This window comes from Lissotriton helveticus, chromosome 4_1 (assembly GCF_964261635.1).
Source record: "Lissotriton helveticus chromosome 4_1, aLisHel1.1, whole genome shotgun sequence".
Taxonomy (NCBI): domain Eukaryota; kingdom Metazoa; phylum Chordata; class Amphibia; order Caudata; family Salamandridae; genus Lissotriton; species Lissotriton helveticus.
This window is the reverse complement of record NC_136063.1, coordinates 1,877,209,618-1,878,363,050: the sequence shown is the minus strand read 5'-3', so window position 1 is coordinate 1,878,363,050 and position 1,153,433 is coordinate 1,877,209,618. Positions and strand designations below refer to the sequence as shown.

The 1,153,433-nt window shown below is 45.1% G+C and overlaps 1 protein-coding gene across 4 annotated transcripts; it reads left to right on the top strand.

The window, feature by feature from the left end:
• Positions 1-242,521: 242,521 nt before the first annotated feature.
• IL13RA2 (interleukin 13 receptor subunit alpha 2) lies at positions 242,522-1,016,526 on the top strand. 4 transcript variants are annotated; one of them, XM_078688529.1, is made up of 12 exons: positions 242,522-242,613; positions 243,365-243,520; positions 391,714-391,772; positions 392,090-392,235; positions 451,112-451,263; positions 619,759-619,912; positions 658,879-658,999; positions 666,278-666,462; positions 836,471-836,631; positions 946,324-946,471; positions 971,047-971,146; positions 1,016,247-1,016,526. In XM_078688529.1, exons 4-12 carry the CDS (start codon positions 392,157-392,159, stop codon positions 1,016,287-1,016,289), a joined length of 1,143 nt encoding a protein of 380 aa, XP_078544655.1. In that variant the 5' UTR covers positions 242,522-242,613; positions 243,365-243,520; positions 391,714-391,772; positions 392,090-392,156; the 3' UTR covers positions 1,016,290-1,016,526. The 4 variants fall into 4 exon arrangements, with proteins under 4 accessions (XP_078544655.1, XP_078544654.1, XP_078544657.1 ...); XM_078688528.1 differs by lacking the exon at positions 391,714-391,772; XM_078688530.1 differs by lacking the exon at positions 243,365-243,520 and having other exon boundaries at positions 242,568-242,613.
• The last annotated feature ends 136,907 nt before the right edge of the window (positions 1,016,527-1,153,433 follow it).

Sequence of the window (1,153,433 nt, the reverse complement as noted above, 5' to 3'; positions counted from 1 at the left end):
AGAAATGTGAGGAAAATAGGTGCCTTTAGCCAGGGTTTCAGTTGTGCATGGCCCTTTGGGTAGAAAAATGTTGTGGGATTCACATGAGTCACACCAACCTGCAACGGTTAACTAGTTTTCATAAAGCCCTCATGGTCAAGTGGTTAAAGAGGAGGCCTTCCGAGTGTGCTCAAGTGCACAGTTCTAGCACTCACGTAGTCTCGCCGAGCTTCCTCATTTCCACTTTGCTTAGTCTGCTACTCAGTGTTGCTTCTATTTATTTATTATAACCAGACCAGTGGAGTCATCCTGTTGCTTACTGAATAACCCTCCACTGGCCGGAATCAGCTTCTGCGACGCCATGGCCAACGTAGCCAACTGGATGAGAGACAACTGCCTTAAACACAACACCGATTATACAGAATTACTGATCTTTGGGAGAATACAACTGTATGCAGAACTTGGACAAACACTCACACCTACAAACCATGCACGCAACCCAGGCATCATCCTTGACAGTGAACTGACCATGAAATGACAAGTCAATGCAGTCACCTCCTTTTACTTCTGCACCCTTTGCCAGCTCTGGAGAATCTTTAGATGGATCTCAGTCAATACCGGAAAGACCGTCACTCAGGCCCTCATCACCAGATTGACTACGGCAATGCTCTCTACGCTGGCATCTCCACCAAGTTTCTCACCAGACTCCAGACCACACAGAATGCTGCAGCCAGTCTCATCCTGGACCTCCCCAAATGGACCCACATCACCCACCCCCTCAGAAACCTCCACTGGCTCCCTATCCAGAAGAGATGCCAGTTCAAGATCCTCACGCATGCCTACAAAGCTCTGCACGATCAAGGACTGGCCTACATCAACCAGGACTGAACTTCCATCCACCTGCAAGACAGCTACGCTCCTCCTTACTAGCCCATGTGCACCCCTGGATCCGTCATAGTCGGGGCCACTCCTTCTGCTACATCGCGGCTGGCTGACTTCAGGAAAAAACTTAAGACCTAGCTCTTTGACAGCGACATCACACCCACAGTGCCTAGATACCCCTAGGAGTGACAGTGCTATACAAATGCTGATTGATTGATATCAGCACAAGCTATGTGTGGGGAAAATAAAGGTGATGCGTATTGTGGTGGTGTTGGTGCTCAGGGATTTTTTTTCAGCAGCCAGCTCTTTTCACAGTCCCTTCAGTGAGGAAATGTACACTCTAGGAAGGTCATTCTTTTTGCCCTTATCACCCCCATTGTTTTGATTGATGCTGGTGGTTACTGACTCTGAAATTGTCCCAGGCTTTATGTGGGGAATATGGTAATTGGTATAATTGTAATTGGGCAAGACAATGTACCTGTAATGTACCTGCAAGTCTCTAGTATACAGTTGGACATATAGGTTTAGAGAGCCCAGTGGACTTAATGGACTTACGTGTGCACTGATGTGGTGTCCAGTGTCTTTTGTTTTGCAGGCTGGTTTTAAAATAAAACTATGTCAATATTCAATGTTGGAATTAAAAGTACTTCCAAAGCACAAAACTACCTTTTTATAACTTATGAGTCATCCCTAAGGTCTGCCCTAGGTGACCCATGGTTAGGGTGCATTGTCATAAAAGTAGGGACAATTTAAAATATGTTTTATATGCCCTAGTAAGGAAAACCAGGAAAAGTACCTTTGCCCTATTGTAGTCTGCTAGCCCCATAAGCTAACATAGAAATTATTTATCGAACTTAATAAAGTTTAACTTTTGATTGGAGCTAGCTAGCAATATTATTCAAAGAATAAATTAATGATCACATTAAATCCAACAACTTGCCAAAGTTGTATTTAATGTAACTACTACAGCAAAGTAGTTTTAGAACTTGCTATCCTGGAGTTACCTAAAGAAGCCCTGTAGCAGCCTCTTCTGATTGGTCACTCTTTTATAGACTCAGCCGAGCTGCTCCCTTAGTAGTTGTAAAAAGGTCTGGGGCTGAAACAATGCAGCCATTTGGTGGGAGAAGATTTGCTTTCTGGAGAGCCAGGGAGAGGAAGGGGGCTGTGGAGATAAGCTGGACTTCAAAGGCAGGATAACAGAGCACACAGGACTCAGGCCAGCCCCCATTTTCTTGATCCCCAGCCAGGTGGGAGCCCCCCTAATTAGATTAGCAGAGGGGCCAGAATGGGAGTGTAGTCAGATGCCAGCCACAAATTTGGGTTGGGTTACACAGACACACACGCCAAGTAGCAATTTTCTCCATTCTGATTTTTGGCAAAACAGTGAATTCTGGGTAAAACATGTGGCGCACTTTGCAAGAAGTGGTCATAGCAGAGGGAGGTATCTTTATCCCTATTGGTCGTGTTGCCGCCCCCGCTTTCCATCCCAGAATGCCGGTTAAACATGGGAGAGCTTCAGGAACTTTTCCGCACACTGCCTGGAACAAAAGGAGATGAATGGCTGCATCACAGAAGGATAGCACTCAGAAGGACTGCACCTGCTGCACTCATAGACTCCTCAAAAGAAAGGACGGTGCCTGACTCAAAGGAAAAGGAGTAGACTCTCATTTTTTTTTTTTTTTTTTTGCAGAGTTTTATATAGCGCGAACTAGACCCGAACCGATTCAGGTATCAGAGCGCTTTACATTTTTTCCAGTTACGTTACATTTTTTTTTTTACGTTTCCAGTTACTTTCATTTGAGGCACGGGGAGATTAAGTGATTTGCCCAGAATCACAGGAGGTTTTGGCGTCGTTACCGAGACTCGAACCCAGGTCCCCAGGTCCGAGGTCGAGCGCTCTAGCCGTTAGGCCAACTCCTCTCCCCTCTCTAATGAGCAACAGGTACAACAAATCTGGAAAGAGTCACCTGCAAGGTCAAAGTGAGTATCACAACAGCTGACCAGTGGCAACTGGATTTTTCCTGGACCGTGCAGGTACATTGTGGGAAACTGAGTCCTAGCCACTAAGGGGCAATCAAGAGTCTCTGAATCCTTGGCTGGGGGTATTGGACCCTTATTGTCCCCAAAGGAACCCAGAAACAACCAGATCTCAAAGTTTGGAAATGTTCTGCTAAGTTTTGCAGAAATGCCCCAGGAGGAGACCGGCTTGACATTGAGAGTCATGCCATTGTCGTCATATCGCGAATCGGACATACTGTGCTGATCTGTACCGCTGAAAGCTCTGGAGCTCCTTGCTGTCAATTTCGAGGACAAAGACCTCCAGAGGCTTACAGAGTCATCGTGCTGCAGCAGGCTGCCATTGTCTAATTGAACTTCAAATCCCAGAAGCCTGTGGATTCGCCGACGAGCCCATTGACAAGAGAAAAGTCCTACGGTAAACCTTTGACCGGGACCTGTCCTTCATGCTATCTGACCCAAGCTCCATCGCAGTTGACCTAATACTTTGAATTTGTTTCAGTCTAGCGTGACCAGAAAGCGCTATGAGCTTTTCGGCGCTACAATGCACAATGTTTCATTTAATATTTAAAAATTCATATCTCTGGCTCTCTACATTGGATTTATGTCGTTGCGTTTTGGTGTTGTTTTAATGATAAAAATCGTCTCTATTTCTATAAGTTGGTGTTGGATTTTTATTGTGTTCTGCCTTTTACTTATTTACTGTTTTGGTGATATTAAATGATTTACACATACCTGTCTACTAAGTTAAACCTGGCTGCTTGCCTGTTTAGCTACCAAGGGTTGAGCAAGAATTACATTTTTGAGACTTGACTGGGCTGGTTAGTGATTGCAGGGTTATTACTAGCTGAAGGTGAATACCTCCACCTACTAATAATCCACTTTCCTATATTGGGACTACCACCAGACAAAAGTTGATGGGCAACTAGCCTACTCCCTGGTATTCCTCGTCATCTAAGTTGAAAAACCAGGAAAGTCCATCTGCATTGGCATTGGCAGTCTCAGGTCTGTGTTCCACTGTGAAGTCCATACCCTGTAGAGAAATGGACCACCTCAGCAATTTTGGGTTCTCCATCCTCATATGCATGAGCCATCTGAGAGACCTCTTGTCAGTTTGAACGTGAAAGTGAGTACCAAACAGGTATGAAATCAGCTTCTTTAGGAACCAGACCACAGCAAAGGCTTCCCTCTCAATGGCACTCAATCTTTGCTCTTTACAGAGTAGTCACCTGCTAATGAAGGGAATTGGTTGAACTTTGCCCTCTTCATTTACTTGCGGCAGTACTGACCCAATCCCTTGCTCAGAAGCATCTGTCTGTACCAGAAATTCCTTATTGTAGTCAGGGGCCAGTAGGACTGGTGTTCAACACATAGCATGCTTCACAGTGGCAAAAGCCTTTTGACACTCTGGGATCCAAATGACCTTTTCGGACTGCTTCTTTGAGGTACATTCTGTCAGGGGAGCCACAATGGTCCCTAAGTTCCTCACAATCATCCTGTAGTATCCTTTCAGGCCGGGAAAGGCCAAGAAAGGCCCTGATGTGTGTCTGGGTCGTAGGAGCTTCCCAATCCAGGATGGTATGGATCTTGGGCTGAAGAGGTGGTACAGTGCATCCACCTACAAGATAGCCCAAGTACCTCAATGAACCTTGCCCTATCTGGCATTTGCTGGCCTTGATAGACGGGTTCACCTGCTGCAGGGTCTGAAGCACTTCCATCAGGTGGAAGAGGTGCTCCTCCCAGGTGGAACTGAATAGATCTACATCATCCAGATAAGCTGCACTGAAAGTTTCCAACCCAGACAGTACTCTGTTCAATGATCTTTGGAAGGCGGCAGGAGAATTCTTTAAATGTAAATGTTTTTGTACTTGTATAGCGCACAGCTACCCGCAGTGGGTTTCCCGGCGCTTGTACGAATACCACAAGGGAACCCTTCCTGGCTTTCCCTGTGAAGTGTCCACTTCTGGGCACCCCCATGGTGCAGACCAGGCATCCCTCGCGTTGTGGGGGCCATTGTGGAGACTAAGCAAGCTATTGCCCAGAGTTGCAGCGCGGGACCCATGATCAGAATAGGCACTGAGGCGAGAATATCCGGTCAGGGGAATTAATGAGCTCGAGACCCGCCGAGGCGGGAATCGAACCCTGGTCCCTGGCCAGAGCTCTGCATCGAGGTCTGCCTGCTCTAACCATTGAGCCACACTTCTCCACCTCTTTATGCCAAAGGGCATCACCTTGAGCTGAAAGTGATCCTCTTGGTTGGAAAATGCTGACCTCTTTTGTACTCCTGGACTTAGGGCAATCTACCAGTAACCTGAGGTAAAATGAAATGTACTATTTGACCTGCTCAGACAGCTTGTACAATTTGTTTTGACATGCAGGCTGTCACCAGTGTCAATATCATGGACACACCAAGTGTTGAGTCCAGGGGTCCGTGAGAACAGGCCAGAAAATTGTTCCCACACGTCTACAGTGCTACTGCTGCTGGTATGTCAGTTTGGGGGGGAGTACTACTCCCTCCACTGACCCATCTTGTGCATTGGTGGAGAGGAGGTCTGGCAGAGGCCCCCTCTGCGCCTACCCTCCTTCATCTGTGACTATCAGCATGGTTATGTCTGCCCTGTCTTGTTGGGGTTTCAATCTGTTGCCTGTGGGTGCCAGGGCCCCTAAGTAGATAACCTCACCCTTTATCTCCAGAATGGGTTCGGGCCCAACCCACTTGGATTGGAGAGCCTCAGGAGCCACAGGCTTCAACACCCACACCAACTAACCTGGATGGTACTCAGAAATAGTGGCCTTCTGGTCATACCAGAGCCTAATAAGCTTTAGGTTGGCCTCCAGTTTCCTGCTTATTCTTTTCTTGTACTCTGCCATGGGGGACCGCAGGCCTAGTACATCATCTAGCACATCTTGTTTGGGCTTTTTGGGATGCTGCTCCCAAGCTTCTCTAATCGAACTGAATGGCCCTCTTACAGGATTGCCGAACAGTAACTCAAAGGGACTAAAACCAACCCCTATCTGTGGCACCACTTTGTAAGCAAATAGCAGACATGAGAGAAGAACATGTCATCTTCCCCTGAGCTTGTCAGATAAGCCCATGATCATGCTTTTCAGGGTCTTATTAAATCTTTCCACCAGACCATTTTGTCTGGGGATGATATGGGGTGGTGAACTTGTAGTTAACACCACATTAATCGTCTTAAGGTAGTTGAACATAAAATTAGTTCCCCTATCTGAGACTACCTCCTTTGGAAAGCCCACTTTGGTGAAGATGCCAAGTAGAGCTCAGGCTACTGTGGAAGCAGTGACCATCCTAAGGGGTATTGATTCTGGGTATTCAGTATTAGAATCCCCGACCACCAAGAGCTTGCTGGGTCTGAGCAACCAACAATGTTAATCCCTACCCTCTCAAATGACATCCCAACAATAGACTGGGCTTTTAGGGAGCCTTTGGCTTGCCACCTGTCTTGCCACTGGCTTGACAGGTGACACAGGAGCTGCAAAACTTCTTTACCTTTTCAACAATTATGGGCCAATAGAAAGGTTGAACAGCCTGTTCTAGGTCTTGATTTATCCCAAATGTCCATCTAAGGGGTTGTTATGAGCCAATGTGAGGAGGAACTCTTCATTCCTCTGGGGGACCCCCACTCTCCTGGTTGCCCTTGGTTTGGGTTCCTGGCCCCAGTATAGAGGACTCCATCCTCCCAATAGACTCTGTGGAAACAACTGACATTACCCTTCTCTTGCCTGGAGGCAGTATGCCTCAGGCCCTCAAGAGTGGGGCAAACCCTGTGTCACTGGCACAGCTACTCTATAGAGGCTCCACTGGCTCCCTGCAACTCTGCCAAGTGGGACAGGTCTAAGATGGGGAGGAATCTTCCCTTCTGGTACCATATCCTCCCACTCAGGGTTGAATTTCTTCTAGACCTCATGAGCTACTTGGGCTAGTCCATAAGACTCTGTGCTCTCCCTCTTGGAGACTAGGTCCATTGTTGCGAGGATCAAGTGTCCATTGCTCCCCTGATATGCAGCCTGTGCCCTCATCACAGCGCAAACCCATTCAGAGCTGTCCAGCATCTAAGCATGGACCTGCCTTTCCACCCCTGACCACTCAGAAGCTTCAAGATTATTTTCCATTACACACTCTACTGGGAGGGCAGGGGACACAACTACTTTCTTAGGGCCAGTCACACCTCTCCAATCCAAGCTCACAATTGTGATAGGATGGCACGTGGCTTTGTTGTCTGCAAGGATAACCTGGTGAACTATACCACAATGCCACACATGAACTTTTTTTAGCATTCCCATTGCCGGGCCTATTTTTTGAGGCACCGCCGTGGAACTGCCCAAAAAAGCCCACTAGACACGAGGAAACATAATCTGGCGGGCGGTGGGTACACAGGTTTGGTGGTGCGGGAATGGGCCCCCAGCATGGCTGTTTGCTTCTGCACAGCCAGATTCGTAATTAGGCCTCTAATCTTTTTCTTGGAGCTTATCTCTCATCGATGGGCTTGTTGGCGGGTCCTTGGGCTCTTCAGATTCAAAATTCGATTCAGCAACAGCAGCCTGCTGCAGCGTGATGCCTCTAAGAGCCTCTGGAAGTCTTTGTCCTTGATGTTGAGGAGCTCCAGAGCTTTCAGTGGGACAAACCAATACGGTTACCGTAGTTTAAGGGTGTCTGTGTTACAGGGAATGATTGTTTATGTGCAGGATGGAACACCTTCCTGCACATAAACAATCTTTAAAGATGATTTGCTCTTTCACATAGAAAAAGCAAAGACGAGGAGAAATAAAAGTATTTCTCCTCGTTGTGCCAATCTAATGCCTGCTTTTTCATGGCATTAGTTTTTGTTGCTGGCTCAGATTTACAGATCCTTGTAAATCTGGGGCAGCATTAAAAAGCAATGAGTGTTGTGGTGGAATCCTCACAGCAACACCCATTGCATGCCCCTTTCATGCAGATACCTGCGGAAAGGGTGCCACGTTTACAGAGTGGCGTTAATCCATGCTATGTGTGATATTTTCATAATTTCAGTGTAATTATGAGTGACATTTCCACAAATATGAGTGACACTTTATAGCAAGCAAATCACGCATTGAAGACCAGGGAAACATATAAATATCAGAAATTACACCCATTTAAGCACAGCTGCTAATGTGTCAAATTGCTTATGTGTGCCATTTTTATAGATTCAGTGGATTTATGAGAGACATTCAGTGAATAAATGTGTGACACTTTAGAGACTCTTTCTTGCAACCAAAATGATGCAATGAAGTCCATGGAAACAGACAAAAATCTTTTAAAGCTAATATTACATTTTTAAATAATCAGCACCCTCCACCCCTCCCTCAGCTCCAGGTGCGACTGAACCACAAGTAACAAAGGGATCTCTGTCACAAAAGCAGAAACCCACTGAGATATCCACATACAATACAGGTCTTTAATGGTGACAGACCTTCTTTATGTCAGGCATATTAACCCTCTGCACTACTTGTGGTGAGAGTGAAAATTGCCAGTAGAGAAAACTGTGACCTCTCACCAGTGGGAACATTAATCACAGGACTTATCTGTGACTTACACTTAGCATGTCTCTTAGTGCTGCAAAATTAAAGCCTGCTGTCAAGCAGGAATATTAAATCCTTTGAACTAATAAATCAGCAAAACTACTATTTTAATTAGACAAAACTACTGCATGAAATGGCCCTGCATTTACAGCACAGACAAACAACTTTAGTGTGCATATTTGCAGCATGGCGCTATGCTGTGCTGGTGCCCCCTCCTCTTTCTCGTAATAAACATTTTAACTGTCAGCAGCAGTAAATTATTATACTAAAATGTGACTTACTAAGACCCTTGGCTGGGTGGGGGCTGGGTTTTGGGCCCTTGGGGGTCCCTGGGGGGGAGGGGCAGGGGGGGCTGAGCAGTTTGCCAGGGCCAGTCTTGGTTCCCAGTCCGGCCCTGGTGGCACCGCGGACATCGTTAGTCTCTCTTCTTGAGAGTTAGCAAGCGAGCCGTGCTGCACTGCCTTAGCCAGTTTGAGACTTATCGTGTAGTGGTGAGTCTGGGCACAAGTTAGGCTCTGCATGGGCAGGGCCCAGCAACAGCACATGGCGAGGTCAGGAGGAGGTTTGCAGGTGATAGGTTCTCGAACACCGGCCTCCACCTTTAACTCTCAGCCATGCAGCATGATGACGTGCCGCAGAACAGCAAGGAGTTCCTGGGTACCTTACAGCCCGGCTGGCGGGCGGGAAATTAACAGTGCCACAGCCTGGGCTCACCGGACACGTCTCCTCCCCAACCAACAGTGTTTCCACGTGGGACCTGGCGGTACTCGGGGAACATCTACAGAAAGCAGGTTTGGCGTTAGTTTGAAGAGCTTTCTGGTATAACAGAGAAAGCCTTCTTTAAAAACAATAAATATCTTCGGCTCGAATTTGCACTAATATGAACTGCTCAAGATATAGTTGGCCAACGATGCACAGTTCTACTTACAGCTGCATATTGTACGAACCTCGTAGGCAGGTCAGGGGAATGGTGTGTGACACACAGGTCTCCCGCCCCCCCTCCCCTCCCAGCACTGTTCGGTGGTTCGGGCAGTACCACAGCGCAGGACACCTGGTGACTCTTGCGGGATAGATTCATGGCCGCAGGGCAGCCAGCCGAGGCCGCACCACCACTCTACGGCGGCAGCTTGTCCGGTCATGGGTCACCAATGCAGACCGGGCAGCACGCTCCCAAAAACAACTTGAACTGTGCCGCGGGCAGCAGGGCCGGCCCCGGTGCCTATAGGTGTGTGTGTCATGGAGTCAGTGTCGGCCCTGGCTCTTTCAGAGAGTTACGAGCATGCTACACTCACCTCGATTGGTAAAGAAAAGATAACAGGCTCACCAGAGTCTGAAGTTTTCTGCAGTATGTCGGTGGTCTGTAGAGGTCACTCACGCCTCACATTTGCAGTTGGCTGCCATGGTCTTGCGCACCTAGGCCGGGTGATGTCAGACATGGCTGTAGTCATCAGTGAGTGATTCAGCCGTGCCCCGGGAATTTTCCAGCATATTAAGATACATTGTAGCAGCAGTGCACTTGTGGCAGCGCGTGCCGGGCCGCAAAGTCTGCTGGGAGCAGCTAAGCTATGGCAGGTGTGAGTGGCGCGCGCTAGCAGCCTGGCGCACCACTTATTCAGCGCTGGGTACAGGCAGCAGAGAGTCAGTACTGTGGCATTAAAATGCGTGACAGTGCATTTCAGTGCGGTGATGCGGAGCAAAACACTGAAATGCGTTAGAGTCACGCCTGATGCGTGATACTTGGCAGGCCTGCCTTAATGCACCAACGTGGACAACAGGTGTAAGAAATTGGACTATTTCTGTTGAGAGTATGAGCCCCACTCAAATACAGTCCTTGTCAGCGTGAACCACAAAAGCCAGATTTAAGAAAAATAGAGTTAGTGGAAATACAATGAGGGTACATTTTGTCTGAAATGTTTATGGTGCCTAGTATGATATTAAATTGTTTTTCCTAAAGGTAGAAGTTGTAAATGTGTAAAGAGATTATAAATAGGCATAACATTGTCAATTATGGATAGAACGTTGTTAGGCACCACAGAGCGTAGTCTGTCCGAACTCGATAAATAAATATATAAATCGTACCCCATCTGGAAATTGATAATACATACTTGAAAATCTAGGAAGTCAAGCGTAAAAAGCATATGCTTTTCATTCATTAAAGGCGTCTTGCTATAGGACTAACATAAATCTGACAGCAATATGGCGGGCATGATAGTCATACAACCAACACGCATGCATGGAGCACATAGTGGGAAGAGTCTTATAGACAACATTTTTCTAGAAAACCCAGGTGAGAGGAGGGGTATACTATATTATATTTACCAGAATACATCTGCATTAGGACTGTGGATTATAATTAGGGGAAGACACGTCAATAAAAATGATACACAATGAAAAGATGTTAGACCATTTTTACACATTTGTAGGAGTAACCCGATTCAGCCGAATAGCAGAAGGGACTTTGAATAATTATATGATTGAGTCAATAGGGTTAATACGGCGACAGTACTGACTTATCATTTTTAGCAGAACATGAGGGAGGATACAATTCAAGATCCCCATTGACTATACACTAGACTGATTTTTGAACAACAAAGGAAGTGTGACCCCCCTGAACAGGAGCAACAAGGGTATAATAGAGGTGACCTCATCTATTTATAACATCTTATCACGAAACTGTCATTACAGGGTAAGTGTGAAAGGTGTCATTAAAATCATAATAGAATGCTGAACAGAAATATAGTTATGAAAACAAATATATATATATCTTTGAATTTTCCCTATAGAGTGACAAACCGAATATAAGCAGGTATAAAGAAATTAATAGTTATATTTGTCCAGAGATCCGGGACCATGACTAAATAACAGGTACCTGGATATAAAAAGAGGAAAATCATTACTACATCTCAAAAGTAAGTTATGGGTTATCCGACATTCGAGCAAGATGGCGTCTGACTAGGCTGCTTGCTTTCTCAGGGCTCCCGCTTTACCCCTCACTTGAGGTTGGAAAACGGCTTTCTGCAGTGGAGACTCAGCGTGGAAAGGCGGACCAGTGATTCTGGAGGGTCTGTGGCTTTTGGTGTTGCTGCGAGGTACTGCGGCCTGTTTCTGCTGAATGCCTTCGAGGCGGAGGTCTGGTGGGAGGTGCTGCACGGTGCTGGCAGAGCTGGCTGCAGTGCTCCGAGTGATCCTTGAGGAGAGACCGAGGCAGGCCTTCCTGACTGCTGCTGATTTGGATTTAGTAATGGCTAGAAGAGATGCCAAAACCTCCTAGACGAGACCTCTGAGTACGGACTCCACCGTGACTGGACAACCCCGGCCTGGGACTACAAGGCCCAGCATGCACCACGAGAGCTCTAAAGAGGCCAGAATGGAGCTAATGAACAAAAAAAAGGGGAAGAATCTACCAGTGCTATTGGTAAGCGAACAACGAGAGGGAATAATTTAACAGCAGGAATGTAGGGTCAACTGACAATATCTGACCTTTTTTCACCTAAAACTTTCTAAACCCCCAAAAACTCAGGATGCGGGTGCTGGTGTCACCTGGCCAGTTATAAAATCTACAGTTAACCATCGATCTGAGGTGGCACCAGAGATTGGGGTAGAGACTGTATTAGACCGGCCCAGCACAGGTGAGAAGGTGAATGTGAATGTTGTGATCACCCTCAAATCGGATTTAGAGGAACAACTTCCACCCAAGCAGAATCTTCCCAGGTATGGAGGCATCGAGACTGTCGATCTAGGGGGTACCCTAATCTTCCCCTCCCTCCAAGAAAAAAAAGCGGACGCTATCTCTGCAGGTTGTAACCCTTTGGGGATCTTTGACAGCTGGCCTCACTTGACCATACTCGGGGCTGTGAGAAATTTTTTCTTTGCATGATGACTCTGACTCCTCAATACCCGAATTATATTTCTGTACTTCAACTTCCACGTTGTCTACATCATTATGTAATAGCTCACTGGATGAATCTATGGCCTTGGTAAATCAGAAGAAGAGGTCAGTAGGCTAAAAAAAACATGAAAAACTCTGCAAGCCCGAACAAGAAACAGCTGGATAACAACAAGAAAGCAAGCGAAAGCCGGAAAGACAACCCAAAGAAAGAAATCTCTAAGCTTAGATGGGACTAGTCCGCCATTCAGCTCCTTGGTAATCAAGAACAAAATATGGTGGAAGCCCTTTCAACAGCATTGTAGCCCCCAGCCTCCTTGATTCTGGCAACAATCAAGCAGATGCAGACAGAGATCAGAAAGGATAGCCGACAGGCATGTCAGGCCTCTAAGAAAATACAGGGGGCAGTTAGGAAAAGAAGCAAGACCTGCAACGAGATCTCGGATAGGACTGATACCCTAAAACTAGAGGTAGCATAATTGAAACCCTCAAGGAGTACTCAAGACCCTAAACTCACTGCAATGATGTGGAAGCTGGAGGAGCATGAGAACAGATGGAGAAGAAACAATTTGAGACTATTGGGCATTCCAGAAGGGGTAGAGGGATGAAATCCCAGGGAGTATTTTGTCAAACTCCTAAAAGGAGCGTTCTTCAAACTTTTGAGCTGGGAATAGGAAAAGGAAGTACAGAGGGTGGGTCAATTTCTGGAAGCAACAGGCCGACAGAAATACATACCCCAGGGCTGCACTGGTTTATTTCGGAAACTTTCTCCCAAGACAAAGCATTTTTGACCTAGTACGCCCTAACTCTAAAAGGGAATTTGATGGAGTTTCTTTCTTCGCTGGTTCAGATTTCACCCACATTACAGTAGAGCGAAGATGGTGGTTAAGGCAGTTGTTTACTCCCTTTCAGAAGCTGGGTGCAGAAGAATATATGCAAAATCCAGCAAAGTTAAAAGTGATCTTTAAAGGGCACACCCATAGTTTTTTTCTGAGGTCCAGCCTAAGAATATTTAGCTGAACTGCAGGGTGGGGTCTGATTTTCTCTCTCTTTTTTTTTTAGGAAAGTAATCCTAAAGTACCAGATTAGGATGGTAAATTTGATGGAAGCGTTCCTTTTGAGGACACTGGGGAAGAACTATAGGGTGGCACGTAGGTGGTTGTGGATGAGGGAAAAAAACAGGGAAGGGAGAAAGAGGAAAGAGGGAGCGAGGGTAGGAGAAGAAAGGGGGTGAGGAGTAAAACAAAAAGGGAAAATAAAGGGGGAAACAAAAAAATATCTAAACTGTTTGAATTTGTTAGAATAGGGTATTTGACGAGTGAGGGGGTGGTGGGGCCCGGGGAGCGAGATTTGTATTGACAGACAACATCAATTCAGGCTAGGCCTAGTTGCTCAGTGGAGTGGTGTGGGGAGTCAGGAGGGGAAGGAAGATTAGATCTAGGCGAAAAGGGAGAGAACCCGAGAGATCAGACAATGGGCTGCAGGTGGGTATCATATTGTAATAACAATACTGAAGGTGGAGTGTCAAGGACTCAGGGTAAAATTGGGTAAAGCGATGTAATGATTGACAATCAGAAGATTAGAATATCAACCATCAATATGTGTGGCCTAAACAATCCTAAGAAAAGAGCCAGAACCTCCCTGGCATTGAAACTCCTGAGGGCAGACATTTCTGCCTCCAGGAAACACACATTGAAGCTTCACATAGGGGCGTCCTAAATTCTTTGGGATAGAGATTGGTAGCTGGCACCTCACAAGGTGTTCACACTGGGGGGGGTGACAGTATTGGCACAATGCCACCCGCTCAAATGTGCTCAATCTATGGCAGCATATTAGATGATTCCTCTACCATTAATCAGGTATCTGCAGAGTTAAAGCACCACTCTTTACCAATAGTTTTATGTGGGGATTTTATTATCAACCTTCCAGGAAGGTTTGATATAGGAGGTCAAACATCATATATCGGGAGGAAACTGTAGTTGTTTCAAACTGTTAAAGGAATGTATAAAGACCATGGTTTGGTAGGTGTGTGGCATAAAATGAATTTAACGGGGGATGGAAACACTTATTTTTTGGCTCCACATTGCTAGCATGTTTGCCTTGATTAATTTTTTCTGTCCAATAAGTTTGCTATGTCCTGCCAAATAGATTGTTTCCCACGGTTCCTCTTGGACCATAATCCTCTTGTTTCAGAACTGAAAGGAATAGAGGAAAAGCCATTAAGTGCATGGAGCTTTGAACATGGACTCCTAACTAATGAGGATTACAGCAAATACATCAGCAGGTGGATCCCAATTTTTTTCTAGGAGAATAGCTCCAGCGCCTCCCTTTGTATGGTGTGAGACATTTAAGGCTTGTCTTAGGGGGGAGACTCTAAAGTTTTCGCTGAACAAAGAGAAACAGGATGGACAGCTGATGAAAGATAAACAAGATAGTCTAGCAAATGCAGAGGAAAATTTAGTAAAAGAAATACAATGAGCAGGAAATATAAGTGAAGCACAAATGAAGGTAACATTTGTAAGGGCGGAGTTAGAAGGGATATTTGCGGAGAGAGCAGCAGAAAAATACGTCACCTGGAAAGAGAGAACCTACGAGTACAGCGAGCAGGCCAGACACCAGTTGGCAGTAAGGGCAAGGCAGAGGTGTACCAACAGTGAGATCAGGGAAATTTGGGATACTGTTCCAAGCATTTTATCAAACCTTGTACATGGAAACCAACCATGATCGTCATGGGCTAATTAAAGAATTCCTGGATGCAATTCCAGTTAGTAGAATAGCCATAGACGAACGAGATACCTTAGAGAAAGAGCTATCTTGGAAAGAAATCTTACTCACTATCACTAGCCTCCCACTAGGTAAAGCCGCTGGTATTGACGAAATCGCCTCAGAATTTATGAAACCTTAACTCCTCTGCTGAAAGCTCAGATGCTTGCACTTTTTAACCATATTTTTAATGGAAACACACCACCGGAATTCTGGTCGGTGGCCAAAATAGCTGTATTTGTTAAGAAGGATTAGCTGCCAGCTTGGTTCATATCAGCCAATAACATTGATAAATGGAGACTCCAAAATATACTCCAAGGTACTAGCAGGACGCTTAGCCTAGGTTATTAAAAACCTCGTTATACAACAACAGCATGGTTTAATAGCAGGAAGGGACACCACTGATCACATTCGGCGAGTGATTTCACTCTTTGACACTGCAGAAGTGTCAGGAGACCCTATGGCTTTAATTTTGTTAGATGCAGAAAAAGCGTTCAATAGGGTCTTCTAGCAGTTTTTATGGCAAGCAATGTACTGAAGGGGCTTTGGTCCAATATTTGTTCAAGGAATAAGGCCTTATATAATAACCCTACTGGTAAAGTCTGTATTTCTGGTATCATGTCAGGACCTGTGAAGATCACACGGGGAATTCGACAGGGGTGCCCCTGCTCTTCACTCCTGTTTGCTCTTTATATTGCCCACTGCTAAGGAAACTTGGGGAAAACACTGCTATCCCTCCAATAATTATACATGAAACCATAATTCTGGCATACGCAGATGACGTTGCAGTGTTGACATCCTACCCAGAAGCTGCTATCAAGGCCATAGAGACTGAAGCATCCGCATTTCGGGATATCTCAGGCTTTTCACTAAATAAAGAGAAGAAACAAATTATCATCAAAGATCGCTCTGGTTGATAAGAGGGTAACTAAAAAAGCACTATACCTAGGTGTTCTTATCTCGTCGAGGGTGGAGACTATAGTCAATCTAAATCTAGAACCCCTGGCTGAGAAAACAAAGAAAGGGCTGGCAAGATTAGATAATCTGCATTGTACAATGATAGGCCGATGCAATCTTATAAAAAATATTCTACTTTCCTACAATCTTGTATTTTTTTTAGCAATTCCTTTAGCGTTTCCTATCGAATGCTTTAAAATCTTTGATGCCATATTTACTAGATTTGTATGGGCCTATGCTAAGCCAAGAAGAGCGCTGAGGTATTTCTCACTTCCAAAAGAGAAAGGAGGGTGGGCTCTTCCCAATCTCAAGATATATTATTGGGCTTCAATGTTATAATATACTTGGATTTTATTAACTGAGTACCCGTTGACGACCTCTCCAAATGGTACTCCTTCTATATATGAACTATTGATAGGTAAAGAGGCCTGGGGTGTCTACTGAGGCAACTGGAACGCAGTTATCACAAAAAAGTACGGTTTAAGTGTATCTTAGGTACGAACAAGGCCTGGGTCTCTATATGGAAATTCTTCGGCTTGGGGAAATTGAACTTTCATACCTGTATTATGAATAATCAAAACTTGCCTGAACTTTTTAACTATGGCTATATGCAAGCTTGTTACTCGGCAGGTACAGATAAATGTAGTACTTTTTAGGTCGAGGGACCGTCGCACTGCGAAGCAGTGGGCGGAGTCCCGAAGAATTAATGTTTTGGAGTATGGGGCCTTGAACCCGTCTCTCTCGTCCATTCTCCTCCATTGGCTGGCTTCCTAAACGGAGGCCAGCCATTGGAGGAGAAGGGAGTCACTCCAATAAAGCCCCGTCTCTTTCGGATTCGGGGGCGTGGTTTTTGCGTTCTTTAGCCCTGTGACGTAATCTGTCACTCAGAGCGCAAAAAACACGCCCCCGATTCCGAAAATTTTGGAGGATTGCGGCCGCCATTGTTGGGCAGAACAGCCTCGCTGCCACTGGAGGTAAGGTTTCTTCTGACCCTGATTGTGCCGTTTTTTCTTGTTCTACGTCCAGTGGTGACTCATTCTCTCCCTCGCGCTGTGTTATCTTTCTCCCTCACTCTCTCCTTTTCCTCCCTGTCCGTTTCTCCTGGTCCTGTTTCTATAGTTTCTCTCTGGCCGGCCCCGTGTCTGCCTCTCTCCTCTTTTGCTTTCGCTCTCCACCGCAGCCGGTGCAGGCGGCGCCTCTCCAGGGACAGGAAAGAGAAGTCTCTGCTGCGGGGACTTTCGTAATGTTTGGGGAATTTGCGGGGCTCGTTTCCAGCCAACGGAGTAATGGTGCACAGTTTGAATAGCCTGCTCCTCCTCTCACCCTCCGGTCCCTCCTTCCACCCGCGCCCGGTGCCTCACTCCAGCTGTGAGAGGGATCATGGCACTGTCCGGCAGGGGGGTCTGTCCGGCTGAGCGAGGGTCGCCCCCGTACTAACCGGGGTCCGAGGACACGCCCCTCGCCGCATCATGCCGCTCCTGGACGTCATCTGGTCCTGCTTTTCCCGGGCCAAGGTAAGGGGCCCCCAGCCCTCCCCGACCCCTGCAGCCCTCCCCGACCCCCGCTTCAGGGCGCAGAGAAGCCACGGAAAACTGACAGCGTGTTCAGGAAGACAGCTGTGCAAGCAGGGAGTGGTGGTCTGTGCAGGCATGGAGTGGTGGTCTGTGCAGGCAGGGACTGGGGGCTGTGCAGACAGGGACTGGGGGCTGTGCAGGGAGGGGCTGGGGTTATGCATGTAGGGGCTGGGGGTTGTGCCGGCAGGGGCTGGGGTGCGTGCAGATGGCCGGTGCGTGTGCTGAAGCAGCCTGGGGAGGGCGTCTGCGCAAGTTAAATGGAAGTTGTACCTACCATGCATGCAGCACTTTGTAAAAGTATTTATATAGCGCTTGCCGCTTACTACCCCTAGCGAGACGTTGAAGCGCGAGTAAGAAGCTCTATATATACTATAGCTTGAATCAAAGTGCAACTAAAAAAAACACAGTAACTGTAAAAGAGGAATTTAACCCCCAAACATTCGCCTTCGAGAAAGACCAGTAAGTACACAAGTTACCTTCGCAGAGCTCTGAACCAACAGGGGGAGAGGGGGACGCAGGCTCCATGGCGGACTCATGCGGCTCCAAGAATGACTCTGCAGCTGCAAGGGCTCTCGGCCTCCTGACATCCGGCGGAAGTTGCGGTGGACAGACAGCGCAAGAGAAAAGAAATCAAGGAATGAGACTGCAGAGAGCGAGGGAGAGAGGGGCTGCCGGCGTTTAGTGGTTTTAATTTAAAAAAAATAATATCGTCGATATAGGGGTTTAGTCTTGGTGCTGGAGCTGCTGACCTCTCACTGATTCATTGGTTCAAAATCACAAGAGTTCATGAGGGAACGCCAGCTGGCTGTGGGCTGCGGAGACATAGTTAAAGGTCCCAAATTGCATGACCCGGTGAAAGAGAAACAAAAGAAGCTCTCCCTCGAAAGAGAGGCCCTTCTTCAAACCCTCGAACAGCTATTGGATTCCCAAGGGAGGAGCAGCTCGAGACCAGATTTTCCTTTGCGTAGCCATAGGTCAGTGTCTCTGGGGTCTACATATTCCAATGCTGGGCTTTCGTTCAACTACCCGGGGCACTCTGGGAGTTGTAGTTTTGTTTCGATTTAACGAGACCAAAGAATCGGAAAGATGGGTTTTGCACCAGTAAAGCCGAGGGCTGTAGCATGTGAACCCAGATGGCTTGGGCAACTGGTAACTAGGCCCATCGGGGATTAATCTTACCATGTGCTGACACAGACGTGTACTAGTCTACAAACAAGGAAAGAAAATGAGCATTTCACATCATAAGCTGTCATGTCATTTCAGGGCAAATGTCAGGAAGATTTTTGTTCATTACACAAAACAAGCATTCGAATGACGTGCTGCATCGCCGCCGAGCGGTCTCAGGTCATGCGTAACTACAGTTAATTCCGCTGCGCTAACACAACAGCACATTGCATTCTTAGAATTTAAGTTTTCCTTCAAAGACTGTAAGTAGGTCTAGTTGGTGAGTTGTTTATCTCAATTGTGCCCTCAGGGAAGCACTTGCGCACGGGTTATATAACACTATCTTCAGTCAAACTCTACTTTCCTCAACATCACTTTAGAATTTGCACCGCAGACCAAGCTCAGCTCGCTGATATAACAAGCCCACAGGACTGAACGATTGATAGGTTTGCTGTGAATCTCGAGGGCCATAGGAAATAGTAATACCTGGTATTTAGAGCGCTTAGAAAGGGTAAGCGTGCTGTATTTAGCGCTATAAAAACACATGTTATATCTCACTATTCATGCTCTTCATCTGTGCCTTAGAAATGAGTTGTTTTACTCTATCAGTGACAGCATCCCTTCCTCTAAACATTGGAGCTCCTGCGGCCTGGAGCCTCTGAGAACAGCTGGCGGTGACCCGGCCCTGACCCCTTCGGTATTATGTGCAAGGCTTTCAGGGCTGGAGAGCAGTCAGTCACACTGTGCTGCCGCTTGTCAGGTCTCACACCAGCACTCAGTCCTGAACCAAAGCGCTGAGAATCGAGCCAACGCTTATGAAGGGGACACTCTAAACTACGAGTCCCAGAATGCTGAGCTCTGCTGGCTAAAAAACTCCAGAAAAGGCTGAAGGTTGGACACGTGACCGTAGTCAAATTAACATCGACGCGGCCACGCACTAGGATCATCTCTGGGTAAGGAAATAGTTTGTCATTTACTGTTTTTGAGGTATTTACATTTTTTTGTATCAATTACTTAGTTGCCCATGCCTGATATTCCTTATATTGTATCTGCCCTCCAGTGGCTTCAAAGAATAACATTTAAATAAGTTGTCAGTTCACATTTTCTGTGCAGTTAGCCATGAATGCAATGTAGGGGTTGGTTCTTGGGCACTCCACACTTGTGGTGGAATCGCAGCATCGCAATGGACCTGGCGATTTAAAATCAGGGTAAATGTGCTTTGCTATTTAGGCTTGCATTAACAGCAATCAGAAGAGAATTTTAAGCCTCTTAATCCAATGTATATATTTTCAACATTAATGAGGACTGCGGATTGATGTATATTTTTTATGACTATGATCACTGTTTGTGACACTGCAAAGTCTTCTTAGACGTTCAGCCTCCTCCTTTGATTCCACGATTCACTTTTGTGGTGTTTCTAAGGACTGAATGGTTGAGATTTGGTCTATTCTGTCTGGTTGAATTTTGTGTCCTTTTTAGGTCGAGGACTGCGTCGCACTCTGTGTGTGTGTGTGGGGGGGCTCTGTGTGTGTGGGGGGGCTCGGTGTGTGTGTGTGGGGGGGGGCTCTGTGTGTGTGTGTGGGGGGGCTCTGTATGTGTGTGTGTGTTTGTCGCTCTGTATGTGTGTGTGAGGGGCTCGGTGTGTGTGTGGGGGGCTCTCTATGTGTGTGTGTGGGGGCTCTGTGTGTGTGTGGGGGGGCTCTGTGTGTGTGGGGGGCTCTGTGTGTGTGGGGGCTCTGTGTGTGTGCTTGTGGGGCTGTGTGTGCTTGTGGGGCTCTGTGTGTGTGGGGCTCTGTGTGTGTGTGGGGGGCTCTGTGTGGGTAGCATTTTTTGTAGGTGGCTCTATGTGTGAGTGGCTCTGTCTGTGTGAGGGTGGCTCTGTGTAGGTGGCTCTGTGTGTGTGAGGTGGCTCTGTGTAGGTGGCTGTGTGTGTGTTGGTGGCTCTATGTGAATGACTGTGTGGGTGGCTCTGTGTGTGTGTGGCTCTGTGTGGGTGTAAATGCAATAGGTCATGCATATGTGAGCGATTAAGCTATTGGCATTGTAAATGACAATGCCATTTATTTAACGATTAAGCTATTGGCAATGTAAATGACAATGCTATTTATTTAGGATTTTGAAAGGAAAAAAAAGTCATGAGCAATGCCAATAGCTCTACCTTTAATAAGGCCGAGACTATTGCATTGTAAATGCTTGTTTTTACTCCTGCAGGCCTTGTCTCGTTTGACAAGTTAAAAGCAAGATTCGGTATTAACAACAAAGAGTTTTTTTAGTACCTACAAATCAGTGATTACCTCCTGCGTTAAGTGGGCGGTTCCACCGGCTTTGAAAACAATATGCTGGTTGACAATTTGATAACACAGAATTCAATCCGCAACGGGGTGAATATATCAGACACTGAACAATGAAATGAAAGACGATCTAGATAAACAGTGTGCAACGTGGCAGCACAAGCCGACTGTCTCTGAAAACAGATTTGCAAAGGCCCTTAGCCTATCCCGAACCGTTTTAATGTTGGCAAACTTACAAGTCTAGTTTTTAAAAAACCTGTTCTATGCTGTATTATACACCGGCAAGAATCGCAAAGTGGGAATCAGGCAGGGAGCCAACTGTCTGCGTTGTTCCACTTACTGTGCTGATATTGTTCATATGTTTGCATCTTGTCCATCTTGAGAATCAGTCATAAATGATATACACAATGTTCTCATTATCAAATTGAATATAAATGTAACACTGTCACCTATATTAATTCTGTTAGGGGTATATGACGAGAAATAGACCCTATGTACAGATTCTTTCCTTGCTGTATCTATGACAATTTTTAGACTGTTAATTGCCTCAGGCTGGCTGGAACCGTAGCCCCCTCAGTTCAAACATTGGCTTCCCCACCTATCAGCCATATATAGAATGGAGAAAGTGATTTACTGTAGGAAAGACTCCAAGGCAAAAAAGAAAGGGCAGCTAATATGGGCACCTCTACTTAGACTCGAAAACTGATGCTGTATTTGAAGCCAGGAAGAACTGCCAACATTTAATTATTTTTTAGCCCTGCCTCTTTGTGTTTATCTTGGCACACCGCACTTTAACTAATGGCTGGAGATTTATATCTGTTTTTATATACCTGAAGTATTAACCGATGAAATGTTACCAAGCCGCCTATCGTCTGTGGACTGCGCACACTGCACTTTAAATATTGGCTGGCGGCTTATATCTGTTTTTTATATTCCTGAATTTTTTATTGATGAAATGTCATTAGGTAGCCTACCACCTGTGGATTGATACCAATATTGTGCTAGTAACCGATTTGATTGGTGGCACCGATGTTATTTAATCCCCGAGTAGGGGAGGTTTGCGGGTGTTCTTTCGATTGAAATTGCTAAATAAAGATTTATTAAAAAATCAAAATCAAAAGTAAGTTAGAATTTAAAGTAAACTTCCCAACTGCCCACATTTATAGGGCCCCTATAATCAGGATGTATCATAAATTTGATTTTTTTAAAGATAAATTAGTTCCATCAATAAACAACGTAAGGGGTAAAACATACCAAGGAATCAAGCTATGCCATGAGACCAAAAACCTTGATCTTAAGGTATGTGAGTACAAGTTGTAATATATTCAAATTATAGGACCTATGAGGAAGTATACTAAAGTTTAGGAAACCCTCAGCACCTTTGTGGTTAAGAGAATGAGTGACGTATGGCCAAATTAGAGAGCGATAAATGAATTGATACCGTCACTTGAAAAATATTGGTAATAAAATAGTATGTAAGTGATGAATGAGGAAACAGTCTGATATTACGAGACAACTTCACGTAAGGAGATATTTGATGTGAGGAATGATTGGGAGTAACACATTACACTGAGCCTGTTTATATAAATTTGCATTTTATTAAGTCTTACACCAGGAGTTTGAAATTGATTTCATTATCTTTTGGATAAAATATATATTCTATAGTATTATGTCCTGAAGAAGGTGGGGTGAACCAACTCAAATACCACCGAAATGTTGCTTCGACAGCTTATGATGAATTTTAGTTTTTTGTGAAATAGTTTCTTCTAAAATAATCATTATTACTCTGTTACTTTGGGAGAAACAGAAATGTTAATAAAAAACTTTTAAACATTTACAGAGATACTACTGAAATGACAAATGCATATGGTGTAAACAGTGATTTTATGATATCACAAAAATATAATATGGACTTATATAAGAGTATTCAGGATAACATTACATGTAAAATATTTTTCATTGACATATGATTTTATGATATGTAAATACTTGATTATGTTTAATAAAATAAGAAATTTTTACATAAAACAGTGCTCAGTGATAGAATAGTGACCTGTATGTTTGTGGGGTAATGCATCCTCTGAATCAGCACACGGTTTAAGTGTGATACACCACAGTGTGGTTCTCTTGAAATCTGTAATTGACCCTGTCCTTTTTGGTTATAAGGGTATCTCTATATCTGTGGAATACACTCTAACACAAGCCAAGGCCCGACACCTCTTGGAGGTTAGAACTCACTCTAACTGGCAGGTCCAGTTGGTACTGGTCAGCTCAGAAGTTGCAGGGAAAGGCCTCTGGAAGCTTGTTTTTTGCCTATGGCTTTAACAGGAGCTCCGCCAACTGACCCTCTGTGTCACTTCTAGGGTCCTGAATACAAGGCAATGAGGTATGGCATTCCTTCACACTTCATACAGCAATGATTTCCTTCTTCTAAGTCTCCACAGGAGTGTTCTGTTGAGAGGTTCTGAAAATGACACTTTTATACCCAATGCCAGCTATGAGTGGGCGTCTCACTTTTTTTTTAACACTAAACTGGTTCTGATCAGTCCCTTCCTTTTTTCTGGGTCTGTCTCCAATCAGTCTGGGGTAGAAAAGGCCACGTTTGCCCAGGTAGGAGCTGCCTTTGCCAGTACGGAATTTGAACAAACACAATTGTATATAACAGAGAGGACTGATACAATCTTTACAGTAATAGGCTGCTATAAATGAAGCAAAATACAAAGTTATTATGTATGAAAGCAAATCAAATTTGAATACAAAACCAGACAAACATTTGATCAATTCCACCAGTCCATATTGGATAAGTAAAGGTCGACGTTTCAGCACTAAAGTAAACTTGACTAGGGCTATCATCAGGACAAAGTGTTGCAAACAAGGGAAGAGATAGAATTGAAAAATAACCTAAACAAGAAAAGGGAAATGATGAATTAAAAACTATTTAATATAGAAAAAGGAATATTGTGGGTAAAAAAGAAGGCCGATGGGGAAAAAAGAGAGAGCATAAAAAAATACCTTGTCTTAGTGTATAGGCTTACCTAAATAATTTTTTAAAATATAATAAACAGAACACATCAAGCAAGGCCCACAAAATAGTCCAAGATGCAGTGTAAATTGTAAGAGTAGTAGGCCAAAGACAATAGAGTACACTCAGTGCAAAACAACCAGAAAGATCAAAGACACAAATTACAAGGTAGAAATCAAGTCTGCAATGAATTTCACAGAAGCATGGGAGCCAAATAAGCAATCCTACTAAGAAGAACCTAAATAATTATTAACTTATTATAATTGTATATGGTGGTTCGCCATTATAAAATTTTACTTTTAAATGTAATAAGCTCTCCAATAGGCTAACCCGGTGTTAGCCTATTGGAGAGCTAGGCTTACTATAGTGAAAACTGACTTTAGGATTTTTTCACTGCCAGGACTTTAAGGCTTACTCTAGGGGAAGACTTAGGACTTCTAAAAAGTTTATTTTCCGGGTGGAACTGGGAGTTTTAAAAACGCACCACAGGCTGCAGAGTCAGGCCTGAGACTTGTTTTGCAGTGCTACTTGAGTGTGTGATGATATGAGTGCTACAACACACTTGAAGCATTTCATTATCAGGCCCTTGGTACATTTAGAACCATTTGCAAGGGACTTCTAAGTAAATTAAATGTGAAAAGTAGGTGTATTCCAATTTTACCATGGTGGGAAGGGAGTGCACAAGGGCATTGCCACTGGCTAGCAGGAGAAATGTTCACAGAGTCCTAAAGACAAAGAGCTTATTTCCAGAATAGGTCCTCCCTTCTATTTCAGATAAGTTAGTGTCATCTCCATACATCAACACAAGATGCTCTATTTGTTCAATTACGATAGCTGAACCCTGCAATTAATCATTATAACATTGGGGTCAATGGCTCCAAGTGTACTGTCATGTACAGCCCTATTTCGCTCTCCTTCCCAGTTCGCACCTGTCAGAGAGTGTGAGAGTAGTTTTTACACTTGCCTGTGAAAGGTTGTACAGTACGTATACCCATAGGAGGTTATTGGCCAAAATGTATCTACATCGCTTCATGTAGTATGATAACACCATCAGATCAACATCAAAGGTCACCAATGTATAGTCTTCTTCACTCTCTGAAACATCTGGGGGAAGCCTGATTGTAAATACCATCCCTTTTGGTATCGTTTATTGTGGGTGTGGTATTACCAAACTTGTTTCCTGCAGAACTTGTAATGAGAACCACAGTTCTTATTTCTTCCTCAACAACTCACCGACAGCTCTATATCCTCTTACTAATGTACATATCAACCATTGATAAGACATTAATTTAAATGTACTGTTGTGCTCACATGTTAAGTGACAATCTTAAACTATAGAAAGCATTATTTTCTATTCTTTCTCAGCCACATTGCGTGACACAATATAATGGCACAACGTGGGGGCATTGTATTCAATACTTTCAAGATGATCACTGAGTTGCATTTCTACTTTCTGTCCTGCAATGTGGCAGTCTTCTTGATACACTGTTTTCTATGATTTACGATGGCTGATCACCACTATTAGCTGTTGTTAGACCTGACAGCTTTTGGTGGGCTCTTCCGTCAAACCTTTTGTCTTCTCCCCTCCTTTTGGCCCAAGTACTGTATGCACTTTGCCACTGCTAACTAGTGCTAATGTGCTTGTGCTCAATCCTTTAAACATGGTGAAATAGTCTTTCACCCAATTGGCACATTTAATTTACTTTAAAGTCTCTAGTAAAGTGGTGTTAACAAAAGCGACAGGACAACACGACCAAGGTTCAGCACAACCAAAACACTAGTCCAGACAAAAATAATGATGGTGCAGCACACTTCCCGTGCCCGTTGTCCCTGGGCACAAATAAGACACAGGTTTGGAAAAGAAATGGAAGGTGCACTCGAAGGAATTATGCAGGTACTTATAATCTTGAGTTTTCTTTTCTTTATTTAGGTAATTCTACCAAAAAGGACATACACAGCCAATGCGTTTCGTTACTTGTTGTAACTTCGTCAGGGCTAAATCTGTATTGTTGGTATTCAGGTCATGAAAAAAAATGAAGTTAAATGGATAGGCGTGTTTCGAAGCAGGCACAATTCCACATATACGTGAAGCTTCTTAATATTTTCTTGTTGTGTTTGAGTCAGAAGAGCCCGATTCCTAGGCGACTATGACACGAAAGAGGAATAGACGATTATGTAATGAAATAGGGACCAGATGTATCAAACAGTTTTACCCATTCTGTGTGTATGGGAAAATGTGTTCGTACATCTGGCCATAGATGGTTATTTAACATGATGTGCTCACTTTATGATTATACAGTTTTTGGACCATATGCCCCCAAGGTGGGCAGAAGGAGGACCTACAGGGATTTCATTATATAAGCTGCAAAATGTTTTGGCGAGTGGCCCCTTGGGCAAGAGTCGCTTCCCTTTTGGAGGTGAATGTTTTGGTCATTTCTGCACCCCTTGGGGGCAGATTGGACATATATTTTTAGGCCCGTCTGCCCACCAGGGGGACAGAGGTCACTAGACCGTCAGGGGAAGTGTGTGTACGAAATGTAGTTCGGTTGATGGTCTGTCTGTCATCATTTGTAACCGTAATTCTTTTTCCTCCTTTTTATTATAGTGAAAAACTTTTGTTTTACTTTGGTGTGACTTGTGCTTGCGGTTTCGGCACTGGCAGAGCTGCAGTTTGTGTAGTTGCAAGTGCTTGGTAAGGAAACTTTTTTTGTACTGTTTAGTCCATATGAGTATCAATAACCTACATGAATGTGTTTTTTGGAAATGCTGTATTAGCTTCTGTTTGAGTGTATGAAATTGTTCTTGTATTTGTGCACAATGTGTATTGTATTGCGTTGTGTGTAATTTTATTTTGATTTCTTTTCTAGTGGGATATCGTTGGTGCTTGCTGTGTCTCTGCAGAGTAGGTGCTGGTGAGTCTAGCGGTCTCAGGCAAATGAGGGGTATTGTTTTACAGTATATAGGTCTTTGTGTTCTTTATATTGATTGCCTTTACCTTGCAACTGCTATATGCCTGTAGTTTTTATTTTTGTTTTTACATCTGCTAATTGTTTATTACTTTTCTTTTTTTACAACATATTGGGTATTGTTTACTTGTTTGTCATGTTACTTTTCTAACTCAGGATTATGGCTAGCTGCAGGATGACCACTCAGCAGGTTGTTGGTATGCTTTTTGAGTCTTCTTCTGATTATGATTATGATGCTGACTTTGCATCTGAGGCAGAGGAGGAAGGCCTGTATTCTAGCAGTGAATTTTCAGTCCGTAGGGAATCATCTGATGATGAAGCCACTCTCAGTGCGGATGAAATGCTGCTTTTAGAGGAAGACACTGGTGGGCCAATAGTGCAGCAAGAGACATCTGGATTGCAGCCTGGGGCTGCAAGTCTTTCCATTGGAAGTGCTGGACTCTGGGTTGATCCAAATATGATGTAGCTGGTGTTACCTGCCTTTAGTGGTGTTGAAAGATGTAGAGTGAATTGTCAAACGTTTTTCCCTATGCATTTTTTTCTGTTGTTTATAGATGACGTATTTTTGGATAGAATTGTTGAGCAGACTGATTTGTATACTGAACAGTATTTGAAGGACAACAGTGCCAGACTTAAGCTTCACCCTAGAGCGTCCTAGTGGACTCCCACAAATTTGGATGAGTTGAAGAAGTTCTTGGGTTTCATTTTTTATATGAGCCTGATAAGGAAACCGTCACTGTCTTCTTACTTGTCTATCCCTTGATGGCAATGGCTATATTTCCTGCAACCATTAGTCGTAATTGGTATTTGCTTCTTCTTCGGATGTTCCGTTTTGTTGATAATGATTTAGGGATGCCACAAGATCAACCTGATAGTGACCATCTTTTTAAGGTTCTGGCTGTCCTTGATCACTTGGTAGAGATGTGTCCAGGGAAAGAAATAGTTGAGGATGAGTCGTTGGTCCTGTTCAAGGGCTGATTTTTTAAGGCAGTACAGTCCTAGCAAGAGGGCACGTTATGGGATAAAGATGCATATGTTGTCTGCGAGTAGTATTAGATATGTCTATAATTTCAGGGTCAACACTGGTAGGGATTCCAGTTTTAACCCCCCCAATTGTTCGTCCACTTTTGGAGTTGCAAAGAAAATTGTGTGGGAAATTGGTAGAGGACTTTTCAACGAAGTTTGCCATTTATATACGTAGATAACTTTTACACTGGTGTGCCGTTGTTAATGGAATTGTTCAAAGTGGACATTGTTGCTTGTTGCACAATTCGCTCTAAGCGTAAATGTTGCCCAAAAGAGCTTGATTGTACAAAACTGGAGAAGGGACAGAGCAGTGCCTTGCGTAGCGATGAACTTCTAGCTCTGAAATTTTCTGACAGGCGAGGTGTCTATATCCTGACTACCATCCATGATGAAAGTACTTCACCTGTGACTGTTTGGGGTCAGGTTGCTTAAGTGTTCAAACCTGTGTGGATTTTAGATTACAATAAGCACATGGATGGTGTAGATCGAGGAGATCAGAACTTGTAACCTGACACTGCTGTTTTTAAGGCATACGTTTGGGATAAGAAGTTGGCTATCAATTTATTTCATTTAGCAGCCTTCAATGCTTTAGTTGTAGTTAAGGATTATTCTCCAGAGTCAAAAATTACATGTGTTTGTTTCAGCAGTCTCTGATAGGCAGCCCTATTGCGTTGGAACAGGCAAGTGTTCCTCGAGAAGAAGTGGTGAAGATTGTGGCTAGATTGAAAGATCGCCACTTTCCTGATCATATTCCTACCACGGTCAAAAAAAACTTTCCAGCTAAGAAATGTGGAGTCTGTGCCCGAAGAGGTAAACCAGAAGGAGAGTCATATTTACTTCCCTTATTGTCCTTCGAATCCTGGGTTGTGTGTCCCCATATGTTTTAAATTATACCACACAAAATGGAATTTTTGGTTGCAATTGTGAGCATAAAGTAAACTGACTGGTATGTATTTTTATATCTTTTGTTCAGATTTCATGGTTGGCATTACTTTGATGTATTTAGTTAGAGCTGTTGTGTTTGTAGTTATAGTTTTGTAGCTATTGCCAATTGGTTTGCATTTTTTTGTGTAAAATATTTGATGGTGGTGTGCGAGGACTGGTGCTTGGCTATCGGTGTGTGTGGACTGGTGTTTGGCTGGCAGTTTGTGTGGACTGGGATTTAGCTTGAGGTGTGCGTGGACTGGTGCTTGGATGGCTGTGTGTGTGGACTGGTACTTAGCTGGCAGTGAGCGTGGGGTGGCCCTTGGCTCACAGTGTGTGTGAACTGGTGCTTGGCTGGTGGTGTGCGTGGACTGGTGCTTGGCTGGTGGTGTGCGTGGACTGGTGCTTGGCTGCCGGTGTCTGGACTGGAGCTTGGCTGGCAGGGTGCGTGGACTGGTGTTTGGCTGGACGTGTGTGAGTAGTGACTTGCTGCTGGTCACTACACACCCTGCCAGCCATACGCTAGGGCACACACTCCATCAACCGCCAGCTGCTGTAATTACTGTGTCAGTCATGTGGATGTATGAAAGTGATGGACCCTTGAATGGCGCTGTCTGGTGATGCAAGTATGGTAATGTACTAGGCCCACGGCTGGCAGTGCGAATGGTATTGTATGCTTCACATATGAATGGTGTGTGAATGGCTCTAAAGTGGTTGGTGCCTTGATGCGTCTTTACAGCTCACAAGCTGTGAGTCATTCATTCAGGTTTTTGACCTTTCAAATATTAACAGTGCATTTAATTTTGTGAAATCTCTTGTTTTAACAATCTGAACCTTTACTGACACTTGTGCCAAATCCAACAAAAATGTGTGTGTACTTGAGGAATAGATGAGTATGAAGTAATATTTGCCTTTTCTGTCTTTCTCTGTCAGGGTGCACATTGTCTCTACATTGTCTGTTGATGTGAGTGTTGTCATGCGCTGGGCCCGCTACTTGCGGAGTGAATGGTCTTGTGTGTGTCATTTATGAAAGGTGTGGGAATGGCCTGTAGAGCGGTTGGTGTGTTGACGCTGCTTTACAGCTCACAAGCTGAGTCATTAGTTCAGTTTTTGGAACTTTCAGTTATTAACAGTATATTTCACTTTTGTAAAATCTCTTATTTTTTTAAATATACATTTTTTACTTTTGACTCACTCTCGTGCCAAATACAACCAGTATGTGTCTGTACTTGAGGAATAGAAGGATGGGAAGTATTATTTGTTTTTTTTGTCTTTCTCTACCAAGGTGTACATTGTCATTTGGTACAATCAACCAATTTGAGTTATTTTCGTATACTAAAAACCCAGGGAAGTACAGGGTGGTATGCTTTTCATGGATCCCAGCAAGTTTTCTTACCCACAATGTCTTGCAGACCTCAAAATGTGACTGAAGTCACACATTTTCCTTGCATTACTGTGCCGTATTCTTCCAGATTCAGAAAGAAACCACAAAATTCCTCCCACCCGTCTTCCCCAGGTCTCCCAATAAAAATGCTAACTCCCTTGTGTGGGCAGGCCAAATGCCTGCTACAGGAACGGGCCCAAAACATATTATGGAGACATCAAAATGATCTATCACAAAATGACCTGGTTCTGCAAGGAGGACCTCTGCGCTTTTAGTCTCGGGCTTGGCGACCATCTAGGGAAAACTACTAAACCCAGACAGTTGTGAAAACTTGACACCCGGGGGAGTCCAAGGATGTGTGGCTTGCGTGGATCCCCTAACGTTTTCTTACCCAGAATTTCCTGATAACCTAAAATGTAGCTAAAACATCACGGGGTAGATTTACAATAAATGGCGCATCCCTGCATATCAGCAGGGATGCGCCACTTATTGTGCTCCATGCCTCCACCAACATTGATGCGCCGCAATTACAATGCGGCGCACCATGGGGCAAAAACGGCACAGATGCGTGACGCATCTGTGCCGTTAAGGCGGCGCATTGCTGGAGTTGCGTCGCAAGCGCCACGCAGCTCCAGCAATGCTCGGGGGTGCCCTATCTTGTTAATGCTGCGTCAATCCTTACGCCTGCTTCAAGCAGGCGCAGGGTTTTGACGCAGCATGGGCCCCAACGTGACTGAGTGAAATCTTGTAGATTTCACTCAGCCACTTTTAGGAGGCATTCCTGCACCAGAACGCCCCCCCGCGCAGGAACGCCTCCTTCTGGCGCAGGGCTTTACAACGTGACGCATCTCCCAGATGCGTAACGTTGTAAATACTCCGCACCATGGCGCATCTTTTGCGCCACCGCTGCGTCACAAAAGTGACGCAATGGCGGCGTAAAAGAGGCGCAAGGGGCTTGTAAATCTGTCCCCACATTTTTCTCACATTTCAGTGTGGGATCACCATGACGGCACTAATTTCCTAACCCCCAAGTGTTCCCTATGGTCTCCCGAGTAAAATGATACCTCACTTTTGTGGGTGGGACGAGGGCCAGCGACTGTGAAAGGCCAAAAACATAGAGATTGAGGAGATAGCACAGCGAACTCTTAGTGTTATATATTTTTTATCATATACGCTTTTAGGCTGACTCTACATTGGCCATCCACACAAGTGAGGTATCATTGTTTGGGGGAGACCAAGCAGAACGCTTGGTGGTAGGAACTTTTTGCTGGCCCAGTGATCCCAGGCAGAAATGTGAGGAAAATATAATTTTTTTTGCTACATCTGAAGTTTGAAGGGGATTCTGGGTAGAAAAACATGGGGGATCATTACAAACATTGAAGAAAAATGGTCCTCACACTTAACTCACCTCCTGACTTTTCTTCAACTGACACTCTGACCATATGCCTGCCTACAGAGGGATCTCACACTCTTGCTGGAGATCCACACCCAACCTTAACCACTCCTCCTGACTCAACAGGTTAGTCTGACCGCAATAAAATTACAACTAGCTCTCCCTCTCAGACTCCTACAGACTGCTCCTACCAATCATACTTCACCTACTGCAAAATTTGAGACTGTTGTCAGTCACCCCGTCTGGGCATCCCACCCCAGCACTAGGTTAATTAATAAAACAAACCTCACATAGGTGCCCATCTCACATCCATCCATAACTACCTCTAATACAACCCTGAAATGTGCATTACTAAATTGCCGCTCAGCCATGAAACACGCCGCTAACATAGCCTATATTATACTTTACCACAACCTAGACATCCTCATGCTCACTGAAACCTGCTTTAATGATTCCTGTGCTCCTATTCAAGACACTCTAACGCCCCCCCCCAGCCATGATATCATTAGACTAGACCATTCAGTATGCTCAGGGGGTGGCCTAGTCTGTATATTCATATTTTCACTCTCTATGAAACAATCTCACATTATAGCTCTGCCCTCTTGTTTTATCACCTGCCCAGAGAAAACCACACATTCATTGAGCAGACCATGGAGATTATCTCCTCTAACAGTGATGAACAGAACAACCAGATTTTCCTTGGTGATTTCAACTTTCACTGGAACAATCCCAATGACCCACTTGTGAACAGTTTCAAATCCTTCCTCCAGGACCTCTACCTTATCCAAGCTTGCAAAAGCCCAGCCCATAATAAAAGAGCTACCCTTGATCTGATCATTGCAAAAGAGAACACCCTACAAATTGATTCTATTCTCCCTTGGTATTGGACTGACCACGACTGCATCACCTTCACCCTAAAAAAGTCAATCACCTATAAGGGCCAACCATTGAAAGCCAAACACTGGATCCGAGACACCACTACATTAATTCACACACTATATCGACTATTAGTAATGACATCCTGTTCTCACCCCCTCTCTTCCCCATGAACAATACCCAAGAGGACCTCACTGACCACTACATCAACTCCATGTCCAAAATCATGGACACCCTTACCTCCAAACAACTAAAATGAATCCAGTCCGAAAAATCCAACCCTTGGTTCAACTGTTACCTTGTTTTTATGTTTTTATGGCGCTGCGAATCGACTCCCGAAGGAGTATCTCCGCGCCTTTGGCAGCAACTAAAGAGCAGCAACTCGTCATGATCTAATTCAAGGCCCTGGACCAGCTAAAGATTAAACAGGAAAGTTTTGAGTTTCTTCCTAAAAGGGAGATGTTCCCTGCATACTCTGATTTCCTTAGGGAGTTGGTTCCACAACTTAGGGCCGGCTACAGAAAGGGCCCTACCCCCCTTTCTAGCTTTCATGGCCCTAGGAACACATAACAATTCCTGATCTCCTGATCTCAAGGATCTAGATGGGACATAAGGGATGAATTTTTCAGTGAGGTAGCCAGGGCCCTTACCTATAAGGCATTTATGGATGACACAACAGATCTTAAACATCACCCTCTGCCTTACCGGAAGCCAGTGCAATTTGGCCAATAATGGTTTTGAGGGAGTGCGAGGCGGGGCATTTAAAACTAGTCGTGCAGCAGTGTTTTGTACAACTTGTAATCTAGCCAAAATACCCTCATTGGCACCCAGCAACAGACCATTGCAGTAGTCCAGCCTACTTAACACTAGTGACTGGACCAGCGTTCTCCTGGTGAAATCCGGTAGCAGAGGGAATACTTTCCTGAGAAGACCAATTACATGAAAACATGAACCCACCACTTGATTGGTTTGTTGTGTTAGGGTGAGCTCATGATCCAGTTTCACTCCCAGATCTTTAACTACCATTTTGGGCTCAGGGACGGGGCCAAGATCTTGAGGCCACCAGTCAGGAGTCCATAGACGTTGGCCTCTCCGAAGAGCATCACCTCGGTCTTGGAGACGTTGCACTGCAAGAAATTGGCTGTCATCCAGCGTGCCACCTCCTTCATCCCCCGGGCAAAGGAGTCACGCAGCTCAGGAGTCATGATTTTAAAAGGAAAGAGGAGTTGTGTATCATCTGCGTATGATACTGGAATGAACCCGTGGGACCTTAACGAAGAACTATGTCACCTCAGGCTTGCAGAAAGAGCATGAAGATATATCCCCTTCCTGGCTCACCTCAAACTCCTACGCCAAAGATGCAGCACCTACAAGAGGCACATTAGGAACTCCAAAGCAGTTTTATTAAAAAATCAACTAGACTCTGCAACTAATCAACCTAAAAAACTATTCAAAATTATTGAAAACCAATCGACCCGCAGAAGCGATCTCTCTTCCACTGACATCAAAACACTACCTAACTGTGAAACCTTTGCCTCCTTTTCTAGTGAGACAACCACACTTATCAATAAAAATATCCAGAACGCTATTAGACTTCTTCCACATGAACCCCCTCCACCCTTCCCCAGTTGATCATGAAACATGCCCAAAAAATCACCCCTCCTCACCCAAAAATAACGCCATCTGGTCTAGCTTCAAAACCCTTGATGAAAATGGCATCCTAAATCTACTGACTTCCTTAAAATACTCTAACCACTTCAATAATCCCCACCCCTCCTCAATGAGTCCATTCTCCTCTCACTCCCACTATGGACTATGATAGCCAATGCCTCACTCACCCAAGGCTTCTTACGTGACTGCCTCAAAAGTAGTCAGGTTACTCCTATTCTGAAAAAACCCATCTCCTACCAATCTGACCCCAATAATTACCGCTCTATCTCCGACTTCCCTACTTTGGCCAAACTCATAGAAAAATGTGTGTACCTAGAGCTTCACAATCACATCAAGCAATTGCAACTTCTCGACCACTATCAATCTGGCTTCCTTTCGGGTCCTATCACAGAGACTGCCATGATCCACATTGTCGACAATGCCCTAAGCTCACTCGACCAGAATGAATTCTGCCTCCTTATCTCACTGGACCTGTCAACATCTTTTGACACCATCACTCATGCTATCTTTCTCAACCCTATAGAACACAGTATGGGCGTCTTTGGCACCGTGCTGAAATGGTTCCCCTCTCTTCTATGCAACATATCTAGGCTGTGGGGTTTTAGGTTTAAACCTATAATAACTGATAAAACCCCACTGAAAGAGAAATAGCCCTCACCAGTGAAAACATATACACACTGAAAAAACACCTGCACAATCAAAAACTAAATTCCAATTCAAAGAAAGGAAAAAGAGAGTGAAAGAATCATTTTTTTCTTCCTGAAGGGGCCAATACAATGTCCCTTTGTTATACAAGCTAGCAGTAAGAAAGACTGGGCTAACATTATTATGCTTGAGTTTTGATGTTTAGGGATGCCACTAAAATATTGGTTCTTCTTCCTATTTTCAGTTTTTGTGGTCTTTGGTCTAAAGATGCAGGGTTTAGAAGCATGTTTTAGGTCTCGTTTAATTATTGTATAAACTGTTGAGCATCAGGAAATATCAAAATCATATTTGATATGTTGGCTGCTTTTGATTCTTTCACTGATAGGTAAAATGGCTAGTTTCATAAGAATCTTTCCTAATATGTGTCATCACATTTACCTACAGAGAATAGGCAAAAACCCTAAATACGTCAGCCCACAGTTTCTAGTGGGTCAGTATTGATAGTAGGTGAATTGCCAACACCTCAGGCTTTAAACATTCAATGCAAGGCAAGGGATAGTGCCAAGTATATGTGTAAAGAGCACTATCACCAAGCATCTTGGATAGTGGTGAAAACATGACACCAGACTTTTGGAAAACATGGAACGCAGTGCCACTTGGAATGTTCTGCAAAAAAGGTTCTTTCCAAGTTCAACAAAGATTAGAGTGATATTGTTTGTATTTGCAGTGATTCAGCTACGTATATGAAAAAGCTGTGTGATGACCTGTCAAAATTGATACCCAAGCTGAACTGATTCCCTGTAGGAGAGCCTTGCAACTTGTTAGATGGTATGCTGAAAGCATCTTTACATTCTTCAGAGTTAATGATGGATGCTGTTGACTTTTTAGTCCATTCTCTGGTACACTGTTTTCTTATGCACAGGAACTAAAACGCAAATATTTATAATTTCTTGTTTTGTGTGACATCAAAAAAAGAGTCATCCCAACTGTGTCCTTTAGCTGATTGTTCTCAGTCCAAGGGGCTCTGAATGCTATATTATCCATGTGGCAACTGTTTACAGAATTTTTGCTGAGTGATGATGCCAAAGGCAAGAAATGTGAGGAAATGTGAGGATCTTTGGTCGCATATTGATAGTAATGTGAAAAAAGTACACTGCATTATGAGATTTTTACAGGAAAACATAACTGCTGTAGTGGACATTATAAAACAAACTACAGTCTGAAAAAACCCTTGTCTGCCAAGTGTTCAGCATAATTGGTGTAGATGTGAAATATCTCCTTAAGAGTAGGCTGGGCGACACCTTTAGTGACTTTGGCACTGCAACATGTTCTATGTTAGAGTGCTTGCCACTTGGTAAGCAAAGCAATGTTGAAGAGCAATTCAGGAATGCTTATTTTACAATGTATGAAAAATGGCTGGCAATGATGTATAGAAATGTCCCGTCACCACCAATTGCATTTGAAGTTAATAAAATCTCACTGTGGTGCCCTGTACAAGTTATAGATCCCTTCAATAAAGGGGAATTTCCTCCGTAGTTTCAAAAGTGCTGCTTCATTTTTGACCCCTTCAAAACTCTGAGGGCATAAATGCCCAGCTCAATGCAAATGTTGCACAACCTGCCATGAGAACTGCATTGTTCAAGTGCACCAGTATTGGCATGGAAAGCTATGTCAGTGGCCAGAGTTAACAAATTGTGTACTGGCTGTTTTGACGTTGCCCGTCTCAAGTGCCAATGTTGAGAGGGCCTTTTCATAGGAGTTTACATGTGAAGGAAAGAGGGAGCACACATGATCAAAGACTCACTGAAGAAGTATTGTATGGTGTACTACAATAAGTTTAATTTGCAAAAATCTATTTGGACCTCATATACACTAGACGTACACTGTCTATATACCATCAGTTCAGAAAGCATGCAATAATAAAAGCAAAACGTTCCATAAACACCGGAAAAACACCTTTTCGGTTGTTTTTAGTGGCGTGCAAAAGTGTAACCACTGATAACAACTGTTTTTTAGGTTTTGAAATCATTGAAAAAACCCCACCAGAATTTACCAAAAATAGAAACTGAAAACAGGAAAGCCTAAACATATCTTAGTGCATCCTAACATATCACTCTTTCTCTGATCAGTCTCCACTGTCACTGGACATACCCCAAGGCTCTATTTTCTCCCCAACATTGTTTAACCTTTATATGGACCCCTAACTGAAACCCTCAAACCTTCCCACATCTCCTACCACATGTATGCTGACAACACCCAACTCTACATGAAAATCACCCCCCTGAAGATATCCATACCTTCTACAACACCTTGACAAAGAAGCAACATTGGCTGACTTGTAACCACCTCAAACTCAAGGTCCTTAAAACTGAATTCTTACTGATCACACTGCCTTCCACCACCGTCACCATCAAAGACTGGCTCCCTTTTCTCGTTGCCTTGAATTGCACCCCACACATCAAATCCCTAATCTTAGACACAGACATCTCCATGCAAAAACACATTAGTGACATCACCAGAGAAGCTAACCATCAAATGCATATTCTTAGGAAACTAAAACCTTTCCTCCCAGTGGCAGACCTCACAATTGCAGCACATGCACTTGTGCTATCTAAATTAGACTATGGTAGCACTACCTTTGTGGGCCTTCAGAAAACCTCACTTGTACCACTAAAGGCCACATTGAATGCAGCATCCAGGCTTATTACTGGATCCAAAAAAAGGGCTCATATCACCCCTGAAGCAGGGTCCAGGTTTACCATATAGTTCCCCAGACCCATTCTGTCTACATATGAAGCATGAGACCCTGATAAGGCCCCACCAGCCAGCATACAGAGTGGTGTTAAGTTGACCATACTGTCTCAGTTGTTCTTTTAATGTAGTAGGCCCAAAAAACCTCTCTGCTGAAATACAAGTTATTTCTTCTGTGACACACAAGAAGCTCCGGCTCTGTCTTTTCGTAAACAAGTCACCCAGGTCCCCACTCCCTCAAGGTGCTCTTCTTCTCTTACACCCACGTAGATACCACAAAAACCGGGAACTTCCAGAGCTAAGAAGAACATCAAGCGACACCTGAGGGTGGGGGCCACCGGTCAATCTTTCATATTATTGTATTTTGCATTATGATTTATGGTCACACATCAAGTGACCTTTTGGTAAACTTTTGTAGTTTGGGTGTCACTTCTGAGTTCCTAAATATTTCTGGGAAGTGTCCAACGTGTGTCATGTTCTGCTGTCAAAGCCCCTGTTAATTTTGTGATTCTGTGGTCAATGGTTCTTCATTAAAAGAGTATAAAGATCTGCTCCTCAGTCCATTCACTGAACTACCTCGCACAAATGCACCCTTGGGTCATGACACATGTGTGGTTCCCCTCAGCCATCTATCTAGGATCATTGGCTGAGGCTATATTGCTTATTGTACTTTGAAATTGTCTCTTTCTCTCTTCTCTGCATGTCCATTGATCTAAAATATATTTGCATTGCATGAGTTTGTTCTTCATTCCAGAAATGTGTCTTTAAATGCCCAGTCTTTGCTAAGACTCCCAGGCTCAATATTGAATTTTAAAGTGTTTCGTTACACCTCTTGTTGCAGTGGTTTCATTGTAATAAAGTACAAACAAACCTGATTCAATTTCTGTCACTCGCACGTGTGTATTCTCATACTATGTAGAGGCACCCCCTCAAATTAAGCCGCCCTGGTCTAGTGCCCCAAGAACATAACATTTCACCCTCCAACATCAGGCGACACAGGAAAAAGTGCGACACCTTTCTATCCGGCAAGGGTTTCTTGTGACAACGGCCGCAGCTTGCTGCCCCTTCGGTGCTTCTCCCTCTTGGTGCAGAGACATCACGCTTGGGTAAGTCAATGATCAGAGTGTAACACTCTCTTGTTCTTTTGGCTCTTCCAGTTGGGTTGTTTGTATGTATTTTCGGGTGGGCATTTGAAGTTGCACTTCGGTACTGAGTCACAGTTTCTTGCGTAGTTGGTGTTTTGCCACGTTACTTAAATCCTTTCCTTTTAAATACGTGTACACAGGCACTGAATCAGTAATTACTGTAATGCTATTTTGAAAGTTTAAATAGTGGGTTTTCTGTAGAGATATATTTTTTGCTTACAGAGATATCGTTTTCACATTTTGCCTGTGTAATAGGGGCAGGATGCCTGTGCAGGAAGGCAAGGGGAGATTGCGCCTTGCATATCCCAGCTATTGAAGGTCCGGAGCGGGTCCAGGTCCCTGACAAACTTGTCAGTTTACTCTTGTGGTTGGTACGTGAGGGTTTATGATGACAGTTATCAGACTTCTCCAGCTTTTGGGAGGGACTGACTGTACATAAACTTTGTATCTGGTCATTCAGTCGACATCAGTAGTGCTTAAGTAAGTTTTGTGAAAACGAGTGACGTAGAACAAAAACCACTTCCATCTGCATAGCTAACAGAAAAGGAATGTGGTGGTTTCCTGTTCTCTTCGGGTACAAGTAACATGAAGACTCTTGCCTTTTTATTGTAACGTTTTTAAGCATTAAACACCATCCTTCTGTCTTCATTTAGGCAAACAGAGGAAGTGCACAGTTTTTGCCTGCCCATCTAGTGTGGTGCATTTTACATATAGGGTCACATATGGTTCATAAGGTTTTTGATTATATTGCGTTCATGTTTTCTATTTTTTTCTTTTCCTATGGTTTGCTTTTATTGTGGTTTTCTTGTAAAAACATCTGTGCTGTGGCGCCTTTTCTGCCTAGTGCACTGATTCTGAAGCGTGTTTCATGTGCTTAGCGAGACAAAACAACCCGGATTATTAATGTATTTGTTATTTGCTTATTGATACTCTGTGAATCTCCCATGATTATTATTGTTACATAAAAACACCCTGTCTTCTCCCCCCCCCCCCAGTCCGCCCAAGTCCTGTTAAACATTAATAACTAATAGCACACTGCCACATTTAATATTTTGTTTAAGCCTCTGAATAGTAGCCCCCACACGACACGTGCATTGCCTCATATTGTACAACACAATTTCTGCACGGGTTGAATAATAATAGTGATCCACAAATTACTGAACTAGTAATGCACTTATTAAAGAATAGAGCAGTCTCGGTGTTGAATGTAAACACCGATACACTTTCTCACCTAATAGTATATCAAGGAGACCTTATCTCAGTTCACTTTATGCCAGCATCCGAGATTAGGATATCTGCGCTGACTCTGATTGAATTATCTGCAGCAGGCACAGCTCATACAAATCTCAAACCGCACCCTCCACTCCCAGATACCACACGTCCAGACCTTGTCTGGCCACATTACTCGCAGCGACTGACAATAGTCCCCAATTACATTACTAAGTTGCATTCCAGGACACCTCTTTAAATACATTACACACTGCAGTGAGAAGTGATCAGCAGGAACATCTGGGTACGTGCCAAACACACCCAATTTAGCTGAGACAGGTACAATCTGAGACCATGCAACTAAGGGTAGGGTGAACTGATGGTGGTAAAGTCTGGCGAGTCTAGTTCCCTTACGGAGCCTACTTGGCAAGTTGTTGTGCACTACGGAAACGGCTGAGCTAGGCTTAGTGCGGTTTGTGGTCCAAAACACCTGATTTCGTGCAAAAGAAAACTGCCCTTAGTTCACCACTACTGTCCTCCTGAATTGGTGGGAGCACACCGCTTCACTTCTCTTCCACCCCTAACTATTTTCTCTACTGATGAGGGAAGTTATCCCGAAACCCGAGCAATGTCTCGGGCGATATCCAAAAACCCGGGACATGTATCGGGTCTAGAGATCATCAGTCCAACAAGTACCTACTTGCACCCACTGGGGTGAACCACTCGAGAACTCCATGTACCAGATTCCCTAGGGGCGATCCGGAGGAGGGGCTAGCGGTGTGCGGTCCATTGCGATTGTATCTACAATTACAGGTACCGACTGCCCCAGCACAGCCACAGATGCAACAGTCACAAGCCCCTACATATCAAATGGGGCCCCAAGCACAAGCATTTGTGCCTCAGGAAGGCATGGTGATCTCTTCCTCCAATTCATTCACACGGGGGAACATCCAGCAATACCAGACTGAAGGGTTTAACATTTAGGACAGTCCACAGACACCTCTTGTGTGCACAGTTTTTTTGTGTCTCTGGGGCGATAGCTACTTTTCTGGTCACTATTGCGTCCTAGACTTGGCCTAAACTTCAAATGATAGACCAACCATTGGTGCCCTGGTGACCATCTCCTTCCATACCCTCACCCAATGAGCAATGACATAATATATTCAGGTCAAATAGACACGAGATTCACACTGAAGATTACATCAGCACAAAATACTGCAGCCCCAAGATACTAAGTACAGAATAATTTACTCCTACCTGTGTCCAATTCAACAACAGCCCATGCAGTAAAAAAGATGCCAACTCTCCAGGCACAAGCAGTAGCCCGAATGTAAGCACCGATAAAGGAGGTGCTACCACAAGGCACACACAGTTGGAGTTAGCTATTGCAACAGAGATATCATGAACAAGGAAGTTAGTGACACTGGACTAAGAGCAACGTACATTTCGGAGCCGATGGTGATCATTAGACAGCAGAAAGGAATTAGCGAAATAGGTCTGTTCTTCTCTCTCGATTTCATGTGCACAAAACTAGGGAGAGAAGAGGGGAGACGAATTGATGGAATGGAATGCACACTAACTACACCCGATTTTCATCTTGGATTACACATAACATTTACTGGCCCCAAACATTCAATGACACGATCCCCAATCAAAAGCAATACGCTTCAAAATATTGGTCCAATACATTATTGTAGGCCCTTAGGAGCAAGAGACTAGAAAATACGGCGTATTACACAACATGCATGACACATAATGAACGTGGGTTGGGTTTGTAGGAACATGTGTTTGACTTCATGGTCGCATGCGACTAGGTCTTCTGAGCATTTCATCCTTCTAAGGTGGATAGATTCGGCGTCTGTTAAGCCCTTCATCATTCTTAGGGGAATAAAAGGAGTACCATTGAGTTGAGGGAACAATAAATATCAGCTATTTTGCGCCACAATACCATTCTGAGTGAACGTGCGCTTTACAAAAAAGACATGTTAAGTTAAATTGGCTCTATTTAGTGTAATGTACAATTAAACACAAAACATGTTTTTAGATGTTACGAGGTGACGATGGGTTAATAGATTTTTTCTAGGGCTGCCTTTAGAAGCACTGCTCCTGGCTGACCACAGATTCTGGGTGTTGAGCCAAGCAAGAAAGCTTCCGGTGATTAAACGGAACAGGAAATTTGACAATGAATACGTAAAATAATATATTTTCGTGTATAAAGTTTCATGTCCGGTATATTGAACATAGAGTTCAGTTAGAAAAACAGTAACATGAGAAATGAATTGCCTAGGATCACACAATTTGGTAAAGGGGCAAAGCCGAGATTAAATACAGGGTTTCAGGGTTTCACATTATGCAGTTTGGTGACTGGGTATGCATATATCTATAACTATATTGACTGAAAAACCATAGGTTTCACACGTTATAGTTAGCTGGACATTTCACTCATACAAAACCATTGAAATTCCCGCAATGCACTGCTGATAACGTCACATATTACATCACTCATGACAAGGTCAATGACCTCACTGATGACATCTCAAATGACATCACTGATGACATCATCCAGTGAATGTGTGTCTTTCTGAAAAATTAATATTTTTTATATATGTATATCTAAAGGTCCATGGAAGAATAAATGGGTAAATAAGTGTCTAAATGGATGGTTGTTTTTGTAAAATTGCTTGTATAACTGACTTATTAAGTGTATCTTAGTGAATACATGTATTAGCGAAAATGTTTAAATATGTAAATATCTGTATCAGTGTCTCACTTTGTGTATAAGTGGCTGCATGGGTTGGTGAGTAGCTACATGAGTGTCTATATGGGTTATTAGTTGTTTTTTTGAGTATCAGAATGAGTGTCTGTATGGTTTGGTGGGGGGTATTACTTAGCGCACAGATGCATGAATGACTGACTGCCTCACTGTTTAAATGTGTTTTGAAGACAGCATGTGTGCAGGACTGTATGGGTGGATGAGTGTGTGTATTGATGTGTTAGTGAGTGAACGACTGTCTCAATAGTATCTTTATGAGTAACTACATATGTTTTAAACTAGTATATGTGAGTATTGATGTATATGAGTGAGTATATGTGAGAGTGAGAGATTGGAAGAGTTCCTGTATAAATAAGTATGTGTTTCTATAAGTGATTGTTTAAGAGAGTAAGTATGTGTACGTTTCTGTAGAAGTAAGTGTAGTGGTGTGTGTATAGCTGTATATGCAAGTAAATGGATGTTTGATAGTTTATTTGCATGTGTAAGTATGTGTGTGAGTAACTCTATGGATGAGTTTTGGTGTGTAACAGGATGTATAGATGTATGAGTACATATGATGAGTGAGTACATGTATGAGTGACTATATAGAACTGTTGGTGAATGAGTGGATGTGTATGTAGATGTTGTAATTACCTAATAGGTTGTTGTAACTGGTATTGGTATCTCAATTGTTTTGAAAATTGTAGTTTCTATTTTTGAATGTGTGTATCATAGGTGAGGGTGAGAGGAGGTCTGCCACTCTTTCACAAGGATGATGTCATCAGTGATGTCATTTGAGATGTCATCAGTGATGTCCTGAGTGATGTCACTGACCATGTCATGAGTGATGTAATATGTGACATCATCAGCAGTGCATTTGGGGGGGCGCAAGTTCTAGTTAGCTAAACTAACTATAACGGGGGAATTTCAATGGTTTTGTATGAGTGAAATGTCCAGCTAACTATAACATGTGTGAAACCTATGTTTTTTTCAGTGAATTTCTAAGGTTTTTTAAATGCTAATTCCTAACTATAACGTGTCTGAAACCTATGGTTTTTTCAGTGAATTTCTAAGGTTTTATAAATGCTAATTCCTAACTATAACGTGGCTGAAACCTATGGTTTTTTCAGTGAATTTCAAAGGATTTGTAAATGATAATTTTTAAATGTATTAATTGTTATATTTTTTATACTGATTTACTACATTGTTTTAAAGTATTTATTTTTAGATATTTTATTATTTTAAATTACATTACATATTTTTAATATGAATTGGAAAAAAAAGTTATTAAAAATATTGAAATTCAGATATTTTTTGATTTTTTTTAATATATACATATTTTATATAGCAGGCAATGATATCCTATGGAAGGAAATTCAAGTTACTAGTAAGTACGGTTAAAATTACTTTTCAGGGTCAGTACTGGGCTGAAAGATGCAGCACTGAGGTCTCTCCTGATAACAGGTGAGTAAATCGGAATTCGTAGTTCAGCAGATTTTAGAGGAATTTTTTTAAGTTCCAAAACTCCACACTTAGAAGAATTTCCAAGTGAAACCAGTCAAAGTTAGCCTCTGGAAGGAAATTCAAGTTACTGTAAGTATGGTTTGAATTATTTTTCAGGATCAGTAGTGGGCTGAAAGATGCAGCATTGAGGTCTCTCCTGATAACAGGTGAGTAAATCAGAATTCGTATTTCGGCTGATTTTAGAGGAATATTTTGCTCAATAGTGAAGGAAGGGGGCGGGGACTGATGTGACATGTGTGCAAACACGCCCTGCGGCACATTTTAAGTTGGGGAATTAATTCCTCTTCAATCCTTAGGTCCCCTGTGGGCCACCTAGCCCACTAGGTACATCCAGTATGCGCCAGGGAGCTGCGTTGCAGAGAGGTGTTCAGAGGCCACACCCCCTTTTTACAACACTCTGCAACGCAGCTCCGTGGCACTTACTAGAGGTAACTAAAACACAAAGGGGACACTGCAACTAGGACATAGGATGCAAAAAGTCATCCTGAAACGTAGGGGTGCAAAAAGTCACCCAAACAAACAATTTAAAGGGAAAGAAGAAAAGGGGGGAAGGATACAAAGAAGCCTAGGTATGAACACCCATCGTAACAAAGGCAAATATTGTCCTTAGTTGCCCTCACACACCCTTAGGATATCATGTTTCATCATACACCAATAGGATGTCATGCTTCATCATCGGGCTGTAGCTCCACGTGGGGCCGGCGCTGCAATCCCCCATGGGCCCCAAGAAGGGACACTTTACTGGAGATCTTTTAAGACAGCCGGAAGGTGCATGCAGGTGTGCGGGGAAAAGGAGGTATGGGGTAAGATGAGGGAAAAACCAGTGCCTAGTGAAAAATCAAAATATGGGGAGGGTTTATACGCAACAATATGTCGTAATGATATACCTCAAGCAGTAGTAACTATGAAAGACGTTCTTGTTCTAATAGGTATATTCACCTGATGAATCAAGGAATCAGGGGTCAACATGTTTCATGCCCGTAATCGACAAAAGGGTCGGTGGCATTTCGTCAGGACCAAAAACTTATAAGTGCACGTGAATTAAAAAACCTCTCAACTTAACTTAACAGGGCGGCCAGGGGGGTTATGTATCCAGACTCAGGCTACATCTTCTTAATGTGTCCCGCTCCTGTATAGTACCTAGGACAAAGAGACAGATAAAGATATACTTGTGTATGCATCAGTAACAACTTGATGTCATAACGTGTGCCATCAATGGTGCACATCCTTCACAAAAAAGAGACAACAGTGAGCTGTACACAAGAGGCACACCGCAAAAATATAAATATACGAGTGCATGGGTAATAAGGCAGAATCGCCCCAAGATAGGCTCAACCATCACATGTGTGATAATGAACTCAATGCCTCGTGGTTGTTTTAAGAGAAGGCTCTAGATCTAGAGGGACTACCTTACAGGCGCAAAAAACAAGGAAAGATTAGATAGTTCAATAAATTAAACAAACACGTCTCACTAATTGAGGGGAGTGTTGGCTGGACCAAGAAGGGAAACCAGACTTTGTTCACGAGTGGTAATCACAAAATTAGCAACAAAAATAGCACCAAAAAGCAGGCTTACCTTGCTCATTGACGTGTGTCAGGCATGGCGTGAGCATCCTGCACTGACTCGTTGGCAAGTTTGTAAACACTAGTCAATAGAAAACATGAAAAAACAAGAGAATAGCTGAAGCGAACAACCATGAGCCAGCCTCCGACTCGTGCAAAAGCATCCCAGAGTCTCGCGGCCGGGATCCCACAAGAGGGACCCGCTCTGTACTTACGTCGCTCTGAAGGGGCTGCCAGCTGTGAACCTAGTCGTATCGGATGCCTGCCAAGAAGACCCGGCATCCGGAGCTAGTTAAAAATGGAAGAAAGAAAGGGCATGACCCTCAAGGACCAACCCTTTCCGGGGGACGGAAAGGTGCTCGCAAGGTTCAGCGCATGCGCAAGAGCACAGGAGCCGAAACGCATGTCCTCAGGTGGGACGGCTGATTTACAGCACATGCGCAATGGATACTTAATTAGAGGCCACTGACCCAAATATTGTACGTATACCGGTGTTGGCCTACAAAGTGCATCCATACGTGCTCCTGAAGCACAAGGAAAGTTGAAAAAATTATTTCATAAATGCAGTAGTGAACCTTGCCGCCCAAACTATAACCAACTGTTGGTCTATAAACATGTTATCATAGTGTAAATGGCTATGCCGAAGCTACTCTCATGTATACGGGAAATGTACAGTCTTCAATAAAAAATAGGAAAAATTCCTGAACCGATCTCGGAGCGCCTGCTCAAGGTGTTGACGCCTGGTCTAGGTAGTATAAACCAGGCAAGGGTGTAACTAATGTGTGGCCACGAGGTGGGCCAACATTACCTAAAAATGCGGATGTGCCCAATGTGCCAACTCACAAAGAAGAGGTGAAAAAAGAGAGAACTAGAGGTACCTGTTGGGCTAGTTGGCCCCTAGGGGACCTCTGGATTGAAGAGGAATTAATTCACCAACTTAAAAAGCGCCACAGGGCATGTTTGCACACATATCACCTCAAGCCCCGCCCCCTACCTTCACCACTAGGCAAACGCGCCCCTTGGCACATACTGGAGGTTCCTTGTGGGCTACTTGGCCCCCAGGGACACCAGTATTCAAGGGGAATTACTTCCCCCTCTGCAAATGCGCCAGGGGTATCGTTTGCAGAGTGTTGCAGGGAGGGGGCGTGGCCTCCTCCCTAATCCTGTTAAAAAAATATGTTTTTAGGAAGGGGGCTGTGTAGCCCCCCATCTTTTTCTTTTTTGTGGGCCGTGGGGACCCCAGCCCCCAGGGCCTCACCCCCAAAAAGTATTTTTATTTTTTTTAACAGGAAGGGGGCCGGGAGGCCCCCCTCCCATGGCTAATCAAGGCCCCGGGGACCTCATCCCCCGGGGCATGCCACATTTTATTTTTAATTTTTAAGGAGGGGGGCTATGCAGCCCCCCTCCTTGAAAACTAGGCCACTTAAGGCCCCGGGCCCCCCATTCCCAGGAGCCGGCCTACATTTTTTTTTATTAATATTTTTGGAGGGGGGCCGCGTGGCCCCCCTCCTGGGCTACTTCTGGCCCCGGGGACCCCATGCCCCGGGGCCTGACCCTCCTCGTTGGGCCCCGGGGAGGTGGCTGTCCCCGGGGCGTGTGGGGGGGCTTGAGCCCCCACACAAGTTTAAAAAAAAAATTGTTTTAAAAAGAAGCACTGGGGATGGCGGTCCCCGGGACTGCAGGGGGGCTGTGAGCCCCCGCATACATTTCGTGGAAGCCCTGGGCGTGATGTTCCCCGGGGCTGGGGGCCCCCTCTGTGCCCCCCATTATTACAAATAAAAGAAGCCCCGGGGTGGTGGTCCCCGGGGCTAGGGGGCCTCAGAGCCATCCCGCCCATAATTTAGTAAAGCCCCGGGGGTGGCGGTCCACCGGGCTGGGGGCCCCTCTGGGCCCCCCCCTTTACAAAGAGTCCATTACCCCCGGGATTTGGCCCCCCCGGGGGCTAAAAAAAAATGCATCCCGCGATTAAAAAAATAAAAAAAATAAAAAAATATATACATTTTATTGGCCTTGGGGGTCCTTGCGGGACCCCCTAAACAGGCCTAGGGGGTCAGGGGGTTTCTACCCTGCCCCTTTTTCATGTTTTTTGCGTTTCTTTTTCTGTTTTCTTGTGCTTCGGTTCTTCCGTGGCACAAGATGGCTGCCAAAACTTCCTGGTTTGGAGTGTTGACAGCCAATTAGCATAAAGCTCGTGCTCGGGAAGGTACGCGTACTGTACAAGTACCGTACTTCGTCTATAGATATATCTATGATTTTACTTTTGATTTTCTCAGGAATTACTGAACGGATTTACACCATTTAACAAAAAGTGTAATCTGCGAACCAAACTCTACCTTTTTTAAATATCTGGTGTAAATCCGTTCAGCAGTTCGGGCTGTAGCCGTGTCTAAATGTCCCTATAGAAAATTGCATGGGGAAAACACGTTTTGGGACCCCCTTTTTTCTTGGCCCCCGCTTGATGATTCACCTGCAAACTCTCAGGGAAGGAGCGGAGCGGAGCTCCCCATCTTCTTTGAGAATTTCGAGAAGATTCGTCAACCGGCGCCAAAGTTATTGCAAATAGTATGTTGCGGTTTCCTTTAGAAACTAGGTCCTATATATATATTACCTACTGGCGGTCGCCATATATATATATATTACCTACTGGCGGTCGCCAGTAGGTAGTTATAATTAGGACCCAGGCCCTTGATGGCCCTGGGGACCGCCATCCCCCAGGGCCGGCTCCTGCAGTGTCCCGGGGTGCCTAACCCCGGGACACTGCTGTTTGCTATGGTAGGGCGGGAGCCTCGCAGCTCCCATGCTACCATAGCAAACTGCTTTGGTTTTTCAAAGAGTGCGCAGGAAACCTGCTCTCTCTTTCAAAAATCAAAGCGGATTGCTTTTCTGCATGGGGAGCAGCATGTTAGCTGCTCCCCAAGCAGAAGTTGAAGTTTAAAGTATTTATAAAGCGCTCTGTGGCCAAACGACTTCCTGGCACTAGGAGATTGAGACAGTACCAACAGAGCAAGAGACCTGGGAGCAATTAAGATGGGAAAGCGGAGGAGAACAGGTGTGTTTTAAGGGCCTTACGGAAATGCAGGTAAATAGGGATAGACCTGATGGAGACTGTTCCAGAAGCGGGGGGCAAGGATGGAAAATCTAGTGCCACCTACTCTGGACTTACGAAAATGGGGAACAGTTAAGAGTGCTTGACTAGAGGAACGGAGATTACGGGAGGGGAGATAGTGAGTGATCATGGAGTTAATAAAGACAGGGGCCGTGCGAGCACGAGCCATTAATACCATGCAACCCATCTTGAAGAGAGTCCTCTGCAAGATGGGAAGCCAATGGAGGGATCTCAGTAAGGGAGTAATATGACAAAATTTGGGCAGCCTATAGATAAGGCGGGCCGCCTGGTTCTGGACGGACTGGAGACGCCGCAACTCGTAGGCAGGGATGCCCACGTAAAGGCAGTTCCCATAGTCCACCTGTGAGAGAACCATGGCCAAAACGATAATTTTCAGCGCATCGAAAGAAAAAAAGCACGAGATCTTTCTGATGATCCTGAGGGATAAAAAACAAGATGAAACGGTAGAGCTGACCTGGGGGCGAGGGGAGAGGTCCTGACTGATTTTAATTCCCAGGGTTCTAACAGAGGCAGAAGGAACCGGGGGTGGGCCAAAGGTGGAAGGCCAGAAGGCAGAGGTCCAAGCGCTCGAAGAGCCACCAGTCAGGACCAACTCTGTCTTGTCCGGATTAAGCTTTAAATGATTGTAATTCATCCAGTCAATGTGTTATGGAGTTTGAGGGTCGGGTCGGAGTCATGAGAGAGGTAAAAAACCAACTGAAGGTCGTCAGCGTAATTGTATACGGAGACCTCTATGTTTAACAGAGAAACAATAAGTGGGTAAATATAAAGGTTAAAAAGAAGAGGGGAAAGGGAAGAACCTTGGGGAACCCCACAGGGCACAGGGCAGAAACCGGTCCCCGGAAGCTTGTTTCCTTTCCAGTAAAGAATTGGCTTGGTAGTTTGGTCTGCCCTGTTCCCATGATGCACTGGGCCAGGGTCAGACTAATTTGCATGTAGCCAGGTTCTGAACTGGGATGGTGAAGTGAGCTAAAAAACAGTGATGGATCAAGCCCTGATCTTTTGACTGGGTAGGAGTGTTCTGCTTAATTCAGATACTCTGTCCATCACCACCCCCTTTTGAATCGCTTTGGCCACCACAAGTGTGGAAGGGTATGCTCAGATGTGAGTCCCTTGCTCACTGCACCATCAGGATTCAAGCAAGCCGGGCGGAAGACGGCTGTAATGCCAGAAACCGGTCCCCGGAAGCTTGTTTCCTTTCCAGTAAAGAATTGGCTTGGTAGTTTGGTCTGCCCTGTTCCCATGATGCACTGGGTCAGGGTCAGACTAATTTGCATGTAGCCAGGTTCTGAACTGGGATGGTGCAGTGAGCTAAAAAACGGTGATGGATCAAGCCCTGATCTTTTGACTGGGTAGGAGTGTTCTGCTTAATTCAGATACTCTGTCCATCACCACCCCCTTTTGAATCGCTTTGGCCACCACAAGTGTGGAAGGGTATGCTCAGATGTGAGTCCCTTGCTCACTGCACCATCAGGATTCAAGCAAGCCGGGCCGAAGACGGCTGTAATGCCAGAAACCGGTCCCCGGAAGCTTGTTTCCTTTCCAGTAAAGAATTGGCTGGGTAGTTTGGTCTGCCCTGTTCCCATGATGCACTGGTCCAGGGTCAGACTAATTTGCATGTAGCCATGTTCTGAACTCGGATGGTGCAGTGAGCTAAAAAACGGTGATGGATCAAGCCCTGATCTTTTGACTGGGTAGGAGTGTTCTGCTTAATTCAGATACTCTGTCCATCACCACCCCCTTTTGAATCGCTTTGGCCACCACAAGTGTGGAAGGGTATGCTCAGATGTGAGTCCCTTGCTCACTGCACCATCAGGATTCAAGCAAGCCGGGCCGAAGACGGCTGTAATGCCAGAAACCGGTCCCCGGAAGCTTGTTTCCTTTCCAGTAAAGAATTGGCTTGGTAGTTTGGTCTGCCCTGTTCCCATGATGCACTGGGCCAGGGTCAGACTAATTTGCATGTAGCCAGGTTCTGAACTGGGATGGTGCAGTGAGCTAAAAAACAGTGATGGATCAAGCCCTGATCTTTTGACCGGGTAGGAGTGTTCTGCCTAATTCAGATACTCTGTCCATCACCACCCCCTTTTGAATCGCTTTGGCCACCACAAGTGTGGAAGGGTATGCTCAGATGTGAGTCCCTTGCTCACTGCACCATCAGGATTCAAGCAAGCCGGGCCGAAGACGGCTGTAATGCCAGAAACCGGTCACCAGAAGCTTGTTTCCTTTCCAGTAAAGAATTGGCTTGGTAGTTTGGTCTGCCCTGTTCCCATGATGCACTGGGCCAGGGTCAGACTAATTTGCATGTAGCCAGGTTCTGAACTGGGATGGTGCAGTGAGCTAAAAAACGGTGATGGATCAAGCCCTGATCTTTTGACTGGGTAGGAGTGTTCTGCTTAATTCAGATACTCTGTCCATCACCACCCCCTTTTGAATCGCTTTGGCCACCACAAGTGTGGAAGGGTATGCTCAGATGTGCGTCCCTTGCTCACTGCACCATCAGGATTCAAGCAAGCCGGGCCGAAGACGGCTGTAATGCCAGAAACCGGTCCCCGGAAGCTTGTTTCCTTTCCAGTAAAGAATTGGCTTGGTAGTTTGGTCTGCCCTGTTCCCATGATGCACTGGGCCAGGGTCAGACTAATTTGCATGTAGCCAGGTTCTGAACTGGGATGGTGCAGTGAGCTAAAAAACGGTGATGGATCAAGCCCTGATCTTTTGACTGGGTAGGAGTGTTCTGCTTAATTCAGATACTCTGTCCATCACCACCCCCTTTTGAATCGCTTTGGCCACCACAAGTGTGGAAGGGTATGCTCAGATGTGAGTCCCTTGCTCACTGCACCATCGGGATTCAAGCAAGCCGGGCCGAAGACGGCTGTAATGCCAGAAACCGGTCCCCGGAAGCTTGTTTCCTTTCCAGTAAAGAATTGGCTTGGTAGTTTGGTCTGCCCTGTTCCCATGATGCACTGGGCCAGGGTCAGACTAATTTGCATGTAGCCAGGTTCTGAACTGGGATGGTGCAGTGAGCTAAAAAACGGTGATGGATCAAGCGCTGATCTTTTGACTGGGTAGGAGTGTTCTGCTTAATTCAGATACTCTGTCCATCACCACCCCCTTTTGAATCGCTTTGGCCACCACAAGTGTGGAAGGGTATGCTCAGATGTGAGTCCCTTGCTCACTGCACCACCAGGATTCAAGCAAGCCGGGCCGAAGACGGCTGTAATGCCAGAAACCGGTCCCCGGAAGCTTGTTTCCTTTCCAGTAAAGAATTGGCTTGGTAGTTTGGTCTGCCCTGTTCCCATGATGCACTGGGCCAGGGTCAGACTAATTTGCATGTAGCCAGGTTCTGAACTGGGATGGTGCAGTGAGCTACAAAACGGTGATGGATCAAGCCCTGATCTTTTGACTGGGTAGGAGTGTTCTGCTTAATTCAGATACTCTGTCCATCACCACCCCCTTTTGAATCGCTTTGGCCACCACAAGTGTGGAAGGGTATGCTCAGATGTGAGTCCCTTGCTCACTGCACCATCAGGATTCAAGCTAAGCATGGGCGGATTTTGCGGATTCGCAATCCGCGAATTTGCGGATTTGCGTATTTGCGGATTGCGAAAATCCGCAAAATCCACGAATTCTCGCGGATTTGCGTATTTTTTGGGGGGGGGTGTGTTCGCACGGGTTTCTGCAAGTTCGCGAGGGTTTTGTACAATTTCGCAAATTGCGAACTTACTTGTCGGGTCGCCAGTTTTGCGAACATGTTGTTTCTACGTGCCCAGCCTGTTTGCAAGGCTTTCTTCATCACTGCCACCCTCTGTCACCACTGGCACTCTCTTTGGTCACCCATGCCACCCTCTGGCTCACCCATGTCACCCTCTGTGTCATCACAGCACCCTCTGGTTCACCAGTGTACATTATTGGGGCAAAGCAAAGCACTGCCATCCTCTGTCAACACTGGCACTCTGGTTCACCCATGCCACCCTCTGGCTGGCACACCCATGCCACCCTCAGTGTCATCACAGCACCCTCTGATTGACTAGTGAGTGTACATTATTGTGGCAAAGCCAAGCACACCTGCACTAAGTTTTGCAAACAACAACACCTGCCCTGCCCCAACTGACATTAATGAAGGCTGGCACCTGCTTGTCTGCTCCCTTTCCTTTTTGTTGCAATAACAGGATGCAATGGCATACTTGTAACTATTCTGTGACTGTCAGAGCAGGGTCACACAATAGTTGCAAGTAGGCAACCGGATTCTGGAGGGTCCCTTCAGGAAGCACTACAGATAAAATGGTTACAAATGATGAGCTCGAACTTTTGCACCTGCTCGTTGGTTTTGCTTTTGCAAAACTCGTTTTTCGGTAATTTCGCCCTATTCGCGAGGCACGGCGTCGTGCGAACTCGACCGTGGAAGCCGCGAACTCGTGTGAGTTACCCCAAGGTTGAGTATGGGCGCCGTCATTTTGTTTGCGTGACGTATTTCCGTTTCCGCCCGCTATGTGTAATCTCGCGCAATGAGCGCATTGCGAATGCAAGTTCGCACGAGTTCGCGAGAGAAATCGCGTGCGAACTTACTTACGCGCACGTGATCGGGCCGCCATCTTGTTTTTCATTCATTCCTATGTGTCTGGGCATGGTGTTTCTATCCTCTGTATATCTCTGCCATCCTTTGCTTGTTTTAATATTTTTTTGATCTATTTAACTTATTTTCTATCCCTCTATTTATCTAGGTCTATATTTTTGTGTTTTAGGCTACTTTTGTTTACTTTTCAACTACTTTTTAAAACTTTTATTTCCTTCTTCCCTACTCTTATTCTTTTTCATTTTGTCTCCTTACTACTAACACCTGCCCAGAACATGGTGAAGACAGCTGTCAAGCTGCCCAAGACGGGCACCGCAGCCCGTGCCCGGCTCCCGTGTGGCCGCTTGAGGGCGGAAATGGTGGTGCCCCGGGAGATCTTCAGCCCTGAGGAGGTGGGCGCACTCGTTTTTTATGTGCAGCGCCGTCTCCCCAGGACCATCGCGGCAGGCGGCAGGATCGCTGCTGGTTACACCAACAGCCAGGAGCGACGGAAGCGGTGGGGGCAGGTGTGCCGGGCCCTTTTTAAGATCACGGGGGTCCAGCGCACCTACAATCAAGTAACCCACCGCTGGACCGATATCCTGGACCGAGAGCGCGACCTGCTAGACGTGCTGGGAGTGGAGGTCCCCGGGCTTGGTGAGTAGTAGTAGCAATTTTTTCATCACTCACTACTCTGTTTTTTCTCCTGCTCTGTGTGACTGTGTTATATTGCAAATGTTTGCTTTAACTTTTTTACAAAGAGCAATAATGCTGCTGATTACATTGATAACAGAGGTAAATTAATATTTCAAAATCTTCTGTGCATTTCAGGTGCACTGTTCTCCTTCTCTGTGGCGGTGCCACTGCTTATTTGTTTTCTATTTTGTGTTAATTTAATTGGGCTGAGTAATGTATGAGTGTATTTTACAGAACTGCGTTAGACACAAAGGGGCAGATTTACAAGCCCCTTGTGCCACGTTTACGCTGCCTTACCTGACGCACAGCGACGTAAACGTGGCGCATCCCTGCGAGTCATGTACAACGTGATGCATCTAAGGAGATGCGCCACGTTAAGGCCTGGGCCTGCGCCACAATGGGTGCGTTCCCACGCAAGGGGGGGGGATGGGGGGTGGGGGGTGGCGGTCAGGCAGCTGTGCGCCTTGCAAAAGTGCCTGCGTGAAATCTACAAGATTTAACGCAGGCACTTCCGCGACGCTGCTACGTCAATTCTTTATGCCTGCTTGCTTGAAGCAGGCGTAAGGACTGATGCGGTATGTTGAGTATTGGGCAGCCCTGAGCATTGCTATAGTAGCATCGCGCCTGCGACGCGACTCTAGGGATGCGCCTCTCTTTTGTCACGAGATGCATCACGCATCTGCCTAACCTTGCGCCAGGGTTTGCCGCATTGTAATTGCGGCGCATCTGCCGTGACGCAAGGTTAGTTTTGCGTTACGCATTTGTTCTGGTGCACAGCTGGAGGGGTCCAGCTCAGAACTCGTAAGTATGCCCCTAAGTGTCAGATTAGCAATTACCTGTGCATCCCTGCAAAGTGTGCGGCACGCCAGCACCACCCATGGTGCGCCGTATTTACAATGCGGCACACCATGGTCCCAAAACGTCACCGAAGCGTTACGCATCGGTGCCGTAAAGGCGGCTCATTGATGGAGTTGCGTTGCAACGATGGCGCAGCTCCAGCAATGCTGCGTCAAGCCGTAAGTCTGCTTCATGCAGGCGCAGGGTTTCAGTGACGCATCATTGTCCTAAATGACTGATTGAAATTTTATATATTCCCCATAGCCACTTTTAGCATGCGTTCCTGCGCAGGAACGCCCTCCCTTGCGCTGGAACGCTCCCTAATGGCGCAGGGCTTTAGAATGGGATGCATCTCCCATATGCGTAACGTTGTTAATATACGCCACACCATGGCGCCTCTCTTGTTGTGGCGCTGCGTCACAAAATTGACGCAAGAATGGAGCAAAAGAGCTGCAAGGGGCTTGTAAATCTGCCCCTAGAGTAGAGGCTCAGGTGCAGTCCTTCCTTTGTAGCCCTCATTTTGGATGAAATAGTTGGTTCTTGTTCTTTCTAAATGTTTGATTTGGTTGACAAGGACATCGGCAAGCAGCAATCATCAATGTTTTCTGTTCATTCTTTCATGTTGTACGTCAGGTCCGCCCAGGGGCAAGCGGACCAAAAAATCGGATGCAGTGGCTCCAAAGGAGGAGGATGCAGGCCAGGGCGGCGAGTGCTCCTTTGCTGGCCCCAGTAAGTTTTCATTTAAATATAGAGGACCTATTGTTGTTCAAGCGTTCCTAATTTAATTGTTTCGAAATAGTGTTTAGATAGGAGCAAAATCAATAATCCTACTGTTGCAGGGACAATTCTCCACAAACCGAACTATGGACACCAAAGACCAGAGTAATAATATTTCAGAGTGGCGTGTTTGGCACACTGTATAAACCTGGTAGTGTCAGCGGCACGGACTCCTTGCAAAAATTGCAAAACTTTTCTCTCAGTCACTCTAGTCTGGAGGACCAAAAACCACAGAGTCTATTCAAGTTTAAAAGCTTTATTAAAAGTTTAAGTAAACACATATATTAAAATAAAGTTAGTTGGAAATGGAAAAGTGCTTGGTGCTGAGTTGATGAGTAATGGAACACATTTCTTGTGGTCGAGCCGAGCTTTCACCTGGTTTGAAGTTGATGTTGCTCTTGTCCTTAGAAGTCCAGTTTCTGTCTGTTCAGAGAAAAATGGTGTGTGTTAAAATTAAGCAAGCATTCAACAATTGTGACAAAAAAGTGAAGCAAGACAACAGCCTTCCCTGGAAGGAGGGACATTTTTACTTTAGACTAGAGTAGACAGTCAATTAATTTTTCTGTTATTTTCACATTTTTTCATTCATAGACCAAATACTAGTGAGTGGTGTAATCTAACATTCTTAAATCTACTTTGTAGGTGGAACATCTGGTGGCGGGGCCAGCTCGGATGTGGTGGTGATCATTGACTCTGAGTCCGAGGATCAATCTGGGGAGGAGGCGGCGCTAGAGGAGTCGGACCAAGAAGTACAGACTGTGAGGAAGGAGACAGTGGCGGTGGCGAGTACAGGTAAGCTGGATCATGGTACTATCTGACTCTTAGATAGGATATGATGTGTATCCAGTGGTGGCCCAGTGACAAATTACAATATGGTAATTACAGCAGGCTGGGACCGACAGACAGATAGAGGCAGAGACAGAGAGAGAGGAAGACAGAAGGAGAGAGAGAGAGGGAGGGAGCCAGAGGGAGGGTGAGGGAGGGAGACAGAGAGACAGAGACAGCGAGGTAGAGGGAGACACAGGGAGACATAAAGAGGGAGACAGAGAGAGAGAGAGAGAGAGAGGGAAACAGACATATCGCCTGGGCTTCTGCCAGATCTCTTTCATATGAAAGAGCATCAAACCAAGGATACAAGTGAGTTGTGGGAAGGGAAATGGTGATTCAAGCGCCCCCCCTTGCCCCTCCCTGCGGACGCCCATGATACTGGCCTGAATAGTTTTGTACTGCGCTGGCTAGTTGCTAGTTGTACTGTGACACAACTTCCTGCTGAATTATTTTGTGTTAATCATATTCTTAAAGAGCATTGGTTACATATTATGTCTTTCTTTCTTCATATAGTTGGCAATACTAAAACCTCAAAACCGACGAGGAGTATGCTGGCTGTACTGGCCCGGCAACGGAGGCTGGAAGCAACTGTTGCCGAATATCGGCGGCTGGTGGAACTGGAGGGGGACGACACGCACTCCAGTGCATCAAATCTAACATCTACATCCTCCTCCGTGACCCCATGTTCTGCCGGTAAGCGCAGTGCTCCAGCGAACCGGAGCCGTGCTGGAAGACGCCACCGCCGAGCAGCAAAGGCTGCACCTCACAGTACTGTTAAGGCTCGCTTGCGCCGTGCACTCCGCAGAGTGTCCGACCTAGAGGCGGAGGTCCAGAAATGGAACGAGTATCAGAATGTGGTGGAGGGCCTCCGCTTAGATCACGCCACCCTCCAGGAGAAGTATGATGCCCTGGCCCTAAGGCATGATGCCCTGGAGGCCAAACTCAACACCTTGCATCCCTAGAGTGTCCCTTGCCCCTTTTTTAGAGACTTTTGGGGGGTGGGAATTGGGAGTTGGGTTTTTTGGGGACTTTTGAAGGACTATTTATTTGTTGGGGTTAGGGAGGGTCTTGCGGGAGATTATTTTGTTAGGGATATAAATATACCTTTTCAAACTTTATCTGAGCATACCTGTTTTTTTACTACTTTTGAGCTTGGTGGGTGGTGGTTTTGCAGTAAGTTCATTTAACTGAACACTGTCATCGTGTTGGTTCACGTGCAATAGGCCAAATGTTTTCCAAAGTAAATGCCTGTCACAGAGTTTGTTAATTCAAGAGCCCTAGGACTTTACTACTAGTACCACTGTCACTCTCTCGCCTCTCCGAACACTCCATTATACTACCTCCCATCCAAACGCTTATCTTACCTGTAATTTGTGTTTTAGGGCTGGCTCCACCTGGAATTCACAGAGTCCTAAAGCGTTCTGCAGCAGGGCTACAACTGGAGTTTCCCGGCGTGGATTTTCTGCAAAACAAAAGCAATCAACATTAGAAATGTGGCAGCGGTGCTCACACACCACAAAAACCTAGAAGCCCCACAGACAGCACCCCTAAGACAGGCAAGCGAGCAATAATAACGCCTAAACGTTCGCGTGCAATAGGCCAAATGTTTTCCAAAGTAAATGCCTGTCACAGAGTTTGTTAATTCAAGAGCCCTAGGACTTTACTACTAGTACCACTGTCACTCTCTCGCCTCTCCGAACACTCCATTATACTACCTCCCATCCAAACGCTTATCTTACCTGTAATTTGTGTTTGAGGGCTGGCTCCACCTGGAATTCACAGAGTCCTAAAGCGTTCTGCAGCAGGGCCACAACTGGAGTTTCCCGGCGTGGATTTTCTGCAAAACAAAAGCAATCAACATTAGAAATGTGGCAGCGGTGCTCACACACCACAAAAACCTAGAAGCCCCACAGACAGCACCCCTAAGACAGGCAAGCGAGCAATAATAACGCCTAAACGTTCACGTGCAATAGGCCAAATGTTTTCCAAAGTAAATGCCTGTCACAGAGTTTGTTAATTCAAGAGCCCTAGGACTTTACTACTAGTACCACTGTCACTCTCTCGCCTCTCCGAACACTCCATTATACTACCTCCCATCCAAACGCTTATCTTACCTGTAATTTGTGTTTTAGGGCTGGCTCCACCTGGAATTCACAGAGTCCTAAAGCGTTCTGCAGCAGGGCTACAACTGGAGTTTCCCGGCGTGGATTTTCTGCAAAACAAAAGCAATCAACATTAGAAATGTGGCAGCGGTGCTCACACACCACAAAAACCTAGAAGCCCCACAGACAGCACCCCTAAGACAGGCAAGCGAGCAATAATAACGCCTAAACGTTCGCGTGCAATAGGCCAAATGTTTTCCAAAGTAAATGCCTGTCACAGAGTTTGTTAATTCAAGAGCCCTAGGACTTTACTACTAGTACCACTGTCACTCTCTCGCCTCTCCGAACACTCCATTATACTACCTCCCATCCAAACGCTTATCTTACCTGTAATTTGTGTTTGAGGGCTGGCTCCACCTGGAATTCACAGAGTCCTAAAGCGTTCTGCAGCAGGGCCACAACTGGAGTTTCCCGGCGTGGATTTTCTGCAAAACAAAAGCAATCAACATTAGAAATGTGGCAGCGGTGCTCACACACCACAAAAACCTAGAAGCCCCACAGACAGCACCCCTAAGACAGGCAAGCGAGCAATAATAACGCCTAAACGTTCACGTGCAATAGGCCAAATGTTTTCCAAAGTAAATGCCTGTCACAGAGTTTGTTAATTCAAGAGCCCTAGGACTTTACTACTAGTACCACTGTCACTCTCTCGCCTCTCCGAACACTCCATTATACTACCTCCCATCCAAACACTTATCTTACCTGTAATTTGTGTTTGAGGGCTGGCTCCAAATGGAATTCACAGAGTCCTAAAGCGTTCTGCAGCAGGGCCACAACTGGCCAATTTCCTCCCTTAATAGACCTTGCCAGCAATGGCCCAGCCAAGACCCGTAAACCCAAGCGCAAACAAGTTTGACACCCCCAAACAGCCAAAAATGCAAATCGGGGAAAAAAGTCACACTTAGCAAAATGTATTTAAATGAGGACTCACTACTTCCAGTCCCTCTTTAGGGGACTCAACGTAAGTTTCTTCATTGTGCAGAATCCAGGCATCAGCATTACGGGAAATGGATAGGATGAGTGGAGGAGGAGGATAGACGACCAGGACTGAGTTCTTGTCAACTAACTGTTGTGAACATGAGGAATGCTGCGGCATCAAAATCAAGACAGTTCTGCTGATGGGCTTGTTGTTGCTTGTGATGGGGTGATTACAGTTTTGTTGTGAATGTGATGAAGCACTTGCTAAACAAAGAAAGACAGACACACAGGAATAAAAGTGAATAAGGAGGACTCAATTTACAGTTAATGAGTCATTGACTCATTTTCAGAACTCGCTGTCAGGGAAGCAGAACTCGTCCTCATGCTCTGCTAATTCATCACTCGGTTGTACTTCTGGTAACTGAGGAGAACTTTCCTCAGGTAGGTCGGTGTCCTCTTCTTCCTGCGTGCATTCTCGTACTTTGTAATCTGGTGGTATGAAGTGCTGGTTCATCTTTATCACGGTGAGCCGCTCCACATTTGCGGGCAAGAGGCGGGACCTTTTGCAAGTCACAATGCCACCAGCAGAACTAAAAACACGTTCTGAAGACACGCTTGCGAGTGGGCAAGACAAGTAATTGATAGCCAGGTTGGTGAGCTCTCGCCATATTTTTCTTTTCCCATGCCAATACGCCAATGGGTCCTCAGTAATATTGACCGCTGTGGAGTCATCCAGATAGGCCTGCACCATTGAAAGAATGTCCTCCCGCATTCCTGTACTTTGCACTTCTGTGTCCTTTCTGGGACAAGGAAACCCTAGCTCACTTAGCCAATCCGCTTCAGACATATCGCCTGGGCCTGGTGCAGATGATACGGTTGCTGGTGTGGTTAACGGCTTAGTGGAAAAGTCACTCACTTCTGCCAGAGGCACAGATGCAGAAGTGCTTTTTTGGGACGCCTGATGGCCTGCTGATTCACTAGTAGTACTGTCTTCTCGTACAGTTTCCTTCCGCTCTCTTTCAAAACGAATGGCTGACTGAGCTAGCCAACCTTTGTACTCTGTAACATCTGATGTTTCAAAAGGAATTATTGCTTTGCCAAACAATGGCTTTTTGTAACGTGGATCCAGAATAGTAGCACAAATGTAGTGCTGTTGTTTCTTGATATTTACAAGCCGTTTATTGCTAACTAGGCGTTGTAATAATCTCTGCGCCAACTCATATGCTTCATTCTTTCCAGCATCTTTTAATTGTGAAGACACCACCTTGACTTGGTGCTCGAGCTTCAGCAACAATGGGATAGCTTTGCTCAAAGAACAGTCCTCCCTGCTGACGTCACGCGTGAAGACCTCAAAAGGACGAAGCACGTCTGCAGGCTTTTAACTAGCTGCCATTGCTCCACCGCTAGCATCATTTCTGTCGTATCACCACCCAGGTTGTAGAAATACTCATTGAGTACTGGAAACAGCTCATGCAGACGCTCAAGCATGTAGAAGGTTGAGTTCCAACGTGTTGCCACCTCCTGGATAAGTGCTTTCACTGGCATACTATGTTCATTTTGCTTGAGCCTCAGCTCCTTCCGGGCCTTAAACGAATGGTTAAAATGTGTGCATATTCTTCTGCAGATGGTCAGTATTTTGTCGACTGCAAGTTCTTTTTTCAAGAACTTTTGCACGACAAGGTTCATACAGTGCGCCAAACACGGCACTCTGAAATAGAAACCGTCCTCCATGGCCCTAACTACATTGCTGCCATTATCAGTAGAAACATAACCAACCTTGCATTTTCTTGGGGGCAGCCATTGCGAGACCTTTTTGTTAAAGTCATCCAAAATGTTGGCTGCAGTATGACTTTTCTCCATGCCAAACATGGCTAATGTTGCATGTTTACGAGCACCCATAAAAATCTCGACCAAGTCACCACCTGCATTTATCTGTTTTGTAACCCCTGAAAAAGAGACCCAGTGTGCAGTGATGCACATGTAATCAAGGGCTTGGCAACTGGTCCACATGTCGGTTGTCAGGTGTATAGTGTGAACAGCACTCTTCTGCAAAGCAGCCCCAACCAACTCAAGCACCTCTTTATAAAGTGCTGGAACAGCAACCCTGGCAAAATAGAACCGGCTAGGAACCTTCCATTTAGGGGCCAGTGTTGCCACGAGTTCAAGGAAACCCACACCTTCGACAAATGAAAAAGGGAGAAGGTCCACCGCTAGCATTTTTGCCAGCTTAGTGTTATACAGGCGTACAATTGGGTGGTTGCGTTGAAATTGCACATCTGAGGAGAACATGGCTGAAATGGTGTGCTGGACAAATTTACGGGACGATGCTGATGCCTTGTTCGACCCACTTCTGATCAGTGTTGACATTTTCCGCATTGGTGTGTCTCCCAGACTCTCAGTGTGCCTCCTATGTGTTCCGGAGGGTGTGGTGCTGCCAGGGGTACTGGGTGCAACCGGACACATGTCTGAAGCTTCTTCTACCTCCCCGTCATCTTCAGATGAAACACCTAGTATGGGTATATTTTGGCCACTTGCCCTTTGGGATTGCTTTCCCTTGATGTTTGCTAGGTGCGCAAACCATTCAACAGCGTGCCTTCTTTCAAGATGACCTATCTGGCCTCCGGTTCCATAGTTGGTACCAGTCTTACCACGGCTAATGCTAGTCTTACAAATGCAACAAACGGCTATGTTATCATACTTTGCATGGACACTAAAAAAGTTCCAAACTGGGGACTTGAAACCTCTGGTTTTGGCGCACGAGATGATACTGCCAATGCCAGATGAAGCAGTGGTGGATGAGCCTTGCAGACATCTACTGGGTTGTGCAATTATTTCAGCAACCCTACTTGAGGGAGTCGAGCTGGATGGAGTCCCCCTCTGGGGAGAAAATATGGGAGCTGTAGGTTTTGTTGAACTTGTTGTACTACTTGACTGCATTGGTGGTGCTACCAGTGGCACGTTGCCAGGGTCACGCTCAGCCTGACGTCGGGATAGGGTATAAATGTCTGTCTGCTGCATGGCCGGTGTGGCTGGAATGACGTGTGTGATGACTAGGTCATTGCTGTCATCCTGTTCATCAACATCAGAATGAACCACTTCATCAAGTCCGACGTTCGGATCCATAAGTATGAGCTTTCCGGGGCCCTTCCTTTTATTTGATACCTTTCGCAGCTCATGGTGTGCCTCCCTCTCAGACGTCGGAGATGGGTGCCAATCTAGATCCAGATCATCATCTGATGGAGCGGGGCTTGAAGAGGAACTTCTACACACACTCCTTGATCTTTTCTTTGGTGGGGAGCTGGGAGAAAATGAATCATCAGGAGGAGTGCCTTCGTCTTCCTGACATGATACCCCGGCTCCAAAGTCAATTTCCTCCTGTGCCCCTACTTCTGGAAGAACAACCATTGTGGGCACTTGCACCGCTCCATGCGCCGCTACATGGGCCTCTTCACTGATCGCTACTTGCAACTCTCCATGGACCTCTCCTTCTCGGCCTTCTCCTTCTCGGCCTTCTCCTTCTCGGCCAGCTCCTTCTCGGCCAGCTCCTTCTCGGACAGCTCCTTCTCGGACAGCTCCTTCTGGGACAGCTCCTTCTCGAACAGCTCCTTCTCGGACAGCTCCTTGCGCATGTACTTGTGCTTGTACTAGTAACCCATACAGTTGTTGTTGCGGCTTTGGTTGTTGAATAGTACTTGTGAGATGAGTTACAACCTGTGTTGATGGTGTGCTGCTACTTTCTTGCAATGAGCCAACATCACTGGTCGTTGGTGATGTAACCACTAAACAGGCTACCTGTCCAGCACTCATGGTGGGCCTTTGTTTTCCCCACAAAAATTTAGTGGTGGTGCCACCAGTCTCCTTGGTAAGTGGTGCCACTTGCTTCTTCTTCTCCTTAGTAGAGACATCTTTCTTGCTAGAGGACCTACGGGCACCTCTTTTTGGAGCCATCTTCTTCAGATGTCGGAACAACAGGCCGCAGCAGGACTTCTTCCTGGCACTGATGCTCAACGATGATGCGGATTTATTGACTTTATGCACCTACAAGCAAACAAAGACAGAGGAACATCAGTAAATATATGTTGCATATGTAGCACTTCAATAAATAGTTTGCAAGTAGGCATTTATGAATACACTCGTGCACACCACACAATATGGAAATTTCAAAATTAAGAATTGCTAAATTTTTGGGAAACAGGAATTTAACATTGATCCAAGAGAGCACACACAGAGAGGGTTATCGTTTCATGTACCACTGACTCCCCCTGGGCACAATGGGTGAAAGCAAGGCAAAATGGGTGCAGGCCTATGGCACAAAGCTCACTGCCTGCCTTCAAAATGGCCGCTTGACCCCCATCCACATGGCCAGGACCATGCCTCAAAATGGCCACCACCAACATAGCCAGCCCCCAACCCCTACTCCAAAAAGTCAAAAAACACAACACAAATCAAATCACCACAATCCAATGCCATCCATGAAGTTTCAGAAGGCTTATGCTGCCTGCTGGTGGTTTTCTGGTGCAAAATTTCAATTTTTACAATTTCGCGAGTGCGAGATTGTTGCTTCACGGCGCGAACGTGCCGAAAAACCAGCAAAATTCGCGAACAGACCGATTCTGGGCCCCCTGACCATAATGGATGAAATCAGAGCACACTGGGTGCAGGCCTATGGCACAAAGCACACAAACTGGCTTAAAAATGGCCCATAGACCCCCACCCACACGGGACCAGGCAATAAAATGGCCCCCACCCACATAACAAGCCCCCAACACCACCCCAAAAAGTCGTAAAACACACAAAAATCACCACAATCCAATGCCATCCATGCCCTGGCCAGAATCATGTTAAAAATAAATTTCAACAAAACAGTTGTATCATGCATGCACCCATAACTAAGCCTGGTGGTTTTCAATGCATGTGCAGAATTGTAATTTTTACAATTTCGCGAGTGCGAGATTGTTGCTGCGCGGGACGCGAGCAGTGCGAACACAAGCAAAAAAATCCTCAGCTCGCGAACTTGCAGATTTTCCCCCCCAAAAAGTCGAAAAACAAGCAACATACACAAAAATCACCACAAACAAACAACATCAACTTACTTCCTTGTGAAATAAAATTTCGAATCCAAAAGTAATCCAAAAGGCCTCAAATCCAAATATCCAGCAGCATCCACAAAAAGTAATCCTTCCCAGTCAAGATCGAAATCAAAGTGGCCAGGAAATGGACTAAGCAATGGGAGGAGCTTGCTGGACAGGAACAGGAAGTTGGAGACTGGGGCACTTCCTTCACCCCACCCCTATGGGAGGAGCTTGCTGGACAGGAACAGGAAGTTGGAGACTGGGCCACTTCCTTCACCCCTCCCCAATTGTAATTTTTGTACTTTCGCGAGTGCGAGATTGTTGCTGCCCGCGCCGCGGACCGCGAGCAGTGCGAACACAAGCAAAAAATCCGCTTCGCACGGATTTGCGTATTTTCCCCACATCCGCGAGAGTTCACGGATTGCGGATTTTCCGAAAATCCGAAAAATCCGCAAGCGGAACGGATTTTGCGCCCATGCTTAATTCAAGCAAGCCGGGCCGAAGACGGCTGTAATGCCAGAAACCGGTCCCCGGAAGCTTGTTTCCTTTCCAGTAAAGAATTGGCTTGGTAGTTTGGTCTGCCCTGTTCCCATGATGCACTGGGCCAGGGTCAGACTAATTTGCATGTAGCCAGGTTCTGAACTGGGATGGTGCAGTGAGCTAAAAAACGGTGATGGATCAAGCCCTGATCTTTTGACTGGGTAGGAGTGTTCTGCTTAATTCAGATACTCTGTCCATCACCACCCCCTTTTGAATCGCTTTGGCCACCACAAGTGTGGAAGGGTATGCTCAGATGTGAGACCCTTGCTCACTGCACCATCAGGATTCAAGCAAGCCGGGCCGAAGACGGCTGTAATGCCAGAAACCGGTCCCCGGAAGCTTGTTTCCTTTCCAGTAAAGAATTGGCTTGGTAGTTTGGCCTGCCCTGTTCCCATGATGCACTGGGCCAGGGTCAGACTAATTTGCATGTAGCCAGGTTCTGAACTGGGATGGTGCAGTGAGCTAAAAAACGGTGATGGATCAAGCCCTGATCTTTTGACTGGGTAGGAGTGTTCTGCTTAATTCAGATACTCTGTCCATCACCACCCCCTTTTGAATCGCTTTGGCCACCACAAGTGTGGAAGGGTATGCTCAGATGTGAGTCCCTTGCTCACTGCACCATCAGGATTCAAGCAAGCCGGGCCGAAGACGGCTGTAATGCCAGAAACCGGTCCCCGGAAGCTTGTTTCCTTTCCAGTAAAGAATTGGCTTGGTAGTTTGGTCTGCCCTGTTCCCATGATGCACTGGGCCAGGGTCAGACTAATTTGCATGTAGCCAGGTTCTGAACTGGGATGGTGCAGTGAGCTAAAAAACGGTGATGGATCAAGCCCTGATCTTTTGACTGGGTAGGAGTGTTCTGCTTAATTCAGATACTCTGTCCATCACCACCCCCTTTTGAATCGCTTTGGCCACCACAAGTGTGGAAGGGTATGCTCAGATGTGAGTCCCTTGCTCACTGAACCATCAGGATTCAAGCAAGCCGGGCCGAAGACGACTGTAATGCCAGAAACCGGTCCCCGGAAGCTTGTTTCCTTTCCAGTAAAGAATTGGCTTGGTAGTTTGGTCTGCCCTGTTCCCATGATGCACTGGGCCAGGGTCAGACTAATTTGCATGTAGCCAGGTTCTGAACTGGGATGGTGCAGTGAGCTAAAAAACGGTGATAGATCAAGCCCTGATCTTTTGACTGGGTAGAAGTGTTCTGCTTAATTCAGATACTCTGTCCATCACCACCCCCTTTTGAATCGCTTTGGCCACCACAAGTGTGGAAGGGTATGCTCAGATGTGAGTCCCTTGCTCACTGCACCATCAGGATTCAAGCAAGCCGGGCCGAAGACGGCTGTAATGCCAGAAACCGGTCCCCGGAAGCTTGTTTCCTTTCCAGTAAAGAATTGGCTTGGTAGTTTGGTCTGCCCTGTTCCCATGATGCACTGGGCCAGGGTCAGACTAATTTGCATGTAGCCAGGTTCTGAACTGGGATGGTGCAGTCAGCTAAAAAACAGTGATGGATCAAGCCCTGATCTTTTGACTGGGTAGGAGTGTTCTGCTTAATTCAGATACTCTGTCCATCACCACCCCCTTTTGAATCGCTTTGGCCACCACAAGTGTGGAAGGGTATGCTCAGATGTGAGTCCCTTGCTCACTGAACCATCAGGATTCAAGCAAGCCGGGCCGAAGACGGCTGTAATGCCAGAAACCGGTCCCTGGAAGCTTGTTTCCTTTCCAGTAAAGAATTGGCTTGGTAGTTTGGTCTGCCCTGTTCCCATGATGCACTGGGCCAGGGTCAGACTAATTTGCATGTAGCCAGGTTCTGAACTGGGATGGTGCAGTGAGCTAAAAAACCGTGATGGATCAAGCCCTGATCTTTTGACTGGGTAGGAGTGTTCTGCTTAATTCAGATACTCTGTCCATCACCACCCCCTTTTGAATCGCTTTGGCCACCACAAGTGTGGAAGGGTATGCTCAGATGTGAGTCCCTTGCTCACTGCACCATCAGGATTCAAGCAAGCCGGGCCGAAGACGGCTGTAATGCCAGAAACCGGTCCCCGGAAGCTTGTTTCCTTTCCAGTAAAGAATTGGCTTGGTAGTTTGGTCTGCCCTGTTCCCATGATGCACTGGGCCAGGGTCAGACTAATTTGCATGTAGCCAGGTTCTGAACTGGGATGGTGCAGTGAGCTAAAAAACGGTGATGGATCAAGCCCTGATCTTTTGACTGGGTAGGAGTGTTCTGCTTAATTCAGATACTCTGTCCATCACCACCCCCTTTTGAATCGCTTTGGCCACCACAAGTGTGGAAGGGTATGCTCAGATGTGAGTCCCTTGCTCACTGCACCATCAGGATTCAAGCAAGCCGGGCCGAAGACAGCTGTAATGCCAGAAACCGGTCCCCGGAAGCTTGTTTCCTTTCCAGTAAAGAATTGGCTTGGTAGTTTGGTCTGCCCTGTTCCCATGATGCACTGGGCCAGGGTCAGACTAATTTGCATGTAGCCAGGTTCTGAACTGGGATGGTGCAGTGAGCTAAAAAACGGTGATGGATCAAGCCCTGATCTTTTGACTGGGTAGGAGTGTTCTGCTTAATTCAGATACTCTGTCCATCACCACCCCCTTTTGAATCGCTTTGGCCACCACAAGTGTGGAAGGGTATGCTCAGATGTGAGTCCCTTGCTCACTGCACCATCAGGATTCAAGCAAGCCGGACCGAAGACGGCTGTAATGCCAGAAACCGGTCCCCGGAAGCTTGTTTCCTTTCCAGTAAAGAATTGGCTTGGTAGTTTGGTCTGCCCTGTTCCCATGATGCACTGGGCCAGGGTCAGACTAATTTGCATGTAGCCAGGTTCTGAACTGGGATGGTGCAGTGAGCTAAAAAACGGTGATGGATCAAGCCCTGATCTTTTGACTGGGTAGGAGTGTTCTGCTTAATTCAGATACTCTGTCCATCATCACCCCCTTTTGAATCGACAGGGCAAGGGGGGCAGAAAAACTGGAGAGACGAACTGCCTGTGTCTGACCTTGAAGAAAAGAGGCGATCCTAGAGAAGGCAGAGCCCTGAATGCCCGCTGCCATGACACGGTCGAGAAGGATGGAATGGTCGACCTAGTCAAAAGCAGCGGACAGATCGAGGAGTACCAAGGCTTGTGGAGAGTTCCTTACTCTTCAGTTCGTCCAAAACAGAGAGGAACACAGACTCAGTCGAATGGACTGGGCGAAAACCAGCTTGGTGGGAAGCCAGGAGGTGGTTGTTCTCGATGTAGGTCGAGAGACAGGAGGTGATGTGGCTCTCCATGATCTTGGCTAAATAAGGGAGTAAAGAAATAGGTCTGAAATTGGTAGCGAGGGTGGGATCAGAACCAGGTTTCTTCAGAATGGGGATCACTGTGGCAGACTTAAAGGAAGCTGTGACTATGCCCTCAGAAATAGAGGAATTGAGTAGGGAGAGAGGGGGATCAGGGCAGACGGAAAACAGCTCCCTTAAAATCCGGCCCGGTCCGTAATCGGTGGGTGAGCCTAACTTAATTTTCTTAAGCAAAGTGAGGAATGACTCCTTAGAAACGGGAGGAAAGTGGTTAAGAGAGGAAACTAAAGGAGGGAGGGGAGTGGGGGGGAGGAGAAGAAGGCAGAAGAATATTCCGTTTGATGGTTGCAATCTTCTCAAGGAAGAAATCATTCAGGGAGAGACAAAGGGCATGGGATGGGACTGGGTAAGGGTCGGCTCTATCAGATGCGGCTAAGGAGTGAACAATAGAAAAAATCTCCTTAGATTTATTTGCCGCTGACAGAATCTTGCCAGAGAAGTAGTCTGATTTGGCTGATAGAATAGCTCGCTTATAGTTGTTAAGGAGAGATTTGTAACGATCTCTCAGGGAGGGGCAGTAATTGCGCCTCCACTGGCGTTCTGTAAACCACTTGTTGGCATCGTGGGGGCGGCAGGTCTTGATCCTCCTATAAGGAGCCACAGGGTCGCATGAGGTGGACAACCAGCCATCAATGGCATCGACTTGAAGGTCAAGGGAGAGATCAGATAAGTCGGGAGGGAAGGCCGCCAGAGACGAACAAAGAGCATTAAGATCCACCCGATTCCAGTTCTGTGCTGAGATGTTTTTGGGTAGGGGCAACTTGTCGGTGGCTCCCAGGTCAATGATGAAAGAGATGAGCGAGTGGTCCGACCAGGCGCACGGGAGAATAGTAGTGGAAGAAATCACTCGACTGGCCGACCATAACTGGTCGAGAGTATGGCCATGTGAATGGGTGGGAGAGTGGATGTGAGGAGTGAAGTTAAGACCACGCATGGTATCAGTGAAGTCTTTGGAGGCCCTGTCTTCACTGGGGTCGTCGGGTAAATAATTGAGGTCGCCCAATAATAAGACCGAGGAGTTGTTGATCACGAGAGTGGCCAACAGCTCCTGTAGGGCAGGCATAAAGTGGGACATGGTCTGGGGAGGACGGTATATAAGGACTACGGTGAGGGGAACCGCAAGGTTTGTTGACCGAGCCACTAAAAAATCTACGTTGGGTATGGGTGGGAGAGTAATTGAAATTGAAGATGGGATTGAATGATCATGGCCACACCCCCCCCCCGAATTCTCCCATCGGGGCGGTCAGCCCGGAGGGCATAATAGGAGGCATAATAAGAGGCAGGGAGTGCAGCTAAGACGTCAGGCGAGGAGTCTGCGGAAAACCATGTTTCCGTAAGGAACAATAAACCAGGGGCCTCTGTATCCAGCAGATTATAAAGTTCCAGAAAAGCAATGCTGGCTCCCACAGGATGCGGGGAGCCGGCAGGGACCGTGGGGGGCTTGGGACCCCCACGGCCCCCAACGAGGAGGGCCAGGCCCCGGGGGATGGGGTCCCCGGAAGGGGGGCCACGTGGACCCTCTCCCCAAATAATAAAAATTTTTTTTTTAAAAAGATGTAGGCCGGCCCCGGAGAATGGGGTCCCCGAGGCCTTAAGTGGCCTGAGGAGGGGGGCTATGCAGCCCCCCTCCTTAAAAATTCATAATAAAATGTGGCATGCCCAGGGGGATGGGGTCCCCGGGGCCTTGATTAGCCACGGGAGGGGGGCCACGCGGCCCCCTTCCTGTTAAAAATAAATAAATATACTTTTTGGGGGTGAGGCCCTAGGGGATGGGGTCCCCAGGGCCCAAAAAAAAGAAAAAGGAGGGGGCCTACGCAGCTCCCCTTCTTTAAAAAAAAAAAAATCAAAACGGTATCGGGGAGGAGGCCATGCCTCCTCCCTTCACCACTCTGCAAATGCGCCCCCTTCGGGGCATTTGCAGAGGGGGAAGTAATTCCCCTTGAATACTGGGGCTCCCTGGGGGCCATGCAGCCCACCAGGAACCTCCAGTATGCACCAGGGGGCTGCGTTGCAGAGAGGTGTAAAAAGGGGGTGGCCTCATAACACCTCTCTGCAATGCAGCCCCCGGCGCATACTGGAGGTTCCTGGTGGGCTAGTTGGCCCCCAGGGACTCCCAGTATGCAAGGGGACTTAAACCCCCAACTTAGAACGTGCTAAGGGGCGCGTTTGCACAGTGGTGAAGGTAGGGGGCACGGCTTGAGGTGATATGTGTGCAAACACGCCCTGTGGGGCGTTTTAAGTTGCGGAATTAATTCCTCTTCAATCCAGAGGTCCCCTAGGGGCCAACTAGCCCAACAGGTCTAGTAAGTGCCACGGAGCTGCGTTGCAGAGTGTTGTAAAAAGGGGGTGTGGTCTCTGAACCCCTTTGCAACGCAGCTCCGTGGCGCATTCTGGAGGTACCTGGTGGGCTAGTTGGCCCACAGGGGACCTCAGGATTGAAGAGGAATTAAATCCCCAACTTAAAACGCTCCACAGGCCGTATTTGCACACATGTCACCTCAGGCCCCGCCTCCTTCCTTCACTATTGAGCAAAATATTCCTCTAAAATCAGCCGAACTACGAATTCCGATTTACTCACCTGTTATCAGGAGAGACCTCAGTACTGCATCTTTCAGCCCACTACTGATCCTGAAAAGTAATTCTAACCATATGTACAGTAACTTCAATTTCCTTCCATAGGCTAACATTGACTGGTTTCACTTGGAAATTCTTCGAAGTATGGAGTTTTGGAACTTTAAAAAATTCCTCTAAAATCAACCAAACTAGGAATTCCGATTTACTCACCTGTTATCAGGAGAGACCTCAGTGCTGCATCTTTCAGCCCAGTACTGATCCTGAAAAGTAATTTTAACCGTACTTACCAGTAGCTTGATTTTCCTTCCATAGGATATCATTGCCTGCTATATAAAATATATATATATTAAAAAAAATAGAATAAGAAAAAGAAAATATTACAATTTCAATATTTTTAAAAACATTTTTTTTCAATTTATATTAAAAATATGTAATGTCATTTAAAAAATAAAATATCTAAAAATAAATACTTTAAAACAATGTTGTAAATCAGTATAAAAAATATAACAATTAATACATTTAAAAATGACCATTTACAAAACCTTTGAAATTCACTGAAAAAACCATAGGTTTCAGCCACGTTATAGTTAGGAATTAGCATTTAAAAAACCTTAGGTTTTTTAAATGCTAATTCCTATCTATAACGTGGCTGAAACCTATGGTTTTTTCAGTGAATTTCCAAGGTTTTTTAAATGCTAATTCCTAACTATAACATGGCTAAAACCTATGCTTTTTTCAGTGAATATATATGTGTATATATATATATATATATATATATATATATATATATATATATAGCAGAGTGCTTCCCAAAGAAAAGGCGGAGACCACATCGGGGAAAACAGGAGTCTCTTTATTCACAAAATGCCACAGAGGGCGAATGCATTTCGGCGTCATTGCCTTCATCAGCGCCGTGTGGAATAACGGGATGGAAAAGTACATGCCTTTAAATGTCCTGCTCAGATGGATAGGCTGTCTCTGTTCCTCCCCCAAAGGGCTCCACCTGACGTAGATTGCCTCATCGGTGCAACAACTACAGGACCCAGAATGCACCAAATTGTATCGGGATCCCCTGGCGGTGATATCTCCAGGAATTGCCAGCAAACAGGACGGCGTGCTGCGCTTTCCCTTGTCCCATGGATTGTGAAATTGAGAGTTTCCCTGTGTCCCCAACCACATACACCGCTTAGCCCAAAATTCTTCTCCGCGGGGGCATGTGGCAAAGCATCTATATATATATATATATTTGAAACGAAAAGTCCTGACCGCCAAAGGTAGCGGTTTCAACAGGCGCAGACCTCCACTCCAAAACTCGATGTTTAGTCAAATATCAAACATCAAAAAGTAGCCACATCACAAATTCCAGTGCCAGCAATCCATATTTATTCCAGCAAAGTGCAGGAGCGAGTGCCCTCCCTGACGCGTTTCACTCCGCAGGCGGAGCTTGATCACATGACGCGTCAGGAGTAGGCAGTGCAATAAATTGAAATTAAAAGCCCAAGCGCCTAAAGTAACAGGACACAAGGGTTGCAACGAAGCAGATAAGCCACCATTTTGTAATTCAAACTACAGTGCAAACAGATTATGTTTTTTGTATATAAACATAAAGACATAATTAGAGCATAGTGCTCAAATGGCATATGGGGATAGAATCAAATGATATACCTGAAGGGCAGTCTAAGAAAGTAAATCAACTACAGTAAATTGATTGAGTCGTGATCACAACATCCATTGGAATGAATAATAAAACCATAATGAAAAAACACTTCGTAAATATTCTCAAACAATAATGAAAATACAACGTGTGCTCAATACGTCCAATGCCAGTGCATCAAAACAGTCTTTTCCATGGTTAGACAAACACATCATACTTCCTAGCCAAAAAGATTTTTTATCCCCTATCATTAATGTCTTGTATGTCCATGTGTCAAAAAAAGTGCCTAAGTGCTAAAGTGCAAGTGCATTTAAAACAATTTCATATTTAAATGAAATATTATTTAAGGCTACAGAGGACTCAATTTGAAAACCTGCAAATAAAAACAAAAAAGGCACACTTCATAAATCAAATAGATCATGTATATATGAATTAATCAGAAACAGCAATTCCCAAGGAATATACCTCAAAACGAGAGACAACTTGATTCAGATAGGTCAAGGCAAAAACACACACAGTCTACAAAAAATGATGTAATTCATCAAAAGCATTTAACCCATTAGGGGACTGGGTATCAAGCAAAATTATGAAATATGCTTCCCTTTGGCGTAACAATTTTTCACCGTCGCCTCCTCTGCCCGGATTGGCTACAGAACACAAAAGAGTGTATGTAAGGTCTTTTAATTTCCTATCATGCACAGCTTTGAAGTGGCGAGCCACTGGATAATTCATGTCGGAATTAACTATGGCCCGGATGTGCTGTAATATACGCTGGTTTGCTGGTAATTTGGTGCTGCCAATATAGGATAATGAACATGTGCAGGTCAGCTGGTAAACTACAAAATCACTGCGACATGTCAGATGTTCTCTTATTGGAATAGGGCTGTCATTGAAAGCTGATGTATAATGTGTGCCATTAACCGCAAAGGTGCAGGCACGACAGGAAGTGCACCTAAAAAAACCAGGTTTATTAAGCCAATTAATTTTAGATGAAAGTTCAGGTTGGGTTCTATCTAATGAATCTTTCATAGAAGGAGCCCTTCTAAAAGTAATGGCTGGTGATTTAGGTAGAAAAGGGGCCAGAATCACATCCGTTAATACGATTGGCCACTCCGATCTGATGATATTGCTGATCTTAGACGTTTGAGAGCAGTAGGTGGTTATAAAGCGAATTGAGCCCTGATTCGTGGATTCCAGGAACTCTTTATTTTTCGGAATTAAGAGTTCATCACGGGGGCGAGCAAGTACCTTAGTAAGAGCCTGATCTAAAATAGCTGTGCTATAGCCACGTCTGAGGAATCTTGCCCTGGATTCCATTAAGCATTGGTTTAAGATATCAGGACTACTGCAGATGCGTTTGATCCGGATGAATTCACCCAAGGGAATACTATTGATTGTGTGTGGGGGATGAGCACTCCGGGCATGCAAGATAGAATTGCCCGCAGTGCTCTTCCTGTGGAGTTTAGTTTGTATGGTATCATGATCGATGTAGACCTGGACATCCAAAAATTCTGCGGAGTCAGATGTAATATTGGAAGTAAATCTCAGGTTTCTGTCATTGATGTTAATGTCATTAACGAATAAAGCAGCTTGTTCTTTGGTGCCCCGCCAGACGATAAAAATGTCGTCAATAAAACGCCAATAGTGTATTAAGTGGGGAAGCCAATGTGCATGGGTGACACCAAGAACATGCCTCTCCCACCAGCCAACATGAAGACATGAATAGCTGGGGGAGAAGCATGAACCCATGGCCACCCCGCGTTCCTGATGGTAAAAATCCTTCCCAAATTTGAAGTAATTGTTAAAGAGGCATAAACTTATCATATCCAAAAGCATAAGGTTATGATCTCTCAAAGCTGCCTCTTGTCCATCCAAAAAATATTTAACTGCTTCAAGACCCTGGAGATGGTTGATGCTGGTGTAAAGTGCCTCAATATCCATCACCAGGAAACAAAAATCAGGACACCAAGTGATTTGACTAACCTTAACCAAAAAATCAGAAGGAAGAGAAAACATATGTGACTGAAGAAAAAAATCCACATACTTAGAAATGTTTTCATTCATACTACCCTGAGCAGAAATAATAGGATGACCAGGGACAGGAGAGGTGCATTTGTGGATCTTGGGTAAAAGGTAGAAAAGTGGGGTGATGGGATGTAGTACATTCAAGAACTTAAATTCATCCTTGGTTAGTAAGCCAGTTCTATACCAGAGATTGATGTCTTTTCTGTTTTTTTCATGGCTTTTAAGCATCACAAATTTAGTAGATTTGGTATAACACAGTGGATCACATAATTGTTGGGCTGCCTCGGCTATATAATCGGTTTTAGCCCATAACACTGTATTTTCCCCTTTATCTGCACTTTTCACTACAACCTGGTTATTACCCTGGATCTTATTAACAAGTTTGGTGTATTGCACATTGTTAAAATCACATTGTTTTTTCTTTTTCAGCACCGATTTATTAAGTTCCTTCAGTTCTGTAATGATCCTGTCACTGAAAACATCCAATGCATCTTTAGGCATCAAGGGCAGAAATGTGGACTTGCCCCGAAAGGTGGTAGGTGGAGAATAATTCACCTTGATAGCTTGACTCACTGTAAGATCTGTTTGCGAGTTGTTTACATTAGCTAAAGACAATAAAGTTTGTAAACCTTGTAGATGTTTTACCTGAAGAGATTCCTCATTAGGTGTGTCCACCTCAACATCAGCACGCAGATTTGGAATTTCTGGATGTAACAAAAAATATTTTTGCAATTTAATTTTTCTAATAAATTTGTAAACATCAATTCGTGCTTGAACATAAGAAAAATCATTAGGTGGACAGTATGAAAGTCCCAAAGAGAGGAGTTGTTCTTCCGCCCTGGACAATGTCAAATCAGTCAGGTTGATTACAATATTGTCTTGTTCACTGGTTAGTTGTTCCAATTCTTGCGAGTTTTGCCTCGCCTTCCACCTCTTTTTGGCAATCCGTTTCCTGCAGCGGCGTTTTTGGCTGCCGCTTGGTCTGCTTGTAGAGGAGTGTTCCGTGAGCGCAGAGAGTACCTCCGGTCCTCGCTGACAAAATTTAGTTCGTCAACCACAGAGAATTTAGTCAGATCAGTTGAAATTGCATCAGTACATTGCACACTATTCTCAGAGCCACTGAATGATGCTACTGATAAATTATCTTCATTTGTCAAGGTTGGGCACACAGCTGCCCCTTGATCAGTAGTCTTGGTTGTATTCTGTTGGATGGACATGGCTTTGCGTTTGTATGAGTCGTATTTCCGTGAAAAGGTGAAAATACGACCTGTCGCATAATCCTCTTTGTCCCTTGCAAATTTATTGATTTTCCTTTCTTGAATAGTTTGCTCCAACTTAGCGAGTCTTTGATCAATTTCTTTGCGGGTGTTCGTTATTAAATCAGTGTCACCAGTCGCTTCCAAGAGGGCATTGACCTTTGCAATTTCTCCTAATAATGTTTCTCCGTCAGAGTGGGCAAATTCAGTCAAAATTAATAGCATGTTTCTAGATGACTGTAAACTATTCTCTGCCCATCTCTGAAGCATTTTGGGATCCGGGTTCTCATATGTAGGAACAATCATTACTCTCAAGCCACGTGGAACACGATTGGCTTCAAGATATTTGTCCAATGATTTCTTTTCCCACCACTTGGAAGGTTCACTGCGGAGCAGTTTCTCCAGAGTTTTCAACAATTCCTTGGTACTGTTACTGACATTTAAAGTGCGACTTTCTTGAGTTGTTGTAGAAGTAACAGCAGGCAGGTTTTCATACAAAGCCTCCGCCGCCATTTCCCTACTCCTGAGCGCGTCGGTGGAAAACATATTTGCAACTATAATGCACGGCCAAATATGCCGCTAGATTGCTGTTATGGCTAAAGAATATTCAAGAATGTTCCTTTGGAGTTTTAGCCCAAACCCGCTTAGCTCAATTAGAAAACACTAGTGCGCGCAGACAGTGCCTTACCGGATTCTGCTCCGAGACGCCGTATGAAGTCACCCGACTCCTTCAGCTTCGAAACACTCCACCGGATCGGGACACTAAACAACGCCGGCCAGTGCAGTAGTTCAATACATGAGTAGCGGGGGGCACAGTGTAAAGTACTTGTGAAGTTCAACTGAAATACGCTGAGGCGTTCGAGTTTGCAAACACACCGTGCCTCAAAAGATGGGCGGGTCCACGAAACCGGAAACAAACCAATCCCGGTAATGAAATGAAATGAAAAGTCCTGACCGCCAAAGGTAGCGGTTTCAACAGGCGCAGACCTCCACTCCAAAACTCGATGTTTAGTCAAATATCAAACATCAAAAAGTAGCCACATCACAAATTCCAGTGCCAGCAATCCATATTTATTCCAGCAAAGTGCAAGAGCGAGTGCCCTCCCTGACGCGTTTCGCTCCGCAGGCGGAGCTTGATCACATGACGCGTCAGGAGTAGGCAGTGCAATAAAATGAAATTAAAAGCCCAAGCGCCTAAAGAAACAGGACACAAGGGTTGCAACGAAGCAGATAAGCCACCATTTCGTAATTCAAACTACAGTGCAAACAGATTATGTTTTTTGTATATAAACATAAAGACACAATTAGAGCATAGTGCTCAAATGGCATATGGGGATAGAATCAAATGATATACCTGAAGGGCAGTCTAAGAAAGTAAATCAACTACAGTAAATTGATTGAGTCGTGATCACAACATCCATTGGAATGAATAATAAAACCATAATGAAAAAACACTTCATAAATATTCTCAAACAATAATGAAAATACAACGTGTGCTCAATACGTCCAATGCCAGTGCATCAAAACAGTCTTTTCCATGGTTAGACAGACACATCATACTTCCTAGCCAAAAATATTTTTTATCCCCTATCATTAATGTCTTGTATGTCCATGTGTCAAAAAAAGTGCCTAAGTGCTAAAATATATATATGGGCGCTCGATAATCTCTTTCCAAATTCATCGAAAAGATAAACAGCACTCACGGTAAACTTTTAGCACAGCAGGTTTATTTGCCACGACAGACGCATTTCGGGAAAGCTTCCTTCTTCTGTGTCAAACCATTACGCGTTACGCAGTACCATTTTAAACCAGGTATAGGTCACTGAAACAAACGAGAGACATTGCTCACCTTAACAACTCGTGGGCGCCATCTTGTAAGTACGATGTTATCTTTAAACTGGGCATCCTAAGTACACTAATATTTTAACTGTGCAATTAAGATCCGCCCATGTATATGACACATGCGATGACGATATCTTTGTACCTCTATATAGCTTTGCAAGGCGGTACCCTCCCACCACCAAGCGGCAGCTGGGATGTTCAAAAATAAAAATCCTGACATCAAGCTACCTCCCCAGAAACCTGTTATTGAAGTGAAGAGTACTTTAAGCAACCAATATATAAAACTTAAGAGACTATGTGAAAGGGAAGTGCGTAAATGGTGAGAGGGTACCTCCTTGCAAAGCTATATAGAGGTACAAAGAGTCTCCCGGGGTTTACGCATCTTCACTGTCCCGGCATACGAAAATCCGGATCCACTGCTGCTGGAAGCCTGGGCGTCACACATAACCATATCGTGTAAGGGTATGTTGGAAATTTTGATACAATTTGCGTGGAGTGATCGGGACAAAACCCTTAAAGAGATCGAAGCACTGGAAGAAGAGTTACTCAAAAATGCTGATAAAGAACAACAGGAACAACTTAGGTCAGCCATGAAAAAACGGTTGGAAAAGTACGAAATTAAGATTAAAATCTGGAAGCAAGAAAAATTCGATCGCGATGAACGCGACTATGCCATGGACAGAGTCCTGACTTTTGCAAAGAAATATGAACAGACTCGTAAGGAAATAGCGAATAAGAGTCAGACACAAAAAACAGTGGTACCACCTAGGGTGGAAACTTCGGAGTCGGACTTGACAGAAGGAGAACAATCGGGTGAGGAATTGGCAGGCCCCTCAAGAACATCTCAAAAGACCCCTTTTCAACAAGAGTTCAATATAATCAGACAGAACTGGTTAAGGGGAGGAAAGAACAAACCCCCGGAGGAGGCAGGAAAACTAGAAGGGGCGGTCGGAAGGGGAAGAGCCAAACCAAATCAAAACATGAGAGTGATCAGAAGCAAGAGAGGGTCAGATGGTAAATGATCATGACAATCTGACCATTATGAATCTCTCACACAGAGTGTTAACATCTAATGAAGAATCTGTGTTAAGACTGGGACTTACATTTTGCCCGAATGATGGCATAGAATACACACAGACTAGAATTGACTTGTTTAAATTCATCCGAAAGATGAAGTTACACAAATATTATAAGACTAAACCTACTCCGACAGTAACGAAATTGTTACGAACGAAACAAAAAGCGACTGATCCATTAAATGTGAATGACTTGATGGCATTGGAACTGCTTGAAAACCTATGACAGGAGGGGACTATGGAGAATGTCATAGAAACCACTACCCTAACCCAGAGACTATTGAGGGTGAAAATCGACCAAGAGACACCAAGCAGTGGATTCAAACCGTCCTCAAAATTTCTTCCACAGTTGCCCATCGATGCAATCAATACTTTCTCAGACTTAATCATCAAGGAGTTGATGGCTTACAGGGGAAGGAGAACATCAAGGCATGGCATGGATAGTCTAACAAAAGCACAAAGAGGGGCATTGAAGAGTTTAATAGATGATCAGTCAATTATTTGTAAACCCTCAGTCAATGGGGGAAACGTGGTTCTTCTCTTGCGAGAACATATGTCGAGGAGGCAATGCGACAACTCGGAGATAACAAATGCTACGAAACCTCTATGAGGAATGTGTATCAATCAAGCATTGAAAATCTACACTGTTTGTTGAAGAAATGGCACGACAAACACATGCTTGATGTAAACGAATATCTATTCTTAAAGACAACTAATCCGATTCTACCCACCTTTTATTACTTACCGAAGGTACATAAGAACATGGATAAACCACCGGGGCGACCTATAGTCTCTTCAGTGGGAGGTCTGACTGAAAACCTATCCACATTTTTAGATCATTTTTTGTTTGAGTCAGTCCTTGTTTTGAAGTCTTACATCAGAGACAGTACTGACTTTATTGAACACATTGAGACATTGAACTGGCAACCGACATATTGTCTAATCACACATAACCAGCCTCTACACGTGTATAGATCACATACAGGGTCTCCAGGCGGTAGAATATTTTCTGAAGAAACGGCCACTGAGATTAGCCTTGCACAATCGGATGTTATTAGAACTCATCGAATTCTGTCTATGTAATAACATTTTTCTCTTTCAGGATGACATGTTTAGACAGATCTCAGGCACGGCGATGGGCTCCTGCTTCGCCCCCAGTTACGCGAATTTATTCGTGGACTGGTGGGAGGAGCAGGTAGCCTGGGCCGCAGTGAATGAAAGATGGTCAGAGAAGGTTGTATCATGGTACAGATACATCAATGACCTGTTTCTAGTCTGGAACGGAAGTGTAGAAGAGGCTGAAGGTTATATAAGAATCCTGAATAACAACAATTGCAATCTAAAATTCACTGGCCAGATCAGCTTGGTGGCAGCAAACTATCTGGACCTACGTGTAGAGGTATATAATGGTAAAATCAAGACATCTCTCTATAGGAAGCCAACTGCTGGAAACAGTACGCTACATGCGTCTAGTAGCCATCCCCGCAGTCTAATCAACAGCATCCCCTTTGGGGAATTCCTTAGATTAAAACGCAATTCTCGATGGTAGATGATTTCAAGGAGGCAGTGAAGGACAGTACAGATAGATTCCTAGCAAGGGGATATACGCAAGATCTTCTCAGGAATGCACTCCAAAGGGTTGAACAACTACCGAGGGAGTCTTTGTTTGAGAAGAAACCTAAATCGAATACAGAAGAGGGTAGATTTAGATTAATAACTACTTTCTCCCGTGACTCGAATTGGCTCAGAATGATTATGAAAAAACATTGGCATGTTCTGAGGACAGATAATATCATTGGGTCTGATGTACCACCTGCCCCCTTAATAATATTCAGAAAAGCAAGGTCTCTTTGAGACCAACTGGTTCATAGTCATCTGGATCCAGTGGTAAAAAAAACTGGCACATTTCAGGAAGCAATGGGATTTTTCCCGTGTGGGAAGTGTAAAGCCTGTGCCCACAGTAGAAGAATGTTAACTTATCAGGTAAAGGGGTGCAAGGGAGGGAGAAGGATTAATAAGTTCATGTCCTGTCATACCGCCTATGCTGTATATTGCTTAAGATGCCCCTGCAACCTTAACTACGTGGGCAGTAGCATCAACCCTGTCTACATAGTAGACCTACAAACTAAGGCCCCAGGGGGACTTAACAGTGGGGAGGAGCATGCAGTACATTTGGGTATATGAATTGGCGACAACTGAAAATGGATATTTTAATCAGATGAATAGAAATTATGAGCTGTATATTACCTATGGTTTTTTCTTAAAACGTTGTCTTCACAAATGAATATTGAGGTGTATGGGGGATAAGTGGGTTTTAATGGAACAAGCATGCAAACTTGGCTTAATGGACTGGATTTTAACCATGTCAGTGTTGAAAACATATGCTGCATGATATTGATATGGATTTCGTGTTTAAATAAGGTATGGGTATGATACTTGGATGAATCAATTATGTTTAGATGTTTATGGGGGGAACAGGGTAACCAAGTTCGGTTGCTATTGCCGATCCACGGCAAGATCACATAATGCAGAACGATATCGTCATTGCATGAGTCATATACATGGGCGGATCTTAATTGCACAGTTGAATTATTAGTGTACTTAGGATGCCCAGTTTAAAGATAACATCGTACTTACAAGATGGCGCCCACGATTTGTTAAGGTGCGCAATGTCCCTCGTTTGTTTCAGTGGCCTATACCTGGTTTAAAATGGTGCCGCGTAACGCGTAATGGTTTGACACAGAAGAAGGGAGCTTTCCCCAAACGCGTCTGTCTTGGCAAATAAACCCCCTGTGCTAAAAGTTTCCCGTGAGTGCTGTTTATCTTTTTGATGAATTTGGAAAGAGATTATCGAGCGCCCATTGATTTCGCGGCACGCCACCGCGTCACAGCACCCGCCTGTGTAGTGCCTCACGATTTGGCGTACTTGGAGCTGTTTTTTATATATATATATATATATATATATATATATATATATATATATATATATATATATATATATAAAGAAAACAGTCCAGAATCACCATAGCCTGTATATATATATCAAACTCAAATCGCCCTGTAGCATTTGAGAGCGCACACGACAGCGCTCTGACCATCCGGCCTTCTCTTGCAGCTTGTCTTCCTGCTTCCTTTTGTTTAGTATGCCAACGCATTTCGAGGTCTCACCACCTCCTTCTCGGGGCTGCCAACAAATAACATCCGTGGTTTGCATAAGATATCACTTTATTTATATACCTCATTGTTCCCATGGGCGTGTCATTTTGCACAGGTTCTCTCAATGCCTCTTGGGATACGAAGTCCGCAATGCAAACATAGTTTATTTCCTGATAGTCAGTTCAGATGTGCATTTGTTACTTTGGGCAAATATTAAATACCTTTAGTAGGTTCAGGAGCGCTCGGGCAGGCTAATTAGCATGTAGAGCGCTGTGCCGGTAATCCTGAAAGTTCAGATTTACAGCCTCAAATCATCGGCGATTTCTTTTCTCATCCAGTTGACGATGGTGCCGCTCCCCACGGCCAGGCTGCCGTGTACTATAATTCAAACTCAAATCGCCCTGTACCTTACGATGCGTTGTGCTTTCACAACAGGCAATGTTGCAGCGATGGAAAATGTTCCGGTACAAAGAAATAAAGACGTGAAGATCTTCCAGATGCGGCACACTTCTTCAAGGATGCGAGAAGTCTCGATTCAATGCGTCAGCTGCAGTGGGGAAACCCTTGTTCAGCGATGCGATGGCAACAGCTTCAGCTGCGACACTCTTCTCCGACGTTTGTGAGAAGCTTCCGCACGATGCGACAACTACAGCGGCGACATCCAAGATGCGACGGCAGCAGCTCCAACTGCAGCACTCTTCCCCGGGGGATGCAAGGCGCTTTTCTATATGCGGTGCAATGCGACAGCTACAGCGCCGACATTCAAGATGAGATGGCGACACACTTTTTCCTCGTTGCGAGACACTTCTCTCGATGTGGTGCAATACGACAGCTACAGCAGCGACACCCTCCCTTGGAGTTGCGACGGCAGCAGCAGCAACGGCGACACACTTGCTCTTTGATGTGAGACGCTTCTCTCGATGCAGTGCAATATGATAGCTACAGCGACGACACCCTCCTTCGGAGCTGCAACGGCAGCAGCAGCGACGGCCGGCGATACGCTTCTTCCTCGTTGAGTCACGCTTCCAGCTCCTTGCGACATGCAGTCCCTCACAAGGCCCAAAACAGCAGCAGGCACTTCCAAAGAACTATGGGGAGCTGGGGTTTGAAGTCTGTTGTCACTGAGACTTCAGCAGGAGGCAAGCTCTTTTCCAAGCCCTTGGAGATCCTTCACAAGTTGAAAGTAAATCACACAAAGTTCCTTCTCCTCCCTTTGGCAGTAAGGTAACCACTGCAGGCCAATACCCCAAGCAGCACTTCAGCTTAGTAATTGTCTCTCCTCAGTTTCTTCAGGTTCCTCTCCTCAGCAGAGGTATCTTCTTGTAGTCTTAAAGTGATCTAATTTCATGGGATCAGGGTCCCAATATTTATACCCCAAAATCCTTTGTTCTCTGAGGGGAGAGGGGCCTTTGCCCAGTCCAAACCAGTTCTGAAGCACTCTGTTTACAGGACTCCTTCTTTCCTTTCACAGCGCAGGGCAGAAACATCAGACGCCCCCCAGGACGTGGAGCCAGCATTGTGGAGGGAAAGCACAGCCCTGGACCACTCTGCTGACAGCATTCCTTCTCTTCTTTCACTGTGCAGGGCAGATACATCACCCGCACCCCAGGAGGTGAAGCCAGCATTGTGGAATGCAGGCACAGCCCTATTCAAGGTTCAGGTGCAACTCCTCCCACCCAGCCATATGCAGATCTCTCTATTCACCACTGGGCTGACTCATTCTGTCTCTTGGAATCCCCCAGCCCTGTCACTCAAACTCCAGAGAAGTAATACACAACCTAGCAGAGGCATACTTTGGATAGTTAGACAAGAAAATACCTACTTTCTAAAAGTGGTATTTTCAAACACAGAATGTTAAAACCAACTTCACTAAAATATGTATTTTATCATTCTGAGTTCAGGCATACTAAACTCGAATTTCTACCATGTTCCCTGAGTCAGTTAGCATTATAAGAATGTAATAATCTAACTCCCCATTCTGGCCTATGGAGAACAGCTAGCCTTGCAATAGTGAAAAACGAAAACGGCTGTAATTCACTATTAGGACATGCCACACACATCAGGGCGTGTCCTACCTTATACTTACAATGCACCCTGCCCTTGGGCCTACCAAAGGGGTGTCTGATATGAAGCAAATGATAGATTTAGGGACTGGCAAGTGGGTGCACTTGCCCAGTCAGCATGACAGTAACAGACTACATGCAGGCTCTGCAATGGCAGACCTTAGACACATTTTACAAAGCTGCATTTGGTTTACACGCCCTGGGCACACTCAGTGCACTATACTAGGGTCTGAAAAGTAAACCAAATCAGTCAATCATGGACTCCCTAATCAATACATTCATTTTCAATAGGGAGCACTCGTACTGTGGCACTGGACAGCAGTGGCAAAGTGCCCAAAGCATCTAACACCACCAAAAACACATGAGACAATGGCAAAAATGGAAGGGAGACCCATGCCAATGGTGCTAGGTCTAACAGTGGGGGCCACTTGCCACCTGTCAATCTTTCATGTTATTGTATTTTGCATTATGATTTATGGTCAAACCTCAAGTGACCTTTTGGTAAAATGTTGTGGTCTGGGTGTCACTTCTGTGTTCCTAAATATTTCCGAAAAGTGACCAAAGTGCGTCATGTTCTGCGCTCAAAGTCCCTGTTAATATTGTGAATCCGTGGTCAATGGTTCTTCATTAAAAGAGTATAAAGATCTGCTCCTCATTCCATTCAGCAAACTACCTCGCACAAATGACCCCTTGGGTCATGACGCATGTGTGGTTCCCCTGAGCCCTCTATCTAGGATCATTGGCTGAGGCTATAAAGCTTATTGTACTTTGAAATTGTCTCGTTCTCTCTTCTCTGCATTTCCATTGATCTAAAATATATTTGCATTCCATCAGTTTGTTCTTTATTCCAGAAATGTGTCTTAGATGCTCAGTCTTTGCTAAGACTCTCAAGCTCATCATTGAATTTTAAAGTGTTTCTTTACACCTCTTGTTGAAGTGGTTTCATTGTAATAAAGTGCAAACGAACCCGATTCTATTTCTGTTACTCACACGTGTGTTTTCTAATATTATGTAGAGGCACCCCCTCAAATTACGCCCCCCTGGTCCAGTTCCCCGAGACCATAGAATTTCACCCTCCAACACCCCTGACCTTCAATCATTGAAATTGATGCCCTACGAGGCCAGGATCCATCTTAAAATTGCCTGTATGATCCACAAAGCGTTGTTCCACAATACCCCCTCTTATTTGACCCAGAAACGGACCCGATTGGATGGAAACAGATCTTGCAGAAGCACTAGCTCCTTACCTCTTAACCAAAAAAATTCAAGAAAAAGAAAACCTACAACCGATCCTTCTCCAGAATTGCCCCAAAAACCTTGAACTCTCTCCCTACCGAGATTAGATACAAGCCATTCCCATCCATCTTCAAGAAAGGAGTTTACTATCCAACAAATACCTCTCACGCTGAGAACACTCCTTCTGCTCCCCTTGATTGACTCTCTCTGCCGATTTGTTTGTTGCCTCTTGTCACACCGGAATATGCTTAGGCCTGGACTTATGCTACAATATGTGCTCCTATCTTCCGTTTACAATTGGTGCAGTATATATATACCTGCATATATTGTAATTGTATTTATTTTTATTTAGTGTTTTCTTATTTCTTCTCGTCCTATCCCATGTTTTTGGACACTATCTAAAAAGCGCTCTGTTAATCAATCAATCAGTGAGTTTTAAGTGCACTACTCACCTGTGAGGGTCTCAAGGCACTGGGGGAGATATGCAGCTTGGTCAGTTGAAGAGCCAGGTTTTGAGGGTCTTCCTGAAGATGTGCAGGGTGGGAGCGCGTCTGATGTCGATCGGGAGCTTGTTCCAGGTCCTGGCCGTGATGTAGGAGAAGGTTTTTCCACCTGTTTGTGCTCTGCGGATGTGCAGGGGTTCGGCAAGGGCGAAGTCGGCTGATCGGATTTCCTCTTGGGTATGTGGAAGGAGATTCTATGATTGAAATATTGTGGTCCGGTGTTGTGGATGCATTTGTAGGCGTGGGTAAGTATCCTGAATGTTACTCTCTTCTCAACGGGGAGCAAGTGAAGAATCCCCAGGTGTTGGGTGATGTGTTTGTGTCGAGCGATGCCGCGGACGAATCTGGCTGCGGTGTTCTGTATGGTCTGGAGTTTGCGGAGCAGAGACTTGTTAATCCCGACTTAGAGGGCATTTCCGTAGTTCAGTCTGCTGGTTATCAGTGAGTGGGTGACTTTCTTCCTTGATTCAGGGGGGTCCATTTGAAGGTCTTTCAGCGGATGCAAAGGGTGTTGAAGCAACTGGAGGCGACGGCGTTGACCTGTCAGGTCCTGAAGAGGGATGAGTCGAGTACGATGCCAAGGTTTTGAGCGTGGCCCGTGGGTGTGGGTGAGCAGCACAGGGCAGTGGTCTACTAGGTGTTGTCCCATGCAGAGGGGAAGGGTTTGAGGACGAGGACTTCTGTCTTCTCTGAGTTGAGCTTCAGTCAACTGCTGCTCATCCAGGATGCAATGTCCTTCATTCCTTCCTGGAAGTTGCGTCTGGTGGTAATGGGGTCCTTGGTGAGGAAGAGGATGAGATGAGTGTCTTTGGCATAGGATACTATGTTGAGGCAGTGCTGTCTGACGATGGCAGTGAGGGGGGCCATGTTGATGTTGAAGAGCGTGGGGCTCAGTGTCGATCCTTGGGGTACTCTGCAATTGACTTCCATGGGTTCAGAGAGGAAGGGTGGCACTCTGATTTTCTGGGTTCTGACGGTGAGGAAGGAGCAGATCCAGTCGAGAGCGGTTCCCTTTATGCCGGCTTCGTGGAGTCTGGCAGTGAGTGTGTGATGGGGGATGGTGTTTAAAGCTGCAGAGAGGTCGAGTAGGATCAGGGCCACAGTGGGTCCTTGGTCAAGGAGGGTGCGGATGTCATCTGTGGTGGCGAGTAGAGCGGTTTCAGTGCTGTTGCTGTGGGATCCAGATTGGGAGGGATAAAGGATGGAGTTTTCTCCGATGAATTTTGTTAGTTGGGTGTCGAAGGTCTTCTCTGTGACTTTGGCGGCGAAGTGGAGGAGGGAAATGGTTCGGTAGTTATTGAGGTCCGAGGGCTCTGCTGATGGCTTCTTGAGCAGGGGTCTGACTTCTGCGCATTTCCAGTCATCAGGAAAGATGCTGGTTTCGAAGGTAGCTTTGATGGCCCGTCGTAGTTCCGGAGCGATGGTGGTGGTGGGTCTGTGGAAGATGTGCGGGGGCAAGGATCCGTGGGGGCTCCTGAGTGGATGCCTTTCATTGTCAATGTGGTGTCTTCGGTGGCGACTGTGGTCCAGGAGGAGATGGTGGGCTAGCTGGCATTGCTGGAGTTGAAAGTGGTTTCGGCATCATGTCTTTGCAGTTGTCGTAGAGGCCCTTGATTTTCAGATGGAAGTAGGAGCCGAGCGTGTTGCAGAGGTCCTGGGATGGGGTAATGTCCATGGTTTCGCTGGGTGGCTTGGTGAATTTCTGGATGACGCTGAGAGTTTCTTGGAGGCCCTGGAGTTGGTGAGGATCTTGTTCAGGATGAAGGTCCTTTAGGTTGATCTGATGCATTGGTGGTATTCTGTCACGGCATTCTTGTAGGTGGTGTGATCTTCCGACGTTTTTCTGTTTCTCCAGTTCTTCTTGAGACATCTGCAGGTGAGTCTGGATTCTTGGAGGTCGGCGGTGAACCAGGAGGCCTTCCTGGGGAACTGTCGGTCGGGGTTACGTAGGGGTGCAAGCTCGTCTGTGCAATTGGAGATCCATCTGTGTAGTTCTTTGGCTGAGAGGTTGGCATTGGCGAGGTGGTGGGGGCATCGCGGTTGAGGGTGGAGTTGAACTTTTCTTGGTGACTTTGTTCCAGTTTCTTCCTGAATGGCAGGGTGCAGGTTTGGGTGGCGTGGGTTTGTTGATGAGGAAGTGTACGTAGAGGTGGTCTGTCCATGGGGGTTGTGTGGTGTCGCTGAAGTGGATGTTGTTCCCCCCTGCAAAGATGGGGTAAAGGGTGTGTCTTGCCTTGTAGAAGGGGGTGGTGATGAGCTGTTTCAGTCTCATGTTGCCGAGATTGTCCAGGAGGGTGGTGGAGTTGGGGTCGCTGGGGTTGTTGAAGTGGAAGTTCAGGTCTCCAATGAGTATGTAGTTCAAGGAGGTGATGGCGTGGGGTGCGATGAGGTCAGCGAAAATAGTGGTGAACAAAGCGCGAGGTCCTGGTGGTCTGTAGGTGAAGGTGATGGTCCCACGAAGTGTGGTTCTGGGGCTGGACTGGATTTGGAAGTGACGGAGTTCGCGGGGTGGAGAAGGAGTAATTTGTGGTGGAGGTGGAGTGTCAGAGGGAGCTCTTGTGTGCAATGGCTAGTTGTCCTCCTGGGCAGTTGGAGCAGTCCTTCATCTGGATCTTGTATCTGTCAGTGATGGCGATGGCAATGTTGGAGACTGAGGAGGCATTGGTCCAGGTTTCTGTGAAGAAGGCAACGTCTGGCGAGAGGGTGTCGAGGAGGTCCCAGATCTCTATGGCATGTCTGTGCAAGGAGCGTACGCTGAGGAGGATGCACTTCAGGGTTTCGGTGGTGTTGGCTTCCAACGTGGAAGAGGTGCCCATGGAGGTGCGGCGGGTGGTTAGGGTTCTGCGGCAGTGACAGCAGGAGAACTGGCCGTGGGTGGTGTTTGGCATCGACAGTTGGCAGTTGTTGTTCCTTCCGGGCTTGAGTGCGAGGAGGGCCACTGGGCCGTAGTGACGAGTGGTCGGAGGACCAGGGTCCCTGGCGCTGGTCGTGGGTGGGTCGCGGACGGACGCAGACGGGTTTGCTTTTAGGGTGCCTTTGGCGTGCCAGCGACGCACCCACTGCGCATGGCCGCCATTAAATGGGGGAAGAGGGAAGGAAGTGCAGCTGGGAGGTGTAAGCAGAAAAACCGGCAGAGGGTTGGGCCACAGGGGCAGCATTGGTGAAAAAAAACGGGCGGGGAGGGCGGGATAAAATGCAAGAACTAATACAATTAGGAAAAATAATGAGCAAGAACGAAATAGAATTAGGCAAATACTGACCAAGAACGAAATACAATTAGGCAAAATAACGAGCAAGAGCGACAGTGGGACACGAGGGCAGCAGCCTCTAAACACTACCTGGAGCAGAGGTGGAAGGCTGTCAGCGGAGCTGCACAGGCGGAGAGCTGGGTCACTGAACTGAAGGTCAGAGGTTCTGCTCAGACGTCCATGCAGTGGCCGTCATTAAATAGGAGAAGGGAGCAGGAAGTGCATCTGGAAGGCGTGAGCAGAAAAACGGTGGGCGGAGGGGCCACGGGGCAGGTGCGGTGAAAGAAACGGACGGGGAGGGTGGGATAAAATGCAAGAACGAATACAATTAGGCAAATAGCGAGCAAGAACGAAATACAATTAGGCAAATAACGAGTCAGAACAAAATAAAATTAGGCAAATATCGAGCAAGAACAACACAGGGACACGAGGACAGCAGTCTCGAACCACTACCTGGCGCAGAGGTGGAAGGGGTAGCAGCAACAAAGGTTCAATCAGCAGAGCTGCTTGGGTGGAGAGCTAGGTCACTGACCTGGAGGTCAGAGGTCTTCACCTGAATGGGTCTTGTTCGTGCTATATAAAACTCCCAAAAAATAAAATACATGAAGCAGAGGAAGGACAAGCACATGCCCTTCCATAAAATGCTATCCAAGGAAAAGAAAGGGTAAACAAGCTATGCTTCAGGAACTGCATGGATGTAGAATATGGAGGAACATCAGCTTATAAGAAAACCATCTGATTAGAAAGTAATTCATTCATGAGCAAGTGGCTGATCTAGTATTTAATTTGAGCTGGTGGGGGTTCCGGAGCTCAGCACTGGCACTAAGTTCTCAACACCAGTATGAATGACAGTACATAACATCGTGGAGCTGTTGGTCTAGTTTTGGGATGAGCACATCAGCAGTGTTTAATAACTCCATATACATTCAAAATGATTAATACCTGCCACCATGCCAATGATATAGGTTTAAGGGGCCTAGAATAGTTTGAATTGTCGCACTTGTGAGAGTGTGATGGTTAGTAGTTGTGCTGGTTCTCCCATTGGCAACTCTGGCTGAGGCAATGGGTGGTGCCAGTTGCAGTGGCCTCTCATGAAGTGCCCTGGGACTTACTTTTTCACAACTTGAGCTCTGGGCTGACCCAACACCCACTCTATATAGTATTGTGTACAATGCTGTAAGCGTCAGGTAGCTGAGATATCTGTAGCAAGACCACAGATGCTGCATCAAAGACACCTAACTTGAAAAGATTAACATTATTTTTTTGCAGTTTCTATAGCGCGAAATCGACCCGAAGGTATCGGAGCGCTTTATATGAGCACCAGTTACTTTCAACCGAGTGCCCACCTCATGCCAAGGAATGGGCAAGCATGCACCTACAGACAGAAACAAACATCAAAGTTCTTTGGCGCCCATCCTTATACATAATGTTCACTACACATAACAGGATTGTGCTGGCCACTATCTGACATATATCATTACCAGTGGTGTATTTTATCCTTACCAGCCAGTACCCAATATAATTCACCTCTATTTTTCATAACATAACAGAATACACTGTTCACGGGCCATTTTAACTGCAGTCAATAATTAGATACCATAGCGTATGATAATGTAGTTATTCACTTGTAGTATGTAATCCGGTATTCTTAGCCGCATCCTGTGTATTTGCATTCTCGCTGTCTCGGATCAGCCTATCTGTGTCTCCAGCATGATCGGAACCATTATGGTGGAATTTAGAAGGCGGTATGGGACCTTGCCCCCCAACGGCGCCACTGACAGTTTTCATTTTTCCGTGGAACTCGTCTGTATTTGTTTTGTGTTATTCATTGTCGTGATTGTTTTTTTAGCTGTTGGTGGTCACTTCCACCGTATTTCTCCGTTTTTTCATCATAATGAATGATCATGTAATGTTCTATGGTCGCATTATGACTGTTGACCTTGGAGTTTGCCCTTTGTGCTTTCCGCAGTGTTTCGAAAGTGCAACATGTCCAAGGCAAATCTGACATTAGTAAATGTCGATTTCCGTACGTTTGTCTCAATTTAAAAAGAATTACGATAACGTTGTTACTTCAATAACTCAATTGACGACTTCTTGTCTTTAACTTTGCTTTGCGGCTGTTTTTACTTTTAGGGCGAGGTGACTCTTTTAATGAATGTTGAACACATCTTACTAACTAACCTGAATTTTGCTGCACACTGGTCTGTTCGCTCTTTACAGTGAATGCACTTTACTTCTTATAGGACATATGCTCTTTATTTCAAAACGCAGGATTGTGCTCGTAAGGACAAAATTAACCCTGCAGTGAGCAGCCACGTGCACCTGTTTCTTTTGCTTTCTAGTTCCCCAGCTTGTAAAACCTGCTATACTTTGAGCGTGCTGCTGCCTGCATTTCTCTTGATCATAACACGACTGCGGATTGATCCCAATTGTCAGTTTTCTGACTTCCCATGTTTAGTGTTTCAGAAGGGTCAACCTGCACCTCAGAGGAGCCCCGCATAGTCGTTATGCAGAAAACAACAAAAGCAGGGAACTTTTGCATCTGCCAATATTCGGGCAGCGTCCCCAAGTGACTGGCGCCATGAACATTGCCGCTTGTGATGGTTTAATTTAAGGGAAGGGTTTTCGCATGGGCATAAATAACTATGGAAGTATGGAGCTTCCTCAAAGTCTATGGGACATTAACAGTGACTAAATCAACCATGAGAGTCCCTCTGTTTGGATTAATAGTACATTGTGTTTGTAAATCATACTAATAATACCAATTCAACAGTATTACATTTACTGACCTCAGAAGGATACAAGAGTGAGTTGGCTTTGCTCGGATGTGAGCCCATGACCAGAAGATCACAGACAGGTCGGCTCTCTGACCACCTACTGGTTAGTAGAACACCTAGAAACATTAATATTGCAATATTCAGATATACAGTCAGTGTTTTTGATCTGTGCCTGTGGTTGCAGTTGGTGGGCAGCATGACTCACATTTGGGGATTGGGACTTATTTTTCATAATCAGACGTTGTCCCAGAGCAGGAGAGAAGAAGGCGCAAAAAGGACGAAGGGAAAGAAAGGACTTTAGTTGACAGATGAAACAGGGGGATGAAAAAGAAATTCATGAGTGAGATAAAGAAGTGGAAGGTGTAGGGTAGTGGAAAAGGGAGGCATGAGTTAGACTAAGGCCTGGAGTGATGCTATTTTTCAAATTAAGCACCCTATTTAGGATATGTGGATGGCCCTATGAACACTGCTTCTGACTTATATGCGAACAAATTTGATGAGCAAACAGTTAGTATAAAAAATCATTCTTTTTTCAGTTCATCAATGAATTCATGTACTGGTAAATTCTTCTCTTAGGGTCATTTAGAGTCCCACGCTAAATCAACCGGTGTTACCTTGCCTTCCATGGATTATTGGGTTAATGCATGAAACTCACATGAGAAAATGCGCTCAGCAAAAGTACTGTAATGTAAATGAAACAGACGAGGTCATTAAAGGGACATGCAACTTTGATCATCCAGAACATGGTTAATCAATCTAGATGTCTGCAAAACTCACGTGTTGGTATTCAACAACTAGTAAACTTGCTCACGCAGTTTATGTGCCTAATGCAAAGAATTTCATTACAAGACAGGAGGCTACATTATGCATAAATCCTTTTAATGCAGCTCTCACACAGCCGCTTACGTCACAAAGGTAAGAACAAGAATTAGGTGACATCATAGTATCCATAAAGGCCAGGTGCCAAGGGAGATCAGCCTCTTTTAAATGCGGCTCTCAAACAGATAAGTTGCCTTTACTCTACTCCTTATCTTTGCTAATGCCAATCTTTGATATTGATAGTTCTTTCTTACTGCTTATTGCTTTGCCTATACATATGATGTATGATACTGCTTATATATATGGTTTATACTGCTGGTGCTCGTGTTTATCCCCATAGGGGCTTGTCTGTCCCCAACTACCGGCGCTTGTGTTACCTTCATTGTAACCCCTCCCCAAGACTTCCAATTTACGGTTGTCTTTCCCGCACCGTGTGTCTTCCCTGTACCTCCCTGAGGCCACTCGATTTCACCCGCTTTATGCGCGCCGACCGCTCACGGCTCTCATTTATTCCTAACATCGGCCGAATGGTAATGCCTTAAATTCTTGCCTTCATGGGCTTCACCTGCTTTCCCTCGCATCCCGCCGCCCGTTTTCCCTCGCGCTCCGATCCCGATACCATACCAGTATCTTGCGGCGCCTCGCGTCTCCCGCATTAGAGGAATGACCCTCGGCAGCGGCGGCGCAACGCCCCCTGTCTCCTAAGGGTCATTCCTCTTCTCCCAGCGTCTCCACTGCCTCGAGCACGTCAGTTGCTGCGAGAGGCTTTCCTAATGCACCGACGAACAGCTGTTTTCGATCAACTCCTAAGCATAACCTTGCCCAAATACGTCCATAGGGCAAACGGAGGCATAACTGGCCTCACCTTTACCGGCTAATATTCTCTGGCAAGCGCAGGCATAATTTTACTAAAAACGTGGCATATATACACATAAAAAAAAAAAAAAAAAAGAGGGGAGATAAGAGGCAGGTTGAGCCTTCTATTTCTATATTATCACTAAATAACATGTCAGACATGGGGAGCGAGGATGCTACAGCTTCCTCTCCCTCTCACAATAGTGACGCTTTCAAAAACTTTCTGAAAAAAGAAATGAGAGCATGCATGCTCGATACCTTTAGCGAGGTAATGTCTCGTAAGAGGACCCTCAGTGATCTTGGGCAACACCCTAATAACCCTACAAAGCTCAAAGCACCTAGGAAAACCAAGCACACTATGGATAGTCGTGCGGGGAACTTTGGAGGTCCTAGCACCTCTCTGGACTCGGGAAGCCTTAGCGCTCCAAGAGGCATTGGTGCCCCTCGCGGCACAACTAGGCTGGGTACCCTTGGCGGTACAACTCTGGAAGGTGTCCTAAGCGGCACGACTGGTGATGGTGCTAGTGCTCTTTCCGATACCTACTCTGACCTGGAGGAGACTTTAGAGGAACCCTACGACGAGTTCGTTTTCGATCCTAATGATTACCTTTCCAACGATTCGGACCCCAACTCGTTCCCGGATTTAGACCCTCCTTCCTCCTCCAAGGATACCATCCTTGACCCCCTAGGGGGAGAGATGTTTTCTCCTGTCAATATCTCATGCCCCAATTCCTCAAAGTGGTCCCCCCAGGAACATGTCGGCAAGTTTATAACCAAATGGCTGAGAAACTCCTTAGAAGCTGATACAAGGAACATTATGCGTGCCGAGTGCCCGAGACCATGGATTGGGGATAAGGTCTGCCAGACCCCCAACCTTGACCCAGACCTTATTAAATTTCTTTTTAAACTGGGAAAGGACCCAAGAAAAGGGCTCGAAAGAGCATTTAAATCCTGCCAGGACCGTCTTCTTGACATCCTAGGCCCTCTCACCAAAATCCTTGATCTTGCTGAGGAGTCCTATGTCTCAGATACTCCCCTCGACACTGCGCTCATTAGGGGTTGGAGCCAGGGAGCCATCGTTCTCCTAGGGGACGCCAATTCAAGCCTGAACATGGAAAGGAGGAAAACTGTCTTAAACAGAATTAACCCCAAACTCGGAGACCTGGCCGACAAAGAACCTTCTTGCGAACCTCAAGGCCTACTTTTCGGGCAAGATATGATTAAGTCAATTGGCAGATATGTCGCGACCTTTACGGCGCTTGATAGGGCTCAAAGTAACCTGAAAAAAGTCTTCCCATCTAATGTTTTTGGTCAGGCCGGAAGAAGGGGCCGTTCTTCTGGCCGTGCCAACTTCCGGCCCTAACTCCGGCAGAGGAAGAGTTAGTGCAGGAAGGGGATACTACCCCTCGAACAAGCAGTTCTTCCCCCAACGAGGAGGTCGTGGTTCCCGAGGCAGAGGCTTCCCCTCCCGCGGAGCACCTAATACCAACACCCCAAGTAAGTGCCCTCCTTTCTCCTTCCCCTCCAAAGGTCGGGGGAAGGCTCAAATTGTTTTACTATGTTTGGGAAGGCTATACTCAGGACCCGTGGGTCCTTCAAACTGTCCGCGGGTTCATGATAGATTTCGTGGACATTCCTTACCAATCCACAACTCCAAGACCCTTGGACCTCCCCCCGGAACATCTAGCTATCGCCAAGGAGGAGGTCTCCTCTATGCTGAGAAAGGGAGCTATTACCGAGGTTCCTTGGTCACAAAATAATTTTGTAAGTACCCTCTTCTTGGTAGAGAAAAAGGACAAAGGCTGGAGGCCAGTGATACATTTACGGGAAGTAAACAAATACCTGGTTTATCGCCACTTCAAGATGGAGGGCATCCATCTTCTCAGGGACCTTCTCCTCCAAGGAGATTGGCTAGTCAAGCTAGACCTAAAGGATGCCTACTTTACTATCCCTATGGCCAAGGAACACCAATCCTTCCTCCAATTTATTTGGGCCGGACACCTCTACCAATTTCAAGCTCTCCCCTTCGGTCTCTCTTCCGCCCCATGGTGTTTCACCAAGGTCATGAGAGCCATAGTTTCGATTCTCAGAGCAAGAGGGGTTCGCCTAATTATTTACTTAGACGACATCCTCATCATGTCTCAAACCCAGGAACAAATTCTGGAAGACCTCAGGGTCTCCATGGAATTGATAGAGGATCTTGGCTTCATTATAAACAGAGAGAAGTCCATCCTGACTCCCTCAAAATCCCTGGAGTTTTTAGTCTTCACCGTGAACACCTCAAGCTGTCTTCTTTCACTGCCGAAGAAGAAGATCGCGAAAATCCGAAAAGAAATCAGGTTTGTCCTGAAACATCAATCTCTCTCTCTACGAGAGCTAGCCAGACTCTTGGGTCTTCTTTCTTCTTCGATCCAAGCTATCTTTCCGGGCCCTCTAAACTACCGTGCTCTCCAGAGGGTGAAAGCCCAAGCCCTTCGGTCTGGTCTCTGGTATGGGGACAAGATCTCTCTGGATCAACCAGCGAGACTGGAACTCGCTTGGTGGCTGGACAATTTGGATGCATGGAACGGAAGGGCTATCTTCGGTTCCACCCCAGACTTTGTCTTGGAATCAGACGCCAGTCTCCATGGCTGGGGCGCTCGCCTCCTTGACCAGGACACCGGCGGAGTTTGGACCCCTTCGGAGTCCTCCCACCACATACATTTTTTAGAGCTGACCACTGGGCTTTATGCCTTGATGAGTTTCAGACACTCACTTCAAGGCAGATCTGTCCCTCTGAAAATGGACAACGTTTCTGCGGTCTCTTACATCAACCGTCTCGGTGGCACGAGGTCCGCAGACCTATCGGATCTGGCCAAGAAATTATGGATGTTCTGTCTAGAACACAAAATTTCTCTGAGAGCAGAATACCTTCCGGGGAAATCCAATATCTCAGCGGATTGGAACTCGAGGTTCCTTCAAGATTTCAGCGACTGGAAACTTGATGCGACGATCTTCAATTCCCTGAACATTCTCTGGGGTCCCTTCGACGTGGACCTTTTCGCAAGCAGGTTGACCTTCCAACTTCCCCAGTACTTCAGCTGGATGCCAGACCCGGGTGCTCTAGCTGTGAACGCTTTCCTCCAGCCTTGGGCTCCCCTTCGCCCCTACGCCTTTCCCCCCTTTGCGATGATTCAGAGGGTTCTTCAGAAGGTGAGACAGGAACAATGCTCCCTTGTTCTGATAACCCCTTTCTGGCCGTCTCAAGCCTGGTTCCCCACAGCTCTGGAACTTTCTTGCGACGTTCCCTTCTTGATTCCCGCGATTCAGTGCCTCCCCCTAAACGCAGACGGAGAGGATCATCACCTGGTTGTTTCAGGGAGTTTGAACCTTCTTGCCTGGAAAGTGTCTGGCAATCTCACCAACTGTCTGGACTTTCGTCGTCTGCTCTCACTCTCCTCGGAGAGTCATGGGCACCCGGAACACATTACAGATACAATAACATCTGGAAGAAATGGTCTAGTTGGTGCTTGGAGAGGAACTTGGATCCCATGGAGGCTCCTATAGTCTTTATTGTTAATTTCCTTGTCGAAATCTATGATAATGGTCTCTCCTATAGATCAATTAATTGTTTTAGATCTGCAATTTCAGCCGGCCATGCTCTTGTTGATGGTAAAACGGTAGGTAAAAACGTTATTATCTGTAGAGTTCTCAAAAGCATTCGTCTTAAGAGACCCCCTCGTCCTAGATATCAATCAGTTTGGGATGTTAAACTTTTGCTTGATCTTTTTTGTTCATGGCCTAACAATTCTCTCCTTAACAGGAAATGTCTCTCTTTTAAGCTTGCCTCTCCCTTATGTCTAGTTTCTTGTCGCAGAGTTTCTGATGTCAAAGCTCTCGACATCTCTAATAGATGTTACGACATGTTTGGTGTTAAATTCGAAATATTCAGAAGAACTAAAACCATGTCTGATTCTATCTTTTACCCTCGTTTTGATTCTCACCCAAAACTATGTGTTGTTGATTGCATGAAGGAATACGATTCCAGAATGTCTAACCTTCGTCCTCCTGGTGCAAATCAACTTTTAGTTTCTTACGTTAGTCCCTTTAAACCCATCTCATCCTGCTCTATCGCTAGGTGGGTTAAAATTGCTATGAACTTTGCTGGTATCGACCTGTCTAAATTCCAGGCTCACTCTCTCAGGAGCGCTATGGCTAGCAAGTCATTCTGGTCTGGTGGTAAGTTGGATGCTATCCTTAAATCCGCGGATTGGTCTAACGCCTATACTTTTGCACATCATTATTGTAAACCAATTGAGCATGTTTCTGATGCAGTTATTCAAGGCTACCAACATGCATAATGTAGCCTCCTGTCTTGTAATGAAATTGCGATTCTCCTATTAACATGACCAGAGAATCTGGATTTCATTAAAGACACGGAGGCTAACATTATCCCTCCCATCCCTCCCTGAGGGTAATTGTGAATTGTTATTTATTCTGGTTTACAATTATTTATTATGTTTTACAACATTTTCATGCTGTGATGTTGTTGTTCATGCTTCTCATGAAGACATTTTCCTTCCTCCTCCTGATCTACCTCGTCTTTCCATTTCAGACAATTCTAACTGATGGATCTACTTGGAATTCAAGATGGTCTCCAGTTCTTCATTCAAGTTCAAGCTTTGTTCCTCCGTTTCAACTTCACTTGTCACTCGAGGCATTTAAAAGAGGCTGATCTCCCTTGGCACCTGGCCTTTATGGATACTATGATGTCACCTCATTCTTGTTCTTACCTTTGTGACGTAAGCGGCTGTGTGAGAGCTGCATTAAAAGGATTTATGCATAATGTTAGCCTCCGTGTCTTTAATGAAATCCAGATTCTCTGGTCATGTTAATAGGAGAATCGCAATTGTCTTCAACCTGCAGATTATAACTTTCCTGCCTTTGATAACTGGTTAAACCACTTATACCATCATCAAAGCTTTATTTCGATATACAAGATATCATAAAAGCACATAGGAGTATAAAAAACACAATTCATGAGCACTACATTTTTTTAAAATATGTTGCAATATAAAACCATTCATATTTCAATAAATACATTTTAAAAACATATTAAACATTAGCAGCTTTGTGAATAATTAAAAAAAAATCAGCTAAAACTATAGTCATCTGATGGCCTTCAATCTAATCAGCCAAGCCCAGCTCAGAAATTTGGCCACCCCACACACTAAGGTTGTACTAGTATCAGCCTTAAGTATTCTGAGTGCAGAGGAGTGGTCCCTAGTTCCAAGCAATAAACACACAGGTTTAAGCCATTTCTGCCTGGGTTTTACATAGGCTGGGCATACGAAGAAGACATGAGGGGTATTTTCAGTGACCCCTTCACAGAATGGACAGTCAGGAGAGGTTTGGTACGGGGGCTTCCACTTGCAGGTGAAGTCACGGAGGGGGAGAACTCCCAACCTAAACTGAATAAAAAGTGATCTATCACTTGGTTTCTTGATAAAATCCAAGTAGGGCTCCAAGCGCGGCTTTAGTTTGTGCTGTTTAAACGCCTCAGTCAGCCTACCTTGGTTTGGGTCCCTTGATTCTTGATCATCAACCCAAGTCCAGTAGGCTCGCTTAGTTTCAGACTTGGATAGAGGGACCTCAGACTCCCAGTCAGTCGGCAAGCCGGATTCGAGGAGGAGCTTCTTTATATTACGATTCCAGCTGATTTTGTGAGCACCATGGAGATTCATGACTTCTCTCAAACCATCTAAATACCTTGAGAGCTCCATAGGCCGCCATAACCGAGCCCAATATAAAAGAGGGCGTAATCTGGCTAGATCCTTAATGGAACGGCGACCCAGATCGCTCAATAATGGCTTGATAGGAGTGCCCCTCGGAAGCGATACCAACTCCCTGAAGAACTTATTCTCTGAGGTGACCAGGGCGTCGACACAATCAAAGCCCCACAGCTCTGCGCCATAAAGGGCGCAGCCTACAGCTTTTGCAGCGTAAATATCCAAAACAGGAGCAATGGGCTTGGAAATGGATGTGCGGTGTTCTCTCCCTAATACTCCGACTACCCTTTTATGATTTAGTGTCATCTTATCAATGTGACGCTGCCACTTTAAGTTATGCGAAAGTCTAATTCCCAGGTATTCAAATTATTTTATACATTCCATTGACACCCCATCAAGGGATAGGGTGGATCTGGAAGACTTACTTGGGTTAAGATAAAGGAGTTTAGTTTTCATGGTATTTATGGTAAGGCCCCTAAGATTGCAAAACAGACAGAAACGGTCCAACAACTTTTGCAGACCTACGGGAGTTTTTGATACCAACAAGGTATCATCCGCAAAAAGGAGGGCGGGCACTTTATCACCCGCCAAGACCGGGGTATCGGCATTTATTTCGAGCAAAAAAGAAACTACACCATTCACAAATAACGTGAAGAGTGTCGGGGCTAACACGCAACCCTGGCGTACCCCTCGATTCACAGGAATTCTGTCGGTTTTTTGCTCTTGTGATCCCCATCTAATGCGGGCGTAAGCACCATCATGCATACGTGCCAGAAGATTCAAAATTGGTAAAGGAATCCCCATCTCCCCTAAAATCAGCCAAAGGCGGTCTCGGGGAACCAAGTCAAAGGCGGTCTTTAAGTCAATAAATGCCAAATAAAGACCGCCTTTTCCAATGGTGACCACCTTCCAGTAAAGGAGTAGCAGCCTAAATACTTGGTCAACCGTACCTGTGCAAGCCCTAAAGCCTGCCTGAAAGGGTGAAATGATATTATTCTCCTCAGCCCAGAAAAGAATCCTCTCCAGGAGAACCCTGCCAACCAATTTCTGCCCAGCGTCTATAAGACTAATTGGGCGATAGTTGGCAGGGTCCTCCCTGGGGCCCTTCTTATAGATAGGGATCACCTCGGCCGCCTTCCATGAGTTTGGCACAGATGAACCTTCTAACAGTGCATTTATCAAATTTGTAAAGTAAACGGCCCAACCATCGGGATTAGCTTTGAAAAGATCGCCCGGCACACCGTCCTGCCCTGGGGCTTTGGCAGGTACAATTTTAGCTATTGCAGTTAAGACCTCTTTTTTGTCAACTCTAATGATAGTTGCCTGTCGAGAGCCAACATCCAGGGCACCGCTCAAATGACCTGGGGCTCCGGGCAGTGCATTACCACCATAGAGTTTACTAAAGTGCTCAAACCATTCACAATCTGTGATATGGTTGAGGATTTGATTCGGGTCACAGCCATTCGATCTTCTGACTAAAGCCCAGAATAGATCTCCATTCTTAGATTTGCTTGCATCTCTAAGGCTTTCCCAATGGGATTCATCCCACTCCCTTTTAGCTGCTATTATAGCTTGTCTGTAATGCAGTCTGGCCAGCCGAACAGATACTGGGTTGCGTGATTTAATGGCGAGAATTAGATTCTTTTTCATCCTTGTACGGTTGCTGTCAAACCATTTCTGTACTGGTTTGACAGTTATCAAGCTCTTTTTACCTGGCACCATGAACAGTTTGCCAATCTGATCCATAGTAACAGTGTAAATGGCTTCTACCTCTGCGGGCCCAACTGCGCTATCACATGCTGCAGAAAGCCTCAATGACTGCTCACTAAGGATTCCATCCAACATACTCAATCTAGTCTCATCCATGCTGAACTTAGGCCACTTAAGAAATCTATTGCAATTGGAAGGTATAACTTGCTTAGTTATTAACCCCCCACTATTTAATGATAAATGTTCCCTTCTCTGCCACGGGTCCACCAGTGTGAGGAACAGAGGGTTATGGTCACTCTCCACCGATGGTATAATGACCATATCCACCACTAACTTCCAAGCTCTCCTGTCTATCAATATATAGTCAATTCTACTCTCGCACGATACTCTGTTGTATGTATTTGCCTCCTGAGCATCGGAGATGGTACGACCGTTCAAAGCTCTTAGACCTGTTTCAATCATTAGAGCATTCAGTTGAATGACTACAGCAGGCCATCTCCTCACAGGCGTGAGGGAGAGGGGCGGAACGCCCCATTGGGCATCATCCTCGTGCACTCCAAGAATATCGTCTACTGCCAACGGTTCAAACGAGCAGTTAAGGTCCCCAACGACCAGGACTAAAGAGTCAGGAGAACACAATTTAAGCAGATCAATTAAGATGTTATGTTATATGTTATATGGGGGGTTTTCTATAGCGCTCGGCTACTCCAAAGAGTGTCCCGGCGCTTCAGATCCTCCACTGAACAGAGGGGTGGGAGAGCAGAGTAACTTTATTGAGTGAACAGCAGGGTTTTTAAGCACTTCCGGAAAGCGAGCAGATTGCCCGTGGTTCTGAGGGACACGGGAAGGGCATTCCATAACTGAGGAGCGAGGAGTTTAAAAGAACGACCGTCACACCTGGCCCGCCTTGTGGCAGGAACCACGGCCAAGGCCAGGGTGGCCGATCTGAGTGGTCTGAAATGCAAGTAAAAGTTCACCCGCCTCCGAAGATATGAGGCTCCCAGGCCGTGCAGTGCCTTGAAAGCCAGCGTCATTGTTTTAAAGATGATCCGTTTTTTTATCGGGAGCCAGTGAAGAGTGGTGAGAAGAGCGCTGGCAGTGGCCCTCCTGGTCAGACCAAAAATGGCACGTGCTGCCGAGTTTTGAACAACTTGTAGGCGAGATAGGAGGAAATCGGTGAGGCCCAGATAAAGTACATTCGCATAATCTGATGTCGATAGTAGAGGATTTGGCCCCCCCTTGGGTACCTCTAACACATACATTAAAGAGTTCCCAAGTGGGGACACCATTCATACCCCCCAATAGAGAGTCTCATAATATCCATAGAGCTGGAAGTGTGGTGAGTAATCTTAAGATTCAGGTCTACCCTTACCCATACCATAAGCCTTCCAGAAGGGCGGCCACGCCCGACCGTGGTAGCAGGTACATAAAAACAAGAAAATCCCTGCTTATACAATGGTTCAAGTCTCCTTGTCTCCTGAAACATACAAATGTCGTACCCATCAATAAAACTATTCCAATCCGGTAACGAGAGCTTGTTCCGTAGACCTGCCACATTCCACGAAACAAGTTTGAAATTGTTAATATTGACCTTATTGGAAATTGGGACACTTGAAGTTTCACTTAAGACATGGCTGGTGATAGAGCGCGCGAGGTCACCCAGCCAATAATTTCGCCGTTTCCGGCTTCAGGGCCCATATACTTTCAATTTACCATATACATTGATCGGGCGACTTCACGGGCTCTACCAATTTGTGTGTGTTTTCCCTACTGTTATTACTCAGCGTACCCGACTTACCATCCACCGACACGGGTACCTATGACCTCAACGGATCAGGGAGCTAGCTGTAAAAGGAAAGGCAGCAAAATACCAACCAAAAATGACATTCAATACTGTTTAAATGACCACGGACAACTGGAAGTTTTAAAAGCTTTATCTAAAGTTCGTTTTCGTTGAGCATTAAGTTTACAAGAATGAGGCAATCAATAATCAAGATAATGAAAAGTACATAACTATAGAGAAATAAAGTCAGGGTAATCATGAAAATACTAATATGAGATGCAACAGGAAACGCTATACATTTTAGGGCAAAAGTTCTTTGGAAAATTTAAGTAAGGCCGTTCTAGACCATATCAGAAAATGACAAACTGCAATGCAAAATATGATTTCTAAAACGTAGGATAACATAGGATCAAGTTAAGAAAATATGCAATTGACTTTACGTTTCAATAGTTGCGGCAAAAGCATGGAAAAATCAACATGTGCAAAGGTGTGTCTTTATTAAAGCAAAGGACAGAAAAATAGAAAGGTGCAAGTTTAAAGGATTTCAGAGCAATATTTACCTAGACTGGTGTGAAAACCAAACCCTGGCCACGGGTCAGTTTAAAGACAGGAAACCCTCAAGGAAGGATACCCCTCAAAGGACAGCAGGTGCAGAATGGACAACCCGGACAGGACAGGATACCCTCAGATTAGGAATCAGGACAGGACCCTCAGGACAGGACAGCAAACCCTCAGGACAGGACCGCTCAGGACAGGACCACACCCGCAGTTTGGAAGCAACGCCTGCGCTCCACCCTCTCTGCAGCTATCGATCAAGACCCCGATTGGATCAGCGAACTCCCAGCAAAGTGCTTTGCCAGCACTTTAAGGTTCAGTAGAACCTTAGTCTATGGTCAATTTCGGACAGAGTGCTCCGCAGCGCTCTGTATCTTCAGTCACCTATTGAGTGCGATGGGTCAGTGACAGGTCAGCTAAACCAGACAAGTCGGACAATTTCCCTAGGTGAACCCAGGGTAGATATACAGTTTGGGTACGGTGTACCACCCCCCAATGTTGAAAAGTGTCAGAATCCCTCAATTTGGATTGGTCCTAAGGTAGGCTTTGGGTAACACACCAATCATAACACACTATTTGGATGCCTAATTTACATCTCTGGGTACCACCTAGCAAGATTGGGGTTCCCATGAGAAACTGCAGGAAAATACAATAGTAATTTTACATTGTTGCGGAATAGGGACACATGACTCCGTTCTGCTGGGTTTGCAGGTCAGTTCTCAGGAGCATCTTGCCCATCCCTGCCAGCTGGCCAAGTTCCCTCAGCCAAGGTTGTCAGTTCCCCAGACAGTGGAGCATGCGCAGAAAGGCCCTCCAAGATGGCATTTGGTTCAGTCAGACCCCCATTTCCCGCGGTACATGAAAAGTAAGCGAGAACAAATTAATACGTAAAAATAACATTATGAAAACACATCACAGGGTTTGTACTTTCAACTTATCACTTGTAAATATACTTATGCAGTCTAAATGTTAGCTACATATAACAGGCACAAGAGCAGTGGCATGAGCAGTACCACGTTACAGGCAAAGCTATGTATTACGCATGCGCATAAATTTCCCTCCAACTCTGCAGACACGTCAGGACACGTGAGTGTGGCTGACGCATGCGCAGTAACTAAATACAAGCGGCAACCATGTTAAATGACTCAAGTAAATTATTTTAGTAAAACACATATGCAAGCGTCAGGAAACCTTGTTTAAACATAAAGGAAACGTTAGTAAAACGTACACATTATTATCTTGTTACACATAGACGAGGTTCATGAATACGGCAAGTCGCAAAATATGCGAAGCTTTGCTTCATCAATCCCCTCTTTGATGATATTTACTATCATCACAAAATAAATGGAACCAGATGCCAACTTCTCACACCTTATACATTTCTATTTCTTCCAACAATTTGCTCAACTTTTCTTTCTCATCTTTAGTAGGGTGAGAATTCTTCACCCTTTTATATATCTGATTATTCATTTCCTCTAATTCAAGCTCATCCACACTTCGTTTCACTCCTCTGGCCTTCACTTGATGCTTTCCGGTGTGTTTGCGGCATTTGCAACAGGCAAATATTAAAAATAGGATAAGACCTATAATTCCAATTGGCATCAGTATCTTAAACAATAAGCTTTTACCTATGCTAGCAAACCAATGACCTACATTTGAGAGACCATCTACCAGTCTCTTCCAGGCACTGTCAACCTCGAGTGGTTTGAGTTCCCTTTCCAAATTAGTAATGTTTTTCACATATCTTTTGAGCTGCACGCTTTTGTCCGGAATATAAGTGCAACAATGTTGCGCCTTCAACATCCGGCAGACTCCGCCCTCTTTTGCTAATAAGGTATCAAGAGCAAGTCTGTTCTGCAAAACCATTGATCTGATCGCAACCATTTCGGTATTGACCAGCAGAAATCCATGAGCTGTGTCAGTAGACAACGCATCCACTATAGTGGACAATTTACAAATTCTGTGAGTGTTCAGAACCACTCCCACTCCAGGTATCAGTGCACTGAAAATACTACCCATTATTTCACCTATACTTTCTCTTTTACTACGCACTAAGCCATTAGTATTTTCACTGCTTCCAGCAACTCCATTCACATGGTATATTTTCGGGAAGACAATGCCAAAATAGCAACTTCCATACCAGTGATCCGGCAATTTGAAATAAGCCTTGTCCCCACAAATATAATAAATTCCAGGAAACACAGGCTCTGACCCATTTTTGAAACCCCGACCTCCAATTACCTTGTAATTATGTTCGCATTCACTGGAACCAATGAAAATGTTATTATAATAGCTAGTCTTCTCGCGGTGAAGACATAGCTTGCCTTTCTTTTCAAAATCCAGCAACAGAGCAGGACCCGCCCCACCAGTTGAGGTGCCTTCCATGTTCTCTGCCCACCTTGGTCTTTTCTGACTTTCGTCATTTGCTTTCTTTTGTATTTTAATTCTCCTTTTCTCTGCCATGTTCAGGAACATCTTTTCCTGCTCACGCAAAGAACAAGTCAAGTTATCTCTGTGTGCGTCACCTATGTCAATATCACCAATAGTCAGAAAGTAGTCTCCCATATATCGTATTACGTCGCTTTTTGTATGTACAGGATTCAAGTTCCCACGTATAGGAAGCTCAGAAAAGATCACGTCATTATTAGAGTAATAGTACTGTAACGGTCCTCTTTTGTAAAATAAACTAGCTAAAATGCTACAGGAGATTCCGTATGTCAGCGGCAAGTGATGGTATGTCACGCCTTCAGCTACAGAGGTAGGTAGCTTCATGCAGACATAGCAATCTTCAATTTCCATAGTCTCTACATAGTGTATTAATAAGTTTGCGAAAACATTTAAGCGTGTCCTGTTTTTAATTCCATGATAATGTAGTTCTCCCTCATCTGATGCTTCTAAGTCTTGTTTCGTTTGTCTCAGTGCTCTCTCATGTCTGGCTACACTCTGTGTTGTCAGCTCCTCACTGTCAGTATTTACAATTTCAGTAGGGACAATATTAGTATTTTTGCTTACAGCAAAGGGAATGAACACTGTTAGTCCTATCCAGAGTAATATCAGTATAACTATACTACATACACATACCTTGCAGCATGTTTTGCAACGACTGCAACTAGGTCTACCATTCACGTTTGAATCAGACATTTTGGCTCAGAAGAAGTTTCTCGACCCCTCTTTGTGTCTTTACACGAGTAGCTTGCTTTGTGCAAATTCACGGTGGCTCGTCTTCTTCTTCGGCAGAGTACTCAGGGACGGGTTCTCCGTCGCTCTCGTCAGTTAGATCAAGATCTTCAAATTCTTCCAACACAAGTGTCCATTCAGGTGACTTGTACTTTTTGTTTTGTCTCTTTATTCGATCACTCCTTCTTTTGGAAGTGTCTTCTGGTTGTCCTGCTATGCGAGCACTTCTCCTTTCTTCTGCACGTTTTTCCTCTACTGTTTTTATTCTCAGTCTCAATTTCTTTATGTATCCAGGCTCAATGTGCTTTCTTTTCTTGAGTCTTTTAGTTGGTACTTGGACTTCGTTTTCTTCTCTTGCCCTTTTGTTTTCATTAGTTTGTGGCAATTCTGTTTCAGTTTCTTCCTCTTCTATCTGACTATTTCCAGGGCTAGCATCTATTTCTTCTGCCTGGTTACTAATCTGGCCTTGTTCAGGAGAATTTTGTTTTTGCTTTTCAAATGTCTCTGTTTCTGTTTCCTGAACACGTTCTTCTAATCCTATCTGATCCTGTTCAAGCACTTCGATCTCTGGACTTTCTTCTGCTCGAACTATTACGCTATGTCTAGTCTGTCCCTTCCCGATATCAGGAGTCAGTGGAGGAGTATCAATCACTTGCTCTGTATCCTTCACTTGTTCTGTATCAATCACTTGTTCTGTATCAATCACTTGTTCTGTCCCTGTCTGACCTTCTCCTTCCTCAGTTTTGATGTGAATCTCAAGATTCTGAGGTTCTTCGCCTGTGCCTTGCTTTTCCTCTCTAGTCCACTCTCTACCTTCCCAAAGTCGCTCACTTGTTCGAATGGGGTCTTCAGTGAGATCAATCAATGGAATCCACTCCTCTGGCCATATGCTCGGCAGCTCGTCTTCAGCTACTTCTGGCTCAGCTTCTTGGACCCCTTCAGCAGGCTGGGCTCCTGGTAGTTCGTTATCAACTATTCTTGGGCCAACATCTGCTGATTCTGCAGCTCGACTGGTACTGGGCTGTACGTCGTCAGCTACTTCTGGTCTGGCTCCTGCAGAGTCCTCTGCTGGACGCCCTTCTTCTTCAGGCTCCTCGTCTGGTAATACCTTCTGGGTGTGGCTGGCGTGTACCCAGCGTGGAACCCCTGCACACTTTACTGCTGTGGTAGTCACCAGGATCACCTGACGTTTCTCTCCCCACCTTGGCTCCAGGCAGCTCTTCCGAGTATGTTTCTTTATCTTCACCCAGTCCCCCGGGACCAGTTTGTGGAGGGGAGTCGTTGGATTGAGGATGGCGTCTTCTCCGATCTGGCGAGAGATAGAACGCACTTGGTCACCCAATCTCTTGCAGTATTCAAGCACCAAATCATCAGTAATACTCAACAGTTTGCTTCCTGGCACCCATGCTTGTCTCATCACTCTTCCCATAATGATTTCATGGGGACTTAGGCCTGTCTTGCGGTCAGGAACACTTCTGAGTCCCATCAGGACCAGGGGCAGGGCCTTCACCCAGGTCAATTTAGATGCATCACACAGTTTTGCTAGTCTGTTTTTGATAGTTCCATTTATTTGTTCCACTACTCCAGAAGCCTCTGGACGGTAGGCACAGTGAAGCTTTTGTGAAATTCCAAAGGCCTTACAGAGTTCGTCGATCACTTCATTATGAAAATGTGAGCCTTGGTCTGATTCAATAGTGACTGGAACCCCGAACCTAGGTATCAGTTCTTTCAATAAACACTTAGCTACTGTTTTTGCGTCATTTTGGGGAGTAGGGAAAGCTTCCACCCACTTTGAAAATAAACAGACCATGACAAGGACATATCGCTTCCCTTCACAACGGGGCATGGTGATGAAATCAACCTGTATTCTCACAAAGGGACCCCCGGACCTCCCAATTTTCCCCAGTTCCACCACAGTCTTCTTCCCTGGGTTCATCTTTTGACATGACAGGCACCTCTGGCAGAGGGACTCTGCTACTTTCCTGAACTTTTTACTGTACCAAGTCTGTTGGAACACTAGAATCATGGCGTCCCTACCAATGTGTGATCCTTCATGTATCAATCTCGCCATTGTGCTAAGTAAGTGTCTAGGTAACACAGGCATACCAGTTGGGCCCAAGATGACACCATCCACACGTCTTGGTCTACACCCATCTTCCTTCCACTTCTCTCTCTCTTGCCAAGGTGCCGCCTGCTGCCACTCTTTCACTTCATCCCATGTAGGCACTTCTTCAAACACCTGAAGTTGGCAGCTGGTTCCTGGCCCCCCTCGTTTTGGATTTACGATATACCGATCTCTGGCGCACCATTGGGCCACTCGATCAGCAAAATCATTTCCCAGTGATACAGTGTCCATGTCCTTCTTATGGGCGACACACTTTACCACTGCCAGTTCCTTTGGTAACTGGATTGCCTCTAAAAGGTCTTGAACAACTTTTCCATTTCGAATTGGGGTACCTGATGAAGTCAGGAACTCCCTCTGTAGCCACAACTGGCCAAAGTCATGCACAACCCCATAACAGTACTGACTGTCAGTATACACTGTTATGCGTAGGTTCTTCCCAATTTGGCAAGCTTTTATCATAGCAATCAATTCAGCTACTTGTGCAGACTTTATGTGATATAGATAACCTGCTTCTTCAATTTTGGTTAAGGAGACTACCGCATAGGCAGCACTCAGGCCTCCTTGTTCATGTCTCAGACATGAACCATCCACAAATAATTCCTTGTCATGCATAGGCAATGGTGTTTCTTTAATGTCTGGACGTGGCTTGGTATTGAATTCTGTTAAATCAATGCAATCATGCTCATCATCCACCCCACCTTCCATATCCATTGGGTCAGGGAGTAAAGTGGCAGGGTTCAAAATACTGCACCTAACAATGTTTACATTTGCAGCACCCACAAGAATCCTCTCGTATTTAGTCAGCCGACTAGGGGTGAGATACTGAGTTTTTGTTCTGGTCAGTAAAATTACCACTCCATGTGGAACATACACAGTTACCGGATGTCCCATGACAATGGACTCACTCTGCTCTAAACTTGCGCAGGTAGCAGCTACTGCTTTCAGACAACCTGGTAATCCAGCAGCTACTGGATCCAGGGTGGCAGAGAAATATGCCACAGGCCTTCTCGTTGTGCCATGATCTTCTGTCAGGACTGACAATGCACAATTATCACGAGTGTCACAGAATAGGGCAAATTCTTTGGAATAGTCTGGCATTCCCAATGCAGGGGCTGTACACAGACAATCTCGCAGTTTGGTGAAGGCTGTTAAGCTTTCATCATCCCATTCTACAACATCTGGAGTTCCTCTCTTCGTCATTTTTATCAAGGGCCTAGCTAGGACTGCAAATCCCAGAATCCACTGCCTGCAGTATCCTATCACACCCAGGAACATTCTGATCTCTTTCTGAGTACGGGGTAACTGCATCTTTTGTATTATTCTCACTCTTTCTGACGTCACTTTCCTGACCCCTTTCTCTATCTGGTGCCCCAGATATTTCACAGATTTTGCACAGAACTGTAATTTGTCAGGGGCCACTTTATGTCCCTTTTCACTCAGGTGATTCAGTAGGGCAATGGTGTCAATCACACAATCCCTATGACTTTTAGACGCCACCAAGAGGTCGTCTATGTATTGCACCAGGACAGAGTTCCCTGGTAAGACCAAAGTTTCCAAACATTTTTTCAAGATCTGATTAAAGATAGAGGGGCTCTCTGTGTACCCTTGAGGGACCCTGTTCCAGACATACACGTGACCATTGAAGGCAAATGAGAAAAGAAATTTGCTATCTGGATGCAAGGGAATGGAAAAGAATGCATGACACAGGTCTATCACAGTGAACCACTCAGCATCCCAGGGAATCTGATACAGAATCACTGCTGGGTTCGGGACAATAGGGCAGCAGGGGACTACTATCTTGTTGACTTTTCGTAGGTCCTGCACTACTCTGTACTTGCCACTAGGCTTCTTGATGCCCATAATCGGGGAGTTGCATGGGCTACTCATTACTTCCTGTATGATGTTTCCTTCCAGTAATTTCTGTATTTCCAGGGTAACACCAGCTCTCACTTCTGCATTCATTCTGTAGGGTTTAGTATTGGGGTATACCGCATTGTCCTTGATTGCTATCTGTATGGGGTCTACATTTTTCATTAACCCTACATCTTTCCCAGTAAAGTCCCATACCTCTGGCTTCACTGCTTCTTGAAGTTCTTTGGGCAAATCCTGCATGGTCATTCGTTTAATTTCTGAGTCAGGTCTGATTAACATTAATTTATAAATGCCGTCTTCATCTGGGGTCTGAATTTCAACACCCTTTGGTGTGCAAAAGATGGTACAGTTCATTTTGCACAGCAAATCACGTCCCAGCAAATTCACCGGACTGGTGTCGCAAACGACAAATCTATGCATTTCCTTAAAGTTTCCAATTGAGATCTCCATGGGCTTGGTAACAGGAGTACTAATCAATTGATTAGATACACCCACTACTTGGATGGCTTCTCCCGAGAGGGGTAGGTTTGGAACGTCCACTGTTCTCACAGTAGAACGGGTAGCGCCAGTGTCCAACAGAAAAGTGACATCATTTCCGTCAACCTTTCCTTCAATGTATGGTCCGGACTGGTCTACCGGCAAGGAGGCGCCAAGTACGCACTCCTCGTCCTCCCCTCTCAGGCCCCGTCAGTATTGGTCATCACAAAGGAAGGTATCATTCAACAGATACTGCGAAGTTGCTGCATTTCTGTTCTCATTGCTTTCCCAGACTTCTATCTCATCACCCTCTGCGCCTTTTCCCCTATGTACTTGCTTAGGAGCTCGGGGCACCTGAACCGTTTTTACCTGTAGTTGAGTCTTTCTTGGTCTTTCTCTCTGCGTCTGTGGAGTTAAATCAGGTGTTTTGGGGTTATCGTCAGGCAAATAAGGACACTCGTTACGCCAGTGTCCAATTTCTCCGCACTGGTGACAGGGAAATTTCTTCATAGCCTCCTCCCTGCTCATTTTGGGCCGGGGCTTACCTCCTCCCCCACCCCCAGGACTTTGGTTCTGAGTGTTTTTGACCATGTTACTCAACTGTTTTTCCTGCTGTTCTGCGAGCTTCACCTGAGCCCACATGACCTTCTCCTTGAGTGCCTTTTTCTTTTCTGCCATCTCGTCCTCGCAGTACTTTGCGTACCGCAGGACTTCGTCTATCTTTTTGGAGTGCCAACAAATTTTGTTATCCTTTATCCACTGACAAATTTCAGGCCTTAAACCGTTTACAAACCTGTAAATGAAGTGCGTCATATCCTTCATCTCGATGTTATCTATACCACTGTACGTTTTAAACACCTGCAACAGCCTTTCATAAAAGGAGTGCACTGTCTCGTCTCTCTCCTGCGTGGTTCTATCTATCCTGGTCCAATCAGTTTCCTTTGCTGGCACCTTATTTTTCAAATGCAGCATTACTTGTTCGTATTTTTTCATCACTTCAATCGACGGCTCCCCTGTGCTAGAGTCCCTCGGGTACTCCTCACTAGGCCAGCCTATGGCAATTTTACACTCGGTCCATAGATCTACCGGGACCACAATGTCGAAAAATCCATCCAGGTCTTTCCACAGGCATTTTTGCACTTTTACGAACCTTTCCACTTGCCGGTACCAGTCAACTGGCTTCTCGCGTAATTTCGGAAAATCGTTAGTAAAAGACACAATATCCTGTCTGGACCATGGAACGTGCACATACCTCCCACCTGGCACTTCACGCATGGGGCATAATGTTTCGGGCTTGTCTACTTCTCTCAAAGGGAACTCAGGGGTGGCTTGTCTGGATCGAGCCTCATCTTTCTTTCGTGCCCACCTGCTTCTCCATTTTTCCACATCTCCCCATTTCTGCAAAACTGCAATCAACTCTTTAATCTGCAACTTTTTCCCTGACACATTCAAGTTCTCTATATCTTTGTCTGAGAATTCAGCTCTGTATGGTTTTTGCAAGGGCTTGGATCTTGAAATATCTACCCCCATACTAGCGGCAGTGTCTGTCAACTTTTCGTGGAGCACCCTAGTACTTCTGGTAAGGCTTTTACACATAAACAGCAACTCTTCTTCAGAATAGGTGTTTAATCTGTCTAATCCCACATTTCCTGCCATCAATTCCTCTATTTCTACCCTCAGCTTGTAGAGGTCTAAAGGTTTCGTTTGCGGAGTCTGTTTTTCTAATTCACGACTCCAAATTTCAATTTCCTCCGGAATTACCACAGAAACACTCCTAGTACCTGACGTTGATTCTAATTTAATTTCTTTCGCATTAAAAGGATTATGCCTCTTCTGCACTCCCTTCCCGGTCTGTTTGTTTGGCAGGTCCAAAAACGCAACTTCGGACTCGCACTCACTGGACTGATCATCTATCAGTAGGGGCTCCTGCCTCGGCGGGGCCATGATTGGGTTCATAACTGGAGGGTTTGGACTTCCTTGATTATTCCCATACAACGGAACCACTGGTCCGATTGTTACCGGAATAGTCAAAGCCTCAGGACTGGTATTTAACTGGGAGATTTTCTGAATTATTTCTGTCCTCTGTCTAGCTAGGGCCTCTTGCTCCCTTTCATCTAGTACTCTTCCTAATGTCCGGTCAGGTATCATCTGTGGGGTCAGGTGAGGGGTAAGACTCGGGGCAGTAGGATGCGTTTCACTTGGTCCCCCACCATAATTTGGTTTTGGGAACAAAGTTCCTGTGCCAAATGACCTGCGCTCCTCCCCATATGGAGGCTGCAAAAAGGGCATTCCTGAACTTAATGGCTTTTCTTCGTTTTCATAAAGAGGTCCGGGGAAGAAGGCTCTTTCACGGGAATATTTTTCCTCCGGGCTCACGGGCATACTAGGATATATATTTCGTACCTCCGCGGGTCCGGGATTTTCAAAATAGGGCAGTACTTGACCACCTCCCCCCCTACTTAGGGATCTGTTCTCCTCCTTAATAGATGGACGCTGGGGATTCTCTCCTACACTGGAAGGTCGGGCTCCCTCATTATAAGGGGGCGGGCTTCTCGTGAAAATGTCATCTAATAATTCATCGTCTGACTCCCCAAGCGCTCCCCAGTGCTTACTCTTTTCTGTCCTTTTCTCTCCCGCAGAAGGGTTACCTGCTGGCATCATGGGAAAAAGACCCTCAACAATCATGCTCTGCCTCCACTGTTTCATCCTTTTATCCCTGGTCTCTTGTTTCAGCCTTGGGTACCACTTGGTCAGACCTTTGTCCATTCGGGGTTTCTCTCTTTCAAAAGCCTCAATCTCCCATTCCTCTAATGCCTCATACTGCGTTAGTCTCCGTCTGGGATGCAATTCATTCATGCGGGTTCTTAAATTAAATAAAATCCTGCCATTGAAAGTACCGTCTAACGGAAAAGCCAATATTCCATCATCCTTTGTGTACTTCACCCAATTTTCCAACCACACACAGGTATTGTACCCTCGGTCAAACATCATGAACGAGGCGGGAGTATTCGGTGGCGGGACAATAACGCCCTCTCTGGACTTAATTGGTTTGTCCGTTTTGAAATAATTCTTTACCCTATTTACAAGGGACATCTTTCTCTTAGCTCCGTGCATAATATCATATCTATTGGCTTTCCACTGATCCCTTTCAAACCCTTGGTTTCTTGGATCGGGTCTAGTCTCTGGACAATACGAGTGCCACATACGATTTCTACACTTAACTCTGTTTACAATGTCACCTCCAATCAGAACGCCTTTTGCAATTTCGTGCGACCTATGGGTGCACGCGTTCAAAAATCTCGACCCATGGGTGCGCGGCCCCTTCGTGAGACTGTCCTCACGCTCCGGCGCTTCACCCCTCCTTTACAATTCCAGCCCCGCTACCCGCCCGCTGCTTCTACCAATCCCAGCGCGGCACGGAGTGACGTCAGAGACGCTTCGCGGCTGACTCCCTCCCTTCACAAGGTAACGGAAACTTTCTTTCTTTCTAAAGTGCTTAGTGCTTGGTTATTTAACAACGAATACACATTCGCCACAGTGCTCAAGTGTCTAGACAGGAAAGATTTCTGTTACTGCAAGTAAACTACTTCCATTTACTTTTCACGCGCTGCGGGTAGATCTCTTCCGCCTACCCTTCACTCTAGCATCGGTGAACCTGTTATTCCCCTAAACTCATCCACTCTTCCGGGATATATCCGAGTCTAAGGTTTCCCAGCGGACCCCTCTGCTTTCACCCAAGCTCCGAGGAACCTGCTACTCTTCCGATGTGACCCTTACTAGGTTACGCCACTATGGGAATTTTGCCAATGAACCTCGTTACTGACATTTATTCACACACGTATTCAGAAAAAACCCTAGTTAGTGCTTCCCGGTTATCCTAACCTGCACCTAACTTTCCTTAAGCCTGTGACCTCAAGGCAATGGATTCTATTCACCACTTGCCTTTTCAATTCCCCGGGGAGTTCGGACAACACTGACTGACACGGTTTACAAACGCATGGATTAATACATATAACAATATAAGAACAAGAATAACAATGATAAAACAATTCATGTATTTCAGCAGCGTATTCACAAGAGAGTGATCGGGTCCCTCGGAACAGCCGCTCTTATAGCAGCATTAATATACTAGCAGCTACCGACTTAGCTAGCCTAACTAATCCTGCCTAACCTTCAACTAGTCCCTAACCATCCTCTGCTAGCCAGAAAAACTGATAGAGCGCGCGAGGTCACCCAGCCAATAATTTCGCCGTTTCCGGCTTCAGGGCCCATATACTTTCAATTTACCATATACATTGATCGGGCGACTTCACGGGCTCTACCAATTTGTGTGTGTTTTCCCTACTGTTATTACTCAGCGTACCCGACTTACCATCCACCGACACGGGTACCTATGACCTCAACGGATCAGGGAGCTAGCTGTAAAAGGAAAGGCAGCAAAATACCAACCCAAAATGACATTCAATACTGTTTAAATGACCACGGACAACTGGAAGTTTTAAAAGCTTTATCTAAAGTTCGTTTTCGTTGAGCATTAAGTTTACAAGAATGAGGCAATCAATAATCAAGATAACGAAAAGTACATAACTATAGAGAAATAAAGTCAGGGTAATCCTGAAAATACTAATATGAGATGCAACAGGAAACGCTATACATTTTAGGGCAAAAGTTCTTTGGAAAATTTAAGTAAGGCCGTTCTAGACCATATCAGAAAATGACAAACTGCAATGCAAAATATGATTTCTAAAAGGTAGGATAACATAGGATCAAGTTAAGAAAATATGCAATTGACTTTACGTTTCAATAGTTGCGGCAAAAGCATGGAAAAATCAACATGTGCAAAGGTGTGTCTTTATTAAAGCAAAGGACAGAAAAATAGAAAGGTGCAAGTTTAAAGGATTTCAGAGCAATATTTACCTAGACTGGTGTGAAAACCAAACCCTGGCCACGGGTCAGTTTAAGGACAGGAAACCCTCAAGGAAGGATACCCCTCAAAGGACAGCAGGTGCAGAATGGACAACCCGGACAGGACAGGATACCCTCAGATTAGGAATCAGGACAGGACCCTCAGGACAGGACAGCAAACCCTCAGGACAGGACCGCTCAGGACAGGACCACACCCGCAGTTTGGAAGCAACGCCTGCGCTCCACCCTCTCTGCAGCTATCGATCAAGACCCCGATTGGATCAGCGAACTCCCAGCAAAGTGCTTTGCCAGCACTTTAAGGTTCAGTAGAACCTTAGTCTATGGTCAATTTCGGACAGAGTGCTCCGCAGCGCTCTGTATCTTCAGTCACCTATTGAGTGCGATGGGTCAGTGACAGGTCAGCTAAACCAGACAAGTCGGACAATTTCCCTATGTGAACCCAGGGTAGATATACAGTTTGGGGACGGTGTACCACCCCCCAATGTTGCAAAGTGTCAGAATCCCTCAATTTGGATTGGTCCTAAGGTAGGCTTTGGGTAACACACCAATCATAACACACTATTTGGATGCCTAATTTACATCTCTGGGTACCACCTAGCAAGATTGGGGTTCCCATGAGAAACTGCAGGAAAATACAATATTAATTTTACATTGTTGCGGAATAGGGACACATGACTCCGTTCTGCTGGGTTTGCAGGTCAGTTCTCAGGAGCATCTTGCCCATCCCTGCCAGCTGGCCAAGTTCCCTCAGCCAAGGTTGTCAGTTCCCCAGACAGTGGAGCATGCGCAGAAAGGCCCTCCAAGATGGCATTTGGTTCAGTCAGACCCCCATTTCCCGCGGTACATGAAAAGTAAGCGAGAACAAATTAATACGTAAAAATAACATTATGAAAACACATCACAGGGTTTGTACTTTCAACTTATCACTTGTAAATATACTTATGCAGTCTAAATGTTAGCTACATATAACAGGCACAAGAGCAGTGGCATGAGCAGTACCACGTTACAGGCAAAGCTATGTATTACGCATGCGCATAAATTTCCCTCCAACTCTGCAGACACGTCAGGACACGTGAGTGTGGCTGACGCATGCGCAGTAACTAAAGACAAGCGGCAACCATGTTAAATGACTCGAGTAAATTATTTTAGTAAAACACATATGCAAGCGCCAGGAAACCTCGTTTAAACATAAAGGAAACGTTAGTAAAACGTACACATTATTATCTTGTTACACATAGACGAGGTTCATGAATACGGCAAGTCGCAAAATATGCGAAGCTTTGCTTCACCACTGGTAACAGGGTTAGTAATAGTACTCGGAATATCCAGGGCTAAAATAGAGGGCTCGGGCCCCACAGACTGTTGTAATACAGATGAGTCTGGAGAGCAACCACCCGGGGGGGGAAGGGGAGATATTCAGATCTCTTACTCCAACATCGGGTCAATCAACAGCCTCCAGACAGTCAAAGCGGTTATGGTTGAAAAAAGTGTCCATCTGGGCGGAGGGCATATGCCATCCTCCCTGAGGTGGTCCCCTCCCGCTCCGCTGTACCAGTGTCCAACCATCTAATTGAGGGGTAGAATAACCTGGGGGATAAAAGTAAGTCAGTGGGAGAGAATGAATAGTCATGCCTACACTAGGGTATCTCTAATTGCAAATATAATCAACAATTCTAGGGTTGTTAAAATTGATCAAAATACAATCACCCCTTATATTTTTAGCCAAATGACCAACCCATGGTACCCTCCGAATCATAAGTATTTTGCCAACAAGATGCGGGGGCAGGGGTCTGTTCGTATTTAGCCAGTGTACAACCTTATTCCAGAGTTTTGTAGGGCTTTCCACCTCATCTTTGCCTAGCTTTGGTAACCCTGCCAGGACTACCATGAGTGGACAGACCTCCGGGGGTACATTTAAGATATTTTTCCCCTTATTGGTATGAATGATGGGGGCCTCCCCACCTGACATGTCTTGTGGTGGATTCTGCTTTTGCTGACATGGAGTATTTGTATTGGCAGGTGTTCTGTCTCTAATAAGAGGGGTAGCCGCAGGTGCAGGTAAAACTGAACGGGCTGTGTTTGGCGCTACTAGTTCTTTGTGGGTGGCTGGAGCAACAACCTTTTCCTTACGGTTTTTAGCCGATGATTTAGTAACCGTAGGTGGAATATCTTTTAGGGTAGGTTCTACAATACCCTTGACGTCACGCTCAATCCTTTTTAGGTGGACCTCAATCTTGCTCAGCCTTTCCTCTAATGGGGCTAAAAGGAGCCTGAGAGTCTCATAGATGGCATTTGACTCAGCCTCCAGCACCCCCTCCCGTTCTTCTTGGCTAGGCAAACCGCCTGAAACCTGGGTCACCCTGCACGGCAAGGAAGAATCAGTCAAGCCATGGGCAGAGTTTGCAACAGGTTGCTCCACAATAGGTGGATTTACTTTCATGACTTTTCGACCTTTTCGTTTCCTCCCACCAGTGTTATTTACTAGTTGTTGCGTATTTTTGGGGATTGCCCCATGGTCTTTCCCACACTGCTGCCTAGTATTGTACACCCTCGCTATGCTGGGCACAGTAGGAAACCTTTGGGGGATAACAACAGTGATTCTGAGGCTGTGGACTGACTACTAAGGGAAGTCTGTGACAAATTGCAATCGGGAAGCTGTGGGATAGGGAGTTCTAAAATGGGGGAAGCACTTAAGCCACTATTGGCATTTAAGTTATCAGGAGTCCGTGCTTTCGCAATTTGTCCCATAGAAGACCTTCTTGCGATAGCCAGTTCATGTGAGACACGTCGCTCCATTATAGTGATATCCTCATCGACAACACTGTTCATCCTTGTTATGAACTGGTCCATAGCTCCCGTGAAATTAGCAGCATCCGTTTTCCCCTTGGCCTCCTTGGGTGGCATAGCAAACTTCCCAGTTACCTACAACAATGTACATGGGCAGAGTACTCACAGGGGTGTGTTGAGCAGTAGATGGAAGGGGGATGGCCCGTCCCAGGCCTCTCCGGTCTTGAACGGGCTTAAACGGGCCCGCCCTTCGGCCCGGGCTTCGGCCCGGGCTTCGCCCCGGTCTTCGTCCCGCGCGCGTGGGAATAGGAGGAAATAAATAAATAGGAAGGCGTGGGGCAGGAAGAGGCTCCAGGTGCGGCGAGTGCCTGGCCGCTCTGAATGCTGGGCCTCGCAGTCCTGGCCCCGTCCTCACTGTCCAACTGTCCAACAGGACCCAAATGCCTTCCTGAATTCTCAGCCTCGGGAATTCACAGTGCAGAAAAACTCCTTCGTGCGGCAATAGAAATCCTCGGGATACAGGGCAAAAGTCTCCTTCAATCTCCTCGGCTACGAGCGGCTCCCGCGAAGCTGGGGCCGCGAGCCGTTTTCTGGAGCTGCTGAGGGGCGGGGCAGGAAGAGGCTCCAGGTGCGGCGAGTGCCTGGCCGCTCTGAATGCAGGGCCTCGCAGTCCTGGCCCCGTCCCCACTGTCCAACTGTCCAACAGGACCCAAATGCCTTCCTGAATTCTCAGCCTCGGGAATTCACAGTGCAGAAAAACTCCTTTGTGTGGCAATAGAAATCCTCGGGATACAGGGCAAAAGTCTACTTCAAACTCCTTGGCACCACTTATACGTTTAAGGTGAGTAAAGCTTTAAAAACATATTTATTCAAAACAATGGCCTTTATCTTCAAAGAAATAAGTAAACTGAACCCAGAGAATTACTTCCGGCATAGGTATAGATGTGGTGATTTCAGGAATTCACAAAACTTTTCCAGGCTAAGCCTGGAAACTTTTGCCAGTTGTACCTTTCCATGTAAAGGTTTTGAGTTCATTTCTGCATACGAAAATATACACATATATTGGGATTTGCAAACAAAATAAGAATTGTCCAAGCCAGTAGGTGTGGCTATAAGGTGCCATACATGCTACCAGCGTTTGTGCATGCCTGTGATTGCATGCGTTAGCACAGTAAAGCCACCTGTTGCATATGTAAATGTGTGAGAGTGAAGCTTGAACCTGTATCTGCCATGCATTTCTTACATGCCAAGCCACCTGAATCGAGCCGGATGTTCTTGAAAGTGATCCTTACTTTACAACTGAAGATTTCAAAATTCGATTGCCTCTGCTTTGCCTCAGACTGCAACCAACTTTTTTTTTTAATTGATGTTTATTGAAAGAATTGCATACACCAGGGAGAGAAAAGAGAGGATTACACATCTGGTCACCATGTACAGGATGCAGAGAACATGTCAACAAAAAAGAATGGTCATCGGTTCCAACCAGGGCCGGCTTTAGTAGGTGCGACTGGTGCGGCCCACTGGGTGCTGACCTGGAGGGTAGACACAGACCTCTGGGGAGGAGGGGGGAGCGGCGAAAAGCACCTGCTGCAGAGTTCCCTGTGCGTCCAGCTTTCATACAACAATACAAATGTCAAGATAACTCTTGTGATTATTGTTCCTGCTAGAGAGAGAGGTCAGAGTTTGTCCAGCGGCAGTTTTGACGCAATAAAGTAGCACAGAGTAGTAATATGTCCGCTGCAAAGAACAGATCTGCATTTTCTGGGGAAAGCTAAGTTGATTAGTAAAGCCAGCCTTTACCTGCGCTTTAAAGTATATGTTATAGGGAGGCTGTGGACAGAAAAGGAGCACTTTTGCTGGGTGGTAGTGAGGGAATCTGAGGATAAAGTCATGTTTTGGGGCAAACAAGATTGTGGCCCCAAGCACCACCTAGTAGCAACAGTGCTGTGGTCAGATCAGGCCCATATAAAAGATGCCTTGAAACTATATTTTGGGAGGCGAAGTAAGGATTTATAAAAATTCGATGAAGGGAGAAGCACTCCAGTGCTTCCATGAGGCAGGCGTGTGTCCCTGGCAGCTGGCGGGGGATGGCATGCAGGGGTGGTGAGGGGAGAGAGATGGGAGGGAAGCCATCATGGTGGGGAGCACAGGGGGGAATATGCAAATCTGGCGTGAGAATATGTGCAGGTTTGGAAACAGTATTGGAAACAAGCATTAGAAATCTAATAGGTCTCACATTCGCTTGAGTTAGAGCTAATGGTGTTGTAAATGACAATGTCTTTTACCCATATGTTATGGAGTGTATGTATGTGGTGTGTGGTGGAATTATGTGGGTTGGATTGGCATTGTTGTGGAATTTGTGACATGGAATTATGTGATGTGGAATTAATTTGTGTACTGGAATTATGTGGCATGGTGTGCAGTGGGAATATGTGGATAGTAATTATGTGTTATTGAGTATACTGGAATTATGTGTAGTGGGATTGTGTGTCATGGAGTGTAATTATGTGGAATGGTATTTCGTGTTGTGGAGTGGCATGTAGTGGAGCTTAATTGTGTGGTGTGCTGTTTAATTTTTTGGCATGATGTGGAATTCTGTGGTGTGGATTGGATGTATGTGGTGTGTTGTGTATTTGTGTTGTTGAGCTGATTATGTGGTTTGGTGTCGAATTATGTGGTGTCGATTGGAAATGTGTTGGAGTTGAATTGTGAAAAACCAAAGGTGGTGATGGACGGAGCGTTGACAATACAAACACTCACCCCCAGTCAACTGATCTGGGTTTAATCCATCACCGTTCTTTAGCTCACTCCGCCACCCCAGTTCAGACATGGCCATATGCAAATCAGTCTGACCCTGTGCCTCATGGGAACAGTCCAGCCCGAACTGCCAAGCCATGTCTTCCCTGTGGGGTGAAACTTTTGCATAGCTTTGCCTTTTTGGTGAAGAACATAATGGTTAGGAGCTAAGCTCCAGAACTGTGTGTTTGGGGGTTAAAAAAACAGAAAAACTGATGTCAGGGCACATAGCTGGAGCTTTTCAGGGGTCCTTGTCATTTTGTTCATGGATAGGATGGAGTAGCGACCGAGGTGAAAGGTGCCCCCTACCAAAGGAATGAAGGTATTGCAAGAGTTACCACGGATGGAAAGAGGCATTTGGTCCCACCTACTAGAGGAGAGAGGCTATTGCACGAAGGCTGACACAGAAAGGCTGGTGCCTGCGGAGATGCACAAGCGAAATCACTAAAAGCCAGAATTAAAGACTGCAGCAAAATGGTATCACATTTAAATCAAACAGAATCTACATGGCAGTCCTCTTCATACCAAATTACACTCTAAGGTCTCCTGGGGTGTGGGGTGCTGCGATAGAACATGCGTCAAAAGGAGTAGAAGCAAGGAACCTCTTCTACCACTGTTCAAAAATAACGGCATTACATAGACTAGTTCTGTGGCAGCAAACTGGTGATCAGGGACAGCAGGAAAATGCACTAGTAGATACAAATGCAACCACTGAACAAGAATTTTTCATGATGCCCGGTCATTGAGTTATTAAGGTGAAGAAACTGTGCATCACATCCAAGAACTGAAATTAAAGTCAGGAGGGTGGGACAATAGAAACGTAATAACAAGCACATTCAACTAGGCTGGTGCAACAAGTAACACTGAAGTAGGGAATCATAGCACCTACTACTATTTAAAATAGGGAATGATAGCACCTATTACTATTTAAAATACATAAAGAATTAAAACTGAAGTGTACCATGTCATAATAATTATTTTACTAAAGTTTTATGTTCCTATTGGAAGGTAGGGTTCAACCTTTTGTACAGATTGCCTAATATATAGGTGACAATTTATTTATGTTTACTTATATTTTGCATAATGCTTTTGTGTAGCCCTTTTAAGTACACTACCACTTAGCCTTAAATAAATCATTATGCCGGAAAGTAAATTGGCTTGCGGAGGATCACACAATTTGTGAAAGCTGGGAAGCCAAGAAATGTTTGTTTTTATTTGATATGTGTAAAAAGACAATACACGTTTAACAATTCCTGTTCACGCTTTAAAGTAATGGGTGCTACTAACGCAACCACATAACAGTATCATTTTCCTCACTGGTTAATTCTGCTCTCTTGTGTAATCTGTCATGTCAAGAGACAAGTGCCATCGTTCTCCAAATGCCCTTTGTGTGTAGGTAGGATGCTGTTAACAACGGTACTGCTATGAAGTACTCCATAGTTGTGAAACATGGTGCCTCAATGATCACATGTCAAAGCGAGGGCCGCACTCAAGTGTAACCTATGTCAAGTCAATAGGTGCCACTTTGTGCAACATAAAATAGCCTGTAACATGGCTTAATTTATAAGAAAGGTCTCTGTAGCCCATCAGAGCATTACCCAATAGTAAAAATTCACACAGATCAAACGTTTGTTGTACAATTGAGAATTCTATGTTTCAGAAACCTTTAGTAAAGGAAGGCACTGCGTTCCCTCACCCACCACATATCCAGTGCTAACCGAGTTTCACTTTACCCTGTAGAAAGAAGCAGGACATCAGCCGAAGCAGCCACGAATGGTGCATTGTAAGAGCTTTTAGACAATGTGTGGCAGTATGTAGCTAGGGTAATTTCATGGCAGAGGGGTGAACTGCCCTGATGTGTTTTTTTACATCATGAAAACGTGTAACAAAACATTACTGTGTTCCATTTGAAGAAAGTGGCCCAGTGAGTACGTTTTTAAACAAGTTCACAAATAAACGTGCTTTCCTCCATTTATTGGCAGTGCAAAAGTTAATTTCCCGTGTTATCATCATACCACATTCAAAGCAACGCAAGAAAAGGTTCTGCTTGAGGCCTCAAACAACCTGCAACACCGCCTTAGCTGAGGACACAGCTCACAGTTAAAATCTGAAGGCTCTGAGAGGCGATGGCCTGCTTTGTACACCTATTGGGCTTTCCCCTTGCCAGCTCGTACCACCGCCTCCTTGGCACCGTAATTACTTTTTAGGTCTAGCCTAGAGGCAAGTTAGGCAACACTCATGCTGTAATCTCTCTGTGGGTTTAGGCCACGCTCACCACTTTCCATTTGTTGCTTTGTGTGCCTTTCTAAATTGCTTTTTTATTGGTAAAATGCTGCTCTTTGTCTCGCCATTGGGTGTGTTTTTACTTTTGTGACGACTACCCTTGTTACATGTGCCCTTACTCTTGGATTTATTTATTGTTTATTAAGCGCACTCCTGTTTTTGCATTGAATGTTCCAGCGTCATTTCTTGCTTGCTTGCTGCCGCTCTCGTTCCCTTTACGCATATCTATGACCTGCTCCTATCTTCAAGTGCAAGCACTACCTGTTGTTCATGTTACCTTTACTCCTGCTCCCTCCCTTTGTTCGTGTTCACCACCTCCTTCTCATCTACATTATCTGGGAACCTGATTTTATTTTGGTTTATTAAATGATTTCATTTTATTGGATAAACAATAGGAGATGCATCAACATCTACGCTGATCTCCTATCTCCGTGATGTAAGGACTGCACCTGCCAGAGGTCTCATGCACTTCTCCTCTCAGCACACTGTTGCAGCCTTATTTCCTCCGGCAGACTCGCTCGGCTCCTGTTTACTCACTGCTTGGGCCTTTCCTCGCCCCACCTTTCCCCTATCAAACACATGCGAAGCCCACTGCACCCTGTGCTCATTTCATCTACTGGCTCAGCCCACCTTCCACCAGAATCCCTGTCTCTCCTTCCCCACATCCTAGCCCCCATAGCACCCTGTTTCAAGGAGACAGCAGGCAGGCCTGGCCTGCCCACATGGTATGGCCAACCTGCCACCCAGCCCTGGAAGTGCTCTGCAGACTACTCCCGGGTCAAAGCGCAGCTTTAACTAAACTCCTCTAAAATTCTCTTTTTTTGTGCAATCTTCTCCCATAGGCTTGGCATGGGGGCGGCAGCAGTGGGGCAGCCCTGGCTTCCGGCACATGGAGGAGGGCGATGCTTGCCTCATGTGTTGCACAGTGCTTTTAGGTTTTGGGGGGCCCTGCGCCCCTAGGATCTCTCTAGGATGCGGTGGATGCCACGGTTCAGCAGTCCTGCCTCCCTCATGCTGCTGGTAAGGCACCCCCCAGGGCACACATGCGCCCTTCCAAGAAGAGTGGGGTGTATGAGGGCATGGGTACAGCAGCTGTTACAGGCAAGCTTGTTTCACTGGATGTTGCAATCGTGAACTGGAGCATGTGATCTTTTAGTGTTTTTTTGGTATGCACATTGGGCTCTGCCAATTACTCCAAGTGTCAATTCGTGGGATTCAATGACAGGACACTTTCCCTCTTTTTGCATGTCAGTTTCCCTGGTTGTCTATCTCTTCTTGTTCATCATTTCCATTTTTCTGTCTGCATGGAAGATTTTTTCCTTTTGTCTACATGCCAAATTCTTTCTCTTCTCTCTGTTGTTTACATGCAGTTGTACATCTTTGCCTGTCAGTTTCACGCTTCTTGCTTGTCCCTTTTCTTTCTACATGTCACCTCTTTATTTAAAATTTGTATTTGATGCCACAAATCACCTTTTGATCACTGTTTGTCTACATGACATATTCTGTTTAATCGAATGGGACCAATCACAGTAACCTTAAAAAGTCGTTTAGCTCTCACAAGTCTAACTCTGCTCTATACTTAACTGGTGCTCTTTTGCACCCCAGTCTGTCTTTATGTTGCCCTTATCTGTGAAGGCCTCTTTACCCAGGATCTTGACTCTGCTGCCCTTATCTCTGGGGGCCTCTGTTCCCTCGAGTGTGTCTGTGTTCTGCCTTTTTCTCTAGGAGTCTGCCTTTTTCTAAAGTGACCTCTGTTCCCTAGGCTGTGTCAGGGTTCTGTCCTCTTCCCTAGGGGCCTCTGATCCCAGGTTGTGTCTGGGTTCTGCCCTTTTCTCTGGGGGGTCTCTGTTCTCTATGGTGCATCTGGGTTCTATCCTCTTCTGGGGGCCTCTGTTCCCTAGGGTGCATCTGGGTTCCGCCTTTTCCCCAGGGGCCTCTGTTACCTAAGGTTTATCTGGGGTCTGCCCTCTTCTCTAGAGGCCTCTGTTCCCTAAGGTGTGTCTGGGTTCTGCCCTCTTCTCTTAGGGCTCCTGTTCCCTAAAGTGCATTTGGGTTCTGCCCTCTTCTCCCTCTTCTCTAGGGGTGTCTGTTCCCTAAGGTGCATCTGGGTTCTGCCCTCTTCTCTTGGGGCCTCTGTTCCCAGTGTTTTGTCTCTAGGCTGTTGCCTTCTGATAGTTTAGACCTGCCTCGTTGCGGACCTCTCCCATATGTGTTGTTATATTGTGTCTTTTCTCATGTGGTGCGGATGCTGAGACCAGACCCTGCAGCCATGCTTGGTTTGGGCAGGGGTGATCTGTTGCCGTACTGTGACTAGATATGACACTTGGCAGATTTGAAGAACTGGGCAGTTTGAAAACATTCAGACTTGACACCATGTGCAGATCAACACATCCATTCCGTCTGAATGTTACCATTAACTGGGGCCTCTCTGCACCCAGGACACTCAAAGTGCATTTGAATCTTTCTATATTCTCCTTGTCAATGTACTCCTGAGTTTCTCTCTTGCTGCCTTTATCAGTAAGGGTGTTACTGCCCACAGGTCTGTTTTGACTTTGTTAGGGCCATGTTAACCCCTTCGACGCTGATGACGAGCTGGGCTCGTCATGAGGTAGCCTCCTGCTACGCTGATGACGAGCCCAGCTCGTCATGGAACATGTGTTTTTGCATTTTCCAGCACACAACGGGAAAATGCACCGCATCGATGCGGTTAACAAGGGGCAGCGATAATTATCGCTGGACCCCCATAGTGATAGAAATATTATCGCCGGCTTTCGCTGAAAATTATCGCCATGATAACGCTACTTTCAACCCAATTCAACTCAACTAACTTTATTCGGTTATTGTACATATAAAAATAACCATAAAAGTACAGTTGCAATATCACAATCAAGATCCATATTTAAAAAAAAAAATAACTGAAAAGTCACACATACTTAAAAGCTTGTATAATAAAATTCATATTAGAATTGATTTCCGGAATCTAAAAACGTTCTTTAAAAAGGCAGTAACAGAAGCAACTGTTAATATATTATCCAGTTTCTGAATTGCCAGGAATGCAGGACGACATCGCCTTAGTTCCATACTTTTTAATACTGGGACAATCCATTTTTTCCTGGGTATCATGTAAAATGTACAAAAAAACAAAACGTGGATGGATGATTGAGCCGACAAAGCATCAAATTTGCAGAGTGATCGTGACCAATCATTCACCTCTGGAAAACTCAAGGATCTATGCACGATGTTAAGTCTGAGGCATGTTAGTAGAAACCTCTCAAAGTCCTTCATAGGTAAGAAGATTTAAGGCTGAATGTTATCGGTAACCAAGGTGAGGTGGTGTGCTACCACAGTGGGTTTGGTCATTTCATTAGTTATTCTTTGGTCACTTAGGTGTGTCATACAGAGGTTTTTAATGGCCTATCTAGGAACCTGACACATTAGTAAAGTATCATTAAAATATTCCTGGTGGCCTATTTGTGAAAAAAACATTTTGACATAGTGTAGCCATCTTATTTTATTGGTCTTGTCGATACTCATTACATCCTTTAAAATGAAGCGATTAAAAGCAGACTCTACGGTGATATTTACAATGCATAGCGCTATGGCGATAATATTTCAGCGATAGCGGTGTTTACCATGGAACATCGCTGGTTTTCCAGCGATGTTCCATGGAAAACAGCGATAACATTGCTAATACGACCCAGTGGTCATATCAGCATAATCCACCTACCATTATTAGTATGCCTTAGTCTGGAATTTGACATACGTCAAATTCCAGCGTTAAGGCCAAGGTAGCACAATTTTTTTTATCGCTGCACCTCCTTGTTAATATCTCGAAGCTGCCTTCGCGATATTTTCATGTGTTGTTTTCACAGCCATGCCTTCTATGCATCTCAATAGCGATGCGAGGCAGAGAAAAAATGGGCTCTACATCAAGGAAACACACTCTAGCGTGTCCTTGATGATATCGCGATATAATTATCGAAAACGGATGCTAAAGCGGCGATAATTATGTCGCCAGCCCTTGCTAATATTTACCTAAGTTCTTTGTGTTCCTGGGTCTATCTGTATGTGTTTACTCTACGTCTCTCTGCTCTACTGTGTACCACTCTAATTTATGCCATTGCACTCTACCCTAGTCTGCACTACTGCACTCAACACTACTCCAGACTAGGCCACTCCCCTCTACTCTGAGCCACTCCAATCTAAACTACCCCACTCTGTACCACTCTACGCCACTCAATGCCACACTACTTTGCACTCTATGACACTGCACTCTGCCAGTGCACTCTACTTTGTACCACTCCACTCAATGCCACTCCACTATACACCACTCTAATCTTCTCTGCATCACTGCACTCTATGCCACTCTACTCTATGCCCCTGCCCCTAACCCTGCACCACTTCACTCTACCCTGCACCCCTCCACACCACTTCGCTGCACTCTGTGTCACTCTGCTACTGTGCTACTGCACTCTACTCCACACCACTCTACCTTGCACCACTCTACTCTGTCATTGCAATCTGTCACTTCACTCTATGCCAATGTATACTCTGCACCACTGCACTCTATGCTACTATACTCTAGTCTTCAACACTCTACACTATGCCACTGCATTTTACGCCACTCTACACCCTTTGCACTCTATGCCACTCTATTATTCTTTACACCACTGCACCCCACGACACTGCTCTGCTACACTGAACCACTGCCACTGAATTCCATGCCACTCTACTCTGCACCACTGCACTCTATGCCACTGCACTCTACTCTACATTACTCTAGTTTATGCCACTACATTCTATGCCACTCGACTCTGCATCACTCTACACCACTGAACTCTGAAACACTCCACTCTACTCTAATGCACTCTACACCACTCTACTGTGCACCACTCCAATCTATGCCAGTGCATTCTACGTCACTGCAACATTCTACTCTACTACACTCCATTATGACACTCCACTTGACGCCGCCTCTTACCAGTCTATGCTGCTCCATGCCACAAACTTTTAGCCATGCTGAACAGCTGCCACGCTGGTGTACAACATGGCAAAAACACATTAGATCTGATATGTGAAGAAAATTCCTAGACAATCAGTAACACATGACATCAAAGTCATATTTGTGTCCAAATAGTCAATGTATGGCTAATAATATATATAAAAAAATGATAACTAAAATAGGTCAAAAACAAATGTTAAAAAGATATTGAGATTGTTTTATTCATCAAAACATTCATTTCATTAAAAAAGCATAATACACAATTAATTTAACATACATAAATAAAAAACACAATAATTTGTTAATTTAAAAATACAATGCTATTGACGGTAAATAGTACTGTGGCAAAATCGTATTTCTGCTTTTCACTTTTCGACGCGCGTTTCATCAGGAAAAAAGAGAAGAAAAGACACTTTTCATACAATTAGAGAACAGTGCTTAAAACCTTATATTTAAATAATATTGCAATATATAAACAAGCCATTACATTTTATCGACTAGACATAATTCTACATAGTATGAGGGGAATGCCTTCTATTGTTTAACGAAATAGTCTCTCAACTGTGTTTATAATGGATATACACTTTTAATAGGATGATGGTCCTTGAGCATTTAAAAAAAAAAAATTACTGATAAACTGGTCACATGCAGAATAATCAGAGGATGAAGGATGTAGATGATAAGACCCAACCGACCCAAGGAATCAGTGTATAGACTTAAAATTCAAGTGAGTGGCAAGAACGGTTATATCTCAGAAACTACCTGACGTTTTGGTCAGAATCGTCCAGAAAGGAGAGATATAATTTCACTGGTAAACAGGTTTCTAATGCTATAGAAAGAAATATTTATATATGTCAAGTTAAAGTAATAACGGGAGTGAATATTCACTATGTTTTAATATCTCATATGTATACCTAATTTATGGCGTGCCACGCCTCTGAAACTGGATGCAGAGGGCGTAGTAGTCCAAAAGTGCTATGCACTCAAGTGGTATCAGGAAAATACAAGCGGTACTCCAATCTGAGGATAACAAGCATAGGCAGTATATAGAGGGTTACTATTTTAGTGTGGAAAAGTTGCCGACTAGTACTAGTGTCTGGTATATAGTGCTGGGTTACCTTTATAACAAATAAACGGAGGATCCTAGCGACAATGAAAACCCGATAATGTGTCTTGCAACGATGGTAGACTTTTTGGTGTACGTAAGGGATATATGCACCTAGACCAAATTGTCCTATAGAAAAAATATATATAATGAATGTAAACTAAACAAGTATAATAGATGCAGATTCAAACATGTGCCTCTCTAGTGTATGTTTTAATCCAGGAAGCCTACCCTCAAGGGGCGAATAACTTAGTGAATGAAGTGAGACGCCTGTAAGGTTACCCACAATATCACCACTCCAGGGGGCATATTACCGAGGAGTGCGTTGGAAAACGCACAACGCACATTCCCGTATCGCCGGCTATCGCCGGATTTTATCGCCTTGTTAGCGCGCAATTATCAATGCGCATCAGGCAGGCGAATAGAAACTCGGCGATAGTCGGAGATATGGCACATTAGCGCATGAAAACAAACGTTGTTTTCACGCGCTAATGTGGGCCTTGATAATATGGGGGGGTGGATTCAGCTTTATGATCCACACCCCCATGTTATCAATGCCTAACGCCTGGTCAGAGCAGGCGTTGGGAGACCTGCGATAAAGGAGTTTATCGCAGGTCTTTTCCTCCCATCGCCTTCCTTGGTAATAGGGTGTTCCCACCTCCAACCACATTTTTCATGTGGTTGGAGGTGGGAACGCCCACTTTGCATGTCATTAGCGATGTTTATCGCCGACATGCAAAGTGGGCTTGGGGCGGGCTTTAAAATGCCCTTGTTAATAGGGCTCTAGCAGTATCGCCGCTTTCTCGGCACAATTCGCCGAGAAAGCGGCGATACTTGCCCTTGGTAATACGCCCTTAGATTCTAAGATATTCGCAATCGACGAAGGCAATGGAGGGTAGATGATATAGAGCCCGAACTGCTATGTTATATGCTATAAATAAGCCGTTGTTTTGAACTATTAATGAACACGGCTAAATTAAGAATACATGAGTGGCAAAACTGGATAGCACTGAGCTGAAAGGTATATTTGACTATGTTCAAGGTGGATAGCAAACGGAGGTCAGGAGCGTATCAAACCCACACTTAAACAGTCACAGTGGATATCTCTAGATACATTAATGTACTTGCATCTTATAAAGCATGGTGCAGAACAGCAAATAAAAAACATGTTTATGTTGCGCGTAAATAATAATTAATGGCATCTGCGTGGGATCAAAAAACGGTGAGAAAGCTAAAAAAGGGAACAACGAGCAAAACGGCGGAGTGCAGGCTCCCTGTACAGTTGCATTGGATAGACCTATTGGCTTTTCCAATGCTTGTTAGCTTTGTTTCTTGAGATAATGAATACCCAGAATGAGACCTGTGTTGCTGTAAGGCCTGGCAGCAATGACCTGTACAATCTCACTCAGCAACTCTTTTATGATGACGCTGTACTGCAGTGTGTATCAAAACTCGCCGCTCTCTGCATTGGTATTTTTCAATCACTTCTGCCCAGAACTATTTTTTTTGTCCTTCCGTGTAGTAATGGGTATTTTTTCTGAATTAAACGTAGTTGCCAAGTGATAACCTTGGATCAAGAAATAGCTGCCTCCTTGTTATGTTTTTCTGGCTTGCAACTGGCTCTTAGAATCGAAGACAAATCTTGGCTTTGCTTTAGCTTTGACCTCCCTGTTAATTCATGTAGATGGGTGAATAGTTTTGATGGATGCTGTGTTAAACACTTTCTTAAGTTTTCATTGTGAAGCAAATTTAAACATAGAAGCCAACGTTTGTCCAGATTACTTTCTGTTTAGAATAATTAGCAGTGACTTTGCAGGAGACTCCGTGGGAGAGCGGAGGAATTTTTTTTGTACGTAAATGACCCTTCAGGAGTGTTCTTTACCAGCAGACTTAGGACAAGTTAAAAACGTCCAGGTTGAAATTGCTGCCAGAGGGCTTGCACAGCATCAATATCATGCTTTGACCCCCAGATTGCCCCTTTATTATTGTCCACAGAACACGAGGTGGACAAAAGCAGCAGAGGCTATATTTTGTGTAGAGAAGAGGGTAGATGACAAATTGCCAGTGCTAGCAGGCTGTTAGGTAGTCAGAGAAGAAAGGGAGCTGAGGCACTTATAACTGCTTGGCCGAGCTGAGGGAGACGGTATGTAGGAAAAGGTGACACTGAGGGTGGGAGGGGAAGAAGCAACAAGCTAGTTTGTGGTTGCAAAGAGCCCCAAACTTAAGGATTTCTTCCTTTCTTCAAGGAGGATCTCAAATAACTCCACACAGGGACCAGGAACTCACTCCAGCAGAGGCCAGTGGGGTTCAGGCAGTTCCAGTTGCAGGCCAACTGGGCAGAGGCAGGGGGCCTCTGGAGCATATGACCCTTTAGCTCAAAATTGGAGGTCAGTCAGTTGCTCCTTTGACTCACTTCAGCCTGGAATGAAGCGTGCAAGTCCATTCTTACTTCTCAGCAAGGAGGGCAGGTCTCAAGGAGCAGATCAGCAGGGCAACCTTCTTCTTTAGTATCCACAAGCCCAGGCGTGTACTGAAGATCTGGACCTGAGCATCCAGAATTTATACCTTGTGCCCACTTTGAAGTGGGAGAAGCTTCTAGAGTTTCCCTCATCAGAGGTTTCTGGAATTTCATGCCTTCTTGCGTTGGTCCCAGCCTGCCTGGTAGCGCAATAGGCTAATGTGAAGTCCTTTGTGTGTGAGCTGGGCCAGAGCCTTTGAAGTGCAAGTCTGGTAGGTGAAAGCTCTACGCCCTATCCTGCTAGAGATGGCCCACCCTGCCAACACCTAGACCCACTAGTGTCATTTTGTCTCTGAGGAATACAAAAAGGCCAACTGCCAACTACACCTAGTCATGTGACCCAAGAAACAGACTGCAGACACCAAAGGGTTAGGAAAAGAAATGGCCAACTTTCTAAAAGTTACATTTTCAGAATTGTGACTTCAAATCCAACTTTACCGTTAAACAGAGTTTTAAATTACAATTCCTCAGCCACCAAATATGACCTTCCGATCTGCTCCCAATCAAATGCTATCACTTATTAATTGTAATAAGGTAATCAAATGTTGTCTTGTGGGAGAAGTAGGCCTCACAGTAGTGAAAAACGAATTTAGGATGTTTTTACTACCAGGACATGTAACACTTAAAAGTACATGTCCAACTTTTTAAATACACTGCATCATGCCCTATGCGCTACTTGGGGCATACCCTAGGGGTGACTTATATGTATTCAAAAGGAAGGTTTACGCCTGCCAAAAGGTTTATTATGCCAGGCCCAAACGGCAGTTTAAAATTGCACACACCAGCTGCAATGGCAGGCATGAGACAGGTTTTAAAGGACTACTTAAGTGGGTGGCACAATAAGTGCTCTAGGTTCACAAGTATCATTTAGGGCCCGATTCTGATTCGGGTCGGAAGGGCTCTGAACCATGTTCGGAGCCCTTCCGACTGAAAGGGTACCATTTGGATGGATTCCTTTCCGACCAAGCCATTCCGAGGGGCTCGGTTGGAAAGGAATCCGACTCGGATTTCTGGATGGCCTATGACGGGCCCATCCGGAAATCCTCCAGTACTCCCCCGTTCACCTCTTTATGACCGAGGGAGTACAATGGCAGTTTTTCACTGCCTTTTTGTGCCGGTCTGACCGGCACGAAAAGGCAGTCTGAAATTGTCTTTGGGGGCCCCCAGTAGGGCCCCCATGGGTGCAAGGCTGCCGAATGGCAGCCTGGGGGCACCTATGGTGCCCCTCTGTGGATCCTTGCACAGGGTGCAGGGATGAACTGCACCCCTGCTTTTCTCAGTGCAGGCATGCATTCCGGTCGGAATTATGAAACATACGAACGCGACCAAACAGGGTTCGGTCGCATCGTACTAGCAGGGCCGTAAACGACCACAGCAGGTCAGTCGGTTACGGCTCCTGACCGATGTCGGACGGACCTGAGTCCGTCCGACATTGGAATTGGCCCCTGAATGTATAGGCCCTGGGTACCTATAGTACCACTTTACTGGAGACTTATTAGTAAATACAATGTCCCAATTAGGTGTAAGCCAATGTTACCATATTTAAAGGAGAAAGCACCAGAACTTTAGCACTGTGTACCAGTAATAAAGTGCGAAGAGTCCTAGAACCAACAAAAACAAATTCAGCTAAACAGGAGTAGAGAAGGCAAAAGGTTTGGAGGTGACCCTGCAGAGAGGGCCAAATCTAAAAAACACTATCTGCAGCCATTGCTGGATCCCCAAAGGCATATCCTGCATGGCAGTGGCAACAGTGACAACCCTGCCAAGTGCCTCTATATATATATAGGTCACAGCTCAAATTATTCCTGCCTGGTCCGGCCCCATGTACCTTGGTCCGCAGAGAGGACCTTGAGCCAGGATAGTATCTCACTGTCCAATTCCGTATGTTTAAGCCGTGCAAATAAGTATGACAGTAAAGGCTAGCAAAGACTTTCTCCATATCGATGGAGAGCACTACGACTCAAGATTGTTGGATTGTCAGCCCGTCTAGCACATGAAACAGGCATCTGATTTTCAAGGACATGTTTTGGTCCGGCACAAAAATGCTCTGATTGGGCTGTAACAAGGATGACAAGTGTGGTTGAATATGCTTCACTAGTGCTTTCCTTAGCAATTCAAGATATGAATAGGCAATTGGCAGTATGGGCGCCTGTTCAAGGGGTCATCCAAGGGCTCATCCACATTCTTGGGGGAGCAGAACAATGAGGGGCTCCCGTGATGACTGAGGCAGTGTACCTGCCTACCTGACCGCGTTGTATAGTGATGCCAGCTGTTTGATGAGGTCTGCTTGAAAGCATATGGAAACTGCTAGCAGAAGTCCATCAAGTTGTTTGATTGCAAAGGCTATTTGGATCACTGACAGAAAATCGACAACACTAATATCAACCTACAGAAATAGCGGGACATAAATATTGTTGTCAAAAATATCGACCTCCCATCTTCATCATGGTAAGTACAAAAATATCGAAAAAAAATATTGTTGTTAAAAATATCGAAGTACAAAATATCGTTTTTTTACATGTAAAAACAGATTTTAGATTTATTTGTAAATTGTAGCAATTATAAGTAATAAATGTAATTTAAAAATGAATTAAACATACATTTATAAAATTTCATATATATTTACTTAAAAATAATTAATAAATAATAATTTAAATGAATTATAAAATGTCAGAAATATATTAAAAAACCTTTATGCACACTTCAGGTACAAGTACCAAGAGTGAAGATTATTACGCTTGCCAATAAGTAAAAATTAATAATAGTTTGTGAAATTGGACAAAGCACTAGTGATTCATTTAAATATTCAAGGTGGAAATTACCTATGTAAAATCTGTTCCCACATTATGCCACACTTTTGTTTAAACAGTTTTTATGCTCAGGTATTTTTGGGGTTATTAGGCAAACCCCTATATTGTGATACCTAAAATTATGTTGAGCCAGCAAGCACTAAGTTCAGCATGTTCCTGTGACTTCTGAACGCAAAGGCAGCGTGCCTCCATGTCTTACACCAAGCGGAACTCCAGTTGCTGTAAATCTCCCTCTGCCTGAGCTAGATGGGTACTCAAAGCTGGGCGGACACTGGAGGAGGTCTAATACAGATTCCCAGAATATAAGCTTTGAAACCGGAGTCTATAACCTTTTAGGTGATAATACCTACTTATGTTCAATGAAATTCTTCCTGCGATATTAACCGCTTCGTTGCTAGGCCTTTTCCCCTCCTGTGCTTAGCCATTTTTTGGCGATTTGGGTCGGTGTGCGCTTAGGCCCCTGTAACCTTTTGATCACATAAGGTATCCACGCCAAATTTGCGTCCTTTTCTTCCAACATCATGGGGATACTAAAGATACCCAGGGTTTGTGGATTCCCTTGGAGGGGTCCCAGAAATTAAGCAAAATACAGTAAAATGTTTTTCTTCCTTCAGAAAAATGGGTAAAACGGGTTGCAAATGAAAGCCTCTGGGTTTTTCCCTGCAAATGTTATGAAAAAAGCTTTTCTGGGTCTGAAATAAGCATTTTCGCAGATTTTAGGAAATGACAGTCTTTTGTCAGAGAACTAACATTTTTTACACAGTTTTGGCATTTTTCTGGGACATAGCCTATTTTTGCTATTTTTAGTGCTTTCAACCTCCTTCCAGTTAATGGTAGAAATGAGTTCAAAAGCAATAATGGATCCTGGAAAGCTATACGTTTTAGAAAAGTAGATAAAATTCTGAATTCAGAAAGGGGTCATTTGTCTAAATCCATGAAGGTTTCTTTATAGAAATTAACAGTTAAATATTGGAAAAATTGAAAATTAGTTGAAAAAAACAGTATTTTGTCTCAACGTTTTCACCTGTAACTTCTTGTAATTTTGTCAGCTCTTTAAAAGCAATATACCGTTACATCTGTTAGACCTTCCTGGTTGTGGGGATATACAGGACTTGTAGTTTCGGCAAGAACCCGACGAATCCAGAGCCAAAAACTGAGCAGCAACTTGCAATGTTTTTTTTATTATGTACCGGGTATAGAGCAATTATTCGGGGAAAATGTATACATGGAAAAATCGGTATGAAAGACACCTATGTATTTATGAATTGGGTACAAATTATAGAGTTTAGAAACAGTATATATTTCCACATTTTCAAAATTGGGAATACTCATACTAGCATGAGAATTATTGGTCATTTTTCTAAATGATTTTTTTTTTACACAATGTCTTTCATTTTGAAGGGAGAAATGCATACAAAACTCAATATGTAATAACAGTTGATTTACAAATCTGAATTACCCTAAGTCTCCCAATAAAAACGGTACCTCACTTGTGTGGGTCGGCCTTGTGCCTGCGACAGGAAACTGGGCAAAATGCAACGTGGTCATACCTCAATTTAGCAGTTAAAAATGGACCCTTTTTAGGCAAAGTGCCTACCTGTAGATTTTGCACCCTAGCTCTGCCGGCACCTAGGGAAACCTAGCAAACCTATACATTTTTGAAAAGTAGACACCCTGGGGAATCCATGATGGGGTGACTTGACTGCTTCCCACCAGGTTCTGTTACCCAGAATTCCTTACAAACCTAAAAAAGTGTACAAAAAACACATTTCCCCCAAATTTCTGTGGTGGAAAGTTCTGGAATCTGCGTGGATCCACAAATTTCCTTCCATCCTCCGAGAAAAATGGTACCCCACTTGTGTGGGTCGGCCTATTGCCTACGACAGGAAAGGGCGCAAAACGCAACGTGGTCACACCTAAATTTCGCAGGGACAAATGACCATGTTTTGGCAAAGTGACTAGCTGTAGTTTTTTTAACCCTAGCTCTGCCGGCACCTAGGGAAACCTAGAAAACCTATACATTTTAGAAAAGTAGACACCCAGGGCAATTCAGGATGGGGTGACTCGACTGCCTCCCACCAGGTTCTATTACTCAGAATCCCTTGCAAAGCTAAAGAATACAAAAAAAACGCATTTTCCTCACATTTCTGTGGTGGAAAGTTCAGCAATCTGCGTGGATCAACAAATTTCCACTCACCCCGCGTTCCCCAAAGTCTTCTGAGAAAAATGGTACCTCACTTGCGTTGGTCTGCCTAGTGCCTGCCTCAGGAAATGACACAAAACGCAACGTGGTTGCACCTCAATTTCGCAGTGAAAAATTGGCCTTTTTTGGCAAAGTACCTACCTGTGGTTTTTTAACCCTAGCTCTGCCGGCACCTAGGGTAACCTAGCAAACCTATACATTTTTGAAATCTAGACACCCAGGGGAATTCAGGATAGGGTGACTCGACTGCTTCCCACCAGGTTCTGTTACCCAGAATCCCTTGCAAAGCTAAACAATTGACAAAATAAAAGCATTTTCCACACATTTCTGTGGTGGAAAGTTCTGAAATCTGTGTGGATTAACAAATGTCCTCCCACCCCATATTCCCCTAAGTCTTCTGAGAAAAATGGTACCTCACTTGCGTGGGTCTGCCTAGTGCCTGCATCAGGAAAGGGCGCAAAACGCAACGTGGTCGCACCTCAGTTTCACAGTGAAAAATTGACCTTTTTTGTCTACCTGTAGTTTTTTAACATTAGCTCTGCCGGTACCCAGGGAAACCTAGCAAACCTATACATTTTTGAAAACTAGACACCCAGGGGAATTCAGGATGGGATGACTCCACAGCCTCCCACCAGGTTCTGTTATCCAGAATCCCTTGCAAACCTAAAAAATTGGGATAAAATGAATTTTCCTCATATTTCTGTGGTGGAAAGTTCTGGAATCTGCGTGGATCAACAAATTTCCACCCACCCCGCATTCCCCAAAGTCTTATGAGAAAAATGGTACCTCACTTGCCTGGGTCTGCCCAGTGCCTGCGACAGGAAACGGTGCAAAACGCAACGTGGTCGCACCTCAATTTCGCAGTGAAAAATGGGCCTTTTTTGGCAAAGTGCCTACCTGTTGCTTTTGAACCCTAGCTCTGTCGGCACCTAGGGAAACCTAGCAAACCTATACATTTCTGAAAACTAGACACCCAGGGTAATTCAGGATGGGGTGACTCGACTTCCTCCCACCATGTTCTGTTACCCAGAATCCCTTGCAAACCTAAAAAATTGAAAAACAACGCATTTTCCTCACATTTCTGTCATGGAAAGTTCTGGAATCTGCGTGGATCAACAAATTTCCACCCACTCCGTGTTCCCCAAAGTCTTATGAGAAAAATGGTATCTCACTTGCCTGGGTCTGCCTAGTGCCTGCGACAGGAAACGGCGCAAAACGCAAGTGGTCGCACCTCAATTTCGCAGTGAAAACTGACCCTTTTTTGGCAAAGTGCCAACCTGTAGTTTTTGTACCCTAGCTCTGCCAGCACCTAGGGAAACCTAGGAAACCTATACATTTTTAAAAACTAGACACCCAGGGGAATTCAGGATGGGATGATTCGACTGCCTCCCACCAGGTTCTGTTACCCAGAATCCCTTGCAAACCTAAAAAATCGGGGAAAAAATGCATTTTCCTCACATTTCTGTGGTGGAAAGTTCTGGAATCTGCGTGGATCCTCAAATTTTTTCCCACCCAGCGTTCCCGCATGTCTCCCAATAAAAATGGTACCTCAGTTGTGTGGGTAGGCATAGTGGCTGCAACAGGAAAAGGCCCAAATTGGACTGTGGAGACTTAAATATTACCTATAGCAAAACTACCTTATTTTGGGGTGGGCATCTGAGTTTTTTGCCCCGTGCTCAGCGGCCATCTATGGAAACTACCAAACCCAAACAGTTCTGAAAACTAGACACACGGGGGAGTCCAGGGAGGTATGGCATGCGTGGTTCCCCCAACGTTTTCCTACCCAGAATTCCCAGCAAACCTTAAAATTAGGTTAAAAAAACGTTTTTCGTACATTTTTGTGTGGGATCTCCATGCCAGCACAATTGTCCTACCAGCCAGCGTTCCCCTTGTTCTCCCAAGTAAAATGATACCTCACATGTACATTCTAAAACAAGCAGGTACGCACAGCCCAGGGTTAGAAGGTCAGTCGGGGCAGTACATACGAACCTCCTCCGCAAACCTCTTCACCAACAGACTCTACATCTCCGACTGGGAAAGTCTTTTGAGGATTTAGGAGGAATTTGATCAGGAAAGTGGCGATCTTTCAATCTGGCAACATCCTCCACCACTCCAACTCTAGGAACACTTGCCTGTTCCACTAAAACAAGGCTGCCTATTACAGACTCCTGAAACTTTACAAAAGTCATCTTTGACTGAGGACAAGATTGCTGGAACACAACAAAAGCATTAAAGGTTGCCAAGTTGAAAAGATGGATAGCCAACTTCTTGTACCAAATGTAAGCCTTACGAAGAGAAGCATACGGTTCCAACCTCTGATCTACTCTGTCAACACCACCCATGTGCCTATTATAGTCTAAAATGCACACAGGTTTGCGCGCTTCTGCAACCTGACCCCAAACAGTCACCGGTTCAGTGCTTTCATCATGTATGGAAGTCAACATGTAGACATCTCTCCTGTCTGAAAACTTCACAGCTAGAAGCTCCTCACAACGCAATGCACTGCACTGTCCCCGAGCAAGATTTTGACAAACAAGTTCTTTTGGGAAACCTTTACGGTTAGAGCGGATTGTGCCACAAGCAACAGTGTCCACTTTGTCCAATTCCCTGAACAACCGCACACCAGTGTAGAAGTTGTCTACATATAAATGATGGCCTTTGTTAAAAAATCCTCTACCAAGTTCCCACACAATTTTCTCAGTCACTCCAAAAGTGGATGGACAACCAGGGGAGTTAATCCAGGATTCCTTACCAGTGTACACCCTGAAATTAGAGACATATCCAGTCCGACGGTCACACAGCATATAAAGCTTAATTCCATAGCGTGCCCTCTTACTAGGAATGTATTTGCCTAAATACCAAGCGGCCCTTGAACAACACCAAAGACTCATCCGCTGCAATTTCTTTCCCAGGAGCAAAGATCTCAGGAAATCGATCAACAAAGTGATCAATGACAGGCCGAATCTTGAAAAGACGGTCACAATCAGGGTGATCTTGTGGCAAAGCTAAACCATTATCAACAAAATGCATCATCCGAAGCAGAAGCAAATACCTATCACTACTCATGACTGCCGGAAATATAGCTGTTGCCATCAAGGGACTAGTAGACCAATATGAAGCCATTGATGGTTTCCTAAGCAAGCCTATCAAAAAAGTTGAACCCAAAAACTTTTTCGTCTCCTCCAAATTTGTGGGAGTCCACCGGGTAGCTCTAGCGTGGGGCTTAAGGCGGGCACTGTTCTTCCTCAAAAACTGTTCTGCATACAAATTAGTCTGCTCAACAATCCCTCCCAAAAACACATCATCCATAAACAACTGAAAAAAATGAATCGGCAAAAAGTTTTCAGTGTTCACCCTTTACCCTGGAACACCAGTAAAGTCTGGCAATGCCGGCTGCACCATGCCTGGGGCAACCCAGAGGTCAGAACTTTCAACTGGAAGACTTGCAACCCCCTGCTGCTGCCCAGCTGCCTCTTGCCTCACTGTACCAACAGGAAGTCTTGCAGCCCCAGGCTGCCGCCTAGCTGCCTCTTGTCTCACTATACCAACGTGAAGTCTAGCAGCCCCAGGCTGCACCCCAGATGCCTCTTGCCGCACTATCGGCACATCAATGTCCTCCTCTAACACAGGTACTTCATCCACACCAAAAGTAGCTTCATCAGCACTCAGAGTATCTTCATCATCAGACGATGCCATGTGGAGAGAAAACTCACTACCAGAACCTTCACCTCCCACCTCTGCCTCAGAATCAGAGTCAGTCTCAGCACCATGGTCAGAGGAAGAATCAAAAAGCATTCCAACAACTTGCTGAGCAGTAATCCTGCGGATACCCATTATCCTCACTAAGAAAGGAGACTGCACAAACAACTCAACAACCAACACTGTGCAAAGTAGGTAAAAAAATGTAAGCCCTTATCACAAAGATCTACAAACTGAAAAACTATACAATTCACTTACAAAATACAGCCACACTCACCAGCACCTACTCTGCAAAGACACAGCAAATAGTCAACAATATCACCCTAGAAAGAAGAAAAAAAAAACTTACATCTACAAAAAGCAAAATACACATCAAGCACAAATGCAAAACATGTTTCACAATCACAAAAAACAGAAACCAAACATACTCGTATTACCACACACTTTTCAAAAATAAACATTTACATTAAAATTGTACAAAAAAGGTCTCTTACCAAACACATGCAACTACACAAACAGCAGAACCACCAGTAACGAAACCGCACACTGCAACAGTCTAAAGAGAAAAGACAACATTACACTTTACAAAACAAAAACAATACACAATACAACAGGCTATGTCACAGGGTATGTCACAAATGGGGTGTCTGTCCCAAAGGGGGGCAGAATATAAATCTTTTTAAATTTGGGCCCCCTGGAAGCAACCCTTGCCCAAGGGGTCGCTTCCATTTAAATAAAAAAAGATTTCCCAGGTGTCTAGTAGGGTTTTTTGCTCCCTCCGGAGGGCAGAAAGGCCAAATTAAGGGGCAGAATATATTCAATAAAAACTATGGGCCCAAGGAAGAGACCCTTGGCCAAGGGGTCACTTCCATTTTGAAAAGCAAGAAAATCCCTGGTGTCTAGTGGGCTTTTCTACCCCCCCTGGGTCCAGAATCGGAAGAAAAAAAAGCCGATCTGCCCCCAGGGGGGGCAGAAAAGTCTAAAATATTTACAGTGCCCCCTGGAAGCGACCCTTATCCAAGGGGTCACTTCCTTTACCCAAAAAAACCCCTGGTGTCTAGTGGGCTTTTCTACCTCCCCCCTGGCTCCAGAATCGGCCAAAAAAAACAGCCTAAAAGATTTACATTGCCCCCTGGAAGCGACCCTTGCCCAAGGGGTCGCTTTTTTTGCAAAAGAAAAACAATCCCTAGTGTCTAGTCGGCTTTTCTACCCCCCCACCCCCCGGTCCAGATTCGGTAAAAAAAGGGCCAATCTGCCCCCAGGGGGGCAGAAAAGTCCAAAATAATTATTTTGCCCCCAGGAAGCAACCCTTGCCCAAGGGGTCGCTTCCTTTTCAAGAAATAAACAATCCCTGGTGTCTAGTGGGCTTTTCCACCCCCCCTCCACTGGGTCCAGATTCGACCAAAAAAACGGGCGATCTGCCCCCAGGGGGGGGGGGGCAGAAAAGTCTAAAAAAATAATGTTGCCCCCCGGAAGCGACAGAAAAGTCTAAATTAATATATGCCCAAGAGGAAGCGACCCTTGCCCAAGAAGTCGCTTCCTTTTTTATAAAAAAAGACATCCCTGGTGTCTAGTGGGGGCATTCCTGGTGCAGGATTGCGACGCTGTGCGCGATCCTGCACCAGGAATGCCCTGCATTGGGACATCAGGGGAGAGGAAACAGTGTTTCCTCCCCCCCCGATGCCTCAAGGCACCGAGAAACGTTCCCCGCCCGCCCCACCGGAGAGCACAAACCTGACTTGTTCGCTGGATGCGCGGGAAAGAAATGGCTTCCAGCGCGTCCAGCGCTTCCTGACGATGTCGCGTGCTGAGCGCGCCAACGTCACCAGGAAGCATGGGGGAGCCCGGGCGTGGCAGCGGAAAGTCTTCCGCTGCCACCCCTTCTAAAAAGATCACGATCGATGCCCCAGGTGGGGGAGCGCCAGCCCTCCCCCTGAGGGCTGTGCCGATGACGGAGCGGTTCCGTCATCAGCACAGCCCAACTGATGCTGATGACGGAACCGCTCCGTCATCAGCATCGGAGGGGTTAACATTATTAGTTTTGTAACAGCGAGCATATCAGAAAATAACAACAATGGTCACCATTCACAAGATTACCAGCAGTGATCACCTCCATTCATCAGACAGCAGGTGTGCGTGATCATTGTGTGTGCTGTGTCTTGATTGGCTAAGTGTTCCTAACTTCAAATGGCATCATGGTGTTTTGGGAATGTGTGCACCCCTCCGGGCATGTATGCTTGATTGGCGCCTATCTCCCTGGACCATTGTGGTGGCGCTGCGCCTATCAGTGGGATCGATATGGGATTTCATATTTGTGCGCTTGTCTTCTGGCTACTTGCCACCCCACCTGTGATCTGTCAATCAGTGACCTCGGGCCTGGGTCTCAGGGTTTCCCTAACTACGTATTACTGAGTCAGTGTTGACTTTGCCCTCAGGAAGCGACCCTTGCCCAAGGGGTCGCTTCCTGTTCAAGAAATAAACAATCCCTGGTGTCTAGTGGGCTTTTCCACCCCCCCCTCCCCTGGGTCCAGATTCGACCAAAAAAACGGGCGATCTGCCCCCGGGGGGGGCAGAAAAGTCTAAAATAATAATGTTGCCCCCCTGAGGCGACCCTTGCCCAAGGGTTTGCTTCCTTTTCATAAAATAAACAATCCCTGGTGTCTAGTGGGCTTTTCTGCCCCCCCTCCAGGGTCCAGATTCGGCGAAAAAACGCCCGATCTGCCCCCGGGGGGTGGGGGGGGGCAGAAATGTCTAAATTAATATATGCCCAAGAGGAAGCGACCCTTGCCCAATGGCTCGCTTCCTTTTTATAAAAAAATACTTCCCTGGTGTCTAGTGGGGGCATTCCTGGTGCAGGATTGCGACGCTGTGCGCGATCCTGCACCAGGAATGCCCTGCATTGGGACATCAGGGGAGAGGAAACAGTGTTTCCTCCCCCCCGATGCCTCAAGGCACCGAGAAACGCCCCCCCGCCCCACCGGAGAGCACAAACCTGACTTGTTCGCTGGACGCGCGGGAAAGAAATGGCTTCCAGCGCGTCCAGCGCTTCCTGACGATGTCGCGTGCTGAGCGCGCCAACGTCACCAGGAAGTATGGGGGAGCCCGGGCGTGGCAGCAGAAAGTCTTCCGCTGCCACCCCTTCTAAAAAGATCACGATCGATGCCCCAGGTGGGGGAGCGCCAGCGCTCCCCCCGAGGGCTGTGCCGATGATGGGGCGGTTCCGTCATCAGCACAGCCCAACTTATGCTGATGACGGAACCGCTCCGTCATCAGCATCGGAGGGGTTAACATTATTAGTTTTGTAACAGCGAGCATATCAGAAAATAACAACAATGGTCACCATTCACAAGATTACCAGCAGTGATCACCTTCGTTCATCAGACAGCAGGTGTGCGTGATCATTGTGTGTGCTGTGTCTTGAGTGGCTAAGTGTTCCTAACTTCAAATGGCATCATGGTGTTTTGGGAATGTGTGCACCCCTCCGGGCATGTATGCTTGATTGGTGCCTATCTCCCTGGACCATTGTGGTGGCACTGCGCCTATCAGTGGGATCGATATGGGATATCATATTTGTGCGCTTGTCTTCTGGCTACTTGCCACCCCACCTGTGATCTGTCAATCAGTGACCTCGGGCCTGGGTCTCAGGGTTTCCCTAACTACGTATTACTGAGTCAGTGTTGACTTGGCGTTCACAAAGGGCGAATTTGTCAATAAAGATGCCATTTCATTTTTATACATGAATGTATCATATTGACATCAACTTTTTCAATATTAACATTCCTCATTCTAGTTGAATTTTCAACTACGCTATCTAACCCATACTTCACGATAGTTACTTTATTGGGGGACTGTTGTTCTTTGGTTTTGACAATTATTACTATCCTAGTTACTTGCATTTTACCTAAATTGAGGTCTGCGTTTTTACAGCAGGAAATCCCCAATTGCACAGAGCTGCACACAAACAAGAACACAATGAAAGCAGGTAGCAAAAATGTGCACAATCTGGAAAGCCACTGGGGGAGTGAGGAGAACAACTTCAAGAACCACTCCTGCTCGGAGCACCTCCCTCTTAATGCATGTCTTTTTGTAAACTGTGCAGTGCTTGGACGGTGAGTCAATGACCCATTGTCCAGGTCATTCTTTGGGATAAACATTCAGCAGGACATACCAATCTTGACACACACCCCTTGCTTCATCGCGGTCAATAAATCTAACACCTACTGATGCTGCATCACCATGAGGCAAATTTCTCTTATCTTCCTTGATCAAATTAAGGCCAAGTTCATTGCTGTTCATTATTTTAGCGGTACAAAAGGGGGTGGTGATGGACGGAGCATCTGAATCAATCAAACACTCACACCCAATCAAAAGATCTGGGTTTAATCAATCACCGTTCTTTAGCCCACCTTGCCACCCCAGTTCAGACAAGGCTATATGCAAATCAGTCTGACCCTATGCCTCATGGGAACAGTCCAGCCCGAACTGCCAAGCCATGTCTTCCCTGGACCGGAAACAAGCTTCCGGGGACCGGTTTCTGGCATTCCAGACGTCTTCAGCCCCGCTTGCTTGAATCCAGTGGCAAAGTGAGCAAGGGACTCCCGTCTGAGCATACACTGCCACACTTATGGCGGCCAAAAGCGGTACAAAAGGGGGTGGTGATGGACGGAGCATCTGAATCAATCAAACACTCACACCCAGTCACAAGATCTTGGTTTAATCCATCACCGTTCTTTAGCCCACTCTGCCACCCCAGTTCAGACATGGCCATATGCAAATCAGTCTGACCCTGTGCCTCATGGGAACAGTCCAGCCCGAACTGCCAAGCCATGATTTCCCTGGACCGGAAACAAGCTTCCGAGGACCGGTTTCTGGCATTACAGCCGTCTTCAGCCCGGCTTGCTTGAATCCAGTAGCAAAGTGAGCAAGGGACTCACATCTGAGCATACCCTGCCACACTTATGGCGGCCAAAAGCGGTACAAAAGGGGGTGGTGATGGACGGAGCATCTGAATCAATCAAACACTCACACCCAGTCAAAAGATCTGGGTTTAATCCATCACCGTTCTTTTGTACTGCTTTTGGCCGCCATAAGTGTGGCAGGGTATGCTCAGACGTGAGTCCCTTGCTCACTTTGCCACTGGATTCAAGCAAGCCGGGTACCTTACCTAAGCCTAATACGTGGGAAGGAGTAAGTAAATAGCAGTTTAAGTTAAGTTGGTTTTGCCAAGAATCTGAGTCAAGAATTCTCTTGAAGGGTTTAGTCAGCTCCGTCCCTGGGTAATAGAAAGCAGGAGGTCTGGTATCTCTCTCTCAGGACTCGATATCCCAACAACCCGCGAGGGCGGCTTGAAACACCGGAGCTGGATTTTCTCGGCAGGAGAAAAAGACAGCGTCTTTCTCAGTGCGTAAAAGGGGAGGGGCGGCGTCCGTGGGCTCTTGCATCAGCTGGGCTCTCGGGCAAGTAGATAGCCGCTCTGCTCCAAACCACCCTCTGTTTGCTTAAGGCAACGTTGGTATATTTATACCTGAAAGGTGCCGGGTTTGACGTAAGGTTGGACATAAGATGTCAATAAAGATGTCACTAAGAACTGGCCGTTCTTTCAGTGTTCGCAGGAGTTCTAGGACAAATCAAAACAGAAGCATGGGGATTTCCCAGGTTGCTGGAGGTTTGTTTTGTTTAAAGAACTCTAGCCTGGGGAAGTAGCCTTGCTTAATTTGGACTGCATGGGCTACGACTAAATATGGATATGATTCTTATGCCTTTATAAGGATATTATTTATTATAACCACATAAGGGCATAAATCAGGAATATCGAATTAGGGTCCTAGATAGAAATACCACACCCACTCCACGATCTAATGTCCCTCATTACTAAAACTAAGCAATAGTAAACATATAATGGTGCATGTGTTTTCCAACCCACCCCAAAATACATAATTCGCATTTTGAAATGGTATATGGTAAATACACGAAAATGAGTATTGGTACTGTACGCTTTTCAAGCAGTGGTATCATTCAGTTAAAAATGCATATATATATCAGCTGAATGAATGGCGAAAATTACACATGAAATGGCTCTTAATACAGAAGAGAAGGTCAAGACCATTCCATCACATAATAATACAAATGTTGTACATGTGCTAGAGGCTGAGGTAAAATATTGTCTCTAGAGTCCCTAAAATAGAAGCTCTGTTCTCTAAGAATAGTTCTACTTTAAGCAGAGTACTCTGTGCCAGAAAAAGGTAAATATTTTGGGAGTGGAAAAAAAATAAATTCGCTTTCAAGGGAAAAAATAATTCCAAATGATTTCAGTAGCTTTTGTTTATCAAAGCTGAAGGCCGAATTCGAAGTTCAGGGAACGCTGTGTGCTTGTTAAAAGTTATTCTTTCTGTTCAGGGGAGAACATCATTTCAGACAGACTCGCAAAAAATTGGTCTACAGCATCAGGTGAAAGTTCGACCAAGTTTGAAAATGCCGCAACAGTGCAGTCGTGAGAATGATTGCTATCATCAATGTAAGGATCAGAAATGCTCAATGAAGGTTGTACCTGTGTGATGCTGCTCTCATCTCGTACTCCACTGCCACATACTCGTAGTGGTGAAGTCTCAACGAATGCCGTCATCAGAATAGGTAGCCGCTGGGGACAACACGATGCATGAGTCGTTACCGGACCTAGCAAGGTATCTGTATCCATTGTTACTGCTGATGGTAGTGTAAGGCAGACGTCCAACACGCATTCTTCTCTGCATAGCATACATCGAAGTACAGGTAAGATGCAATTTTGCCAGATAGGTCCAAATGAAAGAAACCAGGTCATATTCAGATCTCTTAGCCGGGCTAATCCGAGGACATTAGTTATGCAGTCCCGATAGCGTATAGCTAGGATCGTTTCTACCATCGTTGCTGGAGTCTTGTCTGCTGTTTGGTTTGCCATATCGGAGCAGAAGAATCAAAAATAAAATTCCTGCTACGAGTCCCAAAAGTAGAGGTAGGCCGCCAAAGACAGAATGGACAAAATTGGGGAAGATGCCCAGAACTGTTTCAAATGGTGTTAACAGTCTCGAAAAAATTGTCTTAAATACATGTGCGATGCCACTGGTATCTGACATGTTTAGGATTTGGCTCAACATTTCTCCGAAATGCACTGGGCAATTTGTTGATAAAAGGGGATGTATCTCTGCCGTTGTCCTTGCGACTTGCAGATCATACGTTTCTTTAGACGAGGTCAAAGGCACAGTTGTCTGTAAAAGAATAGACTTCATTCTGCTTAAAGTATCAATTCGAATAGAAGAGATATTCAAACGAGGCCATATTGCCGCCTCCATATCTGGAGTGCTGTTTGGATACAATACTTGCATACAGCAAGTGACCATGGAACTAACGGTGACGAGATAGGCTTTTCCTGGCACCATGCCACAACAGCTGTGGTCATTTATTAGAATATACCTCCCGTTAGAAAGTTGTCTAAAGAATGGCTCTATCTGTGTTGCAGGAGTGCCGTGCAGGTGACATGAAAGGTTATTCGAAGACCCTTCGCAGGCTCCATGCAAGTTAATACCTTGACACAGAAGTGTACCGCTCAGTGATCTTTTACAACTTTTACCACTAAGAAACACATTCTTTTTCTTTTCACTGTAACATGTGTGTGTATAAGGTAAATTCCATGTTGACTTGATGTACCCTTTACCCAACCTTTCATACTGGCCCGCTGGTATATATTCTTGGCAGTATTTAAATTGGAAAGTTGTTATCGGAATTGTGATTATTCCGTGTATTATCCATTCAATGACAGGTCTCTTTGACATTGTCAATGGTAATCTCTCAAGTTTTTCAATGCTCAGAATCGTATAGTCTGCTCCTTTTTATGTCAAACTGATTTGTTTATCAGTAAGGTTAAAGATAGAGAATAATGACGTTGTTAAAATCTGGATTGTGGCGTAAACATTATCGGCGCCATCTTGTCCCTTTCAGATCCATACGTGCGCGTAAGCAGCAACCATTTTGATTGCCATGCTCTCTCTCTGCCCACTCCCGATAGCCAGCGTCTCTCTCTCTCCCTCACTCCCCAGCCTCGCAAGCATCCCCGACAACCCCCGGTCTCTCCTGCTTGGGTCATAAACGCACCTCCAGCGCGACCCTGCCTCCGAGCCACATCCCGTGCTGAACCCCCTCACTCTTTCATCTCATTCATAGAACAGACCCTTTTTGATAACCTCTTCCTCCCTGCCCGATTGTCCGGCCTGACCCCAGGCCATCACTTAGCTCAGCAGATGCAGTTTATTGCCCCCTACAGTAGGGCCTCGCCCCACATCAAAGGAGCGGGGATTAATCAATGCCTTCACCCCCCCTAGATCCGACCGATCGCCCACATCCCTGTTCCCAGCGGAATGTCCAGCTGCGCGATAGCCATCATGCTGTGATTTGGGTGGGGACCTCTACTGTAGATATGTGTGAGAACGGGCCTGAACCGGGGATTCCAAAGATGCCTTTGTGAACTTCAAAGCAATACCACGGATGTCATCAATGTAATAAAGCCATAAACCTGTGTATAAGAGGCCAGGCCTCAGAGATGCGGTTAGAGCACCTCGAGAAGATACCCTGTTGTTTGATTTGACGTGTTCTGCTCCGTCGGAATAAAACTTCTGTTTCCTGCCTTCCAGTCTCCAGCACCTGCCTCTTTATTTGGTAACCGAGAGTTGGGTGAGAGGCGGCTAACGCTGGGCAAACTTTGAGAAGGGGTAATCGACCTGATCTGCCTGACCCTTTTTCCTCAATTGGCGTCCCAAACGTGGGGCCCATCAGCGACACGTGGATCCAGTGGGAGAGGTCCTGACGACGGAGTGAACGACTGCAACGATCGGGAAGTGCACCTGCCCGATAGACCCTCGTCTGGCAGCCGATCATCCGAACTTCACTAGTTCCGAACAGACCTCTCTCTCGAGTGATCTACGGTCCTGACTGGGAACCATCAGGAGTGCCACGACAGAAGATAGAGGACGATCGGGCCCTGGAATCGGAAGACAGGAAACTGTCCATACGGTCCGGGTAAGGTCGTGTAACACGACAAACTGTGAAATATTTGATTGATCGATTGGAAAATACTAGTATTACTCTCCGAATTGTTGGTTCTCTTGGAGATTCTCTGTCTGTAAACGGAGAGAAATAGAAAGTATTCTCTCTTCCTTTGCAGGTAGTGAAGGGTAGGTAACGCAGGCTTTTGCCCCCGTTGTAATCCGTCGTGCCTATTTTTCTCCCCCACTGATTGATTGTTTGCCCGAACATTGTTTGTTTGAGGATTGTTTTCTCGAGAATTCTCTGTCTACAAACGGGGAAGGATAAAAGTATTCTGTCCTCCTTTGCAGATAGTGAAGAATAGGTAACGCAGGCCTTTGCCCCCGTTGTAACCCGTCGTGCCTATTTCTTTCTCGCCACTGATTGTTTGATTGAACGGACATTAATTGTTCGACATTTAGTTCTTTGGAGGTATTTTCTGCTGACAAATAACGTGGAATAGAGATATTCCATCTAGTCTAAGCAGTGAAAGGATAGGTAGTGCAGACTTTTGTCCCCATTGTAACCCGTCATGCCTATCTTCTCCCCATTGTCCAGTAGTTGGTTCAGCCCGGACCGCTTATTAAAGGTGGATCATCCAGCTCCTCTGGAAGGCACCCCTAATAAGGATATGTTTTTAAAGTATGGACTAGTCGCCGTAGCTTATAGTAAGTTATGGCATAAATATACTAAAAAGGATCAGGAAAGTCAGTGGCCACTGATAGGATCCTTCGATGATGCAAAAATAAGCGTGCTGGAAACAGCCCTTTGTAACAATAAAACAACGCCCACTATGCTTGATAGTTTCGGCATGTGGCGCAAGGAGACGGAACAACGAAAGAAAAGAAACGAAGTCAGACTAGAGAAAGAATTGCGAAAAGCGGCTCATTTAGCTGCGAGCAAGTTGAAAGAAGAGATAAAGGAAAGAGAGGGAGCTAGACTGAAGCAAGAATCCGAGACATCGAGCCAATGTCCCGTTAGAACACCCTCTACGCTTTACCCTGAGCTACCTTCGAAGCAGCGAACGGACGATGATCTACTGCTAGGTCCCCCGATCATCTACATGCCCCCTCCATACGCCCCTTCCCAACCTCTAGTGCAACGCACGCAACCCCCTAGTACAGATGAGAGCAGTGCCAGAGCCTCGGTCCTCACGGCCTCCGCGCCGGCCGAGCCCCTTGTACTCAGCGCAGCGCAAGCAGCAACATTAGATGAGCCCGAAACTAAGAAGAAAGACTCTGCTAGGCTCCATCGATTGAATAAGGATGAACGAGCAGGGATTGATAAGATCGCAAAGACGCTAGTAGAACGGAAGGAAAGCGAAGATTACGTGACAGATATATGCAATACATATGCTGATAACCACAAACGACACTTTGTTGCACGTTTCTGTTACCACACCCTTAACGCCTATGAAGACCGGTATCGTAACAAAGGTCCTGAAAGCCTAACGACTCTGTATAGATGATGTGACGGACCTCTTCTCGCGCACGCTTGAAGTCTTCCGCCACCTCACTGAGCAGAGATTAGAGGCCGACACCACGACACCACGACCCCAGCAGCAACTGAGCCTCAGACCGAGAGAACTGACACCATGATGCCAATAAGAGAAGCGGCACCTTATTGGGTCCCCTCGCGAGGACAGGGAACACACGACGATATTAACCACCAAGATGCGAAAGGGAGGGTAGTGTACAACTGGGTCTACCAACCCTGGGATCGGCAAGACATTCTGACTTTCCGAAAGTCCTTGCCCGATCTACGAAAGAACCCCACTGCCTTTTACACAGAATTAGATACCGCCTTGGGTTCGACGATTATGACCCTAGCGGACATCGACTTGTTTTTCGGGCTATGTCTGCCAGCTGATGTGTGGAAGCAAATCCGGAAAGTCGACCACCTTGAGCTGTTCGGACATACCTGGTCACAACTAGATGGCATAGACAAACAGCGAGAGCCCGGACAGAAACCCTTGAAATCGATTCTAGACCTACCAGACAAAATAGTACTAAAACTGAAAACCATAGTACCAGAAAAGAAGGTGGACTGGTCGGTAGTAACGGCCTGCTGCCAGAAACCACAGGAAGACGCCTCAGAATATTTCTCCCGGTTCGAAACGGTGTTCTCCGATTACAGCGGCCAGGACATGACCTCTGCGACTGGACATCACTTGTTCGTCCATAACTTTGTAAAAGGCCCGACACCAGAAGTCTCGCAAAAACTGCAGACCAGTGAAAGTAGTTGGGCTGCCTCCAAACCCGCGGCTATCCTTCAGATGGCTCAATACTACGAACGGCAAAAGAACGAGAACGATAGGGCGACTGAGAAAAAGAAAAAGGATTTGAAAGAACGAGTGATGATTGCTGAATTGCAAGGAGTGACGACAGGAAGGGAACAGTATAGAGGAAACTACCAGTCGAACGCTCATAGAAATCCACCCCCCAGAGACCGCACACCCGCACCCGGCGCTCCACTAACAGACCTCGATGAGAACCAGTGTGCGTTTTGCAAAGGATATGGGCATTGGAAGTCCCAGTGCCCGGTCCTGCTAGAAATGTACAAAAATAGGGACGCAAAAGATGTAGCGGGTGGGCTGAAAAATAAAGGACAGGGACAAGGGCACACAAACGACGCCAGAAATGACAGATCAGGCAGACCGAACACTTTTGACCACCCCCGACAGAACCAATGCCAGCAGACTGACTGTGACGATGCCCGCGACTTCGCATAGGACTGCCTAGGGCAAGGGAGGGATCCAGTCGAGCTCTATGCTGACCAGCAAGGTCCTTATGTCACCGCTAAGGTCCTAGGTACGAAGTCTCCATTTCTGGTAGACACTGGCGCGACACGTAGTGCGTTATCTAAACGACTGATTCCAAGGGCACCCTTGTCTGGCTCACGCATAACATCAATAGGCTTTGATGGAACGCCCTCCACTAACCCCTTATCCGCACCGGTCTCCTTCGACCTGGACAGTAACCCCCCTGACACGACGTTTCTGCTTTCCTCCAACACCCCCGATGCCATTATGGGACTTGACTTACTGAAGCATTTCCGAGCTACCATCAGGTGTTCACAGGACGGAGTTCGAGTCATTCTGTACGACAACCCGACTTTGCTCAGACCTCATCCCGCACGACACTTGTTCTCCATCTCTGACGCTGACGCATCCTTACTTGACTCTCTGCCTCTGTCTCTGTGGGCTAAAACTGACGCTGATGTAGGACGAATGATGATCGACCCCGTGCACATAACTGTTCGCCAAGATGCGATACTCCCAAAACGTCCACAGTATCGGATATCACCCGAAGGTGAGAAGGCATTGGTAATGATAATCCAGTCCCTGGTAGAGGCAGGAGTGGTAGAGGAAGTAGTCAGCAATATTTGCAACAGCCCTATCCTACCCATTGTGAAGAAGCAGGGCGAGGGAGATGAGAAAGCGTACCGCTTCATCATCGACCTTCGAGAGGTCAACAAGGTAGTTGTACCCCAGTACCCCGTAGTCTCAGATATCGCCACCATTCTGACCCTGATTCCTTCCACCACCACCACCACCTTCACGGTAATAGACCTCAAGCCTCAAGAACGCTTTCTTCTCCATCCCCATCCACCCAGACAGCCGCTACCTTTTCGGCTCCACGTTAAAATCCCGCTAATATAGATTCTGTAGAGCTCCACAAGGTTACACAGAAAGTCCCAGCATCTATAGCCAGGCCCTCAAGAGACAGCTGGACGCTGTTCAGCTACCGGAGGGAGTGGTGTTGATACAGTACGTCGATGACATCCTTTTGGCGGCCGACACCACTCCACTTGCAGTCACAGCCACCATCCAACTCTTGCACTTCCTTGCGGAAAATGGCCACAAGGTCTCCAAGAAGAAGTTGCAATTCTGCCAACCCCAGGTCACCTACCTAGGCCACCTCTTGTCCAAAGACGGGAGAAAGCTTACACCCGATCAAATTCAGGCCATTCTAGAAACCCCTGTCCCAAAGACCCAGAAACAAGTCCGCTCCCTGGTAGGCCTCACCTCCTTCTGCCGGCAGTGGTTGCCAAATTTCAGCCTCATTGTAAAGCCACTACTTTCCCTACTAGCCAAAGATGTCCCCTTCCCACTCCCTTGGACCTCCGAATGCCAATCTTCCTTCAAAGAACTTAGAGACGCCCTTTGTTCTGCACCAGTCCTAGGAACCCCTGATTACACCAAGCCCTTCTCTCTCTACACTCACGAAAGGGAGGGGTGCGTTTTGTCTGTCCTGACTCAAACTATTGGCCCCAAGCAACGACCATGTGCCTATTTCTCTGCCACCCTTGACCCCGTAGCGAGAGCCTTGCCTGCCTGCCTTCGAGCCGTAGCTGCCGCCGCTGTCTCTATCCGACAAAGTGAGGGGATCGTACTGTCGAATTCCCTCACGGTATTAGTGCCCCATGCTGTTGACACCCTCCTGAACCAGACTAAGACGCAACACCTGACTAGCGCCCGACTGACTGGATACGAACTGACTCTGCTTGCACCCCACATCACGCTGAAAAGATGCACCACACTGAACCCAGCCACCTTGCTGCCTCTGCCCGAAAACGACCCAAATGTCCCCCCATACATGACTGTGTGACCCTCACAGATGAACAGACTAGGAGTAGAGTTGACCTCCGAGACACCGCTTTCACAGACCCTGACGGAGAGCTATGGGTAGACGGCTCTTGCATCAAACTCTCCGACGGCACCACCTCAGCTGCCTATGCAGTAACGACAGCCCGAACAGTAATTGAGACAGCCCGCATCACACAACGATCCGCACAAGCGGCAGAACTGATTGCCCTCACACGAGCATGCATTATAGCGACAGGGACCACGGCAAACATTTACACGGACAGTCAGTACGCCTTCGGAGTGGTTCACCATTTTGGACTCTTGTGGAGAGAAAGGGGATTCCTGACGTCCCACGGCACGCCCATCCTCCACGGAGATCTAGTCTCCGCCCTGATTGAAGCAGTTCTCCTCCCCAAACAATTAGCCGTAATCAAATGCCAAGCACACAGAAAGGTGACGGACATCATAGGACAGGGAAACGCACTAGCCGACATCACTGCCCGAACCACAGCTGAGAATAGGACGACGACACGCATGTATGTGACCAGGTCACAAGCAGAAAAATGGACTGACGCTAGGGAAACGATTAGAGACATCCAGATGGCCAGCTCACCACACGAATTGACCGAATGGGCACGGGTGGGATTGAAAGACGATGAAGGCTGCTGGCGGACAAAAGACACAAACAAATGGTTGCTGCCTGACTCGTACCTGATCCCCATACTGACTATGGCACACTCCCCCGCACACATAGGATCTGCCCCCATGATCGAACTCATCTCCAGGGTCTGGCACAACGACAGAATTCCCGACTCAGCCAGGCGCCTGGTCCAGCAATGCCTTATCTGCCTGCAACACAACCCTGGGAAAGGAACTGTGGTACCCCGGGGAGGGTTTGGGGTCCCCGACCATCCCTTTGAGGTCCTCCAGATGGACTACATCCAACTAGAAAGATGCCAAAGCCTGAAGTATGTATTAGTCATTGTGTGTGCCTTCAGCAAATGGGTAGAAGCCTATCCTACCCGTGATGACCACTGCCAAGGTACTACTGAAGGAGTTTTTCCCTCGCTACGGCCTTTGTCGAATTCTATGGAGCGACAACGGCCCCCACTTCATAGCTGAAGTTATCCAACTAATCTTGAAAGGGTTGGGTGTAAAACAAAGGTTTCATGCAGTCTTTCACCCCCAATCTGCTGGCTTAGTTGAGCGACACAACGCCACACTGAAACTAAAACTGTCGAAGATAGTGGCCACCACAGGACTTAAATGGCCCGATGCCCTCCCACTGGCATTACTATCGATGCGCTCCACTCCCACTAAGCACCATTTGACCCCCTACGAGGTTGTATTTGGGCGACCGATGAACCTCTGGACTGCCCCTAAACCGACCTCCATTCACGACGTCCCGGATGTCCTACTGTCTGATTACTTGTGCAAATTGACTAAAACGTTGTCTGTCATTCATCAGCAGGTGCAGCAGGCCATCCCCGATGCTTCCAGGGGTCCGGGTCACGATATCCAACCGGGGGATTATGTGCTGATCCGAAATTTCCAACGGGCAAAGAGTCTGGAACGCCGGTGGACGGGCCCCTGGCAAGTACTGATCACCACCCGGACGGCTCTTCGAGTGGAGGGGAAACGACACTGGCTGCACGCACACCACTGTAAGAAGGTCTCCTCGACCCTGGCCACGACAGAAATCGTCAGCACCCAAGAAGAGCTCCTGAACAAAGACCGGCCATCACTGAACTGTTATCCTGATACCGAGGCACTCGAACTTGCAAAATTCTCAGATCCCACTGTGCCATCCAGGGAAGGGTATTTCCTGCGTCGAAAGGAGGGAGCTTCGGCTAAGTAGACCACAGACTAAGTTGAATCTCTGAACGGTAGCCTAAACACAACCCAGGGTTACCCGGAGAGAAGCTAAACGAAGTCTGCGGTTCTGCCCACTACCGAGCACCTCGAAGATGATGGAAGCGCCAGATAAGAAGATGATGGAAGCGCCAGATAAGAAATTGACGGGAACAACCGGAAATACCCACTATAGGAACCCAAAGACTGACAGTATGCACAAATCAAAGACAATTGCCCTTTTCATTTTCCTCCTCTTTTGCCTCCTCCTCATGACTTCCTTCTGGATCGTGGAAGAGAGTGCACCCGCTCATCAGATATTGCTGACCACTGCACAGCCAACCACTATGAAAGAGCATCACCTGATCTCCCTTTCGCCTCAGCTCCGAGAAAGGCGTAAGGAATTCTGGAACAATTCCTTCGTGCAACTGTTGCACCAGCACAACCTTGCCGCCAACGCCACAAACTGCTGGATCTGCGGGTTACTTCCGCATGCCACCGGACACTCCATCCCTTTCATCCCCTCCCCTTTCTCAGTTCATGGCTCCTGCCTTGCCTGGTTGATCCTCTTGCAAGAGAGCTACAAGGACAACGCCACTTCTGGTCAAACAGTGTCACACTTCTACCATGGGTTCTGGCTGAACAAAACCGGGAGGACATCTGCTCCCTTTTGTCCTTTGACCTCTGGTTCCTCCTTCCATATGGACATCCCTGCCAAGGAACGAGTTGAAATGCAGGTGTTCCATAATCCAGCCAGACCCACCTTCTCCTACCTACGGAAACGAACTGCTGCCACTCTGACTGTGGCTCTGTCTGTTATCAATGTCACGGGCCTCGTGTGCCTCGAAGGCCTGGGAACACAGCTGGTGGGTCGCAGTTCCTGCCACATCACCAGAACATTGGACTCAATTGATCCCCCCTCCTTTGTTGCTTCTCCGAATATGTACTTTGTTTGTGGCACCAAAGCTTACACTTGGCTTCCAAAAGTTGGGGGGGTACTTGCTACATCGCCTTTGTTCTCCCTCCAACGTACGTGGCCCCAGCAAACCATCACCGGCAGAAGCGCGCAAGAGACATTGAACAAGCCGACTCCACCGGAGCACAGTTCCTGGATGCAGTGAAGGGACTTGTTCCTCTGTGGGGCCCAATGGCAAACAGCCGCGCCATCCGACACCTGACCCAGGCAGTAGAAACGACCATGAACATCACGGCTGGCATCCTCACTAACAATACGGCCGAGCTTCAGGCAGTCCGCCTGGTGGCTCTTCAGAACCGCCTTGTTCTAGATGTGGTTCTAGACGACCGTGGAGGAGCATGCCGCATCATCGGATCCAGCTGTTGCACCTACGTGCCAGATAACTCGCCCTCAGTTTACAAAGCAATCGAGCACCTCCACAGACTTTCCTCAGAGGTTCACCAGGAGCAAGAAGGATGGTCGCTTGGGAGCTGGTTTTGGGGTACTTTGAAGGACTGGGGATGGAGGTTGTTTACATTTATATTGATACCGGTCGTGGTACTGTGTGGGTGTTGCCTAGGTATTCAATGCTTGCCACCTTTGTGCTCACTCATCGCTAACTGCATGTGCCCTAAGACTCCGAATTTCGACACTGAACGTATGAACGCTTTATATGATATCGAAATACGTAATCTAATGGGGATAGACATAAATTGACAAGCTGGCTAGATATGTTGAAAAGGGAGGACTGTTAAAATCTGGATTGTGGCGTAAACATTATCGGCGCCATCTTGTCCCTTTCAGATCCATACGTGCGCGTAAGCAGCAACCATTTTGATTGCCATGCTCTCTCTCTGCCCACTCCCGATAGCCAGCGTCTCTCTCTCTCCCTCACTCCCCAGCCTCGCAAGCATCCCCGACAACCCCCGGTCTCTCCTGCTTGGGTCATAAACGCACCTCCAGCGCGACCCTGCCTCCGAGCCACATCCCGTGCTGAACCCCCTCACTCTTTCATCTCATTCATAGAACAGACCCTTTTTGATAACCTCTTCCTCCCTGCCCGATTGTCCGGCCTGACCCCAGGTCATCACTTAGCTCAGCAGATGCAGTTTATTGCCCCCTACAGTAGGGCCTCACCCCACATCAAAGGAGCGGGGATTAATCAATGCCTTCACCCCCCCTAGATCTGACCGATCGCCCACATCCCTGTTCCCAGCGGAATGTCCAGCTGCGCGATAGCCATCATGCTGTGATTTGGGTGGGGACCTCTACTGTAGATATGTGTGAGAACGGGCCTGAACCGGGGATTCCAAAGATGCCTTTGTGAACTTCAAAGCAATACCACGGATGTCATAAATGTAATAAAGCCATAAACCTGTGTATAAGAGGCCAGGCCTCAGAGATGCGGCTAGAGCACCTCGAGAAGATACCCTGTTGTCTGATTTGACGTGTTCTGCTCCGTCGGAATAAAACTTCTGTTTCCTGCCTTCCAGTCTCCAGCGCCTGCCTCTTTATTTGGTAACCGAGAGTTGGGTGAGAGGCGGCTAATGCCGGGCAAACCTTGAGAAGGGGTAATCGACCTGATCTGCCTGACCCTTTTTCCTCAATGTTACGTTGATTAAACGCCATGGCACGTAGCCTCAACGCAGATTTTGCAACGTCCAGCCAAGCTGTACAATAGAATCTAATTGGGACTGACCATGTTGTAACATTAGTAAGTCTTGCTCTATTATATCAATAGCAGATGATACAATACTGTCCAGTGAATATATTCTGGAGGACAGAGTCGTTAACCCATTTTCCACAACAGAAAGTGATTTTTCCAAATTAATACGATCAATTTCTCGTATTTTTTCTGCTGTTTCAATTTGCATTACTTTCCAAGCTTCGTTGTACGCAGCGTATATACCGCCCGCTATGAAACGTTTTTGATGCTGTTTGCGTGGTCCCAATATGAAATCACGCAAGTCAGCACCGTCTTTAAGTAAAGTCAAGTGTTGCTTAAATTCAGCCAGTGTGGATTTCTGTAGCCATTCGAGGCATAGTTTCCCTACACTGTATGTTGTAACTATCCCTGGATGTTGTCTCTGGGAGTATCTTGGGTCTGGCCTGTTCAGTTTTAACCCCTGTATTTTGTTCAGGAATCTATCTTGACAGTTATTTGTGTGTGTGGGCCAGATTAACCATTTTTTCCAATCAGGATGTGTTCTGTTTGTGTTGGTATAAAATATGGGATACGTCTATCTCCATATCAGTAGTGCTATTACTATCAGGTATGGGCTTTGGAATAGACGGTTTGTTTAAGTCCTTAATTTTGGCTAGGCCAACACAGGTAGTCTGTTGAATGGTGTCATTCAAGAATATTAATTGTTCTGGGATCATGCAGGCTCTAAACAATGCTTCTAAACCTTGGACCTGCCATTCTTTTGTACCCCAGATGGTTTTTGTTTCAATGTTGTTTTTCCAGAATTCAAAACCAAATGTAATCATTTTTTCATAAAATGTTTCAGAATAGATCAATTTAGTATTTGTCAACATTGTTTTCATTCCTGTCTTATTTAACATTTTAAAATAAAACGTTTCTGCATCACTTGTGTTAAACCCTGAGAAGTATGGGAATTTCTTATAAAATGTTTTTGAGCTGCTTTTAGGCAGTGTTGCACAATGTTCCCATTGATTATAATTAAAAACATTTCTAGGTTCAGCAGATTTATGCAAATAGTGATGACCAAAGTGATTATAACAGTACATTTCTTCATAATTCGATGAACCCTGTAAATAATCATGTTCTGTAAATTTTGCTGACATTACTAAATCTGACATCATATTATTTATATTTTCAAAGTCCCAATCATCAGAAAAAGTACTTGGTTTTACAAAGTCACTTAATGAAACTTTGAACTGATGTGGATATTTCAAGAGTTCAATCGGGCCAAAAATATCGAATTCAGTTCTGTCCCATGCTACCCCACCGGGTATTGGATTGGCTGTGACATTCACTGATGATAGTTCTCTTTTCTCGATGTGAGATGACTTGTGAGGCTTTAGGACCAAGTTGATGTTCTGACTTGCTGGGTCCATTGTACTGTATTTTCCTTCAATGAATTTTCTCACCAAAGAATCATGATGAGCCAAAGCAGGAGGAAAAGTACACCTAACACAATCCAAAATTCAATCCATGGAATCAGATAGGTTTCTTTGAGTTGATGAAAGAGTTCTGTTACTTTTTCTTTGAAAGTTTTTGTTACTGGCGCTTCTTCAGGCTCGCTTAGATCTTCAGAAAAGTCATCAAAATTGATGAAGTAGCCAGATGCAGTCCTGTCAATTGTTGGAATTGCTTCCGAATTTTCATTTGCTTTTGGATTTTTCTTTGTTTCACTAGCGTAGTCTGAGGCTACATCGTTGTAGACTGGTGTTTCTTGACGAACTGTTGCAATTTGGGTTTCAAGAGGCATAAGTTCCATGGCTTTGTTGCATAGTCCTTTTTTATTCACTGCAGGTTTATCGAATGTGATTAGTCTCTCAGTTTGAACCTCTTGTATTGTAGTAAATGTTGGTACTCTGCTATTTCTTGGGAGTCCACTGGGCCTACTACTTATTATTGGCCACATGATTGTGGTTTTACCAGGTCGATGGATACAACTCGGTCCTCCTTTTTACCAGCAAGGGGCAGTAGTACTACTGATCTTGTTCCGCTGACAGCTAAGACAGGTAATGCTTTTCTGTAAGAAGGAACAAATTCCTTCTTTACCACGATCTTCTCTCTGACCAGATCCCCAATGTTTGGAATCCAGACAGGTCTTGCTGGGACAGGTGGTTTTTCTTCAGTGGCTGTTGGCTGTTGCTTTAACTTTATGTTGCTCAGGTTTTGTCTTGTTTCATTTAATTCCTGTAAAACAGCCAAACGGTCTTTGATATCAAAGCATTTTTCTTCTACCACTGAAGTGTGACTATCAAGGTCCTGAATACACATTCTAGTACCGAACAATAGTTCGTACGGACTGAGATCTCTTAGAGAATTTCTTGGCAGATTATTAAGACTACGTTGGGCACTTGTTACATGTTTGACCCACCCAGCACCCGAACCTAATACCCTCGCCGTTATAGATTGCTTTATGTCCGGGTTTTTTCTTTCCACTACCGTATTTCCCTCAGGATGGAAGGGACAAGAGTACCGCAATGTAATGCCCATGCTGGTCACGGCCTCCTTATAAGCCCGAGAGCTAAAAGCAGGACCCTGGTCAGAATGTAGCATGCCAATTGCGTATATGCCGATAAAGACTTGCAAATGTTTTATAACAGTTCTGGCGTCAGCCGAGCGCTGGTGTCTATATTTTAAGTGAATCTAGTCTTAAACATAAATGGGACACATTTCTCCTGCTGGATTTTTGCGTATAGATAGCCTTATGCTTTCTAAAAGAAGGGTCCTGGCATTACTCCGGTCGGCTCGCGACTGCGATCTCTATTGCAGTTTGGACAGCCCATTGCAAATTTGTAATGTTGCAGGCTCATCCCCGGCCACCGGTATTCTGATTGTAATTCTTTCAAAGATTCCTTGATCTCTCGGTGCCTTAGACCCAATCCCATGTGTGCGTCTGCTATTAAAAAGACTCTCCTGTTCGTGTTTGGAATTACTCTATCCCCCACTCCAGGGATTCGAGCAAAAGGAACGGAGTTTGCATCAATTATGTATGTATAATTGAGTGGATAGTTCACAGGTAATGCTGCACAGTCGCCTTGCAAAGATGTTTTTACCGCCAGCATTGTTTCCCCGTCTATGTATTTTTCTGAACGCTTTTTTGTGGCTACAGAAGCCGGTTGAGCTGCTTCCTCAGTGGCTGTGTCAGCCAATGAATTCCCTGCAAGGTGAACGCCATCACGTTGATGACTCAGTGTATGTATCACATGAGTCTTTTGTAGTTCTTTCTGCAAAAGAACTACCTGTTCCCAAAGCTTTTTATGCTTTATTGTGGCACCTGTGTCATCTTTGTAATCGTTTTGAACCCAGCTCTGCAACTCATTATTGTAAGACCTGACGCAGTAATGCGAATCGCACACTATTAGTGTGGGGAATTCGCGATCGGCAATATCAAGCGCCATCTTAAATGCTAGTAGTTCAGTTCGTTGAGCCGAACAATCTTTTACAGATTGAGTTATAGAGACAAGTGGTCTCAATTTTCCTTTGTGCCACCGGCATTTAACAACCGCGCACGCAGCACTGTAAGCTTGCTTACCCCCAACTGCGGGTTGTACTGATCCATCTGTATATATTATACAGGCGTAATGTTCCAGAGGCAGAATTTCGATTGGCAGATGATATTCTTCTTCATATTTTAGATTTTTAAATTTTTTAATTTTTGGGTCAAAATAGTATTTCACGTCTTCTGCAGCAAGAGAATTTTCCCATTGTATCCATTTTGGATCTAATGCCACAGTAGTCAAATTGCGTGGGCTTGTTAATGCCTCAAGGGCTGATTCTGCAGTTAAAACAGTTATTCTTCTGCCTTGGGCTTGGGCTCTTTCTTTTGCTACAGCAGTTTGAACCGCTATTAGAATTTTTTCAGTACAACTGAATTTCATTTCAGCTTGTGTGTACAAGTGTGATTTGTAAGCTATTGGTACCGTTTCTCCCTCATTAGAGGTTAGGTACGTGAATCCGCATCTTCCTGGGATGACTCGGATTACAAGGTTGCGTATGTTTTCGCGTGTTTTCAATTTTGTTTTAGCTAACATGTCTGTTTGCAATGATCTTAAAATTTCTGTGTGTTTCTGAGTCCAATTGATTGGTTTGAAATCAGGTTTTATTAATTCATAGAGAGGTTTAACCCTCTCTGCATAATTTAGAATGTATGTTCTTCCGAAATTCAGGAAACCTAGTATTGATTGTAAGTTCTTCAGCGTTTTAGGTGCTTGGAGTACAGCACACTTCTCTAAGAAGTTGTCTGCTAGGCTTTTGCCTTCACTTGATAATTCATATCCTAAAAACAGGACAGTTAGATGGGCAATTCGTGACTTTTTAAAGTTGAATTTGTAACCCTCAGCTGCAAACCCAAGTATTATGGTGTTCACTCTTTTCAAGTGAGTCTCCAGGTCATCATCTGTGAGATAGATGTCATCGACATAAGATAATGCCTCATCATCATATATTTGTAATAACTCTGTTACCCTTGCTGAGAATAATCCTGGGCTATTCTTGAATCCCTGTGGGAGTCGACAGAAGTGTTTTTCGACCCCATTATTGAAAACGAGGTCAAATACCTGCTCTCAGGTGCAATGTTTTGACAAAAGAATCCATTAGAGATGTCTAATGTCGTTTTGTATTTTTTGCGCACAATGTTATTCATTAGTGCTGCACTGTGTGAGTTTTGTACTGCAAATGTTTTGCAACATGAGTTAAGGTGTCTGTAGTCCAAAACTAGACAATATGAATCGTCTGGTTTGGAGACAGGAAACAAAGGATTGTTAATTTGTGAGGTGCATGTTTCAATCACCCCCTGATATTCAAGTTGATTTAAGATCTCCCTGACTTGTTTTTTAGCTTCTTGCTTAACAGGATACTGCCTTTGTGCAGTGGGTTGACTTTTTAACTGGATTTTGTGAGGAGGAGAGTCCCCATCCCATCCTACATGATTTTTATATAATGCAGGAGCTTGGGCCACTGCCCATTTTCTTGCATATAAGCATTTTTTATGAATTGAAATATTATCTGAGAAGGCAGGCATAATCATTTCTTCGCCATGAGGGCACTCCCTGACAAACTGTGGTGGCCAGTCTTTTTTAGCTAAAAGGATGTCATAGCCTTTCGAAAGGTTATCCCAAAAGAGACCCTTTACTTTCCTGGTCTTGTCCCCCTCTATACTGAGGAAAATGAAATTTTGCCTGACCAAGATGCCCCCTACGTATACCCTATGTTACATGTGTGTGCATGTCATCCATGCATATTTCCTTGTAGTGGCCTGAATCACTAGGCCCCTGCAATCATGTCCTGCATTAGAAATGCCAGTCATCAAAGTCTCCCAAACGTTAAGGTAGCATAAGGCCCATGTATTTTACATCGTGCACTATTAAATAAATATCGTACTGAGCCCTTTTTGTGGTTCAGATTGAACCACCAGTCCCTGAATTAATGTTTTCATGACTCCTGACACACTGAAAGCCGCAAGAAGCCCAGTAAGGCCTGCCAAGACAGTATTATGAATAACAGTTATCTGTTTGCTTTACAGAATCACATTTCAGTCTGGTGAAGAAGGTACACAGAACCCATCTGCATAGATAGGGCCCAGCCATTCTGTCTCTGTTTAAGTGGATTACAGTGCTTGCATCCATAGAAAGCTCATGCAACGAACGAATAAATATGCCCTTTCTGTCATTTAGTGACGAGCAACCTTTGCTTCAGATAATACATCCCCTGACTCAAGATATCAGTTAGTACTAGATGTGCTGGTCGCCCTGACACAAGAGATCTCTCTTCTAGACTGAAAGTCAGCTCTCCTCCCAGTTACACGTCAATTGCACGTCATGCTCATGTTGCACACAAGTAGGACAAAGTTCGAGCTGGTCATGCAAACTCCTCCTCTAAGTACCCACCCACCTATGACACCTACCTATCACCTACCTATGACTCATCAAAGTGTACACCCACATGTTCTTATCTCATGTTCTCTCTGCTCTGCCTCGAGCGTTCCTTCCTACGTCCTATGTACAAGATAAAATGTATATAACCCATGTTCAGTAAATAATTGTTAGATTACTCTTCCTGAACCTCAGTGGTGATAGAACATATTCTCCCTTTGACTCGAGTTATTGGAATAAAGCCCATTTAACTTGGACAACACGGATCCTGTCTCTCATTTGATGCATGATACTTTGTTAATGCCTAGAAATTCTGCCAGGGTAATATTTTATTTACCACATAATTTGGCGCCCGAATAGGGACATATCCCTTTCCTCACTCGCCGGAGTTGTAGATCTAGTCTTTGCCCCCTTCTACAGCCGTGACGGACTTCAAAGTGCGCACGCCATCGGGATTTCCCGCTACTCCCTCAGGCCCAGGAGGAGGACGGACTGCGACCAGGCATCCATGCGAGACGGTGAGGAACGCGGATCGTCTCAACCAGAGCCCAGCCCGTGAGAGAGCAAGGTCCGAGGTCTCCAGAGGTCCACCTGTTCCAAGGCGCAAGCGTAGTCAAGTCAAGTTTCCGAGGCCTTCAAGTTTCAAGTTCTGCTTTCCCGGTGAGTACCACTATGGGGAATGTATCAAGTTTCAAGACGGGCTCATTTTAAATGAGAACGGTCAAGACGGGTCCACGGTTAAACGTGGGCCCGGTAAAGACGTGTCTCATTTCTGAGACCGGTATGGTTGTACTGTATTTTCAGTGCACAAAACTGTTTTTCAAGTACATGTTTAACTCTCTGTAATGGTATCTGTTTTAGTGTTTCAATGTTATGTTGTTTTAGTGTGAATGATTGTTGATTGTTTCAGTCTATTTTTGTGTATTGTGTTTTCATTGTATTGATTTCAAACATGCCACTGTTTTCAAAATTACGTCAGATAGGGATCAGGAAAGGTATACTAGAAGAGTCAGTTAAAATCCCGCCAAGAGATACACCTGGTCATGATATGTATAAAAGAAGTCAAGACCCTCTCAGAAAGACGCTATTGAGTTATGGCGCAAAGAGTCACATAGGAGATCAGAGAAAGAATTCAACAAAGTAGAGAGAAATAAACTAGCAGAGGAAAAAGCCAAAGAAAAAGAATCACGTCCTCTCAGAAGAACTAGCTAGAGTTAGAGTTAGAGCTATAAGTTTACTGTGGAGTTCCTTGTAAATAGCGCCTTGTAAATATGCCTTGTGAATAGCATGTCATTTTTGTGACATGTTGAGTTTCTTGTAAATATGGCTTGTGAATAGCGCCATGTGGTTATGTTTTGTGCAGAGCTTGTTATCATTACGTTAGTCAGGAGAGAGCTGGATCTCTTTCAAGTACTTGGAGAAAATGTTTTGAAGATGTGCGTACGTGTTATGTGATAACGTGGAGAAATGAGTTCATGACTTTCCCATGTACTGCAGTCATTGAGGAAAGATTGTGCTTCAGCTGCCAAAGAGTTAATATCTTGTACTGAGTAGGCAGTATTTGTTTTAACATGCTGTTTAACAAGGTGTTGAGGGATTTTGGCGTTTTTTGGTGTTTGCGGGGGGCGTGTTTTTGAGCGGAAATTCGTACCCGTTCTAGTGGAGGGATTTGGTTGCTTTTTAGTGAGGATTTAGGGAATAGCTTGGACTACTGTGATGCAAAATTTGAAAAGGATCTGAGCTGTGGAAGTGGTGGAAAAAGCATGTTTTGTGTGGAGGTGCGATTTGCCATGTTATCCAATGGGCGTATTTCTGAAAATTGAGATAAAGGTTTCCTTGATTTTTCATTCTGGGTCTGCCTATGTGCTTTGTCAGTTTGCAGATTGAATGGTAAACTCTTGCATGGAGAGTAAAGAAGTGTATTTGTAAAGGGTTTGCCTTGGAACCCTTGATTTTATTGTGTTTAACTCAGAGGTCGGTAGTTGTAAATAAACCAGTCTTATTGAGATAAGGGTTTTTACACGGAGAGTGCTTTAATGTTTTTCACGGTTGAGAAGAAATTATAGAATAGACCCATTAGAGAATGTGCTATTAATTAGTGTACTGCAACCGTGTGTTTTTTTAAATAGGGATGTTTCTGCAAAATATTAATTATTATTTTTCCCAATGCAAGCTGCCCTTTAGAATAGCGTTGTGACAGTTAATAGACTCAATTAGAAAACATGGGTTTTTATATTTATTTTGTTTGAAAAATTATGAATCTGGCCCTTTGAATAGGTAGAATAGAAGAGCTTGCACACTTAATTAGGAAAGTGGCTATTTGTAAATTAATGAACGTGGCCCTTTTTGATAGCTATAATACATTACCATCTTAATGCATTGCTATGTGTCCCCTACATTAGTTAAATTTGCATTTAGTTTCAAGGCTCACCTATGTACGTTGACAGGCTGCTGATAGAAAGGTATAATCTTGCACGGTAAAAGCAGTATTCATTAAACAAGACTTGGAAAATAGGATTTATTATGTCTGATTCAGAGGTCAGTTAGGCTGCAATGCTTACACAGATGGTTTCAGATAAACATTTAGTGGAGAAGCTTCAATTGATGTATGCAGAGAACAGTCCCAACCCAACAGTCCATGATAATTCGTTTTTTTTTCTCAAATGCAAAATGCATAGCCTTGTGTGCAAAAGCACATTGTCCCATATTTGTGTGTTAATTTGCATGCTAAACAAATGCCCGTGTTTCAAATGCCTTGCCTTCTAGCTGAATTAGTTAGACAAAAGTGTTTATTAGAAAGTGGGGCTTTTAAGTAGCAGTACATTGTAACAACATTATTTTAAAATGCTAGCATGTCACTTAGTTACAACAAAATACATGTCTTTATTAATTTACTTTTTATCACGTTTTAAATTTACTTCAGTTAGTTAGAGAATAATGGTTCTGGCCTGGGTACAGATATGTTTTGAATTACAGAGAATGTGTTTTTCGACCTTGAAGGTCCTGGCTTCCAGTAGGGAGGGTTTTTCCCTTTTGCCGTGCCTGTCTTGTTGTTATTGGCCATACTCCAATTCTTTTCCGCGGACGAGACCGAGCTCTGTCTTCAGTAACTTGGCAGCTGTTCTCAGCTCTCAGAGCCTCCGTGATGAGCCGCAGAGAAATGTTTATGTAAAGGGAGGGCTACTGCTCCAACTTACACTAGCTTCCTTCGAATGTGGCGGGAGGAGGCTTGCAGCTCACTCTTTAAGAAACTTGGCAGACGTTTGACTCTTTCAATGAGCTCAGCGTTGGCAGAGACCCAATTTTAGAGAAGCAGAGACGAGTGAGAGGCTTGTCTCCTATTTGTTATGTTTGACACTGAGCCAGCTCCTGGCTCTGAGGGGAGGGGTAGGTGAGCAAGGAGTGAGTTCGTAGCGAAGTTACCTCCCCAGCCCCTCTGACTTGTGTACAAAAAGTTGTTCTTCCTTACAGTCAACACTAAAAGCTTCATTGACTTCAGATAAAGTGACGCTTGCAAATGAATAGTTTTTCCTTCAGTAGTGTAAACAGAATAATTGGCAGGAGTCTTGCTCTTGCAATGGGTTCAGCATCTGGCAGTCATTCAATTTTAGGTCACAGTGAAGCCCGGCTTGGAGTTGATTCAAAACTCCGAGCGCGGACATCTTTCAAAAGGGAGGGGCTATTTCTCACAGAGGTGAGGAGTAGCGAGGCTCCAAGTTTTCTGTCTATGTTAGAATAATTTGGATTTTATTCAAATACATTTAGAGAACATGTTGTAGGTAGTATGGTCATACTATTCCCAAGATTTAGAGTAGGATTTTTTTGTAAACTGCAGAGCTTTTGGAAATAAAAATTGTGCTTTTGAATTGAAAATTCATTTTTTTTTTTTTTTTTTTTTTTATATAAATCATTTTTGCTAGATTGATGACAGTGAGCCCTAGTATTTACAGTCAAGCATTAAAGAGACAGCTGGACAGTTTTTATATGCCTGCCAACACAGGACTGATACAGTACGTAGACGACATCCAGACACAGAATGCGAGAATGCATCACTGACAGTTGCAATTCTGTGAAAAGCAAGTGGTGTCACACTTGCTTTCCAAGGGGGGTAGTCAGCTGTAGACAGCTAACACAAGAACATATTCAGTTACTTACTAACCTTTCACAGCCCATGACACAAAAGGAAGTTCGTGCATTTATTGGCCTCACTTCTTACTGTAGGCAATGGATTCCCCAGTTTTCATATCTAGCCAAACCACTCATACAGTTAACTACACAGGAGGCAGCCACTCTGACTGTACTCCCTTGGACACAAGAACACACCTTGGCATTTGAGGAATTAAAAAGAGCATTATGTCAAGCGCCAGTTTTAGCGACTCCATGTTACAGTAAACATTTTATGCTTTTTTATTTTTATTTATTTTTACATTTGACTGTAGCGAGACTGACAGGTTATGAACTGACATTATTTCAGCCACACATAGAGATCAGACGTTGTAACATTCTGAATCCTGCAAGAAAAAATAGACACACTGTCAGCACAAGCAGCAGAGCTTATCGCTCTGACACAAGCCTGCACAAGAGCTAAGCACTTGAAAGTGAACATTTATACAGACTCACAATATGCCTATGGCGTAGTTCATGATTTTGGGGTCCTGTGGAAAGAGAGAGGTTTTTTGACCTCCCATGGGACCATGATTCAGCACGGCCAGCTTATTCAGGCCCTGTTAGAGGCCATACATTTACCTACAGCCATTTCTATCCTGAAGTGCAAAGCTCACACCAAAGTTACAGACATCATTTCCCAGGATAATGACCTGGCAGACCGAACAGCAAAACTTACAGCCCAGACAGCACAGACACCAACAGACACGACAAGGACAGAGGTACCATTACTGACAACATGTATGACAGTCAGGGATCCCACACAAGATGTACTCGACATACAGACACATGCCACAACAGATGAGATAAAGAATTGGACTGAACAAGGAGGGGTCCAGACTAACCAAGGTTGGATGACTAAGGGAAAAAGTACATGGTCTCTTTCAGATTCTATGGTACAAGTAATCATAAGCACGACACATAGTCCCGCACACTTGGGAGAGAAGGCAATGATAGACAGCTTACAGAATATCTGGTTTAACAAGCACCTGCGTGCCGCAGCGAAACAGAAAGGGCGAACATGTATGATCTGTTGCCAGTTCAATCCAGGTGAAGGCATTCCGGTGGAACAAGGCGGATTTCATCCTCCTGACAACCCTTTTGAGGTTCTCCAGACGGATTATATCCAAATAGACAGATGTAGAGGTTACAAATATGTCTTAGTAGTTATGTGTGCACTATCTAGATGGACAGAAGCTTATCCAGTTCCAGATTACACTGCTGTGACAACAGCCAGGCAATTGGTGCGCGAGTTCTTCCCCAGATATTGCCCCGTGTCATCTATTCAGATAACGGGCAGCCATTCTCTTCTGAATTAATGAAACAAGTGTCTCTTCTGTTAGGATATAAGTGGAAGTTCCATTGTGTAAGACACCCAGAAGCAGCAGGCCTTGTAGAAAGACATAATCAGACAATTAAGACAAATGTTGCTGAGATCTGTGCAGAAAAAGGCATGGATTGGATGGTGGCCTTGCCGGTTGCCCTCTTTTACATGCGTATGGTAGCTCATTCCAGAACAGGCCTATCTCCTTATGAAGTAGTTTTCGGTAGACCGCCAAATATGTGGGGTACACTTATGCCAAAGAAAATACCTGATGTTGACAGTAACATGCTGACAGATTACCTGGCTTCCTTGATTTCTGCACTACTCTCTTGTTGTTCACAGGTTGCTGCCGCCTTCCCTGACAACACCCAGGTCAAGGAACACGCCATTGTCCCCGAGAATTTTGTATGCATCCGGAATTTTGATCGTTCAAGTCCCCTTGAGCCACGTTGGAAGACGCCGAAGTTGGCGGAAGGACGTAAAGGCCGAACTCACCTTCATCACTACAAAAGATACTTTGGAACTTTGGAACTTTTATAAAGAACACTGACCTTTGCTAGAAAAGACCCCTCAGCAGGAGTATAAATCTAAATTAATATCTAGTAAGTCAGACGTAGTTTAATTGTTTAAGCCCACCCGGTGGTGAATCGGTTAGACTTGATTTCTGACATGTATAAGATCACATATGAGAATAGCAAGAAGAGAGATAAGAAGGAAAAATACTGCAAGATATTATGCAGTAGATGTATTGTTACCTTGATCATTCTTTTTATTCTGTGCATTGTTATAATTGGTGTCAGTTTATTGCTACATGTTTTCTTTCCCATTTCCTCACATATACATTCTTCCAGTAATAGCACCGCAGAGCATACATTTAGTGAACTGCCACCCCATGAATTGTCATATCGACTTGCACTACGTAACAATACATTTATTCGAATGTTACACCATTCTCACCAGACCAGCAATGCGACTGATTGCTGGGTATGTGGCCAACTGCCTCCTTATCAAGAAACGAAGGAAGTTCTGCCCTTTTACCCTTTACCGTTCTCACACAATGGTTCGTGTGGAGCTTGGTTTGCTCTAATGACCTCAATAGATAGAAGGTACATAGCTTATCCAGGTGGCTGGATATATGGAAACCTGAGTAGAGTAATGAATGAAGCATGCTTTCCAGACAAAGACGGATTCCCCCAAAGAAAGGGAACCGATTTAGAGAATGAAGAGTACGAACAGGGAAATGCATCTGTTAATTTTATAATGTTAAATGTTCAGCTCAAGCAAAATACAGGTCCACCGTTTATATCAGTCCTGCCAGCAAAAGGTGACCTATGTGTTAGTAAGAAAGGCTCAGTAGTCCGTTTCCGATACACGGCGCCGGGAAACTAAGAGAGGGAGAACCTCACATACTAGGTAAAGCACTCCGTGGATCTTAAGGCGTACCCGCCCGACCACGAAGAATTCTCTCCTCCCGGTTTTCACCTTACTCGTGAAATATCGAGATCTATCACAGTACAAATCTGCCATTGTTTGGGATTCCGAAATTAGGACTCCATTCAACGCCCCGACTGGGGCCATTTACCCTTAAGCATATGATCACGAGCAAAACTTTTGCTTTTCTGACACAAACCAGAGTCTACACACTGACCGGCCCTCCCCCTCTATTTTCGTTCTCGTCAAACATCGGGAGTTTTACTATTCTGAACAAGTATATCTAATCGTGAAAGCCACTCATTCCAGCCCTGAAGATTCGCAGTTTGTTCCCTGCGATGAAACACGTGTTGGCTTATGAAATGGAACAATAAACAGAAGTGAATACTCCAAGAACAGACTATTTATCTACCGACGTTTCTACCAAATGTTTAGATTGCTGTACTAAGCTATACTATTGTATTTGAATAACTCAGTTTATACTATCAAAATATTATATATTGTGTTTAGTGCAGGGGCACAGTTGTTCATAAGAAAGGCTCAGTACTTATGGGACACAGCGAGTGTAACACTGTAGTAGAGTTTAATGATAAAGGACTTTCTTCTTTCAAAACATCACGCCATACCTATTTCATTTGCGGTCAGACAGCCTATGTACATCTGCCCTTAGACTGGGGTGGGACTTGTTATATAGCATTCTTATTGCCACCTGTTTTTCTGGCCCCATCCAATTATCATAGAGATTCACAACTAGAACATGTTAGACAAAAGAGAGAGACAGATTCTGCAGGGATTGATCAGACTGAAACAGCTTGGGAGCAATATACAGACTTCAACAAAGGTTTCTTTTTCTTCGTTGGCCCCGTCCAAAATAGTAAGCTGATACGCAAATTAACAAGAACCCTGGAAGCAGTAGTGAATGTGGCTGCATCTGCCCTGGCGAACTTAACCCAGGAGCAATCTGCTATGAGACTTGTCGTTTTACAAAACCGCCTCGTTCTAGACGTCATCTTGGCGGATAGGGGCGGAGCTTGTAGAGTCATCCGATCTAGTTGTTGCATTTTCATCCCAGATAATGCACCATCTGTGTACGAAGCAATAACAAGGCTCCACAAAATTGCTCATGCCATACATCAAGATCCAGGCACATGGACTTGGTCCAGTTGGTTCTGGGGTGTAATATCGGCATGGGGATGGAAAGTGCTGACCTTCCTAGGAATGGTCCTACTTATGATATTTGGTTGCTGTCTCTGTTTGCAGTGCGACCCGGCGATTTGCGGCCTGTGTGCTACTGCCTGTGTTCCCCATCCACGTAAACAAAGGTGTTAAAGATGAACAAATGATTCTGTATGATCAACTATACGGTCTCATGAATATAGATGTATCCTGAAGGGTTAAGTAGGGGACAAGGAGGGAATGAGGAAAATGAAATTTTGCCTGACCAAGATGCCCCCTACGTATACGTATACCCTATGTTACATGTGTGTGCATGTCATCCATGCATATTTCCTTGTAGTGGCCTGAATCACTAGGCCCCTGCAATCATGTCCTGCATTAGAAATGCCAGTCATCAAAGTCTCCCAAACGTTAAGGTAGCATAAGGCCCATGTATTTTACATTGTGCACTATTAAATAAATATCGTACTGAGCCCTTTTTGTGATTCAGATTGAACCACCAGTCCCTGAATTAATGTTTTCATGACTCCTGACACACTGAAAGCCGCAAGAAGCCCAGTAAGGCCTGCCAAGACAGTATTATGAATAACAGTTATCTGTTTGCTTTACAGAATCACATTTCAGTCTGGTGAAGAAGGTACACAGAACCCATCTGCATAGATAGGGCCCAGCCATTCTGTCTCTGTTTAAGTGGATTACAGTGCTTGCATCCATAGAAAGCTCATGCAACAAACGAATAAATATGCCCTTTCTGTCATTTAGTGACGAGCAACCTTTGCTTCAGATAATACATCCCCTGACTCAAGATATCAGTTAGTACTAGATGTGCTGGTCGCCCTGACACAAGAGATCTCTCTTCTAGACTGAAAGTCAGCTCTCCTCCCAGTTACACGTCAATTGCACGTCATGCTCATGTTGCACACAAGTAGGACAAAGTTCGAGCTGGTCATGCAAACTCCTCCTCTAAGTACCCACCCACCTATGACACCTACCTATCACCTACCTATGACTCATCAAAGTGTACACCCACATGTTCTTATCTCATGTTCTCTCTGCTCTGCCTCGAGCGTTCCTTCCTACGTCCTATGTACAAGATAAAATGTATATAACCCATGTTCAGTAAATAATTGTTAGATTACTCTTCCTGAACCTCAGTGGTGATGGAACATATTCTCCCTTGACTCGAGTTATTGGAATAAAGCCCATTTAACTTGGACACCACGGATCCTGTCTCTCATTTGATGCATGATACTTTGTTAATGCCTAGAAATTCTGCGAGGGTAATATTTTATTTACCACAATACGCAGTGTTATTTCGTATATTTTATGAGGTTTGCTAACTCCGGTATCTGCAATTTCCACTTGAATGTATTCATTCGTGTCCACTGTCTCCAGAAGATTCATCAGGATCTTGCGAGCTATGGTCACTTCTGCTGCGCTGTCTAGAATTGTCTGAGCCCACTCTCCGTTTTTCAGTTGTGTCCTCAGTATCCTCGGCATGTTTAATTATTTTAATACTGGCTACCTTCTTTCTTGGAAATTGTAATTTTTTACTTTGATGAGCAGGTTCTTTGTATTTGGACTTGACGTGCTTTTCCTTGTGTTCTGACCGTCCTTTTCTTTACGATTTCTGTGAGGAAGTCTGAAAAGATCGAGAGGGACGTGTATCAATATCTTAATATCTATCAGTTTTTTCAGATTATCCCTATTTCTAAGGTGGTATCTTTTCTCAGAGGGCTCCCTCTTGGGAGACTTGTTTCCTCGGTCTGGAGATCTTTCTCTCCGTTGAGGAGACCTTCCTCTGGACTGGAATCGTTTTTCTTTGGGAGTGGATTGTTTATTACCATCCCAACTCTTTTTTGGAGTATTTAGATTATTTTTAATAAAAGTTTTTTCAGGATTTTCAGTTAGTTGGGGTTTTACTGGTTTCCCACCCAAACTATCTCTTCCTACTTCCTCATAGGATTTTTCTATGATTCTGGCAAGTTCAAATGGTTGTTCTGCTATATCTGTTTCTTTCAATTTCTGGCGGATCGCCACAGATGCTGCTTCTCCTTTTATGTTGGCTAATAATATAGCCGAGACCTGCTTGAAGTCTTTCAGTAATTTCATACCCAGAGTTAAAACAGGTTCTGGACCGTATTCATTTTGAATCTGTCTTAGCACATCTGGTATTACCGCCATAGACGGAACACCATGTGTTTTTGTGTAAATGGAAGCAAAGACTGTGCCCCAAGTGTCACAGTCCTCCACATGTGGTGCGATCCCCATTGGAAGACAGATAGTCAGAATTCTGTATTTCTCAGTAGGTGTAGTATCAGGAAATACTGCCTCTATTTGAGTGATTTTTTGTGCTAACCAGAATGGAATTTGTTCCCGTTTTGCAGGTGTTTTACCAAGACATGATTGTATGTTCTGTGGTGTAATTTTGTTTGTGTTCCCCTGATGAGGGGTCAGCTGTGGAATGTTAATTGCTGGTTGGACTGTTGAAGTCCGCATTACATATTGGACCAATTGTCTATGTATTTTAATTAATAATTTTAGCTGAGCTAAAAGTTCCCGGTCTGACATTTTATCAATGTCTGGATGTGGTGTGTAGCTGGCTAGAACCGGCCACGTGGCTCCTGGTCTACCTAGTGGACCGAGCCTGGTGATGTGATTTTGATGTTTTAGGGCGCCTTTAAACCAGAGCAGGTGCTCTTGGTAATTTAGTGGTATTTCAACCTCCTCGAAAGGAGTGTATTCCTCCGGAGGTTCCTCTATTTTGTAATAGTGGAATTCTTTTGTTACAGCGTTTGCTGCTGGAAAGTGTATCCATGAATAGAATACCTCTGTCTGCCGATATTCATGGGCCTCTACCACGAATATGACTGTACCACCTCGTGATGTCAGTCCATTTTCTATAAGTTTAATAGTTATAGTTCTTCTTATGTTGACCGGAATGAATATAGCATTCGGGTCATTTTCTTGGAGACTCGTGTCATCCGCTAGGAGTTGAGCTGCTATTCTAGCTCGCTCCGCTTCATCTTCACTTTCCACCATTTTACTGACAGAAAGTTTTGTTGCAGATCAAGTTTCAAGGAAACAAAGATTAGGTGCACAATATTTTGGAACACTGTATCCTTCAACCTTGACTAAACAAAAAACTATACATAGGAATCTCTTCCTACTAAGTTGCGGCGGATTTTAACCTTTTACCCACTCCAGACGTCTTTTGGAATATTTACGGGAAAAAGGGTTCTGTGTGAAAAAGCACGACTGAGTTACTCTAGTGTCTTGCGTTAGATTATCGCCTTACCAAACGTTGGGCGCCATGTAGTATAGTTCCTATATTCCCAATAGACTCTGCGCATTGGAATAATATAAACAGCAGTGTAGAGGTAGGACTGAGGTCGACTAGGTCTCTACTGACTATATTAGACTTAATTAGTTTTGCCAGCTAGCTCAGAGGTCACTAGAAACTTTCTCGAATAAACAAGGAGGAGTTTAACTTCCCTGGATAGACAAGAAGGGATTAGCTTCTGACAACCTTAAACATGACAACTTTGCTCCCTCAGAATAAGAGTGTATCTCTAGAGTCGTGTGAAAACAATAGACAGCTATTTTACTCAGTCAATCGTGCATACTTAGTTTCACCAGAGTGCAGAGAAATAGAGAGACGGGCGTTTTCAATAAAAGGTGTTATTTATTGAACAGTCTTCTTTCTCCTGCAAGAGAAATGAATTGCCACAATTGCAATACTTAATGTAAAGTAAAGTGCGTACAGTAAAAGGAGTATTATGAAATAATACTGTAAAAGCATTGATATGGTTTCTTAGCCATATGATTCTTTAAAATGGATAAAATGTATACATACATATATACATTGACTAACGTACTCAACTGGTGCTTCTAAATACGCCTACCCCGGTGTACCTGACCTAAGCCTAATACATGGGAAGGAGTAAGTAAGTAGCAGTTTAAGTTAAGTTGGTTTTGCCAAGAATCTGAGTCAAGAATTCTCTTTAAGGGTTTAGTCAGCTCCGTACCTGGGTAATAGAAAGCAGGAGGTCTGGTATCTCTCTCTCAGGACTCGATATCCCAGCAACCCGCGAGGGCGGCTTGAAACACAGGAGCTGGATTTTCTCGGCTGGAGAAAAAGACAGCGTCTTTCTCAGTGCGTCAAAGGGGAGGGGCGGCGTCCGTGGGCGCTTGCATCAGCTGGGCTCTCGGGCAAGTAGATAGCCGCTCTGCTCCAAACCACCGTGTGTTTGCTTAAGGCAACATTGGTATATTTATACCTGAAAGGTGCCGGGTTTGACGTAAGGTTGGACATAAGACGTCAATAAAGATGTCACTAAGAACTGGCCGTTCTTTCAGTGTTCGCAGGAGTTCTAGGACAAATCAAAACAGAAGCATGGGGATTTCCCAGGTTGCTGGAGGTTTGTTTTGTTTAAAGAACTTGTTGTACTCTCTAGGAGCCTGGGGAAGTAGCCTTGTTTAATTTGGACTGCATGGGCTACGACTAAATATGGATATGATTCTTATGCCTTTATAAGGATATTGTTTATTATAACCACATAAGGGCATAAATCAGGAATATCGAATTAGGGTCTTAGATAGAAATACAACATTAGATTTGGGGGTCCCTAGTTGGCACTGGTAGGTACTTGTGACAAATAGGGACCCTTGCCTCTAGTCAGGGTAAGGGGGTACACTCCTAAAATAACCCCTGCTCAGCCCCTTGGTAGCTTGGCACGAGCAGACAGGCATATCCCAGAGACAGTGTGTAAAGCATTTGTGCACACATACAGTAATCAAGCGACAACACTACAGATGGACACCACACGGGTTTTATATCAAAAATAAGTATTCTTTATATAGATGTAACACAAGACCACAAACGACAAAAATCCACAATACTCTACTTAAACTGGTAGAATTAGCTTAGTTCTCTTAAAATCTTAAAATGCGACACTTGGAGTCAATGTACCTTAAGATGCGACACGCAGGGCAACGAATGTGTTGCAGGAAAGGTGATGCGGTAGTCCCTTACATGCAAGGACGGTGATGCGTTGAACATCTGGTCCAAAGAAATAAAGACAGCGCTTTCTCCTTGAAGTGACACATTTCCCGGTGATGCGGCGGTGTCTGTAGTGACGTCGATCCTCTTCTCCGGTGAGGCAAGATGCTTTACACGATGCGAACCGAGACAGGCCCTGCTACACACTTCCTAGTGATGCGGCGACATCTGGTGCAACGTCAATCCTCTCTCCTGGCGATGCAAATTGCTTCCACAATGATGCAAGCTGCGACAGGCCCTGCGAAACTGTTCCCAGTGATGGGGCGGCATCTGCAGCAATGTCGATTCTCTTCTCCAGCGATTAGCCACGACAAGTCCTGCGACACGCTTCTCAGAGATGCGACGGCATCTGATGCGACGCTGATCCTTTTCTCTTGCGACACACTTACCAGTGCGACGCTGATCCTTTTCTCCTGCGACACACTTCCCGGTGATGCAGCGTCGTCTGCTGTGACGTCGGTCCTCTTCTCCGGCGATGCGAAGCGTATCGTGTTGTGAAGCAGCAGCAGTTTGGTGACACGCTTCTTGTTCTTGAGTCGTGCTTCCAGCTCCTTGCAAAACGCAAGTCCTCAAAAAGTCCAGCACAACTGCTGGCACTTCAGGAAGACTCTTGGGGAGCTGGGGGTGAAGTCTGTTGTCCCTGAGACTTCAGCAGGAGGCAAGCTCTGTTCCAAGCCCTTGGAGATCCTTACAAGTTGAAATAAAGTACACAATGTTCCTTTCTCCTTCCTTTGGCAGTCAGGCAACCACTGCAGGCCAATCCCCCAAGCAGCACTTCAGCTTAGGGATAGTCTCTCCTCAGTCTCTCTGGTTCCACTCTTCAGCAAAGGTTTCTTCTTGTTGTCCAAAATGATCTAATTTCTTGGGATCAGGGAGCCAATATTTATACCCCAAAAACCTTTGTCCTCTGAGGGCAGAGGGGCCTTTGCCTAGTCCAAACCATTTCTGGAGCACTCTGTATACATGACTCCTTCTTTCCTTTCACAGTGCAGGGCAGAAACATCAGATTCCCCACAGGAGGTGGAGCCAGCATTGTGGAGGAAAGGCACATCCTTGGAGCACTCTGTTGACATGACTACTCATCTCCTTTCACAGTGCAGGGCAGAGACATCAGACGCACCACAGGAGGTGGAGCCAGCATTGTGGAGGGAAGGACAGCCCTGGAGCACTTTGTTGACATGAATCCGTCTCTCCTTTCACAGTGCAGGACAGAGACATCAGACGCACCACAGGGGGTGGAGCCAGCATTGTGGAAGGCAGGCACAGCCCTATTCAGTTCCCAGGTGCAACTCCTCTCACCCATCTACATGCAGATCTCTCTATTCACCACTGGGCTGACTCATCCTGTCTTCTGGAATCCCCCAGCCCTGTCACTCAAACTCCAGACAAGCAATACACAACCTAGCAGAGGCAGGCTTGGATAGTTAGACAAGAAAATACCTACTTTCTAAAAGTGGGAGTTTCAAACACAGAATGTTAAAACCAACTTAATTAAAAGATGTATTTTATCATTCTGATTTCAGGCATACTAAACTCGAATTTCTACCATGTTCCCTGAGTCAGTTAGGATTATAACATTTGATAATCTAACTGCCCATTCTGGCCTATGGAGAACAAGTAGCCTTGCAATAGTGAAAAACTAAAATGGCTGTAATTCACTATTAGGACATGCACACACACACGGGCCTGTCCCACCTTATACTAACATTGCACCCTGCCCTTGGGCCTACCTTAGGGGTGTCTAACAGGAAGAAAAGGGAAGGCTTAGGGACTGGCAAGTGGGTGCACTTGCCCAGTCAGCATGGCAGTACCAGACTGCACACAGGCTCTGCAATGGCAGACCTGAGACACACTTTTACAGGCTGCTTCTGTGGGTGGCACAACCAGTGCTGCAAGCCCACCAGCAGCATTTGGTTTACCAGCCCTGGGCACACACAGTGCACTGTACTAGGGTCTGACAGTAAATCAAATAGGCCAATCATGGAGTCCATGCATCAATATACAATAGGTAGAGCATATGCGCTTTAGCACTGATCAGCAGTGGTAAAGTGCCCAGAGTCATAAAATCCAACAGTAGCCAACATGACCGCCTCAAGGGCAGTCTTGTTCAATTTGTGTTGGACCAATTTAGCAGTGCCTCTCTGGGCTTGCTCCTGTTTTTCTCTATCCTGCTTTTGTTTCTTTTTGTGGTAAAGCAATATATGGACTTTTATCTCCCACCAGGGCTTGGTGTCTAACCCAACCACACTGTCCAATCAGCTTTGTATCTCTATAGGCAGCTCCTTTTTGAAAATATTGTAAACTAATGCGACTTGTGTGCCTGTGCCAATCCACGTCTTTCCTGTCTCTTGTCCCTATCGTTCCCTCATCCTATCAGGAAAATTGGTTATTGTCCCCCTGGCTTCATAGTCTCCGTCATTAACTCTCCTGGGGTGATCTGGGAACATCTCCCTCACGACCATCCATATTTGGTGCTGTATGATTTAAATGTGGCCCATCAAGCTCGGTGTTTGTCACGCAAGCTCAGGCGAACACCATTTTAGTCTGCACCCCGATAAAACTACTTAGCAGCCTTTTATATCACCTATCGCTAGGTTTATCCCCGCTGTGTTCTGCTCAAAGCATGAGATACATTTCCTCGCTCCATCCAGCAATGGCCCTTCCTTGTCCATTTGAGCCCACAGCATACAGATGTTCCCTTGATGTGCCCGTTTGTAGTAGCAGGTACATCTTTGCTTTGGGTAACTATACTAGGTTTCCCTCAACATATTGTTCCCATCTTTTAATGCATTCCTTCCCTGTGCCGGATGCAGTTTTCCGCTGTGGCCATGTCCACCAGTTCAAAAGCTCCCTCCTTCAGCTAGGATCTATCGTAAAGGTCTTTACCCTTGTTGAAGCGAGCTAGCAGGTGGAAGAATGGCTGTACAAAGGTCTTGCCTTCCTCGCTGGCTACTGTCTCCCTTCGGGTCAGTCTATCTATATCATGCGTTCGGGTGGAGCAGCATACGTCTTCGTTGCTGCTCCCCTTATGAGCGCACAAATGTGCCATCCAGTTTCTACTATGTCTTGGTTGGGTCAGCATCAGGCTACCTTGGTCCCTGATTTCCTGGTCAGCCCCTGTTCTTTTTTGAAGATTTGGTGAGGCTCTGATCCCAGCCAAAACTAATTCATCTTATTCTACTTCAGACTCGTCCCCGATCGTGTGTCCTGTGCCTACTCCCATTCTTCTCATGTAGGGAACGCACTGCTCTGTGTTCTCGATGTGCTTCCTGGATGCAAGCTTTATCTCCTTAGCTTGTGCTTTTCTTCTACATCCCGTCTAGGTTACCTCCTTCGCTCTGAACTATGCGCTGTTCTTTTCGGTCGGGCTTTGCTCTCACATTCACTCTCTTGTTTTCTCAGGCACCTGGGCAAGTCCTGTAGCTCCACCCTCACCATCTGATCTCGGCTGACTGTGACCCTCGTCCTCACTCCTGCTAGCTGTATCACTGTCTAGAACTGCTACAAACCTCCCTGTCAATTTGGTGTGCTCGCCTAAATCAGTGAGGGTGCATATTCTCCGCGCCGCTGGGGTTCTTCTGTGTGTCAGGCACAACGGACAGGGGTTGAACTTCAAGGAGCTCTTGCACCGGACTGGGGTTGCTTTGTGACTGCTTGTGCCTGCTGGCCTGTTAGTCTCTCATGTCTGGCCATAAGTGTTGATTGTTCGGTGGAGGGCCCGCCAACTTCTTCAACTGTTGGATTAGAGTATCCTAAGGCAGGGAGAGCAGGCGAGAGCACCTTCATACCTGCAAACAGTGGGGGAGGTGCTGAAGCCTTGTTGGCTAGCTGTAGTGCAGGACTGTTGATCTGGACCTCCTCGAAGATGACCAATAGTTCTAATAATGCTTCTCTCTTATCTTTCTTTTGACCTGTATATTTGGTTTATATATATGTTCTCATGTGTTCAAGTATGTTAGTGTTGAACGTTACCTCCTTTGGCCAGGGAAATGTATGTGCCTTTGTGTGTGTGTGCCATTCTTGGCAAACCTTATTATGCTTTTTAGCCTGTGTGGAGAAAATGGTCTTCATGTGTTTTAATGGTGTCTTCATGATGAGTGTTGTAGTTTTAGAGGATAAGATAACTTAGTTTTCCCTTCTGCACCATCTGAAACTACAGCCTGTGGATTACCTTGCTGTAAAAGGACTAAAGAGTGGACTCCATGCAAGCTACAGGTTAACAGAGCTCACCTGGAACATCACCACCAAGAATCCTCAACCTTGAGAACTGTTAGTGGATTTGTAAGGGTTTTATCTGAGTAGATTGTGGGAACTGAAGTCCTCAACTTTCAGAGACCATCGTGGAGTTTCCAGACCCTTGGAGTGAGTCTGAGACACTTTGGAACCCTGTGGAGAACTTCAAGAAGAAGTTCAAGAAGTTTGAAAAACTTTGGAGCAACTTTGGAAAAAAGCTCCGTAAGGGGACCGACTCAACCTGGCCAGCCAAGCCGCCTGCCTTAAACCACGAGTCGGCCTGCCGTCCAGGTTTGTCGCACTGAAAATTTCCGTAGGTCCTAATCCAGAGTTTGACTGGGAGTAGTTGAAATCCAAGGCCGGTCGAACCCTCACCAAATCCATCCTGATAAAGAGCATCAAGTGACCCCGCGAGAAAAAGCACTGTAAAAGTTTCTAAGTCCGAACGAAGAAGAGGTGACCGAGAGCAACCACGAAAGCAAATCCACCTGCCTTCAAACGTGTGTCGGCCTGGATCTTTGGTTTGACCCGCTGGAACGCTCCGGAGGTTGGAATTCCATAAGCTTGACCAGGAGCTTGTTGCAAGGCAATCTGGCAAACTCTCACTGCATCCGGACTGGCTGGGAGCTTCAAGAGACCCCGGGAAGCAAAGCTCCAGAAAAGTTTCTAAGTCCAAAGATAAAAACCATGACCGAGACCTACCGCGAGGGGTAGCCGAGCAGGGCTCCATCGCGGTCGGCCTGAAACTATGAATTTGGCCTGGTCTATCGCGACCAAATGCCCCAATAAGGCGCTATAGGTTTCTATATGCTAGAAATTGCTAAATCTTTGAAAATTCATGTCTCTGGTTCCCTACATTGGATTTTTGTTGTTTTGGTGTCATTGTAAAGATAAACATGTTTCCTATTTTTATAAATTTGTGTTGGATTTTTATTGTGCATTGTGTCTTAATTACTTACTGAAATGGTGTTTTTAAATGCTTTACATACCTGTCTTTGAAGTTAAGCCTGCCTGCTCGCAGCCAAGCTACCAAGGGTTCAGTATAGGAATATTTTTCTAAGACCTATTCTGAGCCCTATACTGTGTTAGTGGCCTTATTGCCAGAGACAGATATACATTCGCCCCTTGTAATAATCCACTTTCCACCACTCAGGGCCTAAGGTAATAACAATAGTGTGCAGAAAGAAGGAATAACTCGAGAACCACAGGCCTCTCTTAGCCAAACACAAGTTACACCTAATCTCTCAGGTCCAAATTTTTTCCCCTAAATGTCTGAATCGCACCCTGTATCACACCCAGGAGGTATGGGTACCATATGTGTCACACCCAGAAATCCAAGCATACTGAATGTGTCATGCACAGTGGAAAAAGCGTACCATCTATGTTATGCCCAGCAGCCCAAGCGACATTGGAAAACCCTTTTAGACTAAAAAATAAGATTGAGGATTCAACTCTGACAATAAATACAATAATTATTCACCTTTCCTAGCATCGACTAAAGGTGACTTCCATAAGAACATCTCTAAGGCTACATTACGACTACTCAGCTTGGACATCTAAAATAGGTACTATGCCAGATTTTCTGTCTGTGACAGGGCTCTCAGGTTATCTTTGTATGCTTCTCCCTAGTTTGCCGTATGCCACATGCTTTACTAAGGTTCTGAAGTAGTCTGTAACCCTCGGTGATGGCTGCTTCAGGATGGACCTCCACCCAGTGGATTCAGCAGAACTTCCAATCATTTGGAGTGTTCGTTCACCTTCCTTGTTGTGCAAACCTGAATCCATTGGGACGGGGTCCCCTTCCTTTGGCTGCAGTCGGGTTTGAGGTACCTATCAGTTCCAATGGTGGCTCACCAAAATGTTGCTTGAACATGAAATACCTTGAAAAGAAAAAGATAAGAAGCTGCAAAACAGGAACAGTTTGTTTAATTAAACATTACGACCAGGAGCACAGTCACATGGTCTGAGGAATGTCTCAATTCAGTCAGTCAGTCAGTCAAAATTACTTTATTCGATTATTTTAAAATCATAAAAGTATGCTATACAAATACATTAGTATATCAAAAACGGTAGTTAGTTTAAAAAACAATATAAAAGTTAAAAAGATTAAAAATCAGTATATACACAGTAGTAATGATCTCAACAGTACTTTTAGTACACTAATCGTTTATGACAACTAACACTGTTCACCATCTACAAATGTCTCAATTTACAATAGGTCGAACATAGACTTTTATACAGTTCATTGAGTGTAATAAAAGGTTCGGGCGATCCTTTTTTTTGGTAAGGAATGTGTACCTCTGTCTTTGGAGCCATAAATTAAAGTATTGGATGAGGAATCCAGGTGGGCCTCAACCTCGCATGGACACAATGAGGATAGTGGGTAACATGAGAAGGGATGTATGACATTACAACGCATGCTTTTACATCGCATGCCTTTACAACGCGGTTTTTACATCGCAAACCTTTACAACGCATAGCGCTTTGGGGTGCTGGATAGTGAAAAGTTTAATTTACTATTCCAACTCCAGTCCCCGTGGACACTAGGGAAGGTGTTGGATAGTAAATTAAACTTATTCCCTATCCTAGAGCGCCCCCCAGCGCAATGCGTTGTAATGGTTTGCGTGGTAAAAGTTGCGTTATAAAGGATGTTTACCCATGAGAAGATGTCCGGCATAGCAAGTGCGTGATCACTGCATGTACTGTGAATGCTGTGTCTTGATTAGCTAAGTGTTCCTAACTTCATATGGCATCTGACTTTATGGTGTTTTGCGAACATGTGCACCCCTTCGGCCATGTGTGCTTTATTGGGGCCAATCTCCCTGGACCATAATGGTGTCTCTGCACGTATTGGTGGGATTACCTGTTTGTGTGATTGTCTGCTGGCTATGTGCCACCCTACCTATAATCTGTCAATCAGGGACCTCAGGCCTGGGTCTCAGGTTCTGCCTAACTAAGTGTGAGGTTTGTCCCGTTTGAGGGGGGTACAATCCGAGAATGTGAACGGGACAACCATCCAACCTTATAGACATGAACAGATATTGCCCATTTTGGTCAATCCTTTGACCCTCCGGCTGAAAGAGGACGCTTGGCCTGACCCAGATAGTAACCCCCTGGAGTATGCAAAGAATGTGGTGTAGAAGAGCAGTCCCCTCCAATGAGAGTGCAGGTGCTCTTCTGCTTCAGTCAGATGTGTTTCCTACAGTATTGCAATAGAAATGTTGCTCATGGACAAATGAGTATCTGCAGTGGCATTTGGCTGGGTGGCCAATCCCCTTGACATTCCGCATAATGAGGCTATAGGTTTTAAAGTTAGCCATGGCTTGTTCTATCATGGTCGATGCACCTCCCACAGCCACCCATGTCATCCATCCGATCTGGTTTCGAGTCCCACGGGGGGTTGAGTTTCGGCCAGTGCCTGACATATTGTAGAGACGATTTGTGTATTTGCTAGCAAAGTATCCTTCAAGTGCAGAACCAAGAAATAATTCAACATACCCATCAACAACTCCCCACCCAAGGCTGGGTTAAAACAATTCCCTGTCACCAATTTGAAGAAAAAAAACACACTGAAAGAACAAATCCGAGTTGACGGTAAATTAATGGAGAAGTAATAGGTACAATAGCAAGGGAGTATAAGAGAAATAGAGGAGAGGAGAGGAGAGAAGAGAAGAAAAGAAACAACTGATGTCTCTGGGGGTGGATGGGGTGGAGCGTGGGGACACTACCCCATACATCTTGCAGTTCCAGTGAGGCCATTTGCTCATTAGTGCTTCATAGCACCTAAAATGTCAGTGAAGCTCTAATCATCCTTCTGGGAGGTGAGCCGAGGGGGGAAGACGCGCACCCAACCCACATCTGCTGGTATGGTGGCCCCCACCGCCCCCCAGCTCCACTGAACAGGTGTAGCGTGTTCTACCCTGGGTTGCCATTCATTAAAAGGTCAGATCAAATCCTCAGCTGATTAGGGTGTGCTCTTCGGAGGGGGGTTGCTGTTGTGGAATGTTATTTGCGTCCCTCAGCAACCTTCATTGTGCGGCGATCCATGAGCTCCCGCTCCCTGTGATGGGACGTCACTAGGGGGGTGCGGCCCACACCGGGTGACACCAGGACATGGGGTGACACCAATCTGGTTATGCTGTGTTGGCTGCTTGCCAAACTTTGCAGCCTCGCGCCTCTGCTATTAAATTGGCCCTGCAGTCCTTTCAGAAGACTTCCTCACTCGCGCTCCGTGGACTTTTATGACCAGAACCTTTGATTACTTAAGGGTGTATAATCTCGCCCAATGTCTGCTAAATTTGATTGGTAATGGTTTATAATAGTAGCGGTTTAAGCTTAGTCATGATAAGCTGCCTGCCAGTGCCCGGACATTCACACACAGTGTCAGGCGCGCAACACCCATTGGGCTGAGCGGGCTTCAGCCCCCCCCGTCGTAATCTCCAGCCCGGGCTGCCAAGGTTCAGATGACAGCACAACATACTTTCCTGATTTACAATGATGTAAAATAAGGAAAGTATGAAAACCGTTTTCCCACTTTCATTTGCATTAAGGCTCCACATTTATTCTCGGATGGTTTAGAATCCGAGATTGTGATTTTAATGACCCCTTCAGAGAGGCCCAGAACCAGCCGGAGGCAGCTATCCTCTGACGGTTTCTGCAACCCTCCCTGCCCCCTACCGTTTGTTCTCTTTCAGAGGGGTGCCACCGAGGTGATTTCCTTGCCTGAAGCAGGAGATTTCACTTAAGCACGTTTGATGTGCTGTGCATCATGGAGTGTGAAGATGTGCACAGCAGGGAGATATGACGCCAGCAGGAATTCCTTTACAAAGGAAAAGCGTCACCTGCACTGGCCATCCCTTTACCCCTGCTGTGCACATCTTCACACTCTCTCAAGTGAGGCCCCGCCTGCCCTGGGCATTTTGGACACAGCTTTTCGAGGAACACCTCAACTGATTTTTTTTCCTTAGGAGCTGTCCTTACTTGTATCCAGCCTGTACTTGGAGCGTTGCTCAAACCGCAGATCTACATGAGGAGGGGAGACGCATTGCAATGGTAAATGTTAGAGGGCTCTGTGAAGAGCACTACACTCGCGTCCTGTGGGTACTGTACGGGCATTCTTTATGCGACCCGCCGCTGTGTGCACAGTACATCCCAGGATTACACGCATTATCAGTTTCCTGACTGGACACAGTGAATAGGGGTGCACGATAGTGCTGCTCATTGCGTCCTATGGCCCCTTCATTGGTTGGAAGGGATTGTTGGGGTGGAGAGGAGCTGTGAATGTGCGTAAGCACGGATATAGCTCCTAGTGGGTTTTGGCACTGGTTTCAGTGCTTGTGCTGGCTATGAAAGCGGCACATTGAGGTAGGGAGAATGGAAGCACCTACAGTTGGTGCCTGGGGTGGGGCTGTCACCAGATGCTGTCAACAGTGGCCCAACTTCTAATAGGAAGGTGCTAGCAGCCGAGGGGAAAGCAACTCTTCAATTTAATGCTTGACTGGTCCGTTCTATGATCAATCCGATTTTATTATTTTTAACAAATCTTGCCACTGAAGGGTGTTACTTGGTTGGAAATAAAATGTTAGGCCCTGGATCCCCACAATGTTTTTATCGATGGATGTAGGTGCTTTGATTTGGTTTCTGCACTCCTGGGTGGGCTGTAGGGTAACATGGTGAAGTGAGAGCAGAGATCCTGCGTTGAGAATTATGGCTGTGAAGTTTTGCAACACCTGGTGTGTCCTCACCTTACACCACAAGTGTGATGGAGGTGGTGGTCAGGGGCGCGTGCTAGGCCTCAGTTCAGCTGTGTGGGCTTGGGGCAGTGATGCCACACATACCTGCCCCCGTGTCTGCTGAGTGGGCCGGACAGTGGTACTATGGATGGGTGTTACTTGCAAGTGATGCTGTTGCGAAGCAGAGGAGCTATGGATGGATGGTACTTGCAAGTGATGCTGTTGCGAAGCAGAGGTACTATGGATGGGTGGTACTTGCAAGTGATGTTGTTGCGAAGCAGAGGTGCTATGGATGGGTGGGACTTGCAAGTGATGCTGTTGCGAAGCAGAGGCGCTATGGATGGGTGGTACTTGCAAGTGATGCTGTTGCGAAGCAGAGGTACTATGGATGGGTGGTACTTGCAAGTGATGCTGTTGAGAAGCAGAGGTACTATGGATGGGTGGTACTTGCAAGTGATGCTGTTGAGAAGCAGAGGTGCTATGGATGGGTGGTACTTGCAAGTGATGCTGTTGCGAAGCAGAGGTACTATGGATGGGTGGTACTTACAAGTGATGTTGTTGCGAAGCAGAGGTGCTATGGATGGGTGGTACTTGCAAGTGATGCTGTTGCGAAGCAGAGGTACTATGGATGGGTGGTACTTCCAAGTAATGCTGTTGCGAAGCAGATCGTAGCCGCATTCTCAGCAAGTGGCCTTGAGGCGGTGGTGGCCCTGGCATGTCCTTGCAAGAGATGTGATGCTGATGTGAAGCAGAACACGCCCCCTTATCTGCAGAGTGGCCCCGGCAAGTGGTGCCACAGGTGGGGTGTCCCTGTCCGGGATGATGTTTGAAGCATATGGGGCCCACTTCTACTACATCCAGTCAAGGAGTAGGATCGGCCTTTTTAAAGAAGTCTGCAGTACTGTAAAAACAGATGATGGCCGAATATGTCTACCATGTCCTAGGTTTGGATTGGGAGTATGTGTATTGTAGACAGGTTTGTAAGTTTATTTGTGTATTTTTAGTTTATTTTCTTGTTTTTCTTCGATTCACCCTCTATCTCAATAAAGACCGATAATACCTGCCAATCTTAAATATTCACTGTGCAGTAATTCAATTGTTACATCATCATAATACACATTTTAAGAACATGAAAATAAATAAAACAAATTTTGTTGTGCGCACTGCATCGCATTTGGCGATGCAGTGCGTGCAATGAAATTCATTTTATTTATTTTTATGTTTACTTACCTGTATTTGGCCGTATTCCATAGTTTTCTACCCCTCACCCTGCCCCACCCCACATCACCGCCCGGCAGCACTCCCACCACCGACCGCTACTGGTTCTTTGTAAGAATTTCCTCCATCTGAAGCCAGGCCCAATGTGTTAAGCTGATATATAACACCAGGCTTGTTCCCAGGCCATGAGTCTAGACTGTGATAATTACTTTTTATTAGTTTCATTTCATATTTTGTTTACTAGATAAATTGGCTTGTGTGTGGTCTCATTTTGTTATTTTCTTCATTCTTTGGTATTATTTGGCCATTTGTTAAACATGTACGCTAGGAGCCTCTTGGTGCTATAGATATGAAACTTATAACAGATTCAGCTTGGTGGAAGGAACTATAGTGTGAAAATACAGGTTTTTAGCTTTTTCCTTTATTTCAGGCGGGATAGTGGTCTGTAATGGTACAGAATAATCTAACACCTTACACAAACACACAAGTACAACAACATTTGAAAGTCTTCGTTTATTAAATGCAACTTTATTCTACATAGATTTCCTTCCTTATGCATTTAGATACCTTTCATGTACTTAAGTATCTTTATGTTTATTACTTTGCACTACCCTAGATGTCACCATATATCTCTTGCAATATATTCCCTACCTCCACCCGACTCATCTCAAACCTCACTCTACTACTCTCTCCAATGCACTGACCTATTTTTAACCCCATACCTCTATCAGTATATTCTCTACCTACACTCTTTCATTCATCCTAAACCCCATACTCTTCTATCCTCTACCCCTCCTTCCATCATCTCATACCTCTTTTAGTATTCAGATCGCCCAAATAAGCCTTTCTAAACCTTTCACTCTGACTCTTCCACCTCCATCCCAAACCCCTTCCTACTGCTGTTACCCCCCCAAAAAAAACCATTCCAGACCCTTCCTTCTTTCTTCTATTGCTCCACTATTCATTTTCAATACAAATAACAGACTAAGATCTCCACCACTCAGATTAATTTCATATTTCCCTATATCAGTCCCCACTAATTCTGTTTGGGTTCCAGAGTAGTGTGCTACCCACCAAAAATCGCTTCAACACCTCATATGGGGTAGTAAGTGCGAAGAACAGCAAATGTAACATGATATTATCAAAATGTAAATGCTTAATTATTTCTCATGCACCTTCTGAATTCCAGCATGATTATTATGCCTGTACATTAAAGCACCATGCTTTAATGTCTGTACTGCCAATAAATTAATGTTTATTGATACTGTAGTTTGTAACAACACTGCAAATGTACACATTGCAAAATCTCAAATTCCTTCTTTGTCTTTGGGGGGTGGACAGAATCCCCTTTTTTGTGTGAATTATATCTGTGAACAGTCTAGGTTTTTCAGAGAGTAGCATGTTGTTCTGGGCTCTTTAGACCCAGTTTCATGGGCATTCCATTAGAAAAAAGGGTGTAATTTTAACCGTCTACATAATATCGTTGTGAGACAATATAATGTATTTGAGTGACACTTTATTGCAAGATGAACAAATCCCTTGTCTGTTATATAAATGGTTCACATTACCCTCTGTTCTCCAATTTACTTCTCATAAAACTGATTGTTGTCCAGTTTTGAATGCAGAATTTGCCACTTCTTTTTCTTAGCTTGGCCTGAGCATTATCGGATCCTGATTGTCTGCCATTTTAGCCCCGCCCCATTAACAATGTTAACCACGCCCCTTTTTATGCCATGTCAGCCCCCCCCGAACTTAAGACCTAGTTGCGCCCCTGCTGACAGTGTAGTGTCTTCTTTGCGCAATTCACAGTACTTTTCAGGGGCCCTGCGCCAAGCGGCATAGTTGAAGTCGCACTCTAGTCAGTGGTGACAGAGTAGCGATAGTGTAACTTAAAGTTGTTGAAATGTCACTCAATTACCTTGAAATTATGAATATGTCATACATAAGCAATCTAAAATCTTGGCCATGCATGGAGCTGAAAAAGCGTGTTCTGTTCAAATAAAAAAAACATACGGCAACACGCCTTTGCTCAGCTGTGACAGAACTGAGTGAAAGACTCAGCGAGGCATCAGTAAACAACCACGGACTGAAGAGACACGCTAAACTCAAGTAGCTAGATAATGCCTTTGGACTGCAGAGAATATGAAGGCAGAACTCAAACATGCTGTAAAGGAAAAAGGTGCATAGTTCTTTCTTGTATATTCCTCGGTATGTCAGAATATAGGGCAGGTTTTGTGACACGAATCTTATGCAATGCTGAGAATATATTTGTATTCAGTTTTATTTTGTTTGCACATGTTCCCTACTAATCATTGTAATAAATATTATTAATTTGCTGTATATTAGCATGGAGTGAAATAAACATACATAAAATGTAACCTGTGTTTTTACTGACTTCTTGGACCCTGTAGGGGAAATGTGCAGTTTCCTGAGCATCAGATAGGACTGCTGTTGTCTCTTCACAGACAAACACTGTGTCACCCACACAGGAGGAGGCAACGAGGCATCATTGGGCATCAATGGGTTACCTCTGCCCCACAAACCAGCAGAGAATCCCTTAGGGTCTTGGGACTCGAGGATATTACCATTACCGGGTCATCCAACAAATTCTTTGGTACCAAGAAAAAAATGCCAGTTAACTTAGATAATGTAATTTCCCAGTAACACATACCCTCTCTAGCATTGGGGGGGGGGGGGGGGGGGGGGCCTAAACAAAAACTCGTAAACAAAGATGGCCTGGAAGCGCGACTTTATTTATTTGGGACTGTGGAGGGGAACTCGGGTGCAAGGAGGTGAAAGCAGGAGAGCGGAGGAGGACAACACGAAGGAGGACGCGGCAGCAGGATGACCGGGAAGGTGTGCCAGACGAGGTGGCCTTGGCTCTGTCACAGAGGAGGTCCACGGGGTAAGTCATGAGGGGGTGACACCATGAGTTACTCGCACTCGGTGACACCAACCCTAGTGACGCCCCTGGTCTCCGTCCATGGCAGTAGCTGTTGTATCGAGGATTCCGTCAGGGTCGCCATCTCTCGGTTTCCTCTTGTTCTCGTGGTGAAGGCCCTTCTCCTCTGACGCTGCATCTCTCTTTACCTCGACTGAGGCTCTAGAGGAGTTAACTAAGCCCTTTCAGGATTTGCGCAATTCCATCTGGGCAAGGCTCTGAAGGCGCCAGGGCTGGCACGCTTACAAGTGCTCCCAAGGCAAGGTTGTCGACGTCTGAGTTTAACAAAAAGCTTTTTTCTTGCAAGACTTTGGAATATGCATTTTTGAGGAAATGCAAAAAGCATCTACAAGGCCGTGTTAGCATCATGCAGACATTCCGGCCTGACAAATTCATTAAAAAGCCTTCAATTCATGTGTTGCAGAGAGACAAAAAGACTTGCTCTGTGTTTAGGATCAATATGTGCCATAACTGACTGGATGTGTCAGTAATTAATATGTAAAAGAATATGTGCCGGGGCCTTAAGTTTTACTCCTAAGCCCTCATCCAGCGCACTGAAATGCCAGAGTGCCGAATAGGGGGAGTGGATTTTAGTGGCACAATATGTTTGTAGTATTGTTGTGACAAACTAGAGAGACGCCATCTTGGTTGGTGCTCTTGTACCATAGCTGGTCACGCCTTAAAATGAACTCCCCTCGCGTCCAGCCGGGGCCGGGGCAAGAACCCCCTGGTCGTGCTCCATCCAGTTGTCTAACTTACTCTTCGAAACAGCTTCATCTGTTAAATGTGAGTTCCTATATGAGATGCCACCATTCCATCCAGAGTATCTTTGCTTTGTGATGCAAGTAATTGCGACTTTGGGTTGGAATATACATGTACCTTCCCAACAGAGTGTACAAAAATTCACTCCTGATGAGAATGAGTCGTGGCAGATGCACTTGATTAACATACCTCCGGGCAGATTGACAAGCCGCCTGTGCCACAAGTATGTCACTTTTCGTGATGTACTGGTGGCGCAAGGGGCTCCTCCATATTTACCAGGACAGGAAAATCCACCCTGCGTGACTTTTCCTCTCCTTGTAAATACAGCCCCTTCACACTCAGCACTATGCGTTGAAGGGGCGTTCCATGGGTGTTGCTGTGGGTGTTCCCATGCAACACCCATGGAACAAGACACATCTCCAGATTTACGAGAAATCGTAAATCTGGAGATGCGTCTGAATGCTACGCCACCATAGAGGTGGCGTAGCGAGGCGCAATGAGGAGAAATGTTTTAATTTCTCCTCGCTTTCTCCTCTTCCGATGTGTGCTGCATTCTACAGCCCAAGAAAGAGGAAAATGCCTGTAGTGATTGTTTTTGTGCAGAAAGGTGCCCCTACCTGCAAAAAAAACAATCTCCCCACGATACAGGCATCCTTGCACCATGGTGCAAGGGTGCCTGCGCCAGCGCATGGCTGCAGCTTGTGTGCCAGCGCAGGGAAGAGCACAGGAATGAGACATTATTGTAAATATGTCATATTCCTGTGCTTCGGAAGTGCTGCAGTGTGGCGCAGCCAAAGGGCTTGCGGTGCCACGCTGCGGCACTTTGTTATAGATCTGCCCCCTCATTTCTAAGACACAAATTAGACTTGCATGCTCTCCGTGAGGAGTCAGCCAGAGGTCCTGGTTCTTACTGAAACTTGGCTTTGTGAATGGTCTGCCAGACTGCCGGCGCTTCCAAAGGGATATACTATAGCTACATGCGATCGGTCAAGCAAAATGGGTGGTGGTATTGCTATCATTTATAAGGAACCTCTGAGCGGTGTATTTTCTCCTCTCACTATTCCAGGCTGTGAGAGTCTTTCCTTTTTAATGTACTTTTCCCTACTTTCACCTTCTTGAGGTATTGGCTTATCATCCACCTTGACCTGTCACTCAATTTTACAAGTTTTACGTGACATTATGACTGATCTGGCTCTACATAAGGACAATTTCACATTTTTAGAAGACTTAAACATGCATTTTGACGACCTCAGTTGTGAGACCGCAAGAAACGTACTTGAAGACTTATCAGCTATCCAACCTGTGTAGTAGGCAGAGGAACCAACACATAAAAAAGGACGCCGCTTGACCCAGTTTTTACTAACCTATCTAATATGCGAGCAAGAATTTCCTCTTCCGGTTTTATGGTCGGACCACTATATGGTTCTTTTCTTTCCTTGCTAACCGTGGGAGGAGTAATTCCCTTTCCAACCTCAGAGATTAGGCTGCTGTTGGTCAAAGTTGCTCGAAGCTGGACAATGCCAATTGGGAAAACACCTTTTTAAATCTTACACCTGAATTAAAAGGTGAAATATTAAAGGTAATTTCAAATTGTAATGATTGGATCAAGTCTTTGTTAGACAAGCTTATACTTATCAGGATTCATAAAAAGGGCCGTTCAGGAGGACAACCCCTCTGGTTCAATACTCACTTTATGGAGCTTAAAAAAGAAAGTAAAAGGACGGAAAGAAAGTGGAGAAGAACATGATGCAAATAAAAAAATAAATTATAAGAATACAATTAAATTAGACCATTATGCTATTGGGGAAGCACTCTCCACATATTATGATACACAGAATAATAACACATCCAATTCAGCTATAAAGCTAATGAAATAATCAAATTATTTGCAAATCCCTCCAAAATGTGCACTTTGCCCCCTCCATCCGATTCTTTTTTAAATAAGTTGGCCACGTTCTTCCTTGATAAAGTTAATAATATCTATGCTACTTTTGCAGATAAAGCAGAACATTATAAGATCTCTGATCAGTCTCACTTTGGCAGTTCATCAAATTATACTTTATAGGCCTTGCCTCCTGTCAGGAAGGAAGATGTGGAAGGATTGATGAAGATAGTTAAAACGGGTTCCCCTTTGGACACGGCCCCACTTTTTGCACTTACGCAAGTGTAAAATGTAATCTACCCTGTCCTGAAAGATTGACAAAATGTGCTGCCTTCATGGAAACACACTGAAGTGAGACCATTATTCAAGAAACCATCATTGGACCCTGCATTAGCAGAAAGTTATAGACCTATATCGCAGATGTTGATTATAAGAAAAGTGCTTGAAAAAATGTCAACAGTTATCCTTATTCTTGGAAAAGCACAATATATTTCATTTCACTCAAACAGGCATTCATCAGGATGCGTTATGGAGACAACGCTTTTAACTGTTATGGAGGTATACAGAAATATTGTAGATCAAGTTGGGCCATCTGCAGTGATATTAGATCTTAGTGCAGCTTTCGATACCATATCACTTCCTTTTTTATTACACAGGCTGGAATGGTTAGCCTAGTCTTAAAATTGCTTGCCTCCTTTTTAGATGAAAGGAGCTTCCAGGTCTACGAGGAAGCTTTCTATTCAGAATCCTACCCCCTGAAGTGTGGAGTACTCCAGGGCTCCTCACTAAGGTCTACTCTATTCAGTTTGTATGTCCGTCCTATAAACTGAGATTGTGCAATCAGATGGTTTCTTGATAGTGTCACATGCGGATGACACACAGATAGTTATCTCTTACCCCTAATATGGCTAAAGACTCTAGTCAGTTAAATTCTCGCTTGACTGATGTAGCGGAATGGATATCAGCCAGTTTTCTGAAGTTGAATGGAAACAAAACTGAGATTATAGTTGTTGACATTGATTTTAATTATTGGTCCACACTGCACTGGCCAGAACTACTAGGTGGTTATCCTATCCCCAAAGCAGCTGTGAAAAGCTTGGGGTATGGACTGACAAAAAGCTCATCTTGGTGGTACAGTTGAGGAAGCTGGCTACCAGCTGCTTTGGTTTGCTGAGGACACTTAGAAAAATGTTAGAATTGTCACCTCTGTCTATGCTGAGACATACATGCATTAGTCCTGTTGCGTTTAGTCCATGGCAACTCTCTTTACGTTGAAAGGCCCCAGGATGTTGTAAAAAGACTTCAATTGGTGCAAAATGCTGAGGTTTATGGTCTTCTTAAAATACCTTTACATAACTGTGCTTCAGCAGCACTGGCCTCCTTACCCTGACTCGCTCTTCATAAGAGACTACATTTAAAGGCCCAATGCATAGCTTTTCGAGTTCTGCACAGTAAGGGCCCACTAATATTACAATATCTGGTCTGTCCCTACATACCCAATAGAACATTATGTTGTTCTGGTCTTTGCATTCTGACAATTCCTAAGGTCAATTAATCAAGAAATGGTGGGCGATCTTTTACCTACCTGGGGCCGCATTACGCATGTGCCGCATTTTCCTACATTGTGCTGGGCGCACCTTTTAAAAGGTGTGCCAGTGCAATGAAGGAAAATGTGCCATTTTATGATGAATGTTATGAACTTGCGGTGCCCTGTGGGAAGTGCATTCCTGTGAAAAACAAAGCAGCTGTTTTATAGCCGTTCTTTTATTTCAGAGTGCAGGCGGCACCCGCCTGCTATTTTAAAGGGGATTAGAGATTCCCTTGACTGCACCCGCCTGCATGGGATGTCTGGGGATCAATGGGACCCCCTTGCTCCCCTCCAGAGGGCTGCCAATAGGGGGCTCACTGACTGTCAGTGTGCGTCCTGAGAACTTCATTGCCGCTGTGCCCACGTCTTGGCAGTTCGGGCTGGACTGTTCCCATGAGGCACAGGGTCAGACTGATTTGCATATGACCATGTCTGTACTAGGGTGGCAGAGTGGGCTAAAGAATGGTGATGGATTAAACCCAGATCTGTTGACTGGGTGTGAGTGTTTGATTGGTTCAGATGCTCCGTCCATCACCACCCCTTTTGTACCACTTTGTTCGACATAAGTTGGCAGGGTATGCTCAGACGTGAGTCCCTTGCTCACTTTGCCACTGGATTCAAGCAAGCCGGGCTGAAGACGGCTAAAATGCCAGAAATCGGTCCTCGGAAGCTTGTTTCCGGTCCAGGGAAGGCATGGCTTGGCAGTTCGGGCTGGACTGTTCCCATGAGGCACAGGGTAAGACTGATTTGCATATGGCCATGTCTGAACTGGGGTGGCAGAGTGGGCTAAAGAACGGTGATGGATTAAACCCAGATCTGTTGACTGGGTGTGAGTGTTTGATTGGTTCAGATGCTCCGTCCATCACCAACCCCTTTTGTACGACTTTGTTCGCCATAAGTTGGCAGGGTATGCTCAGACGTGAGTCCCTTGCTCACTTTGCCACTGGATTCAAGCAAGCCGGGCTGAAGACGGCTGAATTGCCAGAAACCGGTCCTCGGAAGCTTGTTTCCGGTCCAGGAAAGGCATGGCTTGGCAGTTCAGGCTGGACTGTTCCCATGAGGCACAGGGTCAGTCTGATTTGCATATGGCCATGTCTGAACTGGGATGGCAGAGTGGGCTAAAGAACGGTGATGGATTAAACCCAGATCTGTTGACTGGGTGTGAGTGTTTGATTGGTTCAGATGCTCTGTCCATCACCAACCCCTTTTGTACCACTTTGTTCGCCATAAGTTGGCAGGGTATGATCAGACGTGAGTCCCTTGCTCACTTTGCCACTGGATTCAAGCAAGCCGGGCTGAAGACGGCTGAAATGACAGAAACCGGTCCTCGGAAGCTTGTTTCCGGTCCAGGGAAGGCATGGCTTGGCAGTTCGGGCTGGACTGTTCCCATGAGGCACAGGGTCAGACTGATTTGCATATGGCCATGTCTGAACTGGGGTGGCAGAGTGGGATAAAGAACGGTGATGGATTAAACCCAGATCTGTTGACTGGGTGTGAGTGTTTAATTGGTTCAGATGCTCCGTCCATCACAAACCCCTTTTGTACCACTTTGTTCACCATAAGTTGGCAGGGTATGCTCAGACGTGAGTCCCTTGCTCACTTTGCCACCGGATTCAAGCAATGCGGGCTGAAGACGGCTGAAATGCCAGAAACCGGTCCTCGGAAGCTTGTTTCCGGTCCAGGGAAGGCATGGCTTGGCAGTTCGGGCTGGACTGTTCCCATGAGGCACAGGGTCAGACTGATTTGCATATGGCCATGTCTGAACTGGGGTGGCAGAGTGGGCTAAAGAACAGTGATGGATTAAACCCAGATCTGTTGACTGGGTGTGAGTGTTTGATTGGTTCAGATGCTCAGTCCATCACAACCCCTTTTGTACCACGTCTATAATACGTCACTGGGGCAGAGTCAAAGGGATTTCCACATTTGCATGGGGAACACTCCCATGCAAATGAGGAAACACCCCTGAAGATAATTCTGGCACTTTACGTGCGCCAGCGCTATAAATATTACAGAAGGGACCGTACAAGCGTTTGCCACCCCTTCTGTGATACCAAAGTGCCCTGGGGCACGCAAGGGGGCGCAAATGCCTATTGCAGGGGCGTAACACAGGCCACTGCAGCCCCTGCGGTGCCGGGGCCCCCACGCTCCTGGGGCCCCCTTACTCATTGGAGCCAGCAAGCCTCTTCCATGCTTCATGAATTAAATGGTGCGCGCTTGCTCACGCCCGGCCTCCCCTTACATTAAATGGTGAGCAGCCTCGCACGGCCCGGTGGCCTCTTTTATAACTACAGGGTTGGTGTGCATGCTCGGACCCCTCTGAGGCTCTTCTGAGCTCCGTTGTTTCCGGTGGAGACCAAACCGACAGGGGAGCTCAGCTAGTTAGCTTCAAGGTGTATTTGGAAGCTCCCCTCTCATGTAGGGGGAGACCAAACCTATGGGGAAGATCAGCTAGTTAGAACAACCCGGCCTCTTAATCAAATGGTGCGCATACCCAGGCTCTCCTCTTCATTATTTAAATGGTGCGCTGCGCGGAGATGTCTCCGCGTCTACACAGGCTTCAAGGTGGGGCATCCTCAGGCATGCGCAGTGCAATTAAAAGTGCACGTGTCGAGTGACCAGTGAGGTACCGGTGAGGCATTGCAGGACCCCAGGCCAGGCCTCAGGTGAGTCTGTCTGAGGCAGGAGTGGTCCGACTCCGTCTCCGATGCAAGCCTCAGAGGTGGTGGGGTGGGTTCTGGGATGAGATCATAATCCAGGCATCATGGGACCCTGAGGCTGCTTGCCGACCGGGAGTAAAAGCAAAAATGAAATATAGGCATGGTACTGGTTCTGTGGTACTCGGGAGACGATGTCAAGTTGTTACAACGTGAAGGGCAAGTGTGTACATAGTGTGTGTGTGTGTGTTTCGATTTATATAGCGCACTAATCACCCAGGGGTCTCAAGGCGCTTGCTTAGGGAACCCGTCCTGGTATTCCCCTGTGAGATACCCCGGCAGGGTATTCACAAGGTGAAAGCCAGGCATCCCGCCGCGAGGGGCCGTAGTGGAGATTAAGCAAGCTATTGCCCAGAGTCGCAGAGTGTGACCCCGTGAGTCGAGTAGGCACCGGAGCGAGAATTGTCGAGTCCGTGGAATTTTTGAGCCCAAGACCCGCCGAGGTGGGGAATCGAACCCTGGTCCACGGCTGATCTCAGCTTCCGGGTCTGCCGCCTCTAACCACTGAGCCACGCAGTTTGCATTCCTGTATGGCAGTCCATGCGTTCCTGTATATTACGACTGAACAGTGCAATGTGTATCCTTCTGGGCGTGTGTGTAGTTTAAACGGTTGAGAATGAGATGTGTGTAGTTCGTATTATGTCCGGGTGATTTGGGGCTAAGCATAAATCTTGTGACTCTTAAGCACAGGGCTGTGTTTCAGAAACCCATCTAAGCAAATGAAGGGGATAAGCTTCCTAATATTTTACCATGCCCCCCCGCCACAGCAGACAGCTGCTGTGAGATGCTTTTCAGTGGAAAGTGCCAGATTATATGAAATATTTTGAACAGCTTTTGGGAGCAGAACACAGCATTCACATCTCCTTGCATAGAAGAGTCACTCTGGACAACATCTTCAGAGCTGCTTATAAGGGCCGTCACCACCCATCTCACCCCCTATCCCACCCACACACCCAAGCTGTGCGGTGTGCCTGTCTTTTTCAATATGTTTAGTAGCGCTTAGACCACAGGTCCTTCTAGGAGTTTAGAGAGGGCTTGGTGGGGGAAGGGAGTGCACAATGAATCTCTATAGAAAAATTGTTCGTAGTTTTGTAAGCGTTTTCACCATATGCTGCTCAGTGCACTGCAATTTGACCCTCAGACACACTACCAGTGCACTGTAGTTTGACCCTCCTGACTCAGCCCAGAACGAAAGATGTGGTGGTGTCCCCGAGTGATGTGGTGGTGTCCCTGAGTGATGTGGTGGTGCCCCTGAGTGATGTGGTGGTGTCCCCGAGTGATGTGGTGGTGTCCCCGAGTGATGTGGTGGTGTCCCTGAGTGATGTGGTGGTGTCCCCGAGTGATGCGGTGGTGTCCCTGAGTGATGTGGTGATGTTCCTGAGTGATGTGGTGGTGTCCCTGAGTGATGTGGTGGTGTCCCTGAGTGATGCGGTGGTGTCCCTGAGTGATGTGGTGATGTTCCTGAGTGATGTGGTGGTGTCCCTGAGTGATGTGGTGGTGTCCCTGAGTGGTGCCCCTGAGTGATGTGGTGGTGTCCCTGAGTGATGTGGTGGTGTCCCCGAGTGATGTGGTGGTGTCCCCGAGTGATGTGGTGGTGTCCCCGAGTGATGTGGTGGTGTCCCCGAGTAATGTGGTGGTGTCCCCAAGTGATGTGGTGGTGTCCCTGAGTGATGTGGTGGTGGCCCTGAGTGATGTGGTGGTGTCCCCGAGGGATGTGGTGGTGTCCCCGAGTGATGTGGTGGTGCCCCTGATTGATGTGGTGGTGTCCCCGAGTGATGTGTCCCCGAGTGGTGTGGTGGTGTCCCCGAATGATGTGGTGGTGTCCCTGAGTGATGTGGTGGTGCCCCCGAGTGATGTGGTGGTGTCCCCAAGTGATGTGTGGGTGTCCCCGAGTGATGTGCTGGTGCCCTTAAGTGATGTGGTGGTGTCCCCAAGTGATGTGGTGGTGTCCCTGAGTGATGTGGTGGTGTTCCTGAGTGATGTGGTGGTGTCCCTGAGTAATGTGGTGGTGCCCCTGAGTGATGTGGTGGTGTTCCTGAGTGATGTGGTGGTGTTCCTGAGTGATGTGGTGGTGTCCCCGAGTGATGTGGTGGTGTCCCTGAGTGATGTGGTGATGTCCCTGAGTGATGTGGTGTGCATGCCTGCATTGAGAAAAGCAGGGGTGCAGTTCATCCCTGCACCCTGGTGCCGGCACCCCAAGGTGCCTGCCACGGGGTGCAGGGATCCAGAGAGAGGCACCATAGGTGCCCCCCAGGCTGTCATTCGGCAGCCTTGCTCCCATGGGGGCCCTGCTGGGGGCCCTCAAAGACAGTTTCCGACTGCCTTTTCGTGACGGACAAACCGCCACGAAAAGGCTGTGAAAAACTGCCATCGTACTCCCTCGGTCGTAAAGAGGCGGCCGGGGGAGTACTGAAGGATTTCCGGATGGCAGACGGGCTCTCCGAGCCCATCGTAGGCCATCCGGAAATACGAGTCGGATTCCATTCCGACCAAGCCCATCGAAATGGCTCGGTGGGAATGGAATCTGGCCGACACTGACCGATTCGGTCGGAAGGGCTCTGAACATGGTTCGTAGCCCTTCTGACCCGAATCGGAATCGACCCCTATGTGTACCATCAGAAATGCTTATCCCTGATGTGTTTTCAATATATTCACACTAAACCTTTCTCTCAGATACCCAACTGGGTTCCAGTTGCGTAATAAAAGCCCCCGCAGCCCCAGCGGTGCAGTGGGGCCTGAGCTCTGGGAGGCCCCCTCCGGCACTTGCAGGTCCCTGGCCTGAGAGCGCCGGACTGTGTTCGGAGTGTGGGGGGCCCCCAGCATGTACTTTGCAGGGGGGGGCCCTCTAGTTTCGTTACGCCACTGGCCCGTTGCACCCCCGGGGCACTCTGTGTAATAGGACCCCTGGTTCCGAAATATGTAATTCCTTGCCTATTAAGTTACGGGTGACCAAAGACGAACCAAGCTTTAGGAAACTTTTGAAAACATTGTTCTTCATTTAACTATGTTATGATATGGCAACTGGTATGATCTGTTATTGCTGGAAAGCTCACTGGGTAACCATTCACTCTAGAAACGTCAAGAATAGAATAGAAGAGAAGAGAATAGGATATCATGACTGTCTAATAAACATGGTATTTGACTTAATATTTATTTATTGTAAATATGTTTTAGTGATGGATTGGCTTTTTAATACTTTTCTTAAATTAAAAAAAACAAAAATGTAATCGAGATAAGCATATGCTTTCCCAAAGCGCTGTAAATGTATCACCTTGTATGATCTTTCTATTTTTCGAGTGTGATGTTATTGCACATAGTACTACTTTGTGGTACGCTGGGCAACTTTCTGAATAAAATCCTGATTGGATAGAAAAGTAAATACCACAACAACATCCTTCGCCTGTTTTGTGTTACAAAAGTAACACACACCCAGTGCAAAGTATTATTAAGTCTGGACCCTTGACTGCCGTGTTAAGATAAAAAGAGCTCTTCTCAGACAACCTGAACTCCTGCTGAACGGAAGATTAGATTTCAGGTGTAGTCATTCAAATTCTCTGAACCATGCTTATCTGCTCATTGGAACACCCCTGCTTGTATTCCCACACATTTTCTGGCAGTTATGGTAGAAGGATCTCTAAACATTGCTATTCAGTTTGTGATCATTCAGAAGTTGTACCAACCTGCATCACATTTGGTTCTGTAGTATGGATACAATGACACAAATAAAACGACATAGTAAAGATAATGTTGAAAACCATATGTCTATGTTTACAGAAACATCAGAGTATTGATGGAGCAAGGATTCGCACCTAAAGCGACTTGCGTGGATCAAGAGCCTCAAATAACATTAATGAAATGTAATCAACCTGTTTGTGTTACTAATATTGCACATTTTACATTACACGGGTTGTCCCAGTAACGCTTGCCTATGTGTTTACTTATCCTAAAAACGCTTGCCTTTAAAATGGCCGCTGCTTAGCGGGAATTTCTTCTGCGCATGCGTTGGTCACACTCACGTGACGTACTCGCAGTTCTGGTGGGAAATCTTTGCGCTTGCGCACTAGCTTTAAAATGGCCGCTTTGTGTTCTCACATGCCGAAGCTTGCACTGCAGCTTTTTGCACTGCTGTTCGTTTTGCACTAATCTTAATGCTATAGTTAGTATAAAGTAAGGGGAGTCATATAGGGATTCCTGGTATACAGTGTATTCATTTATTTCTGTGTTCTAAATTGTTTTCCTTTACTTTTCATGTATCGTAATCCTTGGGCATGAGGGATGGGAATACTCCATATTGAACAGCCTTTCTGCGCATGACAGTCTTCCGCCAGAGGATGAACTCTGTGACATTGAACGTGCGCCAACCCAGAGGTCCCCGCCAAGATGTGCCTGGGAAGATGCACCTTCGCCTAGTAGAAGAAGCTGAACTGTACTGCATTTGAAACAATTGTATATAAACTTTGTATTCTTCATTGTATTTTGTAAAATATGTCATGGGAACCCTAAATTCAATGGGAGGTCCCAAAAGATGTAATTTGGGACTTGAAAACGTCAAATCCTGGTTGGTGTGTTGACCTGTCCTATTTGAGGACCAATCAAAATTGGGGATTCTTACACTTGCAACATATGGGGGGTGGTACACTGACCCGAAAACAGTATAACTAGCCTAGGTTTAGCTAGAGAAATTGTCTGACTTGTCCGAATAGCTGACCTGTCACTGACCCAACGCACTCAATAGGTGACTGATACAGAGAGCTGCGGAGCACTCTGTCCGTAATTTCCATAGACCCAAGCGGGATATTGGGAAAACTTAAGTGCTGGCGGAGCACTTTGCTGGGGAATTCGTTAACCCAATCGGGGTTTTGACTGATAGCTGCAAAGAGGGTGGAGCGCAGGCGTTGCTTCCGAACTGTGGGTGCTGGTCTTACCTTGGTGATCCTGGTCTGATCCTAATCTGGTTTTCCTGTCCTGTCCTGGGGTGTCCATTCTGCACCTGCTGGCCTACTGGCAACTGTCCTTCCTTGGGGTTTCTCCTGTCCTTAACTGACCCGTGGCCAGGGTTGGTCTCCACACCGTACTAGGTAAATATAAATCTGAGGGAACCCAATTTTGCATTCTCTATTTCTCTGCTTTTAATAAAATCGTACCTGCACATTATTTTTTCCCTACTCTCTTTTTGCACTGACAAATGGTAAAATCATACATTGTAGTTGTTATACTAGCATGTTCCAATTTTTCCCCATCCTATAAGTACTGTTCTACATACTGTTCATAAAATATAGATGTTCCTTTTCTTGTCCCATCCGTTTAGTCGATTCAAACAATCACACCGTCTTATTAGTATGGTCCATTCTTACCTTATCTATAGCTACATGGTATCTCGAAATTTCTGTAGTACAAGTTAAAGTCCTATTTTCCTACCCTCTTCAAAGGGTAATACTTCACTGTGACATTCTAGTATGTTCCTTATCTTCCCAGTCCTTTAGTCACTCCTTATTAAGCCTGAATTCTGAAATTTTTTACTAGCATGTTCCCTGTTCTTACCTTCCCTTTAGACTCATAAATGGCTGGTCTTATCTACTTTCTATATGGATATGTGCTCTTTATAATCTTAGTTATTGCCAGTTTACTTGCTGTGAACCTTATGCTTTCTGAACTTGATGAAAACTAGATAAAGGTTTTAAAACTTCCTGAGTCTGTGGTTATTACATGAGTGAAAATTATAGTATATGATCCTTGCATTTTGTGTCTGCCTTTCTTTTACAGCTAGCTCCCTGATCCATTGTCATCATAGGTACCCGTAACAGTGGATTGGGAAGTCGGGTACATTGGAAATAAATAGGAAGGAACAGGGTTATTGATAGTAGAGTGTAAGGTTACCCGATTAAATGAATATGGTAAATTGAAATATATGGGCCCAATGCGTATATGGTAAAATTATAGTCGGGTGACCTGTGCGCTCTATCAGTAATTTTCTGGTAGCAGAGGAAATGGTTAGGGACTAGTTAAAGTTAGGTAGGACTAGTTAGGATAGGTAGGTAGGTTATTTGCTGCTAACTGTGAAATTTTTATTTGCTGCTAAACCGATCAATCGACGGTACAATTGTTGCTTATTGCTTTGATAATTATGAAATGTTTTAAATTGGTATTCTTGTTGACATATTGATATGTGTTCTAACAAAACTTGTTAGTGATTGTTATATGCTTGTCTGGAATCCCCGGGGGCAGAATAGCGGGTGGTGAGGAGAATCCACGTCGCAGTGAGGTCACTTACTAGAGGAAAATTGGTGCAGGTTAGGCAGAACTGGAAGCACTAATTAGATTTTTTTTCTGAATAAATGTTGGAATAAATGGTAGCAAAGAGTTCGCTGGCAAAACTTCTATTAACCTAGTAAGGGTCACACGGAAGGAGAAGCAGGTTCGTCTCAGCTTGATTGATAGCAAAGGAATTCACTAGTGAAACTTTTGGCTTAGTATATATCCCAAGGTGGATGAGAAGAAGGAGTAGCAGGTTCACTAATGCTTGTGTGAAGAGTAGGCAGAAGGGAACTACTCGTAGTATTTGAAAACTTAATAGAAGAAGTTTACTTGCAGTGAAACAAATCTTTTTCTTTCTAGACACTCAAGTACAGTGGCGAATGTGTATTCGTTGTAATTTAAATAAAGCACTTGCACTTTAAAAGGTAGAAATCGAAGCGTTTCTTACCTTGTGAAGGAGGGAGTCAGTTGCAGAGCTGCGCTGACGTCACTCAGTGCCGCGCTGGTATTGGTTGAGACAGCGGGCGTATAGCTGAGATGGAATTGTAAAGGAGGGGTGAGCACAAGAGCGTGAGAACTCGTTCACGAGAAACGCCGCGCACACATTGGTTGAATTATTTTGAAATCGCGCATTTGATTAGTTGCAGAAAAATAAGAGACGCAATTGTATTGGAAGTGATTTTGTAAACAAAGTCGCTTGTGGAAAATTATATGTGGCATCCGTCTAATCCAGAGACTAGACCTGATCCAAAATATATAGGTTTCGGAAAAGATAAGTGGAAAGGTTGTAAAAGCGTTTTGTACGGAGATAAGAGGAAAATGACTTTAGTAAGCAAAGTGAAAAATTATTTAAAGAGAGACAAGCCTATCAAAACTAGAGAAGGAGTTGTCATTCCACAACCTAATACTCCCGCATCATTTATGATGTTTGACAGAGGCTACCATGCTTGCGTGTGGTTGGAAAATTGGGTTGAATATACAAAGAATGACAGAATTTTGGCATTTCCTTTAGACGGCACATTTAATAGTGGGATTCTGTTCAATTTGAGAACCCGAATGAATGATTTACATCCCAGACCCAGACTAACGCAATATGAGGCCTTAGAAGAATGGGAGATAGAGGCTTTTGAGCGAGACAGGCCCAGAATGGACAAGGGGTTGACAAAGTGGTATCCTAAGGCAAATAAAGAAACCAGAGAAAGCAAAATGAAGAAATGGAGACAGAACATGATAGTAGTAGGATTGTACCCTGTGATAGCCCTAGAAGCACCCCTGGGAGAGAAAAAGACAGAGAAAACAAAACATTTGATGACCTGTGGGGATTCAGATGATGATTATTTGGAGGAATTATTAATGAAAAATCCACCTCCTTATAATGAGGGACCCAGATCCTCAAGTGTAGGAGATACCTCCCTAAGACCAGCTTACCAGGAGGGATCAAGATCCCTAGATGCGAGAGATACCTGTCTACGACCTCCATATCGTGAGGAGATAAGACCTTTGAGTACAGGAAACCCTTTCCTAAAACCTAACTATGGTGAAGGACCGAGTATGACGCATCCAACTGCCCTGAATTATGCTCCCACTCTAACTCCGCAAATATTGCATGAAACTAATATGGAAAGAGTCCTACAGGATAGAGAACGAGAAGCTATAGTTAAACAGAGAACATATTTAATTCAGAAAATCTCCCAACTGAATACGAGTCCTGAAGCCTTAACAATTCCAGTAACTATTGGACCAGTTGTTCCTTTGTACGGGGATAAACAGGGAAGTCCAAAGACTCCAATTGTTACCCCATCTGTAGTACAGCCGAGAAAAAAGCCCTTAATTGTAGATGATCAGGCAAGTGAATGTGAATCGGTGATTTACTTGATGGATTTACCAGTAAGGGAACCAGAAAGAGGTTCACAGAGAAAGAACACTTCTTTCACTTCAAGAGAAGTGCAAATTGAGTCAACTTCTGGTACTAGAAGTGCCACAGTAGTGACTCCTGAAGAAATTGAAAGATGGAGCCAAGAATTAGAAAAACAAAAACCTCAGTCGAAACCATTAGATATTTACAAATTAAGAATAGAATTGGAAGAACTGATGGCTGGAAATGTGGGGTTAGACAGACTGAATACCTTTACTGAGGAAGAATTGCTGTTTATTTGCAAAAGTATCACCCGTAATACCAGAGTGTTCCATGAGAAATTAATGGACACCGCGGCTAGTATGGGAATAGATATTGGTAAATCTAAAGTATTGCAAAAACCCTACAGAGCAGAGTTCTCCGACAGAGACTTAGAAAACATGAATGTGTCAGGGAAAAAGGTACAGATCAGAGAATTATTGAATCTGTTGCAAAAATGGGGAGAATTAGAAAAATGGAAAGCCAGGTGGGCAAAGAAAAAAGAGGAAATTAGATCAAAGCAAATGACTTCTGAGTACGTGTTAAAAGAAGCAGACAAGGCAGAATTTTTTTATCCTATGAGAGAAGTGCCAGGTGGAAAGTATGTCCATGTTCCATGGTCCCGACAGGATATTGTGTCCTTTACCAATGACTTCCCAAAATTACGAGAAAAACCTGTAGATTGGAACCGACAGGTCGAAAGATTTGTGAAGGTCCAGAAGTGTCTGTGGAAAGATTAAGATGGGTTCTTTGACATTGTAGTTCCCGTAGATTTGTGGACAGAATGTAAAATTGCTATTGATTGGCCTAGTGAATAATACCCGAGAGACCCAAACACAGGGGCTCCTTCTGCAGAAGTAATGAAAAAGTACAATCAGGTAATATTACATCTAAAAGGAAAAGTGCCTGCAAAGGAAACTGATTGGACCGTATAGACAGACCTACCCAGAATAGAGATGAAACTGTGCACTCCTATTATGAACGACTGTTACAGGTGTTCAAGACGTACAGTGGTCTGGACAACATCGAGATGAAAGACATGACCCATTTAATTTATAGATTTGTGCTAGGATTAAGACCTGAAATTTCCCAGTGGATCAAAGACAATAAAATCTGCTGGCAGTCTAAACCAATTGATGAATTCCTGAAATATGCTAAATATGCGAGGATGAATTGGCAGATAAACGAAAGGAGTTAAAGGAAAAAGTCATGTGGGCTCAGGTAAAATTAGCAGAACACCAAGAACAGCAGCTAAATAAATTGACCAGTAATCAGAATCAAGGCCCTGGGGGTGGGGGAAAACCCAGAGTAAAAATGAGCAGAGAAGAGGCCAAAAAGAAGTTCCCCTGTCACGGGTGCGGACAGATAGGTCACTGGAGAGACGAGTGTCCAGCTGTACAGAATAGTAACGTACAAATAAATGATTTAAATCCACAGACGCAGAATGAGAAACCACGAAAGACCCAGCAACAGGTAAAGCAGAATCAGTTGCCTCGTGCACCTAGACAAAATTATAGGAGCAAAGCACAACAGGGTGAAGACACCGAAGTGTGGGAAGGAAGGGAGAATAGAAATGCAGCAACTTCACAATTTCTGTTAAATGACACGTTTCTCTGTGATGACACCTACTGACAGTGCCTGAGGGGGGAGCCCGAGGAGTGCGTGCTTGGCGCCTCCTTTCCGGTGGACCAGTCAGGGCCATACATTGAAGGAAAGGTTGAAGGAAATAACGTCACCTCTCTGTTGGACACTGGTGCTACCCGTTCTACTGTAAGAACAGCAGACGTTCCAAACCTACCCCTCTCGGGAGAAGCAATCCAGGTAGTTGGCGTTTCAAATCAGCTAATTAGTACCCCAGTTACAAAACCTATGGAGATTAAAATTGGGAATTTTAAAGAAATGCATAGGTTTGTTGTATGTGATTCCAGTCCTGTAAACTTGCTAGGATGAGATTTGTTGTGTAAAACGAACTGTACTATCTTTTGCACACCAAATGGCTTCGAATCCAGACCCCAGACGAAGACGGAATTTACAAATTAATGTTAGCAAGACCTGACTCAGAAATTAAAAGACTGACAATCCAAGACTTACCTGAAGAGCTCCAAGAAACAATGAAGCCAGATGTATGGGATTTCACAGGAAAAGGTGTAGGATTAATGGAAAATGTTGACCCAATTAAAATAGCCATAAAAGAAAATGCAGTATACCCAAATATTAAACAGTACAAAATGAGTGCAGAAGTGAAAGCAGGAGTTGCCATTGAAATAAAAAGATTGTTAGAAGCAAAAATCATACAAGAAGTGATGAGCAGCCCATGTAATTCACCCATAATTGGAATCAGGAAACATAGTGGTAAGTACAAGGTAGTATAGGACCTGCGCAAGGTTAACAAAATTGTGGTTCCTTGTTGTCCTGTCGTGCCAAACCCTGCAGTGATTCTATACCAAATTCCATGGAATGCTGGATTCATTGACTTATGTCATGCATTCTTTTCAATTCCTTTGCATCCAGACAGCAAATTTCTTTTCTCATTTGAGTTCGACAGTCACGTGTATGTCTGGAATCGTGTCCCTCAGGGGTATACAGAAAGCCCCTCAATCTTTAATCAGATTCTGAAAAATTACCTTGAGACCCTAATATTGCCCGGAAAATCAGTTTTGGTGCAATACATAGACGACCTATTGGTAGCGTCTGAAAGTCGAAAAGACTGTGTAACTGACATCATTGCCTTGCTGAACCATTTAGGTGAAGGAGGACATAAAGTATCACCAGAGAAATTACAATTCTGTACCACATCAGTAAAATATCTCGGGCACCAGATAGAGAGAGGTATCAGAAAAGTTACCACTGAAAGAATCAGGATAATTCGAAACATGGAATTGCCAAATACCCAGAAGGAAATCAGAATGTTCCTTGGAGTTGTAGGGTACTGCAGGCAGTGGATTGTGGGATTTGCAGTCCTAGCAAAACCATTGATAAAAATGACAAAGAAAGGAGCAAGTGATCCAGTAGAATGGGATGACGAAAGCATGACAGCTTTTACAAAATTACGCAAATGTCTGTGTACTGCTCCTGCCTTAGGAATGCCTGACTATTCAAAAGATTTTGCACTGTTCTGTGACACACGAGACAATTGTGCACTTTCAGTCCTGACCCAAATTCATGGTTTAACTCGACGTCCAGTGGCATACTTTTCTTCCACATTGGACCCAGTAGCAGCTGGATTACCTGGCTGTTTGAAAGCTGTAGCTGCAATATGCATGAGTCTTGAACAGAGTGAGTCCATTGTTATTGGACATCCGATAACTGTGTATGTTCCACATTCTGTTGTAATTTTACTGACAAGAACAAAGACCCAGTATCTCACACCTAGTCGGCTGACTAAGTATGAGAGAATCCTTGTAGGTGCAGGAAACATGACACTTGAACGATGTAACATTCTGAATCCAGCTACCTTACTACCGAGTTCATTTGCAGCGGAAGTGAGGGAAGAATTTGCACATGATTGCATCGACTTGACTGAATTCAGTACCAAACCACGCCCAGACATCAAAGAGAACCCTCTGTTCAGTGAAGATTATGAGCTGTTTGTAGACGGCTCATGCATGAGACATGAGGATGGTGGCCTAAGCGCTGCCTACTCCGTGTGCACTCTAGAGCGTCCAGTGGAAGCATCCTATTTGTATGGAGTGAAGTCTGCACAAGTAGCCGAATTAATTGCATTGACAAAAGCTTGTAAATTTGGGAGAAATTTGAAAATAACCATATACACTGATAGCCAGTATGGTTATGGGGTTGTGCATGACTTCGGCCAGTTGTGGCTACAAAGGGAGTTCCTGACTTCTTCAGGCACCCCTATTAGAAATGGAAAATACGTGCAGGACTTACTGGAATCAATCCAGTTACCAAAAGAATTGGCTGTGGTCAAGTGTGCTGCTCACAAATTTGGCGATGACAAAGTGACAGCAGGTAATCGATATGCTGACCAGTTAGCCCAACACTGTGCAAAGTACCGAATTTCAATTAATATAAAGGTTGGGGGAAACGGAAACAGCTGCCAACTTTTGATGCTAGAGGGAGTGAATACATGGGAGGAAGTGAGAGACTTACAGGAAGCAGCAGAGCCACAAGAAAAACAAAGATGGAGAAACTTCGGTTGTCATAGGAGAGGTGCAGATGGTGTCATTGTTTACCTTGATGATATGCCTGTGTTGCCAGACTGTATGCTTGCTCCTATGGCTAGGCTGATACATGGAAAAACACATGTAGGCAGAGATGCGATGATTCGCATGTTCCGTCAAACATGGTTCAATTCGAAATTCAGAAGTGTAGCAGAGGCACTCTGCCAGAGGTGTTTGACCTGTCAGCAATTTAACCCTGGAAAGAAAACTATTGTTTTGCCAGGGAAAATTGGAAAGGCAGAAGGCCCTTTCATTAGACTACAACTTGACTTCATTCAGTTACCCCCTTGTCGAGGAATGAAATACCTACTTGTCATTGTCTGCCTGTTTTCAAAATGGGTGGAAGCTTTCCCTGCACGTAGAAATGACAGCATCACAGTAGCAAAATTATTACTTAGGGAACTTATACCTCGTTACGGTTTCCCAGTCTTAATTGAATCTGACAGAAGAAGTAATTTCCAGAATGAAATAATAAGTCAAATCTGTGAAGCATTCAAAATCACGCAAAAACTGCAGTGTGCATATCGTCCAGAGGCTTCTGGAGTGGTAGAACAGATAAATGGCACAATCAAATCAAGATTGGGAAAGATGTGTGAATACACTCAACTGGAATGGCCAGATGCTCTGCCTCTTGTGTTGATGGGACTCAGAAGTATTCCAGATCGGAACACGGGCTTGAGTCCCCATGTAATCCTGATGGGAAGAGCAATGCGGCAAGCATGGGTGCCAGGATACAAAATAATAAACATATCTGATGATTTGGTACTGGAATACTGTAAAGAGCTGGCTGACCAAGTGCGTTCTATCTCTCGCCAGGTTGGGGGAGAAGACGTCGCCAGGCCAACGACTCCAGCACATGGCCTGAATCCAGGTGACTGGGTCGTAATAAGGAAGCACACTCGGAAAAGTTGCCTTGAACCCAGGTGGGGAAAGCCACAACAGGTGATCCTGGTAACCACCACAGCTGTAAAGTGTGCAGGAGTACCTCGCTGGATCCATGCCAGCCATACAAAGAAAGTGATTGAACCTGACGAAACTGAGGCTGAAGGTTGCGCAGCTGAAGGATCCCAAGACATCGGTCCTGAAGTAGCTGAAGAAGTTCAACCGAGCTCCAGTCAAGAAGAGTGGGTCCCATTAATCGATCTGATAATCGATCCTATACGAACTAGAAGTCAAGCCCAGCTAGATAGACAGTGGGATGGTGAGGAAGAGACAGGTGAAGTAGAAGCTACTCAGATCATCGAAATCCACGTTAAATCTGATTCTGAGGAGAACCAGATAGGGAGAGAGCAGGTAATTGACACTCCACCAAGAACACCTGCACCAGAAGAGGGACAGGTAGAAATTAGGGCGGAAGTTCAAGCGAAGAAAATCAAGAGCTCGAAGAGCTTGAACAGGAACAGGTAGGATTAGACAATTGTGTTCAGGAAGAAGAGATCAAAACAGATCAAAGTCAAAATCAGCATACACCTGAACAAGGCCAGTTTAGGGACCAGGCAGAAGAAACAGATGAAACACCTGGACCTAGTCAGTTAGGGAGCAATACTGAAGACGAACTTGATCCCAATGTGCCACAACTGAACGAAAACAAAAGGGTGTTTGAAGAAGGCCAAGACACAGTGCCAGGTAAAAGTCTAAAGAAAGGTGACTCAGTACCTAGATTTGTGAAAAGGCTGAGATTGCGTCTGAAGACGATAACCGAGGAGCCTGAACAGATAAATGAGGTCTCAAGTCAAACTGACCCAGTGGTGACAAAGCCAAATAGAAGAAGTGCTTGCATCAAAAAGCTGAATAACAAGTATTCGAGCCCTGAATGGACTTACTTTGTACTGGAAGAATTTGAGAACTTGGAAATAAGTGACGAAAGTAATGAAAGTGATGAAGAATTGATTACTGCACAGACCAAAGAAGAAGCAGAACCAACCTGAAAAGTTACTTGAGTAAGCAAGCTGTGCAGAGTTACAAAGAGGGGTTGAAGCTTCTTTTGAGCCAAAATGTCTGATTCTTCTGAGAATGGGAGACCGAGACGAAGTTGTTGTAAAACATGCTGCCAAGTATGTTTATGTAGTGTAGCATTAGTACTAATCCTTTGGATAGGACTAACAATAACTATTCCTTCTATGATGAGTAAAAACCCAAGTCTGTACCCAAATAATAATTTACCTGATGACACTGTAGAAACACACACTAGAATTACACCACGAAGAGTTGATGCATTGGACAAACCGCTTAGCCTGAAACAAACAAGCATAGATTTAGAAGTACCAGATGAGGAAGGATTACACTTTAACAAATTAAAGAACAAGACTCATTTAAATGTTTTCGCAAACCTGTTAGTACATTATGTAGAAACTATGGAAATAGACGACTGTTACGTCTGCATGAAGCTACCCACTTCCGTAGCTGAAGGTGTGACTTACCACCACTTGCCCTTAACTTATGGAATTTCCTGTAGTATACTAACCAGTTTATTTTATAAAAGAGGACCTTTACATTATTATTACTCAAACTTTGACGTGACATTTTCTGAACTTCCTGTTCGGAGAAACATGAACCCTGTACATACGACTAGAGACGTAGCTAAATACATGAGTGATTATTTTCTAACTGTAGGAAAAATAAATATAGATGATGCACACAAAAATAACTTGACCTGTTCTTTACATGAAAAAGAAAAAGAATTTCTGGATATGGTAGAAAAGAGAAGAGAAAGTTTCCAAAAGAAAGCAAAAGATAAGAACCAAAAAGTCCCTAAATGGGCAGAGAGTATAGGGAGCACCCCAAATGGTGGAGCTAATGCTGCGATGCTTCTGGATTTCAAAAAGAAGGGGAAACTTTGTCTTAAAAGAGAAATTACTAGTTATTATAACAATATTTTCATTGGTTCCAGTGAATGCGAACATAATTACAAGGTAATTGGAGGTTGGGGTTTCAAAGATGGGACAGAGCCTGTGTTTCCTGGAATTTATTTTATATGTGGGAACAAGGCTTATTTCAAATTGCCCAACCATTGGTACGGGAGTTGCTATCTTGGTATTGTCTTCCCAAAGATATACCATGTGGGGAAAATTACTGGAAGCACTGAACAGACTAACAAATTAGTACGTACTAAAAGAGAAAGTGCTGCTGAAATTGTAAGAGATATTTTTAGTGCAATGATACCTACAGTGGGAGTGGTTCTGAACACACACAGAATTTGCAAATTATCAACAGTAGTGGATCGGTTGTCTACTGACACTGCTGGAAGTTTCCTGATGGTCAATACCGAAATGGTTGCGGTCAGATCAATAGTTTTACAGAATAGACTTGCTCTTCATACCCTATTGGCAAAAGAGGGTGGAGTCTGCAGAATGTTGAAAGCGCAACATTGTTGCACTTACATACCTGATAAAAGTGTGGAAATCAAAGGGTATGTGAGGAACATTACTAATTTTGCAAAGGAGCTCAAACCACTGGAGGTTGATAGTGCCTGGAAGAGACTTACTGATGGTCTCTCCGCCATAGGTCATTGGTGTGCAAACTTAGGTAAAAGTTTTTTGATTAAAGTACTGATGCCAATTGCAGGAATAGGTTTAGTAATATTCATCATATTCATCTGTTGTAAATGCCGAAAGCACCAAAAGAAATACATTGTGAACAAGAGAGGAGTGAAGAGAAATGTGGATGAACTTGAATTAGAGGAACTGAATAATCAGATTTATAAAAGGGTGAAAAATTCTCACCCTAATACAGAGACTAAAGAAAAACTGAATCGAATGTTTGAAGAAATTGAATTGGGTAAATTGTGAGAAGTTGGCATCTGGTTCCATAAATTTGTGATGATATAAAATATCATCAAAGAGGGGATTGATGGAGCAAGGATTCGCACGTAAAGCGACTTGCGTGGATCAAGAGCCTCAAATAACATTAATGAAATGTAATCAACCTGTTTGTGTTACTAATATTGCACTTTTTACATTACACGGGGTGTCCCAGTAACGCTTGCCTATGTGTTTACTTATCCTAAAAACGCTTGCCTTTAAAATGGCCGCTGCTTAGCGGGAATTTCTTCTGCGCATGCGTTGGTCACACTCACGTGACGTGACGTACTCGCAGTTCTGGTGGGAAATCTTTGCACTTGCGCACTAGCTTTAAAATGGCCGCTTTGTGTTCTCACATGCCGAAGCTTGCACTGCAGCTTTTTGCACTGCTGTTCGTTTTGCACTAATCTTAATGCTATAGTTAGTATAAAGTAAGGGGAGTCATATAGGGATTCCTGGTATACAGTGTATTCATTTATTTCTGTGTTCTAAATTGTTTTCCTTTACTTTTCATGTATCGTAATCCTTGGGCATGAGGGATGGGAATACTCCATATTGAACAGCCTTTCTGCGCATGACAGTCTCCCACCAGAGGATGAACTCTGTGACATTGAACGTGCGTCAACCCAGAGGTCCCCGCCAAGATGTGCCTGGGAAGATGCACCTTTGCCCAGTTGAAGAAGCTGAACTGTACTGCATTTGAAACAATTGTATATAAACTTTGTATTCTTCATTGTATTTTGTAAAATATTTCATGGGAACCTCAAATTCAATGGGAGGTCCCAAAAGATGTAAATTGGGACTTGAAAACGTCAAATCCTGGTTGGTGTGTTGACCTGTCCTATTTGAGGACCAATCGAAATTGGGGATTCTTACACTTGCAACATTTGGGGGGTGGTACACTGACCCGAAAACAGTATAACTAGCCTAGGTTTAGCTAGAGAAATTGTCCGACTTCTCCGAATAGCTGACCTGTCACTGACCCAACGCACTCCATAGGTGACTGATACAGAGAGCTGCGGAGCACTCTGTCTGTAATTTCCATAGACCCAAGCGGGGTTTTGGGAAACCTTAAGTGCTGGCGGAGCACTTTGCTGGGGAATTCGTTAACCCAATCGGGTTTTGACTGATAGCTGCAGAGAGGGTGGAGCGCAGGCGTTGCTTCCGAACTGCGGGTGCTGGTCTTACCTTGGTGATCCTGTCCTGATCCTAATCTGGTTTTCCTGTCCTGTCCTGGGGTGTCCATTCTGCACCTGCTGGTCTACTGGCGACTGTCCTTCCTTGGGGTTTCTCCTGTCCTTAACTGACCCGTGGCCAGGGTTGGTCTCCACACCGTACTAGGTAAATATAAATCTGAGGGAACCCAATTTTGCATTCTCTATTTCTCTGCTTTTAATGAAATCGTACTTGCACATTATTTTTTCCCTACTCTCCTTTTGCACTGATAAATGGTAAAATCATACATTGTAGTTGTTATACGGGCATGTTCCAATTTTTCCCCATCCTATAAGTACTGTTCTACATACTGTTCATAAAATATAGATGTTCCTTTTCTTGTCCTATCCGTTTAGTCGATTCAAACAATCACCCCGTCTTATTAGTATGGTCCATTCTTACCTTAGCTATAGCTACATGGTATCACAAAATTTCTGTAGTACAAGTTAAAGTCCTATTTTCCTACCCTCTTCAAGGGGTAATACTTCACCGTGACATTCTAGTATGTTCCTTATCTTCCCAGTCCTTTAGTCACTCCTTATTAAGCCTGAATTCTGAAAATGTTTACTAGCATGTTCCCTGTTCTTCCCTTCCCTTTAGACTCATAAATGGTTGGTCTTATCTACTTTCTATATGGATATGTGCTCTTTTTAATCTTAGTTATTGACAGTTTACTTGCTGTGAACATTATGCTTTCTGAACTTGATGAAAACTAGATAAAGGTTTTAAAACTTCCTGAGTCTGTGGTTATTACATGAGTGAAAATTATAGTATATGATCCTTGCATTTTGTGTCTGCCTTTCTTTTACAGCTAGCTCCCTGATCCATTGTGATCATAGGTACCCGTAACAGTGGATTGGTAAGTCGGGTACATTGGAAATAAATACGAAGGAACAGGGTTACTGATAGTAGAGTGTAAGGTTAGCCGATTAAATGAATATGGTAAATTGAAATATATGGGCCCAATGTATATATGGTAAAATTATAGTCGGGTGACCTGCGCGCTCTATCAGTATCCTGCTAGAAATATTCCAAGTCCGCTACCTCTTAGACTAACATATCCCCAGTGATTCACGTTAATTTATTGTCCCATCAACTCTCAATGGAACTGCATAAACGTATGTGTATTGTTTTTATATTTCTGCTTTTAGTTTTTCTGCTCTTTGTGTTTTTCAGTTAACGTTTTTGACTCTTTTTATTTAATCTCGGTTTTAACAATTATGTTTATTACCTCTTAACTGCATTGCTAAATGCCAAGTTGAAGTTTTTTAAGCTCGCATCTCTAAACAGTAAGCTATGTGAGCTACCAAGCTACTGAAATTTGATCTAAAAGGCATCTTTTGGAGACTGCTGGTTTACCACTGGGATTTCTCCAAATCTGACTGCTTGTGAGAGCTTTACGGTAGCACAAATTAAACTTGTCGAATCTCGCCAATTAGGCAGTTAAGGTGATTACTTACAGGAGGGGTATACCTCAGAGAGCTTTTGCCTGTTGGCTCGGTGAATTAAATGCTAATTGACGTCATATGTTGTTACCTGCAGATCACAGAATTGAATCTCAACAAGGCCAATTCAGTCTCTCATCCTTCCAATGTCAGAAATCTGAGTACAATGAAATTTGGTAAAATCTACAGCCCCGACGGTTGCAAAAGCTATGGCTTTATGTGGCATATGAAATGGTTGCTGTCTTTACTAGTGCTGTTATTATGTAATGTTTCTAAACAGGGTTTTAATGTGCCCCTAAAGTTGCTTCAAACAGCAGATGTTTTTGAAACCAGATGTACCAACACTTGACTAACCCACATTGAAGTCTGTGTGAATCTTTTGCCGCCTCAGTATGTATGTATGTGTGTATGTATGTTATATGTATATATATATATACATATATATATATATACACCGCGAATCTAGCCAATAGGCAGCGGAGTGCAGTACAGGCTCAAACGAGTGATTGGAGATGTTGCTAGTTCTAGTCGCAGAAGGGTACTTAAGCTATGTTCTGATATAGCTCAGTGAGCAAGGGAGTTTGCTCCAAATCTTTGCCTGGAACACTTAACTTTATTGAAGCTAGGTTATCTAACTTACTTTGTTGAACATAAGTTCTTCGATAATGGCAGCTGGAATTTCCTCAGCAGTTAGGCTGGTAGAAGTTTTGATAAGGATGTTTTACAAGTATCTCAGGTCTGTCAACCAGATGGCCCTCTGTGAGATTGTCAGCACCCCAAATTGGACCAATTTACAGGCCCTGGGCATATATAGTTCACTGTATTCGGGACTTATAAGAAATTAAATATGCCAATTGTGGATAAGCCAATGTTACCCTGTTTTGAGTACTGAAGATATTCACTTAAGCACTGGTTAGCAGCGGTACAGTGCCCAGAATCCTAAAGTCAACAAAAATAAAGTTAGCCTATTTATGTGGTGATATCGTTTCTAGTTTCCAGGCTGTATTCTTGATCATGAATAGCTGGATATGAGTGATGAGGAAGTTCAGTTAAAGCAAGTTACCCAAAGTTTAGCCTCCCTTTTACTTCTAGCAACTTCTTTATACAGGGCCTCTGTAAGGTTAAAGGGTTTTAACTCCTTTCATGATTACGGCCACAGCAAAATTAGAGCAAATATATCAAGTAAACGTGTAGCTTTGAGCTATTTTATTCCTTTATGTATGTTCAGCTTCCTATCACTTTTACATGTAATTAATATCTACTTGAGCCGGACAGTATCTAAAAATATCCACAGCATGGCGTTTTGCGCTATACAAATATAGATTTGCTACTTTCAGTCTCAGTGTATTGTTCCTTAATGGGGTATTTGTGCACTTTTGCCATTTAACTATCGCCATACATAAAATACCGTTGTAAACGGTATTGTGTTTTTAAACGTAGAAGTAGTGTGCACATTTGTCACTCTCGTGTTTTTAATATGTTGCATTTTAATAGCGCATACTTGTAGTACTGCACGTTATAAGTGACTTTGAAATGTTCAATATGGAACTTACTAATACTGACTTAGAGTATGTCTTTCTTGAAGCTATTTGCAAGTGCGGAGGCTTATTTTAAGAGTGCTAAACCACTATTGAAAAACATAAAAGTTGCCTGATGTTCTTAAATGGATTTAGTCAGACAGTAAATCTACATCTTTCAGTGAGGGGTGGACATTCCATGAAGGGAAAGTCTGGATGTTTATGCACACCCACCAGCTTGCAAGTTAGCGAGCGTGTTTGTACACAAATGTGGTTTTTTTGGGCTGGCTTGACAGAAGAGCTGTCTGCCAGACCTTTTGAAACGTTCCTTCTAAAAATATGCATACAGACCTTTACATAATTATTACTGTCTCATTACATGTGTTGGAGCTGGCCTTTTCTGCAGGGTCACCCCCAAACCTTTTGCTTTCCTTCTCCCCTTTTTGCTGAATTTGTTTTTGTTGACTTTAGGATTCTCTGCACTTTTACCACTGCTAACCAGTGCTAAAGTGCATATTTCAGTACTCAAAACTGAGTAACATTGGCTTATGAACAATTGGCATCTTTAATTTGTTAACAAAAAACAACGGATGAAGGAGGGTCCTAGGGAATATTTATAGACCAACCAGTTACATCCCCCACTACCGTAATGAACTACACATTGAGTAACTGGTGGTCTTGATAATGAAGGAGAGTCTGCTCACTGAACTTTTCTAAAGTAAACACATATAAGAGTGAGTGCTACTTCTGAACCAAGGTACTTCCTATGATGAAAAAGTACCCATCAGTCATCTCTCGGTTCCGCCCTTGTCATCATTTGGGACTCCTTTCACCAAGGAGACAGCACTTACTTGGATGATAGCTGAAAAGTGCGTAGATGGATATCCCAATGTGGTATTTAATATGGGTCATGTAACTTGATAGAGGTGGCTGAAAAGCAGTGCGTGCAGTGACAACGTGAGTTAAGTGAAAAGTGTGTATTAAAATTGGATAATAGAGAGCTAAACAGTTTTATTAGGTGTCTCTCCTATTTCCAAGTCTTAAAACCAGTGCGAAATCACAGCAGTTTGAAACAAATATCTGCTGTGTTGATGTAATAGGTCAACATGTTTCTGCAGGTAATGGACCACAGATGATGTCCTCTGCTTTCTTCAGGACCGTATTTACGCTACTGCATAGTGAGAAAGTGATAAAAACAATCTTAAAGATATCACCTAGACGTCTTCCGGGTTGCATGTTCGTCTTCCTGAGCCTGGCCTGGTGGGACGTGCAGCGCTTGATGTGTTCCTGCTGGTCTCCTGGAGGCCTGGCAATTGGGGTGGGAGCCTTATTCCTGGGGTTGGCCCCCACTCCGGGTGAGTTCCGCTTGCCGGATTTCGTTTCTTTTCCAGCCTCTCAGTGCTCTTGCTTTCTGCTGTGCTTTAGGCTACAGCTGGTATCTGCCTTTATTGCTGCTGTGTAATCCTGGTTCCGTCACTTCTCTTCTGCATTTGTGACTCTACGCAGGCTGGCTGGCTGTGTGTGCTGCGCTGCCTTGTTTCGTTCAGGGTTGCGCATGCAGTTGCTCTGGACTCTGACTCCCACCCCCGCCAGCGCCTGCGGAGCACAGATGGTGCGGGAGGGGGTCACGTTGCATTCCGTGTAGCTGGTGGCCTGTAGAGGTCGCGGTCTCGGTATCGACTGCCTTTCCTTGTCCGTGCTCCTTTGGGGGTTGCTCCGGGTGATGGGTACTGCATTGTGGGGGTTCCTGGTGCTGCATACTGCAGTGGGAGTTCTCACTCAGGATCGCTGGCTTCGTGTAGTGTCCCTGTTCCTAGCAGCGCATGATTCAGCCATTGCAGTTCTGTCATTTGGGGCTCTGTTGGGAGGGTTCACCTCTCTGTTGAATTCAGTTGGTGGATTGGAACTCTGTGGTTATAGGCATTCATTCTATGTGTTTGGTGAACTGCCCTGGGCTGGCATGTGTTCCTGTCCCTGCTGTGGTGGCGAGTTCCTTTTTCGCTGGCTCCCTCTGTGCTTGCTCCTGGAGTTGCCTGGGTTGTTGGGGTCCTTCTGCGTGCTTGCTTACGCTCTGCCCCCTGCTGCTTGCTCTGGAGTCAGGGTCACCGCTCGCAACTGGCGGCCGCCAGTTGCTTCTGCTTCTGGTCTTCCTCCCCGCTTCGGGGCTCCACTGTTGCTCCCCCCTGGGTTGTTGGTGGGTAGGTGTTTGTGCTCCTCTAGCGCCTGCTTGGTGTGTCCTGTGGGCTTATGTTTGCCCTCTCCTGGGTTCCTGGTGGCTGCCGGGGTCTGCCCCGCTTTTCTTGGTTGTCCCTGCTCGGCCCGGCTCCTCGGGGTGTCCCTGGTGCAGGTGCTGTGGTCTGGGGTTGGGCGTACTGGGTCCTTGTGTCTGCCCTCCCTTTTTCTCATGCGGCCTTGCCTCTGCTGCGGGTTGTGGTGTGTGCTCCACTTGGGTGTGCTGTGTGTTTGCCTGGTTCCTTGGCTTCCGCGTGGTCGGGGCGGGATCCTTGATCTGGGGCTCCCGGTTCCTGTTTGGCGGTGCGGTGTTCGCTTCCTCCTCTGGTTTCCGTGGGCTGCGCCTGGTACGTCTCGAGGCTTCTGGGATTTGTGCCTGGGGCTCTGTGTGGTGTTCTCTACTTTTGGGTCCGGTTTGCTCTCTTGGCCTGCCGCTGTTCCGTTCTGTGGGCTTGCCTCTCCGTGTTTTGGGTGTTGGCTTGCGTGCTGCTTCCTTTAGAGGCTGTTCTGCCCCCTGTTTTGCTCCGGCCTGAGGCTGCCCGTGTATGTCCCAGGGCCTTCAGTGTGTTTGAGTTGCTTCTTGGGGTTCTGGCTGACTGGGGGCAGTCTCCGGCTGCTTTCCTCTGTCTGGCTCTAGAGCCCCCCTTGCGCTTCTGGGGTTTCCTTGGTCCTTATGTTCCCCTGCTTCTGCTGTGCCCCTGCTCTGTTTCCGGTGCTTGCCTTTGGACTTGCTTCTGTGGGTCCTGGCCGCCACTCCTGGTCTGCTCTGTCTGGTTGGGTGTCTGGCAGGCCTGCAGGCGCTGTGCCTTGTGTTTTTCTGGCCTGAGGCTTTACCCTCCCTGCCAGCTCCTGCCCATGTCTGGACTCTGGGGTTTGGCTGGTGTGGTTGGGCTCCTGCTCTTCCTTTCCTTGCCCTCCCTGGATGTGTGCCCTGTGGCGATTCGCCTGTTGGGCCCCTGGGATTGTGCCACTGCTGTTTGGGCCTGGCTGTGTTTCGCTGCTGGCGCTCTTCTGTCCTGCGGTTCTACCGGGTGGGGGTCTGTCTGGGCTCCGGGGGCTGTTGTTCTCTGGGGGTCTGCTGGGGCTTTCTGACTCCTGTGGTGGCCTTCTGTGGTCCTGTGTTCTTGCCTGTGCTCTCTCGGGGGGTCGTGGTGTGGCGATCAGTTGGTTTTGGGCCATTTTCTGCTGTGTCCTTCTGGGCCTGCTCTTGTCGGCGGTTATCTTCCTGGGCTTCGTTCGCCTCTGGTTGGGTTTCGTGTTTCTGCCCGGTCCTGGGTTTCTGTTGGGTTCTGGTGGGCTTCAGGTTGTCCCGGGGGTCCTTCTTCATTGGTTTCCCTGTTTCCCCTGGGATGCAGCTGCCTTGTTCGGGCCTTTGTGGGGTCCTGGTGTTCAGTGCTTCTGGGTTGCTGTGTCCGGGGTTGCCTCCTGTTGCTCCTGGTCTGCGGCTGCCTGGTGGTTCAGCGTGGCCTCTGGCTGTGCCTCCTTGGGTTTGCTAACTGTGCTGCAGCTTCTCTGTTGGCTCTGGGGTGTGTTTTGCTGGGCGTTCCCGGTTCTTTCCTGGTTCCAGTGTCCTGGCTCGCTCCTGTCTTCCCTTGCTTCCCCAGGCTCTGCTCCCGGTGTGTGCCTGTGTGGGGTGCCACTCTTCCCCCCTTTCTAAGTGGGGTGCAGTTCTGGGGTTCTTGTTTTGCCTCTCTGGGGTCCAGCCTCCTGGTTGTCGGTGGTCTGGGGTCTCTTGCTCCTGGCCCTCTGGCTTCTCTGCTTCCTCGGGTTTCCGCTTTGGCGGTTTCCTCTGTTTGTTTTTCCTTTGGCCCCCTGTGTGATCCGGCTGTGGTGTGCTGAGAGTCTCGGCTGGCCTCCCGGTCTTTAGCTTTGGCTGCGTGGGCCCCTTTCGGGCTGGTTGGGCCTGGTGGTCCTCCTGAGTGTTTTGGTTGCTTGGCTTCGATCCTGGCTTCCTGGTTCCTTTTGCTTTTTGCCCTGGTTCTGGCCGTTTTCTTGTCCCCTTCCGGTCGGGGTGTGGTGCGCCTTGGGGCCTTTCCGCTGCTCTTGCCCTTCTGGCGTGTGGGGCCTGGGTGTTGGGTGTACTTTAGCTTCTGCCCCATCTTTGGTTCTTCTCTTGTTCTCCGCCTTGTTTACTCCTGTTCCTGTCTGCCCTCTGGGGTTCGGCGGGTTAGTGACTGGTTGGTTCCTGGTTTGGAGTCTGTCAGGGGTTCCCAGTTGCCCTGGGCTTTTGGCCTGCGGTGTTCTTCCTTCCCTTTGGGGTTGTGGCTTTTGGGGTTGTGGCCGATGGCTTTGTCCCGGCCACTGCGATGCTGGTTCAGTTCCGGGTTGTTGGTTCCCGGTCTTTGCTGCCCTCGGTTGTTTGGTCGGCTGCCTGCTGAGTCATTCTGGGGGCGTCTCTGGCCTGCGGTCTTTGGGTTGGTCTCCTCTGCCCTTGTGCTGTGGTTTTTTATGTCCGGTCCAGCTTTGTTTTTGCGGCCTCCCTCCCTGTAGGGGCTCTTGGCCTCCTGGGGTTTCTGGTCTTTGAATCCTTCCATGTCCTTTTCTGTTTGGTTGGGGTCTGGTTCCTGGTCGGCTCTTTGGCTCTCGCTGTGGCTCCTCCCTCTGGTCTGTGTGTGGTCTGTGGCGGCCCTGGTAGTGCTGTCCTTTCTTTTCTGGGGCCTTGGCCTCCTCTGCGAGGTTTGGTTGGTTTCGTCCTCTGGTGTTTCTGGGGGTCGGTTCCTTTGGTTAGGTGTAGTGGGCTGTTGTCTGGTGTGTTCTTCCCTCTGGCCTTGTTGGTCTGGGTGCTTGTGTCTGGGCCCTGTTGCCTGGCCTTGGCTTCTTTCTTTGGCCTTCTCCGGGGTTTCCTCCTTGTCTGTGCGGCTGCCGGGTCCTGGGTGTCTTCCTGGTGGTTCTAGGCTGGTCGTTCGTGTCCGGTGAGTTTCCTTGCCCTTGTCTTTTTGTTTTTTTGGCCTGGTTGCTCTGTCTCCATTTTTTTCTGGTTGGCAGCCTCCTTGTGTGGTTCTGGCCTTCTGTTTTTGTTTTCTAGGTTGTTTCTTATTCTTGTCTGAGGTGCTGGCAGGTTGCTCCCTGCGGTTCCTGCTTTCTGTGCTCCCTTTAGTTGCTGTGTTTGGTGTGGTTTCCTGGGTGTGCTGGTGGGTTCGGAAGGCCAGTTTTCTGCTTTGGTATTCTCCACTCTGTCAATGAATGGGACGAGGACATAAGGGACCTGGGGGTAATGCTCTATTACTTGCCAGTAATCTTCATTACTCTGGGTCCCGTTGTCCTCGTCCCATTCTTACGCCCCTTCCTCCCAGACGGCCGGCCTTCCTGTGTGGGCTTGGTTGCACAGGCGGGATGCTGGGTAAGTACTGCTTATGTACTTCCAGTGGGAGGGGCAGTATTAGGGTCCCAGCATTTCTCTTTTTTTTCTGTCGGGAGATGGTTATCTCCACTTTGTCAATGAATGGGACAAGGACAACGGGACCCGGAGTATTGAAGATTACACGTAAGTAATAGAGCAATACAGTACACTATATGCGCCACAGGCCTGTAAATTAAATGCTACTAGTATCGCCGCAGCACTGAGAGTGCCACTCACTTCAGCAGCCCTTTAAACCTAAGTGCAATAAGTCTGCCCATAACAGCCATTTGTTGACTCCACTAAGATTTAGCGCATGCTGTTGTTTTGCAGAGAGCACATCTGACAAAAAAACAAACTTTGTTGTCTTCATTGACGAGGGCCTGGCAGCTTCCTAAACAATAAAGTTTGCATAAACCAAGGCAAATCTAAACAAGGATTGCTAAAAGGCTGGTGGGAAACGCAAGACCCATTGCCTTGCTAATGCTTGTTCTAATTCTGAAGTATGTTGAAAACAAAGATTGTAATAGTATCAAAACAAATCAAGATACTTTACTTGGTGATGCGCAAATGACAAATATTCATTAAAATCAAATTTCCACCCAGTATCATTTGTGCGCTGTAAAGTCTTATATGTAAAACTGTAAGTCTGTGCAAATTTAGTGGTATTTTAAATGGAAAATGTGGTGTCCTTAACTAACAGTTACCGGGGCCGGGTCGCTCCCCTGCCGCCTCAGCACCACCTGTGAGCACTCTCCCCCGCTGCTGCCGTCATGACTGGGGTTCGAGCCTGTGCCCAGATCAGCCGTGGTTTGTCTCTCGTTTTTTTTCTTTATTATTGTTTTTTGACTGTTGCAATTTCTGTTTTGTTTCCTTTCCCTAACTCCGCTCCTTAGCTGCACCCTCGGCCCACCCCCCCACTTTTGCCTTCTGTGCCCAGCTGTTCCCGCCGTTCCCAAAAGGCCACGCCCCCTCACCATCCCGGTCCCACCTCCCAGCTGCTCCTCCCTCCCTCCTCGCCTCTTAAGGCGGCCGTGGACGGACGGACAGGGTGACCTTCGGCCCTGCTCCAGGGCCAGGTCGCTCCCCTGCCCCCTCAGCACCACCTGTGAGCGCTCTCCCCCGCTGCTGCTGTCCTGACTGGGGTTCGAGCCCATGCCCAGATCAGCCGTGGTTTGTCTCTCGTTTTTGTTAATTATTGTTTTTTGACTGTCGCAATTTCTGTTTTGTTTCCTTTCCCTTACTCCACTCCTTAGCTGCACCCTCCCAGCCCCCACCCCCCGCTTTTGCCTTCTGTGCCCAGCTGTTCCGGCCGTTCCCATACGGCCATGCCCCCCTCGCCGCCCCTCTTCCGCCTCCCAGCTGCTCCTCCCTCCCTCCTCACCTCTTATGGCGACCACTGCCAGGATGTGACGATTGCGCGCCAAAGGCACGCCAAAGGCAAGCCATTCTGTGCCCGTCGGTGCCTGGACAGCACCCAGTGCCAGAACCCCTGGACCCCAGAGCCGCCAAAACACCAGACTGAAATACGACACCAGCACCCTCCACGCACTCAACCCAGGACGCATTCACTCCTGCTACCGGGCCACCCTGAAGCACACCCAAGGATCCTTCACCTGCCGGAATTGCAGCTTCAATAGCATCCGGCCCACCAAACCATCATCCAGAGAACACAATCACCTCCGATGCATTCTCCTCAACACCCGCTCCGCTCGCAAGCACGCCATCAAACTCTGGGACCTCCTTGACTCAACCGCACCCGACGCCGCCTTCCTGACGGAGAGCTGGCTGAACACCACCTCGGCACCAGACATCGCCATAGCCATCCCAGAAGGCTACAAGATCTCCCGCAGAGACCGCACTAACGTAGTGGGGGGGAATCGCCATCATCCACAAGAACACCCTCAGAGTCTCGACCAACACTGACGACACCCTCACCACCGCTGAGCACATGCACTTTCAGATCCACACTGACCCCAACACCACCCTCAGAGGAACACTCATCTACAGACCACCCGGACCCCGACCACAGTTCAGCGACACCATCGCCGACATCGTCAGCACCCACGCCCTCGCCTCCACGGACTACATCCTCCTGGGGGACCTGAATTTCCACCTCGAGAACAACAACGACGCCAACTCCACCACCCTGATCGACAATCTCGCCAACCTCAGACTCAAACAGCTTGTGACGACTCCCACCCACGCCGTTGGACACACACTGGACCCCATCTTCTCCTCAAGTACCAACGTCTTCTTCAACCACACCACCGAACCCCACTGGACCGACCACAGATGCGTCCACTTCACCTTTAGGAAACCCACCACACACCACCGCACCTAACAGATGCCACGCTGCTGCTGGGGTAAAGGTCACCGAGGTCCAACTGACCACCACCCTCGCCTTGGGACCACCCGCCGACCCCACTGACACCAACACCGCCGCCATCAACCTCAAACAGTGGATCAATGGCCGCGCCGACACCCTCGCCCCACTCAGGACACCCACCGCCAATGAAACCAACAAGAAAGCCACATGGTTCACCGAAGATCTCCGGACCTCCAAGTGCGCCTGCCAGAAGCTGGAGAAGAGCTGGGTCCGCCACCGAACACCAGACAGCTACACAGCCCACAAGAGCGCCACCCGCAGACACCACCAACTCATCAGGACCACCAAGAGGACTGCCTTCAAGGACCGCCTAGACAGCAACGCACACAACAGCAAAGAGCTCTTCAACATCGTGACAAAACTCTCCAACCCCAGCTCCAACACCACCGAAATTCCCCCATCGCAAGACCTGTGCGACTCACTGGCACCTTCTTTCACCGCAAGATCACCGACATCCACAACAGCTTCAACACTGCCACCACCGCCTCCGCCCCCGAAGCCAACACCCCTGCAACCACCACCCGCACCAGCCGCCTGACCGCCTGGTCCAACGTCAGCGACGAAGACACCACCAAGACCATGAACTCCATCCACTCCGGATCCCCATCTGACCCATGCCCACACCACGTTTTCAACAAAGCCAGCACAGCCATCGCACCACATCTCTGGAAAACAATCAACATCTCCTTCGAGACAGCAACCTTCCCGGAGAGCTGGAAGCACGCAGAGATCAACGCCCTACTGAAGAAACCCAAGGCGGACCCCAAGGACCTCAAGAACTTCCCGTCCATCTCCCTGCTCCCTTTCCCGGCGAAAGTCACGGAGAAGATCATCAACGGCCAGCTGACCCGCTACCTTGAAGATAACAACATACTGGACCCTTCTCATTCCGGCTTCCGCAGCAACCACAGCACTGAGACCGCCCTCATTGCCGCCACCAACAACATCAGGATCCTCATGAACAAAGGAGAAACAGCCGCCCTCATCCTCCTGGACTTATCAGCCGCCTTCGACGCAGTCTGCCACCGCACCCTACCGATTCAAAAGGGGGTGGTGATGGACAGAGTATCTGAATTAAGCAAAACACTCCTACCCAGTGAAAAGATCAGGGCTTGATCCATGTTAGACGGACCGGGAGGGTCGGCCGAGGATACGGGGAGAGGTCTCCGGGGAGAGCCGTCTCCAGTGAATCGTACAGACAAGTAACTTCCCCCCCACAGACGGACACCACACAATGATAAAGTTCAACGATACTTTATAGACAATTCTTCACGTACGGTAGAATGGTACAAGGAGGTCTGGACTCAGGGGTCCCCTCTATTCTGGTCTCTGTTTGGGAAAAGGGTAGCGGGACAGTCTTGTTACCAAAAGATGGAAAATAGCTCTCAATCCTCGAGCTCGGTGGTGTAGATGAACGGGCCGCGGCGGAGCCAGCAGGTCCCGAGATGGATGAAGGAAGACGACGGTCCGCGGCAGAGCCAGCAGGTCCCGATGAAGGTGGTGGTTACAACGGTCCGCGGCCACGCCAGCAGGTCCCGACGATGATGAAGGGTAGGGTGGTTCCCAAAGCCGCGGCAGCGCCAGCAGGCAAGACGAGGGTGCACAAGGCAGAGCTACGGCAGCGCCAGTAGTCCGTCAAGGATGAGTTCTTCTTTGCGTCTCTCGACTCCAAGATACAACTACCCTCCTGCTCTGGAGCTGCCCCAGTTATAGGGCTGGTGTGCTTTGATGTCCGGACCCTCGCACTTGGAGGTCGGGAGGTCCGGGATGAGGGGGTTCAGACACCCAGCAGGGGGGTGGAGCCAGCGCCCGGGGAGGCGATGGGCGAGCGGCACTTGGCGGGGGAGAGCCATCGACACCTCCTGCTCCCATTGACTGACCAAGTAGCCCGCTCACCTCCTGGGTGGATGTTGGTGCCGGAATGTCTGAGGCCTGGCCAGGCCCAGGGTTGAGGTCGATCGGGGGCCAGGCGGCCTCGTGGTGGAGTGTCCAAGATGGCGCCCAGGATGGGCGCGCAGGCCGGTAGTGGGTCGGCCTACGCGGTCAACAGGTTCGAGTGTAGGGGTCCCTGCGGGGACGGTGGACGTGCAATGATGGTGTGTGGTACTTGCGTGGCTGGTTCGGGCCTGGTTGGGCCGGGGGAGAGCGGCCCTTCATGTGGCCTGTCCAACATGCGTCCCCCCCAGCTGAAGGCGGGGAGAGTTACCCATTCTCTTGGGGACTCTTCTCGTCGAGGCGGAAGAACCGGGACAGGCCATCTGCGTTGGCGTGATCGGGCCCAGGCCGATGTTCAACTGTGAAGTCCATCCCTTGTAGGGAGATGGACCAGCGTAGCAACTTCGGGTTTTCCCCCCGCATCTGCATCAGCCACTGCAGGGGTCGGTGGTCGGTCTGTACCCGAAAGGGTGTGCCAAAAAGGTAGGGCCGGAGCTTCTTGAGGGCCCATACCACCGCGAAGGCCTCCCTCTCTATGGTGCTCCAGCGTTGTTCCCGTGGTAGGAGTCGCCGGCTGATGAAGGCCACCGGCTGGTCATGGCCTTCGGTGTTCACTTGGGACAGGACTGCCCCAATGCCATGGTCGGAGGCATCCGTCTGGACGATGAACTCCCGGCTGTAGTCGGGGGCCTGGAGCACAGGGGTGGAGCACATGGCGGCTTTCAATTGTTCAAATGCAGCTTGACACTCTGGGGTCCAGTTGACTTTCTGGGGCTGATTTTTTGACGTGAGCTCTGTGAGGGGCCTCACGATAGTACCATAGTCTTTCACGAACCTTCGGTAATAGCCCGTGAGGCCCAGGAAGGCTCGTACCTCGGTCTGGGTAGTGGGGGGCTGCCAGGACTGGATGGCGGCAATTTTTAGCTGCAGAGGGGCCACCAGGCCGCTTCCCACCTGGTGCCCGAGGTAGGTTACAGACCCTTGCCCAATTTGACATTTGCTGGCCTTGATCGTGAGGCCAGCTTGCTGAAGGGCGTGCAGTACTGCTCGGAGGTGGTGGAGGTGCTCGGACCACTGGTTGCTGTATACAGCGATGTCGTCTAAGTAGGCGGCGCTGAATCCTTCGAGCCCCGCCAGGACCTGATTGACGAGCCGTTGGAACGTTGCTGGGGCATTCTTCATGCCGAAGGGCATGACTGTGAAATGGTAATGGCCATCGGGCGTGGAAAAGGCAGAACGTTCTTGTGCCCGGGGTGTGAGGCCGATTTGCCAGTAGCCCGCCGTCAGGTCGAAGATACTGAGGTAGCGGGCAGCTCCCATGCGGTCGATTAGTTCATCTGCCCGGGGGATGGGATGTGCGTCTGTCCTGGTGACCGCATTCAAGCCCCGGTAGTCGACGCAGAACCGGAGTTCTGGTGTGGTGCCGGGGGCAGCTGCTTTGGGGACCAGTACTACAGGGCTGGCCCAGGGGCTGTCTGAGGGCTCGATGACCCCGAGCGTGAGCATTTTGGCTACTTCCTCCTGGATGCAGGCCCGTACCCGATCTGGCACGCGGTAGGCCCGGTGGCGGATAGGGGGGCTGTCCCCCGTGTCCACATCGTGCGTACACCAGGAAGTGACACCTGGGGTGAGGGAGAACAGGCTGGCGAATTGTGACAGGAGAACTTGGCACTCCTGGTGTTGCTCTCGGGTGAGGGCCTCTGAGAGTCGGACCCCATCTACGGAACCGTCTTTCTCCCGCGTTCGTAGGAGGTCCGGGAGGGGCTCGGAGTCCTCTTCAGCCCCATTGTCTGTGGCCATCAGGAGGCTGAGTTCTGTCCGTACAAAGTGCGGTTTCAGTCTGTTAGCGTGGAGGACCCGGAGGGGGTTCCAGGAAGATTCCAAGTCGATGAGATAGGTAGCCGGACCCTTGCGCTCGACCACTTTGAAGGGCCCTGTCCACTTGTCTTGTAGGGCGCAGGGTTCAGTGGGGGACATCACCCATACCTGTTGCCCAGGTTCAAATTCGACGGAGGAGGCATTTCGGTCATACCACCTTTTCATGTCCTCCTGACTGGCCTCTAGGTTGGCTTTTGCTAGTTCTCGGAATCGCCGGGTCTGGTTGCGGAGTGTTAGGAGGTAGCGGAAAACATCTGGTGGGTTCTTTAGAGGGGGCATCTCCCAGCCTTCCTTAACTAGGCTGAGCGGCCCGCGCACGGGGTGTCCATATAGCAGTTCAAATGGGCTGAAGCCCAGGGACTTCTGGGGAACCTCTCGATATGCGAAGAGAAGGCACGGCAACAGTACATCCCACTGGCGACGGAGGGGCTCTTCCAACCCCCCGATCATCCCTTTGAGCGTGCGGTTGAACCGCTCAACGAGTCCGTTTCCTTGAGGGTGATAGGGGGTCGTGAACCGGTAGGTAACCCCGCACTGTTGCCAGAGAGATTTCATATATTTCGAAATAAAGTTCGTGCCTCTGTCACTGACGACCTCCCGGGGGAAGCCCACCCGGGAGAAGATCCCCATCAGAGCCCGGCCGACTACCGGGGCTGTCACAGTCCGCAGGGGGACAGCCTCCGGGTAGCGGGTGGCGTGGTCCACTAGCACCAGGATGAATCGATGGCCTTGTTTTGTGCGCGGGTCCAGGGGCCCCACGATATCGATTCCGACCCTCTCGAACGGGGTGGTGACCACGGGAAAAGGTTGCAGGGGGGCTTTCAGTTTGCGGCCGCTCTTCCCACTGGCTTGGCACGTGGGGCAAGATCGGCAATGCTGGTGTACATTGTCCCTCATTTTGGGCCAGAAGAAGTGGGTCACCAGGCGGCTATAGGTTTTGTCTTGACCCAAGTGTCCTGCCAGGGGGACATCGTGGGCCAGGTTTAGCAGAAAGTCTCTAAAACGGAGGGGTACCACTAGGACTCGGCTGGCCCCCAGCTCCGCGATTCTTTGCTCACTGTACAGCAGATCATTGTCCCAGTAGACCCAGTGAGTTCCGGAGGTATCCCCTGCGCTTTGGGCTAGCGCTTGCTGGCGGAGTCCCTCGAGGGAGGGACAGGTCTTTTGTTCTTGGCGAAATTGCTCTTGCGTGGGCCCCCCCTCTTGAGGCCACTGGTCGAGGTTAGCGAGGTCTGGAGGTTGAGCTGGTTCGGGGGGGACGTCACGGTCGGTGGTTTCGGCGGGGGCGACCGGAGGCGGTGGCGCCGGCCATTCGAGTTCCTCTGGGCGGGTGTTGGCACGGGCGGTCATGGACCGGGTGGTGACGCACGCCCAGTCCGGGACGCCCAGCATCCCCAGGTGCTCTTTTCGTTCGACTGCTGCCCATGGAGAGCTTTCCAGGTCATTACCCAGGAGGCAGTCTACGGGGGCATCATCTCGGACCGTCACCTTCAACATGCCGGAGACCCCTCCCCATTCGAAGGGGACGCAGGCCATCCGGCACAGACTTTCTGAGTTATCGGCTGAACGTACAGGGCAGAGAATGTTTGGTAAGTATTGTTCGAGGGTCACCAGGTGACAGCGGACGGCTGTTACACTGGCCCCAGTGTCACGAAGGGCTTCAGCCCGGCGTCCATTGATGCCCACCCATTGGCTGTACTTCTGGGTATTAGCGGGTAGGGGGACCCGCGGGACCATGTCTCTCCCCCCTAGGCAGGCGAGAGCCATGGCGGCCGGCTCCCATTCTTGGTGTTCCTGTTCATATTCTTCTTGTTCCTCTGAGATCCGTTCCTCCCCCAGAGCAGCAGCGGCTACTTGGCGGGGTCTTGGGCTCTGGTACTGGGGGCAGTTTGGGTCGTTTGCATAGTGTCCGACTCGTTGACAACGATGGCAGGTAACATTGGCTCGATGTCCCGGTCGCGCTGGGGTGCTGCCCCGGCTGGCCGGGGGGGTGGGGCTGGTAGTGGGGGTGACCGGAGCGTTGCTTCTTCCGCGTCCTTGGCCTCCACCTCCTCGGGGACGGTGCTGACCATTGTTGTTCCGGTTCTGTTCGGAGGACCCATTTCGACTCACTCTGGTGATCTCCCACCGGTCTGCTTCGGCTGCGAGCTGCCGGGGATCCGTTAACTTGCTGTCGAGGAGGTGCTGGCGAAGTTCAATGAAGCAATTGTTCGACAGATGCTCCCATACCATAAGATTGAACAGTTGTTCGTAGGTTGTGACCTTGCTTCCTTTGATCCAGCCCTCGAAGGCTCGGCTAAAGTAATTGACATAGTCCACCCAAGTTGTACCTGGGATGCGGGTGCAGTCTCGGAACCTCTGACGGTACATCTCGGGTGTGAGGCCATAGCGGGTGAGGAGTGCAGCTTTCATATGGTCATAGGAGGTCATCTGCTGGTCCGGGAGTTGCAGCAGGGCGTCGCGGCCCTCATTGAGGAATCTCCCCCACAGACCGGCCCCCCAATCGCTTCTATCGATCCGGTGTGCAGTCATAGCGATTTCATAGGCCTTAAACCATTGCTGGATGTCGTCCTCTCGGAAGTATTCTCGAACGACATCCTTGGGGATGTGTACCTTCTTCTCTGTTGCCCCTGGAGTGTGGGGTTGCTCGGGCACCCCTGTTTCTTTATTCTGTTTGCGTAGGTCGATTTCAGCTAATTTCCGCTCATGTTCATATGCCAGTTTCTTTTCCTCGAGCTCCCTTTGTCTCTGTTTCTCCTCTCTTTCTTCTCGGAGACGCAGGTGCTCTAAGTTGATTTTCTGTTCGGCCAACTTTAGTTCAACGTCCATTTTGAGCCGGGCCATTTCCAGCTCGTGTAGTCGGGTTCTTTCTCGTTCCTGGATCTCGTCTGGCGAGAGACCCGTTCTTCGTTCTTCAGGGGCCATGGGGGTTTGTGCTGCGATGTCTTGATCGGGGGTTCCGGCAGCCCCGGTTTCTGCCCAAGATTCCAGGGCCTGCTTAAAGTCATCTTTGGTATTTAGTCCGGTGGTAGCGATACCTAATTCGATACAGAACTGTTTAAGTTCACGATGGCTGTACTCGCCCAATTTCTCCATCTGGAATTTCTCCGTTGATCCGCTGTCTTTAGTTGACATCGTGATTCGCCGTGGGGTGAGCTACTCTCTGTACGGTTTATGCGGTGATTCGGATCCCGTCGCTGGCCACCAATGTTAGACGGACCGGGAGGGTCGGCCGAGGATACGGGGAGAGGTCTCCGGGGAGAGCCGTCTCCAGTGAATCGTACAGACAAGTAACTTCCCCCCCACAGACGGACACCACACAATGATAAAGTTCAACGATACTTTATAGACAATTCTTCACGTACGGTAGAATGGTACAAGGAGGTCTGGACTCAGGGGTCCCCTCTATTCTGGTCTCTGTTTGGGAAAAGGGTAGCGGGACAGTCTTGTTACCAAAAGATGGAAAATAGCTCTCAATCCTCGAGCTCGGTGGTGTAGATGAACGGGCCGCGGCGGAGCCAGCAGGTCCCGAGATGGATGAAGGAAGACGACGGTCCGCGGCAGAGCCAGCAGGTCCCGATGAAGGTGGTGGTTACAACGGTCCGCGGCCACGCCAGCAGGTCCCGACGATGATGAAGGGTAGGGTGGTTCCCAAAGCCGCGGCAGCGCCAGCAGGCAAGACGAGGGTGCACAAGGCAGAGCTACGGCAGCGCCAGTAGTCCGTCAAGGATGAGTTCTTCTTTGCGTCTCTCGACTCCAAGATACAACTACCCTCCTGCTCTGGAGCTGCCCCAGTTATAGGGCTGGTGTGCTTTGATGTCCGGACCCTCGCACTTGGAGGTCGGGAGGTCCGGGATGAGGGGGTTCAGACACCCAGCAGGGGGGTGGAGCCAGCGCCCGGGGAGGCGATGGGCGAGCGGCACTTGGCGGGGGAGAGCCATCGACACCTCCTGCTCCCATTGACTGACCAAGTAGCCCGCTCACCTCCTGGGTGGATGTTGGTGCCGGAATGTCTGAGGCCTGGCCAGGCCCAGGGTTGAGGTCGATCGGGGGCCAGGCGGCCTCGTGGTGGAGTGTCCAAGATGGCGCCCAGGATGGGCGCGCAGGCCGGTAGTGGGTCGGCCTACGCAGTCAACAGGTTCGAGTGTAGGGGTCCCTGCGGGGACAGTGGACGTGCAATGATGGTGTGTGGTACTTGCGTGGCTGGTTCGGGCCTGGTTGGGCCGGGGGAGAGCGGCCCTTCATGTGGCCTGTCCAACAATCCATCACCGTTTTTTAGCTCACTGCACCATCCCAGTTCAGAACCTGGCTACATGCAAATTAGTCTGACCCTGGCCCAGTGCATCATGGGAACAGGGCAGACCAAACTACCAAGCCAATTCTTTACTGGAAAGGAAACAAGCTTCCGGGGGTTTCTGGCATTACAGCCGTCTTCGGCCCGGCTTGCTTGAATCCTGATGGTGCAGTGAGCAAGGGACTCACATCTGAGCATACCCTTCCGCACTTGTGGTGGCCAAAACAATTCAAAAGGGGGTGGTGATGGACAGAGTATCTGAATTAAGCAGAACACTCCTACCCAGTCAAAAGATCAGGACTTGATCCATCACCGTTTTTTAGCTCACTGCACCATCCCAGTTCAGAACCTGGCTACATGCAAATTAGTCTGACCCTGGCCCAGTGCATCATGGGAACAGGGCAGACCAAACTACCAAGCCAATTCTTTACTGGAAAGAAAACAAGCTACCGCACCCTACCAGCACGCCTCCATGACGCCGGAATCCACTCATATCCCCTCCAGTCCCACCAACCATGACCTCACAGCCACATACTCCTCAATCAGGGACACACCTACCACCCCTGATCGCCCATCTCCCACCCACAACCCCTCTAGCTCAGTTCAGCACCATGCAGTTGTAACACACGCCTCAAACACAGACACAGATCGCTCCCCCTCTTACACCACTCACACCCCCACCCCTTTTAACAACACCCAGACCTCCACACATACCATCAACACTCCTCTCACACCTACAGCGGGCATCATCACTCCGCTCACCCCTAACAGCACAGCTCTCACACACAACACACCTAACATAGTCCTGCACCAGAACAACACGCACTGCGACAAATCCCCTCCTTCATCCCCCCCCATTCTCAGTCCCCATTACCCTCTAACTAACGATGCAGAACACACCTCCTCTCTTAATTCAACTCCCCCTCCCCACAACAGGACCATCCCCTATCCCATTTCCCCTCCTACTCTCAGCCCCCATTACCCTTCCTGCTCCCCCACCACGACTATCAGTCTCCCAGCCTACACCCTGACCCCCCGCCGACCACCAATGCCCTCACTCATACCACCAACATCCTCCCTACCTCATCCACACCCCTCCCGCCCAAAACATCTCTCCTCCCTAACACCTGCCCGTACACCAACACAACGCATACCACCTCGAACACCAGCCCACGCTCCCACCTGCACACAAATTCCCTGGTCAGCCATTCACCTCTGACTGCCGCCCCCACCTCCACCACCTACCCCACGATGGACATCATCATGGCCACCCTTACCCAGATCAAAGAAGACATACACAACATCAAGGAACTACTCGCCGCCCACCCCATACACCCTGCACCCACCTCCCCTCTCAACTTGTCCCCTACCCCTCCAGCTGACTCCCTCACTCAACACGCCCCAAACCGGGCGTCAATTACTGCCCATAGGCGCAGCAATTGCCCTCGTCCCCCTCGTCATCCCGACAACCCATCACACAACTACACCTCCCCGCCCAACGGGGCCCCTCATCCCCCTCGTCGTCCCTACAACCCCTCACACAACTACACCTCCCCGCCCAACGGGTCCCCCACCCTTCCGACTAACTCTCCCACTCAACTCTCCCCAACCTGACTTCACTCCCAGCTAGCAATCGCAACAACCGCCCTCGTCGCACCCACAACTCTACTTCTGACCGCGACACACTCACCCTTCTCCGCTCCTATGACCCAGCCCCCCAAAATAACACAACGACCCCACACCTCAACATTCCCACGATACACTCAAATCCCCTTAGACCCCCCACACTAAACAGCAGATTCTCCATCCCGAATAACCTTAGAAAAGTCCCTCTCTCTCTAGAACCGTCTACCACTCTCAACACTCCTCGTCTCAAATGCACTCTCCTCAACTGTAGATTGGCCTCGAAACACTCTGCCGCTATTGCTGATCTCCTCTTATCAACGGACCTTGACCTAATCATCTTGACCGAAACCTGGCTAACTGAATCTTCGACACCTATAATGGACATTCTGGTTCCTCCCAACTACCACATTATCAGGCTAGACAGAGTAGGCAAATTAGGTGGTGGAATCGCATGCATCTACAGGAATAATCTCTCTGTTCAGAAAGTCAATTCTACCTCCCTACCATCCCCAACAACCTGGGAATACATCTGCCTTGACATTATCAGTGAGGGCAAACCGATATGCTCTCTTCACAGCATCTACCACCCACCCAGGGACAACTTCACCTTTTCCCAACAAATCATGGATATGATCTCAACCAATTCCGGACGGCAGCTCACCCAAATATACCTTGGTGACTTCAACCTCCACTGGAATGATTGCAAGGACGCGGTGGTAAATAGTCTTAAAAACGTCCTCGATGCCCTCAACCTAACCCAAATATGCAACAGCCCGACCCACGAGAAATGTTCTATCCTCGACCTGATCATCTCCAAAGAGGAATCTATCCAACTCGACTCCATCCAACCCTGTGACTAGTCAGATCATCATACTGTCACATTCTTTATCAATGAAAAAGTTAAAGTTAACCCGGCTCAAGTACCCAAACCCAAAGTCTGGAAAAGAGACATGAAAAAACTCAACCCAGACTCTCTACCCCCTAACAGGTGCAATCTCTTACTGCCACCGACAGGCGATACGGACGTTCAAACACTGACTGACCATTATCTCAACGCTATGACCTCTATAATTAATGAGGCTGCTCCTATGCAGCTAAAAAGAGCCTCAACTAAAATCTCTAATCCATGGTACGACGGGAGACTCAATGATGATAGACGAGACATGCGAATGGCAGAGCGTACCTGGAGATCAGCTCCCTCGGCAATGCACCTAAAAAATCTGAAGAAAAAGAGAAACGCCTACTTCAGGAAAATAAAACGCTCAAAATCAGACTTCTTCAGCCTCCAGCTCGACCAAGCAAAAAAACGTCCGAGAAAACTGTTTGAGCTAATCAGATCACAATCCAAGGATCAACCCCAACCACTCATCACTGCGCGTGAGGCACCATCCTGTGAAGACTTCGCTGCTTTCTTTACCCAAAAAACTGACAACATAAAGAGCGATCTCCTCATTGACGCAAGCCTCTACTCCAACGCCCAGCGCCTAGCAGCCACTGAACCAAAAAACAATGCCACATGGTCAACCTTTGGCACAAACTCAGAAGAAGAAATTGGCAAACTGCTCAGCACCCTGAAACCATCCAACCACCTCACGGACCCCCTGCCTGCTGCAGCAGTAAAAGACTTTACCCCCTTTCTTATCCCTCTCTGGACTAAAATTATCAACAGCTCTCTCCAACAAGGAAGCATACCTGACTCCCTAAAAGTTGGTCAGGTCACACCTCTCCTAAAGAAACCTACAGCCGACCCCTCTGATCTCAACAATTACCGTCCCATTACCAATATTGCCACTCTCGCCAATCTGCTGGAAAAATGCGCACAACTACAATTGTCTAAACACATTGAACAATTTGATCTCCTCAACCCGCACCAGTCAGGCTTCCGAGCGGGGCACAGTACAGAAACGGCTATGACTCACATAATTGACGACGCACTTCAAATGCTAGACCAAAACGACACCTGCCTCCCCATCCTCCTTGATCTCTCCTCAGCATTTGATACCGTTAAACATGAGAATCTACTTGAGCTCCTAAACACAAGAATGGGCTTATCTGGAACTGTTCTCAAGTGGTTCACCTCCTTTCTTCACAACAGGTCGCAGAAATTCAAGAGCAACAACCTGATGTCTTCGCCAATACCCGTAACGCTAGGTGTCCCCCAAGGATCCTCTCTATCCCCAACTCTGTTCAACCTAGTCATGGAACCGCTCACCACCTTGCTACAAGCATCCAATGTACACTTTCACATGTACGCAGATGATACCCAACTTTATCTCAAATTACAGTCCCCCAAGGACATCTTACTCCTGAACTCAACGATCAGATGCACCCAATCCTGGCTGGCAGATAATCATCTCAAACTCAATTCCCTGAAAACAGAGTTCCTTCTGATCTCACCTCCAGCGAAGGTCTCCACCACTCAAATTTGGCTTAAAGACCTAACCGCACTCAATGTCCAACCCACCATCGTGGACTCAGCAAAATCCCTAGGCATAACACTCGACACCAATTTGAACATGCAGCAACATATCAGCAAGGCAACAAAGGGAGCAAACTTCCAGATCAGCACTCTGAGGAAACTTAAACCCTACCTCCCAGCCAAAGACTTCCAAACGGCAGTACAAGCACTAGTCATTCCTCGAATTGAATACGGCAGCATCGCCCTCTGTGGACTCCCCCTAACTACAACCGCACCCCTAAGAGCTTCTCTAAACGCTGCAGCGAGACTCATCACTGGGTCAAAAAAACACTCCCATATTACCCCTGACTTGAAATCCCTGAACTGGCTGCCATTTGAAGCTAGAATACATCTGAAAATCGCCTGCATGACACACAAGGCGGTACATCTAAACTCACTCGGATACCTCGCTCAGAAACTGACAATCTCTGGAGGAGCTAGAAACACCAGAGGCACAAACAATCTTCTGTTGAAACCTCGAAGATTCCGGAAGGAAAAAACATATAAGCGCTCCTTCTCGGGAATGGCGCCTAGGATCTGGAACTCTCTCCCGCCCGAAACCAGGCTTATCTCTTCCACCACACTCTTTAAAAATGAAGTAAAAGCTATCCTCATGGCTAAATACACCTGAAATATTATCTTGACCACTGTTAGTACTCTGCACCGATCTATACTACATGTTTGAACCTTTTGATTATTTGTATGAACTGTCTTATTACTCACATGTTTGGCTTTGTAGCCACCTATTTGTACCATTCTGTACTCATGTCATGTTGGGCTTAGTTGCCACCTATTTGTATTAATTGACCTATTGATTTATCTGTTAACCATGCTCCCTCATGTACTTCTCTTTGTAAAGCGCTCTGATATCTGCAAGGATCTTGTCCGCGCTATATAAAACTTTCAAAATAAATAAATAAAGAGAAGGCCCTGGCCTGGACCACATCTCGCTCTCTGGCAGATCCCCGAGCGTCCGCCTCCCACCCTTCCGCTCCAAGACCACCGAGATCATCTGCCGCGTTCCACAGGGATCATCCCTCAGCCCGACACTGTTCAATATCTTCATGGCACCACTCGCCCACGTCGCCCGACAGCACAGCCTCAACATCATCTCCGACGACACACAGCTGATCATGTCCCTCACCGAAGACCCCCGCACCGCCAAAACCAACCTCCACAGAGGAATGAAGGCCATCGCCGAATGGATGAAGGAGAGCAGACTGAAGCTGAATTCATACAAGACAGAGGTCCTCATCCTCGGCTCCACCCTCTCAGCCTGGGACGAGTCCTGGTGGCCAACATCGCTAGGAACACCCCCAGAACCCACCGACCACGCAAGCAATCTGGGGGTCATCCTCGACTCTGCCCTCTCCATGACCAAGCAGGTCAACGCCATCTCCGCTTCCTGCTTCAACACCCTCCGAATGCTCCGCAGGATTTTCAATTGAATCCCCTCCGACACGAGGAAAACCGTCACCCAGGCCCTCGTCACCAGCAGACTGGACTACGGGAACGCCCTCTACGCAGGAACAACAACCAAGCTCCTGAGACGGCTCCAACGCATCCCGAACGCCTCGGCACGACTGGTCATTGACGTCCCCCGATGCAACCACATCACACCCCACCTGAGAAACCTGCATTGGCTCCCCGTCAACAAGAGGCTCACCTTCAAACTCCTCATCCATGCACTCAAAGCCCTACACAACGCCGGACCAGCATACCTTAACGGTCGACTCAGCTTCTACACCCCCACCCGCAGCCTCCGCTCAGTCAACCTCGCCCTCGCTACAGTACCACGCATCCGGAAAACTACCGCCGGAGGCAGATCCTTCTCCTACCTCGCCGCCAAGACCTGGAACACTCTCCCTACCGGCCTACGTCAGACCCAGGACCTGCTGTCATTCAGACGACTTCTCAAGACCTGGCTCTTTGAGTAGCAGCAGCCCCCCCCACCCCCGTCCCCCTAGCGCCTTGAGACCCTCACGGGAATGTAGTGCGCTCTACAAATGATTGATTGATTGAGTGTGCTACCACACCATGAGATAGTAATATATTTGTGACAGTGTGCTCCTAAATGCAACATCAGAGACACACTACACCCTTACCACTCTCCTGCTGAATGGACGTTGCTCATTTGTGACAGTAGTTCCTTGAGTGATGCTTGGATTTTTCAGAATCCCTGTGAGTTCAGGGATGTAACCTCGATGGCAGACCCCTACCCTCATGAATTGTTTCATCATTACATCTGTGAACCACATGCGCATCCCTGTACGTGACCGGGAACGAGGCCTATTCCTGAACTAAGTGTCATGAAAAACAGTTCCCAAGAAACCGGGATCCGCGGTGTTCCTCGAAGCCACGCCTTAAGCGTCTCCGTAACAAAATATATTCAGAAGTAGCTACACTGCTCACTCATTCGTTCCGGAGAAGAATCGGAGCCGTGGCTGGGTTTGGTAAGTGAAATATCCGTAGAAAGAATTTTAAAGAAGCATCAAAGGTTCTTTAGATAAAAGGTGGCTTAACCGGGAGGTTTTATACGGAACTCTTTAAAAACACATGCTTGCTGTTTTCAACGTTCAGAAGGGGCTGCTGCAGAACGGCTGCCCGCATGTTTTCTGGAATGAATTATATTTTGTTGGTCGTGCGTTTGCTTGCAAGGAATGCATTTCCTGGTTTGATTTGTACAACTGTTGAGTTTGGCCGCCCTTCCTCCGGAAGAGTTTCCCATTGCAATAAATCGATGAATAACAACAGATACGGATTTTGGCGATTAGGCATAAAAATGTGTAGAGAATCATGGGTGTGGTATAATTGGAGGGCAGATGTTGAAAAGATGTGCTACAGAGATAAACTGAATGCAACATTGGAAACTAGAGAAGGCTGCGACGAGGGACAGCATCTTTTTCATTTCAAAACATTGTTATTGGTTTAAGGGTATAACAGTACAAGAGAAGCAATCAGATGTGGAGAATTAGTTTCATGCGAGTTCGACCTATCAGCGGTCTTGGCTAAATTGTATTTGCGATGTCCACATCTTTATGCCTATATGAAAACCTGCACTTGCAATTTTTGTTTCATTTTCTCCGTGAGAAATATACTTTTATTTAACCCACAAAGAAAGGCTTTTTCCACACCATCATACATTTTGGGGTTGTTGTTTCCCCACTTGCTTCCTGGTTTTAGATTACCTCCTTTCCTTTACAGAGGTAAATCTCTGAGAGTTCCAGTGTGGGAACTGGACAAAGCAAAAGTTTGAAAATAACCATAAACGGGTGTTGTTCAACGACTTTTGATGCAATCCCACCCCGGCCCACGGGAGACGATTTAATCCCACGCAAAATTACACCGAACTGGCGTAATGTGAGTAAATGTAAACCAATTTACAAATGTATATTCATCCCTTGACAATTTTCACTCATGCGTCATGCCATTTACTGACAACGATTAACTGAGTTTTGCAAATGTTTGTGTGAAACCTGACTCATTATATGTGTATTGTGTTTCATCAAGTTGGCATTGATTTAATTAATCATCTTATCTGATCTGTGCATGAATAGTTTTAGCAGAGCAGTGCAGAATTACCCCCCAATGCTGATGAAAAAAAAAGTTCAGATATTTTTCACCCTCAGATGCCAAAGGATTTTTTATTGCCAGGCTCGTTCTTATCTTGCAGACTAAGTAGGCTCTATCAGGAGACAGTACCTCCTGTATACAGTCAGCATTTATTGGAGAAAAGCTAATAATTCCTGAGATCATTGGCCCTTTGGAAAGGCCTTGACGATGTAGCTTTCTCACGCTCAGTACCTCTTACTCATACCGACTCTGGGTTGCTCTAGATTTGCCCGAGCACCAAAATGTCATCCCATTCCTTTAAATCACCTGGCATGTAAAAGAACGGAACAGAAAATAGCAGAACAGAACGTAACGTTGTAGACATTAGCACTCATGGTAGAGAGAAGAGAATAAAAACAAAAACGTCTATAGAAATTAACAAGCAAAGGTAGAAGCATTATATGAAGATAGTAGACACGGAGGGCAAGTTGCTGCAGCAGTCAGTATCATTGCTCTTAACTTTGTTCAGTTTGTACATCCCAGAAACAATTGTTAACACGACAGTCAGATTGCTCCTTTGATCGGCAGTACTTAATTTGTAAAACAAATAAGTGCCGGGGCCCTCATCAGGAGGCCACTGCTGCTTGTACCACCCATTCCTTTACATAGTTACTAATAGGGTTTTTTAGCCGCAGTTCATCCATCTGTCTGTGGTTTGCCATTCACCTTTTTCACCAACCAACTCAAGCCTACATCAAGAGGCACTGCACCAGCCCACATCTGCCGTTGGCTGACTTTACTATGAGCTACAACATTCTCCCCTTTCATAGTTAGCACATCCACACACAAAGTAGTTCCTTTCAGTGCCAGGGAATACTATGGTAATGTGTACTTTTTGAAAGCAAAAAACATTTTTGTATCTAGTCAATGTTTTTTATTGGATCGACAAACACCTGGCAGCTTTCAGAACCAATTTTTTTTAAATCAAAAACAGTGACAAAACAAGAATTGACAAAAGGCTGGTGGACAATGCTAGATCTATTAGCTTTGCCAATGATTGTTGGTAATAAGCATGAACAACATTAGGGAATGAGGAGCAAATTATTTGTTGCCTGATATTGCTCTGTGTGGAAGATGGGATTGGGTCATGGCAAAACGCTGGGTACTTTTTTTCTACTGAGTGAGGAGATAGCTTAGTGTGGCAAAGGAGGAGGTAGATTTCTTTCAGTTGGTGTTGGAGGAGTATATTGAAAGGTAAGGTGGCATGACACCTACACATATGATGCAAAAGTGTCATCATTTCATATTCTGTAGAATGGAGAGTCTATACGGGAGGTCAGACATTATAAATTAGAGTGTGGTAGAGGGTGGTAAAGGTATAGTAAGATACCAACATTTTTTCCTTAAGTAGGCGGTGGAGCTGTATATCTTTAGACTTATCTGGACGTTTGAAAAGGTACCAATGAGGTAATTTAGACTTTGGCAGGATGCTGCAGCGTCAGTGGACTCTCAGTGCCTTCGAGTTCTACAGGAGTCCATATGCTCTTAAGTTGACGAAGTAGGTTTTGGCCCCATTAAGGATGCCTTTTTATTTCAATGAAACAAACTCCTAAAGCAGGACGATAAAAGGAAAAAGCAATTACGCTGAGGTACAAGGATTCTTCTACATTTGTGAGGGGTGCGTTGCATTGCAAACCTGGTCAGGGAAATGAGTGACTGTCATCCTACCCTACATAGGGTGGGGTGCCTATCACTATGACCAGTTGGCCCAGTGTTAGATGGGTTGTCAGGTCAAGGCTTTCCAAAGATGGAGCCAGGTGAGATTCTGTTGTAGGAAACATTGCAGTTTCTGCACCTATAATTGCAGCAGAGGAACCATGAGTTCGTTGGGGTGAGAATGCAGTCTCCCTTTCTGCCGAATTCTAAATCAACCATCACATATTCTAGCTTGTATTTAGGCTTCTGGGCCATTGCAATTGCTGATAGGGAAGGAAAATAAAGTGGCAAAGACTATAAACATAAATATATCAATTGCTTCAAAATCAGAACTCCTTGTTTTCCATGATGGAGGTCTTAACATGCCAGAGACAACTTTTATCTAAGCAATATCTAGAACCACCACAGATGTAACATACATCCATGCACCCTCCATGCCAGCTCCTACAAATGTAGACTTAGGACAGAAATATTGGGGGTTAATTTATAGATCTTGCTATGGACAGCTTTATATGTCTGGAACACCTTATGCTTTGAATTCTTTAAAAAGTGCAATAAGTGGGAGTTCAGAGACAGTGGACTTTTAATCAACTCCCTTCATCCATTATCTTTCATACCTTTTTCATGATTTGCTTGAATGGTCTGTCCATCAAGGTCATAGAATTTTGAGGATGATTATTGTTAGATCTGGGGGTCTCTAGTTGGCAGAGGTAGGTACCAATGTCCCAAGAGGGACCCTTGCTTCTAGTCAGGATAAGGGGGATACACTCTTTAGATAACACCTGCTCATCCCCTTGGTAGCTTGGCACGAGCAGACAGGCTTACCAAAGGCAATGTGCAAAGTATTTGTACCAACACTCACAGTAACACAGTGAAAACACCACAAAGATTGACTCCACACTAGTTTAGAAAAATACATAATTTTTATCAAAACTACAAAAGACCAAAACGCCAAAAATCCAACATACACAGTTCAAGAATATGATTTAAAAAAAGTCCTAGGGTTTGAGTCAAAATAATCCACAGTTGCGTCATTTTTAGCCCAAAGTACCTGTAAATGCAACAAAAGTTCCTAGCGGCAACTGCAGCATCAAAAAACAAGCAATGTGTCACTCTTGAGACCCTGGGGAGGCGATGCGACAACCCCGCTGCATGCAGCGGGCATGTTGCGACGAATTCGGTCTGTATGGAGAGCGATGCGCTACCTTGTATGGATTCCGGGGTGCAGGTTCTCGGGTAGGAAGCGTCTCGCACAGGCATGATGCAACGATCTTCGGGGCAGGGACGATCTTCGGTGCAGCTGCGATGTGCAGCATTGATCCTCTTCTGCCGCGGCCCTTCGATGCGCTGGACTCTGCAAGGATCTTCGCAGCGACGGGATGCGGTCCGCAAGCAAGTCGCGCAATGGTTCTCACAGCGACGACAGGCTCTGCGATGATATTCGCAGCGACAGGAATCTTCCTGCACCGGGGCAATGCGCTCCACAAGCAAACGATGCATCAGTTCTTGCAGCGGCAACATACGCTGCGATGATCTTCGCGGCAACTGGAATCTTCTTGCACTGTTCACGATGCCCTTGGCAAGCGAGCGGTGCGCGCAAATTGCAGATTTTCTTCTTTTCTTCTTGTCCAGTTCCCCAAACAGCAGGAAACAACTTCCAGAGGCGCCACACATGGATCAAGCACTCTAGGCAGGTCAGAATTCACACAGCAGACTTCAGGGGGGAAGCTGGGAGTGAAGACCTTTTGTTCCTGGGACTTCTTAACAGGAGTCCAGCTCTCCTCAGGCCCTTGGAGATATCTTGGGACACGGCAACAGCAAAGTCCTTCCCCTCTCCTTGGCAGAATAGCAACTGCAGGTCAGCCTACAAACACACAGCAGGGCAGTCCTTCCTATTCAGTCTTCCAGCTTTTCTCCTTGGCAGAGGTTCCTTCTTGATTCCAGGATGATCTAAACTCTTGGGGTCTGGGTCCCCTCTTTATACCAATATTCTCTTTGTTCTTTGAAGGCAGAGAGGCCTTTGCCTAGTCCAAACCAGTTCTGGTCAGTCCTGGAGCACTCTGTTTACATGACTCCTTCTGTCCTTTGAGAGAGAGGGGTAAGGTTGTCAGCCGCCCAGCAGGAGGTGGAGCCAGCATTGTGGAAGGCAGGCACAGCCCTATTCAGGCCCAAGTGCTATCCCTCCCACCACTCAGGATGCAGATGAAGCTATTCAGCCTAGTGCTGACTCACCCAGCCTCCTGGAGCCACCCCATCCCCTGTCACTCACAAACTAGACAGTCAATATACAAACAGGCAAAGGCACACAGAAAGGTTAGACAAGAAAACAGCTACTTTCTAAAAGTGCTGTTTTCAAACACAGGATTTAAAAACCATCCTTCCTAAAAGATGGGTAATTAAATACTGAGTTCAGGGATGCCAGACTTCAATTTCCTATCTTGCTCCAATGGGAAGATATGCAGGTAAACATTATACACAGCATCCCCCATTATAGCTGATGGGCAAGATAGCCTTTCAATAGTGAAAAACTAAATTGGCAGCATTTCACTATCAGAGCATGTCACCCACACTAGTACATGCTCTACCTTTCACATACACTGCACCCTACCCAGGGGGGTACCTTGGGCCTTTCAAATGGGTGTCCAATGTGCACAGAAAGGGAAGGGTTAGGCCTGGCCAGTGGGCACGTGGCCTGGGTCAGCATGGCAGTTAGCAACTGCACACAGGCACTGTGGTGGCAGGCCTGAGACACCATTTTTGGGCTACTCATGTGGGTGGCACAATCAGTGCTGCAGGCCCACTAGTAGCATTTGAATCACCAGTCCTGGCACACTCAGTGCACTTTACTAGGGACCTACTGGTAAAACTAATATGCCAATCATGGACAACCAATCATAATAACAATTTATACAGAGAGCATATGCACTTTATCACTGAACAGCAGTGGTAAAGTGCCCAGAGTCCTATTGTCAACAACCACATGTCAGGAAAAACAAGGGAGGTAGAAGCAAGACGTTTGGGGATAACCCTGCAAAATGGGCCATTTCCAACAATTATATTGTCCTATTTGTATTACTATTAGGCTTTGGTGTTTCTATATGAAAGAGTACTTTTTTGAGACTCCAGATATCAACATCTAGTTTGAGGTCTTTGATATATTTACTTTGCTGACATGACATTTTAATTGCTGATGTATGGCTTTTTGTTTAAGAAATGAGTGGAGTTTGGATGCCTTACTCTACGGTAAAGACGAAGTGCTGTACACTAATCGCCCTTTCTTATTCATTTATTTCTATTTGCCGTCATGATGACATTTAGGATTAACAGCTTTTGAGATCCACAGAGTAAATACATTGGAGCGCATTGGCTTTTTTTATAGATGCATTGAAAATACTGTCCTTTGTCATAAGTATCTACTGTGCAATAATTTGCTCTGTGTGCCTTTTAAGATGCCATTTACAATCCAAGCATCGTCTTCTATGTTTTCTTTGATGTATTTACTTTGCTGACATAATGACATTTTATTTCATATTTACGGTTTGCAATTTGGATGCCTTAACTCCTTCAAAAAGGCGTATTACTTTCACTAATTGCCTTTCCTAATTTGTATATTTTACTTTGCTGTCATGAACATACTCAAGCATGCATAGAAAATACTGGCCTTCGTGGAAAGTATTTGCTATGCAATATTTTACCATGTATACCTTTTAAGATGTCACTTACAGTGCAAACTTCATCTTCTTACTCCAATTTCATGACATTCTTCTGAGTGGTCATAGCATAACTTTGCTAATGCTAATGCAGTCTGTTCAGCAAGGGAACCCTTCTTGAAGCTTCCATATTGGTGTAACACATGACAGCTAGCAAACAAAAAGTCACCCAAACTTTATCAAACTCTTTCCCCTAATGAAAAGACTATGCATGTCTAACATGTCTTCTACAATGTCTACCACTTCTAAACCATCTGGAAATCTATCACAACCAAGTTCAGTGGGAACCTTTAGACAGCTACTTATGCCAACAAGTAGAATTATAAATTATGGTACAGCAACCCCCCCATGATAATTTTTGACCAACTTTATGCAAGAAATTCTGATCACATTCCTATCCTGCTCAAAGGCTTTCTTGCAAAGCCAATTTATTAACAATTCCCAAATTAATTTAATAATCCATTGCTTTTCATTATGGCCAACAGTTGTTCCTAGTAAAAGATCCACATGACTTTGTGAATTCAGTTGCTATGGGCTGCTTCCAGGATAGTAAGTTGCTTGCATATGTCACTTCTCGTGTTGTCTCTTAATAACCATTTCTCTTGTTTCTCTTCAATGACCAAGGACTCATTTCCAATGTGCTACATCTTAGTGTGTGTCATATGCTTCCAACAACTTTTACTTTTGCTGCCTTCCGTATGCATTTGTTTTGGGTTGTTTCACTAACTTTCTTGTCTATTTATTGCATTTAATGCTGTAGACTTTATGCTGCGAACAGTCATATTATAAATCATTGCCTGGTGACAAAGGTGTACACTTTTGATCTTTCTGAAACCACTGCCTTGTTTAGCTTCCTCCATATGCTCCTGGCACAGTGTTAAGAGCAGCACAAGAGTATTTAGTTTAGGTTTGATTATGGGAAATTTCAGAATGGACACTTCTATAGTTCAGCAGGCTTTTTTGTGCATTAGACACGTTTAAATTTGCATTCAGTGAGTTCTTTAGCAACTGCATATGATTCTACCCTGTTGAAAGATTTAAATGAATTATTTCCTCTGAAAAGGACTACAATTGGACTGTTGGGGAAGATAAGGCAGGATTTGTTAAGAACTGGTTGCAGAATAATTTTTCTGTCCAGTGTGGTAATTAGTGAATTAACCTGTGTACTAATAGTTTGGTTTGCAAATTGCACATTTTTATTGGGTCGCAATTCGGCCTACCTCATGAATATCAATAAGGTAGGTCCAAATTGCGATCCACTAGGAATCGCAGCCATTACATGGATGGATGGTGGCCTGCTGGGATCAGCAGACCACTTTCTCTGTAATTTCTGTTTAATAAATAATTTTTTTTAATGTATCCCGTTTTCCTTTAGGGAAAATGGGATGTATTAAAAAAAATGAATATTGTACATGAAAAATGTTTAATAATGGGGTGATCCATGGGACCACTGGCCACTCTTAAGACATTTTCTGTCAGCACTCACAGAGGGTGACTGGGTCCCTTGGGGGCCCTTCACCATTTGCAAATGGCTTACCATCTCTTCGAGGAGGTGGTAAAAGATTAATGATTTACAACCATAAATCGGCCGCAAAACAATACACATCAATCCGATTTTGTATTTAGAAAGGACAGCCTAAACATGCTCCTTCCAAATACTAAATTGGTATTTGATCGCAAACCTAAATTGCGATTCTGTAACATGTTACCGAATGACAAATTAGTGTTGTACACAAGAAAAGGCCATTTTGTAGTCACAAATGGCCCGGATCTGTGACTTGGACTCATTGCAGTCACAAAACAGCTTTCTACATTTGGCCCATAGTTACTTATCAACAGTCCAATAATAGCCTTTCAGAGTTCTTTGTTTCATGGTCTTATTGTATCCTGATATGGCTTCCTAAATAATTCTATATTCTTCAGCATTCCTGTGGCACCACAACCAATGACACACTCTATCCAAGTACTCCTATTCAGAATAAGCATGGCTATCTGGTCAACTTGATCTTCTTGTGTATTACGTATGGCACATCTGGAATCTCCTTGGGAACTGAATCTTCAATGGAATACACATGGGTGTAAAGTTTAAGTGTTGTCAGCATAAAATCCAGTTTAGGTGACACTTGGGACTATGCTTTCATTCCTGTGGTGATATTACTTTATAAAGTAGGTAGTGGCCAAACCTGCCTCTGGGTGTGCTGACTAGGTGATGAGAATGAGCTATAATTATTTTAATGGGTGCCATCAATGTTGAGCATGTCGGAGTCAGTTAGAATAAGGACTGGAGAGGGATAATTGGAGGGTCTGGGCTAGCACTAGACTAGCACAGGGAAGACTCTGACTTGGAATTGAGAACTGTAATTAAGGAACCTACTCTTTAGCACTTTCTTTGATACTCTGAGAAGGGCATGAGGCATCATGTTTTTTTCTGTTGCAGAATGGCTTGGTGAATGACTTTGCTCTAAAGATATTGACCTACCTCAAGATATCCTGAACAAAGCTTCTCACACGATGACTAATGTTTTTTACTGATGTTGCTTCATAAGAATTAGGGAGATAGAAATATCTTTTAACCCTCCAAAAAGAGAACAAGGTGTTCTTTCAGGGTTATGTTGCCACAGATAGCAAATCTTTAATGATTCATTGCCTGCATTGTGCCATTCCAGTGGAGATTATTGGCATACTGGTGGTCCTTTATGCCTCTCCCCATAAGACTTGGGAAATTACTGTGTTTCACAACCTTGATTTCATCACCGTGCCAGAGATATGTGGCATGGGTGATATGTTGTATTATTTTACCATTGGGCGTCATTATCCTTTTCATCCTAATAGATACTTTGTGAATTACCTAAATAAAAACAGTAAAGTATTACAATAGGATAATGTTTACAAAGCCTAATTACCTTAACATGTTTGGTCTAAAAATACAATTCCTCAAGGAACTGAATAGTTGTTGTCATCGGAAATTCAGACTCTTTCAAGTAGGTGCTCTGAATTAGAGCTTTAACACGAAAGAAAATTAGGGGAATCCCACTTTCTTTAATTTACTAAAAGCATTAGTGGATCCACCTAATTCAAGGTCATTGTAAAACATCCAAGGATTGTCTACAAAGGTAGTGCTTTATAATCCATATATTTTCAGCAGTAGCAGTTCAATGCAAAAGCATATGATTGCCTATAGTGACTGTCCAGAGACATTACATGAAATAAAATTCAAAGTGCCCCCGGGGTAGCTTTCCTCTGCTGCTTCACTCAGGCTCTTAACCACTCTTCCTTCTGACTGCAATTTACTCCCTTTAACCTGCTTTCATCCCCATAAATATATTTCTCCTTGCAGGCTCCCTTAACTGTATTTTTCTCTTGTTCCATTTTTTTTTCCTCTTAAGTGCTCTTCCTTTAGCAGGCTTCGTTAACCATTTGTCTCTCCTTCTAACTCGCTTTTTTCTCCCTCATCCTTGCTTTGTTTTTTCCATAAAAATCACTCTGTCCCCCTGTTTTTCTCAAGCTCCCTCTCCCTCCCACTTCCCGCCTTCCTCTGACCATGCCAAGTGCTCTGCCCCCCTCCCAGGATACCTACTTAATGAAGGCTGCAGCGCTACCCCCATTGAGAAGGTCCCCGGACCATCTCTCCCGTGTAGGCTCCTAATCACTCTTCCTCCAAACTACATTTTTCTCCCTTTAACCCGCTTTCTTCCCTGTAACTATATTTCTCCATTCAGGCTCTCTTAATTGTATTTTCTCTTTTTTTTTTTTTCCAAGTCTTTTTTTATTTTCAAACGCCAAGTCATAATGTTACAAAGCGTTAAGCCTACAACCCATACCGGGCCGGCCGCGTTGATGAAGAGCACAGTGGCGTCTGCAAGAGACCACTCAGGCACTCCTAGCTTAACACAGCGTTTCACCTACAACCCCTTGGGGCCGGCCGCGTTCTTTGTTCTAGTATTCAGGCTCTTAGTCTGATTCAAGTAATAGCCCGACCCCTAGGGCCGAATACGAACTGGAAACCATTGAAACAGTAACACACAGACCGTTCAGGTCCCAACTCACATCAGCAGAGGAGCAAAGATAGTAGATCAAGAGAGACAGAAGGAATAAGTAAAGCGTGAGAAAGGGGAAAGAAAGAGGGGGGGGGGCGAAGTGGGGCAGGGGTCACCTAGGGCAGCATTCCTGGAAGCCGGGGCTGAGCACTGTAGGGCGCCTATGATAGCAGCCTATCGGTATCAGGGGGTGCCACAGAGTCCTCGTAGAGTCGCTGCGCTTGAAGCTTAGCAGGCATATGGCGTGCATGTTCCTCATTTCATAAGTATCGAACCAGTACAAGGCTATCAGCTGTCTGGCCGCTCTCAGCATTTGAAGCGCCAGAATCCAATCGCTCCGGGTCATGCCCTCAGGCCCGCAGGTTTTATACCCAGCAAAAGTGTGCTCGTGGCCTCAGGCAGAGGAAACCCTAGGACCCTCCTGATGTGGCTTAGGACCTCCTTCCAGTAGAGGGTCAGCAACGGACACGCCCACCAGATATGGATAAAGTCCCCGATCGCAGACCTGCACCGCCAGCACGTCGGAGAGGAGGTAGGGAACATTTTGCATAGGCGCTGCGGCGTATAGTACCACTGGGTCATGATCTTATAGGCATTCTCCTGCTGCAGGATGCTACGGTATACTTTGGGGATATCTTGCCACAGGCGACACCACTGCGCCGGAGTGATGTCTGTGCTTGACATTGTCTGCCAGCGTTGTTGGTAAGGTTGAACGGGAGGCGTCTTTGGGTGTTGCAGAATTCGATATATCTGTGAGACCAGACCCTTCGAGTCAGTGAAGGAACGGGCAAACCGCACGAATGGGGTGAAGGTGCCTGGTATGTTTTGCCTTCAGCCACCCACTGCCGCAGTTGGGCATATTGCATCCCCGCTTCGAAGTTGACTCGAAACTCCTCTCTGCACTGGGCAAAGGACTTAATGGAGCCCCCCTCAAACAGGTCCATAAGCACCCTACAGTTCCCTTGTGATCACTTGCTGAGGGCACTTGTGCGGTAAGCCGGCGGGAAGGACGGGTTCCCCTCAATCGGCGTGTGCGGCGACGGGAAGGTCGTGAGGCCCCTGCGGACCGCTATCCTGTCCCATATTTCCAGGACCATTTTAGGTGGAATAGCCATATAGGCGCTCCGAGAGCGCGCCGCCCTATGGTGCCAGGGGAGATCCCAGATGGTACGTCTAGTCACTGCCCGGTCCATGGGTAGCCACCCCTTCTCGCTCTCCGTAACCCCCCACTCCACAATAAAACGGAGGTGCGCTGCCCAGTAATAATCCACCAGGTTTGGGCACGCCAAGCCCCCCTATCTCGAGGCGGCATCAGTAGGGACTGGGAGAATCGAGGCCTCTTGCCCCCCAAAATAAATTTGGTGAGTTCACACTGGAAGCCACGTATATAGTGCAGCGGGATGGGCGTGGGAAGACACTGAAAAAGGTATAGAATTTTGAGGAGAATGGACATCTTAATAGCGTTAAGTCTGCCCAGCCACGACGGTACCAGCGGCTTCCATCGCCCAGATCTTCAAGTACCGAGCGCCTACATTCTCTCCAGTTGGCTTGCGTCCACCCGTCCAGTGAAGGGGTTAAGTGAAGGCCGAGATATCGTATATGTTGGGTCGCCCATCGGTATGGGACAAGCTTCTCCAGAGAGGGTATTTCGTCCGTAGGAATGGTGAGATTGAGGGCCCATGATTTACTATGATTCATCTTCAAGCCCGAAGCCCATTCAAAGTGGCACAGCACTGAGTGCAGCTCCGGAAGGGAGTCCCGAGCGTTCGTGAGCGTAAGGAGAAGGTCGTCCGCAAACAGCGCCACTTTATTCTCGCATCCCCCTATGTATGCGGATACCATGTATTTTGGGGTTCTGTATAATCCAGTCTGCTAAGGGTTCTATCGCAAGGGCGAATAGGAGGGGAGAGAGCGGGCAGCCCTGCCTGGTGCCCAGTTAGATGGGGAACGGCGCGGTGAGTTGGCCGTTGACTCGGATCCTGGCCTGCGGGGCAAGATACGGCGCAATGATCCTGGTTATCATCTTCTGACCTATTCCTAGCTTACTCAAGACCGCTCGTAGGAAGGACCAGTCCACCCGGTCAAAAGCCTTTTCCGCATCGAGCGACAGAAGGCAGGCCGGTATCTTTCAATGATGTGCTTTGCCCACCAGGTGGGCCACTCTACGCACGTTGTCCGCACCCTGTCGGTTGCGGATGAAGCCATCCTAGTCAGGATTTACTAAGCCCGGCATGTGGGAGTCCAGACGCCTCACCAGCAGTTTGGTGTATACTTTAAAGTCAGTGTTAAGCAGGGCGATCGGGCGGTATGACGCACATAAAGCAGGGTCTTTTCCGGGCTTGAGGATCAGAGCTATCTCCGCCATACCCATGTCAGGGGATGGTCCCACCTCATCCGTGAAGGAGTTATATAACCTAAGAAGGTGGGGACAAAGCTGCACCTGGAACATGCGATAGAAAGACAGGGGAAGACGTTCAGTCCTCAGTGTTTTCCCCAATGGGAGCTCCCGCATAGAATCCGTTATCTCATCTGGGGAGATGGGTTCCTCTAGAGATTTTGCGTAGTGCGGGTGTAGAGGCGTCCCAGTATACTTTCCCAGCACCTCCTCAATTACCTCCAGAAGGGGTACCTCCTCCCGGTATAGCTCTGAGTAGTAGGCTCGAAACGCCTCACATTTGCCCCTCTCTGTCGTAGCCCTTGTCCCATTCGACAATTGGACGTTGGCAATATGTGCCTTGGCCGCGCGTGCCCTCAACCGTCCCGCCAGTAGCCTCCCAACCTTATCACCTCCTTCAAAATATCTCTGCTTCAATGCCAAGAGAGATTTCTCCGCTCTGTTAGTGCGTAGGAGCCTAAGTTGTCCTCAGAGATTGGCCAGTTGCCTCCTTGATTTAAGGGTGGAATGGGCCTGGTCCCGTTCCAGACTAAATTGAAGTCCCCCCCACAATTAACGAGGGGTCTCCACTCGGCACCTGCTCCCAAATGAGGTATCGGAGGTATCGGTCTTGCAACTGGTTAGGGGTATAGATGTTACACAGAGTGTAGCGACGCCGTCCAACTTCCACACTCGCCCGAAGGAAGCGTCCATCCCCACTCCGAAAGGGCCTGGTCCCCTCCTGCCTGATGCCAGCTCTGCAAAGTATTGCCACACCCGCTGTTTTGGAGTCTGCGGATGCCCAGAACTGGAGAGGGTACTTAGGGTGTGTCATGCGCTTAGTGTCTGCCTGCAGTAGGTGCGTCTCTTGCAGATATATGATGTCAGGACTGTGTTGGAGGAGATAGTGCCACACTTGTCTTCGCTTGTTAGGGGAGTTAAGGCCCTTTACGTTGAGTGTTAAGACCTTTAGTTAGCTAGGCAAGCCTGTCAGTGTGTTAGGGTCAAAACGGGGGACACCCACAACCCCCTATGTGCCATTAGTGTCCTACAGCTGCAAGGAACACCCACCAGGGCCCTCCCCGCTAGATGCCGTTGAGCCAGTACCTTCCATCCGGAGCCCCTAGGGAGAGGGAGGAATAAAGAGCAATAGACCAGTAGGAAGGTAGAAAAGAGAGAATAGAGCGAGAAGAGTAGAAAAGAGGAAAAAAGCAGCCAGCCAGGCCACACATCTCTAACCAACAACGTCGGCCAACAGGGCAGTGAATCACTGTCCCTAGAACAGGGCATCCTACACCCGAGGGTTTGGACGCTCTCTGGGGTGTCACTCCCATAGGGACAGTCGGGCGGGTCGGCAAGATCTCAAAGGTCTAAGTGTCGGTGGCTCCCGCCACCCCCCACCCTCCAATCCGGAACCAGGGAGGACTCAGTAGTACTGTGTGAAGTAACTCCCGCCAGGGGTGAAGTGCAAGCGCGCAGAGGGCGCACAGTTCGCAGACTAATCAAATGCCCCCCTCCAAGTCATGGCGTCGAGGGGCGCGAGATTGGCTCCTCCCGTTCCCCCTCCAAGGATCTGATGTGCGCAATGATGTCCTGCCTGGCCTGGGAGGTCGACCGCCCGTCAAGGGGAGGCGTGCGGCTGCAGCGCTTTACTGTGGTCCATGACGGCTTGGCTGGTACCCTCTCTTGCCTTCGTGGGCGGGACGAACTCGCTGGCGGCAACGTCGGTAGGTGGAGGAGCTGTGCCGCCTCAGCGTAGGAACGCAGCACTCTCCGTTTAGACTCCCACTGGAAGATTAGGGCGAACGGATGGCCCCATTGGTAGGGTATATCTAGAGTTCGTAACTTTTCTGTTACAGGCTTGAAAGCTCGCCGCCTCTTCAAAGTGTTAGGGGCCAGGTCCTGGAATATTTGTATCCTGTGTCCCTTGTAGCAAAGGTCTGGTTTGTCATGTGTCGCTTTCCATATGGCCTCCTTCTCTGTGAAAAAGTAGACCCGTGTCAGGATGTCTGGGAGAAGGCCTGGTCTCCCCGCGGGCCCGGAAACACAGTGAGCTCGGTCCAAAGCCGGCGGGGAGGCACTCTTGTCACCCCACACCTCGTGTAGAAGCTGCGCCACATATGCCATAATGTCCTTCCCTTCTTCTCCAAAGGGAACTCACCGGATACGTAAGTTGTTCCGTCGGCTTCTGTTCTCCAGCTCCTCCTGCTTCACTTTGAGCTCTATATTTTGCTCCTCTAGGACTGCCAGGCACTGCCACAGCTGCTGTTGATCTTCAGTGCGGGCATCCATCGTCCTTTCCAGGCCGTCCACTCGATCCCCCAAGTCTGTCACCTCCCTCCGAAGCTCCTTGACGCATGTATGAACCTCAGACCTTAGAGAGCCGATCTCCATCTTGAGCTCCGCCATGAAGGAGGACATGAATGCCTGAGTGACCGGCGGGGAGTCCCCGACAGCCTGGAACGAGCCCTCGGTGGTAGATGATGCGCTCACTTTCCCCCACATTGCCATAACAGTATTGTCTCTGGGGGCTGCAGCCGGACCGGCCTTGCCCCCCCGAGATCGCGTTGTCACCAGTTTCGCAAGGACCCGTGGGTGGTCACAGCCCACCACCACCTCACATCCAGCGTATGAACCTTATGAGCCCCACCTCACGCACCGCAGCACAATGACCAGTCAATTTATGGGGATCCAAGGTCCCAGGCCCAAAGCACAGCACTAGGTGGAGATCCTCGCCCGCCCGCAGCACATAAACCCCAAAAGGCGCAGCCCAGTGTATCCCACCACATACAAGGCCTAAGCCACTCTCATTTAAACATAGGGCACAGGTTAAACAGTCGCATCAACGCAGGGCTCCACAACACACTGCCCCCTCTCAAACACCCCCGGCTGTCAGCGCTTCACCACTCCTCCAACGCCGTCCAGGCAGTAGTCCAAAAATGTGTTCACCCCTATATCAGCTTGGGCGAAGTACGTACCAGCGAGGGGGCCAAAAAAAACCCTAGCCGTGCGGAAGTGGCCAATGATGTCGCTGCCCAATGTCCCCTCCCATCAGCATCGGCCCCTCATGGGCCCTCCTCAGGCTTCCTTCATGGCTGCTAGGCATTAAGGGGCAGGGAGCCTCAGCACTCCAGGGCGGGGGGCAGGTGGACAACAAAGGCAGTGCCCAGTCTCAAACCACATTCAGGGGGCGATGATCACTGTTCACTCCGGGGGGGGCAGGCCTCAATATGGGTGGAACGGGCCTTTCTCGCCTCCGCGCTCCCCCTGCGGCCAGGTCATCCCCTGCGCAGCTATGCCCAAAGGTGATGGCCTCAGACCCCCAGAGCAAAGGTGAAAAAGTAGGGTGTTGGCGGCGCTCACATAAGGCCCATAGGCCGCACCTCACGCAGCCCTAGGTTGCTTCTCGCCTCCCCCGCAGTCCGGCCGGCTCTCCTCAACAGAGGGCCACCTCAAGCCCCCCAGGCTACAGCACACAGAGGAGCGGGGGTCCTAAGCCCAAGAAATACCTCAAGGGGCCATGGACACTCGGGAATCAGCACTCCCCAACCGCCCAGCACCAGGAGCCAAAATGGCGGGGAAGCGCACAGCAAGTCACAGCGCTCACCTCAGGGGCCCGTATCAGTCACAGCTGCCGGAGATAAGATCCGCCTCACAGTAAGGGCCCCGCCGATCACCACACAAGGCCGGATCAGGCCTACCGCTTCTCTGCAAGGTAGTATCAGGCCCCCAAGTCACAGGGTATGAGCAAGACCCCTCGCTGCACTGCTCCTGCTCCGTCGTGCACTCACCCCAGTATGGGGGCGAAACCAGGCTGCGCGCACCTTCCTAGCTGCCCTCTGTCGAGTAGGCCTCAATGTCGCCGCCAGGAGCTCGTCTCCCACTGCGCCTCCACTTGCGCCGCAGCTCCCGCCATCGCAGCTGGAGTCTCTCACCTCACCTCTCCTCGTCCGCAACTCCTCCCGGGCCGACCCACCGCAGGGAAATCAGTGAAGTTTTCAGTGCGGGGGACGCTAGATGGCTGTAGGGATCTCCTTCCCCCTCGTAGGCCTCAGCAGCTCCGCCAGTGCCCGAGCGCCAGTGGGTCCGCTCTTCACACCCTCCTCCATGCTGCAGCCCCCACCGCCGCCACCAGAGCCCCTCACCTTGCCTCTGCTCGCCGGTGACTGCTCACGGGCCTGCACACTGCGGGGCAGCGGGGCGGGCCTCAGCGTGAGGGTCGCAAAATGGCAGCTCCAACCACGGGCACTTCGCTCGCCTCCGGCTGTCCTCTCACTCCGGCACTTCAGGGGTAAGTTGACCAGCACCGCACACAGCCCAGGTAAGGACGGTCAGCATCCACCCCCAGCAGTGCGCTCGCTCTGGCACTCTCGGGCCCACCGCAGGGAGAGCCGTGTGGGACCCAGTGCAGGAGACGCAAGATGGCGACAGGGGTCTCCCTCTTCCTCATAGGCCTCGCCGGCGTCGCAAGTGCCTCAACGCCAGTGATTTCACTCTCCGCACCAGCCTCTGCGTCGCAGCCCCTACCGCAGCCACCGGAGCCCCCACCTTGCATGGGGTCGCCGGCAGCTTCTCGCGGGCAGCACACTGCGGGGCAGCAGAGCGGGTCCCGGCGCAAGGGTCACAAGATGGCGGCTCCAGTCGCGGGCTCTCCGCTCGCCTCCGGCCGTCCGCTCTCCCAGGCACCGCAGGGGTGATTTTAGCAGCACCGCACACAGCCCAGGTAAGGGCAATCAGCATTCACCCCCAGCAGGGCAAAAGGGGGCTCCTCAGCTCCGCTTTAATAGCTCAAACAGGCGGCAGGTGATGGGAGCTCCTCCGCCGCACGTCCTACCACATCGCTGGTCAAGCCACGCCCCCCGTATTTTCTTTTTTTAACCCACCTTCTTCTGTGTAACTTTATTCCTCCTTTCAGGCCCCCTTAACTTTTTCTGTATTTCTCCTTTCCTGTTGCCTTAACTGTATATTTCTCTGTTTCTGGTTTCCATTTTTTGTTCTTCCTCTTAACTGCTCTTTCTTTCACAGGGACTCAACCATTTTTCTCTCCTTCTAACATGCTTTTCTCCCCTCTCCTCCTTGCTTGTTTTTTTCAGGATAATCATTTCCCCCCCTGTTTTTCTCGTGCTCCCTCTCCCTCCCACTTCCTGCCTCCCGCTGACCCTACCTTGTGTTGCAGGGATTCTGTTTTTGAAACAGAACTATGACTCGGATCACAGAGCGTCAGTATGTAGGGACTGGGTCACCATGCCACATCAGCATTTATGGACCCGAATCCTGACTAGCTCATAGTGTCTTAATTGACCTTATAACCTCCCCACTGTGGAGTAAGTATACTGGCTCCCAGAAAACAAAACTCTAGTCCCCTCAGGGAACTGCGGTAACAGGTCATCACCTTTTTTTCTCTCACTCACACACGTCCAACAAACAACTGAAAGACACAAGGTGAGTTTACAATTTTTATTGAAACTATTGTGCTTTATAATGAAGCAACTGTGCTGCAATTGGTAAACATATGCAATTTAGTAACATGATTAGCATTATCAGTAGACTGTATACCATGAAAACCCCTATCATGTTGAATGTTATATTTAAGTAAGCCTAACCTCACTGCATGAGCACAAAAGATATATCACAGATCTCTGGGATTAGAGCTGGGCCCCATACTTGTCATTTGCCGTTAGCTGGTCTGCATCTCAGATTCGCAAGGCTTGCAAGCTCGTTCCAAGGTACTTCTTCTGTGAGAAACACACTGACATTCTAGAAAACAGCAGCTGGGTCTCTTTGTCTATGTCTATGTGTTAGGTGTGTTATTGATTGACCACAGAGAAAAATTGGGCACAGTGTTATTCAACCTTGTACAAAACATTCAGACTGAATGCCAGCAGAAGAGCTCAATAACCAAAACATGTGCAACATGTAACTTCGTAACCTGTGCAAAGCAAAAGTGGCCTAGAACGGGCAGCTAGGTTAACATAGGGGAGAACTACAGTGGGCCCTAGGGAACTCACGGCTCCAGTGCCCCACTCTCCTCCCAGGATACCCACTTAAAGGAGGCTGCAGCGTGGCCATGCAGCAGACACGTGCAGCGGGAGTACAGCCGGTGCGTCAAAGCCAAGCCTGTCTGCACCTAAACCGCTTCCAGACCGCCTGATCCCTGGCCCCATACTCATACTCATCCACAGATACACCAGCGCCGAACATCTAGCCCTGAAATGTGTTTCAACGCATCAAGAACTGCAACCTCACCTCTCCGATATGAACATTAGGACATTTCTCTTGCCATCACTGCCCCTTCCACTTCAACACAGAGCTCCTTGTTCTGGAGCCTCTGCCCACCATCACCACAACAGTTCACTCCAATACCTGCTGATCAAGACCTGAGCACTTCACAAGCACACTATCAAGATCTGGGATACCATCACCTCCCTCACGTCGGTCATCGTCTTCCTCACTGAAACATGGCTAAACTCTGCATCAGCTCCAGTCCAGACACACCAAATGGATTCAAAAGAATTCACTGGGACCGCATCAATAAACACTGTGATGGAAGAGCCATCATCCACAAAGAATCCCTCAACTGCACAGCTATCGGCGACAGCACCACCCCCATCCTGGAACACCTTAACTTTCATATCAACACCGACAGCAAGACTATATTCAGAGGCACCCTTAGTTACAGAACCCCAGGACCCCGTCCCGCCTTCTGTGAGGCTATCTCCAACTTCATCACCCCGCTAGCTATCAACTCAAAAGACTTCCTCTTCCTATGGGACCTCAACTTTCACCTGGAAGACTTCAACGACACCCACACAACCAACCTACTTGAGAACAGGGACATCCCCGGCCTCTCTCAACTGGTCATGAAGCCCACGCACATTGGTGGAGACACTCTGGACTCCATATTCTCAGTCAGTGAAAGAATTAGATACAGCCATGCCACGGAAATCACCTGGTCCGACCATTCCATTGTCCACATCACAACCAGCCCCACCACACCCACCACCCAGCCCAGCACCCCTTATATTAGCTGGTGAAAAGTAACCAAAAACATCTGGACCAACACCATCAGCGCCTCGCCCCCCAACACCAACCTCTGGGGGCAGTCGGAAACTTCGATGCATGGATCAATAACTGCACCGACAAAGTCACACCCCTCAAACCCATTAAACTCATCAGATCCTCCAAGCACATCAGCTGGTTCACCCCAAAGCTCAAATCCTGGTAGCGCACCTGCAAGCAACTTGAAAGGATCTGGCACATCAGCAAAACAAACTCTAATTGATCCAATCTTAAACTAGCCTTCAACAAGTACCACCAGCAACTCAAAAGCGCCAAGAAAAGTGCCCTAGCCACTTGCCTAAACGCCAGCTTAAACCAAAGAAAATAACTTTTTGGCATCATCAAGGTATTCTCAAACCCCACAGCAGCTGAGAACACAGTCACCTCCTCTCAGGACTCTGTGATACTCTTGCAGACTTCTTCTACAGCAAAATTGTCTCCATCTATGAAAACTTTGACCCCAATTTCTAATAACCTAACTAAATATACTCCTCAACGACTCCAACTAAATATCACTAACCACTTGGGAACCAATCTCCGCACAGACTACTTCCACCATCATGGGCTCCATCCACTCTGAACACCAAGGGATCCCTGCCCCCACCACATGTTCAACGTGGGGAACAGCATCATCATCAAGGTACTCACCACCATCGTCAACAGACCCATCACCTCAGCCTCCTTCCCAGAGGGGTGCAAACACGCAGAAGTCAAACCACTCCTCAAAAACCCATTGCAGATCTCAAAGAACTCAAAAACGACTTCCCCCCTGGCCCACTGCTATTTTTAGTTAAAGTGCTGGAAATAGCAACAAACAGCCAACTCACCACCCACCAAGAAATGAACAACCTATTGGATCCATCCCAATCTGGTTTTGCTCAAATCACAGCACCGAAACCACCCTGATCGCAGCCACAGATTAAATCAAAACTCTCCTACACAGGGGAGAAACCACAGCTGCCCTGATTCACCTCAATCCCCCGCAGCATTTGACACAGTGTTCCACTACACCCTCTTGCACAGACTCCACCGAATGGGGATCCAAGGGAAGGCACTCTAATGGATCACATCCTTTCTTTTCGCACGAACACTAAGTGTCCGCCTCCCACCTTACACCTCGGACCCAAAAAACATCATCTGTGAGGTCCCACACAGATGCTCACTTAGCTGTTATATTATGTTATAACTTTTTATAGAGTGTGAAGCTGCCCCAGCAAAGAGGCGTTCCGGTGCTGACAGCAGTGAGCAACAAACAGGGGTGTGGCAGAAAGGTCTATAACAGAGGAAAGAGGTGTGTTTTAACTGCCTTCTGGAAAGCTAGGTAGTTGTTCAGACTGCGGATCTGTACCGGAAGTGAGTTCCAGAGTTTTGCCGCCATAGTACGAAACGAGCGGCCCCCTGTGTGAACCCTCCTTACCCGGGGGACCACTACCAGGTTTTGCCCCAAAGAACGGAGTTGGTCTGTAGGTACATATGGCAGCAGTAAGTCGGCCAAGATTCCTGGAGTGGCATGTTTCAGAATCTTGAAGGTCAAGCAGAGATCCTTAAACTCAATCCGCCTGGCCACCGACAACCAATGAAGTTGGCAAATTAGATCAGACCAGGACAAGCTCTACGGAGACCAAGAAGGGTTCTGACAGCCACATTTTGTACCCTCTGGAGTCTCTGAATTTCTGCCTTGTTTGACCCTAGATATAGTGAGTTGGCATAATCCAGTCTTGACAAAATTGAGGCCTGGATGATGACTTGCTGAGTTGGCGCGTCAAAAAAACCCAGTAGAGGTCTGAGCCCTCACATTAGCCCAAAGCATGTCCCAGCCACCTTCATTGTTTGGACTAGAAAACTAAGGGTGGAGTCCACCCACACCCCCAGATTTTTTACCACCTGCTTTGGAGGGGTCATTACTAAGGGTTTCGGGCCACCAGTGCTCGTTCCAGAGCCCGGGGTCATTCCCTACCAACAACACCTTTGGCTTGTTATCATTAGGCTGGAGACAGTTGGCAGTCATCCACTCGGCGACGGCCTCGAGATCGCTCCTAAACCTGGGAGCGCCCTGCATGGGGTCATCCGAGAGTGCCACTACCAACTGTCTGTCATTGGCGCAGTAGACCATAGTCAGACCTCTACTCTTTGCTACCAGCGCCAGGGGGTTGGACGTATAGGTTAAACAGCAATGGGCTCAGGGAGGAGCCCTGTGGCACCCCTTGTTTGATATTGTGGACACCGGTAATGAAAGGGGGGGCAGTCACCTGAAATGTCCTCCCTGCAAGAAACTAGGAGAGCCACTCTAGAGCGGTGCCTGCTATACCTACTTCCCTCAGACGTTGCAGCAAGATGGAATGGAAACCGTATCAAATGCCGCACATAGGCCCCGCAGTATTAGTACCGAAGTGCGCCTGGCATCTAGTGCAGTCCGAAGATGTCCGGTCACAGCCAGGAGCGCTGACTCCGTGCTGTGGCCAGGACGGAAACCATTCCGGGAGGGGTCCAAGATATTGTTGGTATTCAGAAAATCTGTTAATAAGGAGTTAATATAGGCCTCAGTGATCTTAGACGCCCATGGCCAGAGGGAAATAGGGCGGAAATTCTCTGGCTTAGATTAATCCAGGGTGGGGTTTTTGAGCAGAGGTACCACCTTGGCCTGTGTCTATGCCCTGGGAACAACCGCCGTGGCAAGAGACCTATTGATCACCTGGACCAGAGGGGCCAAGAGCACAGGTAGAAATTTCCTGAATTGATCGGGCTTGAGAGGGTCAGCAGGAGAGCCAGATTTAATTTTGCTGCACAGTAAAAACAGCTGATCTTGAGAGATTGGGGGAAAGGCTTCCAAGGTGCAGGTAGTGCAGGGACTAGGTCCCGCATGTAAGCCTGCTTCTACCGGCGGAAAAGACTTGCAAATATTTTCCACCTTCCTGATGAAGAAGATGGCAAGGTCCTCACACTGCTGGTTCGACGTGATAAGAGGTGCTGTAGAGGGATTTTGGGATTGAAGGTCTGTGAGTATTAAGAAGATACTCTTCTTCGGGTTGCAACTTTCTCTAAATTTCTGAGCATAGAAAGCTGCCCGTTCAGATTGAATGGCCCTAATAGCAGCCCAATAGTTCCCCTTTGCAACCTAGTCAAAGTCCCGTCTCCAGATTCGCTCCAGCCTTTTACATGCCTTGTGCATGGTCGCCAGTTTGTCATTGTACCAAGCGCTGGATTTAAATTTATGGTTCTTTAGACCACTTGGTAGGAATTAAGGCATCCAGGGGCTGCAGAATCCAGTCATAAATCACTGTACTGGCAACCTCCGGGTCAGCTGACAGACTGGGAATATTAGTGGAGAGAAGGACACAAAATTGGTCCCAGTTTAATTTGTGCGACAGGCGCTTAAAGGAGGATTTCTGACCCATTTTCCAAAGGGGGGTGACACCCTGGAGTGACATAGAGACCAGGTAGTGGTTGGACCAACACATCAGAATAGGGGTGTGGACTGTGAGGGAAGGTAGGTTAGAAAAGACGGGGTCTAACAGATGGCCAGCAGAGTGGGTGGGTCCTTCAACCAGCTGTATTAACTGGCAGGCCCGAGGTCTGCAACAAAGTTAGCCGTATACGTGTCCAAATAATAATCTAGATGTAGATTTAGATCCCTGATGATACTAAAGTTGGCAGGCCTCACAGCCAGGGAGCTAACTACCTCAATGAGGGCAATCCTAAAGTTTTTGGACGGCCCAGGTGGCAGATATACTAGCAGCCATGACATAGTGTAGTTGGGGCTGAAGGAAACCTTGAAACGAGCACACTCAACCACAGTCTCTTTCTCCAGTGTGCAAGGATAGCAGTATTTAAAGTTGACTGCGATGCCTCCACCTCTTGTCTCCCTGTTGAGGGTCAGAATGCTGTAGCCCTCAGGGAGTGCCAAACCAGGCTCAGCGACCATGACATCAGAGAGCCACGTTCTCAGTTAAAAAGAGGACGTCAGGGGAGTAATCCTGCAGCAGATCATAAATGTCTACCAAATGTTTGACAAGAGAGCAGCAGTTGAGGCTGAAGATTTTAATCATGTTCCTGAGTGGGGGAGGAAAAATGCCTAGTGGCGTCATGGCCCAGGAGTCAAAACCACAGTGTGTGCAGCAAAAAGGGCCCTTAGGCAACAGCACGAAGGCTGCTCGCACCTGCTTCTAATTTTTCGACTGCTAGCAGGTCACTACAGGTGTATGTCTGCAAACCCCCTGTGAAATTGGTAGCATCTCTGGTGACGATCTGGCGCAGACGGGCTTGCCTTTGGCGCGCCTTCAGTGCACCACTGGCGCGCCCGCAGCGTGCCCGCAGCGCGCATTCGCTACACTTCAGTGCCATCACCTCCTTTTGATTCGGCCAACTGGTCTGTTTCCGTGCGAGTAGGGTGAGTAATTGGCACAATGAGTCTCCCTCCACTCAATTAGCCCGCTAATGGCTGCGGTGGACCAGGGAGAAGTTGCCAAAAAAAGCTCACCGGACGTAAGATAAAAGGCAATTAAAAGTGCAAATAGGCGGGAAAGTGCAAAAACACTAGTGCCACATGTATTAAAATTATTATAGCTCAGTTAAACACACAGCATTAAAAAAGACAGCAAGCTGCCCTAGACCTTGCAAGTGCTAGTGCTTAAAAATCAACTGCGCTTCCACACCATCACCTCCTTTTGAATCAGCCAACTGGTCCGATTCCGGGCTACTAGACCACCTCCTCCCAGGAGCACGGCCCGCCGGAAGTGAGTAATTGGCACTATGAGTCTCCCTCCACTCAATCAGCCCACTAATGGCTGGAGTGTACAGAGGAGAAGTTGCCAAAGAAAGCTCACCGGATGCAGGATAAAAGATAATTAAAAGGCCCTCAGTGCTAATAAGCAGGAAAGTGCAAAAACGCTAGATCCACATGTATTAAAATTAATATAGCTCAGTTAAACACACACAATTAAAAAAGACAGCAGGCTGACTCAGACCTCACAAGTGCTACTGCAAAAGCCCAACCTTTTTCAAAACATAAATCGCCCTCGTGGCCCTCCCGTTCAGATCCTACAACATGAACATCATCACCTACGTGGACGACACTCAGCTCATTCTTTCCCTATCGACAGACCCCCTAACACCAACTCTAACTTCCACAGGTGCATGGCCAGCGCCGACAACTGTATGCAGAACAGTTGCCTCAAATTAAACATTGACTCGGCCCTTCACCCACACCCACAGAGCACACAAGAAACCTTGGAATCACACTCAACAGCAAACTCATGATAAGGAAGCAGATAAATGCTGTTTTGTCCTGCTTTCTCACCTTGCGCATGCTCAGGAGAATCTTCAATTTGCTTACCATCAACAACAGATAATCCACCACTCAGGCCCTCATTACCAGCTGCTTGGACTATTGCAACTCCCTCTACGTGGGAATCACCTCACAACTGCTAAACAGTCTCCAGACCATCCCACATGCTGCAGCCAGGCTCTTCTTTGAACACCCGAGGCCGACCCACATTACTCTCCACCTCAAATCTCTGCACTGGCTACCTGTCAGCAAATGGTGCCAGTTCAGACTGCTCACCCACGCCTACAAAGCCCTACACAACAAGGGACCAGCATACCTCTTCCACGGGTGAACTTCCACCCACCCACTCGAAAACTATGCGCTGCATCCCTCTGCTTGGCACGCATGTCCTGCATTTACAGTAGCAGGAGTGGCAGCTCCCCCTTCTTGCACCAGTCATCCAAGTGCTGGAACAGCTTTCCCCTCCACCTCCAAACACCCTCCAACCTACAGGAATTCAGGAAGGGCCTAAAAAACAGGCTCTTCGACTAAACCATCTGAGCAGCACCAAGGCACCTGGATACCCTCACGGGTGATAAGCAGCACTTTACAAATCCTGTTTGATTGATTGATTGAGTGTTGGATTTATTAAGTAGATATTAACTGCGTGCCCTCTCCTTGCCCTCTTGTTTAAGATCTTTCTAAATACAGCTGCATGTGTATCAGAGCTAACACAGTGTACAGAATGTGGCAAACATTCACCACTCCTCAACTATAGATTGTTGAAAGTGCATTCATATATTTATCAGTCGGCATTCATCTGCCACTGTTTCATTGTGACTGCCATTCATGTAGTATGGAATTTCACCTTTGCATACATACAGCCATTAGATTGGGGCAGTAGTTAGACAAGTCCACTAAGGAAGGGGTGCTGTCTTTTTTGGTGGCATAATAGGTGGAAACTACAGGGATGAATTCTATGGAGAAAAGAACTAGGGGCCATATTATCAAGAACATGCGATAAATATCGTAAATTGTGCTCAGCGCGTTTTTCATTATTGCCCTCTATTGCTGAATTAGATCGCTGTGTTAGCGGCATATTAGCACCGCTCTGCTAACAGGCGAAGCACAATCCAGCGATAGACTGCGACAATGATCATTAGCATGTGAAATTCAGTGATGATTCAACAGCGCTAATGAATAGCTTGGTAATAGGGGATTAACCATACAATCCACCTCCCATAGGCAGTAATGCTAAGTCAGGTTTGATTCAGGCGTTAGAATCATGCGATAATGGGGGCTTAGCGCGCCTTTTGCCATCGCTTCGCTGTTCAGTGGCAGCATTGTTACTATTGTGATGTTGGTTTTGCGATCATTTCACGTGTTGTCCTAGGAGGGAACGCCTACGTTGCATCTCGTTAGAGATATCGATCGCTGTCATGAGATGCATTGCAGATTTGGCCGCTAACATGCGCTAATGCATGTTAGCGACGCCTTGCTAATATTGAGATAATAAAATCGCCGCTTTTTCAGCGGTATGTGCTGAAAACGCGGCGATATATCTCTTGATTATATGCCCCTAAATGTCTTGGCTGAGAGTGGCTGTTGAATTGCTTACAAACTTTATTACATTACAAGGTCACTAAAGCTAGATACACATTCTTTTAGGTGTGGCACGGCTGTTATTGGATGGCAAGTATGTTGGTATGATGAACAGGACTAAATCCTTTGCACATATTCAGGTGTTCTTTATCAACAAAAGAAAATACTTTTTAAAATTAGTTGTTGGCCTGCAGCTGCCAGAGCTCAACATACTCTAAAGTGTCAGTGTATAGGCTTAATTAATGTCCAACAACAGCAGCCCAACTGCTTGTGTTAGCTTCTAATCCCTTTAGCTCCCAGCAGACCTCACTACTGCTATGCACCCTCTCAGTGCTACTAAAGAATGCTTTGGAAGTGTTAGACCTTACATTCTTGGAATGATGTTCCCCCAAATACTTCACTTTCACTCCTCCTGTTTTGCTGGATTAGATTTTGTTGACTTGAGGGCAAAAGTACACTATACCACTGCTAACAAGTGATAATGTGATCGTGCTTTTTCTTTCAAACATGGTAAAATTGACTTACAGCTAATTGGCACATTTCTTTTACATTTGAGTCCCTAGTAAATAGTACTACTTGTATCCAGGGCCTGTAAAATAAATGCTACTCGTGGCCCTGCAGCACTCATTATGCAGCCTACTGAAGTAGCTTTTTAAAACATGTCTCGGGCCTGCCATTGCAGCCTGTAATGGGGTTTTAAAAAGCCATTTTGATCGTTAAAATAAACCATTTGCCAGGCCTCTTTTTTTTAATACATATAAGTAACCACTAGAGCACTAATGGCTCATGGGGCAGGACCCTTGTATTTAAAAAGTAGGATTTCTAGGTTTAGGTTTTTCATGTCCTAGCAGTGAATAACTCCTAAAGTCGTTTTTCACTGCTGTAAGGCCTATCTCTCCCTTTGACTAACACTAGTTTACCATATTATATTTAATAAGTGATAACTTTGGAATGGTAGCATATAGAAATATGCATTGTACACTTGGATGAATTAAAAATGCTCCTAATGGTAAAGTCAGATTTTAAGCCACAATTCTGAAAAGGCCACTTTTAGAAAGTTGGCATTTTATTGTCCCAATCATCTGTGCCTTCTGCCAGCATCCTGGGTCACACGACTGGTAATGGCTCTGCTGTTGGGGTTTGTGATTTCCTTCTAGACAGTGACACAAAAGGGGACTAGGTGTAGGCAGGAAGTATCATCCTACCAGGATGGCTGGTTGTGGAGCTGTGCCCCACTTACACTTCAAAGGGCTTGCTTCCACCACACAAATGAACCTTAAACAGGTATTTTGTCACCCAAGAATTGTTGGCTCCTTGACATGGGAAAGGAAGACCTTTCCAGAACCATATGTGGTTCAGCCACTTCAAAGACTGGCCCCCCATTTAAATATTGGCTCTCCATACCCACCCTTTGGTACACTCCTGGACCTCTGGATATTACAGAAGAAGGACTGCCTTGAGGACTGCTCTGCTGCTTGAGGCGTGCCTTGCTCCCCAGAGTAATGCCGTGCTGCTATCAAAGGACTGCTCTTCTGCTTGAGGATTGCCTTGACCCACAGATGGTTGCCATCCTGCATGAGGACTGCCCTGCTCTGTGAGAAGGAAGGCTGGACATGCCTCCTTTATCCCAGGCTAACCTGAGTGACTCCAAGGGGCTCCAAGGGTCAGTAGGCTGACATCTTATCTGAGCTAAAGGGAAACAACAAGCTTAAGAGACCTACTTGAAACTTCCTAAATGATCTGATACACTGGACCCGCAACTGGACCTGCATAAGCCCTGCTGGCCTATGCTGGAGTGAGTTCCTGATCCCCAAGAGATTCTTCTCTAGGTCCTTGACCTTTGGCTGGCATTAGTTGAGCTCCTCCTGTAAAGAAAGTTAAAATGCTGTAGTTTTGGGCTCATCACTGGGACTGTGCTGACCATGACGACCACCAACGTGAAGTTCATGTTCCAACAACCGCCAGCAATGTGAGATTTTCACTTTGCACTACAGCAACAACAGCCCACAGTGACCACCAACGTGAAGGTCCACCATCGACGAATAACTCTTCATGCTACAGCGATGACCATCCATGACACTATTCCTGCTACCCGCAGCCTCCTCATCTGCAAACTGAACTCTTCACGCCTGTCTTTGAGAAGCTAACTTTTTCAGTCGAACTAACCTGGTCCCTGTATCTGGCCCGCACTCCATTGCAGTTGGCCTGCACTTACAACTTTGCCCCGGTCTAGCACAACCATGTGACTAGAAGTGGGGCTTTTTTTTTAGGTGCCCTATCTACCAACAAATTTGAAATTCCCTTTCTACCGTTCTACTGATTGGATTTTTGGTGTTCTGGTATCATTTTATTTCTTAAAGTGTAATCTATTTCTCCAAATTGGTTTGAGACTTTTCTTGTGTTTTGTCTTCACTTTATTACTGTTTGTTTGCTAAATAAATATTTTACACATTGGCTCTAAATTAAGCTTGACTGCTTTGGGCCAATCTAACTGAGGGATAAGCAAAGGTTAATGATGTGACATTTGTGGTTCACCCTGACAAGGATTGTGGTTGTTGCCTGAGTGAGTTTGAAACCCTCATCAACCAAATGTCTTACAGAGGAAGATACCGTCAGGGTGCTATGTGAATTAATCCAGGTGACCAACTAGTGGTAACCAAGCTGAGTACTATCATATTTAAGAGAAGTGCAGCATATTGTAGAAAAACACTGTGTATGGGATTGATTGCCAGTATGGGAGTAAGAGCTACAGCAAAGGCGACATACATACCAAATTTAATGATATGGGAAGCTAGGCTGTGTGGGTGAAATTTTGTATCAGCTTTCACATCTCTCAATAAGTCTGTCTGCAGGTGTGAATGTCTTGGTGACCTTATCTGAATTAATTTGCACCTGCACGCATGTGTGTGTGTAGGAGAGGAAGGTTGTGTGAGTGTGCCAGATATCTGTTTCTTCGCCTGTTAGATTTGTTCTTAGATGCCACTGTGACCTGATCCTTATATCGCAGCGGTGGCATGCACTCTAGCTACTGCCTCATTCCTCACATTCTTGGACCCTCCCCGATTTGATGGGTCAACCCTGGCATAAATGGCTATAATTGTTCACACAATGGTGGTAATTCTGGCATAATTTAAGAATCGCACGAATTATATTGCTCATGCCTCTCATTATGCTAATCCTGCCATACTGGTGGTAATTCCAGCAATACCATGGACACGTTTAGCATGTTGGGATCCACTTGTGGCATAGTGCTGACTCTGACTTAATGTTGGTAATGTCTAGCCTGTTGTGGGGTGCAACCGCATGATGGTGCTCAACCCTAGTATAATGCTGACTGTGACACATTAGTGGTACATCTTGACTTACTCTGGGTATGCATTGTATTGTATGGCATTGTAATTGCATTTATATAGCGCTTACTACCCCTGACGAGGCGTCGAAGCGCTTTTTCGGCGAGTAGCACGCTACTCAGGGACCCATAGAGGATTCATGTTGAATTAGTATAGTGAAACATGCAAGTACATTTTAAGTGGTGGATAGGTTAGTCAGTTATTTGGATTTGAAATGATAGCAGAAGGATAGAGGTAGACAAAGGTTTGTATTTATTTAGCGCTTGTTGACGCACTCTATTCAGGAAGCCTATAAAGGATTAGTGGTGAATTAATATGGTAAAGTATGAAGTAATTTCATTGGTGGATATTAGTCTGTTACTTGGAGTGAGAAGGATAGCGGAGAGATAAAAGGGGAAGAAAGATTTGCATTGATATAGCACTTGTTACCCCTGATTGGTGTTGAAGCGCTGAACCCATAAAGGATTAGTGTTGAAAATTAGTATAGTATAAATATGAAGTAATTTGAGTAGTAGATATGTTATTCAGTTATTTGGTTAGTATATTAGTATAGCTGAATATGGAATTTGAGAAGTAAACATGTTAGTCTGTTAATTTTGATTGAAAAGAATAGTGGAGGGATAAAAGTGATGGATTTTTTTTAGGTCTTAGCAGTAGGAGGAGGCTTTTGGATGAGTAAAAATGAGTTTTGGAGGAGAGGAGTCAGAGGGAAGAGTTTAGAAAGGTTTGTTTTAGGGGATTGGTGTAGTAAAAAGAGGTTTCAGATGATGCAAGGAGGGGTAGAGTAGGAGGTCATCCAAGATGGCAAGGAGGGCAGATTCAGTGCCTCTTCCCAGGCGGAATCCTGTTTGGAAGTCTGAAAGTATGTCCTTCTCTACAATGAATTGTGACATCTGGGCGAACGCTGCTATTTCTACCAGTTTGCCCAGAAAATGTCCATTTGTAATGGGTCAGATGTTGTCAGGCTCAGCGGTTTCAAGTTTGTTTTCTTCAGTAAAGGGCGTATGTGTGACTTTTTGAGTTCTTCTGGAAATATTCCAGTAGTTAAGCAATCGTTGATGATTCTTCTTACTGGAGTGGCAGCAGAGGTTGTTAAAAGAATTGTCTTGAAAGTCTGTGGTGGACAGTGGTCGGAAGGGCTGCCGGCAGGCCTGCTTGCTCTGACCAGGTCCATAAATTCATTGTGTGAGATGTGTTGGAAGGAACGGAGAGGCTTGATTAGAGCATTCTTGGATTGTTGTTTTGTACTAGGGTTACTGCTGGTGCTTTGTTTCTGTTTTCAGTACGTGTCCAATGTGTCTGCTTTGTCCGTGTAATGATTTGCCAGTTTGTCTGTGAAATCTTGAGTAACAGGATGAGTTCCTTGGGCACAAATATGTTTAAATTCTCTATCAGAAGATTGGTTGGAAGACATTAGGAGGGACTGACCACCAAACTGAAGTGATTTTCAAACTCCTCGCCCCTTGGCAGCAAGTCACCTGAGACCACACCAGCTTTCTGCAACAAAATCGCTCAATGCTTCAAGGACAATGTTAACCTCATCTACTCCAGATTTGAAGCAATCCACTTTGAGGCAGTTAGTACTACTTGCCTCCAAGCCTCTTCCTCCTCCTCAAGTCACTATGAGTTCTCTTCTATCACCACTGACCAACTAGCCTCGCTGTTATGTTCTGCTAAGCCGGGATCTTCTTTTGATCCTTGCCCCCCTCAGTCCTCAAACTGGCTCCCAACCTGAAGGTTTTTGCACCAATATTAGGCTGAGGAACAGAACCCCATTGCATATTAGTCTGTTGTTAGCATGCCATGTCAAGGCTATGTAAGTATTTCTAACATATTCCATTCATCTATCCACCCATGCATGCACTCACTTGTCCATCACTCACTACACTCACCCATTCATCCAACCAACCAGGCAATTACTCACACATCGATCGTCCCATCCATTCATTCATTCATTCAGTAACTCAACCAACCATGTATCAGTTTTCTCAGTCAGTCATCCAGTCATTCACTCAGTTATTCATCTATGCATTCATCCATTGACTTATTCTTGATTTCGTTAACTCACCCATTCTCACAGCCTTATGAAAAAAAACACCAATCAACAAATTAAATAGTTCATTTATACAAAAAAATGCCTGTTGCTTTTGTTTGTGCCTGCTTTTATGAGTGTGATAAAGTATTCCCAGTGGTACATTCTAAGAATGTTGCAAGTCAGGCAGCTTCACACAATTTCCCAGATAATGTCTTATGGTAGTGCTGACACCCGCTCTTTGCATTTTAGAGTACTTAGGAGGCTGCGCTTAGGGTATGGCTAAAGGTCAGGTATAGCCAGTGTTAGGTGCATGTGTGGGTTGGACTTAGGAACAGCCAAGGGTGATGCATGGAAAGGGGGGTGTTGTAGGTGAGGACCTTTCCCTAACTCTGGCAGTCTACAGCTAAAGGCCATGTGCCATGAGATTAGCGGCTGAGCCTGATTGAAGCCTGGGTCTGCGACCAAGCACTGCTGCATATGGCTAAATGTTATGAGTAACAGATATTGTGTGCACAGTAAGTTGGGCATAGAGTCTGGTTGATGAAAGGCCCCTATAGCCATTCACCAGTGTACATGTCATAAAATTGAGCACATCTAGAGCAGGGTGCTTGGAAGGTTAGGCATAGGACTTGGTAGAAGGCCAGTGACAGAAGCTTGGAAACAGGACCTGACTGAAGGCCATGCACAGCTGGAGGTGGATGGGTGGAAGATTGGTGGTAGAGCCTCACTGCCAACTTCTGAAGTGCATGAGCAAAGGGCATGAGCTGTGGGCTTTGGATGGGCAGGAGGCTGTGTACAAGACTTGTTCAGGTCAGCAGCCTCTGCAGGATATGGCTGAAGACATTTGCAGGAGCGCTTGCATGCAACAAATGCATATGAAGTAGGTAATCAAAATAGCCCAAGACTCACTGGTAATTGTTTTTATTAGTGGTAAGTTATGGTTACTCTGCCATAAAAGGCATGTACGCATGTTTAACAAATACCTAAGGAATTCCCCTAGCAAAACATAATTAAAGGGGTGTTATGGATACTAAGCAACATTGAAAACACCTTGAAATCAGCGGGTTTTCCCTGCCAGACAGATTATAATTCGCAATCCAAATGCATTACTCCTGACCTAACAATATTTATATCAATAAATAATAGGATCTACCAACACAATACCATTAAATAACAACATATATCGAAATAAAGAAATGATACTGCATTGATAGTGATGTTATTGAGTAAGTCAACTTAAGATGATATGTAAATTTACTAGTGATGTTACTGATGCCATTTGGATGCATATGTCACATCATACGTGAATTCATGAGCATTGCATATCGCGGGAAATATATGAGTTTTGTAGCCAATTGACTGCAAAGCCTGCACTTCAATCAATGCTACAGCGTCTGACCTGATTTGCACCTAAGTTGGAGCAGGGTTTCGGCTGTCTAACAGACATGGGAATGTTGTTCTAAATCCCAGGTGCATAGACGGAGAAAGCCTGTGACATTGTTCTTTTTTTGCACTTCTTTGTCTCCAGTCTGACTGTGTCCTGGCTTCTGGTGTGCAAGGAGTCATTTGAGGTGATGAGCTTCTCTGGGAGTTAAGCAAGTGTGCTGATATTCATAGCTTTGTAGAAAATACAGCTGGTTTGATAATGGTACGGGTTGGCAAAGTGAGCCAGTGGAGGTTCATCAGAGTAGGGGTGATGTGGTATATTTGTTCAGGACCTGGATGAAATGTGCTCTAACATGAAGGATGCTCTTAAGGGGTCAAATGTGACATCTGGGAGGCCAGGGAGCAAGGTGTGAACCACCATCCAAATGCAAGAGTATGAGGGCTCGAACTGAAGTTCTGGAGTCACATTCTGGAATAAATGGTTTCACTTTCTTTGGAAGAGAGAGCTGGAGCAGGGTGCCTTTGTTTTTAGGCAATGTTTTCCTTAAGGGTGAGGTTGGTGTTCAGAATGAATCATATTGACTTGTCATTCAGGAAAAGGTGGGGTTCAAAGCTGTCAAGCTTCAGGTCATTGAGTCAGTTTCGTGCCATTTCTTGTTTGTTGTTCTTGGCAAATAACAGCAATTGCATCATAAGTACGTTGAACTTAAAGTAGGTGCTGGACATCCAGGTCTGTATGATGTGCAGGCATTGTTTCAGGCATTGAATGTATGAAGCAAGGGAGTCTTTCAAGTAGAGTTGTGTATCATTAGCATATTGGTGATTCTTGATGCTGGTATCTGAGAGTGCAGCACCATGCAGCTCCTTATAGAGGTTGAAGATAACATGAGACAGTATGGAACCCGGGGGGAATATGCTGATACTCGTGATCTTTTGGGACCTATTTGAACAAATTGATGTCCGTTGGAAAGGTAGGAGGAGAACCGGTGAAGGACATTGCAGATGAATCCTATTCAAGACTCCAGAATGTCTATACGTGAGAAATGGTTGACTGTGTCGAAAGCCGTTTGAGAGGTCCAGCAATATTAGGAGGCAGTCTCAATGATTTGAAACCAGACTAGTTGTTTTGAAGGAGATGGTTAACATTGATGAGATCTTGGAGCTGAGCAATTATAGGTGAGTGATGGGCCCATGATTGACAAGGTCCTTAGGGTGTAGAGTGGGTTTCTATAGGAGTGGAAGAATCTGGCCTGTCTTGAGAGCTTCCCAGAAGAAGAGTCAGGGAAGCATTTACAATGGTGACTAGGGCTCAGAAAGCAATACCAGGGAGAGCTTTGAAAGTCTGCTGGCCTCATGAATTGAGCCCCAGGGCCATAAAAGACTCCCTTATAGCTTCTGATACCCAAGAGGTGCCCCTCAAGTCCTGGATCCTTGGTGTGGCTCAGAGTGCTCTTAAAACGGCCTTTTGGGCTCTTTGCAACTGTAAACAGGCTTGTTAGCACCGGACCCGCCCCGCTCGCACTGAAAATCAGCACAAGCTGTAGCCAGCGTGTCTTTTTGTACAGTAAGCATTGATTGTTCTGTCATTGATGCCCGGTCTGCTCCTTATGCCCCGCCGGCCAGCGATGCTCTCCTTGCTCCCAGCAATCCTCTTTAATGCAAACAGTACTCTTGGCAGCAAAACTTGAGATGGTAAACCTTCAGCGGACCAATTTATTCTGTAAAAATTCATAAATCTGGTTCTACTGATGAGTTTTTGTCATTTTGTCTTGTTTTATTTATTAAATTATGCTAAGTTTTCTTTCCCGGAGTGGTGTTTTTTGTGTGCTGTTTTCGCAGTTTTACTGTTTGAAGTTTTGCACAAATACTTTACAAATTGCTGTTAAGTTAAGCCCAACTGCTCTGTCCCAAGCTACCAGGGTGTTGAGCACAGGTTAAGTTGGGGTATGCTTGTGCTTTACCCTGACTTGGATTGTGGGTGCTGCTTCACCAGGGCTCATACCCCAGTACACAATTAACCCAATTTCCAATGTTGGTGAACAGCAGTGCGAACAGGACTTGTGTTTGAGCAGTGCCAGACAGTGATTTGGTATACACTATCATCCCATATCTAAGACCAATTTGAGTATACATTCTCCACGATTGGACTTTTTGCTTTTTCTAAATTCTATCTCTGACTGTTGTGCCTGAACCCACCTCTATAAGCATGGAGTTTGAGCTGGCTACCCTAGAGTTCTGCACTGTGGCCCATCTCAAGGAGTTTTATGAAGAGAGGGGGTTTCCCGGAAAGAGCACCACCAGGAAGGTGGAGCTGCAAAAGGTTCTGAGGGCTGGGCCGAAGTCTACCAATCGCTGGTGACAACAACAGAAACAGATGGTGCACAGACTAAATATCGAATCACAGATATCGACTTTCCTGAATATCGTTGCAAAAACATCGTGGCTCAAGTATATCAACAGAGAAAATATCATGGTGCAGAATATCGACTTTGGGTAAGTAATATCGATGTAAAAAATATTGAAGTGTATAATATCGATTGCAATAATATAGATGTAAAAAATATTGAAGTGTTTAATATCGTTTGCAAAAATATAGATGTTAAAAATATCAATTTTGTATTAATGTTATGTATGTTAGTATATATTTTATATGTGTGTGATGCATGTATTTTTTGTATAAGATTTGTTTGTATTTTTATTAGATGTGTAAAAATGTTTGTAGTTATTAAATTGTTTTGGTTCGAATTTTGCGTTTCTAGTTCCGTAGTGGGTTGTGGGTTTATAGGGGAATTGGGTGGGAAGTAATTTAATTATATAAAATGTATTGAATGTTTTGAGTAGGTATTACATTTTTTTAAATTGAATTTTGTGTTCTTGGTATTGTAGCAGGTTGTGGGTTTGTGGGGTATAGGGTGGGAAGTAATTTAATTATATAACATTTATAGAATAATTTTCGTTTATTAAAATTGTTGAACTGAGATGTTATAGTGTTAAATGTGTACATTAATTTTGTAGCAATTATGTACTAATTATTTAATTAATTTGAATTAATTAATTGGCAATTAATTATGTTAATTGTGTAATTAATTTTATGTCTGTGTTGTTCTGTTTATAGGTGGAAATGGTGACAATGGTGTGAAGTAATTTAGTTTTTAATTGATGCTTTAATAATTAGTTATTAATTCATTTTAATTATTTAATTGGCAAATAATTATATTAATTGTTTAATTATTTTTATGTGTGTGTTGTACTGTTTATAGGTGAAAATGTTGGAAATGGTGGGAAGTATTTAGTTTTTAATTGATGATATAATAATTAGTTGTTAATAAATTGTAATTGTTAGATCTGGGGGTCTCTAGTTGGCAATGGTATTCTTTTTTTTTATAAAGTTTTTATTGAGCAGTGCCATAAGGAAACATCCATTATTTACACATTATAAGAGAAACAAGAAAAAGAAAAAACACATTTTACACTGGAAGCAGATCCCATCCTGATTAAACACATACGATAAACAAAAAATGAACAAAAGCTAGCAGTCAGAAAAATGATCCCAGACCCTTGAAAATGTCTTTGTTGCCCCCACCCGCTTAGCATAAGCCTCTTCAAAACATTTTGTATGTTTCATTTTACTCATCCATTTCTCAAACAAAGGTATTGTCACTGATCTGCAGTTTTGTAAGATCAAAGAGCGGGCAACTAACATCGCGATAGCAAGAAAGCGCCCCTGAGATTCAGAAAGGATCTCCTCCTTATTACCAATACCAAACATAACTGCTTCTTGAGAAGGTTTATAAGTTTTCCCAATCCCGTCACTAAAATGTACAAATATTTGTTCCCAAAAAATGTGTAACTTTGGGCAAGAGAAAAAATATGTTGCCATCCCCCTGCTGCTAAAGTACCACAACGAAAACAGCTATCAAGCACCTCTGTATACATTTTATTTAGTGCTTCTGGAGTGTAATTGGCAAAGAATGCCATTCTTTTATAATTAGCAGCTCTCAAAACCTTATTACCTAAAGTTGAGATCCTGTGCCATTTCTGATAAGAAAAAACACATTGTGTATGCGCTGCAACTTTCTACAACATCTTTAGGACCAAGTGAGATTCATCCTGATGGTTCATGAAACGGTACCAGTTACCCACTCCAGGTAATCTCACAACATATAGTGCAGAAGCAATTTTGCAGGAGCGATGTTAAAATTATAATTATACTTAAACATTTTTTTTTATAATTTGAAAGAATTCAAAAAAAGAAACTTTATTTGAACCCAAGCATCTAGCCTGAGCTTTCTCCCTACCGTTAATACCTAGTTGACTCAGAACCCCTAAACCAGTCTTTCCATTTTTTCAAATGAGCAGAGTGAATATATAATCCTAGTCACAAAACTCGATTAATTTTAATGAAAAAAACTGAGAAATCGTTTTGTTTAAAGACCATATGCAAACGATTTAAAAGCTCTACTAGTGTCTTGTATCAAGTTTTTGGGGGAAATTTCGAAGTCTTTAAGAAAGTTGGGAGTTGAGTTCCGGCCTTTTGGATCATCTTGCTTATAAAAAAATTATCTGACTGATAAGGTTTAGACAACAAACATGCTATATAATCAAATAGTGCTGCTTCATAATATAAACAAATATTCGGGAGTGCAAGCCCACCCAGTTTAGTATCTAATTGCAGAATTGGGAGCCTCACTCTAGCAATCTTTCTATTCCAAACAGAAACTCTAATCATAGCATCAATTTGTTTAAAAAAACTAACTTTAACTTTAATCGGAATATTTGTAAACAAAAAGATCAAAAGCGGTAAAATAGACATCTTAATTAGTGCCACTCGTCCTATCAACGTCAGAGGAAGATTGGACCACTTATTCAATAGATTTTGGATCTTGATGCTAGTGATTTCATAATTATTCCTAAATAGATCCCTATAATAAGCTGTAACGTATATCCCGAAATATCTGATAGGATCAGTTTTCATTGCCTGGTATTTTAATTCTTCTGGAAGACATGCCAACCCAGAATTTAACATTAAAATTTCAGTTTTGGAAGGACTTATTTTATAACCCACTATTTGTTCAAATTTCCGGAATTCCACCAATGTAGACTGTATATTTAATTTTTCAGGATCTAAATATAAAATGGTGTCATCCGCAAAAAGTTTTAGTTTTGCCATCCCTTCAATAGGGGCTCTAATATTGCTATTTGTACGTATTCTAATCGCAAGGGGTTCGATAAAAAAAGTAAACAAAAGAGGTGATAAGGGGCAGCCTTGCCTAGTTCCATGATTTATCTTTATTAGACCTGCTTGATCCCCATTAATCATAATCTGAGCCTGTGCCCCCTGATAAATATTTGTAATCATAGTTATTACAAATGGTGGAAAACCGAACCTAAAAAGTGCATAAAATAATGAATCCCAATTAACTAAATCAAAGGCTTTTTCTGCGTCTACCATCATAATACAGGCAGGGGTCTTATTCACATTAAAAAAATCAAGAGCTTGAGTCAAAAAGCGGGTTTTAGTTTACATCATTCGGCCCGCAATAAACCCAGTTTGATCCCCATGAATCACTTCCTTAGCTGCGGGAGTCAGACGCAGTGCCCAAATCTTCATAAAGATTTTATAATCAGTGTTCAATAAACTAATTGGACAATAGGAGTTCAAATTATTAGAGGGTTTGCCTTTTTCCACGAAGCTGACTACTATCGCTGTTTTAAATTCCGAAGGTACTACTCCGCCCATTTTAATATAATCAAATAGCTTTACCAAAAAAGGGGTCAACTCTTTCATGAAACATTTATATAGTTTACTTGGGTACCCGTCCTCACCGCAAGCTTTCGCTCCCGCCGAAGATTTTATCACTGCCTCTATCTCTACTGCAGTTATTCTCGTTTGCAGCATTGTCACCAAATTGTGCGATAATTTGGGGACTTGAAGTGAGTCAAAATAACCCTCAATCAACTCCTTGTCAACCGAATAATTAGTGGTATAAATTTGTTGAAAATGATTGAGAAATATTCTAGAAATATCAGCTCTGTCAGTAGCTATTGTATTAGAATGATGGTCTAATATTTCAACAATACTAGCTGATTCTTGTCGAACCCGAGTTGACCAAGCGAGCATCTTACCCACCATTTGGTTTTCTTCATAAACTTTCTGAGAGTAAGTCTGGGAGCTATTGATTTCTTCTAAAATAAAGAAATCTCTTAGAGCCTTCCTAGCCTGTTCCAACCTGGTCCGATTTAAAGAGGCCACCGGATTAGCAGCATTAATTAATGACTGCTGAAGTTGTGCTATCTTATGAAGATGTTCCCTTGTTTTCTTGGCAGTGATGGCAATCATCCTCCCACGGGCTGCCGTCTTAAACCCCCCCAAACAGAGAACATATCGGCTGTCCCTTCATTAATGGAAAAATACTCTTTTATCCAGTCTCTAAATTCATTGATCCATACTGGATCTTGCAAAAGGAGGCGATCCATCTGCCACTTAGTCCTACACCTCTTAGCAAGACCCAGTTCTATACATACTTGCACATAAGATTGATCAGAAAAAGCATTAGCGCCAATGTCTGCATCTCTGTAGCTCAGGGAGCGTGAAAGTAATAGAAAATCTATGGGAGATGCAGTTTGATGTTGGCATGAAAAGCAAGTATATTTACGATCAGTTCGATTTAAAAAGTCGCCATGCATCAACTAGCTGGAGATCCTCTATCAAAGCATCAAAGAGCTTCTTTGTTTTAGGTTTCAATTTCCCTCTGTTGGAGGTATCCATCTTCAAATCCTGAATATAATTAAAATCACCCCCAGAACAATTTGACCTGTGACCCCTATCAACAGTTTATAAAGTGAATGTAATGCTGATTCATCATCAAATATTGGCCCATAATAATTAACAATATTTAAAATCTGGCTATTTAATGACACTTGTACCGATATCCACCTCCCTTGAGGATCTCTTTGTTCCTGAAGATATACCCAATCAAATTCACGAGAAAAATAAATTGCCACCCCTCGCATTGCGACCAGAGCCAAAGCAAAAAAAAACCTTGAAAACATTCCTGGGATATAGCATTTTGAAGTATTAGATTGTAGTGTAGCTCCTATTTTCCCAATAGGCTCTGCGCATTGGAATAGTGCCTACAGCAGTAAAGGCCTAGGCCAGACGTTAACTAGGTCTACTACTGTCGATACTAGACTTAATTTTTGGGTTTGCCAGCTAAGCTCAGAGTTCGCTAGAAACTTTCTCGAATGTTCAAGGAAGGATTAACTCCCCTGATTAGACAAGAAGGGATTTAGTTTCTGACAACCATAGAACATGACAACTTTGCTCTCCCCTAATCAAGAGTCAATCTCGAGAGTCGTGTGAGCACAAGGCAATTATTTTACTCAGTCAGTACGTGCATTCTTAGTCTCATCAGAATGTAGAGAAAAGGAAGAGACGGGCGTGTTCAATAAAAGATGTTATTTATTGATCAGTCTCTTTTCTCGTACAAGAGAAATGGATCGATATTATTGCAATACTTATAGTTAAGTAAAGTGCATACATTAGAAGCAATAGTATAAAATAATACTGTAAAAACATTGATATGGTTTCTGAGCCATATGATGTTTAAAATGATTAAAATATATTTACATACACATATACATTTGACTAAACGTACTCAACTGGTGTTTCTAAATACGCCTACCCCGTGTACCTGACCTAAGTCTAATGCGTGGGCGGGAATAGAAAGTTACAGTTTAGTTTAAGTTTGTTTTTGCCAAGTGAATAACTAAAGAATTCTCTAGGAGGGGTTATTCAGTTCTGTACCTGGAATTTAGGATGAATGAGGAATGGTATCTCTTTCTCTGCTCTCGATATTCCAGGCTGCCTGCGAGGGCTGCCCAGAAGCGCCGGTGCTGGGTCTCTCGGCTTGAGATAGCAGCGCGTCTCTCAGCGCGTCAGGAAGGCGGGGCTGCTGCCTGCGGGGTCTGCTTCTGCTCTCGGCTTCGGCAAGTATGGCTGCTCCGTCTTGTCACCACGCGTGTGTTTGCATAGGGCAAGGTCGGCAATATTTATACCTTAAAGGTGCCGAGATTGACGTAAGGATGGACATAGGTACGTCAATAAAGATGTCATACGACTTGCTCGTTAGCACATTCTTTACTAAAGTTCTCTGTGAAATCAAAACAATGGCCGCACGGATTATCCAGGTTGTCATAGGTTTGATTTGTTATGAGAACGTCGTATGCCTTATCAGGGGCTGGAGGAATGTCGCTTGTCTAATTAGATCTCAAGCGTTATGACCTAATCAGATAACACGTTCCTGTGCCGTAGTGTGACTGCGTCAGATAACGGTATCTGCATCATGGGGGATTTCTTGCCTCATGGGCTGACTGTTAGTTAACTAGCTAGTAAGTTTAACCAGAATAGGGTCAGGAATAGGGGGATCGAATCAGAACCTATAGAAATACACGACACCCACTCCACGCTAACTATGGTCATATCTACTAATCTATGCATAGTATAACATAGTACAACATACTATAGAGTATAGTGTATACCTTATCACCCCAAAATACATAAATGCATTTCGAAATTTTCAAATATACTGAAAAATTGCAGTCATATATATTGTATGCACTTAAGCTATGAATTAGATGCAAAAGTGAACACGCATTGTTATGCATTAATGATTGTTGGTATATGAGAAATACACATGAAATGGCTCTTAATATGGCTATACAGAAAAAAAGTCGAAACCATTTCATCACATAAAATCTATTGCGAACATACCAGCGGGCAGCTAAAGTCTATAAAGTCTATAAAGTATCTAAAATAGAAATCTTAGTTCTCTAGGAATAGTCTCTTACTTTAAGCAGAAAATCAGTGTCCCGGGAAAAAATATATAGAAAAATATTTTAGGGGCTTGCTGAAAAAAGTTGCTGTCCGTGAACTGGATTGTAATTGTTCATGTGACTTTATTTTTAAAGTTGAAGGCCGAATTCAGGGAACGCCGTGTGCGAGTTTACTCAAAAGTCTCTATTTCTGTTCCGGAGAGAACATCATATCATTCAGGCTTTCGAAAAAACTGTCAACAGCTTCATGGGAAAGTTCCTCTAAGTCGGAAATAGGGGTAACCATGCATTCATGCGCATGATTGTCTCCATTGACATTCTGATTTGCATTGCTGACAGAAGGTCGTACCTGTTCGATGCTGCTTTCATCTTGAACTTCACTACTCTTCAATCGCAGTGGTGAAGATTCCAGGAATGCCGTCATCAGAATTGGCAGCCTTTGAGGGCAGCACAGTGCGTGAACCTTGGTAGGAACCAACAGTGTATCTGCATCCACCGGCGCATCCGATTGTAGCGTCAGACAGGTGTCTAACACGCATTCTTCTCCGCATAGCAGACACCTTAGTACAGGTAAAACACACCTTTGCCACATTGGTCGAAATGATAGAAACCAAGTCATGTCTAGGTCTCTAAGCCGGGATAGTCCCAGGATTTTTGATATCCGGTCCCGGTATCCAATGGCTAGGATCGTATCTTCCATTGTCGCGAGAGTTTGATCTGTGACATGGGTTGCCATAACGAAAAATAAGGACTAGGAATAGGATTCCTGCAATTAGTCCTAGGATCAGGGGAAGTCCGCCAAAAATCGAATGGACGAAGTCTGGAAAAATACCCAGTATGGCTTTGAATGGTGTTAATGCCATCGAAAATACTGTCTTAAATACCTTTGAGACCCCTGTGGTATCAGAAATATTTAAGATTTCGCTCAGGATTTCCGCGAAATGTACGGGGGAATTAGTTGATAATAATGTATGTATCTCTGCAGTCGTCCTTGCGACTTGTAGATCATACGTTTCTTTAGATGACGTGAGCCTTGTAGGCGTCTGAAGAAGCATTGTTTTCATTCTGCTTAAAGTGTCTATTCGAATAGAAGTAATTTTCAAACTGGGCCATGCCCTTGCCTCCCTGTCTGGAAAGGAGCTGGGAAACAAAGAACGTCCACAGCACTTGACCTTCGCCGTCGTAGTGACGAGATAAGGAGTCCCGGGCATAAGACTACAGCATCTGCGGTCTACAATAAGAATGTAACTCCCATTATAGAGTCTTTGAAAGAATGGTTCTATTTCAGTTGCAGGTGCGCCTTGCTGGTGACATGAAAGGTTGTATGAATTCCCTTCACAGGCTCCGTGCAAACTAATACCGTTACACAGAAGCGTGCCGCTTAGTGACATAGCACAATTGTTGCCACTAAGAAACACTTTCTGTCCTTTGTTACTGACACATGCATGTGAATAGGGCAGGTTCCATGTTGTTTTAAGGTACCCCTTTCCCAATTTCTCGTACATGCCAGCCTGTATATATTTTTGGCAGTATTGAAACCTGAAGGTTGAGATTGGAATATTTATGATTCCGTGGATTATCCATTCACTGACAGGTCGTTCTGACATTGTCAACGGTAATCTTTCTAGTTTTTCAATGCTCAAGATTGTATAATCAGCACCCTTCTGAGCCATACCGATTTGTCTATCAGTAAGGTTAAAGATTTGGAATAGTGACGTTGTGTTGATTAAACGCCAAGGCACATAGCCTGAACGCAGATTTTGTAACGTCCAGCCAAGCTGTACAATAGAACGCAATTGTGACTGACCATGTTGTAATAACAGTAAGTCTTGCGATAATATATCGATTGCTGAAGACACAATGCTGTCCAATGAAAAAATTCTGGAGGACAGAGTCATTAACCCATTGTCCACTACAGAAAGTGATTTTTCCAAATTAATACGGTCAATTTCCCGTATTCTCTCTGCTGTCTCAATTTGAGTAACCTTCCAGGCCTCATTGTATGCTGCATATACAGAGGCTGCTATGAAACGCTTTTGACGCTGTTTGCGTGGTCCCATTATGAAATCACGCAAGTCAGCACCATCAGTAAGTAAAGTTAGGTGTTGCTTAATTTCAGGCAGTGTGGAAGTTTGTAGCCATTGAAGGCATAATTTGCCCACACTGTAGGTTGTTATTATCCCTGGGTGATGTCTTTGGGGATATCTAGGGTCTGGCCTGGTCATTTTGAAACCCTGTGTTTTATTCAGGAATCTATCTTGACAGTTATTTGTATCTGTGGGCCAGATCAACCATTGTTTCCAATCAGGATGTGTTCTGTTTTGGTTAAGTATATGGTTTATGTCTATTTCTTCATCTGTTTCAGAGTTATTGCTAAACATTGTTGGCTTTGGAATAGACAGGTTATTTAAATCTTTGATTTTGGCTAAGCCAAGACAGGTGGTTTGTTGAACGGTGTCATTTAAAAATATCATTTGTTCTGGGATCATGCAGGCTCTAAACAAAGCTTCTAAACCCTGTACTTGCCATTCTTTTGTGCCCCAAACACTTTTCAAATCAACATGTTTGTCCCAATAATCAAATCCAAAAGTATTCATTTTTTCAAAGAAAGAATCTGAATATATCAATTTTGTGTTGGTTATCATGGTTTTCATCCCTGTCTTGTTTGACAATTTGTAATAAAATGTTTCAGCATTAGTTATGTTAAAACCTGAAAAATATGAATATTTGCCATACACGGTTCTAGAGCTCCCTTTTGGAGGTGTAGCACAATGTTCCCATTGATTAAAATTTAAAACATTTCTAGGTTGTGCAGATTTATGCAAGAAATGGTTACCATAATGGTTATAGCAGTACATGCTGTCATAATTTGTAGAACCCTGCAAATAATCATGTTTTGTAAATTTAGCAGACATTACTAAGTCAGACATCATATTGTTTATACTTTCAAAGTCCCAATCATCAGCAAATGAGTTTGGTTTTGCAAAGTCACTCAAGGAGATCTTGATTTGGTGTGGATATTTCAGGATCTCGACCGGACCATAAATTTCATAGTCAGTGTTGTCCCAGGCTACCCCACCAGATATTGGAATTGCTGTGAAGTTGGCTGAAGAAAGTTCTGAAGAAAGTTCTCTTTTCTCGACGTGTGAAGATGTGTGTGGTTTGAGGACCAAGTTGATGTTCTGACTTGCTGTGTCCATTTTAGCATATTTTCCCTCAATGAAGCGTCCCAAGGTAAATACCATGATGAGCCAAAGTATGAGGATAAATGCACCAAAACCCACCCAAAATTCAATCCATGGAGAAACTAGATATGTTTCTTTCAGTTGTTTCAAAAGTTCCTTCGCTTTGTCTTTAAAGGATTTTGATGATGGCTGTGTCTTTTGTTCGCTGAAGCCTTCAGACGAATCATCAAAGTTGATGAAGTAACCGGATGCAGTTCTGTCAATTGTTCCAATTGGTTCAGGATTTTTGTTTCTTGCATTTTCACTTGGTACTTCTGTATAGATTGGTGTGTCTCTGCTAAATGTCTTTATTTGGGTTTTCAGAGGTCTAAGTTCTATTGCATTGTTGCATAGTCCTTGTTGTTCTTCCGTAGGCGTTTCGAATGTGATGAGCCTCTTTGATAGGACCTCTGTACTGGTAGCAAACCTTGGTGTTCTGCTACTTATTGGGAGTCCACTTGGCCTACTGTTTGTTATCGGCCACATGTTGTGGTTTTACCAGGTCGATGGATACAACTCGGTTCTCCTTTTTTCCAGCAAGTGGCGGTAGTACAACTGATCTTGTCCCGTTGACAGACAATACAGGAACTGCTTTTCTGTAAGAAGGCCCAAATTCCTTCTTTACCGCGATCTTCTCCCTGACTAGATCCCCGACTTTTGGAATCCAGACAGGTCTTGCTGGGACAGGTGGTGATTCTTCAGTGGTCGTTGGCTGTTCTTTCAACTGTATGTTGCTCAGGTCTTTTCTTGTTTTGTTTAAGTCCTGCAAAATAGCCAAACGGTCTTTGACATCAAAGCTTTTTTCTGTTACCACTGAAGTCTGACTATCAAGGTCAGAGATCAACATCCTAGTTCCGAATAATAATTCGTACGGACTGAATCCCTTCAGAGAATTTCTTGGCAAGTTATTAAGACTACGTTGGACACTTATTAGATGTTTGACCCACCCAGCTCCCGAACCTAATATCCTTTCTATTATAGATTGCTTTCTGTCTTGGTTTTTTCTTTACACCATCCCATACCCTCAGGAAGGAAGTGAGAAGATTCCCGCTGGGCTGTGCTCATTTGGCCATTCTTTCCCCCCCCCAGGCTGGATTGCCTGAGAAAAAGAAAAAAATGGTCGAACGTAGCATGCTCTTAGCGTATATGCCATTTAGACTCGCAAATCTTGTATAACAGTCTGGACGTCAGCCGAGTGCTGTGGATCTACATTATAAGTGGGAACTAGCCTGTATATGTTAATCGCAAGCCATTCTTTTTAGTGGTGATGTTATCTGCCTTGATACGACGAGGTATTAAACTGCTTCTCTCCCCACTGCGATCTCTGTTGCAGTTTGGGCAGTTTTTTACAAACATGGTGTAGTGCAGGCTCATACCTGGCCACCAGTACCGTGATTGTAATTCTTCCAGAGAATCCTTTAATTTAAGGTGTCTGAGACCCTCGCCCATGTGTGCGTCTGCGATTAACAAGTTTCTCCTGTCCATGTTTGGAATCACTCTATCCCCCACTCCAGGGATTCGAGCAAAAGGAATGGAGTTTGCATCTATGATGTATGTGTAATTGAGTGGATAGTTGATCGGTAACGCCGAGCAGTCGCCTTTTGATGACGTTTTTACTGCCAGCAATGTTTCGCCGTCAATGTATTTTAATGTACGCTTTTTTCGATCTACGGGAGCCGGTTTACTGGCTGCCGCTGCGGCTGTTTCAGCCAATGAATTCCCTACAACGTGAACGCCATCACGCTGGTGACTCAGTGAGTGTGTCACGTGAGTCTTTGGTAGTTCTTTTTTCAAAAGAGCTACCTGTTCCCAGAGCAGTCTCTGCTTTATTGGTGCATCCGTGTCATCTTTGTAATCGTTCTGAATCCAGGTCTGCAAATCCTTGTTATATGCTTTGACGCAGAAATATGAATCTGACACTATAAGCGTCGGGAATTCGCGATCCGCATTATCTAGCGCCATTTTCAAAGCTAATATTTCAGTTTGTAGTTCTGAATTAGTTTCTACTGAGTGTGATTTTGTTAATAGAGGTCTTAGTTTACCTCCGTGCCACACTTCTTTTGTAATCTCACATGTGGGATTGTATGCATGTTCTCCCCAAACGGAGGGTTGAGCATGTCCGTCTGTATAGATTACACAGGCGTAATGTCGTAGAGGCAGAATGTCGATTGGCAGAGGATACGTTTTTTCATATTTTAGATTTTTTAATTCTTCTAGTTCTGGATCAAAGAAGTAATATACTTTGTCCGTTGTGATTGAATTTACCCATTGTAACCATTCTGGATCCAATGTTGTTGTTGGTAAATTACACGGTGTTGTTAATGCCTCAAAAGCTGATTCTGCTGTTCTGACTGTGATATGTCTACCGTCAGCTATGTCTTTTTCTCTAGCTATTGCGGTTTGAACTGCTTGAACAATTTTTCCTTTGTTGTTGAATCTCTGTTCAGCTTTTGTGTACAAATGTGATTTGAATGCAATTGGTACCTTATCTCCCTCATTAGAGGTTAGGTATGTGAATCCGTATCTCCCTGGGATGACTCGGATCACAAGGTTGCGTGTATTATCACGGGTTTCTAATTTTGTTTTAATTAGCATGTCTGTTTGTAAGGATCTCAAAATTTCTGTGTGTGCTTGAGTCCAACTGGATCTTTTAAAGTCTGGTTTAATTAGATCATAAAGGGGTTTGACCCTTTCTGCGTAATTTGCAATATATGTTCTTCCGAAATTTAGGAAGCCTAGAATTGACTGTAGGTTTTTTAGTGTTTTAGGAGCTTGGATTACGGCACATTTCTCTAGGAAATTGTCTGCCAGGCTTTTGCCTTCACTTGATAACTCATATCCTAAGAATAGGACCGTCAGATGGGCAATTCTGGACTTTTTGAAGTTGAATTTGTAACCCTCTGCAGCGAAACCAAGTATTATGGTGTTCACTCTTTTCAAGTGAGTTTCCAAGTCATCATCTGTTAAGTAAATGTCATCGACATAAGATAATGCTTCATCATCATATAGTTGTAGTAATTCTGTTACTCTCGCTGAGAATACCCCCGGGCTGTTCTTGTACCCCTGGGCTAACCGACAGAATTGTTTTTGAGTGCCATTTACTGAGAATGCAGTTAAATATCTGCTCTCTGGTGCTATGTTTTGACAAAAGAATCCGTTGGAGATGTCCAAGGTTGTTTTGTATTTTTTGCGCACTATGTTATTCATTAGTGCAGCACTGTGTGAGTTTTGCACTGCAAAAGTTTTGCAACATGTGTTAAGGTGTCGGTAATCCAAAACTAGACGGTACGAATTGTCTGGTTTGGAGACCGGAAATAAAGGATTGTTCATTTGTGAGGTGCAAGTTTCAATCACCCCTTGGTATTCTAGCTGATCTAGTATTTCATTTACTTGTTTTTTAGCTTCTTGCTTAATTGGGTACTGCCTTTGTGCAGTAGGTTGTGATTTTAACTGGACTTTGTGAGGAGGAGAATCCTCATCCCATCCTACATGATTTTTATATAAAGCAGGTGCTAAGGCCACTGCCCACTTTCTAGCAAGTGTATATTTTTTATGAATCGGTATTTGATTCGAGAAGGCAGGCATAATTACTTCTTCGCCATGAGGGCACTCCCTGACAAACTCTGGTGGCCAGTCTTTTTCAGCTAGAAGGATGTCATAGCCCTTGGATAGGTTATCCCAAAATAGTCCCCTTATTTTCCTAGTCTTATCTCCCTCTATACGTAATGTTATCTCGTATATTTTGTGGGGCTTGCTAACTCTGGTATCTGCAGTTTCCACTTGAAGGTATTCATTCGTGTCCACTGTCTCCAGATGATTCATAAGGACTTTGCGAGCTATGCTCACCTCTGCTGCGCTGTCTAGCATTGTCTGAGCCCATTCTCCGTTTTTCAGTTGTGTCCTCAGTATTCTCGGCATTGTTAACTACCTTGATACTGGCTACCTTCTTTTTTGGAAATTGTGATTTCTTTTTCAGTTGAGCAGGTTCCTTGTCTTTGGACTTGGCGTGCTCTTCTGATCGTCCTCTTCTTTCCGATTTCTGCGAGGAATTCTGAAAAGATTGAGAGGGACGTGTATCAATGTCTTGATATCTATCAGGTTTTTTAATATTATCCCTATTTCTAAGGTTATATCTATTCCCAGAGGGTTCACTCTGAGGTGACCTTTGTCTCGGGTTCGGAGATTTCTCTCTTCGCCTAGGAGACCTTCCTCTGGACTGGAATTTCTTTTCTTTAGGATTGGATTGTTTATTTCCATCCCAGTTCTTTTTTGGTGAATTATTATTAAAAAATATTTTTTCTGGACTTGTAGTCAGTTGCGGTTTTACTGGTATTCCACCTAGACTATCTCTGCCTAGTTCTTCATAGGATTTTTCTATGATTCTGGCAATTTCAGCTGGTTGGTCTGCTATATCTGTCTCTTTTAACCTCTGGCGGATCGCCACGTTTGCTGCTTCACCCTTTATGTTGGCTAGTAATATAGCCGAGACCTGCTTGAAGTCTTTCAGTAATTTCATACCAAGAGTTAAAGCAGGTTCTGGACCGTATTCATCTTGAATTTGTTTTAGCACATCTGGTATCACCGAAATGGATGGAACACCGTGCGTTTTTGTATAGATGGAAGCAAAGACTGTACCCCAAGTGTCACAGTCCTCAATGTGTGGTGCGATTCCCATTGGGAGACATATAGTCAGAATCCTGTGTTTTTCTAATGGGGTGGTGTCAGGAAACACCGCCTCTATTTGGGTAATTTTCTGTGCCAACCAGAATGGTATTTGTTCCCGTTTAGCTGGAACTTTACCTAGGCAGGATTGGATGTTCTGTGGTGTGATTTTATTTGTGTTCCCCTGGTGAGGGGTCAGCTGTGGAATTTTAATCGCTGGCTGAATTGTTGAAGTCCGCATTACATACTGAACTAATTGTCTATGAATTTTTAGTAGTTGTTTTAGCTGTATTAATAGCTCTGCTGCAGGCATTCTTTCGATGTCTGGATGTGGTGTGTATCCGGCTAGGACCGGCCACGTTGCTCCTGGTCTTCCTAAAGGACCGAGCCTTGTAATGTGATTGTTATGTATTAGGGCGCCATCAAATAAGAGCAAATGCTCTTGGAATTTGAGTGGTACTTCCACCTCCTCGAAAGGAGTGTACGTTTCAGGAGGTTCCTCTACTTTGTAATAGTGGAAGTACTTTGTTACAGCATTTGCTGCTGGAAAATGTATCCATGTATAGTATACCTCTGTCTGCCGATATTCGTGTGCCTCAATTACGAATATGACTGTGCCACCTCTAGGTGTCAGTCCATTTTCTATAAGTTTTAAGGTTATAGATCTCCTTTTAATGACCGGAATAAGTATTATATCCGCGTCTGCTGCTTGCATGGTAGCATCAGCATCTGCTATTTCAGTAGCTAATCTAATTGCCTCTCTTTCTCCATCGCTGTCTCCCATTTTACTGACAGGATGGTATTATTTTTGTTTGCAGATCAGGTTTCTTTATGGAAACAGAGATTAGGTGCACAATATTTTGGAACTGTTTTATCCTTCAACGTTGACTAGACCAAGAACCATACATAGGAGTTCCCTCCTGCGAGGTTTTGGAGGATATAATAACCTTTCACCCACTCCAGACGTCTTTGGAGTATTTGGGAAAAGGGGTCTGAGTGAGAAAGCACGACTGAGTTACTCTAAATGTCTTACGTTAGTTTTATCGCCCTTTCCAAACGCGTTGGGCGCCATGTAGTGTAGCTCCTATTTTCCCAATAGGCTCTGCGCATTGGAATAGTGCCTACAGCAGTAAAGGCCTAGGCCAGACGTTAACTAGGTCTACTACTGTCGATACTAGACTTAATTTTTGGGTTTGCCAGCTAAGCTCAGAGTTAGCTAGAAACTTTCTCGAATGTTCAAGGAAGGATTAACTCCCCTGATTAGACAAGAAGGGATTTAGTTTCTGACAACCATAGAACATGACAACTTTGCTCTCCCCTAATCAAGAGTCAATCTCGAGAGTCGTGTGAGCACAAGGCAATTATTTTACTCAGTCAGTACGTGCATTCTTAGTCTCATCAGAATGTAGAGAAAAGGAAGAGACGGGCGTGTTCAATAAAAGATGTTATTTATTGATCAGTCTCTTTTCTCGTACAAGAGAAATGGATCGATATTATTGCAATACTTATAGTTAAGTAAAGTGCATACATTAGAAGCAATAGTATAAAATAATACTGTAAAAACATTGATATGGTTTCTGAGCCATATGATGTTTAAAATGATTAAAATATATTTACATACACATATACATTTGACTAAACGTACTCAACTGGTGTTTCTAAATACGCCTACCCCGTGTACCTGACCTAAGTCTAATGCGTGGGCGGGAATAGAAAGTTACAGTTTAGTTTAAGTTTGTTTTTGCCAAGTGAATAACTAAAGAATTCTCTAGGAGGGGTTATTCAGTTCTGTACCTGGAATTTAGGATGAATGAGGAATGGTATCTCTTTCTCTGCTCTCGATATTCCAGGCTGCCTGCGAGGGCTGCCCAGAAGCGCCGGTGCTGGGTCTCTCGGCTTGAGATAGCAGCGCGTCTCTCAGCGCGTCAGGAAGGCGGGGCTGCTGCCTGCGGGGTCTGCTTCTGCTCTCGGCTTCGGCAAGTATGGCTGCTCCGTCTTGTCACCACGCGTGTGTTTGCATAGGGCAAGGTCGGCAATATTTATACCTTAAAGGTGCCGAGATTGACGTAAGGATGGACATAGGTACGTCAATAAAGATGTCATACGACTTGCTCGTTAGCACATTCTTTACTAAAGTTCTCTGTGAAATCAAAACAATGGCCGCACGGATTATCCAGGTTGTCATAGGTTTGATTTGTTATGAGAACGTCGTATGCCTTATCAGGGGCTGGAGGAATGTCGCTTGTCTAATTAGATCTCAAGCGTTATGACCTAATCAGATAACACGTTCCTGTGCCGTAGTGTGACTGCGTCAGATAACGGTATCTGCATCATGGGGGATTTCTTGCCTCATGGGCTGACTGTTAGTTAACTAGCTAGTAAGTTTAACCAGAATAGGGTCAGGAATAGGGGGATCGAATCAGAACCTATAGAAATACACGACAAGATTTCAGATGAGTTTCCTGTAGAAAATGAATTTGGGGTTTTAAAGTAACGAACCATCTAATCAATCCCTCGTATTTACGTCTATTCAAAATACCATTTACATTCACAGAAAGAATTTTGCAATTACTGAATGAACTCATTTGTGAAATACAAAGAAAAAAATCAAGAAGCTCCACATACTGCAATTCTATTTTCAATAGATTCCTCCACCATTTCACAAATTCCCTAAAGCACCTGCTCAATTTTCCAGACAACCCAAACCACCCTAACCCTCCCTCAATAGAAAACCCTCTACCCCCAAGGAAATGTGGGTATTCCAGCTTTCCATATTCTCCACCCCCCCTTAGCACATACGGGTGCCCAGATATTCCACCTCAAAATGATCTCCCTCCCCCTCAACAAAACAAAACCCCAGAGAGCAAGCAAAAAAAAATAAGAAGAAATGAAAAGATTAACTAGTCCATTAATTTCCAGAGTAAATTGTCTTGAGCAACTCCTGTGCATCTTCTAGACGGGTGAATAAATGAAACTTTCCATGGACAAGAACTTTGAGTTTGGATTGTTGTGAAATTGAAGCTTGTGCCCCTTGAACCTTAAACAAATATAGTAGCTTAACAAACTCTTTCTGTCGTTTAGGGGCCGTTACTGACATATCAGAAAAAAATCTACACCTTCCGCCATTTTCAATTTCAAATTGCCTCACCTTTATTGATGAAGACAGGGCTTTTTCCTTACCCCGATAATCTGCAAGATTGGCAAGAATCGTGCGGGGAAATGTATCGTTTAGAGGAAGATGACCGGGGACCCGATGAGCCCTGGTTAAAGCCAAGTCTCCCACAAAGTCCGGTAGCACAGCCTTTTTTATGGATGTTTCCACCCACTAAAGAGTGTCACCCCCTTCAAGCCGTTCGGGAACACCAACTATCCTCAGGTTCGAACGACAGGAAAAATTCTCAAGTTCCTCAATCTTAGTCTCCATGATTGATTTTTTCCGTGTCACTGATTCAACTTGTTGAAGAACACCGATCATTTGGTCCTCCAAGGTGGAAATCCTTGACTCAGCCTCAAGAAGATGACCCGGCAGGCTCAAAACTGCCTCCTCTATCTTTTCAAAATGTTGCTGAATCTCTTGTAGCTGCATTTTCTTCATGTCTCTGATCTCCTCCAGGATCATATTTAGCATTATATTAATATCCATCTGGCATGAGATTTCCTTCTCTTCCTGGATTATAAAGACCGGTGCTTTGAATTCTGTTTGGAGGCCACTTTCCTCTAAGTTGGTCTCAACAATAAATGAATTCACACTGTTTTCCAGAGGAATTTGAGACCCTGGACCAGTTGAGAGCATTAATTGTTCTGTCGAAGGCTGCTGATCTAACTTGTCTAGCTGATCATGAGCCCGGGCCAGGGCCTGAACCGATATAGTGCCATTTGGTTGAATTTGAACAGTATTTGAAGCAGTTTGACAAGGAGAAGGGGGAGATAGAGGGAAAGAGGTTGGAACAGCCACTGCCATCGTTGCTCCATTATAAAGTGTCGGGATCAGGACATCCAGAGCTGAGTCCTGCACTTGAATCAATGGCAGAGAAACCGATCCTTGAGGCGAGGGGCTAGCCTCCATTGAGGGTCCTGGCATTGTACCCCCCACAGTCTCCTGCACAGTGTCTTGAAGAGAAGCATCATTTCTCAAATTACTAGTAGGAATAGTGAGAGGTGCCGTCTTTTTCGTTAGAAGAGGAAATTCTTTGGCATTTTTCACCTCCTGACCCAGCCAGGCATCAGAAATCCCTGACTGAAGATTCTGGTCTCTAAAAGAGGCTTCTGCAGATACCATCATTCTTGTTGTTTTTAAAGGTGAATTCTCAATCCCAGAGCGTTGTGAGCTAAAAGAAGACTCTGCATGCTGTAGTTTATTGCTCCCTTTAGACTGATTCAGTTTTTCTTTCGTAGTGCGCACTTTATTTTTTGCAGCGATTATGGCATCCGCTTTCGCCGCTGCGACCACCAACTTGTGCTGTTTCCATATCTAGCTCTTCCAATCACTTCTAATGCAGTCTTTTAGCGCACTTAAAAGTTGTTTCAAAGTTACTTTTAATGAGCAGCACCTTCTTCTCCCTTTCCTCTTTTTTTCCTTTCCCTTCTCCAAGATTCTGCTATATGACCCAAGAAATGTTACCCTTTACAAGTCCTTGTCCTTTACAAGGTATTCACAAATTAAAGAGCAATATATCAAAATGTTTAGCTCTCACCCCACTCCCCTTCCTAAGTAAAATCATCACCAATTGCCGGCAGCCAGTGTGTACTCACATATTAATGTCTCGAGTCTTGTATTTTCTTGAAATAATCCTTCATAGCGTCCCGCAAAGGAGCCCGGTCCAGTCAATTTCAATCCTGTAGAGGCAAAGGCTCCAGGCCCCCAGGCCAGCAAAGCAGAGTCCGCACACACCACGCCACCAAGCAGGTCACCGGGAGGAAAAAAGGGAGCCAAACGAAATGGAAGCAGAAAAGGCAGCAAAGTAACCGTGCTGTAAATCAAAAATCAGGAATGAAAGAGAAGCTTCCAGCAGTGCCCTGGCTCAGCGTTTCCACACACCTGGGGCTCAGACGCCATCTGAATGAGGGGGAGGAGCATCACCGCAACTACGCGCTAGCGGGAAGCGCCATAGCTGCCATCCAACCGTAGTCCTGCTTGGCCAGGATAGTTGGCAATGGTATACACCTTTTTCCAAATAGGGACCCTTACTTCTAAGTCAGGATAAGGGGATTACACTCCTTAATAACCCTTGCTTACCCCCTTGGTAGCTTGGCACGAGCAGACAGGCTTATCTCAGAGGCAGTGTGTTAAGCATTTGTGAATATACACAGTAATACAGTGAAAACACTACAGATGGATTCAACACAGGTTTTATAAAAATAAGTATTCTTCATATAGACTTAAACACAAGACCACAAACGACAAAAATCCACAAAACTACACTTAAGATTGCTTTAAAGATGATAAAAGTTACTTAGTTGAAGTTGATGATAAATGCGACAAAGTTCTCAACAAAGTACCTGGATGCGTAATGCAAAGTGAACAAAAGGCTCATCAAAGGGGAGATGCGTCGGTTCCGTGATCCAGGCGAAATGATGCATCGTGCATCAATGCTTGCGCAGAGTAGGGGATGCGTCGTGATACTTACCGGTGCGGAGGTGATGCATAGATTCTCGGCCTGCGGGCCAGTTGCGGTGCGCAAGATGGCGCCTTGATGCAATGCGACGATCCGGTTGCGATGCGAGAAGATGTCGCCCTTGATGCAATGACGCTGCGATGATGATGCGTAGGCGCCATGGCAGCCTTGCGACGACTCTGTACTTTGGAGCTGCAACAGGCCCTGCGACACGCTTCTCCGGTGATGCGATGACGACTCTCTCGATGGTGTCACGCTTCTCCCGTGATGCGAAAGCAGGCAGCTTCGATGAACTCACGCTTCCAGGGAGATGCGGCAAAGTCTCGCTTCTCTGGCGATGCAACGATTTCAGCTGCAGCGGGGACGCGCTTCTTCTCGATGCATCACACTTACAGCTCCCAGCGACACGCAAATGTCTGTAGATAGAATTCCCAGCAAGGAATTTCACAGGGGGAGCTGGAGATGAAGTCTTATGTCCCTGATACTTCAGCTGCATTTTCTTCATGTCTCTGATCTCCTCCAGGATCATATTTAGCATTATATTAATATCCATCTGGCATGAGATTTCCTTCTCTTCCTGGATTATAAAGACCGGTGCTTTGAATTCTGTTTGGAGGCCACTTTCCTCTAAGTTGGTCTCAACAATAAATGAATTCACACTGTTTTCCAGAGGAATTTGAGACCCTGGACCAGTTGAGAGCATTAATTGTTCTGTCGAAGGCTGCTGATCTAACTTGTCTAGCTGATCATGAGCCCGGGCCAGGGCCTGAACCGATATAGTGCCATTTGGTTGAATTTGAACAGTATTTGAAGCAGTTTGACAAGGAGAAGGGGGAGATAGAGGGAAAGAGGTTGGAACAGCCACTGCCATCGTTGCTCCATTATAAAGTGTCGGGATCAGGACATCCAGAGCTGAGTCCTGCACTTGAATCAATGGCAGAGAAACCGATCCTTGAGGCGAGGGGCTAGCCTCCATTGAGGGTCCTGGCATTGTACCCCCCACAGTCTCCTGCACAGTGTCTTGAAGAGAAGCATCATTTCTCAAATTACTAGTAGGAATAGTGAGAGGTGCCGTCTTTTTCGTTAGAAGAGGAAATTCTTTGGCATTTTTCACCTCCTGACCCAGCCAGGCATCAGAAATCCCTGACTGAAGATTCTGGTCTCTAAAAGAGGCTTCTGCAGATACCATCATTCTTGTTGTTTTTAAAGGTGAATTCTCAATCCCAGAGCGTTGTGAGCTAAAAGAAGACTCTGCATGCTGTAGTTTATTGCTCCCTTTAGACTGATTCAGTTTTTCTTTCGTAGTGCGCACTTTATTTTTTGCAGCGATTATGGCATCCGCTTTCGCCGCTGCGACCACCAACTTGTGCTGTTTCCATATCTAGCTCTTCCAATCACTTCTAATGCAGTCTTTTAGCGCACTTAAAAGTTGTTTCAAAGTTACTTTTAATGAGCAGCACCTTCTTCTCCCTTTCCTCTTTTTTTCCTTTCCCTTCTCCAAGATTCTGCTATATGACCCAAGAAATGTTACCCTTTACAAGTCCTTGTCCTTTACAAGGTATTCACAAATTAAAGAGCAATATATCAAAATGTTTAGCTCTCACCCCACTCCCCTTCCTAAGTAAAATCATCACCAATTGCCGGCAGCCAGTGTGTACTCACATATTAATGTCTCGAGTCTTGTATTTTCTTGAAATAATCCTTCATAGCGTCCCGCAAAGGAGCCCGGTCCAGTCAATTTCAATCCTGTAGAGGCAAAGGCTCCAGGCCCCCAGGCCAGCAAAGCAGAGTCCGCACACACCACGCCACCAAGCAGGTCACCGGGAGGAAAAAAGGGAGCCAAACGAAATGGAAGCAGAAAAGGCAGCAAAGTAACCGTGCTGTAAATCAAAAATCAGGAATGAAAGAGAAGCTTCCAGCAGTGCCCTGGCTCAGCGTTTCCACACACCTGGGGCTCAGACGCCATCTGAATGAGGGGGAGGAGCATCACCGCAACTACGCGCTAGCGGGAAGCGCCATAGCTGCCATCCAACCGTAGTCCTGCTTGGCCAGGATAGTTGGCAATGGTATACACCTTTTTCCAAATAGGGACCCTTACTTCTAAGTCAGGATAAGGGGATTACACTCCTTAATAACCCTTGCTTACCCCCTTGGTAGCTTGGCACGAGCAGACAGGCTTATCTCAGAGGCAGTGTGTTAAGCATTTGTGAATATACACAGTAATACAGTGAAAACACTACAGATGGATTCAACACAGGTTTTATAAAAATAAGTATTCTTCATATAGACTTAAACACAAGACCACAAACGACAAAAATCCACAAAACTACACTTAAGATTGCTTTAAAGATGATAAAAGTTACTTAGTTGAAGTTGATGATAAATGCGACAAAGTTCTCAACAAAGTACCTGGATGCGTAATGCAAAGTGAACAAAAGGCTCATCAAAGGGGAGATGCGTCGGTTCCGTGATCCAGGCGAAATGATGCATCGTGCATCAATGCTTGCGCAGAGTAGGGGATGCGTCGTGATACTTACCGGTGCGGAGGTGATGCATAGATTCTCGGCCTGCGGGCCAGTTGCGGTGCGCAAGATGGCGCCTTGATGCAATGCGACGATCCGGTTGCGATGCGAGAAGATGTCGCCCTTGATGCGATGACGCTGCGATGATGATGCGTAGGCGCCATGGCAGCCTTGCGACGACTCTGTACTTTGGAGCTGCAACAGGCCCTGCGACACGCTTCTCCGGTGATGCGATGACGACTCTCTCGATGGTGTCACGCTTCTCCCGTGATGCGAAAGCAGGCAGCTTCGATGAACTCACGCTTCCAGGGAGATGCGGCAAAGTCTCGCTTCTCTGGCGATGCAACGATTTCAGCTGCAGCGGGGACGCGCTTCTTCTCGATGCATCACACTTACAGCTCCCAGCGACACGCAAATGTCTGTAGATAGAATTCCCAGCAAGGAATTTCACAGGGGGAGCTGGAGATGAAGTCTTATGTCCCTGATACTTCAGCAGGAGGCAAGCACAGTTCAATCCCTTGGAGAATATTCTGTAAATGATGAAAGTCCTTAAAAAGATCCTTCTCCTTTCCTTGACAAAGAAGCAACCACTGCAGGCCAACCCAGCAAACAGCACACTGGCAGAGGGGCAGTCAAACTCCTGCAGCTTCCTTGGTGCTTCTACTTGGCAAAAGGTTTCTTGTTCCAGAAGTGATCTAATTTCTTGCGAACAGGGTCCCAATATTTATAACCCAAAATCCTTTGTTCTCTGAAGGCAGAGATGCCTCTGCCTAGTCCAAACCAGTTCCTGAGCACTTTTTTTTACATGACTCTCTCCTTCCTTTCACTGTGCAGGGCAGAGACATCAGCCGCCCCACAGGAGGTGTAGCCAGCACAGGGGAGGGAAGGCACAGCTCTGGAGCACTTTGTTGACAAGATTCCTTCGCCCCTTTCACGGTGCAGGGCAGAGACATCAGACAAGCCACAGGAGGTGGAGCCAGCATTGTAGAGGGAAGGTCCAGCCCTATTCAGGTCCCAGGTGCAACTCCTCCCTCCCATCTAGATGCAGATCTCTCTATTCACCATTGGGCTGCCCCAGCCTGTCTCTTGGAATCCCCCAGCCCTGTCACTCACAACCCCAGACAAGGAATATACAACCTAGCAGAGGCAGGCCTGGACAGTTAGGCAAGAAAATCCCTACTTTCTAAAAGTGGTATTTTCAAATGCAGAATATTAAAACCAACTTTTCTAAAAGATGTATTTCATCATACTAAATTCGAATTTCTGCCATGTTCCCTGAGTCAGTTAGGATTATAAAAGTGTAATAATCTAACTGCCCATTCTAGCCTATGGAGAACAGGTAGCCTTGCAATAGGGAAAAACAAACATGGCTGTAATTCACTATTATGACATGCTACACACATCAGAGCATGTCCTACCTTATACTTACAATGCACCCTGCCCTTGGGCCTACCATAGGGGTGTCTAATATGAAGCAAAGCGAAGGTTTTAGGGACTGGCATGTGGGTGCACTTGCCAAGTCGACATGGCAGTACTAGACTGCACAGAGGCCTTGCAATGGCAGGCCTGAGACACACTTTACAAGCTGCTTCTGTGGGTGGCACAACCAGTGCTGCAAGCCCACCAGTAGCATCTGATACAAGCCCTGGGCACACATGGTGCACTGTACTAGGGTCTGACAAGTAAATCAAATAACCCAATCATGAAATAACCAATTAGTACATCAGTTTACCATAGGGAGCACTTGCACTGTGGCACTGAATAGCAGTTGCCCAGTGCCTAAAGCATATAACCGGCAAAAACATATCAAAACAAAGGAAGCAATCCATCAAAAATGGAAGGGAGACTCACGCCAATGATGCCAGGTCTAACACGTGTCCCCTCCAGCTGAAATGTGGGGAGAACTACCTTTACCCTTGGGAGTTCTCTTCACTAAGGTGGAAAAATCTGGACAGACCATCAGCGCTGGCGTGTTCTGTACCAGGGCAGTGTTCCACCGTAAAGTCCATACCCTGTAGGGAAATAGACCACCTCAACAACTTTGGGTTCTCACCCCTCATCTGCATTAGCCATCTGAGGGGCCTGTGGTCGGTCTGAACCAGGAAGTGAGTCCTAAAAAAGTATGGTGTCAACTTCTTCAGTGCCCAGACCACAGCAAAAGCCTCACGGTCAATTGCACTCCACCTCTCTTCCTCTGGAAGTAACCTCCTACTGATGAAGGCTACAGGTTGACCTAGGCCCTCTTCATTGATCTGTGATATAACAGCCCCCACACCATGCTCTGAAGTGTCTGTCTGAACAATGAATTCCTTTGAGAAGTTGGGCACCTGAAGCACAGGTGCTGTGCACATAGCAGTCTTCAGGGCGTCAAAAGTCTTCTGACAGGTGTCAGTCCAGTTTACTCTCTTGGGCTGCTTCCTGGAAGTCAGCTCAGTCAAGGATGCAGCAATGTTGCCATACCCCTTGACAAACCTCCTGTAGTACCCCATGAGTTCTAAAAAGGCTCTCACCTGTGTCTGAGTTTTTGGGGGTTCCCTTGCCAGGATGGTATCAATCTTGGGTTGCAGGGGTGCCACCTTGCCGCTCCCTACCTGGTGACCCAAGTACACCATGGAACCCTGCCCGATCTGGCACTGGCTCACCTTGATCATGAGGCCTGCCTTGCGCAGCGCCATCAACACTTCCCAGAGACGGTGCAAATTTGTTTCCTAACTGGCGCTGAACACTGCAATGTCATCCAGATAGGCGGCCCTGAAATCCTCCAGTCCAGCCAACACCTGGTTGACCAACCTCTGAAAGGTGGCAGAAGTATTCTTCATCCCAAAGGGCATAACCCGGAATTGGTAGTGCCCATCTGGTGTGGAGAATGCTGACCTCTCCTTAGCCTCATCAGTCAAGGCGGTCTGCCAGTACACAGACGTCAAATCAGATGTTACACACTTTACAAGCTGCTTCTGTGGGTGGCACAACCAGTGCTGCAAGCCCACCAGCAGCATCTGATTTACAAACCCTGGGCACGCACGGTGCACTGTACTAGGGTCTGACAAGTAAATCAAATAACCCAATCATGGAATCACCAATTAGTATATGAGTTTACCATAGGGAGCACTTGCACTGTGGCACTGAATAGCAGTGGCACAGTGCCCAAAGCATATAAGCAGCAAAAACATCAAAACAGAGGAGGCAATCCATCAAAAATGGAAGGAAGACTCAAGCCAATGATGCCAGGTTTAACAGTAATTCATTAATTGCCAATTAGTTATGTTAATTGTGTTTTAGGTGTGTGTTGTTAATATTATAGTGTTAAACAATGCTTATTAAATCATTGTTTATTAATTATTTTTATTAATAATACATTGTGAAATGATTCATAATTATGTTAATTACAGAAATAAATTGTAATGAAAATGTTGATTTTTTTTATTGGTGTGGTGTCTTAAGATAGGAAATTAAATAAATATATTATAGTTTTAAAAATAAATGTTCGTTAATATTTACTTAATTTAAATACATATTGTTTATAAAGGTATTTATTTTAGATAATAGCTCTACCTTTTTGATATATGTAAATAATGTATTTAATGTTAATGTTTAATATATTTAATCTGCTATTTTTAAAAGATTGTTTATTTATTTTTTATATTATTTAATTTTTTTTAATATTTAAATGTTATTATACTTTTTTACCCCTCTGCTATCCAGCACTTTCCCTACTGTTGCACTCACTGCAGTGGAAATAGTAATTTTTACCCCTCCGCTATCCAGCACTTTCTCTACTGTTTCACTCACTGGAGGGGGACTAGTAATGTTTACCCCGCCGCTATCCAGCACTTTCCCTACTGTTGCACTAACTGGAGTGGGAATAGTAATTTTTACCCCTCAGCCATCCAGCACTTTCCCTACTATTGTACACAATGAAGTGGGAATAGAAATGTTTACTCATCTGCTATCCAGCTCTTTCCCTACTGTTGCTCTCACTGGAGTGGGAATAGTAATATTTACACCTACGCTATCCAGCACTTTCTCTACTGTTGCACTTACTGGAGTGGGAATAGTAATTTTTAACCCTCTGCCATCCAGCACATTCCCTAGTGTTGCACTCACTGGTGTGGGAATACTAATTTTCACTCATTTGCTATCCAGCTCTTTCCCTACGGTTGCACTCACTGGAGTGGGAATAGTAATTTTTACCCCTTTGCTATCCAGCACTTTCCCTACTGTTGCAATCACTGGAGTGGGAATAGTAATGTTTAACCCTCCTCCTTCCAGCTCTTTTCTTAATGCTACAATCCCTGGAGTGGGGATAGTAATTTTTACCCCTTTTCTATTCAGAACTTTCCCTACTGTTGCACTCACTGGAGTGGGAATAGTAATTTTTACTTATCCGCTATCCTGTACTTTCCCTACTCTTGCAGTCACTGGAGTGGGAATAGTAATTTGTATTCATCCGCTATCCTGCACTTTCCCTACTGTTGCACTCACTGGAGTGGGAATAGTAATTTTTACCCCTTTGCTATCCAGCACTTTCCCTACTGTTGCACTCACTGGATTGGTAATAGTCATATTTACCCCTTTGCTATCCAGCACTTTCCCAACTGTTGCATTCACTGTAGTGGTATAGTCATTTTTAACCCTCCATCATCGAGCAGTTTCCCTAGTGTTGCTCTCACTGGACTGGGAATAGTATTGTTTACTTATCCGCTATCCTGTACTTTCCCTACTGTTGCACTCACTGGAGTGGGAATAGTAATTTCTATTCATCCGCTATCCAGCTCTTTAGCTACTGTTGTACTCACTTGAGTGGGAATAGTAATTTTCACTCATCCGCTATCTTGCACTTTCCCTACTGTTGCACTTACTGGAGTGGGAATAGTAATTTTCACCTCTCTACAATCCTGCACTTTCCCTACTGTTGTATTTATTGCATTGCAAAATGTATGTTTACATATTTTTTTAGTTAAATGTTTGAATTCATTGTAAAAGGGTGATGTTTCCTAATTTTAAATTATTGATATATGTATATATTTAATTTTTATATATTTAAAATTGTATAAATTAAATAAAGATACTAGTTAATACTTTATATTTAGGTGTATATATGTGTATTTGTATAAATTTTTATGTTTGTGAAATTATATTTTTTTATTAAGTTTATTTTTTATATTTAGTTACAATGTATATTAAATGTAATTAATGTTGTTAAAAATATTAATAATATTTAAAATATTTATTTTATGATATATATATTTTTAAGTCGATATTTTGTACATCTATCTTTTTTACTTCGATATTTTTTATTCAATATTCTTGTACTTACCCGTTTGAATATAGGGAGCCGATATGTTTGTATTTATATTTTTACTTCGATATTTAGAACATCGATGTTTGTAACATTGATATTCTATCACTGAACTAAACAGATGATTAGGAGGGAGTGGATGTAGAGGAGTGGATGTAGAGGAAGGATTTGAGCCGGACCTGCGGGAGGAACTTGGAGTGCAGCCTGTTGATGGGGGTGGGGGGTAACCTGCTCCCAGGCTTGAAATGTCCCTCCTGTGCAGGGAGCAGTGTGACTTTCAGGGGCCTCTTCCCAGAGGAGTTGGAGGACAGGAGGGGAGAAAGGGAGATCAGGTTACAGTTGGCAAAATTAAAGATGGAAAAGGAGGGAAAAAAACTGGCCACAGAGGGAAAGAAGGCTGAGCCTGAGAGCACCCTGGCAAGGGAAAGCCTGGGGCTGAGAGGGCCTTGGCAAAGGAAAGGGCTGAGAGGGCCTTGGCAAAGTAGAAGGCAGTAGCTGAGAGATCCTTGGCTGAGAAAAAGCTACAGTTGGTGCATGAGAAGAACATGAGGGAGCTAGAGCTAAAGGCAAAGCCACCTACAGGACCCAACAGTGATGGTGGCAGCATAGCAACTCTGTCTGCTGGTGAGACGAGGGTCCACATACCCCAGGAGCTGGTGCCTAACTATGTGGTGAGAGATGATATAGACAAGTGGTTTGCTGCTTATGAAGTTGCACTGGTGGTACATTAGGTCCTAGAGGAATACTGAGGGGGGGGGGAGCATTGCCTGTGGAAACCGATGGCCTAGGTGGGGGATACACTCCTGAAACTAGAGGCATAGGATCAGATAATGAAGGAAATCCTTGTTGCTAAGTTGGACTGACACATGAGAAGTACCACCAGAGGTTTACGGACAGCCACAAGCTACCAAATCAGTACTGGGTGGATTTCTTATATTATGCCAGCAAGGCATTGCAGGACTGGGCGAGAGGCAGCAAAGTGGATTATTTTACTGGTCTGTAAAACCTAATGTTGAGGGAGCACATGTTAAATATTTCTTCTCCAGAACTGCTCCAGCATCTAGTGGATAGCAGGCTTCCTGGTCTCAGGAAGTTTGCTGAGCAGGCAGACATCTGGGTCAGCAACAGAGTGTCTAAGGAGGTGTCTGGGGGCTCCCAAAAGGGTGGTATGGGTACCCACCAGAAGAAAGAAGAGGAAGATCAAAATAAAACCAAGGCGTTCTCTCAAGGCCCCCAAAACAGTTCAAAGGGGAAAGGGTCCCATTCCCAATCTGGCTGCCACAAGAAAGGCCTCACAGATCACAGAACCGGAAAGTTTGTTCCTAAATCTGAGTGTTATGAGTATGGATTCATGAAGGGAGATGCCATGTGCTCAAAAAGGGGACGACCCTCCAGCGGTGGGCAGTCCAGGGGATAGCCAGCATAGCGATTGGGGAGGAGATGGCCCCAATTAGTGTGAAGGAAACTAGTGAGATTACCAGTGTCCCTGGGTGATACAGAGATGGTGCCTACAGGCCACGTTTTCCAATACTTCAAAGTATAAGCAGTGGGTCACCGTCAATGGGCAGGTGGTGGAGGCTCTGAGGGACACAGTAGCCAGTATGAATACTGTCAAGTATCATCTGGTGTCCTCAGAGCAGGTGATACCCAATACATTTCACCAGGTTGTGGTAGCAGACAACCAGGAAAGCCACAACCCCATGGCTCTTGTTCCCTGTGAGTGGGGGTGGGTGGGTCTTCGGTCTTCTGAAAGTTGCTGTGAGCCCTGCTAGGCCCATGGACTGTCTGTTAAGAAGGACTTGGAGCTCACTGCCTGTGGGGAGGTGGAGCTCAGGTCACAATTGAAAATGTTGGGGTTGCCCTAGTACATCCGTGCGACCACCAGATCCATGGCTCCCCAAGAAGGACTAGAACCTAGAAGAATGGCCCAGACAGCTGCCAGAAAAGGTAAGGGCTAGGGGTGTGGGAAGCCAACCCCTGAATGGCTGTCAGAACAGGTAGATGGGGCACTGAAGGAGGCTGCTATAGAGTCTACTGCAGAGGACATTGCCTCCCTTGCTATCCTGCCTGAACTTGTTAGATGGCAAGTGGAAGGAAGGCCCACCAGATAGGAGTTCTGCAAGGTGCATAATGAGTGCCCAACCCTTGAAACTTGAATCGGAGAGTGAAAACCCAGGCAGCTGGTGACACCTCTGGAGATCACTTCATAAATTGGGAGAATGACCTCCTGTATAGTGAACTTAAGGCTCCTGAGCATGGGGCAACTCATGTGTTGATCATTCCCCGATCTTACAGGGCTCTCCTACTGGGGCTAGCCCATGAGATACCCCTGCCAGGACATCTAGGTCAGAACAAGAACTTTTACAGGCTTGTCACCCACTTTGATTGGCCCCAGGTGAGGACAGCCGCTGCTACCTTTTGCATGACTTGTCGCATCTGCCAGGCTTGTGGAAAGATTGGGGAAATGCTAATACCTTACCTGACTCCCATACCTGTTGTTGGCACACCCTTTGAGAGGGTGGGAATTGATATTATGGGGCCCTTTTCCCCAAGATAGCCTTAGGTAGGTTTGTCCTAGTCTTGGTGGACCATGCCACTAGGTATCCGGAGGCCATCCCTCTGAGGTCCATTACTACACCTGTAGTGGCTAGGGCCCTAATGAGGAATTTTATCAGTATGGATTTCTTCAAAGACATGGTGTCAGACATGGGCACCAACTTCATATCTGTGTACATGACGTTTATATGGAAGGAGTGTGAAGTTAACTATAATTGATCTGCAACACATTTTGAACCCAGGACCCCTGAGTGACTAAAAGGGCTAGTCTGCTGGCCTGATCCGAGCCTCAGGGACATAAGAGGCTCCCCGACATCTCCTGGACCGATCTTCATCATGGTCCTGACCCCAAGGGTTGCCCTTCAGGTACTGAACCCATGGTGTTGATCAGTGTGCTCTTAAATCAGGCTTTTGGTCTCTGTGCGACCGCGAAAGGGCCCATTCAAACCGGAACCTGGGAGCTGGCACCAAAAATTAGCACAAGCCGCCACCAGCCCATCAAGTCACACAGTAAGCATCAGTCACTATGGAGGATCACAAACGTGAGGCTCCAGCCAGCTCCTCAGCGACGCCCAGACAGCATCCTGTGCCATACCGGTCAGCAGCGTTCTCCGTGCGATCCTCTCCAACGTGAACAGGAGTCTTGACACAAAACTTGAGAAGGTAAACCTTCAGCTGGACTAATCTAAGACTGTAACCGAACCCGCGCTCTATCATATTCGGCCTGAGCTTTTGACTTTGACCCGGCCTAGCGCGACCAGATAGCCACGGTTGTCGCTTTATGCTTTTAGGCGCTATATAGCAGTTTATTATTAGAAATACATAACTCTGGGTCTATTCATTGGACTTTTGCCATTTTGGTCATGGTTGGTTTATTAAGTTAAGCTCTATTTTTCTAACCTGGCGTGGGGTCTTGGGTGTGGTGTTTCCACTGTTTTACTGTTTGAAGTTTTGCACAAATACTTTGCATATTTTCTGTAAATTAAACCTGACTACTCTGTGCCAAGCTACCAGGGGGATGAGCACAGGATCAATTGGTGTTTGATTGTGCTTTACCCTGAATAGGATTGTGGTTGGTGCTTGGCTAGGGATCATACCTCAGTCAACCAGTAACCCAATTTCTAACATCAGTTATGTGTCTTGTAATTTAGTTCACAAACATTGGATGGTCTGTAATCCAGGATATAGGATGCCAGACAGATTATTCATGTAAATAACTGTCAGAGGTGGAATAAATGGGGAAATAGAGCCTAATAATGGAGCATGTGGGGTATCCCAGAAGGGCAGCTACTGGTCACAAAAAATAAAAACAAATCTCCAGTTTTTCTCAAAGGGTTTGTGGACTCAATCGACACATGTTCTTAGATTTAGGTCTGCAAATTATTAACACCTTAAAAACATTAAACAAAAATTCACATCACAACCCATGCACACAGAGCTCATGGGCATGTAGACTGGTGCCTACTGCTCATGCAAAAATGGAGGTTGTTGCAGGGCCTGGGTACATATTAGACCCTGAACATGTAGCCTACTGCGGATATCTGAAGGCCATGCAGAGATGGTTAATTGGTACAGGACTGGGGGCAGGCTCTGCAGCCTGTATCTGCTACACATGCACACAGTCCTGTAGTGTGTTTATCTAGGGACCTGTATCGATACTCCAATTTCTGACCCATGTCCGGTTATAAATCACTAATATCCATACAACGGCACAGAAACCAGTTTCATAAATTAGTCATAGCGCATGCTGTCACATTAAGCAAGCACTATTCCTCCAGCCCCCTAGAAAGCACACCGAGTTCTCTAAACAAACCAAGCCACCAGCAAACCTGGGAAATCCCCGCTGCTATTGTTTTGATTTCGTTCGAGAACTCCTGTAAAGAATGTAAGAACGACCAGTTCTTAATTGACGTCTTATGTCCATCCTTACGTCAAACCCGGCACCTCTCAGGTATAAATATACCGACACTGCCCTAAGTAAAGACACGGTGGTGATGAGCTTGGAGCAGCGACTACTTGCCGGAGAGCCCAGCTGATGCGAGAGCCCACGGACGCTGCCCCTCCCCTTTTGACGCGCTGAGGAAAAAGGCTGCCTTTCCTCTTGCCGAGGAATCCAGCCTCCAGCGTTTCCAGCTTGCCCTCGCGGGTAACTGGGATACCGAGTCCTGAGAAAGAGATACCAGCCCTCCTGCCTTCTAAATCCCAGGTACTGAACTGACTAACCCCTTACAGAGAATTCTTGAGTCAGACTCTTGGCAAAACAAACTTAACTTAAACTGCTACTTACTTACTCCCTCCCATGTATTAGGCTTAGGTCAGGTACACCGGGGTAGGCGTAGTTAGAAGCACCAGTTGAGTACGATTAGTCAATGTATATATGTATGTATATCTTTTATTCATTTTAAAGTAACATATGGCTAAGAAACCATATCAATGCTTTTACAGTATTATTTTATAATCCTGCTTTTACTGTATGCATTTTACTTAACCATCAGTATTACAATTGTAGCGATTCATTTCTCTTGTATGAGAAAAGGGACTGATCAATAAATAACACCTTTTATTGAAAACGCCCGTCTCTTCTTTTCTCTACAATCTGGTGAAACTAAGTATGCACGTATTGACTGAGTAAAATAGCTGTCTTTTGTTTTCACACGACTCTAGATATATACTCTTGATCAGGGAGAGCAAAGTTGTCATGTTCTATGGTTGTCAGAAACTAAATCCCTTCTTGTCTATCCAGGGAGGTTAAAATCCTCCTCGCCTATTCGAGAAAGTTTCTAGTGAACTCTGAGCTAGCTGGCACACAAAACTTAAGTCTAATATCGTCAGTAAAAGACCTAGTTAACCTCAGTCCTACGTCTACACTACTGAAGATATTATTCCAATGCGCAGAGCCTATTGGGAATATAGGAACTACACTACATGGCGCCCAACGTTTGGTAAGGCGATAAATCTAACGCAAGGCATTAGAGTAACTCAGTCGTGCTTTTTCACACAGACCCTTTCTCCCATAAATACTCCAAAGACATCTGGAGTGGGTCAAAGGTTAAAAATCCGCCAAACTTAGTAGGAGGAGACTCCTATGTATGTTTTTTGGTTTATTCAACGTTGAAGGATACAGTGTTCCAAAATATTGTGCACCTAATCTTTGTTTCCTTGGAAACCTGATCTGCAACAAAAAACCTTTCTGTCAGTAAAAATGTCAGAAACCGAAGAAGAGAGGGAGACAGCTAGAATAGCAGCTCAACTCCTAGCGGATGACACAAGTCTTCTACAGCAAGACCCGGATGCAATACTCATCCCGGTTAGCATAAGAAAAACTATAACACTTAAACTTATAGAAAATGGACTAACACCAAGAGGTGGTACAGTCATATTCGTAATTGAGGCACACGAATGTCGGCAGACAGAGGTATTCTATTCATGGATAAACTTTCCAGCAGCAAACGCTGTCACAAAAGAGTTCCACTATTATAAAATAGAGGAACATCCGGATGACTACACTCCTTTCGAGGAGGTGGAAATCCCATTAAAATACCAAGAGCACCTGCTCTGGTTTAAAGGTGCCCTAAAACATAATAATCACATCACCAGGCTCGGTCCACTAGGTAGACCAGGAGCAACGTGGCCGGTTCTAGCCAGCTACACACCACATCCAGACATTGAAAAAATGTCAATACCAGAACTTTTAGCACAGCTAAAACAACTGATTAAAATACATAGACTATTAGTCCAATATGTAATGCGGACTTCAACAGTCCAACCAGCTATTAACATTCCACAGCTGACCCCTCATCAGGGGAACACAAATAAAATCACACCACAGAACATACAGTCATGTCTAGGTAAAGTACCCGCAAAACGGGAACAAATTCCATTCTGGTTAGCACAAAAAATAACTCAAATAGAGGCAGTGTTTCTGGATACTACCCCTACTGAGAAACACAGAATTCTGACTATCTGCCTTCCAATGGGTATCGCACCACATGTGGAGGACTGTGACACTTGGGGCACAGTCTTTGCTTCCATTTACACAAAAACACATGGTGTTCCGTCCATGGCGGTAATACCAGACGTACTAAGACAGATTCAAAATGAATACGGTCCAGAACCTGCTTTAACTCTGGGTATGAAATTACTGAAAGACTTCAAGCAGGTCTCAGCTTTATTATTATCTAACATAAAAGGGGAAGCAGCATCTGTAGCGATCCGCCAGAAGTTGAAAGAAACAGATATAGCAGAACAACCATTTGAACTTGCCAGAATCATAGAAAAATCCTATGAAGAACTAGGAAGAGATAGTTTGGGTGGGAAACCAGTGAAACCCCAACTAACTGAAAATCCTGAAAAGGTATTTATTAAAAATAATCTAACAGCTCCAAAACAGAACTGGGATGGAAATAAACAATCCACTCCCAAAGAAAAAAGATTCCAGTCCAGAGGAAAGTATCCTCGGCGGAGAGAGAGATCTCCGGACAAAGGACACAAGTCTCCCCAGAGGGAACCCTCTGAGAAAAAATACAACCTTAGAAATAGGGATAATTTGAAGAAACCTGACAGATGTCAAGATGTTGATACACATCCATCTCGATCTTTTCAGACTTCCTCGCAGAAATCGGAAAGAAGAGGACGGTCAGAACAAAGGGAAGAGCACTTCAAGTCCAAAGACAAGGAACCTGCTCATCAAAGTAAAAAGTTACAATTTCCAAAGAAGAAGGTAGCCAGTATTAAAGTAATCAAACATGCCGAGGATCCTGAGGACACAGCTGAAAAACGGAGAGTAGGCTCAGACAATGCTAGACAGTGCAGCAGAAGTGAGCATAGCTCGCAAGATCCTGATGAATCATCTGGAGACAGTGGACACGAATGAATACATTCAGGTGGAAACTGCAGACACCAGAGTTAGCAAACCTCATAAAATATACGAAATAACATTACGTATAGAGGGAGATAAGACTAGGAAAATAAGGGGTCTATTTTGTGATAACCTCTCCAAAGGCTATGACATCCTTTTAGCTGAAAAAGACTGGCCACCAGAGTTTGTCAGGGAGTGCCCTCATGGCGAAGAAATGATTATGCCTGCCTTCTCAAATCACATTCCAATACATAAAAAATATACACTTGCAGGAAAGTGGGCTGTAGCCCAAGCTCCTGCATTATATAAAAACCATGTAGGATGGGATGAGGACTCACCTCCTCACAAAATCCAGTTAAAATCACAACCAACTGCACAGAGGCAGTACCCAATTAAGCAAGAAGCTAAAAAACAGGTCAGGGAGATCTTAGATCAACTTGAATACCAGGGGATGATTGAAATATGCACCTCACAAATGAACAATCCTTTGTTTCCTGTCTCCAAGCCAGATGATTCATATCGTCTAGTTTTGGGCTACAGACACCTTAACTCATGTTGTAAAACATTTGCAGTACAAAACTCACACAGTGCAGCACTAATGAACAGCATAGTGCGCAAAAAATACAAAACAACATTAGACATCTCTAATGGTTTCTTTTGTAAAAACATAGCACCAGAAAGCAGATATTTGACCGCTTTCTCAATAAATGGCTCGCAGAAAAATTTCTGTTGTTTGCCACAGGGGTTCAAGAAAAGCCCAGGATTATTCTCAGCGAGAGTAACAGAGTTACTACAAATGTATGATGATGAGGCATTATCTTATGTCGATGACATCTATCTAACAGATGATGACTTGGATACTCACTTGAAAAGAGTGAACACCATAATACTTGGGTTCCCAGCAGAGGGTTACAAATTCAACTTCAAGAAGTCAAGAATTGCCCATCTGACTGTCCTGTTTTTAGGATATGAATTATCAAGTGAAGGCAAAAGCCTGGCAGACAATTTCTTAGAGAAATGCGCCGTAATCCATGCACCAAGAACGCTGAAAAACTTACAATCAATTCTAGGTTTCCTGAATTTCGGTAGAACGTACATTGTAAATTATGCAGAGAGATTTAAACCTCTCTATGACCTAATAAGGCCAGATTTTAAAACAATCAATTGGACTCAAAAACACACAGAAATTTTGAGATCATTGCAAACAGACATCTTAACTAAAACAAAATTGCAAACACGCGATAACACACGCAACCTTGTAATCCGAGTCATCCCAGGAAGATGCGGATTCACATACCTGACCTCTAATGAGGGAGAAACGGTACCAATAGCATACAAATCTCATTTGTACACAGAAGCTGAAAAAACATTCAGCATTAAGGAAAACATTGTTCATGCGGTTCAAACAGCTGTAGCAAGAGAAAGAGACCAAGCTGACGGCAGACGGATTACAGTCAGGACAGCAGAATCAGCCTTTGAGGCATTAACAAGCCCATGTAATTTACCTACTATGGCATTAAATCCAAAATGGATACAATGGGGAAATTCTCTTGCTACAGACAGAGTGAAATACTATTTTGACCCGGAAATGAAAAAATTAAAAAATCTAGAATATGAAAGAGAATACCCTCTGCCAATCGACATTCTGCCCATACGACAGTACGCCTGTGTAATATATACAGACGACATGCACAACCCTCGGTTTGGGGAAAACAAGCCTATAACGCCACAAGCGAAATTGTTAAATACGTGTGGCGCGGAGATAAATTGAGACCTCTGGTAACTAAAACACATTCAGTGGAAAATAATTCAGAACAACAAACTGAAATAATAGCGTTAAAAATGGCGCTAGATAATGCCGATCGCGAATTCCCGACACTAATAGTGTGCAAATCATATTACTGCGTCAAATCATACAATAAAGATTTGCAGAACTGGGTTCAAAACGGTTACAAAGATGACACAGGTGCCACAATAAAGCAAAAATCGCTTTGGGAACAAGTAGTTCTTTTGCAGAAAGAACTACCAAAGACTTGGGGGGGCGGAGCTAGCCGCGCTTGGAAATGGCCGCGCCGTAGGCGAGCTCTCCCGATCAAGCCACAATCCTTTAATTTATCCTGGGTTTCAACGTACCACGTCTGTCTACAACCACATGCCTGTGAAGCAGGCAGACTAAGCTATCGTTTGATACCATCCTTGTGGAAAACGGCTGTCATCACCGCACCGACATCGATTTGCCCGGGAGCGACCCGTCGCCCTGCCTAGCCTTGCGTAACCACGTTCGGGCTATGCGAGCCCGTGGCTGTACTGGTGTGCTATAGGCCGCGCCGACTGAGATGGTGCTGCAACAGCTGGTCTCTGGAGTGCGCCACCACTTGGACCTTACAGAATTTGCTGTGACTGGCTGAGTTCTCCCCCGCACACCTCCACCTCATCCCCAGCACCGGACCCTCGCCGGCAGGGCGATCCGATTCCGGCCTACGGCCCGCTTGAATCTCCTTGGCCGACAGCCACCCCTTGCTGTTGGAACACGCAGACTGTATAAGCAACCGCCACCATGGGCAAGCCGGAGAAGACACAGTCAACAATTCAATTTGAGAACCAGCGGAAACGGCCCTTATCGTCCACGGACCGCCAAACACCACCCCGTGACTCCGCGCCCTCTTCCGCGGCCCAGACGACATTGGACGTACAAGCAATGTTCACCGCCATTCAGTCTACCCTGACCAACATTGATGGGAAAATTGATTCACTCACTTATCGAGTGGACCGAATGTCGGAGCGCCTGGATAAGCAGACGGAACGCATGGACATGGCAGAACGTCGAATATCAGACGCCGAAGATGCCACGCAACAGCTTGAGCTAAAAAATAAGAAGGTGGACGCACTGTTACAAACCCTTGCGGCCAAGACGGAAGATTTAGAAGCACGCTCGCGCCGCTGTAACCTGCGCATTCTGGGCATTGCAGAAACTACTCATATTAAAAACATGGAAGCTTATGTTGAGACTTTGCTGACCACCATTCTAGGTAAGGACACTTTCTCAACGGTTTTCATCGTGGAGCGGGCACATCGAACATTGGCGCCAAAACCGGCGGTTGGAGCTAAACCGCGCCCAATCATCGCCAAGCTTTTAAACTATAGGGATAGAGACGCCGCGCTCCGGAAATCCCGTGAACTTGGATCTCTCACACATGAAGGCATGCAGATATCCATATACCCAGACTTTACTTCCCAGGTGCAGGAGGCCAGGAAACAATATGTGGACATCAAACGGAAACTGAGGGACAATGGTATTCCGTATGCAATGCTCTACCCAGCACGCCTCAAGGTTACTCTGGATGACACCAGCGTTATATGCAACACGCCACGTGAAGTCGTTAAATACTTGCAGGCCAATCATCCACATGTCCTGAGACGCAAATCACCACGCGGACAGAACCAGGATCAAGATCCTCCTTCCGATGCAGAATAACGGCTATGTGACCTGCACGATACGCTGAAAAGTTTGTGACTGTATGCCTGAACTATGTTCGCTGAAGTCTATATGACCGGTATTTTGAGCTACTGCTCCTTAATGAAACTGGCTGGAACTAATGACATTACTGCACGATGTGGACACTGAAACCAAAAAATTCACCGACTCGCGCTCCCGCGAGTGGCTTGATCACCTGGCATTTTTATGCTGGGCGTTAAGCGGGCGGCTACCATCCCCCTCCTGTGTAAACCACACTTTTTGCTTAGTTTAAGAAGCTTTGTTTGAAAGCACCTTCTTCGGGATGCTTGCTAGATGTTGTTGTTCTAGGCTGACTAACTTGGGTTTCGGCTTTGTCATGATTGGGATGGCGAAGTGGGTGGTGGGTGGTGGGGGGGGGATTGACGATAGATACTGTTGTCGTGATTTGCTTCTACTATGATGATGTTCCTGGTTGCTGGACTACACACGTCAGATCCACTGACACAATGCACTTACATGTAATGTTAGATGGTACGAATGATTATGGGTAGATGCTTTAAGTTGCTGACATGGAATGTCAGAGGCCTCAATAGTCCTAAAAAAATCAGGCAGATCTTTGCATATTTAGACCGCCACGCTATAGATCTGGCACTTCTGCAAGAAACACACCTTCTCCCTGGTAAGGCCAAGACACTGGGGTATCGCTGGGCTGAACACTCTGTCTCTGCCACCTACTCCTCATATGCTCGAGGAGTGTCGATATTGGTCCGTCGTGGGGTACAGTTCTGTTTAGAACACACAGACATAGATCTAAATGGCAGATACGTCATACTAACTGGCACATTATATGGTGCTAAAGTGGGTATTGTTGCTCTATACGGACCGAACGTTGATGACCCTGAATTCTATTTCTCATTATTTACTAAATTACGAGACTATCCCCCAATGGAATGGATCTGGGGCGGGGATTTCAATATAGCACTTGACTCTGCTCTGGACAGATCGCAAGACACATTTGAACACCATAAGCGCGCAGCGAACGCTCTCCTCCATGGCATTACAGAATTTGGCATGCGTGATGTCTGGAGGGACCGTCACCCTACCGAGCGAGAAAGCACACACTCCTCTGCGGCACACACCAGTTGGTCGAGATTGGATTACTGGTTGCTATCGGAGCGAGCCTCTACATGGGCCACTGAGGTCACGCATCTCCCCAAAACATTGTCGGACCACAACCCAGTGATGCTCTCTTTGGCTGTTCCACTTTACACCCCTCCCCCGTTTACATGGCGATTCAATGCCATAGCACTTATCGACCCCCTCTACAGAGACACACTCCACAAAGCGATAGAAGACTTTTTTGCGATCAACAGCAACTCCGTAGACAGTGCTGGCACACTATGGGAGGCTTTCAAAGCAACACTTCGAGGGGTATGCATTTCAACCACTGTGGGTATCCTGAAAGATATAAGAACACAATTGCAAAACTGTGAGGCCGATATTCGTCGGCTGGAATCAGAGTTCGAATCCACACAAGATACCGCGGTGTTAGCAGATATACGCAAGGTCATCACCAAATATAACACGCTGGCGGATGACGAAATCAAATGCACGTCCCGTAGGTCCAGAGCGCGTAGATTGGGGGAGGGGGGTCGTCCTGGCCGGGTGCTGGCGCAGAAACTATGCGTACAACATAAAAGACAACTAATCACACAAATTACAGACGACAAGGTACACTCGCACTTTGACACCCCTAATATCTTAAGCACATTTGTATCCACGTACCGGGACTTCTATACCACAAAACACACTGCCACTGAATCGGACATCTTCGACTACATAGAAGATTCGACGCTGGTGTGGTTATCAGACTCCCACCGAGATTTTTTAGCCTCGCCTATAACGGAGGAGGAAACTCTTACTGCCATCAAATCCTTGCCGAATGGGAAGGCCCCGGGCCCTGACGGGTTTACGGCGGAATTTTATAAGGCATACGCAGATGACCTTATCCCACATCTTCTTGAAATGTACGATGAGGCCCACACCGAAGGCATCCTACCGCAATCACTACGAGAGGCGGTTATAGTGACACTCCTTAAACCCGACAAAGACGCCACTAGAGCAGACTCTTACCGACCCCTATCATTAATAAACACAGACGTGAAAATCCTTGCGAAAATTATTGCCACAAGACTACAACCGCTGATGCCAACCATTGTATTGCCAGATCAATCTGGCTTCATCCCTGATAGGTCCACCACATACAACCTACGGACAATCTTTGCCCTGATGTACCAATTGAGACCAGATCTCCGAGCTGTGGCGGTGCTGTTAGATGCAGCCAAAGCATTTGACTCAGTGGAGTGGCCATACATGTTCGCGATACTGGGTCGAATCGGCCTGCCCATACGTCTGCTAACCTGGATTAAACTATTGTACACAAACCCAACGGCCCGTGTGAGGGTAAACGGTTTTGTCTCAGATGCCATACCTATACAGCGTTACAAAAGGGGATGATGGACGGAGCGTTTGAACAAATCAAACATTCACCCCCAGTCAACTGATCTGGGTTTAATCCATCACCATTCTTTAGTTCACTCAGCCACCCCAGTTCAGACATGGCTATATGCAAATCAGTCTGACCCTGTGCCTTGTGGGAACAGTCCAGCCCGAACTGCCAAGCCATGTCTTCCCTGGACCGGAAACAACCTATACAGCGTGGCACTAGGCAGGGATGCCCTCTATCCCCCTTACTCTTCTCGATTGTGCTGGAACCTCTGGCCTGTAAAATTCGTCAGAAATACGCTCACACTGCCCTCGGATTCCGCCTCCGGCCTATCAGCATTTCGCTATACGCGGATGACATGGTCCTCTACCTTCGTGACCCTGACACTAACTTATCCCCTGTTCTACGGGAATATGTGAAATTTGGCAGACACTCTGGCCTCACCATCAATTGGTCCAAATCTGCAGTGATTCCCCTAACTACCAGTACTCAACCTCCGCAATTGGACTTCCCCCTCGTATGGCAAGATGACCCCATTAAATACCTAGGGGTGTCGATACACCGTGATATGGAACTGGTAATTCGTTATAATTATGGCACAGTGGTAGACCGCATCGAAACACAGATACAGAGATGGATCACGCTCCCACTATCTCTTGCTGACAGAATCTCTCTACTGAAAATGATAGTGCTCCCCAAGTTGCTATATCTCTTTGTTAATATTCCACTCCCCCCTCCCCCCTCGGTTTTTGCCAGATTACGCACAGCGTTCATACAGCTTATTTGGGCAGGGAAGCAAGCCAGGATTAGTCTTCGTACACTCACCCTACCATATAGCGCAGGCGGCTTCACTGTACCTGATGCCTACCTCTACTATTTATGTGCCCAAGCACAATTTGCCTACTACTGGCATCATCCGGTACGCTACATGCCACACTTAGCGGTCGAAGAAGGGGATGCACATCCAATACCACTCGCGTGTATTCTATCGCACACTAGACCACATCTAGCTGAAAAGGAGATAAACACGATTCGCACCACTACTAATGCATGGACACGGCTGAGCACGCTGGCTCGTAAATCCCCTATTTATGCTCCGAGTCTCCCTTTGGCATGGCATTCCGGCCTCTCCGTTACGGGGGAACGGAATAACATGACCATACTTGAACAAGCAGGCTTTTCGACGCTAGGGGACCTTTATCCCAATGGCTCCTTCATTACACACGACGATCTGGCCTATATCAGTAACCAAACCTTACTTTTCCGTTTTCTCTATCATAGACTGCGGGCTGCGGTTAGAGAATTATATCCCACCTTTCCCAGGAGCCCCCCACTCTCCACTCTCTACAAATGCTAATTGCCTCGCCAACGCATGCTCACATGTTGTCCAAATTGTACAGACAAGCGCAGGCTGACATTGGCGCCGATACTATCCCCATGAGAGATAAATGGTCCAGAATGCTGGATACTCCCCTTACAGAAGAAGACTGGACAGTTGCCTGCACATTGACCTCACTTCTCACCCCTAACGGGAATCTGAGAATCATACACTATAAATATATACACCAGGTATACCACACCCCTCTTAAACTGTATAAACTTAAGCTACGTGATGATGCTAAATGTAAAAAATGTGCGGTGGATGGCGCAGACTTTGCACACCTGGCATGGAACTGTGTGAAAATACAGCAATACTGGACGAGTGTCACTGCTCATCTCACGAAACTACTGTCATGTGATATTCCCTGTACTCCTAGAGTGTGTCTGCTGGGCTTAGACACCCCGCTCAGGGCGAATGGCAAGAAACTCATGGCATTGTTGCTGCTGCTGGCAAAACGCAGAATCTCTATACATTGGGGTAGTAAACGCCCCCCACTAATCAAAGACTGGCTGATAGATGCTGCCTACTGCAGGGACAACTTTATGATATATGCGGAGGAACTGCCTGTGGCCTCCAAACCCTCTGACATCTGGGGCCCACTCTCTGAATATCTGCATACTGTCCCGGATCCTAGCGAAGAGGCTCCCGCAACTGACGCTCATCCCTAGTTATTTACCTGTATAAATCTTGATGATACAATGTGATTGTAAGATGTAATGTGCTTATTGTCTATTTGGGTCCATACTATCAGCAAATTTGTATTTTTTGATGTATCTCTTTGCACATTTGTGGCGTAAGCTTCTGTTTGAAGCATGACATGTATCTGTCGTCGGCGTTTTTTTTGTTGATAAAACTGATAAATAAAAAAAAAAAAAAAAAAAAACTACCAAAGACTCACGTGATACATTCATTGAGTCATGAACGTGATGGCGTTCACGTTCCAGGGAATTTATTGGCTGAGACAGCCAAAGCGGAAGCAACTAAATCGGCTCCCGTAGCTACAAAAAAGCGTTCGAAAAAATACATTGACGGGGAGACAATGCTGGCGGTGAAAACGTCATCAAAAGGTGACTGCTCAGCACTACCCATCACCTATCCACTCAATTATACATACATAATTGATGCAAACTCCGTTCCTTTTGCTCAAATCCCTGGAGTGGGGGATAGAGTAATTCCAAACACGAACTGGAGAATATTGTTAATAGCAGACGCACATATGGGTGAGGGTCTTAGACACCTTAAGCTAAAGGATTCTCTGGAAAAATTGCAATCCACATACTGGTGGCCAGGAATGAGCCTGCAACATCACATATTTGCAAAAAACTGTCCAAACTGCAACAGAGATCGCAGTGGCGACCGAGACGGTGTTTTACCATGGCGTTTCGCTCAAGATGGGATTAAACAATAAATATATAAAACCCAGTATGATTAATGCGTCAAATTAACATATAGAGACTATAATCACTTAAAATGTAGACCCCAGCTCTCGGCTGACGTCTGAACTGTTATAAAAAGATTTGCGAGTCTATAATGGCATATACGCAATTGGCATGCTACATTCTGACCATTGCCCTGCTTTTAGCTCTCGAGCTTATGGGGGGGGCATGGCCAGCATGGGCATTGCATTGCGGGACTCTTATCACTTCCTTCCTGAGGGAAACGGGATGGTGTAAAGAAAAAAACCAAGGAATAGAGCAATCTATAACAGCAAAGGTATTAGGTTCGGGAGCTGGGTGGGTCAAACATTTAATAAGTGTCCAACGTAGTCTTAATAATCTGCCAAGAAATTCTCTGAGAGGTCTCAGTCCGTACGAACTATTGTTTGGGACTAGAATGTTAATCCAGGACCTCGATAGTCAAACTTCAGTGGTTAAAGAGAAATGCTTTGATATCAAAGATCGTTTGGCTATTTTACAGGACTTAAATGAAACAAGAAAAGACCTGAGCAACATAAAGTTTAAACAACAGCCAACAACCACTGAAGAGAAACCACCTGTCCCAGCAAGGCCTGTCTGGATTCCAAAAATCGGGGATCTGGTCAGAGAGAAAATAACGGTGAAGAAGGAATTTGGGCCTTCTTACAGAAAGGCAGTACCTGTCTTAGCTATCAACGGAACAAGATCAGTTGTACTACCGCCCCTTTCTGGTAAAAAGGAGAACCGAGTTGTATCCATCGACCTGGTTAAACCACAATCATGTGGCCGATAATAAGTAGTAGGCCAAGTGGACTCCCAAGAAATAGCAGAACACCAAAATTTGCTACAAACACAGAGGTTCAAACTGAGAGACTAATCACATTTGATAAACCTACAGTGAATCAACAAGGACTATGCAACAAAGCCATGGAACTTAAACCTCTTGAAACCCAAATCCAAATCTTCCATCAAGAAACACCAGTCTACAATGATGTAACCACTGACTATGCTAATGCAACAAAGCAAATTCCAAAAACAAAAAGGAATCCAGAAGCAATTAAAACAATTGACAGAACTGCATCAGGCTATTTCATCAACTTCGATGACTTTTCTGAGGATCCGAGCGAACCTGAGGAACTGCCGACACTATCAAAGACTTTTAAAGACAAAGCAAAAGAACTCTTTCATCAACTACAAGAAACCTATCTGATTTCTTCATGGATTGAATTTTGGGTGGCACAAGGTGTATTTGTCCTCATACTTTGGCTCATCATGGTACTATACTTGGGACATTTCATTGAGGGAAAATATGTTACAATGGACACAGCAAGTCAGAATATCAACTTGGTCCTAAAACCACACAAGTCTTCACACATCGAGAAAAGAGAACTTTCTTCAGTAAACTTCACAGCCAATCCTATACCCGGTGGGGTAGCATGGGACAAAACTGATTACGAAATCTATGGCCCTGTCGAGCTCCTGAAGTATCCTCATCAATTCAAGATTTCATTAAGTGACTTTGTAAAACCCAGCACATTCGCTGATGATTGGGACTTTGAAAGTATTAATGGTATGATGTCAGACCTAGTTATGTCAGCTAAATTTACAGAACATGATTATTTACAGGGTTCATCTAATTATGACCAGATGTACTGTTACAACCACTATGGTAACCATTATCTGCATAAATCTGCTCAACTTAGAAATGTTTGTAATTATAACCAATGGGAACATTGTGCAACTCCACCAAAAGGCAGTTCGAAAACATTTTATGAAAAATGTCCATATTTCTCAGGGTTTAACACAAGTAATGCAAAAACGTTTTATTTCAAACTGTTAAATAAGACAGGAATGAAAACCATGCTTACAAATACAAAATTAATCTATTCAGAGACATTTTTTGACAAAATGAATACATTCGGTTTTGATCTCTGGAACAATAACATTGAAACGAAAACAATCTGGGGTACAAGAGATTGGCAGGTCAAAGGTATAGAATCATTGTTTAGAGCCTGCATGATCCCAGAACAAAATATATTCTTGAATGACACAATTCAACAGACAACCTGTTTTGGCCTAGCCAAAATTAAAGACTTAAACAAACCGTCTATTCCAAAGCCAACACCTGACAGTAATAGCACTACAGATGTTGAGATAGACGTAACCCATATTTTTAACCAAAACAGAACACATCCTGATTGGAAAAAATGGTTGATCTGGCCCACAGACACAAATAACTGTCAAGATAGATTCCTGAACAAAATACAGGGGTTCACATTAACCAGGCCAGACCCTAGATACTCCCAGCGACAACATTCAGGGATTGTAACTGCATACAGTGTAGGAAAACTCTGCCTCGAATGGCTACGAACATCCACACTGGCAGGAAATTAAGCAACACTTGACTTTACTTAAAGAAGGTGCTGACTTGCGTGATTTCATTATGGGACCACGCAAACAGCGTCAAAAACGTTTCATAGCGGCCTCTATATATGCAGCTTACAACGAAGCTTGGAAAGTAACTCAAATTGAAACAGCAGAGAAAATACGGGAAATTGACCGTATTAATTTGGAAAAATCACTTTCTGTTGTGGACAATGGGTTAATGACTCTGTCTTCCAGAATATATTCACTGGACAGTATTGTATCATCTGCAATCGATATAATAGAGCAAGACTTACTGATGTTACAACACGGTCAGTCCCAATTGTGTTCTATTGTGCAGCTTGGCTGGACGTTACAAAATCTGCGTTCAGGCTACGTGCCTTGGCGTTTAATCAACACAACGTCATTATTCGGTATCTTTAACCTTACTGATACACAAATCAGCTTGGCACAAAAGGGTGCAGAGTATACAATTCTGAGCATTGAAAAACTTGAGAGATTACCATTGACAATGTCAGAACGACCTGTCAATAAATGGATAATACATGGAATCATAACTATTCCGATAACGACTTTCCAATTTCGATACTGCCAGAAATATATACAGGCAGGCCAGTATGAAAGGTTGGGTAAAGGATACATTAAGTCAACATGGAACTTACCTTATACACACACATGTTATAGTAATACAGGACAGAGTGTATTTCTTAGTGATAATAATTGTGAAAAATCACTAAGTGGTATACTTCTATGTCAGGGTATAAGTTTACATGGGGCCTGTGAAGGGACTTCAAATAACCTTTCATGTCACCAGCTCGGCACACCTGCAACAAAAACAGAACCATTCTTTAGAAGACTTTCTAACGGGAGTTACATTCTAATTGTAGATCACAGATGTTGTGGCTTACTGCCAGGAAAACCTTATCTAGTAAGCGTGAGCTCCATGGTCACTTGCTGTGAGCGAGTATTGTTTCCGAATGACACACCAGACAGGGAGGGAAAAATTTGGCCCAGTTTGAAAATCTCTTCTATTCGAATTGATACTTTAAGCAGAATGAAGACTGTGCTCCTACAGACGCCAGTTCACTTGACGTCATCAAAAGAAACGTATGATCTCCAAGTTGCAAGGACAACGGGAGAGATACATGCATTGTTATCAACAAATTGCCCCCTGCACTTCGCAGAAATACTAAGCGAAATCTTAAATATTTCTGATACAAATGGTATCGCGAGTGTATTTAAGACCGTTTTTTCGGGACTGTTAATTCCATTCAAAGCAGTCCTGGGAATATTTCCCGATTTCGTCCATTCTGTCTTTGGCGGACTTCCACTCCTGTTGGGACTCGTAGCAGGCATCTTATTTTTGCTACTCCTGCTTCGTTATGGCAAGCCATGTCACAGATAAGACTCCAGCAACAATGGAAGAAACGATCCTAGCTACACGCTATCGGGACCGCATCAATCAATCAATCAATCAGGTCATTTGTAAAGCGCACTACTCACCCGTAGGGTCTCAAGGCGCTGGGAGGGGGGGGTGCCGCTACTGCTCGAACAGCCAAGTCTTGAGCTTCTTCCTGAAGGAGAGGTGGTCTTGGGTCAGGCGCAGATTGGTGGGAAGTGAGTTCCAGGTCTTGGCGGCCAGGTAGGAGAAGGACCTTCCTCCTGTTGTCTCTCTTCGGATGCGGGGGACGGCGGCGAGGGCGTGGTTGGTTGATCTGAGGAGGCGCTTGGGAGTGTAGAAGTTGATCCGGTTGTTGAGGTAGCTCGGGCCTTGGTCGTGTAGGGCTTTGTGCGCGTGGGTGAGGAGACGGAAGGTGATTCTCTTGTTGACCGGGAGCCAGTGCAGATCTCTCAGGTGTCCGGAGATGTGGCTGCGTCGGGGGATGTCGAGGATGAGTCTCGCCGAGGCGTTCTGGATCCGCTGGAGTCTCTTCTGGAGTTTGGCCGTGGTTCCGGCGTAGAGGGCGTTGCCGTAGTCCAGTCGGCTGGTGACGAGGGCTTGGGTGACCGTCTTCCTCGTCTCGGTGGGGATCCACCGGAAGATCTTACGTAGCATGCGCAGGATGTTGAAGCATGACGAGGAGACGGCGTTGACTTGTCTGGTCATGGAGAGGGAGGAGTCCAGGATGAAGCCCAGGTTGCGTGCGTGGTCCGTCGGTTTGGGCGCGGTGCCCAGGGCGGGGGGCCACCAGGAGTCGTCCCAGGCGGAGGGCGTGGAGCCCAGGATGAGGACCTCCGTCTTGTCTGAGTTCAGTTTCAGGCGGCTGGTCGTCATCCATTCGGCTACGTCTCTCATCCCTTCGTGCAGGTTGGCTCTGGCGGTGGCGGGGTCGTTGGTCAGGGAGAGGATCAGCTGGGTGTCGTCGGCGTAGGAGATTATGTTGAGGTTGTGTTGGCGTGCGATGGCCGCGAGGGGGCTCATGTAGATGTTGAAGAGGGTGGGGCTCAGTGAGGATCCTTGTGGGACGCCGCAGATGACTTTGGTGGCCTCTGACTTGTACGGTGGTAGGCGGACTCTTTGTGTTCTTCCGTCGAGGAAGGAGGTGATCCATTCCAGTGCCTTCTCCTGGATTCCGATGTTGCTGAGGCGCTGTACTAGGGTGCGGTGGCAGACAGTGTCGAAAGCCGCGGAGAGGTCCAGGAGGATGAGGGCCGCTGTTTCTCCGTTGTCCATCAGAGTTCGAAGGTCGTCGGTGGCGGCGATGAGGGCGGTCTCGGTGCTGTGGTTCGCTCGGAAGCCGGACTGTGAGGGGTCGAGGGATCCATTCGTCTCGAGGAAGGCGGCCAGCTGTTTGTTGACGGTCTTCTCGATGACTTTGGCCGGGAACGGGAGGAGCGAGATGGGACGGTAGTTCTTGAGGTCGGTGGGGTCTGCTGTGGGTTTCTTGAGGAGAGCGCTGAGTTCGGCATGCTTCCAGCTCTCAGGGAAGGTGGCGGAGTCGAAGGAGGTGTTGATGATGTCCCGTAGGTGGGGTGCGATGACAGCGTCGGCTTTGTTGAAGACGTGGTGAGGGCAGGGGTCAGTCGGAGATCCGGAATGGATGGAGTTCATGGTGCGGATGGTGTCTTCGGTGCTGATCGGGGTCCAGGTGCGGAGGGTGGTGGTGGGTGGCGTCGTTGCGGTTGTGGCTTGCGTTGGTTGGTTGTTGAAGCTGTTGTGTATGTCCGTGATCTTGTTGTGGAAGAAGGACGCGAGGGAGTTGCAGAGTTCTTGCGACGGGGTGATGTCATTGTTTCCGGCGTTGGGGTTGGATAGCTCTTTCACGATGTTGAAGAGTTCCTTGCAGTTGTGTGCGTTGTTGTCCAGCCGGTCCTTGTATGCATTTTTCTTGGTGGCGCGGATCAGTTGGTGGTGCTTCCGGGTGGCGAGCTTGAGGGTGGTCATGTTGTCCGTCGTTGGTTCCCTTCTCCAGGCTTTCTCGAGGGCTCGGCAGTTCTTCTTGGAGCTCTTGAGTTCGTCGGTGAACCATGGTGTTTTCCTGCTGCAGGATCTGCTGGGTGGGGTTCTCAGAGGGGCGAGTTCGTCCGCGCAGTCGTTGATCCATTTCGTGAGGTTGTCGGCGGCCTGGCTGGGGTTCGCTGAGTTGGCGGGAGGGTGCTGGCTCAGGGAAGCGGTGAGCTGGTCGGCTGTGATCTTGTTCCAGCATCTTCGAGCAACCTGTTGCTGGTGGTGGTGGATCGTCGTTCTTTTGAAGGTGAAGTGGACGCAGCTGTGGTCCGTCCAGTGGAGTTCTGTGGCGTGGCTGAAGGTGACGTCTTTGCTGGATGAGAAGACGGCGTCGAGTGTGTGTCCGGCGAGGTGGGTGGGGGTGGTCACCAGTTGCTTGAGTCCGAGGTTGTCGAGGTTGTCGAGCAGGCTGATGGTGTTGCGGTCGTTGTTGTTCTCCAGGTGGAAGTTGAGGTCCCCCAGGAGGATGTAGTCGGCGGAGGGGAGAGCGTGCGGGCTGACGAAGTCGGCGATGTCCTCGCTGAATCGTGTGCGTGGTCCCGGGGGTCGGTAGATCAGGGTGCCTCTGAGGGTGGTGGTCGGGTTGGTGTGGATCTGGAAGTGCAGGTGTTCAGCGGTGGTGAGGGTGTCATCGGTGTTGGTAGTGATGCGGATGGTGTCTCTGTGGATGATGGCGATGCCTCCTCCGGTCTGGTTGTCGCGGTCCCTCCGGGTGATCTTGTAGCCCTCTGGGATGGCGATGGCGATGTCTGGGGCTGAGGAGGCGTTCATCCAGGTCTCGGTGATGAAGGCAACGTCGGGGACGGTGGTGTCGAGCAGGTTCCAGAGTTCTACGGCGTGTCTGTGGACGGAGCGGGTGTTGAGCAGGATACACTTGAGGTGGGTGCTGCTGGAGTTCGGCTTGGCGGGTGCAGGGAAGGTCCGGATGCAGGTGAACTTGCAGGCGTGGCAGCTGAAGGGTCCGTGGGTGTGCTTCGGGGCGGCTCGGTGACATCCTGGGATGCGGCCGGTGTTGAGTGCGTTGAGGTCGGCGGCGCTGTAGGTTCGTCGGGTCGGCTTCCGTCGGTGGGGGCCAGGGGTCCTGGCGCTGGTCGCGATCCGGTCGCGGACGGGCGCAGACGGGCTTACCTTTGGCGCGCCTTCGGCGCACAATCGGCGCGCCCGCTGCGCGTGACCGCTGCGCGTTCGCACGGTCGCCATTTAAGGCGAAGTGCGCGGGTGCATAACTAAAGTCCTTGGATTAGCCCGGCTAAGAGATCTGAATATGACCTGGTTTCTTTCGTTCAGACCCATATGGCAGAATTGTGTCTTACCTGTATTGAGATGCATGCTATGCGGCGAGGAATGCGTGTTGGACACATGTCTTACACTACAATCAGAAGTACCATTGGATGCAGATACTTTGTTGGGTCCAGTAAAGGCTCATGCATTGTGCTGTCCCCAGCGGCTACCTATCCTGATGACGGCATTCGTGGAGACTTCACCACTACGATTGAAGGGTAGTGAAGTACAGGATGAAAGCAGCATCAACCAGGTACGGCCTTCAGTAAGCAATGCTGATCAAAACATCACTGAAAGCGAACATGCGCACGACTGCATGGTAGCGACATTTTCCTACTTGGTCGAACTTTCACCTGAGGCAGTAAACTGTTTTTTTGAAAATCTGTCTGAAATGATGTTTTCACCAGAACAGAGAGAGTGACTATAAGCAAACGTGCACACAGCGTTCCCTGAACTCAGAATTTGGCCTTCGGTTTTAAAAACAAAGCTACTGACAATTTTTTCCTTCTTCCCCTGAAAACGAAAACTTTTTTCCCAAATCCAAAATATTTACTTTTTGGCACGTATCTTCTGCTTAAAGTAGAACTATTCTTAGAGAACAGAGCTTCTATTTTTAGGAACTCTAGAGACAATATTTTACCTCAGCGTCTAGCGTATTTACAAGTAATTGTATTTATATGTGATGAAGTGGTCTCGCACCTTTTCTTCTGTATTAAGAGCCATTTCATGTGTTATTTTCGCAAATCATTCATGCTGATATAAAATGTGCATCTTTTTTTGAATGATTACACTTCTTGAATGCATACAGTATCTATACTCATTTTTGTGTATTTCGAATATGCCTATTTTCAAATGCAAAAAATGTATTTTGGGGTGGTTCGGTATACACATGCACTATTAGTTATGTTTACTATTGATTAGGTTAGTAAATATGGACATGAATTCGTGGAGTGGGTGTAGTGTGTTTATCTAGGGACCTGTATCGATACTCCAATTTCTGACCCTTGTCCGGTTATAAATCACTAATATCCATACAACGGCACAGAAACTAGTATCATAAATTAGTCATAGCGCATGCTGTCACATTAAGCAAGCCCTATTCCTCCAGCCCCCTAGAAAGCACACTGAGTTCTCTAAACAAACCAAGCCACCAGCAAACCTGGGAAATCCCCGCTGCTATTGTTTTGATTTCGTTCGAGAACTCCTGTAAAGAATGTAAGAACGACCAGTTCTTAATTGACGTCTTATGTCCATCCTTACGTCAAACCGGGCACCTCTCAGGTATAAATATACCGACACTGCCCTAAGTAAAGACACGGTGGTGATGAGCTTGGAGCAGCGACTACTTGCCGGAGAGCCCAGCTGATGCGAGAGCCCACGGACGCTGTCCCTCCCCTTTTGACGCGCTGAGGAAAAACGCTGCCTTTCCTCTTGCCGAGGAATCCAGCCTCCAGCGTTTCCAGCTTGCCCTCGCGGGTAACTGGGATACCAAGTCCTGAGAAAGAGATACCAGCCCTCCTGCCTTCTAAATCCCAGGTACTGAACTGACTAACCCCTTACAGAGAATTCTTGAGTCAGACTCTTGGCAAAACAAACTTAACTTAAACTGCTACTTACTTACTCCCTCCCATGTATTAGGCTTAGGTCAGGTACACCGGGGTAGGCGTAGTTAGAAGCACCAGTTGAGTATGATTAGTCAATGTATATATGTATGTATATCTTTTATTCATTTTAAAGTAACATATGGCTAAGAAACCATATCAATGCTTTTACAGTATTATTTTATAATCCTGCTTTTACTGTATGCATTTTACTTAACCATCAGTATTACAATTGTAGCGATTCATTTCTCTTGTATGAGAAAAGAGACTGATCAATAAATAACACCTTTTATTGAAAACGCCCGTCTCTTCTTTTCTCTACAATCTGGTGAAACTAAGTATGCACGTATTGACTGAGTAAAATAGCTGTCTTTTGTTTTCACACGACTCTAGAGATATACTCTTGATCAGGGAGAGCAAAGTTGTCATGTTCTATGGTTGTCAGAAACTAAATCCCTTCTTGTCTATCCAGGGAGGTTAAAATCCTCCTCGCCTATTCGAGAAAGTTTCTAGTGAACTCTGAGCTAGCTGGCACACAAAACTTAAGTCTAATATCGTCAGTAAAAGACCTAGTTAACCTCAGTCCTACGTCTACACTACTGAAGATATTATTCCAATGCGCAGAGCCTATTGGGAATATAGGAACTACACTACAGTCCATGTACATTGAGTTAGGAGCCACAAGATCTGGCAGAGGACCAGTCTGCAGGCCATGCTTTGTAAATATTGCCCACTGCTCATGGACAAAGAATAAGTGCAGTAAATGTTTTCAATATTAACCTGGGATACAGTATATAAATAACAAAAAAGGACTGAATACAATGTTTGCTAGAGATAAGCTATGATTAATGTTGCTAATAAGACATGAATATTTGTTTAGAAAGCAGAGAAACACACTTAGAGACTCAATTAAAGTCAAATTAAGAAAAGCACTAAAATCCACCATTTATGGTAAACCTTAACCATAAATGCACAACTACTGGTTTCGAACATGATGTATGAAATAGCATTAGAAATTGTATCACTGATACTGAAAAAGTGATTTTATTATTTCAAGTAATATTTATTTGCATGTGTTTAAATTGGTAAAACCAGGCCTCAAGCTGACATAACTGGGCCTCAGACTGCTTGTACAGACATGTACTTTTGCAGTTACTGCAAGAAATGCTATTTTATTCTTCATGTTTAAAAGGCCTTCTTGAGTTCTTTCCCATTAACTGAAAATAGTCGAATTTGTGTATGGTTTAAAGAATGGAATAGAACTTCTCATGACAATAAAAAGTTACTGTTTCCTGTGCATGGTACAATTGAAATAAAGAAGTTAAAAAGATTAAGAATTTGCAGTGTGCCGCGTTTGAGATGAAACAGCAGCCTAGACCTGCACAGTTCAAAGCCTTAAATGAGTAGGACTATGTGTTAAATGAGAGAGCACATAAGAAAATGCTAAAAGAGAACAAGCTTTGGCATAGCCAATAGGTCTCACCTTTGGGACCTTATAAGTGTTTAGCCACGCAGCACATTTTCCTGAGTTTTGTGCAGCCAGGAATTGAAGAGCTGTACAACTGCTACTGATTTAGAAATGTATGCTTGCATTAGTAGACATTTATGGACACATTGTAAGGCACTTTAAACCACAAGTTGGGAGGCTGAAGCAAAACTCAGAGGGAACGCAGAATGTTGCCCTCTGATGGTTTCTGCGAGTTAGATATTCTGACCAATGATGCAGCTTTTTGGTGCATGGTGTTCACAGGTAGCAATTGTTTTAAAGCTGATAATGTGCTTTTGTTCTAAGAGAGAGCTTGCTGCCGCAGGCGGAAGATTTACAGAGCTCTACATGATGTGAACTGACGAAGGTGTATGTTTTGGAACAAAAAGGACGTGTCCTAACCTGGTTACTATAGAGTACTTACTGCGTGAGTATTTGAATGAATGAATTTCAATTTGCACACATGAGTTCTGCACCAGCTATGTTTCTGGAGAGCATACATCACTAGTAGCTGCCTCGCACGGGGTAAGCGAGGCCGTGCAGGGTGGGGGTGGAGTGGTTTCGCTTGGCAGCCGAGTTCGCTCTGGTTTCAGTTCTTCGTGAAGGGGCTGACTAAGCATGGGCGTAAAATTCGTTCCGCTCGCGGATTTTGCGGATTTTCGGCAAATTCGCAATCCGCGAACTCTCGCGAACTTGCCGAAAATTCGTAAAATCCGTGCGAAGCGGATTTTTTGCTTGGTCGCACTTGCCAACTAGAATACTATACAATTTCGCGGGAGTAAACACGTGCGAACACGTAGATGCGGCGGGCAGCGACAATCTCGCAATTGCGAGATTGCAAAATTTGCAATTTCGCACAAGAAATCCACCAGCAGGCAGCATAAACCTTGAAAATTATGATTTTTATCAGAATAACTCCTCAGGTTGACATTTGCCTGCACTTTTTCTTTGCAAGGAGTCCATTTTGGGGGGGGGGAGGAAGGAAGTGCCCCACAGTCTCCAACTTCCTGTTCCTGTCCAGCAGACTCCTCCCAGTGCTTTCTTCATGTGCTGGTCACTTTGATTTGGATCTTGACCTGGAAGGGTTACTTTTTGTGGATGCTGCTGGATATTTGGATTTTTGCAAAACTGAAAGCACTCAGCAGGTGCAAAAGTTCAATCTTATCATTAGACCCTCACAGCAGGCTCAGAGAATAGCTACAAGTATACAACAAAGGTCCTGTTAAAAAAATTACACTGCAACAGAAAGCAATTACAGACAAAACTGAAAGCACTCAGCGGGTGCAAAAGTTCAATCTTATCATTAGTAACCATTCCCTGTAGTGCTTCCTGAGGGGCCCCTTCAGAGTTCAATTGCCTACTTGCAACTATTCTATGACCCTGCTCTGACCCTCACAGAAGGCTCAGAGAATAGCTACAAGTAGGCCATAAAGGTCCTGTGAAAAAAAATTGCACTGCAACAGAAAGCAAATTACAGATAAGGAAGCAGGTGCCAGCCAGACTGGAAGTTTAAATTCAGTGACCCCATAATCTACAGTGATAAACCAACCAGAGGGTGGCAGTGATGTACCAGAGGGTGGCATGGGTGTACCAGAGGGTGGCAGTGGTGAAACAGAGGGTGCTGTGAACCTGTGATGATGAACCAGACGTAGAAACAACATAGTCGCGGCCGTTGCGAGCCGACAAGTAAGTTCGCAATTGCGAACTGGTACACAACCCTCGCGAACTGGCAGAAACCCTTGCGAACACACAAAAAAAAAAATTCGCAAGAGTTCGCGGATTTTGCGGATTGCGAATCCGTAAATACGCAAGTTTGCGGATTGCCAATTCGCAAAATCCGCCCATGCTTAGGGCTGACTGGCCCTACCCTTACCCCCGCCTCTGGGGCTGCTTACAATATATAAATTACAAGTAGAAAAATAAAGCGAGACAAAGAAAGGAAATGTTTTCCGAAAAAACAGATGGCAAATGCTTACTGAGTGGGCTTGTGGGAACTGTTTGCAGCAGCTTGGGCAGAGTCGAGGGGGGGTGTTGAATGAGAAGGCAACAGACATGGGGCAAGACGTCTCTTTATCACACTGTGTGTGGTTAAAGATAACTCGAACTAAGGAGGGCTTAACTTTACATGATTACCACCAGCTGCATTATACAAGCACACGCTCATTCCCCCACCTAAAGTTCACAAACGCCGAGAAGGCAAGCAAAGTAGTTTAGAGCAAGGGATAGAGGGTTTAGTAGATTGGGAGTGTGAGGCAGAGGGTGATTAAGAATGAAAGAATCAGGTGATAGTAACCATCCCCTTTTAATAGTGAGTAAAATATCAGGAATAAGAGACTCCTTCATAGCCTAATGCCAGGATATTTTCCGACGGATTTTTAGGTACATATTTTAAATATCATGCGTAAATAATTAAATCATCCACTACAAAAGTACCTAAAACCAGCTGGACTGAAAGAAATGGAAGAAACGGATTAGGAGTTTCCAAAACTATATTAATGTCAATGACAGGCTGCAACGGTGACAAGTTTAAATGCTGTGCCACTAATAGCCTTTAAAAAATTCTGCCTCCAGAAACTGCTTGAAGAAGAAGCACTTCGGGGGCAGGAGTTGGTGGGGGAGGCGTCGAGGAGGTGGCAGCGGGCAATAGCAGTCACTGGGGTAGGCAGGGGAAGAAGTAATCATCTCCTCTGACTGCTCGGAGGGCTGTGCTGGGCTTTTTCTTGCTCTCCTCGCACTTCCTAAACTTTTAGATCTGGTGTCCCGTCTTGCGGTTTCTGCAGCTGCTGCAGACGCAGCAGTTGATGAGCCGCTTGCAAGGAACACACACCCGCAGCGCTTGCTCTTCTTCTTGGCCAGCCCGCGAAACAAACAAGTGGGAGGGGGTGGGGGGAGTGCACAGAATAGAAGAGAAGCCCTGGGATGGAATGCTTCCGAAGGCGCGCGCGAAATAAACAAGTGTGCTTAATAACTGGAAACAAGCAGCAGCTGTTTTCAAGCACACTCGTGCTTGTGGCGGCATCCGCCTTGTGGGAGCGAGCAGCGGCCAATTAGCATGCGCGCTGCTGCTAGCTCCCGCAAGGTGGATGCCGCCACAAGCACAAGTGTGTGCTTGAAAATGAGCAGAGCAACGGCTAAAGGCCCTCCTAGGCAGCGCATGACCACTGGGTAGGCGAGACCTAAAAATGGTATGGCTGTTAACCATTGGATGGATGTGAGATTGCATTTACGGAAGAAGGTATGAAGGCAGAAAGATTTAGAAACGAAATATAGGTGCTTTCCATCTGATTTCTAAAACATCAGCCAAACAGAAAACAAAAGCTGAAAAAAATGAGTACAGTGAATTCTAGTTCTACTCAATGCAAATCTACTCGCGAAGGAGAGGAGTGGATTTCACCTGCCATTGATAAGAGGATTGAGCAGGGCATTGTAAAAGAAGTATCAGGGAGCCCGTATGACTCCCCGATCATTTGAATAAGAAAGCCTAGTGGAAAATGGAGGACAGTTAAGGACCGGAGCAAATATATTACTTTCTTGTTCTCCAGTGATACAGAATCCTGCTTTAATATAGTTACACAGTCCCACAGAAGCCCAGTGGTTTGCAGGGATATCTTTGTGTCAATCATTTTTCTCAAATTCCTCCCATTAATACTGCCACTGTGAACAGCAAATATTACCTCCTAATTGATATCTATGAGCTAAAAAGGCACTATCTACGAACAAAAAAGAGCTTTGATGCAAAGCAAAGCATCTCTAGGCATGGCAATAACATTGACCACGCTCTACAGTGAAAGTGACATCTTTATAAAATCAAAAAATATTATTTCTCTATTGAATTGACTATTTATGCAAAGTCTGCTATTCATCCTGATTCTGGACTAGTAGAAAAGGGATGCGATATTAGATCCTAGTTTGGTCAGTGGGAATGTCACCAGGATCCACTTGGGGGCTGGGTGCAGAGCATGATACCATAACCTGCACTGAACTCATGATGCACATTGGGTGCATATCCTTACTGGGATTGGGCTCATGGCCTAGCTCAAGGTTGGGATTATGTGCATACTGCGGTTAGAACAGGCCCTGCCTTTAGAACCCTGCATGAACAGTCAAATGCCTGTACTTGGTCTTGATATGGGGTGTAATCTTCAGGTAGACCAATCAATCAACCACCACTGCACACACTTGTATCCCATGCAAATAAATCTAACCACTACAGTGCTGAGGTGGACTCATCCTCAACATTTCAGATAATCCACCAAGCAGGAGTACAGGGAATCCTTGCACCTAGCCCTCGGAAATTCTCTGAAGCACACACAAGAGGGCTACCCTTTCAAGACCCTACTACTGGCTTTTGGAAAATATTCACCTGCAACCCAAGATTTTTTGTGAATGGCAATCAGGACACATGGTGCACTGTCATTACAAGTGTAATTGAATGCAAATTGAGCCATTAGGCTGCAGCTTCTTTCAGTGTGTGTTTGCTCTGAGCCCCACTGAGTACCAATTTCCCCATTTCTTTGGTATTTATTTATTTAGTGTTTTGTATAGCACGAAAATTACCCTACACAGGGTATCAGAGCGCTGTACATGATGATTACACACCAATCTTTACAAATTACAAGACATTACTGATTTGCGACAATTACACTTCTGGAGGGTATAGAAACGTATATAGTGTTCAACTGAGAGGCTACCACAATGTCTCTAGAACTATGGAACACAATAAGACAAAATCTAATATACAAATCCAAAATAGTACAGTGAGACATTGAATGAATTAAATACTGATTGATCAGCTGAAGGTATTAGGGAAGAAATGTCCTCATATAAAACAATTTTGCTTCCTTTTTAAATGTTGAGATGAAAGGAATTCTTCTCATCTAGGGGAGGAGGGCGTTCCAGATTCTCGGTGCTGCCCCTGACAATGCCCGGTCATAAGTTCTTTTCTTACAAAAACGAGCCGGTTTCAGTAGTAGATCCGCTTTGCTCCTGGAAGATTGTGTCCCTCCCGAAAGCGTGAGTTTCTGGGCGAGGTAGATTGGAGTTTCTTTGTGTATTGCTTTATGAGTGATGCATGCCAGCTTGAAATGAACTCGTGCTTTGAAGGGTAGCCAGTTGAGAGCTTTCAAGTGAGGGGAGATATGGTCAAATTTTTGGGATCCAGCTATAAGTCTTGTGGCTGCATTAAGGCATGCTTTCAATGGGGCTGTTGAGATCTTAGGGAGCCCTGCTAAGGTTGTGCAACCATATTCAATCCTTGAAATGACCAGTGCCTGAACTGCTGTTTTGAGGTCTGCTTTATTTACAAAAGGTTTGAGTTTTCGTAGGTAGCTTAAGTGGAACCTAGCGTTTTTTGCCATTGTGTTGATATGTGCTGACATGTTCAGGTTTTTGTCCAGAATGATACCCAGTGATTTATCTGACTCAACGATCTTCGGAGTGCACTCTAGAGCAGTGATGAGGTTGGCCCATTCTGCTATCATTATTTTGCTTTTCTGTGGTGTAATCAGTAGGAATTCAGTTTTCTGAGGATTTAGCTTTAGGTGGTTCTTGGTTAGCCATAGAAGTGTTCTCGTTAGAGCTAGGTTCATTGTCTTTTTATGATCAGTCGACGCAACCCTGATGTACAGCTGAGTGTCATCAGCATACATGTGAAAGGCAATGTTAGCTTTTTGTAGTATTTCCTTAAGAGGTTCTACGTATAGATTGAAAAGTGCCGGAGAAGGCGTTGACCCTTGCGGAACTCCTATAGTATTGTTTGTTGAGCTTGAGAGGGTTTGGTTGACAATTACTTTTTGTGATCTATTCTCCAGAAAGGAGCTAAACCAAGTTAGCACTGTACCCTCAAATCCCATTCTGCTTTTCAGTTCATCAAGTATTTTAGCATGATTCACCGTGTTGAAAGCTGACGACAGGTCCAACAATATTAATAGGCATGTTTCTTTCTGGTCGAGAGCCAGTAAAGCGTCATCTACTATGTGCAGCATTGCAGTTTCTGTACTGTGGTTTGGATGGAAACTGGATTGACAATCGTTTAAAAGCTTGAAACCAGAGATGTGGAGATTCGGTTGTTGTTGGACACATTTTTCCAGAATTTTTGCCAACATGGGAATATTGGTTACCGGTCCAAGTGACTGTCTGCTTGGAGATCACCATAGAAGAGAGTTTCCTGTACGTAATCAATTCACTAGATCACCAGGTCTGTTTTTATTAGTGGGAGATTGGGAAACTTTGGACTTTGACTATAGCTCACTCTCCCATTTGGTTGGGGTTCAAACAGCCTTTTTGGGAATTCATCCCAGCCTCCTACTAGCAGTGGCATTAAGCCTACTGAAACCAACAAAATGAATTTGTTGGGGGCAGATTGTCCTGGGATTGGTCTGCACCTCTCCATCCGCATGGGCCCAGACAGTTTTTCTCCCCCAGGTAGGAGGATTATGTGTTTATCGCAAAGCGTACACCCCAGGAAGGCAAAGAGCTTACTAGACACCTGGATCTATCGATAAAAAAAGGAATGATGTGGTGGAGTAAGTAAGTTTATTTTATTTAGACAATTGTCCATAAAACATTCTAAAACACAAAGGCAATTAAGATCATATAAAACGTCCCATCCCAACTACCAAACAACCCAACCCACTACATTTAATCATTAAAACTCTGTTTAACAGACCGTAAAAACCGAGGAATTCCAACAGCCACCTCTAAGTAACGCATTTTTGTCAACAGCTCCACAGCTTTCCTACTACGGACAACACCATATTTAAAAAACAGAGGTCTTAAACACAATTCAATTTACAAGTTAAAAGACACAGTCCATCAGTATATGCAGTAGGGAACATTTAACTTTCAGGGGGCAGGGGCAGTGGCAGAGACCACTGTTATCCTGGACTCTGGTCTAGTATAGGCGGGATGAAAAAATTGGATTGCAACCCACTCTGACCCTCAATACTATTTTGCAGCCCTGTGTCTGGTAGCTTCGATAAATAAGGAAAAAAACAGTGTCCAGGCCCAGTGAAGGGATTGAGAAACTGATGGATGGTTTTTTGCACAGATAAGATAGGCCATTCAATTCGGACACCAAAGCAACAGATTCTTCCAAATCATCCTTGCCTGGGAACGGTGGAACAAGATCTAATTGTACCACTATCTAAATGGAGGTTCCTAAGAGTAATTAATCTATTTCTTACAGCCTTTGCTAAATTCTTTTGCTGCATTGAATCTCTTCCCAGCACAATTTGTCGACTTTGAACACCTCATTGTTCTCCACGAATGTATTGAAATATCTTAGAGCCCGAGTAAAAGCCCTCAGGCTCCAAGATACCAGATTGCACTCTCTCCTTATGGCCTGAACCATAGTGCCCTGGGGGACTTATCCTTCTAAGCACTACTCTTTCTAATCTGTCCCATTCATATGTCGGGTGAAGCAAAAAAAAAAACTCTCCTCTGTATAGACCCAGTGGAGGTATCTTCCCCCCATAGGCCTTTAGTAATGGAAGATGAGAGAGTCCACCCAAATCTGCTATTAAAACTTGATAAACAGATGGCCTGCAATAAGACCTTCTGCTTGATGGCATCCCAATGCATACCCCAGTTCAAGTTCCTTTTGAAGGTTAAACCCAAACCCAAATATAAATATTGGTCGACTTGCTCCCCCTCCTGTAAATCTGAATACCAATTACATGTATTTACTTTTTTTCCTAAAACCTAAATCTTGGGGGTATATTCACAAGAACGTGTGCTAAACATCACCAAAAATAGCTAAAGCACCTTTACACATCGCAACTGATCACAGGAAAATAACCCTGCGTTAAAGTGGAATTCACAACAAGGCGGTAGCATGCAATAGTCTGCTGAAACAGCAGCCAATTTCTGCCATACATCCACCGGGATGGAGATAACAACACAAGGTACAACACAGAAAAACACGCGTTAGGCCCAAACGCGATAAGAAAACAGTGACAACCAGCGCGAGGCCAGCAATACCCACACGTAATGCGTGAAGAAGCACAAGAACAGCGTACGGAACATGCCACTGAAAAGACAAGATACGGGGAACCGGACAATGTCCAACATGACCCGACGTCACATCAACAGGGTGCGCACCGACCAAGGAGTGGCTGGACGGGGGAGACGGGCCCAAAGGCACACAAGCACACCTAAGCATTGCACATTGCACATCCACAATGACTAAGGAACATGTCACTGATCACACGGGAACACCTCAGCACACACACAAATACCAAGTAGTCCCACGTACACCATGTGCACAACGGGGCACCCACACAACACAACAACAAGCACACAACCAGCACATGCACATGTGCGAAACACAGCAAAAAGGCAAATATGTCAGCCACACTGACAATGCAAGAGACACCACATGACGAGTAGCATGGCTGCAGTCCAATTACCATGACAATGTACACAGCACGACACTGAGGTGGCTGAGTGCAGACCACAACCAGAATGTAGCAGGTCACACTTGGACACAATCACCGGCACAAACAACCCTTGACGTCAATGACACGTCTGTGGACAAACCATACCTGTGTCACAACCCGAAAAAGAGCACAAGTTACCTAAGTCTGCAATATCTCCGCACCGTGGAAGCACTGAACTGACAGGTACACCGCATGAAGGGGACCAGTGGCAGACAAATCAGAGCCGCAGGAGCGAATCACTAACCGCGCAGAATACACACATCAGTATGAGTGCACCTCGACAGTGACAACATCCCGATACAAACAGCAACACCTCCACAACAGAACATAGGCAACAACTGGTGCCAAGTCCATGTGGTGCAAACGTACACCACATGGCAAATCACATGTGGCCCAGTAGGTAACCGTGACATCACAATGTACTAGTACAACCTGTAAACCGCAAATATGTTTTATTCACACATGCTGTATCAATGGACATTTTGTATTGGCCCAGGATTGCCAGGGACAGCCACAATGTAACGTGCTCATGAGAGGTAATTGTCAATGATGGTGTTCCTACGGACCATTCCTGCTGCAGCTGCAGTGGGATGTGGGCCACCTGTCCCATCGTCCCCATCATCGTCCTGGACGTCTGGAACTGGGATCAATGGGGCATTGGTGTGTACACAGATGTTGTGCAAGACACAACATGCAATGATCCCCTTGCACACAATCTCTGGGCTGTACAGGAGCTTTCCACCAATGTCGTCAAGGGCACCTGAAACGTAACTTCAACATGCCAAATGTGTGTTCAACGATGCCCCTGGTGTGCATGTGGGCCGCATTGTACTGCCTCTGGGCGGGTGTGTTCGGATCTCAGAGGTGGTGTCTTCATCCAAGGGCAGAGTGCATATCCTTGATCACCTGTGACAGTGCAGGGAAAAAAGAGCCAATACCCGGTTTGGCAGGATGTGATGGCGCGCTCACGTATCCAGTGATGCCTGTGCTGACTGTGTGTGGGGTGAGTATAAGCCAGCCCTCAGGGAGTAGATGGTGCTAGCACCAGCTCCAACAGTCATCAGGCACTCAGACATGCAATGGCTGGACAACAAGGGGGGATGACTTGAGTCGCACAGGGTTAGTGGCCCCGGATGCACAGAGGCTGACACAGGCCCTCCGCCATGGGACGCTGACCTGCGGGAGACTGGGGTAGGGTCAGGAGTACAGAGCAGGCTCTCGTAAAAGTTGAAGGAGTGTGCCGTGGAGTGACTCAGTGGACAGTGGAAGTTTGACCCCTAGGGCATGATGCAGAGGGCATATGCAAGTTGTGTCCTGCAACATGTAGGATTTGAATGCCACATACTCATTCCAAACACCACGTCCGTACCTGCCCTCTGCTGATGACAACACCCAGGCCACAGGCTCAAACACCAATGATGTTCCGCCGGAGGCTGATGGTCACTCACGGTGCACAGAGTTAGTAGCACCAAGTGTCACCAGCTTGCGTTGTACACGGTTAGTGGCACCTCGTGATGACAGCTAGCCTTGAACAGGGTTACTGGCACCAGGTGTCGCTGGCTTGCATCACACAGGGTTAGTGGCACCACGTGACGGTGGCTTGTGTTGAACAGGGTTACTGGCACTAGGTGTCGCTGGCTTGCGTCGCACCGGGTTAGTGGCACCACGTGACGATGGCTTGCGTTAAACAGGGTTACGGGCACCAGGTGTCGCCGGCTTGCATTGCACAGGGTTAGTAGCAACATGTGATGACGGCTTGTTTTGCACAGGGTTAGTGGCACCACGTGTCAACAGCCTGCCACATGGAATCATGCCTCACTGATTGAAGGGAGTCTGGCGCTGTGGCCCCTGCCACAGACTGGGGGTCACTTCTATTCAGGACTCAGGACACAGTTCCACATGTGAGGCCCACTGTGACGAAGGGCACGTCGGTGGATTATGTCAATGAGAAAAGAGTAATGTGGGCCAGCGTCTTGGGGGCCAGAAATGGTCTGTGGAGGCTGCAGAGCTTGCAGGACTGGGGTGTGGAGCTTGCCCCAGCTCGTGGTGCGCCCTCTTTGACACAAAACGGTGTTGGCAGGTGAGCGTTGCGGCCTTGGGGCGCTCGTGTTGGCAAGCCTGGTCATCGTATCAACTTCCTGGGGTGCGGCAGCCACACAGGGTCACAGGCCCCGCTGCTCACTGCGTCCGCCTCGTGGCGGATGGCGAGGCTCTGCCCTGTCATTGACGTTGACCTTTCCAGGAGAGGATCACGCTCTGCGCCACGGGGAGTTTGTCCACACCCCTGCACAGCCCTGGCGTACTCAGGGCCCTCCCACTATGCTCACGCACACAAGGGGGTGGGAGCGAGCGACATTTCCACTATCTGAGCCCCGGCATGGTGTAACATGGTTGTGTCCACTGTTCGCTAATCTCCAGTGACCAGCAGTTGTGGTCTGCATGGCCATAGCTGTGGTTTGCCTCCCCATATCTGCCCTGCACATCCATACCTCATTTACCTCTGTGTACATTGCCATTCACGGGTCACTTGCATCCTACGCAAATGGCTGCATTCCGCATCTACACATGTTCGGCTGTTGTGTGGCTGTGGTGCCATGCTATGGCTGTATTGTGTGCAGGGGTAGGCCAGGTTCACCATGGAGTGGTGTTGTCGTGTTTGGTGGGTGGGCATGTTGTTTGGCATGTTGTATGTGGTTTAGTCACGTGTGCATTTCCACAATTGTGGTGTGTGATGGTGGCTTTGAGGTGTGTGGTGTGCTTATTTTGCACTTACAAACAAGCAGTTCAGTTCCATATGTGCCATCCTGGAAGTGCTGTTGATGATGGACTGTCGGAAGATGTAGGAATTGTGCACACTGCCTGGATAGTTTGCAAAGACATTGGTGTAGAGTCCCCTGTGGTCCACTATTGCCTGCACATTGACGGAATGCGTGAGCTTCTGTTATGCTAGTGGTGTGCAGTATCCGCAGGGGGTACAAGTGGGTCATGTGTGCAGTCTATTGCCCCCAACACAGCCGGGAATCCAGCTATGGTGTAGAAGCTTTGCTTGGTCTCCTGCTGTTCCTGCGCAGTGTGGGGTAAATGAAGGTACTGGGGTATGAAGCTGAGGATGGCATCCAGGACAGGTGTGATGAACTTTGATAGAGCTGGCTGTGAGACCCCTCCGACTCTGGTAATTGTTGGTTGGAAGGTACCAGAGGCCAACAGGTGCAGCACAGCCAGTGGAGGGATGTTGATTGTCCGCTGTGTTGGGACCATCAACCTGTGGGCGATGTTGGTTATGATGTGGATGATGTTTGTCCTTTTGAGCCTGTAGTGGGCAATGACTTCCTCGGGCGTTAGGTCTGTGAGCCTGGTGCACTCTCTGAAGGTCCACTGTCCTAATCTGCGCTGTCTCTGTGGTGGTCTGGGGGGGAGGGGCAGGTCTGGGTCCTGGGGGTGGTGGTGGTCCTGTGGGTGGTGGCGGTGGGTGTTGTGGCCCAGTTGGAGCTCCGAGCTGCATGATGAGAAGCTTCATGGCGTCATTTGTTCTTCGGGTATGGCTGTGTGTGGGGATCCGTTGCCTACTGCAGGTAGTCGTCCGGCTTTACACCTGCAGGAGGGAGGTGTTAAATACGGTAAATGGACATAATATCGAAATGACAAAGTATAGAATTTGAAATATCGAATGTACCAAAACATCAATGTAATGTATATTGAATGTCAAAATATTGTTTAAAAAAAATCCAATGTTAAAACATCGAGTCCGAAATATCGTTAAATTGTAAAGGTAAGAAATATCAAAATTGATAATATCGAGTGTCAAAAATATCAAATTGTTTAAATATCGAAATGTTATTAATGTAATAATAAGAAATTTAAAAAATAAAGTAAATAATATTTGTTAAAATTAAAAAAAATATATATAATATAAATTTAGGAGCAGGATGTTGGGTTATTAGGGGATAAGGGAGAGGAGTGTTTTAAAAATATAGAGAAGGAAATATAAATATATAGATACATATAAAATAAAAAAGAAAGTTTTATTTCAGGAGCAGGATGTTGGGTTATTAGGGGATAAGGGTGGGGAGTGTTTTAAAAAAATTGAGATTGATAAAATTGAAATATAATTTTTTTTGTTGAGAGTAAATAATTATTTTGAATGTTTTTGAAATTTAGAGGTTAAAATATTTGATTTCTTTTTTTATTTGAAATTAAAATAATATTTTTTGGAGAGTAAATAATTGAAGATTTTTTTGTAAAGTGTGGGGTTAAAATTTTGAAACAATTTTACAAATATAATCCATTTTTTTATTAATTCTGAATATAACTTTTATTTCTATATGTAATTGGTTTTATTTAAAAAAATATGTTATTTTTACTGATGGGTTTGTTGTATTTATAAATAATTAATAATTTAAATAAATTAGTAATGTTACAAATTTTAAATATGTTGTTAAAATGTAAAAGAAAAAAAATTGTAATAAACTTTTAGGACTGGAATGTTGAGTTATTAGGGGATAAGGGTGGGGAGTGTTTTAAAAAAAAATAGAGATTTATAAAATAGAAATTAAATAAAGTTTTTGTTAACAGTTAATAAATTATGAATGTTTTTTAAATTTAGAGGTGGAAAAATACATTTTTTAAATTAATAAAATTGAAAATAACTGTACATTTTGTTGAGAGTAAACACATTTTGAATAAATATTTGTAAATTCTTAGTTTAAAATTTCGAGATTTATTTAAAATTAATATTTAAATTTGTATTATTATTAATAAAATAATAAGTATAATATGTAATTGAATTGGTTTTCAAAATATGTCATTTGTGGTGATGGGTTTTGTTGTATTTATAAAAAATTTATAAATTAAATAAATTAGGAATGTTACAATAATTATATATCTTATTAATATTTATAGTCTAATTATGAGAGTCGATTCTTTTGTAAAATCTATAGTTTGGGGAATTAAAAAAATATAATACTATCCAGCACCTTCCCTGATTTAATACTAAGGGGCCGATTCTGATCTCGGTTGGAAGGGCACCGAATTGGGTTCGGGATCAGCGGATACGATTCGGAGGCTGAATTTCTGTCTGAGTCGTACACGATCCGGACGTTGAAGTACAATGTGAACAAGCGCGAAATTTGCATCCGAATCGTTTCCGGGTTCGAACGGCTCCGTACGACTCGGTCACAAGCAAACTGTGGTGTGCAATAATGATGTTTCACGACTGGGCTAGTACGATGCTCGATTCGGATAGCCGGATCGAGTCGGAGCGTCTGGCTCGCAATAGCTCCCACAGTTGGAATTTGGGGGTCCGTGTCAGACCCCCTGTTACCCGCAGCCTTACGACTCGGACACAGGGGGAGACCCATGGGTCTCCCCAACACAGGCATGTACGGTGCGGATGGCACCGACTCGTACCCACTGTAGGGGCGCACTTGTTCGTGACGTACCCATTCAGTCAATGGGAGCCCATGTACGCGCCGTACGACCGGCTCCCATTGACTTATGTGGGAGACCGACCAAACCGAGTCCAACAGCATACAGCTGCAACATACTCGCTCCGTCAGACTGCAGGAGTCCGGATTGGTCGGAAAACACCCCGGATCCGGCTCGGTGGAGTGCTTTCTAACCCAGATTGTAATCGGCTCCTTAATATAGTTTCAAAGATTTGTTTTTAAATGGAATTCTGTGATCAGGAAGCAATCCGGTAGAGTTTCCTCTTCGTTTTTTCTTGTAGTGTTGAAGTGGAAATAAATATTACTTTTTTGTGGCTTTTATACTGTTTAATTCATTAGTTTATTTATGTGATTGGTCCTTTTTGTTAGTGGTAGCTTTCTATTTGTTGTTGTGCAAGTTTAGAATTTTTTTCAGTTTGTTTCCTTATATGGAAGATGCTAATTACGAAGTTGTAACTTTTTATTTTTACTGTATTCTGTTTTTGAAATGTGTTTTATGATTAAAATGTTATATATTTAGTGTATTATATGTGTAAAGTATTTATTTATTTAGGAGTTAAGTAATATTTCCAAACATCATTTTTTTGGGTGTTAATGTGTTTGTAAAATATATTTTTATACTTATTAAATGTGTTGTATATGTTTATATTGTTAAACTGTGTGTTTTTTATGAAGACATATTTAATTAACTGTTTTTCACTTATTTGATTTTGAATAAAATGACAATAATATTGGCTGTCTATATTTTGAGATTCGATATTATGGGAATTTGTTAGTTATTTGAATGTATATCGATTTTTTTGTTTCGATATTTTTATGTTTGATAAAGTGAGAAACGATATTTATTTAAGTCGATATAGTGTTTTCGATATGTTGGTGTTTTGTGTATTAAGTATTGGTGCTCGATATAGAGGTTTTCGATAAAATTGCAACTATATTTTGTCAAGTCGATATTTTGTCCCCCGATATTAAGGGGGCCATTAGGAGGAAGGGCGGTCCGCCCGGCATCCTATCGAATAACGGGACTGCCCGCCATAAGGGCGGGGGTCCCGTGGGGGGTATTAGGATGTGCCTGCTACAGTGGCGGGCGCATCCTGCATTTTTAACATTGTGCGCCCGCCACAATGCTAAAAATGCATGTCGTGCATGTGCATGCACAACGTGGCAGGCACCGCGCGGTGCCTGCCATGTTGTGAATGCACATGTAGGGGGGTACCATAGGTACCCCCATGTGCCTCCCCCACCCCCATCATCCTGGAGGTCCGCAACGGGCCCCCAAACTGAAAGACCGCATGTATTTCCGTGGTGGCAACACCGCCACGGAAAGGCACCCTCCCGCCTGCATCCTAATATGGATGGCGGTGTCTAGCAGACACCGCCACCATATAAACCCTTTTCCGCCCCGGTCGCAAGGTGACCAGGGCGGAAAAGCGGCGGACGGTGTTTCCGTGGCAATCCGCTCGACATCCTAATGGTCCCCTAAGTCACTGATCCGTTAAATACCTGCTGCTACCATGGTTTATAGTGTAGTTGTGGTCCGCATCGCAGATCTTGCATTTCGTTGTGAAAGTGGTGTTGTGGTTTTTTCGTATGTTTTTGCACTGGAACGCCTACTCTGCATCTCTTTAGGGTTAGTTGGTCGTATCCACCGTGGAGATAAATTTTGGGGCAGTTATCGCGTGAATACAGGCAATGTCTGCAGTTAGCACCAGCTTGTGAATGGGGTGTTAATTCTTTCTCCACATTTGTTGCGTTAGGGTTGAGTCCTTGTGAATATGGACCTTGGTCTTTTACAAATTATTGTGAAGTTGGGTCTGCCTAGTATAAGTTTGCAGAGCATTTAATTTCCTTAAGGGAATAAACCTATTACCCTATGCCCATGCTGGCTGCTTAGGCTGCATGAGTGGTCTATAATTTATTATACCACTCTTAGGTCAATAGGTGGTTGGCTACTTTGCCATGTACATTTAGGCCTTATGGGCGGATTGTAAAGTATCGCTCCCATTGGGTGGCGGCTAATTCACTGTGCATGCTTAGGATAGCGGGAGGAATAGGACCCGATTGGGGGGCTTATGTGCTCAGGCTCTTTTTTAAGGGCCACAAGACTTGTAGTCCTGACTTAGCTAAGTCCTCTTCATCCTTTCTCACGAGCTGCGCAATACAGGATGAAATAAAGGAGATTCTGGAAACTTCTCTACCTTGTTTTTCGCCAAGTTGAAACCTAACCGAGGTTAAGTTCTGCAAAAAGATCCCTGAAAGGGATGGAATTTGATGGAGTACATGGAGAATTTTTGAGCGATTCAAATGTTGGAGTTTTTTTGCTTTATTCCCTATACAGGTAATATCCAACAGAAGCTCTGACGTCACCAGCTACAAACTGAAGGGGGATTAAGGATAAGATGGGAGTACTTTATAAGATTTATTCAAAGTCTGGACCTTAACTACCTTACTGCAAGCTACTTTTGAGACTTTAATATTTACGGTGAAATGTGTCACCCATGGTAAGGGAATAGGGTCCGAACTACTTTTGGAATCAGATTTTACATTTGATTTTACTTTTTTGTATGAGGATACATCAACAAATCTACCACCCAGAGGCCTCAAAAATTGACCGTGGGGGCAAACACCATTACTGGCCTTCCCTTTCGCACTCAGGCCTTCTTTTTGTCTACACATTGGGCATGAAGCCCGGATAACCCATTCCGAGTACTTGCCCCTGTGCAAGGCAGAACCTTGAGGAAAATGAAAAGGATTTAAATGATGGTGCTTTTTCCGCACAATCATAGGGCATTTAGAAATATAAACAGGTCCTTCTGAATTTAATTGACCTTCAATTTCCCCTGGCATAGCACTAAGAGCCCCCCCCCCCGGTTCATTGACCATTAATGAAGCTGATGCTTTACTGACCATGGTTTCACCAACATTATTTTTAAAATGCTGTAGTTCATGCCAAACGTCTTTCAAACATTTTGACTGGTCCACTTGATTATACTTATGGACACCAGCATTTCCAGGATCCCATGTAGAGTGGTCTTCATCAGCAGCATTACATACAGCAAAGATGACGACTTAGTAGAATGAATCTTGTATGACCTTCCCGGAGGTCCAAAAGTAGAGTTGATTCACCGACCAGGGCAGCCTTATATGGTGAAGAAATAGTTTGATTGGGTTGATCTTCACCGCAATTCAGCTGGGAAAGTTCAGAATTGTCAGAACAGGAACTAATTCTAGGTAATGATACAAGCGAACATCTCTGGCGAATGACTTATGATTGTCATTTAAAAAAAGTTTGTTTTAAAACTCTAAAGGGAACCTATATGGCTTGGAGTCATATTCGTAAACTTCTGGTGATTGGACGGTTCTCGCACTATATGAGCATCTCTGGTAATAAAAATCTTCCCGAAGTATTTACGGATACATGTATGAAACAGTGGGTCAGACCTGGTATCACAAACTTCGGTACATTCTATAACTCAACAGGTTTTAGCTCATTTGAAACACTTAAAGATAAATTTGCCCTAGGAAACCATGACTTCTTCAAATACTTGCAAATTAGAGACTTCATAACTAAAAAAGGGGGTGGCTGCCCGAACTTTCAAAAAATCCAGATGATTGAAACAATAGTTCAAAATAATAGAGTTGAAATCGGGGAAATTTATAAAAATCTGATAAACTCTTTTCCTGACGATCTGGACAAATATATCCATAAGTGGCAGAAACAACTGGAAACATCAGAAACTACAGTCCAGATTGCATTTGAATTCTCCCAATCACTATTAATATCATCTAATCTGCAAGCACAATTTCATAAAACATTCTTTCAACTATATTATACCCCTAAAAGAATAGCCAAATGGAGCACGGGGAAGGGAACCCGTTGTCCGAGATGTGCGCAACCCGAGGCAGACATAATTCATATATTGGCCACATGTACGGCACTTTGTACTATCAGACATGAGATCTCCATGTTTCTCTCAAGAATCCTCGAAACAAACCTGGAGATAACAACTACGGAAATAATCCTAGGGGTAGACGGCAATATTCGGCAGAACCAAGCGAAGGGACTTGTGTTTGTGGCTATGGCAGTACTCCGAATATGTCTCACTTCGGCCTGGCTTGACCCTCTCCCACCCACGTTTCAACAGTGGTGAGCACGACTATTAGCAACATATAGCCTGGAGATCTCAATCTACAGCAGAAAGGGCAGGTACAAGAAAAAGAAAGGGTTAGCAATATGGGACCCCCTTAAGCACTGGATAGAATATTCTGAGGAGCTATGTCTCGAAAGCTTGATATATTATGTCTTTTGTTTAAACAGGAACATGTACAGTAATCTATCCACTGTCACCATTGTATATATATGTCATTTAAAATGCCTGTATGAGGGTGGGGTGGGGGGTGGGGGGAGGTGGATTGCTCAAACACTGTAAAAATCCCAATAAAGAACGGTTAAAAAAAAAAGAACAGGAAGGTGATAAAGAAATGTCTAAATGGGGGGAAGAGGACAGTCTTGGACCCCTGCTAACAGTCACACTCATAGCCTGGGAAGAAGACACCGAAAGGTTTGCTATTTGCTCTTCATCCATTGTTGCACACAGAACATCTGCTGCTAAGTCCCCAACAGTTGGCAGCTCGTGAGGAGTCTTGAGCCCCTCCTCCGACAGAGGTTGGATTCCATTATTAAAATGTTCAAGTAAAAGTATCAGGTGGTGAGCTTGGACCTTCCTCAGTTTATAAGACACTTTGATCAGGATTCCCAGATACCTTCTTCCCTTCTGTTTTCCTCCTTTTACAGACTCTCCCCTGTGATTTACTTTTTGGAATGCTGGGAGTACTCTCTTACAACAAAGCACCGGAGGAGATGAACAAGAATAGGTATTCATTGCTTAACCAATATTATGAAAATAAAAAGAGAATTATACTTACCGCCTTCCTGAACTCGCCCTGGCTGCCACCCACTTTCTACAAGGATTCTTTGTGCTTCTTCGGAGACTGTTCACACATCCTTCCTATTCACATGTATAAAGGGGTAGTCATCATCGTCCATAATCCATTAGAAAGTACAAAATATAGATTATCATGTCTAAAAATAAAACTGAAGAATTTCACCTCGGCCTGGGACACCTTGGGCTCAACGTGCCTCAATGGGCTATAGTTAACAAGAAGATTGACAGTTAGCCAGCCAAAACCAAGGTGTAACATCACACCCCCATCGCACTGCTAAACCCCCAAGGTGATAAGACATAGCGGGGAGAGGAGCCTCTGATGGCTGTCCGACGACATATACCCCAACCACAAATCACCTGGCCTGAGACACTGAGCCCTGCGTTTGAGTTTGGGGTACACAGTATAAGGACATGATTGGAACAAAAGAAAATCTCCTTAGTAATCAAAGTTTTGAGAGAAGGAAAAAAAATCACACAGACGTCTAGGGTGTTCACTCAAGGTACGGTCTCCACCGGCTTAAGATGCTGTCATTCTGCACCTTGCGGCCATTTTGCACCAGTGTCGTCCACCCAGGGTGCCAGACACCCCCAAGCCGGTTGACTTCTTCAATGCTGCCTTAGCACCACGTGAGCATGGGTGCAAGCATCAATGTCCTACTCAAGTACTAGAGCTCTTCCACTTGGCGCACTACCAGGAAGGGTTATACCTCCGCTGGGGCGCTGTCTCAAAGCTGGCCGGCTATGCCACCAGACGCCACTGATGGAGTGACCTGGCCCGGAAGTGGAAGCAGCGGGACAGCAGAGGAGCTGTCCGACGGTCGGGCGGCAGCGGGCAAGAAGGAGGTATGTCAGCAATGTGGGGGAGGGGGAAGTTGGGGAGTCCCAGAGAATCAAGTCCTATCTCCCAAACCTCAGGAATGAGTGGGTCTTTTTTCCCTCTTAGGTAACTTATAATTAATGTGTTTGGGGACCCCCTGCTCATGTTGTTCTTCCCCCCTAGTGTAGAAGCGCAAGAAGGTTATCCCCAATCTATCTGCCTTAATTAGGTGAATGCTTTGGGGAGGCTAACCCCTCCATGCATTGAGTTGCACCGTCATAACATACAGGGCCTCATTTACAATATTTTGCTGTAGGGCAGCACCGCAAGCCTTCCTACTGCACTGCCTTACGGCAAAAGAAAATAGCAGGAATGTGCTTAATCTATCAGATATGCCACATTCCGGTCCTCTTACCCTGTGCTGGTGCTCAACTGGCTGCCACATGCCAACGCAGGCACCCTTGCACCACAGTGCAAGGGTGTCTGCGTTATAGAGATGATAGTTTTTGTGCGGAAGGCACACCTTCCTGCACAAAATCAATCAATGGAGGCAATTTCCTCTTTCTATGTGTTCTGCTGAATGCAGCACACATAGAAAGAGGACAATGAGGAGACATAATGTTGTTTCTCCTCATTGTACCTCCACATACAACTCCCCTGTGTAGGCTTGTGACTCATTCCCAGTTTTACAATTTGTTGTAAATCTGGGAATGTGTCAAATGTCATAGGTGTTACATGGGAACACCCACTATGACACCCATGGCACGCCTCTCCATCGTTGTGTGAGGCAATGCAGCGACTTGTGCTGTGTTGCCTTACTCCATATCTACAAGGCCTGAAAAGCATTGCAGGGTGGCTTTATGTGGTCTTGTAGACAAGGCTGAGCCCAGTGCGCCACGGAAGAGTCACAAAAAGTAACGTTCTGGCAGAGCACAAGGCTTGTAAATGAGCCCCACAGTATTTTTGTCTCTGATTGGAGGGGTTTAAATCCAATTGGATTAATGAATTGGGGCTCTGGCCCCTCCTAGCACCGGGTCACACCCCTCACCCTAATTGGCACTAACAGTCTTTCTGCCCCCCCTGGGAGGGAGGGGGTACTAGTTGGAAGAGTAATAGGAAGCAGCAGTAATTGGATTGGATTGCGTGATGGGGGCCAGTAAATTTATTTGTGAGCTGTGATTGGTAATATGGTGGAAGTAAATACAAATGTATGTTTGTGTCATTGGGGTTGCACAACCTTGCATGTTTTTCTGGTTGATTTCACATGTCTGCCATCTGTAAGCACTCCCATGGTATTCTGCTCTGGCATAGCCCTCCTTTATTATGTGCCTAGGCATTGTGAATATGGTAGCACACCGTGGCTTCTGATGGACATTTCGGTATAAGATGGGCATCCTTTACATTTGCTGACTCTCCATTGTATATGGCGGGCATCTGTGCCATATGATTTATGAAACAGATGCAAGTGAGTCAGATTGTAACCATGCGGGACAGAAGTATGTGATCTCCTGATTTGTCAAGATGGCAATACAATTCAAAACTGGTATGTGTAGGGTTTATATTTTGAAAATGGCTTTTTTGGGGGGGTGGGGACAGGTACTTATTTATTTATTTATTTATTTATTTATTTATTTATTTATTAATACAACTTGTAGAGCGCGTGCGTATGCCCGTAGGCGTCTTGGCGCTAAGATTGCTTAGACGGGTCTCTGGGTGATTAAGCGTAGAGGCAGGGATTTCTTACTGGTTAAACAGCCATGTCTTCACCAGTTTCCTAAACTGGAACAGGGAGTGTGCCATTCGTATGGTTAACGGGAGTGAATTGCTTAGACGGGTCTCTGGGTGATTAAGCGTAGAGGCAGGGATTTCTTACTGGTTAAACAGCCATGTCTTCACCAGTTTCCTAAACTGGAACAGGGAGTGTGCCATTAGTATGGTTAACGGGAGCGAATTCCAGAGTCTGGCAGCAGATACTGTGAAACGCCTGTCTCCCCAGGTAACCGTTCTGGTGCGGGGTACTGCCAACTGCTGTAGTTGCATCGATCTCAACTGTCTTGCAGGGTAGTAGATGGAGAGCTGCTCTTGCAGGAATCTTGGGCCCGTGTTATGAATAGCTTTGAATGTTAAACAGAGGGTTTTGAATTTAATACGATTTTTTATTGTCAGCCAGTGGTAGCTCCTAATGATGTGGCTGACAGATTTAAATTTTGGGGTCCTTGAAAGTACTCTGGCAGCTGCATTTTGGATCATTTGAAGTTTGGAGATCACCCTGGACTGTGCATTGGCAAATAAACCATTACAGTAGTCCAGGGATGAGAGCACTAGTGTGCTAACCACTGTTTTTCTCGCACTATCAGATAAAAATGGGATTATTTTCCTAATGAGTTTGAGTTTGTGATAGGCATTTATATTCTTATATAGCGCCTGAATAAACCCCCAAAGGGGTATCTCCGCGCGTTGCCAGTCAGAATATAGCTCCAGATGATCTTATTCAAGGGATAGTACATCATACAGGGAAGAAATTAGTTACTGGTAAATAAGTATGTTTTTAAGGTCTTCCGGAAAGTCAGGTGGCTAGTGAGTGATCTCAGCTCAAGAGGTAGAGAGTTCCAGAGCACTGGTCCCACATGAGCCAGCGCTCGGCCTCCTTGTCTGGACTTCTTTATTCTAGGTATTGAGAGAGCGCAAACTGATCTAAATGTATGAGTGCATCACACTTACCAGTAGTAAGCACAAATCATGAGGAGAAATGCCATGAGTGCTAATAGTATCTGCAATTATATTTTAAATGTATAAGCTAATATAGAGATTTAAGTAGAAGTGGAAATAATACAGAAATGTGTGACACTATATGATTTTATTAGATGTGATAATTCCTGAATCCATGTCGTGTAACTGTTAAAATGTAAGATGATAGGTGGTTAAACGCAGAATGTGGTAGGCCTCAGGGCCAGAGCTGAAGGGAAAGGGAAGGTGGTTCTTTTCACGACACAGATTGTATTAATATTCTGGTCATTGCATTAATGGGCCAGGATTTATAAAGATGTTTATTGAATAATAGAATAAGAGTATTAACATGCTTTAATTAAATGAAGAAGTTGAATGCTATAATCATTATGAATTATTGTAGGCCTGAAATGTTTTAACGTTGATTTACACGTACATGTCTGGGCTGAGAAATGTTGCAAGCCTTTCTTTTTGGAAGTCTATGAGAGTTGGGTTCTTGGCTGCAGATATCTGTCTGCAAAGGAAAAGGGGGGATCCAATTATAAATGAATGAATAGAGGTCTGTTCAGTAGACGGCCCAGACATGGAGGAGGGTTCTGGAATGTTTAAGGGGTATCAGCGGGCCGGAGAAGAGTCTGAGAAGCAAGGTCAACTCTAACGTACGAGGCCCAATACAAAGCATCATGGAAAAAACCAGAAGCTACACCACGTGAGGGGCGTCTCGAAAGGGGCGTCTCAAATGTTGTTGACTGTTTTGTATTAGGGACAGCACCCCTGGGTGGAGTTAGAGCAGATACCTGAGGACCCTTTAGAGAGCGGATGGGTAGGCAGAGAGGGGTCATGACTGGAGAACTATAGGTTTTCACCAAGAGACTTAGAGTGAGTGACTTCCCTTGGGGGTCATTCACTGCTGACACCTTTGTTAGGTTGGGGACTTGGTTAAGTAGGGATACCATCTAGAGCAGGGTAGGGACAGCCTAACCTGTGCGTTTTCCTCCAACTTAAATGAAGGAGCGATATGCGTCTATGCTAATAGCTTTATTATTCTTAGAACTTGTGTTAGTGATTTCCGTTGCTCGTCTGAGGGCTTTCCGAGAGCACATGTATGTAATTGGACCTGTGTATCTCGTGAATCTCATTCTGAGATGTCTGTATTTGCAGCTTATCATTTCCTTACAATAAACTTTTGAAACCTAGAAGTTGTCTGTGATCTTTGGGAGTAGAGTCCTTTATTGGGTGAACTAACTTGGAAATGGATGTACTTTGTACCTTAAAGACAGGCAACAAAGGTTCAGTCGACCAGATCGAGGTTTAGATCAATAGTGCTAAGGTATCGATCAAAATCTCGCCCTTCCAGTTGGTAGCAGAGGATGGTTGCCTTCTTGAGGACGGTAACCTAGGCCAGGTTAGCTTACCCCAAGGCCCATAGAAATCGATGATTGGAAGAACAGCCCGCCGAAGAAGATCCGGATGACGTGAGACAGAAACAGCAGCAGTATCGGTCGAGAGTGAGTATAAAGGGTTATGCGTGTTAGATTGCGGTGTTTTGTATTGTATCTATGTTGTAATGTCTGGCGGAGTTGAATGTCTGTAGAGTGACTGTGGAACAGGTTGTGAGCGCGCGCAACCGGTGGAAATCTTAAGTTCAAGGAGAGCTTAAGTGGTTCGGGTGTATCGGACACCCAGAGTAATTGTCAACTAGTGTGAAGGGGGTCATGAGGTACCATTGATCACCCGAAAGACCGAGATAGGGGGAACGTAAGAGTGAGTGCGTGAGTAACGGACGCTGGTCGGAAGTTACTGTGTGTGTAAGCAACCTATCAGAGAGACGATAGACATTTCGTCAGTTGTGTTGACAATTACAGATAGACTGTGGACGTACAGTCGAGAGAAGTGACCGCTTGGTCGGAAGTAGTCATTTTTCGGTGTATGAATGGGACGCATGCATAACCGGGAGACGAGTTGAGAAAGGAGGGGTGCTGCTGCGAAGCGGAGAAAAGTGACGTCAGACAGGGTCGCGACGTGATTGGCCGACCGGAGAAAGACCGCGCTGCGATAGGCCAAGTTAGCAAAGCCGCGACAGGATTGGTGGATTGTCATCAGGAAGTAAACAGAGTAGCGAGGCTGGATATTGTGCGCATAATTATGAAGTGTTTTAAATGGTTGAAAGCGGTGTTTAAAAAAGAGAAGCGGGGATCGTATGAAGGGGAAGAAGCCCCGCCGGAGGGTACGCCAGCTCGTTACATGGCAGTGAATGTTGGGTTGCATACGATCCTCTGGATATCAGAGTGGAGTAAGATTACGGAAGGAAATGAGGAACTGACGTTCCCGAAGTACGGGACGTTCAGATTAGAGGTGTTACATCGATTAAAATCAGTCATGACCTCAATAAGACCCTTGCCTAGACCGACCCAGTTTGAAGCCCTTGAAGCATGGATTAGGGCAGCGCATGAAAAGAATATGAACAGACGACAAGAAAGGGTGAAACGCTCGGTAAGGGCAGTGCAGGATGCCAGGTGGGATGCAGATGCTAAAAGATGGAGAGTGCATAACCTGGAAGTAAATAAACTGTACCCAGTGTTAGAGGTGCCCGTAAATAAAAGCCCCCTAGAAGAAGATGATGAGAGCGAAACAGAGGACAGCCTGATAAACAGATTATTGACAGACAGGCCACCCCCGTATAATAGAGCAGGGGGAGAGGTCGAGCATACCGAAGGAGAAAAGGGGGGCAATGCAGGAGAGCATAGACCGCTTCCCAGTTCAGAGTGGGATCCTGAGCCAAAGAAAGAGTTGTCCCAGCCTAGTCAGGTGCAGCAGGTGGTCGGTAGGTTTGTGGTGCAAAGAGCGCCGGAAACGGAGAGCGCCACATCCTACCCATTACCAGATGCACTACAAGTACCTGTTACCATAGGTCCTATAATATCGATATATGACCAAGAGAGAGCAAGAGGGGAAGAACGGGTACGGAAGGACAGAGAAAGAGCAGAGAAGGCAAGAAGGAACGATACGATCAATTCCCCAAGTCAGATGCCGATACCAAGAGAATGGAGCACTCCGATGCACACAGCAGGGGACCCGGGAGGAGATCCTGGGGGCCCTAGATGGCCAGCGGATCTGAGGGGATCTGGACGAAAATCCTTTCAAGAGCTAAATGAGTACATGAAGCAGTGGGATGAGGCAGTGAAGGCTCAAAAGTGCATCATAGCTGCGGAAGCTGAAAGGGAAAGTCAGGACAGCCGAGCTCGGACTCACTGCGGGGCTGGGGAGAGCAGCCCGGAGTGGGACTGTAGAGAGAGAGAGAGTAGGGGAGTCACCCATTGGGCCCGGAGTGGAGATAGAACAGATCTGGAAAACGGGGGCCCCGGGAGTGGAGGGGTGGCGCGCCCAATACTCAGTGAAGGGGAGAAGAGAGCACAAGAGTACAGAAACAGCTTTAAGTGTCCACACTGTGTGCCTGACACCAGAGAACAGAATGGGAGTTGTGAGAGGTCGCACCATAGACCCTGTGATGACGGAAATGAGCGCAGCCCAGGGAATATGGGGAACCAGGAAGGATCGTATCGGATACTGAGCGATACGAGGCAAAGGGAGAGTAGCGACCAGAGGGAAAATAACAGAGAGGTGTACGGTGAGAGGAGAGAAGAAGAAGAGAGTGGGCAGAGCAAGAGTAGGGGTAACAGGCCCGTGTTCCATCACCTTCCAAGACAGGATGGCCGAGCATGGGACCTGGAGAGATGGGAGCAAGGGAGGGCACCCATTAACTCTCCCGAGCCCAAACGCAGAGCTCGAAGTTGGGATGGTAGGGAGACCAGTGAGCCCCCTTCGAAAGACATATTGCGAGCTGAGATAAAAGCCAAGAGACTTGATGTCACCAGCTTAAGGTCAGACCTGGATGACATGGTAGATGGTACCCTGCCTTTAGAAAGAATGGAAATGTATGAGCAGGATGAAATACTGTATATGGCAAAGGACATCACTCGAAAGGCGAGAGCAGTCCATGAGAAGTTAGTCGAACTAGCGGGCAAATATATGGTGGATCTGTCAAGAACCAAAGCATTACAGGGTAACCACAGGCTGCATTACACAGATCGAGACCTAGATGAGAGGAGAACGATTGGGCTGAAAACGCACATAAGGGAACTGATTGCTGGAATAAGGACATGGAGAGCACTAGATAAGTGGGAAGAGAGGTGGTCCAAGAAAGGGACCGGCAGGAGAAGCACGCTTGGTATGACACCAGGACTGCAGGGAATAGAAGCATACCCTTTGCGGGAAGTCGCAAATGGGAACTATGTGCATGTCCCTTGGAGTAGGGGAGATTTAGCTGCTTTTACCACCTCCTTCCCCAAATTGCGGGAAAACCCTGTGGAGTGGTACAAGCAAGTCGAGAGGTTTGTAAAAATCTCAAAGGTCCTATGGATAGATCTGAACACGCTGTTTGACATTGTAGTACCAGGAGATCTGTGGACAGCATGCAAGGTTAGCGCTGAGTGGCCCACAACGGAGCCAGAGAGAGATGCTAAGACTAATGGGCCGTCTGAGATTGTGATGGCCAAATTCGAGAGAGTAATGACTTGGCTGAAAGAGAAAGTGCCAATGCAAGACATAGATTGGGTCAGAATAGACCGAACCAGACAGGAACCCAAAGAGACAGTCCACGAATATTACGAGAGATTGCTGAAGGCGTTTAAACAGTATAGCGGCTTGGATGTAATGGATCCAAAGGACATAGGGCAATTTGTGTCCAAGTTCGTCCTGGGACTGAGACCGGATATTAGTTTAATGATTCAGCAACACTCGATTTGTTGGCAAAGTAAACCCCTAGATGAAATACTGAGATATGCCAGGTACTGCTGTGATGAGATAGACTCCAAGGCTAAGAAACTAAAAGAAAAGTTGATGGTGGTACAGATGCAGGCAGCAGGAAAGGGGGGACCGCAGCAACAGCAGCAAGGGACAGGTACAGGAGGAAAGAAGCAGTACAGTCAGAACAAGGGCAATGAGGAGAGTTCTACCTTTAGACCTAGAATAGACATAGCTACCTTGAAGAAAACGACTAGGTGCCACCAGTGTAACGAGGTGGGGCATTGGAAACGCGAGTGTCCCTACAATGTAGAGATAGGAGAACAAGAGATAGAGGAGGAAGAGGTCCAGAGCGCACCTACAAGAGGGGTGACGCCATACCAAGGAAAGGTGCTCAAAGGGGGGGGGGCTCCTCCCCGAGCCCAGTTCCCGCAACCTCCTCGAGTAGGGATTGTGGGTAAGACTTATAGACAAATGCCCCTGTTTGTGGAAGGTGAGGAGTGCTATTATGTGGACCCATTAACCGGACAGAGAGTGGAAAGAGAAGACTGCACCCTTGGGGCAGCCTTAGAGGTGGACCAGAGGGGACCCTATGTCGAAGCAGAAGTAGCAGGGTGCCCTACGACATTTCTGGTGGACACAGGAGCCACTAGGTCCACGATCAGATCAGCTGCAGTTCCAGACCTGCCCATGTCTGGAGAGACCATACAAGTGGTAGGGGTCGCAAATAGGAGAATAACCAGCCAATTGACAGAACCGGTGCAGGTGAAAATAGGGAAGTACAGCGATGAGCACCAATTTGTGGTTTGCGATTCAAGCCCTGTGTGTCTGCTAGGGAGAGACCTGTTGTGTAAATTGAATTGTACTATATATTGTACACCTCAGGGAGTGGAGGTATTGACCAATGATGATGACGCAGATTTCAAAGTTGCCAACTCAAGAATATGTGTGGAGCTGTATCCTACTTTGACTGTAGATGAGCTCCCCTGGGACTTGAGAGAGACAGTGGCACCAGAAGTATGGGATTTCACTGGGGAAGAGATAGGTTTGGTCAAAGGGGTGGACCCAGTGAAAATTGTAGTGAAACCGCATGCTGAGTTCCCAAGAACACCCCAATATAAATTGACTCCAGAAACGATTGCAGGCATAAAACCCGTGATCGAGTCCATGATTAAACAGGGAATACTGAAAGAAATCGTGGGCAGTCCATGCAACTCCCCGATTATGGGTCTGCAGAAACCAAATGGGAAATTTCGGATAGTACAGGACCTTCGAAAGATTAATAACATAGTCGTTTCGTGTTGTCCAGTGGTACCGAATCCATCAGTGATACTGTTTCAGATTCCATTCCAAGCAGAGTGGTTCACAGTGATCGATCTTTGTCAGGCTTTCTTTTCGATCCCTCTGGACGAAGAAAGCCATTTTCTTTTCGCATTTAAGCTGGAAAATCGCGTCCTAACATGGTGTCGTATCCCTCAGGGGTATACAGAGAGTCCATCGATCTTTAACCAGCTTTTGAAGAAAAATCTTGAAAGTCTAGTGCTGCCCCAGAAGTCAGTTTTGGTCCAGTACATAGACGACCTCCTCGTGGCGTCAGAAACAGAAGAAGCGTGCAGGGAGGACTCCATTGCTTTGTTAAATCACCTAGCTGCCAATGGGCACAAGGTGTCCCCGGGAAAATTGCAGTACTGCCTGACAGAAGTGCAGTACTTAGGACACAGAATAGAGAAAGGCAAACGAAAGGTGTCACCAGACAGGATAGAGGCGATCATGAAAATGAATGCGCCTAAGACACAGAGAGAGGTCAGGATGTTTCTAGGGATGGTGGGTTATTGCCGACAGTGGATCGCAAACTTTTCACTGAAAGCAAAACCCTTGCAAAAACTGACGCACAAGGAGGTGAGTGATCCGGTACCATGGGACAAAGACTGTTTGATGGCATTCTTACAGCTGCGAGAGGACCTGTGTCGTGCTCCGGCATTGGGAATGCCTGATTACAATAAACAATTTTTTCTTTACTGTTGTGAGAGAGAAGGTTGTGCGTTGTCTGTGTTGGTCCAAATCCATGGGAATGCCCGTAGACCAGTTGCTTATTTTTCGGCTACTTTAGACCCAGTAGCCGCAGCGTTGCCCGGATGTCTCAAATCCGTTGCTGCAACGGGTGTCAGCATTGAAAGATGTGAAAATATCGTCATGGGGCACCCGTTAGAGGTGTGCGTGCCCCATTCTGTCGAACTGTTGATGACCAGGACCAAAACACAGCATCTGACCAACAGCAGGCTCACGCGATATGAGCAAGTTATTCTTGCTGCAGAGAATGTGACCCTCAAGAGATGCTCTGTTTTGAACCCTGCCACCTTGATGCCACTTCCAAATGATATCGATGATGATGATGAATGTACAGACCATGACTGTCTCGATGTGACTGAACTATGCACCAAACCCAGACCCGACATCGTAGATGAGCCACTGACTGACCCAGACGAAATTTTCTTTGTCGATGGCTCATGTGTAAGAGACGAAGTTGGGCAGTTGAGAGCGGCTTACGCTGTTTGTACAATTGCTGGAGTGGTGGAAGCTGGGTGCCTGGAAGGAGTACACTCCGCTCAGGTAGCCGAGATTATTGCCCTGACACGTGCTTGCTTGGCAAGCAATGGAATTCGAGTCACCATATACACCGATAGCCAATATGGTTATGGGGTAGTTCATGATTACGGGCAGTTATGGTCTCAAAGAGGGTTCATGACCTCTTCAGGCTCTCCCATTCGCAATGGAGAGTTTGTGCGCCTGTTGTTAGAGGCGTTGCAATGCCCAGCAGGTATCGCAGTTGTAAAGTGCACCGCACATACCAGAAATGAGGACTTTGTTTCGAAAGGCAATAGATATGCAGATGAAGTTGCGAGGTATTGCGCGGAGCAAGGGTACTCTTTCACAGAGGTGGAAGTGGGCGGAATAAATGTAAGAACTGAATTAGCCATGATATTGGAAACTGTTGATACTTGGGATGAACTGTCAAACATGCAAGAAAATGCTCCTGATATTGAAAAAGAAACATGGGAAAAGGCAGGATGTGTAATGGGTGAGTCCCATTTTTGGGTCTCAGCAGACGGCAGAGCAGTGTTGCCCAATGAGATGGTGAGTCCAATGGCTAGACTCATACATGGTCCCGTACACTTAGGGAGAGATGCTATGCTGAGAGTGTTTAGACAGACTTGGTACAATCCTAAGTTTAGAATAGCAGCAGAAGCAGTGTGCCAGCGTTGTGTGACCTGTCAGCAGCTGAACGTAGGAAAAAGAACACCAGTTACACTGAGTCACATAGGAAGGTCTGGAGGTCCATTCAACAGAATGCAGATAGATTTCATTGAAATGCCAAGATGCAACCGCCTTCGCTATGTCCTGGTGGTTGTTTGTGTGTTCTCCAGATGGGTTGAGGCATACCCTACACGTAGGTGCGACACCCTCACAGTGGCCAAGATACTGCTTAGAGAACTTATTCCTCGCTTCGGGGTGCCGGCCTTTTTGGAATCAGATAGGGGAACGCATTTTAACAGCGAGCTTGTGAAGATGATTTGTGTAGCACTAAACATAGATCAAAAGTTGCATTGCAGTTATCGACCAGAAGCCTCAGGGATTGTGGAACAGATCAATGGCACAATCAAGGCCAGGATAGCGAAAGTGTGCTCCTCAACGACCCTGAGTTGGCCTGACGCCTTGCCATTGGTCCTCATGAGCCTTCGTAGTACCCCAGACAGAAGAACAGGGTTGTCACCACATGAGGTGTTAATGGGGAGAGCAATGAGGCTGCCATCTATCCCAACTGCTGCACTGTTAAATATCACAGATGATATGATCCTGGACTATTGTAAGGGGCTGTCTGACGCCATTCGTTCTGTGTCCCTTCAGGTGCAGGCTGCCGAGGTTCCAGCGTGCCAGGGCCCGTGCCATGACCTGTATCCTGGGGACTGGGTCCTGGTGAAGAAACACGTGAGAAGAAGCTGTCTGGATATTCGTTGGCGTGGGCCCTTCCAGATCATCCTGATCACGAACACAGCTGTGAAGGTGGGAGGCCTGCCCAATTGGATCCACGCGTCACATACGCGAAGGGTTCCAGCACCTCTGGAAGAAACAGCTCCTCTCTCGGATAGACGTCCAGCAGAGGACCGAGAAGCCATAGAGGGGGCTAGCCAAGCTGTAGAGGTGCCAGCGGAAGCAGGGGAAGAGTCTGACCAAGCTGAGGACGTTCAGTACAACAGCGAAACAGACGACGCTACAGAAGGAGGAAGTAGCTGGGAGTACGAGTCAGACACTGACCGGTCTGAGAGAGAGAGAGAACAGACAAGAAGGAGAAGGAGTAGAAGGGCACGTGGAGAAGCAAATTGGCCGCAAAGAAGGAGCTCTAGCCTGAGGTCAACTCCAGAAGTAACCCTTCCTCCGATATCAGAAGACTCAGATCCGGAAGAAGGTGCTCAGGGCGCTGAAGCACCAGACCGAAGAAGGTCAAGAAGAGTGCGTGTGCCTAACAGAAGATACTCCACACCTGAGTGGACATATCTGGCGTCAAATGTCTGTGAAACCGGAGACAGGGAGGATCCGAGCGGTGGTGGTGTCCAGTTCTGAGCCCATTATCACCGTGGAAATACGACTGTTGGTACCCGGTGTCGAACAAGAAGGGTCACTAACATTCATGCTCCCCAGACCTCCCCGCCTCAGCAAGTTAAAACACATGTTTCTTTCAGAATTGCAATTCCCCGACTTTGGTACAACGATAACAGCACATGAAGAGCACAATCTTCGCTTGGAAATATTGAACTATGCTATTGAAGCTGCAACAACAAATCTGATAGTAGACTGTTAAAGGACTTTGTAAATAAAGCAAGCAGAAAAAGAAGATTACCTAGCGCCCAGGAAGCAGAGAATTTTAGGGAACTTCCCTTGAGTTGATGGAGAAGGGCTAGGGTTGTCTTTTTGAACTGTTAAAGGACTTTTGCGAAGAAGGTTGTCAGCCTCCAGTTGTGTGGATTCTAAAGACAAAAGGATTAAAAGAGACTGTAAAGGAACGAGAGGAAAAGAACTTTTTGCTAAGATAAGAGAGAGCCATATTGTCTGACGAAATGGAGGCCGGCACCCAGAACCGCAGAGCTAAATGTATAATAGGTACACTAATAGTAGGAGTGATAATATTAATAGCTTTAGTGGTAACCATTTCTTATGTAAAGGGACATGAGGAAGAGGTAAAGGTAACTGATGTGAATTCTGTAGAAACGCTTACACCCACTGTTGCTGGTGAAAAAGGGGAAAACACTCAAGAGAAAGCGTTATTAGCTGCAGAAGCCCGCAGGCTACACGTAGATGAGTCCCAAGGAGACTTTAGGTCAAATGCTTATGCTAAACTCTTATATGAATACGTGGATGCCATGGAGGTTAAGGATTGTTATGTCTGCATGCAGTTGCCGGCATCTGTAGACGAAGGAATTCGATATCATCACCTCCCGCTGACATATGGCATTACATGTAGCTTATTGCTTAGTATATTTTATGAGAGAGATAGTTTTGAATACTATTTCTCTAATTATGATTCAGTGTTGCCAGAAGTCCCAAATTATAAGCAGATGAACAAATGGGATTACTGGAAGAGTGAAGACAGATTGGCCAAGTTCTTCATTCCTTGGATTACCTTAGATACTTCACATGCCCGTAGAAATAACCTGACATGCAAGGTGTCAGAAGTCGAGAAGAAGTTCATAGGGCAGGTGGATGATCGTTACAGGAGACAAAAGATTTTGAAAAAATCAGGACAATGGAAAACAGATTGGACCGAGGAAGAGAAGGCACACAAGAGAAAGGGTAGTAGTGGTCCAATAGCTTTAGATAAAACGCAGAGAGGAAAGCTATGTCTTCACAGAGCCAAAACGTATTATGAAAATGTATACGTTGGAGAAGTAGACTGTGAACATGCTTTCAATATAGAGTACTATACTAAGGATTTCCTGAAGGGAATGCAAGTGATTCCAAATGTGTATTTTGTATGTGGAAGAAATGCTTACGTGAGACTACCTGACAACTGGTATGGATCATGTTACTTAGCAATTGTCTTCCCCAAAATATATCATGCACAAGACTTAGTGATCATTGAGGGCAAGACATCATCGAGGGGAAGGAGAGATGTAGGAGATGCAGAAATGGTTGGAGATGTCTTTGGAGCTATGTTCCCTCTTTTAGGTCTAATCCTTAATGATGTTAAAATTAGACGGCTGGCAACAGTCGTCGACAGGTTGTCTGCCAGCACTGCTCAGTCCTTAATGCTGGTAGAAGGAGAGATGCAATCGATAAGGGCTATGGTTCTTCAGAACCGTCTTGCATTAGATGTCCTACTAGCAAAAGAGGGCGGAGTCTGTAAGGCTTTGAAGGTCCAGGAATGTTGCACTTACATTCCAGACAATTCAAAACCCCTTGAGAAGGTTATTAGGAACATAACTGATATTCACAAGGAGATCGAAGACTTGAGTAGAGAAAATGTCTGGGAAAAGGTGGGCCACGGAATGAGTGCAGTTGGTGGGTGGTTTTCCACCTTAGGCAAAAGCTTTGTGTGGTATATTCTAAAACCTGTCATCATAATATTGATCTGTGGGATCATATTGTGGGGATTGGTGAGGGTATTCAAATGGTACAGAGCAAGAAGGACAGAAAGGGCCCAAAGAGAGCAGCTGCAGAGATTGGCTGCCATACAAGATAATCAGTACAGGAGTCTGAGGGCTCTGGAAGCGCAGAGACAAGTTATGATACCAATAACTGCAGTTTAAATGTTAGTGATGACCCCGAGAGGTCATCAAAGGGGGGAACTGAGAGAGCGCAAACTGATCTAAATGTATGAGTGCATCACACTTACCAGTAGTAAGCACAAATCATGAGGAGAAATGCCATGAGTGCTAATAGTATCTGCAATTATATTTTAAATGTATAAGCTAATATAGAGATTTAAGTAGAAGTGGAAATAATACAGAAATGTGTGACACTATATGATTTTATTAGATGTGATAATTCCTGAATCCATGTCGTGTAACTGTTAAAATGTAAGATGATAGGTGGTTAAACGCAGAATGTGGTAGGCCTCAGGGCCAGAGCTGAAGGGAAAGGGAAGGTGGTTCTTTTCACGACACAGATTGTATTAATATTCTGGTCATTGCATTAATGGGCCAGGATTTATAAAGATGTTTATTGAATAATAGAATAAGAGTATTAACATGCTTTAATTAAATGAAGAAGTTGAATGCTATAATCATTATGAATTATTGTAGGCCTGAAATGTTTTAACGTTGATTTACACGTACATGTCTGGGCTGAGAAATGTTGCAAGCCTTTCTTTTTGGAAGTCTATGAGAGTTGGGTTCTTGGCTGCAGATATCTGTCTGCAAAGGAAAAGGGGGGATCCAATTATAAATGAATGAATAGAGGTCTGTTCAGTAGACGGCCCAGACATGGAGGAGGGTTCTGGAATGTTTAAGGGGTATCAGCGGGCCGGAGAAGAGTCTGAGAAGCAAGGTCAACTCTAACGTACGAGGCCCAATACAAAGCATCATGGAAAAAACCAGAAGCTACACCACGTGAGGGGCGTCTCGAAAGGGGCGTCTCAAATGTTGTTGACTGTTTTGTATTAGGGACAGCACCCCTGGGTGGAGTTAGAGCAGATACCTGAGGACCCTTTAGAGAGCGGATGGGTAGGCAGAGAGGGGTCATGACTGGAGAACTATAGGTTTTCACCAAGAGACTTAGAGTGAGTGACTTCCCTTGGGGGTCATTCACTGCTGACACCTTTGTTAGGTTGGGGACTTGGTTAAGTAGGGATACCATCTAGAGCAGGGTAGGGACAGCCTAACCTGTGCGTTTTCCTCCAACTTAAATGAAGGAGCGATATGCGTCTATGCTAATAGCTTTATTATTCTTAGAACTTGTGTTAGTGATTTCCGTTGCTCGTCTGAGGGCTTTCCGAGAGCACATGTATGTAATTGGACCTGTGTATCTCGTGAATCTCATTCTGAGATGTCTGTATTTGCAGCTTATCATTTCCTTACAATAAACTTTTGAAACCTAGAAGTTGTCTGTGATCTTTGGGAGTAGAGTCCTTTATTGGGTGAACTAACTTGGAAATGGATGTACTTTGTACCTTAAAGACAGGCAACAAAGGTTCAGTCGACCAGATCGAGGTTTAGATCAATAGTGCTAAGGTATCGATCAAAATCTCGCCCTTCCAGTATCTGCAGTAGCTGTTGACTGCTAGAACGCAGAGAGCGCCCAGGTACGTGTGGCTGAAAAATTTCTGCCAAATATCTTGGGCCTTCGCCTATCACACTTTTGTGGATGGTGCATAGGGTCTTAAACTGCACTCGTTTCCTCACCGGTAACCAGTGGAGTCTAGTCAGCAGGGGGCGGGAAGGAGTCCTAGAGGGAACGTTCAGGACTGTCCTTGCCGCCGTATTTTGGACTACTTGTAACTTATTAAGTTGTCCTTCGTTGGCTCCTAAAAGAAGACCGTTACAGTAATCCACTCTGCTGATCACTAGCGCCTGCACAAGTGTTTTCCTGTGGCAATCTGGTAAATAGGGAAACTTATGGGAGAAAGCTGTTCCAGTTCAAATCAAAGATTAATATTTTAGAACCAAATGTGTGAACTTTATATCAGTGTGATGTGTTGGAACTAAACTGTTATTTTCCTTCAAATTTTATGATGATTACTTTGGAGGTAGGTATTGCTAATATTTCCTTGGAATCAAACGGCACTTGCTGCTATGTCTGCTGCGAAGATTGCAGTTGATATTTTGGACTTACATTGGAAAGGTTAATAGAGCAATGTTAGGTCAGACAACAACCTTTCAGCTCCTATGTGGGGTGGGATGTTGATAGGTATGGAGCACATTATCCACTGTCCTGCCATGTCTAAGAACTAAAAGAACATTACAATTGTTGCCACTGGAAAGCAAGGGATGTTCCTGTCTGACTTCCCCACAATGTTAGCATTTCTGATTTCCTGTGGGAGCAGATCAAGGGTGTAGCCTCCAGATTTTGGGACTTCTTAAGTCCCTGCATACCATTTTTTGACATTTTATGTCAAAGAAAATGGATAAAATGGAAAGGAATGGGGAACCCTGCTTTCTTTTACAAGACATGCCTATATATGTCAATGATCTACTAAGATAGGTGGATTTACACCCTCATCTGCCCCTCTAGGATATCCTGAAATGCATGCACCAGGGAGTCCAAGGGGTCATTTTTGTCAAGCAAAATCAAAATGAAGTGGTGAGGAGGAAGTTCTGGCACAAGCCTCTGTCTGGTGTTTACCTACCAGCTGCATTTAAGCAGACCTGGGGGAGATGTTCAGGAAGGTGTCCTGAGAAGTGTGTAGGGAGCTGCTGGGCTCTCGCACAAGTGAAATAGAAGGTAAAACTAAATCGAAAATGAAAAAATGATTCTTTTTCTTTTTTTTTTTAAAAAAAAAAGAAAACATTAGCCCATCAGTACAGGTGGTGAGGGCCTTATTAGGTTTTGGGTGCACAGCGCTTGCGCTGTGCTTGTGAAATCTCTTGTAGTAGTAGTAGAGAGACTTTATTCGGTTTTAGTTCAAACCATAAAAGTACATGTACAATATAGACAATTTAAAACACTTAAAACATGCAATGATTATAGAACATGAGTGATAAAGTGCAAAAGTGCAAAGTACAACAAGTTTCATACATAGCAAATTCATTTGAACAGATAATCAAGTCAGTAAATGTGCCATCATTGGTCCAAACAATTTCACAGCTTAACAGACAATTTTTAAAATTCAGTAACTTGAAGAATACTGTCACTGTGCAAAAGTTGCAAATACAGTAATGCTGGTCTAATCTGATTAAAATTAAGTTTCTTTAAAAGATCTACCAGGTAGCGTTTACGAGGATATTCATGAAATTTACATAAAAATATAAAATGCTGCAGATCCTGTGGAGACTCACCGTCGCAGCCACAGGGAGCAGTAGGTTTAATAAAAGCATCATTTTTTGGTCTAAACAGCAGATGATGAAAAAGATTTAGTCTAAACCTTGTTAGCAGTACCATCTCATGGAAAGACAACGAGCCCGACAAATAAGGCTCCATTGTATCACATGTTTTTATCATAGCAAATTTTCTTACACTGGGTTTCAGGAGCTCCTCTCCTTCTCTTTTGAGCTTTCTGTCCATAAGGAAGGCACGCTTGACTACCTCCATTTTCACCCTTTGCAATCCCGCTAGGATCCTCAAAAAGGTCCAAACGGCCGAGCCTTAAAAAATTGGATTTCAAGTATTTTAACCAGGGTGTGCCCATTGCCTTATCCTGAGACAGGTAATCTCTCACAATCAGGTGAGTCAGTGGTATGTCCTGATTCAACCACAATTTTAGCCAGCAAGTCAGCGGGCGTAGTGAGAAAATATCACATAAATATTGCAACCCTAGCTCTTCATGTACTACAAAATTTGATGTGCCTACTGGGACACACAGAAGACGTTTCATGAAAGAGTTTTCAGTGGTCTGTAGTTGCTCACCGGCCACATAGCCCCATATTTCACTGCCATAAACGGCAGTTGCCACTGATTTTGCATTGTACAGTTTCAACATGGCATTATTAGGTTTTTTCCCCAATTTTGATGCAAAGTTAAAAATAGTAGCATTCATCCTTGCCAGTCCCCTTTTCTTTTTGTCAAGGTATGGGCCCCAACTAAGTTTGGAATCAAAAAGGACCCCAAGATATGAGAATGATCTTGAAATGGGGATAGCTACATCATCAATTTGAAGTTGTTGGCTAACTTGCATGACGAAAGATTTAGAATTGTTGACCAGGAGATCTCGATCTGTCATGAATATCTTAAAAGCATTTAATAAGGCTTGAAGACCTCTCTCTGTTCTAGATATTAAAACCTCATCATCTGCGTCTAAAAGAACTGGAATACCTCGCCTACCAACTCTGGGACAGTCAACCTTTACATTCTGCAATACGCTGTCTAGCTCATTAATATAAAAATTAAAAAGAAAGGGGGGGAGAATGCATCCTTGACGCACACCCTTCTTAATGTTAAAATTGCCAGTTACACACAAATCTTGAGAATATCTAACATTAGCACTAGTATTGCTGTGTAAATCAACAAGGAAGTTGACAATCCTACTGTCCACACCCTTGTCCCTCATGGACTGCCACAGCTGAAAGCTGAAGACAGATCCATGAAGGCAACGTGGACAGTACCCTTTTGAACAACAGTATACTTGCTTAATATTAAAAAGCGGTTAAGGCACTGTGTAATAGTAGAGCGCCCACTGCAGAAGCCATACTGAGAAATGGACATAATACTGTTTTCCAACGCCCAATCAGAGAGTCTCTGCAGTAGGATTCTACCCACTATTTTAACCATGGAATCAATTAAAGAAATAGGTCTGTAACAGAGAGGGCTGCCCTTGTCCCCCTTCTTAAAGACTGGGACAATCGTGGAAACCCCCCATGACTGCGGGCAGCCAATTTTAGCAGCCGCGTTAAAGTCCGATTCCAATATGGGAGCCCAAAAGCCGGGCTCAGACTTGTATAAATCTGGCGGAATCCCATCAGGGCCCTGTGCTTTCCCGGCAGTAAGCCCCATTATACCCTCCATGACCTCACCTCTTTCAAACCTAATAGAATCACCACTATTGCAAGGAGCAATATTAGAATTATCATTCGTCGTGCAACAGTACAGTTGCATGAAGTGTGCTTCCCATTCCTCCTTTGTTATGCAGCATTCCAGACCATCCCCTGGATCCTGGACCAAAAAAAGGTCTTTTTACTATCGCCCAGAATCTAGTGATACACTTCAAAATAGAGGGGTCAAGAATCTCACTCCATGCCTCTTCTCTTAGAAATTCCTTGCGTCTATTAATAACGGATTTATATTCTTTCCTACACTGATGAATATTCTCCTTTATTCTGGGATTTGCTGCCAGGGCTAACCTTAGATTACGAGACGCCCTAGAGCAGTCGTGATTAAACCACCTTGGTCCCCCGATCTCTGTATGCTTTGCTGGAACTGACATCAACTGAGACACCTTATCTGAAATATTTTGAAAAGCACTTAGAACCTGGCATGGTTCCGACCTTCTCATAAACATTTTGCAATTTTTCTTCGGTACAATTGTCCTTAATGTCTTTATACAATAAATCAGGTGTGATCATAGACCATTTAATGCGCCGTCTACCGTCAGTAGTGCTCAGCCTGCCAGTAATACCATTCCGATCTTCCTTACCTACCCATGGGCCCTTCAAATGTACAGTCAGTGGATTATGATCACTAAATTCACTATGTTCAATAGTGAAGGAGTCCACAAAAGTCTGCATTGCCACAGAAAGTAAGACATAGTCAATGAAGGTGCCCCCCCCCCCATGACCCTTAAAAGTTGAAGTCTCAAAGCGCTTCGAGGGATCCCTCAGTGCCAATGTCAATGATAAATCCAGGTTATTCAGTAAATCATTAAAAACTTCCCCCTCCGCTATATGTTCCAGATGCAAGCCCTCAAGACGGTCACAGTGCAAATCTGAGAGACTTTTAGGCAGGGGGTCCCCACATGGATGAACGTTAAAATCACCCATAATCATAAGATTATGGAGGCATACCTTCATTGAAGTGCTAATAAATGCATTTAATGCTAATATCGAGCTTGAAGCTGAATAAAGGTTAACCGCATTATAAAAATTTACCAGACCAACCAGTTATCTCCATTTAGTACCAAACCAATAATTCCATCATTGCCTGTTAAAGCTCTACGTATTTTACAAGAGAGTGCTACGGAAATAAACATGACCAGGCCCCCTCTCGGTCTGCCTCTGCCAGATGCTATCGCAGGAACATAGAAAGCCTTGTACCCTCCAAAAAGAAGTCACAATCAACTAACCAGGTCTCCTGCAGACAGATGATCAAAAACTGCTTTATGTATCTAATCCAGTTGCAATCTGTCATCTTTGTGCCCAATCCCGCAATATTCCAAGAGATTACATTATTTATAGTCAATTTCACATTTGTAATCTCCGTGAGACCCACTTCACCAGATTTAGCATTTCCTTGGTCCGGTGACTCCTCACGTCAATTGCATGCCTCAAGGACAGAGAGTAGATCAAATCTATTCTGTGTTTCCACCATAAACTCATTCCTATTTTGATTAACAACATTATACAGGTATGGTGCTGACGTGACAGGAGGCTGCGATTGAAACAGTGGCCTATAGTTCCTCTGTTTAGGTAGGACTTTTATCAAGTGGGTATAAAAATATCCAAGTGGACGGACACATATACTATTCGCATCAGACAATAAAGATGAAGCTCTTAGTAAAACTGTTGCCACATGTTGAGGATGTCTGAAATTAACAACAATACAATCCCCAGTGTTTGCCTTTCTAGATGGGCCAATCCAATTAACCCTTCTGACTGAAAGTATTTGCTCCAAATATGCAATTGGGAATCCACAGTTAGTGTTCAACCAAGCTACTGTTTTATTTGTTAATGAATCATGGGATTCCCCGTGTGACTGGACAAGATGGTCTTCTATGGTTGGAACATTAGTCAAAACAGCCACATAGGGTGCGCAGTCAGGTGGGAGATTAATATAGCGACTTCTTCTTATTTGTCTAGAGTCTGATCTGCCATCATGAACTACTGGTGTCTGTACAGTCAGGTCAATTTTTGGTGGGGGTTCTGATGGGGCGTTATCTACTGCAAGGACTTGCCGACAAGTCTGCTGTGCCGACTCCCTTAAGGGTCCCTGCCCTGTTTCCATAACCTTGAGTCTGTCAAGCGAGGCCAATAGCACGTGTGCGTTAAGGTATACACCTGTTACAACGCATCTTTTACTCCGCACTACCATTACAACGCGACTTTTACTCCGCATACCATTACAACGCATTGCGCTGGGGGGCGCTCTAGGATAGGGAATAAGTATAATTTACTATCCAACACCTTCCCTAGGGTCCACGGGGACTGGAGTTAGAATAGTAAATTATACTTACCACTATCCAGCGCCCCAAGGCGCTATGCGTTGTAACGGTATGCGGAGTAAAAGTCGCGTTGTAATGGTATGCGGAGTAATAGTATGCGTTATAACGTCATACATCCGTGCGTTAACAGTCCACCTAGTCTATCTACCTCTAGAGCCAAGGTATCCAGCTTACTTGACAGTGGTCTGATCAGCTCTTCCATTTTTCTCACAATTTTTCCTTCTAAGGTGCTAATCAGGAGGGTAAGTTGGTCAATTAGTAATTTAGTACCACCCTCGTTATGTCCCTCAGAAGGACAAGACCCTATAATCGGGCCATTATTAACTGATGCAGCTATTTCTGCTTTTTTTTAATTATGCTTGCCCCCCCGTTTAGGCTGTGATTTTCTACAATTTCTCACCGGTCTTGGTGTTGGCTGTACCTGTTCTGTTTCTGCCTCCTCAATAGAGGTATCAGGCAGATCTTCATGTGTTTCTGCATGTACCTGTGCTACAGTTATTAGAACATCCCTAATGCTGATATCAGAGTTATCAGGCAAAGGTATATCCACTATTGGGAGAGGCGCCTCATCCTGTAACAATGCAGCACTTCCCTGTCCTAAAGAGGCCCTTCTATCATTTTTTAATTTGATTGACCTTTTTAACTAAATAATTATCCATGGTGCCCAACCGAGTAGTAGGTTTATCTGCTTTACATCTAGACATCATATCGCCTTATAATAACTCTCAATGTAAGGACCAATGCAATGGAATGGAACAATCGGCAGAGAATCAGGGCACTTAGCACAAACACCCAAATATTAAAATAAAAATAAAGTCTCACGTCAATAATTGTAGTCCTTATCAACAGAGTCAAAGTCTGTGGCCCAGTCCAGTCTCCTCAGGCCTCTGAGGGCCACAGAGGGCCCGCCCTTTGCCCGGGCTTAGCCCGGCGTCCCGCTCGCGTCCTGCGTAGCGGAGGGCTGCGCTGCTTATGTGCAGCTCCTGCCGCTGTTGTCCGCGTCACTTTTGCCACGCCGCTAAGGCTTCCGGGATCTGGAGTCCCAGGCGGCGGCGGCGACGATGAAAGCTGTGGCCGATTGACTCCTGGAGGTGGCGGCAAAAGGGTAAGACCCCCCAACAATGTCCACGGCTTCCCCTGCTCCGCTGAGGGCTGCGCTGCTTATGTGCAGCTCCTGATACTGTTGTCCGCGTCTCTTTTGCCGCACCGCTAAGGCTGCCGGGATCTGGAGTCCTGGGGCGACTGCGGCGACGATGAAAGCTGTGGCCGATTGACTCCTGGCGGTGGCGGCAAAAGGGTAAGACCCCCAACAATGTCCGCGGCTTAACCCACTTCGCCGAGGGCTGCGCTGCTTATGTGCAGCTTCTGACGCTGTTGTCCGCGTCACTTTCGCAGCGCCGCTAAGGCTGCCGGGATCTGGAGTCCCGGGGAGGCGGCGGCGACGATGAAAGCTGTGGCCGATTGACTCCTGGCGGTGGCGGCAAAGGGGTAAGACCCCAACAATGTCCGCGGCTTCCCCCGCTCCGCCGAGGGCTGCGCTGCTTATGTGCAGCTCCTGACGCTGTTGTCCGCGTCACTTTCGCCGCGCCGCTAAGGCTGCCGGGATCTGGAGTTCTGGGGCGACTGCGGTGACGATGAAAGCTGTGGCCGATTGACTCCTGGCGGTGGCGGCAAAAGGGTAAGACCCCCAACAATGTCCACGGCTTCCCCCTCTTGTATTTAATATTTGTTAAAAAGGGCCACTTATTAGTTCTCATTTCCATATTACTGTGTTCATTTGCTTTTGTGTGGATATTTTTTTCGTTCATTTCCCCTGGCTGCATCCATTTAGGATACTTTTACTACAGCTTTTCGTACTGTTTAAGCCCCATTCACTATCAAGAAAAGATTTCTTCCAGCTGTTCCCACTGTTTGATCGCCATTCACTGTCAAGCTAAGATCTCTTCCCATGGAAAAGGCAGACGCCTTCAAACAGTATGCTGGAATGCTTGCCTTTTATTACTTAGTTGTGTAAGGCAGATGATAGCCTTATAACGTTTGTCGCATTTCCTATTCATGCCTCAGTACCTTTCTTTGCACTTTATAGGCATTATCAAATTGATTTGTTTTTTTACTTAACCCATTTGGTCATTATAATCAAATTCTAAATGCTGTAATAAACAGACAGTTACAACTGCAGTTACTTTGCAGACAACAGTGTCATGATTTGAATGGTGCTGTAGCATTGGGCCCAGAAGTTGCCAGTACTGCTCTAAAAACGTATTATTGCTATATTTGACAATAAAGAGGCAATCACAATTGCAGTTACCTTGGAGTTAAAAGTAATTTGATTTGAATGGTGCAGCAGGTGCTGAAGCACTAGGGCAAATGTTGACATAACTCCACAAAAAAACAAATAGTGCTATATTTTACTACTAATCAGGCAGTCACCAGTGCAGTTATATTGCAGGTAACAGGGTCATTATTTGAATGTTGCAGCAGGTGCAGTGGCACCGGGACCAAAAGTTGTCAGAACTCCTTTAAGCACCTAATATTGCTATATTTTTCAACTAAACAAGCAGTCAAAAGTGCAGTTATTTAGAAAGCACTAGTGTCATGATTTTAATAGTGCAGCAGGTGTAGTGGCACCAGGTCCAAAAGCTCCAGGCACCCCACTAAACACCTAATATTGCTGTATTTTATTCCTAAACAGGCAACCACAAGCGCGATTACCTTGATTAGAATGGTGCAGTAACGCCAGTTCCAAAAGTTGTCAGAACTCCTCTAAACACATAGGGGCCCATTAGGATGGCGGGTGGATTGCCCACGCCAGGCCGGTGGTAGTCACCGCCAGCCCAGCGGGGCAATCCGCCCACCATCCCTGTACAAAAGACCCCCCGCCATATTATTATGGCTGGGGGGTCCGCGGCGGATGGAAAGACCGTCCACCGTATTTCCTCCCCCGTCGACTTCCGACCGGGCGGAAAAGGCTGCAATATGGTGGCAGTGTCTGTTTGACACCGCCAGCCATATTGCAATGTGCTTTTGGGAATGCCCTTCCGTGGCGGCAATGCATGCGGTGTCTGCTTGGGGGGCCAGTTGCGGGCCCCCGGGGACTCGGTGGGGTGGGGGTGCACATGGGGGCAGCAGTTCCATGCACAACATGGCAGGCACCGCGCAGTGCCTGCCATGTTGTGCATGGAGGTGCACAACATGCCTTCCTGGCATTTTGGCGGGCGGTGCTGTGTGCACCGCCCACCACAATGTCAGGAATGCTTGACGCGCCCGCCACTGTGGCGGGCGCATCCTAATAGCAGGCACGGGACCCCCGCCCTTATGACGGGCGGTCCCTCTGTACAACGGGATGGCGGGGGGACACGGGAACAGCACAATATATTGCCTTGTTGTACATAAAAAAGTCTTAACATGTTAACAGACTTTCTGTAACTTCTATTGTGCAACTAGGCTACAAGCTACAACTTACAACAAAAACAGCTTTTTATTAATCGCATAGGCGAAACCTAATGCATTTACCAGATGCTTGTTTTTTTTAAAAGAAGGAAATGCACATTGTGTACCTGCAAAATACCATCCCTCAGAGCTGTGAGTGGAGCCAATGGCAGAAGTGGGCTGATCTATTTATTACGCTCTGCTGTATACGATAGTTAGTAGAAGCAAAATGTTAATGACAGTTCATTAGACCAGTGGAGGAAGACTGCTGACCAAAAGCCCCTATGTGTAAAATTATTTAAAAAAAGATTAGTGTGGTGTTGATGGAGCAAGGCTTCGCATATTCCGAAACTTGCTTGTATTCAGCCCTCTCTAAATAACTTATAATATACTAGTTGTACCCGGCCACGCGTTGCTGTGGCTCAGTCTGGTTAAATGGCAGAGAAAAAAAAGAGAAAGCGCAAGTTTCTAATATGTTTATTTCACAATGCTTGTGGGTATACAATATGTTTTTGTGACTATTGTCTCTATGCGTCCCTTGTAGTTGTTGTGCAGCAAGCAAATCGATAGGGTCTGTTCGGCCTTTCGATTAAAAACACGCGAGTATTGTACACGCGCGCATTCTAATCCAACGTTGTGTTTCTATAAACACGCGCTAATGTTGCAAAGTGAACCAACTCCTCCCCCTCCCTCCACCCACTTCCTGGTCTGTCATCCTCACACCAACTATCCATCCTAATATAAGTAGACTATTGTCTCTCTGCGTCTCTTGTAGTTGTTGCGCAGCCACCAAATCGATAGGGTCTGTTTGGCCATTCGATTTAAAACACGCGCGTATTGGACATGCGCGTATTCGAATCCACCGTTGTGTATATATAAACACGTGCTTATTCGAATCCAACGTTGTGCCAAAATTTCAAAGTAATCTGTGAACAACTTTTGGAGATTTACGGTTTTGAACAAACGAACATTGACATTTTTATGTGTCTGTTTGGGCTTTCGATTAAAAACACGCACGTACTCGACACGCGCGTATTGGAATCCAACGTTGTGTATATAAAAACACGCGCGTATTCGAATCCAACGTTATGTCAAAATTTCACAGCAATCTGTGAACAACTTTCAGAGATTTAAGAATTTAAGATTTTGAACAAACAAACATTGACATTTTTATGTGTCTGTTTGGTCTTTCGATTAAAAACATGCACGTATTCGGTGTATTTGAATCCAACGTTGTGTTTATAAAAACACGCTCGTATTCGAATCCAACGTTGTGTCAAAATTTCAAAGCAATTGGTGAAGTACTGTCAGAGATTTGCGATTTTGAACAAACAAACCTTTACATTTTTATTTATATTGAAGATTAACCAACATGTTTTGTTTAGTAATATTTACATTTCACGACATTTCTAGCATCTAGGGGAAGCTTGCCTATGTGCTTTTACTAACAGTAACTCTAATGCATTAGAATGGCTGCCGAAAATACGGGAAACCTTCTGCGCATGTGTCTGTTGCATCTACGTGGAATGAAGTACCTCTCTGCTTGGTGGAAAAACTTTGCTTCTGCGCACTAGTGCCAGAAATGCCTGTTTTAAATTTCACATGCTAATGCTTATGCTGCAGCTTGTACTAAACTAGTTTGTTCTGCTTAATCATTAATGCACAAATTAAAAAAAAGTAATGGGAATAAAGTAGAGATAAGTGGTATACAGTGCATTCATTTATTTCTGTATTCTAAAATGTTTCTTTTTGATTTTGCTACTAGCTCGTACTTTGGGCCTGATCACTGACAGATCTTCCATCTTGGACGATTCTGCACATGCGTACTCTGAATTTGCTGAAGCACTGGCATTGAAACCTTGCCAGCCCACTTACCCACGATGTGCCTGGGAACCGGATCATGTGACCTCTAGAAGGAAGCTACCAAATACAATGTATTCAAAATGTGTCCCAATATTGTTGGGCGCGTAATAAAATCATGGGAAAATAAATTGTGGGTGGGGATTCAATCAATATGATTCGAATTGAAATTAAATCATCTTAGTATGGTGTGATGACCTCTCCTCGTCTTTCCAACCAATCACTGAAGGGGAACACATAGATTGGCAACATTTAGGGGTGGTATATTGCCCTCGAAATGGTATAACTAAGGTAGGCTCAGATAGAGAAATTGTCCGACTTGTCCAAATAGCTGACCTGTCACTGACGCAACGCACTCAATAGGTGATCTTGAGCAGAGATGCTGGCGGAGCACTCTGTCAGAAGAATCGATTACCCAATCGGGGTATTAAATTGGCTTTCCTAGAGAGAGGGGTGTGACACTGGCGTTGCACTTAGCTGAGGTCACCTGTCCTGATCTGCACCTGTCTTTCCCCGTGTGCACCTGATTAGTCAGGAGCCTGGTCCTGGTCCGTAATTTGCACCATTCTAGGTAAATATAATCTATGTGGTATTTCCTTGTGCTATTTCCCTTTCTCACCCTTCCCAGGTACCAATGTCTATAGGAGTTACTGAGATTTCTTACAAACTTTATAACCTGCTGGTTATATTCTTGCTTGTAAAATGTATGGTCACAAGATTGTGGCCCTTTTTCATTTGACTCAGAAAATCTATCATGGATAAAGGTTTTAAAACTTTTCCCTAGTCTGTGTTTATTATAAGAAAAGTAAATGTGTTTAAATATTTACTGTTTATGCTAACTCCCTGATCCACAGGACTTATAGTAAGGTGACAAGGATTGGTAAGTCATGGGTTACAGGTATAAGTCCTAAATCGGACCTCTGGGCAAACTGATAGGGTGACTAAATTAGTAAATTAGTTAGGCAGGACTGCTAGTTCAAAGTGTGAATGGTATATGGGCCCAAGGTGAGTATGGTAAAACTGGGCTAGCAGATCCCTGCATGCTATATCAGTGTGCCAATTAAAGCTGTCAATAAGGGCAGACCAAACAATAGCTCAGCATACGGTGGCTTAGACTGGAAGAGGACCCTTAGCACTTAAGCGGTTAAAAAACTTAGACACTTAACAGATAACTAGTATCAACAAGCATTTGCAATGCAATCAGTCTCACCTTTGGGACCTTATATGTATTTAGCTATGCAGCACACTATCCTGGATGCTGAAACATCTACTGTTCTTTAACATGGAGGTAAAGTAAGCACCAAACTGTGTGACATGCCAGATATGGGAACACATGGAGAGAAATATTGCCTTTCAGCGAGTAATGGTATAGTCCAAAGCTCTGTTTATAATAAAAAATCAGGGGGGCGTGGCTAGCCGTCTAAGATGGTGGTTGTAGCTTGATAGAGCTCCGGATCCTCCGGGGGGAATCATTCCTTCTACGCCGTGTTCTCGGCGGCTACCGACCTGGAGTCATGAGTATTGAGGTGTCGGAGCCCCCGACCTGGAGACACGTACCTTGAGCAGCGTTGGAGACTGCCCGGCATTGCTGATGGGGTCTGGGGCCTATACGCCGTCGCTGGAGACCGGGGCCTGGAGTGGGGGTGGGGCCCGTTTGCGGCGTGACTGTCTGGGTGTGCTGCAGTGCGGAGCATCCCCTTGATCCGGGGGCGTCAGCTCCATCCCCCTGGTCGCGACCCACGGATGTTCCTGCCCGCCCTACAGCTGCCTTTGTGGAACGGGAGACCAGCTGATGATTCCTGACGTGCTGCGGCCCCGCTGATCTGCGACGCCGCTGCCTGCAGAGGCGCGACAAGAAGATGGCGGCGGCTCACAAGGAGGGTGCATCAGAGACTGACGCAGCGAGTGAGGAGTTGCGTAGTCCCCCATTGCCTGGCACTGCCCGCCTCTTACTACATCGGGCCGTGGTTGCGATGTATGCAGGGTCCCAGGCCCGGTTGTGAACGGGACCGGGAGGAGGCGGATTGGCTGTGAAGTGCTGTGGATGCCGTATCGGGCCTGGCCACGGCTGAACCCACTGCCATTGACTGGGTGGCCCCCCGCCTGTGCCTCATGCCTCCCCGAGGGGAGTAACTGCTACAGATCTCCCAGTGAGCTAGACGGGAGTGCCCCTTACAAGTTTGGGACTGGATCAAAGGGACCTATGACCCCTTTCTTCCCTCTGAGCTCCTTGTTGTTAGATATGCTGGATCAAAGGGAGACAGAAGCAAAATACTGGAGGTTCCCCGTGGCTGGAATAGCGGTGAGTGGTGTGGCCTGGTAACTTCTGCTCTGGTACCTGCACATCGCCCCAGGGCCTGGCGAACCAGAAGGGCACCTAGAAACACTCTCCCACGGTGGAATGGTACTCAGGGATCGGGGAGAATATCTGCTTCTCAGACCTCACAGGGCTGCCCACGGAGCAAACGAACTGGCATATGATCAAACTGGGACCCCTTCCCCCGCTTTCCTCTGCAGCACAGAGCTCCTGCTATTAGACACAGACACTTGCTGCAACAGCAGATGGACCCCCCCAGTACTGGGCCCACGCACTACATGTGAGGTTTGCTTCGGGGACATGTGGGGGAATGCTGCGGTGCTACATGCTGTGCATACTGTGTAGGAGGTGAGCGGCCGGCGAATACTAGACGGAGGTCCTGTTTGGTGCCCATGAACATACGGGACCCACTCGGACCGGAGCTGACCTTTGGAGCACAGCGGGGTCCCTCCTTCTCCCTACGTTGCAGGCTGTACAGTACCCACAAGGGGACACAGACAGTACGACACCACTACTCTCAGGCTACCTGCTGGAAAGGGCTAATGCTGGGCCTATTGAGACAGCCACGCTATGGGAAGAGTCTGAGCAAAAACACTGGAAGGACAACAGGGAGCTTACCCATCTTCTGGCGTGTCGGGGCACGGTAGCCAGCCCCCCTTGCCTGGAGCAACTTCTACTGATCATGCTGGCGGTACGCCGGACAAATTAGACATGATCCTCAAGGAGATCCATGAATCTAGGATGGTGCTTGAACTGCAGATAGGTACCCTCACCACAGGCCTTACGCTACTCAGGGCTGACCAGAGCAAGCTGGCGGACACGGTCAAGGCCCACGACCAATCCATTGCAGATCTTACCCCAAGGGTTACAGACCACTTGTCTACATTGCAGCAACTACAACAACGGATGACGACACTTATGGACCGGGTGGAAGACACGGAGGGCAGAAATAGGCGCAATAATATATGCGTTATTGGCCTGCCGGAACGTAGCAAAGGGAATAAGGCAGCTGATACTATGGAGAAGAGGTTTAGGGACCAACATACGAGATAGCTGACCACACTTAGCGGTGACTTGGGGGAGGGAGTTTGGTGGGTGTAAAAGCGGATACTATATTATGCGGTTGACCAGACATTTCCTAGAAATGGCCACTGTGTACTCTGCTTGAACGTGATGATACGCTGCCCTGCCTCCGGGATGTGGGCTAAATGGCTGTGTGCATACTTATTGACGCAGAAGTACTTTATGATGTTATGACTGTGAAGGTTGACCAATTTCGATGTTTTCTCTATAAATCTGCAATAAAAAATTCTTAAAAAAAAAAAAAAAAGAGGTTTAGGGACCAAGTAGCTCCTGAGGGGCTCTCCCCATACTTTTGCATTGAGCGCTCCCACAGAATCCCGACCGAACAACCTAAACCTGGTGCACCACCTCGTCCTCTGATAGTGAGAATTCTCAACTATAGAGACCGTGACATCCTCTTACAGAAAGCGAGAGAAAAGGCGCTAATCCAGTTTCAAAACCAAGTATATCCTTATACCCAGACTATACTATCTTAGTGCAGAGACAAAGATCATCCTACCAGGCCATAAAGAAAAAGCTCCAGAAAGTGCAACTCAAATACGCGCTTTTATACCCTGCCAGGCTGAAAGTTATCCACGACAGAAAAAAACATTTCTTTGAAAGTCCAGCGGATGCTGAGGAATGGATGGAGGTGATGGGTATAGGCTCTAGCCAGACTAGCTGCACAGACTTCTTCTCACAAGACTCTACCAGACTCCCAAAACAAAACTCTCACCGCTCCCAGAACCCCAGCCGGAACATGGGTGGCACAGGCCCATCGCGAGAGCAGCAGCGACGGGATCAGGAGGGAGCGATTGCAATAACTGGTGCTTTCCAAGACGATGCAAATAAAATTTCCACGGATTCAGACAACAGTACTGTACATTCTGACTCTGAACATAGTATAACCCTCTTCCCCTCCATCACGCCTGGAACAGCCGATGACATGATTGATAACTGACCACAGGCATTGGGCACATAGAGCCCGCGAAGAACACAGTGACCTCTATGTTCGCCGATACAGTGGACTCCACGCCCCTGGGACTGTTATATCCTTTTACCAGTGTTGCTTTCTCAGACTAGTATCACCTTGCTATGACTTGTGTAGTACTGTAGAAGGCGCTGTAAGTTCTATGGATATAGGCTAAGCCTCCCCATGTATAGAAATAAAATATTCCTACGGTCCTATTTTGTTCTGAAGGGGGCTCCGAGAAAACCCTGCAAATGTTCATCGGTGGCGGATAGACACGACCCCCTAGGGGCCCTGAGCACACTTCCCCCCAGGATGGGGATCCGTAGAGCCGTCGGGTTTCAGACCCTGCGGTAATCATGGCCATGACTGAGGATAGCCACCTCCCTGTTAGCGTATGCACCGTTATCTGTTATGTGCTATTTGTACACTATTGTTGGGCACAGCAGGGTTCAAATGCGGCGCCGAGTTTAGTTAAGGTTTTGGGGATGGGGAACTCCTGGTCGGAATTGGTCTACATATTCCGCACATGCGGGGCTTCCTACTACCTACACAGACTAGCCCGGGAAAGCTAACACCACAGGGGTGCACACCTTCATCACATGGAATGTACGTGGGCTGGGGGCAATCCAGAAGAGACACCGTATTCATGCATACCTCCTCAGACTTAAGACACAGGTAGCATTCCTCCAGGAATCTCATCTAACTGATTCCGAAGCGCAATAAATGCGCAAAAAATGGAGGGGTCACATTTACTCTATCAATTACTCCGCCTTTGCTAGGAGGGCGACCATTTGGATACGCCATGGGGTCCCATTCCTTGAGCTAGACAGAAGGGTCGATGACCAAGGCAGGTACGTCTCGGTGAAAGGCACACTGGATGGCTCCTTACACTGGATGGCGCCTTGGAATGGGGTATGAGCATGGCCTTAGATAGATCACACCCACCACTAAATGGCACACATGCCAGATAACTGGCTGATTTCTTCACTACGTGGACGAAGGGCTGGACACTCTCTGACGCATGGCGACACCTTCACCCGGCCCATAAGGAATATTCCTTCTATTTCTCCATACACAGTCTACACACCAGAATTGACAGGTTCCTTTGTACCCGATCCATCATAGCTAGGATTCACCAAACCACTTATCTAGCAAAAACATTCTCCGACCACAACCCCCTAGAGCTCACAATTGGCTGGGGTCCAGTGCCCACCCCTGTTCCTACCTGGAAACTGAACCCACAGCTACTGGAGGATGGCCCGTTCCGCACAACCCTCTCCAACAGTATCACTAATTATCTGACCGAAAATTGGAACACAGCCTCCTCCAATCTGATTGACTGGGATGCCCTGAAAGTGGTAGTAAGGGGGGCATCGATTGGTCAAGTGGTTGGGGCCAGACAGGAAATGCACCAAGGACTGCAAAATATAGAACAGCGCCTAAACACACTGGAGTGGGAAGCGATAGCCGACCCAGACAAACGGAGAGCATTACAGGATGCCCACATTGACCATGCAGAAACATTGGAAACATTGCGGACTATAGACCATAGTGCATTTCTCCAATGAAAACACACTGACGTTGCTAGATCGGTTGCACTGCTGGCCCGCATAGTTGGGGATAGGCCAGACCCGCCAGTCATAACCAGATTCTGTACCCGTGCAGGTCATATAGTTCATACACAAAATGAAATCAACACAGCTTTTTATGAACATCTGGCAATGCTAAAAGAGGTATTAAACAAACAGGACGATTCCAAAACAATGGTATATAAAGGGACGTTGCCTTGCCACAACTGTGGCAATTGCAACGCAATCATTAAAGGGAAAGAATTTCGACACCCATGTCAATGAACATCAATCAAATTGAAAGGTAATGCCACCTGTGACAGTCGTAATGTAATATTTATGATTAAGTGCCCGTGTGGCCTGGCATATGTAGGCAAAACCGAAAGAAAAATAAAAACAAGATTGATTGAACATAAAAGTAATATACGAACAAAAAGTGCCAAATCACCATTGGCTGCACATTTCAATACCTTCAACCACATGGCCAGTCAACTAAGATTTCTCATTTTGGAGCAACCCTCGATTTTACCAGGTAGAGACAATTGCCAGCACCTACTAAGACGGGAGATATTTTGGATGACCTTTCTCAGAAAAAATTCAACCGAAAGGATTAAATGATCTTTGTGATCTGAACTGCTTTTTATAATGACTTTTCTGAACTTTATAGTGACCATGATGACCTTATTTAGGATTCAGTAGACTCTTCAGAATAACTGTAATATATGATGATGTTTATATGTACTGTTTATTTGCACCCTGCTTAGCACTAAATTGACATATACTCAGTATGTTTAATAGTGATGTAAATACTAGGTATTTATTTTCCAATGTTGAAGCTCACACTTTCCCTTCCGTGAAGGTATTACTAGTATTACCCCAGAGTTAATTCATTTACGCCTCTCATAAAATGCCATCACGATTTTTCAATCCGATTTTTCAAACCAACTTTATTATTCACCTTGACACGCTTCATAGTGTGTCACGTTTGTAAACATTGTAGTCTTTTTTTGTAAACCGGCACTTCGGTCGCGAAGTCTGCCATCGATATTAATTGCATGGGACGAATTTAGACGTACCGCTGATCCTATCAGCGTGCACTTCCGGGTCACGCCTACCCCGACGTTACCAGTCAGCTAGCGTTCGGTAAGACGCCAACTTTAGTTAACCTCGATATGAATCTTCATATAAACACGGCATTCCGACCGATTTGACTTTCGTTTTACTTTTTAGAACTTGGACCGATTTTCATTACAACCGCGAGGTCACGACTTCATAAGACTTAACAAGGTATTTCAATGGCTGTGTAATAACTGCCAGATTTCGGCATCTATTTTTTACGATCTTGGTTCTTCATCTACATTTCATTATTTACTCTAGATATGAACCTTGAGTGAAATTGGAACAATACTCTATGCCCATAAAACTGTTTAACGCGACATTGGAGGTATGACTTTGGTACAGCACTATGTTATATTATGTTCACACGGAAATTGTTTATTTATTTATGATTTTCTGCAACGTCTCTCCATATATTCAACCAGACCCTTAATCACCTTGTTTATAAACCAGGTTTTGTGTATGAATAATTTTATAGGCACATGTTTCTCACTCTAGATTGCGGCATACACCAATGAGATGCAAAAGTATATTAGCTACTTAAAGGGAAATAGGTTTCTGAGCTTCAAGTGACCAGCACATGCGATAATCGCAAAATGACAAGTAATGTTATTTGAATTTAACAATGCCTTTTGAATTATTAGCGATGTATATCTTGTCTTGAACAGAGATTGAGCCCCTGAAGAAGGGCCTAGTGCCCGAAATGCATTGGGCAACTGATATGAAAATGGAATTGTGAACAATGTTTTGATGTGAATGTAACATCGACATTTATTGAGAAGAAATACCAAAAACAATGACAAACTTTTTTGAATAAAACTTTATTCGTTTCAACCAGATAAACTATTGAAAAATTCATTGCACAGTGTGCGTTTGGAGACGTCACCCTCGATTAGGATAACGCAACACATTTCAATGCTAAATGAGCACCCAGCTCCAGTGGAAGGCCATTCCATAACAGAGTTTTTGCAGGACCTTCCTTTTCCAGTGGTCCCTGATGCAGTGAAAAAGGACATTGATGGCCCATCACTCAAAATGAAATCTGTGTGATCATTAAGGGATTGAATCACAACAAAACCCCTGGGATCGATGGACTCCCTGTTGAGTTTTACCATACTTACGCGGAGACCTTGGTACCCACCCTAGCATCTGTCTATAAGGTAGCCTTTGAGGCGGGTCATCTGCCGGAGTCCACTATGCAAGCTTTGGTTACTTCGATACCCAAGCCAGGCCGAGATACCTGAGAGCTATCTAATTACAGGCCCCTCTCCTTACTGTCCACTGAATACAAAATTTTAAGTAAGGCCCTCGTTAATCTTATACAACCACACCTTAATATGCTAATCCATGAGGATCAATGCAGGTTTCTACCGAATCGCAGTACTTCCCTGAATACTAGACAATTACATTCTGTAATGCAGGCCACCCCTCGAGAATACCAGGATGCAGGGTGCATAGCGCTGGACCTTAAGCAGGCCTTTGACTCCCTCTCTTGGGATTTTATGTTCATGACACTGCAACAATTTGAGTTCCCAGACACGTTTCTTAAATGGGTCAGTTTATTATATACGTCTCCGATGGCTAGGGCACACCACACACTGGCCGTTACATTTCAGGCCAATACAATATCCATAGGGGCACAAGGCAGGGATGCCTGCTATCCCCCTTGTTATTTGTACTCGCACTGGAGCCATTAGCGTTAGCCCTCAGAAGATCAGCGGCTCAGCTCAGCATTCCCATCGCTGAGACACATCACCTAATATCCATCTATGCAGATGACATACTGTTGTATTTACGGGACCAGACAGCGGACAATGCCCCTCTCCTCGACATCTTTGCCACTTTTGAACAGTTATCGGGACTGGCCATAAACCCGGAGAAATCGATTACTTATTTTTTCCGGGATTCACAACGTCCACCTCACATACAATTGGGCAATTATACAATACCAGTCACCTCCACCACTTTCAAATATCTAGGCATCCAAGTCTATTGGACACAGATGGACCAGATTGAGGGTAATATAGTCCGGACCATAATGGCCCTCCGCGCTAGTGTGGCCTTCTGGTCCTCATTGCCACTTTCGGTAATGGGCAGAGTTGCCGTCTCAAAAATGGTGATGCTGTCCCGCCTATTATATTATTTTGTAAATATACCTGTGGTTCTCCCACAGTCTATTTTCAACACGCTAAATGCTATGTTGACTACACTCATTTGGGGGGCTGGTCGACGACGTCTAAGTCTCCGAAAACTCCAACTGGAGATATGCAGTGGCGGCTTGGGAGTCCCTGATTTTCGAGGGCAAGAATACGGGACTGGACAGATGCTGGGGTGGAGGACGTGGGCGCATTCTTTGGCGACAGTGCCATACTAGATCATGACTCCTTTGTACAGGCCACGGGAGCACCGGCATGCTTATCCTTACTGCATGCCACTGTGACACACTATATAACGACTACCTGGGCCCCAGAGAGGGAGGAACCCCCGCAACACAACCTGGTACATCTTCTGTATTATATGAGAACTGGGGGTCACCTGGTGCGGTGGTTGTATACAGGGGTTAAGGCACATGCTGCTATTGCACTCACCTCTCTCAGAGCACAATGGTCCGAAGACTCTTCAGTGGAAATTACTGACAAGGCATGGACGTATATGCTAGAACACCCCAAAAAGGTATCACGCAACGCAAAATTAAAATGTATCCAGTCAATGGTCCTGCATAGATCGTACCTCACGCCCAAGCAGATCCATCGCATGTTTCCGAATTACTCCCACTTCTGTCCCCGCTGCAGAGAAGGACCCAGAACCCTAAAAATACCCCTGTACCCCAAAAGCCAAACCTACCCCTGAGCCCTAAAAATAACCCTATACCCCAAAACCCATACCTATCCCAAAACCCTAAAACGACCCCTGTACCCCATAACCCAAAACTATATCTGAACCCTTAAAATACCCAAACACCCCAAAACATATACCTCAGTACCCCAAAAAATATACCCCTATACCCATACTTACCTTATCCAAACATAAAAAAAAAAACATGCTTTTCCATTCATGCATTTACAACGAATTTCGTTGTAAATGTATGCGTGGTAAAAGCATATAAAATGTAATGCCGTGTATTATAATGGCATTGCGGAGTCATGGTACTTTCGTAATGAAAGTATGCGGAGTGATGGTATGCGGAAAGAAAGTTGTGGAATAATGGGTGTTTACCCTCCCCCGGTAAGTACATTGGTGGCACGGCGGCCCACATCTCCAGCAACATACTCATATTTTTTCACCACCGATTTGAAAAATGCACAGGTCTCTCTCATTGATGGCCAGCACCGACATACACTTTTAGACACACCTCCAGCCACAAGTCCTAGAATTGCGAACTTTAGAGCTGCGGAGCTACGTTCGAATCTCGTCATCAGCTCAACATCCTGTGATTCCAGGCAAATCGCTTTGTCTCCCCGTGCCTACCACAAATGAATGTGTTCTTCTGTAATGCACATTGTGCTCATTGCCATGTTGTCGAGTTCGCCCTACATAATATTGCAAGGAAAAATAAAATAGGGAAACTCGAGTTCACACACTACTGAACGCGCACTCTTAAGTGCATCAGCAGTGCACTGTGAATCGGAGTGTTTCACAGGCCTGTCACAGATAAGAAATGCTATCAAAACGAAATCCTACAAAACAATATACTACTGGCCGGCAGCAATTCATACCCGGACAACGTCGGGACGGGCTGCTAGTCTGGCACTAAAGCTAATAGAGTCCGGGTCCCAGGACAAGTTTACTATACGGAATATATTACACAAAACTTGTATATGCCAACTGTATAGTAATATATGGAAAGAAAAGAGAAAAGAGTATCTCTGCTGTATACTATGTATGCTATATGATGTGACGTAGTCATCAATAAAGTGTGTTTAAAAAAAAATAATAATAAATCAGGGCCTTTGGTAGTCATATCACTGAAAATACAAGATTTGAAAACAATATTATTGTCTATGGGTGCCCGTGGAAGACAATTTCTATGGACTGGAATCTAGATAATGCTAAAGTGATTCAGGTATTTTACTAACCCCTGCTGGTCGTTTTCTATCAAGAAAATTAAATAGAGGCAGTAGGCAGACATTTTTTAAAAAGGAAGTCCCTCAGCAGAAAGCAATTCTGGTATTTTACTGACCTCTACTGGGCAATTTCCATCAAGACATTTAAATAGAGGCAGTTGAACAAAAAATAAAAGTCCCTAAGCGGAAGCAGATAAGTCCTAGGGCTGATCTCCAGAGCCCACAAAGTACAAAAATATTAGCATTTGTAAAGGACAGCTATCTCCGGAGAGGTGTCTCGGCGCTGGGGGCCATCAAGAACATTAGGCAAGCTATTGCTCAGAGTCAAATGGTGCTGCGCTAACCTGCCGCCAGCACCAGGGATCAAACCGCAAACTCGGTGGTCCGGAGTCAGGCACCCTGGCCGCTGAGGCACACCCCTTCCGCTTATAAGTACAGGCACATATAAGTATATACTAAAGTATAAATATATATTAAAGTATATACAAGAGGTCTCCGAATGCTTGACCTAAAAATTATTGAATATACGAAAGTATATACAAGAGGTCTTGAATGCTCCACCTAGAAATGATTGTTTGATGTTTGCATTCCAGGCAACACATAATGCTAAATCTTCAAAAGTGTCTCTGGTGTATTTAGCTGCTTACAGTCAAAATGTTATACTAACAAGTCTGGACTGGCTGCTTCTAAATTCTCTGCCTATTTATTGTGAGAGTTGCATTAGAGCTCTTGGGAGTACAAAAATAAAAATATAGGGCAAACTGCCCCTAACCATCAACGCCTATTTAGAACCCATCTGTCCAGATCATATATGTGATATTACGCTGCGTGAACCTGCGTCTGCAGCAGCAGTCTTTACTATGAATGCAGGAAGCTTCTCTTAGAGGGACACAGAAATATAACTGCGACCCACGACAGACCTTTGAGAAACTAGCTAACTAGTTTAATTGTTCGTCCAAAATGATCACAATATTCAACAAACCTCTGACAACTTTGCATTCTGTGTCGCTTTTTGGGTAAGGTAGACCTTGTATGCAGCCTATCAATGAACGGGGTTTACAAAAGCAGCTTTGTTTCTCTTAGTAAGGAGGAAAATAAATTATTAATCCGGAGCACGTTTTTCCGTGGAATGGAGTTCCCTCTCCTGTTATAAAGGATCAGCCGAGCCGCTAGAGGCCTTTTCTCATGCGGGTCCAGCTTTTTGCATCCAAAGAAACGATACGGGCGAATGGGGCCCGTGCATGCGCCAAGAACAACATCACTGACGAGTGACGAGGTAAATTTATTGTGACATCTCACGTGATCCAGATTGTAAAAATTTCATGTGGAAATTGCTCTTTTTTTCGTACCACAGAGAATCGAAGATAGCGTGGAGTCAGAAGGGAATCCCAGGGCCAACGAAAGTGAGGATTCGTGAGTACAGCTGTCCTTTTTTATAAATGTGGGACTAGGCATTGTGGCTATATGAACTAATGCATCTCCTGCAGGCATCCGTGAACTCTCAGCCTCCCTTTGATTCTTCCGACGGCTGTTCTGTAACAATAACCACCTGTTGTCTGCCAATAGCGCCTAAAGGCTTTGTTTAGGGGAAAGTAAGCTCTAGAATACCCCTGTAATGTTAGTAGTGTGTCAAAATTCTTCTAAATTCCACGATGGTGTAAGGCGACTTTTAAACTCACATGTCATTTGAAGAGAATGTAACAAACGTATTTCTGCTGTTTATTTCCTAGGTTGTCAAATATATTTAGAGAAAAAAACCTTGCCTGCTTGGCTGAAGTTCACAATTGTTGCATTAACATGAAGTGGGGCGGGATTTATACATGCTCCCTGTTTACCATATTGCCCTTTGTGTGCTCTTCATCCATACTCACCTCTGGTAAGAATAAATATTGTATTTTCGCATTAATGAAGAGAAATATTATCGTATTATTATGTGCACGTCTGTATTCTCGTTTTTATCACTACCTTATGAGGGTTAAATACAGACCTATGGTGTTTCCATGGGCAAATTAAGAATGAGCCTAATTTTTGCTACCACGATAATTTCATGAACTGCTCACCCACTCACATCTTTCCTACCAGTTTTGTCTAGGCCGAAGAAGTTTCCTCTGCTAACTAACTATTGTGCTGCTTACCAGTTAGGTTCTTGAATACACACGAACACTAGTTAAGCATGCTGCTCTTCTGTTTACTTCATGTTAAGTAATGATCTACGTGGGAATGGATAACAGCACTGAATAGAACAAATTTTGTTGCACGCACTGCATCACCAAATGTGATGCAGTGCGCGCAAGCAAATTCGTTTTATTTATTTAAATGTTTACTTACCTGTAAAACTCCGTAATCCATACATTACTACCCCCCACCCTGTCCCTCCCCCTGCCCACGTCACCACCCTGCAGTGACTCCTACTGCCGACCGCTACTGACTAATGGGTTGCAAACTGCAACCTACCTCAATAATATTTATGAAGTATTTCAATTTGTGACCCACTTGGAATCGCAAGTTTGAAACAAAAAAGTTTCATAAATTAACAATGGTGATTTCCAAATAGCGATTGCTATTCATATTCTTTGAAAATCCGGCCGTATGGACCAGATGTACATAGTTTTCCGTTTGCAATTTCCTAATAACAATTTTTTTCGATTCATTATTAGGAAATCACAAACAGCTATGTACAGCAGTGTGTTTTACACTGTTTGCGATTCCCAATGGGTCGCAAGGAACCTTCCTCAATTAAATTCATGAGGCAGGTTGCAATTTGCGACCCACTGGGAATGGTTAGCACTCAGAGCGATTGTGGCCTACTGGGGTCAGGAGACTGCCATGTCTGTCACTGCTTTTTTTTTGTTGAAAATATTTTTATTCGTTTTTCTTGAATATTACAGCGTAACTTTTGTAAGCATATACAGTAAATTTTGCACAATATCTTCCCACCAGAAACAGTTTAAGTATAATAAAGTCACAATTATACATTATTCCAACAATTGAGGACAGGCTTTCCACAGCTCGTCGTGTGTTCATGGGCCTATTCCGAATCTGAACTATCATCCTCATTATCTGATGGTGGTTCGCAGATATTGACTCTGTAGGCATTCCATGTCCCCTAAATTTTCTTCAATTTTTTGGGGCAACCTCTGCAGCTAAACACCGCCCTTTCCGTTATCATGGCCGCATCCATATCCCCCCTCCATGCCCTAAGGTAGGTTTCTCTGCTCCACCCCATCTTTGTGCTATATTTCTTTTATCCACCATCATACCCAGTGTCACCCAACTCTGTCCTGAACGTGTAAGATCATTGGGTTCCCATATATTTAGAAGACAATGCCTGGGTTCCGGCATCAGTGAGATTCCCTCTGATTGAGACATAGTCCTCAATACCTGTGTCCAATATTGAGCTATTCTGGGGCAGTCCCATATGGTGTGATAAAAGGTCCCCTCCTCACCACATCCCCTCAGGCAGTAGGGATGATCTACCCTTCCTACCTTATGTAGAGTGCTTCTAGTGTAATAGGAGCGGTGTAGTATGCGTAATTGTATCAAATGGAGACGTGAGGGAATGCCCACTTCTTTCGGGGATGCCAGTGCCTCCTGCCACTCCGATTCATCAAGCTCCCCACAGTCATGAGATCATTTTTCCCGTAGGGTTCCTGTTGGATCAGGTAAGTTATTCAACAATTTACGGTAAATTAGGGAGGTCGCCCTCTTTGGCATGTAGTCAGTTAATAATCTGTCCTCTAGAGGAGACGCCTCCGGGACTTCCGTGTCAGGTGGTAGTGCTGTCATTAATGCGTATCGCATCTGTACATATCTAAACTGTTCAGTGGGGGCTAAATCGTATTGCTATCTTAGTGTATCAAAGGAAAGTACTTCTCCTTTCTCCCACATATCCCCAATCGTCAATATTCCTATAGCAACCCAACAATCAAAACCCTTGGTGTGCCTAAGTTTCCCTAGCCGCTTTGTGTCCCACAGTGGAGTAAGCTGCGTTAATACCCCCTGCCACCCCAACTTTGCCTGCGCTGTATGCCATAGTGTAAGTGTGTGTCGCAGTGGCCCAAACTTTGTTAGAGATCATTTTTTATCGTAAAGAGGAGCTAGTATACCAGACACTCCTAACTGCTCTCTGTCCGTCTTTAGCGCCGGTTCCGATTGTGGAAGATGTATTCATTGATTAATTACTTTTAATTGCTGTCACTGCTTTTTAAATAAAGCAATTTTTTATTTTGAAATGCAGTCCATTTTCCTTAAAGGAAAACGGGATGCATTTAAAAAAGAAAAATGAAAAGTTTCCTTTTAATTTTTTAAGAGTAGGCAGTGGTCCCTTGGTGACCCTATCCCGTTTGCGAATGGGTTAACACCTCCTTCAGAGAGTTGGTATAAAATGAATGTTTTGCAACCGCATACCAGTTGCAAAACATTCATGCACGTACCTGTGACTTGCTATTAGGAAGGGACGCCCTTTGGCATGCCCCTTCCTAATAGAGACTCGCAAACCCAATTTGTTATTTGGTAATAGCTTACAGAATCGCAAATAGTGCGAGCTGAAAAAAAGCTTTGTACATCTGGCCTTATATGTCTTGCTCCTTTCTTAGATGTGAATTACTTCTGAAAGTCCAGGCCTAATTTTCAAAACATTTTCTGTTAGTAGTTATATCCTACTCCAGACTTAAATTTAGCTGACACACAATGTTGGCATATCTAAAACATGCCTACTCATTTTGTGATTCACAAAGTTAGTAAGCATGTAGTAAACCATGGAATACATAAGCAAGCCAAACTTATACCTGGTGTAAGACACCATTAATCACAGAAAATGCTTTATGATTTTGGCGTAGACACTCAGATGTCATTTACAACAAAGATAGTCTCTTTATACCTTTTTTATGTTTTTCATAAAATAACTTATAGGCAACACAGAGGTCATCAATAAGCATTAACTAAGGAATATGTCCATCGATCCAGTGTTACCTCTTAGAAATTAAAACCAGGAGTTCCAAAACATCCGCCACTGCCCCAAAACCCCAGAAAATAAGTGTTGCTACTTTTTTGGTTAACTGGTTAAACATACCTTGCAAGTAATGGAGACTATTTACTGTCGCATCTATCACAAAGTATAATCAAGCTGTGCCCCCAGAACTGTCTCCTCTTCATTCTTTCCCTGTTACCTATTAAGAGAAAATGCATAGAGTCTTAGGCCTAGGTCGGAGCCATGTGGTGCTAGTAGTCCAGTTGATCAGTAGTGCAATACATGGCCTTAGACTGATCTGTGTTAGCTTTGTTTAGTGCCCAAGTAGGCGTCTCCATGGCAAAAGTATTCAGCAAAATGTGGTGCCATTGAATTTCAAAAGGTGGGTTTTTGTATTTTCAATTCAAGGCTTTTGTTTAAATCACCCAACATACCACAGCCTCTCCAACATAATAGGGCACTCCCAGGATGGGATTAGTGACATTCAGTTGGGTACAGGTACCAGTCAAACATTACTTTTTAGCGTGCTTCCCTTCCTTGGATACTCGTGTTATTCTGGACTTTGGACAGTTGTACAACACATTTTACCAATCGCAAATGGCCCATTGGGCTGTTTGCAACTGGTAAAATGCATTTTTCTATGTACAAATTCTATTTTGTGTGGCGGAATCCTATTATCAACTTGCAAAATAGTGTTTGCAAGTCGCTTTTTGGAAGTGGTGTGCCAAGGGTGTCCCTCCTTAATTGCGAGTTGCGAGAGGATGTACAAATATTTTGCGACTGGAATGTGGTTGCAAATTAATCACAATTTACCACCTACTTCAATTAGGTGGTAAGTCAGTCGCAAACCGGTAGGGGTCCCCTGAGGACTCCTCCCCCTTACCAAATGGTAGCGAAAACATTTTTTAAGGTCAGGCAGTGGTAACGTTTCATTTTTGCTTTTGAAACACATCCTGTTTTCCTTCAAGGAAAGGGGGCTGCATTTCCCACCCAAAAACGTTTGCTTTATTTAAAAGCATACACAGACATGGGGGGTCGACTGTCCTCAGCAGGCCACCATCCCTGTGTTATTGCCCATTCTTAATGGGTCACAAATTGTGATCTGCCTCATGAATATTGATGAGGCAGGTCAATTACGACCCTATACGGAATTGCTAAAGTGTCTGAGACACATTAGTGCATTTCATTTTGCGAGCCTCTAATAGCGAGTCACATAACATCGAAATTAGAAACTCGGAAAATGAAATGGTCGTACATCTGGCCCTTTATCTCGCTACAGAATATTTCATTACTACTGCGAGGCCTACCTCCCCAACATATGCGTCCAGCAAACCATGACCAAAGCACAAATATAACGGTAATGGCTCACAATTACCGCACACTGTACAGTTCCCACAGTAACAAAAATGCTCACTTATAGGGCCAAGCGTTAAAAAGCCCTAATACTTAGAATATTTACGAACAGATAGAAGGAGCTCTAAAAACGAATCAATAGAGTATACATTGCCTACTAGACCTGAGATAAAGAAAAAATGTGTGCATTTTGTATTTATCTCAGGCCTAGTAGGCAATGTATACTCTGTTGATTCATTTATGGTGCTCCTTTTGTCTGTTTGTAAATAGTCCAGCAAACCATATATGCCCATTGAGGAGAGAGGCAATCTTAACTAAGATATCATACCTATGATACATATGAGATATGGTGTCTTTCATACCTGCAGCAGCTGCACAAACATTTCTCAGGGAGTGCAATCTCGAGTCGCTGCGGTCCTCAACCACACCTATAATACCAAGTTTCTTAATTGTCTGTACTGATACATTTTCCGTACGTTGCGTGAGAGTTCAGCCTTGCAGAATTCAAATAATTTGAAGCATGTCTAAACATGTCAACAAAGGTGTCCCCATCTTGTTTGCATTTGAAGCAACAGCTTGAGTGAATGCTGGATTTATGTCAATCAGAGTATGGTGTTAGGAAGGAGGGGAGAGCATCTTGCTTTACAGCCATGTCTCAGATTTTGAGGGCTGACCATATTGGGGTGCTAAGGCATACCTTGAAAACCAGGTTGCCTCTTTGATTTCCAGGGGGGGTAACAGAGCAGACAACTTGTTAAAGGTCGTTTGATATGAGGCTAGATTTTGTCAGCTGACCTAAGGGACCAGTCTACCAAGTCACTCAATTGGGAAGCTTTGTAATGTAATACACTGCCCAGTTCAATGGGTCTCTAAAGTGTTCTGTATACACATTGAGAACACCATAACTCTTGAAAAAATACAGTGATGAACTTAAACCAGGAGCATCTGGAATAGATGTTGGAAGAGGTGTAATGCATTCATTTTTATACATTGAACCAACCCAAGCAGGAGAGGTAGAGTGGTGCCCGTTTCCTCAAATCAATCTGAAGGGCTGCCAGGAGCCTCAGGTAACTAATAATGTAAAAATCTGCTAGTTTGTGAGTTATTTTAATGCTTAAGTATTGAATTGACTTGCTGACCCAGCTCAACAAGGTGTGCCCTTCAAGCTTGTCTATCGTGGTCTGGTCTAAAGTCAGATTAAGGGTTTCAGATTTAGTGAGGTTGACTTTAATGCTGGACACTTTCTCAAATAACTGCTGTTAGGTTATCAAAGGGCAACGTGAATGCGATGGTGAGTCGAGAGGATGTCATCCACAAAAAGCATCATCTTTTGTGTATCTGTACCAAACGGGATCCCTTCAATTCCCACCTCTTTTCCTATAAAAATCACTATTGGCTCTGTGCAAAGGGCAAACAGGAGTGGTGAAAGAAGGCATCACTGTCTTGTGCCCCTGTGAAGGGAGAACTAGTGTAATAAATGTCCTTTCTGTCTTATCTTGGAAGAAGGGGTTAGAGTAGCTTGCAATGACCATCAATAGCAAAGTTTGTCCTAGCCCTATTCCATGCAACACTTTGGAGAGAAATAACTACCCCACTCAGTAGAACGCCTTCTCTGTGCCAATGGATATCAAAAAGTCTGGGATCTATTTCCTTTGAAACATCTATACCAGGTGGAAACCCTTCTCATGTTGTCATTTGTCTGTCTTCCGACAATACAACCTTATTGGTCAGTAGTAGGGTGGACCAGTTCAGGGATTATTGATTATTGTCTTTTTGCTGATATTTTAGTGAGTTATAGGTCCATCCCGGTTTGAGCATAAGGGAATGCCGGCTTCTTCCATATAGCCTCTCTCCACTAGATAATTTAATAAGGGAGTCAGTCTACAGGCCAGGCTATGTGCAAAGATCTTATTGAAGTAACCCATGGCCATCAGGAACAGTAACCTTACTAGCCTGTAGAGAAGTTGGGTGGAGCATTCTTATCAAGATAATTCTCTTGGAAGCCATTGAGGGAGATATAGAGTATGGAATAAAAGTCACAGAACACTTCTAATTTAGCTATTTCTTTTGCTAGCGAATGACCATCAGAGAAAAGTATCTCTGGCACATACCCCTTTTCAGTCTGTCTGAGTATACATATTGTGCTGTTTACCTGTTGATAGGTTTTCTTCCTGAGCCAGAGAAGTATCACCTCAGCTTTATTGGTAGTAAGAGTATTCAGTGTGGCTCATATGGCCATGATCTTATTAAGAAGTGTCATGGAGGACTTCTTCTTGTGCTCACCCTGTCTTGTCTACAGATCCCCCTAAAGCTTAATTTCCCTGACCTTTAGCATTCTTAAGGGATGCTACAGCACCTGTACACTACCCCCGAGAGCCACCTTAAAGGTACTGCAGAGAGCATCATTTCCCACCTCTCCTGTGTCATTGAGAGAAGAGTAGTTCATTAGGTGTGTCAGCAAGTCAGACGTTAGGGCTGGGCCCTAGTCATCACCAGGTGAATTCGCCATTTTTTGTAATCTGACTCAGTCAGTGCACTAGTCAATAAAAATGTCACCGATGTATGGTCTGAGAGCGTGCTTAATTTAAATAAGACATCTCTAGTTGTTCCAACCAAACTATGACTCAATATAATTGATCCTAGAGTAAGATCTATCAGCATTCGAGAACAGTGTATTGTCTCTTACCCCTTGTGAAGCTCTCTCCAAATGTCTTTGAGGCCAAGGTCCCTTATATCAGACTTCTAACAATTTGAGAACATGCAAGTATAAGGGCCTTTCACCCCTGACCTGTGCAATTTATCATCTTCCACAGAGTTAAAGTCTCCTGTAGCAATTACATCTTACCCTGCAAATACCCCCAGTGTTTGCAAAACGTTTCATAGGAATCTTACCATATTGGATGCATAAATCATCTTGAAAATGGTTTTACTTCCTCACTTCCATCCCCTTACCATCACATACGTTCCCTCTATGTCATTCATATAATGTGCAACCCCATTATTTTCAGACTGGGCTGTTGAGTAAAAGACCATTAGCTATAACCTGTGTTGAACCTGGGTATGGTCCCCACTATTAAGAGGTGGGTCTCTTGAAATGTTATATTATCATAGTTCCTCATAAAGCTCCAGGGTTGCATTTTTTTGGCAGAGGCACTAAGGGCCAGATGTACGACCAGCAAAATTGAACCTCGCAATTTCCGACTCATTGCGATTCGCAATTTGCGAGGTGCAATTTGCCAAGTACAACAGTGTGTTTAACACTGCTTGCGATTCCCAATGGGGTCACAAATTGCGAGGCTCATTAATATTAATGAGCCTCTCGCAATTTCACAAGCCCATTGGGAATGGCAGGCCCCCCCGGTATGGTGGCCTGCTGGGATCAACAGACCACCATGTCTGGGACTGCTTTTAAATGAAGCAGTTTTTTAAAAATGCAGCCGGTTTTCCTTGAAGGAAAACGGGATGCATCTAAAAAAAAAACAATAAAAAAAAAATAAGACAAGTTTTCATTTCATTTCCCAGGGACCACTAACTGCCCTTAAAAAATATTTTTAGAGACACTCACAAAGTGGAAGGGGTCCACTGGGGACCCCTTCCAAATTGCGACTGCATTACCACCCTCTTCAAGAGGGTGGTAATTTGCGAGTGTTTTGCATATCTTTGCAATCACTATTAGGAAGGGACTGCCCCTTCCTACTAGCGAGCCGCAAAACCTATTTAGCGAATCGCAAATAAATTGAGACTCTGTAAATAGGCTTTGTACATGGCCCATGAGGTTTTTGCATGTGCAAACAGGTCGCAAACCCGTTTGCGCATGCAAAAATGGGTGGTACATCTGGCCCTAAGACCCTTGACGTTCAAGGAAATGATAGAAATGATTTCACTAGTTGAGAGTAATAAAGCATGTGACACCACTGCAGGTTATTGAGTAAATGTATACTATGTCATGTGGAAGCTGGAAGCTGTAGCTCAATGGGGTATGAACTAGGGTTGGGCGGAACTTGCAGAGTATCACTCCGTGGAATTCCACAGAGTTACAGAAAAACTCTGCGAGATTCTGAGGAATTCCATTAATGGGCGGAAAATATGCTGTTTGTGATGCACTTGCTGAAATTTAGTGCATTAACTACACCATGCATTGCGCAAGAGTGCGCAACCTTTTGAATTGATTAGAAAATCTACTTGAGGTGCAGCAAATCTATTCGACTGGCAGCCCTCTGATCGTGAATGCAGATGACCCCTGTCTTAGAAAATCACGCTAATGGACGCCAATTCTCCCTTGCCGGCTCACGTATTCTGGAGCCTTGCAGGAGAAGAATTGCACCACATGGCGAATGGCGGAATTACCCTGAACTCTGTGTTTAAGAGTAACTCCGCGAGTTCCGGCCACCCCTAGTTCAAACCCCATTGAGCTACAGCTTTCAGACCCCACATGACATATAATATATTTTCACCACCACATCTTGTAATTTATTTTGCTGCCCTCCTATCAGTGACCCCAACTGGTGGAACCTTTGCTACAGGACCTCAGGAGAACATCTCCCAACAGTGTGGAGAATAAGCCCAACGAAAAGGCATACAGCTCTGATCCATCTATCCCTTTCTGTGAACCCCTGATACTGAGATTATCTCAGCTGATACGATTTTCCATGTCCTGGCACTTTAAGATGACAGAATGTGCCTGACCTTGCAGGACTGTTAGTACTGCTTAATAAGTTGTGCTTGTCTCTTCCAGGGGGTCCACCCATCCCCTTACCTCAAGAGTTCTCCTATGAAGCATGCCAATTTCAAAACCAACTCTAATTTCAGGAACTGGAGACTTTCTGCCATATTGGTCTTCAGTTCCTTCTACACGTCCATTCTGAAGGTTGCTAAACTAAAGGACATGTAAACCCTCGTTGGTGGAATATTGTGCGATGCTGATGAGCCAGCACTCCTTCCTTTGAGTTCCGAGTTTGCGAGTACTGCCTATTTTGGTGACTACTAGAGTAAAGTAGTGTGACACTCCTTTCTGTGGATTAGCACTTTTCTTTGTTGGCATCCATAACTCTATCCTGAGTGGCTCGGGCTATCCTGTGCACCTCCAGCCAGGGGCAGTGATGTTGAAAGCCTCTCCAGGGATGTGGGTGTTATTCATGGGGATCATCTCTTACCCCCCTGCTTGCCTCATGGCATGCAAGCCTTTTGAATCTTCAGTCCACTGGCAAGAGGAACTTGCTTGTTCTGGATTCTCCCCAAACATGACAGTTATCTGAATCAGGATCCAGTGACCTTTCATCTTGAATGGCCCTGGTCCAAAACAGCACCACTTCGTCCTTACTCCTCCAGTACTGTATGCCTCTGTGGTCCTCTTGTGGCTGGTGTATGCAAGTATTCCTCGTGGGAGAGGGTAGCACCTCCAGTACTGTCCTATCTGGCTCAGCACCTGTCTTCCATGGGTTCAGGCAATGACCTGGAATCAGCCCCTTAATTTTTCCTGTCAGAGCAACACATATCAGATGCTGTGGGCTCTTTACAATTCCCAGACGACCTCTGCAGGAGTCATAAGGTGGATGTTTTCAGGGCCAGAATTGCAACCGCCAATTTGATGACCTTCCTACTTCATAATTGCTTGGATGAAACTCGGGTGGTTTGGGTTGCTAGTGCTCCTCTTGCCCTTCTGGAGCATCTTAATTGTCCTACAGTAGAAGGTCAGCTCTTTCCTCGAGCGGCCGTAAGCTGTTGATGTGCTAGCCTGAGCAACCTTGTATGCATAGCTGACTTGATTCCAAACCCCTACTATGGAAGCAAGGCCTCCATCACCCCATTTTGACCACATGCATTAGGCACAAAGCTGGGGAGTTAACACAAGTTCCCCTTGTGTGCTACTTCTAATTTGGTGCAATCTTGGACTCTATAAGACATTCTCATCAATATTCTGAGGATACACAGAGTTACCTTAAAGATTCCTGTGCCAATGATATCCTGAAAACATTTCAGTACTGGATAACTGCTCACCATCTGATACTCAATCTATTAAAAATAGTCTTCCTATTATGTCTTCACATTCATCATTATCAGTCCAAACCTGGTGTTTGTGATGTCCTAGACAGTACACCTGCTGCAATTGAAAAGGTTAGGGCCCTAGGTTTCAGTAAAATGTACTTGGATTACTCTGAGCGGGATATCCTTCATATATGTGATGGCCAAGAGTGCATGTATTTGGCTGAGACTTTTTGGGGTATTCTTTTGTTTAATCCTGTATAGGATCTCAAGACTCCAATTCCATCCTTGGCAGTACTAAGGACTGACTACTATAATTCAGTATTGACAGGAATTCCTAGGGGGGAATGGCTTGCAACACACGATGGAGGTCGCATAAGCGAAAAGCTCTGAGCCAGGGGCACCAAAATCCATTAGGGTTTCTGAAGCCCCTTTGTGGTAGGACTGCCAGAGAGATCACGGGGCATGGCAGAATGTGAAAGAATGGTGTCGCAGATATCCTGAGGAGCTGTGGTGCATATTAGCCCGAGTTTGGTCCATAGAGAGTTCAAGCAGCATAGCGGGCCTGCGGCGTGGGTGTGGCCTTTGGAGCGGCGGGCTGTCCTAGAGCCTGTCCGGCGAGATGGAGCCGGCAGTGGCATGCGCACATACACAAGGCCCCGGACCCAGGCCTGAAGGTGCAAGTCTGACTGCGACGACCGGAGGGACCCGACATTATCCAGGCACGAGCGCCGAAACCGGAAGCGGAATGTGTCAACCTCTGATGTTGATGTGAGGCCGGGGTGAGATTCCTCCAGAGCTGTAGTGACGGGCCAGCGGCATCGGCATGAAGCTATCACTCTCTTTCCCTGATGGCCTCCCTTCACCGGGCCTAGAGTGGCGTCACTGGAGATGGACTCCAGCGGCCGAGCTTGCACGCTGCATGGAAGACATTCATGCCCACGGATGATCCCCCACCGGGGGGTGAGTGCCCCCCTGGATCAGATGCAGAGAGTGCAGAGGGGTGTTCCCACCGCAGTGTCCCCAAGAAGATATAGCCAGTTGGGGATCTCGTGCGAGTGCTGCCAAGCGGATGAAGGCCGGCATGATCTGCCGGGAGTAACGCCTTGGGAAGCTGGAATGGCTGTGAAGTCCTGGTTAGCCGTTGGAGGTGGGTCCTTTAGGTGCCTTGGGGCCCGCTTTTTGCTTCTCTCTGCCTGGGGTCCCAGCCCCCTACTGGGCGTAGTAGTGCAATGCCAGGGACATGCCCACACAACATCATCGATTGGAAGGGGGCACCCTGAACCGGCTGTCCTGACTAGAATGAGGCAGGGGATATAGGGGTACCCCTGAGTTGTGACCTGAAAACTGAGGTGGATGCAGGGCTTGCCTGGGACACTTAGTTGAAGAGTGTAATACTTGGACAGAAAAGTGTGAGATCCTCAGCAGTATTGGGGCTGTTGCGAAGTTACTGTTGAAGGACAGTGCGGGTTTGTGGAGTGGTTCTAGAGCTGCGATTCTTTCCCGCTAAGTCCCTGTAAGGGGCCCAAGTGCTGAGTTTGGACCATGGCTTAGTAAAGACATTCTGCTGTGTGGAGCCACCAACGTCGTCACATACAAATGGAACCTGTCCAATGGTGATCTGGTGTACTATTACTGGGTCAGCACCCCATGTACCAGTGGGGTCTGAGGGTTGCACACTGGTGAAGACAAACAGAAACATCGACCAGATTTGTGTGTTACCCTTACGTTTAAGTACATACTATATCAACAACCTGATCATTAGTAAACATGGGCAAAGGGAAGACCAGAAACATATCAACAACCTGGTCATTAGTAAACATGGGCAGAGGGAAGACCAGAACAACCTCCAGGTCCGGAAGAACTGGGTCACACTAGCCGCAATCGGAGGCCTTGTCCGGACGCTCTTGGCAGATGGAAATGGGGGCCCCATCTAATCCCCCAGTGGATAAGCTGGACATGATCCTGAAAGAAATGCGATTTCCGAACCGCAATTGAAAGTCGATTGGGCACAATCTCCGTAGAAATTAATCTTCTTAAAGATGATCACAGTAAACCGTCAGATAAAGTCAGAGCAACAGAGCAAGTGTTGGAAACTGTGGGGCCCTAAGTGAAAGAACACAATGAACAACTGCACCAAATCCATCAACAAACTGAATCCTTACAGGCCCAGGCGGATGATGCAGAGGGACGGGCTCACTGCAATAACCTCAGGATTGTGGACCTTCCGGAGGGGCTAGAGGGCCACAACCCAACAATCTATATAGAGGAATGGCTGAAATCTACTGTGGCCCCACAGGTTTATCCACACATTTCACTGTAGAACGAGCCCACCGAGTCCACACACGTCGACCAATACCTGGTGCAAACCCCCGTCCAAGGATCCTGAATTATAGGGATCGGGATCATGTGTTACAGGCGACAAGAGATAATGGCCGGCTGCAGGTAGATAATGCAAGAATCTCCATATTCCCAGACTATACACTGGCAGTTCAGCGTAAACGATTTTCATTTATGGAAGTTAAAGCATGGGTCCAGGCAGCAGGTCTTACGTTTGCATTACTTTTCCCGGCCAAACTGAAAATCAATTACAATCAATGTTTTTTATTTTTTGATACGCCAGATAGTGCATGGGTCTGGCTGGACAGAAACTTTCCCGATGTATTACCGGCCTCATGCCTGGATACAACACAGCCGAGATCGCAACGTGGACCCTGGAGACGCAGGAAGGGTCTCACCACACAGAGTACGGGATTCAGTCCTCCATCCTGCCAACAGGTGCTGGAAGGCAGGCAAGAAGCCCTCCAGTCCGCTGAGGCTCGCCGCATTACACGTCCACCCATCAGTACCAGTCCTTCTGATGAGGCGAACACAGACTCTGATTCTGTAGGTAGTGTTGCATTATTCCCATCAGGCGCCTCGCAACTTAGTCATGATCCATTGGGCTGAATCGACTGTGCTTTCGGATAACCTGTGCCGCCGCAAACCTTGAGCTATTTAATCTGACCCACAAATAGACTATACTGGGCCCCGGTGACTCTTTAGTCATATTGTATTTTACTATACTTAGGAAATAATAGTTGTAACACACAAACACACAATATGGTAGTCCCATGGCCTGGCCCGTCCTGGGCACTTTCACACATTGTATAACTGTTTCCTTGGTGAATTAAGTATGCAGCTTACCCCAAAGCGAAAGCAACAGTTTAAAGTGTAATATGTTGACTTTGGGTCGAGCGAAATTTCATCATTGGACCCAGTATTGGGATAACGTTATTTCCTATATTTTGTTGCTGTGCTTTCTGGAGATGAGCTGGGGGGTTGGGACCTGGGGGGAGCGGGGGATGGGGCTTTGGGGGTGTTGCACATACTTGCAGATAATGTTGATTGCCCAATCTTACACAGTTATATCCTGGAATGTTCTGGGATGGGGTTGACCCACAAAAGGCACAGAATAGCAGTACAATTGCACCTCCTCAAAGCCCAAATAATATACCTCCAAGAGACAACAGAGGCTGGCAAATTGCAGAAACGTTGGAGAGGCCAACGTTTTGCAACAGCCTATTCCGCCTTTTCTAGAGGGGTTGCAATATGGCTCTTCCTTTGTACTCCAGATTTATTCCCGACCATTAAACAGAGCACCTACTTGGGCAAAAACATTTCTAATCACAACCCCATAGAATTGACATTAAACTGGGGCCAAGCCCCGCGCCTATCCCAACGTGGTGGCTACAACCTTCGCACTTAGAAAATCAAGTTTTCTGCGGCACATTACCCACAACCATAACCGCATATTTCGAAGAAAATTAAGGCACAGCCACAACCAGGTTTTTAGAGTGGGAGGCTTTTAAAGTGGTGATACAAGCAGCTTCTATGGGTTCCTAGGTAGGAGTTAGAAAGGAGGCAGACAGAGATCTAACAACTTTAGAGGATTCCTTGCAGACACTGGAGGTAGCAGCGCAGACAGACAAGGAGGGAGCAGAAAGGCTGCAGGAAGCCAGAATAAAATATGCTGAAGTTCTGGAGCGATTAAGAATAATTGACCTACAAGCTTATACTCTGCGTACACATGCTGAAAGCAGATAGGGCTAGCACATTATTAGCACGACTGATCAAACCCCAAGTGACTCCCACTCCCATTCTGGCAATATATGACTCCCAGCACACTTTGGTTACTACTCAAGCTGAAATAAATAAGACTTTTCAGGAACATTATACAAATTTGTATGCGGATTCCCCCCTAGATGTGACATGAAAAACCGAATGTTTTCTCGAGGAGATGGAACTTCCCTCTATTACAGATTCTAATGCTAAAGAATTGGCAGTCCCGCTTACCATGGCTGAGATTCGCACGGCAATAAAGGCGTTAGCCCATAATAAGACTCAGATGGGCTTCCTGTCAAATTTTATTCTACTTTCTACTTTGGAAATGCAACTTCCAAACACCGCGGGCAGTGTGGGGGCCCCTGATTTTAAGGCATATTGCATTGTTGAGTAATTACAGTGGCTGGCATATTGGTTAGCTGGACATCATTTTTTTGAACTAGACTATTCTCCTGAGCAATTAAGCGCCGAACACTACAGGCATTGCTATGTCCAGGAGCTGATGGGATGCGTAATACCCCTTTCTCTTGAACATTGCACCACACTATTGGAAGCAGGCATTAAAGTATGCAAAAATTCCTACCCCATATGCCCTAAACATTCCTCTTTGTGGCCTGCCCACAGGATGTAGTATATTGTCAAACACTCGGTTGCGGAGTTGGGCACAGGCAGGGATGGAGACATCGGGGGGCTTCTTTTTAGATTGTAATATAAGGCCCCATGATGAGTTTGTGTGTACCAATGCAGTACCAGACACATTATTTATCACACATGCAGCTATCACACAATTTGTTTGTTTATTTTGGCTGTTAGAACATAAGGAGCCCCCCACATTTCAATTATTGTGGGCCATCCACATAATGGGTCACGGGCGCCACCTTGTCCGTTGGCTTTTCGTAGATTAAGAGAGCACTTGAATACGCCATTACAATCCCTGCAGCAGAAACGGGAAATAGAACTTACAAGGGAATTGAAAGATAGAGAGTGGCTCATTGCTCAACCGCATCCTAGAAGGGTTTCCCACAACTTCAGACTAAAAACAATACAGCTATTCATATTACACTGGGCCTATCTTACACTACTGGCAATGCAGAACATGTACCCCACTGCTCCTGCTGAATGCCCAAGATGTTCACATCAGCTTACTGACTTCCATCACATGTTGTGGGCCGGCACCATATTGGGAAAGTTTTGGTTCGAGGTCACGCGGGCTCTGTCTCAACTGACAGGGCGCTCTCATTGGTCTACTATGGACGCCTGTCTTTTAGGCCTTTTTCCTGTCCACAAAACCGCAGCTTTAATGCGCCGCTTTGCGGGTCTAACCCTGATGCTTGCTAAAAGACTAATTACACAGCATTGGAAGGCCCGCGCGGCACCGCGTGTAGGCAAATGGAGGAAAGAGGTCATTAGATGGGCTGTGGTAGAGAGAGAAGCGCTCTGACAGGAGGAGTATAGGGGATTGTGGAAGAACCCGATCCTCCTAGATTGGATTCAGTTGTTAGAACAATTGAAAAGCAGAGGTGGGTGAGGAGATATTGGATCCCCAGAACACGTTACACGATCATACGACTTGCCTGGACGGAAGCGATACGAATATTACGGCAAAAGTTTTATGAAAGTTTGTTTTTTGGGTGGGAAGTACCGAAGGAGGGTTTAAGGTCATTACGTTTTTTTGGGGAGGGTAGAAACGTTTATTAAAATTACAGCTAAGTATAATGCACCATAAGAATTGGTTTGTAAGAGCATATCTGTATTAGCTGAAAACAAATGTGATACTATAAAACAGGAATATATTATAATTGTAGACAAATATAGGTATCGCTGTATACTGGTTATGAAAAATGTCAAAATGTAAACCTGACTGTATGTACTACGTGCATACCTTTGACTTCAATAAAAATATGTGGGGGAAAAAAAAGACGGAATTTCCTGAAGTACCCCTTGCCCCGTGAATACAGTACTACATGCCTTGACTGAATTTGTTACTGGTTTAGAAAAAATATTCATATCACTCGAGTGCTTTTAACATTACAAGCCGCCCAAGTAAAACAAGAGCACTCATCGAGACTGCATCTGTAACTCATGAGTTCTAGATACATACATACTTCAGTATTTAGCCTTGAAGCTGAAAATATTGGGTGTTATCAGAGCTCTTCAAAGTAGGGAAATCCTTCTCCTTGAACCACTGGCATTAATAAACAAATTCACAATGGCACAATTCTGTACTGGCTGTGTGACAAGAGTTAGAAAATCACCTCAAAATCTACGCACCACCTCCTCGCTGGTATGATGGGACGAATTAATGACAGACACTACTACAACCTAAATTAATCTGTCAGATGCAGGCTTCCTCTTCTGTTATTTGTTAATCTACCTCCCTATTTTTCCTTGGCCCATAATTCCTTGTCAAGGAGTACCTTAGGTACAGCTAAAAACATACAGCATTCCATTAGAATTTCATGGAATATTACATTAATGTATTGTTTCAGAATTTTCTAATGGAGTGCCGTTTCTGTGAAGGTAGGAATTTCCTTCGGACAGCTCTTCACTTCATACTTACTTAAATTAGCGTAAGGAGTAGAGATAGAGATCCCCCTTAGCTCTGACAAATACCCCAGACTGATATTGGCATGGTAGTGAGAAGAAACATGTTGGCTTAGTACGGATGGGTGGGTCATTATACCTACTCACCATTCCCCAGTTTATTTTTATCTGTACTTAAGGTAACCATGATTAAAGGTATTGTCAGGAGTTTACTCTAGAGTATTTTTAGTCTATCTGTATGCCTTCTTGTCTAGTTTTCTTGTATCAAGAACTCCCTCCCAACAAGGTTGAATCCGCCCTGTTAGCACCATCTTACCAGGGTGTGATGAAGTTACCAAGGACACAGAATGCAACAAATAGTGGGTGACTCTCCTCCCCAATTGTATTGGTACTCTGAGATTAAGTATACACTCTTTGTGATTGATCAGAAGGCTATATTTGATTCATTATTTGTTATGGTCCTAATCTGGCTTCATATTGTTTGCCATTGCACTCCTTTCTGTTTGTTGTGGTTATCTTGGAGAATGTGCTGTGGTGTACCTCCTTCTCTTCCCTCGTGTTGTGCGTTCCTCATATCAACTACACAATCCCAGTAAATCTTAAGTACCTTCGATAACCGCCTAAGCAGTCTAATTGAGTGCCTCAATCTTAGTTTCTGATAATTTCAGTTCTGATTTTCTTCTCAGTCAGGTACATTCTTGTTACTCATATTGCACTCTCCTTTAGTTATTTCTTCCACTGTAGGTTAAAGTACCATTCTTCTTGTTTAATAGTTCCCATATTTGTTCATTTTTTGGTAAAGATACAGGTGGAACAAATGGTAACATTGGTATATCAAATAACATCCGAATAGCAGCAATAGTGTTGCGGGGATTCAGCTCAAGCACAGAACTATGCGCAGGAAACCAGGACCTCAGTGCATTGCGGTGTACCAAAAACTCACCTCAGTACCCAGAAGCCCTATCCGACTAGCATCAGTGTCTCCTTCGTTCTTCGTCCTACCCCGAAGCTACCAATGATTAGACAACCCAAAACAAGCGACCTAGAATACTCTCAGGAATGGTGGGAATCAAGAATACTCTTTTGTTTATATTCTCATACAAGTCCACAACATGAGTAATCAGAGACACGGTAAAGTGTATAATGTTTATTTTAACTGTGTGCTCTAAGATGCAGTATTTTGGCTATGATAAGCAGGCTTATGATTAGAAATAAAACAATCAGTATTGTTACAATTCCATAAAACACAAAGGGAGAAATAAAATTATAATGATAGTGGAAAAAGGTCATAAAGCGCCTTGTGTACCACCCTCCCCTGGCTAGGAGCTAGGTTTTATAATAATAATAATAGAAGGTCTCTAGGTTTAAATGGGGAACCCCATACCTCCAAGATCAGCTGAGGTGAATCACATCACAGGATCACCAAGCTCTCTGTAGATGGAAAGGTTTTTCTCCAAGTGCCTGAAAACATGCATGCAGTGTAATATTAAAGGCACTCGAGTTTCAGCTATTCGCAGCTGTGTGCATGTTGTGTCTAGAGCGTGGGCCAATCAACCTGAATCAACAGCATACATTGTTATTTGACCTTGAAGACTTCAGCCCAAAGTGTAATGACTGAGGTTGCCGTGTAAGTCTAGGGACGTGGTTAGCAGACCGTTCTCATGTGAAGAAAATAAAGCAGTTTAACTTACAACAACAGATACATGTAGTGTCGTGTGCAAAAGCGGCAAAGTGGCAAAATGGCATTTAAACTTCTAAAACGCTTATGCTAACATAGCAATGTGTGCAGGTAGAACCCGGTCTGCACTACACTACACCCTCCCCTGATTGGACCACGAACGCAGAGGTCAAGTTCAAGTGAGATAGAACCAAGTTCATATTTTGCCAGACTGGATAATTGGAAGTGATAAGTTCGAAGTTGTGAGGAAAAAATAAAAACCAAGAAGGGGCGGTATACAGCCCATTATGGGTAGAAAAAAAAATAGTACAATGTAAACAAAATCTGAGTTCAGTAAGGGTTCTTAGCTGGAACACTGCCTTCAGTCCATCAGTGTGTAGGCACAGTATGTTGCAACAGCCTCCACAAGGAAGTCATTGTTTTCATCAGCAAAGAGTTCAGCCATCCAATTCAATAAAGGGAACAAAGATACATGTTCTTCGAGAACAGGAGCCTCTAGCACCATGAGAGGACAACCAGCGTGTTCTTTGAGGTAACTTTGTGACAGGAAGTCATGTGCCGCCTCACATATGTCCCAATTACATAGAACTCCATGTGCAGCCTCCCAGGCCATAATCCCAATACCAGAACATTCAACTCGTGAGCCACTAATGGACTCATCAGTTGATCATAATCCGGGGCAGGAGACGCCATATTTGAGTGGCACAAATCCAAAAACCATCCAAATGAACAATCCAGGAAATGAAACACAGGTTGAACGCAAGTAAAGTATGAGAACCGGAAGGATAATCCATATGCCACACTCAAAGTTGCCAGAGGTAGCCTTCCATAGAATTCAAGTATCTGGTTGCGAACCTGGAACAGGCTGGCAGGGTGTCTTGTGACATTACAGATTCTGGAGGAAGTACTTTACGAGAGCGAGTGGGAATTCCACACCCCCCGCCATGTAGTACTGGAATGCTGCCAATTAGCACTGTGTGAGAACTTCTTCCGTTTCGAATCAACCCTATACAAACAACAACACGGGACCAGTATGGGCAGTACATTTGCGCCGAGCATAGCCGGACTGTACGTCCATCAACTGGAGAAAAACAAAATACTGAATGAGAGAAATCCCCACAGACACCGAATCCTGCATTGGAAACGCTATATCGACGATATTCTGTTGATATGGGAAGGCACGGAGGAAGACGCACGGACTTTTCTAACTTGGCTCAACACACAGGACCCATTCCTGAAGTTCACTTGCTCAATGAGCAAGACTGATCTAGTTTTCTTGGATCTAAACATTCATGCTGAGTCAGGCAGACTGATGACAACAACCCACTTCAAAGAGACAGCACGTAATTGCCTCTTAACCTTTGATAGTTTCCATCCTCGTCATCTCAAACAAAACCTCCCGTTTGGGCAATTCCTCCGTTTACGCAGGAATTGCAGTAAAAAATCTGACTACCTAACCCAAGCGGAGGACTTGAGCAACAAGCTGAGAAACAGAAAATACCCTAATAAATTGATCAAAGAGGCTAAGAAGCGGGCGGCCAACAACAATAGGGAAGCCCTATTAGAACCCAAGGAAAGAACACAACCTGAGAACAAAAAACCCATCTGTATCACTACATTCAATCAAGTTTCTGACAGTGTGTCCAAAATAATCAAAAAACATTGGCCAATACTCAATAGCGGCGGCCTGAACATACCAACCCCAATGTTCAGCCATAGGCGGGGTAAAAACTTGAAAGATTACTTGGTCCATACCCGTCCTACATCGATAACCCAGACAGTAAGATCCCAATCATTACCTAATGGTCATTTCCCATGTAACAATTGTAGTGTCTGTCATTTGACTTCCCCAACCAAAACTATAACCTTCAACAACACTACGAAATGGGAGCTTAGGGGATTTTCCAATTGCAATACCAGTGGAGTGGTGTATTTGATAACTTGCACATGCAATTTACACTATGTGGGTATGACCACGAGAAAGGTCAGTACCCGCATAGTAGAACACAGAAGTAACATCAGGTGCAAAAGAGCCACAACAAGAATGACCACCCACTTCATTGAACAGAACCATACACCTAACGACTTGACCTGGGTGGTCATAGAGGCAGTCAAAAACAAAGACAACCTGGAACGAATCCTCCATGAGAAAGAGCAAAGATGGGTGTTCCGTCTGCATACAGACACCCTTGGGCTTAATGATGAAATCCCGTGGGGGGCTTTTCGCCCTTAGGCCAGCTGCTAATATGAAATGAACTGTAAAACTGAAACCAATCCAACACTCCGATATAGTGTCCCACGAACCACAAATAAGACCTTCTACATTTACTAACTACTGCCATTAGGCAATATAGCCTGTCAGCCCAATGTCCCCAATCCGTTTTCTAAATTTATGTTAATCTTATTTTGCAAAAACAACAGTTTTCCGAGTCCTAATACCTGGGTTCTAAATTATCTTATAAATATACCCCCATATCCAGCATCATTGTAAATTGCTTTACACCTTCTAAATCGGTATAATACCAAAGTAATACTGAAAACTCTTGATCACTCGCGCTAAGCGCGATGACATCCTCCCAAGATGGCCGCTACAAGCAAGCGCTCTAGTGTACAGACACTTCAGTGCAACCCGGAAGCTCGCGCCTTCAAAACACACCGGGAGCCCGTTTTTCTTTAGTATGCGGTCGGGTGAGGAAGCATCAGGTATTACCGAGCGGGTCTGCCGATAGGAAGTAAGTACACAACGAGGCTAGGTTGCAGGGATACCAGCAATTCTAAAAGGCAACATAGTAAGGGAGCCCGTCTAACTCTAACCTTGAAACTCCTTTTTCAGCAATGTTTCCACGAGGCGTTCCTGCCCTTGCCTAAGACCATGGGGTGTTAGAAAACACTCTTTTATGTAAATATAACCATCAGCCATGCTATTATTTTGTGTGTATGTGTTGTGTGTCTTGTCAGTAGTCACATTAAGTCTGTTTGTCTTGTGTGTAAAATCACTAAACCACTTGATTCACAGTGCTTTATTTTTCTACACCGGTTTGAAAACCAGCACGCACCAGTATGGTGCCCAGGGCACACTCACGCCCTAGAGGAAGTGAGATGCATGTGAGTTGTTCCCCCTTTTTCGGGAGGGGGTGTCTACCATTAAACAACTGTTCTTCTCTTTTACAGCATTACGAGTACAATACCAACCGTATGTACAACTACACGCATGTTTTTTTATCAACAGCGTTTATTATTAATATAAATAATTAGTATTTATTATTATACTTTTTCAATTGAAAATAGGAGTGGCAATACAGGGCTGGACCCTGTATGGTCCTGAGGAAAAGCTTGGGGGAGCTTGAAACATGTCGACCTTAACACTGATCTAGCTCAGTAAAAGTTAGAACACAGTGTTACCCCTTTTTAATTTTTATACCACACTAGGAGCAAAATAAATTGTTGAGGCCCACTAGCACGGTATTTTTAATTTCACACCCACTCCACCATCACCACACTAGCACCACACATAGTCATCTCACAAAACCAGTGCTCCAGCGTAGTCGCCTTGTCGCAGCACGCCCCTTTTCGTAGAGAACTGGGATGGCCCCAATGATGAAGCATGTCACCGTGGGGCAACCCCGGTGAGTGAGGGGACTCTAGAAAGAAATTTTTCTTTCTTACATTTTTGGTACACACTGACTTAGTAAGCAGTAACCACACAACACCCACCAGGTCTCCGGACCCTTCACATAGGGTTCCTGTATTGCAAAGGGTGTCTTGTGACACAGATAGTGCAGCCATTTCAGAGCAAGCAAATCAACAGCAGTACACTGGCAGCCAAGGCGAGAATTAAAGGTAACCTGCCGAAGACACTGGAACAAATAGAATGAAAAAATGCCGGTATCACACCAAATAATTGTTTGGAACAAGGTCACAAGGCCAGAGCCCACAACTTTAAAAAAGTGTGCCAAGTCAGTTGTCATAGAGGCATTGACTATGGTGTGGATCAAGGCACCGAAATGAAGTGGGAGATCAGTATTTAAAAGAGCATGCACCTCTGTACGGGTGTTAGCCACATGAAGGACAAATGTTTCACGAGAAGAAGTAAGGGCAGCTTCCTTTTGGGACAATAGAGCCCTCATTCTGCTCATCTTGTTGAACTTTGCTTTCAAGGTTGGAATGGAAGGCCAGATAGATACATCGAGTCTCCCATGCGGGGGCGGGAAAAGCACTATTTTGCAGCAAACTATACATTGGGAGACAGTTACAATGTACAGAATCCCTGCTAGCATCCCGCAGCACACTTCATTATTTAAAAGTCAATAACTACCGTTAGCTTGTAATGTAAAAGTCGGTACTGGAGTACCTTTTAAAATGCGAGCTAAATTGGGGGCTTCCATGTTACACGCTCCGTGCAAATGTATATTTGTGCACACCAGTGAGTGATCATGCGTGGAAACGCACTTCTCGCCTTTTAAATAAACTTCTTGACCATCGCGCATGCACCTGTATGTGAATGCAAGAGACCAAACTTCATGGAGAAAAGCACTACCCAGTGGTTCATATCTGCCTAGGGCACAATGTTTCATACATGAATTAATTTAAACAAGCGAAAAGGCAGTGTTATTAACCCATGAATAAGCCACACAGCAGAATTAGATTCAGCGACAGAAAATGGTAAGGGTTCCAATTTTTCTATATGCAAAAGTGAGTATGATGCATCCTTCATGGACATGAACTGTTGTTTCTCAGCTAAATTAAATGGTAAAAACAAAGATGAGGTATTCATGTAGTCCCAAGGAACTTCACCTGACTTCAATGTTTGCAAAGTCCAAGCAAATTGCATTATCGAACGCAATTGATTTTGACCATGGAACAAAACAGAAACATCATCTTGCACAATATCCACAACAGATGAAACAATATTATCTAAAGTGTAAATTCTGGAAGAAAGAGTAGTAATGCTATTATCAACGACTACAAGCACTTTTTCTAAATTAGTTTGATCAATAGCCCTTAATATAGAAGCAGCTTCAATTTTAGACAATTTCCAAATTTCATTGTAAACAGCATCATTCCTTCTTTTGGACCTGCCTCCTACAGGGCCTTTAACAAAGTAATTCAAATCAACATCGTCAGTCAATTTTAATAAGTGCTGCTTAATAGACGCTAAGGTGGAATGTTTAAGCCAATTTTGACATAATTTGTCCACGGAATAGGTACTAACAGAATGGGAATTATCAAAACGGGGATCCACCCTAACCTGCGTATAGCCTAGGGCCAGACCTAGAAAACGATGTTGGCAGGAATCAGTTTTTTGCCATACCAACCAACCATGGGGATCCAAGCTGGAAATATTAAAGGAGGTATTAGTAAGTAGGGACTGCAATTCGGCAATTGATATATCTGTGTGATTTTTTTTTTTTGTCCTCATTTACCACCGTGGATTCAAGTGTAGCCGCAATCGGCAGTACGCTTCTGTCACAGGTTATAAGCCTTATTTACAACAAGGGGTGGTGATGGACAGAGTCTCTGAATTAAACAGAGTACTCTCACCCAGTCAAGAGATCAGGGCTAGATCCAACACCGTTTTTTAGCTCATTGCACCATCCCAGTTTCAGAACCTGGCTGTATGCAAATTAGTCTGTCCCTGGCCCAGTGCATCATGGGAACAGGGCAGACCAGACTACAAAAGCCAATTCTTACACTGGAAAGGAAACAAGCTTCCGGGGACTGGTTTCTGGCATTACAGCCGTCTTCGGCCCGGCTTGCTTGAATCCCGATGGTGCAATGAGCAAGGGACTCACATCTGTGTATACCCTTCCACGCTTAGGGTGGACAAAATTATTTACAACAAGGGGTGGTGATGGACAGAGTCTCTGAATTAAACAGAGTACTCTCACCCAGTCAAGAGATCAGGGCTAGATCCAACACCGTTTTTTAGCTCATTGCACCATCCCAGTTTCAGAACCTGGCTGTATGCAAATTAGTCTGTCCCTGGCCCAGTGCATCATGGGAACAGGGCAGACCAGACTACAAAAGCCAATTCTTACACTGGAAAGGAAACAAGCTTCCGGGGACCGGTTTCTGGCATTACAGCCGTCTTCGGCCCGGCTTGCTTGAATCCTGATGGTGCAATGAGCAAGGGACTCACATCTGAGTATACCCTTCCACGCTTAGGGTGGACAAAATTATTTACAACAAGGGGTGGTGATGGACAGAGTCTCTGGATTAAACAGAGTACTCTCACCCAGTCAAGAGATCAGGGCTAGATCCAACACCGTTTTTTAGCTCATTGCACCTTCCCAGTTTCAGAACCTGGCTGTATGCAAATTAGTCTGTCCCTGGCCCAGTGCATCATGGGAACAGGGCAGACCAGACTACAAAAGCCTGGCAGGGCATGGTTATACGAAACAACCAGAAGCCATATGCCCTCAGAAGGGCCGTACCATTAGAGAACCACACATAGAATCTCATAAGCGAGTAAACACCACATGCTCAGCCAAGACCAAATGGAAATACAACCGTTGAGACCCAAACCTCCAGATGGAACATGCTTTGTGGGTTCGATAGAACCACTGGTGTGTAATCATAGGACCGGGGAAAAAAAAAAAATGGCCCCAAGACAGCTGATGCCAAAATGCTCTTTTAACCTGACTGTCAGATCTTGCAAGGTCCAATCTAGAAACTTGCAAGACAGAAAGCTGCCAATCCATAAATGAAGGGGGAGCAGGGTCCTTCCATCTTCTACAGATCTCCCTACGGGCAAGTAGGATGGAATAAAACAATAAGCTCTTTGCTTGCCCCTGAACATCAGCAGAAACCCCAAAGATGACAAGTGGGAGATCCAGGTTTATTTGCTTCCCTAATGATGCAGAGAGTATGTGACTTATAGCATCCCAAAAAGAAGCAAGGCAGGGACATTCGAAAAACATGTGGGCGTCCGATGCCGCAGGCAAACCACACTTGGCACAGACTACAGGATTCCCTTGTGAGATTTTTGTAAGTCTGAGAGGGGAATAATATGCCCTATGAAGCGTGAACAAGTGGTTTCTACGCAACCAAACAGGTTTAACAATGTCCCATAAAACGTTGCACAATGTATTCCATAGAACATCCAGATCTCGACCCACTATGGGAGATCACCAAAGCTGGTCTGATAGTAAAAAATCACCATCCACTTCCTCCGAGATAGACTTATACCAGAGGGAAACTTCCTTTCTAACCGGTGGAGTAAGTGCCAGTTGGGATATCAGGGGGCTGTGACCTCCAATAGGAAACCTATTTGCCAAACACGGCCGTGCAAGAAATGACTGAGTCCAACCCACCATCTGCATATACTTGAACCTCAAAAAAAATTTGGCCCAATCCTTCCTCTCAGGCACTCCCATGACAGGAGATTACCATCCATAAATAAGTCCCCCCAAACCGCCAACCCTGCTTCTTTAAGTGGAACAACCAAACTATCACATAGCCATAAGGGACTATCTGGAAGACCCCAAAGGGGAGCCAAATTACCATAGTAACTGATTTTTATAGTAACCATTAATTTGGCCCAAATCTTTGCAAAGCCCTGCAGAATCTTCATTCTGATCTTCTTAAAAAAATGTTGGTTGCCAAATTTAAACAGAAAACCTGACTGGCTAAAACCTTCCCCATTAAGTAAGGCTGAAAATAAAGAACCTACTCCACAATCCACAGGCATCTTTTGAAGCATTCGCGCATGGGAGAGCTGGAACGCCCAAGCATATATCTGTAAATCAGGAGCAGCCAGCCCTCCCTTCTCCCTACGCCTCCTAAGTTTCTTCCATGCAATCCTTGGAAGGTGCTTATTCCAAACAAAGGAAGTGATGTCCGCCTGCAATTTAGCTATTAAGGTGGGATCAAAATAAAGAGGAATGGTATTAAATAAAAAAGAAATTTTGGGTAAAATGGTCATTTTGACCAAGTTTATTCTGCCTAACAGGGATAACGGTAGCTGGGCCCAGGATCACATTAACTGGTGACATACCTTTGCTACTGCTGAGAAATTGGAACCTACTAACTGGTTTATATCCTTCGTTATATTTACCCCCAGATAGCGCATAGATATTCCTGGCTGTATGCTAATTTCCCAGTGATCATCATTCCAAATCAATACCTCAGTTTTTGAAGCATTCACTTCATACCCAGATACTTCCCCAAATTGCTGTGCTGCCTCCAATACTGCCGGGATTGCGGTTTGTGCCTCTGACAAAAAGATGAGTACATCGTCCGCATAGAGGGCAACCTTCCTCTCCCAACCCCTATAAGAGAAGGACTTAATGCTTATATCATCCCTCAAGCATTGAGCGAAGGGCTCGATGTACAGATCGAATAGGAGAGGGGAGAGTGGACAGCCCTGTCTCGTCCCCCTGGAAATATTAAAGTGATCTGATAATAGTCCATTAACCAGCACCCGAGCAGTAGGGTTCTGATACACAAGATTAATAGCTCGCCGAAATCCACCCCCAACGCTGAACTTAGCCAAGGCCTCCGACAGGTAAATCCAATTTACCCTGTCGAAGGCCTTGGTGGCATCCAGCGTTATGGAAACAAGGGGGATAGACTCAGCTATAGCTATATCCATAGCGCCAATTAAATCATATGTTAGTTCAAAAAGCTGGCGCCTCTTTACAAACCCTTTCTGATCTTGATGTAACACATTAGGAGCAACTGCAGCCAGCCTCCTTGCCAAAACAGTAGTAAAGATCTTATAATCTACGTTTAAGATCGAAATTGGTCTATAAGACCCACAGGAGGAGGCTGGCTTGCCAGGTTTCAGAATCAGGGAAATAGAAGCGTTGTTCCAAGATACAGGCGGAAGCTGGCCATCCTGCAAAATTTGGTTAAATAATATGGTAAGAGCTGGTACTATTTCATGTTCTAGTAACTTAAAAATTTCTGCTGGAAGCCCGTCAGGCCCGGCCCCTTTCCCTTTCTTGCTATTTCGGATGGCTGATCTAACTTCCTCCTCAGAGATCTCACTGTCCAGGAGAATACTCTGCTCAACAGAAAGAGCCGGGGGGAAATTCTACTCAACCATTCTTTAGCTATTTCTGGAGAGATATTTTTTTCTTCATAGTATATTTCCTGAAAAAACTCTCTAAAGGCTGATCTTATACCTTCATCCGAAGAGATTATATTATTACTCGCTGTTATTGACATGATATTATTGCGGGCCTGATCTCTTTTCGCCTTCCACGCCAGCAGCTTCCCAGCTCCTTCCCCATACTGAAAATGAGCTAACTTGCTGGCCTCCCATCTTTGCTGAACTCTTTTGCCCAAGACAGAACCTAGCTGCAATTTAAGGGAAAGCAACTTGTCCTGGAGTGGTTTCAAGCCTGCAACACTAGAAGTTACGTTAATATCAATATCTGATTGTGCCCTAGCAATGTCTGCCTCAATAGACACAACTTCCTCCTTATATTGCTTTAGACAGAAGGATACTTTGCCTGTTATAAGCCCCCTCAAAAAGGCTTTAAACGAGTCCCATACCACACCCAATGCTGCCGAGCCAATATTTATATTCATAAAACTTTGAGCTTCAACCCTAAAAAAGGAAACATCATCAGGGTGTGAAAGGAGCGATCGATCAAATGACCAACTCCTGGGAGGAGTAGTAGGGGACCCCTCAAGCTGCATGGATATTGCAGAGTGATCGGACAGATGAAGAGGGAGAAACCTTATATCTTTAACAGAATCAATCAGTCTTTGACTAATCAGTACAAAATCTATTCTGGACTGATGATGGTGTTTATAATTCCTAAAAGAAATACCTTGTTGCTGTCCTGACCTAACTCTCCATATGTCCACGTAACCGTATTGCTTCATTGAATGAAGTAATGAAATCCTAGATTTAGAAAGGACAAGAGGACGACTGCTTGGTGATTTATCTAAATTGGGGTCCAAACTATATTAAAATCCCCGGCCCAAATGATTGGCTCAGGAAAAACCAGGAGATGTGCTACTATGGACTCTAAAGAAAAGGGGTCATCAATATTAGGCCCATAGTACCCAACAATGGGTCTCCTGAAGAATAATGACCTGAGCATCTGAGTCTCGCAAATATTGCAAGATTTTTTTTGCTCTAGGTTTGGTGCGCAGGCCATTTACGTTCCAGGAGATAACCTTAAAATACCCCATATATTATATTGCAAACACTAGCTAGAGGCTCCTGCACAAAGAATATCACCGATTTATACACTACCTGGAAAAATACTGTCCCAAACCAGGTTACTAGATTAGGAAATCCAACATTATACAGATGGAAAATGAGGAATTTTTTATTTTTCACCCTCCCCTCCTCCTTCCCCCGTGACCCCCCTCCAACCCCCTCCCATCCCTTGGAAAACCCTTGCTAAATCTAACCGGAGCAAGCCCAGTAGATAGCACCCCTCACCGTGCTCCCGCAAAAAACTACTCTGCCCATAATCCTGAGTATATAGCTTAGTGACAGATATACTTAAGGGAGTATATCAAGAATCCAACCTAATCTCCCACAAATGTAAAGGCCAAGAAAGAAAAGGGTGAGATTATACTAGGGGCAGCATTACATTTTATTTTATATCTAAACATCTCTTCCCTTTTCTTTTTCCCTTTCTTTCTCCATTTCTTTCCTTTCTTCCCCCCATTTTATTTTATTTTATTTAGTTATTTATTTTTTTCCTTCTCCCTCTCCTCCTTTTCTCTCCTTTCCTCCTCTTTCCTTTCTCTTTCTTCCCCTTTTCGTTTCTTCCTTTTTCTCTCATAGTTCCCCTTTAGTTTATTTCAGTTTCTTATCTCGAGGCACCCTTTATGCCAATCTGTAACAACATCTCGTCAGCTGCCTGAATTGATCTCAGATTAAACATCTTGTTATTATGCATAACTTTAAGGACGGCTGGGAACCTCAATTGTGCTGTAGCACCTAAACCCCTAAAGGCATCTAGACGCCTCCCGAACTCCCATTGCTTTTCCAACGTGACCCTTGAGAGATCTGATCTTATCTGGAAGGTATAGCCTTTCCCCACCAAAGATTTTTGTTTCAAAGCCAGGTTAAGGATATGTTCTTTAAGTGAGTAGGTGTGAAAATTCACTAATATTTTACGTGGTTTCGACGTTTCGGGGTTACACCTAAAGGGGTCCCTATGGATGCGCTGAATGTCAAGAGCTAGAGCTTCCACTGATTGGTCTAGGCACAGAGACTCCTTCAGGAGATGAATAACAAATTGCTTAATGTCCGATCCCTCTGAACCCTCTGGGACATTAAGAACTCGGATATTACTCCGCCTTGCATTATTTTCTAAAGTTTCCATCCTGTCAGCCAAATCATTATCCACCCTATGGAGTTTAGTGATGTCCTCTTTAGCCTGATCCAGCTGCAAAGATAGCACAGCTACTGTCTCTTCCAGCTTTCCTGTTCTTGAAGTGAGACCATCGATTTTACTGTCCAGGGATTCACAATAGTTCCTGATTTCCAGTTGGTTTGCTGATGAGTCATCAAACCCCTTTCTTATGTCGAGTGACAGGGAGGAAAACATTGCTTCCAATGAGACCCCTGAGACACCAACCTGAGGAGGCGTAACAGCCGAGCTCGAGGGTAAAGTAGGTGACCCCGATAGAGACCGTTGTAGATCATCTTGGAGATTAGCCCCCTCTGACCCCCCCGCTTCTGCTAATATAGGTACATCTGGCAGTGAAACTACTTTCTCTACACTTAAGGGCACACCAGCAGCCAGAGAATTCTCAACGCTAATAATGCTCTGCCCAGAAGAGAGAGAGGTAGCGGGAGAGTCTGAGCAGGAGGAAGGGTCAATTAAAGAATTAACTAAAGGCAGAGCAGAGACTGGAACTGTAACCAACATTGCCCTATCCTATACAACGTCCAACACCTGCGGGATGGCTTTAAAATAGGAACGAAGAGAAGGGGTTATTTTTGACCCTACTCCCAGCACCGTTTTAGGATTCCTTGCGGGTTTTGATGAGCTCAACTTTCTCGCCTTTACCTCGTTAGATAAATAGGACGAGGGCTTTCCCTTATCCACCTCCAAATGTTCAGGATCTCTGACTCGCTCCTTAATTGCAGGAGCCGCCTTCAACAAAACTTCCTTCTTCTTCCTCCCTCGTTTTCCCCTTGCTTTAGATTGATGCGGGGTAGGTTGAGATACCTCACTCTGCTGGGGGTGCAAAGACGGAGAAATAGACTTGGGCTGTAAATCATCAATCTCCTCCTCCTCCTTGCCACTCTCTACACAGACCGCTCCATCACCCCCCTCCAGAATTACGAATGAAAAAGGTTTATTTACCTGACCTTGCCGTGCAATATCTCCCTGTGAGCTCTGCCTCCAGGGGCTTGCACAAGGCTACGTGCCTTCCACACCCTTCTCAGCTCCAGGGCGGCCGATGACCAAAATCGCAACCCCTGTGATGCTCGGAGCAGGGCAGGAAACAAACAAACAATGCTGGGCTGGTGGCAGGCAGAGCCTATTACTCCGCTGATTAATTCAGGCATACGGAGATGAAAAAGAAAAAAAAAGACTTCGCCTTATTTAAAGTGGAAGTCTCCGTGTCACTTTTCAAAACTGAGAATAGCATCGGCTCTCTACCCCCCCCCCCCCCGGCACCAAATCTCCCAGACCGCACTACCTCCCAGCAATGAGCGGCGAGAGGGAAGGAGAAAAAAAAAAAGAGTCTGTCCACGCTCCACCTGCACACGGAGACAGCCGGGCAAGCTCCTGCGGGCAACAGCTGAGCTCACCGTCTCCCACTCCTCAACCGAAGACAACTTCCAACATCCCCTCACAACGGCTGGAAAGCAGAGAAGTCACACCGGTTCAGCACAGTCATGGAGCACCGCGGCAGATCAGCCGACCGCCGCCATGTTTTCCCTCAAAACGTCCTCGTGGATACACAATTTGTTGTTTTTCCATCTGTGTGATTGTCCCAAGGAGGATAAGCACCAAGATCAGGAATGGTAGGGGCATTCATCATTTTAGAAGTAGTCAATTCAAAGCAAGGGGTTTGAAAAATACTAGTAGAATTTGAAAACAACATGTGGCTGGGATAAGGCACTCGTGATGTAAACCTTCTGACCCTTGTACCTGCCAGGTTTTAGAACCCCAAACAGATTTAAGATCAATGGTATCTTTCCACAGCTCATAGCCACCTATAGCTAATTGAGCCATAAAGAATTTTGAGTACACTAATTTAGTGTGTGTGAGTCTAACTTTGGAAGAGGACTTAATAGCTGTTTATAAATAATAGGCTTCTGGATTGGCTTGACTAAAATCAGTGAAAAATTTAAAGTTTTTCAAAAGAGTTTTTGAACTGCCTTCAATGGGGGCTGGACAATGCTCCCATTGTGTATAATTGACCACATTTCTAAACATATTTGCTTTATGCAGGAAATTATTGCCAAAGTGTTGATAACCAAATAACTCTGCATAATTTGCAGAGTCCAATTACAAATCTTCAGCATCAAATGCAGCATAATATTTCAAATCAGAAAAAAGAGCCTCAACGTCTTGGACATCCCAATCATCAGAGCGTATGTTTTGTTTCACAACTTCCCCCATAGAAACACAAAGTGCATTGGGAACATTTATCACCTCTGTGGACCCATGGATTTGAAATTTTATAGCATTGCATACAATCCCATCTAAAACAGGCCAGGCAGTGATATTAACAAAAGTCTGCTCCCTCTTCATTCAGTGTGATGAGGAGTGGGGTGCCAAAGTTTCATCAATTAACCTAATTGTAGATCGTTCGGTAAGGTAATGTCCATTAATTAATCGAAAAAAGAAACCACAAATCCAATTGACATTAATAAAAAAATCAAGATGAGCACCAACCAGATGTAAGTCCAAGGGGGTATCAAAAAATGTCTTTTGAACCAAACAGAACAAATTTAAATCTGAATTGGGGCTCTCAAAGTTGTAGAGCTAGTGTCAAATGAAAAACTTGACTGGTCGACTTCACTTGTTTGCATGACACATCGGTGGGGTAGGTATACTCAGTGTCTTCATTGGGATCAACAGTTAGTGGATTCAATAATGGATTAGTAACTTTATGCATCTCAATGGCAATGTCAGGCCTGTTCGTATTTGCTGGGGCCAAAACAGAATTTATCATTATTGCTGGACAAGAGACCGCTGTAGTCATACGAAGAAGAATCAGCCACTCGCTGTAGTTTGACATTGTCAATGGAGATGTACTTGTTATCTTTGCGACCAGGAAGTGGAGGTAAAATGACTGTTCTTGTCCCCTGTACCCCAAGTACTGGAACTGGAGCAGAATAAGAGGGGTCGAATTCCTTCTTGTTCTCCATCATGTCACGGAGCAGGTCTCCGATTTGAGGTAGCCAGCCAACTACCGGAATCTGTAGTGCAGCTTCAGATGTGGAGGGCAAATGTTCCTTTGCAAGACTGTCACGAGTCTCATGTAGGTTCCGTAACACAGCAGAATGAATATCTATGTCAATTGGAACAGCTGACGCCACCATGTCTAGACCATCAAGGTCCGGGACAAACATTTTTATGCCAAAGAGCATTTCATATGGGATCCGCCCACCCGGAGACCTTCTAGGGAGATTATTAAGTGCACGTTGTACGCTATACAAATGGGTGAACCAGTTCCTGCCAGTGCCTAAAACCCTAGCTGTCAAGGATTCCTTTAAGTCACTGTTCATTCGCCCTACAACAGAATTGCCCTCAGGCCGGTATGCAGACGCAAATTTGACTTGGACCCCAATGACCTCATGGCTTCCTTGTATGCCTTAGAGGTGAATGCTCGACCTTGGTCAGAATTGAAGCTACCACATGCAAAAATTCCCACAAAGACAGGCAAATCCCTGATGACAGTTTGAGCATCAACGCTGCATTTTGACCAGACCCGTAGAAAGTGTGTGCATGAATCCACTGCAACTAAGATGAACTTATACGCAGTATCAGAGGAGAATGGACCGCAGTGATCCAAATAAACACACCCAAGTGGCTTATTTTATTAGATATGTACAACTGTGTTTGTAGTAGACGCGCAGCAGTTGAAGGTTTAGTCTGCTGGCAAATGTCACAAGAAAGGACATAATCACGCGTTTATTTGTACAAACCGCGCTACCAGTAACGTTGCTGCAAGATAATGACTGTCGCTGAAATGCCTCCATGAGCCAAGGCCATGCCTTCGTGAGCAGCTGTTATCAAGGCTTGTCTACCGTCCGCGTTGGGAATCAATCTATCACCAACGTCGTTAATTCTCACATAGGAAACTTTATCAGGACTTAAATGATAAGAGCACTTCCAAGGGAAACCTCTAGGGTAATTTTCACCCTTCTCTGTAGCAGCATTAGCCGCCAAGATGTCATCATCAATCTTACTTTTGGATCTTGTAACTGCTGCGACTAAGTATGTCGCCACTGCTGTCTTCGATGCTTCGTCAGCTAGACTGTTACCAACAGCGTGTACTCCTACGCCCTGATGACCAAGAGTATCAATTACTTTCACAAGAGGCAGATGTTCTTTTAGTTCTGTGACTCGAACCCAAAGCATTTTATGCTTGATTGTGCTACCTTTGGAATCATGATAGTCAAAAGAAGAAATCGTCGTTGAAAGACTGAACACAGTAGTAAGAGTCACTTACAATTAAAGTAGTCGCACGGGGGTCAGCAAACTCTGGTGCAAGCTCCACAGCACGTAGCTCTGCCAACTGGGTGATACAGTCCCCTGATAACTGCGTATGCACGACATCAGACTTGAGTTCACATTCACTATGGTACCAACCACTATTGCACAGGCCGCTGAATAAGAATTCTTAGAACTCGTCGCCGGCTGCACCGAACCATCTGTGTAAATGATACATTGGTAATCCTTAAGCGGGAGCAAGGACAAAGGAGCAGGATGAACAAATTCATCCTGTAAAAACTCCTGAGTTTGCAATGAGGTATCAAAGATAAACGTGACATCCGGAGACGTCAGTGAAGTGGCTGGTTGTATCCAAAGTGGATGTAAAGCTTTTGAATTAGGTACACTTGCTCTCGTCACTGCCTCAAGGGCAGGATACGGTGTTACAACTCACATGCGTTTCCCCTGCGACAGCTCTCTTTCCTTTTGAACACCAACTGCACTGCTGTCAAAACTTTTTTGACAGTTGAATAGCGCATTTCAGCCAAAGTGTACAAGTGTGACTTGTAAGCAATAGGGACTGCGTCTCCTTCATTAAACATCAAGTATGTGAAACCCACTGCGCCTGGTACGATTCTTATCACCAGGTTTATGTGGTTGTCACGTGTCAGTAAGTATTTAGATTCAAGAAGATTGGACTGCAAGGATTGCAGTATATCTGAATGTTCTGTAAGCCAGCAAGACTTAGCGAAAGTAGGTTGTATCAAGGCATATAGCGGCTTGATACGCTGGGCATATTCGGGAATGTAAGTATGCCCAACATTAAAAACATCCAGCAAAGATGGTCGGAGCACATAAACGTGCACATTTCTCCAGGAAGTGAGGTGCTAAACCTCGACCTTCGTTGTTGAGCTCATAACCCAGAAACAACACTGTGTACTCTGCAATATGAGATTTTGCAAAGTTAAATTTGTAACCGAAGTCCGCAAACATGACAATGATGCTGTCAACGCGAAACAGATGTGACCATAATTAGTCGTCTGTGAGATAAATATCAGCAAGATACGAGTACGCATCCGGGTCAATGCCGTCTAACAAAGAGACGACACGGGCGGCAAAGACATCTGGGCTGTGGCATAGACTGCCATGGAATCTCATAGCTGAGGGAAAGTTTATCCAATCCCACCTGAGTACGGTACAACGTCTGTGCAAGCACCAGAGCCCACTCTTCCGCAAAGTTCTGCGCCTGCTCCTTAGGCACTGTGTGTGCGAAACTTGGGAGGATAACCTCCTCCACTTCCGGAGCAGCTAAAATGAAAGACGAGGGCCAGTCTGCCTCTGCTAACAAAATGTCATATGTAGAAGTCAAATTTTCCCAACAAATCCCTTTTATTACACGTTGTTTGTTGACTTCAAATAAAAGAACTATGTCATATAGTCAGGGGGTGCCACTCTAGTGTCAGCGGCTTCCACGGTAATAAACGTGTCAGTTGCTGTCGCCTTCAGATATGGACGCAGTGCTTGCCGCACTATTGTAACCTCCGCTGTGCTGTCCAGTAGCGTCAGTGCCCATGTCAGGTTCCGAAGCTGTGTTCTCACTATCTGTGGCATACCTTGCGGTTAGTGCAGCAAATTTATTTTTCTGAAACTGAGGGCGTTGATGTGGAAAGTCGTCCTGCTTGCCTACCGTCAGTCGAGAGGGGCTTCTCACGTCCTTGTGGGGCACCCCAACTTCTGCCACATTCTCCTCCACCAGTTGGTGAGCCTGATGTTTCCTGTGAAGAACAAGGAGAACGTTGTTTAGGAACCTGAAATCTATCAGGAGACCTAATTTAAGCACGGTCTCGCAAATCATATGTGCGCTCAGTAGACACCGTAACTGGTGATGCAGGACACCACCCTTGTTTCTGTTGCTGCTTCCCCTGTTTTTTACTTTTCCAATTTTGCTTTGAAAAATTTGGACGGTCGTCTTTAGTAGACAGCCGTCCGAGTTTGCGGTTGTGCTGCTGTTTTAGCAAAAGGCTTAACACACAAACTATTGCAGCCAATGGTCCTATAAGCCTCCGCAAAGATTTTCGGCAATCTTAGCGGCTTCTCGGCGTCCAGAACAAGGCGCAAAGCATTAGACACTTGAAAGTTAACTGCATCCCCCTTGACATTGGCAAGCATTAGATCAGAAACTACTTCAAACACTATGACATGCCTCATTTCTAACTCGACAGCTGCCTTCGGTCCCTGTTAATTCTGAACACGCTTGATCATGGAGGGCAGTACTGTCATAGAAGGTGTGCCAAAGTACTTTGCATATACCGCTGCAAATATTTTACCCCAATTTTCACAATCGGTTACCTCCGACACTAAGTCTTTCTGCAAACGAATAGTGAGGATCCTGTGTTTTTCCACTGGAGTTTTATTCAGAAATAATGCCTCCAGTTGGTCGAATTTCTCAGCAAGCCAATAAGGCATATTGTTCTTATCTTGGGGGCGCTTGCCCATAACGGAATTAACCACGGGGCTAATCTTCATCCTGGCCGGTCCAGCTGGTTGGTGGCAACCCCAGGTGCCCCCACCTGGAGGTTGAGAGAAACGGATTGTACTAAAGCCCTATAAACCCCAACCAAGGAGGTATAAAGTTGACGCAGATCGTCAACAGGGACATTTAGATAATGAGGATAAGGTGTGAATCCAGCCAAGGCTGGCCAAGTGGCCCCGGGGATTGACATGGGAGCTAACCGAACCGGAGTCACAGTGTGGGGAAGGGCGCCATTAAACCTAATTCAATGCTGCCAAGCTGAAATCGGAATCACTAGTGTCCTATATGGAACATAATTCACTGGTACTGCGGTGTGAGTGTATATATAGAATGTATTCTCATCCGCATTAACTGCAGGAAACATAACCCAAGAGTAGAAAAGCTCAAAGGGGAATGCTGCATCGGCACTCACCACAAATATTACTGCCATACCATTGTCAGGGACTCCAAACTGTGTTAGATGACGCCCGGATCGCTGCACGACTCTACTGAGCTATGTCAATATCACCCATAAGGACACAGAGAAGAAAAACTATTTATATAATTGTAGCACAAAAAGGGTAGTAATTCAATAAATGTGAACCTTTTTAAATCTCAAGCTTGAATGAACCTGTAATCTATCCGTATAGGTAGGTTAATCCGTCACTTCTGTCTACCGGAAACAGGAGTGAGGGTGTTGTGGACTAAGAAAAGCACTAACTACTAAAGCGTCTCAAATATAAGACCAAACGTTAGGTGCACCATATTGCGGGGATTCTGCTCATGCACAGAGCTATACACAGGAAACCAGGACCTCAGTGAATTGCTGTGTAAGAAAAACTCACCTCAGTACCCAGAACCCCTATCCGACTAGCACTAGTGTCTCATTCGTTCTCCGTCCTACCGCGAAGCTACGAATGATTAGACAACCCAGAACAAGCGTCCTAGAATACTCTCAGGAATGGCGGGAATCAAGAACACTCTTTCGTTTATATTCTCATACAAGTCCACAACTTCAGTACTCAGAGACATGGTAAAGTTTAAAATGTTTATTTTAACTGCGTGCTCTAAGATGCAGTATTTTGGCTAACATAAGCAGGGATATGATTTGAAATAAAACAATCAGCATTGTTACAATTCCATAAAACACAAAGGGAGAAATCATATTATAATGATAGAGGAAACAGGTCATATAGCGCCTTGTGTACCACCCTCCCCTGGCTAGGAGCTAGGTTATATAATAATAATAGAAGGTCTCTAGGTTTAAACGGGCAACCCCATACCTCCAAGATCAGCTGGGGTGAATCACATCACATAATCAGCAGGCTCTCCATAGATGGAAAGGTTTTTTCTCCAAGTGCCTGAAAACATGCATGCAGTGTAATATTAAAGGCACTCGAGTTTCAGCTATTCGCAGCTGTGTGCAGTTTAACTTACAACAACATATACATGTAGTATTGTGTGCAAAACCAGCAAAGTGGCAAAATGGTGTATTAACTTCTAATGCGCTTATGCTAACATAGCAATGTGTGCAGGGCCTGGTCTTCACTACAATAGCAATTGCACCACAATAAGACACCTCACCTATCTTCATTATTTTCCATACTGCTACTGCTCAGCCATTCTCCACGCCTCTCCATTGCACGTTCCATACCTCACACATGAACACCTTCAAACAATCACACTGTTTGCTGCCGCACGTACACATTATACCACAGTTTCCTCAAACCACACATGAACTGAGTTCCTATTATTTTGATTGATCCACTCTAATTCTTATGTGCCCTATTCAAATTGTAATGTCCTAGCTCCTCTTTTTAGGTTGAGGACTCCGTCGCACTGCGTAAGCAGTGGGCGGAGCTCCGAGATTTTATGTTTCTTAGTGTAGGGGGCTTGAACTCGCCCCTCTATATGTGTCGAGATATGTAGTACCCCATACTTGACCAGCTCAGTTTAGGAAAGATGTAGATTTACTTTTATCCTAATAGTGTGTTTTTTAATTTGATACGCAACCTCTTTGTGAGCTGAGGTTTCTCACCTAAAAGGTAAAGAGTGACATTTTAGAGCTACGTATGTAACTTAGTGGGATGGGTTCCTCTGAAAATCTCTGTGAATTTTGTCGGGGCCTATTAAAGACTGTAACATGACTCATTAAATTGAGTAAAATAGCACCTGATGTATAAGCTCAACATTGTTCATTTTTGGGTGTTTGCTGTAGTATCAATGGTATATTTTGTGCCTCCAGTAACAGGCATCCCTGTCTGGCATTCCCCATTCCAAAATTCCAAATGCATCTTTTAGTTGAAGCGCAGTGCATAATTTAGGTTTACTCATGCGTTTGTTGCTGAGGAGCATGCACTGCATATTCTCCAGAGATTGCTAACAGGCAAGCGTGGTTCCAGTGTGCTTTCTGCTTACTCAGCATTAACGACGATGGGGTTATGGCTTGCGGTCTCGTTTTTATGGCAGTGGGGTTCTTGCTTCCAGCAGTGGGTTACTCAGATTTAAAAGCATTGGCATTGTATGGCCCACAGTTTTACTTAAAGTGGGATTATGATCTGGGCCGCCACTTCAGCGTTAAGGAGCCACACCGTGTACTCTAGCAGTGCGCTTTACCCCTGCTTCTGGGAGCTAACATAAAGGGAGACAAGAAAAGGAAGGTTCTTCTGTCTCCAGCTGGGTTCACCCCGTGCAGTAGAACAGAAATTGGGAGTGCATTGCAGCGTGGTTTTCTCACCACAGAACACAACTGGAACTGTGCAGTACTCTGCTCTCTCTGGCCTAGAACAATTGATAGTTTCATCGGAGCTGTTCAGTGAACTCCACTTTGTTTCCTGAGGGCGTGGGTTCTTCGAGCACCAGAGGAAGTAGAGGAGAGTTTGCCGATTTTGTGGGAGGGGAAAGGCTTTTGGGCCTTTCCGAGTGGGTTCACCATTCCGAATTGGTGAACACTGACAGATTTACCAATAGTCATCAACATTTTTTTCGTAGTAACCCACCCTGGAAAAGCTCTCACATTGATTTCAGTCAAGGGCAGCAGTAAATGAGTTTCCAGGTTAGGAAGTACACATTGATTTTGCCTGCTTATTTATATGCCTTATGCAGTCCTACCTTACAAATAAATTACTTATTTCAGTGTTCAGGGATAATATGACTTGCGCAGGTACCCACTGACACTCTCACAATCCTTCTAGATTTCTCAAAACACATGAATCATTGCCCAAAGGTAGGATAGCAATACAGGAGAAAATATCCGATTTTTAATAAAACACACATATGCCAGAGTGTTGCCCGTGGCCAATCATCACCAAGACAGTTTGTTTTTGGGCAGTGCCCTCCCCCACCCATCCTCCTGGGAGAATGATCTTGCATTCCTCCTATATTCGTGGCCTTACTTTGACAAAGCGCTGTCAGAGCGCCTCGACGGGCCAAGTGACTCCCGGATCAGACCGCCATCCATTCAGCAACACTTTGCAAATTAAAAGAAAAAACAATTAAAGATCGGGCGAGTCGTAAAATGAATCTGCTGTTGCCGAATGGTGCGTCTTTGCACCACATAAATCAGAGTTACGCTGCTTATTTATATAATCCTGCGGGGTGAAGGGAGGGCCGTGCCGACAGGTCAACGGCGGTGCAGTGTCTTGAGCAGCTGTCCATGTTTCCCTTCAGTTCTTTTCACCTTTTTGACGACCCTGCTCTTTCAATGTTTTTTTCTGTCTGCGTTTTTAGTTATTTCGTTATTTTTTGTCCCTCTGTTTATTTTTAGGTCGAGGACTCCGTCGCACTGCGTAAGCAGTGGGCAGAGCTCTGAGATTTTATGTTTCTTAGTGTAGGGGGCTTGAACCCGCCTCTCTTCCCCATTGGCTGGCCTCGTAAATGCTGGCCAGCCATTGGAGGAGAGGGGCTTGAACATAACCTTTTCGATCCTTAAGGGAGCTGTTTCTGAAGTTACAGAGAAATATTTTTTATGTATTTAGTCTCGTATATAGAGACATACGTCTCAACTGGGCGGACTTTGCTGTTAGGCATTGATCAATCCTTACATGGGGCTTTCTGTGTGTGTGGTTGGCTTTCTGTGTGTGGAGTGGGCTTTCTGTGTGTGGGGTGGGCTCTCTGTGTGTGGGGTGGACTCTCTGTGTGTGGGGGGCTTTCTGTGTGTGGGGGGGCCTCTGTGTGTGTAGGGGTGGGCTCTGTGTGTGTAGGGGTGGGCTCTGTGTGTGTGTGAGGGGGCCTCTGTGTGTGTTGGGGGGCCTCTGTGTGTGGGGGGGGCCTCTGTGTGTGTGGTGTGGGCTCTCTGTGTGTGGGGTGGGCTCTCTGTGGGTGGGATGGACTCTGCATGTGTGGGGGGGCTCTGTGTGTATGTGTGGGTCTCTGTATGTCTGTGGGGGGCTCTGTGTGTGTGTGGGGGCTCTGTGTGTGTGGGGGGCTCTGTGTGTGTGCGGGGCTCCGTGTGTGTGTGGGGGCTCTGTTTGTGTGGGGGGACTCTGTGTGTGTGTGGGGCGAGCTCTGTGTGTGTGGGGTGGGCTCTGTGTGTATGTGGGGCAGGCTCTGTGTGTATGGGGGGTGGGCTCTGTGTGTGTGGAGTGGGCCCTGTGTGTGTGGCGGGCTCTGTGTGTGTGTGGGGTGGGCTCTGTGTGTGTGTGGGGTGGGCTCTGTGTGTGTGTGGGGCGGGCTCTGTGTGTTTGAGGCGGGCTCTGTGTGGGGGGCTCTGTGTGTGTGGCAGTGTGTGTGTGGCTGTGTGTGTGTGTGTGTGGCTCTCTGTGTGTGTGTGTGTGTGGCTCTGTGTGGATAGCTTTTTTTGTAGGTGGCTCTATGTGTGGGTGGCTCTGTCTGTGTGAGGGTGGCTCTGTGTAGGTGGCTCTATGTGAATGGCTGTGTGAGTGGTTCTGTGTAGGTGGCTCTGTATGTGTGTGTGGGTGGCTTTGTGTGTGTGGCTCTGTGTGGGTGTAAATGCAATAGGTCATGCATTTGCAAGCGATTAAGCTATCGGCATTGTAAATGACAATGCCATTTATTTATGATTTAAAAAAGAAAGAAATGTCCTGAGCAATGCCAATAGCTCTACCTTTAATAATGCCGAGACCATTGCATTGTAAATGCTTGTTTAGCAATCCCTCCACGTTATTTATATTATGTTTTCTGAGTTTTTCTTTAATTTTCTACTTGTTTTATGGAACACAGGCCAGATGTATGACCCGTTTTTGCATGCACAAACAGGTTTGTGAACCCGTATGTGCATGCAAAAACATCATGGGCCATGTACAAAGCCTATTTAGCGAGTCATAATTTATTTGCGACTCCCTAAATAGGGTTTGCGACTCGCGTTTCCTTCCAAATAGTGAGTCTCAAAACCATGTACTAATGTTTTGCGACCGCAATTGCGGTCGCAAAACACTCACAATTACCACCTACATCAAGTAGGTGATAATGCATTCGCAAATGGGAAGGAGTCCCCAGGGGAAAATATTTTTTTTGTTTCAAATGTGTTTATTGAATATATAACAGACAACGAAAAACGAACAGGTTGAAGATATACATCCCTGTTAAAAAACATAAGATTAAGACCACAATCCATTTTAAATAGCACAGTGCTTCATTAAAAACTCATACAGAGCCAGTACCTTTCAACACCCCCCCAAATCATCAACTGAAAAACAAACTAAATGAGAGAAGGAGCAATGTGTTACAACCCTTTCGCAGGCTATCCTGGTACTCTTCTCACCTCAGGGAAAACCAAAGTGAAATACCCAGTAATCTAGAGTAATATGGGGCTCTGTCGTTGTCAAAGAGATTGAATGGCAAGTATCCGGCTAAGTTTTCTTGACCCTATTCACGTTCACTGTCCTCTAATTGTTTTACTATTCAGGTCTGGAGAGAAGCAGGGGCATGTCTTCAACTTTAAATAGATAAGGGGGGAAACAAACACCCATCACTTCTGTGATGGTAGAGAGGTATTCCCAAAGGTATTTTTTGTTCGTTGGAGTTCTACATTGGAAAATCATTAATCTCTCAGGTAGCGCCAGATGCGAATGAGGGTGCATGTACAATTTCTTAGTACCAGATATAGCCTCTGCACTACGCTTGGTGCAAAGGCACTTGTGAGGATCTCTGCTTGCAGTTAACACCAGCTATAAGATGGACTTAAACCCAAGCACGCCATGAGCTATGTATCAGTTATGCCTAATTCTTGCATGAAAAATGTAAATCTGTTAAAGACAACAACCTGATCAATCAATCAATCAATCAATCAATCAGGGGTTTATAAAATGAGCTACTCACCCGTGAGGGTCTCAAGGCACTGGGGGGTGGGAATTAGGGGGGTGGGTGCAGCTCCGGATCAGTCAAAGAGCCATGTCTTGAGGCTCTTCCTGAAGGTGTGCAGAGTGGGGGAGCGTCTGATGTTGAGTGGGAGCTTGTTCCAGGTCTTTGCTGCAACGTAGGAGAAGACTCTTCTGCCTGCTTTGGTTCTGCGAATGCTTGGGGTCTCTGCCAGGGCGAAGTCAGCGGAGCGTAGGTTCCTTTTGGGTACGTGGAAGGAGAATCTTTTGTTGAGGTATTTGGGTCTGATGTTGTGGAGGGATTTGTAGGCGTGGGTAAGTGGCTTGATGGGGAGCCAGTGGATGTCTCATAGGTGCTGGGTCATGTGCTCGTGTTGTGGGGTTCCAAGGACGAGTCTGGCTGTGGTTTTCTGGATGGTTTGGAGCTTGTGTAGCAGGGTTTTGTTGATTCCAGCATAGAGGGCATTACCGTAGTCCAGACTGCTGGTTATGAGTGCGTGGGTGATGGTCTTTCTGCATTCGGGGGATCCACTTAAAGGTCTTGCGGAGGGTGCAGAGGGAATTGAAGCAGGTGGAGGCAACGGATTTGATCTGGCATGTCCTGGTGAGGGAGGAGGCTATGATGATGCTGAGGTTTCGGGCATGGTCTGATGGAGTGGGTGGGTGTCCGAGGGTGGAAGGCCTACAGGTGTTGTCCCAGGTAGTGGAGGAGGGTCCAAGGATGAGGACCTCTGTCTTCTCCCAATTGATCCTGGGCTAATGTTATTTGTGTCCAGGTTTGACGCTGGACTAGAAGAGAGCACCCTAATTTATAGACAGTGGTTGTTAGAAATGGGGATTCCCGGTAGGCTAGGGCATGTGCCAAAGCCAGGCAGGAACCCCCGTTCTAGTCAGAGCGAGAGAGCTACACCCTGAGGATAACCCCTGCTCACCCCCTTGGTAGCTTGGCACAAGCAGACAGGCCTATCCCAAAGGCAATGTGTAAAGTGTTTGCGCAACACGCACACACAGCGGCGACGCACTAGGCACACTACAAAAGATACTTCACATAAGGTTATATAAAAATAGCCTTTGTATTATAAAAACACATTAGAATCACAATCACAGATATATATACATACACTGTGCCAACTGGCACCAGGATACAGTTTACAGGGGAATATGTACAAGGCAGCGCCAATCAGGTCTCTGCCAGAACCATCACAAGCATAAACAGTAAATGCAAAACCACAAGTCACATTGGGCATAACCTCAGCAATGCGAACATTATGGAAGAGCATTAGGCCTAAACACATTAGCAAGACAGGGCATCATCTCCATAATCATAAATCACCTTAACGTTAGGCCTAAACCACTTTAGATCAGGCTTGCATCATGAGCATAAAAGCACCATCATTAGGCATGAAAATACATTATGCAAAACATCAGCATAGCAGTGGAAACTAGGAAAAAGCTGTGCACATTACAAATGCTACCAACATTGCAGATGAGCCTTTGGCGCCACAGCGCCTGGGGAACCCCAGTCTGGGACTCTCTAAGAAGGAATGCCCACATTGCAGCTGCCCGCTCCTGCGGCACAGCTGTGTCCAAAAACAAGGACTGGCAAGTGGGAGCCCCCCTTCTGGGACTCAAAAGTTAGAAAGGCCCAACGTTAAGGATGCCCGCTCCTGCGGTGCAGCCATGATTAATGGGATCCCCTACTCTGGGACTCTGAAGGAAAAACTTGCCCACACATTGCAGCTGCCCACTGTCTGGCAGGGCAACTGGGAGACAACCAAACACGGGCATCATAAGCCGTAGATATGAGTCCCACTCCGGGGCTACAAAATCCAAAAGTACCTAATCGTTGCAGCTGCCCGCTTCTGCGGTGCAGCTGTGCAGCAGGTGAAGGTCTGGCACCACTACCCACGTAGGAGCCCCGCTCTGGAGCTCCGAAGTCGCAAAATGCCCATGACGTTGCAGCGGCCCGCAACTGCGCCGCCGCTGTGAAGATCAGCAAACCCTGGCACCCCCCGTGCCCAATGCGAGGACACTCTGGTGCACTCCCAATGCCTGGGATGTAGCCCCCACTCACCGGCAGTCCGGGGCCTCACGCTGCAACCGGCACGCCTTTCTCTGCAGCTTCCCGACCTTCTGCCCGACTTCACCCGGGCCCCCTCCTGGGACCCGGGACTTCGATGGGCAGCTTGCGCGGCTCGGAATGGCTTCCCCCAAATCAGGGGGAGGCGGAAATTGAGCCTGCGAGGCTCTACATGTCAGGCCCCGCCCATCGTGAGACACGGGTGCCTGTCCTCTGTTTCCTCTTCTTCTGTGCTCCTCTCTCCACCTCCGAAGGGCGAGGTGGGCTCCAGTTCCTTTGTTTTAAATCTCACCAACGCTGGGTGGGCTCCCGCTAGTTTTTAAATGCAAATAGCGTTCACATGGGGGGTGGGCACCTGCAATCAAATTAGTATAAATCTGGGGTGGGCACCCACGACAGGCTGAAAGAATGTGGGGTAGGCTCCCGCTGTATTCAAAATGTAAAGGGGGGGTGGGCATCCGCTTCTTGGTGCTTTTGGCAGCTCGGGCTGCGGCGGTGATTCGCAGGGTGGACACCCACTTTTGAATAAAAACAATTGCGAGGTGGGCACCTGCGAGAGGCTGCGGAATGCAGGGTGGGCACCTGCGAGCAAACACGCAGGAAACGTGGGGTGGGCACCCACTTTACATTAAAAAGTGTCCACACATGGTGCAGGAGTGACCCCCACGCTGGGATTCCTTCAGGACGCTCGGGCAGCTCTGCACTGCAGGGGACAGATGCTCCTCACTTTCAGGGACCAAAAGGTAGCACCCACAAGGTGCGGGAAAGCGGGCAGAGCGCCAGGATGTGGATTCAAAGCTGTGCAAGATCAGCAGACCGGGGGACAGCACACCAGGCAGAGCAGCAATTCCTAGGAACAGTCAGACACAGCAAAGAAGCATTCCTTCCAGCGCAGCAGCCTTTACTCCTGCAAAGTCTCTTCCTGGGTCCAGCAGAGGGTAGAGGAGCAGAGTTGGGCACAGGGGCCAGCGCGCAGGGTCCCGCAGCGGTTCCTCCTGGCAGAGTGTCCCCTCTACGTCAGCACACGCACAATAACTCACATGGGTTCACAGCCCCTGTATTTATACACCTCTATGCCCTGCATCTAGAAGGGGGCAGAAGCTTCTGGAAGGGTCTAGGGGAAGGGGTTTCTGGAAGGGTCTTGGAAGTTCCAGTCCCAACTGACACTGGGAGGGGTGTTAGTAGGGGGCAGAGCTAGCATTGCACAGGGCGGGCACAGACCTATTCAGGGACAGGGGATTTCTCCACCCTCTACTCCAATTGCAGATCTCCTACTCAGCCTGACCCTGCCTCCCTGGAGTCACCCACTCTTCACCAGCCCGGTCACTTCTAGAAACAGACATGCAGGTAGGCAAACAGCATACAGAAAGGCCAACTTCTAAAAGTGGCATTCATAAAATAGTAAAAATAAATCTGCGCACACCATTGCACAGCATTTATCATTTCCATTCTACACATACCAAACATGCCATACTTATTTTGTTTTATTTAGTTGTTATCACATAAGGTGGGAGTTCCCAATGTTAGCCCATGGAAGACAGAGAGCACACGTACTCTGCACTGCTAACCAGTGCTAAAGTGCCCAGAGTCCTAAAACCAACACCATCATGTTAGAAAAAAAGGCTAGGAGGAAGGCAAAATGTTTAGGGATGACCCTACAAAAAGGGCCAAGTCCAACAGTGGTTGCCTCAGTACATGCACACAACTGTTTTTTTAGCGTAAATCAATAACTGGCTTGGGGTTCTGAACAGCCTTTGAGTTTGGTGGTGCTTATTGACACTACAGAGGGTTATTGAGAAAATGATCAAAACAACTGAGTGTGGTAGCTTAGAGTGATACCCATAAAGGCAGATGGCTGTAATAGAAGTGAAGAAGAGCTTAGAGGTACTCACTGCTAAGCCAAATATAGGAAATACTGGGGGTACTTCAAGACACGTTTGGACCTATTTGTAATATCTGGATTAGGACGGTGGGGGAGCTCAGCTTAAGCATGTTGAGATTTCACTTCTTTTCTGCCAGTGACTTCATCACTCCAGGATTCTGACCCTTGAAGAGCAGCTGACAGATATTCCTTTACTTGCCCAAATGTTTACATCTAAATACACATAAAAAGCCTCTCTTGGGCACGATAATTATTGTTTCATAATCATACCTATGATATGCAGATTTATCTATGTGTCAGTGGGGCGCAGGAAGGTTTGGATGGAGTGTCCTATAGTGTCCATCTGGTTGATTGATTGATCCCCTCTGTGTTAAATATAAACCCTTTTATGACAGATGTACTCCCTTTGTTCTCAATACTCAGTTGAAAAAGCTCCCTCCTGACTTCGTTTGGCTACCTGTAGGCTTATACTAAAATGGTGAAAAAGTTTAACATTATCAGAACTCCAAATGTGGAAATGTATTTGTTCTCAATAGCAGTAGCATAAAAGGATCATTTTAGACTGTACAAGACTTAAAATGGCATTTCCTCTTCTCCTGTTTTGATTAACTTTAAAATCAGTTAGGCCAACACCATTCACTTAGTCACCCTACATACGAGTATCAGTGGCTACTGGAATTCAGAATGCCACACTGTTTTTTTGGCTTTACAAACACAAGCATTGCCAAAGCCAATTGAAGTGGCTTTAATGTGGTACCATGTGCAAACAGTCTTTATGCATGCCTGTATTTGAAAACGTTAGCTCATTGAAATCAGATATATTGGCTTTGTCAAAGCTTATTTATTGGAAAAAACTCGACGAAAATAACATTGGATATAAGAAAGCAAACAGAAGGGAAATCCATGGAGTGAAAAAGAAAGGGAAATAAAAATATATTGAAAGGCAACCAGAAAGACATACAGCTAGATTCTTGAAGCCAAATTGCGATAGCAATTGCTGCGAATTCGCAATTGCCATCGCAATTTGACGAAAAGGAATTCATGACACAGAAAAGATCAAAAAAGCGAATTCGCAAAAAAAAAATAGCGACGTTGCTATTAAATTCGCAGAATCCCGGAGGATGGGCATTAGCGATTTTGAAATTGCGAGAAACCATGGAATCTGCGAATTAAATTGCGAAGTCGCAAAACATTCGCAATCGACATTCATGAAAAATCGCTAAATGCAAAATACCTGGAAATCGCTATTTGCGACGCGCAAAATAAGAAGAACACAAATCAGGTGGTAACCAGTAAGGAAATTTTTTTTTTCTTCAAAAAACGGTTAACAAACTACCAACAGGTGCAGGGCTGACCAAACACATTTAAGGACATGCAGCTGGAGCCTGAGGATTCTCACAATGCCTGGACTATACATGTTGGTGAGGCGGCGAAGGCTACAGCGAGCAGCACAGAACAGTCAGAGGATCCAGGAGCGGATATTCCGCCAGCGGGTCACCCTCCTGGGCCAAACCAGGGAGCAAATTTATGCAAAGTACCGCCTGAGTGGGGCTTTGATCATCAAGCTCATCCAGGACCTGGACCCCCTGATGCAGCACCCAACAAGGAGGACCAATGCCGTGCCCACACATGTGCAGGTATTGTGCAGCCTGCACCTACTGGCCTCCAGAAGCTTCCAGGGGATAGTTGCTGTTGCAGGGGGGATATCCCAGCCCTCCATGTCCCGCTGCCTAAGGAGTTTCCTGGATGCAATGCTGACCCGGCTACACCACTACATATCATTCCCCACCACCCAACAGGACTTGAATGACACCAAGCTGCAATTCTATAACATTGCACATTTCCCGCATGTAATTGGATGCATTGACTGTACCCACATCCACATCTGCCCACCAGCACAAACGGAATACTTGTACCGCAACCGCAAGTCCTACCACTCCCTCAATATCCAGATGGTGTGCAACGCCAAAAATTACATCACGGACATAGTGGCACAATATCCGGACAGCACACATGACTCCTTCATCTTCCGGCACAGCGGCATTCACACACGACTGTCCAGGGGAGACTTTGGCGAAGGACACCTACTGGGTAAGTACACATGCCCCCATATAGTACACTGTGATCATGTATCAGCGCAGAACAGGCACTCACCCTGTGCTTATCACCCTCAGGTGACAGCGCCTACAGTCTACGGGAGTACCTCCTCACCCCATACCTCAACCCTGCCACACCACAGCAACGGCGTTACAATGCAGCACACATAAGAACAAGAAATTGCATTGAGAGGACATTTGGCCTATTGAAGAGCCGTTTCCGGATACTGCACAAGACTGGTGGGGCCATCAAATACACACCTGAGGTCTGCTGCCGCCTCGTGGCCGTGTGTGCAATACTCCACAACATTGCTACCAAGCGCAGGATACCTGTTGAGATGTCTGGCAGTGAGTCAGAAGGGGCCAACCGCCCGCCTCCACATGTGCGTCATGCAACCACATCACTATTAACTGTTTCTAGTGCACCCATTCCCCTCACAAAACACTGCACTCATGCATGACTAATGTAATAATGACATGAGTGTGATTCAAGTCAGACCATTATTCTTTATTGTTCATGCACAATAAATTGGCCTTTACTTATACTGGTGTCTCATGAAGAGAGTATTACTCCATACCTCCCCATGCTGGGGTAGTGGGCTTGCAGGGGTATACTGGATGGCCTCCCTGAGAGAGTCTGAGGTTTCAGTGTCGGTTACGACGAGACGCCCCAAGTCGTCTATCTGTGTCCCGAGGGACGGTGTTGGCCCTAGTTGGTGCTGTTGCCCTGCTGCTGCGGCGTCATACAGGCATCGGTGGCAAGGATGCGCTGCTGTTAGTTGACGCTACCTCGCTCACGTCGTCAGGCCCCTCTGCTTCTCCATGGGCAGTGGACTGGCTGCCGAGCACTGCTGCTGTAAGAAGATCCAGTGACCTGGCCACATCCTGGCAACACTGCACCATCTGGCCCTGCATGGCAAGTGACCTGCGTGCCAGCTTTGATGTTGCATTCCCAACTACATGGTTTGACTGGGTGTAGGCCGATAGGCGGGCCAGTAGTTGGCGGTGGCGGCGGCGGGTCATGTCCTGCTGGGCTACCAGCAGCTGGCTGTTCTCTCTGACAGCAGCGGTCATCTGGGCAATATTGTCACTTGTCGTCTGCAGCTGGGTGTGAATTGCTGCCAGGTGACACGCCTGTGTACGGTTCACCGCCAGCATGCAGCGTTCAATGGGCAGCCCAGGATCAGGTAGTAGGAGCGCCCTGCCCGTGCCTGCTGAGCCCTGACGCTGCTGGCGCCTCAGTGCGCTGGTGTGTGATCTGGCTCCAGCTGTGCGCCTCGTCTGCCTCCTAGGTGCAGTTGGTGGGGCCTGTTCCACTGCTGTGGCTGTTTGTTGGGGTGTGGGCTGCACACCTGTGGCTGCAGGGGTGGCCCTGTCCGCACGGGGTGGTGGTGGTGGTATAACTGCTGGTGGCTGTGATGGGCCGGGTATACATGCATGCAGGCTTGCTTTCCCTGACTGGCTTTAGGATTTACTTTGAATTTACAGCTCTGGCTGTGTTCAGCTAACTGGGGGTATATGATTTCACTACGTCTACCACAATGCATTGGGGCTTTTCAGGTGTGCATGGGCTGCATTGTTGGGGATGTCATATTGCTAGCTCAGGAGTCATGGGCATTGTTGGGGGACAGGGTCGCAGTCGCATGGCACTTACTTTCAGATTGTTGGCTGGGTCGAGACGAGTCCAGCTGCATGACCCCCACACAGGCTGCTGGTGCAATAGTGTCCTCTATCAGGTCCTCCAATGGGGTGTTCGGTGTGGCTACAGGTTCCCCTCCACCGGTGGCCAGTCGCTCCCCAAGCCTCTCGGCAATACGCTCCTTAGACCGACCTCTCAGGTCGTACCAGCACTTTTTAAGCTCATCACTTGACCGCTGGGTCACCCCAACCGAATTGACTTTAGCGCAGATGCGCTGCCAGATCCTGCGCTTATCTGCCTCTGGCACCCTCCGGGAGTCTTTGCCAAAGAGCCGGGCATAGTCCTTGGTGACCTCCTCAATCAGATGCTCCAGTTCAGCTTCTGAAAACTTTCGTTTTCGCTTCCTCTCCTGCACACTGCTCCCTACTGCATCCTGGGACATCCAGGTGAATTTTTTCCTGCTGGGGTGCAGCACAGTCTAAGGTTTGCAGCTCTTCAGTATCCTGCTCCCAATCTCTGGCTCTGTGTTCTGTTTGTGGGTGGGGTAAGCCTACTTCCTGGTTGTGATGTCATCAGTGGGCTCGAAATGCGACTTCCCGTTTTTGCGATCTTGCAAAATGCGATATCGCTAATTGCGAGGTCGCAATTTCTACATGAAAAATGCCGATTCTGCGATTAATTAGCGATTGTGGCAAGATCGCAATCGGCAATTGCGATCGATTGCGATTCGCATATTTGGTTCGTATTTCTACATGAATGCCATTCTGCGATTATCAAATTGCGATTCGCAATTTTTCGCAATTTGCTAATCACAGATTGGCACCTTCATGAATCTGGCTGGTAGATGTGAAATTGGTGAGAGAGACACGAAAAACTGTTCAAGCTAAAGCAATTACCAAAAAACACTTGATGAATTGAAAAACATATTTGATTTCTGTATATAATGTTTGTATAAATAAATAATGTTATGTGTGATGACGCGCTGCATATTTGTTATGTTAAATAGACCCTCGTGTCTCATGATTCGGTGTACTTTTGAGATGTAAAATAGTTATGGATGAGGATTACTAATGCCTTTTCGTCTCCCATGGCTTCCATCATGGCCCACAATTTATCCTGAGTAACAGTGTCGAAGGCACTAGATAAGTCCATGAAAGCCAGGTGGATGGAGCCCTTCCTGACCTTCATGTGTTTACTAACAATTAGAGACAAATTAAGACATTGCTCAGTGGTGCCCATCCACCTCCTAAAACCATATTGTGTGTTAAGTATAATTCCTGTAGTGAAGGCCCAGACTTCTAGGCGGGTGAGAAGGACCCTACCTAGTACTTTAGCTGTGGCATCAATCAATGGAATAGGCCTATAGCATGTCAGATTGTTCCTATTGCCCTTTTGTAAAAACAAGGATCACTATTGCCTCCATCCATGATGCGGGCAAAGTGCCAATAATGGCTGCTTTAAAAACATTTGTAATTAAAGTTGCCTATAGACTTTAATTTCTTTTAAAAAGGTCAAGGGGACCCTGTTTGGGCCAGGGGCTTTCAAGCAAATACCCTGCACTAAGGCCTCCTCCACCTCAGCGACTGTGATAGCCAAACTAAGTTGGGTGGCTATAATTATATCATTGGGTATCTCCCTTTGGTTCACGTCTATTACCTTGAGTAGGGTCTTAAAAATACCAGAGAAGTGAACTTTCCATGAGTCACCCATGATCAACGAGTCCATTTGCCTCACATCTTCAGAGGAAAATGGCCGATTAATGGTTTCCCAATTTTCTTTTATCTTTTGAGCTCCTGCTTTTTCAAGATCCTCCCATGCCACCCTCCTCATTTCTGCCTTTCTTTCTCCAATCACATTTTTATATTTGTGCCATATGAGTTTAATTAGATCTGTATCATGAGGAATGAGACGAAGGGCGCTTTTTAGTTCCTTATGGCCCTGGAACATTCCATATTAAACCATCCTGCCTCCAAGGGTTGCTTTTTGGGGGCATTTCTGGTCAGCTTTTTTGGCTATGTCTGAGCAAAGTAACTCAAAATCTTGGATAATTGCAACCGGGGAGGAGTCTAGTTGCAAACATCCATCGTTTAGATTAATATTACTTTTAATGATGTCTTCCTCAAATTTAGAAGGGTTTACTTGTCCCCATTTCAAACTAATTCCTTTATTGGGATGATATTGAATCGGATATTCACCACTTTTCCCTGTCTTTGGCTTTAAATTGAGAGAAGCAATAAGAGGATAGTGATCACTTGCACAATTTGGGTTAACCATAAATTCCTGAATGAGTGTAGTAAAGTTTCTAGTTATTAACAAAAAATCGATGGAACTGGCCCTCCCATCACCAACATAGGTCAGCATTGCAAAGAAGAGTTACAAGCGTAATTGTTTAAAAACCATAAGTCATTTGCTACAAGAATGGAATTTAAAGCTTCACCCTGGGGCGAGTGATTAAAATAGGACAGAGGCTGGCCCTCAAGAGTCATGATTCAGTGTACTTTTGAGATGTAAAATAGTTCCAGTGCTAGCACCCAAAAGGGGGAGGAATGATACACCAAGCAGTCAATAGTATGGGTTTAGACAGTTCTACTCTTCCATGTGGAGCCAAAGCTTACTCTGTGTATTTCTAAAGAATTGGTAAAAATAAGCCTTTAGACAGCTCAAATGCACTAGATTCCGGTGGCAATCTCCAGTACATCGTGGAAACTCTTCCTCTCCCACTGGCACATCTTTACTCTCTTAATTTCCATTGCTCAGTGCCGATCAGGTGCTGAGCATATGTAAATCCATAAAATCTGGATCCCTAGATCCCTGTTCTTCTGAGATAATTAAATTAGCCACAGAGACAGCTGGTTAACATTTTCAATGAAATGTTTAGCCTGGCATATTATCCAAAAGCCTGGAAAAAATCCTCCATTCTGTTTTTACTGAAGAAATCCAATCTCAGCCTATTGGATCCCAGCCATTTCCGGCCAATATCACGTCTCCCCTTTCTGGCCAAAATTGCTGAAAAGGCTATAAACAAAGAACTGGCTTTGTTTATCAATTCTAATCATCTCCTTGACTCATCCCAATTTGGGTTCAGGAGTGAACAGGCACCGAATCAGCCCTGATTATTGCTTCTAAAGATTTAAGAGCTACTCTGGACAAAGAATATGAACAAAATACAGGGGTCACCCATATAACCCATAGGCTTTTGGGTATATAACAAGAAAAAACAACAACGTAAAGCCTACGGAACACTATTTTGTTTTTTTGTTTGAAAGACTGGATACCATCAATTGTCCAGTCTTGGGACAGTCCTTCTCCACACAATTAAATTGAGATAATTTCACTTTAGAGTGTCTCCAAAAAATAGCCAAACGCATAAAGCAAAAATCCAATATATAGTTCAACTTTTTCTTTTAATTAAACCACACTCGACCTTGATTATTGGTCTCTTGCTTTAAACAAAAACTGTACACGATTTATATATATATATACAAAAAACACATATACTTTTGAACTTACATACATATATACACTTTTTTTCAAGAACCAAACTCACGGTTCTAATGCCCCACTTATTTGAACAAGAATGTCAATATATAATTTTTTCCATGACATTCCTTCTCTTAAGATCACCAAAACAAACACAAAAGCAATGAAAAAAGGAGTGTATGAGGTTTTACCACTTTAGACCTCTCTTGAAATGGCACTCTCTTGAATAATTATTTCATTAACAGTGTTCAAACAAATTTCTTGTTTTGGAGTCTTCCAATTATGTGTGTCGACGCGTTTCAGCCTCTGTTTATTCCACGCCTCATCAGGACTACGAGGGCAAATATACTAGAACAAGTGTAAATTTACTGTAGCCAGAGCTCCACCTTCTTACGTAAACATTTTCAATTATCCGGGCTATAAACTTGAAGTCCTTCACTGAAGGCTAACATCCCCACGGAAAATGAGCCTCACGGCGTGTTCTTTTAAGCATTCTAATAATCCACGAGGGTAACGCATCCCAATCCGGTTAGTATGCAAACAGAGCTCTGTATCTACATTCAGGGCGCCGATCGCGTTTACTGCGTGTGGCTGCTAGCAATTTCTTGAATCTTCAACCTGTTTATCTTTGAATAAAAAGCCCTACTTCATAAATCTCAAGACTTGGACCTTACTTCTTCTTGGAAAGAGCTAATATTGTACATTTGTGAATAACTGTTGCATACTCTTGCAAGCAATATAATGTATGTATAATTTCCCTTGTGCGGGTCTTGTTGTTATCATCCGATGTGGATGATACTCAGATTGTGGTCTCAGTGTCCGGTAAATCGGAGGACACTACGGTCAGATTTCGCAGCTGCATGAAACAAATAATCAAATGGATGCCAACTAACTACCTTTAACTGAACTCCGGAAAAACGGAGATTCTTTTATTGAGTAATAACACCTCTTTTTGGTCCCCAAATTAGTGGCCAAAAAAAATTGGGTACCCTGCCTATCCCTGTCACTAAAATGAGAAAATTAGGGATTCCTTTTGATGACAAATTGTCATTAGAAAAGCAAATATATGCAGTGAATTCATCTTTCTTTTTCACCTTGACAATTCAGAGAAAAAGGGTTATTTTATCCCGCAGGATTTGCAGAAGACGGTTGTTAACGTTCTTGTGCTTTCCACCAGGATTATTATAATGCCCTCTATACCAGCATGCAGCCATAACGTTTAAACTGCAAGTTTGTCAGAATGCCTCAGCTCGCCTGCTGCTTGGGATTCCTAAGCATCAGTCAGCATCACAGGCCCATTTCCAGTTAGGCTGGCTACCAGTTAGGAAGCTCATAGACTTCAAGGCTTTGTATATTGCCTTTAAGGCTCTCCATGATTCAGGCCCCGACTATCTGGAGCAAAATTTCTCATGGTTCATCCCATCCAGTTCTCTGCGCTCTTCGTCAGACAATAATGTGGGCATTCCCAAATTGAGAACGTCACATTAAGGCGGTAGAAGCTTTGTAGTTTGTGCCGCTAAATTGTGGAATTTTCTACCTCACCTAAAGAAAAGCTCAAGCCTTCTTTCCTGTAGGAAAACGCTAAAATCAAGGCTTTATAATTAACTAGAAGCCCGTCCCGACGTTGTCTGGGTATGAAATAGAATGTGTGTAATGTGTTTATTTGGCAAGGGCAATTTATTTTTAAATCTTGCTGTAGACAACATTTTTTTTTTCATTAGAATTGGGACGGAGAAGGGCCAGCTGCAGCCTGGTTGATGTTAGCAGGCGCGTGTAATTGGTGTAGTGATCCGCCGCCTGAGCCCGGCTACAGCCCTGGTTGATGTTAGCAGGCGCGTGTAATGTCGTTGAATGAGAGAGTTATCAGCCGCGGGTAAATCCGTTTAATGAGAGAGTTCAGTGACAGCGAGTAGGAGAGGCTGCAGTAATTGTCCCCGCAGACATGCTCATTTGCGTGTTCCCCCGCTTGAGGCCCAGATGCAGGCCTGTTTGATGTTCGCAGGCGTGTGTTCCCCCATTGAGGCCCAGCTGCAGCCCTGGTTGGTGTTATCAGGCGCGTGTAATTAGTGTACTGATCCGCCGCCTGAGCCCGGCTAGAGCCCTAGTTGATGGTCTAATTTCGTTGAAGGAGAGAGTTCAGTAACAGCGCGCAGGAGAGGCAGCAGTAATGTTACTTACCAGGCCTCCAGCTGAACGCGTTTGTCATGCCCCCAGCACACAGCCACAGCAGATGATCTTCTGATTAATGTACGACCCACATGGCATGAAGGGCGGAACGTAGCACTCGCCCCCAGCGTTTCTCACGCCCCCAGCATGCCCCTTGATGCGGCGCAATTGCGTTCACATGGCATGAAGGCTGGACACACGCCCCCAGTGTTTCTCATGCCACCAGAGAGTCACGCCCCCAGCGTGCCCCTTGATGCTGTGCAGCAACGTAATTGGCGCTTGTATGTACGACTCACATGGCATGAAGGGCGGACATACGCCCCCAGCATTTGTCACGCCCCCAGCATTTGTCACGCCCCCAGCACATGCCCACAGCCCACGATGTGATGGCAGTACCACACGCCCCCAGTGTTTCTCATGCCCCCAGAGTGTCACGCCCCCAGTGTGCCCCATGACGCTGCGCAGCAACGTAATTGGTGCTTGTATGTACGACTCACATGGCATGAAGGGCGGACAAACGCCCCCAGCATTTGTCACGCCCCCAGCATTAGTCACGCCCCCAGCCCACACCCGCAGCACAACGCAGATACGACCACAAGGGACTACTTTGCTGGCACGGTTCTTTTACCTTTTAAATGTATATGGTGTCCTACGGTACAATTGTATGTCTTGCACTGTATGATTGTGATGAACACCACTGTTTCTTGAAAAGTTAATAAAAACAATTTTTAAAAAAAATGTATATGGTGGCCGTCTGCATAGCCTATTTCCTTCTGCTGCAACTGCCCTTTCCAACGCTGTATTGGGTGTTGTGATTGGTGCTGTGGTTACTGAGATTACCCACCTCAAAGGATTGGGCTCTCTCTTTATAATAATAGTATGGATATGGATGGGTTCGTGTCTTGACATGCTTGATTTCTGTGTTTCTGTGAAATCCTGGTTTTTAATTTTTTCCCTTCTGTGGCTAGTAGCGCCAAGACGTCTCTGGGCAAACCCGTGCTTTATACATTTTCATTTAATTTCATTTCAAATGGGTAGGATATGTTATTAGCCTCATTTGCAAATGTCACAGGGACTTGGCCCTATTTGTCTGAAGAGACCGCGTATACTGGCATAGAAGTCAGCCAGTGAGGCGCAACTGTTCGCCACTCGGACCAGGTGAAAAAGTTGTGGCATTCCTAAAATTTCTTTTCCAATAAGGATGTGCACCCTTTTGACACTATTATAGTGCAAGGCGCTGCAAGCCCGTCTGTTTTATTGATCCGCATTATAGTTCACATCTGTTTTCAGCTAGCATTTTTATGATTTGATGATGATTTTTTATTGGATGTGACTTGTTTCTGTGAACAAGTTATACAAATAAAAACAGAATGACACAGAGTGACCACACATCATGGTTACCCTAGCATACTAAGGCAGGTGTGGAAACCTGATCTAAATAACCTTGTAAACTGATGTTATCGATATCACTAGCACTGCAGCATGCCAGTTGTGCAGTATAATATAAAACATTTGGAACCTTTTATTAAACGTGAGGAAGTTTTTATATCACATAATAGGATCTTATGGAAGAGGGAGTTAAAGTCAGCATTCTATCAATCCTCTTCTACACAGAGGGGTTCTTTCTTCTGTTCAGAAAAGTTTATTAGATTTTAAGTTAACAGATAGATAATACAAAAAATAGTACAATGTAAGTACCAAATAGAAATATATGAGGATTATCAATATCAATAAAGTTTAACAGGTACAATATAATATAATGTTACAACAAATTAAAAAGGGAGGGAGAAGAAACAATTATACATATGCTATTAATAATCATAAGATAGAACTACTAATAAATAGAAACTGTGCAAGAATATCAATAAAAAAAACTTAACTTATCAAAATACTAGAGGGGTTCTTAATGATTTGTAAAGCTTGAAGGCAACCATATAGGTAGCGTAAAAAGTATTATGTATATTTTATTAAAATATTTTATGCGTAGCCCATTAGTGACAATGGATGGCCAATATTTAGATCTGAGCAGTAAACTGAGAGGTAAATCAATGTAGCACAATTATAGAATGCACCATGGTTGATCCCACAATTCATTTTCCAGAACAGAAAATGGGGGATAATGCATGGTAACTTCGTGTACACCCACTGGCACATAGCACTTTTACCATAACCCGTTCAGAGAGCAAACACTATTTTATACAGAAAAATGGATACCAAATACAATGTATTCCTGTGGTCACCTCCAGCCGATGCCCAGTATATGAAAGTGTTGACACTAATGGTGTGACTTGTTCCAATGTATGCTTCTAAGACACTGTACCTTAGAGGTAAAAACTGGGGTGAACTGACTGTGGCCTTTTCATTTAATTTTGATGCCTTTCCTATGGTAGTTGCCCCACCCAGTGATTTCCAGTTTGTGGATCCTGGTTACTTGGGATGGATGGTCATGCAGTGGCAGTCACCGAAGGATGTTCACAATTTGAGCAATTGTGAAGTGAAATATAAACTGCAATACCATAAGGATGACGAGCAAAGGTGGAAGGTAGGACTCTTGCTTTATAAGGCATAACATAATTGTGCGGTAATGTTTATTCTGTACTCAAATATTGCACATGACCTTAAGTGACTTTATCGCATGTAGCTGGGAGCCAGGCCTAGGCCCTGCAGTGGTCAGATATCATTGCCTGTCATGCTAGATCAGTCTCTGCTGAACTGTAAGCCAACCAACAAGAAGAAAGGAGTCTGCTTGGTAAAAGTAGTCAAGGCACACGTTGAAACATTGTGTACAAAGTATATGGTTTCAGGACAGTCGCTGAAGTCTAACGTGGTTGTCTTCACACTACAGCTAAGCCATGCATCTTTCAGACTGCAGGGAAATAAACAACCAGTGCACCCATCTAATATACTGTGGGCAGTTGAGAAATAATACAGTATATATATAGGTGTATGCTTTTTGAGGGATGGTGATAGGTTTACGTAATATATTGAGAATGGCTAACCATGTTAAAGAAGTACTACTGCCAGTTCTCAACTTTACTACACCGTTTACCCACTCTTACACAATGTATGGCCAACCACTAGAAACAAGATCAATGCCAGAGGCCTTCTAGGTGCATATCGATCAGAAATGTTGTTACTAAAGTGTGTAGAGCCACAATGATTCCATTTAGCAGCGCATCTTGGATATATAAATGGATATGTTATTCTTAGTAACTCAATGTTTATCTTATTATGTTTTATTTAACAGTTTTCTTGAGAAATAGTTGGCACTATAGACTAAACATGGAATGATGTTATTTAGCCTGAGTTGACAGTGTTTAATGGTTTGGAGGAGTGCTTTGTGGTGTTTGGCCTTCACACGAGAGAGATGACTCTGTCACTGCACTTCCTACAAAATATGAGTATTCATTTCACTCGCCTACAACACACATGCATTATCTCATATTTGTTCTGTATATGCAGTCTGGGGCATATTCTGGAATCGGAATCTTCAATAAAGGTTCTTTCCCCATTATTGAAGTGCTTATTCGTAGCTTGGTGACAGTCCAAAATAAGAATGCGGACCCACTGTAGGAACTGCAAGCACTGTGCAGAAGAGAGGGTATCAGTTACTTCTGGGGACTGGCCTATTGGAGGTCTTCCTCTTATCACCCTAATTGGTTACTTTTTATCCTGTGTCCCCCCCCCCACCTTCCAATTAGTATTTTAGATGTAGGAAATGTAAGTGTCTTGTCCCCCCCACTCCCCTTTTAAGAAGGGTCTCGCTTTCCCTCGTATTGTGCTTGGACCTCTCCAGTGAAATTTGCGGCACTGACTGCACTCTATCACTGCTCCCACATGAGAAGACGGCAGCTGACATCCTACATCCTCTGGTAACCAGCACAGAACACCGTTTGTGTCATATGTGAGAACATGCAGTTCAATAGAGTTTTTGTCAAGTCCAGAAACATCAAGGGCGAGATTACGACTTTTGGTGGTGCAGATGGTACACCACGGCCATGCCCACACACCGCCAAGAGTCGTTATCTCCCGCCCGCCAAATTAAAAGATTTTGTAGTTTGGCGGGCAGCATGGTGAACCACCACCGCTGCGCAACTAAGAGTCTGAAGGTCCTTGGACTGCAAGATTCATAATGTGGCCCTCTGTGATCATCTTGTGTGTGGCTTATGTCCTCTTTCCACTAATGCTGACCTCCTGCAGCCCACTTCTCCACGGTAATCCATAACTGGGAGAAGGCATTAACCTCTCTACTCTTGTCTCTGGTGGGAAATGACTTTGCTAATTTAATCTCAGCCAATTTCACATATTGTAACAACATAGCATGCCTCAGGGAGGTTTGAAATAGTGGGCTTTGCCCATAAGCGATAAGCCCTTGTTGATTTTTCTCTGTAGTCTCATTCAAGGGTTGCATTTTTTCTCCATGTGTTTTCAAGATTTCTAATTACGCTCTTACTGGCATTCAGCTCAATTGTGTACGAAATATTGGAGGTTTTTTCTTTGACTGTGTGTAAGGGATGCCAGTTTGTTGCCAGTGTTAAGAATCTTTGAACATTTTCAGGGGCATGAGGGATATCAACATCTGACACAACAGATCTGCCATTAGCACTTAATTGTTAATATATTCCACCCCTTTGTTTTTCCCGCATCCAGGGTATGTTCTGACTTTTCGTTGAGGGTCATGGTGGGTTTATCAACAAAAGAAGAGAGGGGGGACCCTGGAGCTATTAAAGTCCAGTGTCCATGCTCCTATATCAATATCAAAACAAAAAGCGGACACTGTTCCTCAGCGTCTGGTGCAAATAGTCACCTGAAACGCACGGGTGCAAATAGTCACCTGTATATTAAAAGAAAGGGTTGCAAGAAGGAGGGAGGAAAAAGGAAAGCAATACCTTAGGCACACAGGACCCACCCAAGGAGTGGAAAAACATATTTCGTCCTCTGTTGCCCTCACACACCCATGGGGGTGTCATGCTTCATCATCGGGCGTTTGCTCCTCGTAGGGCCGGCGCTGCAATTCCCTACGGGCCCCCGAAGGGTCTCTTTATCGGAGATCTTTTTAGGACAGCCGGATGGTGCAAGTGGGTGTGTGGGGTGGGGGTCCAATGAGGGTAAACAAGTGCGTGCAAAGTGAAAATTAGGTTGAAAAGGGGTAAATATGCAGCAGATGTTTAATATATATAACCTTAGCAGATTTAACTGCCCAATAAAATCTTGTTCCTGTAGGTATACTAACCCCAGGAATCAAGAAGGTCATGGGTCGACATGTTTCGCGCCTCCGTCGCCTTAAGGGTCGTTTGCGCTTCATCAGGACCAGTATTATAAAATTATGTGCACGTGAATTAAATTAAAATACCCTCTAAATTCAACAGGGCGGGCGGTAAGGTTGTAAACCCGTAGTCTGGCTACAGCTTCATTGTATGTACTGCTCCTGTTCAATACCTAGGAAGAGAGAACATAGTAAAACAAAGATATATGCACATCAGTAACAACTTGATGTCATAAAATGTGCCACCAATGTGTGCACATCGTTTTCACATAAAAAACAACAAAACTGGCTCATGAGACACTCAGAGCACCGAAGGTTACTCAATAGGGAACCCCCCCTAAAGAGATATCACTATCAAGATCTCTAGGGAACCCCTCAGTGACGAAAACTACATCTACTCGTCAATCGCATGCGTGGTACAAGCAGTTGCCCCAAATGTATTATGAACATGACTCAAACTCTCAGTAACTGGCGTCAATAAATGCAAAAGGCGGCACCATAAACAATGGGTGCCGTCAAACTTATTAATCCTCCAAAGTGCTCACCTCGCTTTTTGAGCGATGTCTTCTCTGGCAACAACATTCGGCGCCCGCACATTACCGGGCTTCGAATCACTAGACAACAGAATAGAAATAGAGACATATGCAGCCATGAGTCAGACTGTGACCCCAACTCAGAAGTTACTGAGTAGAGATGTACAGATACCTTCTGCGGAATTTAAATCTAGCCTTACGTTTGTCCCCGGGTGCTGCCTCCTGTGCACCTACCCAGTCCGAATGTCAGCCAATAGTGAACCAAACTAGGCAAGGGCGTTTGTGCTCATTAAATACTTAGGGAATACACCTGGAAGTAAACCCTTTCTGGGAAGTCCTACGGGAATAAGAAGGTGAGCGCATGCGCGACAGCGCGTATTTGATGCGCATGTGCATGTATCCGGGTAACTAATCCCTAATGCATGCGCAATCGATCAATGAAAGCCATGATGCCTATATTGCCAAGTAACAAGCTTGTTAAAATGTTACTAGACATGGCCGCATACTAAATTAATCGGCAATTCATCTTTAAACGCATACGCGCTACACATATAGATTCTTTTGTGCACGTGTGAAAGTAATTCATAACCTACTGACCCTGGACAAAGTCATGGTGGGTTGTCACTGCTTTTCAGAAATAATCTGTGCTATCAGATAGTAGGGACTAGGATGTGAGGGATATGATTGACTGGTACAGGTTATGTAACAACATGAATATTACCTTGAATTGTGAAAGTATCGGCATAAACAAGAAGCAATCCTATGAGATTGACAGTTTTCTAAAATAGGCATAAGTAAGCAGCGGACGTGACACCAGGATACATGTTGGATCCAGTAAAGGTACAAAGTCATCATGTTGATGACACAGAATGTGCTGACATTCAGTTCAAGCATTTAGAACCTCTGAATATGAACTCCTGAAAGTAATCTCATTGTCTTGGGCTATTTGTATAAGTGTAAGATAGGTTGTATTTCGTAAATCAAGCCGAATTTCCATCAAGTTGGCCTGTGGCAATTATATCGCCACCAAAACCTTGTGGCAAACATGGGTGGAGGGTTATTGCTATGGAAGTATTAAAAGTGTCTGTACTACTGTCAGCAACACAAAGACTCTGCTGCCTGTCTTTAATACACAGATCCTGGTAAATGTGCCAGCTGTCCTTATCATAGAGCCTTATGCTTATCCTTAATAAAGACACAGCCACCTCTTCTTAATGCCTATACCTGGTTGATAGAAAGTGCCACTTGTCCTTGATCTGACTATTTTTCCTGCCCCAAACAAATAACTTGTGTTACACATGTGCCACGTACAGACATGGCCAGCTGTAACACTTGTACTTGATGCATACAGTATCACCACTCCATGAAAATTCTGCTGCTTGTCCATTCAACAGTGCTTGAGTAGTTTTTTCCCAATATCTATTAATTCACAACTTACATTTATAAATTGTACTCTTTTTACCACCTTTATTTTCAATGTTTTATTTTAAAGCACAGATACAGAAATGTTTACGTAACGTATGGAGATGGCTGTCCAGGTGATTAGAGGCTGTGTGAATGCTAGTCTACATAAGTCCAGGGTTTAATCAGAAACAATCTGATGATCGCAGCCTCCTGTGGTATCAGGTTTAACCAATAAGTTCTGTGGATGGAAACCCAAGCTGCCCACATACCAACTCTTCATGGCGAGTGGTCGTTCTCTGCTCTATGGGGTGAGGATACATTGCAAATTTGGGACTACCTCAGGACTTCGGACACGACTTCTGGGTCTGGCCCCAGGACCTGAGATCTCTTCATGTGTGTTATAAGCCATACCCTATTAGATTTGTAGATCCTGTTGTGGACTATAAAAAGAGATTTTACATCACAAAGATAGCCCAGTCCTTGCCTTCCCACATGGTGAGTGGGGGAGCCACTGGCCACATCCACATTTGAATGATTGAGTGTCTTACCACAAGCAACAATTGGGAGATTTGTTTGCCTAGAAGTGTAGTTAAGGGGAAAACACTAATCTTTTCTGGATCAGCAACTGAAAGTTACCAGAGGCTGGAGGGACAGGGTTGCCCCTGTTATGGACTTTATGAGGGATAAGTCCTCTCTCTAGAATGCCTTGATATGTATGCAACCCCTCCATACATGCCGAAGTGAGCCCCTTTCTCCATAACCTCTCCAGCACAGGCCTGACTCCTGATGATCACTTTTGCACGTTAGTTTGTTTGATTTCAGAGATTGTGCTAGTTGCTCCACATGTCCTAAGAACTATGCTGTGCCTTCTGTTCATAAACAGTCTATGCTTGTTAGAAATGGCCCTTTCTGCAGGGTCACCTCCAAACGTTTTCCCTTTTTCCCTTTAGTTTTCGTTTATGTTGGCCTTAGGACTCTGTGCACTTTCCCGCTGCTAAACAGTGCTACAGTGCCTGTGCTCTCACCCTAAAATATAGTAATATTGGCTCATGCCCAATTAGCATATTTCATTTACTTAAACATCCATAGTACAGTGCACACATCTTCCCAGGGCCTGTAATGTCAATGCTACTAGTGGGCCTGCAGCACTGATTTTCGCCCTTCGAACATGTCTCAAGCCTGCCACCATGCAGAGCCAGTATGTGCAGGTTAAAGTGCCATTTCGACCTGGCAAAATACACCTTTTGCCATGATCAAACCTTCCTTTTACATATACGTTGCTCCTAAGATAGGCCCTGGACATCCTATAGGGCAGGGTGCAATGCATTTAAAAAGCAGGACATGTACCTTTAAGTTTTACCTGTTCTGGTAGTAAAACACACTCGAATGGCAAACAGTCTTTCACAGAAATGGGATACACAACAGAGAGCCTTGCACAAGGATGGGATGAGCAGCCAAGAGACTCACACAAGGATAGGATGGGAAATACCCCTTTAAGGCTGCGCCTACCATTTAATGCTGAAATAATGAACAATAGATGGTTTTCTCAGGAGGTAAGATGCAGTTTCAAATAGGAATAGAGAATTTTTTTTAAGAAGTCGAAAAGGTGATGTCAGGAGTCTCCAAGGGTAATTCAGACAGAGTGTCTGGAGAACACTTTGTTTTTCACTACTGCAAGGTCTATATCACCTATAGAATAGCATTGGGATTACCTTATTATATCTTATATGTTTACTTTTCAAATGGGGAGATATAACTGGTTCCAGTTTGGTATCTCTGGAATCCTAATTTAAAATCCAAATTTATGGTGAAGTTGGATTTCAAATTACAATTCTAAAAATTACACTTTTAGAAAGTTGATATTATCTTGCATTGGTCATTTGGTGCCTGGAGTCTCTATCTCTGGTCACATGACTGGGTGCAGTTGACAGTTGGGCTTTGTGTATTCATCCTAGACAGCCACGCACATTGGAAGCTTAGGTGTGACTGAGTGGGCCATCACTGGCATGATGGGAAACAACCCTTATCCAGGCAACTGACGATCAAGGCCGAGCGGCATTCCTGATACTTTTGGACTTGTCCGCCGCCTTTGACACGGTCGATCACGCCACCCTCATCGACCTTGCCTCCTCCATAGGCATCAACCTAACTGCCAGGGCCCTTTTAGCCTCAATTCTGGCCAACTGCACCCAATCGGTGAAACTAGGCGACTTCTACTCCCCAGTATTCGCTCTCCCATGTGGTGTGCCCCAAGGATCCTCGCTAAGTCCGACCTTATTTAACATCTATGTGTCGGACTTGGCCAGGGTCATCAAAACACATGGGATGAGGCTAACTTCATATGCCGACGACACCCAACTGGTGCTAGCAGGGTGCACAGTCTAAATATCAAGTTTGAAATATCGACCTACAAAAATATCGTGTTGGAAATATCGAAGGTACATAATATCGAGGTCAAGAATATCTTTGGACAGAATATCGACCCTAAGGTAAGTAATATCGATTTTTTATATTGATGTAAGTAATATCGAAGTTACTAATATCGATATTTGTATTATTGTTATGTATTTTATTATGTATGTGTAATATTTTTTTTGTTAAGTGTTAGACCTGACATCATTGGCGTGAGTCTCCCTTCCATTTTTGACGGATTGCCTCCTCTGTTTTGACCTATTTTTGCTGGTTGTATGTTTTGGGCCCTGTGCCACTGCTAATCATTGCCACAGTGCAAGTGCGCCCTATGTTAAATTGATATACTGATTGGATTCCATGATTGGCTTATTTGATCTACTGTAAGCCCCTAGTACAGTGCACCATGTGTGCCCAGGGCTTGTAGAGCAAATGCTGCTGGTAAGCTTGCAGCACTGGTTGTGCCACCCACAGAAGCAGCTTGTAAAGTGTGTCTCAGGCCTGCCATTACAAGGCCTGTGTGTAGTCTGTGACTACCATGTCCACTTGGCCAAGTGCACCCACTTGCCAGTCCCTAAACCTTCCCTTTGCTTCATATTAGACACCCCTATGGTAGGCCCAAGGGCAGGGTGCATTGTAAGTATAAGGTAGAACATGCTCTGACGTGTGTAGCATGTTCTAGTAGTGAATTACAGCCATTTTCGTTTTTCACTATTGAAGGCTACCTGTTCTCATAGACTAGAAGGGCAGTGAAGATTGTTACATCCCTACAATCCTAACTGACTCAGGGAACATGGTAGAAATTCGAGTTTAGTATGCCTGAACACCGAATAATAAAATACATCTTTTAGTAAAGTTTATTTTAATATCTGTGTTTGCAAATACCACTTTTAGAAAGTAGGTATTTGCTTGCCTAACCATTTGAGCCCGCCTCTGCTGACTTGTGTATTTCTTGTCTGGGTTTGTGTGTGACAGGGCTGGGGAAATTCCAGGAGACAGCCTGGGACAGCCCAGTGGTGAATATGGAGATTTACCTCCAGATGGGAGGGGGAGAGTGCACCTGGGACCTGAACAGGGCTGGGCCTTCCCTCCACAATGCTGGCTCCACCCCCTGTGGCTTGTCTGATGTCTCTGCCCTGCACAGTGAAAGAAGAAGGGGAATCCTGTCAACAGAGTGCTCCAGAGCTGCATCTTCCCTCTCCTGTGCTGGCTCCACCTCCTGTGGGGCGTCTGATGTTTCTGCCCTGCACAGTGAAAGGAAGAGAAGAGTCATGTAAACACAGTGCTCAGGAACTGGTTTGAACTGCCTCTGCCTTCAGAGAACAAAGGATTTTGGGGTATAAATATTGGGACCCAGTCCCACACACTTTAGATCACTTCTGGAACAAGAAACCTTTCTGCCAAGGAGAAGAACCAAGGAAGCTGCAGGAGTTTGGACTGCCCCTCTGCCAGTGTGCTGTTTGCTGGGTTGGCCTGCAGTGGTTACTTTATTGCCAAGGGAAAGGAGAATGAACTTTGTAAGGACTTTCTTCTACAGAATATTCTCCAATATAATATATATTCTCTTGAACTGTGCTTGCCTCCTGCTGAAGTCTCAGGGCCAAAAGACTTCACCTCCAGCTCCCTCCTGAATTTCCTTGCTGGGAATTCTGACTCCAGTCACTTGCATGCCGCTGGGAGCTGGAAGCACGACGCATCGAGAAGAAGCGTGTCGCCGCTGCAGCTGAAATCATCGCAACGCCGGAGAAGCGAGAGTTCGTCGCATCTCCCTGGAAGCGTGTGTTCATCGAAGCTGTCTGCTGTCGCATCGCCGGAGAAGTGCGACGCATCGAGAGAGCTGTCATCGCATCACCGGAGAAGCGCATCGCAGGGCCTGTCGCGGCTCCAAAGTACAGAGTCGTCGCAAGGCTGCCAGGGCGTCATCGCATCGTCATCACACCGCCGCATCAAGGGCGCCATCTTCTCGCATTGCAACTGGATCATCGCATCGCATCATCGCATCGCATCAAGGCGCCATCTTGCTCACCGCAACAGGTCGAGAATCTACGCATCACCTCCGCACCGGTAAGGCTCACGACAAGTCCCCTACTCTGCGCAAGCATTGAGGAAGGACGCAAACGTTCCCCCAGGTCACAGAACCGACGCATCTCCCCTTCTGCGAGCCTTTTGTTTACTTTGCGTGCCGCATGCAAGAACTTTGTTGAGAACTTTGTCGCTTTTACCAACAACTTGAACTAAGAGACTTTTATCATCCTTTAAGTAATCTTTAGTATAGTATTGTGGATTTTTGTCGTTTGTGGTCTTGTGTTTTAGGTCTATATAAAGAATACCTATTTTTATAAAACCTGTGCTGTGTCCATCTGTAGTGCTATCACTGTTTTACTGTGTATATTCACAAATGATTAACACAGTGCCTCTGAGATAAGCCTGTCTGCTCGTGCCAAGCTACCAAGGGGGTGAGCAGGGGTTATTAAGGAGAGTAATCCCCTTGTCCTGACTTAGAAGTAAGGGTCCCTATTTGGACAAAGGTGATAACCATTGCCAACTAGAGACCCCCATATCTAACATTGAGGGGCTCATTAGGATGGCGGACGGAAGAGCCACCGCGGCCCTGGAGTAGGCGGAAAAAGCCCTTTCCGTGTCCGCCAGCCGCGGATACTCCGTCCGCCATATCAGGATAGGAAAACGTGTCAAGTTTCCGTCCGCGACGGAAAAGGACGCACCGCCGCCGAACTACACACGACCACGTGGCGGACGGAACACTCCCGGAGGCCCCGCCGTACGTACTGACGTCTAAGACCGTCCCCCAAATCAAGATGGCGGAAACTCCACATAAAACCGCAGCGGAAAAACAACCTGACTGAACACGGCGGAATCCACACAGCGAACATAGGTGACATAGCAGAGATACCCACCGCAAGCTGACCACCACCATGGACCCAGCGCTACACGCTTTCCCGATGCTCTTCGCGATCCACCACGTCCTAGTCATGGCCCACTATGGACGACGACGCAGGTAAGGCACAAACCATTGGCTGTCTGGAGGGGAATACCAGCAAGGGACGTGACGTAGGGAGGGGGAGTGTCATGTTACCGAAACCACTGATGAGAAGCATATACGAATACACATTTGTAGTACGCAAGCAGGAATGACAACGACAGACCACGAGACTTGATAGACTACCTTTATTGTACAAAATAGGGGAATAATCACAGTGTATGCGTGAGCATGGGCAAAGTGGGCACCAGAGCAGCGACATCATAGGCAGGTAACGAGAGGGCAGAATGCAGTATCAGAGCACCAACAGGGCATTGTAGAGTACAGAGCAGGTACATCATAGGCAGGTAACGAGAGGGCAGAATGCAGTATCAGAGCACCAACAGGGCATTGTAGAGTACAGAGCAGGTACATCATAGGCAGGTAACGAGAGGGCAGAATGCAGTATCAGAGCACCAACAGGGCATTGTAGAGTACAGAGCAGGTACATCATAGGCAGGTAACGAGAGGGCAGTATGCAGTATCAGAGCATCAACAGGGCAATGTGCAGTACAGAGCAGGTACATCATAGGCAGGTAACGAGAGGGCAGTATGCAGTATCAGAGCATCAACAGGGCATTGTAGAGTACAGAGCAGGTACATCATAGGCAGGTAACGAGAGGGCAGAATGCAGTATCAGAGCACCAACAGGGCATTGTAGAGTACAGAGCAGGTACATCATAGGCAGGTAACGAGAGGGCAGTATGCAGTATCAGAGCATCAACAGGGCATTGTAGAGTACAGAGCAGGTACATCAGAGGCAGCACGTGAGGGGGGCCAAGTGCATCAACAGTCCATTGCACAGAACAGCTCCATCAGAGGCAGCACGTGAGAGGGGCCAAGTGCATCAACAGTCCATTGCACAGAACAGCTCCATCAGAGGCAGCACGTGAGAGGGGCCAAGTGCATCAACAGTCCATTGCACAGAACAGTCACATCACTGGCAGCACATGAGAGGGCAGAATGCAGTATCAGAACAGCAACAGGGCAGTGTGGCCAACAGAGCAGGTACATCAGAGGCAACATATGAGAGGGGCAAAGTGCATCAACAGTCCATTGCACAGAACAGCTCCATCAGAGGCAGCACATGAGAGGGGCCAAGTGCATCAACAGTCCATTGCACAGAACAGTCACATCACTGGCAGCACATGAGAGGGCAGAATGCAGTATCAGAACAGCAACAGGGCAGTGTGGCCAACAGAGCAGGTACATCAGAGGCAACATATGAGAGGGGCAAAGTGCATCAACAGTCCATTGCACAGAACAGCTCCATCAGAGGCAGCACGTGAGAGGGGCCAAGTGCATCAACAGTCCATTGCACAGAACAGCTCCATCAGAGGCAGCACGTGAGAGGGGCCAAGTGCATCAACAGTCCATTGCACAGAACAGTCACATCACTGGCAGCACATGAGAGGGCAGAATGCAGTATCAGAACAGCAACAGGGCAGTGTGGCCAACAGAGCAGGTACATCAGAGGCAACATATGAGAGGGGCAAAGTGCATCAACAGTCCATTGCACAGAACAGCTCCATCAGAGGCAGCACGTGAGAGGGGCCAAGTGCATCAACAGTCCATTGCACAGAACAGTCACATCACTGGCAGCACATGAGAGGGCAGAATGCAGTATCAGAACAGCAACAGGGCAGTGTGGCCAACAGAGCAGGTACATCAGAGGCAACATATGAGAGGGGCAAAGTGCATCAACAGTCCATTGCACAGAACAGCTCCATCAGAGGCAGCACGTGAGAGGGGCCAAGTGCATCAACAGTCCATTGCACAGAACAGCTCCATCAGAGGCAGCACGTGAGAGTGCAGAATGCAGTATCAGAGCATCAACAGGGCAATGCGCAGTACAGAGCAGGTACATCATAGGCAGGTAACGAGAGGGCAGTATGCAGTATCAGAGCATCAACAGGGCATTGTAGAGTACAGAGCAGGTACATCATAGGCAGGTAACGAGAGGGCAGTATGCAGTATCAGAGCATCAACAGGGCATTGTAGAGTACAGAGCAGGTACATCATAGGCAGGTAACGAGAGGGCAGTATGCAGTATCAGAGCATCAACAGGGCAATGCGCAGTACAGAGCAGGTACATCATAGGCAGGTAACGAGAGGGCAGTATGCAGTATCAGAGCATCAACAGGGCATTGTAGAGTACAGAGCAGGTACATCATAGGCTGCACAAGTACGTGTCCCTACCAACCCGTCACAGGAACCACAAGAGTGCCACGCAGTTCTCAATGGACACACCATGTGAAATAACATTTGAGTGAAGTGTTCAGCACCTCACATCACAGAATCAGGGGGACTGCGTGAACTACCTGCCTCGGACACACTGGCAGCACCAGCAACAGGAGTGTGAGACACAGCCACAGCCCGAGTGACACACACATGGGCCACGGACCCAGACACACTGGCAGCACCAGCAACAGGAGTGTGAGACACAGCCACAGCCCGAGTGACACACACATGGGCCACGGACCCAGACACACTGGCAGCACCAGCAACAGGAGTGTGAGACACAGCCACAGCCCGAGTGACACACGCATGGGCCACGGACCCAGACACACTGGCAGCACCAGCAACAGGAGTGTGAGACACAGCCACAGCCCGAGTGACACACACATGGGCCACGGACCCAGACACACTGGCAGCACCAGCAACAGGAGTGTGAGACACAGCCACAGATGTAGTCACTGACACGTGAGCCACTGACCCAGACAGACTGCCAGCACCAGAAACAGGAGTGTGCAACACAGCCACAGATCTTCTAACTGACACGTGAGCCATAGACCCAGATACACTGCCAGGACTTGCAACAGGAGAGGGCACAACTGACACTGTGCCACCATCTGATACATGAGAATCAACTGCACCAGCGCCACTGGGACAACTGAAATGATGAGCCACAGGGCTGTATGGGCCAGGAGGCAGGGTGGGCCTGGGAGCTGGGGATAGCTGACCTAGAGCCAAATCGGGGTTGGCAGGTGTCAATGGTGTGTGTCTGCGTTTCTTAGGGATGTGTGAGTGCACCCTGGACAGGACAGGACTGGCAAGTGGTGGGGACTCCAAAGAATCACCACCCACCATAGGTGGAGCATCTGCAGCCGGGGATCTGGTTTCTGGGGACGTGCTGGAGCCTGCTTGTCGTTTGCTCTGTGCCTGCCGCCTGGACTCGGAATCATGTGTAATGGGGGATGCAACAACAGGGGACACCCTCCTCTGCTTCTGACTGGCCTGGATGGGAGTGGAGGTATGGGGGGACTCCGCCGCGGAGACATCTGTTTGGCGTTCAGTAGAAAACATCAGCCTCAGTGCAGCCAGGGGTGAAGTATGCCTGTCCTTGATTGCGCCATTGTCCATGCTAGATGCCTTGTCCGTAGGATGTGCCTTATCCTTAGGTGGAGTGTTGTCTCTGGATGTAGCCTGTGCCCTGGTCGCTGCCCTGTTCCTGCCAGCAGACTTGTCGTCTGTGGTGCACCTGTCTCCAGTAGACACCTGCTCTCTGTGTGTGTCCCTGCCCTTGGGAGATGGACCTTGCTCTGCTGTGGGCCTGCCCTTGGGAGTCTCCCTGCTCCTAGGAGGTGCCTTTGTCTTGTCACTGTCCTTGGGAGTGTCCCTTTCCTCTGCTGTGGGCCTGCCCTTGGGAGTCTCCCTGCTCCTAGGAGGTGCCTTTGTCTTGTCACTGTCCTTGGGAGTGTCCCTTTCCTCTGCTGTGGGCCTGCCCTTGGGAGTCTCCCTGCTCTTAGTAGGTGCCTTTGTTTTGTCACTGTCCTTGGGAGTGTCCCTATCCTCTGCTGTGGGCCTGCCCTTGGGAGTCTCCCTGCTCCTAGGAGGTGCCTTTGTCTTGTCACTGTCCTTGGGAGTGTCCCTTTCCTCTGCTGTGGGCCTGCCCTTGGGAGTCTCCCTGCTCTTAGTAGGTGCCTTTGTCTTGTCACTGTCCTTGGGAGTGTCCCTATCCTCTGCTGTGGGCCTGCCCTTGGGAGTCTCCCTGCTCCTAGGAGGTGCCTTTGTCTTGCCACTGTCCTTGGGAGTGTCCCTTTCCTCTGCTGTGGGCCTGCCCTTGGGAGTCTCCCTGCTCCTAGGAGGTGCCTTTGTCTTGTCACTGTCCTTGGGAGTGTCCCTTTCCTCTGCTGTGGGCCTGCCCTTGGGAGTCTCCCTGCTCCTAGGAGGTGCCTTTGTCTTGTCACTGTCCTTGGGAGTGTCCCTTTCCTCTGCTGTGGGCCTGCCCTTGGGAGTCTCCCTGCTCCTAGGAGGTGCCTTTGTCTTGTCACTGTCCTTGGGAGTGTCCCTTTCCTCTGCTGTGGGCCTGCCCTTGGGAGTCTCCCTGCTCTTAGTAGGTGCCTTTGTCTTCTGACTGGCCTTGTCCAAGGTACAGTCCATGGACATGTGAGTATCCCTTGCCTTGGGAGTACCTTTTGTGTTGAATGCCTGTGTAGCTCCTGAAGGCATGTCCCCCAACAACACTTGTGGATCCTGTGTGTGTACTCCAGTGTATCTGACGTCGTCTACGTGAACAGATTTAGCTGATCTAGGGGATGGGGTCTGTGCCCTGCGTGCCCTGACGTGCTGTCTGACGCTGCTTCTAGTGCAATAACCTGTATTTGAGTCCTGCTCAGAATAATCACTACCCCCTGAGACATCCAGTGGTGTAGATGGGGAAACAGAAGTAGCACCCTGTTCATGCGACTGTACTATTGCAGACGACACACTGCTTGCCAATGACTGCACTGTCCTGTGTAGACCTGCAAGATCGCCATGCATCCCTTCCATGAAAGCCACCACCTGGCCCAACTTCCTATCATGGTCCTGGAAAGCATTTGTCATATTGGTCTGCCCCACACACAGCTGTCGCAGCAGATCAACGGCCTCAGCACACAGTGCATTTTGGCTCACCGTGGCAGGGGCAGCGGTGCCTGCACCGAACGCCACTCTGCTCCCCCTACTCCTCCGGCCACGAACAGTACATGGTGCAGTTTGTGGAAGTGTGGGCCCTGTGTGCTGTCTTCCGACAGAAGGTGAAGAGTGCCCACTCCCAGTCTGTGACAACAGTGCAGGCTCACCAAGAGTGTCCGACGAGGAGGACGATGGTGTCTCCACATGCGAGTCCTCAGGGACGGTCCTGTCCCCCTCTCCGGCGCTGGCCTCCTCTGTGTCTGTCTGCGTGTGTGCGAAGTCTGAGCCGGACTCATTTCCTCGACTACTCTCCGCCGTCTGTGGCTGAGTGTCCTCTGTCATACCTGAAATGCACATAAAAGATGTGTGAGTCATGGGCAGACTGACGTACAGAAGGAACAGGATTGCCAAATTACATAGCTGACAAACATTTTGTAGCCCTCATCCTGCACATGGCCCACCTCTACCAGTCATCCTCACATTTCCTGCCATGGGGCCATGGACCACTAGGGGATGTGCCTCAACACTCAACTACTAAGCAAGTGGCGTGTCAACATGGCGGACCTGGATGTCAAATGAGAACCACCCAATGGGACCAAAATGGCATCACAGACATACATACGCAACACGGAACTCAATAGTGTGTCTGTGCACCAATACATGCATAGCACTCACAGGTTTCCTACACAGACAGTTTGCTCACCGCTAGTTTGCTGTTGATCGGCACTCAGACGTTCGGCCAGTTCAGGATGCGTCACTGCAATGATACGGTGCATGAGAGGGGTCATGGAGCGTCGGGCCAGACGGGGCGTCCTTGGAATCAGGCCCAGTGTTACTTCCGCTACATTCTTGCTTAGCCTGGAAATGTCGTCCCAGCGTTTGTGGCAGTGTGTATGTCGTCTGTTGCACACCCCCAATGCCCGTACTTCCCGTGCTATGCTCCTCCACAGGTCCTTGCGAAGGTGCAGCTTGACCTACCATGATGGGAGACAAAAGGGTTTAAGTCAGTGGACAGGTGGCCTGTCACACACATAGGGGCAAGACGTAACTGTCAGCAGCCATGCACAATCAGGAACATATGTCTAGCCCACACTACACAGCTAAGATAGGAATAGGCCACATCATTTGGCCCCCTCACGCACACCAACATGTCCCACACTGCACTTACCACCCGTCCTGGTGCACCGTAGAGGTGTCCATAGTTGCGGAGTACACCGTCCACGAGGACATCAAGCTCCACGGCGGTGAAGGGTCGAGACCGGATCTCTTTGCCTCCCGACATGGCAAGATCACGGAGTATGGCACTAGTGCAGCAGTCGGTGGTCAGCTCAGCAGCAGCAGCAGCAGGTCGAGGTGATGGTCACAGGCAGCAGTCGGTGGTCAGCTCAGCAGCAGCAGCAGGTCGAGGTGATGGTCACAGGCAGCAGTCGGTGGTCAGCTCAGCAGCAGCAGCAGGTCGAGGAGAACAGGCAGCACTGGTCCCCAGGGTAGGAAGTGTCATTTTGGCCAACACACATATATAGGGCCCTCAGCACGTGTCAGTGGCATACGTCGCCAGCAATTGGTCAGCCCTGGAAGCGTGATCGTGAGATGGGCCAATTACTGGCCCTGTTGTTGCGGTGCCCAGCTTCCGCTACTTGCGATTGGCCATATGCGGCCAGCGTCCCTCTTCCCATTGGCTGCATGAGCGGGGACCGTCACGGGCACACATCGGCAACCGCACGTGCAAGCCTCAGGCACGGATGCTTCAGTTGCAACAATGTTCCATCACTGGCGCCACCATGGCGGTGCACGTACTCAGCGGGGGAGGTGCAGGCCTATACACCCTGTAGATGTACGCAATGGACATGCCAGGTCATGACCCCCCTTACAGTCACCTTGCATCATCCACCGTACACCGGCCGTAGCGGCCGGGCCTAGGACGGCCGTGGCCGGCCATGTACACAACCGCCGTGCCCGGCCATGAACACAACCGCCGGGCCCGGCCATGAACACAACCGCCGTGCCCGGCCATGAACACAACCGCCGTGCCCGGCCATTACCACAACCGCCGTGCCCGGCCATGAACACAACCGCCGTGCCCGGCCATGCGGTTGTGTTCATGGCCGGGCACGGCGGTTGTGTTCATGGCCGGGCACGGCGGTTGTGTTCATGGCCGGGCACGGCGGTTGTGTTCATGGCCGGGCACGGCGGTTGTGTTCATGGCCGGGCACGGCGGTTGTGTTCATGGCCGGGCACGGCGGTTGTGTTCATGGCCGGGCACGGCGGTTGTGTTCATGGCCGGGCCCGGCGGTTGTGTTCATGGCCGGGCACGGCGGTTGTGTTCATGGCCGGGCACGGCGGTTGTGTTCATGGCCAGGCCCGGCGGTTGTGTTCATGGCCGGGCACGGCGGTTGTGTTCATGGCCGGGCACGGCGGTTGTGTACATGGCCGGCCACGGCCGTCCTAGGCCCGGCCGCTACGGCCGGTGTACGGTGGATGATGCAAGGTGACTGTAAGGGGGGTCATGACCTGGCATGTCCATTGCGTACATCTACAGGGTGTATAGGCCTGCACCTCCCCCGCTGAGTACGTGCACCGCCATGGTGGCGCCAGTGATGGAACATTGTTGCAACTGAAGTATCCGTGCCTGAGGCTTGCACGTGCGGTTGCCGATGTGTGCCCGTGACGGTCCCCGCACATGCAGCCAATGGGAAGAGGGACGCTGGCCGCGTATGGCCTTTGGGAAGTAGCGGAAGTTGAGCACCGCCATGGCGGCGCCAATTATGTTATCTTGTCAGACGCTGCACCGTGATGTGTTGTGTGCAGTTGCGTCATGAGGGATGTGAGCGTGATAGGGAAAGGTCATATGTCATACAATGTAGCATGTGTGTGCATGCAATGCCCATCGATCGGCACACAATGGGCAACAGATGTGCATTTGTACGTGTTGACGTCGGGTGTGACCCTACATACGTTCTTACATCTTCACAACTACACAGTACATCACGGCTGTGTGCCCAAATTATGCATCTGTTGTCTGTGTCTTGTTCTGGCAAGGTGACTACAGTGGTGGTGGTACACATGCATTCCGTGTATGAGTTTTGTACGTTGTGTCACCATGCATGTAATTACCGTATGTACATCATTCTTGGTGTTGGCATGTGTGCTTGATGACATGGCGTGTGTATAATTATCGTTTGTGTGCATGCAGTTGCATGTGTGTCTGTGATGTGGCTACTAAACATTAGGGTGCAGACTGAAGTATTGTCAGTAAGGTTCACATGTGATGGAGTTGTACACATATGCGTCGTTTGCAAGTTGACCTAAGTTACATCTCTCTCTCACACAGGAGGGCTCCAAATGTGCATCGGCCATACACTGTGCTGGAGGATATGGTTGACGAGGAGGTGATTCGGAAATTCCGGCTGGATCGACGTCGGTTGCTGGAGCTTGTGGCTCAATTGTCTCCTCATCTGCAGCCACGTAGGACGTATCCTGGGTCGATTACACCCACTGCAAAGGTCATGGCGGTACTCCATTTCTTTGCTACTGGCACATTTCAGTACACAGTTGGACATGCCGGGGGGATGTCACAGGCCATGTTCAGCACGGTTCTTCGGGATGTCTTAACAGCTATGATGCTGTACAAGGATGACTACATACATTTCCCACGTCCGGAAGAGTTGCCAGCTGTCAAAGCTGATTTCTATGCCCTGGGCCACATACCTCACGTTGTGGGCTCAATTGATGGCACACACATCGCAATCATTCCACCACGGGCACGGGAACAAGTGTTCAGGAATCGCAAACACTTCCACTCGCTGAACGTGCAGGTGGTGTGCCTGGCAAACAACATCATCTCACATGTGTGTGCAACATTTCCTGGATCTGCACATGACGCCCACATCATGCGGAGCAGCAATGTCCCCCGACTCATGGCTAATCTGCGACCCGGTCAAGCGTGGCTTGTTGGTGAGTGTGCAGTGGGGACTCTTGTGATCTCTGTGTTGCATGGGGTACCCACCATATCTTGTTGTGATGTTTGTCTCTGTCATCCCCCTACTTAGGCGACTCGGCTTACCCAAACCGGCCCTGGCTCCTCAGTCCCCTACGTAATCCGAGAACAGCGGGTGAAATGCGGTACAATGATGCACATAGAAGGACACGGAGAGTCATCGAACGTACCTTTGGACTGCTAAAGTCTCGGTTTCGGTGCCTCGATAAGACAGGAGGGGCCCTGCCTTACTCACCAGGAAAAGTATGCAGGATCGTGATTGCCTGCTGCATGCTCCACAACCTGGCAGTACGCAATGACATTGAACTGCTGTTGGACCCTGAAGACGAAGGAGTTCCTCGGCCTCCCATCCCACCCATGTCCACTGATGAGGATAGTGGTGAGGAGGAAGGTGTGGACCAGAGGCGCCAGCTCATAGATCGCTACTTCCCTTGAATGTGAGTTACTACCTCTAGTGGCGGTTGACAATGCCTCATGTATGTTTGCTGGTGTTGTGTGGATGTGGGGTTAATCAGCTGGGTGTTCTTGTTTGTGATGGTTGCTAATGTGTGTCTTCATTTCTTTGGACATACAAGTCTCCATGATGTGTGTGCTCTCATCCCATGCTTTTGTGATGGTTGTCGTTTGTGTAATGTTGCTGTGCATTGTGTTGTGATGTGTGTGAATCTGTTTCCTGACGTGTGTTTGCTGTCTCTGATTTTCTCTAGGTCACTCCCGCAGCGCCATGATCATGTACGACTGTCATCCCTGAACCTGTTTACGTCTGTTTCTGAAGGCAATCATGTGAATAAACATGGAGGCAAAACATCATTGTGTGAGTAAGTGCTATTTATTTACAGGTTGTGCTTCTGTGCTGGTGAATATTTACAAGTAAGTGAGGTGGAGGGAGTTGGAGTTGAAGGTAATGGCAGATGAAATGTCCGTGCTGACACCACATTGGGGGGTGTCAGGGTAGTCCAGCAGACCAGTGGGAATGATTGTCTGTGGGACAGGATACTTAGCTGGGTGAATGTCTGGCACAGGCGGTGACATTGTCATGGTCGTCCCCTCTTGGAGCGTGTGGATGGCGCTCCAACACTGCTCTCAGCCACTTCCTGCCTCGGCCGGCCCCTCCGTCTCTGAGGTGGTACAGAGTCAGCTGGGAGGGCAGGTTGTTGAAGGGCCACATCCGTCGCCAGGGGCACAGGTGGTGGCGGCGGCGGTGGAGGCGGAGGTGACGGTGGCGGTGGAGGCGGAGGTGGCGGTGGAGGCGGAGGTGACGGTGGCGGTGGCGCTACGACACTTGGTGGAGGGGGGGGGGTTGTTCCGGGCAACCCATTCCCTCCACATCGTTGCCTGCTGGCCCATGATCTGCAACATCTGGCCAAGGATGCCACAGATTTCGCGCTGGATGTTGTTGTTGTCCACCGAGTCCTGGTGTGCACGATCTGCGTTTGCCTGGGACCGGTCGTATGACGCCTGGCACCTGGCAAGGGCTTGTAGGGACTGTGCCACTGGCTGGGGTAGCTGTCCTTCCTCTGCACGGCGGTGTGTGGCTCGCCTGATTGGCTGATGTCCCGTTGCCTGTGTCTGTGGCCCACTCACCCTGCTTGTGTGTGGGGCCGATGGACCAGCGTTGTGCGCTGGGTCATGCTGGGTGGCACCGGCAGGAGTCGTGGTGCTGGTGGTGCTGGTGGTACTGGTGGTGCTGGTGGTACTGGTGGTACTGGTGGTACTGGTGGTGGTGGGGACTGTGCAGATCACAGAGACAGGTGTCGCTGGAGTGACACTTGCGACGTTGGTCGGTCCCGGGAGTCCCTGTGAGCCGGATGGCCCTGGCTGCGTGCTTGGTCCCGCTCCATCCTCCGCACCGGAGCTGCCTGTGTCCTCGTCACCAGAGAGTCCTGTAGGTGTGGGAGGCGAGGCTGGCGGCCGGGTACTGGTTTCCCCAGTCAGTTGACGATCACCTGAGGGACAAGATAGAGCTGGTCAGTGATGTGGACATTACATGGTTATGTAGATTTTTAGACATTTCTGTTTCCTGTCGCACACACCCCACCCTCCACCGACACCACCACCACCAGCACCCTCCCCGTGTGCATGGGGGCCTGTTGGGAGTAGTAGTTTGGGCCTCTCACACACCCCGCCCTCCACCACCACCACCACCCTCCCCGTGAGCATGGGGGCCTGTTGGGAGTAGTAGTTTGGGCCTCTCACACACCCCACCCTCCACCACCACCACCACCCTCCCCGTGAGCATGGGGGCCTGTTGGGAGTTGTAGTTTGGGCCTCTCACACACCCCGCCCTCCACCACCACCACCACCAGCACCCTCCCCGTGTGCATGGGGGCCTGTTGGGAGTTGTAGTTTGGGCCTCTCACACACCCCACCCTCCACCACCACCACCACCAGCACCCTCCCCGTGTGCATGGGGGCCTGTTGGGAGTTGTAGTTTGGGCCTCTCACACACCCCACCCTCCACCACCACCACCACCCTCCCCGTGAGCATGGGGGCCTGTTGGGAGTTGTAGTTTGGGCCTCTCACACACCCCGCCCTCCACCACCACCACCACCCTCCCCGTGAGCATGGGGGCCTGTTGGGAGTTGTAGTTTGGGCCTCTCACACACCCCGCCCTCCACCACCACCACCACCAGCACCCTCCCCGTGTGCATGGGGGCCTGTTGGGAGTTGTAGTTTGGGCCTCTCACACACCCCACCCTCCACCACCACCACCACCAGCACCCTCCCCGTGTGCATGGGGGCCTGTTGGGAGTAGTAGTTTGGGCCTCTCACACACCCCGCCCTCCACCACCACCACCACCCTCCCCGTGAGCATGGGGGCCTGTTGGGAGTTGTAGTTTGGGCCTCTCACACACCCCGCCCTCCACCACCACCACCACCAGCACCCTCCCCGTGTGCATGGGGGCCTGTTGGGAGTTGTAGTTTGGGCCTCTCACACACCCCACCCTTCACCACCACCACCACCAGCACCCTCCCCGTGTGCATGGGGGCCTGTTGGGAGTTGTAGTTTGGGCCTCTCACACACCCCACCCTCCACCACCACCACCACCAGCACCCTCCCCGTGAGCATGGGGGCCTGTTGGGAGCCATGGACATGTTAGTGAGTTGGTGTCCAACGTGCATGGGTTGGGGCATAGGAGATGTTTCTTCTCAGTTGTGTGAGCCTGACCATGTCGTGCTGATCGTGGTGCTTGGTTTGTACTCACCAGTCTCTTCTCCTTCGTCAAGTCCGTCTAGGCTCTCTGGGTGTAGTATCACCAGCACCTTCTCCTCCCAATCGGTGTAGGGTATGGGCTCCGGGGGTGTGCCACCGCCAGTATGATTGGCTCGGGCAAAGTTTTTCGCTCGGATGCCCTTGACCCTGGTCTTCAGGTCATGCCACCGCCTCTGGATGTCATGCTTCGTCCTCGGCACAGTCCCCGAGGCATTCACCCGAGTGACGATCCTGTCCCACATGTGGTTCTTTTGCGCCACGGACGTCTGCTGCACTTGGGCCCCGAAGATGTGGGGCTCAACACGGAGTATTTCATCTACCATTACCCTCAACTCTGTCTCCGTGAATTTGGTTTTTTTTTTGGGTGCCATGGTGTGTGGTGCTCAGTGTGTGAGTTGAGTGAGTTGGGGGGTGCAGGTGTGTGGTGTGTGATGTGTAGGATTTGTGTGGTGGGTGTTTGTGTGGTGGGTGTGGTAGGGTGGTGGTTGTGTGTCTTCTATGTGAGTTTGCAGTATCTAGATTTTGGCATCTTGCTAGCAGCAATGCTGTGATGCAAAGGATTGTGGTAGCGTGTGTGTGTCATTTTATAGTCGTGTCTCAATGGTTGTTGGCAGTCAGGTGGTAGGTGGGCGTGTTGACTAGTGTGCATTATTGGATAATTGGGACGTGTCATGGCGGCTTGTGCTTGATGTTGGGGGGGGGGCGTTGTCAATGTTGGTATGTTTGCTTTGGACTAGCGGTAGGCTTCCTGACATTTGTTTGCCGCTAGGGATGTTGTGCGTGTTGGCCTTCCGCAGTGATGCTGTGGTTATCGTTGCATTCTTTCCGCCGCGGACGTGGATGGCTGTGAGTTCCGTGGTCCGGGCGGATTAATCCTAATTGCGGCCACGGAGTATTCACAGGTATGGCGGTACATGTGTTATTTTCCGCGGTCATTTCCGTCCGCGGCAGTGGTTGTTCATTGGACTCCGTCCGCCGCGGACGGAGTTGGATGTGTTCGGTCCACCGCGGACGGTGTTGGTGATGATCCGTCCGCCGCGGTCGGAGTTTCGTGACATGATTATCCTAATCCCAAACGCGGAATCTCCGCGGCGCGGCCGGGAGTAAAATTTCCCCCACCATGGCGGACAGTGGCCATTTCCGTCCGCCATCCTAATCGACCCCTTAAGTATTTTACTTGTTTTAAATTATATGTGTATTATTTTTATATATTAATAATGTTATTTTTAAGTTAATTTTATGTTTTAGTACCGGAGCGGGTTGTGGGTTTATAGGGGAATAGGGTGGGAAGTAATTTAAATATACTAAATTAATTATTAATTTTTAGGAATTATAAATTAATTTTAATTAATGTTTGTGTTTATTTCTGTAGCGGGTTGTGGGATTATAGGGGAATTGGGTGGGAAGTAATTTAATCATAATTAATTAATGATTTATTTTTATTTATTGGAATGACTAATTATTTTATTTTCTATTAATATATTAATTGGCAATTAATTATTTCTGGCAAACAGTTTTTCACAGAAATGGGATACACAACAGAGAGCCTTGCACAAGGATGAGATGAGCAGCCGAGAGACTCACAAAAGAATAGGATGGGGAATACCCTTTAAGGCTGCCCCTACCCTTTAAGGCTGAGATAATGAACAATAGATAGCTTTCCCAGGAGGTAGGAAGCAGTTTCAAATAGGAATCGAGATTTTTTTAAAGAAGCCAAAAAGGTGATGTCAGGAGTGTCCAAGGGTAATTCAGACAGGGTGACTGGAGAACATCTACAATGAAATCAGAGAAGGACGGCACAAAAAGGAAAGGTAGTTCAGAAAGAACAGCCAGGAAAGAGATACAAGCAACTCAAAGTATAAAGAGTTTTAAAGAACTATGTTCTGTCATTCATTCTCTTTCAGTTATCTCACAACCAAGATCCTGGGTTCTACTTCCCCAAATTCAAGCTGGTCACCTACCTATACATTTGTATAATGAGACGATAAGTCTCAGGCACGTCCTTGTACATCAAAACTCTATAGCACCATCCTAACACTTCACCCCATCCCTTACATCTATACAGAAAGTGGAGCCCTGGCGTTCTGATCCCTGCAGGAGCCAAAGCACATGGAATTCCCAAAAATTTAGTAATACTAGTCTGGGTATAACCCAGAGAAAAAGGGTACCGATATTGGAGCCCACCAGTGCCTCAAAGAAGTTGGAGGGCAATTTATACCATTATACATTGAAAACAACTTTGCACCAGGATTAAGCACGGAAAGAAGGTGATAGATCTTGGGGTTATCTCTACCTCCCTTCTTGTAGCTCTCAGTGTTTCTACAGTCTCCCTGCCACATCCACCTGTGACTGCGGATTGATTGGTTTGTCCCAGATTTGAGAATACATAAAATTGTTTACAGATGCCTTGCTTGTAGGTAGACTGTTGTAAATAGAAGATCCATAGACCCGGTGTACAAACAAGGTTACTTTATTCAAGCTTTGTTCCAGGTAGAAGAGTAGGAGAAGATGAGTAGATAAAGCGTAGCCCCACCAGGGGCAGTCTCTCTGCTGCTCAGCCTGCATTCACCAACTGACGCTCCATACACACACAGGCATCGAAACATTCTATAAGGTCTTCACACATTCCAGTTGAGCAGTAGGGAAGAGACAAGAACTAGTTTATGACATAGATCTAACCAAGTTGCCATATATTTGACTCTCATTGCAACATTGCCCGGCAGCCCATGCCTCATCCCAAATGCAACATCAGGCTCACGTAGCCCGATGACAGCATGAGAAAATCATGTCCTAGAATCAGTCTTCATTGCTCCACCAGGCTGCAGGCTCCTAGATGAAGTGTGGCAAATGAGTTAAAGACACTCACAAACCTACCTGTAGCAGCCACAGCCCAACATCAGTGTTGAAATGGAAGAGAAGTAAACAAATAAAGGTGGCACCAACTTCCCTTAATATTCACCTTGCAGGTGTCCTGTGTTGTGCACTCTGGTCTCTGAAATCCATTCCCAAATCACTTTTAGCATCCAGGGAACTGCTACCTGACTGCTGCTGAAGAAATGCACTCCTGCGAACATAGAGAGAAAAGACACATTGAGCTTGAATAACTGAATCTCATACCATATGTTTTTGTACAGCAAGAATTGGCAAAGCCATTTGTATTACTTTAATGTGCTGCTAACGTAGACAAACCGCATGTATTCATGCTGTTTTTGGACTTTTTAGCACAAGAAAGTCAGACTACTGGGTGTGCTTGTTTAATGTAGAATCCTGGCACGTGTGAGTCTACACTGTAGATAAGTAAGAGCTTGTTGGTACGAACTGAAACAAATGCACAGGGTATCCTCCTTTGCGCCTCATCATACCAAAGCCTCTTTCCAACTGTCAAGATTAGGAATCTCCCCCCTGAAGACATCAGAAACCAGGCAAGGAGGCAGACTGGACATTCACATATCACCCCAGTAAATAACTACTAACACGCAACATATCCATGTTGTTTTTTGCACTGGTTACCACATTAAAGTTAGACTACTGGCTTTGCCTGTGCTTGTTTAATGTATACTCCTGGCACTTCACTTTGATGTTAAATGAACACCCTCTATAAAACATTTTGTTTTCTTTAAACATTGCCCGTGGCACATTAACAGTCTGGGTTCAATTATCTTCTAGAAATTACTTTCCAGTGGCTTAGAATGCCATGCCATTTGCTTTCTGGAATGTGCTGTAATGTCTTCAACATGGTTTTAACAAAACATATACTGAAACATTATTGAAAAGTTAAGAAATTCCTTTTGAAACAAAATCGCCTGCGAGAAAGCACTTTTTCACGCTGATATTCATCAAATGACACTCCTTATACCGAAACAAATAGAGCTGAAACCAAAGTGTATTGTGACAATGTGTTTAAACGTGGATGAAAGTCATTTTACATTAGAAGTCTGAAAGGTCTATAAATGTGCGGGTGGGTCTGTGCTAATTCTCACCTCGCCCCTTTTTACATTAGCCTAATGTCTTTGTCAGTGTCAGATATTCAGAAACTATTTTTGACATGAACAGAATCCAGGTTTGCAAAGCCCCAAGTGTTTGGCATGAGAGAGCTTCATTCTGCCACATTGCAGATCCACGCAACACCACTGCCAGCTGCAGCTAAGCTTAGGCAATCCCGGTGCATTTTTGCACGCCAATAAACGAGCACTGGACTACATTATGCGCAGTCTGTACAAAGCACATCAGTATCTGCAATATCTTCTTCAATAGCTCTGTACAGCATGCGCTGTATGCCCTTTGTTGTTTCGTTTGCGTTTACCAGTGCTTTCAGAAGCCAAGAATACACTTCTTAATGACAAAAATACAAAATACAATAATATTCCCATTTCACCAAATGTATCTATTTCTTCTCATGCTGCTTCTTTTTTAACGGTAACACTGATTTAGAAAGTGGGCTCGTAGTGAGTTTGTTTGTTGGTATATTGTTTGTGGACGAAACAATCTGAAAGTACCTGCTCAGCTCAGTTTCTCATGATATGCCTGTACATCAGTGCAACTTTTACAAGAAAGACTTTTTTGCTTAGACAATGAAAGAAGGAGGGAGAGTTACCCTGAGGGGGGAGCAATGAATCTATGGAATCTATTTCAACTAGGTCAGGATCACATTGACAAGTACTGACAGAGTCGTCCTCTAATTTAACTACAGTTGTTGCGTCAAAGCGTTTTGGTGTTTTGCTCAGTATGCACCACCTTTATTAAGACTAGTACTGATATTTGTCGTTTTCACAAAAAACATTTGTTTTCAAATGTATCTAAATAAAAACATACAAAAATAAAATTATATTAAAATATATACAAGTTCTTCATAATCAAATTTCAGGTCCTTGAGGTATATTTTCTACAGCATTATCTAATTCATAACTTCTTTATTATAATCAACAATTCATTGAACTTTCTATAATTCAAAACGTACAGTCCCCCAATTCATTTTATGCCCAACACTTCTACTCTCCTTGTGCAGTGCAAATTTCCTCACATCGTGAAACCCACCCTCAGTTTTATGTTCCCACATAGTGAGCATATTGGTGGTTGTTTTCATAACTATTGTGACATTTTTTTCAGTTGGCACTAAGGTCAGTTCCACACTCCAAAAAACATCCATCCAGCCAATCATTCATCTGTCTTTAAAGCGACGACATACCTCGATTAGGATAGTCCCAAGTAGGGGCCACTATTCCACAATATTCGTGCTTCCTTAAGGAGTGGCGGCCTTCTGTAAAACAATTAGGCTTCGATTAATAACCCGCTCCTAGGTCCCTGTTATTGTATCCATCTAGTGGCATATTACCTGTGATCTCTCTACATAGGACGGACCCACTGAAAGAAGTCCTCATACAAAATCTTCTGTGGTTTTGGTTAAAAACTTCATGGGTAAATACCACCCCGTCCTCTGCTGTACATCAAGATCCCACCTGTCTGGAATCTACAGAGGCTTAAACACAAACCATATATCTATAACCACATTCAAAACCCAACAGTGGTTTGAGACCAAAACCTCTTGTTGAACCCACCACGTGAATACCTGTATTTTGTATCGAAGGTTCGCAGTATGTACTTCACGTTTTATGATTAATCGTAACTCATGGGTGGTAATAGCAAAAAATAATATCCGGACTTCTACGCCAGATCAAAAAAACGTAAGAATAAGTCACCACGATAAGGTCCCCATGTACGATGAACCCTGTGTAAGACAAAACATAACCAGTGGTATCAGCCTCATGCTGTTCTCTTTCTAGGCTGAAAGGTTATAACGCTATTTTTTTAAATATTTTTATTCAGATTTTACAGCGATCAAATTTTACCCCACGGCCCCCCATCCCCCATCCCCTCTCCCGGGCAGACAGATAAGTGCAACAGAGAAAACAATGTGTAATATGCAGGGAAAGTAACACCAAACAAAATATACACAAAATAGATACAAATACCCACCAGGAGTAGATACTAATATACAGTAAATTATTTAGTAAATCAGAATCACAACAAAAACCTTCTTTTTAAGTGTGGGGGTCACTCAATAGCTCCCGCAGTTTGACACCAAGTTAGTAGGGGGTTCCAGATTTTAAGGCCTTTTTTCTGTTGTTTCCTACCCTTGCCTTTATAAATAGCAATTTTGATATTTGCCACAGCAAGGAATCTAGCTAGCCATTGTTGAAATGAAGGGGCATTGCAATCCCGCCATGCAGAAGCAATGCAAAGCCTAAAAACGGCCATTGCGATAAAAATAAGTTCCTGACCTACATCGGGATTTTCTGGATTGGTGGCCCCCAATAAGATGTTTCCATTAGTTAATACAACTATTTCATTTGAAATTGTGGATAGAAATTTCTCTATTTCTAGTTTAACAATTTTTAGTCCCTTGCAGGATGAAAAATATGTATAAAGTCAGCACTATACAGATTACATCTCGGGCAGCATGTACTCGCAACGGATCCCCATTTTGCAATTCTATCTGGGGTGTAGTATAAAAAGAAACATTTTTAAAAAATTGTGCTTGGAGTTTGGTAGATATTAAAATTGTTTGTGACATTTGAAAGGCGTATCTAAACTCGTTATCTGATATATCTGCTTTCTCCAGCCATTTCAGAGATATTTTTTCCATATCGTCTGGGAACAAAGCAATAATGTGTAAATATATGCCCCAAATCTTGTTCCTTGTGCCCGAAAAAAAGGGAGCCCAGTTGTCTAGTCCCGGTTTCTTGCCATTTACGCATATAGTTATCATTAAAAATTGTGGGCAAGTCGGGGTTATTTTTTATAGAAGTGTAGAACGAGAGTCTTACCTATCCCTAATATTTTCCTTATTGATATCCACACTTTAAACCCGCTAAGTAGTGTTTTAATTTTTATTTTTTTGTAGTAGCTGCCGTGTAGATGCCTCCACCAATGCCCGCTGCTTTCCCTACCTAACAATAGTTGAAACGTAGATGGAATGATGGCCTCTCCTGCTCCTTTTTCCCAGTTATCCTCCAGTAATTCCCTACTATAAAGGAGAACAGTTGCCCAATAATATGCTTGAATATTCGGAAGGCCTAGCCCGCCACGATCTCTCTGCAGGGTGAGGAGCTTCTGGGCGCGCCGTGGTTGAGAGTATGCCCAGATAAAGCTGGAAAACATACGATCGATTGTTCTAAGCTAGGTTGCCGAGAATTCTAGACAGATTGCTCTAAACAGGTACAGGATTTTGGGGAAGAAGACCATTTTAATCACATTTACTCTGCCTATAATAGAGAGGTGTAAATTATCTAGACGCTTAAGGTCTTTCTGAATTACACTGGTTATTGGTTTTAAGTTGAAACTTGACATTAACGAGGTTTTCGAGATCAGATGTAATGGAGATGCCTAGATAGGACGCTTGTTCCGCCACCCGATCATCCTTCATCACACAGTTTTTGCTTAGAACAATCTGGGTTTTCCCCCGATCAAGTGCATATCCCGACAATTCTCAAAATTGCTTTACCTTTTCCTCTATTGCTGGCATAGCCGAGATTGGATCAGTTGTTACAATAGCGATATCATCCACATAGGCTAATGTCTTAGTGGGAAAGGATTTTAAAATTACAGGACTGATTGCCCTATCCTCTTCTAGATGCCTGATGAAGGAATCTATATAGATCGTGAAGAGTAGTGGAGAACAAGGGCAGCCTTGTCGTGTCCCGCGCACAATGGTACTTTTTTCCGTCAGACTGGCATTTACCATTACTACGGCCTTCGGATTTACATACAGTTTTTGGACTGCATGAATGTACCCATCTTGGATCCCGATTCTAGTCATTGCAGCCCATAGAAAGTGCCAGGAGACCCTATCAAATGCATTTTCAGCGTCCAGCAAAACGAAAGGTTATAACTGTAATTGTGTCTTTCCATTATATCCTGAATCAGTCTCACCCCAAAGGAGTTCGAAACAACAGAATACGGGCGCATATAAACTAAGCTCTCCCCCATCTTCTCTAATTCTATCGGGTCAATGGCACCCCCCAGGGCATCCTACGTTGACTTTTAAAATTACAATTAGGCGCTCGGCATAACACCCCAAATCAAATCGCTGTTGGTTGGTCTGGCCTCGTTCAAAAATCTGCGTCTCATCAGTTATTAGGAAGGCGCAACACTCGTCTTTCGTCTCGCCTATTTATATATCCTGTGAGAATGCTAATAAGTTCCACATGGTGCCCAAATGCTTCGTGAATCTGCATACGTGAAGCGCAAAGTTGCATCTAGCGTCATATTACGTATAACGTCAACGCGGCCGCGACTTTTTCATCGTCATCACTGGTTACCGTCAATGCTGTAGTATACCCGCACGGTAAATTTTCTAATGAAGGTACCCCATTGTTACAACACTACTCATGTTAACCGCTCATACATGTGCGGACATAAAATAATAAACTACACTGGTACATATTGCGAGCAAGCCATAGTATTATGGGGACAATCGAACATGTCATGAGAGTCCATTTTGTTTGTGATTTCATCACTTACATCCATCGTGGGTTCAATAATTAAATAAACAAATGACTCACTATCCCTAAGTGGCAATGATAAAAAGGTGCCCTATTCCTAACTCAAGGATTCTAGTTATTCATACTAAAAGTCTACATCAGATCTATATTGATCATGGCATAGTATAGGGACTCCCTAGAATCGTGCAGTGCTTAAATGTTCAATTTCAACATCTATCCCAAAATCACTGTACATCCAGGAAGCCGGCCGGACGACACCTATCAGACTAGTGATAAGTGGAGACAGAGAGTTGAACAATATTACCTGATTTTCTCAAAGGGATCCCTTTATTGTTCAGTAGATGAACTTACACTGATCCTACAATTCGTTCCCATTCTTTTTTTTAATTCAGCCCATTCCTTATCGTGTTCAAAATGGATATATACCATTGCTCATGGTACTTTTGTTTCGTGGTAATGTCCCCCCATGTTTACTGCCCGAAATTTTCTCTAGGACGAACCACTTGATGCTCAAATGTATGGCCTATTAATACAAAATGCTCGACCAAAGGGGCATTCACTTTTTTATTGTTAATGACAGATTTGTGCTCCGACAATCGGGTCCTCAACTCCTGTCCTGTCTCGCCTAGATAGCCCATTTTACAAGGTCATATTAACAAATAAATCAGATTCTTACTCCTACAGTTATTTAATTCTTTGGCAGTAATGGTCCGGTTATTGTGTAATACTTTTGCCTTCAATGCAATATTTACAAATATCGCAGATACCGCATTTGTGATTGCCAACAGCTTTTTGTCCTACCATATTTAATTGTCTCAGAACCCCTGGTTCTCTATAAGTCTGCACAAGATTCATTCTTAAGTTATTATTCTTTTTGAATGCAAATATAGGGCGATCCAGCACATTCTGTTCATTATCATTAGGAATCGCCCAACTAGAATTGATGATGTTTTTTATTTTGTTACTTATGCTAGGGAATTGACTTACAAAGACAATTTTATCCATTACTCCTTTTTCTTGTCTGCTATTCTGAGAATTATCAAGCATGCTCTCCCGGTTGTAGAATCTTGCCCTTTTAAAAGAGTGGTTAATTCACCTCTTGGGGTATCCCCTATTTTTTAGTTTGACTTTCAGATTTTCCGAATGTTTATAAATATCCTTAAGTGAGGAACAGTTCCTTCGCAAGCGAAGGAACTGTCCAAAAGGTATGTTGTCCTTCTTTGCCCTTGGATGATACTTACTATAATGTAGTAAGGTGTTCTTGTCTGTTGGCTTCGAATAAAGCTCAACTTCCGATTTTCCTGCTACATGTTTTATACTTGATTCAAGGAAATTCACTGCACTATTACTATAGTGAGCAGCACATTTTAGATTCTCATCACCCAAGTTTAGCCATAGAAGGAAACCCTTGAATGACTCTTCAGGCCCATTCCACATGAACCAAATATCATCAATGAATCTGTGCCAGTTTGACACATTCTTGTAAAAGGGGGCTGATTCACTGAAGATATGTCTGGTCTCAAATTGACCAACATATGAGCAGGCCAGACTTGGGGCACAGGTAGCCTCCATGCTGGCCCCCTTATGTTGGAGGTACAGGTCATCTTTAAATAAGAACAGATTCTCTTTCAAAACCAATTTGTTACATTCAACTATAAAACCTGCATTTGCGCCTCTGGATACACCAACATCCTCCAGGATCTGTGTGACTACAGCGATGGTATCATCCTGGGGGATGTTGGTGTATAAGGCCTCGATATCCAGTGTTACAAGAAGTTGTGATTGTACATCAAATCGTAAGCCAATCCACTATGCTGATCATGCGGGTAGAGTCTTTTATGTATGACCGTTGCTTTTGCACTGCTGGTCTCAAAAAACTATCTATATACTTACTGAGGGGTTCCAAAGGTGACCCTATACAACTCACAATGGTCCGAAGGGGCGGGTCTAATTCACTCTTGTGAATCTTTGGAAGACCGTATATTGCGGGTATTTTGGCATCACTCTGGTTAAAAACCTATATTCACTGTCTGTTAACGAATCATTATCTTTTGCAAGATTCACAAGGCTCAACACATTCTCTTTTAGTTTGGTCCAGTGTCTCATCAGAACCTTGGAGTAGTGTTCTTTTACATCCAGCAATTTTAAAACCCTACATTCATAATCTTGGGTGTCAAAAACGACAACCCCTCCACCTTTGTCCGCTAGTTTGATTGTGATTTGTAAATCTTTTTTAAGGGCATCATTGCTTCTCTCTGTTGTTGATTCATATTATTATGGACAGGGGGAGGGTTATCCCAGATATTCCTAATCTTGGATTCCACAACTCTTTTAAAGGTTTCAACATTTTTACCCACCATATTCAAATTGAGGGTGAACACAGATTTCGGTTTTAAACCAGAAATACTTTAATCTGGATTCTATTCCTTGTTCTCGAAAAATCGATTACGTCGTATTTTCCGAAAAAAGGACTTCCAGTATTTTTCCAAATTGAATTTATTAATGAAAGGAGTGGGTGCAAAGGTAAATCCTTTCTCTAAGACCTCCGTTTCTGTTTTGCTAATTATCCTATTTAAGTGCCAGCCTCTTTTAGGGTGTATAACATGTATGGTTTTTAATGTAAGAAAAGTCTTTGTTTCAGGCATTTCATGATATGATTAGATGCATAATATGTATTGATGACATTTTAATGTTTTTACTTTTTGATCTACAATAAATTCATATTTTCGTAAAAAATGTTTTTGGGGTCCCTTTAAGATTGTGATGCACTTGCCTTGATAACTATTGTTTTTTCCCGGTTGTGGCATGAAGCGAGTGTGTATAAGTGAGCGTGACATTTGTGTTTAGGAATTCCAAGGGAATTACATTTTTTGACATGACTAGAAACCACCAGGACCATGACCAGCTCTCTGTGATGCTATCCCCAACCTTATCGCCCCCCCTAGCCGTTGACTCCAATAACTACATCCTACTCAGTTACCTTAGTTTTGACGTTGACGACCCCAACAACGCCAACTCCATCACCCTCCTGGAGGACCTGAACAACATTTGCTTCACCTAATTGGTCACTGAACCCACCCACAAAGCTGGACACACACTCAACTCCATCTTCACCTCCAGCGATAGAGTCAAATTCACCCATGTCACAGAACTCACCCGACAACGCCATTGTTCGCTTCACCATCTCTGCGTAAGGTAACAGAGACTCGGTGGACACAGGCCCTCACCACCACACAACCTGACACATCAGCAGACCTTAACCAGGCCATCCACAAGTTCCCTGCCTGGATCACCAAATGCACCAACAGAGTTGCTCTGCTGAAAATAGCAAAAGCCAAGCAAACCTCAATACAAGCCTTCTGGCACACCCCAGAGCTCAGAACCATAGTCAAGGAATTCTCGAACCTGACAGCCACAGTGAACACCATCCACCCCTCTCAAGAACTCTGTGACACCCTGTCGGACTAATTCCACAGAAAAATGGCCACCATTTACAACACAATCGACCCCCAACAAACCTCGCACAGCCTTGACAACCTCATCCACCCAGCGAACACAAACCGAATAAAAACCACTTGGTCTCCATTTACCACTCAGACCACCACAGCCATCATGCTGTCCATCCACTCTGGGGCGCCCACCGACCTCTGCCCCCCCATCTTTTCAACCTTGTAACCAACCCAATCAGCACGCAGCTCACAAGAATCCTCAACACCTCTATCTCCACTGCAACCTTCCTGAAAGGATGGAAACACGCAGAGGTCAGACCCCCTCATAATGAAATCCTCTGCGGAACCCAGTGACCTAAAAAGCTACTGACCGATCTCCCTGCGTCCCTACCCGGCTAAAGCACTCAAGAAAGCCATCAACCAACAGCTCACCGAATACCTGGAACCCAACACCTACTTGACACCTCACAATCAGGATTCTGGGCCAACCACAGTACTGTGACTGTGCTGATAGCTGCCACAGATGACATCAGAACTCTCCTCAACCAGGAAGAAATGGTGTCCCTGGTCCTCATCGACAGACTCTACAACATCGGCATGCATCAAAACACCCTCAAGTGGATCGCTTTCTTCTTTACAGGATGCACACAGAGCATCCAACTGCCTCCCTTCACTCCCAAGGACATCACGTGCGGCATGCCACAAGGATTATTGCTCAGTCCCACCCTGTTTAACATCTACATCACTCCCCTCGCAGATGTCGTCAGATCCCATGGACTCAACATAATCTCCTACACAGATGACACTCAACTAATACTCTCACTCACAGAGGACCCATCCAACACCCAAATCAAATTCTGCAACACCATTTCCAGTGTAGCCAAATGGATGAGAGACAACTGCCTCAAATTCAATGCCGGCAAAACAGAAGTACTGATCTTTGGGAAGAACACCTCCGTATAGGACCACAGCTGGTAGCCAGAAGAACTCAGACCTACATCCACACCGACTGACCATGCTCACTACCTCGGGATTATCCTCGACAGCCAACTGACCATAAAACAACAACTTAATGCTGTCTCCTCCATCTGCTTCCACACCCTTCGCATGCTCCACAGAATCTTCCGATGGGTACCAATCAACACCAGAAAGACCATCACTCAGGCCTTTGTCATGAGCCGCCTCGACTACGGCAACACCCTCTTCACTGGAATCTCCTCAGAAGGCTTCCGACCATAGAGAAAATAGCAACTAGACTCATCCTGGACCTCGCCCCTCCACAGGTCAGAAACCTAAATTTCCTACTCAGCTAGAAGAGATGCCAGTTCAGAATCTTCACACACACCTACAAACCTCTTCACAACCAAAGACCATCCTACATCAACATCAAAAGTCGTCTATTCTTCCATTAGTTAAATGCCATTTCGTTTAACAGCACTGAAACCTGTCCATACTTACAAAAATAAATAATTGGAACGGGCATGGTCGTAGAAACATATACATCTGACAACCCATATTCACTGAACTTCCATCTGCCCGCTTGATACCTGCACTCTGCCACACTCTCCTTAGCACATACCTCCGGCTTCCAATGCACCAGCAGAGGGGGGCCACTCCTTTCCTACATTGCCACCATGACCTGGAATTACCTGCCCCTCTACCTTTGAACAGCACCTTCCCTGGCTGACATCAGAAAGAAGCTCAAGATCTGTCTTTTCGATGGAGATATGGCACCCTCAGCACCCAGATACCATCAGGCATGACAGTATGGCACTTTACAAATGCCTATTGAATGATTGATTGATTTATTGAGATTGGCTGGGTATCCTTGCCCTTTGGACTGTGCTGGTATTTGCAGTCACCAAGAGGGGTGCTACATTACTTGCATGAAACTAAAGTGGGAAAGGGTGGCGGTTGCATTGGAGAGTGCCACATTAAAAGGTGGATATCACATTTAGGTTCCTTCTTTTCATGCTTTGTTGAAGCCATATGATGGAAGAAAACAGGCTTGGCCAAGGTTTATGAAATGCCCTGTCCACGACGGTGTTCTGTATAGGATTGCCGCCTGAGATCAACAATTCAAGATGAAATTCAGTCTCATTCTGTGATGTCAATTTCTGTTTGAATCATATACAAATGATACATTAACAAATGATTGATGAATTGCAAAGCACCAACTCATTTTTATGTCATGTTCATCACCCAAATGCTTCAATTTTTGTCCATAATTTGGGTTCACTTTAATCAGAATTGCCTTTGAATTTTTTCTGCAAAGACCTTGTTTGACTCTCTTACCTTCCGTGATTCCATGCAGAGTTTGCTGCCTTGCTTATTTTCTTCCGCATAAATCTCATCCTTTAGTAAACAAATACATGATTGCCAAGGAGTTCTTTTCCCTTTATCGGCTTTTCCCCATTGACACCTTTCATATGTCCTGTTATGAGCAGAGTGTCACACTGGCTATTGGGAGGAGTCAACCTTTCTCTGGGCAATGAAGAAGGAAACTTGACAAACCTTTACAGTGCCCAGTTCCTGACAGGTATAAAACCTGGTATTGTTGATAATACTATATAATATACTGATGTGAGTTGCTAGAAATGGGGATCTCTAGTTGGCAGAGATAGGTACACTCCTAAATTAACCCGTGCTCAACCCCTTGGTAGTTTGGCACGAGCAGACAGGCTTATCTCAGAGGCAGTGTGTAAAGCATTTGTGAACACATTCAGTAATACAGTGAAAACACTACAAATGGACACCACACTAGTTTAGGAAAATACGTAATCTTTATCTAAACCAAAACAAGACCAAACAATAAAAATCCACAATACAGTGATACAAATATGACTTTCAGATGGTAGAAATAGTTCAGTTCAAGCAAATTGCAGATGCAACACTTTTCTTGCAAAGTACCTGGGATTTGTCACGCAAAAAAAAAAAAAACAGGCCACAGGGAAGGTGATGCATTGGTTCCTTACACTCAGGGAAGGTGATGGATTGGTTCCTTGCTTCGGGGGAGGTGATGCGTTGATTCTTTACTGCAGCGCAGAGGAGGTGATGCGTCGGTTCTTTAATGCAGCGCAGGGGAGGTGATGCGTCGGTTCCTTACCCAAGAGGAGGTGATGCGTCAGTTTCTTACTGCTTTGGAAGGTGATGCGTTGGTTTCTTACTGCATCCCCCTATGTTGCAACAGACGTGCCTCCTCGATGCGATGATCCGGTGACTATGCGTGAACTTGTGCAGCCGCACTGCAGGCCTTGCATCAAACTCGGTGCGAAGATCTCGGACTTCAGGGATCGGTGCACTTGATGCAGCATGCAGCGATTTCTCAAGCCCCGGCAGGCGCTGCAAAGGTTTCTTCAGCAATGCGTCGGAAAGTTGAGTTGATTTTCCAGCTCCCATTGGAAAACAGTCTCTAGAGGTCCAGAACAGCAGCAGGCACCTCTTTGCAGATTATAATTCCCAGCCAGGAAATTCAGGGGAGCTGGTGGTGAAGTCTTTGTATCACTGAGACTTCAGAACAGGAGGCAAGCTCAGTTTCAAGCCCTGGGAGATCTTCTTTCAAGCAGGTGACAAAGCAAACAATAAAGCCATTTTCTCCTTTCCTTGGCAACAAGTAGCCACTGCAGACCAACCCCAAGAGAGCAAACAGCACAGGGGCAGTATTCCTCCTCCGCTTCTCCGGCTCTTCTCCTTGGCAAAGGTTCCTCTTGATTCCCAGAAGTGATCTAAAAGTCTGGGCCCCTCTTTTTATACAAAAAATCCTTTGTTCTCTGAAGGCAGAGAGTGTCTGCACCCAGCCAAATCCAGTTCTGTCCTCACTGGTGCAGCTTCCTGGCAGGAGGTGGAGACAGCACTGTTAAAGGCAGACCAGGCCCATTCAGGTGAAAGGAAATCTCCTCTCCCTATTCTAAATGCAGCCCAGGTCTATTCAGCCCAGCCCTGACTCATCAGACTTCTGGAGCCACTGCCCTTCTCCAGCCCCTGTCATCCAAAAGCCAGACATGCAATACACAACCCTAGCAGGGACACACTGGATGGTTAGGCAACCCCATACCTACTTTCTAAAAGTGGTATTTTCATTTTTTTCAAAAATAATCTTTATTATGCATTTTATAACAAACACCCCAGCACAACCTACCCCCTCGGTCAGGGTAAAAATTTCATTAAACCATACAAATTCATTTTGATACATTGGATGTTAAGAGAGCAGAGTAAAATCAGCAGTTACCAAACATGATTTTCAACACCCATTATTTAAAGTGCAGCGTGGGGAATAAATATGATGATGGGTCGAAGATCAATAATAATAGACTGAGGTATAAGCCAACGATTAAACAACTTTAAATGTAAACATGGACAATTCTTCAAGGTGCAAATATGCAAAGATAAATATACTTGCAAGGCTAACAATAATAAGTATCAACAGAGCTTCAAACTTTGCACGTGCCCTTATCCTCGCCTTACATCACCAGGATGCGATTCAGAAGCCCTATGCCTTGAGGTATATGAAAATTGCCCTAAATTTGTTATGAAAAGTGTGAGATGTGAAACAAAAGGGAAGAAAAAGAAAGAGCCAGGGCAATCCCTCCTGTCATTCCATACCCCTCAAATTTCTAGTCTAGATACGGGCACCCAAATGAGCAATCCCATTTTCTTTGTTTTAACACCCTTTCTGGCATATATTGCTCTCTCTAGAGCAAAATAGCTAATAGGCGGGCGAGCCAGTATTGGAACTGCAGGGGTTGTGGATCTAGCCTGCTGTTGCTAATACCAATCAAAAAATTGTCATAGCAAACGCAATAAAATAATCTATCTCTGGGTTCAATTTTTCATCTATAACTCCAAGCAAGATTACCTTAGAGCTCAGTGCAACATTAATATCTAGTTTAGTGCAAGAAAAGTTTTGGATTTCATTCTTTAAAAGGTTCAAGGAAGAACATGTTGCAAACATATGCACGATATCAGCACTAAACATGGACCAACGCGGACACTTAGTACCCTGTCCTGAGCTCCATTTGGCAATTCTTGCAGGTCGTATAATAAAGCATTACACAAGTTTTAAAAAACTGTGCTTGCAAGTTCACCAACATTAACACTGTTTGAGATAAGTTGAAGGCTTTCACCAATTCATTTTCAGTCACCCCCAGCTTATCCTGCCATTTCATGCACTGTTTGTCGAGATCATCTTTCATTTCACAATTCAACATCTGATAAATTGAACCAATATGGATTATTTCCTCGGTAACTAGCCAACCCACCAGGGCATTCTTATCAAAACCACTAGGGCCCCCGCTTTTCGTCAAAGGTAATCTCTTACTTGTAGATACTTAAACAATTATTCATTTTTATTACTTTTAATACTGAATTTTTTCTTTAACTCATCAAACGAGACGAGGCCTGCTAAGGAGAACAAAACAACAATTTGTCTATGCCTGCCCCGATCCATACATGCATATACGCATCGTTAAAGATTCCAGATAGGTTTGGATTATTAAAAATTGCGGTATAAAAATTCAGTTTCCAAAGCCCAAGATCTATCGTATTGCAACCCAGGCCTTTGCCTTACCCAAAAGACACTTAAACTTAACTTTTTTATAATACTTATATTCAACTTGCCTTAGCAAACACCCCCAAGCCTCTTCCCAGAGCAATAATTCATATATAGAAGGCAAAGTGTTGGGCACTGTCGCCTGTGGTGATTCCCTCAGTAAGATCCAGCTATATTGCAATAATGAAGCCCAATAATATAATCTGAGCTTTGGGAGGGCCCAGCCCCCCTTTCTCTTGGCTCCCCCCTCAGTGCTCTCCTTGGCTTAGAATAGGTCCATACAAATCTAGTAAAAACTGCATCAAAGATTTTAGTATTAAATCTGTTTTTATTGACAGAATAAGAAGCAGAGAAACAGAATTGAGTCGTCTACAACCCAGCGGGCTGGCTAGTTTTAATCCAGCTGTACAAGCAAGACAACGATAAGAATAGGGCTTCTCAATGTTAAACACAGCAAGCCGCCTACAACCCATCAGGGCCGGCCACGTCTTAAGAGAAAATAGAAACTGATTGGTGGTGATGTGGGCTGGCGCCCATGTCATTTAAAAAACAAGAGGCTACAGGAGCCGTATGACGACCCCTAGGCGGTAGGCACTGAGTAGTGTTCCGAATTTAAACACTGAACGGAACAAGAGATAATGTGAAACAATAACGAAATCAAAACATAACCCTCTCCCTCCTCCACCCCTTCTCCTCAGTGAACAAAACAAAGGAAGGATATATGTCAGCCCATGTGCCCTGGATGGTACAACAGGTCCACCACATCAGGGAGTGGAAGGGGACCAGTGATACCCATTCTTATTGGATGATAGTGGTGTCATCAGGGACCAATTTTAGGATGCGGAGGTATTGTGGGCAGGTCAATTCTCGGAATTCAGTGGAGAGAATAGCTAAGAAAGGGGCCCAGGTTTTGGCATAGTCTTTACTCGTCCCCGCTGCTGCCATAGAAAGCTTCTCCATCGCTAAGAGATTCCATAGCTGGTGTAACCAGTATAACCCTCAGTGCAGCGTTCGATGCAAGCGCCATTTGCCGCCCCCTAAGCGAGCACAGGGAAAAAGTTATTGCATTAGGGAGGCCTAAAAGAGTGTACGCAGGGAGTCGGGGTATGGAGGTGTTGAAGGCCAGATCAATTTCGGCCAGTATCTTTTCACAGTAGTGGGTTAGTTTTGGGCAATGCCAGAGTAGGTGGAGAAGAGTCCCGGGACAACCACATCCCGGCCAACAGAGACCGTCACATTGGGATTGCCATTTGGTGAGCCTATCAGGGGTATAATGCCAATATGAGGCAATCTTAAAAGCTGTTTCCGTATGGCTCGAGGAGTACGTAGTGTAGAACTGACTGAATGTCTGAAGGTCATCCACAATAGTCGGTAGAGAGGATGGAGGGTGTGCCACCGAAAAAATAAGGTAGTCCGCGTATAAACTACTGAGTGCTGGTCTAAGCCAAACAGGATGCCTCGCGTAAGGGGGTTGTCTCGGAGTCGTTGGGCCAAAGGCTCTTCAAAGAAGCCCACTCTAGATGCCAGTGAACCAGACAACTACCGCCCCATTTCACTGCTGCCTTATTTCGAGAAAGCTCTCAAGGCCCTGGTAAATAAAAAACTTACAAGTCATCTAGAGAGCCACAAGCTTCTTGATTCTTCTCAATTAGGGATTCGAGCGGCACATAGTACTGAAACGGCAGTTGTTGAAGTGGTAGACAATATCAGGTGGACCTTGGACAAAAAAGAATCAGCTATACTGGTTCTTTCAGAAATGTCGGCTGCTTTTGATACCATCTCCCATGACATTCTGTTACAGTGGCTCTGGGAGACGGGGGTCCGAGGGAAAGCCCTTGAATGGTTTAACAATTATCTAAAGGACCGCTCTACCACTGTGCATCTAGGTCCACTGGCGGCATGCAGCAGACCAGCATGTATGGGAGTGCCCCAGGGATCTATCTTGAGCCCTCTGCTCTTTAATCTGTATGTCAACCCATTGGCCAAGATAATCAGGTCATACGGGTTTGAGGCGGTCTCGTATGCAGACGATACCCAGCTGCTGATCACATTTGGCCCTGACCCTACCGACACAATGAACCGGTTTAAAAACGGTACCACCCACATCGACAGCTGGAAGGGCCAAAATAAATTACAGTTAAACAACAGGAAAACCGAGATCATTTTGTTCGGCAGGGCCGAGGATCACTGATCAAGCAGCTGGTGGCCCCAGACACTCGGCCCCTGTCCATCTCCAAAATAAACCGTCTGCAATCTGGGAATTATCATTGACAATAAGCTTTTCATGAAAGCCCATGTGAACCGAGTATTGGGCACCTGCTATGCCATCCTATGGAAATTACGAAATATTTTCAAGTGGCTACAAATTGAAATCCAAAAGCCACTTGTGCAGGGCCTCATTGAAAGTCACATGGGCTACGGAAATGCCCTATTGGCCTCTATAAACAAAGATCTTCCCTCCAAACTACAGATCCTGCAGAATACTGCAGCCAGACTAATCTTGGATCTGCCTCCTAGATCGCCGTCCGGTTCCAACTTGAAACATCTTCATTGGCTTCCAATCAGGAAGAGAGGGCAGTATAAAATCCTGTGCTTAACACATAAAAGCTTTTACGGCACCGGCCCTGGCTATCTTGGAAAAAAACTGATAAAATACCAGCCCTTCAGAACCCTGAGATCCAGCTCCACACTGGTAATGGTGGCCGCTCTTTTTCCTATCTGGCACCCCACCTCTGGAATCAGCTCCCACCCTACCTCACGTCCATCCCAGACAACCGATGATTCTGTAGAGAATTAAAAACATGGCTGTTCTCTAAATGAAATAGATAGAACTCAGGTAGTGCAATGGTCTGCAAGCGCCTTGAGACCTAACAGTGATTTGTGCGCTATACAAGACTCTCTGACTTTGACTTTGACTTCCTCACCCTACTTCAAAGTGATCACAGCGGAAGCCATTGACCTGAACAGCAGCTTGAGGGGCACTGTAAATGCTTGCAATCCAACGCCGGAACCGTGGGCCAGTCCGAAGCACTCGAGAGTCACGAAGACGTACGGCCAATCCACACGATCAAACGCCTTCTCAGTGTCAATCGCTAGAAGAAGGGCTTCTTCTTTGGACCGTTGCACCTTATCAATTAGGTGACAAATGCATTTGGTATTGTCCCCACATTGCCTTCCTGGTATGAAACCGGACTGGTCTGGGTCAACGAGACCCAGCCTATGGGGGTTTAGCCTATGTGTTAGTATACTGGAGAACAATTTTGCGTCTATATTCAATAAAGAGATCAGCCGGTAGGAACTGCAAAGCTCCGGGTCCTTACCTGTTTTGATGATAACCAAAATAGAGGCTTGCAGCATGCAGGGAGTGGGGGACCCGGTGTCCTCAACAGAGTTAAACAAGCGGGTTAGCAATGGGGCAAGTTCAGCGCAATACATTCTGTAAAAAAGGGCACTGAAGCCGTCAGGCCCTGGGGCCTTCTGTAACTTCAGTCGGGCGATCACATATATCACTTCTTCTACGTGGATAGGCGCCTCCATGGAGCCAGCCTCACCTGTGGGCAAGGGTCTCACCGCAGCTTCTTTGAGGTAGTCAGAGGGATCAGGCTGCAGAGAGGGATCTGCCACGTAGAGTGATCGAGAAAAGAACTGAAAGGTCGACACTATGTGGTCGTCACCGGAGAGGCATTGACCAGTCTCATCGCGTAGCGTTTTAACCATGTGTGCCTCTTGCTGGCTGCGCAAGCAATGCTCCAACATGCGGCCTCCTTTATTGGAGCCAACAAAGTACTTGTGTTTCAGGCGAACGACCGCATGTTTGGCTCGGTCCAAATCAAGACTGCGGAGGTGAAGGCGCTCTTGCTCCAGTTGCCGCCATATTCATGGAGCACCCGGGCATTTATGTATGGTCTCTAATTCTTTAACGGTAGCCTCTAGTTCTGTGCATTTCATCTGTCTGGTCTTATTCTCATACGTGGCCTGAGCGATGAGAGCTTCTCGCGTTACCAATTTAAGCGCCTCCCATACCAAGGAGAGTGCTGTGTCTTTGCCGTCATTAGATGCTATATAGTCAGTGACGCATTGCCTGATGTTCCAACTACTTCTGGGGACCTATGCAGTTAGTCTCGCAGGTGCCATCATGGGGCTGAAGCAGATTGCTCAGAGGGGAAGTGCTGGGACAGGGTAAAGTGCGCGTGGTCAGAGAGGGCCCTCGCTTCAATAGTAGGCTCCGTAACCAAGATCCAGGCAGCTGGGGTGACTAGGAAGTGGTCAAGACGGGCATATGTCTTGTGTGCGGCCGAATAATATGAAAAATTCTTCTTGTCTGGATGTAAGTAGAGCCAGGCATCCCTAATTCCTGCATCGCGCAGCCAATCCCCTCCTTTTGCTGATAGAGCACCTGCGCCCCCGGTGCGGGAACCAGAACGATCCAGTCCCCCGTTCATCACAAGACTGAGGTCGCCATCCACCAGCACCACGGGGTCAGGAGAATGCAACATCTCAGTGCAGGCCTCTAGCAAGAATTTTTCTGGGTGATCATTAGGGGAGTAGATGGAAGCAATAGTGCAGGAGGAAGAACCTAATTGGAGTCACAGTGCTAGAAGGCACCCTTTAATCTCCAAGACGGGCCCCTCTACTGAGCCCCTAAAATACTTAGGGCCAGATGTAGGAACCCAAATACCGGTCTGTAATAGCCGATTTCGGCCGTTACCGACTGGTATTTAGGAATTGGCATGTAGGGGGCCAATTTTACCGATTCGGTAAATTTACAGAATCGGTAAAATACTGAATCAGTATTTTTACCGATTTGTAGGTAGGCATTTACCGGTCGGTAACGGCCGAATTCAGCCGTTACCGACCGGTAAATGGAATTTGAGATGTAGGGGCGGATTTTTACAGAATCGGTAAATTTACCGATCGGTAAATTTACCAATTCTGTAAAATACCAAATCGGTATTTTTTACCGATTCGGTAAATTTGATATGTAGGTGGGACTCTTCAGAGTCCCACAAGCATTACAGAATCGGTATTTTACCATCAAAATCAATTTGATGGTAAAATACCGATTCCGGTGTGCATGCACATGTGTGCATGCACACCTGTGCCATATGACAGACAGACCTGCCCTTAGGGCAGGTCTGCCTGCCACATGGCACCCAAACCTGTTTTGGGGGTGCTAGAGGGTGTCAAAGTGACACCCCCTGCACCCTTGAGAAATTCGGTATTTACCGATTCGGTAAATACCGAATCGGTAATGCCCATTCATTCCTATGGGCTTCAAAGCTCATAGGAATGAATGAGCATTACCGGTCGGTATTTACCGAATCGGTAAATACCGACTTTTACAGATTCGGTAAATCCACATCTGGATTTACCTACATCTCGGTACTTCTATTTTGGCGATTCATAAATACCGAATCGGTAAAATTCGGTATTTATGAGTCGGTAAAATAGAATTACCTACATCTGGCCCTAGGTAACTTCCAGATGTAGGTGGGACTCTTCTGAGTCCCATAGGCCTTTCAGATTCGGTATTTTACCACCCAATCCAATTGGGTGGTAAAATACCGAATCCTGGTGTGCATGCACATGTGTGCATGCACACCTATGCCATGTGACAGACAGACATACCCTTAGGGCATGTCTGTGTGCCACATGGCACACATGCCTGTATTCGGGGTGCTAGAGGGTGTCAAAGTGACACCCCCTGCACCCTTGCTGGATTCGGTATTTACCGAATATCGGTATCGGTAAATACCGATTCGGTATTGCCCATTGATTCCTATGGGCTTCAATACCGATTATTACAGAATCAGTAATTTAATTACTGATTTTACCTAAATCTCCCTCCTTCTATTTTACCGATTCATGAATACAGAATCGGTAAAATTCGGTATTTATGAATCGGTAAAATAGAATTACCTACATCTGGCCCCTGGCCACTAGAATGGCCCCCCTCCTTGTTTGCTGTGTGTAGTGGACCAGCACTGGTGAGGAAGGTGACTGTGGCGCAAGTGGTGGGTATCAGTTTGTAATAGGTAGGTTTCTTGGATGAGGCATATTTATCCCCCCAAATTTTCCAATAGGGATAAAACTGCCCTCTGCTTAACTGAGTTGTTGAGACTAATTATTTTAAGATCCAGATGGGACGAGAGGAGTTAGGTGAGCTCTATGGGAGTATGTGCTGCCCGGAGGTGGAAAGAGGGCAGAGTGGACGTGGTGGATGGAAATGGGCAGGTGAGTGTGGTTGCTGTGTATATAGCTGATGAAAGAACTCACTGAGGAGAGGACCCACCCTATCCCAAAAAAGAAAAAATAACCCCAAGTACAAAACAACATGAATTGCATTGGCGTTACTAGACCAATCCTGGACCGGCCTGCCTCAGTATCATAAAGGGAAAATCTGCAACAGTGCAGGGATGACACATGTCCTTCAGATTAACACAGTTCGGGGGGTGTGGTGACGATTCCAGTTCATGAGGACATAAGGGTGACGGCCCTCCGGCCCGCCCGAGTCGAGAATTCCAATGCTTGAGGTAGGTAAGAGTATCAGGCGGGGGATGAATTTGCAGGGCTGCCGGCCAGTGAGGCTAAAACATTTTCCCTCTCTTTCACTCGTGCTGCTGCGTCTAGCCCATGGGGCGGTGAGGAGGGCTTGCTCACGGTTTGCCAGCGGTCTGGTCTGTTGTTGCTGGAGGTTGATGCCTTTTGTGGACATGGCTGGCCAGAGGAGGAAGACCCAAAAGTTCGGAGGCTTCTGGTAAAGATCCCAGTTGGCGTAGTTTCCCTTCAAATTTAAAGATGATGCGGAAGGGATGGAACCACGCATAGGGGATCCATTTTCCCTCAAATGTTGAGTGATGGGCCAGAATTCTGGCCATTTGAGCAATGTGATCGCAGAGAGGTCCTGGTAAAACATGGGGGTAAGGCCGCAGAATTGTAGAGGTTGCAAGTCTCTGGTTTTACGCAGGATAAGTTCTTATAGTTGGAAATTGTGCGCACAAGCTAGGATGTCCGGTGGAGGCGCAGTGTTCCGGTGGGGCAAACCAACCCGGTGCACTATGTCGATTTGGATCTCAGTTGTGTGTTCCGGGCCTAGGATATATTGAAAAAGGGCTTGGACAAATTCCCCAATTTCACCTTCCTCCGCTCCTTGTCTCACTCTGCGGATACGCACGTTGTGACAGCGAGAGCGGTTCTCTAAGTCCTCCGCCTGCTCCTGTAGTTCATCATGCTGTTCTTTGAGAAGAAGAATGTCCTGTTGCATGATTTCTAGTTCTTCGTCGCACCCATTTTTGGTGCTCCTCCAATGTCGCAACACGGAGATCCACTGCCAGTTGGTCTTTGAGTTCCTGGCCGTCCTCCTTGAGTGCTGAGAACACCGAGGTCATGAAGGCCTTTGTGGCCGGTGCATCTGCTCCCTCCGTTGCTCCCGCTGTCATCTCCGATCCCTGACTTGCGGTCTTGGCCTGTAGCATATCTTTTAATGAGCGATTTTTATTAGGCCGCCCTGTTGCCATGGGGGCATAAATCTTGGTAAACCCTGTGTACTGGGCCTCCACCACCGAGTAACGCCTGAGGCCGCGTAAATACGCTTCCACACTGAAGAACTGCCGGGATCAGGTGAGTCACTGCGGGGATGCTATGCTGCAGTCACCGGGGCTTTGCAAGGCAGTGTCGCAGTCTCGGCCTCCTCTCCTGGGCCTCTCCTGGGCCGGGCCTAAGCCAATAGAAATTTTCACCCCGGTGGGGGGAGCAGTGCGCTGGCAAGTACCTTGAGCCCCCGGCGGGCGAAGGACATCTCAAATAGGCCGCAAGCAGGCCTCAGCATCTGGGGAGCGCTTGATCTTTGGTCCCCGGCCACTGCACGACGGACTGCAACTCCGTCAATGGCCCGCACTCGGCAACCACGCGGTCCCGTCCGCACTTGGCGAGGTCGCATAGGCCCTCCAGGAACTCAGTGGGCAGTCGCTGGGTGCCGGCTAGACAGTGCGTGTGTCCCCCGCCTCCAAGGACGATGGATAGAATGCGATTGAAAGGCTATAGTACTCTGTGGGCCGGAGCGACCGCAAAGCACGTCCTATGCGGTCGCCATTGATGCAGCGCAATTACCAGCTTGGGTTACTCTACAACACCATACTCACCTGGGCCCATAAAACACACATACATAAGCTGATAATCACCGCTGGTGATCAGGACTTATATTTACCTTGTGATGAATTTTACCTTTACACCATTTCTTACCAAACCTTTTCACCTTAGTTCTGAATTTCCTCTTGTCAATTGGATCAGGTTGTTAGCAGAATAGGTAGAATTGACATTTACTTTCATTACTTTGAATGACCACAGACTCAAGAGAGTTTTAAGAGCTTTTTCTATGCAATAATTTTGTGAGTCAAATACCAATACATGTCAAACACCAACTTTTAAGGAGAAAATGATCAAAGTAAAACATTAAGACTTAGTAAAACCTCATGACGTTGGTACCTGGGAAGGGTGGAAAAGGAAAACGGTACAAGGACATACCACACAGGTTTATATTTACCTAGAATGGTGTGAGGACCAAGCCCTGGCCAAGGAGCTGGAAAAGGGACTCCAGAGTAGTTAGGAGCCAACATTTCAGGACAGGTTCAGGACAGGACAGGTGAACTCTTCTAAGTGCAACGCCAAGCATTGCACCCATCTCTGGTACTGCTCTCAATTCTTTCCCTTCTAGATGGACAGGTTCATCTTATTCAGAGATCTCTCTAGCTCTTCTCTCTCTCTGTTCTCTCCTTTCTCGATTCTTCTGTCAGAGTGCTCGAGCAGCGTCTCTGACCTCCGTGGCATCCGTCGTCTTCTGCTTCAGTGATGGGTCAGTGACAGGTCGGTGACAAGTTTGATGGTCTGTCGGTCTGTGACATCTTACTGACTGAGCCTACCCTAGTTATACTATTCTAAGTGTATGTACCACCCCCCAATGTTTCAATATTCGTGAATCCCTGACTTCTGGTTGGACAATGTGATGGGGAGAGGTCCTCCCACCACATCAATCAATCAATCAATCACTGCATTTATAAAGCGTGCTACATACCCGTGAGGGTCTCAAGGCCCTGGGGGGAGGAGGGGGCGCTACTGATCGAAGAGCCAGGTCTTGAGGAGTTTTCTGAAGGCCAGCATGTCCTGAGTCTGTCATAGGCTGGTGGGGAGAGCGTTCCAGGTCTTGGCGGCGAGGTAGGAGAAGGATCTGCCGCTGCCGGTGGTTTTCCGGATATGAGGAACTGAGGAACTGTGGCGAGGGTGGCTGAGCGGAGGTTTTGGGTGGGGGTGTGGAAGCTGAGACGGTTGTAGAGGTATGTGGGTCCGGTGTTGTGTAGGGCTTTGTGTGCGTGGATGAGGAGTTTGAAGGTGATCCTCTTGTTGACGGGGAGCCAGTGCAGGTCTCTCAGGTGGGGTGTGATGTGGCTGCGTTGGGGGACATCGAGGATCAGATGTGCCGAGGCGTTCTGGATTCGTTGAAGTCATCTCAGGAGCTTGGTTGTTGTTCCTGAGTAGAGGGTGTTCCCGTAGTCGATTCTCCTGGTGATGAGGGCCTGGGTGATGGTTTTTCTCGTGTCGGGAGGGATCCATTTGAAGATCCTGCGGAGCATGCGGAGGGTGTTGAAGCAGGACACGGAGACGGTGTTGACTTGCCCAGTCATGGAGAGGGTGGAGTCGAGGATGACCCCCAGGTTGCGCGTGTGGTCTGTGGGTTCCAGAGCTGGACCTAGCGATGTGGGCCACCAAGAGTCGTCCCAGGCTGATGGGGTGGTTCAGAGAATGAGGACCTCGGTCTTGTCTGAGTTCAGCTCGGCCTTCATTCCTCTGTGGAGGTTGGCTTTGGCAGTGTGGGGGTCTTCGGTGAGGGATATGATCAGCTGGGTGTCGTCAGCGTAGTAGATGATGTTGGGGTTATGTTGTAGTGCGACGTGGCCGAGCGGTGCCATGTAGATATTGAACAGCGTTGGGCTGAGGGAGGATCCCTGTGGGACGCCACAGATGATCTCGGTGGATTTCGAGCGGAAGGGTGGGAGGTGGACGCTCTGGGTTCTGCCGGAGAGGAAGGATGTGGTCCAGGCCAGGGACTTCTCTTAAATTCCGGCGTCATGGAGGCGTGCTGATAGGGTGCGATGGCAGACTGTGTCAAAGGCTGCTGATAGGTCCAGGAGGATGAGGGCGGCTGTTTCTCCTTCGTCCATCAGGATCCTGATGTCGTCAGTGGCGGCGATGAGGGCGGTCTCGGTGCTGTGGTTGCTGCAAAAACCAGATTGGGAGGGGTCCAGGATGTTGTTGTCTTCGAGGTAGCGGGTTATCTGTTTGTTGACAATCTTCTCTGTCACTTTTGCCGGAAGGGGAGCATGGAGATGGGCCAAAAGTTCTTGAAGTCCTTGGGGTCCGCTTTGGGCTTCTTCAGAAGGGCGTTGATTTTGGCTTGCTTCCAGCTTTCCGGGAAAGTTGCTGTCTCGAAGGAACTGTTGATTGTTTTTCGGAGGTGGGGCGCGATGATTGTGCTGGCTTTGTTGAAGACGTGGTGAGGGCAGGGGTCAGATGGGAATCCAGAGTGGATGGAGTTCATGATTTTGATGGTGTCTTCATCGCTGACGTTGGACCAGGCGGTCAGGCGGCTGGTGCGGCTGGTAGTTGCAGAGGTGGTGGGCTCGGTGGTGGGTGCGGGGGTGTCGGAGTTGAAGCTGTTGTGGATGTCGGTGATCTTGTGGTGAAAGAAGGCGGCCAGGGAGTCGCACAGGTCTTGTGATGGTGGGATGTCGTTGGTGTTGGAGCTGGGGTTGGAGAGTTCTTTCACGATGCTGAAGAGCTCTTTGGTGTTGTGTGCGTTGTTGTCTAAGCGGTTCTTGAAGGCGGTCCTCTTGGCGGTCCTGATGAGTTGGTGGTGTCTGTGGGTGGTGCTCTTGTGGGCTGTGTGGCTGTCTGGTGTTCGGTCGTGGATCCATTTCTTCTTCAGCTTCTGACAGGTGCGCTTGGAGATCCGGAGGTCTTTGGTGGACCAGGCGGCTTTCTTGTTGGTGTGGTTGGTTGTGGAGGTCTTGAGAGGGGCGAGGGTGTCGGCGCAGTTGTTGGTCCACTGTTTGAGGTTGGTTGCGGCGGTGTCTGGGTCAGTGGGTCAGCGGGTGGTCTCAGGGCGAGGGTGGTAATTAGTTGGTCCTTGGTGATCTTGCCCCAGCAGCGGTGTGGCAGCTGTTGGGTGCGGTGGTGTGTGGTGGGTTTCCTGAAGGTGAAGTGGACGCATCTGTGGTCGGTCCAGTGGGGTTCGGTGGTGTGGTTGAAGGAGACGTGGGGGCTGGTGGAGAAGATGGGGTCCAGCGTGTGTCCGGCGGCATGGGTGGGTGCCGTCACGGGATGTTTGAGTCCGAGGTTGGCGAGGTTGTCGATCAGGGCGGTGGAGTTGGCGTCGTTGTTGTTCTCGAGGTGGAAGTTCAGGTCCCCGAGGAGGATGTAGTCCGTGGAGGCGAGGGCGTGGGTGCTGATGAGGTCGGCGATGGTGTCGCTGAAGTGGTGTCGAGGTCCGGGAGGTCTGTAGACGAGTGTTCCTCTGAGGGTGTTGGGGTCGGTGTGGATCTGGAAGTGCATGTGCTCGGCGGAGGTGAGGGTGTCGTCGGTGTTGGTCGAGATTCTGATGGTGTCTTTGTGGATGATGGCGATTCCCCCTCCTACCCCATTGGTGCGGTCTCTGCGGGAGATCTTGTAGCCCTGTGGGATGCTTATGGCGATGTCCGGTGCTGAGGTGGCAGTCAGCCAGGTCTTGTAGTGTAGTTCCTATATTCCCAATAGGCTCTGCGCATGGGAATAATATACCCTGCAGCTTAGACGTAGGACTTATGTCGACTAGGTCTCTGCCGAATATATTGGACTTAATTGTGAGTGCCAGCTAGCTCAGAGGTCACTAGAAACTTTCTTGAGTAAACAAGAAGGGATTCGTTTCTGACAACCATATAACATGACAACTTTGTTTCCCCAGAATGAAACGTATCTCTAGAGTCGCGGAAACCATAGATAGCTATTTCACTCAGTCAGATGTGCATGCTTTGTTTCACCAGAGTTGCTCAGAAATAGAGAGACGGGCATTTTCAATAAAAGTATTTATTGAACAGTCTTATTTCTTAAGCATAAGAAATGCACTGCTACAATTGAAATGCTAGTTAAGAAGTACAATGCATATAATACGAATAGTATTATAAAATAGTACTGTAAAAGCATGATATGGTTTCTAAGCCATAAACATAGACTACATAAAATGCATAAAATACATAAAATAATAAAAGAGTGGCTAAAAGTACTCAACTGGTGCTTCTAACATTCGCCTACCCCGGTGTACCTAACCTAAGCCTAGTACAAGGGAAGAAGTAAGTGAGGAGTAGTTTAAGTTTTAGTATTTCTCTGCCAAGAATCTGTTCAAGAATTCTCTATGGATCTAATCATCTCCGTATGTTGGTTTTAGGATGATAGAGGGCTGGTATCTCCCTCTCGGGACTCGATCTCCCAGCAACCCGCAAGGGTAGCCTGGAAACACCGGAGCTGGATTTCTCGCCGGGAGAAATGACAGAGTCTCTCAGTGCATCAGTTGGAGGGTCGGCTTCCTTCAGCACTTGCAGCAGCAGGGCATCGGGCAAGTTGTTAGTCGATCTGCTCCTGAACCACTGTGTGTTTGACTGAGCAAATGTAGCCATATTTGTATCCCTGAAGGTGCCGAGTCTGACGTAAGATTGGACATAATATCGTCACTAGTGCCTCAGTTCCTTGAAAACTCCCGGATTTCTTGAATAAATTAGTATTCAAGCAGGGGGAAGTTCCTGACTGCTGAAGGCTGGTTTTACCACGAAATCAATGTGGATTCTCGGAGTTTAGGGCTGCACAAGCTATAACTAAATAAGGCAATGATTCTTTATGCCTCTATAAGGACTGGGTTAATTATACCTATATATGGGCATGAATCGGGAAAAATTACACTAGGGTCCTAGATTCCCACATAACACCCACTCCACGAATATTAAGTTAAATAATACATAAGCACTGAACATATTTCAAAGCAAAGTGTTTACAATCTCACCCCAAAATACAAAAATGCATTTTTGAATAGGTTTGTTCGCATAAAATGAGCATACTGTATGCAGAAAGTCATAGGCATCACATGAAATCAAATATAAACTATGAGCATATATCTTCACATTTATATAAAACGAAAGTACAGTCATTAATCGATACCTTAGATCAGTCCCATAGCATAAGTATTTAACTGTGTTTGTTTTCTTTTATCTCTATCGAGGTTGAGGCCAAATATTGTCATTTTAAGGAAGTTCAAAAACATGAAATCTTGTTCTTTAAGAATAGTTCTACTTCAGGCAGATTAATCCATGCCAAAAAGTTCAATTTAAGAAACAGTTCAAATTAGTGGATTTGTTTTGAAAAAAATGTAGGCCGAATTGCAGAGTTCAGGGAACGCTGTGTGAAATAATCAAAAGTTATTCTCAGGACTGTCAGAAGTGTCGGGAGAAAATCATCGAGGCTCGAAAAGAAGTCGTCTACCGTGGTAGGTGAAAGTTGAACCACTTCAGTTAGAAGATCAAAAGTGCAGAAGTGGGAGCATTGCCGTCAGCGTTTGATGCATTAGCAGTGTCCGTTGTAGATGTTACCTGTATGCCTGTAGTTCCTCGTATCTCACCCTCAGCCAAACTTGCCGGTGAGATCTCAATGAATGCCGTCATCAGAATTGGCAGCCGTTGGGGACAACACGATGCATGAGCCGTTACAGGACCTAGCAAAGCATCAACATCCGCAGGCAGGACTGATGGGAGTGTAAGACATATGTCCAACATGCATTCTTCTCCGCAAAGCAGGCATCGAAGAACATGTAAGATGCAATCTTGCCAGATTGGTCTGAACGATAGAAACCAGGTGGTGTTCAGATCTCTTAAGCGAGCCATGCCAAGAATCTGGGAAATTCTCTCACGATATCTAATGGCAAGGAGGCATTGTTCCATGGTTGTCTGATTGTTGTCGGCTGCTGGACTTGCCATAACGGAGCAGAAGTAATACAAATAGAATTCCTGCTACCAGTCCCAAGATGAGAGAAAGCCCACCGAACACAGAGTGCATGAAATTTGGAAAAATGCAGAGGACTGCTTCAAATTGTGCGAACAGTCCCGAAAAAATCGTCTTAAATACATGTGCGATGCCGCTGGTATCAGACATGTTTAAGATTTGGTTTAACATTTCTGCGAAATGCACTGGGCAGTTTGTTGATAATAATGCATGTATCTCTGCAGAAGACCTTGCTACTTGCAGATCATATGTTTCTCTAGACAAGATCAGTGGCACTTTTTTCTGTAAAAGAATGGTTTTCATTCTGCTTAAAGTATCAATTCGAATAGAAGAGATATTCAGTGAAGCCCATATAGCCGTCTCCCTTTCTGTCTCTGTTTTTAGATACAATACTTCCATTCAACAAGTGACCGTGGACAACACAGTTACGAGATAACTTTTTCTTGGCAACATGCCACAATAGCTGTGATCATTCAACATAACGTAACTGCCATTGGATAGCTTCCTGAAAACCGGTATTATCGTAGGAGAGGGTGAAGCGTGCAGGTGGCATGAAAGGTTATTTGCAGAACCGTCGCAGTAAATTAACTTCATTGTACAGAAGTGTACCACTTAGTGATTTTTTGCAATTATTGCCACTAAGGAAAACTTCATGTCCCCCATTCCAACACTTGTGTGTATATGGTAAAACCCAGGTCGACTTAATGTATTATTTACCCAACCTTTCATACAGGCCCGCTGGTATATGCTCTAGACAATACTGAAACCGGAATGTCGTGACTGGAATTGAAATGGAGCCATGAATTATCCACTCAATCACAGGCTTCTCGGAAACTGTCAATTTTAATCTATCTAATTTTTCAATGCTCAGCACCGTATAGTCTGCTCCTCTTTGTGCCAGAGAGATTTGTTTATCTGTAAGGTTAAATACAGCAAACAATGACGTTGTATTGATTAGATGCCACGGCACATAGCCAGAACACAGATTTTGCAATGTCCTGCCTAACAGCATGATAGAATGCAATTGCGACTGACCATGTTGTAACTTTAGTAAGTCTTGTTCTATGATGTCTATAGCAGATGACACGATGCTGTCCATAGAATATATTCTTGCGGACAGATTCCTTAACCCATTGTCCACTACAGAGAGTGCTTTCTCCAAATGAATACGATCAATTTATCGTATTTTTTCTGCAGTTTCTATTTGCGTCACTTTCCAAGCCTTGTTGTATGCCGCATATATACCGGCATATATGAAACGTTTTTGCCTTGGCTTGCGAGGTCCCAGTAAGAAATCTCGCAAATCATTGCTTTCTTTAAGTAAAGATAAGTGTTGTTTTATTTCTAGAATTGTAGATTTCTGAAGCCATTCAAGGCAAAGCTTCCCTACACTGTAAGTAGTTACCATCCCTGGATGTTGTCTCTGCGAATATCTTGGATCTGGTCTATTCCAGAATCCTTGTGACTTGTTCAGGAATCTTTCATGACAGTTATTAGTGTCTGTTTGCCAGATTAACCATTTTTTCCAGTGAGGATCAGTTCTGTTCTGTTTCAATATATAGGTTACGTCTACCTCCACATCCGAAGCTTTATTACTGTCCGGTGCAGGTTTTGGTATGGACGGTTTATTTAAATCTTTTATCTTAGCTAAGCCAAGCCAAGACAAGAAGTCTGTTGAACAGTGTCATTTAAAAACAAAATTTGTTCTGGTATAATGCAGGCTCTGAATAGTGCTTCTAAACCTTGTACCTGCCAATCTTTCGTGCCCCAGACAGTTTTTGTCTCGATGTTGTCTTTCCAGTAGTCAAACCCTAGAGTAGACAATTGAGCATAAAAGTTTGCAGAATAAATTTGTTTAGTATTGGTCAACATTGTTTTCATTCCTGTGTTATTTAAATTCTTAAAATAAAACATTTCTGGATTTGTAACATTAAACCCTGTAAAGTATGGACATTTCTCAAAGAATTTTCTTGAACTGCCTTTTGGCGGTGTTGGACAATGTTCCCATTGATTGTAATAAAACACATTTCTAGGGCTAGCAGATTTATGCAAATAATGATGACCATAATGATTAAAACAATACATTTGTTCATAATCTGATGACCCTTCTAAGTAGTCATGTTCTGTAAATTTAGCTGACATTTCTAAATCTTTCATCATGTTGTTAATAGTATCAAAGTCCCAATCATCAGAAAATTTACTGGGTGTGACAAAGTCACTCAAAGAAACCTTAAATTGGTGTGGAAACTTCAGAAGCTCAACCAGACAATAGATGTCATAATCAGTTCTGTCCCATGCTATACCACCAGGTATAGGAACGGCTGTGATGTTCACTGCTGACAGTCCTCTTTTTTCACGATGAGATGATTTGTAAGGTTTCAGGACCAAGTTGATTTTCTTACTTGCTGTGTCCATAGTAATGTATTTTCCATCAATCATCCTTCCCAAGCTCAATACTAGCACGAGCCAGAGCAGGAGGAAAAGTACACCCAATCCAATCCAAAATTCCACCAATGGTGAAACCAGATATGTCTTTTCTAGTAGATGAAGGAGTTCTGTTACTTTTTTCTTGAAGTTTGTCTTTGCTGGTTCACTGGGATCCTCAGAAAAGTTATCGAAGAAGCAGTTCTGTCAATTGTTGGGATCGCATCAGGATTACTTGAAATCACTGGAGCTGTTTCTTGTTTCGCCATGTTTGTATAGTCATATGTCACATCATTGTAGACAGGCGTGTCTTGACGAACTGTTATTTGGGTTTCCAGAGGTACAAGTTCCATGGCTTTGTTGCATAGTCCTTCTTTTCTTACTGCAGGTTTATCAAAGGTGATAAGTCTTTCAGGTTGAACCTCTTGGATAGTAGCTAGGTTTGGTCTTCTGCTACTTCTTGGGAGTCCACTGGGCCTACTACTTATTATTGGCCACATGATTGTGGTTTGACCAGGTCGATAGATACAACTCTGTTCTCCCTTTTACCAGCAAGGGGCGGTAGTACTACTGACTTTCTGTAAGAAGGCCCAAATTCTTTCTTCACCGCAATTTTCTCCCTGACCAGATCCCCAATCTTTGGAATTCAGACAGACCTTGCTGGGACAGGTGTTTTTTCTTCAGTGGTTGTTTGCTTTGGTATGGTATTACTCAGACTTCTTCTTTTTTCGTTTAAGTCCTGTAAAATAGTCAAACGAGCTTTAACATCAAAAGGGTTTTGTTCCACCACTGAAGTCTGACTATCGAGGTCTTCGATCATCATTCTAGTACCAAACATTAATTAATACGGAGTGACTCCACCCAGAGAATTTCTTGGCAGATTGTTAAGACTACGTTGGGCACTTGTTGGATGTTTGACCCACCCATCACCCGAACCTAATACCTTAGCTGTTATGGATTGCTTTATGTCACGGTTTTTTCTTTCCACTACCGCATTTTCCCTCAGGGTGGAAGGGACTAGAGTACCGCAATGCAATGCCCAAGCTGGCCATGGCCTCCTTGTAAGCTCGAGAGCTAAATGCAGGACCCTGGTTAGAATGTAGTGTGTCAATTGCGTATGTGCCAATAAAGACTCGTAAATCCTTTATAACAGTTCTGGTGTCAGCCGAGCACTGTGGCCACATCCAAATAAATCTTGTGCATGAATCCACTGCGACCATGATATATTTATAGTTGCCATCCCTTGTTAAGGGACCACAGTGATCCAGGTAAACGCACGCTAGCGGTTTATCTGAAATAAGAAGGGGTGTCTGCGCAGGACGTTTCACTGTTGACACTTTTATTTTCTGGCAGATTTCACATTCTAGAACATAGTTTCTAGTTTGTTTCCTCATGCGTGGCCACCAATATCTCTGTTTTAATAATGATACTGTGGCGGAAATTCCTGCATGTGCAGATGCCAGTCCTTCATGTGCTGCTAAGATCAGTCCTAACCTATGTTCCATGTTTGGAATTGCCCTATCCCCCACTCCAGGGATTTGAGCAAAAGGAACATTATTCGCATCAGTTTTATATGAGTAATTTATTGGAAAGCCTTTCGGGAGTGTCTTATCACTGTCTTTGACTGAAGCAGTGACAGCTTGCATTATTTCGCTGTCTATTTTTGTTTTTGACCGAGTAATCGCAGCTACGGAAGCCGTTTGTACAGCTGCCTTCGTGGCTTCATCAGCCAATGAATTCCCTGCAACGGGAACGCCATCACGCTGATGACTCAGTGTATGAATCACGTCAGTCTTTTTTAGTTCTTTCTGCAAAAGAACTACTTGTTCCCAAAGCATTTTATGCTTAATTGTGCCCCCTTTTGCATCTTTGAAACCGTTTTGAACCCAGTTCTGCAGATACTCGTTGTAAGATTGTACGCAGTAATACGAATCGCACACTATTAGTGTGGGGAATTCGCGACCGGTATTTTCAAGCGCCATCTTGAAAGCCTGTAGTTCAGCTCGCTGAGCTGTACAGTCCCCGAGTGATTGAGTTTTAGTGACCATAGGTCTGAATTTACCTTCGCGCCAACAACCTTTAACGATTGCGCACGCAGCACTATAAGCTTGTTTACCCCCAATTGCGGGCTGTGCTGATCCGTCTGTATAAATTATACATCCGTAATGTTCCAGAGGCAGAATTTCGGTCGGCATTGGACATTCGTACTCGTATTGCAGGAATTCTTGTGTTTTTAAATAAGTGTCAAACACATATTCAACGTCTGTTGCAGCAAGAGAATTAACCCATTGTATCCATCTTGGATGTGAAGCCTTAGCATTGGGAATGCTTGCCTTTGTTCCTGCCTCCAAGGCAGGTACAGGTGTAACGATCAATATGCGTTTACCCTGCGCCAGAGTTCTTTCTCTTGCTACTGCAGTTTGAACCGCTGTCAGAATTTTTTCTGTTGAAGTAAACTTCATTTCTGCTTGTGTGTACAAGTGTGATTTGAATGCAATTGGTACCTTTTCTCCTTCATTAAAGGTCAGGTATGTGAATCCACATTTCCCTGGGATGACATGGATCACGAGATTGCGCGCATTGTTGCGTGTATCTAATTGTGTTTTTGCTAACATGTCTGTTTGTACTGAATGCAAAATTTCTGTATGTTTCTGAGTCCAATTTGTTTGTTTAAAATCAGGTTTAATTAACTCGTAGAGAGGTTTAACCCTTTCTGCGTAGTTCAGAACATTTGTTCTTCCAAAATTCAGGAAACCTAGTATTGACTGTAAGTTTTTCAGCGTTCTCGGAGGTTGGAGCAGCGCACATTTCTCAAGAAAGTTTGCTGCCAGGCTTTTGCCTTCACTTGATAACTCGTATCCTAGAAATAGGACGTTGAGGTGGGCAATTCGTGATTTCTTAAAATTGAATTTATACCCTTCAGAAGCAAACCCAAGTATTATGGTGTTCACTCTTTCTAAGTGCACATTCAAATCATCATCTGTAAGATAGATGTCATCGACATAAGATAATGCCTCATCATCGTACATTTGGAGTATTTCTGCTACTCTGGCTGAAAATAACCCTGGACTATTCTTAAATCCCTGGGGGAGACGGCAAAATTGCCGCTGTGACCCCAAGATTGAGAAAGCGGTCAAATGCCTGCTTTCTTGTGCAATGTTTTGACAGAAAAACCCATTTGAAATGTCTAATGTGGTTTTATATGTTTTGCGCACAATGTTATTCATCAGTGCTGCACTATGTGAGTTTTGTACTGCAAAGGTTTTGCAACAAGAGTTTAGGTGTCTGTAATCCAAAACTAGACGATATGAATTGTCTGGCTTGGAGACAGGAAACAAAGGATTGTTCATAGATGAGGTGCATGTTTCAATCACCCCTTGATATTCAAGTTGATCTAAGATCTCCCTGACTTGTTTTTTAGCTTCTTGCTTGACTGGATACTTTCTCTGAGCAGTAGGTTGATGTTTTAACTGGATTTTGTGATGAGAAGAGTCCTCATCCCATCCTACATGATGGTTTTTATATAGTGCTGGGGCTTGGGCCACTGCCCATTTCCTGGAATTTGTATACTTTTTATGAACTGGAATGTGATTTGAGAAGGCTGGCATAATTATCTCTTCGCCGTGTGGGCACTCCCTAACGACTGTAGGTGGCCAGTCTTTTTCAGCTAGAAGTATGTCATAACCCTTGGAAAGCTTGTCCCAGAAGAGAGCTTTTATTTTTCTAGTTATGTCCCACTCCATTCGGAGTGTCACTTCATACAACGTGTGGGGTACACTAACTCTGGTGTCGGCAGTTTCAACCTGAATGTTTTCATTCAAGTCCACTGCTGCGCTGTCTAGCATTGTCTGAGCCCATTCCCCGTTCTTGAGTTGTGTCCTCAGAATCCTTGGCTTGTCTGTTCTTTATGCTTGCGACCTTCTTTTTGGAAAATTGAGCTTTTTTACTTTGGTGAATGGGTTCTTTGTCTTTGGACTTGACGCATTCTACTTTATATTCTGCCCGTCCTCTTCTTTCTGATTTCTGCAAGGAAGTCTGAAAGGTACGAGAGGAACGTGTATCATTATCTTGATATCTATCAGGTTTTCTTAAAGTATCCCTATTTCTATGGTTGTACCTCTTTTCAGAGGGCTCCCTTTGGGGAGAACTACCTCCTCGTAGAGGAGATCTTCCTCTGGGCTGGGAATGCTTCTCTCTAGGAAGCATTTGTTTAGTGCTCTCCCACTTCTTTTTAGGAGTAGTGAGATAATTTTTTATAAAAGTTTTTTCAGGATTCTCTGTTAGTTGTGGTTTTAGTGGTTTCCCACCTAAACTATCTCTACCTAGTTCTTCATAGGATTTTTCAATAATTCTGGCAAGCTCATAAGGTTGTTCAGTAATGTCTGTTTCTTTTAATTTCTGGCGGATTGCCACTGATGCTGCTTCACCTTTAATGTTGGCTAATAGTATAGCCGAGTCCTGTTTAAAATCTTTCAGTAATTTCATACCTAGATTTAAAGCTGGTTCTGGACTGTATACATTTTGAATCTGTCTTAGAACGTCTGGTATTACCGCCATGGACGGAATACCATGTGTTTTAGTGTAGATTGAAGCAAAGACTGTACCCCAAGTGTCACAGTCCTCTATGTGTGGTGCAATCCCCATAGGTAAACAGATTGTCAGAATCCTGTGTTTCTTATGAGGTGTACTATCAGGAAATACTGCCTCTATTTGAGTAATTTTTTGTGCTAACTAGATCGGAATTGTTTCTCGTTTTGCTGGTAGTTTACCAATGACTGACTGTATAGTCTGTGGTGTGATTTTATTTGTGTTCCCCTGGTGAGGGGTGTACTGTGGAATTCTTACAGATGGTTATAGTGTTAATGTCCGCATGACATATTGAACCAATTGTCTATGTATTTTAATAAATTGTTTTAGCTGAGCTAATAATTCTACATCTGACATCCTTACAATGTGTACAATGATGTGGTGTATGGCTGGCTAGTACCGGCCATGTTGCTCCTGGTCTACCTAGTGGACCAAGCCTGGTAATGTGATTTTGATGTTTTAGGGCACCTTTGAACAAGAGCTGATGCTCTTGGTAAGTTAATGGAATTTTAATGTCCTCGAAAGGAACGTATTCCGCTGGAGGTTCCTCTGCTTTGTAGTAGTGGAACTCTCGTGTTCCCGCATTTGCTACTGGAAACTGAATCCATGAATAGAATACCTCTGTCTGCCGATATTCATGTGCCTCTATGACAAAGATTACTTTGCCACCTCTTGCTGATACTCCATTATTTATCAGTTTGTAAGTTATACTTTTCCTTACATTTACCGTGAGCAGTATAGCATCTGTGTCATTTTCTAGGATTTCAGCGTCATCTAAGATCGCTTGAGCTGCTGCTGCAGCTCTATCCAATTCGGTATCACTATCTGGCATTTTAGTCCAGTGAGAGTTTGCAGAACAAGTTTCAAGGAAACAAAGATTAGGTGCACAATATTTTGGAACACTGTATCCTTCAACGTTGTAAAAACCGAAAACTAATACATAGGATTTTTTGTCCTACTCAGTTTTGGTGGATATTATCCTTTCACCCACTCCAGACGTCTTTTGGAGTTTTTACGGGAGAAAAGGGGTCCGTGTGAAAAGCACAACTGAGTTACTCTAGTATCTAGCGTTAAAATATCGCCTTACCAAACGTTGGGCGCCATGTAGTGTAGTTCCTATATTCCCAATAGGCTCTGCGAATTGGAATAATATACCCTGCAGCCTAGACGTAGGACTTATGTTGACTAGGTCTCTGCCGAATATATTAGACTTAATTGTGAGTGCCAGCTAGCTCAGAGGTCACTAGAAACTTTCTCGAGAGGTCACTAGAAACTTTCTCGAGTAAACAAGAAGGGATTAGTTTCTGACAACCATATAACATGACAACTTTGTTTCCCCAGAATGAAACGTATCTCTATTGCGGAAACAGTAGATAGCTATTTCAGTCAGTCAGATGTCAGTCAGATGTGCATGCTTCGTTTCACCAGAGTTGCTCAGAAATAGAGACAAAGGCGTTTTCAATAAAAGTATTTATTGAACAGTCTTATTTCTTAAGCATAAGAAATGCACTGCTACAATTGAAATGCTAGTTAAGAAGTACAATGCATATAATACGAATAGTATTATAAAACAGTATTGTAAAAGCATGATATGGTTTCTAAGCCATAAACATAGAATACATAAAATACATACAATAATAAAAGAGTGGCTAAAAGTACTCAACTGGTGCTTCTAACATACACCTACCCCGGTGTACCTAACCTAAGCCTAGTACAAGGGAAGAAGTGAGTGAGGAGTAGTTTAAATTTTTGTATTTCTCTGCCAAGAATCTGTTCAAGAATTCTCTAGGGATCTAATCAGCTCCGTACCTTGGTTTTAGGATGATAGAGGGCTGGTATCTCTCTCTCGGGACTCGATCTCCCAGCAACCCGCAAGGGTAGCCTGGAAACTCCGGAGCTGGATTTCTTGGCGGGAGAAATGACAGAGTCTCTCAGTGTGTCAGTTGGAGGGTCGGCTTCCTTCAGCACATGCATCAGCAGGGCGTCGGGCAAGTAGTCAGTCGATCTGCTCCTGAACCACCGTGTGTTTGACTGGGCAAATGTAGGTATATTTATACCCCTGAAGGTGCCGAGTCTGACGTAAGATTGGACATAATATCGTCACTACTGCCTCAGTTCCTTGAAAACTCCTGGATTTCTTGGATAAATTAGTATTCCAGCAGGGGGAAGTTCCTGACTGCTGAAGGCTGATTTTACCACGAAATCAATGTGGATTCTCGGAGTTTAGTGGAAGTAGCCATGCCATATCAGGGCTGCACAGGCTATAACTAAATAAGGCAATGATTCTTTATGCCTAAATAAGGACTGGGTGAATTATATCTATATATGGGCATGAATCGGGAAAAATTACACTAGGGTCCTAGATTCCACCATAACAGTCTCCGTCAGGAAGGCGACGTCAGGGGCGGTAGAGTCAAGGAGGTCCCAGATTTCGATGGCGTGTTAGCGAGCGCAGCGAGTGTTGAGGAGGATGCAGCGGAGGTGGTTGGGTTCTCTGGTTGGTGGTTTGGTGGGCTGGATGCTGATGAATCTGCAGTTCCAGCAGGCGAAGGGCCCTTGTGTGCGCTTCGGGGTGGCCTTGTAGCAGGGGTGGTCTCGTTCGGTGTTGAGTGCATGGAGGGTGCTGGAATCGTAGTGCAGTCTGGCATTGTGGGGGGCGCGGGGTCCAGGGGTTCTGGTGCTGGGCGCGGTCCTGGCGCGGACGGGCACAGACCGGCTTGCCTTTGGCACGCCTTCGGCGTGCCAGCGCGCGCCCGCTGCGCGGCCTCCATAAGAGGCAAAGTGGAAGGGAGGGGCAGCTGGGAGGCGGGAGCGGGGCAGGGCCGCGGGGGAGCAGCGGCGGGAAGCAGGGAGCGGGGGGCACAGAGGGAAGAGGTGCACAAGGAGCGCCTAAGAATCCACAATAACAATAGTAATAATAAAATACAGGAAAGCAAACAACAATTGCACAGTAAGGAAAAAGGAATGCAGAACCCGGGGCACACCAGCGGCGAACCCTCAGCAGCACTCGGGTCCCAGAGGAGTCGAGCGGCGTGGGGAGTGACCTGGGGTCAGGTCACGCTCACCTGCGCCGCACGACCTCCATAAGAGGCCAAGTGGGAGGGAGGGGCAGCTGGGAGGCGGGAGCAGGGCGTCCAATGGGCGGGCAGGGGAACAGAAAGAAAAAAGGGGGCGGGCCGTGGGGGAGCAGCTGCGGGAAGCGGGGCGCGGGGGTGGCACAGAGGGCAGGGGCGCACAAGGAGCACCTAAGAATCCACAATAACAATAGTAATAATAAAATACAGGAAAGCAAACAACAATTGCTCAGTAAGGAAAAAGGAATGCAGAACCCGGGGCACACCAGTGTCGAACCCTCGGCAGTACTCGGGTCCCAGAGGAGTCGTGCGGCGTGGGGAGTGACCATACCAATGTAATGTCATTTCTAATGCTCATTGTTCTATGTTCCCTCCCTTTAATTACTTTCCCAAGCTTTATTTTCCCACCCGCATTTCACATTAGGATTTATACATTGTATGCACATTTTTAACTTCTCCTTCCACTCTCCGGGTCAAGAGGTGGTGTTCCCAGGCGCTTCTCTGGTTAAAGTATCCTTTGGCTGGGTTTCAATGTCACAGCATGGAGTTTGACAGAGTCCAGTGTGCTTGCACATAACCAGGCATGTTGGACTTGGCCCTTTTGGCAGGTTCACCCCAATAATGTTTGCATTTGTCTAGCCTGTTTCAGTAACCTGGTGTTGGTGATTTTAGGCCTCTGCGCACTTTTTCACTGTGGTCCAGTGTAAAGGGCGTGCACTCTCTGTGTATGTGTGGTGAGAGTGGCCTGCCCTCCCATAGGAATGCATGGGGAATATGTGTGACCATGATAGTTCCTGATGTTTGGGGAGTGCAGGGTCGAGTTTATTATGTGCAAACTCGTGTGATTAAATGCTGCACGATGATGTGCGTGGATTCTAGTGTGGAAGTGCCACTTCTAGACGTTGGCATGTCTGTGCAGTGAATGTGAATTGACTGTCTGGCTTGTGATTGGCTGGAGCTGGCTGGTGTGCCTGACTCCAGGAGTCAGAATGGGTATGCCCCCGTGGTGAATGAAGAGATCTGCATGTTGATGGCAGGGAGGAGTACACCTGGGACCTGAATAGGGCTGGGCCTTCCCTCCACAATGCTGGCTCCACCCCCTGTGGTGTGTCTGTTGGCCCTGACCCACCCTGTGAATAGGCAGAGGAACTGAGCAAAACAAAGTGTTCAAGAACCAGTTGCATCTGGTTTGCCCTTTGCCTGCCCTTTGGAAACAAAGGGATTTTGTGTATAAAAGAGGGGCTGTGACCCCATAAAAGGTTCTTGTTTCCAACTCGAATCTGCCAGGGGCGGGCTGCTGCTGGGGCCCAGGGGAAGGCTTGCCTCCCTCGGGCCCTGCCCAGCCCCTGGATGCCTGGAGGACTTCTCTTTGGACCCTTCTTCCTGGCCCAGCTATGCCCTGGGATCCTTTTGTGCCATTTTGAGCTTCAGGGCTGGATATCTGTCCCTTTAACGCCCGGGCGCTTTTTTTCTCTTTGCCCACTGATTTTGATACTTTAATGCAGGTGCCCACCCTGCCTTATGGCCACTGGCCCTTTATCTGGGGATGCCCCGTGTGCAGGTGCCCACCCTGCATTTTCGATCCACTTATTTAATTATATCGAAGCGCAGGTGCCCACCCTGCGTCTCCGTGTGGATTTGTGAATTGTTCACGGGTGCCTACCCCACTTATTTACTTCATTCTAGAGCGTGTGCCCACCCCGCTTATTTGTGTGCCTTAGCAGGTGTCCACGCCGCGATTTTGTGTTATGGGTGGAGCGGGTGCCCATCCCGCTTTACATCTTTAATGTAGAGGGAGCCTACTCCTCATGGTGCCCCAGAGAATTCACCGCCGCTGCCCGTTGGTGAAAAATGGAAGGCAGGCAGCATTGTGCCTGGCGGTGGGCGAAACTTCCGGTTCATCGGAGGAAGTCCCGCGCTCGCCGCTGCCGCCAGAGAAGCCGCCTGGGGGAAGACGCTGGCGCCTGCCTGAGTGGGCTACCATGGCTGAGGGAGAGCCTCGCGGGCGCCAGCAAGTCGAGAAGGTGGCGGCGGGGGTGGAGAAAAGCCCCGGGTCCCAGGAGGGGGCCCGGGTGAAGAGTATGGCAGCGATGGGCTCCCAGGAGTCCAGGGAAGCCCCGCAAGAGGAGTGCAGCCGCCGCGAGGAGCCCCCGCCAGAAGAAGGCAGCCTGGTGAGTTAAGAAGGGTTGGGGGGCTCCATGGGGGCTATTGTTGGTGCCTGAGCAGGGCATCAGTGCCGGCATTTATCTTCTGAGCGGCCCCACCTGACAGCCGGCCGCTCCCATGGGGGGATAGTTGTTTAAAGAGCCCCAGTGGGGGCCAGAGATACCGTGGTGCCGGGCCCGTAATTGTTGCCAGGGCTAGAGGAGCCTGGGGATGCCCTAGTTGTGGGCACATTCATTTTTAAGAGCCACGGGGCTTCACCGAGGGGGGCAAGTTTATTTAAAAGCCCCGTGGGGTGCCAGTGAGGGCACCATGGTTCTTTCCTGAGTGGCCCGCTCGCTAGATGGCCGCTCCAACAGTTGGGGCACCTTCGATGGTTTAAGGAGCAAGTGGGCTCCTGGGGCACAGTTGATTTTAGAGCCTAGGTGGCTCCAACATTTAGCTAATCAATTTAGAGCCAGATGGCTCCAACGCCCCTAAGCTGTTTTTAGAGCCTAGATGGCTCCAACGATTGGCGCAGTTTGCTCAAAGGGCCAGTGAGGGCCCATGCCGCAGTTTGATTCACTGCTGCCCAGCTAATAGTGGGCAGCTGCACCGTTTAGGCATTTCTTTCTAGGGGACATGTTCTTGGTGAACCCAGGAGTGAGACACACTCCCTTTGCCCTTACTTTGGCCTCCACAGCTGCACAGTACTTAGTGCCAGCTGCAGTGTTTAGGCCCTGTTCTTGTCCTCAGCTGCCCAGCAAGTAGTGGCAGCTGCAACGTTTAGGTTTGCGTCTGTGGCGCACCCCTGACTGGCGCTGCGTTGGCAGCGCGCCCTGACATTCTGGACACAGGGCATTTTAGCTCCTTCTTGATGGCCACTCTAATTACTAGTTAGTAAAGCACCTTGACAAGCTTCCCCTAGATGTTGTAAAATGTAGTGTAATGCAGTTATTAGTATCCACAAAACATGTTAGTTACATTATTACATGTTATTCGAGAGGATCGCATCCGAGCAAGTTTCTTACATACGAAACCTTGCTCCATCACCATCTTGGACACGCCTCCATCAAAGATTTTAAACCATTCAAGAGGTAATTCTAATGGGAGTGCTCTAAAAAAATACAAGATTTTCCAGAAGTAAATCCTCTTTATCAGATTGCAGCGACCTACCATAGTAAGATGCAAATTATTTAATTTAGCCAAGCCTTTCAGTTTTATCGACCAACGGATCTAGATTAATATCGACGATAGATTTAACTTTCTGAGGATATATAGACACCCAAATATAGTTATTCTCCACCACTCTATGATCTGCTAGTATGATCTTTTCATTAATAACAACCTGTGTCTTTCCTTTGTTTAGCACGAAACCAGACATGCCCCCAAATATAGCAGCTTCTGCCTCTATTGCCTTGATAGATGCCTCCAGGTTAGGTGTTAAGACTGCCACGTCATCGGCATAAGCCAAGATCTTAGTCTCATGGCTATGCATGATTATTGGTGGGATAACAGTACTTTGAGCTATTTTCCTTAAAAAAGGATCAATATACAAGGCAAACAGGAGGGGGGAGCAAGGGCACCCTGTTGGGTTCCCCGAGTAATCAACACTGCTACTGTTAGGCAACCTGAAATGCAGACCCTAGCCGTAGAATTGTGATATAAGGCCCTAATCCCATGCACAAAATCTGGACTAAAGTCTCTTGAATACATTGCCTGCCAGAGGAACTGCCAGGAGACCATATCAAATGCTTTTTTGGCATCTAATAAAATCAAAGTCACTTCCGCTGCTTCAAACAGTAACATCACTCGTCAAATATGGTTGGTTGGTAGTTGGTAGTGTGTTGTTGCTGAATCACCAATCCTTTAATGACCTGAGCTAGTCAGGCAGCCAGCACCTTAGAGTAAGTCTTTCAATCGCCATTTATCATCGTAATCGCCTGTAAGAGCCAAGCTCAGCAGGAAATTTGTCCTTCTTCAAAAAGATGGCTATTTTCGCCACCGACCATGAATCGGCAGGTGTAGGGGCGGATGGGTGGAGGGAGCTAGCAGAATCTCGTCCCACCTTAACGCTTCTTCTAGGGTTTCACGTTTCTCTACGGATGATTTGCTTACAGGCACTGCTTCTAGAAACCCTTTAATTCGTTCAGAGCATACCTGATTTACCTCTGAGTCCAAGTTTTGATAAAACGCTTGAAATGCATCTCTGATTTATATATATATATATATATAGGGAAGCTTATAAAGCGCATGGTTACGCTAAAGCGTGTCCCCGCGCTACATCTGAAAAACTCAGAGCAGTAGTAAGGAGTGAGCCCAGATTATCTTGAAAATAGATATGTTTTTAAGTTCTTCCGGAAACTGGATTCAGAAGGGTCTAGGCGAAGATTAAGAGGCAGGGCGTTCCAACTTTTCGCTACCAGATGGCGAAAAGAGCGTCCGCCCATGCGGGATCTTTTTACCCTTGGGACCTTAAGTAAGCCTCCGTGTGAGGAGCGCAGAGCGCGTGATGGTACATACTTGGTGACTAGGTTCTGAAGTGGTATTGTTGCTTTCCTAGCAAGAATACGGTGACAGGTACAGAGGGCTTTAAATTGCACTCTGCTTCTCACTGGCAACCAATGGAGGGTCTGAAGGGCAGCTTTAGAATCCGATCTTTTTGGGGTTTTCAAGATGAGGCGGGCTGCCGCATTCTGTAATACCTGGAGGCGGTTAATTGCCTTACAGGTGGCTCCCAGGTACAATAGGTTGCCGTAGTCAAGGCGCGATGTCACGAGGGCGTGTACCAGCGTTCTCCGGACGGACATAGGAAGGAGAACAAGGACCTTCCGTAGGGTTTTTAAAACGCTGAAACAGACTCCTGCCACTCGGTCTATTTGTGGTCCAAAAGACAGGTTCGCGTCAAGCCATACACCAAGGTTTTTGACTTCTTGACAGGGCACAGGAGCCTCACCTAGGCATGGGGGCCACCACACCGATGACCAAACAGATGGACTCCCCCCCACCACGAGCACCTCGGTCTTGCTGCCGTTTAATTTAAAGCGGTAACTGCAAACACAACAATGATGGACAGAATGTGGATCAATGTCACACATTCACCCCAGTCCAAAGATCTGGGCCCAAATCCATCGTTTTTCCACTCCACACCACCCTGGGTTAGACAATGGCGATATGCAAATCAGCGCTGACCCTGTGCCCCATGGGAACAGTCCAGTCCGAACTACAAAAGCCATGTCCTTCCCAGAACGGAAACAAGCATCCGAGGACCGGCCCGGTTTCGAGGTAACACCTCTCATCAGCCCGGCTAGCTTGATTCCAGTGGTCGAAACTCCACACCACTGGAATCAAGCTAGCCGGGCTGATGAGAGGTGTTACCTCGAAACCGGGCCGGTCCTCGGATGCTTGTTTCCGTTCTGGGAAGGACATGGCTTTTGTAGTTCGGACTGGACTGTTCCCATGGGGCACAGGGTCAGCGCTGATTTGCATATCGCCATTGTCTAACCCAGGGTGGTGTGGAGTGGAAAAACGATGGATTTGGGCCCAGATCTTTGGACTGGGGTGAATGTGTGACATTGATCCACATTCTGTCCATCATTGTTGTGTTTGCAGGTACCGCTCTAAGTGTACTGGGGATGCTCAGACGTGAGTCCCAGGCACTCCACACCACTGGAATCAAGCTAGCCGGGCTGATGAGAGGTGTTACCTCCAAACCGGGCCGGTCCTCGGATGCTTGTTTCCGTTCTGGGAAGGACATGGCTTTTGTAGTTCGGACTGGACTGTTCCCATGGGGCACAGGGTCAGCGCTGATTTGCATATCGCCATTGTCTAACCCAGGGTGGTGTGGAGTGGAAAAACGATGGATTTGGGCCCAGATCTTTGGACTGGGGTGAATGTGTGACATTGATCCACATTCTGTCCATCATTGTTGTGTTTGCAGGTACTGCTCTAAGTGTACTGGGGATGCTCAGACGTGAGTCCCAGGTACTCCACACCACTGGAATCAAGCTAGCCGGGCTGATGAGAGGTGTTACCTCGAAACCGGGCCGGTCCTCGGATGCTTGTTTCCGTTCTGGGAAGGACATGGCTTTTGTAGTTCGGACTGGACTGTTCCCATGGGGCACAGGGTCAGCGCTAATTTGCATATCGCCATTGTCTAACCCAGGGTGGTGTGGAGTGGAAAAACGATGGATTTGGGCCCAGATCTTTGGACTGGGGTGAATGTGTGACATTGATCCACATTTTGTCCATCATTGTTGTGTTTGCAGGTGCCGTTTAATTTAAGGCAGTTGGTGGACATCCAGGTAGCAAGATCTTGCATGCAAACCCTGAAACTGTCCATAGTAAGTTCGGGTGCACGTATGAGGGAGATAACCAGCTGCGTGTCATCGGCATATGACACAATGTTCAATCCATGACTCACGGCAATCGAAGCCACTGGAGAGACATAAAGATTAAACAGGGTTGGGCTCAGGGACAATACCTGGGGAACGCCCTGTCCCAATCCAATGTCTCTGGAGTAGTAATCGCCCTGGCGGACTTGAAAACTTCTCCCAGTCAGGAAGGATTGGATCCATTGGAGTGCCGCTTCAGATATTCCTCCGTTATTCAGACACTGTAGCAAGTTGGCATGAGCTACAGTGTCAAATGCTGCACTCAGGTCCAATAGGATGAGGGCCATGGTGTGGCCCTCATCTGCCCCCTGACGTAAGGACTCCACTGCTGTTAAGAGCGCAGACTCCGTAGAATGGCGGGGACGGAAACCGAATTGAGTGTCGTGCAATAAGGCAGCCTTTTCCACGAAGTCCATCAGTTGCAAGTTGACCGTTTTTTCGGCTACTTTGGCCAGGTAGGGTAGAAGTGAAATTGGGCGGAGGTTCTCTAGTTTCTCAAAACTAATAGTAGATTTCTTCCTTAGTGGTAGAACCACCGCCTTTTTCCAATCTTTAGGTACGGACTTGGTGCTAAAAGACACATCTAATAGATGTCTGATGTAAGGTTCCAATACCCCCAGACTATCTGCCAAACGTTTAGGTGTGGTAGGGTCCCGCGGAGAACCTGACCTCACAGATCTACAGATTTTTAAGAGATCTTCAGGTGGCGGGGTAACAAAGTTGGTCAGTCTGTATCTGTCACCCCATTCCCTTGGGCTTTCGACAAATTCTGTCCCAGTTATGGATTGCGTTGGAAATGCCGAATAGATTTTGGCTATCTTTTCTGAAAAAAAGTCTGCGATTTTGTCGCACGATTCGGACGAGCAGTCATCTGGGACAGTGGCTGATTTTCCGTTCGAAAGAGTTTTGTAGAGCGAAAACAGCTCTTTCACTGAATTACCAGATTCTCTGATTCTGGACGTATAATATGCTGTTTTGGACTTTCTAAATAGGCCATGGTAAAGTCGCCTCTCAGTCAAGTAGGCGATTCTGATTTCTTTGGAGAAAGTCCTTCGCCATTCTCTTTCGGTTCTCTTCAGTGCAGTTTTCGAGGCTCTTAATTCATCGTTGAACCAAGGGGCGGTTTTTTGAACACGGCCCCCAAATTTGGCTTTTAGAAGAGGAGCTGTGCAATCCAATGCCTCATTAATGCGTTTGCAGAGATTAGTGTTGGCCGTGTCAGCGTCATCCCCCCCGGGGCTCCCCCCTTTAGTCAGCGCCTCGCAGAACTTGGGCTGGGAGAAAGTAGCCCATTTCCGCCTGAGATGATACCGTGCTGTTAGCTGCGGGGGTCTACTCCCAGGAATTTGTATAGTGAAAGGGACTAAATAGTGATCCGACCAGGGGATGGGTATAGGGGCCATAGCTTCTGCTTCCCCCCAGTTGACAAATATGGGATCCAGCAGGTGACCCAGCTGGTGAGTTGGACCGCTAACAATTAGATTCAGTTGGAGGGCTCCTAATGCCTGGCTGAAATTCTTACTAACACTGTCTAAGGGGTTATTAAGATGTAAATTAAGGTCTCCAAGTACCAAAAATTTGTCTTTGCATAGTGCAGTCTCCATAATGCCTTCAACCAGACTCTCCTCAAACTTGGCTATAGGGCTGGGGGTCTGTAGATTAGCATGCCCTTTAGCATGTAGCTATTATTCACTTTAATAGTGAAACTCCCTGCCTCGCTGTCCAGGATGGAAGAGTTGTCTAGTTGGCATCGCAAGCTTTCCCGGACCACAATAGCAATACCCCCTCCTCTGCCTATGGGTCTGTCCTGTCTATGTATTGTATACCCTGCTGGAAGTGCCTCAAGGGCATCAGATGTGGAATCATTATCTAACCATGTCTCTGTTAGAAACACGAGATCCCACTGTTTCTCCATAAGTAGATCATATAGGTCTAACTTGTGTTTCCTTAATGATCGTACATTAAGCAGTCCGCAATGCATGGTGTAGTCCGTACTGGTCGTATTCTTATCAAGATCATAGGAGAAATGACAGTGTTCACAGCCTGTGTGGTCTTCCACTCGTAAATTATGCTTGCAGGACTCATTAATATTGCATGGTAGGGTAAGTAATTCCTGTTTGCTCCACCGTATGTGGTCATTTTGATGGGCATAGAGTGTGGCCCTGGACCGCGTACGATCGCGGACGGGCGCAGACGGGCGCAGACGGGCTTGACTTAAGCGCGACTTCGGCGCGATGGCGGTGCGCCCGCTGCGCGTCCGGGGAGGGCACATTGATATGGAGGCGGAGGGCGTGGCCTCTAAAGTGGGCGTGGCTTGAGGGTCAGGCGCGCGATGGCGGCAGCGCGGTTCCCCACCTGCAACAGTGCTAGAATCCGCTGTGCTAGTGCTTCTCCCGCTGCAACCAAGTCAGAAGGTGCTCAAAGTAGGTGCAAGATGCTTTAAAATACACAAAGTATGAATAACACAATTTTAAAATCTCGAGCAAAATCTCCCGGCTTTCCGCCTCAGGAGTGCTTCAGGTTGTTAGGCGCGCTAGTGAGTCAGCGCGACTATATAGGTCCGGGAAGTGGGCGTGGCCTCTAAAGTGGGCGTGACTTGAGGGTCAGGCGCTCGATGGCGGCAGCGCGGTTCCCCACCTGCAACAGCGCTAGAATCCGCTGTGCTAGTGCTTCTCCCGCTGCAACCAAGTCAGAAGGTGCTCAAAGTAGGTGCAAGATGCTTTAAAGTACACAAAGTATGAATAACACAATTTTAAAATCTCGAGCAAAATCTCCCGGCTACCCGCCTCAGGAGTGTTTCAGGTTGTTAGGCGCGCTAGTGAGTCAGCGTGACTATATAGGTCCGGGAAGTGGGCGTGGCCTCTAAAGTGGGCGTGGCTTGAGGGTCAGGCGTGCGATGGCGGCAGCGCAGTTCCCCACCTGCAACAGCGCTAGAATCCGCTGTGCTAGTGCTTCTCCCGCTGCAACCAAGTCAGAAGGTGCTCAAAGTAGGTGCAAGATGCTTTAAAATACACAAAGTATGAATAACACAATTTTAAAATCTCGAGCAAAATCTCCCGGCTATCCGCCTCAGGAGTGCTTCAGGTTAATTGGCATCGGTGACCACCCCGAGTTGGATCACGTATTTCTCTGATCTCACTATCGGTACACCTTTGCCTTGCTCTTACTGCTAGATGGTGCCCCACCTGATCACTGCACTCATAAAATATATTTCCTTCTAGGCAATATACTTAGCAGCTGCCTTGTCTGCAAAGATAGCTTCCAGGTCAGTCTTTGCGAGTACCACCTTAATTTGTGCTTCACTTATATCCCACGCTTGTTGTATAGTCTTCGCTAAGTCGTCCTCGACCACTACTAAATTATCTTGTTTAACTTGAATCATTTGCCTATCTTGCTTACCCTTATTCAATGCAAATGTTACGGTCTCCCCTCTTAGGCAGGCCTTAAAAGTATCCCACACCATTCAAACCGAGGCACTGCCATTATTCTCCTTGTAAAAGTTGGAATCCACCTACTGATGTACTCACATTACTCCTTGTCTGTTTAAATCGCATGTTATGTTATGTTATGTTAATAATTTATTTATTAAGCGCTCGTACACCCGTAGGCTTCATGGCGCTATCGAAAGGGAACATAACACGCAAAATACTCAGAGGTAAGCCTGATGAAAAAGCCATGTTTTAAGGGAGTGTCTGAAAGTAAGAAGGTCTGGACTCATTCTCAAAGGAAGTGGTAGAGAGTTCCAAAAGGTGGCTGCAAGATGGTCAAAACAGCAGCCGCCAAGACGTTTTTTCTTAAAGGTCGGAACAACCAATAAAGCTTTGTGGGTGGATCGAAGATTCAAAGAAGGATTGTATCTAGAAACAAGGTTTTTTATGAATTTTGGGCCTATGTTTTGTAGGGTCTTAAAAATAATACATCCTGTTTTAAAAGCAATCTGCTGCTTCACTGGCAGCCAATGCAGTTGTTTCAGACCTGGTCTAATAGACTGCCATTTTGGTTGTTGCAAAATAAGCCTGGCAGCTTAATTCTGTACAAGTTGGAGTCTTTTTAAGAGGCCCGCTGGAAGTCCAAGGTAGAGGCTGTTTGAAAAACCCAGTCGGGACAGAACAAGGGCAATGATAACCTGAATAAGTGCAGGTAGTGTCAGGAACTGGGCTATTTTTTCTAAGTTGAAACAAACTAGCAGAGACCACTGTACCAACTTGTCCTTTCAAGGAGAGATCAGCACTAAGTGTGACTCCCAAACTTTTAACCAAGACAGATTTCTTTGGTGGAACTCCCATAATAGGTGGCCAAAAGGATGGATTCCAACTTAATTCACTTTTCCCAGGCCTGGGTTCAGCTTTAAGTGGTTGAGGTTCATCCACCTCTGTATGTATGTCATGGTGTTCTGGAATTCCACCACGGAGTCTGTGTTATTTAGAGGAAACACAAGTTGGAGATCATCCGCATAGTTGTAGATGGTAACTTTGGCGTTCCTTAAGAAGTGTAATAATGGGCGAAGATAAAGGTTGAAAAGTAGAGGTGATAGTGATGAACCTTGAGGTACCCCGCATGTAATGGGAGGTCTAGAAGCTGTGAAAGTGCCAAGTCTCACCGATTGCGAACGTCCTGTGATGAAGGAAGTGATCCAGCTTAAGGCAGGGCCCCTAAGGCCGGCTTGTTCGACACGGCTGATAAGAATGGAACAATCACCGTGTCGAACGCCGCCGACAGGTCAAGAAGCACAAGGGCCTGATGGATGCCTCTATCAGCATTGTGTCTTAGAGTGTTTTGGACAGCTAGTATCACGGCTTCCGTCGAATGACAGGGGCGGAAGCCAGCCTGGTTAGGTTCCAGGTATTCAGATTCTTCAATAAATTTGGACATACACGAGGAGACATGGGATTCCAACATTTTTGAAGCATAGGGTAAAAGAGATATTGGTCTATAATTTATTGGATCATGTGGATCTGCTCCTAATTTTTTAATCAGTGGAATGAGCAAAGCTTTCTTAAAGCTGCTCTGTACTTTGCCTTGCAGAAGGGATTCATTAAGCATCGGGAGAACGCCATGTGGAATAGCCAGCCCCACCTCTCTGAAAATATATGGAGGGCAGATGTCATCAGGTGATCCCGACTTGACTCGTGTCAAGAGATCGTGAAGAACTTTAGCCTCGATGGGGTGAAAAGTTTCCAGAATAGAAGGATTATAATAAACGTCATCCAGAGGGACAAGGGGCAAGGAGTTTGAGATACTCTGCTTTAAAGTGATGATTTTGTTTAAAAAAAGATGTTCAGAGAGTCGCAGAGCTCCTGTGTGGGAGTAATCGAGGGGGTGGTTCTGTCACTATTGCAAAGATCGTTCACAATGTTGAACAAATCTTTGGTCTTGTTCTGTGAGTCCAGTATTTTTCCTGAGAAATAGTCAGTTTTCAATTTTAAAATAGATTTTTGGTAGGTTTTCCGCGCCAGACAATAATTAGCTCTATCTTGTGGTAAATACCTAGGGGCAGATTTATGTTAACTGGCGCATCCCCAGGGATGCGCCAGTTAACATGCGCCACAGTGCGCCACAGCTCCGCCACCCATGGTGCGCCGCATTTATGATGCGGCGCACCATGGGGCAAAAACGGCACAGATGCGTGACGCATCTGTGCCGTAAAGGTGACGCATTGCTGGAGTTGCGTCGCAAGCGCGACGCAGCTCCAGCAAGGCTCGGGGGTGCCCCATCTCCACAATGCTGCGTCAAGACCTACGCCTGCTTCAAGCAGGCGCAGGCTTTTGACGCAGCATTGGCCTGAAAGTGACTGAGTGAAATCTTATAGATTTCACTCAGCCACTTTTGCGAGGCGCACCTGCCCCGGAACGCCCACCCTGCGCCGGAACGCCCACAAGCGGCGCAGGGCTTTACAACGTGACGCATCTGCCTAGATGCGTCACGTTGTAAATCGTTCGTAGGGATGCGCCACGTTTACGCCGCCTTGCGTGACGCAACAGCGGCGTAAACGTGGCGCAAGTGCCTCATAAATCTGCCCCCTAGTCCTCCACTTCCTTTCTTTTTGACGCATTTCAAGTTTTAAGATCTTTAGTTGTGGGGTGAACCATTAGTGTGCGTCATTAGGGCGTGAGCAGGGGAAATTTACATAGGGTGCATGAATGTCAGCAGCCCGTTGGATCCAATCTGAGAAGGTTTCTTCTATGACATCGATGTCTTTAGTCATAGGGGGAAGGGTGGTGGCCAAGTTGTCCAAAAAAGCCGATGTATTAATGCCCTTCCATTTCCTAATTTTTCCACCCGCCTGGAGAGACTGTCTAGTGCTTCTATCGATGGTAACTGTAAAATGTATGACGAAGTGGTCCGACTAAATACAGGGGGTTATAGAAGAGATGGATAAAGACAGATTATGAGACCATATTTGATCTAGGCTGTGGCCTTGCTCGTGTGTGGAAGAGTGGATCTGTTGAGTTAAATTCAGATCCAGTAGTAAGTCCTTAAGTTCTGCGGCCTGGGGGTCTGCTTTAAGATCATTAAACCAAAATTTGAGATCTCCGATTAAAACAATTTTGGAATAATTTGTTACAAGAGCGGCCATTTGCTCGACCAAAGATGCGGAAAAAGTAGGCATCGATAGGGGAGGACGATAAATCAAAACTAATAGTAGTGCTCCACTATCGGTGTCGATTTTAAAGACAATATTCTCCGTGCTAGCCAGGGCAAGTGGAGGGAGTGAAATAAATTTGTGAGTATTGTGAATGATGGCAACTACTCCTCCGCCTTTTTTGCCAGCTGGTCGATTGGCATTTAGAATATAGTAATCAGATGGGACAGAGGCCAAAATGTCTGGCAATGAGTTCTGGTTAAGCCAAGTCTCCGTAAGAAGTACGATGTCAGGTTTTTCCGATGTCAACAAAAGGAATATGTCCATTTGATGCTTAACCATAGATCGCGTATTAAGATAAATACAGTGAAGTTTAATCTGTGGTTTTATTAAGGACTGAGGGGCAACACGTGGGCGTGAATTAAAAGTAGGGCTGCTAGGTGTAAACTTGATTTTAGAGATCCCATACAGAGAAGTACGTTTTTGTATATAAAGGGGTAAAGGCGGGAGAAAATGGTCAGGGGGTCTCAGAGTAAGTAGATCATTAGAGGAGTAAGTATGTTTATGGCCATAGTTTATGGCCCCTGGCCCCGACCGGCCGCGGATGGGCACAGACGGGCTTACCTTAGGCGCACCTTCGGCGCGCCATCGTCGCGCCCGCTGCTCTCCCAGAAGCACATTGCGTTATGAGCCCTGCCTCCCAGAAGAGCTAGACCGCTAACTCCGGTCCAGCCCGATCAAAGATGGCGCCTCGCCCTCCACGCAAACGGCACTGTCAGCCGCGGTGGAACGGGGCGAGGTACAGATCAAAGTAAAGCTTAGCAGCTATAGAATTACACAATTACACAGTGCACAAATATGGTAAGTGGTTAAAAAAATATTCTGTTAAAATGAGCAACACAGCACCGACATCGAAATCATGCCAGCGCTATCTGAGGCATTCTGTAAGTAAAAGTGCGCGATATGGCGCTTGTATTGCGAGCGGTTCCCTCAGAGAACCTCCGGTGCTGCCACCAACCTTAAGTCCTCGTGGAGCCCTGGGCTTTCGATCGTTCTGAGCCCTGCCTCCCAGAAGAGCTAGACCGCTAACTCCGGTCCAGCCTGATCAAAGCTCCATGAATTAACCTGCCCCCCCACCTATTCCCTGTAGCTCTAAAACAAGAGAATTGTGGTCCTAGAGGAACCGGGGGTATCGTTTGATCTAGCAGGTCGTGATCAACTTGTTGGAAACAAAAAAGTGATCCAGACGTGCATGCGTGCCATGTGGAGCTGAAAAGAATGTATACCCGTCTACACTCTGATTCTTTTTAAGCCAGACATTGGCCAAGCCATGATGCTTGCACACCCCTTTAAGAGTTTGAAACACCTTAGGCGTCCTCCCCGTGTATTGTGACTGCCCCTCTATATCAACGTTCCCTGAAAGGTTGAGATTGAAATCCCCACACAACACAACAGGTAGGGGACATCCCGTTAACTCCTTAGAAACCTGCATTAAGGTGGAGCAATCCTCAAGCACGCTGCCATAAACTGAACATAGCGTAAAATTACCCCCAAAGGGAGAGTGACAGACTGCGATTATCCATCTCCCCCTAGGATCATGCACTGTTTGTGAAAATTTCAGCAAGCTTCCTTGGACTAAAACCGCCTCGCCAGTAGTACGCACACCCTGAGAGGTACAAGATACCAGTCTATAGCCCAAGGAGTTAAGAAGATCTCTCTGTGATGCTTCAATATGTGTCTATTGGAGGCAAACAATGCCTGCCCTCAGAAGTTTGAAACCCAGAGAAGTTTGGACTCTTTTCTTGGGGTCATTTAAGCCGCATATATTGATAAATGCAATGCGGATCATTGGCTGATCAACCATAAGCAAATGTTTCTCCCCCCACACCCTAAACGCAACCCTTAAAAACTACAAAACCCTCAGGCTCACCTCCATAATGTTATGTTATGTTATGTTATTTCAACTTCTAGAGCGCACAGCTGCCCCAGGAAAGGGGCGTCCCGGCGCTTTGACTGGCAGAAAGAACAGAACAACCATAGCAAGAGAAAAGGCAGCACAAAGAATAGCAGCGGTAACAGCCCGTTAGGGTCTAGGAGGGAATAGATGTGTTTTAATCGCCCTACTAAACACAAGCAGATGATCGATAGCGCGAATGTGGGCTGGTAACGAGTTCCAGAGTTTTGCTGCTAAAAAGCGGAAGGAACGTCCTCCCGCTCTGCAGCGTTTAAAGCGTGGAACTAACGCCAAATTTTGGCCCATTGACCTCAAGGAGCGGGAAGGAACATAGGGGGTTAGGAGGTGCTCAAGGATCTGAGGGGAGGACAGTTTAAGAATCTTAAAGGATAGACATAGAGTCTTAAAGTCAATCCTTTGAGCCATGGGCAGCCAATGGAGTTTCCGGATGGATTCCTTCGCTGAACAGAACCTAGGTAGGCCCACAAGGGCTCTAGCCGCAGCATTCTGTACGCGCTGCATCCCGATAACTTCCGCTTCATTGGCTCCCAACAGGAGCGAGCTAGCATAATCAAGCCGCGAAAGTATGGTGGCCTGGATAATCAGCTGTCTAGTGGGAGCATCAAAAAATGTCAGGATTGGCCTGATCTCACCTAAGATACCAAAGCATGTGGCAGCAACTTTTTGGTGTGTCCACAGAAACTGAGGGCAGGGTCTAACCAGACACCCAGATTTTTTACCTCAGTTACCGGGATGGGAGTTATACCCAGCTCCGGAAGCCACCACTGGTCGCCCCAGAGGTTGCTATACTTACCAACCATAAGAACCTCAGTTTTCTTAGCATTGAGCTGTAGGCAGTTAGCTGACATTCAGCCAGCCACTGCTGTCAGACCATCCCTGAACCTGGGGCCTCGAAGTCGGAGTCCCCACTAAGTGTAACCGCCAGCTGCGTGTTGTCAGCGTACGAGACCATAGTCAAGCCCCACTGCTTGGCGACCGCAGCCAGCGGCTGTACATACAGATTAAACAACGTGGGGCTGAGTGCCGACCCTTGAGGCACTCCCTGCTCGATGGAATAGGTTTTGGACTCAAATGGAGGTGTAGTGACCCTAAATGATCGATCTGCGAGGAATGACCGAAACCATTCAAGGGCTAGGTCAGAAACACCTGCTTCTCCCAAGCACTGCAGCAGTATCGCGTGCGAAATCGTGTCAAACACGGCACTGAGATCGAGTAACACCAGTGCTGCCATTTGACCGGAGTCGAGCACGGAACGCAGGTGTTCCGTCATAGCAAAGAGAGCAGTCTCAGTGCTATGACCTGCCCGAAATCCATTCTGGGAAGAATCCAGAATATTGGCAATCTGAAGGTGTTTAGTCAGAACGCCATTGGCATGGGCTTCAGCAACCTTCGCAGCCCATGGGAGAAGAGAGATCGGTCGATAGTTCTCCATTTTATGAGGGTCCAAAGTGGGTTTCTTCAAGATAGGGGTGACATAGGCTTGTTTCCACTTAGTAGGAACTGTCCCTGAAGAAAAGGACAGGTTAATCAGTTGGCGCACGGGGGATAAACATAGTGCAGCTGACTCTCTAAACTGTACGGGTCTAAGCGGGTCGCGGGAGACCCGGATTTTACTTTGGCCGCCAACCTATCGAGCTCTTCCTCCGAAATTTCAGGGAATAAGGATAGGATCATATTGGTACTAAGATTGGGCCTCTGGTCCTCACTCGGGGAGTTGGTACTAGGGAAGGAGCGATAGATAGTATGTACTTTTTCCAAGAAAAAGGTGGCGAGATCTTCACAATGGGACACTAAGTCAGCACCCTGGCTCTATAGTTCTTTTCACACCTGCTATACTCATACTGGTTCATGTGTCCTACTTTTCTCAACCTACCCGCTGATCATCACCCCTAGCCCCCCTTCCCACCCTGCCCCCTACACTCACCACTCCACTGAGCAACTAGGCCTTGCCTGTATGACGCCGTCTAGCCTCCCAAATCCCACTCCTCGGGTCCCCTCCACCTACCCCCTGATAAACCATCTTATATATATTTTCCTTTACATGTCCCCTTTTTCCTTTTTTTTTAAATTCCCCCTTTATTCTTTCTACTCCCCCCCACTAGCTCATACACTGCCCTGCTGATACATATGAAATTCCGGAGCCTGAATCTCTGAGAAAAAAGTTTGGGTGCGCCCCTTCCATACCACCTTCAGTTTTGCTGGATATTGTAGGTACACTTCTGCACCTATTTTCTGAAGGGGGCAAATATCTGCCTTAATCGCCACCTGCACTTTACTGTATCATGAGCGAAGTCTGGCCATACAAAGAAGGTGACATCTTCAAAATCTCTCTTAGCATTAGGGCGGGCCAAATCAAAAATACTTTGTGTCAAAAGAAAATTCACTAAATAAACCAACATAGCCCTAGGATATGCATTAATATCCGGCAGTTGTTTTTTGGGTGTTAGGGGGAATCGGTGTACCCTCTGAATTTCTCTTGACCAATCCCATCCCGTAAGTTCTGGGAAAGCACCCTTTAAGAGTTTGACAACATAGTCTCTGGGGTCCCCTCCTTCTCTCCCTTCTGGTATCCCCAGTAGCCTTACATTTTTCCTTCTCTGCCTATTTTCATAGTCCTCCATCTTCTCCATCATCTCCGTGAGCATGGGGTCCTGGAAAGAGCTTGTTTCCTGTCACCTCCACGACCTACTGTTTGAGAGTGTTGGTCTGAGCCTCTATGCTGGTCATCCATTCAGAAATTTCAGTACATGTCTTGCTTATTTTCCTGACCGCACCTTGTAATTCTTTAGAGGCCTACTGGGCCCGTCGATTATCTGTCCGTACTTCTGCTTGCATTTACTTGATCGCAGCCAAAATTAAGGAAGGTTGAGGTTCCTATGTTATTGGAGATCCAGTGGCGGCCGGCTTGTCCATTAGTTGAACAACGGAATAATCCCACCTAAGCCTGGGGGATCCTTTCTTCGACAGCTCCTTCCGGTCCTTTACAGCCTTGTTGCTGCTTAACTGCTGCTTCTTGTCTCGGCTATGGGCCTTTTTTTTGCCTCTTGACCCTCCTGATCTCTTTTTCGATCCATCCGTCGAGCTACTACTGAAAGAGATGGACTGCGATGATGTTGACAAGCCTAACTCAGGCATTGAGGAGTTTGAGTCCTCTGCTAGGGAAAAGAATTTCTCACAGCCCCCGTCTGGTCGGGTGGAGCCAGGGGACCAGGGTCCCCCAAGCAGCCAAGATCAAAAGAAATAGGTTTAGCTACTGTTACTTGTAAGGAGGAGGGAATCTGAAGCCCCCCAAGCCCAGCATGGCCATTTTCTGGACAATCCTCCCCAAAGAGGTTCTGCTTCTCCTGCCAGCTCGCTGCTGCCTCCTCCTTGGTGTGCCTGCGTGATTCTCCCTTTCACATAAATTGGAGCTTCTTATCTCATCTCCCTCCGTGATGACTGTTTCCTGAACTTGGGTAACGACAGGTACAGATGTCAATGCTGAAGCTAGGGGAGTAGTTGCAATTGCAGAGTTCTGGATTTTTTTACCTGCTCTATCTGACGTGGTATCACCAGGCTCATCCACTTTTTTTTTACTCTTTGAATCCAACCCAGTTTCCTTAAGGCCCCCCAGTGCATGCTGGTCTTAGTAATAGCAGAGGCAGCCTTATTATTTAATTTTGCTTTGGTCACTTTCGAATTCCTGTCAGCCATTGTTGCATGAATCTTGGACCGTCCTGCAGCAGCAGCTGTACTTGCCTGCTCAGCACGTCTCCCAAGGCTGCAAGCTGTCCCTTCGCGGAGGCGGCCTCACTGAGTCTCCAGCTGTATCTCTTGCGGCCTCTCTCCCCCACTGATGAGCTGTTCCGGTTCCAGTAAGCTCCAAAGTATAGGAGACCCTCTAGCATTCCTCGCTGCTCCCGGGGGTGCGGATCTCCTGCTGTGGCCGCCGGTCTCGCCCTCCAGCCGGCCACACTAGCCAAAAAACACCATAATTACGAGGACGGGAGGGAGCCCTGGAGAAGTGGACCGCTCAGCCAGACGCCATGTTTTCTCTCCCTAAAAGTGGCATTTGCAAACACAGAATGTAAAAATCACCCTCACTAAAAGATGCCGTTTAACATTCTGATTTCAGGCACACAAACCTGTATTTTCCTACCTTGTTTCCAGTGCCAGTTATGTTTATAAGATATTATAAACAAACTCCCCATTCTGTCCTATGGGAACAGGTAGTCATACAATAGTGAAAAACGAAATTGACAGTAATTCACTATCAGGACATGTCACACACACCAGGGCATGTCCTACCTTTCACATACACTGCACCCTGCCACCAGTGGTACCTTTTGCCTACCTTTGGGGTGTCTGACATGTAATAAAAGGGAAGGTTAGGGCCTGCCAAGTCAACATGGCAGTACCAGACTGCGCACAGGTTCTGCAATAGCAGACCAGAGTTACATTTACAGGGTACTTGTGTGGGTGGCACAATCAGTGCTGCAAGTCCACTTGCAGCATTTGATTTACAGGCCCCCGGGCACACATGGTGCACATTACTAGAGACTGACTAGTAAATAAAATATCCAATCATGGAAACACCAATCCATAACAGTAATTTAACAAGCATTTGCAATTCAATAGGTCTCGCATTTACATGAGTTTAAGCTATTAGCATTGTAAATGACAATGCCTTTTATTGATGTTGTTAAATTATGTGTTCCAGTAATTCAAAGCCAATACGATCTTTCGTTGCACCAATGAAAAACCTTTTTTTCCTGAAATGTGTACTAACGCTAAAAATAGTTTCTATACTGATCTGCTAGGAATCACTGTACTATTCTGTTAAAATGTTATGCAATGTTTAATTTATTTTTACATTTAAATTGTGTACCGCCAATGTAAGGCTGCCACATTTAGGTTTGTAGCTTGTTTTTTTATTTTGACTTTTTTTATGTGGCATATATTTCCAAAAAGAAATTAAGAATCAAACTGGGTTGCCAAGAAGGTTTGACCAATTGGCTTTGCCAATTTGTTATAAATTAATAGAAATGCTTTGTGCAACTTTAACTAGGCTGCAACATTGCTCATGTAGGTTTAATTTAATGAGAAAGTGGACAAAGACCATATATCTTTTCTGCCACTTCAACACTGTAGCCTTCTACAATTCGCAAAGGAGGCATGCTCAGCCTTTAGAGGGGGTGTAATGATGCGATAGAGAGTAGATACTTTGGCCTTGGACGTTAAACAAATGTCAAAGTTCGTTTATGCATTTTTCAGACATTGGTTGACGGAAAAGATCAATGAATTTGTTTGTATTAGAATTCCTGTTATGGCATTAAACAGAGCGGCATATTTAGTAAAGTAAATATACGCATTTGACGATACGTGCGTGTCTCTTCGGAAAAAAACCAGTTTGAGGGTACCACGGAAGGCAAAGGCTTCGTACTTTATGAGTTAAAAAAAGTTTTCGAAAACGAGTACTTCAGAGATGAGATCTAAATATATGAAAATGTCTAATTATTTAAGGTCCCCGAATGATTCACAAGAGAAACGGCTCAGTGGAAAGGTTGCAATGTGGCCATACCTCACATTTTCCATTCACACTGCGCATTCCTAAGTGGAGCGCCCACAAAGAAAAAACGGGAACCCAAAAACTCACCTGTGGAGCTTGTTACGTTCGCTATATGCTCACACGGTGAACATGTGGACAGTTTAACATGTTTTTAAGGGCCGATTTTGGTTTCAAGCCCAGAGCTGGCAAAGCGTGACAAGAATGTCAGCAATTGAATGCAACTTTATATATTCAGCATTAAAACACAAGACTCTCCAGAAGACTACAAATGGGAGAGGCAAAATAGTGTATGAATGGCACAGGCCTGGCGTTAGTTCCTTCCTTTCCTTAAGTCCCCCTTAATCACCCCTAATACGCCCCGGAGGTGAGGGCCATGGTTGAAAATCTATAGCAGGATCATGGACTAAGTGAGAGAGACTTGGGAAATGTAGTCAGTCGAAAAGCACCCCATGTCCTCTCATGTGGATGCTGAGCCCCTACAGAGGGAGCAAAAGCGTGCCTTGGTGACCGCGCCTAAATTGCAGGCGAGCCGATTATCCTCAGCACTAGGGTGACCAACTGGCATGGGTGCAAATTCAGGACAGTGAGTGTAAAAATTCAGGACAAAGGGTCAAAATTCAGGACAAAAATTCAGGACAGAAGGGCAGAATTCAGGACAAAAATTTGGGACGAAAGGTACATTTTTCCGACACATCAGAGGAGGTCGCACAATATTACATAAGTAAACAGAGAACCAACACAAGTACAAGTCAAAATATTGTTATATTAGATTGAGAGAAGCTTGCACTGCATCTGTTCTGTGCTGGAGTGAAACTTAAATACAATCACCTGGGTAACATTAGCCAAAATGAAACCTCAACCCCCCCCCAGAGCTTGGCCCCTGGTGAGGTGATAGGAGCCCATAAACAAAAACACTTTGCCATGCCCTGGGCTCCACAGGAACAGTTGCCGCTGGTTACATTTGAAAGTGGTGGGCGTAAAAATTTGTGATGAGTGCCTGGTGGCAAGCGCAGCGAGCGAGCCTGAACGTCATTAGGAGGGGTGGTGGTGGGGGGGGGGTTCTTCCCTGAGAAAAGTTTGCAAAAAGAGTGGGCAAATGGTGCCTTTCCAAGAATATTTGAGAAAACAAGAAGGTTAATAAAGCAATTGCGAAAGTGTAGGTATTACATCAATAAGGGGATTTAACGTAGGGAACCGCTTATTTAGTATAACCACATAGCTGTTAGCTTGTCTGGCATGGCTGCCCATCTCTCTCTGCCCTAGCTCCTCTCGAGCCCAAGCCTCTGTCTTCCCTCCTGCCAGGCCCTACTGTTTTTGTGCTCTCCCTTATCTCAACCTAGTTCCTAGACAGTCAACCCCTTGTGCTGCCTGTATTCCCTCGGTTCCAGTACATTGTTTGTGTGCTAGAAGTCTCCTGTGCTATCGTTTGGCACCTTTATATTGCTCGTATGCTCCCTTTCCACCTGATGCTCTTTCTAGGCCATCAGCCTCCTGTGCCCACACACAGGCATGCATCCACCTATCCCGGCCATGGGCCCACCATTCGCCGTCTCTCCAGGTCATATCCACCACCAACATCCATACATTCACCTGTCCGCCCACACCAAGTCTGCATGTATCAGTCCAACAATACAACTGTTTCAATCTCCCCACAACACTGTAGACACCCATAGCTTTGAACTGTCTACTCACCCTTCTTTACACAGCCATCAATCCACACATTCATCCAGCTGTCATATAAATATTGTGTTACATCCTGTATTATAGTTTTGTATTGCTCTTTTAATTTATGTTGCCCTTTTAATTGGAATGTGTACATTTAATCTGTGGCACATGCATTGCTGTTGTAGTGACATCACTTGGAATGTGCTTGGGGCATTCTTGATCTGGACGTGAGCTGAAACAGATGTACTGTGCTCCTTGGAATAAACTGGATTTTCTACATTTTAATATTTTCTGTATTTATTGCTGGAATCTAACATTGGCGACGAGGGAAATCTGTACCTGCTACACTCTGGAACACAGGAGCAGTACTACTGACTTGGATTATCAAAGGAAATGTTTTTTTCTTTTCTCTTATACGTTCTTTTTTATATAACTCTGCTCATACTGTTTATGAAGGAATTCTACATCTACATTCATCTGGACGCCTTGTACTGGTTCCTGAACTTTGGATCTTATCTTTGGCCAATAGTACAATTTTACTTAATACTGGTATTTGACATCGAGTGAATTAAGGAAGAATACTTTGGCTCTCCGGAATTGGATATAAGCTAATTTCAACTGTTGCTACGGTATTTTGGTTAACTGGCAAGAAAGTAAAAGGTATTTTGCTTCAAACCTGTTTTGCTCCACGATCGTGATATTGCAACTGACTCCGTTGGTGCATCTCGAGCACGCTAGAACCTGGATTCTCCTGAAGGCATTTCCCGAGAAGAAGAGTTGGGGCAAGAAGCATCTCATCATCATCGCGTCAACGCCGTTGATCATCACGTGACGTTTACATGATGACAAAGTGACATTGGCGGCCATTTTGGTTAAGTTCTTCTTAACGAAGTACAATTTTTCACACACCAACGCCGATGCGCATGGCTGCGCATTGAATTTGAGTATAGTTTTTTTTTTTCCTCAGTAGAAGCATTCCACCAATGCGCACGGCTGCACATTGGATTTGAATCAGATTACCTTGTTTCTTCATTGAAAACATTCCGCCGATGCGCACGGCTACCAGAGGATTTTACAGTTCCTATGGAGACATTAGGTATTAATTTCACAAAGACTCTTCTGCATTTCACGCCGATGCGCACGGCTGCTCATTTGTTTTTATTTTTCATTCTACATCTTTAAAGAAAGGCGGATTTGGGTTTGTTAAATATATGTCATTATCAGGGATTATCAGTAGGCACATGGTACATTATTATTTACTGTTAGTAAGTATTTTATAAGTTCATCATTTATTCCTCGGCACGTTTTGTTTTATTCATCATTATGAATGACCAATAGGCACATGGTAAATTATTGTTTACTGTTAGTTAGTATTTTATAAGTTCATCATTTCTTCCTGGGCACATTTTGTTTTCACATATTATTTTACATTTGAATACCTAGTTAATTGTATTCTTACCATGCAGTTTGAACCACCTAGTAAATTTCTTCAATCTTAAGGGTACCCTCCTATTCCTTGATCCAGATGGAAGGAGGAATTTATAAATTATTTAAAAGCAATGGATGGTGAGAGGATGGGGAATGAGAGGAAGAAGTGTATTTTCTTACACTGTTTTGGGTCAGAAGGCCAAGCAGTTTTCAGAACTTTACCAGCTGCCAGTGGCAATTTAAACACGTTTGAAGAAGCTTTGATGTGTATGGAAACTCGATTTAAACCAACCACTAGTATAGCACTCAATAGGTATAAATTTTATATTAGGGCACAAAGGGAGTCAGAGTCATTTGATGATTTTTTAACAGCACTTAGGAGTTTAGTGAATTCTTGTAATTTTGGCAACCTGTGATTAGGGATCAGATAATTGTTAATATTAAAAGCAAAAAAACTCAAGAACAGCTATGGATATTAGGGAATCCTAATTTGCATGACACTATTGCGACAGCTAAAGCCTTCTAGCAGTCAGACAAGTGGAGGAAGACTATTAATGGCGCTAGTTCAAAAGGAGATAATCGCAAATGTGTGGCTGAAGTTTGTGCAGTTAAAAAATATGTTCCTACAAAATCTACACATCAGTTTAACAAACATGTGGTTTGTTTTAGGTGTGGTAGTACCAACCATGTGGCATCCTTTACATTGTGTCCTGCTACATGGAAGGAATGCATCAAATGTGGACGCGTTGGGCATTTTGCTAAAGCGTGTAAGGATGACTGGAGAAGGACCTTTGATCTACATAAGAATGTATCTAGTAGTAGAAATAATGATGTTTCATGTGTAAGAGAACGAAGTTCCGTCAGAAGGGGAACGTTGTGATGAGAGAGGTTTGGTTGTATCCATAATTGATGTGTGTGCAATAGAAGAGAATTTGTGTTCTCCTAAATGTATAGTTACATTTTTATGTAAGACACTTGAGCTTATGGCAGATTCAGGGTCTCCCTGGACCATTATAACTGAGATGTATTTTAATGAGAAATATGGAAAAGTCATGTCATTGAATGATTTGAATCCTCCAGACATCATAGCACAACGTTTTGATGGTTCTACTATAGACTTAACTGGTTTTGTAGCTTCAGATGTTGTGTTGAAAGGGAGAACAGCCTTTATAAAATTATATGTTGCCAAGAAAGGTGCTAATGTACTGGGATGGCGTGATCAGTGGAAATTAGGAATAATTCTCAACTCCCGTAACAGTGAACCAGTCATGGTGATTGAAGAAAAGACACCTATGGGGAATGAATTAGTTGTCATTGAAAAGGATTTTCCGGAAGTATTTTCAGACTCTCTAGGAAAGCTCAAAGGTTTTCGTCATGAAATCAAATTAAAAGGAAATGCCCTACCTGTAAAACAGAAACTTAGGAATGTTCCTTTAAATGTGAGAGAAGAACTAGGGAAACTTTTGAAAGATATGCTGCAAGAAGGTGTGATTGAAGAGGTAGAATCATCGGAGCGGGTTTCTCCGATAGTTTTGGCACGTAAATCGGATAATTCCTTGAGATTATGTGTTGACCTTCGCGCTTTGAATGCCAATATATTGATTGATTGTCATCCATAACCCAATATAAATGAGGTGGTTAGCATGTTGGGGGGTTGCTACTATATTCTCCACTCTGGACCTTAGGTCGGCTTATCATCAAGTTGAGTTAGCTGCAGAATCTTGTTACATGACGGCTTTCATCACACCATTTGGTTTGTTCCAATTCAGGAGGATGCCTTTTGGTTTGGCGTCCGTGGCCTTGGTTTTTCAAAGGTCAATGTGTCATCTGTTTAGAGATATAGAGTCGTATATGAAGTGTTTTTAAAACGATATACTAATATTTTCTCCTGACAGAATGACACATTCAAAACATCTTAAGAGGGTATGTGAGATTCTCAAAGATTATGGCCTTACTCGCAAGAGGAATAAATGTACATTGTTTCAAGAATCGGTTGAGTACCTGGAAAGGTGTTCTCCAAAGAGATCATTGGTAGATGCAATACTTAAGGCACCGTCTCCAGATTCAAAAGAAAAACTCCTTTCCTTTTCAGGGTTATGTGAATATTATAGCAAGTTGATAAAAAATGTTGCTGAAAAAATTGAACCTTTGAGAGAGTTGGCAAGAAAAAATGTTGAATTTGTATGGGGTACTAGACAGCAGATTGATTTGAGGAAATTAAAAAAGAAATGGTTGCTGCTCCATCTCTCAAACCATTTTCTATTGGGAAAATGTGTGTGCTCACGGTTGATGTCAGTATTTATGGACTGGGCTGTGTACTATCCCAAGTTGCTGGCAAAGATGAATGGAATGTAGCATTTGCATCATGAACATTGAATGCTACAGAGAGACGTTACGCTGTAATTGAGGAGTTGCTGGCGTGTGTGTGGGGTGTGGAACATTTCAGAAATTAAATCTGGGTGCAAGGTTTGTAATTAAAACTGACCATAAACCCTTAATCAGTATTTTGTCTCCGGGTGGAAGATCAAATGCTTCGGCCAGAATAGCAAGGCCAATGTCAAGATTACAAGAGTACTCTTTTAGCATATAGTTTGTCCCAGGGAAGTCTAATGTCATGGCTGATTGTTTATCACATTTGCCCTTTGATGCTGGAGAGGTTCATACTACTGAAGAAATTATATCCAGCATCACAGAAATTTTACCTGAAAAATTCAGTTCTATCTCTGAAGATTTGTGGAAAAAATGTATGAATGAATGATGATGAGTTGTTACAACGTGTTATCAAATGTTCATTAACAGGTTGGCCACAGAATAATGAAATCCCTGATGAGTTATTTCCATTTTGGAAAATTTCAGATGAAATTGTAGTGGAGGGTGATTTTGTGTACAGAGATGGGAAGTGTATTCCTCCCAATCGTTGCGCGAAACCATTTTTTCTTTGAGTCATGAAACCCATTTAGGAATATCCTCCATGAAAAGGCTTATCAGATCCACATTTTGGTGGCCCGGTATGGATAGGTATGTAGACAGAATAGTGAGAGAATGTCCTGAATGTGTAAATAGTGAAAAAGCTCTCAGATGTAATCCTGCTCCTCTTATTCCTGTTAAATAGCCTTGTTTTCCCTGGCAGAAGGTTGGATTGGACATTGCTGGTCCATTCAATTTTTTGCCACAAGATTGCAGGTTTGCTATAGTGATGGTGGATTACCACACAAAGTGGCCGGAAGTTAGTTCCACGTGTTGATACTAAAAGTGTCATTTTGTTTTTAAAACACATTTTTGCTACAGAAGGAACTCCAGAAGGTATAATTTCAGACAATGGAGTACAGCTGAAATCTTGTGAGATGAAGGAATTTTTAAAGTGTCATAATATCAATCACATCACTACTCCTCTCTATGAACCACAAGGAAATGGGCAGGTGGAGAGATTTAATAGAGTCCTTAAACAAGATATTATGTGGGCCCGGGGATTTGGAGCAGACTGGAAAGATAAATTAAGGGAGAAATTGTGGTTTGTATCGTATACCACCTCATTCAACCACAGGGGTCTCACCTTTCCGTTTGTTAAAGGGAAGAGATCCTATTTCTAAGTGATGCCCGTGGTGGTTTAGGAAAATTTTTAAAGTTCAATCTCCTGTTATGAACAAAGAAAGCTTGGCCCGAAATATAGACGAAAAACAACAAAAGAGTAAGAATTTACATGATCTCCGCATGAAAGTCAAATCACCTGATTTTAAGGTTGGAGAGTTTGTTAGGATACGGAAACCTGGTATTCTACTTAAAGGTGACACCAAATTTGGTAAACCAATAAGAATTGTCAAAGTCAATCGCAATAGTGTTGTGAGACAAGACGGACAAGTTTGGAATGTTAGACGTCTTTCAAAGTGTACAAATTTTTCATTTCAAAATTCTTTAGAAGGGAAATGTGTTACATCCTGTATTATAGTTTTCTATTGCTCTTTTCATTTATGTTGCCCTTTTAATTGGAATGTGTACATTCAATCTGTGGCGCATGCACTGCTGTTGTAGTGACATCACTTGGAATGTGCTTGGGGCATTCTTGATCTGGACCTGAGCTGAAACAGATATATTGTGCTCCTTGGAATAAACTGGATTTTCTAAATTTTAATATTTCTGTATTTATTGCTGGAATCTAACATATGACTGTATGGGCCCTTATATGTGTTGTTTGACTGAATGCATATCTAAATACATTTCTCTGTGTGTTTCTGAGTGTATATGTGCATCTTGGTATTGTCTAGCGCATATGGGAGCTCAGATGTGTTTTTTCTGTTCATGCAGTATACAACCATGTTACTGAAGAACATTCAACACATAAACCTAAACAAGCCTATTGGCTTTGCCAGTGTTTATTGGTAGTGCGCCATAAGCAGTAACCCCCACACTCTGGTGATGTGTGGTGTTTGTTACAAAGCAACCAAACAACAATGCTGTTAAAAATAAAAAGAATTAAAGGAATACATTAATTTGAATAAAATGGGGAAGTAATGGCAATTGACAAAAATAACAGGGATAATGCTAACATATACCTACCTACACAACAAGCAAACATGTTGCAGGTTACCAGTATGTTTCCCAGTAGATTCATGAGAAGAGTTGGATTTTGCTCCCTGCTGTTGGAACGAGAATTATTCCAAGTAGCACACACACTGGTTTAAGATGTCTCCTGTTCTGGCAGAGTGCCAACCTTACATCTGAGGAAATCTCCCTGAAGTCATTGTAAGCAAAATCCAACGTGGCCCAAGTCATCATTATCAAGACAGAGCTCTTCACAAGGTTGCCCTCTCCCAAGTACAAAGGAATTCCAGTGCCTTCTAGAACAGGACATACCACAGACAAAAAGCATGTGCAATGCAATAGGTTTCACATTTAGGCGAATTTGAACTATTCACATTGTAAATAACAATGCCTTTTCTTTTTGTTTTTGTTTTAAAACATAAATGTAAGGCATTGGTATTTACAATGCCAATAGCTTAAACTCGGGTAAATGCCAGACCTATTGCATTGCAAATGCTTGTTAGTCATATACCTCTGCTCTTCCAGTCGTCCACTGAGTAGTAGTTCCACTACACCCTAACAATGCTGAGCAAGTAGGAGGCACAGCATAAACTGGAGTATGTAAAGCTTCACTGGCCCCTGATTAACTGAAGCCATTAATGAAACCCCTTAGCCTTGAAGATGAAAGTGGTATTGTAGTGGCAGCTGGTAACACTCACTGAGCAATGCTGCTGCACACACAATCGATTCGTGAGAAGAGCAGTGAGTGAAAGAGGAGGCCCAGCAAATGCTGTCACTGGCCCATTATCACTCTGTATGTGATAATTAGGCCAACATACAGAATGATAATGGGCCTGATAGCAATCTGTGCCAGGTCGGGGAGGGGCTGCCACAGGCCACTGATCACAGCAGGAGTGCGAGCTGGCCCCTGCTGTGACATTTACAGGACTCTCAGACTGCTTGCAGGGGTCAGCTGAAATTACGGACAAAAGGCGTCCGTAAAGGAATCCTTCACGGACAATGGACAAGAGGCCCAAATTACGGGCAGTCCATGAAATTTACGGACGGTTGGTCACCCTACTCAGCACATGACATGTACACAGTGAAAGTGCCCAGGAACTCTCCACCACCAGCTGCAGTCTTACCTCTTGAGAATTGGTCGAACTCGTACGCACACCTTCACTGCCCCCTCCTAAGCCTTAGGGGAGGATTTGCGGGTCCCCTCAATGACAAATGCAGTTCCGACTCCCCACTGCCAGCACAGTCTGGGATCAGCTGCTCTCGTGCATAATTTCAATCACCCTCGTTACCGCACTGCCACGTCAGTGTAGCATCAACGCCGGCCGCACCCCCACTACTGAAGACTGAAGCGTGCCCACTCGCTTACAAGAGGTCGAGAACTTACTACTGCTTCTTGCTCCTCGTTGCTGCATCTAAATTACTTTGGATTCGTTTGCGACTGCATTTTTGGTTTACAGTCAGTGGCGTAAAGTATATTGCGCCTTTGTGTGTTGATGTCCAGCAATTTGCACATCACGATTTAGAAACACATTTGCACAGGAGGGAGTGGGAGCGGAGAAAACTAAACAGGAAACTGAAACCAGACCAGCCCTTGTGCACTGGCTCGACCCAAAAATAGTACACGTACCGTGTAACAGCAAAGTAAAGTGGCCAGTAGCCATGGGAGGATACCAATGACGTCATGGCGGTACTAAGGCAGGACTAACAACCCTACTATGGAATCACAAGCCAGCATTTACGAAGGACAAAGACAGAAACCAATAAAAATATGGGCGGAGAGTCGGGGTAGCTTGTCTCCCATACTCTACTACCGCAGTCTCGCAGAGCGAGCAGTGCAGTCGCACTGACGCTAATGCTGGACCTAAAAATGGAGCGCTTGCACTTTGTCACTGAACAGCTGTGACAAAGTGCCCAAACGGAGACCGACATACAGCAAAATTACAGGGGGCAAAGGCAAAACATGGAAGGGGGACCCACACCAATGGTGGCAGGTCTAACAGGAGTCAAGACAGGTTGACAGCATGTTTGCCATCGCTGCTTTGTGTGAAGCTTCATGTGGTACATGGATCTCATGCTGGTTATGCTACCATTAGAATTTAAGGAGAACTGTTGCCAGAACGGCTGCTATTCCTTGTATAAAAAAGACATCCTTTTTTAACATTAAATCTCTTAGCTGCACTGAAAAACAGTTTTTGAAATGTATTCCTCGAATAAGGGCCACATTTACAAGGAATTAAAGGAGCGCAGTGCTGCAAGCCATTTGGATTTGTCCTGCTGTGTTACTACCGAAGCACAGGGATGTGTCATATCTACAAAATGACGGATCCCTTTGCTCCCCCCTGCACTGACGCAAAATTTGCTGTCATGGGCCGACTCAGGCACCCTTGCACTATAGTGCAAGGGTGCCTGCGTTGAGGGGAATCATTGTGCAGGAAGGTGTCTCTTCCTGCACATAAACAATCTGAAATGGCGTTTTTAAACCTCTGTGTTTACTCCATAACGCAGCACACATAGAAGTTGAAAAACTGCATTTTTTTTCAATGATTGTTTTTGTGCAGGAAGGGACACCTTCCTGCACAAAAACAATTAAAAGAGGTGATTTCCTCTTCCTATGTGTGCTGCACAATGCAGTATGGATAGAAAGAGTAAAAAATCGAGGAAACTTAAAAACATTTCTCCTCGTTGCGCCTTGCTGCATTCAGGCACATTCCCAGGTTTACGATTTCTCGTACATCTGGGAATGTGTCAGGTTTCATGTGTGTCGCGTGGGAACACCCACAGCAACACCCATGGAACGCCCCTTTCACGCAAAGTGCTGCGTGTAAAGGGGACGTATTTACAAGAGCATGCCGGGTGGCATTTCATGTCCTTGTAAATATGGGGCAGCAAAATGCGCCACCGGTGTGTCACAAAAAGTGACATACCGCCGTTGCAAGGGGCTTGTAAATAAGCCCCTTAGAACTTGGGGCAGCTTGTACTAAAAATACCTCTTTAGTGTAGTGTTAAATACCCTGCATTACAGTGGCTTAGGAAGGGTGTCATTAGCTTAATGTAAGAAAGGAAAATAGGCTTCCCATGCCTAGCTTGAGCAGTAAAAAATACAGCTGTCACTGGGGCATGTGGGCCCAGCAGATCTCTGGGCCCTAGTGTGACTGCACCTGCTGCACTATAGATTGCCACGCCCCTGGTGTCATGGCGCAATCATTAATACAATTGATGTAAGCCTCAAAACTGAGAGGGCCCACCCGCAACGGCCGGATCACAAGTGTGTGGTTGTTAGAATAATTAAAAAGAATATGTGCACTAAACTAGGAAGTTAATGGATTTTCCATATGTGATAACTCATGTATATGCTTTTGCGCTATCTGACCATGAAGAAAACAGTTCAATATACATATACACACAAGAAAAGAGTTCAATATGTATGTTGGACACTTATAAATGTTCTACATGTTTAGTAATCGTCGTGTACTTTAAAATTTCCAATTGCTTGTGAGTTAAGTCACTTAAATGGATGTCGAGTAATGTGATGCATTTTCTAAATTGTGTATGAGTAATTTCATTTTTATGTATTTAGAGTGTTGTGTATTTCAGTAGTAATATAATATTTGAGTAGAAAGTAATTCTTAGAGAATGAAGTGTCCTTTCCAGTCAAAGGGGGAATCCCCTACACCTTCAACACACTAAAAATACGATATAACCTACCAGACATAGAACTCTACAACTTCCTCAAAATCAGAACAGCCCTAACTAAATCAAAGATAGCAAGACATAAACCCTCAATCATCCCGTATATGGAGAATCTGAACAAAGTAGGCCACCAGGTGTCCCACATATACAAACTACTCAGCCCCAGCTCCTCTAAGCTTAACGATAAGACAACCAGCTACTGGGAATCACAACTAGACACCGCACTTAGCGAGCAGGAGAGACACACCCTCTGGTTGTCCCCATCGAAAAACATGATCTCCCCGGTGTTAGCCCAGACAAAATTCTGGCTTCTGCACAAGACCTACTGGACCCCAGCTCGTCTAGCGACCCTAGGGCTGAGTGAAAACGACTGATGCTGGAATTGTGACAGAGAATAGGGAGACATGGCACACCTCATCTTCCACTGCATAAAGGTAAAAAAATGTTGGAAAAAAATACTTGCCTTCATAAATAAAGCCTTAGGCTGCTCACTTAAAGAAGAGTTCGTCTCTCTCACCACCGCATTTATAACATCTGATATTGACACGCAACAGGACAGAAACCTCCTAGATCTCCTGCTGACGGCTGCAGTCAAAATAGTACTCACCAAGTGGAAAGACACCTCCAAAGCCACCTTCAGGTTGGTGGCTCAACTGGGTGATGTATCTGAGAGAGCCAACATCACAGCCTTACGAAACACACCATGGAGAAAACCCAACAGGGACATGTGGGCATCCTTGGACAAATTCCTAGTACCTTACGAACCCCCATGAAAGTCCTAGCCAGAAACAATCAAAGAGCTCACCTCCACACCAACCACTAGAGCAGGACCCCCCCACCCCCTAAACTCTTCTCTCTTTTCCTCCCTCTATCTGCTTCTTTCATAGTAAACTGCTAGACAGGGGGCCGATGAGGCATATATTTTGTTTCACTCGGTATGAGGGGTTCTCCTTTGATGTGCATGGCCAAATGGTAATAGGGGTGTCATGCATATGATTTGTACATAAGGCATTCCCCACATTACAAATTTCTATGCGTAGATAGCACTCCAAGGGTATCATGTAAATTGTGTCATTTCTTGGAAATTACGCCTTAGGCGTAGAAAAATGTTGTGATATTCCACCTGCCCATTGTTTACTCCAGATTTCTTTTGGCGCTTGGATTTCATGCAAAGCCAGAGTGGCTGTTCGTGGAATCCCAGGGGTGATTGCACGGTTCTCACCCTACTATGCCCCTTTTTTTATGAAGTATCAGGAGTTTGGGTCTACACAACGCAAGAACATTTGGCACTGCACGTACGTCAGTTTTCAGAGGAAATAAGGGGCGTATTTAAAAGTAACTTACTTACGCCGCCGGTGCGTCACTTTTTATCACATAAATTGTGACGCCCCAATGGCACAAGGGGCTTGTAAATAAGCCCTGACGTTTGCACACAAAAAGTGATGGCTGCTGCGGTTTGCACTTTTGCATCAAGAAGCGCCGTTCAGCGTAGTGTGTGTCTCCTTGCGAACCAATCTTCAACTTAACCAGCCTCCTCGTAGAAAAATATCACAGGCGAAAGAAATGACCATATAAAAAATATCTATTTACACAACACAGCACCAGAAGAAAGTAAAGGGCAACTCATGGAGGAGAACAAAGGAGCTGTTGTTAAAGCTGCCTAATGGTGCGATGTAACTTTCTGCGTGTCTGATTACAGTGGGAGTAGCTTCAAAAGTGGAGCCAAACTAAGTCTGTCAAGTTAATAAAAAACAAAATTCCTACAGATAAGCAAAGCTTATCTTTGATAGTGCAACTGAAAAGAACCAGATTCAGCACTACTTTAGAGGCTGTTAAATTCAAATTTAACGAGAACAAAATGAGTTGTTACTTTCCTGAATTCTTTCGCTTCATGAACATAAAGACTAAATGGGGAACATTTAGACCCCAGTTAAGGTCCTGATTTGCTGAATCCCCATCATTTGCAAGAATCATGGCACATAGGAATTTTTATTCACATAGAAGCAGTTTTGTGAATTGATGCAATCAAAGTAGATTTTCCTTAAAATGTTGGAATTCATTGTGACACCACAGCTCTATTTTTATAGCTTGTTTTAATGTTAACATAGGAAGTACACATTTTTCAGAAGTGCTTGCAAGGTTACAAAATTCGTCCGTTCTATAAAAAAATCCCTTTGGGTTTCCAATTTGAAACCTGTTCTGGACCATAAAATTGTGTTAAAATTGCTTTCCTCAGACGAGTTGAAACGAGTTTTTTCTCTTCCTTGAAATATACGTTCTCCAGATTCCATTTTTTGTGTGTAATTTTAGGCAATTGACTCAACCGACGTGAAAAAGTAGACGTTCTGTGCCCTGTGAACTATGTCCCTGCCTTCAGAGATGCACATTCTATTTGCGACCATCTCAGACCTCTCGAGCCTGGTCCCTGCAAATATGACTGTGGCGGTCTTTGGTAACTGAAATATGCATTAGACAGTCCAAACTTCATGATTAAAGATACACACGCCTGGCATGTAGCATACGCGCCTCGTTTGAAGCATAGAAAAGTAACGACAGGGGTTAACGCAAAAAGTCAGTCAGAGTGATGAAGATTAAAGCAAAAGCAGGGCAAGAAAAATGTCGAGTTCCACCAACACTGCAATCCGTTACTTTGACTTGCTTTGCCACACAGGTATCCTCTATTATGTTCTTTGTAAAAGTTTTATTTCTGAATGATGGACTTGGCACACTCTGTTGGGTCACCCCCAAACCTTCACTCTTGTTTTCTGAACCCGATTTGTTGGCTTTTAGGACTCTGCACACTCTACTACTGCTGACATATGCTAAAATGCTAGTGATCCATCCTCTAAATATGGGGACATTGGTTTAAACCCTATTGACCTACTTACTTTACTTGTAAGTCCCTAGTAAAAGGAAACTTCATGTTCGAAGGGTCTGTAAATTAAGTGCTACTAGTGGGCATGCTCAGACGTGAGTCCCTTGCTCACTTGGCCACTGGATTCAAGATAGCCTGGCTGATGAGGATTATGAATCCGAAACCGGTCCCAGGATGCTTGTTTCCGGTCCAGGGAAGACATGGCTTGGCAGTTCGGGCTGGACTGTTCCCATGAGGCACAGGGTCAGACTGATTTGCATATAGCCATGTCTGAACTGAGGTGGCCGAGTGAGCTAAAGAATGGTGATGGATTAAACCCAGATCAGTTGACTGGGGGTGAGTGTTTGATTTGCTCAAACGCTCCGTCCATCATCCCCTTTTGTATCACTAGTGGGCCTGCAGCACTTATGAACCCCTGCTTTATCAGCTATAGCGGGGGTGGAGTTCTTGATGGGTCTCTTCTGTCTGCAACTCGGCAGACAAAGGCTCATAAGTAACATAAAAGGGCCGGTGAGTAAGTACGTCTGTGAGTAAAATTTTGGATGGGTGGATGGCTGTGTGAGTGAAAGGGTGGATGGATATGGATGGGTGAGTGAAAGGGTGGATGGGTTGATGCATGAGTGAAAGGGGGATGTAAGGATGGAGGAGTGAAAGAATGGTTGGACGAGTGAAAGAGGGTGGATGGATAGATGGATAAAAGGAGGTAGGATGGAAGGGTAAGTAAAAGAATGGATGGATGAATAAAAGGAAAGGTGAATGGATGGATGAAAGGGTAGATGGATGGATGAGTGAAAGGGCAAATGGATGATGAGAGAATGTATGGATGCATGAATGAGTAAATGTATGGGTGGCTGAGTGAAAGGATGGATGGACGGGTGGAGGAACATGGTGAATGGATGGACCAAGTGAAAGGGTGGATAGATGGATGAGCGAAAGGATGGATGGATGAGTAAAAGTATGGATGCTGGGGCATTATGAATTCTCCCAACACTAGCAGCTGCTGCAGGGGTGCAGTACTTGATGGGCCTCTTCAGTCTGCAAATTTGCAGACAAAGGTGAGTGCTTATATGGGTGGATGGATGTGAGTAAAAAGGTGGATGGACGGGTGAATTTAGGGATGGATGGGTAGATGAATGAATGAAAGAATATACATGACTGGATGAGTGAAATAATGGATGGCTTAGTGAAAGGGAGCATATATGGATGGATGGATGGATGGGATGAGTGAAAGGAAGAATGGACGGATGGCTGGAGTGAAAGGGTTTATAGCTGGATGAGTGAAAGAGGGCGGCTGGATAAAAAGATGGATGGGTGATTGGAGTGAAAGAATGACTGAAAGGGAGGGTGGATGGATGGACAGATGGGGTAAAAGTGTGGATGGATGAGTGGAAGGGTGGATGGATTAGTGAAAATGGATGACTAAGTGAATGGGTGAATAGATGGATGGATGAGTAAAAAGGAGGATGGAGGGTGTGAAAGGATGGATGGAATGAAAGGATAGATGGAAGCCCGAAAGGATGGATGGATGAGTAAAGGGTGGATGGAGAGGTGGATAGTTGACATTGTGGATGGACAGATAGATGGATGGATGGTGTGAAAGGGTAGATGGATAGATGAGAGAAAGCATGGATAACTAAAAGGATAGATGGGTGAATGGATGGATGAGTGAAAGAGTGAATGGAGAGATGGATAGGTGAAATCGTGGATGGAAGGATGGATGGATAGGTTCAGTGGATAGGTTTGGACATGGATTAATAGTTTTTGCTATGGATGGGCAGACAAACAGAATGCTGAAAGACTAAATGATGGATGAAACAATGAATGGATGACAGAATATAAAAGTGAAATGGTAAACATCAGCAGGTGGATGGACGGAGTTAAAGACGAAAAGATGAATTAATAGATACTTGGATGAAAGAGACAATAGAGCTTTTCTGGGGAGTGTGGCGATGAGTTGCTTCCCTTGCTTGGTGCAATAAGAGCTTTGGTTCGAAATGGGGGGGGGGAGTATTTTAATTTTCTGGTTATTCCCTTGATTGAGCCACCGACTTATGTAGCCCTTTATAACATGCCTCAGGCCTTCCATTGCAGCCTATGTGTGCAGTTTTAAACTGCCATTTTGACCTGCAAAATAAACCTTTTGCTGGCCTAAACCTCCTGTTCGATTTGGCCCTTTTTGCAGGGTCATCCCAGAACTTTTTGCCTTCGTCCTGCATTTTTTCTGCCCAGTTGTTGGTTGTTTTATGACTCTGGGCAATTTACCACTGCAGATCAGTGCTAAATTGCATGTGCTCTCTCTTGTAAACTTGGGCTGAGAAGAAGGAGTGCAGCACTGCCCTGAGAAAGCCTTAAGTAAGCCTGCTAACCTGCACCTTGCTGGTGTGCCCCTAGACTTAGTAAAGTATAGTGCATGGTGAGCGCTTTGATTACTAGCAGAAAGCGCTTGTGGAGCACTGACTTTTCTCACCTGGTGCTGGAAGAAAGTGAGTGAAGAGCGCTCATGTGGGCCGGCAGCGCGTGCAGCACTGCCCTGCCTGCAGAGCTTTGGGTGAAGTCCCCCCTCAAGTGCTGATCGTGTGGGAAGACTAGCCTGTCAGGAGGACTGCACCGCTCACCGCCTATGGCTCGAGTCCATGCTGAATTCATCATTTCCACCGGCCTCGGGCACTAGGCATTGCCTAGCAACCATAAACCGTGGGAATAGAGAGAGACACAGCCCCGCCCAGCAGGACACCACATTGAGCCTCAGAGCAGTGAGGATGCGCTCCAGGCAGGAAGAAGCTGCACCGCTTCCCTCACAGTGCCGCAAAGGCACCCATTTGAGAAGAAGTTCACTGTTCCCGGCGGGAACCGAGGCAAGGCCGCCCACCTGCGTAGTGCTTACAGCCGACCGCACAGCCCCAGAGGGCTCCAGAGGGGCTGCAGCCCCATAGAGCTGGGACTGCCTAGTGTGTCACTGTTGTGTGAGTGTGTTGTGCAAACTCTTTACATATTGCTTCTGGGATAAGTCTGACTGATCTGCCAAGCTACCATGAGGGTGAGCAGGGGTGAGTCAGTGTATAACTCCCTTCCCTTGACTAGAGTGGTGGGTTCTGCCTGGCTTACCCTAGCCAACCAGAAACCCCATTTCTAATACCTCCCTGTGTAATACATCTAAGTCACCCCTAGGGTAGGCTCTAAACAGCCCAGAGGGCAGAGTGCAGTGTATTTCAAAAGTTGGACATATAATTTTATGTTTTACATGTCCCGGTAGTGAAATACTCTCAAATTCGTTTTTCACTACTGTGACCCCTACCTGTTTCATAGGATAACATTGGGTTACCTTATGACATTTAATAAATGATTTAAAAATTAGAGCCCTTTGGGAATTCCTCCATCCAGCTCTACTCTCATACCCCAAGTATTAGTACACACACACCCAAAAGGAGCTAAATATACTGGCCAATTGATCAAAATGTAAAGATTGTTTTATTTACATGCACATTCTAAATTCATCAAAACATACTTAAAAACATAGCACAAGTTAAAAATACAAATAAAAGTGCATGACAATATGACAGATCAATACTCCTATACAGTTGATAACTTTGTTGGAGTAAATCACGAACAATAATATCCCCAAAAGGGGCAAATTCTCTTTAAAAGTGACCAAGAAGCGACACGTTTCGGTGGTCTCACAGGTCCAACCACCTTCTTTAGGCTTTAAAAATGACAATAATCATATCACGCACTTTGAATGTTTTGATAAGGGCTTGTGATGTATATGCGGGGACAAAGACTCCCGATTTCCAAACTTGTTCCACAGTATCCTCTGAGGGTATCAATTGGTTTGAGAGAAGAGTACCGCCGTCAGATTATAGTTTTCCCGGTCACATACCAGGTCCAACGTCACGTAGGTAGGTTTTCCCCTTAAAATGCGATGTCCCAGCATAAAATTAAAAGTGGAACACTCAGTGATTGTATCTTTTTTCATTATAGGACTCGCAATCCGTCAGGATTAAAAAATCTCCGCATACGTGAATATGTCTTTTTAGTATTAAACTATGTGACCAGGAAAACTATAATCTGACGGCGGTACTCTTCTCTCAAACTGTCAATGGGAAATTGATCAAAGGATCTAATTTTTAAGACTTTGTGTCAAGCAGCGTCCTGTCCCTTTGGCAGAGTCGGACCCCTCTCATTTGGTTTTGGGTATTTAATAAATGATGACTTGTTTAGGAGCAGGCTGAGGAATTGTAATTTAAACACTCTGTAATGGTAAAGTCGGATTTCAAGTCACAATTCTGAAAAAGTAATTTTAGGAAAGTTGGTATATTCTTGTCCTAACCATTTGGTTCCTGCAACCTGTTCCTAGTTCACATGACTCGGTGAAATTGGCCCTTGGCCTTTGTTTATTCCTGCCAGACAGCCACACAATAGAGGGCCTGGATGTTGGCAGAATGGGGCATCCTGATTTAATAGAAGGGGCAACACTGTCACCTACTAAACTTGCACTTCAAAGGGCTGCCTCAGCCAGCAAACAAAAACTTCACACTAGTCTTGTGTGACCCCGACCCCAGTGGGACCTATGCTAGGAGAGAGGATTTTCCAAACACCTTTGTAGGGGTAAAATTCTAAAAGCTTCTCCCATTTGAAACCTAGCACTAGGTATAAAAATGAGACCCTCAGACCCACTCTTCAGTATACTCCTAGACCTGTAGACACTATAAAAGAAGGACTGCCCTGATGCCCAAAGCCTGTCCTGCTGTCTAAGATTCAAGACAGCACCTGCTCCATTCATCTAAGGTTACGTGAGTGACTCCAAGGGTCAACTGACTGACCTTCTGTTCTTAGCTAGAGGGACACAGCAAGCTCCAGAGGCTTCTCTGCAACCGCCCAGCTGACCTGCTGCAACTGGCCTGGTCTTGACCTGCTATTCTAACTACACAGGCCCTGCAATTGGCCCTGATGAAGCACTGCTGGCCTCTATTGGATTGAATTCCTAAACCCCAAGAGGTTTTTCCCCAGGTCCTGGCTCCTTGGCTGGCATCAGTTAAGCTCCTAATCCGAATTCCTGAAGTTTTGAACTCTGCATGATGGACTTTGAGAAGATAATTTTTTCAGCGTGGCCAGATACCTAGAGTTAGCACTTTCTGCTACTTGGTGCTACTTTTACTTAAACATTTAAAATTGCATATCTCCAGTTCTATTGATTAGGGTTCTGTCAGTTTGGTGTCAATTTATTTATTACATTTTACTCTACTTTTCTAAATTGGTGTAGCATTTTTCATGTGTTGTGTTTTCACTGTATTGTTGTTTGTGCGCTGCATAAATATTTTAAACATTGCCTCTAAGTTAAACCACAAAACCACAAATTAATCTGTGCTTAACCCGCTGGCAGCTTGGCACAAAAACAGTCCCCAGGCTTAACTTATAAGCACTCTGTAAAGTATTTATGCAACATTGAAACAGTAATAAAGTAAAAACACAACACAAGAAAACTCCCCCACCAAATTTAAAAAATAGAGTAAAATATAATAAATATAAAATGACACCAAAACAAATTGAATCCAGCCAGTAAAACAATGGTTATGAATCTTTAAAGTTTTAGTGAAATACTAGCACTTAAAAGTTCATAGTGCCAACCGCGGGCATCTAGTCATGTTAGACCTGGGATAAGTCGAAAGTTATGACTGACCGCAATAGAGAATGTCCTGGATACACAAGGTGGATTGAGCCCAGTCTCTGCTTACTTTTAGAAATGTTTAAGAAAATTTCCTGTGAAGGTAAAGCTCAGTGGGGCAAGGCAGAAGATGGTATCTGAGGAGAAGGCGTCATTGTGGGAGAGCTATTGGACGAAGTCACAATGCAGATGTCTACATTCAGACTTAGTCAGTGTTTTGAAGCTGAAAAACTCCAGCGGGATGAAGCTGCAGACTGTAGCCAATGAGGGCTCCACGAGGCCAGATACCCCTTCCGAGAGCAGCAGCTGAACAAGATTTATTGTTGAGGAGAAGAATGTAGCAGGAGCACCTCGGGAAGATCAACAAGCAGATAGACCATGGTCTCCTGTTTGATGGCAGGTCACTATTGGGTGGAAACCTTCCAAATCCCACGTTTTGGCTGGAGAAGCACATTTAGAACCACTTCAAAAGGGTCCAGGATTGGTTGGGCACCACTATGGGAGTCAGGATTTACTCTAGGCAGTGGCCAGCTGCAGGGTTGAAGGTCTCTGGAGCTTGTTATGTCCTTGTAGCTCATACATGACGTCATCCAGCTAGCCCTTTTCCAGTAGCCCTGGGGTGAAAGAACAAGTCAGGCCTAAAGCAGTAGGGCAGTCCACTGGGGGTAAAAGGCTGGCTTCAAGCAGCAGGGCAGTACTCTGGTAGCATGTGGGCAGTCCTCCGAGGTGCAAAGTTGGCCGCCAGCAGCAGGGTAGTCGTTTGGAGTACAAGGCAGTCCTTCTGGGGGTGCTACACAGGTCCAGGAGTATTCTGAAGAGCTGGTCTTAAAAGTTCAATATTTATACCTGGTACTATCCTTTGAAGTGTGGGAAACGTCTAGGCCATCCCCCCAAACTGGTTCTGGAAATGTCCTTCCTTTCCCTGAACAGGCTCCAAGAGGCCTAGGATGGCAGTAGGCTGGTGTCAAGTTTCTTGTGAGTGTGCTGGAGGCAGCCCTTTAAGATGTAAGTGGAGCAGGGAACAGCTTCTCCCCACCCATCTTGGGAGGATGGCCCATCATGCCAACGTATAGGACTGTTTTGTCTCCTTTCTAAAAGTGGCCTTTTCAGAATTGTAACTTAATATCCAACTTTACCATTAAAGAGGATTTTAAATTACAATTCTTTTGAGACTCCACTTGAGATTTCTGCCTGTTCCCAATCAAAAGTTACCACTTATTAAATGTAATAAGGTAATCCAATGTTATCCTATGAAAGCGTTAGACCTTATAGTAGTGAAAAACAGATTAGGAGTTTTTCACTACCAGGACATTTAAAACTAAAAAAACACATGTTCTACCTTTTAAATACAATGCACCCTGTCCTTTGAGACATTTAGGGCCTACTATAGGGTTGACTATATATATTAAAAATGTAGGATAAGGCCTGCCAAAAGGTTGATTTTGTGAGGTTGGATTGTTTAAAACTGTACTCATGCTGCATAGCAGGCCTGAGACATGTTTTGAAGTGCAACCTAAGTGTGTTGCATAATACGTGCTGTTGGCCTACTAGTAGAATGCAAGTAACAGGCCCTGGGTACATTTAGTACCACTTTACTAAGGGTTTATAAGTAAATTAAATGTGCCAATTGGCAATTAGCCAACATTGGTCATATTCTGGTGCTCGTTGCCTCAACATGGTGGCTTTAGTCTCTGAATTCACACTCCTGCAGTTTAGATCTTTCGATTCGGAGAAACAGCAACAAAGATATCTGCATCACTTCTTTACTTTAACTGTCTCCTATATTGATCTCCCTTATCCCTGCTACCTTTTAAAACATTGTCAGTAATTATCTGCTCAGCTTAGAGTCAAATGACTGCATTTATGTTCCAATGCTGATGCATCACAAATATAGATTTGGATCAGCGAGTCTACTGAGAGATATTCCAATGTCCCAGAAGGACTCAAGAAAGTAGCCAGATGAATAGACTCATTAGCTGTTTAGATCACTAGCTTGTTTGTGTTCTAAATTCACACACTGCATTTTTATATGAGCAATCTTTCACTTGGATGTCATTCTTGATTAAGGTTCAAATTTGAATATCCAAATTATTCCCACTGGCCAGTCTGTTTTTTTTTTAGCCTAACATGTGTCATGTGCACCTCAGTTCATTAACCCTGATACCTACAAAGTATTGAAGGAACCCTGAAAAATGTGCAGTTATATTATATGAATACCCCTTATGTAGGGTTGCCCTCAGTTCAAACAGTTTAGCAATATTTCCAATGTACATTCTCATGCCTGGCCCTTCGACTTGGTATATTTCATTCCACCTTCCATTGCCTTTGTGGCTCCACTAGTTATTCGTTGAAAGATGTATTGTCTTTTAAAAGACATTCTCTAATAATCAAGTGTGTTGTTGTAGGTACCCCTCTCACTTGACAGAATAAAGTCAACTAATATTTTCTAGGATACCATGTTGGATCTGGCCAACATGCAGGCTGATAATTTCTGGATCAATGTTCAAATGGAGTAGAGCTCATGGATCAGTCATCCCTTATCATGGGACAGCCTCCAAAAACCAGTTCAGGTATTCTTCAACAGATTTGAACAGATGTACTAACAGACCTTCTCACAATTCTGCAGTATCTATGCATGGTGCAGCTGTGCTAGAAGGACAAACCACTGTCCTGCAATCCACATACTAACTGGATGCAGGAAAGGTACTGCACAATGAGGCCCACACTGCCCACGTCACTGAAATGAATGAAACATGCAGTATTCTGAAAAAGCATATACTTGCATCTGAAGGCCTATCAGAGGGAGATCCAATAACACTGTATGATCTCCTTAGTACAGTGAAGAAATGGCCTCTGCACCAAGTTTTGATGGAAAAGAAAAACCTGTCTTAAAACTGTGGGTGAGTCTGTGATATAAAGGTAAAAAAGAAGGGGCAATAAACACCCTTGCTTTAAGCCATTTGTGGTATGTATCTTGCTAGATAACGCTCCATTTCTTCCTATTTCTATTCTGGTCCATGACCCATCATGAAGTTGGAATATTAATTTTAATAATCCAGATAGAATATTCCATTTAGGCATTTTGTTCCGGAGTAGAGCCCAATTAATGGTGTAAACTGCCATGTACAGTTCTATATATGAAACATAAAGAGTCTGTTTAGTTTTGAAGACATAGTCTTCAGACAACAGTTTCGGTATTAGACATCCATCCACTGTTGAGTGCCCACTACAGAAGCCCAATTGCACCTTTAGGAGCCCTGCCTCTCCCAGTCCACTTATCCAATACTTGTAAAAGATGTTTATGATAAATGTCATTCGAAACGCCCAACATGGTAATCATATGATTACTCTTGGTTGTCTCACATGACCGTTTTTTCTACAGTGGAATCCCTACATTTCCGTACCAGAATTCTGGTATGTCTTCACCACTTATTATAGCTGAAAACAAAGGGCTCAAAACTCGGTCCCACAAGCTGGGATTGAGTTTTAATATAGCAAACACAAGGAGATGATGGACGGAGTGCTGAAACTTTTCAGACACCCCCAGTCACAGATCTGGGTTGAATCCATCATCGTTCTTTAGCTCACTTCTCCACCCCAGTTTGGATCCAGCCATATGCAAATCAGTTTTGATCCTGTGCCTCATGGGAACAGTCCAGCCCAAACTGCCAGACCAGGTGCTCCTTGGACTGGAAACAAGCATCCTGGGACAGGTTTCGGGGTAACACCCCTCATCAGAAAGGCTAGCTTGAATCCAGTGTCAAAGGGAGCAAGGGAATCATGTCTGGGCATACGCTGAGAAATTAGGGCAAACAAAGCAAACACAAGGAGATGATGGGCGAGTGCTGAAACTTTTCCGACGCTCACCCCCAGTAACTTATCTGGGTTGAATCCATCATCATTCTCGCCACCCCAGGTTGGATCCAGCTATATGCAAATCAGTGTTTACCGAAGAATGATGATAGATTCAACCCAGATTTGTCACATGGGTGTGAGTGTCTGAAAAGTGTCAGCGCTCCAAACATCATCTCCTTGTGTTTGCTTGGTTTGCCCTAAGTTGACAGGGTATTGCCTGGTGTGGGTCCCTTGCTGACTTTGAGACTAGATTCAAGCTATCCTGGCTGATGAGGGGTGTTGCCCTGAAACTGGTCCCGGGATGCTTGTTTCCGGTCCAGGAAAGACCTGGCTTGGCAGTTCCGTCTGGAGTGTACCCATGAGGCACAGAGTCAAGACTTATTTATTTATAGCTGGGTCTGAACTAGGGTGGCAAAGTGAGCTAAAGAACGATGATGAATTTAACCCAGATCTGTGACTGGGGGTGAGTGTCTGAAAAGTTTCAGCACTCTGCCCATCATCTCCTTGTGTTTGCATTGAGTTTTGATATATCAGCAGATCTGTTCTTTGGCCCGTAAACTTTTCTAACTTTTTTATAATTTCCTCAATTCTGCTTACTGCGGGAGTTAGCGAAAGCTGCTCCACTGCCATAATATTGGTCTTTAGGTTTTTGAAACTCTATCCCATCCTTCTCACCCCTTTTTAGCTTGCATAACTCTTTTGTGCACTTAACCCATTCTTCTTAAGCCACTGGGGCTGCTACTGGTTTACTCATCAACCTGTACAATATTGCCTACAGCATCCCAAAACCCCCTTGTTTTTTTGTGAGAAGGGCCATTATAAACTTCATCCAAGAAGCTGTATCTTTTCCTTCTAAATAATTGTCCTTATTTCTTATCAAAATTCCTTCCAATGTTGTATAATTATGGCCTCCTTATTAGCACCACTCACTTTATAATCCTTCCATAATTACTTTTTGGGCTGAATCTATGTCTACTCCCTGGGAGATCTTTGCTTGCCTGTATGACCTTTTCCACATTTTAGATCTGCAGATGCAGCCTCTCGTACAAAATATATAACATTTTCATAACTTGAGGCGTTTGATTGTGATAGTCACTCAAATGTTTGTTAATCGTATTAACAGTATGAGATTTCAATTTTGTAGTCCATACTATACTATTCTCATTCTTCCATCATATTAAAGACTGTTTTGTCAATGCTCCCTTAAGCATAAATAACTATGCAATGAGAGCAGAAGAGGCTTATAGTCACTCCCCAATTTAAAAAAAACACTTTACCAAACTGAACTATTTAGTGGAAACTATACCATAATCAATACGTTCAGCTGACTTCCCATTACCAAATGTATTTTATCCAGGCTGATCCACTTTGCACCTTCCATTTATTATTGACATTTTCAAGCTATCCAATTCTGTAACCAATGCCCTACCTTTCCTATCCCCAAGGTTTTTAGCAAGAATATTACCTGGAATCCCCAAGGCATTACCCTTCTCACCTGCAAATTATCCACTCCGAATTAGCTGCTGTAGGAAGCTGGCTCTGTATATACTATACTAAAGTAAGGTATGGTGTGCATAGAGTCCGGGGAGTTCTCAGAGGTATAGCAGAGGCTCTCTTTGTGGTAGTGTGGGTGAGCAGTTAGGCTTATCCAGAGAGTGTGTGAATACTTTATTGTATTCATTCAATCAAGATGGATGGCACACACTGGGAGACAAAATCCAGACCAATTCGGTAAGTATAAAAAAGGTATACTTGTATTTTATTCCTAGGACCAAGCAGGACTTGGTACAGGTAGGTAAAATATACTTTCAGTTGTGAACCTTTACAAAGAAATGCAATTGAGGATGGATTTGCAATTGTTATAGTTTGGTATGACTTTAAAAAGCAGTTTCAATTACATAGTAATTACTTTTAGAATACCTTTCAGTTACTTTTGGATTACTTTGAATACTGGGGTGGTATGCCTAGATACCACACCAAAGGGTCTCACAATACAAGATAAGTAAGAATTTTATTGGCTTGAATTATAGTTACTGTTTTCTCAAGCACAAAACAACAGTTTAACACTAGAACATTTTAGGCACAAAAACTCATAACATGGGTTCCTATGGGAAAAAATGGTTATCAGTTTTAGAGGTAAGTAAACATATTACAAGTGGGAGTTTTAGGGGTTAGCACCAAGGTTCCCCAAAGTCTAGGTAGGCACTTGAGTTGCACCACCAGCGGCACTGGGGTGGCCGGGTGCAGGGGCCCAATGTTACTCAAGGGGGCTAAAGGGGCCTTCGGTTAGGGACTGCTTTTGAGCAGGCCATTCGGATGTGAGAGCAAAACTCCTGGGGTTAAGGTCAGCAATGCAGGAGCCAACGATCTTCCCAGGAGCTGCACCACCAGCGGCACTGGGGCGGCTGGTTGCAGGGTGCCCTGTGCTTTTCAATGGAGACCTTTGGTTCGGTAAAGTTCAGCAAGCTTGGGTAGGTAGACTTCCTGAAGGCAACCACCCACTTGAGAGGTAAGTTGGAATCTTGGGGGATGGCTGGACACCATCGGTTGGGCATCCCAAGGCTGTGGGGCGTCGGGTAAAGGGGGTTCTTCTAGCATCAGGTTTTCATACCAAATCCGGTCACTGTCAGGGGGACCCTTCAGACTGAGGCTGCAGCCGTCCTCTTGGAGCTTGAGGGGGGTCGGGGATCACCAGATCCCAGGTGATGATCACTGGGGGGACCTCCTTGTGATGTTGGGCCACTCAAACTCAGGTTGTGGGCGTCGGGTGCAAAGTGGTGCAGAATAGCAGGGTCACCTGAATCTGGATTCTGGTCTTGGAGTCTTTGTTCAGCAAATCCGGTGCTGAGGGGAGAAATAGTCTGAAAGGTGAGTGCAGGGCAGGTACTCTGGAGAGCTGCAGGCTGCTGTACACGCTGCTAGGCAGGTCGAAGTCGGCACAGGCCTGTAGGGCTGGGGCCAAAGCATTAAATGTCTTCTTCTTCCTGGGTCAGCATGGCTCTTTGGTCCTTCTTCTTCTTTCCTCAAATCTGAGGAGGCAAGTTTAAGGGTTGCCAATAAATGCTAGATTTAGGAACGTTTAAAGGGTTGTGCAGGTCGGGACCAATGGGTCCCTTTCTTGGGGTAGGTACACCACCTATTATTCCACCCTCCAGTTGGATGGTGCATGAGCCTCTCCCTAATTGCCTAAGTCTCCTCATCTTCAAGATGGAGGATTTCTGATATGTGTGCTTCACCTTGCCTCCCCTACCTGAGGGGTGGGGTTGGCAAAGGTGTGCACATCTATCTTCCTAGCTTGGTTTTCCCGCCGAGTTTCCCACTGAAAGTGGGGGGGCTGAACCGGTGGGAGCCAGTTGCTGGGGGCAGCCAAGGGCAGGGACTGCTTCCAAAGGCTGCAGGCCTTTGAAGCTTCCCTTTCATGGACCCAGCTCATCCAAGGGGAGGAGGCATGACCCTTCTGCCCAGGATGGGCTTTGTTTCAGGACCCTGAGAGCGGAGGCTCTCCACCGGGGGTCCAGAAACCTGTCTATTGGTGGCAAATGGCAGGCAGCCATTCAGGAACCACACCAGGGCTGGTTGGTTTTCATGGGGCATCTCTAAGATGCCCTTAGTGCATTTTACATCAAATACCACACTGGCATCAGCGTGGATTTAATGTGCTAAGAAGTTTGAAACTAAACTTCCCAGTTTTTAGAAGAGCCATATGGAGCTGTGGAGTTCGTAATGACCAACTCCCAGACCATATACTCTTTATGGCTTTACCACACTTACAATGTCTAAGAATGGTCTTAGACACTGTAGGGGTACAAGGTTCATGCCACAGTAACCTCACCTGAGGACCAGTGCACCCTGCTAGAGGGGTGACTTACCTAGGCCTCAGGCAGTGGTTTGCAGGCATGGATTGTGTGCCATGTAAAATTCACTTTTCTCTGCACCAAAACACACAGCCTGCAATTGCAGTGTGTGGGTGTTAAGGTACCTTAGGGTGGCAAAACAGATGCTGCAGCCCTTAGAGACCTTCCCTGGCCACAGTACCCTTGGTACCCATGGTACCCTTTAAGGGGACTTACCTGTGGACAGAGATGTGCCAATTGTGGGTACAAAGGTACTGTCTTGAAAAAGAACAGGCCCTGGGAACCTGATTGGCAGGGACCCAGGGCACATCAAGTCAGGTTGCTTCAGATGTCAGACAAAACGTGGGGGTAAACATGGAAAAAGGGGCACTTTCCTATGGCTCCATATCTTAGCATTAAAATCTCCTACCAGTAGAATTGGAACTTTTGGGAATTTCAAAGTGATTTTTTCCATTAACACTACCAAGACTTTTAACTGTTTGTCCTAGCTTTTTTAGTGGAAATGTACGTATGACCCACAAGCTGCCCCACCACCCCTAACTAATACACCTTCCACCCTAAACACACGCAAGCAATATAAGCAATATACCACACCTCACAACTTCGCTTCTCAATGTCTACTGCACAACAAGTTTACACCACAAAAACAGCACAGCTCACCAACTCATTCTCAAACACTGTCTCAATCACCTACACATGCAGACCCATCACAATGCCTTATTAGCCTGCTCTACGAGGAACACTATCCAGAACAGCTTCTCTTTTGCTATCCTCATACAGCTAATACCAGCACTGAGGACACACCTACTACAAGCCAATAATATACTTCTCACGCTTCAGCAAAATAAAGTCTCACTATTGCCAAAGCACATTCTCTAAACTGTCTACTAATAAATGCTCGATCGCTCTATAAAAATAAATATCACATCTACGACCGTCTCACTGACACAAAACCAGACATACAATTCATAACTGATTCATGGTTGGGAGATGATATGGCTCCAGTCCTGGATGAAATCATTCATTTAGGCTATCAAACAACCACCCAAAATTGTATAGGCAAAAAAGGAGGTGACATAGCTGTTGTGTTCAGCAAACATTACATATCACTAAAGTTAACAACGTCTTCATAAACAATTGTGAGGTTCTTTTCACCAGATGCAATCTTACACCGTCTTCGTCCTGTTACTTCCTACACCTTTACAGACCTCCACCAAGCAATGCGACATTCCCAGACTCTCTTTCAAACCTGATAACACTGTACTCCAACCTACGCATTCTGGGTGACCTCAACATTTGGTTTGACAAACCCAATATGCCCCATCTGAAAACAATCCTTGCTGGTCTAGACACACTGAACCTTCATCAGATCGTCCACAAACCCACACACAACGCTGAACACATCTTTGCTATTACTGAACTAGTTACCTTTCAAATTATAACTCTGGTCACATGGCCAGATCAACATTTGCTTGCTTTTCAACATAAAACAATACTAAGTAACGCAACTATAACCACCATACGTGCACCCACGTATCGACCATGAAACAAACTCAATTTGGAATACTTAGAAGCACAACTAACATTCAGTACAGCTCTAGAAACAACAAATTATGTTCAAAAACAATATGAGTGGCTACAGGAAGCTTTTGATATCCTGATACCACTAAAAACCACACAACAGAACAAAGGAAAACAAGCACCGTGGAGAAATACAGAGATAAAAGACAATTAACAACAAATTAGAAAGTTGCAACGTGCCTGGCTCAAATCAAACATCAATGAAGACAAACTTCGCCTGCAGAAAATTAAAAGATTATACAAGTCAGCTATCAAAAAAGCGAAGAAAATATACTATTCAGACAGAATTCAAAATGCTAGGTGTGCAAATAAAGAATTCTATACTCAATGAATTTCGTAAACCCATTACTCAAGATTTCACAGAAAAACTGGCAAATCATTACATGGCCTATGCAGACAATTTGGACTCATACTTAAAACAAAGACAAAGCACACAACAAAACAACAATCTAAAATACTCAAACCCAGCCTCTTTGTCCCTTCCAACACATTTCACAAGATGCATTTATCGACCTGGTCAGAGCCTGAAGGCCTGCCGGCAGCCCTTCCGACCCGTGTTCACTGCAACCCTTCAAGACAATTCTTCTAATAACCTTTGCTGCCACTCCAGTAAGAAGAGTCAACAACAACTCCTTAACCACCTGACTATTTCCAGAAGAACTCAAAAAGTCATACATATGCCCATTACTCAAGAAAACAAATTTGGACCAGCTGAACCCTGACAACTACAGACAGATTATAAATGGACTGATAGAAAGAGCATTCTTCACCCAGATGTCACAATTCATTGAAGAAAATGCCATACTTTCAGACTTCCAAATGGGATTCTGTCCAGGAAGAGGCACAGAATCTGCCATCCTTGCCTTCTGGGATGACCTGAAAAACACAGTTGACCGCAACAATAAATGTAGCCACCGTAACTAAGTAGTCTATTTTCCCTGCCTGAGTTTAAATAGTTGGCTTGATTTCTTGCTGCCATTCTTTATCTGTATTTAGAGCAAGAAAACGAGAAAACATTGTTTTAGTGATTTGGTAAATGAATACTTTTTCAAAAAATTCACCTGCAATTGAAAATGTTTTTAGATTAAGGACGGGCCCGATTCTGATCTCATTAGGAAAGCCCTTCAAATGATTCGGTTCCAGAGAGCTTTCTGAACGAATTGTGCTCCGTGAGCCCGAACGACTGATTTCGATGTGTCCGTATGGTGGTGGACTCGGTTAGGTCAGACTCCCATTGAACTCAATGGGAGCCTGTGTACCGAACATGTACACAGGCTCCCATTGCAAAAAGGGGTGGGTGGGGAAAAGCGTGCACCCTGTGACGGTCACCACATGGTGCCCGCCCAAACCGTACATGCATGGAAAGGGGGGACCCATGGGTACCCCCCTGTGACCGATTGGAAGGGCCCTGGGAGAAGGGGGGCCTGCTACAGCCTCCTGAAGTCTGAACCGAGTCGGTACGGCTGTCAGAATCAGGCATCGTACTCGCTAGCTTGGAAAGCCAGCCCATTGAGCTGAACGAATCAGCTGTGAACATGTCCGACTGACTAATTCGGATACAGAACTGATTTGCTTGGCACGAACTGCTTCCTCGCATTGTACTTGTTCATTCGGAAAGGGGGACGATTCAGTCGGAAGCTTACGCTCCGAATCATATTAGCTTCTTCCGAATCCCGTTTGGAGCCCTTCCAAATGACATCAGAATCGACCACAAATTATTTTACAGCCTATTTTTCAATCCTATAACAAGGGTAGAAATTCTTAGGCTCTACAATGTTGGATTTGAATTGTTTGTTTTGTTGATACCTGCGGGAAAAAAAGTTCTTTTTTAAGAGAGTTGACTTTATGATATATGTTGCCTTAAATAGAGTTCTCTGTTGTGTGATTTAGTGATTAGGTAGTGGTGTGTGTTTTCGGATTTTTGGACAATTTGTTCCTTCAGATTGGTGTTGTGCTGTGGTTTGTTCGGTTCTGAAAGAAAGAGAAAAAAAATGTTTTCATGTTTTGATTTAAAAATGTACTTTTGAAATAAGTTTGCCAAAAAAATGACATTATTGATTTGAAAAATATTTATTTTTATTGTCTAGCAAGTTCTTATATTTTAGTCAATGTTATATTTGCATACAAATGTATTTTCACTCGAACTTGTGAAAAGAAAGTTAATATTTGTGTTAATAGTTTTTTTGTTCAATTTTACCATGTATGGTTTGGCTCGTTGTGTGATCATCTGATGGTGTTGATTTGGTTGCTATTGAGGATGTGTTCCTCCACAATAGTGGTGTGATAGGAGTTGAACTATAGAATAAATGTAAAGAAGAAATAACTGTATATTATTCATTGCTTTTGATTTCCTTTGGATTGATGGTTTGTTTACACCTGGAAAACGGAAAAAACTTTTTTGTCTGTGGTTAGTTCTAACATACACCATTATTTCAGATATATGTTTTTATTATATCTAGTGATATTTGGTTAGGAGTGGTTTTCCATGCCACTTTTTAGGTCGAGCCTGTCCCATTCCGCAGGAATGGATAGGATCGAATTCATGTCGGCAAAATCCTCTTCAAACTAAGGGGTTTCAGCCCGGCGTTTTCTTGCAGTTCACGTGAACATACACGAGCATTCACGGCCAGGGCTTCTCCTCCCCTAGCAGCACTCCTCCCACACCAGCAACTCCCCCCTCCCACACCAGCACCTCCCCTCTCTCTCCCCGCAAACACAGCCTTGCCGTAGCAGCACTCCTCCCACACCAGCACCTCCCCCCTCCCACACCAGCACCTCCCCTCTCCCACACCAGCACCTCCCCTCTCTCTCACCGCAAACACAGCCTTGCCGTAGCAGCACTCCTCCCACACCAGCACCTCCCCCCTCCCACACCAGCACCTCCCCTCTCTCTCCCCGCAAACACAGCCTTGCCGTAGCAGCACTCCTCCCACACCAGCACCTCCCCCCGCCCACACCAGCACCTCCCCTCTCTCTCCCCGCAAACACAGCCTTCCTTTCATTTCTCCTCCCCCTCCCCAGCCAGCTTCCCCCAGGCCGTGTTCCCTCAGATATGCTATTGCATATCGTTTGCTACCTCTTGTATTTTGTTGCTCTTGATACTTGCACAACTGTCACTATTGTCTCATGTAACGTAACGTTTGCTTTTGTAACATGCTCACTTGTAATTTTGGCTTCATGTATCTAAAAACGCCTCCCTCGCGCTCCTTTCTCCCTCTCTCCCGCTGCCTAGTCCTCCCACCCCCTCCCTCTCCAGCGCGCGCTCCACTCGCATCTGCCTGCTGCTCCCCCGCCCACCCCCCCCACTCCCCCAACCAGCAATTCACACACAGCAACGCCACTCACACACGCAACGCAACTCATCCACGCAACCCCACTCATCGACGCAACCCCACTCATCGACGCAACGCCACTCACACACGCAACGCCACTCACACATGCAACGCCACTCACACACGCAATGCCACTCACACACGCAACGCCACTCACACACCCAACGCCACTCACACACGCAACGCCACTCACACATGCAACGCCACTCACACACGCAATGCCACTCACACACGCAACGCCACTCACACACGCAGCACCACTCACACACGCAACGCCACTCACACACGCAACACCACTCACACACGCAACGCCACTCACACACGCAACGCCACTCACACACGCAACGCCACTCACACACGCAACGCCACTCACACACGCAACGCCACTCACTCACACACAACGCCACTCACACACGCAACGCCACTCACACACGCAACGCCACTCACACATGCAACGCCACTCACACACGCAACGCCACTCACACACGCAACTCATCCACGCAACCCCACTCATCGACGCAACCCCACTCATCGACGCAACGCCACTCACACATGCAACGCCACTCACACACGCAACACCACTCACACACGCAACGCCACTCACACACGCAACGCCACTCACACACGCAATGCCACTCACACACGCAACGCCACTCACACACGCAACGCAACTCACCCATGCAACCCCACTCACCCACGCAACCCCACTCACCCACGCAACCCCACTCACCCACGCAACCCCACTCACCCACGCAACGCCACTCACACAAGCAACGCCACTCACACATGCAACGCCACTCACACACGCAACGCCACTCACACACGCAACGCCACTCACACACGCAACACCACTCACACACGCAATGCCACTCACACACGCAACGCCACTCACACACGCAACGCCACTCACACATGCAACACCACTCACACACGCAACGCCACTCACACACGCAACGCCACTCACACATGCAACGCCACTCACACACGCAACTCATCCATGCAACCCCACTCATCCACGCAACCCCACTCACCCACGCAACCCCACTCACCCACGCAACGCCACTCACCCACGCAACGCCACTCACACACGCAACGCCACTCACACACGCAACGCCACTCACACACGCAACGCCACTCACACACGCAACGCCACTCACCCACGCAACGCCACTCACCCACGCAACCCCACTCACCCACGCAACCCCACTCACACACGCAACGCCACTCACACACGCAACGCCACTCACACACACAACGCCACTCATCATATTGTGCTGCAAAACTAAATACTTATAAGGTCCCACAAGCGAGACCTATTGGCAATGCCAATGCTTGTTTTATATTGTCAGTTTTTAATACTGTATGGACTTAATAGGTTATTGTATCAAATATTTACCTGTCAAACTATTTCAATAGTCAGGAACTCTAGGGATTGGTTGTAGTATGTTGTGTTGTGTATTCTGAAGCTTTGTTTTCCTTGCAAAAAAATGTTAGGTCTGAAAAAGTACAGAAAATGTGAGTAGGAATAGTAATTTTGCCCCCACCACCATCCAGCACCTTCCGTGAGGCAAACACCTGTCGGAGTAGGAATAGTAAATCTGCCCCCACCGCCATTCAGCACGTTCCCTGATGCAAACACCTGTTGGAGTAGGAATAGTAAATTTGCCCCCACCACCAACCAGCCCCTTCCCTGAGGCAAATACCTGTCGGAGTAGGAATAATAAACTGGCCCCCATCATAATCCAGCACTTTCGCTGAGGCAAACACCTGTCAGAGTAAGAATAGTAAATTTGCCTCGACCACCATCCAGCACCTTCCCTGAGGCAAACACTTGTCGGAGTAGGAATAGTAAATTTGCCCTGACCACAATCCAGCACCTTCCCTGAGGTTAACAGCTGTCAGAGTAGGAATAGTAATTTTCCCCCATCACCATCCAGAACCTTCCTTGAGGCAAACACCTGTTGGAGTAGGAATAGTAAATTTGCCCCCACCACCTTTCAGCACCTTCCCTGATGCAAACACCTGTTGGAGTAGGAATAGTAAATTTGCCCCCACCACCAACCAGCACCTTCCCTGAAGCAAACACCTGTTGGAGTAGGAATAATAAACTGGCCCCCACCATCCTCCCGCACCTTCGCTGAGGCAAACACCTGTCAGAGTAGGAATAGTACATTTGCCCCGACCACCATCCAGCACCTTCCCTGGTGCAAACACTTGTCAGACTAGGAATAGTAAATTTGCCCTGACCACAATCCAGCACCTTCCCTGAGGTAAACAGCTGTCAGAGTAGGAATTGTATATTTGCTCCCACCACCATCTAACACCTTCCATGAGGCAAACACTTGTTGAAGTAAAAATAGTAAATTATCCCCCACTACCATACTGCCCCTTCCTTGAGGCAAACACCTGTCAGAGTAGGAATAGTAAATTTGCCCCGACCACTATCCACTACCATACAGCAAGGTCTCGTAGGCAAACACTTTTCCGTTTTGGATAAATAAACTTGTCCTCCTTCACTTACATGCATGTGCTCTGAGGTAAAATCGGAGTTCATTCTTTTCTAATTAACAGTTCATGGTATACTACCATTTTTTTACAATATCATCTCAGTAATTTAGTTTTGTATTAGTATTATATAGAATAGGTTTTTTTAAACCATGAAATATTCTGTAAATATGCATTCAGGATTTAGTTTTTAATTAATTTCTTATAATGTAGTATTACTTTTTGTTCCCAAAACTTTTGTGAGCCTGATAACCTTTTTCTTTTTACAGTTCATTATATTTGCGTTGTAATGCTATGCGTTGTAATGGCATATGTTGTTATGGAGTGCGTTGTAATGCTAGTCTATGGCACTGCAATGTTACGTATTCATTGTAAAATCATGCATTGTAGTGGTTTTTGCGTTGTAATGACTGCGTTGTAGAAGCATACAACCGTATCTTGAGAACTAAGCTGAACTGTTTCAACCTTCCCCTGACTATCTTATGAATTAGCCAGATCACCGTAGCTCATCATTTGAATTGAGAACTTCCTCTGCAACAACCCTAGAATGAAAATGAAGCATTACATATGGCCATGGTAATGCAACATCCATAGCGTTAGTGACTATTTTGTACAGCTTTGCTACTGTATTATAAAGAGGTAATATCCTGTATCCCCAGAAGCCTTAGAAAGATTAAAAAGATCTCTAGTTTCCTTACACAAGACGCACTAACCTCAGTGAAAATGGCCTCGGTTTTTTTCTTGGCTTGACTATGCCAATGCATTCTATGTTAGCTTACCTAAGTCCCAACTGTATAGACTTCAGACGGTGCAGAACCAGCCAGCTTGGTTGACTCTTAAACAGCCTAGAAGATGTCAAATTACCCCCTTGTTATAGGATCTCCATTGGCACCCAATCAAAAACACATGTCCTGTTTAAAATGTGCTATATTGTCTTTAAGGCAGTCCATGGTGATTGATCAACAATACGATCCGACCTTAAACTCCTGCATGTGCCCTACATTCCTCCTCATTAACCGCATGCGCGCTAGCGGTTTTCCCGCTGCGTTTAAAAAAAAGCCGCGTTACATGACGAGCTGAGCTCGTCATGAGCGTACGAGCGTCGTCGCTCATGACGAGCTGAGCTCGTCATGAGCGCGGAAGTGGTTAAAGCTTTTGGCCATTCCAAAATACAGTAAGAAACATATGGGGGTCTGAGGGTTCTCTTGTCAAGCCCCTGTGAGCTGGAATTCTCTTCCTATCTTTTTACTATTCCACACAGACTTTTTCACCTTCAAGAATGATCTAAAGATGCGGCTTTTGAAGTAAGCATACAATCTACATTGAGGTTTGCTTTCAGTACTACTGCTTCGTATATTTCTGATTTCCGGTGCCAAGAAACCTCTGGTGTATTTACACATTCCCTGTAATGCAACGTAACATAACATCTATTTAAGAAACATTTAGAGTCATGATCTGCAAAATATCTACCAGTTGAATAACATATTCAATGGTATTGTAAAGGTTTCTCTAGCATTCCCCTTCTCCCAGAGTGAGACTTACATTGCTGAGGAGCCATTGATCCCTCCAAAGCATTTGAGCTTGCATTACCGTGGTTATCAATTACATTTTCAGGATTGTTATAAGAAAGCCTTTGACCAGATCAACTTAACTGTCAACCATTTTGATTCATTATATGGCCTGTGAACCTAAACTATCTTAGACTGCACTTGAAACTACTTGAACCTGCTGTTGTCGCAGCATCAATATGCTCCTTGAAAGCTATTTCACTTGTCTCCGTGATCAGACTAATTCCCGATCTCACATGCTGCTCTGCAACCCCCTGCTCCTCTAATTCCTTTACTGAGGTGGTCTCAAGCTGTAGCACTCTTTTGTCTTTTTTGTGATTTTGTGTTTCTGTGTTCTTTTGGATTTTAAATTTTCAGACGACCTTACTTGTTTTGCTTTTTTTCTGGAATAACAGGGACACTTTTACTGTTCTTTTTATCTAATTCACACACTCTGCCCCAGCCTCTTCATCCTCTACATCTTTTATAGGCCTGGTAGAATATTTCTCAGATGGATCTGCTTGTATACTAATTTCAGAGAACACATGTATGGACTGCACTTCTTCCCTTATTATCACACTGGAATACAATGCAACTGTGGGGTATGTCTGGGTCGACTTAAGGCAGGCAATTTGAACCACCATCCTCTGACCAAACAAGTATCTTTATCAGAGGGACTGAGTTTTCCTTAAATGATTATTCATTCTTAATTCTGATAAGAATTGCAGGATCAATAGATTCATATCCATATTATGCTCTGAATCTTTCACTACTTTAGGCAATAGGTGGAGAACACCGAAATACTGTTCATTGATGCCATCCAGCTTGAATTGTTTGGGACATTCCCCCACAGGGACTGACTTTTTTGTGCTTGTGGAGCACTACCTAGGAATGGTTTGGGTTTCACAACTGTTTTTTATTTAATAACAGGTTACTCTCTCACGTGTGGAGGAAAGAACAGTTAGATATGGAAGAGAACATCTCCTTGCTTTAGCTGGCTCCTAAACAACTATTTGTGCCTTTTCTTTGAGTATTGCAAAGGGGCTTGAATACCGATTTATGTCCCATGACCTCAAATTACATTAAAGCATGAAGCATAAAGGCATATCAGTCTCGTTGATCAGATCATCCCCCTTTTCTAAGTTATCTAAAATTGACTTATATTTTATGTGATTTAGTTCAACAGCCCGATTATGTACTTTTATAGGATTCATATTCCCTTGCTTCACTTTGCGGGCTCTATCATAACAAACAAGGGGGCATATTAGCAAGCTGAAGTATCGCCGCTTTTTCGGCGAATTGTGACGAGAAAGCGGAGATACTTCCAGCGCTCTATTAACAAGGGCATGCTAACGCCTGCCTCAAGCCCACTTTGCATGTCAGCGAGAAACATCGCTAATGACATGCAAAGTGGGCGTTCCCATGTCCAACCACATGTAAAATGTGGTTGGAGGTGGTAACACCTTATTACCAAGGCAGGCGTTGGGAGAAGAAGACCTGCGATAAACTCGTTTATCGCAGGTCTCCCAATGCCTGCTCTGACCAGGTGTTAAGGCATTGATAACATGGGGGTGTGGATCATAACGCTGAATCCACCCCCCCATATCATCAAGGCACACATTAGCGCGTGAAAACAACGTTTGTTTTCATGCGCTAATGTTCCATATCGCCGACTATCGCCAGATTTATTTTCGCCTACGTGTTGCGCATTGATAATTACGCGCTAACACGGCGAATAAATCCGGCGATAGCCGGCGATATGGAAATGTGCGATGTGCGTTATATAACGCACATCTAGATATTATGCCCCAAGATTCTTATGTTTTATACCTCTGAGTATGAGACTTTTAATAGGGCTGGATCCGATTGGGGATAATGACACAATTCCTTCTTGAGCAGAGCCCTGGCCCAAAGACATAAATTGGGTATATACAACTGGACCTGATTCAATAACCACATTAATAGGCACTTCCGCATGCAGTTTAATTTCACCCCTTTTCCTTGGACTAGCGGCTAGTAATAAGGTTTCGGACTTCTCCCCAAAGTTACTGGTCAAAGCATGTGAGATCATTGGATCTGTGGACATTAGATCCTTCATTGCCCTTGAGTCTGACCCATCGACAACCTCCTCCAGGCTCTTGTTCGCTGGTAATGACCCCTATTTCAATATATATTTAATGTAGGTCTTTATTGAATAGTTAGATTATTTTCCAGCACATCGTCTTTTCTTTAACTCACTTCTTCTCATAACTCTTGATCTCAAAACATGCAGTCGACTCAGAATATTCAATAGGCTGAACATTTTCTCTGACACTTGGGAACATTTTCCAATGGTTGCTTCACAGCTGCCAAGGGATCTACTTCAACTATGCCAGACTGATTAACAATATGCTTTACCATGATCCTAATCCTGTTTAGAACCATTAAGCAGAGTTCCCCAGAGCAAGAGAATAGTATGAGAGAATATGGAATACAGAACAAAAAAACAAGCCAAATACAGACTACGAGAGAACTGCTAGATTACAGTAAAAATGTGTATTTCAGATTCAAAATTGGAAGGGCGAGATTTTGATCGATACCTTATCACTATTGATCTAAACCCCGATCTGGTCGACTGAACCTTTGTTGCCTGTCATTGAAGGAAGAAAGTGCCTCTCTTACCAAGTTAGTTCACCCAATAAAGGACTCCGCTCCAAAAGATCACAAACAACTTCTAGCTTTCAAAAGTTTATTGTAAGGTTAGGATAAGCTGCAAATACAGGCATCTCAGAATGAGATTCACGAGATACACAGGTCCAACTACATACATGTGCTCTCTGAAAGCCCTCAGACGAGCAACGGAAATTACCAGCACAAGTTCTAAGAATAATAAAGCTATCAGCATTGACGCATATTGAGATCTCTCCTTCATTTAAGTTGGAGGAAAACACACAGGTTAGGCTGTCCCTACCCTGCTCTAGATGGTATCCCTACTTAACCAAGTCTCAACCTAACAAAAGGTGTCAGCAGTGAATGACCCCCAAGGGAAGTCACTCACTCTTAGTCTCTTGGTGAAAACCTATAGTTCTCCAGTCATGACCCCTCTCTGCCTACCCATCCGCTCTCTAAAGGGTCCTCAGGCATCTGCTCTAACTCCACCCAGGGGTGCTGTCCCTAATACAAAACAGTCAACAACATTTGAGACGCCCCTCGTGAGACGCCCCTCACGTGGTGTAGCTTCTGGCTTTTTCCATGCTGCTTTGTATTGGGCCTCATACGTTGGAGTTGACCTTGCTTCTCAGACTCTTCTCCGGCCCGCTGATACCCCTTAAAACATTCCGGAACCCTCCTCCATGTCTGGGCCGTCTACTGAACAGACCTCTATTCATTTTATTAATAATCGGATCCTCCCTTTTCTCTTGCAGACAGACATCTGCAGCCAAGATCCCAACTCTCATAGACTTCCAAAAAGGTTCGCAACATTTCTCGGCCCAGACATGTACGTGTAAATCAATGTTAAAACATTTCAGGCCTACAACATTTCTCATAATGATTATAGCATTCAACTTCTTCATTAATTAAAGCATGTTAATACTCTTATTCTATTATTCAGTAAACACATCTATAAATCATGGCCCATTAATGCAATGACCAAAACATTAGTTCAATCTATGTCGTGAAAAGAAACACCTTCCCTTCTAGCTCTGGCCCTGAGGCCTACCACATTCTGCGTTTAACCACATGCCATCTTACATTTTAACAGCTACACGACATAGATTCAGGAATAATCACATCTAATAAAATCATATAGTGTCACACATTTCTGTATTAGTTCCATTTCTACTTAAATCTCTACATTAGCTATACATTCAGAATATAATTGCAGATACTACTAGCACTCATGGCATTTCTCCTCATGATTTGTGCTTACTACGGGTAAGTGTGATGCACTCATACATTTAGGTCAGTTTGCGCTCTCTCAGTTCCCCCCTTTGATGACCTCTCGGGGTCATCACTAACATTTAAACTGCAGTTATTGCTAGCATAACTTGTCTCTGCGTTTCCAGAGCTCTCAGACTCCTGTACTGATTATCTTGTATGGCAGCCAATCTCTGCAGCTGCTCTCTTTGGGCCCTTTCTGACCTTCTTGCTCTGTACCATTTGAATACCCTCACCAATCCCCACAGTATGATCCCACAGATCAATATTATGATGATAGGTTTTAGTATATACCACACAAAGCTTTTGCCTAAGGTGGAGATCCACCCTCCAACTTCACTCATTCCGTGGCCCACCTTTTCCCAGACATTTTCTCTACTCAAGTCTTCGATCTCCTTGTGAATATCAGTTATGTTCCTAATAACTTTCTCAAGGGGCTTCGAATTGTCTGGAATGTAAGTACAACATTCCTGGACCTTCAAAGCCTTACAGACTCCGCCCTCTTTTGCTAGTAGGACGTCTAACGCAAGACGGTTCTGAAGAACCATAGCCCTTATCGATTGCATCTCTCCTTCTACCAGCATTAAGGACTGAGCAGTGCTGGCAGACAACCTGTCGACGACTGTTGCCAGTCGTCTAATTTTAACATCATTAAGGATTAGTCCCAAAAGAGGGAACATAGTTCCAAAGACATCTCCAACCATTTCTGCATCTCCTATATCTCTCCTTCCCCTCGATGATGTCTTGCCCTCGATGATCTCTAAGTCTTGTGCATGATATATTTTGGGGAAGACAATTGCTAGGTAACATGATCCATACCAGTTGTCAGGTAGTCTCACGTAGGCATTTCTTCCACATACAAAATACACATTTGGAATCACTTGCATTCCCTTCAGGAAATCTTTAGTATAGTACTCTATATTGAAAGCATGTTCACAGCTGACTTCTCCCACGTATACATTTTCGTAATACGTTTTGGCTCGGTGAAGACATAGCTTTCCTCTCTGCGTCTTATCTAAAGCTATTGGACCACTACTACCCTTTCTCTTGTGTGCCTTCTCTTCCTCGGTCCAATCTGTTTTCCATTGTCCTGATTTTTTCAAAATCTTTTGTCTCCTGTAACGATCATCCACCTGCCCTATGAACTTCTTCTCGACTTCTGACACTTTGCATGTCAGGTTATTTCTACGGGCATGTGAAGTATCTAAGGTAATCCAAGGAATGAAGAACTTGGCCAATCTGTCTTCACTCTTCCAGTAGTCCCATTTGTTCATCTGCTTATAATTTGGGACTTCTGGCAACACTGAATCATAGTTGGAGAAATAGTATTCAAAACTATCTCTCCCATAAAATATACTAAGCAATAAGCTACATGTAATGCCATATGTCAGCGGGAGGTGATGATATCTAATGCCTTCATCTACAGACGCCGGCAACTGCATGCAGACGTAACAGTCCTTAACCTCCATGGCATCCACGTATTCATATAAGAGTTTAGCATAAGCATTTGACCTAAAGTCTCCTTGGGACTCATCTACGTGTAACCTGCGGGCTTCTGCAGCTAATAACGCTTTCTCTTGAGTGTTTTCCCTTTTCTCACCAGCAACAGTGGGTGTAAGCGTTTCTACAGATTTCCCATCAGTTACCTTCGCCTCTTCCTCATGTCCCTTTACATAAGAAATTGTTACCACTAAAGCTATTAATATTATCACTCCTACTATTAGTGTACCTATTATACATTTAGCTCTGCGGTTCTGGGTGCCGGCTTCCATTTCGTCAGACAATATAGCTCTCTCTTATCTTGGCACAAAGTTCCTTTCTTCTCGTTCCTTTACAGTCTCTTTTTACTCCTTTTGTCTTTAGAATCCACACAACTGGAAGCTGACAACCTTCTTCGCAAAAGTCCTTTAACAGTTCAATAAAGACAACCCTAGCCCTTCTCCATCAACTCAAGGGAAGTTCCCTAATATTCTCTGCTTCCTGGGCGCTAGGTAATCTTCTTTTTTCTGCTCGCTTTATTTACAAAGTCCTTTAAGCATCTACTATCAAGTTTGTGCCTGCAGCTTCGATAGCAAAGTTCAGTATTTCCAAACGAAGATTGTGCTCTTCATGGGCTGTTATCGTTGTACCAAAATCGGGGAATTGCAATTCTGAAAGAAACATGTGTTTTAACTTGCTGAGGCGGGGAGGTCTGGGGAGCATGAATGTTAGTGACCCTTCTTGTTCGACTCCGGGTACCAACAGTCGTATTTCCACGGTGACGATGGGCTCAGAACTGGACACCACCACCGCTCGAATCCTCCCTGTCTCCTGTTTCAAAGACATTTGTCGCCAGATATGTCCACTCAGGGGTGGAGTATCTTCTGCTAGGCACACGCACTCTTCTTGACCTTCTTCGGTCCGGTGCTTCAGCGCCCTGAGCACCTTCTTCCGGGTCTGAGTCTTCTGATATCGGAGGAAGGGTTATCTCTGGAGTTGACCTCAGGCTAGAGCTCCTTCTTTGCGGCCAATTAGCTTCTCCACGTGCCCTTCTACTCCTTCTCCTTCTTGTCTGTTCTCGCTCTCTGTCAGACCTGTCCGTGTCTGACTCGTACTCCCAGCTACTTTCTCCTTCTGTAGCGTCGTCTGTTTCACTGTTGTACTGACCGTCCTCAGCTTGGTCAGACTCGTTCCCTGCTTCCGCTGGCACCTCTACAGCTTGGCTAGCCCCCTCTATGGCTTCTCGGTCCTCTGCTGGACGTCTATCCGAGAGAGGAGCTGTTTCTTCCCGAGGTGCTGGAACCCTTCGCGTATGTGACGCGTGGATCCAATTGGGCAGGCCTCCCACCTTCACAGCCGTATTCGCGATCAGAATGATCTGGAAGGGCCCACGCCAACGAACATCCAAGCAGCTTCTTCTCACATGTTTTTTCACCAGGACCCAGTCCCCAGGGTACAGGTCATGGCACGGGCCCTGGCACGATGGAACCTCGGCAGCCTGCACCTGAAGGGACACAGAATGAATGGCGTCAGACAGCCCCTTACAATAGTCCAGGATCATATCATCTGTGATATTTAACAGTGCAGTAGTTGGGACAGATGGCAGCCTCATTGCTCTCCCCATTAACACCTCATGTGGTGACAACCCCGTTCTTCTGTCTGGGGTACTACGAAGGCTCATGAGGACCAATGGCAGGGCGTCAGGCCAACTCAGGGTCGTTGAGGAACACACTTTTGCAATTCTGGCTTTGATCGTGCCATTGATCTGCTCCACAATTCCTGAGGCTTCTGGTCGGTAACTGCAATGCAATTTCTGATCTATGTTCAGAGCCGCACAAATCATCTTCACAAGCTCGCTGTTGAAATGCGTTCCCCTATCTGATTCCAAAGAGGCCGGCACCCCGAAGCGCGGAATGAGTTCCCTAAGCAGTAACTTGGCCACTGTGAGGGTGTCGCACCTACGTGTAGGGTATGCCTCAACCCATCTGGAGAATACACAAACAACCACCAGGACATAGCGGAGGCGGTTGCACCTCGGCATTTCAATGAAATCTATCTGCATTCGATTGAATGGACCTCCAGACCTTCCTATGTGACTCAGTGCAACTGGTGTTCTTTTCCCTACGTTCAGCTGCTGACAGGTCACACAACGCTGGCACACTGCTTCTGCTGCTATTCTAAACTTAGGATTGTACCAAGTCTGTCTAAACACTCTCAGCATAGCGTCTCTCCCTAGGTGTACGGGACCATGTATGTGTCTGGCCATTGGGCTCACCATCTCATTGGGCAACACTGCTCTGCCGTCTGCTGAGACCCAAAAATGGGACTCACCCACTACACATCCTGCCTTTTCCCATGTTTCTTTTTCAAAATCAGGAGCATTTTCTTGCATGTTTGCCAATTCGTCCCAAGTATCAACAGTTTCCAATATCATGGCTAATTCAGTCCTTACATTTATTCCACCCACTTCCACCTCTGTGAAAGAGTACCCTTGTTCCGCACAATACCGCGCGACTTCGTCGGCATATCTATTGCCTTTCGAGACGAAGTCCTCATTTCTGGTATGTGCGGTGCACTTTACAACTGCGATACCTGCTGGACATTGCAACGCCTCTAACAACAGGCGCACAAACTCTCCATTGCGAATGGGAGAGCCTGAAGAGGTCATGAACCCTCTTTGAGACCATAACTGCCCGTAATCATGAACCACCCCATAACCATATTGGCTGTCGGTGTATATGGTGACTCGAATTTGATTGCTTGCCAAGCAAGCACGTGTCAAGGCAATAATCTCGGCTACCTGAGCGGAGTGTACTCCTTCCAGGCACCCAGCTTCTACAACTCCAGTAATTGTACAAACAGCGTAAGCTGCTCTCAACTGCCCAACTTCGTCTCTTACACATGAGCCATCGACAAAGAAAATTTCATCTGGGTCGGTCAGTGGCTCATCTACGATGTCGGGTCTGGGTTTGGTGCATAGTTCAGTCACATCGAGGCAGTCATGGTCTGTACATTCATCATCATCCTCGATATCATTTGGGAGTGGCATCAAGGTGGCAGGGTTCAAAACAGAGCATCTCCTGAGGGTCACATTCTCTGCAGCAAGAATAACTTGCTCATAGCGCGTGAGCCTGCTGTTGGTCAGATGCTGTGTTTTGGTCCTGGTCATCAACAGTTCAACAGAATGGGGCACGCACACCTCTAACGGGTGCCCCATGACGATATTTTCACATCTCTCAATGCTGACACCCGTTGCAGCAACGGATTTGAGACATCCGGGCAACGCTGCGGCTACTGGGTCTAAAGTAGCCGAGAAATAAGCAACTGGTCTACGGGCATTCCCATGGATTTGGACTAACACAGACAACGCGCAACCTTCTCTCTCACAACAGTAAAGCAAAAATGGTTTATTGTAATCAGGCATTCCCAATGCCGGAGCACGACACAGGTCCTCTCGCAGCTGTAGGAATGCCATCAAACAGTCTTTGTCCCATGGTACCGGATCGCTCACCTCCTTATGCGTCAGTTTTTGCAAGGGCTTTGCTTTCAGTGAAAAGTTCGCGATCCACTGTCGGCAATAACCCACCATCCCTAGGAACATCCTGACCTCTCTCTGTGTCTTAGGCGCATTCATTTTCATGATCGCCTCTATCCTGTCTGGTGACACCTTTCGTTTGCCTTTCTCTATTCTGTGTCCCAAGTACTGCACTTCTGTCAGGCAGTACTGCAACTTTCCCGGGGACACCTTGTGCCCATTGGCAGCTAGGTGATTTAACAAAGCAATGGAGTCCTCCCTGCAAGCTTCTTCTGTTTCTGACGCCACGAGGAGGTCGTCTATGTACTGGACCAGAACTGACTTCTGGGGCAGCACTAGACTTTCAAGATTTTTCTTCAAAAGCTGGTTAAAGATCGATGGGCTCTCTGTATACCCCTGAGGAATACGACACCATGTTAGGACGCGACCTTCCAGCTTAAATGCGAAAAGAAAATGGCTTTCTTCGTCCAAAGGGATCGAAAAGAAAGCCTGACAAAGATCAATCACAGTGAACCACTCAGCTTGGAATGGAATCTGAAACAGTATCACTGATGGATTCGGTACCACTGGACAACACGAAACGACTATGTTATTAATCTTTCGAAGGTCCTGTACTATCCGGAATTTCCCATTTGGTTTCTGCAGACCCATAATCGGGGAGTTGCATGGACTACCCACGATTTCTTTCAGTATTCCCTGTTTAATCATGGACTCGATCACGGGTTTTATGCCTGCAATCGTTTCTGGAGTCAATTTATATTGGGGTGTTCTTGGGAACTCAGCATGCGGTTTCACTACAATTTTCACTGGGTCCACCCCTTTGACCAATCCAATCTCTTCCCCAGTGAAGTCCCATACTTCTGGTGCCACTGTCTCTCTCAAGTCCCAGGGGAGCTCATCTACTGTCAAAGTAGGGTACAGCTCCACGCATATTCTTGAGTTTGCAACTTTGAAGTCTGCGTCATCATCATTGGTCAATACCTCCACTCCCTGAGGTGTACAGTATATTGTACAATTCAATTTACACAACAGGTCTCTGCCTAGCAGACACACAGGACTTGAATCGCAAACCACAAACTGGTGCTCATCGCTGTACTTCCCTATTTTCACCTGTACCGGTTCTGTCAATTGGCTGGTTATTCTCCTGTTTGCGACCCCCACCACTTGTATGGTCTCTCCAGACATGGGCAGGTCTGGAACTGCAGCTGATCTGATCGTGGATCTAGTGGCTCCTGTGTCCACCAGAAATGTCGTGGGGCACCCTGCTACTTCTGCTTCGACATAGGGTCCCCTCTGGTCCACCTCCAAGGCTGCCCCGAGGGTGCAGTCTTCTCTTTCCACTCTCTGTCCGGTTAATGGGTCCACATAATAGCACTCTTCTCCTTCTACAAACAGGGGCATCTGTCTATAGGTCTTACCCATATTCCCTACTCGGGGAGGTTGCGGGAACTGGGCTCGGGGAGGAGCCCCCCCCCCTTTGAGCACCTTTCCCTGGTATGGCGTCACCCCTCTCGTAGGCGCGCTCTGGGCCTCTTCCTCCTCTTCCTCTTGTTCTCCTATCTCTACATTGTAGGGACACTCGCGTTTCCAATGCCCCACCTCGTTACACTGGTGGCACCTAGTCGTTTTCTTCAGGGCAGCTATGTCTATTCTGGGTCTAAAGGTGGAACTCTCCTCATTGCCCTTGTTCTGACTGTACTGCTTCTTTCCTCCTGTACCTGTTCCTTGCTGCTGTTGCTGCTGTCCCCCCTTCCCTGCTGCCTGCATCTGTACCACCATCAATTTTTCTTTTAGTTTCTTAGCCTTGGAGTCTATCTCATCACAGCAGTACCTGGCATATCTCAGTATTTCGTCTAGGGGTCTATTTTGCCAACAAATCAAGTGTTGCTGAATCATTAAACTAATATCCGGTCTCAGTCCCAGGACGAACTTGGACACAAATTGCCCTATGTCTTTTGGATCCATTACATCCAAGCCGCTATACTGTTTAAACGCCTTCAGCAATCTCTCATAATATTCGTGGACTGTCTCTTTGGGTTCCTGTCTGGTTCGGTCTATTTTGACCCAATCTATGTCTTGCATTGGCACTTTCTCTTTCAGCCAAGTCATCACTCTCTCGAATTTTGCCATCACAATCTCGGACGGCCCATTAGTCTTAGCATCTCTCTCCGGCTCTGTTGTGGGCCACTCAGCGCTAACCTTGCATGCTGTCCACAGATCTCCTGGTACTACAATGTCAAACAGCGTGTTCAGATCTATCCATAGGACCTTTGAGATTTTTACAAATCTCTCAACTTGCTTGTACCACTCCACTGGGCTTTCCCGCAATTTGGGGAAGGAGGTGGTAAAAGCAGCTAAATCTCCCCTACTCCAAGGGACATGCACATAATTCCCATTTGCGACTTCACGCAAAGGGTATGCTTCTATTCCCTGCAGCCTTCCTGGTGTCGTACCAAGCGTGCTTCTCCTGACGGTCCCTTTCTTGGACCACCTCTCTTCCCACTTATCTAGTGCCCTCCATGTCCTTATTCCAGTGATCAGTTCCCTTATGTGCGTTTTCAGCCCGATCGTTCTCCTCTCATCTAGGTCTCGATCTGTGTAATGTAGCCTGTGGTTACCCTGTAATGCTTTGGTTCTTGACAGGTCCACCATATATTTGCCTGCTAATTCGACTAACTTCTCATGGATTGCTCTCGCTTTTCGAGTGATGTCCTTTGCCATATACAGTATTTCATCCTGCTCATACATTTCCATTCTCTCTAAAGGCAGGGTACCATCTACCATGTCATCCAGGTCTGACCTTAAGCTGGCGACATCGAGTCTCTTGGCTTTTATCTCAGCTCGCAATATGTCTTTCGAAGGGGGCTCACTGGTCTCCCTACCATCCCAACTCCGAGCTCTACGTTTGGGCTCGGGAGAGTTAATGAGTGCTCTCCCTTGCTCCCATCTCTCCAGGTCCCATGCTCGGCCATCCGATCTTGGAAGGTGATGGAACACGGGCCTATTACCCCCACTCTTGCTCTGCCCACTCTCTCCTGCTTCTCTCCTTTCACCGTACGCCTCTCTGTTATTTTCCCTCTGGTCGCTACTCTCCCTTTGCCTAGTATCGCTCAGTATCCGATACGATCCTTCCTGGTTCCCCATATTCCCTGGGCTGCGCTCATTTCCGTCATCACAGGGACTATGGTGCGACCTCTCACAACTCCCATTCAGTTCTCTGGTGCCGGGCACACAGTGGGTACACTTAAAGCTGTTTCTGTACTCTTGCGTTCTCCTCTCCCCTTCACTGAGTATTGGGCGCGCCACCCCTCCACTCCCGGGGCCCCCGTTTTCCAGGTCCGTTCTATCTCCACTCCGGGCCCAATGGGTGACTCCCCTACTATCTCTCTCTCTCCAGTCCCACTCCGGGCTGCTCTCCCCAGCCCCGCAGTGAGTCCGAGCTCTGCTGTCCTGACTTTCCCTTTCAGCTTCTGCAGCTATGATGCTCTTGTGAGCCTCCACTGCCTCATCCCACTTCTTCATGTACTCATTTAGCTCTTGAAAGGATTTTCGTCCAGATCCCCTCAGATCCACTGGCCATCTAGGGCCCCCGGGATCCCCTCCTGGGTCCCCTGCTGTGTGCATCGGGGTGCTCCACTCTCTGGGTATCGGCATCTGACTTGGGGAATTGATCGTATCGTTCCTCCTTGCCGTCTCTGCTCTTTCTCCGTCCTTCCGTACCCGTTCTTCCCCTCTTGCTCTCTCTGGGTCATATATCGATACTATAGGACCTATGGTAACAGGTACCTGCAGTGCAGCTGGTAATCCGTAGGATGTGGCGCACTCCGTTTCCGGCGCTCTTTGTACCACAAACCTCCCGACTACCTGTTGCACCTGACTAGGCTGGGACAGCTCTTTCTTTGCCTCAGGATCCCACTCTGAACTGGGAAGCGGTCCATGCTCCCCTGCATTGCCCCCCTTTTCTCTTTCACTATGCTCGACTTCTCCCCCTGCTCTATTATACGGGGGTGGCCTGTCTGTCAATAATCTGTTTATCAGGCTGTCCTCTGTTTCGCTCTCATCATCTTCTTCTAGGGGGCTTTTATTTCCGGGCACCTCTAACACTGGGTACAGTTTATTTACTTCCATGTTATGCACTCTCCATCTTTTAGCATCCGCATCCCACCTGGCATCCTGCACTGCCCTTACCGATCGTTTCACCCTTTCTTGTCGTCTGTTCATATTTTTTTCATGCGCTGCCCTAATCCATGCATCAAGGGCCTCAAACTGGGTCGGTCTAGGCAAGGGTCTCATTGAGGTCATGACTGATTTTAATCGATGTAACACCTCTAATCTGAACGTCCCGTACTTCGGGAACGTCAGTTCCTCATTTCCTTCCGTAATCTTACTCCACTCTGATATCCAAAGGATCGTATGCAGCCCAACATTCACTGCCATGTAACGAGCCGGCGTACCCTCCGGCGGGGCTTCTTCCCCTTCATCCGATCCCCGCTTCTCTTTTTTAAACGCCGCTCTCAGCCATTTAAAACACTTCATAATTATGCGCACAATATCCAGCCTCGCTACTCTGTTTACTTCCTGATGACAATCCACCAATCCTAACGCGGCTTTGCTAACTTGGCCTATCGCAGCGCGGTCTTTCTCCGGTCGGCCAATCCCAGCTCGACACTTTCTGACGTCTTTGCTAGCTGGCCTATCACAGCGCGGTCTTTCTCCGGTCAGCCAATCACTGCGCGACACTTCCTGACGTCACTTTTCTCCGCTTCGCAGCAGCACCCCTCCTTTCTCAACTCGTCTCCCGGTCATGCATGCGTCCCATTCATACACCGAAAAATGACTACTTCCGACCAAGCGGTCACTTCCCTCGACTGTACGTCCACAGTCTATATGTAATTGTCAACACAACTGACGAAATGTCTATCGTCTCTCTGATAGGTTGCTTACACACACAGTAACCTCCGACCAGCGTCCGTTACTCACGCACTCACTCTTACGTTCCCCCTATCTCGGTCTTTCGGGTGATCAATGGTACCTCATGACCCCCTTCACACTATTTGACAATTACTCTGGGTGTCCGATACACCCGAACCACTTAAGCTCTCCTTGCACTTAAGATTTCCACCGGTTGCGCGCGCTCACAACCTGTTCCACAGTCACTCTACAGACATTCAACTCCGCCAGACATTACAACATAGATACAATACAAAAACACCGCAATCTAACACGCATGACCCTTTATACTCACTCTCGACCGATACTGCTGCTTTTTCTGTCTCACGTCATCCGGATCTTCTTCGGCGGGCGGTTCTTCCGATCATCGATCTCTAGGGGCCTTGGGGTAAGCTAACCTGGCCTAGGTCACCGTCCTCAAGAAGGCAACCATCCTCTATAGCTACCAACTGGAAGGGCGAGATTTTGATCGATACCTTATCACTATTGATCTAAACCCCGATCTGGTCGACTGAACCTTTGTTGCCTGTCATTGAAGGAAGAAAGTGCCTCTCTTACCAAGTTAGTTCACCCAATAAAGGACTCCGCTCCAAAAGATCACAAACAACTTCTAGCTTTCAAAAGTTTATTGTAAGGTTAGGATAAGCTGCAAATACAGGCATCTCAGAATGAGATTCACGAGATACACAGGTCCAACTACATACATGTGCTCTCTGAAAGCCCTCAGACGAGCAACGGAAATTACCAGCACAAGTTCTAAGAATAATAAAGCTATCAGCATTGACGCATATTGAGATCTCTCCTTCATTTAAGTTGGAGGAAAACACACAGGTTAGGCTGTCCCTACCCTGCTCTAGATGGTATCCCTACTTAACCAAGTCTCAACCTAACAAAAGGTGTCAGCAGTGAATGACCCCCAAGGGAAGTCACTCACTCTTAGTCTCTTGGTGAAAACCTATAGTTCTCCAGTCATGACCCCTCTCTGCCTACCCATCCGCTCTCTAAAGGGTCCTCAGGCATCTGCTCTAACTCCACCCAGGGGTGCTGTCCCTAATACAAAACAGTCAACAACATTTGAGACGCCCCTCGTGAGACGCCCCTCACGTGGTGTAGCTTCTGGCTTTTTCCATGCTGCTTTGTATTGGGCCTCATACGTTGGAGTTGACCTTGCTTCTCAGACTCTTCTCCGGCCCGCTGATACCCCTTAAAACATTCCGGAACCCTCCTCCATGTCTGGGCCGTCTACTGAACAGACCTCTATTCATTTTATTAATAATCGGATCCTCCCTTTTCTCTTGCAGACAGACATCTGCAGCCAAGATCCCAACTCTCATAGACTTCCAAAAAGGTTCGCAACATTTCTCGGCCCAGACATGTACGTGTAAATCAATGTTAAAACATTTCAGGCCTACAACATTTCTCATAATGATTATAGCATTCAACTTCTTCATTAATTAAAGCATGTTAATACTCTTATTCTATTATTCAGTAAACACATCTATAAATCATGGCCCATTAATGCAATGACCAAAACATTAGTTCAATCTATGTCGTGAAAAGAAACACCTTCCCTTCTAGCTCTGGCCCTGAGGCCTACCACATTCTGCGTTTAACCACATGCCATCTTACATTTTAACAGCTACACGACATAGATTCAGGAATAATCACATCTAATAAAATCATATACTGTCACACATTTCTGTATTAGTTCCATTTCTACTTAAATCTCTACATTAGCTATACATTCAGAATATAATTGCAGATACTACTAGCACTCATGGCATTTCTCCTCATGATTTGTGCTTACTACGGGTAAGTGTGATGCACTCATACATTTAGGTCAGTTTGCGCTCTCTCAAAATCAAATGCTGGATCTAATGCTAGATTCAAATGTGTCGTAGCACAGTACCGCAATAGTTTGATTTAAGCAGATAACCATCATGCAGGTTCCAGGGTAGCTCCAGTTTCCAACAAAGGTGTAGCTTGTTATATGATAAATAGCTGATCTTAAAACATGAGAAAAATCACCTAGAAATACCTAGGTATGCCTGCAATACTGTCACAACCACGTTTATTTTCAAAAGGGAAAGTCACGAGACGAGGAACGCTCAATCGCCCTCCGCTGCACACCTTCTCTTGCTCACCGCTGTCCCATTTGGGCTCCCAAAGCCACAAGCCGCAGCTAGCGGGTCCGCCTTCACGCTGCCTCAACACCCACCACTACCAGTCAGCCCCTTCACAACCATTACCACTCGCTATGAATTCCCCGTGCCCCACATTGTGTAAGCCCTTAGTCCTTACCCAGCAGCCGTCTCTGCTCCTGATGATGCTGCCCTCCCAGCCGTGGCACTTTAGCTGCCTGCCCTGAGCCCGAATCCCTGGCAGAATCCTCGAATACAGCTACATGGGCGGGCCTGGTGGCTTAGTGGACTAATGTGTCCACTATAGCAGCCTGTATTTGACCTTATGTTCACAAGTTAAAATCCCGGGGGGTCCACTCAGCCTTTCATCCTTTTGAATTCTAAGAAATCAATACCATTAAGGTGTCTAACACTAAACATCTGCTATTCAGAGCCAAGATACCAGTCGTGGTGAATGTGCGCTTTACAAATACACATGTTATGTTATGTTATGAGAAGGACTGCAAGGCAAGCAGGCAGTTCAGACCTGGCAAGCAGGAGAGCAACAGCCGCAGGGCACCAGCAAACCTGGCCACTTCTGCGGTCAGTCAATGACCAGCAATGTGTTTTGTCACATCGAAATGGGGAGGAGCCTGGTCAGGCTTCAGAGCAGTCAGAGTTTTTTCTTTAAAAAAAATAAAAAATATTTTAAAGCACACACAATGAAATACACAACATTTCAAATATTTACTAGATGATTCATGCAAATTCAACCTGGCACGCTACCCAAATGGACTTCATAGAAAAAGGGTGCAAATCAGATACCCAAAGAAAGGCCACAGTGGGCAACTAGCCCACTAATTTGTGTGTGTACCCATTATCTGCAAGCTACCTAGTAAAACAGGGCAAACCAGCAAGCCTTACCTCTGAAATTAGTAAAATCCATGCCTAGGACAAAACATAGGTCATTCACTTTTAAAAAGCTCAGCCCTCCTGGCTTGTCAAAGGTATTCACAGTCACATTATGTGGCCCCGTTACCAATACACATTGCGGTACTAACCAGACATGTATTGGCTTTAACACAACAGATATGTCTTTTGCCTTTCAACATAAATATGCTGAGTCTATTGGCTTTCAAAGATGAAAAATAAGAGCTACAGCTTTTGACATGAACCAACTTCCTTCCTGCCTTCATTTTTTCTTATTTCTTTCTGGTTATGCCCCACTGAACCGATTCCTGCAAAGCTTTTGTGTTGGGCTCGTGGTGGCCTTTTTCGGCTATCAGGGTCTGTTTCCAGGGGCCTCTTGACCCTTTGAGTTTTTGTTGAGGATGTCTTTCTGCCTTACACAGACCTTCCCGCTGCAGGATTCTTCTCCATAGCAGCAGCTTAGCTTCAGAAGATTGGCCTTGCCCTCCTGACCATGCTTTAGTAACCAACCCTGCTGGTCTCCCGACCTGGGGACTTTCTGGCAGCAGCTCTCAAGATCCTCCACAGCAGGTCAGAGTCCTGCCTGGCACACTCCAGCAATCGAGGTCTTCCACAACTTGAAGGGTGACTGTGAGTCCAGCAAGAATCGATAGTGCTCACTAGTAGGGCACCGACAACAGGACTAGTCACAGAAGTCTGTAGGATGCTTTCCTTCAAGTCTATGCCTTCTGGTGTCACCAGCCCCAGAGAAGTAGTCTCCAAATTCCTGATAGACTGGTCCATCCTCTACAGGCATCCTTCCTTCTGAGAATGTGCTGGGACTTAACAAGAGTGGTACAATTGTTGAGGCACCTATCCAACTTGCTGCCACATTATCCCTCAACCCTTCTGTATCGCTAGCATCAGCCAGCTAACTGCCTGTTCCACCTCTTAATTACACTCTGGTGAGAATTAAAGAAGCAGCTCTGTCTAAAACTTGTGGTATACATCTCCTCTCAGAGTCAAACTTCACCCCCCCCCCCCGCCCCCACCCCACAAGCCCTGGTCTCTTCCATCCGAAACGTCAAAGAAACATCCTGTAATAAAAGTTGTTAATCAAAACCTTATTCTGGTGGATTTACCACAGGAAATCACTACCTCCCAAAAAGCCGATGGCAGACTGAAATGAAGTGCTTCTTGACAAAATAAAGATGATCCAACGAAGCAGGTTTGTAGATAAATCGATGATTTATTTAAGTAGAATGAAGACACCACTGGAGTGCGTCCTTCCTCCTTGAAGTCCAAACGGAATCTGTTTGTTGGGACCGTTCATGCTTCAAGGAGGAAGTTGGACGCAGGAGAATACTTATTTAATAAATGCTTGTTTAAACAATGACTACACAGCATGCGCGCATAACAGCAATTACGCACATTCCAAGAAAAGAGTGTACAGTTGCGCATGGAAGCTCGTGAACACAAAGTGGATCCCAACAATAAGACTGTACAAAACAGGAAGTGTACAAGATATTACCCAGACTCTTGACTCTCTCACAGAAACCAATTGGACATTTCCAGATGATATACATGTACATGCTGCCAACAGAAAATGACACTGCATCTACTACTGTTCATGCTTACCGGGCAATTAGAATCATTTGCATTGTCTGAACATGGAAATGCAAGGAACTGCTATTGGCCAGAATTACGGTCCACTGCAGAGTTAACACTGACATTTCACTGAATGTCTTTAAATATCATTTTGTTTTCATCATTGCCATTTTTGCATGCCATAGTTGTAAGCTGTCTGTGCACACTGCACTTGGCTTGTGCCACAGTGTGTTCTAAGTATAATAATACGGGGTGGATCCTGTTATGAGCCATGAGGGAGGGACTTGGTTACATTGTTCATGAAAAATAGCTCCTCACTGGAAATTCTTAGTTTTTTTATTATTCTCCTTCACAACACGTGGACCTTTTAAAATGTCTTATATCCAAGTGTTTATCAGTGTGATTCATTTTTGCTTTTGACTCCACAAATCCATATATATGACTAATGAACATTTGATAGTAATATGACTATGCAAACACTGACTGAATACTAATCAATAACATTAAAACTAACAAAATATATTATTATGGTTAAACGTGTACAGTCAGTGAAAATGTAAATAATATTTACTGATGTTGTGCTTAAAATGTGCTTGCTGATGTCCTGAACAAAGCATATACTGTTCTATGTAAAGGTGATCTCCTATTTAGTGCACAAACAAAACAACTGTGATCCCTGGTAAGAGCATATAGCTAATATCTGTATTGCATAAAGAAAAAGGTTTGTCACATTTATATTTACCCTTATAAGTGTTTGAATCTCTCAGTCAGTTGCCAGGAAATAGGTCAGTGTACTTTTCGAACTATGGTGTCGATTATGATTGAGGTGAATCCGCATCCTCCGGGCCGGTGGAAGCCACCACCGGCCCGGAGGATGCAGATTCACCGCCGCGGTCAGAGAAAACACCCACCGCCAGATCAGGATGGCGGTGGGAACAGCGGCGGACGGCAGGTCCGTCTGCCGCTGATCCGCAAGGTGTTGACCGCTATTTGGTGGCGGTGTCTGTAAGACACTGTCAGCCAAATTAGGATGTGTGTGTAAACATGCTTTTCCGCGGCGGCTTTTCCGCCGTGGAAAAGCATGTGGACCTTTTATTCTGGGGGCCCCTTAGGGGCACCCAGAGTGAAGGGGGCGTGGGGGTGCACATGGGGGTACCTATGGTACCCCCCCTGCATTTGCATGCACAAAGTGGCAGGCACCGCGCGGTGCCTGCCGCTTTGTGCATGTAAATGCAAAGCATGCATTTTTAACCTTGCATGCGGGTGCTGCTTGAAGCAGTACCCGCCGCAATGTTAAAGATACGTGATGGGACCGCCAGGGTGGCGGTCACATCCTAATTGTTATGGAGGGAACGCCGCTGCCCCTGCGGCCGGTCCCTCCACCTCGGGGGTGGCGGACGGAGGCAGGTCCGTCCGCCATCTTAATCGACCATATAGTATTAGCGTCACACTTGTGGTTATGAGATATCCATTTTTCATTAAGTTGGAGTTTTTAATTGAAATAATGTCCCACCCTGTCCCCCGAGAACCCCAACAAACCAATATGACACTATAATTCACAAGTAAAATAAAAAAACGAAATCACTTAAAATTACAAGCTACGTTTTTAAAAATTGATACAAGTTTTGCCAACAATTTTAACACCTAAAATAAATAGATAAACGTTGTAGAGCTAAGAAGATTTGGGACCCATACCGGGCATATTTGGCTCGCAATACCACTGAGGAAGAAGCCGGAGAACATGACAGGACGGGGATAGGTTATATTGGCGGAGGTACGGATAGGCTATATGCGGTCATCATGTCAGTGCCTCCACCTATTGCGTTAAGGGTGGGCTGGGTTGCTGTGGAAGAAGTTGAGATATGCCCTCTGATCGTTAGATTGCAATGTATATATACTAATGTATAATGATAATGCCTCCCCAGTCATCATCAATGTAGGATGCGAATACTCATTTAGCTGTCGACTGTAGGAATGTTTTTTTTTCCTCCGTTCTGTGTGGCTGCAGCCATATGTAATGCAATGATCATCAGATATATCTTTGTATGCAAAATGAAAATAGGGTTAAAAGAATATGCTAAAACGTATTAAAATCATTAAAAAACAATAATTGTACAGCTATGTTACTGAAAACGGTATTAAAACAACTATATTCTTAAAAACTATATTACTTACCAAAGGAAACAATATTTTTGACAACAATGTTCTATACCACGATATTTAAGCATCGGGATATTTTTTTCCCAATATTTATGTGCTCTGATATTTTGAACTAGATATTTTGTCCAAACATCCTTTTGACTCATGCACTGTCCCTGTGTATGCTCATGCACTGTGTGCGATCGTGCTCATGTCTCATTGGAACTGTAGTCCTGGCACACAGATTAAAGCTCTTAGTCTGAGCCCACATGAAGTATGCAAAGCCAGTGTTAAGTCCTCTCACTGTACACATGGTCTACCTGTCCTAAGGTATCACAGGGTCTGTAGTTTTAGGATTCCAACACCGTTCCAAGTGTTTAATGTTTTAGAAAAGCAATGGCTGGTTTCTGATACAGTTTGAAGGACTGAAGGATTGTTTCTTTCTGTTTGATACGAGACAAATGCAGTTTAAGAATCTAAAACTGGTTGTGTGTGGTGGATAAATTGGAGTAGAAGAAGGTGAAACATTTGGGGAATAACTAGGTGTATACAATGTTCAGATCATAATGCAGAGAAATCCAGCAAGTACATTTGTGGGAGTACAAGGTCAGTACAAGATGGATAGCAGCCAGTCATTCCAAACTCTAGCGGCAACAAAAAAAAAGCAAAGCCGCTGGGCGGTGTGTGCAATGCAAGATTTATGGGAGAAAATTGCCCATTAGGAAGGTTTTGGCTTCCTTTTTAAATATTGACAGAGAGGGAATTTTTTTGATGAAAAATGGCAGCGAGTTCCAGATTCTTGGTGCAGCCCCAGAGAAAGAACAATCTACCCCTCCATAATTTGATGATAACCGCAATGCAGTAGATATGACTCCTAAGCCCTCATCACAATGCAGCCCAGGTCCGGATCCTCTCCAAATCATCCAGAAGGACTTTCAATCATTAAAAAAGAGCCTAAAGTTTGAAAGCCCCCTGTAAGCGATTCTTGGCCTCTTTAGAAGCGCGTATCGAGGACTCTCTTGCTCATACACCGGGCCTTGTCTCGCATCCCAACTCCTCTAGTATTACGCAAGATGATCAAGAACTACCGGTGTTTGTCTCCCAGGGATCTATAAATTCTATTTCGGTCTCGCTGACATCACTCCACGTAAAGCAAGACGCAATTGCTACAGCTATGCTTTGGCAATTTCAGAAAATGGAACTGCAGGTTGACCTAATTCAAATTTTGACTTCAACACTGTCTGACCTGGGCTCCAGATTAAGCTCTCTTGAAAGGTCTGCAGGGCTACAGGATAACACGAACATCTGTCCCTGCTCTCCAATAATAAATAAACTTTCCGCTCTCCCAGAAATCTTGGGAGCATTATTGGACAGCGTGAAAAATAATATCGACGGAAACAGATTAGTGAATCTCTCTCAAGAACCCCAAACTTCAATCTCTCTCGAGGAGTCCTTAGACGCTGATACATTGGTTGGCTCTCCATCTGGGAGAAAGCCGACCTCTCCGTCTCTTGAATCAGATCCTAATAGCTTGGCTCGCTCTTCTCTGGGGATCAGCCCTGGCAATCTCCAAGCGGGCTCGGAACGCCTCGACCTGAGCAGCCCCACACTGATGAAACCAGCGATGCAGCGGCCTACTCTCACTTATACAATCCAGAAAAATACGGCTCTCACCTCTTCGAACCTCCCATTGAAACCTTCTTTGTCAAGGAGAGAGAGAAAGAAATTGAAAAAACAATCTAAGAAACAACGCTTAGCAAAAAGGGGAGTGGGTTTCGACGTACCAGTAGCTCCTAGTATCCCAGATATTAAACCTAAAGACCTTCCTTATTTCCCAATTTTCAATCTGGCTTCGAGACCAAAGATGAAAACCAGTGGGACAAGTACGACTCAGGTGTGCAACAAGGATACCATTGAAAAAACAGGACCACCGATACAGGATCCACCCGTGGGAATACCTCCGGTTTTGGGAGCGACCGAACCTCACATTACAAGGGCAATGTTCGGTTCCCTGTCAAACAAAATCAACGGAACACCTTCCTATGACCTAGGCCTTGAGAGCGTGAACAACACTGCACAGCCAGCGGCAGCTATGCAAGAAGCTCGGAACAGCCAAACTAATGGCCAGGATCTGGTAAAAGCTTCGACAGGAGATCCTCAAACTGCCTCAGAGGGAACAGTGAAGGGCAGCCCCATGTGCCACCTACCTGAGGCTTCAACTAATGTCTGCGGGGATTCTTCTATACAAATGCAGAGGCCCCACCAGCCCCAACTTATCTATGCTCCGGGAGCACAAAATCTTCAGGAGGGGAATAATCACTCACTCACCAGGAGCACAACCTCAACAACTGGAGGCGCTCGTATCTTCAAGCAAACTAGTCAGGAATCTGAATCATCAAAGCCCAGTAAATGATGCTGAACTTGTCTTTTTTCCTCATTATGCCTATAAGGGCCCACACGACATCCTTAACAGAAATAATCTTCTTCGGCTATTCAATAACATCCCAGCATTGTCTGGGGTCAATTCTTCGGACCTTACTTTAGTCAAGTTCTCCTCAATACCAGGCAAAGGGGGCTCAGAGGCAACTGTGACAATGTGGTCCCGGGAGTCTATAAGGGATGCAATCCTAGGTGAAGCAGGCACATTTGAAAACTGGGGGATTGAATTATGGGTGCCAACACAACAAAAATATCCTCATGTCCTCCTTCCATCATTCCCTGTAAGGAAGTATATTAGCGTCCTAAAGGGGTCCCGGGGTGCAACCCATGTCTGGCTCCCTGAAGCGACAAAAGCGGACAACTTTATAAACATCTCATGCAACAGCAATCATCGCATGGTGAGCTGCAAAACGAGTCACCATGCTCGCGCTTCCGATGAATATCACGGGCCCCCTCACCCAGAGCCTGCAAGCACATCTGCCTGGCAGTGTTCCTCCTAACGGGGAAATCAACTGGTCGAATCATAATCTGACTATCACGTCTTGGAATGTGGCTGGGCTAAAGTCAACTTTTGCCTCCAAATCAGCCGTGGAATACCTGAATAAAAGCGATATCATCTGCTTACAGGAGACTTGGTCCCTAGCTCCAACACCTTTTTTCGGATATTATGAACCCTTTCAACCAGCTACTCAGGCCAAAACACACGTAAGACCCTCAGGGGGCCTCTCTATTTATATTAAGCACAGATGCAATATAACGGTGACCCCTATTCTTCGGAACTCAATGACAGAGCAGACAGTATTAATTAATGGCTATCATCTTCAGGCAGAGTCTTACCCATGCTTCTAATTAACTGCTATCATAATTCAATGAAAACCACAAAAACAACTGCTACAGAGCGATTGATTAAGCATTTGGCAGATCTGTTACTGGAATTTGCATCTGCAGAAGTTCTGCTAATAGGGGATTTTAACATCAAAGGTCTGGCTACCAACGTGGGACCGGCCATCAAAAGTGAAGAACAAGAAGCCATGATTACATTCTTAACCAATCACAATCTATGCTCCGCAAAACAAATTAGACTAGAACAGAATCCCGGGACTTATTTTCCTCCAACTTTCAAAAGCATCTCTACAATTTACTATATTTTCCTCTCACCGTCTCTAGGAAATAAACTAACTAGGATGGAAATCCCTTACCGTCACGAGAGTGACCACAACCCCTTAACAGTAACAATTGAATTGTTAGTGCCAGCCGCCGCGGAAATAACAGCTGTGGGGCACACAACGCAAGCTGAATTCCACACTTTAGTCAGGAAAATCAAATGGGATTCATCAGGTTCTACCAAGGTGAGCACTTGGCTTACAGGAGAGACTCCAAATTTTAGGCACAGCTCTTCCACGGACTTTCATCTTCGGTGGGACCGCGCTATCAGAAAATTGCAAAATCTCTTAACGGGATCCGAGGTCCAACAAATGTCTTATGAGCTATGCCCGAAGCGGATCTATGACCCAGAGCTAACCACCAAAAGAAAAGACCTTAGGAGGGCTGTGCGTCTTTACAAATTGAATGGCACGGTGATAAGCGTGGCTAAAATACCACCCAGAGTGACTTACCTCACTCACCTATAGTTACCCAAAATAAGTCAGCCGGACAGTGGAGAAGAATAAACAAACAAGTTTATTAGGCCACAAACTCCCATATGAGAGGGCCCTATATCGACCTCACCCCTAAGAGTGTGCCGAGAAGGACTGCCTCACATCATCATGGTGATACATTATATTACGAGAAGGCAGAGTAAACACGCCCATAATGGAAAAGTACTGGTCCACCAGGAGTGTGGACAATGGCCTCATACAAGAGGCATCTGCACCTGCAATAGCAACACTTGTTATCATCTCCCAAGGACACAGAGCCAGGCCGCTACATCCCCAGCGCATGAGAACGGCCTGATAAGGAGTTTCGCTAGCAGGAGTTTCAGCTACAGCAAACCAAGAAATGCATATATGCTGACACAAGGAATTATTCTTATTCCTACGGGAGGGGGAATGAGCAAGTACAGCTTGCACGCAAAGAAAGATAATTCAAAATGGTGGCACACATGCTAAGCTAAGAACACTGCAAACGGTATCACACGCATAAGTGAATAACTGCATAATGAGAACATAAACGTAAATGCGTAAATGTAAGTAATTAGTTAGACACATTCCGCTAACTCATAAGCATAATGTACGAAGGGGCGGGGCTTGGGATTAACGCCTATCAGACCCTCCTTTTAGCGGACTGTGGCTAACACGTTTGTTTCCATTTATTAACCAAAAGGAGGGCCTTTACAGCAAAATCTATGGGCAGGGAAAACGGGAAGACATGCTTAAACCAGAACATCATCATGAATCAGTATCAACCAATTAGCATCAGTAAGCTCAACAGCATTGGAGACGGGGTATTGTTTCAATCTTGTTGTAGACTTTTTCATAGAGCTGGCACACATGGAGCAACAAGGAGGGAGGCAGTAAACGCAGAGGCAACATGACAGTAGGAAACCTATAACACCTATAATGACCATGAATATTTTCCAACCCCAGGAAGAGAAAAGACCCCACAACCATGTCTGCAGGGACCAGGTACCAGTATCCTGATGAAGTTCAGCAGCGTACCTATGAAGTTTCTGCACAGCCAAGTTAACTGTCGGGGCGGAGTCAGGAATATATACGCAGCAAGACGTCCCGATGACGCGGCAAGCTCCACCCCTATCTGCCAGGATGACGTCAAGAACCATTCTATTCTGGATCGTAAATAATCTCATAGCCTGCATCTCTAGTGACATGTTAGCTGCAATATCAGCTTCAGTGTTCACTACCTTTTCCATAACCCGTGAAAGACGTCTGATGGATCTACTATTGAAAATGGGACCCCAGAATGGCAACAGGCCTTTAGAAAAGTCGTTAAACTGCTTCCCAGCAGTGTCTGTCTGATCAACGTCATCAACTTGAAGATCCCTCCTTTTTCGCTGTCCTTGCACCGCGTCAAACCTCCTATGTGTCTTATGATAATCCGAAGGTGCTACATAAACAGGAGGGAGTAAATACGCCAGGTAGCATGTCCCACCCCAACCCTCAGGCAACCACAGGTACCCGTTATCTCCACACACAAAGTAGACATTAGGGGGAGTGACAAGCGAAGGGCTGAGGGTCAACCTAATCGAGGTAGTCACATTACAAACGCTATCACCCACCTTTATCGGACCTCTACCCTGTATACAGAAATAAGGTGAGGGTCCCACTACTGCTAGGGGCACTAGAGAATGACCACTACTGTTTGTAGCAGGAGGGCGTCGGTATGTTAGAGAAGAGTTTAACTGTAGAAAACTCTCTCGTACCTTATCAGTGTCATTAGGTATCAGAAACTTGTCCAACTTTTTCGAGCAAGTCTCTAAAAATGTTTGGTCAAAACGTCCATCAGTAAATAATCGTCCAAGGGATGAGGGAGGCAAAGGGCGTACCCGCATCGTCAGTGTAGACTTACTGTCAGGGAGTCGTGGGGTGAGAGAGTCAGGCTGCTGAAAAAACTTCACCCTACCTATCAAGGTATACCAGCCCACGCAGCTATTCACGGGGGTCAATTGCAGGGCCAATAACCTGTCCTTCTTATACGCTGCAGAAGGAAGCAACCCACATACCCAGCAATCTGTCACATTGTATACAGCGTGTGCATGATGTAACGTTTTTATGAAGACATTATCACGGTAACCTTTTCTCATACATTGTTCACCATAATCAACAGTAACCATATTATGTTCTGGTAAGGGAGAAGGGGTAGGAACCAATTTGTGGACTGGGTAAGCTTTATCTAGAAAAAACAGTATTCCAAGCATTATCAGAAAAACAATAATGAGCACCACAATAACCACAATTTTACTTTTTCGTGATAGGGCACGCCATGGTGAATCTGGTTCTGGTCTGCAGGGGGCAGCAAAAGGCTGTTCCTCATCGGGTATTGGACGACCAAAAGGATACATTTCTGCTAGAGAACGGGGCAAGGGATATCCTAAAAGTTCAAAAGCTAGGGACACTACTAAAAGTTCAGACACTCCAAAACCGGCCAGAGGGGTTCTTCACCCTTCGATGGGCTGTTCTCCCTATGTCCGTTAAAGCCTCATAGGCAGGCTTCCGACTTCGCAAACCCTATTCCCTCGACGGAGTCACACAACTGCAGTGACTCAGGAGCACACAACTTGGGCCCACGTACAACTCTAATGTTCCATCCAGCAATGTCTCAGAAGTGCACCAGGGCTCCTTTCAGCAGTCCATCCCTATTGCTACACTAACCTATCGACTATAGTCCACTCCTAGTCCCTATCTCAGCCCTTCTTCCAGTGCTCAATGCGTTTGCCTCTCTTTCCTGGGCCGCAAGTTATAGCGGGTGCTCCCTCGCACTTCGGGGTCTGAAAACAGAATTGGTGGATCGTTTGGAAAAGAGGTGGCTTCGGTCACTTGAGCACCATGACCGATAGAAGCCTCGCTACTCGTACTCAGGGCTGGCTTCCGTGTTTTGCCGTCGTGTTCCTCCCCAATCAACACAGCATCAGAGAAAGAGAGATACTTAGGCAACGATTCTGTTTCGTGGTCTGCAATGCCACCTCTTACCCAGGCATCATAGGGTAAAGGCAGTGGAACTTTCTTTACGTGAGAGGCGTGCATCCACGCCTTACGACCCTCCACTCGAAGTGCGGTGCGGGTGGTGAGCAGCACCAACCGCGGCTCAGACCACCTGGGTTCCAAACAGGACTTCCGCTGGTACTTCTTAACGACGACCCAGTCCCCTGGGTTGATGCCGTGGCCGGGCCCCTCAGGCAGCGGCTTCAGTGTGTCTGCTACCTGCTGGTGAACAGAATGGAGATCTTTAGTCAAAGCATACAAGTAGTCTGTCAACATAGGATATTCTATCTCTGAGAAACATTTAGGTCTAGGAACTCCCCACACATTGGCTGGCCTGCCGAATACAACTTCGTGGGGAGAAACACCTGTCTTGGAATTCACTGTAACTCGTGTGGGGAGTAGAGCAAGGGGAAGAGCGTCTGGCCAGCGCAACCCAGTACTTTCCTGTATCTTGGCCATTTTCAGTTTCAACGTACCATTAAATCTTTCAACTAAACCCGCAGCCTGTGGGTGTAAGGCTGCGTGGAATTTTTGAGAGACTTGTAGTCCCTTGCATATATTTTTCATCAGTTCTGCATTGAAGGATGTACCGTTATCACTCCAGATCACCCTAGGTAACCCGAACCTGCTAAAGTATTCCTTAATCAACATTTTAGCTGTCGACATGGCTGTACAGTCTTTCGTTGGAAAGGCCTCCACCCACCTACTGAATGCGCACACCACCACAAGTACATACTTAAGGTTGTTCACTCTTTCCATTTCAATGTAATCCATCTGTATTACTTCAAAGGGGTATGTTGGGGGTGCAAAATTACCCACAGGGACAGGTGTTCCCTTCCCAGGATTGTGTCGTAAACAAATCATGCACTGTTGTACCAAACGTGTGGCCACCCTGGAAATGTTCTTATTACTCCATACTGGGTCTAATAATTTACATATTCCTTTGGCACTTATATGAGCTGGTCCATGGGTCATTGTCACCACTGGGAGGACATATGCATTCGGGAGCAACCATCGTCGTTTGTCCGTCACATCCGTCCAACACTCATCCGAATCCAACTGTCCCTTTCCATTCTTCCATTCCCTCAGCTCCTCCTCAGTCACTTTCTCCTGTATGTTCCGCACACTCTGTACAGTATCTGCAAACATATTAATGTCTGGTACCCATCTAGCCGGTCCAGCCACAAACATTCGCGGGAGTCTGTTCCTGGCAGTTTCTTTGGCTGTCTGATCTGCAAACGCGTTTCCCCGCCCTACATCATCAACCACTGCTTTGTGTGCACTGCACTTTATGACTGCTAGTCTTCTGGGAAGCGTTAGAGCCGTCAACAGGCGCAATATCAATGGGCCATGTTGAATTCATTGTCCGTGTGATGTCAAAAATCCCCTCTCTGCCCACAGTCTTCCATAACTATGGGCCACCCCAAAGGCGTATTGGCTGTCAGTATAAATGTTCACATCCAATCCTTCACTCAGTTCACATGCACGCATCAACGCTATGATCTCTGCAGCTTGGGCTGAGTTGTACGGGACTCTAGAAGTTTCCACCACTGTTTGTAATGTCGTGACTGCATATGCTGCTGTTGTGGTGCCGTCCGCTAGTTTAAAACAAGACCCATCAACAAAAAACTCTCCGTCAGGGTCATCTAGGGGCTTATCCGTCAAATCTACTCTCCCTTTTGTCTCCTCCTCTGTTCGGAACAGGCAGTCATGCACTTCACCATCTTTCTCATCTGAAGGTAGAGGCAACAGTGTGGCTGGATTCAGGGTAGCGCATCTTTTTATCGTCACATGTGGGGCGAATAGTGTCATCTCATAACCTGTCAGACGAGCGCTAGTTAAATGCTGCGTCTGTGTTCTGTTTAGTAAAATGTCCACTGCATGTGGCACCATTACCGTAAGAGCTGAACCCAGTACGAGCCCTGCCGATTGTCTTATCGAGACTGCAGCAGCCGCTGTAGCCCTTAGACAGCTCGGAAGCGCTCTTGCCACATTGTCAAGCATTGCAGAGAAGTAAGCACACGGTCTCTGTTTCCCTCCAAAATCTTGTGTTAAGACAGACAACGCGCAACCTTCCGCCTCGTGCACATAGAGTACAAAAGGCTTCTGGTAATTGGGTGTTCCCAAGACGGGTGCAGAACATAGAGCAGTCTTCAACAACTCAAACGCTTCTTGGCATGCAGGTGTCCAAGGTAGTGGCTCACACACCTCTTTCGTGGTCAGATATAGCAGGGGTTTTGTTAGTAAAGCATAATTAGGTATCCACTGACGACAGTACGATGTTATACCCAAGAATGCGCGCACCTCTCGCTGTGTTTTGGGTACTGCCATGTTAGTTATTGCCTTAACGCGTTCTGGTGTCAGCCTTCTCCCGTCCTTCGATAGAAGGTGACCGAGGTAAGTGACCTCCTGTCGACAGTATTGGAATTTAGGGAGAGACACCTTGTGTCCCTTACGAGCCAAATGGTGTAACAATTTAACAGTGGACTCTCGGCATCCCTCCTCAGTATCGGAGGCGATGAGAATATCATCCACGTATTGCAACAAGACATTTCCTTGCGGGAGCTCCAAATCATCTAACTGTGCTTTTAATGCTTGGCTGTAAATACTAGGGCTTTCTGTATAACCTTGAGGAACTCTACAAAATCTAAAACTGCGGCCAGCCAATGAGAATCCGAAGAGGTACCTGCTATCTGGGTGTACAGGTATACTGAAGAACGCATTCTTAAGGTCCAACACTGAAAAGTATTTAGCTGACGGAGGTATCATAGTCAAAATGGTAGTAATGTCAGAAACCACTGGGTACTGGGGCTCAACCACTTTGTTAACATGGCGTAAATCAATCACAAAACGATAGACATCAGGTGTATTCTCACCCGCGTCACCTGAGGACCTTTTAAGTATCGGAAGTATCGGACTATTACAGATATTCGAGTCCGTCTCCTCGACTACCCCCGATCCAATCAAATCCTGTATAATCTGCAACAGAGCCCTCTCTCCATCTCTAGAGATCTTGTATTGAGGTATGCGAGGCAGCTTCACTCCCACCTTAACATTTATGGACACCGGTGCAATGTCCATTTTTCCCACATCAGTATCGATACTGGCCCACAGACTCGGAGGGACATCCCTGAACTCAACTGGGAGGGGCTCATCCTTTGAAAAACATTGCTGCGCACGCGCGACAGAAGGACCCATCGTAAGGTACACACCATCCGGGGAACAGTAAATCGTAGCAAGCAACCTTTTTAACAAATCCAAACCCAGCAAATTCTCACCACAATTCGAAGTCAAGAGAAAAGGGGAGTCAACAGTAAAGGGGCCAATCGTAAGTGTCAACGGCTTAGAGATGGGGCTAACCACCGGGGTACCAGAGAACCCCACTGAAACATTAGTCTTGCCAGACAGAGCCGCCCCTGGAACCTGAGAACGTGCTACAGAACTTTTCGTAGCACCTGTATCCAATAAAAATTTCTGATGGGATCCCGACAAGTCTGCCGTTACATAAGGCCCACGTTGATCAACATCCACAGAAACAGGTCCCTCACTCTGCCCTACGCTGTCCTAGTTATAGGAAAATCCTGTGAAATCATCCATGGCGTACGTATCGTTGTAGAACTGTCTATCCCTGCCATCATCGCCCTCCCTCTGAGAATGTTGTCTATCCCTTCCTCCGTCAAAATAATTTCCTCCCGGTCTCCTGCCCTCCTCGGACTGTCTAGTGTCTCTAGCCGCTTCTCCCCGACCTCGTCCCCTACCAGATCCAACCTGGGACCGTAGTAGTGGACAATCTTTCCACCAGTGCCCTTCCTGTTTACAGTTAGCGCACTGGTTGGGTCCCAAACGCTCTCTTCTCTCTCCCCTCCCGAAGCTACTTCCTCGACCACCCGACACGGGCGGGGCTCCCCGTCCTCTGCCCTTCGCTACTTGCTGCAACAAAACCTTCGTCTTTAAATCTTTCGCCTTCTTTTCCTGCCTGTCCTTATTCTCGTTCTCTCTATGTTCATAATACTGGGCCATGCTCAAAATGCCTGAGGGGGTAGATGTTGTCCATGTACTCTCAGACGCTTGCAGTCGGGCCGATATTTCTGGCAGCAGATTCGTAACGAATCTATTGACAAAAAGACGGAGCCCTCCATCCTGAGAGATATCTTGTCCGCTAAAATCCATAAACGTTTCCTCAAAGCGGGTGAAGAAATCTGAAACTGCCTCATCCTTCTTCTGTTTGCAAGCCGTTAACTTATCCCAATCTACCTTTTTAGGAGGAATGAGTGAATGCATATATTTAATTATACGCCCGGGTAATGCTAGTATCTCAGGTTTCAGCTTTTCGCCTGGCTTACGTTCCTTATCCCAATCTGTAAATTCTGCCCAAGTTCCGCCTAACTCCTCTCTATGTTCCGAACCCTTCACCTGTCTCCACACATCCACGGGGACCAATAATCCGAAAAACAGTTCAATATCTGCTAACGTCATTACTGTTGAGGAGGCTGCCTCTGTTAATTCCTTGTAATAAGCCGTTGGATTTTTCCTAGAGTCGGGTAACTGCGCCTTCAGAGCTAATACCTCGCTCCTTTTCCAGGGCGTATACACCCATTGTTCTTGGAAATGAGCATCTACACGTGGTCTAGTCACTACCAAGGTGGTCGGGTCTACTATTTCTGTTACCTCAGGGTGAAATATAGGGTGTACTTCACGCATTGGATGTATCCCCGGGAAGTGGGTCTCACCTGTTGCTGTTAGCTCATTCCTGTACTCCAACAAATACCTCAAACTACGGAGCACTTCCCCCGCTCCAGTATTAGCCCTGTAAGCATGAGCCTTAATATCGCGAAGAATCGCTGGCGCCTCGCCACCATATCCCTGCTCCCATAACGCTATTAAGGTCGTTGACATGTGCCACAAAGCATGCTGCTGCATCAAAGGCTCATAATCCTTCATAGTGGACCAAATATCCTCTAGCGAATAAATGTTATTCCTGGCCCATTCACAAGCTTGATTAGCTACCATTGTCTTCTTGTCTAGGGGTACAGTAGCACGTGTGAGTAACTTTCGTACCTGATGGAGTAGTCCTCCCTCCGCTCCTCTAGCAGGTGTTCGCAACGCGCTCTGAGGGGTGGCGCTGGCAGAAACAGTGGGGATAGCAGGGCCAGCAGAGAACACCGGGGATAGCGCAGCAGACGCAGGGCTCGCCGCCGAGAAAGGGAGCAAGGGTGCCGTGGTAGAAGGGGAAGTAAGTCCCCCTGCAGAGGAAGCAGGTGTACCGGACAAGGGAGGGGCGTTGACTTGGGGAACTGAAACCACCGCCTGTGGGGCGGAATCTCCGAGCACGGGGTACAGTGGCTGGGGAGCATATGGGGGAGGGGGTCGGGTGCTCAAAATATCTTCCATCTCGTCTACATCCTCTTCCTTTACCACATAGCACTTATTTTCCAATAACCTAAAACGCCTATCTGCGCGCTCAATCCGCAACTCATTCTCTTTCTTAGTGTGTTCCCTCACCTTCTGCGCCATGGTCTGTGCCGATCTTTTCTGAGCAACCTTCTCCTCCCTTATCTGCCGTTCTCGTGCCTCCTTCTGCCACATTCGCAAAGAATCAAACATACTCTGACGGCTGCGCCTAGCAAACAATTTGTCTTGTAAATAGTCTAATTTTTCCGCGTCAAAAGAACCTAGTAAAGGCCACTGCAAATCCACATTATCCATTGTGTACTTATGCCATAAAGAGGAAAACAAAATAGGAGGCAAGCCGTGTTTGACGTACATGTCGAAATTTGGAGAGCCTTCCTGTGGGGCAGGTTGGCTCTTAGCCAATCTCACATCTGAAACCTCGTCACAACACCCGAAACACCGCAATTTACTAAAGCACGGCATTTTGTTCTCTTACAAACACACAACAATACAGCAAAAATTCACAGTATCAATATGCATATATCAATCAAATAAAACCCGTACCAAAACACGTGTTACCAAAATGGGACAAGGCCCGTCGACCAAGTCCTGGGAAACCTGGACCCTACCGCAGACTGAACAGCCCACACCCGCTGTTCCGAGACTGGGAAACCAATCCGTTTCCCGGGCAGCACTACAAATCGGCAGGCGCCACACCACGCGGGACCCGGCACTCTCCCGTAAATCACCACATTAGGTGTTCGGGCGAGCCCAAAATCCTCGCGCAGCAAGCTGCTCACCAACCCGCAGTACTATCCAGTCGGATTTTTCACAAACCCACGTTCCCCAATCTCCATCAAGTCTGTCAGAGCGCTATCCGCGCCCTGAGTTTCCCGGAGCACACTAGCCCCAGAAGCACACCGGCTCCTCCAATCACCAGAGACACACCGGTCTCACTGAGCACTCCGGCCCCTCAATCACCGGTCGGACCACTTACCTTCCGTGCGCGGTCCCGACCTCTACCGTTCTCCACTTCCGGCTGGCTGGACCAACACGGTCAGCTCCAAGGTTCCGCCTTCCGGACTCCGGCGTAGGATCATGGACCGAGACCTCCTCCGATCAGCAGGGTGGGGCAGCGCTGCGAGAACCAAGCTCGGCATCAAAGTGGGTACCCGGGCCCACCGTGCCGACCAGGGGGTCTCCGGCCTTCTGCTACCCACTTACGGGTGAGAAAGGTCCTAATCGCGGAGTCCCTATTCGGGCGCCATCTGATAAGCGTGGCTAAAATACCACCCAGAGTGACTTACCTCACTCACCTATAGTTACCCAAAATAAGTCAGCCGGACAGTGGAGAAGAATAAACAAACAAGTTTATTAGGCCACAAACTCCCATATGAGAGGGCCCTATATCGACCTCACCCCTAAGAGTGTGCCGAGAAGGACTGCCTCACATCATCATGGTGATACATTATATTACGAGAAGGCAGAGTAAACCCGCCCATAATGGAAAAGTACTGGTCCACCAGGAGTGTGGACAATGGCCTCATACAAGAGGCATCTGCACCTGCAATAGCAACACTTGTTATCATCTCCCAAGGACACAGAGCCAGGCCGCTACATCCCCAGCGCATGAGAACGGCCTGATAAGGAGTTTCGCTAGCAGGAGTTTCAGCTACAGCAAACCAAGAAATGCATATATGCTGACACAAGGAATTATTCTTATTCCTACGGGAGGGGGAATGAGCAAGTACAGCTTGCACGCAAAGAAAGATAATTCAAAATGGTGGCACACATGCTAAGCTAAGAACACTGCAAACGGTATCACACGCATAAGTGAATAACTGCATAATGAGAACATAAACGTAAATGCGTAAATGTAAGTAATTAGTTAGACACATTCCGCTAACTCATAAGCATAATGTACGAAGGGGCGGGGCTTGGGATTAACGCCTATCAACGGGGCGCTCGGCCTACAATATGGCATTACTGCGCAAGTCCTTCAGAAAATCAGTATGGGCTGCGAAGAGATTAAAAGAACAAAAAGAGTGGATAAAAATATTCGCACTGTTACAGGGCAAGAACCTATCCCAGTTCTGGAATTATATAAACAAGCTCCGCTCGTCGAATAACAACAGAGGGAATGCAGTTTGTGAAGAAGTCTGGGTCCAGCATGTAACTCAACTATACGGCAGTGACACTTCGGACTCTGTGGTGACCGATTTAAGAGACAATGTCGATCCAACGCTGACTGAACTCCATGAGCTGACCTCTGCAGTCGAAGTCTCCAAATTTCTGAAGGCAATGAAAAACGACGGGGCCCCCGGGCCTAATGGCCTTCCTGCAGGGGTTTTCAAAAGTGCGTTGGCGGAGTGGGCCGAACTTCTTGCCTCATTATTCAACAACGTGTTTATGACCCGCCAGCTACCAGACTCTTAGCTCGGCTCGATTTTATGCCCCATTTTCAAGAAAGGAAACCCCATACTCCCAGCAAACTACTGACTTATTGCCCTACTAGATCTTGAGGCGAAGGCATATGCCCGGTGCCTTCTTAAGCTCTTAGAAGATTGGGTAGCAGAAAACAATATTCTACCTTACTTCCAAACAGGGTTTCGCTCCTCAGCATCCACCATAGACAACATCACAACTTTGGCTTTCCTGAGTCAGCAGGCGGCACAAAAAAAATCATCTTCCACTATACTGCTGCTTTATTGACTACAGCACAGCCTTCGATAAAGTGTCTCGCGACATTCTATGGAGGAAACTGGACAAAGCGGGGATTCCACAGAACCTGCTAGGAGCCCTTATCTCCCTGCACAAGAACACCTGGGTGCGAATTAAAACTGGCCCCAAGACAGTCTCCAGAAAAATTGACATCGGAGACTGTTTGAAGCAGGGCTGTGTTCTTGCCCCGCTTTTGTTCAATCTCTATACTGCCGATCTGGGAACATATCTGAAGAAAAGCAATTTACTCCCGAAAAAGCTGGGCCCTGCAAAACGGGATCTGCATATTTTACAATATGCTGACGATATTGTCATAATGGACCAGATAAACATGGGGCTCCAACGAGCATTTAGTAAGCTTCATACATATAATACGGCCAACGTGCTAAAAATCAACCAAGAAAAGACCAAGGTGATGATATTCGGCCGTTGTAAGAACAAGAGAAGTTTAAGGTGGCACATTGGGCCCGCAACAATCAACTCAACAACAAAATATAATTACTTGGGAGTATGGTTCTGCGAGACCTCAAGATCAACAGCTCATTTAGCTGCCATGAAAAAAAGTGCAGGTGCAATAACATATTCCCTGACTCGTCTGAATAAGTCTCTGAGCAAACCCTCTGCAGAACCTATCTTGAAAGTGATCAAAGCCACACTACTCCCCGCCTTAAACTATGGGCATCAGGCCTTTCCCGGTGCATGCTGTGTCAGTCTTGACCACGCCCAAGTTTCTATTTACAAAAAAATCTTCCATCTCCCGAAATTCATTCAGAGGACAAGACTTCGTCTGGAGCTGGGACTACAAAGGCAGTCCATCTACTGTGAGGCAGATACTTTGAAATATTTCATAAGGTCATTAAAAGCAGCAGATACCACCCTAAAATTCTGCCTAAAAGAGATCTTTACCAGTCCTGGAAACCCATGGAACCGTCAGATTATAAAGGCCATTAAATCATTAGAGATCGACAGCTCCCTGCTAATCTCAGACACAATTCCATACTCAGTGTGGAAAAAAGTCATCAACAAGCAGGTGAAACTAATTTCCCATCGGATGGACCTTCAGGCTTTAAACACACCAACTGTCTTGCTTCCCTTGAATGTCTCATACCAGCCTGGGGTACCGCAATTCGATCTACTGGAAAAGCTGAACGCAGTGGCACGGAAGAACATATTGTTTATGCGCCTTCAAGGCCTGTGCTCTACGGCCTCCTACAGAGGAGGGGGGGCCTGCAGACTGTGCTCATACCATAAAGAATCATGGCCGCACCTTCTGTGTTGTTGCCCCGCTATGGATGGCCCCAGAAGGCATCTATTAAAACCTTTATTTTTAAAATGGGGCACTAGGTCATGCTGGGAGGCGACGTCTCCACAGACATCCAAGCGCTTGCCAGAGTTGTAAAGTTTGTGAGACTCTTGGTAAATTTATTTTCACCCTCCTTGGCTCCTACGCTTCCTGCCCCCCTCCCCCCAAAAAATGTATTACTGACTTTTTTCGTCCCCTTGTCTAGCACCTCTTGTTCTAATCTTTTAATTTTTGGACTTCAATACCAACTTAACACTGGTAGTTTTAAAATTGTTTTTAAATGTATAGATTTTCTTAAAAACTACAGTGTATTTCTTCAGTTTTGTTTCTTGATGCGATAATTGTGCTAATATGGATATTTCACAGCAATGGTTTTAATTAACTATGCTAAACAAATAAACTAAACTAAACTAGCACAATTGTACTTTTTTTTCCTTTGGGAAGCAGGGTGGCTGGAGCACAACGTCTCTGGCAGCCCTTGAGTTTCTTGCTCCTCCAGAAATCGTGATTTTCTAGGAAGATACGCTGGGGATTTCGTGTTTAGTGCTTTGTGGATGATACGTACCAGTTTGAGTTGGATTCTGGCTTCAAGAGGAAGCCAGTTTAGCGCCTTCACTATTGATGTATCATAACCAGGGAAACTGTTGTTTTTTTTTTACTTGACTTAAGAAAGAGAGCATCTTAGAACAAGCTCTGTAGCAATATGCTACTTGACCCACCTGTTGTGAAGAGACGTCTTAAGAAGGCTTCACACGCTGACATCTTTATGGATCTTGCCTAGGGAAATGTGAGAAAATGAGATTTCATCCATCCGATGAATGTTGAATATCTTTATTAAGATATATGAGTTACAGAGACCCCAGCACAGACGGAGCACAAGTACAAGCAACTGCTCCCAGCCAAGCCTTCCTTTTCTCTCCACACATCAAGCTTGGTTGCCACCCTAAGCATCCCTCCTAGGTTACAGAACCAGCTATCCAGGTGGCTCTATAACCTAGGATACCACACAACCTCCCCATTTATAATAACCAATACAAACTGATAAAAATAAATGTAACATGTCACCCCACAAACTTAAGAATCTAAAGAGTAAGGAGTATGCAAACAAAACAAGCAATGTAATTATTACGGGCCTGATTCACAGAACTAACTTAAGACAAAATCCTAAACTTACTACCATTTTGGTATTCACAGAAGGCACTTACTCATTTCGGTATTCACAGAAGGCACTTACTCATTGAAGAGTAAGTGCCTTCTGTGAATACCAAAATTAGTAAGTGCCTTCTGTGAATACAAAAATAAGTAAGTGCCTTCTGTGAATACCAAAATGGTAGTAAGCTTAGGATTTTGTCTTTAGTTAGTTCTGTGAATCAGGCCCTACATTTATACATAGTCATGAAAGCAAACAGGTCTTTTCTTTACCCGTTGAGGTCGGACATTAACCTCCTCAGGTAACCTCTTCTCTAAAGAGGTAACATCCGAACCCAATTCAGAACTGCATTTAGATACCCTATTGAGATTCCAAATCTTATTGTCATTGGACATCACCACATTTTTTAACCGTTTTCACACTCTACAAGGCTTACTGAATTTGAAACTTTTCCCACTTTTCCTAGGGGATTTAATTTTTATCCAATCAACCACTTGCACTCTTGTTTCTTGAACAGCCTTCCTCTTGTCATACAACGCCTTGGACTTTAATTTATTTTCTTCTTCTCTTACTTCCCAATCTATTAATACACAAACACGATCATCCACCTTCTCCCGTCTTTCATTGACCCAAACCGTGCTGATTTCCCAACTGGGTATTCTCCCTTTGAACAAGCAAAATGGTGACACACCTGTCGTAGAATGTGGCGACAGCCTGTATTCTCTTACTTTCATCCTCAATCTTTCAACCCACCTGGTTCACACATGAGTGACATCTGTAGACTCTCTTTCAACACTTCAACAAAATGTTCTACCACACCATTACATTCTGAGTGATACAGTGGAGCTTTCTAATGTTTCACAGCCCCTTTTCTTAGAAATTCTTCCAGCACAGCCGAAGTAAACTGAACCCCGTTATCAGTGAGAATGCTGGAGGGAAACCCTCTCTCTCAAAAAGTCTATCTAAGAAACTGATGACATCTCTAGATTCAATTAAACGGACAAACTTTATCTCCGGTCACCGCGAAAACATATCCAAACATACCATTACATACTTATCTTGTGAGTTAACTTTCACCGGTCCAAGTATATCCAAGGCAATGTCCACCCATGGTCCAGTAGCTCATTCTCTAACAACCATTGGCTGCGTCCTGCACTTTAATACCTTGTCACTACTTGCACATTCTCTACCTTCCCTTTCTATCACCAAGTCCATTGAGGGCCACCAATAGTATTCTCTGAAACTTTCCTTGGCTTGTGATATACCCATGTGACTAACATGGGCATTTTTTACCAAAACACCTCTTAAATCCACAGGAGGGACAAGTTTGTTTCCGCCTAGAAGTACACAATCAACTACAGAAAGTTCATTGCAAACTTCCCAGAATGCTTGTATGTCTTTCCCACACCTGCCTTTGACCAGCCACCCTCCAAATTCCATTTTTACCATGCTTTGCAAAAACACATCGTTCTCCAACATCCTCTTCCATTCCCCTTCCTGTATGCTACCTTCAGTCACTACACAGATATTTATATTTTCATCAAAGTCTTCCCCAGCAAAGCTCTATTCTAATAGCAATTCGTCATTCTCTGACTCAACATACACCCTTGAAAGACAGTCTGCCTGCAGGTTACTTGCACCCGGTACATAGGTTAGTTCAAACTCAAACTCTTGAAGTGCAACCACCCATCTGCGAATGCCACTCAAAATCTGATCAATGCCTTTCTTTGCAAAGATCTCCTTAAGAGGTTTATGGTTAGTTTTTTTTTAAAACTTTCGCTCAAGATAAATTTTTCCAGCTTTCCCACGTCCTAATAGACCCCCAGAGCCTCTTTCTCAATGACTGAGTAATTAATCTCAGAACCTCTCAGACCACATGAGATGAAAGCAATCAGTCTATACACATTCTCAGATCTCTGCAACATAGGAGTACGGTAAAGATATATTTATATAATATAACAAAAGTCTTGGGAAACTTGCTGTGCTGAGGTCTCTGTGGTTCCAACGTGCCGTTGATTTGAATTCATCAGATTCATGCCTCTTGTTGATTGAGTTCCTTCATTACTTCATTTGCATAAAGTATGCTCGAGTAAGGTAGGTTACGCATAGACAGAGCGTCGCCAGTGTGAAAATTAGATTTTTTCTATCCGATGAATGTTGAATATCTTTATTAAGATATATATGTTACAGATACACCATCCACAGATGGAGCACAAGTACAAGCAACTGCTTCCAGCCAAGCCTTCCATTTTTCTCCACACCTCGTGCTTGGTTGCCACCCTACACAACACTGGTTACAGAACCAGCTATCCAGGTGGTTCTATAACCTATGATACCACAAAATGCAATGTAGGGATGTCACACTAGTGATAGCATAGGGACAGATAAATGCTTTATACCCACGAGCGTCCAATGAAGGGGATTCTTGAAGTCTGCCTGATCATCTTTTGTACCGTGATTCTCAAACTAGTCATCCTGTGCATGTTGCACCACCTTAACTTCATCCATAGATTTGGCTTTGTATCATTTCCTATTAATTTCTACACTCTCACCTTGAGGTGCGTGTATTTCCAGTTGTTCTTGGCTTTGTAATAAACTAACAACATTTAATTGGGAGTCTGTGATTCTTAGGAGTCATCGTAAATTGGAACAGAAATGATTGATTAGCTAACAATTTCTCTCCCCTCCAAACTTTCATGCTGATAAAAAGAACCATCAACCTGAGGTTTCAGAGCAGATCACAAACATGGTACCCGACTCTTTCAATTTTAAATGGCTGAATCTTGATGGATGTCCAGCGGACTGCATACTCTCCAAAAGAGGTGTGGGCTTTTTAGAGGGATGTATCACACAATGTGATAAATTTCGGCCACCTCATTAAGCCCTCTTTCAACTGTCCTCAATGTCATGATCATTCTGGCCTCTTGTTTGGTTAAATAGATTCCATGTCTCCTCACATATGTATGTATTTAGTGTGTTATAGAGCGCAAACATGACCCGTTAGGGTATCAGAGCATTTACAGGGATAACACGTTGTATACAAGTATGAAATAGTCAAAGAAAAAAAATATCATCAGTTGGAGTAGAAGGAGATGAAACATTTGGGGAATAACTAGGTGTATACAATGTTCAGATCATAATGCAGAGAAATCCAGCAAGTACATTTGTGGGAGTACAAGGTCAGTACAAGATGGATAGCAGCCAGTCATTCTAAACTCTAGTAGCAACAAAAATAAGCAAAGCCACTGAGCGGTGTGTGCAATGCAAGATTTATGGGAGAAAATTGCCCATTAGGAAAGTTTTGGCTTCCTTTTTAAATATTGACAGAGAGGGAATTTTTTTTGATGAAAGATGGCAGCGAGTTCCAGATTCTTGGTGCGGCCCCAAAGAAAGCACAATTGTACGTTTTTTTTTTCTTTGGGAAGCAGGGTGGCTGGAGCACAAAGTCTCTGGCGGCCCTGGAGTTTCTTGCTCCTCCATAAATCGTGATTTTCTGGGTGAGAGATGCTGGGGATTTTATGTTTAGTGCTTTGTGGGTGATACGTGCCAGTTTGAGCTGGATCCTGGCTTCAAGAGGAAGCCAGTTTAGCACCTTCACATACGGTGATTTATGGTCGAATAGTTTTGAGCCTTTTAAGAGGCTCGCGGCAGCGTGAGGCAAGCTTTTAGGGGTGGCGTGGAGATCTTGGGCAGGCCTGGAAAGGTTGAGCAGTCCAGGCATTAGCTATCTCCAGAATCAAATAAGGATGTATTCGATTCTGGAGATAGCTAATGCCTGGACTGCCATTTTTAGGTATGAGGCATCAAGGAAAAATTGTAGTAGCTCAGGTTCACATCGAGTTGATGTGGTCTGGCATATTCAGGTTGCTGTCAAGCATTATTACAAGAGATTTGGCAGATTCCACTATGGTTGGTGTGCAGTTTAGTGCTGTGATCAACTTGGGCCATTCCTGAATGTCAGTGTTACTTTTAGGGGGGGGAGATTAGAAGGAACTCTATTTTTTGTGCATTTAGTTTGAGCTGGTTGCAGACGAGCCATTGAACAGTCAGCTTTAGGGCCTTATTCAAAGAGTAGATCTCCTCTAGAGATGAGATTTTGAAGAAGATATGGGTATCGTCGGCATACATTTGGAAGGAGATGTTGGTGGTACGTAGTAATTCAGCTAACTGTTCAAGGTAGAGATTATAGGGGGGTGGGGAAAGAGTTGATCCATGAGGCACTCGGATCTTTATCGGGGAAGGAACAGATATATTACTGTTGACTAAAAATCTCTGGGTGCGGTTCCGGAGGAAGGATCTAAGCCATTCAAGAACGGTTCTCCTTACGCCCATCCTGAATTTGAGACGTTTAAGTAGTTTCTCGTGGTCAACTGTGTCGAATGCCAAGGGTAAATCCAGTAGAATTAGTAGACATGTTTTGCCTTGGTCAAGGGCTTGGAGAGCATCATCCACAATATGGAGAATAGCAGTTTCCGTGCTGTGCCCAGGCCTGAACCCGGATTGGAATTCATCTAGCAGATTAAAGTTGGTGATATGTTGGCTTAGTTAAAGTTGCACACATTTCTCCACAGCTTTTGCTAGAAGTGGGATATTGGATATTGGTCCGAAATTGTCTGGAGAAGCAGGATTCAAGGTGTTTTTTTTAAAAATGGGGACGACTTGACCGGGTTTTAGAGAGTAAGGAATAGACTGTAGTAGAGAAGCGTTGGATATTGTATTCCAAATGGGAATGATAAATTGGGAGGTAGCTGCCACTCAGTTGGAGTAGAGTGGGTCATTCAACTGGTTATTCGGATTTAATGAGGATAGAATTTTCGAGATGGAATGGTCATCATATAACTTGAATTTGGACCAGTGCGCTTGGTTCTTGGGTGTTGTCGGGGGGGAAGAGAGTAGAGATGGGACCTGACTGGAAGAGGCCGGATGTTGGTGGAGGAATTAAGTTATTTTCATAGGGAGGTAATTTTGGCTGTAAAGAAGGAGGAGAACTTTTCAAAGGTTATTAGGGATTTTGAGGTTTTTTGGAAGGTTTAGCCAGTTTGTTAGAGTGGTGTTTGACCATTTCAAAGAGCTTATGAGGTCTGTTCTTAGCTTTTTCCAGTTCCGATCTAAAGAACTCTTTTTCTCTTTTTTTGATTTGAGGATGTTCCCGTTGTAAGAATTTCTGGTCTGTGGAAGAAGTTTTTTGTTGGGAGTCTGTGGAGTGCTGTCTAGAGGTTCTATCTGTTATCCAGAGGGTTCTCCTTTCATTATTTTCTCTTTAGCTTTAGCGAGGCAAGATACACAATTGTATCAGACATAGTCGAGTTGTAGTGTTCTGTAAGGTCTTTGACCTTTGAGAGATTGGGGGGGAGGAGGTCATTCATGCAACGTGCAGCCAGCTTCTCGAGATATTTGCGGCCCTGAGCCAGAGTTTGGGCTTCACAGGTTGCGCTGGCCTTGTCTTGTGGGTGCCAGGCAATAGGAAGGTAATAGCGTGGTGGTCAGACCAGTCGCATGGATCTATTGAGTTAAGCCTGACCGTCATTGCCTTAGCAATGATCCAATCCAGTGTAGCGCCTTTCGTGTGAGTTGGTAATGTTGGTAATGTGCAGGCTTGAGTAAGTGATTGGTCAGCAAGGAAGTCTTTGTGGGTGTTAACCTGAGGGTCATTGCTGTCATTCCAGTGCAGATTAAAGTCTCCAAGGAAAATGTCATTTTAGTGGGGGGAAACCTTAGCTGTAATCATTTCCATGAGGTGGTTGATGAAGGTGTTCTTGCCTGGGGGTGGTAGAAGATGTGCGGTTTGCACAACTGGGTAGCGTTGTTACATATGGAGAGTGCAAGATATTTGCAGGAGTCGGTGGGGCCAAGCATAAAGTTCACTGACGAGGAGGTCTGAGCGGCAAATGCAAGCAATGCCTCCCCCTTTTTTTAATTGCCTGTCAAGCCTTACAATGCTATAATTTGAAGGGACCAATAAATCTAGGTAAGGTGATGATGATTCATTGAGTCATGATTTAGCAAGGATTGCTTTGTCAGAATTTTGGCTCAGGATGAGAGCGGCGATGTCGGAGGCATGCTTTGCTGCTGATCGGTAGTTAATTAGGAGGCCAGAGTGAGGAGGGTTGGTGCATGTCTTGTGAGTTAGGGGGGATAAGGGTACTTGAGCTAAGTTGTTGCTGTTTACTTCTCTGTTACGGAGAGTTGATGGTCTATTAGAGTTGATTGCAACCATGTGAATTAAGCATTCATCTTTCTGGGGGTGTCAGGAGAGGACTTATAGGATAAGAGGAGGGCTTGAATTTGGTCCTCCGAGAGGTAGTTGGGATGCCTGCGAGGGAGAAGATGTATAAAGGCTAATGGCAATGGTTGAAGGAAGGGCTTGATGAGTGGGGAAGAACTGAGTTCTGTGAGAGCTTGATATTTGAGATAGATTGTTCTGTGAGGTTAAGGATGCTTTTCAGTTCAAGAACAGAGTTATGGATGCTCTGAGCTATGTTGGTTGCTCTGAGGTTCAGTGTTTTAAGGTCCATAAGTGAAGGTTGAACTTGCGGAAAGGTGACCAGTGGGTCAGAACTTGTTCTGCTGGCATGGTTGGGTTGTCTGGTAGTGGTGCTTGACCACCCTGCGTCTAGGTTTCTGAGACGAGGGGTGTGTGAAGGGCTAGGCAGGCTCAGCAGGGTGGACATAGGGCTATTGGGCGGGTGTCCGCTACGCTGTGAGTGACTGGTGTGTTAGTCACTATGAGTGATGGAGAGGAGCGAGGGATGGAATAGGGCGGCGTTGTTGTTTTTTTAAGAGATAATGGAGATTGGTGTGGAGTGGATGGAGGTTCACTAGTAGATATAGGAGATATGCTGCCCAGAGTGTCGTCTTGCATGGAGAACACCATGGGTAGAGTCGGGTCAGTCTGAACCTTTGGAGAGGGGGTGCAAGTGGGAATAGCTGTAGCATTAGTGGACATTAATGGGAAGCCCTTAGCCTTGTCCTTACAGCTGCATTGACCGGAGCGCAGAGCAGAATCACATGGCGACAGCAGGTGCTGGGGGAGCACAGAGGGATAGGAGTCATGCACATGTTTTTAAGGAAGGTAAAAAAAGTCAGCAAATTTGTGTTTGGTGCTTGGATCAGAACGGTGCCATTTTTGTATAGGGTAATGGTAAGGTCAGCTCTTAAATTATGCAAGGGCATGATCCTGAGTTTTGCGCCGTATGGAATGTTCCTGTATTCATGTACGTTAAGTAGGCTAGATATGGCTGCGCGCCATAGTGCTGTTTTTCTTGAGTAGAAAATAAGGTCATTGATACTTGTGCCATTGTCGGCGTTAAAGTACAGGGTGGAGATCAGAGTCTCAGGGTTTCTTCTCAGAAGGGTATGTTTGAACATTTTAGCAGCAGACCTGGGGAGGTTAGGAGGGTATACAATGGTGTAGGAGTCGCCCCCTGTTGCATTCAGGCTAGAGCCTGCCATACTGGTGAGAGAAGGGGATCTGTGAGTCGAGGAGATCGAACTAAGAAAGGCTGCAGGAGTGGTTCAAGCATTAATTCAGAGAGATTCCTACTTTGGGGCACAGCCAGGGATGGTTGCTGAGTTGCATTGCGTCAGGAAGAGGGAGAACCTACATTAGATTCCGAGCCCAGATAGCATGGGCGATACCCATTCGTGGTGCTGATTGATAATGTGGAGAGGCAGGGTTCAGTCAGTGAACGGCCCTTTGTAATTCAGTAGGTAAACAACAAGGTTGACCTTGTGAGGCTGACCCTGGCTAAGGCAGTCCACGGGTCATCACCAGAGCAGCCCAAGAGCTCATTAGCCCAAAGGTTTACGGTCGGGCAGCTGGCAGTCCGGTCAGTGCAGGAACTCCAGCTAGCAGGGAGATTGAGGTGAGTAGGAGGGTGTGATCTTGCTATTGGCAGATGAGTTAAGTCCAGTATATACATTAAGAAGTGTTCACACAGTAAATCAGTAGGATGGTAGGCATTCCTCCCGGTCTCTCAGGGAAGGTTCCCACAATGCCCCAAATGCAACTATGCATCAGAGACAGGCAGGAGCCAAAAAGTAATCCGTAGCTGGCAGAGGCAGGAAGGAGCATTAGAATTTGGTAGGATTTTGGCTACCTTAGTGGCAACAGAGGCCCCAGTGCCTTTTCCACAGTTTCATCTGGGCAAACTATTTCAGAATGACCCACTTTGATTGTAACCCGGTCTGTTGTTCAGTTATGCGTAGTTGAACTATTGAAGTACTGGTATATGTTTCACTACGTGTTGCCTAATTTTTAGCACTGCTCTTGTTGTAATATTTATATTAATGGGAGCGTTTTACCAGTCAGTAAGCATACTAGGGTTCATCTTTGTAGTGCTCCGGAGACGAGGACAGTGCAGGAACCTAGACTAAATTAAATTATTGAGATCGGAGTTGTCTATTTTGTATTTGCAGTGTACATATGCTTATTGTTTCATTGTCCACAAATGTCAGAGACAAAAACAGTAAGCCCTTCTTTGCCAGTTGCCCTGTATTTTCACGCAGTAACAACAGATTCTGTTTTACTGATATTTAGGGTATCAGTAATGTCTGATCTCCATATTACCATGGGATCACAAAATGGTCCCTAAAGTACCCTACAGGATGGAGGATTGTATGCAGAAATAGGTGCTGCTGCACCAATTTCAGCCTGTAAACCCCTTATTCCAGGCATGTATTCCACCTGCTTTCAGAAAATGACGAGTTGACCGTAAATTCATGTGATTTTGCTGAACTTGGGAATAGCGGGAGCAGTAATACTACACCATTAGTAAACCTCTTTTCAGGAGGTTTCTGAAGTTTTCAATCGATCAGGAATACCATGTCACTCGCATCATGGGGCAAATGTTGGTTTTAGTGAGTGAATCAAAATGATTTCAAATAATTTTTAATCAGGTGCTGGACGGTGCAAATATGGGAAAAACGTATGGGAAACATGTGGTGTTTAAATGGCCAATAATCCTATTGTATTGTGCATATAATCAAGTTTATATGTATTTGGAAAACTGAATAAAATACTTGATAAAAAATTCAGTTCAAATGATCTGTGCCATAACTTAAACATCACGAAGCCTACAATGCATTACGTACCACCCAGCTGAATACGTTTCTTTACTTTTAATCTAGACTGTTCTTACCAGGAATTTTCAATACAGTGATGGATTTAATCTCAATAAAGAACTCATAGCGAGGATACGGACCATGGCCCAAGGGCCTTGCACAAATGGATCTGCGGTGTGGAGCAGATGGACTGAAGCTTACTTCAAGCCCACCTTTCAAGGTCAGAAATATGGTATTTACGTTTTGATTGAGAGCCTATACATATGGTTATAGTAACAATTAATATTATCAACAACAAATCTGTTAAATGTAAATTTTTTATTGTAAGAGGTCTTGGCCCTTGGGCAGGAGTGTAACTTAGTCAGGTTCAGGGGGTGTGATTCTCAGATTTCCAACTAAAAAGTCAGTGAGCCACAAGGTGAATGGATGAGATGGCCAGGATTCGGGCGGACTGTTTTCTTGAGGAACAGGAAGCAGGGTTAGTACTCATTTTCATAGGTGGGCCTCTGAGGCTGATTTAGAGTTTTACTTATGGGGTACTCCATCACAGTGGCAACGGAATACCCTGTTTGCCAAATTCAAGGTCAGCCTGCCAGATTTTGAGGTGGGTGGACTGCAATTTTGACTCCGACAAAGTAAATTTCTGTAAGAGTAAAATCTTTTCTGACGGAGTAGGGGCCATCCACGGTAAGTCATCTAACTGTCTGCCCTATTTAGAATGAACAGTCAAATGGCTTTTTTTAAATGTCTGTTAGTGACAGGGACATTAAACAAAAAAATGACCCTAACACATTGGGAGATAGCTCCCATGGTGTGGGTGTCATTACCAGGAATCACCACCTGTCAATGTATAGCAATGTCTGTGGGCTGATGGACATCTCTAAATTTTACGGGTGGAATGAAGGCAGAGTGGCTGAAAACCTGAGAATGGTGCAGCTTTCCAAGCCTACTTCTGCAAATGTTTGTGAATTCTAAAAAGTAGTAAATTTGCATCCATTCAAGGAAATACTTTATGTAACCTTGGGCGTAGCTGGCGTAGCAGAACTACGCGGAGGTCCACTGAGTTGGGACCCAACTCTGTGGAACTCCGCTCTGCTCAAGCACCTGCCTCCACCCTCACTATTAAAAATGAATTAGACCTTACTTTTAAAAAAAAATCACTTACCTGAACTGCGGCGTCCCCAAGCTGCCCTCCTCCTCTACCTTGCCGTCTCTCTCCCGAAACTTGGGTGATCATTGCGAAAACTGCACGGAGGAGGGCAGCCTGGGACGCCGCAGTTCAGGAAAGTGTTTTTTGAATCTGCTTTAAGTAATGTCTAATAGATTTTTAATAGGGGGTTGGAGGTGGGGGCTTGCCAGCTCCGCTCCGCTGCGGAGTGTGCGGAGATTTGCCTACTCTGCGTTCCGCAGAGAACGCGGAACAGGCAAATCTCCTCACACTCCGCTGGCGGAGTGGAGTTCTCTGCTCACACTACTTATATGGCCGCATATTTACTACTATTTTGGTAAACTGGGCACGATATCCATTTAAGACCTTGACCCTAAAAAAGGTTTAAACAGGTTAAAACCTCTCAGTAGAATCAGAACAAGGAAAAATACCAATACAGACATAGCCGATCCAAATCAGTGCCCCAGATTCAACTGCCAAGACAAGGAGGCATTTATTGAAGCTAAGCCTCTACGCTTGGTAAATGACCTCCATCTTTACTTACAGCTAAATCTATAGTTGAAGTACTATCCTGACTCATAGTGACTTGTTCCTTTGCTTGCTTCCTTGTAACAGCTAGTGTTTTTGCAAATAAATGTGAAACTCTCGGGGTGCCATCATATACATCGTGTTGTTAATACCCTTACTTCTGATAATTGTAATTAGCTGTTTCTAGGTTTAACTCATCATAAAAATGTTAGAAGGCAAATTTGCCTTCAGTAGATCCTGCTTATTTGCAGATCACATGTTCAAATCTTAATAAGAGTAATAAAAGAGAACAGTGGATTCCAGTATTTTTATATAACTGGGAGATCACAAGATAACACCCTTCTAACTAGTTCAGGGCGTTATGTGCCTGCTGCAGGCATCTACATGTAGCCATCATTGCAAATGTGTGAATCTCTGTAGAGCTAACTCAATCTTTCATTTATCCTATGCTGATAAGCACAATTGGGTTTGTAGTATTTAACAACCATTTCAGTTTGTACTGTATAATTCTTTATTTTGCCTAAATTAACGCCATAATGCAACACATCTTGCAGAAAGAAACTGCCGCTGTCTTTCTATGTTGGTTAGGTATAGCAGATTTTTAGGTGCTGCTTTACTTTTACCCACATTAACTTATTCGCTCCTATCCTTTCGAATTTAAGGGACCACAACACATTTTTTGACTGGTTCTATGATATGTTCTTGGTGAGAAGTTAAACAGTGCTTGGTGCCAACACCTTCTACCTTCAAAAACCATACAAGTAGAGTTGAGGCGGTGGTAATAGGTGTCAAGAATACGTACAGATATTGGCTGTGTTGCAATTTGAACTGGCTAAATTGGTTTCATTTTTTTGTGTGTTGTTGTGTTCTTATGCTCTTTTATTTCATTGTGCTAATGTTCTATTGTGTTGTGTTGCATTCTATTTTGACTGTTTTGTTGTATTTTGCCATGTTATGTTAATGTTGTGTTGTATTTTGCTTTGTTTTATTTTATTTAGTTGTGTTATGTTTTGCGGTGTAAATAATTTAAAGTTCACAACAAATGCTGCTAAACGTTCCAGCCAAAAGCATCTTACTCCCTTACAGTTCTGGTGACAAACAACCATTTACCACTGCCTAGGGAGTAAAATACCACTTTTCCATCGTTTCAACTTTTTAAAATACCAGTCAGCCCAAACCTGTGAGTGAGACTCGTATTAAATTAGCACACTGAATTTATGTGGGAAAGTCCATATGCTTAAAATATTCGGTGGGGAAAAACATGAGGCTTATGATTTTCACCCGCCACTGCATGCACCCCTAGGATGTTTTAAATCCCGCAGGGCTGCACGGGCTCCAGTTTAAAAAAAAAAAAAACTGTCAAGTATCTTGGTATTTTTATGGCTTCGCTTGACTGCCTTGCTTGGTCAAGATATTGCTAACATAGAATCCATATGGCACCTTATGTGCCTTCTGTCATTTTGGGGCAGCCACAAGTTAGTTCAGTGCAGGGAGACTTTTTTGTCTTTTACAAGTTGTAAGTGCTTGGGCCCACAACAACGGAGGAATTACGGATAAGGAGAGCTGGTTTTATATCAAATGTTATCATTACTGTGTGTTTATATTTGATTTTAATGGCTGCATTTTCCTGCATATAAATGAAAATGTATGGTTTTAATTGACTAATAAAATAATTTCTGACTTTTGCCAGTGGGTAAAAAGCATAAATACGTATTTGTTTTAATACACAGCCAGTGGGAGAACCCTGGCTAGCAAACCAAGCAATGAGCCTGAGCCTCCCACTCGTGACCAACCAATGGTCCGGTCATACTAGAATAACTAATTAAAAGATTCTATACTGTCCTATCAATTCTTCACACCATCAGGAGTTGTATCATGAACAACGGTGCCAGTGCAGGGCACACCTGTGAGCCTTTGCTTATGTGATTATACTGCCAATGTACAGTGCAGTCATTAAACCCCACATTTTTCTGAGGTAGTGCATGACAATACACCTTGGAAACAGAGGGAGGCAGTCTGCATCTCATGTATTAATTTAGAGAATATCCGAGTTAAATGTGTGCAGTCACATGAAAACAAATACTCAGCTCTGCCTTCGCAGGTGCACACCATGACACAATCCCAGAGCTTCTCCTACAAGTGTTTGCAAGTTACCTCACCTGGTATGGTAAAAGTTAGGGGCATATTATCAAGCCTGTGCGATAAAATTATCGCAGCTTTCTCGGCCGAAAACGGCCGATAAAGCGGCGATAATGGGCTTGATAATATGCTCTAAGGAATTCCAATCGAAGCCCATGTTAGATGTGAAGACATCTAACATGGGCTTCGATTGGAATTCCATAGAGCATATTATCAAGCCCATTATCGCCGCTTTATCGGCCGTTTTCGGCCGAGAAAGCTGCGATAATTTTATCGCACAGGCTTGATAATATGCCCCGAAGTTTTAAGGCTATCTGTCAGTTCAATGTACGAATGAACACGTGGCATAGCTGCCTAACATTTGTATGATGGTGTGGTAGTACAATACACGGACTACCTTTTTACCTCTGCTAATACATTAGACGTTTATTTTCTAATCCGGTTAGAAACCTTGCAGGCAAGCTGAATCTAAACAGACTTGTGATATAGGACTAACAAATAGGTGCCTTTTACCCACCAATGATTACACCATCTAAAGGACCTATCGATAGCAAGTGAGCAGTTGTACCCGAAGTTACAATATTATGCTTGATTAAGTTCTGTAAGCATCAATATTCAACTTATGGCTACTATCTTAATCCACATGATAATGCATGAAATGAAATGAAAAAACATTTATAAAGCGCATGACTACCCGAGAGCATCCCAGCGCTACAAGCTGACACAGGGGTGGAAGAAGAACTAAGAAAACATAAAGGTTGTTTACAGAAAGCCAGATGATTGGGAACTATACGAAGATGTAGTGGCCGAGAGTTCCAGAGTTTAGCAGCTTTATAAGAGAAGAGCCGTCCAACATTTCTGCCCTTTTTGATCCCAGGGACCTCGGCCAGATGCAATTCATTTGACCAAAGTTTCCTGTTAGCTTTGTAGGGACGGGTCATGGCTGAGTTGATAGGAGGCCTGTTCCCCTGCATGGATTTCTGTACTAGGCACAGGGCCTTGAATCTAATACATTCCTGCACTGGGAGCCAGTGAAGGGAGAGGAGTGCTGGTTCCACCGATTGTCTGTTGGTAGCTCCAATCAGAAGTCTGTGGGGCTGTTTTGAACATACTGTAATTTGAAAACTACTGTTGTGGGTGCACCCAGATATAATGCATTACCATAGTCCAGTCTGGAAAGTATAAGTGATTGGACCAGTATGGTTTTAGCTTGAACGGGGAGAAGGGGGAGGACTTTGTGGCAGGCCATAGCAGATGACTGCCGTCTTCCTGGCCTGTACCCTAAAGTTCAAATCCTGGTCCAACCAGGAGCCCAAGCTCTTGATTTCTGACTTAGGGACTGGGGGAGGACCCATGCCGGCTGGCCACATGGAACTGGATTTAAAGCTAAGGGGGTTGCCCAATATCATGAGCTCAGTTTTTCTGCCATTAAGCTTGAGTTGAGACGCATCCATCCAGTTCGAAACGTCCTCTAGACAAGAATAGAGGCCATTGTTTTTTTAATCTGCTTGGTTTAACACTACCACCAATTTCATATCATCGGCATAGGTCATCATGTGGATTCCAGAAGGGGCTACAATGGCTGCCAGAGGAGCTATATTCACATTGAAAAGGATCGGGCTAAGCGACGAGCCCTGAGGGACTCTGCTCAGCAGAGAGGTAGGTTTAGATACAATGTTCTCCTCAAACACCTGAAAGGTTCTTCCCTCCAGAAAGGAACACAGCCATTGAAGCACCGTGCCTGTTACAACTATACTCCTGAGACAGTAAACCAGGATCCTATGGTTCACCGTGTTGAAAGCTGCGCTCAGGTTAAGGAGTATAATGGCTGATGAACCTCCTGAGTCTAAGATTTTCCTACTTTGCGCCACCACTGCTAACAGGGCCGTTTTGGTGCTCTGACGTGGTCAGAATCCTGTTTGAGAGGAGTGAAGCAGGTTGTGGGTTTCAAGGAATCCAGAGAGGGTTTGATTAACGTATTTACTCTGCCATTTTACCTATTTGTGGCAGAAGGGAGATAGGGTGGTAGTTGCCCAAATCTGCCGGATCCAAATTAGGTTTCTTAAGTAGGGATTTCACAATGGCCCCTTTCCAATTGGTAGGAACTATTCCTGTGGACAGTGAAGCGTTAATCAGGTCCGTCATGTTAGGGGCTATTATCAAAGCAGCCTGTTTCAGAATGTTAAGCGGTACGGGATCCTTGTGTGTTCCTCTCTTTATCGAGGACAGCAAGGTAAGGAGTGATTCCTGAGACGGGGGAAGACCTCTAGTGTGTGTTCAGAAGGACGTGGGTCGGAATCCATCTACTTGTAAGGGGTCTCGCTATTGTCATCCTTATGCAGCAGGGATTCAAGAATATTCTGAACCTTTGTAGTGAAATATTCTGCCAGTTTATTGCAACGTAGACCAGAGGTGTCCAGTACTATTCATGGGCAGGTGGCTTTAAGTAGTTTTTTAATAATAATGAAGGTTTCTCCAGGAGAGTTGGCGGCTGATAAAATCTTACCCTCGTAATAGGAGGCCTGGTCTTTTTTATTTTTGCTTTATAGGCACAAATAGCTGCCCAGTATTCCATCTTTTTGATGGGTAGGAAGTCTTTTCTCCACTGTCTTTCCTCAACCTTACCACACTGTTTTAAGGTGCGCAGTTCGGAGGAGAACCAAGGGGAGTTATGAGGCCCGACAGATTTTTTTATCCTGGTCTTCAGAAGGACCGCATCAAGTGACTCCTCTAGCCAGCTAGAAAAGTCCTCATTGGCTTTAACTGGACATGGGTCAGGTATGGGTCTGGTCCTATCCAGATCCTAGGTCCATTTCTCCAGGGGGAGTTTGGCCCAGGAGTGACCTTGGGTCCATATCGATTGAGTAAGAGGTTCGGTGACCTGTGGAGACCAGGAAAGGGAGACAAGGAGGTGGTCAGACCACGGAAGAGGGGTGAGATCTATCCCTTTAAGGTCCTCTAGACTAGAGAAACCGGGTCAAGGAGGTGCCCTTTAACATGAGTAGCATGCAGGATTTTTTGGGACAATTGGAGAGCCGTAAGGTCTCCGGCCATCTCGACTGCATTTACAGCTCGTGGGTCGTCAAAGTGAAGATTGAAATCTCAAAGGAGAGTGAAATTAGCAGCTGAGCTGGCCAGGTTAACTGCTCGCTGCATCCAGCAGTGTTTTGTTGAAGGATCCTACCGCTCCAGGGGAGCGATAGATGAGAATGCCTGTAAAAGAAAGGAGTGGCGTGAATTCTATGGTAAAGTGGGCGTTCTCACAATCTGAAAGAGGGTTCCCAAGTGAATTGTTCCTTATGGATAATAGCAATTCCACTACCTTTACCTGTTGTTCTGTCTACCCTCTGCATCACAAAACCACATGGGAGTGCTTGCAAAATGTCTGGCTCAGAACTGGAGTAGAGCCAGGTTTCCGTAAGAAACAGCACATCCGAATCAGAGTCAATACCAAACGCCACATTTGAGAATGTCAGAGAAGATAAAGGCTTAATATTCCTTACCCGAGTTTCCACAATGCAAAGCATCAGGCTGCAGGCTGTTGAATCTCGGAAGCATGCTTGTTTTTCCTCTAGCTGTGTAGTCAAGCCCAAGGTTTAACCATGAAAGAGGTGTTTTGGTATGTTGCAAAAAAAATGCACTAAATAACAAAAACAATTTCACAGAATCGATGGGGCAAAGAACCTAAGGGACAACAGCAACTTTATTCAACAAGTTAATAATATAGAAAATTAAATAGTGTTATGCCTGGAAATAATTATTTCCCACACGTAAGGTTGAAACTCTACTAGCTGCCGCAGAGAACACCTCAAAATTATACAAGTTCACCCCAAAATAAGAGATAATGGCAACCATCAGGCTTCATTAAAAACAAAGTGTTACTCAATATATTTATTGGTAAAATGATTGTCATCAAAAGCAATATTATGTCCTCCCTAATTTTTAGAAGCAAAATAATATTCTGGCAAATTTAGAAAAAAAACGGACCCCTGAATTTGTTGCTTCGTTTGTGCTGCCCAAGGGTGCCTTTTTAGGTCGAGCCTACAGAGAACATGTGTTGTCTGCAAGACCTTTTGTACACCCTCAACATGACGTTATTCCCACCTGCTGCTTGCGATAGGTTCCTACCAGTGCCCCTCTTGAATGGTGCATCCCCACTCATTCTGTCAGCCGATAGCTCACTTTTGTTCAAGGCAGAGGAGCACTGACCAATTAGAGTCTCCTTACGGTTTCATTGTTTATATTTTTTGGGAGAACTATTTTCTTATTCACTGCAGCCTTGATCAGCACTTTTTTTTAATCTCAGGCACGTGCTGCTTCCACACACTGCTCCTAACCAGAAGCCCCCAGAATTGGACAAGTCTATTTACTCATCCCCGCCCCCCCATCCCGATGCTCCTGCTTGTCAGACTCCCACTTGTTGTAATTCACATGTGCCCTGAAGCAACTTAATATTCGGTGCTAGTCTCTTCCAGGCATTAAACACTGCTCTTGGGAGCTGTTTGTTATTACACTGTTTTGTTTTCTCTGTTACGATTAAGGCTATGGGTTTTATGCATTTGCATGCTGCTGTACATTTAGCCACAATCGTGGCTTTCTCATCGTACAGGCATTTATATAAATTTTATTTTTTGGAGGGTAAAAAAGAATTTGCATTTTGTCTATTTCCAAATGTGTTTCGCTGAACAATTTGCACGGAACACACTTCTTTGTTGTTCTATTTGTGAATTTTCACTCCTAGTAGGAGGGGCGGGCGATGCACTCCAGGTCAACACCATGCTCACGCCCGAGCAAGGAGTGTTAGGTAGTCCATCTTCTTTATCTAGCTATCAGTCTACCCAGAAACACTGGCTAGAGCTAAGGCTTCGTAGCCCCCGCCTATGCCTTGGGAGACCAGCCGGGGTCCGCCTGCCTCCACTGCCTGTCACATTTGGAACATGCACTTATATTATATACTACTAACGTGTCTTCTCCCCTGAGGCGGATAGCCGGGGGCTCTACTCTATCCCTTTTCGCACCAGGCACTTTATTTGCTCCACTTGAATTACGCCGTATTTTAAAGTGTATTATAACTGAGACCGCACCTTCCAGAATTGCAGAGTTTTAAATGCCTTATTTTTAACCTGTGCCTTATTTTTAACCTGTATGATTGATTTGCACTGTAGCGGGCTGTTGAGTTGTGAACACGCCGCGCTTTATATTGCAATAGCACTTTTGTGAACTAGAATCCCTTCCGCCTCGCCCCTTGCATACGATCCTCACCCCCAGGTCAGACGATTAGGAGCTAAGCCGAGGGACGGTAGCCGCCATCTTAGGGGTAGGAAGGGTTGCGGTCCAGCTCTAGGACACCTCCCGCCCTCCCAGATTACTTAAGGAGTGCGATTCAGCAGCGCATTGACTACTAACGTGTCTTCACCCCTGAGGCGGACAGCTGGGGGCTCTACTCTATCCCTTTTCGCACCAGGCACTTTATTTGCTCCACTTGAATTACGCCGTATTTTAAAGTGTATTTTAACTGAGACCGCACCATAGAGAATTGCAGAGTTTTAAATGCCTTATTTTTAACCTGTGCCTTATTTTTAACCTGTACGATTGATTTGCACTGTAGCGGGCTGTTGAGTTGTGAACACGCCGCGCTTTATATTGCAATAGCACTTTTGTGAACTAGAATCCCTTCCTCCTCGCCCCTTGCATACGATCCTCACCCCCGGCTCAGACGATTAGGAGCTAAGCCGAGGGACGGTAGCCGCCATCTTAGGGGTAGGAAGGGTTGCGGTCCAGCTCTAGGACACCTCCCGCCCTACTCCGCCCCCTTGAGGACCCACATAAGGCCATGACATCTCGCCGCGCAGCGGGCAGGTGCAGCGGGCGCGCCGACAGCGCGCCAAAGCACGCCTAAGGCAAGCCCGTCTGCGCCCGTCCGCGCCGGGACCGGGCCAAGGGCCAATACCTCTGGCCGGGATCCTTCTGACCACAAGCTGGCTTACTCCCGCACATCTTTGATGGAGCTTCGATCACTCCCCACTTCCCGTTGTATAATGCATGATCCAACACAAGTACTGAAAGATTTTACTCTTACATGCCCTCATTGCAATAGTGCGATACCCATAAACAACACTAAGATTCAATCCAAGTTACAAACCAACTTTAAAGAAGACAACATTCTCATGGCGCTCATTAATGCGCGGTCATTGTGTAAGCATAGTCAGGAAATAGCGTCCTTTTTATCACCGAAACGTGGACGGATGATTCGTCAGACCCTGACTTAGTAACTGCAGTACCTCATGAATACAAAGCCTACCGACAGGACAGGGTAAGAAAAAGAGGAGGTGGGCTGGCCATTATAGCCCGGGAACGGTTTGGGGTCAGAATATCACCCATTCCAGTTACATCATGCGAAGCATTGCAGTTCGGCATTAAGCTCACTGCCCTTTTTAATTTTAAGGGAGTGCTCCTATACCGACCTCCAGGAACAAGGGCTAGTTTTCTCGCCAATCTAAGCACAATATTGGAATCGTTAACCACCGAAGAGTTCTTTACAGTCATGGGGGACATGAATTTTCACCTAGAACAACATAACGATAAGGACACCTCTGCCCTCAATACAGACCTGGAAATACTGGGTCTCAGACAAATGTTCACTTCCCCTACCCATCAGGCGGGACATACCCTAGACCAGTGGTTCCCAAACTTTTGACTCCTGAGGACCCCCATTTACTCACCATTGGAAGCCGGGGACCCCAGCAATTTGTATGATTTAATTTTCAAACATTAAAGGAGTAATTCGAAAAAAATAAACACATGTGCACACAAAACAAATACTCGAATTACTAAGGATTTTAGTATTTTGTATCGAAAGAGTTTGCAAAAAACAAAACAGTTTAATGGGAAGGTTGGTGCTGCATCTCTGTGATTACATTTTAAATGGTTAGTTTGATTTGGCAGTACAAGGCTCCTGCTCGTGCCAGGGCCAGAGTGGAAACCCAAAGCAGCCCTGGCAAATGTTTTCAGACCAGTCCCCATACAGTGCACACCAAGTGCAGTGATTGAGCCTGACCACTACAAAGGGGTCTTTGGGAGGCTCTCCCCCAAGAAAATTTAGGATACAATGGTGCATTCTACAACACATTTATCATTATATATTGAATTGTATTAGCTTTTAAAGAATATTAAATGATTATCTTACTATGCACCAGGATACAAAAATCTTTGTTGGAGTTCTTCAATGATTCCCTTATTATCACCCTTCAACAGTGCCTAGCATTTCTCCTTAGCACACCTGTCACAAGTTTTTTATTTGTTTTATTGCTTCTCTCATACCATTGTAGGATGTCAGAGTACTTTACATTGCACACATATAGAGACAAGGAATCATACTTGTAAATCAGTGTAGAGAAAATGTTACATAAGGTAAAGGGGACTACAAGGTGTAGGATTCACATGTCATTCATAGTGGTAGGCATTTTTAAAGAGTGCTTGGTCTGGAGAAGCACAAACTCGGGATTCAGAACATAACACAGTGATTAGCATTGACTAACAAGAAAAATGTATTTCCACTCAAATAAACTCCTTTAACAGGATCAGGATAATGAAAGACTGGGTAAAATCATAAGTTACTACTTTGTACCATGCAGTGTGTAAGCAGCTCTTTGATGACCGTTTATAGGTCACACTGCTAGATTATGTTATGTTATGTTATGTTATATTTATTTATATCACGCATGGCTACCCCAGCAACAGGGCGTCCCAGCGCTTGCGGACATACCTAATTGTATGATTGTCTTTTATGAGTTGCAGAGTAACAAAATAATCTCTGTGACAAAAGCAGTAACCCACTGACTGCATACTGTTTTTTGAAATGCATGGTACATGTTCTTTGCAGTAGGCATATTAACCCTCTGTGCTACATTAGATAATTCAAACCTGCCACTGCACCAAACTCTCATATACATTAATCACTTGTGTTATCTTGACACTTTTATGGTTGTTCGAAAACTGCAAATGCTATAAGGAACTTTGTAGTGATTTTAAAACGGCTGCCTGCGGACCCCCTGGGAATGTGTCACGGACCCCTGGGGGTCCACGGACCCCAGTTTGGGAAACACTGCCCTAGACGGTATATTCTCTAACGTCGAGGGCCTGCATATATTAAACATCTTACCCATGCCTTGGACTGACCACTATGCGATACTTAGTAGAATGACAATCAATGAAAACTTGAGAAATAAGGTCACTACCCCTGTCCCAGGCTCCTTTAAAGTATGGAAGAATATAAATCAGACAGAATTAAAAAAGCTGTTGGACAGTACACGTCCATCTCTGTCTACAGAACCCAATACTGCCACCCGACAATTTCAGGATTGGCTAGGCCATGCTACCAATCTCCTAGTACCTACTAAAACCCAATCTAGGAATAGAACCACACTGACAGCCCCGTGGTACACAGAGGAATTAAGAATACAAAAACAACTCAGCAGGAATAGGGAAAGGCATTGGCGCAAAACCTACGATAAAGAGAGCAAGACCAAATATAAAGAATCATTGGCCGTCTACAAAGCTAGGATTGTTGACGCAAAAAAAACATTCTTCTCAGAGCAAATAGAAAAAGCCAAAAATTCCAGCAGGCAACTATATGACATCACAAAAACTCTGTCAGGTAACGTCCCAGATCATACCCCGCCCCCTTCACAATCACTTTGCGATGCATTGGCCACCTTCTTCTTCTCTAAAGTGAATGACATCTATCAAGCTTTCACCTTAAAAACGAACACGACAATAGCCTCTCCTTCTCATATTCCCCCTGAAAATGTTTTGACCAGGTTCAAGGATCTTACGACTGACCAAATAAAGATCATTGTCTCCTCGATTAAAACGGGATCGGCATTAGACCCTTGTCCTTTCTCAGTCCTCCCACCGGTGATGGACACCATCATCCCGGTCATCACCCTACTTTGCAACTCTATACTAGGGTCTGGGACCTACCCGGACTCCTTGAAAAACACGCTGGTGAAACCACTATTGAAGAAACCGAGTCTGGACAAGGATGAACTAAAGAATTATAGGCCTATAGCAAGCCTCCCTTTCTTAGCCAAAGTGGCTGAAAAAGCAATGAACCAACAACTATCCGAGCATGTAGAGAAACATCTTTTACTGGATGATACGCAATTCGGTTTCCGAAAGTATCATGGTACTGAAACCGCCTTAATCAAAGCCGCTGACGACATTAGAGTAATCCGAGATCAGGGAGGGACAGCAGTACTAGTAATGCTTGATTTATCGGCGGCTTTCGACACGGTCGACCACAAGATCTTGGTGGACCGTGTCGGAAAGATGGGCATTCACCAAACAGCAAGAGATCTGCTCGCATCCTTCCTGGCCGACAGAACACAGGCCGTCACCTTGGGGCCATATTTATCTGCCAAACTGTCACTACCGTGTGGGGTTCCTCAAGGCTCATCCCTAAGTCCGACACTATTTATTATCTATGTGTCGGACCTTGCTAATGTTATCAAAGCACATGGGATGAGCCTAACCTCCTACGCTGATGATACGCAATTGGTATTGGCCATCAAGGGCGATGGATATGAGGTGGCAGAGCGCTTCCAAAGTGGAATGCTAGCAATCGGAGAGTGGATGGCCTCTAACTGCCTTAAGCTCAACTCCGAAAAGACAGAGGTGGTCATCTTTGGACCCCTTTCACCAGGTTGGTCATCAACCTGGTGGCCACCAGCCTTTGGAGCCCCTCCCAGCCCGGCCTCTAAGGTCAGGAACCTGGGAGTAACTTTTGATGAGGGTCTCAACTTTGTGGCACATGCTAACAAAACAGCGGCTACAGCCCATCACAAACCAAGAATGATCAGGAAAATCATCCCGTTTTTGCCAGATGCAGCTGGTAAAACACTAGTCAGTTCTTTAGTTCTGTCTTCCCTTGACTACTGTAATGGCCTATTCTTAAACGCCCAGGTCAGGGTAACCAACAAGCTTCAGACTATACAGAATGCAGCAGCACGTCTGCTTTCTAGAACACCCAAGTTCTCGGCCATATCAGATACAATTAATAAATACCACTGGTTGACGATCCGGAATCGGATCAAGTTCAAATCACTCTGCATAGTGTACAAGGCATTCCATGATCAAGGACCGCAATTCCTTAAGGACCAGCTGATACCCTATAAAACAGCTAGACAGCTCCGATCCACTACTCTTAACCAACTAGTGGTCCCACTTACGAAAACAGTCTCATGTGGTGACCGCCGCTTTCTAGTCGCGGCACCCAAACTATGGAATGCCCTGCCTCAACACATTAGGACAAGCCCCTCACTCCTGCTGTTTCGTAAACGATTGAAGACCTGGCTTTTCAACCAGTAATACTGGCCATTAACATCCTGGGAAAGTTATGTGAATAGTCTAGCGCCGAGACGTCTGCGGGTATTCGTTCGCGCTCAATAAATCGCAAAAATAAATAAATAAATAAAATATTCTCCTCCCTCCTTTAACCACTCACTGCTGCCGGGCCTCCCTCCTATCACTCCTACCCTGCTTTCAACACTTTTCACTCCTCCAGCCTTCTAAAACTACTGGCAGCCGGAACTCTCTGATTTTTATCACTAACTGCAGCTAAGTATTCATATTTTACCACTGTAGTTGGTTCTCTTGATTTTTATCCCTAACCGCAGCCAGGGTCCACGTGCTTTCACCCATAACGGCAGTCAGATCACTCTATTTTTATTACTAACCACAGCTGGAACTCCATGCCTTTACTAATATTCACTCATCCCTCATTCTCCCACTAACTGTATCAGAGTCTCCTTTATTTCACCACTAGACTGCTCCTCATTATGTTACAATATCTGCAGCCATGTCTCTGTCATTTCACCCCTAATCATAGCCGGGTCTACCTGCTTTTATCCCTACTTTCTGCAGGGTCACCTTACTATTTCCACTAACTGCAGCTGGGTCTCTCTTCTTTCACCTCTAACTACAGCCAAGACCCTAGGCTTTCACCACCAGACTATTGCTAAGTATTTCTTCTCTTACCCGACATTGCAGCTCAGTTTCCTTCTTTTTCTCATTAACTAAAGCTGGGTCGCATTTCTTTTACCACTAACTGCATCTGGCTCTCCCTGCTTCCACCACTAAACCATAGCTGATTATTTCTGCTAGTACCACTAACTTCCACCTGTTTCTGTTTGTTTACTCCTGTCTGCATCTCACTCGCCCTGCTCTCTGCTCTCACTGCTACCAATACTCATACTTCCTGTCTTTACCACTAACCTTAGTTGTCACCCAGCTTTCACCACTGACTACAGTAGTGTTTCCTTACTGTTACCAACAACTTAACTCGCACAAAAAAACCATAATGCCAACTTTGGATGGTACACAAAAATGGTGTATTTTATCTCCGTTTACTTTGGACTGCAATAGTGGCAGATCAAATATAAAAATCTTGTTTTTTAACCCTTTTTTTAGTTTGCTCGCACTAGTCACTTTTAAAAGAAATTATTTTATGACAATATTTAACCAAGTGTTCAGATAAAAGATGCATACCTGCCTTCTCTCTCTGCTTTTCTAAAGTTTTGCCAATATATGAGTACTTTTTTTTCTAGCAATAAAAATGAACTTTGCCTCACGCTGCTCTTCTCACTCGTCTTCCTTGTGCCTCACGTTGCTCTTCTCACTCTCCTTCCTTGTGCCTGATCCAGCTCTTCTCCTCATTTTCCTTCCTTGTGCCTAACGCTGCTGTTCTCACTCTCCTTCCTTGTGCTTCGCACTGCTCTTCTCCTCAGTCTCTGTCCTTGTGCTTCATGCTACTCTTCTCCTCAGTCTCCGTCCTTGTGCGTCATGCTGCTCTTCTAAGTTTCCTTCCTTGTGTCTCATGCTGCTCTTCTCCTCATTCTCCCTCCTTGTGCCTCTTGATGCTCTCCTCATTCTCCTTCTTTGTGCCTCACACTGCTGTTCACCTCACTCTCCTTCCTTGTGCCTCATGCTGCTCTTCTCACTCTCCTTCCTTGTGCCTCCCACTGCTCTCCTCATTCTCCTTCCTTGTGCCTCACGCTGCTCTTCTCTCTCTACTTCCTTGTGCTTCCCGCTGCTCTCCTCATTCTCCTTCATTGTGCCTCACTCTGCTCTTCTCAGTCTCCTTCCTTGTGCCTCACGCTGCTCATCTCCTCTCTCTCCTTCCTTATGCTTCATGCTGCTCCACAACTAACAATTCCAATACAACCCCCATAATTCCACTGCATGCCACATACATACACTCCATAATACATACATAAAACACATTGCCATTTGCATTTCCAATGCTAGTTTGTGTTGGTTTGACAGATCACTTACTTTTCTAATAGTGCATTCCATTTTGAAATATCTGTGGCACTTGTTGATGCTCCAGGCCATGGGGCCTGTATTTTCCTCAATATTCTGTTCTTTGTTTTAGGTCTGGCTACAGACTGCTTTAGTTTTCTAAAAAAACGTGTTACATGAATTCATAAAAAAGTATAATAGAGAGTACAACGAAGGAGTGGGCTTTGGGTCAGCCCCTTTTAGCTATTGGTTTTCATGTGGATGACCCCTCCATCAATATCAGTGCGTTATCCCATTTGTGTTCCCATTAGGCTTTGGTGATGTGGTTTCCGTAGTCCTCTTGTTAGACGGAGACTGTATCTGCTCTTTGTGCCTTTTAATTTAATGACATAATCAAGTTTTAATTAATAGTTTGCTGCTTTTTAGGTCTTGCCTAGGCAGTGCGCATGCGCTGTCTCTCCAAGACATCTAGTAATCTATATGAGTGGTGAAACTCTGCTTATTGTTGGGTAATTTCTCGCCGCTTGCAACTAATTAACTTAAGCAAATTTTTTGTTAGCGGGCTTATTATTGGCTCTTCATCCGATACGTAACTTCTGTTTATTCCGGAAGCAGCACCCCCTAACTTCAGTCTCGTTACGCTTACACAGCGTAATTGTTTTTTAAAAAAATAGTGCGCATTAACATGCGTGCGCTACCTTACATTATACGCATGCGCCAAAAGTATCCCGGCCGGCGAACACACGTTTATGGTAAATCACCTCATCTTCCCATGCCGTCCCCCACCACCTCCCACGTCTCCTACTTCTCCAGCTCTCAGCGTGTTAAAACTTGCGCTCTTCCTTTGGGTCTTAGATTTAGCAGCAGCAGTCTCTCCCCTTTCCAAGAGCAGCTCTGCCTTTTCCATTCACTTTCTCTTTTACAGACTGCCATCTATTCCGCAGTACTTTCATGCTCAGTTTAACACCTCCTCCGGTGCTGCTCTCCTTACTGGAATGCCTTTCTTCAGTTTCCCAGGCCATGGCGTGCTCCTTAAAGCACTGTTTATTTCCCCCCCCCCACTTAGCTCTCCCCCCACTTAGCACACACACAACCTTCACCATAATGAGGCGGCAATGCCTCTTCAGTACTCATTCCTCCTCTGCTGCATTTTCTGCTCTGGCTGACCGCCTCACTCTGCCCCGGGGTCTCACCTCTCCACCAGTGCACAAATCCGCCAGCACTATGTAAGTAGCATTACTCGCTGTGCGAAGATTCCTCTTTCACATGTTGGTTAGACTTTTCCTTTTTGCATTTTAGATGCACCTAGACATAAAACTGTCAGTGTTGAATTACTAAGGCCATTCATTAATCTTTTTTTGCGCGCTTGTCTGTTTATCCTAGACTTTTTTTTGTTAAAAAGTTAAACATTATTTTATCTTGTTCAGCGGATGTTTAATATTCAGCATGTTAGCAGAACTCAGGCTCCGTCTGTTTTATATTTAACTTCTGTCCTCTTGCATTCCACAAACAAGTTTAATACATTGTGTCAAGCAGAAATGCATTTCAAGCGAGAGGCCTGTCATGTTAGAGAAGCTTCAGAAATCTTTAAGTGTCAGCTAACAAGGGTTAACTATGCGCTCCTGCTCGCGACCACGTTTGTTTGAAACCCATTTACCCAATGAAAGGTTCCTTGTAAAGGCACAGAAACTGGCTCATGTTTCAAAGAGCCAGCTGGCATTTTCGTGTTACTAAAAGGTTGAATTGAGATTTTTATTAACCCTGTGCAGCATTAAAAAAAAAGACTTGCAGAGTTGTAAATGCTTCTTTAGGTCGAGCCTTTGACAGCTCTTGCGCTGTCTGCAAGACATGTTTTATCGTATTCTATGGCCAGTGGTATACCCAGCGATTGCTGTTGCTCGTTGTCTGAGTCAATCAGAAATGAAGGCTTGTTATTGCTGCATTTCTGTAACTATCCCTCCTTTGAGTCCTTGGCTCTGCTTCTATTGATTTACTTGGAAATACTACACGCTGGTTTCGCCAATCATTGTATTTTTTTTATACTTAGTTTTTTTTTATACTTGATACATCCTCCAAAAGACATAATCGGGCTGATTTACGTGTTCATAATCATAGACGATCTAATTTATGCCTACATGGTTCAAAAAGAATTACCCTTCACTGAAATGAGGTAAAACAAGCATGAGTAATTCATGACTCTCTTTAGATTGAAGCATTACTGCGTGATATTAAAACAATAGAAAAATAACTAACAGATACCAAGACTAAGCAATATTTATCGCTTAACACGGTTAGCGGCAATATTATTATCGCCGAGCTCCGCCGAATTTTATCGCAGATAAACCTTGCTATTATCAAGGTTTATCTCAAAAGCAATAAAAATCGGCCGTAATGCATGAATATCGCTGAAAAGTCAGCGATATTCATGCATTACCGAGCTAATGCTCTTAGCCATGTTATCCACCTACCATTGGATAACATGGCTAAGAACCGCTCTGGGCATGCATTAGCTTTTGGAGATAATCGCGTTTAGCGTGAATATTTCTTAAAGTACGCCTTTGTAGGTTATAGGAGACAGCGATGTTAGCGACTGTTTACAGTCGCTAACATCTTGGCACGCCCACTTTGCATGTCATTAGCGATAAATATCGCTGACATGCAAAGTGGGCCCCAAGATGATCGCTATCTCCTACTAGCTGTCGCTAACTGGTGTTAGCGACAGCTAGGTAATAGGGCGATAAAATAATCGCCGCTTTAGCGGGAAAAATTCCCGCTAAAGCGGCAATAAGGCCCTTGGTAATATGCCCCAGACTTCTCTCAGACTACACAAAAAACAGCATAAAACAATACATGTTCTTTACTAGCAACAACAAATGGCTTGGTAGCTTAAGAAACAAGTTTGATTCTCTGTGGGAAACTTTCCGTTTTCTAGTTAATTTGACCTCAATCCATGATTGCATCTAAAACAACCATTTGCAATGCAATAGGTCTCGCATTTGCGAGTTTAAGCTGTTGGCATTGCAAATGACAATGCCTTTTATTTATCTGTTCTTAAAACAAACACATGAATAAAAGGCATTGCCATTTACAATGGCAATAGGTCAAACTCTCGCAAATGCGAGACCTATTGCATTGCAAATGCTTGTTTCATTTAGGAATTGCTTCTTGTTTGGGCACTTTAGCCTTAGTGCTATTCACTAATTGGCCTTGTGCATTCATTTGTTATGCTTTGCTTTCATGATAACGTACTGGGATTAACACATTAATTTTATTCTAAAGTAAATACATGCTTGCACTTAGGCTTTTTATTAAATGATGCAACGAAACATAGACCATTTGCCAAACGTTTCTGCTAGGATCACGACTTACAGTGCAAACTTTATCCTTCTCAACAAAGAGCAATGCTCCCAGCTTTCATACTTTTATATGCCCAAAACATGGCCTCATTATGCGATTTTCAATATCAGACGGCTGGGGCAAACAGACAAAAAGTAGAATTACGCGACTACCAAACCCTTCCCTAACATAAAGCCAGAAATATTGCTTTTGTCAATGCCTGCTTAATTAATGACATGTTTGGTTTAGAGAAATGGAAAACCTTATGCTGAATTTGGTAACAGAATGCCTTGGAGTCTGCCACTTCCATACATATGTGCGCATTTGTGTTTGCAGAAGTATAGAAAATGAAAGAGTAAATGCGATATTTGGGTCAATAAACACTTTCTGTTCCCTATCACATTCATTTCTTTTCTTCAGCCCATGTAGCCCAGGGGAACGTGATGTCTTCAAACTGCTGAAAGCTGTTCCTTTATCAGCTATGCAAGCCCTTATTTGCGAGAACCGATTTAGTAACTGCTTGCTGAACTCTAATTGTAAAAACCCTTTCGGAAGAAGCAGCTCAGCTCTTACCATTTCGTACTTGCACTGCTGACGGGAGATATAGAAACTCTGCCTTCACTTTCATCTGCGTGGGGAAGGCCCACAGCATATTTCAGACCATGTAATTGGGGACTTGATTCTGAGATTTACCAAAAATCACCTGGAAAATATACCAAGTTTTATGAGCAGGGTGTAGAAAAGTGAGGGGTATTGAAACGATTCTTTGGTGTTAAGGGATCGTCTTGGGGAGATTATTCTAATAATATTATGCTAATTATTATTACTAGTATTTCATTTTATTTAAATTATGATTGTGAATTAATATAAATAATGAATGTGGATTAATTCGTCATATTAGGTATTAATTAATATGGATTAGTAACTATTTATTTTTTTAGTATCTTGAATAGCAATTTTTAATAGTAAATCTAACAAGGCTTGGATTACAATGGCGCCTTTTTTTTTTAACATAATATTTTATTGAAAAGATAAGCAGAGTCAAAAAATCAGTCACCAATATTACAGTATTTGTAGGACTATACAGAGAACAAGCAAAACACAAATCAGCATAAAATTCGACTTATGGGCCCAGCACGGGACATAGCCAGTTCAGACGTAGGAGAATCACAGATTTCGCCACAGGACCTATTCCAATGTCCCCACTTCGTGTCCCACTTCTTAGGGCAGCCTCTAATTTTGTATACAGTTTTCTCAGCAATCACGCAGCGGTCCATCTCTGCCACCCAGCCCACCACCAACGGCCCGTCCGGGGAGCCCTACTTCATTGCAATGGAACGTTTAGCCAACAGAAAACCCAGCGCCGCCCACTGAAGGTCCAGGTCATTCAAGTCAGTAGCTCCCCATATGTTGAGGACACATTCCCTAGGTGATGCTAAAAGGGGCTTACCCAGGGACCTGTTCATCTTTCGGACCACCCCACTCCAGAACTGCTGCACCACCGGACAGTCCCATAGGATGTGGTAGAAAGTGCCAGGCAGGCCACATCCCCGCAGGCACAGTGCATCAGGGTGTCTTCCAATTTTGGCCAGGGTAAGAGCGAACATGTAAGGCCTGTGTAAAACCTTTAATTGGACCAGTCTGAACCTATGACAGATACCTGATTCTCTAGGGGACATTAGGGCTGAGCGCCAATCCTCCTCCTCCAGGGGACCCAGGTCTATCTCCCACTTGGTCCGCAATGACTGAAATGGGTCAGGGAAGTTATTACAAAACTTTCGGTAGGTGTAGGAGATGGCTTTCTCAGGGAGGGGTTCGGATAGTAGCCGATCTTCCAGGGGGGAGGTCTCAGGTATGGAAGTGAGGTCCGGGACGGCGGCCGTAAAGGCGTGTTTGATTTGCATATAACGGAAAGATTCTGTAGGTGCAAGGGAGTATTTGGCCTGGAGGTCACTAAATGTCAATAGTTTACCCTTATGAAGAAGGTCCCCCACTTCCGAAATCCCTATAGTATCCCACTTGTCGAATCCCTGGAGGAAGCAAAGGGAACCCAGGCGCTGTGACGACCACAAGGGCGTTGCCTTAGTGATCCTGTCCGTCCATCCCAGGTGTTTGTTGGCCCTGTGCCATATTGCGACCGTGTGCGCCATGGGTCCGAGATACCTATTCTTAGTCGGTTTGCTGTACAGGGTCCCTAGACACCCCTCTCGTCCAGTATGACATTAATCAAGGAGGAAGGCAGGATTCAGGGGTGAACCATGAATCCAGCGGTTAACAGCCACCAATTGCGACGCCCAATAATAGAGGCGGAGGTTGGGTAAGGCTATGCCTCCATCATACCAACTCTGAAAAAGTCTACAGAGGGCAATACGGGCAGGCCCACCGTTCCACAACAAAAGACGTAGCTCACTCTCCACCGTGCGGAAGTAGGAGTCCGGTACTAGGAAGGGGGAGTTCTGCAAAACATATAGGAAGCGCGGGAGCACTAGCATTTTGAACAAAGCCACTCTGCCTGGTAGGGAGAGTGGGAGGGACCGCCAGTGGGCAACGTCACTGTGGAATCTACGTGAGGGACCCAACAGGTTGCGATCATAGAATACTTTATGGTCAGGCGTGATATGGATACCGAGGTATTGAAAGCCCTCGGTGGCCACTGCTATGGAAAACCCCCGGGGTGGGCGGGGGACCATGGAGCATGTACAGCGTGGATTTGGTCAAATTAATCCAATACCCTGAATATTTCCCAAAATTAGTTAGAACATGGAATAAACTATTAACAGAGGATTGAGGGGTTGACACATATATCAGGATGTCATCAGCATATAGGGAAATTTTGTCTGTTATGTCTTCGGTCCAAGAATGGCGCCTTTCTTGACCCAACATCTTGGTCTGGGACTGCCAGAGGTATCGGCGATCCTTTCTAGTAGCCACGATGTTGCTGATGTGGGAGGCGTCTGGCTACCAGGACCCACAGGAATGCGGCCCCAGGGAGGAAATCCCAGCTGCTAAAATCCTCACAGATGAAATCACAGCAGGAGCTTGTGCGATGAATGGGGCTGATGGTTAGCACTGAAGACTGGAGATGAAATCTGGAGCACTGGATTGGAGCTGAGGAGTTGTGCAAGAACTGGAGTAGGAGTGGTGTAAACAATTCATCAGGAGTGGTCAAGGACTGGTGCAGGGCTTGTTCAACGACTGAGCTGGACTGGTGCAAGGACTGGTACAGGACTGGTGCAAAGACTGAAGCAGGACTGGTGATGGACTGGAGCAAGGACTGGAGCAAGCAGGGGAGCAAGGCTGGAGTAAGGACTGGATTGAGGACTAGAGCTGAACAGGAGCTAGGACTGGAGCAGAGCTGGAGAATCCAAGGAGAACTGGTGACCATGAAGCAAAGCACACGACAAAGAACATTCAAAGTGTTCCAGCACAAGGATGTACTAGAAAACACCTCGTTATGTAGGTGAAGAATGGGAAGCTATCCCAGACATCCCTTTGCCGCAATCTAAGTTTAGAAAAAAAACCTTTCCCTCCATTCATGTCTGCCATTTTTCTTTTTAAAGAACAAAGTTCCAGTTAAACCCAGTGACTGCTGGGAACAAGAACACACCATTCCTGCAGCCTAGGGAAAAACACCTGTTCCGTCTCCTTCAGGGGCAGGAACGTCTGCATGTCAGCCTGCACCGGCAAGCTGGTCACTGTCAGATGAGTCCCTTTTTGCTGTGGTCACCGCTTTGAGAGTTTCTGTGTTGCTCACTCATTTTTTCCCTGCCCGCACTGAAAGGGCTTGTCTGTGATGGTCGGGAAGTTCAGGCTAGGTAGTGCAGTATTACAAGATAACTCCTTCCTGAGTCCTCGTGTTAGTCTAGAAACTCTCTGCAGAAGGACCGGACCAAAGTAGTAGCATGAACAGATGAGGCATATTCCAAAGATTGCTCAGTAGGTGGATAACCCTTCCAGTTGAGACACTGAAGTTTTGCTATGAAGATTTGAGAATCAGAGATCTCTTCCACTTCAATTCTGTCAAGTCATTAACCATAACAGGAGGTGGAAATGGAAATTAATGTTGGAAAGGATCTCATGCCTTTCGAGAAGGCATGGAAGCCGTCGCCAAATGGATTAAAAACAGCTGCCTACAACTAAACACCAACAAAACAGAAGTACTCATCATGGGCCCAAACCCCGACGCCTGGAGTGACACCTGGTGGCCCACCGCCCTCGGAAACCCGCCAACCCCCACAGACCACGCACGCAACCTGGGAATCATCCTGGACTCCGAGCTCAAAATGGACCGCCAGATCAACTCTGTCTCATCTTCCTGCTTCCACACCCTCCGCCTCCTTCGTAAGACCTTCAAATGGATCCCCCTCGAACACCGAAAGACAGTCACTCACGCCCTGGTCACCAGCAGACTCGACTACGGCAACGCACTCTACGCCGGAATAAACAAAAACCTCATCCGCAAGCTACAGAACATCCAGAACGCCGCCGCAAGATTGGTCCTCAACCTGCCAAAACACTGCCACATCTCCCAGCACCTGCGCACACTCCACTGGCTCCCCGTCGAGGCGAGAATCACCTTTAAGATGCTCACCCACGCACACAAGGCCCTCCACGGCACCGGACCAGCATACCTGAACAGCCGACTCAAATTCCACGCACCCCAAAGGACCCTACGATCAGCCCAGCTTTCCTACGCTGTGGTCCCCCGCACCAGAAAGACCAGATCGGGAGGCCGCTCCTTCTCCTTCCTCGCGGCCAAGGCATGGAACGCCCTTCCGCTCCACCTCAGACAGACAACATCGCTCCCCATCTTCGCAAGAAACCTCAAAACCTGGCTCTTCGACAGACCCCCTCCTTGATGGAATGGAACCTGCACCCCCCCAAATCCCCCCCCATCCCTAGCGCCTTGAGACCCTTACGGGTGAGTAGTCGCGCTTTAACAAACTCCTGATTGATTGATTGAGAATAAATATTTTTGTTATGAAAAATGAAACACTGGATGCATCCTCCAAGTTTGAGACAGTAGGAGTTTGAATGCTACTGGATTTATCAGTTGAATACCTGTGAATGGTCCACTTGTTGGTAGAAAACTGAGCAGGCAAAAATCGTGAGGATAGCCAGACTTTATCTCCAATTTTATATGGAGGAGTAGGGATTCAGAGAGTCCATAGCATTTTGTAGATTTTCACAGACTGTACTTCGAATAGTTTGAAAACCTTTAATACAATTAGTTCCTGCAAGTGCCAGTTGATTACTAAAGATCTTTGATGGAACATTTCCTAGAAGAAGACCATGTAGGCAGAAAAAAGAAGAAACCTTAATGGCACTGTGCATAATGTTATTGTAAGATAATTTTTCTAAGGCTATGTATAAAAACTAATTGCTCTGACTGGAGTTACAAAAATTACTTAAATAATGTTCCAGATTCAGATTGTCATGTTCTGTTTGGCCATTGGTCTGTGGGTAATATCCAGAAGACATGGCAGTCTCAATCCAAAGATCTTACGGAAGGCTTTCCACAATGTGAACTATATTTTGAATTTCGATCTGAAATTATGTCTTGAGGTAGTCCATGTAGCTGCAGGATTTCTTTTAAGAAAATATTAGTAATAAACTTGGCAAAAGGCCCATTCTTTAATACGGTGAAATGTACCAGTTTGTTGAATGAGTCTACCTTGATTACTAGATTTCCTTCAGAAAGAGGCAAAACCACAATGAAATTAATTGAAATGATATGTCATGGTTGTGGAGGTGCAGGTGGTAGGAAAAGTTGGCCTGGTGGTCTTCAATAAGGTGACTTTCTTTGAGCAAATTGGTCACATGAAATTACATATTGCTCTGTATCCTTCCGGGTCAATGGCCACAATCAAGATCGTAGTATAAGTCCTAAGATAGTATTGACTCCCTTGTCCAGACATTGGAGAATCATGTCACTTCCGGTGGATTTCCTGTCTTAGCTCTTGAGTGGAACAAAACAGTATCACTTTCAAAATAAAAGTTATCCCATAAGGTTAAGGTTTCTGTGATGTTCTTCTTCATACGACTCCACAGCATAGTTGTTCTCAACCTATTTAAAGAAAAACTTGGCTGCTCCTAGGATTCTTGGAGATTGAACATTATTTAGATTATCCATAAGTGGTTATTATGGATATCTGTAAGATAGCGCTTCAGGCAGGACATTATTTGAAGCAGGAATATATGTTATGGTAAAGTCATATTGGCTAAAGAAATATGCCCATCTGGCCTGGTGGCTGTTCCTGCATTACATTATCTAGGTATATGACCACAAACTGATTTAGGAAGTCTGAAAAATTACTCTCCATGAATTTTGGGAAAATGGCAGGATAAGGTATTTTTCTATATTGATACTAACCCAGTGGCGTTCAGAATGCTGTCTTCTATTTGTCATTAGACATTATTCATAAAAGGTGGTAGGTGTAAAGATGTGGCATGACCACGCACCTGAAATCTCGGGATGTCTGTAGGAACGATGAATAATATATGCTCTCAATACCTCTTGGAAAACCTCTCAGTGCTGTGATAAAACACAATCTACTGGCAGGACTTCCCAAAGGGAAGTGGAAGTGGATGACACTTTGTTTCAGAGTTGCCAAAGCCCTAATAGCGTACCATCATACAATATATAAATACTAAAGAGTTCAGTTTAACATGTCAATAGTAAAAGCTCAGTAAAGTATCCAATCTTCTTAGTTTTCCGTTCTTGAAAGTCTTGTGAGCAAAGAGTTAAATAAACTAAGGAAATAGTCTCTGCTTGTCTCTTTTTAAATGTCACAGATTAATCATAAGGAAACTTCAAGTTTGAGTTCAAAAGGTCAACGACATGAAAACATGAAGAAATGCAGGGCACTTAGGGGCATATTATCAAGGGGGTTTATCTCCGCTTTAAAAGCCAAGAAAGCGAGATAAAATTATCTCCCTATTACCTAGCTGTCGCTAACACCAGTTAGCGACAGCTAGTAGGAGATAGTGACCATCTTGGGCCCCACTTTGCATGTCAGTGATATTTATCACTAATGAAATGCAAAGTGGGCGTGCCAAGATGTTAGCGACTGGAAACAGTTGCTAACATCGCTATCTCCTATTACCAACTTTTGGAGATATTCGCGCTAATCGCGAATATCTCCAAAAGCTAACACCTGCCCTGAGCAGTTCTTAGCCATGTTATCCAATGGGAGGTGGATAACATGGCTAAGAGCATTAGCTCGATAATGCATGAATATCGTTGACTTTTCAGCGATATTCATGCATTGCGGCCGTTTTTTATCGCATTTGCGATAAACCTTGGTAACACCAAGGTTTATCTGCGGTGAAAATCGCCGCAGCTCAGCGGTAAAAAATTGTCTCTAACCAAGCAATAGCGATAATTATCGCTATTGCTTGGTAATATGCCCCTTAGTTTGTCTGAGGCTCTGCAGCTGACTCATCCCTTGAGGCCACTCTGGAGCTGAAGAGAGGGATCTCCTTGCTGGCGGATGACATCTGGTGGAACAGAAACCACTTGGAATGCTGAAAGTAAGTCAAGGCGTGTCTATTTATAGGCAAAGAGACAGGTGTTTGCAAAAACGAGGCAAACCCCGCCCCTCCACATGCTGGAACACGAGGCTTGGCACAAGGAAAGAGCAATGCTAAAAACACCAAGCATGCTACCCACAATAAACAAGCACTGCTAAAACCAAGTACATTTAGGCTGCACATAAACACTACTCCTTCAGACGAATGAAGAAGCAGCATTTATGAGGCAGGGAAATACACATGGGCAGCCAAGGAGCCTAACGGGTGGGCACAAATAAAGCATGGCGGAGTCTGGGACCGGCGTACTTCCCTGAAAGTTCCCCCTATCAAAGAACCTCCAAGGGGACGAGGTTTCGTGGGGCACTGCAAATGGAATTGCCGTACAAGGCTTGAGGCATGGACAGTTGAAGCGGGTTCCCAGGAGTTGTCTTCTGGCCCATAGCCCTTCCAAGCTAGAAGATAAAGCAATTTGCCTGAACTCTCTTGGAATCAATGACCCTGGCAACCTCAAACTCCCAATGGTCCTTCTCATGCACAGGAGGTGGTGGAGCTACGCTTCTAGTCTCAGGGGAATAGGGATGAAGGAGGGATGCATGAAACGCCAGATGCACTTTAAAATCATCAGGCAAAGCAAGCTCCATGGCCAACGGGTTGATTACTCGCTTGATGGCAAAGGGGCCAAGGATATGTGGATGTAACTTCTTGGGACCGGCTAAATGGAGATTATCTGGGGCCAACCGTACCTTGTCTCCCACCTGATACTCAGCTTGGTTCTTGACTTGCTCTTGATGGTGTGTTACGTGTTGTTGAACTTGGTGTTGGATATCGTTCAACCTCGTGTGATGTTCCGGAACTGATGGAAGCGTCTCTGTAATGGTAGGGTTTAGGACACGAAGCATCCTGGGTGATGACCAAACAAACAGTAAAAGGGAGAAATCCCTGTTGGTGTATGTATACTAATGTTGTATACAAACTCAACCAAAGGCAAACCAGTATCCCAGTCAGAAGACAGTATCTGTTCTAATGATTGGTTTGTGCGTTCCATCTGTCCGTCAGTTTGGGGGTGATATGCAGAGGACAACCGAACATCCACTCCTAATGAGGAACACAAACCCCGCCAGAAGTGTAACACAAACTGGAGTCCCCCATTGGAGATGATCTTGAAGTTGTACAATATGTTGTAAACAAGGGTGACCAGCGTCTTGGCAGTGGGAATGTCTTTTAATGGGACAAAATGTGCCATTTTGGTCAGGTAGTCTACTACCACCCAGATAACCCTGTGACCATGAGCTAGGGGAAAATTAGTGCTAAAATCCATGCTAATGGTATGCAATGGTGTTGGTGGAACTGGTAATGGGTGTAATAGACCGGATGGTGCAGTATGCAGTGTCTTTGCTTTGATACACGTCGGACAGTTCTGGACATAGTGCTTGACATCCTGTGACAACGTGGGCCACCAAAACCAGCGCTTACACAGCTCTAAGGTTTCTTTTCTCCCATGTGTTCTGCGAGAATTGAGTAGTGGTTCCAATGTAATACTGTTTCTAGCAGCTCTTGAGTGGGTATGTATAATTGTTCATTGTGATAGAGTAGACCCTTGCATTCCACTAGATCTGGGGGATAAGGAATACTATCTTTCAAGTGGGTAAATTTTTCATGAAACTCAGTTGCGGAGCATATAGCTATTATCCGTTCAGTGGGTATAATAGGTTTGGCCTCTTCCTGAGGTTGTTCTAAAGAGGAGACACCCAAGTGTGACAACGTATTTGCTTTTTGTTGTGTTTTCCCTGGCCGGTAGGTGATAACGAGATCAAATTGATTGAAGAATAACAACGAGCGGAGCTGATGTGATGTTAAGGCTTTGATGTTTTGAAAAAAATTGCAGGTTACGATGGTCGGTATGTATTGTTATGGTGTGTCCTGCTCCTAACAAATGATGGCACCATTCTTGGAAAGCGAGCTTTATGGGAAGGAGCTCTCTCTAAGCCACCATACAGTTTTGTTGAGACAGGAGCAGTTTTTTTTCAAGAAATATGCAACAGGATGGAAGCGTCTGGATTCTGGGTCTCGCTGAGACTGTACACCCCCTACAGCTATCTGGGAGGCCTCGACAAAAAACATGGCTGAGAAGGATCAGGGTGTCTAAGGAGTGGGGCCTCTGTGAAGGTCTTTTCCAACTGCTGAAATGCCTCTTCAGCCTTTGCATCCCACAGAAAGGGTATTCTCTTTTGTAGCAACCGTGTGATTGATCAATCAATCAATCAATCATAGCATTTATAAAGTGCACTACATACCCGTGAGGGTCTCAAGGCGCTGAGGGGTGGGGAGTGCTGCTACTGCTCGAAAAGCCAGGTCTTGAGGAGTCTTCTGAAGGTCAGCAGGTCTTGGGTCTGCCCTATGTGGGTGGGGAGGGTGTTCCAGGTCTTGGCGGCGAGGTGGGAGATCGATCTGCCGCCAGAGGTCGCTCTTTGGATGCGCGGGACTGTGGCAAGGGCGAGGTCGGTGGAGCAGAGCTGGCAGGTGGGGGTGTAGAAGTTGAGTTGTCTGTTGAGGTACGCTGGTCTAGTGTTGTGGAATGCCTTGTATGCATGCGTGAGAAGCTTGAAGGTTATCCTCTTGTTGACGGGGAGCCAGTGCAGGTCTCTCCGGTGGGGTGTGATGTGGCTATGACAAGGGATGTCGAGGATCAGGCGAGCATAGGCATTCTGGATGCGTTGAAGCCGTTTCAGGAGTGTGGCCGAGGCTCCTGCGTAGAGGGCATTTCCGTAGTCCAACCTGCTGCTGACGAGGGCCTGGGTGACCTTTCTCCTCATTTTGGTGGAGATCCTCTTGTAGATCTTGTGGAGGAGGCGGAGGGTGTTGAAGCAGGAGGAAGAGATGGCGTTGACCTGCTTAGCCATGGAGAGGGTGGAGTCGAGGATGACCCCTAGGTTGCGTGCGTGGTTTGTGGGAGTTGGAGCTGTTCCCAGTGCGGTCCTCCACCAGGAGTCGTCCCAGGCCAAGGGGGTGGATCTGAGGGTGAGGACCTCCATCTTGTCTGAGTTCAACTTCAGCCGGCTGTTCCTCATCCATTCAGCAACAGCCTTCATTCCTTCGTGGAGGTTATTTTTGGCGACGTGGGGGTCCTAGTTGAGGGAGAGAATCAGCTGGGTGTCATCGGCGTAAGAGATGATGTTGAGGTCGTGCAGTCAGGCGACGTGGGCGAGCAGTGCCATGTAGATGTTGAACAGCGTTGGGCTGAGAGATGAGCCCTGGGGTACACCGCAGATGATCTTGGAGGCTTCGGAGGGCTAGGGGGGAGGTGGACGCTCTGTGTTCTGGCGGAGAGGAAGGACGTGGTCCAGTCTAGGACCTTCTCTTGGATCCCGGCATCGTGGAGACGTGTGCATAGTGTGCGGTGGCAGACTGATTCAAAGGCGGCTGACAGGTCCAGGAGGATGAGGGCTGCGATTTCTCCGTTGTCTAGCAGGGTCCTGAGGTCATCGGTGGCGGAGATGAGGGCGGTTCCGATGCTGTGGTTGCTGCGGAACCCAGACTGGGACAGGTCCAGGATGCTGTTTTCCTCGAGGTAGCGGGTCAGTAGTTTTTTGACGGTCTTCTCGATGACCTTCACTGGGAACGGGAGCAGGGACATGGGCCGGAAGTTCTTAAGATCTTTGGGGTCCGCCTTGGGTTTCTTGAGTAAGGCGTCGATCTCAGCGTGCTTCCAGCTTTCCGGGAAGGTAGCTGTCTTGAAGGAAATGTTGATGACCTTCCGGAGATGGGGTGCGATGGTGGTGCTGGCTTTGTTGCAGATGTGGTGCGGGCAAGGCCTGGCGGAGAGCCGGAGTGGACGGTGTTCATGATCTTGATGGTGTTGTCGTTGTTTATGTTGGTCCAGGAGAGCATGCGGTTGGTGTGGATGGTGATCGTAGGGGCGGGGGTCTCAGTGGTTGTTGGGACGGTCGTAATGTTGAAGCTGTCATGAATGTCTGCGATCTTGCGATAGAAAAAGTTGGCCAGCGAGTCGCACAGGTCTTGCGAGGGGGTGATGTCGTTAGTGTGGGAGCTAGGGTTGGAGAGGTCCTTCACGATGTTGAAGAGCTCTTTGCTGTTTTGTGCGTTGTTTGTCTAGGCGGTCTTTAAAGGAGGCCCTTTTGGTGGACCTGATGAGGTGGTGGTGTCTGCGGGTGGCGCTCTTGTGGGCTGCGTAGCTTTCCGGTGTTCGTTTGCGGGCCAGTTCTTCTCTAGCTTTCGGCAGGTTTGCTTGGAGGCTTGGAGGTTTTTAGTGAACCAGATGGCTTTCTTGCTAGTGTGGCTGTTGGAGGGTTTCTTGAGCTGGGCGAGGGTGTTGGTGCAGTCGTCGATCCGCTGTCTGAGGTTGCGGGCGGCGGAGTTCGGGTCGGTAGGGTCGGCGGGTGGGCTCTGGGTGAGTTTGGTGGTTAGCTGGTCTTCGGTGACTTTGCTCCAGCAGCGGCGAGGCATCTATTGGGTGCGGTGGTATGTGGTGGGTTTCTGAAAGGTAAAGTGGATGCAGCGATGGTCGGTCCAGTGGAGTTCAGTGGCATGGTTGAAGGCGACATGGGGGCTTGTGGAGAAGATGGGGTCAAGCGTGTGGCTGGCAGGCAGAGTGGATGGGTGTTGTGATGAAATATTTGAGTCCGAGGTTGGCGAGGTTGTCGATCAGGGTGGTGGAGTTGGTGTTGTTGTTGTTCTCTAGGTGGAAGTTCAGGTCCCTGAGGAGGATCTGGTCCGCGGAGGCGAGGGCGTGTGTGCTGATGAAGCAATGGAGTCGCTGAACTATGGTCAGGGTCTGGGGGTTCTGTAGACGAGGGTTCCTCCAAGGGTGGTGTTGGGGTTGGTGTGGTTCCGTAAGTGCAGATCTTCGGTGGTGCTGAGGGTGTAATCAGTGTTGGTCTTGACTCTGAGACTGTTCTTGTGGACCTTGGCGGTTCCTCCACCTACTCTGTTGGTGCGGTCCCTGTGGGTGATCTTATAGCCTTCCGGGATGGCTATGGTGATGTCGGGTGCCGAGGAAGTGTTCTGCCAGGTCTCAGTCAGGAAGGTGACATCTGGGGAGGTTGAGTCGAGTAGGTCCCAGAGTTCAATGGCGTGATTGCGGGCGGAGCAGGTGTTGAGAAGAGTGCATCTGAGGTAGTTGGGTTCTGTCCTGGTTGCTGGGTGGGCGGACCAGATGCTGGTGAAGCTGCAGTTCCGGCAGGAGAAGGGTCCCTGGGTATGGTTCGGGGTGGCCAGGCAGCAGGTGCGTGATCATCCGGCATTGAGTGAATGGAGGGTGCTGGAGTCGTAGCTGAGATGGGCGTTGTGGCGTTCACGGGTGCCAGGGATTGTGGCGTGGGCGCTGTCCAAGCGCGGACGGGCGCAGACGGGCCTGCCTTAGGTGTGCCATATATGGGGAGGTGGGAAGGAGGAGCAGCTGGGAGGCGGGAGCGGGATGGGGAATGGGTGCGTGTGGGGGCGTGCCGCAGGGGAGGCAGCGGCAGGAAAACGAGCAGGAGCTAAGCGGGTGAAAGCAGAGGCACGGGGTCAGTAAAAATAAAGCAAAACAGAACAAAGAAACCCAATACAAATACAGGGGGCACAGAAAACAAAACACTGGACAGAGGGGCAGCTGATTTACAGCGGCGGCAAACTCAAGCAGCAGGGGGCTGAAGGCACGAACGCGCAGGTGGTGCTGTGTGGCGTTGGGAGCGGCCTAAACTGCAAGCAGGGTCAAGGGTCACAATGGTGACTTGGCGAATCCAAGTAACTGGTTTATCTCCTTCACCGAGCGGGGTGCCTCCCAATCAAGAACAGCCTGTACCTTGGAAGTATCCATAGCGATACCAACGGGGAAGATGACATATCCCAAAAAGTCAATGCTTCTAGGATGGTAAATGTATTTTTTTAATTTGGCATATAAATGATTTTCTCTGAGTCGCTGGAGGACTGGCTGGATATGGCCAATGTGCTCTTCAGGGGAATAAGTATAAATGAGAATGTCATCTATATACACCATGACACAGATGTCAAGGAAGTCCTGCAGCCCTTCGTTTATAAAAAAAATTGGAAGGCTGCCGGGGCATTACACAGGCCAAATAGCATCACAGTGTATTCGAAGAGCCCGTATATAGTCCCGAATGCTGTCTTCCATTCGCCCCCTTCCATTACTCGAATCAGGTGATAGGCACCTAGCAGGTTGAGTTTGGTACAGATTGTGGAGCTGTGGACCCGGTCTAATACAACAGGGATCAGTGGAAGGGGGTATCTGTTTTACACTGTTACCTTGTTGATGGCGCGGTAGTCCACACAAGTGCGTAGCTCTGCATTTTTCTTGGGGATAAAGAAGAGAGAAGACAGCACTGGAGAGATGGAGTGTATAATAAATCCCTTGGCTAGCAAGTCATCCAAACATTCCCGGAGATAGACTGTCGATGGCTCAGATAAGACGTATACTCTACTACAGGGCAATGAAGCTCCTGCGGCCAGGTCTAACCGACAGTCATATGTTCTGTGGGGAGGAAATCTTGTGGCCTGCTCTTCACTTTAAACATCATGGAAATCGCGATAGGGCGCTGATAAGTCTGTTGAGCAGACAGAAATTGTAGGATGTGTTGAAGCACAATGCAAAGGAAGGACTATTGGTGGTTTTTCTTTGAAACAAGCTTGCCAACAATACTTGGACCAACAGTCACAGTCCGAGCAATCCATTCTATGGTCAGATTGTGTAGCTGCAGCCACAGTATTCCTAAAATGGTGCCAAAACCCGGGGTGTCTATAAGATCGAAGCAGATTTCTTATATGTGCATATTAGCGCAAATCATTTGTAAAGGTCCAGTTTGATGCACAATCAATCCAGAGGTTAATTCAGATCCGTCAATGGCCCGCACAGGTTCCAGCTGAGCTTTGCATACTAATGGAATGCCCAATGTTTTGGCCAATACAAGATCCAGGAAATTACCAGTGGCCCCAGAATCAAGTAATATGGGTAAGACTTTTCATGCCTGTGGGGAAAGCACAAGTGTCACAATGAGTGTGAGATGATGAGGAACAGGAGTCGGGTGTTTGCTAGATGATGTGAGACCTCGTGCATGGTATAGCTCAATGAGGCGGTATTGGGCTTTATCTAGCTGTCTCATTTTCTGCCTGCTCCACAGTGGTATCTTTTCCTATCAGTACTGCTACAATCCCCTTTTTAGAGGGATTAGGTTTGTTAGAACACTCACAAGCAAAATGCCCAGATTTGCCACAATATAAACAAAGGATTAACCAATGTCGATGATCTTTTTCGTCCTTCGATAAGGGGACCCTTATGCTTCCCATTTGCATGGGTTTTACCATGTCAGAAGTAGAAGAGCTTGTCTCTTGTCGGCGCTCGCCTTTGCTCTCTCCCACACGATTGTCTAGCCGCACCACCAAGTCTATAAATTCAGAACACTCAGTAGGGGGGTCTACTATTTGAGTCAGGGCGTCCTTTAAGTCATCTTGAAGCCCTCGGTAGAAAAGAGATGTCCTTTTCTCCTCTGGCCAAGCGGTTTCTACGATGAGCCTATTGAATGAGGTGATATAGGTCAACAAATCCTTGTTTCCCTGTTTCAGATTAGGAAATTCATTATCACTAGCTTGAACAAATAAATGTTTGTCAAAGAGTTTATGCATTGCGTCCTTAAATCAAGTGAAATCGTAAAGCAGTGGGTCATCTTGTTCTACAAGTGGTATGGACCAGGATGCTGCATTTCCCCGAGGTAAGAAATTACAAAAGCCACCTTAACAGCATCTCTACGAAATGCTGTGGAGTGACACAGAAATTGCAAATGACACTGAGTCATGACTGCTCTGAACTCGGTTTTATCACCATAGAATAGTTCCGGAGGGGCCAGGGGGACTGGAGTAGGAGTCGTAACGCTTAGATGCACGGGCTGAGTGGCCATGTTAGTAGTCTCTCTGGTTGTGGATGTTGTGGAGGGAAATTCGAACCAAGGGGGCTGAATGAAGGGTAAACCCCGTGTTCATCCATCGTCCAGGCAGCCCTGTTTTTTGTGGCATGGCTTAATGTAAGGACATGGCGTGACCACTCACCTGAAATCTCAGGATGTCTGCAGGGGCGATGAACGATGTATGCTCCCAATACCTCTTGGAACACCTCTCAGTGCTGTGATAAAAGACAATCCACTGGCAGGGCTTCCCAAAGGGAATGGGAAGTGGATGAGAAATAAGAGAAGAAAAACAAACAATGCCTTTTCACTCAACTTGGTCCAGCCGGGTACCATGTCTTTGGTCTCTGAGAAATCCACAGCGTTTATCGTGAGATGCTCTGGCAAAGAAACAATGGGGATGAGTACTGATGCACTTCTCCATACTCAAACACATGCACAAAATGGCATAGAACAAAGAATATATCAAGATAAATAAAATGTAATCACCTATTGCATGGATAACAGCAAGCCCTAATATCTCTGTACATGGGATTTGCATTGAGTTCATGATGCGCACGTAAGAAAGAACAGTTCGTGCTAACTCAAATTATACTGATTCATTGGTGAACCATAATGCCTGTTTTTATGTTTCCACTGTCTAATGTTCAGGAACAATACAGTTTTGAATAGAAATGTGAATTAAGGCTAAACAAAACAAAAAGGAACTCAAAACACTATGGCACCATTCATCCATGCACTCAGAAAACAAGAGACATTAATATCAATAACACTTAGTATCAGAGTTGCCAAAATCCTAATAGTTTACCATCATACAATATATAAATACTAAAGAGTTCAGTTTAACATGTCAATAGTAAAAGCTCAATAATGTTTCCAAGCTTCCTAGTACTAAGGAAACAGTTCAACATGTCACTAATTAAAGCTCCATGAAATATCCAGGTGTCTTAGTTTTTTGTTCTTGAAAGTCTTGTGAGCAAAGAGTTAAATAAACTAAGGAAATAGTCTCCTTAAGCACTGTTCCTCTCTTTTGAAATGTCCCAGATCAATCATAATTAAACTAAGTTTGAGTTCAAAAGATCATCAACATGAAGACATGAAGAAATGTCCCTTAAGGTCACTCTGCAGCTGAAGAGAGGAATCTACTTGCTGGTGGATGACAGGAACCTCTTGGAATGCTTTAAGTAAGCCATGCATGGGCATGTGCAAGGCTTGTCTATTTATAGGCACAGGAACAGGTGTTTGCAAACATGAGACAAAACCCCACCACTCCACATGCTGAAACACAAGGTTTGCCACAGGGAAAGAGCAATGCAGAAAACAACAAGCATTGCTACTGCACTACTCCTGCAGGCGACTCCTGCAGGCGAATGAAGAAGCAGCATTTAAGGGGTGGGGAAATACTCACGGGCAGCCACGGGGCCTAAAGGGTGGGCACAAATGAAGCATGATTGAGTCTGGAACCAGCGTACTTCCCTGACAGTAGGGCCCCTGAAGATCTTATTTGGTGAAGATCATGGCTCCTTTAACAGACTCTTGATTAGAAAATCCTTGATGAGAAGAAATGGATATCAATCCTCTACACTTATCTTGTTTATTACTCTGTGATCAATACAGGGTCGGTGTTCATTGGATTTCTTTGGCATGAAAAATATTGAGGCTCAAGAAGGCACTGTAGATTGAAACATCAACCTGTTCTGTAAGTACTCATGTAGATATTGTCTCAACGCTTCCTTCTCAACCTGGGACCAAGATTCAACTCTTCGAGCACAGAAGACATATTGATTGGCGGGTATTTATTAGGCTAGATTCCATAGGTTGAGCTCAGACTGCAACCCTTTGTGACCAATCATCCCCTATGAAGTAAAAGTTCTCATAGCAAATTTGAGAGGACAGCAATATAGTCCTGGTAACCCAATTTGCATAAGGATTATGTGTAATATTGTAGTCATTTCCTTAAATGGTACCTGAGACTAAAGTAGTCCCATTACTGTCTGAACCTGTTCAGCAGATTTCTTGCAAAGTTTTTGGGAATCATTCTTTCTTTCAGCAACCGGCCCATTTCTTGTCCATATTCAGGCAACTAGCTTCAGAGTCTTGTAGTACAGAAGATTCAATAGTCCTGCCTTCAGGAAGTCTTGGTGTAATTGGGTGCAGGGGCAAGGATGAGTGAAACTATCCAGACATTCTGACTAAAGGGATTTTATGTTTTTTTCCCTTTCCCTGAGGACTGAACTTGGTGTTTCCCGAGGGCATTTCAGGATGGATTGAACAGGAGTGGACTAGATGTTCTGAAGATTCGCAATACATGCACAGTTCTTTTTTCTTCAGTGTTTTCTTTCTTTTGCGAATAAGGCTTTTTGGGCTATTCTGCTTTGCATAGGTTCCTCGCTGGAAACTGATATAGGTTCTTCCAGAGCAATTTATGGTCATCTAGGGAATACCAGTGTTCCCTCAAGCACAGGGAAAGCTCTAGTTACTCCTTTCTCTATTCTGTGTCCTGGTAGATGCACTTAATGAGCATGACTGAGTCAATATGTTCAGTCATGAGGTAGGGCAAAGAGAACATACCAGATCATCCTTAAGCTCTTCCTCCGGCCCTCTTCAAGAGTCATTAAGGTTCTCTCTACCTATGTGGTCTCTGTGGCTAGTTAATGAAACCGAGTGATATAGGCCAAAACATTAGAGCTTCCTCACAGATGGCTTCTTCAACAGGAGATTCCTTTTCAAACATATTTTTACAAAGTTGTCAGAAAGCCTAGATACTCAGTGAGAGTGTGATTGTTAGAAGTTATCAAGGGTGTAGCACAGACCAACGTCGGACCAGCAGGGCTTGAATCAAATAATGTAGTTTAGTTTGACCTTGGCCAAATCGTGAGTCAAGGTTCCTGCTTGGAAAAGACAGAGGGAGAGATACATAGGAAAGAAGAAATAGAAAAAGAGCACCAAGGCTGCACAGACTTGAATCAGCCTACAGCCTCTTTAATCCACACTCTTGCAGGTTTCTACTTTCTCCCTTTGTGGATGTTTCTCTGTGTTTCTCTTCCTTTATCTTTCAACTTTATGTGCTTTCCCTTATTTGCTCTCAATAATTTTCTGATGCTGAAAATAAGTGTCAGTCCCCAAAAATGAGTGTGGTGGTCCCACCGGCAACCACTGGCTAAAACTAAGCACTCCTTTCCAGACACATTAACATTTTAATGTATGCTGTCAGTAACATTGGTGGTGATTTTGGGTTCACGAACAAAAACGTACATTCTTAATGCCTCTATGTAACTGGTAAGTATTTCCAAGTAGATAGGTTTGATTTCGGTGATTAGTAACTAAACATTTTGACCCACAAATTTAACAAGTAGCTAATATGTAAGTCATTAACGAATAGATATTGAAACATTAAAATATGGTATGTGACAACAACTGCAATGGCTATCACAGACTAGATACTCAGTGAGAGTGTGATTGTTAGAAGTTATCAAGGGTGTAGCACAGACCAACGCCGGACCAGCAGGGCTTGAATCAAATAATGTACTTTAGTTTGATCTTGGGCAAATCGTGTGTCAATGTTCCTGCTTGGAAAAGACCGAGGGAGAGATACAAAGGAAAGAAGAAATAGAAAAAGAGCACCAAGGCTGGCTGCACAGACTTAAATCAGCCTACAGCTTCTTTAATCCAGTAACAGACACTCTCTGCCCCTTAATCACACTCTTGCAGGTTTCAACTTTCTCCCTTTGTGGATGTTTCTCTGTGTTTCTCTTCCTTTATCTTTCAACTTTGTGTGCTTTCCCTTATTTATTTGCTCTCAATAATTTTCTGATGCAGGAAATAAGTGTCAGTCCCCAAATATGAGTGTGGTCGCCCCACCGGCAACAACTGGCTAAAACTAAGCACTGCTTTCCAGACACCTTTACATTCTAATGTATGCTGTCAGTAACATTGGTGGTGATTTGGGGTTCAAAAACAAAAACGTACATTCTTAAAGCCTCTATGTAACTGGTAAGTATTTCCAAGTATATAGGGTTGATTTCGGTGATTAGTAACTAAACATTGTGACCCACAAATTTAACAAGTAGCTAATATGTAAGTCATTAACTAATAGATATTGAAACATTAAAATATGGTATGTGACAACAACTGCAATGGCTATCACAACCTACAAGGGAAAACATGTTAAAAACTGTGAGTCTTGTAAATGTTCCAATCTTTTTCTTTTCCTTCTTGGTAATAGGAACTTTTATTTTAATAGAATTATACACATTTTTAATTCTATAGGTGCACAGGAGTCAGAAATTCAGCATTTTCACTGTACGTTTTACAATTGGGAGCATCTCATCTGCACATGGATATCAGTCTCAAACCCACCCTCTGGCACAAATTATTATTTGAGTTACTGGTATGTATGTTTTTGTATATTCTCTCAATTGACAGCCATGCTAATCACTTAAAAAAGAAAGAAAGATAGTGAGTTACATAAAACATGACACTTTGAAATAAATATGTGTGAGAAAGTAAATGTGTTAAAGAAATAAACCATAGAAAAAGGGAAAGATGATAGAGGGTTAGTTGATGGTAGAGGAAGAGGAATAAAAGGAACAGCAGAGAGAAAGAGAAAACAGAGAACAAGAGAGAGGTGGTAATAAAAACACCAAAATATGTATATAGTGGCAAGTGTCATATCAGAGGTGGAGAAATTCATAAATACGGCCAAAACCTTATATAAAGGTGCAATCAAAGATTTACCACTACTCACTCATACTCTGTAGCATATAGCAGAAAGATATGATGGTACCCTGTACTAATTATGAGTCCATACTCTATTGAATTGCATGGGTTCATTTATTTAGTAAGTCCTTCAATGTCTTTGTAATTTCAAATTTTCAAAAACTTGACATACATTTTATATCCAATTTGCATGTAGCACTTAGTTCATATTGCTCACAAAAATGAAGGCATCAAAACTAAAAATAAAAACAGTAATAAAATTGCCATTGAAAGAGCCACATTTTCCAAAAATACAGGATTTAAATCATATAAAACGTAGTCTTCATTTTCTCTAATAATAGAATGCGCGCTAAAAACAAAATTTTCCCAAAAGGATTCAGGAGCACAATTACATCAAGGTTGCCTGGCACAATTTTGGAGCAGAAAAGAACATGTACAGACCGAAAACTATGCAACCTGATGACGGAAACACTTTCAGTGAAAAAAACACAAAGCCAACCAGTCCGCAATTCCAGGAGTTTATGGTGGGCCTTGCTGCATTATGTTTGCTTGTGAGAAGCTCCCAAAGCGCAGATTTTTTTATTTAAAAAACAAAACACAACATCTATGTTCTATTATGTTACAAAGATTCTTCTAAAACGTACTATTAACAGACAGTCTCTTGCCACTACTGCAGACACTTAACCAAAAATGATTAAACTTTTGCATTCTGATACCTGGGTTAGAGTGGGGATGGGTAATGGCTCAACTGTAACTAAAATTATTCCAACATCGAATGGGCTTAAACAGGGCTGTGTGTTAGCTCCCCTACTTTTTAACTTATTTTTATCTGATCTCACTTCTGACCTTAATGATATCAACGCCCACCCACCAAGGCTGGCTCAAACTCCGATATCAAACCTGCTATATGCAGATGATGTTGTTCTAATGAGCTATACAAAGGTGGGGATGCAACGACTGATCGACGGCATATCCAAATACTCCAAGGTAAACGGTATGCACATTAACGATGCCAAGACTAAAATGATGGTAATCACCAAAAATGTTTGATTAAAGCATGCGCATACCTGGTTTTTGGAAGGTAAAAAACTGGAACAAATAAAGGATTACAAATACTTGGGAGTAACTTTCTGTGATAATGGAAAATTCGTTCATCAGAAAAATGAAATTACAAGGAAAGCGAATTCCATTACCGCCGCATTTAGATCTAACCAGAAATCCATTGGAGATTTGTCTTATCGCCCTCTATTAAAATCATTATCAGCTAAACTATTGCCTTACTTAACATATGGGAGTGAGGTGCTCAATGGGAGCGATGCAGAGATTATAAATATTTCGGTAGCAAAAACCTATCGTCATTTATTTTCACTCCCTAAGAATGCCTCACAATCACAAGTAAGGTTGGAATTTGATCTGAATGACCAATTTTGTGCAAGAAAAGGAAACATAATGAAGGTGTGTAACAGAATAAAAAATGATTATGACAACGAAATGTCCCGCCTTCTTTGGCAAGAAGTAAGCACCAACCGTTCCCTAACTATTTTCGCGTATTTAAACTCTGCAATCAAGGACTATGGTTTAGCTTCTATTTGGAACAACACGGTTAAACAGGAGAGCTTCAAGAAGACAGTAAACAAAATCACGGATTATCTCTCTTTGATAAAGGACAAAGATAATTTCACTAAAAGACACCACGCGTGGCCAATAGTAAATGGTTTTAAAAAAAAGAAGATCCAAACCTATTTGAAAACATCTTGGACCAAAAAAAATAAACAAATCTTTATGAATGCTAGGTTTGGTATCTTTCCAGGCTCATGTCATTTGGCACCATGAAAAGACCTGAAGAATTCGGGGCGTGTACGCTTTGTAAATCTGGTCAAGAAAATATCATACACCTAATGTGCCTTTGCCTGAATCTGGAAGTCGAAAGAAAAGCGGTACTTAAGAAATTATTTAATGAACGTGGTATAAGGACCTGTAGACAGGCTCTTATGGTAAGCTTAGATCCCGAAGACCTAACAATTAACTCAGCATTTGTGAAATTTCTTATATTAGCCAAGAAAAAGTTGGACGCTTGTGTTTGATTTTGTGTAACCACTCTCAAGTTGCTTAATGGAATAATTTTATAGGTCAGAGTACTTTTTATTGTTTTATGAGAAGTTTTGTATATAAGCAATGCATTAATATTTAAGTAGTGTATACATTTTTGTATTCATATTTTGTAAGATTTTAATTAATCAAACAAATAAATAAACCTGAAACATGAAACATACTGCAGACACTTAACCAAGCTTCAGAGGAAGACAAATCTGCATATTTCTGGAAAATGAGTTTTTAGGGCCTGTTGTACGTAGTACTGGTTGCAAAATACTGGTTGAGGTTTGAGACCACTATTTTTGCGACCAGTGTGTTATTTTGAAAACCGACCTATGTACTAATAGGCCAGTTTTCAAAATAGTGATTACTGGTGGGTCGCAATTCGACCAACTTCATGAATATTAATGAGGTAGGTCACAACTCACAACCCACAAGGACTCGCAGCCATCGCAAAGATGGTGGTCTCCTGTGGCCAACAGGCCACCTTATCTGTGACTGCTTTAAAAAAATATTTCTTTTTAGCTGCAGCTTATTTTCCATAAAGAAAAACAGCATGTGTTTGCAAAAACAAGATCACCAAATAAGGCATGGAACAAAGATGCATTTGCCAATTTCTGGTGTATGTCTCATTACCACCCACTTCCAAATGAGGTCCAAAGAACTAGATTTCCATAAGAAAGAGCTATCTTTTCTAGTTCTAAGTTTTACTTACAGGCGTACACCAACATGTGATAATACTACTCAATGATGGCAGATGAACATGAGTATCAAATACTGCTTAACAAATTATTGCACAGATTTTGTCCAGAAAGCCACTTTGGTAAGCAGGGACATCTTAAAGAATTTAGGGCTCCTGGCCCAAATGTATTTTGTTGGCCCCTGTTTGGAACCGCTTTGAATTTATGATTCATTTTCAGCTCTTTCATCCCTCTTTTGCCAGTGAAAGGCACACTGGTCCAAATTCTAAATGTATTTGTGTCTAATATTCAGGGATAGCGACGTGTGTTTTCAAATTGTACCACAGCAGCGGATCACTAATATTACTGGGAATAATCTCTGTGTCACCCTCCCATTCTCATTGTGAGGTCCTATTGTCATCTAAAACAAACTTTTATGGCTGTTGCATGAGATGAACACATTTCTCTTGAAAATGTCTGTAATAGACTCTCACACATCACCCACACTAAAAACACATTAAAGGAAGACAGTATTTAAAACAACTGTTTGAGAATTATTCAAGGTCACAAGGGCCCGACTCTCCAGAGAACACTTTGTCCACGCCTTCCTTAAAACGTCTCTGTTGTTAAGGGGAATAATGCAGGAAGTGTCCTTTTTTTTAATAGAAAAATTGCTTTTGTTGTCAGTGGTACGCTATTTTTCGCGGACTTGTATGGAACATATTTTCCACTAGCATGTCCTCTAAGTGCATGTGTGTAAGTACATTGCTGTCCTTTATGGATTGTCTGGAGTGCACACTCCTCAATGTGTATGTTGTAATACGTTCTAATGCGTTTAATCCCAGTAGATCTTAGACTGTTCGCAGAATGGGTTCCACTCCAGTCACAGCATAGAGTCTGCCTTTATTGCTGCCACTGACCATATTCACATGCTGGTGGATCAGGGTGAATCAGTGGTGTTGATTATGCTCGACCTATAAGCGGCATTCAACCACATCTCTGCCTGGTTCAGCGTACATTACCAAATGTTGCATGAGAGTGTAGTGTTTCTAAATCAAGTGGATTCGGCTGTATCGGCGGCAGCACATTACATTATTTGCTTTTAAGTGTAGATAATATTGAAGTGTGATAAACTTTGAAGTCTAACGCTCTCTCCTGTCTCCCTCCATCTGTCTCCCTCATCTGTCTCCATCCCTCTGTCTCCATCCCTCTGTCTCCATTCCTCTGTCGCCCTCCTCCCTCTGTCTCCCTCTGTCTCACTCACTCTGTATGTCTCCTTCTCTCTCTCTCTGTCTACCTCTCTCTGTCTCCCTCCCTCTCTCTTTCTCTCCCTCTGTCTCCCTCCCTCTCTCTCACTCTGTCTCCCTCTTGTCTGTCTCCCTCTTGTCTGTCTCCCTCTTGTCTGTCTCTCTCTATCTGTCTCACTCCCTTTGTCTCCCTCCCTCTGTCTCCATCCCTCTGTCGCCCTCCTCCCTCTGTCGCCCTCCTCCCTCTGTCGCCCTCCTCCCTCTGTCTGTCTACTACAATTGTAATGGGACCGCTTCAGAACTTCTCAGCATGGTGGCAATGTTTTTCAACTGAGTGTGAGCGCTTCTCCGCAGAGATGCTATCATTTTAAGTACCAGATTTTCTCAGCTTCACTGCTATTTAAAAAAAAGAAAGGTTCCCATAAAAACGTCTGAAATGTATGTTTCCATTAGTGCAGTACTCAGAGATGTTTGCTGTCCCATAACACAGATCATATTTGAATGGAGGATGGATGCCGCTTGTACACTCTAGAGCAGGTTGAAAGGCTAATGGTACAGGTGGTAACTCAGTGAGTTGATTACTCGCCTCTGGTGATTGATAGGTCACAAGTTTGAATATTGACAATACTGATTCATAGTTCCATCCTCCAGAAAGTCTGTGTATCGAGTATCATAAACTGGGCAATAGTACTATTTTGTTTTTTACAGCTGGCAGCATCAGAGCAAGCTTTTCTTTCACACTCAATGGGTACAGAAGAGACAGACTACAAATGTATGCTTGATGTAATAAATCATACAAATGTGATTCACCTGCCCTTATCTTGTGACTATCCAAGAATAATGCATGGGGGGCACGGAGATAAAGGGCATGAGATGGTGATTAAGGGAAATCCTCGCAGGCCACAGTGAAGTCACAGGGACACAAAAGCAGTTATGTCTGCCTGACAGCCGGTGTCTGAGAAGGCTCTCATGTCTGCAGCTCTGCTCTTTGCCTGTGACCCTGCTCGCCCACATACACACCACCCCCCCTTCCACTCTTTTACTTGTTAATGGGGCTTTGTTGTGAATCGCCCAGCCCCCATAGAGCAGAGTGTCTCGAAGTCCGCGCTGCTGCGGCAGACTCCGAAACACTCTTTCAAAGGAATGCCTTTTAATAAGCAGCAGTTATGTGCTAAGTGCCCTTAATACTGGTGGCATCCCGCAACACACCCACCATTTGCAGGTGACACAGTACTGTGTCGGGACTCACAGTTTGGAAAGCTCTGCTCTAGTACAGTACCACAATTATTTTAACGAATTGGGCACTTTGTCTCGGTAGTGTGCATATGGTTCCACCTATATACTGTAGCTTTACAAATAATGCTTGGGCAGCGTGTCTCTTTACCAAATACTATAAGAAGTATAACATTCAGTCGTAGTTACAAAGTACTGGTGAGTGGATCCTAAGAACAGTAAATTCTGAGCTTTTCAGACCTGGTTCCAATCGGTGGAGGGTCATTTAATGATGCACGGTTAAAATTGGTGTGTTCCATATTTCTTGGATAAGCTAGCTGAAATTGCGTTCATTGATATGGGGTGGGTTGCCATTTCTGATGGAGAGTCTTTGGCTGTGAGTTGGACCAGAGGCCCAGAGGTATGGGCAATTACTTACAGTAGCCGCGTTGCTGCCATGATGGAAATTGTCTAGGCCGAGAAAATGCCTTCCAGAATTGGCTCCAGGAAGGAGGAAAAAGCCAGAGGCAAAGAGAGAGTGAAAAACTCTTCCTTATATAGGTCCAGGAGAGGAATTACATCAGAGGAAGTTATGCCACCATGTTGGATTGGAAAGGCCCTTCTGGAAGGAATTAACAAGCACCATCTTGGAACTGGCAGTATTTTCTATCCCAGAAATCCTCTACAGAGGATTCTGGGATGAAGAAGAAGGTGAAACATGGAGATCCTAAAGCTGTCTCCTAACTTGTCCTCAAAGAGTGGGCTGCCTTCCAAGCGAGCACTGATGGCTTCCGGCATTGAGGTAAGTGTCTTTAGGGCCTACGGTAGCCTGCCGGTACCTCTGTGGTCCTTCCAGCTCTCTCTGGAGCTCGTGTTCTACCCGCAGTAGGAAGCCAGCAACGGGCAGGGTGCAACAAGTATGATCTCACTTTGTGTAAATATGGGCGTCTGATCACAAAGACTTTGGAGAAGTATGCTTCTGATCACATGTTCATGAGTTCTCACCACATATCTTAACTATACTTTAACAGTATAAAGCATCAAACAATGTTTTAACTAAAACAAGGCCCCCAAGAGAGCAAGAACTACAAAACAGATTCCCCCACCCAAAGGGGCCACAAAATCAGAAATTTACATCAGTTCTCATGTAGATGGCTGATCACAGCTGGAGACCAAAGAACATATTATAAAGCTCCAGCTGCTAAACATACACGCCAGACTATCTGCATAGTGCTCATAAAGACAGTGAAGGAAGAACACCAGAAATAATAAACATTGAGCCTTACGTTATTTTTAGATTTTTTAATATCCATTGTTGTAGTATGTGTGGCTGGTCATTTATCAGCTGTTACACTACTCATGTAAATCATCTGCAGTTTTGAAAACCCGTTTTTCAGATTGTTCACTCAGTTGTCTAATTCTTTACTCACTCATGTTTATTCAATACTAGTGCCATGGTGCCATTTGTGTCCCCGAAACACAACTTAGCACATAAATATAACAATTGCTAACTAGATCCAAAATGGCTAATGGACAACAACACTTTCCCAGATGGTGATGTATTATGATGCATGGAGCTGTTATTCAGTTAGTACAGGCGGAGGTGCTAAGTAAGGATTTGTGGCACCTAAATGTTTTGCAAACACCTTTATTTGCAACCTTTGATGAACTTTACAGTCCTTTCAATCAAAACTAATATAATTATTTTTTTCACAGGTACGAAGGTTTGCCAGAGGCAGTCACGTGTAAAGACTACTTTAAGTCTCATGACATAAACGTGGGATGTAGTTTTGAAAATCAGAAACTAACAGCGAACGCTAACATGTTTGTGTGTCTTACTGGATATCATGGATCAAAGTCACACAAGCCATCATACTTCAACATTGAACTTCAAAATATAGGTATGTAATAATCATAGACTCTCTAAGAAAATATCAGCATACGTTTTGATGGCCCTAGTTATGTGTGGCACGATTGCACCTGAAGCAATAACTATGTGTAGATGTCTGCTACCTGCAATTTTGAGTATTTCTGGAAAGGGAATTATTGGGTCAACAAAGTCCAGACCAGATAATTCTGGGCTTGGCAACACCAGACGTCTCTTTCATGATAGAGGGGCATAGTCTATCGGCAGGAACAAAGCCTGTCCCCTGCCGACCATTGCAGCAACACACGCCATAACAATGCTACCCTACACAGGCACAAGCTTACCCTAAACCCTGCCTCCCCAAACATCCTCAATTCCCACTTGCCGTTCTACTGACACTTAAAGTCTGCTGTGATCCAACGGCTCAGAATGGCAGAAAATATCAATGGTTTTCTCCCTGAAATCTGAAAGGGATCTGGTATCTTCAGGTCTGTGGGGTTCCCATTCTTGGGCTAAAACTTGTAATAGCTGTTTTTATGTTTTGCCTTCAGAGCGGTTTTGCCATGCTTGTGAAATCTACGGTATTAATTATATCTTAAAATAAACTTACACCCCGCCTTCACTTCTTATTGGTACTTGTGCTTGTCACTTTACTTTTCCTTGTTTCTATTGGTTGTAGGTGTTCTATTTTCTGTTATTCCGTGTGTGTTTCTCTTATTAGCTTTCCATTGGCAAATCACTGTGTTCATCCGCTTTGGTAGAACTTCTTTTAAGCATCTCAAGCAACAATCAGGAAAACAAAATAAAAAAACAAGAGGTACACCCTTGCCTTAAAGTTACAGTGCTGCCCAAATGTTGTGGTCTCAGCGCGCAGTGATGATCCCTGTGGAGACATTGTGAATCCAGTTCTGGCACTGCACTCACTCGTCCCCTCGGAGCAACGTGCACTCACCAGTCCCTGCAGGACCAAAATAGGCACTCTATCTAGAGATCCCTTTTGTTGCAGAGGATGGGGCTTGCAGAGAACCCACTGCTGCCATATCAGGTATTGTGCATGAAAAAATAGCGAGGTTTCCCCCTCGCAGCTGTGTGCCTAGCTTTTCTTGTTATTCTTCCAAGATCATTGTATGTACCCGACTTAGACCCATTTAGCAACACTGCACATGTTCTAACACTGTCCTCTTTCTGCACAATAACAATATTGCTATGTGTGACATATTCATATGTGTGACAATGTAGGATTCGTTTCTCTGAAACTGCTTTGCTTACACATCTGGCTTCGTGCAACATTATCTTGATCTCTCGTACACTGAGTATAAGGCTTTACGAACGATGTACAATGTGGTTTTATCTTTTCCACGGGGCGACAGGGCTAGCTGCATATCCATAACAACGCTAGTCGGCATATGCATCACAAGGCTGCTTTTTATTATAAATAAAAAAGCATTTAACGGGGTTAGCAGAGGAGACACTTCCGCTGACATTGAAAGGTCCTGCATGCTGAGGCTACGCTAAGCAACTTCTAACATCGCCATGAGGGGGTCAGCTCGCTTTCCCGCCTGATAATGGGGTTGGATCATCCCATGGGGTGAGTCTTTACCTACATAAACTTTGGACATACAAAGAGTAGGGATTGCATAGTACAAGTACTCCTGATTACTACCTTGTATTATATGCCCTCATATATACACTGTCTTAGCACCATGGTGGAACTATATCTGCTATTTACTCTTTTAGTGCTTGTAATCACTTTCATCTGCTTCTGTCTACTGATTATCGCAGGACATGTATTCTATGAAAGAATAACGTTGGTTCAATAAATATATTAAAAACTTCCCATTGTGTATTCTCTGTATATTTCTCTGAGAGCAAGAGTGCACGCGTGACTAGGAGAAAAGGTTCTAGATCTGTTACCATGATCTCTGCGGGGTCAGGGCTGTCATGTTCAGTGGTTGCCAGAAACCAATTCGCTCTCTGCTTACTTTAGAGTGGCTTATGGTGGCAATGTGAGTTAGCTGATCTTTAAGCCAACATATACTATGGGGGTGCATGGAATCAGTTAAAGTACCTCACCCAAAGTTTGTTTTCCACAAATGCGCAGATCCTACAGATTAAATAGAACTACACAATACCACACCGATGCTGTGGGATCTATATTTGTGGGAATGGCTGTAGTCTTTAATATGCCCTAGCATCCAAACTGACTCATTTTACCCCTATGATACCAGGTTTGACATTTACGTCTGCTTTTACTTACCTTCTCTTTCAAAATGCTTGTTTCTAAATAGTTTAAACCCATTTCCATTTTCATTCTTTTTTCCACGGTCATAGATATTCGGGTAGTTGTCATGCAGTCTCTCTGGCCACGTTTGTTTGCAGCAGTTTTTTGGGGTGTGGAGCAGATAAAACCAGGTTTGTTTACATTTCACATGCTGCCCATGTTGTCACAAACATTCTTGTGAGGTCACATGCAGGAGACTGCATCACAGATTCATATCTGTGGGGCAGTCTCCTGCATGTGACCTCACAAAAAAGAAAACAGGGTGTAAACAGAGCAGCTGACTTTTATGTTTATAGATCAAGATATCCGTCCCTGACTTACCTATTAATAATTCTGGGGGCGGGGGGGGGGGGGGTATGACCATTCATGTGCAATAATGGTGTTGTTGCTGTCATTGAGAAGCCAGCTAACCACCAGTACAAACCATGCCTCCACTCATGTGGTTTATTTAGAATGGTTACAAACCAGCACACATCATCTATGTTCTGCTTTAGGTGTTTACATCCTGCTTATATATACTTTTTGACTTACATCTAGTACAAAAAGGACGACACATAGGATTAAAAATGTGTTTAAAAGTCTCAATGTTCCAATCGACTGGCAACCCATGGTTGGATACTTAAACACATCGCACTAGTTGAAAGCATTTTGCAAAAGCGCTCTTCTTTTGCCTAGGGATAGCTTGACCATGTGATGTGCAATGACTATGGAACACTTGAAATTCGAGCAGGATATAATAAAGCTTTTCTTTTGTAATTCACAAGTTTTATTTTTTTACTTGTACATTAGCAATGTTGTATTACAGTAGATCCTTCAATTATGGTGTTGTGGCGACACCAGTTATTTGAAACAAAGAGTATTGTTGGCACAGTGTCTGGGAAATGCACAAGATCGCTTTTCTAGGGCAAAGAAATGAACTGGCAGTTGTTCAAGTTAAGATGAACTCTGATGTAAAGGGAACCTTGCTCGAAATCCGGTGCTCATCATATAAGTACTGTTTCGGTAGATGTTTCATATTATGCCTGGTTGCAATTTTACCATTGGATCGCTCCTCGGTCGGTTTTCTTTGTTGCCTCGTAAGTTGTTAAGGCAGCCTATACCTCAATTCTGGTCATAGCTAAAGAGCACTGCCCAAGCACAGTCTCCTTACACTTAATTTCTTCATCTGTGCTTGTACAGAACTTTTTTTGCAGTTGCTGCTTCTGCCCTTTTTTGGGTGTGTGCGTGTTTCGTGTGATTTCCGGGAAGCCATGTTTGGGAGCAGCTACAATATAATGAAGCTGATTCAGTTCACCTGTGCACACTTTTAATCCGTAAATGTAACACTTACAATGGGGGCCCTGTCTCCTGGACCGCGACCAAAGTGGTTTGGTGGCAGCAGGCAGCCTGCACTGCAGGGCACTCCAGCACTGAGCAGCCATAATTAATTTCACAACTTCGCAGGCCAGCACAAGTCAATGACTCGACACTCAAGTCGACTCCTTGACTATTGCCCACAGCTGAGCCGGTTTAGGGGGAGTGAGTTGTCGTGGCAGGCTGCCCTGTGATCACACTACTCGCTACAGGCAGTGAAGGTGATGTCTGGGTATGGCGTGGATGTTTTGATTGGTTGACTACTAAGCTTCCACTGTACGCTTTAAGAAAACAACTTTTTTTCAAGCGCTCAATGAGTGCTTTTATGTTAGTTCTCTCCCTTGTGTGATTCCCCCAATCTGTCTGCCCATTTGCTTCTCTCCCCCACTACCCGCACTTCATGTCCTGCACATTCCCAACCCACTCATGCAGCCCTCACCTATTACTGTTTTTCTTAAAGAACTTTCACACAATCCATCTCTGATCGGCAAATTAAAGGGTACAGAGCGGGAATATCGTCGTAAAAATATCGACTAACATTAATATCGTCACAGAAATATCGACAAGAAGAAATATCGATGACAAAAATATAGTTTGACAAGAATATCGACAGACAGGTAAGTAATATCGTTAACATTAATATATTTGTAATAAATATCGTTTACAAAAACATCGTTTACAAAAATATCGTTTTTTAAATAATAATAAGTAATTAAGTGTTTTAATGAGTATTGGTTGTCAAAGTAGTATTTTTTGTAGTATTTTATTAGTTAATACCGTATTTTATGTTGAATTTAGTGTTAATAGTTCCGTAGCGGGTTGTGGGTTTATAGGGGAGTAGGGTGGGAAGTAATTTAAATATAATAAAATAATTGATTAATGTGTTAATTGAATATAAATAGTGTAATAAATAATAGTTAATTAATTTCAATTAGTTAATTGATTAATAATTATGTAAATTAATTATGTTAATTGTTTAATTAATTTTAGGTGTGTGTAGTTGAATTTTTAAGTGAAAAAGTAGTGAATTAATTACATTTTAATTGAATAAATATTTAATTAATGATTAATTAAATAAAAATTAAGATTTGTTAATTTTTAAACATTGTAAATATAATAAAATAATTGATTAATGAATGTGTTAATTGAATATAAATAGTGTAATAAATAATAGTTAATTAATTTCAATTCGTTAATTGATTAATAATTATGTAAATTAGTTATGTTAATTGTTTAATTAATTTTAGGTGTGTGTAGTTGAATTTTTAAGTGAAAAAGTAGTGAATTAATTACATTTTAATTGAATAATTATTTAATTAATGATTAATTAAATAAAAATAAAGATTTTTTAATTTTTAAACATTGTAAATAGATTTAGTAATTTTAACCCCTACACTATCCAACGCTTTCCCTACTGTTGCACCCTCTGGAGTGGGAATAGTAATTTTGACCCCTACGCTATCCAACGCTTTCCCTACTGTTGCACCCTCTGGAGTGGGAATAGTAATTTAAACCCCTACGCTATCCAACGCTTTCCCTACTGTTGCACCCTCTGGAGGGTATACAACCTTTACAACGCAACTTTTACCACGACCTACCATTACCACGCATTTTTTACAACGCAGGATCCATTACAACGCATACCATTACCACGCATGTATTTACAACGCAGGTACTTTTACAACGCATACCATTACAACGTAAGTATTGGTAAGTATATTATTTTATAAAAAATATTATTTGGTTTTTTTTGTAAAGGGGTATTTTTTGGGTTCAGGCTCAGTTTTGGGTTTTTGGGTAAAGGGGTATTTTTAGGGTTCAGGGTCAGATTTCAGTTTTTGGGTAAAGGGGTATTTTTAGGGTTTAGGGTCAGTTTTCAGTTTTTGGGTAAAGGGGTATTTTTAGGGTTCAGGGTCAGTTTTCAGTTTTTGGGTAAAGGGGTATTTTTAGGGTTTAGGGTCAGTTTTCAGTTTTTGGGTAAAGGGGTATTTTTAGGGTTCAGGGTCAGTTTTCAGTTTTTGGGTAAAGGGGTATTTTTAGGGTTTAGGGTCAGTTTTCAGTTTTTGGGTAAAGGGGTATTTTTAGGGTTCAGGGTCAGTTTCAGTTTTTGGGTAAAGGGGTATTTTTAGGGTTCAGGGTCAGTTTTCAGTTTTTGGGTAAAGGGGTATTTTTAGGGTTCAGGGTCAGTTTTCAGTTTTTGGGTAAAGGGGTATTTTTAGGGTTCAGGGTCAGTTTTTAGTTTTTGGGTAAAGGGGTATTTTTAGGGTTCAGGGTCAGTTTAGGGTTTTTGGGTAAAAGGGGTATTTTTTGGGCTCAGGCTCAGTTTTGGATTTTTGGGAAAAGGGTACAGTGTAAAAATTAAATATAATTAAATTTAAATTACATTAAATTAAATTGATTAAATTAAATTAATTAAATTAAATTAAATTAAATTAAATTAATTAAATTAAATTACATTAAATTACATTATATTAATTTTAATTAAATTAAATATTAAAAAATATTATATACTTACCAATACTTACGTTGTAATTGTATGCGTTGTAAAGGTATATGCGTTGTAAATACATGCGTGGTAATGGTATGTGTTGTCATGGATCCTGCGTTGTAAAAAATGCGTGGTAATGGTAGGCGTGGTAAAAGTATGCGTTGTAACGTCATACATCCCCTCTGGAGTGGAAATAGTAATTTAAACCCCTACGCTATCCAACGCTTTCCCTACTGTTGCACCCTCTGGAGTGGGAATAGTAATTTAAACCCCTAAGCTATCCAACGCTTTCCCTACTGTTGCACCCTCTGGAGTGGGAATAGTAATTTTTACCCCTTCACTATCAAATGTTTTAATTAATAATATATTTTATATTTTAATTATATGTATGTATTATTGTTGTTATATAAAGTAATGTGTTAAATATATGTATATGTACACATTTATTAAGTTATAATGAAAAAGTGTATTTAATTTGTTTTCAATAGTCAAAAAATAAAAGTAATGTAATTTATTTTGTTAATAGTACTTATATTTATTTAATATTGAATGTAATTTTAATTAATTTAAAAATTCGATATTTTTTACAACGATATTTATTACAACGATATTTTTGAGTCAATATTTATGTACTTACCTGTTTAGGTATAGGGTGTCGATATTTTTGTAAACGATATTTTTCCAACGATATTTTTGTCAACGATATTTTTGTAATCGATATTTCAACACCCTACCAATTAAAGTGTCCTTTTGAGGTGCAAATGCATACACTTCTCCATAAAATTATGTGTCAGTGTTTTTTTAAGCCATGCTGCATAGCAGTGGATATGCTGTACAGCATTGCTAAAACAATAGCAAAGCCAGTAGGTCTTATGGGTGAGACCATTTTGGCTTTGCCAATCCTTCTTTTCAATTCTGATTGTTGCATTTGAATGTGAAGTAAAACTGTCCATCTTTCTGATGCCCTATTGACCCCCTTCAAGTTTCTAATGGTTGGATTATCAAACATGGAATAATCAATCTGAATCTTTTTTTTAAACTTATGAGTTTGTCCAAAAAATAGACGCCTGTCCACGCATCAAGAATAAAGTAGGCTTTCAAAAATTAGAACTTCAAGTTGTGAAGTGTACTTCCTATATTCCCAATAGGCTCTGCGCATTGGAATAATGTATCCTATAGATTAGATGTAGGACTGAGGTCGAATAGGTCTCTATCGAATATATTAAACTTAATAGTGAATGCCAGCTTGCTCAGAGGTCACTAGAAACTTTCTCGAATTCACACGAAGGGATTAGTTTCTGACAACCGCATAAACATGACAACTTTGTTTCCCAAAAATAAGAAACGTATCTCTAGAGTCGTGGAAACAATAGAGAAGTATTTCACTCAGTCACTCATGCATGCTTCGCTTCTACCCAGGTGCAGAGAAATAGAGAGATGGGTGTTTTCAATAAAAGGTTTTATTGAACAGTCTTCTTTCTCATGCAAGTAAAGTGAATTGCAACAATCGTAATGCAGACTGCAAAGTATAATGCGTACAACGAGAACAATATTATCAAATAATACTGTAAGAGCATTGTATGGTTTCTAAACCATATATTAATACATACATAAATAACAAGGGCTAAAAGTCCTCAACTAGTGCTTCTAAAATATGACTACCCAATGTACCTAACCTAAGCCTAGTATGCGGGAAGGAGCAAGTGTGGTGTAGCATAGGTTTAGTTTTTCTTTGCGAAGAATCTATCCAAGGTTTCTCTAGGTTCTTATCAACTCCATACCTTTCGTTTAGAATGAAGGAGGTCTGGTATCTCAGTCTCAGGACTCGATTTCCTAACACCCCGCAAGGGGAGCTTGGAAACATTGGAGCTGGATTCTCGCCGAGAGAAATGCAGCCTCTTGATCAGTGCGTCAGCTGGACGGTCGGCTTCCTTCGGCAATTGCTGTAGCGAGCTACTCCGGGCAAGTAGATAGTCGAACTGCTCCGAACCACCGTGTCTTGCTAGAGCAAGTGAAGGCATATTTATACCTTGAAGGTGTCTAGTTTGACGTAAAGTCGGGCATAATAACGTCAGGAAAGAACCCCGAGGGAATAGTAGTTATTTGTCAAGTACATGAGTTCTTGGACAAATCAATATTCAAGCAAGGGAAGGTCCCTGGCTGCTTAAGCCGATTTTCCAAGAAATATTTGTGACGTTTTGATACGGGGGAAGTAGCCATGCCTGTATTTGGTCTGCATGGGCTATGTCTAAATAGGGGAATGATTTCTATGCTTATATTAGCACAGTGTGAATTGTACCTATATAAGGGCATGAATCGGGGAAATTCACTTGGATGCTAAAACGCCATACAACACCCACTCCACTTTTTTATGTACTATATTACTTAGTTCTAAACACATACAACATATCTAAAATATGATGTGTAAAAACCCCACCCAAAATACATAAAAATGCATCCAAAATGGTTGTACACAAAAGAGCATTTGTGCTGTATGCATTTAAAGTAATGTTTCATTCAGAGCATATAGATGACATTTAAAAAAACACTTTCCAAATGAATCATGAAAATACATTTATGAAATGTCTCTTAAATACAGAATAAAAAATCGAGACCATTCCATGACAAAATATATCAATCGTTTGTTTGTGGACAAGGTCAAAAATTATCCCTTGGAAGTATTCAAAGAAATACTGTTCTCTTCGAATAGTTCTATCTTAAGCAGATACCTTTTGCCCAAAAAAAAAAAATCAATTTTTGGAAAAGAGTCAAATCATAAAAAAATGTAGTCCCAAAGTTAGAACTTTGTTTTTGAAAAGTGAAGTCCGAATTCAGAGTCACACAGAACGCTGTGTGCTAGCTTCAAAATTCAGTGTCATTGGTTGGAGCTAACATCAAATCTTCTAAGCTGGTAAAGAATGAATCTACTACTGTAGGTGAAAGTTGGACTACCTCGTTAAGCAGATCAATTACACATAGATGAGAAGCATCGCCGTCAGCGTCAGCCGCATTAGCAATGTTCAAAGTAGAAGGTACCTGTGTGCCTGTTGCTCCACGTATCTCACCGTCTGCAGTTTCCATCTGTGAGATCTCAACGAATGCCGTCATCAGGATTGACAGCCACTGGGGACAACACAGTGCATGAGCCGTTACTGGTTCAGGCAAAGTATCAACTTCTGTTGGCAGGACTGATGGGAGTGTCAGACAGATGTCTAGCACGCATTTTTCTCCACATAGCAGGCATCATAGAACAGGTAAATTGCAATCTTGCCAGATTGGTTGGAATGATAGAAACCACGTGGTATATAGATATCTATAACAAGCCCAGAATTTGTCGCATGCGCTCACAACACTTCATTGCCAGGAGGGTGTTCTCCAAGGTGATCTGGGTGTTGATGGTGACTTGACTTGCCATACCGGAGCAGAATGAATAAACATAGTATTCATGCTACGAGACCCAAAACGAGAGGCAGGCCGCCAAACACAGAGTGCATGAAGTTTGGAAATATGCCCATGACTGCTTCAAAGGGTGCTAACAGTCCCGAAAAATGTGTCTTAAATACATGTTCATTACCACTCGTATCAGACATGTTTAAGATACGACTTAACATTTCTGAGAAATGTATAGGGCAGTTTATCAATAAAAGGGCATGTATCTCTGCAGAAGTCCTTGCAACCTGCAGATCATACATCTCTTTGGTCGAGGTCAGTGGTACAGTTTTTTGTAAAAGGCTTTTAGTCTGCTTAAAGTATCAATTCGAATAGAAGAGATGTTCAGTGAAGGCCATAATGGCGATTCCCTGTCTGACTTAGTTTTAGGAAACAAATACTTGCATACTGCAAGTGACCCTGGCTGACACAGTAACGAGATAGGCAGTTCCTGGCAACATGCCGCAACAGCTGTGATCATTCAATGTAATGTAACTTCCATTAGAAAGCTACCTAAAAATTGGATCTATCACTGCAGCTGGAAAACTTTGCAGGTGGCAGGATTAGTTGTTCGAGGAACTATCGCAGGCCCCGTGTAAATGAATACCCTGACGTAAGAGTGAACCACTTAGTGTGTTTTCACAATTCGTACCACTAAGAAACACTTCTTTTCCCCCACTCCAACATTTGTGTCTACATGGTAAATCCCAGGATGTTTGGATGTATTCTTTACCCAACCTTTCACATACCGGCCGATGGTATATGTTTTAAACACTACTGAAAATGGAAAATCGTCACAGGCAGAGTGATTGTACCATGTATTACCCATTCTGTCGCTGGTTTCTCAGAAGCAGATAATGGTAATCTTTCCAGTTTTTCAATCCTCAGCACCGTATAGTCTGCGCCTCTTTGTGCCAAAGTGATTTGCTTATCTGTAAGGTTAAACTCGGAAAACAATGACGTGGTGTTTATTAGACGCCATGGCACATATCCAGAACGAAGGTTTTGCAACGTCCAGCACAAAATGCATTATACAGCGCAATTGTGACAGACCATGTTGTAACATGACCAAGTCCTATTCCATTATGGCAATGGCAGAGGATACTATGCTTTCCAAAGAATATATTCTGGATGACAGAGTCGTTAACCCATTGTCAACTACAGAGGGAGATTTCTCTAAATTAATACGATCAATTTCTCATATCCTTTCTGCAGTCTCTGCATGCGTTGTTTTCCATGCTTGATTATACATGGCATAGATACCGGCATATATAAAACGTTTATGACGTGGTTTCGCAGGTCCTTGTAAGAAGTCCCTTAAATCAACGCCATTTTTAAGTAAAGATAAGTGTTGTTTTATTTCCTTCAGTGTAGATTTTTGTAGCCACTCAAGGCACAGTTTTTCCACACTGTATGATGTTACTATCCCTGGATGTTGTCTGTGGACATATCTTGGATCTGGCCTGGTGAATGTGAACCCTTGAATCTTATTCAGGAATCTATCTTGACAGTTGTTTGTGTCTGTGGGCCAGATTAACCATTTTTTTCCAATCTGGATCTGTTCTGTTGTGAAGCAAAATAGTATGTACGTCGACCACCCCCTCTGAAGTGTTATTACTATCAGGTTTAGGCGTAGGTATGGATGGGTTGTTTAAATCTTCTTTCTTGGCTAACCCAAGACAAGATGTCTGTTGGACAGTGTCATTCAAAAACATTATTTGTTCTGGGATAATGCAGGCTCTAAATAAAGCTTCCAAGCCCTGCACCTGCCAGTCTGTTGTGCCCCAGACAGTTCTTGTCTCAATGGTGTCAAAACCTAATGTAGACAGGTGAGCATAAAAGGCCGAGAATACATTTACTTAGTATTAGTCAGCATACTTTTCATACCTGTCTTATTAACATTTTTTAGTTTTAAATATTTTTATTAACATGTGAGCACACCTACACATATGGCCCCTTACTTTCAGTATGCTATAGGCCAATAAGCACAGACAATAGAAGTCACTGAGCCATACCTTGAGACAAAACCAGCCCCAGGGCTGAACACATTGTAGGTGCAGACAAATTTTGCAAAAAACAAAAAGAAAACCCCGAAACCACCCAACTACCCCCCAAGTACCCCCCACATCCCACCCACCACCCCTGTTCCAGGTCCCCTACCCCCTCTCAACAAGCATAGCAGGCCACTAATATGGACCCTAACGGTCCACATTTAACAGGTGCAACAAACGCAAATAGCGAGGGCACGTGACCTCTCTGAACTCCGTAGCAAGCAGGGACAAGTAAGACTGCCAGAGCTCTGAATATTTAGCACCCTCCCTCATCAATGTCAAGGACAACTTCTCCATACCTAACACATGCCACAGATGATGTAGCCAACCTTGGAACCTGGGAGTGTGTGTAGTGCGCCACTGAGAAAGAACATCCTGGATGGCAGAGCCCAGAGCAATGGCTATTAATCGACCCCTACGGGAGCGCAATGGATATGTGAGGGGATTAGGCAGCCCTAGCAGAACATATGAGGGGAACCATGGGAGTTCTGTGTCAAAATGTGTGTCGACCTCGTCAAGGACTTGTTTCCAATACCCCCGAAGCTGAACACAGTCCCACAGTAGATGGACCAGTGTGCCCATTTTCCCACAGCCGCACCAACAAGTTGCCTCCTTCGTGGGATCAATCTCATGTAACTTATCTGGCGTGTAGTACCAATATGATACTATTTTAGTGAGAGTATCTGTCAGTCCCATGTTGTATGCAGAGTGCCGCGCCCGATAGTAATTGCCCTCCCAGTCTTTGTTGCTGAGCGTAAGCCCCAATTCTCTCTCCCAACGTGCCCTCCCTGAATTGTAAATGTGTGTGTATTTGTCTTGGAGCATGCGATATAAGTCCGATATAAGATTTTTACCAGTTTTCCGTGTAATTAACCAATATTCATGTGGCCGCAGCCGTCGATCCTCCTCCGCCCGTACCTGGCTATTGAGCGCCCAGTGTCGTGCTTGTAGGTACCTGAGCCGTTCCGATTCCGGCAAGCCATAGTCTCGCCGAAAAACCTAGAACGATATTACTCCTTCCTCTGCGTTCAGATGACACAAAGACCTACACCCCGCCGGATGCCATTTTGCAAAAGCCACAGTATCTTGCCCAGGTCCGAAGTCTGGGTTGTCCATCAGAGGAGTGAGGGGTGATGGAAACGAGGTGAACTCGTGTTTGATATTGGTATTGTCCCACACCTCCATTGGGACCCTGGTAATATTCGAGGCGTAGAGGTTGGGGGGTCTATGCTGCCGACGCAAGAAGGGGATCTCCTTAAACGGGTGACCACTTGATCTTGAAAGAGCCAATGCTTCTCGGACTCCCATCTGCTCCATTCCACAAGAAAACGCAGCTGAGCTGCTTGGAAGTAAAGAAGCAAGCCTGGAAGGCCGAGACCCCCTTTCTCGGGAGGAAGTGTCGCCAGTCTGAGCTTCATTCGCGGCCGTTTACCATTCCATATAAACTGAGCCAGCTCCGATTGAGTCTGGCGGATCCATCCAACTGGTGGACACAGCGGGATTGTGCGGAATAAATAAAGAATCTGCAGAAGAATTGTCATCTTTATTGCTGCCACCTTTCCCAACCAGGACAGGGGGAAGTGTCTCCATCTGCCCAACTGTTGCCTAATTTTCTGACGTACCTGTGCGTAATTGATACGAACTGTGTTGTGCAGTATAGGCGCCAGCTGAATGCTCAGATATGGGATGGCGTAAGATGCCCATCGAAAGGAAAGATCTCCTGCAAATGGGAGCGCTTGTGCCCTTCCAGAGAGAGGTCGAGGGCCACGGACTTACTCCTGTTGACTTTAAAGCCCGCCGCCTGTGCAAACTCATCAAGAATGTCAAGACACGCTGGCAACGATTCTCTGGGATGAGATAAAGAGAGGAGCACATCGTCCGCGTATAGACTTATGGTATGGACATAGGCGCCAAATTTGATCCCTTACACACGTGGATGAAGTCTCATCACCTGCGCCAACGGTTCCATGTATAGCACAAAGAGCAGGGGCGACAGGGGGCACCCCTGTCTCATCTCCCGCTCGATGGGAAAGCGAGGTGAAGTACAGCCATTGACTGTCGCTGTGGGGAACTTATAGCAGTTCATGACCAGTGTGCGGAACCTTTCCCCCATCCCAGCCTTTATCAGAACCTGTTCTAGGTATGGCCAATGGATCCGATCGAAAGCTTTTTCAGCATCAATCACTAGCATCATAAATTCGCCAGGCATACGCATGGCTTTCTCTATCAGGTGCAAAGCTCTCTTGGTATTGTCGGCGGTTTGGCGTTCCGGGATAAACCCAGCCTGATCCGGGTCAACCAATCCGACATGAGGGGCGCAAGCCGGGCCACGTGAATGGATATGGGGCGGTAAGCCTCGCACTGCGAATGGTCCTTCCCTGGCTTGGGAATAACGGATATAGTAGCATCTAGTAGGTCTTTCGGGATTGCACCTGGCTCCGAGAAGGAATTGAAAAGGGCCGTCAGCAGGGGGGCCACCTGTGGACAAAACGTCTTATAAGAAATAGCTGGGAAGCCATCCGCCCCAGGCGCTTTCGCTAGCTTAAGACGCGAAATAGCCGCGATAACCTCTTCTGGCCTGACGTCTCGATCCAATAGGTCTTCTTGCTCTTTCGTCAGAGCCGGATGAGGGACAGACTCTAGAAAGGACTCTCCTGCAGCGGACTACAGGGAGGACCCGGTGTAGAGAGAAGTATAAAAATTCCTAAAAGCAGCAGCTATATCGGCATCCTCAGTGACCCGCCCCCCACCCAAGGGGACAACTTCCCTCACCTCCTGTTGCTGCCTAACTTCGCGCAGTTTGTTGCCCAAGAGACGCCTGCACCAATCCCCACGAGTGTAATACATATGTTTCAATCGCAGGGCCCCGTACTCAGCTCAGTCCTGATCCAGCGCAGCCAACTGTTGCCGCATAATTCTAAGCTGCCTCCAAACTCTGGGGGCCCCCGTTCGCTGATGCATGTGTTCCAATTCCCTCGTTTTCTGGGTGAGCTCTTCCCTTTTACGTGCGCGCTCCACGTTTTCCGCCGCCGAGATCGCAATGAACTCACCCACTGTGTCGCCAGTGTGGTGTCTGCATTATTATTATGTGTAAGGTAGTCCGCGATAGCCCCCGTAATTCTCCCAACCGCCTCCTTACGATGTAGCAGTGCCTCCCGTAATCTCCAGCTTTGTGTAACCCGCGTGAACGGTGGAAGAGAAAACGTCACAATCATTGGCACATGATCCGAGAGTGAAGCAACACCTATGTCTACCTCTGTCGTGAGTGCCTGAACGGATGTGGAGGCCAAAAAGTAATCCGAGCGGGCATATGTCTTATGGGCATTAGAGTAATATGTGTATTCCCTATCCCCCTCATGGAAGCTATGCCAAAGGTCCACCATACCCACCTCCCGCAACCGAGCCAGCCCTTTAGTGGAGAGAGCACCTGTCTGAGAAGTGCGCTGACATGACCTGTCTAAAGTGTTATCAAACACCAGGTTAAGGTCCCCAGACAATAAAACATGATGGTCTTTTATTTATTTATTTATTTTATTTTATTTTAAGAGTTTTATATAGCGCTGGCTAGACCCGGAGGTATCAGTGCGCTTTACATAAGGTTCCACATGGTTGCCAAATTACATCAGTCACAAGTTACAAAAACCATAACATTAAAAACATTTAAAGAACATAGAGGGTAAGTAAAATGGACTGAAAAAAGGGAAAGGGGGTAGGGAAAGGGGGTACGGTATGGATACAATGGAGAGACGAAGGGAAAGTCTGCCCCAGGTCCGGCTGGGTAGGTGACGGCCACGGGGGAATCCACAGTTCATCTCCTCTTCAGCTGTCAGGTAGCTCCACCGGGCATCAGTCAGATAGCTAGGTCTCAACGGAAAATCATTTAAAGAGTGAATATTCCCAAACCTCCTTTATGTGGAGAATTCCTAAACACTGTGGACTCTCTCGGAGGGGTGTCTGAGACTCCAGGACATGAATGCTAGGATCCCTCCCCAACAAGGGGAGAAAGTGTGCTTTGGTAAGAGGCACATTCCAGGAGGCCAATTAAGGCCTTTTTCCACTATATGTGAAACCCTTAACACTGTGGACTATCTCAGGGGAGATTGGGGCAAAAATGCTGGATCCCTCCCCAACAAGGGGAGAGGGAGTGCTTTGGCAAGGGGCACAAACATGGAGGCCATTTAGGGACAGTTGGGCGGTAGTGGGGGACTGATACAGCAGACAAGGGGAAATGAGAGTAAGTACTCTAGTACGGACGCCTACTGCCCAAGTGCAGCTAACGATGAAGGTAGAAGGGAAAAACCATTAATATAAAATAAGTAGGCTGCCGAACTGAACGTAGTTAAATTAAAGTCAAGAACCCTCATGGTCTAAAATGGGAGGGCTAGCAGAAAGTGAGTTAAGGGTGAAAGAGCATAGGCAGAATAAGGAGCTAGGAGAAACATTGTGAACAAACAATAGCAGAGGGGAAGGTAAGATGTGGCCCGGGGGAAGGTTTGGTCGCCATTTTAATGTCAGGGCGGTACTGGCAGTCTTCACAGGGATGGTCAAACAATAGATAAATGAGGTGTTGCACAGTACGAACCTTCGTGTTAGAACATGCGAGTAAACAGGGGTGTAGAATATGACATAAAAAGAGTGGGAGGGAACAGCGGTATCAGCATTATTCTTGGAAGATGCGTGGATCAGTGGAGAGGAGAGAAGATCAATGGTAGTCCATGTTAGTGTCTCTGGAATGTTCTGGGTCGATCTCAGTATCAGAGAGTGCCTGTGTGGGTCTCACTAAGCGCATGGTGGAAAAACGTCTCTTGACCCTCGTTGGGGGCATAAACAGAGCCTATAGTAAAGACTGACGAACCCAGGAAAAATCTATAGATCAGCAACCTTCCTTTTATCTCCGCCCCCTTCTGCAAAACCTTACCCCTGAACTGCTGCGCCACCAGTATCGCGACTCCTGCAGTCTTAGTGGAAGCTGAGGAAAAGAATTGGAGTGGGAAGCAAAGCGACCTAAGCCTGTGACAGTCCCTCTGTAATAGGTGCGTCTCCTGTAGGAGGCAAATATCGGCCTTCAAATGCTCTAGTAAGGAGAGGACCGCTTTCCGCTTCACTGGATTGTTAAGTCCCCTAACGTTTATCGTCAGGATTCTAAGTTCAGCATTGGGCATGACTCACAGAAAAGCTCAAATGTGCCATAAAATAAGCTGGTTACCTGTGAAAGGATGCGACAAACCTCGCGTCCTGCAAGCTAGCATGGGCCGAGCAAAGGGACCTTCCCATGGGTATCCATGGACCTGGAACAAACCCACGCTCCTCCCAATTATCCTACCACAACTAAACCCCCAGGAATTAGAAGACCAAACATAACCAACAAAACACATTGCCCATCAGCCGAAGGTGATTGGAGATATACAGCAACGGGGTAGACTAATCAGTACACAGTTATAGTGTCCACAATCCTCAGATAATCGGAAATGTCGTGTCACGGGGTAGTCCATGCAACACCTATCAGCTCCTACTCCCGCCAACAGCCCCAACTACGACCAAAGAAAATGAGCAGGTGCAAGTTAGCCACATATTTCAGCCAGTCTGGGGTATGTGAGTGTCCAAGGCGGTCTTCTCCACTGCCGCCCGTTGGCCTTCCTCAATCACGGCCTCCGGGGGTTTCTTCACCCGTCGCCGTCGACCCTGCATGCGCCATCGGGGCCTAGAGTCCTCTACGTCGGCACCCTGACCCGCCGTCCCCTGATCCTCCGCAAATGGGTCAATACCCAGCACCCGGCAGGCCTCCGCCACGGGACCGGTGATTGCCCCTTCAACGACAGTGGCTGTATCTACCTGGCCTTCAGCAGAATCTCCTCCTTCGTGCGTAAGTCCTGTATTCAGACAAGAATGTCTGGGGGAGGTCCTGAGGTGGCCCTCAAAGCCCCCACACGGTGAGCCCTATCTAGACGTAGCTCCGATTCCAGTGGTCGCCCCAAAATATGATTGAATAATTCCCTTGCGTAACGAAACAGATCTTTAGTTTCATCGTTCAGGGGCACATTGTGAATCCGTATGTTGTGGCGCCTCGAATAATTCTCCAAATCCTCCATATTGGTCTGAAGATTGACCTGCTGGTTGTGGAGCCGTACAATTTCCTGTTTCTAAGCCGCCAGCTCGGTTTCCACATTGTCACCCTTCGTTTCAAGTTCCGCAATCCGCTCCCCAATGCCGTCAACATCTCTCCGGACTTCCCAGAGCTCACTAGCTAACTCTGCTTTAAGGGTGTGTATATCATCTCTCAGCGACGTGAACAAAGACTCCAAAAAGGCCTTGGTGATAGGCTACGAACCAGTCCTAGGGGCCAACAACTCTTATTTCGCGGCCGAGGCCATGGCGTCCCGCTCCTGTACCTTGGTGAAGAGATCCTTCACAGTTCGATCCCTGCGCCCTCTGGAGGCGGACATCACCCACCCTCAGGATCGCCGTTCCCCTCAGACCAGTCTTGATCCAAGGTGCACCTGGCCAGTCACCACACAGATCCCACACCTGGCCGGGGCCGCAGCTCTGCCCAGCGCCGCCCGTCACTGATCACCAGGCCTGAACCACTGCCGACCTCTCATCGCTACTGGCTTCTGCTGCACCACTGCCAATTTACGCCGCTCCAGCTGCGGCGCTCAGGCGGCCGCCACTGGTCCCTCAGGCCACCTCTGACACACTCCGCTCACAGGCGTACACCGTACCCACACCGCAGACCTCCAGATCCACCGCTCCCGCCTCAGATGCTTCAGCTGCTCCCCATCGTGTCACCGTGTGCCATTCGCTACCGGACCCTTGCATCCACTCTGAGGGCCCCCAGCTACAGTCTCAATTCAGCCACCTGGGAGCACAGTCCAGCCCGTCTCCCACTAGGCCCGCTGTTTCCATCCTGCCATATCCACACCTGTCATCAGCCACCTCAGGGTGCCTCACGCGTCCTCAACCCTTGGCAGATACTCCATAGAGGGACTCCTTTAGCCTACCGTCACTCCGTGCGGCTTATGCTTCCCAGAGCCGCCTCCTTCTCTCTCTGCTGTGGCGACCTCGCCGGGCCGCGGATGTCTCAGCCACCCGTGGCAGCCACGCTTCCTAGCCGCTGGTCGTCCAGACCCTGCGATCTGCACACATAGCCGGGGATGGCAGATCCAGGCAGAGCCGCCCCCAAACAATCTCCCTGCCACCTGGCACTGCTCTGCTCCGTCGGCGAGGTGCCATCGCTGTCCTTCCGTGCCTGCACCCACCACTGCTATGCGCCGGCACCCAGCGCCAGCACTCGAGCCTGTGGGCGATGGCAGCTCCAAGATGGCGGCCCCACCGCAGTCCAGGTCCACACCCTCAGGGTTTTCCGTGGCCTCTCCCGGCTGCCAGCCACTACTTGCCACCAATCGCTTCCCAGCCCGGGCTCACGAAGTCTAGGTCTTCTGACCTCTGCACCGCCTCCGGCACTTCTCAGCGGGGACCTTCTGCACGATCGATCCGCAGGACCAGGACCACACTGCAAGGCCGCCGATCAGGTGCACACGGATTCCGTATGCCAAGCGGGGTCACAGCCGCCTCCGCTACCTCCAACGAACTCTCCAGGGCTTCCCCAGACTCAGCGCCACCTCCGCTGCCTTTTCTTGGTGCTATATTGCCCAAAAGGCCGGTGCTGTGCAGGCCGTGGCGGGAGCTACCGAACTTTCCATCCGCTCACGCCGCCATCTTGGCCACGCCCCCCTCTTATTAACATTTTTAAAGTAAAATGATTCTGGATTTGAAACATTAAAACCTGAAAAGTATGGAAATTTGCCATAAAATGTTTTTGAGCTACCCTTTGGTGGCGTAGGACAATGTTCCCATTGGTTATAAGTAAATACATTTCTAGGACTTGCAGATTTATGCAAGAAATGATGACCATAGTGATTATAACAATACATTTGTTCATAATCTGATGAACCTTCAAAATATTCATGATCAGTAAATTTTACTGACATTTCTAAGTCTGACATCATAATATTAATAGTCTCGAAGTCCCAATCATCAGAAAAGGTACTAGATGAAACAAAGTCACTCAAGGAAATCTTGAATTGGTGTGGAATCTTCAACAGCTCCACCGGACCAAGAATGTCATATTCAGTTCTCTCCCAAGCTTTACCACCAGGTATAGGAATGGCTGTGATGTTCACTGATGACAAGTCTCTTTGTTCACGATGAGATGAGTTGTGTGGCTTGAGGAGTAAGTTGATGTTCTTTCTTACTCTGTCCTTTGTACTATATTTTCCCTTGATCAGCATTCCCAAGGTAAATACCAGAGTCAACCAAAGTAGAAGAAAAAGTACACCTAAGATAATCCATACTTCAACCCATGGTGAAACCAGATATGTCTTTTCCAGTTGTCGAAAGAGATCTGTTATCTGTTTTCTTAAATTTTGTTTAGCTGGCAGATTTCAGGTTCACTTGGATCCTCGGAAAACGTATCAAAGTTAATGAAGTAGCCAGAGGCAGTTCTGTCAATCATAGGGATTGCTTCCGGATTCGATGTAATCGCTGGAATCGCTTGATCACTTGTCATATTAGTATACTCGGATGATATATCATTATAGACAGGTGTTTCTTGCTGAACTGTTATTTGGGTCTCAAGAGGCACAAGTTCTATGGCTTTCTTACATAGTCCTTTGTTCTGTGCTGCAGAGTCTTCAAATGTTATCAGTCTCTCAGTCTGAACCTCTTGGATTGTAGCCAGATTCAGGTATCTGCTACATCTTTGGAGTCCACTTGGCCTACTACCTATGATCGGCCACATGATGTGGTTTTACCAGGTCAATGGATACAAACCTGTTCTCCTTTCTTCCAGCAAGGGGCGGCAGAAGTACTGTTCTTGATCCTTGAATGTCTAAAACAGGTACTGGTTGTCTGTCTGAAGGCCCAAATTCCTTCTTGTCCGCGATCTTTTATCTGACTAGATCCCCAATCCTTGGAAGACAGGCATGCCTTGCTGGGACTGGTGGTTTTTCTTCAGTGGTCGTTGGCTTCAGGATTACGTCGCTTTGACTTTTTCTTGTTTCATTTAAGTCCTACAAAACAGCCAAGCGGTCTTTGTTATCAAAAGGTTTTTGTTCTACCACTGAAGTGTGATGATCAAGGTCCTGGACAATCATTCTAGTTCCAAAAAGGATTTCATATGGAGTGATTCCCCCTAGAGAACTTCTTGGCAGATTGTTAAGACTACGTTGGACACTTATTAGATGTTTGACCCACCCGTCACCCGAGCCTAGTACCCTAGCTGTTATAGATTGCTTTATGTCTTGTTTTTTTCTCTCCAAAACCGACTTTCCCTCAGGATGGAGTGGACTAGAATATCGCAATGCAATGCCCAGATTGGCCATGGCCTCCTTGTAAGCTTTTAAGCTAAACGCAGGACCCTGGTCAGAATGTAGCGTGCGGACTGCGTATGTGCGGATAAAGACTCGCAAATCTTTTATAACAGTTCGGGTATCAGCCTAGCGCTGGGGGCACATCCAAAAGAATCTCGAGCATGAATCCACTGCGACCATGAGGTATTTATAGTTACCATCCCTTTGTAAGGGACCGCAGTGGTCCAGATAAACACATGCTAATGGTTTATCTGAAATCAATAGGGGCGTCTGCGCAGGAAGTTTCACTGTAGAGACTTTCATTTTTTGACAGATTTCACATTCCAAAACATAGGTTCTGGTCTGTTTCCTCATGCGTGGCCACCAGTATCGCTGCTTTAAAAATGATACTGTAGCAGAAACACCTGCGTGTGCAGAGGCGAGCCTTCATGTGCTGCTAATATTAGTCCTAATCTATCTTATATTTGGAACATGTTGATCGTCTTTGGACTTCACGCGTTCTTCCTTTTGTTCTGATCGTCCTCTTCTTTCCGATTTCTGTGATGAAGTCTGAAAGGTACAAGAGGAACGTGTATCAGTATCTTGATATCTTTAAGGTTTTCTCAAATTATCCCTGTTCCTTAGGGTATACCTCCTTTCAGAGGGCTCTTTTTGAGGAGACCTTCCTCGGGATTGAGAACGCTTCTCTTTAGCAGTTTGTTTAGTGTTCTCCCACTTCTTTTTAGGAACAGTGAGAGTGTTTTTATTAAAGACCTTTTCAGGACTTTCTGTCAGCTGGGGTTTTACTGGTTTACCACCCAAACTGTCTCTACCTAGTTCTTTATAGGATTTATCTATTATTCGGGCTAATTCTTGAGGTTGCTCTGTTACATCAAATTCTTTTAACTTTCGGCGGATTGCAATGGATGCTGGTTCACCTTTAATATTAGCTAATATTATTGTTGAGACCTGTTTGAAATCTTTCAGTAATTTCATACCTAGATTTAAAGCAGGCTCTACCCCATATTCATTTTGAATCTGTTTCAGGACGTCTGGTATTACCGCCATTGACGGAACACCATGTGTTTTTGTGTAGATTGCAGGAAAGACTTGTACCCCAAGTGTTGCTGTCCTCAAGGTGTTGTGCGATCCCCATTGGTAAACAGATTGTTAAAATCCTGTGTTTCTCATGAGGGGTAGTATCAGGAAATACTGCCTTGATTTGAGTAATTTTCTTAGCTATCCGGAATGGAATTTGTTCCCTTTTTGCAGGTAATTTACCAGTGACTGATTGTATAGTCTGTGCTGTGATTTTATTTGTGTTACCCTGGTAAGGGGTGTGTTGTGGAATCCTTATAGGAGGTTGGACTGTTAGAGTCTGCATGACATATGGAACCAATTGTCTATGTATTTTTATTAGTTGTTTTAGTTGAACTAATAGTTCTTTACCTGACATTTCTTCAATGTCAGGATGTTGTGTATAGCTTGCTATAGCTTGCTATAGCTTGCTAGTACCTTCCATGTAGCTCCTGGTCTACCTAGTGGACCAAGCCTGGTAATGTGATTTTGATGTTGTAGGGCGCCTTTAAACCAGAGTGCATGCTCTTGGTAAGTTAGTGGAATTTCAATATCCTCGAAAGTGATGTATTCCGTTGGATGTTCCTCTACTTTGTGTAGAATACCTCTGTTTGCCGATATTCGTGTGCCTCTATCACAACAATTACCCTACCACCTCTTGATGATAGGTCATTTGTTATAAGTTTTATAGTGATGGCTTTCCCTAAATTTTCTGGGATGATTATAGCATCCAAGTCATCTTGTTGGAACCCTGGAACGTCTAAGCCTAGTAGGGCTGCAGCTGCTGCAGCTCCACAGATTGTGTTGTTGTCGCCATCCGGCATTTTACATTTTTTTTATGAAAGTTGCAGAGCAAGTTTCAAGGAAACAAATAAGGTGCACAATATTTTGGAACACTGTATTCTTCAACGTTGAACAAACCAAAAACTAATACATAGGATTTTCGTCCTACTCAGTTATGGCGGATATTTTATCCTTTGACCTACTCCAGACGTATATTGGAGTATTTTACGGGAAAAAGGGGTCTCTGAGAAAAGCAAGACTGAGTTACTTTAGTATCTAGCGTTGAATTAGTGTCTTACCAAACGTTGGGCGCCATGTAGTGTAGTTCCTATATTCCCAATAGGCTCTGTGCATGGGAATAATATATCCTATAGATTAGACTTAGGACTGAGGTCGACTAGGTCTCTATCGAATATATTAAACTTAATAGTGAATGCCAGCTAGCTCAGAGCTCACTAGAAACTTTCTCAAATTTACAAGAAGGGATTAGTTTCTGACAACCGCATAAACATGACAACTTTGTTTCCCAAGAATAAGAAACGTATCTCTAGAGTCATGGAAACAATAGATAAGTATTTCACTCAGTCCCTCGTGCATGCTTCGTTTCTACAGAGGTGCAGAGAAATAGAGAGATGGGCGTTTTCAATAAAAGGTTTTTATTGAACAGTCTTCTTTCTCATGCAAGTAAAGTGAACTGCTACAATCGTAATGCAGACTGCAAAGTATAATGCGTACAGCGAGAATAATATTATCAAATATTACTATAGGAGCATTGTATGGTTTCTAAACCATATATAAATACATACATAAATAACAAGGGCTAAAAGTACTCAACTGGTGCTTCTAAAATCTGCCTACCCCAATGTACCTAACCTAAGACTAGTACGCGGAAAGGAGCAAGTGTGGTGTAGCATAGGTTTAGTTTTTCTTTGCCAAGAATCTATCCAAGGTTTCTCTAGGTTCTTATCAACTCCATACCTTTAGTTTTGAATGAAGGAGGTCTGGTATCTCAGTCTCAGGATTCGATTTTCCAACACCCCGCAAGGGAAGCTTGGAAAACTTGAGCTGGATTCTCGCCAAGAGAAATGCAGCCTCTCAATCAGTGCGTCAGCAGGAGGGTCGGCTTCCTTCGGCACCTGCTGTAGCGAGCTACGTCGGGCAAGTAGATAGTCGAACTTCTCCGAACCACCGTGTCTTGCTAGAGCAAGTGAAGGCATATTTATACCTTGAAGGTGTCTAGTTTGACGTAAAGTCGGGCATAATAACATCAGGAAAGAACCCCAGGGGAATAGTAGTTCTTTGTAAAGTACATGAGTTCTTGGACAAATCCATATTCAAGCAAGGAAAGGTCCCTGACTGCTTAAGCTGATTTTCCAAGAAATCGTTGTGACGTTTTGATACTGGTGGAAGTAGCCATGCCTGTATTTGGTCTGCATGGGCTATGTCTAAATGAGGGAATTATTTCTATGCCTATATTAGGGCAGTGTGAATTGTACGTATATAAGGGCATGAATCGGGAAAATTCACTTGGATCCTAAAACGCCATACAACAGTTGTTGACAGTATACTGTTAACACAACAGTTTTGCCTCCTGCCACTGCACAATCTGAGTTTAACGCTGATCACAGACCAGCAAGAACTCTACCTGCTATTTCTCCTTGTTTATAATAGCTTGGTTGGTAACAAAGGGACCATTATAAGGTGTGTTACATGAGCGCCTTTGTTGACAGGAGTAGAGTGGGCTGCTATCTGTTACTATTGTGTACAGTTGATTCTCTGCTTCCTTCTCCTTTTTAGGTTTCACCCTCACAATGCTTGCGCTGTGTTTTTGAAATCTATGGTTAACAAAAATCTTAAAAGGGACCTACAACACACCCTCTCGCTTTTCATTGGCTCCTGTGCTTGCCTCCTACTTTTCCTCCATTTCTATTGGTTGTAACATACTATTTCCTGATGTTCATTGTGTTTTTGTCTTATCAGTCTCCAGGGTCCAAGTACTGTATTATTACGCTTTCCGGGACTTTTTATTGAGTTTTTGCCTGCAAAGCGCTTGCCCTGTGATTTTTTATTTACTTTCTTCCGAGTGAATGGCTGGATCTCTACAATTGGTCTCTGTCCCTCATTTTTGCTCCCCCACCCTTTTTCCTTCCTCCCATGCACCACGTCAATGACAACCATCTGGACAAATTCCCATCTCTGCCCTTGTGATACTGCCACATTTTTTGTATTTGGCACACTTTTACCCCATTTGTATAGCATCGTAATGTGACTTCCACATAAGTTTATTGTTCATTTAAATCTGTAAATATCCATGTATATATGCAACATTGTGTAAATAGGCTACACGAAAATTGAATTTTTTAAAACTGTCACCAATTATCATGCATCGAGGCACTTTCACCCTGCACTCAGACACTTATCAACCTTCATTCATGCACCACTCACCCTGCACAGAGAGCACTCCCACCATTTTCCCTGCACTCATATACGGCTCACACGCCTCTTAACTTATTTTAAATCCAACCGATGAAATCGATTGAAAAGGGAGATGTGTGATGGAGCGGCCAGAGCTCGCCGGTACAATCAACGGGACGGGGGCAGCTCAGCATTATATGACTCTGAGCAATACCTCAATTAATCTCTCCGATGGCCCCCAGCGCTTTGAAACACTTAGCATGTTATATTTTCGTGGTTTACAAACAGGAATTATTATTATTATTATATGCTTGTTTGATGCTGGGATACCAACCTCAGTAGAGGAATTCGGACCTCTGGTATCCCTGCACCAAATACTGACACAATTGTAAGCAGGGCCAGTGTATCCATCAGCACTGTTATATTCTCAGGATAAGGTATACCTAAAGCACTAAACAAAAGGTACCTTGCTAATGCTAGTAAATTAATATCACCTTGCTAGTGATGAGCTAGGACTTGTGGAGAGTTGTGAGTTTGACAAAAACAATTTGCACAAGGAGGCATTTAGAAAAAACATTCATCTAGTTCTTCAATGTTTATCAATTTGGGTATTTCCTTGTGTTTCACTCGGATAGAGATTGTAGTTTCTGCTTGAGTACGGTTTCAGCCCCCCTCAGCCAGTAACCCAATTTCCAACACTATTACACACCACAGATTTGTTGTCTCAACTTGATATGTTTTCAACTTCAGAAGAGGAGCCTGTTTGTGGCTATTGAGTGACTTGTGGGTGAATGAAGACCAAAGAAAGTCTGATAGTTTCAAGCCTCTGGCCCATTCTTCTGAGAACGAGTTAATCCATTAGATATGCATGTCCTACTTCCACATCACCTAGGCTTCTTAAAGTAGGTTACTCCAGCAGGGAAGCTCTTCTCAGGGGATGGTTTAACTGCCCAAGTGTATGCCCAAGACAAGAAACTGACCCACCCAGTTGTGGAAATAAATACTGGAGGCTGATTTTGAATAGAGAGTAGGGGACAATAGTCCCTAAGGGTATGTGGTATTCTGTTTCCTCCCAGAAAAACTTGTAAATGTTTTTCTCTTCTCCTGCTTAAAGCAGGTTCTCTACTCACAGTGGTTTGTGCATGATCATTTAAACTGAAATTTAGCTTAATGTTGGCAGTGATCCCTAACGCATTTAACATGAAATTCCCATACTTTTCACTCCTATCTTGGTGATGTATTTACTACTTAAGGAATGTGCTTTGTTGAACATAGTACCTACTAGAGCTCCTTGTAACCTCAATGTCAAAATGATGGAACCCTGAAACAGCCCCATACAGTTTATCTTTGACTCTCATCAGTAGAAAGTATTAAAAGGGCATATCCACAGAAGATTCTCAATCACTTGCTGAGCTTTTTGTGTGCACTCGTTCAAAGCAGACGTTATAGGCGACATCCTTTTCTGGGGCAAGTAATAATTTATATCCTTTAACTCTTTTCCATCCCTATACTGCTAGAAGTGCACAAGGTAACAGGAATCTATCTTTATAAATTATTTTTTTTTCACAACAAAAGTGCTTGCAATGTGGATCTTTCCACATTTACCTTCGGAGAGCTGTAAAATAATGGCAGATATATTTGATACAGCTGGCACTAACTGCCCAAACATGTGTTCTGTTTAAAGATTATAAAAAATGTCCAGGTAGCAACTTAGCACACATCTACTCTCATTACAAGTGATTTGAAAGCTGGAGAGGTATTTCCACACACGTGGATATCTCAGGGAATATGAATACAACCCTGAGGGTCCATTAAGAAATGCAAATTTACCAGGGGAATCAATAATCCCAGGTCGATTCCCGATGTAAATTCTCATTATCCCTAACTTTCATACAAAGATGTTGGCTGTTTGCAGCAACCAAAATCACCATATGAAAGTAGAAATATCATTAATGTTCTCATAATTCTGTTGATGCCGGAACTGCTATTACCAACCCCATAGAAATTAAGAGGCCACTCACAGTGGCAGCCACCTTGAATCTCCAGTGGAGGGGGCATAAGGGAGGTATGATAAAAAAAAAACGTACCTGTTCTGCAGCCGACACATCAGTGCTCCTCTTCACTGTTGATGGTGTCCCAGCACAGGCACCCCACCAAATCCAGACACTGCTCTCTTAGCATGAGAGCAGCGCTAGGATTGGTCTGATGAGCCTTGTTTGCTGCTCAGAAAGTGCCTTAGAGCCTGTGGCGTTACTCCGACCCGGCTGTGCAATACAACCGGGTTGGAGAAACCTAAGTGTGAATGTCTGTTTGGCCGGCTTAATACGGTCAGCCAAACTGACATGCACACTTCACAGTGCACACTACCCTCTCCTCCCTCACTGGCTGAGTGAGTCAGCGAAACAAAAAAATGATAATATTGTTATAGTATCAATTTATTTTCAGCTGACTGACTCAGTGGGGCAATGCTCGCTCCTCCGCCATTACAGAGGAGCCGCTGCTGGCCACTCATAATGAAGGACAGAGCGTTACATATAAATTAATTGCTACTGAGAAAAAACAGATTTTTTGATTTTCAATGAAGGTGTTTTATTTGGTGTTCTTATCAGCTTAGGCAAAGGGGCATTTGCAGTTAATTTTAAAATGTATATTCATGGAGCTTGAAAACCTAAGCAAATATTATGTAAAATAAAAATGAGGTGATATAACAAATCAAGAGAGTCTGTCTCTTTATAAGTTCCAGTTGTAAATGATTTTCTCAACATCCTCTGTGCAAGCACTCCGAAAAGCAATACAAAATAATAAGTTAAGTCTCAATAATTTAAACATGAGCTCAACCTTTGGTTGCTGTAGCAGAGTAGACAGGCTTAACTTAGCAGAAATGTGTAAAGCATTTATCAGTCCCAGAACAGTTAAAAACTAGGAAACAGAACTCCTACAAACATAGCATACCATTTAATGAGTAAATAGACAATAAAATGATAAAAATCAGATGTGGGGAACAGGAGATATACTTTTTAAGTCAAAATTGTGCTTCAAAGTGCCAATTGCGGTTATCTGGGCACACTAGACCAGGTCCATGTCAGAAGTTAAAGCCAACCTCAAGCTATTGCCTGTTGAATACTGGGACTAGGTTTGTCCTGGAGTAATGAATATATTCTGACTTAAAAGATTTTCTGACGAAAAGTCCTTGTTGACAAGTTGGAATGCAGGTTGGATCCCATAGGAGGGCTCGACGATGATGGCCAGGTGAAGTATGGGTTCTTCGTGGGAGCCTCAGCTCCAGCTGCAAACTTGGCATGTTGTCACTGAAGGTTGGAAAACTGTGTGTGGGCAAAGTATGAAATCCATGCCCAGCAAGGCCTTGTCAGTGGTGGGATACTGTTTGATGTCAACCTCGGTAAAACCTCTTTATGTTAAGCCTTAGAGGGGGATATTCTCAAGAACGTGTGATAATCATCGCCAACATCAGTTAACGCAAAGTTTCATATAACCGTCCATCGTGAGAAAATAACTCTGTGTTAACGTCCTATTCACAACATGGCGGTAACATGCGAAAGTCTTCCGATAACGCGTAAAATGTCTGCAATGAAGTCACTGGGACGGCGATAAAAATGTAAACCCCAACATGAAAAAGTTGCGATCACCGACGCCGCAGGAATAGAACATCACCGGCCCGCCAGTTGCGGGCGACGACGGATGTCACTCCACCCGCGGAACTTATCCTTCATGAACAACAAGATGCCCTCCGAATGGTGGCGGAGCTCAGTTGCTCCCCAGCCACAGATACTGCTCCGGACGCCAGCCCCCGAGAGTTGCCTAGCGATGACGAGGCCATTTACGGACTGCCTGACGGCGGACTTGATTCATTGAATGGATGGCCACTACACATGGCGTGACACACTTGATCTGTGGCATCCTAGTCACCTTGTCCACCTAAACTCCTGCTGGGCCGCAGCCCTGGAGACATTCGGGGCAAGGTCATCTTCCGGATGCATGGCCATTGAAGCGAGACACAGTGAGTACTGACCTGAGGTGCTTGATCTTTGGTGTGATGCCATGCCGGTGGCAGCTCTCTGCTGCCCCCGTTTGTTGGTGCCCTGCTGCTGTCGCCCCGGCTGCGCTGGGAAGGGTGGGGCCAGACTGGCCTTCCGGATGGCACCTCGACCTGGGTGGCATATACGCAGCAAGCCATGCAGCGATTGATTGACATATTTCCAGTTGACAGTACTTGCTCCGTGGAGCCTGGGGGGGGGGGCGAAGCCTCCCTTGCTTGCTGAACTGTCTGTGACAACACGGCCATGCCTAGTGCACAGCGACCCCCCTGAACTTAAATTTTGAATATCTCATTAGAGAGTTAGCGGCCGACCTTTTGGCATTGTTTATTGGTTTTGTTTTTTATGGCCTATTGCATTGTTTGGATTGCAACCCTTTTGTTTTCTTGAATGTCTGTTGCAAGCATTAATGGAGGTGTCTTTGATAATCTACTGTGGGAGAGCATGGGGTATTCAGGAACAGTGACTCATTGCGGGGTGGTGGCAGGGAGCGGGCAGGGTGGTTACTTAAGGAAATAAAATGTCAGCGATCAAAATAAGCACGTGGAATATAAGAGGCATGCACACACCATCACGCAGGTACCAGATCTAGCCCTACCTTAAACGCCATCATGTCCATATCGCGCTCCTGCAGGAGACGCATCTGAATGGGGTGGAGGCACAAACACTGCGCCGCAGATGGCGAGGGCAGCTCTATGCCACAGGATACTCCTCTTACGCCGGAGGGGCACTGTTATGGGTGAGACCCGGGACCCCTTTCACAGCCTCACACTCCCACATAGACCCGGAGGGTAGATTCATAATTGTACATGGCAGACTGGATGGGCAACCGGTGATTTTGGCTTCACTGTACGCCCCTAACACAGACCAGGGAGGTTTCTTTGCACAGCTATCTACGACACTGGCGCTTTGGGTGCTGGGAGGCGATTATAACTGCATTCTCGATATCACATTGACCGCTCTTTCCCACCCCTGGCAGGCACCCCAGCGCATGGGGTCATGAAAGTTTTCACGAACTGGGCCTTGCAGTGGGACCTACGTGATGCCTGGCGCAGTCGTAACCCCACCTCCAAGGTGTATTCCTATTATTCGGGCGCACACGCACTACATGTGCGGCTGAACCGGTATATGTTGTCCAGTGAACTACTTCCCCATGTTACAGACTCATATTATATGGGCCGCACCCATTCCAATCACAACCCTCATGTACTGGAAATGGCGTAGGAAGGTCCCCACCCGCCCATCCCTACCTGGAGGCTACAACCGGCTTTGCTCCTTGATGCTCCTTTTCGTGATTCCCTTTCCGCACAAACCACACAATACTTCGAGGTGAATACTGGCACCGCGTCCTCCCCCCAAATTGAGTGGGACGCCTTTAAGGTTGTAATCAGGGGCCATTGCTGGGAACGCAAGCCAATATGCAGAAGCAATTGGAGGGGAGCTGACTCACATCGAGGCCGACCTACTTCGAAAGGAGCAGGAGGCGGTGAAGGGTGATGACGAGTCACTGCTGGAGGCGCGTGCAGAGCATGCACGTTTGTTGGAAAGGCTGTCATCTTAACTATGCGGCCCACTCGGCACGCATGCATCATCTTGGTGACAAGCCCGGAAAATTGTTGACTTGGCTGATCAGGCAGGAGGACTGGACGGCGCCTGTGGCGGTGATACGCACTGGCCAGGGCGATGTGGTGTACACGCAAAGCAGGATACACGAGGCTTTCGTGGATCACTACCGGGCATTATATCGCTCTCAGCTGCGGGGCCCACTGGCTGACATCTCTGAATATCCTTCCGGCATACTGCTACTGGGGTTAACCGGCTTGCAGCTGGGCGACCTTGAGGCTCAGCTCGCGCCTGACGAGCTACACACAGCCATCTTTGCCCTATCTAACGGAAAGTCCCCAGGCCCAGATGGACTACCTGCTGAGTTTTTTAAAGCATACTCTGATATCTTGATTCCCGAGTTGCTGAGGATGTACGCGGCAGCTGCTGAGGACTCCTCCCTCCCCCCCACGCTAAATGAAGCCAACCTCATTTCCCTCCCGAAACCTGGTAGAGACAGCACGCACTTGGGCTCGTACCGCCCACTGGCCCTCTTGAATACTGATTACAAGATACTCGCTTCCACTTAAGCTCAGCGACTTGCCCCCTTAATACCTGCCCTCGTACGTGGCGACCAGAATGTCTTCGTGTCCACTCGCAGCACCTCATACAATATCCGCAGACTGTTTAGAGTGCATAGATGGCCTCGGTCAGGGTGTCTAGTACTGGATCTTGAGAAGGCTTTTGATTCCATGGAATGGCCTTACCTCGGGGCGGTATTGAGGAAATATGACTTTGGAGCCAACTATATTGACATGGTGCGCTTATTGTACCAGAAACCTACAGTACAAGTACGCACCGGCAGACTGCTATCCAACGCCATCCAAGTTGGGAGAGGCACCAGACAGGGATGCCCCCTGTCCCCGTTGCTTTTCTCATTAGCGATGGAACCTCTCGCTGCACTACTGAGAGCGCAAGGTGTAGAGTGGGGGATCCCCTTAGTAGATGGTCTGCATGCAGTTTCATTATATGCCGATGATTTACTCCTGTACGTTAGGGACCTGACCTGCCTACCACCGACGCTCTCCGATATCTTTCGTACTTTTGAGGCTATGTCGGGACTCAGAGTTAATTGGGCCAAATCTGGAGTGTACTCCATCAGTACGGACATGCAGGAATGGTCAGCATTAACGGCGGACGGCTCACCTGGTACCCCACCACATTCCAGTATCTTGGAATCTACATTTATAGAGCTCCACTGAATGTATTAGAGGAAAACCTGGTGCGAGCCATCTCCTCACTACAGGCGCAGATGGCCTTCTGGAAGACGCTCCCCCTCAACGTGCCCAGCCGTGTTACACTAATAAAAATGATAGCCTTACCGAGACTATTGTGCTATTATGCCAATATCCCAGTGTATGTTCCGACCCGTATTTTTCGGGAGCTGGAAACTTCGCTTAGGAACCTTATATGGAATGCTGGGAGACCTTGTGAACCATTAACGAAACTCTACGCGCTCAGAGACGCTGGAGGCCTCGCAGTTCCCAATCAGGAGCATTATTATCTGGCGGCACAGCTACAATGGGTGACTAGATGGCTGAGTGGTAGGAACCTATGTGACACTGCCACGGACACTATTGTTTGGACCCATACGCAGGTCCACACATTGTTCCACCCCCTGACCAGAACTCCCTACCCGTCGCAATTACACCTAGCAGTTGCACACCAATGTTTCACATGCAGCCTGAAACTCACCCGCGATGTGAAACCCTATGCCCCGGTGCTCCCACTGTTGGGGACACCCAGAGAATGGTGGAGTGGTGGTAGAGGCCGTGCTAAAGAGATGGACACAGGCTGGGGTGGACACGATGGGTGACTTGTACGCGGACGGCACCCTGATTCCCTTTGAGACATTAGCTAGAGACACGGGCCTTCCAGCCGGGCAGTTTCTCCTTCATGCATCTCTCACACGCACATTCGCGCGGCATTGGGCAGATATTTCTGAGGATTTCAAACGTATCTAATTTTACATATTAAATCGAGCGTATCTGTCACCAGATAAAATGAATAAGTACTTTACAGTTGCTACTTCCGCATGTCCGAGATGCTCCCTGACCGACGCGGGCCTCCTCCATATGCTCTGGACCTGTCCCAACATACAACCATATTGGCATACGGTGACAACTCTGCTGCAGAAAGGTGCTGGCGACGACCTACAGCACACATGGCACACATGGGAGGCATGTCTCCTAGGCCTGTACAAGAGAACAAAACATAACAAGGTCCCCGCTAGGTTCTGGGACCTAGCGCTCATTACGGCTAAGAGGTTACTTACTAAACACTGTAAAAGTAGTGAGCCCCCACACGCAAAACACTGGTGCACCTCTTTTGAAAACTGGGCGAGAGCAGAAAGTGCCACCCTCCACAGAGAGGAAACAGCGGGTCTGAGGAAGTTCCCCATAGCACAGCTCTGGGATAATACCCTAAAGTCCACGGGCGTGTCTTGATCTGGGAGTCACTTAGATATTCTCCCTCTCCGGGCCTGGCCTGGAAAGTGAGCGGGACAGGGTACCACCCACACCCCCCAAAGTTGCCTAACGTCTAGCACGTGCGGATGACACACCTCGCCCGTGCCACATGGTAATGCGGCCAACTCACACGACAGTGACCCCACCCTCCCCCCCTTAGCACGGAACCCCGATGCTTGCTTGCCACTGATGGGCTGGCTCCCCCCTTCATCAGAAGACCCGTGCCACATTGGACTCTTGCCCCCCACCCCGCGCCCCTAGCCCTGGAACCAAGGATACACTTCCATAGCTGCACACAGACGCACTTCTTGATTCCTTATTTCTCTCTTTCCTTCCCACCCTTTTTTCTTTTATTCTTTACATTTCTATTTTCCCCATTTTTCAGTTTCTTGGAGAGCTTCTCTTCTTTACTTCCCTCCTTCTCCTCTTTCCCTTGTTGGTTATGTTCTGGTGTCATACTAGTTTTCCATTTGACACGATTGTTGAGATGTTATGAATATTGTGTTAGATGTCAATTACCCTCTAACTCACAGCACCTCTTTACGAGATCACTTTAGGCGACACGCCTTATACAGTTGTTGGATATAGACTGAAGGAGACATGTACCTGAGAAGACACACCATTCTGCATCACATCCATACACCTCAGACCGAATTGCTACCCACATCATGCGGCCTTGCACTCTCTAAAGTCCTTTCTCCTTCCTTACTGGTTTTAACGTCCCGTAGTATAATATCGAAATGTTTGACTGCTTTTATAAGGCTGAGAGACCATATGATATATTCCTTGTTTAATATTCTACCATGTAATAAAAATATGTGCTGAAAACGAATAAAAAATATTCAAACAAAAAAAATGAAAAAAGTTGCGATGGGCCCAGCCGCGATAAAGGAATCTGCGATAATCTTCACCAGGCCTATAAAAGTAGAAAAAAAATACAAACAAAAGCTAAACAACTGCAAAGCACAATGGAGGTAGTCGGAGCAAGTACAAAGGACAACCAGAACCCCACAAGCCCCACGTAGGACCAGCCTGAGACCTCGGGGTCAGGGAAGGGCAAGGACAAGAAGAAGAGTAAGATGGGGTTCAGTCCACAGGAAAACAGGATCCTGATAACGGAGGGGATAGAACACCATCAACTACTGTTTGTCACCTCCACTGTGTCATTGGCAACAAAAAATGGAATATGGCAGTCAATTGTGGACAAGGTGAATGCAGTCGGAGTGCTGACGAGGACAATGAAAGGGGTCAAGAGGCGCTGGAATGATGTGAAGCGCAAAACCAAGCAGAAACTAGCCAACAACCAGAAGGCAGCAGTGCAGACTGGAGGTGGGAGTCCAGTGCCACAGGAGAAACTGGATGAGATGGAGGAAATGGTGTCCACAGTCATCAGTGTGGAGACCGTGGCAGGAGTTGGGGGACTGGACATGACCTGACCCAACAGCAACAGAGTGAGTAACAACCAGGGACTGGGGTGACGGGGGTAGATGGGCACAATGGAACACACGCACAGTTAAGTATAGCTCAGTGCACACCCACAATGACTCTGGAGCATATCTCTGATCCCCTTGGCACACTGCAGCACACCTAGAAACAGCAAGTAGGCCCCCGTCGACTAAGTGCCCTTCCCACACACCACCAATCTCACAACCAAACCATGCACATGTGTTAAATCCAGCAAAGCGGCGTGTCTGTGAGCGACACTGACAATGCAAGTGACGCTGCATGACGATTAGCATTGCTGAATTCAATATATCATGAAATGTTGCATGCCACGACACTGAGGTGGCTGAGTGTGGACCACATCCGTAAAGGAGCAGGTCACACTCTGACACATCCACGTGCACAAACAAGCCCTGACGTCAACAACACATCTGCGGACAAACCATGCCCAAGAGTCACAACTCGACCATGAGCCCAATGTAGTCAAAGGCATACTGCATGAAAGGGATAAGGGGCAGCACAATCAGAGCTGCTGGGGTGATTTACTCACAATGCAGCACACACACATAAGAATAAGAGCCCCTCAATGTTGACAACAATGTGGTACAAACAGCAAAACACTTTCACAACAGAACACAGGACACACCTGGTGCCGCATATGTGTATAAAATGGCCAATCATATCTGGCATAGCTGGAAACTGTGAGATAATAATGTACAGGTACAAACATACATCCGTGATTTTGTCACAATGTCCACTGTCCCGCATCAAATAGGCATCTCCTCCCTAACAGTCACAATGTACCATGTCATGCAGTCTGTATGTAAACATGTACAATGCGTCAGCATACATGTGAACACAATGTTAAACTGCATCTCCCCTTCACATTGCAGAAGGAAAACCAACACCTCCTGCAGAACAGACCGAACCTCTCTTCACTGATGACAAGTAGGACCTCCACACCTTCGACACCAACACCCTCCAAGAGTTCATTGACAGCTACGTCAACCCACCTTCAGGAGCAGGGCAGCCAGCTTCATCAAGGAGACCCCGCCCCCTGCACAGACCACACAGCAGGCAGCACCCACCACCACGGCTGCCTCCCAGGACCCCCATGAACAACACATGGCCTTCCAATGCCGTGTGTTGGGGTGCCAGTAGAAGATGGCTGAACAGGTGCTGGTGAGGTTCGACCTCTTGGCATCCAAACCAGATGCCATACGTGGGTGTCTAAGTCCCATCAGGGACCACTCACAGTCCCTAACGGACACCCACATTCCGCTCCATGCTCGCCAACGATCCATGGCTGACATCGCTGGAGTCCTGACTCTGAGACAAGAACAACTATCTAGTCAGATTGGCTCCAGTGATGTCACCCGGGAGTTGGGACACATGCGGAGGATCATGGACAACATGGAGCGGACAGAGGCGGTAAGAGTGGCTGCCATGGCTGCACACCAGTGAGAGGTAGCTGGGTTCTTCCATGCCCTCCTTATGGCATTGCTGCCACAAGACCTGGTGCGGATGAATGCTGCTGCTATCACTACATCCACATGATTTCGGATGTTAGCACCAGCTTGTGAATAGGGCGATACATTTATCACCACTTTGGCTGCAAAAAAGTGCTGCTAACTCGGCGATAAGTCCTTGATAATATGCCCCATAATCTTTTCTGAAAGGCTAAATACTTTCAGTGAGGTAACCTGCAAGTCCAACTGGCGTTTTGGAGTTCAGCAGGGCACGACTTCAGGTGGTGTGGAGGAAGCGGTGTCATAGTCGAAGAGCCGCTTGCCATAGTCGCGGTGAAGATTTCTAAGTTCTAACTTAGTCTCTTTTTGGTAGACAAAAATCTCCAGTGGAATTATGCTGGAGACTGTAGCTGACAAGAGTTCCATGAGGCCAGATACCCCTTTGGCGATGAAACGCTAAACAGGATTTGCTCCTGTAGAGAAGAAAGCTGTGGGGGCTGCCAGGAAGTCAAGCCAATCAGTGATGCACATTGGGTGGTTAGACAAGCAGGTTTGTCCCCTTCTCCTTTTGGTTCTCAAAGCAACGTTTAACCAAAACGTTTCTAGGTCCCAATTTTGGGATATTAGCTATCCGGGCTCCAGGACTGGAAGGGCACCACTTTGGGGGGTTAGGGCTCACTCAGAATGGGTCCAGGTTAGGGTACAAGATGGTTAGAGCCTTTTCTGCCCCATAAGCTCTGATTAGGAGGACAATCAACTAGCCCTTGTGGTCACTATGGTAGTCCTGGGCTCAGCAATAGTGCAGGGCTCAAGCACCAGACATACCTCTGAGTGTTTGAGGTAGTTTTCAGGTAGCAAAGCAATACTTCCATGTGCAGCACAGCAGCCCTATGAAGTACACAGCAGGCCACAGGAGCAGGTAGCCCTATGAGAGTCCTTCTGCGGTCTAGAAAGTGATCTGAAGAGTGGGAATGAGTCTCCTACTTTCATATCTGGAGCCTTTTTTAAGCAGGCCAAGCTTCTAGAGAATTCCCTTTCAGGTGCTTGAAGTTTCCTGCCTCCGCTGCCCTAACTCCAATTTGGATGCATTAACATTGCAATGGTAAGTCCTTTGTGTGAAGGTAGAGCACAGCCTATTCAGTTGCAAGTGGGGCTATGCCCAGTTCAATACCCATCCTGCCAGCTGATGGCACATCCAGCCACACCTACTCCCTTTATTTTGTGGCTGTCTGGAAGGAACAAACAAAGTTCAACTGTCAACTACACCCAATTATATGCCCCAGGAACAGTCTGCAGGAACAAAATGGTTAGGACAGGAAAATACTTAAGTGTATCAAACTAAGTGGGATCGGTATGCCCAGACATGGGTCTTGTCAGGGCTGGTCCACCTTTAGCACAATCTACACAATGTCATCTCCTTGCAAGGCTAGGAAATAAAAGATTGGCAACTTACCCGTGGGCTAAGCGTCACCGCTCCATTTCACTGAAACTCTTGCTAATGATGCTTAAGCTGCTTCACAATACGCAGCGCTGGAATTCTAAGATGGCGATTGTTGACAATAGTCTTGTCACTGGTCGTTCTAGGGTGTTGCCATTTCATGAAGCGTTGCAGTAATCGTGCTCGCGCACTACCCACTAGGAGCACTTCAGCTGTCAATTTTGAGGAGAAGCAGTGTTTTCCTGTTGCGCATGCTTCTTGACAGAAAAGTTCCTCAGAGGAGTACTGTTTTGTCCAGAATACTCCACCTGATAATTCAAGTGCTTTGCAACGCCTCTTTCTGCAAGTATCTTGGAAAATATATTTTTAGAGGTGTCACTGAACTCGTTTGGCTGAGAAACCTTTCATGAGTAAACAGCTACCCTCCTATGCCTTAAGTAGATGAGAGAAGAAATTTTCAAGTAAGTCAAGACTCTAGTTGTTGTATAAAGAGAGCTGTGAGCACTTTTAGTCCTCCATCGAAATCTTCAGTTTATTCTCTGAATATACAGTGGAAATTTGCAACAATACAAGAGATGTAATAGCCTTCCAGCTAAAGGCAATATCAACATATGGTTAGTCTTCGCTTATCTCATGAGAAAGGCTCTCAACTGAGCAAGAAAGAGAAAATTAATCTTACAGGAAAGAGTAGTACAAGGTCTTCTCAAAAGAATACAATGTAAATATAAATATATATATATATTTGTACTTACCATCTAGAGTCATCTAAATTGAAAACCTAAGAAAGAAAAGAAAAAACAAAAGTGTGATTCAGTGCAAAGGAATATCGTACTCAGAAACTGTCAACCGTATAAAATTCCAGTCAAACAAATTAAATATCAGAACTAATATCAAACAGAGAGTGGCTAGTCCACTGTTAAGGACAAGTAATGAAGGAATAATAGAGAGTGAGCTTTAATGAGTCATAATTTTTTTTTCTATGAAAGCAGTTGTAAAATGGTGTTTATTATTACAGGTGCCTTAGAAGACAGCTCTTAGAACGCAGTGACAAAGAGGCACGAGGCAGTGGCAGTCTCTCTTGTCTTCCCATTCCCCTTTCCCCCTCTTTACTGCGAGTGGATTTGTAATAATTAGCTTGCAGTGGAATTTGGGATTTGGGGAAAAGTTCCTCTGCTCCTGTGGAAGTCAAGTTTCAGGTGCGTGGTACTGACAGATTGAAGTGCCATTTACCAAATTTCCACCTCAGCAGAATGGCAGACTTGATAGATGTCAAGGCTTTAGCAACAGTGTTGGAGGTGTTACAAAAGCAGCTAAGTAAAGCCATGGAAGAAAATAAAATCCTTAGAGATGAGGTTAGGAAGTTGAGTCGGGAAGCCAATTATCTTTGGCAGGGATTTGATGAGTTTGTAGAAGGAACCAACCCCCTGACTAAGGAAACCAAACCCCAACAATTTTCTCTGTATCCTTCAGCAGCTGAATTGACTACACAAGTAATTCACGCAATTTCCCCTACTATTCCATCAGAGAGATTTAGCAGGGACACATTTTTCTCACTCAGTGCTCTTTGCATTTTCTAGCTAGGCCCATTATTTTTAAGGAGGATCAATCCAAGGTGGCCTTTATATTATCTTACTTGAGTGGAGATGCAGCAGCCTGGTCAATGCCACTGGTTAACGGCAATGATTCCATTTTATGTCACTATTAGAGATTCAAACTGGAGTTCCTACGTATTTTCGATCAAGGGAACATCTTGCAAGCTACAGTTATTGAACTTCTTGAGTTAAAGCAGGTAAACTGAGAATTGGATGCATACTTAGCTCAATTTAATAAATTGATTGCCGAAACCAATTGGCCAGAAGCCAAGAGGGCAGCAATATTCTATAGAGGACTAAAAGACAAGTTAAAAGATGGCTTGGCACAAATTCCAAAGAGACCGACGGATGTTTCTGAATTAATTGATTTGGTTTTACAAGTAGATCAACAAAAAAATTAGTGAAAGGGTGAGCGTAGAAAAGACGTTTGTCATTTCCTTCCTCGATTTGACAGAATAAGGCCAGGTTCTTCGAAAATCAGTGAAACATCTCCGGGAGAAGAACCCATGCAGATTGGCTCCATTTGAGGCCCTTTGACTAAGGAGGAAAGAGAGAAACGAAGCATTTGAAAATTATGCATGTACTTCCTAAGAAACCTAAAAATAATTGTTTGGTAAAGGACAGGCCCCATGCTTCTGATAAGACAACTCCAAATCCCCAACAAGTCCCTAACATGTTACAGTCATCAGCACCTCATCTAATCATTTCCAGTTTGATAACATTTGGAGATTCAGAAGTTGTTGAGGTCTGTGTTATGATCGGTTCAGGAGCGACTGGAAATTTCTGGAATTCGATTTCTCAAAAAGGAGAAGCCAGAACTAGTTCGGGCAGGAGATGGAACTAACGTTTTGTCAGGACCCATTAGGTATGATACTCAGGAAATTTCTTTGATGGGTCCGGGTCGACACCTAAGCATACTGAGTTTCAGCCTCATTGAAGCCCCTCAATTTCAACTCATTTTAGGATTACCTTGGCTCACCGAGCATAATCCTAAAATAGATTGGGCCAAAAGATCTGTGGAATTGAATTCTGAATATTGTAGAGAACATTGTTTCAATGTGTGTACCCCTGAATACCAGCCTTCCCCACCGTGTATGTTAGAGAGTTAGTAAGATCTTTATGTCAGTCCTCTTATTGCAGAAGAAGCTGGGTTATCTATCTTTTCTTATGCAGATGACACCCATCTTCTTTTTTCTCTTTCCTCCAACAAACCCTCCACTGTGTCATCTCTACAGGTAGGGCTGCAAAAAATAGCTAGCTGGATGCATACTAGCTGGCTTAAGTTAAATGGTGAAAAGACTGAGGCTCTCATCCTGCGAAAAATAAAGATCCACTTCATTGGCCGCCAGAAATGGGCAAACTACCCCAACCGGTGCAAGCTGCACGCAATTTAGGGGTGATGCTCGACGATCAGCTGTCTATGAGACAGCAGGTAGTCAAGCCTGCACAAACTTGTTTTACCATCTTAAAAAGGCTCCGTAAAATACTCTGGATGTTGCCTGGTCCCTCCCAAAAAAAACGTGATTCAAGCCCTGATCATGTCTAGGCTGGACTATGGTATCGTCCTGTATTTAGGAGCCAACAAGGAGACAGTTTGCAAATTACAAGTGGATCGGAACTTGGCTGCTAGAAAACTTTCTCATGTGCCTAAATGATCGTCCATTTCAGGTGCTCTCCGGGATCTTTACTGGCTTAGGATAGAGAACCGGACCAAATTTAAAGCCCTATGCTATATGGACAAAATCAAACAAGGCATAGCATCCCTGTATCTATGTTCCTTAGTCCAGTCTTATCTTCCGACACGTGTGCTTCGCTCTTCATCGCAAGCCAAATTTCGAGCTCCAAGGTTCAAACTGTCACGTATGGGCCGACGTTCCTTCTCCTATTTGGCCCCTGTATTGTGGAACCCGCTACCTTCATCTCTTCGGCATGAAATCAGCCATAAGATCTTTTGTAAAGGCCTTAAAACCTGGCTATTCAACCAGTAGACGTGGTTCTCTCTGTTGTGTGTGGTCCTATGGCGCTGAGCACCTTATAAATTTAATTTAATAATAAAAGATAGCTTCGTATGATTTGTGCCATTGAATTGCAAGATATCTCACAGGAATATCAAGACCAAGCACCAGTTTTTGATGAACAGGAGGCCACAAAATTACCCCTGCATCGTGATTATGATTGTAAGATTGAATTGGAACCAGGTGCATCTCTGTCGTGTGCCAGTATTTTACACTCTCACAGTAGCAGAGAACCTTCATCTAAAAGCATATCTAGACCAATACTTGACCAATGGATTCATACGACCTTCCCAGTCTCCAGTATTGTCTCGGTTGCTTTTTATTCCAAAGAAGGATAGGAAACTCAGAACTTGTATCGATTATCAAGCCCTGACCCAAGACACCAAAAAGCATTGTTATTTTCTGCCTTAAATCTCAGAGTTGTTAGATCAGGTTAAAGAGGCCCAAATGTATACTAAACTGGATTTAAGAGGGGAATACCACCTAGTGTGAATAGCTGAGGGTGATCAATGGAAGACAGCTTTTCGACCTCGATTTGGTCTGTTCAAGTATCAAGTCATGCCTTTCAGCCTGTGTAATGCTCCTGCGGCATTCCAACATCTGGTTAATGACATTCTAAGATAATTTTTGGAAGGCTTTGCTGTGGTATACATCGATGATATTCATATCTTCTCAGCAAACCTGGAGGAGCATGTCCAGCACGTACGTGAAATTCTAAAAAAAATAGCTTGATAATCAGCTTTTTGTTAAGCTGGAAAAATGTGTCTTCCACACTAATAAAGTGGAGTTTTGGGGTTTTGTCCTATCACCCGATGGTGTTTCCATGGATGACACAAAGGTGAGAACGATCAAGAAATGGCCTCCACCACGTAATGTAAAGAAAATGCAAAGTGTTATTGGTTTTGCCAATTTTTTCAGACGTTTTATTGTACATTTTTCAGAAAAGGTCAGTCCTCTCACCTGTTTACTGAAGAAAAAAGAAATATTTGTTTGGAGTACAGAGACGGATAGAGCTTTCAACAAATTGAAAGAATTTGTTACTACAGCTCCGGTTCTGTTACATCCGAACCCAGATGAGCCCTTCTATGTTGAAGCAGAAGCTTTGAACTTGGCAAGTGGTGAAATTCTGTCGCAAAAATATAAGAGAGCAGGTCAACTTCATCCAGTAGCATATGGATCTCATAAGTTGACAGCAGCTGTAATCAAGTATTCAGCTGCTGACAAGGAGTTGTTGGCTGTGAAGGATGCCTTTCAAGAATGGAGGCATTATTTGCAGGAAGCAAAGCATGATGTGACAGTTTTTACTGATCATAAAAATAAGCAATTTCTAAAGTCGGCTTGTACACTTACTCCAAGACAATTGAGATGGTTGCTTTTTTTAGCAGATTTTAACTTTGTTTTGACCTTTAAGCCGGGATCAGTGAATGGAAAGGTGGACACCTTGTTTTGTTTACGTACAGGAGATAGTGACGAGATCGCTGAAAAAGGATTGATAATCTCAGAAAATAAAATTATAGCAACCATTCAGTTCTCCGAATTGGAAGCCAGTATCAAGAATTCACTTTCTGCAGAAGAAATGTTAGAATGGGCCAAAAGTGAAACGGAGAGAGAGATAAGGGATGGAAAACACTATCATCATGAAATCCTTTCGGTTCCCAGCAAAGATCTTTGTAAGAGGGTCCCGATACAATGTCATGGTAATTTGCTAGTAGGACACAAGGGAGTGAAAAATACTCTTCTTAAAATGAGAATTTTGTTGGCTCAATTTGGAAACTCAAGTGAGACAATATGTGGCATCTTGTAAGCAGTGCTTTAAGGGGAAGGCCACTAGACAGGCTCCACAAGGGTTATTGTTGCCTTGGCCCATATCCTCCTTACCCATTGCATACTGTTTCCATGGACTTCATAGTTGATCTTCCTTTCAGCCAGGGGTTTTCAACCATTTCGGTGGTAGTCGATCATTTTTCCAAGATGAGTCACTTCATCCCCTTAAAGTCCATCCCCAATTCCTCACAGCTGGCTACACTATTCAATTTACATATTGTAAAAGCACATGGTATTCCCAAGGTGGTCGTTTCCAATCTGGACCCTCCATTTGTCTCTCATTTTTGGAGAAACTTCTTGAAAAGACTGGGTGTTGAGTCTCGTCTGGCTATTGGGTTACATCCGGATACTGATGGATAAACTGAGAGAGTAACTCAAGATTTGGAGCAATATTTCCGCCTTTATTTGTTGGATCAAGAAGGTGAATGGCCAAACTTTATCTGGGCAGCAGAATTTCATTATAATAACGCAGTACACACTTCCACTAGATATTCCCTCTTGTTATTGAACTCTGGTAGACGCCCCAACATGTTATTAGGGAAACAAGAGAGTGATGTACCGATAGTCGAGGTTGTTGTAAGAGATTTACAAAGAGCTTATCAAGTAGCCATCAGTAATTTAGCAAAGACTAAGAGGTCTTACAAGAGGCAGGTAGATAGGAAGAAAAGAGGTAATCCTGTTTATGTCCGAGGTGATAAAGTTTGGATCTCCACTCCAACCTCAATTTGTGGGTCCTTTTCATATGGAAAGAATGATAAATCCAGTAAGCGTAAGGTTAAAACTCCCACCTAGGTTAACAATACATCCAGTGTTCCATGTATCTCTGATTAAAAGAAACCCACCAGTTGTCCCCTCATTTCTGGGAGGTTGTCTGTTAGGCAGACAACAGCCTTGGTCTCACAGCTTTCCTTTGAGCACTTTACAGAGCACTCCCTTCCTTGTCCATGATATACCTGGAACTGGAACAAAGCGGGTGGTTTGAATCCCACTTGTATACACATATACCAGACAGGGATCCACTGTCTCAACTTTGAGAACAAGTCTGGGTTGGATATCTTTTCAAGTACCCTTCTCAGGCACAGCCTTTGTAGAAAGAGATGTTTCCCAGAGCAGGTAGCACTTGTGGTAACTCCAGGCAGGACCATCGAAAACATGGGCACAATGCAGTGTGAGTTTTCTGCACCTAGCTATCATCAGAGTTTCTGAAGCAGTAGTCATGGACGGTCAAATGTGAAGGCATGACCTAGAAACATCCCTGCCTGATCAAAAGAAACCGCTGTCCCACTGCTGAACCCTACAACCAACCAAATCAGCAACCACTTGTTGACAAAGGCTTCATGGAATGAAGACAAACTATGTTCACTCCTTCCAGATACCTTCTCCAAAGAATGCAACACTGCCATGTTGCTGGTGTTCTGTGTAACTGTCCAAGTGACCACCTCTCACAGTGATGATTGTGAGTGCAGATTCAGGTGAGTAAAAATGTTGGTCCATTTGATTCTCTAGTGGGGTTCTATTTTTGACTAGAATGATAGAGAATCTTCACATGTTGCTGTATCTCATGGGCTAGGAGTTTGGGGAAGTTAGCTCTCAAAATGCCAGGGATGTCTATCCTATGTGTATGCACCCACTGCTAGAGGAGCAGGCTTTACTGGTATTGTCTCCTCTGATAATGAGGTATTCCGATTGCCTCCATGTGCTTTTGTGGTGAAATGCCTTTGGCTTTCACTTCATGGGGAGGCACTTGAGCCATTCTTGGGTTATTTTACGCGTTGGTGTTTTCTACTTCTGTTGGTCCGTAGTGCCCTGTTCGGTGCTGGGGTTTTAGTAGCTCCTTAAAGTGCTCTCCTTTTTCACAAGTCTTCTTCATGGAACTGTTATATTTTTAATATTCGAGGAAAGTCACTTGGTCTTCTGTGCTTGTGATTGTAAGTGCCCTTCTGGCTTATATTAGTACATAGCTTAAGGTGCAATTTGTGCTCAATTTGGTTGTCAGGAGCACGTGTGGCAGATGTGTTCTTCAGGATTATTGTGTTTTGAATGGGCAGCAGATATGTTCCAGGCCAATCCTGATTTTCAACATGATCAATGTGTTACATGTGATCAAGGTGTTCATGTGTTGGAGTTGTATAGCTTGAGGAAGAGTCAGTAATCATGTTAGGATTTAGTTCAGATTTGATCTCCACTGTGTGGGGCTGCCCACGATCTCCCTATTCGGAAACTCAGACTGTCTTCCTACTTAGAAGAGGGTTTCAGCTTTGTGAGTGTTTTGTGGTAAATTCTGCACATTTTCTATTGCCAAGCCATGTTTCACAGAGTGTACTGTGTTTTGTTTCCTTCCTGCTTTGCTGTCTTTATAGGTATGTAAGTCATGGTTGTGATCTGAATACATTTATGCAGGACAAGGTTTCAGCTTTCTTGGGGCCATGGTGTAATCTTTGATTTTTAGATATGTGTGTGTGTGCATGCATTTTATGGTAGGACCGGTGCCTACTGTGCCCTCTGTTCTATTGGATACTCAGTGATGAGTGGATACGAAATGATGGTAATACAAATGGTTTATCCTTGTATTGTCATAATGCAGTGGGTGTGTTGTACTCATTGCATACCATTATGTCTTTCATTGAAGTGCTAATGCTGGAATGTGTAAATGTATATTGACATTGTGGTGCGATTTGTTTGCATTGTGGGAATGTGTGTGTAGTGTCTTTGACATTCACTAAAGCAAACAACAATACACAGGGATGAATACGAATTAACATTATTCCAAATTGACATCAAATAAGCCAGCCACCAACCTAAACACCACCTCTCAAGTAAGCGGCTAGTCTCTATCTAACTACATTCAAATCATAACATTCTAACAAATAATATGCATTCTAAAGTCTATCTAGAACATTTCATATACTGAAGTTCTATTTCTACCATTATACAAATGTATGACATTGTAAAGACACTACATTGACTTTCCATTTCTGAAATCAAACCAAACAACACAGTGCTGGTGCGGAAACGCTTTATTGTAATTAGTTCAACCCAAAACTTACAAGAGTGGATTCCAAATTTGCGCTGTGTTCTTGTACATGCAAATGGATCTTTGCCACTATTTTAGAATGGAGCATAAATTGAAAACATCTCAATAGGCATCATTCATTTATTTATTTAGTTCAGGCAATGATTAGAGTTTTGGATCAGTTTGAAAACTTTATTTATTGATAAGAGTTTAGTTAATTGTTCTTTGTCTCTTTATTCAAATTAGTCAATCAGATAAATCCGTTTACAGAAATATCAAGAAAAATACAGCTTGCTCCATAAAGGAAATGGAGTCTCTATTCTAGTCTTGCGAATCCTAACCTAGTAGAACACATAAATAATCCTTTTGTAAAAGAGCAAGATTAAAAGGAGCATTGAAATAGAATCAGATTGAAGTCAAACTCCTCATGAAGAGTAGTTCTAGAAACTCAGCCGAGTCTTTTCTCTCTAACAGCATCAGCAAACAGTTGAAGTAACAAAAAAGTCACAGCACTAGTCATAACCATTAAAGAAAAATAGACACCTACAAAATAGTAGGCAACAGAAATCACTGTCAGCAGTAGCTCACAGTAAATAGGGCATAGTTGCTAAGGAAAAAAAAAATGGTCACAGAAGAATAGCCTGGACTAGTCAGGGTAGCACTCTCCTACATCTAACTAGGAACACATATATTATAAACACAAAAACACATGTAACAATCCTTGCTGATGTTAGGTCATCTTAAGCCAATGAGGAAGTATTGTTCGATAGTCTGCTAGTTCTTCCTTGATTTCCATGGTTAACGTATGAAGATGGCAAGGTGCTATCTACAAGTGTCAACTTAGTTGCTAAACATTCATGTGAGTTAGATTGCCTCTGAGTTCCCACGAGAACCCTTCAGTCTAAACTATTACCTATTCAGTATTCCACTGCGTATTACTGAACTATTCTAAAGCTGAAACATTCCAGTTGCAACATATGGAATTAAGCCTTGAGATTCACGTCTTCATGATAGTGTTATTGTTTAATACATTAGTCAGTATTCAACATTGTGAATATGTGGCAGCTAGAATCTTAAGTAAATAAGAGGCGAACTTGTAGCTTAGGAAAAGAAGAAATACATTTTAAAGTCAGCACATTTTACAGAGATGAGATGTTTAAGCAAGTCGTGTGAATCATTTATCAATATAAGATTGCACAGCTCAGCATCGTCCTAAAAGCATTTATTTATTAAAGAAAAAAATCTAATTGAAAGAAAGATGAAAGATAAATGAGGCCCAGTCTGACCTATCAATGCTCCCATCTGATGGTTATCTTAACCAGTACACAAATTCATTTTCCATGTGATTTGTTGCAGAGAGCACATTCATCATCAGCTGAGTCGTGTTTCTTTCTTTTCAGGCCTCTAAATGTAAATGATTCCATGTAATCATCATTCATTATTCACCTAAAATCTAAATCATTTTCACATAACTTTCTTTACATCCTTTCCTATCGTTTGCCTAAAATACATCCATAGCTCACAAATAAAGCATAAAGAATTATTAGACTAAGCCCTATAATTATTATTGGCATTAGAATATATTGCAAAATACCCTTTCCCACCATTCAAAACCAATTTTCAATTGTTTGAACTCCTTTCCCCAAATTTTCAAAAACACTTGGTGTTACCAATTTGTGTAATTCAGGTTGTAAACCTGAAATGTTCTTTGCATAACCTTCGATTTCCTTACTTCCGTTAGTTATGTATGTGCAGCATTGAGTTAATTTAAGCATTTTGAGACTCCACCTTTCTTCGCGAGTAAAAATAAGTAGTGGAAGTCAGTCTTGGAGTACCATAGACCACATAGCAATTAACTCAGTGTTAATTATAAACAAAGCTCCAGCTAGGCTTGTTGCCATCTTGTCGACAATGTTAGCAAACTTTCTAATCTTTTCGTCATTCAGAAAGATGCCTTCAGGTGCAATGAATGCAAATGCCCTTCCAGTCAGCTGGTAAAAAAGAAATAAGGATTTAGGGGCATATGTAGGTAATTTCCATTTTGCGATTCTCAAATAGCGATTTTTAAGGAATCGCTATTTGAGAATTGCAAAATGGAATGTAGGTAATAATTCGCAATTCTTTTGCAAATCTCTAAGATTCCTTAATTGCGATTGGCAAATTGCAAATCGCAAATAAGGAATGAGGCCCATAGGAATGAATGGGGGTACATTCTCAAATTGCGATTTTCTCTGAGAAAATCGCAATTTGAGAATTGCAATTCCAAGGGTGCCAGGGTGTACAAAGGACACCTGTTGCACCCCTGGAATGTGCCTGTAAGTACATGTGGCACACATACATGCCCTAAGGGCATGTCTGTGCGCCACATGGCACTTTGAATAAAAAAAAATGCATTTTTACAGGAAAGTAGGTGGTATTTTGCGATTCCTTAAGCCAAAATCGCAATTTTAAAGGCACCCCTACATAGCATTTAAGGAATCGCAAAATTGCGATTCCTTAAATGCTTGAGCAAAATAAGGAATCACAATTTTTGCAATTCCTTATTTTGCTAAGTGGCACCTACATACCAAAACGCAGTTTGCGATTTGCAAACGCCTTCCTACATATGCCCCTTAGTCCACAGATATAGCGAACCCCAAGAATCACATTCTCTTCTCCTTGCACAATTTGCCAAGTTCCTCCTGTCAGTTCAAATGTGTGTTCACAATTACTAATTCCTACCTGGCTGTTTTGTGTGGGTGCTCTGCTTCTGAACGTGCACATTTTTCTTTGAGTTGGCTTTCTAATCTTAATTTAGGGTAAACCATTTTCTTTCTAAATTCATTCTCTTCCTTTTTCAAAGCACTTTCTTAAACATCACTATTTTTATCACTAATTTGTGTTATGTTAGTGTACCTTTCCTCTAAATCCATTATGTATATTTTCTCCATTAGTCACATTAAGCTTGTTAGAATATTCTTATAAGCTTGAACACTATGGGGCCCCTTACGATGTACCGGGACCGACTGCCAGAGGTGCGGCGGTCCCGCTGTGCCCATTAGGATGCGACCGCCAGCCTGGGGGTCGCATCCTGCATATTCAACATTGTGGCGGGTGGTGCAGTAAGCAGCACCTGCTACAATGTTGAATATGCATGTTGTGCCAGACACCGCGCGGTGCCTGCCAAACTTCTGTATGTCAATGTAGGGGGGTACCATAGGTAGCCCCCAAGTGCGGCCCCCCCTCCACCCCCGGGGGCCCGCAACGGCCTCCAAAGTGAACTCTGCATGCCTTTCCATGGCAGAGCCTCCGCCATGAAAAGGCAATCTACCGCACAATTCGGAATATGGATGGCGGTGCCTGCTAGGCCCCGCCACCATATTGTGGGCCTTTCCGCCCGGCAGTCAATCTTGACGAATGTCTGCAGGCGGAAAAGCAGTGGACCGTCTCTCCGTCTGCCATGGTACCCCGCCATGCTAATGTGGCAGGGGTAAATGGCCGTCCGGCGGGGATTTATAGCGGGCGGATCGCCACTGCCGGCTGGGCGGTGGTGATCCGCCCACGATCATAATGTCCCCCTTGTATAGATCTGTGTTTAAAGAAATAATACCAGACTGTACTCATTTCTTTGCTTGCGGGTGTACATTCATGCTTTCTACCAAATGAACCCTAAAAAGTATTAGATCAGAGTTAGAAAAGAAATATTCAAAATATTCTCTTGTATAAACTTATGAAAGTAGGATGATGCATGAAACTGCATAAGACAGAGCCATGTGGTAGCATGTTACTTCATTGAAATGAATGTTGGTAAGTGCGAGCAGACATCACAGTCTTTAGTGTCCAAGGCATTAGCATATTCTTGTATTAACCTAGAGTAAACATTAGTAGGACAAGCACATTTCTTATAGCTCATAAAAGAATATTTGAATAGATTTTCTATACTACGGTAGGTATATGGTATGGTTTAGTAGAATTATTTTCTTTCTTGTTAAGTCAAATCCTATTAGCACTATAGAAATCAGTATTACAGTTATTACAAAAATTGAACAAATGATATGTTTACACTTATTTCTCAGGCGATACATTACTCTTTGAGTCAGTTCTATGCTTCTTGAGTTCAGCAGTTCTTTGTGACATTATTAGTCTTTTAGAAGTTCAGTTACTAATTACACAATCCTTAAGCCTAATTTGTGTTCTCCTAAAATGTTATCCCTACTCTTCTACTGCTCACTTGGGCCTAGGTTGATCTTTTGTAAAATAAAAGACTAAAATAACAAAGGTCTAACAGTACAATGCATTTTTATCAATGAGTTCTTTTGCATTTCTTCTTTACGTTCTTTCAAATCTTTTTTGGATAGGAACCAACTGTGGAGTATACTAACTAATATGGGGATTCCTTCTTACCTGTGCCATCAATTTAAAAGACTCCACGAAGGAACCTTTGCGAAGGTACACTATGGTAAATCTGGTCAGCTGACAAGAGCATTCCCAATCGAGAAGGGAGTCAGGCAGGGGTGTGTACTCGCCCCTACCCTATTTTCTCTCTTTTTAAATGGCCTTGTAGATGATTTGACTAGTGCAAATAATATTGATGCCCCCAACCTAGCTGGCGGTGAATTTCCTGCACTAATGTTTGCGGACGACACCCTGCTGCTTTCAAAAACACAAATGGGGATGCAGCGGGTGTTAGACCAATTTACCGAATTCTGTAAGAAAAGGAATTTGGTGATTAACATAGACAAAACAAAGTACATGGTGTTTAATGCCAGCACAATTAATTGCCCTCACCCGAAAATGGATGGACGACCCCTGGAAAGGGTAAACAATTTTGTCTACCTAGGTCTGACACTGAATGACAAAATGGGGTGGGACACCCAAATGTCTAGGGCTAATTTAGGGCTTTCACAGTCCGCGGGGGGAATCTTAAGAGTGCAGAAATCTTGCGTGCACAAACTTGTGAGTGCACCGCTAGAAATTTATAAGGTTCAAGCCAGATCTTCCACTCTCTACGGAGTGGAACTCTGGGGGCACCGACCAGCAAGCGAGATTAGTGTAACTGAGAATAACTTCATTAGACAGTTGCTTTCTTTACCGAAAAATACACAGTTAATTCCACTCAGGCTGGACCTAAACTTGAGGCCAATTGCAGAAGTAATTGCCTCTCGTCCACTTCTCTATTGGCGAAGATTGTGGAGTGTTCCGGAGCTTGAGAGCTATAGAGAAGAACTGAAGATCGTGATGGCCTGTCCGGGTGCAGGCAGGATACAGTGGTTATCATTCATAAGGGGGCAGGCGTCCAGGATTGGCATGGAGAACCTGTGGTCCAATCCGGAGGCCGCATGCCAAGTTACCTCGAGGCAAACCCTGGCCGAGACCATAAAACATCATAATCTACAGGAAGCTCTCCAATCAGCCAGGCCCTCCAGCCTTACCGATAGCTTCTTAGATCTCAAGAATGTTTATAGCTTTGAGAAGGAATTAGATATGATTGAACCGGTTCTAGCAAAGAAACTGTATTTACAGTTCAGATACGGCACACTGCCTCTGCACTCATACACAGACAAATGGAAAGAGGGTCCAGTTCGCCCCTGCCCAGGTTGTGAGGACCCTAATGAGACCTTAATGCATGTGATCCTGTTCTGTCCCGCTTACTCCAACAGTAGAAAGAAATGGATTGTACAGCTATGTTTGAACCTGGGAGTTAGGAATTATCTAGAGTTTTTTAGAATTTTAAAATCCGATACTAATGCACTAATAGTTACAGCTATTGCTAAATTCCTGTTTTCTATGTGGTTAATAAGACGGAGAATGTTTCGGAAGCAACAAGGCTCCCTGGGTTGTTGTTAGATAACCGTCCCAGGAAAACTTTGGGCTTCTATTGTATTTTAGCTTTTTAATTTGTTCATACATAAATTATTGTCTTAAGTATTTTAACGGGACTCCACAACCATATGGAAACCTATGGACTGCGTATATGAAATAGGATGTAACATGTGTATTATTTTATTATTTCAAATGTGCTTTTTTTTCTTGTTGTACTTTTATGGTTCATAAACAAACTGAAATAAAGTTTAGAATGATGATGATGAGAATTATTTTCTTTCTTGTTAAGTCAAATCCTATTAACACTATAGAAATCAGTATTACAGTTATTACAAAAATTGAACAAATGATATGTTTACACTTATTTCTCAGGCGATACATTACTCTTTGAGTCAGTTCTATGCTTCTTGAGTTCAGCAGTTCTTTGTGACATTATTAGTCTTTTAGAAGTTCAGTTACTAATTACATAATCCTTAAGCCTAATTTGTGTTCTCCTAAAATGTTATCCCTACTCTACTACTGCTCACTTGGGCCTAGGTTGATCTTTTGTAAAATAAAAGACTAAAATAACAAAGGTCTAACAGTACAATGCATTTTTATCAATGAGTTCTTTTGCATTTCTTCTTTACGTTCTTTCAAATCTTTTCTTCTCAACTTTTCAGATTGCTCTCAATGGGGTTCTAGCAGTTAAGTGTTTACTTTGCGCAGATCCTCCAAGGTAACATTCAATGCTGTGTTTGCATAGTATGACCACTCAGGTGCTGAGCATCTGCAACAAGGCACCCTTGCTCTTTTGGATCTTCTCATAGTTTGTTGACTTGGTTCTATACCACTATCATCACTAGACTCAATTTTTTCAGGTATAGTCTCTGGTATTGGTGCTATTGATTAACTTCTTCTCAGATTTCTATGTTCATAGCTTTGTGACCATTCAGCTTGTCGATTTACTCTTCTTGATCTAGTACTCGATCCTTCTCCTGTTTGTTTATGACACAATTTCAGTAGCCCATTCTTAGAATTAGTCTCTGCTTCTTTTTAGTTAGAGACTTCGATTCCACTCTTTATATAGATTAGATTAGAATCATTTTTTTTCTGTGCAATTACTTAAAATCATTCTAATCAGTTACTATCGTAGCAAAAAAACTTCATTTTAAAAATCCATCTATGATAAAAGTGCTGTTACACAAACATAATTCATCAGTGAATCCAATAAAAGGAACTAAGAGGATATTTAGATCAAGTATTCCAATCTAAAAGTGATAAAAGGAACCAATAGGATATTAAGATCAATTATTTCAACCTGTAAATCTTCCCCCCCCTACTTTGTGCTGACTGTAGACAGAAGGCAAGTAACCCAGGTATCCCCGTCTGTGACTGCTTGTGCATGTATGCAGTATGAAGGGTTCTACACCAACTATAATCTCTTATGATTGACCTGCAGCTAGTAATGCTACTGCAGCCTTCATGGATTTCACAAATCTAGCTGCCAATTGTGCAGAGTTCTCATTCATGCACACCTCTTCGGCATCTCTGAATGTCCGGATGTTCAAGAGGCACCAAATTGGTCGGAGTCAGAACTTCCTTAACATGATCAGCTCCTGGTAGATACATAACACATAAGTCAATGTTTCCTCTCCATTGGCTCTGAGGCCCAAATATCTCCACCCGTATCAATAAGACTTCAGCAGGACTAAGCTGAAGTGCAAACCCAATAACTGGCGCGTTTCATAATTAGATGGTGTGATGGGGGAGACCCTGGCTTAGAAAGTGTTATGGCCAAATTGCTGTGCCATACTTTTTTCACCCCATATGCGTCAAGGTCTGTCTATATTAACCTGGCTTGTTTCATCAGCACTTTTGACATCAAGAGGGCAGACAACCCACTATTCCATATTGATTGTGCCTTGTTCACAGAAACCTGGATGAACTCCAGCTCAGCCCTTGACATCGCAACCGGCATTCCCGGACACAGACAAATGATCCACAAGAACCACTTCAACCGTCGAGGAGGAGGCATTGTCATCATACACAAAGACACCCTCTGCCTCACAACCAGCTCTTATGACCACTCACCCAACATGCAGCACCTCCACTTCCACTTCCAGATCCAGACCAACCTGCACGACACACACCGTGGCACACTTGTCTACAGGCCTACCTGTCCCCACCCCACCTTCAGCAAAGCAATAGCCGACTTCATTGCTCACCAAGCTCTCGCCTCAACTTGCTACATCCTCCTCAGCGATCTCAATTTCCACCTGGACAACCTCAAAGACCGCAACATATCCTCCCTACTGAATAATACTGCCACCATCCGACTCAAACAAGTGGTTACAACACCAACCTACTCTGCAGGACACACGTTCGACCCCATCTTCTCCACAAGCAACAAAATGTCCGTCAGCCACACCTTTGAGCCACACTTGACTGACCACCAATGTGTCCACTTCTCCTTCACCAACTTCACCGTACACCACAATGCCTACCGAGATTCTCACAGAAGCTTGAACAAGGTCAGGGATGACCAGCTAGCCCCATCCTTCAGCAAGACCCCACCACAGACATTCACGGACGAAAACACCTCAGCACACAACTTCCACCACTGTCTCTCAACTGCTGCAACACACTGGCCCCCCTCGAGAAACCCTCAGGCAAGCAACCCTTCAAGAAAGCTAGCTGGTTCTCTTCCACCCTCCCAGGAGTCCAGGCGCACCTGCAGACGGCTTGAGAAAAGCTGGAGGAGCAGCAGGTTCACGGCAGACCATGTAGCCTTCAAATCCACCGTCATCGCACACCACTGCTGCATCAGAACAACAAAGAAAGCAGCCATTGAGGAATGCATCAAAGTCAGCATAGAATTATTCGACATAGTCAAAGAATTCTCCCAACACAGCACAGAGAAAGCAGACATCTTCATGTCCCAAGATCTCTGAGACAACCTCACCATCTTCTTCCACAGCAAGATCAAGGAGATCTACGATAGCTTTACAACCCAAGACCCACCAACCCCACCCACAACCACCACACCCAATGGCTCCAGCCCCCACCAGACCTTGACCAACTGGACTACTCTCACCTTTAATGACACCTTCAATCATGAAGAGCATCCACTACGGAGCCACCTTGGACCACTGCCCTCACAACATCTTTAACAAATCTGGTACCTCCATTGCACCCGAACTCTGCAGCACCATCAATGGCTCCATCTAGTCCACAACTTTCCCGGAAGACTGGAGGCACGTAGAGATCAACCCCCTGCTGAAGAAACCTTCTGCCAACCGGACGAACCTCAAGAACTACAAACCCATCTCTTTGCTCCCCTTCCCAGCTAAAGTCATTGAGAAAGCCATCAAAGACCAACTATCCAAAGGGCATATTACCAAGCAGTAGCGATAATTATCGCTATTGCTTGGTTAGAGACAAAAATTTACCGCTGAGCTGCGGCGATTTTTATCGCAGATAAACCTTGGTATTACCAAGGTTTATCGCAAATGCGATAAAAATCGGCCGCAATGCATGAATATCGCTGAAAAGTCAGCGATATTCATGCATTACCGAGCTAATGCTCTTAGCCATGTTATCCACCTCCCATTGGATAACATGGCTAAGAACTGCTCAGGGCAGGTGTTAGCTTTTGGAGATATTCGCGCTTAGCTCGAATATCTCCAAAAGTTGGTAATAGGAGATAGCGATGTTAGCGACTGTTTCCAGTCGCTAATATCTTGGCACGCCCACTTTGCATGTCATTAGTGATAAATATCACTGACATGCAAAGTGGGGCCCAAGATGGTCGCTATCTCCTACTAGCTGTCGCTAACTGGTGTTAGCGACAGTTAGGTAATAGGGAGATAATTTTATCTCCGCTTTCTTGACTTTTAAAGCCATAAAAGCGGAGATAAACCCCCTTGATAATATGCCCCAAGTTTGTTGAAGCGAACAACATCCTGGACCTCTCCCAATCGGTCTTCAGAAGCAACCCCAGCACTGAGACCCCCCCTCACCACTACAGATAACATCGGCTCCCTCCTTGTCCGAGGAAAGACTGCAGCCCTCATCCTCCTGGGCTTCTCAGCTGCTTTCTGCACCGTCTTCCACCACACCCTCCGTGCAAGAACCCACAATGATGGCATCTGCAACAAAGGCTTAGAATAGATCAGCTTCTTCCTGACCATCTAAACACAGAGAGTCAGACTCCCAACATTCAAATCAGAACCCACAGAGATCAGCTGCAGAGTGCCTCAGAGATCCCCCCAGAGCCCCACCCTCTTCAACATCTACATGGCCCGCCTGCAGCCATCGTCTGAAGCCAAGGACTCTACATTGTCTCCTACGCCAATGACACCCAGTTGATTCTTTCCCTCACAAATTAAACTACAGCCGCCAAGAGCAACTTCCAGGACAGGCTTAAGGCAGTTGCCACTTGGATGAAGGACCGCTGCCTCAAGCTTTACTCAGATAAGACCGAAGTCCTCATCCTGGGCTCCTCCCCCTCCACCTGGGATGACTCTTGGTTGCCTGCAGCAGTCAAAATCCCCCTCACATCCATGGACCATGCACAAAATCTTGTCATCATCCTGGATTCCTGATCTCAATGAACCACAAAATCTAAAAGTCCTCCTGCTTCCTCATGCTTCTCTTCCTTTGTAAGATCTTCAAGTGGATCCCCACTGAGTCCAGGAAAATGGTCTCATCAGCAGCAGAATCGACTATGGCAATGCACTCCCAGAAATCCCAAAACAAACTGCAGACCATCCAAAACGTCTCTACCACTCTCAACCTGAACATCCTACACCTCATACTCATCTACATCACCGGCCATCTGAGAGACCTTCACTGGGTACCTGTTAACAAGAGAATCACTTTCTAGCTTCTCACGCATACTTACCAAGCCCTCCACAATCACGGACCTGAATACCTTACCCAACGCCTCTCCTTCTACACTCCCACCAGACATCTACACCCCACCCAACTGGCCCTGACCACTGTACCACAGATCTGTGACACCACGGCTGGAGGAAGATCCTTCTCCTACCTCGCCTCGAAGACCAGGAACTCCCTCAGACAATCACCATCACTGCTGCAATTCAGGAAGGACCTCAAAGAACTGGCTCTTCTACTGAACTGCAAACCCAGCCCCTCCCTTCCTCCCAGTGCCTTGAGACCCTTACTGGTGAGTAGTCATGCTTTATCAGACTCTGATTGATTGTGCCTTCAGAGTATGCATTGATAATGTATGCAAGGTTGATGCTGGGTTGCTTATTCATGTCCAGATATAATTAATTAGCGTTCACTCTTGTGCCTGCTTGGCTTTCAAGAAATAGGCTTCGAACCTGAGTTTTAGTAGCCATTGGTGTGATGTTAGCCCAAACCATGATCGGGCTCTGTGATCTTCACCCCTCTCTTCCTCTTGCTGTTGTACAGACAATGGTGCTGTTGGTTTCTAGGGTTAAGGTGCAATCACCAATACTCTTCTCTCAGGATCATAGACCACAATTGCTTCCTCTGATTTTTTCACCTTCCTGGAATGTGAGGCATGAATCCAATTTAGAATTCCAGCACACTTAACAGCAGTGTTTGCCGCTAAAATGACCTGGAAGAGGCTTTACCACCTGGGCTCTAGACATGTCTTCCGATCATGCTTCTTGATCACGACCTAATCGCCAGTGTCCTGGCACTGTTCTTGATGTAGATCTTGTGTTGTTGCTGAAACCTGAGGAGAAATAGAATGTGACCACAATTGCCCAAAGTCGCGGAAGACACCAAACCCATACTGGCTATCTGTTAAAATGGTGACTCTCATTTGTGGAGTTAAACTGCATGCTCTTGTATGGGCAAACAATTCATCAACTTGAAGCTGATGGAACGCTTTGAAACCAGGAAGCTTTCGATAACATAATGTATTCTGCACACTGAATAGGCTGTCTTAGTATAGCATTGAGAAATGAACGTGTTAGTCTGTTAATTTCGATTGAAAAGGACAGTGGAGGGATAAAAGAGTGAAAGCTTTTTCTTTTTCTTTTTAGGTCTTAGCAATAGGAGGAGGCTTTTGGTTGAGTAAAAAGGAGTTTTGGAGGGGAGGACTCAGAGGAAAGAGTTTAGAAAGGTTTGTTTGAGGGGATTGGTATAGTAAAAGAGGTGTCAGATGATGCAAGGAGGAGTAGAGTAGGAGAAAAAGGTGGTCTGTTAGGTTTAATTACAGCAGGGATAGTTTGTCTGAATGAGATGTAGTTATGTATGGTGTTGATTGGCGTTGTGTTAGTGATGAGCGTATTGGTTAGTGGTATAGGATAGAGTTGTGTACTGTTTGTAGGTGATGGTGGATATGTGACCCTTCCAGGTAGGTTGCTCCCCCTCCGCATAGCACCGCCTGTGCCCGTTCTCTCCCTCGCTGCCCCTTTGTATCTCTGCCCGGTTTCCCTTCTGCTCCCCTCACTGCCCCTGTGTCTCTCTGCCCGGTTTTCCCTTCTGCTCCCCTCATGGCCCCGTGTCTCTCTGCCTGTTTTTGCCTTCTGTTGCTTAGCTGCCCCTGCATTTCTGGTTCCTTTCTGCGTTCTGTGCCACTCGTTTCCCCCTGTTTTTTGTGACCTTTCTGCCCTTTCTTGTGACCTTTTGCCCTCTGTGCCACTCGTTTCCCCCCGTTTTCTGTGACCTTTTTGCCCTTTTTGTGACCTTTCTGCCCTCTGTGCCACTCGTTTCCCCCTCAATTGTTGTGCCCTTTTGCCTTCTGTTTCCTTCGTCGCCCCTCACTGCCCCCGCTGCTGCGTCCCCTGCGGCTCCACCCCCCTGACTGCCCATTCGCTGCCCCCGCACCTGGTCCGCGCCCAGCGCCAGAAACCCTGGCCCCCGCTCCTGCCACGACGACCACCGCCACTACCATGCCAGCACTCTGCTCGCTCTCAACCCCGGTCGGACCCTCAACTGCTTCAAGGCCGCCCGAAAATGCACACAGGTCCCTTCACCTGCCGGAACTGCAGCTACACCAGCCACAGAGCCAACGAACCACCCGCCAAGAAAGACCTCAACCACCTCCGATGCATACTACTGAACACCCGCTCCGCACGCAAACACGCCATCGAGCTCTGGGACCTGCTCAACACAACTTCTCCAGACGTCGCCTTCCTGACAGAGACCTGGTTGAACAAATCCTCTGTACCCGACATCGCCCTAGCCATCCCAGACGGCTACAAGATCACCCGCAGAGACCGCATCAACGGAGTCGGAGGTGGAATCGCCATTGTCCACTAGAACAGCATCAAGGTCTCGACTAGCACTGATGACGCGCTCAGCACTGCCGAACACATGCATTTTCAGATCCACACAGACCCCAACTCCACCCTCAGAGGCACCCTCGTCTACCGACCCTCCGGACCTCGCCCCCAGTTCAGCGACTCCATCGCCAACTTCATCAGCACGCACGCCCTGACCTCCACCGATTACATCCTCCTCGGAGACCTGAACTTTCACCTTGAGAACAACAACAACAACTCCACAACCCTGATTGATAACCTCGCCAACCTCGGACTGAGACAACTCATCACAACGCCCACCCACTCCGCTGGCCACATGCTCGACCCCGTCTTCTCCTCAATCCCGGGCGTCTCCATCAGCCACACCACTGAACTCCTCTGGACCGACCACCTCTGCATCCACTTCACATTCCAGAAACCCACCACACACCACCGCACCCAACAGATCCCCCGTCGCCGCTGGAGCAAAATCACCGAAGACCAACTACATGCAAACCTCGCTCTCAGCCCATCCACTGAACCCTCCAACACCGTCATCGCTGCCCTCAACCTCAGACGCTGGATCGAGGACTGCGTCAACACCCTCACTCCGCTGAAGAAACTCACCCACAGAGACACCAGCAAGAGGGCCAGCTGGTTCACCCCAGAACTCCTAGATTCCAAGCAAGCCTGTCGGAAACTAGAGAAGAAATGGCACATTGAACAAACTCCGGACAGCCACGCAGCACACAAGGACACCACCAACTCATCAGGGCTGCCAAGAAGATCTCCTTCAAAGACCGCCTCGACAACAACGCACACGACAGCAAGGAGCTCTTCAACATTGTGAAGGAACTCTCCAACTCCAGCTCCAACACCAACCTCCTCCCGCCGTCGCAAGCCCCGTGCGACTCACTCGCCACCTTCTTCCACAGCAAGATAGCAGACATCCACAACAGCTTCAACACCCAGACAGCCCCAACAGACAGCAACACAACAGACCCTCCACACACCATCGACCATGTCCCCTTGCTAGCCGCACCACGTCTTCAACAAGGCAAGGAGCTCCATCGCACCCCACCTACGCAACGTCATCAATCTCTCCCTTGAGACCGCGACCTTCGCAGAGATCTGGAAACACCCGAAATCAACACCCTACTCAGAAAACCCAAGGCAGACCCAAGAGACCTCAAAAACTTTGACCCATCTCTCTGCTCCCCTTCCCGGCCAAGGTCATCAAGAAAATCATTAACAGACAGCTAACCCGATACCTCGAAGAGAACAGAATCCTGGACCCTTCCCAGTCAGGGTTCCGCAGCAACCACAGCACTGAGAATGCCCTCATTGCCGCCACCGACGACATCAGGACCCTACTAGACAACAGGGAGACTGCAGCACTCATCCTCTTGGACCTCTCCGCCGCCTTCGACACCGTCTGCCACCGCACACTACGCGCACACCTCCATGCCGCAGGGATCCGAGACAAGGCTCTGGAATCGACCACCTCCTTCCTCTCCAGCAGAACCCAGAGCGTCCGCCTCCCTGAAGCCTCCGAGATCATCTGCAGCGTACCCCAAGGATTCTCCCTCAGCCCGACACTGTTCAACATTTACATGGCCCCGCTTGCACACGTCGCCTGACAGCACGACCTCAACAATCTCCTACGCCGATGACACTCAACTGATCCTCTCCCTCACCAAGGACCCCATCACCGCCAAAGCCAACCTCCATGAAGGAATGAAGGCCGTCGCCGACTGGATGAATATCAGCGGTCTGAAGCTGAACTCGGACAAGACGGAGGTCCTCATCCTCGGCTGCAACCCCGTCAGCCTGGGACAGCTCCTGGTGGCCAACGGCACTGGGGGCAGCCCCGACCCCCACCGACCACGCACGCAACCTGGGAATCATCCTCGACTCAATGCTCTCAATGACCAAGCAAGTCAACGCCGTCTCCTCCTCCTGCTTCAACATCCTCCGCATGCTCCGCAAGATCTACAGATGGATCCCGACAGATCCCAGAAAGGCAGTCACCCAGGCCCTCGTTAGCAGCAGACTCGACTACAGAAACGCCCTCTACGCGGGAGCCCCGACCAAGCTCATCAATCGACTACAACACATCCAAAACGCCTCGGCACGACTGAACCTTGATGTACCACGACAAGGCCACATCACCCCCCACCTGAGAAACCTGCACTGGCTCCCCATCAACAAGAGGATATCCTTCAAGCTCCTCCTCCATTGGCGAAGCCAAAAACAAGTGTGCAACCCATGCTCAGTTGTCATAAAATGTACAGGCGTACCTTCGGGAGGTGCCTCTTCACCTTTTCGTACCAGAAAAGTAACACCCTCTCTTATAAAACTCTTAAATCCTTCAAAACATTTCATTTTTGCAATACAGCTAGGACCAAAGCAAATTTCAATCTAATGTTTTTGTTTCATTCCGTATACGCCAAATTTCAATAAACCAATCCAATTAAGACTGCTTGTTGCTCAATTTTCATTGATAAATCCAGATAAATTGTTCACTTCTTGTAATCCAATCCCAGCGCGGCACCTTGACGTCACTAACAAATCCCAGAGCAAAAACAACCAATCTTGGCACGAAACAATATCAATATGATTTCACTCCTTGCAGCAGTTCACCCTCCTTTACAATTTATCTTGCATTAACATGACTCGGACCAGAAACTTAAAAAATGCCTTCTTGTTTGCTTCTACTAAAGAAATAGCAATATTAGAATCACTCGAGTATTTTCCACAACCGCAGTAATATCTCTACCAGCATAAAATCACACAAATAAATGCAGCTTTACCCATTTGTGCATTTAGGTTCCACTAACACTGATCAATGTTAATCACACTAATGCTTAATTTCTCTATGTAAATGGTATAGGTGATGGTACCTCACACACTACATCTTGTCCTGCAAACAAGTCCACTATTCAATTTATGTATATCTGTATATCTATATTTCAGGATCTTTTGACTACAGCAAGCCTAAATTCTTCAATATCCTTTCTTCAATAGCTTTGTCGTACTTTTTTTCACTCATTAACATTCACAACACCACTGTTCAAACCAAAACATGACTACCACAAACAACACATCGCCCTATTAATATTCGCACAATTAAATGCAACCTTTTTCTAGTACCGCCTTGTCAGATCTTCAAATTCTGGACACTGGATTCGGGAATTTTATTCTGACTTGCGAAATTATTTTATAGTTCTATTCGGGGTGTGAACCATCCTCTGCTACTAGAAACTGCTGGTGATGAAATGTTTTAATTTAAGTAGTTCAACTCGTAACTTACAAGGGTGACTTCCGAATCTGAGCCTTGTTCTTTTCCAGGCAAATGGATCTCTGCCGCTGCTTTAGAATGAGTTTCTGCAAACAAAGGTTCTGATGTGTACAACAAACATTAACAAATCATACCAATATGAAAAATGAAAAAAGCAAGAGAAAAGTATTTTGGCCCATGAAAGGAAGGTAAAGAAAAAGATGTGCGTGCAGTTATAGAAAAATACAACATTTATTGAGATTTAAAAGGTCATATAAAGCTCAGATTTGTTGTCGGTATAACGGAAACATTGTGAAACATATACAAAACCAGACAAGTGGCAAACACATAGAGGTTACATAAAAAGAGTTAAAAAAACCATATAAGAACTCCTGTACACAGAACAATGTGTCCTCCTTAGTTTGCGGCCACAGTAGCGTCGACGGCATTTCGACCGTTGTCATAAATACATGGTCATCCTCAGGACAATATGTTTAACTGAGCTTTTGAATATCCAATTTCAGCGTTATAAAATCGCTTGTAAGTAAAAGCCAAGAAGTGCTAGCAGCATACAGTTTAAAAAAGCCAACCGCTATATACTCCGTTTCAAAATTCGACTAATTGCAAGAGTATGTATCAGGAACTGAATTCCCACGTGGTATTTTAAAGAACTCGGACCGAAAATAGTCGCCACAATTCCATCAATGTAGTGGCACCCAAACAGTTTTAACTTAAGTTCGGGCTCGGCGTGTTGGAGCAGCAATTCAGACTGGCTGCTTTAGAATGAAGCATAAATCGAAAAACATCTCAATAAACATCATCAAATTTAGTTATTTATTTCAGTCAATAATGAGAGTTTAGTATAGTGTTCTTGGTCTCTTTATTCATATTAGTAAATCAAATGTATCTGTTTACAGAAATATCAAGAAAATCATGGTTAGAGTCAATCAAGAAAATTACAGCATGTTCCATAAATGAAATTAAGTACCTATTCTACTCTAAAGAATCCTAACCTACCTGAACTCATAAAGAGTCCTTTTGTAGAAGAGGAAGATTTAAAGGAACATTGAAATAGAATCAGATTTATGTCAAACTCCTCATGTAGAGTAATCTAGAAATTCATCCAAGTCTCTTTTCGCTAACGGCATCAGCAAACAGTCACAGTAACAACTGTGCAAATTAAACTAAGAAAATTGTCACAGCAGTAGACATAACCTTTGAAGAAAAATGGACACCTACAAAATAGTATATATATATATACATATATATATATATTACCTACTGGCGGTCACCAGTAGGTAGTTATAGTTAGGACCTATTATCCATAGGGAAATCATAACATTCTATTCCCAATAACTTTGGCGCCGATTATGGCCCGCTTCCGTCCGCTCCTATCTTTAAAGTTTCGGGGTGATTCGGCAAGCGGGGGCCGAGAAAAAAGGGGGGTCCAAAACGTGTTTTCCCCATGCAATTTTCCATAGGAATCTTCCGACACGGCTACAGCCCGAACTGCTGAATGGAATTACACCAAATTTGGCAGAAAGGTAGCCCTTGGTTCAGAAATAGCCCTTTATGTTAAATGGTGTAAATGTGTTCAATAGTTGCTGAGAAAATCTAAATTAAAAAAATATCAAAATCTAGAGGCACGCAGGATCCGCGCACCCTCCCGATCATGAGCTTCATGCTAATTGGATGTCAACACTCAAAACCAGGAAGTTTTGGCAGCCATCCTGTGCCTTGGTAGAACCGAGGCCCAAGAAAAGAGAACAACAAATGTGCAAAACACAAAAAGGGGGCAGGGTAAAAACACCCTGACACCCTAGGCCTGCTTAGGGGGTCAAACAAGGACCCCCAGGGCCCCCCCAAAAAATTTATTATTTTTTTAAATCGCGGCCGCGAAATTAAAAAAACTAAGCGCGCACTTCGTTTAAATAAAGCCCCCGGGTGGGCCAGGTTCCGAGGACCACAACCCCCCAAGGCTTTGCTCAAAAACTTGCGGGGGACACATGGCTCCCCCACAGCCCCGGGGGCTACCACCCCCCCGGGGCTTTGGTTTTTAACTCTGGGGGCATCAAAGCCCCCCGCATGTCCGGGGACCACCACCCCGGTACTTGTGCAATAAATGGGTGGGGGGCTCAAAGGCCCCCCCAAGCCCCAGGGATTGCCACCCCCGGGGCTTTTGTAAAATATTGGTTGGGGCACTTGGCCCCCTCACATCCCTGGGGACCGCCACCCCCTGGGGCTTGTTCTAAAAAAAAAAAAAACTACCTGTATGGGGTGGGCTCAAAATCCCCCACACGCTGTGGAAAAGTAAATTTTGCCATGTTCTGTGTCCCTACGTGTCCTCCATCTTATGTTATGTGTGCATGATTAAATATGCATATGTATCCCCCATGTTTGATTAAAGACGCAATTACAGTTGTGTCCATCACTAGTATGCCAGTTTCCAGTTCTCGTGAAAGCTACGAGTATCAGGCCTATGTAAAGTTACGTTGCCACGTTTCTCAGTGTGCACGTTATTTCATTGTAAAGTCCCCGTTTCTAGGCCTCAAAAGGGCCCGGACACCAGATTCAGCTCCTGTCTTCTGAGTCCTCGCTGAGGAGCGATACAGCCCCCACCTGTATCCTCGACCCTTCACTTACTTCCTGCCTCACAGTGCCCGGCTCAGCCTGGCTCTGCCTCTGAGTCTGCCAAGAGTATGTTATGATTCTAGTTATCAGTCCAGCCCTCCTTCTCTGCATTCCTAAGCTACTGAATCGCATCAATAGTTTCCGTCATTGTCTAGCCTTTACGTCTCCATGTAAGAGAAATACTGCATTTAATGGTCATTTAATATTCCTCAACACGCACTACATGTAGAATAATGCATGCACCATTCTTAGAGTCTGTTAGCCTTTACCCCGATAACTTTTGGATTCTATCAACATGTTCTCTAAACATCAGATACTAGATATTGTTTAGGCACATGTCGCCCTGACTCTCCAAGACTTCAGTCTCTGCTCCTAGCACAGAGTTCATAGCCCCCAGCTTCTCCTAGTAACACGTCATTGTCAGTTTGCGCGCACCATTAGGTTAGAGGTCCCGGCTCCTTAGGTAGCCCCCTCCATGTTTCCGCCCCATTTATGACATATTCTGTTACGTTTACATCACATGTCTATGTATACGCCCCTGTTACACCCACTTTTATGCCTTATCTTTCGCGACTGCTATTGACCACACCCACTGCTCCGCCTACTGTAATTCACTGTAATGTAACTGTTTTAGTATATATATGTTATGCATTTGTTATTAAAGTTATCCTTCCTTCCTTCCTTCCTGTCCTATCCTGGAGCGCGCTCATCCCAGATCTTGTCCGTGCAGGTTGTCCTGTTCCTGTCCTTTACGCTGTATTAAACCTGCAAACTCCTACTACCTCGAATCTTGACTCTTATTTATTGAGCTATCTGTTATTGCTATGTCCAGACAAACCTAGATCCGGTATTATTTATTTATATACCACATAATGGCGCCCGAATAGGAACTTGCCCTTTCCCCACGCGCCGGTGAAGCCACGCCGGCCCCCTGACCCTCTGCAGCCGTGACGGAACCATACCGTGCACGTGCAGATATTTCTGCTTCAAGTATCCCTCAGGCCCACGGAGGAGACGGAGGTGGCGGTCCAGCATCCAGACGAGGCGGTGGAGGAACGCGGCGAGTCCCGACCAGAGCCCAAGCCGAGAGTCCAAGGTCCGAGGTATCCGGAGGCCCACCCGTAACAGAAGTCCGAAGTTCGTCCGTCCGGCGTCGAAGCAGTCCAGTCCAGTCCGAGGCCTTCCGTTCTTGCTGCCCGGTGAGTACCATTGCTGGGGTAGTATCTAGACAGGGTCAGTCTAATTGACTCTGGTCCGTGGGTTGGTGGTACACAGACCCAAAACGAAGTGTCCACTTCGGTGGATGCGGGTCCTGACGTGTCTCTTTATGAGACCGGTAAGTTTCGTACTGTTTCAGCAGTGCATCTAGTTTCTGTTCTAGTCAGTTCTGTTCTCGAGAAAATTCATGTATTCTGTTTTCAGTATTCCAGGTAGTATTCTGTTCGAACTGTTATTTTAAATGTTCTTCATGTATTTTTAATGTCGTGGTATGAAAGTGGTGTAGTTATCGTGTTCGTTGTGTATTGTATTGTGTCTAGATTACAGTTCAGTCATGCCTTTATTCTCGAAATTACGTCAGTTAAAAACCAGAAAAGGTCTGCTAGAAGCAGCAGTTCCTGTCCCGCCTAGGGACAGTCCAGGTCATTTTATGTATCAGAAGCATGGCATAAGTGCCATATTATATCTAGATTTATGGGTAGAGTATACCAAAGAGTTAGAAGAAAAGTATAGATGGCCCGTATCGGGTACATGGGATGCCGAGTGCATCATGAGAGTAGAAGAAGCATTATGGAAAAAGAAAGCCAGACAGTCACAGAAAGATGCCATCGAGTTATGGCGTAAAGAATCTCATAGAAGAACCGAAAAAGAAATCAGAAAGTCAGAACTAAGTAGAGAATCCTTAGAACGAGCCCAAGAAAAGGAATTAATCGAGATAGGTGAACGAGTCAAAACCGAACAGTCAGACAGACAGAGGAATGCCCTTATTAAGGGTATGTATCCTCTTCTTGCCGAGGGCTTGCCACAAGCGACCCCGGAGGCATCCAGTAATTTCCCGCCACCATTAGTTCCGACCAAGCTACGTCACAAACCGACCGCAGCTGATATTTTTATTTCGTCCTATTTGGACGACACAGTCCCAGAATATGCAAATCCTGTTCCGCCAGCTCCTGTAAATAATGTAAATCCTGCTCCTCCAGTCACCGGAGTACCCGCTACGGTACCCCCGGTCCAGTCAACATTACAATTTCCCACTCTGCCAGCACGAAGAGTATCAGTCGACGATTCCGGTTTAGGGGCCGCAGGAGGAGGTCCTCCTGGTACCCCACCACCGCACCAACGTAGAACGTTGGGCGAGTTACATGAATGTGCGTTACAGCGTACGCCCAAATATAAGTCAGTTGCAGACATCCGACGAGCTCTCACTGAATGCCGCTATGATCCAGTTGCAGGTGATGATAGTACAGTAATATATTCCATCCGTGTAAGACGGGTGACCGGGTATTTGGACACCCTACCAGATATGAAAGGAGATCTAGACAGAATATATCGTTTCATCCGTACAGGGGATGATCCAGAAAGTATTGGCGAAGCCATGTCTCAAAGGAAAGCTGAGATCCAGCTCATGTTATTAAAGTTTCTGATTAATTGTCTAATAAGAGAACAAGATTCCCCGACTAAAGATCCGGCCGAAATGAAAATCCTGACAAGGTGGAGTGATAATATAGCCGAGGGTAAGCACAAGACTATCAGTAGTATAGAGAGTATGTACAAGAAAATTCGTAAGGAAATACTAAAGTTACACGAACAACGTAAAGCAGCACAAGTAAGCGAGAAAGAAAGTGACTCTACCGAAGAGGTAGACGACGAGGATCCCACTAGAATAGCGTATGTAGGAAAATCTAGATTTCCAGATCGCCATTTGCGCCTAGAACACAAGTCAGTTTTACATCATCCAGCACCAGAACAAGGTTCTCTGGAACAAGTATTTCAAGCTACCGATCACATTCTGAAATCACGAATCGGTTACAGTGAGTTAAGTACTATGCATGAACAAGAACTAGCCCGATCAGCAGTCCGATGGATTACTGATTCTACCACTTTTCCAGACGAAATAGTGGCACAAATGTTCCTGAAACTGCCCCCAGCCGAGCAACGACTGGTGGGTATGTATATGATCCAACACCTCATTACTCTGTATGAGGGTCAACATTCTGATCCAGGTCCGTTACACGATGTCCTGAACGAGTTACTCCAGTATAGATGGAAAGGTCTAGGTACCGATTTAATTAGTGTTATTTTAGAACAGCGCCACAAATATAGAACGTTTTTGAACCCGCATTTTGTTCATGTCTCACCTCCAGAAAGTAAACCGTTTTACATAGATAGACAGAACCCGTTACGAGAAGTACACCCAGTCAGGACAACAGATGGTGAAATGCAACGAGTGTTTGTTTACACCCCGATTACAAAGATGGAACTCTTAGAGATGAAGAAATTAATTCCATGTCATGACAAAGATCCAGCAGGGTTCCACCGAGAATTAAAAGACATGCTCCGTATGGGAGAATACACGTATCCAGATATAATTAAAATGTTAAAAGTCCTGTTGCCCGCAGGGGTATACGAGAAACTCAAGGAAAAAGATTGGGAGGTGGGAGAGAAAAAGATCGATTGGGCAGTCCTAGAAGCTGAAGATAAGATACGAGTACCAGGTACCGGTCTAGGAGAAAAATGTAAAGAATTACCAGAACTGTTAATACAAGTTTTGCCAAGATTATTAGCCACTAAAAAGGAAGACTGGGATGCAATCTCAGCCTGTAAACAGAAACAAGATGAAGATATTAGTGATTATTATTCCAGATTCGAGAAATGCTTTAGTATCAACAGTGGCCTCAAGACAAGTAGCGAGTCATACCCTCATCTTTTTGTTACTAAATTAGTCGAGAATTCAAGTCCACAAGTTAAGAATCGAGTTTTGAAAGTCGAAAGTACCTGGCAAGCTAATACCCCGTCCCAGATGTTACAGATGCTTCAATACCACCAGAATAGAATCAGAGAAGAACAAGATCACGAAAGGAAACGTATGAAAGACACGAAAATGAAAGTACTAGTTGCACAATCTGTTCCTCAAGACAGTCAGAAGAGGGGTACGAATCAAGCCAGTCATCCTGCAGTTCCCGTTAAAGGGACATGCAATTATTGTAAACAGCCAGGTCATTTTATAAACGAGTGTGCAGTTCTGAAACATAATATAGCTACTGGTAAGACTAAAGAAAGACCACGTCCGCCTAGACAAGAACAAGTTTCACAGACTTCTCAGCCACAGAATGCACAACAGACAGTTCCAGCACCGCAGCCTATTGCTGCAACACAGCATGTTACACAGCAGATGTACCAGTATGCACAGTCCGAGTATCCAGAGTATCAGCCATATTCATGAAACAGCCTAGAGAGGGAGGTAGGCTTGCCTCTCATCGAGATACCTGTAGATCAAGAGGGTCCCTATGTTCATAGTCAAGTATTAGGGAAAGACAGAAAGTTTTTGATTGATACAGGGGCAAGTAGGACCACCATCAGTCACGCCGAAGTTCCAGGGGCTCCGCTCTCAGGCTCTAGAAATGTTTCCCTTGGATTTTCAGGAAAGCCTATTGTAAATGAGATATCTAAGCCAGTTACTCTAGAAGTAGGTCCATTGTCCCGCACTACTGATCTGTTACTTACGAAGTCATGTCCAGAAAATTTGTTAGGTATTAAAACACTGAAAGAATTAGGTGCAGTTATTTGCTGTTCCCCAGAGGGAATACGACTGTTCCTACGTGACTTCAAGGGTCACTATGTATTACGAGATTTTGATCCGAGATTGTCTAATGTTCCGCAGCATCTATGGGCACAAGGTCCAACTGATGTTGGCTTCATGCAAATCACACCCCATCGTGTGACTCTCAAGCCAGGTGTAGTGTTACCACGAATCAGACAGTACAGATTGCCACCTGAGGCTGTAGCAGCCTTATCCAAAATTATTGACGAGCTCATCGCTCAAGGAGTAGTTGTAGAAACTGACTCCAATGTATGTAATTCTCCGATCATTCCAGTCATGAAACGCACTGATCCAAATGCACCCCCAGTATATCGATTAGTGATTGACCTCCGAGAGCTTAACAAATGTATTATTCCCCAGTACCCAGTTGTCCCAGATATCTCTTCCCTATTGACAGCCATTGATTCTGAAGCCTCATTTTTTTCAGTCATAGACCTCAAGAACGCATTTTTTAGTGTCCCCATTCATCCAGACAGCCAGTTCCTTTTCGGATTTTGTTTAAATGGAAGGAGCTATATGTTCACACGAGCTCCTGAAGGTTTCACAGAAAGTCCTAGTATTTACAGTCAAGCACTTAAGAGACAACTAGACAATATTCACATGCCAACTGACACTGCCCTGCTCCAATATGTCGATGATCTACTGATCACAGCCCGTTCTGAACGTGCTTGCGAGCGAGCATCCCTTACAGTCTTGTATTTCCTAGCCGAGATGGGGCACAAGGTGTCCCCTTCGAAGCTTCAATTCTGTGTCCAGCAAGTGATCTATTTAGGCCACTTACTGTCCAAGAGGGGTAGGCAGTTGACACCTGACCGTATCCAGTTAATAGCGAGTCTTCCTCAGCCCAAGACCCAGAAGGAGGTACGTGCTTTTATCGGCCTCACTTCTTACTGCAGACAATGGATTCCTCAGTATGCATTTCTAGCTAAGCCACTGATACAGTTAACGACACAGGAGGCAGCCGTATCGACTGTCCTCCCTTGGACATCTGAACATACACTTAGTTTCAATGAATTAAAGAAAGCCTTATGCCAAGCTCCAGTTCTTGCTACACCGAACTACAGTAAGCCTTTTACGCTTTTTGTCACTGAACGCGAAGGTACAGCATTATCTGTTCTCACACAAGATCAAGCAGGACAATACAAGCCCTGTGCTTATTTTTCGAGCACATTAGATCCTGTAGCCCAGGCTCTGCCTGCGTGCCTCAAGTCAGTTGCAGCCACAGCACTAGCTATCAGACAAAGTGATTCCATAGTATTAGGACATTCCTTGACAGTACAAGTCCCACACTCCGTGGAAGTTCTTTTAAACCGAACACAGACTCAGCACTTGACAATTGCACGTTTAACAGGTTATGAATTGACACTGTTCCAGCCACACATAGAAATCAGACGCTGCAACGTTTTAAATCCTGCCACACTGTTACCGTCAGTTACTTCAAATCCTGCCACACATGACTGTGTGGAAGTAGTTAACACTATGACTAAGCCAAGACAAGACTTGACAGATATTCCATTACCAGATCCCGACCTGACACTTTATGTGGATGGTTCATGTATGAGAACAAGTACAGGAGAACTAGTAGCCGCGTATGCAGTGACTACAGACACTGAAGTTATTGAAACACACCGTATTGACACCTTGTCTGCTCAAGCAGCAGAGCTAGTTGCTCTGACTCAAGCCTGCATACACGCTAAAAACCTGAAAGTTAATGTTTACACAGATTCACGTTACGCATTTGGAGTCGTACACGACTTCGGAGTGCTCTGGCAGGAGAGAGGTTTCATGACTTCTCATGGAACCAAGATTCAGCATGGTCTCCTTATTCAAGCTCTGTTAGATGCCATACACTTACCGACATCTATTGCTATCATGAAATGCAAAGCACATACGAAAGTTACTGACACTAGTTCTCAAGGTAATGATCTAGCAGATCGCACAGCCAAGCTTACAGCTCAGACACCAGACATTCCAGTTAATAAGACACCGACACACACTCCAGATCCAACTACCTGTATGACAGTTAAGGACCCCACTCAAGATGTCATAGATATCCAGTTACATGCTACTCCCGAGGAAATCAAGAAATGGTCCGAACAAGGAGGGGTCCAGACAGATCAGGGATGGGTAACGAAGGGTAATGCCACATGGTTTCTCCCCGATTCTATGGTTCAAGTCATTATCAATACCGCACATAGTCCAGCACATTTAGGAGAAAAAGCTATGTTAGATAGTATCCAGAACATTTGGTTCAACAAGCATTTACGAGCTGCAGCCAAGCAGAAAGTCCGTACCTGTATGATATGTTGTCAGTTTAATCCAGGTAAAAGTGTCCCGGTGGAACAAGGTGGATTCCAGCCCCCTGACCACCCTTTTGAAGTCCTCCAGATGGATTATATTCAGATGGAGCGATGTCGAGGTTTCAAGTATGTCCTCGTAGTTGTATGCGCTTTGTCCAGGTGGACAGAAGCATATCCAGTCCCAGATTACACAGCCGCGACCACTGCCAAGCAGTTGGTTCGTGAATTCTTCCCCCGTTATGGACTCCCTAGGGTCGTGTATTCAGACAACGGCCAACCATTCTCATCCGAGCTTATGAAACATATTTCCCTGTTGTTAGGGTACCAGTGGAAGTTCCATTGTGTACGCCATCCAGAAGCAGCCGGTCTCGTAGAGAGACATAATCAGACCCTGAAAATCCGAATTGCAAAAGTATGTAAAGAGAAAGGTGTGGACTGGCTAGTAGCCCTGCCAGTTGCCTTGTTTTATATGCGCATGGTCGCACATTCCAGATCAGGTCTGTCCCCTTATGAGGTCGTATTCGGCCGCCCCCCTAATATGTGGGGTACACCTAGACCTCGAAGTATTACCGATGTTTCAAGTAATATGCTGACAGATTACCTAGCTTCCTTGATGTCTGCCCTCAACTCTTGTCGTTCACAGGTTGCTGCCGCTTTTCCAGACAATACCGAGGTGGCACCGCATGAAATCGTTCCCGGATCCATGGTTCTTGTCAGGAACTTTGATCGTTCAAGTCCGCTGGAGCCTCGCTGGAAGGAACCCCGACTGGTCCTCCTAACCACTCGTACAGCCGTGAAGTTGGAGGGGAGAAAAGGCTGGGTGCATCTGTCGCATTTAAAGAAGTTTTATGGACTGAAACCTGTTTCAAAGAACATTTCCGAGGATTCTAAAAATTGCCAAAGTACTATTCTTAAGGACTGTCCCGCAAAAGACATTGCTACGAACCCTTCCCTGTTAGAGAAAACTCCGCAGCAGGAGTATAAGCTTAAACTAAGGTCTAGTAAAATAAGTCAGCCAGTTTGATTGTCTAAGTCCTCCCCTAGGTGAAACGGTTAGACCGGTTTCTGACATGTATATAATAGACCCCCACAGAGAGAGAGTTAGTGAGAACTCTAGAAGTTGCACTATTATTTTATGTTTTCTGCTATATTTTAGCATTATGATTTCCTGCACCAGTTATGTATTTTATTTGTGTTTTTCAGTTTCTCATGTAAATAAGTCTGCTAATGTTACAGTAGAGCACACGTTTAGTGATCTGCCTCCTCATGAACTTTCTTATCGTCTTGCTATGCGTAATAACTCCTTTATCCGCATGTTACATTATTCACACCAGACCAGCAATGCCACAAATTGTTGGGTGTGTGGTCGACTCCCCCCTTTCCAGACACCGAAGGGAGTTCTGCCACTCTTTCCTTATCCATTTTCACATAATGGTTCGTGTGGAGCATGGTCCACGTTAACGTCATCCTCAACAGATATGTCTTTACTTAACAGTACATGTTTCCCAGACAAGCAAGGTCTTCCCCACAGAACAGGGTTAGATCTAGAAAATGAAGTTTATAATTTGGGTAATTATTCTTCGAATTTCATGGTCCTGAATGTTCAGTCTGATTCTACTCCAGACTTACCTGCTATGTCAGTATTACCAGTCAAAGGTGAATTATGTGTCCGAAATAATGGTTCCGTACATGTAGGCCATAGTGATTGTACTACTATTGTCAAGTATAGTGACAGTGGGAAATCTATTTTCAAAGCTTCACGTCATTCTTATTTTGTTTGTGGTCAGACCGCATATGTTCGTCTGCCCCTTGATTGGGATGGTACATGTTACATTGCCTTCCTACTGCCACCAGTTTTCCTAGCCCCACCTGACTATCATAGGAATTCCCACCTAGTACATACTAGACACAAGAGAAATCTCCCGATTATCGATTATACTGAAACTGCTCTAGAACAATACATAGATATCAATAAAGGTGTCTTCCCCTACTTAGGTACTGTTGTAAATAGTAAACTGATACGTAGATTAACCAGAACCCTTGAAGCAGTAGTGATCGAGACTACTTCTGCTCTAGGTAACTTAACCGAAGAGCAATCCTTTATGAGAATTGTCGTGCTCCAGAATCGTCTCGTCCTTGACGTCATACTGGCCGATAGGGGCGGGGCATGTAGAGTCATCGGATCTAGTTGCTGCATTTACATTCCTAATAACGCACCGTCTGTTTATTCAGCTATTACCAGACTCCATAAAATTGCCCATATGTTACACCAAGATCCAGGCACCTGGACATGGTCCGGTTGGTTCTGGAATATAATTTCCGCCTGGGGATGGAAAGTATTGTCATTTCTGGGTATTGCAGTAGCGATCATATTCAGTTGCTGCCTCTGTTTACAATGTGGCCCTGCGATTTGCGGCATTTGTGCTACATCTTGTATTCCTAGTCCCGAGTCCCGTCCTAAATCCCGTTCCAAGAAAATTCGAGACGAGCAAATGATACTGTATGAAATGATAGATGGTATCATGAATATTGATGTTTCCTGATGGAAACGTAGTGACAAGGAGGGAATGTGGAAAAGTAAATTTTGCCATGTTCTGTGTCCCTACGTGTCCTCCATCTTATGTTATGTGTGCATGATTAAATATGCATATGTATCCCCCATGTTTGATTAAAGACGCAATTACAGTTGTGTCCATCACTAGTATGCCAGTTTCCAGTTCTCGTGAAAGCTACGAGTATCAGGCCTATGTAAAGTTACGTTGCCACGTTTCTCAGTGTGCACATTATTTCATTGTAAAGTCCCCGTTTCTAGGCCTCAAAAGGGCCCGGACACCAGATTCAGCTCCTGTCTTCTGAGTCCTCGCTGAGGAGCGATACAGCCCCCACCTGTATCCTCGACCCTTCACTTACTTCCTGCCTCACAGTGCCCGGCTCAGCCTGGCTCTGCCTCTGAGTCTGCCAAGAGTATGTTATGATTCTAGTTATCAGTCCAGCCCTCCTTCTCTGCATTCCTAAGCTACTGAATCGCATCAATAGTTTCCGTCATTGTCTAGCCTTTACGTCTCCATGTAAGAGAAATACTGCATTTAATGGTCATTTAATATTCCTCAACACGCACTACATGTAGAATAATGCATGCACCATTCTTAGAGTCTGTTAGCCTTTACCCCGATAACTTTTGGATTCTATCAACATGTTCTCTAAACATCAGATACTAGATATTGTTTAGGCACATGTCGCCCTGACTCTCCAAGACTTCAGTCTCTGCTCCTAGCACAGAGTTCATAGCCCCCAGCTTCTCCTAGTAACACGTCATTGTCAGTTTGCGCGCACCATTAGGTTAGAGGTCCCGGCTCCTTAGGTAGCCCCCTCCATGTTTCCGCCCCATTTATGACATATTCTGTTACGTTTACATCACATGTCTATGTATACGCCCCTGTTACACCCACTTTTATGCCTTATCTTTCGCGACTGCTATTGACCACACCCACTGCTCCGCCTACTGTAATTCACTGTAATGTAACTGTTTTAGTATATATATGTTATGCATTTGTTATTAAAGTTATCCTTCCTTCCTTCCTTCCTGTCCTATCCTGGAGCGCGCTCATCCCAGATCTTGTCCGTGCAGGTTGTCCTGTTCCTGTCCTTTACGCTGTATTAAACCTGCAAACTCCTACTACCTCGAATCTTGACTCTTATTTATTGAGCTATCTGTTATTGCTATGTCCAGACAAACCTAGATCCGGTATTATTTATTTATATACCACAACGCCCCGGGGACCACCACTTCCACTTTAACAATGTTGGGAGGGTGCCGGGCGACCCTTCTCCTAGAGCCCTGTGAAGGCCTTGGGGACTGTCACTCCCCAGGGCCGTCTCCTGCTGTTTGCTATGGCCCTGCCATAGCGAACTGTGCTTTGGTTTTTGTAAGAGAGAGCAGGGAAACCTGCTCTCTCTTCCAAAAACTAAAGCAAATTGCTTTTCCACACGGGAGCTGCATCTTAGCAGCTCCGCATGTGGAAAAGCAATGCCGACGGGACCGTGGGAGGGGATTGGGGACCCCTCCACGGTCCCCAACGGAGAAGGCCAGCCCACCCTGCTCCCCTCCAAAATAATATTTTAAAAATAGCCGTGCCCCGTGTGATGGGGAGAGGGCCCGGAATTAGCTATGAGAGGGGGGCCCAGGTGTCTTCCCTTCTCGCTAATAATGAATTAAAAAAAAGGAAATTGGGGGTCAGGCCTTGGGGATGCGGACCCCAGGCCCCCCCCCCAAAAAAAAGGGGTTTTAAATGCTAATTTGTAACTATAACATAAAAGTGCATATAGAAGGAAGACATGCAGAAAGAACAAACAGAGGAGCAGAAAGAGGCCTTGTTGCAAAATCATCCTGTACCCTCCACTTTTTCAGATGGGTACTGGTGGTAACTGACTCTGACTAACCATTCCTAGAGCCAGTGCTATGCTAAAAGACACTTAGAATACAGTTAAAACACCTACATACACTAGGGAACACTATGCGTTGGGGTACCCTGTTATTAGCATGTCCTGCTCTGTAAGCCCCTACTATTTAATAGGGCAGGGGGATTAAAACTACCTCTTAAAACGCGCCGCAGGGTGCGTTTGCACTCTGGTGAAGGGAGGGCTAAGCTGACATGTGCAAACAAGCCCTGTGGCCTTTTTAATTTGGTGGATAAAGTCCCCTTGAATCCTGAGTGTCCTTTGGGTACAAGTTGCCCACCAGGTATCTCTAGTTAGCGCCACAGAGCTGCGTTGCAGAGAGGTGTAAAAAAGGGCACGGTCTGGACCACCTCTCTACAACGCAGTGCAGTGGCACTTACTGGAAGCACCTGGTAGGCTATTTGGCCCCCAGGGGCCCTCAGGATTGAGGGGAATTATTTCCCCAACTTTATATAAGCGCCACAGGGCGTGTTTACACACGTCACCTCAGGCCCCCTCCCCTATCTTCCCCACTATGTAAATGCGACCTGTGGTCGTTTTAATGTAGGAGATTAACTCCCTTTGAATCCTGAGGGTTCCTTTTGGTCCAAATAGCCCACTAGATACCTCCAGTAAGCGCCACAGAGCTGAATTGCAGAGAGGTGTAAAAAGGGGTACGGCCTGGACCACTTCTCTGCAACGCAGCGCAATGTCGTTTACTGGAAACACCTGGTGGGCTAGTTAGCCACCAGGGGCCCGCAGGATTGAAGGGGAATTATTTCCCCAACTTTATATAAGCGCCACAGGGCGTGTTTACACACGTCACCTCAGGCCCCCTCCCCTATCTTCCCCACTATGTAAATGCGACCTGTGGTCGTTTTAATGTAGGAGATTAACTCCCTTTGAATCCTGAGGGTTCCTTTTGGTCCAAATAGCCCACTAGATACCTCCAGTAAGCGCCACAGAGCTGAATTGCAGAGAGGTGTAAAAAGGGGTACGGCCTGGACCACTTCTCTGCAACGCAGCGCAATGTCGTTTACTGGAAACACCTGGTGGGCTAGTTAGCCACCAGGGGCCCGCAGGATTGAAGGGGAATTATTTCCCCAACTTAAAACGCGCCACAAGTCGTGTTTGCACATGTCACCTCTCGCCCTGTCCCCTCCCTTCCCCGCTGTGTACACAACCTGTGTCCATTTTAAGTTGGGAGATTAAGTCCCCTTGAATCCTGAAGGTCCCTAGGGTCAAAGTAGCCCACTAGGTACCTCCAGTAAGTGCTGTTGCAGGGAGGTGTAAAAAGGGGCATGGCCTGGACCACCTCTCTGCAACGCAGCACAATGGCACTTATTGGAGGCACCTAGTGAGCTAGTTAGCCCCCAGGGGCTCTCAGGATTATTTTCCCAACTTAAAACACGCCACACGTCACCTCAGGCCCATCCCCTCCCTTCGCCCCTGTGTAAACTCGCCCGGGGTGTGGTGGTCCCCGGGGCTTGGGGGGTCCCCCAAATTTAAACTCTTAGTGCCCTGGGGAGATGGCAGTCCTTGGGGTGGGGGGCTCAAGCCCCCCCCACAGGTTTATTTAGAAAAAAAAGCCCCGGGGGTGGCGGTCCCTGGGGCTGCAGGGGGCTGTGAGCCCCTGCATATATTCTAATAAAGCCCCTGGGTTGGCAGTCCCAGGGGCTTGGGGGGCCTTTGAGCCCCCAACCCACTTATATTGAAGCCCCGGGGGTGGTGGTTCCCCGGGCTGGGGGGACTTTGAGCCCCCCGCACATAACTTTTTATAGCCCTGGGGGTGGCAGGGGGCCCCTTTGGGCTCCCATTCACATAAAAACATTGCCCCAGTGACTTGGTCCCCCGTGGGCTAATTACCAACGTTTTTTTTTTATCTGCAGGATCCGCGCACCCTGCGCGGATTTTGCCGATTTAAAAAGAAACAAATGTTTTGGCCCTGGGGGTCCTTGTGGGACCCCTAAGCAGGCCTAGGGGGTTAGGGTGTTTCTACCCTGCCCCCTTTTTGCATTTTGTGTGTTTTTTTCTATGCTTTCTTGTGCCTCGGTTCTAACTTTTTGCCAAATTTGGTGTAATTCCGTTCAGCAGTTCGGGCTGTAACTGCGACTAAAGGTTCCTATGGACAATTGCATGTGGAAAACACGTTTTGGGACACCCTTTTTTCTCGGCCCCTGCCGGACGAATCACCCAGAGACTTTCAGGATAGGAGTGGACCGGAGCTGGCCAACAGTTGAAATTTCACGAAGATTTCTCAACCGGCGCCAAAGTCTTTGGGAATAGAACAATGTGGATTTCCTATGGAAATTAGGTCCTAACTATAAATACCTACTGGCGACCGCCAGAAGGTAATATATATATATATATATATATATATATGTGATCAAGACAGTGTTCCACTGTCGAAACGCATCATGCCGGGCACTCGCCATCACGAAATGCTGCTAATTTTGATGCAATACACTGCACTTGAATTCTATTCAACACGCTGTGGTCCATAGCTGTATTCTTGGGGGATCCCGGGCGGAAAAGTGGGTAGTTATAGTTAGGACCAAGTTTCCATAGGAAGAGCATTTTTTTGTTTTTGGTATAACTTTGGCGTAGTGTGATGAATCTTCATGAAATTTTCCAAACTAATTCTTTGTTCATATCAACTCCTATGTTGCAAGTTTGGGGGTGATTAGTCAAGGGGGACTGAGAAAAAAGGGGGTTCCAAAACGTGTTTTCTCCACCATGCGACCTCCACAGGAAACTTCAGACAAGGCTACAGGTCGAACGGGTGAATGGAATTATTTTAAATTTGGCATGGAGAAGGGCCTAGAAAGCACACTTTTGTTTTATTTGTTGTATATTTGTTTAGTAGTTTTGGAGAAATATCGAAATTTACAGATATCGATATTTAGGAATTCTCCCATCTGATTGGCTGGGGCGCTATGAGCATGCGCTTGCTGCTTATTGGTTGTGAGCGCTGTGAGCGGTTGCAACTAGGAAGTGTTGGCCGCAACTTTGTGATTTCATTGAAACGAGTAAGGGGAAAAAAGGGCTAAAAGAGTAGGAAAGAGGAAGATAGAAGCACTGTAACCTCTGTGGGGGAGTGCGAAGCGAAGTAGTCAATGCTTCCGGTCTAAAAGTGCAATGTTGTTCAGATTGACGTGGTGCTGAGATGAGATGCTGCTACACTCATGTATGAAACCGAGAGCCTAAACCGTGAGCTCATTGCTGTAAAGTGATGTGCTCTGTTCTTTGTAGCATACGTGTGCAAGTAGTGTTAGTAGGAGTTTATAACATACAGGGAGTGGGAAGCGAACTACTGACCGCTACCGTGCGTTTATACTATACCGGAAGTGAAGTACTCACGTCTACCGGTGTGAAGATTTGGGGATCAAACCAAGCTGATTGCTGTATAGGGATGGGTGCTGGGCGCTGTAGCATACTGGCCGCTGTAGTTTACCTGTGTAAGTAGTGTTAGTATGCGTTTATACTATACAGGGAGTGGGAAGCGAACTACTCACCCCTACTGGTCTGAAGACGATGGGATTAAACAGTGAGCCTAAATCGTGAGCCCATTGCTGTACAGTGATGTGCTCTGGGCAGTGTAGCATACCTGTGGAAGTAGAGTTAGTTTGCGTTCATACAATACAGGGAGTGAGAAGCAAACTACTCACCCTACCAGTCTCAAGAGTCATGGATGAAACAATGAGCTCATTGCTGTTGTAGTGTAGTTCCTATATTCCCAATAGGCTCTGCGCATTGGAATAATATCTTCAGTAGTGTAGACGTAGGACTGAGGTTAACTAGGTCTTTTTACTGACGATATTAGACTTAAGTTTTGTGTGCCAGCTAGCTCAGAGTTCACTAGAAACTTTCTCGAATAGGCGAGGAGGAGTTTAACCTCCCTGGATAGACAAGAAGGGATTTAGTTTCTGACAACCATAGACACTGACAACTTTGCTCTCCCTGATCAAGAGTATATCTCTAGAGTTGTGTGAAAGCAAAAGACAGCTATTTTACTCAGTCAATACGTGCATACTTAGTTTCACCAGATTGTAGAGAAAAGAAGAGACGGGCGTTTTCAATAAAAGGTGTTATTTATTGATCAGTCTCTTTTCTCATACAAGAGAAATGAATCGCTACAATTGTAATACTTATAGTTAAGTAAAGTGCATACAGTAAAAGCAGGATTATAAAATAATACTGTAAAAGCATTGATATGGTTTCTTAGCCATATGTTACTTTAAAATGGATAAAAGATATACAAACATATATACATTGACTAATCGTACTCAACTGGTGCTTCTAACTACTTCTACCCCGGTGTACCTGGCCTAAGCCTAATACATGGGAGGGAGTAAGCAAGTAGCAGTTTAAGTTAAGTTTGTTTTGCCAAGAGTCTGACTCAAGAATTCTCTGTAAGGGGTTAGTCAGTTCAGTACCTGGGATTTAGAAGGCAGGAGGGCTGGTATCTCTTTCTCAGGACTCGGTATCCCAGTTACCCGTGAGGGCAAGCTGGAAACGCTGGAGGCTGGATTCCTCGGCAAGAGGAAAGGCAGCGTTTTTCCTCAGCGCGTCAAAAGGGGAGGGGCAGCATCCGTGGGCTCTCGCATCAGCTGGGCTCTCCGGCAAGTAGTCGCTGCTCCAAGCTCATCACCACCGCGTCTTTACTTAGGGCAGTGTCGGTATATTTATACCTGAGAGGTGCCGGGTTTGACGTAAGGATGGACATAAGACGTCAATTAAGAACTGGTCGTTCTTACATTCTTTACAGGAGTTCTCAAACGAAATCAAAACAATAGCAGCGGGGATTTCCCAGGTTTGCTGGAGGCTTGGTTTGTTTAGAGAACTCGGTGTGCTTTCTAGGGGGCTGGAGGAATAGTGCTTGCTTAATGTGACAGCATGCGCTATGACTAATTTATGAAACTGGTTTCTGTGCCGTTGTAAGGATATTAGTGATTTATAACCGGACAAGGGTCAGAAATTGCAGTATCGATACAGGTCTCTAGATAAACACACTACACTGTAAAGTCATATGCTCTGTGTAGTATTGTAATGTAAGTCATAGTAAAATGTGTAATGCTAGTAGAATGTAAGTATGTAATGTTAGAATGTAGGGCTGTCATGAGGGGAACCTTGGGGAGTTTGTAAACGAGGGTGGAGAAGACAGTTGCCTTGCTATCTGCTCTTGTTGATGGCTGATTAAGCTGTCTTGTTTTCCTGTAATAAATCTACTTATCGGATCCACTGCTGTCTGCCTCTTCACTACATAAATTTGGCGACGAGTGGGAGAATATAAAAAGAAGGCAGCACTCACCAATATTTCGAGCTTGCTTACGTTGTGCTGAAAGCTGTTTTTACTCATACCAAGGTTGTCGGATCATTGAACTATGTCATCCGACCTCTGGTATGATTTATATTTTTAGATTTTGGGCTTCCTCTGCCTCTTCAGTACACTCTGGTTGCTGTACTACACGTGTGCAAGTAGTGTTAGTATGCGTTTATACTAATTCTGTAGTTATGCAGTAACCAATGCATCATGGTCATAGGGAGAGCCACCTCCCAGGCACAGCTCATACAATGTCCCGGGGTGTGCATCTGTGGGACATTTATGTTTGCTATTAGAGGGCGGGTGCATGGCTTACACCGTGTGATGGCAAATCCTTGTTTGCCTCGTTGAAGTGAGAGGAGGAAAGCCTCGTATCCCTTTAATACAGCGGATCCGGATGGTAAAAATGGAGAAAAGAAAATGAAGCGGGGTCTCACCCGTTCATTTAAATGAGCCCCCTGGTGGGTAATGTTCCAGGGCTGATCCTATTAATATATTGGGGGTCTCTGCAGCACTGGGGACCTTAATCTCACATGTAAATTAGACGCGGGAGGGCACAGAGATGTTTCGCAGCCTAGGGCATCGCTACGTCCTCGGGTATTGTTTACTAAGTGTTCGGGGGGCTTCGAGGCCAACTCAAGTCCTGGGATCGCCACCCTCCGGGGCTTTACTTAAATATGCAGGATGGGCCTTGCCAGTCCCTGAAGCCTTGATGGCTCTAGGCAGTGCCTTATTGATTCTGTGATCAAACGGGCAGCACTCATGGTGTTGTAAAGTGATGCACTCATAGAACCCTTGCAGTTGTAGAATTACGCAGGCTTCATTTATGTAATAGTATGTTGGTTTATATTTGGTAGGTGTACCGCAAACTTACAAATGTTTAACCTCATAACCTCCTATAAACAGTCGATTTTAACAATAAACTACAGACAAGTGTTGTCAGAAAAATAAGACCCATACGTTCACTTATTTATTGGTAAAAAAAAAAACTTTATTAAAACAACACAAACGCATGGAAACACAACTTTATTCGAACAAACAACAGTATAACATGAAATAAGTGTTTGGGACTCCTCTGGAAGTAGCGTACAAAATCTACAAGACAAAAAAGAAGCATAAGTATGTGTGCCATGTCCAAGAGAAAAAGAAAGGTAGTCAGAATGAAAGGAAGATAGTGAGAATGGGACAGAGAGGGAGTGGGTGGAAGGGAGAAGGGGAGGGAGAGTCAAAACAACAGAGGGAGGAGGAGACAGAGCGTCGTCCTACTGCAACCAGCCCTCACTGTTCACCTGCCGTCACCCGTGTATCTGGGACAGTGGGTCCACGAGAAAGACTGCAGTCCAGCAAGTCCTTAAAATGAAACAGATATGAATGAGGCCAGAGATTACATTATTATCTACTGCAACATCACTTGCCTTCACCTGTGCACCCAGGCTGCTGCACCCCAGCCCCTTCCCTCGCACTGTGCTGAATTGCAGCTCCTGCGCACCAAGGCTTCACTGCTCACCTTCCACCACCGGTGTGTCTAACGACGTGCCGGTGCAAGCTCTGACTCTGGGGTGCCTCTGTCAGGGTGGCACAGCAGGTCTCCAGTCGGGGACAGTGTCCTGATACCACAATGGAAGGCATCAGAATGCCCAGGGCATCGTGACGGGGTGAGCACCTGCTCCGCCCATTTTGGTGCAAGCAATTCAGTGTCTGAAAAAGGGAGAAATAAGATAATGCTGGAAATGTCTTGAGGTAAAGGAAGGTTTTTTTCAAGCTTAATAGAGAACATCAGTTGAGTGCATCCTTCCTACTTGAAGTTCGATCTACCAACTGTTAATGGTAATCGTGGTTCAAGGAGGAGATGGAGTGCACGAGAATAGACAAGGTTAAATAATAAAATGTTATGCCAACGTTTACATACAAAGGAACAGAGCTCATGCTAGTAGCATAATGTGCGCGTGTAATGCAGTGGCGCAAGCCTGTGTGCATGTACACTTAGTAATTAGCTCACTACAGTGTTCCAAAAGCCAACGCCATGTGTCTGTAGGGCCGCGGTACCCGCTGGCTCAGGCCTACAGTACGGTCCAGCAGGTCCTTAAAATGAGACAGAGATGTGACTGAATGAGGTCAGAGATCACATCATTATGCACGGCAACTTAGCTTGTTCGCACTTGCTCACCCAGGCTGATGCACCCCACCCCTCCCGCAGCACTGTGCTCAATTGCAGCCCCTGTGCATCCAGGCCGCACTGCATACCTGCTGTCATTGTTGTGTGCCCAAACACGATGGGCAGCAGTGTTCACAATTCATATGTAGTGTTGATTGCAGGATGGTGTACATCTCATGGATCTCTTTTTTTATTGTGTATTGTGATATGCGAGGTGGATGCGCCCATATCACCTGAGGCAGTGTGGAAGAACTGGGACATGTGGCGTCGTTGTTATCCTATTTATACGTACACAAAGTGGGCTGGGCTTGTGAACACTAGGCAAGAGTAGGGTTGTGAATAATTATTCCGGGGACCAGGTTGTTGTTCAGTTCCTGCCTGTCCGGGAAGTGTACCTATGTGTGTTTCAATTGCAATTTTGACGTTGTAGAATGCGCAATTTACATTAATGTAACATGTACCAGGAGGGCGGCAACTATCGCTAATGAGATGCTGTTCTAAAACATTGAATGGACAACATCACATGTCATTGTCAAGCTAGTGGATATGCGCAGAGACATATGTCAATGGTGTGTGGTTTCATTGAAAGTGTTGCTATCGCGCAGCGCACACATGTGAATGTGCTCGGATGGAGGGAGGATCAACATTGAGGCTACATCATACACAGTGATAACGGTAATGGTATATAACGTTTACAACGCAATTTTTACAACGCACTACCATTACAACAAAACTTTTACAACGCAAAATCCATTACAACGCATGCATTTACAACGCAGTCATTACAACGCATGACACTACAACGCACACCACTACAACGCATACCATTACAATGCAGTCATTACAACGCATACCATTACAACGCATAACTTACCATCCAACACTTACCCTACTGTTGCACCCCCTGGAGTTAGAATAGCAATTTTAACCCCTACACTATCCAACACTTACCCTACTGTTGCAACCCCTGGAGTTAGAATAGTAATTTTAACCCCTACACTATCCAACACTTACCTTATATGCAATGTAGTGTAATGCGTTGTAATGGTATGCGTTGTAAATGTACTATGCGTTGTAGTGGAATGCGTTGTAAAGGTAGTTTTAAAGTATTCGTTGTAATGGTATGCGTTGTAATGGTGTGCGTTGTAATGGATGTTGCGGTGTAAAAAATGCGTTGAAAAGGTAGGCGTTGTAAAAGTATGCGTTGTAACGTCATACATCCAACGGTAATTACAGTCAAGCAATGCATGTCAAACGTGAATTTTAAAGTCTCACATATGACACACTACTATACTGGTAAAGCATGACAACAGAGCATACTGCATCACAAATCTACACACTACTCTTTACTGTTTGTTACATGTGATCTAGGATGTGCACTCTGCCCGTGGCTGATGATACCCCTTCGAGCCACCAATACCCAGGCGGAAAGGCAGCACAATAATACGCACACACACAGCAGGGGCTTTGTGTAACACTCATTTGTTTTTTGATGTAACCTTTCAGATGCATGGCCATCACAAGTGGAAGGCTACAGTACAGACCATGAATATTGATCAAGATGATCGTTGCATGTTGTGTGTAGTATAAGATATGTGTACACAGCAAAAAAACTTTTCGAAAAAGCTCCCTAAGCAGAAGGGGTGTGTCTCATTAAACGATGTAGAGAGAATGACTAAAATGGGTGGGGTCCTCCAACTGCTACAATGGGAAATGTTATGAACTAATGAAATGCTTTTTTTTAAAGTCACATGGCAATCGCGTATCGAGCGCGCAAGGAGGTCGCACCCAACGCGATTTTGAGAAAATATATTTATCATAATATAAGTTTATTACAGTTAGAAATATATAAATGTTTAAAATATTTTAGATTATTGCTTGCTCTCATATACACTTTAAAGTTATTTGTATATAGTTTTGAGACATGAAAGAAATGAGGGCATGGCGTACCCGGCGCAACACCATACGAATATGACGTAACACAGGGCCTGGCAGCGTGCACTTGTCACATACGCAACGCGCAGTGGATGCGCCCCATACATACATGACGTAACGCGTGGCTTGGTACTGCGTAGCCGTTGGATACCAAAGTAGCAGCTGGCGCGACGTTATACATATATGATGTTACGCGGGGCGCTGTACCACGAACCCGTTGGATACGAAATGCGCATCATTTACGAGTTTAGCAATATGGCGAATAGTATTCGCGTGGTGATGAAGCTTGGTACACTACCGGTATGGGACTGCAGTATTCTAAAACAAAAAATATATATATACATATTTTTGGGGGAAAATACAAATATTAAATTATTTTAGGGGACACCTACCAGATCAGAGGGGGGAGGCGAGGAGGCCCCACACAGCAGCCGCCACTGCCAGGAGTCATTTCTTGCTGCCCACAGCGCCGCCGCCCCGGGACTACATCTCCCGGCAGCCTCAGCGGCGGCGCTGCATTGTGACCACACGAGAGCGCCATGAGGCGCCTTAAAGCTGCGCTCTGCTCGGCGGAGCGGGGGGACACCTACCAGATTGGAGGGGGGAGGCGAGGAGGCCCCACACAGCAGCCGCCAATGCCAGGAGTAATTTCTTGCTGCCCACAGCACCGCCGCCCCGGGACTACATCTCCCGGCAGCCTCAGCGGCGGCGCTGCATTGTGACCACATGAGAGCGCCAGGAGGCGCCTTAAAGCTGCGCTCTGCTCCGCATCGCTTGACGCGAGCGGGACGCCGGGCTAAGCCCGGGCAAAGGGCGGGCCCTCTACGGCCCTCAGAGGCCAGAGGAGGACGGGAAGGGCCACCCCACTTGACTCTGTCCAAGGAGGAGGTATAGTGACGCTTTTATCTCGCATTGTACTGACTATTGTCGTTTTTGGAGTTTTCCACTCTATTTACCATGTCCATCTGGTAGGAGCTGAATGCCCTGTGTGGCACAAAGTATGTCCCGGACGCATCAACCCCCCTACAGTGGGTAGAGACGCTGACCAACTACACTGCATTCCACGGGATGTACCTCTACCTCCCATTAAAATCCATTCTCAAGTCAATACACCGTCCCGGGGTTTAAACTGTAAAAGGAAGCATGTCGAGGAAAAAGATAATGACATTGAGAACCAATCTAACGCTCACAAATCGTGCATCAGCCCTTCATCATCCCCCTCTAACCTAACTATATCAATGTCGGATAAGGCTGTGAATAGAACATACGACCCTGTATCGCCCCTCCAATTAACCTTACTGGCTCTGTTTGAGCAACTGTTAATATCTGCAATATCTCCTCTGGTCACAAAAATCAATGATCTTGGGGACAGGCTGACCAGTATTGAAAAAACACTTAAAAGGAACTATCTATCAACTGAAAAAACTAATTCACCTGTTTGCCCTAATCCTTCCATCAACCATGAAAAGCCTAAGTCCACTGCATGCAGGAAAGTCCAAACTCTTGAATCCCCTCCTACTACACCTATTCCAACTGGCCCTAACGTTGCTTTTAATCCCGCATTCGCACCTCACAGAGCTTCCAGGGTTGCTCTAGAAAGAAGGCATCGCATTAATCTACCCCCCGAAGCCGCCCCATACGTGACTGTCCTCTCTGGGGTTCCTGCACCTAGCCGGGGCAAACTTGAATCACACCAGGACCTGCTAAACAAAGTAATTTTTTGGCTACAACACAACAGACCGTTGACACCTGACCTAGATGGTGGAATCCTGAGTGTCAGGAGGGTGGGGTGGCTAGGTACGCTGCCCAAAGACATTTCGGGGGACTTGATTTTAATCAAATTTAAGAATAGGAACATTGTCCCCTACCTACGAACTTCCCAGCCCAAAGAAGGAGATGGCCCCATTTGTATTTGGGACTTGTATGATTTTTATCCCGGCCCCCAACATAATTCGCTACCAAGACAAATGACAATGAACTATAATTCATGGAGAAAGGGGATTCCGTGTACCCTGTGCTGTTAACCCTCTAGTCTCTAATTAGTCTTGAATAAGCACGGACATTGATTAGTTGACTCGTCACATTGATTTAATCCTGTTTTAATAATTGTTTTTTGTTTTTTTTCTCTTTACCTTGTAATGAAATCTTGAGATATTTTTTGCATGTATGTATTGTTGTTGCTTTTATGGTTTTAAACTAAAAATCGAATAAAGCTAATCTGATCTGATCTGAAGTTAAAAAAGGGATAATAGAGTTCCAAAATATGACTAAAAAAATAATAAAAATATAGGTTTGATAAATATAAACATTTGAAATTAACCTTTAAAAAACCTTACAAATTCACTGAAAAAAACATAGGTTTTACAGACGTTATAGTTAGGAATAAGCATTTAAAAATAGTTAGTTGGACATTTGACTATTATAAAACCAGAGAAATTCGCCTGTTATAGTTAGTTTAGCTAACTGTAACTTGCGCGCCCGCAATGCACTGCTGATGATGTCACATATTACATCACTCATGACATGGTCACTGACATCACTGATGACATCTCAAATGACATTACTGATGACATGATCCACGTGATAATCTGATGCACATACTTATGCCCTAATATAAACTTTGATGCACCCATTTTAAAATGCAGACTACCGTTTTTGAAACCATACACACAATAACGCCATATACTACATACCACTCAATATTTCCTAGGTCTACACACACATCCAGTCACTTATACATGTAGTTACTCATCAATACAGTACTATAATATGAACTTATACATCCATACATGCAGTCACACTCCTCCACTCATCCATAGAGTTACTCACACACCTAGTCAGTAATGCAAAGAATCAATCACATACCCATTTTCTCATGTATACAGCAGGGGTGGGCGAACATCTCCGTTCTGCCCAGGGAATGTGGGTAGATTTGCCCCTTCCGCCTTCCGCAATGAAGGCGAAGAAACGAGGCTCCTGCGCATGTGCAGGTCCAAGAAGATGGCTAGCTAGACAAGTAGACAAGGAAGATGACCCCGCAATAAGGTAAGTTCCTATTTAAATCTTATTTTAGGTTTATTGTAATTTAATATTGCGGGCGGGAGGCCGGCGGGAAGCGGGCGGAATGCTGCGGCGGGCGGAATGCGGCGGCGGGCGGGCGGGGGACGGGTGTCGCGTTACGGAAATATGCAGAGAGGCACGGAGATTGGTTTAATCTCCGTGCCTCCCCGCGTAAGTCCCTTCCACGACTTCCGCCTACCCCTAGTATACAGTTATACACACCAACTCCGTTATTTATAGACACATCATATCAAATGTCACTTATTTATAGAGATACTAGCACATATTTACTGTCTTATAGAATCACTGATACAAGCAGACACTCCTTTATACATTCACTCTTCAAATAACTTACTCTCACATATAGTCATTTATATACTCCAACAGTCACATATAGTGCCTTAAAACATATGTAGTTAGTCACACATATACCACTGAGACATTCATTCACTCACCAACATACCTATACACACATTAACTCACCCATACAGCCCTTCCCAGATGTACTTTTGAATCCATACAACCAGTAGAACACCTACTCAGACATCTATGCACATAGTCATACACCCCCCACCCACCCACACAAATCAATTACCCATATAGACACTCATGTAGCTATTCAGCAACCCATGCAGTTGCTTACACACCAACTGAGAGACTAATACGGACTTTCACATAGTTTAGTCACTAACCCCATGCATTCAGTAGAACAGTTCAATCACTCACTTACACAGTCAGTCACGCACCTACTAAATAATCCCTTCAGGCACTTGTAAATGCATTCATTCTTAAATACACCTTGGCATAGATATATATGAAAAATCTTTAAACTTTACAGAAACACAAAATCACTTGATGATGTCATCATTGATGTCATTTGATGTCATCAGTGATGTCATCAGCGATGTCACTGACCATGTCATGAGTGATGTAAAAATATTAGCAGTGCATTGCGGGCACACGAGTTATAGTTAGCTCAACTAACTATAACAGGCAAATTTCTCTGGTTTATATGAGTCAAATGCCCAACTAACTATAACATCCCTGAAACCTATGTTTGTTTTTGTGAATTTCAAATGTTTTTTAAAGCTAATTCATAACTATAACGTCTGTATATATATATATATATATATATATATATATATATATATATATATATATATATATTCACTGAAAAAACCATAGGTTATAGACCATATATAGTTAGGAATTAGCATTTAAAAAACCTTATTTTACTCACACAAAACCATTGAAATTCCATATATAGTTAGTTGCACTAACTATATATCGCGCACCTGCAATCCACTGCTGATGATGTCACATATTACATCATTCATGACATGGTCAGTGACATCACTGATGACATCACTGATGACATCATCTAGTGTGTGTGTTTTTGTAAAGTTTAAATACGTTTTACATATTGAAGAATGACTGGATGTATGGAAGACTGAGTGTGTGTGTGGCTGGCTGGGAGGTGTGTGACTCTGTGCATATCAATGTGTACTTGTATCAGTGATTGTATAAGAGAGTAAGTATGTGTTAGTATATGTGTGAAAAGTATGGTGTTCTGTGTTTAACTATAAATGAGGAAATCGAAGTGTGATTGATTCTTTACAGGACTGACTAGGTGTATGAGTGCATATGATAGTGTTCTAATAATAAGTGACTGTATGTATGAGTAATTGTATGGGTGAATGAATGAATGTGTGTGTAGACGTACGAATCAGTGAGTGCGTATGTAGTAACTGGTATTGGTGTGTCATGATGTCATCAGTGATGTCATTTGAGATGTCATCAGTGATGTCATTTCAGATGTCATTAGTGATGTCATCAGTGATGTCACTGAAGTATGGTGTTCTGTGTTTAACTGTATAGATGAAGAAATGGAAGTGTGATTGATTCTTTACAGGACTGACTTGGTGTGTGAGTAACTCCATGGATGAGTGGCAGTGTGTGACTGTCTGCATAGGTGTATGAGTGCATATGATAGTGTTGTAATAATAAGTGACTGTATGTATGAGTGATTGTATGGGTGAATGAGTGAATGTGTGTGTAGACGTAGGAATCAGTGAGTGCGTATGTAGTAACTGGTATTGGTGTGTCATCATGTCATCAGTGATGTCATTTGAGATGTCATCAGTGATGTCATCAGTGATGTCATTTGAGATGTCATCAGTGATGTCATCAGTGATGTCACTGACCATGTCATGAATGATGTAATATGTGACATCATCAGCAGTGGATTGCAGGTGCGCGATATATAGTTAGTGCAACTAACTATATATGGAATTTCAATGGTTTTGTGTGAGTAAAATAAGGTTTTTTAAATGCTAATTCCTAACTATATATGGTCTATAACCTATGGTTTTTTCAGTGAATTTTCAAGGTTTTGTAAATGCTAATTCCTAACTATATATGGTCTATAACCTATGGTTTTTTCAGTGAATTTCAATGGTTTTTTAATAGCAAATATCATAAGCTGTCGAATGTCAAGTACGTGGTAAGTGAAAACATTTTCGTGTTTATGCACACTGATCTGCTTTGAATGGTGCCCCCCCCCCTCATTTCTATTAGGAGTACTCTCTCTTTGCAGATAGTGAAAGGTAGTTAACGCAGGTCTTTGCCCCCATTGTAATCCGTCGTGCCTGCTTCTCTCTCCATTTGATTCATTGTTATCCAAGTATTTACTGTTTTAGAATTAGTTCTCTTTGGTTCATTCTCTATTTACAAACAAACACAGAGTCGCAATACTCTGTTTAGTCTTTGCAGATAACGAAAAATCGTGTAAAAAAAAAGAAAAGGAATCGAGCAAAATCAGTAGGCCACTAATGGGATCTCTTTTTGACCTCGCTAAAATAGAAACATTAGGAACAACCCCTCATGACAAATACAAAACTAGTGAGATGAACTGAACTCCACACAATGATGGCTGCAAAACAGCTCTGCTCCGCCACCCACCCCGCCCAAAATAACGATAAAGAACGGCTGCCATGATTGGTTGCGGAATGACCACGACGGAGCTACGAAATGGTGCTGCTCTCATGCTAACCCCAGCTTCAGTCTGAAACATCCAGAAACACTGTAGACTACCAATTCGATCAGTTCCGGTAGCGCCCCAATGTAACCCGGTAGAGAAGAACTAGCCCTCCCCTCTTTGACTGATGGTTCTTGTTGCCTGTCCCTTCTGTTGTCATTTAACAGAACTATTTAGCCTGCTGAAAGGGGTTGTGTTCCGACCGCTGGTTGGTGGAGACATTTTGACTATATTCTGTACCTGCGTTGTCGCGTAATGCGTCATATGACGCGCCGCGTTAGCGCATCCGGAAGTCATCCGGGGCGCGCAGCGCGTAACGTAAGCATAACAAGTCATGTGACTTGTTAATAAAACTTTTCATTGGTTCATTTTACTTTTCTTATTGTATTGATGAAAGGCTTGGTCATATGACCTAAAAATTACGCTTTTCATTACTTCCGAACATTATTTTTTCTTAAATATATGTTATAATGTTCCAGGCTAATGTACTTTCCCGGAAATTTTACAACTGTCCTGCAAGTAAAATATATTCTTTTTTCGAGAAAAAGAGCGTTTCTTCGTCCCATGACGGAGCCGTTGAGCAAAAGAGGGTCGACCTGCTGTCTTAGTCGCCGATACGCCTGAATATGAGATTCTTATCGATCACTTTATGTTGCAGGAATAGAAAACACAACAGCCCTTGACCATTTATCTTTACTGCGTTCCTTCGTATTATACCTTTTACCCTTCATGTAATTGGTCTGCTTTATTTCACTTGCCTTTTAATGATTCTAAAACAGTGACTATTATTAAAAACTTTACCAATGTATATACTACTACCATGTTTTCTTTTAAAAACCTTTATTGTGAAAATTTCATTATACAAATACGAGCCTATAACCACGTGGGCCGGCCACGGAGCAAACTGTAATCGTATATGATGAATAGACATTTACACTGTAGAGGAACGTAACGGGCGGGCCATTAGGTTGCAAGAACTAAGGTGTCTAACAGTTACGGAATCGGTGGACGTACATTTTATAATTAAAATACGACAGGGCCAGTTACAATAAAATTATCTAGATATACATTTGCGGGCAAGTACCATGGGTGACGTTAATTCGAACTTTCAACAGTACAGTAATCAATAACACATCAGAACTTAATATCAATAGGGATGTCGAAATATTCAATCAATTCTCGTCCCCGCCCGCCATGTGCTTCAAAACTGCATACGTATCTCGTGATTTCAAGGTTCTGCAACCAGTACACAACAAGGAGTTACGAGTCCCATTTATTCTGGCGCCATTTTGGGCGAGGACGGGCAGGTCCAGGATATAGTCAAAATGTCTCTACCAACCATCGACTATGATGATGTTCATATGCTGTATTTATTAGAGTAACACTCAGATGTCCACATGAAATAAATTTGCCACAATCTAAACATGTCATTTTAATCTTTCCAAAGTTCTTCTAAATATTTGGGACCGTTTCCCTTGCCTCTGAAGCTCTCAGTGCCACTTCTTTGATGAATGTACTAGCAGGTCAGGGGTTCTCCTCCAAATCTCTCTTTTATGCAGCACTATAATTAATTGGTGCCACCTCTCCATATGACGATGCATGGTATAGTTACCACAACTATATTTTTTTTCGGTTCCTCTAGAGAGTTCATCGTGGCAGATGAAGCGTGTAACGTACCGGGCATTTACCTTTTTTTGCATGTACAGGAAAGGAAAAAAAAAATCGAGCGTCCGAGTTCTAAGGTGTCCCAGGGCCATTTTAGTGGACCAGGCCCAAATCCAAAGAACAGGCCGCCATTTTGAGAGTCCTGTTGCAGCCGCCTGTCGCTGTAGCATCAAGAGCAGCCGAAACTCAGCTGAATGGCAACTGAAACGGTAAAGGGGCGCCCCACTACAGCAGACGAGCCAGGCCCAAATCCAAAGAACTGCTATCTCACAGGCTAATGGGGCGACCCACGCCGAGTTTCAGCATTGTAGGATGACCACACAAGTACAGCAACTTGCTAGACATCACCTCGGTGCCATCCGGATCTCGGCGCCCCACTGCAGATGAAGTGCCTCTCAACTATGAAACCACCACGGTGACATCCGGATCTTGGCGCGTTGTGCTGCCTTCGGCCTATTCGCACATCGGTCCGCTACTGACGCCATCTCACAGGCTAATGGGGCGACCCACGCCGAGTTTCAGCATTGTAGGATGACCACACCAGTACAGCAACTTGCTAGACATCACCTCGGTGCCATCCGGATCTCGGCGCCCCACTGCAGATGAAGTGCCTCTCAACTATGAAACCACCACGGTGACATCCGGATCTTGGCGCGTTGTGCTGCCTTCGGCCTATTCGCACATCGGTCCGCTACTGACGCCATCTCACAGGCTAATGGGGCGACCCACGCCGAGTTTCAGCATTGTAGGATGACCACACCAGTACAGCAACTTGCTAGACATCACCTCGGTGCCATCCGGATCTCGGCGCCCCACTGCAGATGAAGTGCCTCTCAACTATGAAACCACCACGGTGACATCCGGATCTTGGCGCGTTGTGCTGCCTTCGGCCTATTCGCACATCGGTCCGCTACTGACGCCATCTCACAGGCTAATGGGCTGACCCACGCCGAGTTTCAGCATTGTAGGATGACCACACCAACTTGCTAGACATCACCTCAGTGCCATCCGAATCTTGGCATCTCAACGCCTAGTGGTATCTTCCATACAAAAAATATTGTTACGCTGCCTTTGGCCCCATTCGCACATCAGTCCGCAACTTAGACATCACCTCGGTGCCATCCGGATCTTGGCATCTCAGCGCCTTGTGGTGTCAGTCAGAAAATATTGTTGTGCTGCCTTCGGCCTATTCGCACATCGGTCCGCTACTGACGCCATCTCACAGGCCAACGGGGCGCCCCACGCCGACTTTCAGCATTGTAGGATGGCCACACCAGTGCGGCAACTTGCTACACACCACCTCGGTGCCATCCGGATCTTGGCATCTCAGCGCCTTGTGGTCTCTTCTACACCGGAAATATAGTAGAAAATATTGTTGCGCTGCCTTTGGCCCCATTCACACATCAGTCCGCTACTGACACCATCTCACAGGCCAACGGGGCGCCCCACGCCGACTTTCAACATTGTAGGATGGCCACAGAAGTGCGACAACTTACTAGACACCACCTCGGTGCCATCCGGATCTTGGCGCGTTGTGCTGCCTTCGGCCTATTCGCACATCGGTCCGCTACTGACGCAAACTCACAGGCCAACGGGGCGCCCCACGCCGACTTTCAGCATTGTAGGATGGCCACACCAGTGCGGCAACTTCCTACACACCACCTCGGTGCCATCCGGATCTTGGCGCGTAGTGAAGCTGCAGCAGCTGCAAATAAGCTTCAGACAGTGTTACAACCGCTGCTCAGAACTCTCAACTATGACACCACCTCGATGCCATCCGGATCTTGGCGCGTTGTATTGCCTTCGGCCTATTCGCACATCGGTCCGCTACTGACGCCGCCTCACGTGCCAACGTATTTTCTCCGCATTTTATACCCTATGCCGCATAACAGGTCATGTGACTTGTTTATAAAACTTTTCATTGGTTCATTTTACTTTTGGTTTCCTAATGATGGAAGGCTTGATCATATGACCTAAAAACAACACTTTTCATTGGATGAAAACTTTTTTTTTCCCCCAAACGATGAAAGCCCCACCTTGTTTCTGGATGTTTCAGACTGAAGCTGGCGTCACCATGAGAGCACCACCATCTCGTAGCTCCGTCGTGGTCATTCCGCGAGCAATCATGGCAGCCGCTCCCCACCAGAAGCCTGCAGGAGTCGGGGCCCCCAAAACTTTTGATGAATTCTCAAGGCGGAGGGGACGCTTTCGAGAATGGGGTCCAAGACCTAGCAGACAAGCGTCCGATTTCCAAGGTGTCCCAGGGCCATTTCAGTGGACCAGGCCCAAAAAGGAAACAGCCTGCCGCCATTTTGAGAGTCCTGTGACAGCCGCCTATCGCTGCACCGCAAGAGTGGGCGCAACTCAGCTGAATGGCGGATTTTGACACAGTGGACCAAAAGCGGACGGAATGGCAACTGAAACGGTAAAGGGGCGCCCCACTACAACAGACGAGACTCCACCTGGAGAGGCCCGTTCACGCCGCCTCCCCCGGGGCGCTCCACGCCGTTATTCGGAGCAGCATTGTAGGATACCAAAACCAGTGCGGCAACTTACTGGACATCACCTTGGTGCCATCGTTCTGCTGCCTTGGAACTATTCACACAACAGTTTGCTACTGATGACCCACCCCCCGCGACGCCCCACGCCGTTATTTGCTGGGTGGCAACTTACTAGACATCACTTTTGTGTCATCTAGATTTCGGCGCGTTCTGCTGCCTTGGAACTATTCGCACAACAGTTTGCTACTGATCACCCACCCCCCGCGACGCCCCACGCCGGAAATCTGGACGTTGTGCTGCGTTGGGACTATTCGCACAGCCGACCGCTACTTCGTTGTTTTTCTCTAAAAATGTTTATATGTTATTACTATTTTTGTTTTCTTGTATATATTTATAAATTATTAAAGTTTTATAATCTTACTACTTTGTCGGAGTGCTATATATTTTTAATGTGACACATAATTGTAAAAACTTTGATGTACAAAGAGTCATCCCTGGAATCTTCCGCTTCAGGCTCGGTCCCCTCCCCAATCACAATACAGAATGGTTTTCAGATAATAGCAACGCTTCTGCTGTGACGGATCTCATCGAGTGTGGGCCTTGATCTACTATAACTCCTTTGAAGACGGGTGATTCTTTACAGCTGTGGCCATAAACTACATCTGCAGGGCTAGCTGATAGCCTAGGACCGGCCTGGACAATCGGACACAGAGGAAAAGGAGTGTCAGAGGGTGCGGTAGTGAATAGGGCGAAAGGGAGGTGTCGGGCGGGCACAGGGTGTGATTCTCAGGGAAGAACAGCGCAGATGGGGGGAGGTTTATTACCCATGCATAAAACAGAGAGCGGGGGTGACCACTGCCTGGGGGAGATGCTTGCGAGGGTGGGGAGCCATGCTAAGGATCGACAGCGTTCACAGAGTGGATCTGGTCAAGGCATCTAAAATGGCTGCCGTGCACGACAAAAGTGTGGCATTTGAAAAAAGACAAGATGGCGCACACAATGTTTTTCAACAATTCCTGATTTCCTTCGAATCGAACGTTAACAGACGTTGGGGCATATTACCAAAGTTAAGCGATATTTATCCCTAACGATGCATTGCAAAGATTTTTTTACCGTCAGAAATTATCGCAGATAAACCTTGCTATTATCAAGGTTTATCGCAAATACGATAAAAAACGAGCGCAATGCATTAATGTCGCTGAAAACTCCGCGATATTCATGCATTACCGAGCTAATGCTCTTAGCCATGTTATCCACCTCCCATTGGATAACATGGCTAAGAACTGCTCAGGGCAGCTGTTACTTTTTGGAGATATTCGCGCTTATCTCGAATATTTCCAAAAGTTGATAATAGGAGATAGCGATGTTAGCGACTGTTTCCAGTCGCTAACATCTTGGCATGCCCACTTTGCATGTCATTAGTGATAAATATCACTCACATGCAAAGTGGGACCCAAGATGGTCGCTATCTCCTACTAGCCGTCGCTAACTGGTGTTAGCAACAGCTAGGTAATACACATATAATTTTATCTCCGCGAAGCGGAGCGCTGTTACAGATATATATCTTGTTTTTGAACGTTAATTTCTCAAAATGCACTGAAGCACATATATTGAGACATAGCAAAGGCACATCGGGCTACCAGTCCCTAATATTTTACCAAGTTTCGTGCAAATCCATTCAGCCGTTCGATTATTATTATTATTATTATTTTTTTTTGCCCCGCGGGGCCCTTTTAAAACCTCCACATCAAACCTAGGGGGTCAGCGAGGATCTACTATGCCCCCTTATGGTCATCAGCCGTTCGATTATTATTATTATTTTTTTTTTTGCCCCGCGGGGCCCTTTTAAAACCTCCACATCAAACCTAGGGGGTCAGCGAGGATCTACTATGCCCCCTTATGGTCATTTGCCCCTTCGCTTTGGCCTCCTCTTGTCTCTCGATCCTACCGAGAGACAAGATGGCGGCCGCTACGTACTGTTTGGAATGTTTACAGACACCGGAGAGCCAATCAGCTTCGCTTCGCAAAGCTCCGTAACGCGAAAAGTACGCGAAGCGGTGCGCTGTTACAGATATATATCTTTTTTTGAACGTTAATTTCTCAAAATCCACTGAAGCACATATATTGAGACCTAGCAAAGGCACATCGGGCTACCAGTCCCTACAATTTTGCCAAGTTTCGTGCAAATCCATTCAGCCGTTCGATTATTATTATTATTATTTTTTTTTGCCCCGCGGGGCCCTTTTAAAACCTCCACATCAAACCTAGGGGGTCAGCGAGGATCTACTATGCCCCCTTATAGTTATTTCCCCCTTTGTTTTGACCTCCTCTTGTCTCTCGATCCTACCGAGAGACAAGATGGCGGCCGCTACGGACTGTTTGGAATGTTGACAGACGCCGGAGAACCAATCAGCTTCGCTTCACAAAGCTCCGTTGCGCGAAAAGTCCGCGAACCAGAGCGCTAACCGGTCCGCTGTTACAGATATATATCTTTTTTTAAACGTTAATTTCTCAAAATCCACTGGAGCACATATATTGAGACCTACAAAAGGCACATCGGGCTACCAGTCCCTACAATTTTGCCAAGTTTCGTGCAAATCCATTCAGCCGTTCGGGCTAAAAGTGAGGCCAACCGCCCTATGGAAAACTCAATGTTAAAAACACGTTTTGGGACCCCCCTTTTTTCTCGGCCCCCACTGGACGAACCCCCCCCAAATTTTCAAGGGCTGCTCAGAAACAAAATGTGCCATTTTCCTGAAAATTTCAGCCGATTCCGTCCACAAACGCCAAAGTTATTAGACATAGAATTTTCAAAAAACCCATAGAGAAAAAATCCTAACTATATATACCTACTGGCGACCGCCAGTAGGTAATATATATATATATATACACATATATATATATATTCACAGAAAAAACCATAGGTTATAGACCATATATAGTTAGGAATTAGCATTTACAAAAACTTGAAAATTCACTGAAAAAACCATAGGTTATAGACCATATATAGTTAGGAAATAGCATTTAGAAAACCTTATTTTACTCACACAAAACCATTGAAATTCCATATATAGTTAGTTGCACTAACTATATATCGCGCACCTGCAATCCACTGCTGATGATGTCACATATTACATCATTCATGACATGGTCAGTGACATCACTGATGACATCACTGATGACATCTCAAATGACATCACTGATGACATCACTGATGACATCTCATTTGACATTACTGATCACATCACTGATGACATCATTCATGTGATGATACAATGAACCTCTTCAGACTCTAATATAACCTTAGATACACTCAGTGTAAACAGACACTCACAGACTGTCACTCATCCATGGAGTTACTCACACACCTAGTCAGTCTTGCAAAGAATCAATCACACCTCGATTTCCTCAACTATATAGTTATACACACCTTACTTATTGGAACATATAATAACACATATTTACTCTGTTATACAATCCCTGATACAAGTTCACAATAATCCATACAGCCACTCACACATTCACTGGCTCTTATGCACAGTTATTTATATATGTCAACTATCACATGTACTGTGTTTTACATATGTACTTACTTTGACATGTAGCACTGAGATATCCATTCACTCACCAATACACTCATGCACACAGTCAACCGCCCATACAGATGTTTCCACATGCACTTTTGAACCCATACATCTAGTGAATCAACTGCTCACACATCTATGCACAGAGTCATACACCTCCCAGACACCCACACACACACTCAGTCTCCCATACAAATACTTGGGCAACTAATCAATAACCCATATAGTTAGTCATATAGCTAATGATCAACACATGCATCAGATTACAAAACAACAGACACAATGATGCACAATTTAAAACAGTTTAGTCACTAACCCATGCACTCAGTGAGACACATTTAATCACTCACTTATACAGTCAGTCATGCACCTACTAAATCCTTCATCCAGACACTTATACATCCACTCATTCTTCAATATGTAAGACATATTTTAACTTTACAGAAGCATACAGTCACTGGATGTTGTCATCAGTGATGTCATCAGTGATGTCATTTGAGATGTCATCAGTGATGTCACTGACCATGTCATGAATGATGTAATATGTGACATCATCAGCAGTGGATTGCAGGTGCGCGATATATAGTTAGTGCAACTAACTATATATGGAATTTCAATGGTTTTGTGTGAGTAAAATAAGGTTTTCTAAATGCTATTTCCTAACTATATATGGTCTATAACCTATGGTTTTTTCAGTGAATTTTCAAGGTTTTGTAAATGCTAATTCCTAACTATATATGGTCTATAACCTATGGTTTTTTCTGTGAATTTCATTGGTTTTTTAACAGCTAATATCTGTAGCTGTAAAATGTATTCTTCTTTAAATCCAAAAATATATTTTATATGTTTATGAATAATTTTTTTTTAAAATATTTTTTTTTCTTCGTTCCCGCTTCGCGAATCGGGAAGCTTCCCGTTAGCTGACCTTGATGCCGCGAAATAGACCGCGAGCCGGTAAACGTTTCTTTACCGCAAGTGCCGCGTTAGAAAACAACATCGTGACGCCTCCCGTCCGCATGACGTTCCACGTTGTCGCTTGATACGTCATATGACGTGCTACGTTAGCAAACTGGTACGCGAAGCGAGTGCCAAAGCGCAGGTTTCTGGAAGCAAACCGGGAGGCCCTGCAAAGCGCTTAACGTAAACACAGCAAGTCATGTGACTTGGTAATAACACTTTTCATTGGTTCATTTCACTTTTGGTTTCCTAATGATGTAAGACTAGGTCATATAATCTAAAATGAACACTTTTGATTGGTTGAGAACTCTTGTTTTTCCCAAATGATGAAAATCCCTCCTTCTTTCCTCACTCTGACTTTCATCATTGTGAGAGAAAGACCCTTTGTGATCACTGAGCAATGGCTTCTTTAGTAGCTTCAGCTGGTGCTTCCCCACCACCTCCACCACATCCAAGGAAGAGTGGACCACCTGCTCAAGTTGTAATTCAACAAGAAGAAGAAGAAGAGGAACAGGAGGACGAGCACGAAGAGAGGCAGTTTTTGCCTGAGCAGCCCAAGACGTCTCACCGGAAAGAAAACTTCATTTGGCAATTTTTTAAAATTCCCAAAGGTCAGAAAAAAGTAAATGCAAGATACGTAACTTGCCTTATATGTCAAGATAGACTGTCCAGAGGGACCGACAAAAAATACAGTTTCGGAAACTACACAATGCATCGCCATATGACTAGGTGGCATCCTAACAACTACAGTGCTGCACAGTTTCGGAACGACCTAGATAATCTCCCTATTATGGCCAGAAGATCTGTTGTACCGGAAGTAACGGGACCAGAGGGCAGGGAGATGGTGCCAAATATACAAATGAGATTTGGTGAAGTAAAACACACCTGCGTATTTTGCGATGGATTCATTTCCTACGGAGAAAGAAGCATCACTCTGATCAACAGAGCTATTGACTATCATATGCAAGTTTGTCCGAAACGCCCAAAATAATAAATACTTCTTTTTTTTGTTTTGTTGCTCCTGTTGAGCCCTTTACAATGAATCGTTTTCATTGCCCCCTCCAAGAAAAACCCAAAAAAATATAAAACTGTTCCGAAAAATTCAAAAACAGTAAAAAAATGTTCAGAAAAATAAAAAAAAAAGTTCTTTTCAGAACTACCTCCCCGTTATTAAAAAATTGGTACAATATTTGGAACTGTGCCAACCTCTATTTCTCTTAGTTCGCTTCCTAGTTCGCTCGCTGGTACGCGAACTGGAAGCGAACCAAAAACAGTAAGTATAAGGGAAGGAAACACACACTTATGTTAAAAGAAAGACAGCTATAGGGGAGTAAACTAGAGATACTATTACCCATAATCCACTACTGATGATGTCACATATTACATCATTCATGACATGCTCAGTGACATCATCAGCAGAGGATTGCGGGTTTTTTGGCAACATGCCTTATCCACGGTTTAATAACGCTGCCTTTTGCTTTATATAAGTTTTCAAATTGTATGAAATATATACCAATAGGTCTTTATGAACCTTTAGGTAGTGCTTTTGTTCATGAGGTCTGGTCGCTTCCATACACATACAGATGTTTCAAAGATGATCAAGAAGTTTATCTGAATGGAGAGGAATGCACTGAGACGCCAGATCATTCACTAATGTGTAGGCACATACAGTTACACGATTCATGCAACAAACACCGACCAAATATGGCTTGCGTGTTGCAAGGCACGCCAGTTCCTGCTATCATCCCCACGTTCAAGTTGTTGGAAAATGGTAGTTATTTGATGCTCAATAATGAAGATTGTTCTGAGTTAATTAAAAAGTATTCCTTTTATCGTAACAGTAAGTGAACGGGTTATTTGCTGCAGAAATGTTCTATTTCCTCCCACACATGAACATAGGGAGTTTTCAATCTGGCCACAAATACCAACCTTGGGACACGTTTCAACGGCATGACAAGAATAAGAGCTCTTTTGTCTCAGAGAGAGGTGGCCTTGAGTTCGGCCCGTGAAACTTTCGTACTTCACATAGCGAACACCCGTACACAGGTTTGCCTTTCAATTTCAGCAACATGTTTCCGACTATCTTTAACGCATCCTCCACAAAATCCCTGGCACACTTTTTTAAAGTTGTTACCAGTGGTCTCGTGACTTCATTTGAGAAAATCTTTGGAGTCATCCCTGCTCCCTTTCATTCCATTTTCTCCACTCTGGTTCGTGGATTGCATTTTTACTTGCATTACCAGCGGACGCTCTTGTGCTTTTTTACATTTTTAAATATGGATGTCCCTCCTATGCAACCTCCGACCCTGCAGCTGCTGACACTGTTCCGCAATCGCATGCTAGAATATTATGGCACAATGCCGTTGGCGATATTAAGCACGGCATATGGATTATCTTTTCGGTTCTCCTACTTCACCTGTGTCCAGCCTGTATTTCACTGCCTGACCTGTGATTTCGATTGGGCCATTGATTTGTGTCTCTGCGGACCGGTTTCTCCTGACGTCGACTTTAATCAGCTGATGACTCCTATCATTACTCACGAGTTGATTTGTCCTGGCGAAAGGATTATGGCTGTGGCATTGATGCATGGACTACTTGGTCCCTGGAATTTACTGGCGGCAGCACAGTCTTTCTTGGAACACAGCTTTCTTGAAAACCCACCGAGCTGTCCTCTGATGGTGATAGAGGATCCGGTGCTGGGAGAGCACGTATGTTCTTTTCCGCTTTTAAATTGGATGGCTGAACTGTTTTCGGATGAAGACGGTGACTTCCTATTGGAGGCTGTTGCAGCTTATTTTGCATACACAGTTATGTCATAGACCTTTTTCATGTTTGATATGCTGAGTACTAGCATTTCATTGACAATTCATTGACTTATTTGTCAAGTTTTTATTATTTACCTTGCCTATTGGCTTAAGACTCGATAAAGTACTTGGCTGTTTTATTTTTCTTTAGCATTGAATTTTCCTAGTTTTTAATGCTTTACCTTGCGGACCGTCCACATATAAACTTGCAATCTGCTCTCATGAGATGGCACTTCTATTATCTTATTCAGTTCGTTTCCGGATCATGAGGAGGTGTCATCTAGGTCCTGGATATCTTTACACCGTGTTAAGTTAGCATGGGCTCATTACCGGTTTAAACGCCATTTTTCCTTTTTTGCAACTTCTGCACACGACACTTAGTTGTTGCTTTAGCTTTCCACCTAGTAGTTCATCGTGGTTTACATGAGAATAATATGTTATTGGTCTACTATCTGCTTTACTTGTTAAACTATATCTGTACAGCGAGTGCTAAAGTTTCAAGAACAACACGATACAGAATTGTTATGAGGTCTGATCTCCACGACTTCATACTCATAACATAAGTGCAACTTCTGCCAATTCTGGGCATGAGGCGGGTTTTATATTGCTTTGCCGAACACACATACACAACAGTTGATGCGGTTCACATGAAGAGAGAGCTGGTGTATGCTGATGTGATTCCTTCAAATCTAAGACACTAAAGTATGGACACGCCCTAAACCAACACAAAGAGACCTTCTTAGCAAATAATATAATATGTGTATTAGGGAGGGTGAGATATAAGCAGCCGCGGGCCGTGGAGGGAGTTACGATGGGGCAGGGAGGCGGGGAGGGGGAGAAGCAGGGTGGAGCCCTCTCTACCTTGCCCCTCCCCCTCCCCGCCTCCCTGCCCCACCGTAACTCCCTCCACGGCCCGCGGCTGCTTATAAGTGTTGCTAACTCTTATTCATTTACAGCATGTTAACATACTGTCACCATTCGCTTTTTATGTACTAGTAACTATGCTGGTAATTTTGCTACTGATAATATGTGTACTTGTATTCTCCACCCTGCTTCTCCCCCTCCCCGCCTCCCTGCCTCACCGTAACTCCCTCCACGGCCCGCGGCTGCTTATAAGTGTTGCTAACTCTTATTCATTTACAGCATGTTAACATACTATCACCATTCACTTTTTATGTACTAGTAACTATGCTGGTAATTTTGCTACTGATAATATGTGTACTTTTATTATCTAAGGTACTACGCCTGAGAAGACGGCATTAGTAAATAAACATTTCAAATACACATGTGTTCTTCTTAACTCCATGTTCTGGTTTCTAAGAAATATATAACAACCGACTGTTCATGAGTTCCACGTATCCTGAGGTACTATAAGTTCATATTCTGGATTGTCTAAACATTGAGAGTTTGTTATATCCAATGTGACACTGTACCTAGCTTGCTAAATAGTTTTTGATTACTAACGTGAGTTTTGGGACACCCTAATTCGCCGAGGTTCCAATCCTCTGTCCACAGTTCTGTGTGAGAACAGAAACCCTGCGACAGGGGCACCCCCGACCCTTGCTGGAGCTTCATCACACTTGCGATACAACTCCAGCAATGCGCCACCTTTACGGCACAGATACATCACGCATCTGTGCTGTTTTTGCCCCATGATGCGCCGCATTGTAAATGCAGCACACCATAGGTGACGGAACAGCGGCACAGAATGACTAACACATCCCTGGTGATGCGCCAGTCATCATAAATCTATCCCTATGCTTCTTATCTTGTTAGAGATGAACCGCCATATGTATCATAAAAGTTATTTGCATTTCCTAAATAGCGAACTTTAAGGAATAAATAGCGATTCTTTACCATTCCTAGTTTGCGATGAGCTATTTGCTAATTAGCCGAATGTAGCCCAATGAAGCCCAATGTAGCCCAATGTAGCCCAAAGATGGCCGCCAGACACACAAAAAAACAAATGTAGCCCAAATATCAGCCAGATGTAGCCCAACTATAGCCCAGTGACAGAATGACCAATCAGCTTCGCAAACCTCCGTTACGCGAAGCGGAGCGCTGTTACAGATATATATCTTTTTTTGAACGTTAATTTCTCAAAATCCACTGGAGCACATATATTGAGACCTAGCAAAGGCACATCGGGCTACCAGTCCCTAATATTTTACCAAGTTTCGTGCAAATCCATTCAGCCGTTCAATTATTATTTTTATTATTTTTTTTTGCCCCGCGGGGCCCTTTTAAAACCTCCACATCAAACCTAGGGGGTCAGCGAGGATCTACTATGCCCCCTTATAGTTATTTCCCCCTTTGTTTTGACCTCCTCTTGTCTCTCGATCCTACCGAGAGACAAGATGGCGGCCGCTACGGACTGTTTGGAATGTTGACAGACGCCGGAGAACCAATCAGCTTCGCTTCACAAAGCTCCGTTGCGCGAAAAGTCCGCGAACCAGAGCGCTAACCGGTCCGCTGTTACAGATATATATCTTTTTTTAAACGTTAATTTCTCAAAATCCACTGGAGCACATATATTGAGACCTACAAAAGGCACATCGGGCTACCAGTCCCTACAATTTTGCCAAGTTTCGTGCAAATCCATTCAGCCGTTCGGGCTAAAAGTGAGGCCAACCGCCCTATGGAAAACTCAATGTTAAAAACACGTTTTGGGACCCCCCTTTTTTCTCGGCCCCCACTGCACGAACCCCCCCCAAATTTTCAAGGGCTGCTCAGAAACAAAATGTGCCATTTTCCTGAAAATTTCAGCCGATTCCGTCCACAAACGCCAAAGTTATTAGACATAGAATTTTCAAAAAACCCATAGAGAAAAAATCCTAACTATATATACCTACTGGCGACCGCCAGTAGGTAATACACATATATATATATATATTTTTTTTTAAATATATATATATTACCTACTGGCAGTCGCCAGTAGGTAGTTATAGTTAGGACCTATTTTCCATAGGAAATCCGCAACATTCTATTTGGAATAACTATGGCGCCGGTCAATGAATACACGCAAAATTCTCAAAGAAAATGGCCTGCTCTGCTCCACTCCTTCCCTGAAAGTTTAGGGGTGATTCGTGAAGCGGGGGCGGAGAAAAAAGGGGGGTCCCAAAACATATTTTCCCCATGCAATTTTCCTTGGGACCTTTAGCCAGGGCTACAGCCCGAACGGCTGAACGGAATTACACCAAATTTGGCATAAATGTAGAGTTCGGTTTGCAGATCACGCTTTTTGTTAAATGGTGTAAATCCGTTCAGTAGTTCCTGAGAAAATCAATAGTAAATTAATAGATATATCTATAGACGAAGTACCGTAAGCGTATGGTAAGCGTACTATAAAACGTACAATTACAAGCATGAGCTGCATGCTGATTGGCTGTCAACTGTCTGGGCTGGGTAGAAACACCCTGATCCCCAAGGCCTGCTTAAGGGCTCCCACCTCCAAGGCCCAAAAAAAAAAATATTTTTTTTTAAATCGCGGGATACGAATATGGTACGCGTACCCTGACGATCCCAAAATAAAATTAAGGCACCACTCTGCAAACGCGCCCCCTGGTGCGTTCGCAGACGGGGAAATAATTCCCCTTAAATACTGGGGGACCCTGGGGGCCAAGTATCCCACCAGGAACCTCCAGTATGCACCAGGGGGCTGCCTTGCAGAGACGAGTAAAGAGGCCACGCCGCTTTTTACACCTCTCTGCTACGCACCCCCTGGTGCATACTGGAGGTTCCTGGTGGGCTAGTTGGCCACCAGGGACCCCCAGTATTCAAGGGGAATTAGTTCCCCCTCTGCAAACGCGCCTGGGGGCTGCCTTGCAGAGACGTGTAAAGAGGCCATGCCCCTTTTTACACCTCTCTGCAAGGCAGCCCCCTGGCGCATACTGGAGCTTCCTGTCCCACTAGGCCTTCTCAGGGGGTCCCACAAGGACCCCAAGGCCAAAAAAGATTATTTTTTTTTAAATCCCAGTATACGCGTAGGGTACGCGCACCCTGACGATCCCCCTAAAAACAAAATTAAGGCACCACTCTGCAAACGTGCCCCCTGGCGCATTTGCAGAGGGGGAAATAATTCCCCTTGAATACTGGGGGTCCCTGGGGGCCAAGTAGCCCACCAGGAACCTCCAGTATGAGCCAGGGGGCTGCCTTGCAGAGACGTGTAAAGAGGCCATGCCACTTTTTACACCTATATGCAAGGCAGCCCCCTGGCGCGTACTGGAGGTTCCTGGTGGGCTAGTTGGCCCCCAGGGACCCCCAGTATTCAAGGGCAATTAGTTCCCCCTCTGCAAATGTGCCAGGGGGCTGCCTTGCAGAGATGTGTAAAGAGGCCACACTGCTTTTTACACCTCTCTGCAACGCAGCCCCCTGGCGCATACTGGAGGTTCCTGGTGGGCTAGTTGGCCCCCGGGGACCCCCAGTATTCAAGGGGAATTAGTTCTCCCTCTGCAAACGTGCCAGGGGGCGCGTTTGCTGAGTGGTGCAATCCGTCACCTCAAGCCCCGCTCCCTCCCTGCAACACTCTGCAAACGTGCCCCCTGGCACGTTTGCAGATGGGGAAGTAATTCCCCTTGAATACTGGGGGTCCCTGGGGGCCAACTAGCCCACCAGGTACCTCCAGTAAGCGCCACGGAGCAGCCTTGCATAGTGTTATAAAAAGGGGCGTGGCCTCATTACACCTCCCTGCAATGCAGCCCCCTGGCGCATACTGGAGGTTCCTGGTGGGCTAGTTGGCCCCAGGGACCAGTATGCAAGGGGAATTAGTTCCCCCTCTGCAATTTGAGATGTCATCAGTGATGTCCTGAGTGATGTCACTGACCATGTCATGAATGATGTAATATGTGACGTCATCAGCTGTGCATTGCGGGCGCGCGAGTTATAGTTAGCTGAACTAACTATAACGGGGGAATTTCACTGGTTTTGTATGAGTGAAATGACCAGCTAACTATAACATGTGTGAAACCTATGTTTTTTTCAGTGAAAAAAAATAAATATATTACCTACTGGCGGTCGCCAGTAGGTATATATAGTTAGGATTTTTTCTCTATGGGATTTTTGAAAATTCTATGTCTAATAACTTTGGCGTTTGTGGACGGAATTGGCTGAAATTTTCAGGAAAATGGCACATTTTGTTTCTGAGTAGCCCTTGAAAATTTGGGGGGGGTTCGTCAAGGGGGGGCCGAGAAAAAAGGGGGGTCCCAAAACGTGTTTTTAACATTGAGTTTTCCATAGGGCGGTTGGCCTCACTTTTAGCCCGAACGGCTGAATGGATTTGCACGAAACTTGGCAAAATTGTAGGGACTGGTAGCCCGATGTGCCTTTTGTAGGTCTCAATATATGTGCTACAGTGGATTTTGAGAAATTAACGTTTAAAAAAAGATATATATCTGTAACAGCGGACCGGGCAGCGCTCCAGGACGCGTACTTTTCGCGCAACGGAGCTTTGTGAAGCGAAGCTGATTGGTTCTCCGGCGTCTGTCAACATTCCAAACAGTCCGTAGCGGCCGCCATCTTGTCTCTCGGTAGGATCGAGAGACAAGAGGAGGCCAAAGCGAAGGGGCAAATGACCATAAGGGGGAATAGTAGATCCTCGCTGACCCCCTACGTTTGATGTGGAGGTTTTAAAAGGGCTCCGCGGGGCAAAAAAAAAAAATAATAATAATAATCGAACGGCTGAATGGATTTGCACGAAACTTGGCAAAATATTAGGGACTGGTAGCCCGATGTGCCTTTGCTAGGTCTCAATATATGTGCTCCAGTGGATTTTGAGAAATTAACGTTCAAAAAAAGATATATATCTGTAACAGCGCTCCGCTTCGCGTACTTTTCGCGTTACGGAGCTTTGCGAAGCTGATTGGTTCTCCGGCGTCTGTCAACATTCCAAACAGTCCGTAGCGGCCGCCATCTTGTCTCTCGGTAGGATTGAGAGACAAGAGGAGGCCAAAGCGAAGGGGGAAATGACCATAAGGGGGCATAGTAGATCCTTCCTGACCTCTTAGGTTTGATGTACCATTTTGTCAAGTTTGGTGTAATTCCGTTCAGCCATTCAGGCTGTAGACGTATGTAAATGTCCTATGGAAAATTGCATGGGGAAAACACATTTGAAAGTGTTGAAATTTAGAACCAATTAAAATGTTACTTTGGTTTTGTATTTGTGTGTGATGAAAGTTAATTGGTTATGTATATATGTCAAATGAGAGGAAACCACAGCCATTTTGTGATACTACTGTCTGAGGTACATTTGTGAGGAATTTTTGGTGGTGAATTTCTGGTGTTTGATTTACACAGTACTAACACTTCTGCTACTTTTAAAAAGGTGAGTTGTTAATTTGTAAGGGGAACTATGTTGTACACTTGAAGATAATTTGAAAAATGTTTTCTGTTATTTATTTGCAGTCCTTCTGTTATACTAAATACTTGATAAAGTTAGTTTTATATTATGTATTACTAAAAACGATAAATGAAAGTGATTATTTTTTTCTGCAATTTACAGCAAGCAATTTCAAAATAAAATGGCTCACAATAAAGAGACCGTGGCAATTTCTTTTGAATTGTCCACTACATTGATTGAAATTGAGAGCACCAATAATGAAATATTGTCACAAGGAGGACATGACTTGTATGATTCCATTAGATTGATTGAAATGGACAGCACCAAGAATGAAATATTGTCACAAGGAGATGACTTGAATGATTCCACTACATTGATTGAAATTGAGAGCACCAATAATGAAATATTGTCACAAGGAGGAGATGACTTGTATGATTCCATTAGATTGATTGAAATGGACAGCACCAATAATGAAATATTGTCACAAGGAGGAGATGACTTGAATGATTCCACTACATTGATTGAAATTGAGAGCACCAATAATGAAATATTGTCACGAGGAGATGACTTGAATGATTCCACTACATTGATTGAAATTGACAGCACCAATAATGAAATATTGTCACAAGGAGGAGATGACTTGAATGATTTTTTTGATCAATCTCTTGATGGCGAATTTATCGAGTGTTTGGAGACCATAGAGTTACAAGAATCATCATTGGAGACTTTTAATGAGGACATTGCTGATGAGGACATGTTACTAGTTCTTTCAAATTTAGAAAATTCTGAAGAATAAATTTATATTTAGAAATCAAAAATTGTTTGAGACATTATTCATTTTTATTTTTAATTTATGAGGTTGTAGCGAAGTGATTGTAGTATAAAATGAGACTTATAGTATAGAGTGCAACATTTTTATGTTACATGGTAAGTTTACTCATATTTACTTCCCTTCTGCCACTATATTATCTCCAATGTGTATTTGACATCTCTTCTTCATCTCCGGCCTCCTTTCTCTCACTGTGTGTCTCCGATGCATCTTATCGCTGCTATTTTGTGTAATTACAGAAGAGAGTAAAATAAAATAGTTCGGAACGTGAAAAGGGGGCAAAGTAGAGTACTCCTCACCCCCTAGGCCTTTTTAGGCGGTCCCAAAAGGATCAGTTTTTGCTTTCCTGAGAGATTATGGTATGAGTTCCATATACCACAATAACTTGCATTACAACATGCAAGATATCTATCTCCTATTACCAACTTTTGGAGATATTCGCGCTAAGCGCGAATATCTCCAAAAAGTAACACCTGCCCTGAGCAGTTCTTAGCCATGTTATGCAATGGGAGGTGGATAACATGGCTAAGAGCATTAGCTCGGTAATGTATGAATATCGCTGAGTTTTTAGCGATATTCATGCATTGCGGCCGTTTATTATCGCATTTGTGATAAACCTTGATAATAGCAAGGTTTATCTTCGATAATTTCTGATGATGCTTAGCGGTAAAAAATTCGTTGGTAAGCATCGTTAGCGATAAATATCGCTTAACTTTGGTAATATGCCCCAACGTCTGTTAACTTCGATTCGAAGGAAATGAGGAAGTGTTGAAAAACATTGTCTGCGCCATCTTGCCTTTTTTGAAATGCCACACTTTTGTCGTGCACGGCAGCCATTTTAGATGTCTTGACCAGACCCACTCTCTGCACGCTGTCGATTCGTAGCATGGCTCCTCACCCTCGCAAGCATCTTCCCCAGGCACTGGTCACCCCCGCTCTCTGTCTTATGCATGGGCAATAAACCTCCCCCCATCTGCGCTGCTCTTCCCTGAGAATCACACTGTGCCCGCCCGACACCTCCCTTTCGCCCTATTCACTACCGCACCCTCTGACACTCCTCTTCCTCTGTGTCCGATTGTCCAGGCTATCAGCTAGCCCTGCAGATGTAGTTTATGGCCCCAGCTGTAAAGAATCACCCCTCTTCAAAGGAGTTATAGTAGATCAAGGCCCACACCCGATGAGATCCGTCACACCACACGTGTTCCTACTATCTGAAAACTATCCTGTATTGTGATTGGGGAGGGGACCGAGCCTGAAGCGGAAGATTCCAGGAATCACTCTTTGTACATCAAAGTTTTTACAATTATGTGTCACATTAAAAATATATAGCACTCCAACAAAGTAGTAGGAATATAAAACTTTAATAACATATAAATATATACAACAAAACAAAAACAGTAAAAACATTTAAACAACGAAGAGACCGTGGCAATTTCTTTTGAATTATCCAATAGATTTATTGAAATTGACAGCACCAATAATGAAATATTCTTGTCAGTAGCGGTCTGTTGTGCGAATAGTTCCAAGGCAGCAGAACGCGCTGAAATCTAGATGGCACGAAAGTGATGTCTAGCAAGTTGCCGCCCAGCAAATAACGGCGTGGGGCGCCGCGGGGGTGGGTGAGTCCAGTAGGCACCACAGCTATTCTTACCGGCATTGCAGAATTACTGCTGGGGACAATGCCTGTGCTGTAGCAGGGTCACAGCAGAAACAAAAAGGATTCTGTTGAAGATGTTGTTGGTTTTCAATTTGAAAACAGTTCTGGTGTCAACTGCTATGTTATTGTAGTGGTTAATGTTTTGTTTTCTCTAGAAAATGTAAAAGAGGGGGAGGCAGTCCAAAGTTCCGTTAAAAGGGCAAAGGAAAGGATCGGTGGTTTGAACTATCAGTCAAAAAGGGGAGGGGGTGCAACAATTTTTCCTACCGGGTCACACTGTGCTTTCACCGGAAGTGAGGTCTGCAGGATTCTAGTAATTCAAAGTGAGGCTGGCGCCGACGTCCCGCGGATACAGTTTCGTCACTCCACGGGTGATCATGGCAGTCATTCCCCATCGGGGGTCGGAGACTCCCGCGGCTCCTCTAGAATCTTCAAGGTCGTGGAGGACTACGGTGGTGGAGTCAACCAGTGACCGGGCCATTTCTTTATGCTGGGCCCGCTCTTGCCAGGTCGACCGCCATTTTGAGAGTTCGGTAGCTACTGGCGATCGCGGGGTCAAATGAGCGGACGGGCTCCACCCTGCCGGGCGAGACGTTGCAGCATGGCCACAGTGGAAGAACCCTTTTCCGGGCGCCTGGAGCGCTGAGGGTGCAGCTGGGAAGCCTCCACCTGGGGAGGCGGGAGAGGCCTGTTCGCACCGTCTCTCCCTCCCAGTGCACCCCACGGCGTCTCGCTTGAGATTTGTTATGGCCGGACCAGGCGATGAGGACGAGGGGGGGGGGTCGGAGGTATGTGCAAGACATCCCCCCCCAGGGTTGTTGCAGCAATTATACAAGAAAGAAGAAGTGTCCCGTCCGTCTTCGGGCCGGGCTTCCGGTAGATGTCGGCCGGACGCCCCTGGCTCTGGCCCCATGAACGGGTTTCTTGGTTTATTGGCTGCAGCCGGATCCCGTCGGCCTCGGCCCCCCGACCGTTGGTGGCCGGACCGGAAGAGCATGTGGCGGGACTACCTGCAACTCTCAAGGGCCACCGCGGCCGGACTGGGAGAGAGAGGGGAGGGTCGAGGAGACATTCCCCCCCCCTGCAACTGTTCAGCGTTGTAAAGGCAATCCCCTGGCCGGGTCCCGCTGGTCTCGGCCTCTCCTCCGGCTACACCCTACGTTAGGATCTCCTGGCCGAGGCGTGGCAGCAGGACCTGCCTTATATGGGCTGCTCCCGGCTGGGCGTAGCCGGAACCCTGCCCCACCTTGGAAGTTTCCAGAGTGGGGGCGGATGTTCTACTGACTTGCATTTTCCCTAGTCTATCGATTTTTTTGGCGTGGCAGGCGGTGGGACAGCGAGGGGTGATTTGGTTTCTCTTACTGTTTTTATGGTCTCTCACCACTGGCATATTTCTAAAGTTTTCTTGTTTCTAGGACATTAATAGGTTTTATCATTACGTTATGTTATCGTTTCTTTGTTCGTTGTTTAATAAAAGTTCATGTTCATCAGTGGCCTACTGATTTTCGATTTCCTATTCTTTTCTTTCCAGGTTGTTTCATGCTAAAGTTTCTGTTAACAGGATACAGTGATCACTTCGTTATTATTGCATATGTCCTTTTCACTAGGGGTGCTCTCTGGTCGGGCCAGATGACGTATGTCTAGTAAATGGTCCGGGTGAAACAGGTGCATCAATCAGTGGGGAGTAGATAGGCATGACAGATTACAACGGGGGAGAAAGGTCCGCATTACGTACCCTTTCACTACTTGCAAAGATTTTCCTACGTTTATTTGCAAACAGGGAATACCTGCAAAAAGAACTAATTCCCAAACAGTCAATGTTCGGACAATCAATAAAACAATGAGGAATGAAATAGGTACGACGTGTTAAAGGCTTGCGTTACCTACCCTTCACTATCTGCAAAGGGAGAGAGAATATTCCTATTCTTCCTCGTTTGCAGGCAGAGAAGATCCTTAAGAGAACCAACTTCGAACAATTCAATGCTCGATTCAAACAATCAACAAGGGGTACTGTGAACACAAATGAACGCCGCTTATGTACATACGCATTGCTATTTTCAACAGGTTGTTCCTAATGTTTCTATTTTAGCGAGGTCAAAAAGAGATCCCATTAGTGGCCTACTGATTTTGCTCGATTCCTTTTGTTTTTTTACACGGTTTTTCGCTATCTGCAAAGACTAAACAGAGTATTTTGACTCTGTGCTTGTTTGTAAATAGAGAATGAACCAAAGAGAACAATCAATCAAATGGAGAGAGAAGCAGGCACGACGGATTACAAAGGGGGCAAAGGGCTGCGTTAACTACCCTTCACTATCTGCAAAGAGAGAGTACTCCTAATAGAAATGAGGGGTGGGGGGCAGCATTCAAAGCAGATCAGTGTGCATAAACACGAAAATGTTTTTACTTACCACGTACTTGACATTCGACAGCTTATGATATTTGCTATTAAAAAACCATTGAAATTCACTGAAAAAACCATAGGTTATAGACCATATATAGTTAGGAATTAGCATTTACAAAACCTTGAAAATTCACTGAAAAAAACATAGGTTATAGACCATATATAGTTAGGAATTAGCATTTAAAAAACCTTATTTTACTCACCCAAAACCATTGAAATTCCATATATAGTTAGTTGCACTAACTATATATCGCGCACCCGCAATCCACTGCTGATGATGTCACATATTACATCATTCATGACATGGTCAGTGACATCACTGATGACATCACTGATGACAACATCCAGTGATTATGTGTTTCTGTAAAGTTTAAATATGTTTTACATATTGAAGAATGAGTGGATGTATAAGTGTCTGAATGAAGGTTTTAGTAGGTGCGTGATTGACTGTATGAGTGAGTGATTAAATGCGTCTTACTGAATGCACGGGTTAGTGACGAAACTGTCTGAAAGTGTGCATCAGTATGTCTGTTGTTGTGCAAGCTGCTGCATGTGTTGATCAGTAGCTATATAAGTAGCTATATGGGTTATTGATTGGTTGCACAAGTATTTGTATGGGAGACTGAGTGTGTGTATGGCTGGCTGGGAGGTGTGTGACTCTGTGCAGATCAATGTGTACTTGTATCAGTGATTCTATAAGAGAGTAACTATGTGTTAGTATATGTTTCAAAAATGTAAGGTGTTCTGTGTTTAACTGTATAGATGAGAAAATGGAAGTGTGATTGATTCTTTTCAGGACTGACTAGGTGTGTGAGTAACTACATGGATGAGTGGCAGAGTGTGAGTGTCTGTATAGGTGTATGAGTGCATATGATAGTGTTGTAAAGATGAGTGATTGTATGTATGAATGATTGTATGAGTGAATGTGTGTGTAGACATAGGAATCAGTGAGTGCGTATGTAGTAACTAGTATTGGTGTGTCAATGGTTTCAAAAATGATACTCTCTATTTAACACTGGGTGTAACGGAGGTTATATTACAGTGTGAGGAGATGCATTGTATTATCACATGAATGATATCATCAGTGATGTGATCATTGATGTCAAGTGAGATGTCATCAGTGATGTCATTTGAGATGTCATCAGTGATGTCATCAGTGATGTCACTGACCATGTCATGAATGATGTAATATGTGACATCATCAGCAGTGGATTGCGGGTGCGCGATATATAGTTAGTGCAACTAACTATATATGGAATTTCAATGGTTTTGTGTGAGTAAAATAAGGTTTTTTAAATGCTAATTCCTAACTATATATGGTCTATAACCTATGGTTTGTTCAGTGAATATATATATAGGTAGTTATAGTTAGGACCTAGTTTCCATTCTACTTGAAATTACTTTGGCGCCGGTCGACCAATCTTCACGAAATTCTTCAAGAAGATGGCCTGCTCTGCTCCGATCCTTCCCTGAAAGTTTGGGGATGATTCGTGAAGCGGGGGCCAAGAAAAAAGGGGTGTCCCAAAACATGTTTTCCCCATGCAATTTTCCATAGGGTTCTTTAAGACGAGCTACAGCCCGAACTGCTGAACGGAATTACACCAAATTTGGCAAAAAGGTAGAGTTTGGTTTGCAGATGACCCTTTTTGTTAAATGGTGTAAATCTGTGCAGTAGTTCCTGAGAAAATCAAATGTAAAATCATAGATATATCTATGGACGAAGTACCGTCCAAGGATTATACGCGTACCCTTACGAGCACGAGCTGCTTGCTAATTGGCTGTCAACTGGCTGTCAACACTCCAAACCAGAAGTGTTGGCAGCCATCTTGTGCCTCGGTAGAAGAAAACAGAAAAGAAACGCATAGAAACACCCTGACCCCCTAGGCCTGCTTAGGGGTTCCTACAAGGACCGCCAAGGCCAAAAAAAACATATTTTTTTAAACCGTGGGATTCGCGTTGGGTATGCGTACCCTGCCGATACCAAAAAAAACGAAGCGCAGCTCCCGTGCTTTAATGTTAATTAGCCCGCGGGGGGGGGGCAAATCCCAGGGGCTTTATAAAAATAAAGTGGGGGGGCCCAATCCCTCCCGCATCCCCGGGGACCGCCACCCCCCCCAGCCTAAATGTACAATGAGGAGGGCCTCTAAGGCCCCCGAGTCCCAGGGACCGCCACCCCTTGGGGCTTTAATATGATGTATGCGGGGGGCTCCCGGCCCCCCACAACCCCGGGGACTGCCACCCCCGGGGCTTCTTTTTAAAAAAAACCTGCGTGGGGAGGCTCAAGTCTCCCCACACGCCCCATGGACCGCCACCTCCCCAGGGCACTACCTATTCATATTGGGGGGTCGGTGATGGACCCCCAGCCCCAAGGACCAGCACCCCCTGCGCGGCCCTCCTCCTGGAGCCTTGTGGTGGCCCTGGGGACCGGCACCCCCCAGGGCCAGCTCCTGCAGTGTCCCGGGGTGCCCACCCCCGGGACAATGTAGTTTGCTATGGTAGGGCGGGAGCCTCGCGTCTCCCGCCCTCCCATAGCAAACTGCTTTGGTCTTTGGCGGCAGCGGACCCAAATCAATCAAAAATGTGCTGCCATCCGTGGCCGGGTCGACCAAAAGTATTATCAACAAAGTTGCCCCATAGGTGGAGGCACGGCCCAGGGTTGCTTGCATTATCACTCATGTCCTCTGAACAATTTGTAGTCACCAACGCGTTTCGGGCCATTTGCCCTTCTTCCTGGGCGGAATTAATTCAAATGAAGGCAACCAACCACCAGCGTTTTCCTCTCTTATTACATTTCCTGTCAAGTGATCAAGTGAAATTAATTATGGGACTGATAGTTGCAAACAATCAATCTCCAAATGGAGTGCTGCCAAACAGTCCATTCCAAAATTAAAGCCAGTTCAATAGATGATTCACCGTGAGTAAGTGCATATCTGAGCATCCCTGTTCCGCACTCCGCACGTGATCTTTGGCTGCAGCGGACCCAAAACAATCAAAAAGGTGTTGCCATCCGTGGCCGGGGTCGACCACAAGAATTATCAACAAAGTTACCCCATAGGTGAAGGCACGGCCCAGGGTTGCTTGCATTATCACTCACGTCCTCTGAACAATTTGTAGTCGCCGACGCGTTTTGGGCCATTTGCCCTTCTTCCTGGGTGGACTTAATTCAAATGCAGGCATCCAACCACCAGCGTTTTCCTCTTTTATTACATTTCCTGTCAAGTGATCAAATGAAATTAATTATGGGACTGATAGGTGCATACAATCAATCTCCAAATGGAGTGCTGCCAAAAAGTCAATTTCAAAATTAAAACCCGTTCAATAGATGATTCATCATGAGTAAATGCATATCTGAGCATCCCTGTTCCACACGACGCACGTAATCTTTGGCGGCAGCGGACCCAAAACAATCAAAAAGGTGCTGCCATCCGTGGCCGGGGTCGACCACAAGTATTATTAACAAAGTTACCCCATAGGTGGAGGCACGGCCCAGGGTTGCTTGCATTATCACTCACGTCCTCTGAACAATTTGTAGTCGCCGACGCATTTTGGGCCATTTGCCCTTCTTCCTGGGCGGACTTAATTCAAATAGAGGCAACCAACCACCAGCGTTTTCCTCTTTTATTACATTTCCTGCAAGTGATCAATTGAAATGAATTATGGGACTGGTGGTTGCATACAATCAAGCTCCAAATGGAGTGCTGCCAAACAGTCCATTTCAAAATTAAAACCAGTACAATAGAAGAGACATCATGAGTAAATGCATATCTGAGCATCCCTGTTCCGCTGCCGCCAAAGATCACGTGCGGCGTGCGGAACGGGGATGCTCAGATATGCATTTACTCATGACGAATCAGTAACAAGGGTGACCCCAATATTTTTAGAGAACATAGGATTATAAACCGTACTGTAAGAAACAATTCACTATAGATAATAAATCATGCAAACAAAGGAGAAATTGGTCTAAAAACTGTATTATGATAATTAGTTAATAGGCCAAGGTAAATGTTGAAGTAGGCACACAACCAATACTTTTTTACTGCGATTCATTTATTCACGGCATATTTTGTCTTGCAACATCTTTGAATTATATCAATCAAGTAATATCAAAAAGGATCAAGTACTCACAATTAAGTGAAAAGAACATGCAGTCACTAGTGTGCAATACATTAAATAATTTAATTGCAGTAAAAAATACCGGTTGTGTTCCTACTTCAGCATTTGCCTTGGCATATTAACTAATTATCTGGTTTAAAAGTTTTTTAGAATGGTTTCTCCAAGGTTTACATAATTTGTTATCTATAGTGAGCTATTGTTTCATACAGTACTACATACAAAATAGTATACAACATAAATATCCATCAGCAGTAGCTCACAGCGAATAGGGGAAAGTGTTAGGGAAAAATTAAGATGGTCACAGAAGAATAGCCCGGAACCTTGGAGTAGCACTCTCTTACATCTAACCAGGAACACATATATTATAAACACAAAAACTCATGCAACAATCCCTGCTCTTGTTAGGTCATCCTAAGCCAATGGGGAAGGATCATCCGATGGTCTGCTGTTTCTTCCTTCATTGCCATGTAGACGTATGAAGACTTCAAGGTGCTTTCTACAAGTGTCAACTTAGTTGCTAAACATTAATGTGTGTTAGATTCACTCTGAGTTACCATGAGAACCCTGCAGTCCAAATGATTAAATATTCAGTATTCCACTGCATAACAATGAACTATTTTAAAGCAGATACATTCTGGTTGCAATGTGCAGAATTAAGTCATGAGATTCACGTCTTCATGCAAGCATTATTGTTAAAGACACCAGCCAGTATTCAGCATTGTGAATATGTGACAGCTAGAATCTTAACTAAATATGATCGGAACATGTAGTTTAGGGAAAGAAGAAATACATTTTAAAGTCAGCACATTCTAAAGAGATGAAATATTTAAGCAAGTCAAGTGTGAATCATTTATCAATATATTATTGCACAGTTCAGCAACTTGTCAAAGCATTTATTTATTATAGAAGACATTTAATTAAAAGATAGAAAGGTGAAGGATAAATGAGGTCTACTCTGACCTAGTAATGTAATTACGAAAAGAAATCACGCTACATGGTAATTTGCACATTTATGAAAACGGCACATTGTCCCACATTTCATTCTTTTAGGCATTGTTGTATTAAAGTCTAGTGTAAATTATGATACTTATTTTTAGCTACATTTTCCTGCTCTGTCAACAGCAACATACAAAATCACAGGACACATATTACACACACATAAAAGGGGAAATATAATACACTTTGGCTAATTAGATAAACAAAAGTATATGCTATACACAGAATTTCTTTATTTTGTATGTATATAGCGCTAGCTAGACCCAAAGGTATCAGAGCGCTTTACATAAGATGCCGATCATTCAATTGAAGTAAACACATATATACAGATCAAGAAAAACTTTGTACTGTCAGAGTAAATACAATATGAGGCAATTAGCACATCACAAGATAGTGGCAAGAAGGAAATAGAAGATTATTCAGCAATCAAATGACCTCCTTAAAAGATCAGGAAGGATTGGGAGTGAAATTTGGGAACATAACTCAGATTGTTAGGGATTTAAGGAATGTGTTAAGCAGTAGGTATTGAAGGTCCCATTTGAAGAAGGAAAAGGATGAGTTGCAGTGGAGATCTCTAGGGAGTGAGTTCCAGATCCTGGGAGCATTACCAGAGAAAGAGCAGGTCTGTGAAGATTTCTTTTTCAGTTTGGGTGGAATGAGAAGAAGTGCGTTGGAGCTTCTCAGAGCCCTAGCTCTTCCTGCTTTGGAAAGTTTGGCACCAAGGTAGATTGGGTTGTGGGCATGCAGGGCTTTATGTGTAATGCAAGCAGTTTTGTAGATACATCGTCCTTTAATGGGAAGCCAGTTGATGTTCTTGAGGGCCGGTAAGATGTGCTGAAATCATTTAAAACCTGTTAGAAGTCATGGGGCTGAGTTAAGGACAGTTGTAAGGGGGGAAAGGTTGGATTTCGGAGTTCCTGTGAGGATGGCGTTGCCTTAATCTAATTTTGAGAGGACAAGAGACTGCACTACCAACTTAAAATCATTGAACGGAATAAAAGGTTTGATTTTTTTGATGTGATTAAGAGTGTACAGTGCCACTTTAGCAGAGTTGTTGATGTGGCCCTTCAAAGACAAATTTTTATCCATAGTGATGCCCAAGGACTTTAACAGAGTTGGATAGTGTAAGAGAGCAATTTAGTGCATCAAGGTTCGAGAGCCAGACTTGTATTGGTACAGGGTAGTTTTTCAGTGTGAAAAGTAGTAGTTCAGTTTTGTTGGGGTTCAACTTTAAGTGATTGTTGTTAAGCCAGGTTTGTATCTTGATTAGTGTTTCGTTCAGATGTATGATATCATTAAGTGATTTAATGTTTTAGTACAGTTGAGTGTCACCGGCATATAGGTGGTATTTGACCCCTGCTTGGTTTGGAATAACAGCCAGGCGCTCCAAGAAAAGATTGAAAAGGGATGGGGAGAGAATTGAGCCTTGGGGAACACCCTGAGGCACTTGTGTTTGTTTTGAGCAACAGTTATTGATTTTTATTTGTTGTGAGTGACGTTGAAGGTACGATGAGAACCAGCTTAGGACTGCGCCATTGATACCATTGCGGTTCTGGAGTGTCTCGATTAATGCTGGGTGATTAACAGTATCAAACACTGCTGGTAAGTCAGGTAGGATTAAGAAGGATGTGTCGCCTTCATCCAGGGATCTGCGAATATCGTCTGAGATATTGAGCAAAGCAGTTTCAGTGCTACAACATTTTCTGATTCCTGATTGGAAGGTGTATAGGAGGTGGAATTTCTCTATATGTTGGTTGAGTTGTAGAAGAACGCATTTCTCCATTGTTTTGGCTATGTTGGTGCAAGGTCTTAGAATATTGAGGTTGTTAGGGTCAGCCCCGGGTTTTTTGAGTATGGGAGTGATTTGGCCTAGTTGGAATGAGGTCGGTACATGTCCTGAGGAGAGAGATGAATTGATTATTTTTGTCCAAAATGGGGCGATGCTGTGGTTGAGGTTTTGTACTAATGAGGATGGGAGGGGTCACAGGTATGAGATGTGGGCTTCAGGTTTGAAATTACATTGAAGTCTTCACTTTCTGACATGAGTTTGAAATCAGACCAATTAGCATCATTTTTCGGTTGAGGAAGATCATAGTCTACATTCGTTATAGTTGGGACCAATCGGTCATTAGTTAAATTTGGAGTGGGGGCAAACGTGGAGGAAAGTGAGACAGTGGGGTGGGTAGGAATGAAAGATGGATCATCCTCAATTATCAATGACTAAATTGGCAATTTCTTCACAGTGTTCATTGGAGGCTGTTATTTCTAGAGGGGACGTAAGGGTAGCTTGTTATTTGATGATGCTGAAGAGCTCCATAGGTCTGTGCTTAGCGCATTCAAGTTGGTTGTGAAAGAAGATGGCTTTTTCTCTAAAGATGTGTTTCTTATATGAAAGTCTTGCAGATCTTAGAAGAGAAAGGTGCACTATAGAGGGGAACTGTCTCCAAGTCCTTTCTGCTTGTTTAAGTTGTCGCCTCTCATTGTTCAGATCGAAGTTGAACCAGGATTGCAATTGTATTTTTCTAGATTGTTTTTGTTTGAGCGGTTTACTTGGTCGAGGACATAAATCATTGTATTGTAGTGGGCGGTGAGGTCCTCAGCAGTGTGAGCAAGGGGATGAAACCATAACTGGGCCCGTACCCTGGATTCCAATTACATTACAGGAATTTGTTTGATATTCCTAACCCAGTGTGTAGGTTTTTTGGAAGGGGGTGTGTTTGCTTTAAGGATGTTCTTGATATTAAAAAGTATGAGATAGTGGTCAGATCAGTTGATAGGTGTGATGGATTGAAGTGAGATCAGAACAGTTTTGCTGATCATTGCATCTAGGTTGGAGCCTTTACACTAGGTAGGTTCATTACAGAGTCGTTTGAGGTTATTTAAATAAAGAAGGTTAGTTAGGTAGCAAACAGTGTTATCTTCTTAGTTATTCCATTGAAGTCGCCCAAGAAAACGTCTTTCGAGTCCGTTAGGGAGAACCGTGTTACTAGGTCGGTTAGTTCCTCAGAGAAGAGGGTGCAATCACCAGCTGGGTGGTAGATGTTATGAAGTTTGATAGGAAAGGTGCCTTTGGTTGCAAGTTCAACTCCAAGGCATTCGAAAGTTGAGTATTCTGAGGTCCTTAGGGTAGTAAGCTGGTTTCCTTCCTTGTGTATGATTGCCAGACAGCAACCTAATCTCTTTTGTCTATCCTGTTGAATAACGGAATATCCGGAAGGAATGAGCAGGTTTAGAATGGGTGTTGAGAGTTAATCGAGCCATGTTTCAGTGAGGAATGCAACATCTATATCCTCATCCAGTATAGCGTCTACAATATCTGTGGCATGTTTAACTGCTGATCTGCAGTTTGAGAGCATGCATGTTAGTAGGCTAGAGCTATTGATTGGGGTATGAAGTGCCTGAATAGTGGTATTTTGAGCAGGCAGCTTAGACGAGGTGCACGTTCTAGGGATTCTATTTGTGCCCATGATTACTGGGATAGTGGACAGAGGAGTGTGATTCATATTTTGCTTCATAGTGATGTATGAATTTAAGAGAGCTTCGGCTTCGGAATCAGATACCCATCTGCAAGCTCGTTGGGGTCTGTAGGATGCACGATTCAAGGGAATAGTGGTTTAGTAGGGATGTTGGCTGGTAGCTGCAGAATCTATACATAGAGACAACTTTTCCCTCCTATGAGTATAGTAGTGTAAACTTGGCCTGGATAAGAAGGTCCTTTTTTACATGTGAAAGGTCTGTAGCTAGTTCTATTCACTTCAGGATCTGTGAAAGTCTATCCATGAGGTTTCTATCTCTCAAATGAAATTCATTATTAAATTAATAAATTAAACAAATTTATTGTTGATGAAACCTTGTAGTAGACAGTACTGTGACATCACATGACTTTTTGTTCCCACAACATTATTGCTGATGTTTTGAGATGAAATACTTCTAGACTAAACATTATAATTAATAAAGAACTAAAGAACTACCATCTTTTACCACTTTGCTAACATATCACCACTGTAGTCATCCAACCCTGATGCCATTCCCACAAACCTTGTCAACCACAACTGGATCACCAAATTTGGGGCTACGTTTTGCTTCATGCCACATTTTCTGATACTTACCATATCTTCAACTAACATTTTTCTAGAATCAAATTTCTGACTTTGTTTACTCTGTTCCTGCTCTGCTTTGGTATTCATCCTATTTTCGTCATTTTATGATTTATGATCAAACAATATCTTCTCCATCACAAGATCCACTTAAATTTTTCAGCAGTTTCCATTGTCTAAGTAGGCCACAACCTTCACACAGATTGTTTTACTTTCAACATTCGGAAAGATGAATTTCCTGTCACCGAATGAGGAGTGCTGGAATAGAACCTCAACACTGTTCTAATTGCACTCAAACATCAGACTGGTTGATGATGACCCATTTGCACACTCACCCACCACTTTGTTCATGTGCTTGACCAAACCATTAGTTTTAGGATTTTGGGGAAGATATAGTGAGTTCTTCAAATGTTTTACTCCTAATCGTTGGAGGAACACTCACAAGCTGCACATTCACAAGCTGCACGTGATTGCCAGGCAATAGTCTTTCTGGAAAAACTTCTCTAGAAAACATATCTTGCATGACCTATATCATGTTCTTGGTGTTTGGTTCTGCAAAGAATCTCACTTCCGAATATTTGGAATAGTAATTCATCATGACCTCTGTATAATGATGTACAAAAGGGGGTGGTGATAGATGGAGCATCTGAACCAATCAAACACTCACACCCAGTCAACAGATCTGGGTTTAATCCATCACCGTTCTTTAGCCCACTCTGCCACCCCAGTTCAGACATGGCCATATGCAAATTAGTCTGACCCTGTGCCTCATGGGAACAGTCCAGCCCGAACTGCCAAGCCATGCCTTCCCTGGGCCGGAAACAAGCTTCCTAGGACCGGTTTCTGGCATTTCAGCCGTATTCAGCCAGGCTTGCTTGAATCCAGTTTCAAAGTGAGCAAGGGACTCACGTCTGAGCATATCCTGCCAACTTATGGCGAACAAAGCGGTATAAAAGGGGGTGGTGATAGACGGAGCATCTGAACCAATCAAACACTCACACCCAGTCAACAGATCTGGGTTTAATCCATCACCATTCTTTAGCCCACTCCGCCACCCCAGTTCAGACATGGCAATATACAAATCAGTCTTACCCTGTGCCTCATGGGAACAGTCCAGCCCGAACTGCCAAGCCATGCCTTCCCTAGGCCGGCCCGGAAACAAGCTTCCTAGGACCGGTTTCTGGCATTTCAGCCGTCTTCAGCAAGGCTTGGTTGAATCCAGTGGCAAAGTGAGCAAGGGACTCAGGTCTGAGCATACCCTGCCAACTTATGGCGAACAAAGCGGTACAAAAGGGGGTGGTGATAGACGGAGCATCTGAACCAATCAAACACTCACACCCAGTCAACAGATCTGGGTTTAATCCATTACCGTTCTTTAGCCCACTCTGCCACCCCAGTTCAGACATGGTCATATGCAAATCAGTCTGACCCTGTGCCTCATGGGAACAGTCCAGCCTGAACTGCCAAGCCATGCCTTCCTTGAGCTGGAAACAAGCTTCCTAGGACCGGTTTCTGGCAGTTCAGCTGTCTTCAGCCAGGCTTGCTAGAATCCAGTGGCAAAGTGAGCAAGGGACTCACATCTGAGCATATCCTTCCAACTTATGGCGAACAAAGCGGTACCAAAGGGGGTGGTGATAGACGGAGCATCTGAACCAATCAAACACTCACACCCAGTCAACAGATCTGGGTTTAATCCATCACCGTTCTTTAGCCCACTCTGCCACCCCAGTTCAGACATGGCCATATGCAAATCAGTCTGATCCTGTGCCTCATGGGGACAGTCCAGACCGAACTGCCAAGCCATGCCTTCCCTGGGCCGGAAACAAGCTTACTAGGACCGGTTTCTGGCATTTCAGCCGCCTTCAGCAAGGCTTGCTTGAATCCAGTGGCAAAGTGAGCAAGGGACTCACGTCGGAGCATACCCTGCCAACTTATGGCGAACAAAGCGGTACAAAAGGGGGTGGTGATAGACGGAGCATCTGAACCAATCAAACACTCACACCAGTCAACAGATCTGGGTTTAATCCATCACCGTTCTTTAGCCCACTCTGCCACCCCAGTTCAGACATGGCCATATGCAAATGAGTCTGACCCTGTGCCTCATGGGAACAGTCCAGCCCAAACTGCAAAGATATCGCTTCCCTGGGCGGGAAACAAGCTTCCTAGGACCGGTTTTTGGTATTTCAGCTGTCTTCAGCCAGGCTTGCTTGAATATAGTGGCAAAGTGAGCAAGGGACTCACGTCTGAGCATACCCTGCCAACTTATGGCGAACAAAGCGGTACAAAAGGGGGTGGTGATAGACGGAGCATCTGAACCAATCAAACACTCACACCCAGTCAACAGATCTGGGTTTAATCCATCACCGTTCTTTAGCCCACTCTGCCACCCCAGTTCAGACATGGCCATATGCAATTCAGTCTGACCCTGTGCCTCATGGGAACAGTCCAGCCCGAACTGCCAAGCCATGCCTTCCTTGAGCTGGAAACAAGCTTCCTAGGACCGGTTTCTGGCATTTCAGCCGTCTTCAGCCAGGCTTGCTTGAATCCAGTGGCAAAGTGAGCAAGGGACTTACGTCTGAGCATACCCTGCCAACTTATGTCAAACAAAGCGGTACAAAAGGGGGTGGTGATAGACGGAGCTTCTGAACCAATGAAACACTCACACCCAGTCAACAGATCTGGGTTTAATCCATCACCGTTCTTTAGCCCACTCTGCCACCCCAGTTCAGACATGGCCACATGCAAATCAGTCTGACCCTGTGCCTCATGGGAACAGTCCAGCCCGAACTGCCAAGCCATGCCTTCCCTGGGCAGGAAACAAGCTTCCTAGGACCGGTTTCTGATATTTCAGCTGTCTTCAGCCAGGCTTGCTTGAATATAGTGGCAAAGTGAGCAAGGGACTCAAGTCTGAGCATACCCTACCAACTTATGGCGAACAAAGTGGTACAAAAGGGGGTGGTGATGGACGGAGCATCTGAACCAATCAAACACTCACACCCAGTCAACAGATCTGGGTTTAATCCATCACCTTTCTTTAGCCCACTCTGCCACCCCAGTTCAGACATGGTCATATGCAAATCAGTCTTACCCTGTGCCTCATGGGAACAGTACAGCCCGAACTGCCAAGCCATGCCTTCCCTGGGCCGGAAACAAGTTTCCAAGGACCGGTTTCTGGCATTTCAGTCGTCTTCAGCCAGGCTTGCTTGAATCCAGTGGCAAAGTGAGCAAGGGACTCACATCTGAGCATATCCTTCCAACTTATGGCGAACAAAGCGGTACCAAAGGGGGTGGTGATAGACGGAGCATCTGTACCAATCAAACACTCACACCCAGTCAACAGATCTGGGTTTAATCCATCACCGTTCTTTAGCCCACTCTGCCACCCCAGTTCAGACATGGTCATATGCAAATCAGTCTTACCCTGTGCCTCATGGGAACAGTCCAGCCCGAACTGCCAAGCCATGCCTTCCCTGGGCCGGAAACAAGCTTCCTAGGACCGGTTTCTGGCATTTCAGCCGCCTTCAGCCAGGCTTGCTTGAATCCAGTGGCAAAGTGAGAAAGGGACTCACGTCTGAGCATACCCTGCCAACTTATGGCGAACAAAGCGGTACAAAAGGGGGTGGTGACAGACGGAGCATCTGAACCAATCAAACACTCACACCCAGTCAACAGATCTGGGTTTAATCCATCACCGTTCTTTAGCCCACTCTGCCACCCCAGTTCAGACATGGCCATATGCAAATGAGTCTGACCCTCTGCCTCATGGGAACAGTTCAGCCCGAACTGCCAAGCCATGCCTTCCCTGGGCCGGAAACAAGCTTCCTAGGACCGGTTTCTGGTATTTCAGCTGTCTTCAGCCAGGCTTGCTTGAATATAGTGGCAAAGTGAGCAAGGGACTCACGTCTGAGCATACCCTGCATACTTATGGAGAACAAAGAGGTATAAAAGGGGGTGGTGATAGACGGAGCATCTGAACCAATCAAACACTCACACCCAGTCAACTGATCTGGGTTTAATCCATCACCGTTCTTTAGCCCACTCTGCCACCCCAGTACAGACATGGCCATATGCAAATCAGTCTGACCCTGTGCCTCATGGGAACAGTCCAGCCCGAACTGCCAAGCCATGCCTTCCCTGGGCCGGAGACAACCTTCCTAGGACCGGTTTCTGGCATATCAGCCGTCTTCAGCCAGGCTTAGTTGAATCCAGTGGCAAAGTGAGCAAGGGACTCATGTCTGAGCATACCCTGCCAACTTATGGCGAACAAAGCGGTTAAAAAGGGGGTGGTGATAGACGGAGCATCTGAACCAATCAAACACTCACACCCAGTCAACAGGTCTGGGTTTAATCCATCACCGTTCTTTAGCCCACTCTGCCACCCCAGTTCAGACATGGCCATTTGCAAATCAGTCTGACCCTGTGCCTCATGGGAACAGGCCAGCCCGAACTGCCAAGCCATGCCTTCCCTGGGCCGGAAACAAGCTTCCTAGGACCGGTTTCTGGCATTTCAGCCGTCTTCAGCCAGGCTTGCTTGAATCCAGTGTCAAAGTGAGCAAGGGACTCACGTCTGAGCATACCCTGCCAACTTATGGAAAACAAAGCGGTACAAAAGGGGGTGGTGATAGACGGAGCATCTGAACCAATCAAACACTCACACCCAGTCAAAATATCTGTGTTAAATCCATCACCGTTCTTTAGCCCACTCTGCCACCCCAGTTCAGACATGGCCATATGCAATTCAGTCTGACCCTGTGCCTCATGGGAACAGTCCAGCCCGAACTGCCAAGCCATGCCTTCCTTGGGCTGCAAACAAGCTTCCTAGAACCGGTTTCTGGCATTTCAGCCGTCTTCAGCCAGGCTTGCTTGAATCCAGTGGCAAAGTGAGCAAGGGACTTACGTCTGAGCATACCCTGCCAACTAATGGCGAACAAAGCGGTACAAAAGGGGGTGGTGATGGACGGAGCATCTGAACCAATCAAACACTTACACCCAGTCAACAGATCTGGGTTTAATCCATCACCGTTCTTTAGCCCACTCTGCCACCCCACGACTCCTACTAGTATGAGGATAATAATCCTGTTACTTATATCTACCTGCCTATGGGTTAATATGTATACATTTTCGGACAGTGGCAAACCTGTCAAATGCACTATATAAGGCAAATACAGTATGCAGAGGACTGGTGAATGTGAAATTGTGAGGATTTCAGGCAGTCACGTACCTCTGAAACAAGCACAAGTGCGTGCGCCTCGCGAGGCAGCAGGGGGAGGGGACAGAGGAGGGGGCCTGCACGATTCCCTTGCGGGAGCGAGCAGCAAGGCGCGATAATTAATAACATATGGCTCCGCTGCTGGCTCCTGCAAGGGAATCGCCAAACGTGCACGCATTGCCATTGAAAGCAATGCAAGGCTTGCACGTTTTTGGGCAAAAAAGAGAACTGATGTCTAAAGGTCTTTTTCCTACGCAGCGCATTTTAGCTGTGTCGGTGAGACCTAACAAAAACAAGAGTACTTTTGGACCCAACAAGTACCTGAGGTGTGCATGTCACCGCAAACATGTTTTGTGATTTCAAAAGTGTCCACAAGTGTATGTACTATTGTTTTAGAACTACATGTAAATCTTTTTGTCTTAAGAAAATCACTAACATTCCCTAGACATAAATATTTGTGTACATAAAGTTGGGTTGTATTGTTTTAGGTTCGAAATGTCTGAAGTCATAAAGCCCCAAAGCAATGCTGCTAGCATAAACATGCTTGCCGCTTACCATGTGTGGTACAAAGACTGTGCACTTGAGGTGAAATTAGAGTCAGGCAGACATGCTGGACACCAAAGAAGAATCATACTGGAAATGGCAATGTTGAATCCTCTCAAAGAAAAATAGAGGATGGGGATGCATGCTAAGTCACATGTCCATTCCGCCCTGTACTGAAGCACTGCACAAGTAACAGTTTATAGGGATGAGATATAGACTTTCTGAACTTTCCACCGTGGTTAAATGCAGAGCATATTATACGCCATCCTGGGGAACAGCTTGGTCAGTAAGATTGAGGTGGGCAAGCTTTAGATTTCCCAAAATCACGCTGGCACATATGTTAGAATATGTTGCAAGACAAGCGGGGCGCACTAGAGGGGCTTCAATGGCAGCAGAAAGGCGAGGAATGTGGATTGGTAGGGCTGCTACGTGAGAGAATACACATTATTTTGGAAAATAACCAACATTTTTTAAGTCTTTCCAAGCAGAGAGAGTGTGAGTGTGTGTGTGTGTGTGTGTTTGTTCTTGTGTGTATAAATTCCTGGTGAATTACGACAGACACCTCACAATACCCGACTGAAAGCATCTGTACCCAACTATTTATCACAAATTACATTTATTGGGGAGTGTGACACCACAAACACCCCCTTGACCTACGCTCCTGACACCTTCACAAGGAAAATGAGGCTTAAAGCTCACTGGGAGTCAAGTAGTGTGTTCCACTTCATTATAGGGCCACAAATGTAGCTGAACTTAACCGTGCTTCTCATTACCTTGTTGTCTTAAATGGGGATACTGCATTTCTTATGTCCTTACTCGAAGTGGTTACAGTGGTGTGGTAGTTCTTGATTGATGATTACGTAACAGCCTAGGGACTGCTTGGAAGGCTGCTGAATAACAGATTGTTACCAAAATGAAGATTTAGGGCCAGATGTAGGTAGCCAAATACCGGTCGGTAACGGCCGATTTCGGCCGTTACCGACCGGTATTTGGCTTTTGAGATGTAGGTGGGTCGGAATTTACAGAATCAGTATATTTACTGATTCGGTAAAAATACCACTTCGGTATTTTACCGACTCTGTAAACATACCGATTATGTAAATCCATATGTAGATGACACTCCTGAGAGTGCCACAGGCCCTTCAGAGTCGGTATTTTACCACCCAATCCTATTGGGGGGTAAAATACCGAACTCAGGTGTGCATGCACATCTGTACATGCACACCTGTGCAATGTGACACACAGACATGCCCTTAGGGCATGTATGTGTGCCACATGGCACACAAGCCTCTAGTCGGGGTGCTAGAGGGTGTCAAAGTGACACCCCCTGCACCCTTGCAGGATCCGGTATTTACCGATTCTGTAAATACCGAATCTGTATTTCCCATTGATTCCTATGGGCTTCAAGGCCCATAGGAATCAATGTGAAATACAGATTCGGTATTTACAGAATCGGTAAATACCGACTCTTACAGAATCGGTAATTTTTTACCTACATCTGCCTCCTTCAAATTTACCGACTCTTAAATACCGATTCGGTATGGGTCGGTATTTAAGAGTCGGTAAATCGAAATTACCTACATCTGGCCCTTAGTGTCTTTGGTGATCGCACAAGGAAGCAACAAGACGCCAGGATGAACAGGAAATGTCTCTATTCCAAATTGACATCAAGCAAGTCACCAACTCGTTGCACCACATCTTTTTGTAGCACAGTTTTTGCAAGCATATGCATGTGTACATTCTGTGGGTAGAGGCTTTAGAAATGTTGTAGGTTTTAGCACCCCATCAATATCTTCCTAACCAAATTCACATAGATCTTTCTCTACATATGCATGACCTAAAACATTTACACATCTTTTCATGTGTTCAAACACAGCATATGATCTTGGTGGAAGGTTACTAAGTGGGACTGATCTTTTGAACTCACTGTATAGAAGATCGTCAAATGTTTGCAGAACTCATTTTCCACACACGCACAAGACATTTCTATGTCTTTAAAATCACGTTCTTATTCACAGGTTCAGCAGTTAAAGCTCCAAGCTGTGTTCCAATTTTGCTCATAGTGTCATCCCCTGTAAGAATATGTGCCTTAATAAGAATACTGGGCATCTTTGGTTCAAGTTTCTTGTACAGAATATGATTCGAAATTAAGGGGCAGATTTACAACTTCTGGCGCATCCCTGCAAATCAGCAGGGATGCGACAGGAAAGATGCGTGACGGACGTTTACCCTTGCGCTACCACGGATGTGCCACATTTACAATGCGGCGCATCATGACGCAAGGATAAACAGATGCATGTCGCTTCAAGCAGGCGCAAGGTATTGACACAGCGGCGACGGAAAAGTGACTGAAAGAAATCTTGTAGATTTCACTCAGGCACTTTTACAAGGTGTTCCTGCGATGGGACACCCACCCTGTGCTGGAACGCCCACATGAAACCTGACACAGGTTTCATGTGGCGCAGGACTTTACAACATGACGCATCTCCCTAGATGCGTCACGTTGGAAATAGGGCACAACGCGTTGCATGGTTTACGCCGCTGCTGTGTCACAAAAGTGACGCAACGGTGGCGTAAAAGTGTCGTAAGGGGCTTGTAAATCTGCCCCTATGTGTCTTTTCTTGCCAGTTCCATAACGTATCCTTAACTTATGAACATTTCACAAATCGAAGTAGCACAATAATAACATATGTGTCATTTGACAGTACAATGACTCGATTGGAACCATTTTGAACAGCCCACTCAACATGTGGCACAACACGAAGGTCAGCTTCCTAAAAATTTGCTGTTAAGTTCAACACTATAGCCCTTACCATTTGAATATCTCTCTGCAGGCACCAACTCCTCATTGACAATCATTCCACTTACAAGAATAGGAAATTCAGGGCCAGATGTAGGTGGCAAAATACTGAGCGGTAACACAGAAATTCGCAGAATTTCTGCGTTACCCAACGGTATTTGGCTGAGAGCAATGTAGGTGAGTTTAAACCTACTTGCAAAATAAGGAATCGCAAAATTGTGATTCCTTATTTTGGTCTTGCATTTAAGGAATTCGAAATACCGATTCCTTAAATGCAATGTAACTAGCACTAACAAAAGTGCACTTCAGCCTTAAGGAATCGTGAATTAGCACCAACTTCAAGTTGGTGGTAAGTAGCGATTTCCTTTAAAAAAAGCACTTTTTTGCTTTTTTAAATGTGCCATGTGGCAGACATCTATGCCCTTAGGGTATGCATGTGCGCCACATGTGCACACATGCATATTTCAGGGGTGCAACAGGGTGTCTTTTGGACACTCTGGCACCCTTGAAATAGTTCCCGCTATTGCGATTCTGTAATACCAAATCGCAAATAGTGAATATCTTCCCATTCATTTCTATGGGCCCCTAGCCCGTAGGAATGAATGGCTAGGTATTCCTTAATAACGAATCTCAATTACCGATTCGTTATTAAGGAATTGCTAATATTTTAGCGATTCCTACCTACATTCCATTTAGTGAGTCCTTAATATCGATTCAGTAAAAATCGCTATAAAGGACTCGCTAAATTGAATTTACCTACATCTGGCCCTCAGTGTTCACTGAGGCATCAGCAATGTTTGGCGAGTTGACATTTCTAAGTTCATCTTGTGCGATGTTGATGACCAGAATGTATCAAGTTGCACAGGTTTTGGTGTCAAAAGTTTGATGCAGGCAAGGTCAGTTGTTACACTTGTAGACATTCATCTGAGTCTCTCACATTCTTTGACAGATTTATTTATTTTTTATAGGTTTTATATAGCACTAGCTAGACCCAAAGGTATCCGAGCACGTTACATATAATGCAAGATTGTTTGATTGAAGTACATACATAAATACAGACAAAGAAAATCGTTAGGAAGTCAAGGTAGTTACAATATGCAGACATTTGAATAGCATAAGTTAAGGGAGTAAATTACATAGTAGACAGCTGAAACAATCAATTGACTGCCACAACAGGTCTCGTCAGATTGGGTGTGCTTGGGGATCATAGTCCAGTTTGTGTGCATGTTAAAGTGTTTGTTGAGCAATAGGTATTTAAGGTCCCATTTGAAGCCAGAAAAGGAGGGGTGCAGCGGTGATCCCTAGGGAGTGAGTTCCAGATCCTGGGTGCATTTCCAGGGAATGAGCGTGTCTAGGAGGATTTCTTTTTCAGTTTGGGAGGTATGAGAAGAAGTGAGTTGAAGCTTTTCAGATTCTTGGCTCTTCCTTCTTTTGAAAGTTTGGTATGTAGATAGATGGGGTTATATGTGTGAAGGGCATTGTGGATGATGCAAGCAGTCTTGTAGATACATCTTCCTTCAATGAGAAGCCAATTGAAGTTCTTGAGGGCTGGTGAGATGTTTACAACCTATTGGAAGTAGAGAAGTCATGTTAAGAACTGTTCATAAGGGGGAAAGGTACATTTTCTGAGTTTCTGTGAAGATGGTGTTACCATAATCTACCTTTGAGAGTACTAGAGATTGCACTACCTCCTTAAAAATCATCAGGGGAAATGAATAGTTTGATTTTCTTTAGTTGTTTTAGTATGTAAAGCGCTCCTCTGGCTGATTTGTTGATTTGTTGATGTGGTCCTTCATTGACCAGGGTGAAGCCTAAAGACTTTACAGAGTTGGATAATGTGAGAGAACAATTTAGGGTGTCCAAATTCTTGAGACACTCTTGGGTTGATGGAGGGTTATTTTTAGGGAGAAAAGTAGTAGTTCAGTTTTGTTGGGGTTCAATTTTAAGTGGTTGGTTGCTTGTATCGTGATTAGTGTGTCATCGGCAAATAGGTGATATTGGGTTCCTTGCTTGGTTCAGGATAACAGAAAGGGGTTCCATGAAGAGATTGAAAACGGATGGGGAGAGAATTGAGCCTTGGGGAACACCATGATGAACTAGTGTAGTTTCAAGAGACAGTTTTGATTTTTATTTGTTGCCAGCGATGTTGCAGGTAAGATGTGGACCATTTTAGGACTGTCTTAATTCAAGTGTTTACACTTGACCACTGTGCACTACAACACTGCGGCTGCTTGTCATACTGACAAAACTGCATAAAGTTTTCTAGTTTTATAAAACTGTTCATAAGACTTAAACCACATGACACATAAAACATTATTGAATCATGTAAACATAATCATGAACATTATTCACAAAGACAATTATTTCAATGAAACTCTTTAATCTGTTGTTAACATAGAAACTTCTTTATGATGCAGATGATACAAAGATGTAGCATGCCCAATGCATTTTGGGCCCCTTGGCCCTTCTTCAGGTTCTTTAGGTATAGGTATATTTTTTAACTTTATGCAGTTTTGTTAGTATGACAAGCAGCCGCAGTGTTATAGTGCACAGTGGTCAAGTGTAAACACTTGAATTAAGGTGGTTTCTATGAATGACATGCAGTGACAGCATGTCTACCATTGTAGCACACTAGATTAGTTTGAATATAATAATTTGGAACTAAAATACAATAAAATTGGGGAGTGCCCCTCTCTGCCAACATAGTCCATCTTAGGACTGTGCCATTGATACCATTGCAGCTCTTGAGTGTCTCGAGTGATGCTGGTTGATTTACAGTATTAAAGGGCGCAGATAAGTCAAGTAGGATTAGGAGATATGTGTCACCTTCATCTAAGGCTCTGTGAATGTCATACAAGATATTGAGCCTAGCAGTTTCTTTGCTACAGCCTTTCCTGAATCCTGAATCCTGATTGGAAGGTGTTATGGAGGTTAAATTAGTCTGTATGTTGGTTGAGTTGTAGCAGGACGCACTTCCCTATTGTTTTGGTTAGAAATGGAGGTTGGTGATAGGTCTGAGGTTATTGAGGTCTTTAGGGCCAGCCCCTGTTTTTTTGAGTATGGATGTGCTTTGACCTAGCCGAAGGGAGTCAGGTACACAATCTGAGGAGATAGATGTGCTGATGATTTTTGCACAGAATGGTTGAGGTTTGGAATATTGTGGATGGGAGGGCATCAGTAGTGTGGGATGTGGGCTTCAAGTTCGCAATTATATTGAAGATGTTACTTTTTGTCATAGGTTTGAAGTCAGACCAATTAGCATTGTTTTTCAGTTGAAGTAGATCATAGTTGCAATTAGTTTCTCTTGGGGCCATTTGTTCATTAGTTAACTTTACCGTGACAAAACGTGAGTCAGTGGGGAAGGTTGGTAAGGATTTCAGATTTGTGACTTGGATGAGGGATTGCTCAATTATTGCGACTTCATCAGTGTAGAAGTTGGTAATTTCTTCACAGCGTTCATTGGTGGCTGATGTTTTGTGTGGGGAGGTAAGAGTGGTTTATCATTTAATGATGTGGATGAGCTCCCTGGATCTGTTCTTAGTGCGATCAAGTTGGTTGTGAAAGAAAGTGACTTTTGCTCTGAAGATGTGTTTCTTATAGGAAAGCTGTGCAATTCTTAGGAGTGAGAGGTGCCCACAGCCCACAAACTACTGTCCCATCTCTCTCCTCCCCTTGTTAGGAAAGGTTTTGGACACACATGTCAACAAACAGATCATCACCTACTTGGAGAGCAAAAGCCTACTTGACATCTCCCAATCAGGCTTTAGACCATCCCATAGCACTGAGACTACTTTACTTGCAATAGTAGACTCCATTAGACTTGCCAGCCATGGCCAGCCATGGCCAGCCATGGCCAGCCATGCTGATTTTACTGGATTTATCAGCTGTATTCAACACCAACTCACACTCAGTTCTAGTGCAGCGTCTCCAACATATAGGCTTCAAAGGTTAGCCTTGGACTGGTTGTTCAATTCTCTTAACAACAGGGTTCAAACAATCTCTAAAGGGACATTCCATTCCAGTACCATACCACTGATCAAAGGTGTCCATCAATGATCTTCCCTAAGACCCACACTTTTCAATGTCTATGTAACCTTGTTGGCCCAACTCATTAAATCCTATGGGTTCGAGACATTTTCATATGCAGATGACATGCAATTAATTATTTCATTTGGGCAAGATATAAGGAGCATGAAACAAAAATTCCTCGCCTGCATGAAAGAGATTGCTACTCCAATTTAACGCAGGAAAAACTGAACTGATTCTGTTTGGCAAAGCTCAGAGTATCTGGAAGGACGACTGATGGCAAGCAGAATTGGGCTCTGCTCCTCGGCCCACTAGAACCGGAAACAATCTAGGCATAATCTTAGACGATCAACTATCAATGTGAACCCAGATCGCCTCCGTATGTGGCACAAGCTTTGGCACCATGCGTTTGCTCAAAATAATCCGTAGATGGCGACCACTGGACTCACAAAAGACTCTCATCCAGGTGCTAAATATTACCAACCTGGACAATGGAAATGCTTTGTTTTGTGCCTCCTGTAAATTTCTCCTGGCAAAATTACATGTGGTCCGAAACACAGCAGCACGGATGATTAATAGCCTACCGCCTAGAACCCCCTCAGCATTCATACTTAGAGATCTACACTGGCTTCCCATCTGAAAGAGATCACTATTCACATTGCTCTGCCTGACATACAAGTCTTTATCAGGGTCAAGGCCAAAAGACCTATGCAATAAGCTCATCCCCTATGTTCCAAGTATAAACCTCCAATCTAGCCACCTATCTCTCTTATGCTCCTAATGTGTTCGCACAGACAAATATGGAAGCTGTGCCTACTCCTATCTTGCCCCACTTGACTAGAATAAACGTCCTCTTTCCATCCGAGATGTCCCTTCGGGATGAGCTGTGCGCTATACCACAAATCAAATATAATAGCGTAACATAACTGTAGAGGGATTCTGTCTCCATATTGTTTCTAACAGTCTAATTGTCTCCTCTCGTTGTTAAGATCTGATATGAACCACGATTTCAATTGGATTTTTCTAGATTGTTTTAGTTTGGAAGGTCTGTCACAAAGAGGAGCTCAGAGGGAAAAGAAAGAACAGGGTTGCCCTCCACTCAAAGACCATAAACAATCAATAAACCCTGTCCTTTGGGCGTAAATAATGTCAGTATATTTTGTAACAGACCAGTCACATGTTCACGATCTCTGTTACACTCCCCTATCCACCGTCTTTACTTCGGGGGTATTTACTGCAATACGTCCAATATTCTTTAGAAAGTTAAAAAGAAAACATATTAGCCAACAACTCTTGACAGTCACATAGAACAACAACAAGCTGTCTGAGATCTTAATCAATACAGAGCATCCACCACATAGGATTGAAAGCAGACAGAGTTCTGCAAAAAAATGTGTAGAGAACCGAATGACACCTCACGGGAACACCACCCTCGGGGCAACTGGCAAGTACTCACCAGACTGGGCCCCTTTCTCATCACTGGTCGTCATTCAGTTCAAAAGAAAAAGAAAAGTGTGTCCAAACAAAAACCAAGAAGTGAGAAAGAACGTGGTAGCAGATCCAATCTGCTTGTGACAGAAAGATGTGATTAAAATCAACAGGCACACCTCTCCGCAATTTTATTCCTAGATCTTAGGTGTGAACTGTTGAATTAAAAAGGCTGGTAGCTACCATCGCATACCATTACCTATCGTCAACATGTTTCTCTGCCTCAATATTTTTGGCAGATTCGTCAGGGCTACCCACCTTGTTGCCACACCACTGTTGGACACTCTGTTCTATGTCGACCTCAGGCAACCCGCTTCACTTATACCAGCTGCTGAGGGACCAGAGCATAGAATGATACTCCGGGGGTGAGTTTCTCTTGCTATAATCACAGCGATTGTAATCATCAATCGTGTGCTTTACACCGGAGCACGTTGTCTCCTGTCGTGTTGCAATAAATACCCCCGAAGAAAAGACGGTGGACAACCCATCGTACGATTTTACGGTTTTGGACAGCCTGACCTTTCTTGGCACCCACATAGCCAACAAAGAATTGATTGTCCACCCGTAAATCTTTTGTGTGGTCAGGGTAGAAGGACAGCACATACTTTGGGTCCAGACGGTGGAGTCTCTCCTCCTCCTCGGAAGAGTGCGGGGGTGGAAAAAAAGGTGGGCAAAGTGATAGTTTCTCCTATGCGAAATGGTGAAACCACCTTAGGAAGGAACATGGGTCTCGTCCTAAGCACCTCTTTGTCCGGATGTACTGAGAAGAAAGGGGGCTTGGAGGATAGAGCTTGAAGATCACTCACCCTGCAAGCAAAGGTGATGGCAACAAGAAAAGCAGTGTTCAGGGTGAGAAGCCTGAGAGGACAGTTGTGAAGAGGCTAAGGGAGCGCACATTAGATACGTTAAAATGAGATTCAAGTCCCACTAGGGCATTAAGAAAGGAGATGGAGGAAAGAGATGAATAATGCCCTTAAAGAATCTGTTTACAATAGGGGACTTGAACAAGAAGGGTTGATCTGGTAGCCAAAGGAAAGCAGAAATAGCTGCAAGGTAGCCTTTTAGAGTGACCATAGCAAAGCCTCAGAAAGAGGGGCAGAGAGGAGATCCTCAGCCTTTGCTGTACACCATGCCACAAACCTATTTCATCAACTGGCTTATACTGTTTTAGTGGAGGGACACCTAGCTGCCAAGATGACATTGTAGACTTCAGGGGGTAGGTCAAAAGTTGTCTACTGTCGCCACTCAATCTCCACGCAAGGTGGTGGAGGCTGGACAGGTTCAGGTGGAGGACCGTCCCCTGTTCCTGCAACAGAAGATTCTCCTGATGGGGCAGTCTGATCGGACGATCGATGGCCATGCTCAGGAGCTCAGATTACCAAACTCTTTGTGCCCAGTCCGGAGCCACAAGAATGACTTGGGCCCGGTCGGGCTTGAAATTCTTCAGCACTTGGGGCAGAAGTGGTACATGCGAAAAGGCTTACATTAGGCCACCTTGGAAACTTCAATGCGCAAAACTGCTGACATTGCATGTTCTCTTAGGTGGCGAACAGATCTAACCATGGCTCTTCCCACTGCTGAAAGAGACTTTACACCACCTCTGAGTGAAGACGCCATTCGTGATCTACCAGGCACCGACGGCTGAGTTTGTCCACCCTGGCGTTCAGAGAACCTACCAGGTTTTGAACCACCAGGGTCATGCCCTCATGTTCCAGCCATGTCCAAAGGTGAAGAGCCTCTTGACATAGGGTCCACGACCCCACCACGCCCTGTTTGTTGCAGTACCACATGGTGGTGGTGCTGATTGTGAACACCTGCTCTACTTTCCCCTTGAGGAAGGGAAGGTATGCCTTCAGTGCAAGGCAAATGGCCCAGAGCTCCAACAGGTTGATATGGAGTCCAGTCTGTACCGGAGCCCAGACTCCTCTGTTCTCTGCCTCCCATAAATAGCCGCCCCATCCCAGGAGCATCCCAGGAGCAACTGTTAATTCCGGGTGTGGAAGGGAGAGAGATGTGCCTCTGACCCAATCCTGATCCGGTAACCACCACTGCAGTTGTTGTACAGTTCCCTCCGGGATCTGGACATAGCCGGAAAGATTACCCTGATGCTGCACCCACTGGAACTTCAGGTAATACTGCAGAGCCCACATGTGTCACCTGGCATGATCCACCAGCAGGGTGCAGGAGGCCATGAGTCCCAGCAGCCTCAGGGTCATTCTCACTGAAATCCGGGATAGAGGCAGAAACATCTGTATCATAGCCCGGACTCGCTGCTCAGGAGGATAAGCTCAAATATGTCGAGAACAGCTTAGATGAAAGGGGGCATTGGAGAGGGTGTCGGTTGATTTCAGGCATGTTTATAGTAAACCCCTGTGAGTGCAGGAGGTCTGCCATAGTCTTGAGGTGTGAGACGACAGACTGGGGTGAGCCCGCCTTCAACAGCCAGTCGTCGAGATAGGGGAAGACTGGAAACCCCTGATCTACGCAAATGAGCTGCGACCACCGCCATCACGTTCATGAACACCCGAGGGGCACTGATAAGGCCGAAGGGGAGCATGCTGAACTGAAAATGCTTGTGGCCTAACATGAACCGTAGATAGCGTTGGTGGGCTGACAGGACAGCAATATGGAAATAGGCATCCTGCATGTCCAAAGTCACCATCCAGTCTCCAAGGTCGAGAGCAGAGAGGACCTGAGCCAATGTAATCATTTTGAACTTCTCCTTCCAGAGGAAGTGGTTGAGGGCCCTTAGGTCTAGAATAGGACCCAGGCCTTTGTCCTTTTTGGGCACCAGATAGTAGCAGGAATAGCAACCAGGACCTACTTCTGACGCAGGGACCCTTTCGATAGCTCCCTTGGCCAAGAGAGCAAAAACTTCCTGACAGAGTAGCGCCAAATGATCCACTGACATGCGATCAAAAGACTGTGGCTTGGAGGGAGGGGCAGTCTTGAAAGGGAGGGAGTAGCCCCCTTGGACTATTTGCAAAATCCACCTGTCTGACGTGACGGATTGCCCATGGGGGAGGTGATGGCGAATCCAGCCACGTACTGGCCGTTGATGGCCCTGAAGGGTCAGACTACAAGGGTTTGGAGGCTGCTGCAGGGGGGAAAGGGTGGAGTGGGCCGCCAGCTGGCTCCCAGACCCGCGAGGTCACTGGGTAACACAGAGGCTAGGCAGCTTCCGTGAACTGGTGGCTAGACTGGGTTGAACATGGGGGGTGCCCCTTCCATAGCCACGAAAGGGGCGAAAAGCAGACTAGGGTGGATGGGAAGATGCAGCGAGGCCCAAGGATCTGGCTGTAGCCTGAGAATCCTTAAACCGCTCCAGTGCTGAGTCTGCGTTGTCACCAAAATGGCAACGGCCATGTAAGGGCATGTCCAGCAAAGGTGACTGCACATCTCCTGAAAAACCATACGTCCTCAGCCAGGCATAGTGCCTAAGGCCTACTGATGTGGTAACTGTTTTCCCTAGTGAGTTGGTGGTATCCAGTCCACATCGAATCTTGAATTTAGCTGCATCTCTTCCAGCTTCCACTGCTTGGGAGAGAATGTCCGGCGCCTCCCCTGAGCATTGAGGCAGCACTTGCATGACTGTCTCCCAGATAGTATGTGAGTATTGGCCCAAGAGGCATGCAGTATTCATGGACCGCAGTGGCAAGCTGGAGGAAGAGAACATGCTCTTCCCAAGATGAGCCAGCTTCTTGGATTCCCTGTCTGGGGGACAAAAGGGTATGCGCCCTTGGAAGATAAAGCTTGGACCACCAAGCTCTCGGGGGAAGGGTATTGGGTGAGGAAAACTGGGTCGCCCGGAGCTGGGCAGTGGCGACAGGCAATCGCCCGTTCCAATAGAGCCCCTGTGCTAGGCGTGGACCAGGTGCCCAGAAGAACATCAGTGAGGGCTTTGTTGAAGGGCAGAAGGGGTTCAGAGGAGGTTGCCACAGTCTGAAGCACCTCTATCAGGAGATTAGTCCTGACTGCCACTTAAGGTAGCTCCAGGCCCAAGGCCTCAGCTGCCCTTGGCACCACCACAGTGTAGGACACTCCCTCCTCCGTAGCCACGGTAGGGTGAGAAAGCATGCCAAGGTCTGGGGAAGTGTCCAGACCACTGGCGTCACCCAGCTCCATTCTCCAGTCCGGCTTTTCATGCTAGTCTGCTGAAGGGTCCAGCAACCCCTCCGAGTCCTCATCACCACTATCTGGTCAATAGGGAACACCAGGGATGAACAAGGGAACAAAAGGCTTTGACGTCGACCGATGTTGATCCGGGTCCATGTAGGGGGTGAGGATGGGGGTGGCGCCGACCAGGAACATGGCCGGCACGGGAAGCTTCATTGTCTGGATCCACGCTGAGGAAGGTTGAGTAAGATCGACCGGCGTTGATCCGGATCCAGGATCGGATCTCCGGGGGCCCTTCGGCACCGGGGCTGAAGCTGTCATATTGAAGGTCCAGGACCCCTGACCGACTCCGTGGGACTTGAAGGCGTGCCGGCGGAGTCGGGCTGCCCAAAAATATGATGGAGGGCTTCACAAAATGTATGAAGTTGGACAAGGGTTCTCCGGCTCCTGGAAACGGGAGGAAGTGCGGAGTCATCCAAGAATCAGGCACCGGAGATGGAGCTTTAGACCGACGATGCTCCTTGTACCACATAGTGTCAGCCGACCGACGGGGAGAAGGCGAAGAGCACCTGTGCTTCTTCTCCTTTTTCTTTGACTTACTGGTAGACCTCGAGGACGTAGAGTGGGATGAGGTGTGGTGGCTCCGCGAGCGGTCTCAAGACCTTCTTCTCGAACAAGACTAGGAACAGGAACAATGCTGGATCAACCGCTTGGCCTCTAATAACTTTCAGGACCGCTCCAGACACCAAAGGCACATGAGGTGTAGATCGGTCACAGACATCAGTTTGTGGCAGGAACTGCAAGGCTTGAACCCAGTCTGGCTTTGGGACATCCCTCGATGATGGTGTAGCCATCAGATAGTTCAAGATAACTGTCAAAGAAGATGCACAATTCTTTCAAGGTGAACACTGACTTTGATATCTGTAGAACAGTCTGAACAACCTCTTCGAAGTTTTGCATCGATGAAATCTTGACCATTTGCATTTGTGACATAAAGTCCACAACAACAGCAGGAGCTGCGGGGGCCTTCGGTACACTCCTGCAAGAGGATGTGATGGTTACTCAGGAATTTGAGTGGTCAATGTTGGGGGTTTAGAGAGGGTTTGTCTGGACAAAGCCCTCATGTGTGGGGTGTTGAGGCCAGGCTTGAACAATATATGACATCAATGGGTTTCCCTCAGTGCTCACTGCTTTTTGTCTAGCAGAGATGTGGTGTGGAACCGGGTGCTTTCTGTTTTTTTGAAGCAGTGTTTTCGATATTGACAATTCTCATGCAAAAATGCTTCCAGGTAAAGTGCCTATAAGAAGCTCTCCCTCTAACTATCTTGCAATCAAATTGATCACTTACCATTTCTGCCTTCCATTATACACATCTCTCTCCACTTAGAGCTTTAATGCAAAAAAACAAGCTCCATGTTCTCATCATCATCGAAAATGGATCCATCACTCACGGCTTCAACTTTGCCGCCACACACGGCTACTTTGTTTCCTAGTAATCCAATGCCGTCCCAGTGTGATTTCTGTTCTGTGCATGTCACCCCTCCCCCTTGTTTTATTTTGCTCCCCAAACATTTGTTTACACAATAATATTGCGTACGCTTTGAGCAGGAGGAGAGCGTGGTGCAGGTGAGCAGCCACAGGAAATTATGGTGGAAGTTCGCCTGGAGAGCCCCGGCAACCCCTGCTCTTCTTGACACATGGGTCCGCTGTGGGGCACTTCTCTGCTATGCAATGCCCCAAGATGTGTGATGATGGCTCAGAAACTCAGCCAGGCGGAGGTGCTGGACTTCATGTGCCGGGCCGGGGGGAAGGCTACCAACGCAACACTGCTCAGACATTTCAAGTGCTTCCTGCGTGACCTTGTGTTGCTCCGGGAGGCACAGCCCTTGCACAATGCACACGGGATGCGTGACTCGGCGGACTCCGGGGCAGTGCCGGAGAACAGCGTCTGCACCGACATGAGCCTCGTTCCCGCTGCCCTCGCCGCCGAGGAGCTGGTGCGGCTCAGATAACGGGTCCGGGGCAATGGTGTCCTTCATCAGAAGGACAGTGAGCTTTGGGTAGATGGGTTATGGAGATGGCTACCCAAAGGTGGATAGAGCATCGGCGTCCGCTAGTGAGTGACCACATAGATATACAAATACATACATACAGGTATGTGCACCCCCTTCCTCTCCCCGACTGCTGCACGCAGCATTATACACTCCTGCCAGACTATTGTGTCAGCCACTAGTAGTCACTCACATGTCCTGTACCATGAGGTATTTGAAGACGCTGCTCTCCCCTGTCCAGGCAGAGCCCCTTTGCCTCCCCATTAACCAGCTGTCACTCCTGTTTCCAGCCGTATTGTGCGCATTCCTGCTGTGGCCCTTCGGAACAATCATCCTGTCCAATGCTTTCATTAAAGTTCAGCAGGAGGCAAGGGCTGAGATAAGACTGGAGTTCACACTATGCCAGTATTTTCTTTCTTTTTGAAGTTCAAAAAGATTTTATTATATAAGAATACAAGGTGTCACAATATAGTTTATTTCAATAAATGCAAGTCATACAAAAGAAAAAGCTACATTGTAATTAATGAATCAGGCTTAAGGATAGAATTGAAAGTAATAAAACCTCAAAAACAATCATGTACAATTTTTAATAAATCAAACATTTGGAACAATTAGGGGATTTCACGGGGGTTTCGAGACTTCTTGTTTAATTGGATGTAATTGAAAATAACTACTAGCACAAACATCTAAATAAATTGTGACGGGTGACCATAAATCTAACCTTTTCAAAGCCATGTGAATAGGATAAACAAACCAAGGGGACTATTAGGATGGCGGGCTCAAGTGCAGGGGTCCCGAAATGTGTATTAGGATGCGCCCGCCACAGTGGCGGGTGCAATCCTCATTTTAACATTGTGGCGGGCGGTGCTCACTGCACCGCCCGCCACAATCTTAAAATCAAATGCACGCATTTGCATACATGAAGCGGCAGGCACCCCGCGGCGCCTGCTGCTTGGTATATGCAAATGCGGGGGTACCACAGGTACCCCCCCATTGCACCACACACCTCGGCCATCACCAGGGGGACCCGCAGGGGGCCCCCAAACCAAAGACCGCCTGCCTTTCCGTGGCAGCATTGCCGCCACGGAAAGGCTTGACAAAATGCCCATTGTAATATGGCTGGCGGTGTCTAACAGACACCGCCACCATATTAATCATATTCCGCCCCGGCCGCAAGGCGACCGGGGCGGAAAACAGGTGGGCGGTGTTCTTCACCGCCGCGGTCCCCCCCGCCATCCTAATATGGCGGGGGGGAATTGGGCAATGGATGTCGGGCGGATTGGCTCCGCCAGGCCGGCGGTGGCTACTGCCAGCCTGGCGGAGGCAATCCGCCCGACATCATAATGGGCCCCCAAGTGTCTAACCTGTGATTATGGCAAACAGCATACCACCATGCCCTGTAAGAAATTTTAGAGAAATCTTTCCAATTTGCTGTGATTTGCTGAAATGCAACTCCGGGTAATAAATCCACAATTGTAACATTAAGCATAACAGTCTCCCAACAGGGTGACAAACTTCCTAGAAAAACATGTAGGAGAAAAAGAATGTAGTATTGAAGATCAAATTGATTTGAGACCATACTTGTTTCCAAACGTTATATACAATAGGACAAGAAAATAATATGTGGAATAAATCAGCTTTTGGAGACGAGCATGACCATTATATATCAGGTACTAGTAGTATAAGTTTTGCTTAAAGCATTTGGCCACAACAGGAGCCTCTTATAAACATAAAATAACGTTTGTGTTGTGTTTGCAGCTCTGGAGGTCTTACGAATCTTGAACCAAATCTTATTTCATAGAGTCATTGGCCAAGATATTTCAAAGTCTCGTTCCCAAGCCTCTTCTGTTTTGGATTTCTTCTGAACCTTTTCAAACCTATGTAGAAAGTTATATATTGTGGAAGCTTTGGGTGTTGCTTTTAACAGAGTTTGTAATTGTGATGATGAGTTTGGAATGAAGGAAACATTAAACAACGCTGTCCATCTTGTGCATTTATCTATCACAGCTTTATTGAGTAGAAGGTATTTGTGAATGAATGAAGCAGGTAAGTTGTATGAATGACTAAGTGAAGAAAAAGATAAAAAGTCTGAGTTCGAGAAAAGCTGATGAATCCAAATTAGACCTCTCTGGTGCCAGGTTTTCCAATAAAACGGTTTACTTCGAATAAGCAGGTTTTTATTGTGCCATATTGTGGAGTTGAGGAAGGAATCAGTAGTGTTATGAGGAGATGAGAATGAGGGCAATAGAAGCTTGGAGGTCATTTTAATAATGGGAGTAGATAGGGCTTGTGGTTTACGTGAGAAAGAAAGGTATTCATCAACGGAGAAGGGGGATAAAAAAAGACGTTTAATTGTGGTCCATAAAGGACAGCTTTCGTTTGGATCACGTAACCAGAGGCTTGACGTAGAAGGAATGTTTTTTGGTATGTTGGAAAGTCGGGAAAGTTGACTCCCCCATGAGTTTTGGGACGAATTAATCTAAGTATGGACATTCGGGGTTTCTCATTATTCCAAAGGAAGGAAGAGATAATATAATTCATTTTTCTAAATAATTTAGTTGGGATAAGAACTGGGATATTGGAAATAGTATATATAATTATGGGTGATAACATCATCTTTATAGTATCCAACATCCCCACCATGATAGGTAGAGAGGGTGCCATTTGGTAGCCAGATCAGAGATCTTTTGTATACAATTATTCATGCATAATGTTACTGTATCCGAAATTGAAGAGGTGACATGTAGACCTAAATACTTGACATGATTAGAACTCCAAGTAAAATTAGAAGCACTAAAATCAGGTTTAAAAGTGTACTTTGTTAAAGGTAAAATCTCGCATTTGTCATTGTTTAATTTATAACCAGATATGTTGCAGTAAGCTTGTACTTCTGTTAAGAAGGCTGGAATTGAATCATTCGGTTGTGAGATAAAAAGCAAAATATCATCTGCGTAAGCTGCAAGTTTAATATGGGAATACGATGCTTGGAAGCCATGTAAATTTGGATTCTGACGTAATTTAGAAAGAAATGGTTCCAAAGCCAAATTAAAGAGGAAAGGGGAAAGAGGGCATCCTTGACGCACACCTCTACCTAAATCAAAAAATGGAGATATCAATCCGTTAGCACAAACAGCTGCTCTAGGATTAGAATAGAGAAGAGAAATCAGGGAAATAAAATTGGGACCAAATCCAAACCATTTGAGTGTATAAAAAAGATATTTCCACTCAACTTTATCAAACGCCTTCTCAGCATCCAACACTATTGCAGCTAGGGATTCTTTAGTACGTGAGGATTTTGACAAGATGTTAAACGGAAGTCGTGTATTATCCGTCATGTAACGACCTTTAACAAATCCAGATTGTTCTGTTCCTAAAAGGTCTGGTAAATAGGAATCCAGTCGTAAGGTTAATGCCTTTGAAAAGATCGTGTAATCGATATTTACCAGAGATATGGACCTATAGTTCTTACAATGTTTTTAGTCTTTACTTTCTTTAGGGATTATGCAGATATGAGCATCTGAGAAAGAACCAGAGGAGCATCCTAACGTGCTGAGAAATGTATTAAAGAGTGCAATTTACGCATAAAAGTTTGTAAAAGTGTAAATAAAATCCGACAGTGAAATCATCAGGTCCTGGTGCTTTATCATGTTTAAGAGATTGAAGGGCGGTTAATAACTCTTACTGTGTTGAATCTGATTCTAATGAGGATAAATCTGGAGGATTGTTTTGAGGTTTCTGAATGTTAGAGAAAAAATGTGATAAGGAATAGTCAGTAGGTTGTGTTTGAGAAGCATATAAAGTTTTGTAGAAGAGAGAAAATTCATTCAAAAAGCCACCATCCTTAAACTTTAGGTTCATATGTGCATCATATATAGATTCAATGTTCAATGCATTATGCTTAACTTTCAAATAATTAGCCAAAATTTTCCCAGCTTTATTCTTCCCACCATAGAATTTAGCACTAGATTTTAACAAACATAGTGAGGCATCCTCCGTGTATTTTTTATTAAATTGCATTTTGGCATTAATAAGGGCTGTTAGACAATCTTTTGAGTGTGAGGTATAAAAAGAATGCTCCAGTCTCTTAATGTCTTGAAGGAGATCTATAGTTTGTTTACGGGCATATTTTCATTTCTTTGCAACAAAGATTAGGATTAAATCTCTTGCTGAAGCTTTGAATGCATCCCAGAGATTAGAAATAGGTATGGATTCAGTTTGATTCATCATGTAAAATTCATCAAAAAACGTGGTAAAGGAGGCAGTGAATTTTGGGTCTAATAGAAGGGCGTTATTAAAACGCCATCTTCTGGGACCTGTAATTTTAGGTAGGATGTCAAGGCCAACTGAAACTGGAGCGTGATCTGATAACAGAATAGGACCAATTTCCGCATGGGTGAGAGTTTGCGATATATTATGGGAAACAAAAATATAGTCAATCATTGATTGAGAATGATGAGATGGGGAATAAAAAGTAAATTCTCTGGTGGTTGGATTGCAAACTTGCCAGGCATCAAGGAGCTTATGTTGATTACCGGCGTGTAGAAAAGATTTGTGAGGCTCCAGCCAGATGAAGTTATCTTCTATGCAATGAGAAATTTGCTTGGCGAGTGTGGACCAGAAGGAGGGTTCACCACATGTGGGGGCATAGACATTTAAAAGAGAGACTGGAACACCCTTTAAAGATAATTTAACATTCAACCATCTACCACAAGCGTCAGACTCTTGAGATAAGAGTGAAAGCAAAAGGGATTTACGTCATAGTATCATTACTCCATTATGTTTGCCGTCTCCTGGGGAAAAGAAAACCTCCCCTACCCAGCCCTTTTTTAACTTGGATGATTCGATCATCTCTGTAAGGTGAGTTTCTTGTAGAAAAGCAATATCAGCATTTAGTTTGGCTAAGTGAGTCAAGACTTGTTGTCTTTTAATGGGAGAGTTCAAGCCCCTAATGTTCCAAGTAATCAAATTTAATGACATATATTAATAAAAATATGATGACATATAATTGTTGAACAAAAGCCCAATTCAATCATAGAACAAAAAAGAATTTGAGAAAAAAGTTAAATAAGGAAAGAGTCAGTCTTAAAATAAAAAAGGATGTAAGAATCATATAGCAGGAACCAGGGAAGAAGCTGGTGACCAAGAAATGAACAAATTATATTAACTACATAAAAGGTCAATATTATAATTGAGAAAAAACTAATCTAACGAAGTGACAGAAGATAGACATGCAATGATGAATATAAGGAGAACATAGAAAAAATAACAACAGAGAAAAATATTGAAGACACCAAGAAAGCAAGTGAATGCAAATTGTGGTGAAGATTGGGGGAAGAAGGGAATTGCAACACAGAGAACAAGAGACAAAACAAGAAACATACCTACAAAGGGGAAATATGGAGGGGAGGGAGGTGAGACCACATGGACAGATGGAACATCGGAGTGTAGGCACACAGGAAACCAGGGGAAGACCATGCCATGCGAAAGAAGGATCTGTGGAAGCAGAGAATAACAATTAGGAAGGTAAATAATAAGGGATATCGTATACCAGAAAAAAACAGTGAAAATACGCTTACAAGACAAATTTGAATACAATACAAAATAGTTCTGTGTTTAAACCAACAAGTATCCATTCTGATGTAAATAGTTTTACCAGTAGGATACAGAATTTGTACAGAACTTTGAAAGTAATTTCCTAACGTTAAGTAATAATATACCATTAAGTGTTAAATGACGATGAAGGAGTGGAAGAGTCCATGGTCACTGGCTTACAAGACTTTATGAAGCTCTGTAGTCTCATTGGAGTTTCATACATAGTTGTTCTATTATTGTAGGTAACCTTAAAGAGACAAGGATGCAAAAGTCCATAACGAGCTCCTAATGACCGAAGATCAGATCTCATATTGAGAAAAGCTTTGTGCCTCTTAGTGGTTGCTTTGGCATAATCCTGTGCAAAAATTAAAGTAGAACCAGACCATGTGATATTTTGGATGGCTTTGGCCGCTGATAAGACGTTTAACAAGTCTGTGTACTCCAAGAAATATAAGATCACTCCTCTTGGTCGTTGTGAAGATGAAGCGTTGGAAGGAATGTAACCCAATCTATGTGGTCGTTGAATATTAAGTACAGTACCATCTGGCATGTGAAGTAGCTTAGGAAGGATGGACTTAAAAAAGGTGAGAGCATCTGATCCTTCAAGTCCTTCTGCCAGGCCGTAAATCCGATTTTGATTTTCAAGGTCCTCGACTTGTTGGAGCACAGAGACTTGGGAGTGGAGTTGTGAGACGCCAGCAAATGAGTCCTTAAGAGATGAGACACTTTGCTCGATTACTGAGACTCTCGTGTCTAGTTGGGACCGATTATCTGTGACGATTTGCAATTTAACATTGGTCTCTTCCATGAAAGGTCGAAGAGGTCTAATTTCTCCCAACAGGAGCTCAATAGATACCGGTGAGACTGATTTTGGCGGAGAAGTGGGATCCTTTTTTAAGCGTTTTGTGACAGATTTTCCTGAGGTTATAGAGGAAGGATCCATTGTAGGCTTCAAATACTGCGACAAAGATAACAAAGAGTCCTCAAGTTTAGAAAGTTCTGTGAAGACTTTAGAATTTTTAATAAAAGATTGCTTCCCTTTGGTAATGTGGAGGAGGATGTCCTAGTTCTGCCCATTAAGCATTTCCAAAACCAAAAACATGAAAAAACGTTGAAGGAAATGGTTGTCAGGATATGACAGGAGAGTAAACTGAACTGAATAACTGTGACTTCCTTCAAACAGTTAATAAAAAAGTAAATAGTGCTCAAAACTTGCGGTGAAAAAATGCTTAAATGGGCTAATGCAGTGGTTCCCAAAGTTTTGGTTCCTGAGGACCCCCATTGAATCAGCACTGGAAGCCGGGGACCCCCTAGCAATCTGTATAGTTTAAATTTTAAACAGTAATCCGAAAAAAATAAACACAGGTTTGAATACAAAACAAATAGTCGAATTACTAAGGATTTTAGTATTTTATATTGAAAGAATCTGCAAAAAACAAAAAAACTTTATTGAGAAGGTTGGTGCTGCATCTCCATGACTAACTTTTAAATGGTTGGTTTTATTTCACACAACGAGGCTCCTGCTCCTGCCAGGGCCAGTCTGGAAACCCAAAGCAGCCCTGGCAAATATTTTCAGACCAGTCCCCACAGGGTGCACACCAAGTGCAGTGAGTGAGTCGAACCACTACAAAGGGGACTTTGGGAGATTCTCCCCCCAAGACAATTTAGGAAACAATAGTGCATTCTACAACAAATTTGTCATTATATATTGAATTGTATTAGCTTTAAAAGAATAGTAAATGATGACTTTACTATGCACCAGGATACGATAATCTTTGTTCGGGTTCTTCAGTGATTCCCTTTTTATCACACTCCAACAGTGCCTCTCGTCTCTCCATAGTCCCTCTGTCACATGTATTTCATTTGTTTTATAGCATCTCTCATACCATTGTAGGATGTCAGCACTTTACAACACACACACATATAGTGTAGTAAATAAATAATTAATTACCGGTACTATTTTTGAATATATTAACAATAACAGATAGCTCAATAAATAAGAGGCAGGATCCGATGTATCCGAGTTGAACAGGCTTTATTCAGGCAAAAGGGAAGGGACTGGATCGGGACAGCCTGAAATAAAATGGAGAGGCAGCTGCACCATTTCATTAACAGTGCAGTGTAAATATAGTAAGACATTTCAATTACATTACATACAGTAGGCGTAACTAGTGACAAGCGTAAGATAAGAACACATGGGCGTGAAAAGAAGGCGTGCACAGGGCGTGCACGTAGACATGTGATGAGAACGTCACAGAAGTGTCATGAATGGGCGGAAACATGGAGGGGGCTACCTGAGTAGCTGGGACCTTTAACCTAGTGGTGCGCGCAAACGGGCAATGACGTGTTACCAGGGAGAACTGGGGGCTCTGACTTCTGCACTAGAAGAGGAGACTAAAGTCTGCGGTGTCAGGACGACATGTACCTATAGCATATCTGGTATCTGGTGTTTGGAGTACATGTTGATAGAATCTAAAAGTTATCAGGGCAAAGGCTACTTGACACTAAGGCTGGTGCATGCATATATTCTCCATGTATTGCGTGTGCTATGAATCTTCTATGAATATTAATACGGTAACTCTCTTGCATGGAGACAGAAAGACTAGACTATAGCTGAAACTGTTTAATGCGGTTCAGTAGCTTAGGAATGTGAAGACGAAAGCTGGACTGATAACTAGAAGCATAACATACTCTTGGCAGACAGGCAGGCAGAGCCAGGCCGGGCACCGCGCTACTTGGCAGGAAGTAAGTGAAGGGTCAGGGATGCAGGTGGGGGCTGTATCGCTCCTCGGAGTGGGTTCAGGAGACTGGTGCTTGAATCTGGTGTCCGGGCCCTTTTGAGGCCTAGAAACGGGGACAATGCGGTGAATTAACGTGCACACTGTAAAACGTGGCAACATAGGCCTAATACTCGCAGGTACGTACTTTCTGTTTGGCTGCTGCTCGTAAATACTTGTTGAACCAGAGGTTCTGGATGCTGTCTAACATGGCTTTTTCTCCTAAGTGTGCTGGACTATGTGCGGTGTTGATAATGACTTGAACCATAGAGTCGGGGAGAAACCATGTGGCTTTTCCCTTCGTCAACCATCCTTGATCTGTCTGGACCCCTCCTTGTTCAGACCATTTCTTGATTTCATCGGAAGTAGCATGTAACTGTATATCTATTATATCGAATGCTACACCTCCCCAAGGGAGGCGTAGGGAGGTGCAGCAAGAAGAAATGTATTCATTTCTCCTCGTTGTTTAGGAAGATGAAATCCCTCTAGTGATTGTTTATGTGCAGAAAGGGAATCCTACCTGAACATAAACAATCTCCCCACAACGCAGGCATCCTTGCACCATGGTTCAAGGGTGCCTGTGCTGGCGCATGGCAGCAGTTTGTGCACCAGCGCAGGGAGAGCACTGAGATGCAACATACTATGGTAAATATGTTGCATCCCTGTGCTTTGAAAGTGACTAAGTGCAGCACAGCCAAATGGCTTGCAACACTCACTGAGTCACGTTCCTTGTAAATCTGCCCCATAGAGACAATGAATCATACATGTAATATCATGAGGCAAAGGTGACTGCTAGTTGTAGGATTCACATCATTCATACTGGTAGGCATAACACAGTGTTTAGCATTGACTTTACCAATGAAACTTTATTTCCATTCAAATAAACCTTTTTAGCAGCATCAGGATAATGAAAGACTGGGAAGAAACTTAAGTTGCTATCTTGTACCATGCAGTTTGCAAACATCTTTTTGATGCCAGTTTATATGTCCCTGTGCTAGATCACAATTGTCACTTATAAACTGCACAGTAACTAAAGAATATCTGTGTCAAAAGCAGTAACCCATTGACCTATGCAGATCAAACACAGTTAAAAAAATAAATATAGGCACACTTTCTTTGCAAGAGGCATATTAACCCTCTGTGCTACATTAAATAAGTCAAGCTGCCACTGGATAAAACTCATCTCTCTCCAGCAGGAACATTAATCACTGGTGTTATCTTGGTCTTGACACTTTTATTGTTGCTCGAAAACTTCTAATTATACTTGGAACATTTGCAGTGCTTTTCAAACTGCTGCCTGCGGACCCCCTGGGAATGTGTCACGGACCCCTAGGGGTCCGCGGACCACAGTTTGGGAAACACTGGGCTAATGTATTAAAAGTGGTCTAGCTTGCAGGACAGCATGAAAGCACAATGGTGTTTGATGTGCTTCATTGAAATAGGGACCACAAAATGGCTGGCAAAATCATTTTTGTCAAGCTGACAGGAATGTGTGCACAAAATAGGGCATGAAGGCATAGGCAGAGGAGACAGGTTAAAGAGAGATTAAATTAGCCCATATATATGCCTTTTGAAGTGAAAATACAGCAAATATTCAAATTAGGCTGCATTGTTTTCTGAGCTCCGCATGCGGCGAAAAAAAGAAAATGGCGGCCGGTTCGGAGCTACGATGCATGAGACATGAGAGCAGCTGTGAAATAATTATTTCAGCGTGCGCACACGAATGGTTTGGTGCGCATCGCTGCATGCATACCTTCCGATGTCTTCAGGCTATAAAATGCTTTTTGGGGTTTGCTGTAAACGTGGTTTCGCCAAGGTGGGCCTGGAGCCTTTTACGGACGCCGCCATGATCCTCAGGCGCCAAGCCACACCCCCTCCCAGTATTTTCTTTCTAATCTGCATTTTGTTCACAAGGCCTTAAAAGCACCGTTAGTACATCAAAGCCTGATGGTCTGTCTGTGCGCACTTCTACCCAGAGTGTTCTCCAAAAGTGTTCAGTTTCCTGCTATGACTCTCCACCTCTTTTATTCAGTCAGGCCAACGTTTCTCAGATGAAAGTTTTTGTCATGTCATGTCATGTGTTAGATATGTCTTGTTTTTATAGTTTTGACAATTTCCGATCAATGATTCTGCGTCCACGTGCAATAGTGTATGTGTTCAGCATGAGCTGAACCGAGCTTTGTGTGCGTTCGTGAAAGGAAGATACCGTCTCCGAAATGGTAACACATTAGGAGTTTTTTTCACTTAAGAAAAGTCAATGGAACAGGTTATTAATTTTTAATCAAGAAACAGTTGCATGTGGGATCGGTTCCCCACACCCCATTCTTAAATGGTATTGTCTACATTTCGACATTTATGCCAAACCACATGTTTAAACATTGGGGTATAGCCTTTTTTACATGCATATTATTTTGACTAAAATATTCGCCTAGAAATGCCTCTAACAATGGAAGAAGAAAGTTAGTCGCCTGAGTTTTTGCATAGAAAATTAGAAAGTATATTGTGATGCATTATAGTCGAAATGTACTGGTGATAGTTTAATTAAGTTGTAAATAAACACACCCTAAAACGTGTTTGTAAAACACGTGACCGTTGTACTGTTCCCCGACTTTAAGTCATTCATTCATTGATCTGTATTTCGGCCCAGTCTGGCCATAAAAGACACATAAAATCAACAGCACATTACACAGTGGGTTCAAAAGTGCATACATGATATGCTGTTGGGGAGCTGGAATACAATACAATTCATCAAGTTTAGTGTTGATTCATGAATTTAAAAAGGCACGTAAAATATAAAATTTTGTTAAAATACAAGATAAAAAAACTTTTTAGGTGGCACCATAGAGAATGATCCTAGAGATTGACTCAACAATATTCCTTGGATAATCAGGACAACATAACCTCTGCATAGCGAACAGCCAGCTAAACAACTACAGCTCCAACCCCCGCTTCTTGCATGAATAACTTACAAGCAATAGGAATCTACTGACACAGAACACAATAAGACGACTAGTATCAGTTTTAATGATCCTGAATGCTTCCACATACGAACGAATACCTAGGGCATTACACAAGGGCTTTATCCATCGTCTCCTTGCTCTGTCATATGTGGTGCAGAACAACAATATGTGTTTCTCATCCTCTTTTGAGTTGGTCTGACAGCATGCACAGTTCAAGCTTTTTGTTGTCCTGGTGTGCTTTTCCCACCTAGCTAGGACTACATTCGTTTTAAGTATTCCGTATCTAACTTTTAGGTACAGACTTTTTGCAAGCTGGGGTTGTATCTCATCTAAAAACTCCTCAAAGTGTGGTAAATTTTTGAAGTTAAGAAAACTACTGCTAATGGAATCACAAGAATTATCATTTAGGGAGTTATAAGAGATATAATACCAGAATCTTGCCTTTACAAGCTTCTTGCAACTTTGTGTCAAAATTGCAGGGTTTTCCCAGAAGTGGGTAAGACCAATTTGAATAAGCCAAGTATTTACATGCTTTAACCAAGGGTTAGTATTGTAAGCATTAAGGTTCTTCACTTCTAGAATACCACTTTTGTAATCTGCAAGATCTGGAGTACTCCATAGTCTAACCCAATGTAGGAGTGGGCGGAGTACTGCAAGATCGTCCGTACGCTTCATATTAAGGTCTAAAAAAAGGGGTAAGAGAGGGGTGCGTGTGGGCAATCTCAAAATACTCCTATAGAAGTTGTTCTCGCTTTTCTTAAAAAGATTCCCCGCATTCATACCCCAAATTTCGGCACCATATAGGGCACCGGCCTGTGCCTTGAATTTAAACACTTCCAGGGCTGGTGTAATACATTTGTTTATGCTGGCCCCATGTCGTCTTATGATGGGTAGAGTGTTCTGATCAAAGATAGTTTTACTTTTTTCTAGTTGTGTCTTCCAGGAATTTTTGGAGTCAAGAGAGATGCCCAAGTAGGAAAAATCCGATACAAGTTCCAGTTTTTGATTGTTAAGAAGGAAATGGCCCTTGAAGGATTTATGAGGATTGAGGGCCATACATTTGATCTTATTTGTATTGATTTCTAGACCCTTATTATCAAAGTACAATTTGAAGGAATTTAAAAGGTTTTGCAGACCACTCGGGGTTTGCGAGATCAGAATGGTATCGTCCGCAAATAAGAGTGCCGGAACCCTCTCTCCATTCAACTTAGGTGAGTCATTTTGACTCTCATCTAAATGTGCCGGAATATTGTTGACAAATAAGGAAAAGAGAGTAGGGGCCAACACGCACCCTTGGCGGACACCCCGCCTAATTGGAACAGGATTAGATAGTTCCCCATTTGGACCCCAGCGTATCTTTGCAAAGTTGTTATTGTGCAGTCTTTTAATCTGCTCGAGTAAGCAGACTGGTAGTCCCATTGCAAACAAACAATCCCATAAACGATCCTGCAAAACTAAATCAAAAGCTGCCCTAAGGTCAACAAAAGCTACATAAATATGTCCCTTCAATAAAAAAACATATTTCCAACAAATACAGCAAAATCTGAACACTTGATCGATTGTACTGGTGTTACGTCTAAAGCCTGCTTGGAATTTGGTAAAGATATCATTCTCATCGATCCACTGATTTGTACGAATTAAAATGTGCCTCGTCAATTTTTTTTGCAAAATGTCTAAAAGACTAATGGGATGATAGTTAGAAGGGACACCTCTATCTCCCTTTTTAAAAATTAAAATGATTTCAGCGCCCCTCCAACTATCATGTAAATTGGTACCGGTAGCAAATATGTTAAAAAGATGGTTAATGTAGGGTGCCCACACTCCAATCTCATGCTTGTACAAGCTCCCAGGTATTTTGTCTAGTCCAGGCGCTTTGCCATTTTTAACTGAGCTAATGGCTTGCTCAGTTTCTTATAGACTAAACACTAGGGGGTTTGTGCTATATGCAATTCTAGAGCAATTATCAACAGATGGCTCCTTGTTTCCTGGGGCTTCATATAATTGGGTGAAATAATTGACCCAGGTTTGCTCGTCAATAAACACATCCTCGGTTGTTTTATCTCTGTTTTTCTCATTGGCAACAAGTTTCCAAAACCCCACACTATCCTTAGCCTTAGCAGCTAATAACATATTCTCCCAACATTCCTCGTCCCAAAGGGCTCTGGCGTTGAGCTGAATCTTCTTATATTCGCTCCTAAGGGCCCTAATCACATCTGGTGTCTTGTTCTTAATAGCATCTATAAGTGAACTCTTTGATAAGTGACACTCCTTGTTGTACCAAGGTTTGGACCCTACAGCACTAATTTTGTGCATCAACCTTTTTTTGGCATTTTCGACACGTAGGGTACAAGAAATGTAAAAAACTTGGTATGTGTATCTATAAAATGATTGTCCTCTGCCGGATGGGATAGATGATTGGAAAATGTATCTGCAAAGAGCTGATAGATGCTAGACAATGCCTCCCCATTTCCCAATATGCTAGGCCATTTAAGGGAACGCCTATTATTACTCATTACTGGGGCATCATGGGATTTATTCTCCAAGGGGGAAACATCTGACATTGAACTACTACTAGGGAGCAATCGGTGGTTTATTGACAACTGCATCGGCCGATGGTCACTTTCATACCTTGGGACAATTTCGAAGTCTATCAGATAAGACCAAATGTCAAGGGATACCAGCATATAATCTATACAGCTATGGGAGTTATTTTTAACAAAGGTGGGGGCCTTAGGGGAATCAGGTTGGAAGCGGCCATTACAAGCCCTCATTCCATGTACTGCAACTAGTTTTGTCATTTGCACAGCTAGAGTCGTGCAGCGCACTCCCTCCGTATAGGATAGAGAGGGGATATTGTTAGCACTGTCCTCATCTCCAAAGACATCACCAAACCCCCTGATTGGCTCGAATTTACAATTAAAATCCCCTCCAATCAGAATGCTTGGCGAGTCTACATTATTAACAAGGAGACTGTCCAGTTTTTCCAGGATTGTCGACTCTTTTAACAGCCCACATGGTCGATTGTATACATTAAAGACAGTAATGCGCCTGCCATCCCTTAAGTTGACTTCCAGCCCCAGTATGTCAGCTGAATCTGTCTCTAATTGATTAATATTTACCTTAAGAGACACTTTAATCCACACTGTAAGTCCCCCGAGGGTCTCCGTCGGGTTGAAGCTACCGCCTCTATATTAAAGGTTTTGTACCCTACTCTGTGTGGTACATCAAGGGCCCAAGTTTCCTGTAGCAGGCAAATATCACTGGAGTCTATATAATTAGACCAATCGGGATCTGAGAGATTTTTGGCCAGACCCGGGATGTTCCAGGATATCACTATAAGATTAGGATGGCTGATTAGGGTTTCCTCTACTGGTAGCAACCCCTTGTTTATGGTATCACGGATACAATTTCTTGTAGCAGGGGTTGTGTCTAGAGTTGTGATTAAATGGTACTCAACCACCTCATCGTGGTTTGTAATTGATGTGCTTGCTGCATGGCTATTAGCTCCCTCATAGTTAGACCGTTCTAGGGTCATAGCTACTCTTGCTTTATTGCTAACATGTAAAGATGCCAAGGGCTCACCTGAAGGCCCACTATCTGCAGTGATATACTTATTGTGTGGGTTCTTCTCAACCTCAGAATCAATGTTCCATCTAACAATAGAGGTACCCCCTGTGATAAAGTTTTTGGGTTTCTCCTGGACACTATTATAATTAGCACCATGTACAAGTTGGTCAACCTTAATTGCACCAGCATTATGGTCCTCAACACATAATAAACGCTGGTTATTCACTCCCCTCTCTTTAACAGAGGCAGAAAGTAGTCCACTTTCAATGATCACTTTAGTGGATTTATCCCAGCTTTGCTCTGAGTTTGTGCTTGTCCCGCCTAAATTCTTTTCTTGGGCATTATGAATTTTGCACAACAAGGGCCCAGTATCCTTTAGATGTCAATCGTTCTGGTCCAGGGAACTCAGAGCTTGGTATCTATTCTGCGTTGGTACCTCAAAAGCTGGGCAGTAATTGGGGGTGAGAGGCCTATCTCTTTGGGTAACAGCAGGTATCTTACTGAGATGATTATAAAAATACCCCAATGGCCGCACCAGTACCTCATTCTCATTTGGGGTTAGAGAGGCTGCTCTAAGCAAGACAGTTGCGACATGCTGTGGATATTTAAAATTAACGATGACACAATCACCCCAACAGGATTTCTTTGAGTTGCCAATCCAATGTACCCTTCTAGTTGTTAAAATGTGGTCAGAGTAATTGGTTGGAAACCCACAGTGCCTATGTAACCATGAGACCGTTTTGTATTTGAGCGAATCATCTGATTCCAAAGGGGATTGATCCTGACGAACATCTACAGGGGGAACGTTAGAAAGGACAACAACATAGGGTGCACAATCTGGCGGGAGATTAATAAAATGGCTTTTCTTGGGTACTAATGCTCCAGGCATACTTACAGGCGCCGCTGTTACCTTAGCGATTTCGCTTTCCACTGGCGGGTCTGGTATATCTAATTTATTTCGACTAGGCCCCCCAGCATGCGGCTTCGGGACAGTATCGTTACATGATACACTCCTCTCTTTGGACCCAAGACTGTAAATCTTGCCAGTATGTGCATCTAATAGTCTACCTAACCTGGACACTTCAGCTGTAAGTAGGTCTATTTTGTCTACCAGTGGTTTAACAATAGATTCAAGTTTTCCCTCTATAATACTAGCTAATAGATCCAGTTGCTCAGTGTTAACATTAGCAGCATTGTTCTTAATTAAAGTCTCGTTGTCACAAGCAGTGTTCTTTGGTGTATTTTCAACTCTTCTCTTGTTGTTATTTCCCCCACGCTTAGTTTGTAGTTTTCTATAGGCCCTCATTGTTCTCAGGGCAGGAGATCGGCGTAGCGGGATATCATCGGAGACTTCGGGGAAATCCTGATTAGGGGCCGGTGTTGCTGGTAATTCTGTTGGTGTGACATCGAGGTCACAATTTTCGTCCACAATTACTTCAGTATCAACTATGGGAGTTGTAAGGGGTAGATCAGATTGACTCTCCCGGCCCAGCGACTTTCTCCGGTCATTATTAATCTTATTTACCACTTTGACTAAATAATTGTCCATAGTGGATTTATTTTTGGACATTTTGAATGCCTGTAGTTGGACCCAAGGACTATGGGTCTATGAAGAACGGATAGTTAGTGACGAACAATACTGTTTTTAATCAGCACAGGTACTCCAGAAGCACACAAGGTACTACGTTAAAAATAATGTCATATAAAAAGTTTTTAGTGTAGAACTTACTAAATAGTCGTCCACAACAGCCAAGATGGGTTGCCCAGCCCAGCCTCGTCCTGCCCCGGACTGCCACAGACTGCCCGCCCTTTGCCTGGGCTTAGCCCGGCTCCCGCCCGCGCTCGTCCCGTGTGGCAGGAGGGGTACCGCGTTCTTATGGCGCCTCCGGGCGCAGCAGTAGCGTCAGAGGTGCAGTGGGGCAGCTGGGAGGTGTAGTCCGGTGAGCAGCGTGGCCGTTTCCCTCACGGCAGGAAGAGCGCCGCTGGTGTCTGCAGCGCGGCCGTTTCCCTCACGGCCGATGGTATGTGCCTGCTCTGCCCTGTGTCCCTCGTAGAGCGCACAGGGCACCGTGTTCTTATGGCGCCTCCGGGCGCAGCAGTAGCGTCAGAGGTGCAGTGGGGCAGCTGGGAGGTGTAGTCCGGTGAGCAGCATGGCAGTTTCCCTCATGGCAGGAAGAGCGCCGCTGGTGTCTGCAGCACGGCCATTTCCCTCTCGGCCTCCGGTATGTGCCTGCTCTGCCTTGTGTCCCTCGATCAGTTTATATGTAACCAGAGGTAACATTAGGATGTACAGCAAAAAAAACTGTAGATCTTACATTGTACTTGTGGAGAACATCATGGTTTGTCATAATATATTGATAAGTCCGGTAGCAGGTTTTTTTGGGGGGGGGAGGGGGAACCTACTAGCTTAAGAGGTAGAAAGCATGTGTTTTACAGGAGAGTGGGAATGGTTATGTTTTTTATGTTGTGCAGCACATGTTCCTGGCAGGAGCTGTGACTCAAGTAAATGAGTTCTGAACACATCTTGTTTCTTGTGGAGAGTTTTGACTTATGAGGCTTCTGATTGATATATATAGACATATAAAGCAGTTCAAATTACTTTTGGGCATTGTTCGTTACTGAGTGTGTTTTTGGTAGTTGTGAATTGGTTTTGGAAAATAATTAAAATCTGTTATTTTTTACAGACAAAGCTGTACGCACATCTTAACGTGTAGACCATTTTCAAAAATAAGAGTGAATAGAAATATGCATGGCCAACTGTATACTACTATCACCCGTATTTTCTTTTAGAGTGCAAGCATTCTCCTGAGGCAATCATGACGCAGGACAAGCACATGTCAGATACAGACAATAGAAAAGGCTCCATATAGGGGAGAGTTAACAGGAGATGGGGTTTAATTCTTTCATAAATTAGGAGGAAGAGCTGCCCACTGCTGAAGGGAGTCCTCCGCACCTTGAGGAGGATTGGCAACATGAGCCAGGCTCCACCATACACCGCGAGTCAATAACAGAGCTACCCCGTGCCTTCAACTCCGTCTGGGATTCTCAGGGCAGCAGAAGCCACACCTGCCTCGGAGGGCAGCAGCAGGAGTTACACCCTGGGGGCCTGACGGAGGCAGTGGTCGAAGGGACCAACAGTGGGTCGCCGAGAAGAGTAGAGAAACAGCTCCGGGGGAGCGTGCGACTTCTCAAGCACTGCCAGTCTGTGTTGCAGTGAACACCTGTCTTCCATGCCCTCCTAACTGTAAAGACACATTACCACCATGTACTCTGCATTCAGAGAGGACCAGCCAACAGCACCCTTCATCTGCAGCAATCGTCTCTCTATTAAGCTCCCCAATACCCATCCATCTGTCCAAATCCCGCTCTTGCAAAATGTTCTAACCCCCCTCATATTCAAGGTAGAGGGTGCACTTCGACTCAAAATTCATCATCACAAGGCACCGCTTTGCCATGTCTCCTTCGTTACGGGGCATGCTTCCACCATGTAACCTCCTATGCTTTATTGTTAACCAATGCCAATTTTTTAAGGCACTTAACGCAGTTCCGCAGACCGTAGCTTTATAACAACAGTCTTTATTGTTCCCGATGTTTGCAGCAGTGATGGACTTTTAAATCTTTATTGTTCCAACCTTCAACAGACATTGTTTTTTTAAAATTATCTTTATTGCGCTCCCGCCGCTAACACAGACAGGGCTAGTGGATGGTGCCATAGTCTTGTCATGTCCTCTTCCTCAGCCCCGCTGGATCTGGTGGCCCTCGTCGTCTGCCCCCTCATCTGCGCCCCCCAGACCAGGTCTGGGCCCATGGGCCAAGTAGGAAGAGGCGGCTCCTAAGCCCCCTGGGCAGTTGCAACAGTGGCTTCCTGGCAATGCAGGGGGGATACCAGGACAAGAGCAGCAACTTCCTGTGGTAAGTAGCAAGTGGCAAAAGGGCATAGAGGGAGAGGGTGCTGCCTGGGCAATGGTATTGACTTTCCTAAAGTGAGGGGAAAGAAGATTTCAATAGAGCCTAAAATGGAGGCACAGTTATGGACCATAACTGTGCCTCCACAGTAAGTACGTCTGATACCTATTATCCAGCTCCTGTGTTTAATTGAACTCATTTTGTTTCTTAGAAGTTGAAGTCTTCGTGTGCTTCAGTTGAAACGGTATGTATTAAAAACAAATCTCTGGATTGGTTTCATGGTGTTCAGTGTTGTGGCCAGGTGGCATCATGCCTAATGGAAAGGTTATTGCTTTTAAAAAACGACACTGCCAGGTTGCACTAACTTTTAGTCATCATCACTTTCGATAATATGTTTCAGTCATTACTTTGAACCTTAAAGCACAAAAGGGTCTCAAAACTCAAAATACAACACACAGTTGGCTAGAATGCCAGGACGGGCTTAATGTGTCATGGGTTGGCTAATTGGCTGCTGTAAAAAGTAAGAAAAAGGCCATATGACATAGTTGCTAGGTTACAGTTTCATGTGTGACATCCTCAATCAGTCTTGACTTTTTAAACCGATAACCTGATACATTCTGGGACTTTTAGCTTAGTTCACATTGTTTTTTATGGACTCAAAAACAAATCGTGTAACTTGCTGAGGCCTACAAAGCCTGTACTACTGACTGAAAGTATTACTCATAGAACAAAGTCGCTGGTCTGTTATACCTGTAGTTGGGGAACAGGGAAAAATAGATGGTGTGATTGTTATTACTACTAAACCATTTACTTACTGTTTTGGGGATATAAATACACACAGAGCATTTCTATATCCTGTCTTGTATGCTGTGTATTAAGTGTCTGCTGTCTGCGTGATAATGTAGAACCCTGATGTGCAGTAGATTCCGCCAGTCAGTAGGAAGAGCCCAGTAGGGTTAAGGCTGATTTTGTATCAACATGCTCCTGGTGGGGAGCTATTTAATGTCAGATACCTAAATGAACCTACCTTAAGCCACATCTCATCCAAGTCACATTCATAACATTTACATACATGAAAGCGGAAGATTTTGAAAAAATAAACGGGGGAATGTTTTTTTCCTATTGTCTTGCATTGAAAGGGAGCCAAATTAAGGCATGAGAAAGCTAAAATAAATTTACTTTTGGCTCTACAAATCAGGAATCTCCCACCCGAATCAGGTCTGTTGTTTTCGATGACATCTACATGTAAACTTCTTTACTTCGTAACAGGGATATGAGTACAAGTTATGGTCAGGACACGGCCAGCAATTACTGGGGCATGAATAAGAAAGTGGCTGGGAGAGCAAGAGGGTTTTGGGTCGTGGGGCATAGTAAAGAGAGCTGTGACTATCTACTATTTTTATTTTTGGGATAATCTTTGGAAGTGCCCATTTTTGTCTCGTGCGGGAATGATGTTCTGCTCCAGTGTGTGCAATATTACTAGATGTGCATTGTAGGCTACTGGTTGCATATATTTTCATAATTTAAAGCCTTCTCTTGCACAGATACCACTCTAGGCGTCAAACCAGTTCTGTTTCATCAAAGTTTCATAGAAAGTTATCTCTATGTCGTTTGCGATGTTGTTATTTAGATTATCTAGGACTGGAGTCCAGTACAGCGATAATGGTAAGATTTAAAGTCAGGTGATAAATTATGTGCTTCAGTCATGTTTTTATGACATACTTTTTCTGGGAGTGATGAGATTTGAATAGTTCTATGCCATAGTAGAACACACTGTATTTCTTAAAGAGATTGTGCCACAGAAGTTAGATGATAGGCATATTGTGCAGTTCCTGTAGGCCAGGAAATGTGCCCAGGATCAGATGTTGGTAGGTTGTTCTAAAGGTTGAGTATCTGAATTCTAAAGCACTGGTCGCCTTTTGAGCTAAATGTTTTGTCAGCAGGTAAACTCAGAATAATTAAAATGTGCATGTAACTGTCGCCCCATCATGTTATAATGCCTTGATGAATATAACATGGACTTAGTTTAGGGCACACATGTCCGCTGATGATCCCAATAAATATTAATATCTTTTAACGATAGTGTGTGAGCCTAATAGTTTTCGATTAGATTTCGTGGTCAGTCTTTAGTTTTTAGCTCAGTTTATTGTTGACATTTCAGGTCATCAGTCTGGTTCTGTCTGCGTGATATGCAGTCAGTGACAGGATGACCAGACTTGACTCGCTTGGACTGTGATGCAGCTAGAAATCACCGGTGCTCTGTGCAGGATTTTCTTTTTGGGAGGGTGTAGGGGGGAGTCAGGCTTTTAATCTTTCTTTGAATACGCTTTGAGGCCGAATTTTGCTCATTTATTATTTCGGGCTTGGAGTAAAACAGTTTTATTCTGAACGACAATGCAACGTTCCCTGCTCTGTCATTGTCTTTTATTGTGATACTGTAGTAATTACACTTAATGCAGGAAATTGAATTAAAGCTTTATTCAAGAAGCATGGTACAACATATGCATGCAGCTCAGAAGGAGCTAGCTGAAGAATGAATCATAACATGCTTGTTATCACAGTTGTTCTCTAAACATTCTTATGGCATGCCTACTATTTCTAATTCTAGTACACTTTAAAGAAATATGCCAATTACTACAGGTACCCACGTGTTACCATCAATGAAAGAGTAAGCCTTAAAGTGGTCAAAAACTAGGTTTAATGAATAACTTGCAGTGTATCAAACAATGTTGTTGCTGGTTACCACCTCCACCACCAATAACACCAATACCACCAGCACCAGTACCACCACCTCCACCAATACCAATGACACCACCAATATCAATACTACCACCACCAATACCACAAATACCACCAATACCACCACCACGAATACCACCACCACCAATACCATGATAACCACCACCACCAATACCACCACCACCAATACCACCACCACCAAACCATTACCAATACCACCACCACCACCAATACCACCATCGAAAGGTGTGGGAGTGCTTGGTTAGTGTTTATAGCTCAGATCATATGTAACTTTACCTTCGCACTTTGTGTCTGTGTAATTTACAAGACTTACACGTCTTCACTGCACTATTTATCACTACTTTGAAGACATCGCAGGTGGGTCTCTTCCTCTGATATTTACAATCTAACAAACGGTCGAGAAGGCATTTGCGAGAGTTTTAGCTATTAGTATTGTAAATGACAAGGCCTTTTATTTATGTTTTAAAACCCAAAACATCAATAAAAGGCATTGTCATTTACAATGCCAATAGTTCAAACTCGCATGAATGTGAGACCTATTGCATTACAAATGCTTATTTTTTTCTAGTCTCTTTTCAATCTGTAGGGGCTTGAAAGACAGCACCCACTCTGGCTAGTCGTCAATGATGACATGGTTCTGGTGGGATTTGGCATCAGTGCTTCTGACTTGCTCTCCTCACTTTCATTACCATGATCTTTTTCTGCACCCATATGGGGTGGGGGTGTGTGGCAGGGTGTTCTGTGACTGGTGATTAGGGGATGTTGCAGGGCCCTGGAAGGGAGGTGGTCTCTAATCGTCTGAGTTATGTCTAAGTTTCAGGGAATGAAAACAAAAGGTGCACATAGACGAAAAGAGTCCTTACCCATGTCTTGTCCTGGGAACAATTGAGTCTTGGAACTAAAGGGCAGTGAAGGCACACTTTACTGGTGCTTATCTTGGTTGCAGGACAATTGAGGGTTCAAAGCCCCTGTCTGTCAATTGTTGGTGGGCTTTGTAGACACCTTAGGTTCTTCGGGTCCCTGTTCTATACTAGCTAGGGACACTGAAATGCAGGGTTGAAGTAATACCATTACAGATGGGTCCGAGCTATTTGAAGATGCACAAGAGAACGTATAGAGCAGCACGAAGTGTCTCCAAGAGTTGACAGAATATATTGTATTGGCATCGTAATACTCCAGGTTTATCACTGATGACTCCAAAGTACTCCCACTGACATGTTGAGATCTGGTTAGTTCTATAGAGGTGCACAGAATGTCTTCTGAACAATGAGTTAGTGAAAATACAAGGGACAACTGTTTTCCATGAGCCTGGAATGCGTAGGAGGGCTTGGTGCACTGCATGGATGGCCTTGTAACAAAGACTCATAATGATAATTGCAAATGGATGCTCTTTGTAATGGAAGTCACATCATCTCATCTTTCTCAGGCCAAGTAATATAAATGCTGTGCATGTTTCAGTTATTTAAGGATTTTAGTTTGCCAATGATAGACATTGATGGTGTATATGAAACATATCAGAAGTGGTTAGTGGTACTACTTCATAAAAGTAGCCATTTTACAACTATGGCTGCCTAGGGCTCTAAACTACAGCCTGGCACAGGTAAACAGCTGTTTTGTTTACAGAACACCATGTACAGCAGACCATGGGCAACAGTTGACAGCAGGACTTTCGAGGGAAAGTACAGTTTTGTAGCAAGTGTTGGGATTCAGGCATGAAATAGACAATAGATTATATATAGGGCTGGATGGGTTTGGACACTTTGGAGAATGTGGCAGTGGAAATTGAACAGATTCAAATGCTAGACTGAAAAATAGACTGTAATAGTGGCTCGCTCCCTTCAGGGTTACTGGTTTACTTTAGGGGCACAGTGGATAGAGTTAGTGCATGAGGCTAATTCAACATGTTGTTGGTTTTTATAGCATTCTGCTTCGCATCACTCACGCCCTAATTTTGGATTCCTGCATGTTTGTTGTTTTCTTTTTCAGTGATCTCTTTATTGCATTCCATTATAGCTCTTGTTGTTGATGCATGATACCTTTAAGTATATTATCTACTGCTTACCGCCTGAGGTGAAGGTCTTTAAATCTTGGTGGCATCCTAGGGTTCTCCGTGTGTATCCTGGTCTGTCAGGAGCTCATAATAGCAACTACAACTGTTAAGCTGTTAAGCTAGATTCTACTTTGTGCCAAACCATTCTACTCTAGATAGTACTTCATTTATGTCTTGCTACTTACCCTACACCTGCCTCGGTGACTTGCTGTCTCTCCATATTCATGATGAACCTGTTACCACCTTGGGTTGAAAAGAATTGTGAAAGGGGCTAAACCAGGTTTAGTTGGTCCCTCTCACTCTTTTCTCTGTTCTTCCATCAGTTCTTACTGTAGATTGTTGTTACTTTAATATACCAGACTGGGGATTCAGGGATGGCATGGGCTTTCAGCTGGTCCGCTCAACATAAACTTGACAGGAAGGTCTGATGGCATTAGGCAAAAGATGGAGGTTGGGGTACAGAGGGCAACATTTGGATCCAGTAAATTGTGGATACTTTGAAGAGGTCAGTCTATCTGATAGCGAAGAAAATTTGGCTTTGAGTCATACAGATAGACATCTGGGCTAATATCTTTCAGTGCAAACACCTTAAGGTGAATGCTTTCAAACTGTGTATGCGTTTAATAGAAAAGGTACTGTCTGTGCTACCATCAGTATCCTCCAACTAGCACACAAACAGCCACACATCACTTTTATCTTTACCAATATGCCTAATCAAAGGATTTCACTCCAGGACTAAGGCACTATCACAGTATTTAAGAATTGCAGGCAAGGCTGTGTGATGGCTCTAATTGTGTTCGTGCCAGCATTGATTTGTCAAACTCTATCCTCTATCCTTTTGGGGTGTTCCTATGGCCAGAATTTACACCCCCATTACGCGAGCCAGATTAGCGCCTTCAAATATTTTTGATGTCAGTGCGCACAAATATTTGAGTAGCACCAACTCATAGTCAAAGCAGTTCAGCATACTGAATGTTACCTGCTTTGAGGCACGGTGACTCACAATTAAGATTTTGTATGTGTAGCCTGTGGCTCAAATTAAGCCTGTATGTCAGTGGATACAGTCAGATCACTTCATTTTATTTTGCTTTAGACCCTCACAAAATATCAGCAAAACACTATATAGCAACGCACAGCTACGGAAACACAATCTACGTAGGAATCCCCTCACACCTCCTAAAGAGACTGCAAACCATAGAGAACTGAGCTGCCAGACTTATCCTGCACCTCCCAAAGCGAACCCACATGACGCTCCACCTCAAGAAGCTCCCCTGGCTTCCCATTCATGTCAATTGAAGATGCTGATCCACACCTACAAGGCCCTACACAACCATGGACCAGCATACATCAACCACCATTCTATCCTCCCTCTCCCTCTCTCACACTCCCCACATCCGCCGAAGCAACAGTGGAGGATGTCCTTTCTCCTACCTTACTGCAAACTAATAGAATGACTTCCCCCTTCACCTCTGAACCTCATCCTGTTGGACTTCAGGAAGGGACTCAAGTCCTGGCTGTTCCAGTGTACCCTCCCTCAGCAGCAGGTTCTCTGTGCCTGCATACCTTTATAAGTCCTGTTTGATTGAAAAAACTAAATCATAGAACCATCTGTCAGGTGTTATGCTGCGTTCACACATTATTCTTGATTGCTTTGATCATAAGATAGAACAAACAAAATTAAACAATGTGTTCTTATAATTAGGTGTGCCTTATTGTTGCTTCTGTTCAGGGAATGATTACCTAAAGCTAGTGCATTCTATTAGACACCAGTAGACAGTGCCACAGCCACCAGTCCTTTTGACCACCTCGTGGGTGACCACCCACATATCTCAATTTTTCTGCTGCAGCAACAGACTGTTACTAGTCAAAGTGCTTTAAATAACTTGCTTGAAGCACGTTTGATACAACATTGTCTGCATGTGGGGAGGGGGCAGGGTATTGAAAAACTACATTGGAAGGCCCACCCTAAATAGAGAGGACATCTGGATTTATCAAGGGCAGCTGCCATGTGGTGGATTGGCTGCCACTAATTAATGACTGTGAAAAAAGATTTGCAAGATAAAGGATGGCACAATGATACATATTGATTTTCCCTTTATTTATTTTTTTAGTCAAACCTTCTCCTCCTGAACGTGTAATTCTGACATCATCTCGACAAGACGGGGAGGATTCGGACGATGCACTTATTGCATGGAGCCCTCCTAAAGGAAAGGTCCCCCCTCACTGTTTGGAATATGAGACTCATGTTACAGATGATAACTTTTCGTGGAAGGTATGAAATATAAAATTCACAATTATATAAAATAGCCATCTACAAGCATTTTGCAAACATTGGGCCCGAATCACAAAGGTAAAGTGAGACGAAAGTGTTTACGGTATTCACTCGTAAATGCCCTTTGTGAATATCAACATTCGTAAAGTTAGAATTTTGTCTCACTTTACCTTTGTCAATAAGGCCCGTTTTAAAAAAAATGCGTAATTTGCATAAAGCAATTAAGTTTTCTGAAGGTGAAGTGTATCTGACCTAATATGTGCAACTGTTTGTGTCATTTTACTTTGGCAAATTTCTTCTAACCTTTAAGGGATTGTATAGTACTAAATGGTTATGGCTATCTTTAGGTATTAAATGACATACTATGCTTCCTAAATATTAAGTTGGCTGACAAAAATGTAACACTTTTAAATGAAGGCTGCAGTTTGACTGTTAATACACCTTCATAATTTGGAAAAGATTTGAACCAATACGAAATGCACTATAAACACGTGCACACGGTTTGCGCTAATGTGCATTTATTTATGTTAAATTATGGTGGCAGGCTATCATTGTGTTTCAGCTCACCAAGGGTCTTGCTCTGAATGGCATAGATCACAACCACTATTATTAGAAAATGGCTACTAGTAAGGTCTGACGACACATACAGTCTTGCACCGCTGTCTGTTGGCAAGTTCACAGTTCTGCTCGTGCATTGAGTAGATTAATAACATACCATTACATAAGTATTTGTAAAGCGCACATTCACTACGAAGGGTAACTTGGTGCTGAATAACAGATGTTTATTGATTCCCAACTCAATGGTGCTCATTTGATCGACCTCAGAAGGATGAAAGGCTGAGTGGACCTGCCATGAACTGAACCTGTGACTATAGGGTCAAACACAGGCCCATCCAGTGGATGCATTAGGACAAAGCCACCAGGCCCATCCTTAATGCTTTAAGCCATGTAACATGTGCAAGTGGTAATGTGGAAAAAGTGTTGGAATGAACTTCAGTGGGAAGCAAAGAAGGAGACCAAGAGGTGGGCTGAACATAGGACAACAGATGGAAGTGGCTCATCATCCCATCATATTGCGCTAGGAAATCTGCCTTCTACAAAGGCGAGAAGGGCAGTTAACTTGCGTAGGAGTCAAGTCAACATTTTGCTGTTGCAGCCAGTGCTTAATTTGAGCCAGTGGTTTCAGTGCTGGGCACCCACGCTTAATTGTCAACACTGGCCATCGTGGCTCTGTTACTGTTCTTAGAGACGAGCAGAACAACAGTTATTTAATAAGTCAATATACAACGAAAACAACTAAATCCGGCCGCCAAAGTCTGAATTGTCACACTTACACACAGGTACGGCCATTGGCAGCACTGGCTCAGGCTGTGTGTGGTGAAAACTGCAGTGGCACCCTGATGAGAGCCATGGCTCTTAATTTATTTTTATTTTTTAAACAAATTTATCACTGGTTATAGCATTGGGCATACAGTGGTAGAGGGTGAGTTTTGCAGGGCACCACGGTTTGGTTTCCTGTACAATATCTGGCATTGCTGCACAGTCACCCAAGCTCAGGAGTTTGTTAGCTAACTCTTTTAGAGTAAGTGACACAAGGGAATTTAAATATCAAACGCAATATGTGTTCAGGATGTTGATTTCACTCTGGTGCATCCAGAGTGGATGATGACTCTTTGGCCTGAAATTGTAAAACTGCACAACCTGCCCAGTATTGCTGGTTTTGTTTACTTTATTTTCTCATGATATGTGATTTTGGAGCTGTATACTCCACTAATTTCAGGTGTTGTGCAAAATACTTCCTGATTGCAAATTAACTAATCAGTGTGATTTGGTTTAATTATATGTATCTACACATATTTAATTGTAGCACTGTGGCATTAAAGTCATAACACAATGATAATAATAATCTAATTGTAATCAAATGCAGAGAGTACATAAACTGTTTTGAATATTGTGTCCTTTAGTGAGACAAACGCCGATCAAGCAGCCAAAACGCATACTGTGTTGAAATCTGTTTTCTAGAAAACATAGATAACTTACGTTTCTAAGTGCAGTCTCTCTTGCTGGTGGGGGAATTGTGGCAAATGTTCAAGGCATTAGCTGTAGCGCCCTTGCTTGCACCACCAGCGATCAGAAGCAAGCAGGAACCTGCAGTTCTTTGGAGGAGATATATATTCACCGACAAAAACCATAGGTTTAAGGGACGTTATAGTTAGTTGGACATTTGAATCATATAAAACCAGAGAAATTCTGCAGTTATAGTTAGTTGAGCTAACTATAACTCGGGCGCCCGCAATGCACTGCTGATGACGTCACATATTACATCACTCATGACATGGTCAGTGACATCACTCATGACATCACTCATGACATCTCAAATGACATCACTGATGACATCATCCAGTGAATGTGTGTTTCTGTAAAGTTTAAATATTTTTTATATATATTTATGCCAAGGTGTATTTAAGAATGAATGCATTTACAAGTGCCAGAAGGGATTATTTAGTAGGTGAGTGACTGACTGTGTAAGTGAGTGATTGAACGTGTCTTACTGAATGCATGGGGTTAGTGACTAAACTATGTGAAAGTCCGTATTAGTCTCTCAGTTGGTGTGTAAGCAACTGCATGAGTTGCTGAATAGCTACATGAGTGTCTATATGGGTTAGTGATTTTTTGTCTGAGTATCTGTATGGGTACCTGAGTGTCTGAGTGGGTGGGTGGGAGGGTGTGTGACTCTGTGCATAGATGTCTGAGTTGGTGATTTACTAGTTGTATGGATTCAAAAGTACATCTGTAAAGGGCTGTATGGGTGAGTTATTGTGTGTATGGGTCTGTTGGTAAATGAATGAATGTCTCAGTGGAATATGTATAAGTAACTGCATTCGTTTTAAGGCAGTATCTGTCAGTGTTGGAGTATATAAATGACTATACATGAGAGTAAGCTTTTTGCAGAGTGGGTGTATAAATGACTATCTGCTTATATCACTGATTGTATAAGACACTAAGTATGTGTTAGTATCTGCAAAAATTATAATGTGCTGTATGTAGAAATAACTCAGTTGGTGTATATGACTGTATACATTAGTAAATTAGTATGTAATTCATTCTTTGCATGACTGAATCGGTGTCTGAGTAACTCTATGGATGGGTGGTAGAGTGTGACTGTATGTATTGGTGTATGAGTAGATAATATAGTACTGTATTGATGAGTAACTCTATGTATAAGACACTACATGTGTGTATACACTAGGCCTGGGAGGTAAATTCTGTTCCGCTCGCGGAATTTGCGGAATTTGTGTAATTTCGAGTAACGCGGAGAACGCAAAATTGCCCAAAATGCTGCGTTCCGCAACATTTTTTGCTTGTTCACGTTCTCAAATGCGTGTTCATGAGATAATTCCCCCCAAGCACACAAACAGTGATTGCGAACAGTAAAAAAGCATTGCGAACACGCAATTCCGCGTGTTTGCGGAATTTCTGCGTGTTCACAGAGATTTTTTATCGTTTTGCAGAGATTTGCATAACGCGATTACGCAAATTCCGCCCACCTAGTATACACCTAGGAAATAGTCGGTGGTATGTCGTATCTGGCATTATTGTGTGTATGGTTTCAAAAATAGTAGTGTGTATTTTAGAGTGCGCGTATCAAAGTTTATATTAGAGCATCAGTATATACATCGTATTATCACATGGATGATGTTATCAGTGATGTCATTAGTGATGTCATTTGAGATGTCATCAGTGATGTCACTGACCATGTCATGAGTGATGTAAAATATTACGTCATCAGCAGTGCATTGCGGGCGCGCGAGTTATAGTTAGCTCAACTAACTATAACTGGCAAATTTCTCTGGTTTTATATGAATCAAATGTCCAACTAACTATAACGTCCCTTAAATTTATAGTTTTCTCAGTGAATTTCTAAAGTTTTTTAAATGCTAATTCCTAACTATAACGTCTGTAAAACTTATGTTTTTTTCAGTGAATTTCAAAGGTTTTTTAAATGTTAACTTCATATTTTAATATTTATAAAACCTATATTTTTTCTAATTGTGTTTTAATATTTTGCAACTCTATTATCCTTTTTTTAAACTTTAGAAATTATGTAATCTATTATATCTTCCCCACAAAATATGTATATATATTTTTTTTTACTGAGAAAACTACAGTCCTCTACCAGTAGTCTACCAAGCTCGATCAGTGCGCAAATCCTATCTACCACATTTAAATGATGCTCATTTCGTATCCGATGGGTTTGTGACACCGCGTCCCGCGTAACAACATGTACGTATAAAGTCGCAAAAGCGGCTACTTTGGCATACGACCAGTACGCACTACCAAGTGGCGCATTATGTCATGTATGTATGGGGTGGCACCCGCTCCGCGTTGTGAATGCAATGAATGTACGCAGCCATTCCCTGTGTTACATCATAGACGTACAGTGACACGCCACACACGCCAGTCCCTCATTTTTTTGGTCTCAAAACTACATCTAAATAACTTTAAAGTGTATAAGAGAGCAAGCGATAATTAAAAATATTTCAAACATTTATATATTTTTAACTGTAATATATAGCAAATATATTTTCTCAAAATCACATCAGGTGCTGTCTCATTGCGCACTGGGTGCCCGATTGCCATGTGACCATAATAAAAAGCATTTCATTAGTTCATAAAATTTCCCATTGTATCAGTTCGAAAACGCCACCCATTTTAGTCAATATTTGTACTGCATTTCATGAGACACACCTTTTCTGCTTAGAGAGCTTTGTTCTAAACTTTTTGCAATAGACACATATCTTACACTACACACAACATGCAACCATCATCTCATCAGTATTCATGCTCTGTAAAGTAGCCTTCCACCTATGATAGCCATACACCTAAAAGTTACATTACCAAAATTTTCACCAATACCAGAGGTAACATGGTTGCATACGCTGTGCACAGCACAAAGTCAAATAGTACGGCCCAGAGACAGTATCATGCATACATAATGAACACACAGACACAGATAGTTAGTGGAAGTGGGTACTGGCACTTGTGCTCGACTCCTTTTTATTACCAGGGTCACATATTCATTGACGTCTGTGCTGGATGCGTGTGGGATGAGTGTAAACCAACCCTCAGGGAATGGTTGCTGCTAGCATCAACTACAAAAGTAATCATTGGATCACACACAGAGATTCAATATTAACAGAATCAATCATTTGTACTGCAGTAAGGTAGGGACAGTAGATGTAAAATAATACAGAAATAATTCTGTCGTAAAAGAACCGCAACTTGTGGTATACTGACGCACAATCGATAGATCTGAAATAATACACAAAAAGATATCATAAATGCTCCATCAGTTCTAGTGCACTCACATAGCCACATCAAAAGCATTCAGCATGTGCACAGCCATGGATGATGCGTCCTGCAGGCGGGCCGTACTAGGAGCAATATCTGTTGCCATCAACACTGCATCATCTGCAATAGCGACTCAATCTGAATTGTGAACACTGCTGTCTGCACTGTAAGCCACAGAGAGCAGTCAGCAAGGACCCACAGCTAAGTAAGGTGACTTGAGCTGCCCAGTTTGTTGTAAGCGAAGCGGAGCCTGCAATGATACTTATACATGGAGCAGACAGTACGCACTGGAGCAATGTCTTTTCCTACAAGACTACCTCATCTACAATAGCGACTCGGCCTCAATTGTGAACAATGCTGTCTGCAGCGTCGGCCAAAGAGAGCGGTCAGCAAGGGCCCACAGCCACGTGGCATTGACTTGAGCTCTATAGTTTGCAATATGCGACGCAAAGAAAACGTGTGCGGAGCCTTCACTGATGTGTATGAGTGGTGCAGACACAGCGCACTGGACCAATGTCTTTTCCTACGGGACTGCATCAAGTACAATACCGACTCAATGTCAAATGTGAACACTGAAGTCTGCAGTATAGGCCAGAGAAAGCGATCAGCAAGGGCCCACAACCACGTGGCATAGACTTGAGCTGCCCAGCTTGACCTACGCAAAGCAAAATATAAGCGGGTGGAGATCCTTCAATGATGCGTATGCGTGGTGCGAACAGAGCGCACTGGAGCAATGTATTTTCCTACTGGACTGCGTCATCTACAATACCGACTCAATCTCAAATCTGAACACTGCTGTCTGCCGTATAGACCACAGAGAGCGTTCACAAGGACCCACAGCCACGTAGCTTTGTCTTTGACTTCAATGCGTGAAGCCACAAAGACCGTGTGCAGAGCCTGCAATGATGCAAATGAGTGGTGCAGACAGAGCACACTACTGAAATCTCTTCTCTTACAGGACTGCGTCATCTGCAATAGTAACTCGATCTGAATTGTGAGCATTACTGTCTACATTGTTAATTGAAGGCAGCACTCACACACACTGAATTACTTTTTCTCACTGCCTCTTCACAAAATACAACATAAATTACAGAAAACTCTAAAATAAATTAATCAAAACAATTTGAATTGGGATTTCATCTGTCCACAGTCTACACTATTCACTGTTCCTTTGGACTTGCAAGATGAATTTGGTCATTTTACTAAACCTATAACTCATCTAAAAAAAGTTGTTCAAGCAAGTTTACGATAGCCTTATAGCCCGCTTTAGCAGGCTATTCCGGCTATAAAAGGCCCTCTCCAGCGTTAAAGACCCGAGCCGAAGGCGAGGGCCTTTAACAAGGCAGAGGGATTTTAATAGCCGGTATAACCTAGCTACGAAGGGCTATACGGCTATTAAAACATTCTGCCACTAGAGGGTAGAATGTTCTAACAAATAAAGCAAAGCCTTAAGGGAGCGCAAGGGGATTGGAATCTCCTCAGGCTCCCTGAAGCCTTTGTTCGCAGCCAGAGCTGTGAACAAAGAAACATTGCAATGTTGCAGCTCAAGGCTTATACCAGCCATTATAAGCCTGGAGCTACTCCATTGTTTTCTATCGAGCTCCCTACATTCCAATGTCCTAATAAAACAATATTATGTATATTTCAATAGACGCTGTAGTTACTTAACTACTGGATTTTGTAGCTAAGCAATCACCACTCGATCTGAATTGTGACCCCTGCTAACCGCAGTGTAGGCCAGAGGCAGTGGTCATTAACACATCACAGCCATGTACCGTTGGATTCGAAAACACAGAGTTGGTTGCACCTGATCAGAGGGGGTACAAAGAAATACTCACAAACCTTAACTTATGACATCCTCAATAATAGAATCAAGACCCCATTTCACTTTTCGGACCTGCTGTACCACAGTATGCTCCACTAGTGTCAACCAAGCCCAATAATCATGTGCAGCAGTTAGCTATGGAAGCACAGAGTGTAATGCACCTCAACAGATGAAGTTTTGAGAAAAGCAAGCAGCAGGTAATATCGGACATCATTCATTGTGGGATCAAGACACCGTTCCGCTGTTGGGACCTAGAGTTGGTTGCACCTGGGCAGAGGGAGTACCTTCATCTCCACACTCAGATGCAGTTCTAACATCGTCCAGTGTGGGATCAAGACACCGTTCCATTGTTGGTACCTGTTCGACTACTGTGTCAGTAGTATACAAACCACTTCACGCTGCTGGGCCTCAGGCTGGGCGTTGTATGCCTGTGTCGCCGTAGCCAGCGTTGATCTCAGGAGCCTTCCGAGCTCGCAGACCTCGGCCCAGGAGCTTCCGCCGGCACGTGGTGGGCCCTCTTTCAAATATGGCAATGTCGAAAGGTGAACTGTGCGGCATATATGCGTCGCAGTGGCCATGACGGTTTCCTAGTAACAGTACGCTGAGAGCAACATTCACGCAGCAATCTTCGCTCAGGTGGGCAACCTCGTGGCGGTGTAAGCTGCGCAGGCCTGGCAGACACGCTCGCCATTCTGTAAGAGAACTACACCCTGAGAAACATGCCTTTTATTCATAGCCCTACGCTAGCCTTGCGTACGCCCAGCCAGCCCACTACGCTAAAGATTTGGGGGGGAGGGGGCACGTACGCGCTACGTTTCCGTAATCTTCCCTACTGAGTGTACTATCATGGTAGCATCCACTCTCCACTTCATTCAATACACCATCAATGTATGTTGACATGTACATGTCTGTTCTCTGCATACTCAAGTCTCTCCGGCACATCCCCTCAACACTTTGCATTGTATACTTTTATGATAGAGAATCACTTGCCACCTTCACACATACATTGCCCCATCTCTCCCCTCATTCTGAATGTGTAACAGAGGTGCCATGCCATGTTTGGTTTGTGTACATGGCTAGCCATGGTTCCCACAGTAAGTAGTGTCATTTTGCCTGCTAGGTGTACATGTTGTTTGTCATGTTGTATGTGATTATACAAGGTAGCATGTGTATACACGAGCAGTGGTTTCTCCCATTTACATATCACTGTCTTAAAGAGCATACAGAAGTTTTTTGTCTCACAGGTGAAAACTGCGACCACAATGGCAGTCATTCATTAATATCCAAGAATGTCCAACTGCATGACGCTTCTGAGCTTACATCCCCCAATCTTGCGTTTTTTCTTAAAAGCACGCCAACTCCCACAATTAGACCAACATTCACATAGCTTTCTAACGGCAGTTATCTGCTTCTCAATAACATTCACTCCTACGGAATGTGAGCTGGCATACCTTATGTCCTTACTGTTTCAAACCGAGTAACTTCCTGTGGCAATGTCTATTCCCACCCACACAAAGTAACTCCCAAACTTCAACTTGACCTTCAATCCCTACTTTGAAAACAGATTTCATTAAACTAACCAAACTGAAAGTGCCTTTGTTCAGTACAGAAGTGTCCCTTGCGTCTGCAGAAGAAATGTATCGATTGCAGATAGCACAAACTTCAAGTAAAATACAGTCCCTTTAAAATACGAACCTCCTATTACAGTTTGTGAATTGTTACACAATTTTCAACACATCTCACACTCACGGTCTGGCACACTTTTTTAACATGGTCCCCTCCGGCCTTCTCACAACCGTGCAAACTGTTTTTGGTATAATACCAGACTTAATTCATTCGATCATCTCTGGAATAACAGGAACAGTGCCTATAATTCTCGTTCTGTTTGCGGCCATCCTACTATTATTTTTGCTTGTAAAAAATGGCAGCGCTCCCTATAGTAACAACCATTTATTTATTTATAGAGTTTTATATAGCGTGGATGTGACCCACGAGGGTATCAGAGCGCTTTACAATAAAAGATTATAAATGGATGAAGTAGTATGCACACAAATAGAAATATGAAATATATACACAACAAACATAGAGGACCGAGATTTTGCAGGACGTTGTACACTAGACAGTTACTGATGTTACGAAATTGTGCTATCAGACATATATATAACTTTGAATGATTAACAGTAGATATATAAAAAGTATAGATGATCCAGTGGATCAACAACCAACTAAGCATTAAGCTGCATACAGATGTAGTGCAACCAGGGTTATGATGAAAAGACTTATACTCAAAGGCAACCCACCATTAAAACTTACAAGAATTTGTTCATTAGTAGTCATTTTACTTCCTTTTTGAAAGCAGTTATGACGAAGATCAATACAAAATGGTCAGGCGATTTAGTCGATGTCTCTTAAGTAATTTTGCCCGGCGTTAAACGCCTCTAATACCTTATAAAGATTATCAAATAAAGAGGCAGGCGCTGGAGACAGGAAGACAGGAAACACGTTTTATTCCGACGGAGCAGAACACATCAGATCGGACAACAAGGTATCGTCTCGAGGTGCTCTCTGACAGCCTCTCTGAGACCTGGCCTTTTATACACTGGTTTACGACATGTGACCGTTCTTTATTACAATAAAGACATTGTGAAGTAGCAAAGATGACATCCCCGGTACCCCCCCCCCCCCAGTTCCGGCTCATTCCAACACGTGGCTACAGGAGAGGTCCTCACCCCCATACAATAAGAGGAGGCTATCACGCAGCTGAGTGTTTCGCCGAAATCCCTTGGAATGTGTGCGCCTGATCGAATCTCAAGGGGTGGGGAGGTCATGATCAATAGTAGCTCCTTTGAAAAGGGTCGAGTGCATACAGTAGTGGGCAATAAACTGTATCCTCAGGCCAAGGGATGACCAGCGGTTCGTACAGACAATCGGGCTCAGAGGAAGGGGTCATCAAAGGAGAGGTATTCATGGAAGGAAAGGATCAGTGTGGATAATCGAAAGGAGGTGTTGGTCAGGCGCGGGGTGTGATTCCTAGAGACAGAGTCATGTGGAAGAGGAGGGTTCATGACTTGCGCATGTGGGTGCGGGGTCAGCCAGAGTGCATGGGGGAGGCTTGCAGGGTCAGGGAAGGGCGCTGATGATCGATCGTGAACAGGGAGACCATGGTACCTAAAAGGGTTATCGTGTATGTTCATACGTGGGTCTGAGGAATGGACAAGATGGCGCAGATGATGTTCAGTTCACGAACTAAAATTCCACAGTCCTCCCTTTTAACATGTCTCGCCAGCTGGTCAGTTCGGATCTATCCCCATAAGACCACGTATTTCTATCTCATGGAGGGGACTCATGTGTTCAGTTCTGAAGTCCAAAGTCTTAGGGCACATACAGTTAGAAATGAGTGAACACAAAGGTGGCAGACATTGAATACCTAAGCAGCACCCACACAGTACCACGACTGGTATCAGTATAAATGTAAACAACCTCCATCCCCAGTCCTTCAAAGTGTCCCAAAACCAGCTTCCAAGCGACCATCCTTCTTGCTCTTGGTGAACCTCTGAGGATAGTCTGTGGAGGTGTTCAATTGCTTTGTAGACTGAAGGCGAGTTATCTGGCACGTAGGTGCAACAGCTGGAGCCGATGATGCGGCATGCTCCTCCACGGTCGGCCAGAATCACATCTAGAACAAGGCGGTTTTGGAGAGCCACCAGGCGGACTGCCTGAAGCTCAGCCGTGTTGTTAGCGAGGATGCCAGCCGTGATGTTAATGGTTGTTTCTACTGCCTGAGTCAGGTGTCGGATAGCGCGGCTGTTTGCCATTGGTCCCCACAGAGGAACAAGTCCCTTCGCTGCATCCAGGAACTGTGCTCCAGTGGAGTCGGCTTGTCCAACGTCTCCGGCGCGCTTTTGCCGGTGATGGTAGGCTGAAGCCACATACGTGGGAGGAAGAATGAAGGCGATGTAGCACGTGCCCCTCCAACCTTTCGGGAGCCAGGTGTAAGCTTTGGTGCCACAAACAAAGTACATATTCGGAGAAGCAACAAAGGAAGGGGGGTCAACTGAGACCAAGGTTCTGGTGATGCGGCAGGAACTGTGACCCACCAGCTGCGTTCCCTGGCCTTCGAGACACACGAGTCCTGTGACATTGATGACAGACAGGGCCACGGTCAGGGTGGCAGCCGTTTGCTTCCGCAGGTGGGAGAAGGTGGGTCTGGCTGGATTGTGGAGCACTTGCATTTCGACTCTTTCTTTGGCAGGGATGTTCATGAGGAAGGCGGAACCTGAGGCCATAGGACAAACGGGGGCAGACGTTCCTCCTGTTTTGTTCAGCCAGAACCCATAGTAGAAGTGTGACACTGTCTGACCAGAAGCGGCGTTGTCCTTGTGGCTCTCCTGCAAGAGGATCAACCAGGCGAGGCAGGAGCCGTGAACGGAGAAAGGAGAAGGGATGAAAGGTATGGAGTGTTCAGTGGCATGCGGGAGCAACCCGCAGATCCAGCTGTTCGTGGCATTAGCAGCAAGGTTGTGCTGGTGCAACAGTTGCACGAAGGAATTGTTCCAGAACTCCTTACGCCTTTCTCGGAGCTGAGGCGAAAGGGAGATCAGGTGATGTTCTTTCATGGTGGTTGGTTGTACAGTGGCCAGCAATATCTGGTGAGTGGGTGTGTTGTCCTCCAAGATCCAGAAGGAAGTCATGAGGAGGAGGCAAAAGAGGAAGACAATGAAGAAGGCGATTGTCTTTGATTTGTGCAAATTGTCAGTCTTTGGGTTCCTGTAGTGGGTATTTCCTGTTGCTTTCATCATCTTCTTATCTGGCGCTTCCATCATCTTCTTATCTGGCGCTTCCATCACCTTCGAGGTGCTCGGTAGTGGGCAGAACCACAGACATTGTTTAGCTTCTCTCCGGGTGACCCTTGGTTGTTTTAGGCCACCGCTCTGAGATTTTAACTTAGTCCGTGGCCTACTTAGCTGAAGCTCCCCCCTTTCGACGCAGGAAATACCCTTCCCGGGATGGCACAGTGGGATCAGAGAATTTTGCACGTTCAAGTGCCTCGGTATCAGGATAGCAGTTCAGTGATGGCCGGTCTTTGTTCAGGAGCTCTTCTTGGGTGTCGACGTTTTCTGTCGTGGCCAGGGTCGAGGAGACTTTCTTGCAATGGTGGGCGTGCAGCCAGTGCCTTTTTCCCTCCACTCGAAGAGCCGTCCGAGTGGTGATCAGTACTTGCCAGGGGCCCGTCCACCGGGGTTCCAGACTCTTCGCCCGTTGAAAGTTCCGGACTAGAACATAATCTCCCGGTTGGATATCGTGACCGGGGCCCCTGGAAGCATCGGGGATGGCCTGCTGCACCTGTTGATGAATGACAGACAACGTTTTAGTTAACTTGCACAAATAATCTGACAGCAGGACGTCGGGGACGTCGTGAATGGAGGTCGGTTTGGGGGCAGTCCAGAGGTTCATTGGTCGCCCAAACACCACCTCGTAGGGGGTCAAGTGGTGCTTAGTGGGAGTGGAACGCATCGATAGCAATGCCAGTGGGAGGGCATCTGGCCACTTGAGTCCTGTGGTGGCCACTATCTTTGACAGTTTCAGTTTCAGTGTAGCATTGTGTCGCTCAACTAGGCCAGCGGATTGGGGATGGAAGACCGCATGGAACCTTTGCTTTACTCCCAGCCCCTTCAAGATTAGTTGGATAACTTCAGCTATGAAGTGGGGGCCATTGTCGCTCCATAAAATTCGACAAAGGCCGTAGCGAGGGAAAAACTCTTTCAGTAGTACTTTGGCAGTAGTCATGGCTGTGTTATCACGGGTTGGATAGGCTTCCACCCATTTGCTGAAGGCGCATACAATGACTAGTACATACTTCAAGCCTTGGCATCTCTCCAGCTGGATGTAATCCATCTGAAGGACTTCAAAGGGGTGGTCGGGGGTCCCAAACCCTCCCCGGGGTACCACAGTTCCTTTCCCGGGGTTGTGTTGTAGGCAGATAAGGCACTGCTGGACCAGGCGTTTGGCTGAGTCGGGGATTTTGTTGTTGTGCCAGACTTTGGAAATGAGTTCAATCATGGGGGCAGAACCTATGTGTGCAGGGGAGTGTGCCATAGTCAGTATGGGGATCAAGTATGAGTCAGGCAGCAACCACTTGTTTGTGTCTTTTGTCCGCCAGCAGCCTTCATCGTCCTTTAAACCCACCCGCGCCCACTCAGTCAGTTCGTGAGGTGCGCTGGCCGACTGGATGTCCCTAATCGTTTCCCTAGCGTCAGTCCATTTTTCTGCTTGTGACCTGGTCACATACATGTGTGTCGTCGTCCTATTCTCAGCTGTGGTTCGGGCAGTGATGTCGGCCAGTGCGTTTCCCTGTCCAACTAAGTCCGTCACCTTCTTGTGTGCCTGGCATTTGATCACTGCTAATCGTTCGGGGAGGAGAACTGCTTCAATCAGGGCGGAGACTAGATCTCCGTGGAGAATGGGTGTGCCGTGGGACGTCAGGAATCCCCTTTCCCTCCACAAGAGCCCAAAATGATGAACCACCACGAAGGCATACTGGCTGTCCGTGTAAATGTTCGCTGTGGTTCCTGCTGCTATGATACATGCTCGTGTGAGGGCAATTAGCTCTGCCGCCTGTGCGGATCGTTGTGTGATGCGGGCGGTTTCAACTACTGTTCGGGCTGTCGTCACCGCATAGGCAGCTGAGGTGGTGCCGTCTGGGAGTTTGATACAAGAACCGTCTACCCATAGTTCTCCATCAGGGTCTGTAAAAGCAGTGTCTCGGAGGTCAATTCTACTCCTGGTCTGTTCGTCCGTGAGGGTCACACAGTCGTGTATAGGGGGCACATCGGGGTCATTTTCAGGCAAGGGCAACAGTGTAGCAGGATTCAAAGTCGTGCATCTCTTAAGAGTGATATGGGGTGCAAGTAGAGTCAATTCGTATCCCGTCAGTCGTGCACTAGTAAGGTGTTGAGTCTTGGTCTGGTTCAAAAGGGTGTCAACTGCGTGGGGTACTAACACCGTGAGAGAGTTTGAAAGTACAATTCCCTCACTCTGACGGATAGAGACAGCAGCGGCGGCTACTGCTCGAAGGCAGGCAGGTAAAGCTCTGGCGACTGGGTCAAGAGTGGCAGAGAAATAGGCACAAGGGCGTTGTTTGGAGCCGATGGGCTGAGTTAGAACAGACAATGCACATCCCTCCCTTTCGTGAGTGAAGAGAGAGAAGGGCTTGGAGTAATCTGGTGTTCCTAGGACGGGGGCCGAGCAAAGGGCATCCCGCAACTCCTTAAAGGACGCTTGGCATTCGGGGGTCCAAGGGAGTGGGAAGGGAACATCTTTGGCCAACAGGGAAAGTAGGGGCTTTATAATTAGACTGAAATTAGGTAACCATTGTCGGCAAAAAGAGGTAAGGCCCACCAATGAACGGACTTGCTTCTGTGTTTTTGGGATGGGGGTGTCTAGGATGGTTTGGATTCGGTCGGGTGTAAGTTTCCTCCCTTCTTTGGACAGGAGATGGCCTAGGTATGTTACTTGAGGTTGACAGAACTGCAGTTTCTTTATGGAGACTTTGTGGCCATTCTCCGCAAGAAAGTGCAAGAGTTGGATTGTGGCTGTGATTGCAAGAGGAGTGGTGTCGGCCGCCAAAAGGATATCATCGACATATTGGATCAACACCACTCCATCTGGTAGCTGGACGGCGTCCAGCTGTCTTTTGAGGGCCTGGCTGTAGATGCTGGGACTTTCAGTGTAGCCCTGGGGAGCTCTACAAAATCGATATGAACGGTTTTGTAAGGTGAAGCCGAAGAGATAACGGCTGTCTGGATGGATGGGGATAGAGAAAAATGCATTGAGATCAATAACGGTGAAGGTGGTGGCAGTGGACGGGATGAGGGTCAGAATGGTGGTGATGTCTGAGACTACGGGGTACTGTGGCACTACCACTTTGTTGACTTCTCGCAGGTCGATGATGAAGCGGTACGCTTTCTCATCTCCCTCACCTTGCTTCTTAACAATGGGTAGAATAGGGCTGTTGCAGACATTACTAACCACTTCCTCTACCACTCCTGCATCTACCAGGGACTGAATAATCGCTACCAATGCCTTCTCGCCTTCGGGCGATATCCGGTACTGTGGGAGTTTCGGGAGTATGGCGTCTGGTCGAACAGTTATGTGCACAGGATCGATCATCATTCGTCCTACATCCGAGTCGTCTCTGGCCCACAGGTACAGGGGTAGGGTGTCAAGCAAGGTTAGGTCAGCATCAGTGATAGAGTACATATGTCGTGCGGGGCAGGATCTGGACATGCTTGGGTTGTCGTACAGGATGACTCGGACTCCCTCTGGGGAACACCTAATAGTAGCTCGGAAATGTTTTAGTAGATCAATACCCATAATGGCGTCAGGGGAGTTGGAAGAGAGCAGAAATGTTGTGTCCGTGGGGTTGTTTCCTAGGTCAAAGGAGATAGGTACAGACAGGGGATTAGTGGAGGGCGTTCCATCGAAACCTATCGATGTAATGTGTGAGCCAGACAAGGGTGCCCTTGGAATCAGTTGCTTTGATAATACACTACGTGTCGCTCCAGTGTCTACCAAAAATGGAGACTTTGTACCCAGGACCTTAGCGGTGACGTAAGGACCTTGCTGGTCAACACAGAGCTCGACTGGATCCCTCCCTCGCCCTTGGCAGTCCTATGCAAAGTCGTGAGCATTGTCGCAGCCGAACTGTTGGCACTGATTCTTTCGGGGGCGGTCAAATGTGTTCGGTCTGTCAGGTTGGTTGATGTCGGTGTCGTGGATGTGCCCTCGTCCCTGCCCTCTTGTCCTGGGGCCATTTGCCATGTCCCTTGCCTCGTTATTCTTAATCGTTTCACGGGGACAAAAGTCTGCACTACCTATCCTTCACTACTTCGCGAAGACTAGACAGAATTTTCTATTCTACAGTATTCGCAAATAGGGAATACCCAAAGAGAGAACCAATATCGAACAATTAATGTTCGTTCAATCAAACAATCAGTGGCGAGAAAGAAATAGGCACGACGGGTTACAACTGGGGCAAAAGCCTGCGTTACCTACCCTTCACTATCTGCAAAGGAGGACAGAATACCTTTTACCCTTCCCCGTTTGTAGACAGAGAATTCTCGAGAAAAACAATCCTCGAACAAACAATGTTCGGGCAAACAATCAATCAGTGGGGGAGAAAAGATAGGCACGACGGATTACAACGGGGGCAAAAACCTGCGTTGCCTACCCTTCGCTGCATGCAAAGGAAGAGAGAATACTTTTATCCCTCTCAGTTTGCAGACAGAGAATCTCCAAGAGAACCAACAATTCGGAGAGTAATACTAGTATTTTCAATCAAACAATCAAATATTTCTTAGTTTGTCGTGTTACACGACCTTACCCGGACCGTATGGACAGTTTCTCGTCTTCCGCTTCCAGCGCCCGATCGTCCTCCACTCTCTGTTACTACCGTGGCACTCCTGATGGTTCCCAGTCAGGACCGAAGATCACTCGGGGAGAGGTCTGCTCGGAACCAGTGAAGTTCAGATGATCGGCTGTCAGACGAGGGTCTATCGGACAGGAGCTCTTCCGATCGTTGCAGTCGTTCACTCTATCGTTGGGACCTCTCCCACCGGATCCACGTGTCGCTGATGGGCCCCACGTTGGGCGCCAATTGACGAAGATCAATACAAAATGGTCAGGCGATTTAGTCGATGTCTCTTAAGTAATTTTGCCCGGCATTAAACGCCTCTAATACCTTATAAAGATTATCAAATAAAGAGGCAGGCGCTGGAGACAGGAAGACAGGAAACACGTTTTATTCCGACGGAGCAGAACACATCAGATCGGACAACAAGGTATCGTCTCGAGGTGCTCTCTGACAGCCTCTCTGAGACCTGGCCTTTTATACACTGGTTTACGACATGTGACCGTTCTTTATTACAATAACGACATTGTGAAGTAGCGAAAGATGACATCCCCGGTACCCCCCCCCCCCAGTTCCGGCTCATTCCAACACGTGGCTACAGTAGAGGTCCTCACCCCCCATACAATAAGAGGAGGCTATCACGCAGCTGAGTGTTTCGCCGATTCCCATGGAATGTGTGCGCCTGATCGAATCTCAAGGGGTGGGGAGGTCATGATCAATAGTAGCTCCTTTGAAAAGGGTCGAGTGCATACAGTAGTGGGCAATAAACTGTATCCTCAGGCCAAGGGATGACCAGCGGTTCGTACAGACAATCGGGCTCAGAGGAAGGGGTCATCAAAGGATAGGTATTCATGGAAGGAAAGGATCAGTGTGGATAATCGAAAGGAGGTGTTGGTCAGGCGCGGGGTGTGATTCCTAGAGACAGAGTCATGTGGAAGAGGAGGGTTCATGACTTGCGCATGTGGGTGCGGGGTCAGCCAGAGTGCATGGGGGAGGCTTGCAGGGTCAGGGAAGGGCGCTGATGATCGATCGTGAACAGGGAGACCATGGTACCTAAAAGGGTTATCGTGTATGTTCATACGTGGGTCTGAGGAATGGACAAGATGGCGCAGATGATTTTCAGTTCACGAACTAAAATTCCACAGTTAAGGAAGTGATTCCACGCACTAGTGGATGTAAAGAGTTCCAAATCTTTGGTGCAACCCCTGAGAAAACTCTACCACATGTTCTCTTCTTCTGGAAGGATTGGGGTTTCAAAAGGAAAGAGCTTGCACTTCGTAGTTGTCTACAACCTCCATTTTTTTCCAGCTTTAGCGCCAAGTAACTGGGTGTATTGTTGTGAATTGCTTTGTGCGTCATGCACGCCACTTTTAGTTGTATTCTTGCCTCATAAGGCAACCCATACAATGCTTTCAAGGTTGGTGAGATGTGACTGTTTCTTTTGGTTCCTGATACCAGTCTAGCTGCGGCATTCAGTGCTGCTCTCAGCGGTGCCAACCTGTATTTAGGAAGACCACAGAGGGTGGTGCTTCCATAATCTAATCTTGGCAGTACTAAGGCTTGTACTGCAATTTTTAGATGTGCCTGAGTGAGGAAGGGTTTGAGTTTCCTTAATATGCTCATCCGACAGAATACGCCTCCATGCAAAGCTACATCAATAACGTGAAAAATTGAACTACTTTTCGGCTGCCTGCCACTATCTATTATCGGCGCCAGCTACAATATGACATTTATTTACACATATGCAATCTGCATGCAACCATCTTTTTGCTGCAAATCTTGCCCATTCGACTGGCAAATGGATCTACGCCTTGCCAACATCTCAACAATCGCTCCCGATATCCAGCAGGTAATGGAGTATATTGCAAACAATGAACTAGATTGTTCGAGCACTGGAGAAATGGCGGATGCAATGCAAAAAGGTATTGTGGTGGAATGGGATTTCTGCGCAGCCGTGAAAGATCTCCTGCAACGTACGACCTTTGACAACATCGCAGATTGCCTGCCAATTCAAATTGCCGCTCCAACATTCAAGGAACATTACTGTCCCTTGGAGGATATGATTGGATCGCTTCCCTTTTCTCACACGATGGCAACAATGACGTCTTAGAACATTACGCATCTCAAGCTGCTGAAGAACTTCCAAACAGCAATCTTCAAGACTTGAAAGAAACTCATGTTATTCTTTGATTGATTTTTTCCATCTTTTTTACTTTTTCCTTAAATTTCTTTTAATACACTTCAATTGTACTACTTTCATATAATAACTTTCTAGGTATGCTCACGCATTTCAACTCTCTTTTCATTATTGCCCCTTACGTCTCCACTCTAACCAGGGATCAGTGGTACATGGCCTATGCCAATACGCTATTTACTTGCTAAATTAGCCTAAACCCGACATCCATTTTGAAACCATGTCTATTCTTTATGAACACGTCTCTCTGCCTGCCTCTTATTCACAAAGCCCTTTCACACAAATTTACTGTTCCTCAACCTGTGCTCACAAGCTGGCAATCAAGATCAAAAAACACAACATTGTTTAGGAACTGGTTGCCACAGTGTGGTAATCGTATCCTACCTTTATTTTCATTACACAATTTGGTCATTCATGTCTAATAGCTATTGTTCATATCACATGGAACTGTAACATGTAATGTGGAATTCACTGATGCAGGAGCTTCGGTTTGAATACAGCAGAAGTGGTTGGAGTTTGCCTCAGCTCGATGCCTTAGCTCTCTGCACAAGAATGTTTTTTTTAAACAGCTGAAGACAATAATGTATGGGTTGACCAGAAGGGTATGGGATGTGCTTCTCAGAAGTGCAATGTTTGTATTCCTCTTCAAAGTTCCAATTAGGTATAACTATTACCAATTCTGACATGCGCCATATTGAATCTACTGTACAAGAATATTGCTGACTATCCTACTGTTGATAAATTTGTGTTACAAAAAAGCAGTACCAAGGTACCTAAAAGAATTTGATGATTACATTTAGCAATTTTTTTTCCTTGTTTTCTTAAAGGATACATGTGGTAATCGTATCCTACCTTTATTTTCCTTATAGAATTTAGAGTCATTCAAGTCTAATACGTATTGTTTTATGTCACATAGAACTGTAACATCTAATGTGTAATGCACTGATACAGGAGCTTATCTTTGAATCCAGCAGAACAGGTTGGTGTTTGCCTCAGCTGGATGCCTTAGCTCTTGCACCAGTAGGTCTATTTATGTCACTTAAATAAAGACATTTTTTATATAACTTTTACACTCCATCGCTTATTACACACAGCCGCATTCTTAGACACACCTGATTTTCCCATTTGTCTTCTGTGGCATTGCAACATTCTGCATTATATTCTTCATGATTATTTCTTTATTACTGCTTGATAAAACACTGCCTTTGAGTCTTCAGACCGGTAGAGGTGAGTAGTTCGCTTCCCACTCCCTGTATAGTATAAATGCATACTAACACTACTTACACAGGTATGCTACAGCGGCCAGTATACTACAGCGCCCACATCACTACACTTTAAAGCAATCAGCTTACGGCTTATGCTCACGGTTTCATCCCAAGTCTTCAGAACGGTACCAGTAGGTAGTTTGCTTCCCACTCTCGCTATACTCTAAACACATTCTAACACCACCTAAACACACATGCTACAGCACCCAGTATGCTACAGCGCCCAGAGCACATCAGTTTACAGCACTCAGCTCATGTGCCCACATGCAGCTTTGAACGTGCACGCTTTCATCCCCCAGTGTACCGGCCCCTCACCGAAGCACCATCTCACAGTGGGAAAAACAGCACTTTCACACTGGTACGGGTAAATACTTCGTGTCAGCCACTATGCTACAGCGCCCACAGCACATCAGTTTACAGCACTCAGCTCACTGTTTATGTGCACGCTTTCATCCCCGAGTGTACCAGCACCTCACCTCAGCACCTTCTCATTGTGGGCAAAATAGCCCTTTCACACCAGTAGGGGTAAATACTTCACTTCACACTCCCTGTACAGTACACCCTAAACACCTCACACACATTACAGTGCTCCCACCCTCCGCTTTCCTATTTTGTTTGCCCTTTTTTCCACTAATTCGCTTCAACGGAAACACAAAATGGCGGCCAACACTTCCTAGTTGCAACTGAGCGCCCAGAGCACATGAGTTTACACCACTCAGCTCACAGTTTATGCGCACGCTTTCCTTCTGAGTGTACCAGCACCTCACCTCAGCACCATCTCACAGTGGGCAAAACAGCACTTTCAGACCGGTAGGGGTAAATAATTTACTTCACACTCACTGTATTGCACAACCTAAACACCCAACAGACGTTACAGTTCTCCTACTCTCTGCTTTCCTACTTTTTCCCCCTTTTTTCCCCTTACTCGCTTCAACAGAAATACAAAATGACAGGAAACACTTCCTAGTTGCAAGCGTTTGCAGCCAATAAGCAGCAAGCTCGTGCTCGTAACACCTCAGCCAATCAGATGTCAGAATTCCCAGATATCGCTATCTGTAAATCTTGATATTTCTCCAAAACTATTGAACAGATTTACACCAAATAAACAAAAGTGTGCTTTCTAGGCCAAGACCCTTCTCCCTGCCAAATTTGGGCTAATTCCGTTCACCCGTTCGACCTGTAGCCTTGTCTAAAGTTTCCTATGGAAATTAACATGGAGAAAACATGTTTTGGGACCCCCCTTTTATCTCGGCCCCCTAGATGAATAGAGTTTTAAGCAAAACAAAAAATGCTCTTCCTATGGAAACTTGGTCATAACTATAACTACCTACTGGCGACCGCCAGTAGGTAATATATATATATAAACTGGACAAAGGTCGCGACTCAATTTTCCTCTCATGTGGAGGGACTGCTGGAATACATATGGGCCGAGGTCCGGCCCAAGAGAAACGCACCGCCCTCAAAGAGCACCATTCACACCCGAACTTGGACCGCTTTGCAGAACGTGTGATGCACGAAGGGCGTGAGGTGCTCCCATAGACTGGACTATGGTAGGGTCCCAGATGATGTGAAAAGGACATTATCAGGGTTTTTCCTGGTGGCACTGAAGGCGCAAAATGTAAATCAACACGCACGGAAGGCTGCAGTAAACCACATGGCCCAGCATGCAACAACGAACAAGAACAGCTGAAATGCGGGACCCAACATGGGGTTAACAAACGGAAGCACCGACACACTCCTGGCCGTGTGTGTGAGCTGTAATCACCTTCTCCTGCGGCGCCTTCTCCCTGACGAAGCTCACAGTGGTGAGCGAAATGCATTGGAGCCCAGAATTATGCCGCCTTAAAAAGAAAAATAAACGCATTTTTAAAACTGGACAAAGGTCGCGACTCAATTTTCCTCTCATGTGGAGGGACTGCTGGAATACATATGGGCCGAGGTCCGGCCCAAGAGAAACGCACCGCCCTCAAAGAGCGCCATTCACACCCGAACTTGGACCGCTTTGCAGAACGTGTGATGCACGAAGGGCGTGAGGTGCTCCCATAGACTGGACTATGGTAGGGTCCCAGATGATGTGAAAAGGACATTATCAGGGTTTTTCCTGGTGGCACTGAAGGCGCAAAATGTAAATCAACACGCACGGAAGGCTGCAGTAAACCACATGGCCCAGCATGCAACAACGAACAAGAACAGCTGAAATGCGGGACCCAACATGGGGTTAACAAACGGAAGCACCGACACACTCCTGGCCGTGTGTGTGAGCTGTAATCACCTTCTCCTGCGGCGCCTTCTCCCTGACGAAGCTCACAGTGGTGAGCGAAATGCATTGGAGCCCAGAATTATGCCGCCTTAAAAAGAAAAATAAACGCATTTTTAAAACTGGACAAAGGTCGCGACTCAATTTTCCTCTCATGTGGAGGGACTGCTGGAATACATATGGGCCGAGGTCCGGCCCAAGAGAAACGCACCGCCCTCAAAGAGCGCCATTCACACCCGAACTTGGACCGCTTTGCAGAACGTGTGATGCACGAAGGGCGTGAGGTGCTCCCATAGACTGGACTATGGTAGGGTCCCAGATGATGTGAAAAGGACATTATCAGGGTTTTTCCTGGTGGCACTGAAGGCGCAAAATGTAAATCAACACGCACGGAAGGCTGCAGTAAACCACATGGCCCAGCATGCAACAACGAACAAGAACAGCTGAAATGCGGGACCCAACATGGGGTTAACAAACGGAAGCACCGACACACTCCTGGCCGTGTGTGTGAGCTGTAATCACCTTCTCCTGCGGCGCCTTCTCCCTGACGAAGCTCACAGTGGTGAGCGAAATGCATTGGAGCCCAGAATTATGCCGCCTTAAAAAGAAAAATAAACGCATTTTTAAAACTGGACAAAGGTCGCGACTCAATTTTCCTCTCATGTGGAGGGACTGCTGGAATATATATATATATATATATACACATACATATATTTGTTTTTTCACTGAAAACATCAAAGTATACAGGAACGTTATCGTTGGGGAGTAGAAATAAATGAAACATAGAAATTCACTGAAAAAAACAAAGGTTACGGGACATTATAATTAGGCTCAAATTTCACTCATGCAAAACCATAGAAATTCTGCAGTTATAGTTACCTGGGGGGCTAACTATTAACTTACGCCCCTGCAATGTACTGCTTATGACCTCACATATTACATCACTCATGACTTGGTCAATGACATCACTGATTACATCAGCCAGTGAGTTTAAGTATTTTCAAAGACTTTATGATTGAGAAATATTTACTAAGCAACTACTAAAGTTGAGTTAGTATTTTAGTTTTACTACTAATGAGTGATAGTACAAACATATGTTATGCAAGTGGCTGTCTGACTGTGCATCTTTGTGTGAGTGGGTGTTTGATTGGCTATATGGATGTGTGAGTAGTTGCCTGGCTATGTGAGTGTGCGAGTGGCTGTATTTGTGTATAAGTGGGTGTGTGAATAGCTTTGTGGATGAGTGGCTGTATTGGTGAGTGAGTGGGTGGGCAAGTTACTGTATAGTGGAGTGAGTGGCTGTATGGATGGGTGAGTGAGTTTGTGAATGACTGTAAGGGTGAGTGAGTGGCTGTGTGAGTAGCTGTATTGGTGAGTGATTATGTGTGTAAGCGTCTGCATGGATGCTGCAGTGACTGTTTGAGTGGGTTTTTGGTTAAATGAGTTGGTGTGGGAGTGGCTGTTTTGGAGAGTGAATGCCTGTGTGAATGGCTGTATGGGTTAGTGAGTGGATGTGGGAGTGCTTATCTGTATGTGTAACTGTATATGTAAGTGGTTGTGTGGGTATGGAAGTGAGTGTGTGAGTGTGTCTTTGGATAGGTGAGTGACTATGATGAAAGGCTGTATGGGTAAGTGAGTGAGTGTTTGAGTGGCTGTGTAGGTGGAAATGTTTGAATGTGTATGTATGAGTAGCTGTGTGGCTGTCTGAGTACCTGTATGGGGGAGTGACTGGTTATATGAGTAGCTATATTGGTAAGTGAGTGGTTATGTGAGTGGCTGTATGAGTGTTTCAGTTTGTATGCCTGTGGCTCTATGGTTGAGTGAGTCATTGTGTGAGTACTTGTATCGAATGGGTATGTGAGTAGGTGATGTCATTTGAGATGTCATCAGTGATGTCACTGACCATGTCAATAGTTATGCAATATGTGAGGTCTTAAGCAATACATTGTGGGGGCATAAATTATAGTTAGCTCAGTTAACTATAACTGCTGAATTTCACTGGTTTTGTACGAGTGAAATGTGAGCCTAACTATAATGTCTTTGTAACCTTCAGTTTTTTCAGTGAATATATACATATCTTTTTGTGTGGTAAAGACATGTGTGGTAAAGACTAATGTGTTGTAAAGCAGGCATTGTTAAAGCATGCATGGTAATGGCATGTGTGGTTTCATCATACAACCCACCCTGACATATTAGGTTATATGCAGGTGGTCTCTCGATACTTTTGAGGAGCTTTCAAAAACTCTATTTCACTGGATTGCAATCATTGTGTTTAATCAGAAATGTATGCTGCTTTACATTGGGCCTCAGGTACTAAGACCCTGTCTGGGAGACTCTAAATGTAAACTGTAGGTGCTTTGGCAGAGTTTGTGTGTAATGTGATGATATTTCTACATTGCTTATTTCTCTCAGAGATTCCTTGTTGTGATTCACTTGTCTTGCCAACAATACTTCCTTCCTTGTCTGCTGATTTAGTTATGATGTTTATTGTTGGTCCACACATAAATAACCTGGACTTGTGATGGTGGTTCATTATACCTCATGTTTCTGTCTTGCTTGCAAGGACATGAAGCTCTACTGGAATAGTCATTTCAAATTCTAATATTTCAGCCACCAAATAAAAGGGAGATGGAATAAATAACGAAGGAGAGTGTGTCACTGTACAGTCCTTCTGGGTAATTCATCTAAGTATTGTGAATTAACTGTAGTACTTTACTGTAATGTTTAAACTTTCTATGTGTTCTGTGGGCCTGAATCCCAAACCTTTAGAACAACAGACTGATGTCCTGGCTGTATTGGGACTACATTGGCAGACTGGAAATGGGTATGCTGTCTGTCATGCATGCACTATCCACTTTCAGTAAGAAACCTTTGTTTTTTTTCCTCTCAACTGAGGTATATTAGGTGCATAAACATCCTCTGAACCAACATATGCCTCAGTCTAAAAAAAGAATGACACTTTTTATATGTAGTAACTGTTGTCCCTAGTGAATATACTGTGAGACTCTGATCTCTCTTCACTTGAATCAGTTTATGATTCTGAAATATCTGTGTACCTTACTTTTCAGTTTGAGTTTGAGGACTATTGTATTGCAATTGATGTAGACATTAGCCCAAAGATACAAAAATATATGGTTGCATGTCAGAATACCGTGGACAGAAAAATCATTGTATGTAAATATTGTAACACAAATATATATACTATACACAAAATGTATGTCAGACGATACTCTGACCATTTATTCCACTGAGAGTTGTTCAAGAAAATTTGAGTTGCATATCTCACCAATATGATGAAGGCACTCACATTTTCCTCCTGCTTTGATGATGATTGTATTTTGAAAGCTTGCTTTTCCAAATTTCACAGCTAGACATCAAACACTTTCTAAAACGTAACTGTGGCAAGCTGGAATTTATGCTAAATTAACCACCAACATATCGGGGCATCTAGCTATACTCCCCCCTGTCCATGCCATTGCACAATACCCAAAACAAAATCTGTCGGCGCAACTTTCCTCTGCTTGAAAAGTTAAACGCCCTGCTCCTTGTATAGTCATTCAAAGTCTTGTCACATCTGGATTACGGCAATTTACTTCTGACAGGCAACCACAAACCTGCATGTCTGCATCACATACTAATTCATTCAGAAGCCAAAACCAGGGCACTTGTTAGTTGGCATAAAAGGATCTAAAAGCCCTAGGAGCAAAGAGTTCTTCAGAACTTAAACCAAGAAGTATGAATCCCACTCTGCTGCCAACCAGTTTTTTTCGGCAGCTCCCTATCAAAAGCCTTTTGATGTCTTGAAGACCTCCTTCTTTTCCTGAAAAAACAAAAAGCCTTCCTCTTTAAACTATGTATTGAATTATAGTTCCTTCCTCTATTCTCATTTTCCTCTTGATCTCCATTACTATACTCTTCTTAACTCCTCCCACTCTACCATATTTTGTTCCTTTTATTTCTACTCTCCCCGGCTGGCTCTTTGGCTATCTCTTCCTTCTAACCCAACAACACCTGCTCTATCCTCATGTTTCTTCATTTGATACAGAATGTAATTTAAATTCTAAAGTATTGCTATTTGCCTTTGAAAAGAGTTGTTGGCTGCCACCATATTGGAGATCCAGATTCCTACCAATTGTTGATTGTTTAAAGCATATCTTAGTTAGAAGTGTTTTATTTAAAAATGTAAAATAATAAATCGATAACATATATGTTTCTCTAATATAGAGTGTTCAGAAAATGATTACCCGACATGGGTCTTTATTAAACATGACATCTTAATTCCAATGGGGTTAATAACTACAGTTATTGGCCACATCAAACTTATGAAATCTGATTTTCTCTATAGATATGTCTATTTTAACATGGTCCCACTCTGCTTTAAAATCTGGGGTAAAATAATGAGTTACTGGGGTAGTGAGACCAGGAATTGCATGTTCCCCCATTGATTCCTTATGTTTAAGGTACCCCCAGGGTTACCAATAAACAACATATTTGCATCTCCGGGGAAGGGGAAAATCCAGGCCATTTTTTTGGGCCACTTTTAATGAGGGTATTTGTGTACCCAGGGTCAAACATACACAGTCTATATTGAAACATTGTACTCTTTGTGTAGACTAGTGCATAAAGAGACTCAAGTGGGATGACAATGAAAGACATAAAATGGTGCACTACTACTGGATTTGCAGATCAGCTGGGCAAGTAAGACAGCAGGCACTAGTAATCTGTGCAGGGAAAGAGGGTGGGCAGTGCTACAAAAATAAAGCTCATGCAATTCAAGGATTAATGTGGAGCATTAGAGGATGCAGGACCTGTTCTGTGGGACAGTCAGTAGTAAAGGACCATTTCGTATGTATGAAAGAAAGTGTTGAGGTATACAGTTGGATATTCCAAAATGTGGGTTAAACATTCTGTGAAACGGATTGCATGGAAGAAATCTGATATTTCTTTAGTGCATCTCCAACAGGCTTTAGCTGAGCACATTACTCACCCCTAGAGCTACCCCTAATCAATTATGAGTCTTCAGCTATTGGTAGGGGCTGACTATGATACAATCAGTTTGTGCAGATTTTAAGGACCCACACCATCACATTTCAAATAGTAGATGATGCCATATGCAAGGACATATACCTGGTTTAGATAGTGACAATAGACAATGGCCTTAAAGGAGTCACTGGGCAATAAGGTATGTATAAGCACCAGTCAAATGACTTTGGTCTTTAACTTATAGTTGTGGTAGTTATGTCAAGATATTCAGCTTATTTATGATATGCTATCAGTTCAAATACAATCTGTTGCGTACTTCTCTCCGAGGTCTCTGATGAACCACTTTTGGAGTGCCTTCTCTTCCAGGTTTAGTTAGACATCTTTGTGAGAAAAATGTCTATGTGCTATGTTCTTTTCATTTAATTTACTCTATGCTCCTTGCAAGCTGATCTCTGAAGGAGCTAAAACATGTTGGCAAACACAAGTTAAATGTACAGCAATTGGGAAGGAAAACTGTTTTTACCCCACAGTCACCATCATTGAAATTTAAATCAACTGTAATGTTGTGGAAGCTTTTTGTATAAATGGCTACAGTTCGATTATGTGGTGCATACTTTCCCCATTTGTACCTACAAAAATAGCACAAGACTTAAGTGTCCCAAGCAGCAGGCTTGGGACACTTGGGACACATTCTGTTTTTATTTTTTTACTCATTCACCCTCAGAAAAAGAAGAAAGTGTCGATTGTTTCTGCCCTTTTTAACGGGAGGGGTACGGACCACAGACATGCATACTACAATAGGCACCAGCCTTTCTGCTGCTGTCTCTCACATGGTGTAAACACCAATACTGCTCTCGATTTTTGAAGTGTGACAGGGCCCTGTAGCAGTCTAAGAGTTGTGAGCCGGTGTAATCATTGGACATATTTGTGATCTTGCCTGATAATGCTCAATAATGCTCAACCTAAAAAGCACTTTATGGCAACCCTTCAGGTTCTCCAACCATACAGATAACAAATTCCCCAAAACTTTCTTCTTAGACTTTTTCCCTGACAGATCCATCTTACACATATATACAATGGACTCCAACCTCTCTGAATGCTGTGGTGGTATGTTACTAACCCAATTCCTGCATATTTCTCTTCTGGCAAGTAGCACGGCATAGAACAGCATATATCTGATATTGTTCACAAGTTCATTGATCACGCCAAAGATAACCACAGAAAGGCTTACCTTTATACGCTGACCAAAAATACCTGAGATTGTGGTTTCCACCTTGTTCCAGAAGTCGCTGATTATGGGGCATTGATAAAACATATGTACAACCGTTGCTTTTTCTAGCCCACATTTGGCACAACTGGTTCGACTTCCTTTCCCCATCTTGGATAGTTTTCTGGGAGATACATATGCCCTAGGAAGTGAAAAAAGGTGGTTCCTTCTTAAAAAATCAGGTTTAACAACTTGGTAAAGAGTGCGCATAGATACTTGCCAAATATTCTGCAGCTGCTCCCTCGGCAAGTAATTTCCCCACAGCTCCTCAGCCAAGGTGAACTCTCCTTCCATGGTGTCCTGAAGGTGCCAATACCAGAGTGCCACTTCATTATTTCCTAATGGTTTTGTTACCAGTTGATCTTCTAGGATTTCCTATGCCCAGTGTCGATTTTCTACTTTGCTCCCAACGTTCTAATTGGAAATATTTAAACTTTGAAAGAGTCCCTTTCAACAACCCGTTTAGATCATGCCAGGGTAATAGATTACCTACTCTTCTCTGGTCTCCCTAGCCCTTACAGCCAGCTTCTCTAATCGGTAGCGCCAACTTGTCCTTAAGACATTCAGGGGTCCTTGGTGAGTCCCAAAGTGGGGCATAGTGGGAGTAATAGTTCAATTTCAAAAGGCGCCTAATGTGATACCACATTGTAGCCGTTGACTGTAGCACCTTCAGTCTGATTTTCTTTTAAAAAATTGGGATCACCAAATTTAAAGAGGAATCCATCTATATGTATTTTACACTTCTTTAACATTGCTGTGTACATTTGACGTCTCTTGGATCTGTCTGGTGTCTTTGTGAGCATTCTGGAATTCTTTAATTGGAAGGCCCATGCATAATATTAAATGTCTGGCAAGGTTACGCCTCCCTTCTCCCTCCTCCTCCTCAGTTTGTTTCCATGGGATCCTTACCCCTTTGTTAGCCCAAATGAATGAATTTATTGCCTGCTGTATTTTATGTATCAAGGTTTTATCAAAGTGTAAAGGTATGGAATCAAATATAAAAGTTATGTTTGGTAGGATAGTCATCTTAACCAAACAAACTCTCCCTAAGATTGTTAGCGGGAGGTGTACCCAGTTCTTCGTTAGTTGGACTATCTCTTCAAACACCCTCCTTAGGTTGATTTCAGCAATTGCATTGATGACCTGAACTATCCTCAACCCAAGATATTGCATCTCCTTATTAATTAATAGATTACTGCTTACTTGGTTCCATATCATCACTTCTGTCTTATGCTCATTCACAGAGTACCACGACACTTCTCCAAATTCCGTTGCTATACGTAGGATTATTGGTAAAGCAACATCCACATTGGAGTAGTATACCATAAGGTCATCTGCGTATAACGCAACTTTCCTGACCCAATCTCCCTGATAAAAGGGTGGAATACCGATTGTATTTCTAATTTTAAACACCAAGGGCTCCATATAAAAATTAAACAAAAGGGGGGATAGAGGGCAATCCTGTCTTGTACCCCTCTGAATTTTGAAAAAAGATGTTTGTTTTCCGTTTACCAGGATTCTTGCTACCTGCTCTTTATATATTAACCTCACAACTCTGCAAAAGTTATCTCTCAAATTGTATCTTTTAGGAACTAAGAATAGATAAGACCATCTCACCTTATCAAATGCTTTAGAGGCATCCAATGTTGTTACAGCTAATGGGGTGTCAAAGGCCGTAGCACAATCGATAGCCCCTGTAAGCTCATACGTGAGCTCGTGTAAATATCTCTATTTCACAAAACCCCTCTGATCTTCCTGGATTGTACAGCCTGCAATTTTTGCTAGCCTATTGGCTACGATTTTGGTGAAAAATGTGTAGTCTGAGTTTAAAAGGGAAAATGGTCTATATGACTCACATAATGTTGGATCTTTGCCCGGTTTCAAAATAAGGGTGACTGTGGCCTCATTCCATGATTTTGGTAGCTGTGCTCCATGACCCAATATCTCACTCATCACTAATGTCAGTAGGGGGGATATTACCTCTGCTAAGATTTTATATAACTCCGTTGGTATGCCAAGCTGCTTTGCCCCCTTTACTGGTTTGAATTTCTGTAACCACTTCCTCTAGAGTAATCTCTTGGTTTAGAATATTTTGTTGGTTAATATCTATGGGCTGAGTGGATTCCTTCAGCCAACCCTCTATCTCAGTGACTCCCACTTCTTTCTTATCTTCCCTATATAACTCACTAAAGAACTCCTTCAAGGCCTCTTTGATCTCAATCTCACTACTCAAGATATTTCCAGACCGATTTTCCCTGATCTCTTTGATTCTGCTCTTATTCCGATCAGTCTTCACTTTCCAGGCTAGGAGTTTAACTGCTCCCTCTCCGTACTCAAAATGTGCTAATTTACTAGCATTGCACCTATTTCTAATTCTAATTTGAAGAGTTTATGATAGTTGGTTCCTCATTAGTAGCAACTGTTTTTCTAATTCTATTTTATTCTCCTCCGTGTCTGATTCTTTAATTTTCACATTTATTCTCTTCATCTCAACCTTCAGTTGTGAGATTTCTCTTTTATATTCCTTTTTTCTGCAGCATGTTACACTTGTGATCATCTTTCCTCCAATAAAGGCCTTTAGAGTATCCCACACTTTTCCATTTGAGGCAGAGCCACTATTGACCGTAATGAACTCTCTAACCTCTTCTTTGAGGTTCTCCATTGCTTCACTCTCTGTCAATATAGTCCGGTCCAGGGTCCACCTGTTCTCTATGCACCGATTAGATTTTTTAAGTGTTAAAAGGACTGCCGAATGATCCGATAAGTGAGCCACTTTGTATTCTATACCTAAAATATCTTCTCTGAGGCTCCAGTCTAGCAAAAAATAATCAATTCTCGACCTACTCCCATACTTCTTATTGTGAAAAGATGTACTCTGTACAGTTTCCTCTCTTTCTCTCCAGAGGTCACACAATGTGTGTTGAGTCATCATGTTTTTTAAAAATACACGGGAATTGGGTGTTGGAGTAGTTCTAGTTTTACTTGATTTATCTAAACTAAGATCCAGCACAACATTAAAATCTCCTCCCATGATCATTGGGTCCGGAAACTCTAAGAGATTGGTGAATAACTTTGTTAATGGTTCGCATTCATCGTGGTTAGGCCTATAATAGCCTACAAGTGTTAGGGGCCTATCACCTACTTTGCCGTTGCCTATAATCCATCTCCCCCTTTATCTGTTCTTGTTTGTGTCACTCATATTCTTGCCTGTTTTTTTACTATTATTGCTACCACTCTAACATTTCCAATCAGGTCTGTACAAACAATTTGATCTACCCAGCTTTGTTTTTTGACAAGATCAATACATTCCTTTTTCAACAGATGTGTCTCTTGTAGAAGTAAAATATGTGCCAGGGAGTCCCTGAAGTATTGTATTAACCTATTCCTTCGGCCCTTTACTAGTAGACCATTGACGTTCCAAATTAGGATCTGTATGGTCATGTTTCTATTATTCTAACTGATTCGGAGGAATTTGAGGACTTTTTTTGTATTTTTTTCACAAATGCTCCCCACCCACAACTAAAAAAGGACCTTGCCAGTAGTAGAGCGGAACTTCAGGCACTGCGTAAAGATGAGCAGGGTCTTCAAGACAAAGTTGAACAGCTAGAAAATAACTCTAGAAAAAGTAACCTAAGGCTATTAAATGTACCTGAAGGTAAAGAAACAGAAGATTTAAAAGCATTTGTGGTAGCCCTTATAAAGTCCTCGGTCCAGATAGAGGAAAGTGATGTGGATATAGCTAAAGATACAAAGAATTTATAGAGACCCCTTTAGAAAAAACTCGGAAAGAACAAAACCAAGAAGAATTCTTATTAACTTTCAGACGTATGCACTCAAAGAAAAAATCTTGGTATCTGCGTTAAAAATAAAAACCCTTAAATGCCCTGACTTTTCCTTCGAAATACGTTCAGATTTATCAAGAGCTGCACAACCTGTTTTGAAATGAACAAAATTGATTCAATCCTGATTTTCTAACTTCATTTATTAAAATGCTATGAAGACCAATCTCACAGCATGCTGATAATACAGTATGGGCAAGTAAATGAAAAGATTTGCTTTTGATTTTCTATGATTTTTTTCTGTGCCTTAAATTATTACACATAGCCTGCCTGAAGCTCTTTTGCAATGTTTAGTAAAAGGCCATTATTAACCATGGATGACCTCCTAAAGTTCACCTTTTCTTTACTACAAAATGCAATTCAAAAACCTACAGGTGGAAATCTCCACTTAGCGTCTCCTGTTTTTTTCTGTATGGAGGCCTTCACAATGGTAGCAGGGATCACCACAAATGTAGGCATACCTTTTTTAGTACATGTTGGAGGGACTGGAGGAGTGGTGGGAAAATGAGGACTAATTATAACAAAATGGGTGAAGTTATGGGAATAATAAGGGATTTATGGAGGGACGTGTTAACACAAAAGGCACAAACACAAAAGGAGCAATCTCTATGTCCTTACAGGCCAGCACGGTCTCTACGATCCTCCACAGCAGGTCCCAAAAACAAAGAAAGTATCATGGGGTGACAGATCTTTCATAATTACAACCGTCAAACTTTGGAATAGCCTACCATATCAAATTAAGATCAGCACATCCTTGTTACCATTTCGTAAGCAGCTAAAGACTTGGCTTTTCAATCAATAATCCTTGCCATACAGTTAGTGTATCCACAAGCGCCGAGACACCTACGGGTATTTGTGCGCTCAATAAATCTCCTAAATAAATAAATAAAATAAGACCATTGCAATTCACAAAATATAGCCCTAATAGTGCAAAAAGAGGCTAAAATGTACTCCAACCAACCCTTAGAATAGGTCAAGCAAAACATATATAGGGCCATATGTAGGTAGCTCAATTGCGATCGCAAATGCAGAAACTCGCAGAATTTCAGCGTTTGCGATCGCAATTTGGGCAGTGTGCTATGTAGCACACAAAAACCCACATGCAAAATAAGGAATCGCAAAATTTGCGATTCCTAATTTTGCGAATGCATTTAAGGAATCCCAAATTGCAATTCCTTAAATGCAATGTCGGAAGCATCCAAGTTGTGCGATTTTGGCTTAAGGAATTGCAAATTACCACCAACTTCCGGTTGGTGGTAATGTGCGATTTCTTTGAAAAATGCACTTTTTTGCATTTCCAAAATGCCACGTGGCGCAAATACCTGCCATTAGCGCATGTATGTGTGCCACATGTGCACACATGTTTATTTAATTGGTGCAAAAGGGTGTCCTATCGACACACTTGCAACCTTGAAATTGCATTCTTAATTTGCGATTCTCTAATTGAGAATCGCAAATTGAGAATGTCTTCCCATTCATTCCTATGGGCCTTCTAGCCCAGAGGAATGAATGGGAAGGTATTCCTTATTTGCGAATCTCAATTTGCAATTCGCAAATAAGGAATAGGTGGGATTCGCAAAATATTTTGCTAATCCTACCTACATTGCATTTTGCGATTCTCCAATTGCGATTCCCAAGAATCGAAATTTGAGAATTGCAAAACACGTATTACCTACATATGGCCCATAGTCAAGCACTGGTAGTGCAACATGCTTCCATAAAAACAATGGAGGCGTGGAATTCTACTTACACACTACAGGAATTAATGTTAACAAAGTTAAAATTATTCTAAATTCAATGTATGCATATATCTACATTTTTAGGGATCTAAAAACACTCATACATATTGATTATTTAGAAAATGATAAAATTAATTAAAAAAATAACTGATGCTACATAACTTTCTTTTAAAGGTATTCAATGTTTTTATATTAATTGAATACATACTTTTTTATCAGGTATTCTTTACATTGAAAACAAAAATGTTAGGTATGGTGGGTAATTTTTTTTAAATTATCATTTACACATTAAAATAAATATATTTTCATTGTTTTATCATATAATACACATTTATTTTGAGTTGGCAATATGTTGCAAATTCTTACTTAATTAGGATCAGGTTAATATTGTCTTAATATTTTTTATTCATATTTTAGATTATGGAAATATCCATCAAATGCTTTACAATTGCATGCCCTGTCGCATATAATAATTTCTAAGTACTATGTTTCAGGGTTTGGCTAGAGGAGCACCTTTAGCACCACTTCCAATGTACAGGACCGGTTGGGCACCATTTGGGGGAATAAGGAAAACTCACTCCAGGCAGAGGCTAGGTGCAAGGTTCAATGTCTCTGGAGCTTGTATTTCCTTGTAGCTCACACATGAGGCTAGCCAAACAGCCCTTGGAGCCACTTTGGTAGTCCTGGGAGCAAGGAGCACGCAGCAGGGCAGTTCTCAAGCAGTAGTATAGTCTTCTGAGGGTACAAGGCAGGCTTCAAGCAGTACGGCAACCCTCTGGTAGCAGCAGAATCAGGGCAATCCTCTGAGGTGCAAAGAAGAACTTAAGCAGCAGGTCCTCTGAAGTACAAAACAGTCCTTTTGGGGGTCCTTTGCAGGCCCAGGAGTGTACTGAAGAGTTGGTTCAAGGTCCAATATGTAAACCTGGTGCCAGCCTTGGAAGTGGGAGAAACTTCTCAGCTATCCCTCCATACCCCCATCTGGATCTGGAAATGTCCTTACTTCCTCTTCTTCTGCTCCAAGTGGTCTGGGGTGACAAAGGCTGGTGTAAAGTTCCTTTGTAAGTATGCTGGAGTCAGTGCTTTGAAACGTAAATGTGGCAGGGAACACCGTCGCCCCACCAATCCTGGCAGGATGGCCCATCCTGCCAAAACTTAGTCCCCCTTTATCTCACTGTCTGGGAAGAATACACAAAAGCCTACTGCCAGCTATTCACAGTCATGTTACCAAAGACAGGCTGCCGGCACCATATTATTAGACAAGAAAATGCAAACTTTCTAAAAGTGGCATTTTCAGAATTTTTACTCAAAATCCAACTTTACTATTAATGGATTTTAAATCACTATTCCTTTGAGACCACACATGACATTTCTACCTGATCTCAATCAAAGGTTATCTCTTATTAAATGTAATAAGGTAACCGAATGGCATCCCATGGGAGCGGTGGGCCTCATAGTAGTGAAAAATGGATTTAGGAGTTTTTCACTACCAGGACATGTAAATCCTAAAAACACATGTCCAAACTTTTAAATTCAGTGCACCTTGCCCTTTGGGCTGTTTAAGGCCTACCTTAGAGATGACCTATATGTATTAAAAAGAGAGGTTTAAGGCTGGCAAAACAGTTATTTTGGCAGGGGGACTTGACAGTTTAAAACTGCACAAAGGCTGCAATGGCAGTCCTGCAGCAAGTTTTTAAAGGGCCACTTAAGTGGGCAGTTCAATAAGTGGCGCAGACCCACTAGTAGCATTTAATTGGAAGGCCCTGGGTACACGTAGTACCACTTTAGTAGGGGCTTATAAGTATTATATGTTCTAATTGGGTATAATACAATTTTACCATGCTTAAAGTAGAGAGCACAAGCACTTTAGCACAAGTTGGTAGTGGTAAAGTGCAAAGAGTCCTAATGCCAACAAAAACACATTTCAGAAAACAGGAGTGGGAGGCAAAATGTATGGGGGTAGGCCACACCAATGGCTGTCAGGTCTAACAACAATTCTCACTAATATTCTATAAAATGTTAAATACTGCATGCAAAGCAGAAAGTTTGCCTAAGTCTCTATTCGTTCTAAGCTTTGTTTACTTTTAAGCTCTTAAGCCGAACATATATCTTTATGTTTTAAGCTTGTACTTTATTTGTACGTGTTTTGGAAAATTATTTTATACTTTTGTCATACAATTTTCCAAATGAAAAAGAAACAAGTGCATACTTAACAAGTGTTACAAAACATACTACAATACACATATATTTACAAAACACTTACTGTGCTATACATACTATATTACACTACATATATATTTATCAAGATACCAATTATGAACAAGAGTATAATTTATACAGTGAACCAAGCAGTTTCATAAATCATCAAAAATCCATACAAGTACGGAACTCTTAAACATTCAATTAATTCAAAGAGTTTAGAGAAAAGTCACTTATTTGTCTGTACTATTATATTTAGTGGATATGCCATTTAGTGGATATGCCGACGCATTTCAAGTCCTAGATACACTGTCTCTAGACTCTCATCAGAGCTCTCTGATTGTCTTAAGGGACGAAAATGTTCATCTTTTGGTATACCATCAATGGCTCGCTATTTATATTCTCGGCTGGTTGTCTTTCATAAGCAAATGATTCTTTGGTGCAGTCCCGTCGTCAACCTGTGGTGGATTACTTCACTACTACATCGTCATTGTGGTAAGTCTTATTCGGTCCTATTCCTGCGCGCTCTCTCCCAATCTGTTTGTATCTTTAGTTTGCGCGAACAGCGTGACGCCCTGCTCTTGCAGACTTGTTTTGAGCCAGCTGTCATTCTTACTTGTTGGGAATCCCGAGTCGCGGTATTCTAAAGCGGCTTGGATGATTGGCGATGCTTATCAGTCGTGAATATTGGCCATCTTGCTTCTTTCTTAGTCTGGCAGGTCTGCCAGACTAAGAAAGACTTGTTCATAATTGGTATCTTGATGAATGTATATGTAGTGTAATATAGTATATAGTATGTATAGCACAGTAAGTGTATTGTAAATATATGTGTATTGTAGTATGTTTTGTAACACTTGTTAAGCATGCACTTGTTTCTTTTTCATTTGAAAAAATGTATGACAAAAGTATAAAATAATTTTCCAAAACAAGTACAAATAAAGTAGAAGCTTAAAACATAAAGGTATATGTTCGGCTTAAGAGCTTAAAAGTAAAAAAAGTTTGGAACAAATAGAGACTTAGGCAAACGTTCTGCTTTGTATTCACAAGGGCCTGCCGGTCTCTCGTCCCATTGGGCCACACTCCTTTTTTTTTTAAAATACTGCAAGCAAGCACAAAGAATTTTAGGCCAGAAGTACAAAGCTTTTTTGCGATCCAAAAGGCAAATTGTGATCCAGTAACTTGTTACCGACTCTCAATGTGCGTTTTCTACCAAATACTGACTCAATATTTGGAAGAGGCATTCCTTCCAGATACCGAATCAGAATGCTATGTATTAATATTTTGTGACCAAATTCTCATAGCACAGCAGTAATACTTTACCACCATTTTAAAACTGGTGGTAAATCGTTCACAAAGGGGATGGGGTACTTTAAGGAAAATGGCAGCATTTAAAAAAAACAAGAGTTACTTTATTGAAAAGCAATAATAGACATGGTCACCATCCCTCTGATTCCTGCAATTTCTAATGGGCCGCAATTTGCGACCTCGCTCATGAATATACATGAGGTAATTCTATTTGCAACCAACTAGGAATCGCTAATGAAATGCAAAAGAGTTTCATACATTAGGAATACTGAATTGCTAATTGCGATTCGGAGAGAATAGCAATTGGGAAATCACTATTCCTGATGTTTGAACATCTGGCCCTTTAATGAGTTCTGATCGCCGACTGTCCTTTTCAACTTCAATCACAAATGTATGAAAATTAAAACAAAACAAGCAAAAATTTCAAATGAAAATGTACCAGATGCTATTGTTGTATTTTCTTTATTCCTTAAATTAATCCAATGTGTGAAATTTAAAACATATTGTAAACAAATGAGCCAAAACATTTTAGACTTAAGACGTCTTTAAAGAAATGTTGACAAAATTGATGTTTATTTCTGCCTTTTATTTGATCACATTATCCTATCTTGCTGGCAACTGGACCCACGTCATGTGTGACATATGTAGCCATTCACCGACTTTTTAGCGAAAACACTTTGAAAGTTGGAATTTTTTAGCTCATCAATACAATTAAATATGAAATTGCAAGCCCAAAAATGCAATGCCCTTTTGGCTAAATTATAAGGACTTGCCAGAGATGTTCACTAGAACTGGGGCCACAAAGAATCTTTGATATGTCTAACGATTCGAAACACTGCTTCTGTGTTGAGTATCCCTTTTAAAAGTGCAGTTAAGACCTCCACAGTGGGGTCTTCCCCATCTTTCAGCACCTCTCCTTTTATTCATTGTTTTAAATAAACTTAATTCAAACTTCATGTACTTTTCCAAAGTAGGATCTCCACCAGGTGGTGGAAATCTCCACCAACAGGAGTAATGCTATGTAGTATTTTTATTCTTTTACTTTCAGTTGTAGGAGCCTCCATCCTGTCACTGGGGGCGGTGAAGACACGCAAGTCTTTACTTAGGTTTAAATCTATAGTCAAAAATGGTGAATAGCAAAAAAGTGGAGAGTTATACGTACCCAAGTGTAGGAGTATATCCTTATGTGAGTAGATTTACACATGTAAATTTACCTTTGAGACTTGGGACCCTAATCTTCCCTGGCACTGTAGATGCCATGTATTGCTCCATCAAAAGCAGCAAAGGCAACATTAGAATATAGAAGGTAGGGGTGTTTCTTGTCCGAGGCAAACATTCTATGTAAAAATTCCACAGAACACTTGTGTGCCGTTGACTTTTATAATGACATCGCACCCATATAACAGGATATCATGCCCAAACTAAACACTGTGTTACCAATAACACTAGTTCTCATAGCTTTTGCCGTCCCATGTTATGAATTGCTGCATTATACATCTTCTCTGACGCAAGCATTAATCCATTTATCCTAGCACCATTCATCTGCAATTTCACTTTCCATGTGTCTCTTATTTACATGTGTTTTCTTGCTTCCAGATAGACAGTCATTTACATATTTTTCTTAAGAATCTGCAATGGGTTTAGATACGCATCCTATCTCACATTCTGCTAATCTCCTTAAGGCATCTCATAGGTTACAAATGTGAGCCTGCAAACTAGTAGTTACTAAAATCGTATTACAACCCTGGTTGGCTAGCTTTTGCTATTGGGCTTCTGCTAAAGAAGAAATTGTTTGGTGACATATTCTTTGAAAAGAGCTCCTTCATTTCACTGGGAGTATACCCCTTCTCAGCCAAAGGAATCCTTGGTCGCTTGCAGCATGTACCTCTTTCAAATGAGCCTGCAGTATGCATCGCATATACTACACGATGCACTATCTGTGCTGTTTGGAAAGATCAGAAACTGTACTGCGCATAAAGGTCTGTGATCCATGAGTCAGCTAAAGATGCTAGTCCCCAAATTTAATATTGAGAAAGGGGGTGCAAGAGTTTTCTGGGTCCTAGGAGAAATCTTGTGTCAATCTATCCCTTCGAACATCTGATGCAAGAAGTTGAAGATTTGGCTTTTCTCAATTAAATCCAGTTTGTTGTGATACTTTATTAAAAGTCAGGCGTCAAGAGTCACGTGTGCTACATAACATCCCGCATGAATAAAAAAGAAAATGAAAATGGCTTTTCAGCTGCTCCACCCACGGGGGAGTGATGAGTTCATACTGCCTATGAATTAGCTTGCTATTTACCTAGAGGCCCTCTATCCACACATAGATACATACCGGTGTAGTCATATGCTTCACCCACAAAAGTAAAGCCTCCTGAGGAAGTAAGTTAGCATGTTTACATATAGGCAGCAAATCTGGGCACATAACTTCTGACCAAGCACTCGAGTAGAGATGCTCTATCAAATTCCCAGAAAGTAATAGGCAAGACAATTGATCTTTGGTGATGTGCTAGCTACCTGTGGAGAAGCGTTGTTATACCTTTATGCTTTGCTTCAGTTTCTTTTAATAGTTTCCGTAGGGGTGCGTTATAATCATGAATAGCTCACACTTGTGCATTGTGAGTGACTAATTTAAGACTAAACGGGTTTATGCTCAAGGTGTTGAAGTCTTTTCCTGTTCTACAGTATATCTCATGTGTATTTGAAATATAACTGATAACTAAATACATCATATTGTCACTCGAGAATAATCAATCTTGAATGTGTTAGTGAAATAGCTTAACATTTTCATTATAATAATAATTTAGTAGAAACTGGTTATTTATGGTGTCGAGAATTTTTTTAGTCTAGAGAAGGGTCCATTGTTCAGTTGATAGCTAGGCCCGGGAAGGTACGTGATAATAAAGAAGGGAGGAATTCTCGTGGGATGGCACCAAGGACGTGAGGGGAGTTTACCGTGTGAAGCAGGAGGTGGAGAAAGGAGTCGATGTAGGCTGTTGGAATAATGGAAATGTACTTTACTGTTTGGGAGGTGCATGTGTTGGGTGGCTGCTTTTGTACTAATGAAGTTAGGGACAGCTGACACTTCTCTTGCGGGCGTTTTGAGGTACAGTCCTCTCTTTGGACTGTTGCATTAGGCTACATAACCACAATTAGTTTCTCTTAGGAGGACTTGTTGTATAGCTCCTATATATCCATATTTCGTGTTAAGTTAGCATAGGTACATTTCAGATTTAAACGCCATTTTTCCTTTCTTGCAACTTCTGCACACGACCCTCATTTGTTGACTTAGCTTTCAACCTAGTAGTTTGCCGTGGTGAATGTGAGAATAATATGTTATTGCTCTGATATCTGCTTTGTTTAATAAAACATGTCTGCACGGAGAGTGCTGAAGTTTCAGGAGCAACACGATATGGAATTGTTATGAGGTCTGATCTCCACGCCTTCATAGTCATAACACAAGTGCAGCCTTTGCCAACTTGGGCTTGAGGCGGGATTGATATTGCTTTGCAGGAGAATAGTTAACACACTTGATGCGGTGCACATGCAGAGAGAGCTGTTGTATGCTGATGTGATTCCTTCATGCTAGGACACTAAGGTATGGGCCCGCCCTAAAACAACCCAAAGAGACCTTCTTAGCTAATAATATAATATATGTGTCAGGGAGGGTGAGATATAAGTGTTGTTAACTCTTATTCATTACAGCATGTTAACATGCTGTCACCATTCGCTTTTTATGTCTTAGTAACTATGCTGATAATTTTGCTACTGATAATAAGTGTACTTGTATTATCTAAGATACTGCGCCTGAGAAGACGGCATTAGTAAATAAACATTTCAAATGCACATGTGTCTTCTTTACTCCATGTTCTGGTTTGTAATGATAATATAACGAAAGAGTGTTCATGAGTCCCACGTACCCTGAGGTACTGTAAGTTCATGTTCTGGTTTGTCTAAACATTGGGTGTTTGATATGTCCAATGAGACACTGTAGCTAGCTCGGTAAGGGGTGAGTTGGTTGCTAAGGTAAGTTTTGGGACATCCTAATTTGCCGAGGTTCCACTCCTCTGTGCACAGTTCTGTGTGAGTACAGAAACCCTGCAACATGGCGCCCAACGGTTTCGGTGGTCTTATATCATGACACTCGAGTAGTTTATCGTTCATGCCTTAACCCCTTCACGTCCGTTTCCGGAAAACGGGGTGTCGGTGAAACCTACCTATTTTTTGAAATAGGTCTTTATTCAAGCTTGATCCTTTCTTAAACGGTTTCTTTGAATTACTACCCAGTTGTGCTACAAAGTATTCTTTGTGTTTTCTTATTTCCAATTCTGTAATGGCGGCAGCGGTGGCTATTGCGCAGCATAGTCGCGTTGCGGTACGCAACCATCTTCAGACGTACCAAGTCCCAGTAGATGGGATGGCTGTGATTTTCGTGGTATGTGCAGATCCGGCGTTTCCTTACGAGTTGTTTTACTCTTGGGTTACGTTTCCGGCTGTGGACGCTAATTCTGGTTTGTTCCACTCCTACACCGCCTCGGATGTCCCGGCTGAATATACGCCGTACAGGGCATTGGAAATACCTATTGATCATTGGCAGCATCGAGTTTGGTTTGATGGCGCCCTCCCCCACTCTATGTCCCCTGCGAGGTTAGGCCCACTCTCAATTCCAGGTACTAATTGGCCTGCGTTGGGTGGCTTTACCCCGCACCCGAATCACGGGGCTTGCACCCTGGCAGAAATTCGCAGGCTGCATGTAGTTTCCATTTCCGTGATTCGTGCTTTAGTGCAATACATCGGTCGACATCTTCCTGGTGGTCCCCAGGGGGGTGCGGCCGCTCCCCTGGAACGAGGCGGAATGCGTCTCAATCCAGTGATGGTAAATTCGGTTTTTGGTGCGCGTCCGGTTGACAACGATGACTTCCCATTCTGGCTAGCAGAGAAGTTTGATCAACTGGAGGCGGTTTTTCCGAATTCTACTCCTGCTGATAAACATAGAATGTTGACGATTACTCTACCGAAGGATATTACTCCTGAACTTGCTGACTGTGACAGCTGGGGAAAAACATTTGCGGCAGTTTATACAAGGTGCTTCGGCACCCCGTCTATGACTGCCCTGCCTGAAATCGTTAGACGTGTTCAGAATGATCACGGTCCAGAGGCAGCGGTTGAATTGGGTATGCGCCTGTGTGGTTCTTTTGAGATTGTAAGTGATCTCATTCTCTCCAATGTTAAAGGAGATGCAGTTAACTTTCAGGTGTCGAATGCTTTGGCTGCTCTGCCCGATGCCGACAAACCCCGCCAGTTAGCAAAAATTGTGGTGGCCGCTTATAAAACGATTGGCCGCACAAGTAGGGGTCTGAAATATTTTCCAGTGAAGGAGAAAAAACAACCACAGGGACAATCTGCAGTGACAGATGCCCAGCCCAAGTCCAAGAAACAAATTTGGCCTAAAAAACAGACACAGGGGAAGCAGACAACGCAGACTCAGGGTACTTTTCCTGCAATACAAGCTCCTGCGCCACCCGAAAAAGTTTATGATTTGCGCGACCGCGCGATGATTAAATCGCCTGATCGTTTTCAGGGTTCTGATCAACGCTCTCCTCGTTCCTTTCAGGACACATCGGCCCCGAAGACCGGTGGAGGAGGAGGGGGTGGACGTGGACGTGGTGGCCAACAAGGGCGTGGCCAGTCCCGCCAGACGGACGGCGCAGTGAAGCAGGAGGATTCTACGCCTAGGCGTCCGCAGTTTGCGAAAAAGAAAGTCGCAGCCTTAACAGCGCATCGATATGCCACAGATAGTGAGAACGCGGCTTCGGAATCTGACGTGGGCTCTGACCTTGCTGGACAGCGCGGCGGAGATAACCATAGTCAGAGAGGCGCTGCGTCCACTACTGAGGGTGACAGCGACTGATGTCTACGTTGTGATAGAAACAGCGGATACGAGACTTGCTCCCCCTGAAAGACTATATGAAATTGTCCTGTTAATTGAAGGTGACATACAGCGTACCGTTAAAGGTGTATTTTGGGAGAATCTGTCTTCTACATATGATATTTTACTTTCGGAGGCTGACTGGCCCCCACCTTTTGTGCTCGCGGCGCCGCGAGGGGAGGAGGTAATCCTACCCAGTTTCGCGAACACTGTCTCGAAAGAGCATGCGCAGCATTTTGCAGAAGAGTGGGCTCGGGCTCTCGCGCCGGCTCTGTACCGTAACCAATGTGGTTGGGATAAATTGTCGCCTTGCCACGAAATTCCGTTGCGGTCTCAGCCGCAGCCTCAACCTCAATATCCCATTCGGCGTGAAGCAAAATCTTCCGTCGCGGAAATCCTTGAACAATTGGAATATCAGGGAGTTATTGAAACGTGTGTGTCACCGATGAATAATCCCCTTTTTACTGTGAATAAACCTGACGGATCATATCGTTTGGTTTTGGATTACCGGCATTTAAACTCGCATTGCCGTAACTGTGCAGTACAGAATACCCACGGCTCTGCCCTAGTGGATAGTCTCGTGCGTAAGCGTTTCAAGACAACGCTTGACATATCCAATGGTTTTTATGCCCACAGATTGGACAGCTTTAGCTCCCAATGGACCAGTTTTACAAGCGCTGGAGTCCAAAAGCAATTCCGGCGTCTTCCAATGGGCTACAAGAATAGTCCTGGTGTATTTACCGCTCGAATTGTCTCTATTCTGGAGGCACTCGACCCTGATGCTTTTTCATATGTGGATGACATATATCTCACAGACGACGATATTTGGGAGCATCTGTGTCGAGTAAATTCTCTTGTTTGCAACTTCGCAGACATGGGTTACAAATTCAACTTTGCAAAATCGCACATTGCTGAACACACAGTGTTGTTTTTGGGCTATGAGCTCAACAATGAAGGTAGAGGTTTGGCTCCTCACTTCTTGGAGAAGTGCGCACATTTGCGCGCACCAACAACTCTGAAAAAATTACAATCCTTACTGGGCTTTTTGAATTTCGGCAGAACTTACATTCCGGAATATGCCCAGCGTATCAAGCCTTTGTATGCTTTGATACAACCAACTTTCTCAAAATCTTGCTGGCTGCCTGAGCATTCGGCCATTTTGCAATCCTTGCAGGCTGATCTGCTCGCTTCTAAATATTTACTGACTCGTGATAACCACACCAACCTGGTCATAAGAATAATTCCTGGGACGGTGGGTTTCACTTACCTCACTTTTAATGAAGGTGACACAGTACCTATTGCTTACAAGTCACACTTGTACACCTCGGCTGAGATGCGGTTTCCCACCATAGAAAAGGTTTTAACTGCTGTACAGATGGCTATTCTAAAGGAACGTGCTCTGTCACAGGGGAAACGCATGCTAGTGGTAACACCCTGTCCTCATTTGGAGGCAGTCACGAAAGCGAGTGTACCAAATTCAAAAGCTTTGCACCCTCGGTGGATTCAGTGGGCTGCGTCATTGTCATCCTCGGATGTCATGTTTATTTTTGACGCTTCCTTACGGTCGCAGGAGTACTTGCAGTATGAATTCGTTCATCCTGCTCCTCTGGCGATGCGACCTTTGGAGGACTTCCATTGCATCATTTACACTGATGGGTCGGCGCAGGTTGCGCATGGCTCTAAACATGCCTACGTTTCCGCTTGCGCCATTGTGGTCGGTGCTATGTTGAATGATGAGTTCATTTCCAGGGAGGTACACACGATGCCCCTGGGCGATTGCACCGCACAATTAGCAGAGCTTCGTGCTCTCTTACTAGCTTTGGAGTACGCAGATCCAAGTGTTACTACTCTAATTGTAAGTGATTCTTACTACTGTGTCCAGTCTTACAATGAAAACTTGTTCTTTTGGATTCAAAATGATTTTCATGATTCCAAGGGTAGCACAATAAAACATAAAAAGATCTGGGTTCGAGTGGCAGAGCTTAAGGCTGTGTTGCCACTCGTTTATGTGATTCATACTCTCGGTCATCAGCGCGTGGGAGTTCACGCTGTTGGCAACTCGCTTGCTGATGAAGCAGCGAAATCAGCAGTATCTACATACTTAGTTGCAGCAGTTACTAGGTCGAAAACCAAGATTGATAGCGACATCTTGGCAGCGATTGCTGCCTCTGAGAAGGGAAGTAAACATCCTTCGGGATTCCCTTCGAAGTATAAATACCACTTAAGTCCCGAAAAGGTTCCTTTTGTGACAATACCTGATGTTGGGGAACGGCTGATTCCCAACTCTGATCGCAGAACAGACTTGATTACAGCGGCTCATGAAGGTGTGGCGTCTGCGCATGCGGGCGTCTCAGCCACTGTAACGCAACTACAACAACGTTTCTGGTGGCGGGGACTGTACAAACAGACGCGTGATTATGTCCTTCTTTGTGACATATGCCAGCAGATTAAACCTTCAACTGCTACGCGTCCGCCTCAGACTCGGTTGTACATTTCTAATAAACCACTAGGCTGTGTTTATTTAGATCACTGCGGTCCATTTTCATCTGATACTGCGTATAAATACATCTTAGTAGCAGTTGACTCATGCACACGCTTTGTGTGGTTATGGCCACATCGCAGCGCTGATTCCCGGACTGTCATCAGAGATTTGCGTATCTTTATAGGGATTTTTGCCTGTGGTACCTTCCATTCGGATCAGGGTCCGGCTTTCGCCTCTAAGGCGTATAAGGATGCCATGACTTCGATGGGGGTCCAAGTCAAGTTTTCGTCACCCTACAGACCCGAGGGTAATAGTGTAGTTGAGCGAATGAACCGTGATTTAAAGCAATCTTTGACAGCCCGAGTTATAGGCACTGGCAGAAATTGGCTGGCTCACCTCTATGGCGTACAGCGTGCTCTTAATAATCTCCCTAGAAGGTCTCTGGGTGGGCGGACCCCATACGAAATGCTCTTTGGCATCAAGATGTTCGTCCCTGACCTTGACGGTCTAGACTCGGTGGTTCGCGCCACTTCCTTTGACGCAGATGAACATTGCAATGTTTTACAGGATCTACAAAAGACGAGAGACACTCTTGCTAAGGAACATTTGCCCTCCTCATCGGATGATGCGTTGCAGATCCAGGTAGTTGGCTGGCTACCCCAAGTTGGAGAACTGGTTCGAGAAAAGATCGACAACAAGAAAGAGTTTGGTCCCTCCTATCGCGCTCCGGTCCCAGTGCTTGGAGTGAAGGGTACAAGGACAGTCATTTTACCACCACTTCCAGGTCGTAAGGAAAACAGGTTTATTTCTATTGACAATGTCAAGATACACAGAGTGGCCGATTCTTCTTAGCATGACACCGGCTGTTTCCTGTCCTTCCATTGTGAGAAATTCAATTATGCCCACTGCTTCTAATAATGAACCTGAGGTGGCCATCGAATTACCTGCTGTTTCCACTCCATTATTGAATACTTTACCAGGAACTAACCTTGATGAGACAGACTATACATACCCCACTGATTTGTCCATGCCTGACCTGCAAGCTCGTTTAGCCACGGAATCAAGATTTTCATTTGACTCTGCTTCCCTTGCCTCGAAAAAACCATCTAAAATTGCATTATATGCTAGCCTGTTTAAAAAACATTTTTTGATACCTCCTTGGATATACATTTGGCTGGCCCTTTTTTCAGTTTACCTTTTTATGTCAATTGGTTTTGTGTTTTATTTTTTTCGGATTATGAATGGACACTATGTCGAGGAGAGAACTTGCATTACTCATTTGAATGGAACTTTGGCCCCACTTTCCTCTTCACATTCTACACACAGATTAAAAAGAGACTTGACTTTGGTTAACATCACAGCGTGGCCTGTTCTGGATGGAATCGCGTGGGATGCAGTTCGTTTTCAGATTCATGGCCCAACGGAAGTCGTTAATGTTCCTAATGTACTAAGAGTTAATATGGGGGATGTGGTGAAACAAAACATTCGTTCTGATGATTGGGATGTTAATGCTGTGGAAAGTTTGTTTTCTGATTTGAAATATTATGCTGCTTTTGATGCTGAGGATTTATATTTAGAATCTGCTAATTATGGTGAATTGTTCTGTTACCAACATTATGGCAATCACTTCTTACACAAGACATCTTCCCGAAGGGATGCGGTTAATTTTACTCAGTGGGAACATTGCCCAGCACCAACACAAGGGAGTTCAGAAACGTTTCTTAAAAAGTATACTTATTTCACTGACTTTAATCAGTCCAATCCCGAGTCCTTTTATTTTAAATTTCGAAAACAGCCACTGTCCAAGGTTCGACTTACAAATACAAAATTGTTATATTCAAAGGCCTTCCTGGATCAATTAGTTTCTGGAGGGTATGACTTATGGAAGGATACCATAGACCTTAAATCAGTTTGGGGCTCAAGAGCCTGGCAGGTACAAGGCACTGAGGCTTTGCACCGTGCATGTCTCATCCCAAATCATATGTGGTTTTTAAATGAAACCATTTCCCAGACCACGTGCTTTGGTTTGGCTACATCTAAAAGGTTAAACACCCCGTCTTTCCCGGAGTTGGAGGAATATGAGAATTGGAGTAATTTTACTAAATTGTCCATTAGAGAAATACAGGCTCTGCTTCTGAATTCCTCCTTTAACATTTCCAGTATGAACCCCAAGGGTTGGCTGCTTTGGCACCGTGGTGCTGATTCTTGCCAAAAGAGATTTTTAAATATGACTGACGGTTTTAGGGCTGTTAGATCTGATCCCCGTTTTGATTTGAGTCATACTGTCACCTCTTACTCTGTGGGCAAGTTGTGTCAATCATGGCTGAAACATTCAACTTTACCTGCGGTTAAGTATCACCTTTCCAAACTGAATGCAGACGTGGATTTGAATGATTTCATTAAGGGCCCAGCTAGTGGCAGGTCGAAACGCTGGTTATATGGTGTTTACAATGAAATTTGGAAACTCTCACAAATTGAGGCTGCTTCACGCCTTAGGGCTATTGATCAGGCAAATCTTGAGAAAGTTCTTGCAGTTGTTGACAATAGCATTAACGTGCTTTCCTCTAGAATTTACACATTAGATAATATTGTGTCGTCTGTTGTTGATATTGTGCATGATGAAGTGTCTGTATTATACCATGGTCAAAATCAATTACGTTCAATCATGCAGTTTGCATGGACACTACAGACTCTAAAAATGGGTAAAGTTCCCTGGGGATACATGAACGTTTCCTCTTTATTTGCACCGTTTAATTTGACAGACAAACAACGCTTGCTTTCAATGCGTGATGCTTCCTTTTCTATGCTCCATATTGAAAGATTGGAATCTTTGCCTTTTTCTGTGGCAGAGACCACTGCTGCTACGTGGCTTATCCACGGTTTAATAACGCTGCCTTTTGCTTTATATAAGTTTCATTTTGTATGAAATATGTGCCAATAGGTCGTTTTGAACCCTTAGGTAGCGGTTTTCTTCATGAGGTCTGGTCACTCCCATATACATACAGATGTTTCAAGGATGAACAAGAGGTTTATCTAACAGGGGATGAGTGTACTGAGACGCCAGATCATTCTTTAATGTGTAGACACATACAGTTACACGGTTCATGTAACAAGGACAGACCGAATATGGCTTGCGTTTTACAGGGCACGCCAGTTCCTGCTATCATCCCCACGTTTAAATTGTTAGAGAATGGTAGTTACTTAATGCTCAATAATGAAAACTGTTGTGGTTTAATTAAAGGTATAGCTTTCATAGTAACAGTTAGTGAGCGAGTTATTTGCTGCAGAAATGTTCTTTATCCTCCCACACGTGAACATAGGGAGTCTTCCATTTGGCCACAGTTACCGACCTTGGGAGCAGAATTCAGCGGCATGGCTAGAATAAGAGCTCTATTGTCCCAGAAAGAGGTGGCCTTGAGCTCGGCCCGTGAAACTTTCGTGCTTCACATTGCTAACACCCGCACGGAGGTTCAGGCTCTTTTAAACACTGATTTGCCCTTGCATTTCGGAGCTATGGTCCGTTCTATCTTTAACGCATCCTCCACAACGGGCCTAGCACATTTTTTTAAAGTTGTTAGCGGTGGTCTCGTGACTTCCTTTGAGAAGATTTTTGGAGTCATCCCTGCTTTCTTCCATTCTATTTTTTCATCCTTATTTGGAGGGTTCCCGTTTTTACTTGCTTTAGCGGCAGGCGCATTGGTGGTTTTCTGCATTTTTAAATATGGATGCCCTTCCTGTGCAAGACCACGCACAGCTACTACTGACGCGGTTTCGCAACCGCATGCTTGATTATTATGGCACACTGCCGTTGGCGACTCTAAGCACGGCATTTGGATTATCTTTTCGGTTCTCCTATTTCACCTGTGTCCAGCCTGTATTTCGCTGCCTGACCTGTGATTTCCTTTGGGCCATTGATTTGTGTCTCTGCGGACCAGCATCTTCTGACGTCGATTTTGATCAACTGATGAGTCCTATCATTGCTCACGAGTTGGTTTGTTCTGACGAAAGAATTATGGCCTTGGCGGTGGCACATGGACTAATGGGTCCCTGGGATGTGTTGTCGGCAGCGCGAAATTTCTTGGAACAAAGTTTTCTTGAAAACCCACCGAGCTGTCCTCTGATGGTTATAGAGGATCCGGTGCTGGAAGATCACGTATGTTCCTTTCATCTTTTAAACTGGATGGCTGAACTGTTTTCGGATGAGGACAGTGACTTCCTCCTTGAGGCTGTTGCAGCTTACTTTTCTTATACGGTCTTATCATAGACACTGCCTCAGATTGGCATGCTGATTGATAGCATTTCCTTGTTTTTATTGACTTTTGGTCAAGACATTTTATTTTTGCTTGCCTATTGGCTTGAGCCACATTATATTTGTGGGCTATTTTTTAGCATTAGTTTTTATAATTGAATTTTTATTCATGCTCGTTTATAAATGGATTCTGCTCTCATGTGATGGCACTTCTGTTACCTTATTTAGTCCGTTCTCGGATCATGGGGGGGTGTTGTATAGCTCCTATATATCCATATTTCGTGTTAAGTTAGCATAGGTACATTTCAGATTTAAACGCCATTTTTCCTTTCTTGCAACTTCTGCACACGACCCTCATTTGTTGACTTAGCTTTCAACCTAGTAGTTTGCCGTGGTGAATGTGAGAATAATATGTTATTGCTCTGATATCTGCTTTGTTTAATAAAACATGTCTGCACGGAGAGTGCTGAAGTTTCAGGAGCAACACGATATGGAATTGTTATGAGGTCTGATCTCCACGCCTTCATAGTCATAACACAAGTGCAGCCTTTGCCAACTTGGGCTTGAGGCGGGATTGATATTGCTTTGCAGGAGAATAGTTAACACACTTGATGCGGTGCACATGCAGAGAGAGCTGTTGTATGCTGATGTGATTCCTTCATGCTAGGACACTAAGGTATGGGCCCGCCCTAAAACAACCCAAAGAGACCTTCTTAGCTAATAATATAATATATGTGTCAGGGAGGGTGAGATATAAGTGTTGTTAACTCTTATTCATTACAGCATGTTAACATGCTGTCACCATTCGCTTTTTATGTCTTAGTAACTATGCTGATAATTTTGCTACTGATAATAAGTGTACTTGTATTATCTAAGATACTGCGCCTGAGAAGACGGCATTAGTAAATAAACATTTCAAATGCACATGTGTCTTCTTTACTCCATGTTCTGGTTTGTAATGATAATATAACGAAAGAGTGTTCATGAGTCCCACGTACCCTGAGGTACTGTAAGTTCATGTTCTGGTTTGTCTAAACATTGGGTGTTTGATATGTCCAATGAGACACTGTAGCTAGCTCGGTAAGGGGTGAGTTGGTTGCTAAGGTAAGTTTTGGGACATCCTAATTTGCCGAGGTTCCACTCCTCTGTGCACAGTTCTGTGTGAGTACAGAAACCCTGCAACAGACTCTGACGGCTGACACCTTTTTCTGCTTCCTTTAAACCTTGCTTAGTGAAGATGTTCCCTTTATGTAGTGTAGGCATAGCTTGGGAACTTAGGTAAGATTACACTTAGAGTGTTCAATGCAATCTAACTTACTTATGTGTCTTTTAATTACATCAATAACAGAATTATAGTCTTCCTTTTGTTATATAGGGTGAATCAGTCGCATTGACTTGGCTTCATCCTATTTTCTCTGTAGGCCCGATTCACAGAACTAACTTAAGACAGAATCCTAAACTTACTACCATTTACTCATTTTGGTATTCACAGAAGGTACTTACTCATTTTGGTATTCACAGAAGGCACTTACTCATTGATGAGTTAGTGCCTTCTGCGAATACCAAAATGAGTAAGTGCACTTACTCATCAATGAGTAAGTGCCTTCTGTGAATACCAAAATGGTAGTAAGTTTAGGATGTTATCTTAAGTAAGTTCTGTGAATTGGTCCCTGTATTTTTACACTATCATGCTAAGATTAATTTATATATCTGAATGTGTTTAAAAATTTACAATAAATGGAATAACAATCCAGTTGTGGACTTGGGTTCCTGAGAAATTTCTGTCTTTTGGTTAATGAATTGAGGAGTTCTTTAGCTCTCATGCTGCTTAGAATCCTTAGACGCTTGTAGCATGCACCTGTTTCAAAGGAGCCAGCAGTATGCAGCACATATATTACATGATGCACTATCTGTGCTGTTTGGAAAGATCAGTAAATGTACTCCTCATGAAGCTCTGTTATCAATGAATCAGCTAACAATGGTAGTCCCCAAATCTAATCTTAAGAAAATGGGGTGCAAGAGTTTTCTGGGTCCCAGGAGCAATCTTATGGACCTCTATCCCTTTGAAAATCTGATGCGAGACTGTACATATGAAGTTTTGTAAGAAATTGAAGATTTTGCTTTTCTCAACTTAATTCAGTTTGTAGTGATACTCTTTGGTAAACGTCAGACGTCAAGAGTCACCAGTGCTACATAACATCCCTAATAAATAAATAAAAAAGGAAAATGTCTTTTCAGCTGCTCTACCCAAGGGGAGTGATGAGTTTACACTGCCTATGGATTTGGCTGCTATTTACGTAGATGCCCTTTACCCACAGATACATACAGGTGTTTTCCTTTTATCTTAACAATGCCCCGGATCTCCTCTCCTTTCGGAAGAGCTTGAAGACATGGCTCTTCTCTCAGTAGCATATATTCAATCTCCCCAGGTAACCAGTACTTAGCGCCAGTACAGCCCAGGGTAATCGCACGCTCTATAAGTGCAAATAATACAACATAACATATGCTTCACCAACTAATGTAAGCAGTCCTGTCAAGTAGTACGCATCAAGCATTAGACTAACGCATTTCAGAGTGGTACTCCCCATTACCACACTGATATGCATTGTCACGCCTATGCTTTGTGTGAGCTGTCACTGAAAGCGTTGACTAAAACTGAGAGTCTGTGGCAGCACGCCGCCTGTGGCTTGCGCATGCTCCTCCAGCAGGCTTGGGGTGAACAGCTGAGCCAAGACTGCTGGACGCCTTAGCTTGGCTGCTACAGTGTATCATGGTTCCAACCTCTGCTGCACAGCTCCGTCATTGCAGAGTGATGTCACATCATGCTGCCAGAGCGTGGGGAGTCTGTTTTGGGAGCCAGAAGGTGATTGGCTAGAGCGTCATATAATCAAGTGCGAAGGGAGCACTGCATATAATCATGGGGCCAGCTGCAGGCTTGCACCGGCCCGCCCCGTGCTAACTGTTGGTATTACCTCCCCCTCTCCCGCTGCTGAATTCAATATTTTACCGCAGCAGACGGAGAGGAGTCAATAACGCAGGCGCTGACAGGGCAGAAAGTCTGTGACTGGATGGCCCCACCCGGGACTCACAGGAATATCAGGACAGCGGCCAGGCCTGGACAACTATCACTGGTGGCGGGCAAACTCGAACTGCCACTGCCCCCATGGTGGCTCGGGGCCCAAGCCTGCCTGCAGCCAGCCTTGCAGATCAAAGTCGCGACCTGCAATTATGGAGCGCCAAAAAGTTCAAAATTTTGTTTATCAGGGTTATAGGAGCCAAGCAACCAATCAGCTGCCTTTGAAAGTGTCCAGGGTCTCGTCAGCAGGCACTTGACAGGCATACTTGGATGATGGGAAGACAATTTCTTTCTAAGTAGTTGATATTGTGTCGTGGATACTGAGATGTGCTAACATCGAGCTTTGCAAGGGAAATGCTGGTGTTTTTCCTGAATAGGTCTCAAGTACAGTGGCTGTTTCCTAAATTAATTTAAAGCAAGATCTGTATTACATTTTATTAGCTCTTCTGCTTTTGAATTCACAACCCTGAAGCACTATAGCACCAGAAATTCCACGCTGCATTAGTATCGTTGAATAATATAATTTGAAAAGTAATTCTTGCAAAATAAATGCGCAAAAAAACATTTAAAACAGTGCACGTAATATTTTGCCTCGGAAACAGCTTATAGCCCAGCATCAGTCCACAGACCTTCAGGTACCTGAACTCACTGTTTTAAGATATTCTTAGAGGTTCTCGTTGGTCAAATGGTTGCAATTTCTATAGCTTCTGACTGTGTGGCAGAGCATCAGTGGCGCCAAGCACTCGAGTAGAGATGCTCCATCAAATTCCCAGAAGGTAGTAGGCAAGACAACTGATCTTTGATGATGTGCTAGCTACCTGCGAGAACATACACACACTCAACAGCATGTGCCTGTGCTGCAAACTTACCTGGCCTTATGGTATAGGCTTCCCAGTAGCGACTGTGTTGTCCCGCTGCCCATATACCCTTCATCCGCCAAAGAACGGTGCCTGAAATACATAATCTGTGCATGTACAGAGAGCTTGTTCTTTTCCCTTAATTGAATACTGCAAGGAATTCTGTAAAAATATTTTCACTAACACATGACCTAATTTTTTAACTTAAGTGATTAGCAGGTAGACGCATATTTAGTAATAATTTTTCAAAATTTAAATTCTATTCACGGCAAAGAATCAATACATTTCACAAAATGTTGCCTATCTTTCTAGGTTGCACTGCCCAGGAATGCCTGGAATCCAACCAACGAGAACTCTCGAGCCACCTTGATATTTAAAGGAGCGGGTTTTTCTTTTTTAAAAATTTTAATTTTTTGCACCAATGTTCCTTTTAGGTGCCCAAAATTGGTCCGCAAGCCTCATAGGTTACAGCATGCTTTAGAGACCATCTGTACATTATTTGAATTTATCTTTTCACAGTATGCTTAGAAAAGTTCCCATCACATATGGAATATTCAAAATCTTTGCCAGACTTCACCAAAGAGGAAGTTCATGACTTCCCGGACTTGGTAGACCCTGTAAATGCCTTGCATATTGTTGAAAGATATTGGGGTATATTCACAAGAACGTGTGATAACTACCGCAAGAGTAGCATAATGCAACTTTCAACATCACAGCCTATTGCGGGAAAATAACCCAGTGGCAATGTGTTACTCACAACACCAGATAACATGGCAAATCTCCGTGTGAAAATCAACGCCACGCCGCAAACATGCGATACATGAATGCAAAAAAAATGCGATGAGGCTACAAAAAGTAGTGAAAAGCAGCCACAGGCTTGCAAATCCCACGTGTCTGGCGGGACAATGCACCATAAAAACCACAGAAAAAACACACCAGAAACAAGCCTAAGCACGTAGCAACATGGATGCACCCTGACCCAGCGCAGAGGCCAACTCGAACCCCACAACCCCCACAGACTACCACCAAGGAACAACGGGGTCGGGGAAGGCCAAGGAGAAGAGGGAGAGGAAGACTGGGTGCAGACCGCAGGAAAACAAGACCAGCGTCACGGAGGTGACAGAGCACTACCAGCAACTGACCAACTAGCAGACCACCTGGATTGCAGTCGGAGTGACGAGGAGGCCAATCCAGGAGGCCAATAGGCAGCATCATGAAGTGACTACCTATACCAGGCATGAACACGCTTCCAAAAGGAAGCCAGCAAACGGTGTCAGGAGGTGGCAGTCCAGTGCACCCGGAGGAGTTGGAGGAAACCCAGGCCACAGTCATCAGTGTGGAGACGGTGCAAGGAGTAGGGAGTACTGACACAGCTCGAGCGGACCTGACACAACAACAACAGGGAGTGCCACGAACAGGGACTGGGTGGACGGGGGGAGATGGGCACAATGGCATACATGCACAACGAGGCATAACACACTGCACACCCACAAACACCCAGGATCATGATCCATATCCCCTTGGCACACTGCAGCACACACACATAGCACAAACAGCACACCAGCATTGACAACAACGTGGAACAATGCGCATAGCTGACACTACAGAACAGAGGACACAACTGGCTCCTCACATGCACAGAAACATGCCCACTACATCTGACAGTGCCCGAATCAGTGAAATGGAAATGTATCCATACGACCTCACATCCGTCATGTATTCCAAATGAACACTGTCCCGCAGTAGAATCCAGCACCCCCCAAACAGTCACAATGTACATTGCCATACAGTCTGCATGCAAACCAGCACAATGGGCCAACACATATGCCAACACAAATGCCACACGCACCTCCCCTTCACATCGCAGAGGGGCACACAACACCTCCGGCAGAGCACAGAACACAACACATCAGTGATGCTGGGAAGGACCACCACATCGTCGACACAGACACCCAACAACAGCCCATGGATATCTCATGAAACCCCCCACCAGGACCCGGCCACCCAAGCAACTCAGGGGGGAACACTGAGCCTGCAACAGACCACACAGCAGGAAGCACCCACAAGCATAGCTGGCTCATAACACTTCACCCACCCACACATGGCACCCCAGTGCCATGTGTCAGCTCGCCAAAAGGAGGTGGCTCATCAGGTGTGGGTGGGGATCAAACCCATGGAATGCAAATCAGTACACAAACGTAGGTGTCTATCACCCTTCAGGGCCCACCCACACCACACTAAGGAGACTCACACTGCCATAGAGACACATGCAGATGCACATTCACAGCACTGAACCACACCCATGCAGCAGTCACACACCCATGTTGGCTGTGCGTTCAATGGCCCTGGCCACTCCCCTTACAAATTGAGTGGGTGACGACAAAGCTACATGCCCAAGCTCCAACCCGCTGCCTGCGGTGACATGTCTGCATCCGATGTACACAGCACAATGTAATGTAGTAGGGCCCAGGGCCCACATACTACAAGACCACAGGAACACAGCATATGTCATGTTGAACTGGATACGGGCACATGCGCCCGGTCCCTTTATTGACTGGGCCACATGTTCAGTGACGCCTGTGCTGGATGTGTGTGGGGTCAGTGTAAGCCATTCCACAAAATGTCTGGTGCTGGCAACCACTTAAACATTGGACACCAGTGCAACGGAAACAGAAAACACATGCAATATAGATTCAACTGCTGAGCAACATGGAGTGAGCCGGAGAAAGTCCAGAGGACAGCCAACATGCAAACAGAAGTGGCCATGAGTTGCAGTGCACTGGGCTTTGGACACTGGAGATGAGCGTGCCCATGTGAAGAAAAAGTTTCAGACTGTGTCCCTTCGATAAATTCCTGATGCAGATGCAGTGGGGTGTGTTAGACCTGCATCATCTTCTCCATCAACATCTCAGGGCCCCCACACTGTTTGAGGTGACATACCTGTGAAACTGCTCCACAGTACAAAACAATCAGCAGCGGACAATGGCCCGCGGTACACTGAGTCACTGGCACCTGGAGTGCTGAGCAGGGTCACAGGCCAATGTTGGCATCCACGACAGGCCTGAGCAACTCTGAAGTCTGTCAGGACCACCGCTTTGACTCTGGCAGATGGCAGTTGGAGGTGGTCCTTCCAGTGGTGGTGTGTGCCTCCTGCAGTGAGTGCGGGCCAGTCTGGAATCACTTTGATGTGTGAGCCCTGGTGGGATGCATTTGGGCCCGGAGGCTGCGTATAGTATAAGGTCACAGAGTAATGGCGTTGATGACCCCAAGGCCTACGCCTCAGGGGCCAGCCAATGTTTCCTGGGAAGGGGTCCCAGAAAGGTCCAGCACTGAGTTAGTGGCGCCGGATGCACTTCGGCCGGCAGAGGCACCCAGCCACGGGACGGTGACTTGCGGTGCAGTCAGATAGGCCATGTGACCTGAGCGGGTCACCATCACTTTCCAAGGTATTTGTCTCGGAGTGTTTCGGGGGACAGTGGAAGGTGTCCTCCAGGGCAAGATGCCGAAAGGTTTGATTTTATCCGGAAGCAGCAAATGGAGGAGTGGAATGCCACATCCCCGTTGCCACCACCAATTCAGTATCAGCTACATGAGGATGAAAACTGCCCCCTAGTCCAGCGGCTCAGACGCCACCACAGTTCAAGCAGAGAGTGTCCATGAATGTCGGGGAACAGACTTAGTGGCACCGGGGCTGAGTGGGGGTTCTGTCGGCGATGATGCCGGTACACTGATATGACCTCGGCCATTACTGAATCATGACTCTGTGACCTACTAGACCACAGTGTAGCCCGGAGGCAGCTGTCAGAACGGGCTATTCACCGAGTGCCGCCGGCATAGGTTGGTGGCCCCACCGGCCTGCTTAGTTTAGGTTCATTGACACCACGTATTCGATCACCTCCGTGATGCGGCTTTCGGCCAGACTGAGCCGCATCTTCCTCTTACTCCTCTCCGTTCGACCACTAGTATGCACTCTGCCATTCGTGAATCGCTGCTAGCTGCTGGATGTGAGACCTACTGGTCCACAGGGTAGTACTGGTCCCTCATCTGCATGTCGCCAGCTGGCGTTGAGCAGGGTTTGTGGCAGCACATGTCGAAGGATGGCATTGAACAGGGTTAGTTCCACCACGTGTCAAAAGATGCTCATATGGAACTATGCCTCACAGATCGAAGGGAGTCTGGTGCTGTGGCCACTGTACCGAATTTGGGGTCACTGCCATTTAGGGGCCAAGACACAGTTTCACATATTGGACCCACTGGGCCGCAGAGGACGCCAGAAGAATATGTCAATGAGGAACGAGTATTGTGGGCCGCATCGGGGAGACAGAGGTTGCCTGAAAGGCTAGCTGGGTTGTAGGCCTCGGGCTTGGTGCTTACACAGGCACGTGGTGGGCCCTCCATGAAACACGCCGGTGTCGGATGCAGATCAGTGTGGCCTGGCTGCGTAGGCTCGGGCCTGACAGGTTCGTAGCCAGCGGGCTGGGGTATGGCAGGCGCACAGGATCTCACGCAACTCTGCTAACAAGGACGGCGTCAGCCTCACGGCGGGGTGGGAAGCGCAGTCCTGGCAGAGACGTTGAGCTTTCCCGAACCGGACCACGTCCAGGGCTACCTGCTTTTTATTCACACCCCTACGCTTGCCTGGTGTACACCGGGCCATCCCACACTGCTCATCCTTACGGGGGACCATACAGGCAACATGTCCTCAAGGACCCCCATTGGCTGACATGGTTGCGTCCACTGTCCACTACACTCCATACACCAGAGGTGTATGTCGCCTTGGATATGGGTGTGTTCTGCATACTCCGGTCTGTCCAGCACTTCGCCGACACTCTTGGCATTGTGTATTTTCCCAATAATGGTTCTACTACATCCTTCACACATGCCTGCTTGCCTCCTCTCCCCACATTCGTCTATTCTGTGGCTGAGATGCCATGCGGTTGATTTGTCATATTCACGGCTTGGCCAGGTTACCATTGTAAGTTGTTCAGGCGCACAAGATCTCAGGCAACTCCGCTAACAAGGACGGCGTCAGCCTCGTGGCGGGGTGGGAAGCGCCGTCCTGGCAGAGACGTTGAGCTTTCCCGAAGAGGACCACGTCAAGGGCTACCTGCTTTTTATTCACACCCCTACGCTTGCCTAGCGTACGCCGGGCCATCCCACTCTGCTCACCCTTACGGGTGGGCCATAACAAGCAAAATGTCCGCAAGGACCCCCATCGGCTGACATGGTTGCGTCCACTATCTACTACACTCCATAAACCAGAGGTGTATGTCGCCTTGGATATGGGTGTGTTCTGCATACTGCGGTCTGTCCAGCACTTCGCCGACACTCTTGACATTGTGTATTTTCCCAATAATGGTTCTACTGCATCCTTCACACATGCCTGCTTGACTCCTCTCCCCACATTTGTCTATTCTATGGCTGAGGTGCCATGTGGTTGATTTGTCATATTCACGGCTTGGCCAGGTTACCATTGTAAGTTGTTCAATCATGTCTGGTGGGTGGGCATGTTGTTGTGCATGTTGGCTGTGAACTTGTAACGTGTGCACTGCCAGATTTTGTGGATCGCATGGTTTTGGAGTTGAGGTGTGTGGGGTGTTAATTGGGAACTTGCCAAGGAGCTGTGCATTTCCTTGGGTGCCATCCTGGGAAGGCCGGTTGATGATGGAATGTCGGAGGGTGAAGGGATCATTTACACTGGCTGTGTATTTGGAGGCGACATTGGTGAAGGTGTGCTTCCTGTTGCGCTGATTGTGTGCTGTGTCATTAGGGGGCAAAGGTGGGACATGTGTGCAGTGGATTTCCCTCCTCACGTGCATGGTTCCGACTATAGCGTATGGTCCTTGCTTGCTCTCCAGCGGTTCATGCGCATTGTATTGGCTATACGGGGCCTGGGGTGCCTGGGGGATGGTGATGTCCAGGACAGGTGTGGGGGACTTGGATGTGGCTGTCTGTGAGACTCTGCCAACTCTGGCGGGTGTTGGTTGGGGTGTGCCAGGGGCCAACAGGTGCAGCACGGCCAGCAGCTTGGTGTGGGGTCGGATGTTGGTTGTCCGCTGTGTTGGTTGATGATGGCCAGGATGCGTAGGATGGTTGTCCCTTTCAGTCTGTAGTTGACAGTGACATTTTCCGAAGTTGTCCATGTGAAGCAGGTGTGTTTCCTGGGGGGCCGCTGTCTTTGTCTGCATTGCCTCTGTGGTGGTCCGGGGGGAGGGTGGGACGGGTGAGTGTTGTGGCCCACTTGGGTGTCCGAGCTGCGTGATCAGTAGCCTAATGGTTTCTGTTTGTCTTCAGGCGTGGCTCTGGGCTGGGCTCCCTTTTGTGGTGCAGGCTGCCGTCCGACTTTACACCAGGTCAGAGCAGGTGTAAATTTACTGCTGCTAATGCGCCTTATCGCGTGTTTTTGTGTTCTCATTGCCGATCTAACTGGTCGTTGTGCATGTTGAGGTGTGGTGTTGTCGCAGGTTTTGTCACATGAACGCCTACTCTGCATCTCATTAGCGATAGTTGCAGGGGTCCTCTGTTGTAATGTTTTTTGCATCTACTATCTCGTGAAAACTGGTGCTGTGGGCTGGTAGCACCAGCTTGTGAATGGTGGGGTAAATTTATCACGACTTTGCCCCATTGTTGTTTAATGACTTTGATTTACAGTAGATAGTACCGGAGCTATTTGTAATATATTTAGCATAAAAGTATGTGTTCGTTTTCTTTATATCCACAATTGTAGCCTTTGCATTAGCGCCCGCTTTTTCTACAACCAGAGCTAGAGCACCTTGTCTGATAATGCACCTGGCACTTTTTTTTAATTCAAAGTAGGACTTTTTTCATTCTTGAATTTCTTATCATTCGCAGGAGTGAAAATTAGATTCCTTTCTCATCTACTATTCCAGAATTGCCTCACATGTGAAGTAGCCCCAGGTGAATCTAAGATTATAAAACACGATAAAAATATCCCAAGGAGAGGTTATGATTTTAATTAACACCGCAAGCAGTTCATTTCAAGCAAAGCAGATAAAAAAGCTTTGAAACTATTTCAGAGCACGGTAAAAAAAAAACATTCCGACTGTGTTTTACAAAACGCCTTTCAGCTAGTATAACACGTTGTTTATTTTTTTTGTCAACAGATGTATTTTAAATTTAGTAAGCACTTTAGTTAATGAGGTTTTTGGACGTAAAAGTGATTCATCAAATGCCTTTAAAACTAAGTTAGAGAATGGTTAAATTGCTCAGCTTTCAGTGCGCGCGCAGTTCATGGCAGCCAATGCTTCTGATCTTCTATAAAACTAAGAACGCTACTTGAGCAACCCTGTCACATTCAATTTATTTTGCAGCAAACTGTACCGGTTGCCGTAGCTTTAGGAAAACATGCATTGGCAAAGCCAATAAACCATTGGCTTTGCCTATATGAGTTTTGGCCATGTTGCACATCAGCATGGCTGCTGTTCTGCATGGCTATAAGTTAGTGAGGTAAAAGGAGAGTGGCATGGAGTGGAGTGTCATAAAATGGAGTAGAGTGGAGTGTTATGGAGTGGTGTAGAGTAGAATTGAGTGGTGTGGAGTGAAGTAGAGTGTCTTTGATTGGTGTAGTGTGTTGTGGAGTGGCATGAAGGGTGAAGAATGTTGTGGAGTGGGAGTGCATAGAGTGGAGGAGAGTTGACTGGCATAGAGTGGAGTTGAGTGTCAGAGTGCAGTATAGTGCTGTTGAGTGGAATGGCATAGAGGGTCAGGGCGTAGTGTCGAGAAAAGTGGAGTGGCATAAAGGGTGTTGCGTAGAGTGGAGAATTGTAGAGCGGCATAGAGTGGAGTAGATTGGAGTGGAGAAGAGTGTTGCAGGGTCGAGTGCCATAGAGTGGATTGGCATAGAGTGTCATAGAGTGGGGTGGCATTGTGTGGAGTAGCCTAGTGGAGTGCTGTGTCATATAGTAGAGTGGAGTAAAGTGGCATGGAGTCGCATAGTAGGGCTTGTGCAATAGTGTTGTGGAGTGGCATAGAGTGGAGTGTCCTAGAGGTGAGTGTGATAGAGTGGAGTGTTGTAGAATGGCCTGAGGTGAAGTGGGGTAAAGTACGGTGGTGCAGAGCAGATTGGAGTATAGTGCATTAGTGTAGTTTGCAGTGGTGTAGAGTAGAGTGTGCAGAGTAGATTTGCAGTAGTGTGGAGTGCTGTGGTGTAGAGTGCAATGGAGCAGAGTGGATTGTTTCAGAGTAGAGTGGTGTGATGCAGGGTGGAGTAGAGTGGTGCAGGGTAGAGTGCAGAAGTATAGAGCACAGTGGTGTAGCTTCCAGTGGTGTGTACTGCAGAATAGATTAGAGTGGCGTGGAGTGATGCAGAGTGCATTGGCATGGAGTGCATTGACGTAGAGGGGTGTACAGTTGAGCTGTGTAGAGTGCAGTGGAGTAGAATCTAGTTGTATAGAATGCAGTGGCATAGAATCAATTGGTGCAGAGTAGAGTGGTACAGAGTAGGGTGGTGCACAGAGCACTGGAATAGAGCACAGTAGGGCAGAGTAGAATAGAGTGGCATAGAGTGCAGTGATGTAGAGCTCAATAGTGTAGACTGGCATAGTGTGCAGTGGCATATCATGCAGTGGCAAAAGTACAGTGGTGCAGAGTAGAGTGGCATTGAGTTCAGTGGTGGAGAGTGCAGTTTTGCAGACTAAATTGTCGTATAGTGCAGTCACATTGAGTAGAATGGTGCAGAATAGAGTGGTGCAGAGTGCAGTGACTTAGAGTGCAATGGTGTAGAGTGCAGTGACATAGAGTGTTGCAGAGTAGAGCATAGTGGTGTAGAGTGCAGTGGTGCAGAGTAGTTGTCGTGGCATGCAATGATTTAGATTAGAAAGAGGCATACAGTGCAGTGGCGCAGAGTACAGTGGTGCAGCATAGATTGCAACGGTGTAAAGTGCATTGGCATAAGGTGGAGTGGTGAAGAGAAGAATGGTGTAGAGTAGAGTGGCATAGATTTCATTGGCGGAGAGTGCAATGTTGCAGAGTAGAGTGTTGTGGAGTGCATAGAGCATTGGTATAGAGTAGAGTGGTGTAGATTGCTTTGGTGTAAAGTGTGACATTGTAGAGTAAAGTGATGTAGAGTGCAATGGTGTGGAGTAGAGTGGCATAGAGTACAGTGGCGTAGACTGTTGCAGAGTAGAGTGTAGAGTCGTAGAGTGCAGTGGTACAGAGTAGATTGGCTTAGAGTATATATTTTTAGTAAAGTGGTGTGGACTGCTTTGGCGTAGAGTGCAGCGGAGTGGAATAGTGTGATGTGGTGTGGCCCAAGGTAGATTGCAGTGGTGTAGAGTGCAGTGGTGTAAGGTGGAATGGTGTAGAGTGGAATAGAGTGTTGTAGAATGCTGTGCTGGTATAGAGTGTAGTGGTGCAGAGTAGATTAGAGGGGTTAACAGTGGTTTGGTGTGAAGTGCAGTGGTTTAGAGTGGAGCCATGCAGAGTATAGTGGCGTAAAGTGTAGTGCCGTAGAGTGCAGTGACGTGTAGTGCAATAAAGTAGAGTGGAAGAGCATAGAGCGCAGTGGCATAGAGTGCACTTGTGCAGAGAAGAGTGGAGTTGATAGTGAAGCAGTTAACTATCTGAAATCATTCGATTTAATACTTCTCCAGGAAACCTGGGAGGTTAAAACCAGGGAGCTCCAAGGATATTCCTCCTACTTTCTCCCAGCAACAAAAGACACTAACTTTGGTCGCTGTCCCATGGGCTCAATAAAGCCCATAGATGCAAAAATCACACCACCTAATACAGTCCTCGCAACACAGATAAAGCTCAAATTTAACAAAACAATACAAAAAGTTATAATAATTAACATTTACGTGCACCCCAAACATAAACAAAAAGCTGTAAAAGAGCTGTCAAGTGAAATAAAATGGATTATGGACGAGCAAGACACTAACCACATAATCGTTGCTGGTGACTTTAACCTATACCTTTTTGGGACAAGCCAAGATGACGGCCCGTGCACAAACTTACATCACTCTGGGGGATACCGATTCAGGGCCAAGCAAACCCTAGCAAACCTTCAAGATGTGTTACAAGAATTAGAACATTTAAATTTAAAAGCAGCGAATGGCCGCTTCTTGGATGTTAATCCACCAGTTACTATTTTTCACTCCTCAAAAGCATCTTCCTACTTAGATTTTACGTTTGTAACATTAGCCATGTTCGATAAAATAGAAACCTTTAAAATAGGTGATAATGTCCAGAGTGATCACCTCCCACAAGAAGTATTGCTAAAGTCGAGGCCAGTTGCCACACTAGACACCTGGAACTCAATTGAAATCGAAGAAGTTTTTAATCTAAAGCGTTTAAGGTGCAATGTCAACAACATTAAAGCCCTATTGGCTTCTGCTAAAACTTTATTTGAGAGAGAAAAAGACACCAGAACCACAATAGTAACAGCATGGGAACATTTCACTAAGACCTTCAGTGGTAATTTTGCGACCCGGACTAAACCAAGACAATCAGACGTACTAACAAAAGTGAATTTCAGCCCGGAAACTAAGAGCCTCAAACGCACAACAAATCAAACACTTTGACAATTGCGAAAATCACCAGGGAACCTGGAGCTGCAGTCGACCCTTCGACAAATGAAGGCCCTATTGAAAAGGAGGAAGTGGAGAAAAACAAGGCAAAAGAACAACAAAACATGGGCTAAATTATTGCATGATGCCAAGCAACGCAACAGTGCCAAGTTCTGGCAAACAATCCACAAGTTAGAACGACCGCACCACACAGGAATTAGCTCCAATATAACGAAGGCTGCCTGAGTAGAGTACCTCTCGGCCCACTTTAACAAAAAGGGAGGGGAACTAAATAAGGGTGCGGGTATCGCGGTACCGGACATTGAACCCCCTAACAAGGGAAATGCAATACCAAACCGTACCACTAAAGCTCACTTGGTCAGCAGTATTAGCATCCGTAAGCAACAGGGGTCCCTGTTAGCTCGCGATTTAGACTCTACAGATGCCACTGAAGAGGAAGGATATGCTCCTACGGAAAAACAGATAAAAGACTTAATAGCCAAGGGTAGAGACATGGGAGCACCCGGCCCAAATGGGATCCCACCGATATTGTACAAAGACAACGCCGTCTTTTGGAGCAAGGCCCTATTACCATTCTTCAAGGGCTTAAACACCATAGTCACCATTCCGGAATCCTGGAAAGGATCAATTATTAGCCCAATTTTTAAACAAGGCAAATAAAAAACTACCCAAATAACTACAGACTAATTGCCCTTCTTGATGTAGACGCCAAATACTATGCCGAATACTCCTGGAAGAGCTATCATCCTGGGCTTCAGATAACTTCATTATCCCCACTAATCAAACTGGGTTCTGAAGTGGCCAAGGAACTACAACTAATTTACTGGCTCTCACGTTGTTAATGGATGCAGCCAAAGTTTCAAAAATGCCTCTCTTCCTGTTTTTTAACTGACTACACAGCCGCCTTCGACCATGTCGATCGTTCCAAACTTTAGGAAAAACTGGAAAGCTGGGGTATACCAAACACACTTTTGGAACGGCTAAAACAGCTACACGCAGACACATGGATCAGGGTCAAACTAGACGCAGAGTCACATATCTCAAAGCGAATCATGACCTCGAAAGGCCTCAAGCAGGGGTGTGTGCTTGCCCCGATCCTTTCCAATCTATGCTTTGCCGATCTATCTGGGGAGCTGGACCGTTGTGCATCCAATGCACCCAAAATGGGAAATAAGCTAATGTCAAACTTGCTATACGCTGATGACTTGGTTTTAATTAGCTGGACACCAATCGTTCTTTAGCACCTATTAAATACAACAAGCAGTTTTTCTAACCAGAACTCTTTTAAAATAGACCTCAAGAAGACCAAAATTAGGGCAGCCAATTACCACAAAAAGAAGACCAATAGCTGGTTCCTTGATGGCCAACCCTTGGATCAAGTAAAAAGCTATAAATACCTGGGAATATTAATGGATGACAATTGCTCTTTCAAACTTCAGTTAGAGGCCATGCGAAGAAAAGGGACCACAACGTATTTATCATTGAAGTCACTGAAGAGACGGCTACCCGATCTTAAGCTTGATCCCTTTTTACACTGACACTGATATACGGGAGTGAGGCCCTAAAAGATAAAGATTCAGCAGTTTTAGGTGTCATAATAGCCAATTCCTATAGAGATATTTTCCGTCTCCCTAAATATGTCTCCCCGACTCAAATCCGGCTAGAGTTCGGGATTCTAAGACAAGCGGTGGAAAGAAGGAGCACCTATGTTAAATGTTTGCACAAAATCCGAAATGCTGAGGCAGGATCTTTAAATTCCCACATTTGGAAAGCCCTGCACAAACAAGAAAAATGTCCAGCAAGGGGTTATTTGTTTGAATCCATTGAGATACTGGGCCTGTCCGAACTGTGGGCCATTTCAATGGATCATCTATCCTTTAAAAAAAGCAGTGAGAAAAACAACATCAAAGCTATCAGATTTAGAAGATAATGCAATTCTTACTAAGAAGGCACATGGCTGGATAGTGCTCCAGGCCTACTTGAGTGTGACGGAATTAAGATAAGCAGGAAGGAAAACTTTCTAAGGTTGCGCTTGGGGGTAATTGCGATCAAACCCCATCTTTCACCATGGGAAAGGAAAGGAGGCACTCGGACTTGTCGTCTATGCGGAAGTGGGAAGGAAGGCATCATTCATGTCATCTGCAACTACCACAAATTAAAGGACATAGGATGCACTTTGTTACGTCCTTTTTTTAGGTATTATGGCACCCGGACATGTAGACAGGCAGTGAAGCTTTGCTTTAACCCCATTGGTGTCCAGATCAACTGTCGGCTAACAAACATTTTTGAGATCGCAACTAAGAGACTTAAAACCCTGTCCCTACCTGAAACACGCTAATATGTTTTTTGGATATAATACTAACTGTCTATCTTGTTTTAGTTGTACTTGCACTTTAATCATCAAACCTCTAACATGGACAATCGACTTGGTTAAGTCGTGCCATTCGCCTTGTGAAGTTGTGGCAGCTATTGTCAGTTAGTACTATTTGAGATGACCATGAGAATTTCTTTTAAAAAACAGCTAAATTGTATAAATTAGGAATATGCAATTGATGACCTTGTTTTTATAATATGTGGTTTTTAATTGCTTTTAACTGTATTTATCTGTGGACATGGGAATTGTTTTTGTCACGTGATTTTAATTAATCAAGCAAAAAAATAAATATCTATCTATGTATGGAGTGGAGTAGAGTTGAGTGGTGGAGAGTGCCTTGTTGCAGAGATGGGTAGAGGTGATTGGTGCAGGGAAGAGTGTAGTGGCATTGACTCTAGTGGCGTCCAGTGTACTGGTGCAGAGTGCATTGGCCTAGAGTAGAGTGCAGTGGTGTAGAGTAGATTTTTTCAGCTTCGAGTGCAGTGGAGCATAGTAGAGTGGTGCAGAGTAGTGTGGCCTAGAGTTCAATCGCAGAGAATGCAGTGTTGCAGAGTAAAGTGTTGTAGAGTGCTGTGTTATTGCCAAAAACAGGAGTTAATATAAGTTGACCATTACCAAGAAGAATCTCAAACTGAGGGACAAGGCTTAGACTTCATTGGTCAGTTCCTGCTTGCCCAACATTCTGCCTCAATTTCAAAGATTGATAATAACAGTAAAATCTTGAACACTTATCGCAACCAGGTTTGCTCTTACATGTCTTCTGACTCCTCAGTCGAGCATTTCAGCCAAGTGTATCAATCAGGTGATCTCCATAGCAAGGGATCCGTCTTCATTTTGATCACACACCTGCTGGATATTGAGTTTAACATTGATGAAGTCGCTGTGGCAATCTGTGAGAGCCCCAAGTCCAAAGCTCCGGGCAATGATGGGGTCCCTCCGGACCTATACAAATTGGCGGTGAACCTTTCGGTGCCCATAAATTCCTACTTTGCCAATGTAGCCTGCAAAAACAGTATTCCGGAGTCTTGTCCTTCAACCATTATCCTGCTTATATTTAAAAAAGGTAACAGGGCCTCTTCTAGCCTAGCCGATTTCTCTTATTGATTCTACAGTTAAAGTTATTGGCAGGGTGGTCCTTGAATTATGTCCTGATTTACTGAAAACCATATCATTACTGACATTTAATTTGGTTTCATAACCAGCCTGGGCATACAAGGGCAATGCCTTAACCCAGCCCTCCTAATAAGCAAATATACCCCAGCAAACAGGTGCCATGTTTATCTTGCTTTTGTGGACCTGGCCTGAGCTTTTCATGGCGTGGTCAGGTCATAACCTTGGGAGGTACTCGACGTTTAGGGGCTGGATCATGGCCTGGAGCACTCCACACAGATTAAATTCAATCGTTAGATATGGGCCCAACAGTGAATGTAGTGAGAAATTTGAGCTGGGCTGAGGTGTCCGACAAGGCTGCATTTTTGCGTAAATGTTATTTTTATTTTAAACATGGATTTTAATTTAGTTACCAAGGGAAAGAACACACCAGTTGTCGAAGGGCAGAGAAACCCTGTCCTCTATGCCCATGAAACTGTTCTAATGTCCTGAACCCCCAATGATCTTCAGTTACATTTAGATCTTTTTGTAAATTTTATGGACACCTAGGCTTGGCCATGAATTCTGCGAAGTCCTTTGGTATCGCTTGTGGAGTAAAAATATAAAGCTGTGAACTTTTGTGATGGAGGGGGATTCCATTGATAGATCGCACACATTTTGGGACATCAGGGTAACATTTGACTCCCAGAGGACTTGGGGCTTGTTCTGAAACAGAAGAGACTTAAGTAGTAGTAGTAGAAAGGTAGTTTTATTTTCTACACCTCCTCCAAAGTAGGCAGTAAGGCCATTGTACCTATGGTGACGATCTATAAAAGGAAGAGTCTACCAGTCCTAAATTATGTGGCTAACCTGTGGGGCTAGAAGGAAACCAGGTTCCTGCAGAGAGACGAGAAAAGAGTGTGCAGACGAATCCTTGGCATTTTGCTAGGCTCATCCAAGTGTGCAGGGTAGAGAGGAGTGGTGCAGGGTAGAGTACAGTGGTACAGAGTAGTCGTGTAGAATGCAGTGGTGTACTGAAGAGTAGCGTAGACTGCATGGTGAAGAGTGGGGCAGGGGGCAGTGGCATAGAGTAGATTGTTTTCGAATAGAGTGGAGTGGTGAAGAGTGGTGCAGGTTAGAGTGGAGTGGTGCACGATAGAGTGCAGTGGCATAAAGTAGTGGCACAGAGTGTAGTGGCAAGGAGTAGAGTGCAGTTGCGAAGAGTAGAGTAGTACAGCGCATGGTGGCATAAAGTTCAGTGGCAGTGAGTGCAGAGTAGAGTGTTGTAGACTGCAGTGGCATAGAATAGAGTGTTGCAGAGTAGAGTATGGTGATGTACAGTGCAGTGGTACAGAGTAGATTGACGTAGAGTGCATTGGTTTTGAGTAAAGTGGTGTAGAATGTATTGGCGTTGAATGCAGTGGTTTAGAGTGCAGCAGCATAGAATAGAGTTGCCTGGAGTGAAATAGCACATCGGAGATTGCAGTGGCGGAGAGTGGAGTGGAATGGCAGAGTGCAGTGGCATAGAGTAGATTGTTGCAGTGTAGAGTAAAGTGGCATAGAATGCAGTGGTGCGGAGTTGATTAGAGTGGCTTAGAGTGGATTGGGGTAGAGTGCATTGGCGTAGAATGCAGTGGTGTAGAGTGCATTGTCATAGAGTTCAATGGCATGGAGTGCAGTGTTGCAGAGTAGAGTGGCATAGAGAGGAGTAGTGTAAAGTGGAGTGGTGTAGAGTGTAGTGGCATAGAGCAGTGGTGTAGAATGCAGTGCTGTATAGTAGAGTGGCGTAGACTGCACTGGTGCAGAGTGGAGTAGAAGGCCGCGGCATGGAGTAGATTGGTTTAGGGTAGAGTGACGTTGTGAGGAGTGGTGCAGGGAAGAGTGGAGTGGTGCAGGATAGAGTGCAGTGGCATACATAGGGGTTTAGAGTGCACTGTTGTAGAGTAGTGTGCATATAAAGGAGTGCAGTAGGGTGGAGTGGTGTAGAGTAGTGAGGCGTAGAGTGAAGTGGTGTAGAGTACAGTAGTGCACAGGAAATTAGAACGGCAGAGAGCATAGTGGTATAGAGTGTAGTTGGAAGAGTATTTCAGAGCAGAGTGGCATAGAGTTTGGTGGCAGTGAGTGCTGTGTTACATAGTAAAATGCAGTGGTGTAGAGTAAAGTGGCGTAGAATGCATTGGTGTGGAGTGCAGTGGCTTACAATAGAGTGTTGCAGAGTAGAGCATAGTTATGTTATGTTAAAATATTTATATAGCGCATGGCTACCCCTGCAACAAGGCATCCCAGGGCTGAGGTAGAACACTGAGTGGGGAGGCAGAGCGAGATTTCGCACTGGGAAAAGAGCCAGGTTTTCACCAGTCTTCGGAAGGTTAGGTTATCAGGGTTGCTACAAATGTGTAGATAGTGGCATACAGTGCAGTGGTGCAGAGTAGATTGATGTAGAGTGAATTGGTTTTCAGTAAAGTGGTGTCGAGTGCATTGGCATTGAGTGCAGTGACATAGATTGCAGCAGCATAGAAAAGAGTGGCATAGAGTGAAGTAACACAGGGCATATTGCAGTGGCACTGTATAGAGTGCATTGGCAAAGAATGCAGTGTTGCAGACTAGCGTGCAGTGTTGCAGAGTAGAGTACAGTGACGCCGAGTGCAATGGTGCTCAGTGCAGTGGCATTGAGTGGACTGGTGCCTAGTAGAATACAGTGGCATAGAGTGCAGAGTAGATTAAAGTGCTGTAGAGTGGATTGGCATGGAGTGCCCTGGCATAGAGTGGAATGGTACAGAGCAGAGTGCATTGGCATAGAGTGCAGTGTTGCAGACTAGAGTGGCATAGAGTGGAGTGGTGTAGAGTGCAGAGGCACAGAATGCAGTGGTGCATATTAGAGTAGTGTAGGGTAGAGGCCTTGGCATAAAGTAGAGTTGGGAAGAGTAGAGAGGCATGGAGTGAAGTGACGTAGAGTAGAGTGATGTGGGCTAGAGTGGAGTGACACAATGTGGAGTGGTATGGCATATTCTGAAGTGATGCAGAGTAGACTGAAGTGCCATGGAGTGGTGCAGAGTAGAGTGGAGTGGGGTAAAATTGTAGTGTAGTTCCTATATTCCCAATTGGCTCTGTGCACTGGAATTATATATTCTATGGATTTGATGTAGGACGTAGGTCGACTAGGTCTCCACCGAATATATTAGACCTAATTGTGAGTGCCAGCTAGCTCAGAGGTCACTAGAAACTTTCTCGAATAAACAAGAAGGGATTAGTTTCTGACAACCGCATAAGCATGACAACTTTGTTTTCCCTAGAATAAAACTAATCTTCAGAGTCATGGAAACAATAGATCGATATTTTAGTCAGTCAATCGTGCATGCTTCGTTTCATCAGAGGTGCAGAAAAATAGAGAGACGGACATTTTCAATAAAAAGATTTATTGAACAGTCTTCTGTCTCAAGCAAGTAAAGTGAACTGCTACAATCGTAATACTGGTTGCAAAGTATAATGCGTACAGTAAGAAGAGTATCATACAATAATCTGTAAGACCATTGTATGGTTCCTAGACCGTATACAAATACATACATAACAAAAGCTAAAAAGTACTCTACTGGTGCTTCTAAAATACGCCTACCCCAATGTACCTAACCTAAGTCTAGTACGAGGGAAGAAGTAAGTGAGGTGTGGGATAGGTTTAGTTTTCTTTGCCAAGAATCTATCCAAGAGTTCTCTTAGGGTCTAATCAGCTCTGTACCTTGGTTTTCGAATGAAGGAGGTCTGGTATCTCTGTCTCAGGACTCTATTTCCAAACACCTCACGAGGGGTGTTTGGAAACACTGGAGCTGGATTCTCAGCGAGAGAAAGGACAGCTTCTCGATCAGTGCGTCAGCTGGAGGGTCGGCTTCCTTTGGCACTTGCTGCAGTGAGCTGCGTCGGGCAAGTAGATAGTCGAGCTGCTCCGAACCACTATGTGTTTGCTAGGGCAAGTGTAGGCATATTTATACCTTGAAGGTGCCTAGTTTGACGTAAAGTCGTACATAATACCGTCATCAAAGAACCCCAAGGGAATGGTAGTTCTTTGAAAACTCCATGATTTCTAGGACAAATCAATATTCAAGTAAGGGAATGTCCCTTACTGCTGAAGCTGAGTTTTCCAAGAAATCTTTGTGGCTTTTTGGAACTAGTGGAAATAGCCATGCCTGTATTTGGACTGGATGGGTTATGTCTAAATATGGGTATGATTGCTATGTCTATATAAGGGCAATGTGAATTATACCTATATAAGGGCATGAATCAGTAAATTACACTTGGATCCTAAAATGCTACACAACACCTGCTCCACTTTATTGTGTTCGATATTACTAAATTCTAAGCATTTTAAACATATCTAAAGTATGATGTGTAAAAAATTCCTCCCAAAATACATAAAATGCATTTGAAATGGTTGCACACGAAAGAAGAGCATTTGCGCTGTACGCATTTAAAAAAGCAAAATTTTCATTCAAAGCATGTAATGTGACATTGGAATATGCTTATCAGAATGAGGCATGAAATAACATTTATGAAATGGCTCTGAAATACAGTAAAAAGTCAAGACCATTCCAAGACAGAATATATAAACTGTTTAGGTTGTGGACAAGGTCAAATATTGTCACTTGGAAGTGTTTCAAAGAATTCTTGTTCTCTAAGAATAGTTCTACTTTAGGCAGATTATTTTGGGCCCCAAAAAAAAAAATTGGGGAAAAGGTCAAATCGCAGAAAAATAGAGGGGCATATTATCAAGAACGGAGATAAAATTATCGCTGCTTTAGCGCAGTTTCCTGCCGCTAAAGCTGCAATCATTCTTATCGTCGTTCTCGATAATATGCCACAGAGTTCTTAAAGTTGGAAATTTTGTTTTGAAAAGTGAAGGTCGAATACAAAGTCCCATAGAACGCTGCGTGCTAACTTCAAAAATCATTCTCATTGTTAGGAGAAAACATCAAATCTTCTAAGCTGGTGAAGAAATCATCTACCACAGTAGGTGAAAGTTGGACCACTTCAATAAGTAAACCGATAGCACAAAAATGTGAAGCATCGCCGTCAGCGTTAGCCACATTAGCAATGTTCATCAGAGATGGAGATGGTACCTGTGTGCCTGTCGATCCACGTATCTCACCGTCAGCAGATTGCATCTGTGAGATCTCAATGAATGCTGTCATCAGGATTGGTAGCCGCTGGGGACAACCCGATGCATGGGCCATTACTGAACCAAGGAAGGTGTCATCATCCGTTGGCAGTGCTGATGGAAGTGTTAGACAGATGTTCAACACGCATTCTTCTCCACATAGCAGGCATCGTAGAACAGGTAAGATGCAATCTTGCCAGATTGGTCGGAATGTTAGGAACCACGTGGTATTTAGGTCCCTTAACCGAGCCAGGCCCAGGATCTGTATCATGCGCTCACGACACTTCATCGCCAGGAGAGTGTTCTCTATGGTAATCTGGGTGTCGCTGCTGACCGGACTTGCCATATCGGAGCAGAAGGAACAAGAATAGTATTCCTGCTGCGAGTCCCTAAATGAGAGGCAGGCCGCCGAACAAGGAGTGCACAAAGTTTGGAAAAATGCCAAGGACTGCTTCAAACGATGCTTACAGTCCCGAAAAACTGTCTTAAATACATGTACAATACCACTGGTATCAGACATGTTTAAGATACGACCTAACATTTCTACGAAATGTACGGGGCAGTTTGTGGATAAAAGGGCATATATCTCTGCAGAGGACCTTGCAACTTGTAGTTCACATGTCTCTTTGGACGAGGTCAGTGGCACAGTTTTTTGTAAAACAATGGCTTTCATTCTGCTTAAAGTATCAATTCGAATACAAGAGATGTTCAGTGAAGACCATAACGGCGACTCCCCGTCTGTTTTAGCTTTAGGAAACAATACTTGCATACAACAAGTGACCCTGGCTGACACAGTTACGAGATTGAATATTCCTGGCATCATTCCACAACAGTTGTGATCATTCAACATTATATAGCTCCCGTTTGAAAGCTGCCTAAAAATTGGATCTATCACTGCTGCTGGTGAACCTTGCAGGTGGCAGGATAAGTTGTTCGAAAGAACCTTCACAGGCTCCATGTAAATTAATACCCTGACATAAAAGTGTACCGCTTAGTGCGCTTTTACATTGTGTACCACTAAGAAATACTTCTTTCCCCTACTCCAACAACTGTGTGTGTATGGTAATTCCCAGGTTGACTTTATGTTTTCCTTACCTAACCTTTCATACACGGCAACTGGTATATGTTTCAAACAGTATTGAAAATTGAAAATTGTGACAGGCAGAGTGATTATCCTGTGTATAAGCCATTCTGTTGCAGGTTTTTCTGAAACAGTTAATGGTAATCTTTCCAGTTTTTCAATGCTCAGCACCGTATAGTCTGCTCCTCTTTGTGCCAGAGTAATTTGTTTATCTGTAAGGTTAAACACAGAAAACAATGACCTGGTGTTGATTAGGCGCCATGGCACATATCCAGAACGAAGATTTTGCAGCGTCCAGCCTAAAAGCATTATAGAACGTAATTGCGACTGTCCATGCTGTTGCATGAGCAAGTACTGTTCCATTACGTCTATTACAGATGATACAATGCTGTCCAAAGAATACATTCTGGATGACAGGGTTGTTAACCCATTGTCAACTACAGAGAGTACTTTCTCTAAATTAATATGATCAATTTCTCGTATTCTTTCTGCAGTCTCTGCCTGTGTCGCTTTCCAAGGTTCATTATAAATGGCATATATACCTTGTAAGAAGCCCCTTAAATCAACGTCATCTTTAAGTTAAGATAAGTGTTGTTTAACCTCTGTAAGTGTAGATTTTTCCTACACTGTATGTTGTTACTATCCCTGGATGTTGTCTCTGGACATATCTTGGATCTGGCCTTGTTACTGTAAACCCTTGTGTCTTGTTAAAAAATCTATCTTGACAGTTACTCATGTCTGTGGGCCAGATTAACCATTTTTTTCAATCAGGATCAGTTCTGTTTTTTAGTAAAATAGTTTTTACGTCAACTCCTCCCTCTAAGCGTTTTTACTAGCAGGTGTAGGTATAGGTAGGGACGGTTTGTTCAAATCTTTTATCTTGGCCAGGCCAAGGCAGGATGTCTGTTGAACGGTGTCATTCAAAAACATTATTTGTTCAGGGATAATGCAGGCTCGAAATAAAGCTTCTATTCTCTGCACCTGTCAGTCTTTTGAGCCCCAGACAGTTTTCGTTTCTATGTTGTCACTCCAAAAGTCGAAACCTAATGAGGACAGCTGGGCATAAAAAGCTGCAGAATAAATTTGCTTAGTATCGGTCAACATACTTTTCATTCCTGTCTTATTAACATTTTTAAAGTAAAAGGTTTCTGGATTTGAGACATTAGAACCTGAGAAGTATGGAAATTTATCATAAAATGTTTTTTGAGCTACCCTTCGGTGGCGTTGGACAATGTTCCCATTGATTGAAAGTATAAATATTCCTAGGGTTTACAGATTTGTGCAAGTAATGATGACCATAGTGATTATAACAGTACATTTGTGCATAATCTGACGAACCTTCTAAGTATTCATGTTTTGTGAATTTAGCAGACATCTCTAAATCATCAGAAAATGTGCTGGGTGAAACAAAGTCACTCAAGGAAACCTTGAACTGATGTAGAATCTTCAACAGCTCTGCAGGGCCAAAGATGTCATAATCAGTTCTGTCCCAGGCTATACCCCTAGGTATAGGAATGGCTGTGATGTTCACTGATGTCAAGTCTCTTTGTTCACAATGAGATGAATTGTGTGGCTTTAGGAGCAAGTTGATGTTCTTACTTGCTATGTCCATTTTACTATATCTTCCATTTATCAGTGTCCCCAAAGTTAATACCAGGATTAGCCACAGTAGGAGAAAAAGTACGACTAGCACAATCCAAAATTCAACCCATGGTGAAACCAGATAAGTTTTTTCAAGTTGCTGAAAGAGTTCTGTTACTTGATCTTTAAAATTCTTATTTGCTGTGATTGTTTCAGGCTCACTGGGATCCTCAGAAAACATATCAAAGTTAATGAAATAGCCAGAGGCAGTTCTGTCAATTGTTGAGATTGCATCTGGATTTTTTTAAATCACTGGGGCTACCGGATCCTTCGTCATGTTAGTATAGTCAGATGTGACATCATTGTAGACAGGTGTTTCTTGGCGAACTGTTATTTGGGTCTTAAGAGGCACAGGTTCCATAGCTTTATTGCTTAGACCTTTGTTTTGTGCTGCAGAGTCTTCAAATGTTATTAGTCTCTCAGTCTGAACCTCTTGGATAGTAGCAAGATTTGGTCTTCTGCTACATCTTTGGAGTCCACTGGGCCTACTATTTATGATCGGCCACATGATGTGGTTTGATCAGGTCGATGGATACGAACCTGTTCTCTTTTCTTCCAGCAAGGGGCGGCAGTAACACTGTTCTTGATCCGTTGATTGCTAGCACAGGTACTGGTTTTCTGTAAGAAGGCCCAAATTCCTTCTTATCCGTGATCTTTTCTCTGACTAGATCCCCAATCTTTTGAATCCAGACAGGCTGTGCTGGAACGGGTGGTTCTACTTCAGTGGTCGTTGGCTTCTGTATTGTGTTGCTTTGACATCTCCTTTTCTCATTTAAGTCCTGCAAAACAGCCAAACAGTCTTTGATATCAAAGGGTTTTTGTTACACCGCTGAAGTGTGACGATCAAGTTCCTGGACAAGTATTCTAGTACCAAAAAGGATTTCATATGGAGTGATTCCACCCAGAGAATTTCTTGGCAGATTAGTTAGACTACGTTGGACACTTATTAGATGTTTGACCAACCCGTCACCCGAGCCTAATACCCTGGCTGTTATAGATTGCTTTATGTCCTGGTTTTTTCTTTCCACTACAGAATTTCCCTCAGAAAAGAATGGACTTGAATAACTCAATGCAACGCCCAGATTGGCCATGGCCTCCTTGTAAGCATTGGAACTAAACGCAGGACCCTGGTCAGAATGTAGCGTGCCGACTGTGTATGTGCCGATAAAGACTTGCAAATCTCTTATAACAGTTCGGGCGTCAGCCGGGCGCTGAGGCCACATCCAAATGAATCGTTGCAGGCGAAGGACCTGGCGGCAGTTTTCTGTTTTCGTGATTTTTGCGGGATGAGAAGTAAGGTGTTGGAGCTTCTGAGAGTCCTGTTCTGGCCTGCTTTTTTGAGTTTGGCCGCCAGATATTCGAGTTTGCCTGTGTGAGGGGCTCTGTGGGTGAGGCAGGCTGTTCTGAAGTTGGTCCACAGTTCTATTGGAAGCCACTTGAGTTCTTTGAGAGCAGGAGAGATATGATAAAATTTCTTTATTCCAGTGACCATTCTGGCAGCCGCATTGAGAGTTGTTTTCAGGGGAGCGAGGTGTGTTCTAGCTATTCCAGAGAGGACTGCGTTCCATAGTCTAGTCTTGACAGCACCAATGCTTGGGTGGCTTGTTTAAAATCTTTGGGCAGGATAAAAGGTTATATTTTGTTTAGAAGCTTCAGGTTGAGGAAGGCGCTCTTCGCTGAGATCTTAATGTGCTTGATCATGTCCTGTTTTGAGTCTAGTGTAATGCCTAAAGATTTAACAGAATCAGCCAGTGTGGGGTTCCCGTTGAGCGCATCAATAGCTTTTATCTACTCGACCATTTGTGGGTTTTCTTCTTTGTTGAAAATGAGGAGGAGTTCGGTTTTGTCCGGATTCAGTTTGAAGTGATTATTGGACAGCCACAGTTGCACTTCTCTTAGTGACTCGTTGAGTCTTTAAATGTCTTTGGCCGAAGAGATTTCCAAGTAAATTTGAGTATCGTCAGCATATAAGTGGAAAGGGATGTTAGCTTTTCTGAGAAGGGTGGTGAGGGGTTCCATATAGATGAAGAGAGCACTGATCCTTGGGGAACTCCCCTGTTGACGAGATGGAGGTCGGACTCAAAGCTTTTGATTTTGATTCTCTGGAAACGGTTGTGAATGAATGAGGAGAATCATTTAAGGCTGAAACCATCAGCCACAGTATATCAACAGCTCCTTTCTCTCCTTGGTTTTAACAAAAAAACTTTTTGCTTATATTAATTGTTGTGTACTATTGCTGTGATTGTATTAATTGTCTCCGCTGTGTTTGTTATTCATTTAAGTACCTTCCGTTTGTTATTTTGGTCATTACAAATAACCCTGATGCATAAACCATGTCATATATATTCATGTCTGTATATTTTTATGTCATGTTTGAAAAAGAATCCTTTTTAAAAAACTATCAATAAAAAGAATTTTATATATGTCGTAATAGCAGATTGTTATTTGCACTGAGCTTGGGCTATCCCCCTTAATATGCTGAACATATTGATGTAATATTGTTTGTAGTTTGCTGCCTAGGAAAGTTCTTCTCATTAGAACCATTTGAGGACCACCTCGTCTAGACCTGCCCTCTCTTCAAGGGCCTTGAGGAGAAGTTTGTGATCTACTGTGTCGAATGCTGCTGATAGGTCTAGAAGAACAAGTAGGCAGCATTGGTCCGAGTCCAATGATTTGTGAATGTCATCTATTATGTTAAGGATTGCGGTTTCAGTGCTGCAACCTTTCCTGAATCCTGACTGATGGGAGTCAAGTAGGTTGGTGTTGTCCAGGTGTTGGGTAAGTTGTTGGAGTACACATTTTTCTAAGATTTTGGAGAGAACAGGAAGGTTAGAGACGGGTCTGAAGTTGCTTAAGTCATTTATGTCTAGGCCTGGTTTTTTTAGCAGTGGGGTGACTTGTCCCACTTTCATAAAATCCGGAACGATACCAGTTTTAAGGGAGCTATTAATAATCCTGCACCAGAGAGGGGCTAGGGAAAGTTTCAGCTTTTTTGTGAGCAGGTACAGGGTCTAGGGCGTGTGATGAGGGTTTGAAGGTGGAAAGGAGTTTAACTATTTCTTCTTCTGGGATGGACTGGAAGAGAGACCAGGGTTTAGAAGTAAGAGAGGGAGCGCTACCCAACACCTCACCCTGGCTGCTATAGGGAAGTGAGGCATGATTGGTGTTGAGAGATCGCTTGATCTTGGAGATCTTATCATTGAAAAAGTTGGCGAAGTTATCGCACCGTTCTTTGGAAGCCGGCCCTAGGGACGTATCAGGTTTGGAGATTTGGCGTCTGATGATATTAAAGAGCTCCTTGGGTCTGTTTCTTGTGCTATCAAGACCGGAGCGGAAATAAATGGATTTTTTATTCTTGATATGTCTGTTGTAATTCTTCCGGACTGTTCTAAGTTGATCGCGGTCAGTGGTGCTGGGCATGGTCCTCCAGCGTCTTTCTGTAGCTCTTAGTTTTCTCCTTTCATCATTGAGGTCTGAGTCGAACCATAATCTGGACGGAATAGGACGACTTTTTTTTATTTCAGGGGAGCAAGTTGGTCAAGCAAGGTTACCATGTCACGTTATAGAGCGAGGTGAGCTCAGTTGTGGGGAGCTCCATGTCATTAGGTAGGAGCAGATTTAGCCTCTCTTCCATGACATCCAGGGGAATCTGGGTGAGATTTCTGGACCATTTGGGGGGTCAAGGACCGAAGGCAGGGATAAAAGTCTTTGGTTGATGTGGAATAAGATCATGTGGTGATCTGACAAGTCCACTGGGAGAATGTTGTACCTCTTTTCAGAGGGCTCCTTTTGAGGAGACCTTCCTCTGGACTGAGAACGCTTGTCATTAGAAGTTTGTTTAGTATTTTCCCACTTCTTTTTTAGGAGTAGTGATAGTGTTTTTAATAAAGACCTTTTCAGGACTTTCTGTTAGTTGGGACTTGACTGGTTTACCACCCAGCCTATCTCTATCTAGTTCTTGATAGAACTTTTCAATTATTCTCGCCAGTTCATATGATTGCTCAGTTATATCAATTTCCCTTATTTTTTGGCGGATCGCCACTGATGCTGCTTCACCTTTAATATTAGCTAATATTATAGCTGAGACCTGTTTGAAATCTTTCAGTCATTTCATACCCAGATTTAGAGCAGGCTGTGCCCCGTATTCATTTTGAATCTGTTTCAGGACATCTGGTATCACCGCCATAGACGGAACACCATGTGTTTTTGTGTAGATTGCAGCAAAGACTGTCCCCCAAGTGCCGCAGTTCTCCAGGTGTAGTGCGATCCCCATTGGTAAACAGATTGTTAAGATTCTGTGTTTCTCATGAGGTGTAGTGTCAGGAAATACTGCCTCGATTTGAGTAATGTTTTGAGCTATCCAGAAAGCAATTTACCTATGACTGATTGTACAGTCTGTGGTGTGATTTTGTTTGTGTTCCCCTTGTAAGGGGTGTGTTGTGGAATCCTTATAGGAGGCTGGACTGTTAAAGACTTTTGTCTCAAGTTACTTTTGTGAATCGGCCCAATGTGTGGAAATGTCATCACCTAGTGTATTGACTTGTTTTGATCGTATTCAAATATTTGTTTCCACCACTCTTCTTTTTATTTTGGCTGTGGAACCATTTTTTTATTCACTTAAATCCTCCTCTGATTTTACTGGGTTTCAAAAAAGAAAATCATATAAAATGTACTCAATAGGCAGATCACATTTTATTGTTTATGTAATCTCCAGAACCTTTTCTTAAGGATTTCTTTAATTAACTTACAATTTATTCTCAAGTTTCTGAATATAAACTTAGCATAATGAAATCAGACGTGTTGACCCTAAATAAGTATTGTGATAAGGAACAGTTTTCTCATACAGGGTTGGCTTGGAAATCATCTAAGATTAAGGCACTAGTCTGAAGACTTGGCTCTTTAGACAGAGTTAGAACCCTACCTGTGCTTGACCCTGATAGCATGCTACTGCTTAGCTCAGAGATCCACTATCGGAGTAACCAGGCGCTTTATAAATCCTAAATTCCTTCATTCATTCAGGTATTTGGTATTGTAATTTACTTAGGGCCACTCAAAACAACTAGCACTGATCTTTTAGAAAGCACAAGGTTTCTACACAAAAATGGTCCCCTTTGAGTCTCTTCTGGTGGAGTAGATTAGATACAATTCAGATGATGGTTCTACCCATTGTAGATTTTTTTCTTATGATGTTTCCAACTAAACTCCCTAGATCTGCTTCAGGGTCAGGGTCAGGAAAGTCAAGCACAGGTAGTGTTCTAACTCTGTCTAAAGAGCCAAGTCTTCAGACTAGTGCCTTAATATTAGATGATTTCCAAGCCAACCCTGTATGAGAAAACTGTTCCTTATCACAATACTTATTTAGGGTCAACACTTTTGATTTCATTATGCTAAGTTTATATTCAGAAACTTGAGAATATATTGTAAGTTAATTAAAGAAATCCTTAAGAAAAGGTTCTGGAGATTACATAAACAATAAAATGTGATCTGCCTATTGAGTACATTTTATTTGATTTTCTTTTTTGAAACCCAGTAAAATCAGAGGAGGATTTAAGTGAATAAAAAATGGTTCCACAGCCAAAATAAAAAGAAGAGGTGATAAAGGATGACCTTGAATTGTACCTCTTTGTAGAAAAAGACAAACACAGTTTACATCAATTAAAGCCTTAGGAGACGAATACAACAAAAATATTAGAAAGATGAATTTAGGACCAAATTTGTGCCATCATAGAGTTTTCTTCAAAAGTTGCCAATTGACCCTATCAAATGCTTTTCAGTGTCCACAGATATAGCTAAATTATGATGTTGATAAAAGTGTATGAGGTATGTCATATATTATATTTGGGTCTGGTGTCTCAGTGGACAAATGAGATTGATAACATGAGCACCATTGGGGTGGGTAACACAGGTGGAATCGTTTATCCTTTTCACTGTTTTTATATTTGCTAATCACTTTTATCTGTCTATTAATTATCGTAGCAGATTTATTTTCTACAAGAATCACAATGGTTGGATAAATATTTAAAACTGCACTTTGTGTATTTCTTATGTACCTTTCTGAGTGAGCACGACTAACTGAGGGAAAAGGTTCTAAATCTGTTACCAAGATTTCTTGGGTGAGTCAGGGGTGTCATGTTCTGAGGTCATTCAGCGCCAATATGCCTACTGGTGAACGCGTGCTTTACAAATACACGTAGCCTGTTCTAATCTGATAGTATCAAGTAAATATGTTTCTAATCTAAGAGTAAGTGTTTTTGCAAATATCTTAAAGTCTATATTTTTAAGAGAAATGGGCCTATAGTTTTAAAAGAAGTTAGGATACGTCCCCTTTTTAGTTTAATACATTTTATAGCTTCTGTGAAGGACCCTTGTGAAGCATCTAAGGAGGAAAATGTAGCTAGGCGTTTATAGAAAAAAGCAAAAAAAAGATTGGAGAACTATGTGTAAAATTCTACTGTGAAGCCACCCAGGCTAGGTGATTTACCTGTGGAAGTTTTTTGAGTGCATTCACAAGTTCATTAGTTGTCAGAGGTTGTTCTTAAGAGGGAAATTGTAAAGGTTGAGAAATTGGTTGATCCAAAGATTAAAAATATTTAGTTAATAAAGTATCTGAGGGTTCACTGTCTGATCAAGAGTGTGTAGATTGGTATAATAATGGTAAGAAATTGGGTTAGTGAAAGAGGTGGGTGAACCCCTGCTCAAGCAGGAACCACAATCCTTGTCAGTGTGAAGTCACAAGCAAACCCTAAATTAACCTGTGTGCCACCCATGGGTAGCTCGAAACAGAGCAGTCAGACTTAACTCAGAGGCAATGTGTAAAGTATTTGTGCAACACTTCATACAGTAACACAGTGAAAACACACCACAAAAGGAGCTCACATCAGGTTAGAAAAATAGAGTAATTTTGAATAAATAAAACAAGACCAAAGAGACAAAAATCCAATCAGTGTAATGGGAGAAATCAATATTTGAGGATTTTAGTGCAAATAGCACCAGAAAGCACAAACTGCCAACTGTGGGTTTCTGGGTGTGACTGACTGGGTCAAAGTCACAAGATCAGGCCGACTTTGATGGAACATGCGCTGGCTACAGGGTCCCGATTAGGCCCGCTGAACAGAGTACCTTAATTCCCGGTGTGCAGAGCGCTGTGAGGGTACATGTCTAAGATGCCTCTCACAGCTGAAGCGATGCACCAGTTTTAAGCTGCGGCGAAGTGCAGTGTGAGGGCCAGTGTAATCGACACAGGCTTGCAATGCGAAGTGCAGCATCAAAGATGAGGACCGAAGACGGAGTCATGCGCCAGTTCCAAGGAGCTACGACGCTGTGTATGGTGTTAACGAGGGATGCTAGGGCCTGCTCCGAGGATGTGTTGCCTAGCAGCAGTTCCAATAAGGCAAGGAGTTGTGATGCGATGCAGGTCCCTGAACCAATGCACGGAGAAGCAGCGATGTGTCAGTTTTGCTTGGGGTTGCGCTGCTCAGCAGAGGAGATGTATCAGTTCTGCTGGATCCACAGAGGCTGGCAGAGCACCATAGACCTACTTTCAAGGTTACAGGATGGGTGTTGCACCACATGGCATGGTAGACTCACAGATGGCAGAGTTAAAATGATGGGTTCAAAGTTGTTAGAGTCTTTTATCCCTGAGGCTGTAGTCAGGAGGTCAGCTAATAAGCCTGTGTAGTTATTTTGTGTCCCGGGTTTAACAGATGTAGGTCCAGCCCTTCTCGCTCAGGCAAGAAGGCAGCCAGCAGCATATCAGCACAGCAGGGCAACAGTTCTTAAGAGCAGTGGTCCAGCGGAGTAGCAGCCCTTTCAGCAGCACAGCAGTCCTTCCTGGCAGAGTATCCACAGGTCCAGAAATATTCTGAAAGTTGGTGTCTGAGGCCCAATATTTATTCCCGGTGCCCTTCATCTGGAAGGTGGGATGAGCGCCTAGAGGTTTCCCTTTGAAGTCCCCAGGCATCCTGGCTTCTGTGTTCTGGCTCCGGACCAACTATAGGGGGAGTGCAGCCTTTGTGTGGAGGCTGAATCCAGCCTATTCAAGTGTAAGTAGGGCTATGCCCAGCTCCGCCCAATCAATCCTGCAAGTGAAGCTCATCCAGGATCACCTAAGCTCTCTATTGTGTATGGCTGTCTCAGAGGAATACACAAAGGCCAACTGTCAGCCACACCCTGTCAGGTGACCCAGAGACAGGTTGCAGGCACTAAATGGCTAAGGTAGGAAAATACCAACTTTCTAAAAGTGACATTTTCAAAATTGTAATTTTAAAATTCACTTGACCATAAGAAGTGTTTTTCATTACAATTCCAAAGACACCAAACATGAACTGAGAATCTGCTCTCATTTGGACATTACAGCTTGTTAAATGTAATAATGTGAATCCAATGTTATCCTATGGTTGAAGGTAGGCCTTGCGGTGGTGTAAAACAAATATAAGAGTTTTTCACTATCAAGGCAGTTATAATTTCAAATTACCTTTCCTACATTTTAAATAAACTACAACCTGCCCTCTGGGCTGTCTAGGGCCTACTCTGGAGGTGACATATGTATTATAAAGGAAGGTTTTGCCAGGCAAAATGGCAGTTTATAACTGTACACTCAGGCTACAGTGGCAAGCCTGATACATGTTTGAAGGGCTACTTAAGTGGGTGACACAATGAGTGATGCAGGCCCACTTGTAGAGTTTAAATGACAAGCCCTGGGTACACAGAGTACCAATTTACTAGGGACTTATCTGTAAATTAAGTATGCTATTTGGGGATAAGCAAATGTTACCTTGTATAAATGAGTGAGCACATGCACTTTAGCACTGGTTAGCAGTGTTAAAGTGTGCAGAGTCCTAAGGCTAGCAAAAATGAGATCATTAAAAAGGGAGAAGAAAGGCTAAAAGTTCAGGGAAAAGAACACCCTATGGCTGACAGGTCTAACAATAATGAACAGTGAGTTCTGCATACCCTGTACATTAAGAATAGATTTAATATGAGTACTCCCCCATGGAGGATAGACTACTTCTCGATCCCATAGTAGAGAAGCCCACATCTACCATCTACCGTGAATTAATAAACAACTTACCAGATCCTCTGACCACTCTCAGGGCTGCTTGGGCTAGGGATCTTCAATCAATCAATACATTTGTAGAGCGCGCTACTCACCCGTGAGGGTCTCAAGGCGCTGAAGGGAGGGGGGGTGCCGCTATTGCTCGAATAACCAGGTCTTGAGGTGTTTCCTGAAGGTGACATGGTCCTGGGTCAGTCGTAGGTGTGCTGGGAGGGAGTTCCATGTCTTGGCTGCCAGGTAGGAGACCGATCTTCATCTGGGGGTGGTTCTGCGAATCCGCGGGACGGTGGCGAGGGCGAGGCTGGTGGAGCGGAGCTGGCGGGTGGGGGTGTAGAATGAGAGGCGGTTGTTGAGGTATTCGGGGCCAATGTTGTGGAGCGCTTTGTGTGCGTGGGTGAGCAGCCTGAACGTGATCCTATTGCTGACGGGGAGCCAGTGCAGGTTTCTCAGGTGGGCGGATATGTGGCTGTGGCGAGGGATGTCGAGGATGAGTCGTGCGGAGGCGTTCTGTATGTGCTGAAGAGGTTTCTGAAGTTTGGCTGTGGTTCCGGCGTATAGGGCGTTCCCGTAGTCCAGTCGGCTGGTGATGAGGGCCTGGGTGACCGTCTTTCTGGTTTCGGAGCATGCGCATGGTGTTGAAACATGAGGACGAGACTGCGTTGACTTGCTTGGTCATCATGAGGGAGGAGTCCAGGATGAATCCCAGGTTGCGTGCGTGGTCCGTGGGTGTCGGTACCGTGCCCAGCGTCGTGGGCCACCAGGAGTCGTCCCAGGCAGATGGGGATTGTCCGAGGATGAGGACCTCCGTCTTGTCCGAGTTGAGCTTCAGACGGCTGTGCTTCATCCATTCTGCGACATCTTTCATTCCGTCCTGGAGGTTGGTTTTGGCGGTAAATGGGTCTTTGGTGAGGGAGAGTATCAGTTGGGTGTCGTCGGCGTAGGAGATGATGTTGATGTTGTGTTTGCATGCGATGGTGGCGAAGGGGCTCATGTAGATATTGAAGAGGTTCGGGCTGAGTGAGGATCCTTGGGGTACGCCGTAGATGATCTTGGTGGCCGCAGAGCGGAAGGGAGGGAGGCGGACTCTCTGGGTTCTGTTGGAGAGGAACGATGTGATCCAGTCCAGTGTTGTGGAGGTGGTTTATTAGGGTGCAGTGTCAGACGGTATCAAAGGCTGCCGAGAGGTCCAGGAGGATGAGAGCGGCTGTCTCTCCGTTGTCCATCAGGGTCCTGATGTCATCGGTGGCTGCGATGAGGGCGGTCTCGGTGCTGTGGTTGGCTCGAAATCCGGACTGGAATGGGCCGAGCGAGTTGTTTGCTTCGAGGAATGCAGTCAGCTGTTTATTAACGGTCTTCTTGATGACTTTAGCCTGGGAAGGGGAGAAGAGAGATGGGGCGGAAGTTCTTGAGGTCTTTGGGGTCTGCTGTGGGTTTCTTAAGAAGGACGTTGATTTCTGCGTGTTTCCAGCTTTCAGGGAAGGTGGCTGACGTGAAGGAGTTGTTTATGACGTTCCGGAGGTAGGGTGCGATGATGGTGTCGGCTTTGTTGAAGATATGATGAGGGCATGGGTCGGAAGGGGAGCCAGAGTGGATGGTGTTCATGACCTGGGTGGTGTCTTCAGTGCTGATGGGGGTCCATGCGCTGAGGGTGGTAGTGGGGGCGTTGGTTTGGTGGCTGGAGGCGGAGTCTGTGGTCCGAAACTGTTGTGTATATCTGCGATCTTGCGGTGGAAGAATGTGGCGAGGGAGTTGCAGAGGTCTTGCGTCGGTGTGATGTCGGTGTTGCTGGCGCTGGGGTTGAAGAGCTCTTTGACGATGCTGAAGTGTGGGGCCATGGCTGTTGTGGGTGTTGTTGTCCAGCCTCTCTTTGAACAATGTCCTTGGTGGTGCGGATCATCTGGTGGTATTAGGGGGTGGCGCTCTTGAGGGCTGTCATGTTTTCTGATGTCCGTTTGTGGCGCCAAGCTTTTTCGAGGGTTCGGCATGATTTCTTTGCGATTTTGAAGGCGTCTTTGAACCATGAGGTTTTTCTGTTGCCAGTCTTGCCTGGGCGTTTCTTTAGTGGAGCGAGGTCACGACACAGTTGGTGATCCACTGTGCGAGATTGTGCAGCCTTGATGACGAGGACTGGCAGGATGCCATACAGAGTCTGCGTGAAATAGCAATCTGTGCAAGGTTCAGACTGGTGCAGGTAAAAATCCTTCATCGTACCTACTACCCTTGCACGCGCCTATACGCATGGGGTTGAAGCCACATGGCCCTCTATGCAAGGGGTTGTCAACAGGAGGGCACCTTGTTTCATATACTGTGGGAGTCGCCGGAGGTCACTCCCTTTTGGACCAAGGCAACCAACAATATACCGGAGGTAGTGGGCGAGGCGGTTCCGCCGGAGCGGAAGTGGCTCTTGTTAATGATTAAAGGCAACTCAGATTGGTCCAGATACGTGGAGATTTGGCTAGCATTGGCAGCGGGGGTGGCGAAACGCAACATTGCCAGGAGGTGGGGGCCTTGGCACCCCCACAGTGCGAAGAATGGAGGCGAGACCTTGATTGGTGCCAAAGGGCCGAGGAACTGTATATAAAAGTAGAGGGTGTGCCAAGAAATGTAACAAAGTGTGGGGCCATGGCTGCGATACACGGGGGTTGGAGTGGACTTGGAGGGGTGACTGTAACTCTTCCTGCATGTGTCTCATTATGGTATATTTGGTCATTTCAAATGCTATTTTCTGTACTGATATTCATGCAAAACCTTGTATTGATTGGTCTCATGAGCACAGTTAATAAAAAGAATAGAAAATAAAAAAAAGAATAGATTTAATATTTGTTCTCTCTTTTTTAATTTTAAGATAATTTACAATCAGTTTACCAGATCTATTTTTGCCCCTATAATACTGTGAATTTAAATATAATCAATAGCCACATGCTTTATCCATGGCAGTTGTGTTAAACTGTATTTTAATATTTATAATTTCTTCTAAATTAGCTTTTTTGATTTCTGGAGGTGTAATATTTGTGTTCTGTTTTAATTTTGTCTAGGACGGCTAAGGAATATGTTTCAGAATTCCTCCTTTTAACTGAAACATAAAGAATAATAACTCCTCTGCAAGCTACTTTGAGAGCATTCCAGACCGAGTGAATCAGAATAGCATCTGTATAAAATGTACTTCAAGACATTCATGTACACATTTTTCATATTGCAACAACAAAGCAATATTAAATCTCCACCAAGAAGAATTAGTCTTATTGTGTAGCATATCAAAGTCAAACCATACCGGAGCATGGTCGGAAATTATTATTAAGTCAATTTCTGAGTTAACTAAGGTCTGAGTCAAACTCTTGCTAACAAATAAATAGTCTATCTTTGACTGAGATTGATGTGATGCTGAATAATAGGTACATACCCTCAAATCTGTTTGAAAAAGCATCTGTGAAGGCTCTTTGAGTTATAATTCATTGATACATTTTATGTGTGGTATTTGGAACAAATTTGACACGGCAGCTAAAAAGGGGCCTAGTATTAGATTGCAATCGCCTAAAAAAACAAAACTTATCAATAGAGTAGCTCATAAGTTTCTGTGATAAGTTAGACCAGATTTCAGGGTTCGGTGATTCCAACCATATAGATTCACAATATACAATTCAATGTCATCAATTTTAAAATTTGCCAATACCCCCGAACACTCTGAATCTTTTCCCTCTGAAATACTAATGGTACCTAAATGCTTATGGTATAAAGTAGCTGCTCACCAGAAGCTGAAGCAAAGAAAATATCTCCAATCCAATGTTTCTTGAGTTTAGTTTTAGCCTTGTTGAGCAAAGCCAAGTGGGACAAAACTATCTATCTTTTGACGCAACTATTCACACCCTTAACATTTCGAGTCACAATCTCATAATTCTAAAGTTAATTCAGCACTTTTATTAATGTAGTATACCGTTTCATACAAGAAATGATAATTATAAGTGAAAACCGCAAAAAAGCAAGAAAGGGAACCCAGACAAGAAAGAAGATGAAGAAAAGGAAGAATAAGAAAACAGAAAGGTAAATGGGAAAAAATCCCAAAAGTAAAAAAATAATGAAGAGGTTACTTACACGACACCAAGTGAGTCATTACCAAACAAAAGACATACCATAAAAGTCCTAGTGGTATTGGAAAACCTAAGAGGGAAGACATGCATACTGCGGCTTCGATTAATGTCAGATGTGACCATAACAATACAGAAGAAAACAGAACAAAGGAAAACCAATAGTAATGTATTGAGTGTAAGTTTATCTTTGCAATCAGGCCCAATATATGTAAATTTGGGATTGCAGGAGTTAGCATCTGGATATTCCTAATCTGCAGCTCTGTTGCTATGACTTCCATGTCCCATGCAGAGCCAGAAGTGATGTTTCTGTGGTTTCTGTGAGTGAGAGACGGTCACTGTATAACTTGCTGATGAGATTTCTGCCATTATTCATTATAGATAAGGTTTGAACTAGTGCATTTACTAGGGCTTCTTTGTTGGTGATGCACCATTTTCCTGAACGGAGTTAACTAGAACGCAGTACATTACAAATTGTGTATTAGCACCTAAACATCGAAATTGTTAGCCACCTCTTGGTTTCTTCTTTTAAATATATCAGGTGAGAGAGATTTTTGATTTTCTCCATACCTTTTCTGGAATCTCCACCCTTAAGCAGTGCCCTGGAGAGGAGGGTATTCTTTTGGAATGTGACAAATGCATTTGTATATTGTCGCGCTCCGCCCACAGTAAGACACAAGAGCCAGGAGGTGGTGTGAAGCACGTCTTTACTTCTCCATGCTCACATCTCAACTGCCCATAATCCCCCAACTTCCTTTCCTCCCCACGCCCCTTCCTCCACTGCCTGTCCTGTCGCAGACAGGGGGCAGGCAGTCACATCATGACATCTATTTGTTGCTTTTCTTTCCCAAATGTATTCCTCAGTATGCACTCTCTCCCTTTTAAACCTCACACCAGACAAATTCAAGCTTGTCTAATTATTTCCTAGCATTTTCAATATGGTTACAAAAGTGATTCAAACCGCCACAAATTGTTTTTGTTAATTTACTTTCCTAGCATGCTGGAAAGTTGTGTGAAAGAAACACAAAGCTGGGCTTTGCACCGCAGTGAATGACTTTGTGTCAAGGAGAATTTCGATGGGTGGAACATGGGTGTTCCCAGGCACCAACCTATGGATTGTGGTGTAAAATCCTATCTACCAACAACACTAATCAGGGTTTTGCACCAAAAAATGACGCCTCTTTAAGGCAGGCACTAAAAAAGAGAGAGGATTTTATTTCTCCACACTTTACCGACTTTGCATGTGTACTACAATGTACATCACACATCCAAGGTAGGAACAGCATAAAAGTTTGTCTAGGAATTGTTTTTTCCACTGAACGGGTAACCTTCCCATGCAAAATCTAGGCTAGACATCACGCAGATTCCTTTGCACTATGGTGTCCCCAGGCAACCTGATTGTGCTCCAGAGGGGGTATTCAGTCCATTTGTCTTTCCACCAGTTGGACACTGCAGACTGAAACAACAGTAGCTTTTCAGGAAGCTGAGATATAAGTGAAGGGACAGTCCTGTGATACTTAGATTGTTCAAACACCTCTGCTCTACCAATCACGGTTAATGGTCCTTTTGCATGTTGCCTGCTTTTGAAATGAATGCAAGAGTTGCATTCAGGAATTTGTCTGCAGTACATTTGCACATGGAAATGACCGGTAAATGTTTCTTAATTTTTAAACTTGTTACTTTAAGCAGAAATGTGCTCCAGAATGGCTTCTGTGTTTCCAGCTTCTATTGAGGTGACCCAATATTGGCATGAAGGAGGAAAATTAATCTCTCAACCTCAAGTTCTCAACTGAAGAATGCCATGCCCAGTGCTCCTGTCCTTTTGTGGCAGCTATGGAAGCTGGTGCTGCACCTCCCGAAGTTATCACTATATTCAAAACACAGACTGCCTGCCTCCAATTTGTCATACATTAGAGACATTAAACACAAAAGCGAGAGGCAACACAAAGTGTACACAAACACATTTTGTACATAGTATAACGAGGATAAGACTAGTAAGTCCTTTTTGTTTGTATCTGTCTTGTATTTATGTTCTTCAGAAAGCACAAATGTAGCCAATGTGTTTTGCTTTAAAAAGGGCTTCCTCGGTGTGGCAAGTATGCAAGACAAATAGATTTAAAATATGCACGTTTATGGTGATTCACTCCAGGATGGTGAATGCATGACTTAAAACCTTAGCATAGGATATTCATTTTTCTAGTCTAGATGTGCATAAATCTCACAACTCAGTCCAGTTCCACTTATCCCTCTCCACTCTACAGGGGGCAGTAAACCTAGCACATGTTCACCTCCAGGACTCCAGTGGTACATTACACACTCTTGCCAACCCCACCTGACACATGCCAGGGTCAAGTGACTGCCAGTCCAACCACAACTCCATCAAGACCAACCAACAGTCTCATTGAAACACTGACCCACGATGCACACCTTGGTCACAATAGCGCCAGTCCCTATACAAGGTAGTTCACCACTGAGCCCCCCTCTAACACAACCTCGACTACCAAACCCAAACAAACCTACCCCATCTCCAATCGCGACAACCACATCCTGCTCTCTAACAAGGACCTCACGCCAGCTACAGACACTAGGCCCACCCCCTATGGCATGACTACCATTCCCGACTCACCCTAATACTTTGCTGAATATAATAAAAACGTGACTCTATGTTGGGATGGAAAACATGGCGGCAGCCTGCTGAGCTGCCGCAGCGCTCCGTGAACGAGCACCCGCTTGAGCCGCCCTGTCTCCGTTTTTGGACCTTTCTTTCACTGAATCTGCTGGAGGAGTAAGGGGGGATCGACAGAATGCTTTTACTCGCATTAGTCCACGCGGTGAATCTGCTGAAATCGGTCCAATTGCCTTTGCGGTAAGATTGCGGTGTTTGCTACTTACTTCACCGTGGAGTCTATTTTCTTTCTCCATGCTCGGTGGCTGCTGTTTCGCTGGCGTGGGAACACTCTCTCAGCGCCTCCCTTCTGTAACCGACTCGGCGTCCTCAAGTTTGTGTTTTTTCCCGCTGGGGTTGCGGCTGTGGTCGGATGCCGCGCTGGAGCTTAGGAGGGGGAGGAAGGCCTGAAGTCTCGTGCATAACTCCTGCAGCTCAGCTGTATCGGCCGTAACTCGGAGCTGCACGGCGGCCGCAAGGAAGACTCAGACGGCTTCTACCGCGACGGTGGTGGGGCTAGAGGAGACCAACACGATTGAGAGCGGTAAGGAAGCAGGCTTTGTATGCTTTTCAGCTGCTTCTGTGTTAGCGCCTTTGGTGCTAGCAGCATCTGTGTCCCCTCATTTATCCCTTCATCAAAACAAAAATAAAGGCAAACGTGGGCGAAAGAAGAAAGAGGCGCTTGTGAAGGCTGCCCTCCCTGTGCTGAGTCCTGAGGTGTCCTCGGAGTCCTTGGTAAAGAAGAGGCCTTCATCTTATTTATCTACTGAGGTAAAGTCAAAACAGATAAGGTCCTCTAAGGCTTCAAAGAACTTTAAAGCAGTACTTAGTCTAGGGTCTAAAATTACTCCATTGTTACGCTCCTACTTTAAAGCAGTTCCACAGGTGCTTGATCTTTCAGATGATCGTGCTATGTCTACTGTGGAGGCATTAATCCCTGCCTCATTGCCGGCCTCTCCCTTACCTGTACTCGTACCAGTTGGTGATGTTGAGCCAGTATTGTTACTACCATCTAGCCCTCCCGGGTCACTCGTACCCCCCTACTCTGTTGAATTGGTCCCCCTAGACTTTTCCGTAACATCTGTTGGATCGCCTGGAGAGCTGGCCCAACCATTGATCGATCTACCACCTCCGCTGGGTACACCTTTGGGGGTTGAGAAATCTTCCAGCAAATCTACCGGCAATCCTTCCATCATTAATGAAGGGCTGGCAGTTGTTGCAGGAGCTTTTGCAGAGGCAGGGGGCGTTGCAAGTGTAGGTGTAGAGGAACTCACTGCTCCAGGGGAGTCTCAGCACGGCAGTCTCACCATTCTCTCCAATGTCACTCTGGAAGGTATTAACTCTGGCACGGACTCCGGCATTACTGCCGCTTCTCTCCTAGCTATGTTCTCTTCTCTATCACTGGATATAAGGAAAGGTTTTAACGAGTCATCTGCAAATCAGGCTGAGATTAGAAATTATTGTGAATCCCTGGATAATAAGATCGATGGCCTTACGTCAAGAACAGGGATTCTGGAGGAGACAGTAGCAGTACTTTCGACTCACTTGGACCAGGCTAAAGAGGACATTGTTAAACTCAGACGGGTAGATTTGGTCCTGAGCGAAAGGATGGAAATATTGGAAAATAACGCTAGACGCAGCAATATCCGTATCCTCAATGTTCCTGAAGGGTCGGAGGGGTCGGATATTAAACAGTTCATCACCGCACTACTGAAGGATTCTTTATGCTTGGATCACTCAATGGAGGAGCTGGCAATTGATATTCAGCGGGTTCACAGGGACCCCTATAGACAAAATCCTCAAATGTCTAAACCCCGCAAGATCCTCATAAACTTCCACACTTATTCAATTACGGAACAGATCCTTAACCAGGCTTTAAAACAGAAGTCCTTCGCTGGGAAAGGAGTTACCTTCCTTATCAGGTCTGATCTCTCCAGAGTTACTTGAGAGAAGCAGTGGGAGTTTGGGAGGCGGTTAGACGCATTTAGGAAACTAGGTGCAACTGCCCAACTTACGTTTCCACCTGCCCTAAAAATTATGCACAATAATAAGATGTTCAATATTAGATCTGTGCAGGCAGCTGATGAGCTATTATTAGACTTGGGCAATAAGGGCTTTTCTGAGTAGGCTAGCATTTTGCAGGCTGATTTTTTTTTCTTGCATTAATCTGGTTTGAGGAAGGGAAAAAAAAGAAAAAAAAGGAAAAAGGTTTGTTGTTAAATAAAGAATAAAGGGTTGAAAAGTAAAAAAAAAAAAGGGGGGTATAAACATATAATATATAAAATACACACAAAGGGGTGTAACGTAAAAGGAAAACTCCTTCCCGTCAAAATAAATCCTCGTTTAACCATTTCATCTTAGGTTTACTTTTGGGAGATTTCCCTTTACCCTTTCAATATTTTCATATTTTCATGTAAGTGGGGATGAGTGATTTTAGCTTTTCCCTTGTATACATGGTCAAACCATAGTAATATGGGTTAGAGACGGGGGGAGCTCGGAGAGGGGTGCTATCTACTGGATTAGATCCGGTTAGAGAAAGCAATGGTTTTCCAAGGGGAGGGACGGGGGGGCACGGGGGTAAGTGGGGTGTGGGGTTCTGGGAGAAACTTAAAAATTTCCTAATTTTCCAGTTGAGTTTTGTGGGGTTTGGTATTAAGCAGATAATGTTTAGTGACCTATGGTTACAGTTAGGGCAGGATACTGGCACTCTCCTTTTTTTACCTGGGTGGCTCAGTGGAGTTTGGGTTAGTGTGTATGGGTAGTCTAAAATATATCTCCTGGAATGTTAATGGCCTTCGTACCAAAACAAGAGCTGACAAGAATATGCAATATCTACGAGACTCGGATGCACAGGTCATTATACTCCAGGAAACTCATTTAACGCAGACCGAAATGCTTGCTCTTGTTAAGAGGAATAGATGGATCGATTTTTCGGTATCTACATCCCAAACTATGAATATCAGAGGAGTGTCTGTTATCTCTAAGAAACAGTTAAAAGCTAGGTTACTATCTCATGCGGTTGACCCAGGTGGCAGATGGGCCATAGCCTCGGTCGTCATAGCTGGAGCACAATTCACAATCCTTGGCTATTATGGGCCAAATCAAGATGACCCCACAACTTTAGAGTCTATTTTTTGACATTTACTTTCCTTTCCGGAACCAATCATCTTGGCGGGAGATTTTAATATAGTATTGGACCCTGCTTTAGATAAATCTCCTAATAGCCGTCCCCTAGTGCTTAGTTCAATGAAACAATACGGGTATGTTGATATCTGGAGAGTAAGGTCAGGTCAGCAACAGGGTATCTCCTTTCGGAATTACAAATACCATCACCAGTCCAGAATAGACTATATATTAATTAGTCATAGATTGGTAGATTCTGTCAAGAGTATTATATATCTCCCTTCACACCTATCTGACCACTCAGCGGTCTTTATGGAACTTGGGGGGCCTACTAAGATTATCCCCAGGAGTTGCTCATTTGATCGCTCTTTACTCTCACACCCAGATGACATCTTGTTTCTTAAAACTGAAACCTATAATTTTATGAGTGTTAATATCGGTTCGGCAGCCTCTGGAGTTGTTTGGGACTCCTTCAAGGCTTTTTTGAGGGGTCTTATTACTGGTAAGGTGGCATATTGTAGGAAACAACATAAGGAGGAAGTTACTTCTATTGAGGCAGATATAGCAAAAACACAACTCGATATAGACGCCAATCATTCCTCGCCCGACTCCGTGTTAAAACCGCTTCATAATCAATTGCTAGCTTTGAAAGGACAATTGGGCTCGGTCCTGAATCAAAGAATCCAGCAGAAGTGGGAGGCCAGTAAGTTAGCCCACATTCAGCATGGTGAGGGGGCAGGAAAGTTATTGGCCTGGAAGACCAAAACAGATCAGGTCCGTAATAATATAGATTCAATTTCTGTCAACGACACTAGACACTTCAGATGAAGATATTAGACGGGCTTTTAGTGAGTTCTTTCAAACAATCTACCATGAGGATAATAAGATCGATACAGAGCTCATTGAGGGTTGGTTGAGTGGAATCTCACTCCCGGCACTCTCGGCCGAGCAGCGATTATTTTTGGATAGTGATATCTCTGAGGAAGAGGTCAGGATAGCCATCCAAAATGGTAAGAAGGGGAAGGCTGCAGGACCCGATGGGCTCCCAGCCGAAATCTATAGAGCTCTGGAACAAGAAATTGTGTCCTTTCTTACCATCTTGTTTAATCAAATCCTAGTGGGCGGTCAGCGTCCCCCTGCATCTTGGGATAGTGCCTCAATTACCCTAATTTTGAAACCGTGGAAGCCAGTTGCAGCTTGCGTGTCTTATAGGCCGATTTCAATCTTGAACGTAGATTATAAAATCTTCGCTACAGTTCTCGCAAAGAGACTGGCACTGGTGGCCCCGGATGTTTTACATCATGACCAAAAGGGGTTCGTAAAGGGACGCCAACTATATGAGCTGACATACGACCTAATAGGGGCCATCGATATGGCATCGGCCTCGGCCCTTCCTTTTGCTGCCCTTACGTTGGATGCAACCAAGGCCTTCGACAGGGTGAATTGGCCAAGTTCAACGTGGGTTGGGGCTTTCGTCGAGCTGTCAGTCTTCTATATCAGAGCCCCACAGCTCGTGTTCTGGTTAATGGAGTCTTATCGGACCCCTTTAACATCTCACGGGGAACACGGCAGGGCTGCCCACTCTCCCCTCTCCTATTCTATTTATATATCGAACCCTTTCCTCAACGATTGAGGGAGGATATTAATATCAAACCTTTTAGCTATAGGGGATGGGAGAGGAAAGTGGCCCTGTACGCGGACGATGTCCTCATCTTTTCATCTGAGGTCCATACTGCACTTCCTGCAGTTTTAAAAGCTGCTTCGGAATTTGGGGGAGTTTCGGGCTACGAGATTAATGCTGCAAAAACCGAGATGATTGTCTGGAATGATGATGAGAGGGTTACTAGTATTCAGTCTGGTCCTAGTATGCGTTATATCGGTCTTAATATTGTGGAAGACATTAATCAAATTGCTACATCAAATTTCTCAGCTGTTGCAAAAGATTGCCGTAAACATATGCAAGCATGGGCTAATCTTCCTCTATCTTTAAATGGGAGAGTTAATTTGATTAAAATGTCTATTTTACCTAAAGTTTCTTTTTTATTTAATACCATCCCGTTATACTTTGATCCATCTTTGTTAGTAAAATTACAGGCGTAAATTACATCCTTTATTTGGGACAAGCATCTTCCAAGGATTGCTTGGAAGAAACTCAGGCGACGCAGGGAGAAGGGTGGGTTGGCAGCTCCAGACCTAAAAATGTATGCATGGGCGTTTCAGTTGTCCCATGCCCGTATGCTGTTAAAGGTGCCTTTTGACTTACGGGTTAGGACCCTATATTCAGCTTTTCTTAAGGGGGAAGGAGTTAGTCAATTAGACTTCTTGTTTAAATTCGTAAATCCGAAAGTTTTTTAAGAAGATTAAGCTGAAGGTCTTGATGGAGATGGCTAAAATCTCGTCGGAACTTACGAAAGCTATTAAGTTGGGGTACTTTTGAAGTAGGACACCCCTTTGGGACCTTCCTGAAAGCCCTGTTTGGTTGGGAGATAGTCTGGCAGTTCCATTGAAAGATGCAGGGCTGGACGTTTGGGGTGACCTTTTTTTGGAAGGTGAACTTCTTTCATGGGATTACCTTAAGAATAAAATCGGCACGAACTTTGCCAGGTTTAAATACATGCAAATTGCAAGCTGGACTCATGCATGCATCTCCTCGCACTCTCGAGAGAGCAAGTTCCCACTTGGTGGCCATAGTCAGTTAATATCCCACCTAGTAGACAATCCATCTGCCAAGAAGGAAATTTCCTTGTGGTGCAATCTTTTCCTGGAAGAAGTGGATGGTGACTTTCGGCTACCTGACCTGTTGTGGGGTTCTCTCTTCGTCAGTTGTAATGTACAAGACCTTTGGACTTCTTCATGCAAGCTCTTATGGGATATCGTTAAGCCTGCATGGCTACGTAGGAACCATCTTTTTACCCTACACAGAGCGTATTATTCCCCTCTTAGACTGTCAAAATTCTCTGAAGGGAAGTCTGTAGCTTGTGCTAAGTGTGGCCTGGTAGCTGCCTCGGATGCCCATATGTTCTTTGAATGTCCCCACCTGGCTCCATTTTGGGATGTGATTAGTAACACTCTTACTAAATCATTGGGCTTTCAAGTAGCCCTCGACCTCCCTCTCGTGATCTTTGGGATTTTGGATGGGGTCCAGAGCCCGGCAAAAAGTCTGTTGTTTTATTCCATCTTACTGGCCAGAAGGGAGATCTGCAAAAAATGTAAAGATCCTTTATCTCCCTCTCTTAACGATTGGTATGCTTCAGTTTTGCAGGTCTCCAGACTAGACCTGGCTAGGGCCGGCAGCCAAAGTAAAAGGGCATTCTGGCATCTGTTGATCTGCGAGCATTGAGATATCCGGGGTTTTTAAAAAAAAAAAATTGCCCCCGGGTCCAATGACTACGCTACTGTGGTTTACGCTACTTGTAGAGCCGCTCTCCGGTTGGAAGCCCGGTTACAATTGGCTGTAATTTCCACTGATTTTTTAATCTTTCAATAGTTTTTTGGTGTTGCTCCTGGGAGTAGACTTCATTGCTGAGGGATGTTGGTAGTCCACCTCATTTAATCCCTGCCAGTGCTTAAAACTGAGACAGCATGTCAAAACTCCACCTGCGGCTTCACCTGAAACTATGGTGGTAAATGAGGACCCCCCAAAAAAATGAAAAAACGTGACTCTATAGCTAAATATATTTATCAATCAAGAATCTTTATTTCGCAATGTTTCCACAAGCATATAAAGAACACAAGATAGTAACAAAAATATACATATTATACGAAATAATTAATAGAAATGAGAAAAAATTCATATATAAAATCCTAGGTTAACAACAATTTAAAGAAACAAGAAAAACAAGAAAAAACATCATTGAAGTTTTATAAAATGCTTACTGCCATTACAACTAATTTATAAATACACCACTGCTATCCTCAGGTGTCCCATTCTATGCTGACTCTCCTCTTTTAAGAGAAGACCAGAGAAACGAGGACGTAGCATAACTAATAAATGGATCACTCCATACACCACTATTCAGACACCAGACTCTCCAAACAGTAGTCCGATCTTTTTCTACTGCATGCTGCTTAACTGCAGATCAGCCGATAAAAACGCCACAGAAATAGCTGAAACTATTCTTGCAGACAGATTCGACATTGCATTGCACAGAAACTTGGTTCGATGAACACTCAACCCCTATACTTTACTTGCTCAAACCACCTGTCTATACCATTACATGACGGGACAGACCAGGATAAATAGGAGGCAAGTTAGCGATCATCTTTAAGGAAGAATACTGACAACGCATTAGAGATCACAACTATTCCGCCTTTGAGTACCTAGGAGTCAAACTCATGACAAAAAGCACCATTCCCATAAATTCTGCATAAACTCTGCACCATCTATCATCCCCTGGTGACCGCATTCTCTTCACTGAAAAACTCACTGACCTACTAACACGGATTTCCTTAGCGGATACCAACGACTGGCTCTTAGGAGATTTTACCCTGCACAGAAATGACACAGAAAATGCTACAGTCTGCAACATAACAAACCTTCTTGATATCAATGACCTCAAGCAACTCTGCAATGTAAATACCCACATCAAAGGCTCAACTCTGGAAGTGATATTTGCCGGAAGTGACCTTGTCATCCTTCGACCTATTATGTCCATCGACTGCTCTGATCATCATCTAATACATTTCATTCTCAAGGGTTAACTCAGATCCTTTTCAACACATGCACGCACTAGGCAAGGAACACTAAACAAGTCCCCCTTTCTGAGTTAGAATTTAGGATCAGCATCCATTATTTCCATAACATCTCCTTCACACAGTAGATGACCTCACTGCCCACTACAGCTCAGTGATGACAGATATTCTTTACAAAGTTGCCCTGCTCAAACTCAAGAGATCTAGAAAATTCCAATCCTCATCTTGGTTCAACTTGGATATAAACAAAGAGAGGAGACAAGTAAGACTGACCGAAAGTCAATGGAGGCAGAAGCCCTCACCAGCACACCTCTCACTCCTCAGATCTGAACTGCTCTCCTACAAGAAACACATCTTTAGAAAAATACTTGCTTTCTTTCGCATACAACTAGACCATGCAAAGACATGACCGAGGGAGCTTTTCAACATAATAAAACAGCAAACTACCGTTACTGACCACCAGGATACAATAGCCACCAACGAACGTAGTGAAGAAATAGCTAAGTTCTTTACTTAGAAAGCTGCGAACATTTAACAATATCTCATCCATCCTACTCCAGTGACAAACATGTCACCAGGGAAACACATAGACGTCACCAAGGAAAACCCCCCTTCAAAATTCTGCCACAGGCCATAGCGGACCACAAAAAAACTAAAGGTAAGAATGATCTCCTCCAACAAAATAACATTACTAAGGGGACAGATTTCAAACCTATGACAGAAGGAGAAGCCTTCAAGAACATTGTAAACTTTAAGCCCCCAGCCCATACTTCTGATCCCTTCCCCTCCACCCTAGTACATATCCTCAGCCACATCTTCACTTCCTTTTGGTCCTAAATGATCAACGCCTCTCTCATTAGGCTGTGTACTGAAATCCCTGCAACTAGTCCAAGTCACACACATTCTCAAAAAACAGGGGTGTATCTCAACGACCTCAATAACTTGAGGCCTATGACTAACCTTTTCCTAGCTAAAGGCTAGCTAAAGCATTTGAGAAATTCATCCTCCTACAACTCAATAAATGTAAATGTAAATGTATTATCGATTTATATAGCGCACGAATCACCCAGGGGTCTCAAGGCGCTTGCTTAGGGAACCCGTCCTGGTATTCCCCTGTGAGATACCCCGGCAGGGTATTCACAAGGTGAAAGCCAGGCATCCCGCCGCGAGGGGCCGTAGTGGAGATTAAGCAAGCTATTGCCCAGAGTCGCAGAGTGTGACCCCGTGAGTCAAGTAAGCACCGGAGCGAGAATTGTCAAGTCCGTGGAATTTTTGAGCCCGAGACCCGCCAAGGCGGGGAATCGAACCCTGGTCCACGGCTGATCTCAGCTTCCGGGTCTGCCGACTCTAACCACTGAGCCACGCTTCTCCACAATAAAGACCTAGATGAATTCAACCTCTATGACACCTTCCAATCAGGATGCAGGAAAAGCTGATGGACAGAAGCTGCTATGCTCAATATATCAGATAACATTCTCAGAACCTTAGATGATGGCAACTCCTGCCTCCTAATCCTACTGGACTTATCTGCGGAATTCAACCATAAAATCATCCGGCTTAACTTGAGACTCTCAAGAATCACTCTGTTATCAATGGCATAGTCCTGAGATGGCTCATTTCCTATCTATACCATTGCTCCCAATAAATCAAAATCAACAGTTATTTCTCTGAGCCTGCACCAGTTCCACGATGTGTTCCAAAAGGCTCAGTCCTATTTAATCACTTCATGGAACCCCCTCCCACTTATTCTAAACCAAATGGGGTTAAATATCACCTAAATGCTGATGACACACAGCTCTACTACAAAATAATATCACTCAGAGTCACCCAGCATCTGAATAACACACTACACAAAATACAATGCTGGTTAAACACCAATCCCGAAAGTTGAGCCCCACAAAGGCTGAACTTATAATTTTTTCTCCTAAAAGTAAACCGTTACCAGCTCAAGAATGGCTCGAGTACTTGAATACACTGAACTGTTCTCTCTTACTTTCTAACTCAGAAAGGGACATAAACATGTAATTTTAGGAACACATCAACAATTCAGCTGAAGGAGCACTTTAAACACTAAAATAGCCCACGAAAATCAAACAGCTTATTCCCTCTGATGATCTTAATGTGGTGCAATCAGTGGTCCTCTAGGGAATTAACTACGGCAATGCCTTCATCACCAGGACTCCGAAAAGTCACCTTGCGCCCTTAAGAGCAACTCTCAACACAGCCGCCAGACTCATCACAGGTACTAAATGATTTGATCACATCTCACTGGCCCTCTGGAGTCTCAACGGGCTTGCTATAGAAGGAAGATGCATCCTCAAGACCAAACTATCAAGAGCAGGAAAAGAGGGGGCCCTGAGAAGCTCACACTGACTTCTTCTCATAACTTCTTATCTGAAGAAGAAAACATCCCAGGTGCGCCCTTACTCAGGAAACGCTCCTAGGATTTGAAACTCGCTACCTTAGGATCTCCGATGCAACCCCTCCTTTTCCAGCTTCAAATGTTACTTTCAAATCTTGGTTGCTTAACAGCTGCTTTAACACGCTCACAAGTTGATCCATGTTTCTCATAGATCCAACCCCATTGTCAGGATCCTCCAAAGTGGTCCCTTGACTAATTCAGACTTTAAATTGTTGCTTAAGCCACTACCTTATTGGTGAATGGTACTGTACTTTGTTGCCTTTTTTACCCACATGAATCTCTGCATGTAGTTTGATTGTACTTATTCACATATCTTGTAAAGTGCTCTAATACCCTTGAATCTAGCCAGCACTATATAAAACTAAAACAATAACCAAAAAATAAATACTGGAGTAGGGTCAAGACCAATATTCATATGGATAGGTCAAAATTGAGGTGGCGTGGTGTGCAAATTAACAATGGATTGGAGCGTGTGCCCGAGTAATTACCTGTGTCTGAGAATAATTCAAGCATTTCATTCATCACTTTTTTGGCACGGCCAGATTCCTGCTTACTCAACTTGAACACCACAAGAACTTCCAGGAACACGGGGCTCTGAGGCAGGAGCAGCGTCGTAATCACACGCCATCCAGCACTTAAAGCCCGCCACCGCATCCCACAGTGCAGGGCGCCCTGCCAGATTCCTGCTTGCTCACTGTGAACGCCACAAGGACTACCAGGACCAGGGGGCTCTGCGGCTTGAGCCGTGTCGCGATCGCGTGCCATCCGGTGCTTAAAGCCCGCCACCACCTCCCACAGCGTGGGACGCCCGGCCAGATTCCTGCTTGCTCACCTTGAACGCCACAAGGGCTACCAGGACAAGGTGACTCTGCAGCAGGAGCCACGTCGCGATCGCGTGCCATCTGGCACTTAAAGCCCCCCACCGCCTCCCTCAGCCCGCCCTAGCCTGTCATCGCCAGGAAGAGGCAGGGCCAGTTCTCTTTTGTTTTACCGTTGGGACACATTTTCCATAAAGACCCTCTAAAGACATTTTTTAAGGTACTGTGTTCAGTCAAGGCTGTGTAATCCATATCTAATTGCTTTCTATTCATCTTTCTTTGGGAGTCCTAAAGTCATCTATACTCAGCATAGGGGGTTTGTTGCTCTAAACCCCTTGTTTTCCACCATGTTGGCATACTAATTCCATCTGTGAACTTGCTGTTGATCCAAAGTAGTTATCTTCGAGATAGGAATTGGCAAAAGGAAAACTATGGAGAGTACAGGTGAGGCAATCAGCCCTGCTAGTGGGGCTGGCAAGGGGAAAAAGGCAAGGAAAATAGCACAGAGTATGACTGTCACTAACAATTGTGTTATGAACAGAATTGATAATCTTATTATGGAATGCAAGGGACTCTTAGGAGTTGAATTACCAGCCCCCTCAGATTATGCAAACTCCATACATCCTATCCCCCTGTGTCCAACTACTGTCCCCCCAATGTTCCAAAAATCTTACGTAAAGGTGCAAAGAGCGGTCACCAGCCCACACTATTGGGCCTTGAGCCCCCCAATTGCCCTTACTTCCCATTCATGACGCTCATGACGCTGCAGGCCACCTTGAACCCCTAATTATCTGCACAAATCGATTTGCAGTACTGGCTGGGGAGCCGGACTCCTGTGTGGAAGGGCAACCCCTAAAGCCCATCCCAACCTGTGAGAAGAGCCCAAGTGAGATAGCTTCCACTTGGTCTGTTCCACCTCAGACTCTTCTCCAGACTGTTATCTCATTAAAGGAGGAGGTTGGGTCACTAAAGGTGATGATTGTGGAGCTAGTGGGAACTGTCAAAATGCTAGTTTTTAACAGCACGCTGCATACACCAGCAGTCCCCCATCACATAGCTTACAACAGCTACCTAAAGCGGGTGATTTTACAAGTAGTGGCCAGTCACATGCTTCTGTAGTTCCATCTCGATGAGCCACTATGGCTCCGACTCTCAAGCAGACAGGCCCCCTCGAAGTTCATCCCTGTAATACTCAGCAAAAGCAATCTTATTCTCAAGTTACCCCAAATCACAATAGGCCTACTAACGTTTTATTAGATCCATTTAGGGGTATTAATGCACAAGCCCAACTGTTTAAGCAGTCTACTTGCTCTCCCATGCAGGTACAGGCGATGTTCTTGGTTAATGTCCCTAAAATTGCCTTTAGCAGTAGATATGAGAATGATGAATTTAAAAAAAGTAAAATCATACATTGGTTACGTCACGTTAGGGGCTGCCGTTCGCTGATACGGGAAGATATAATAAGAGCACGGAGATGCACGTCCAACAGTAAGTCTATGGACTGCATCGAACTTACCCTGACATGGCAGAAAATTGTTGGCATTAGAGTATAGGTCCTGCCACCCGGATTCTTCCTCCATCCAGATTAGGCGCTTTCCAACAATCGGTGCAGCAAGGGCTTATGATAATGTGAAATCATTGCCCACACCTAGAGGGTCCTTACTTGAGGCGGTTGATTGACTATGTCATGACTCACAGGTCCGGCAGGGATTAGAACCCACTCTAACCACTAACATCCAAAATGCCCCTAGCATTACTCAATCATGTACCGTCCCTGAACAATCTCAAACCTGGATAACACCTAGTAAACACAGTAGCCATCCTAATTGTAAAGCGAGGGATCATGGGGCTGCAGCAATTGCCATTACCTCTGTCCCACCTACTGTTCTACCCCCTTGGCCCATCAAACCCCGTCGTGTAATGGAATTCTAACTTCCCAGCTTAAATTCCTTTCTTAGAACGTGGCAGGTCTCCAAAACATAATGTTTCTACAGGATTGGAATGATTTGATCGAGAAACAACACATCTGTATATTCCAAGACACATGGAGCCTAGTTCTACTATACAAGTCTGCTTATGGTTTGGGCTAAGATTGACAGGGGTTGTAAAATCAATGAACACCAATGTGGGAGCCCGGATATTATGTGGCTCTCGATCAAGGGTAGTAGAGGAGGTGAAACTCTTGAGTTGTTCAATGTCTATATAAGGGGGACCCCAGGGGGCAAAGCATCAAATATTGTCATGTTACTGGAACAGGAGTTATCCAATTGTCCACCAGTTTCTTATGTCATGACCGCTGAGGATTTTAATTGTACCTTTGAACCATTAAGCTTTGAAGATCTGCTGGGGGCAGAGCAATATGACGCCAAGTGGGGTGTCCCATTGCTAAATACACCCCAATTAAGAAATGGTCCCAGGTAGCAATACAGATTTGTGCACTCACTTTAGAAATTGGATTAAGGGCTGTAATTGGCAGAACCCCCGCTGATGCTGCAGGGGCCAACACATACAACAGAGTGTCTTGTCCTTTTTGAATTGACTATATATTAGTTGACATTAGACTTTGGTGAACAATATTAGATATGGAAGGTGTTCCTTCAACTGACAGTGACCATAACACTTTAAGTCTGGTTATGGAATCCACCTGGGCTCTCTCTTCTCCCCCAATCCAGGGCACAGGATTCCTTTAGACGACAAAAGAAGTGGTTCCTTCAAATTGCAGAAGGTACCTTAAATCGCCAAGAGTTGCTGCACAAGAATCTGAAATGGTTGTGATTAGGCACTCTCTTAGTGAAAATACACTCAAGCTGCGGGGTGCCTTTAACGAAAGGGATGGTTGGTCAAAGATCCAGACTTCTATGAAAGAATGATAGCCCAGTTGGGGTCCTTTTTCACCATAGCGAATCATCTTGGTAAACCAGGCTTATGCCGTAAAAATCGCCGGACTTTGTTTAATGGGGATTGTAGACAGAAGAAAAAGGCTTTGATTTTAGCAATAAAAAAGCAGGAACTGTCCATTAATCAGAGATTCTAGAAAGGCATACAAAACTGCTATCATCCATGCAAAGCTTGAGTGGGATGAGACACACTGGCAAAACCTAAAGGATGCAAATGTAACCAGAGACTACAATCGTTTTTGGAACATGGTTAGGCGTTCAGGTAATAAAGACCCTGATTTAATTTCTAATCACATCACAAATCCGGATTGGTTTAATCACTTTGGGAAACTTTATTCTGGGTCTAATCCAAGTCGGGTTAGCTAACCACCTAAATACTAGTCCCGTTTTGGATGCTACTGACCCTTTTTCCCCAGAAGAAGTAGAGGCGGCCATAAAGAAAATAGTCCCAGCAAAAGCTTCGGGTCCAGATGGCCTCCCGGGAGATCTTTTTCTTGCAGAACCCCCCAATTGGGCAAATTATATTATGTTTTCAATAATTCTATCGCAAAGGGTAGTGCAGTACCTGATTCTTGGAAAGGTGCATAGGTGGTACCTGTTTTCAAAAAAGGTGCAAGGGATGACCCTGCCAACTACCACCCAATTCGTTTGATTGATGCTATGCAGAAAGTAGTTGGCAGGGTACTGTTACAGAGAATTACCCACTGGGTGGATGATAAGAATATCCTCTCCCAGAACCAAGCTGGCTTTAGGTATCGGAACAGGGACATTGGACTAAGCTTTTAGACTGATTTTAATCTACTGGGAGGTCGTTCTTATTGGCAAGGGTTGTCTTTATTCGGCCTTTATTGACCTAAAGACTGCCTTTGACCTAGTGCCCCGGGAGCGGATGTGGCACCTACTAGATGAGATAGGGATCCCAGTGAGGGTTCTGAATCTGTTGAATCACCTTCACGAGGGCAATTATGCCCAAGTAAGGTGGGGGGCCCACAACCAGAAGACAGATAGGATCCCTGTAAACAGAGGAGTACGCCAGAGTTGTGTAATGGCGCCCACCCCGTTCACTCTTTATATGAAAGGGGTGGTCAGCTTTATCCAAGAATTTCCATCTGTTGCCCTTTCCCTGACAGGGTTCCTACTCTGGTCTTCGTGGATGACACTCTCCTTATGTCTAAGACTCCGGCTGGACTCCAAACGCTCCTAGACAGATTCCATCTTTTATGTGTGTCTAGGGGGTTGATTGCTAACACCTCCAAAACCAAGCTCATGGTGTTTAACCCCTATCGGCCATATAGAGGTAATTTTATTCTAGATCGAACCCGCTTAGAGCGAGTCACAATGTTTGATTATTTAGGCATCCGGCTCGCTGAGAAAATGCAGTGGTGCTACCACATCGACAAAATGCTACTGAACCACAAGTGTGCCGCTTGAGCATTAGCTAGAGAACATCACTCTTCGCAGAGCAGACCTTTGGCTCCCGCTCTTACGATCTATGCAGCCAAAGCAGTTAGTTCAGCCCTTTATGGCGCCAAATTATGGGGATTTGACAATGTAGATGGAATTATCAGAACTGAATATAAATTCTTAAGAGATCTAGTGATGCTCCCCAGCAAGGTTACACTAAAACCCTGATGAGGCAGGCGCTCTTTTAAAGACATTGCTAGGCTGCGGCCCTTGCTATTTTGGGTCTGCCTGCCACGGACCCCTGAGCTTGCCAGCTACACCTCTGCGCTCACAGAACTGATGGCCCTAGATGGCAACCAAATATCAGTTGGTTGCGTAATCTAAACAAAATTATTTTTGCGCTTGGCCTCAAGGAGTCTTGGGATAACCAAACCCCACCTAGCAAGGCTGAGCTCAAAAAGCGTTATTAGGCTTGGGTATATGCCCAAGAGCTTAGCAATTGGAGATTAGAAAGACTCACCGAAGAATTTTACCTTCCCAAGCAGCGCATACTTTTAGAACCTTATTTAGATTTTATCCAGACGCCGCGAGAGAGGGCACTTTATATTCAGTTTAGGGTAGGCTCACTCCCGGTACGAGAGCTAACTGTAAAGTGGAGCGCTCCACATCAGACAACAGCGGACGGACCCTGCTGTAAGGCACTAACTGAAAGTGTGGCCTATCTCATGTTTGCTTGTCCCGCTTATAAGAAGGCTAGAACAAGATGACTCAAACCAGTTTGTAGCCAATTGGATACCCATGCCTTGCACATTTTGAAATTGGACACAAGGACCATCTTTGCCTGTGGCGTGGCCAAGTACCTTGGCCGTGCTTGGATAGTAAGATTTAAATCCCAAAGTGTGACACTTTAATGAACTATCAAGTCCTTGTATTTTTATTATTCTGTGGCCAATCGGTCTGTTTATTTTTATTGCACTATCACGTTATATACCATTATGCATTCTAGACGGAATTGAATTAATTTTATTGTTGTTCCAAGTCTTCATTTATAAATAGTTTGCCCCTACAATCTTTTGGAAATATGAATTCATTGTTTTTACTGATCGCATATTATCTTTTAATTGTTGCTTATCTGATAACTCATATTTGTATTGATGATTGTATGTATGTTATTGCTTTTAAGATACCTGTTATCGAATAAAGCTATCTTTGAACTTTTTTGTATGCCTCACTATGGATGCTTTAAGTGTGACAGGTGTGCTCAGTTGTGGGTCCCGTTCTCAGTGTGTCACAGGAGCCAAGCTACAGTCAAATAAGAAGCCCGACTCAGAGTGAAACCAGTCTAGAGTTGCTTGTGTTCCGGTACAGACTGGACTTGGAATGGCTGTTCGGCCTACACTGTTTCTATGGGAGCAGGGCTAAGACTGATCTGCCTATAGGTGGGTTCAATCTGAGGTAGCGTAATGTGCAAAATAAAATTGGAGTGGGATGTGGCCCTTAGTAATAACCAGTGGCTGAGAGTAATTTGTGCATTACATCCATTACTTTTTTGTATACTACACTATGACTCCCTAAGTACAACAGGTATGACCAGACATGGGTCCCTTGCTTACTTTGCCACTGGATGCAAGGTACATTCATCTGAAGACCCCTAATCAGGGCGATACTTGTCTTGGGTTGCTTGTGTCCTGTTTCAGAGAATATCTGGCCAAGCAGTTTCACTTTGGGTAACTGTGCAAAACCACAGGAGCAGTCTCAAAGCATTTGGGGGGCCAAATACCAAACTTTTTATCCTTGTGATTTGCTATGACTTGCAATGCAGACTATCCAATTTGCGGAGTCCTATGGGTACTCACAATTTATTTATAAATATAGTCCACTGTTGTATCCTGGAAGAAGAAATAACTCCCCGTTATGCTAGAAAAGCATTCCTACCTCCAGGGCTTTGTCAAAGAAAACCCTGCTTTTTCCGAAAATTGCATGGAAGGCAAGTCACTCAACCTACCTTCTGCATACTAGTCCATTCATCCGAGAATTTGAAGGAATTAAGCTGCATAACTGAGTAAAATATGGAAAGGCCCCGAAACGAATTACCTGGCTTTGACTCTTTGGAATAATAATTTAATAATTAGCCCTATTCACCCAAGCGAAGCTATTTTGTGCAGGTCAGAAAAATTCCTATCATAGCTAAAATGATGCTCGAAGGAAAGATGCTAAAACCCAGTGCAGGTAGGTGTAGCTGCACGTGGACGTCATAAAAAGGGAAGACATTATTGCTTCTGTTGCGGTGTCTTATCCAGCCACAAACTGTGTTCTACCAAAAAATGTAAAACTGCAAGTCAAAGTAAGGCGTTGTGGGTAGACTTTATCATAATAAAAATATACACTCTCCCGCGCCGAGTTTAATTGTTTTATTTTAACTTTTTATTTTTTAGGCTTTGCCAGTAGAAAGAGAAACAACATACACAACCTACAAACTTAACCACAACCTTTCACTGTGTGCTCGAGTGAGAGGAAAAGTGCATATGTTCTGTGCTGACGACGGATTTTGGAGTGAATGGAGCCCTAGCAGGTGCCTGCAAGGTATGCAGAACTTTCATGTATTTATTTTTACGGTTTTGAAGCTGTTCTTGGGGTATATATTTTGTGCAACAATAATGACGATTACTATGCCTTTTTAAACATGATTTTTCATATATAGGTTGAATTAGCATAATTGTAATTGAAACTTAGGCCCAGATGTCCGACCATTTTTTGCGGTTGCAAAAGAGAAATCAACTCGTATGCGACCACCTAAAATGGTGGTGGTATGAACAAACGCTATTTTAGGACTCACTGTCTCGTAAAATAGCGTTTGTGACTGGCTATTAGGAAGGGGCGTGCCAAGGGAGTCCCTTCCTAATAGCAACTCTAACATCAATGTACTATTGTTTTGTGACTGCATTTGTAGTCGCAAAACACTCACAGTGTACCACCTAGTTCGAGTAGATGGTAAACCATTCGCAAACGGAAAGGGGTCCCCTGGGAAACCCTTCCCCTTTGTGATTGGGTGCGAAAATATTTTTTAAGAGCAGACAGTAGTCCCAGGGACCACTGCCTGCCCTTAAAAAATGTACATTTCTTTTTTAAATGCATCCTGTTTTCCTTTAAGGAAAAACGGCTGCATTAAAAAAAAACTGCTTTATTGAAAAGTCAGTCACAGACATGGTGATCTGCTGACCCCAGCACGCCACCATCCCTGTGAGTGCTAACCATACTCAATGGGGTCGCAAATTGCGCTTGCCTCATGAATATTGGGGAGGCATGCAATTTGCGACGCAATTGGGAATCGCAAACAGTGTATGAGACACTGTTGTACATTCAGTTTAGCGAGTCACAAATTGCGAGTTGCAATCTTGCCCAATTTGCAACTTGCTAAACTGAATGGTCGTACATCTGGCCCTAAGTTCCTATATTGTTTAGAATTGTGTCTATTAATGTGCTTTAGTTATGCTACATTTTCCAAGCAAAACACAATTTTAGACACCATGGATGCCATCTATGTCACTCACTCCTGTTCCCCATAGCTAGAGCCCCACGCACATTCTCTCCTCACAGGCGCCACAGAGCACAGTCAAGCTGAAATGTAATAGTTTATTTCCACAGTATGATCATGTTGCTTTCAAAGAAGTTTACTGTGTTCCCCATGACATGTAATGTTTGTCAAGGTTCTTCTGCTGTGATTGCTAGACTATTCATTTCGTGAAAGTTTAATTGCTTCATCTATCATATTTGTTGAAACACCTCCAAATGACATTAGCATTAATAGTGTTGAATAGTTTTATTTTCTATTTTTAAGAATTGGGATGGTGCAGTTGAGAAAGTGGGTTATTGGTTGAGGTGGGGGGGGTAAAACCCTACTTAAGCAGTACCCACAATTCTTGTCAGGGTGAAAAATGAGCAAACCCCAACTTACCTGTGCTTAACCCTCTGGCGGCATAGCACAAAAGCAGCCCAGCTTCACCTAGAGGCAATGTGTACAGTATTTATGCAGCACACAAACAAGAAATAAGGTCAAAGCACAACACAAGAAAAATCTCACACCAATTTAGAAAAATAGATTAAAATTGAATACATTATTTGACATCAAAATGACAAAAATCCAATCAGTAGAACTGGAAATATACAATTTTAAGGTGCTTAGAAGCAAAAAGCGCCAACCGTGGTTATCTGGTGATAATGGACCGGGTACAAGTCACACGATCAGGCCGGATACAAGATTGAGTTCTGTCCACTGACAAAGTACCTTGTGGCCTAGGCATCAGGATGATGAGTCTCTGTGTCGAGCTGCACGTGCTGGAGTCGAGGAGTCATTGACAAGGAGCTGCAATGCGAAGTCTGGTATTGAGATGCGTAGAACAGCCTCAAACTAGATTATGCCAGTGACAGGAGCTAGTAATGGGAGGCTCTGTGTCCTCGTCGAGGAAGCTGTTGACAGGAGCTTGTGAGGACTTGAGCTGTGCTGCTTCAGCACTGAGGACAAGATGCATTGTGCTGAGCCAAGGCCGGCTTCGAGCTACGTTATCAAAGAAGTAACTGGGGCTTGTACACCTTGTGCTGTGAAGAGTCTGCACCTAGAACAAGATGTGCCGTGCTGGGTCGATGCCAGCAGTGAGTGGAGTCAAGATCTGAGGATTTGCTTCGATGTTGAAGAAGCCTGCTATTTCCCTTTTGTTTTGAACTGGGGGCCAGCCAACTGACCCGTGGAGATTTCCTGGAGTTCTGGGTTCAACCAGACAGGCTGGTTTAAGCAGTCCAGCTCACATCAACAGAAGGAGTCCTAGTGTAGCAATAGCAGGCCTTGGGCAGCAAAGCAGTCCTTAGTCAGCAAAGCAGAATGTAGGTAGCAAGGCAGTCTTCACAGCTGGGCAGTCCTTCTTCCTGACAGAGTCCACAGGTCCAGAAGTGATCAGAGTCAGGTTTGGAGATCCACTATGTATAGCTGCTGCCCTCTTTGAAGAGAGAGAAGCGTCTAGAGTCTACCCCCTATAGAAGCATATGGAATTTCCTGCCTCTCTGCCCTGGCTTGGTCTTTGTGATGTGCAAGTGTGGTAGGTGCCAACTCCTCCCTATCATCCCGACACAGCTGGCCTGTCCTGACAACACCTATTACTGAATTTGTCTCACTGTCTGGGAGTAATATACAAAGACCAACTGCCAGCTACACCTAGTCATATGACCCAGGATACAGACTGCAGGCACTAAATGGTTAAGATAAAAAAAGTGAACTTTCTAAAATTAGCATTGTCAGAATTGTGACTTAAAATTCAACTTTATCATTAAACAGGGTTAAATTACAATTCTTTAAAAACCGAACTTGAATTTCTAACCTGCTCCTAATTGGACGTTATCATTTATTAAATGCAGTAAGGTAACCTAATGTTTTCCTATGGGAGAAGTAATCCTTGCAGCAGTTAAAAACAAATATAATCGTTTTTTACTGCCAGGACATGAACAAGTTAAAAGTACATGTACAACCTTTTCAAAACACAGCACCCTGTCCCATAAGCTGTTTAGGACCTACCCAGGGGTGACTTACATGTATTAAAAAGTTAGAAATAGGCCTGGTAAAATCTTTTGCTTTCTCGCCCTAAGTGCACCAGGTATGCCCAGATGTGGGTCGTGGGCTCACTGTACCACTGGAATCAAGCTATCCTGGCTGAAGAGGGGTGAAACCCCAAAACTGGTCCTAGGATGCTTGTTTCTGGTCCAGGCAGGATCTGGCTTGGCAGTTCGGGCTGGACTGTTCCCATGATGCACAGGATCAAGACTGATTTGCATATGGTCAGGTCTAAACTGGGCTTAGCATGGTGAGCAAAAGAATGAAGGATTTATCCCAGATCTCTTGACAGGGGGTGACTGTTTTGATTTGTTCTGCATTCCATCCATCAATTGTGTGTCTTTTGCTTTCTCGCCCTAAGTACACCTGGTATGCCCAGACGTGGGTCCTGGCCTCACTGTGCCACTGGAATCAAGCTACCCTGGCTGAAGAGGGGGGAAACCCTGAAACCGGTCCTAGAATGCTTGCTTCTGGTCCAGGGAGGACCTGGCTTGGCAGTTCTGGCTGGACTGTTCCCATGAGGCACAGGATCAAGACTGATTTGCATATGGCCAGGTCTAAACTGGGATGGCATGGAGAGCAAAAGAATGATGGATTTAACCCAGATATCTTGACTGGGGTGAATGTTTTGATTTGTTCTGCATTCCGTCCATCAATTGTGTGTCGTTTGCTTTCTCGCCCTAGTAAGTGGGATTTAAATTAAAGACCATGGGTGAAGGTTGTACCACTTTACTAGGGGTTTCCAAGTTTAATAAATGTGCCAATTGATTGTAAGACAGTTTCAGCATGTGTAAAGGAGATAGTGTAAGCACTTTAGCACTAGTTAGTAGTCCTAAAGCCAATAAAAACAAATTCAGCAAAAACAGGAGTAAGACAAAATGTATGGGGGAAGACTACCCTATGGCGGACAGATCTAACAGTGTTTATTTGTGCTGATTTGCTAAAAAAATTATTCTGTTGCTCACACCACAATCACCACAATGTTTCAATGTTTTGTCATCATACTAATTTTCTATGCTACAATGTTATATCAATCAATCAATCAGGAACATTTATAGAGCGCACTACTCACTGGCGAGGGTCTCAAGGCGCTGGGGGGGGGGGAGTGCCGCTACTGCTCGAAAAGCCAGGTCTTGAGTTGCTTCCTGAAGGAGAGATGGTCCTGGGTCAGTCATAGGTGGGTGGGCAGGGAGTTCCACATCTTGGCCGCCAGGTAGGTGAAAGATCTTCCTCCGGTGGTGGTTCTGCGGATCCGTGGGATGGTGGCGAGGGCGAGGCTGGCGGAGCAGAGCAGGCGGGAAGGTGTGTAGAACGTGAGGCGGTTGTTGAGGTATTCGGGGCCCATGTCGTTCACCTCCTTCCTGCCAACCGAAAAGAAGTCCCAAACTGGGAGGTTAATTTTCTGATGCTGCTGGTGCCACTTGCAATGTCGGTTGAACTGGTAGGTGGGCATGACGTTTGACTCTCTTGTGTACCTACTTCTACTGATGTGGTTGTGGTGGATGTAGGTCACTGACGGAACTTTGTAAATATGACAACTGGAGGTTGTTTTGGTGGTATCTGTGCCACATCCCTCACAGCAGTTTGGAATGGGGTAATGTCTGTCTCCACTGGGGCGGGGCTAATGTCCATGATGACTGGCTCGTCATCATCCTCCTCTTCTAAATCTACCTCCATAACTCCAATGCTTTCCGGAACCTTCCTTTTCCCTAGCTATGTCTTGTGGTGTGTCTCCCTCTCACACTGAGGTGGGATCCAAGTGTCATCTAGATCATCAGAAGGGGGGCTTGCAGATGAAGGTAATGACTCATTGCGAGAAGCGGTCGCTCCCCACGCTCCCTGCCGACTTCTACAGCGCTTGCTCTCCCTGATTGGCAGAAAAAGGAATCTTGGTGCCTGGTATCGTAGCGCTTGGCCACATTGCTCTGCTGTGCATTTTCGTAGCGCTTTTAACATCGCATACTCTGCTCGCATTTTAAATGAATTATTGGAGCGCTCACACTGTATATGCTTTTCAAATTGAATATCATTGCCTGATTGTGCCGGTGCCACTGGACATAGCGTCACGCTTCTTTGTGCCCCAATCTTCGCCCATTTTCTGTTTCAGTTTGAGTTACGCTGCCATCTTGTTTGTTTAGCCTCGCAGTCAGACTCTCAGCCCCGCACCCACCTCCCAGCTGCTCCTCCCACGCGCCGCCCCCCCACTATCCACTTATGACAGTCACGCTTATGCGCAGCGTCCACGCTCAGCGGTCGCGCCCCATGCGCGCCGAAGGTGCGCCAAAGTTAAGCCCGTCTGCGCCCGTCCACGCCTGGACCGCGCCCAGCACCAGACCCCTTGGCCCCCGCATACCGCACTCCTCCCGCATCACGTATGACGCCTCCACCCTCCTTGCCCTCAACCCCGGACGCACACCACAATGCTACAAAGCTGTCCCAGGTCGTACCCATGGTCCCTTCGCCTGCCACTCCTGCAAGTTTGCCTCCATCAAGATCCACACCAAATCCACTATCTCCAAACACAGCTCCGACTCTAACCACCTGAAGTGCATCCTGCTGAACACCCGCTCAGTCCACAGACACGCTACTGAACTCTGGGACCTACTCAACACTGCTTCACCAGACGTCGCCTTCCTCACAGAAACCTGGATGAACGCATCATCAGCACCCGACATCGCCATAGCCATCCCGGACAATTACAAGATCACCCGAAAAGACCGCACCAATCAAACAGGAGGAGGCATCGCCATCGTCCATAAGAACACCATCAAAATCACGACCAGCTTCGACGATAACCTTGCAACCGCCGAACACCTCCACTTCCAGATCCACACCGACGCTAGGACCACAATTAGAGGCACCCTCATCTACAGGCCCCCAGGAACCCGTAAACAATTCAGCGAAGACATCACTGACTTCATCAGCCCACATGCCCTCGCCTCCGAGAACTACATTCTACTAGGAGACCTCAACTTCCACCTGGAAAAGTTAAACGACAGCAACACCACCACCCTCCTTGACAACCTGGCCAATCTCGGACTCAAACAACTTGTTGACACCCACACCCATGTAGCCGGACATACACTCGACCCAATCTTCACTTCCAGCAAAAACATTTCCTTCGATCACACCACAGCTCTCCATTGGACGGACCACAGTTGCGTTCACTTCAGCTACAAAACAACCCCAACCCACAACCCCCCACAACCGATTCCTCAAAGAAACTGGAACAAAATCACCACCGACCAACTCCTCACATCGCTCAACTAAAACCCACCCGCCCTCTCATCGGACCCAAACCAAGCCGCCACCGAACTCAAACAATGGATCACTCACAGCACTGATGAACTAGCATCCTTGAAAAACCTTCACACCAAACAGGACAGCAAAAAGGCCCCCTGGTTCAACGATGACCTTAAGAAATCCAAGAAGTTATGCCGTACTCTCGAGAAAACATGGAGAAAAAACCCAACCACCGACAACATGACCACCTTCAAGGCAGCCACCCGCAAACACCACCAACTGATTCGAGCCACCAAGAAATCAGCATTCAAAAATCGACTCGACAACAACGCCCATAACAGAAAGGAACTATTCAACATAGTCAAAGAATTCACCAACCCCACCGCAGCCTCAAACGACATCACTCCCTCTCAAGACCTCTGCGATTCGTTATCCTCCTTCTTCTACAACAAAATTGCCGACATACACAACAGCTTCGAGAACACCTCCAACGAACAATCCTCCCCACCCCCCTCTGAACCTAAACCGCCCTCTAACAACCTCAGCACCTGGAACCCAATCACCACTGAAGACACCATACGCCTAATGAACTCCATCCTCTCTGGCTCACCAATCGACCCCTGTCCCCACCACATCTTCAACAAAGCAGACTCCATCATCGAACCCCATCTCCGTGAGATCATCAACTGCTCCTTCAACTCTGCTACCTTCCCAGAAAGCTGGAAACACGCCGAAGTCAGCGCCCTCCTGAAGAAACCCACAGCGGACCCCTCCGAACGTAAAAACTACCGCCCCATATCCCTCCTCCCATTCCCTGCCAAAGTCATTGAGAAAGCCGTCAATAGCCAGCTCGCCGCCTTCCTTAAATCCAACAACTCCCTCGATCCCTCACAGTCCGGCTTTTGAGCCAAACACAGCACCGAGACCGCCCTCATAGCAGCTACAGACGACATCCGAACACTGCTGGACAACGGAGAAACAGTAGCCCTCATCCTACTCGACCTCTCCGCCGCCTTTGACACAGTCTGTCACAATACTCTCATTCAACGCCTCAGCAACATCGGTATACAAGGAAAAGCCCTGGACTGGGTCATCTCGTTCCTAACTGGGAGAACTCAGAGAGTCCGACTTCCCCCATTCAAATCAGAAGCCACCGAAGTCATCTGCGGTGTACCACAAGGATCATCACTCAGTCCCACCCTCTTCAATGTTTACATGAGTCCACTCGCATCCATCGCGCGTCAACACAACCTTAACATCATCTCCTACGCTGACGACACCCAGCTGATCCTTTCCCTCACCAAAGACCCTATCACCGCCAAAACCAATCTTCACGAAGGCATGAAAGAAGTAGCCGAATGGATGAAAAACAGTCACCTAAAACTCAACTCAGACAAAACGGAGGTGCTCATCCTAGGATCATCCCCCTCTGCCTGCGACGACTCATGGTGGCCTTCGGCTCTGGGCTCTGCACCCATACCCACAGACCACGTACGTAACCTTGGCTTCATCCTAGACTCCTCACTCTCGATGACCAGACAAGTCAACGCCGTCTCATCCTCCTGCTTCAACATACTTCGTATGCTCAAAAAAATCTTCCGTTGGATCCCCTCCGAGACAAGAAAAACTGTCACCCACGCTCGTCACGAGTCGACTGGACTACGGAAACTCCCTATACGCCGGAATCACAGCCAAATTACAGAAAAAACTCCAACGCATCCAAAACGCATCAGCAAGACTCATTTTGGACATCCCTCGACAAGATCGCATTACCGGCTACCCGAAAGACCTCCACTGGCTCCCCGTCAACAAGAGAATTACGTTCCGTCTCCTCACCCACGCACACAAGGCCCTCTACAAACTAGGACCCGAATGCCTCAACATCCGACTGTCCTTCTACACTCCCCCCCGCCAACTAAGGTCCGCCAATCAAGCCCTCGCTGCAGTACCGCGTATCCAAAGATCCACCATGGGAGGCAGATCCTTCTCCTACTTGGCGGCCAAGACCTGGAACTCACTCCCCACTCACCTCCGCCTTACACAGAACCACATCTCCTTCAGAAAAGAACTTAAAACATGGCTATTCGATAAATAATTAACCCCCTCCCCAAGCGCCTTGAGACCCTCTGGGTGAGTAGTGCGCTATATAAATGCTTGAACTTGAACTTGAACTTGAACCTAACCCTCCTTTTCCTTCCTGGAGATCTGGAAGACAATTGATCATCTGAAAGAGTGGCTTGCTCTTCTTCTTCCTCAGCAGAAAGATTGATCTCCTGAACTGCCCCTACTTCAGGAGGAACAACTACTATTGGGGTGGTGGTTGTGGCTATTGTTGCCCACTTATCTGATTTTCCTGCATTGATTGGGTACTACTTTGCGATAACGATAAGTCAATTTCATCATCACTGCTCATCGGCGTTGTCATGATTAGACTGGCTGTCTCTGCGACAGACATGGGCTGGACCTATGTTGGTGGGGTGGGTCCACTGTTGCGGGGGTGCTTCTCCATGCTTGCTTCACGGACACTGCTGCTGCAGGCGTAATTTTTGTTTTCCCAAAAACGTTCTTGGGCAACATACCGGTGATGGTATGTGGCAGTGCCTTTTTCTTACTGGCAACTTTCTTGGTACTGGACCTGGTAGCTTTCTTTGGGGCCATCATGAAGATGTCAGTTAGCACACAGTGGCACAAGTTGAAGAGATGTCTGTCTGTGGTCACACGTTCCGTGATGTTGAGCGCAGGGCTCAGGCCTTCTGTCAGGCATTAGAATGGGTGATGTTGTATCCTCCTCTTTTGTGCACCCAAAAGCAAAGAAGCAAGAAGAACATCAGTGAAACGTGGCATTGTTGTGGTTCAATTACTAGTACATACAAATATATTATAATTTAGTGTGTTTGGTCACACTTGTTATTTTATAACCTCAATTATTAAAGCATTAACAGTACAGTGTAACCAATTTGAGACTTTGACAGCAACAAGGGCTTTCATGGTGTACTATGTTACTGTCTACACTACAGTAGTACACTCAGGAAGAATAGTAAAGAAGAAGAACAACAACAAAAATACAAATGTAACGGTTTGGCATTGTGCATCATGTAGGATGCAGCACTCAGGGAGCTACAGCTGACAAATGACAGTGGAAACAATAAGCTAAGGGGAACAAAGGGAAGACAGACATGCATGCCTATATGGCAAAATCACTCTAACTACCTCCAAAAAATGTCCGACAGCCACTGGCCACACAATAACAAGAAGTAGGATGCCTGGAAAACAATGAACTCAAGCACGCCTATATGGAGTACGGACACAGATATTTACAAAATGGCCCCTGGCCACATGGAAAGGCTCAGCCAAGGCAAATTATGGCCCACTATTACAAACACAGTCACACACTGGCCAGACAAAGGAGGCATGCTAAACAACACATCTTTAATGCAACAATGCCAAAAACGAAAATCCACAGGGCTAAAATGGTTTGCAAGTTACAACCACACACATCCACACAAAGACTTTTAATTTAACCACACACATGAAAGAAAATGTGGTGAAATATATTCCACAACAAATTGTTTTTTAAATTTTAATCCAATGCCATCCATGCCCTAAATGATGTCTAAATTTAACAGTCACCACAGGAACAGTTGTTTCATGCACCCATAAGTAGCTCTGGTCCTATTGGTTGTAGAACCCAGTGGCAGACTAGGCCGCATAGTGAATCAATTCAAATCAATATTGCTAATTTATTAAAAACATGGAGAAAATCTAGTGAACTGAGCTACTTATTATACGCCGGAATCACAGCCAAATTACAGAAAAAACTCCAACGCATCCAAAACGCATCAGCAAGACTCATTTTGGACATCCCTCGACAAGATCGCATTACCGGCTACCCGAAAGACCTCCACTGGCTCCCCGTCAACAAGAGAATTACGTTCCGTCTCCTCACCCACGCACACAAGGCCCTCTACAAACTAGGACCCGAATGCCTCAACATCCGACTGTCCTTCTACACTCCCCCCCGCCAACTAAGGTCCGCCAATCAAGCCCTCGCTGCAGTACCGCGTATCCAAAGATCCACCATGGGAGGCAGATCCTTCTCCTACTTGGCGGCCAAGACCTGGAACTCACTCCCCACTCACCTCCGCCTTACACAGAACCACATCTCCTTCAGAAAAGAACTTAAAACATGGCTATTCGATAAATAATTAACCCCCTCCCCAAGCGCCTTGAGACCCTCTGGGTGAGTAGTGCGCTATATAAATGCTTGAACTTGAACTTGAACTTGAACCTAACCCTCCTTTTCCTTCCTGGAGATCTGGAAGACAATTGATCATCTGAAAGAGTGGCTTGCTCTTCTTCTTCCTCAGCAGAAAGATTGATCTCCTGAACTGCCCCTACTTCAGGAGGAACAACTACTATTGGGGTGGTGGTTGTGGCTATTGTTGCCCACTTATCTGATTTTCCTGCATTGATTGGGTACTACTTTGCGATAACGATAAGTCAATTTCATCATCACTGCTCATCGGCGTTGTCATGATTAGACTGGCTGTCTCTGCGACAGACATGGGCTGGACCTATGTTGGTGGGGTGGGTCCACTGTTGCGGGGGTGCTTCTCCATGCTTGCTTCACGGACACTGCTGCTGCAGGCGTAATTTTTGTTTTCCCAAAAACGTTCTTGGGCAACATACCGGTGATGGTATGTGGCAGTGCCTTTTTCTTACTGGCAACTTTCTTGGTACTGGACCTGGTAGCTTTCTTTGGGGCCATCATGAAGATGTCAGTTAGCACACAGTGGCACAAGTTGAAGAGATGTCTGTCTGTGGTCACACGTTCCGTGATGTTGAGCGCAGGGCTCAGGCCTTCTGTCAGGCATTAGAATGGGTGATGTTGTATCCTCCTCTTTTGTGCACCCAAAAGCAAAGAAGCAAGAAGAACATCAGTGAAACGTGGCATTGTTGTGGTTCAATTACTAGTACATACAAATATATTATAATTTAGTGTGTTTGGTCACACTTGTTATTTTATAACCTCAATTATTAAAGCATTAACAGTACAGTGTAACCAATTTGAGACTTTGACAGCAACAAGGGCTTTCATGGTGTACTATGTTACTGTCTACACTACAGTAGTACACTCAGGAAGAATAGTAAAGAAGAAGAACAACAACAAAAATACAAATGTAACGGTTTGGCATTGTGCATCATGTAGGATGCAGCACTCAGGGAGCTACAGCTGACAAATGACAGTGGAAACAATAAGCTAAGGGGAACAAAGGGAAGACAGACATGCATGCCTATATGGCAAAATCACTCTAACTACCTCCAAAAAATGTCCGACAGCCACTGGCCACACAATAACAAGAAGTAGGATGCCTGGAAAACAATGAACTCAAGCACGCCTATATGGAGTACGGACACAGATATTTACAAAATGGCCCCTGGCCACATGGAAAGGCTCAGCCAAGGCAAATTATGGCCCACTATTACAAACACAGTCACACACTGGCCAGACAAAGGAGGCATGCTAAACAACACATCTTTAATGCAACAATGCCAAAAACGAAAATCCACAGGGCTAAAATGGTTTGCAAGTTACAACCACACACATCCACACAAAGACTTTTAATTTAACCACACACATGAAAGAAAATGTGGTGAAATATATTCCACAACAAATTGTTTTTTAAATTTTAATCCAATGCCATCCATGCCCTAAATGATGTCTAAATTTAACAGTCACCACAGGAACAGTTGTTTCATGCACCCATAAGTAGCTCTGGTCCTATTGGTTGTAGAACCCAGTGGCAGACTAGGCCGCATAGTGAATCAATTCAAATCAATATTGCAAATTTATTAAAAACATGGAGAAAATCTAGTGAACTGAGCTACTTATTATACGCCGGAATCACAGCCAAATTACAGAAAAAACTCCAACGCATCCAAAACGCATCAGCAAGACTCATTTTGGACATCCCTCGACAAGATCGCATTACCGGCTACCCGAAAGACCTCCACTGGCTCCCCGTCAACAAGAGAATTACGTTCCGTCTCCTCACCCACGCACACAAGGCCCTCTACAAACTAGGACCCGAATGCCTCAACATCCGACTGTCCTTCTACACTCCCCCCCGCCAACTAAGGTCCGCCAATCAAGCCCTCGCTGCAGTACAGCGTATCCAAAGATCCACCATGGGAGGCAGATCCTTCTCCTACTTGGCGGCCAAGACCTGGAACTCACTCCCCACTCACCTCCGCCTTACACAGAACCACATCTCCTTCAGAAAAGAACTTAAAACATGGCTATTCGATAAATAATTAACCCCCTCCCCAAGCGCCTTGAGACCCTCTGGGTGAGTAGTGCGCTATATAAATGCTTGAACTTGAACTTGAACTTGAACCTAACCCTCCTTTTCCTTCCTGGAGATCTGGAAGACAATTGATCATCTGAAAGAGTGGCTTGCTCTTCTTCTTCCTCAGCAGAAAGATTGATCTCCTGAACTGCCCCTACTTCAGGAGGAACAACTACTATTGGGGTGGTGGTTGTGGCTATTGTTGCCCACTTATCTGATTTTCCTGCATTGATTGGGTACTACTTTGCGATAACGATAAGTCAATTTCATCATCACTGCTCATCGGCGTTGTCATGATTAGACTGGCTGTCTCTGCGACAGACATGGGCTGGACCTATGTTGGTGGGGTGGGTCCACTGTTGCGGGGGTGCTTCTCCATGCTTGCTTCACGGACACTGCTGCTGCAGGCGTAATTTTTGTTTTCCCAAAAACGTTCTTGGGCAACATACCGGTGATGGTATGTGGCAGTGCCTTTTTCTTACTGGCAACTTTCTTGGTACTGGACCTGGTAGCTTTCTTTGGGGCCATCATGAAGATGTCAGTTAGCACACAGTGGCACAAGTTGAAGAGATGTCTGTCTGTGGTCACACGTTCCGTGATGTTGAGCGCAGGGCTCAGGCCTTCTGTCAGGCATTAGAATGGATGATGTTGTATCCTCCTCTTTTGTGCACCCAAAAGCAAAGAAGCAAGAAGAACATCAGTGAAACGTGGCATTGTTGTGGTTCAATTACTAGTACATACAAATATATTATAATTTAGTGTGTTTGGTCACACTTGTTATTTTATAACCTCAATTATTAAAGCATTAACAGTACAGTGTAACCAATTTGAGACTTTGACAGCAACAAGGGCTTTCATGGTGTACTATGTTACTGTCTACACTACAGTAGTACACTCAGGAAGAATAGTAAAGAAGAAGAACAACAACAAAAATACAAATGTAACGGTTTGGCATTGTGCATCATGTAGGATGCAGCACTCAGGGAGCTACAGCTGACAAATGACAGTGGAAACAATAAGCTAAGGGGAACAAAGGGAAGACAGACATGCATGCCTCTATGGCAAAATCACTCTAACTACCTCCAAAAAATGTCCGACAGCCACTGGCCACACAATAACAAGAAGTAGGATGCCTGGAAAACAATGAACTCAAGCACGCCTATATGGAGTACGGACACAGATATTTACAAAATGGCCCCTGGCCACATGGAAAGGCTCAGCCAAGGCAAATTATGGCCCACTATTACAAACACAGTCACACACTGGCCAGACAAAGGAGGCATGCTAAACAACACATCTTTAATGCAACAATGCCAAAAACGAAAATCCACAGGGCTAAAATGGTTTGCAAGTTACAACCACACACATCCACACAAAGACTTTTAATTTAACCACACACATGAAAGAAAATGTGGTGAAATATATTCCACAACAAATTGTTTTTTAAATTTTAATCCAATGCCATCCATGCCCTAAATGATGTCTAAATTTAACAGTCACCACAGGAACAGTTGTTTCATGCACCCATAAGTAGCTCTGGTCCTATTGGTTGTAGAACCCAGTGGCAGACTAGGCCGCATAGTGAATCAATTCAAATCAATATTGCAAATTTATTAAAAACATGGAGAAAATCTAGTGAACTGAGCTACTTATTTAGCTGAATAAAAGAAGAAAAAATTGCATGCAAAACAACAACCAGCAAGAAGACATGTCCACCACAAAAAAGGCACGCAGGCCTATGGCAGAAGCACACTGCCTGCCTTCACAAAATGGCCACCAGCCACATGGTGAGGCCACAACAAGAAGCAATAATAAGCCTACAAAGGGAAGACAATGCACGCCTATGGCAAAAGTACACTGGCTGCCTTCACAAAATCTATGTATGAATAACCACATAAATTTAGACAGCTAACATGGAAAGGTCATAAATCAAAGAAGATTCTAACAAGTTTGAACAGATAAAATGTTTCTTTTTCATTTAATAAGTATTTAATTAAAAAAAACACATACACAATATCTGAAAAATTATAACATCACAATAAACAAATTAAAAACGAATCCTGAGCAATAATCCTAAAATTAGAAACACAAATTACATACTATATATACATAAATTCACAATCAGTGGAGAACAATCTTGCTTCTACATGAAAATTTAAATGAACCATTTCATCGTAAGTGGCAAAAAATAATCTTTCAACGCGCGTTTCGGCGTTTCAGCTAACGCCTTCTTCAGGAGCCACGAATTTTCACTGAAACACATATATAAAAAAGGTTTTATCTATGAACAATCATTCTATTTCAATTATATTACGGTTTTCAAATCATATTAAACTTGAACATCAAAAATAAAATACACACATTACACTTTCTGTCAATGCACAAGAATTATTTAAAAATATAAAAAAGAAAAAATTGAACAAACTTGTATACTTAACATTTAAAAACAATACATATTTGCCTTTCCTCATTATTTCGTAGCTATCTAAGTAAAAAGGACCTGATAAGAAAAGAAAAGAATAGATCCTATCTCTATTTATATTTGAGCAGTTGCTAGATGATTAAATTAGTGGGAGAGGGTGAAGGAGAAAGGGGGATGTAGGTTGGAAAAATAATAATAAACGGTAAGGGGGAGGACGATGACGTGCAGAAGCGGGCCATGGACGGGTAGACGTTGTGGAGGATAATAATCTATGTAGGACAATGTTAAGACTGCTTTAAACTTGTATGTCCTCTGTTGTGCACGTACATCTATGCATGATTGAGCACTCCTTGCTTAAACCAAAATATTCAATATTCATTTTCGACTTCTTAGTTCAAGGTATTCGCCTACTATCAAGACAGGGTACTTACTAGATTAAAAACTGGTTCTACGGTTGGTTTAGATACCTCTTGTTCCCTTTCTAAATAGTCTGTTTATGATCGAGGAGATACGTACATAAAGTCTCTGCAGATTCAAAAGAATGGAAGGTTGTACTCTTCAAATAGTTAAAGAAACAGAAAATGAGAGACCGATATATCTAACAGCTTAACACTTTAACTAAACCATAGTTGACAGCAAGGTATTGACAATATTTATCATTTAGAGGGACCATTTTATCATTTTATCATGCACAGATATTGTCCACTATATCTCTTCTCCAACTATGTAATTTCCAAATAGATGAAACGAAAATACCACAAATAAGGCATTAAATTGGATGAAACGAAAATAACACAGATAAGGCATTAAATTTTATGAAACCCATCCCGGAATTGACTCGGAAATGCTTCGGAAATGCTCCTATTCTCTTCTATCGATACTCATTGTATCCAGAAAAACATGTCGAGGGATAGATTGCTTACCCAGTTAAAACTTTACACTAGTCGATAACTTGTCATGGATATATTCTTCATTCTAAAAAGCCCGCTGAATGCTGTTTACAAACGATATAAGAGAAACAGTATAAAGTTTATGGAAAGTTAGCGGCTATGTAATCATTTTATTTAGCGGAAATCTGTTTGTACTCACATATATTTGTGATATTAGGTAATTAATTCTTGGCCAATAAAGGTGCTAGATTCTGCTACAAGTTGATGGTATATGTTCCACGTTCTCAAATACGTAGCCGATAAGTCTTTGAGTGGACTCTCATACCCAGTTAGTCCTTTGGTTTGGACTTTTACCAGTATTTCCTAAGAAGACATAATATGACATAATAACATATGTTATTGTCGGTAAACTAATTTAGTTTGAGGTTCGAATAACCTGCATCTATTTAAAGTTTCTGGACATTATTTTATCGCTCTTCCTACCTTTGATGCAGAGATAGAGAGTCGACAGGCGTGGGACCGCGGAGCTGCGAGATAACTCGACCGGCGTCCCCGACCGTTACAAGTAATTTCATCTGCGTGCTTGAGGCAGTCCTTCTTTTAACGTATCCGCAGTCAGTATTGCGTTCAACCACGTGAGCAGATTAGTCAATGGCGTATTTAACACGGGGACGAACGGGTTGAATGGGTTGCCCACCAGCCACATGGCCATGCCACAACAAGAAGCAATAATAAACCTACAGAGGGAAGACAATGCAGACGTATGGCAGAAGCACACTGGTTGCCTTCACAAAATGGTCGCCAGCCACATCGCCAGGCCACAACAACAAGCAATAAGCCTATAAAGGGAAGACAGACAATGCAGACCTATGGCAAAAGCACACTGGCTACCTTCACAAACTTTCTGTGTCAGCCACATGACCAGGCTACCATAACAAAAAGCAATAAGCCAAGAGGAACAAAGGAAACACATGCAGGCCTATGGAAAAAGCCCACAAACTGCCTCCATTAAATGGGCGACAGTCATATGATCACTACACAACCACAACAAGCAGGAGTCCTGGAAAACAATGAACTCAAGCAGGCCTATATGGTTGGCCTATATGGTTGGACACAAACTTTACAAAATGGCCTCTGGCTACTAATTTGAGGCTCAGCCAAGGCAAATGATGGCCCACTATTACAAACACACTCACACAATGATAAAGCAGGCATGCTAAACAACACATCTTTAATGCAACAATGCCAAAAATGAAAATCCACAGGGCTAAAAAAAAGTTTGCAAGCTACAACCACATGCATCTAACAAAGGCATTTAACACACATGAAAAAAAATAAAAAGTGAAATACCCTCAAAGAAACAGATTTTGTATTTTAAACCAATGCTATCCATGCCCTTAATGATGTTTAAATTCAAATGACACCACAGAGATAGTTGTTTCATGCACCCATGAGTATCTCTCAGCCTACTGGCTGAAAAGGACTATTGGCAGACTACTGGGCTACATAGTGAATTAAATAAATATTGCAAAATGATTTCAAAAGTTGGAGAAAATGTAGTGAACTGTGCAACATGTTTCCTTTATAAAAAAAGAAAAAATACTTACAAAGAAACAACTAGGCCCCTACTGAAACTAAAGGCCACCCACCACAGGAAATTAAAAAAAATGATGAAAAGTTCAAATGAATCTAGGTGCATGGCCCCAAGTGAACAACACCAATTTTCCAACTTACTTGTAAAATCTCAAATTCAAAAGTCCTCAAATCCAATGATATATGATGTTGCACACAAAGAGTGATCCTTCCAGTGCCAAATCAAAATGAAAAGACACCAGGAGATGGACAAAGTACTGGAAGGAGTCTGCTGAACAGGAACAGGAAGTTAGAGACTCTGGAGCACTTCCTTCCTCTTAAAAAAAGGTAAAAACAGAAAAAGGACTCCTTGCACAACAAAGTACAGCCAAATGCCAATTTGAGGAATTTTTGAAATCCAAATCACCCTTTCTAGAAGGTTATGATGCTGCTTGGGGATATAACCTTCTCCAGATCGCAGTTGCAGTAGATTCTGCATGTTCGGGATCGCGTTTGTCATACAATTTCCGCCGGAAGTCTGATGGCGCGAATGATCTGTTCACGATCGCAAACTCTCGCTGGACCATGTGGCCACCTAGCAAATTTCGTGGCACTCGCGAACGGCTCAGGAAATCTCGTCTGCGATTGCAGGCACCCGATAAGTCACTCACGTGACGCATTTTTTGGTGCACAAACCAAAAAAACCTCTGCTCCCTTGCAGAGTGTGAAGTTTTTCGGCATGGTTACTCAGAATGCTGTTCTGTAACAGCGAGAAACTTCAAACCATTTTGAGAACAACCACAAGAAAGTCTCTGCATCAATTTAGAGAACGGACAGTTTTCCTGATTTTACCCACTACCTCAACCGGGCTAGAGTTTTGGGTCTTTACTATCATTATCTAAAGTGAGTTACTGCCAACACTATTGAAGTCTGTAGAGCCATGTCCAGCCTTTGCTTGTCCACTAGAGAGGGAAAAGCCCAGTGAGTTCTGCTAAAATGGACTGTCTGACAAAAACTATCCGGCACATACAACAACCACACATCTAGCACTGCCTAGGAAGAGTTTATGGTGCGGATGTCATGATTTCATGGATCCTGGGTCGAATGCATTCTGACACAATCTGCGCCTTTGTTTTTTAAGATTCAGGATAGTATTTAAGTCATGGTGTATCATTGCATGCAGCACATCTCTAAGAACAAACTAACCCAGAACTCTTGCAAGTCAGCTGAATTAAGGTTGTTTACAAATCCCCTTATGGCAAGAATGGGTTCATAGTTTCCCATTTTAAAGGACCTACCTTTTAACTTCCAATGAATGTGAATATGTTAAACTGATTTTCCCTTTGGTCAATTTTCTAACTTTATTGAGGTTATAGCCAATAAAGATTTACTATTAAAAAAGGAGGTTGATTCTTGTGTTGTTTTATCTTTCCATTGATTGGCTGTTTTAGTTGTTGATCCTAGCACTTTCCCCGCACCATTGGTTCCCTCGGGGTAGTCAAAGTTCCATGCACCTAAGTCTGAGACCTAATTAGGATAAAACTGATCTTGTGCTGCTCAACTTCTTGTTCAGGGAGGACTTGCCTGGCAGTTCGGGCTGGACTATTTCTATTGGATCAGGGTCAATACTGATGTGCATATGGTTGGGTCCAAACTGAGGTAATAAGGCGGGTACAAAATTATGGAGATTGATGAAGCACATGCGATTGCCAGTGGCTTAGATAAATTCAAGTATTCCATCCATCACCTTGTTGCTGTTGCAGTACAAAATTAAACCTTTTTTGTGAACCTGTTGTGGGTTCTATCTTAAAACATAGAAGAAGCATAGGTCTGACAGTTCCAAAAAGCAATCCCTCACAAAAGGGGAAAAAGAACATGTGTCCCTCCTTCCTTCCCCTCTTTTGGGGTCTTTTCTCTTATATGCTTTGTAATGCTTCTGGTAATCAATTATCAAGCCATAACGGTCAGATCATAATGTGGTTGCTCTTTCGATCATAGGGTACACGGTTTTGATACTCCAGCGTTTTTCCCATGCATGTCATGGGAAATGACTTTCTTTTCCATCCTCACCAGTTAGTCAACAAGAAAATTAAGGGAAACATCCTTTACAACGCAACTTTTACCACGCAGTACCTTTACGACGCAACTTTTACAACGCAAACCATTACAACGCATTGCGCTGGGGGGCGCTCTAGGATAGGGAATAGTGTTAATAATAATCTTTATTTGGATATAAAACAATATCCTTAAAAGAAGCACCAACAGCAATATACATTGTAAAAGCAAAACTGACATCAATAATCAACTTTAAATGGATGCAGGGTCATCACATTGCAATTTTCGCCTCCCTGTTAAACAGTCCGGGTTGCGTTAAAAATAACTTAAAAAGTACGGAGGTTGTTATACAGTAATTTACAGTATTAAACTTATTGGCCAACCCACCGTTAATACATAGTTATAAAAGTTAAAAAGATATCAAATAAAAATAGCAACAGCAGATCAATAGCAGCAAATCATGATAGTGCAGTAATGGATGAGGGTCTTTTATCAAGTTACAAGTAATACGATTAGATTTAAGCTGTTCCCAACACGAGGGGAGCATGCAGAAAGCTGCGATATGCAAGGCGTATAAATAATGTAAGGGCAATATTTAAAGCTGTATTTTCTGGACATAGGGCCGCAATGATTGCCTGTCTGCAGGACCGGATTCCCAACCTATTCCACTCCACTTTCAGTTTGCGTCTGCGCTGTGCCATGAGTGCTGGGCAAAGACAAACCACATGCTCCAGGGTTTCAGCCGTCCTGCCGCACCCTCTGCACCATATTTCATCTGTCGTGCGACGCCAGCCTGGCAGATCTTTTAAAAATTGCCAGTCACCAAGTCTCATGGCCATAAAACTAAGTTTTAGGTACGAGGGGTAGGTGCAGGACAGATAGGTTGCAGGAGCTAATCACCCTTACGAATTCATAACGGCCCATGCGTGTCTACGTTTGGCAAGATGGTTTTTATCCATAATAAGGGAACTTATTCGGACACTTTTCTTAATGAGGGATTTGAATACTGTCATACTGGGGTTAACATCCCATAGGTCGCCTGCGGAGAGTTCTTGAATGTACTCCTTGAAAAGACGACCATACGTGCCCCCTGAATTTTTCTCAGAAATGTCTTGCCAGACTAGTGACTCAAGTGAGCCTGTGTCTGCCTGTCTGAGTTTATGGCAGAGATTTAGGAATGTGCCAATGCTGGAGACTTTGTAATTTAATAGGCCGAGTTCTAGCCTAATCTGTGCAGCAGAGGCATTACTGGGCAAATGGAGGACTTTTTTGTAAATTTTAGTCACGTGTTGGTTTAAATTTGTGTTTAATTTACCCCTGAAGATCTCGTTACCATATGACAGTGTCGGATCAATCTTTGCTCTCATGACCTCTAATAGAGGGGTTAGACTTGGGCCAGACAGTTTTTTCAAGAGCTTGGAGAGGGTCACCTGTAAAGTCACTGCTTTAGCAGATATCTCCTTACGTTGTTTCGCAAAGTTGCCCCTTGAGTCAAGATTGACCCCTAGGTATTTATATACACTGCCTACTGCAATGGTCATGTTGTTATACGACCATCCTCCCCCTGCTTTTCTTTTTTTTCCAAAGGTAACCACTTGGGTTTTCTTTAGGTTAACCTCTAACTGGTTTGCAGCGGTATAGTTGTGTAGTTTTACCAGGAGCCTTTGTAAGCCGACACGTGTTAGACTGAAAAGCACTAAGTCATCCGCGTAAAGCAGGTTACTTATGGGGACACCACCCATCTTTGGAGGGTGGCTATTGGTTTCATCTAAAGTTGTCGTCAGGTTAGCGATAAACAAATTAAAAAGAAGAGGGGCCAGCACACAGCCCTGTTTGACACCCCTAGTAGTCATGATTTTACGAGAAAGGTGTGTGCCGGACCCCAACTTCACCTGAACCCATGTACCTGAATGATTGCCTCCAGAAGTTTTTGAGGGATTCCCCATCTCCTTAACTTTTCCCATAAAGCTGCCCTGGGAACCCTATCAAGTCAACAAAGCAGCAAAATACAGCCCTAGATGTTAAACAAACTCTATCAACAATGATGGCTAATGTCAATCGGTTGGTCATGGTCCCGGATTTGGCAGTGAAGCCTGTTTGGTTCATTGGTATCAGATTGTTCTCGTCTGCCCATGCTCTCAGCTCGCTCAGGAGAATGCTTGCATAATATTTAGCCTCAACGTCCAAAAGAGCTATCAGTCTGTAGTTCTTTGGAGATGAATGGGGACCTGATTTATAGATTGGGTTGATTATTGCTCCACGCCAAGAGTCCGATATTATCGAGGTTCTAAGGGAGTAACTGAAAAGGTTGGTTAGATGGCCCGACCGGAGGGGTATATCGGATTTGAATACGTTTGAGGGTAGTCCTTTGGGGCCCGGTGCTCCGTCCGCTCTTGATTTCAACAAAACTTTAGTGACCCTTCCTTGAGTTGTCTGAAGATCGTCGGTACTGAGATACAAGCTACCAGTAGACCTCCTCCCATTCTTGCTCGAACTTGTCGGCGCCATCCTAGGTGAACATGCGTCAGTTGGCACTATTCCTTCTGGGGACTTAAAGTGATCCACCAAAAAAGCGAACCAGCTAGCTTCTTGGATGTTTGCTGACCCGGTGCTGAGCTTACCCGAGATTTGTCGGTTAATTAACGCCCAGAATTTCCTTGCATTATGATTTTTGCTCTCCCATAGTAGCTTGCACCAGAATTCGTCTTGTTGAAGTTGCTTTTCTTTTTGTACTGCCTGCCTAAATGATTTTTGAGCGAGTTTATATGCCCTAACGAGCTCGTTATCTCCTGGGGATTTCATCAGGGACCGCAAGGCACTGTTTCTGAGTGTCTTCAATGCCCTTGTCTCTCGTGAGATTACACCCTGACGGGTAACAGAGTCTGGCTGAGAGTACTGTTTAGTTGGAAATAACGTTATAAGTTGTGAGCAAAACATCGACCATGCAGCAGCTCTGAGAGTCCCCAGGTCAGAGCGGTCTGAAATAAGGGCCAAACTTGCCTCCTTGACAAGGGGTATTATTTCGTCGCTCCATCTTAGGCGTTTCAAATGATCACAGTGCATTCCTGCAAATGTAGTTGGAGCAGGTTTAATAGGGAATAGATTTAATTTACTATCCAACACCTTCCCTAGTGTCCACGGGGACTGGAGTTGGAATAGTAAATTAAACTATTCACTATCCAGCACCCCAAAGCGTTATGCGTTGTAAAAACCGCGTTGTAAAAGCATGCGATGTAAACGCATGCGTTGTAATGTCATACATCCGGAAATTAACAATGTTGCAGACTATGGGGTATGTATAGAGTTTAAGTTCTTACCAATTCACACACCCAACAACTAAAGCTTCGCTTCATTCATAACTAAATTGTTACATCAGGTAGGAACAGTTAAGGCAACACTTGAAGGAAACGTCAAAGTTCATTTCACTAAGCCATGAAATAATGCAGCATAAGCAAGAGAATTTAAATGCAGTAAAATCTTCTTCTCTTTAGGAACCGATTCACCATTAATATTCAAACATAATAAAGTAAATCAATCATTTCATATGAAAAATAATAGTATTATTGTCAGTAATTATGTAAAAATGAATAATCCTAAATATGGTCTACTCATCCAATTTTCAAAAGTAGCAACATGTAAATAAATTCTAAAATCTTAAAACAAAATCATTTTCATTAATATACATTCTTTATAGTCTTAAGTACCTATACTGAACGTTTTAAACATGCAACCATTTTTAACATTGATTAGCACCAATTTAGAGTTTGCTGGAACACTCAAATCAATAGAAATGCTAAACTTTCATTAGTTTTCATGTCACCTTGTTATTGGGTTAATAATCACTACAAATCTTTTTTTTAATTATTTTATTAATCCTACTGATTCTAGCTAATCAAACATGCTTTTACTATGCTGACAATTCAATGTTTTGATCTGTTTCTACGAAGGTCTTTGTCAATGTGTTAAAAGTGCACATTATATTTTCGGTGTAAAATCTAATATGTATGTTGTGTAAAGAATAATCGAGATTCACGCTGTTACAGAATCATTCACAAAACATCACTAGTGAACAACCCTGATAAAAAGCTAAACGTTAAGGCCCCTAATAGGTCACTTTTGAACTTTAAGCCACCTATTACCCACCTAAGAGTCATTTCAGATGAACTGTAGCTCAACCGCAGGCACTATGAACCTCTCCGTAATCTTTGTTTTACCACATTTGCGGTAAAACCTATTAAGTCCCCCTGCATGCCTCCCCTGAATTATTCTCCTGAGTGTGCCGGGGTTCAACACTTCTTCCATCCTGCGGTCCAAAGAACAATGCCAGCCGATTTACCTCTGGAAATGTACAGTAGCAGTGCAAAAAAAGGGGAAAGCTTGGTAGCTGTACAGATGTTTTATTGGAAAATGAGAGACCATGGCCACATTTATGTTCAACCCCTTTGTGCGGCGTTCCTTCTCCTCATTAGTAACGTACTGCCATAATAAATATCTAGAGGATAAAACCCTTGTACTTAGGAGCTCCACAATCGACCTACTTAGCCTGCCCATTGGCTAGATGAGCAAACATCAAAAGGATGAATACCCTCTTTTTCCCATAGTGCTCCGGCATTTTGCCCCAGGGATTAGGAGAATGATTTGTGCAGTTCCCATCAAATATTGCAATATTATATAGTGGCCTAACAACTGATATGCAGAATGTCTTGTTATTGCAATATTGATAATGAAAATAAATATAATATTATTTTTGTGTTCTATAGTTGTCACAAAGTTGATGTCTTAATTCTCTTAATTAATTGGTTTAACCCACCTGTTTGCTTTTGAAGAAGAGCCATTAGTTTGACAAAGGTTATTGTTTGTAGACAGACATTTTCGTATTGGTCAGAGTCCTGATCATCATATATTAGATTGGGTGGAAGATCACACCAGAAGCCTGTAATACACGTGTTGTGCTAATAAAAAGTGAGGCATTATCATATGAAATATAAACAATGATTAATCTATTTTTGTATCTTTGTTCTCTCCAGTAACAGAATCAAACACAGACACGGTGCTCTTCATTGCTCTTGGAATCGTTCTTCTGCTACTATGTATCATTAGTATAGTTTGCTGGATTGCTAAAAAAGGGTAAGTGGCTTGCACATACATCTGTCAGGATACTTTCATATATGTATGTGTATGTAAGTATGCGCATGCATTCAAACCCATTTGTGTGATATTATTTCAGCTATCCAAAAATAACAATCGACTATAGATCTGTAAAATGTTTAATGCATTTTTCGCTTCACGCCTCCCGCCCTCCCAGACTATTTAAACATCACCTTGTGTGAAGCGCGCTGACTTCATTGTGGTCTTTACCCCTGAGGCGGAAAGCCGGGGGCTCGATTAACAATTTTAAAAGTGTGCATTTGATTATTATTTTGTGGCATTTTATTTGAAACTTTGGTTCCTTTTTACCTGCGAGCCTCACTAGAAGGAATCGCCGCTTCCCCACGCTCTTCCCAGCTCAGCAGACTACGTGCTGACGCCAGGGACTATAGCCGCCATATTGGGAGAGGGAAGGGTGACGGTCCAGTAGCTGGACGCCTCCCGCCCTCCCAGACTATTTAAACATCACCTTGTGTGAAGCGTGCTGACTTCATTGTGGTCTTTACCCCTGAGGCGGAAAGCCGGGGGCTCGATTAACAATTTTAAAAGTGTGCATTTGATTATTAGTTTGTGGCATTTTATTTGAAACTTTGGTTCCTTTTTACCTGCGAGCCTCACTAGAAGGAATCGCCGCTTCCCCACGCTCTTCCCAGCTCAGCAGACTACGTGCTGACGCCAGGGACTATAGCCGCCATATTGGGAGAGGGAAGGGTGGCGGTCCAGTAGCTGGACGCCTCCCGCCCTCCCAGACTATTTAAACATCACCTTGTGTGAAGCGCGCTGACTTCATTGTGGTCTTTACCCCTGAGGCGGAAAGCCGGGGGCTCGATTAACAATTTTAAAAGTGTGCATTTGATTATTATTTTGTGGCATTTTATTTGAAACTTTGGTTCCTTTTTACCTGCGAGCCTCACTAGAAGGAATCGCCGCTTCCCCACGCTCTTCCCAGCTCAGCAAACTACGTGCTGACGCCAGGGACTATAGCCGCCATATTGGGAGAGGGAAGGGTGGCGGTCCAGTAGCTGGACGCCTCCCGCCCTCCCAGACTATTTAAACATCACCTTGTGTGAAGCGCGCTGACTTCATTGTGGTCTTTACCCCTGAGGCGGAATGCCGGGGGCTCGATTAACAATTTTAAAAGTGTGCATTTGATTATTATTTTGTGGCATTTTATTTGAAACTTTAGTTCCTTTTTACCTGCGAGCCTCACTAGAAGGAATCGCCGCTTCCCCACGCTCTTCCCAGCTCAGCAGACTACGTGCTGACGCCAGGGACTATAGCCGCCATATTGGCAGAGGGAAGGGTGGCGGTCCAGTAGCTGGACGCCTCCCGGCCTCCCAGACTATTTAAACATCACCTTGTGTGAAGCGCGCTGACTTCATTGTGGTCTTTACCCCTGAGGCGGAAAGCCGGGGGCTCGATTAACAATTTTAAAAGTGTGCATTTGATTATTATTTTGTGGCATTTTATTTGAAACTTTGGTTCCTTTTTACCTGCGAGCCTCACTAGAAGGAATCGCCGCTTCCCCACGCTCTTCCCAGCTCAGCAGACTACGTGCTGACGCCAGGGACTATAGCCGGCATATTGGGAGAGGGAAGGGTGGCGGTCCAGTTGCTGGACGCCTCCCGCCCTCCCAGACTATTTAAACATCACCTTGTGTGAAGCGCGCTGACTTCATTGTGGTCTTTACCCCTGAGGCGGAAAGCCGGGGGCTCGATTAACAATTTTAAAAGTGTGCTTTTGATTAATATTTTGTGGCATTTTATTTGAAACTTTGGTTCCTTTTTACCTGCGAGCCTCACTAGAAGGAATCGCCGCTTCCCCACGCTCTTCCCAGCTCAGCAGACTACGTGCTGATGCCAGGGACTATAGCCGCCATATTGGGAGAGGGAAGGGTGGCGGTCCAGTAGCTGGACGCCTCCCGCCCTCCCAGACTATTTAAACATCACCTTGTGTGAAGCGCGCTGACTTAATTGTGGTCTTTACCCCTGAGGCGGAAAGCCGGGGGCTCGATTAACAATTTTAAAAGTGTGCATTTGATTATTATTTTGTGGCATTTTATTTGAAACTTTGGTTCCTTTTTACCTGCGAGCCTCACTAGAAGGAATCGCCGCTTCCCCACGCTCTTCCCAGCTCAGCAGACTACGTGCAGACGCCAGGGACTATAGCCGCCATATTGGGAGAGGGAAGGGTGGCGGTCCAGTAGCTGGACGCCTACCACCCTCCTCAGCACTGGATAAAAGGGGATTGTAGTGTAGTTCCTATTATCCCAATAGGCTCTGCGCATTGGAATAATACCTTCAATAGTATAGGCCTAGACCAGACGTTAACTAGGTCTACTACTGTCGATATTAGACTTAAAGTTTTGGGTTTGCCAGCTAGCTCAGAGTTCACTAGAAACTTTCTCGACTAGGCAAGGAGGAGTTGAACCTCCCTGGATAGACAAGAAGGGATTTAGTTTCTGACAACCATAGAACATGACAACTTTGCTCTCCCCTAATCAAGAGTGTATCTCTAGAGTCGTGTGAAAACAAAAGACGACTTATTTTACTCAGTCAGTACGTGCATTCTTAGTCTCACCAGGTTGTAGAGAAAAGGAAGAGACGGGCGTGTTCAATAAAAGATGTTATTTATTGATCAGTCTCTTTTCTCATACAAGAGAAATGGATCGATATTATTGCAATACTTATGGTTAAGTAAAGTGCGTACATTAAAAGCAGAAGTATAAAATAATACTGTAAAAACATTGATATGGTTTCTAAGCCATATGATGGTTTAAAATGGATAAAATAGATACATACACATATACATTTGACTAATCGTACTCAACTGGTGTTTCTAACTACGCCTACCCCAGATGTACCTGACCTAAGCCTAATACGTGGGCGGGAGTAGAAAGTAGCAGTTTAAGTTAAGTTTGTTTTGCCAAGTGACTGACTCAAGAATTCTCTGTGAGGGGTTATTCAGTTCTGTACCTGGAGTCTAGGATGAATGAGGGATGGTATCTCTCGTCTCTGGTCTCGATATTCCAGGCTGCCTGCGAGGGCTACCCGGAAGCGCCGGAGCTGGATTTCTCGGCAGGAGAAAACAGCGTCTCGTTCTCAGCGCGTCAGGAAGGCGGGGCTGCGCCAGCGGGGTCTGCTCTGCTCTGGGCTTCGGCAAGTCTGGCTGCTCCGATCATGTCACCACCGCGTGTGTTTGCATAGGGCAATATCGGTAATATTTATACCTTTAAGGTGCCGAGATTGACGTAAGGATGGACATAGATACGTCAATAAGGATGTCATACGACTTGGTCGTTAGCACATTCTTTTGCTGAAGTTCTCGGTGAAATCAAAACAATGGCCGCAGGGTTTTTCCCAGGTCTGTCATAGGTTTGATTTGTTTTGAGAACTCCGTATGCCTTATCAGGGGCTGGAGGAATATCGCTTGTCTAATTAGATGGCAAGCGTTATGACCTAATCAGATAACACGTTCCTGTGCCGTAGTGTGGCTTAATCAGATAACGGTTCCTGCATCATGGGGGTTTTCTGCCTCATGGGATGGCTGCTAGTTAACTTGTTAACCAGAATAGGGTCAGGAATAGGGGGATCGATACAGAACCTATAGGAATACATCACACCCACTCCACGCTAACTATGGACATATTTACGAATCTATGCATAGTAAAACATACTGTAGAGTATCATGTATACCTTACCACCCCAAAATACATAAATGCATTTTGAAATTATCAAATATACGGAAAAAACAGTCACATGTATTATATGCACTCAAGCTGTAGAATAATGCTAAAGTAATCACGCATATCTATACATTATCACTAATTTGTATATGAGAATTTACACATGAAATGGCTCTTAATACAGAAAAAAGTTTCGAGACCATTCCATCACAGAATAAAATAATTATGAACATACCAGCGGGCAGCTAATGTCTATAAAGTATCTAAAAATAGAAATTTTAGTTCTCTAAGAATAGTTCTTACTTTAAGCAGAAGATAAGTGTCCCGAAAAATTCTTACAAATATTTTGGGGCTGCTGAAAAAAAATTGCTGTCCGTGAACTGGAAGGAAAATTGTTCATGGTATTTTGCTATTCTAGCTGAAGGCCAAATTCAGGGAACGCCGTGTGCGAGCTTGCTCAAAAGTCTCTATTTCTGCTCTGGTGAGAACATCATATCATTTAGACTGTCGAAAAAGCTGTCAACAGCTTCCTGGGAGAGTTCCACTAACTCGGAAAAGGATGTAACCATGCATTCGTGCGCATGATTGTCTCCATTGATGTTTTGATTAGAATTGCTGACAGAAGGTCGTACCTGATCAATGCTGCTTTCATCTTGAACTTCACTACCCCTTAATCGTAGTGGTGAAGCTTCCACGAATGCCGTCATCAGGATTGGTAGCCGTTGAGGGCAGCACAAAGCATGAGCCTTTATTGGACTCAACAATGTTTCTGCATCCATTGGCGCATCCGATTGTAGCGTCAGACAGGTGTCTAACACGCATTCTTCTCCGCATAGCAAGCACCTTAATACAGGTAAAACACATCGTTGCCACATTGGTCGAAATGAAAGAAACCAAGTCATGTTCAGGTCTCTAAGCCGGGATAGTCCCAGGATTTTTGATATCCGGTCCCGGTATCCAATGGCTAGGATTGTTTCTTCCCTTGTCGCAGGTGTTTTGTCTGTGACATGGTTTGCCATAACGAAATATGAGGACTAAGAATAGGATTCCTGCAATTAGTCCCAAAATGAGAGGAAGTCCGCCAAAAATCGAATGGACGAAATCTGGAAAAATACCCAGTATGGCTTAGAATGGTGTTAATGCCATCGAAAATACTGTCTTAAATACTTTTGAGACTCCACTGGTATCAGAAATATTTAAGATTTCATTCAGGATTTCTGCGAAATGTATGGGGGAATTAGTTGATAACAATGAGTGAATCTCTGCAGTCGTCCTTGCGACTAGGAGATCATACGTTTCTTTTGATGACGTGAGCCTGGTCGGCGTCTGAAGAAGCACTGTTTTCATTCTGCTTAAAGTATCTATTCGAATAGAAGTAATTTTCAAGTTGGACCATGCCCTTGCCTCCCTGTCTGGAAGGGAGCTGGGGAACAATAAGCGTCCACAGCACTTGACCTTCGCAGTCGTAGTTACGAGATAAGGAGTCCCGGGCATAAGACTACAGCATCTGCGGTCCACAATTAGAACGTAACTCCCATTATAGAGTCTTTGAAAGAATGGTTCTATCTCTGTTGCAGGTGCGCCTAGTTGGTGACATGAAAGGTTATTTGAGTTCCCTTCACAGGCTCCATGCAAACTAATTCCGTTACACAGAAGTGTACCGCTTAGTGACATCGCACAATTATTGCCACTAAGAAACACTTTCTGTCCTTTATTACTGACACATGCATGTGAATAGGGCAAGTTCCATGTTGTTTTAATGTACCCTTTTCCCAATTTTTCGTACATGCCAGCCTGTATATATTTTTGCCAGTATTGAAACCTGAAGGTAGATATTGGAATATTAATTATCCCATGTATTATCCATTCACTGACAGGTCGTTCTGACATTGTCACTGGTAATCTCTCGAGTTTCTCAATGCTCAGGATTGTATAATCAGCACCCTTTTGTGCCATACTGATTTGTTTATCAGTAAGGTTAAAGATATTGAATAGTGACTTTGTGTTGATTAAACGCCAAGGCACATAGCCTGAATGCAGATTTTGTAACGTCCAGCCAAGCTGCACAATAGAACGCAATTGAGACTGACCGTGTTGTAACAACAGTAAGTCTTGCGATATTATGTCGATTGCTGAAGACACAATGCTGTCCAGAGAAAAAATTCTGGAGGACAGAGTCATTAACCCATTGTCCACTACAGAAAGTGATTTTTCCAAATTAATACGGTCAATTTCCCGTATTCTTTCTGCTGTCTCAATTTGTCTGTTTGCGCGGTCCCATAATGAAATCACGCAAGTCAGCACCATCAGTAAGTAAAGTTAGGTGTTGCTTAATTTCTGCCAGTGTGGAAGTTTGTAGCCATTGAAGGCATAATTTGCCCACACTGTAGGTGGTTATTATTCCTGGGTGTTGTCTTTGGGAATATCTAGGGTCTGGCCTGGTCATTTTGAACCCCTGTGTTTTGTTCAGGAATCTGTCTTGACAGTTATTAGTATCTGTGGGCCAGATCAACCACTTTTTCCAATCAGGATGTGTTCTGTTTTGGTTTAATACATAATTTACGTCTATCTCTTCATCTGTAGAGCTATTGCTGTTCATTGTTGGTTTTGGAATAGACGGTTTATTTAAGTCTTTGATGTTGGCTAGGCCAAGACAGGTAGTTTGTTGAACAGTGTCATTTAAAAATATAATTTGTTCTGGGATCATGCAGGCTCTAAACAAAGATTCTATACCCTGTACTTGCCATTCTTTTGTACCCCAAACACTCTTTACTTCAACGTTTTTGTCCCAATAATCAAAACCAAAAGTATTCATTTGTTCAAAGAATGAGTCTGAATATATCAATTTCGTGTTTGTTATCATGGTCTTTGTCCCTGTCTTATTTGACAATTTGAAATAAAATGTTTCAGCATTACTTGTGTTAAAACCTGAAAAGTATGAATATTTGTCATAAACGGTTCTTGAGCTTCCTTTTGGAGGGGTTGCACAATGTTCCCATTGATTATAATTTAAAACATTTCTAGGTTGTGCAGATCTATGTAGAAAATGGTTACCATAGTGGTTATAACAGTACATACTATCATAATTTGTCGAACCCTGCAAATAATCATGTTTGGTAAATTTAGCAGACATCACTAAGTCAGACATCATATTATTTATACTTTCAAAGTCCCAATCATCAGCAAATGAGCTTGGTTTTACAAAGTCACTCAACAAGATCTTAATTTGGTGTGGATATTTCAGGATTTCAACCGGACCATAAATTTCGTAGTCAGTTTTGTCCCATGCTACCCCACCTGGTATAGGATTGGCTGTGAAGTTGACTGAAGAAAGTTCTCTTTTCTCGACGTGTGAAGATGTGTGTGGTTTGAGGATCAAGTTGATTTTCTGACTTGCTGTGTCCATTTTAGCATATTTTCCCTCAATGAAGCGTCCCAAAGTTAGTACCATGATGAGCCAAAGTATGAGGATAAATGCACCAAAACCCACCCAAAATTCAATCCATGGAGAAATCAGATATGTTTCTTTCAGTTGTTTCAAAAGTACTTTAACTTTATCTTTAAAGGTTTTTGTTGATGGCTGTGTTTTTGATTCAGTGAAGCCTTCAGAGGAATCATCGAAGTTTATGAAGTAGCCGGATGCAGTTCTGTCAATTGTTCCAATTGCTTCAGGATTACTGTTTCTTGCATAGTCGTTTGTTACTTCATTATAGATTGGTGTGTCTCTGCTAAATGTTTTTATTTGGGTTTTCAGAGGTCTAAGTTCCATTGCATTGTTGCATAGTCCTTGTTGTAGTTCTGTAGGCGTTTCGAATGTGATTAGCCTCTTAGATTGAACCTCTGTGTTTGTAGCAAATCTTGGTGTTCTACTACTTTTCGGGAGTCCACTTGGCCTACTATTTGTTATCGGCCACATGATTGTGGTTTTACCAGGTCGATGGATACAACTCGGTTCTCCTTTTTACCAGCAAGCGGCGGTAGTACAACTGATCTTGTCCCGTTGATGGACAAGACAGGAACTGCTTTTCTGTAAGAAGGCCCAAATTCCTTCTTTACCGTGATCTTTTCTCTGACTAGATCCCCGACTTTTGGAATCCAGACAGGTCTTGCTGGGACAGGTGGTGGTTCTTCAGTGGTTGTTGGCTGCTGTTTCAACTTTATGTTGCTCAGGTCTTTTCTTGTTTCGTTTAAGTCCTGCAAAATAGCCAAACGATCTTTGATATCAAAGCATTTTTCCTTCACCACTGAAGTCTGACTGTCGAGGTCTAAGACTAACATCCTAGTTCCAAATAATAATTCGTACGGACTGAATCCCTTCAGAGAATTTCTTGGCAGGTTATTTAGACTACATTGGACACTTATTAGATGTTTGACCCACCCAGCCCCTGAACCTAATATCCTTTCTGTTATAGATAGCTTTATGCCTTGGTTTTTTCTTTACACCATCCCGTATCCCTCAGGAAGGAAGTGAGAAGAGTCCCGCTATGCTATGCTCATTTGGCCATGTTTCCCCTCAGGCTGGAGGGCTAGAGTGAAAACAATGGTCAAACGTAGCATGCTTCTAGCGTATATGCCATTTAGACTCGCAAATCTTTGTATAACAGTCCAGACGTCAGCCGAGTGCTGGTGATCTACATTATAAGTGGAAACTAGCCTGTATATGTTAATCGGACGCTTTGCTTTTTACTGTTGATTTTTTCTGGAGTGAAACGACACGGTATTACACCGTTTCTCTCACCACTGCGATTTCTGTTACAGTTTGGGCAGTTCTTTACAAACATGGTATGATGCAGGCTCATGCCTGGCCACCAGTACCTTGATTGTAATTCTTCCAGAGAATCTTTTAGTTTGAGGTGTCTGAGACCCTCGCCCATATGTGCGTCTGCTATTAACAAGGTTCTCCTGTCCATGTTTGGAATCACTCTATCCCCCACTCCAGGGATTCGAGCAAAAGGGACGGAGTTTGCATCGATTATGTATGTATAATTGAGTGGATAGTTGATCGGTAGCGCTGAGCAGTCGCCTTTTGATGACGTTTTCACCGCCAGCACTGTTTCACCGTCAATATACTTCACTGTACGCTTTTTTCGAGCTACGGAAGCCGATTTAGTTGCTACCGCTGTGGCTGTCTCAGCCAATGAATTCCCTGCAACGTGAACGCCATCACGCTGATGACTCAGTGTATGTATCACGTGAGTCTTTGGTAGTTCTTTTTGTAACAGAACTATTTGTTCCCAAAGCAGTTTTTGCTTTATTGTAGCACCTGTGTCATCTTTGTAACCGTTTTGAATCCATTTCTGCAAATCGTTGTTATATGATTTGACGCAGTAGTATGAATCGGACACTATAAGTGTCGGGAATTCGCGATCCGCATTATCTAGCGCCATTTTTAATGCTATTATTTCAGTCTGTTGTTCTGAATTAGTTCCTACTGAGTGTGTTTTTGTTAATAGAGGTCTTAGATTACCTCCGCGCCACACTTCTTTTGTAATCTCACATGTGGGGTTGTATGCTTGTTCTCCCCAAACGGAGGGTTGAGCATGTCCGTCTGTATAGATTACACAAGCGTATTGTCGTAAGGGCAGAATGTCGATTGGCAGAGGGAATGTTCTTTCATATTCTAGATTTTTCAATTCCTTTAGTTCTGGATCAAAGTAGTAGTATACTTTGTCCGTTGTAATTGAATTCACCCATTGTATCCATTCCGGATCCAATGTTGTTGTTGGTAAATTACACGGTGTTGTTAATGCCTCAAAGGCTGATTCTGCTGTTCTGACTGTGATGTGTCTACCGTCGGCTTGATCTTTTTCTCTAGCTATTGCGGTTTGAACTGCATGAACAATGTTTTCTTTAATGCTGAATTTCTTTTCAGCTTCTGTGTACAAGTGTGATTTGAATGCAATTGGTACCTTTTCTCCCTCATTAGAGGTCAGGTATGTGAATCCGCATCTTCCTGGGATGACTCGAATCACAAGATTGCGTGTTTTATCACGTGTTTCTAATTTTGTTTTAATTAACATGTCTGTTTGTAAGGATCTCAAAAATTCTGTGTGTATTTGAGTCCAATTGGTTCTTTTAAAATCTGGTTTTATTAGATCATAAAGGGGTTTGACCCTTTCTGCGTAATTTGCAATGTATGTTCTTCCAAAATTTAGGAAGCCTAGAATTGACTGTAGGTTTTTTAGTGTTCTAGGTGCTTGGAGTACGGCACATTTCTCGAGGAAATTGTCAGCCAGGCTTTTGCCTTCACTTGATAATTCGTATCCTAAGAACAGGACTGTTAGATGGGCAATTCTAGATTTTTTAAAGTTGAATTTGTAACCCTCTGCTGCGAACCCAAGTATTATGGTGTTCACTCTCTTCAAGTGAGTATCCAAGTCATCATCTGTTAGGTATATGTCGTCGACATAAGATAATGCTTCGTCATCATATGTTTGTAGTAACTCTGTTACTCTCGCTGAGAATACCCCCGGGCTATTCTTGTACCCCTGGGCTAACCGACAGAATTGTTTTTGAGTGCCATTTATTGAGAACGCAGACAAATATCTGCTCTCTGGTGCTATGTTTTGACAAAAGAATCCATTAGAGATGTCTAATGTTGTTTTGTATTTTTTGCGCACTATGTTATTCATTAGTGCAGCACTATGCGAGTTTTGCACTGCAAAAGTTTTGCAACATGAGTTAAGGTGTCGGTAATCCAAAACTAGACGATATGAATTGTCTGGTTTGGAGACCGGAAACAAAGGGTTGTTCATTTGTGAGGTGCAAGTTTCAATCACCCCCTGGTATTCTAATTGATCTAGGATTTCTTTTACCTGTTTTTTAGCTTCTTGCTTAATTGGGTACTGTCTTTGTGCAGTAGGTTGTGATTTTAACTGGATTTTGTGAGGAGGAGAGTCCTCATCCCATCCTACATGATTTTTATATAAAGCAGGAGCTTGAGCTACTGCCCACTTTCTGGCAAGTGTGTATTTTTTATGAATTGGGATATGATTTGAGAAGGCAGGCATAATTATTTCTTCGCCATGAGGGCACTCCCTGACAAACTCTGGTGGCCAGTCTTTTTCAGCTAGAAGGATGTCATAGCCCTTGGAGAGATTATCCCAAAATAATCCCCTTATTTTTCTAGTCTTATCCCCTTCTATACGTAAAGTTATTTCATATATTTTGTGAGGTTTGCTAACTCTGGTGTCTGCAGTTTCCACTTGAAGATATTCATTCGTGTCCACTGTCTCCAGAAGATTCATAAGGACTTTGCGAGCTATGCTCACTTCTGCTGCGCTGTCTAGCATTGTCTGAGCCCATTCTCTGTTTTTCAGTTGTGTCCTCAGTATTCTCGGCATTGTTTACTACCTTGATACTGGCTACCTTCTTTTTTGGAAATTGTAGTTTCTTTTTTAGATGAGCAGATTCCTTGTCTTTGGACTTGGCGTGCTCTTCTCTTTGTTCTGATCGTCCTCTTCTTTCCGATTTCTGCGAGGAAGTCTGAAAAGATTGAGAGGGACGTGTATCAATGTCTTGATATCTATCAGGCTTCTTTATATTATCCCTATTTCTAAGGTTATATCCTTTCCCAGAGGGGTCACTTTGGGGTGACCTGTGTCTCTGGTTCGGAGATTTTTCTCTCCGCCGAGGAGACCTTCCTCTGGACTGGAATTTCTTTTCTTTAGGATTGGATTGTTTGTTTCCATCCCAGCTCTTTTTTTGTGATGTTGAATTATTATTAAAAAATATTTTTTCAGGACTTTCAATCAGTTGAGGTTTTACTGGTATTCCACCTAAACTATCTCTACCTAGTTCCTCATAGGATTTTTCTATAATTCTGGCATTTTCAGCTGGTTGGTCTGCTATATCTGTCTCCTTTAACCTCTGGCGGATCGCCACGTTTGCTGCTTCTCCCTTTATGTTGGCTAATAATATAGCCGAGACCTGCTTGAAGTCTTTCAGTAATTTCATACCAAGAGTTAAAGCGGGTTCTGGACCGTATTCGTCTTGAATTTGTTTTAGCACATCTGGTATTACCGAAATGGATGGAACACCGTGCGTTTTTGTGTAGATGGAAGCAAAGACTGTACCCCAAGTGTCACAGTCCTCCACGTGTGGTGCGATTCCCATTGGAAGACAGATAGTCAGAATCCTGTGTTTTTCTAACGGGGTGGTGTCTGGAAACACCGCCTCTATTTGGGTGATTTTTTGTGCTAACCAGAATGGTATTTGTTCCCGTTTAGCTGGTACTTTACCTAGGCAGGACTGTATGTTCTGTGGTGTAATTTTATTTGTGTTCCCCTGATGAGGGGTCAGCTGTGGAATTTTAATTGCTGGTTGGATTGTTGAAGTCCACATTACATATTGGACTAATTGTCTATGTATTTTTATTAATTGTTTTATTTGTATTAAAGGGTTTGCTGCAGACATCCCATCGATGTCTGGATGTGGTGTGTATCCGGCTAGAACCAGCCACGTTGCTCCTGGTCTACCTAATAGACCGAGCCTGGTGATGTGATTATTATGTTTTAGGGCGCCATTAAATAAGAGCAGATGCTCTTGAAATTTAAGTGGTACTTCCACCTCCTCGAAAGGAGTGTACTCATTAGGAGGTTCCTCTGTTTTGTAATAGTGGAAGACCTTTGTTACAGCATTTGCTGCTGGAAAATGTATCCATGAATAGAATACCTCTGTCTGCCGATATTCGTGTGCCTCAATTACGAATATGACCGTGCCACCTCTAGGTGTCAGTCCATTTTCTATAAGTTTTAAAGTTATAGATTTTCTTGTGTTGACCGCGATGAGTATTATCTCCGGGTCAGCGTCTTGCAGTGCATTATCAGCTGCTGCGAGTTCAGTTGCTATTCTAACTGCCTCTCTGTCTCCTTCACCGTCTGACATTGTACTGTCCAGAAGGTTATTTTGTTTGTTTGCAGATCAGGTTCTTATGGAAACAAAGATTAGATGCACAATATTTTGGAACAGTGTATCCTTCAACGTTGACTAAACCAAGGACCATACATAGGAGTTTCCTCCTGCGAGGTTTGGTGGATATTACCTTTCACCCACTCCAGACGTCTTTGGAGTATTATGGGAAAAAGGGGTCTGAGTGAAAAAGCACGACTGAGTTACTCTAAATGTCTTACGTTAGTTTTATCGCCCATCCAAACACGTTGGGCGCCATGTAGTGTAGTTCCTATTATCCCAATAGGCTCTGCGCATTGGAATAATACCTTCAATAGTATAGGCCTAGACCAGACGTTAACTAGGTCTACTACTGTCGATATTAGACTTAAAGTTTTGGGTTTGCCAGCTAGCTCAGAGTTCACTAGAAACTTTCTCGACTAGGCAAGGAGGAGTTGAACCTCCCTGGATAGACAAGAAGGGATTTAGTTTCTGACAACCATAGAACATGACAACTTTGCTCTCCCCTAATCAAGAGTGTATCTCTAGAGTCGTGTGAAAACAAAAGACGACTTATTTTACTCAGTCAGTACGTGCATTCTTAGTCTCACCAGATTGTAGAGAAAAGGAAGGGACGGGCGTGTTCAATAAAAGATGTTATTTATTGATCAGTCTCTTTTCTCATACAAGAGAAATGGATCGATATTATTGCAATACTTATGGTTAAGTAAAGTGCGTACATTAAAAGCAGAAGTATAAAATAATACTGTAAAAACATTGATATGGTTTCTAAGCCATATGATGGTTTAAAATGGATAAAATAGATACATACACATATACATTTGACTAATCGTACTCAACTGGTGTTTCTAACTACGCCTACCCCAGATGTACCTGACCTAAGCCTAATACGTGGGCGGGAGTAGAAAGTAGCAGTTTAAGTTAAGTTTGTTTTGCCAAGTGACTGACTCAAGAATTCTCTGTGAGGGGTTATTCAGTTCTGTACCTGGAGTCTAGGATGAATGAGGGATGGTATCTCTCGTCTCTGGTCTCGATATTCCAGGCTGCCTGCGAGGGCTACCCGGAAGCGCCGGAGCTGGATTTCTCGGCAGGAGAAAACAGCGTCTCGTTCTCAGCGCGTCAGGAAGGCGGGGGCTGCGCCAGCGGGGTCTGCTCTGCTTTGGGCTTCGGCAAGTCTGGCTGCTCCGATCTCGTCACCACCGCGTGTGTTTGCATAGGGCAATATCGGTAATATTTATACCTTTAAGGTGCCGAGATTGACGTAAGGATGGACATAGATACGTCAATAAGGATGTCATACGACTTGGTCGTTAGCACATTCTTTTGCTGAAGTTCTCGGTGAAATCAAAACAATGGCCGCAGGGTTTTTCCCAGGTCTGTCATAGGTTTGATTTGTTTTGAGAACTCCGTATGCCTTATCAGGGGCTGTAGGAATATCGCTTGTCTAATTAGATGGCAAGCGTTATGACCTAATCAGATAACACGTTCCTGTGCCGTAGTGTGGCTTAATCAGATAACGGTTCCTGCATCATGGGGGTTTTCTGCCTCATGGGATGGCTGCTAGTTAACTTGTTAACCAGAATAGGGTCAGGAATAGGGGGATCGATACAGAACCTATAGGAATACATGACAGGATCGATGGCTCGTCCGCGCAGCGGGCGAGCGCAGCGGGCGCGCCGGCGGCGCGCCAAAGGCAAGCCCGTCTGCGCCCGTCCGTGCCGGACCCGCGCCCAGCGCCACGACCCCTGGTTCAGTGAGACGAGATTGGATGAGGTATTCCGCTGCTGATCTACACCAGTTGAGACCTTGTAGGAAGCCGGGATGCCCCCGATACGACCCCAATAATAGCGAGGAAGGGAGTACTTTTTGCCCTGGTTGTAAACACCATGTACCGCTTGTTGATCAAAAAGCCATATCATCTCAAACACCTAACAACAAGCACAACGACATTATTATCTCTCTTATAAAGGCACGCTCTCTGGGAAAACATAGACAGGAAATCACCTATCTAATCCAGGACAAGAAAATAGATCTTCTCTTTATTACAGAAACCTGGATGGCAGATACATCTGGCCCGGATCTAGTGGTGGCCGTTCCTAATGGTTTTTCAGTATATCGACAAGACAGACAGGGGAAACGAGGTGGGGGTTTGGCAATCATCGCCCGGAGCGATTTTTCAGTCAGAACTCTGTCCTTACCCTCGAAAACATGCGAAGCATTGCATTTTTCCATCAAATTCACTCCTTCATACAACCTTAAAGGAGTACTTATATATAGACCGCCAGGGGCACGTGCTGAATTTTTGTCCTCTTTTCTGCCTCTTATTGAACCTCTGGCAATCGAAGATTCCTTTATGGTTTTGGGAGGTTTAAAGTTCCATTTAGAAAATCTTCATGATTCCGAAACCTTTTCTCTCATGGCTGATTTTGCTACTCTTGGCCTGACCCAGCTGGTGACAACACCTACACATGAGGCTGGCCACACTTTGGATGGCATATTCACCAATATAAATGAGATAATCATAAAGGAAATACTACCCCTTACCTGGTCTGATCATTTTGTCATTATGAGCAGCATCAGTATTAACCAGACCATCAAGACTAACCAACACCTCCCAATGCAAGAACCTTTTAGGGTTTGGAAGAATATTGATCAGGCTATATTAAGAACCTCCCTTACTGACACCTGGCCGAATATTTCGGGAGACGCTAATGTAGCTGTGCAACAATTTTCAGAATGGTTAGGATCAGCGTTAGATATAGCTGTCCCATTAAAAACATTCTCTAAAAATAGAAAGATACCCTCAGCACCTTGGTTCACGGAAACATTAAGAAGGCAAAAACAGATTTGCAGGAGTCATGAGAGAATGTGGCGAAAAGCCTACGATAGTGAGAGCAAAACAATATATAAACAGACGCTAGTTGTCTACAAGAAAATGATTTTTGAGGCCAAAAAGAATTTTTATGAGGAACAAATTGAAATGGCAAAAAACTCCAGTAGACAACTGTTCGAGATAGTAAAGTCACTAGCTGGCAAATCACAGGATTTGGCTCCTCCATCTTCTCAGGCTTTTTGCGACGCCTTGGCAATTTTTTTCTTTTCCAAGGTAAATGACATCTACGTAGATTTTGCTATTATTAATAAACCAATGGAATTGCTACGTCGTCCTCCTAATAGGCAAATTGAATGTTCATTTACCCAATTCAAAGAGGTACAGGAGGATCAAATTACAGATATTATTAGGTCAATTAAATCAGGCTCGGCTTTGGATCCGTGTCCTCCCAAGATTTTTCCCCCTATAATTGACTTAATAAGTGATTTTACTATGCAAATCTGTAATGCGATGTTCATATCAGGTGTTTTTCCTGATAGATTAAAGAACACGCTACTAAAACCGCTCCTGAAAAAACCAGGCTTGGATAAAGAGTTATTAAAAAATTATAGGCCAATTGCCAGCCTGCCTTTCCTAGCCAAAGTGGCTGAGAAAATAATGAATTTTCAGCTCTCAGAGTATATTGAACACAATGACTTGCTCGATGAGTCACAGTTTGGTTTCCGGAAAATGCATGGAACCGAGACTGCACTCATCAAGGCAGCCGATGACATCAGGGCCATCAGAGACCAGGGTGGTACAGCGGTACTGGTTATGTTAGATCTGTCCGCGGCCTTCGACACGGTCAACCATTCCACCTTGATTGACCGTGTCGGGGAGCTGGGTATCCATTCTATGGCTCGAGCATTGCTTACCTCATTTTTGGCTGCGAGAACACAGGCAGTAACCTTAGGGCCCTTTAGATCGGCCAATCTAGCACTACCATGTGGAGTACCGCAGGGCTCATCTCTAAGTCCGACCCTTTTTAACATTTATGTGTCGGACTTAGCTAGGGTAATTAAGATCTACCAGATGAGTCTTACCACTTATGCCGATGACACGCAGTTGGTGCTAGCCATCAATAATGATGGAGAAGAAGTAGCAGCTCGGTTTCAGGAAGGCATGTTGGCAATTAAAGAGTGGATGGCCTGTAACTGTTTACGGTTGAACTCAGAGAAAACTGAGGTGATTATTTTTGGTAAGCTTTTTCCCATTTGGTCATCCATTTGGTGGCCTCCGCTACTTGGAGTTTTACCATGTCCTGTGCAGAAAGTTCGAAACCCAGGAGTCATATTCGACGAAAAATTAAATTTCGTCGATCATGCTAATCAAACAACGTCTACAGCATTTTTTAAACTTAAAATCTTAAAAAAAGTAATTCCATTTCTCTCAGAATCGGGAGGGAAAACGGTGGTGAGCGCACTGGTTTTGTCAGCCTTGGATTACTGCAACGGTTTGTTTCTCAATGCTCAAACCCGGGTGGTTGCCAAGCTCCAGCTTATTCAGAATGCTGCAGCAAGACTGCTATCCGGGACCCCCAAATATAAACCAGTTAAACAGGTAATCGGGAGTTATCACTGGCTGACGGTTAAAAACCGGATTAAATTTAAAACACTGTGTCTCACCTTTAAAGCAATCCAGCAGCATGGACCCCAATTCCTCAAACAGAAGCTCCTGCCATATCGCCCCAATAGACAATTAAGATCAGTCAATTCTTTTTATCTGTTTGTGCCAAGAACGAGGACAGTTACTTGGGGAGACAGATCTTTTACCATCGCGGCAGCCAGACTCTGGAACACTCTTCCACTAGTGATAAGATCTACCCCCACGCTGCTACAGTTTAGAAAACTGGTGAAGACTTGGCTGTTTGACCAATAAATCTCAACCCCGTTATTAAATTCCACGATTAGAACTGTAATCGAGCACACTGAGGCACCTATGAGTTTCTAGCGCCAAGACGCCCAAGGGCATATGTTGCGCTTTATAAATTTTAAAAATAAATAAATTAATTAATTTGGGCTGTCACTCAATAGGTCAACAACTACGTGTGCCAGTCCACAAAGTCCTTACATCCGTAACCATGTCCACTATGTCCAAGTTAAAGAAGGTGAAAGCCTATCCCCTCACTAATACAATCCATTAAATCAGAGTACACACACTCAACTTGTACTCAGCAACTGAACATTCTCATGAACGCCTGAACAAGTTAACTGTACTGCCACCATACTTTCTTGTGCTTTAGGGCACTAATGAATTGTCAGAACGTTTGCAACTTGGCCGTGGCACAAACACATAATATTGAAGCTTGGGCCCTCCAGCTTAACTACATAATAGACATCCAGTGAAAACTGAATATCACTGATCATATCACTTACCCATCAATGAATCATGGCAGCCCAATCTCCCTTTAAGACAGCTCAGTAGTTGCATCCCAGTTTGTCAGCTACACCCTCGCCCTTCTAAAAACTGAGCCTGCCATATGATGTTACACCAGTCCAACAAACGAACTAAAGAAGCCCACTCTTCTATCAGGATCTTCCATTCAGAACTCTAGAGATGCAAACATGTATGTATGTATGTATAGGCGTTCTTATAAAGCGCTATCACTGTCACCCACCGGGCATCCTGGCGCTACGACTGTTTCTGACACAGAGCAAGATTTTACCAGCTTCTACACATACTACATTGTCCTAGGGAAGAGGTAAGTTTTTAGCTCCTTTTTAAAGATGGGAAGGGTTTCCACGCTCCTGAGGCTCAATGGTAAGGAGTTCCACAGTTGCGCCGCGGCTGTCCTAAAGGAGCGACCTCCCATCCTGGTCCTCCGAAACCTGGGTACCACCACAAAGAAGGCCGACGCCGACCGAAGAGATCTTACGGGGGTATACCAGGAGAACAGATCTTGTAAAGGGACCGGGCCTTGATGATGCAAAGCTTTAAAGACAATACACAGAGCCTTGAAATTCACCCGTTGGAGAATTGGGAGCCAATGAAGGTCCCTGAGTGCCTTAGTGGAGGAATCCGAGCGGCGCCTTGAAAGCGCCAACTTCACGGCACAATTCTGAATCCGCTGAAGTTTCCCAAGCACGGTAGTTGGAGCCCCCAGAAGCAGTGCGTTGCAATAGTCCAGACGACTAAGGATAATGCTCCGCACTACTTCTGGTCTTACCGGTGCTGGGAGTAACGGTAAGATCTTTCTCAAGGATCCCAGTAGGCCCATGCACGTAGCTACAGTCTTATTAACATAGTTGTAACATGTGGTTACAACTATGCCAAGAGGATCTTCTATAGTAATCTCTCTTGTATAAAACAGAAGGAAGGACTATTAAAAACAAACTAAATTGCCTGCGTTTACACTGCTGATCTGCCTTTACTAATGCCCCGTCCATTGCACACATGATCGGCAATGACACACCTGGCTTCCTTTCCCTAACAGAGACACAGCTTGCACTCTCATAACACTCACATTTGGACATAGTGATCCTACACAAATACAAAAGTTTGTGTCAGGATAGAGAAAACAGTGCTGGCTGTCATATAGTTGTAAACAACAGAGAACCCATTATTTGCATCCGCTTGTACCTCCAGACATCGTATCCTTTCGAAAGCTCATAGTTATCATACATATCACACATGCCTGCTCATTAAATAGCACCCTATTATACCAGGATATACCATAAAACCTTCACACAAGAATTGTTTAAGTTCTGTTGTGTAGCTCCTTTAAAAAGTATACTGGATCTGTGCGTTTGGACAGCATACACTCTAGGATTGGTGGCAGACTGGCTCTGAACACCCCCACCGGATATGTTGGCCTTTTGCACCAACTAGCTCACAGTGTCACTAGAGTCTCCTCTTACCAAGGAGAGAATAGTTTTTGGCAACCATTGAACATTACAACCCTGATCCCTCAGGACCGTGGAAACAATATACTACTTTTTTACCTCAGCGGCTCTGGTCAGTGTGTCAACTGGGAAGTCTTGGTCTCCTCTATCTATCTTAGTAAGATGTGATGTATATATAACCATAAGTCTCCCCAGGGGTTCTACCTCGCTGTATTACTGTCGGTCTAAGGATGACGTTGGGCATGAACTTTATACATAGATATTATACAGGAGATGGTAGTCCTCCTGTGCTTCCAAGAATCCTCATGCATAATGTATGAGATTTCGAACTAGGGAAAACCTTCGTTCTGAATGCAGTGTCATATCTAGGTAAAAGGTCCGTCCCTTTAAAACCGTTACAAGTGTAATGTAGGGAATAATATAGGTGATGGGAAATGAAGTTACCTGGGCCTATATTATGGTACCTATATGGACTATAACACTTCTTGATTGAGACATCAATGTCACATGACAACCACCTACTGTGAGTAAACTTGAATTTCAACTGGAGTGACAAAAACTATTCCTCTGTAAAAAACCTATCTGGAAGCAACCGAGTGCAATTATACAAAAAAAGAAACACACTTTGAGAACCATTCTGGATTCTATCATTACAAAACCCAACCTAATGCTAGTAAAAACACCTATTGAATTTGGTTGCTTTGATCACCACATCACCTCCATCAATATTGCTATTTACAAAAATCTCCTTGAAAAGTGAGACCCCATCAGGGTGGCAATGGGCAGGGCAGGGGCTATTATTCAACAGCTGTGTAGGCATCTGTCATTTGCCTCTGTTGTCTGGGGCTTGTCCTACTATGGTTCTCCAATCTAGGTCAAATATAACCCTTTATATAAAATACATCACTCTTGGAAATCTTTGGTCAGTTGTACTGGGGACTCTCTGGGTGGAGGTGATTGGCAGTCCCCTTCTCTAGGTATGGGGCTCTGGTGACACACTTCAATTTGACGTCCTGGGTCATGGTGGCAGTACCCTAATGGGGCAATGAGGTCTTCCACATCACAGATGCCATGCTATATCTTCAGCACATAGTGCTACAAAGCAATGGCCTTCGATCTTCATAGCCAGAATCTCTACTCGTGGAGGGATGTTCTGGGCAGGCCTCTCTGAATTGCAGTCTTTAAGTTCATGTGACAGTTGGAATGAGCTGCCAGGGCTGCTGTCACACCATCTACTTTCATGGGCACACAGTGGGTGTCACAAGCAGATACCTATCCCTGCCTTAGTTAGGCTGGCCTGTCCGTCACAGAGGCTCCAATGCCTTGGCAGCGAGGAAAGGTGTAGTACACTTTGGTAGTTCCAAGGTTCCTCTGACATAGCTGCTTAAATCAATCCGTGCTCTTACCACGTCAATCCATCAGGTTGCAAGTCTCTGCTTGAAAGACTCCTACACCAGGGTCAATTACTATAGCCCCTTCCAATAGTTCACTCCTCCTGCAGGGTTGGGGCTTTTTTCCCTTCTGCTGCAGGTGGACTACTTGGGGACCAGAAAAGTCAGCAATTCTTATTTGAGGTCGGACTCCACATGATGTCCCTTCACCTCTGAGGAACAGTCTATCTGTGTAGACACTAGCTCTTGGTTGCACAGTATTCCTCTGAGTTGTATGCAGAGTACCTCCTCCTTGGTTGAAGAGAACTTGGGTTGGGAACCACATTATGCAGCCTTTGTACAGTGTCTTTCATGTCGTTCGAGATGATGCCTCCCGCACAGCACTAAGTAAATTAACAACCAGCGGATGCAGGTGGCAAAATGCTTGTTGGCAGGGTGGAAATAGGGAGCAGGAACACAGGAGAGATACCCCTGTGATGAAAAAAAAATAACATAGGTCAGTCACCGCTGGGCAAACATCTGTGCCTGGACTGCATCGGTGTTTTACCCATAGTGTAATATGGAATATCTGTATGCCCTGGGAACACAAGGGGTTAGCTTCTGCCACTTTTATATAGAGTTTCTCAGACAGCATGTGTTGATTCCCAGTCTGCCTTTTCAGAAGCAGTTTGGGTTGGTTCCTTTTTCATGTGTCCTTCACAGCCTGTCTTCCAGACTCAGCATTTGTATGAAGTGAGCCTCCTTATTCACAGGAGGGTTGACTTCAGGCTGGAGCACCCACAAAAAAGGTAGAAAGAAGTGTGAGCAGTCTACACCTTGACTATACAGCCGTATATGACAGCTGATACAGAGTTTCCTGGGACCACTTTCTTATCATTGGTCCTCTGATGGGCCTTTTTAACTCGACAAAGAGGTGATGGGAGTTACCATTCACATTTGATTAAATTTCAATTAACAGTAGAACCTTTTTGGCTACATAATGAGGACCAGGAATCAGTAGCCAAGTTCAGAAAGGTTTATTACAGATTAAAAAATAAGTTCAAATACACTATTTGTAAGACAATGGTGCAAAGATACTAAACAATAACTTGGATTTGCCGCAACTTCAAGAAATTGAGATGGACTGGCATAAAACAAACAAGCAGTTCTGTGACTGCAATGCAGAATAGTTGCATCAGAACCTGGTGCTCAGAACACATTCTAATACTCTTTCTCCTATACATTAAAAATCTAAAATTTCAAAGTCCAGAGGATGGATAGCAACAAAAGACTCACAAATCAGGAAAATTCCATTAAGGAAGTCAAATCAGGAAAAAAGAAATGAAGTATGGAAGCGCTAGCATCTCAGACTCTGTGTGTCAGGGATACATGTTAGCCTTAGCCACACTTAAGGAAGAATCAAAGGAAGCATTACGATATAAAACCTCTCAAAGTTCATTCAGTTTGTATGGAATCAGGGAAGGTGTTTGCAAGCAATCAAACAGAAAGATCTGGACAGAGTCTGCAAAAGGGTTCAGAAAGCAGTGAGCAAGAGTCAGGAAGGACTCTCAAAGGGGATCAGGAAGTATCTGAATGGAATCTGAAATTAGTCCAGGGGGAACAGTGCATTCTAACGTGCAGAGTCCACAAGGCAACTTCCCCTTGGTCACACCATAAGGGGGCAATTGTACTTGTCAAATTCAAAAGTTGCAGACTGATACATCAATGGATTATCCCACACTGGACATGGGAAATACATCTCTTTCTCAGACACACATAGATTGAAACATTTGTTAAACAGTCCTTTGAGTTAGCACTTTATTTTTCCATGTACTTTTATCAAGGCTTTCTTCTCAAGCTCTTTCCCCTATCTCTAGTACAGTGATTTATCTGTTCAAAACTAACAATGCATGTGAATACCTGCAAGAAATGTTGTGTTAGCAGAAAATGGAAAACAGTATTTTACGAAATGCAGTCTGGTGAGATATAAGCCTAAACTGTTAGGAAAAGTTAAACTTAAATTCAGTGGTGCACATTTAATATGCTTGTGCACATTTAAACGTTAATGAATATACGTTTCTAATATACGGTATTGAATTATCACTATGTATAACATGCAGTAAATCCTACAGCAAATCAAGTGTTAGTATGACTAAGAACTACAAATGAAATGCATACATGTGTAACAACAGTACACACATTACATAAACCTTCTTGTTTCAATTAAAATCACATTCTATATATATGAAGATAGTTTTAATCACAGTTTCAATTCATTTTGTGTTAATCATACATTATTTCACACATTTAGAAAAGTTGGGTTTCTTTATCATAGTAAGTACATTATCTATTAAACAAAGATGGTTTTATATTAATTATACTTCATTAAACATCTTAATGAGCATGGTTAAACACATACATGTGAGTAGATCCTCTATTATACAATAAATACACTCTTTAATAATACCATAGAATGCAACATTTTCATTAATCATTGAATCACCTAAGAACCATGCGCTAAGTGCACATTCATGTGACATGTAAAGAGTGGGTAACTTTGCGCGGCACCAGTGCCCCCTCTGATGGCAAATCAAGCCATCACATCACACTTGTAAAGCACACTTATCACCCATGGGTCTCAAGGTGCTGAATAACAGATGTTGATTGTTACCCAACTCAATAGAACTCATTTTATCGACCTCAGATGGATGAACGGCTGAGTGGACCTGCCGGGACTTGAACCTGTGACCATGAGATCACACACAGGCCCCTGAAGTGGATGCATTAAGCCACCAGACCTGGCACATCAATATCTTATCAGATCAACAGATCACAATCTGGTTGTTTTCACCATGTTTCTACCAGAATTGTCGGGAAATTTAATTTTGTTATAGAATTTTCTCTGTCTATCCTTCAATTCGATGTCTGCTCTCTTTCTCTTCACTTCCTTTCTCACTTGAGCATGTTTATATATCTTAAAGATTACAATCAAAAATAATCTACAAATATGCAGTTATCACTAAGGTTTTTAGCATGCTTTCAACAAGTCCACTAGCTAGGTTTCCAAACCATCTGCCAATAGCAGAAAAGCTATTTCATGTTGCTTCTCAAGCACCTGTTTCTACTAGCCCTGTCAAATCTTTCTTCATGTCAGTAATGTTGTGTAATGCATTTCTTCAGATCTTTACTCTCAACTGGAATGTAAGTATAACAGTGTTGAACTTTTAACATCTGGCAGACTCCGTCTTTTTTTGCGAGAAGGACGTCTAAAGCAAGACGATTCTGCAAAACCATTGATCGGATTGCAACTATTTTTGTATCCATAACTATGAATCCTCCAGCAGTGCTAGTGGATAACTTGTCAACTACAGTAGAAAGTGTTCTAATATTCTGTGAGCTGAGTATCACTCCTACAGATGGTATCAGAGCACTAAAAATGTCTCCTACAATTTCAGCAGCACTTCATTTGGTTCTCAAGTGTTGTTCCCTTGTCGAATCATCAATTTGTCCCACATGATAAATCTTTGGAAGACTGCTCCCATGTAACATGTTCCATACCATCTCTTGGGTAACCTGTAACATTCATGTTTCCCACAAATGTAATAATATTCATGAAACAACAAGGACCCCTGCTTCTAATGTGGGTCCCTAGGGCAGGGAAATAACATAATTAAAAAAACAACCCCTAGGCAACTAAAGGTCTAAAGAAGTCTGGCGACCAAACTACAAAACATGATAACATGATAATGTCAGGGACAAATTAAATCATTAAAAGTTCATTTATTCAATCAATACAAAATTCTTTAAAATCACTCTATTCATTAGAGTCTTAATGTGCCAGTGAGGCAACATTACAGCATAAGTTAAAAAAGAAGAATATAGGATACAAAAATACAATTGATAAAAAAAACTTATAGACAATAATCACAGAAAACAATTATATTAGCACAATTTTCAATAAGACATTTTTACATCCAAAGATTAGACATGAAAATCAGGTGGTTACGTGACGGTTCTTCTACATGCGTTTCGGCGTACACGACTCCTTCAACAGGAGAGCCACACAAATTCCTATATGTGGAAATAAGATAATGTACACAGGATTGCTAAAATAACAAAAATGTCGATTGCATCATAAAAACGTACGTCCACCTGGTGAAGAAAATAAAAAGGAAAGGATAAATTAAAGAGAGATACTCTTAATCCAACAGTGAATATAGGTTGTGTGCCAGCAGAGACATAACATGGGTATCTGGAGTACAAATCGTGCCCCGTGAGATGTAGAGCATGGAAAGGTGCTCATAGTATGGCACAAACCAATATAGAAGATGAAAGAGAGAAGGAAAATAATAGAATTGAATACCATCAACTTACAAACTGGTAACTTTGGCAAGATATTAAAAATGGATAACAGACAATATTTGAATATAGTAAAAATGAGAGCGCTCTGAAAATGAGAACAAGGTAAAGATAAGAATTTAATTTAAAATGATGTTAGATGTTTAAGTGAATGATTCAAGGAAAAGAAAAAACAAAGGAATTACCATAGGTGGAAGAAATGGATATATCAAGCTGACGCTTGAAGAAGCCGCAACCATGTGGTCAGATCAGGTTAGAAAATAAATCAGCTAAATGGAAAAAAATACAGAGATTACAACTCGAGCAGAGTAGGTGATATGGAATCAAGGATATATACAATAAGGGCAAGTATCTGTAGATGTGTATGTATGTACCCTGTAGAGAGCATATCAAAGGTAATCCACAGGTAACCCAATGGGTTACTGCGTATAGGTGTCTATTTCTTATGTGGACATCTCATCGAAATGTTCTAATACATGAGTTGGATGCTTCTTCCAGAGATCATTAACCAATGGTTGATGATAAAATAGGGAATGATTGTGAACCTGTATGACAAAATTAAAAGGAAAAAAGATATAGCAATTGGTGGTAAACCATGCAATGTGCATATAAATATACAATTAATGAATGTTAAGTAGCATAGAAGGCTCTCTAATGGTGACTTACAGAGAGTATGGCTAATAGATGTGTTATTATTAGAATATTTACGTACTTAGAATGGAGCCCATTAGTGAGGGGGCCTAGAGCATGTTTTATAAAGAGCACTAATTACTATCAAGTTGTAATTGTTCTCAACACCCTTGTATCTTTAGTTATTAGGCTCAGAGAGATTCCTACGAGAAGGAAATGATACCAGGGCTCAATTTGTGCCTCCACAGAAGATGCCAAGATACAAGTGGCATAAAGTAAATTACTAAAAATAAATATTGCACATAGTACATGACATATTTTGCTCTTATTTGCAAATGTGCCTGGGAACATGTCAGAGTCAGAAAAGGCTCACTTTACTACCATCCAGAATAGGATCTGGGGCGTGGATCGGCAGTCACAAGGGTACAGAGAAACGCTAGTGTCCTGTGGTTCAGCTTAATAAACGCTGGGGAACGTCACGTACGGCATGCCTGACGTGAGTGTGGCATGCCCAAAGTACATTTGACGTATGGTAAATATTGACTAAAGCAGTGCCCAGAGCTAATATGCTGGTCAAATGAGAAGAAAGACTTCTGCAACTAATTAGGTATAGTGAAAACTCCTGTCGTGTATACATTGAAACGCAAGGGCATATCTAGAATAAAATCAATAAAGCATTGCTTCAAGAATCAATAGTATCATTTGGTGGCCCATGAATGAAGCTAGTAGGACATGAAGGCCTAGAGTCTGCTATGATGGGACATGATATCATCATGTCTGCGAGATAGAGATAGAAGGACAATTCATTGGAGCCAGATCAGAGAGACTATGATGCTGGATTGTAAAAAAGTAATAGATGTTATGGGTCCAGATGTAGGTGTGACCCTAAGAGATATATTAGAAAGCTAAGGGGACAGGTTGACATGGTAAGAGGAACGTAACATAAGCTCTCAACACGCGAATTAAATCATATAGCATTTTCCCAGGGTATATCGCTGTTTAATCCACATTTGTAGGTGTCCAAAAAAAAGATCCAAAATACCTCTTTTCGTTTGCGGATTTCATTATTTTATTGTCATTGTCTCCTTCTATTTGTTCCAGTACTAACCATGTGATGTCATAGGCTGTGTGGACTTGGTCAATATAGTGTTTGACCAAGGGGGCTGAAATTTTGGCTGTGCGAACAGCTGAACGATGTTCTTTTATACAAGTGGATACAGAACGAGAGGTTTCACCTACATAGCCCAATTTACAAAGACATAGGAGATAGATTACGTTTTTGGTCTTACAATTTGTACGTTTTATTGCTTGAATGGTATATCCATTGTGTACAAAAGTGTCTCCTTCAATGATAGGTATGCATGATTTACAGGTGGAACACTTAAAGGTTCCTTTAACTGGTAAGCTGCCATCAATCCCTTTCTGGATAAATGGGAAGGTGTTACTAAAACGTGAGCAGACAATAATGTCCTTCATGTTTTTGTTGCGGCGATGGGCAAACATGGGTTTAGCAAGCTTTTGTTCTTGATCGTGGTCGCTGTTGAAGATATGCCAGTTGGTGTTTATAATCTGTCTGATGGTCTCGTTCATGGTTGAATGCTTAGTGACACAGACTAATTGTGCAAGCGGGGGGCAGGTACAAGGTTTTAAAAGATTGTCTTTGTCATAGAATCTAGCTCTTTTGTAGGATTCTCTAACTAAGTGATGTGGGTATCCTCTTGCTATAAATTTAGCTTTCATGGCTGTAGCTTGGTTGTCATAATCCTATAGGTTTGTGCAGTTGCCCCGCAAGCACAAAAATTGCCCAAAAGGTATGCTTTGTTTTTGTGCTCTGGGGTGAAAGCTGTCATGATGCAATAATGTGTTTCTAGTAGTGGGTTTGACAAAAAGCTCTACTTCCAAGAGGCCATTCCCGGGTTGTTTGTTCATATCAGACAATTCCTACAAAAATGGACTATGATAGAGAACAGATGTTCCTGAGACTTCATGAAACGTATTGTGGAAGCCGCCATTCAAGCAAAAAAACGTACAAATTGTAAAACCAAAAAGGTAATCTATCTCCTTCTATGTCCTTGTAAATTGGGCTATGTAGATGAATCCTCTCGTTCTGTATCTGCTCATATAACAGAACATCGTTCAGCTATTCGCACAGCAACAATTTCAGCCCCCATGGTCAAACACTATCTTGACCAAGGCCACACAGCCAATGACATCAGATGACTAGTACTGGTACAAAGAGAAGGAGACAATGACAATAAAATTAATGAAATCCACAAAAGAAAAGAGGTATTTTGGATCTTTGATTTGGACACCTACAAACGTGGATTAAACAGCAATGTACCATGGGAAAATGCGATATGATTTAACTCACATAACGGGAACCTATGTTCCGTTCCTGCCTTACCATGCCAGCCCGTCCCCTTAGCTTTCTATTATATCACTTAGGGTCACACCTACATCTGAACCCATACCATCTATTACTCTTTTACAATCCAGCCGCATAGTCTCTCTGATCTGGCTTCAATGATTTGTCCTGCTATCTCTATCTCGCAGACATGATGATATCATGTCCCATCATAGCAGAATCCAGGCCTTCATGTGCTACTAGGCTCACTCTTGGGCCTCCAAATGATACCATTGATTTTTGAAGCAATGCTTTATTGATTTTATACTATGTATGCCCTTGCGTTTTAATTTATACAACATGGATGTTTTCACTATACCTATTTAGTTGTAGGAGTATTTCTTCTGATTTGACCCTCATATTAGCTCTAGGCACCACTTAAGTAGATATTTACTATACGTCATATGTACATTGGGCATGCTACACTCACATCAGGCATGCCATACATGACGTTCCCCAGCATTTATTAGGCTGAACTACACAACACTAGCGTTTCTCTGCACCTTGTGTGACTGCCGATCCACACCCCAGATCCTATTCTGGATGGAAGATAGGTGAGCCTTTTCTGACTCGGACATGTTCCCAGGCACATTTGTAAATAAGAGCAAAATAATTTCATGTACTATGTGCAATATTTATTTTTAGTATTTTACTTTACGCTACTTGCATCTTGGCTTGGTATCTTATGTGGAGGCACACATTGAGCCCTGGCTTCATTTCCTTCATGTAGGAATTCGCTCTGAGCCTAATAACCAGAGATACAAGGGCGTTGAGAACAATTACAACTTGATAGTGATTAGTGCTCTTTATAAAACACGCTCTTGGCCCCCTCACTGACAGGCTCCATTCTAAGTATGTAAATATTCATATATTAACCCATCTATTGGCCATACTCTCTGTAAGTCACCATTATAGATCCTTCTATGCTACTTAACATTCATTATTTGTATATTTACATGCACATTGCATGGTTTAACACCATTTGCTATATCTTCCTTTTCCTTTTAATTTTGTCATGTAGGTTCACTATTATTCCTTAATTTATCTTCAACCATTGGTTAAAGTTCTCTGGAAGAAGCATCCAACTCATGTATTAGGACATTTCCGTGCGATGTCCACACACTCTACAGGTTACATACATACATATCTACAGGTACTTGCCTTTATTGTATATATCCTTGATTCCATATCACCTACTTGGATCGAGTTGTAATCTCTGTATTTTTTTCCATATAGCTGATTTGTTTTCTAACCTGATCTGACCGCATGGTTGCAGCTTCTTCAAGCATCAGCTTGATATATCCATTTTTTCCGCCTTTGTTTTTTCTTTTCCTTGAATCATTCACTTAAACATCTAAATTCACTTTAAATTCAATTCTTATCTTTACCTTCTTCTCATTTTCAGAGTGTTTTGGTTTTTACTATATTCAAATATTGTCCGTTATCTATTTTATATATCTGCCAAAGTACCAGTTGGTAAGTTGATGGTATTCATTTCTATTATTTTCCTTCTCTTTTTCATTTTGTATATTGGTTTGTGGCCTACTCTGAGCAACTTTTTATGCTCTACATCTCACATGGCACGGTTTCTACTCCAGATACCCTTGTTATGTCTCTGCTGGCACACTACCTATATTTACTGTTGGATTAAGAGTATCTCACTTTAATTCACCCTTTCCATTTTCTTCACCAGGTGGACGTACGTTCCTATGGTGCATTTCACATTTTTGTTATTTTAGCATGTCTGGACTCAGTGTACATTATATTATTTCCACATACAGGAATCTTTGTGGCTCTCCTGATGAAGGTGTTGTATTCTCCGAAACGCACATAGAAGAACCGTCACTTAGCCACCTGATTTTCATGTCTAATCTTTGGATGTAAAAATGTCTTATTGAAAATGGTACCAATATCATTGTTTTCTGTGAATATTGTCAATAAGTTTTTGTTTATCAATTGTATTTTTGTATCCTATAGTCTTCTTTTTTGACTTATGCTGAAATGTTGCCTCGCTGGCACATTAAGACTCTGATGAATAGAATGATTTTAAAGAATTTAGTATTGATTGAATAAAGGAACTTTCAATTATTTAATTTGTACACTGAGTCCCTGACATTATCATGTTTTGTAGCTAGGTCGCCAAACTTCTTTAGACCTTTAGTTGCCTAGGGGTTATTTTTTTAATTATATCAACTTCTAGAAAAACAGAATCTGCTCCATCTTGTCATAACCCCCAATTTCTTCTAACTTCAAATGTATGGTCTCATTCAATAGCCCCTACAAAATGTGTTTCAAGTTGTGGAATTTCTAATGACTATGCATAATCTCCCTCTATGTTGCCAATCTAAAGCTAATGCTGACATGTTTCTAGTAATGTGTGTTCACTTTCATCTTTAGCCCAGTGTAGCATTTTTGAATGATTGATTGTTTTAGCTAAAATTTCTCTCCTTCTATCTTATACTGAATCTATGAATTCCATTCCTCATCCATTAAGACACAAGTCAGATTATGACTGTGTGCATAAGATGTGTTCAGTGTCATTGTGGGTTTAAAGAAATGTCCCACTATCTAAGTCTATTTTGCATCAGCTGTCTATTCAAGTGCTTCAGCACAGAAATATCTGAAAAAATAAGTCATGATTTGAGTAATAGTATTGAAAATGACCCTGCACATAAAATGTGCTCAGCAATAAGCAACAGGGGACTCCATATGTAACGGGAGATGGTGATTTGTTATCCCCTCAGCAACTGACACGGGTAATTGCATATAGACATAACATTACCTAGCATCCATTTTGTCAGCGTATTCATGAAGCAACTTTGAATAAACATTCAATTAATAATCTCCTCTAGGCGTATCTACATGTACCTCCTTTTCATCTATTGCAGGTAAACTAATGGCAGTAGAAAGGAGTGGTTGAGGAGCATTTGTAGACGTAAGCTCTTCTAACATAGCAAAAACTAAGTTCAATAGGTATGATGATCTTAATGAAACTTCCTTAGCTCTCCTCCGTGTTCTTCTAAGGGACAAGCTTCTGATTCTTCACTAGCTTGGGCCTGGGTACTCTTCTTTGTAGTTTGGGCAAAGCAATAAAATATTGTCTCTGATAAAGGTGCAGTTCAGATTCACTAATGATCACTTCTAAAATAATTTTACTAAATCTGTTGAGTGGCAATGCAATTTCAAAACTTAGTTTAGCCACAAAGTTTAGTTCAAGGAGGCTCAATTGAATAAAAACTATTATTGCAAAAGGTGAATATTTCTCTCTCCAAGGCATTGACTGCTGGGTAAGTCCATTCAGGTGAAGAGTACCTCTGACTGGGCGCTCTAGCTCTCTTCAATATCCTCACTGTTGGCCCTTCTTCGTCACTGTCACTCAGGCCACATCCTTCACTATCTTCTAGGAAAATGTGTGGTATATGCACCTAAGACTGATAGCATCTCCCTCTCTTCTGTATTCTTGGCCACCAGTCTCCAGGTGCAACTCACACTGCTGCTGCACAAGGTCCTTCAACAGGGTGTGATTCTGACACAGTCAGCACTACTGGATGTGACCCTCCTGTACCATCTTCAACTTGTTGACTCTCTCAGGTCTCCCTCAGGTCAAATATGTGCTGTCCCAGAAGCTTGCTGGTTCCAAATAGCTTGACTAACCTGATCCCTCTATCTCACTGTAACCACTGGCAAATCAGGAGCAGGTGCTGTTATATCATAAAGGAGACACAGGTCACAGGGTGAGTATGCACAGCATGCACCCAGTTAATGAGACCTCCACACTTCGCAGCTGTCATTTTGACCAGAATCACCTGGTACAGGCCACGCCACTTAGACTCCAAGCCTGACTTGCACACGTGCTTCTCCACCAATACCCAGTCATTGAGACTGAGGTCATGGCACTGCTTCTGTGAGGTGGGGCTGTAGCCTCTTCAACCTGGTGAGGCACAGATAGCACCACATAAGTAAGTCCCTTGCAAGTTCACAAGCACATTCACAGGCACAGCTGGCAGTCTCATGGCCCTCCCCAGGATGATTTAATGGGGCGACAGTCCGCAGTACTATGTAGACTCATTAACACATGAGGCAAAGCATCAGGCCACTTCAGAGATGCTGAAGCACACACTTTAGCCAATCTGGATTTCAAAGTACTGTTTACTTGCGCCTCAATTCTAGAAGCTTCTGGACTGTAACTTCGGTGCAGCCTTTGTTCATCTTGTAATGCTGCACATAACATCTTCAGGACCACATTGTTAAAATCAGTTCCTCGGTTTGACTCCAAAGTAGTGGGGAAACCAAAACACGGTATTACCTCCCTCAACATCAATTTTGCCACTGGTAAGTTTCAAACCACTGTTAAAAGATGCACCCATAGGACATATCTCAATCTGTTGTAAATGGGCCTCTAGATGAAGTCTAATTGCATCCTGTTGAAGGGTCCTCCTGATCTGCCTGCGTGACTTAGTGTTACTACTGTTCCTTTGCCTACATTCTGCTGTCCCTTGCTCACTTTGCCACTGGAGTCAAGCAAGCCCGGCTGAAGACGGCTGTAATGCCAGAAACCGGTCCTGGAAAGCTTGATTCCGGTCCAGGGAAGACATGGCTTGGCAGTTCGGGCTGGACTGTTCCCATGAGGCACAGGGTCAGACTGATTTGCATATGGCCATGTCTGAACTGGGGTGGCGGCGTGAGCTAAAGAACGGTGATGGATTAAACCCAGATCAGTTGACTGGGGGTGAGTGTTTGCATTGTCAACGCTCCGTCCATCATCACCTTTGGTTTTTCTTTTTTCGCCCTAAGTTGGCAGGGTATGCTCAGACGTGAGTCCCTTGCTCACTTTGCCACTGGAGTCAAGCAAGCCTGGCTGAAGACGGCTGTAATGCCAGAAACCGGTCCTGGAAAGCTTGATTCCGGTCCAGGGAAGACATGGCTTGGCAGTTCGGGCTGGACTGTTCCCATGAGGCACAGGGTCAGACTGATTTGCATATGGCCATGTCTGAACTGGGGTGGCGGAGTGAGCTAAAGAACGGTGATGGATTAAACCCAGATCAGTTGACTGGGGTTGAGTGTTTGCATTGTCAATGCTCCGTCCATCATCACCTTTGGTTTTTCTTTGTTCGCCCTAAGTTGGCAGGGTATGCTCAGACGTGAGTCCCTTGCTCACTTTGCCACTGGAGTCAAGCAAGTCTGGCTGAAGACGGCTGTAATGCCAGAAACCAGTCCTGGAAAGCTTGATTCCGGTCCAGGGAAGACATGGCTTGGCAGTTCGGGCTGGACTGTTCCCATGAGGCACATGGTCAGACAGATTTGCATATGGCCATGTCTGAACTGGGGTGGCGGAGTGAGCTAAAGAACGGTGATGGATTAAACCCAGATCAGTTGACTGGGGGTGAGTGTTTGCATTGTCAACGCTCCGTCCATCATCACCTTTGGTTTTTCTTTTTTCGCCCTAAGTTGGCAGGGTATGCTCAGACGTGAGTCCCTTGCTCACTTTGCCACTGGAGTCAAGCAAGCCTGGCTGAAGACGGCTGTAATGCCAGAAACCGGTCCTGGAAAGCTTGATTCCGGTCCAGGGAAGACATGGCTTGGCAGTTCGGGCTGGACTGTTCCCATGAGGCACAGGGTCAGACTGATTTGCATATGGCCATGTCTGAACTGGGGTGGCGGAGTGAGCTAAAGAACGGTGATGGATTAAACCCAGATCAGTTGACTGGGGGTGAGTGTTTGCATTGTCAACGCTCCGTCCATCATCACCTTTGGTTTTCTTTGTTCGCCCTAAGTTGGCAGGGTATGCTCAGACGTGAGTCCCTTGCTCACTTTGCCACTGGAGTCAAGCAAGCCTGGCTGAAGACGGCTGTAATGCCAGAAACCAGTCCTGGAAAGCTTGATTCCGGCCCAGGGAAGACATGGCTTGGCAGGTCGGGCTAGACTGTTCCCATGAGGCACAGGGTCAGACTGATTTGCATATGGCCATGTCTGAACTGGGGTGGCGGAGTGAGCTAAAGAACGGTGATGGAATAAACCCAGATCAGTTGACTGGGGGTGAGTGTTTGCATTGTCAACGCTCCGTCCATCATCACCTTTGGTTTTTCTACATTCTGCTGTTGGCACACAACACATCTGTGACACAAACTTTCAGCCATCAATCTGAATCTGGATTTAAACCATGTTTCTCTGAAAAGGTACACCATAGCGTCTCTTCCTACATGTTGCGGGCCATGATAATGTCTTGCAATCGGGGTAATAATCTATCTGGCAACACAGGTCTTCCATCTCCTGAAACCCAAATGTCATCCTCTGCTCTTTTGACACAACCTGCTTTGACCCAACCTTGCTGTTCTGCTTAGGGTACTTCTTCCTACACCCTCTTAACTTCCTCCTAGCTATCAACTGCAGACAATAACAGATCGTAATTTGTGGCATCTGAAATTTCATTGATTTACTCCCATTAAAGGTGCATGAATTCAACGCCCAATACCTTGCAACTTCATCTGCATATTTGTTACCTACTGTCACACAATCAGTACCATGTCTGTGAGCGGCACATTTTACCACAGCAATTTGAGCAGGCAGTTGCAGAACCTCTCACACTTTCATCATAGTGGATAGGTGTCCCAGAAGAGGTCATGAAGCTGTGTTGGGACAATAACTGCTCAAAGTCATGAACAACACCAAAGCCATACTGACTATCAGTGAAAATTGTCACCTTCAACTGGGCTGAAACACAGCATGGTCTAGTAAGAGCAACCAATTCTGCCACTTGTGCTGAAAAGAGTGCGTATTGCTATCTTGACTATCCCTTGAAATCTCTCTCTATGCCTAAATGGACCACATGCTCCCAGGGCTTAAGTGGTTCACAATGTGTAAGTCTAGGCATCATTTGAAACAGCGTTCTCCTTTAATGCTCATTAATTCTAAAATTAGATGTCAAATGACCATCTTTCTGCTTGATCTTATACCAGACACATTTGTGAATACCCACATCTAGCTCCATAATATGACCTGGCGTACCTTTAGGTGGTGTCATTCACTATGCTTTGTCATGCTTCAAAGAATTTCATTTTCAACCAAAATATGCAATGTTCACAAATGACTTTTCGTTGAAACCAGGAAACCCACAATTCTCTGTTCAGTAATCACAGCAAATGGCAGCTTGGCTCTACAACAACTGACCTATACCAGTGCTGCACAATGTGATGTCAATCTCGCTTCTTGCACCTGCTCACTCTCCTTTGAAATTTCTCTTGAGCACGTTCTCTAAGCAATCCACTCAAAATAATGCAAGCAACTTCAACAACTAACTCTATCATTCACTTTCAGTGAAATCTCGACCAGTGGGATCTCACTTGGATTGATATAGTTATTCCCTATGCACTGAAATTAACTATACCAATCACATCTCACAGTCACACAATTCCCTATCTCAATAATGCTGTCGATGATGTTTCACGACAAGCACCACAAAACAGCAGAACACAACAGCCAGTATCTTCTACACTGTAACTTGACTTTATGTCTTTTAGGTCACAATGGACCCGATAACCACTCTAACTTCTCTGCATTCAGTGCCACATTAACACATGAACTTAAATTATCTCTGCCTGATACCACACAGCCTTCAAAACACTGCAATGTAAGTATTAGCAAATGTAATGCACAACCCAGTAAAATACTCACACTCCACCGCTGCTACAAGTCATTTCTTCACAGCTCAATCTTCATCGATCCTTTGACTAAACCATAGGCTTTTGGGGTTGGACTGTGCTTGGGCAGTTTCCAGGTTGGCACCCTAACTCCCTCACTTCCTGGATAAACCATCCAACGTGCTAACAGATTTGATACAGCATTTTTAGGCCCCACTTTCTTACCAATGGTCCTCCGATGATCCTTTTTAACCCAACTGAGAGGTGATGGGAGTTAGCATTCACATTCAATCAAATACAAATTAACAGTGCAGCCCATTTGGCTACACAATGAAGACCAGAAATGAGTAGCCGAGTTAGAAAAGGTTTATTACAAATTAATAATCATGTTCAAATACACTACTTGTAAGACGACCATGCTGTAAAGTTACAGAATAACAACTGGGATTCAAACCAAACTAAAGAAATCGAGATACACTAGTATTAAACTAACACGCAATTCTATGACCACAAGGAAGAATACTGGCATCAAAATCTGGTGCTCAGAAAATAATCTAAGACTCTTTCTTCTAAACATTAGTAATTTAGAATGTAGAAGTCCAGAGAATGTTTAGGAGCAAAGAACTCACGAGTCAGGAAATTTCCATTAAGGAAGTGAGGGCAGGACAAAAATCATCAAGTATGGAAGCTTTGTATCTCATAAGCTCGGTCAAGGGTCTCACGAGTCAGGAAATTTCCATTAAGGAAGTGAGGGCAGGACAAAAATCATCAAGTATGGAAGCTTTGTATCTCATAAGCTCGGTCAAGGGTCTTTTATGGGTCAGGGATAAGTGTTAGCCTAAGCTACACTTAAGCAAACATCAAAGGAAGCATTGAGGTATAAAGCATCTCAAAGTCCATTCAGATAGCAGGGAATCAGGGAAGGTGTCTGCAAGGAATCAACCACACAGAAATATGCGTAGAGTATGCAGAAGTGTTCAGGAAGGCAGTCCAACAAGAGTCAGGAAGGAGCCTCAAAGGGGCTCAGGTAGGATATGAAGAGAATCTGAAATTAGTTCAGAGGGAACAGTATATTATAACGTGCAAAGTCCACTAGGAAACACGCCTTTGATCACATCATCAGGGGTCCATTTTCCTCATCAAATCCCTAAGTCTGAAACTGTTACAACAATGGATTATTCGACATTGGACATGGGAACAACATCTCTTTCTCAGACACACGTAGATTGAAACATTTGTTAAAAATTCCATTCATTTAGCACTCTATTTCACTATGTACCTTCATCAGGGTCTTCTTCTCAGGCTCTGTCCCCTATCTCTAATACAGTAATTTATCTGTTCTAAACTATCAGTGCATGCAAATAACTGCAAGAAATGTCATGCTGGCAAAAAATGGAAACCACTATTCCATGAAGTGCAGCATGTTGAAATATAGGCCTAAACTGTTAGGAAAAGTTAAACATAAATTCAATGGTGCACATTTAATATGCGTGTGCACTTTTAAACATACATAAATGTTTGCTTCTAATACATGCTAATGAATTCACAGTATGTATAGTATACAGTAAATCCTAAAATAAATAAAGTGTAAGTATGACTAAGAGCTACAATTTAAATGCATATACTTGTAACATCAGTGCACACATAACAGAAACCTTATTGTTTCACTAACAATCACATTATACATATATGAGGATAGTTTTAATCACAGTTTCAATTAATTTTCTGTTAATCATAAATTATAGATTAGATTGTAATATATTAAGGAATTTATATCAATCAATTATTCAATCAATTAGCATTTGTAAAGCGCAATACTGTCACCCCTTGGCTAACTGGGTTCTGTGTCACCATTGAAGAGCCATATCTTGAGTCTCTTTCTGAAGTCTGCCATCAAGGGGGCTGTACAAAGCTGGAGGGAAAGGTCATTCCAGGTGTTGGCAGAGATGTAGGAAAAGAAGTGCCAACAGCTGCATGGATGCGGGGGTGTGCAAGTGCGAGTGAGGAGGAGCACAGGTGTCTAGATGGTTGGTGTAAGCTCAGACATTGATTGATGTAAACCGGTCTTAGGTCATAGAAGGCTTTATAGGTATGCATGAGTACCTTGAAATGGCATCTCCTCTGGATGGGGTGCCAATGAAGGTCTCTCAGATGAGGGCAATGTTGACTTGTTTGCGTAGGTCCAGGATGAGTCTGGTTGCAGCATTTTGTATGGCACTGGAGTCTTCTGAGGAGCTGGGTCGAGATGCCGACGCAGAAGGACGTTGCCGTGGTTGATGCGACTGGTGACGAGGGACTGAGTGAGGTCTTCCTAGTGTTGGTTGGTATCCATCTGAAAATTCTAAGAAGCATGTGAAGTGTGTGGAAGTAGAAGGTGGTGACTGCGTTGACTTGCCATTTCGTGGTAAGTTTACTGGCGAGGATCATATTGAGAATGCGTGCATACTTGGGCGGTGTGGTTGTAGGTCTGAGTTCTGCAGGCAAGCAGCTGTGGTCCCATGTGGAGGTGTTCTTCCCAAAGATTTGTACTTCTATTTTGTCACAGTTGATTTGAAGGCAGTTCTCTCTCACCCATTTGGCTACTTTGGTCATGGCGATGCAGAAGTTAGTTTTGGCGTTCGAGGGTTCCTCAGTGAGTGAGAGGATCAGTTGAGTGTTGTCTGCATAGGAGATTATGTTGAATCTCTGGGATCTAATTACGTCTGCGAGGAGGGTGGGGCTGAGGGATGATCCTTGTGGCACGTTGCATATGATGTCTTTGGGTGTGGTGGTGAAGGGCGGCAGTCAGATGCTCTCTGTGCGTCCTGTAAGAATGGAGGCAATCAACTTGAGGGTGTCTAATTGGATGCCTATGCTGTAGAGTCTGTTCATGTGGGTGTTGTGGGTGAATGAGTCCAAAGCTGCATAGAGGTCGAGTAGGATCAGGGCCACGTTTTCTCCATGGTCAAGGAGTATTTTGATGTTGTGGTGGCAATCAGCACAGCCCCAGTGCTGTGGTTGGCACGGAATCATGATTGTGAGTCTTCCAGTAGGTGGTTGTTCCAGAAATTTGAAGAGTTGCTGGTTTATGGCTTTCTCGAGTACTTTGACTGGATAGGGGAGCAGGGAGATCAGACGATAAATTTTTAGATTGCTGGGGTCAGCAGAGGCTTTCTTTAGGAGGGGTGTGAAGTCTCGTGCTTCCATCTATCCGGAAAGGTTACTGAGGAGATGGAGGTGTTGACGATGCGGGTGTATTGCATGCTGATAGGGTTCGTTGTGAGTTGCAGAGGTGTTAGGAGCAGGGATTATGTGCAGAGTTGATAGAAGGCATTATGACTGAGGTGGTCAGGGCGGTAAGCGGAGACCAGGTGGTAATGGTTTGACTGATGTTCGTTAGTTGGTTGAGGTTGTTAGGCTTGAATATGGCTGGCTGGAGTTTGAAATTGTTGTAGATGTTGGTGATCTTGCTGTGGAAGTAGTCTGAGAGGGTATCACAGAGTTCTTGGGAAGGCTGGATGGTGTTCTTTATGGCTGTCAGGTTGGCGAATTCTTTGATTATTTTGAAGATTTCCTTTGTGTGGTTGGCTGTGGAGTAAATGCTGTGGCTGCTTTCCTGGCTTCTTTGATGTGCCAGTGATAGTTTCTGAGGGTTGTATTGTGAGCTGCTCTGTTTGGGGGGGGGGGTTCTTGATAGTTTATTCAGTTGGTGGCAGTTGCACATGGTGCTCCTGAGTCCTGGAGTGTACCAGCTGGCATGCTTAGAGGTCTTGTTGGATTTTGTAGGTTTTAGTGGGGTGACTCTGTCGGCGCTGTCATTGATCCAGGTGGTGAAGTTCTGGGTGGCCTGATTGAGGTTTGTTGATGCCTTGGGTTGGTAGGTGGTGAGGGCCTGAGAGTACTTAGCTTCAGTTATCCAGTTCCAGCTGCAGTGGGAAAAGATCTGACAGTTGGTGATGGTGTGCTAGGAATAATGATGGTGAAGTGTATGATGGCATGGCATGGTCAGTCCAGGTGAGGTCTGTGGTGTGTCGGAATTCGAATCTGCCTCTGGAAGTGAAAATGGGGTTGAGTGTGTATCTGGCTTTGTGCATGGGTTCAGTGACCAGTTGGGTGAGGCCGAAGTTGTTCAGGTTCTCCAGGAGTGCGATGGAGTTGGTGTAGTTTGTAGTAGGAAGTTGAGGTGTTCCATGACAGGCGTGGGCTTGTCGCTAGTGATGGTGCATCTGATGGTTTTGTTGAAGATGATGACGATGCCTCCTCCTTGTTTGTTGGTGCCGCCTCTATGTATCAACTTGTAGCCTTTGGGAGTGGCAATGGTGATGTTGTGGTTCGAGGATGGGCTGAGCCACGTTTCGGAGATAAAGGTAATGTCTGTGGAGATGGTGGGATGTACCACAACAGCTACCTACTCGGGGTTTCCTGGTTCTTTGACAACAGGCAAGGGTGCTCCCAACCCCACGACTCAGAACCACCACATCTTTAATTGTCAGTGAAAGGTGGTTGATGAAGCGCTCCCATGTGGGTTCGTTTAATCCTGGGAACTGTGCATAGAGGTTGCTAGAGAGCAGATGATGAGCAGACTGATGCAATTTTATTAGCTCGATTATATGGTGGTGGCAACCTCTGCCCTTGCTTTAAAAATGTAACAAAGAGCCTTAAACTGTATTGTATACATTTCCCCACCCTTAGCCAGTGAAGCTCACGGAGAAGAGGAGTGGCCAAAGCATGTTCTGGCAATCTGAGAACCAGTCTGGCGGCTGCATTCTGCACCACCTGCATGCGTCTTATATGGGCTTTATCAGCCCCCAAATACAGAAAGTTAGCAGATATAGGAAGAATCCAGATGAATATCTGAAGCCCTTTCAGGGTAGTGAAGCAGGTTGCTGACACCTTCACCACCTGAGGCTTCACCGAGAGCTTGGAGTCCACTATAAGCCAAGAATCTTGACTTTGGCGGCAGGGACAGGAATATTGCCCAAACCACCCGACCAGTGCTGGAGTTCTCAGAGGGACGTGTTCTTTCCAAGCACCAGCACCTCCATTTTTTCTCTGTTTAATTTCAGTAAGTTGTTATTCTTCCAAGATGCTACATATGCAAGACAAGAATTCAGTGATACTGAGTTGTGTCCTGATCAGCTGATAAAGAAAAGATCTTTTGAGTATCATCTGCTTAGGGGAATAATGTTAGATCACAACTTTCCCCCAGGTCAGCTAGGGGGACAAACATAGATGTTGAAAAGTGCTAGGCTTAGGGTGGATCCATGCGAAACCCCAGAAATGAATTCATGACACTTGCCAGAGAAAACCTGAAATGTTCGGCCCTTAAAAAATAGAAAACGCCAGGCCAGTTCTGTTCCCTGGGCCCCTAGCTGTGCCAGCCTCACAAGGAGCATATCATGGGACACAGTATAGAAGGCAGCGCTCAGATCAAGTCAAATTAGCGCTGACTTACTGCATACTGCACACCAAATAGTGTGCGGTTGGTGCCAAAATCCAAAAACCAGGATAAAAGATAATTGCATTTTGAACAGGCAGGGCAGCATACTAAATCTACAATATGCATGGGTAAGAAGTAAAAAAACATTTCTCTTCAAACACTGAATTCCATGATAAATGTTTCTACAACTCCTTTATCTTGCTTATGATGAAAACTCTTGCTCCTAATACTAGAAAAAGAATGAAAAACAAAATGAACAAGCATTTGCAATATAATAGGTCTCACAATTGTAAAAGTAAAAGCTACTGGTATTATAAATTATAATGTTTTATTTATATTTTTTTGGTTTGCAATGGAGTAAATGGGATAAAATGCCCACTCCAGTCAGTGCAACATCACACAAAGTGTTGGATTGCAGAGGGGTAACAATTAATATTCCCACTCCAGTCAGTTCTAAATTAAAAAGAAACAAAATATACACAACAACAACACAAAATTCAAAACATAATAAATAAAAAATATATGTTAATATGTTAAAAATTAAAATGCAAATATATGTAATATTATTTTTTTGAATAAAAACATATTATAATGTTAAATACATATGACAAATACCTACAAATATAATATTACTTGAAATACAAATAACATTTTCAAACAAATAAATATTATTAATTAGAAACTACTCAGAAAAAACATTAATTATTACATAAATGTAGCTTTTTTATTTCCTACCCTTGAAAACCACACAATTTACAACCGACATCTACATTTTAAAAAATGTACTTCCATAATTAACATAATTAATTCTCAATTAAAAAAATATAATTAATAAAATTAAATTAAAACACATAATAATTAATTAACTTCTCTCCCTTTACCCCTATAAACCCCACAACCCACACATAAAATAAATTACACAATTTCCATATTTAATTTTCAAATAATTAATGTTAATTAACAACTAATTCTTAATTAATCAAAAATAAATTACTTCCCACCCTTTACCCCTACAAATGCCACAACCCGCACCTAACAAAATTACACAATTGCCATAATTATTTACCCATTAATTACTATTAATTAACAACCAATTATTAATTAATTAATCATAAATTACTTCCCACAATTAGCACTATAAAATCTCAATTACATAAATATTATTAAATTTAAAAAAAATGTATTATGATTAAATTACTTCCCACCCTGTTCCCCTATAAACGCACAACCCGCTACGGACCTAAAAAACGCAAAATGTAATTAAAATAAAATTGCTAACTTCTAAAAATGTAACAAATATATATTTTTTTAAAACAAATACTTATACAAAAAAATATATCACATACATTTAAAATGTATACTAAAGTACATAACACTAATAAAAAAATCGATATTTTTAACAACTATATTTTTGCAAATAATATTAATATTTTTTTAAACACTTTTTCTTACCTGAAAATCTATATTCTTGACCACGATATTCTTGCTGTCGATATTTGTGTAAGTCAACATTTCGAACTCTATATTATGTCTAAATAGCATCGGGCCCTGCTAATTGTGCTGGCCGCAGTGTGAGCTTCATCAATTAGCTGGTTCCTTTACTCCTTTATGCAGTACCTTTGCTCCTCTGTCTGTGCTACCCTTATGCCCAGAGCTGCATTTTTATCTCTGCCGGCGCTCTTGAACTGCTATTATCAGAGTGGTCCTGGCAGATAAGCTTTCCGCCTTCACCTTGCTCCAAGGGCAGCTGGCTGTGGCTCCGAAGCAGGGTTGCGTGCTACGGGCGGCGTATTACAACAGGAAGTTTGGCACCTATACATATTACATTAAGTGGGCCCCGTGTTTAAATGAGTCACTAGGAGGGCCAGGTGGGATGATTTAAAAATATATATATATATTAATGATGAAAGTGGGTACCGGGCTACCACATCATGCGTGGCACCCCTGCATATAAAATTAAGCGGCGCCGTGGTAGAACATACTAAGAACAAACAACAGGAGTAAACCCATAGACTGGGTTGAGATCTGGGTAAGGAGGTACAGAAAAACAACAATGTCTCAACCGGTATTATTGAGAGAACTAATTATCAAGTATGTCCATGACATTACAGGAGAAAAAAGTAGGGAGACTCATAATTTGATTTAAATGTGCTCAAGGCATCATATATTTGGATGAGTACAAGAAAATAGTGGAAACAGTTGTATCAGCACGGACCCAACAAAGCCGATCACAACCGTGGCGGCTTCCTGCGGATCATATGCCGACCCATGACCCACCTAACTGCTCCCCAGCCCGTTGCACGTCCCCGGCTGCATCAACTTCGACACAGGTGGATGTGTCTGGCTGCCACTCTCCACCTGCTCCTGCAGCCTGCTAACAGTGGATCGGGGCTCCGACCCTGTTACAACACATGCGGACCTACTGGCATGTCGCCTCCTAATTGAATCCCCGGAAGTGCTATTCTGGACTCCAACAGCACCGGATTCATTAGACTTTCACTATCTGAATCAGCCCAACCTAGCCCCTCCACTTGCAACCACCATCTGCTACGCTGGTATTTCATAACATCTCCTAGACCTAGTACTTTATTATTGGGCCTCATCTCATTTATGCGTTTCCCTTCCAGTGGGACAAGCCTTGCTACCCCATCTGCTTCCCCTCCATCGCTCTGCTCCATCTTCAGCACCTTCAACTGGCAACCTGGTCCTGATGATGAACCCAAGTAACTAGGACCGAACCGACGTCAACATACCAGCGCTACCTCCGGTGCCTGTTTCCACTATGGTTCGCTAAAAATGTCTGAAATATATGATAAATCTTTGTAAATAACCCTCTCTGAACCATAAGTTCTCCTGTATATATTAGTCACTTTCTCACATTGCGTCTTCGCTATTTTTTCCACTTCTTACCTGCGCTGTTCACCTTTGAGTGTCACAAGCACTTGTGTGCACAAAGTCCTTGGGTTGCCAATACAATAATTGTTAACAGTACTGATACAACTGTTTCCAATTGTCATTCATCGACTAGTTTGCAGTTCTGCAGCACACTTATTTTAAAAGGAGTTTTCGGCTTTTTTTGTAATGCACTTCAGCCCAACAAAATCTATGTGGTAAGCACGATATGTGCTGCATGGAGAGACGAACACATTTAATCTTTGGTAAGCAATTCAATGCTTTCTGATGTATAGGCATTGCTCGCTGGACAGCCCCATCCAATCGGAAAGAGCAAAACTGTAAGCAAGCAACAAAGGGGAAAGCAGAATTATTTAAAAAAGCTATGATGGGTCAAGCGCTAGCCGTGTCAAGTGCTTTTTTTAAGTGGGGGGGCAAGTCAAGCAACAATGGAGGGAGGGGGCAGAGTTTTGCCGATGAGTAAGAGTATTTACACAAGGTGATCTGATACAGTGGGACAGGAGGTCAAAACAAGGAGGAGTGACCATCACACACTGTACAGTGTGATGGCCAAACAAAAGGTTCTCTGAGTGAAATCGCCTGGGACAGAATTAAGCAATCAAAGGAGGGGCATTTATACTAATGCACCAATAAAATGCCAATATTCCTGAATACCACAGATAGTAACCAATGGCAATCTGTGGGTTAGCCAAACCCCACAGAGGAGATATAACAGGTTGATCGAAGCTCGACCTACAAATAAGTGGAACTTGACTTAGGGCTGAGCACAGAAACGTAGAGGTTAACAGTTTACCTTATGTTCTTTCTATTTACTTACTTTGAGTGTATCAATTTTAACAATATTGAATCCTTAAGAAAGGTAGTGGTGACAAACTTTCAATGGTAAGCAGATATCTTCAGAGGAAATCACATTTTCCAGAAAAAACACTCAATACCGCCTTCCAGATTGTACAGCCCAGAAGTGAGTGTTTTGTTTTTGCATGGATAAACACAAAAATATAATATGTATATAAAGTTATATATCTTGTTTTCTTTCAGATTCAACATAAACGAAAAATTCAAATATCCTCTAGCATTATAAATTTGGAAAGTGGATTTTTTCAACCTAACCAAATGTCTTCAGAAACAACATCATCCAACGCCCGGTAGAAGATTTGAAGTGAATTTGGACACTTTATAATGTCCCTTCAATCACTCGAGTATGCTGCACAAGTAACAATAGAACACAAAATGTTGACAATAGTATACAAATCATGCAATATGCAGTGTTAATCTATTTAGTATCATGAAACAAATAAATCCTGTTCTCCAACCTGTTCCACAAGTGTCCCCTCTCTTCTGTTCTATACGACAACCATGTCAACAATTCCTTCTTGGATTAGTTAGGTAATGCTTAAATTGCATACCAATCAAAGTACATTGCAATGAGGAATCAGGCCTTTCAGTAGCCAGTAGAATAATTCAAAATCACTTTTTTGTAATATTCTTGGTATATGGAAAATTGTGTTTTATGCTCTGTGGTTGTTATTCCATAAAATTCTGAATGGGATCATAAAAATGCTTATTTCTGACCTTTATTTACTCCAGTTACTACTGTTATTAGAGGGAGTGTAAAATATAATAACTGGGCACGTATGTGATCATGAAGTGATGCAGATATTGTACTAAATTTATTTAGTATTTATAGTGATCAGGCTTATTAAATCAAGGTTAGGAGGGACCTGTGTAAGAGGTTATCCTTTGTGATTTTGTAATCAGTGAGTAAGGGGTAAAACTGCATGTATCTGCCCCCTCCCTGCATATGATTGGCCAGTGGGCTTAGGGGGGAAACAGCGAAGAGAATGAATGGAAAGTTCTTTAGTGCAATCCTGCCCCGCCCAACAACTGAATTATTACATTGTACTCTTATGCATTTTGCTGGATACGTGAACAAGTCTGAAGCAGGTGGCGAAAGCGTATTAAGTGTACAGTTTGTGTCCTGTTTTGTGAGTAAAGGACATAGGACCTGAATCGCAAAGCTATTTGTACATGTAAATTCAATTTACAAGCACAAATAGCCTTAGTTACCAATACCAAGAATTCAGAAATGGGGAACTTGAACTAATAAATTGATTTATCTGAGCATTTTAAAGTCCATCGTGGTGGAGGCGCTCGTAAGTATTGGAACACCCACAACCTAACCAAATGTCTTCAGAAACAACATCATCCAACGCCCTGTAGAAGATTTGGAGTAAATTTGGACACTTTATAATGTCCCTTCAATCACTCAAGTATGCTGCACAAGTAACAATAGAACACAACATGCTGACAATACTATAAAAAGCATGCAATATGCAGTGCTAATCTTTTTAGTATCATGAAACAAATAAATCCAGTTCTCCAACCTGTTCCACAAGTGTCCCCTCTCTTCTGTTCTATAGGACAACCATGTCAACAATACCTTCTTGGATTAGTTAGGTAATGCTTAAATTGCATACCAATCAAAGTACATTGCAATGAGGAATCAGGCCTTTCAGTAGCCATTAGAGTAATTCAAAATCACTTTTTTGTAATATTCTTGGTTTATGGAAAATTGTATTTTATGTTCTGTGGTTGTTATTCCATAAAATTCTGAATGGGATCATAAAAATGCTTATTTCTGACCTTTATTTACTCCAGTTACTACTGTTATTAGAGGGAGTGTAAAATATAATAACTGGGCACGTATGTGATCATGAAGTGATGCAGATATTGTACTAAATATATTTAGTATTTATAGTGATCAGGCTTATTAAATCAAGGCGAGGAGGGACCTGTGTAAGAGGTGTATCCTTTGTGATTTTGTAATCAGTGAGTAAGGGGTAAAACTGCATGTATCTGCCCCCTCCCTGCATATGATTGGCCAGTGGGCTTAGGGGGGAAACAGCGAAGAGAATGAATGGAAAGTTCTTTAGTGCAATCCTGCCCCCCCCCCCAACAACTGAATTATTACATTGTACTCTTATGCATTTTGCTGGATACGTGAACAAGTCTGAAGCAGGTGGCGAAAGTGTATTAAGTGTACAGTTTGTGTCCTGTTTTGTGAGTAAAGGACATAGGACCTGAATCACAAAGTAATTATACATGCAAATTAAATTTACAAGCGCAAATAGCCTTAGTTACCAATACCAAGAATTCAGAAATGGGGAACTTGAACTAATAAATTGATTTATCTGAGTATTATAAAGTCCATCATGGTGGAGGAGCTCGTAAGTATCGGAACACCCACAACATAAGAGTTAGAAGTTATTAATAAAACAATTCTGAACCATTCCCACATTCCCACAAAAAAATGGTAAGAAATGTAGTCCTCAAAGGTCTAAGAGTAAATCTTACCATTGACGGGAAAACATCTCCTTCTAGTGTGCTCATAGAAAGGGAAAGTTGGCTTATAGCAGGTATTGCAGGAATTGGGGCTTCCATCAAAGCTTCTTGCATTGGTCGTTCGGTTGCATGAGGACACCTACGTAAGGGTTCACTGAGGGGACTAAGGGCAATCGACTGATCCAATAAAGTTGATAGGGGGGTCCGCCAGGGATGTGTCTTGGTGACCACCTTGTTCTCACTTTTCATTAACGGGGTGGTGAAACATTTGGAGGAAGTCCCCGCAAATGCCCCTTCACTGGGGGGTGGTAAAGTTGTAACCCTACTTTTTTTGGATGACACATTAGTAGTCTCTAAGACCCCTAGTGGCCTTCAACTCCTTCTTGATCGCTTTGTAATCTTCTGTAATCAGAGAGGCCTGGACATTAACACCTCGAAAACCAAGCTTCTGACAAAGAATCCCTACAAATCCTTGAAAGGTAAACTGACGTTGGGGTGTATTCCTCTGAAGAGAGTGGCCAATTTTGATTACCTGGGTGGGACCCTCTGGGAGACTATGACATGGAAGTACCACTTTGCAAAGAGGAACTTACAGTTGAAGAAGACCTCGGGGGCATTGATCAAAGAGCATTGGCCCTCCAAAACCATACAGATAGTGGCTCTGCTACAGATATTTGACCAGAAGGTGGTAGGCTCTGCCCTTTATGTGGTGGAAATCTGAGGGATTGACAAGCTTGAGGGCCTTTTATATACAGACAATACGTTTTTAAGATAGCTTTGCTCTCTTCCCCAGAGCACCCTGTTTATCCATTAATATTAGACTTGGGTAGAATTACTATAGCGGACAAAGCAAGGTTTTGCCCCCTTCTTTAAAGATTGCGACTCACAAAAAAAGCCAGAGCTTAGTCACTATGCTGTTGCTTTGGCTGACGTCTACAAACTTGAAAAAATAGGGTAGTTCACCAAAGCCCAGATACTGCTTTCTGCTACAGGCCTGGGAACCGTGTGGGATGTTTCAGATCCCAGCCTTATGCCGAGCACAGACCCATTATTGGAATTGGGTGGCACAGACAACTATTTGTCAATCACCTGGTGGACGTCTAACTTCTGAGGTCATGAAGTTTAAGTGGCTAGGTGTATATGAACAGTACATGGAGGTAATCTCAACACCACAATATAGGAAGCTCTACATTCAATTTGGATTAGGCTGTCTTCCTATGAATTCTTTCACATTGCCATGGCAGCAATCCTCTGAGGTCACAAAGCATTGTCCAGGCTGCCCCAGGACAGTTGAGACAATTAAACACATCCTCTTCGCGTGTCCACTATACATTTTCCCCAAGGTCAAAATGGCTAGCCCCTGTCTGTAGATTGATGGGAACCCGGTGCCACCAAGAAGCTTTTCGTATTTTAAAAACAGACTCCAGGCGATTAAAGGTCTGTGCAGTGGGGAAGGTTCTAGGGAATATGTGGATCATCAGACTTCATGCCCTAAAGAAGAGATAAAGCATGCTCCTTAGAATTATTAATGGTAATTTTCTTATCTTGTAATTAACACCTTATTACCCTTTGTATCTCCCTTTCAATATGTCCTTAGCCTCTTTAGCTAGACAGAGCAATGTGCTGCCAAATTGGCTGCTAAGCTATGAATGAACTATTGCCATGTTTGCTGTATTGTACTTTTGCACAATTTGCATTTGCACTTTTTTCTCTGTAACCCTATATGGGTAATATTTCAATATTATCCAGACTGTTTTAATTTTTCCTCTCTTTTATTCTGCAAACTACAGTTTTAATTATTTATACCAAGATGACAGTTAAATCTTGCTTAAACATTGTACTATTCCTGCACTGATACTAGTGGATTTTTGGATCTTTTGCACTTGCACGTTTATGGTCACAACGACCGAATAAAGTATTTGAATTTGAAAAAGGACATCCTCAAATATGTGCAGAGAAACGGATTTCTTAACAGTAAAAAATATTTCACTACGGAAAAATGTGCAATTGCACAAATTCACTGGAATGTCCCAAGTGGAGTTGCCTGCTTTGAACAATTACAGAAGTTAGAAGCTCTTCAACATCTGTTTATTTGCATTTATAACGAACACCCGGGTGTGTAGACAAATACACACTATAGCAGTACCAAAATATATCAGGTTCATAATGGTCAATGAGAATCAAGACAATGGTCCGCTGTGCAAGCTCCATATACAATTCACATAAAACGTCAAACACTTTTGGTGTAAAGATTGGGTCCTCCAATCTGGACGAAAGCGACTCAATAAAAAGATAAAAGGAAAAATGAAACATTTAATAAATATCCATCACAATAACAGAAAAAATAAGGGAGGGAGAGAAAGAAACTAAACTAAAAAGCACAGGTCAACCAACTCATGTCAAGGATTGCTATAGCTTGCAATATCAAGTAGCGCCTATCCATAAATTACGGGGTGGCGTAGCAGCCAGGAAGCCCCTTTTGGGCAGCTGATGTAGGACCCCATCAGTAGGGTCAAGCGTCTGCAACAGCACATGGAGTGGTGGGCCCGGACCCACTCTTTCAACGATGCTGGAGGGCCATAACATTGCTGGTTAGTGTGTTCCCCAGTTCAATGTGTATCATATTCCTGAGGTGGTTTCCTCTAAAGATTGCTCTAATCTGCTCAGTTGGGGCTCCTTAGCCCTCGACGTCCTCCCCCAACCCTCCCTCCGGGTGCCCCAGGCCTCCAAAACCTCTGACTACAGTCCCACAATCGGGCATCTCCGGACCCATCTAGAGTTCTCCCTGAGCAGGGTCCTTTCCTCAGCTCTCTCCCGCTGGTTAGTGTGTTCCCCAGTTCAATGTGTATCATATTCCTCAGATGGTTTCCTCTAAAGATTGCTCTAATCTGCTCAGTTGGGGCTCCTTAGCCCTCGACGTCCTCCCCCAACCCTCCCTCCGGGTGCCCCCAGGCCTCCAAAACCTCTGACTACAGTCCCACAATCGGGCATCTCCGTACCCATCTAGAGTCCTCACTGAACAGGGTCCTTTCCTCAGCTCTGCTGGGTCACATCCACCCTCCAGGTTCCCACCACTGGCCCTGTGGCTGATTTCCAGGCCATCACTATTTGTCTTTTGGCCAACACCAGAGCCACATCCGCAAATCTAATGCTCACCTTTTGTGCATATGGTCTCAAGAATAGCCCCAATATACAGGCCTCCAAGGAGAGAGAAGGGAGCTTCCCAGCGTGGCATTCAGGGTGTTTGACATTGCGTCCCAAAATGTGCATAATTGGGGCAATACCAGGTGTAATGGACAAAGTCTTCATCCTAGGGGTTCGTTAAGTTAGAGGGCGGATCACCACCGCCCGTATGGTGGTGGCGATCCGCCCTCTAAAAACCACCGCCCGCTCTGCATTTTCCCCCACCACATTACCATGGCAGGGGGGACCCCGGCGAACGGAAAGACCATCCACCGGTTTTCCACCTGGTCGCAGAGTCGACCAGGCGGAAAAGCAGATAAAATGGTGGCTGTGTCTGGGAGACACTGCCATCCATATTAGCATAAATGTGGGGTTTTGCCTTTCCGTGGCGGCGGGTAAAGGCATGCGGTTTTTGCCATTTGGGGCCCGTAACGGGCCCCCAGGGATTTTGGGGGGTGCACATGCACAACATGGCAGGCACCGCGTGGTGCCTGCCACATTGTGCATGGATGTGCATGACATGCCTTCCTGGCATTGCGGTGGGCCATACTGAGAACACTGCCTGACACAATGTCAGGAATGCAGGATGCGCCCACCAGTGTGGCGGGCGCATCCTAATGTCTGCAACGGGACCCCCGCACCAATGGTGGGTGTTCCCAATCCACGAAAATGATGGCGGGCGGACAAAGTCTGCCTGCCATCCTAATGACCCCCTAAGTCTCTAAACATTGGGCAAGTACGTAACTCTGCACAATAACTACCTGGATTCAGTGTGGGGTTATATATGTCATGTGTGCAGAATTAAATTGGGTATATTTCAACCTCATGTTTCAGTGGACCTTTTTAGGACACGCCAATATCCTACACGACTACGATTCTGTAATGTCTTGCTCCACTATCCCCCTCCGCTGTCGTAGTGCTAACAGGGGTTTTTGAACCATCTGTGAGAGAGAGAGTGGTAAAACCATGTTATCCAGCCACGAACGGAATACATTCTGGTTTGAATAGTTGTAAAAAATAGAGAGCTGGGCGTACCTGTATAAAATGTAACTTTTTTAAAAGATATTTTTTAAAAAGCCTCCTTGGGGTTTCATAAAATTTACAGAAGAACACAAAGTGCAGCAGATCCTGTGGAGACATATTGTCGCAGTCACAGGGTGCTAGCACTTTGCCTTTGTAACTCCCCTTCGGAACAGCTAATAAAGATGGAAATAATCCATTCTGAACCTGATTAATAAAAAGCGCTCGTGGGCAATAACGGCCACAATAAGTATGGCTCCAGTTCTAGAGATGACTTAAGCATCATGTGCTTGCGGACACTATTCTTTAACAGTTCCGTTTCCTCTCTATTCATTTTTTTGCGCAAAATAAAAGAGTGTTTTACAAAAGCCACGTCTGCCCTAGTAATACAATCAGGTGTTAAAAACAGGTCCGGATGCCCCAGCTCACTAAAGCACCCCATTAAATACTTTAACCACGGTATGTCAATCATGTGGTCCAGGCTCAAGTCTCTTTTAGTATTTTTTGAGTAAGGTCTAAATTTTCGTTTAACCATAATTTGAGCCAGAAAATTAGTGGGCGTATAGCCAGAATATCACAAATATATGGAAGGACAGTTTCTTCGTGAACTATTAAGTTCGCAGTCCCTTTAGGAACACCCAGCAGCTGCTTTAAAAAGTGATTTTCTGTCACCTGGAAACCCTCTAGACCAGTATACCCCCATAATTCGCTCCCTGAGGTATATTTCAACCTCATGTTTCTGTGGACCTTTTTAGGACACGCCAATATCCTACACTATGACGATTCTGTAATGTCTTGCTCCACTATCCCCCTCCGCTGTCGTAGTGCTAACAGGGGTTTTTGAACCATCTGTGAGAGAGAGTGGTAAAACCATGTTATCAGATGTCTAGCAGTACCCAGGGACACAAATAACTGCAGGGTTGTATGAGTTGTTGGCTCATCCCATCCTCCAGCCCATCGATCTTGAAATGTCTGAAGAAGACCCTCATAGATAATGAATTGTCCTGGGAGCAGGTAATGTTGGGTCACATGGTCCTCCAACAGAAGCAGTGCTCGTTGGTAAAAATCTCCCACTCTCACCAGTCTGGCATCTGTCCAAGCCAACAAGTGGCCATTGGTAAAAACAAGCATTTGCAATGCAATAGGTCTCGCATTAGTAAAGTTTGAGCTATTGGCATTGCTAAAAATAATGCAACACCATTAGCTCAAACTTTCATAATGCGAGACCTATTGTATTGCAAATGCTTGTTTATATAGCATGAACTCGACCCAAAGGTATTGGAGCACAGTTAAATGACAGAACGACGAGACATTCATTTGAGGTAGGCACGGGGAGATTAAGTGATATGCACAGATTCACGGGATGTTGAGACAATGCCGGGACTCAAACCTTGTTCCCCAGCTCCAAAGTCGGCAGCACTAGCCGTTATGCCACAAGTAAGCCGCTATCAAAAAGAGCTGAGTGGTGTCTGCAGTGGAGGCCTTCCATGTAACAGAATGGTCTCTCGGAACCGTCCACACCTTTGAGGCGGAGCAAGTCCGTGCTAACTGGCTGAGTCCATATAAACACTATCATGGGGTGGGGTAGGGTGGAAAGCACAAGGGTGCCCGGGGGCACCGAGCAATGAAAATTGGTATTACGAATCATTGTTGAGAGGCTGGAGTTTGTTCATTGGTGCTTTCAGAAATTGTTGTTGCCTTTAACTGGGCAGAAGTAAGCAACAGTGCGCAGTGGTTTGAAGGTAGTACAAGGAGGAGGTATGAGGACACAGAGGTGGCTCAGTGAGTACACTGTGGCCTGCACGTCAAGAGGTTGGATGCCAGTAGGACCACCAAGACTTCAATCCTTCTGAACTCTGTTTATTGAGCACAATTAACCTGGTGATTGTATTCGATAATGGTGGCACGTGCTATTTAGTATTTACACTGGTTACAGATGGCGAAACTACGTATGAAGAGCCATGTAAAGCAAGTTATTATTATGACACGATAACCACCTGTATGCCACTGAGGCGCCAATGGCTTCGCAAGCCGAAGCGCGGGGGTGGGGTGGGGTGGGGGAGGGGGGGTTATGGTTCAGGGGCGTCTTTTCCCAGCTCTTGATGTCGTCAATGAGGGTATCTCCTGTTCCAGAAACGGGCACCCCGTGCAGATAAGGTATTTCTCCTTGAGCTATAACACAGAGGACGGGTGAACGGGAGGCCAGCGGGTTCTCTGCTGGTTTAAAACTCTGAGGAATCAGATGTACGGCATCCAAATGATATGTGGCAGCTATGCTTGGGGAGCCGTCCGCATCTCCTGGCGACTGGCGACATAATCAACCAGCATCTGCTGCACAACAAGCGAGGAGAGATGACAGCGTAGCCTACTGCCCTGACATCCGCTAGCAGCAACATACAACCAAGCCCCGGGACACTGGATTAATAATAAGGTGTACAAATAGGCCACAAGGCTGCCGCAGCTCAGGGGGATTGGTTGGTGACAGTGACATTCTACTCACGGGGGCCAAGCATGGAGTACTTCATCGTTCGGTGTATAAATCAGCCACAGGGCTGCCCCAGGTCAAACAGGATTACTTTAGAAGCCATCCCAGATTCATTGGATGATCATTCAACTACACTAGAAGTCATTTTCACATCATCAGACATCATCAAGCTCTTGAAGTCATCAGCAGAGCTGAGAAAAGTGAGCCTGATGATTTGAGGATGATTTGAAAATTAGTATCTGATGACGCCATAAAATGTGATTATTCCTGATGAACAGAGGATAAGCAGTTGATGACTTCTCAAGATGAGATGCTTCCTGATGATTTGAGGATGCTTTAAAGATGATTATCTCTTTACTTCATAGGCACTCACAACATTAAACTGGGCCTGGTTTTTTGAGGAGGGCTTGCTTATTACTTTCTCTGAAATGCTTTAATTTTTGTTACAAAAAATAAAGCCTTATAGATAATTTCAGAATTATTTGTTTATTAGTGAACAACGAATACTGTTTAGATATTTCACAAGTATTCATTTACATACAAATAAATGGTGCTTCATACTAATAGGTTCTTCACACACCAGTAAGTAGAGTGTAGCATGCTGCCTTATAGAAAGTGGTTATTTAATATTAACATTGAACATTTATGACAAGTCACTAATGGGCAGTCTCCCTACCCTAACTTTTACTCTGATATTCTTTCTTTGCTTATCTCTACTCTTTTTTCTGTTTTATTCCGCAGCTTCATTGCTGAGTTCATTTATCATCACACAATGTTTTCTCTTCTGGAATGAGGTCTTTTGAAGCTTCAAAAGGAATAAAAGGGTGATAAGCATCTGGCCTCACAGCGCTATTTCTTTAGTCAAAATGCTGTACTTTTGCACGGTATTACACAGTCGATGGCAGTTTGTTTGCAAAACTTTCTATAAGAAATAGGTGCAAATATCTAGAATTATTTTTTCCTGAGCAGGTGCTGGGGGTTTCTTTGGTTTGTTCCCAGTGAAGAAGCTGGCTCAGAAAGAACCAATTATGCTACAGAGGGACCCCAATGCTGTGGGCTAGCACCGCCTTACCCCCATTGCATCAATACTTTGTTTTCCCTTAGCTGTGGGAAAAGAGAGCTCTGTGGCTTAGAGGGACACACATGTCTGATTGTCATGGTGCATTAGACTGCTGCAGGCTATTGGTAGGCTGGAGTGGCATGCTACTCATAGCACACTTCGATACATCGGAAAATTGCCTGTCACTGCAGTCGCATCAAAAGGAGGCGCAGGCTGCACCATGGCTGCATTGAATTCCTTTCCTCAGTCCATGCCAATGAGCCACTCCACGCCCAACATGTAACCCTATACTGACTCAAGGCAGGCTCAGAATACCATACTAATAACTAATTGCCCGACAGCAGCAGAATCTCAAAGTCGGATGTTTACAATCAATCAGCAGGCAAATGATTAGGCTCGAAATCGGAAGGGCTGGCATAAATGTATTTCCACTCAAGTAAAGAGCCCCAATATCTTTGGGACAAGTTTATGCTATATAAATAACTGGAAACACAGGGATATTGACCTCTGCCTTTCTTTTGGTACAGAAATGTCATCAGAGCGAGGCAGAATTGTTAATCGGTTTATGTTTTAAAACTTTCACTTTTAAAAGATAATAAATAATACAATTCACTAAGGTAAATCGATTCAGCCTCTAAAAAAATACATTCACTTGAACTATATGACACAATATTTTATTATATCATGATATTTCTTGTCTGCTAACATACCATTAAAGATAGCAGAGAAGCACTGCTGAAGAGGCCGGAGGTGAGGATGCAGTTGAAGAAGCGGGTGCTCTTTACAGCCTGCCAGCACTCTGCTGCAATAATGAATTCTGCCACAGCCTCAGCAGTGTGTGTGCAGACCTTGCAGCAAGCGAAAGTCGCTCCCGGTAAGTACTACTATTACGGTGTGCTGACCGCGTGTGTAGGCAGTGGGCACAGTAACCGCTATATGTATCAACAAACCATTTTGCATTTCCTAAATAGCGAATTTTAAGGAATCGCTATTTAGGAAATGCAAAACGGTATGTATGTACAAAATCGCTTTCCAATAGCGATTCCTTAGCATTCCTAATTTGAGATTAGCAAATTGTCATTCGCAAATTACCCCTTCATTTCCATGGGCCAGGAGGCCCATAGGAATGAAAGTGCAATTTGCAATTAGCAATTTGCTGATCGCAAATTAGGGATTTTTCCAAGGGTGCAGGGGTGTCTCAAGAACACCCTGCTGCACCCCTGAAAAAGACATTTGGGGGCATATGGCGCACATACATGCCCTAAGGGCATGTATGGGCGTCATATGGCACCTTTAGTTTTTTTCAAAAAAGCTTTTTGATAAGAATTCGCAAATTACCACCAACTAGAAGTTGGTGGTAATTTGCTAATCCTTAATGGCATTTTTTCCATAATATTTGTTTGATACATTGCATTTAAGGAATCGCAAAATTTGCAATTCCTTAAGTGCAATCGCAAAATAAGGATTAGCAAATTTTGCTAATCCTTATTTTGCATCAAACTTGTTTGATACATTCCATTTGTCTATTTAGCATTCGCAAAGGCCGAAATTCGCAGAATTTCGGCCTTTGCGAATGCTAAATAGCTTGATACATATAGCGGTAAGTTCCATTCATAATTCTAATATCAGACTGATTGACATGTCTGCTCATCCTGAGACTCGTGCCGTGGGATGCTGGGCTCAGCTGACTGCAGTAGCAGCTGAGACCCTGCCACACCGGCTGCCTCGATCTGTGACTGACCTAGTCAGTGGCCTGCAGACTTCCGTGCACTGACAGAACTGTTGGGGGGGACGCACCTTCTTCTTTCATTCATTTTACGGCACCTTCCGCCATAGCATCGCACTGTGCGCCAGTTTCTGTCTCACCTCACTGGACCGATCTGTGCAGTTTAAGAAGTGTTCTTCAGTGTACGGCGATCTCCCCGTTTGTTGCGCATGACTGTCCCACACTCCGTACCCTTTGCTGTCATGCGCTTCTGGCCCCCCGCACTCCCCTTGTTATTAATCCTCGGGAGACGGCACACAAACTAACGCCATTAAAACCTTATAGTGTCTAATGAGAAACAATTAGGTAGCAGAAGCACTCGGATTGGTTTGGGGACAGTGTGGCCGTCGGCGCTGATAAGTTTAATTTTAGCGCATCGCTGCTCAAGGATATTTAGAATGTGCACTACCATGACGATGGAATCTGTCTGTCTCGCAGCCTAACTATTGTTCTAACAATGTCTCTGTCTGTAAATCAGTCTCTTTCTATGTCTCCTCATTAATCCATCTCTGCCCATTATTGCCCGTCGATCTGTCAGTCCCGATTGTGTAATAAGGTAAACACAACTACAAGTCCCAGAATGCAATGTTGAAGTGCCTTGTTATGCACTTCCGTTGGCGCCGGAAGTGATGTCATGTCGGAGCGTCGGGCACTCGTTAGGTCAACACGCATGGGTCAGCAAGATATTTACAAAGTGGACATGGCGCCTGTTCAACCTCTTCCTCTAGATTATTGCAGATGCCTTCAGTGCTTCTCGACCATTTGCATGTTTGTGTGGGAGAAACCTTTATCGGGACAGGAGTAAGAGATCGAATTACTGCTTCACAGGTAATTGAGGGACATGTGTTTTTGATGGTTCAGGAAGGTTTTGCTTTGTTTAAATCAGCCCTCTAATGAACAAGCATTGGCATAGCCAATAGGTCTCGCCTTTGGGACCTTATAACTATTTATTTATGGCTAAACCCTTATAAGGTCCCAAAGGCGAGACCTATTGGCTATGCCAATGCTTCTTTTAATTCCGGGTGCTTTTTTATTGTGAATGGTTGCCATGCTTTTTAATTAATCGTGGAAATTGAAATAACCTTAAACTTACAAACTTCTGAGCGAGGTATTTTTTTTGTTTTGATCTCGCATTAATTTTTTCCAATTACATTCTTTTTCATCTCTATGCATGGAATTGTTCTGGTAATACATTATTTTTCATGTTGTAAGCAATGATCCAGGTGTCATTACAGTTTGGCCTGAGAATGGGCTTGGTGGCCTCTGAATTAATGGGACCCTTAATTTGTATAAATGTAATTGATGAGTAATCTAGTGAATACTTGCTTTTACGATTTTATAACGCTGCAATTTGAACTCTCGTTGAATTCCGTGCTTTCAATTTACTTTCCATCACATTCATAGATGCTTGCTCAATTTCCTCCAAAAGCTGCTGTAAAAGGCACTGTTTGGTGTCACCATTCTAAGATTTTTTTGGGGCGGAGCCAACTTAGGGGTGTGTAAGGGGTATAATTTGCCTTCCCCAGCTATAAGCGAGAGCCGGTCCCACACACACAGGGCCTCAAGCTTGGTCGGGGTTGGGTGGAGGGGGCCTTAGGAGGAGCAGAGTGGGTTGTTAGGGCGGGTGATAATGCAGGACTCTCCTCTGGGAAGGGGTTAAGGGTGCATCAAAGGTAGTGAGTTCGATGGGATACCACTCCCCGATACCAGCAGTCTATGAGGGTCCCTCTCAGGCCCTTGCAGCACCTGGAGTAGCAAGAAGGACTGCTGTGATGCCCCCTTTGTACCTCAAACTGTGAAAGCTTCTGTGTATTTAAGGTTGTGCACGTTCTAAAAATGTACAAAAGTAGTGAACAGGATTACTTTTTAAATACAGACAACCCTAACACTACAGCAAACAACGAAGTATCCTTTGTAGCTCAAACCGGATTGGAATATATCCTAAGAGACCTGCAGCACGCACTGCATGTGAACACGAGGCTTGATTGCCTTCGCTTTGGAAAACTGCAGCCCAGGGACCTCTTAGGCACGCTGGTTTCAGACTTTGTCCTATGAAGATGCAAAGCACATCCCTCCAGAGGAAGCTTGGCCTCATTGTAACAGGTGTATTTTCAATGCACTGCATGGATTGTACCAAAGCTCACAAGAGCGGAAACTAGTTGTAGCACAAAATATACAGAGGCATAAATTATCGGTGGTGCACATGGTGCATCGGCACCAGGGCCTAGAGGTTGTGGGGGGAGGGCTGCCTATTGTGCACTGGTTGCTACATAGTCAAATGTCCCCAGTGCTACTGATGACACAGAGGACAAGGGTGTAGCTACCAGTTGTGCAGACTGCGCTGTGGTACCAAGGCCTAGCGGGGTGTGTGTGTGTGGGGAGGGGGGGGGCTACCCAGTACTTGTTGCAGATAGACTACAGGCCACTTGCTCTGAATGACAAACACTTGACCTGCACTATATTCAGTCTTGGGGTGGAAAAGTGAAAGGGTTAGGGAGGACAAAACCGAGGATAATCAAGAAATAGACCGATTCAAAGAGAAAGGAAAACATGAAAGGAAAGGAAATGGTGAAAGAAAAAAAGGAGGGCAATAAGTAACAGAAAGGGAGGACAAAAGGGTTAGCAAAAAAGGAGAAGGAAGAGAAAGGGCCCACAAATAATGAGGTCAGAGAGAGAGCGAGAGGAAGAAGATGGAAAATGGAGAGCGAAGCAAATAAAAGATAGATAAAAAAGTACCAAAATACACATACAACAATAGGTGAGTAGGAGAATGAGAACAGGTAGATTAAGAGGAAGTTGGCGCGAGAAATTTATGATGCACGTTGAAGACTGAGAATATAGGCGGCTTAGGGTGGAGAGTAAAAGGAAAAAGAAAAGAATGGATTTAAGGGGAGCGAGGAAAGAAAAAGTGAGAGAAGGCAATAAGGATAAATGTGAAACTGGAGAAAAAGAGAGGAATGCATAGGCAGCTGAAAGGGTGAAAAGATAATGCGAGAGGACTGAAGATAGGAAAGAGGAAATGACAAACAGAATTACTTGGAGACTCGACCCTAACATTAGTGCAGCAGGTACAGTGACACCAGGGTCCAAGGATGTGATGGGCCTTTTGCACCCAAATTATGTCACACAGCTCTACCTATGCACCTCAGTACTAGCCTGCAGCAACCACCCCCACACACAGCTCTACCGATGCACCTCAGTCCTGGCCTGCAGCACGCCCCTACACACACAGCTCTACCGATGCACCTCAGTCCTGGCCTGCAGCACGCCCCATACACAAAGCTCTACCGATGCACCTCAGTCCTGGCCTGCAGCACGCCCCCACAACACAGCTCTACCGATGCACCTCAGTCCTGGCCTGCAGCACGCCCCCACAACACAGCTCTACCGATGCACCTCAGTCCTGGCCTGCAGCACGCCCCATACACAAAGCTCTACCGATGCACCTCAGTCCTGGCCTGCAGCACGCCCCATACACAAAGCTCTACCGATGCACCTCAGTCCTGGCCTGCATCACGCCCCATACACAAAGCTCTACCGATGCACCTCAGTCCTGGCCTGCAGCACGCCCCCACAACACAGCTCTACCGATGCACCTCAGTCCTGGCCTGAAGCACGCCCCCACAACACAGCTCTACCGATGCACCTCAGTCCTGGCCTGCAGCACGCCCCATACACAAAGCTCTACCGATGCACCTCAGTCCTGGCCTGCAGCACGCCCCCACAACACAGCTCTACCGATGCACCTCAGTCCTGGCCTGCAGCACGCCCCCACAACACAGCTCTACCGATGCACCTCAGTCCTGGCCTGAAGCACGCCCCCACAACACAGCTCTACCGATGCACCTCAGTCCTGGCCTGCAGCACGCCCCATACACAAAGCTCTACCGATGCACCTCAGTCCTGGCCTGCAGCACGCCCCCACAACACAGCTCTACCGATGCACCTCAGTCCTGGCCTGCAGCACACCCCCACAACACAGCTCTACCGATGCACCTCAGTCCTGGCCTGCAGCACGCCCCATACACAAAGCTCTACCGATGCACCTCAGTCCTGGCCTGCAGCACGCCCCCACAACACAGCTCTACCGATGCACCTCAGTCCTGGCCTGCAGCACGCCCCCACAACACAGCTCTACCGATGCACCTCAGTCCTGGCCTGAAGCACGCCCCCACAACACAGCTCTACCGATGCACCTCAGTCCTGGCCTGCAGCACGCCCCATACACAAAGCTCTACCGATGCACCTCAGTCCTGGCCTGCAGCACGCCCCCACAACACAGCTCTACCGATGCACCTCAGTCCTGGCCTGTAGCACGCCCCCACAACACAGCTCTACCGATGCACCTCAGTCCTGGCCTGAAGCACGCCCCCACAACACAGCTCTACCGATGCACCTCAGTCCTGGCCTGCAGCACGCCCCATACACAAAGCTCTACCGATGCACCTCAGTCCTGGCCTGCAGCACGCCCCCACAACACAGCTCTACCGATGCACCTCAGTCCTGGCCTGCAGCACGCCCCCACAACACAGCTCTACCGATGCACCTCAGTCCTGGCCTGCAGCACGCCCCATACACAAAGCTCTACCGATGCACCTCAGTCCTGGCCTGCAGCACGCCCCCACAACACAGCTCTACCGATGCACCTCAGTCCTGGCCTGCAGCACGCCCCCACAACACAGCTCTACCGATGCACCTCAGTCCTGGCCTGAAGCACGCCCCCACAACACAGCTCTACCAATGCACCTCAGTCCTGGCCTGCAGCACGCCCCCACAACACAGCTCTACCGATGCACCTCAGTCCTGGCCTGCAGCACGCCCCCACAACACAGCTCTACCGATGCACCTCAGTCCTGGCCTGAAGCATGCCCCCACAACACAGCTCTACCGATGCACCTCAGTCCTGGCCTGCAGCACGCCCCCACAACACAGCTCTACCGATGCACCTCAGTCCTGGCCTGCAGCACTCTATCTATCGCCCCTCAGTCTATCTATCTATCGCCCATCACTCTATCTATCTATCGCCCCTCACTCTATCGCCCTCACTTTATATATCGCCCCTCACTCTATTTATCTATCGCCCTCACTCTGTCTGTCGCCCCTCACTCTATCTATCTATCGCTCTCACTCTATCACCCTCACTCTATCTATGACCCTCACTCTATCTATCTATCGCCCTCACTTATCTATCGCCCTCACTCGATCTATCTTTTGCCCTCACTCGATCTATCGCATCACCACAGCATCACTCAGCACCACCAGAGCATCACTCAGGGGCACCACAACATCACTTTGCGCTACCACAGCATCACTGAACCCCACAGCATCACTCAGCTTCACCACAGCATCAATCTGTGCAATCATTCAACAACAACTGGTTCAAATATGTTCTCTCAATGTTTCAAGCTGTATTACAAATGTCACAAAAAGATGTTAATATTTCACTTCTGTTGTATTTTCGTCACAATAAAATACACTGAACATAATCTTCACAAAAGTTATTTACAAAAGTTTAAGCTATTGCCATTATAAATTACAATAGCTTTTATTTAAGTATTAATTATAAAAAAAATAAAAGCTATTGTTATTTGTAATATCAATACATCTAAGTCCCGTAAATACAACGCATATTGCATTGCAAATGCTATAGGTGTCCCATTTGCAAAAGTTAAAACTATTGGCATTGTAAATGACAAAGCTATTAATTTCCCTATTTTCAAAACCAACACATAAATACAAAATGTGTCATTTACAATACCAATAGTTCAAACTTTCCTAATGTGCGACCTATTGCATTGCAAATGCTTGTTTTTGTTAGGCAGGGTGAGATTAAGTGATTTGCCCAGAATCACAGGATGTTGAGTCTTGCCGAGACTCGAACCCGGTTCCCCAGTTTCAAGATCAACCGCTCTAGCCGTAAGGCTACATCCTCTAAATCTAAGGATATATTATGTAGTAGTGATAACGATTATTTTGTTTGCATATATAAATAAATGAATGTTGATAACTGCAGCCTGTCCTAATAAAGGAGCCTGTTATTGCTATAACACGCTTGTGGTTGGCTCTTTATTGCACGAGGAGTATAGTTCCGGCACAAACCAAGGCGCCAGAGCAGAAAACGATTTGGGCCAGATAAGGCTCAACATCCTGCTCTCCCACCACTAGAACCTGCACTTCTTTGTTTGGGCTTCCTTAAATCCTAAACGTGGATTGGGGATCACTAGCGCCTAGAAGTGGGTTTAGTCTCCAGCAGCACCTCGATGCAGGTTTCCAGAGGTATAGACAGATGGGCATTTCTGCAGAAGGATGCTCGGGAGTCTTGCTGTGTAAATGAGCCTTACCTACTGTATAAACTACACCATGAATGCTCCGCATTGCACAACCTCTGGGATTGTTTAATAAGTACTGACATTCAGTGTTCCTCAAATATGTAAAGCGCTCCGACGCCTTTTCCAAGAGCCAAAGCGTTACCTAAAGAATAAATAAATAGCGACCATCAAGGGACTCTGGCCTGGCTGCGCCTCCTAGTGACAGGAACCGGTTCGACACCAGTCCTTCCCCGGTGAAAGGTCAGAAAGAGTGGTTGGCCGTGAGTTGCCAGAAAACAAGCAGAAGCCCCAATAAACTGCCTGAGAGCCAGATAGTGCCAGCAAGTACCTGTTGAGCTGCTTTTACCGCACATTCAAAGGCTGTACCAAAGCCAGCCAAGATAAAACCACAAGGAAAACTGGCATTATAGCAGCGACTGGCATGGAGAAGAGTCATAAAATAGAGTGAACATGCCTTTACGGCGCACGCACCATTTGTCAGCCTGAGTGATCACTTTCACGGGGGCTTTGATGTTTTCAGTGAGCCGCACAGCCACTGAGAACATCAAAGCGGCAGCGAAAGGATCACACACACCCTGTACTGCCCCCCCTCTCTAGCCTGTTCCTTCTTCCTCCCCATTCCCTTTGTTGCTTCCCACGACCAAGACCCACGCCCTCCTTCTCTCTAGCCTGTTGTTCTCCCTCCCACTCCACCCTTTGTGTTACTTCTGCCTTCCCAACCCGGCCCTCTGTTGCTCAACCGCATCAGTGAATCAGTTGAAAAAAAAACATTGTTTATGCCATTTTGTAGGCTGGCGTATGTGGAATGCTTGCTTACACTAAGACGCAACCGTTAAGACATAATGCCATTGAAACATATATGCAGCAGCCTGAATCACAGAAACATCTGTTTTGCAGCCTGTACCAGGCAAACATCTGTACTGCAGCCTCAACCCCTTAAAAATATGTGCTGCAGTCTGCACCCCGAAACATGTGCTCAGCAACACCGATAAATGCATCTCCCCACCTAGTGACATGTCACTACCATGACCCCTCACTAGCCTCGCTCACAAACCTCCTGTCCACAATACCTGGACTGTATCCAGGGCCACTGGAATCATGCGGAAGAGGAGGGACAAATCATGCGGCAGGGTTGAGTAATTTATGCAGAAAGAAAAGGCAAACTGTGAAGCTTAATGGGGCACATTTTGTAACGGTATTACTTGATTATTTCGTAATTTATGGGTCGAGTCTGGGCAGTGCATGCGCTGCTCTGTGAGGCATGCTGTATTCGGGGACTGGAAGCTCCACACATCTTTAATTGGTTTGTGTCATTGTTTACTGTAAACTGTGGCTGTTCATTGGTCAATAGGCATCGTAGTCCCTCCCGATCTTCCCTGTTATATGTGTTGTTACTCTGTAGGCTTTAATTACTGTCTCCGAACACTAATTTCGACATGCTCTCTCCTAACTTTTTTTCTTTTTTTATAGCATGGGCTCTGGCATTGGAATTCAATAGGTCTCGCATTTGCGACAATTTAAGCTATTGGCATTGTAAATGACTGCCTTTTATTGATCTGTTTTAAAAACAACACATAAATAAAAGGCATTTTCATTTACAATGCCAATAGCTCTAACTCTCGTAAATATGAGATCTATTGCATTGCAAATGCTTGTTAATACATCCAGTCTTCTTCAGCCTCGCCTCTTCTCCCTTTCTGTGCTTCTCATACCCTTTCCGTTCATCTCCCAATTTTGCTTACTTCATCTACTTAACTGCTGTGACAAACCCCAGCAAAATCGACACAATGGTTATCATCGATGGTTTTGGGAAATCCTGCAATATATTTCTACATAATGTAAATCATTTGTATATTTTTTATAAAGTATTTGTTTTTTATTTCGTATGGTTAATAAATAGGCATTTTTGGTTGGGCTTTGGCAGCGCGCAAGCGTTGCTGCAAGCAAGACCTTCTGTAATCGATACAACTGCTTTATTCCTGGCTACAATTGGTTTATTCCAGCGTTTAACTTCTTTGCTGACTCCTGTCTTGTGTTCACAGTCAATGCCTCACCTCCTTTCCTCTTTATATCCAGCCCATGTTAAATAAGGGAAACAAAAGAATAACAGTAGTTTTTCCACTCTCTGTGGATCAGATAAATCAGATAAGTAACTGTCCTCCTAACCATATATAACATTATCATCCTACCATATATCTGACAGATGAGGATTCTGTGGTTAAATATATCTTTCTTCTCTCATTGTATTCTGTACAGGACGAGAGGCTGAAGAAACTCTGGCGTGAAGAAACCGAGCTACACAAGCAGGTACCTCCGGCGAGTGAACATGGATGCGGACAGGAACTCGGAAGAAGAGATCAACGACCTGTAAAAGGAAGACCCCCGTGAAGGAGCCGTAACATGTCAGAGACGTCCAATCAAGGTACCATGAATTCCCGACTGCGGGACAACAGGACCCAAGGAGGTAAGTTGACAACACAAAGGGAGTGCGGGAAATGCTAGACAGATCTGTGACTGAACGTGAACCACGTTCTTGTCACTGACTGACCAATTTATCCACACTTGACTCCACCCAGCTCCCTGTCTGCAATAGGAGCTGGCTTGACTGACAATGCCTGCACCCTGCTCTCCTTGAGCCTTGTTCTGTCTAATGCTGGGTGTTTAGGGCCTTGGTTTTTGTGAACCAGCTTTTGCGTCATAGATTATGGTTATCTTAAGTATTACCTGTTTTAGATGTTGAAAGGAGGATGTAGAATGGCTCCTTGTTCAACGAATTTGAAATGCTTTGATAGTTATGGAACAGATAGATCACTGCTATCCTGGAAAAGCTATCAATCTGCCCTGATAGTATTTCCAGAGGCATATTTGTTTGAATGAGTGGTGAAGGGGCTTGGTGCCACAGCCATGCAACTGTAAAGGGACAACATTGAATCAGTCAACTGTTAAATGCCAAACTTGTCACTTCCCCAAGCTGGAAAAGAACACATAGGATATCTCTCTCCTGTCTGGATGTCTTGGACATCTATTTCTGACCTGCACCATCACTTGGCTATGTGAAAGCCACTGCAACCGTGGCTGTGCATTGATATTCAGTCTTACAAAAATGTTTGAACCCTTGCAGCGATATTAAATTTTTTATGCTACCTTAGCAAAAATAATAAAGTATGTCCATGTGCTAATATATAGTGAACTCCTAGTTTTTCCAGGTTTTTCTCAGCCAGTAAGACTAAGCATCTTACAACCTGAAAAAAGAAATGGCAACTGGTGACCTGACATTATATATCCATTGTCCATGGTCTGGAACACAGAACTGTGCCCTGTTCCTTACGATCATGAGTCCATTAAGTTATGTGGTGAGTGCCCCATTCCGCATGGCGGTGAACAATGCCATGGGACAAACTTGCCTTGTTTTGCTCTTACTAAGCATGGCCTCATGGCTCTGTTTGCACTTGTCAACTGGTATTGGAGGATTCTGTTGCCCAAGCATAACCACACTCATCCACTACTGGCACTATTTCCACTCTGATTGATTTAGGACTATGAAAATGCATGAATATACATACAGTGTTAAAATGTATGTTTGCATATGTGGTCCTGGTTCATATTATTGTACACGGGCTCCTTCACACTTAACAGCCATCTGCAAAAGAGCAATGGGGGAGGAGTTGTAACTCATTGAGAATTTGCGCAACAAATGGCATGCAAATCTGGCGCTTAGCCTTGAGTTGGGATTTAATTTCAGCTCTCCCAATAATTTGATCAGTTGCCCATTTCCTAGCATTAGGTTGTAAGCTCCTATTTGGATTTCTGGTCAGTATGGTAATTTTTTAGACTGCTTTCCAAATAAGAATACTGTAAGTAGAGTTCAGGCTAAACATGGCTGCCTCCATGATGGTTTTGTAAATGAAATCTGGTATTGATTGCTTTCTGTTTGCAGATGAAGCGTGACAGCGTCTGGTGAACAGCGTCAGTTTCTTCACTTGGACAGGTGAGTCTTCTTTCTTTACCTCCTTCCCACCTCTTCATCAATGCTTTGCTCTCACCATTACCTCTTTGACCAAGTAACCGTAATGTTAAACTTAGGAACCCTTGAAACCATATCTCATCGGCACACTATATGAAATAAAAGGATTGGAACATTTTATTGGCAGCCCTGTCCTACTAAAAACCTAAAATAGTGGTGTTAACATGATACTTATGTATTTTAATTTCTTTTTCCTCTAGACTCTATGAAGTCTATGTGCAGGGATGAAGGCTGGCCATCACTGGACAACAGAACTATGAGAAGGAAGCTGGCTATAATGATTTGCAATACTGGAAGAGGACTAAAGAAAACTCCGAATCTAAAAACAAAAATTGAAGTTGCTGGCTTTCATTAAGCCTTTTTGTTCTTTTTTGTATTATTCTGGCATTTTTCCCCTCTTGAACAGTGTCCTGGACTTTCTCTATGTTCTCTTGTTCAGTATCCTGGCTCCTATGAGGCCAAAGGTGTGTTTTAGATCAATAAAATTACATCTTAACACATCCCCTTTGATGCTTTTTCATTTAACCATTACTTTTTTCAGTCTTTTGACACTGGTCACCACATTAAACAGCTTCAGCTATGCTCTGTACCTCAAAGTAAGGCAAGTCCCAGTGAGTCAGCAGTATGGGAGTAGCTGCACAAGTTGTTAATCTTATCTGAATGCAAAATATAACATTGTTGAAGCCACAACTTTTGTATGCATATGGTCTTGCTACAGCACAAAGCTGCTAGCCAGAAGGAATCTTTCTAAGATTTATTTTGTACAGTGCACCCATCTCACAGTAGAGTTTAAAAAATAATCTTTCCAGAGTAGGAGAATATTGATGTTATAATTGGGACCAGATTTATGGAAGTATTGTTTTTGGTTTGCTTAAGCTTTATAATGCGGACTTGACACACAATCTTTTCAGGATTTATAAACCAGAGAAAATTGGTATTTGTTACAACACTCATCCACATGGGAAAAGTTTTCAGGTTTTTCTAGGCATAGTATTTTTTGTACTGCAAGGGGGCCCTTCCAGTAAAAAACCTAAGCTAGACACCTTTGCACCATAGTGCAAACACATATGCATGGTGCTCGACTGCCTAATGGTGCAGTGGTGCAAGGGAGAGGGGTAGACATGGCACTTTCCTGCTCTCTCCCTGTGATGCAACGCAGCAAATTTGGGTGTTGTGCTGCGTTAAGTGACACTTTTGTAAATCTAGGCCTTACTTTAGAACTCATGGCATTGCAAATAATTCATGGTATTGTATAAAGAGGGCATATTGCATCCAAGAGGCCTGTTTTTGACAGGAAGGTTCATTGAGGAGGTGATCCTCTAAATATTTCCCTACCACCAAATCCATATTCCTAAACTAATAGTGGGACCCTGCAAGGGAATACTGGCAGTCGGCTAATGTGCTTGTAACATGGAATTTTTAAGGTGTAATACAGCCCGTAAGGATTTATTATTGATCCACAGCCATTCTAAGTTAATCATTAAATCACCTGGGAGCTATCTACACTTGGCCTGCCGTTGGTATAAAAACCTGCAAGAGTTTTTCATAGCCATCTTAAAGCCCTTATGTAGTCATTGTCTAGTAATCCACGCTCATTCTGTAGTTGTCCTAATATAATCCTAAAGAATCTATGCTCATTTTTGAGTTATCATTACATTTTATCCTTGAGTAATCCACACTCATCCTGAAATTATCATGGGGTAATTCCAGAGTAATCCACTTCCATCCTAAAGCGGTAATAGGATCATGCAGGAATAATCCACAATCGTCCTTAAATTGTCTGGAGCCCATCCTGGAGTAATTCACACTCATCCTAAAGTTGTCAATTCGTATTCGTGGAGTTGTAAAAGGTAATCACTCCCTGCCAGTGGAAGTCATCAGAACACCATCCTAGGATAGTTTTTGTGATTACAGTAAGAGAGTCATCAGAACACCATCCTAGAATAGTTTTTGTGATTACAGTAAGAGTCATCACGTTTACATTTTTTCCCCTGTGGGCAGACTTCAGGATGGTTTGGGATGATGTCCCCAGATAATTGCAGGAGAAGTCATCCAATGACTTCAGAATCACTCCAGGATGATCTTCCTTTTTGACCAGGGGCCGCAGCGCAGGGAGATTGGTTGGTGACAGTGACACTGGGCTGTGACTGTCCTGAGCCTAGTGGTGGGTCATAGCTAGGGACTTCGACGCTTCTTTGTGGTCAGTACTCTGACAGAGAGCTGCAAACGTTGCTGGATATTGTCTGTTAGGCGTATTTGCCTGTTCCGGGGACAGGGTGGATTGTAACTCCCAAGAGAAGAATCAACCTCTCACCAGGGCCTTAACAGTGACGGTCGCATCTGGATTTTACAAATCGACATCATTTAACATACTTTTGGCAGTTTCAAGCCGCTGAAGTTGACCGAGAGGGGAACGTGTTCTATATATTGAATACCGCAAAAAGTGCATGCAGGGAATGCCTGTCCAGAAGCAAGGTGGGCAAAACGCTTTCGATTTGGAATGTTTTGTGTTCTAGATTGAATTCCCGATAATGCGCACATATCCATTTAATTATTTTATGTGACTTCACCATAACGAATCCTAAGTCATCAGTGTATCCATCTTCGACATGCTTGTGAAACATGTTTGCTTTTCATCTTAGGCGCATACCGTGCACCGCCTGTCCTCTTGGGTTGCCCTTTCTGAATTCTGCGACAAACTGCAACCAGAATAAAAAATATATATACTTTAAACCCATGTAAACAATAAGCCCCATGCTGAATTCCACAATAACAATAACCCGATTGAGAATTAAAGAAACATAGACCAAAGGTAAAGGAAAAAAATAAATAAATAAACGAACAGCGCTCCAAAACTTTTACATTTTCCACTGCGAAAATAGGGAGCATAGCCAAGCATCGTTATCACAATAAAGCCGAGACAACTGTGCTCCAGTCCCACTCTTCGTTCGTAAACCCATTCTGGCTCGCGCAGTTGAAACTCATCCATTTAAACACCCTGTGTAGTTTTAGAACATGTGACTGTGAAAGCTAATCCTAAATAAACATAAAAGAAATATGTGAACACCCACTGCATAACCTACCGTGCTCACATATAACTATGTGAAACCTTAAAACACGTCAATGCCCATCTTATATCCTAATTAATTAGATAACTTCTTTAAAACCATTTTAAGCATTTGTCCGTCATTTTAGCCGGGCACCAGTCGCCCCACCCTAAAGCCAGCACAGCTTGCACCCACCTCCCTTCTTGACTCCAATGCTGTACCAAAGCTCAGATACCCAGCAGCATTGGAAAGGCACAGCGGGACGGCAACCCTCACACCTCCAGCCCTTGATGAGCTGTTAAGAGGTGCTCGAAGGTGACAGAGAGGGAGGGGCTGCAGGTTCAGGAGCAGCGACATCCATTCACATGCAAACAGCCCTGAATGCGTCATGTCTCTGCTATTTAGAGAGGCCCCAAACATCCTAGACTCCGCCAGATTACACTGAGGCAGCACGTGGTTCTCTTCACAGAGATTAATTACTGTCACTAAATTGTACATAAACCTCGGTTCTTCAAACATGCAGTCTATAATGTAATAAAATAAAGAAATGGTACAATCGCACCCACACTGATTAAAAAAGTATGGAGGACAATCAGTTCAATCAGTTCTCTTAGAGTATCTCCTGTAAGTACTGTACCTCACAGTGGGGGATGGCATTTTGGACAGAGAGCCTGTCCTCTCATTGTCTTGTGCAGGAGGGGGCGAGGAGCCCAAGATGACACTAGAGTACTGCATGCCCACCCCTGTGCCCACCCTGGTGGATCCTGTTCCCCCTCCTGTGATGGCTCCTGTCCCCCCTCCCCCCGCCTGTGATGGCTCCTGTCCCCCCTTGTGGTGGCTCCTGTCCCCCCCCCCTCGCCTGTGATGGCTCCTGCCCCCCCTGTGGTGGATCATGTCTCTGGGTGGCTTCTGCCTAGTCCTGGAACAGCTCCTGCAGCGAGGGTGAAGTTCCTGATGGGCCTCTCCTCAAAAGGGCTCAGCTCAAATTAATATGGAAAGGTGGGCAAGTGAGTAAATGAAGGGATGGGTGTATGTCTGGATGAATTAGTGAAAGGGTAAATGGATGAATGAAAGCGTGAATACATGGATAATGAGAGAGGATGGATGGATGAGGGGAAGGATGGATGGATGGAGGGGAAGGATGGATGGATGGACGGGAAGGATGGGTGGGTGGGTGAAAGGATGGATGGATGATGAGGGGAAGGATGGATGGATGGATGATGATGGGGAGGATGGATGGATGGATGATGAGGGGAAGGATGGATGGATGGATGATGATGGGGAGGATGGATGGATGGAAGATGAGGGGGATGGATGGATGGATGGATGATGAGGGGAAGGATGGATGGGTGGATGATGAGGGGAAGGATGGATGGATGGATGATGAGGGGGTGGGTGAAAGGATCGATGACGAGGGGAAGGATGGATGGATGGATGATGAGGGGGTGGGTGAAAGGATGGATGGATGGATGGTGAGGGGAAGGATGGATGGATGGGGAAGGATGGATGGATGGTGAGGGGATGGATGGAAGGATGATGAGGGGGTGGGTGAAAGGATGGATGGATGGATGATGAGGGGAAGGATGGATGGATAATGAGGGTAAGGATAGATGGATGAATGATGGGTGGGTGGGATTAAAGGATGGATGGATGATGAGGGGAAGCATGGATGGATGATGAGGGGAAGGATGGATGATGAGGGGAAGGATGGATGGATGATGAGGGGAAGGATGGATGGATGGATGGATGATGAGTGGGTGGGTGAAAGGATGGATGGATGAGGAGTGGGTGGGTGAAAGGATGGCTGGATGGATGAGGAGTGGGTGGGTGAAAGGATGGATTGATTGATGGATGATGAGTGGGTGGTTGAAAGGATGGATGGATGAGGAGTGGGTGGGTGAAAGGATGGCTGGATGGATGAGGAGTGGGTGGGTGAAAGGATGGATTGATTGATGGATGATGAGTGGGTGGGTGAAAGGATGGATGGATGAGTGGGTGGGTGGATGAGTGAAATGATGGATGGATTGATAAGTGCAAGGGTGAATGAATAGACGTATGAGTGAAAGGGTGGATGTAAGGATGGATGAGTGAGTGAAAGGGAGGGTAGATGGACAAAAGGATGGATAGATGTGTGAAGGAGTGAAATGATAGATGGATGAGTGATATGGTCAATGGATGGATTCATGAGTGGATGAGTAGATGGATGGATGGGTGGGTGGATGGATGGATGGAAGGAAGGTTGGCTAAGTGAAAAGGTCAATGGAGAGAGAAAGGGAGGATGGATGGATGACTAAAAGAGTGGATGGGTGGAAGGATTAGTAAGTGAAAGGATGGCTGGATTGGTGAAAGGGTAAATGGCTGGATGGATGAGTGAATGGATGGATGGAATGAAGAGTCGATGAATAAGTGTACAGATGATAGGGTGAAAGGGTGAATGGATGGATGGATAATGGATGGATGAGTGAAAGGATTGATGAAGGGATGGATGAGTGAAATGATAGATGGAAGGATACATGATGGATAGGTTTGCAAATGGTTGAATATGTTTGGAAATGGCTGGGCTTACTTATATACTATTGCGCGACCTCTGATGTGTCTGTAAAACTTACCTATTGTCATGAAGTTTTGTCCTGAATTTTGACCTCCTGTCCTGAATTTGTGTCCTGAATTTTGACCCTTTGTCCTGAATTTTTACACTCGCCGTCCTGAATTTGCACCAATGCCAGTTGGTCACCCTAAGTCTGGTCCGTAGCAAAGGTTACACTTCAGCATAGCAGTAAAAACCCGAACTGTCTGCCCAAGGTTCCCGCTCCGTGGAGCTGTTTACCAGAACTTTTGAAATGACGTCATATATCTTCAACACTGTGCAACCATGTACGGAGAGGCATGTTGCTGTTAAGAGGAAGGACGGCGGAAGCCACCTTCAGTGTAACGCTCCGTACACGCACCATTAATGAGAGCCGTCATGCATGACAGTCCCAAAGCACGAGATTCCTGACCTACATGGTTGAAACATTTCAATTTGGCAGAACTTTGTTTTGAAAATACTTGTCTTCCAAACTAAAGTTTTTCAAAAAATACTTTTCATTGCATGGCGATATATTATTAAGGAAAGAAAATCTTTGAGCTAAAAAGAGAGAAATATGTAATTTCTCCACTTTATTCAACAAGAAGCCTCTCCGGCTGCTGTGGAGACCTGTTAATGGCTGAGTCTGGCACTTGCACTGTAAATCCAACAACAATAACACCGAGTGCCCGCAGTGAGGCGAGCGGTGAATTCCTCGTGCTTTGAAGAGGCTGAGGCCTGTCAAACACGAGGGACGCCTTTGACCCGACACCCATACAGAGGAGCAGCACATTTGTCTTGTTCTAAAGGTATGGCTGTGCTTACATTTTTAAGTACGTTGACATTTCTGACCTGGGCGGTGAAATTCGATGCTCCTCAGGGAAACAGTGGTGGGAAGGGAATGAAACAAGTTCTCACTGACGAAGTCCCAAAATGTCAGAACGCCAACTTACAAAGAAAGTTCCCCTCAGTCACATTTTAACCACAACAGCTGACGAGGCACCAGGAGATGTATGACGTTACAACGCATGCTTTTACCACGCATGCTGTTACAACCAAGTATTACAACGCAAACCTTTACAACGCATTACACTTGGGGGTGCTGGATAGTGAATAGTTTAATTTACTATTCCAACTCCAGTCCCCATGGACACTAGGGAAGGTGTTGGATAGTAAATTAAAACTATTCCCTATCCTAGAGCGCCCCCCAGTGTAATGCGTTGTAAAGGTTTTTGTTGTAATACTTGCGTTGTAACAGCACTGCGTGGTAAAAGTTTTGTTGTAAAGGATGTTTCCCGGCACCAGGCAACAACAAAGAAGTCCCTACAATTGAAAGACACTGCCCTGCAGCGTCAGGGAATTGTAGTTGCTCGGTGCTGCTTCCTCCGAAAACGGAAGTGATGCATCGGCCACCAGCCAATAATGAGAGAGTTTAAAAGAGCAATGCAATATTTTAACCAATGGCAAGGGACAAAACAAAAAAAACACAATGGGTGGAGTTTCACCCTTAATACTAATTACTTCATGCCTCGTAGAGCCAGCGCATGTGCTGCCCTATGCAAGACCTAAAAAAGGAGAGGGGGTCACCATTTGGAGACCCACCAGAGGCAATGCTGGGGCATATAAAGGCATCCCTGTGGTTCCCAGCACACAGTGTCTCCAGCAATTTAACGCACTGACAGCAACAAACCTGACTGGCAGGCATAGCAGTTTTGTTAGCAAAGCCCCCAAATGCGTGGACTGCTCCACCAACCCCAGCTCCTCTTGGTTGGCTCCATCGAACCACTGTGTAATCCACTGGAGCTGCAAGGCCAAAAGGTACAGCACAAAACCGGGGGCACCTAGGTCCCCTTCAGCAAGGGGGGTGCCGGAGAACATTCCAGAGAGACACCTTGTGGTGACCTCCGTCCCATATCACCTCACACAGCAGGGTGTCTGGTTGCTTGAACCAAGAGACCGGTACCCCCTATGGGAGGTTGATAAAGAAATAGAGCAGACCTAGAAGCATGGCCATCTTAAGCACTGAATTCTTAACCATGATTGACAACTTAAGACAACTCCAAAAGGGGACACAGGATCTAAGGGATCGGAATGACTTCCCCAAATTACCCTCTCTCAGATCATCTAAATAGTGAAAGGTCTGAATAGCCAGGTAGCAGATTTAGGAGTGTGACCATGCCAAGTTTGGAGGTAGATGTAGTGGCCTCTTGACATCTGGGGACATAGGAAACATATGGATCTTGGTTTTATTAACCTAGAAGCCCAAACCCCCTCTCAAACTCCCACAAAAGGCCCAATGCCACTGCAGAACCTGTAGGTCCATCTCTGAAGTAAACGAGAATGTGATTGGCATAAAAGGAGATAATATGTACCCATCCCTCAATTTCCACTCTGGTACCCTTGCACTCCAGTCGAAAAAGCTTAGCCAGCTGTTTAATGGGCAGGGCAAAAAAAAGAAGAGATAAAGGCCACCCCTACTTGGTGCCTCTGTATAACTTATATTGTGTGGAGATGATGGTGTCCATTTTAACCCTGGCAGTCGGAGTAGTGTAAAGTAACTTGACTCATCTAATGCAGCATTCCTCCAGTTCCATCCACCGCATGATCTTGAACAGAAAGTCCCATCGCACTGTCAAAGGCTTTTTTGAGATCTACTGACAAAAGCATGGCATAAGGGTGAGATCGGGCATCTGGGCGATAAAGGACATTATACAACCATTCTAAGGATCACGGAGGTATTGGGGCCCAGGATAAAACCAATCTGCTCACCATGAATTGATGCGGGAATTTGGGGGAGTAGTCTAGGGCTAATACTTTACTTTACTGAGGATTTCTAAATCCATGTTAAGCATGAAGAGGAACAAAACTCCATGCTTTCAGCCCCCTGAGTCCTGGTCTTAGGAAGAGGGATCACAACCACATCTCTAGTGAATTCAGGGAGTGCACCCAGTCTTAGGGAGTCGGCATAGAGGGTTTCCAGTGTCGGAGCCAGAGTCCCAGCAAATGCAGCATAAAACCCTGCAGGAAAGCCATCCAGGCCTGTGGTTTTACCTGTCACCATTTTTTTGATGGCTACTCTGATCTCCTGTACTGATATTGGTCCACCCAAGCCCTCGCTGACCTCCCTAGGAAGTCCTCGCAGTGGTAGTCTGTCTAGAAGAGTGGCCTGAATCCCATGACAAAGTTTACCACACATTTCCTGGAGAAAAAAAAGCCTCAGTGGATGACACATATTAAACAGTGTTGGATAAATCTAATATCCCAAACACAGTGAAAGGTACCAAAAAGTTCCTATTACTTAGGGAACAAAATTGGATATATCGGGTCTGCTGCCATTACAAAGGCCCTCAATGATGATATTCTGTGGCACCTACTGGGTAATCTTCAGGTACTGTGATGGGGCACAATTGAATTTAGCAATCCCGAAGCACAGATAGAATAGTTTGGGACCTGAAGACATATTCCATCTGTATGGGTGTTGAGGTGTGTTGACCATGTGTCGCGAAGCGATAAAAAACATAGAGGGGGAAGAGGAAGAAGATACGCCCCCTTCTTATATCTCTCCCCTCCTCTATTTTCAGCCCCTCTCTGAGGACATACCGAGGTGCCAGCAAGCAGGAAGAAGACGGTGACATAGCGAGGAACGGTCACTTTAAGTGGGAGATCTTGCAAAGCCCTGTACGTGCTGACGTCAGGAGTCCCGTAAAAATCCCAGAACTTCCACCATGCGCAGAGCAGTGAAAGGCTATTGACCCGGCAGAGGGGAGCGTCGGCGAACTGCAGGGAGAGGAAACCCCTTGAGGAAAAGACGTGGGAAAAGAAAATCTGGCAAATAATACCCCAGGTGAAGAAACTGTGCTGGAAACTGAATACCCTGCTGGGACCGTGGCGCAGGTGGCAGTAGCAAGTCCGGAGGTGAGAAGAGATCCGGAAGAAGGAGCCCACTGCGAGGAGACCCGCCACATCCCTGGGGGGACTTGGATCTCCCAGATACGTGGACGCCTATGGGGCTTCCTGGGTAGAGCAGAGTATTAAAAAGCAGAGTGCTCTAAAGTTGAAAAGGGGGGACCTGAGATAAAGAATCCCTCTTCATATAGCTTGTTTTGTTTTCTTTCTTTTCTTGGCACTGGTGTAGGAGTTTCTGGGTGACCTGTTCTAACCCCTGAAATAAAGAAAACAGAAGAAATAAACAACAAAAACACTTAGATGAGCCTTTTTCTTTTCCGAGGGACGATGGTGAACAGGAAGACCTCAACCAAAGATTGCGCAGAGGACCCTAGAAGAAAGAACCAAGCACAATAATACGGACTTTAATCAGTCTTTCTTCTCAAATAAATAAACAAAGTATAAAGGACAGAAGACATTGAGTTGAGTTGGATCATTTCCTTGAAGTGCCACACCCTGTCTTATTAAGCATTAGAGTTTCTCTAATGATATCCCCCAGAGAGACAATACATTGATGAGGCAGGGGAAGGGTCCCTCTAGTACTTACTGATACAGCTTGGGTTGAAGCGAGCCATTTATTTTGAAAGAAATTTGGAACACAAAAAGGCATTTTACTTCATTTTGAGGAGTAATGCTAGCAAATAATCACACATAAGATTAGAATTTAATGTGTCATCTGATTTGGCAAAACATCTATAGGGGATCTTTGTTTTCTACACACACACATATATATTTTTTATATGTATAATTAAAATATTTTGTTTCCATTCCCATTTGAGCGGGGAGCATTTAAAGTGTTGACCGTAGATCTGTTACAAACATTCTCAATTACATGGCCCGTGTCATAGAATCACGTTTTTGAATCACTCCTCAACACCCAATATGGCGCAGGAGAAATCCTAGAAAGCCTGGCGAGCCCACAATACCAACACAGGTCGGATATCAAATAACTGGGTCTTGGGTCACATGAGGAATATGGCAACTATTTACCAGTCAAAAGGAGACTAGCTAAAGTTTGAGGGAGGTTAAACAAGATTTAGTATTACCACCGGTTCTGCGAAGGAGGCACTACAGGTCCAAGGCAGGCTCTGACCAGTAATCCTGACCAACCCCTTGCCACTTCAAAAACCTTGAAGCAAAACTCCTTAAAACTTGCGTGTTCTTGAGAAGGGAATCCCCCTCTCACACATAGATACACTTTAGGGTGTGTAGACACATAGTCTGTATCACACATCCACTAGTTTTAATTGCACACACCTTTTATCTGTCCTGAAGAAAGCCAGCATATTCATAAGGCACTGGCTGAAACATGTTGACCCATCAAGGACGTGGGAGGTCGTAACTCGCCTCTAACGTCCCACAGCCTTATTTTTAACCGCTGACGGTGGCCCAGGTATTAAAGTTTACTCACCTTCGGGTACTGGGACCTCCGCCAAGCTATTTTAAATTCACATTCAAAGCACCCCTCACCGCACACACAGCGACATACCTGCTCCGCTGTAATCAGGCGTCGTAGCACTAGGTGTCACTGGGTGGGCCCGATGATGAAGCATGCCACCAACTAGGTTGGTGGGTGAGGGCTTCATGAGCACACCTACTAGGTGTCACTATCCCTTGACAAAACAAGACTGAGTCACTTAGATTTTAATACTAAATCTTGTTTAACCTCCCTCAAACTTTAGCTAGTCTCCTTTTGATTAAAGTCTATATAAATTGGGGATACGGACTAGCTAGCTGGTCCTCTCTCTCCCTCTTGATACACGATAACCATTTACCAGTATCACAGCTGATTAGAATCAAAACAATCATATCTGAACCCGATCAGAGTAAGCTACTGATCGAGGAGCAACTCAACAGATACAAGGACAGGGATTACCCAGAGGACGTATTGTCAGAAGCAAGGCTTACTGTTGAACAATCCCTACAACATTTCATCATAAAGGGATGAGAAAATGTTGGAACTGCGGTCAGTGCAGCAACATTATTCCAGGAAACACCTTTGCACACCCACACACAGGCAAGAAGATTTCATTGCGACACACATCGGACTGTAACACTGAGGGCGTAATATACGCCATCCTATGCCCATGCGGGCTGGTTTACTTAGGCAGAACATCAGGAAAATTAAAACACGAATCATCGAACACAAAAGTATGTTCCGTAATAGAAATCAGGACTCCTGCCTAGCCACACATTGGGTCAATACATCACATACTATTCCCCAGATCAGGTTTACTATTCTCGAGAAAATAGATCAAGTTCCAGGGCTAGATTACAATATATCTCTGGCACGCAGAGAAACGTTTTGGATAAAGTACCTGGGTACAACAATTCCAGGAGGTCTCAATGACCACTATGAATTACTGTGTTTTCTATAATCTGTGACATTCATGAACTTGTATATCCGCATTTGAATGCTGAGTCATAACTGTTACATTTTCATGTAAAGGATTTGCACATGTTGCTCTTATTCTGGTAGAGATGCTCATATACTCCTCATAAGATATTGTGTATTTTAATACACCACACACACAGCTCATTTCGTTTTTTATTTAGTTGTTTATTATGTGCTCGACATGTTCGTTTTGTAAAAAGCACTTTTTTCTCCACTGATACATGCTCGGTTCGCCGTATGTTACATCGGCTATGTCTATTTTACTCTGATATATAATGTTCGGTTGTCCGTGAAAACTTGGGTGTAAAAATAAAGTTTCCCGGATGCTAGGTTTTCCCGATTGGTTGCCAAGTCTCTTTTCCTTTAAAGAAAGCACGTACTAACTCACGTCATGGCGTTTGTTCGACTCAACCAGGGCAGTGGCTTTCTGGCGGTCGGTTACGAATACTTGTAGGTGAGCACCGCGTACAGGATGTTTGTAAAACGTGACTTTCACGCAACTCATAATTTTATGATGAGTAGTTTGTTTACATAAGGTCATTTTTATTTTATTTTTATTTTAGCAACGCGCCTTCTCGGTGTTGTGATTGGTAAGCTTCAGCCTCCCCTTGATGTTCACTCACTAATTACCACTACAGAGTGCACGTTTAGAAAGTCTGATGTTTTATTTCACTTTTCAGCGATGAACTTTGGGGTATATTACCAACGATGAGCGATATTTATCGCTAACGATGCTTAGCAACGAATTTTTTAACGCTAAGCATCGCCGGAAATTATCGCAGAGATAACTTGCTATTAGCAAGGTTTATCTCAGAAGTGATAAAAATCCTCACGCTAACTGCCAAATGAGAGATTATCGCTGGAAAACCAATGATAATCTCTCGAAGTTTGGCGTTAGCTTGATGATAGGGGCTCACAAACTTAGCCATGATATCCACCTCCATAGGATATCATGGCTAAGTCAGGAAAATACCAGGTGTAAAAAAAGCAGTGCTAACCGCGGTTAGCACTGCTTTTTTTTTATCAATAACAGGGTTAGCGAAATCCTTGATAATAGGAGAAATGTCGCTTAACAACATTTCTCCTATTATTTTTCTCTGGAACGCCCCCTTTGCATCTCATTAGAGATGCAAGGGGAAGCGTAGAGAAAAAGGGTGCTAACATGCGATTTTGTGTGGTAGCACCCTGTTGCTGATAGGGAGATAATTTTATCTCTGCTTTCTTGGCTTTTAAAGCCAAAAAAAGCGGAGATAAATCCCTTGATAATATGCCCCTTTGTGCTTAGATACTTCATGTCACGGGTAAGATTTTACCTTGCACCGGAGCACGGCAGTCCACAGTCACTGTATATGTTCTGTAATGATGGCAATGGTCTAGTTGCCATACGCACGCACGCATCCCTACATCCGCAGGCCAGGCGTGGCCTGCGGGGAGTAATAAAAGGAGGACGTGCGCACGTACACGTCACTTCCGACTGGTACCACGGTGTCTGCCTGAGTCACTGCGCTGAGCGCTACACACCCCCGCGCTGCAGCGTTAGGCCCTCCTGAGGCCTAAGGTACCCACAGCCCTAGCGCACAACATTGGTGACCAGCGGAGGGGGCCCAACCCTCGCCCGGGCACTGGTGACGGAATCGGAGCTGCCTGCTCCTTACGCGGTGCCTGCCGCGCTGTGTGTCTGCTGTGACACTGGCCACCCTGAGCATACCTGCTCGCCCCTGCATCCTCCACGTGTGGGCCCTGGTGGATCCTGTTGCTGCCGGAGTGCCGAGGTGCCGCAGTGCGTTGCTTTGGGCGGAAGACGCGACCGCTTGCCGTTTCTCACGCATTGCGCGTGAGACGCCGGAAAAGGCCCTGCCGATGCTCACGCATCTCGCGTGAGTTGTGGAAAATCGGCCGGAGGTGTTTTTCTCCGCGTCCTGGAGGGGATGTACGCAGCCAAGCAGCTTTAAGAAGGACCCCTGCTAGAGCTCCACGGCCCATGCTGACGGAGGTCGATAGGGCGCTCGGCGGAGCTGAGGTGAGCCGTGCAGCTGCCACGTGGTGCCGCAAGAACCGGTGCAACCGGGAGAGACTATCTGCCAGAGCGCGCAGAGCCAAATAACTCTGTGAGCAGGGAAGAAAAGTCGTCCCAACGAACCGCCACCATGGGGGACGAAGACGCGCCAGCCGCCACCATTAACATCCCATTCCAACATGCTGCCACCGGGGTGCTGCCACCTTTCAGCGAAACAGAAGACCCGTCCACAGCCTCACCAAAGTGGAAGATATGGCTCGAACGACTAGAAAATTACTTATAGTCACCAGGGAGACAGACAAAGCGGTGAAGAGGTCTCTCTTACTACACTACGCTGGGGATGAAATATTCAGACTATTCAAACATTTGCCCAACACGGGGGCGACAGACAACTACGACGCGGCCGTTGCTGCACTAAATGGCCACTTTGACCCACAGCTGAACTTAGACTTTGAGGTTTCCAAATTAGGTCAGGCCCGCCAGAGGGAAGGTGAGACGATGGACCAATTCTACGCTCGCGTCAGGGAGCTAGCCAGCTCCTGTACCGACGAGGATCAACCAAAGGCCATAAGGCGACAAATTATTCAAGGGTGTCGAGACAAAACTTTAAGAGGATCAATTCTTCGGAAACCAGGAATTTCATTGGAAGACATCCTGATCCTGGCCAGATCCCACGACCTTTCAAATGTCAGGACCACCGCCATGGAACAAGCACTACACAAACCTCAAGCCAAGGCAGAAACCGTCAAGACTGAACGAGCCAATGCGGTACTGTCCCAACCACGTGGACCACCACAGAAGGAATTCCGGAGAGACCCGCCCCGTGCGCGGTGTGGATACTGTGGACATGAGCCCCACGCGGCAAAAGATTGCCCAGCGCAAGGAAAAACCTGTGCAAATTGTGGGATCCCAAACCATTTTGCAACAGTGTGCCGCAGAAGAAACACGTCAAAGACTTTCAAGAAGCCACGCATACCCACCAAATCGATTCGACAACTATCGCTGGCTGAACCGCCACCATCTAGGGGAGAGAAATACCTAAGCACAGTGAATGATGACTCGGAGTCGGAGGATGAAGAAGCATACATTGTCTCGTTCGCACGAGAGCTCAAGCAGCGGCGGAGGCCGCAGCCGACATGCATCGTGCAGATGGCGGGAAATGAAGTCAAGGTCATAATCGACACGGGCGCCACAGTAAACGTAATGGGTCTACAGCAATTCAAAAAGCTACGCCCGCGCCCCCAAGTATTACTGTCCAAAACGAGGATATTCGCCTACGGAGCTGACACACCGCTACCCCTTAAGGGAAAGATCATGATACCTATCCATGCTGACGAGTCAGAGGTAATGGCGACAATCCACATAATCAACCGGGAAGCTGACACTCTGCTGAGCAGCCACACGGCGGAAGATCTAAAGCTAATAGCATTCGCCAATCGCATCAGAGCGCACCAAGTGGATGAACTATTGGGACGATTCCCCGAACTTTTTCGAGGCCTGGGCTGCATAAAATGTGAACCCATTAAGCTTCACATTGACAGATCGGTTGCTCCCACTGCACTGCGTCACCGTTGGATACCATTTCATCTACGCCCACTGGTGGAGAAAGAACTTGAGAAACTTGAAAACCTGGGTGTCATAAAAAATGTCACGGGACCCGCCCCGTGGGTTTCGCCAAAGGTCATAGTAGAGAAACCTAAGCAACCCGGCGAGATCCGCCTGTACATCGACATGCGGCTACCAAATACGGCGATCAGGAGGGAAAGACACCTGACCCCCACGATGGATGACATCGTTGCTGACTTAAACGGGTCGAAGTGGTTTTCGAAAATAGACCTAAACGCCGGCTACCATCAACTACCATTGGCGGAGGAAAGTCGTTTCATTACCACATTCAGCACCCATCTTGGCCTCCGACGCTACAAGCGATTAAACTTTGGCATCTCCTCAGCGGCGGAGGTGTTTCAGAACACCATCCGGGAACTCCTGTCTGGACTACCAGGGGTAATAAATGTCCGCAATGACATTCTGATACACTCTGCCACTGCGTCAGAACACCACAAACATCTCCGGGATGTTCTAAAGAGACTGAGTACCTTCGGGGCAACACTCCACAAAGACAAATGTCAGTTTTTTCAACCTTCCATCGAGTTCTTTGGATACATCTTCAACCGAGAGGGTATTCAGGTAGACCCGAGGAAGTCCAAGGCCATCAAGGATGCCCTAGCACCAAAATCCCCGACGGAGATAAGAAGCTTCCTCGGTATGGCCACCTACTGTGGCCGATTCATACCGGGCCTAGCCACTCGGAGCGAACCGCTACGAGCATTAACCAAAACGGATGCTACATGGCAGTGGGGCCCGAAGGAAGACGAAGCGTTCCAGGGGATCAAGGACGCCCTCCTGGAAAAGGCCACTCTCTCATACTTTGCTCCTACGAAACGCACGGAGGTGATTGTTGATGCCAGCCCGGTGGGTCTTGGCGCGGTGTTGACCCAGGAACATGAACCCGGCCAGTGGACGGCGCTAGCCTTTGCAAGCAAGGCCCTGACCCCAAACGAAACCAGGTATGCCCAGATTGAAAGGGGGCACTCGCTATTAAATGGGCCTGTGGCCATTTCCATCTGTATCTACGTGGACATTCGTTTGTCATGGTCACTGACCATCAACCTTTGGTGCCCCTCTTCAAGGGAACTGCCCCACACCCGCCACCTCGTATCGAACGATGGGTTATTCAGTTACAACCATACGAGATGGAGGTGATATACCGTCCCGGGGCCAAGAACCCTGCTGACTACCTGTCACGCCACCCCTCCCAACCAGGACCCGAATCAGGGGACGACGACTGTGATGAATATGCCCAGTGGGTGGCCCTCACGTCATGCCCTCAAAACATGACAGTAGAAGACATCAAAGAAGCGGCCGCCACTGATAACATATACATGGTGTCGCTGCAGGCCGTTCAGGAAGGCTCGTGGGCTGACTACCTACGCCCGCCCAACTCCTGGTCCGCGGAAGATAAGGAATCCCTCACGAAAATGTGGCGAGTAAGGCACAAACTAAGTGCGACTGAAGAAGGAGTGTTGTTGAGAGGATCACGTCTAGTTATTCCCCAGAGCCTGAGACACCGGGCAGTGCAACTCGCCCACGGGGGCCACCAAGGCACCACCAAGATGAAGGCGCGCATGAGGGAAAAGGTGTGGTTCCCAGAGCTGGAGAGCATGGTGGAGGAATACGTGAAGAGCTGCATGGCGTGTCAATTAACGAGTGAACTCGAGAGACCCGCACCAGTAATCACTGAGAAAGCGTGCACGTCTCACTGGACCAAGGTCAGCGTGGATTTTGGGAGCTTCCCGGGAGAAGGACATACACTAGTGGCCATTGACGCCTACTCGAAATACCCATTGGTGGAGAAGGTAGCTTCCACGGCATTTACACACGTAGGGCCAGCGTTGGAAAAAATATTCTCCATGTTTGGGTACCCTTCAGAGATAAGGAGTGACAATGGACCACCCTTCCAAGGGGCTGAGTTTGCCACGTTCCTTCGGCAAAGGGGAATCCAGCACCGTCGCATCACACCTCAATTGCCCCAGGCAAATGGGGACGTAGAGAGGTTTATGCGGACTCTCAACAAAGTGTTCCGAATAGCAATGGTGGAAAAGCTGACCCCGAGCAGAGACTGCATGAGTTCCTGAGGGAATACCGAGGCACCCCGCATTGCACCACCCAAAGCAGCCCATGGACCCTCATGTTCCAAGGACCACAAAGAGACCTCCTCCCCACTGCCCCTGGCTGGACACCCCCTCCGGCTGCCGACGAAGAATCCCAGGAGCGGAGACGACTAGGAAACCAACGGGCCAGCTGAAGTAGGAGGGCCACTCCCAGGAGCCTAAGCCCGGGGACCAGAGTAATCATAAGAAATAGACGCCCTGGGGGAAAGTTCCAAACTCGATATGAACCGGGCACCTGGACTGTAACGGCCACCAAGGGCACCATGGTCACTGCTCAAAAAGGCGAAGAGGAGGTGTCAAGAAATGCCTCGTGGTTCCAGGCCATATCACCGGGATCCAGAGGAGGCGGCCGAGAAAGACAACGAGTTATACGGGGAAATGACTCCTGAAAGAGCGGATACCCCACCTCCGGAAGGCCAGGTGGAGGAGCCTGAGTCCACACCGGCATCTCAGACCCTGCCAGCCACGATCAGAGACACTTATCAAGGCACCGACAATGGTAGAGCCAACACCCGGCGGTACAACCTGAGACCCAACCCACCTCCGAGTCAGAAGCTAAAGGACTATGCCTGCCTGCTGAGACCCTGAATCTGTCATCAAGGGACACGCAAGTACCCAGGCATTCTGTTTGAACTGTTTTCTGCAATATAGGACTGCCGTTTATTTCAGTGTTAAAAAAAGAATGTGGTTGGATAGGGATGTAATGATGGCAACGGTCTAGTTGCCATACGCACGCACGCATCCCTACATCCGCAGGCCAGGCGTGGCCTGCGGGGAGTAATAAAAGGAGGACGTGCGCACGTACACGTCACTTCCGACTGGTACCACGGTGTCTGCCTGAGTCACTGCGCTGAGCGCTACACACCCCCGCGCTGCAGCGTTAGGCCGTCCTGAGGCCTAAGGTACCCACAGCCCTAGCGCACAACACGTTCACAACGCTTTGTTCCCACACCTCGTTTTAACTTTTTATGACTCACAGTGTCATTCACGGCTCGAAATAGTTATAACCCAGAACTGCATCATCACATTGGGTGATGCATGAGTCTCTGTCAGGCATGTTTTGACTATTGATCTTCATTTTCAATTCTCCGTGCAATCTAGTGTTTGTTAAACACAATAGTACGCCTCAGATAGTTGCAAATGTTTACTTTCAAATTTACTCACAGAGACTTGTATTATTTAAATTGCTTGTACACAACAATATAAGTTTTTGAACTTTCTTTCTGTTACTTTGCTTTGATTTTTACCAAAATTGTGAAAAAATTGCAATGAGAATTTGAAACCATGTGGCTCTGCATCTCACAGACCTGGGTGATCCCTAGCCTTGAAACACGTTATGCATAGAAGGAGAGCCACAAGTGGCAGTTGGCACTTAAACGGAGTACAGAAAGGCTTGCAAATGCGGCAGTCTTACCATGACAAAGTAAGGAGAGATTGGGGGTCCATAGGTCGAAAGCACAGATAACAGCTTGGGGTTTAAAAATGAGATCCCAGTTCGGATTTGTAAAGAATATTCGCACACAAGAATTGTGGAAGTTACTTCCTTTATTCAGTAAAATACACCAACAGAGGCTCCGCGTAGCGGAGCTCAAGGAATGCTGCCACTCTGGTAGTCATCAGCTGTCAACTGTCAAAACAAACTGACAGCTGGTGACAAGGGGTGGCAGTACAGTGTCCTCGCAGGGACACCTGAACAGAGAAACAACATACGGTGTCCTTGCAGGGACACACATTACAATCATATCACATCCTCCTCCTTTGGAAAGAGAGAAAGAAAGAAAGACCAGAAGAATGAAAAAAGAGTGAGAAAGGGAGATAGAAAGAGAGAGGGGGAATTAACAAATGGCATAAAACATGTGGTGGAGGAGTAAGTAGGGTTACTCATAAATGTAATCCGCCAGTTTGCTGGGAGGTAGCAACCTTCTGCCTGCTCTGCTGGTAGTGATGGGATGTGAGGTGTCATGCAAAGGTGTGACAGGTAGTTGCCTTCCGGGCCTGCTCACAGTGTTTCCATCGGGTAAAACACGCACAGGTGCAGTAGTAGGCTGCACAGCCGTGTTGGGAAAGCAGGCTTTGGTGGTGTGGGATTCAAAGTCAGAATCATCGTCAGATAAACCTGTGGGTTTACATCTGACATTCCTGGTTGTGGGAAACTCACAGGAGTCATTACATGACATTGCGTTGGTGGGCTCCTTCAATGTTTTATTGTACAAGGAGAGGGCAGAGAAGTGCCACACTTTGCAGTTGCTCAGGAGAGTGTAATTGCAGAACACCTTGCGTACTGTTAAACGTGGGGAGTACCTATCCTGACCCTTGCCTATGTGTCCACTTCTCTTGACCTTGACAGAGTCCCCGATGTTGAGCTCAACAGGTTTACAGACAAGTTTTAGGTCGTATCCGGCCTTACTACTGGATTGAGCCCGCATCAAGCTCTCCTTAACCTGGTCGGCTGACCATTTTACTCTTTTTGAGGCTAGGGTCCAACCTACATTATCTTTGGACAAAGGTGTCCTTCCTCGCATACGCTCAAATGGGCTGTGGCCAGTGGAGTCCATGGGTGTTATGCGATATGCCCAGATCGTTTTGAGAATTTCTTGTCTCCAACACCGGCCGTTGCTGCAGGCCAGTTGTACTATACCTTTAAGTACTCAGTTAAAGCGTTAAATGACACTGTTGCCCGCTGGATGGTAAACAGGGGTTGTTTTGTGTTCAATTTGGTTCCTCAACATGTAAGCCTTGAGCCCATCTGACGTGAATTGAGGTCCTTTGTCACTGACAACCTGTTTTGGGAGACCTTCATGTGTGAACAAACAGTCTAAAAATCCAACTATGCACATGGCATCAGCCTTCTTAACAACCTTAACAACCGGTCGTCCGTACTGCCATAGACCGTTATAATTTCTTCCAAAGGAAGCAACCCAACACTGAGTCAGTGGAGGACTACGTAGCTGCGCTGCAAAGACTGGCGGTGACTTGTACATTTTGCCCCCTTCATGATGACCTGGTGTAAGAGCAGATCATAATGCACACCCATACCAGCATACAAGAGAAATTGTGGGGGAGTAGGGATGCCCCCCTCAACAAGATTATAGCTATAGTGAAAAAGGCAGAACAGTCCAAATGGTGTGCAGCCACAGCGAAAAGAGAGATACAAAAGCATACAACGACTGACCTCCACCATGCTGGGGCAAGAAACAACAGGAAGCCGGCACAAAAATCTACAGGACCCAATAAGTCACCTAACAACCACAAAGGTAGTTGCTACAGGTGTGGGAACCATTCGCACTTGTCTAATTACAGATGATGCCCGGCCTTTTGAGTTAAATGTTCATTTTGTGGGATCATAGGTCACTTTGGCAAAGTCTGCAGAAGGAATCCCAGCAATGCCACTGTCAAATGTATCATGTATGATTCTGAAACAGAGGGGGTGAAGGGAGATGCCGATGATGACAGTGTCTTATGCATTAATGACCAAATTCTGGGTATTGATTGCCATAGTAGCAGGAAACCATCTTGTTTGGTAACCACTGGGGGAGTACAAGTTTCCATGGTAGCTGACTCAGGGTGCCCATACACCATAATTCAAAATGACATTTGGGAAAGGGACTTTTTTCACATGTTGGATACTCACCTACACCCCACCAACATCCACTCAGTCATCTTCACAGGAGAAGAAATTCCCACGGTAGGCTTCCGCCCCCTTCACTTTGAATTCACAGGGAGGACATCTGTAGGTAAACTGTATGTGTCAGAAAAGGTACCCTCTGTGCTGGGTTGGCGGATCAAGGGGCGTTGGGGATTCAACTCAACCCAGGTGGGGAAACACAAGTGCTCATGACAGACAACCCGCCAGCACCAGAAAGGGAAAAACTCAAGGAAGAGTTTCCATCAGTCTTCGGTGGCACCACAGACAAACTCTCCAAGTTTATACACAGAATTTGCCTAAAGGAAGGGGCCACACTTGTCTGCCACAAAGTCAGGAATATCCCATTCAATTGCAGAGATGCGGTGCAGATGGAATTGAAGCGCCTGGAAGACAATGGCGTGATTGAGCTCATTGAAAGTGCTGAATGGCTGGCGCACTTGGTGGTGGCACGCAAACCGAATGGGAAGATACGCCTTTGCATAGACCTCAGGGAACTGAACAAGAACATCATCGTGGACAAATTTCCGCTACCAAAAATCAGGGAAATGTTAGTCTAGACCAAGGGGGTCAAATTGTTCTCCACCATAGACCTCACAGCAGTGTATCACCAAGTTGCACTCCACCCCTCATGCAGGAAATTAACGTACTTTATCACACCATTTGGATGTTACAGATTTCTGCGCATGTCATTTGGCCTGGCATCCACAGCTTTTCAAAAACGAAAGCACAAACTATTCAAAGACATCAGCGGAGTCCTATACTTTCAGGACAACATACTGATCATGGAGAAAACCAAACAGGACCATGACGAAAAACTGAGTGCGGTGCTACGGACACTGTCCACCAATGGCCTCACAGCGGAATGAGAGAAATGCAGGTTTGACCTATGCTCTGTCACATACTTAGGGCACGAAATAAGCGACAACGGAATTGCTCCAAAGAAAGCCAACGTCGAAGCTATCGTGTCTGCACCCACTCCTCAAAACAAAGAGGAAGTTCGTTCATTCCTAGGATTGACCGAATTCTACAGAAAATTTGTACAGAACTTCGCCACCAAAACGCACCACCTACATCAATTCTTGAAAGAGAAAAATGTCTTCAGCTGGTTGGACGACTTCAAAGCCGAATTTGAGGGAATCAAGAAAGACATTTGCGATGCCATTCCCCTTCAAAGATTCAACAGCTCCACCGCCTCCATCTTGACCACAGATGCCAGCGACAAAGGCTTGGGGGCGGTCCTGTCACAGATCTCCATGTATGGCACGGAAACCACCATCAGCTTCGCCTCCCCCTCCCTAGACCCCAACAAGGAGAAGTTCAGTGTCATAGAGAAGGAGATGCTAGCATCCATTTGGGCCATGGAGAAATGTTGCCAATATCTCTGGGGCTCCCGGTTCACCCTCAGAACGGACCACAAACCATTGGTTAAACTCCTCACATTTAGCGGTCATGCCAGTGTCACACCACGGATCGCCAAGATGACCCTCAGACTGTTGGACTTTGTATACGATGTCGACTACTTACCAGGAAAGAAAAACAATGTGGCGGATTACCTCAGCCAATCAGCTGCAATGGAAGAGGCGCTGACTCACACAGAATGGGATGTAAACACTATAGCGTTCACAACAGACCAGGAGGAGGTTATCAGCGCTCAAGACTGGAAGGCGGCATATAACGCAGATCCCCAACTGGTGAGAGTAAAAATGTACGTCACACAGGATGGGCCGGAGAAGAGACACTTCAGCAATGGCCTCCGGAAATACTGGGAGGTGCGAGACGAACTCTCCCTTAGTGATGATGGCATATTTTTACTACGAGGGACTGAAGTAATCCCCCCTCAACAGTTGGTGGACCGCCTCCTCACTATCCTGCATGAAGGCCACTTAGGAATTGTGAAATCGAAGAGACAAGTCAAACAATCTTACTGGTGGCCCGCCGTCGACATTCAGGTGGAGAGGGATATGAGGGCATGTGAGTAGTGCAGAAATGCGGACAAATCACAGACCTTGCTACGACCACCTCTAGGGAAGTTCACCACCCCCAACAGCCCCTGGGAGGAGCTGTCTGTCGATATGTTGGGCCCCATCCTGGATTCTTGGGGTGTACCCAATTACGTAATCGTTCTTCTTGATCGATACTCCAAATGGCCAGAAATAGAGATTTGCGAGAAAGTGGATACGGAAAATGTCATACCATTCCTCACTACCACATTCTTACGAGAAGTGATCCCAAAAAGCATCTCATGCGACAATGGGCCACAATTCACATCTGATAAGTGGAAGGCTTTCACCAAAAGAAACTGAATCACGACCAAACACACCCTGGTATACCTCCCTGCACGAAATGGCCTAGTGGAGCGATTTAACCGAGTGCTCATGGGGTCCGTGCAAGCAGCCATCAGTGAGTAAAAAAATTGTGAGACAGAAATCAAGCACACCATCTGGGCATAGCGCATCACACCCACTCTGACTGGCCACAGCCCATTCAAGATCCTAAGAGGCTGGGAACCGTTCACACAGGATAACGCCGTTTGGATGAACCTCACGTTGCAAAGTAAATGGTCCCCAACAGTGGTCAGAAGCAACTTGGAGAAAGCTCAGAAGATCTACACGGACAATTACAACAGTAAACACAGAATGCACAACGTTGGCTTAGAAAAGGGGGAATGGGACAGGATGAAGCTTGGACAATTACGCAGGAAGGGAGACAGCAAGTTCAGTGAGCCCTTACAAGTCAAAGAAACATACTGGCGCTCTGCCCTGCTAAGCGACGGTAAGATAAGGTCACACAGTAGAATGGCCAAATGCAACAAAGTGATCAGTTGGAACAAAGTTAGTTCATCTACACGCACCAGACAAGCAGATTGGGAGCTGGATAATAAAGAAGACGGACCAGGTACAAGCACACCTAGAAATGGCACGATAAGAGACAGTGACAGTGCTGTTGGCACCGAAAAGGATCAGAGTAGTTCAGAAGCCACACAACGCAGCCCACCTCAAGAGTGCCATGACATCCATGACACAGATACCACGCAAGTAACTCCCATTGTGCACAACTGGGGCCAGGAGGGGAGTACTGGGGAAACCAGCACACACACAAGAGAGGCACAGGGGACAAAAGTACCACTCACACGCACCCGCACAGGCAGAGCAATAGTGTTACCCAAGAGATAAAGAAAATTTGACATGTAACCTATTTTCCACCATGCAATGTTATATAGCTGCATGTTTTCTTCCCCCTCTTCTTTTTCTCCCCCCACTTCCTACAAAACAATTATGTAACTTGGTTATGCTTCCTGGCGTCACATCGCTGGCACCATCATTGTCATGTATGCGAATATTAACAGTTAGTGCCTTTCTTTGATGTTGTTGAAGGGAGGAGATATGTGGTGTAGCGGTCTAGTTGCTACTCACCACGTGACCGAGGGCAAGGTATGACGGGAGCGGTGGCGGCCATTAGCTACGAGGGCAGCTTGGTGCTGTTAGCTGGCCGCGCGCTCTACCTCCGGAAAATAAAGAAGTTTGAAACACCTGACGGTCTCCGCCCTCTTCATTCAGGGGTGGGAGCCGACACCGCAATATGATCTTTAGCTTGGAAATGTGTACTTCTTAAAAAAAGATGATGGAAGAAATCATGGGGCCCTTCGATGAAATTCCAGGAAATGCTGTTTTCGTGTTTCCAGTGAGCCTATCCTGACACTATTAGTGGTCTGGCTGTACCACACTATGAGCATGTCATGCTAGTGCCCAGGAGAGTGATACTCTTTGCTTACAATCTATAACTAGGAGATATTGTGAGAAGACGTGTTTTCTGATTTTTTTATTTTAAGGGATGGGTGGTAGTTGAAGGCACTTCCCATTCACCACCCTGTGAAGAGTAATAGCGTGACCAAGCTGTTTATTGACAGATATGGGAGGTGCACTCGAGAAATACAGCTGTTTTTTGGGTCATTATTCTAGACAGAGGGTAATCTGGCATTCCTCACTTTTATTAGCTCTGTGTCTGCGCAGCACTCCTTCTTCTTGATTGCAAGGACTTTGGAGTTTCCTGACACGATAACTTTGCCTCTCAGTGCAACACTTTGCTACCTTAGTGCTACGCCAAATCACATGATGAGTTGGCGTGGTAGGGCGTCATCTAGCTTGGGATGCTCCTTGATACTTTCCTACATTTTCTCCCACTTCTTGGTTCCTTGCAAAGAACAGGATTGAGGGTAGTTGGCTTAGTGTAGGGGGTGGTAGTGGTTTCATTTTGGCTAGCCATACCTTCTTCTGCATTGAGAGTAATTGTGATGAGTAATTGTGAAGGACTAGTGTAGATTATCTAGCTGGTCCATGTCTTTGGTAAAGCGCTGCTCCTCTACTGCTGGCTTGTCTCCTGAAAATTGTTGAATTCAAAAATTGAACAAGCATTTGCAATGCAATAGATCTCACATTTACGAGTTTGAGCAATTAGCATAGTAAATGACAAAGCCTTTTATTTATGTGTTGCTTTTCAAAACAGATAATTAAAAGGCATTGTCATTTACAATGCCACCAGTTTAAACTCTTGCAAATGCGAGACCTATTGCAATGCAAAAGCTTGTTTTGTATTGTCTCCCCCATCCTTATGGTCCATCCCAGGCATTGGTCTGCATAGGGATGTTGTTAGCAAGCCCAATGACGAAGCATGCCACAATCTATGGATGAAGGCATTTTTAACAAAGTGTGTTACCGACACATGTATCATTTGTGTACTTCTCTTGCCTCCAACTCGTTTTTGTGTGTTTGATTTAGAGGATAGTGTAGGAGAGGCGCCTATTTCCTCTTTATTTTGTGTGGTATAAAGGAGAAATATCACCTGGTTCCTAATGATACATCGCTCCACAACGGCCTACCTTTAAGGAAGATATAGCGGCCCACTTTGTCAATGATTGAATGACCAAGCTCAAAGGAGGGCCCTGCCCTGATCCAGATCAGTGCTCCCCGGGCAAAGGCAGAATAGAAAATGACCTTGCCATCTGCGCCGTCGACAGTGAATCTCACCCCAGTAAGATGAATCTCTTGGAGCATGTCCACCTTCTACCCCACACCTCCTCAAATTTCTATGGATATTCTATTGTTTAGAGGCTGAGGCCATCCCCCGGCTATTCCAGGACAGAAAAGTCAGTGTGTGATATAGTTTGGACGATTGATGACCTCAACTGAATTTAGATAAGCTCTAACCTTCTTGTTAAAAATAAACTTTAGATTTTATTATACATACTTGTGAGTTAAATACAATATCTAATCATTTGTGTATGTGTTTGATGAATGTTTGTTTCTGTATTTTTGTGTATTATTTTGAGGTTCAGATCATGGAAATTGCTTAGGTCGGGGTCCCCGGATTCCAGTAATGACTCAGTGGAAGTCCATTATTCTAATAATGATCCAGGGGTCCCAAGATTCCAGTAATGATCAGGTGGTGATCCACAGAAGTTAAAGGTTTAAGAACTGCTGCTGCAGATCCAAACACTAGGCACTTCCATACATATAAAGCTGCTGCTACCCGTGCAAAGTATAACCTTTATCATTACCTAAAGTTTTGATAGGATATTAGGAATGCCAAGCTTGGTTACATGGACACTTATCCCATGTAGTACAGAATGTCAGAATGGGTTCCTTAAGTAATCCAGGCACTACCTGGCCTGTGCTGGCTGGTTATACTCCACATTCATATTGGAAACCTGAATGCTTTTGAATTAATACAGTTATTAAATTAATCAATTAGTTGCTGTATATAGATGACTTAGTGCATTTACAGAGAAAGCGACTGGAGTATTGGTTCCTGGTGCTGCATAGTAAAGGCATCATTCTGCAGTACAGTCAATTAATCATCAGATTATTAATGCAACCATGGGCAAAGTGCCCACAGAGTAAGACAAGATTCCATTTTGGTTTGCATGCAAAAGCAATTAGTTGGCAGGAGGCCGTCCTCACACATCACTCCAAGACAACCAAAGAATGCTGACTACTGGAGCTACAGAAACAAACACAGAACAAGCATGGAGCCGTGCTTGCTGTTGATTTAAGGATGAATTTGACAAGTAATATTGACATTGTCTTTCCAATAGTTCCTGGTAGCATTCAAAGGAAAGCAGTGTTGCTGTCAGTATCCTTGTACATGGCTACTGTTCTTGTTCAACACAGTGAATGGGAGCTTAAAAAATTATACCTCATTGTTCTGACATACTTTAGATTCTCGAGCCGCACAACCACAACTTAAAACCAAAAAGGAGTCTGAGGAAACCAGTACAGAAAAACTTGCACAGAAAACCAAGAAAAGCAGAAAGTTGATCTGCCTCAGCAGGGGTGGATATAATTTGACACTCTGTTATTAAATTAAAAAGTCAGACCGGTATCAGTATTCTAAGAGCCATTCTTCCCATTCTTAGCAGGAGACTCGGGATAGTAAGAGGACAGAAATGAGTAGACGGACTGAATGCCACAGATAGGACCAACACATCAGGCAGAAATGTGAAAGAGAGTCAGCACATGATATAGGAATTAGCATGCAGAAAATAGAGAAAGGTTCAGACTCAAAGCTCATTTAAATTAACAATGTAGCTGGATTAGTGAAACAGAAACATTCCTCAGAAAATGTGTATACTTCTGTGGAACGAGACTTGGGCAGTAGGGCTTCGGGTCAGCACAGCAGAAGTAACTATAGTTTACCATCCCATAATAAGGTGCACTACATATGCCCAGGGCCTGTAAATGAAATGCTACTAGTGGGCCTTCAGCAGTGATTGTGCCACCCGTTTAATCAGTCCTTTAAGCGTGTCCTATGCCTGCCATTGCCAAGCCTGTGTATGCAGTTGTAACATACCAAGTCGACCAGGCTAAATAAACATTTTGTAAGGTCCAAACTTCCTTTTTAATACATATAAATCACCGCCTAAGTTAGGCCCTAGAAAGCCCAAGGGAAGTTTGCAGCGTATTTAAAAAGTTGAACATATACTTTTACATTTTACATGTCCTGGTAGTGAAAATCTGTTAAATCCTTTTTTCACTACTGCAAGGCCTATCTCTCCAATAGGATAACATTGGAGTTGCCTTATTACATTTTATAAGTGTAATTTCCAAATGGGATGAGATAATTGGTTTATGTTTCATGTCTCTGGAATACTAATTTGAAATCCTAACTTATGGTAACGTCGGATTTTAAATTACAATTCTGACAATGCCACTGTTAGAAAGTTGGCATTTTCTTATCTTAACCATTTTGGTACCAGCAGCTTGAGTGTAAGTTGGCAATTGGGCTTTGTGTATTCCTCCGAGACAGCACACAAAATGGGAACTTAGGTCTGACTAAATGGACTATCCATGGCAGGATGAGAGGGAAGAGCTGGGCCAAGCTTCACCCACAGTTGAATATTCTGTTAAATTGGGTTACTGGTTGACTGGGGTGGGAGCCCTGGCCAAGCTTCAACCACAAGCCTAGTCAGGGTAAGTGTTGGACTTGGCCCTTCTGGCAGGTTCACCCCTGAACTTTTTGCATTTTGATGTTACATCATTATAGTGATTTCTGGTCTTTGCGCACTTTAGCACTGTGGCGCAGTGTAAAGTGCGTGTGCTCTCTGAGTGCGTGTGTGAGATTGGCCTGCCCTCCCATAGGAATGCATGGGGGATGTGAGTGTCCACGGTAGTTCCTGATGTGTGGGGAGTGCAGGGTAGAGTTTGGTATGTACGGGCACGTATGATTAAATGCTGCGCGATGATGTGCGTGGATTTATGGTGTCTAGTGTGGAAGTGCCACTTCTAGAAGTTGGCCTGTCTGTGCAGTGAATGTGAATTGACTGTCTGGCTTGTGATTGGCTGGAACTGGCTGGTGTGCCTGGCTCCAGGAGGCCGGATGGGTCTGCCCCGGTGGTGAATGGAGAGATCTGCATGTTGATGGGAGGGAGGAGTGCACCTGGGACCTGAATAGGGCTGGGCCTTCCCTCCACAATGCTGGCTCCACCCCCTGTGGTGTTTTTGATGTCCCTGCCCTGTCCTGTCAATAGGGAGAGGGGCTGAGCAAAACAAAGTGCTCAGGAACCAGTTGCATCTGGTTCGCCCCTTGCCTGCACCTTTGACAACAAAGGAAATGTGTGTATAAAAAGAGGCTGTGACCTCATTTAAAATGTTCTTGTTTCCAACTCGAATCTACCAGGGGCGTGCTGCTGCTGGGGCCCAGGGGAAGGCTTGTCTCCCTGGGCCCTGCCCAGCGCCTGGGTGCCCTGGATGCTGGAGGACTTCTTGGGACCCTTCTGCCCTCTTCACCTAGGGGGACCTTGTTGCTGGGGCCCTGGTTGCTTCAGGGGCCCTCCCTGTGGACTTTATGGTCTTTTATGTCCCCCCAGCACCTCGTGAGCGCTTTATTTGTATTTCTGGGCAGAGCGCTGGTGTTTTCCCACAGGGAAACGCTCCTGCCCTTGTGTGCACATCTCGGCTGCCCACCCCGCCTATTATGACATTTCTATTGGCAGGAGCCTACCCTGCATTATGTTGTAAATGTAAATGTAAATGTTGGCGTATTTGTAAAGCGCACTGATACTCCGGAGTGTCCTGGCGCTGTACTCATACAGCTAGGGAACCCTTCCTGGTTTTTCCCCGTGAAATGTCCACTCCTGGGCATCCCCAGGGTGCAACCAGGCATCCCTAGCGCTGTAGGGGGCTGTTGTGGAGACTAAGCAAGCTATTGCCCAGAGTTGCAGCATGGGACCCATGGTTAGAGTAGGCATCGAGGCGAGAAATCAGGTCCGAGGAATTATGAGACCAAGATCCGCCGAACCAGGAATTGAACCCTGGTCCCGGGCCAGACCTCTGCATCAGGGTCTGCCGCTCTAACCATTGAGCCACACTTCTCCACACTTCTCCACATTATGCCCGCATTGATATTGCTAATTACGGGTGCCCACCCGTTTCTACTTTTATTTTGTACCTCGAGGGTGCCTACCCCTCGTTATTGCCCCCGCAAAGAAATACCACCGCCGTGGCAAAACCGGAAGCCAGGCCCACGCCCCCTGACTGGGGGTTGGGCCTGGAGTATGTCACTTCCACCTCCCGGTACACGGGGAAGCTGTCCGGGGCCCTGTTCTGCCCGGGAGTGAGGAGTTGGTAGTGCGGGGCTCCCGTGAGCCTGGGAGAGCCCCGCAGGTATGGTGACGGCAGCGGAGGGGGCTCGAGGCACATTGCCGATGCCTGCCCCCGCCTCGTCTGAAGAGGAGAGCGCCGCACCAAGAGGAGAGCACCGCACCCAGCCCCAGGAAGCACTGGTGAGTGGGGCTTTCCTGTGTTGGTGCCTGTAAGGCTCAGTGCGAGTGGGATATGTTGAGCGGGCTGCTCCCACAGTGTTCCCCCTAACCTTTGCCTGAGCCCAGATGGCTCCCACGATGGCCCGGAGTGGTTTAAGAGTTCCCGTGAGGGGCTTGGTGGCATATATTTCTTTAAGTAGTCCCATGGCTCCTGGGGGAAAGTTTCCCTTGCAGAGCCCCGTGGCTCCGAGGCCCCAGTAATCTGGAGAGCCAGATGGCTCACAGGGGGTACAGTGTTTATTTTACAGAGCCCTATGTGGCTCCAGCTCTGCAGTGTTTGAAGTGCACCGTGGTGATTTCCAGAGCCTAGATGGCTCCAACCCTGTGCGCAATATGTATTTCTAGAGCCAGAAGGCTCCACCGTTGGCGCAACTTGTTCTGAAGGGCTAGTGAGAGCCCCTGTTGCAGTTTGCTTCACAGCTGCCCAGCAAGTAGTGGGCAGCTGCACCGTTTAGGTGTTCTTTCTAGGGACATGTCTTTGGACTCAGGAGTGAGTCGCACTCCTTCGCCCCTACTATGTCCTTCCACAGCTGCGCAGCTCTTAGTGCCATCTGCAGCGTTTAGGCTCTGTTCATTGTTCTCAGCTGCCCAGCAAGTAGTGGGCAGGTGCCACGTTTAGGTTTTGGCGCAGTGGCGCAACCATGACCTTATTGTGATCTATGTGCTAATGCTTTGGGTGTTAGGAAATGTACTGTGTGTAGTATGTTTTGCGCACCCTGTGTTTGATGCCTCTATATATGATGTATGCATAGGAGGTTGTTTTACCTGTTTAGGTACGTTAGGGAGATTGTACTTCCCTGTGTGATTTACGCCCCTAGTGTAAGGTTTTACTTAGGTGGTGAGGATCTAATGTAGTTATGGGATACTGTGTATGATGGATTTCATGGCACAGACTGTTACAAGTGCAGTGATTATCAGTGTTTACTGACTGTACGTTTTATGACCTATTTTTACTTGTATGTTTTAGTTCACCTTTACCGAGTTCACTTTGTGATGATCCTGACAGTGTTCCATGTGGCCCTGTCAGGTATACATAGTCCCTTGTAAATATTGCCTGTGCCAGTTGGCACAATGTACCTCATGTGATTATTATTCTTATGTGTTTTGAGAATACAAAGGCTATTTGTGATATAACCTTGTGTGGAGTTCCTTTTATGATGGGCCTGGGATGTTGTTGCCAGTGAGTGTGTGTGCAAATGCTTAACTTACAATGCCTCCAGGATAAGCCTTGACTGCTCTCGCCACGCTACCTAGAGGGTGAGCAGGGGTTATCTTGGCATGTAACTCCCTTTCCCTGACTCGAGTGGTGGTCTCTGCCTGGTTTTGGCGCAAGCCTTAGCCAACCAGAAATCCCATTTCTAACAGTAAGGCACAAGCAAGCTGCAAAATAACTCGTACTCAACCCTCTGGTAGATTGGCACAGAGCAGTCAGGCTTAACTTAGAGGCAATGTTTAAAGTATTTGTACAACACTTGTAGTGTAGTTCCTATTTCCCGTATAGGTTCTGTGCATTGGAATAACATACACGATAGGCTTGGCAGATGACTGAGGTCAATATGCTCCTAATATGTATATTACACTTAATTACTTTGTACCAGCTAGCTCAGAGGCCAATAGAAACTTCTTGAAGACAAGAAGGGAAAAGCTTCTGGCAACCACATAACATAAAACCCTGATCCCTCATGATCGTGGAAACACTATACTACTTTTCATTCAGTCACTCATCTCAGAGGAGTACATAGAAGAAACAGTCGGTGTGTTTACAATAACATTTATTGCACAGTTGTTATTCTAGTACTGGTTATATGTGCTGCGACAACTGTTGGACAGTAGCAGAGAATTATGGCCAGCAGTGCAGTTAAATAAAAAGGCATTGTATAGTTCTACCATTTTGCAATAGTAATGAACACATACATGAAATACAGAATACATTAACATAAAACCTATACCCCTATGATGCCTAACTAGATGTACCTAAGTGTACCTAGCATGTGTGTAGGTCTTAGAGAGCCAAGAATCCCCCTTGGATTTAGTCTAACCCCATTTCCTTAGTGGGACTTCATCCTGATTCTCGAGCTGGACACTCCAGGTTGGTGAGGGACTTCTGCCAGCTGGAGCTGTGGCATGACGTAGGTTGCAGCATCTCAGATATCAGAGTGTCATGGAAGTCTCGGTCTCCTTTCTGTTGCTTGGGCAAAGGGAGGTATATTTATACCGGGTAGGTGCCTTGGAATGTTGGTATGACGTCATGCATTTTTAATGAGTTCTTGGAGAAATCAATAATCCTGTGATAGGGAAAATCCCAAGAGCTAAGGGTCTGTTTCTAAGAATTCGTTGTGACTTTAGGTTAGTCACTGTTGGACATGAAGATGAGGTATTTAGGATGGCCCATCGTCTGCACCCAGAGCACACATCAGATAAGGGAAGCCTCTGTTGCTTGTTATTGTAAAGGGAGGGTTAATGTAGGTTAAAGGGCCTTAACTGGATGAAAGGGCCTGCCTGTCTCTGTGGCACAAAGGATTTGTGCCTCTGAAACAGAGCACCTATGTTAGGGCCGCAATTTAGTATATAACACACTAACACAGTAGAAGCACCACACAAAAAGGATCCCAAACCGAGGTAGAAGAATAGAGCTTAATTTATTTAATAAAGTCAGAAGAAAATTACAAAAATCTAATTGATAGAAACAAGAGATATTCAATTAAATTGTTTTGGTTCCAAATCACACCAAAAAGCACAAAGCGCCAACTGTGGATGTCTGATCATGCCAGACCGGGACTAAGACTCAAGTTCTTGGCAACCATGATGAAGCGCAGGCTGGCTACAGGGACCCAGTTAGGCCCACTGTACAATGTACCTTAAAATCCGGGTTGCAGATTGATGCTTGGACCAGTGTAGAAGATGCTTCCAACAGCCGAGGTGGTGCGTCGGTTCCGAGCTGCAGCGAGCCAGTGGTGGATGGTCCAGTTGCGTTGGCATTTAGTATCTACCATCAATGGGACTTGGGATGCTAAGTCCAGCGTCGAGGATGCAGTGCACAGTCGGGGTAATGCGTCGGTTCTGATGAATTGCAAGGCTTCAAACTGCAAGGCTGCAATACAGAGTCTGGCATCGTTGTAGAGGCTGCTGTCAATGAGAAGTGCAGGGGCTTGCTCCGAGGAGGATTTGCACAGTGGGGGTACTGAAGGCAATGTGGACTGCGGCAGCGATGCAAGTGTTTGTGATGAGTCCAATCCATGCAGCAGCTTAGATGCACTGGTTCTGTTCGGGATTGATACAGGAGATGTGTTGGTTCCACTTGATCCACAGTGGATGGCAAAGTATCTTAAGCCCACTTCCGAGAGTTCAGGACTAGGGTGATACCACTTGGCAGGGTATATGTACAGGCAACAGAGTCCAGGTGCAGATGCAAGGATGTTGGAAGCCTGTTATGTCCCTGAGGCTTGAGATCAGGACACTACTCCAGCTAGACTTTGGAGTTATTTTATAGAGCCAGGCTGCAGGCACAAATTGTGTAAAGCAAGAAAATGGCAATTTCTAGGAGGCTAACTTAGTATATGGTGCACACTTAAAGGAGTGATGCACCTTGCACTAATCCTGGCAACCCTTATGGTAATTTTAGTGGTCTTTAATAACCGTAACTCTCTTAAAGGGGTAGCTGTGGAGAGCAGCCTTCAGGCTTATCTTAATGGAGTTTAAAGCAGCTTATTTAACCACATTTAATCTATAGTGTAGATTAGATGAGAAAGAACGACACAGTGTTTATGAAAAATAAGGATAATTATTACACAATCACTATCACTTGGCATATCTCCTGTCCGGAGATATCAATAATACACATAAGTATACTTCAAAGAAATAAGGTATGTAGCACGAATATACACTGGTATCCAGTGGGAGAACTACACCATATACTAAATAAGTGGAATGCGAACTGCAAAGGAGGCTGGGACTTGGACCAAAGAACTTAGAAGAACTTGGGGAATCAGGAACCACCCAAGGTAAGTGCCCAGGAACCCCAAAGAGGCTGCGTGCAGAGTGCCATAAAAGTCAATGTAGAAGTCATGGTTGCAGTTTTAAAGAAAAATGACCCTTCCTAGAGGACCCCGAAGAAACCCTTGGAGGACAGAAGGTTGGAAAGCCACCCCAACCGTGGATGCCCCAGGAACCAGGTTTCGTTCACCAGGAACATCAGGTGTGAAGGAGCCATGTTCCACGTTCTAGATTTACTCTGTAACCCCCCAGTCTATGTCTCTTTTTGTCAGCATGGAAGAGTGAAGGGGAGGAGAATCATTAGCCAATCAGTTATTATAGTTCCAGTGCATTAGGACTCCTAAGCATCACAGAATCCCAAATAGTTTTCATTAATTTATTACAAAGCCAAGAACAGTTGGACATAAAAGCACCTCAAAATAAGGGTATAGAAGTGCATTGGAACCAATACAAAGCCAAACCTATGGGAGAAATTAAGACAGTGCAGCATGCATAGAATATTCAGTGCAAGAATCAGGACACAGAAAGTAACAGTACCAACGTTGAGATTCCCCTTCAATGGAGGTTCGTAAAGCCCTATACTGCCACTAGTGTGATATCCTTACTTAGCATTTTCCCAGGCAAGATCCATAAAGGTGTGAGCGTGTGAAGTCTTCCTCAGAAGTCTCTTCACATCAGATGGGTCAAGGAGTATAAAGCTACACAGCTCGTTTTAAGATGCTATCTCTCTCAAGGCAGGGCAGAAGTCCTCGGACACTGTCCCTAACTTAGATACTTCACTTTGCAGGTAGCATCCCAAGATGCATTTCAGCATCATACTATCCAGTCATGCCATTTCTTTGTAGGTAACTTCCCAAATGGCAGCGATGCTCCCAGGTCTTGGCTAGATGACCTTGATTCCCAGGCTTCCTCCGATGAGAAAGTACATAATTTCTTTATTATCAGTATCACTGGCCAATGTATCCTCTCCTCCCTAAGACTAAGTCCTAAAACAAAGACATTATTCTAGTTAAAAAGTATGAATTCTACACCTGCAACAGAAACGTGAGAAAGAACAAATCCAACATGCACATGAAATTCATTATTAAGTCTAATGTGAGAGATACCAGGGGAAAAATAAAATTCAGGCCTACCGAAATGGGTCAACATAAGAAATGGCAAAAGGCCTCTTGAAATCACACCTAAAAGAACACTATTTACTGAGCGTTTCTAAATTAACATGTTACATAAGCAAATATGTGAATACTTGTCAGCAGCATGTACGAATTCTGCACATTAATGTTTTCAGCTAAATACACGCAGTTGCAACATTAATTTCTTCAGTTATACTGAAAATATCCCTTACACGTCACCTTTCACGTTCTTACCGTTTATGTTTTAAAGGCCTAAGGTGATATAATAAAGAATTAAATGTAGGTGCAGACTACCCATTATTATAATGCACCCCTATAAATGAAAGAGCAAAATTGTGCTCTCACAGGTGCATAGGGCTGAAGAGACGTCAGAATCGCCAATCGACAACAATGGGAGGCTCTGGAAGAAAGGCCCACTGGAGAGTTCTGTGAAGAAGTCTGGTGAAATCCAAGGATGGATTCTTGAAGAGGTGAACCTGCACGCATAGGGGACAGAGTCTATGCCACTTGGCGTGACCAGGAGGCACGGAAGCACAATGCCCACTCTTGTCAAGATGTTCAAAAAAGTTCACAAGGACCTAGTCGCAGCAGCTGTGTGGATCCAGCAATACTGTGGAAGACCAGCACCGTACATGAGCTGACCCACGTCAGATGTTGGTGTCCATGTGACCGGTGTCCGGCGGGAGCACGAAAAAAGCCTTGGTAGCCTCAACTGGTGTAGAAGATGAAAAGATGCAATTGTTGGGACCGGGGAGGTCCAAGGGATCAATCGCGTACAGGAGAGTCATAGCAGGCTCATGGCAAGCAGAGGAGCCCACCAAAACAGAAGAAGACCCTCGAGAGGACCGACAGGCCAAAGGCACAGGAGTCTCAAGAGCCATGTCATGGCTATAAGCACAATCTCACAGGTAGAAGCATAAGTTAAGCATGTCCCCAACTATAATGTCTTATCTTAAGTCCCATGACTTCTTCATACCACTCGCAATTTCAACGAATAGCATCAACACCCTTTTGGACTCAGGTCCCTGTATAACATATCAGACTCTTACGCTATTAGTCGATGTTAGACCTGCATACAGACCTCCTACCTGCATATATTGAACACAGAACCCAGAGTGACTCCAAGGGCTACGTGACTGGCCTCCTAATCTGAAGCCTCAGGGACATAACAGGCATCCAAAATCTTTGCATGTGCACCTAGATTCTGCCATCAATGCGTCTACCTTGACAGGAAGTACCACCCCAGTCCTGGACCCTTGGAAGTGGGCTTAAGATCCTCTGCCAACCTCTGTGGATCCAGAAGAACTGACACATCTCTTCTGCTGGCGGCACAACCCAGAGCAGATGCGACACATCTCAGCTGCTGCATGGATTGGTCCTGTTGCAAAAATGTACATTGCCGCCGCAGACAGCATTACCTCCAGAACCGCCACTGCATGATGCATCCTCAGCGCAGATCCTTGCTTCTCTCATCAATGGCAGCCCTGATGATGATGCCAGAGTCCGCATCGCAGCCTTGCAGCTCTTCGGACCCAATACATCGCCCTGACTGCACGCTGCACGCTTGACACCAGACTTCGCAGCGCAAGCCTGTCAATGGGATCCTCAATGTCAACGCAACAGGACCTCACAACGCAGCCTCGCCAAATCTCGGAACCAACTCACTTTCTAGGCTGGGTGACGCATATTCGACAAGGAACCACACCGCAATACTCTACAACCCATGTTTTACGATACTTTTTTCATGGAGCCTAACTGGGTCCATGTAGCTGGGCCAGGCTCCATTATGGTCGGCCTGAACTTGTGACTTTTCACAGTCCGGCGCGACCAGATGTCCACTGTTGTCATTTTGTGCTTTTAGGCGCTATTTCAACCTAACACTTTAACATTTAATATTTCCTGTTCTACTAATTGGATTTTTGTTGTTTTGGTCTTGTTTTATTTATTAGGTTAGGCTCTATTTTTCTAACCTGGTGTTGGATATTTTTGTGTGATTTCTTCACTGTTTTACTCTTTTGAAGTATTGCACAAATACTGTACATATTGCCTCTAAGTTAAGCCTGACTGCTGTGTTCCACACTATCAGGGGATTCTCAGAAGACAGAAACAATACCTGATCTATGCGTGGTGTTTCACACTTACTCCCGGACAGGATGGCGTTCCTGGGCAGGAAGCTTTAGAGGCAATGCCACCTTTGAAATACAACCCAGTAACCCCCCCGATATTGCGGGTGGCCAAGCTCCCATTTCTGCTCAACTTTTGGCAGGAGCAAAGGTCGGAAAATTAATTAGATGGGGAAGAGGACCCCCTAGAGCCTGCAACACCCCTACGGCAGGTGAGGTGAACCCCTCTCTTGAGATGGTTAGAAAACTTCCAATCAGGGCTACGGTAGTGACTCTTCCCACAGGAAGATGTCACTAGAGGGTGTAGAGACCCTACTACTTGTCTTCCCGAGTAACACCCTAAAATTCAGTTTTTAGGTTGCTTTCCGATACCTGAGCATCAGATTCATTGGACCAAAGAAAACCAGGACAAAAGAAGACCTGCTACGTGAGAACAGAAGCTCTGCTGCAGAAAGAAAAGGAGCCAAACCCTGCCAGCTGCAAGAAGGACTTGACAATTGCTGCTGCTGTGTCATGCTGAAACTTGCAATGACTCCAAAAACCCCAGAGTACCTCCAGCTTTCAATAAATTGCTGAGAGGCTCCCTTGGACTGAAGGTTTTACTCCCCTGCACATCACAGGCACCGATTCCATTACATTCAGTTTGTCGACTTGTTTCTTCCCCGCACCAAAGCATGAAGAGGTACAACAACTCTGGAGTGTCAGATCTGCCTCTCCACCACCTTTGGAGGCACCAGAACCTACCAGAGCCACGACGTACCAATACCCTGGGTACCGGACTACCAACAGTAAAAACCAATAAGAAGAGTCCACTCCAGAGTCCCAAAGCACCAGAAGAAAGCACCCATTGAGGGACTTTGAGACTAAGAGATCCACTTCCTGAGTGACCACGCTGTCCTGGTTGCCTCCCCAAGTTACCTGCTCCTGACTGTGAGGACCCTAAAGACGCATGCCGCCCGGCTGACCTGTTCGCTCTTCACCCAGCCCCACCGCCCCCAGTAAAGACCAACCAGCCCTGCTCCTCTGGTCTCCAGGCCCTTGTGACCCCCTCCCTCCAAGGAGAGCCAGCGGACCTACCTGTGACTCCATCTGTGCAGTGCATTTTCAAGTGGCCTCCTTTGTTTTTTTGCACCAGTTATCCTAAACCCTCAGCACTCTGCTCCTGCCCAAGCTGGGTTACCTCTGAACTTCTCTTGCTGGAGCTTTGGAACTGGTCCCGACAGCGAACTAAAACCAAAAGGTGACCTTTGTGAAAATATTGTGTGATTTTATTTGCATTTTTTATCTTTTCCATTGATTCTTATGGTCCATAATTGCGCACAAAAGTGATATTTTTCCCAAAATTTGAAAAATCCTAACTCTGAAAGTACTTACCTTAGAACTGTGTTCTTGGTCTTAAAAAATACGTTAAAAAAATCGATTATATTTTTATAAATCGGTCTCAGATTTATTCTTGAGTGTGTCTCTCATTTATTGCCTACAACAAATGCTTAGCACGATCCTCTGATAAACCGAACTGCTTTTATTTTAAGGTACCAAATAACTCCTCATGACTAGTAAAAACTGGGCAAACTGCCCAAATGGTATAAAGTTGAATCAAAAAAGTCATATTTATTCACAAATGCCTTGTATGTGTCAGCCTTAATGCATTCACTTTAGTGATAATAGCCAACTTTATATTCCTACTGTTATTCATCAGTTTCAAGTGAATTACAAAGGGAGCAGTGTTATCTTCAGAGGCCTTCCCATAGAAATCTGTACTAAACTCAGCAGCAAGCATATTGTGATCGCTGTCCACCCTGTTGATTACTATCATATCTACCATTAGAGACCAAACCCTTAGGTTGTTGAACAAAAAAACGTCTTTGGGGTCCCACTGATACTTAGTCCTTTTAAACCAACAAAGAAGAAATTGGCACAGTAGCTGAAATATAAAAGAACATCTTTAATAACATCAAATGAGTGAGACTACGTCACACAGAAGCCTTAGCAACTGAATGAGGCAGTCTGAGGAGTACAGAAAACTAGGGCTTTATATATGCTTAGGGTTACATAGTAAGCATAAAACCAAGGGGCAGTCCTGGCTCATGTAAGCATGCAAAATGACTAAGATGGGCATACAAGATCTGCTTGCTCAACAAAGTGGGTGGAGAGTCACTTCTCCATGCAGGGCTGAGAGAGGGTTTTGTGGTTTAAATATCGTGTTGTATTTACCCCTATGACCAAGGGCCAAGAATAGGGAATTTTTTACCAAGTGGCGCAGTATATATACAGTTGTGACTCAATATCATTGTGGGCAGAGCGTACATAGATTTTCAACAACACCATATGTTTATTCAAACAGGGACCGTTATCAATGAAGTGGACACCTATTATGTCTTTGAGCCTCTTTCTATCGCCATAACTCTATAGTCACAAATATTTTTGCCAGATGATGAATCCCCCGAAGCCCAACTTGATGAAGCTGGAGTGCCATTGACTTAATAAGTTAAGTAACCAGGCCTATACACAGGATCCATGGCCCATGTTTCGTGCAGTAAAATTATTTGGTGGCCGCCTATGAATTCCTCCCATTCAGGATCACACAGCTTGGCTTGCAAGCCAGCCACATTCCATGGTATTCGTTTAACTGCGGTTCTTGACGTTTCAGAGTTAATAACAGGAGTTAGTAACAGGACTGTGTCTGGGAGAATTCTACTGGCAGGTGTGTTCAATGTAACTATAGCATTGATGGAATCATTAATCTTTGGGTTCTGCGTAAGTGTATGGCAAGTCACATGCTGGATGGGGTGACATATTGGCTCAGGGTTGGTGTAAGTGTTGTAGGCTCAAAGAGTCAGTTTGCATCCTATGTGGCCGGTGAGCCAGCCCTCACTGTTTCCTGCTTCAGTGGATGTACAAGTGGGCGATCATGCCTTGAGTTAGTCGCTTAGAGGGAAGTCCCAGGTGGATTAATTTTAATGCGTATTTCAGTGGCATCATGCTGAGGTGCTCTCAACTCAATGGCAATTAGGCCTTTGTTTATTTTATTACTGACAAATCTTACAGCTATATCGTCTAACTCATTATTGTTACTACTCTATAACCCGTAGCTGGGACAATGTCCTCCCTGATAATTGACCAACAGTTTCGGACTTTGAAGGCCCAGTGGATAAATTAATTGATGAGGGATTCACTGTTCTATTTTCCACCTTTAGTTAATTTAGGGACGTTTATCAGGAAGATCTCCTTTACCGGGAGGGTGTTTAAGCTACCCTCCCTTGTTGCAGGGGTCCAGGGGTCTCTCCTTTTCCTCGCTAGTTTGTGGTAAATAATTTAATATTACCTTGTCTTAGAATTTCTATATCAATAAAATACTTTAAATTAAGTAAAGAGAGGAGTCCGTGGTATTCGAGTAAAGAAGGGTTTATTCAATAACTCGAGTTAAGGGAGAGCTCCAGCACCAAGCGGGTACAGGGGTGGTCTAATGTTTTATTCATACAGCAGGTTATTTATACAGTTCAGGCAGTAGGCAAAAAGAAGAAGAAGAAGAATAAGAATAAGGAAGTGACAAACAGTAATTTCAAACAAGATGTGTCAAGTTATGGGCGTTTCTTGTGTCTCGTGAGAGTGCATGCAGTGTGTCGAAATGTGTTCCCTTCAGTTGAGGGTCCTTCCTCAGTGTCGAAATGCTCTTTCAGTTGAAGGCCCTTTCTCAACCGGGGGTTATTTCTGGCTTAGAGTCAAGAACAGGAACTGTCTCGTAAAACAGGAACTATCTTGTTGGTTCTCGGAATTGGCAGAGCCACAAGAATGTGTGGTCAATGAACAGAGGAGCCAGGTGCAGGGTGTCTTGCTCGTGGGTTTGGAGACAAAATGGATGACACACGAAAAACGAAAAGGGTGCTGTCTGAATCAAAATGGCGGACAGGCAGGGAAGGGAAACGATGGGGCATAATTTCCAATTTTATTTCCTCATTCCCTCCTTGCCCCAGAGTGTACCTGTATCTATATTTCAATTTGCATGAGATTGTCTACGCATTCCTGTAGCATAATTGTCTCGTTTTCTTTCTGCTGGATATGTGGTTTAGGAATGCAGCGTGCGGCGCATAGCCCGCACAGGGCAGGGACACATTGGATGTAAAGGCAGCATTCAGTTATTACCAGGAATATTATGCTTGCTGCTGATAGCAGTTTCCATCCCCAGGATGATATTATTGTCCAAAACCAGTCAGACAATGTACAAGTGCCAGGTACTTGATGTAGGCTGGCGGCTATCTTGTGTAATTTTGTTATAGCTGTGTATACAGATGGAGAGTTATCAGGGATGAAAATACAGCAGCTAGAGCCGATATTTCTATAGGCTCCGCCTCTGTCAGCCAGGATGATGTCAAGGACAAGACGGTTTTGGAGGGCAACCAATCTTATGGCAGACTGTTCCTGGGTCAAGTTCCCCAGGGCAGACGTCTGTCTGATTTACAACAGCCTCCAAGGTCCTTGTCAACTTGCGTATGAGCTTGCTGTTCAGTACAGGGCCAATAAAGAAAAAGAATCCTTTGTTGAAGTCTGTATACTGGTCTAAGGTAGTTTCCGTGTGATCAATCCCTGAGATGTCGATCATTCTCTTATGTCTAACATGGGGCACTAGGAGGTCTCGGTGGTAAGTGGATGGGGCCACAAAGACAGGAGGTGGCAGAAATGCTATATAGCATGTTCCCCCCCAGTTCAAGGGCAGCTGCACATAAGCAGTTTGCCCACAGATGAAATAAGTATGGCGGGATGCTAGAAATGATGATTTTCCCCTGTCTTCGAAACTCACAGTGGTATGACAGTTACTGTGTCCTAATGGGGCAGAGCCATTTTTCCGGACGCACAGGTGCCCTTTTACTGTTGAGACCTAGATAGAAGGGGGGCCAGCATTCTTTTTAGGTTTGGTATTTAATATCCTGTAGGACATGCTCATGTTCCCCTGCTTGTATTCTTCACTTTCTAGGACCGTGCCTGTCGCCTGAGGATCTCCCTCCTCATTCGGGTAGCAGACAGCATTAAGGAACTTATTTAAGTCCCCCCGATCCCACCCATTCTTGCATGACCTATTTCCATCAGGGCACGAGGTACGGGTAGTCCTGTCGGCTGTTATTAGGGCGAACCAGGCCTCGCAAGTTCCATTATAAGAAAACGGAAAGGGGAAGAGAGGCATTCCTCCCTCCTTTTGATGAGGTGGGAGGCGGCCACATATCCAACAGTCTGTGATACTGCTGACCTGATGCGTATAGTGTAGCATCTGTGTAATGGTATTGTTTCGGAGAGCTAGCCTATGAGCTTGTTCATGAGGGGGCAAGTCGAGGTACGTGTGCTCTTGGGTGTTGTTAGGTGCAGGAGAGGAATGTGGTGCTGGTGGGAAAGCAATGTGGAGGGCCCAACCAAGACACGTCATGATTGTCATCAGAAAAAAACAGTATGATCAAACATATGATAGGTCCGCTATGCAACTTCTTAACATTCTTCTTTAGGCGCCTCATTTTCTCTTTTTTCCACATAGTCAGAGTATCTGAGTCTGCCCCCATGCTCCAACCTCTTCACCACGAGACCTGTGTCCGTGGGCTTAATCAGCCAGAACCCGGGTGGCGGACCTCAGTTTTGATTATTATTCTTGTTGTGGGGTCTGTTCCAAGGGCAATGAGGATTGTTCAGTCAAAGTGTCACTGGATTTGGCGACCTCGTTGGCAAAAGAGTCTATTTCTCCAAAGTATCTTTTGCAATGGATGGCATATAGCCAGCCTTTTCGGCCCTCGATCTTGACAGCAGTCCGCGTAGTTAAGAGGACCAACTTCGGTTCCTTCCACCTGGGCTGGAGGGGATTTATCCTGTCGAAGTTCCGGACTGAGACCCAGTCTCCGGGTCGGATGGTATGTTCTTCCAGGTTGGTTTTGTCTGGGAAGGCTGCAGCCACCTGTGAACGACAAGAATGGAGTGCAGACATCAAGGAAGCGAGGTAATCAGTCAATATTCTGCTATCTACATCAGTAATAGATTTTGATCTGGGGACTCCCCACATGTTTGGTGGTCTGCCGAAAACCTTCTCGAATGGTGCTAATCCTATTCGGGAGTGTGGTACCATTCGCATATAGAACAGGGCTACTGGTAAGGCAGTCATCCAATCCACGCCCTTTTCTGCTGTAATTTTGGCTAACTTAGTTTTAAGGGTTTGATTGTGTCTTTCTACCAATCCTGTTGCCTGGGGGTGTCTCACGCAATGACATTTCCAAGTGTATCCTAATAGAAGGGAGACATGTTTCATTAGCTCGGAAGAGAAAGTTTGGCCATTGTCTGAATATATGACTCTTGGCAACCCATATCGTGGGAAGTACTCTCTTACTAGAACCTTAGCAGTCGTTGTGGCGGTATAGTCAGGGACGGGATAGGCTTCAGTCCACCTTGGTAATGCACACACCACCACCAGTACATACCTGTAACCTCTACATCTCTCCATCTGAATATAGTCCATCTGAAGAGCTTCAAATGGATGGTCAGGGGGTTGGAATCCACCCTGCTCCACCTTTGTGCCTTTACCTGGGTTGAACTGGTTACAAATCATGCATGTTTTTACTTTTTGTTTGGCTGCAGCTCTCAAATGTTTGTTATGCCATATGTTCTGTATGCTATCTAACATTGCCTTTTCTCCCAGATGCGCTGGTCCATGTATAGTGTTTATTATAACTTGAACCATAGCATCCGGTAGTAGCCATACTGCTCTCTCAGGTGTCATCCAACCCTGGTCTGTAAGGACCCCTCCTTTTTCCTTCCATTCTAGCAGTTCCTGTGGTGTGGTGTGACTTTGGACATCCTGGATGTCAGAAAAGGGGTCTCGTATTGCGTATTGGCGGTGTAGTGTATTCAATTCTGTGTTCGCCGCCAGTTTGGCTGCATTGTCTGCGAAATCATTTCCTTTCGATATTTCATCTGTTCCTTTTGTGTGTGCCTTACATTTCAGCACCGCTATTTTTGTTGGTAACTGACTAGCCTCCAAGAGGGCAGCTATGAGGGCAGCATGTTGTATTTTGGACCTATGTGATGTGAGAAATCTCCTCTCCCTCCATAATGTGCCGAAATTGTGTACAACCCCGAAAGCGTATTGTGAGTCGGTATAGATGTTGACTGATTTTCCTTTTGCCAAGTGACATGCTCGTGTTAGTGCTACTAGTTCGGCTGCTTGTGCTGACAGTATCTCTATTTTATGTGCTTCCAAAGTGCTTACACCATTTGTGACGGCATAAGCTGCTGCCAATTCTCCAGTGGGGAGTCTCATGCAAGACCCATCAACAGTGTCATCTCGGCCTCAGAAAGGGGTGTATCTTGTAAATCTGTTCTGGGTTTGGTCACTAACTCAATTGTATCAATACAATCGTGAAGTTGTTCAGCAGAAGAGGTAAGTGGCAACAGTGTTGCTGGGTTTAAAATGTTGCATCGTCAGATCTCAATGTGTGGCTGAAAAAGTGTCATCTTGTATCCTGTGAGTCTGGCTATTGTCAGATGCTGTGTTTGCGTTCTGTTTAGGAGAAGTTCAACAGCATGTGGAACCTGGACTACCAGATGGTGTCCTAGTACGATAGTGTCACTCTGTCTAATGGCTTGTGCTGTGGCAGCCACTGATTTGAGGCATGCAGGGAGTGCTTGGGCCACCGGATCTAATGTACTGGAAAAATAACCACATGGTCTATGCTTGTCTGCCTGAAGTTGGGTCAGGACCGACAGGGCTGTACCTGAGCTTTCTGTTACAAATAAGGTAAAATCTTTGGTATAATCAGGTGTTGCCAACACTGGGGCTTGACATATAGCCTTTTTAAGAGACTGAAAAGCTTGTGTGTGTTCATCTGTCCAGGGTAATTTTGGGGTAGCACCAGCTTCAAGTGTTGTCAGCTGTATTAATGGTTTAGCAATGAGGGCAAATTGCGGGATCCACTGTCTACAATATGAGGTAAGACCAACAAAAGCTCGGACTTGTTTCTGTGTTGTTGGTTGTGGCATTTGTTGTATAAGTTGGATGCGTTCCTGTGTAAGCTGCCTACCCTCCTTTGACAGCAAGTGCCCTAAGTATGCCACTTGCTGCAAACCAAATTGGAGCTTACCAGGGGAAACTTTATGGCCATTCTCAGCTAGAATTTTAGTACCAGCAATGATGCTTTAGCGCAGGCTGGGTCAGATCTGGCCGTAATGAGGATGTCATCAACATACTGCAACAATGCAGTGTCAGGGGGCATTTCAATAGTATCCAATTGTCTTTTTAACGCTTGGCTATACACACTTGGGCTTTTGGTGAAACCTTGGGGAGCTCTTGTAAATTGGAAGCTTTGTCCTTGTAGGGAGAAGCCGAAAAGGTATTGGCTGTCTGGGTGAATGGGTATACTAAAGAATGCTTTTTTTAAGTCAATTACAGTAAAGTGTGTCGCTTCTGCATCTATGGCTGTGAGTAACGTGGAGATGTCTGGGACCACGGGGTGTTGGGGAATGACACATTTATTAAGTTCTCTCAAATCCACCACTAGTCTATAGACAGGGGGTGTTCCCAGTTCCACTTTTTTGTTAACTGCTAAAACTGGGGAATTACAAATATTAGAAACTGTTTCTTTAACCACACCTGACCGTATTAGATCCTGAATAATTAACATTAACGCTTGTTAAGCTTGAGGTGGAATTTTGTATTGTCTAATGCGTGGCAGTTGGGCTCCCTCTTTCAGTGTAACTTTGTGAGGTGTTATTTCCATACACCCTACTGTGGTGGAGTCAGTGGCCCAAAGGGTGTGTGGCAAATCTTTCAAACGTTCGTCTAATTCTCTACTGGTGTGGTGGCCTTTAAAATCTCGTAGGAATAATCTAACATCCTTAGGTGAGCAAACAATAACAGCTCCTAATTCTTTCAATGTCTTGATACCAAGTATATTTTCTGGACATAATTTTGTCAATATAAGATCTGTGGTTGTCGTGAGGGGACCAACCTGTAAGGGCAGTGGTTTTGACGTGACGTTTGTCACAGGCTGTCCGGAGAAACCCAGAGAAATACTTTTTGAACCCGAGAGAGGAGCCTCTGGGACCTCTTGATGGCTTATTGTTGTTTTACTGGCCCCAGTGTCTATTAGAAACTTTCTATCCTCCCCAAGAAGTCGGACCTCTACAAATGGACATTTCTGATCTACTGGGATGGGGATTAGGGACAGTTTGTCATCTTCTCTCCCTGGGCAACATCATGAAAAATCTGGGTAGTACTCAGTATAGTCATCATCTCCAATGTATATTTGGGGCATTTGTGCTGTCGGTGGAGCTGGAGGTGCTGTAGTGCCTTGTGGGGCATTCTGTTTTGGCTGATAAGGACGGGGCTGTGTCTTACCAGTGGCCAAATTGTGTTTTAAGACAGGACAGTCTTTAACGAAGTGTCCCGACTTTTTGCAATAATTGCAAGTACTCTTCGCGTTTGTCTGGCTACCTGGTGTCTGTTGGCGCTGGGGTGCAGTCTGGGCTACTAATGCTTTCATCTTTGTGTCTTTCATGCGCTTCTTATCATTTTCTTCTTCATCCCTAATGCGGTTTTGATGGTATTATAGCATTTGTAACACCTGTGGCGTTGTAAGGGCTTGCCAGGTACTCTCTACCTTCAGTACTCTTTCCCTTATAGCTGGCAAGGCGTTGTCTACTAATTTGGAAACAAACAGATGCGGGTAAGCTTCGCTTCTCGGCGTAAGACCGCTATTTACTGCAAAACACTTTTCAAGTCTTGTGTAATAATCTCCTATGTCTTCACCATGTTTCTGTTTGCAGGAGGAAATGGCGTCCCAGTCCTCCTTTTTCACTGTCAATAACTGTGGTAACACTTTCAAAATAGTGCCAGGGAGTGCCTTGAGTTTGTCTCCTATACCTTGACCTGCTACCCTAGTATTTTCATCATTCTGAAGTTCGGTCCATCTAATGTGCTCGCCTGCCACCTCCCAATCTTTTTCTCGTAGTTTTTCATATATACCCGAGGGCAACAATAATTTCAGAATTGCTGTGATATCAGAAAGGGTATATGTTCCCATCATTAATACGTCTCCTAATTCCTTGAAAAATCCAGCAGGGTCTTTTGAGTGGGGGGGAACCATCTCTTTCATTCTTAGTAATTCGAGTTTTGTCAAGGGTACATAAATAAAAACGCGTTGTAACGCGCCATTTGCGTCAGCTCTGGGGTGTACCTCCCTCATGGGGAAATGGCATGTTTGAGGAAGTTTATTAACCGAATCTGTTGAGAAAAACTGAGCCATTGTAGAGGAATATGTTATCAGCACAATCAGACAGAAAGTCTTCTAGTCTTGGATCATGTTTTAAGAAAGTGTCATTGAGAGTGATGAGATGCTGTACCATGTAGAGACTCGCTAATCTTTGATGTGGGCGTGGTAATGCTAGAAAGAGTTGGGCTATGAGATCATTGTCATATATCTTATATTGAGAGACCCATAGGGTCGCAGTTCTGGCTATTTCCTTCTCCTCCGATGTAAGCGGAGGTTCCTGGTCCAGCCAGTCGTCTAATGCTACTACCGTGGCTTGAAACAGGTCATCTGGAGACGGCCGTTCTGGATGGCCCTGGAGGAATGGGTGGGGTGGGGATCGTGACGTGGAAATGGAGCGTTTTACTGGTAGAGCTTTTACAACCGGTAGTGTTGTGTTTTCCTCACCTCTGTTCTCTTCCTCCTCGATCTGTACATTTTGCCAAGTACGTGTCACCTTACGGGTGAATCTATCATTTACCAAACCTACATCGGTAAGGTCAGAAGTTGAGTCCAATAACTCATAAAATGACGTGGGTACATCTTTTCCTCCTACTTGTAAGTGTTTAATAAAACAACAAATAAGAAACTTATACATGTGTACCTTGATAGCGTAAAGTCTGCTTTTTGTTAATCTGTTAACAGCCTTAGAGTCTTCCCCGGTATGGAGAAACTCGGAAGCTGCCTCAAGGAGTGGGCTTATAGCAGGTAAACCCTTAATCTCTATCCATGAATCGCGAAGTATTTTTGTTATTCGGCCCGCCTCCCCAGTGGTACTTGGGGCTGGATCATAGGGACACTCGGGAATCGTGTCCCCTTTGGCTAGTCCCTCTGCACCTTCATTATTTCCAGGCCGTGGTTGGACTTGTTCGGCATTCAAGGGCTGTTGTGGAGGTGCCTGAACTATTGGGGTGTCATATGGAGGTGGGGTGTCCAAGAGGAAAGTGGTGAAAGTATCCTCTTGAAATGGGGCAGTGGGTTGTGTTTTAGGTGAGACGGTCTCCATCTGCGAGGAAGTATTGGGTAATACAGGATAGAGACCGGTGGAAACGGCTAGTTGTTCCCTATTATTCCTTTCATTTTCTAGTTCTCGTCCTATTTCTTGTAATCGTTCATTCCGGATCACCACATCCACTGAACGCTGTGCTGTTACGGGGGGATTTAACAAATGACGCTCTGCCCATACCTCTTTTTTGCACGCCCAGACAGTCCACGCTGTTCTCAGTAGCCGATTAAGGGCCTCTGGAAAGCGGGACTAGGCACGAGCAATCTAATTCTCTTCAGGCGCCATATTGGGCGTACCGTAGGCTCAGCGGGCTAGTGTTTAGGGCGATTAGGCCCAGCACTACAAAATGCCCCTCCCACCTAGGCCGCGCAGTGGACGCGAAGAAGGCGTGCCGGAGGTGCGCCAGAGGTAAGCCCGTCTGCGCTCGTCCGCGCTAGGCAGAGCTCAGAGCTCGAGACTATGAGAGGATTAAATCAGGCCCCACTTAAATACTCTAGAGACGCTCTGATACACATGAAACCGAATGTAGCTATCCCCTGCCTACACTCTATGTCAGGGGAAAGTCTCTCCACCTATTGCCTCCACTGCCCCTATAGGTTCAAGCTAGATGGGCCTTGCCGAGATATCTTTATCTCATTTCGCATGGCCCTAGTTAATTGCAGATCGCTTCCTAAACACGCCGAAGAAATATACCATATCCTAGACGACCTCCAGTTGGAAATCCTCTTCCTAACAGAAACTTGGTTAGGACCCGACTCAGATCCTGACATCAGTAAATCTCTCCCTCCAGGCTATCTCATTCAGCATTTAGATCAATCAAAAAGGGAAAGGAGGGGGAATCGCCATTATTTACAGGGACCATCTCTCCTGCCGTTTTCAGGGCAGCCCACTCTCTGACTGTGAAAATGTTCTATTTATGATTCAAGTCTCCCCATGCAAATCTCTCTCGGGACTTCTCATTTATCGCCCGCCAGGCCCAATAGGACAATTTTGTGGTTCACTCCTAGAACAGTCAGGCATACTGGCTGCCACCCACTCTAGCTTTATGATCTTAGGGGATCTTAACATCCACTTTGATAAGGGCGACGACAAACTAGCCTCTGAGCTGCTCCTAGACCTTGAAACCCACCAGCTTAAACTGGAAAGTCGGTGTCCCACCCATATGTTAGGGCACCTCTTGGACCCTATATTTTCCAACATCACCGACCGTACAATCTTAGGTCCTACCCCGATACCATGGTCCGACCACTTCCTAATAACACTGAACTGGCGATTTTTCATCCTCGCCCGCCCCAGACCACCATCCAGTAAACTCACACGCTCCTGGGCTAAATTAGACCCAGAAAAATGGAAGTATAACTTGGAGCTATCCGCCCCACCCTTAGCCTCGGATCCTGCATTAGCTGATGCAGATTTCTCTAAATGGGTTCGAGAGACGCTAGATAAAACCCTCCCTAAAAAATCCACCTGCAAACCACGAGATAAAGTCACCTCGCCCTGGTTCACCGAGGAAGTGCGCCTCGTAAAAAAACTTTGTAAAAAAACTGAAAGAGAATGGAGAAACATTTTTGACCCCATCAAAAAGCTAGGATATAAACGCATGATCCTCAAATACAAAAAAGTCCTTAAAGCAGCACAATCCAATTACTTCGAAGCAAAAATTAGGCTATCTGCCAATTCTTCTAGGGAGACCTTCCAAATTGCAAAACAACTCCTAAAAACCCCCGATCCTCCTTCCTCCGTGGAACCCTCTGTGAGCCGGTGTAACGAACTAGCCGAGTTTTTTGACTCCAAGGTTAAAAAAATTCTTAACTCCCTCTCCCCACAATTACCAGACAAATCACCCCCTCACGACCTACCCAGACCAACACCCCAAGCTCTGGAGCCCCGGCTGAATCGGTTCCCTCCCACGACAGTAGAGACGCTAGCCCCAATATTACAATCAATAAAAAGTGGATCCCCATTGGACCCCGCACCCTTTAACATCTTAAAATCAGTTGCCCCAACCACCCTGCCTCTTATGGTAAATCTGATTAATTCCTCGCTCTTAGCTGGAAAAAGGCAATTATTAAGGCCCTGATCAAAAAACCACACCTAGATCCCCTTGACCTAAGTAATTTTCGACCGATCTCCCTCCTACCTGGCGTCAGTAAGATCGCAGAAAAATACGTAAATCGCCAACTTTCTGACTACTTGGAAAGCAATTACCTTCTTAAACCCTCACAGACCGGCTTTAGACCAGGCCAGAGCACGGAGACCGCAATGTTGGCGGTGGTCGAAGAGGCAAGAAAGATCATTGATTCAGGAGGATCAGTGGCAGTGATCCTCCTGGACCTCAGTGCGGCCTTCAACACCGTCAACCACTCCACACTGGTCCATAGGCTCAAGGAGTTGAGTATCTCAGGGCCTGCCCTATCCTGGCTGGAATCCTTTTTGAGGGACCGTTCCTTTCAGGTTACGGATGAAAATTTCACCTCCAAGCCAACATCCATACACTGTGGGGTCCCTCAGGGCTCATCACTGAGACCGACCCTTTTTAATGTGTACCTGTCTCCCCTCGAAAGGATTGTCGCCCCATTTGGTATTAAGCTTTTAACCTATGCGGACGACACCCAGTTGGTGGTATCCCTTAATCAGCAAGACCATTCTCCCACTGATCTTTATACCTGTCTTAGTGACATAACAAAATGGATGGACAGGTCACACCTTAAGCTCAATAACGAAAAGACAGAGATCATGGTTCTGGGCAACCAGTCACACTTTCGCCCAGAGCCCCTGTGGCCTCCCTGTATGGGCACGCCCCCTATCCCTAAACATGAAATCAAGAGTTTAGGGATTTGGCTGGACGAGGGCCTCAACTTTTCCACCCAAGCGAGAAAAACAGCTGGAATTTGCTATGGTCTTCTACGGACCTCCAGAAAAATCCTCCCCCTGCTCCCAGCACAATCCCAAAAATTATTGATTCAGGGCCTTGTGATGTCCCGATTGGACTATGGTAACGCCTTGTATCTAGGGGCCCCTAACAAGGTGCTGACAAAACTCCAGACTGCGCAAAACACCGCCGCCCGTCTTCTCACGGGGACACACAGTCGCTGCTCAGCCAAACCAGCCCTCAAATCACTTCATTGGCTGCCCATCCAAGAAAGGGTGCACTTTAAAGCCCTATGTACTACCCATAAAATTCTGCACAGAAAGGCCCCACCCATACTAAAGGACCTTATTGCCCCCCACAAAACTAGCAAACTTGGCAGCAGTGCCAAGAATTAGGAAAGCTCGCTCTGGCGGCCGACTTTTCTCGTACAATGCCTCCAAATTGTGGAACGCACTCCCCCAGACATTCAAGCTCAGCCCAACCTTCTTCCATTTCGTAAGGCACTCAAGACTTGGTTGTTTCCCTAAGTTCCATTTCCCTCTCAATCTCCTCTGATCTATCACTAGCGCTGGGACGCTCAAGGGCAGCCATGCGCTCTCCAAGTCTGTAAAATAAAATAAAATAAATCTGTTCTGACATTCTCTTACTCTTTTCGACTTTGTTCAATGCTTTCTCCTGCCTCCTATGGGCTTCTTTTCTCCATAGTTCGACCGTGTCACTTTGTGACTGTCGGACCTTTCTTTTCCACAACTGTTCTTCTAGTTTCAGTACACATTCCATGTCAAAAGTCCCTGTCTCGGGCCACCTATATTTATATTCGAAATCTTTAGTGTAATCTACCCATAAATCACAATAAACAATTGCACCAATGCCATGTTTTGTATACATAAAATGTCTTGGATTATCTCGAGGAGGGAGGGGAATCTCCTTCTCGAGAATACTTTTTCTAGTTCCCATCTTACGTATTTTCGAAAAAATAGGCATGATGGGAGACTTTCTATTAAAAATAGAAATGAGAAACGACAAACATATATCTTTACCCACAAAAGTTGTGGGTCCGTCTTTATACTTTCAGCAGTACTCACCGAGAAGCAAACTAGAAGGCCTGTTGATCTTGAAATGCGCGCAGCTTCAGAAACGGGGCTCACAAGACCTCGGACTCGTCTTCTTCACGGGTTGGGCTCTGGGTCTGGATGTTCCGCAATCTTCCTCACTGCCTCGTGTGGATGACGGGCCGCAGTCGGTCCCTCACTTCGTCTCGAGGGAGTTAGCAGGAATTCCCCGCTTCTGTGCACTTTGAAGTCCGTCGAAGGTCAGGAGGAGGCAGTACCGGGTCAGACATCGCCGGCGCGTGGGGGAGAGGGAACGTCCCTGTTCAGGTGCCAGAAATGTGGTAAATAATTTAATATTACCTTGTCTTAGAATTTCTATATCAATAACATACTTTAAATTAAGTAAAGAGAGGAGTCAGTGGTATTCGAGTAAAGAAGGGTTTATTCAATAACTCGAGTAAAGGGAGAGCTCCAGCACCAAGCGGGTACAGGAGTGGTTTAATGTTTTATTCATACAGCAGGTTATTTATACAGTTCAGGCAGTAGGCAAAAAGAAGAAGAAGAAGAAGAATAAGGAAGTGACAAACAGTAATTTCAAACAAGATGTGTCAAGGTATGGGTGTTTCTTGTGTCTCGTGAGAGAGCATGCAGTGTGTCGAAATGTGTTCCCTTCAGTTGAGGGTCCTTCCTCAGTGTCGAAATGCTCTTTCAGTTGAAGGCCCTTTCTCAACCGGGGGTTATTTCTAGCTTAGAGTCAAGAACAGGAACTGTCTCTTAAAACAGGAACTATCTTGTTGGTTCTCGGAATTGGCAGAGCCATAAGAATGTGTGGTCAATGAACAGAGGAGCCAGGTGCAGGGTGTCTTGCTCGTGGGTTTGGAGACAAAATGGATGATACACAAAAAACGAAACGGGTGCTGTCTGAATCAAAATGGCGGACAGGCGGGGAAGGGAAACGATGGGGCATAATTTCCAATTTTATTTCCTCAAGTTGATCAATAATGTCATCTTTCCTGCCCCTATAGAGTTCACTAACGAGGTGCTGGGGCACGTGTATTGGCTATGGGATGTGTCTAGCTTAATGAATTTAACCACCCTCCTTCTCTCAACGTCCTCTTGCCTTGTGCTCACAATACGACTCCTGGTGGGGGTTCAGCCATATTATATGCATCATGTTTGGGCAAAGCATATGTAGCGCTGAGGGATCACAGGGTTGATCTGGGAGTTTACACCTTGAGATTGCATTGTCATCCCGTTAGCATATGAGAGTGGGCTATGCTTCCGCTCACCCTGGTCCCATCAAGCAATACAGTTAGCTTGTTCATCTTCTCTGTAAGTATCCAGGGCACTTTCCTTAGTGCGCCTATTTCTCCCATTACAAGCACCTGTGGCGCAACTGTGTCGATGACCTTGGCAGCGGGGGTTGTACCCAACTCTTTGGAGGTGGAGCCAAAATCATTCATGGATTGTGTCTCCACGTGTGGCTGAAGTGCATCAAACCTATTGGAACACGCCGGTACAAAAGGGGGTGGTGATGGACGGAGCATCTGAGCCAAGCAAACACTCACACCCAGTCTAAAGATCTGGTTTAATCCATCACCGTTCTTTAGCCCACTCTGCCACCCCAGTTCAGACATGGCCATATGCAAATCAGTCTAACCCTGTACCTCATGGGAACAGTCCAGCCCGAACTGCCAAACCATGCCTTCCCTGGACCGGAAACAAGCTTCTTAAGACCGGTTTCTGGCATTTCAGCCATCTTCAGCCAGGCTTACTTGAATCCAGTGGCAAAGTGAGCAAGGGACTCACGTCTGAGCATACCCTGCCAACTTATGGCGAACAAAGCGGTACAAAAGGGGGTGGTAATGGACGGAGCATCTGAACCAATCAAACACTCACACCCAGTCAAAAGATCTGGGTTTAATCGATCACCGTTCTTTAGCCCACTCTGCCACCCCAGTTCAGACATGGCCATATGCAAATCAGTATGACCCTGTGCCTCATGGGAACAGTCCAGCCCGAACTGCCACGCCATGCCTTCCCTGGACTGGAAACAAGCTTCCTAGGACCGTTTTCTGGCATTTCAGCCGTCTTCAGCCAGGCTTGCTTGAATCCAGTGGCAAAGTGAGCAAGGGACTCATGTCTGAGCATACCCTGCCAACTTATGGCGAACAAAGTGGTACAAAAGGGGGTGGTGATGGACGGAGCATCTGAACCAACCAAACACTCACACCCAGTCAAAACATCTGGGTTTAATCCATCACCGTTCTTTAGCCCACTCTGCCACCCCAGTTCAGACATGGCCATATGCAAATCAGTCTGACCCTGTGCCTCATGGGAACAGTCCAGCCGGAGCTGCCAAGCCATGCCGTGATTGGTTCAGATGCTCCGTCCATCACCACCCCCTTTTGTACCACTTTTTTTGACATAAGCTGGCAGGGTATGCTCAGACGTGAGTCCCTTGCTCACTTTGCCACTGGATTCAAGCAAGCCTGGCTGAAGACGGCTGAAATGCCAGAAACCGGTCCTAGGAAGCTTGTTTCCGGTCCAGGGAAGGCATGGCTTGGCAGTTCGGGCTGGACTGTTCCCATGAGGCACAGGGTCAGACTGATTTGCATATGGCCATGTCTGAACTGGGGTGGCAGAGTGTGCTAAAGAACTGTGATGGATTAAACCCAGATCTGTTGACTGGGTGTGAGTGTTTGATTGGTTCAGATGCTCCGTCCATCACCACACCCTTTTGTACCGCTGTGTTCGCCATAAGTTGGCAGGGTATGCTCAGACGTGAGTCCCTTGCTCACTTTGCCACTGGATTCAAGCAAGCCTGGCTGAAGATGGCTGAAATGCCAGAAACCGGTCCTAGGAAGCTTGTTTCCGGTCCAGGGAAGGCATGGCTTGGCAGTTCGGGCTGGACTGTTCCCATGAGGCACAGGGTCAGACTGATTTGCATATGGCCATGTCTGAACTGGGGTGGCAGAGTGGGCTAAAGAACGGTGATGGATTAAACCCAGATCTGTTGACTGGGTGTGAGTGTTTGATTGGTTCAGATACTCCGTCCATCACCACCCCCTTTTGTATCGCTATTGGAACACACAGCATTAACCAAGAAGGGGGTCGGGCAGGTTTCTTCCTGCTCTACTGGTATAATAGTTTTGACTGTTCTAGGGCTAGGCAGCATCCCACCTGAAGTGGTGGGAGTTGGATTAACTACAGGGGGATTCTTGCCATAAGCCATTCTTAAATAAGTCTTAATGGCATTCGACTTTGATTTCTTCTTTGCTCAGCAGCCCTTCTCGATCCTCAAGTAGCCTCTCTATTTCTTTGAGGGTGCAATGTGTCACTGCATGCTTTGCCTTCTCTTTAGCCTTCAGTGACTCCACTACATTGTCTGTGGCATTTCGTTTGCCTATTTGCCCAGAGTGTGCAAAAGAGGAATGTGTTATCCACCCAAATTGGGGACCTCGTGTAACACCTCTCAAATCCCCTGAGGCCAATTGATAAAAAAACACAGTCTAATAACAAACTGGTCAATGACAAGCATGTAAAACACAGTCCACAAGCAGTAGCAGCGCCAGCAACGCATAACTGTCGGAAGGGCTGACTTGCATGCAAATATCAGTGTTACAGTTCGCAGCTACCAGAGTCCCATTGCATCTATGTAGTCCAAAGGTACAATATAAGAGGATAGGAAGGAGTTAGCAGGACACCATCCACGACTTCCACAACAGTCGTCCATGCCAGTCAAGGCACCCCAGCCCAGCCTGGGTCTACTGAACCCGGCTATACAGATGCAGGAGGTTAGCGTGGTGCAGTCAGATATAATAACACCCATTAAAGAATCCTTGGCATAAACACTTACCTCCTCCACTGATCACTACCGATGACCACTGCTGCCTCAATGCACTGCTCATTCAAAGGAACATTTGGATGAGCTTCCACAATATTAAAATGCTGGATATCCCAGTATCCTCCTCTGTTTGTGGATGACTTGTCAGTGTCTCGCACACAATCCACAGTCCCTACAGATCCCCTTGAAGCACTCGCAGGAAGGTTACAGCCCTCTCATGCCCAGGTGTTTAGCACTGGGACCTGTAAACTTCATAAACGGGGAGGGGTAAGGCGGTGTTAGAAATGTCTTAGTCTCATGACCCTAGCCTCACCGGCCCCCAGTTACGGATGTGAGAAGCTGACCCTGCCCACCAGCGCCAGACCACTCACCACTCTGCTGCATGCCAGCTCACTCAGCTCCCCAGGTGAGCTGAACACAGTAGCAGTGGTGATACCAGCACAGCATAAGGGCTGCGGAGTAAAAGAGAGCTATTTAGACTTAAGTTGAGTTTCTTTGGGCAATGTTGTCTGTAGTTGACAACTACCGGAACAGCCCAAATAGCTCAAGAAGGGTCTGAAATGGCAGCTTCAATGCGCCACCCCAGACTTGAGAAGACTGCACTCTGGGAAACTGGATAACTGACGAGGTATCCTCCGTGAGGGAAAAGAATGAGAAGAGCAGAGCTGAGAAACGATGCAGTGGGCGCCCCCTACCACAGCACGGCATTCCTTTAAACATATAGGTAAAAGAATGAAAATTCAGACTACACTGTTTTGGCTAGTGTTTTTTTCCCTTGCAATTGAGATAACAAAGCACTTGCTCCAGACTGATGCTGCATCTTATCTTATGCGGAATTTGTTAAGCGCACGGTCACCCAGAGGTTTCATGGCGCTGAGGAAACAGATGGAAGATGGTAAGTAAAGAGGCAGATGGAATAATGCTCTAACCGTGCGCTTGTTTGAATAGCCAGGTCTTCAACGCTCTCCTGAACTCTGTCAGCTTGGTACAATTCCGGATAGACAAGGGCAGTGAGTTCCAGGTTTTTGGGGCGAGGTATGCGAAGCAGGATCCACCAAGTTGTTTCTTTTTATATGTCGGCACCGTGAGGAGGGACAGATGGGCAGAACGGAGGTCGCGGGTCGGTTCATGTTTGTTTATGAGTTGATTGACGAACCTGGGGCTTTTACCATGGAGAGCCTTAAAAATTATGCAGCCTGTCTTGAAGGTGATCCGATGGGTTATAGGGAGCCAATGGAGGGAGGCCAACAAAGGTTTGGCTGACTTCCTGCGATTGCTCTTGAATATTAATCTGGCCGCTTGATTTTGAACAATCTGCAGGCGTTTAGCGATGGTGAGGGGAAGACCCAAGTAGATAGAGTTGGAGAAATCTAATCGCGAGAGAACCAGTGCGAGTACTACCTGGATGAGAGCAGTATGGGTCAGCAGATAGGCGATCTTTTTAATCTTTCTTAGCTGGAAGAAGCAGGAGGAGATCACTGTTCCGGCCTGGGTTTTCAGTGAGAGGTCGGCGCTGAGAGTAACCCCAAGACTTTTAGCTGACTGGGAGGGGGATGGGGGAGTGCCCATTGAGGATGGCCAGAAGTGGGGGCCCCAGCTGAGTGCGCTGTTGCTAGGGAGTACCAACTCAGTCTTTCCTGGGTTCAGCTTAAGATGGTTCTGATCCATCCAGCTCTGAATGTGCAGCATGGTCTTTTGAAATTCCTCGACGGAGTCTGGAGAGTTGAGGGGAAATACCAGCTGTAGATTGTCTGCGTAGTTGTAAATAATGACTTTTCTATTTTTCAGGGAGTGCAGGAGGGGTTTAAGATATAAATTAAAAAAGAGGGGAGACAGTGAGGAGCCCTGTGGGACACCGCAGGTGGTTGGGAGTGTGGGGGCTGTGAAGTTGTCCTGCTTTACAGCCTGGGATCTGTCCGTCAGGAAGGACTTAATCCAAGCGAGAGCCGTGCCGCTGAGGCCGGCTTGTTCGACACGGTGTAATAGAATAGTATGGTCCACCGTGTCGAACGCGGCCGATAGGTCAAGAAGTACGAGGGCTTGGTGAATTCCATTGTCGGCGTTGGTCCTTAGAGTATTCTGCACGGCAAGGATCACCGCTTCGGTGGAATGTGCCTGGCGGAATCCCACTTGGTTGGATTCCAGATAATCTGATGTTTCGATGAAATTGGCTAAACAGCATCAGGTGTTTTGCTGATGTCTAGATTTAAATTATTTGACACTTTCTCAGTTCTTGGACAGATAAGGACAGGCGACATCTGTGTCAAAGGCAGACATTCTAATGATTCCACAAAAAAACTACAGAAAATGGAGTCATGGTCTACTTAAAATGAAGTTGGGGCTTATGTCTTTATGTCATCCCTGTTTTGCACATCTGAATTGTGATGCCATATGCTTTTAATCAACGTCTAACTAAATATCGACAACGTCCGGTCCACACGCAGCATATGTATGGTCATTGTGAAATTCAGTTATTGTATGCTTGTTGTCATTGTTAGCTCACATATGAGATGGATGGGAAATGACCTTAACAACGTGGTCAAAACACCGCAGTACATTTAGATAACTGTTTTTACAACGCAAGTCGTTACCACGAATTGCACTGGAGGGCGCTCTAGACTAAGGAATAGTGTGATTTACTATTCCAACACCTTCCCTACTGTACGTAGGCTGGAGTTGGAATAGTAAATCATGCTATTCCTAAGTCCAGTGCCCTACAACGCAAGTCGCGGTAACGACTTGCGTTGCAAAAACAGCAATGCAATGTACCGCGATCTAAATGATTGTGTTGTTACATCATAAATCCGAGATGGACCAGCAATCGTTTGCAATTCCAAAGTACTCAGTGATGGTGAGAGTACTAGATTTGGAGGCTCAAACATTAACAGCGATTCAATTCAGTCATGAAGAAAATCGTCAAAGCTTGTCACTGGTGTAGTTGATCAATCATAGTTTGCATTTTGTAGTCGGGCCAAACGGATTGCTTGATTTCATGTCTGGTGTGATTGTAAAGGTTGCAGCTCATTTCCATGTCTGAGAAAGCCACTGGAGTTTGCTCTAGATGTCAATCCTATATGATTTCAGCTCAACAGTTGGTGCACCAGAACACGGGTTTCACACATTTATTGTCTATTTTACGAAAAGTTAGCATCCAACTCTCGCTAAGCTGGGAAAGCCAAGCATATCCCAGGTGACATGCTAGAGTCTCTCAGCATCTTTGTTCAGGCAGATAGGTGTACTCCATGTTAATGATTTCCTTTTCGGACCAGGACAAACATAAAAAAATACTACAGCCGATGAGCAGTAGGATGGTCAGAAATTCTCCAAAATTACTGGGAAACTAAGAATGCAAAAATGCTGCTCTCAGTCCAAATACTGCTTTAAATCCAGTCAGCAGAACAGATCAAGGGCCAGATGTAGGTAACTCATTTTTACCGACTCTAAAATACCGATTTTTACTGAATCGGTATTTTAGAAAAGGGAAATGAGATGTAGGTCAAAAATCGGTAAAAAATACCAAATCGGTAAAATTCGGAAACCCCGACTCGGTATTTACCGAATCGGTATTTACCGATACGGCAAATACCGATTCGGTAATTCACATGCAATCCTATGGGCCCGGAGGCCCATAGGAATGCATTGAATCTACCGAATCGGTATTTACCGAATCGGTAAATACCGATTCGGTAAATACCGAGTCGGGGATACAAAATATCAGGCAGTTGATGTTACAACCAATCACGTGCCTCCACCCCGCCCCTCAGCCAACCAACAGAGCAATAGACCAATCCTGTGCATCCACCCCACCCCACAACCAGGAAGTGGCCACACCCATGCAGGTGCAGTGTACCTGATCACACAGGAGAGCAGTTACACAGAGACAGGCTGGTGTGAAGCAGAGCCCTGCAGGACATAGAAATGGATCCCCAAGACTCTCAGAGGGAAGGTGCAGAGAGGAAGAGGAAGATGAAGTTCAGCACTGGTGAACTTCAGGTGCTGGTGGAGGAGGCCGTCAAGCACTACCCCAAAATCTTTGGGAAGCAGTCCCTGCAGGTACCAGAGGCTGTCAAGAGGAACACCTGGCTGGGGATCCAGACCAAAGTACACGCTATAGGAGTGACCACCAGGGAAGTGGACGATCTCAAGAAGCGATGGTACGATCTAAGGATCATTACCAAGAAAAAATTGGCTGCCAGAAGTAAGGAGGCCAATGCTACAGGAGGAGGGAAGAACAGGGCACCTGCTCTCACAGACCTGGAAGAGCTTGTGGAGTCCACACTGGAGCCAGAGTGCGTTGTGGGTATTGGTGATGCAGACAGCTCAGCCCGAGCTGCAGCTAAGAAAGGTAAGGGACATGTCCATCATCCCACACCCCCTGCCTGTGTCCCTCCCCCAATGTGGCTATGAATTGAGGAAATCCAGTACTGACTTCAGTATTCACCTGCAATGCATTATGGGAGTGGTAGTCATGAGAATAGTCATATGAGCAGTGTACATGAAATTTTGTCAGGCATGCCACACAATAGAATCAGAGACATGGGAGGAGCAGGAAATAGTGAAATAATAATGTGATTTAATAGTGATTTACATGGTGAAAGCACCACTAAGACACTGTCCATATCTGTCCACAGGGGAGACATCACGCAAGTCACTGCAGGTGAGGGAGAAGACACATCCCCAAAGGGATCGGAGTGAGCAAGAAGGCAGGGTTGCAGGGCCCAGCACAGCAAGACCTACAGCACCCTGCACACAAGCAGCTGACACACCAGAGGCAGACGACACCATGCACCTTGAAGCATCTCCAGTGCTCCTTTACTCACCACAAGATGAGTCACAACAACCACACACACCAACAGACACAGAGGTGTCAGACATCTGCAGGCCCGTCAGGCATGAGGGTCCCCCGCAAAGGATCCTACAAACATACTCCGATGAGGAAAGGGAGTGTGAGGAGTCAATACAGCCAATGGCAGGAAGTGCACCATGTCATTCATTCACTCCTCTCAGGCAATCCGGTGGGACAAGACGTCGTAGGGCCCGGGAGTCAAACGTCAGTGGCCGTGATGCGGATGTCTTCCAAGGCCTTGAGACCACAATGGTCAAGGTGCAGCGCCTGCAGGCAAAAGGAATAAGTGCAGTTCACAAACAAATGCGCCTTTTGTACACCAATTTCACTGACATGAACAAGGGAATATAATCAATGGCAGACAGCATGAGGGACATGGCAGATGGAGTCAGGGACATGTCTCAGTGTGTGATGACACTCTGTGAGGAACTATGAGAGGACCGTGCACAAAGGCGCAGGGAGAGCTATCGTACGCACCAGCAGACAAGGGGAATGCGCCAACTTGCAACTGCGACTTCACTGATGTGTCACCGTTCAGTTGTGATGCAGGAGGGGATGGTGCACTGCTGTACTGACCTCTCCCGGGGGATGGGGAGAGTCACTACAGCACTTGAAGTGCTACTGACAAACCAGTCAGCCACCACAGGAGCAGAAGTTGTCGTGACACAGATACCCCTACTAGCAGGAGCAGCACCCCTGTCCCTGAAGTAAGGTGGAGCAGCAGACGCCAGAGTGCCGGCGCTGGCACATCAGACTCGGAACTTATCCAACCTCAGGCATCACGCGTGGCTGTTCATGGGCGCAAGCAGTGAGTCTGCCATATGCAGATGGACATGTGAGGGTGAGGTAACCCCCGTCCACACAGTAGTGCTAGGCACACTAGTATGTGTGTTTTGTGGCTTTGTGGCTTATGTCATTTCAACGTAGTGCTAAATAAACTACGTGCATTGAAGTACAACACGTGCTTTGTCTCTATACTTACTCAGAAGTAGTTGTGTGTGATTTCTGCCCGTCTCTGTCTCCCGTCTGTGTGTGTTGGTACTCCTACTGTGTTGGCTGCTGGTAGTGCCTGCTCATCGTCATGGTCTTCATAGTCCTCCAATTCCACCTCTGTGCCCCTCTTAGTTGCGAGGTTGTGTAACATTGCACAGGTAGCAATTATCTTACAGCATGTTACAGGTGAGTACTGCCGTGCCCCCCCACTTTTGTGGAGGCAGCGGAACCAGCTCTTCAGGAGCCCAAAGGTGCGCTCAATGATGTTGCGGGTGGATTTATGTGCCACATTGTAACGTCTCTGGCTGGGGGTTGTGGGGTTGAGGTAGGGTGTCAGGACAAAGGAACGGAGTGCATATGCACTATCCCTTAATGTGAAAGAAAAAAGATACATTACTTAGAGGCACACATTGACATACGTCTGCTTCATCTATCAAGGGAGTGTCACCCATTTATTTACCTAGCAGGTATCCTTCCCCGAATTCACCCGCTGTCAGGCGGGTATAGATCCCACTATTTTGGAATATGTATGAATCATGGGTGCTTCCTGGGTATCTGGCCACTATATCGGTGATAATGTACTTGGCATCACAGATTGCTTGTACATTGTTTGTGTGTGAGGACTTCTTGTTCCTGTATATGTGCTCAGTGGCAGCTGGGGGGTAAATGGGGATGTGGGTCCCATCAATGCAGCCAATCACGTGTGGGAAATTTGCCATGAGGTAAAAGTCAATCTTGGTCCTGAGCAAGTCCACGTCAGTGTCTGGGAAGTGGATGTAATGCTCCATTCTTTGCATCATGGCATCCTGGAACTTTCTGAATAAACGCGACAGGCAGCTCTGGGACACCCCACCTACCACAGCAACAACACTCTGGTAACTCCCAGATGCCAGCAGGTGTATACTACAGAGCACCTGCACATGGGGTGGGATGGCGTGGGCCCTTGGTCTTGGGTGGTCCAGGAGTGGGTGCAGGTCCCTGATCAGGTCCATGATGGTTTGGGGGTGCAGTCTGTATCTTTGCAGTATCTCTGGCTCTGTCAATTGGAAGAGTGTAATCCTCTGCCTGTAGACCTGCTCCTCCCTTCTCCATTCCCTCTCACCTGCTGCCTGTAGCCTTAGCCGTCTTGCTATGATGTAGAAAGCCGCCATTCTGGTTCCAGTGTTGCATTTTGGGGCCCTTTTTTATAGGCTGCACCTGATTAATACCTGCTTGCAATCCATGTTAAATACCGATTCATAAATACCGAATTTTGGTGAAATTCGGTAAATTATGGCTCACCTACATCTCGATTATGTTGTTTTTTCCATTTCTTACTTTCCGATTCGTTAATTTTACCGATTCGGAACATTTACCGACTCTGTATATTTTCCGAATCGGTAATTTTACCGATTCGGAACATTTACCGACTCGGTATATTTTCCGAATCGGTAATTTTACCGATTCGGAACATTTACTGACTCTGTATATTTTCCGAATCGGTAATTTTACCGATTCGTAACATTTACCGACTCTGTATATTTTCCGAATCGGTAATTTTACCGATTCGGTAATATTACTGATTCGGAATATTTACAGAGCCGGTAATCTACCGATTCGGAAATGTTTCCGATTCTGTAAAATTTGGGCGAGCTACATCTCAATGTCCAAATACCGGTCGGTAACGGCCGAAATTACCGATTTTCGGCCATATCCGACCGGTATTTGGCTACCTACATATGGCCCCAAATGTTCTTAAAAAGATGCCCAATACCAGTTGTTGAAGACAAATTAAATATTGTATGCATGATATCAGCAAAGTGACTCGAGCATTGTGTCTGCAACAGCCTCTGACTCACCGAAGCAGTTTTGGCTATTTGCAAGTTGTACATTTCTGTTGCAGAAGTCAAGGGCACTTATTTTTCTAGTAACACTGTGACTAATTTGCTAACTTTGTCGAAATGCATGCCTCTCATATCATACTAGGTTAAGGGACATTTCTGATTATATGTTCAGAAGGTGTGTGGTGGGTCCTTCCGCAGCATTGTATTGTTTTAGAAACTGTTATCAGACACAATTAGCCTTGTTTTAACCTGCAGCAAGTAACATTAGTTAATACTAAATAGGAGCCATTGTACAGTAGTGTATGGTGTACGGGGGTGGATGCAGTAGGAGTGTCTGATAAAACACAACTTAACCCTGGTATCAAAGCGCTACACATTAGATGCACTGAAATAGTGTCACACTGAAGGAGGTGCCCTAACAGATTTCTACAGCTGGATGTGCTATTTTCATATTCATTTAAGCACATGGAAGAAAAAAGAAATTTTCATGAATGAAACAGATGTGAATTGTGCATTGCTTTGTACCACACTAATGTTTTATATTTCTGGCAGTCTTGAAAAGTTGTGTATTGGCAGGGAAAGAATGTAGTATATTAGCCAGGTAATAGGTGGATGGTCACTAACAAAAATGTATTCTTTTTTTGCCATTGTTTTCTGTGTTGAAGTCAAATTATAGGGTTCAAAAATTGTTGTTTCATTTAGAAGTTGCCATGACAGAAACCTGATCGGAGTGTTTGTAATGGGCAATTAATGTGTATAATAGCCCTTAATTGAGCCTGGCCCTGTTATAATAGACGTAAGTCTTCTTTGAGGAGGTCTAAGGCTGAGGACAGGAAGTGATTTTAGGAGTAAACACTCTCAGAGTGTGTAGGCATGCCATTGTTGATAACTTTAAACATTGTCTGTAGATTTTCCTGATCTATTTGCCTAATTCTCTCTGCAGCTTCTTTTTCTGGGTATTTGTTCCATTCATTATAAATGGCATAGACTCCTAACACCAAGAATCATTTATTTCTAGTGGGATGTGATTCCAGAAGAAAGTTAGAGACAGTTAGAAAAATTCAGTTTTTTTCTTTGATTTAAGATACATGTTCTTTCACAGCCATAAGACTAGAAAGAGCTAACTAGCATAGACATATGTGAAATCTACCACAGGAGTGTGTGTATTACATGGTTGATCAGGTCGATTAGCTTTAGGGCTAGGGGTGTTGAAAAGCAAACCGCGTATGCAAGAATTTGAACCACAGGGCCATAAGGCAAAACCTTCTAGAGGGAACTGAGTAGAATTAAATGCTCCATTCTAGATAATTTCATTTATATCTGAATAAGAATTGTTCATTTTTGATTGCCAATTGTTAAACAGAGTTTAGTTAACATTTGGTATAGAAGATTTTTAAAAGCATTTCATAGTACTGAATACCAGGCTGGCAGTCGGCGGGATGTTTTTGTTTAAGAAAATCATTTTTTAGGAATAATGCATGCCCGAAATAAAGCCTTTTTGCCTTGAATCTACCAAACATTTGTTCCCTAGAATACTTTTCTCATGAGTAGGTTCTTTCCAATACTCATAGCCTTGTATGACCATGTAATGACTGAACTAATTTGAGTAAATCAGTTTGTTAGTGGTGATTAGATTCTTCTGAAGGTGTTGTGGGCTTTATGAAAAATAGAAAGCTGGAGGATGTGATATGTTGTCACTCTGGAAGTAAGGACATTTTTTCAGTAAGTTTGGGTAACTATTAGGAGGTGGATCTTCACATGCTCTCACTGTGTGTAATTTTGTATCTCTCTAGGATAGCTAGTTCTATGAATGTAATAATGTGCATTGTGATGATAACAACACATTTCTTTGCAATCCACCAACTTCAAATAAAGATCTTAATTATTCAAAGTGTCATAAGCTTCCCAATCAGACATCAATCATGTTACAGTTTTACCCCAGTCATCTGAAATAGTACCAAGAATTATTATTCTGTTTATTGAAACTTTCAAAACTTTAGGCAATTGCAATGTCTCAGTAGGTTCTATAATTTGATATGGAACTTTTTCCAAGCTATGCCTTTGGGCGCAGAATAAGCTGTGATTTCTGCAGGGTAGAGATTTCTTCTAACTCTATGATATGAAAGATGGGTCTGTAGTTCACAAACCACAGGTTGTGGAATTGTTCTTTCTGCAAAGCATTGTCCAATCTGTAGTGGGAGAACAGTGATCATTGCTGAGAGCCATATGATGAGTAGAAACACTCCTAGGCCCTGATTAAGAGTCTGGCGGTCCACGGAACACCAAACGTGCGGGGTCACGGTGGTCTCCCACCTGCCCTATTACGATATGGGCAAGGTGACCGCAACAGCCCTGGTGCAGCTGCCAGGGAACCGCTTTTCCCTGGGGGTGTTACGGCTTTCAGGAGGCAGTAACATGCTTGGAGGGATCACCGCGGTCCCACCAAGCATATTACAAGTTCACTCTCTGCCACTTACAGGGCCCCCTGATGCCTCACGCCCTGTGGATCCATGTCACCCCTGTGTGCATGCAAACCAGTTCTGGCATGGCATGGACTTTCCAGTCCATGCCATGCAAGAACTGTTTTTGGTGTTCCAATTGCGGTGCTTATTTTTTGGGCACCGCAGTGGAAACATCAAAAACAAAGCCTGCCAAATGGAGGAAACTCCTAATCTGGCAGTCAGTCCGACCACAGCTTTGGCAGTGCGGCGGCAGAGCAGACTCAAGACCGCAATGCCAAATTCGTAATCGGGCAGCTAGAGAGATCCACACATAGGACCAAGGTGGAATCAAAAACCTATTATTGAACCAATGATAGGCACAAAGCAATGTATGGTGCAAAGTATCTTTGGAATGTGGTGAAAAATCCTCTGACCAAAATTCTGAGTCATGCTCATATTCAGTCGTTTCTCGAAGAGGCATCAGTTCAATTGATCTGGGCTTAGGTAGTACTTCAGAACAGATCATGTCGTTTCGTGAAACATTTACAACTGAAGTGGTGACAGCATCAGATTTGTGGATGAGTTTAGTGCTCTGTGCAGAGTTGGAGATGCAGTATGCTCAAATTCCCTCAGCTGGGAACTCAAGCTACCGATATTATTGTGCTCATTAAGGGCTTATTTCATTCAGAGTAGGAAGAGGCCTAGAGGTTCTACTCTGAATCATTCTTGGTGTAGGTGGTGGTCTGCTGTAGAGAGTCGGCCACATAGTACTTTTTCATGTTGTTGATTAACACATGCCTGACTTCCTTTGAACCAGACAAAGGAGGCAGAATAACAGTTATTTTGCTCTTTACCCCAAAGACTGCAATGAGTGGTCTTAAAATGGTTCAAAAGCTTGCTTGTCATGGATCTTTTCACAAACGAGATCCCCGATTTTAGGGATCTACCTGTCAGCCTTGGTTTCAACCTTCTCTTCGGTGGTGGTGGTTTTGAGCATGCTTCACATTAGACAGCTTGTCTCTAACCTCTTGTATGCTCTGTAAGACATTCCAACATTTTACAGGTCAAACCTTTCTTCATCCACCACATTTTCAAGGTTATCTAGGCCAGGCACATACATAGGAACTTGAAAAGAACCTTGTATGGAGTGTTCCCCTCCGATACTCCTCTAGGTAAAATATTTAATGATCTCTGGACTCTCTACAGATTATAGTACTAACTAGGACTTGGACTTAGTATCCTAGCAGTCAAGGCTTGTTTAAATAATGCCATTAGCTTGCTTAACTAACCCTCTAATGGGATGCTGAATTGCAGATAAACTGCCAGTTCATTTATGGTACCCGTGTAAGCTTTGGAGACAAACGCAAGACCATTATCCCAGTGAAATGAATGAACTGCCCCTGTCACTACCAGAAACGCTTTATGACTAATTAAGCACAAACATTTCTCTATGGACACACGCATAGGAATCGAGATTGTGAGTCAATAGCTACCAGAATGTAGTTATATCAATTACCAGAATTTATTGGGCCAATGTGGTCCAAATAAATTACAATTTAAGAGATGTTGGAGACTGTGAGGGGCATTGCCACATGTCTTTTAACAGCAGATGGTTTAATCCACTGGCAAATGTTACATTTCCAAAATCTCTAGTCTGTTTATCCAAACAAGGCCACCAGTAGTGTTGCTGTACAATTGCTACATGTGCATTTACCCCGAGAGGGCCAGATGTCAATTCCTCATGCGCTTCCCTGACTAATTCTAATTTGGACAGCTTGTTTGGTATTATCCTGCCTCACACTCCTGGTAGTGTGACTACAGGAGTGTGGTCTGAATTAAGAGTGTGATAGTATTTAGGAGGAAAGCTTGTGGGAGGCTACTTGCCTTGATTGGTGGTATGTTTGGCTTTTAAAAAATCTGTGTTGATCTTCTTCTGAGATCTAGTTAAGGCTGCTACTCTCACAGTCTAAATTGCAGGGTTGGCAGATAAGCCAGCTGCCGATTTCCCTTTAGAATGAAGTTCATCACGCTGATGGCCCAAAGTGTGCCTCACATGGACCAATGGAAGCATATTGTGTAAAACAGCTTCCCTTCTCCAGTGTTGTTTATCCTAAATCAATTTCCACTTTGAATTCTTGAATCCATTCAATCGCCAATATTGTAAGTCAACATTGTATCCTTGCACACAGAAGGGTGAATCTGACACTGTAAGTGAGGGAAGTGATGGATTAGCCTTTTGTAATGCAAGTAACAGGGCACTGTGATGTCCCCAAAGGTCTTAGTGTGGGTGCCCCGCGAATGGAATTTACCATCTTTCACTACACCTTGCACTAAAGCGCAGACTGCAGAGTACTTGAATTTCATTGCTTCTGCTGGTTGAGCGGAGCAATCCATACAGAATCTGCTCTGGTAAGACTCAATGGCCAAGGCTTTTGGAGTAGGCGGGATATTTTGTTCATATTGGAGAGAATCTTGTGTACAAAGGGTGAGATCATACTGAAACTTTACATCCATTGCACTCAAAGAAGAGGCCCACTGCACACAACTCGGCTGTAGGGCACAAGCATTAGGAATGCTCCCCTTGGTGGCTACCTCTAGTGCCGGTATGGGAGAAAACACAATCATGAGTTTTCCCTATGCCAAAAAATGCTTTCAAAATAGCCATTTGCACAGCTGCAAGAACTTTTTCAATAGAGGAAAAACGGGCTTCACCTGGGGAATACAAGTGAGTCTTGTATACAATAGGGACAGTCTGGTCTTCATTGTAGATCACATAGGTCTAACCACAGTGACTTGGTATGACTTGAAGAACTAGATTGGGCTTAGTGTCCCTAGTTTGTAAATATTTTGTCTCCAACATGTCTGTTTGCATTGAACAAAAGATATCAGTATGTCTGCCTCATTCACTATTTTGCTTAAAACATGTGAGAAATCAAATCATACAAGAGCTTCGCTCACTCAGCATATTTCAGCAGGTTTGCCTGAGGTTTAGGAATCCCAGCATGGTTTGCAACTTCTTCAGTGTGTTGGGCGGCTGCAAGGTAGCACACTTCTGCAGAAAATTAGAAGGCAGACTCTTGCCCTCATTGGATAGCTCTTATCTGAGGAAATATACTACAAGGTAGGCAAGCTTTGATTTTGTTAAAGTTAATTCTGTAATTACGTGATGTTAATAATGTTACTACTTTGTCCACCTTAGTTAGGTGCATGTCCAAGTTATCCACAGTAAGATAGATGTCATCAATATATGACAATGCCTCATGATCTGGTTGTAAGACTTCCATCATGTGCGTTGAGAATAAGCCAGGACTTTTCAAGTCACGTCAAGTCAAACTTTATTTCAGTTGTTCTGACCATAAATATGCAAATGCTTACAGTGCAATGTAATAGAAATTAATACATTGCAAAAATACCTTAAATGTGTTAAAGCCATAAAAGTGCAAATGCTTCAGGTTTGCTTACAAGACCATGTTCATTGAATGAATTACAATAGATTATTATTCGGGAAAATAGCAGTTGTAATAAAGATAGTTAAAATAATCAATTAAAAAGATAAAAAGGATAATTAACCAAGGGGAAGACCCTGTTAGAGTACATTAAAAGTCCCACTATAAAATCACAATACAAAGATCGGACCACAAACAATTTAAAAAATCCTAATGTTGCTGGCATGTTTTCAAATAGTGAGTTTAAGAAGGTGGAAAAGAAGAACGCTACGGCAAACATTTTTGAGTTTTTGGTAACCAGGTATAGTAAGGGCGCTCAACTAAGTATTGGGCTAGTATTGTATATAAAAGTCCTAATAACTCTGGTGCATCAAAAGGTAAGGAAGGGGGTGGTTACCAAACAACCCCAATGACCCACAAATAATGTGGATCCTAAATAACTACAAATTAGATCCTCCCTGAGCACCAAATATTATTAACTAAAAAATTAATAAGTATAACATTCATTAGAAAATATATTCAATTCAAAGAAGGCACAGCATATGTAATGTAATGTAATTGCCAATTTGTATCGCGCAACAATCGCTCCAAGGAGCATCTAGGCGCCCGTGTAAGGTCAACCAGGTGTCAGGTTGCCTCTCTGCTTACTTGACCAGATCCAGAATCACACTAGGCTTCTAGCAGTTGTGTCCTGGAGATTGAAAATCCAGGTTTTTAGGTGTTTACGGAAATCTGTTTCCTTGTCCAATGCTCTCAGATGAGGGGGGAGAGTATTCCACGCTTTTGCACCCAATACCGCCAGGGACTTGCCCCCTCGGGTTTTGAGTCTGAACCCTGGGACGGTAAGCAGTTTGGCAGTTGAAGATCGTAATGCTCGAGTTGGGCAGAATCTCTGAAATTTTTTCCTTAGGTATAGTGGACCTAGGTCATGAACAGCTCGAAAAGTAATCATTAGTACTTTAAACAAGACCCTTTTTGCTATGGGCAATCAGTGTAATGCATTGAGGGCTTTGGTTGCTGATGATCTTTTCGGCCATTTCAGAACCAGCCTTGCTGTTGCATGTTGCACCATCTGAAGTTTATGTGTGACTACTTTATTGGTGCCAGCATAGAGGCTGTTACAGTAGTCGATGCGTGATGTTACTAATGCAACCGTAACTGTTTTTCTTGCTTCAAAGGGCAACAGGTCAAAGAACTTCCTCAACCCCTTTATCACCCCAAAGCACATGCCTGCCACTCTATCCGCTTGTTGTCTGAAGGACAAGTCAGCGTCAAAGTGCACCCCCAGATTGCGGGCCAAGCTGGTAGTATGAGGCGGTATTTCTGCCTTTTCTGGCCACCATAGTCTGGGGATGAAATCATTTTTTGGGCCTATTGGCATGATCTCAGTTTTACCAGTGTTGCATTTTAGGTGATTTATCCGCATCCATTCAAAAGTGGCCGTTAGGCAACCTTTGAGTTTTTCCTCCCAGACCTGGTTATCCTTATCCATTACCAGGATCAGTTGTGTATCATCAGCATAGGCTATTACATCTATGCCAAATGACGATATCAACTTTATCAGAGGTGCGGTGTAAACATTAAACAGTGTCGGACTCAAGCTTGAACCCTGAGGAACTCCCGTCAGCAGTGATTTTTCACTGGAACAGAATTCCCCCAGGGTCACCACTTGTCTCCTGTCACTTAAAAAGTTCTTTATCCACTCCAGAGCTATGCCTGTGATGCCAGATGTTATTAGCCGGTCTATTAGGATGACATGTGAGACCGTGTCGAAGGCCGCCGACAGATCTAATAAGATCAGGACGGCCTTCTTACCTTGGTCTAGGGCTGAGCGGATAGTTTCGGTAGTGAACAGGAGAGCCGATTCCGTAGAGTGTTGGGTCCTGAAACCTGCTTGGTTGGGGTGCCATGCTTCACTATCTTCCAAGAAGCGTGTAAGCTGTTTGTTTACCATCGACTCTGTGCATTACCACTGCTTCTCGACATGACGTATATTCACATTCGCACGCCGTTTTGATTATCTTATGAACAAAAATCAGCCCCCGAAAAAGAAAGGTGAGACTTCTAGTGTAAGTGATGTGTATTCCTCGTCCAGTAATGTCTCTACCAGTGAGAATGAGGATTTAACTGATGGACAGGGAGAAAAAGCGAGTGGGAATAATTTTTTAAAGGAAGTACGGAGGATAAGGATTGGCAAACGAGAAGCAGGGGTAATGCTGTGCCTTCTTTGAATTGAATATATTTTCTAATGAATGTTATACTTATCAAATTTGTAGTTAATAATATTTGGAGCTCAGGGAGGATCCAATTTGTAGTTATTTAGGATCCACATTATTTGTGGGTCATTGGGGTTGTTTGGTGACCACCCCCTTCCTTACCTTTTGCTGCACCCGAGTTATTAGGACTTTTAGATACTAGCCCAATACTTAGTTGAGCGCCCTTACTATATCTGGTTACCAAAAACTTACATTTGACTTCTATATACAGGTTAGGGCAGCCACAGGGCAGAAATGAATAGAGACAAGGAAGCTCAAGACTTGTTTAGTAACCTCAATGCTGGATCTTCTATAGGTACAGCTATGGGTACCAGTAAAGCACAAAAACAGGAAGGTTTGAGAGCAAAATTTGTCAGACTAGAACGACTAAAAAGGGCTGAGTTGAACAAATGGTGGGATGTTTCCACTCTAAAAGAGTACCTAGTATTAAATAGGATACCGAGGGGACTAAGGTCACAAATTATGCCAACCTATGAAGACTTGGAGCCAGACTTATTAGACACTTGGGAGAAGGAACTAACTAATAGTTCTAGAAACTTGATTAACATACTAGTGGAGAATGCGGAGAGGAAGATTAAGAAACTACTTATTGAAATAGAGACAGTAGAGGATGAGATTAAACAACTTAGTATATCAGAAGCAACCATGAAGAATTATGCTATACTTGATGAGATTCTAATAGCTTTACAAACAGATATTAAGAGAAGGAAGGCAAGGAAATTAAAACAGGATGAGAATGATTATATGACAGGACGTATCTTCACATTCGCCCGCGTTTTGATTATCTTATGAACAAAAACCAGCCCCCGAAAAAGAAAGGTAAGACTTCTAGTGTAAGTGATGTATATTCCTCATCCAGTAATGTCTCTACCAGTGAGAATGAGGATTTAACTGATGGACAGGGAGCAAAAGCGAGTGGGAATAATTTTTTACAGGAAGTACGGAGGATAAGGATTGGCAAACGAGAAGCAGGGGTAATGCTGTGCCTTCTTTGAATTGAATATATATTCTAATGAATGTTATACTTATTAATTTTTTAGTTAATAATATTTGGTGCTCAGGGAGGATCTAATTTGTAGTTATTTAGGATCAACATTATTTGTGGGTCATTGGGGTTGTTTGGTAACCACTCCCTTCCTTACCTTTTGATGCAGAAGAATTATTAGGACTTTTATATACAATACTAGCCCAATACTTAATTGAGCGCCCTTACTATACCTGGTTACCAGAAACTCAAATTTGACTTCTATATACAGGTTAGGACAGCCACAGGGCAGAAATGAATAGAGACAAGGAAACTCAAGACTTGTTCAGTAACCTCAATGCTGGATCTTCTATAGGTACAGCTATGGGTACCAGTAAAGAACAAAAACAGGAAGGTTTGAGAGCAAAATTTTCTAATGAATGTTATACTTATCAAATTTGTAGTTAATAATATTTGGTGCTGAGGGAGGATCTAATTTGTAGCTAAGGCAAACATTATTACTTCTTAAGGTTCTTCTTGGGTTTTGATTATCCACATTTTTCCAAGAAACTTAGGGCCAGATGTAGGTAATTCATATTTACCGACTCTTAAATACCGAATTTTACCGATTCGGTATTTAAGAGTCGGTAAATATGAAGGGGGGAAATGTAGGTATTACAGAATCTGTAAATACCGAATCTTGAAGATTCGGTATTTACTGATTCTGTAAATACCGAATCGGTATTGCCCATTGATTCCTATGGGCCTTGAATACCGATTTTAGCAAGGGTGCAGGGGGTGTCACTTTGACACCCTCTAGCACCCCAAAGACTGGCATGTTTGCTCATGAGGCGAGATTTCTGGTCACAGAAACCCCGGTCAGAACAGGATTTTACTGTTTGCCAAAAATACACAAAGCCACTAGACCACCACCGGGACGCCCAATTATCTTGGGCATTGGGTCCCTCTTGGAGCCGCTCTCCACTTTTGTGGACTGCTTCCTCCAACCAATTGTGAAGGAAATGCCCACATTTCTACAAGACACGGCTGATGTCCTGCGAATGCTGCCAGATGTGGACTTCAATGTCGGAACTGACTTATCAGTTAGTTTCGACGTTGGGTCGCTCTACACCTGCATTCCACAACTGGAGACTTTAGAGACTATTAGACATCTGCTGTCCCAGCGTGATCTTGATAGCATCACCCCTATTCATTTCATCATGGACTGCGCCAAAATAGCCATGACCGAGAATTTTTTCAAATTTGAAGACGACTTCTTCCTCCAGATTTCTGGGACCTCAATGGGGAGTATATTCGCTCCGAGCCTCGCCAATCTTTATGTCCACCAATTCGAGCAAGACCATGTCCTCAACCATAGCAACCCTTTTTTCCACCAGGTGTTGCTATGGAAGAGGTACATAGATGATATTCTGGTGGTATGGCGAGGCTCATCGGATGAGGTACAACTGTTTCACCAATGGTTGAATGACCAGAACCCATACCTCAAGTTCACTGTTGAATTTAGCCATGAGAGACTCTCATTTCTGGATCTTTCCATCTTTCCGGTGGGAGGCAAATTAGAAAGCAAGCTCTACACCAAACCCATGGCTAGGAACTCCCTTCTACTATTCAACAGCCACCATCCTCGCTCATTACGAGCCAACTTGCCAGTAGGCCAGTTCCTCCGCCTTAGAAGGAACTGCTCTTCCAAAGTTCTGTTCGATAAGCATGCCAACCAATTGTCTCAACAATTACAGGCAAGACACTATCCCAAAGATCTGGTTAAGAGAGCATGAAAACGTGCCTCGAACAACCATCGAGACTCCCTACTAGACAAACGACAACAGAAACCCCCTTTGGATCGACTTACTTTCGTCAGTACCTTTAGCGTGCTTTCCAGCAGTATACAAAAGACGATACGGAAACACTGGAATATTCTAAATATCACCAACGAGAATGTTCCTTTGCCTCTGTTCTCTTTTAAAAGAGCACCCAGTCTTCGTGATAGTTTAGTACACACGAGACCACGATCCCAGGAGATGTCTAGATCCAACACACTCTGGGATCTACCACCTGTACAGGGTCATTACCCATGCGGCTCATGCAGTGCCTGTCCACAAACTTCCAAAACTGAACAAGTGGACTTAGGGACAGGCAAAACGTGGCTGCTCAAGAAACACACCAACTGTAACACAGAAAGAGTCATATATATGATAACCTGCCCCTGCTCCTTGAGGTACATAGGATTCACAACCAGAAAAATAAAACTGAGGATTGGAGAACACAAAAGCACCATCCGCTGCCATAAACAATCGACCAGGCTCACAGATCATTTTCTCAATCAAAAACACTCTGCAGAAGACCTTAGGTGGGTTATTCTGGAACAGCCTTACATTCCACCCCACATCAGCGACATATCCCGATTTCTCTTCATCAAAGAACAGAAATTGATTTTTTCACTTAAAAGTGACAGAAGGGGTCTGAATGACGATATCGCTTGGACAGCACTCTAAACATCCATTGTTATCCTTGTATAACATATTTAAGCTGTCATGCCTATAACCCCTTAGTATGTATGAGAGTATCGTTTTGACTATATCCACCACATCTCTGCATAAATCATTTAGGAAATATGTTATTTCCAACTTGTGTGTGAATACTGATTGATGATTCGCCTGTTTCATATAGATTATTTGTCCCCATCATTTTTAATGGGTGTGACTAGTCATGTTTCGCTTGCACCGCATCAAGGCATACACCTATAGGTGGCAAGTGGCAGTATTGCGCTTTACCCTCGCGCCACAGAACTATACGATAGCGCTGTCTTTGTACTAACAGCGCCGTCTCTTTTCCACGCGTTACCATGCGGCACAGCGCATGCGCGATCACTGATTCAGTGCTTTGCGCACTCTCTGCATAGGGCATGCGCGGCTAGTTAAGACACTACTCGTGCTGGCCATCGCGCATGTACATAGAACTAGCTCCTTACTATAACCGCGCACGCGCCGGTAATGGCTCGTATTTCGAGCATGCGCGTGGCGGACATTAACACACGGGGTTTCTTGACGAGCTGATTGCTCGTTTATACACGCTTATTAGCGTTATTGGGCCAAATAAGACATAGATAAAAGGCGCGCTCCCTACCTGTCTGCTACCTCCACTCCCACTTGGACGCTGGCTTGAGGTACCGACGGACAGGTAGGTCTGCGCTCTCTTCTTTGCTACCTTGTTGTACTGCCCCTTCACTATTGGTTTTAATGATAACATCATCTTAGGGCTCTGGCTTAGAGCGTTTAGAATGTACCATTTTCAATGTGACTAGCCCAGTCCTTGTTTTGGCGAAGGGTGAGCCATTCTTCTTTTATGAGACAATTGAGTTTTTGTTTAATGATAGGAATAATCTAATATAGCTCCTTTTTTCATTGTGATTTTCTCATGTTAAAAGTTACACACTACAGCTATGTCTCCTATTTTAACAGAGCGGGGCCTCATTTTTCCCGAGCGGGTGCCGGGTGAGGTGAGGTTACTTCCCACATAATGCTGGGTAAGTACATTTTTCAAATAATTTCATAATTCAGTACTTTTGATATTTCTTGAAACAGGAGGACCTTGTGTCACTTGTTATTGTAAGGACAACTTCCTTACTATTTGTGTGTTGGTTGTTGTGTTTGCAGTGTTATCTGTGAATCATTAAGGATATCAGTTTTGACACTACACTTGTTGTTTACACTACTGTTTTTCCCTTAGGAAAAGGACAATTCATGTAGAGTTTCCTCCGGTTAATAATGGGACTCCAAATTTCTGGTAGGATTACTTTTTGTCATTTGGATTGCCGTTTCATAGTCTTGCAGTTGCATCTCTACTATCACTGGTCCTGACGAAAGCTGGATAATGTCTTTAACAGCTGAAACATGTTGACCACACTGCACTGCGCTACTTTGTAGTTATAATTTCAGACTATAAAGCGCATGTTCTTAATCACAACACCAGGACAGTGCCTAATAAACATATTTTCTGTTCTAGTAATTGTTTTTAATATTTTCTTTTACACTTTTTGATTGAGCACTGCACATTCATCAGCACCACTTTGAAATAAACTGTGGCTAGAAGGTTATCATGGTTTTCCGGTCTCTGCACCATCTATTGATGGGTTGGGTGAGACTTGGAATATACCATCCGTATCCCACATGACGATGCATCCGCCATGATGGTGGGCTGATGGGAATTTTTCAGCCTGGTGTAATTTCATTTCCACATAACCTGACTTCACAACAACACACAATGCTCTCTGACTATGTGCCTCTTTTTGTATTTATCGTTATGTCTAGGGTTGTGAGGTACCATGGTCATTAAACCAACCCATATTGACCCCCCCATATTTTTTGTATTTTGGCACACAGGCATGCCCTAAGGGCATGTCTGTCTGTCACATGGCATAGGTATGCATGCACAAATGTGCATGCACACCTGGAATCGGTATTTTACCACCCAATTAGATTGGGTGGTAAAATACCGATTCTGTAAGGCCTTAGGGACTCTGAAGAGTCCCACCTACATCTGGAAGGTACCGAATCGGTAAAAATACCGATTCGGTATTTTCCAGATTCTGTAAATTTACCGATTCGGTAAATTTACAGAATCTGTAAAATCTGGCCCCCTACATCTCAAGATGCCAAATACCGGTCGGAAACGGGCGAATTCGGCCGTTTCCGACCGGTATTTGCCACCTACATCGGGCCCCTAGATACTGCACAGGCAATAAGTGTTCTTGAATCCAATTTTAAAATATGCAGTGCTTCCTGGTGACATTGTGTTACCAGCAGCCTACAAGCTGGTGCCAACCATTTGCGTCTTGGGGAGATATACAATGGGCAGACAAAAAAACATGTGTACGGTTGTCTCAGTGAATTTAGCGCAACCAGGGCAATATAGCTGCCCTGATATGGGTCGACGCCACTCAGCTGTAAAGGAGTTCACAGGAAGTGATCCAAATCTGGGAGGGGCGTGGCTTGGGCACCAATGTAAGTGGAAGCGGGACTCCGGAGCTCCTCCGCAACCGCCCCTCTCAGTCATATATCCTGACCCCCAAATTCGGACCCCTGGCCTCCACTTTACATCGGAGGGTCTGGGGAGCATTGGGTGAGAGGCTGGAGGTGCTGGGTGCCCCGAGACCGCCAGAAATGACTTCCCCCCCCGAGCGGAGCGGCTGGAGTGGTGGGCTTATAAGATGGCGGCCGGAGTCGCAGCTCGGGCTGCCTGACGGAGGTGGGCTGCCGACGGTGGAGGGCTCACGAAGAAGACAGGACCTACCTATACTGAAGCGGAGCGTCCTGTGAGCTGCCTGAGGTGGGGTGCGCTGACTGGCATTGCGGTTTGGAGACGGCCTGGGAGCGGAGGATTCGTGAGCTGCCTGACCCTAAGATGGCGGCGCCCACATGATCGAGTCTGCCCCCGGACGACCGATCAGAGACGTTGGAGGGCCTGCAGATTTCCCCTGAGAGGGAATCACGCTGCTTCTGGAACGAGGGCACCGGTGACCCCTGTCCCGGGGGGACGTGACGGCCGGTGGCTGTGGCTGGAGACTGCTGGCTGACCGGGGGACCATCCTGAGAGGACGACTGGAGAGTTGAGGCGCGCCTTCGCGGGACGCCCATGTGACTCTGGCACGACACCGGTGAGCTACATATTGGGGCTCTGGTGGCCCGGGGACTGGCAGTGCCCGCTTTGACTACTTCTCTTGGGCCCCCCAGTGGTGCGAGGAGCCGGGACCCCAACTTCCTCCTCACCCTGGGCTGTGGCATTGGCGGAGCCCACAGTGGGCCTGCGGGGGGAGGACCTAGGATTGAAGAGGGTTGCTCCCTGGGCCAGATCCCTGCTGCCTGCGGACCGTCCACTCCACTTTTCTGCTGACCACTGCAGACGACCACTTCGTGCTGGCCCTGGAGATCTACCTGAGGGCCCTAGTTGGAGCGTCTGCCCTGCGCTGCCTCTGCCCCTGCGCCCACTGTCAGTAGAGTGGGTGTGTCCTGCCACGGGAGTTGGAGGGGTGTGGGCCCAGCACTGGTGCCTCCCCTGTCGTGGCAACAGCGGGCTAACAGGCCGGGAGCACTGAACCTGAGTGGGCGACGCCCGTGGTTTCTGAACACCCGGCAAGCACTATCGCTTGGAGCGGTCGCCGAAAACTGCCGCAAGATGGTCCGGGGAGCCAAAATGAAGGGATTTGACGTACTGAGACTTGATGACCCGGGTCATTCCACGGCGGGAGACGAGGCGGCGTCTGGCTCTGGGGGCTCAGCCCCGCCACGGGACCCCTCTCTGAGTGACATTATGCAGGCCATTATGGCATCAGGCGAGGCCCTGGAGAAGCGGATAGACACCATTGGATCTGACCTGTCCCTCTTGAAGGATGACCACAGGAAGCTGAAGGAGCAAGTAACGACCTCGGTGGAGGTGGCACCGGAGGGGCTCTCCCCATTTTTCGCTCTGGAGCGCACCCACAGGGTCCCGATGCGCCTGCCTAGGGCTGGAGGGCCGCCTCGCCTGATGGTGGTGCGTCTTCTGCACTACCGGGATTGTGATCACATTCTTCAAGCGGCTAGGGGTCTGCCAAACGTGCGCATTGGTAACAGTAAGGTCACACTTTTCCCGGACTTCACCAGAGACGTCCAGCGACAACGATCATCCTTCCTAGCGGTCAAGCGAAAGCTGAGAACTATGCAACTGCCCTATGCTAAGCTGATCCCGGCCCGACTGAAGGTCATTGCTGGAGGGAACACTCACTTCTTCCTTACACCGCAGGCGGCTTGGGACTGGATAGAAGCCAGGGGGGAAGCTGGTGGAGACACCCCCACTGCGACCACGCCTAGACGAAGCTCCACTGATTTGACACCGACGCGACGACCTGGCTCCCCGACTGGGTGGCAACAGGAGAAGACCAATGCGGTGATGGCGATTGCGGCCATCAGCCAGGGGGAGGTCAACCCCTCCAGTAACGCTTCGGAGCGCTCGAAGAATGCTGATCTGAGTTCCGGCTCCAGCAGCGCTCATGGTCTCTCCGAGGTGGACCTACCGGTTGTAACCCCACAAACGGCAGATGGCATCTTTGGCTGAGGCAGCTGTGAGGACATTGGACACGCTGCTGTACGGTACTGGGACACAGGGAGGGTCCTGCCTGCTGGTGCGGGGGAGGCGGGGGCAGCTGCCTTCAGTTGATCATAACTATGATATCGAGGGGTGAGCTATGGATGGTCTTTTGAATACCTTGGGAGTTGGGTAGGATTGTTTGGTTCTGTTTATGGGGGATGGGGGTGGGATCTGGGCGTGTCAGAGGCTCCTATGGGGGACCGTGTGAGCTGCAGTGTGGTCCGCCATGGGACCCGACTTAGGCTACAAATGTCTCACGTGGAATGTGAGGGGGATGCATACCATGCATAAACGCCACAAGATTCACTCATATTTAATTCGACGGGGCATTCATATTGCCTTCCTCCAGGAAACGCATCTCTTAGCACGGGAGGGGAAAGCATTGCAACGGAGGTGGAGGGGGCAAGTCTACTACACTGATTACTCGGCCTACGCTAGGGGGGTGGTCATCTGGATAAGGGCGGGAGTTTGCATATAGCCAGGTTCTGAGCTGGGATGGGGCAGTGAGCTAAATAACGGTGATGGATCAAGCCCTAATATTTGGACTGGGTAAGAGTGGTCTGCTTAATTCAGACACTCTGTTCATCACCACCCCCTTTTCTGAATCATTTTGTCCACCATAAGCGTGGAAGGGTATACTCAGACATGAGTCCCTTGCTCACTGCTCCATCAGGATTCAAGCAAGCCGGGCCGACGACGCCTGAAATGGCAGAAACCGGTCCCCGGAAGCTTGTCTCCTTTCTGGTGAAGAATTGGCTTGGTAGTTTGGTCTGCCCTGTTCCCATGATGCACTGGGCCAGGGACAGACTAATTTGCATATAGCCAGGTTCTGAGCTGGGATGGGGCAGTGAGCTAAATAACGGTGATGGATCAAGCCCTGATCTTTGGACTGGGTAAGAGTGGTCTGCTTAATTCAGACACTCTGTTCATCACCACCCCCTTTTCTGAATCATTTTGTCCACCATAAGCGTGGAAGGGTATACTCAGACATGAGTCCCTTGCTCACTGCTCCATCAGGATTCAAGCAAGCCGGGCCGACGACGCTTGAAATGGCAGAAACCGGTCCCCGGAAGCTTGTCTCCTTTCTGGTGAAGAATTGGCTTGGTAGTTTGGTCTGCCCTGTTCCCATGATGCACTGGGCCAGGGACAGACTAATTTGCATATAGCCAGGTTCTGAGCTGGGATGGGGCAGTGAGCTAAATAACGGTGATGGATCAAGCCCTGATCTTTGGACTGGGTAAGAGTGGTCTGCTTAATTCAGACACTCTGTTCATCACCACCCCCTTTTCTGAATCATTTTGTCCACCATAAGCGTGGAAGGGTATACTCAGACATGAGTCCCTTGCTCACTGCTCCATCAGGATTCAAGCAAGCCGGGCCGACGACGCCTGAAATGGCAGAAACCGGTCCCCGGAAGCTTGTCTCCTTTCTGGTGAAGAATTGGCTTGGTAGTTTGGTCTGCCCTGTTCCCATGATGCACTGCGCCAGGGACAGACTAATTTGCATATAGCCAGGTTCTGAGCTGGGATGGGGCAGTGAGCTAAATAACGGTGATGGATCAAGCCCTGATCTTTGGACTGGGTAAGAGTGGTCTGCTTAATTCAGACACTCTGTTCATCACCACCCCCTTTTCTGAATCATTTTGTCCACCATAAGCGTGGAAGGGTATACTCAGACATGAGTCCCTTGCTCACTGCTCCATCAGGATTCAAGCAAGCCGGGCCGACGACGCCTGAAATGGCAGAAACCGGTCCCCGGAAGCTTGTCTCCTTTCTGGTGAAGAATTGGCTTGGTAGTTTGGTCTGCCCTGTTCCCATGATGCACTGGGCCAGGGACAGACTAATTTGCATATAGCCAGGTTCTGAGCTGGGATGGGGCAGTGAGCTAAATAACGGTGATGGATCAAGCACTGATCTTTGGACTGGGTAAGAGTGGTCTGCTTAATTCAGACACTCTGTTCATCACCACCCCCTTTTCTGAATCATTTTGTCCACCATAAGCGTGGAAGGGTATACTCAGACATGAGTCCCTTGCTCACTGCTCCATCAGGATTCAAGCAAGCCGGGCCGACGACGCCTGAAATGGCAGAAACCGGTCCCCGGAAGCTTGTCTCCTTTCTGGTGAAGAATTGGCTTGGTAGTTTGGTCTGCCCTGTTCCCATGATGCACTGGGCCAGGGACAGACTAATTTGCATATAGCCAGGTTCTGAGCTGGGATGGGGCAGTGAGCTAAATAACGGTGATGGATCAAGCCCCGATCTTTGGACTGGGTAAGAGTGGTCTGCTTAATTCAGACACTCTGTTCATCACCACCCCCTTTTCTGAATCATTTTGTCCACCATAAGCGTGGAAGGGTATACTCAGACATGAGTCCCTTGCTCACTGCTCCATCAGGATTCAAGCAAGCCGGGCCGACGACGCCTGAAATGGCAGAAACCGGTCCCCGGAAGCTTGTCTCCTTTCTGGTGAAGAATTGGCTTGGTAGTTTGGTCTGCCCTGTTCCCATGATGCACTGGGCCAGGGACAGACTAATTTGCATATAGCCAGGTTCTGAGCTGGGATGGGGCAGTGAGCTAAATAACGGTGATGGATCAAGCCCTGATCTTTGGACTGGGTAAGAGTGGTCTGCTTAATTCAGACACTCTGTTCATCACCACCCCCTTTTCTGAATCATGCTGGTGCGGGGGAGGCGGGGGCAGCTGCCTTCAGTTGATCATAACTATGATATCGAGGGGTGTGCTATGGATGGTCTTTTGAATACCTTGGGAGTTGGGTAGGATTGTTTGGTTCTGTTTATGGGGGATGGGGGTGGGATCTGGGCGTGTCAGAGGCTCCTATGGGGGACCGTGTGAGCTGCAGTGTGGTCCGCCATGGGACCCGACTTAGGCTACAAATGTCTCACGTGGAATGTGAGGGGGATGCATACCATGCATAAACGCCACAAGATTCACTCATATTTAATTCGACGGGGCATTCATATTGCCTTCCTCCAGGAAACGCATCTCTTAGCACGGGAGGGGAAAGCATTGCAACGGGGGTGGAGGGGGCAAGTCTACCACACTGATTACTCGGCCTACGCTAGGGGGGTTGTCATCTGGATAAGGGCGGGAGTACCCTTTCAATGCACGCAACAGCTTATTGACCCAGAGGGAAGGTATGCAGTGGTGAGGGGAAAACTGGATGGGAGGGACCTAACGATGGGTTGCCTATATGCACCAAACGTGGAACAGCCTGCCTTCTTCTCCTTGCTGTTTCGCACACTGGCTCAGTTCTTAGTGGGACTACTGCTCCTTGGAGGGGACTTTAATTGTGTGACTGACACTGCATTGGATCACTCACATCCCCCCTTACCAAATACACCGACGAGCAGACTGGCGCTTGCGCGTTCTGACTGGCAACGTCGTTGGGGGCTGATTGACTCATGGAGAGCTTACCACCCATTAGACAGGGACTACTCCTTCTTTTCCTCCCTTCACGAACTTCACGTCCGTATAGACGACTTCGTGTGCTCCCCGGAAGTGCATGGGGAGGTGTGCCATAGTGAATACCTTACGCGCACGATCTCCGACCATAACCCGTTGCTGGTGCAACTACGATGGTCGCAGAATCACCCACGCATTCCCACCTGGAAACTGCGCCCGGAGGCGTTAGACGATCAGGTCTTCCGGACCGCGATAGCCTCGAGTATAGAGATGTATTTTCAGATTAATGCGGGGACTGCGGGGTCGGCAACGGTTGAATGGGACGCCTTCAAACAGTGGTGCGGGGGCGATGCATTGCGACGGTGACGGGGGTGCGGAAAACATTGCTCAGTGACATTAGCCGAAAGGACGAGAAGCTACGCTCGCTGGAGAAAGAACGACCTGAGCGACTGGAACATTCAGGAGGCCCTACTTGAGGCGAGGGAATCAGCGGCGGCGACGTTGGAGCGTCTCAGATGCTTCGACTACAAAGCCTACCTTACGCGTGCACATTCGGAACGGGATAAAACGGGGGCGCTCTTGGCCTGGCTGGCCAATCCGGCTCGCCAAAGTTCGGTCATTCTTTAACTCAGAGATTATGCGGGAATGGCGCGGTTCGATCAACAGGGAATTAATTAACTATTCTATGACTATTACACGGAGCTATACTGTAGTCGGGTCCTTCCGTCGGAGGTTGAGTTCCAGAGATTCCTGGAAGGTTTGGGTTTGCCGGAACTGGAAGAAGAGGACGCAAAACCTCTGGGGGATAAAATTGACGTGAGGGAGGTGAGAGTCGCCATCAAGAGTATGGCACGGAATAAAACATCAGGCTCCGATGGTCTCCCGACGGAATTCTATCACACCTACGTCGACCTCCTGGCGTCCCGACTAGCGTGGCTCTACGATGAGGCTAAACGACTGGGCAGCTTACCGAAGACCACTGGCGAGGCGCTAATTGTCCCACTATTGAAACCTGTCAAGCAGTCTTGGGTCAGATCGGCGTACCGCCCGCTGTCCATGCTTAACCTGGACTACAAAATTCTGAGCAAAATCTTGGCGACGCGTCTACTTCCCCACATGTCCACACTGATCCACGTGGACCAATCCGGCTTTATCCTGACCCGCAACACTGCGCTTAACATACGACGGCTTCTCCACGTTCTGGAGGCTGACACCTACGAGGTGGACGAGGCGGCGGTGTTTGCAATCGACATGGAGAAGGCCTTTGACAGCCTGGAATGGCCCTACCTTTTCCATGTTATGCGCGCGATGGGACTGGGCGAGGATTTTGTGGATTGGACGGCACTTTTATACCGGAACGCTACGGCAAGGGTCAAAACGGGAGGTGTAATATCTGAGGCTTGCGCCGTAGGGAGGGGTACTCGTCAGGGTTGTCCCCTCTCACCCCTATTGTTTGCCATAGTGATCGAACCTTTAGCGGCACGAGCCCGATTGGGGCGGGCATATCAGGGGTTGGACGTCTACGGGCAGATGCATCATATTGCATTATACACTGATGACCTCCTACTGTTTTTGGCGGACTCTGCTGCCTCCCTGCGGGGAGCTAAATCCCTCCTTAAATCACTGAGCACAGTGTCTGGCCTCAGAGTGAACTGGGCGAAGTCTTACCTGTTCCCAACTCATGCGCGCAGAACATGCCCACACTCTACGGAAGGAGTGACCTGGGAGGAGAGGAGTCTTCGATACCTGGGTACTTCGATCTACCATACTAGCATAGACATGCTAGAGGGTAACATCGGGTCGGCGATCAGACTTACTAAAACGAATTTCGACTTCCGGAGTACGCTTCCACTGTCTCTGGCGGGGAGGGTGGCGCTCCTTAAGATGGTAACTCTACCGCGATTGCTCTATTTATTTTCTGACTCTTCCGGTCTGGATCCCGGCGAACTACTTTCGTCATCTACGGACCATGGTGACTGGTTTTTTATGGGTCTCGGGCAGACGCAGAGTGGCACATACCACGCTTCTAAGACCTCGGGCTGAGGGGGGTCTCGCGGTGCCGGACTACGAGCTGTATTACCTTGCGGCCCAACTACAGTGGTTAACACAGTGGGCAGTGAGAGCCACGAGGGAAGAGAACGGATCTGGGGAACCAGTGGGGCCGGTGCAGGTAATATCCCGGATCATTCTGGGCTTCCCGATGGGGGACCTCCATCTCACCCAGGAATTCTCGACGGTTCAGAAGTGTTGGAATAGGTATCTGCGGAGAGGTCATTTTGCGGTTCCATACGCACCGGAGATCCCGCTCAAGCTATGCCGGGCGCTCCAGCATGGGAGCACATGGCACCGTTTAGAAAACTGTGAGCACCAGGGCCTGGCGACAGTTGGGGATCTGTTTGATGACGGAGTGCTACTGACTTTTCACCTCTTGAAGGATCGCTTTGATCTTCCGGGGGAACACTTCCTCCTTCATGCGGCGCTGACAGCGGCGATCCGCAAACATTGGAAGACGGGTATGATGGAACCGCCACTGTCCATGGGCTGTCAATACGTGGTAATGGCCGCGGGGACGGTTAAGGCTATTACGTGCCTCTATAAATGCATGATTGCGGAAGCGCTGACCCCGCTACTAGCTCTGAAGGCGAAATGGGAGGCGGATTTAACGACGGAGATCCCTGAGGCGGCGTGGTCTGGTATAGTAGAACGGGCCTGGAAAGGAATGCGCAACGCGAGGTTTCAGCTGGTGCATTTTTACATCCTACATAGAGCGTACCTGACCCCTGACAGGCTCCATAGGTACTTCCCGACACACTCGGCAGCCTGCCCGCGCTGCTCGGCTGGGGTGGCCGATTTCCAACACATGTTCTGGTCCTGCCCGGCACAGGGCTCCTTTTGGCAGGGGGTAGTGGAGAGTCTGCGGGAGGTCACTGAGAGGGATTTGCAACCCACAATGGCACACTGCGTCCTACACTGGTTCCCACATACATCAAAAAACAAAATCACTAGTAAGTTCCTAGACCTGGGTCTGCTTCTAGTGAAGAGAGCCATAACATCCCAGTGGAAGGCGAATAGGGGTCCCACGGTGGAGAGGTGGCGGGCGGAGCTCACTAAATGGGCCAGCTGTGAGGGGGAGGTGCATCTGCAGCTAGCACTTAGGGCAGGTACTGATACCGCTCTGGAGCAGGCCCGGGCCTGGGAGCGATTGGTTCTTGAACTCACGCTTTCGGCCTCTGACAGTGAAGGCTCCCCCGCCAGTAGCCCTGCTCCTTAGGCACCTTAGCCTGGGGTGGTTATCGGCCAGGTTCTTTCCTTTGTATTACCCCGCGCCCACGTGATGACTGCAGTCTCCTAGTGGTTACTCCTGATTGTCGGTCTCGGACCTGCACTGCCTGTGAGGGATTCTGGCTTGCTCTCGTGGAACTCTGACACGCCTGGGGGGGGGAGTGGGGGGGTGGAGCAGGGGGGTAGGGGGTAGAGGGATAAGGGTTGGAGGGGCTTGGGGTGGGGAGTTGAGGATGGGGGGATGTTTGATTTTGTTAGGAGTTCAATAGGCCGGGTGCAGGAGAACCGGGTGGTAAGAAACGAGGCCCTGAGTACTGTCTGAGAAACAGCTATTTGTGTGCCTTACTGCATCTATCAGCGACTAATGCTCTCCTATCTATTGCCGCTCGACCTCCGGGGTGTGAGCTGAATGGCCGTGTAAGACTTTTGTTTTTTAGGAGCCTGTATTACGCGACTGAAGGATGCTGGCCTGATCGGTGAATTGATTGTACACATTATAATGCTGCAATAAAAACATAGTTTAAAAAAAAAAAATAGAAAGTGATCCAAATCTGAATTGGATATAGAGCTTTCTATCCTGTGGAATTGTAATGGCCGTGTAACAAGGAGAGAGGTAGGGAGAGTAGATTGACACTCTTGTTCCCCGGTCAATAATCAATAATCAAAGGAAGAGTGTCTTGAGGAAAAGCTAGGCCGTTATTGGAAGCACAGAAACAACCACACTGGGATGTTGAAGAAAGCCCTCACTCACCACCTAGTGATGACATGCTTCATCATCGGGCCCCACCAAAGAGACCGAGTGTCTTCCTATAGGAACCCACCACTCAATTATAGTGGACTGTTTCCTCACATATTTTAATATCTCTGTCTTTAGTGATCATAGAATAAAATTATTACCTCAGATACACTACTGACTATTTTAATACTTCCACCACTCACTAATCTGAATTGCACTCAACACGCCCTTAAATCACCATCCTGCTCCGCAGTAATCCTGGCGTTGCAGCACACCAAAGAGACACTTGGTCTTTTTGGTGGGGCCCGATGATGAAGCATGTCATCACTAGGTGGTGAGTGAGGGCTTTCTTCAACATCCCAGTGTGGTTGTTTCTGTGCTTCCAATAACGGCCTAGCTTTTCCTCAAGACACTCTTCCTTTGATTATTGAATTGTAATGGCCTCCAAGTATTGCTCGTGTCCACTATGGGTTTTTAACTCCATAAATTCAGTTGTGAGGTGACCACCATGTGACTGTGTTGCGTCAGTCTGAGCCACCCAGATCCAATAATGAGATTTAAGCAGCCTTTTGCTAGGTAAAGAGCAAGGTTTATTGGCGTTCCAAGAACTCCCTAAACCTATTGTTGCGAGTAGGGATCTAACTTTAGTAAACCACCCGATTTGGTTAAAACGGTCCAGTTAAAAACTTCATCAGCCGCAGCTGCATAATGTGAAAGCTCAGGGGTTTGTTTCAGGTGCAACCAAAAGAGCAAAGGGCCTTATTCTCAATGGATTGCCTACCCATATCAAACCTAAGAGAAAGAAGTGAGGTACTTTCGGGAAGAGAACAGAGGGATCTCAAGAATTTGTTCTCAGTAGTTAAGATTCCCTCTAGGTTCTCGAACCCCCCAAAGTTCAGCCCCATACAGAGCAGAACCCACTACTTTGTGGTTGTAAATCTGTAGTGGTGCTGCTGTTGGTCTTAACTGGGAGCGTCTGTGCTCCTTTAGCAGGGCCTCAGTGGTCTGCTTCTGCTGAAGAGTCCCCTTTGATATGTGGTGCTCAAGGCCATTTCCTCTGAGAGAGTCACACCCAGATAGTCAAAAGTGACTACTCTCTCGAGGGGGATCCCCCAAGTGTCAATTTGTCAAGTTGTGGGGGTCTAACATTAAAAGTTTTGTTTTCAATGTGTTGACCTCCAGTCCTCTAGACCCACAGAATGAATCAAAGTGATCCAGCAGCAGCTGGAGGCCACTGGGGGTCTTTGAGATCAGCAACGTGTCATCTGCAAAAAGCAAAAAGCAGAGTTGTTACTTTGACCTTCCCCAGCGAGGGGGCATCAGCTGGGACTTGCGCTAAGTGATGGACCACCCTATTAATAAAGAGTGAAAACAAGGTAGGCACTACCACGGAACCTTGTTTGATCCCTTTATCGACTCTGATCGGATCTGTCAGCTGCCCTTGCTCTCCCCAGCGAATCCTAGTGAAGTTATCCTCATGAAGGCAGATAACCATTGCAAGGACTGGTGGTGGAACGTCCATCTCCTGCAGGACTAGCCATAACTTATGTCTGGGGATGAGGTCAAAAGCCGACTTCAAGTCGATAAATGCTCTGTAAAGATTACCCCTCTCTATAGTGACTGTTTTTCAGGCCAGTAGTAAAAAACGAAAACCTGACTGATGGTACTTGCTTTCTTTCTGAACCCTGCTTGGAAGGGAGATAAGGTTTTAGTCTCCATCCAATCTGGGATCTTCGAGAGAAGGGCACGGGAGAAGACCTTTTGGGCATCATCGATCAGGCTAATGGGCCTATAATTGGAGGGGAGTGAGCGGTCGCCCTTTTTAAATACCAGGATGACTTCTGCTTCCTTCCATGAAGGTGGCCTTGTTGCCCAGGCTGCGATACCATTTGCAAGTGTCCATATATACTTGGACCAGTTAACTTTGTCGGCAAGAAAGACGTCACCAGGGATGCCATCAGGCCTGAAGCCTTATTCCTTATCACTGAGTGTATACTACGTGATATTTCCTCTAGGGTCAAAAAATCGAGGGTCTGGACAGTAGTTGGTATGGGAGTCAAGCCTTCAGAGACTAATGTTTCTGTACCAGTGTAGACTGCAGAGAAATGTTCTTGCCAGGAAGAGGGGACGATAATATTGGAGGGTACCTCGGTCTATCTGAGTCTCCCCTGGTCACCAAGAGCAAAAATTGTAGCGAATCCTTATTCTGTCAGGCATCCTTGATCTGGAGCCATCTATCCTCTTCCCAGTTCTTTTTGGCTTTGGCCTGGTCATTCCTGTAGGATCTCCTTGCTTTTTTCAGTTCTGCCACATTATTGGCTGTAATAGCCATAGCTAGTTGAGTTCTTAATTTGCTGCATTCCTGGTTAAACCAGGAGGAGTGAGGACTGTCTAGTTTTGATTTGCTCTGTGATCTGAAAGGGGCACTAAAAAGTTTAGCTAACTGTTAGCTAACTGTTTAAAAAAGAGTGTGTGGCATGACAAAATCTTTGTGAAACCATTGTGCTGCTCCAGCAGGCTAATTAGCTCATTGGTGCTCTGAGGCAATTCATCTTTAATGGCCTCTAGTTTTGATGTGACAGTGGCTACCAATGCCAAATTGAGTCACCTATTGTTGTTTGTCGGGACTATCTCCTTAGTGGTAAGTCGTGTGTTCAGGTGACCAAAGTTAGTGTCCCACAGGGGTGACATATCAAGCTCAAGAGGGTTGTGGTCACTGTCAATTGTTGACCCAACAACTATATCCAGCAACTCGTGCCACAATCTAACATCTATGAGAATATAATCAATGCTGCTTGTGTTGGAGGTTCTATTAAAAGTGTTAGCCCCCCTTCCTTTAGGAATTAGTCCAACCATTGGCTTTTCTAAGCTCATATTCAAGGGTCACAGCTTATAGCTGTAGGGCTGTGTGGGTCAATTTTTTTAATGGGTTGCAAATCTAAATAGGGAACGAGCCACATCTCGTCCATCTTATCACTGTTGGTTATATTGTGGGAATCCAGGGGTTCATAGGTGGTATTGAAATCCCCTACTACTATTACCGGTGACATTACGTCCCTGTCCTCTAGGAAATTTTCCAGATCCAGGATGGTGGGAGAATTACAGCTATCCTTGGTGCCACAGGCATAAACATTAAAAAGATCAATTTCTGTACCATTCCTGCCCCTGATGTGAATGGCTAGGATGTTGGAGCTTTCAATCTTACTATCTTGGGAATTGCAGTGAGGGTTTATTTGTACCCATATCAGCAGTGCCCCTGCTGGTCGTCCTGATCTGCTGGCGACTGCTGGATGGCAATAGGTAACATAGCCAGGGATAAAGACAGGGTTAGTTGACCACGTTTACTGCAGACAGCAAATATCAAATTTCCCAATATACTGGGACCATTGTGGCAGTGCGAGCTTGGGCCTCACCCCTGCAATGTTCCATGATAGTGTACGAAGACTATAAGATATTCCCTCGTGTACTGGTTGGGGGAAATGAGCACAGACAATCTAGAGCCCGGAACTTGGCCTACAATGTTATCAAGCCATATTGAAACCTCCTCTCTCGGGGTAGCAGTTGAGAGCTGTTGCAAAACAGAAGGCTCTGAAGTACCGGGCTTTAGAGAAGATGGTGATAGATCTCTGACATGGCTCGGTTTAATTCCTAGGTACTTATCCTTCCCCCTGCAAGGGAGACTATTCATATAACCAAAGGCAAGCATCAAAATGAGAAGTGCTCCCTGTCTAAACTAAGTGGGTTACATACTCACTTTCAAGTGTTATATTTTGATTGAAACCCCCATTAGAGATGTCAAAGCATGCTTCGTGTTTTTTCTGCACTAGGTTCCTCATTAAACCTGTGCTATGCGTATTTTTCACTGCAAGTGTGTTTACATTCTTATTTTCTAAAACTATCCTATAGGATCTGTCTAGTTTGGTGAGAGGAAAAAGGGGTTGTACATTAGTGAAAGACAAGGGTCTATTATGCCCTGCTATTGAACTGATCTAATCTTGCTTTTACACCACACTTTGCTTCATGCTTTAAAGGGTATGGAGCTTGTGTTTGAGGTTCACTGCATTAGGTAATGACATGTGGATCAACATGTTTATCTTGCTCTGCTTGGTTTCCATATAAGGCCAAAGCCTGTCTTAGAACCCAGTCGCTGGTGTAAATTTCCATGATATCTCCAAGTACTATTGAAGAAAAGGCTTCTCTAATTACTTCCTCCCTCAAGGGGGCTGGCCAAACCAACATGTGCACCGTGATATCTCCAGGTTCTTCCTCTAAGATATCAACAGTGTTCGGGGGCACAGGCTTCTATTCACTGCTGCAGTTTGAAACTGGCCAGCTTTGCCCAAACCCAACACTTCTCTCATGCTGGGAGTAATTGCATGAAAGACGCGCTGGGATTGCGTGCGGAGCCTGAAAGCCTGTGCTTCTGGGGATTGTAGTGCCAGGAGCACAGAGGCTCGCCACGACGAGGGAGGACGGCCCAGCAGCCAATGGTAAGTGTTTAAACGTTTTTAAATTATTTTTCCCCGGTGCTGCCCCAGCTGCCCTCCCAACCCCCGAGTTGTATTGGCAGCAGCTGCTGCTGTAAAAGTACCCAGAAGAGAGCTAAAACAGTGCATGGTATGTACCCTTCAATCTATAACTCTAGCTCATAAACCCTATCAGCAGGATTTAAATATTTGTCTGGAATCTCAACAAAAATTAGCTCATCAGTTGGACTTGCCAATCAACCAAAAGGAGTCTGAAGTACTCTCATGTCTTTGGCTGCCCTGCCTAGAAGCGCTTTCACCCAAGTCTTGTTTTGTAAGAGAGTCCGTAGTTCGATCTGCATTTTTCTTACAAAGTCTTGCTACTTTCTTCTTCTTAATTGGAGTTTTAGAGTCCAATCTTCTCTCTTCTCTCTTTATGCTGACTTCAGCCTCTTGTCCTGGACCACCTTTATTGCTTTTCTCCTCCTTTCTTCAGTACTCAGCTTGAATCCCTATCTCTATTAATTTTATGTTGGTATCCTGAAAAGAACATGGAAAGCGAATATTGGAATACAATACCGTTCTAGGTTTTAATTTTCTTGCTTCTCTTAAATTATAACGGCCCCAACCACATTCCCAAGATGCGGGAGGTTCAGTCAGTCTTTGCTCTCTACTCCTGTATTTCTTCCTGCTTTCCAGATTTCTCTTTAACTGAACTCTCAATATCACTTTTAGATATTAATTGTGACTTAATGGCTTGAAACCCTAAGGTATCACGAATCACAGAGGCATATATTTCTGCAATGATTTTTGGTACTTCCCATTAGAACTAGAACTGCTTCCATTCTCTGGTGTACGGCCAGAACCAAAGCTTCTCCCATAATGTTGATCAGGACTATAGAGGACACTGTAGCAAAGTTCCCCACTATTTCCATTCCTATGTCCAGAGCTGGTGCAGCTGCAGGTTCATTCTGAACTTGCTTCAGTACCTTAAGGAGAACTGTTAATGAAGACATGCAATGCGTGCTATTATAAATACATACAAATATCCCACCCCAAGTGTTAAATTCTTCTTCGACTTCACCTGCCAGTACTTGGACTCTGTTGCTGAGAGCCCTGACTTGCCAAGGGTTGCCAAATCCAATTCCTGGGCCCTTGGAAGTGGGTTCTGGTGCAAAAAGGAAAAAACAGGTACATCAACTCGAAAAGTGATTTTACAGCCGCTGCTGCTCGTTGACAAAGCACTGCTGCCTGCACCGGAGCCCTGATCCCCGCTGAGTACAACGACTGTGATTTACACAGCTGGCCTGACACATTTCAGCACCTCTGAAATTCTGCCACAGTGTGGGTACCAAGGGCTGTGTCATCGACGTCCATGACAATTGACTCACAGCTACAGCACCTGTGGCCACTTGGTGTGCCATCAACACCGCTAAGTCGAAGCCTCGTGGCTTGACCTTCCAAGCTTCATTGACCCCGCCTTTTTGTTAGAAACTGATGCCTTGCTGCCAATACTGTATCATGTCCCTTGCAACAGTAAGAAAAAGATGCATCACCTCCCCTTCCTAGCAGTAAGGAACCATGAAAAAGAACATTCACCCCCAGTCACAGATCTTTGACAAATCCATAGTTTTTTCACACCACACTAGTCCAGTTAAGTCCCAGCCATATGCAAATCCGCTTGACCCTGCTCCCTTAGGGAACATTACAGCCCAAACTGCCAGGCCAGGTCATCCCTAGACCAGAAACAAGCATCCTTGGACCGGCTTCGGAGTTTCACCCCTCATCAGCAAGGATAGCGTGTATCTGGTGGTGTAGCATGCACAGGACCCTTGTCTGGGCATACCCTTCCCACTGAGTGCGACAAATGCAAAAAGAACAGATGATAGACTGAATGCTGAATCAATCAAATATTCACCCTCAGTCACAGATCTGGGTTAAATCCATCATTTGTTTGCACGCCACGCCATTCCAGTTTAGACCCAGCCATATACAAATCACACAGCCCAAACTGCCAGGCAATATCCTCCCTGAACCAGAACCAAGTATCCTGGGACCGGTTTCAGGGTTTTACACCTCATCAGCCAGAATGGCTTGAATGTGGTGCCGTAGCAAGCACAGGACCTACGTCTGGGCATACCCTTCCCACTTTGGACAACACATGAAAAAACAAAAGATGGATGGAATGTTGAATCAATCGAACATTCACCCCCAGTCACAGATCTGGGTTAAATCCATCATTTTTTTACATGCCACGGCATTCGAGCTTAGACCCAGGCATATGCAAGTCAGTCTTGACCTTGCTCCCCATGGGATCAGCCCAGCCCGAACTGCTGGGCAAAACCCTCCCTGGACCAGAACTAAGCATACTGGGACCAGTTTCGAGGTTTAAGACCTCATCAGCCAGACAAGCTTGATTCTGGTGGCACACCAAGCACAGAACCCACATCTGGGCATACCATCATCAGCCAGGCTAACTTGAGCCTGGCGGCGTAGGGAGCACGGTACCCACATCTGGGCATATCCTTCTCACTTAGTGCAACAAATGCAAAAAGAACAGATGATGGACGGAATGCTGAGTCAATCAAACAGTCACCCCAAGTCACAGATCTGGGTTAAATCTATTGGTTTTTTTTGCACTTACTCCATTCCAGTTTAGACCCAGCCGTATGCAAATCAGTCATGGCCCTCCTCCCTATGGGAACAGCACAGCCTGAACTGCCAGGCAATACCCTTCCTGGAGCAGAACTAAGCATCCTGGGACCAATTCTGGGGTTTCAACCCTCATCATCCAGACTAGCTTGAATCTGGTGGCACACCAAGCACAGGACCCATGTCTGAGCATACCCTTCCCACTTAGGGCAACAAATACAAAAGAATAAAAGATGAGCAAAATGCAGAATCAATAAAATATTCACCCCTAGTCACAGATCTTGGTTAAATCCATTGTTGTTTTGCACGCCATACCATTCCAGTTTAGACCCAGCCATATGCAAATCAGTCTTGACCCTGCTTCTTATGGAAACAGTCCAGCCCAAATTGCTAGGCCAGGTCCTCCCTAGATCAGACAAAAGCATTGTGGAACCAGTATGGTAGTTACATCCCTCATGAGCCAGGCTAGCTTGAATCTAGTGGCGTAGCGAGCACGGGACCAACTCTGTGAATACCCTTCCCACTTGGGGCGAAAAATACAAAAGGAGCTGATGAGGCACGGAATACTGAATCAATCAAACATTCCCACCAGTCACAGATCAGGGTTAAAGCCATAGTTAATTTGCATGCCACACCATTAGTTTAGACCCAGCCATATGAAAATCAGTCTTCAGCCTGTTCTCTATGGGAACAGCCCAGCCCGAACTGCTGGACAATATCCTCCCTGGACGAGAACTAAGCATCCTGGGACCAATTTCGGGGTTTCAACCCTCCCCATCCAGACTAGCTTGAATCTGGTGGCACACCAAGCACAGGCCCCATGTCTCAGCATACCCTTACCACTTAGGGCAACAAATACAAAGGAACAAAAGATGAATGAAATGCAGAATCAATAAAACATTCACCTCCTGTTACAGATCTTGGTTAAATCCATTATTTTTTTGCACGCCACGCCATTCCAGCTTAGACCCAGCCATTTGCAAATCAGTCTTGAACCTGCTTCTTATGGGAACAGTCCAGCCCGAACTAGTAAGCCCGGTCCTCCCTGGATCAGAAAAAAGCATTGTGGAACCGGTTTCGGAGTTACATCCCTCATGAGCTAGGCTAGCTTGAATCTGGTGGCATAGCGAGCACAGGACCCACATCTAGGAAGACCCTTCCCACTTGTGGCGACAAATACAAAAGGAGAAGATGATGGGCGGAATACTGAATCAATCAAACTTTCACCCCCCACTCACAGATCAGGGTTCAATCCATAGTTATTTTGCATGCCACGCCATTAGTTTAGACCCAGCCAATTGCAAATCAGTCCTGACCCTGTTCCCTATGGGAACAATCCAGCCCGAACTGCCAGGCCAGGGTGGCAAATGCAAAAAGAACAGATGATGGATGGAATGCAAAAATCAATCATACATTCACCCCAAGATTTGGGTTAAATCTATCATATTGTTTATAAAACTGAACATCCCAGTTTAGAACCAGCCATATGCAAATCAGTCTTAACCCTGCTCCCTATGGGAACAGTCCCGCCCGACCTGTCAGGTCCTTGCTCAAACCGAAACAAGCAACCTGGGATCAGTTTCACCCCTCATCAGCCAGGCTAGCTTCAATGTGGTGGAGTAGCGTTTGGGCCTACCCTTCCCACTTAGGGTGACAAATGCAAAAAGAACAGATGATGGACAGAATGCTGAATCAATCATTCACCCCCAGTCACAGATTTGGTTTAAATCCATCATTTTTTTTGCGTGCCATGGCATTCCAGATCACACCCAGCCATATGCAAATCAATCTTGACCCTGCTCCCTATGGGATCAGACCAACTCGTACTGTCAGGTCAGGTCCTCCCTGGACCGGAAACAAGCATCCTTGGACTGTGTACAGGATTTCACCCCTCATCAGCCAAGCTAGCCAGAATCTGGTGGCGTAGCGAGCATGGGACCCACATCTGTGCATACCCTTCCCACTTAGGGCAAAAAATCCAAAAAGAATAGATGATGGACGTAATGCTGAAGCAATCAAACGTTCACCCCCAGTCACTGATATGGGTTAAGTCCATTGTTTTTTTTTTCACCCCACGCCATTCCATTTTCAGATCCAGCCATAAATAAAGCAGTCTTGACGCTGCTACTCATGGGAACGGTCTAGCCCAAAATCCCAAGCCAGGTCCTCACTGGACCTGAAACAAGCTTCCTGGGATTGGTTTTGGGGTTTCACTCCTCATCACTCAGGCTAGCTTGAATCTCTTGGCATAGCAAGCACGGGACCCACTTCTGGGGCTGATGTCCAGTTTTCCTCTTGGGAACTGGTGATCACTTTGCTCTTCTTACAACAGGTGGCAAACATGGTTGACCATGGAGCCGATTCCTCCTTATTTGCCCGAAGGTCTTAAGTTGGAACATACTCTTCTTCTTTCTGCTCTAGACTCTTGTAGTCCATTTTATTCTTTGTGTGCAAGGCAGATAGGTGCTTTATCAAGACAGTTGTCTCAAATGAGTTAAGGCGAGGGTGTAATCTCTGCAGTACTTGAGCAGTTACATAATATATGTCACCTTTTATGCATACACTTTCTTTTTCCTCTTTTAATGACTGAAGAATTGCCTGGTGATTGGGATCTGGCTGGGTTTGGCTCTTGCCAGACCCTGAGCCTAACAATTTTGGTTGCTGGAGGCCATATCTTACCGACAATCCCTGCTTCTATGTATAGCGGGGTTGGCAGCCCACTGTGCTTTGGGTAGAGGACCTGGCACCCGACCAGTCACTGCAGTCAACCCCTGCTGCACAGAAGAGGTGGCTGCCTGCAGTGAGTTAGGCACAGGACAAGCTATGCAGCCAACCTCTGTTGCGCATGGTCAAAGGCTGTGCACAGTGTAGGTTGGTCCCACAAATGAATGAGTACAAAGCTTGTCTGGTGGCCAGGTCCTGTTGCAACTCCTGCTATGGAATCGCTCTCACTCACTTCTTTACTTTCACTCAATCTATCAATTAGGTTTCATGTACAGCGCAACTACTCACCAGTGAGGGTCTCAAGGCACTGAGGGGGGGGGGGGTTTGCGGTTCAGTTAAAGAGCCAGGTCTTGAGGTCCTTCCTGAATTGCAGCAGCAATGGTGATTGCCTGAGATGCAGAGGCAGGGAGTTCCAGGTCTTTGCAGTGAGGTAGAAGAAGGATTGTCCTCCAGCTGTGCTCTTGCAGATCTGTAGGATGGTGGACAGGGCCCATTGGGCGGAGTCGACCTGTCTGGTGGGAGTGTAGAAAGGAAGGCGGTGGTTGAGGTATGAAGGCCCGGCATTGTAGAGAGCTTTGAAGGCATGCATGAAGAGCTTGAAGGCCGTTTTTAGCTGATAGGTAGCCAGTGAACGCCTCTTAGGTGGCCTGTGATGTAGCTGCGGTGTGGCATGTTCAGGATGAGTCTGGCAGAGGCGTTCTGGATGTTCTTGTTTCTGCTTGAGTTTCTGGGTGGTGCCGGTGTAGAGTATGTTGCTGTAGTCAATCCTGCTGCTGACGAGCGCATTGGTGACCATTTTCCTGAATTCAGTGGGGATCCAGAATGGGGGTTAGGAGCATACTGCCTCACATTCCCTGCACAATGCGCCCCTTTACATCCTGGTAAATACAGTGCACAGTTCAAACTTACTTCAAAATTAGCTGGAGTTTTCCACCAAAGATGATGCAGACATTGCTGTATATCTCTAGACACGTGTTAGAGAGCAAAGAAAAATCATCTGAGGTAGCTGGAAATGCTGCCAAGTTTCTCTCGGGTCACAGTACCAATCACAGGCACACAGGTGTATTTCCAAAGCTCATCAGCTTGCTGGCTCAATGGAGCCTTTTAAAGAGAATGGTAGTTGGGAGCACACTGCAACACAGTCCCAGCACAGTTCACCCCTTTGCATCCTGGTAAATGCAGTACACAGTTCAAACTTACTTCACAATAAGCTGGAGTTTTCACCAAAGTTGGTACACACATTGCTGTATATCACTAATCACATGTTTCTGGGTTGAGCCCATCATCAGTAGAGAGCAGCAGTATTAGAGAGCAAAGAAAAATCATCTTGGTTGCTGGAAATGCTGCTAAGTTTTCCTCAGGTCACAATACCACTGACAGGCACACAGTTCCATCTCCAAAGCTCGTCAGCTTGCTGACTCAAGGGAGCCTTTTAAGAGAGAATGGGGGTTAGGAGCACACTGCATCACAGTCCCAGCACAGTTCGCCCCTTTGCATCCTGGTAAATGCGGTACACAGTTCAAACTTATCTAAAAATTAGCTGGAGTTTTTCAACAAAGTTGGTGCAGACATTGCTGTATATCTCTAGACACGTGTTTCTGGGTTGAGCCCGTCATCAGTAGAGAGCAGCAGTATTAGAGAGCAAAGAAAAATCAACTGGGGTTGCTGGAAATGCTTCCAAGTTTCTCTCAGGTCACAGTACGACTCACGGGCACACAGGTGCATCTCTAAAGCCCGTCATCTTTCTGGTTCAAGGGAGTCTTTTAAAGAGAATGGGGGTTGGGAGCATACTGCCTCACAGTCCCAGCACAGTTCACCCCTTTGCAACCTGGTGAATGCAGTACACAGTTAAAACTTACTTCAAAATTAGCTGGAGTTTTCACCAAAGTTGCTGCAGACATTGCTGTATATCATTAGACACGTGTTTCTGGGTTGAGCCCGTCATCAGTAGAGAGCAGCACTATTTGAGAGGAAAGAAAAATCATCTCGGGTTTCTGGAAATTTTGACAAGTTTCTCTCAGGTCACACTACCACTCACAGGCACACAGGTGCATCTCCAAAGCTTGTCAGCTTGCTGGCTCAATGGAGCCTTTTGAAGAAAATGGGGGTTGGGAGCACAGTACCTCCCAGTCCCAGCACAACTCGCCCCTTTGCATTCTGGTAAATGGAGTACACAGTTCAAACTTACTTCAAAATTAGCTGGAGTTTTTCACCAAAGTTGGTGCAGACATTGCTCTAAATCTCTAGACATGTGTTTCTGGGTTGAGCCCGTCATCAGTAGAAAGCAGCACTATTTAAGAGCAAAAGAAAATCATCTAGGGTTGCTGGAAATGCTGCCAAGTTTCCCTCAGGTCCCAGTACCACTGACAGACGCACAGGTCCTTCTCCAAACCTAATCAGCTTGCTGGCTCAAGGGAGCCCTTTAAAGAGAATGGGGGTTGGGAGCACACTGCCTCACAGTCCCAGCAAAGTTCGCCACTTTGCATCCTGGTAAATTCAGTACACAATTCAAACTTACTTCAAAATTAGATTGAGTTTTTCACCAAAGTTGGTGCTGACATTGCTGTATATCTTTAGGCAAGTGTTTCTGGGTTGAGCCCGTCATCAGTAGAGAGCAGCATTATTAAAGAGCAAATAAAAATCATCTGGGGTTGCTGGAAATGCTGCCAAGTTTCTCTCGGGTTACAGTACCACTCATAGGCACACAGGTGCATCTCCAAAGCTCATCAGCTTGCTGGCTCAAGGGAGCCTTTTAAAGAGAATGGGGGTTGGGAGCATAATGCTTCACAGTCCCAGCACAGTTCGCCCCTTTGCATCCACGTAAATGCAGTACAGAGTTCAAACTTACTTCACAATTAGGTGCAGTTTTCAATAAAGTTGGTGCAGAAATTGCTGTATATCATTAGACACGTGTTTCTTGGTTCAGCCCGTCATCAGTAGAGAGCAGCAGTATTAGAGAGCAAAGAAAAATCATCCGGGGTTGCTGGAAATGCTGCCAAGTTTCTCTCGGGTCACAGTACCACTCACAGGCACACAGGTGCATTTCTAAAGCTCATCAGCTTGCTGGCCCAAGGAAGCCTTTTAAAGAGAATGGTGGTTGGGAGCACACTGTGTCACAGTCCCAGCACAGTTCACCCCTTTGCATCCTGGTAAATGCAGTACACAGTTCAAACTTACTTCACAATAAGCTGGAGTTTTCACCAAAGTTGGTGCAGACTTTGCTGTATATCACTATTGACGTGTTTCTGGGTTGAGCCCGTCATCAGAAGAGCAGCAGTATTAGAGAGCAAAGAAAAATCATCTTGGTTGCTGGAAATGCTGCCAAGTTTCCCTCAGTTCACAATACCACTGACAGGCACACAGTTCCATCTCCAAAGCTTGTCAGCTTGCTGGCTCAAGGGAGCCTTTTAAAAAGAATGGGGGTTGGGAGCACACTGCATCACAGTCCCAGCACAGGTCGTCCCTTAGCATCCTGGTAAATGCAGTACACAGTTCAAACTTACTTCAAAATTAGCTGGAGTTTTTCACCAAAGCTAGTGCAGACATTGCTCTATATCTCTAGACACGTGTTTCTGGGTTGAGCCCGGCATCAGTAGAGAGCAGCACTATTTGAGAGCAAAGAATAATCATCTGGGGTTGCTGGAAATGCTGCCAAGTTTCTCTCAGGTCACAGTACTACTCGCAGGCCCACAGGTGCATCTCCAAAGCTAGTCAGCTTGCTGGCTCAAGGGAGCCTTTTAAAGGGAATGGGGGTTGGGAGCACACTGCCTCACAGTCCCAGCCCACCTCCCCGCTTTGCATCCAGGTAAATGCAGTGCACAGTTCAAACTTACTTCAAAATTAGCTAGAATTTTTCACCAAAGTTTATTTTATTCAAAGTTTTATATAGCGCGAACAAGATCCTTACAGATATCAGAGCGCTTCACAAAGACAGGGTAGGGGCAGTAGGAATGAACAGGGATAATGGGAGCAGTATAATAGTCACTAACATGGTAGGATAATAATTAACATACATAAAACAAATCAATATACAATCAGGTAAACAAGTAATATATGACGGCAAGTCATTGATCCCACTACAGAGGTGTTCAGGTACACCTTGGGTGTGTGGATGGCTTATACCAATGTTTTAGTATAGAGAGAACACTGAGTGGGGGCATCGGGAGAGTGGATCAGTAAACCAACGTGTATCATATATTGGTCGGTAGTAAGAGAGTAACGTAGTAGTGTCCCCCTCAAGTAGAAGCATAGTGCCAAAGGACAAGGTGAACAGTGATACAAAGCAAAGCAGAGTCTCTGGTCCAGCACCTATAAGGTTCAGGAGATCTTGGCCAGAAGGATGGTTTTCACCTCTTTCTTGAAGATTGCGGTGGAGGAGATAAGCCTGGTTTCAGGAGGGAGCGCATTCCAGATCCTGGGTGCCATTCCTGAGAAGGAGCGCTTGTATGTTTTCTCTTTCCTGAATCTACGAGGTTTCAGGAGTAGATTTTTTGTACTTCTATTGGTTCTCGAACCTCCTGATATGGACAACTTTTGAGCGAGGTAGTTGGGTGCATTGTGGTGCACGGCCGCGTGTGTCATAACTGCAATTTTTAGCTGTATTCTGGCTTCAAAAGGCAGCCATTTTAGAGACTTTAAGTCTGGGGATATATGCGAATGCTTTCTTGAGCCAGTAATGAGTCTCGCGGCAGCGTTCAGGGAGGCTCTTAAGGGTGCTGTTGTGGATAGCGGGAGTCCGCTGAGGGCCACAATTCCGTAGTCTATTCGAGGGATGACTAAAGCTTGTACAGCAGTTTGGAAGTCTTCGGCAGGGAGGAAGGGTTTAATTTTCCTCAGTGTGGTGATTTGGAAATTAGCTGCTTTTGTGGCTTTGCTAATGTGCTGCTGCATGTTGAGCTTGGCGTCGAGTGTGATGCCTAGGGATTTCGCCGAATCCACGATGGTAGGATGGACATTGAGTGCTGTTAGGTTGTTGAGCCAGGTTTGGGTGGTGGAAATTTTCGCCGGGGGTGAGATGAGTAGGAACTCAGTTTTCAGAGCATTTAGTTTGAGGTGATTATCGGCCAGCCAAGATTGAGTGTTAATAAGCGTGGAATTCAGCTGTTTGATATCTTCCGGGGATTGTAACTTTAGGTAAAGTTGTGTGTCGTCGGCGTACATATGGAATTGGACATTGGAGGCTTGGAGCAAGGTGGCGAGCGGTTCCATGACGAGGTTGAACAGTGTGGGGGAGAGGGAGGATCCTTGTGGGACACCTAGGTCTGCAGGCACAGGTGTAGATAGCACATTGTCGATCTTGAACTTCTGAGACCGGTTGTGAAGGAAGGACGAGAACCATTTCAGAACAGTTCCCGATAGACCCATTCTAGTGCTTAGCAGCTCCAGCAAGTTCTCATGTTTGACCGTGTCAAATGCTGACGAGAGGTCAAAAAGGATGAGGAGGTAGGACTCATTGCGATCAAGAATTTGATGGGCGTCATCAATTATGTGTGTCATAGCTGTTTCCGTGCTATGTTTCGCTCGGAAGCCTGATTGATGAGGGTTGAGGAGGTCAAATTGGTCAATGTGCTTTGTTAGTTGGAGTTGGACACATTTCTCCAGCAGTTTGGCCAGGGTGGGGATATTGGTGATGGGCCGGTAATTGTTTAGGTCAGACGGGTCAGCTGTAGGTTTCTTGAGTATAGGCGTGACTTGCCCCACCTTGAGGGAGTCTGGAATGAGGCCTTGTTGCAGGGAGCTGTTGACGATTTTGGTCCAGAGAGGGAGAAGCAAGGGAATGAAGTCTTTTAGAGCATTAGCAGGTAGCGGGTCTGTGATGTGATTAGAGGGCTTCAAGGTGCAGAGCAGTTTGTGTATTGCTTCTTCCGAATAGGTATCGAAGTACAGCCAAGATGCCTTGTTTTTAGGTTGAGTGTTAGCCATTCTGGTGTGGTTGGGGAATCGGCTTACATCCATGATGAGGTCATTTCTTATGTTGTCAGTCTTTAGCTTAAAGAAAGCAGAGAGGGCTTCACAGTGTGGGGCGTCGCTTATTGTGCTGTTAGATTGTAAGGGTAGTGTCTTTGTTTGGGTCTTGTTCGAACAGCTTTCTTGGCCTGTTTTTTGCTTGGTCCAACTGGCGGCTAAAGAAGTCCGATTTTGTGCTCTTTATTTTCCTGAAGTAGGCATTTCTCTTGTTCTTAAGCCTTTTGAGGTGCAGTGCTGAAGGGTCCGATCTCCAGGTGCGCTCTGCCATTCGCATAGTACGCCTGTAGTCATTGAGTCTATCATCATACCAGGGGTTAGAAATTTTGGTGGAGACTCTCTTCAGTTGCAGTGGGGCGACTTCATTGACTATTGTATTCATAGAGTCAAGGTAGTGGTCGGTCAGTGATTGAACATCCGAGGCACCTGAAGGGGGAAGGAGGAGATTGCCGATGTGAGGAGGCAGGGTAGAGGGGTTAAGATTCTTCATGTCCCTTTTCCATGTTTTAGATTTGATTGGTTGAGCCGGGTTAGGTTTAACTTTTTCATTGATAAAGAAGGTGATAATGTGGTGATCTGACCAGTCGCAGGGTAGAATCGCCTCCAGTTGTGTAGAGTTCTCTTTGGCAATGATGAGATCGAGTATCAAGCCTTTGTCGTGTGTTGGTCTATCGCATATTTGGGTGAGGTCAAGCGCATTAAGGAAAGTTTTGAGACTATTCACCACTGTGTCTTTCTGATCGTTCCAGTGGAGATTGAAATCACCCAGGTAGACTTGGGTGGTCTGCCGACCGGCATTGGAAGTGATCATGTCCATGAGTTGTTGGGTGAATATGAGATTGTCACCAGGCGGGTGATAGATGAGATGTAAAGCACAAACTTGTTTGCCCTCGCTGGAGATGTCGAGGCAGAGGAGTTCACAGGAGGAGAGGGAGGGGGAGGTGACTTTAGTAACGGAGAGGTTGCTCCTAAAAATGCATGCAATTCCCCCGCCCGTCTTGCCAGGAGACCTGTCCAGCCTAATGATGTGATAATTGGGGGGGACTAGTATGTCCATAATCGGGGTAGAGGCTTCAGTAAGCCACGTTTCCGTTAGAATGGCTAGGTCCAGATCCATAGCTGAGACGAGATCCGCGATGTCGGAGGAGTGTCTCTGAGCTGATCTGCAGTTGAGTAGGATGCATTTGAGTTTGGGAGAGAGAAGGGTGGTCGAGCTTTCTAGTGTGAGGGGAACTTTTCTGAGGTTGTTAGGGACGGAACCTCTGTTGTTGAGTGGTGGGGGCCTCAGAGGGTTTGTAAGAATTGTGGGTATGGGGATGTGCGTGTTGGATATGTGTTTTACCGGACCTGGGCCATAAGAGCGAAGGAGAGAGCATAGGTCGCGGTCCGATAATGGGTTGAGGACACGACGGGGGCGGTGGGAGTTATTGCGAACGGGGATAGTCGGCCAGCGCGGGTGTCGTCGGAGGCGAGGGTATGTAGGGAGGGTGCGTCGTTTGTAGGGTAGGGGGATGGTGGGAGGTAGACTGGGCTGTGAGGAGAGAAGGTCTTTAATTGCGTGGACATCTTTTTTGATTTGTAGAATATCCTCTTTGACTTGTTGGAGGGTGGATAAAGTCAGGTCAGGAGGTGCATTGGGGATGGGGTTGGTGGTGAGAGCCATTGGTGAATGGTTGAGTAGTGAGCTGGAAAGCGGGCAGGGTATCGAGGGGGGGGATATACTAGCGTTGTTGGAAGTTTCTGCTGTGCTAATGAGTGGGATGGCATTCAAAGTGTGGGCGTGTTTGTGGGCGAGGGGTGTGGGTGAGGTAGGTGAAGTAGGCGGTGGGTGGGAGGCATAGGTAGTGACGTCAGTGGGAAACGGTGCCGGTGAGTAGAAGAGTGCGTGAAGGCTCAGGACAGTGGGGGAGACAGGAGGGTAGTGAGGGCTGAGAATAGGAGGTGGGAGAGAGGGGGATGCTAAGGTAAGGGAGGCGGTATGTTCTGTATCTTTTGTTGGGAGGGTGAGAGTGTCGTGGGTGGGAGTGGGGAGGGAGTTGGGGAGGGAGAGGTGTCCGCCGTAGGGGGGATGGGAGGGGGGGTGGATAAACTCCGAATGGTGGTGTGTTCAGATGGTGGCGTGTTGTGGGCGAGAGTTGTTGTGTCAGATGTGAGAGACTGGTGGGTGGGAGTGGGGAGGGAGCTGGGGAGGGAGAGGGGTCTGCCGTGGGGGGGATCGGAGGGGGGGTGGTGTGTTCACATGGTGGCGTGTTGTGGGTGGGAGTTGTTATGTCAGGGGGGAGAGGGATGGAGGGGGTATGAGTGGGGATAAGAGGGGTCATATTAGAGGGGTGGCTAGTATATGTGGTGGAGAGATTTGTGACTGTCCTTGGGGAGTGTGGGGCGTTAACAGCAGGTGGGCCATTTACTGGGGTGCTGGGGGTAGAGGTGTAGTAGGTAGGGGCTGCGACGTCAGGGGTGATAGTGCTGGTGGAGTTCTGGGTGGGGGTCCGCAGCTTGGAAAGGTGCTCTTTGAACTTGGGGAACAGGTTGTCTAGTAGTTCCAGGTTCTTGTCCGTGGCTTGAATTAGGACAATCCCGTTATTGTAGATAGTAATGGTAGTCCTGCCAGGGAAGAGGTGGGAAGGTGTGATAGAGAGAGTTAGGCCATGAGTTGTTTTCCTGGTGGTGGAGACGGTGAGTAGGGAAAGGAACGCTTTTCTCCATTGGGCTCTGCGTGAGGTGTGAAAGATGATATCAGTATTCAGGGCTCCATTGCCCGGTGAGAAGTAGGTGTCGGTAAAGGGTGTTTCAGGGTGCGATCTCAAGAAGTTATGTTTAAAACGTTTAGCGGCTTTTTTAGTGAGAGTGGAAGGGTAGTTAATTCTAAAAGTGTGCTTACCGTTGAGCTCCATTTTGGAAAGGCTGTGATGTTGGGTGTAGGAAATAGGATACAAAAGATGGTGGGGTGTTGCTTTAACCCCACCGCAGCGGCGACAGCCTCATTTTTAATTGTGCCAATGCTTCCATTTTTTTCCATTGATCCTTTTTCTCATGTCCTGCTTAAATCCATTATACGCTGCGCAATCATTTTTCTATAGTCATCTTTCTTAAACTCGTTATCATGCAAGGTAGCTGCCAATTTTCAAATTTTTCTCCTGTCATGGCGGGCCATCCGAACCTCTCAACCAAAAACACGACTGATGCCTGGTTCCATTCAAGCAGTTTATTTATCCAATGCATTTCGGACCCTTTCTGGGTCCTTCGTCAGGGAACATACTGTAAGTAACAATAACACTCTTGTTAGCAACCCACACATTACACCACAAACTCTCGTGTTTTTTAAAAAAAAGGAGAAACATTCTTATTGTGTTTAAGCATTTGTATAAAAACATCCTTCACGTTACATTTTCTCAGGTACCCTGTATCTATAGAATCCATCTATTTAACATCGCTCCCTTAAATTGTTTACAGAGAAATAATTTATGACATGGGCTTCTTCACTCTCCCTGCAGGTCTACACGATGTCCCCATCGTTTTCCCTCCGCGTTAACTTTCCTCATCCTCTTTCACGCGCTTGTAATCCTACTTCTGTTAACAGAGACTTTGCATTACCCCACCATCTATCATCTATTACAGTGCAGTCATACTCCTTAACCGCCCCCATCTTAATCGCACCAGTCTTTTCTTTCAACGTACCTGCTTAACTGACAACATCTATCCCTCCTCGATGGAAACGGATGCTCTCCTTACTAAATTACTCTCCATCGTTTTAAGCTGCAAACTCCCGCGTTCGTGACTAAGACCCGCCCCTTCATTTAAACCCACAATACACACCTGGATGAACAAACAATCTTAGAGCAACTACCTTTCCCATAATCCTTCTGGCTACGTGAATATAACAATCGTAGTGGTGCAACGCTCCTGCAGCTCAAAATTATATCGTGTGCGCAATAACAAGACTAGTAATAAACAAAAGAGTTAATAAACAAATGTGTCCACAGTAAATTAATCGATTGTCCATAGGTTACACGTTTTCCACTGACTCGATTAAAACAAACTTGCTGAGTGAACCACGATGTTCTGCCTTGCATGAAGAGCTCAATGTTTTTTCTTTATTCCTGTCAATACAGCTCATTTCTTCACTGGGTGCTAACCCTTGGGGCTGAATATCGACAACATGTAAGAGAACGGGTCGCACACCGTTTTTCAAACCCATATTTGTTGTAACATTCTTTTCAACCATTATTTCGGTAAATGGCGTGCTCGCTGATTCGTGCCTAGCCCACTGCACGTGTACTTCATAAACACAAAAGATGGTGGGGTGTTGCTTTAACCCCACCGCAGCGGCGACAGCCTCATTTTTTATTGTGCCAATGCTTCCATTTTTTTCCATTGATCCTTTTTCTCATGTCCTGCTTAAATCCATTATACGCTGCGCAATCATTTTTCTATAGTCATCTTTCTTAAACTCGTTATCATGCAAGGTAGCTGCCAATTTTCAAATTTTTCTCCTGTCATGGCGGGCCATCCGAACCTCTCAACCAAAAACACGACTGATGCCTGGTTCCATTCAAGCAGTTTATTTATCCAATGCATTTCGGACCCTTTCTGGGTCCTTCGTCAGGGGACAATCGATTAATTTACTGTGGACACATTTGTTTATTAACTCTTTTGTTTATTACTAGTCTTGTTATTGCGCACACGATATAATTTTGAGCTGCAGGAGCGTTGCACCACTACGATTGTTATATTCACGTAGCCAGAAGGATTATGGGAAAGGTAGTTGCTCTAAGATTGTTTGTTCATCCAGGTGTGTATTGTGGGTTTAAATGAAGGGGCGGGTCTTAGTCACGAACGCGGGAGTTTGCAGCTTAAAACGATGGAGAGTAATTTAGTAAGGAGAGCATCCGTTTCCATCGAGGAGGGATAGATGTTGTCAGTTAAGCAGGTACGTTGAAAGAAAAGACTGGTGCGATTAAGATGGGGGCGGTTAAGGAGTATGACTGCACTGTAATAGATGATAGATGGTGGGGTAATGCAAAGTCTCTGTTAACAGAAGTAGGATTACAAGCGCGTGAAAGAGGATGAGGAAAGTTAACGCGGAGGGAAAACGATGGGGACATCGTGTAGACCTGCAGGGAGAGTGAAGAAGCCCATGTCATAAATTATTTCTCTGTAAACAATTTAAGGGAGCGATGTTAAATAGATGGATTCTATAGATACAGGGTACCTGAGAAAATGTAACGTGAAGGATGTTTTTATACAAATGCTTAAACACAATAAGAATGTTTCTCCTTTTTTTAAAAAAACACGAGAGTTTGTGGTGTAATGTGTGGGTTGCTAACAAGAGTGTTATTGTTACTTACAGTATGTTCCCTGACGAAGGACCCAGAAAGGGTCCGAAATGCATTGGATAAATAAACTGCTTGAATGGAACCAGGCATCAGTCGTGTTTTTGGTTGAGAGGTTCGGATGGCCCGCCATGACAGGAGAAAAATTTGAAAATTGGCAGCTACCTTGCATGATAACGAGTTTAAGAAAGATGACTATAGAAAAATGATTGCGCAGCGTATAATGGATTTAAGCAGGACATGAGAAAAAGGATCAATGGAAAAAAATGGAAGCATTGGCACAATTAAAAATGAGGCTGTCGCCGCTGCGGTGGGGTTAAAGCAACACCCCACCATCTTTTGTGTTTATGAAGTACACGTGCAGTGGGCTAGGCACGAATCAGCGAGCACGCCATTTACCGAAATAATGGTTGAAAAGAATGTTACAACAAATATGGGTTTGAAAAACGGTGTGCGACCCGTTCTCTTACATGTTGTCGATATTCAGCCCCAAGGGTTAGCACCCAGTGAAGAAATGAGCTGTATTGACAGGAATAAAGAAAAAACATTGAGCTCTTCATGCAAGGCAGAACATCGTGGTTCACTCAGCAAGTTTGTTTTAATCGAGTCAGTGGAAAACGTGTAACCTATGGACAATCGATTAATTTACTGTGGACACATTTGTTTATTAACTCTTTTGTTTATTACTAGTCTTGTTATTGCGCACACGATATAATTTTGAGCTGCAGGAGCGTTGCACCACTACGATTGTTATATTCACGTAGCCAGAAGGATTATGGGAAAGGTAGTTGCTCTAAGATTGTTTGTTCATCCAGGTGTGTATTGTGGGTTTAAATGAAGGGGCGGGTCTTAGTCACGAACGCGGGAGTTTGCAGCTTAAAACGATGGAGAGTAATTTAGTAAGGAGAGCATCCGTTTCCATCGAGGAGGGATAGATGTTGTCAGTTAAGCAGGTACGTTGAAAGAAAAGACTGGTGCGATTAAGATGGGGGCGGTTAAGGAGTATGACTGCACTGTAATAGATGATAGATGGTGGGGTAATGCAAAGTCTCTGTTAACAGAAGTAGGATTACAAGCGCGTGAAAGAGGATGAGGAAAGTTAACGCGGAGGGAAAACGATGGGGACATCGTGTAGACCTGCAGGGAGAGTGAAGAAGCCCATGTCATAAATTATTTCTCTGTAAACAATTTAAGGGAGCGATGTTAAATAGATGGATTCTATAGATACAGGGTACCTGAGAAAATGTAACGTGAAGGATGTTTTTATACAAATGCTTAAACACAATAAGAATGTTTCTCCTTTTTTTTTAAAAACACGAGAGTTTGTGGTGTAATGTGTGGGTTGCTAACAAGAGTGTTATTGTTACTTACAGTATGTTCCCTGACGAAGGACCCAGAAAGGGTCCGAAATGCATTGGATAAATAAACTGCTTGAATGGAACCAGGCATCAGTCGTGTTTTTGGTTGAGAGGTTCGGATGGCCCGCCATGACAGGAGAAAAATTTGAAAATTGGCAGCTACCTTGCATGATAACGAGTTTAAGAAAGATGACTATAGAAAAATGATTGCGCAGCGTATAATGGATTTAAGCAGGACATGAGAAAAAGGATCAATGGAAAAAAATGGAAGCATTGGCACAATTAAAAATGAGGCTGTCGCCGCTGCGGTGGGGTTAAAGCAACACCCCACCATCTTTTGTGTTTATGAAGTACACGTGCAGTGGGCTAGGCACGAATCAGCGAGCACGCCATTTACCGAAATAATGGTTGAAAAGAATGTTACAACAAATATGGGTTTGAAAAACGGTGTGCGACCCGTTCTCTTACATGTTGTAGGAAATAGGATGACAATAAAAACTGTCAGCCGCTAGTTACAGGGCAAAGGGATGACACTAGCGAGTGACCAAAAGTATAAGAGGTAGAAGGCAGTGCAGTCCACGAACAAACAGTGTGAAGGTGCAGCTTACCTAATGCATCCTATATGCGAGGTAGCAGTCAGTTTACACCATGTACAAAATATGAGAGGTAGAACCGGTTAGGTGGAAACAAATTTACACATCAGAATGTATGAGGTAACAGCAGTGTAGTCTAGGTGTAGAAAGTGGCTAGGTGCAGCTTACATGACTAGTCGAAGTGAGTGACGTAGAAATAGTCAGTGTAATATCGTGAAGTAGTTTACATCGAAGAACCAACAAATAGATGAGGTAGCAGCTTACCGCATATACAGTATAAAAATAGGGCTAAACTACTAATGAATTACTGAATCCAGTATATGTGCAAACAAGTTACTGCAATAACAAATATGACACTCGAATATGAGGTAGCAATCTGTGCACTGTCAGCGGGTAAAAGTGATGATGGGTGTATATTACATAAGATGTAGGATACTAATAGTAATAAAATAAAATACTGCAGTAAAAGGCAGATACTTAAGCGCATCAAGAGCACCAGGTTACATAAAGTGTAAAATACAATAGTAATAAAATACCGCAGTAAAGGACAGACACTTAAGAACACAAAGATTTAAATACAGAGCTATGTGGGGTCTTCGGTACCGATAGTAAATAATAGTCAGAAGGACTAGTCCATGATGGCTGCCAAAGAGAGCAAGAGTAGTTTAAAAATGGCCACCAAGTAGGGAGGATGAAGTCATTAGTCCTCTTTTAGTTGTTGCTGTTTTGATAGCAGGGCAGAGCAGTTTCACATTCAGTTCCGGCAGGCTCAGGGTCCTGCATACCAGGGGAGTCTTATCTCAGATTTGTTATCTAAAAAGGAGCTGGGTTACGCCCGTCATCAGTAGAAAGCAGCATTATTAGAATGCAAAGAAAAATCATCTGGGATTGCTGGAAATGTTGCCAGGTTTCTCTCAGGCCACAGTACCACTCATAGGCACACCCGTGCATCTCCAAAGCTAATCAGCTTGCTGGCTCAAGGGAGCCCTTTAAAGAGAATGGGGGTTGGGAGCACACTGCGTCACAGTCCCAGCACAGTTCGCCCCTTTGCATCCTGGTAAATGCAGTACACAGTTCAAACTTACATCACGATTAGCTGGAGTTATCACCAAAGTTGGGGCAGACATTGCAGTATATCACTAGACACGTGTTTCTGGGCTGAGTCCGTCATCAGTAGAGAGCAGCACTATTTGAGAGCAAAAGAAAATCATCTAGGGTTGCTGGAAATGCTGCCAAGTTTCCCTCAGGTCACAGTACCACTGACAGACACACAGGTCCTTCTCCAAAGCTAATCAGCTTGCTGGCTCAAGGGAGCCCTTTAAAGAGAATGGGGGTTGGGAGCACACTGCCTCACAGTCCCAGCAAAGTTCGCCACTTTGCATCCTGGTAAATTCAGTACACAATTCAATTTTACTTCACGATTAGCTGGAGTTTTTACCAAAGTTGGGGCAGACATTGCAGTATGTCACTAGACAAATGTTTCTGGGTTGAGCCCAACATCAGTAGAGAGCAGCAGTATTAGAAGCAAAGAAAAATCATCTGGGGTTGCTGGAAATGTCTAGAGACATACCGCAATGTCTGCACCAACTTTGGTGAAAAACCCAATCTAATTTTGAAGTAAGTGTGCACTGTGTACTGTATTTACCAGGATGCAAATGCGCAAATTGTGCTGGGACTGTGAGGCAGTGTGCTCCTAACTCCCATTCTGTTTAAAAGGCTCAATTTGGGCCAGCAAACTGACAATCTTTGGAGAAGCACCTGTGTGCCTGTGAGTGGTACTATGAGCTGAGAGAAACTTGGCAGCATTTCCAGCAACCCCATATGATTTTTCTTTGCTCTCTAATACTGCTGCTCTCTACTGATGACAGGCTCAACCCAGAAACACGTGTCTAGAGATATACAGCAATATCTGCACCAACTTTGGTGAAGAACTACGGCTAATTTTGAAGTAAGTTTGAACTGTGTACTGCATTTACCAGGATGCAAAGGGGTGAACTGTGCTGGGACTTTGAGGCAGTGTGCTCCCAAACTCTATTCTCTTTAACAGGCTCCCTTGAACCAGCAAGCTGACGGGCTTTGGAGATGCACCTGTTTGCCTGTGAGTGGTACTGTGACCTGAGAGAAACTTGGCAGCATTTCCAGCAACCCCATATGATTGTTCTTTGCTCTCTAATACTGCTGCTCTAAGGACACCCCCGCGCCGCACGGCCACCAGCTGCGGCGTGTGCCTCCCCGCCTGACTGCCTCGCTGCCCGGCTGCCGCCTCGGACCACGCCCCCTGCCTGCGAGCAGCGTGGTCCGTGATCGCCTGACCTGCAGGCTCCTGGGCGCCGCTTCTTGCCCTGTGCCCCTGTTTTATTGTTGTTATTGTTTATTTTTATAGTATTGTACATTTGCTTCTGTTTCCTGTCCCATAGCTGCCAACCGTCTTTTTCCCTCCCCGCTTCCCGCCACCACCGCTAACCCCGCCCCTTTTTTTCCTTCTGTACCCTCCCCGCCTCCCAGCTGCTCCGCCCCCCCTCGCACTTCGCCATATATGGCGACTGTGCGAACGCGCAGCGGTCACGCGCAGCGGTCACGCGCAGCGGGCGCGCCGATTGTGCGCCGAAGGCGCGCCAAAGGTAAGTCCGTCTGCGCCCGTCCGCGACCGGACCGCGCCCAGCGCCAGGACCCCTGGCCCCCACCGACAGAAGACGACCCGTCGGACCTACAACGCCGCCGAACTCATCGCACTCAACACCGGCGGCATCCCTGATTGTCACCGTGCCACCCCGAAGCACACCCACGGACCCTTCAGCTGCCACGCCTGCAAGTTCACCTGCATCCGGACCAACCCCGCCCCAACACCCGCCAAGCCGAACACCAACAGCAACCACCTCAAGTGCATCCTGCTCAACACCCGCTCCGTCCACAGACACGCCATCGAACTCTGGAACCTCCTCGACACCACAGCCCCTGACGTCGCCTTCCTCACGGAGACCAGGATGAACGCCTCCTCAGCGCCCGACATTGCCATCGCCATCCCAGAGGGCTACAAGATCACCCGGAGGGACCGCACCGCCAACCAGATGGGAGGAGGCATCGCCATCATCCACAGGGACACCATCCGCATCACGACCAACACCGACGACACCCTAACCACCGCCGAACACCTGCACTTCCAGATCCACACCGACCCTCAGACCACCCTCAGAGGCACCCTGATCTACCGACCCCCGGGACCACGCACACAATTCAGCGAGGACATCGCCAACTTCATCAGCCCGCTTGCCCTCCGCTGACTACATCCTCCTGGGGGACCTCAACTTCCACCTGGAGAACAACAGCGACCGAAACACCATCACCCTGCTCGACAACCTCGCCAACCTCGGACTCAAGCAGCTGGTGTCCACCCCCACCCACCTCGCCGGACACACACTCGACGCCGTCTTCTCATCCAGCAAAGACATCGCCTTCAGCCACGCCACAGGACTCCACTGGACGGACCACAGCTGTGTCCACTTCACCTTCACAAGAACGACGACCCACCACCACCAGCAACAGGTTGCCCGAAGAAGCTGGAACAAGATCACAGCCGACCAGCTCACCGCTTC

Bases quoted from the DNA above. Each gene is read 5' to 3' on its own strand.
- IL13RA2 (XM_078688528.1), top strand. The intron at 392,236-451,111 runs GTAAGAATAAAT...TTCCTATGGTAG, and splicing joins TTCATCCATACTCACCTCTG to TTGCCCCACCCAGTGATTTC. The intron at 659,000-666,277 runs GTATGTATGTTT...TTTTTTTCACAG, and splicing joins AATTATTATTTGAGTTACTG to GTACGAAGGTTTGCCAGAGG.